The 1,153,433-nt window shown below is 45.8% G+C and overlaps 1 protein-coding gene across 2 annotated transcripts; it reads left to right on the plus strand.

Annotated features, from left to right (window-relative positions):
• Nucleotides 1-268,351: 268,351 nt before the first annotated feature.
• LOC138468025 (fibrillin-2-like) lies at nt 268,352-960,261 on the plus strand. Of its 2 annotated transcripts, XM_069608420.1 has the most exons (26): nt 268,352-268,512; nt 330,612-330,953; nt 337,568-337,623; nt 340,204-342,282; nt 407,190-407,312; nt 408,925-410,637; nt 476,310-476,443; nt 496,248-496,415; nt 534,733-534,912; nt 548,998-549,601; nt 576,323-576,433; nt 612,375-612,589; nt 612,695-612,770; nt 669,929-670,204; nt 685,688-685,933; nt 703,499-703,651; nt 704,046-704,224; nt 763,967-764,159; nt 805,420-805,539; nt 819,242-819,358; nt 821,261-821,281; nt 840,898-841,010; nt 875,475-875,661; nt 925,354-925,479; nt 952,897-953,077; nt 957,571-960,261. In XM_069608420.1, the coding sequence occupies exons 2-26, from the start codon at nt 330,928-330,930 to the stop codon at nt 957,680-957,682; spliced, it is 7,509 nt and encodes a 2,502-aa protein (XP_069464521.1). In that variant the 5' UTR covers nt 268,352-268,512; nt 330,612-330,927; the 3' UTR covers nt 957,683-960,261. The 2 variants fall into 2 exon arrangements, with proteins under 2 accessions (XP_069464521.1, XP_069464522.1); XM_069608421.1 differs by lacking the exon at nt 408,925-410,637 and having other exon boundaries at nt 268,354-268,512.
• Nucleotides 960,262-1,153,433: the final 193,172 nt, after the last annotated feature.

The following is a 1,153,433-nucleotide window of genomic DNA, read 5'->3' on the forward strand; positions in this document are numbered from 1 at the left end:
ATGAGTCCTCTGAAAACCCAAAGGTCTCGTGGCCGTTTGGGACACTCTTTCACGAAATGTCCTGATTGACCACAATAGAAATAAGCAATTGAAATCCAACGCTGTTCCCGTTCTGCAGAGGTCACGGGACCACGACCCCCTATTTGCATGGGTTTCAAAGCAGAATCTGACAGTCCTGGGGACGATGCAGATTTGGAGTACATGAAATCAGTATTTTGTGCCCTTTGGATTTCAGTACACCCTTCGAGCATCCACCTGCTAGGTGAGGACAAGTAGATCAAGTAACTGAACGCGTAAATTAGGAACCATAACCACAGCATCTTTCATGGCGTCATTAACACCTCTGTAGAACACCACAGCCTTTTCGTTCTCAGGCCAAGATGTTTCAAGTGCTAACTGATCGAACTTGGTAATATAATCCAATAGACTGTTCTTACCCTCTGTGAGTTCCAGCAGCTCAGTATCTCGTGCCTGAGCCTTAAAAGGAGCATCAAAAATCTCGTAATTTCGGCACCCAGTAAATCAAAATCATAAAGAACAGGGCTATTGCTTTCCAACAATGGATTAGCCCAAGTAGCAGCCATACCACTCAAGTGTGACAAGGTAAAGACAGCTTTTGTGGGGGCGTCGGGGAAAGTTTGTGGTCTACAAAGTAAATGCAGTTTGCACTGATTTCAAAAAGTGTTAAACTTCTGAGGATCGCCATGACCTTTTTCTGGTGGGGCCAGAGGAAAAGGAGTAGGAACATAAAGAGGTGTTCCTAAATGGGGAACACTTTGTGGTGGTTGTCGACCAACCGGATCTCAGAATTCTTCATCTGGGGGAAGCGCATGGCGCTCACTCTGTATGGCGTCCAAACGCTGATGAATGGTTGCATTAGCGGCTGTCAGATCCACTCGCAAGGTGGTAATAACCTGCACTAGGGCAGTTACCGGGTCCCCCGCTGCATCCATAGTTCAAATGGGAAAATATATGGCTACTCTATCAAAATACTGGAATTTGAATGCCCCAGATTGACTAAACCCTTTGTCCCCAAGCACCGGTCAGGGAGAAACAAAAGGAGAAAGTTATTGAGGCTACAGGTGGAAACAGGAATGCCAGCAACATATCCCCAGCAACTGAAAAGAGGAAACAAGGAATAGGATTAACCCCACTGAGCACACCAACACTAAGTTTAGCGTAGAATTCAACAGGGACCTAATTGGAGTTACCGCAACGCTGAAGATGAAATACCCGCATATGCAGAAGGGCAGAGAAAAGCAGCTGCAGTTTGTCATTTTTTAAGTTCCCAGTAGGCAGTTCATAAATGTTCAAAACCAAAAGTACAAAGAGGAATCAATAATCCTGAGAACAAAATCCAGGAAAAAACCCAAAAAATGAAAAAAGTTCAAAGTGTCCAAAAGAGGCTGATACTTGATTCCAAAAGAGCGCTGAAACAGAAGGGTAATGTAAAACAGGTGCAATTGAACAGTGCCAGGTTCAGGAAAGCCAGCAAAGTCCAAATACTAGATACCTAAGCAGAGGGAAGATCCAAAAAGCAGTCCAGTAACATAGCCAGAGATTTCAGGAACCAGGGAAATCAGGAAGGGCAGAAACAAGGTTGAACAACAATACACTACTCAAGAAAAACGTTGAGAAACAAAGGTATGTGGGACGGTAGCGCTTTTATATCACTTCCTGGTAGCCTTGGTCATGTGGTGCACATGACGTAACATCTACGTATTCTGTTGTCAAGGAGGTGCCATGGCAACCTCCACGCCTGCAGCGAACATCGCGCCGGGAAGCAGAGAGACGCGCGGCTGCCATGGATGCACTGGACCTAACCCCAGCAAACCGCGCACCACCCGCGAGGACCGGAGGGAGGAGGGGGCCAAAGTCCTGCACCGGAAAGCGCCCACAGAAGAGCCGCGACTCTGGTGCCGATCCGCCGGTATCGCCATGACAAAAATCAAACACATTCAAAATGAAACAAGGCAATGAGAGGCCTAATGCATACACAAGAATGCCTGCCGATCCAAGGCAGTGATTACTGACACCAGGGATGCTGACACCAGTTAGAACTTAGTTTTAGTAAAAAATAATTTGAAGAATACAATACAAGGTAAATGAAAGAATTATGCTGCATGCTACAATAACATGCAAGGTAACTGGAAATGATATACAGCAAGGCCGAATAATATCAGCTTACTCTGACATTTGGCAATATGATATGAAAGTAGTATTTACACAGTCCAATAGGGAACACTTTAAAACAGGTTGAATAGTACACAGGTAGAATAAATGCAGGCAGTTGAAAATACAGAGGAGTATTCTGTATGTAGTGTCACAGATGGCCTTAGTAATGACAAAGGTCTGATAGATGGTTCGGTGGTTTTTATTGAAAATAATTCAGTAATGGCGGTTTGAGATGTCACCGAGGACCTTAAGGGACTCCAAATGTCCATTATATAGATGGTTAACACTCCTTTAGTATATTCAATGTCAGGGATTTGAGACTTTAGAATCCTCCAATTAAAGAGTTGTTCTCTCTGGTCCTTCAGTCGCCTGTGTGCACCCGCCACGCTAACCTGATAGCCCATGGTCAGCGTGGGTACTAGTGATCTCTGACCCCTATGATCTACGGTATACTCTCTACTGTGGGAGAGCCTAATGGCCACTTACTTATCTATTTTGCTGTGGTACCCTACTATAGTGTTCCCACAATGATGGCCTTAAATATGGTTTTATGGTAGTGCTTGTATTCCCTCAGATGCTATTTGAAATTTTTGTTCAGCACTGGCCCTACCCAGAGGGTCTCAGAGCACCTTACAATGTTTTAAGGGTAAAAAGGCAGGAGTTGAAACAGAGGTTGCAACATGTTTTCAGGATATGATAGAAAAATTAGGAGAGACAAGTGATTGCAGGGGAAATGGAGGGGTGAGGTTAAGTGTGGGGGAACAGGTATGTTTTGAGGCGCTTTCTAAAAGTGGTGATGGAGGGTGCAGTCCGGGTTTGAAGAGGTAGGATGTTCCGCGCCCAGTGGGTAATTACTAGTTTTTTTTGCATGTTAGTTTGCAGATTTGAAAGTGTAGGATTGTTGGCTTGCTTGTTTGGTGTATGTGTGGGTGATGGGTTTGAGTCTGAAGGTAAGATAGGGTTTGAGGTGGATGGCTTTGAAAACAATGCAGAGTCTTTGTAGGCAATTCTTCGGGATACGGAGAGCCAGTGCAGATGGCCGAGAGCTGGGGTCAATGTTTTGGTAGGTGCAGGATGAGTCTGAATGCTGCTTTTGTATTGTTTGCAGGGGGACACGGGTGCTGCTGGGAAGTCTAGTGAGGAGAGCATTGCTGTAGTCCAGCATGGACAGCACTAGTGCGTGGACTGTGGCACATAAGTCATCTGGAAGAAGGATGTGTCTGGTCTTTTATAGGAGTTGTAGTTGTAGATTGCATGTGTTGGTGACAGCAGCTATGTGGTGTGTGAAGGAAAGGTGGGGGTCAATGGAGAATCCAAAGGACTGGTGTGGAGAAGTAGGGGTGGTGTGGGGTGTCCGTGGTGATTACTTTGATTGTGGGGATTAGTTCAGGTTTGTGTCTGGGGGTGGGGCAGATGAGGAGGTATTCTGTTTTGGAAGGGTTGAGCTTGAGGAAGTGGGTGGCCATCCAGGTGGTAATGGTGGAGAGACAGCGTTTGAGGATATGGCATTGTGAGGGGGATGAGATATGGAAGTATATTTGCATTGGTGTATTGGTGGAAATGGATGTTGTGTTTGCTAAGGGTCTGTTTAAGGCATTCAACATACATGTTGAAGAAGAGTAGAAACAGGGGCGAGCCTTGCAGGACCCCATTCTTGCTCAGTGTTAGGTCAGATCAAAAAGGTGGGCATGGAGACAAAGTGTGTCCTGTAAGTAAGGAAGGAGGTGAACCAGTCGAGGGCGGTGCTTGAGAGTTTCATCCTGTGGGATAGGATGTTGCGTAAAATGGTGTGGTTGGGTAGAATGGTGCACCCTCCCACATTCTCTCCTTCTCTTAGTCTCTTACACTTATTTCCCTGATCTTATGCATCCTTACTCTCTGCTTCCTTTTCTTCCCATATGCCATCTTGTGTCTTTCCCCCTCCTACTCTCCACCTTCTCCTCTCACTACCAACTCCCTGGGAGCTTCTCACCTCTACTTTCCCCCCTACACTCTCACCTCCTACTCCCTCTGTTACCGTCTCCTCCTCCTCATTTTCCCTCTTCCCTTCTCTTCTCTAACTTTCCTCCTGCCTCTTTTTCCCTCAGTCTCTGGCATCTTCTTACACTCCTCTCCCTCCTATATCTACCACTTCCTTCATTCACCTATCACTCTCTCTACCCTCCAAACCTCCCTTCTATAACTACTCCCTTTGCTTTTCCCTTCTCCCTCTCTACCAATCACTTCTCTCTGGCACTCTACCACCACCTCGCACTCTCCCCTATCTCTCGCACCACACTACCACTCTATTGACAATCGCACATACACTCTCAAAATCACAGCTTTGCTCTGTCTATTGTGTACTACTCGCTCTCACAATTTCCTACCTGGATTCCTAGCCACCTTCCACCCCCCACTGGTCTCCTGGTTCACCTCTTCACCTCCTGATCTCCCCAGAACACCCCTCACTCTTTGTAGCCTCTATGGGTCTTTTATACCATTGGCTTCCTTCCTGACTTTAACCTTCCCTTCTCCCCCCATTGGGTCTCCATTCCGCCTGCCGCTGGAGCACAATCTAATGCTATCTTTAAGCAGGGGTTGGGCCGTTGTAGTGCAAAGCTACATAAACCCCTCTTAGCCCTGCCCCCTTTTAGAGTACAGCAATTTGAACAATCTCTGTGTTTTCCCCTGTTGTAGGTCGGGTCGGCATTCTGCTTGATCTCTGCTGAAGTGAGTAATGCTCTTCTCTGATGACAGGCGCTGGAATGTCAGACTCGGTATGAGTGTCGTGGCTCCCTCTTTCAGTCCACTGGGCTCATTAGGTATGGTGGTGCATGCTGGCCTTGGAAGTCCTGAAAGGAAGTAAAGAGAACTCACACCAGAATGGAGGGTGAATGGCTTTGGATGATTGAAAGTGGTACCGGTCTCCACACACAAGGCACATTCAGGTGCAGGGATAAGTTTTGGGACTGGGCCTTCCCAACACCCTCACCCCACTGCTATGGTAGGACTGGCTCTGGCATACCCCTGTTAGGCCTCCTATCCGAGGCTGTGAGGGGTCCCAGTTCCCCCATGATAGGGACAAGCCGCTGACCCTGTCACAACAGATGTAACAAAAACTGTTCAAATGAAATACTATACACTTTAACTTCACGCACAAGATAATTCTTAAAATAGCATACTATATTTCATCAAGTATGTCACTATGTGTCACTGTTAACTATACACTATCAAACTATCAGTTAGCCGATCCAATTATCCCAAACTAAGATGGCTACCACCTCTGACACCCCCCAACCCTAGGCCTCTCATCTGAGATGCACAGGGTTCACTTTTTGTAATTTTTATTTATTATTTTGTTATTGGCATTTCGCATAACAGCAATTGCAACAAATAACATACCCCCCTCTTCCCGCCCCTCCCTACCATTCCTCAGGTGCGTGCGTACAGGTACGGGTAGTATCATGGCAAGGCGATCTTCAGGCAAAATACAAGAGTCTTATGGCGATCATTGAAGTGGCCTAGCTTTCGATCCAGGCAACAAGCCCAAATGTTCATAGATGACACTCTCGGGCCGCTGGAGCCCAGTTTCAGTATCTGTGTGTCTCCCGGTGTTCCTGTCATACCGGGGTCCCCAACCCATTGTACATGCCAGTCCTTGGGCGGGATACAGGTTTTGGATAATAGTCCTCCCGTGATGGAGGCTATTGTGTGGCATCCTGCGATACAGGAGAATCAGCCTCCTCATCACTCGACTGTTTGAGGAGGTATAGCGTATATGTGTCCCACATCCGTCTGTCCCCCCAGCCACACCTTTGCATTGCGCCCCACCTAGTCTTCATATCGTTGCAGTACAGTATGTCCTCTGACCGTTGGGCGACTCTGAGGCTTCTCTTCCTGCCCCACCCCAGCACCACTCTCCGCTTTGCTAGAATCAAGAGGAGTCCTAGCAATTTTCTGGTCCCTTTAGGTACCTGTTTGATGTACCCCAATAAGGCTATTATGGGGTCTCGCGCAATCTGCTGTCCCACTATTTCCCGAATAACTCCAAAAACTTGTAACCAGAATTGCTGCAGTTCCCTACACTCCCATGCCACGTGAAGGAATCCCGCAGAGGCCTGCCTCCATCTGATACAGGTGCCAGTTTTTTGAGGAAAATACATCTTTAGCCGGGCCGGGGAGTAGTAGTACTGATGCAAAAAAGTGGATCCGTTTAAATTTAGTGCATACCGCCCCCTTCCTGATCATCTTGTAGCAGTATCCCCATGTAGCCACTGATATCTCCCTGCCCAGTGTCCTCTCCCACATTTCTCGTGACTATAGCGCGGCTACTGGCCTATTTCTCAAGGCTATCGCATACAGCTCGGGTACAACTCGGTGCCTCAGGCCCCCCTTATCATCTTGTCGAGTGTATCTGCTATTTGATGTTGCTCCGGGAAAGATGGAAACAACTGTTGCAGCACCCCCACAACCTGTAGTAAAGAAAAACATCTAGCGCAGATAGGGCCCCTCTCTCTTTCAATTGGGTGATGGATATGAACATCCCACTTGGGAACAGGTCACCAAATTTAGTTACTTCCAACCTTTTCATCAGGACCACGTAACCCGATTCACTGGTCAGGGGGACGTCCGGGATATGCATTACCGGGAGCTCCGGTGAATAAAGTGTGTCCCCTCTATAGCTTTCCGTTCCAAAAGGGTCCAAGCACTGCATGTCAGATCCACCATATTCCGAGCTGTACGTGACTGGATCGGTGCTGTGAGGATAACTAACCTTAGTAACACTGGGAATGCAATCGATCTCTCTATCTCAACATGTGGTTGTATATCTGCCATCCCATACCAGTACCATAGGTAGCTAGCTTCTGCCACTGTGTAATATAGTTCAAAATCCAGTAGGGCCAGACCCCCCTCCCGAATGGGTGCCACAAGTTTGTCCCAGGAGACCCGCGCCTGCTTACCAGCCCAAATAAATTTTGTCACAGCTGAACAGAGATCCTGGAAGTTTTTCTTGGGCACTCTAATGGGTGTGTTGAGGAACACATAGAGAAACCTGGGGAGAATGGTAAACTTGATCACCGAGATCCTACCATATAAGTTATGCGGGAGAGAGTCCCACCTAAGCATACCCAATTTGGCTAATTCAAGCGTTTCTGTGTAATTACAGCGGAATACCACCCCCTCCTCCCTGGAAATAGTTATTACCAGATAACGAGTGCTGGTTAAATCCCACTGAAATCCTCACTTATCATGAAACTGGACTACTGCATCTGTTAGTTGGAACATGACTGACTTACTAGTATTCACCCTGAGCCCCGATAATTCCACAAACTGCTGGACGTCTAGCATGACTGGGTCCAGATTGACCTTGGGACCGTGTTTGAACAGGACCATATCATCCACGTATAACAAGATCACCACCCGATGAATGTACAATTGAATTCCCCGGTGCATATGCAGTTCTCTAACCCGTTCAGCCCACGGCTCTATCGCCAGGGCGAACAACAGGGAGGATAATGGACATCCCTGGTGTGTCCCTCGCTCGAGTGGTATTAACTCTGTTGTGTGCACATTCGCCCTCACCCTAGCCACCGGATCTTTATATAGCAGTGATATAAAGGAGTTGAATAGATCCCGCAAGCCCAATCTGCGCAGGACTGAAAACAAGAACGGCCACTCGACGGAATCAAATGCCTTAGTAACATCCAATAGAGCCGCAACCACTGGTTCATCCCTCGGTAGTGCTGCCATTAGACCAAACATTCTCCTCAGCCCAAAGAATGTTGACCGCCCAGGGATAAATCCCGCCTGATCGGCTCTAACTATAGTTGGCATCAGCGGCGCTAATCTAGCCGCTAATATTTTAGCCAATATTTTATTGTCAACATTGATAAGTGAGATCGGGCGATACGAGGAGCAATCCACCGCTGGTTTCCTGGGTTCTAATAACACTACAACCACTGCTTCTCTGTGAGAATCCGGGAGTTGCCCCTCGGCTACTGCCTGTTGGTAAACTTGCAGTAGATATGGTGCCAGTTTGTCAACATAACATTTATAAAATTCAGCGGTGAAGCCATCCGGGCCAGTAGACTTACCGCCCAGCAATGACTTATTGGCCCCATCTACCGCATCCAATGTTAATGGTCTATTCAACCATTCTCGTTGTTCACCCGAGCACCAGTACAATCCCACCTGATCCAGATACGCATCTATGTCTATCTGTGTGGCCTGTGATTGAGTGGAGTACAGGCACCTGTAGAATTTATAGAATTCGTGAAGTATTTGCTCGTCCTCGAATTGATCCACCCCTCTCTCATCCGTGATTACTGTAATTCTATTCTCCAGCCCGTTCATCAGAGTGGCCCTGGCAAGGGACCGTCCTGGGGTCTGGCCTTCCCCATACTGACGGGGGGCCCGTCCTACCCCACTGATATTTCACCTCCCTCTGGGCTAGGGTGTGGAATTCCTGCAGCTTCTGCATTATTTCCCCTTGTTGAAATTTGGTTGGGGTGGAGGCCGCTTCCTGCAGGATACGTATCTCCTCTTCTTTGTCTGCTAGCTCTTTCCTTATTTGTCTCATGATTCCCAGTTTTTTAGCGATGTACTCCCCCTTATCACACGTTTAAATCCCTCCCACAGGGTGCCCATGGAGGCCACTGACCCTTCATTATTCTCAAAGTACGTATCTATGACCCTCGATAACCCCTCTCTGTAAACTACATTTGTGAGTTCATCACTTTTAAAGCTCCACAGAGGCTTCATCTCTGCCCGCTCCCGCAGGCGGATGGCCAATAAAACATGGCCATGATCGGAGAGGGTGCGAGCTAATATATCTACCCTCGTTGTCGGACCCAGGAGCATGTGGCAAATTAGGAAATAGTCCAGTCGTGCAGCTGAATTGTGCGGAGCAGAATAGTGTGTAAATTGGGGCACCACCGGGTTGCTCACTCTCCATACATCCTCCATTCACCAAACCACCAGCATACCCCGAATTCTGTCAGAGCTTCTGCTATTCGAGTGTGAGGCACTTCCCACCTGGTCCCGAGTCTAGTCTAACACTGAGTTAAAATCCCCTGCCCACAGGATATCCCCCCCCACCCAGTTGCCTCTCAATCCACTCCAGAGATTCCGTTGTATCTTGATTGGGCCCATAGTAGCAAATTAGTGTGTGTGATTTCCCTTGAAGAATCCCCTGCACTATCAATGCTCTGCCCTCCTGATCTTTCAGAACCTTGGTCTGTTGGAACCCCACCTAGCTATGTACCAGGGTGCACCCCCCCTAGAGAAAGAGGAGTAATGGGAAAAGTACCTATGGCACCCCCAGCTTTTGCCAAATTTGGACTCGGTTTCCACCGTCAGGTTAGTCTCCTAGAGAAAGGCCACCCCCACCCGATGGCGTCTCAGGTATAGTAAGACTTTCCGGCACTTGGGGGGCTATTAAGGCCCCTGACATTACAGGTCATAAAGTTAAGCGTCGCCATTAGTAGACAAACCAATATGAATGCCCAGGTCACCTCTCATCTGACTATTCATATGTACCTTCCGCACCTCTGAGTTTCCACTCCCTCCCCTACCAACAACCCCCCAACTTGTCAGTGTTTGATCCCCCTCCATCCCCCTCTCCTCTCACCTTATAAACAACTCCCACCCATCCATGCCGGATACCCCAACTGTCCAGCTTCCCATGTGCCCACAACATATTGGCAATCAGCTTTCGCTTGAGGGGCGGCTCTATGCCCGACCCTCCAATACACCACTCCGATTACTCTGTCTCCTGACTTAACACATGAACCAGAGTGTGCCGTGAGGTCACGCTGCCTTGGTTCCAAACATGTTTGATAGTGAGTTAAATGTTATTCTCCCGTTGTCTGGAGACCCCTGGTAGCATGTTGAGGAAGGAGGTAGCCTCTTCCGGGGATTGGAAAAAGAGTGACCAGCCATCGTGCTCGACCCGCAGCTTAGCCGGAAACATTTCGTGTTTCTTTTTCGCAGCCGCTTCTTCAGGTCCAGAAATGTCCTCCTTGTTGCCTGCACCTTGTCCGAGAAGTCTGGGAAGAATGTAATGGTATCTCCTCTGTAGGTGACCGTCCCCTTCTTATTGTTTTACTGTTAACTTTATGCAACCATTATGCTTGTATACATAAAAACGTTATTTTTTAACATACCTCTTCATTTTACCACTCTCCTCCAGAATTTCAAACTAAACTGAAATCTGTTTCACTGTACACACTCACAAGGATTGAATGACATCTCAGCCTGCATGAACTCGATCTTAGCTATTGGAAGCTGATGAAAAACAATACAGTGGAAACTTCTTCTTTTGCCTGTTCCACCCTCTTGGCTGTCAACCTGGGCCATCCACAACCCCTGGACACAGGTGTTGCATCTTGCGCCCTCCCACTTACCCCGTTCCCCACCTGAGCTACCACTCCACTACTTTTTTGGCACACTTCTACCACTGGCCAAGAGGTGTTGTGGTAGCTGCCTAGTAAAATCATGTAAAGTGGGCGAAGAAGGAACAGTTCAAGGGTGCAATGGCAGAGCACTTCTGCCCGTCAAATACAGACATCAATGACCAAATTCTACTGTACTGAAAGTGTCACAGTACTTACAGACCCTTTAGCACGGTGCGTCGTATTTTGGCGCAGTGCCTTGTGCGCCAGCCGTTTCGGCACAGCGCTTTTGGCGCAGGTCGCTTTTAGGCGCGTCCTGTTGGCTGCGGCAGCATGACACAGGGACCTGCGTGCCAAGATATTTATGTCTTACTTAAATATATTGTCAACCAAAGCAAGGGAAAATGCAGTGTTTGCTTCACAGTATATTTAATCAAACAGTAGTCTCTCAGCACAAGGAGCTGCACTGTGAGAGCACGCTCCAGGCAGAAATAGGCTGCTGCGTCCCGCATGTTATTGTTTGCAGGACACATCAACCTATTTCTGCATAGAGCGTGCATTCCAGTGCAGCTCCTTGTACTGAGCGCCTACTGTTTAATTAAATATACTGTCAACCAAAGCACTGCATTTCCCCGTGCTTTGTTTGACAATATATTCAAGTAAAACATAAATATCTGGCTCGCTGGTCCCTGTTCCCTAATGGCTGCGGCCAAAAGACGCGCCTAAAAGGGAATTGCACCAAAAAAGCTGCGCCAAAACGGCTGGGCGCCAGAATGTCCGGCTTCCCCTCGAGCAATGTAGGCTGACATGGGCGCTTTGGGACCGAATACATATTTTACACAGTCCTAGCATTTAGACACCTGCTTTACTGCAGGGTTGCTCTGCCATCTTGTGGCCTACCTCTGTATTATCTTTTAAGGTACACATAAAACACAATTTCTAACAATTCGGAATGCATGCATGCATGCCTCCTCCTATCTCCACTATTGAGCCCTCAGGCGGTGACCGTAAATTAGCACTCAATTTATTTTGAACAATAGTGAAGTTTGCTATACAAAATAAGCTTGCAATCGCTTCTCTGCATTACCTCCTCATCCTGTCTCCCTCGTCACAGCCATTCACTGATGAGGGCTGGTGGCCCGGGCAGAACCTTTCAACGGCAAACTTCGTTTTGGCCTTCCTCGCATGTATGCACTGCCCCTCTAAAGGCGGGCCCTATAACCCTTCCTCTGTTGACAAGCGTCCTGTATGTGATGGGCTTGCCCGTGCCTCGGGCCGCCCCGTACTAACATACACGCATGCACACAATCACTGAGCCGACTGCGTGTAGGTCTATGCTTTCCAAGGTCCCGGCGGCAACCCCTGCACGGACCGTCTTTATTACAACCGCGCATGCGCGGGCCACAACGAGCCTGGCGCATGCACGTCAACAACTCAAGACGTCACATTCCTCCTTTTCTTTAAACAGAACAACAAATTACAACATCAATAAAACATGACAACCTTAACTGGGCCCAACGGGGCCGCTGACCTGACTGCGGTGTCTGCTCAGTCTCCTGAGTCCAGGATGTAGTCCTTGAGACAAACCGGCAGTCTGCGACCTTTTCGCATGGGATATCGGCTGCTGCTCCTGGGGGTCGGCAGCGGGATGTCCATTGGTGGCCTTATGTCCTCTGGTGGATCTACCTCCGGGCCGTCTACCACCGCCTCGGGCGGGGACGCCCCTTCCTGCTCTTCCTCATGATGACGAACGTCCACCTTCTTGAAGAAGGACCGGTTGCGGGTGACGGTCCCTTTTTCATTCGCCGCGGTGACCATGGTTCCCTTGACGTGAGTGACAGTCCACGGTTGGGGCTCATAGGGGAGTGACAGCTTCCCTTCCGGTCGACGATTCCGCACGAGCACCGCATCGCCCACGCAACCTCATTTTCTTGCAGACCTCTCCTCACGCTCTCTTTCTCGTTGCGTGTCTCTCTCTCCTCTCGGACTCTGTCGTTGTTGAGGACCCCTGGCTCGCGGCCCTCAATTTCCGGCAGAAGGCTTCTCGGGCAGCGTCCAAACAGAGCCTCTGCCGGAGCAACTCCGGTCAACTGATGGGGTGTGGTACGATATTCCCCAAGAAATTCAACCAGTTTCTTTTTCAGGTCACCCCCTTCATGGGCCGATATTCTGAACACCTTGTTCAGGGTCCTCATGAGTCTTTCGGCTTCTCCATTAGCCCTGGGCCATAGCGGCGATACCTTGCGGTGATGGATCCCTTTTTCTTTCATATACTGCGCAAACTTGTTCCCCGTGAACGGCGGGCCATTGTCCGAGCATAGGATCTCCGGGAAACCATGGGTAGCAAACATCCGGTCCATGGCCGTGATGGTGTGTTCGCTTGCTGTTGATTCTACGACTTCCACCTCGGGATACCTTGACCATTGGTCAACCACCGCCAGAAAGTACATGCCCCTCCCGGTCGATCAAAAATCAGCATGGACGGCGCCCCACGGGCTCTCACTTCTTTCCATGGAACTGATGGGTGGTGCTATCTCAATGGGACTTGTTGCTTGGCACGGCAGGCACCTCCTCACATGTAGTTCCACTAGGCTTTCCAGGTCCGGGAACCACACTTTGGGCCTTAGCCGCGCGTTGGTTTTCGCAACCCCCTGGTGACCCGTGTGCGCCAGCTCCAGAACTCGAGCCCTCAGCGACTGCGGAACGACAATCTGCCGTCCCCGCAGCAACAGTCCATCGTCCGATATCGAGAGTTCATCCCTCACCCTCCAAAGCGGCTGGAGGTCCCGCCGGGCCCTGACGTCCCGCCTGGTGTTATTCTGTAGTACCTCCTTCCAGTCTCCACTTCTTATCGCGGCCTGTATGATTTGGAACACCTCATCGAATGATGATTCTTCCGCCACAACTTCTCTGGACAGAGCCATCGGCATAGCGCATTCCACAATGTTATGGAAAAACACCTGGCACTGAACCAGCTCCTGAGATCCCTGCGCTCTCTCATAATTTGGGTGGCGAGACAGGTAATCCGTCGGATTGTTCGTCCCCGGCCTGTACACAAGCTTGACCCCATATTCGACGAGTGCCAACATCCAGCGCTCGATCCGCGGAGGAGGCTTTGAAGATACACCCGCTAGAATGGGCAGAAGCGGTTTGTGGTCAGTCACAACCGTCACATGTTTCCCTAGTATGTACAGTCGAAAATGCCGGCAGCCCCATGGGATGGCCAACGCCTCCCTCTCAATCTGCGAATAGCGCCTCTCGGTGTCCGTGAGGGCCTTGCTCGCATATGCAATGGGCCGCATATCACCTCTGGTGTCCGACTGCATGAGAACAGTCCCCAGTCCCACGGGGCTGGTGTCAACGACGATCTCAGATTCGGCGGTGGGAACAAAATACGCCATCGTGTCTCGATCTGAGAGAGCACGCTTGATCTCCATGAAGGCATCCTGTTCTCTCTTCTCCCACATCCATGTGGCGTCATTTTTTGTCAATGCTTGGAGAGGTTTGGATAGGGACGCCAGACCTTTGATAAAACGCCCACAGTAATTAACCATCCCCAAGAAGCTCCGCACCTCCATGGGGGATTGGGGCGCCGCGGCCTCACGGATGTCCTTGACTTTTTCGGGGTCTGGCGAGACACCATTGGCATGGAAAATGAATCCAAAGAATCCAATACGATCCTTGAAAAATGTGCATTTCCCCTTATGTAGAGTGAGGCCCAGATCTCTCAGCCTCTGCAATGTTAATTCCAGTCTCTTCACATGCTCGGCCTGAGATTCGGCAAAAACCAAAATGTCATCACTCATATTGAGTACTCCTTTCAGGCCGGTCAACGCTCCCCTGATTGCACTTTGAAAGACCTCCGCCACGGACGAAATGCCAAAACTCAAGCGTTTAAATTGGTAGAGGCCTTCATGAGTAGTAAAAGTCGTAATGTATCTTGAGTCTGGGTGGAGCTCTAGCTGGTGATACCCCGACCTCAGGTCCAACTTCGAGAACACCCTTGCCCCTTGCAGCTCTCCCACAATGTCATCCAATGTGGGTGTAATGTGCCTCTCCCGTTTGATGGCGGCATTCGGGAGATGCATGTCCACGCAGATGCGGATGGCCCCTGGCTGTTTGGGCTTGGGCACCACCACAATAGGCGATACCCAGGGCGTTGGCCCCTCAACCCTTTCAATGATGTCCATTTCCACGAGCAATTGCAGTTCCTTCTCGACCTGCGCCCTAAGATGGAACGGAATTCGTCGATGATTTAGGGCGGTGGGCCGAATAGTGTCGGCGATGTGCAATCGCACTGGGGGAGCCTTCAATTTGCCCACCCCTTGAAAGATACTGGAGAACCTGCCTAGGAGCCGGTTTGTGCCCACCTGATATACTTTGAGGGCAAAATGCAGCACAGCTTAGGAGTGAGTGGGGGCTGACGTCAGTGATGAAAAATCTTGCTTTAATGGTTTTGTCCCCCCAAGTCACCGGTGCCACGAACACACCTTGAATGGGCAGCGGTGTGTCACCACCAAAAGTAACAATCTTGGCCTTGGACATATCCAATGGGGGCGGCCCTGGGATGGCCTTGTAGTGGTCAGTGTCAAGTACACACACAGAGGCGCCAGTGTCAATCAGAACCTGGGTGGGGGCACCCTGAATGTCCACGATGCATGTCGGTTGACGCCTTTTCTTTGCCCCTGTCGCAAGATTGGAAATGAAAATAATTTCTTCTTCCTCCTCTTCTTCCTCGGCAATGTTAAGCCTTTGAGTGTCCTGCTCCAGTGTGGCGATGCTGCGTTGTCTCCGAAAGCCACCTCCACTCGCCCTTGCTGGCCCCCTGTGCGTGGTCACCGGGACGGCTGCGCGACACATTCGGGCATAGTGACCAGGACTGTTGCACCTTCCACATACTCTCGTCTTGGTCGGACAGCCCTCGGAGTGGGGCAAATCATGACCACAGTATTGACATATGGCCGCACTCCCCTGCGCAGGGGCCGCCTCCTGGCGCTTCTGGCTCCATCGTGATTTAGACGGGGCCTGTCTCCCCACTGCAAATGCTTCTTCACATTTGCCTGGGCGCACAGCTGCGTCCATCTTTGCACCCCTCGTCTCGGCAAGCTCATACACCCGGCCACTGTCCAATATTTGGGCTAGAGTCATACCTGGTTCCCGCAGAATCTGCCTGCGAAGCTTGCCAGAGCTGCACCCTTGTATTACTTGATTGCGGATCATGTTGTCCTCATTGTGCTACCTGCAAGTGCTTGCCATCTGTCGCAGACATGCGCAAAACTTGTCGAGAGATTCGTCCTCATGCTGCTTCTCTCCGCAAAAGAGGAACCTCTCAATGTCAACATTAGATAACGGAATTAAATAGTTCTGGAGCGCCGTTTTGACGGCCGCATACGTCACCACCTGCAAGTTCAGGGACTCATAAATGCGTAGAACGTCTATGCCTGCTGAATATAGTAGAGTGGCCCTTTTCGCATCGTCATCGGTCTCACTGGTGGCTGTGAAATACATATCTAACTTCTTGATCCACAAGAGCCATTTCTGGCCGAGTTTCGAGGGTGGACCTGAGATGTCAAACTCTTGCATTGGGAGCAGAGAGCCCTGTTGCCACCGCCTCACTGTGGGTGGCGCAGTTGCTTCTTGGTCGCTGTTCGCCATGTTTTCACAGGCTGCACAGGCACCTCCCGCTGTCTTGGAGGCCGCAAACCTGACTTTACACAGACATGCACATACCTTGAAAAATTTCCTAGTGTGCCTCCGCCTTGGCACCTGCCACAAGCACCAGAACGTGGTCTGAAGAGACTCTTCAGCTCTCCACCATGAAGAGCCCCACCTTCCTGGTAGTTTCTGTGGTCCTCCTGGGTGGAGAATCACAGGGGTTCCAAAAATTGACGATTTGGATGTTCTTCAACACGTGGGCAGTGCCATCACTCGTGTCAGGTCCGTAGCGTGTTCGAGGAAGAAATGTACCGTTGACATGCTCGCGCATGTTGGAATATCCCCCTTTTCACACCGGTCCTCGTCGCCAATGTGATGGGCTTGCCCGTGCCTCAGGCCACCCGTACTAACATACACGCATGCACACAATCACTGAGCCGACTGCGCGTAGGTCTATGCTTTCCAAGGTCCCGGCGCCAATCCCCGCACGGACCGTCTTCATTACAACCGCGCATGCGCGGGCCACAACAAGGCTGGCGCATGCGCGTCAACAACTCAAGACGTCACACCGAATACACCAAACTCTTACAGTAGTTCAGTTGTCTGTCATGGAGCGTGGGAGGCAGTGCCGTCACTAGGGTCGGCGGGGCAGGCCCTTCCTCTGAAATCCTGGCCCACTGTTGCATGGCACCCCTCCTGGGAGCATGATAGCTCCCATGACGGCGTGATGGGTCACGTGGCAGTAGACATGTGGCCAACCTAATAAAAGCCACAAGCCGCTTCCAGCTCGGTAGTCACACTCCAACTGACTCCGGTGTGGTTTCTTTCTGTGCGCCTGCTGGGCCCTCCACGAGGTCGGCGCCCCTGCTGGGCAACACCGACCTCCACTGCTTGCAGGCCATGTGAGCATGGCTGTTTGGGGCGACCTCGGCCTGGGTGCCCCCAGAGCCGGGGCCGTCGAGTGCTGGGTGCCCCCAGCCACGTGTGGGGTCCAGTGACCTGGAGCGCGTGGGGTGATCCCCACTGCATTGTTCGTGGCGTGAGCGCCGCACAACGGAAGCCCGTCGGGTGATCCATACATGTGTATGGGGCCTGCCCGGTGACCCGGAGCAGGCCCCCAACAATGGCGACGAGGGCTGGACGCCCCATGTGCATGGCGGTTTTGGCTGCTGTAGTGGAGATGGCTCCGCGGGTGGGCCAGGGCCCTGTTTGTGAACACAGGCTGCCTGGTGCCCGCGTGGGGGCCGTGCTGAGGGGGATTGAAGCAGCATCGGCCGCGCCTGCTGCTGCTGTGTTTTTCCTCTCTTCCCCGACTTCAGCCGCAACAAAGGGATGCCCGGCGGCCCCAGCCATAAGAGACGGGGCTGCCCCTCCCCCAACCGGAGCGGCTATGCACGCCTGCAGCTGCCGGTGGGAGGTGAGCGCCCCCCCGAGAGGAAGCTTACCGGGCGGTGTGCGCAGCAGATGGGGGGTGGCAGAGCCCTCCCATCCCCAACATGAGGCGGGCCCACCATTAACTGGGCTCGCGAACACGTGAATGCACTGGGTGGAGCCCCCACCCGACACGAGGCGGGCCACCACCAACTGGGCCATTGCATCGACTGCACAGGTTCTGGATCAGAGTGGAAAAAAAACCACAAAAAAAATGCAGGCCGAGACGGGAAGCCCACGCATCCCAGAAACGAAGGAGGGGCCATGGCCTAAACAACCTGGGGCCGCAGCAGTGAGAAAACACATGTGAAATGCTGCACAACAGTGGGAGGCAGCCCCGAGCGACCAACGAGGAGGGGCACACCACAAGTACCCTGCCACACAGCAGGCATCCAGCCCACAGTTTTGTTAATGAGGATGCTGGTAATGAGATTGTCAATGCTGCAGAACCTCTTCCTCAAGCAGCGAGGAGAATCTGCTGGGGTGCTCCATCACAGAGAAGAAAAGTAAGAAAGGGCGGCGGCCCTGCACGAAGGTGAACGAGGTTGCCCTGGCCCGCACTGCAATGAAGGGGAGATGAGGGAAGTGAAGCGCCATAGAACCGCACATGGCCCTGTGAACAGCATACTCAGGCCAAGGTCTGCACCTTCCACACAGAGAGGGCTGAGTCCATCGCCCAGCAACGGGGTAGCGGCTCCATCCGGAGTGCTTGTGTGCCCTCAGTGTCACCTAACTCTCTGAACCAAGCCATGGTGTCAGCCCCGGAGCAGTGCAACCATCTGGCCACCGCTACCACCATTCCATGAGGTTTGCCCTCCAGACTGTGGACTTGGCCGATGTGGCCCCTGGGCCTCCCCAGGTGCGGCTTTACCAGCCCTCTTTGACTCTGGTGAATGTTGTTGAGGACATTGACCTTTTTCCTGCAATTTCACCCGTCTGGAGGATGCACATCATCATCGACATCCCCATGAAGACGGGGGGGTGCGGACATGGACTTGCTTAAAATGGCCCAGTTGGTGGGCAATGTGTTGTTGTGTGATAGCTGAACCACTCACCCAGGTTAATAAAGGGTCTGAAAACTAGTAGAATGGTGATAGTAGCAGTAATGTGTGGGGTGTGTTGGGATTTTGGGTTTAGTCTGTTTTGTTGTTATGGAAAAGGAGGAGTGTTGCATGGCACCCGTCCTAGGAGCATGGAAGCTCCCATGACGGCGTGATGGGTCATGTGGCAGTAGCCATGTGGCCAACCTAATAAAAGCCACGAGCCGCTTCCGGCTCGGTAGTCACACTCCAACTGACTCTGGTGTGGTTTCTTTCTGTGTGCCTGCCGGGCGTACCACCGCGTGGTGTAGGCCCAGGGACAGGGCCCTCCACGAGGCCGGCGCCCCTGCTGGGCAACGCTGACCTCGACTGCTTGCAGGCCATGTGAGCATGGCTGTTTGGGGCAACCACGGCCTGGGTGCCACCAGAGCCGGGCCGTCATGTGCTGGGTACCACCAGCCACGTTGGGGCTCCAGTGACCTGGAGCGCGTGGGGTGATCCCCACTGCATCGTCCGCGGCTGTGAGCACCGCACAACGGAAGCCCGTCGGGTGATCCCGACATGTGGATGGGGCCTACCCGGTGACCCGGAGCTGGCCCCCAATAGCCACCCTCCTGTCCCCCCGACATCAGCTGGGTTACTTTGTCTGCACTGTCTGCAGTGCTGTGTCCGCCAGCACAACACACACAGGGCCGCAATCAATGCTGCACAATGAAGAGCTGTTACGTCGGAACGGTGTAAAACCCGGAACAGGCTGAACGGCCTGGAACGGTACCCTAATATATAAAACGGCAGCAAAACTCACCTGAAAATGATGCAAACACACATGAAGAACATTTTGGAAATGGGGAATGTTGAACAATGTGCTGTCATTAACCCATTACTGCACAAAATCTACATTTTCACACGAAAAAGTACTCGGAAAGGGCCGGAATGCTACCCTAATATATAAAATGGCAGCAAAACTCACATGAAAATGATTCAAACACACATGAAGAATATTTTGGATATGGGGAAGGTTGTACAATGGGCTGTCATTAATCCATTACTGACCAAAATCTACATTTTCACACGAAAAAAGTACCCGGAACGGGCCGGAACGCTACCCTAATATATAAAATGGCAGCAACACTCACCTGAAAATGATGCAAACACACATGAAGAACATTTTGGAAATGGGGAAGGTTGAACGTGCGCTGTCATTATCCCATTGCTGCCCAAAATCTGCATTTTCACACAAAAAAAGTACCCGGAACGGGCCAGAACGCTACCCTAATATATACAACGGCAGCAAAACTCACCTGAAAATGATGCAACCCCACATGAAGAACATTTTGGAAATGGGGAAGGCTGAACAATGTGCTGCCATTAACCCATTACTGCCCAAAATCATCATTTTCACACGAAAAAGTACCCGGAACGGGCCAAAACGCTACCCTAATATATAAAATGGCAGAAAAACTCACCTGAAAACGATGTAAACACACATGAAGAACATTCTGGAAATGGGGAAGGTTGAACAATGTGCTGTCATTAACCCATTGCTGCCCAAAATCTGCATTTTCACACAAAAAAAGTACCCGGAACGGGCCAGAACGCTACCCTAACATATATAACGGCAGCAAAACTCAACTGAAAATGATGCATACACACATGAAGAACATTTTGGAAATGGGGAAGGTTGAACAATGTGCTGTCATTAACCCATTGCTGCCCAAAATCTGCATTTTCACACAAAAAAAAGTACCTGGAACGGGCCAGAACGCTACCCTAATATACACAACAGTAGCAAAACTCACCTGAAAATGATGCAAACCCACATTAAGAACATTTTGGAAATGGGGAAGGTTGAACAATGTGCTGTCATTAACCCATTACTGCCCAAAATCAACTTTTCACATGAAAAAGTACACAGAACGGGACGGAACGCTACCCTACTATATAAAACGGCAGAAAAATTCACCTGAAAACGAAGCAAACACACATGAAGAACATTTTGGAAATGGGGAAGGTTGAACACTGTGCTGTCATTAATCCATTACTGCCCAAAATATACATTTTCACACGAAAAAGTACCCGGAACGGGCCAGAACGCTACCCTAATATAAACAACGGCAGCAAAACTCACCTGAAAATGGTGCAAACCCACATGAAGAACGTTTTGGAAATGGGGAAGGTTGAACAATGTGCTGTCATTAACCCATTACTGCCCAAAATCAACATTTTCACATGAAAAAGTGCCCGGAACGGGCCGGAACGCTACCCTAATATATAAAACGGCAGAAAAACTCACCTGAAAACGATGCAAACACACATGAAGAACATTTTGGAAATGGGGAGGTTGAACAATGTGCTGTCATTAACCCATTACTGCCCAGAATCTACATTTTCACACGAAAAAGTACACAGAACGGGCCGGAACGCTACCCTAATATATAAAGTAGCAGAAAAACTCACCTGAAAACAATGCAAACACACATGAAGAACATTTTGGAAATGGGGAAGATTGAACAATGTGCTACCATTAACCCATTACTGCCAAAAATCAACATTTTCACACGAAAAAGTACCCAGAACGGGCCGGAACGCTACCCTAATATATAAAACGGCAGAAAAACTCACCTGAAAACAATGCAAACACACATGAAGAACATTTTGGAAATGGGAAAGGTTGTACAATGTGCTATCATTAACCCATTGCTCCCCAAAATCTACATTTTCACACGAAAAAGTACCCGGGACGGGCCAGAACGCTACACTAATATAAACAACGGCAGCAAAACTCACCTGAAAATGATGCAAACCCGCATGAAGAACATTTTGGAAATGGGGAAGGTTGAACAATGTGCTGTCATTAACCCGTTACTCCCCAAAATCTACATTTTCACATGAAAAAGTACCCAGAACGGGCCGGAACGCTACCCTAATATACACAACAGTAGCAAAACTCACCTGAAAATGATGCAAACCCACATTAAGAACATTTTGGAAATGGGGAAGGTTGAACAATGTGCTGTCATTAACCCATTACTGCCCAAAATCAACATTTTCACATGAAAAAGTACCCGGAACGGGACGGAACGCTACCCTACTATATAAAAGGGCAGAAAAATTCACCTGAAAACGAAGCAAACACACATGAAGAACATTTTGGAAATGGGGAAGGTTGAACACTGTGCTGTCATTAATCCATTACTGCCCAAAATATACATTTTCACACGAAAAAGTACCCGGAACGGGCCAGAACGCTACCCTAATATAAACAACGGCAGCAAAACTCACCTGAAAATGGTGCAAACCCACATGAAGAACGTTTTGGAAATGGGGAAGGTTGAACAATGTGCTGTCATTAACCCATTACTGCCCAAAATCAACATTTTCACATGAAAAAGTGCCCGGAACGGGCCGGAACGCTACCCTAATATATAAAACGGCAGAAAAACTCACCTGAAAACGATGCAAACACACATGAAGAACATTTTGGAAATGGGGAGGTTGAACAATGTGCTGTCATTAACCCATTACTGCCCAGAATCTACATTTTCACACGAAAAAGTACACAGAACGGGCCGGAACGCTACCCTAATATATAAAGTAGCAGAAAAACTCACCTGAAAACAATGCAAACACACATGAAGAACATTTTGGAAATGGGGAAGATTGAACAATGTGCTACCATTAACCCATTACTGCCAAAAATCAACATTTTCACACGAAAAAGTACCCAGAACGGGCCGGAACGCTACCCTAATATATAAAACGGCAGAAAAACTCACCTGAAAACAATGCAAACACACATGAAGAACATTTTGGAAATGGGAAAGGTTGTACAATGTGCTATCATTAACCCATTGCTCCCCAAAATCTACATTTTCACACGAAAAAGTACCCGGGACGGGCCAGAACGCTACACTAATATAAACAACGGCAGCAAAACTCACCTGAAAATGATGCAAACCCGCATGAAGAACATTTTGGAAATGGGGAAGGTTGAACAATGTGCTGTCATTAACCCGTTACTCCCCAAAATCTACATTTTCACATGAAAAAGTACCCAGAACGGGCCGGAACGCTACCCTAATATACACAACAGTAGCAAAACTCACCTGAAAATGATGCAAACCCACATTAAGAACATTTTGGAAATGGGGAAGGTTGAACAATGTGCTGTCATTAACCCATTACTGCCCAAAATCAACATTTTCACATGAAAAAGTACCCGGAACGGGACGGAACGCTACCCTACTATATAAAAGGGCAGAAAAATTCACCTGAAAACGAAGCAAACACACATGAAGAACATTTTGGAAATGGGGAAGGTTGTACAATGGGCTGTCATTAATCCATTACTGACCAAAATCTACATTTTCACACGAAAAAAGTACCCGGAACGGGCCGGAACGCTACCCTAATATATAAAATGGCAGCAACACTCACCTGAAAATGATGCAAACACACATGAAGAACATTTTGGAAATGGGGAAGGTTGAACGTGCGCTGTCATTATCCCATTGCTGCCCAAAATCTGCATTTTCACACAAAAAAAGTACCCGGAACGGGCCAGAACGCTACCCTAATATATACAATGGCAGAAAAACTCACCTGAAAATGATGCAACCCCACATGAAGAACATTTTGGAAATGGGGAAGGTTGAACAATGTACTGCCATTAACCCATTACTGCCCAAAATCATCATTTTCACACGAAAAAGTACCCGGAACGGGCCAAAACGCTACCCTAATATATAAAATGGCAGAAAAACTCACCTGAAAACGATGTAAACACACATGAAGAACATTCTGGAAATGGGGAAGGTTGAACAATGTGCTGTCATTAACCCATTGCTGCCCAAAATCTGCATTTTCACACAAAAAAAAGTACCCGGAAGGGGCCAGAACGCTACCCTAACATATATAACGGCAGCAAAACTCAACTTAAAATGATGCATACACACATGAAGAACATTTTGGAAATGGGGATGGTTGAACAATGTGCTGTCATTAACCCATTGCTGCCCAAAATCTGCATTTTCACACAAAAAAAAGTACCCGGAACGGGCCAGAACGCTACCCTAATATACACAACAGTAGCAAAACTCACCTGAAAATGATGCAAACCCACATTAAGAACATTTTGGAAATGGGGAAGGTTGAACAATGTGCTGTCATTAACCCATTACTGGCCAAAATCAACATTTTCACATGAAAAAGTACACGGAACGGGACGGAACGCTACCCTACTATATAAAACGGCAGAAAAATTCACCTGAAAACGAAGCAAACACACATGAAGAACATTTTGGAAATGGGGAAGGTTGAACACTGTGCTGTCATTAACCCATTACTGCCCAAAATCTATATTTTCACACGAAAAAGTACCCAGAACGGGCCGGAACGCTACCCTAATATATAAAATGGCAGAAAAACTCACCTGAAAACAATGCAAACACACATGAAGAACATTTTGGAAATGGGAAAGGTTGTACAATGTGCTGTCATTAACCCATTACTGCCCAAAATCTAAATTTTCACACCAAAAAGTACCCGGAACGGGTCAGAACGCTACCCTAATATAAACAACGGCAGCAAAACTCACCTGAAAATGGTGCAAACCCACATGAAGAACGTTTTGGAAATGGGGAAGGTTGAACAATGTGCTGTCATTAACCCTTTACTGCCCAAAATCAACATTTTCACATGAAAAAGTGCCCGGAACGGGCCGGAACGCTACCCTAATATATAAAACGGCAGAAAAACTCACCTGAAAACGATGCAAACACACATGAAGAACATTTAGGAAATGGGGAGGTTGAACAATGTGCTGTCATTAACCCATTACTGCCCAGAATCTACATTTTCACACGAAAAAGTACACAGAACGGGCCGGAACGCTACCCTAATATATAAACTAGCAGAAAAACTCACCTGAAAACAATGCAAACAATCATGAAGAACATTTTGGAAATGGGGAAGATTGAACAATGTGCTACCATTAACCCATTACTGCCCAAAATCAACATTGTCACACGAAAAAGTACCCAGAACGGGCCGGAACGCTACCCTAATATATAAAACGGCAGAAAAACTCACCTGAAAACAATGCAAACACACATGAAGAAAATTTTGGAAATGGGAAAGGTTGTACAATGTGCTATCATTAACCCATTGCTCCCCAAAATCTACATTTTCACACGAAAAAGTACCCGGGACGGGCCAGAACGCTACACTAATATAAACAACGGCAGCAAACCTCACCTGAAAATGATGCAAACCCGCATGAAGAACATTTTGGAAATGGGGAAGGTTGAACAATGTGCTGGCATTAACCCGTTACTCCCCAAAATCTACATTTTCACACGAAAAAGTACCCAGAACGGGCCGGAACGCTACCCTAATATATAAAACAGCAGAAAAACTCACCTGAAAACAATGCAAACACACATGAAGAACATTTTGGAAATGGGAACGGTTTTACAATGTGCTATCATTAACCCATTGCTCCCCAAAATCTACATTTTCACACGAAAAAGAACACGGAACGGGCCAGAACGCTACCCTAATATAAACAAACGGCAGCAAAACTCACCTGAAAATGATGCAAACCCGCATGAAGAACATTTTGGAAATGGGGAAGGTTGAACAATGTGCTGTCATTAACCCATTACTGCTCAAAATCTACATTTTAACACGAAAAAGTACCCGGAACAGGCCGGAACGCTACCCATAATATACAACGGCAGCAAACTCACCTGAAAATGATGCAAACACACATGAAGAACATTTTGGAAATGGGGAAGGTTAAACAATGTGCTGTCATTAACCCATTACTGCACAAAATCTACATTTTAACACGAAAAGGTACCCAGAACGGGCCGGAATGCTACCCTAATATATACAACAGCAGCAAAACTCACCTGAAAATAATGCAAACACACATGAAGAACATTTTGGAAATGGGGAAGGTTGAACAATGTGCTGTCATTAACCCATTACTCCCCAAAATCAACATTTTCACACGAAAAAGTACCCGGAACGGGCCGGAATGCTACCCTAATATATAAAACGGCAGAAAAACTCACCTGAAAACGATGCAAACACACATGAAGAACATTTTGGAAATGGGGAAGGTTGAACAATGTGCTGTCATTAACCCATTACTGCCAAAATCTACATTTTCATACGAAAAAGTACCCAGAACGGGCCGGAACGCTACCCTAATATATAAAACGGCAGAAAAACTCACCTGAAAACAATGCAAACACACATGAAGAACATTTTGGAAATGAGAAAGGTTGCACAATGTGCTATCATTAACCCATTCCTGCTCAAAATCTACATTTTCACAGGAAAAAGTACCCGGAACGGGCCAGAACGCTACCCTAATATAAACAAAGGTAGCAAAACTCACCTGAAAATGATGCAAACCCACATGAAGAACATTTTGGAAATGGGGAAGGTTGAACGATGTGCTGTCATTAAATCATTACTGCTCAAATCTACATTTTAACACAAAAAGGTACCTGGAACGGGCCGGAACGCTACCCTAATATATAAAACAGCAGAAAAACTCACCTGAAAACAATGCAAACACACATGAAGAACATTTTGTAAATGGGGAAGGTTGAACAATGCGCTGTCATTAACCCATTGCTCCCCAAAATCTACATTTTCACACGAAAAAGTACCCGGAACGGGCCAGAACGCTACCCTAATATAAACAACGGCAGCAAAACTCACCTGAAAATGATGCAAACCCACATGAAGAACATTTTGGAAATGGGGAAGGTTGAACAATGTGCCGTCATTAACCTATTACTTCTCAAAATCTACATTTTAACACGAAACGGTACCCGGAACGGGCCGGAACGCTACCCTAATATATACAACGGCAGCAAACTCACCTGAAAATGATGCAAACACACATGAAGAACATTTTGGAAATGGGGAAGGTTGAACAATGTGCTGTCATTAACCCATTACTGTCCAAAATCAACATTTTCACACGAAAAAGTACCCGGAACGGGCCGGAACGCTACCCTAATATAAACCACGGCAACAAAACTCACCTGAAAATGATGCAAACCCACATGAAGAACATTTTGGAAATGGGGAAGGTTGAACAATGTGCTGTCATTAACCCGTTACTCCCCAAAATCTACATTTTCACATGAAAAAGTACCCAGAACGGGCCGGAACGCTACCCTAATATATAAAACGACAGAAAAACTCACCTGAAAATGATGCAAACCCACATGAAGAACATTTTGGAAATGGGGAAGGTTGAACAATGTGCTGTCATTAACCCATTACTCCCCAAAATCTACATTTTCACACGATAAAGTACACGGAACAGGCCAGAACTCTACCCTAATATAAACAACGGCAGCAAAACTCACCTGAAAATGATGCAAACCCACATGAAGAACATTTTGGAAATGGGGAAGGTTGAACAATGTGCTGTGATTAACCCATTACAGCTCAAAATCTACATTTTAACACGAAAAGGTACCCGGAACGGGCCGGAACGCTACCCTAATATATAAAACAGCAGAAAAACTCACCTGAAAACAATGCAAACACACATGAAGAACATTTTGGAAATGGGAAAGGTTTTACAATGTGCTATCATTAACCCATTGCTCCCCAAAATCTACATTTTCACATGAAAAAGTACCCGGAATTTGTTTGTTTGTTTTGTTTGTTTTGTTTGTTTATTTGTTTATTTATTTGGTAATGCGCTCCAAGCCCGTGGGCATCTGGGCGCAGCAATACAAGAGGACTCGAAGCTTAGTTACAATGCCTGACACAGTCTATTACAGAAAAACAATGGTTACTTACAATGCGTGATACAGTACATATAGAATAACAAAGGTTAAGCGCGTAAGAATAACATCTTAACAGGTTGTAGCATTACCGCTAGGATGAGGATCGTTGCATGTCGTTGTTGTGCAGCCATTTGAGGGCGTGGGATCTGAATCTTGTGTAGGGTAGAGGGCGTCTAAGGTCGGATGGGAGTGTGTTCCATGATTGTGCAGCTCTAACTGGGAAGCTCACACCGCCCGCTGTGGTAAGTTTGAATCTAGGGACTTCCAGTAGGAAGGTGTTGGCAGATCTCGTCAGTCGGTTGGAGGGTCTCCAGTTGATTCTTTCCGCTAGGTAGGGGGGTGCTTGATTGTTGAGGCATTTAGAGGTGAGGGAAATAGTTTTAAGGAGGATTCTGTCTTTTATCTTTAGCCAGTGGGTTTCTGTCCGGTGTTTGGAGATATGCTCACTGAGTGGGATGTTCAGAGCTGCTCTGAGAGCGTTATTTTGTAATCTCTGGAGTTTGTCAGTGACTGACTTGTTTGCGCCTGAGTATAAGGCGTTGCAATAGTCCAGTCTGGACATGACAAGGGCATTGGCCGAGGTGAGGCAGCTGGCACTGGACAGGAAGGGTCTGGCGGCACGGATAAGTTTACACGTGTAGGTGGTTGAGGAGGCGAGGGAGTTCACTTGCTTTTTGAGGGTAAGAGCTGAGTCAAGGTAAAAACCTAAAGTTTTGACCTCGCGCATAACCTTAATAGTGTTGTTATCGATGTTAAATGAGGCATAGTCCGGGGTGAGTTTGGATAAGTTGTGGTCTGAACCGAGGAGCAGGATTTCAGTTTTATCGTCGTTCAGGCAGAGGCCATGAGTGGCCATCCATGCTTGAATGAGGATGTAAGGAATGGGCCAGAACGCTACCCTAATATAAACAACGGCAGCAAAACTCACCTGAAAATGATGCAAACCCGCATGAAGAACATTTTGGAAATGGGGAAGGTTGAACAATGTGCTGTCATTAACCCATTACTGCTCAAAATCTACATTTTAACACGAAAAGGTACCCGGAACAGGCCGGAACGCTACCCTAATATATACAACGGCAGCAAACTCACCTGAAAATGATGCAAACACACATGAAGAACATTTTGGAAATGGGGAAGGTTGAACAATGTGCTGTCATTAACCCATTGCTGCTCAAAATCTACATTTTAACACGAAAAGGTACCCGGAACGGGCCGGAACGCTACCCTAATATATAAAACGGCAGAAAAACTCACCTGAAAACGATGCAAACACACATGAAGAACATTTTGTAAATGGGGAAGGTTGAACAATGCGCTGTCATTAACCCATTACTGCCCAAAATCTACATTTTCACACGAAAAAGTACCCAGAATGGGCCGGAACGCTACCCTAATATATAAAACGGCAGAAAAACTCACCTGAAAACAATGCAAACACACATGAAGAACATTTTGCAAATGGGAAAGGTTTTACAATGTGCTATCATTAACCCATTGCTCCCCAAAATCTACATTTTCACACGAAAAAGTAGCCGGAACGAGCCAGAACGCTACCCTAATATAAACAACGGCAGCAAAACTCACCTGAAAATGATGCAAACCCACATGAAGAACATTTTGGAAATGGGGAAGGTTGAACAATGTGCTGTCATTAACCCATTACTGCTCAAAATCTACATTTTAACACGAAAAGGTACCCGGAACGGGCCGGAACGCTACCCTAATATATACAACCGCAGCAAACTCACCTGAAAATGATACAAACACACATGAAGAACATTTTGGAAATGGGGAAGGTTGAACAATGTGCTGTCATTAACCCATTACTGTCCAAAATCAACATTTTCACACGAAAAAGTACACGGAACGGGCCAGAACGCTACCCTAATATATAAAACGGCAGAAAAACTCACCTGAAAACGATGCAAACACACATGAAGAACATTTTGGAAATGGGGAAGGTTGAACAATGTGCTGTCATTAACCCATTACTGCACAAAATCTACATTTTAACACGAAAAGGTACACAGAACGGGCCGGAATGCTACCCTAATATATACAACAGCAGAAAAACTCACCTGAAAATGATGCAAACACACATGAAGAACATTTTGGAAATGGGGAAGGTTGAACAATGTGCTGTCATTAACCCATTACTCCCCAAAATCAACATTTTCACACGAAAAAGTATCCGGAACGGGCCGGAACGCTACCCTAATATATAATACGGCAGAAAAACTCACCTGAAAACGATGCAAACACACATGAAGAACATTTTGGAAATGGGGAAGGTTGAACAATGTGCTGTCATTAACCCATTACTGCCCAAAATCTACATTTTCATACGAAAAAGTACCCAGAACGGGCCGGAACGCTACCCTAATATATAAAACGGCAGAAAAACTCACCTGAAAACAATGCAAATACACATGAAGAACATTTTGGAAATGAGAAAGGTTGTACAATGTGCTATCATTAACCCATTGCTGCTCAAAATCTACATTTTCACAGGAAAAAGTACCCGGAACGGGCCAGAACGCTACCCTAATATAAACAAAGGTAGCAAAACTCACCTGAAAATGATGCAAACCCACATGAAGAACATTTTGGAAATGGGGAAGGTTGAACAATGTGCTGTCATTAAATCATTACTGCTCAAATCTACATTTTAACACGAAAAGGTACCCGGAACGGGCCGGAACGCTACCCTAATATATAAAACAGCAGAAAAACTCACCTCAAAACAATGCAAACACACATGAAGAACATTTTGTAAACGGGGAAGGTTGAACAATGCGCTGTCATTAACCCATTGCTCCCCAAAATCTACATTTTCACACGAAAAAGTACCCGGAAAGGGGCCAGAACGCTACCCTAATATAAACAACGGCAGCAAAACTCACCTGAAAATGATGCAAACCCACATGAAGAACATTTTGGAAATGGGGAAGGTTGAACAATGTGCCGTCATTAACCCATTACTTCTCAAAATCTACATTTTAACACGAAACGGTACCCGGAACGGGCCGGAACGCTACCCTGATATATACAACGGCAGCAAACTCACCTGAAAATGATGCAAACACACATGAAGAACATTTTGGAAATGGGGAAGGTTGAACAATGTGCTGTCATTAACCCATTACTGTCCAAAATCAACATTTTCACACGAAAAAGTACCCGGAACGGGCCGGAACGCTACCCTAATATATAAAACGGCAGAAAAACTCACCTGAAAACGATGAAAACACACAGGAAGAACATTTTGGAAATGGGGAAGGTTGAACAATGTGCTGTCATTAACCCATTACTGCCCAAAATCTACATTTTCACACGAAAAAGTACCCGGAACGGGCCGGAACGCTACCCTAATATATAAAACGGCAGAAAAACTCACCTGAAAACAATGCAAACACACATGAAGAACATTTTGGAAATGAGAAAGGTTGTACAATGTGCTATCATTAACCCATTGCTGCTCAAAATCTACATTTTCACAGGAAAAAGTACCCGGAACGGGCCAGAACGCTACCCTAATATAAAGAAAAAAAGGAAGCAAAACTCACCTGAAAATGATGCAAACCCACATGAAGAACATTTTGGAAATGGGGAAGGTTGAACAATGTGCTGTCATTAACCCATTACTGCCCAAAATCTACATTTTCACACGAAAAAGTACCCATAATGGGCCGGAACGCTACCCTAATATATAAAACGGCAGAAAAACTCACCTGAAAACAATGCAAACACACATGAAGAACATTTTGGAAATGGGAAAGGTTTTACAATGTGCTATCATTAACCCATTGCTCCCCAAAATCTACATTTTCACACGAAAAAGTACCCGGAACAGCCCAGAACGCTACGCTAATATAAACAACGGCAGCAAAACTCACCTGAAAATGATGCAAACCCACATGAACAACATTTTGGAAATGGGGAAGGTTGAACAATGTGCTGTCATTACCCCTTGCTTCTCAAAATCTACATTTTAACACGAAAAGGTACCCGGAACGGGCCGGAACGCTACCCTAATATATACACGGCAGCAAACTCACCTGAAAATGATGCAAACACACATGAAGAACATTTTGGAAATGGGGAAGGTTAAAGAATGTGCTGTCATTAACCCATTACTGTCCAAAATCAACATTTTCACACGAAAAAGTACCCGGAACGGGCCGGAACGCTACCCTAATATATACAATGGCAGCAAACTCACCTGAAAATGATGCAAACACACATGAAGAACATTTTGGAAATGGGGAAGGTTGAACAATGTGCCGTCATTAACCCATTACTTCTCAAAACCTACATTTTAACACGAAACGGTACCCGGAACGGGCCGGAACGCTACCCTAATATATACAACGGCAGCAAACTCACCTGAAAATGATGCAAACACACATGAAGAACATTTTGGAAATGGGGAAGGTTGAACAATGTGCTGTCATTAACCCATTACTGTCCAAAATCAACATTTTCACACGAAAAAGTACCCGGAACGGGCCGGAACGCTACCCTAATATATAAAACGGCAGAAAAACTCACCTGAAAACGATGAAAACACACAGGAAGAACATTTTGGAAATGGGGAAGGTTGAACAATGTGCTGTCATTAACCCATTACTGCCCAAAATCTACATTTTCACACGAAAAAGTACCCGGAACGGGCCGGAACGCTACCCTAATATATAAAACGGCAGAAAAACTCACCTGAAAACAATGCAAACACACATGAAGAACATTTTGGAAATGAGAAAGGTTGTACAATGTGCTATCATTAACCCATTGCTGCTCAAAATCTACATTTTCACAGGAAAAAGTACCCGGAACGGGCCAGAACGCTACCCTAATATAAAGAAAAAAAGGAAGCAAAACTCACCTGAAAATGATGCAAACACACATGAAGAACATTTTGGAAATGGGAAAGGTTTTACAATGTGCTATCATTAACCCATTGCTCCCCAAAATCTACATTTTCACACGAAAAAGTACCCGGAACAGGCCAGAACGCTACGCTAATATAAACAACGGCAGCAAAACTCACCTGAAAATGATGCAAACCCACGTGAAGAACATTTTGGAAATGGGGAAGGTTGAACAATGTGCTGTCATTAACCCATTGCTTCTCAAAATCTACATTTTAACACGAAAAGGTACCCGGAACGGGCCGGAACGCTACCCTAATATATACAACGGCAGCAAACTCACCTGAAAATGATGCAAACACACATGAAGAACATTTTGGAAATGGGGAAGGTTGAAGAATGTGCTGTCATTAACCCATTACTGTCCAAAATCAACATTTTCACACGAAAAAGTACCCGGAACGGGCCGGAACGCTACCCTAATATAAAAAACGGCAGCAAAACTCACCTGAAAACAATGCAAACACACATGAAGAACATTTTGGAAATGGGAAAGGTTGTACAATGTGCTATCATTAACCCATTGCTCCCCAAAATCTACATTTTCACACGAGAAAGTACACGGAACAGGCCAGAACTCTACCCTAATATAAACAACGGCAGCAAAACTCACCTGAAAATGATGCAAACCCACATGAAGAACATTTTGGAAATGGGGAAGGTTGAACAATGTGCTGTGATTAACCCATTACTGCTCAAAATCTACATTTTAACACGAAAAGGTACCCGGAACGGGCCAGAACGCTACCCTAATATAAACAACGGCAGCAAAACTCACCTGAAAATGATGCAAACCCGCATGAAGAACATTTTGGAAATGGGGAAGGTTGAACAATGTGCTGTCATTAACCCATTACTGCTCAAAATCTACATTTTAACACAAAAAGGTACCCGGAACAGGCTGGAACGCTACCCTAATATATACAACGGCAGCAAACTCACCTGAAAATGATTCAAACCCACATGAAGAACATTTTGGAAATGGGGAAGGTTGAACAATGTGCTGTCATTAACCCATTACTGCTCAAAATCTACATTTTAACACGAAAAGGTACCCGGAACGGGCCGGAATGCTGCCCTAATATATACAACAGTAGCAAAACTCACCTGAAAATGATGCAAACACACATGAAGAACATTTTGGAAATGGGGAAGGTTGAACAATGTGCTGTCATTAACCCATTACTCCCCAAAATCAACATTTTCACACGAAAAAGTACCCGGAACGGCCCGGAACGCTACCCTAATATATAAAACGGCAGAAATACTCACCTGAAAACGATGCAAACACACATGAAGAACATTTTGGAAATGGGGAAGGTTGAACAATGTGCTGTCATTAACCCATTACTGCCCAAAATCTACATTTTCACACGAAAAAGTACCCAGAACGGGCCGGAGCGCTACCCTAATATAAAAAACGGCTGAAAAACTCACCTGAAAACAATGCAACCACACATGAAGAACATTTTGGAAATGAGAAAGGTTGTACAATGTGCTATCATTAACCCATTGCTGCTCAAAATCTACATTTTCACAGGAAAAAGTACCCGGAACGGGCCAGAACGCTACCCTAATATAAACAAAGGTAGCAAAACTCACCTGAAAATGATGCAAACCCACATGAAGAACATTTTGGAAATGGGGAAGGTTGAACAATGTGCTGTCATTAACCCATTTCTGCTAAAAATCTACATTTTAACACGAAAAGGTACCCGGAACGCTCCCCTTATATATAAAACAGCAGCAAAACTCACCTGAAAATGATGCAAACACACATGAAGAACATTTTGGAAATGGGGAAGGTTGAACAATGTGCTGTCATTAACCCATTACTCCCCAAAATCAACATTTTCACACGAAAAAGTACCCGGAACGGCCCGGAACGGTACCCTAATATATAAAACGGCAGAAATACTCACCTGAAAACGATGCAAACACACATGAAGAACATTTTGGAAATGGGGAAGGTTGAACAATGTGCTGTCATTAACCCATTACTGCCCAAAATCTACATTTTCACACGAAAAAGTACCCGGAACAGGCCAGAACGCAACGCTAATATAAACAACGGCAGCAAAACTCACCTGAAAATGATGCAAACCCACATGAAGAACATTTTGGAAATGGGAAAGGTTGAACAATGTGCTGTCATTAACCCATTACTGTCCAAAATCAACATTTTCACACGAAAAAGTACCCGGAACGGGCCGGAACGCTACCCTAATATAAGCAACGGCAGCAAAACTCACCTGAAAACAATGCAAACACACATGAAGAACATTTTGGAAATGGGAAAGGTTGTACAATGTGCTATCATTAACCCATTGCTCCCCAAAATCTACATTTTCACACGAGAAAGTACACGGAACAGGCCAGAACTCTACCCTAATATAAACAACGGCAGCAAAACTCACCTGAAAGTGATGCAAACCCACATGAAGAACATTTTGGAAATGGGGAAGGTTGAACAATGGTCTGTGATTAACCCATTACTGCTCAAAATCTACATTTTAACACGAAAAGGTACCCGGAACGGGCCAGAACGCTACCCTAATATAAACAACAGCAGCAAAACTCACCTGAAAATGATGCAAACCCGCATGAAGAACATTTTGGAAATGGGGAAGGTTGAACAATGTGCTGTCAATAACCCATTACTGCTAAAAAATCTACATTTTAACACGAAAAGGTATCCGGAACAGGCCGGAACGCTACCCTAATATATACAACGGCAGCTAACTCACCTGAAAATGATGCAAACACACATGAAGAACATTTTGGAAATGGGGAAGGTTGAACAATGTGCTGTCATTAACCCATTACTGCTAAAAATCTACATTTTAACACGAAAAGGTACCCGGAACGGGCCGGAATGCTACCCTAATATATACAACTGCAGCAAAACTCACCTGAAAATGATGCAAACACACATGAAGAACATTTTGGAAATGGGGAAGGTTGAACAATGTGCTGTCATTAACCCATTACTCCCCAAAATCAACATTTTCACACGAAAAAGTACCCGGAACGGCCCGGAACGCTACCCTAATATATAAAACGGCAGAAAAACTCACCTGAAAACGATGCAAACACACATGAAGAACATTCTGGAAATGGGGAAGGTTGAACAATGTACTGTCATTAACCCATTACTGCTCAAAATCTACATTTTCACACGAAAAAGTACCCAGAACGGGCCGGAACGCTACCCTAATATATAAAACGGCAGAAAAACTCACCTGAAAACAATGCAAACACACATGAAGAACATTTTGGAAATGAGAAAGGTTGTACAATGTGCTATCATTAACCCATTGCTGCTCAAAATCTACATTTTCACAGGAAAAAGTACCCGGAACGGGCCAGAACGCTACCCTAATATAAACAAAGGTAGCAAAACTCACCTGAAAATGATGCAAACCCACATGAAGAACATTTTGGAAATGGGGAAGGTTGAACAATGTGCTGTCATTAACCCATTACTGCTCAAAATCTACATTTTTACACAAAATGGTACCCGGAACGGGCCGGACGCTACCCTAATATATAAAAAAGCAGAAAAACTCACCTGAAAACAATGCAAACACACATGAAGAACATTTTGTAAATGGGGAAGGTTGAACAATGCGCTGTCATTAACCCATTACTGACCAAAATCTACATTTTCACACGAAAAAGTACACAGAATGGGCCGGAACGCTACCCTAATATATAAAACGGCAGAAAAACTCACCTGAAAACAATGCAAACACACATGAAGAACATTTTGCAAATAGGGAAGGGTGAACAATGTGCTGTCATTAACCCATTACTGGCCAAAATCAACATTTTCACACGAAAAAGTACCCGGAACGGGCCAGAACGCTACCCTAATATAAACAACGGCAGCAAAACTCACCTGAAAATGGTGCAAACCCACATGAAGAACGTTTTGGAAATGGGGAAGGTTGAACAATGTGCTGTCATTAACCCATTACTGCCCAGAATCTACATTTTCACACGAAAAAGTACCCAGAACGGGCTGGAACGCTACCCTAATATATAAACTAGCAGAAAAACTCACCTAAAAACAATGCAAACCCACATGAAGAACATTTTGGAAATGGGGAAGATTGAACAATGTGCTACCATTAACCCATTACTGCCCAAAATCAACATTTTCACACGAAAAAGTACCCAGAACGGGCCGGAACGCTACCCTAATATATAAAACGGCAGAAAAACTCACCTGAAAACAATGCAAACACACATGAAGAAAATTTTGGAAATGGGAAAGGTTACAATGTGCTATCCGTAACCCATTGCTCCCCAAAATCTACATTTTCACACGAAAAAGTACCCGGGACAGGCCAGAACGCTACCCTAATATAAACAACGGTAGCAAAATTCACCTGAAAATGATGCAAACCCACATGAAGAACATTTTGGAAATGGGGAAGGTTGAACAATGTGCTGTCATTAACCCATTACTGCTCAAAATCTACATTTTAACACGAAAAGGTACCCGGAACGGGCCGGAACGCAACCCTAATATATAAAACAGCAGAAAAACTCACCTGAAAACAATGCAAACACACATGAAGAACATTTTGTAAATGGGGAAGGTTGAACAATGTGCTGTCATTAACCCATTACTGCCCAAAATCAACATTTTCACATGAAAAAGTGCCCGGAACGGGCCGGAACGCGACCCTAATATAGAAAACGGCTGAAAAACTCACCTGAAAACGATGCAAACACACATGAAGAAAATTTTGGAAATGGGGCAGGTTGAACAATGTGCTGTCATTAACCCATTACTGCCCAGAATCTACATTTTCACACGAAAAAGTACCCAGAACGGGCTGGAACGCTACCCTAATATATAAACTAGCAGAAAAACTCACCTGAAAACAATGCAAACCCACATGAAGAACATTTTGGAAATGGGGAAGATTGAACAATGTGCTACCATTAACCCATTACTGCCCAAAATCAACATTTTCACACGAAAAAGTACCCAGAACGGGACGGAACGCTACCCTAATATATAAAACGGCAGAAAAACTCACCTGAAAACAATGCAAACACACATGAAGAAAATTTTGGAAATGGGAAAGGTTGTACAATGTGCTATCCGTAACCCATTGCTCCCCAAAATCTACATTTTCACACGAAAAAGTACCCGGGACGGGCCAGAACGCTACACTAATATAAACAACGGCAGCAAAACTCACCTGAAAATGATGCAAACCCACATGAAGAACATTTTGGAAATGGGGAAGGTTGAACAATGTGCTGTCATTAACCCGTTACTCCCCAAAATCTACATTTTCACACGAAAAAGTACACAGAACGGGCCGGAACGCTACCCTAATATATAAAACGGCAGAAAAACTCACCTGAAAACGATGCAAACACACATGAAGAACATTTTGGAAATGGGGAAGGTTGAACAATGTGCTGTCATTAACCCATTACTGCCCAAAATCTACATTTTCACACGAAAAAGTACCCAGAACGGGCCGGAACGCTACCCTAATATATAAAACGGCAGAAAAACTCACCTGAAAACAATGCAAACACACATGAAGAACATTTTGGAAATGAGAAAGGTTGTACAATGTGCTATCATTAACCCATTGCTGCTCAAAATCTACATTTTCACAGGAAAAAGTACCCGGAACGGGCCAGAACGCTACACTAATATAAACAAAGGTAGCAAAACTCACCTGAAAATGATGCAAACCCACATGAAGAACATTTTGGAAATGGGGAAGGTTGAACAATATGCTGTGATTAACCCATTACTGCTCAAAATCTACATTTTAACACGAAAAGGTACCCGGAACGGGCCGGAACGCTACCCTAATATATAAAACAGCAGAAAAACTCACCTGAAAACAATGCAAACACACATGAAGAACATTTTGGAAATGGGAAAGGTTTTACAATGCGCTGTCATTAACCCATTGCTCCCCAAAATCTACATTTTCACACGAAAAAGTACCCGGAACGGGCCAGAACGCTACCCTAATATAAACAACGGCAGCAAAACTCACCTGAAAATGATGCAAACACACATGAAGAACATTTTGGAAATGGGAAAGGTTTTACAATGTGCTATCATTAACCCATTACTGCTCAAAATCTACATTTTAACACGAAAAGGTACCCGGAACAGGCCGGAACGCTACCCTAATATATACAACGGCAGCAAAACTCACCTGAAAATGGTGCAAACACACATGAAGAACATTTTGGAAATGGGGAAGGTTGAACAATGTGCTGTCATTAACACATTGCTGCTCAAAATCTACATTTTAACACGAAAAGGTACCCGGAACGGGCCGGAATGCTACCCTAATATATACAACAGCAGCAAAACTCACATGAAAATGATGCAAACACACATGAAGAACATTTTGGAAATGGGGAAGGTTGAACAATGTGCTGTCATTAACCCATTACTGTCCAAAATCAACATTTTTACACGTAAAAGTACCCGGAACGGGCCGGAACGCTACCCTAATATATAAAACGGCAGAAAAACTCACCTGAAAACGATGCAAACACACATGAAGAACATTTTGGAAATGGGGAAGGTTGAACAATGTGCTGTCATTAACCCATTACTGCCCAAACTCTACATTTTCACACGAAAAAGTACCCAGAACGGGCCGGAACGCTACCCTAATATATAAAACGGCAGAAAAACTCACCTGAAAACAATGCAAACACATATGAAGAACATTTTGGAAATGAGAAAGGTTGTACAATGTGCTATCATTAACCCATTGCTCCCCAAAATCTACATTTTCACACGAGAAAGTACACGGAACAGGCCAGAACTCTACCCTAATATAAACAACGGCAGCAAAACTCACCTGAAAATGATGCAAACCCACATGAAGAACATTTTGGAAATGGGGAAGGTTGAACAATGTGCTGTGATTAACCCATTACTGCTCAAAATCTACATTTTAACACGAAAAGGTACCCGGAACGGGCCAGAACGCTACCCTAATATAAACAACGGCAGCAAAACTCACCTGAAAATGATGCAAACCCGCATGAAGAACATTTTGGAAATGGGGAAGGTTGAACAATGTGCTGTCATTAACCCATTACTGCTCAAAATCTACATTTTAACACAAAAAGGTACCCGGAACAGGCTGGAACGCTACCCTAATATATACAACGGCAGCAAACTCACCTGAAAATGATGCAAACCCACATGAAGAACATTTTGGAAATGGGGAAGGTTGAACAATGTGCTGTCATTAACCCATTACTGCTCATAATCTACATTTTAACACGAAAAGGTACCCGGAACGGGCCGGAATGCTGCCCTAATATATACAACAGTAGCAAAACTCACCTGAAAATGATGCAAACACACATGAAGAACATTTTGGAAATGGGGAAGGTTGAACAATGTGCTGTCATTAACCCATTACTCCCCAAAATCAACATTTTCACACGAAAAAGTACCCGGAACGGCCCGGAACGCTACCCTAATATATAAAACGGCAGAAATACTCACCTGAAAACGATGCAAACACACATGAAGAACATTTTGGAAATGGGGAAGGTTGAACAATGTGCTGTCATTAACCCATTACTGCCCAAAATCTACATTTTCACACGAAAAAGTACCCAGAACGGGCCGGAGCGCTACCCTAATATAAAAAACGGCTGAAAAACTCACCTGAAAACAATGCAACCACACATGAAGAACATTTTGGAAATGAGAAAGGTTGTACAATGTGCTATCATTAACCCATTGCTGCTCAAAATCTACATTTTCACAGGAAAAAGTACCCGGAACGGGCCAGAACGCTACCCTAATATAAACAAAGGTAGCAAAACTCACCTGAAAATGATGCAAACCCACATGAAGAACATTTTGGAAATGGGGAAGGTTGAACAATGTGCTGTCATTAACCCATTTCTGCTAAAAATCTACATTTTAACACGAAAAGGTACCCGGAACGCTCCCCTTATATATAAAACAGCAGCAAAACTCACCTGAAAATGATGCAAACACACATGAAGAACATTTTGGAAATGGGGAAGGTTGAACAATGTGCTGTCATTAACCCATTACTCCCCAAAATCAACATTTTCACACGAAAAAGTACCCGGAACGGCCCGGAACGGTACCCTAATATATAAAACGGCAGAAATACTCACCTGAAAACGATGCAAACACACATGAAGAACATTTTGGAAATGGGGAAGGTTGAACAATGTGCTGTCATTAACCCATTACTGCCCAAAATCTACATTTTCACACGAAAAAGTACCCAGAACGGTCCGGAACGCTACCCTAATATATAAAACGGCTGAAAAACTCACCTGAAAACAATGTAACCACACATGAAGAACATTTTGGAAATGAGAAAGGTTGTACAATGTGCTATCATTAACCCATTGCTGCTCAAAATCTACATTTTCACAGGAAAAAGTACCTGGAACGGGCCAGAACGCTACCCTAATATAAACAAAGGTAGCAAAACTCACCTGAAAATGATGCAAACCCACATGAAGAACATTTTGGAAATGGGGAAGGTTGAACAATGTGCTGTCATTAACCCATTACTGCCCAAAATCTACATTTTCACACGAAAAAGTACCCAGAATGGGCCGGAACGCTACCCTAATATATAAAACGGCAGAAAAACTCACCTGAAAACAATGCAAACACACATGAAGAACATTTTGGAAATGGGAAAGGTTTTACAATGTGCTATCATTAACCCATTGCTCCCCAAAATCTACATTTTCACACGAAAAAGTACCCGGAACAGGCCAGAACGCAACGCTAATATAAACAACGGCAGCAAAACTCACCTGAAAATGATGCAAACCCACATGAAGAACATTTTGGAAATGGGAAAGGTTGAACAATGTGCTGTCATTAACCCATTACTGTCCAAAATCAACATTTTCACACGAAAAAGTACCCGGAACGGGCCGGAACGCTACCCTAATATAAGCAACGGCAGCAAAACTCACCTGAAAACAATGCAAACACACATGAAGAACATTTTGGAAATGGGAAAGGTTGTACAATGTGCTATCATTAACCCATTGCTCCCCAAAATCTACATTTTCACACGAGAAAGTACACGGAACAGGCCAGAACTCTACCCTAATATAAACAACGGCAGCAAAACTCACCTGAAAGTGATGCAAACCCACATGAAGAACATTTTGGAAATGGGGAAGGTTGAACAATGTGCTGTGATTAACCCATTACTGCTCAAAATCTACATTTTAACACGAAAAGGTACCCGGAACGGGCCAGAACGCTACCCTAATATAAACAACAGCAGCAAAACTCACCTGAAAATGATGCAAACCCGCATGAAGAACATTTTGGAAATGGGGAAGGTTGAACAATGTGCTGTCAATAACCCATTACTGCTAAAAAATCTACATTTTAACACGAAAAGGTATCCGGAACAGGCCGGAACGCTACCCTAATATATACAACGGCAGCTAACTCACCTGAAAATGATGCAAACACACATGAAGAACATTTTGGAAATGGGGAAGGTTGAACAATGTGCTGTCATTAACCCATTACTGCTAAAAATCTACATTTTAACACGAAAAGGTACCCGGAACGGGCCGGAATGCTACCCTAATATATACAACTGCAGCAAAACTCACCTGAAAATGATGCAAACACACATGAAGAACATTTTGGAAATGGGGAAGGTTGAACAATGTGCTGTCATTAACCCATTACTCCCCAAAATCAACATTTTCACACGAAAAAGTACCCGGAACGGCCCGGAACGCTACCCTAATATATAAAACGGCAGAAAAACTCACCTGAAAACGATGCAAACACACATGAAGAACATTCTGGAAATGGGGAAGGTTGAACAATGTACTGTCATTAACCCATTACTGCTCAAAATCTACATTTTCACACGAAAAAGTACCCAGAACGGGCCGGAACGCTACCCTAATATATAAAACGGCAGAAAAACTCACCTGAAAACAATGCAAACACACATGAAGAACATTTTGGAAATGAGAAAGGTTGTACAATGTGCTATCATTAACCCATTGCTGCTCAAAATCTACATTTTCACAGGAAAAAGTACCCGGAACGGGCCAGAACGCTACCCTAATATAAACAAAGGTAGCAAAACTCACCTGAAAATGATGCAAACCCACATGAAGAACATTTTGGAAATGGGGAAGGTTGAACAATGTGCTGTCATTAACCCATTACTGCTCAAAATCTACATTTTTACACAAAATGGTACCCGGAACGGGCCGGACGCTACCCTAATATATAAAAAAGCAGAAAAACTCACCTGAAAACAATGCAAACACACATGAAGAACATTTTGTAAATGGGGAAGGTTGAACAATGCGCTGTCATTAACCCATTACTGACCAAAATCTACATTTTCACACGAAAAAGTACACAGAATGGGCCGGAACGCTACCCTAATATATAAAACGGCAGAAAAACTCACCTGAAAACAATGCAAACACACATGAAGAACATTTTGCAAATAGGGAAGGGTGAACAATGTGCTGTCATTAACCCATTACTGGCCAAAATCAACATTTTCACACGAAAAAGTACCCGGAACGGGCCAGAACGCTACCCTAATATAAACAACGGCAGCAAAACTCACCTGAAAATGGTGCAAACCCACATGAAGAACGTTTTGGAAATGGGGAAGGTTGAACAATGTGCTGTCATTAACCCATTACTGCCCAGAATCTACATTTTCACACGAAAAAGTACCCAGAACGGGCTGGAACGCTACCCTAATATATAAACTAGCAGAAAAACTCACCTAAAAACAATGCAAACCCACATGAAGAACATTTTGGAAATGGGGAAGATTGAAAAATGTGCTACCATTAACCCATTACTGCCCAAAATCAACATTTTCACACGAAAAAGTACCCAGAACGGGCCGGAACGCTACCCTAATATATAAAACGGCAGAAAAACTCACCTGAAAACAATGCAAACACACATGAAGAAAATTTTGGAAATGGGAAAGGTTACAATGTGCTATCCGTAACCCATTGCTCCCCAAAATCTACATTTTCACACGAAAAAGTACCCGGGACAGGCCAGAACGCTACCCTAATATAAACAACGGTAGCAAAATTCACCTGAAAATGATGCAAACCCACATGAAGAACATTTTGGAAATGGGGAAGGTTGAACAATGTGCTGTCATTAACCCATTACTGCTCAAAATCTACATTTTAACACGAAAAGGTACCCGGAACGGGCCGGAACGCAACCCTAATATATAAAACAGCAGAAAAACTCACCTGAAAACAATGCAAACACACATGAAGAACATTTTGTAAATGGGGAAGGTTGAACAATGTGCTGTCATTAACCCATTACTGCCCAAAATCAACATTTTCACATGAAAAAGTGCCCGGAACGGGCCGGAACGCGACCCTAATATAGAAAACGGCTGAAAAACTCACCTGAAAACGATGCAAACACACATGAAGAAAATTTTGGAAATGGGGCAGGTTGAACAATGTGCTGTCATTAACCCATTACTGCCCAGAATCTACATTTTCACACGAAAAAGTACCCAGAACGGGCTGGAACGCTACCCTAATATATAAACTAGCAGAAAAACTCACCTGAAAACAATGCAAACCCACATGAAGAACATTTTGGAAATGGGGAAGATTGAACAATGTGCTACCATTAACCCATTACTGCCCAAAATCAACATTTTCACACGAAAAAGTACCCAGAACGGGACGGAACGCTACTCTAATATATAAAACGGCAGAAAAACTCACCTGAAAACAATGCAAACACACATGAAGAAAATTTTGGAAATGGGAAAGGTTGTACAATGTGCTATCCGTAACCCATTGCTCCCCAAAATCTACATTTTCACACGAAAAAGTACCCGGGACGGGCCAGAACGCTACACTAATATAAACAACGGCAGCAAAACTCACCTGAAAATGATGCAAACCCACATGAAGAACATTTTGGAAATGGGGAAGGTTGAACAATGTGCTGTCATTAACCCGTTACTCCCCAAAATCTACATTTTCACACGAAAAAGTACACAGAACGGGCCGGAACGCTACCCTAATATATAAAACGGCAGAAAAACTCACCTGAAAACGATGCAAACACACATGAAGAACATTTTGGAAATGGGGAAGGTTGAACAATGTGCTGTCATTAACCCATTACTGCCCAAAATCTACATTTTCACACGAAAAAGTACCCAGAACGGGCCGGAACGCTACCCTAATATATAAAACGGCAGAAAAACTCACCTGAAAACAATGCAAACACACATGAAGAACATTTTGGAAATGAGAAAGGTTGTACAATGTGCTATCATTAACCCATTGCTGCTCAAAATCTACATTTTCACAGGAAAAAGTACCCGGAACGGGCCAGAACGCTACACTAATATAAACAAAGGTAGCAAAACTCACCTGAAAATGATGCAAACCCACATGAAGAACATTTTGGAAATGGGGAAGGTTGAACAATATGCTGTGATTAACCCATTACTGCTCAAAATCTACATTTTAACACGAAAAGGTACCCGGAACGGGCCGGAACGCTACCCTAATATATAAAACAGCAGAAAAACTCACCTGAAAACAATGCAAACACACATGAAGAACATTTTGGAAATGGGAAAGGTTTTACAATGCGCTGTCATTAACCCATTGCTCCCCAAAATCTACATTTTCACACGAAAAAGTACCCGGAACGGGCCAGAACGCTACCCTAATATAAACAACGGCAGCAAAACTCACCTGAAAATGATGCAAACACACATGAAGAACATTTTGGAAATGGAAAGGTTTTACAATGTGCTATCATTAACCCATTACTGCTCAAAATCTACATTTTAACACGAAAAGGTACCCGGAACAGGCCGGAACGCTACCCTAATATATACAACGGCAGCAAAACTCACCTGAAAATGGTGCAAACACACATGAAGAACATTTTGGAAATGGGGAAGGTTGAACAATGTGCTGTCATTAACACATTGCTGCTCAAAATCTACATTTTAACACGAAAAGGTACCCGGAACGGGCCGGAATGCTACCCTAATATATACAACAGCAGCAAAACTCACATGAAAATGATGCAAACACACATGAAGAACATTTTGGAAATGGGGAAGGTTGAACAATGTGCTGTCATTAACCCATTACTGTCCAAAATCAACATTTTTACACGTAAAAGTACCCGGAACGGGCCGGAACGCTACCCTAATATATAAAACGGCAGAAAAACTCACCTGAAAACGATGCAAACACACATGAAGAACATTTTGGAAATGGGGAAGGTTGAACAATGTGCTGTCATTAACCCATTACTGCCCAAACTCTACATTTTCACACGAAAAAGTACAAAGAACGGGCCGGAACGCTACCCTAATATATAAAACGGCAGAAAAACTCACCTGAAAACAATGCAAACACATATGAAGAACATTTTGGAAATGAGAAAGGTTGTACAATGTGCTATCATTAACCCATTGCTGCTCAAAATCTACATTTTCACAGGAAAAAGTACCCGGAACGGGCCAGAACACTACCCTAATATAAACAAAGGTAGCAAAACTCACCTGAAAATGATGCAAACCCACATGAAGAACATTTTGGAAATGGGGAAGGTTGAACAATGTGCTGTCATTAACCCATTACTGCTCAAAATCTACATTTTTACACGAAAAGGTACCCGGAACGGGCCGGAACGATACCCTAATATATAAAAGAGCAGAAAAACTCACCTGAAAACAATGCAAACACACATGAAGAACATTTTGGAAATGGGAAAGGTTGAACAATGTGCTGTCATTAACCCATTACTGCTCAAAATCTACATTTTAACACGAAAACGTACCCGGAACGCTACCCTAATATATACAACCGCAGCAAACTCACCTGAAAATGATGCAAACACATATGAAAAACATTTTGGAAATGGGGAAGGTTGAACAATGTGCTGTCATTAACCCATTACTGTCCAAAATCAACATTTTCACACCAAAAAGTACCCGGAACGGGCCGGAACGCTACCCTAATATATAAAACGGCAGAAAAACTCACCTGAAAACGATGCAAACACACATTAAGAACATTTTGGAAATGGGGAAGGTTGAACAATATGCTGTCATTAACCCATTACTGCCCAAAATCTACATTTTCACACGAAAAGGTACCCGGAACAGGCCGGAACGCTACCCTAATATATAAAACAGCAGAAAAACTCACCTGAAAACAATGCAAACACACATGAAGAACATTTTGTAAATGGGGAAGGTTGAACAATGCGCTGTCATTAACCCATTACTGCCCAAAATCTACATTTTCACACGAAAAAGTACCCAGAATGGGCCGGAACGCTACCCTAATATATAAAACGGCAGAAAAACTCACCTGAAAACGATGCAAACAAGCATGAAGAACATTTTGGAAATGGGAAAGGTTGTACAATGTGCTATCATTAACCCATTGCTGCCCAAAATCTACATTTTCACACGAAAAAGTACCCGGAACGGGCCAGAACGCTACACTAATATAAACAACGGTAGCAAAATTCACCTGAAAATGATGCAAACCCACATGAAGAACATTTTGGAAATGGGGAAGGTTGAACAATGTGCTGTCATTAACCCATTACTGCTCAAAATCTACATTTTAACACGAAAAGGTACCCGGAACGGGCCGGAATGCTACCCTAATATATACAACAGCAGCAAAACTCACCTGAAAATGATGCAAACACACATGAAGAACATTTTGGAAATGGGGAAGGTTGAACAATGTACTGTCATTAACCCATTACTGCTCAAAATCTACATTCTAACACGAAAAGGTACCCGGAACGGGCCGGAACGCTACCCTAATATATAAAACAGCAGAAAATCTCACCTGAAAACAATGCAAACACACATGAAGAACATTTTGTAAATGGGGAAGGTTGAACAATGCGCTGTAATTAACCCATTACTGCCCAAAATCTACATTTTCACACGAAAAAGTACCCAGAACGGGCCGGAACGCTACCCTAATATATAAAACAGCAAAAAAACTCACCTGAAAACAATGCAAACACACATGAAGAACATTTTGTAAATGGGGAAGGTTGAACAATGTGCTGTCATTAACCCATTACTGCCCAAGTCTACATTTTCACACGAAAAAGTACCCAGAACGGGCCGGAACGCTACCCTAATATATAAAACGGCAGAAAAACATACCTGAAACAATGCAAACACACATGAAGAACATTTTGGAAATGGGAAAGGTTTTACAATGTGCTATCATTAACCCATTGCTCCCCAAAATCTATATTTTCGCACGAAAAAGAACACGGAACGGGCCAGAACGCTACCCTAATATAAACAACGGCAGCAAAACTCACCTGAAAATGATGCAAACCCGCATGAAGAACATTTTGGAAATGGGGAAGGTTGAACAATGTGCTGTCATTAACCCATTACTGCTCAAAATCTACATTTTAACACGAAAAGGTACCCGGAACAGGCCGGAACGCTACCCTAATATATACAACGGCAGCAAACTCACCTGAGAATGATGCAAACACACATGAAGAACATTTTGGAAAAGGGGAAGGTTGAACAATGTGCTGTCATTAACCCATTACTGCTCAAAATCTACATTTTAATACGAAAAGGTACCCGGAACGGGCCGGAATGCTACCCTAATATATACAACAGCAGCAAAACTCACCTGAAAATGATGCAAACACACATGAAGAACATTTTGGAAATGGGGAAGGTTGAACAATGTGCTGTCACTAACCCATTACTCCCCAAAATCAACATTTTCACACGAAAAAGTACCCGGAACGGGCCGGAACGCTACCCTAATATATAAAACGGCAGAAAAACTCACCTGAAAACGATGCAAACACACATGAAGAACATTTTGGAAATGGGGAAGGTTGAACAATGTGCTGTCATTAACCCATTACTGCCCAAAATCTACATTTTCACACGAAAAAATACCCAGAACGGGCCGGAACGCTACCCTAATATATAAAACGGCAGGAAAACTCACCTGAAAACAATGCAAACACACATGAAGAACATTTTGGAAATGAGAAAGGTTGTACAATGTGCTATCATTAACCCATTGCTGCTCAAAATCTACATTTTCACAGGAAAAAGTACCCGGAACGGGCCAGAACGCTACACTAATATAAACAAAGGTAGCAAAACTCACCTGAAAATGATGCAAACCCACATGAAGAACATTTTGGAAATGGGGAAGGTTGAACAATATGCTGTGATTAACCCATTACTGCTCAAAATCTACATTTTAACACGAAAAGGTACCCGGAACGGGCCGGAACGCTACCCTAATATATAAAACAGCAGAAAAACTCACCTGAAAACAATGCAAACACACATGAAGAACATTTTGGAAATGGGAAAGGTTTTACAATGCGCTGTCATTAACCCATTGCTCCCCAAAATCTACATTTTCACACGAAAAAGTAGCCGGAACGAGCCAGAACGCTACCCTAATATAAACAACGGCAGCAAAACTCACCTGAAAATGATGCAAACCCACATGAAGAACATTTTGGAAATGAGAAAGGTTGTACAATGTGCTATCATTAACCCGTTGCTGCTCAAAATCTACATTTTCACAGGAAAAAGTACCCGGAACGGGCCAGAACGCTACACTAATATAAACAAAGGTAGCAAAACTCACCTGAAAATGATGCAAACCCACATGAAGAACATTTTGGAAATGGGGAAGGTTGAACAATATGCTGTGATTAACCCATTACTGCTCAAAATCTACATTTTAACACGAAAAGGTACCCGGAATGGGCCAGAACGCTACCCTAATATAAACAAAGACAGCAAAACTCACCTGAAAATAATGCAAACCCACATGAAGAACATATTGGAAATGGGGAAGGTTTAACAATGTGCTGTCATTAACCCATTACTGCTCAAAATCTACATTTTAATACGAAAAGGTACCCGTAATGGGCCAGAATGCTACCCTAATATATATAACAGCAGCAAAACTCACCTGAAAATGATGCAAACACACATGAAGAACATTTTGGAAATGGCGAAGTTTGAACAATGTGCTGTCATTAACCCATTACTGCCCAAAATCAACATTTTCACACGAAAAAGTACCCAGAACGGGCCAGAACGCTACCATAATATATAAAACAGCAGAAAAACTCACCTGAAAACGATGCAAACACACATGAAGAACATTTTGGAAATGGGGAAGGTTGAACAATGTGCTGCCATTAACCAATTACTGCCCAAAATCTATATTTTCACATGAAAAAGTACCCAGAACGGCCGGAACGCTACCCTAATATATAAAACGGCAGAAAAACTCACCTGAAAACAATGCAAACACACATGAAGAACATTTTGGAAATGGGGATGTGTTACGAAGAGCCGACGGACCTGTTCGATTTGTCATCGCTGGCGTCACATTTCTTCAGTCTATTGGAGAACCCCCAAGATGGCGTACCATACTGAGGGTATCATTTCAGCCTTGCAGACCGAAATACGAGAAGCACCGCCCCCATACCCGGAAGCAGTATTTCTGAACCAGAAACCAGGACCGCAGTGCGTTGCTACTGCTTATGGTGGTTGCGATTCGTGAGTTAACGAAGAATAGTTTCCTAACATTCTACTGCTTACTTACCTTTCTTTCTGGCACCTTTCATTCCTTACCTCCCTTTCGTTTGTCCTTCTAGACAATCTTCTTCCATGCGTCTACCGAGCGCGGACGTTAACCTTGCCGTTCTAAATAGAACGTGGATTCCCATTCCGATCATAGGTTCTGCTCCATAGCTAATAACCAATCTGTGTCTTGTTTGTATCACTCTTTCAATAGTGTTTTCACTCTTGTGTTAGCTTCCTCATCTTCAAAGCAAGAACCATAGAACCAAGACTACATCGCCCAGAATTCACTCCGCTCACGCCACAGACGTCATCCGCAGCGCTCTTGGTAGGAGGGAATTCCTAACAGATTAGCAAGTCAGGTTCTGTCTGCCTTCTAACCAATGTTATCCCTTTCTTGCTCAAAAGAAATCAAGCGTGTTTATGATCAGCAAGACGTCCTGCCAGTCTACACTCTGTTCGATCATTTCCGTGCACCGGAAAGTTACTCTAGTTTCTCTCTCTATACATAACGTCCTAACTTCCTATACCAAAGTTATACCATTAACTCTCCTTTTTATATTTTAGTTCCATCCCCGAGCCTTAGAAAACATCTATATCCTTCATCCTTCAGTTCCGAAAGGTAGAAATCTACGCTCACTAGCGACGATCCCTATTCCTCTTGTCCAGCGCTCTCAAGCCACACAGGGTTTTTTCCCTTCCGAGGGTTTCCCTGCTATGGTCTCTTGTTACTTAATTTGTGAGCACAGAGAGAGCGTGGTAGGTGAACTTCTCATCTCTACTAGTGGTTCCGAAGGCAAGGTAAGCTTCTCTTCTGATTGTACTGTCTATTCGTCAACGAGAGAGAGAGAGAGAGAGAGGAGTTATTGTCAGAAAGTAGAGCGAGATAACAGATAGCAACGCCTATACCTCCACTCAGAATTGATATTTAGATAATACAACTGAAGTGGCTTGCCAGCATGGAACAACAAATGCAGCAATTTGTTACCGCCATGCAAGCACTTTCGACAGAGATGCAAAAGTTTAAACAAGAAAACCTCAATCTACGCCAGTCTGTAGGACATTGAGCTCCGAGTTCGGGTGTCCCCCCTGGGTCCTTTGCCTTGTGGGAGATTCGACAGAAACCCCCATTTAGTCAAAGAATTCCTTGAATCCTGCACAGTTCAATTTGCTTTTAAAGCAGCATTTTTTCCTACTGACAGAGATAAAGTAGGCCATATGATAGTCCAAATGACGGGAGCAGCTTTGGCATGGGCCACACCACTAGTGGCCAGCAATAATCCCATCCTAGACTCTTATCCCGCCTTTTGTAAAAGTGTGAAGAATATGTTCGGGAGACAAGAAGTTACTATCGCCTCCCAAGAGCGACTACTGGATTTCAAACAGGGAAACCAGGACATACTGTCCTATAAAACTAAATTCAAACAAATGAAAACGGCAGAAACCTCTTGGGCAGATGATGCCCAGATCACCATCTTTAGAAGAGGTCTTTCGGGAAGAACTTAAAGATGAAGTGTCCAGAGTACCTTGCCCGCATAACATGTCTGAGTTCATTGCTTTAGTTACGCAACTGGATTTTCGTCTAAAAGAAAGACATCGAGAAAGGAAGAAGGGACGCACCTTCAGACAGCAGACCGATAGCAGTACACCCGTAAACAAGACGGTCTCCGCCGAGGAACCTATGCAACTAGGAATTACTAGAGGACCACTTTCGGCAGAAGAATGAGCCAGACGAAGGGCACATGGTCTATGTATGTACTGTGGATCGGACACTCATACAGTGAAATAATGTACTGTGGCACTGCCAAGGAAACCGGGAAACGCCAGAGCTCGACCGTAAAGGGAACGACGGGGCAGGGCTATCCTTCAGTTACCGGTTCCCTACTTATGGAATCTTCTCACCTTTCTACACCCATGGAGAACCATGATCGTTCTTGAGATATCTTTATCTTGGAATAACTTTAGGCTGGAGAAAGTATCCGCATTGATCGACAGCTGTGCAGCAGGAAATGTTATCGATGAATCCTGGGCCAGACATCATGGGATACACAGAGTAGCTAAATCTATAGAAATTCCAGTATAAAGCGTTGACGGGAGCCCATTAATATCTGGTCCCAATAAAGAACAAACTTGTTCCCTTGGTTTAAACATCTCCTCTCACCAGGAAGCATTAGTCCTAGATATAATCCGGACTGCATATTATCCTATCATACTAGGATTACCCTGGTTGAGGAGACACAATCCGTACATTAACTGGACGGCGGGAACTCTCTTTCTTGGTTCGGAGCAAGGTCAAGTGGCACAGCGAGTAGAGCGCTCGCTTTGACACCCGTGCAGAGCCTGTTAACGCAGGTTCGAATCCCGGCGGGGCCAAACTCAGCCTTTCATCCTTCCGAGGTCGATAAATGAGCACCACACACCGTGGGTAATAATAAGCAGCGCTCAGATACCTGAGGGTTTGTAGCGCTATATAAAAGCCTAATTATTATTATTATTATTATTATTATTATTATTATTATTATTATTATTATTATTATTATTATTATTATTATTGTGTTCACCAATGTTTGGGACACACGAAACGGCAACAAAAGGACAGCATTACCAGCAGAACACTCAATCAGGTATCTTCATTGCCTCAAGAATATCAGCGTTCAGTCGGTCTTCTCTCAGACAGAATACTCTTCTCTTCCACCAAATCGAAGAGATGATTGCGCAATAGATCTGGTTCCTGATAGTCCATTACCATTCGGCCGAATGTATATTCTATCCACCAAGGAAAAAGAAGTTTTGAAAGAATATTTACATGCTCATCTACAGAATGGTCTAATTACGGAATCAACCTCACCAGCAGCTGCCTCATTGTTTTTTATTCCAAAGAGGAATACAACGGAACTTCGTCCGTGTATTGATTATAGGGGACTGAACAAAATCACTGTGCCAGACAAGTATCCCATGCCCCTCATTCCAGACATTTTGGAGGCTATCAGAGAAGCTCAAGTATACATTAAAACCTGACTTACGGGGAACTTATCATTTGATTCGCATACGAACTGGGGATGAATGGAAGATAGCATTTCGTATGCCCTTTGGGCATTTTCAATATCGTGTTATGCCTTTTGGCCTGGCAAATGCCCCAGCAGTATTTCAAAGATTTATGGACCACATAAATGCAGACATCTCCCTTCATTATGTCATAATATATCTCGACGATATACTGGTCTTTTCTCAATCACTATCTGAACACATTCAACATGTACGCGAAGTCCTACAAAGACTACACCAAAACCGGTTATTGTGCAAATTGGAAAAATGCGAGTTTCATAAGACAACCATTGCATATCTGGGATATATACTGTCTCCACAGGGTATCACAATTGACCCGGCAAAAGTATCGCCTATCACGGAATGGCCTTCGCCAAGATCAGTGAAAGACATTCAGAGATTTCTAGGGTTCGCTAATTTTTACAGGCGCTTGTAACGCTCACCTGGTATCCACGGGGACGTCACTCAGCCTGTTCTGACCTCTTACGACCTCAAACCCTTCCCTGGAGGCTATTCAACTGGAGACTGGGCCTGAAACACAGGATTGGCAGAGTTTAACTCCCTATTGTCTTTGTGTGCTTGAACCCCTTCTTCCCCGGGGTCCAACCCTTCCCTTTGATCCACAGCTCACCTTGTTTTCTTGGATAGTGTGCTCTCCGTCCTGCTTTCAGCACAGGGGCGCGTTGATTGATGCAGGCTCGTTGCTGCCTAGTTCCTTCACTGGCAAGAGTCTGACAGGTAAGTATAATGAGTCTTTTGAACAGTTCTCTAACTTTGTTCCTTTCCTTCCTTAGATGATGGCCGGCGTCCGGGGATGGCGGCGTGCTGCTGAGATGAGTAGCGTTGAAGGTGAGTGAGAGCACGATGCGCGATGCACCCCTTTCATATTTGCATTGAACTTAGTTCTTTTTCTGTGTTTTTTAGGGGATGCAACGTTTTCAGCGTGGATGCCGGTGAAGAACAAATGCAGTGGGTAAGTGCGGTATGCGGTGCCTCTAGATGTTTCCACGCTAACCTGGAGTGTGTTTTCCCTCTTGCAGATGGATGAGAAGTTCTGGAGACAGAGTTGCCCCAGAGCGGCTGGGATTCAGGTACGCGTCTGAAGCTTGTGCAGTATTTAAAATAAGTGAAGATTTGCAGAATGCTTACTAATGCCTTTTTTCTGTTCTTTTCCCTTTTCCTTAGGAAGCGGCGTGCCGGGATGGGAATGACACCGCCGAAGATGCCCGCAGAACAGAAGGAGCGATGAATGATGGGCAGAAGCGCCGCAAGTTAAGGCTGTTCCTAACAGTGTTCTTGTTCTTGCAGGAGCTGAGCGCAGAAGAAAGATGCAGGCCTACTGGAGACCGATCCGAACACGATGAGTGTCACACTGCAGGTGCAGAAAACGCAAAGCATGTTTCACAGCCTGGGTGTGGCTTAAATAGTCTCTGGTTATCCCAGGTGTCTCTGGGCTGAACCACACCCAAAAGACTAGACTGCACATGCAGTTCTTGGAACCGAAATATGTGGGGGCATCCATCTTGTCCCCATCAATGCACTACAAGTCCAATCATCAATGTTATCCTATGGGAGTGAGTGAGTCTCTTGCCAGAAGTGCCAAGTCTGACTCCAAGTGGGTCTTAGGAGGGATGGAGAGGCCCTTGAGGGCCATGTAGGTGATCGTGGCCTGGCTCCAGCCTGACATCTTGGAGGGCTGGGGACATGAGGGGCAGGAATCATGACGGCGCTTTATACCCCATTTTTCCATGCTCTCCTTGCCTTTGACTAACCTTTAAAAGAAGGGAGTTACCTTCAATTGGATGCCGAAGACACAGAAATCATTTGAAGATCTGAAAGCTTTATTCACAAAGGCTCCCATTTTATCGGTTCCGGACCAAAGAAGGCGTTTCATAGTGGAATCCGATGCTTCTCATCACGCCGTAGGCGCTATTCTCTTACAACCAGACCATAGAAACACTGAGAGACCCATCGCCTATCTATCCAAGACTCTAACATCGGCAGAAATAAACTACATGGTCCTTGAAAAGGAGCTTTTGGCAATCAAACGCGCCTTTGAAGAATGGCGTCATCTCCTCTTAGGAGCCCAACATCCCATCGAAGTGAGAACAGACCATCAAAATCTCCACACTTTGCAGTACGCCCAAACATGCAACAGCAGACAAGCAAGATGGGCAAATTTTTTTTCTCCATTCCGCATTGTGTTGACCTTTATTCCAGGAAGAACTAACTTGAAGGCAGACGCACTCTCCAGGAGGGATCCTTTGGAAAAGGCTGCATTTAAACAGGAACCTTTGTTTCCCAAGGCACTGTTCATTCCAGTTGTGCATAACATTTACAAAAAGTGGAATACAAGAGTAGAACCTGGGCCCTTACCAATACCGATATTATTACACAACATAATCTCACCTGTAGTAGAGGGTTATTGTTTAAGGAAGAAAGAATGTTTGTCCCTGAAGAAACACTGAAAAGAAAAGTTTTACGACTGTCACGATTCCCGAGATGCCGGACACAGAGGACTAGCAAATACGATGGAATTAATACAAAGACATTTCTGGTGGCCATCGCTTCGAAAGGACGTTCAAGATTATATCAGTTCCTGCCCAGTCTGTATACAAACCAAATCATCACGCAAACCCCCATTTGGGGAATTGACACAAATGCAACTTCCCACTAAACCGTGGCAGATAATCTCTACGGATTTCATAGTGGATCTACCCCCATCAGAAGGTTGTCCCATGATTATGGTCATGGTAGACTATCTAACCAAGACATTTTATTCCTCTCCACTCAGTACCTTCAGCCAGCACAATGGCTCGGGTCTTCTTGGATGGTATTTTTCCTGTACACGGATTACCCAAAACAATCATATCGGACCGTGGTCCATAATACACATCCAGTTACTGGTGCCATCTTTGCAACACTTTAGGGATATCTTGAGCTTTAAGTTCGGGATACCACCCGCAAACGAATGGACAGACCGAACGTCTTAACCAGACCCTAGAAGGTTATCTCAGATGTTATGTATCTTCGGCCCAAGACAACTGGAAGGAGCTATTACCATTAGCAGGATTCGCGTATAATAATGCAAACCATTCAGCTACTCGTTCCAGTCCTTTTTTTTGTACATATGGATTCCATCCATTTTTGTAGCATCCTTGCCACAAGCCTCTCCCTTTCCCAATTTGGAGAGCCTCGTTGATGGGATTCAACAAGGACACCAGAAGGCAATCGAAGCTCTTCAGACAGCTCAAGAGGCGAGCAAGAGACAGGCGGACAAGCATCGGACCCCCGTTCCGCTAATACAAATAGGTGATCGTGTCTGGTTAGCAAGTAAATTCTTACCCAGGAGACTTTTCCCTTCCAAGTTATCTCCTAAATATTGTGGACCATTCACTGTTTTGGAAAGGAAAGGATCTGCAGCTTATCGATTGCAACTTCTGCAGTCCTGGAGACGCATTCACCCAACTTTTCATGTGTATCAACTGAAACTGGATATTAGAAGCCGTTTTCATCCTAAACACTCTGGTACACCTCCCTCTGTTCTAACTGATTCAGGTCCGGAATACGAGGTTTCGGGGATCTGTGACGCCAGATATCATCGAGGGGTCCTTCAGTTCTTGGTTGACTGGAAGGGCTATTCAGCTGCAGAACACTCGTGGGAACCTGCCTCTACAGTTCACGCTCCACGCCTGATTCGCTCATTCTACTGGTGTCATCTGGGTAAACCGGGTTATGCGTCCCTTAGGAGGGGGCATACTGTTATGAAGAGCCGACGGACCTGGTCGATTTGGCATCGCTGGCGTCACATTTCTTCAGTCTATTGGAGTACTCCCAAGATGGCGTACCATACTGAGGGTATCATTTCAGCCTTGCAGACCGAAATTCGAGAAGCACGACCCCCATACCCGGAGGCAGTATTTCTGATGCAGAAACCAGAAACGCAGTGCATTGCTACTGCTTATGGTGGTTGCGCTACGTGAGTTACCGAAGAATAGTTTCCTAACATTCTACTGCTTACTTACCTTTCTTTCTGGTACCTTTCATTCCTTACCTCCCTTTCTTTTGTGCTTCTAGACAATCCTCTTCCACGCGTCTACCGAGCGCGGACGTTAACCTTCCCGTTCTAAATAGAACGTGGATTCCCATTCCGATCATAGGTTCTGCTCCTTAGCTAATAACCAATCTGTGTCTTGTTTGTATCCCTCTTTCAATAGTGTTTTCACTCTTGTGTTAGCTTCCTCATCTTCAAAGCAAGAACCATAGAACCAAGACTACATCACCCAGAATTCACTCCGCTCACGCCGCAGACGTCATCCGCAGCGCTGTTGGTAGGAGGGAATTCCTAACAGATTAGCAAGTCAGGTTATGTCTGCCTTCTAACCAATGTTATCCCTTTCTTGCTCAAAAGAAATGAAGCGTGTTTACGATCAGCAAGACTTCCTGCCAGTCTACACTGTGTTCGATCATTTCCGTGCACCAGAAAGGTACTCTAGTTTCTCTCTCTATACATAACATCATATACCAAAGTTATCCCATTAACTCTCCTTTTTATATGTTAGTTCCATCCCCGAGCCTTAGAAAACATCTAAATCTTCATCCTTCACTTCCGAAAGGGAGAAATCTACACTCACTAGCGACGATCCTTATTCCTCTTGACCAGCGCTCTCAAGCCACAAAGGGTTTTTTCCCTTCCGAGGGTTTCCCTGCCGTGGTCTCTTGTTGCTTAATGTGTGAGCACAGAGAGAGCGTGGTAGGTGAACTTCTCATCTCTACTAGTGGTTCCGAAGGCAAGGTAAGCTTCTCTTCTGATTGTACTGTCTATTTGTCAACGAGAGAGAGAGAGAGGAGTTATTGTCAGAAAGTAGAGCGAGATAACAGGAAGGTTGAACAACGTGCTATCATTAACCCATTACTGCCCAAAATCGACATTTTCACACGAAAAAGTACCTGGAACGGGCTGGAATGCTACCCTTATACATACACCGGCAGCAAAACTCACCTGAAAATGATGCAAACACACATGAAGAACATTTTGGAAATGGGGAAGGTTGAACAATGTGCTGTCATTAACCCATTGCTGCCCAAAATCTGCATTTTCACACAAAAAAGTACCAGGAAAGGGCCAGAACGCTACCCTAATATATACAACGGCAGCAAAACTCACCTGAAAATGATGCAACCACACACGAAGAACATTTTGGAAATAGGGAAGGTTGAACAATGTGCTGTCATTAACCCATTACTGCCCAAAATCCTCTGCAGTAAAAAGGCAGCTAATAAGTAAACTCAAAGAGGGACTTTGTCATGACATCTATATTATACTAGAAAATCCTCATCTCCCTAAATATACTCTAGTCACATAAAGGTAGAACTGTAACACTTTTGATTTGATTGAAAAGAAGGGAAATGATATATTTGAAAATATTACTACAGGGTGACTACACCTTACTCATCACTAGAGGAAGCAGTAACTGTTTAGTTGTGTTCATAGTCAGGTTTTCCTTTATCACTTCCATATCCTTGTTTCAGGAAGTGGTAACATTTCACATGTTTCTTCTTCACTTAAATGTTGCAGCTTCATCTTGTCTGTGCTGATCACCTTTACTTTAGATACAGGTCAGATTTATGTTGTTTTGTCTCTCTGCAAGCCTTGAGCATAAGAGTGCAACAATGCATTGCTTCATGTTGACCAGAACATTTCTTATAGAAAAGCTCGCTGCAACAACTTTGACAAATGTAGGACCATCCTGCCTTTCAATTCCAGAGGGCAGCCGCAGCCACTAAGGAAGCACAGCCACCAATGCAGCTATACCTGACCGATGGAACAGTCAGCAAGCAAGCGTTAGATGACCACAGAGCGCGGCTCGGGATGTAGGGCGAGAAGTTCGCCATGAGGTTTTCCACTCCCTGACCAAATAAAGCTCGATGGACAAGGCAAAAGGCCTTGAATTGAATATGTTTGGGGGAGGGCTTGGCCAGCGAGCAAACGATGAGGACGTGAATCCTCTGTGCTCCCGGGGCCGCCAGCTGAATCCTGTCAAAATCCTGTATATTATGAAGATAATTTTCTGAAATAAGCACCTATTTGCAGCGGAACACCACTGCGACGGTACACTGTGGTGTGGACCCTAACCGGAGTGCAAATAAGGAGATATTCGGCGTGAAACAAGGAGGCACTCAGCGACGTGTGCTAGCCAAAATGGCTGACAGATCGAAGAAGCGGGGAAGAACAACATGACGGGACCTAGGCCACTTGGTGGCTGACACCCTGTGATGCAGATGGGTGAGACTGTGGTCCTGCAAGAGTAAGAGATGGAACGCGTGTGAGTGGAAGTAACATCCCTCGACCTCCGGAGACACATAACCCACGGCAGCGGAAAGAAACAGAGACACCGCGGTCTCTAGAGGTGCTGCGCAACGCTCGCCGGAAGCACCAACAGGGGCTGACTCTGGCACCAGACTGAAACGAGGTGGGGGACCCACCTGGAACTGCCTTCCGCATGTCGGCTTGATGGCAGAAAAACTTTGAGCCTGCCCAGCCAGAACCCTGGCAAGAGCAGTGAAGGAGCGGGTAACCTGACACCCGTGGAAGCGGTCTGCCTGAGCCCAACAGCAACAGGGGAGAACACCAACAGAGCGGCACCACCCGGTGCCATGCCACAGCACACGGTCCGAAACAACCAGTGGAGGGAAGGATACATGTAAGGGAGGCACTCCAGGCAAGTCAGACCAGGACCGGCATTCTTCCCACCACCCCCTCTTCCCCCCCGGGGACCGGATTGACAAGCAGGAGGCACTGACGGATTGAGATAACAGGCCAAGAGGACATATCTCAGCGGCGAGCTACCTAGATCGGTTGCTCTTGGTAAACTGGCCCGCCGACTACCACAAGAGGTGAAATAGCTTGCAATATTGGAAACTCGCCAGTGAGATCTACAGTTGAAAAGGCGGACAAAAACAGAACAAGATCACAGACACATCAGTCCCAGAGGACAGAAAGTGTTCCAACCATGCCAAACACAGAATAGACTCCAGCACCAGAGACCTACAGGCTTGGTGGAACTACGTGGAATACGCGGCAAACCTTAAGAGCAGGCATAGCCGCGAGACCTGGAGGTAAGCAGTCAGCATTGACAAAATGCTCAGTGTGGTGCCAGGGTGTTGAAACTATAAGTGTAAAGATGGCAATGTAAGATCTGTGAGGCTAAGCTGCTATTGGGTACTATATATAACCGACATTGGATATGACCAGCGGTACTCAAATATAACCCTGGGAAAGCGTTATGTACTATGACACAAGCTGATTTCCTGACTGAACGGAATCCATAACATGCCCGGGTTGTGTCCTGCCTACAACCACGTATCCCCTGTCCTGATCAGGACAAATGGAAGCCCCCTGACCACTTACACGTGCAACTATCTACCCACAAGCAAAGTGCAAGTACATCACAAGCAGTTCCCTGATTGCTGCACATGAGATGGGGTGCGTGGGCGTACATGAGCCACCAAGGACTGCTTTCTATACAGAACTAGCGGCGAATAAAGATAGTTCCCCCCTTGACAGATCCAAGGGTAAAACAACTTGGGGGCACAAGCTCAGCGCTTGACACCATGACAAGGGAAGCCCACATGTGAGAGTGTGTGGAAACACCAAACGGCCCGGCAGATTCATAGAAGTACTCAATAACGGCAGTAGTTTGAGAGACTGTGCGGTCAACCTGCATATCAGCAAGATCTGACTGTGGCAAAATCCCACGCAGGAATAAATACTGGTTGCAAACTCCATATGTATCTCAGCACAACGGTGCTGCACCCACGGTAAACGTAGCAGTACACTGCAAATACCTCGCACATACAGTATTGACGCGTGGTGGGCAGACCGGCTCCAGCACTAGAAGATAAAAAAAGGTTAGTGCACAACAAGCGGGACAGATACGCTGCAACCACTGATTAGCCTAGCATGGGTAAAGACAAAGTCAAAAAAGTTACCACACAGAGCAAAATGGAGCAATACACAACGCCCACTCCAACCCCTCCACCGGAACACGCTAAGTCTGGTGATGCGCAAGGCACAGACGACAAAATTTCCCTCAAAGATGTAATGAGAGCCATAGCTGACTCACGAACCTCCATGGAGAAAATAATTGACGGCATAAGTGCGGAGTTGTCCCTAGTCGCCATGATCTGCAGAAACTTACCTCCCGCACAGGAGAGACTGAAACTCACATATCAGAAACAGAGGATGGTCTACGAGCTGTGGGTCAACAAATAACCGGAGTACTGGAACACCTCAAAACACTGGAGGAGTGAGTGGAGGAAGGGGAAGGGAGATCGAGATGCAACAATATCCAGATGCTTGAATTGCCTGAAAACACTGAAGGCCAAAGTATGGAACTATTCCTTGAGCAATGGCTATCAGATTGCTTCACCCACAAGACCTTCTCAAAATTATTTTCCATCAAAAGAGCCCATCGAGTGCCAACTGGCAGACAAATTCCCGCAGTGCCCCCACGCACATTGATCGCCACACTACTGAAATACAGGGATCAGGACTCTGTGCTTCAGATGGCCAGAACCAAAGGATCCATGACATATAATGGTTCCAGGATCGCGTTCTTACCGGACTCCACCAGAGAGGTCCAAAAGGCAAGGCAATCTTTTGATCCACTTAAAAAGCGCCTTCAGGTACTCAACATTAAATATGGGCTCATATTCCCTGCACAACTGAAAATATACCATAATGGTACGACCGTACACTTTACGGAACCCAGGAAGGTGTGGAATTGGGCAGAGTGACATCTGGGAAGAGACTGGATGCCACAAAGAAGGAATGTGAATGCAAGGATAGACCAAGCCCAGATACAGCAAGAGATGCCTCATGTGGACGATAATTAGAGAAAAAAACTAGCCTAATACAGCCACATTAGGAAAATTAGCCAGTCAACCCAGCTGACTCCTATCCCATAGTCACTCAAATACTGATGGGATATGGATTATTCAGCGGATTGAGAGTAAATTGGAGTAAGTCAATATTGTTTCAGATCAAAGGGATAGGAGATATAGCTTCCAAACTCTGCCCATACCGAATTGAATCGGAGTGGTTCTGATATCTAGGTATTCAAATTACAGCTAATCTTGAAGAGTATGTGACCAGAAACCTGTACCCCATTATGAGTAGATTTGCAGAAGATGTATGTCATTGGGTTGCGTTACCATTAACCTTAGTGGGAAGAGCAGCGCTGTTCAAGATGCTAGCCCTTTCTCGCTTCTTATATGTCCCACAAAACGCACTGTTACACATTTCCATGACTGAATTCTGTAAAATTGACAGGACACTTCGTAAATTACTATGGGGAGGAGGACCCCCGAGAATAATGCTGTGTACCCACCAACGTTTCGTATGGGAAGGAGGTATTGGGCTCCTCCACCTATAAACGTACTACTGGGCCAGCCAAATGGCAGTGATAAATGATGGGCTGTATGTGAATTACCACACATTCGAGCAGACAAAATTGCGATACAGGAAATACCCCTGGAGAGTCTCCATCAGACCATAGGCCATCCACCTCCTCGCACAATTGCAATCCACACAACACAGATATGGGTGGAAACGCACAAACACATAGGATGGGATGGGAAAATCACTCTGGTACAAACACTGTGGAAGAATAGATATCCCCCGGAGCGTAATAAACTCCTGAGGTGGCCGAACTGGGAAATAGCGGGCATATCAAAAATTGGTGATGTAATAAAAGAAGGCAGCCTCGTACCCTTTGAAGATCTAGGGACCCGCTTTGATATCCCTGTAACTGAGCGCTACCATTACATGTAACTGTCTCACGCAATTCGTACACATGTACAAGATCTCTCTAGCTTGCCTGAATATACACCCATAGAAAGAAATATTGTGCTGGACCGTGTGGATGTCAAAACCACATCGATCATGTTTAATGCGATTTCCTCCTTTTCCACACCGGAGCTTTGCAGTTTGAAATCCAAATGGGAAAGAGATGTTGGCCCATTACTGCCTGAAGATTGGACCATGATCCTAATATACCCCCAGGAAACCGCTATATCCGCTAGGATCAGGCTTATAGAACTTAAAGTGCTACACAGAGTTTACTATCCGCGAGTGGCACTCTACCGCTGTGGTAAAACCATGAACCCCAACTGCCTATGCTGCCACCAAGATGAGGGCACCTTCTTTCATATACTACGGGAATGACCGCATATCCAACACATCTGGCAGGACTGCTGCGACAGACTATCTGCGGTTCTGGGCCGATCCATCCCTAGAGATCCTAAATTGATAATATTGGGGGTTGAAGAGGAAGGAGAAATGACCCGCTTTGAGAAATTATTGCTTTCAACGGCCACTGGACTAGCCAAAAGAAATGTTGCACAATTGTGGGGTTCGGATGCTGTTCTATCTATGTTAATGTCAATGTTAATGTTAAGTAGAAATGTGTCTCGTTAGGGAACCTTGGGTGCAACTGAGCTGTGTGAGCATATGTAATGTAAGAGTTCATAATGTGCAAAGAACTGGATCCAAAGGTTGTGAATCATGTGTAGGAACATGTAAATTATGTATGTATGTAACCATGTACTGTTTGTTGATGTTTGAACCAATAAGACAAAATCAATAAATTGTGTAAAAGAAAAAATAAAGAATATGTTTGGCCACCGGCAGCCAATGGAATTTGTGGAGAACAGGGGAGATGTGACAGCCACGAGATGTAGAAGTCACCAATTGGGCAGCAGCATTCTGGAGGACTTGCAGGCGATGAAGTATATAAGCAGGTTGGCCAAAGTACAGAGAGTTGCAATAATACAATGAGGAGGTAACCAAAGCAGACATGACAAAGACAAAGAGATGCTTTGGGATATAATAGGGGATGACCCAACACAAGAGCCTCCGCTGAAAATGGCCCCGCTGGCACACAGAGCTGACTTGTGACTCCATGGAAAAGGACGCCTGTGAGTTTAATCCCAAAGGTCCTTGATCATTGAGACTGGCTGAGGAAAGGGGCCCAGGGAGGCAGGCCAGAAAGCTGGCATCCAAAGAGTAGCAGCTGCAGGCGCAGGGGGAGCACCACCAAAACCTTGGTTTTATCACCGTTCAGTTTAAGCCAGTTGGAATTCATCCATTCTCCCAAGGCCTCCAGACAGGCACGAAATATGGCAGCTGACTCAGGGCTAGAGAGATCCAGACGAACCAGTATCTGCGTGTCGTCGGTGTAGGAATAACAGAGGAAGCCGTGAGAGAATATCAGTTTGGTCAAAGGCTGGACGTAGATGTTAAATATGACCGGGGAGACGGCAGACCCTTGAGGAACTCCACATGATCTTGCCATAGCCGCAGGAAAAAAGGAGGGAGTGATAGAAGTTGACAACGGTCGGTGAGGAAGGTAGAGAACCAATCAAGGACGGTGCCAGAGAGGCCAGCACCTGCCAGGTGGTCTAGCAGGACTCCACGATCGATGGTGTTGAAAGGCGGCTGACGGGTCCAGTAGAATCAGAGCACTGACACTGCCCCCGTCATGAGTCCCCGCCAAGTCATCCATGACAGAGACAGGACACTCTCGTTCCAATGTCCTGGGCGAAACCCCGATTGTGAGGGATGAAAAAAAGAGGATTCCTCAAGAAAAGTGGAGAGTAGTGGACAGACCACGGATTCAAGAAGTTTCTTCAGGAAAGGTAAAAGAGAGATAGGACGGAAGTTAGAAGGGATCAGTGGATCCAACAAGGGTTTCTTTAACAGTGGGATCACAGTGGCCAGTTTAAGGGAGGACAGGATCACTCCCTCAGAGAGGGATGTATTAACTGCTTCTGTCAACAAATGAGCAATGTAAGGAAGGATATCATTAATAAGATGAAGAGGAATAGATTCAAGAGGGGATGATGACCTGCAGAACAGAGAAAGTAGGAAACACAGAGCAAGAAGCGGCCGGCGGAAGCTCACATGGCTCAATATCATTTGCTGCTATTTTAAAGTTAGCTGTTAGTACCTTTTGCTGCTATTTTAAAGTTAGCTATTAGTACCATTTGCTGCTTTTTTTACCTTGACTGCGCCCAGTGACTACCCTGTGCTACCCCCATCCTGCCTTTCCCCATCCTGTCCCCGCCCCAACTCCCCTCCGCTACTCACTCTTGTCTTCCCCCTCCTCCACTACACCTATGGCAATCTCTGTCTCTCCTATTTTTTCTAACGGTTTCTCCATTGACTATGCTACCCTTCCCACTAAGTCTGGTAGGAAGAAGTTCAAAAAGGATATCTTGGCCTCTAACCCAGGTCTCCCTATCGCTGACACCTACTCCAGCGCTTCCTCCAGACAGACCCTCACCGATATCCTCTTTGTCGTTCCTTCGCCAGACCTTTGGACTCCTCATATGGTCTCTGTACTCTCTCCCTTCTCTTCCTCTCCCATTAATGGTGGGAAGCACTCCTGGACCTCTTCACTCCTCTAAGGTAATTATTAATATCTACTTTAATGGCACTGTCATGGTCCAAGGCCCTCAGGCCAACCTGCTCCTCTTTGATAGACGCTTCCCACACCTCATCAATTTCCTTTCTTCTGCTGTCCCGTCTATCCCTTCATCAGCTTCCTTGCCCCTACCCCCTGCCTCCTCCTTGGCTACCTTGCCCTCTCCTCCTTTCTCTTCTGCCCCCCCTCAGGCTCCTTCTACACCTCTGCAGCGCATACCTCTGATTTGTGCCCCACCCCGGAAGTCATTCAAGGATGGTAACCATTCTCCATATTGCCACTCTAAACTCTCGCTCAGCTGTCAAACACTCCTCTGACATCTGCCGCCTCCTGGAAGAACTTGACCTAGATGTCCACGGTCTCACCGAAACATGGTTCACAGCCAGCTCTGTCACAAGCTTTGACACTCTCCTCCCCGATGGCTTTAAGATCCTCTCCGCGCCCAGATACAACCGTTCTGGAGGGGGTGCAGCCTTGATCTTCCTGGAGTGGATTCCTGCCTCTGTCATTCCTATGCAGGCCTACTCCTCTTTCAAATGCCTTGTCTGAGGCTTTCTCTCTTTCCTGGCCACTCTCTTACCATGGCTACTATGTTTTAGCCTCCTTCCTCTCTGAGTGGGCGGACCTCACCTCCTCCATCCTGGCCTCAACCACTCAACTCCTCCTTCTTGGAGACTTCAACATCCATTTGGATTCTTACTGTCCCTCCTCTGGACTCTTTCGTGACCTCTGTGACTCTCTCTCTCTTTCTATTCTCCCCTCTGGCCCAACTCACTCTACTGGGCACACTCTGGATGCTCTGATCTCTTCAGACCTCCCCCTCTCTATTCCTCTGACCACTCCTCTCTCCTGGAGTGATCACTCTCTCCTTTCCTCCCATCTCTCCCTCTCTACCCATCAGGCCAAGCCAACTCCAACACTGCCATGTACCTTCTCGATCATCCGACCCATGAAGCGTGTTGACAAGGAGAGGAAATTACTGACGGGCCCATTGGTCAGCACTCACCCTCGAAAACTAGTTATACAAGATAGCTGCACCAGGTGAGGACAGAGTGCAGGATTCACATACTCCGGCAAGATCCAATAATCAAGACTCAATAAATTGGCAAAGGGAAGTCTGTTTAATGATACATACATCAGCAAATGGAAATCAGCTGCATCGCGATCACCTGCTTCACCCCGACTTCCCCGAACATTATTCCAACAGTCTCTTTTATGGGCAAAATACGTGATCATTGACGTCCAATTCTACAAAAAAATCATCATGCAATACAATTGGTTGGGAAAGGTAACTTAAGTATAGGTCCTATATCTGTATATGGAAATAACGCAAGTGGATTGGATAACTCTTATCGGGTGTGCATCTACGCCCTTCCCTCTACACCACACGTGATTGACGTCACTACAAGTACGTCATCTCATTGGTTACAGTGTCTATAGGACCCTAGATTACATGGTCCCTTGTGATTGGGCAAGTTACACTCCTAAACATAAATCTCCATTTTAAATAGCAGCTTTAGAGTAGACACCCAGGTGCCTAGTGTCCCAAGATTCACCCTTCCTCCCTTCCATCAATCAGTGTTTTAGGGCTGTGTGTGAATTAGTTGGCTGGGTATGGATTCGGATCTGTAGTCTCTTATCAGGAAAAGTTATGGCACCCTCTGGTTCTGGATGACATCAGGCGGTGGTACATCTTCGCGCCTGTCTGGTCACGTGTTGGTTCACCGTGAATCTGCTTCAATTTCCAACCTTTTGTGCATTTCATTCTGTGTGCGCTTGGCCACCTGCATGGGCCTCTCTTATCTTGACCTTCACGGGCGGGCTGGTATTCTCTGTAGTTGGAGTCTCGTGAGCTCATGCTCACCTCCCCTTCTCTGGTTGACCTCGATCTCCCTGGCATAAGCCTCTCTTTGTTGAGTTTCGATTCAGCTCCTTCTCTGGTCTTTGCTGGGTTTCTAAACTCGGCCTGTCAGGCCTTTGGCCGCCTGGGTACATTTCTGTTTTCACAAAATGGAGTCGCACGTGTACATTGTGCAGTATTGCGGTAGATATATGGTTGGCGCTTGCCGTTCTACTCTCCTACTAGGCATTGCAAGCAGTATCGATTTCTTAGCCTCTTGCATTTCAATCTTATTTACACCATTCAACAGGGCGGTTGCTTCCATCATGCCTTATGGCACCATTCTCTTATGTTTTAACAGTGTCTCTCCTCTGCATCCATTATCATTATCCTTGCGGTTACTAGTACTGGCATTCGTGCTTTCAGTAGCCAGGTCTGTTTGTTCTCGGGGCTGCTCAGGCCCTTGGTTTATTTTCATTGGCCTTCCATTAAGGCCTTAGGGGTCTCCTCGTGGACCGTGTGCAGGTATTCCTCATTCCGTATCAGTGGCTGGTATGGCTGTCTGATAGGGTATCGTCCTGCCCAGGGTTGTCGCGTTATGGCTGCTTCAACCGTTATTGATCTCCTTACGTACAAGGGGCAGAGTCCCAGTGCGGCTCTCTGTTGGTTTATTTGCTCCTCATACGTCACGTACCACGGCGAGTACCTTACTGGCAACTCGCAATGGGGGGCAGATGTGTGGGTTATATCTGGGACCTCCTCTACACTCCCCCCTCTGGTCGGTTCATCGGCCACTCCTACTTCCTCCTTTATATTCAGTTTCTTTGATTCCTCAGCTTCTTGCTCATTGTCTCCTGGGTTTACACAAGAAGGCGTGAAAGTATGCAATTTTGGTGTCCATATCTTTATCACCCCTTTCAAGCTTCCTGCTGTTCTCACATGCTCATCTTTGTTCCAGGTCATCAACTGGCATTGTCCATTTGGACTGCAGTAAATCCATTTGCCTTCGTAGCTTCTTCGTTTCTTGGGATAAGTGAATTTTGTTCCTTCTGGTGCAAATTCACTGGCCTTCACAGAGTCTTTTATCTCCTCATCTGTCAGGTCTCTGGGCTTCCAGCCTGGCTCGACGTCGACCATAATTTTCCTCCCAATGGCCTTCTTTGCTGTTTTCTGGCACTGTGTGATGGTTAACTTGATAACACAGACTCCTAGCAGCACCATTGCTAGCAAAGCTCCCAGGAACTTGAATATATCTGCCATCCATTGCGGGACCCATGAGAATAGGTTCCCAAACCAGCTGTCGTTGTCCACTTCATCTGTCTCATCGGTCATCAGGTTTTTCAGGGTTGTTAACATGTCTATGGGCTCTGTGAGGGTTCCATTTTCTTCATCGTGTGATGGTATAAATGTGCAAGATGATTCTCCAATTTTTGCGCAAACACCTCCATCCATTGCGGTGATCATGTCAAGCACATATCTGTTCTGGAGGGTCATCAGTCTGACTGCTCTAAGCTCTTCTTTGATCGCATTGAATCCTTTTATTGTGGTGTTGATGGTCTGCAGTAACTCCCATCTCGTTATTTGCAACCACTTGGTGTTTGCACCAACTTGGATATGTGGCAGGGGTATTGTTGTAAATACTGATGAAGTTAGGCTGAACAGTCTGTGCTCGTAGGGAAAGGCATAACATACGTCCTCTGATTTGGCGGAGAAGTAATTCTCTCTCTTCATCCTTGACATTAGTTCCACAGACCTCCTTTTCCTCAGTTGAGCGTCTGCTTTCGGGAAACTGTCCAAATTCAGTTCATTTTTTGGAATCACTAGTGCTGGAACGTGTACGTTCACCAGTGTGCATATGCCTCCCCAGTACCTCGGTAGCCTTATGTATGCCTTGGATCCACATGCCCAATAGTGCGGCATCCCCGGGGCTTCGTATATTCGCCCACAGTTTTGATTCTCTCCCATTTTCCTCGTGCCATTACTTCTAAAGCACAGTTTCGGGTTTTCCAGCGGTACTTTCTGCAAGGGTCCTCCTCTGTCTTCGACCCATGTCAATAGCTTTACCAATTTTGGCCACAATGGTCTGCATAGTCTCTGTGAGTTCTCTATTGCTTCTTTGCAGGCTCCAAGGACCATCCAAGCTCGGCAGATTACTACTCCTTCTTCCCATCCGTCTGGGGAGACTACTGATCCCCAGATCTGCATTTGTCCTTGGTTCTTCCATATTTGAGCACCTTCTGCCGTTTTCCCTTGGACGTTCAGTCTTGAGTTTATTTCCCACCTTATTCCTGATCCCTTGATGTCAGGGTTTTCATATCTAATCACATGATTCTTGGTGTGCGCCCTGTTTCTTGTTTTGATGTCCTGGACATATCCGTCTTCATCAGGGTAGTCCTTTTCGTTGGCCCATATCAACGAGGCGTCTCTCCCCATGAAGTGTCCTCTGGTGTTACACATTGCCACATGTGACAGGCAGTGTGCCATGGGGACATCTATTTCTACAGCCACAAAGATTTTGGACTTGCCCATGCTGTACGGCAGGAGTGCACAGACGAAACATTCTCCTTCTGATTGCCTTCGTCCAACTTCCTTCATGTGGTGGTACCATATGTTGTTACCAAGATGGGCCGTGCTGTCCAAGTAGTCGTTTAACTCGTCATCGGTTTCATATGGACTTCTCTTGATCCTTAGCGTTTTTCTGTGGTTGGCTATACTATGTCTCTGGATGCGTCTGTACTGCTCTTTCGTTCAGGCAGACTCTCTGGCGTTATCCTTGGAGGGGCAGGTTTAATTTCCTGCCCTGCAGTAATAGGGGGAGGTTTTGTGCTTCTTTTCCTTCCTTCCTGCATTCTTTTGTAGACCTCCTCCCACCGCATGTGATTTATTATCCTTCCAACACGTGGCTGTGTCCTAGGCTCGGTTGTTACTTCTGGCGTTGGAGCTGGCATGCTCACTATCCCAGTTGTGGTGGTTGTCTTGCTCAGCTCCTCCTGTAGCTTCCTTGCTCTAAGTATGAGTGGAAACACATACTCAACTACCGCATGTGTTTTCTCAGTGAGTTCTTTCGTTGCTTCCTCTGTTCTATTGAGTGATTTTGCTATTTCTCTTCGATTTGGTTTCTCATGTTGCTCCCTGCTATCTGGAGCTGCTTGTTCCACAGGTTATTTCTCTCTTTCAGTTGGTTTGGCCTTCGGTTTCATAGCCATTGACACTTGCCCTTGTTCATGTGCATTCAGTGCATGGGTGCATGCCGTGGACAGTGCTATGCTATCATTCATTCCGTGCTGACCCTGTCTCCAGTCTTTCTCACCATTCATTACTTCAAGTGTATGCGTGTTACTGCTAATTACATTCAACTGTAAATCGTTTGCTTTATCATCCGTTTTCCTTGGAACAGGGATGACAATATAAGGTCTGGGTGCTTTTGTGTGCCCCAGATGTTCATTACCTGGTGGATGCACAGACATCGGGACGCTTCGTGCACCCATAACAAATGCAGTTCTGATAGTTAGAGACATAAATACTACAATAATCATTATGCATATACATGTAATGGCCTTGAAGGACAGTTTACAGCATCTCCTTCCGGGAAACCGGGGGCGCCCTTCCGCTGGTGGCACGACTATGTTACTGTTTTGGGCCCCCATTTCAATCAAGTCCATAGTCCACTATTTCTTTCTTTCTTCGTTCTGTTGTTCAAAGTTCAGCAAATCAAAGTTTAGCAAATACTAAAGTGACATGTGCTGTTCAATGCTCCCCCTCTTGCGAGTGATGATGATAGTCTCTGAGTATGGAGTACAGTTCCTTTGCTAGACTATGGAAAAGGGTTAGACTACCGTTTTCAGCACATCACATTCATCCTTCATTTGTTGTGGCATTCCCAGGGCACTCTTTCAACTCGTCATGGCCCTGAGGATATGCAGGACAATGTTTGTAGTGGCACCATGAAAAGATGGATTTGCTACAAATCCTGCAAAACTAAAATATTGAAAAAATAAAAATGAACATATGAAAAGGTAGGAAAAAATAAGAAAAAGGTTTAAAGAAGGTAAACACAGCAGTGAAGTTCGCGTCTCTGTTCCTTTCACTTGGTCGTTTGAGGTCGAGTTGATGAACAGTCTCTCTCTCACCCATTTATTCTCCTGCACGATAATGATGAACAAATAGAAAACACAAAACAAGAAAAATAAGAACGGATGTAGTTATCCTTGTTTCTGCTCTTTTTGATCTGTCTTATGTTGGAAGCATGAAGAACTGTGTCTTTTGTTTTCTTGCCTTGTCCCCGGTTGGGGATGATGAAAAAGGTTATTTTGGAACGCCCCCTTCTAAGGCTCTTCTTAGATGTGGATGTCCATAGTTGCTTCTGAGTTGTGATGCAATAGCTCTTAGGAGGCTGTTCAGTTGGGCATTCTTTGCTGGATCATTAAGAAAGGCAGGCACATCAATGTTGTAGGGTCTACCCACTAGTTCTGGAACATTTTCAATGAGGTGTAAGAAAACACGAAAAGCTTAACGACTGTCTTCAGGTGTTAATGACATTTGTTCTGGTTCTTTGGCTCTAAAGTCACAGGCCTTTTCTTGCAGTGTGATCAATTGTTTTTCTTTTTTTTCTTCGATCTGTCCCTCGTCGGCTAGTCTCACTGAAATCTCCTCAGGAATTCTCGCTGGAAATCGGACAGCTCCACCTGGAGCATGATGCCTTAGAGGAGTGCGCCCATGTGTGGGGCGTTGGCCGGATTCCTAAGAAAGGTGATGACGTCAACATCTGCAGGCCTCCCCACCATTTCCGGATAGTCTGTGACTAATCAAAATAAAACGTTGTGTGCCAGCCATATATCCTCAAGTGATAGGGACATTTGCCTCATTTGCTGGGACCTAATCACAGTCCCTTCTTTTGATGTGAACAAGATTTGCACTTTCCTGCTGCGTGAGTTGCAACCACGTGGTTCAGCTTGTACCACACTTGCTTGAGAAAGTAATTGTTTTTTGGATCTCTAATAAATGTCAATGTATCTGTAGTTATCCCAATAAGTCCTGGATATTCTTCGATGATGCGAAAGAACAAAGTATATGTGATCTCATCAATGATTACTTGTGGTGGAAGCATCTGTGTCTTTTCCGCTGTGTTCGGGTAGTGTAATGACAGTTTCTGTTATGACAGTCAGTAGTTGTCGGATTATTTTCTTGTTTGCAGGGTCTTAAATGAATTCAGTAGCGCTGGCTTCTCTGCCTATAAGTGAAGGGTAGGACAGTACTACCAGCTGAAAATATGTGAGCACATCCCACTTGAGACTTCTGCTGGGTTGAACCATATGTCCATGAACAAAGTCTTGATCTTACTTTTACTTCTTATCAGAGTCTTAGGCTTTAAATGCTTTGTGTGGCTTTCAATGTTCATGAGATTAGCGCTTCTGTTGATATGAGTATGCGATTTTCTTCTTTTACCCTGCACCTTTGGCTGCACAGGGTGTTTGCGTGCTTCTTATTGTCTTTTTTATGCCTAAAGTAAAGGTTCAGCGTGGACAAGATTTTCACAAAAGTTCTTTTGTTGGCTACATTGAATGTTCATTTAATTGTCCTTTTGTCACCTTTCACTTGGTTTGAAGAACTGTCTTGTTTTGAAAGTCTCACTTTTGTATTTTTTTTTTTTGTTCTTGTAACTTGTCTGCTCATGCGTCCTTCTTCCTTTCCATAGATCTTGTCTGCACGTGCTGCGGTCCTTCCCCGTTGTCTGTGGATTCCTCGGCAGTAGATGTAGTAGGAGTGCTCTCTCCTATAAAGAGTTTTATATCATTTGTGAAGATCCAGGCTCTTCAGCCTTTGAGCTTGACAGCTGACGGAGTGCAGTCCTCTACGATGAATGGGTCATTAAACCTCGGCTTGTCCCATCTTTTTCTTGTGAAATTCTTCACGAGGACGCAAACTCCAGGGAAGACAAAAGGCGCGCATAGGCTATGATCTGCGTCGGCATCAGCACTGTCTGTTATGGTTTGTGCTGTGTTGTCTCTTTTCTGCCGTCGCTGCAGCTGGCCTGAAATGATAGTGGAACTGGATGTGAGACAATCCAGATAGGCCTTCATCTCCTCTCCCAGAACCTCCCTAGTTGACTGGGCATCACATCTAGCTCTGTCTCGGGGGGTAAGAGGGGTCCTCATCCTTCTCCCCGTGACTATTTTTTGCGGCGTTAGATGATGGTCGGAGCCTGGCTGGTTCCGAGAGCATACAATGCCAGTGGTAGGCAGTGCATCCATCCCTTTCTTAATGTGAGCTTCAACTTGGCTATCCTTTCCTTAAGCAAGCCGTTGATACGTTCACATATCCCGTTTCTCTCTGCGTGATACGCCGACGAGAATTTGTGCTTTATACCAAGCAACAAGCTAATCTGTTCAAATACTGCATTCACAAAATGTGCCCCATTATCAGATCTCATTACCTCGCACACCCCCCATCTAGGGAAAACCTCCCTCACCAGGAATTTAGCAGCACAGGTAGCATCAGGCTGTGTACAGGGCCCTGCTTCTACCCATCTGGAGAAGGGACACACCACCACAAGTAGATACCTGTACCCATTACACACCTGAATCATATCGACATAATCAATATGTAGGTGCTGGAAAGGTCCATTTGTTCTGGGGATGACTCCTCTCACTACTTTTAATGTGTGCCCAGAAGTGAATGTCTGGCAGACAATGCAGTTTACCATAAAGAATGCAACATGCTCGGCTAAATTCGGTATAAACCAGTCTTCCGCGAGCGTTGCAGCAAGATTTTCTTTTGATATATGAATGGGGTAGTGAAGCTGTTCTAGTGCTACTTTTAGAAGGCGACAGGCATTACTGGTTTACCAGTGCTGTCTTGCCTCCACAATCCGTCAGAGGGGTTTAAAAAACACCCTCGACGCTTCCATAAATTTTTCTCCTCCTGAGGTGCCTCCCCCTGGAGCTCCATCAATTGAGACTGCCCCATATTGCTATAGGCTTCTAGAGTGGCTCGTGCTACCATCATTCGTTCATGGGTACGTGCCACCTCCACCTCCATGATTGTTTCAGTTTTGGATGCCATACGTTTGGCTTCCGTGTCCGTTTCATGATTTCCACGTGACACAAAATCTGTCCCTTTGGATGAGCGGCGCATTTTACAACCTCTATGCCCACTGGGAGCTGTAGTGCTGTTATCAGCCTGTCCAACAAGGCTGCGTGTTGCACTGGCGTGCCATCTGCTCGGAGGTAGCCCCTCCTCTTCCAGCGCGCTAATCCTGCATGCACTGTTGATGTCACATAGGTGGAGTCACTGTACACTGTTACTTCCTGGTCTGCATGGTTCTCGATGGCGAGTATCAATGCCACTAGTTCTGCAGCCTGTGCCGAATAGTGAGATGGTATTCGCGCACTGACAAGTACTTGGAACTCTCCATTCGCCATGTGTTTGATTACGGCCACGCCTGTATACCTCTGCCTGTCATCTTGGTCAATTCTTGATGACCCATCGATAAAGATGATCTCTCCACTTGGCAGGGCATTTTCCTTGACCCTGGGGATCTCATCATAGTATTCTTCATAGTTTACACAGTCATGCACAAGTTCTCCCTCTGTGACTAGCTCGGCTATAAACATAGCAGGGTTCACCGTTTTGCATCGCACTATTTTTATCGATGGATTAGAGATAATCACCTCGTAGGCTGATGCTCTTTTTGAAGTCAGCGTGCCCTTTGGCTTCTCTAGTATGGCGAATAGTGAGTGCTCAACATATAATGTCATGGAGCACCCCATCACAATGGATGACGCCTTCTCAATGGCGAACGCGGCGGCAGCTAAATTTTGTTCGCATGGGAAGTGGCACTTCATGACCGGGTCCAGACTCCCGCTGTAATATGCTAGGGTTTTATATCCCAATGAGGTACGCTGCGCGAGCACTGCTGTCATAAAACTGCCATCGGTATGAGAGAACAGATAGAATTCCTCCGCATAATTAGGAATCCCGAGAACGGGGCCTTACAAATTGCTCCCTTGAGTTCTGTAAACCCCTTCTCCATATCTTCATTCCATTCAATTTCTTCTCTTATTGCCTGGGCCTTTTTAAGGGCCTGTAACAAGGGCTTGGTATATGAGCTGTAGTCAAAGACCCATGCTCTGACATAATTGCACAAGCCTAAGAAGCTTTGCATTTGCTTTATTGTGCGCGGCATGACCGTGTGCATGATAGCCTCGGCCCTTTCTGGGGTTACCTTTTTCCCCTCATGTGAGATTAGTTGCCCTGTGTACAACACCTCCTGTTGGCAGTACTGCAGCTTGTCCTTGTCTACTTTGTATCCTTTCTCAGCCAGTATAGTCAATAACTGGACAGAGTCCTGTCGGCATTGCTCTTCAGTGATGCTGCAGATTAGAATGTCATCTACGTACTGCAAAACAACACTGTCCACCGCAATATTGCTTAGGTCCATTTGCAGGACTCTGTTGAAAATAGATGGAGACTCGCAATACCCCTGTGGCAACCTCGTACTTTTCAGGCGCATTTGCCTGAAGGTAAATGACGTCAGGTCTTGTGAGTCACGGTGCAATGGAATCGAGAAAAATGCATTTTTCAAATCGATCACCGTATAGTATTTTAACTCAGTGGGTATGTTGCACAAAATTGTGGATGGATTAGGGACTAGAGGGAACTCAGCCTCGACTATGTCGTTCAATGCTCGTAAATCCTGGATTAAACGCCAAGACCCTCCCTTTGATTTCTTGACAGGATAAATCACTGTGTTGCACGGCGATTCTGACGTCACAAGGATGCCTTGCTCCATCATGGCAGAGATTGTCCTTGCAATCCCTTCATCCGCTTCTCTGGAAATGGGATACTGTCGTGCCCGTGGCAGAATTGCTCCTGGTTTCAATTTAATTTTTACTTCGCCGGCCCCCTTCAGGAGACCTACATCATAGGGCCCTGTAGTACATACTTTGGCCGGCACCCGGGCCATGTCATTATCAAAGTATTCTGGACGTACTAAAGCTAACATCATCCTCTGCGGTACCTCCTGCCTGATAATTTTGACCCAAAATATTAGACTCACTTCCACCCGCGTCTCTTCTAGGTCGGGGTGTTCTTCGAACAGATCGTCATCGGTGATGTCAGTCACTCGATACCCTTCTTCGATGGCGACAATCGCACACCATGGTCTGCCCTCATCGTCACATCCCTCAACCAATACCACTTTTCCTCGCACTGCGGCAGAGTATATCATTAAGGGAAATACTTGTCCCTCCTCTTCGTGCATGGGTATTCTTGGTCTGAATAGAAACTCATCCGGAGTTCTCATAGTTTTGTCTGCGAGGCCTGGCAACCCCACCATAAGCACTCGTACGCCATATGCGAATACTTCTAGCTCCAGCGGTACAGCTCTCATAGCTGCACGTCCAGAGTATGCTCTGATCATTTCGCACACGTTTGAATAATGCATTCCTGGGGTGGAGCACACTATGCCATCCTCAGTGAATGAGATGGTCATATTCAACTTTGTCATCAAGTCCCGACCCATGATATTTACTGGGGACTGACGAGAATACAATAAAGGTACATTCATGTCGCACTCTCCCACGGAAACTGGGAGTGCATCAGTAAAGGGAACCCTGCTAAGAGCTCCAGTAAAACTCTGGGTATCTATTGCCTCACCGGACAAGGAGAACTTGCCTTCTCATATGCACGAGCGTGTTGCACCCGTGTCAACTAAGAAGGAATATTCTTTCCCCCCTAAGGTGACATTTACCCTTGGTTCCCTGTTAGGGTCTGGTGTCACTGATAGGATATAACAAATCAGAGTTCCCTGTGAGCCGTCCTATTTCATATATAGGTTCGGTCCATTGTATACCTGTGGGTTTCCTTCACCTGAATTAGTGTCCTGAACCACTTGTGGCAGTCTCTGCTGGGGTTGTCCCTGCGGTACATTCCCCATGTTCAGTGGTTGGACCATTTGCTGTGCACCTTGCTGCAAGCCAGCTGCCTGCTTCTGCACGGTATAGTTTTGTGCATTGCCCTGTTGTGGGGTAGCACTCAATTCGGCTGGGCTTGTTAGCATGGCTCCCTCGAGAGCATATTTTGAGAGCTTCCTTTGCACTAGCTTTGCCTCTTCTCCCTTACGCGTTGCCTCTTTCTTTCGATTCTTTTCTTGCAACAGCCTACAGTAATGTGCAATTGTCAACTGGCTCTCAGCCGACGGTTTAGCTTCTATTCCTACCAATTTTTTTAGCTGTTTTTGCACCGGTTCTGGTAACCCTTGGCACAATATATGGTAGAATACAGGGATCGATTTTGTCCAAGACTCATGCATTTCGAGTACCCACGTGTTCTGGATATAAAGTAACAGATTCTCTGACTTCTTCATTTTTCGAGTCATTATAGCTCCCATATCAGACGGGTATGGATATAGCGTACGCAGCGCTTTCCATACTGCTGCTCTACAGTTATTAAATGGCGTTCCGTCATGAAAGGTGTTAGTTATGGTTACCCTAGGGTAGCCTGCCCTTTTCCACACATCGTCTGCTCTTTCTCTGAGTATAGCAATTAGGAGACCCTTGATGTCCCCTATGGCTAGGGTGACGCCCCCCATCATTTTTTCTACCTCATGTATCCACTTCCCGGCTCCCGATGTCAACGTTGGAAGCTTATTTTTGAGATTCTCTCGGTCCATGTGTAGCCATGGAATATATTGCGGTCTTGCTCCCCCCTTTTCTAACAGCGGGAATTGGAATGCACAATCTTCCTTTCCCTTCTCTACACCCCCTCGGTCTCTCGCCAGGGTGGCGTTCCCACCTTGCCGTCTACCTGGCAATGCCCTTAATCTATCAGTATAGGCAGGTGCCGACGCCCCGCTCTGACCGGGGCGTGTGTCTCCATCTCGGCTGGACTGTCCAGCGGACTTCTGTGTCCTACTTATGGACTTGCCCGCGTCTGACCACTGTACCTCTCGACTCCCAGGGAGCCGTGTTTCGCACCACCTCCCTTTGTCATACATCACCTCCTCCACTTCTCCATCGGAGTCTGACTCTGAATACTCCCAGTTTGCACAACTTCTTGCATCATCTTCATTCTGCCCATCTTCTAGTCTATCTAGGGAACGTCCCCTACTCCCACTACTTTGGGTGACATCTTCAGTGTCATATAGCTGAGTGCTCTCTAAGCGCTCATCTTCCCTTCCCTCTTGGGAGATTCGTTCCAGCCCCATCTCATCGTATATTTTATCAATTGCTTCCCCGATGCTTCTGGTGTCGAAGTCATCATCAATAACTGTCCTGCTTGTACCTGGTACCGCATCGCGTGCAGGGAAGAATTCTTCTATGTCTTCCCAGTCTACAACAGGATTAGGTATTTTCACTTCCCGTTGCAAGAATTCTAAATCTTGCGCCCTTTGCCTGCGTTTACGTTCTGCTTTCTCATCCATTTCTCTTTGCTTCTTCAATTCCTTTCTAGCCTTATCAACTTCCCTCATCCGTTCATCTCTACATTCCTTTGTCCTTCTACTTTCCTTGTCTTCTCGCTTTTTTACCTTTCTTTCATGCACTGTCTTCTCTTCCTCTAACCTTAGCATGTTCTGCCTGTACTTTTAATAGGCTGCATATTGCGTGCGACTGAGCGGTATACCTTGCTTTTCGCGATGTAGTTGTTCTCACCTCAACTTATCCTACTTTCTTGCCCTCTCATTTCTTATGTCCACTTCTTTTACCCTTTCCTTTCTTTGCCCTCATCAGACCGTTCACTCGGCCTTGCACCACCACTTCCTTTTCCATCTAACTTCAACAGTATCTGCCCTCCCATCCATTTGTCCTTTGTACATGTTAACTCATCGGTTCCTTTCCGCTTTTTTCCCTCTCTCTCCCTATCTAGAGGTGCACTCGTTTGTGCCTGGTCCTTCCTCTCCTGACCTCGCCTCTCTTTTCCGCATGGGACTGTGGAGGCCGAGTCAATTTCCTGTTCCTTCTCTTTCGTCTCGTCACTGCTACATGCAGGTGGCTCATATGCAGGGTTGCTATAACCTGTGGCTGCCTTAAGCTCTCTTAGTGGGTAAAGACCCTCCGACTTACTTCCCTCAACAACTGGTTCTGACGGGGCAGGTGGCGCGGTAGGCGTCTCACCCCCCTCCGTACATACATTTAATATCCAATCTGCAGGGGGTTCTTCTTCTTTTGTTTGTTCAAACATTTTCCAAAGCTCGAGAACAGCAAGGCGTTTTTCGAGCTTCTTCCCGCTATATGTGGCATGTAGGAAGGTGGTCATGTGCTGTAAAACAGCCTTTGACAATGACCCATTTTGGGGCCACGGCATAAACATTTTATTTGCGGTGCCCTTAACACACTCCTGGCTATATTTCTTCAATTTTGTTGCGTGCTTTGGCAACTGCTTCCATAAGTGTGCAAGTGGGGTAACTTCTTCCATCCTTAATATTGTCATCAACAATGTTCATACAGTTTTTCAACGTTACGCTATTATGAGCAAGCCCCACATACGTGAGCTCCAATCCAATTTTTACGCAAAATTTTATACCAACAGTTTTACTCAAAACACATCAATTCAGTGGCGATTCCCTTTCATTTACAGAATCGCGTAAAGCAAAAATACATTGCCATTAGTTAATTACACAATAATTACACATTCAGCATACACAGAACATATAGGACAGACGCTTGACAAACTAGACGGACACCAACTGGTCATACGTATACCTGCCTTCTAATTGTTACCCTGTCATGGGATTTGAACTAACCCCTTTATGACGTCTTTAAACGTCATCGTAGCCTAAAGTCCCCCCTCTGTGGGCTCTGGGTTCAAGTTCCTTCTGACCACTCTTTAAAGCGCTGGAACAAGGCGAATTTTACTGTTTTCTCTCAGGTGCCCCACTGGTATTCCTTACCGTTTTTTATTTCGCGGGTGCCCCCCGATATTCCTTACAGTTTTTTTCTCGGGTGCCCCCCCCCCGGTATTCCTTACAGTTTTTTTCTCGGGTGCCCCCCCGGTATTCCTCCCAATTACTTCAGGTGCCTGGGTTTTTACCCTTTATATCTCTACAGTCTTTCCTACTTTTAACTGTATTAATCTTCTCCACCACCCTCTGTTACCTTTCCCCTTCTTACTCTAAGGCCTATAAGACATTTGTCAAGGTAACGAGTTTCATTGTTTTCACTCGCCGATCGCCTCTTTTCCTCTCTGGACCTTCAGGTTCACCGCCCCTTCCTCTTCCTGCTTTTATGGTTTCTGTCCGATCCGCTGCCCGTGGGAATGAGAAGGGTTATGCTTGGAAAGGCGGGTTCCTTCAGACCCACTGCAGATTTTTTGGGAATGATTACACTATCATTGTCCACGGGGAGCTTCTCAGCCTACTCAGCCGGAATAGCGAAAAGACTCGTGATGTAACCGAAGGCCCAGAGTTACTTCGTGCCGTTGGTCTAAAGGTGTTTTATACTATACCAATCGATAATCTATAAACGATGGCCGAATCCATCCTCTGCTACCAAGTGTTGACGAGGAGAGGAAATTACTGACGGGCTCATTGGTCAGCACCCACCCTCGAAAACTAGTTATACAAGATAGCTGCACCAGGTGAGGCAGAGTGCAGGATTCACATACTCCTGCAAGATCCAATAATCAGGACTCAATAAATTGGCAAAGGGAAGTCTGTTTAATGATACATACATCAGCTAATGGAAATCAGCTGCATCGCGATTACCTGCCTCACCCCGACTTCGACGAACATTATTCCAACAGCCTCTTTTATGGGCAAAATCCGTCATCATTGACGTCCAATTCTACAAAAAATCATCATGCAATATAATTGGTTGGGAAAGGTAACTTAAGTATAGGTGCTATATCTGTATAGGGAAATAATGCCAAAGGATTGGATAACTCTTATCGGTTGGGCGTCTACGCCCTTCCCTCTATACCACACGTGATTGACGTCACTACAAGTACGACGTCTCATTGGTTACAGTGTCTATAGGACCCTAGATTACATGGCCTCTTGTGATTGGGCAAGTTACACCCCTAAACATAAATCTCCTTTTTTAATTAGCAGCGTTAGAGTAGACACCCTGGTGCCTAGTGTCCCAAGATTCACCCTTCCTCCCTTCCATCAATCAGTGTTTTAGAGCTGTGTGTCAATTAGTTGGCTGGGTATGGCCTCGGATCTGTAGTCTCTTATCAGGAAAAGGTATGGCACCCTCTGGTTCTGGATGACATCAGGCGGTGGTACATCTTCACGCCTGTCCGGTCACATGTTGGTTCACCGTGAATCTGCTTCAATTTCCAACCTTTTGTGCATTTAATTCTGTGTGCGCTTGGCCACCTGCATGGGCCTCTCTTATCTTGACCTTCACGGGCGGGCTGGTATTCTCTGTAGTTGGAGTCTTGTGAGCTCATGCTCACCTCCCCTTCTCTGGTTGACCTCGATCTCCCTGGCATAAGCCTCTCTTTGTTGAGTTTTGATTCAGCTCCTTCCCTGGTCTTTGCTGGGTTTCTAAACTCGGCCTGTCAGGCCTTTGGCCGCCTGGGTACATTTCTGTTGTCACAAAATGGAGTCGCACGTGCACATTGTGCAGTATTGAGGTAGATATATGGTTGGCGTTTGCCGCTCTACTCTCCTACTAGGCATTGCAAGCAGTATCGATTTCTTAGCCTCTTGCATTTCAAGCTTATTTACACGCATTCAACAGGGCGGTTGCTTCCATCTTGCCATATGGTACCATTCTCTTATGTTTTAACAGTGTCTCTCCACTGCATCCATTATCATTATCCTTGCGGTTACTAGTACTGGCATTCGTGCTTTCAGTAGCCAAGTCTGTTTGTTCTCGGGGCTGCTCGGGCCCTTGGTTTATTTTCATTGGCCTTCCATTAAGGCCTTAGGGGTCTCCTCGTGGACCGTGTGCAGGTATTCCTCATTCCGTATCAGCGGCTGGTATGGCTGTCTGATAGGGTATTGTGCTGCCCAGGGTTGTCGCGTTATGGCTGCTTCAACCGGTATTGATCTCCTTACGTACAAGGGGCAGAGTCCCAGTGCGGCTCTCTGTTGGTTTATTTGCTCCTCATACGTCACGTACCACGGCGAGTACCTTACTGGCAACTTGCAATGGGGGGCAGGGGTGCGGGTCATATCTGGGACCTCCTCTACAAGCGTGTGTCAGTTGAGGCTTTCACTTCCACTTTCTCTCCCCCTCCTCTGGCTGACTCACATCTTGACACAGCCCTTTACATTCTCTACTCTTCTATCTCTGATACTCTTGATGTTCTTGCAACTCTTGGTATGACTCTGTCCTAGTTACCCTTAAACGCAAGTGTAGGGTGGCTGAGAGGAAATGGTGGGATTCTTGTGCATCCTCTGACAAACTGGCCTGCGCCTGCTTCAAAGGCAATACCAGCTCCTTGTCCGCACTAAGAAGGGAGCCCACACCCAAGCCTGCATCTTTGCGGCATCTAACAACTTGGCTGTACTCTTTAAAATCTGCAAGGATCTGGCCAACCCTGCTGCAGTCTCTACCTCTCTTGTCGCCTCCCAGGCCATGCATGGCCTTTGCCTTTCATTTCATCTCAAAAACCCAGGACATCCTGTGCACCCTCTTGTCCTCTCCTCCTCCTCCTGCTTCTCTCTCTGCTGCCTTTGGCCCCCCTGCAGCCGCCTCTCCTCCTTCTTTTTCATTTTTTCCTCTGTTCTCCCTTGACGAGATTTCCAGAAAGTCCAATCTATAAAAGTATCATCAAAACAGGTTTTTTCCAGTTCATCCAAAACCATCAAGGACCACATTGACACCATTTCTCCTGCTCTAACCGACATCTGCAACCACTCCATTGCCTCTGGAGCCTTCCCCTCCCCTCTGAAGCACTCTCTTGTGCACCCTCTTCTCAAGAACCCATAGCCGACCCCTCTTGCCCAGCTAACTATCACCCGATCTCTATCACTCCTTTCCTGGGCAAACTCCTGGAAAAGCTGGACATCTCCCAGCTTAATCTTCACTCCGATTCTGTTAGTTGTCTCCATGTCCATAAGTCTGGCTTCAGAGCTGCCAGAAGCATGGAAAGTGCTCTCCTGAACATCCGTGAAGACCTGCTCTCCAACCTTCATTCTAATGTCCTATCTGTCCTCATCCTACTCGATCTTTCTTCTGCCTTTCACACGGTCAACCATGTCATCCTGCTGAATCGCCTCCGTGATAACCTTGGTATCACTGATCAGGCCCTGGCCTGGCTCACCCCCTTTCTCTCCAACCGACCCTCCCAGGTACAACTTGGGTCCTTCCTTTCCTCTATCTCACTTTCTACCTGTGGTGTTCCCCAGGGGTCTAACCTCTCTCCTTGGCTTTTCAACAAATACCTGGCACCGCTCACCCACTGCATTGCTGCTCTCTGCTCAAACTTTCAGAGCTATGCGGATGACACCCAACTTGTTTTCAGGCTCCCCTCTGCCACCTATTCTCCCTCTCTCATCTCTGACTGTGTGTCTGCAATCCAGGTGTGGTAAGCCGCCAACGACCTCTGCCTTAATGCCAGTAAGACAGAGATCCTCCTCATCAGCACACCTGCACCATCTTTTCCTGTCACTCTCTGGCCGGCCTCTCTTGGCCCTCTCCCTGCTCCCACTTGCGAGGCTAAGAACCTCTAGGTCATCTTCAACTCCACGCTTTCCTTTTCTCCACACATCTCTGACGTCTCAAAAAAAGTCTAACTACCAACTGCACCTCCTCAGAGGTATTCTTCTTTGCGTCTCCTTCCCCCAGAAGCTCACTGTTTCCAGAGCTCTGGTTCTCTCCAGGCTGGACTATTACAACAGCCTCTTTCTAAATCCGCCTGCAACCACTCTCCACCCTCTGCAGCTCATCCAGAACAGGACTGCGGGACTTGTCCTTGGCCTCAAGCCCTGCAATCGTATCTCTCCAGCCCTGAAATCTCTTAATTGGCTCCCAGTGTCTGCAAGGATTAAATTCAAGACCCTTTGCATTGTCCACAAGGCTTTCTGGGGCCTGGTTCCGCAATACCTTGAACTCTCCCTCTGTAAATACCTTCCTACTTGAGCTCTTCCCTACTTCACCTCCAACTCCCTCAGGGTCAGTCGCTTCTCCAAGAAACGAGTTGGGGGTAGATCCCTTTCCTCTGCTGGGGCATCCATCTGTCCCGTTCCGGGTAAGTTTTTGTGATAAAATGTAGGTTTTGGCCAGTAAATGGTTAATGACAGCATATTGGTGCACCTTTCTCATTTCAAAATGTTCTTCATGTGTGTTTGCATCATTTTCAGGTGAGTTTCACTGCCGTTTTATATATTAGTTAAGCGTTCCGGCCCGTTCTGAGTACTTTTTCATGATAAAATGTAGATTTTGGAAAGTAATGGGTTAATGACAGCATATTGGTGCACCTTTCTCATTTAAAAATGTTCTTCATTTGTGTTTGCATCATTTTCAGGAGAGTTTCACTGCCGTTTTTATATATTACGGTAGCGTTCAAGCCCGTTCCGGGTACTTTTTCATGATAAAATGTAGGTTTTGGGCATTAAATGGTTAATGACAGCATATTGGTGCACCTTTCTCATTTCAAAATGTTCTTCATGTGTGTTTGCATTATTTTCAGGTGAGTTTCATTGTCGTTTTATATATCAGGGAAGCGTTCTGGCCCGTTCCGGGTACTTTTTCGTGATAAAATGTAGGTTTTGGGCAGTAAATGGTTAATGATAGCTTATTGGTGAACCTTTCTCATTTCAAAATGTTCTTCATGTGTGTTTGCATCATTTTGAGGTGAGTTTCACTGCCGTTTTATGTATTGGGGTAGCGTTCCGGCCCGTTCCAGGTACTTTGTCGTGATAAAATGTAGCTTTTGGCCAGTAAGGGGCTAGTAACAGCATATTGGTGCACCTTTCTCATTTCAAAATGTTCTTCATGTGTGTTTGCATCATTTTCAGGTGAGTTTCGCTGCTGTTTTATATATTAGGGTACTGTTCCGGCCCGTTCCAGCCAATTTCCAGGTATTTTTTGTGATAAAATGTAGCTTTTGGCCAGTAAGGGGCTAGTAACAGCATATTGGGGCACCTTTCTCATTTCAAAATGTTCTTCATGTGTGTTTGCATCATTTTCAGGTGAGTTTCGCTGCTGTTTTATATATTAGGGTACTGTTCCGGCCCGTTCCAGCCAATTTCCAGGTATTTTTTGTGATAAAATGTAGCTTTTGGGCAGTAAGGGGCTAGTAACAGCATATTGGTGCACCTTTCTCATTTCAAAATGTTCTTCATGTATGTTTGCATCATTTTCAGGTGAGTTTCGCTGCTGTTTTATATATTAGGGTACTGTTCCGGCCCGTTCCAGCCAATTTCGAGGTATTTTTTGTGATAAAATGTAGGTTTTGGGCAGTAAATGGTTAATGACAGCATATTGGTGCACCTTTCTCATTTCAAAATGTTCTTCATGTGTGTTTGCATCATTTTCAAGTGAGTTTCACTGCCTTTTTATATATTAGTTAAGCGTTCCGGCCCGTTCCGAGTACTTTTTCATGATAAAATGTAGATTTTGGAAAGTAATGGGTTAATGACAGCATATTGGTGCACCTTTCTCATTTCAAAATGTTCTTCAGGTATGTTTGCAACATTTTCAGGTGAGTTTCTCTGCCATTTTATATATTAGGGTTGCGTTCCGGCCAGTTCCGGGTACTTTTTCGTGATAAAATGTAGGTTTTGGGCAGTAATGAGTTAATGACAACATATTGGTGCACCTTTCTCATTTAAACATGTTCTTCATTTGTGTTTGCATCATTTTCAGGAGAGTTTCACTGCCGTTTTTATATATTACGGTAGCGTTCAAGCCCGTTCCGGCTACTTTTTCATGATAAAATGTAGCTTTTGGCCAGTAAGGGGCTAATAACAGCATATTGGTGCACCTTTCTCATTTCAAAATGTTCTTCATGTGTGTTTGCATCATTTTCAGGTAAGTTTCGCTGCTGTTTTATATATTAGGGTACTGTTCCGGCCCGTTCCAGCCCGTTCCAGGTATTTTTCGTGATAAAATGTAGCTTTTGGGCAGTAATGGGTTAATGACAGCATATTGGTGCACCTTTCTAATTTCAAAATGTTCTTCATGTTTGTTTGCAACATTTTCAGGTGAGTTTTGCTGCCGTTTTATATATTAGGATAGCGTTCCGGCCAGTTACAGGTCTTTTTCGTGATAAAATGTAGGTTTTGGGCAGTAAATGGTTAATGACAGCATATTGGTGCACCTTTCTCATTTCAAAATGTTCTTCATGTGTGTTTGCATCATTTTCAAGTGAGTTTCACTGCCGTTTTATTTATTAGTTAAGCGTTCCGGCCCGTTCCGAGTACTTTTTCATGATAAAATGTAGATTTTGGAAAGTAATGAGTTAATGACAGCATATTGGTGCACCTTTCTCATTTCAAAATGTTCTTCAGGTATGTTTGCAACATTTTCAGGTGAGTTTCGTTGCCATTTTATATATTAGGGTTGCGTTCCGGCCAGTTCCGGGTACTTTTTTGTGATAAAATGTAGGTTTTGGGCAGTAATGAGTTAATGACAACATATTGGTGCACCTTTCTCATTTAAACATGTTCTTCAATTGTGTTTGCATCATTTTCAGGAGAGTTTCACTGCCGTTTTTATATATTACGGTAGCGTTCAAGCCCGTTCCGGGTACTTTTTTGTGATAAAATGTAGGTTTTGGGCAGTAATGAGTTAATGACAGCATATTGGTGCACCTTTCTCATTTCAAAATGTTCTTCATGTGTGTTTGCATCATTTTGAGGTGAGTTTCACTGCCGTTTTATGTATTAGGGTAGCGTTCCGGCCCGTTCCAGGTACTTTGTCGTGATAAAATGTAGCTTTTGGGCAGTAATGGGCTAATAACAGCATATTGGTGCACCTTTCTCATTTCAAAATGTTCTTCATGTGTGTTTGCATCATTTTCAGGTGAGTTTCGCTGCTGTTTTATATATTAGGGTACTGTTCCGGCCCGTTCCAGCCCGTTCCAGGTATTTTTCGTGATAAAATGTAGCTTTTGGGCAGTAATGGGTTAATGACAGCATATTGGTGCACCTTTCTAATTTCAAAATGTTCTTCATGTGTGTTTGCAACATTTTCAGGTGAGTTTTGCTGCCGTTTTATATATTAGGATAGCGTTCCTGCCCGTTACAGGTCTTTTTCGTGATAAAATGTAGGTTTTGGGCAGTAAATGGTTAATGACAGCATATTGGTGCACCTTTTTCATTTCAAAATGTTCTTCATGTGTGTTTGCATTATTTTCTGGTGAGTTTCATTGCCGTTTTATATATTAGGGTAGCGTTCCGGCCCGTTCCAGGTACTTTGTCGTGATAAAATGTAGCTTTTGGGCAGTAATGGGCTAATAACAGCATATTGGTGCACCTTTCTCATTTCAAAATGTTCTTCATGTGTGTTTGCATCATTTTCGGGTGAGTTTCACTGCTGTTTTATATATTAGAATACCATTCCGGCCCGTTCCGGCATGTTCCGGGTTTTACACACCCCCTGTTACGTCACCCTGCAGCCAAGAGAAGCCCCTCCAATCAGAATGTAGCTCAAGAAACTGCTAATGATGGGCCATTAGTGACTTAATGGTTTAGTGGCTGCATTCTGATGGGAGGGGAGGTGCACAAAAGGGGTGTGATAGTTGATGTGCACAAAAGATTCCCTGCAGTAGTGCTTCTGACATGGGAAGAGACTGGAAACCTGCACTTGGAGTACTGAAGATTACTGGTAAGTAATCGGAGCGTTACTTCCTCGTCCTGTCTTCCTTATCCCAGTCATTCGCTGATGAGGATGTACCCAGCCAGACTCGGCCGCATGCCCCCGCATCCGGGCAAGCCCTCTCCTTCACCTTCCTTCCCCCCTCCCCTTCTAGCCACGTCCCCTGGCCTTTTGTGTACTGTTCTGAGGATTTGTTCAGCACGGTTGCTAGTTATGTGCATTGCCTGCATCCCTGCTCTGCTTATTGCTTTCCTCTAGTTTGCCCGGTCGATTGTTCTATTTGTTGGCACTTTGTTATCCATGGTTGTGATTGTCTGCATCCCTGCTGTGTTCATTCTCTTCCTCTAGGTCCCATGTCCGGTGGTTCTGTTTCTTGGCATTTCTTGTTATCCATTTTTGTTTTTCTCACATTGTAGTGCCTGCATCCCTGCTGTGTTCTTCCTCACTCTAGGTCCCCTTTGTGTTCTTTCTTACTCTAGGTTCCCTAGGTGATCATTCAGTTCATTCGTTCTGTTTCTTCTTGGTAGTTTGCTTACATTGTACTGCCTGTGTCCCTGCTTTTTCCATTGTTTACTTCTAGGTTCCTTTAGCAACTGACTTGCTTTATACTGCATCTGATTTCTGTCATTGTTCCGTCTGTTGTGTGCCCCCTCCTTCTGTGTACCCCTCCGACCTAGTGTTTCCCCCCTCACTCCTGCATGCTCCCTAGCCCCCTCCACTCTCCCTTTCCGCGCTCACCCTCCCTTCTGCACACTGTATGGTGCTCTCTGTCTCTCCTATCTTCTGTAATTGCTTTTCTTTCGACTATCCTATCCTTCTCACTAAGTCTGGCAGTAAGAAGTTCAAAAGGGATATCCTGGTCTCCAACCCAGGCCTCCCGATTGCTGATACCTACACTAGTGCTTCCTCCAGACAGACCCTTACTGACATCCTCTTTGTCGTTCCCTCTTCACGCCTATGGACCCCCCATATGGTCTCTGTTCTCTCTCCTTTTTCCTCTTCAACCGTTAATGGTGGCACCCGATGGGAGGCCCTTCTGGCCCCCCTTCCATTCCTCCAAGACCTTGGTATTAATGTTTACCTAAAGGGCACTGTAACATTACCATAACTTTACCGCAGAAACCCTTACACCACTGGTTCTCCCTATCCTAAATACGCTCCCTGCCACCGCTGACCTCAATCTACTAGTAAATACCTACGCCATGACCAAAGCCATTGACGCCGTTGCCCCACTAAAGCTACGCAAAGGCAAACCTAGAGCTCACCTGAACTCTTGGTATACACCTGAACTCAAAATACGTAGAAAAAAGAAAGCCAAGATGGAAACCCTATGGAAAATGACTCCATCAGCTGAAAATAAAACTAATCTTACGGATATCTCCTCCCTTTATAAAAAAGGAGATAATCCGCACTAAGAAGGAAGCCTATAACGTCAGAGTAAACAACCCAGGATCAAGTGCTAAAGAACTCTTCACCATCCTAAAGGAGTTAGAAAACACTAACCCACCGACGGACCCGTCTGTGAAAGACAAACCTTGGTGCACGAGTATCCAAGATGCCCTTGCTAATAAAATCACTGGCCTGCAAACGAAAAATGAGGTCAAAAGACTACAACTTTCCAACAGTATCCCTTCCACCCCTAGCATACCTACTACCACTAATACTACCTCTGGCTTCACATTTAAAAAGGTAACTATACCAAAAGTCCAAAAAATCATAACATCCCTCAAACCGTCAAATTGCAAAGGTGACAGCTGCCCCGCACAGATCTTCAAAGATGCAGCAAGAGACCTATCGCCCTTCATCTCCAAGCTAATAAACCTATCATTCTCCACCAACTCAGTACCCAACAACCTGAGACAATCATGAGTTCTCCCCCTTCTAAAAAAACTATCTCTAGACCCAGCCATTCCTACTAATTATAGGCCTATCACCACGGTACCTTTCCTGCTAAAAATCCTTGATTAGAGACCAACCAACTGTTAGGATTGCGTCAATCTGGCTTTCGACCTCAACATGGAACAGAAACCACCCTTGTTGAGCTCAAAAGTCAGATTGATGACATTAAAGAAAAAGGCAATGCTGCCATCCGGCTCCTTCTAGACCTCTCAGCGGCTTTCGACCTGGTCGACCATAAAATACTCTGTAACCACCTCTCTTCTGCTGCCCATTTCTCCTCCTCTGCTGTCACGTGGATACAATCCTTCTTGGCCAACAGAACCATGAGGGTTTTTTCTTCTGCGGCAGCAGCAGACCCTATCCCCATCACCTGCGGTGTCCCACAAGGATCCTGTGTTTCCCCCACCTTATACAACATCTTTACAAAGCCTCTCTTTGACAAACTGGACCATCTGGGTGTGACCTACACCAACTACGCGGATGACACCCAGATACTCCTCACCATCTCTGGCAACTACAGTGTTGATGTCACCAGGATCAACGAAATCTTCTCCATCATTCAGGCATGGATGGCCACACATGGCCTCTGCCTGAATGATGAGAAGACTGAACTTCTCCTTGTTGGATCACCTAATATCTTACAAAAACTGAGCCCTGACTACTCCAACATCATCATCGACGGTAACACCATCCCCGTTGCAAAAAATGTGAAAACCCTCGGTTTTTATCTTGACGCCAATACCAACCTCACCAAACAAGTTAACACGACCGCCTCAGCTACCGCCTACACAGGGAAATTAATTAGAGCCTGCAGACCTTTTTTATCCACTAATAGCTGCCTCACGCTGGCTAGGGCTCTCATAAAATCTAAGCTAGACTATTGCAACAGCCTCTACCTAGGTGCCAACCAATCTATAATCAACAAACTTCAGGTTCTCCAAAACAATGCTCTACGAGCAGCACTAAACATTCCTAGGCGTGAGCATATATCCGCCACCAGAATATCATGCAAATTGCTTTCCATTCAACAAAAAATGTACTTACAAACTCTTTGTCTCACCTACAAAGCCCTTAACCACCTAGCCCCTCCCTACCTCACCAACAAATTCACCATGAAACCGGCCACCAGAATTACTAGATCCTCCAACACTCTATGCCTCACTGTGCCCAGATTCACCTCTAAAAGAGCCGGCGGTTCAAGTTTCACGGTCCTCGCCTCTCAACTCTGGAACACCCTGCCTTTGAACATTAAATCGACTAAATCCTTCCAATTATTCAGGAAACTTGTCATTGGTTGGTTACTGATTAAAAACCAACCTTAAGTTAGACCTAGCCTATTGTACTATATTGTATATATTGTACATGCCTCACCTATGCCTCAACTGTAAGTTTTAACTACCTCTGTCTGCATATACTGTACACCACTGTGCCCATAGGTGGAACTCTGTACCTCAATACAAAAGAGGTTGATACTCATTCTGTATTTCCACCAAATTTAATCACTCCTGTCCGTTCCTTTGAGCCTTTCGCGCTTATCGAAAGCTATGTAAACAAATTGAATAATACCACTTGTGATTTTGAAATAAACTCATATGTTCAGAACCGCAGCTTGTTTTTTGTAGGATCTCACATCCTGATTATTTTTGATAATTATATACTTCCGTAGGGTGTACATCTGACCTGTACCATTCCACAGAACACTTTCAAAGGGGGAAACCTGCTCCACATTGCTACTCTCAACTCTCGTTCAGTGGTCAAATACTCCTCTGACATCTGAAGTCTCCTTGAAGAACTCGATCTAGATGTACTCGGACTGACCGAGACCGAGACGTGGTTCACGGCCAGCTCTGTCATAAGCTTTGACACTCTCCTTCCTGATGACTACAAGATCTTCTCCGCGCCCAGAACCAACCGTCCCGGTGGGGGTGTAGCCTTGATCTTCCAGAAGTGGATCCCTGCTTCTATCATTGCTATGCAGGAATACTCCTCCTTCGAATGCCTGGTCTGCAGGCTCTCTATCTCTCTTGGCCTTTCTCTCACTGTGGTCACTATCTACCGGGGAGGTGAAACTTTAGCTGATAGACCAACTTGTGAACAATATTTGTTAGACTTTAAATGCATATTGGTTATTGTTTAGATTACCAGGAAACAAAGGAAGTCACATAAAGGACATACAACAGCTAATGCAAACTAGCACGTTTGAGTGAAGAGGAATTGGATAATTTTCCAACAAGGAAGCAATGTCACGATGCCTGCCCCCGGAAAGCCAGACCAGGCACAGCAACCCCAGAAGCAGGCATCATGCCACTTGAAGCATGCCCAAAAACTCCAGTTAGGGGCTGTTTGGCTACAGTCCTAGCGCCTATGGCGCCAGGCTCATAAGAATAAAGTCAGTCCTGGCGCCATGGGCGCCAGGCTCATTACAGAAAACTTACCTGATGCAGACCATGCTGCATACCTACCTGATGCAGACCTTGCTGCACGAAGCCACAAGCCAAATGAGGCTTAGAGGGACTATTTTACCTCAGGGACTCCTTTCCTTTCGGGTGGGGCTGTGGAAGAATACTTACCTGGGACTTCTTCCAAGGCTATTTAAGCCACACCCGGACAGCCACACGTGCTTCGCGTTATTCTGCTTGCTGCAGCGTAACGCTCACCGTGTCTTCAGCAGCTCCAGTCTTCCGCCACGCCCGCTTCAGCCCTGGAACACCTGGAACAAGAAAAGGAGAAGGAGAAGAGGTCAGAACAAAACCCTTACCTGAATCCTTGATCCAGCACATCGTCGATCTGGAAGAAAGAAGCCTTCACAGGTGCATTGCCACGCACCTCGCAGCGCTGCGCTGAACTCACCATCTGGGGCTGCATTCCGTTACTCCATCGCGAACCCAGCATCTCCAGGCCATTCTTCAACACCTGGGGGAGACAAGAACAAAAAGGTGAGCAAGGGCAATACAAACCACCCCCAAAGACTTACCTGATTACCACAGGGGGGTACTCACCTCATCTCGGGTCGGCGCAGTCAATTCTGCATCACCGCCGCACCCCGGCCCCTAAGGGGAAAAACAAGGACAATACAACCTAACCCCAAAGACTTACCTGATTTACCACAGGGGGGTACTCACCTCATTTCGGGTCGGCGCAGTTAATTCTGCATCATCGCTGTACCCTGGCCCCAAAGGGGAGAACCACAATAGACTTACCAGGATCTTACCAATTGCCACTTGGAACTCTTCTGGTGGTATAAATCTGCAATCTGCAAGGAATCTGGCAGAGTGAAGATCAGACTTTTGAACTCTTACGAACAATTGGACTTTAGAGTCAATACTGGAACTCACCAATTCCTCCAAGCCAGTGAAGTAACTGGTCGTCTACGCGCCCCTGCGCTCGACGCAGGATGGAGAGCTCATCTTTCCAAATATTCAGGTGAGATTAAGAGGGGACTTCTGGAGTGTTCCGTGGGCAGACAAGGGGAGTGGGATGGCGGGTTAACGCTCAGATTACGGGAGGTTAATTCCCTTTCTCCATTGCAGAAAGATATTCGTACGAGCCCAACAAACGAAGCTAAGTGGGTCTGTCCAGTCTGTCATCTCGGCTCTACGTGTTACTCTGGTGGAAGCAACAGCGGGCCAGTCCAGATCGACGCCCCCGTGGGAATCAGGTGAGCGTAACAGAACGCGAAGCCTACCTACAAATACCCACCTGGGCGTCATGGAGACCTCGGAAACCGATCAGTTGGCCCAGTTATTAGGGGAACTAAGGGCCGAAGTGCATTCCGCCCGCCAGGAAACCAATGTCCTCAGGAGGGAATTGATAGTATCAAAAGAGCGAACTGATGATTTGGCCAGACAGCTATTACAAAGCCAGGCTGGACAAACACCTCTACCTGGACTCGGGGCCAGCCCAGCTCCGGTGCCACCGAGTAACCCGGTGCAGATAAACCTTCCTGGAGCCGTTCCCTTGGCTCCGCCTGAACGCTTTGCCGGAGACCCTAAAAGGTTTGCTATATTCATGAATCAATGTCGCTTACACTTTTTATGTAGACCTGGAGCTTTCCCAAACGATCAAGCCAAGGTAGCTTTTGTACTGTCATATCTCAGCGGCAGTGCAGCGGACTGGTCCATTCCGCTAGTAAATCAGGATGACCCGATTCTTCGAGATTTCCAAGGTTTTTGAACTAGTATGGAAAGACTGTTCGCCCGACATTTCCAAGGCAGGCTTTGGATAACGAACTTTTATCCTTACGGCAAGGTAATCAGGATCTTTTATCTTACATTGCAACTTTCAATAGATTAGTTGTGGAAACCGAATGGCCTGAAGCCAAGCGAATTACATTATTCCATCGAGGGCTTCGGGGAGAACTCAAGGATGTTTTAGCCCAAGTCGTGAACCCACCTTTAGACTGTGCTGAATATATAGATTTTGTGGTCCAGTTAGATCACAGACTTCAAACCAGAAAGGCTGATCGAACCAAGTTTGAAAACAAGGTCTTGGTTAAAACCTACGTAACCTCTAAGGGGGTAGATGCCTCAGAACCCATGCAAATCGGGGGGGTTAGAGGACCCTTGACCCAGAAGGAAAGGGAAAGAAGACGGCAACAGCAATTATGTCTATATTGCGGAGCTACTGGTCATTTCCTTCGGAACTGCCCTGTAAAACCACCCAAGAAAACAATATGAGCAGCAGACGAAAACCACTTGAAACCTGACTCGGGAAACGATCACGCCCGGCAAGCGTAGAGGTCAGCTTGCTGAGCTTAAAGAAGGATACTCTGACCTTGCATTTCACCATACCCATGGTCCTTATAGATCCAGAGCAGCCATCACGCATGCACGCGGTAAAGGCGTACGTAGATAGTGGAGCCATAGGAAACTATTTGGACTACGGATTGGCTTCCAGGATGAATCTACCTCTCACCCGAAAGACCACTGCCGATGTCGTCACCACTGTTGATGGAACTGAAATTGCCTCTGGGCCCGTAACTCATTCCACTGCAGAGATGACATTGCTGGGTCAGGATGGACACCGAGAGGTTATGGTGTTTGATTTAATCAAGGCTCCACAGTTTCAACTGATACTCGGAATCCCTTTGTTGGAAAAACACAATCCCTGTATTGATTGGCGAGAGAAGAGACTAACCTTCCCAGAATGTGCTAAACACCTGTTACCCAAAGAGAACTCTAAATTCAGTACTGGCCCCAATAATCCCAGCTGCCATACAAGTACCTGCTGAATACCAAGACTTTCAGGATGTCTTTCAAAAGGAGCAGGCAAACACCTTACCACCGCACAGATCGTATGATTGTCAAATAGATCTCATACCAGGAGCACAACCACCTTGCAGCAGAATCTATGCCCTCACGGAACCTGAAAATCTCCACTTGCGCCAGTACCTAGACCAGTATCTTGCTAATGGCTTCATCCGCCCGTCTAAGTCCCCTGCATCTTCCGCTTTGTTCTTCGTGCCAAAAAAGGAAGGCGACCTTAGAACATGCATTGACTACAGCGCACTGAATCAGATAACTATCAAGAATCAATACACATTGCCTTTGATCCCTGAACTACTAGACCAGGTAAAGAATGCTTGTATATACACAAAACTAGACCTTCGGGGGGCATATCATCTGGTACGCGTCAAAGAGGGTGACGAATGGAAGACTGCTTTTCGCACCAAGTACGGATTATTTGAGTACCAAGTGATGCCTTTTGGACTGTGTAACGCACCAGCAGCCTTCCAGTTCTTCATGAACGATGTCTTCCGAGAGCTCATCGATGTTTGTGTAGTCGTTTACATCGACGATATCTTAGTATACTCCTTATCAGAATCCGATCATGTAAAGCACGTCCGAGCAGTCCTAGAAAAGTTACGCCAGTATAAGTTACATGCTAAACTGGAAAAGTGCATCTTTCACACTACGGAAGTAGAGTTTCTTGGATTTATTCTGACCCCGAAAGGAATCCGGATGGATACACGTAAGGTGGACGCAATTCTTAATTGGCCTTCGCCAAGCTCAGTCAAAGGAGTTCAAAGCATGCTCGGCTTTGCCAATTTCTACCGCAGGTTTAACCCAGACTTCTCACACATTGTACATCCCATTACAACACTATTGCGAAAGAATAAACGCTTTACATGGACAGAAGAAGCCGAGAACGCCTTCCAAGAGTTAAAAAAGAAATTCATGTCCGCTCCTGTATTACGACACCCGCGCCCAGAGCTTCCCTACATAGTGGAAACAGATGCATCCAGTTCAGCTATGGGAGCAGTGCTCTCCCAAAAGGATCCCGAAACTAACCAGCTACACCAAATGGCGTTTTGGTCAAGAAAGTTTTCGGCTCCCGAATTAAATTATGCTATAACCGACAAGGAACTGTTGGCCATCAAGTCCGCCTTCAAGGCTTGGCGGCACTATCTGCTGGGCACCAGGCATACCATTACAGTCATCACTGATCACCGCAACTTACAATACCTAAAGGTAGCCAAGGCCCAATCTTCACGCCAACTCCGTTGGGCATTGTTCTTCGCCGAGTTTGATTTTGTAATAACCTATCGACCAGGTTGTAAAAATGGAAAAGCTGACGCCCTGTCCCGAATAGGAATGGGAGAAACAGAAAGAGCTTTAGAACCTGTACCCATAATTCCCGAACAGAGGATCCTTGGTCTGACATCCATACACTCTCTGGAGGACATTCAAGAAAAGGTCCATCAACTCTTTGATTCCGATGCCTTACAGGGCTGGGCAAGGAAAGGCCCAGAGTATTCTGTCACCAACAATCTACCTTATTACCAGGGCCGGCTATTTCTGCCACTAGAGGAACTACAGAAACTTGTCATTTCTCATTACCACGACACCTTGATGGAAGGGCATCCTGGCATTGCAAAAACTGAAGCCAAAATCAAGAAACAGTTTTGGTGGCCCACCTGGCGAAAAGATGTCAAGTTGTTTGTCATGTCTTGTGGCATTTGCGCTCAGAATAAAGGGGAAAAGAAAAAACCAGCTGGATTATTACAACCGTTAGACATACCACCTACTCCTTGGCATACCTTGTCATTAGACTTTATCACGGATTTACCCCCGTGCAATGGTTATAACACCATTCTAGTTATTGTAGATCTTTTTTCTAAAATGGCCCATTTCATTCCTTTAAAAGGAATACCTTCAGCTTCAATCCTGGCCAAGGAGTTCCTTGAAAATGTTGTCCGCCTACATGGCTTTCCTTCCGTGTTAATTTCGGACCGGGGAAGTCAATTTATTTCACATTTTTGGAGGAAGTGCTGCCAGCTGGCACAAATTGATGTTAGGCTTTCAACCAGCCACCATCCCCAGACCGACGGTCAAACAGAGAGAACCAACCAGACTCTTGAGCAATACCTACGTTGTATGCTACATCAATCTGAGGAGGATTGGAAAGACATTCTTTGGATCGCCGAGTATGCATACAATAATTCTGTACACTCAGCAACTAAACAAAGCCCTTTTTTTTACCATATATGGTCACCATCATCGAACCTCAGACTTAGATTCTCCACAGCATTTAGAGATGCCCGCGGAGGACCATCTCCACGCTGTTATCACACAAGCCTTTAAAGAGGTGACTGCACATTTACAAAAGGCTAAGGATAAATACAAGAAGGATGCTGATCAACACAGGAGTGAAGCACTGCAATACCAAGTAGGGGACCAAGTATGGTTAGCCACCAAGTACTTACCACTCAAGGGAACACAGACTTTTAACTCCAGGTATTTGGGACCTTATTCTATTAAGGCTATAATTAACCCAGTGGCCGTCAAGTAGGACCTGCCTGGTCATATGCGTGTTCATCCTGTTTTTCACGTGTCTCTTTTGAAGCCTGTGCAACCAGGAACTAGGCTAACCACCCCACCTGAACCTATCCTCATAGACGGGGAACCCGAATTCGAAGTCAAAAATATTTTGGACTCTAAAAGGGTGAGATCAAAACTCTTCTTTCTCATTGATTGGAAAGGTTATGGTCCACAAGAAAGATCTTGGGAGCCTAGTGACCATGTGCATGCACCTCAATTAGTGAAAAGGTTCCACCAAGAATTTCCAGACAAACCAAGGCCGAGAGGGAGAACAGCTTTAGGAGGGGCCTTGAGGGGGAGTGCTGTCACGATGCCTGCCCCCGGAAAGCCAGACCAGGCCCAGCAACCCCGGAAGCAGGCATCATGCCACTTGAAGCATGCCCAAAAACCCCAGTTAGGGGCTGTTTGGCTACAGTCCTGGCGCCTATGGCGCCAGGCTCATAAGAATAAAGTCAGTCATGGCGCAATGGGCGCCAGGCTAATTACAGAAAACTTACCTGATGCAGACCATGCTGCATACCTACCTGATGCAGACCTTGCTGCACGAAGCCACAAGCCAAATGAGGCTTAGAGGGACTATTTTACCTCAGGGACTCCTTTCCTCTCGGGTGGGGCTGTGGAAGAATACTTACCTGGGACTTCTTCCAAGACTATTTAAGCCACACCCGGACAGCCACACGTGCTTCGCGTTATTCTGCTTGCTGCAGCGTAACGCTCACCGTGTCTTCAGCAGCTCCGGTTACCTGATTACCACAGAGGGGTACTCACCTCATCTCGGGTCGGCGCAGTAAATTCTGCATCACCGCAGCACCCCGGCCCCTAAGGGGAAAAACAAGGACAATACAACCTAACCCCAAAGACTTACCTGATTTACCACAGGGGGGTACTGACCTCATTTCGGGTCGGTGCAGTTAATTCTGCATCATCGCTGTACCCCGGCCCCAAAGGGGAGAACCACAATAGACTTACCAGGATCTTACCAATTGCCACTTGGAACTCTTCTGGTGGTTTAAATCTGCAATCTGCAAGGAATCTGGCAGAGTGAAGATCAGACTTTTGAACTCTTACGAACAATTGGACTTTAGAGTCAATACTGGAACTCACCAATTCCTCCACGCCAGTGAAGTAACTGGTCGTCTACGCGCCCCTGCGCTCGACGCAGGATGGAGAGCTCATCTTTCCAAATCTTCAGGTGAGATTAAGAGGGGACTTCTGGAGTGTTCTGTGGGCAGACAAGGGGAGTGGGAAGGCGGGTTAACGCTCAGATTACGGGAGGTTAATTTCCTTTCTCCATTGCAGAAAGATATTCGTACGAGCCCAACAAACGAAGCTAAGTGGGTCTGTCCAGTCTGTCATCTCGGCTCTACGTGTTACTCTGGTGGAAGCAACAGCGGGCCAGTCCAGATCGACGCCCCCGTGGGAATCAGGTGAGCGTAACAAGCAAAGTAAATAAGGTCAAAGATTAAAAGCAACTTTTACACAGGTACTTTTTTCAATATGTTTAGTATAGCTGACTTTAAGAAAAATTCAAAATATAGGATTGGTTTATTTGTGAATGTATGGTTATATAAACATTTTAGTTAATATTTAAATTTTATTTTTTATTTTTATCTTTTCATTACCAATAGTTCCTGATGAAGGTCTAGCATAGACCGAAATGCATTGGACAACATAACGTTTGGTAAAGGCCTCAGAAAGATGCAGATTGTTAAATAAAAACATCTTTATTACAATTAATTGAATCAATTAGTACTTTTTCAAGAATCATTGGGAAATACACAATACCTTCAAAAGAAGTTTAGTGGTATACCCACACAGGTCCTTCCAGTAGACTGGTGAAAACTAACCAGTCAACAGTATATCACTATCTACCGGCCGCCCAACCACGTAGCCACCTTCCTCTCTTAGTGGGTGGACCCCTCCTCCTCCCTCCTTACCTCTATCTCTCAACCCCTCCTCATCAGAGACCTTAACCCCCACTTGTATGCTTCATGTCCTTCTGCGGGACACTTGTCACGATCCATGCCCCTGACCCCCTCAGATATAACAGCCCGCTGGCAGCAGTGGGGCTAAAGCCCTTCACACTGGCCCCAAGGGCCTTATAACTCCATTAGAAACATACATGGAGTCAGTCCTGGCGCCTTTGGCGCCAGGCACATTATCAGGAATAAAGCAATACCAGTTTTGGTCCTTAATCCAACATGGAGGCCTATTACACAGCTCAGTTCTTTAGAATCAAGCCATGCGGTCTAGTGTTTTGGGTGTGGCTGGGCCTGGAACTACTTGGCCTGGAACTACGTTGCCTGGGCTATTTAAACCACACACAAACAGCAGAACACGCTTCGCGTTATTCTGCACTCCTGCAGCGTAACGCTCACCGTGTCCAGCTCCTGCTCATCTGCTTCTCCGGCGGCCTGATCCTGAAGCCCTAGATCCGGATTCCATTAATATCCTGGAAGAATAAGAACAGCATTAGCGAGCAAGAACACTTACCTGTGAAGTTACCGGTCTTGAATCCATGCTTTGCTTAACTCGCCCATCTTCAGAGTTCGCTGCAACCTGCAAAGGTAAAGAAACAAGGACAGCATTAATAACAATTCTTACCTGGGCAAGTAGCGAGTCCTAGCAGCACCCTGCGCTTCTCTTACCTTGCCCATCTCTGGGTTTCACTGCAACCTGCAAGGAAGAAGGAACAAGGTCAGCATTAACAAAGCACTTACTGGACAAGCAGCGCTTCGATAGCTCATCACTCCGGAACATCACCGCAACCTGTACAAAGAGAAGAGAACACAGGTTAGCAATTAACACCAATAAACAGCGCAGCGCTTCGCGCATCAATAACTCACCGTGGTCTTCGCCATCGGTGCAGCAAATCCGAGATCGCAACCATACCTGTGAAAACAAAAAGAGACATTCTTAGGGAACAGCGTAGTGGAGCAAGAAGCCGAGAAGACAGAGAAAACGGAGAGAAAGAGACATAATAAAGACGGAAAAGACATTATAACTCACCTGGAAGACAGTAAGCAGAGTCGGAGTCACAGCCGGTCTGGAACTGACATAAGGGCACACAGACCAGTGAAGCAACTACGTCCACGGAATGCCCGCACCAACCACGTGCCCCTGCACATAGACGCAGGTAGGAGAGTTCAACGCACAAAAACCTAAGGTGAGCAATAACCCCAAGGGAGGGGATTTGGACCAGAGGGAGGTGGGAGTCCACCCATCACAGAACCAGTATCTTAACCCTCCATTCTCCTGTTATAGCCGCTAACCAACGTCTGGCCCATAACCAAGCAGAGAGGGGTCTGGGATAGCGCTTAGGCCTCCATCCAGTATCGTGTGGCGCCCCCGTGGCTACCAGGTGAGCGTAACACACTTTAACGTCCTCTGCGACTCTCTCTCTCTATATTCTTCCCTCTCGCCCGACTCACTCTGCAGGGCGCACCCTGGACGTTCTGACCTCCACAGACCTCCCCCTCTTTAACCATCTCACCACTCCTCTCTTCTGGAGTGATCACTTTCTCCTTTCCTCCCATCTCTATCTCTCTATCGCTCAGGCCATGCCGACTCCAGCACTGCCACCTACTTTCTCGGTCATCCGACCCATGAAGCGTGTGTCAGTTGAGGCTTTCACCACTACTTTCTCCCCTCCTTCTGCACATTTGGCTGAATCACTTCCTGACATAGCCCTTTCTAACCTCCATCTTTCTATCTCTGACACTCTTGATGTACTTGCCCATGTCATGAGTATCTGCTTGAAGACCAAATCCAAGTGAGTGCAACTCTTGGTACGACACCGACCTCGTCACCCTCAAACGCGAGTGCAGGGTGGCTGATAGGAAGTGGAGGGCTACAGGTGCACCCTCTGACAAACTGGCCTGTCACTTGCTCCAAAGGCTGTACAAACTCTCTGTCCTTGCAAAGAAGAGAGCACACATACAAGCCTGCGTCTTTGCGACATCTAAGAGCTCGGCCAAACACTTCAAAATCTGCAAGGAGCTAGCCAACCCTGCTGCAGTCTCTACCTCTCATGTTCCCTTCCAGTCCCCCTTTATGGCCTTGGCTTCTCATTTCATCACTAAAACTCTGGACATCACATCCACCCTCTCTTCCGCTTCCTTCTCCTCCTCCTATCCTGGCCTGCCTGTGGCCTCCTCTGCCCCTCCCTTCTCTTCCTTACCCTTGTTCACCCCTGGCAACATTTCTAGACAAGTCCGATCTATGAAAGTCTCTTCTGACCAGTTTCCTCCCTATTCTTCCCGAACTATCAAGGACCACATTGACAACCTTGCTCCAGCCTTGGCCGATTTCTACAATCACTCTTGTGCCACTAGAGCCTTCCCCTCCCCCTCAAGCACTACTTTGTGCACCCCCTCCTTAAGAAGCCCTCTGCCGATCCTTCCTCTCGGCTAACTATCGCCCGATCTCCATCACTCCTTTCCTGTGCAAACTCTTGGAAAAGCTGGCCATCTCCCAGCTTAATCTTCACATTGAATCTGTTGGTTGTCTCCATGATCATCAGTCTGGCTTCAGAGCAACCAGAAACAAGGAAACTGCTCTCCTGAACATCTGTTAAGCCATGCTCTATAACCTTGACTCTAACCTTCCCTCTGTCCTCATTCTCCACAATCTTTCTTCTGTTTTTGATACGGTCAACTATGCCAACCTGCTCAACCGCATCCATGATAACCTAGGTATCACTGATCAGGCACTGGCCCGGCTGACCTCCTTTCTCTCTGACCGTCCCTCCCAGGTCCAGCTGGCGTCCTTCCTCTCTTCTATCTCTCTATCTACCTGTGGTGTACCCCAGAGGTCTAACATTTCTCCCTGGCTGTTCAACCAATACTTGGCACCCCTTGCCTACCGCATCGCTGCTCTCTGCACCAGCTTCCAGTGTTATGAAGATGGCATCCAGCTCTCTTTCAGGCTCCCCTCGGCCGCCTCTAATCCTTCTCTCATTCCTGACTGTCTGTATGCAATCCAGGAGTGGTGTGCAACCAATGATCTCTGCCTTAATGCCAGTAAGACTGAGATCCTCCTCATCGGAGCACCAGCTCCCTCCTTTTCTCTGTCTGGCCACCCACTATGTGCCCTCTTCCTTCAACCTGTGAGGCTAAGAACCTTGGGGTTATCTTCGACTCCACCCTCTCCTTCTCTCCTCACATCTCTGACATCTCTAAGATGTCAAACTATCAGCTGCACCTCCTCAGAGGTATTCTTCCTTTCCTCACGTTCCCCTAGAAGCTCACTGTTTCCAGAGCTCCGGTCCCCTCTAGGCTGGACTACTGCAATAGCCTCTTTCTAAATCTTCCTGCCTCAACTCTCTGTCCTCTACAACCTATCCAGATCAGGACTGCAATGCTTGTCCTTGGCTTCGAGCCCAGGGATCGTATCTCTCCAGCACTGAATTCTCTTCACTGGCTGCATGTGGCAGCAAGGATCAAGTTCAAGATCCTCTGTACCGTCCACAAAGCTTTCTGGGGCCTAGGACTGCACTTCCTCAAACGCTCTCTTCCTAAACATCTCCCTCCCTCACTTTTCCAAGCAGAGAGTTGGGGGAAGATCTCTTTCTTCTGATGGGGCCTCCCTCTGGAACAGCCTCTCTACCTCTCTCAAACTTGAGCAGACCCACCTCTGGTTCTGAAGGCAACTCAAGACCTTCCTCTTTGCTTTCGCTTTCTCTCTTCCTCTCCCTTGCTGATTACCCATCTGGTCCATGCAAAGGTCACCTGGCCACCCTCTGAACTTAGGCCCAGGTCCTTGCATGTTCAGCTGCATCTACCTTGCGCTGCCTCCTGGTTGCCCCAGCACTTGAGGTCTGTATCTGTAATCCTACAGTCCCCTCTCTCTGCACTTAAGAGGCACCTGTTTGCTGCACTTTCCTTTACCTGCACTGAGCCATCAGCTGGCTGCACTTTTGATTACCTGCACTTCGCCCCACCCTTTACCACTTCTCCACATCCACTTCCCTGCATTTGAGCGATCTGAATGACACAAGGCCTAGTAAGATTGTTCTTTTGTCCTCCCTCTGTTCACCCTCTGGTCTTGTTGTGCCTAGAAACACTTGTGTACAGGCACGTTATTAATGCTATATCATATCATATCAAGCAAAACAGATTAAGCAAGCATTGGCAATGCCAATAGTTTTGGTTTTTTTACTGATGTTCTTTGTATGTTGCATATTATAGGCACCTGGGTGCAAGGAGGAGAGTGCAAAGTGTCAAGGGAGGATGCAATAAGCCGGGGTGCAGAATGAGAAGAAGACCAGAGCAAGGGAGGAAGCCATTGATAGAGGGTGCCATTGATGATGGAAGAGGAAATATGAGCGACAATGGGTCAGAGTGAGAGGGTAGGAAATGGAGAGTGTAAGAGGTGTGATGAGAGGGAATAGACCAAAGGGGTAATGTGGGTGGAGGAATAGAGGGGGTAGGGTGGGGTAAGGTGTGTTGGGGAATAAAGGGTGTAGGGTGGGTGAAGTCAGTGAAAAGGGGTACGGTGCATGGTGGGGGTAAAGAGAGAAGGGGTAGGGTTTAGTAAAGAAAGAGGGGTAGGATGAGTGGCGGTCCGAAGAGGGGGTAGGGTAGAGAGAGCGGTAGGGTGGGTGGTTGGGGTTTAGGGAGTAGTGGCAGGGTGGGTGGGGGTAAACAGAGCGGGGGTAGGGTGGATGGGACAGTGCAGAGAGAGCGTGGGTAGGGTGGGTGAGGGCTGAGAGAGTGAGAGTAGGCTGGGGGTTTGGGGGTAGAGAGAGTGTGGTATGCCTGTAGAGAGAGCTGGGGCATGGTAGAGAGAACAGGGATAGGGTGGGTGAGGTAAAGTGCGGGTTAGGGTGGGTTGGGTTAAAGACAGTGGGGATGGGGTGGATGGGCGGGTGTAGAGAGAGCGGGAGTAGGGTGGGTGGGGCTAGAGAGAGCGGGGGTAGGGTGGGTGGCAGTGGTGATCCTTTTGATTTCCAATCTCCTTGGTGTCAAAGCAAGGTATTGTTTTAGTAAAGCGACACCAGCCTGTGGTGGGGGTCACTGGAGGTGCATGCTCCTCGGGGATCTTCCACGGGCAGGCTGTCCACCAAAGGCACAAACAAAAGAAAAGCTAAACCCTCCCTTTGCCCTTTGCCTCCAGTGTAAACGTGCAGTTTTACATTTTGCAATGTACTGCACTGCCTATTTCCAATGAGCTTTCTCTGCAAATTGATACAAAATACGAAGACTTCCTGGACTCGTGCCTATCTCCTTAACCACTTGGCCACCATGCAATTTGCCTAATAGCTTGCATTTGCTCCCATAAATTCAAAGCAGGATTGTATTCTTTACCAGCCTCGAAAAATGTCTGTCCCTCTCGCAACTTTGTCCAGGGATGTTTCCAAACTCCAGCGTCAGGTTTCCCTAACACACTGCCCTTATCATTCGCCAGCCTCGGATGTACAGTGCTTGGTGCTGATCTGCCCAGAGGTCCACTCTATGCACGGACTTCCTGACTCCATGGTGTTTGGCAACATCCGACGCTGTGCCTGCAAGCACAGTAGTGCTCAGCTCCATCACTCCCACTTCGGTTGCACGCTCAGCTTCCCTTTTGTAGGCAGACGCTCCCCAGCTCTCCACTGCAGGCAGAAAATAACTCCTCAGCGACGATGATACCAACCAACTTTCAGCTCGCTAGGTCTCACTTCAGCATGCTTCTCCCAACAGGGATAGTTGCACAATATTCCATTGTGCTGACAGGAGTTTCAATTGAGATGTCAAGGAGGAAATTGTTGCATCACTCCGTTGGTAAAACAGATACTCTGCGTTGAAAGTCACACAGACATGTGACAGTACTCCTGATAGGGAGAAAAGACGTTAAACAGGCCACTATTGGATTAAATGCACATAGTATAAGAAGAAAGAACACTTGGTGCATTGACGATTGTATGGCAAAGCATTTCTAGTTGTCATGCCAACCACAAAGACTGCTTCTTGAAACCCCTTTCTTATTATAGAAATTGTTTTGGTGAAATTGGTGGCTTATGCCACCAAAAAGTGCCAACACCTAAAAGGGTCAGTGATATAGTAAAAAAGAGGGGGGCAGAGGGGTTTATATGTGGTGTTTCAACCCCCATTTGAACATTCACATAGGATTTGCACAGTTTTCGGGGAACCAATAACAAAGATGAATAGAGGGTAAAAGGTATAGTGAAAACAGTGGTGTAAAAGAAAGGTTAAGAAGTAGATTAAAGTAAGGGGGTTTGCCCCTTGTTTATTAAAAGAAAACGCTGCAAATGCAGAGTTACAAATGAACTTGGAAGTGTTTTAACATAGTGTATTTATTAATTGTTTCCATTTAAGCTAACAATTACAATATTGTGTTTAGTTTTGGCTCATAGATGGTGCTTTGGTGTCTCCTTGGTATTGTTATCGATTGAGTCATGAGGTGGATGGCATTGGGAAGCAGTAAAAGTCCACGGATGTTCTATGGTACATCAGTTTGGCTCAGAGCTGCTGCTTTAACCCCACCACTAGTTTTGGCACGTGGGTCACGCAATAAGAGCAAACAGAGGGAGCGAAAGATATTGTTATAGAAATATAGGATAGGGTACAGCGAAAGGTGTCTGGATTATGGTGGTGGGTCCAAGGGAGTGCAGCATGCTGGACTGCTTTGATGTGGTGATGATTCTTCCATCCCACACATCACCACCCCGGTGTCTCTGGCTGGTAACATTGTTGGCTTTGCCAGAGCTTGCTCACTCTTGGACCTTCTCAGAGATCCATCACATCAATCAGGTATTGCCGTCAGCAGAGGGAGGCCTTTAGCATCAACACACACCATAAACTTCCCACCCTTCTTGAGACTGGTGGATCTGCGCCCACTGTTTCCTCCCCTGGTTCCTTGTAGATCCCTTGCTGCCAAATTGCCTGCCCTCCCCCTCCCCTGCTAGCTCCCCACCTTCTGTTTCTCTGCTTCCTTCAGCATGTTCTTCCCTCTACGATTGTAAAGCGCTACTTTGCTTTCGGAAGCTAGGTTCGCACTCAATAAATACCGTAATAATAATGAAAATACTAATAACTGTTTAGATAAGAACATTTAAGCTTATAGGAACAATCATGATTTCTACCATAAATCAACACTTACACTCTTGAAGTAGTTAACGGTTCTATATGCAGTTATTGTATAAACGTTTAAGAACAATATGTTTGGCTTCCACCAGAATCGGAGCACTCAAGTTTCCCATGGCCATCCGTGAGAAAGCCACCCAGTCCTGGTTTTGCTTTGGATTCTGGGACTTGTAGTTTTCCTAAATCTAAAATTGTAGATAGAAAAACTACACGTTCCAGATTCCCAAAGGAAAGAAACAGGGAAACATAGTTATGCTATAATTCATTTATGAACTTGTCACCAATATGAATAGAGCTTGACTAGTGATTTAAATCCACAATAATTTACTCAACCGTCCTGTGAACTTTTACATTCTTTGAAGCCCGAAAAATAGGGAGTAATATAGCCAGCCACACGCCCACCCTTCTTGTGATCTAAACTGCAGGAAGACAGCAGGCAGGCAGCAGGGCCGCAGTCCCAGGGGACCATCACCATTGAGAAAGGAAGAAGGAGAGGATGTTTGGAGGTAGGACTTATAGCCAGGCATTACCTCCACATCCCTCTTCCATGTCACAGTACTTACCTTTGAGGACCCACCTCCCTCACAGGAACCATCTATTTTTTTTATCTTCTGGAGGTATATAACATCCCACTTGCCCTTTAGCCACTGTTAAAAAATGACCTGTCCTCTGGACAGAAAGTGTCAAAATCTTCCCGGAGTGGGACTGTGGAGATCAACACCTGCAGGACTCCCTTGTCCCTCTTCCAGTGAGGCAGAGGTAGGGCACGAGGGTGTGTTTGCTCTTAGACCCTATGCCGGGCGAGGGGGTCCAACTGAGCAAAATCGTCACGCAGGCCAAGATGGTGAGTATGCTCTTGCTGCCCTTTAGGGCAAGGGCGTCCTGATTGATCACCCCCAGTGACTAGGGCAGGTCAGGGATGGCGGGGGACTCTGCGCCTGGGACCCACGGGGTAAGGAGGTCGGGGGACTCTGCAGAAGGCAGAGGCCACTGCAGGGCAGTGATGCCATGTTTTGGGTACAGAGGTGCCGCTGGTGACGGCGTGCGTTCCCTGGAATGATTGGAGATGCAACCCCTGGGTGTTCCATAGCTACTGCATATCTGCCTTTACTGAAAGGTCCAGTGCCCATTTCTGACAGAACCTGGGGCTTGGGAGGCAGTGTGTGCTGGCGTGGCTACTCCTTTCACACTCCTCATTGACTTAAAAATTCTCAAACTAAAAAATAAAAAATCATCTGCCCATTGGGGGAAAATAAGTCCAATTTATATAGCACTAAAGGATTGCAGTTTAGGTTATGAAAGGTTGTAAAATGAAGAAAATAGATTCTTTATTCCAGCGAACGCTAAGGATATCCCATTAAGCAGCATGAAGCGCAACATCCTCCTCTTCCTTGTTAGGCCAGTCCTCAGGTCCTTCCGCAGGGCCCTCAGACTATGATGGGGAAGCAGGGGGCATGTACTGTTAGGGGGATGTGTTGGACCAGAGTGGATCTCATAGCTGGTGGTGGCCTGGAACCTAAATCAGGCGATATAAACTCACCCCCCAAGCAGGGTCCCTAGTTGGTTTCTGGCATTAAAAATCAACATCCTTCAGGAATGGAAAGAACCTGGCCATGTCCTGCTTTATGGCCAAGTAATATCCATGGGAAGCCTTTTCTCTTGGAAGCAGTTTATATTGATGATGTTCTGGTCAGGCAGTGGTGAGGGATCCGGTGGATACAATGCCAGTGCGGCTCTGAAGAAAGTCCATGTGGGTGCTTATCTGGCCCTTGGGCTAAGGTACATTTGGATATCCAAAACAGTATAGGGGGCTTCCAATAGGTACATACTGTGAAGACCGGAGGGGGGTCTGTACATTCGCTCTCTATATGGTAGAGACCCCTGCCAAGATGCTGTACTATTGATAGACGTAGTCGAGCAATCAAGGCCTAGCTTTTCGAGAGGTGATGCGAGCTGGTTCTTAAGTACAGTGTAGTCCCCAAGCACCCACGAAGGAATGTCCACACACTGTATTGGTTAAAACACAGTCTTTATATAATCAATATTTAGGGTGGTGTACACGATCACGATAACTCACTTTGTATGCAGAAATCAACAATGGCAATATATATACAATTCTACAGTGGTACCACTAACGTTATTAGATCTTATTAAAATGCATACGGTCAGAATGACACACAGATCAAAATAAAGATGAAACCAGCAGTAGAGAGAGGAAGGAAAGCAAGATGGTTAAGCAATAGGCGGAATACTGGTAACTACCGTTAAACACAGCTCTGTGTGGAGATCCCCCCACCTGGGCAACCTGTAGATGAAAGATACAAGCCCGGTCCATATATTGTTCGCACTATACTTTCCAATAGTTCTGCAACCCCAAAGTACCTTGGCGTTGTAGCGTTCCACGTTGGGGAAATCGACAACCCTTCTTGAGTGCCCTCCCTTTAAGGCAGGATTCACGGGTCGTCGAATGTCCGACGGAGAACAGGTCGAGCTACGAGAGTGAAGTGGCCGCGTCGTTCCTAGCGGTGCTCGTTGACAGGGAACCGTAAACGTCCTGCAAGGAAGAGGCGTGCGGGGCACCTTGGTGTCAATAGTTCTGGACCACAAAGAGTTGAAGAACTGTGGCCCAGCAAGAGCGTCGAGTCGTCCGCGTCTCTGTGGCCTTTGGGTGGCAGGAAACCCACCGGTGGATGCTCCTCGGCATGTCGACGGTCAGGCCTTCTCTGGCAGGATACATCAGGGACGATGCGGACAAGAGCGTCCTTGGATCAATGAAGTTCTTAGGCAACGGGAGCATGGCGGCTCCAGTCGGCGATGGCGGTCGGCGACAGTGGTGGACAACAGTCCGGGCGCTTCTCCTTGGAGTTCTGCAGCAATCCCTGTATCGGGTCGGCAGCCTGTCGAAGGTCTGTTTACCAGTGAGCCTAGGCAAAGATCAGCTGTGCACGATGGTCCCTCATAGCTGGGTAAGAGGGTGCCTTACCAGGTCCTCTCTGGGTCAGTTCTTGAAGCACAACAGCTTTCAGATTGCGAAGGAGAGAAACAGCAATTCTTCTCATCCAGCAGGGCTTAAGGTTAAGCTTCGGTTACTCCAGTTACTCGCTGCAGTGGACTTCAGCTTCCGAACACAATTCCTAGCAGTGAGAGGTCCCCAAATATACTGTTGATCTCCCATGCATTCCGCTGGGTCACACTCAAGCATCCAATCACGACTACGGGCATTCATGCAAGCAGGAAGCCAATCAGGCACACAAGGTATTCAGGCCATTCACTTCTCTCCAGACACTCACAACAAGTTATGTGTATTGGGACAACTACTGAGCCATTCAACACTCCAAGCTGCATTCATACCTGTTTCGGGCAGGGCTGTCTCAACCATTGTGTCAACCACCAGATACTAGACAGCCACAACATAGAATGTATATTCGTCACACACTGCATTCACCCAGGTCCCACCCACAGGCGTACCCACAACATACGGTCGTTGAGAAGGCTCCAGCCAGTCTGGTCGGCACTTCCCCACACTACCATATACGGAACCTCCAGCCAACAGCCAGTCAGGGGGAAGGGAAAAATGCAGGGCTTCCCGGGACTTCGGGAAGATCAAGGTAACAGGTGATGGAAGGCAAGAGGCCATGGGGGCCATTTTGTCTCCATCAGGAATCTACCGATTTCAATGACAGGGCCTGGGCATCCCAAAATGGAGGACGCTCAGGGCACCAGTCATTTCAGCACGGAGCTGCCACCAGCCCGTACCCTGCTCTGTGGGTCACACGCAGGTGCCCAAAAACATACACTAGGGGCACAGGGTTGTACCCCTACCCTTGGGTGCCATAAGGGTATCCCACGTGTCTATTCACCAAACCAAAAGAGAGAGAGCTGCACCGCCAGGAGTCCCACATGAACTCCTGCACGGAAAACACGACAGAACACACGATAAAAAGCAGTAAAGGACAAGGATACGGAGGCCCTGTCCCTCTGATGCATTTCCAGCATCACAGTCGCCCCCCCCAGACTGAGGTTAGGGTGCCTAATCTCCCACGAGATAGATACCCTCATCCAGACAGTCAACATACCTTCTGGAAAGGCCATCTGCATTATCGTGACTCTTTCCTGGTCTGTGCTAAATGGTAAAGTCTAGCCCTTGCAGACTAATGGACCATCTGAGCAGTTTCGGGTTTTGACCCTTCATCTGCATAAGCCACTTAAGGGGCTTATGATCGGTTTGGACCTTGAAGGTAGACCCGGTAAGGTAGGGCCTAAAACGCCTAAGGCTCCAAACTATACTAAAACACTCCTTTTCAACAGTAGTCCATCTAAGTTCCCTACCCTTAAGTTGTCTACTGATGAAGATGATCAGATGTTCTCTTCCCTTGTCATCTAATTGGGACAAGACAGCTCCAATTCCGGTGTCGCAGGCGTCAGTTTGAACGATAAAGGTTTTGCTGTGATCAGGCGCACACAACACGGGTGCCCTACACAGACTTCCTTTCAAGCCATCGAAGGCCCTCTGACAGTCTTCCATCCAATTAACCTTCCTTGGTTGCTTGGGTGAAGTCAGAGCTGTCAGGGGTGCAGCTATGGTTCCATAGTCTGCCATGAAATTGCGATAATACCCGGTGAGGCCCAAAAAGGCTCTCACCTGGGTTTGAGTAGTGGGAGTCTCCCAGTCATGTACATCCTGTACTTTACTGGGGAGAGGTTGGATTTGACCCCCTCCTACCCCATGACCAAGATACGTGACTTTCCCCTGAGCTATCTGGCACTTGGTTGCCTTGATAGTGAGGTTAGCCCTTTTTAACGCCTGCAACACTTTATCCAGATGAGTCAAATGCTCTTCCCAGGTGGAACAGTAGGGACGGCAATGTCGTCTAAGTAAGCCACACAAAAGGCTTCCAGCCCACTGAGTGCATGGTTGACTAATCTCTGGAAAGTGGCAGGGGCGTTCTTCAACCCGAAAGGCATGACTCTAAACTGGTAGAGTCCCTCTGGTGTCGAGTATGCCGTCTTTTCCTTGGCATGGTCCGTCAGAGCTATTTGCCAATAGTCTGAGGTAAGGTCGAAGGTGCTCACAAATTTGGCAGCAGCTATCGTGTCCACGAGCTCATCAGTCCGGGGTAGTGGGTGCGCGTCAGTTTTGGTGACGGCATTGACTCCTCGGTAGTCCACACAGAACCTCCAATCCTTGGTACCTGCCTGGGAACCTCCCTTGGGGACAAGGACCACGGGACTGGACCAGGGACTGGTTGAGGGTTCGATAACACCCAGATCCAACATCTTGGCGACCTCTGCCTGGATGTGGTTCTTGACGGTATCTGACATACGGTAGCACCTGCTTTTGACAGGCACACTGTCACCAGTGTCAATCTCGTGCCTCCACCACGGTGTAAGGCCTGGTGTCAGCGAGAACAGAGAGGCGTACTGCCGGAGCAAAGTCCTGCAGGCCTTCTGCTGCTCTGTCGTCAGATCGGGAGGGAGATGTACTCCCTCCAATGAGCCATCCTGAGGGTTGTGTATAGCAAATCAGGAAGGGGCTCACTCTCATCCTCTTCTTGCCCTGAAGCTAGCAAGAGACATGAGACTTCGGCCCACCTGTGCAAAGGCTTGAGCCTGTTAACATGGAATACCTGAGGGGCTACCCCAGAGGCTCCCATGTCAACCAGATAATTGACTTCACCCATCTTGCAGATGATCCTGAAGGGTCCAGTCCATTTATCTGTCAAAGCCCGAGGCTTGGAAGGCTCCATCACAAGGATGACTCGGCGGTCCTTTCATTGGATGCCGAAAAGGCATTTGATAGAGTCAACTGGCAATTTATGTTTATGGTACTGGGAAAGATGGGTTTTGGAAATCAATTCTGTTCCTGGATTAGACTGCTATATACCAAGCCCACGGCAGATGTTAAAACTAATGGTCTGAGATTGAGACCTTTTGACCTGGAACGAGGCACGCAACAAGGTTGCTCGCTGTCTCCTTTGTTATTTGTACTTAGTATTGAACCTTTGGCCATATCGCTTAGAACTGAGAATGGCCTGCATGGTATTAACTGCTGGGGAATGCTACAGAAAGTGTGGTTATATGCTGATGACTTGTTATTGGTCCTCCGAAATCTAGGAGAATCAGTGCCAGTGCTTATGAATATTTTGGATGTCTTTCATCAGTGCTCTGGATACAAGATTAATTGGGCAAAATCAGAGGTTTTGCCCTTGGTACCATTATGTGACAAACAGTTAATTACAAGCTTGGGCTTTAAATGGTGTGCCGAGAAACTGTTGTACTTGGGGGTTTGGATTCTGCCTATTGTTGTTGATTTTGTGAGAGTGAATATGGAAATGGTGTGCTCTGCTTTTAAATCAGAATTGGAGAGATGGGATCTGCTACACCTTTCCCTTTGGGGGAAGGTGAATGCTTTGAAAATGGTTTAGACTCCTAGAGTTAACTTTGTGTTGCGTATGATCCCGTTAGAAAGTGGAAGTAGATATTGGAGTGAATTGGATAGACTCATGCAAGATTTCTTGTGGAATCATAAGCCTCCGCGTCTGAGGATTAGTAAGTTGCAGTTGCCCTTATCTAGAGGTGGACTGGGAGTCCCGAACTTCAAAGCATACCACCTGGCTTTTATGTCACGTACTTTGTTTACCTTTCTCACATCACAAAATGATGATTGGGTTTGGGCGGAATCTAGTCACGTAGGCACGTTGTCTCCAAGGGCTCTGCTGACGAGTAAACAATGCAAAACGAAATTTGAGAATCCATTGACTAAGAGTTTGCGGAAGTCATGGCTGATCTTGAATGATTGTTTGGGTTTCAATGCACTGGAAGATCAGAATGCTTCAGTTTGGCTGAATCCTAGTGTTACTCATGAAGGGAAAATGTTGTTCTGGCATGATTGGTTTTTGGCCGGGGTGAAGTGGATAGGGGATCTTTTTAGTGGTGCGGATGGGATGACGGCAGGGAGATACAGGTAAAGTTTGATATTCCGAGTTTTTGTCTGGCGGATTATTGGAAAATCAAGAGAGTGGTGGGTGCGGTGAATATGGACGTAGGGATCAATATGGATATGCTTGGCTGGAAGCCAGGGGTGAGTGGCTGTGGCTTGGTCAGTTATGTGTATAGACAGATTGTGTCTACGTATAGGACAAATGATGCTCTAAGATTGGATTGGAATAGGAGGATTGATGAGAATATTACAGAGGACCATTGGTCACGGATCTGTGAGAATGTGAAGTTGTGCTCTTTGAATCTGGGTGAAAGATCACGTCAAATCAAGATTCTACATAGAACCTACTGGACGCCTGAGAGAATGATGAAGAGGGGGATGAGTGACAACTCTGAAGGCTGGGCATGTGTACATGAAATTGGGACCATGGAACATATGTTGTGGGAATGTTCAAGGGTGAGGGGTATGTGGTTTGAATTTGATCGGATTTGTGAGAAAGTTCTTGATGTGAGGATACATTTGGATTTTAAGACTGTTGTGCTGGGTAGTGATGAGGAACTGGATGACTTGAGTACTTCCCAGAGAAAATGGGTTTTCTGGGGAGCGTTGGTGGGGAAAAAACGGATTTTGAGAAACTGGAAAACGTCTGCTCCTGTTACAATTGAGATTTGGGTGGCCGAAATGCATGATCTGGCGGAAATAGAGAGAGTGTTGTATCATAGGGAGAAGAAAAGTGCTTTATTCAACAAGATTTGGAGTACATTTCTTTTATTGTACTGAACTTGATCTTTTTGATATGTTGTGACTCTGTGGGGGGTAAAAGGAGGTATCTTTCACTGTACATAGTTTGTTGTTCCTTACTGTGTTTGATGGATATTGTTTTGCAATTGTCTATGTATCTTGTTATTGTTGAAATTTTTGAAAATAAAAATGTTACAAAAAAAAAAAGATTTGCTGTTGCTTGACCCATCATCTGTGTCATCCTCCGTCTGAGGCCTAATACATAGTCCCCCACTTGCTTGGCGGGACCTGGAGGGGTGGCCTCCCAACCTTCTCGGATCAAGGCGAGGGGCCCACTCAAGGGATGTACAAAGAGTAACTGAAAGGGGCTGAAACCAACATCCTCTTGAGGTACCTATCTGTAAGCAAACAGCAGGCATGGCAGGAGAAGATCCCACTTCTTCCTGAGGGACTCTTCCAAAGCGGCCAACATGCCCTTGAGAGTTTTGTTAAATCTCTCAACCAAACCGTTGGTCTGGGTATGGTAAGAGGTGGAGAATTTGTAAGTTACTCCGCATTCTTTCCACATGGTTTTCATATAACTTGACATGAAGTTGGATCCTCTATCAGAGACAACCTTCTTAGGGAATCCAACACGGGTGAAAATGCCCAGGAGAGCCCTGGCAACCACCTTGGCTGTAACCGTCCGAAGGGGTATAGCCTCAGGGTACCTGGTAGCATGATCTACCAAGACTAGAATGAACCGATGTCCACCTGACGTGGGAGGGTCAAAGGGACCAACGATGTCGATGCCCACCCTCTCAAACGGTGTGCCAACCACTGGAAATGGTTGCAGTGGGGCGATGACTCTGCCTCCAGTCTTGCCAGACAACTGACAAGTTGGGCAGGTCCTGCAGTGGGACTCCACTTCTATTCCCATCCGTGGCCAGTAGAAATGGGCCGGGAGCCGCTGCTTCATGTTCTTGGTCCCAAGATGACCAGCTAAGGGCACCTCATGCGTCAACTTCAGCAGGAAGGGCCTGTAAACCTGGGCCACCAACCTCTTGAGGGCACCAGGTTCAGGCTTAGTGGGCTCACTAACAAGGAACTCACCCTCCCAATAAATCCGAAATGTCCTAGGCACTTCTCCTTGTGCCTGGGACAGGGCCTGCATCCTCAGACCCTCGAGAGAGTGGCACTCTCTCTGTCCCTTGCAGAAGTCTGCCCGGGAGGGTCCCCCTTCAGCTAACAAGCATTGAAGGTCAGGATGATCCTCCGGGTTAAGAGCCTCTCCCACAGGAAAGTCTTCTGGCTCTTCTCCCACAGGAGTTGAGACAGGATTTACCACTGGACCCAGCCCGTACGGAGAATGGATCCCAATGGGTGCTGTCGGAACAGCAGGAAGAGCAGGGGCCCCCTCCACAGAGGCGGCCTTCTTACTCCTCCGTTTCTTTCGTGCCTTGGGTTTCCCTGTCGGCAAGTATACCGGGCTCGCAGCCAGGCCATGTGTGACCTGCGATCGGGTGAACGCCACAGCAGCCATGGGTAGACCATTCGAGATCATCCCCAATTCGACCAAATCGTTTCCCAACAAAATGTTTGCAGGTACATTGTCCTGCACCAGGACCGGAAGCTTTGCTGTCTTGTCTCCAATTGTAATGTTGACTAAGGCTACAGGCGATAATTTGGGAGGCCCACCAGCTAACCTGGTAGTTCTCAGAGGAGCACCTACATAGTCCCCTGGCTTCAGCACGGTCCTGTCCACCACTTCATGCTTGCCCCAGTGTCTCTCAAACCAGTAGAAAGCTGGCCATTCAAGAGGACACTTCTCAAAAACCTACAAGTGTTTTGTGGGATAGTCGCCAGTACTTCAGCGTACTGGTCCCAGGACCCAAGGGACACTAAGGAAATCTCTACGGGAGCACCAAAGGTGATTCCAGTAGAGGAGGGGAGGACAGTGGCCTCCACCTCAGGTACGGAGTAGGGGTAGGTCAGGCTGGCAGCCTGGACTCCAAGTGCCTTACCCTTACACTTGGGGTCACCCCTTCGGTTATCCAGAGCCCAACAATCCGAATAAGTGCCAGGAGTGCGGGGCACGGTACTGGAACCACTGCGACCCTGCTTTGTAGCAGGCGGACCACTACTCTTACTCCCACCCACAACAGACTTATCCCCACTAGGTTTTTGGGGCTTCGGAGAGGAAGGTTTTGGTTTACCCGACTGTGATTGCTTTTGGGACTCCTCAGCTTTCTGAGAGGCCCCCTTTTCTTTGTCCTTGTCCTTCCCACTGGAGTCCTTAGGGGACATCCGGTGGGAGACCCACTTGTTAGCCAACCTAGCCAGCTTAAAGGGGTCCAAAATGTTCTGGTCAGCAACATACTGACGCAGCTCTGGTGAACAGACTTACGAAAAATGCTCAAAAAACAAGAGGTGAGACTATTCAACAAACATTTTCACTTTGTAACCATCAATCCACCCCATCATGCTCATGTGCGCAGCACTCACCCAGTCAAACCAAGACACATTCTCTCGTTTCTTAAAATCCCTGAACCCTTTAAGATATTGGGTAGGCGTTTTTCCAAACTTGGCGATTAAGGAAGACTTCATGCACTCATACTGACCCCTTTCTTCCACACTCATTTTCTGAATACAGTCATATCCAGTTTGAGGCACTCCGCTTAACAAACACTTAGCCCAATCTCTCTTATCAACATTGTGAATTGCACAAGCCATTTCAAACGTTTCAATCCATTGGAGGATATCAGAACCCTCCACATACACACCAACCAAATCTTTCATGAACTTGGTTGCTGGGGACCTGACACTCTCAACTGGTTTCGCTGAAGTCTCCACTCAAGCTTTCTCCAACTGGATTCGCTGACATTCAGTGTCCCGGTTCTTGAGTTCAAGGTCCTTATCTTTGAGTTCAAGATCCCTATCTTTTAGCTTAAGATCCCGGTTCATGAGCTCCACGTGCTGGGCCAACTCCTCTTTCTTAAGCTCAGCATCTACTTACAACTTGCGATATCCAAAGGCTAACTTCATCCTCAATAACTCAAGCTCTAAAGAATTGCAGGGGTTCGAAACAGAGGCAGCAGGAATGGTGGCATTCCCAGAATCAGTTTCGGCGACAACCCCCGGGCTAGAGTCCTCATTGGTTGCATCCCCCCCTTCAAGAGTTTCACAATCGATCTGGTAGTCCACAAGGGTAGCTATCAGCTCAGCCCTAGACTTATCCACAAAGTCTAATTCCCTGGCTTCACAAGCACTCTGGAGAGCCTCTAAGCTCAGCCAAGTCAATTTACCATTCACAATAGATTCCATTGCTTGTAATGTAGTTATCTAGTACACAACTAAAAACCTCAATCTAACAAAGTGCAGATATCCTTCATAAGTGGCACGGTTATACACTGAGTCTTAAAACCATAAGCATCCCACCGCTGCCACCAGCTGTGAAGACCGGAGGGGGGTCTGTACTTCCGCTCTCTATATGGTAGAAGGGAGACACAGAGACCCCTGCCAAGATTCTCTAGTATTGGTAGACGTAGTTGAGCAATCAAGGCCTAGCTTTTCAAGAGGTGATGCAAGCTGGTTCTTAAGTACAGTGTAGTCCCCAAGCACCCACGAAGGAATGTCCACAAGCTGTATCGGTTAAAACACAGTCTTTATATAATCAATATTTAAGGTGGTGTACGTGATCACGATAACTCACTTTGTACACAGAAATCAACAATGGCAAATATATATACAATTCTACAGTGGTACCACTAACGTTATTAGATCTTATTAAAGTGCATACGGTCATAATGACACACAGATCAAAATAAAGATGAAACCAGCAGTAGAGAGAGGAAGGAAAGCAAGATGGTTGAGCAATAGGCGGAATACTGGTAACTACCGTTAAACACAGCTCTGTGTGGAGATCCCCCCATCTGGGCAACCTGTAGAAGAAAGATACAAGCCCAGTCCATATATTGTTCGCACTATACTTTCCAATAGTTCTGCAACCCCAAAGTACCTGGCGTTGTACCGTGCCACGTCGGGGAAATCGACAACCCTTCTTGAGTGCCCTGCCTTTAAGGCAGGAGTCACAGTCGTCGAACGTCTGATGGAGAACAGGTCGATCTACTACGGTGAAGTGACCGCGTCGTTCCTAGTGGTGCTCGTTGACGGGGAACCGTAAATGTCCTGCAAGGAAGAGGCATGCGGGGCACCTCGGTGTCAATAGTTCTGGACCGCAAAGAGTTGAAGAACTGTGGCCCAGCAAGGGCGTTGAGTCGTCAGCGTCTCTGTGGTCTTTGGGTGGTGGGAAACCCACCGGTGGATGCTCCTCGGCACGTCGACGGTCAGGCCTTCTCCGGCAGGATACAGCGGCGACGAAGCGGTCAAGAGCGTCCTTGGATCAATGAAGTTCTTAGGCAACACGAGCACAGTGGCTCCAGTCGGCGACAGCGGTCGGCGACAGTGGTGGACAACAGTCCAGGTGCTTCTCCTTGGAGTTCCGCAGCAATCCCCGTATCGGGTCGGCAGCTTGTCAAAGGTCTGTCTACCAGGGAGCCTAGGCAAAGATCAGCTGTGCACGATGGTCCCTCGTAGCTCGGGAAGAGGACACCTTACCAGGTCCTTCTGGGTCAGTTCTTGAAGCACAACAGCTTTCAGATTGTGAAGGAGAGCAACAGCAATTCTTCTCGTCCAGTAGGGCTCAAGGTTAAGCTTCAGTTACTCCAGTTATTCGTCACAGTGGACTTCAGCTTCTGAACATGATTCCTAGCAGTGAGAGGTCCCCAGATATACTGTTGATCTCCCATTCATTCCGCTGGGTCACACTCAAGCATCCAATCACGACTACGGGCATTCATGCAGGCAGGCAGCCAATCAGGCACACGAGGCATTCAGGCCATTCACTTCTCTACAGACACTCACAACAAGTTATGGGTATTAGGACACGTACGGAGCAATTTTACACTCAAAGCTGCATTCATACCGGTTTCGGGCAAGGCTGTCTCAACCATTGTGTCAACCACCAGATACTAGACAGCCACAACATAGAATGTATATTCGTCACACACTCCATTCACCCAGGTCCCACCCACAGGCTTACCCACAACATACGCTCGTTGAGAAGGCTCCAGCCAGTCTGGTCAGCACTTCCCCACACTACCATATATGGAACTTCCACCCAACAGCCAATCAGGGGGAAAGGACAGAGGCAGGGCTTCCCGGGACTTCGGGAAGATCAAGGTAACAGGTGATGGAAGGCCAGAGGCCATGGGGGCCATTTTGTCTCCATCAGGAATCTACCGATTCCAATGACAGGGCCTGGGCATCCCAAAATAGAGGACGCCCAGGGTACCAGTCATTTCAGCACGGAGCTGCCAACAGCCCGTACCCTGCTCTGTGGGTAACACACAGGTGCCCAAAAACATTCACTAGAGGCACAGGGTTGTACCCCTACCCATGGGTGCCATAAGGGTATCCCACGGGTCTGTTCACCAAACCAAAAGAGAGAGAGATGCACCGCCAGGAGTCCCACATGAACTCCTGCACAGGAAATACGACAGAACACACGATAAGAAGCAGTAAAGGACAAGGATACGGAGGCCCTGTCCCTCCGATGCATTCCCAGCATCACACATACAGCCATAGAGCATGGTTTATAATGCTCTCCGATTCTGGCAGATATGCAGGAGCAGGTGGAATATTTCTGACTTGGCTTAGGACAGGGTTTGGGGTAAAGGCCTGGTCTGAGCATAGACTGGTGGCAGCCAAGAGCAGCAGCAGGCCTCTCTCGTCCCTCCTCCATTGGGGAGGAGGTAGGGGAAGAGTAACGGTATGCTCTTGGCTCCTTGTGAGGCAAGAGGGGTCTAATGGAGTGGAAACTAGCAGGCCAGGGAGCCATACACCCAAACCTTTTCGCTAAGGGTGGGTGTTTCTCTGAGGCTGGTAAGTTGAAATCTCCCAGGCTAACCATAGGGGGTTGGTGGGTGGTAGACTCATGTTCTTTTCAAAGCCTGGGGAAGGTTTTCTGAAGATGCCTGGGAAAATACAGACTGCTTGGAGAGAGTAAATCCCTCCTGCTTTGAGCAATAGAGAGTTACTCTTGCACCAATATGCAGACTCAAAAATAAAGGTTTGAATGTGTATGTAAAGGGGAGAACATTCAAAATGGAAACCCTGCAGACAACAATCCTGGTGGTTGCAAAAGGGGGATTGCCTTTGTCAGTAGCATGGCAGAAAGTGTATGATCATGTGCCCATCAGCCCTCCCAGCAGAGGTACCCCCCCCCCACTCTAGAGGGAGGAATGCATTCTTAATTCCAACTCTCTCTGTCCCGCCCACCCCTGAATTGAATATAATGCCTGGGGATTTGCAAAGAGATTCAGAAATTCCACAACCTCGATAATTGGTTGATCAAAGCCGCACAGAGGTGGACTACACAAACTCATCTTGCTGAAGTGTGTGAGACATTACAAGATTGGGGTTTCTCAGGCACCAGTTGAAATCACATCGAATGCCCAGAACTTGGGGTTCATAGGAGCTCCATCCTACTGTATGCGTGGGGAAAGTCTTCATCTGGAAAGGGTCATATGCTTGATTGCGGCTCTAACCAAGGTTCTGGGGAAAAGAATGTACTTAGTGTGTTCTCTCCTAGAGGTTCAAGGTCACATGACGTCTTATGTATATCCTGGCTCCCTGTGCACAACTTCTCCTCCGGCCTTCGGTTTCCATCTCATAAATCAGTGACTCACAGCCTCCTGATGGTTGAAGGCCTTTATTCATGGGCCTCATGAGCTTCAGCGAGGACTAGATTGGTGGATACAAGCCTACGGCCACACCACAGTGAATGTGCCCCATCCCATCTGATCTCAGATACTAAGCAGAATAAGAGAGGGTTTGGTCTGGACTCTCCTTTCAGGATCATTCTTACCACAGATGTCAGCAGCCTGGGGTGGGTTGCCACTCTGTGGCCCGAGTTCATTTGAGGGGAAAGGAGGACCTATGCATGCCCCCATATTGTAGGGCCTCGTCTGCCATTGACAAAGCTCCTAAAGTGTTCCTTGGGAGGTTGGAGGGCCAAGCGGTGTTGGGCAGGACATAAACCTCATCGGCCATGACATATACTGACTATCGGGGAGGATTAGGATTGGCATGCTTGCACATCTTGGCAGGTGAAATAAGCTCCAGAACAGAAGCTCAACTGAAGTTCCTGAAGGCAGTCCACATCCGGGGTGGGGGGGGGAATAGAAAAAGTCAGGGCGGATAGGCTGAGTAAGGTATTCCGGGGGTCAGGTTTTATCCAGGTTGGATAGACCCTTTAGGGTGATCAGTGAAAGGTTCAGAACTCCCTTGATAGGCCTACTTACCTCTCCTACATTGGTGAAGGTCAGCCTGTTGATTCAGATTTTCAGATGGAAGCGCATTGGGTGTACCTGCATTACTTCTGGAATGGCCTTAAGGCTCCCTTACACTCCACTGATCCTTCTGATTCCAAGGGTGGTCCTGAGAGTCAGAGAGAACAGGTCTTAAAGGCTTCCAGTATTTCCCTATTGGCCACAATGGGGCTGCTTCCCCTCTCCCAGAACTCCAGTCTCAGGACAGGTGAAGGATCCTGAGTTGGCGTTGCCCTCTACCAGCTGGGGGTCAATGTCTGGGGTATACAAAATTCAGTAATCAGTCTGGAAGATGATAGCGGCAGGTAGCTAGCCTTAGGTGCCAGAGGCTAGTCCCCATTAAATCTGCTTGCCGTCCTTAAAGGCCTATGATAGGCATTCAATACCTTTCTTGAATGGTTTGTGAGGACGGATGACCCCTCCCCTTCAATGTGGTATTGCAGTTCCTCCATGATAGTTTCATAAAGGGTTAGCAGTATTTACCCTACTACGAGCTCAGTGAGCAGCCCTGACAGCCCTATGGGTTACCTCGCAGGGCATCTTGGAAGGGGAAGCTCTAGTTGGTAGACTCCTGAAGAGTTGGTTTGTTCTATGAGGGGCCTTCCCTTTGAACCAATTGTCTCATATTGATGTCACGTTTCTAATATTAAAGAAAGCTTTGCTGATGGCTGTTTCCTCAGTACGTAGATGTGGGGAAATGAGGTCCTGGTGTACAGACCATCCCCTTTCCTTCCAGTTAAGATGGATGTTTTAAGGAAATGTGACCCAACGTTTCTACCGAAGATGGTATCATTGTTTCAGTCTTCTCACAATGTGGTTCTCCCTGTTTTCTTTTATGATCCCAAAATGGTAGAAGTTTGTACTCTATAGATAGCAGGGGAGCGTCCTAGAGGATTTGGTAGAAATCTGACTGGTATGCCTCATAGGCAAGTACTGGGACGAAGAAGAGATATGTGGAGGTAACCCTGATTGCTTACTGGTCATTTTCTTTACTCCTATTATTACTCAGCCTCATCACAGTACTGACGACCATCCTCGCCCGTCCTCAGTTGGAAGGTCCCATAATCTGGCCTGGGTAAAGATTAACACTGAATTGTGGTAAATGGGAGGCTACATACCCCCAGAAGGAAAAAAAAGCTGGTTCCCGTAATAGAGGCACAGCCTCAAAGAAAAGTACGGTGACGAGGAACAGTAGGACTAGGAGTAATGAAGATTACAGCTAAGTAAATGGGGCAATACCTCATAGCCATACATGGACAATCAGGGATATTGAGCGGACACATTGACTTATTCCATTGAGAAGAATTAAGCTCGAGACCCAACCAGTGTTCAGAAGGATTGAGCATTACAGAGGGCTGGCCAAGGGCGTGGCAGGATTTATGCCACGGCGACAAGAGATAGACAAAGAGAAAGTGAGCATGTGTAAAGAGGAAGGACGCTGATCTCGGGACACTCAGCGGGTGATTAATCATACTCCGGTTATGGGCGTAGAGAAGGAGATGTGTGCCACTGATAAAAGTGCAATGCTTGTCTTTTATTACTTGGACTTTCCTTGTTGGATTGCCTTCCTTCGTCCGTGATTTGTTATTCAGGCCAGGGTGTTGTGTTGGCTAGCTAGAGAGGTCGATGTTTATACTCATATTGTTTAGCTGGTTGGAATGCCAGAGCAGTATTTTGTATTGATGTATGTATCCAACAAATGTTACCAAAACGAATGCACTCTTCAACGTACAAGCATTGATAGACAGCCAGCAGAGTTTGTAGACATTTTTGAGTAACAGTCCACCATCACCACCTGCTGCAGACAGGGGAGCAGTGCACGCTAAGTGAATCTCTGAATGTGATATTTTCTCTGCCCGCACTGGATTCACTGTGACAGGGGCACGGCTGCCGTGATTACCCCTGCATCATTGAAGTCACCTTTGCCTCATGTACAGGGCATTTTCTAGACAACATTGTGCACAGGCCTAAACAACAGAAAACTACCCTCCTCATGTTGCTCGTCTACTGCATTGACTTGTCCTTAAAGGGATGGTCTAGTAAAAAATGTTATTTAAAAAATAGATAGGCAACATAAAAAAAAATACTAGCATTCTCCGTTTTAAAACTTCCTATGTAAAATGTTGAGCTATTCAAGCTCAAAATTCGCAAAAGCAAACACATGGGCGCATCCATTTTGTGAAATGGAGGCCCTCCTGTGCTGGCTTTTGCTTGTGCGGCACTAATGAAGGAAAAGCCAGCCAGCTGTAGTAAACAAAGGCTACCGCTGGGTGGCTTTCCCTTCATTAGTGCTGTAGGTGGAGGACGGGGAGCGGAGACCAGAGCAGGAAAGCTGCAGCTGAATCTCGGTAAGTGCTATTTTTTTTTTTTTTTAAATAAGCACTAGCTGCTGTCGGAGCCCGGAAAACTTAGAAATAAAACCGCAGCTTTAAAAACGTTGTATTTATGTTTGCGGTCGCTTTTGAAGCGACCGCAAACATAAATACAACGTTATTGTGTTGGAAAACGCTGCGGTTTTTCTTTCCGAGTTTCTCAGGCTCCTCGGAGGAGCCTGAGAAACTCGGAAAGAAAAACCGCAGCGTTTTCCAACACAACCGCGTTGTTTCTGCCTGAATCTGCTTTACCATTTCAGGCTCTCGGGCTCCCAACGAGAGCCCCAAATGGGAAATGCTAAATGCTGCGTTGTTTCTGCCTAAATCTGCTTTACCATTTGGGGCATTTGGGAGCCCGAGAGCCCCAAATGGTAAAGCAGATTCAGGCAGAAACAATGCGGCATTGCGGAAAACAACCACGTTGTTTCTGCCTGAATCTGCTTTCCCATTTGGGGCTCTCGGGCTCCCAAATGCCCCAAATGATAAAGCAGATTTAGGCAGAAACAATGCAGCATTTAGCATTTCCCATTTGGGGCTCTCGGGCCCCCCGTGGGGAGCCCGAGAGCCCCAAATGGGAAATCAGCTGCAGGTAGAAACACTATGCGGCATGTAAACATAACCGCGTGTGTTTCTGCCTGCTGTGGCTTTCACTTAGGTCTCTGGTGCTCCCCTGGGAGCACCGGAGACCCAAAGTGATAGCCACAGCAGGCAGAAACACACGCGGTTGTGTTGGAAAACGCTGCGGTTTTTCTTTCCAAAACCGCAGCGTTTTCCAACACAACAACGTTGTATTTATGTTTGCGGTCGCTTCAAAAGCGACCGCAAACATAAATACGTTTTTAAAGCTGCGGTTTTATTTCTAAGTTTTCCGGGCTCCTCCAGCCCGGAAAACTTAGAAAAAAAACCGCAGCTAGTGCTTATTTAAAAAAAAAAAAATAAATAGCACTTACCGAGATTCAGCTGCAGCTTTCCTGCTCTGGTCTCCGGTCCCCGTCCTCCGCCTACAGCACTAATGAAGGGAAAGCCACCCAGCGGTAGCCTTTGTTTACTACAGCTGGCTGGCTTTTCCTTCATTAGTGCCGCAAAAGCAAAAGCCAGCACAGGAGGGCCTCCATTTCACAAAATGGATGCGCCCATGTGCTTGCTTTTGCGAATTTTGAGCTTGAATAGCTCAAAATTTTACATAGGAAGTTTTAAAACGGAGAATGCTTTTTTTTTTTTTATGTTGCCTATCTATTTTTTAAATAACATTTTTTACTAGACCATCCCTTTAAAATAAGTAGAAAATGTATATACAAATATATATCTTTTTTTAATTCAAATTTTTATTGTCATTTTTCACATTACCAGATGAGGCGAAGCAAACAAAACCTCCATAATACATAAAGTACAGTCGAACATTTACATAGCTCTCAACTCACACGCTTTTGGCGGGTGTCACCCGCCTTGTAAAGGGCTGACTCACCCGCCAAGCCTCCTGCACGCCCATTCATTTCAATGGGCGTCTCACCCGCCAAAAACAAAGTCGGGTGATTTCACCCGCATTTGCAACACAAATGGTTGACAGCTATGCATTTACCACTCCCATCTCACCCAGACACCGCAAACCCACTTCCCCCACCCTCCTGGTATAGGCGACAAAAACCTCCATACCCAAATTAAAATCCACTAACATCCTATTCAACGCTAAACAAAAAAGCAGAACTATATACCTTTGGCGTGGTAACCAACATACTCTGGGCGACCCCATAGCTCTCAAACATTTATGTTGCAAAGGTGGGTGAAATCACCCGATTTTGTTTTTGGCGGGTGAGACGCCCATTGAAATGAATGGGCGTGCAGGAGGCTTGCCGGTGAGTCAGCCCTATACAAGGCGGGTGACACCCGCCAAAAGCGTGTGAGTTGAGAGCTATGCGACCCTGCCCTTTACCACCCCCTAAATCCCACCCTTAATGAAGACGGGCCTAGTCCCACCCCTTCCGGGCCACTTCTTTCAACCCAAACATCATCCCTTTCCCAACAATAAATAACCTCAAGGTGGCATAAACTGGTTAGGGAATTCACTCTATTCTGTATCCATTTCCACACTTTGTCAATGAATGACTGTCGTAATCCTTTCCATTACATAAATATAATAACCCACTTCATTTTCCAGGGTAAAAAGGGCCTCTTCCAATGCATGGCCAAGCACGCCCTAGCCACCGACAGTAAGCAGTGTGCCAGGTGTGATGAACCCTGATATCCCCCCATCAATTTCCTCCAAACCAAACAGCACAAGTAACGACGTTCATTCCCGAGACACCCCATCCATCTCCTTTATCCATCCAAGCACTTCATCCCAAAAAATCTGCACCCTCTCACACCCCCACCACATATGCAAACAATCCGCCCACACTCCACAATCGTGCCAACAAAGCTGACTCACTTGAACAAACATTTTAGAAAGACGTATCGGATCATATTGCCACTGATGCAGTAGTTTAATGGCATGGAGCGTGTACTGGTAGGCAATTGACACGATAAATGCTGTTTCCCACCTAGCCCAGAGCCTATCAGTACTCCCCTTAACTGCCTCAACCAAGGCACCATAAAGCAGGGATATCAACCCCTTCATCTTCATGGAGGAGGAAGGATATCTCAAGGGCAATGCGTTTGTCGTGGAAGCAAGACCACGCAGCGCAATACAGGTTTGCTCCCGATCCCACACTTAGAGACCACTCCTGGTATTAAGCATGTTTATAAATGAACTAATTTAATTCATTATAATCTCCACTCGAGAGTCGAGGACTTTGTCCATCAAAGTGAGATCCTGCTGCACATGCTCCTTCCAGACTTCGGCCGTAATCACCTCCTTCAGCTGCCTCTTCCAATTACGATATAGGGATAAACCGACCATTCCTCCATAACTGTCCAACCTTCGTCAAGCCTGCCTCGATCCAACTCTGAAACCTCTCCAGGTTCGGATATGGTCCTTCACCCCCGGGGACTGCAAATGGCTAAGTGGGGAGGGCCAAGCCATTACACCCAGAATCTGGGGTCCCTTATACCAGATATTCCAAATGACTCCTAATAAAGGATGCTCCCATATCTGATGCGGAATCTGGTCCCTCAGTGCCCACAGCCAATCCACCACCATTGCCAGCCAAAGATGATGGTTATCCAACCATACCCACTGCTGCTCCCTCCACCTGTTCCCTCAGATGTGGTAACATGACACAGAGCTGAGCCTCATATAGTCCAAATACAAGCCAGGAAACCCCCCCACCTCTCTCTTTCGGCAACATCAAAATATCATAGGCCACCCGCGCTTTTTTCCTATGCCATAAAAACTTTAAAAGACGTTCCTTTACGTCTCTAAACATGGAGTTGGGAGCTCCAATGGGCAGAATCTGGAAAAGGTACAACAGTCTAGGGAGGACGTTCATCTTTATGGCGTTAAGACGCCCCATCGATGATATGGTAAGTCTATCCCACTTCACCATGTTATTAAATAGTCTATGCAACAAGGGAGGACAGTTAACCTCATACAACCCCCGTATATCCCTCATGACAAGTACCCCCAAGTACTTGTACTGTCTTCTCTCACTTCAATTTCCAAATAATCCTGTCCTCGTGCAGCTCGACCTCCTCCACGACGAAAGGAAACAAGATAGATTTACCCTTATTATTTTCAAACCCTGAAAATGCCCCATACTGTTCAATCAAATCAACTGTCCGGGACCGATCCTAACGGGTTCCGAAGATATAACAAAATGTCGTCCGCATATAATACCCATTTATATTCCACCCTACCCACTTTAATAACTTCCACTCGCATATCTTCCCTGGTTCCAGGGAAAGCGCAAAAAGAAGTGGCGAGAGGGGACAACCTTGTCTCGTGCCCCGGCCCAAGTCAAACCAGCAGGAAAATATAACAATATTTTAAACAGGAATTCAGTTTCTATCTTATGTTTTTGTTCATGGTCTAAATGAAGGGGTCTATCAAAGATGATGCTTTCACAAAAGCGTCTATTGCTGCTGCTTAATCTATTTTTCCAACAATTTAGCTCTCAATTGTAAGTGCATCAAAAGCCAATATCTCTTTAGTAAAGTTAGTGAACACCCACCAGGGCTCAAGTACTAAATAAAAAAGTGGGGGGACAGTGATGTATGCATTGGGAAGTGACATACAAGAAAATGAGCGTATGAGATATTTAATTGTATCTTCCTGACTTCTACGGCTCTTGTGGCTAAGAGTGTCACCTTCCAACCACGCGGCGTGGTTTGAGTCCCGGCAACGTAGCTGCACACTTCAAGTATGAAAAGAAAATGTTTTTTTTTAAACTCCTTAAAAAAAACAGGGGACGGGGCCCGTCTGTTAGGGAGAATTCTCAGAAATGTGCTAATTCCCTCTACCTTAGAGACCCCAGCAACTTTGCTGGATTTTGAGGACTTGATTTTTGAAACCTGGAGAGAGTGAGACCATTTTTCCCCACTCTCTCGTGTATTTTAATGTGATTTTGAACACTGTGTTGCTTTTGGTTGTGGAGTCTGACAAACTCCATAGGCATCATCTTTTACGTTGTGTCACACAGCACCTTCAGTGAAGTGACACAGGGAAGTATTTCAGATTTTCCAAAGGTTTAAATACCTTCTCTGGGATAAACTACTGTTTCCCAGAGCAGTAAAGTGAAATTAACTTTAATTACATTTGTAACTTTCTAGACCCAGCACACACTATCTTACAATAGGGTTCTGGAGGGGTTACTTAGTATCCCCTTTGTCTGTATTCTCATGTAGGATTTTTATGTTACCCTTTCCTCAATGAATGGCTGGTGGCAGTGGTTTACTTTTTACTACCATTATGGGATTTTACCGCGGGCTGCGTTCGCAGCCACTGTAAAGCACCCATGGGTGCAATTTTTGTCAAAATGGCCTGGTCTTCTTTTTTCGTCATTTCTTTGTGGAAAGGTCCTACTTGAGATTTACTCTGCATGCAAAACCAGGTTTGGTCCCTTTGTTCATTTTGCCTTTGGCGGGATTCACGAGTGAAGCCCGCCTCTGGCTCCAGGGTGACTGGCGGGGACAGGGCAAGGGAGGTGCCTGAAACTCCCTGTGCTTAGTCTCCTAGGAGACAGGAATGCACTCTTAGGTGATTGCCCGGCTGGCTGTCCGTTAAGGACAGCCACTCTGCTGGGTGAATGACAGCTAGGCTGGAATGAATGGGAGCAAGCTGCAAAAAAGGCCAGGCTTTTTGGCTTAGAAGGCAGAGTCGACCACTGGACGAAGGAATCCAAAGAAGAACTTGAAGAGGACGCCCGCTGCAACTCCTCGACCGTTGGTTTGCCCGGTGCAGCCCTGCTGCTGTGCTGAAACTTCAAATTCATATTGCGCCTGCAAGGGCGACTTCTCCCTTTGAGTTGGAGGGACCAATCAACTCCAAAGTAAGCCATCTGTATATCCTCTCGGAGCTGGTTGAATTTCCATTGCAGTCGCTGCTGGAATCGAATAGCCAGGGAGAGGAACACCAGTTTGTGTGTTGCTTTTAAGCTGGCCCAGAGCTCCAGGAAGATCCTCTGGACTCCCAGGAAGCAGGACTGACCGAGCCTGAGCCCCCTCAAAAGAGTGTGGGAACCCAGATGCAAGGAAAACCCATCTTGACAGCCAGGAACTGTGGTGGTGTTATGTTAGACATATTTATAGAGCGCACAAACACCTGAAGGCTCCCTGGCACTAATTGGTGCTACTTGCAGGAGATGCGAGGAGCTGAATCACCAAAGTGCCACTTGTTTGAAGATTGCCAGTTGCGAACGGTGACCTTCCCATTGCAGTGCAGGAGTCCCCAGACGTCCTCCCTCTTGTCCCCATGACTGAGGCCCAGGAATAGCAGGATCTGCAGAGCTGCACAGGAACAGAAGTCACTTGCAGCACTTTTTCTTCAACCTTAAGGTACTGTACAGTTTAAGAGAACTTACTTCTTGTTGTGTAGCCACTTGCCCTTGTTGGAGACTTGCTTGGTTGCATTTGCAGAGTTGCTATCAGCACCTTTACCTCACAAGCCTAATCAGATCGTGGCCCTACTTTGATTTCTTCTATTCTACCAAGACTTTTAAAACACTGTGAAAGACTTTCTACTTACCTGAAACAAGTGCTTCAGTCCACCTTGACTTTTGCTAACTTAAACATTGGCTGGCCTGGCTCCCTGAATGACTCTTCTCTCCCCTGTTTAAGTGTTTTTGCCTTCCTTCCAGGAAAGGGTTAACAGACTTTACATTGGGCGGTTATTGAAAGTACTTACATGCTTAAGCATCATTGTGTGAATGCTTGTTCTATTCTGATCCCCCTTTTCTTTGACACTCTCCTAAGAAAGTTTAAATGCAAACAGTGATATATTAATGTCTACAGCACCCTATCAATTGAAGTCACCTGTGGGTGCAGGTAGTGTCTGTGAGCCATTCCAAATGGGTATTTGCTGATTTAGAAAACTGAGAGTGTGTATTATTTTTCAAGTGTATTTGTGTGTTGCTTAACATTGGTTCCTTCTGAAGAAGGCTTGCTATAACTGACTGGCAAACAAATTAATTATTGTTTAATCACGAAACCTTGTGTGCAAGAGTTTATTTGGGCACTTGTCAATGTGAATCTCTGTGTAACTCCCCTACAGCTCACATTGACCCCTCTTGAGATAAGCCTGGCTACTCGACAACACAACCAACCTGTGTAGTACAGACTTATACTAAAGGTGGGGTTCCTATTGCCAGGAGGTCAGGTTTGTTGTAGTGCACCCAAAGGGTACTACATACAATCTTGCCTAACACCGCCCTTTCAAAATAGTGGGCGGCTGCCATCCACCCGCATGGTCTCTCAACTTGAGCCCTGCTCACATTTCAAATGTTGTCGCAGAAGAATGGAAAATGAGTGTCAAAAAGAGAAGGAGTTTCACACTGGTAAAAAAGAAGGCGGTTCCCAGCTATATTAAGTAAGGTTAGGTCATTAAGTATGTCTTGAAACTACTTCAAATCACGTTAGGGTAATACCAAGTAGGTAGTCTATGAGATAAAGAAGGCATGTTGCCACCTAGAAAAAGTATACAAATGCTCAGAGTACCTGTGTATAGGAGGGAAATATCCAAAAATGGCTTGAATACTTAGGCAAGTGACGGCAACAGTGTTAAGGATTCGAATCAGGCATCACCCACCAGACCAGGACTCTTGCCAATGGCCTAGGATGCAGCGCAATTTATTTCCTATGAATTCAGATTGAGATGGCACCCAACCCGTCTCACACACCCTTTTACAAATACCCCGGGTCACAATGGACCATGAACCAGGCCAGGGGGTGCTAATACAATATTTATTTATTTTAAATTCAAATAAAATCACACAAACTTAATATTGGGCAGCAATCACCAATGGGGTGATAATTACAAGGTAAATTGATGACATACACTTAGTTTGACCTTCTAATATAACATACACAAAGCACAAATGAATGAGAGCAATATTACTTTTCAGATAGATAGCACCGCAGTTAGGATTTCCCCCTGCAATACTCCCTCAAACCCCTATTAACCGAATTTTGTGTGGGTAGCAAGGAGTAGCAAGAGTTAGGTATACTAGGCAACAAACAGAATTAAAATCCAACCTTCCCCCATGAAATGAGAGGTAAAATTTAAAACCATTTGCAATTGAACAAAATAGCACTCAGAATTAGTAACCATTTGGTTTACGTGTGTGGTTGAATTAATGAGGTAAAGATGAGTTATAGCAGTGTCAGGGATGTAAGAACACTAGCAATCTACAAGGCAATGTACGAACAACGGGCATACAGTTCAGAAAATCGACTTGGAAGTGAAAACACAGTGCAGTCAAATCACACACGTAGAAATTGCATTTGCTTACTTTCACTGGTTTAAATGTCAAAATGGTTTTAAAAACAGGTTGAATAAACAAAATTGAAATGCAGTTTTTATGCTGAGTGACAGATGCACATCACCGGGATAATATGAAAGTGAAAGAGTGACTAAATTAATGACAGGAAGAGATTCTCAATGGCAAAGGAAATTCGGTTTTAGAAATAACAGCAGATGACAGAGAAAATCGGTTTGGAAAGGAAAGGACAAGTCTCACTTAATCTAGATTTTAGTGGCTAGAAAAGAGAAACACCACCTGTGAATAGAAAGGTTAAGCTGCAGTTTTAACCTCTTCACGCTGTGTGCCTCTTTTAGGGAGAATTAATTTATTTAATCAAAATAGTACTAAGGACTTACCCAAGGACAGAAATGAGTGGAAGAATGGCGCTAACACTTAGAGATCAAGGAGAGGGTGCACAGAGGATTCTGACAGTTTTAAGGATTTCTGCTAAGGCAGTTATGGGATTTCTATGGGATTAGAACTAATACAATGTAACAGAGAAAGGGATGCAGTTTGTGATTGTTGGCGAAGGGAAATACTGACAACAAGCACTTGACTATGGTATTTTTGGACAGCTGACCGGGTTTCTGGACAGCGAGGCAACATCTGGTCAGTGATCACAGCGGCGTGCTCTCCTAGAAGAAAACAACTGTGCAAAGGTCTGTCATGGCACAGCGGCACCTCAGCTGGATAGAGCGGGTAGCAGGGCAAGCAGGCAGCACTGGATAATCCCACTGAGGATTCAGCCACTTTTCCCCTTTCTCCCTGAGTTTTTGGATTTTTAGTGGGGTTTTTCTGGATCAATAGTCCTGCCTTGATAGGGTCAGCTGTGCTCTGGCCTGGCAGTGGAATATGGAATCTTGCAGGATGAATATGGAATATCTGGATATGCAGGAGCTGGAAAATTCAGAAGAGAGTGTCCTTTGTCTCTGTGAGCTTCCACCTTTTACAAGGTGGATGACATCACAGGATTTACTATGGGGGCAGACCTATGGCTTGACACGCCTCCAACAACTGGATTGGTCAGGGTTTACTGTCATCATCGTCCTGTCAGCCGGTTGGATTTCAGGGACATGACATCTGTTTTATGGTGTGAGTTTACAATGCCCATGGCTCTCCCACAGTTCTTTTAGCCAAAATCAGTTGTGACATAAATCGCACATTTTTCACAGTTATGGAACTTTTGAAAATCATATAGGCAGATTCCTGATTTTCACTGAACCTGTCATTCCAATTCCCCCATTTGTATGATATTGTTTTGCCGTTCTAATAATCTTTTGCGCTTTCTAGTGGGAACCGCTTCACCTAAAATTCTACAATTTTAGATATACCTATTATCACAAAGCATGTTTGCACAACATTTCAAAGTTGCACCATGTATACCTTTCACATGATTTAAATTTTTCTGCCGTTTGCATCCCCCACATGCTAGAGAAAGCTACAATGTCTTGTTTTAATGCCACCAAAATGACATTTAAACTGTTAAACTGTCATATTACTGCGTTTTCCGGTTGCAGAAATAAAAGTCTTAAAGTTTATTAATTCAGAACAGTCTTTTGCCCCAAATGGGCCAGCATTGTCTTCCAATTAAGAGCATACATCCCAACCCCCAGCTAATTGTCAGGCTTTAGCCAGCCTGAATCCAATGATGCTCTAGAGTTGCCTTTAAATCTCCCCAGTTTAAGTTGAGGGGAGGTGTTGCTAAAAAGTCACACCTATGTGTCCCAGAAATCCATTGTACCAGGCTGGAGCACTGCCACAGAGTCTGACGAGGGTGCGAGATCCACCACCCTTGCCTATTCATATACCCTGGGGGCTGGTCCACTTGAAAGGAGGCAGATCCTGTTCCCAGGAAGCAAAGTCCTTTGAAGCCAGGCCAGGAAAAAACCTGTTCTGTGGCTTCAGCACATTTTTTTTCTTTTTTTCTTTCCTTAACCAGAAAGCAAGACTGTTGGAATTAAATATCCTACATATGTTTTAAAACAACCCCCCACCCCTTCACCTTTCTATGCAAGGACAGGGCCTTAATTCAACAATTTACTTTTAAACAGACATTTCCTTTTTTGTAAAAAGCACAATTTTACACGTGGTTAATTTTCCTTTGCTGTCAGTTCACAATGCAGTTTTCTCTTACATCTAAATTCTAAACATGATTTGTAGCCCTAGTCTATTTCTCATACACAGAAATCTGTTCAAGGCAAGTGTCCACTGAGACTGACATAAGTAAGAGAGATAGGGCTTCTTGTGAATAGTTTAGCTGTGATATTTTGTTGCAAAAATTCAAGCGTTTTTCCGTACAGCTTGAAGTGAAGTTCTTTGTTATTTCACAGATCTTGCCTGACACAGCATGTCATTCAGTGAGAAATGCCCCCTTTTGTTGGAGCACAACCTGAATATGAATGGACATAGCTGTGTCTCACTGGAACAGAATTGTGTACTGTTGAAACAGTGGAAAAGAGCATCAGGGCGCAGTCATTTCAAATGCAAAATATTTCCTTTTTCAATGTGAAATTTTGAGCTAGCAGCATAGCAGCGCTGCTTTTCAATTCTTTTCTTTGGTGCACATAAGGAAAACACTGGCAGCCTTTCTCGGGATGTTCCATGTTCCATCTCGCCCCATATGTGCTTGGCAAAGACAGCACAGCCATTATTTCGGTGACTGCAAAACGCAGTTTTGGTGAAAGGCAATGGTGCTCAACAGAACCAGCATAGCCATTCTGCTGCTACTGCTGAAAAATGCAGTTTGGTGATGTAGGGGAGTTCTTCTGCTGGGCGGATAAATGTACCCCACAACAGTTACCTAATGGGGTGAGTTCCTCGGCATGTAATGTTAAGTTCTGGCAAATAGTTGCACGCCGGGTGGAGAGCTCATGTGCAACGTGCTGGTTTAGGGAATGGTACAATGCCGTGTAACAAGTTTGAATCCTTGGTGGCATCGACTAGGTTCGTCATCATTCTAAGGACGATGAATCGACTACCATCAGTGGGTAATTGTAATGCACATTATATGCAAAATATAATGAATGATGCAAATACAATGCAAACATATTGACATGCCTGGTGAATTGCGCTAGTTGCTGGTGTACGATGGCAAAAGCTGGCCATTTGTGTGAATACCAATTGTAATGCTAGGCACTTCGTGAATGTACATGAGCTTGTGAAAGAAAACTTTTTGACTAGACACATGTCAAAACACATTGGTTTTTACCATTAATTGTTGCTACAATAATTATTTTCTACCTTTGCACATACATTTTCCCCCAGTTAATAAAACACACACACCACCACCTATTCCACCACCAATCCCCTCAGCCTTCACCCCTTCTGTTTGGTCCCTTTGCAAAAACGGAAATGGGCAGCAGCAAAAATAATGAGTACAAATATTGCTTTTTTCCATACTTGCTCAACCTTTTTTTTTTACCCCCAGTAAAAAGCATAGTTTGGCAAGGTGATTCCATGTGTGCCGAACACGTGTTTACAGTCATGGGCTTTTGTGCAACAGATCAATGCATTCTGGGAATTAAGGTATTTTCTTTCAACTGGTTTAACAAACCAAAAACAATGATTTTCAAAAGAAACTTGTTCAGATGACATGGAGTCACACATATTGATTGCCCTAAAACATCCCACAAATAAGAAAATGAGCCTAGTCACCAGTTAAAATATCTTAAATGATTGCAACTTTCTCTGCTCCTTTGGCCATTTACTTTCCTGTCCCATGCCTGGCCCCACAACCACCTACTCCTAAAGGCTACCTCTGTCTCTTTTCATTCAGCCAGCCAAAACCCCCCAAAAACAACACACATCCCTTTCAGTCCATCATAAATGCCCAACCCCACATTCTTACAAACCAGTGCTTTGCCAAAATGATCACACTGTTTAACCATGATTAGTTTTGCAAAGAAATGATCAATTGGGTGAGAGCCTTCTTAAAATGCCTCTCTGAGCATTCAGCCACTGGCTGCATCACGGGAGGTAGATGGGTATGGGCAGGGCAAGCTTTTCCTCCAGCCTATGTGCGTGTAGTGCTGACCAATGTTAAATTCAACAGCTCCCTCCTCTCCCAGGAGGGCACTTAAAATAGGATGCTTGCTGTGCCCCTTCCGACCCCAATGCCCCCATTAGTTCCTGCCCTTAGATCTCCTATTGCTATAACCTTATACCTTTGTAACTTGCCACAACTAACATACCCATCAGAAACCCATTGTTGCCCTTGTCAGAGACGAGAACCCCATCTGTAGAAAAATTTACTGATTCCTTGTCGCACAACAACCTGTGCATTATGAAACCCAGTACTCCAAGTGCAAAAACCTCTCCATACCGCCGTTGGGGACACCTGTTTCTCTCGGTCTTACCAACTTCTCGGTGGCCCATTATCATTTTCCGGAAGTAGCTCCCGCACCCTGCATAGTCCCTGGCCACTTATCCTTTGTTGAGCAGTCCAACTACCCTTAGAAATATTATCCCGTACTCACTTCCGGATGGCTGCCAGCCAATCACGGCAATTCCGGGTGGCCCCTTGCCATTACCGTTCATCTGTGCGAGTGGACCTTTGTCAGTCGCCACCAGCCATTTACCTTTTTTCACCACCTCCCAGAATGTAATGCATCTATGCTGGTACCTGGACCTACTCCTGGCACGAGAGAATGCTTGCTGCGGTCCCAGAACATCAGGTTCACGTCAGCAGCCGCCACTCTACCTTCTGCAACTGCTCCCCTTTCTCACTGTTCCTACGGATCGCCCTTTCAGAAGTTCCCTTTGCAATCTGTGTGTCTACCTGAAAGCTGCAGGTACCCCTTCATTGCCGTGCGCATGGTTTACCTGGCCAATGCTGACATCTTGCTCCAACTTGCATTACACCATACAATGTTGTGCATCCACTACTACTTAAATGACCACCCCACAAGCTACTTTAGTTTTTTCTTTTTTTTCTTTTTCTACCTTAACTTGGCCCCTCCAACTCGCATGCACGAGCCCACCTTACCAGTGACACTCCGCACCTGTTCTCACCAATCCCCTCAGGAATGCTGCCCAACTTCATCCTTCTCAGGGAAACCCCTCTCCCCGGTCCTTTGTTCCTGTGACATAAACGTCAAAATGTGTAGTTTACACATTACATTCACAAAACCAATCTTAATGACACAATTCTCCATTTAGCCATCGGATCCAGGTCATGGCGCCAATTAACTTTAAAAAGGGGGGGTGGAGGGGATGCCCCCCAATTCCACAACTTTCACTGTGAAAAAAGCCCCTCATCTCATATCTGGACCAATAGGATCCAGTCCCTGTGCCCAAGGACCCAATTTATAACCAACCGTACCTTTGTCACATTCCCGTGCTCCTGCCCCCATGCTACGAGGGAACCTACCCCCGGGCGCCACACGCTGGTACCTGGGCCTAGCTCCTGGTGCTGGAGTACACTCCCTGAGGCCCCAGAGCATCTAGTCTACGTCACCAGCTGCTGCCGTTATCCTTCGACCTGCTCTCTTGTGTCCCCGCCCTACGGATAGTCCTTCCAGCACTTCTCTTTGCAACCTGCATGTCTCACCTGGGAACAGCAAATACACCCTTCTACCGGTACACAAAGCTTTAGCTGAAACATGAGCCTATCCTGATGCCACTTGCTATTACAGCAAATTTCCCATTTATCTTGTACAATTACGATTATACCACCGCAGTCGGTGTTTATTATCTATCTTAGAAAATGTAAGGCTGGGTCAGACGTGCCCACATTCCAACCTGTGACCCCAAACTCCCCCCTGTATTACAGTTGCAACAATTTAATTTGCGGATCTACCTTACCTGAAATCCCTAAATGTGTCTCGATCTCAGTGTGTTTCCCCTCGTTAGCCCTTCCTTGGGAGGCGGATTAAGAACCATCACAAAAAGAATAATACCTAACTGGATCTTGGCCAGCTAATTAGAGCATAACACTCTGTACATTGTAAGTTCCTGAGTAAGGAGCATCCTCATTACCCCAGTCAATGGTAGACCCTTTGGAGAGATAAAAGTCTCAGTAAATCGGCAACGATTTTAATCAATGACCTGAGTGTTGCTCACAGATGCTGAACTCACTGAGTTACCTTAACAGTATGCAGTATCGGCACCCTGGCCCTGGGTCCCTGCATCCATGTCTACCCTCTTGCGACTTATTCATTATCGGGAGCCCCAGCCCAGGAAATACCAAGTGACTGGTTGTGATCCTTCAGCTGACAAAATCCAGTCGTGCTGGTCACGTAATTCTCCACTTACACCAGACTGTTCTTCAACACCTTTAACACCAGGATACAGCGGAGACTATGACAAATTCAGCCACGTGGAACACCTAGCAAGCTCTAGCAGCACTCAAATGAGCAAGGCCCACTTGTCGGTGCCATTTAAAATATATTACTGTGACACACTGTAAACAGCGCCAACCCGGGCAGACTCTTCTTATCCTTCGTGATCCAGTTCTGCAAGCCAAAATCAATTACACACTGCATCCTGTTCCCCAGATTGTGGACAGTATCCACCACTTACAAAGAGCAGTCCTCACCCGGCATGATCAATCTGCTGACCTCTCCTCGGTCCATAATCATGGGACAAAACACCAGTGCCCCCCACCAAGGAAGCTACAATGAACCCCTAATGCCTTGCAAGGGAGGTATGACGCTCTTTCATGCAAAAATTGCTCAAATTCTTCTTTCAAATCATACTTACTCCCCCTGCCTTCAAGTTTATTTGCGCTCCTGACGCTGCTCGGCCAAACTTGTGGTCTTTTGCCCTTCTAATTTCTAAAAACAATTACATATAAATCCTGCCCCTGTTTGAAATCTTGCTGCGCTCCAGAGCTAGCCCCTGTATTTTAGTTGGATCTCTTTGATGATAACCAATGTATTGCATTTCAATCTTTTGGGGAGGCAATATATTGCACTTAGCTCTATTTGAGAGGATGGTAAATGTACTGCGTTTAGATGGATTTCGAGGCCACACAAACATCTATTGAGGAGATAGAGAAGGCAACCCATACAGAACTGCTATGCCCACAAAAACATATGACGATACCCCTCCACTCAAGCCACAGGGTGTAGGCCTATTATCCACCTTCGCTGCATATGCACGGCCCCTATCTCTCTTACTTGCTCCTGTCTTTCTCTCTTTCTTGGGCAAGAGGTACCCTTCGCTAAGTCGAAAAATATGAGGCACTGCCTCAAGGCTAACCAGATTGTGCCTACGAATCCTTTCCATTAAAAGGATAGAGCGTGGGTCTTATTTGAAAGACCCGCAATAATTCATCGCCCATACCTTTACTTTGATTTGCTACACTGCCTAAAACCCAATAGACGCCATGCACGTTGTGCGGCTTCATGAAGCCCACGGTGCCGCAACAGCTCACTAAACCTTTGTTCGTGTCTACTTCACCATCAGTTCATAAGTCGAGTACCCAAAAGGAGAAACTTACCAGGGCGCCGGTACCTAAAGCTGGTTCTTGTTAGCAGTCAAACATGGAGAAACAAACCCAGGGGAGAGCTGGCGTAAGCATTGGGGTGGTTCATATTGAAGGGGCGGGGAATTACATAGCAGCATTGTGCTCCAAAACATGCACTGGATCTGTGACCAGTTAGATATCCCTTACTCCCTAACCCGGCTGTTTGTGCAACACTCACCCCAAAGACCAGTTACGCAACGGCAACCCTCATTGTGGACACAGGTCCCTCCTCTCATGATGCCAGATCCATTTACATTTCTAAGCTGTAAATCCCAATTTAACATAATATTGCACTGGGTAAATGTTGCATGTCATCCCTCCTGTGGAACATGGTGCCTCCCAAGGGTCTGTGTGTGATCATATGGTAGCAACCATGTGACCAAGTTAATAAAAGGGACGAGCCGCTTCCGGCTCGTCAGTCAATCCAACTATGACTCCGGTGCATACCTGCCTAACCTCCGGAATTTTTCCGGAGACTCCGGAATTTTAAGCATTTCTCCGGGTCTCCGGAAAAGTCCTGTGAATCTCAGGAATTTTGAGATTCTTTCCGGGTCCCGTCATATTCTCCACCTGATTGGCTGCCGCCGGTAGCCAATCGGGTGGAGAAGTGGCCGGGACCCGGAAACGGCGCTCAATGCGACCCCCGACCCCTGCAATAGTGCTTTCAATCCATATAATTGGATTGAAAGCAGTATTATTACGGCGGCGGTGCCACGTTCATTTTGCTTACCAAAATCATTCATTCAATGCTATAGTTAGCAAAATGAAGGCGGCACCGCAGCAGTAATAATGCGGCTTTCAATCCACTGACATGGATTGAAAGCAGCATTATTTCGGCAGTGGCGGCGCCTTCAGTTTGCTTACTATAGCATTGAATTAATTATTTTCAGTGCTATAGTAAGCAAACAGAAGCCGCCGCCGCCGTTGCAAAAATGGTGCTTTCAATCCAATGACATGGATTGAAAGCACTATTATGAAGGCGGCGGCACTGCCTTCATTTTGCTTACTATAGCATTGAATGAATAATTTTCAATGCTATAGTAAGCAAACTGAAGCATACAACAACCGAGTTTACCTGTTGGGGGTGTGGGCGGAGCCATGTGCAAATGGGCGGAGTCTTGTGTGGCTGTGGGCGGGGCATAAATCTCAGGAATTTTGATTTTCAAATGTAGGCAGGTATGCTCCGGTGTCGTGTTTGTAAAGCACCATGCTGGTGCAACACCCCGTGCTGTGGGCCCAAGGACGGGGCCCAGCACGAGAATGGTACCCCTGCTGGGCAACACCGTCCCTTCTGGATGCTGTGGCCATGTGAGCATGGCTAGCGGTGCAACCCCGGCCTGGGTGCCCCCAGAGCCGGGGCTACTGTGAGTTGGGTGCCCCCAGCCCACATGGTCCGCCCCGGTGATCCAGGGGCGAGCAGGGTGATCCCTGCACACTAATTGCTGCGTGATCGCAGCCCAACTGGTACTGGTCGGGTGACCCCGACAACATCGATGGCCCGGCCCAGGAACTGGAGGAGAGCCCCCAACAATGGCGACAAGGCTGATCTGGGCCCGTGAGCTGGGACTTGCGGACTGCAGAGAGCCCATGGGTGCGATGGTGGCGTCGGCCGCTCTGTGGGTGATCCAGGGCCCCGTGCTGCTGATGAGTATGGGCAATCTGGTGCCCGCAGGTGGGAATGTGGTGTCGGCCAGAGTGAGAGGAGGCGTGTGTGGCTGAAGCGCCCTCAGCTGCGCCCTTAGCTGCGCTGGAAGGGGGCGTGGCCGCAGGGCCACCGGAATAAGATCGAGGCGCAGAAAATGGAGGCATGCTGCAAGGGGGCCGCCGAACAGCTGAGGCTGCTGGATAGCTGCGGTGGGCCCCGGCTTTGGCCGTCACAAAGGACGGGCTCTGTGGGAGTGCCGGGACCAGCTGGTCTCTCTTGGAGGGAGGGGCTCCCGGCGGGCACCCGCGAGGTGAGGCAAACAGATCCTGATGCAAGGCGGGCCCATTACCCTCTGGGCCAGCAGGAAGCAAAGAAAATAAAATGCATCGGGCAGCCGGGTGGCTTTGAAAAGGGCTGTCCAACTGCCTGAACAATATCGTGGATGGAGCCTGCTGGTCGGGCACGTGTCGGCTGCGTGGTGAAGAGCCGCGGCCTGAAAACAAAGGAGTGGGTGGGGCCGAGGTGTGCCTCGGCCTGCTGTGAGCAGATGGTGCCTCCCTATGGCCACCGGGCTGCGGCGGTGACAGGGGCAAGCATCCGCCTGCAGCGGAGCAGGGATGTGCGTGTGCCCCAATGAGCCCCTTATTCCTCCATCGCCGCACCAGGCACAGCCTCAAAAGGGGAAGTGGCCCAGCAACACCGGACCACGGAAAAAAAAGACATATGGAACAAAAAAAATGTTTGAGAGTTTGCATCAGAGACCACAGATGCCACAGACAAAACAAAAAAAACAGTGGCAAGGGCCCATATACCCAGCACTTTGGTTACTTTAAATGTAGTTTGGCCAGTCTTAGCATCTCTGCCAGCATCATTGCCCCCCAAAAGGCGGTGGCTTCTCAACAAGTCATTGTGCGGCCCAGAGCCTGCCGTTCAAAGCTGAGCCCCCTGGTGCCCCCGGCAATATCTCGCTCCATGTTGGAGCAGGTCAATCACATGGGAGCAAAGATCAGAAATAAAGGTCTCTGTCCTGTAACATACCCGGGCCCAAGGTGGTGATTGTTCTGCAAAGAGAATGGAAAGGGGGGTTGCAGCTCTTTTGAGTGCGTGTGCGCCCTCCCATGCAACAGAAACTCCTGACTGGGGGAGCGGAAGAGGAGAAGTGGCCCAAATACCCGGTCACCAGTGTCTCCCTGCCAGCAGCCCCGAGGTGGAAGGGGGTGTGAAAGGAGCAGGTTTCTGTCATCCTGCCACCAGCAACCTGCAACGGTGAGCCTCCCCTATCTATGAACGTGGCCAGTATGGCCCCTGGTGTTCCCAGGTGCAGTGGTGTCGGCCCCGGAACAGGGCAAGCATTTGGCTATCACCAGCATCCTGTCTCAGGTTTTCCCACCTGCAGACTAGGCAGATGTGACCCCTGGTACCTCCAGGTGCTGCTTGCCGGCACCAAATTCTCATCTGGCCGCCTGCATCTAGCTACAATTGTGTCCTGCTGTCAAGAGCCGGGCTGAGGTGGTCCCTGGGACCCCAGGTGCACCCTTACCCGTCCATGAACCCGAACTGTCTCGAAGAAGTTATCGATGGAAGTCGGGCTGGTGGCCCGTGGGCATGGACTGGACCAGCCTGAATATTGTGTGACACTGTGTTGTTGTGTTTGGGGTGCGGGGTACCAGCTACGAGTGATGGTATTGTGTCAGTGGTGCAAGATCCCCTCACCCAGGTTAATAAAGGGTGTGCCGGGATGTTAAATGTTAATGTGTCACCAGTAACTCGCCAACCCAGACCGCCACCCCTTGGACAACCTAGGCCCCAAGAGTGTGAAGACTAGTGGGAGTTAGAATCGAAGGATTATTGCGTGCAGTGTGCTGTGATTTTGCAGTTTGTTTTGTTGTTATGGAAAAGGAGGAGTGTTGCATGTCACCCCTCCTGGGGAACATGGGACCTCCCAAGGGTCTGTGTGTGGTCTCATGGTGGCAACCATGTGACCAAGTTAATAAAAGGGACGAGCCGCTTCCGGCTCGTCAGTCAATCCAACTATGACTCCGGTGTCGTTTCTGTAAAGCACCATGCTGGTGCAACACTGTGTGCTGTGGGCCCAAGGATGGGGCCCAGCACGAGGATGGTGCTCCTGCTGGGCAACACCATCCCTTGTGGATGCTGTGGCCATTTGAGCCAGGCGGGTGCCCCTAGAGCCGGGGCTGCTGTGAGCTGGGTGCCCCCAGCCCACGTGGTCCGCCCGGTGATCCAGGGGCGAGCAGGGTGATCCCTGCACACTAATTGCTGCGTGATCGCAGCCCAGCTGGCGCTGGTCGGGTGACCCCAACAACATCGGTGGCCCGCCCCGGGGACCGGAGGAGAGCCCCCAACAGTAAAGACGGCCAGTATTCAAATATTCGACCTCAGAAATAAGTAGGGCAGATACGGCTCTGCCGTTATTCCGACCTCGAAACTGCTGTTGCTCATTTTAGCTAATCTAGTGCCGAGCTCGTTTATCTCACTGCAGACACCGACGTTGCAACCCTCACCAGCCTCTCACAATAAGATACGAACACCAAGCCTGCACCATCACTGCAGACACCATCCTTTAACATTAGAGCTCAGCCTCCTAAACTGGCACTATAGATAACCTTGAAGAAGCTGATAATGGACCAGCCCCATTAACATTCGTTCTCAGCCGATAAACCACAACAACCAGCATGGCTTCCCAGCTGATAAACCGGATATCCCTTTGCTAGTGAACAGGGCAACTCAGTATTCTGTGTCGAACACTTATGCATTTCCCAAGCCCCATCAAAGCACCCCTAGCAGTGCTGAGAGCTACACCCCAGCCTCACGGTAATCCTCTTTAAATTAAATGTATAGCTCTGGGAGCGAACACTCAGTGCACTAGAATCAAGAGGCTGCTGGCGAAACAAAAGGATGTGAAAGGCCTGCTGTGGTGCCCAAAGCGTACAAGGCAGCGTTAGCAGGAACAGGCCCCCCAATGGAGGAAGCGCCGGTGCCCTTATAGGTGAGGGATGGCCACCTACTATTCCAGCCCCCCTCAACTCCACTCAAACATGTACTAGTTCCCATCGCCTGGCACTCCTTTCCAGGAAACGATGGTCTCCCGTCCTGCTGGTGCCCGGGCTGCAAAGAGGTGCCCTGGCTGTAAAGAGGATGAGTTCCTGCAGCTCGGGCCATATTATGTGCCTTGCCAGGGCCAGCTGGTTTCAGCCAGACCCTGGGGGCACACCCCTGCTGCCCCAACTCCCCCACCCCAGCCGAGGGGAGGGGGGCCAGAGGTGCAGTCTGCTGTGCCGACTGTCCATCTAGCGCTCCCTGCGTGGACTGGGGCATCCGCTAAGCATTCCACGCCGCCTGTATCAATTCACCATGTACCACTTGGAGTTCAAAAAGTGTTATTGTATTTTCAACAGAGATAACAATAGACATTACATATCTAATACCAAGGCCCTCACAGAGGGATACAATTTGTCTAACTTAAATGACAAGGTTAGAAAGTATATAATACATAAGTAAAGAACAAGACTGCAGGTACGCAGGGAGGAGCCACAATATACTAAAGAAAAATGATAGAATGTTACTATTAACTATAATCAGTTGAACAGAGACAGGCTCTATTACATCGGGCCTCATTCTGAGGTGGGCGCAAAGGGCTCCCGGGCACCGGTAATGACACCGGTGCTGGTAATCCCTTTGCGCCCTATTCCGAGGTCCCTTTGCCGGTCCCTCCCTTAATGCCTGGTTTTACCAGGCGTTATGGACGGGACCTGTTAAGGGATACCGGGGTCAATAACGGTACCGCAATTTGCGGTACCGTTATTGACACCTTCCCCCTTCCCATTGAGCCCTATGGGGGCTCAAATGGGAATGGGGAATGGCTTTTACAATGGGGATTTACCGGTCCCGCCAAGGTCGGACTGGACCGGTAAATCCCCATTGAACGAGGGCTGACACGGTCCCGTTATTGGTCCCGCTATTAGTGCCATGACTAGCACCAACCTCGTAATGAGGCCCATAGTGTCTGTAAGGTATATCAAAATATATTATTTAATACAGAGAAGTGGGGTGTTTATTACAAAAATATTCATAATACTGTTTATATGTGTGGGTGCGCTCCAGTGCGTACCAAGAATGGAAGGTCCATTGAAAACTCTGACTATAATGTTACTACTGAAAAGAGGCTTGGAGAAAGAGGCAGATGAGAAGAGAGAAAGATAGGAAGAAAGTAGGGGTGGGAAGGAAGGCAAAGAGGACCCATCCTATGTGAACTACAAAACCCACTTGGTCGTTTTTTATCAGGAAAGGAAGAGGTTTTTCTAATCTAAAAGCAAGGATTTTACAAACATTTTACAATCAATGCGGATTAACGATATGGGCCTGTAGCTTTTGGGGTTTACCGTTCCTTCATTGTTTTTCAGTAAGACAATAATGTTGTCTTAACCCAAAAGTGCCTGATGGTAGGTCTTTATAGTGAAAGTGGTCATATAAACTGAGTATATTAGGGGTTAAAATATTTGTAAAGGTTTGATAAAATTCTATTGGGAGACCATCTTGACCAGGTGATTTCCTTTTTTCATAGAGGAGATTGCATTCACTATCTGGCTTAGTGATTAGAGAGTCTAGGCCCCTCAGAAGATGTGTGTTATGTTTCCTTTTATGAATGTTAACGAAGAATGGATCTATTTCTGATGGATATTGGGGTTTGTAGAATTGCACAGTTGTCTGCAAAAACCTGTGTAATTTCCGGATCTGTGGTGCATTTTTTGCCACTCCAATTCCTAATGGATTACATTCCTGGTTTTTCTTTTTTACCTTTTGAGTAGCTTGCCAAGACTCTGCCTGCTGTATTTGAGCTGCCATGGTATTTTGCCTTAATATTAAGTAGTGTTATGTTAGCCGTTGCTGTAGATTTTTTATTGAAATCGAATTTTGATTTCACCTGATCTTTTAGGGTAGCGTCTGAATTGTCCAGCTGGAACTGTTTTTCTAGATTTTTGATGCTTGAGAGGGAACCCTGTAACTCTTTCTCATATTTCTTTTTTCCCAAAGCTACTCTACTGATAATTTCGCCTCTCAAAGTCGCATTGAGGGTGTACCAAGTTATTTCCATATTAGTTAAATTAGGTTGGTTAAGTAAGAAAAACTCCTTGCAGAATTCAGCCATCTTTTGGCGAAAGTTGTATCTTTAAGAAGTGTTGTGTTTCATCACCATCTTTTGTTTTGGTTTTTGGTGAGGTTAATATCTAATACAATTAAGACAGGTGCATTGTTGGAGAGGACACTTTGTGCTATTTTGGTCTCGACTATCTTATTTCTGATTTGGGGGCTTGTTAGGAAGTAATCAATTCTAGAGTATGATTGGTGAGTGTTGGAGTGTCATCTGCCGCTGCCGAGATTGGCGGATACTTCCGCGTACCGCTTGCAGTATGGGTTGAGAAGCTGATAGTCCTTCCTCTAGCTTTACAGCACGGGTACCGTCCCAGTTTCCGCAGCGCGTAGACCGCCGGGAGTATTTATTCCACTTCCTCCCAGCAAACCCCGCTGGTTTGTTTACTCATCTTCCAGGTTTTTCGCTTGTAGCTGACCCTCCTCTCGGACCGCCAGCTCTCTCTTAGCCTACCTTGTCTTTGTTGTCTCAACGAAGTTCTCAGCTCTCCGTTACTGTTCCTCCTCCTCTTTCTGCACTCTGCCCCTGCCCGGATCGCGCCGCTCCATTTCGAGACGCGGAGCCAGTGCTCTTTCTGTATTCTTTCCCTTCCTTTTCTATTCCCAGCGTCCTTCTTCCGGTGGCGCTCCCGTAGTCCCCTTTTCTCTCTGTTTCCTCCTTTTTGTCTGCTCCAGGTTTTCCTGTGTCTGCCGGGCAGCGCTGATTCAGCCACACCTACCTGCTCTAAGTCCGCTGCGGCTCCTCTCCGCTGTTCTGATACTTGCCTCTTCCTGGTTCCGGTAATCCTCCACATCTGCAACATCAGATCAGAAGTCCCACTGGTAGTCAGACCAAGAGCACCTCGGAGCCTTTCAAGGGTTTTTTCTGCCATAAGGCTTTTTCCCTTGTTCTTCGGCTTGATTCCGGAAAGGGAGCCACATGTGGCTTCCCTCCGTGACAAGCACTTGCCATCAAAGAAGGAGAAAGACTACCTCGCCAGACACAAACTGTCCTCCAAAAGCTTCGACTCAAGCAGCCCAGGTGGGGAAAAGAGGGGTGAGGTGGGAGTGAAAGGTACACAGAAAGGACATGGAGTAGAATGTGTAATCCAACTCGTCTGGATTCCATAATCTCCAAATGTCAATTAAACTGAGTTTCTCTTCCATTTTTATCTGAGATTTATGAGCTTTCCCCACCCGAGAAACGTACTTTTTATCTTCTATCCAGAAATGGGTCAATTGGAAGCTTCAGTCTCATCAAATTATGAGATTATCTTCCGCTAGGGATTCTATCTTCTTACTCATGAAGTTTCAGAAGGATGGATCGCTATAGGTCGGTGCGTATAAATTAATTATATGGTATTTATTGCCATTTATTGGCAATGAGCAAAATATCCATCTTCCTTCAGAGTCTGACTCAGAGTGAATGATGGTTGCCTTTATAGAAGATTTAACGAGAATTATAACCCCATGCTTTTTAGCTGAGGTTTGAGAGTAGGGACGTCGATTCACCAAAATGCCAGAGTTAGTGGAAGTGACATCACACACCAGATATCACACAAAGTGATGTCACATGACCTTTGACCTGGAGGGTATCAGTTCTTTTTTAACCCTGTTGACATCACCGGAAGTGGCTTGCGGGCATAACAGCAAAAAATTTTTCACATAATTGTGCAATTTTTAAAATACTAAATAGTTACAATAGTAGATAACAATATTGTAGAAACCAACCACATTTTAACAAAGGTGCTGCCTTCATATGCCATGGATGGCGGTCATGATATGATAGGGTTAGACCTAATAGATTCAACAAAGGCCGAGGCACTGCCATAGATGTGCCACTTGAGCATTGTATGGCCAGTTACTTCCATATTATGCCAGTTATAGCTGCATGTCAGGTATTGCCATTATATGATAAGTGGAGCCCCTATGTTGCCAGTTGTGCGATATTACAGTATCCAAAAATTCAATAGATGTAAGTCACCAACAATGCACAGGAGCATTAATGCTTTGATTCATGATAATGATTTCTTATTCATATAGCGCTTTTTGCCAAAGCACTATTTAAAGCGCATAATTTAAAGACAATTATCATTCCAATCAAAGTTGGTTCTCATTTATCAACCTTAGAAGAATGAAAGGCTGAGTTGGCCTTGCAGGGATTCGAACTTGTAGCTCACACATAGATAGCAGCAGCGAGTGTGTGACCCACTAAGCTATTTTACCCCTTTGCTATTAAAAATACATTGCCACAATAAGAAAATGTGTAAAAACTGACTGCACAGTGCAGGCTAGACACATAATAACATTTATCATGCTTACGGTAGCCGTGTTGATGCACAGTAAAAAATGCCATGTCACAGTGAGACATACCTTGATGGGTTGCACCAAAATGTCAATCTAATCATGTAATACCACTTATCATGCTTTCTTCATCATAGTGGCCCAGAAAAATATACCAGACTACAGTAAGGAAAGGCTAGACTGGCTGCACCCAAATGGCAGTCCAGCCAGGAAAATACACTTAATATGATTGCTTTATACACGCACTCATTCAGCGTTCACTCACACAAGCACACCCAAAAAAACTCCTTGCAAAATTCAGCCATCTCTTTGGTGAAAGTTGTATCTTTAAGAAGTGTTGTGTTTCGTCACCATCTTTTGTTTTGGTTTTTGGTGAGGTTAATATCTAATACAATTAAGACAGGTGCATTGTTGGAGAGGACACTCTGTGCTATTTTGGTATTGACTATCTTATTTCTGATTTGGGAGTTTAGTAAAATTGAGTTTCTCTACCATTTTTATCAGAGATTTATGAGTTTTCCCCACCCGAGAAACTTACTTTTTATCTTCTATCTAGAAATGGGTCAATTGGAAGCTTCAGTCTCATCAAATTACGAGATTATCTTCCGCTAGGGATTCTATCTTCTTATGGAGTTCCAGAAGGATGGGTCGCTATAGGTCGGCGTGTATAAATTCACTATATGGTATTTATTGCCATTTATTTTCATTGTCTACATACCACTTTTGTATGTTGCGAATCTGCTGCTCCATTGATCTTATTTTGGGTGTGAGAGTCTCTTGCTTTAGAGCCCTCTTTTTAGTTTCTTGGGCTTCAAGATCCATTTTATTTAGTTTTTCTTCATTTGCATCTAGTTTGGCAGTGGTTGCTTCCAAGAAGGGTCTGAGACTCTTGAGCTCTGACATAATCATATCGAGCAAAGGGTCACTCTGTGATTTATGAGGCGACAGAGGGCCAACCTTGGGTCTATTTAAATAGCTGTTGATTGGATCCTTTTGAGAGGTTGTTTGACTTGTTTACCTTGATGATGTTGGTTCTGGTTTTGAGTATCTAGATAAGGAGATGATGATGAGGATCTTTGTGCAGTGCTTCTGTATAGTAAGAGTGGTCAGAGGGCAGGCCTTCTTTAATTGCAGCTTCCATTCTTAAGACTTTTGCTTAGCTCCTGCTCACTCTGTATCCACCAATCACAACTGCAAAATGTACAGGACAAATTCTTGAAATGTGATTGTGGTAGACACTGCTTCCACGACTGACCTCCACGGTTTTTCAATTTGATTGTTGAGCCTGATGGTGTGTGCTATTTGGCATCACATATGCACATTACATCCACTCTCAACTCCTATAGCCTGGATTTGGAACTGAGGGTTTAGCTGCAAGTGAGAGCAGGAAATGGACTTCCACACTACAGTAGTGGATAGGCTTTCGATGTTTTAACACCTTCACCCACTGTTACACCGGCTGACATATTGATTTGTTGTAGCATACCTCCATTAAGGTAGAGCGTCGTTCTAATTTGATGTTGGAAACTGCTGGAAATCGGTGCCGTAGAATTGCTTGTGATAGGAACTTGGAATCAATTCATGCTACAGCCCATACGTGCATTGAGTACATTTAGACCGCAGATAATTCATAAACACAGCAGGTTCAGATTACTATTAGGCACATTGATATCCTTTTCAGTTTTTTTATATTTCTCTTCACATGTAACTGAATTTCATGTGCTTTGACCGTGGGGGAGGTCTATACTCTTATGCAGCACATTGCAGAACATTGGGCGTCCAAAGCGAAGGACAGTCAAAGAAAAGGGCAATTCCTGTTTGGATATGTTTGGACCAGGAGGATCCAGGGTCCGACCCCTTGCTAAAACAGCTGGTAAGCAAGCACCAACATGTGTTTACACCCTCTGTCCCCACAGGCCATCCCCACCCTCTCTGGTCACCCTGTGTTGTTCCCTTGTGCCCCTCCCCCTTCCCGCACATAGGAGTCTGTCCTGATACATTCTGGTTTCACCATCACCGTCTTGTGGCCAATGCTGGATTTTACTTTTATGGACTTCATTGATTCACGGTGCGTCACCCTTTCTCAACTCTCTTGCTGGACTTCCTTTGCATTTTGTACTCATGGTGGCCCTGAATCATATTGTTCCCATCTTCATCTTGCATCCTGGCTTGCAACATTATGTGTTACTACTGACATCTGCAATGGTATTCGCTCTCTCCTCTTTCTTCTCCACTCTTTTTAACAGCTTACTCTCTGTTCTCTCCTCGCCTCCCCTCTCCCTTTTCCTATGTCCTCCTATCCTCCCCTTACTTTCTTCCATGCACTTACTCTATCAGAATTGTCCCTGGACCTACTAAGATAGCAACCTCGTCTGTCGCTCGCCGATCCCCTTACTGTTCCCCCCCCCTCCCTCCAGCACTATCTGAAACGTTGTCAGGCCTAGTACGATAGATGCTTGTTTTGTTCCTCCCCTCCCTTTCTGCACCCCTCTCCCTCATCTTTTGTTTTTCTCCGGCTCTACTGGAAATGTCGTCAGGCCTAGTTCGGTAGTCACCTGTCTGTTTCCATTTCCTTCCCACTCTCCCCCCTCCCTTCCTTATCTATGTCTTAGCTCTTGCACTATCAGAAAGGTCGTCAGGCCAAGTACGATAGTTCATTTCACATCCTTAATGTTCATGGCCTGTAAGAATGTCACTGTATTTTCCCTTGTTCCCTCCCTTGCCTTGAAGCGCTTTGAAACACATTGTGTATAGGCGCTATATAAATAAACTATCATATCATAGCATTGCTGAATACAGGGGGTTTACTTTGTGATCGTGTAGTGCATGGGTGAGTGATCAGTAGGAAATGCAGGAGGCAGCCCCCGTTCTGTATTCATGAAAAGGTTCTAGATTCACATTGCTCCCAGAGTGGCATTGTATCATCTTGGACAGCGATGCTCTGGATGAGTTGAAAGTGATGTGAATTTAGCACCCAGGTGGTGTTTAGTTTTAACGTGCAGTCCGGAGGTTATAGTTTGTAGAAAATAAAGCGGATGACACCACTTTTGCACTACTAATATTTAATATTGCAGGGCCTCCTTCGATATGTCAATATAATTCAGGCTTTGGAGAGCTGTGCGCGGACCCTCTGTGCAGGCTTTTGACTGCGGCAACTCTGGTGCGGCAACTCTGGCATCCCCCACCGAGACGGAGGCCCTACATTTATCTTCCCCAACCTCTGCTCTGCAGTGCTGCGACACCACCGGTAGTGTGAGAGCCACGTTAGACTCTGCGAGCAGGCGGGCAGGCATCTGACTTATCTGCTTAATGACGAGTGAGGATCATCCGATATTCGGAGCAACCCTCACTCCACTGGGGCCCACGCCAAACAGGAACCAAGGTTTTTAGGCCCATAGAGTCTGTGGTGTCCCGATCTGGGATGAACTGGGTTCTGATTAATTAATGGAAAGTGTTTTGATGTAATGTATTATGGAAAATGTGTAAATGTTTTTGCTAGGATGCACTTTGCTGGCCTCATGGCCGAATAAAATTGTTTGATGACTTCTGACATCTAATTATGCGTTTTTATTGCATATATCTTTGAATTATGGTCATGGTGGATCTCTTGAAAGACTGGATAGAGTGGAGCCACACGCTCAAGCGTCCATCTACGATGGCACCAAGCCATGTCCCCCTACTTTGCATGCAGAAGGATTTACACACAATGGGCCTCATTAGGACCCTGGCGGTAAGGGGTCTACGCCAGCGTTAGCTGCGCCGACCCCTTACCGCCAACTACGAGTTCCCAAAGCGCCATGGTCACTTCTACGCCCGCTTTTTGCGGGCGGAGAAATCCATGGCGCTATGGGACCTTGGTGTTAATTACGCCACCGTAATGTACGGTGGCGTAATTAACGCCTTCCCCACTCCCATTGAGCCCTATGGGGCCGAAATGGGAATGGGGAAGGGTAAACGGGTCAATGGGGACTTACCGCCCCGCCAACCTCGGAATGGGGCGGTAAGTCCGCCATCCGCCATGGCGTAAACGGACTTTACGCCATGGCGGAAAAGTCCGCCGATGGCGGAAAAAATCCGCCAGGGTCCTAATGAGGGCCAATGTATTGTTTAGAATGCAGCCCTTCATCCAGTAGATCACCTCAGCCCCCTTCCCCGGGCACGGCAACAGTGGGAGAGTTGGTGGCCCCACCACCAATCAGCCAAGTCCACAAAGTACAAGGAGAAGGAGTGAAAATGCATCAGCAATGGTGCTCGCAAGAGGTCAAGTACACACAGGAAGCGCTCAACAACAGGGAGGGCGGATGCGCTCATTTATTGGATGTGTCAACTGTCAACGGGACGAATCATTGGTCAATATGCAGCCAGATATGTGGAAATATAGAATAGTAAATGTAAGGGAGTGTTTGATGCATTTGAGGCATGGAATGCTGACAGTATTACTGTCAGATCGCAGCCATCATTTGTGTTAGTGAGCGCTGCTCAGGTGAACTACAGGATGTGATGACAGAGTGACTGACTGTGTGGAAATGGCATTTCTATATTCATTTAATGCAGGCAACGGTGCCCTGGAAGAACAGACAGAAGGCCAGCAGTCATTAGTGTACTGGAGTTCTGTTACCCTTACTACCAGGAAGGGCAGCCACCATTAATGGCAGGGAGTGCTGTTCTCATGAATGCTCAGCAGTTCACCCATCATTAGCGCCTGTGAGTGCTGTCTGTGACTAATGTGAGGACAGCACCTGGGGTCTTCCGTAAGTGCCTCCACTAACTGCAGAGACAATTCGGGGTACTTTGTGCACCATTTCCAAGACCATTAGTGGGGGGCTACGTGGCAGGTGTTTTTGGAGAGATACTTGAATCAAAAAGCAATGGTGGTCCTTGCCCCTGAACTATTTTACCTTAACCAGTTACTCGAGTTTGCCATGTGTCTGCGCCCTGTTCACTCCATTCCAGTTTTATCCCTATCAGGAGCGAATCATTTCTTTTTACACTTTGCCTTAAAGTCTTGTAGAATTTGGATTGTTGTTTTTTCAGCAGGTTTGACAGACATCCTAAACTGCGCTACACAATACGGAAGAATGGCCATTGGTTTGTGGTTTTGGTAATCCACTTTGCCCAGTTGACATACATCTAAGACTTTCTTTGGTGGTAGTTGGTGCAGTATACCTTACTTACAAGTCACTGCTGGACCTGGCCCCCCTGGAAAAGAGAATGCACCCCCACACAAGCTATTCTAATTGCATGACTGCTTACAAGTGACGACCACCCTCCCCCACCTACGACAGTCCTTTTTTGCCTCTCGTGTACGTCTGCATTTTACATTATTTCTGTTTTACTAATATCTCTCTACTCTAATTGGCCACCTGATCTTCCCCCTCACCCATGGGCGATGTGCGCATTCCATAGCCCAGCAGGGTGTGCCCGACAGATTGGGCATGTTGGTGCATTGAGCCGCTTGGGGCAAGCAAAGTGCATTTAGAGAGAGCTCTCCTGCTCACCTACCCAACTTTTTTCAATCCATCTTTGAGGAATGGGTAGGACAGGTGTAGTGTTTTTTTTCCTTCGTGTAAGGATAGTTTTACAGTGAATGCACGCATATAACATTCTGTTACCATGACGGCATCTTCGTGTGTGGTTCCAGAATGTTGATGGAATCATACACGAAGATGTTGCTGAAAGAGATTGGCCTTCCCGGGGTCCTACCATTAAACGTAGAAGTTTGTTATACACATAACGTGTAGTTGTGTAATAATTGCTGCAACAATACACAACACTTCGATACGGAAATGCACAGTAGTGGTTGGAGTTTATTGCCTGACAGTAGATCTATCGTCTGGCCATATGCTAGTCTTGGGCCTTAACAGTGATGAACTTCAGGCATAAAATCGGTACAGTTAAGAATTGCTCAATTGAAAACTGTCTGGTTCACTTTTCATTTTGACCCCTGTACCTAGTAAGCTCACAATAGTTTTTCTATCTCTGTTTTAGCACCCGCAGCATGGCACAACCTTCCTTTATACAGTACATCTGGGCACAGCAATCCCTCCACTGGTTGCCTATCGATGCTAGGGTTAAATTCAAAACATTGGGCCTCATTACGATCCTGGCGGTATGGGGTAAACGGCACTGTAAAATGTGCCGGCACCGTTTACCCCGTACCGTCTCATTACGAGGTCCCCTCGCGGGACCCAGGAAGCAACACCTGGTCAAACCAGGCGTGCTTACTCGTAATGGCCCGTTGTTTGCTCCCTCTCCCATTCCCATTCCCCTATGGGGGCTGAAATGGGAATGGGGAAGGACCGGGTCTGGATCCTTGGAGGGAGGAATTACCAGGCCTTCCGAACTCAGAATAGCCCGGTAATTACTCATTCTGAGGACCCGGACCCTGACGCAATAGCGGCATGGCTACCACCGAGGTCGTAATGAGGCCCATTGTGTTTGATTCATTGTGCACTGAATGGTAAAGTATGTTTAGCTTTTCAAGAGAAGCTTCACAGCTATAACCCAGGCAGAGATCCACCAACGCAGCATTTCTGTGCGTGCCTAGATATAGGAAGGAGCAGCTGGGTGGAAGAGCCTTATCTGTGGCTGGGCCTAGGCTTTGCAATTCGCTGCCCTTCCAACTATGAGCCACTGCAGATTCCGTGTCCTTTAAACAAGGGCTTAAGACCTTCCTTTTCATGTGAGTCGGCTTCTCAGTTTCTCCTCAGTATCTCCTGGCAGCGCCATGATGCCTTTGGCGCTATAGAAGAAACAGATTGATTGATTGATTGATTGATGTGGGCTATTAGTGACAATTCCCGTTCCTTTGGGCTATTATGACATGGCTCCTCCGACCTTTCCGATTCTTCTCTGACATATCTGCGTCTTCTTCCGTCACAAATGTCTCTGGGCAATTGCCTGCTCTGCACATTTATACCAAACAGTGGCTTGCCATGCCAGGTGGTCTTTTTGATGGCAGCCTCACCCTTGGAAACAACAGCAAAGTCTGAAACAGGAGGTGTGCAAGTGGGACAGGTCTGATGGCCAATCCCAAATTGCCTGGCACTGTCTTTGTTATTTAAGTGCCATTTTTAAAGTGCGTTGCGGCCATTGCTGCGGCCTCATAGCACTAACAGCACTTTGTGAGATGTGGTTGTTATTGTACAACTGAATGCGCCTTGCCAACTTCCTGCTTTTGCCCCAAGGAAGAAGGCCTCTAGGTTGGGGGAGGAGTCTTGTGAGGGGTAGGTGATTCCCAGGGTGGACATTCGTCCCTTTTCCCTGAAGGGATACTTGGCAATTTCATCAAGTCGGGCGGTGTTGCTGTCTTCTGGCCCAGCATGTTGATGGCAAAGTGGTGTTCCAGACAGCCCGTTTTGTAGGCTGCCTGCATGACGCTAATATGGCATGCGCTGTTTTTTGGATGTTTTTTGGATGGCCTCATAGGAAGTTGGTGGCATGGAGTCACTGGTTGCGTCTCCAGCAGAGAAAGGAAGGATAAAGGACAGTAGAGGAATGTAGGAAGCAAAGGCAGACCATGTGGACAGCTCTGGCTACAGGGAACCCAGTAGGGAGTCATTCAACCCCTCTCTTACCTGTCCTCCTCTCTCTATCAGCAGAGAGAGGAGGACAGGAAAGGAGGCTCTTTCTGACTGCCTTTTAACTCAGCTTCATTCGCTCTTGTGGTGATATGCAATGCGCGCCCCGCTCTGCAGCCTGAGCTTGCACAACTGATGCATGGCACTGCAGGGTGCAGTGAGTGGCAGAGGATGATCGGGTTGGTGCAAAGAAGGAACGCAAGAGGAGGACTGAGGAGAGCAGAGCCAGCCGACCCGCTGCCTGCTCTGCACTTGGTACTCACGTGTCCTTTAAGTGATAGAAATTAATTTCATGAAGTTGTGCAAATAGAAGTTGATTTACCTGCTCCAAGCATCCAGCGCCTCTGTCCTCAATGCATGCTTTGAAATGCTACAGTGGTGACAAGCTACGGGTTATACACACCGGCACATTGCAGAAGTAAAGAGCACAATACAACCAGGTCTGAGATAATATATTTGGGACTAGCCCATGTCTTAAATTCTAGTGAGTCCTGGGAAGAATTAATGATTCCCTGGAAAGAGTGGCTGGCCTTGGGATGTACGTGTCATAACCAAGCAGGAAGAAAGTCATGCTGTTGGATACATGGGGGTTGAAGACCAAAGGATTTTCAAATGACTCAAAGAACTGTCTTTACCAAATGAGTAGATGCAGATACTGTTTTTTTTTTTTTAAAAAAACTTTATTTTAATCGGTTGCAGAAGTGGATACAACATCTAGGTACAAGGAATATGAAATATCTTAACTCAGAAATCGGTCATGGCTGAGTGGCCTCATTCCGTTCTAATCCCCCTCCTTCCCCTTCAATCCCCCCTGGCCCTGGCCACATGAATCACATGCCGAGCAGTTCAAGGTCCCTTATTTCCAGACCAGAGTTATCCAGTCGGCCAACTGTGCGTATCAGAGTTTGTGAGTTTGTGCTGGAAAGTTCTGGTCATACTCTATGATTGGGGCTCAGATGTCTGTAAACCTATGCAGGAGGCATGCGTTTGCGGCCGTAACTTTCTCTGCCACTAAAATGTCCCATAGTTTGATCCAGCATAATGCAGTCCTCCAAGTGCGGGCAATCGTGATCCTTCCTGCTAGTAAAAGTTGCGTAAGGAGACGGGCGGTTTTCCCGGTTCTTGCGTATGATCCCGGCGTTGGTGCACCTAGTAAGATCACCTCTGGGCCCCTGCGAAGTGTTACTTGGGCGATGCTTTCTTTGGCGGAAATGCAGAGGTTCCAGAAGGCTTGCACGATGGGGCAAGACCACCACATATGAAAGTACGTGCCGAGCTGTCCACACGTACGCCAGCACTGAGGCATGAATGATTTTTGGAACTGGTGCAGGTGTGCAGGGGATAGTACCAGCGAAAGAGCAGTTTATGGGCACATTCACGGTTTGTGATGCAGAATGAGGAGGAGTGGGCTCTAGTCCATATATCCACCCAGGTTTGGTCCTCCAATGGGTGCCCTCGGTCTGCTTCCCATTGTGCCATGTAAGAGGGTCTAAGGGAAAGCACATCCTCTTGTATTAATTTGTAGAGGCTGGAGATCTTACCTCCTGTTGGTGCCCCCTGTAAAGTGAGTTCAAGGGGACTAAGACTTCGCGTGGTCCCCTGTCGAACTAGGGGGTGAGTGCACCAGTGCCGAAGTTGAGAGTAAGAGAATCTGTCCGTCTCGGCCAAATGGAAGGTCAATTTGCAATTTTCAAAAGTGCGAGGTTGACCGTTCTCAAAGAGTTGCCCCAAGGATTCTAGTTCGCCCTTGACCCAATTTCTAAATTTCGAAGGGTGTAATCCAAGGGAAAAGGAGGGCCCAGGCCTCATATGATTTCCTTAGATTTTAATGCCCATTCCCATATGCGAAGGGTATTATTGGTAGAAGCCAGTATCCCCGGCCAGGCCCTCTGCAGTGGGGACGGGACATACGGAAGGAAGCGAAGAGGAAGTGGGGGCCGGGACTGCTCCAACTCCACCCATTTCGGGGGTCCTGTCATCATACTCCAGGCCTGTAACTGTGCCAGCTGGGACGCCACTTGATATTTACGCAGGTCAGGGACCCCCAGACCACCCATACGGGAACTGCCCTTCATTATTTTTTGAGAGATTCTTGCCTTCTTCCCTCTCCATATAAATCTGAGCATTTTCCTCTCTAACTGTAGGGGGGGGGTAATGGAATTGTAGTGGGTAGGGAAGAGCAAAGATAGAGCTACCGTGGAAGGAGGTTCATTTTACAGGCCGTGATCCGCCCAATCAGTGAGATCTCCTGAGCGGACCACTGTTCCAGGTCCTTTTCTAATTCTTTGAAGAGAGGGGGGGTAATTTGATGAGTACACATCTTTTGAATGGGTCGGGATCCGAACCCCCAGGTAAGTTATCGATTTCCCATTCCAAGGAATGGGGCTTAGGGGCCTGAGGGCCTCCAGTTCTGCGTGTCCCAGATCTCACTCCCAAGGCTGAGGACTTCTCAAAATTAATGACAAACCCAGCTGCCGCTCCAAATCTGCCTAGTTCCTGGAGGGAGGATTCTAATGAGGAGCGGATATTAGTTATGGACAACAGTAAATCGTCCACGTAGTGCGAGATTTTGTGTTGGGAAGCACCAACTGGTAAACCTTTGATGTTGGGGCCATACGGACCCACTGGGCGAGGGGTCCATAATCAGAGCAAACAGGAGAGGGGATAGGGTGCATCCCTGTCTCTTTCCACTAGTCAAGGTGATAGGTGCAGAGAGGTTGTGATTCACCGGTAGGGAGGTTTTGGGGGACCGGTAGTTAGCCAAGACCATGTTACAAAAGCTTGTGCCAAAATGAAAAGCTTCTAAGGTCAGCTGTAGGAAGGACCAGTCTACTTTATCAAAAGCCTTGGAGGCGTCCAACGGTAGCAAGGCCAATTCATGCGAATCCTGGACTGCGATGTCCACTAGGGTTAGGGCTCTACGGATATTGTCCCCAGTTGAACTATTAGTTACAAACCCTGTTTGTTCAGCGTCGATCGATTTGGGGAGAATGGGCGTTAAGCGATTCGCTAAAATCTTTGAGTACATATTGGCATTAATGTTTAATAGGGAAATGGGTCTGTATGAGGTATTATCTTCGGGGACTTTCCCAGGTTTGAGGAGAAGGATGGTTACAGATTCCTGCATGGAGTGAGTAATGGATCCCGACTGGCCAAAGGAGTTGAAAAGGGCCATCAGCGGGGCTATCAGTTGGAGGCAAAACACCTTGTAAAACCTTGTCGTGAAGCCATAGGGGCCCGGGGCTCTGGGCTTCAGAGATTTGATGGCTGCCTCCACCTCCTCACCTGTGTTCAGGGTGTCCAGATCCACTCTGTCGAGCTCTTCGAGATGAGGAAGGGAAGCGTCCCGCAAGTAGTTCACCTGTCCTTCTCTATCACGGGGGGTCACTGACATCGTTTCAGAGAGGTGTGCCACTGCCAGTTGTAGCTTGATCTGTTCTGAATAATGGGCCTTGCCTTGCAGGTCTCGTAGGCATATAATGGTGTTCCTCTTCTTAGTCTTGGCAGATTTGTCCACCAGGAGTTTGCTTGCCTTGTTATTTTTAGTGTAGTAGCCTTGTTTGGATTTGGCTAGTAGATGGGCTGTTTCCTCTGCATAGTGGGCCTCCAGCTTTTTCCGGGCTACTTGCATGGATCGGTGGACCCTCAGTGACCAGCCCCCCTTGTGTTTGCGCTTGGCCTGTCAGACTTCCTCCTCCAGCTGCAAGCGGGTCTGTTATTTACGCTTGTGGTATGCTGCCCGGTGGGTAATCAGCTCACCCCTGACTACGGCTTTCATGGCGTCCCAAGTATTGGCTAGTGTCGTGTCCTCTGCTGGGTTCTCTTGAAAGTAGTTCTGTATCACTTTGGCTATAACATCCCTCAGCGTGAAATCGTTCAGGTCGGGTCATATAGACTCCAGCGGGGACAGGGAGGCGGATCCGGGTTACGGGCTCGGAGTGTTAATTTAATCGGAGCATGGCCTGACAGTGCTGTTGTCCCTATGGCCACTTCGTCCACAAAAGTGAGAATTTGCAGAGAGGTCAGCAGGAGGTCTACCCGGGATGATGTCCGATGCATGTGCGAGAAGAAGAAGTCCTTCTCGCCTTGATGTAATACCCTCCATGAGTCCACCACTCTGAGCATCCAGAAAAGATGAAGAGGTCTAGTGGCAATCTTGTAATCTCTGGGGACCGGTGGGTGCGATTTTTCCCATAGGGGGTCTGGGACTCCATTGAAATCCCCTCCAATGATTACTTGGACTTCTATGAAAGGAAGAAGTTTAGCCCCCAGCACCTAGTAGAATGCATCTTGACCCTCATTGGGGGCGTAAACTGAGAAGAGGGAGTAGAGCTATCCAAATTTCCCGACTTTAATTGCTGTGTATCGTCCATTCGTGCAACATAGCATCTGTAGTGCCCTGAATTGGATTCCCCTGGCCAGAAGTATGGCGGTCCCCCCTTTTTTAGTTCCATTGGAGGCCAGGTCTTGAAGACGGTACTGCCTGTTTCGGAGGAGTGTAAAGTCCTGTGGCAACAGGTGAGTTTCCTGAAGGAAGACTGCTGTAACGTTGCTTTCCGTTTGGTGGGAGAGTTAAGGCCCTTTACGTCCACTCAGATAAAGTTAAATTTTTGATGGGGTGAAGTTCAAGCCTTCCTTTTTATTTTATTTTCTTAGCCTTGCTATTTCCAAAGCCTAGTAAGAAACGCTCCGTGTCGGGTTCAATTTCACCGGCAAACACAAATGTCCAACTCACAACATACGGTGTTTAAGGTGCTGTTAACCCACACCACATGGAATGTCACGTGTGTGAAGTGTATCTATCTTGCACCCAGTTGAAGGATTAGAGGAAATTATAGAGTCCGACTGAGAAGGAGTCTGTGAAAAGTTTATCTCCCATTGAATCGAACTTTGAAACGCCATTTAGAGCAGTGTTTCAAAAAGAAGAACCCTCACCAGGATTCAAGTGTGTGGACACTGGAATATAAGCTGGGATAAGATATCCCCTGATGAACGGCTGACGCAAAGGATCTTTTGGACAGAAACATGTTGGGTGTGATGGAAACACAATAAACAGACCTGTTTTTTTGGATTTTAAGTGCTGGCTCTTTTGTGTTGTAGTGATACACAAAATTGCAACCTTGCCAATCAGGGCTTTAGATGACAGCATTAGCCGCTGAAAGCCAATAGTGTATTCAAAGTATGTGCTAAAAATGCTGACAGTAGTCTGTTGTAGCACTTCCATTATGCAGTAGTGAGCTACAAGGAATATGCAGGCCTAGTATGAGTGATAGGTCACATTATGCATTGTTGATAGACAGGCAGGGAGAGGGCCCTAGCTCTGTAGCTAATAGGTATTTTTGGAGTGTTTGGAACATTATGGCACCTATATAGCGCTTAGATAGCCAGTCTTAAGCGCTATAAACACTAAGCTATGGGTGCATGCCTTTTAGAGCTTGCAGATGGGGTTAATACATCCCTGCTTCCCTTAGAATATTCTGCCTCACTAACGGTAGCCCTGCATGGCCCCAAGCTAATCTCCTTTTCTCTGGGAAGGCACTGATAAGACATTCCTGAGCTTTGGCAGATGGGCTCCAGGGAGCCAGGGAGGGGCTCAGAAGAAGGAGCAGTGGAAATTAACAGAGTTGGGTTTTTTCCATGAGCCAGCCTATATTTTGCACAGGGAAAGTTCTGGAACTGTGCGTCACGGACGGGCAGCACGAGATTATAAAATACACATGCTCACATGACTCGGGTGGGAGATCGTCCTGTGGACTTGGTTCGAGCAAGATCAAGTGCCCGGAATTTGGAACTCTGACGGCATCCCGACAGCGCTGTCCTCTGAGCGGGGCTTGTTACAGCTAGCTTATGAGGGCCAGGGTCTCCCAGTGCTGATTGAAGGGGCGTAAGACTGTGTTTCTCTATATTTCTCTATGTTTATCTAAGTTCCTTGTTTCTCTATATTTTGCATTTCTCTAAGTTTTATGCTTTGTAATCTTCTCTAACTTGAATCCCAAATGTATATGAAATTCACTGTTTAGAATAAATACTAAAACTTATTGAAGGTGTCATTTGTCACTAGCATGAGATCACTGCTCAGCACAATAGAACCTGTATTTTGGGCTGAATTGGGTATTTTTTGCTATCAAAGGGCTGGCCCCGAGGAAGATTTTGCCCATATCAAGACATTTGGTGGCAGCTTTGTGGGATTTGTGAAGAGCAGTGCCTTGCTGTGAAATGACAAATTGTGTGAGAGAACACAGTGTAGAGTGAGGAGCAGGCTGTCGCATTTCCTTGGGGGTCTCACTGCAGCTCTGAGACTTCAAAAGACAGCAGCGTTGTGTCGGCTTGCCGTGGCCGATAGCTTGTGTGGTTAAGACTCCCTTCAGTAAATCAATCGTGACTGACTTATTGCTTGGGAATGGAGCCAGGGAGTACAAGGCGATAAACAAGCGGGAAATGGCTTTGTTTAAAGCGCTCTGATGAATGGTCAAGAAAGATGTATGTTCAATTAGGAAAGAATTTATCATGCGGTTTCCCCAGTTTAAAGTTGTAATTTGAAATGCAAAGTGAGACGGAGTTCTCAACTCTATTCTGTCATGAGGGCAGGGAAAAATAGTTGCAAGGATTTGACATGCAAATTGTGAATAGTAATTTAACCATTGACTCAGCCCCAGTGTGCTAGCGAGTGGGGGGCTGTAATGTTCGGAGGCGAAGGTTCGCTTTTTTGATGTATGCTTTTGAAGTGTTGACATTCCTGAAAAATAAAGTGGAGCCGTGCTTAGGAGAAAGAGTAACATCTGTGCTGAGATCCTAAAGGGTTTGTTTTTCTTTTGGCAACTGTAAATTCCATGTGCTGGTGGCGAATTCTGTTTAAAGGAAACACACTAAAATGGTTATATTGCATTTTAAGCTGTGCCATGCTTATAATGGGTGAGAGACTCACTTAAAAAAAGAAAGTGAGTGAATGTTATTTGCATTTTCGATTTTTGTGGATTGATTTGAAATTGCAGAATCAGTTTGCAATGGTTTGGGGGAAAAAAAAACAATTTATATTTTTCTAAATTGCCTCTAAATTGCCCCTGGAGTATTTTTGAGTGTTCCCACGCTATGCCATGGATTTGTACTGTTGCCTTATAAGTGATGCATGTTTGGAAATAGTGACCTGTTGACTGTGATACATGGTGAAAAATGTTGTTGACACATTTAACAGCCCACAAGCAATATAGAGTGTGGGTTGCTCTTGCAGAAGGAAACCGTGCAGGGAGCTGCACTAAATATGGCATTTTTTAAATGCACTGAAATAAGTGGTTATATTCTGGCAATGGTACAACAGAATGAAAAAATCTGTGTGTGATAAGATAGCAAAAAGATTTAGTGGGTTGTGGGTTCTTTTGAAAGATCGCACATTGCATTGGAGTGAGCTCGTGAAGCCAAACTACAAGGTTACGAGGTCACGAGGAAAAAGGAGAGAAAAAAAAACGTATGCTTTTAAATGAGACATTAATCAGTTCAAAACAGGCTAAAAGACGCTTTCACATTTTGCAAAATTACATGGAGTAGAATCTGATGACAAGAAAAGTGCCCCTTTTGAAAATAAGAGTCTTGCTGTGTGTGCAGAGCTTGTGCCTTGAAGCTGTCTTGGGCGAGGTGCAGGAAGGCAAACAAAAGCAGAATACTGCACTCCTGTTTAATGCAAGAAAGAGTTAATCTGGATGAACTGTCTGAAACGAGTGCCTTTCCACTGAAGCCGCCACAGTTTAACAGTTATAGAGCAAAGAGATAAGCTTGCTGCGCGAAGGATAAACAATGACATTCCTGCATTCCATCCCCTGTGAGAGACACCGCAGCGTGAGCAAAAAAATGAGGAGAGGGGGTGCAAAGACAGAAATGCTGATGTACGCATGCTTTCTAACGGCATGCAATAACAGAGCTGATCAGAGGTAAAGAATTTGCCCAGTAACACTGGAAGGAAAACAAAGGCTGCATGCAGGATGGCAGATGGGCACATCACATCTGAACATTTGGGGAACCTGTGCATCTGTGAATGGGCTAAGAAAAGACAGCTGCCCATTTCAAGAGACATTGCTATGCAAACCGCATTCCCATGCACCATGTGATGTGATGTGAAGTGAAACGCTATTGCTGTGCAAGCTGCATCCCAGTGCTCCATGTGATGCGAACTGAAGTAAAGCGCTGTGCACTGGAGAAGAAACCTCTAGGCGCTTTGAGAAGAGAAAATACACAGCTGGCAAAATGCAATCTACATTGCCAGGGCTGGAGTAACTTACAAAGACATTATGGCATTCCAGATGGAAGCAAAACTAACATAAAGCGCTTAGCCGTTTTGCAAGAGACAACATGCAGAGCGGGGCTTTGGAGTACAACATGAACACTGCACATTAGCCATGATTCAGAAGCCTCACGGCTTAGTGCAAGAATGAATGATTTGTTGAAGCAACAAAAGAAACTGACTTAGACTATCGCGCTCAAAGGGGTGGGCCAAGAAATCAGCAAACACCCTTTGAGAAAAATGATAAGTGAAACAACCAGAGGCTTGGAAGACACTAGCTGTATGGAGAAAAATAAACAAAGCTGCTTGTACAACTGCAGGCGGTATTGGACTGAAAGACTTTACCTTTGAAAAATGGAGTGATGCCAGCAGGGCAAACTAAATCAAGATCATGAGACACTGGAAGCAAGTTGGCGCCTGGCATTTGTGATCACTTTGGTGAAAAAGAAAAGCATTGTGCGACCAGGGTACTTATTATATGGCTTTTGTAAAAGCACAGATCAGTCTGAGGTACCATTGACCAACTATGATCGCATTGCACAAATGAGTTTGTGATTAGGCAGTTACACCCCGTATGCTTGAGTGTAAATAAGCCCCCAGAAACATGCAGAAGGGTGATAAATAATTGCAGTAGCAATGATAAAGTGTGTAGTTACCTGATGAGACGTCTGAAGATGGGGGTGGTGTTCAGGGAAGGGGTGGATAACGCTGATATTGAAGTTTTGATGACATCCTAACATTTCTGTTTGTATTTTGCCTAGGCAAAAAAAGCAAGACAATAGCGCGCCATTGACAGAAGTAGATGTATTAAATTTGTGGGTGACACTGATCAGTCAAGCAAACTGTGCTCAGAGAAAGCGAATTACTGCGAAACGTCCTGCACCGCACTCAATGCTGCTAACATGCATGACGTATGAGGACATTTGTTCTGCAACCTGCAAAAGGTGTCCAACAGAGTAATAACTTTTGCTGAACTGGCATGGTGCAGACTTGGCTAGTTATCAAATATTTGATGCTACGCATTCAAATGATTCAGTTGCTGGAAATAACTTAATTGACATGTCTTGCCTTTCTTGTTTAAAGGACTATGGACAATGAGTTGTGGACTGTAAGATCATGCACCACAAACAGCTGTGTGACACAGCACTTTAATGCTAACACATTGAAAAATGGTTTTTAAATGCACTTTTTGAGATGAATCTGAAAAAACGAAATGGTTTTGCTCTTCCAACTGAATTGCTTTAACCAGAGATGTTTTGCTTTTTGAAAAAAAAAAAAAACTTCTACGTTGCACGTAGGCAGGAAAATGATTTATGAATTGTTGGGGCAGCAGGATTATGCAAGCAAGAGCGTAATTTATTTTGAGATAAGATGAGTGCGCACATCAAAGTCACCTGTGCGTAGGTTAAGATTCTTAATTGAAGTAATGCTGCCAAGTGTGTGAGCTCTAATTTGAGATGGTAATCTTTGAAACACTGGATACTTTTACAGCCAGCTTAAGGCAGGTAAATGAAACCATGACTGACTTGATGTTTGATTTTATGACACATAGTGTGACACGGTTTTTGTTAAACCAACCAGTTTCATGTTTTTGTGGGGACAGCTGTCTCCAGCACACTAATGCAAAGAGTCATCTTTTTGATTGTAGACATTTGGAATAATTCTTTGGAAAAGCGCTACAAATGAGTATCCACATGGAATCGCTAGCGTACTGGCCTGGCACATTGTCAGACATCTTTTGTCACTGACTCATATGACTGGTGTCTATGAAGTCATAGGCCCAAATGTTTCAGTGAATGGATACAACGATTTGTTTAGTTTGTTTAATGTTGTTTTTCTGACCAGGAACTGCAGCGACTGTTCTCGCCAAGATTTTATGGTCTATAACTTAACTAAATGCATTTTACACAATGGTGTGATGAAACAGCCACTGCCGGAGGGTAGTATGGTGTTTGTGGCTAAAACTAGTATTGTATATGGTAGATATCCCATTTGAAGAAGGGTATTCTCCAAGTCACAATAGGTAGACACTGTGAACATGTTAGATTTTCCAGTAGTAAGGCAATATTTAAATTGTAGGCTGGTAATGCACACCTCCATTATTACAGTGATACACTTAGACATAGATTTATCATGAGGCAATGTTTCCTTAGTACTACCAAGCTGCTACAAATGGAGTCCATTTCTATGGCCCATCACTAGAGTGCGCGTAGCTAGGGAGCTAGATTCATTAATTGCAGGAGCTTTATATGCTTGTGACATAGAAACTGTGCACAATAAGCTAGCCACTATGGGTTCTGATGCCAACTCTGCTATAGAACTTCTAGCCTAGTGGGGTTCATTGATACGCCTAACACTGCTACAAGTATTGACAACCACTGAAGATGGCAGAATTTTAGGTATGAAGACATTTTTTCTGCCATAGGGCAGGTCAACAAGACTGCTAAATACACACGATGCATTGTATGGCAAACATTGTTTAATCAGCAGGTGTTGGCTTTTTACTGAGTGGGGCGACCATCCTCCACACACTGGCACGCAGAGCTACAGTTACCAGCATACATATGGATCAAATTGCTTGCTTTTGATTGCATGAATAACACATGCCATGCTTGATGTAAATTAGTAGAATTGTTTTTATTTAGATAACCTGGTGCCCATGGGTTCACCTTGTTCACGAAATTAGATGGTTTCTGGTTGGGTTCCACATACATGGGGGAAGTGTCTAATCACACAGCCCATAGTCACGTTTGAATGCCCTGGGATCAGGGGGAGGGTAGGCCCTTAGAATGAAAGGATGCCAGGTTTTAGAATTGATAACCATACATAAATGCAATAGTGCATTGTAGATTAGACTACACTGGATTGCCTTGACATTCTAACTGCATGCTGCTTTTTAACTGACAATCAGTTATACAATAATTATTTAGGTATTGTTGTGTAGGCCAGGTTTTGGCTAGAGTAAATGTCCATGTTCACTTTGTGTAGGTATTTTTGTGTAGGCCAGGTTTTGGCAAGGGTATATGTCACTGTTCACTTTGTGTACATTTTTGTTTAGGTAGTGTTTTTTACTAACCTTGCATGCCACGCTAACTAACCGCTAGAAGGTAGTTTGCTTAAACCTCTTGCAAAGCCCCAAGGTCTTTATCACTGCACTAAATACTATATTGATGTGTATTAGTCAGCATTTGTCGCACACACGTTGAATAGGGGTGGAATGTAGTGATACACAAAATTGCAACCTTGCCAATCAGGGCTTTAGATGACAGCATTAGCCGCTGAAAGCCAATAGTGTATTCAAAGTATGTGCTAAAAATGCTGACAGTAGTCTGTTGTAGCACTTCCATTATGCAGTAGTGAGCTACAAGGAATATGCAGGCCTAGTATGAGTGATAGGTCACATTATGCATTGTTGATAGACAGGCAGGGAGAGGGCCCTAGCTCTGTAGCTAATAGGTATTTTTGGAGTGTTTGGAACATTATGGCACCTATATAGCGCTTAGATAGCCAGTCTTAAGCGCTATAAACACTAAGCTATGAGTGCATGCCTTTTAGAGCTTGCAGATGGGGTTAATACATCCCTGCTTCCCTTAGAATATTCTGCCTCACTAACGGTAGCCCTGCATGGCCCCAAGCTAATCTCCTTTTCTCTGGGAAGGCACTGATAAGACATTCCTGAGCTTTGGCAGATGGGCTCCAGGGAGCCAGGGAGGGGCTCAGAAGAAGGAGCAGTGGAAATTAACAGAGTTGGGTTTTTTCCATGAGCCAGCCTATATTTTGCACAGGGAAAGTTCTGGAACTGTGCGTCACGGACGGGCAGCACGAGATTATAAAATACACATGCTCACATGACTCGGGTGGGAGATCGTCCTGTGGACTTGGTTCGAGCAAGATCAAGTGCCCGGAATTTGGAACTCTGACGGCATCCCGACAGCGCTGTCCTCTGAACGGGGCTTGTACAACTGCAGGCGGTATTGGACTGAAAGACTTTACCTTTGAAAAATGGAGTGTTGCCAGCAGGGCAAACTAAATCAAGATCATGAGACACTGGAAGCAAGTTGGCGCCTGGCATTTGTGATCGCTTTGGTGAAAAAGAAAAGCATTGTGCGACCTGGGTACTTATTATATGGCTTTTGTAAAAGCACAGATCAGTCTGAGGTACCATTGACCAACTATGATCGCATTGCACAAATGAGTTTGTGATTAGGCAGTTACACCCCGTATGGTTGAGTGTAAATAAGCCCCCAGAAACATGCAGAAGGGTGATAAATAATTGCAGTAGCAATGATAAAGTGTGTAGTTACCTGATGAGACGTCTGAAGATGGGGGTGGTGTTCAGGGAAGGGGTGGATAACGCTGATATTGAAGTTTTGATGACATCCTAACATTTCTGTTTGTATTTTGCCTAGGCAAAAAAAGCAAGACAATAGCGCGCCATTGACAGAAGTAGATGTATTCAATTTGTGGGTGACACTGATCAGTCAAGCAAACTGTGCTCAGAGAAAGCGAATTACTGCGAAACGTCCTGCACCGCACTCAATGCTGCTAACATGCATGACGTATGAGGACATTTGTTCTGCAACCTGCAAAAGGTGTCCAACAGAGTAATAACTTTTGCTGAACTGGCATGGTGCAGACTTGGGTAGTTATCAAATATTTGATGCTACGCATTCAAATGATTCAGTTGCTGGAAATAACTTAATTGACATGTCTTGCCTTTCTTGTTTAAAGGACTATGGACAATGAGTTGTGGACTGTAAGATCATGCACCACAAACAGCTGTGTGACACAGCACTTTAATGCTAATACTTTGAAAAATGGTTTTTAAATGCACTTTTTGAGATGAATCTGAAAAAACGAAATGGTTTTGCTCTTCCAACTGAATTGCTTTAACCAGAGATGTTTTGCTTTTTGAAAAAAAAAAAAAAACTTCTACGTTGCACGTAGGCAGGAAAATGATTTATGAATTGTTGGGGCAGCAGGATTATGCAAGCAAGAGCGTAATTTATTTTGAGATAAGATGAGTGCGCACATCAAAGTCACCTGTGCGTAGGTTAAGATTCTTAATTGAAGTAATGCTGCCAAGTGTGTGAGCTCTAATTTGAGATGGTAATCTTTGAAACACTGGATACTTTTACAGCCAGCTTAAGGCAGGTAAATGAAACCATGACTGACTTGATGTTTGATTTTATGACACATAGTGTGACACGGTTTTTGTTAAACCAACCAGTTTCATGTTTTTGTGGGGACAGCTGTCTCCAGCACACTAATGCAAAGAGTCATCTTTTTGATTGTAGACATTTGGAATAATTCTTTGGAAAAGCGCTACAAATGAGTATCCACATGGAATCGCTAGCCTGGCACATTGTCAGACTGGCCTGGCACATTGTCAGACATCTTTTGTCACTGACTCATATGACTGGTGTCTATGAAGTCATAGGCCCAAATGTTTCAGTGAATGGATACAACGATTTGTTTAGTTTGTTTAATGTTGTTTTTCTGACCAGGAACTGCAGCGACTGTTCTCGCCAAGATTTTATGGTCTATAACTTAACTAAATGCATTTTACACAATGGTGTGATGAAACAGCCACTGCCGGAGGGTAGTATGGTGTTTGTGGCTAAAACTAGTATTGTATATGGTAGATATCCCATTTGAAGAAGGGTATTCTCCAAGTCACAATAGGTAGACACTGTGAACATGTTAGATTTTCCAGTAGTAAGGCAACATTTAAATTGTAGGCTGGTAATGCACACCTCCATTATTACAGTGATACACTTAGACATAGATTTATAATGAGGCAATGTTTCCTTAGTACTACCAAGCTGCTACAAATGGAGTCCATTTCTATGGCCCATCACTAGAGTGCGCGTAGCTAGGGAGCTAGATTCATTAATTGCAGGAGCTTTATATGCTTGTGACATAGAAACTGTGCACAATAAGCTAGCCACTATGGGTTCTGATGCCAGCTCTGCTATAGAACTTCTAGCCTAGTGGGGTTCATTGATACGCCCAACACTGCTACAAGTATTGACAACCACTGAAGATGGCAGAATTTTAGGTATGAAGACATTTTTTCTGCCATAGGGCAGGTCAACAAGACTGCTAAATACACACGATGCATTGTATGGCAAACATTGTTTAATCAGCAGGTGTTGGCTTTTTACTGAGTGGGGGCGACCATCCTCCACACACTGGCACGCAGAGCTACAGTTACCAGCATACATATGGATCAAATTGCTTGCTTTTGATTGCATGAATAACACATGCCATGCTTGATGTAAATTAGTAGAATTGTTTTTATTTAGATAACCTGGTGCCCATGGGTTCACCTTGTTCACGAAATTAGATGGTTTCTGGTTGGGTTCCACATACATGGGGGAAGTGTCTAATCACACAGCCCATAGTCACGTTTGAATGCCCTGGGATCAGGGGGAGGGTAGGCCCTTAGAATGAAAGGATGCCAGGTTTTAGAATTGATAACCATACATAAATGCAATAGTGCATTGTAGATTAGACTACACTGGATTGCCTTGACATTCTAACTGCATGCTGATTTTTAACTGACAATCAGTTATACAATAATTATTTAGGTATTGTTGTGTAGGCCAGGTTTTGGCTAGAGTAAATGTCCATGTTCACTTTGTGTAGGTATTTTTGTGTAGGCCAGGTTTTGGCAAGGGTATATGTCACTGTTCACTTTGTGTACATTTTTGTTTAGGTAGTGTTTTTTACTAACCTTGCATGCCACGCTAACTAACCGCTAGAAGGTAGTTTGCTTAAACCTCTTGCAAAGCCCCAAGGTCTTTATCACTGCACTAAATACTATATTGATGTGTATTAGTCAGCATTTGTCGCACACACGTTGAATAGGGGTGGAATGTAGTGATACACAAAATTGCAACCTTGCCAATCAGGGCTTTAGATGACAGCATTAGCCGCTGAAAGCCAATAGTGTATTCAAAGTATGTGCTAAAAATGCTGACAGTAGTCTGTTGTAGCACTTCCATTATGCAGTAGTGAGCTACAAGGAATATGCAGGCCTAGTATGAGTGATAGGTCACATTATGCATTGTTGATAGACAGGCAGGGAGAGGGCCCTAGCTCTGTAGCTAATAGGTATTTTTGGAGTGTTTGGAACATTATGGCACCTATATAGCGCTTAGATAGCCAGTCTTAAGCGCTATAAACACTAAGCTATGAGTGCATGCCTTTTAGAGCTTGCAGATGGGGTTAATACATCCCTGCTTCCCTTAGAATATTCTGCCTCACTAACGGTAGCCCTGCATGGCCCCAAGCTAATCTCCTTTTCTCTGGGAAGGCACTGATAAGACATTCCTGAGCTTTGGCAGATGGGCTCCAGGGAGCCAGGGAGGGGCTCAGAAGAAGGAGCAGTGGAAATTAACAGAGTTGGGTTTTTTCCATGAGCCAGCCTATATTTTGCACAGGGAAAGTTCTGGAACTGTGCGTCACGGACGGGCAGCACGAGATTATAAAATACACATGCTCACATGACTCGGGTGGGAGATCGTCCTGTGGACTTGGTTCGAGCAAGATCAAGTGCCCGGAATTTGGAACTCTGACGGCATCCCGACAGCGCTGTCCTCTGAACGGGGCTTGTACAACTGCAGGCGGTATTGGACTGAAAGACTTTACCTTTGAAAAATGGAGTGTTGCCAGCAGGGCAAACTAAATCAAGATCATGAGACACTGGAAGCAAGTTGGCGCCTGGCATTTGTGATCGCTTTGGTGAAAAAGAAAAGCATTGTGCGACCTGGGTACTTATTATATGGCTTTTGTAAAAGCACAGATCAGTCTGAGGTACCATTGACCAACTATGATCGCATTGCACAAATGAGTTTGTGATTAGGCAGTTACACCCCGTATGGTTGAGTGTAAATAAGCCCCCAGAAACATGCAGAAGGGTGATAAATAATTGCAGTAGCAATGATAAAGTGTGTAGTTACCTGATGAGACGTCTGAAGATGGGGGTGGTGTTCAGGGAAGGGGTGGATAACGCTGATATTGAAGTTTTGATGACATCCTAACATTTCTGTTTGTATTTTGCCTAGGCAAAAAAAGCAAGACAATAGCGCGCCATTGACAGAAGTAGATGTATTCAATTTGTGGGTGACACTGATCAGTCAAGCAAACTGTGCTCAGAGAAAGCGAATTACTGCGAAACGTCCTGCACCGCACTCAATGCTGCTAACATGCATGACGTATGAGGACATTTGTTCTGCAACCTGCAAAAGGTGTCCAACAGAGTAATAACTTTTGCTGAACTGGCATGGTGCAGACTTGGCTAGTTATCAAATATTTGATGCTACGCATTCAAATGATTCAGTTGCTGGAAATAACTTAATTGACATGTCTTGCCTTTCTTGTTTAAAGGACTGTGGACAATGAGTTGTGGACTGTAAGATCATGCACCACAAACAGTTGTGTGACACAGCACTTTAATGCTAACACATTGAAAAATGGTTTTTAAATGCACTTTTTGAGATGAATCTGAAAAAACGAAATGGTTTTGCTCTTCCAACTGAATTGCTTTAACCAGAGATGTTTTGCTTTTTGAAAAAAAAAAAAACTTCTACGTTGCACGTAGGCAGGAAAATGATTTATGAATTGTTGGGGCAGCAGGATTATGCAAGCAAGAGCGTAATTTATTTTGAGATAAGATGAGTGCGCACATCAAAGTCACCTGTGCGTAGGTTAAGATTCTTAATTAAAGTAATGCTGCCAAGTGTGTGAGCTCTAATTTGAGATGGTAATCTTTGAAACACTGGATACTTTTACAGCCAGCTTAAGGCAGGTAAATGAAACCATGACTGACTTGATGTTTGATTTTATGACACATAGTGTGGCACGGTTTTTGTTAAACCAACCAGTTTCATGTTTTTGTGGGGACAGCTGTCTCCAGCACACTAATGCACAGAGTCATCTTTTTGATTGTAGACATTTGGAATAATTCTTTGGAAAAGCGCTACAAATGAGTATCCACATGGAATCGCTAGCGTACTGGCCTGGCACATTGTCAGACATCTTTTGTCACTGACTCATATGACTGGTGTCTATGAAGTCATAGGCCCAAATGTTTCAGTGAATGGATACAACGATTTGTTTAGTTTGTTTAATGTTGTTTTTCTGACCAGGAACTGCAGCGACTGTTCTCGCCAAGATTTTATGGTCTATAACTTAACTAAATGCATTTTACACAATGGTGTGATGAAACAGCCACTGCCGGAGGGTAGTATGGTGTTTGTGGCTAAAACTAGTATTGTATATGGTAGATATCCCATTTGAAGAAGGGTATTCTCCAAGTCACAATAGGTAGACACTGTGAACATGTTAGATTTTCCAGTAGTAAGGCAACATTTAAATTGTAGGCTGGTAATGCACACCTCCATTATTACAGTGATACACTTAGACATAGATTTATCATGAGGCAATGTTTCCTTAGTACTACCAAGCTGCTACAAATGGAGTCCATTTCTATGGCCCATCACTAGAGTGCGCGTAGCTAGGGAGCTAGATTCATTAATTGCAGGAGCTTTATATGCTTGTGACATAGAAACTGTGCACAATAAGCTAGCCACTATGGGTTCTGATGCCAGCTCTGCTATAGAACTTCTAGCCTAGTGGGGTTCATTGATACGCCCAACACTGCTACAAGTATTGACAACCACTGAAGATGGCAGAATTTTAGGTATGAAGACATTTTTTCTGCCATAGGGCAGGTCAACAAGACTGCTAAATACACACGATGCATTGTATGGCAAACATTGTTTAGTCAGCAGGTGTTGGCTTTTTACTGAGTGGGGGCGACCATCCTCCACACACTGGCACGCAGAGCTACAGTTACCAGCATACATATGGATCAAATTGCTTGCTTTTGATTGCATGAATAACACATGCCATGCTTGATGTAAATTAGTAGAATTGTTTTTATTTAGATAACCTGGTGCCCATGGGTTCACCTTGTTCACGAAATTAGATGGTTTCTGGTTGGGTTCCACATACATGGGGGAAGTGTCTAATCACACAGCCCATAGTCACGTTTGAATGCCCTGGGATCAGGGGGAGGGTAGGCCCTTAGAATGAAAGGATGCCAGGTTTTAGAATTGATAACCATACATAAATGCAATAGTGCATTGTAGATTAGACTACACTGGATTGCCTTGACATTCTAACTGCATGCTGCTTTTTAACTGACAATCAGTTATACAATAATTATTTAGGTATTGTTGTGTAGGCCAGGTTTTGGCTAGAGTAAATGTCCATGTTCACTTTGTGTAGGTATTTTTGTGTAGGCCAGGTTTTGGCAAGGGTATATGTCACTGTTCACTTTGTGTACATTTTTGTTTAGGTAGTGTTTTTTACTAACCTTGCATGCCACGCTAACTAACCGCTAGAAGGTAGTTTGCTTAAACCTCTTGCAAAGCCCCAAGGTCTTTATCACTGCACTAAATACTATATTGATGTGTATTAGTCAGCATTTGTCGCACACACGTTGAATAGGGGTGGAATGTAGTGATACACAAAATTGCAACCTTGCCAATCAGGGCTTTAGATGACAGCATTAGCCGCTGAAAGCCAATAGTGTATTCAAAGTATGTGCTAAAAATGCTGACAGTAGTCTGTTGTAGCACTTCCATTATGCAGTAGTGAGCTACAAGGAATATGCAGGCCTAGTATGAGTGATAGGTCACATTATGCATTGTTGATAGACAGGCAGGGAGAGGGCCCTAGCTCTGTAGCTAATAGGTATTTTTGGAGTGTTTGGAACATTATGGCACCTATATAGCGCTTAGATAGCCAGTCTTAAGCGCTATAAACACTAAGCTATGAGTGCATGCCTTTTAGAGCTTGCAGATGGGGTTAATACATCCCTGCTTCCCTTAGAATATTCTGCCTCACTAACGGTAGCCCTGCATGGCCCCAAGCTAATCTCCTTTTCTCTGGGAAGGCACTGATAAGACATTCCTGAGCTTTGGCAGATGGGCTCCAGGGAGCCAGGGAGGGGCTCAGAAGAAGGAGCAGTGGAAATTAACAGAGTTGGGTTTTTTCCATGAGCCAGCCTATATTTTGCACAGGGAAAGTTCTGGAACTGTGCGTCACGGACGGGCAGCACGAGATTATAAAATACACATGCTCACATGACTCGGGTGGGAGATCGTCCTGTGGACTTGGTTCGAGCAAGATCAAGTGCCCGGAATTTGGAACTCTGACGGCATCCCGACAGCGCTGTCCTCTGAGCGGGGCTTGTTACAGCTAGCTTATGAGGGCCAGGGTCTCCCAGTGCTGATTGAAGGGGCGTAAGACTGTGTTTCTCTATATTTCTCTATGTTTATCTTAGTTCCATGTTTCTCTATATTTTGCATTTCTCTAAGTTTTATGCTTTGTAATCTTCTCTAACTTGAATCCCAAATGTATATGAAATTCACTGTTTAGAATAAATACTAAAACTTATTGAAGGTGTCATTTGTCACTAGCATGAGATCACTGCTCAGCACAATAGAACCTGTATTTTGGTCTGAATTGGGTATTTTTTGCTCTCAAAGGGCTGGCCCCGAGGAAGATTTTGCCCATATAAAGACATGTGTGTCAAGTCATTTGTTTAATGGTGTTTTTCTAATGTGCAGTTAGAGAGTGACTTCTTTCTCTGACTTGGGTATAGGGTGTGAATCATCAAAAAAGAAAAAAGAAAACATGTTTTTTATGAAATTGTATTACATTTTCTATCGTACACTAAATGAATGAATAAATATAAAGTGTATATTTTATATTGAATATAATGTTTGCGTATATTGTTTTTGAAAAAGAGTAATGTGTCACCACTTTCAAAGAAAAAATATGAGATTGTTGATCTCCTTGATAGAATATACTGTATATTGTCTATTCCCTGGACAGTGGAGTCAGTAGGGTCTTGCAATAGACCTCATTTAGGGAACAGGTTGCTTTAGTTACCTGTATTGTATTAGCATTTTGATGAGGCTTTTAGGGTCTGACAGGTGTATAAATTAATTGTGAAGAGTGTTCTGCACCTGATGGGTTATCTATGCAGATGTAAAATCTCCACCCTGATTCTGCCTAGTTTATACGCACAATATATTATTTTAGACATACAGCCCAGAAACCCAGGGTACAAGTTTGGCTCGCGCCTTTACAATTTAACGCAGCTTACTATCCACTAAATGTAACAATACCTTCAATGGGATAGTCTGCTGTGCTACACTGTCATGGGTGAAAACTCTTCCCCATCCCGGACTACAAGCCCCCAAGTTTGTCACAATATATTATGCAGCACAAGCAAATCAGGGATCTCTTTCCTTTGCAATGAATGTGGCGCACAATAAAACCACTTTTTATTTTTACAATCCCACTTTGTTTTAAGGACGCCTCCAACCCGTCTTGAACCCAACCTCCACAAGCACCCCGTGTCACAGTAGACCAGGAACCAGGCTGGTGTGTTATCAATGAAATTAATTTGTGATTTGAGCGGGAAAGTTGAATAAACAGTTACAATAGCACTCAAACATGGATAGCACAAGGTTTTACTTAAACTGATTTCACCACTACTATCAACAGTTCAAAACACCCTGAAAATGAATGCAACCCACAGGAAAGTTCATGTGCACACCAAGGATTCTTGAGTCCCAGCCACCCTCACCCCCCCCCCCACTCCTCTTAGATCTCCACTAGGCTTGTCAGCTTTGAATGGAAGGCAGTGGCAAGGAATGGGAATACCAGGTTAAAATCGGATTTTTAGTGGTGTTTTCAGAAACAAGAAGGGAGCCAGAAATGAATGGGACAATTCGTTTTTCTGCACCAGATAAAATGGCTTTTTGTTTTGTTAAGACAACTGCAATGGGACAGCACAAAAGGGTGCTTTCTGCTGCTCAGACTAGAAGACAAATAGGGCTTCAGAACATACAAGCTAGCACACAATAGGAAATCGATTTGTGTATAATCGAAAATCTGTTATCAAAATACAGTAGGGGAAGAGGAATAGACTAGGAACAACGGTTTTACAAAGGTCAAGCAAAATTTCCAGAGAAACAAAAATGCAAATGACACTCGTTTTTACTAAGGCTGCAAATGACAGACATGCTTTCGCAATGTGGAATTCACGATAGGAAAATCGGTTTTCAGTTATAATGACAGAGGCACAAAACAGGAAGGCTGTGGGCAAAGAGACTGGTAACAATAGGAAATCGGTTTGGGTTTAAAATGACAGATGCAAATAGAAACTCGCTTTGGAAAACAGCATTTAAAGACACAGACAAATTGTTTTTCAGTTCTCAATGAAATGACTTCTTTGGAGGAACATTTTATAACTATGATAACTCACAAGACACCGGGAAGAGATAGTTTCGAATTCTAACTATCTTGATCCTGTGAAATAATGTGGCAATTAATTGATTTACTGAAAAAAATATACTAGGGATCTACACAAGCAAGTGGAGATTCTTCAATGGGAAATGACTGAAATGCACAGGCAAACAAAGGATTTGTCAATGCGAGAATTACTATAATGCACAGACAAGTAAAATGTTTTCAGTAGGAAAATGACTAAATTACCCAAACAAAGATGATTTTAGGGGATAGATTATTTAATGTATTGCTGACAATGTCCATACTTACAAGTGAGGGCTGAATGGTGCACAACTGAGCATCAGGGCCTCATTGCTGGGACAGCCAGGGGTCAGTCAAGGATTGTCGTCCCAAGTCAGCTCCAGCTCCTGGCTTCACTCCAAGATGTAGGTCCCACTCTGCAATTATGGTTCCAGATTTGGTCAGCTGCACACCTCGAGAGTTGGTAGGGAGCATCTTGATTTAATGCAGAGTGACTTATTTATAAGGCAAATGACATCACTGATGGGTCATAGTTCTCGCAAAATTGATAGGGCAGTGTTCAAGGGTTCCCTCCCATCTGTGGGCCGAGAGGTCCAAAGAAAGTGGGAGTGTTCTGGGAAGCCACGGGAGAATACCCAATCAATTATCTAATTGGGAAAGGGGGCTGGGTCTGGTTTTTGCACATGCAAATCTCACTGCATGACAAATGCCCCCTCTCATCATGTTATGGCACATATGGCAGCATTTTTGTATACTTCATTTTTCAGGGAATCGCATAAATCTTGTTTGATGTTTGTGCGACCTAATGGTGCGGAGCTACAGTATTTTCTCATTTACGCCAGAACTATATTAATGAAAAATCCGGCACTCGGTGGGCAGAATATGGATATTTTACACATTTCCTAAAATTTGTATGGTTCTCCCCTTTATACAGAGATCATAATCAAGTGTTTCCTTGTAACCTTTGGTATGTTAGTGTCACCAAAATCGGCTCGCTGACAGCTTTTCAGAAATCCAAACATGAATAGTGTATGATTAATATTTCCCAAGTTATCCCATCATCACATATCTCCCATTTTGTGCAATGGTTGTGAAACTTCTCCTCTGCTCTGCCCCCGCCCTTGGAAGGGACCTGGTTTTGGCCCTGACATCAAGAGGGAGGCTTTTGTTTATATTAGCACACAGCTTCAAGGACTGATGGCCATCTTTATGATGGCCTAAGTGGTTTTAGTCATAAAACCTGGGGAGCAGGAGAATTCCTCAACTCGTCCGCCTGAGAACAGAGCTTTGAAATCTAGTTTCGCACAGGGATTTCGGCCTGCCTCTGCTGAACAGCATTTTACATTTAAATCAACTCTTAGAATTGCACAATTTCAACATCTAAAACCCTCGTACAGTGGTTACCTGCAAACAGTGATCTCAGAGGGGCAACATCATGTATATATATAGCTGTACATGTGAATGCTTAAATTGTTCCTTGAAAGACAAAATTGAAATGTCCTTTGTCAATTCCAGCCGTGAATGGCTTTCACTCTGCTGCAATTCAACACCTCCGTGTAGATTCTGAGAATTATTGTTTCCTCTTGTGATGGGCCCATGATGGACAAAACTTACAGTTCCTTTATTACACTTTTGCACACATTTTCATGAGCAATTATTTACTATAAAGGGAAGCACGGATTTGCACATTTCCTTTAATATTTCTGCCAAAATGCACTCTGCTTCACAGTAACTGTAGCTCGCAATGCTGCCATCCCATTTAGGGTTCTGTGGACTGTAGTTCTGGAGAATATTATTTCAGCTTTCTCATACTTTGACATCTTATGCCATTTGTCTTTCCCTTCGATGAGGCAATAAACATTTTTAGGCCTCACCAAGTTTTGATGCCTAATTTTGCTCCTTTTCACTTGGAAATTGCAGGGCTTTATTTTGCACATTACTCCATAACAGGCCTTTTACTGAGGGGCATGTCCCCCCACTGACTCTGGCCTTTAGTTACGGCATTGCAGGCTATTTCATCCCACATGGGCAGCATGCACATGTCAAATAAATAAATAATAAATAAATAAATAAAAAACATACTTGCTCCTAGGCATTCCCCAAGCTTTTCTGGGCCTGAGAAACAGCTTAGGTTTTTTAAATGCCATTCAGGGTTTCCCCCTTGCAGAGATTAATTCCATGGGTCATCTGGCATCTCTCAGTAATGTCGGTTGAGCTAACAGGGTGGGTCCGGGGCACGCCGTCCCTTTTCGGCAAAGGTCAATTCAATGGGCAAAAGCTGTGTTCCTGGATAAAGACACTTTAACATGTGTTATGTTGGTACAACGTCCTTTTGCCAACAGCCGCTTTTTTCGATGGCATTTTTGACGAAAACATTCCATTGAGAAAACTCATTGAAATACATATGGATATGGGGGTGGGTAAGGGGTTAAAAAGGGTGTGGGGGGGTGGGTTGGTTAAAATAACATGGGGTTTGTGTAATTTAAAGAAAAACTATTTGATGAGATTTTTTAATGGATTTTGTTTCTCTAAAAAATCCATTAAAAAAACGAGTGTCGGTGAAACGAGATGTTAGCATTACCAATTTATTAATCGGTACTATAACCCCTTCTTTAAGAATGTTCAATACCTTATTCTGAGGTCTATGAGTTCGCTTTTAATTTAGGGCGATTGATTGTGTAATGTCTATTGCAACAATTAAACTTAATATGATCCAATGAATAGATCATGATCAAGAATCAATTCGTACTGGCCACCACCAAGTTCACTCCAGTGTGATGAAACTGCAAGTCCTAGCATCTAGAGTGCTGTTGGATAATCAAGCTCTACCCACCACCCATCTCCCGGGGTGGGTTCTGGAATTCTGGAAATGGCAGGCCTTGGAATTACTGCTTTGCAGCACAGGGTGGCACACCTCAGACATGTGGTTAGGAGAATGAGAAACAATAACAGAGAGATATAAAGTGCACAGGTAACCTCTATTCCCCTTCCTGCTTCACTAACCTGATGAAGGCGTGGCCAGGAGAAAAAAACAACATGTTTTCCCATAGGTGAAGGGAGGTTCCTTGATGAGGGCCAGTCAAGTAGTAAACCCAAAAACAGTTGAGGACCCAGAAGAATTCTGACTTGGGAAAGGACAAAGGGAAAGGGTGATGCATAATTGCCAGGAACATTGTGATACTCAGGGTGAAAAGGGCTGAGCTGGAACAGGCTGGGTTGAGAGTGATAAGATCAGTAGGAGCACGTGATGGGCTGAGTGTGATGAGAGGAGCAGGAAAATGATGAGCAGGAACACATTGGAGATAAACAAAAACTCAAAACAGAGAGAGATGCCGAAACGCAAAGCTGCTAGGTGACCTGTTCTGCTCTATCAGATGCTTAAATATGTCTGCTGTCAGACAACACTGGGCTTAATGATGTGTTTGGCAGAACCAACATTGTTTACCGTTTCTGGCACTGGTTTATGTGGTAAATATGCCACATTACAAGTGAAAAGGAAGGCACTGTTATTCCCCATTATGGACTAATTTGGTGTTGAAATGATTACTGCTGGTGGCGAAGCCACTCGTGATAAGTCCTCCATTGTTATGAAGGAAAACCCTTGAGCCATGTTCTTGAGGATTTTCCTTCAATTTACTGCTGACGTTGGAATACGGTTGTATGGGAAAAGGGCAGTTGATCAGTAACTCATATTATCTAAATTCATAATAAGGCCAAATATGGATGCCTAGATCATCTTTTCAAGGAATCCATGCTAGAGGACTAGCATGATGGCCATAAGACCCAGTATCCATCCTGGGCACAACAACGTACATAGTCCAATGTTGGACGCTGCGATACACCAAATATTGATTATTGAGAGAATGGTACACATTCTGTTTCACTGGACAGCTAAAGGAAACTAGAGCGACCAATAGTGATGTAGGAACTTCTGGAAGTTAACAGGTTAGAGAGATGCAGCAGGAGATGATGTACCGAGGAATTAGGTGTGGTCGAAGTGTACGAAAAGAAGTAGTGGAACTATGTTACCTGCTGGCCTGCACCCACTCTCCACAAACCCCATCAGCATGCCCCCTCCCACACACAATACAACCCCCCCCCCAACACATGCACCTGCTGTTTAAGGGAACGTGCAGTGTAGTGCACTGAAAGTGAACATTTCAACTTCTTCCCACACTTTTATTTTAAAACGAAACCATTCCGGAACGGTTTCTTTTTAAAATCAAAGGATAGGAACAGTAAAACTTAATTAAAAAAAGTAGAGGAGCACCGCTCCCAACTGCTCCCGCTCACTTCGACCACTAAGTGGGCTGAAGCAGTACTGGCTGATTGACACTGCGCAGATGCTTCCTTCTACCTGAACAGCAACCTACAAGAAGGACGGATGGTGCAGCTGCAGGTGCCTACACCACATTGTCCGCGACTACTGAGAAGTCCAGGTCGCCCTGTGTTACAGGCACCCTGCAATGCAGGCAGTGGGTGCATACATGGCTCATCACCCAGCCTAAGAGGATCTGCCCAAATGCAGGCGCTGGCAATAGCCTGCTGCCCCCAACTGGTTGTTGCGGCGGTGCTGATGGCGGGGGACTGCTGCTGACCGGAGTTGCAGGAGCCACTGACACCAAGTGGGTAGTTAGGTAGTGCAGGGGTTTTGGTGAAGCATGCCAGACCGTGCTGTGCTGCACCCTAGCCCATGGATGTGCTGGGGCCTCACCAGTGCTAGCGCAGTGGTGGTAGCTAGGACACTAGTGGGCACAGCGGATGTGTGTTGCGCCCTGTTAATTTATTAATGCCACCGCTGAATGTGATGTTTTATGGCAGTCAACCGTAGGTGTGGCCCTTGCTCTTGCCTTTCTGACCCCGCTTCACATTTCTTCTGACAGCCCTGCACCTGGCGCAAAACCTCCCCATCCTCCCACTGGACAATCCTGCACAGTGGCATGGCAAAGTACTCCCACACCCAGGAGCATGTAGGCTGTGTAGGTGATAGAGTTGCTCTATCCCAGGTACTCCACCTGCACCTGCCTTGCCCACTCTACAATGGCAGATGCAGAGAAAGTCTTGCCCTCCTCCTCATCCCCCTCCTCTACCATCTCATCCTCAGGGAAATCCATCACTTACTGTGGCACCTCCACAGGCTGGTCCACTCCCTGAAGCCCCTCCTGACAAGCCTCCCGCTCCCTGGCACCCTGGCCCAGCTGGATGGGGGTCAAGGCTGCAATAACATAAACCAGAAAATATATAAATAATACCAAACCATTTTATAATGATCCACAATACATAGACTACAATTAGTTTCTCGAGTGAAAAATAAAAAGATGTCTCTCATTGTGTTCTAAAAGTAGTTTAAGAGGTACAGTATGATTCACATGCCATCACTAACTCATACGATATGACTTTGCATCTCTATTATTTTTCACTAGTGCCTTAGATTCATCATTAGATGTCAACAATCATACTAATGAAATACATACTTCTATTCTAAAAATGTAATTATACCTTCTTGATGAAATCCAATATGTTCATCCATGTACCTGAATTCTGATCAAAGAATTTAATAAGAATTCATATACATGGATTGGACATCGTAAATCTGAGGAGGGCCTAAATTGAATTGCTAAACGCAATACACCCCAAATTCAGGGTACTCGCCCTTTGCTTCTCTTTTCATTCCCCATTTCAACCCTCATCCTCCTTCACTTCCCTGTTACATCCCCTCTTCATTGCTAGTATTTAACACTTTCTCCTCCCTATTTGTAATGAGATTGCTCACTGATGCTCTGACCAATGCCAATACACACGCGATATGTGACATCATGCAAGGTCATCATCTAGCTATACGGGCTCATTACAAGTTTGGCGATGTGGGGAAAAAAGGAGTGGCAATTCCGTTACCAGCACTTTGCCTGCACCACCAAACTACAAGTTTGCAGGCGGGGTGGCCTGATTTACATCCAGCCAAGAGATTGAGATAAATCAGTCACCCCACTGGCATAAAACACCCGGCATTACCGGTATTACTGGCACCAGTTTAACCAGTGCCAGTAATACCGGTGTAATAATCAAAGATCTTTGGACATCTTTGGCCTCATTATAAGTTTGCCGATTCAGAAACAACGGTACCGGTAAGCTTTCTTACAGTTTCCTCGACGGATGCACCGGCACCATTCATTAATGGTGCCGGTGCATCTGGCCTCCCCATTCCCATTGAGTGCAATGGGACTTAAATGGGAATGGGGACCAATATTTTCCATCGCCCGGGAATGGGCAATTACCAGGTCTGCCAGGGCTGTAATGCCCCGGTAATTGCTCATTCCCGGGTGCTGGAAAATTGGCCTCATTATAAGTTTGCCGGTCCGGAAACAACGGTCCCGGTAAGCTTTCCGGTACCGTTGTTTCCGGACCAGCAAACTAAAGTTCTGCGAGCGGGTGCCTTTCAGCCGCCACCCGCGTGCAGAACTCGACGGATGCAACGGCACCATTCATGAATGGTGCAGGTGCATCCAGCCTCCCCATTCCCATTGAGTCCAATGGGACTCAATGGGAATGGGGACCAATATTTTCCCGCGCCCGGGAATGGGCAATTACAGGGTCTGCCGGGGCTGTAATCCCCTGGTAATTGGCCATTCCCGGTGCTGGAAAATTCATGACTCAGGCGGCAGCCATGCCGGTATTTACCGGCACAACTACCGCCAGAGTCATAATGAGGCCCCTTGTGTAGGTTCCATAAGTAGGTTTTATTCCATATTACACAAAGTCCCTTTATGTTGGTAAGTCTGAACCACTGGGTCCAATCACCCAGGCTAGGGCTCTCCAACTGACACCCAGTGGAACGTTAACTACAGACCTCACTGGTAACCCTGTCCTGATTGACCAGGCCTTGTGCTCCACTAAGGCCTACTGGCTGGCACAGCCTCACGCTCGCCCAGTCTCCCAGTGCAGAGCAGGTGAATGCTTGGGGAACAAGACCCCCCCTGGACCATCCAACCCCATTTTGGCCATTTTGCAGCCCTGAGCATCGCTGGTAACCCTGTCCTCTCTCCCTCCCCACCTGCAGCAACTTCCTGGTTCCCTCCTCCTTGTCCGTCTTCACCAGGTGATTGGCCGGGCCTCGTGCTCTACTAAGGCCTACTGACCGGCACAGCTTCATGCTCGCCCAGTCTCCCTGTGCAGAGCAGGTGAGTGCTTGGGGAAATAAGACCCCCCTCCCTGCTCTCCCTCGCACCCTGATTGGCCTCTTCCCTCCATATCATGGACCCTCCCAGGGCAGCCCCCCTGCCCGGCAGCCCCTGTGGCTAAGTGCCCCAAGGCAAAGGGCCGCCCCTACATTGGCGGCTCCAAGAGATGTCTGCAGGTGTCAGCAGGGGAAGCCAGTGACCAGCCTTCACCCACCAAAGTAAGTGTGGCTTGGGTGGGTTGTAGAGCCATTACTCTACTCCAGAAAGCCCTGCCACTCTACATTACCCTACCACTGAACTGTGATAACTAGCATTGTGCCACATAGATATACTCTGGAAAAATTAGCCTGTGTCGCATCTAGATAAGATTGTGAATGTTAGCAAGTACCACACATAGATAGAATTGTGAATGTTAGCATGTGCCACACTTAGAAGTGTGAACATTAGCCTGTGTCACATCTAGATAGGATTGTGAATGCTAGCAAGTACCACACATAGATAGAATTGCAAATGTTAACATGTGCCACACCTAGATGGAATTTGAAGGTTAGCATGTGCCACACATAGAATTGTGAATGTTAATATGCCCCACACCTAGATAGAATTTGTAAACATTAGCCTGCGTCGCATCTAGATAAGATTGTGAATGTTAGCATGTGCCACACTTATATGGAATTGCGAAAGTTAGCTTCTGCCACACTTCGATGGAATCATGAAGGGCAACAAGTGCCGCACTTAGATGGAATTTGAATGTTAGCATGCGCCACGCTTGGATGGAGCTTAAATGTTAGCATGTTCCACACTTGGATAGAATCTGGAGACATTGGCCTGCATCACATCTAGATATGATTGTGAATGCTGGCCAGCACCACACGTAGATAATATTGTGAATCTCAGCATGTCCCACACTTAGATAGAATTTGGAGACATTGGCCTGCGTCGCATCTAGATAGGATTGTGAGTGTTGGCATGTGCCACACTTAGATGGGATTTGAATGTTAGCATGTGCCACACTTAGAATTGTGAACATTGGCCTGCGCCGCATCTGCATGGGATTGTGAGTGTTGTTATGTGCCGCACTTGGATGAAGTTTGAAGGCTGGCATGTGCCGCACGTGCATGGAATTGTGAATGTTGGCATGTCCCACACTTGGATGGAATTTGTGGACGTTGGCCTGCGTCGCATCTGGATGGGATTGTGTGTGTTGGCATGTGCCACACTTGGATGGAGTTTGAAGGTTGGCCTGTGCCACGCGTGGATGGAATTGTGAATGTTGGAAGGTCCCACAATTGTATAGAATTTGTGGACATTGGCCTGTGTCACATCTAGATAAGATTGTGAATGTTAGCATGTGCCACACTTGGGTGGAACTGTGAACATTGGCCTGAGTCGCATCTAGATAGGATTGTGATGGTCAGCAAGTGCCACACTTGGATGGAATTGTGACTGTTAGCATGCGCCACACTTAGACAGAATTATGAATGTTAGCATGTTAAATGTTATATAACTCAGTAACGAAAAAGCTCAAACTTTCTGCATACTTATCCCACTCAAAAAACTCACACAACCATCTCTCACACAACAAGACGCACAACTTCACCACACCGCAACAACACATAAGCCACACCAACAGCTGGCGAGGAATGACATTGATCCGATACTCGCACCAAAGCTCAGCACACTGTGTATACCGAGTTGAAGCTGCCAACAGAACACCACTCCTCTCATTATCCTACTCCCTCTTCACCTTACTAACCCATCCCACCTTCTCTTTTATAGATCCGCCAGAGCGCCTGGGGTCCAACTCTGTTGATGACGGTGTGCGGTACAAATACCTTTAACATTTAACATTTAACAGGCATTCCAACACTCACAGCTAAGCATTCGCTCATGCAGACGAACATTCTCTCATGCATTCCCAAACACCTGCATTCACGCCAAGCACACTACAACAACTGCAATCTCCCCGATGGAGATTAGGGACTCAAAGGAATGGGGATTAACCTACCATTGCCAGCAGCTGTAATCTGCCGTAATTCCGGCAGATCAGGGGCTAATAGTATTGCTGTTAGGGAGGTGCCGCATCCTAGAAGTGCCCTTTCCGTTTTTGAGCATGCATTTTGCTTTTCTTCGTGCACACCAGTTTCTGGCCCAAGCTCCTGGTCATGTCTTTGTGAGCGTGACTGACTATCAATGAGCAGTGAGTAAGTGTGAACAGCCAGGACCAGACAGCAAAGAGGAACAAATAGCAGGTCAGAGACCACGTGGTATGTGCAACACGCAGGGTCACAGAAGCGCCAGATCTCCTCAGGCCTCGGCGATCTCCCTCATTCTCCGCGCAGAAGCAATTAGTCACTTTCCTCAGGACTTCAGGTGAACTGAAGTGATCCAGGCGTGTCTAAATGTGGCTGTTTATTTTCTGGATATTTGACTGGCTGCCCAGTGGCATTTGATATGCGTGTGCTGGGATTGTGTTGCTGTTCCAAAGAGAAGCAGGTACCCTAGTTTTGTGTTTTCTCTCTCGGGCTAATGATCACAAAAAGAGGCCAGAGAATGAGAGAGGGAAACTCAAGTGCTTCAGTAGACAACGCCCCATATTTAGCCCAGAGCTATCTCACTGTGACAATGGAACTCTACCTACCGGGAAACACTGGGGAAAGCCGGTTTAAAATGACAAAACGCAAATCTGTAATATGCGTGCATATAGCGTACAATGTACGCATCTAGGATTAAACATGTGTTTTACTCAAGATAGCTGTCTATTACAACCTGGGTGGCCATAATAATACATCATGTGAAAAAACTGTTAATTAGCGTGTTTCCTTGGTATTCGAACCGGCAGAAGACAGCACGATATAGGCATTTAATAACGTTAATTAGACACCAACAGAAGGTTTACTACGTTACGTTTATGGTTCATTATAACGCGATCGCTGCATAATTGTGTTGCTTTTTAGCCCTTTTGTTAGAAATGTGTCTCATCAATTCATTAAACTATTAGGAGACAATAAATTACATGTAGCCATGATTATATAAGCCATATTTGCGCACGAGTACAGACACATCCTCAAAACGAACCAACGCCCTTTATGTGATCCCGTACAAAGCAAAACAGTGTACTACCTGGCCATCGGATGGCAACACCTGGCAAATGGTGTGATTACCTGGCTGGCCATATGATGTCAGTGCCTTGCATGTTTCTATATAATACCTTTACAAGACACACCATTGTTGACTTTGACAATGCTAATATTTAACATGAATCAATTGCAAGGAACAGATGTGAGGACCCACATATTACAGCAACCAAAAGGTAGCCCATCACAGCCCAAAATTGGACTACTTGCACAGATGTCTTTGACACAGATTTGGATGTTATGTAGCTCAATTGTGCATGTCACTTTTATTCAAGCCGATCCCATTCACTGTATCCACCACTCACATGCATGAGAAGCAATCAAAGGGATGACTTTTCAGTGCACACAGATTTCTGTATTAGGTTCATTAGCCCACTCTAGGGGCATACTAGGTAAAATAAGCAGAAATGAACTATAAATCCAACAATGCAGAGCTGTTGGCTGAAAAGCAAGAACTGGTTCTAGTTTGGCCTGGTTGCTGCTTTTATCGCCACTTATGAAGTATTTCCACTAGAAAAATAGGTGGCTTGGCTTTGCAGCAACATTACTGCACCTACTGTACATATTTAGAACTCTGTCAAATGAGCAATCTATAGATTATTAATGCATACTTTTAAAGTAAACCTTTAATAGGAGATCTGTGCATAAAGCAATTACACACACATTCATCCAGGGGCTAAAAGTAGCAATAAGGAAGATAAGTACCAGGCCGAAGGGGACTGAGGGGGTGGGCGGGGGTGGTTGGCCGGCGGCCTCCCAGCCAATCAGGAGGCTCTGAACGGGGGCTTTTTAACATGGTAAAACCCCCACTCCAAGCCTCCTCGGAGCAGGAGGCCGCCATATTCCCCGGCCCGGGACCGAGGTAAGGGCGCCTTCATTCACCCCCACGTCCACTTTCCCCACACCCTTTTTCAACATGTTTAACACCATCTACCCCTGACCCACTTACCTGACGCTTCCTTTTCCCTTGCCGGCGCCAGCAACATTTGTGTTCCTGGTGCACCCCCAACGCGGTAGTGGCCACCATGGAATGGGAGAAAGGTCTACTTGTAGTTCCCCTCTACCTCTTCCATAGCGGCCATCTTGAATTGTAGTATTTTGCAAGTTGAAAAATGGCAAACACGCTGGTACAATGTGCTGGGGTACTAATAGCAATACATCCCTTGCTGGGGGGAAGCATTACCATGCCAGGAAATCCCCCAGGGTTAACGTTAATGCCTTCGCTTCTCTTGGGCTTCTAACTTTACGTCCCAGGGCATTACCTAGCCCAGTAATGCCCCACTAGCTTGGGATGAATTGCTTAAGTTGATGGGGGAGTATTTCACATGCAGTTAACACCAATTTTCTTCTGCTGCTGCAATCAATGACTGAGCTCTGGGAATATATTTTTATAAACTGAAACAAAGAATTCTCTGTAGAAGAGGGCACATTCCTTAGGCACATATAAAAGTTTATAGAATCAGTTGAACTATCGTGTTTGCCAGTGCTTGTCTCATAGAGCCAACAGCCAACTTTGACTCTAAAGAAGATGAAACATTTAAGCAATGGGAGGAGCAGGAAGAATTTGAATGCCACAGAAAAATGCTGCAGAAGAGTTTGGAAAATAACTCTTTAGGCACACCAACAGCACAATAGAAGGATTCTATAGGAGAGGACTCTTGTTTCCATTGAAAAGGTGTTCACTGGGTCAACTGAGGGAAAGGAAACAGGTCGGCTTATAAGAACAGAAACACAACATGCATTAATGTTGCAAAATTATGCTGAGGATATGTTAAGAGCTGTATGTAAAAGGCACACAGGAGATATTTGGCAGCTCCTGAGTAATATAGATGCCCCACAACAGGCACCACAGATTAATCCAAATGTGGAACATGTGTGGGTAGAACATTGTGAGACCCATTTTATCAGTCCAAAGACTAAAGTGAAACTGATAGAGATTTAACCTGATGTGGAGTGGGAGATTCCCAATGACCATGAACATTTTGGTGAAATGATAAAAAAGAAAAACAGCAATTCTAGAGCCCCGGGACCTGATGGCCTGTCCAACGCTGCATCAAAGAACCAGCTGGAGACATGGGCTGATTTCTTGTCCATGTTGTTTCAACAGGTAAAGAAACGTCGTGAGGTGCCAGCTTCCTGGAAGTTGGGTATTATAGTTCCAATATTCACAAAGGGTGATGGGGCGGATTCTAAAAATGACCGCCCTGTCACCCTTTTGGATGTACCCGGCAAGAATTTTGGAGCCTTGGTGCTTAGTAGCTTGATGAAGGGGATTGAAGAGTCTAACCAGAAAGATGTGTTTCCGCCAGGAGAAGGGACTGGAACTAGCTGGAATGTTTTTATGCTAAGTATTTTTAAGTCAAGAGTGCTGCTGCATCATACTAAGGTCTATCTAGTTTTTATTGATTTTAAGCAAGCATTTGACAATATTGATTGAGTGTTATGATGCGCTAAAATGGAGAAATGGATCTGCCCTGAAAATATAATAGTAGCGATTAAAGCCTTACATACAGGAACTACGTTAAGAGAGAGGTCAAGTATAGAGGGGAAATTAAGAGAAATACAAACGTTTAAGGGCTTCAAACAAGGCTGCCCCCGGCCCTTATTAATTTGATTCATTTTGGATTTAGGAGATATTTTGGAGGGTGGTGAGTTGCAAGTTGCATGCCCTACCCTCCCACGATTGGAGGGTAGGGCATGCAACTTGAGGAAGTATGTCAATGATTTGGCACTTATGGACCAGACGCCCAGCGGCTAGTAGCGCCGGCAGGACACACTGCAGCGGAATGTGGTGTTAAATAGTTTGACAGTGAATATTAAGAAATCAAAGATATTGGTTTTACAATCCGCCCATCAAAAACAGAAAGCTTCATACTGGTGGTACTTACATCAGGAAGTGGAGAACCTCATGTATTAAGGAGTGTCTATTAACTCAAGTATAGTAGACACTATTAGGCAGAATCCTTTGCAGTGCCCTTAGGGACCACTACACACAATTAGGACCACAAGTGGTAATACAAGTTCACCTTTGGTACAAGCATGTACTATGTTAAAGTGGTAGCAATAGCGGAGCAGCCAGGCTTATTTCAAGAGTATATGAGCAGTTGCAGACATTGCACAAAGGGACCACAATTACTGTGACTCAAGCAAACACTGACTCAAAGTTTCAGGTATAAAATATAAGTACATTTATGTTTAAACCATCTGTTATAAAACACAACACTTCTATAAATTCAAAACCACACGTAAAATACACTACATACAACCAATTCACTTGGTACAGTATAACTCAAAGTAAGTACCCTATGTTTTAATGGAGCGGTGTTGTGAAACAAAAGACGTTACCGGGAATACATATGCGATCACTTTTTGACAGTAATGACAGTTCGGTCTTTCTAAAGATACGCGTATCCACGGCAAGAAATGTTACCGGGGCAATAAAACACTTAGCACCTGAGTTAACCAGAGAGAGTTGGGGGCAAATTTCATAGGCAATACTTTTGTCAGGGCAGACAGAATCAGAGAACACTCGTTGACAGAGTCAATAGGCTGGAGCCAGTGTCAAGTGGAACCGGGTTCCTGTTGTCGAGGATCACACAGTCGGACAGTTCAAGATTCAACATTGCCAGGAGTACTTAGATATTGTCATCAGAGGAAGCAAAAGTTATAAGAAGGAGGGCAGATAAGGGCAAGCCTTGGAAGAGGAGAAAAGGGATTCACCCAAGTTCCTCAAAGCAGAACACAGTACCTTATTCAAGGGAGAAGCTGTTGCCACAGCAGTTGTTCCTGGTAGTTTCCTGCAGACCCACGGTTCCTGGAGCTGCGGTCATGGAGACAAGAAGGAGGGCGACTGGAGGGGTCTGCATCACACAGGGATGAGGCCAGCAGCAGCGACGATGAATAAAAGGTGCGCTCCTTTAAAACAGGAGAGGCTCTTCAGGTGGCTATCCGGACAACTACAGCAATGTGCAGCAATTTCAACCACGAAGAGGGTCCTCTGGCTGTGGAAGATGAGCTGGTTGACCCCACCAGGTTCAAGGGAAGAAGACTCCGGACTGGATCTTCTATGGTCGTCGAAGGGTCGAAGGGTAGATATCTCAGGACTGCAGTAGGGCTTCACTGGGACGGGATAGTTGCAGCAGCCGTCTTCTTCTCTGCTTCTCTTCGGTTCCTTGTAGTTCCAGTGGCGACTTTGACTTCCAGCCCAAGAGTCCTGCCTTTTATGCAAAAATCCCCCATTCACACAGCCTGGCTGTCAATCACGCAGCAGGGGGGTTGTCCAGCCCGGACAACCACCTCAGCCAAACATGGCAAAGTGCGACTTGGGTTTCCTAGGATACCCTGTGCAGGGGGTGACTACACCCCTCCCTCACATTCAGCCCACCTAGACACCCAGGCGCCTAGAGGAGAGCTTCTTGGTAAAAGCCCGCCAAAAGACAGTGAACAAAGGAGGCAAACTTGGTTTGCCGCGCAAAGTAAAACACAAGAAGGACTTTAACAAAAAGAAATGGTGACTAAACCCGACTGGAGCCAAAAGAAAGAGTATTTGGTCAAGCGGGTTTATGTTCGAGGCTAATATAATAGCCTAAAACAGTACCACGTTTATATAGTATAAACGCGGTAGAAAAGGTAGGGTAGATACCACTGCCACCAGCCAAGTCTAAATGTTAAAAGAGCAAAACAAGGCTCTAGGAGGTACAGATAAAAAGGGCTAAGGAGTAACCCTTTCCAGTACTCCATGTAAGATGGGGTGTACTGGATCTGTGGTTAAGTGACTAGGTAAAGTTAATGGCAACTTTACCCTTTTCTGGGGGACAGTAGTCAGCCCCAGAAATGGAGTCGGTGGGAAGTCTAAAAGACAACCCTGTGTCACTGCACTGAAGGTGCTGTGTAACACACAAAAGAAGGGGGCTACTGAAGTGGTACTCCAGAGTCAACAATCACAAAAACATATGAAATACACATGGTAAAACATGGGTAGGAGTGGGGGAAAAGCTTGCACTCTTACGAAGTGGAAGAAATAACTCCAGAAATCCAGCAAAGCTGCTGGGGGACTCACTAGGTAAGGGAAATTAGCCATTGAATGAGAATTCTCCCTAACAGACACCCCCAGGGCTACAGGCCTCAAGGCAAAAGTGAAAAATGTAGTGGCTCAAGGACGTGTCATATTAGGACGGTATGGGCTGCACTTGCTGCTGCCAGTGCTATACATTTATAAACAGAAGGTGGTGGCAATACTCACTTATGAGGCTGAAAGCGCATTTTGTCTTCCTTACATGATATGACCATGCCTGGACAGTGCTTTTTGGAAGAACGTGTTTTCCCTACCCAATGGAGTACCATCCAGGTTATTAGATAGAGCTGGGCCTTTTATCACTGTATGCAATTGTTTGTTGGAAAGTGTTAGCCCTTTTCCGGAAGTGTTTGTTGAATCGAATGTTATCTATGTTCCAAATTTTTAAAATGTCTATAAGGAGGGCTAGAGAAAAGATACTGGTAGACTGGAAGCAAGCATGTGCTGTGATTCTAAATAAACTAGATTCAGCAGAAGAGGCTTGGTAAATAACCCAGAAGCCATTAAAAGAAAATTGTGGAGGATGGATTCGCTTAGGACCCATGAGGAAGCTAACTCGTACAAGTTATGTTATCACTCTCTAGATGAAATTAGAGCACTGAATATGACGCCTAGGTATGTGATAACATTTCCAAGCCCCTTTTATATAGAGCAATTCCTAAGATTGTGATTGAATCTGTATTTACCAAAAGAAGTGTTGGTGGCACACAAAACAAAAGGATATGAGGACGTGAGTTGCAGATGCTGCAATCGATGGGAGTAATTGAGACACCTAAACGTATATTGCTATTTTGCACAAGTTTAACTAAAAAGAGGACTTTGTAATCTATGGGCCTAATTACCAATGTGCCGGTCCTGAAACAAAGGTCCCGGTAAGCCTACCGGCACCGTTGTTTCCGGACCGGCACACTATGGTTTTGCCTGCCGGAGCCGCTGTGCTTGACAGGGCAGACCCTGTTGGGCACAGCGGCCACAGTAGGCAAGCTGTCACGGAAGAACCGGCACGGTTAAAAGCGGTGCCGGTGCTTCCGTGGTCCCCATTTCCATAGAGTCCAATAGAACTCTATGGGAATGGGGACTTACAAATTGCTGGTGCCTGACTTCCCGGACCGCTGGGGTTGTAATCCCCTGGTGTTACAGGGAAGTCAGGCGCTGGTAATTCATTCTGGTACCAGTGGCAACCTGCCAGTAGCACCGGCAGGGTTACCGCCGAACTTGGAATGTCTGCAGAGGACTGGTGGATAGTTTTATTAAGTGATGAAAATGTGCCATTGGCTATAGCATCAATCAAGTTTTTAGTTGAGGTTAACCCGGCCAGTGCTACCGGCGGTTTGCCGGCAGACTTGCAATATTTACCGGTGCCTGGCTTGTAGAAAACACCAGGGGATTACGACCCCAGCGTTCCGGTAAATCGCCAGTAAATGTTAATCCCCATTCCCATTTCAGTCCCGTAGTACTCAATGGAAATGGGGACCATGGTGCTGGTGCTTCTAATGGCACCGTTGTTACTGGACCGGCATGGTCGTAATGAGGCCCGTAGTCTTGGGAAGATAGCTCAGGAGCAACACGCTTGCCTTGGAAGCAAGACAACACACAGCAACTCTGTGTTATAAACATCCAATTATAAATAAATACACACAGTTTTCGGGGTAAGGAGATCCGTGTGGGTGTGGTCTGGGTGGTGGTGGGATGCAAGTGGGTGTAAAAAGACACTGGCATTGCCTTTAACATGCATATTGGAGTGCACGGGGTGAGGACCTAGCCGAACAACACCCGCAGGCTGTATATCCATATTAATGCACCCTCCCATCCTTCTTAAGAACTCCTATGCCATTCATTCCGCCTCACACATGGTGCTAAAGCACCACCTATAACCCAAAACTAAATGAAAGGTTATTTGAGAGAGAAAGGGAAGTCAGGGCTTGCTGAAAGTGAGTATTTGGACATTTAAAAATAATACTTATACACGAGAACAAGATTGTCCACCAGGTACACATGCCAACCTGCTACCTCTCCCCCATGTTATGGACATCCAGTTTTGTTTTTTCTTTGCATACTGGCTTTACATTGGGGAAAGGGAAACAATGCAAGGTCTAGATGTGCATTATCGAGTCACATGGGACATGTTGGCATAGCTGGACATGTTAACATAGACTAATCCATTTCAAAATGCATCGACTTGTCAAAACAAAGTGGGAGCATGGTGTGCAAGAATCGGGACTCAAGGGTAGGGGAAGGGGACACTCGGCCTGATGGTGCATGGCTACCTGTAGTGCAGTCTATGATGTGAAGCAACCTACTTGAAGTTCGTAAACTAATACACATGTTTTCTTTATTGCCTTCATGTCTGGAGCTTCACCTCACACTACCTCCTGGGTAAAGGGGCGAGGCACCTGAGGCATGGGCAGAATTCAATTGAAAGGCTTTGTGATGAATTGGCTTCTGCCCTTCAGGACTACAAGGATGAGCAGAGAGTGCCTCACACTTGTATTTTATTATTATTATTATTATTATTATTATTATTATTATTAAGACTATTATTATTAGGGTATTTATTGAGCGCGAACCTAGCTTCAGGAAGTAACAAAGCGTTTTACAATCATAGATGGAAGAACACATTGAGGTAAGCAGAGAAAAAAGGAGCTTGGAGCTAACAGGGGAGGGTGGGCAATTGGCAACATGGAAGGAAGATAGTGGAGAGATCACCGAGTCTCAGGTAGGGTGGGGAGTGCAGGGTGTGTGGTTAAGGAAGGTCTTGATCTCTTTCCTGAACTGTAGAAGCGATGGGGCAAGTCTGATGTTGATGGGAGAAGGTACCAGAGTCTTATTAGAAAGAGAAGGCCTGTCTTCTGTTTGTTTCCTTCCTACACTGTTGTAATTCAAGTCTGCATATTTCCTTTGTTCTGGTAGATCGCAGACCTCCGGAGGTGCTGAGTTTCTCAGTGAGGTAGCTGGGGGACTTCAGGAGAACAGCCTTGTAGATAATGCAACAGGATTTGAGTGGAGGTGGATATCATCTAGGTCCCAGTATTGAAGATGGCATCCAAGACATGTGTTGTAATGAGGACGTGATGCCAGCTGCATGGTTGATTGCTGAGAGAACATTGGCAAGCATCCATTTCTGTGCACTGGTGGATGATGGAGTGGTGATGGGGTGTATCGTGACATGGGTGAGATTGCTGCGACACAGTGTCCATCATGTTGCTGGTGAGTGGCATGGTTGGGGATGAATGGTGATGGTAGGAATGGGCTGTTGGGAGAGACGAGTGAAACACATATTCAAGGGAGTTTACCTCATGTTAAGAGGGGCTGAGGTTGTGGTCCTAGGTCCTCCCAGTCTGAACATTTACCGATCCAAACCATAGATGACCAAAATAAATACAAGAGATATCTAAAATGCCAAACAGAAGCTAGAGGTCTCCATGAGTTGCCTGCTTATTTAAATCTCTTTCCAGATTGCAACATTCATGATTTATTTCTCCGATTTAGGTTTAACATCTTACCAACTCGGGATTACCATTCTATGATGGGCAAAACAAATAAAACATGTCCTCACTGTCGCTTTTGTAAAGACACAAACTGCAAGGAAACTCTATTCCATTTGATTATGATTTGCCCGGCACTGAAGGACCAAAGATCCTTGCACAGAGACTATTTCGGGTTATCGAGGAAGCAACTGTCAACCGAAGAATGATGGGACAATTTGTTAAGAGGACAAGATAAAAACCTAATTCTGACAATAATCAAATTTTGGTTGGCAATTACTAAGTGAAAGTCAAAAGGAATGAATGAAATATAAATATTGATTTTCTTGATACTCTCACTCTCCTTTTTTTCTCTTTTTTCTTTCTCTCCTTCCTACTCTTCTATTTTTAATGTAATACTTCATTGATCTGTTATGTAGAAATGAAAAGTTTGTAAAATCAAACAAAACATTTTAAATTAAAAAAAAAAAAAACATTTACCAACAGGAATTGCCCTTTTCTTTGTTTGCCCTTCACTTCAGACGCCTAGGCGAGAGACGCCCATGATATAAGAGTTAAGAGCAGAAAGGAAGAGGCCGGGCTAAGAAGGTGGGTGGGGCTTAAACCATGTGACTTGATCAAGTCACCAACCGCTCACCAACTGCAAAGGAAACGAGGCTGCAGTGATGCTTAAGTAAGGAAAAAGGGCCGCAAAACAAGAAGTCACCAACAGATTAGCAGCAATTGACAGGTGGGTGGGACTTAGGCCACATGACTTAGATCCACTTGCACCTGCTCACCAACTGCCAAGGAAAAGAGGCTGGAGGGCTGCTTAAGTAGGGGAAAAGCGTGGCAAAACAAGAAGGCACCAACAGATTGGCAGTGATTGACGGTTAGGTGGGGCTTAGGCCACGTGACCTAGATCTACTTGCACCTGCTCACTAACTGCCAAGACTGCAGACCAAGAGCAAGTACAGTCATAAAGGTAAAACAAGCACAGTTAGGAGATATATCTCCTTCGCCTTTTGTGGTAACATGTGTCGAGGGAAGGCTGTACTCTCCAGAGGAGTGTGAATGTGGTTCACTAGCAAGCCAAACAGCAAAGTATAACGGTCCAACATTCAGAAATGTCCAATAAAGGTTCTATAAAATGTATATATTTTATTTAAACACACCATATGCAATAATAACTAAATCGAAAACCCTACAAAAATCTAACCCTCTAGAAAGAACACAGAGTATGCAAGATAGAAAGCTGCAGCCTCTGGGTAATGAGATAGGGGGAGAACAGGCAACAAAAGCACAATGTTCTAAAGGATATGTTCTTGGGTTGCAAAAGGGGATTAATGGGCCAAGTGGGCAGTTATTAGGCAATAATAACTTTTCTAGTGTCTTGACGGTTTGACAATGGCGAACCAGGTTTCTCAGCGCTGCTCAGCAGTTTGAGTCAGTTGGTGTTGCAACCGTTGCGGTCTTCCAGCAGCAAGCGATGTCTAGATGGGGTCGAACTGAAGAAGGCTGCGGTTAGAAGCATTACTCAAGCAATGTGGATCGTGGCGGTCACCAGGTTCAGTTTGTCAGTTGTGCTGGAGATGGGATGAATAGGCAAGTCAGTTTGATGCAAGGGCTTGAAGGATGTGGTTTGGAGAGAACACAAGGGTCAATTTGGTTGTTGAATCAATTGGCAATGGAGAGGATGGTGGTTTGAATGGTAGGACCGATCAATGCAAGTGCAGCACCACTTCTTTGGTCGCTTCAAGGTGAAGCAGTGAACTGGTTTGAGCTGACAGAAATGTGGTTTGAATGTTGTAGAGTGCCAAAGGCAGCTGCAGAGAGTCCTGCCAATTTCAACCAGGGCCGCTCATGCTTGGATCACGGCTTGCAGTGGTTCAACAGTGAAATTACAGGAATCATGGGTGCCTCGGCTCCCAGGAGCTGTGAGTCCCACTCCTGGGTCTTAAGGACAATTTGGCTCATTTTCTCTGTCTCCCAAACATTTGGGAGCCCGGCACATGTTTTCAGGGGTTCTTCAGCACAGTGATATCCTGGCAGGCAGTAGTGCGGCTGGCAGAGATGCAGGTCTTGATCCAGCAGCGGGTTCACACCAAATGGTCCCTGCGGATGGCGAGGGACATAGCTTGCCTCTGTCTTGGAACACCTCATAACTGGAGGACTTTATGAAGCACTGCTCTCCCAACAGCATCCAACAAAATCTTCTTGAAGGTTTGAAATCCAGAGATGATTCAAAGAAGTGGTGGGAGACCCCTTCTTTTAAAGGCAAAAGCCTTCAGGTGATTGGACTAAAGCTAAATTGGAATAAAGCTTGCATAGATGGTGGAATCTTACTCCAGCTCCAAAAATCTCCCTCTTTCTACACTAACTCACCCCTTACCGTCTCAATAGAATTAAAGACCTTTTGATATGCAGCACCCTGTTGTGAGGCTTCTCGTTTTGAGTATGGTTTGGACCTTTGGTTACTGTTCCCAGGACAGCTTCCTGCAAAGTGGCTGTTTCTCTGAGGAGAGTGTTAGCTGCTCCCACAAGGAAAAAAGAGAGGCAATCCCCCAGGCTACAGTCTTACAGCAAGAACAGCCTGTCTGGGGAGAATACACATACTCCTTCCACAGCTGAACTGTGCTCACATGCCACGTGTGTGATATCAAATTGATGTGGCTTGTATAACTATGAGAAATGCTGGCTGCAATACCATAAACTCAGGTATGGATTATATTTACAGTTTGCCAACAGGACAGCAATCTCACAGTTGTGTAGTATTTGGAACAGGGTTGCATATATTAAATGCAGACCTTGCACTGCAGAGATGTAGATGTCACTGCAGTTGTCATATGGGCACCTATGACCTCTGGAGCTGCTCTATGCCACTGGAGAGCCAGCACTGCAGATTTGGCACAGATGCAGCAGGGCATACGTGTACACTATGCTTTTAGCGTGTAACTTATTAATAGGACATTTGATCAGCATATTTCCCTTCCTGAAATGGAATAACCTGCATCATTTTATTCAATATAAACATTTCGAAAAAGCCAGGGCTTCTACACCCTTGCCAGATGGCAATTCCTCACAGGCTTAGAATTCCCTGACACTGGGCCTCATTACGAGGCTGCCCCGGTATTAATTTTTTTCAGCGCCCAGACAAGGGCAATTACCGGGTAATTATGACCTTGCCGGACCCGGTAATTGCCTTGTTCTGGGTGCCAGAAAAAATTCTTCCCCATTCCCATTTGAGCCCCATAGGACTCAGTGGGAATGGGGAAGGTGGTAGCACTGGTACCGTTAATAATTATACCGGTGCTACCGTCATATTCTGCTCGCGGGTGCCTGTACGACCACCAGGTCAGACCTGGTGGCTGCCAATGCACCCACAAGCAGAACTCGTAGTTTGCCGGTACGGTAACAATGGTACCGGCAAGCTTACCGGTACCATTGTTACTGTACCGGCAAACTTGAACTTGTAATGAGGCTGACTGCTTCTGAGGGAAACTGTAAATATGTTCTAGATATGACATGTTCGCATCCCTCTCTCCATCACTTTCTGTTTCTGTGATTCAGTCACAACCAGACCCCACAATCCATACTGATCGTCTGCTTTCAGCTCTCTCTCTCTCTCTCTCTCTCTCTCTCTCTCTCTCTCTCTCTCTCTCTCTCTCTCTCTCTCATTTCATTTCAGGGTATTACCTTTTGGGCTCCACGGGGTTCCACCCACCGTTCAAAAGTTAATGGCCCAAGACCTACGGCCTTACGCATCCTTCTGTTGGGGGTATATCATTGATATAATCATCCACAGTAGGACGTGGGAAGAACATTTACACCACCTATATCAGGTTACCAAGGCATTGAGGAAAGCCGAGCCTGCAGCAAATTCAAAGAAATATCACATTGCACAATCAGCAGTCAAGTATCTTGGATTTGTTGTTGGCAAATGGGCTAGTTCAACCCCAGACTGGGAAAGTAAAAGCAGTCAGGGAAACTGCAGTACCCAAAACCAAGAAAGACCTAAGAGCCTTTTTGGGTTTAGTGGGGTATTATAGGTGATTCATCCGCAGTTATTTATCCATCACGTCTTGCCTCATTGATAAACTCAAGAATGCAGAACCCCAAAAGGTAAAGCGGATAGAGAAAGACCAACCCTGTTTTGATAAACTCAAGCACATTCTGTTTAGTGAACCCATGTTGAAGGTGGCAGATTTGAACAAGGAGCTCATTTTATATATGACTGCATCACATGTTGGGTTAGGGGCAGTTCTTTCACAAGCATCTGTTGGTTGTCTCCATGACCACCAGTCTGGCTTCAGAGCAGAAAAAGGCACGGAAACTGCACTCCTGAACACCAGAGATCATCTGCTCTCTAATCTTGATTCCAGCTCTCCCGCTTTCCTCATCCTCCTTCACTTTTACTCTGCTTTTGATATGGTCAATCATGCCACCCTGATCAATCGACTCTGTGAGAACCTAGGCATCACGGATTAAGCCCTGGCGTGGCTGAACTACTTCCTCCTGGACTGACCATCCCAGATCCAACTTGGGCCCTTTCTCTCCAACACCTCTCTCTACACATGCCGTGTCACCAAGGATCTATCCTCTCCCCCTGGCTTTTCAATGTCTATCTGGCATCTCTGGCCCACTGGACCTTCTCTACTAACTTTCAGTGTTATGTAGATTATACTCAACTCTCTTTCAGGCTCCCCAGCCTGCTCTCCTTCCTCACTCAATTCTGACTGTCTATCCGTGATTCAGGAATGGTGCACCTCCAATGATCTCTGCCTCAATGCCAGTAAGACTGAAATCCTTCTCATTGGGGCCCCTGCTCCTGCTTTCAATTTCTCACTTTGGACGCCCTCCTTTGACCCTCTAGCCTCGCCTCTTGGAAGGCAAAAAACCTTGGTGTCATCTTCGACTCAACTCTCTCGTTCGTGCCTCACATCAGGGTCATTGCCAAGAAGGCCCACTTCCAGCTACACCTCATCAGAGGTATTCTACCTCTTTTCACCTTCCCCTTCCATGCCAGTCCTCCATGCCCCTTCCATTCCTTCTGTGATATAAAATGTTGGCAACATGAGACAAAGAAGGGTCTATGGATCTCTGCAGTTCTGGCCTTTCTCACCGGTGCCCAAGCTGAAACCTATCCCTGCATGCATACACTTTATTTCTATGTGTGTGTGGCTCGGGGGTACAGCCCTGGCTGCAACCTGACGGTAGGCCTTGATTCCAATATCACTGCTACTATCTAAGATGGTGTTTTATTCCCATGTGTACCAGAGCAAATATGCACACCACCCTCCCCATACTATGGCGCCTAGCGACACCCCACTCCTCCTGAACCTTCCCAAGCCTCGACTGCACACTTCTTGTCTCATCCAGAAGCACTGGGGGCTTGTGATGATCATCCGCTTCCCAACATTCCCCCCTTTCATTAGTACTACATGTAACTCCCTCCTCCTTTTCACCCCTTCTTTCTTTTACCAATCTTTCAGCTTCTAAGTATGGTGGTGACCCTCCCTTCGGTATCCATGCCTTACATACAGACCATAAACCTTCCCCTGTCTGCGCATATTGTTCAGGGGTACATGTCACATACTTACTGCTAAATCTACCCAGTATTCTGTGTAGTTCTAGGGGTCAGGTGGGGGATGTGTGGTGGTACCTGGGGGGGTGAAGACTTTGCTGTATCACAATCATGCATTGCTTGTTTGGATGGTCAGTCTGTACTGTGCTATCTTTTGTACCACATGGTGCCTCCCATGTGACAATTGAAAACATCATCATTGTGGTGCTAGCCACTGCTTTGGCACAGCACCGAAGTCCAAGCTGGCAAGTGCAGAATATTACCAATGTGAACACGACCACGGGAACCAACATCGCCACGATCGCCTCTATCCAGGATGGTGCCCACGAAAAGAGGTCATCAAACCAGTCAGTCTCTTGTATGCCCACTTCTGTTTGCATATTAGTGCCGAGATTGTGTAGGGCCCCTTTTATATTGGTAAGGGACCTGTTCTTTGCGTCGTTAGGCACTACGTAGGCACAGAATGAATTGCTAAATTTCTTGCAGCCCCTTGACTCCAAGATATTGAGGAGTTCCAGCACATATCTATTCTGTAGCATCATCGGCCTTATTGCACGCATTTCCATCCTGATTGTGTTGAGGCCCTGTTCCATGTCATTGGCCAGTTGGATCACTTCCCACTGCATGATCTGGAGCCACTTGGCATTCATGGTGGTCTATACCCCTCGTAGCAAGAATCTTCCCAGTTACTAAAACAAATCCCAGATCAATACCAGCTTTTACAATATTGTATTTTTCTGATTCCACAGATGGCGCCCGAATAGGGACCCTCAAGATCGACTTCGTCTCGTTGAAGGTTGGCTCGGCTATTGGACCGGGATCGGACGGTGCCAACAGAAACGGCCACTCTAGACGAGAAGTGAATTCCTTGACAAAACTGCACGATCCGATCTCTGAACGGTGAGCTGTAGCCTGAGACGACGTCTTGACGAGGGTCCATATATCGAGGTGGGTAAATTTGCCGAAAATTACCAGACACGTGGGTCCTTAGCATTGTCCTTAGTAACCCGATCGGGCTGCCCAGTCCTATGGTCACGTGAACCTTGTCCCGATTCTTAATTGAACCCTGACAATTTGAATTTGGCGCATTGTACTCGCGAGCACAATCGTCTGCCTGCTTTAGGGCATTATTCCGCAGTGACAGACAATCTTTGGAAGATAGCTGTCCCGCACCACAGGAGGGGTCGCCGGCATGTACGATGTACTGTAAGAAAGGCTTTTGTAGTATAGCATTTAATGACATTTGGCATAGACAGACCAGACATAATTCTAATCTTCGGTGGCCAACCAATGGTAGTTTTGAAATCCCTCGTATAGAATATCTAGAGTCTGTATTAGTAAAGAAAAAGGCTAGACCTACATCATTTGACGCATTGCACAGTTGGAAAACAGAAGCTTTGCAGCAACCAAAAGAGTAGAGAGAAACATATGCGTAGACATATGACAAGTGTCGAAAAGGCACTGTTATATGACCAAAATAAACAATTAGAGTCAGTTAGGAACACGGACAGGGCGTTTCAATTAGGCATTCAGAAAATCTACCCTTCAAAATATTTTCATACGTCAAATGAATTGATTAATAAACTTTTGCATGAACGAAGGCCCGATGCCTCCGCACCACCTCCGTACGTCCCTCCTCCCGGCGCTTTGCCCCTTCCCGTTGTTGTTACCCCTCCTATAGTTCCTCCGGTCCTCCCTGCTGTTCCTCCTGTTGTTCTTCCAGCTGTCGCTCCTTTGCCTGCCCCCTTGCCTCCACCTGTTGATATTCAGAATGTGCCTACTCTTCCTCTTCCAAGTGATTCTGCATCGCTTGTAGTGGACCAGGGAGCGAGACCAAGGGTTGTGACTCGTAATACTGTGTCCCCAGACAAAAAGAATGAATTCATTGCTTGGGCTAAACATTGTATGGAGAAGGGTGAACAAGCTGATGTTTTTTCCACACTCGAAAACTTAAAAGGTATTCCTGAGAAAAATGTTTTTATTGAAGGATTAGGAACTCATTTGAGTATAATGTGGAATAGATTAAACGATGTAGATTTCCCACAGGGGTTACGGGATTTGAACGCCTTAGCGTTGTCCAGAGATACTACAGAGAAGGTATATGAGCATGTTGAGAGGATTTTTGAGTATAGGAAGGAGTTGGAAGGGTTACAGAACGAGGAAGCAGATGGTGGTAGTTAAGGTATTATGTATTTACAGAAGCGGTTTTCTCCTCGCCGTGAATCAAAAGGTGAGGAAGCGCGAATTTGTATAAAAGATGCAATAAGATGGATTTCGGATATGTCGATAACTCCAGATGAAGTATATGACACATATAGTCAGTATACATTAGAAATGCAAAAGAAGGTGATACAGGTGATGGTAGAGTACCTGCAGAACGAGTGCGTAAATAGAAAGATTTGTTGTCCCGCAGAATTGTTGAGTGTTTATAAGAGAGCTTTTTCAGTTGATGCTTCTTCGACTGCCTTAGCGCTTGATCTGGCTCTGTTGCTTAGTAAGCGTTCGGAGCTGCCTACTTCTCAGTTGCCTATGAGAGAGGTCCCTCCGACATTTGTCCCAAAAGTTGAGATTGCGGCCGATGCTGCTCGAGGAATACTCGCGGTGGACATCCCTGCAGATTACGTATCACAGTTTGTTCACGTCCCGTTTTGAAGACAGGAAGTGAACACCATAAAGCAATCTATTCCCGATGTAAGAAAGAATCTGACCGGGTTCTATAAAGAAATAGAGTCGGTCTTACAGTCGTCGGTATTCACCTTAAGTGATATTGATTTATTATTTCCCGTACTCCTTCCAGTCGATTTGTGGAAACAGATTAGGACTATAGATGACATACCTGGGTTGGGAGATACATGGGATAACATAGTTAGGCTAAATAGAGAAAGACCAGCTGACGAACGACCGCCTCAAGTGATATTAACCTTGCCTGATAGAATTATTGTAAAATTGAAAACTATAGTTCCTGAAAAAAGAATCATTTGGGACAAGCTTACGGCCTGTGTCCAAGGAAAGTCTGAGGGTGCTACCGATTTCTTCAATCAGTTCGAGCAGGTATTTTCAGATTTCAGTGGACAAGACTTAGGCACAGAGTCAGAGAAAAGGCTGTTTGTCGACAAATTTGTACGTGGATTGCTGCCTGACATCCAGTTACAGATTATGTCTTCTGAAAGCGCTTGGCAGGCGAAGTCTCAATCAGAAGTACTGCATATGGCTCAGTACTTTGAAAATCGTGTAAATACTGAAAAGGAAAAACTTGAGAAAAAAAGGGTGACCTGAAAACAAAGGTTTTATTACAACAGATTTTTAGAAGCCCTCGAGGGGGTAATCAATTTAGAGGTCAGTACATTCCACAGGGAAGTGCGCCCTTGGCTCCGGTAACCATTAACCAGTGTGCCTATTGTCGGCAGGAAGGCCACTGGCGCGCACAATGTCCGACCTTGCAGCAAAGGTCATTTGGGAACATGGGTAGACAATCCAGAGGTCGCCCAGGTGCAGGGGGCCCTGGCAGAGGTCAGTTTGCACCAGAATCACAGCAACCTCCTTCACAAGATATGTAAGTTTCGAATGTGGATAGTAGAAACATTTTTGATCACCCTTCTGCGGCGTACCTCTCTGAAGAGCTTCCTTTTGATAATATTCTGTTTCGCTAAGATTGCCCGAAGCAGGATTTGGAACCTACGCCTATTCCCGTTCATCAGAAAGGTCCCTACGTTGAGATGGTGGTGGGAAATAGGAAGCATCTATTTTTAGTAGATACGGGAGCACAGAAATGTTCCATTGATCATTCACGGGTTCCAAATATTCCCCTGTCAGGGCAGTCCAACGTTTCCGTAGGGTTTTCAGGAACACCTGTAGTTTGTCCGGTCTCTTTGCCGGTACCGATAATACTGGGTCCCTTCACGGAACAGTGTCCATTTCTACTTGCCACAAACTGTGGGGAGAACTTGCTGGGGCTAAATTTGTTGAAGGCATTGCATGCAGTAATACATTGTTCTCCGGACGGAGTTCGGTTAACAATTTCACCTCAGCAATCACTCGCCTCTCAGTTTTTGACTCGACCTTTACCGCCAGAATTCAGTAATGTTCCAGAATGCTTATGGGCAATTGATGATAATGATGTGGGCATTCTTCAAATTGAACCTGTTAAAATTATTTTGAAACATGGAATAAAATTGCCTCGCATCCTGCAATATAAGATCTCAGTTGAAGGTGAGCAGGCTTTGAAATGTATAGTTTCTGATTTTGTGCATTGTGGAGTAATTGAGGAAATTACGGGTAGCCTATGTAACAGCCCCATTTTGCCAGTATACAAAAAAGGTGATAATGCGATTCCATTTAGTTTTATAATTGATTTACGTGCTATTAACAAAATTGTGGCTCCTCAATTTCCTATTGTACCTGATGTTACAACGATACTAACCATGATTCCGGCTTCTGCCACTCATTTTAGCGTTGTTGATCTTAAAAACGCATTTTTCAGGGAAGACGGTTGACACCTGAACGAATAAAGACTATTTCTGGCATGTCTGTCCCAAACACGCAGAAGGAAGTTAGAGCCCTGATAGGTATGGCTTCTTACTGTAGATTGTGGATCGCTAACTTTTCGTTAACGATTAAACCAATGCTGGCTTTGACAAAGAAGGGCATTTCTTTGCCATTGCCATGGACTTTGGAACACCAGACAGCATTTGGTTTGCTCAAATCCGCGCTGTGTTCAGCGCCGGTTTTAGGAACTCCGAATTATGACAAGGCCTTTGTGTTATATGTGCATGAACGTGATGGATGTGCTTTGGCTGTGTTAACACAGGAACATGGAGGGAAGAATAGGCCATGCGGCTATTTCTCATCCCCCCTTGATCCTGTTGCATGCGCTTTGCCGAGATGTTTGAGAGCTGTTGCTGCTGCTGCTGCGTCTGTAAAACAGAGTGAGGGAATGGTCCTGGGTCATGCGTTAACCCTAATGGTACCTCACTCTGTAGATATTTTATTGAATAGAACTCAAACGCAACACCTCACTTCTGCACGATTGACAAGATATGAACTAATCTTGTTTGCCCCCCACATTCAAATTCAGAGGTGTTGTGTATTAAATCCAGCTGAACTTTTACCTGTCCCGCAAGACACTGTTGATGGTGACGAAACGTCACACGATTGCCTTTATGTGACCGAACAAGAGACTAAAGGCAGAATCGATCTGAAAGACACGCCTTTGAATAGCCCACAAGGAGAGCTATTTTGTGATGGCTCTTGTTTTAAACTTCCGAACGGTACATCCACGGCTGCTTATGCCGTCACTACTTTAAACACGATTGTGGAAACCAAAAGAATTATGCATAATTCCGCGCAGGCCGCAGAAATTATAGCGTTAACTTGAGCTTGTGAACTTTCTGAAGGGCTTACAGTAAATATACATACCGATAGTCAGTATGCTTTTGGGGTGGTCCACAACTTCGGTAGACTTTGGAAAGAACGAGGTTTCTTGACCTCGCATGGAATGAAAATTCTGCATGGCACATTAATAGTGCGATTACTTTCAGCTCGCACTCCCTGTTCAGTTAGCTATTATAAAATGTTCAGCACATCAAAAGGTTACAGATGATGTAGGAAAAGGGAATGCTTTCGCTGATCAGATAGCTAAACAAACTGCCACTGATTCCAGTTCAGAAATGTATGCTGTAAGAGAAACTGTAAATATTTGCACTTTGGGTGAAAGTATCGATGCTGTAAAAGACATTCAAGCAGATGCTACTGTAGAGGAAACTAAGAGATGGATCGAGGGTGCAGGGAGACTGGATGATGATGGGTGTTGGGTGGACAATATTGAAGGAAAATGGTTACTCCCTGACGCCTACATTACAATGATGGTTATTATGGCTCACGGTCCGACACATGTTTGTGCGCGTAAATTGACTACAATGCTACACAGTGTATGGGCCAATGATAAGATTTTCAAAAGCGCGGACCGTTTTGTCCAAGGGTGCATGGTCTGCTTGCAGCACAATGTAGGATAAGGTACCTCAACTCCTAGAGGAAGTTTTGCTCCACCTTCTGTCCTGTTTGAGGTTATTCACTTTGATTTTATTGAAATGAAACGTTGTAACAATCTTAAATATGTGTTGGTTGTCATTTGTGCTTTTAGTAAGTGGGTTGAGGCCTTCCCGGTTAGAGATGCAATGGCCATAACCACGGCAAAAACTCTGTTGAAAGAGTTTTTTCCTAGGTTCGTGCTGCCGAGAGTCATCTGGTCGGATAATGGGCCACACTTTATCGCTAGTGTAATCCTACAAATTTGCAAAGGATTACAGATTGATAAACAGTTCCATTCGGCCAGACATGCCCAAAGTGCCGGATTAGTGGAAAGGCATAACGGCATTATAAAGAACAAGCTCGCTAAGACGTGTGCTGGCACCAAGCTAAAATGGCCGGACGCCTTACCGATCGTGTTACTGTTGATGAGAACAACCCCTCAAACTAAGACTGGGCTCTCTCCCTTTGAGGTGGTAATGGGGAGACCTGCTAATATTTGGGGTTTGCCAAAAAGCAATTCTTTGCGGGATATGGAAAATGTGCTTCTTTCAGATTACTGTAACCAGTTGACAAAAAATCTGTTTTCACCAGGTGCGAGAGGCATTACCTGTACGGTACGAGGGTCCCGGTCACAGTCTACGACCGGGGGACTGGATCCTCACGAAGGTTTTTGAGAGGTCGTCTTGCCTTGCACCCGGTGGAGGGGTCCCTACCAAGTCCTGCTAGTCACTCAGACTGCTGTGCGGGTAGCGAGTCGTAAGAACTGGATCCATGCGACGCTCACCAAACGGATCCCAATGCCCGTGCCATACGATACAGAAGATACAGAATCCCTTCCCACTGCTGTAACTAGCGTTCCTGAAACAGCAACAACCAACAAGGGAGAATCGGAGACCGCTCCAGAATCCGTAAGGCCAGACAAAACGGCCATCTTGTCTCCGCACTCCCCAACAGTGGAGCCTCCTGTCAATCCTTTTCTGATCCCATTTCCTTTCATTCGCCACTTCCATGAGGAAGTGACAACACTTTGTCCTCACCGGAAACTGTGAAATATAATTTGCGTCCAAGGAAGTAAACGTACAGCATGGTCTGACTGTGCGATTGGAAAAAATCATTTGAGGGCTTGTCTTTTGGCCCGACTGTACGGGAAGATTCTGTTGGCTAAGGGTTGTGGGAAAGACATTAAGAAGACGCGCGACTGGAGTCGCCAGCAAACGAACAATTGGTGTTTTTCGGTTGAAGACTACAATGCCTGCACCCGCTACCGCTCGTACCGAACTTTTAGATAAATATGTGACTAGCAGAGACAATGATCAAGCATGTAAGGGGACCCCCAAAGTGTATTGTTGCCTTTTTGTGATAATTACGGGATTTTTAGTAACTGTTGGTTTTGGGTTATGGTATCTGGAGGAAGCATATCCGCCAGAGGACTTTTTACCTATTAAAAATGTATCTGTTATCCCCACTCCTTCCGTGCAATTGCATACTTTATCGCCTAGAGATTCTTCGCATAGACGGAACTATCAGAATAATACCCTTTTGTTAATTATGAATGCCACTTATGCAATTTTAAATAGAACCAATTGTTGGATCTGTTCACATCTACCGCAACATGGGGATAAGGGGCTAGGTTGGTATATTCATCCCTTCCCTTTGACAACTGCCTGTTACGCTTCTCTTAGAGCACTATTCTTTGGCCGATGGAATGACAGCATCTCAGGGAACTTTGATGGTACAAATTTAAATAGTTTTGAAAAACATGCTTTGATGCCCCTGGGATGCTCGCTTTTTGCAAATAGAAGTAAGCCAAATGTTGCTTCTGTTAGGCCCTCTGATAGATTGTCTCGTCCTTATCAGTCTTTAATCTCTTTCAAAATGGCTCCTATAGGCAATAAGGATGCCACGCCTCCATCTTATTCTGTTAACCACAGCCCCGCATACAGAGGAATGGAACACGGTCAATGGGTAATTTTAGAAAATGCGCCAACGTTGCGAATTTGACTAGTGAGAACAGACCTCTGTACGTAGGCGAACCTGTCTATTTTGTTTGCGGTGATGTGGCATTTCCATGGTTGCCCAGGGATTGGCAAGGAACCTGCTATTTAGGGATTCTACTACCTGGGGTATTTATTGCCAGTACTGCAGATGTTTCGAAAACTCATCCACGACGAGGTGTGAAAGGGGATACTCCAGCGCAAACTGTAGGAGATATCATGAAATCCTTTGTGCCATTCTTTGGCCAAATTACGAATTCAGAAGTTATCAGGGGACTAGCGAGAGTATTGGAGAGAACCATCAATCGGACCACTGACATACTCTATAATATGACGTTAGAACAGAAAGCGATAAGATTAGTGGCTCTTCAGAACCGGATGGCATTAGATGTCATTCTGGCCGAGCGTGGAGGAGTATGTAAATTAGTGGGGTCCGCTTGCTGCGTTTACGTACCAGACTCCCCTCCGACGATCTTTAGGGCTATCCAAAATCTACATGTTCTTAGTTCAGAAGTACATGTTCCTGAGGGAAACTGGGAACTTAGTGCATGGTTTTGGGACCTCCTACGGTCATGGGGATGGAAGTTGTTTTCAGCCCTCTTGATTATCTTGGGAAGTTTTCTGTTTCTTTGCTGTTGTATACAGTGTCTCCCTGGTATATGCTCAGTATTAGGGGGATGTTGCGTGCAAGCAGCAAGTGTATTAGGGCATAAAATATACGCCCCAGAGAAGGTTTCCATAGAGTATGTGTTAAAAGAAACTCTGGTGTCTGATCTAATGGCAATAGATATGTCAGACAATGATTCGGGATGTATAGATGTTGAAATGTGGAGTTAGTCGCAAAGTGATTGAAGGTAGTTTAGCGCTTGGCATAGGCCAAAAGGAGGGTTTGTTAGAACTGATATAATATTGTTTCGTCCTCATTGTATATGTTGGCCTATGACCAGTCGCTTTTGCAAGGAAATCCGTATTACAAGGTCGTGACCTCAAGTGAATCGAGCCTCCATTTTAGGTTAGAACTGACATTTTAGTTTATTGTACAAAGTCACCCTGTAGTCTAAAATGGCTGTCTTGTGTGCTCTTGTTCTTGCCTTAATCTCTTCAACCTCTGTAGGAGGGTTAATGTCCAACCTGCCTTCAGGCTACATGTTAGGGTCATGTAGACCTTGTCCTTTGTTGACCTCAGGATTAGGGGATTACTTGAATTAGCAATGTTAACCTACAAGTAAACAAGAACAATAATGCTATCCAAATACGACATGCGAAACATTTGTTTGATCTGTATTAAAGCAATATGTAAAGAGTCTAACGTTAAATTAGAGAATAATAATGTTTGTTAGTAAATGTATTTAAAAGTAAACCGCATGCACGAGATATGTAAATTAGGAAACAAACCTGGCGCGACCCTAGCCCAGTGTATAATTAACTTGTAAGAGGCTGGACATCATTATAACAAACTGTATAAATACGCTGATGTCCAGCTAGCCAATTCTGCTCACTGCTCACATTGAACCCTGCTGGTGGTTTCTGTGATGTATTGACAGCCAAATAGCTATTTGTGTTCGATACTGTTCAGTTTTTGTAATAAAGATTCTGGGAATCTTTACAAGCCCGTGTCGGTGTATTTTCCTTTGCATGGTGTAAAAGCCTTAATATTGTATTTTTCTGATTCCACAAGGCAGCGCTGTCTGACTCTCAATGGCCACCCCCGGCTTCGACGAGCGGTACTAAGGGTTTTTTGGAACGGGATCCGTACCCTTTCGCCCTACTTCGTGCACACGTCTAAGCATACCGGTTGCCGTAGACAGGCAGCTCTCTTGAGAGGGCGCGCCGTACGTCTCCACTGCGGCCGGGGTCGTCTCGTGCCAAAAGGGGACAATTAAGACGAATCACGTCGATGGGGTCACCACTGAAAGTAAGCGTCCCCCAATGAGGTAGAAAACCCCCCGTAATGAGAGGCAATAAAGGACACACCCCAGGAGGGAATGAGACCACGACCAAGTGCGGGTGAAGTTAAAAGGTTTTTATCTAAATCAGATAGGACATTCAAAGGACTCTGCAAACTCCGAGAGTGCTCTGTCTGACGATAGCAAAGACAGTCAGTTATATTACACATACACGTCATGCATGAGGTAAGCTATAGGGGCCACAGAGTCTTGGGAATTGGATGCTCCATTAATGGCGGAGATCGTGGTGGCATCCCGACATGCTTGGGTCAGCTGGGCTCATCGGGACGGAGCTCGTGAGCGCTGGCTGTCAACAAAGATTCACCACGATAGTTCTAGAAACTTGCCCCTAGTGGCCTTTCATACCCATTCATCACATTCATTTATACCAAGTTGTTTTTGGAACTTCTAACACATTAACCCAATACCTATGTGGGGACACAGAAAAACAATATGCAATACGAGGCTGTTTCTATACATCATAAAATTGTCATTTGCAAGGGGTACAGTCCCGTGGGACCAGGTATTTTATCAGGGGGCATGGATCAGGCTGCCTTCATCATTTTACTCTGTTTGGTCTAGTAAGGGATGACTCTGAGGGATGTTTGCACAAGGACGGATAACTGCCTTTGTGGTCTGTTGGATTTGGGGTGAACTGGGGTACCATTGGGTCAGTGGGGGCACCTAACTGGCACCTCAAAGGCGGTGGGATTTAGGACCAAGTAGCTCATAATTCATTTGGCCTAGCCAAGGCGGTCTCTGCCATGGAGGAGGTAAAATACTTGAAGCAGGTCCAGCAGGAATGTCGGGAGGTGAGGCTGTGCAGCTCGCTCACCAGCGAGCCCCTGCGGTTTTGGCGGGCGGAGGGGGAGATGGCCTTGTAGCACTAAGCAACTCTCAGTTCACGGGGCGGCGCACTATACCATTGGAGGGGATAAATGTTAAGGCTGGGAACATTTGGGAAATTACACATTTCTGTCGTTTACCTTTGTCTATATTACTAAGTTCATAACAACAGAGCATTGTCAATATCACATACAGTACAAAACGTTAGTCAGTCTTAATACTTGTAATTCATGAAAGCGGCGGACGAATAAAACTTGAGGTAATATCAGGTTGGGTCATACCCTCAGTAGCAAGAAAGCAGCATATTAATGTTACGTTTCAATTATACTATAAACTGATTCGATACCCTACGTGGCTTACATGTAATACGTCACATTTAGTTACATCATACACAAGCATTTTATATATTGCTTTTTCACTTATGCTTTTTCCAATAGCAGCAAACATTGGATGGCACAGGGTAAATATTGCGAGTAGTTATATGCTGGACCTTAGAACATGAAAGCATCTTGAGGGTATGCGGGGTCACTTTGCTTTAATATAAGTAGCCTGTATTATACATTTACCATTGATTACTTCACATTCTTGGGCAACAGGAATAAGGCTGAGAGACTCGAGGCTTTAGTATATGTGGTTAACACAATATCTGGGGAACTGAACAGGGGGATCAGAGACACCATATATTACCTGTGCAGAGGTTAGGCACGGGGTCGGGGTGTGTTTGAGGGGGATGGTTTTTGTTCTTTTCCAGACTCCAACTACGAGTCCGGTCAGTCCTAGGGCAATGATGTACTGCAGAAGGAAAATGATACAGTGTTTGTTCTGTTGCTTGTTCATGCCTAGTTGCTAGTGAGAACGGACTTTCAGCGGATCTACCATGGGGTGGAGGCTGGGGGAAGTGCAGGCCTCTCTGTGTGTGGTCAAGTGGGGGCTAAACTACAGTTTTGTACGCCAGCTATACTGCATGGGCCTGGGTTCAGTACACTTAAAATGGAGTCTTGCTTATTACAAAATGGTGTCTATGTTATGCCAGGCTACTGGCCGTGCAGCCTCACGTGTCGGTCCGCAGCCGCCCTGCCTCCCAGGGCCAGGTGCATTGGGGGCTGCCGACGAGTCATGAGTCTCACGTAGGTGGGCAATGCAGGGGAGGGAGGTCCTACAGACCTTTTCTTCCATACAATACAAAAATGGGGAACCACAAGGAACATATACACTCTTACCATACCTAAGTAGCTGCATTACTACAAAAAGCACAGATCAAATAAGAAGAGTCCTTTTAAAAATATAAAAGTGCTTTAAAAATATAAACTATACGCCTGAAAAATGTATACAAAGTGTCCTTATACAGTGCCCTGTAAACTATATAAATAAACCTTACTTGGGAGACAGCCCGACATGGACTGTCTCAAGGCCTTTTCTTGGCTGCAGGTCTTTCTTCTGCCCGTAGATGGTGATCCGGCAAGCAGGGCAGCAGCAATTTGTGGGGGCCCCAACGTTTCTATAACCTGGCTGCTTATGCAAGAGGTAGTTCAGCACTCAGCAGAACCAACAGCAGGAGAAGGAGAGTTGCTTTTGAATTTGAGCTGGGCCACGGATGCCAGAAGCAGCCTGACAAATATGGCAGCAATGTGGGGGAAAAAGGGGCTTCATCAACACGGGCCGCATATGCGAGCAGTGATCTGGGAAATATTTGCAGCCTGGCTGACAGAGGTGTGTCCTAAAAGCAATTGCGCAGTGCTCCTCCCCTTTCATGGGGAATGCCACGTCAACCATAAGGAGCGCAGGCGGCAGTGAGCAAAGACCTTCCCTGTGAAGACGGGGGGGCGCCGTGAGCTGGGCTGCGGCGGTGAAAGTCGGCGCGAGGAGGAGACAGTGAGTTTGGGCGCTCCCCTCCCTATCAGGGAAGCGCCACACTTTAAGCAGGTGCCACAAAAAAGACAAGAGTCTCGCAGTGGCACAGAGCAGAGTGCTGGTCCCACCCTTCTCAGTGAGGGTTGGGTTTCTCCTCATTAACTGTGCTCACCACGCGCTGCGGCAAAGGTTTTGTTCTTTTTGTTTAAAGGATCCCCCCCACAGCATTACACGCATTAGTCTTTTTTTCCTTTCGCTTCTCTTCCACCTGACGGAATGTTACAAATGTCACAACTCAGAGAGGCAAATAGAGTGTAAACTGCAAAAGTGAATGGAATTAAATATTGTGTCAATGCATGCCTGAATAAATGTAAGATTAAAGTACATATATTTGTGTATTGGAGAGAAGGAGTGCTGAAGATGCGTGAGAGGGCAGCATGGTTTATTCCGCTGGAAATGCCTATAGCGGAACTTGAATTAATTACAGGTAGTGGAGGCTGCCAGTACTAAGGTAGTCAGTTATATGCCGGGCAGAGTGACATGTTCCCTCGTAAGAGGTCTCTGAGGAACTTCGTAATGGGAAATCTCTCCAGTTCCCCTCTGGGCATATCTGGCGGAAGGAGAATAGAGACATGGGTGTTAGGTCTCAGTGTGGGGCATAGTAAAAGAGCTAGTGGTGCAATTGGTAGGGGTGGAGAATGTTTGCAAATGAGCAGACTTCCCAACTGGTGGGCTGCTTATTCTAGGTCAAAAGGACTGGGGCCCAGTCAGTTACATGTCAGGCAGTGCAAGATATTTCCCACATTTCCCAATGCGTATTGGCCTCTTGGTAGAACCTGCTTATTAGGAAATCTTTCGAATAACCTTATAGGCTGGTTTCTTAGAACAGTGCTAGAGGGGACAGAGTAATAGAGAGCCCCATATCTGCTGGTGCAGTGGGATGGAGGGTTGATGATTGAGAGACATTAACAACCCGTAGAGCCTTGCACCCACACGTGTGTTGGGAAGGAGGTGGGGGAAGTGGACGTGGATTGAGATGTGTTGGTAGTGAGTGACTGCCAAACAGGCACGTGTCTCCTAGAGTTTGTAGAGTTTGGGCAGATTCAGTCACAAGATAAACTTGCCTACATATGATAACCTCTGCTCCAACCTCAGACACCCTGGGAAAAGCCTCTTCAATGCATGACATATGAGAGAGGGAGTCCCATCTATAGACAATAGTATCAAGATAGATCATCAAAAAACATGTACCCTCCACTGGTGGGCAGACACCATGTATGCATTTCTGTGAAATACAATGAAGGTTAAAAATTCAATTTCCACCTAAAGTACCTTCCAACGACCAGAGATTGCAATGTGTGAGATTTGCTGCAACAGTTTTACATTGCTGTATCCATTGCAACATAGCACGGCCCATCCATGAAATCAGTAAAACTAGTTTTGCAAATGTAACATCCTTCCCTGCATATGGTACCTGCTTGTTAATCTTTTCTTTTCTGGCTTGTGTTCGTTGAATAAGGACGAGCTGTTGGTTAAAATGAAGAGGAAAACAAGCCATGGGAGCACATTTATTTTAAAAGATTTTTATTTAATAATGATATCTTTCATTAAATAGAACAACTATTCGGCTTCATATGCGGCATCATTGAATACTTCCGAAACGATTTGGTATTCGGCCGAATACTAAATATTCTATACGGTACACCCCTAGATTTGACACAATTCTTGCAAACGTTAGGCTTTGTCTGTGCTGTGCCTCACTTAACGAAGATTCCCAACGTGTGTTTTAAGAAATGGGCATTACATGAATATACTTGTTAACTACATTTAACTGGCAGAATATATGTTCTTCCCTGAAGTGTGAAGGCCTAGAATGTATCTTAACCACTGTCAAATGCTTTGGACATCATTCCACACACTAGTGTTTTAGAGCCTGCTAAGGTTTGCAGAAGGGGATAAACTATTTGAAAAAAAGGATTGGTACAACCCCAAAAGGAGTCCGGTCAGAATTGCTAAGTCACATCTGTTCTTCACAGGACCAAAAGCAACCCAGACATGGTTCAGGCTCGTGGGCCATCATTGAGTTGTAGCAAGATGCTTCGGACACTGTAAGATCAGTACACATGTCGGAGAATACTGCTGCCACTTAGGGGACATTTGCAACACTACCGTGTTATTCATTTTAGGTTTCTCCTAATTGTAACATGATTATATCGACTTTTCTAATTCACCCAGACCACACTATTTATTTATTTATTTGTTTATTTGTTTATTCCATTTTAGAGCGCGCCTAGCCCTCAGGCATCTGGGCTAGGCGAGATTTACCCAACTATCCTATTTTTCATATTTCCGAATTCAATTGTAAACACTTAGACGTATGATAAGAGTATAATATTTCAGTGCTGATTTTCAGACTGTGAGCATTGTGTCCTAAACAAGAGCTGGCGCTGCACATGTATTCCCCACAGCATTAAATATATTCAGACACATTGCACAAAGACAATACGTCTGTAGACTAGACTATTCCTGGAATGTCTTTCATCTGTGGTGAGTGGCTGGGGCGTGGAGGAACATCCCCACCCCTGAGACACAAGGCGAGTCTTCCCACTGACCTTGCATGACCTCTAGGCCTGCACTTGGAAAGAACCTCATGACTCTGAAATGGGATCTCTCTTGATCACCATCCAAAGCAATATGTAATAAAAGATTGCTCATGAATTTGGATGCATGACAATATTTAGCACTCCTGTAAGCAGTGTTTTCTATGCCACTGTCTGTTTTCACATTAAATCACCTGCCTTGAAAATTGTTTCAGTAGTTTATGGAGCCCAGTTCCTTGGGCTGTAGAGTTATTTAGTCCTCTGTTTCAAGGCTGAATTAACAGCTAGTTATTTTAGTTCGATATTCCATGGTGTTATTAACAGATGTCTTAATGCCAAACGTTTTCCAACCTGCACAGTACCTGGATTAGCAATCACAGCAATAGCACGTGCACGCAGATTTCTAACGCTGTGCGTCACTTAGCTGTTTCAGAGCTCCACTGCTTGAAATTCTACTGCTCGGTTCAAGGTTAACCAACTGGGGAAACTCATGCGAGAAGGCTGGTGCCGCTCCAGTGCCTAGACATGAGCAGGCAGACTGTTTCTGAGAGGCTAATATAAATAGCGTTGCTGACTGCTGGCTCACACTCCCGATCGCAGTCTCAGACGCTGGCAAGCTCATGCCGCCTCCTGTTTTATGTGGGCTTGCGCCGAAAATGGTGTGTCGTGTTGATTTCTGGGAGTTGCAGTCCCTAAAATGGAAGTAACGTTTTGTGGTCTTTATTGGTACACACAATGCCTACGTTCTGGACAATATTTACGTATATGTATTTACCAACATGAGAGCCAGGGGAGTCACTTTGCAGAAAATGTTGGGGTAGGGGGGGCAAGACATCTAAATGAAAGTGGCCCCTGCCAAATGAGTGGGACAAAGTGGGGTGCCACAAAAGTTGGGGGGGCACACCCTTGTTTCCCCCTAAAATGATGCCCATTCTCTCTGGTCCTCCATGTATGCAGGGAGAAGGCCATTCGTGTTACCTCCAAGTACATCTTGTTGTTTTACCTTTATTGCACTAACACAAACATTTGGTTGCTAATTTTTAGGGCCTTCCTCAGGTCAGTGGCAGGGACGTCATTTCACCAAAATGCCAGGGGTAGCGGAAGTGATATCATACGACCCTTGATCTCTGATGACATCACAGGAAGTCATGCCATTTGACCCCACGCCGAAGAGATATCACGGGAAGCGATAGAACCCGACCTTTCACCCCTTGACAAAACAGGAAGTGGTATCATATAGCATTGTCCCTAAGTACAGTACGAATAATATGGTTACAATATCATTATAATGTGATATACATTTCATACAAGAATGGATCGCCATATGTATCGTTAAGATCAGTGTGCATAGGCCCATATTACCAAATTACTGTGAATGCCAGCAGACGTCCATGACCAAATGATAATGATGTGTTATTATATAGCACTTAGGCTTAAGCACTTCATATATAATACATACAATATCACCCAACCTGTGTTGGTACTCATTTATCGACCTCAGAACGATGAAAGACTGAGCTGAGGTGTTTAAGAACAGACTAAATCAGTGAGTCACCCCCTGAAGTGTGCCTGAAATAAACATTCAATGAGTATAGCATTTATTGTGTAGCATTCCAGAAAGACAAAATATTTGGAATTCCTATTCTTTCTTCTTTAAGGTCACTGCTGAAAGTGTTAAACTTGTGGAACCCCTGGTCTTTTTGTTTTTAAGGGATGGGGAAATACCGGGCCCTCCAATGTCGGAATGGCCTGGCATTTCCCCATTCCAGGAACCCAGACCCGGTACCCGGAATGGCTACCTCCAAAGTCGTAATGACCTCCATTGACAGGGAACTTATAAATATATACATTGTGAGCTTTTATGAATTCATTTAGACTCTGCAGATTTCGTTAGATGAACATTAAATGACTTGGAAAAACTGGTTCTGCAGAATTTCAGAGGCCAGATGAAGGGTAAATGAGTACCTACGACTTTCGCAGATGGTCAGCTCAGCTAATAAACCAGCCAGGGTCTTTATGGCATTATCTTCAAAGCCGATGCAATCTCTTTTATGTGCACGGGAGCTTGCAGAAGGGTTTCAGCCATTTGTTTTGACTAGCAATAAACATGAGGTTAATGCTCGAGGCCAGAGTGTCCGACACCCAGGGGATTTGATTGTATTCTCAGGATTTGCTGTGCGTACTGAAATGGTATTTATTTAGATTAGAGTGTTCTGGGATGCCAGTAAAGTTGGGATGGATGAGATAGTTATCACCAGTTCAAAGGTAACCTGTTTATTCTGCTTTCCTCATGTCATTTGAAGTATCCATGTGAACCATGTGCAATTACATTTAGGTTTAAGAGGTTTCAGGCCAGTTGTGACCTGTAATGGATTATGTTTGTATATGAATGTGTAACCATGTTCTGATGTCATGACCTACCACGACGAATCCCAAGAAGGGGTCTGCTATGAATACAATCAGAAGATGGAAGTTAAGATGTCGATAACCAGTGAGAATGGAAGAATTGGAGAACGATGGGATTTTTTTTATAGGTTTTATTCAATAACATGTGGGAGGTGTATTGTAATAAAATATTTGGGAGTGTTTTAACTGTTGCAAACATTTATATAATGTGTCAACATATGTGGTTTGTTGAAACTTGGGTTAGTTTGACCCAGGGTTATTTAGCTCCTCCACTGACGATTGTACAATAAACTTGCTTTATGTACTAATATGCACTTGTCCTTAAGTGGTGGGTCTGCTTGGTTTACGGTGATTAGGGGCCCATCCATACATTTGGTGACCGGCAAAGTGACCCCAGACTTTCCGAGACATTGAGGGTCTCCTGCCCGCACATTTCAGCTGCGGCACCTCTCTGCGGGAACCAGTCTTCAGTTCATGGTGAAAATGAGACGTTTGCGGGCACCATATTGGTTAAATGGCCCATCTGTTCCCCCGAGGCATGGTACCGTAGTCATGCTGTGCAGGACAAATTGAAAGGAGCACCACTTCGGAGCACTTCGGCTTCACAAGAGTGCACTTTTGGGGGTTAAGCAAGAGGGAAAAATAGAGGGAAAGAGGGATGTTTCTTTGACTTAAGGGGTTTGGTGAGGGCAGAATTGAAGTGCGTAGGTGGAGTTAGTCGAGGTTACAGGCATTGCTACACCGAATGCTTTGAAGGAGTGAGTGAACAGTTTTACGTTATACGTCTTAATTTAGATGCATGAACATTGGTGAACATTTAGCCTGGGATTATAGGTTGAGTAGATGCTAACTTAGAAATTATTTTGATCGTCAAAGAAATGAAATAGCGCCAAACCATTGTACATGATTTATGAATTCAAGAAGGCTGATGTAAATTTAGTCGAAAATTTCTTGAGGAGATGTTACACAAGAAACCAGTGTGTCCATCCTTCATGATTTAATGACAAATCGTTGTAATGAATCATTAATTTGGTATTACTGATTTAGACTGTTTGAGTTTTTAGCCTGAGTTTTTAGCCTATGAGTTTTTAGCTTATGAGCTTTTTGTTTTTGTTTTATGTACATTGTCATTTTAAATGCAGATGAATGTATTACTTTGTTGATTAAATTCAACTAAAACAATAAAAAAGAAATCCTTTGTAAATATTTTTACCTCGCGTGTTATTTTAGAGGTGTGAGATGGTATCCTACCCAGCATGTCCATTGTGTGGTTTGTTAAGATAACCTCCAGTTTGCTTGTCTGGTTGGCTGGAGCCATCACCTAGAGGTGAGGTGGCATCTTATGGTAAGTCCACCCATAGATACCTTCCTGAAGTATATCCTTGGTACCCTTCATGCTTCGCTTTTCTTGGTTAGTCAAAGTAGTGAAGGGGAACCTTTGTGTAGTCAGGGAAAGACGGTATAGTAGTAGAGAAGACTGTAACAGTGATGAAGAGAGCGGGAGGAGCAGTGTTGTAGAGAAAAACATTGCGCTCCTTCTATGCTCGAGTGAAGGAGATATCTCTGAGATATTGGCCAGTGAGTGTTTGTTTTGGATAAGATGCTGTCTTTTGTGTAATACCAAGAAGTATAACTAAAATAAATAGCTAAGCAAGGTGACTGTGGTGAAAGCGAGTGCGGTAAGTGATTGTGCGGAAGTATAAGAGACTGTGAAGGGAACAAAGTGGGGTTCTTTGGGTGGTGACTTTTTGTGCCGCAGGTTCGGCTTCAGTGTTATTTGTTGTGAAAATATTTCTGGGTAATTTGGGTTGTAGTAAGGAGACTGCTTTGAATCATTTGTGTCAGGTACTTCCTGGTTATAAGCTGAAGATTCTAAAATATCATTGGGAATGCTACATTCCTGGCCTATTGAGGGGACCTATGTTAAGGGGAAATTGGACAACCTGCATACTTTTTTAACTACAAGGCACAGGGCTTGAAATTAGAGAAGCGGTTAAACATTTTAGAGTTATGGAGGATGCATGAAAAAGGCAGGAAGGCCCATAGTGTCAAAGTCTCAGAGGAGGGTGGAGGAATTCCTTCTGCATCACTCCTATATGGGTGCTATACTTTATTGCCCGCAGCAGGGCATACAGACCCCAAGTTTGAACCTCCCTTTTCCCCAGTGGCCACTCCAGTGATTGTGAGACGGACACAGGTAATTTCTAGAAAATGGATAGCGAGTAAAGTGGAAGGGTAACTCCTTCAACGGTTAGGGCTGTAGCAAGATTGGGAATGGAGAGCGGAAAGGCAATAACTCCCCAGACTGATGGGTTAGCAGAGAAGTTAAGGGTGCAAGAATGACAGAGGGTGAGGCCGGCAGCTAGAAGAACGGATGAAGGGTTGAGAATGAGGGTGAAGGAGGATATTAGACCTTTTTCCGATAGGATAGAGGATAGGTTGAGAAAGGAGCGGGAAAACATGGAAGAAGCACTGAGGCTAGCAGAGAAAGAGGTAATGCTGTTATGACGTCAGAGAAATGAAGAGCTGGAAGTGAATAGACAGGCAAGGGATCTAGTGGAAAAGAGGTGGAGGCATGGACAAGTTCTTGTTAGGTTGCATAAATCGATTATCAAAGAGGTCAATTTGGACTTCAAAAACAGAAATATTACCATGGGTACAGGGTTCGAGCAGGGAGTACAGGGGCCACCACCCTGTGGTAGTGCTGCATATGCTTCCATGTCTGTAGAGGTATCAGGGGAAGTGATAACAGTAGTAAGAGATGAAGGGGAATGGGCATATGATGTCGAGCAGGGAGAGCAAGGTGTTGCTTGCCTACCTCCCGTTCCAGGAGTAGCGACAGAGAAAATACAATGGAGTCTTAGGACTCGCCAGGGTACTTGTATGGCCATAGTAACTAGCAGGGGAGAGATGGGGGAAGCCCCAGTAAAAGCAGGGGCAACTCAGTTTCCGTTACTCCAGAAAGATCTGGAAAGGCAATTTATGTCCCATGGTCACACATAGACCAAAATAATTTGATAACGACACTCCCATCGTACACTACAGGGACTGGGAAGTTAATGTTTGCATTACAGAAACAAACTGCCAGTGTCATATTGGCCATAGGGGATAGGAAAGCATATTCAGCGACTCTGATGTGGGAGTGGTCAGATGAGCTTTGACGGAGAGCGGAGTATCCGGGAGTTCAGTTGGATTCAAATGCTCATAAGGGAGCAGTTTCTTGTCACGTGCCAGGGCAACTGTCGCCTCTGAAATCTATGGAGGACTCACCTCCATTGCATTGTTCCACCACATTTCCCTTGCTCCCTTATTGACTGGTCTAGTTGTTGCACAACATGGCCGCCGCCGGAAGGTTCTTAACCACCCCTCTTCCGGCGGATGGTGCATTGCAGCCCAGTTTGTATCCCTTCCTGCTTTGGGTCTAAATGCTAGTTTTCCGCTCCCCATTCCATCTCGGAACGCTCTGCTTTCCTGTCTCTCTCTCCTCCACTCCGGCAGTTGTCACGCCCTGTCCAGGCGTGGATTTCCTCTCCTCCGGCTGCAGCACTTTGGGTTCTCTCTCGTTGCTGACTCTGGTCAACTGGCAATCTTTTGAGTTCCTTTGCTCTCCCTTATTTGCCTTTCTTTTTCTTTTGGCCTCACCTCCCCCTGGCTTCGCTCCCCTCTCGCTCGCTCTCTGTTTTCTTGGATTTCACCCAGCCACCTCACTCTCCAGACTTCATGTCTTTTCCTGCATTGCATATCAGGTTGTCTTGGCAACCGCTTTGTCCCTCGCTCTGTGGGGCTTATCGCCTGGTTCTCTGACTCCCTCTCTCCCGCTCATCCACTCCCGGACTCAGCATACTCCTCCAGTCAGTCTGGAGCATACCTTCCTGAGAGGATTCCACCCACTTTAAGGAACTTACCTGCTCTTCAGCAAGTCTGCATCGGTCTGCTCTGCTCCCAATCATCATGGGTTTTTATGCCTGTTTCAGGTTTCCCCCCTTCTGTGGTTGCCTCAGGTGAGGGGTTACAGGCCTGCTAACTGGACAAGCGGTCACTGTGGCTTCCTTCTGGGGTAGACCCTACCTGCATAAAAAAGGGACTACAGATTCAAGAGCAGAAGAAAAAAGGCACATCTCGAATCCAGCAGTTCAGGTGAGGGGGACGAAGTACTCCCTGTTGCTGGGGAGGATTTTGACATTTTTAATGATTGCAGGGCACAGGTATGGTAGGCCCTGCAGTTTATGTTTCCCCATATGCCTGATGTAGATGAGATTCTAGCCAAAACAATGAAGTTGGATGATGATTCTGCGGCACACATCCAGTTAGTCGAGGAGATGTGGAGTGCAGAGACAGGAGAAGCGTGGGATAAGAATGTGGGCATTTTTTTACCCCATGCTACAGAAGGGACTCTCTAATGAAGTCCAGTCTAGATAAAGTAGCAGAGATAGAGGTCAAGAGTTGGACAGAATTTCAGGCACACATTGTGTATTTTTGTAAAAAGAGGCAAGAAAAGGAAAAGGAAGCTATAGAACAGGCACAGAAGACAGATGCCACACTTGTTCAGAGAAAGCTGGCGAAAATCTGTTTGGAATGGTCAGTGATTACTAGTACCACATAAAGGACAGCAAGGACAATTGGGGCATCAGGGACATGGTGAATTGGGTATGATACAGGGGTGGATGGATGAGTATCGCCCCAGTCCAAGGCAAATGAGAGGGTTTCTTAGGGGTGGGGGAGAATTTCCATGAGGAAGTGGATCATTTGGAGGGTTCAGAGAAATAGGTCCTTGGTTTAATGGCCCAATGGGAAATAACTATGGAGGGTTTTATGGGATTCAGTGTTGGTCATGCAGAAAGATGGGACACATGTCATAAGATCGTCGAGACAGGTCACAGTATTTTAAGATGGGAGCTCAGCAGAGGCAATAGCTGACCCTGCTATTTGCCCCAGGTTCTGTGCAATTGCAGCAGGCATTGGTTGAACAGACCCCAGCGACTGGGCCTGCACAGACCTATGGGATCCCACTCACCATGCCAGCACAAACATCAGGACAGACATGGAAGAAAAATACTTTACCCCAAGGAACAGTTACTCATTACACTGGAGCAAGTGTTTTGGAGGGTGTCCTTTGTTGCTCCCCAGTGCTAATATGTACCAAGAGTAGGACAGCCCACAGGGATCTCTAATGTGTCCAGTCCTGTCTGTTACCACCAATCCAGAAGAGGAACCCCGGATAGTTATGCAGGTAGGTGATCAAAGATTTTCATTCATAGTCGATACAGGAACCACACAATCTTGCATCAAGGAAGGTGAGTTCCCCTTGTCAGGAAAAACAATGGGCACAACAGGATTCTCTGGGGCTAGCTTGTTGGTTCCTTATACAGAAGATATACATATCAAGGTAGGTTTACAAAATGTATGGGGTGTGTGCTAGCCCCTGTGCTTTCTGCCCTTTATATTAAATATTAATGGCCTCTAACGGGCACTGGTGGAAACTGATGTTGATTTCCTCAGGCCGGGTGGATTTTCGCTCCCAGTGTTGGCCTGTGCGGATGACATGTTTTGATCGCCCAAACCCCTATTGCCTTACAACATCTAATAGATGCTTATACCACATTCATGTCAAACCTCATGTTAGCAGTACATTCTAAATAAATCTGCTTTAATGGCTTGTTCAAGAGGAGGTTGTAGATCGATAAAGCTACAAATAATTTGGAGTTGTGGTGAAATAATCCCTAGGGTAGATACATTTGATTATCTTGGAGTCACCTTTAGCACAAACTGTCAGGGGATCTCTCATATAGAGAAGCAGTGCTCTAAAATGAGGCAATCCCTGGGGGGCCTGTCTTGTTTTAAGAATATGTGTTTAGGGCAACCAATCAAAATTATTTTGGAGGTATATAGAGCCCAAACAAAGGCTGCAACAAATTATGGGGCAGCTTTGTGCGGTATGGAGAAAGCAACCACAATCGAAATAATAGAAAACACTTTCTTTAAAAATAAAAACTGCTTGGTCTACCTAGTTCAGCACCTAACTTTGTCATACATATTGAACTTGGAATCCCCCATATTGGTGATGAGTGGCAAATGGCCCCTTTTTTATATTGGTTGGCGGTTTGGGCTAATCCAAAAGCTACATTAACGCATATGATTATTAAAACTCTGACCACCAGTTTGGCAAGACGTAAAATAACATGACTCACTTATATTTATAAGTGTACTTCTCAGCTGAACAGAGTTGCAATGTCCGCCTGCCCTTCTAATACCTGCTACTGTGAACAAATATAAGAAATAGTTTTATTCTATTTTTGTGTCTAATAGTGAAACATCCGGGCTCCAACTGGAGTAAAATAGAATACACATGCTAATTTCAGGTTTAGAGGGCATTCAGCCGTATCTCCTGCATAGCCATAAACTCACAGACCACTGGACATTGACCAGGGCACGTTTTAATTCTTTATGGCTTAGGACGAGAACGAAAAATGGACTGAGCATGGAACAGTCCACAGTCTGCCTGGGGTGTAACTGGCCAGAAGAAGATCTCCTACATTTTGTTTTGTTTTGCTCTGTCTACCAAGATATTAGAAAGAGGACTATTGTACCGCTGCTCAAAAATGAAGGCTTTATTCAAGCCAGACTTGCCCTGATATTCTTGATGCGTGCTGAAACTTCCCCAGTGGCCTGGGGTTGTTTAGAATTCTTGAGAAAAGCCTGGCATCGGCAGAAGAAATTGTTTGACAGATGAAATAGTACATGTATTTTATATTAATCCAATGTTTTTTTTAAAACATATGATGTGTAAATTGTGTTTGCATATGGTTTTTGTTTTTAACTGTTTTGAGTATTGTTGTAGGTTCTGTGTATTGTTGATTTTAAAACTGGTTTATGGATTTTTTTATCCAAATAAACTTTATTGATAAAAATGTATCTGCTCCTTTGCTGTATTGTACAGATACCCCAGTGAATCTCATGGGTGGAGACCACCTAAAACAGCTTTGCATGTTGATTGCTTTCACGGACAAAGGTATAGTATGCTTGACTCCAGGTTTGTATCCCGTAAGAGAAGAAGCTTGTTTGCACAATGTAGCAACAGCACGATAAGTGAATGTAAATTCAACTCTGTTTCTTTATGGGGTAATGGTTTTGTTGAGTTGTGTCCTGGGAATCAGAAAACAGACAGGGCGGGTACCGATTGAGTTTTTGTTTTGGCTTGTTGTGCCGCAGGAGGTAACACCAGGCACCATTGTCACAATTCTCTGGGAGGCAGTAGTGTTCAAGAAGAACAAGGTGGTTCTCTCAGGCACAGATGAGGAAGGCGGAGAATGGAGCATAGTGCTGTGCATCAATCCAACCTTGTCACTAGCAATTGTTTGAACACACTGAAGACACAGGAGACATGGTTTTTGAGATTGGGGTGCCGTTCCAGATATCGATAGAGCAAAGGGAAATACCACAGGCCATGCTCATCGTACAAATACATTGCTACATTGGAAGGAGGGTTTGGAAAAGTGGCGGACCATATATGGACCAGCAAGCCTCTTGATGTGGGAGTGCTAAAGAGTGTTGGAGTAGTGCGAATGAAATTAAAACCTGGTGTGATATTACCACAGGTTAAGCAGTACCCATGTCTAGAGAGGAGGATAAAGGGATTTACGAGACCATTGTGGCATGGTTGAGGCAAGGCATAATACAACCTTCTGTGTCCCCATGTAACACAGACATCTTCCCCGTGAAGAAAGCGAAGGGGTCCAGTTGGAGGATGGTCTAGGATTGGCGCCCCCTCAATAATATTGTTGAGGTGGAAATTCTGCTGTACTGTGAATCTCCAAGTGTTTTCAACAGGGTGGTTCAGATGGATTTGGGGAACGTACGTGTGTCCAGTACGGTAATTCGTTACGTGGATGATTTGCTAGTTTGTAGCACTTCAGAAGAGCAGTGTCGAGGAGATTCAATAATGCTCCTCATCCTACTTGCAGAGAAGGGGTACGAAGAGGACAAAGAATAATGTCAATACCTCCAGACAGTAGTAGAATATTGTAGAGAAGCGCCTCAACGATTGCATCTGAAAAAATACAACCCACTGGGGAAAAAGGCCCAGCCACCTCTTGCAAGGAAAACAAAGTTTTATTTCCACAAAATTAGAAATGCACCAGCAAAGAACTCTGCTGCCACTGAATTTTCTGCCGAAATTAATACAAACAACATTTTATGAAGGCATGTAGTGTCATCAGTGACGTAAGTTACATGATGTACAAATTGAAATGGCTGGTTGGTTGAGACCCTATACATAGGCTACCTGCTCAATAAGGGATTTCAGGCCATTGGTCCCAGCCTCGTCCGTCCATCCTCTCTCATGTGGACTCCTCTTTGCACGTCATCAGGCATAAAGTTACAGCTAATTGGCAATTATATGAAGAAAAACAATAGTGGCTCTATCTCTAACCTAATGTGCACCTGGTACTGCAGACATGGGCTAAGAGGATATTTCGAGGCCATTGCTTCTAACAACTAACTACTACCAGCTTGATTTCATGTTTATTTGTCCCTCCTGGCGCCTCGCAGTACAAATCATGCAACCTATGGTGAAAGCAACTGATCCCTGTGTTCAGATCTTTTCTGATCTATTGGGTGTTTAACAGTTTTATGGTTGGTGTTCTGGAACTGACTTGTACCTTGGAATGCTGGATGCACTCTTTCTTATGGGATTTCTTTTAACAGTGAGCTCTCAACTCTCTTGTGACCTTGCAGGGCACCTTCCTTCTGCGATATGAAATGTTGGCAACATGAGACAAAGAAGGGTCTATGGATCTCTGCAGTTCTGGCCTTTCTCACCGGTGCCCAAGCTGAAACCTATCCCTGCATGCATACACTTTATTTCTATGTGTGTGTGGCTCGGGCGTACAGCCCTGGCTGCAACCTGACGGTAGGCCTTGATTCCAATATGGCTGCTACTATCTAAGATGGTGTTTTATTCCCATGTGTACCAGAGCAAATATGCACACCACCCTCCCCATAATATGGCTCCTAGCGACACCCCACTACTCCTGAACCTTCCCAAGCCTCGACTGCACACTTCTTGTCTCATCCAGAAGCACTGGGGGGCTTGTGATGATCATCCCCTTCCCAACATTCCCCCCTTTCGTTAGTACTACATGTAACTCCCTCCTCCTTTTCACCCCTTCTTTCTTTTACCAATCTTTCAGCTTCTAAGTATGGTGGTGACCCTCCCTTCGGTATCCATGCCTTACATACAGACCATAAACCTTCCACTGCCTGCGCATATTGCTCAGGGGAACATGTCACATACTTACTGCTAAATCTACCCAGTGTTCTGTGTAGTTCTAGGGGTCAGGTGGGGGAAGTGTGGTGGTACCTGGGGGGGTGAAGTCTTTGCTCTATCACAATCATGCATTGCTTGTTTGGATCGTCAGTCTGTACTGTGCTATCTTTTGTACCACATGGTGCCTCCAGTGTGACAATTGAAAACATCATCATTGTGGTGCTAGGCACTGCTTTGGCACAGCACCGAAGTCCAAGCTGGCAAGTGCAGAATATTACCAATGTGAACACGACCACGGGAACCAACATCGCCACAATCGCCCCCATCCAGGATTGTGCCCACGAAAAGAGGTCATCAAACCAGTCAGTCTCTTGTATGCCCACTTCTTTTTGCATATGAGTGCCGAGATTGTGTAGGGCCCCTTTTATATTGGTAAGGGACCTGTTCTCTGCGTCGTTAGGCACTACGTAGGTACAGAATGAATTGCCAAATTTCTTGCAGCCCCTTGCCTCCAAGATAGTGAGGAGTTCCAGCACATATCTATTCTGTAGTGTCATCAGCCTTATTGCACGCATTTCCATCTTGATTGCTTTGAGGCCCTGTTCCATGTCATTGGCCAGTTGGATCACTTCCCACTGCATGATCTGGAGCCACTTGGCATTCGTGGTGGTCTATACCCCTGGTAGCAACAGCAATGCAAAAAATGTCTCTTTTTTGTTGTAGAGCTGTTATTGATCTTGGATTTGTTTTAGTAACTGGGAAGAATCTTGTGATAGATCATTCGATCTTCTCCTCCTTTGCAATGCTTCTCTTTTCTCCTTCTCTGGCATGATGCAAAATATATGCTTCTGCAGTGCCACCGTGGTGGGGGTGCCAGACCCTGGTGTAGTTGCTGGAACCGACAAGCCACCTGGTCCCAATATCAAATGTTTTTCAGGGACCACCAAGAGCACTGAGTGCAAAGAGGCCAGCGAGCAGGTGCCCCTCCATGATGAGGGGAGGTGCAGAAACGCCTGCTGGCCACACACCTAGTAGTTGTCCATCACAGCAGCTGTTCCTTTTTTGAGATGTGGAATGTATAATGTCTTGTGGCATCTGCTACTGACCCCCAAAAGGATGCTCCCTTCATTGTAAAAGCACAGTTCATATTCTCCTTGCTTTTGCACTTTCATTGGTCTCTCCATTTGCCTTGATCCATGTGAGTTTTGCAATTTGTTCATTCTAGTATCTGCTGCATACACTATCACTTCCTCTCAGAATCATACTAGTCCTCCTGACAAGCAGCTCATTGTAGTTTCTTGCCACCTGTTCACCATGAACTTGACATCTTCCAACTTGAGATGCAGTTATTGCAAGCACGGCACACTCTTGGGATTTTGGGCACGTTGGGCCCCATTACAAGCATGGAGGTAATCAAAAAAGGAAGGCGGAATGGTAATACCGGCATCGAGTACCGGTCTGGGCCATTTTGAGCCGTAAAATCCGGCATTACTGCCACCGCCTGTACCGTGCCCCTTCTTACTGGCATGCGCACATCCACACGCCCTTCGTGGTGGCAATACCGGAGTGCCGCTAACAGGAGGACATCACAAGTAACGCGGGCATGCATCTACTGGCATCCCGAAGGCGGTAAATAGGGCCTGGATGATGGCAGTACTGCAGGCATCACGGATCACCCGTAAATAGCAACCTGCTGTGCACCCAACTGCCTCAGGTGCACACAATCACCACAGGTGGAGGCAATGGAGCGTGTCCCAGCACAAAAGGAGCACACCCACACACCACACACCTTCCTACACCAAAATGATCCCACTCGCTGTTGCAATCCTGGGGCTGGAGGACATGCCTGTACTGCTACACCAGCAACAACAACAACTACAACAACAACAACAGGCAGCACAGAGGAGACACAGGAGGAGAAGGAGGGTGAGACAGGCCCAGCAAGTCCCACCAGTGCAGCCAGTGGTACCACTTAGGCAGCCACCAATTCCTCGCATCAGAGCCAGTCCATTCAACCTAACCCCTGTGCAGATCCACACCCTTTACTGGAAGGACCGGGACACCATCACCACCATAGTGGACATGATACACAACGACATTGTCAGCCTGATAGAAATCCGCACTGCCATCCCCCCCTCTACTGAAGGTAGTGTCTGTGCTCCACTTCCTGGCCACAGGCACCTACCAGCACTCAGTGGGCACCTGCATGGCATATCACAACCACTCTTTTCACGCATGCTGACCCAAAGTGCTCGATGCCCTCCTGAAGCATGCAAGCATCCACATATCCCTACCATGGGCTGGCCAGGAGCTCGCTGACACTAAAGTTTGCTCCAATGCACTAGCAGGCATGCCCAATTCAATCGGTGCCCTCAACTGCACCCATGTAGAATTGGTGGTCCCTCATGCCATTGAGGTGGTGTACCACAATCGTAAGCAATATCACTCCATCAATGTGCAGATGGTATGTGACTCCAGCAAGATGATCACACATTGTTGTGCCCAATATCCCGGATCCACACATGATGCCATGGTGCTGCGTAACTCCTCGCTATCCCTCTACATGGAGCGACATGCTGGATGACGTGCCTGGCTGCTCGGTAAGTTGCCCGACAGGCCCATGGCAGTGCAGTGGGGGGAGGCATACTCGACCTGGGTGAGAATGGAGGGGGGATGCATACTCCACGTGGGTGAGATTGAGGGGGGATGCATACTCCACCTGGGTGAGATTGGGGGGATGCATACTCCACCTGGGTGAGAACGGGGGGGATGCATACTCCACCTGGGTGAGATTGGGTGGTGAGTGGACAATGCACATGCAGCTAAACACTGTGGCCCTGAACATCCCAACCTGAACAGGACACATCAATGCCATACATAAGACCAATGCTGCACAGCAATGACAATATGCCAGACGTACAAGCAAGCCGCATCCGTCAACACGTCAACTCCTCATCTAATTAGCATACCCTCTGTGACACAATCCAGCAACATGCAGTGAGTATGCGTAACGGACATGACTGCAGCAAAGCACAACACAGGACATGCACCCTTGAGTGGTAACAAAGAATTTCCACCGAGGGTTTACACTGATTGTCACTGGCCCACCACCACAGTCGTACAGCACGGCACCATGGGAATGTCAAGCGATGGATGACAAAACATGATTACACCTGTGGCAATGCTGCTATTGGGAATACAAACAGAGTCCTATACATCAGCAATATGGGTTTAAAAACATTGTTCCGCATCCACAGTACATCTGCATCAGCATGCAAGTGAACACCCTGCATCATTTGGACAACGCAATCCACACCTGCAAACCATAGTACAGCACCCATTGTGTCAAATGAGACTGTGTGCATACATCCAGGGACATGTGCATGTCAACATGAAATAGCTGCTGCCATGGCATTGATTTCTAAAGTTGGCAGGTCAGATATTGACTGACACATACCTCATTGTGCTCCCATGCGGGTGATGGTGGCTATACCTTGAAGCCGTGGCTACTTACCCCTGTACGGAACCCGCAGAACAGGCATGAAGAGGAGTACAATCGGGTTCATACCCGTAACCGTGTTGTGATCGAGCAGATCTTTGGCCTGTTGAAGACATGGTTCCGCTGCCTCAGCAGGTCTGGTGGAGCACTCCTTTACGGGCCTGAGAACGTGGGAAAGATCACCATGATCTGTGCCATGCTGCACAACATGTACATCCGGCGAAACGTACCACTGCCACCTGACATTGACCTACATGCACCGGGTGAGGAAGATGATGATGATGGAGGAGGTGCAGCACCCCTGCCAGTTTGTGATGCACAAGATGGCCATGCTGTGCGCCAATCAGTGATTGACTATTTCTTCTGAACCACCAGGATGCTGATGGCTCTGTGTAAGTACTACACTGGGCACTGGGATCATGTGCATATGGACACAGGGTGTGTGGGGAGTTGGGCACTGTGCACTATCATGAATTGAATAAACACACGAAATGAGCAATGTCCAGTCATGATATGATTTTGAACACAACGGGTGTATTGGACATTTAACATTATAGTGGTTGAACCCTCCACCTCACACACATCCTCCCCCCACCCCCCACCCACCAACACCCCATACCCCCCAACATCCCAAACACCACCCCCCTTTCCCCAACACCTCCAACACCACCTCCCCCCTCACCCATTGTCATCCCATACATGATGTGCCAATCGTGGTTTTCCCCAGGATGCAGTTGACACATGCAGGGTAGCCCTGCTAGTTGCGGCCTCTCTTTGGGTCTGGGGGCAGCATGTCCGTGTGGCATGCACTGCACCTGGTCTGGCGCACAGGGCTTGTGGGAGCCGAGGTGGCAGGTGTGGTGGATGCCTATGCAACCGTCGGTGCAGGTCGTTGCTGCTGCAATTGTTCAACAATCCTGCCAAGGACCTGGGTTACTGCAGCTAAACTGTTGCGGATGACCATGGTGTTAGTGTTCATGGCTATGATGTTAGCTGCATTTGCTTCACGTATCTCACGGCGGGTCAGTTCCCCCTCCGCCACATACTGCCGGACCAGCTCGATCATGCTATCCTGGCGGCCTCAATCCTTGTCAAGCGGGCCTCCATGTTAGTGGTGGCTGTGGAGGTGGACGGGGCAGTGGCAGGGCGGGCCAATGCTGGACTGCCCTCTGATGGGGACCACAGATGTGGACTCCCCAGTACTCTGGCCTGTTGTTGCATCGGCCTGACTGGTGTGCCCTGTGTGGAGTGCAGGGGGTGACCTGGGGACTCAGGGTATGTGCACATTCCACATGGAGGTTGCCGTCCATGTCGGATAGTTCATCGACGTGGACATCAACGTCGCTGAGGGGGGCTGAGGCAGCTGCCTCCCCAATTGAACTGGTGGCAGCAGACTGTGTGCCATCAACTTCAGCCTCTACTACAATGGACGACTCTGCTGTGGCAGTGTCGTCAGGTGGTGTCTCACTTGTAATTTCCATCTCCGGTGTCCTGCCCTGTACTGCTGGTGCTGGCCTTTGTGGCAGTCTGGGTGTTGGTGTTGCCCTGGAGGGGGATGGTCCTGTGCCTTCTCAGCTGGCCCTGTATCCCTTGGAGGATGTCATGGCCTGTGCGGCCGGCTCCTGGCCTTCACTGTCCGCATTTGTGCCTGTGGGGGAACAAGAGATGCAGGGCATCAGTGATGGTTGTATGTGCAAGATACAAAAATTGGTGTTCTTCAGTAGTTCACGTTTCATGCATTGCATTCTTGTAGGTGTGACGCACAGGGTACCTGCAATGGGGGGGCATATTAGCATACGTCATGGACTCTTCTTTCTGGACTGATGTGTACTATGTGGCATACCGTTGTATTGCGGTTTGCGTGATGTGTGACATGTTATTTCTTCCTGTGTGTTGGGTGTCAGTTGGTAATGGGATTGGCACACAGCATGCATATCATTGTGCCAGGGTTTGGGCCACCAACTGGACATTGATCTGTATATGTGTGTATGATGGGCCATGTATTGTCTTGGTTCACTTTCACATCTGTTGTGCTATGTCATGCTTTGGTTCTCTGTGGTTTGTGGGGACACTCACCTCCATCTGCCAAAGAAGGCACACCCGCCTCCGTGTCTCCGAATCCCTTGATCGACTCCATATTGATCGTGGTGCTACATGTCTCCTCCCATCTTGACAGTTTGGTGGGAGAGTGGTCCCCGCCGCCTGTTGCCATGGCCTCCCTGCGGTTGGCAGAAAGGATGTTCCGTAGGTGGAGATGTGGATCGTCCCACCTCTTTTTCACATCCTTCACAGTGCGGGTGGTGGTGCCAACCGCAGTTACCTTCCTCGCCACCTCCTCCCATATTTCTTTTTTGCGCAGTTGGGCTGCGCGCTTTAGGTCATTAGCAAAGACCTCATCAACATGGGCCACCAGCATGTCCGCTAACATATTGAGCTCCTCGTCCAAGAACTTCTTCTTGCGCAGGCGGGGGGTGGACTTCCTAGTGGCCTTCGGCACTCTTTCCTGATTCTGCCTTCTCTCCACTCAGTATCAGTGGTGTGTTCGGAGGATTGCAATGGATTGTGTTCTTTAAGATGACCGCGGGCGCATTTCCCGTTCCGGCGCAATGACGTTACTTCCGGGTCCGGTATTATGAACCCGGTATTTACATGATGGTATTGCTGGGTCCGTTATTAAAGGGTTGCTCCTGGGTGGAGGCGGTGTCAGCGGGTTCTGTGATGCCGCTGTCAGGGGTTTGGGGGGTCTTTAGCGGCATGGTAGTGCAGCCATTACCGGCATGGGCGTTCACACGTGCTCGCGCTCTCGTAATCAGCCGCTATTCGCGGTGTCGAGGGAACAGGGACATGCTACTAACACCATGCCGGTAATGACTGTGTTTTTACAGCGATTCTCGTAATGAGGCCCATTGTAGTTGATAAAGATCTGCCACTTCTAGTCATACGCTTTGTGCCTGGGAAGTGCTTTGAAGCCTGCACAAACATTGAGCCTCCACAATTGAAATTTCCTATGGCATTAATACCTTGGGGTCTCCTAGCACGTGTGGAATCATGGAACACACGTAACAGCTTCCATTAACTTTCATTTTCCCTACTGAGCTCATGTCTGTGTACCAATTATTATTTAACTCTGGATGGTGCACATCTTCTATCATATCTAACCCAAGTCCTTGGTATTGAAAGTATTTAACCCTTCTAATTTGTCTTTCAAAATGTTTAAATCCACCAAAATGTGAACCAGTAGAAAAGGAAGTGTCATTTAGTATTACTTTAGAGGACACATTAGGAAATAATGATAACATGAGCATATTTGCAACACTCCCTATACTCTGCTGGGTGACAAAACATCATGCTGTGTATCATGGACCACGGTCGCTGTATCATTTGTATCAGTTATATTTGCAATTGCATGTACAACATTATCATGTGTTTAAGATCCCCCAGTCATAAGTAAACGATCAGTTAATAGCAGTTGCATTTCCTAGCCCCATTTTTATATCACTACTCCATATAAAACTACACCTTAAATAAATCCCTTGTCCAAACATAGATATAGCAAATATATTAGCTACTCAATGCATTACACATATGTACGTGGAGGAAAACACAATTGCAAGAGGATCCATCTGAAACCACGAATAGTTTTTTTTGGGAATGGAGTTGTTAGACCAATGTACATCCATTGCAAGGTAAATAAATGAAGGAGAGACAATAGGGAGGGAAACAATAGAGATACAAAGATAGAGAGAGAGAGAGAGAGAGAGAGAGCTCCCAGTGCAAACAATGCACAGCAGCATTTTCATTTATCACAGAGGTATGCTCATTGTAGATTCTCTTTTGTTTTTGTTTTTTGTTTTTTGGTAATGTAAATACACATCAGGGAGATGGCGATGTAGGTGGAGTATCAGATGCAGTGTTGGTCGTCTCTTCAGTCCTTCGTGGCACGATCTATTGGTAGCTACTTTTATGGATTTGGTTAGGGCACAAAAGTAGCTGCGAAATTCATCCCCTAAAATGAACGCAGCCCTGTGAGCATTAGATGCTCTCCTGATTGGAGACAGAGGGATGTGCATGCAGTGCCCGTTACCACCTCTTGTGCCGATAAATGATGATCCATACAGGGCTGCGTGTGCATGCTGAATAAAGCAAGAGGCAAGCAGTGCACCAAATTTTTCTTTAGGGTAGTGCAAAGCTTTGAAAGTTTACTTTTGATAAGACTGTTGATCCTCTCCACAACCCTGTTGGACTGGCGGGTTAAATAGTAAATATCCTATGCCTGATGCCCAATAATGCGGTTATTTCCTTAAAAAGCTCATTGAAGAAGTGCATGCCATTGTCGGACCTTAAAACATCACACACGCCCCATCGAGGAAAGACCTCTCTAACAAAAATTTGGCTGCACATTTCACATATGGGCGTGCACAAGGACCAGCTTTCACCCACCGTGGGAAAGGACACACAACAACTATCAGGTAGCGAGATCCATTACATCTTTCGCCTATGTCAGCATAGTCGATATGTAACTCGCGGAATGGCCCAGTATGGCGGGGCAGTGTACCTCGAATAGTTTGTAAAGTAAGGCCAGTACTGTAACTCTGACATGTGGTACAGTTGACAACCATCTTAGTTATTGCCTCCTGCAGATTGCGGACAAACCAGTCCTCCTGTAAATCTGTGGCGATGTGTTCCTTGGATACATGATAAGGGTGATGCAACTAGTTGAATGTGACCAGCAGCAATTCGTATGGCATAACTGCTTTGCCTGATGCTACTTGTTGCCACAACAAATTTGTGAGGGATTGCTTGCACCCTCTATTTTACCTTAATTCTTTCTCTTCCTGTGGCGCTTAAACCTGCAACTTTATTAGTTGTTCAATTGGTAAGGAATTATAGGAGTCTGGCAATTGTTCCCTACTCTGCACTACCACTGGGTACTCAGGGACACTCGGCACCAGTAAATACGCAGCATGCTTGGCCGCCGCATCCGCGGCAGCGTTACCGAGTGAGACCTCACCTGTATCGTCAGTATGGCAAGTGCATTTCACCACCGCTGTCAAGGATGGTTGGGATAGTGCGTCAATTAGTTTGTCTAACATTGCTGCATGTTTTACTGGGGACCCAGCTGTAAGCACTCCTAAATCCCCTCCTCTTCCATCGCGCCAGGCCTGCATGCACTGTGGTGGTGACGTTAGCTGAATCAGAATACATGGTGACACGGCATCTTGAGGTGCTTTGAGATGCTAAAAGCGCCTCAATGAGTGATATAAGTACTGCTCCTTTGGCCGAATAGTGCATAGTAATCTCTTTTGCATCAATACCTTGTGTAACCCATTGACCCAACGTACTACTGCCACCCCAGTATGCCTCAATCCTGAACTCTGGTTGATAGTTGCTGACCCATCAACGAAAAGCACTTCCCCTCTTCAAGGGGGCAATCCCTTGCCTTTAGGATCGCATCCTCCTCCCCTCAAATGACACATAATCATGTGCTACCAGGTCCTCTTCAGTGCACTGCTCTGTTAGAAAAGTGGAAGGATTGACAGCTTTGCTCCTCGTGATATGAATGTTGGGGCTGGATAGGATGATTTCATACGCGGGAGCTCGCTGCGTGACTTGGACCACTCCAAAATGTCGAACACCACATGCTCTATGTACAGTGTTACAGAGCACCCCATAACAATTGTTGAGCTCTTCTAAATTGCAATTGCAGCAAGCGCTTATTTGCATGGGAATTGGTCTTGCAACACAGAATCTATCAGTCTGCTGTAATAGACCAATGTCTTGTGGCCCATCATATTCTTTTGTGTCAGTACTGCAGCCATCAATTGGCCATTTGAATGGGAAAAGAGATAAAACTCTTGCGTGTAGTCTGGGGTGGCCAGCACTGGGGCCATGGAGATCGTTAAAGTGTTAAAGTTGGTGAGCATGTCCTCTGTACAAGCAATCTTATGGTCATTCCTTTAGGTATCTTTAAAGCCCTGTAACAGTGGCCTGGTGAGCGCTGTATATTCTAGAATCCATGATCTACAGTAATTACACAACCCTAGATATTTCTGCATTTCCTTGACAGTTTTGGTCTGGGGTGTGCTACGTACTTGTCAAGTCTAATGAGGGATGAAAGGGTCTCAACCCCCTCTCCCGGACCACAGAAGCCGAATAGATCGACCCTCCCACCGTGATTGGCACGGGCGTCTGAATGTAAATACACAGATAATCACGTGGCAGCCAATGGGGGGAAGACGGAGTTAGGGAAAGGGTGTGGAATGACAAAGGGAAGGTAGGGAAGAGAAAACATGCATATCTAACACAGAAACTTAATACTAACACTTCATCATTCTGCCCTCCATACTATCCTAACCAACTCCTGAGAATCCTTATGTTGCACATAGGGTTCTTATTTATACTATACTATACCATACCCATGATCATGTGCGTGTGAGTATAACACATAGCAAACAGGAAGCAACCCAAACTGTATGGCACACACAAGGGAATCTTCCCTACATGAATTCAACATGACACAAGGCCCAGTGGGCTGACATTTAACATAAGCAAACATAAGCAATAAACATTAATCATGACTTGTCTGTAGCTGTTTAACGGGAAGACTTTGCCCCTTCCAATTAGTAAAGATTCCTCTCTCTACTGCGAGTATTGCCTCATACTCCGGGTATAAACAATATTACCAACAACCCACTGACCCAACGCCAGTAGCTCATGAATTCTCTCAGAAATTAGCATTTAAACACCATGCTCGAGGCATTAACATAAATACTTGAATGCACTTATTTTAGGGTCCGGGTGACTCGAGAGTACACCCGGACATGAGGACATACCGTTGAGGAAACGCCGTAGCCACTTGGAGCCACTGCTGCGCATAGTCTGGAGACACAGCTCAAGGCAGCGGTATGGAAGGCTCACTGCCGGGGCCTGGGGTAAGCTGCCGAGTGACCTGCGTTGCCTCCCAGAGTCACGCCCGCAAAGATCAACAGGCTCGGGCAGGCAAATCTCTCTCACCGCCATTATTGCCTGCAGGCCCAGCTCGCCGTCAGTTCGTCCAGAGCCCCATACACGCGTCATGGCCGCCCGTGCTGCACAACATCAATTATCAGCACCTGTGCACGGGCTGTCAACGGCTAAATACTCTCCTGTTGGGCTCCAGCTGGCTCACGGCATGAACTCCAGGGACTACAATCCGTCCCTAAGCTTGCTGTGAACAGTAGTCTTTACCTCAATTTCTCCTATACTGTCTCCTGGGCTTGCCACAAACCCTATTCCTGACAGTACCTCCTCTCCCAGGGCTCTTCCCTGGCCCTGCCTTTTCCAGGTGACGTAAATGAAATTGCTTTACCAATTTTGGTGCTTGCACTGAGCTGGCAGGTTCCCACAAACAATCCTCCAGCCCATAATCAGCCCATTGAATTATATACCACAAGTTCAGCTGTCTGCGTCTTGAATCCAATATCTTCTTGACTTCATACTCCATTTGACCTTCTTTGGTGATGGCTGCCAGTATCTGTACACGTGTTCCCGGAACTGCAGGTTTAAGGAGAGACACATGAAACACAGGATGTATTTTTAACGTATCAGGCAACTTAAGTTTAACAGCCATTGGCGATATACCTGTCACAACTTCATATGGCCGGATAAATCTGGGGGCAAATTTATGATATCCTGCCAAGGGTAAATTACGTGTAGATGGCCATACTTTGTCTCCCACTTGATAATGAGGACCTGCCCGTCTTCCTTTATCTGCCTGTTTCTTATAATCCTTCTTTGCTTGTTCTAAATTCACTCTAGCCTTTTGTCTGATAGCCAACAGTAATTCTTTCCTTTCCTGTAATGCTGGAAATGTTTCCACTGGGGGTAACTGTTCTGGCAACATATTCTGTCCTTGTTCATACAAACGTTTGTTAGGTGCCATCCCCAGTGAAGCATGCTCAGTATTATTGTACGTAAATTCTGCTAACCACAAAGCTTGTACCCAGGAATCCATACCGTCATGCAAATAACATTGTAAATATTGTTCCAGAGTCTGATTGACACGGTCAGTCTGTCCATCAGTCTGTGGGTGATAACTTGTAGATAAAGCACATTCAATACCCAGCATTTGACAAAAAGCCTGCCAAAATATAGACGTAAACTGTGGACCCCTATCAGACACAATACTTTGTGGCAATCCATGCAAACGAACAATGTTCTGTAAAAATAGCTCTGCCAATTGTCCTGCCCCTGGGATACCTTGACAAGGCACCAAATGAGCTTGTTTGGACAAATAATCCACTACCACCCAGATTGTGTCATAGTGATTATCAGGAGGCAAGTCAGTTAGGAAGTCCATTGAAATATCAGTCCAAACTTTTTCCGGAGTAGGGAGCGGCTGCAATAGTCCTGCCTATTGTACATGATCCGCCTTACATCATGTGCATGTTTCACATTTTTGAATATAATCAATGGTATCCTGTCTTAAAGTTGGCTACCAGAAATACTTTGTCAACATTTCCTGTGTCTTTTTCCTCCCTGCATGTCCTGCCAAGGGAGAGTTATGACACCAATGCAATGCCTGTGTTTGTAAGTCTTGAGTAAATATAATATAATATAATTTCCCTGCATAGTATAGGAGACCATCCTTGATCGTCTCTAAGGGTCCTTTGGTAACCCATTTCACATTCTTCCGTTTCTTCATTTCCTTCTTCACCTGTATCAACAGACTGTTGGTTATTGCACCTACCACTCTTTCCACCGGAAGAATAGTCTTCACCTCTGTAGCCACATTTTCTAAATGTTGCTGTCTGGCTAATGCATCAGCCTTCCCATTCTTCTTCCCTGGCCGGAAAGTTACCAGAAAGTCAAATTCATTGAAATATTGTGACCACTGCAACTTGCTGGGGCTTAATGTATGTGCATTTTTAAAGTACTGTAGGTTCTTATGGTTCGTTATTACCATCACCCGATGTCTCGCTCGCAGAAGATACTGATGCCACTCCAGAAATGCTGCTCGTATGGCCAAAAATTCCTTGTCCGTAATAGAGTAATTCTGCTCACAACTCGTGAGTTTCCGGGAATGGAAAGCCACTGGATGACACCTACCTTCCCCATACTTTTGAGACAACACTGCTCCCACCACTATATTGGAGGCATCGGTCTCTACTTGAAAAGGTCTTTCTGGATCTGGATGTCTCAAAACAGGAGCAGAGGTAAATGCCTCTTTTAGTGCGCTGAATGCTTGGCTCTGCTTCTTGGTTCCAGCTAAACCCAGAGGATTTTCGTAACAACTTAGTTATGGGTGCAACAATTTGTGAACAATTTGAAATTAATCTTCTGTAAAAGTTGGCAGATCCCAAAAAGGACTGAATGTCCTTGACACATTGAGGCACTGGCCAATCTGTGACTGCCTGTACCTTCTTTTGATCCATTACTATACCAGTAGGAGTGAGTATGAAGCCAAAAAATTCCACCTTAGTAGTGTGGAATTCACATTTTTCCAACTTTACACACAATTCATGCTCCTGTAGTTTTTGTAACACTGCTCGCACATGATCTATGTGTTGTTCTTCCGAAGCAGACTAAATCAAGATATCATCAATATATACAATGACAAATATGTCCAAAAACTCCCTCAACACTTCCTGCATAAAGTACTGAAATGCTGCAGGTGCATTACACAGCCCAAACGGCATGACTAAGTATTCAAATAATCCAAATTTAGTTCTGAAGGCTGGCTTCCACTCATCCCCGTTTTTTACACAAATCAAGTGGTATGCCCCTCTCAAGTCCAGTTTAGTATATATCACTGCTGATTTCAACTGATCCAATAGTACTGAAATTAAAGGCAAGGGATGCCTGTTTTTATGGTTACCTTGTTCAATGCTCTATAGTCAATGCAGGTTCTGAGTGTTCCTTCTTTTTCCGGCACAAAAAACAAAGAGGAGGACACTGGCAAAGTAGAATGTATAATGAAACCTTTTTGCAACATATCATCCAAATATCCCTTTAAATGTTGATTTTCCTTGTCTGTTTGTGCATAAATACGACTGAATGGTAACTTGGCCCCAGGTTCTAATTCAATCACACAGTCATAAGATCGATGTGGAGGTAACCTCTCTGCTCCCCTTTTGTCAAATACTTTTGCAAAATCAACATACTGCCTAGAAATGCCAGTCCTCACAGCCCCCACCACTTGTGAATCTCCTGCCTGATCCGCCAGAAATAGGGCCGGTCCAACCTCTTCCTCCAAATGTTCTTCACACCCTGCCGCTTCAAATGATACCTCTCTCGTGACACAATCAATATTAGGATTGTGTAAAATCAACCAAGGCATTCCCAAAATAAGGCCAAATTGAGGTGCTGCAATCCGATCCAACACAATCTCCTCCACATGTCCTGATTCACATCTCATCTGAATTGGTTGGGTTTGCTGATAAATGGGACCAGAAATTAAGGCGCGTTACAAATGCCATATCATATCATATCAAGGGAGAACCATCCACTGACTGCACTCCTTCCACCTGTGCCTTATTTCTTAACGGTAATCCCAACTTCCGTGCCAAACCAATATCAATAAAATTTCCAGTAGCACCTGAATCCACCATAGCTGACACCATTTGTTTTGTGCATGCAAATAATAACGTTACCAACAGATACAAATGAGAATTCTTGTTATGCATCTTATTATCTGCCCAGCTTGGGAACCTACTAAGACTGGGGCCTGACACCTAAGTTCCCCCTAAGGCCGGCCCAATCCTTTTCCTGCCTCCACCTTGCTCCCTTCACCTCTCACAACCTTTTTTGGCGTATTAGGGCATGTTCGTATATAATGGCCTGGTTGACCACAGTATAAACATAAGTTATTAACCTTGCGCTGCTCCTTCTCCACTGCCGACAAAGGCCCTCTTACTCCACCTATTTACATGGGCTCTCCATCACTACTTCTTCCTCCCCGGCCTTTGTCCAATCTTACAAAAGGTGCCACCTCAGGTCTCTTCCTGTCCCCTTTTCTTTCATTCATACAATGATCAAACCTCAAGGCTAGGTCAATAATTGCAGTACAGGATCTCGGTTGGGGTTCCACCTGAGCCATTGCATCCTTCAATTTCTCCCTGAGTCCCTGATAAAACAATACCGTCTGTTTATTCTCCGGCCAGTCTGTCTCTATTACCAACCAATTGAACTGCATAACATATGATACCAAATCACGTGTCCCTTGCTTTAATGCTAACAATTCCTTGTCCTGGGCTAATGAAACTTCTATTCGATCAAATAGCCGTCGAAATTCTGTCAAAAACATATCCCAATTGTATAACAATGGGTCATCCTTTTGTACCAATGGCATGGCCCATGCCGCTGCATCCCCGGTTAAGTAAGAAATCATAAATGCTGTCCTAGCTTGGATGGTTTCAAATGCAGCAGGTTTACACAAAAAATTCAACCTACATTGCGTCAAAAATGTCATATACTTCCTAGGATCTCCCGCAAATCTTTCTGGTGCCGCTAATGGCACACTGCTGGGTGCTTGTACTATAACTGTGGTAGCCCCTGTGGATGGCCCTGCCCCCTCCAAGGGAGTACCCTGAGCCACTAACCCTTGTACTTGAGCATAAATATTAATAGACTCCTGTCTAGCATGCGCTAATTCTGCTTGAATCTCTTGAAATGTCTTTAGCACTTCTGCTAAAGAAGGAGGGTTCCACTCCATTTGGCTTGGTTGGTTCAAATACCCGTAAATCGGGGGCTGATAATTCTGTCAAGTCTAATGAGGGATGAAAGGGTCTCACAGAAGCCGAATAGATCGACCCTCCTAACGTGGTTGGCATGGGCGTCTAAATGTTAATACACAGATAACCACGTGGCAGCCAATGGGGGGAAGACAGAGTTAGGGAAAGGGTGTGGGATGACAAAGGGAAGGTAGGGAAGATAAAACATGAATATCTAACACAGAAACTTAATACTAACACTTCATCATTCTGCCCTCCATGCTATCCTATCCAACTCCTGAGAATCCTTATGTAGCACCTAGGGTTCTTATTTATACTATACCCATGATCATGTACGTGTGTGTATAACACATAGCAAACAGGAAGCAACACAAACTGTATGGCACACACAAGGGAATCTTCCCTACATGAATTCAACATGACACATGGCCCAGTGGGCTGACATTTAACATAAGCAAACATAAGCAATAAACATAAATGATGACTTGTCTGTAGCTGTATGACAGGAAGACTTTGCCCCTTCCAATTAAGAAAGATTCCTCTCTCTACTGCGAGTATTGCCTCATACTCCGGGTATAAACAATGTTACCAACAACCTGCTGACCCAACAACAGTTGCTCATGAATTCTCTCAGAACTTAGCATTTAAACACCATGCTCAAGGCATTAACATAAATACTTGAATGCACTTATCTTAGGGTCCGGGTGACTCGAGAGTACACCCGGACATCAGGGCATGCCACCGTGGAAACGCTGTAGCCACTTGGAGTCACTGCCGCGCATAGTCTGGAGACACAGCTCAAGGCAGCGGTATGGAAGGTTCACTGCCACGGCCCGGGGTAAGCTGCCGAGTGACCTGCGTTGCCTCCCAGAGTCATGCCCGCAAAGATCAACAGGCTCTCTCTCATCGCTGTGATTGCCTGCAGGCCCAGCTCGCTGTCAGTTCGTCCAGAGCCCCATACACGCCGTCTTGGCCGCCTGTGCTAAACAACATCAATTATCAGCACCTGTGCACGGGCGGTCAACGGCTAAATACTCTCCTGATGGGCTCCAGCTGCCTCACAGCGTGAACTTCAGGGACTACAATCTGCCTCTAAGCATGCTGGGAACAGTAGTCTTTACCTCAATTTCTCCTATACTGTCTCCTGGGCTTGCCCCAAACCCCATTCCTGACAGTACTGAAGTGGCACAATCAGATATAATTTTCTTTCCATGAACAGATATCAGCTGGCCTAAATAGAGCACTTCTTGGAGACAATATTGCAGCTTCGCCTCATCCACCTTGTACCTCTTGTACGTCAGTAGCTGCAGAAGGGTGATGGAATCCTTTCTGCAGTGTTATTTGCTGTCGCTACACACCACCAAATCATCAACATACTGAATAATGGTACTGGCCACTTGGATATTCCCTAAATCAGCATGTGCGATCCTGTTGAAGATGCTGGGGGACTCTCAGTATGCCTGAGGCAATCTTGTGTGCTCAAAATGCATTGCCCCATGCGTAAATGCATTGAGGCACTACAAATCGGGATGCAGGGGTATCGAGAAGAAGGGGTTTTCAAGATCTACCACAGTGAAATGGGTCACCTCCTTAGGGATGCTGCATAGTATTGTTGCAGGCTTTGGGACTACAGGCAATTCTTCCTGGACAATATCATTTAGAGGACGAAAGTCCTGGATCATCCTACCAACTGCCCCTGTTTGCTTCATTATCGGATAGATCGCTGTTGCCTGGGGAGGTAGAGGTCACTATTTTTCCCTGATTCACGAGTGCCACAATGAGATCTCTTATGCCTTCCTCTGCTTCTTTAGATAGTGTGTACTGTTTGGCCCAGGGCAACAATGTGCTGGGCTTCAGTGTTATTTTAAACTGGCGCCACCCCCTGCAAAAGCCCGACATCATGGCCATTAATTGTCCATAATCTTTCTGGTACTTGCTCCAAGTCACTGTCAGTGAATGGCGGCAGGGTCACAAGGGCCATAAAGGAACATTGCGCCTTTCGGTATTGCACCATAATTTCACAAGGGATGCAGACTGCTAACACAATTTCTCTATCGTCATCTCTGTCTTCAAACAACTCTGCATCGGTCACTTCTTTGAGGGGCACCATGGGGTCAATACAAAAGTATCTCTCCCTACCACAACAATCCTTTTGGCCGACACAACCAGGCCCTGCAAATCTAGGGACAATATCGTACTTGCCCCAAGCTCTGGGGTCACCATGGGTCGGAAAATGAAATCTGATGGTACCCGTCGACACGGCTTTCCAATCTGCCGCACCGCATCAAGCAGTACTGTTATTCCATAGCCAAACATGCCCAGGTCCACGGAGATACCGTGGACCACCACCTCCTCCTCCTCTGACCTGAATGATAACAATTGCCCTTAAGGCACAAATACCTGGGGTGGCAGATACCACCCCATGGTCCATAAAGGAAATGGTCATGTTCAGCTTGCTCAACAAATCCCATTGCAACAGATTTATGGAGGGGACCTCTGAGTATAGTAAGGGTGCACGCACCACTTTACCTTCTATTTAGATAGCTTACTCTTCTGTGTAGGTAACTGTAGAATAAGCCCCAGAGAATCCTTGCATGTCGAGAGTTTCACCATATAGTGGGAAGTTTCCTTCACTGATGCATGATTTAGTAGCACCTGTATCAGCCATAAAGATTAATTGCTTATTACATATCGAAGTATCCTCCAAGGGTTCCTCATCAGGGTGAGTAGTCATGGACAGGACTGGGCATGCAAGAGCTTTCTGTGGGCTGTCCTAACCAGGATACATGTTAGTTCCCATTAACATAAAGAGGTTTCCTCCCATGACACTGACCCCTCAATAAGGTGTTATTGTCCCATTTGGTACTGCATTGGGTGTGGGCATCTGGCCTCCATACAAGGTGTTCTACTGGGCCGCTTGCGGTTGCACACTGGGCAGTACTTGAGCCTGCATGTGTGGGGGATTTGGAGGCAATTGGGTGTATGCCTGATGTATTTCATGGGGTATGGAGGTGAACCTGGGTGGCTGTGGTAACGCTGGGGCAGGTTGATTCTATGTGTTATACCCTGCCCCCTGCCTGATCCTACACTCTCTTGCAAAATGTCCCCATTTCTCGCAGCTGCAGCACTGAGATGGTCCCATACCACCTCTGGGTCCCCTCCTGCCAAATTCCCCTTGGCCCCCTCTGCTTGCTTGAAACCCACCTCTCCCCCTCTGCTGACCTCCTTGGTATCACTCAGCATACTGAATTTGCCTCAGTGTTCACCGTCACCGCCCCTTCCACTGCTATTTTAGCCAACTTCTTCTGTACTAGTTTGGCTTCCTCCGCCTGCAACCTTTGCGACGTTTCCTTTCCTCGTTCTTTAATCCTTTTGCAATGCTGTATTATTATAATCTGAATCTCGGCACACCACTTCGCCTCTATGCCCACTATCTTGTCAAGCATTTCTGAACTTCCTTGGGCTGTCCACTTTTAATAACAAAATAGAAAAGATGAACTGATCGGTCCCGCTGGTCACCCATCTCCGCTCACCACATCTCCTGCACTTTTAAAATGTATTGAGTGGCATCTTCCTCGTCCCCCATAGTGTGCTGCATTATGGACTGTAAGCCAGGTGTACCGGGGTAAGCCAGTCGCAATGCATCTCACACTTGTGCCCTAATATTGTTGAAAGGTACCCCATTGTGCACATCATCACTTAGTTTGACTGCAGGGTACCCTGCCTTGACCCACACATCCCCGGCCTGGACCCCGACAATTGAAAGAAGTAGACTTTTCATGTCTCCTACCGCCAAAGGAACTCAGCTGTCTGCTTCTCGAAGGCGTATATCTACTTCCCAGCCCCGGCATTAAGGGGCGGGAACGCCTTGAGCAAATTATTTTATCAATCTGCGCCCATGGCACATAATGCATGCTCACGGGTCCTTTGTGTAATAACAGCATTTGCTTGATCAGTCCTCGCCCGCTCTACGCATGAAATACGCGACTCCGACTGCTGTGAAGGTGGAAGGCAACAAGATCCGGATCCACATCAGTGATACACAAAGGGATACCGGTACACATCCACGGCGCAGGAGCAGGCTCAAAGTTAAGTATGACCTAAGGATTCGCAGTTCATTCCAGTGGAAAAGAGGGATGCCGACAGAAATCCAGGAAGTTAATTTCTTTGTTTTAAAAAAGGAAGAACATTTTCGAATTTATAATGTATGTTAGGATGAGTGTTTATATGTTTTTTGTGTCTCTTTGGTCATAATGTCTAGTCATGGCAACCAATGTGAATGTGAATAGTTTACATTTATCCAGTCTCATGAAATTTGAGGACATATTGTTGAGATCAAGAATAAATGTTGATGTTGATTTCATGAATACTGAGGACGATGGAGATATAGACCCAATAGTAAATGCACATGGTTTCGCAGCAGACAAAGTTTGTTACAGCCACATGAGGAAAGTTGGGGGAGAGATCTGTAGGATTTTGCTACATTTGCTCTCTCATCCCCCACGCTTCTGGTGTCCCTATGATGTTTATCTGGAATGAAGTAGCGTTAGCAGACACACTGTGTTTAGTGCATCTAGCATTGTGCAGGGTCTGAGGGCTGTCTAAAGGGCACTCAGACACAGCATTCATTTTACTTATCAATAAAGAATGTTCAGTTACAGATCGTAAAGAGCAGAAGAATGTTCAGTGTACACAAACAGTCCAATTGAGTTTAGAAGGGGCTATTTTTTCCAAAAACCAATGGTAGCAAGGGGTGAAGAGTTGCAGAGCTGGAGGGATGAGGGGATTCACAGAAGAAGGGATGACACAGGAGAATCTAGAATATGGAAATGTGTGGCTAAACTATCTGCAGCATCTGACATGGCTCAAGGAGCCAGAAAAACCTGTTAAGATGCAGACGGTACAAACTCCTATTGTTTGTCAACTTATCCGAATCAGCGTTCAGTGCCATTACAAAAGAACTTCAGGCCCTGAGGCATATAACCTTACAAAATAGGTACATACTTGACCTCCTAACAGCTGTGGAAGGAGTTTCTTTTTGAAAATGGAGAGTATGTGTTGCATGTTTGTGCATCTCAATGATTCAGAGAATGGGTCCCTAACTCAGACTATTGCGGGGAGAATGAAGCGGGGATCACAAATGACCCGTGGTTGAACTCTTTTTCCTGAGTTCCGTCTTGATATGATCTGATATGATAGTTTATTTATATCACGCCCATACACAAGTGTTTCAGGGTGCGATGAGGGGTACAAGGGAGGAAAAAACAATGATCTTACTAGGCCCATTGAGAATGCACAAGTGCAGGGGAGAGGGAAGGGGGAAAGTGCAAGGGGAAGAGGAGGAGTGGAAAGGGCTGAACACATGATGAAATAACAACAACAGGTAGTGCAGCCAGCAGGTGGCAAGTGCAATACTTAAGCACAGACAGCGGGTGTTAGAGAAGTGCAGGTATTGGAACTGTAGGGTTGCAAATACAGACCCAAGTGCAAGGGATACGAGGAGGCAGTGTGGGTGTGCAGGTGGGTGGGCTGGTATCTGGGCCTTAGGGCAGAGGGTAGCCAGGATCCCAGTGCAGAAACCGACAGAGATCAGCAGGGGAGAGGAAGAGAGAAAGCAGAAGCAAAGAGGAAGGTCTTGAGGTTCTTCCGGAATCTAAGATGGTTCTCCTCAAGCTTCAAAGGGCCAGGGAGGCTGTTCCAGAGGGAGGCCCCAGCCGAAGATATGCTATGATATGGCATTTATAACGCGCATATACACAAGTGTTTCAAGGCGCGATGAGGCAAGGGAGGGGAAACAGAGGGAAGACAGACAACAATCCTACTATGCTAGGTGACATTGAGATCGCGCAAGTGCAGGGGAGGGGGGAAAGGGAAAAGTACGGGGCGGAAGGGGAGGGGGCAGTGCAGCAAATAGGATTACAGTGAAATAAATAAAGACAATAAATAAATAAATAAATAAATAAATAATAAGGACAATAATTAAAGGTGTGTCCAGCTAGTGGCAAGTGCAGACAGCCGGGGTCAAGTGCTAGTAAGGGCTGTAGTGATACTTCAACAGTCCCTGAGTGCAGGGGTTCCCAGGGGGGCAATGCAGGTGTGCAACTGGCGGATAGCAGATAGAGATCTACCACCAACTCATTGCTTGGAGAAGCGACTGACCCTGAGGGAGTTGGAGGTAGAGGAGCGAAGAGCTCGAGTAGGAAGGTATTTCCAGAGGGAGAGTTGAAGGTATTGAGGACCCAGGCCCCAGAAGGTCTTGTGGACAATGCAGAGGGTCTTGAATTTAATCCTTGCAGCCACTGGGAGCCAATGTAGAGATTTCAGAGCTGGAGAGATACAATCCCTGGGCTTGAGGCCAAGGATAAGGCTTGCAGTCCTGTTCTGGATAAGTTGCAGGGGGCAGAAAGAAGAGGCGGGCAGATTTAGAAAGAGGCTGTTGCAGTTGTCCAGCCTAGAGAGAACCAAAGCTCTAGAGACCGTGAGCTTCTGGGGGAAGGATAGGAAAGGAAGAATACCTATGAGGGGGTGCAGTTGGTAGTGTGACTTCTTAGAGATGCCAGAGATGTGTGGAGAAAAGGAAAGCGTGGAGTCGAAGATGACACTGAAGTTCTTAGCCTCACAGGTGGGAGCAGGGAGAGGGGCAAGGGAAGCCAGCCAGAGAGTGTCAGGAGAGGAAGGTGCCGATGAGAAGAATCTTTGTCTTACTGGCATTGAGGCAGAGGCTGTTGGCGTCACACCACTCCTAGATAGCAGACAGATAGTCAGATATGAGTGAGGGAGAGGAGGTGGCAGAGGGGAGCCTGAAAACGAGCTGGGTGTCATCCGTCTAGCATTGAAAGTTGGAACAGAGAGCAGCAATGCTAGGGGTGCCAGGTATTGATTGAAGAGCCAGGGAGGGGGTTACACCCGTGAGGAACACCACAGGTGGAGAGTGAGATAGAGGAAAGAAGGACCCAAGTTGGACTGGGACGGGCGGTCGGATAGGAAAGAGGTCAGCCAGGCCAGGGCCTGATCGGTGATACCCAGGTTATCACGGGGGCAGTTGAGCAGGATGGCATGGTTGACCGTGTCAAAGGCAGAAGAGAGATCGAGTAGGATGAGGACAGAGGGGAGATTAGAATCAAGGTTGGAGAACAGGTCTTTGTGGATGTTCAGGAGAGCAGTTTCGTACCTCTGGCTGCTCAGAAGCCAGACTGATGGTCGTGGAGACAACCAACAGAGTCAGTGTGGAGGTTAAGCTGGGAGATGGCCAGCTTGTCGAAGAGTTTGCCCAGGGAAGGGGTGATAGAGATTGAGCGGTAGTTAGCCAGGAGGGAGGGAGGGATCGGCAGTGGGATTCTTGAGAAGAGGGTGCACAAGAGAGTGCTTCAGAGGGGAGGGGAAGGCTCCAGTGGTGAAGGAATGATTGCAGAAGTCAGCCAGGGCAGGAGCGAGGGTGTCGATATGGTCCTTGATGGTTTTGAACGAACAGGGAAGAACCTGTTTTGACGACACTTTCATAGATCAGACTTGTCTAGAAATCTTGCCAGGGGAGAACAGAGGGAAGGAAGAGAAAGGGGGAGGAGAGGCGGCTGAATGGGGGCTGGAGATAGCAGACAGAAAGGAGGGAAGAGGAGGAGAGGGTGGACAGGATGTCCTGGGTTTTAGAGATGAAATAAGAAGCCAGGGCCGAGCAGAGGGCCTGGCAGGGGACAGGAGAAGTAGAGACTGCAGCAGGATTGGCCAGCTCCTTGAAGATTTTAAAGAGTTTGGCCGAGTTGTTAGAGGCCACCAGAGACACAGGCTTGGGTGTGGGCTCTCTTCTTAGTCCGGACAGAGAGCCAGTATTGCCTTTGGAGCAGCTGACAAAATTCCCACCAATTCCTCTCAGCCATCCTACACTTGCATTTGAGGGTGACAAGGTCAGAGTCATAACAAGAGTTGCACTTGGCTTTGGGCTTCAAGAGGATCCTCATGACAGGGACAAGGACATCGAGAGTATCAGAGATTGCAGAGTTGAGCTTGGAAAGGGCAGTGTCAGGATGAGAGTCAGCCTGTGGTGGAGGAGGGGGAGAGAAAGTGGCAGCAAAGGCCTCGACTGACATACACTTCATGGACCGGATTACCGAGAAGGTAGGTGGCAATGCTGGTGCTGGCTTGGCCTTTGGGGTAGAGTGGGAGAGATGGGAGGAGAGGAGAAAGTGATCGCTCCAGGATGGAGGAGTGGTGAGAGGGTTAGAGAGGGGGAGGTCAGAGGAGATGAGAACATGCATAGTGTGCCCTGCAGAGTGAGTCGAGCCAGAGGGAAGAATAGAAAGAGAGAGAGAGTCACAGAGGTCGTGAATGAGTCAGGGGTATCGAGAAGAAGGAGTTTTCAAGATCTACCACAGTGAAATGGGTCACCTCCTTAGGGATGCTGCATAGTATTGTTGCAGGCTTTGGGACTACAGGCAATTCTTCCTGGACAATATCATTTAGAGGACGAAAGTCCTGGATCATCCTACCAACTGCCCCTGTTTGCTTCATTATCGGATAGATCGCTGTTGCCTGGGGAGGTAGAGGGCACTATTTTTCCCTGATTCACGAGTGCCACAATGAGATCTCTTATGCCTTCCTCTGCTTCTTTAGATAGTGTGTACTGTTTGGCCCAGGGCAACAATGTGCTGGGCTTCAGTGTTATTTTAAACTGGCGCCACCCCCTGCAAAAGCCCGACATCATGGCCATTAGTTGTCCATAATCTTTCTGGTACTTGCTCCAAGTCACTGTCAGTGAATGGGGGCAGGGTCACAAGGGCCATAAAGGAACATTGCGCCTTTCGGTATTGCACCATAATTTCACAAGGGATGCAGACTGCTAACACAATTTCTCTATCGTCATCTCTGTCTTCAAACAACTCTGCATCGGTCACTTCTTTGAGGGGCACCATGGGGTCAATACAAAAGTATCTCTCCCTACCACAACAATCCTTTTGGCCGACACAACCAGGCCCTGCAAATCTAGGGACAATATCGTACTTGCCCCAAGCTCTGGGGTCACCATGGGTCGGAAAATGAAATCTGATGGTACCCGTCGACACAGCTTTCCAATCTGCCGCACCGCATCAAGCAGTACTGTTATTCCATAGCCAAACATGCCCAGGTCCACGGAGATACCGTGGACCACCACCTCCTCCTCCTCTGACCTGAATGATAACAATTGCCCTTAAGGCACAAATACCTGGGGTGGCAGATACCACCCCATGGTCCATAAAGGAAATGGTCATGTTCAGCTTGCTCAACAAATCCCATTGCAACAGATTTATGGAGGGGACCTCTGAGTATAGTAAGGGTGCACGCACCACTTTACCTTCTATTTAGATAGCTTACTCTTCTGTGTAGGTAACTGTAGAATAAGCCCCAGAGAATCCTTGCATGTCGAGAGTTTCACCATATAGTGGGAAGTTTCCTTCACTGATGCATGATTTAGTAGCACCTGTATCAACCATAAAGATTAATTGCTTATTACATATCTAAGTATCCTCCAAGGGTTCCTCATCAGGGTGAGTAGTCATGGACAGGACTGGGCACGCAAGAGCTTTCTGTGGGCTGTCCTAACCAGGATACATGTTAGTACCCATTAACATAAAGAGGTTTCCTCCCATGACACTGACCCCTCAATAAGGTGTTACTGTCCCATTTGGTACTGCATTGGGTGTGGGCATCTGGCCTCCATACAAGGTGTTCTACTGGGCCGCTTGCGGTTGCACACTGGGCAGTACTTGAGCCTGCATGTGTGGGGGATTTGGAGGCAATTGGGTGTATGCCTGATGTATTTCATGGGGTATGGAGGTGAACCTGAGTGGCTGTGGTAACGCTGGGGCAGGTTGATTCTATGTGTTATACCCTGCCCCCTGCCTGATCCTACACTCTCTTGCAAAATGTCCCCATTTCTCGCAGCTGCAGCACTGAGATGGTCCCATACCACCTCTGGGTCCCCTCCTGCCAAATTCCCCTTGGCCCCCTCTGCTTGCTTGAAACCCACCTCTCCCCCTCTGCTGACCTCCTTGGTATCACTCAGCATACTGAATTTGCCTCAGTGTTCACCGTCACCGCCCCTTCCACTGCTATTTTAGCCAACTTCTTCTGTACTAGTTTGGCTTCCTCCGCCTGCAACCTTTGAGACGTTTCCTTTCCTCGTTCTTTAATCCTTTTGCAATGGTGTATTATTATAATCTGAATCTCGGCACACCCCTTCGCCTCTATGCCCACTATCTTGTCAAGCATTTCTGAACTTCCTTGGGCTGTCCACTTTTAATAACAAAATAGAAAAGATGAACTGATCGGTCCCGCTGGTCACCCATCTCCGCTCACCACATCTCCTGCACTTTTAAAATGTATTGAGTGGCATCTTCCTCGTCCCCCATAGTGTGCTGCATTATGGACTATAAGCCAGGTGTACCGGGGTAAGCCAGTCGCAATGCATCTCACACTTGTGCCCTAATATTGTTGAAAGGTACCCCATTGTGCACATCATCACTTAGTTTGACTGCAGGGTACCCTGCCTTGACCCACACATCCCCGGCCTGGACCCCGACAATTGAAAGAAGTAGACTTTTCATGTCTCCTACCGCCAAAGGAACCCAGCTGTCTGCTTCTCGAAGGCGTATATCTACTTCCCAGCCCCGGCATTAAGGGGCGGGAACGCCTTGACCAAATTATTTTATCAATCTGCGCCCATGGCACATAATGCATGCTCATGGGTCCTTTGTGTAATAACAGCATTTGCTTGATCAGTCCTCGCCCGCTCTACGCATGAAATACGCGACTCCGACTGCTGTGAAGGTGGAAGGCAACAAGATCCGGATCCACATCAGTGATACACAAAGGGATACCGGTACACATCCACGGCGCAGGAGCAGGCTCAAAGTTAAGTATGACCTAAGGATTCGCAGTTCATTCCAGTGGAAAAGAGGGATGCCGACAGAAATCCAGGAAGTTAATTTCTTTGTTTTAAAAAAGGAAGAACATTTTCGAATTTATAATGTATGTTAGGATGAGTGTTTATATGTTTTTTGTGTCTCTTTGGTCATAATGTCTAGTCATGGCAACCAATGTGAATGTGAATAGTTTACATTTATCCAGTCTCATGAAATTTGAGGACATATTGTTGAGATCAAGAATAAATGTTGATGTTGATTTCATGAATACTGAGGACGATGGAGATATAGACCCAATAGTAAATGCACATGGTTTCGCAGCAGACAAAGTTTGTTACAGCCACATGAGGAAAGTTGGGGGAGAGATCTGTAGGATTTTGCTACATTTGCTCTCTCATCCCCCACGCTTCTGGTGTCCCTATGATGTTTATCTGGAATGAAGTAGCGTTAGCAGACACACTGTGTTTAGTGCATCTAGCATTGTGCAGGGTCTGAGGGCTGTCTAAAGGGCACTCAGACACAGCATTCATTTTACTTATCAATAAAGAATGTTCAGTTACAGATCGTAAAGAGCAGAAGAATGTTCGGTGTACACAAACAGTCCAATTGAGTTTAGAAGGGGCTATTTTTTCCAAAAACCAATGGTAGCAAGGGGTGAAGAGTTGCAGAGCTGGAGGGATGAGGGGATTCACAGAAGAAGGGATGACACAGGAGAATCTAGAATATGGAAATGTGTGGCTAAACTATCTGCAGCATCTGACATGGCTCAAGGAGCCAGAAAAACCTGTTAAGATGCAGGCGGTACAAACTCCTATTGTTTGTCAACTCATCCGAATCAGCGTTCAGTGCCATTACAAAAGAACTTCAGGCCCTGAGGCATATAACCTTACAAAATAGGTACATACTTGACCTCCTAACAGCTGTGGAAGGAGTTTCTTTTTGAAAATGGAGAGTATGTGTTGCATGTTTGTGCATCTCAATGATTCAGAGAATGGGTCCCTAACTCAGACTATTGCGGGGAGAATGAAGCGGGGATCACAAATGACCCGTGGTTGAACTCTTTTTCCTGAGTTCCGTCTTGATATGATCTGATATGATAGTTTATTTATATCACTCCCATACACAAGTGTTTCAGGGTGCGATGAGGGGTACAAGGGAGGAAAAAACAATGATCTTACTAGGCCCATTGAGAATGCACAAGTGCAGGGGAGAGGGAAGGGGGAAAGTGCAAGGGGAAGAGGAGGAGTGGAAAGGGCTGAACACATGATGAAATAACAACAACAGGTAGTGCGGCCAGCAGGTGGCAAGTGCAATACTTAAGCACAGACAGCGGGTGTTAGAGATGTGCAGGTATTGGAACTGTAGGGTTGCAAATACAGACCCAAGTGCAAGGGATACGAGGAGACAGTGTGGGTGTGCAGGTGGGTGGGCTGGTATCTGGGCCTTAGGGCAGAGGGTAGCCAGGATCCCAGTGCAGAAACCGACAGAGATCAGCAGGGGAGAGGAAGAGAGAAAGCAGAAGCAAAGAGGAAGGTCTTGAGGTTCTTCCGGAATCTAAGATGGTTCTCCTCGAGCTTCAAAGGGCCAGGGAGGCTGTTCCAGAGGGAGGCCCCAGCCGAAGATATGCTATGATATGGCATTTATAACGCGCATATACACAAGTGTTTCAAGGCGCGATGAGGCAAGGGAGGGGAAACAGAGGGAAGACAGACAACAATCCTACTATGCTAGGTGACATTGAGATCGCGCAAGCGCAGGGGAGGGGGGAAAGGGAAAAGTACGGGGCGGAAGGGGAGGGGGCAGTGCAGCAAATAGGATTACAGTGAAATAAATAAAGACAATAAATAAATAAATAAATAAATAAATAAATAAATAATAAGGACAATAATTAAAGGTGTGTCCAGCTAGTGGCAAGTGCAGACAGCCGGGGTCAAGTGCTAGTAAGGGCTGTAGTGATACTTCAACAGTCCCTGAGTGCAGGGGTTCCCAGGGGGGCAGTGCAGGTGTGCAACTGGCGGATAGCAGATAGAGATCTACCACCAACTCATTGCTTGGAGAAGCGACTGACCCTGAGGGAGTTGGAGGTAGAGGAGCGAAGAGCTCGAGTAGGAAGGTATTTCCAGAGGGAGAGTTGAAGGTATTGAGGACCCAGGCCCCAGAAGGTCTTGTGGACAATGCAGAGGGTCTTGAATTTAATCCTTGCAGCCACTGGGAGCCAATGTAGAGATTTCAGAGCTGGAGAGATACAATCCCTGGGCTTGAGGCCAAGGATAAGGCTTGCAGTCCTGTTCTGGATAAGTTGCAGGGGGCAGAAAGAAGAGGCGGGCAGATTTAGAAAGAGGCTGTTGCAGTTGTCCAGCCTAGAGAGAACCAAAGCTCTAGAGACCGTGAGCTTCTGGGGGAAGGATAGGAAAGGAAGAATACCTATGAGGTAGTGTGACTTCTTAGAGATGCCAGAGATGTGTGGAGAAAAGGAAAACGTGGAGTCGAAGATGACACTGAAGTTCTTAGCCTCACAGGTGGGAGCAGGGAGAGGGGCAAGGGAAGCCAGCCAGAGAGTGTCAGGAGAGGAAGGTGCCGATGAGAAGAATCTTTGTCTTACTGGCATTGAGGCAGAGGCTGTTGGCGTCACACCACTCCTAGATAGCAGACAGATAGTCAGATATGAGTGAGGGAGAGGAGGTGGCAGAGGGGAGCATGAAAACGAGCTGGGTGTCATCCGTCTAGCATTGAAAGTTGGAACAGAGAGCAGCAATGCTAGGGGTGCCAGGTATTGATTGAAGAGCCAGGGAGGGGGTTACACCCGCGAGGAACACCACAGGTGGAGAGTGAGATAGAGGAAAGAAGGACCCAAGTTGGACTGGGACGGGCGGTCGGATAGGAAAGAGGTCAGCCAGGCCAGGGCCTGATCGGTGATACCCAGGTTATCACGGGGGCGGTTGAGCAGGATGGCATGGTTGACCGTGTCAAAGGCAGAAGAGAGATCGAGTAGGATGAGGACAGAGGGGAGATTAGAATCAAGGTTGGAGAACAGGTCTTTGTGGATGTTCAGGAGAGCAGTTTTGTACCTCTGGCTGCTCAGAAGCCAGACTGATGGTCGTGGAGACAACCAACAGAGTCAGTGTGGAGGTTAAGCTGGGAGATGGCCAGCTTGTCGAAGAGTTTGCCCAGGGAAGGGGTGATAGAGATTGAGCGGTAGTTAGCCAGGAGGGAGGGAGGGATCGGCAGTGGGATTCTTGAGAAGAGGGTGCACAAGAGAGTGCTTCAGAGGGGAGGGGAAGGCTCCAGTGGTGAAGGAATGATTGCAGAAGTCAGCCAGGGCAGGAGCGAGGGTGTCGATATGGTCCTTGATGGTTTTGAACGAACAGGGAAGAACCTGTTTTGACGACACTTTCATAGATCAGACTTGTCTAGAAATCTTGCCAGGGGAGAACAGAGGGAAGGAAGAGAAAGGGGGAGGAGAGGCGGCTGAATGGGGGCTGGAGATAGCAGACAGAAAGGAGGGAAGAGGAGGAGAGGGTGGACAGGATGTCCTGGGTTTTAGAGATGAAATAAGAAGCCAGGGCCGAGCAGAGGGCCTGGCAGGGGACAGGAGAAGTAGAGACTGCAGCAGGATTGGCCAGCACCTTGAAGATTTTAAAGAGTTTGGCCGAGTTGTTAGAGGCCACCAGAGACACAGGCTTGGGTGTGGGCTCTCTTCTTAGTCCGGACAGAGAGCCAGTATTGCCTTTGGAGCAGCCGACAAAATTCCCACCAATTCCTCTCAGCCATCCTACACTTGCATTTGAGGGTGACAAGGTCAGAGTCATAACAAGAGTTGCACTTGGCTTTGGGCTTCAAGAGGATCCTCATGACAGGGACAAGGACATCGAGAGTATCAGAGATTGCAGAGTTGAGCTTGGAAAGGGCAGTGTCAGGATGAGAGTCAGCCTGTGGTGGAGGAGGGGGAGAGAAAGTGGCAGCAAAGGCCTCGACTGACATACACTTCATGGACCGGATGACCGAGAAGGTAGGTGGCAATGCTGGTGCTGGCTTGGCCTTTGGGGTAGAGTGGGAGAGATGGGAGGAGAGGAGAAAGTGATCGCTCCAGGATGGAGGAGTGGTGAGAGGGTTAGAGAGGGGGAGGTCAGAGGAGATGAGAACATGCAGAGTGTGCCCTGCAGAATGAGTCGAGCCAGAGGGAAGAATAGAAAGAGAGAGAGAGTCACAGAGGTCGTGAATGAGTCCAGAGGAGGGACAGGAAGCATCTAGGTTGATGTTGAGATCTCCAAGGAGGAAGAGTTGAGTGGTCGAGGCCAGGAGGCAGGAGGATAGGTCAGCCCATTCCGAGAGGAAAGAGGTAGTCTGACCAGGTAGCTGATAGATAGTAGAAATGGTGAGAGAGTGGCCAGGAGAAAGAGAGAGCCAACAGACAAGGCATTCGAAGGAGGAATAGGCCTGCACAGGAATGATAGAGGCAGGAATCCACTCCGGGAAGATCAATGCTACACCCCCACCAGGACGGTTGAATCTGGGAATGTAGACAATCTTGTAGACATTAGGGAGGTGAGTGTCAAAGCTTGTGACAGAGCTGGCCGTGAACCATGTCTCAGTGAGACCTAGGACATCAAGGTTGAGTTCTTTCAGGAGGCGGCAGATGTCAGAGGAGTGTTTGACAGCTGAGCGAGAGTTGAGAGGGGAAATATGGAGAAGGTTGCTAAACTAGAAAGACTTGTGGGGCGGAGTACAAATCAGAGGTACATCCTGCGGAGGTGTAGAAGGATTCAGAAGGGGCAGAAGAGGAAGGAGGAGAGGGCAAGGTAGCCAAGGAGAAGCAAGGGTGGGAGGCAAGGAAGCTGGAGAGGAGAGAGAGGGGACATCAGGAGAAGGAAGGAAGTTGATGAGGTTCAGAAAGCACCTATCAAAGAGGCAAAAGTTGCCTGAGGGCCTTGGGCCAGGACAGTGCCATTCCGGTAGACATTAATGATAATTTTAGATGAGTGGAAGGGGTCCAGGAGGGCCTCCCACCGGGTGCCACCATTAATGGGTGAAGAGGAGAAAGGAGAGAGCACAGAGATCATATGGGGAGTCCAAAGGTCTGGTGAAGGAACGACAAAGAGGATTTCGGTCAGGGTCTGTCTGGAGGATGCGCTGGTGTTGGTGTCAATGAGAGGGAGACCAGTGTAAGAGACCAAAATATCCTTTTTGAACTTCTTCTTACCAGACTTAGTGAGAAGTGAAGGATAGTCAATGGAGAAACAGTTAGAGAAGATGGGAGAAACAGAGCACCATAGTTGATGTGCCTAGCTGGCTGAGCCTAGCTGGGAGAATGTTACTACCTATTTTTGTCTTTTTTCCTATTACCATTTGTTCCTGTCAAATGCTCTTACAATGTTGTTCTGTCCAGGCACTGAGAGCATCTGCCATGATGACCCTGTCAAAATCTGGAATCACTACCATTTAATCTCAAATCGGTACTCGGACTGAAGCTGTTTTGTGTCCTCCACCAAGTTGGGATGATTGTGTGTAGCAGCAGGTAGATTGCAGAAATGGTGGGGGAATGAGTTGGGTTTGTTCAGGGGAGGAGTATGCCCATCTTGGGACCGGTATGAGAGATGATTGTAGAGCTGTCCATCGAGAAGATGATTTTAAAGAGCAGGAATATGATTTGTTAGTTAAAATATTAACTAAAAGGGAGAATGTTGGGGTGGTCAGGAAAAGGCCCCAGGATGAAGAGGGGTTCATGTTGCGTGTGCCATATTTGTGACTGTGGATGCAGCGAAATGGGCGCGATGTTGCAATTTTATATGTATTCAGTGTAGTTAAATGTGAATGGGATAAGTTACTTTAAGTGTTTATTTTGTGTTCAAATTGATGCATATTAGATTTGCGCTCACGTCCAAAATGCCAAAACTGCCAAATGAAATATAAAACACGAGCCAGGTTTGGTGTGCTATGAAGTGCCTGGAAACTGAGTGACGGGGAGTTTTGTAATGCACATGCAAAGAAGGGGACTGGCCACAGAAGGCCCACTGTAAAGGATCAACAATATTTATTAAACATGCATGCACACTGCGTTACATGCACAGGGAACCTATAAACGTCTATGTAGTGTGCTTATATGAATTAATTTAGTCTATGCAGTTAGGAGATGCACTTTAAGTGGCTTGGAGAAACTGGTTTTGCAGAGTTTAGAGGCCAAAGGAAGGGTAAATGAGTAACTAATACCTTTGCAAATGGTCAGCTCAGCTAACAAACCAGCCAGGGTCTTTATGACCCGGCAGTATCATGAACGCAGGTGTAATCTCTTTTATGTGCATGGGAGCTTGCAGAAGGGTTTCTGGGATTTGTTTTGACCAGCAATAAACATGGGGTTAAGTAACGCTCGAGGCCAGAGCGAAAAACGCTCAGGGGTTTTAATTTTATTCTCAGGCTGTGCCATGTGTGCGGAAATGGTAGTTATTTAGATTAGAGTGTTGCGGATTGCCAGTAAAGTTTGGGTGCATGAGATAGTTATCACCAGTTCAAAGAGAACCTGTTTATTCTGCTTTCCTCATGTCATTTAAAGTATCCATGCAAACCATGTGCAATTAAATTTAGGGTTAAGAGGTTTCAGGCCAGTTGTACCTGTAATGAATTATGTTTGCATACGAATGTGTAGCCATGTGCTGATGTCACGATCTACCATGGATGAATCTCAAGAAGGCCTGTGCTATGAATATGATCTGAAGATGGAAGTTAAGATATCGATAACCAATGACAAAGGAAGAATTGGAGAAAGGTGGGATATCTTTGTATAGGGTTTGTCCAATTACATGTGGGGGAGGATTGTAATAAAATTTGCGAGATTGTTTTAACTGTTGCAAAAATGTATATAATGTGTCAATTTATGTGGTTCGGCAAGACCTCGGTTAGTTTGACTCTGCGGCATCATCTAGCTCCTCCCCAGCTGATTGTACAGTAAACTTGCTTTATGTGCAAACATGCACTCATTCCTTAAGTGGTGGGCCCACTTGGGGTAAGGTGATTAGGGGCCCATCCATACAGCATTTATGATTATTATCTTATGGAGCAAGATAATTCACAGGTGTTGCATATTAATGGGAGTGGAAGGCTGGTCTTGGTCTTAACCTTTAAAGTGAACTCAGAGAGACCCAGCCTGCAGTAAACTCTGAACATTTTTGTAATAGCTGCCAAAAGAAATTATGACAGTGGGTTTGAGCAACCATGACATAACCATGACATATTAAATCCCTGAGATAGCGTGAACAACGACTGGCAGTTAAGCAGTGTATGTTTCAGGGCCAACACTGTTGGTCTGACCTGATGGACTTGTCAATGTGAAGAACCAGAGTGCCTTCAAAAGGACCCTTCTCCTGTGGGGGAAGTAAAACAACTTCCTTCTGCAAATGTCAACCACTGTGGTAGCAGAGTGACAGGTGTAAGGGTCTGCACTGATGAGTAAGCTAAGCACGGAACCCACTTTTATAAGTGTGTGCTGGTTATCCCTCTATTCAGGGGGTTCTCATCTATAGCTTCTTACTATGGATAAAGATGCCCTCAGGAATGTACCATTTTAGGAAAGCTTTGTTTTGACAGGTCATATTCAGACCTTGTTATTCTACTAAACATTCCTGCCCAGTATACAAATATCCCATAGTAGGTCTACAACACCATGAAGTATTGTATCATCCCCATTTCTGCACATCTAAGGGCATGCATGTGGCATGTGTTCATTCTGTAATGGTCTAGAGATGTCTAATTGGCCTTTAGTGAATCTATGCTACAGCTATACACCATCCCTCTAGAACAGGTACTCAGCACTGTCCGCAGCTACTCGACAGGTCCCCAATACTACCATTCAACAAAATCATACTAATGTGCTTGGTCCCAGGACCAGAGATTAGCCAATGCCACTGGACGGCACTGTCCCACAAGCAGGAACAGACTCCCTCAGCTAAGAAATCAACTGTGTCTAAGGAAAAAGCATAATCATTGTCCGCTCCCAAGTGAACCGCCCCGGGGGGGATCACTTATCTATCCGGTTTACATTATTGACAGAGACGCCACGCATTGCAGGGCCTTCAAAAGAACCATTGACCAAGAACAGACCGTGGAAAGACATACACATCAACTCCCTACCAGAAAGACTGGAAGCAACCAGATCTACCATACCAACAGATGGACCAACAACCACATTGGATGCAAAACTCCACCAAATTCACAACTTGATTATTTTCACACTGGACTGCATTGCCCCTAAAAAACCGTTTTAAAAAGTCTCAGAAAAGAAGCATGCAAAATGATTAACCCCCAGACTAAATCACTTCAAAAAAAAGAAAATTGGAATGCGGAGAACATCTGGTGGAAAAAACAACATACAGACTGGAAAAACTGCCTACCACCAACAGTTATGCCTTTATAGGCTAAAATACTCAAAGCAAAGAAAGCACAATACTCCAAACCCATTGATTCAACAGATCACAGTGAAAGGGAAATGTATAAGATCATCGGAGAATTAGAAAACCCGGCAGCCTGTAATGCAACCCCTATGCCTACACAAGAGCTCTGTGGCCAGATTGCTGCATAGTTCAACCAAAACTTCCTGGACATCTAGGATCACCTTGCCATTAAATGATGCTCCCACCTGCATCACCCAAATCCCACCAATACCTCCCACTACCTGCTTTCTATTGTGTTTCTGCATCTGTCTGCAAGCTACCATTGACTCATGCAACCCATCAAAATCTCCTGAGGATCCTCGTTCCCTGATTTCTTACAAACCAAACATGAAATCTCCAGAGTTAGCGTCCATGTTCTTATTCCTCCTCAATGACTCCCTCAGCCCCAGAAGAGTCCCAGCTCAGTTAAAATCTGCATACATCAGACCTTTTCTCAAAAATCCCAGAACAGACCCATATGACCCAGCCAGCTATTGCCCCATCTCAGACACACCTTTCATCTGGAAACATCTTGCACAATTCATATATTGTCAACTCCGGGACTTTATCGGAACAAGCCAACTCCTGAATGAAGCACGGCACAGTTTTAGACCTTCTACAAGTACAGACCCGGCTCTGTGCTCCATATGGGATACACTTACAAACAATGCAGATAGAAAATCAAAGAGTGCACTCATCCTGCTAGACCTCTTAGCTGCTTTTGACACCATGAGTCATGAGATCCTCCTGAAAAGACTGGAAGATGTTGGCATTAAAAAATCACTACCACAATCCCATGGCCTAACGAGATGGGACGCTGCCCAAACCCATCAACCATACTAAGAAATATTCGAATTAAAATGTACATCATGCTCAGGTCAAAGCCATTGTCAGACGCTGTTTCTGCCAGCTGTGCATGCTACGCCTCATCTTACCTTGTTTAACATCCACTCACAGGGCCATGGCCATCATATGTTCTATAATACTATCCAAACTAGACTATGCAAACAGCCTCTGTCTCAGACTCCCAGATTATGGCAGTTTCACCGGATCCGCCGCCTGACTTCCCGGTGCCACAGGGACATTACAAGTCCCAGCGGAGCGGGAAGTCAGGCGGGGGATTAGGTGAGTCCCCATTCCCGTGGAGTTTAACATGACTCCACAGGAATGGGAACTCTGAAGTCTGCCTACCATGGCCGCTGCGCCCAGACGGGTCAGACCTGCCGGCTGCTGCGGCCCTGGCAGGCAGACTTATAGTGTGGCGTTCCGGAAACAAGGGGGCCTCCACACTCATAATGAAGCCCTACTTCTCAGAATAAAGCGATTTGAACATTTCACGCCAGCATTGCGTACTCTCCACTGGCTGCTCATCAAAAAAAGGGTTAATTTCAAAACATTGTGCTTTGCTCATAGTTCATACCACAGAGTGGACACTTCTTCCTTCAGAAGTAAGTTTATTACTGCACTCCTTTCAGAACACCTAGGTCCAGCAAGGCTGCACTAGTGCTAGTCCACATCTTCACCAAGAAACGGCAAGGAGGATCCCCTTTTTCATTTCAGCCAACCAAACTGTGGAACACCCTACCCAAACCTCCCTGCCTGGAGGAGAGCCACCAGACTTTCAGGCAACATCTCAATAATTGGCTTTTCAACAAACCACTTTGAAAGAAAAGAAAATGAATAGCACCAACTATAAACCGTGCATCAGAAACGTGCACTATTTTACAACAAGCATTTCTTTTTCGAAACTCTTGGCACTACCATCTGCAGGGAACCAAGTTGACTCATGAAACCTCTCCTTTGTGGCACTGGTCCGCACCTTTAATCTCAGTGAAATCTACCACCAAGAGGCAGGAGGTGACAACACCCTCACCCCCTCTCTCCACCCTCCTTATCTCTCAAATAACTCCTCACTACTAAACTCGTGCATCCTTGCACCTCCCTCACTCCTACAGGCGACTACCTAGATCTAGTGTTTTTTAACTGATTCAGACCCTATCCATCGTCTAACAACAACCATGCTCTTACTTTTTGCACTCCACAATCCGGAGGCTGCCCATTTGGCTAACTTGCCAGGTTGGTACCTAACACAAACAACATAAAGATGTGCATATCGACACACAGGCAACAGGTACTTCTAACCTGCATCCATCAACATCAAAGGTTTCTGCATCTGCCTTCGCACTATTCGAGTAACACACCGCACCCTCCTTTCTTACAGCAGCGAGGCCAAGATTATTGGCAGAAGGGCACTAAATGAGACCACTTTCCATTACTTGATAAAGACACTTGTTTCAAGTAGACAGTCTTGTGTGTTGCTTTTATTGTGTCTAGAATTTGCCTTAGTCTTGTTTTAAAAATCACTAGCAAGGATGAGCGAACATGTGCACTTACACAGAATAAATAGCAATATGTAAATAACTAATAGTGGTAACTGAAGTAGGCTATATGATTATTTTCATGCTAGTAGTGTGATTTGCATTTCCTCTGAGAGCTCTGTATAAAATGAATCCTGAAATGAGGCTCTCCCTCCTTACAGACACCTCCATGCAAGCTCTCCACTAGGTTCCCTCTTGGGCAATCGTCTATACCAGGGCAGCATAAATAGAGATTGCCTCCCTCAGGAAGCCAGGACATGCCAAAGGAAAATGTCCTTCTTTTCAGGGATGCACATATATGGAGCCCCTCAGAATGCCCCTACTCTTGACTGCTGGCCACGTCCTTCTATCTTCCCTCGAGTGGCTGTCGTGCCAGCACCCACACCTGAGCACTGCTTGCCGCTGGGCGACATGATCTGAACGTGCCTAGAATGGAGCCTGGGCAGACCGCACACTGAGCTGTAACACACATGGCCAGACCTACAATGCCTAGGAACACATACGCCCAGTCCTCACATGACCAGTAACATTTATGGTCATTACGAGATGGGCAGTATTCTGGTAGTAAATCTGGCGGACTATCACCCAGCGGAATTACAGTTACCACCACTTGGTCCAGCGGAATTACCGGTGGATTACAAGTTGTCATGGTGGAGTTAATCCCCATTTTTTAAGAGTCCATTGGACTCTACAGGGTATTTTTGGCAGATTTACTGCCGCATTATTTCCAGGGTCATACTCGCAGTATGGCAGTGAGGGAAAAGTGGTGGTAATTATGTTACTGCTGCAGCTTGCTTCTGTCACAGTGGTTGATTAGTTAGGCATGTCTGCTAACAGTAGTGACTGTTTTCCTGATTGCCTTTCTTCAACATGTCTTACACTACAGCCTAGGAAATCTTCAAATCCGGTACAGGCATGACCCCTTTGCCACAGGTAGGGTCTTAATGGACCTTGCACCTGCTCCTGTATGCTCTTTGCCTGTTCACCCCCCCTGCCGCCCCCGAATATTTACAAATAAATAAAGGGCGGAAAGCACTTTGCTCCTGCATATATTTATTTAATATTAAATACAGAAACAGGGAACCCTACTTAGAAGATTCCAATGATAATTATGTGTTATTTATATAGCGCCTTAATCCAAAGCGCTTTACAGAGCAGATATTTACATACAATATCACCTAACCGAAATTGGTACTCATTTATCGACCTCAGAAGGATGAAAGGCTGAGTTGGCCTTGCCGGGATTCGAATCGGCGACCTGCAGATCAAGCTCAGATCGCAGCAGCGACCGCTCAACCCGCTGAGCTATCTTTCCCGCACTATAATAAAATTATAATCAATAATAAAGTAAACAGAAACGTACCTCGATAAACGGATCTATGCGTTTTAATTGAATTTTAGATGGCTGCATTTTTTTACCACAGAATGTGGGTGGTAACCTCTTATACCCCGCGCAAACCCTACCAAGATTGTTAGACCCCAACTCAACATCTACTTTTTGTGGTTAAAAAATAATTTAAGGAAAACTATTTCGACCAGCTGTTTCGTGAATGAAAACAAACAAAACCCGGCAAAGAGCTAACAGGAACATTTTAGTCGTATAGTTGTAATTTTGGGTTGGTTATATAGTATTGGGCCGCATAATGCCTTAGGAAGCAAACGTGGGCGACACTTCATGGGTGAGCGGCATGTGTAAGACACCCATACGTGCACGCAGAATCTAGCACAATGAAACCAAAACAAGGTTTACATTTCAAGTAAAGGTCATTGCTTTTTCCTTGTCATTTTCTGTAAAATGAACTTGGAGGATAGGTTTCCTAGACAGGATCCTACAGGGCCAGCCCTGTTATATAATGAAGATGGGATGTTCCCTCAGCCCCAGGGAAACATCTAAAGTGACAGCCTATTGAAAGCCACCCATTGTCGCCGCGCCTTCTCTCATGCCCCCAGTGGCCTGGATCAGGTCCATGACAAAAGTGCAGAGGAAACTGAAGTGCCAGAACTGAAAGGACAGACGAAGGCAGGTGAGGGGACACTGCTTGCAGCGAGACATCCCAGTCCTGAGCGGGGAGCACAAGCCTGCATCACCGCCAGCGAATCTCTGGAGAAGGCGGTGAGGCAGAGCGCAACAGGTAGGCTGATTTCAATCAAGAAGCATGCGTTCAGGGGGCATTTGGTGCAGTTCACGGGCCAGATTACAGAAACTTTGCCCCGGTGCAAGTGCAAAGTTTGCACGGTATTAGCACTAGGGCAAAGTTTGCCCTATTTTTTGGGACACATTAAAAAACCATTGCACCTCGACAAGTGCAGTTTGGCATATTAAAGGCACCAGGGCTAAAATTGCCCTAGTGCTAAAAGATACATTTTAATGCATTTTTGCATCAGGGCAAAGTATGCCCTAGTGCAAACATGTAGTGAAAATGCATCTTTTTTGCACTAGGGCAATTTTTGCCCTGGTGCTTTTAATATGCCAAACTGCACTTGTGGGGTGCAATGGTGTTTTAATGTGTCCCAGTGTTTTTCAAAAATAGGGCAAACTTTGCCCTAGCGCTAATACCGTGCAAACGTTAGACTTGCACCAGGGCAAAGTTTATGAATGAAGGAGTAGCTTTTTTATCTGTTCATGTGCTGGAGAAACCCATGCAAAAGGGCTTATTCTAAAGCTAGTGCCATCAAAAGAAGAGACAGGGACAGCAAATTGAGGACAGCAGTGAGGCGCCGGCCACACTCTGCAAGTACCTTTAGTGCATGCGATTCCTCTTGTGTGGTTGCCGGTGTGGAAGGTTTTGCAGGAGTGGAAGGCGCACCTGCTGCTTGCTTGTCTGGTTATGGAGGCGGTCTAATGCTGATCTGAGCCTGGTTCTCCTCTTGGCCCATATGCATGGGGACAGGCACATTGTGTTATCTTCCTGCCCCTGAATCTCTGGATCATTTACACCAGGGAGCGAGTAGAAACCGGGAAACCGTCAGAGTTGACAAGCATTGAACCTGGAAATGCAGCACTAGGGAGATCCCACCTCAGGCCCAACACACCTGCACTCTTTCCTGATGACAAAGTAGGATGGCACAAAAGGAAGCTGAGTCCAAGAAGGCTTTTGGTAGAGATGATTGAGACCATTAACATGGACACCCACATGACACTTCACTTAAAGACAGACATGTAGATCCAGCGAGAACCACTGTGTAATTCACTTGCCACAACTGAGTGGCTTGCCTTGCCAACCTAATCCATCCCCAGTTTAAAAAGCACACAAGCTTACTCTGAGTTTAAATATGTTTCTGTTTTAATGTAGCCATTGAACTTGTATTAAATGGTACCACAATTCCATGCTGTTAGATGACACTATTATAGGGACTGGACCATAGTTTGGCATAAAAATGAGTCGCCCAAAGAACAAAGAAAGACACTGTGCAAAAGAGCATGACATTATTAAATCCCTATTTCTGTAGAGACTACTTTGGCAGTGCTGCAAATGTCAATGGCAGTTGTGATCACTCTTGTAAATTGATGTTTGCCCGATTTGATGATATGTCTTTCTATCACCATGCTTGCGATTATCCATACAAACTGTTTTTGATAAAAAAAAGACCAAAAGCAAATGCAGGTTCATCGTTTAGTAAACAAGCTCCAGCCAAGCAAATATTTTGACTTTTGTAGATTGATCATGTTTTTTTAGTTGTCAGGAATTTAGATCTTATGCTCGGGTGCTCACACTCTTTGAAATGTGTTGGCATTTCATGCCCAGGTATTACCATCATTCGACCTGTGTTTCCATGATATGCACTGGCACTCACATCATTTGTCAGGTATACCTGTCACGCACCAGGTATAGCCACTGCAGGCGCAGGTACTCACATCATTTGTCAGGTATACCTGTCACGCACCAGGTATAGCCACTGCAGGCGCAGGTACTCACATCATTTGTCAGGTATACCTGTCACGCACCAGGTATAGCCACTGCAGGCGCAGGTACTCACATCATTTGTCAGGTATACCTGTCACGCACCAGGTATAGCCACTGCAGGCGCAGGTACTCACATCATTTGTCAGGTATACCTGTCACGCACCAGGTATAGCCACTGCAGGCGCAGGTACTCACATCATTTGTCAGGTATACCTGTCACGCACCAGGTATAGCCACTGCAGGCGCAGGTACTCACATCATATTTCAACCATGCCCCCTGATACCAGGGGCGTCATTTAGGGGTCGCCATGAGTCGCAACTGCGACCCCTGTGGTCTCCCTTGCTACCCCTGTAGTCTCCTTGCTACCCCTAAAAAAAAGTAAAAGACACGTTTTTTTTCTTTCTTTTTTTGTGCAAGCTCTTGGGCTGCCGCCAGCACCATGTGGTTCTTTGCTTCAGGAGTGGCTGGATTTCTTGTTCAGGCCTCTTAAAATAAAATGAACAGCGGTTCCACAAGTCTAACACTTTCAGCAGTGACCCTAAATAAGAAAGAATAGGAATACCAAATAATGTGCCTTTCTGGAATTCTATACAATAATTGCTAGACTCATTAAAGGTTTATTTCAGGCACACTTCAGGGGGTGAGTCACTGAATTAGTCTGTTCTTAAACACCTCAACTCAGCTTTTCATCCTTCTGAGGTCGATAAATGAGTAGCAGCACAGGGTGGGTGATATTGTATGTATATTTTATTCGATATAAAGTGGATAAGCGTAAGTGCTATGTAATAACACATCATATCATTTGGCCATGGATGTCTGCTTGCATTCACAATAATTTGGTAATATGGCCTATATACACTCGGAGACGTTTTTTATGGGAGGGCAAAAGGGGCACTTGCCCAGGGCCCCCACCTTGGAGGGGGCCCCACAAGGCTGTCTGAACTAAAGAAGTAAGATTCCTTTGTTCACCAAACTTAAATAGCACACATCAGGATATTTTATGGCATGGTGCTGAGGCTCTAAACCTATTGCCTGCCTGTTTTGGTAAGTACATTCTGCCTCAATCAATTCATTATGTAATGCTTTCTGTGTTCACTGTGGTATTTATAGTTTGTGTGTTCCTTGCGGCACAACTACTGTAGCATTCTTTCCTTCCTGTGGGAATTATGTTGCTCATGTTCAATAGCCACATGTGAAATCCATATGGTAAATTGAGTGCCACACTGGTTCAGAAGTTATCTCAGTGTCTTAAGCACTCATTGCAGAGATATGTGTTCCTATGCAAGATTAGAATAGCACATTCCTCTAAGGCTGGCTGAGCCTTTCCCATTCCTGAGGTTTATAAACCTGCCTGCATATGTACTTGGTCTTGCAGGACAACAGGTGCTATTATCAGCAATATAGCTGCACCATATAGAGGTTGCAATAAAAACGAACATGTCATCCTTTTGGTGAAGGTCTAGAAATGAATTTGTTCAGAAACCTAGGCCAACACCTCCAATGAGGAGCATAAACTGTTAGTCCAAGAGATGAATAAGTATCCAAATTCGGAACCAAAGCATTCATACTTGAATCCTGGCTTTGTCAGCAGAGAATACAGTGATCCTGGTCAAATCAACTAATATCTTGTACATTACTGTACTGCCTTCTGTGAAGTTTGCCTTCTCGTGTGCTAGTGTCATCATTTAGCCCATTACTTGATCTTTCGTAGGCCATTTGAGCGGAAGGGGTGGTAGACAGAAGGGAGCGGACCAGATGGTGCAGGACTCACGACTCGGGCAAGCATATTTTAAAGTCTGCTCGTTTGACGCAAAAAAGGCTATTAATTGTTGTAAAAGTCAAAGCTTTTTCTGCACGTTTAGAAATGACAATTTCATAAACTCAGATTAAATCTGTTAAATCACACTGATTGGCATGTTGGTACTTATATACTTCTCTTGATGATGGAAAGATTGAAGTTAGACTCGTTCTGTGTTTCACCCTTCTATAATATGTTGTTTTTAAAAATGGTCACGCTTTGTGATTGGTAGACTTTCCAAGTCAGTTTTATAAAATTAGATTATTTTAGTTCATGGTAAGAACTAGTAATGAAAGTGTTCAAATGCAGAAATTGCAGAGTTGGCACAAATCCCAGCTTCACCCCATAACCAGTGTGTGTCATACTGGTCATCTAATTTAATCTTGTATTTCCTAGCCTCTCGAAATTGCCAGTCCCTAAACCTTTCAAAATTGTCAGCCCTTCAGAGTGATTTCCTTCTCAGGGTATGATCTTCAAAACAGCCTCACTCATGGTTTCACTGGCTGAAGTGTTGCTTCCACTATAATAATGAGCATTGATATATTGCACACCAAAGGCCCTTATACTTTTTATCTCTAATGGCAACGCTATATGAAAACCATGTCCCACTTATACTCTCAGTCTGTCTGGATACAGACACTTTCCTGGTAGCTTCTTACCTGCATCCACTATCCATGCTATGGTATGTGTAGCTTTCTCCTTCCACCCAATTGGTCTACTCTATTCATGCTTGAGCACGTTTGCATTCTGTGAGACAGCAAATGTAAGTTCTCTGTCTACTCTGGGTTACATGTATCTTTTACATACAGTCCTGCATTAATACTACAGGCTGCATACCTGCCTGGATGCTATTGATAAAAAGTCTCCTGAATCTATTCTAGTAACCTCTTTGTAGACTGATAATGTTGGCCTTCAAATGGTACTTGTTAATCATTCTGATTAGAGCAAGAATGAAGAGGGTAAGGGGACTTAAAGGGAGTAAACATGCTTATTTGTAATGCTGTGAGGCAGCATATCAGCCTATGGGTTGTGATCGCGGTGGGGGGCAGATATTCTTGATCACTTAATACCTTTGGTTTGGTGGAGGCAGGCCCCAAAGATGTCCGTGCCCAGGGCCCCAAAAGTGCTTAAGATGGCCCTGTATACACTGATCTTACCAATACATATGGCGATCCATTCTTGTATGAAATGTATATCACAATATAGTGATATCATAACCATATTTCTCATAGTGTATTTAGGAACAATGCTATGTGATGCCCCTTCCTGTTTTGTCAAGGGGTGAAAGGTTGCGTTCCATCACTTCCCGCGATATTGCTTCGGGGTGGGGTCAAATGACATCACTTCCTGTGATTTCATCAGAGGTCAAGGGTCGTGTGATGTCACTTCCGCTACAACTGGCATTTTGGTTAAATGACGTCGCTGCCTGATACTCAAACCAGTTGCCTTGTAGAAACATCATAGGACCAGGGATTTTCATAGTATGCCAGGTTTTGCACTTGTATGCCCAGATACTTACACCCTGTGCCAAATTATGCTATGAAATACTGAGACATCACCTTCATTTTCCAGTTTTTGCCATCATATTCCCTGGTACTCCAGTCACTTGCTGTTTACTGCCATATCGTCCAGTATTCAAATCATATGGTAGTTAATGCCATCACACACCAGGAATTGTCAACAATGGCATATGTACTCCCACCATGTGCCCTATTTTCCAAATGATGTCTATGTACTCACACAAAGTGGCAAGAATTATCATCATCTTCCTAGCCTCCCCATCATTTGCCAGGCATTGCCATTACATGCTGACTAATGCCATCACATGCCAGGTATCACCACCATATACCTACATATTGACACTATTGCAAGGCATTGGCACCAAGGCTGAGGCACTCACTCTGTTGGCAGGTGTCGGCATCATATGGTCATGTGCTGGCATTGTTTACCAGGCTCTGTCATGATATGCTAAGGTATTCCAGCCATTGCCAGGTAATTACACCAGAGCCAAGCATTGGCATCACAAGCCCAGGTGCACCACTGCAAGATGTTGACATCAGCTTCTATGTAGTTCATTGTATCCGGGGCACACAATAGGAGAGACACGTCTCTTCTCTGCCACAAGGTTGGTGCCACCATCTGGGACTACGCTGATGAGGTGGCAGCAATGCTGCACACTTCTCCCCAGAAGTGGTGCTTGGGAGTATTTGAAGATGGGAGAGGGGCACGTCATCCAGTTGCTTGCCCCACCTCTGTAACTATGAAAGCAGGGCCAAGTAGGCAGTAAGGGCGGGAGGAGATCGGGGATGTTCTAGTATGATGATCTAATAACCTCCTAAATTCCCCTCCCCAACCCACACTCCGGCTACACTTCCAAATCCAGCGAGGTCAGGTAGGAAGGCAAGGCAGAAGTAGAGAGTGGCTTGGAAGGCTGGCTGGGAGCTTTGGAAAGACAGGAGCACACAGAAGATGAGGGGTGGAGAGATAATATTGACTCACTATCCACGGATATGCGGCAGCTCTTTGGAGTACTTCCACACAGCAGGGCGTGGCATGCAGGGACAAGGGATTCATTTACCGCTTCTATCTACCGGGAGGAGCACAAAGGGCACCTGGAAAGCCACGCAGAGTCCTGTTATGGGTGTTGAGGCCAGGGTTGGACTGGGAGAATAAATAAGCCTGGGCAGCAAAAAATAAAGTGGGCCACAATAAGAAAAGTAGCCTACCTCCCCAAATTCCAGCAAACTGCGTCCTTTCTCAGTAAACTAGTTGGAAGATGGTGTAAAAGGTAGCACTGCGCTCATTTGTGGTTATTGTATTTAATGACTAATGAAAAGATTGGGGAAAACCAGGTTTACAATTCCTATAAAATACAATCTTTGTTATCCGACACCATTAAGACCCAAATGAGGCCCCAATGAGGCTGGATAAGTAAGTATGCAGGTAACCAAATGTCAGATATCTGGGAGGCAGATAGCCAGTTAACAGAGTAAAAGGCTGGATGACACACCTTCCTGCCCTTCTATGCTCTGTTTGTTGTACACTACAATCGAGTCATTCAGCTATCTGTCAGAGGAACTGAGCTATTTACCATTTGTTACCTGGAACTGTCTATTTCTGGGAATAAGAGATGCCAGTTAATAGAAAGTGCCATTTCTAGGCATCAAGTTGCATTTTGCTAATTAGTAAATACGAGCCTGTAACTCAGCTGTTTTCTATCCCTTTGCCTACCAGTCTTTCACTTCATAAACATATGGGAGGGAGCGAGGTACAGCAGGTTCAAATGGCCATGATTAGGGCCAGGAACACCTGCTGCTGTATGTGCCAAATGCCATGCGGTGCTCTACCCCTAGTCCTAACATGTCTGCTGATAACCAGGCTCAGGGCGTACAAGGTTGCTGTGATTGAATAGAGTGCAGTGACCTCACACTATTCTCCCAAGAGGCATCCGATTCCTGGCCCTGTGACACCACAGTCTTCCCAAGGTCACATAATAAAGGGTGCTATGCATAAGGGCAAGGCACAGAGGCAAACTGTAGCATCCTGCTTGCTTGCTAAGTGCTTGAGTTCCTGTAGAGTGCTGTGAAAGGAATGTGGAGTCACTGCTGGCCAGGGTTCTCTGTCACTCAGCCATACAGAAAGGTTCATGGGTCCGGGGATTGGCGTCCACAGTCTCTTGCCTAATTTAAGTGTACCCGTAACAAGAACAAAGACTTATCTTGTTCTAGACCTGACGGGTCCTGCTTAGACTCCGTCACTTCTTAGACTGCATGTTGCATTGATATCATGCTTCATAATCTTTCTTCCCAATGTACATTTCACAACCGGCAATTTCAACCCACACTATCTCTATCTGTATACCTAATGGCGCACACACCCACCCACCCAGTGCATGTTGGTAATTGTAGTTCTGTTTTTCCCCATTACAAGTAAGACTAAAATTCTCACAGGGCACAGCCGAAGCGGTAAAGGATTGGCCCTGGGTGCAATTGAGAATGTATGTGAGAGAGAGAGAAAAAGAGAGAGACAGCACTATTATTCATATTGTCCATACATGTTGAGGATATATCCATGTGTATCTGCATCCTGACCTATATACCATGTAAGGATTCATTCAAGTGTAACCTCTGGCTGGGCTGCTGCGTGACCCTGCTGCTTCCTCCTCGCCCTTCGCTATTGAAGGCGCTATCCTCGTCCCCCTCAAGCCATCCTTACTGTTCACTGCACCGTGCAACCACACCTTCCTGTGTCATTTGCGACCCACTTGGAAGCATCTGCTTCCCTTTCCATTCCGAAGAGCCCCAGTAGGCAGGGTCGGACTGGGAAAAAGTGGCCCACCCCTCGCCTCAAAAAGGTGGCCCACGCCTTGCCTCACGACCCTTGACCTCTGATGACGCCACCAGAAATGATGTCATTTGACCTCACCCCAAAGTGACATTCCGGAAAGCGATGAAACACGACCTATCAGCCCTTGACAAAATAGGAAGTGGCATCAAATAGCATTGCACCCAAGTACACTAAATTACTGTGAATCCAAGCAGACGTCCCAGGCCAAATGATAATATGGTATTATATAGCACTTACGCTTAAGCTCTTTTTTATAGAACAAATATGCATACAATATCACCCAACCTGTGTTGGTACTCATTTATCGACCTAAAAAGGATGAAAGCCTTTTTTAAAAAAAAGAAAAATAGAAGAAAACACATTTTTGTTTTCAAACCAGCCCAGTCCTGGCCTGAAACCGGCCCCCAATCCCCAGGGACGATTTCGGCCAGGCCACGCGCCGAAAGGCCAAGGGGCCAATCCGACCCTGCCAGTAGGGCAGCAACTTCCAAGGTGCACTGTTACAGGTGGCCCAATAAAGCAGGAGGGGCAGAGCAATTAGTTGACAGTGGCACATTAACACATTGCCAATAAGACACAGCTAGGGTTCAAGTGCAACATAACCAACACAGCCTCACACTGTCATAGCAGAGGTTCAAGTGCCTGGGATGATATGTGCCCGGAACAAGACACGTAACCACATGTGCCACCAGGCTTGCATACCTTGACAGTGATTGGGAATTTACCATTTTGGCCCCAAAGTCAAGACTGAGACACAAAAGAAGAACGGGCATTCACAAGCTGTCATTCGGACAAGCCTGCCCGTGTCGGAAATCACGGCAAAGAGAGAAGGGGTTCAGTAGCTACAGCAGTGAATTGATAGGGTTCAAGTCTCAGAGATAAAGATGGCCATTAATGATAGACTGCCACAAAAGTGACCCAATTTTACATTTCAGAAAATAGGAGAGGTCGTCATGCCCAGCCTCTTCGAGGCGACATTGGTCCAAGTTCCACAAAAGTGATATGGGATTTTCAAGCCGTTGGTCCAATGTGGTTCAGGTTCAAGTACCAGAAATCGAATAAGGGCATGGACAAGACATTGCTGTGATGAGGCACATAGTGTCTAAGCACTAAGAAATGGTGACCAGGCTTCAAGCCCTAGAATGAATTGCAGAATTTACAAGCTTCTGTTCAGATGTGGCCCAGGGACCATTCCATGAAAGTGATGCTACGTTTTCGATGCACTGTGGTAAGGTCGCGTGGGTTCAAGTCTTGGTGGACGTTGATCACCAGCAATTTTGTCATATGTGGGGCGCATAAACTGGAATTAGGAGGAAAATATAGAGGTGAGCTCAATGGAGTAACACAAAATGTGGGGGTCCCACTGCAAGTCCTACTGAGGACCCCCCCACCGCCAAGCTTCTCAAAGAAGCAAAGGGCGTGCCACAGACTCCAGGGGCCGGCCTCGGCCGCCAGGCATGGCAAAGCACAGATGACCGTGCTGTTGAGGGGATGTACTGAGCACTACACTTGATGAAAGGTGTACACTTTGTAAACTCAAACCTTACATCAAGCACCCAGTTTAAGAACAAGAGAGTGGCGTGGCGTCTGTTCCCTAGCATCCAAAAGTGGCAGCCACCACTGTGCACAACCAGTACAATTATTATGCATATGCTAATAGTTAGCTTTTTGGTGCTGGGGGGGGTGGGTGGATCCGGGGGGGGGGACTGGCATTGTAAACAAATCAAGGTCGGTGGAGGCAGGTGAATATTTTTAGTTGAGGGTCATTAACATCTCTCATGATTTGGTGTGAGCCACCAAGCATAGCAAGGAAGCCATATTGGTGCTCTCTCTGAGAACATGTTTAAAGTCATGCTTTGAAATGATCCATTATATGGAAGAATTTGTAAGAAAAATGGGGTAAAATGACATGCAATTTACTATTCTCTAGGACAATACATGAAAAACTATTGAGTAGATGCTATTACATCAACAGTACATGGGAAGTATTTTTAATGTTGATGATGCCTGTGTCCACAACATATGCGAGCATTGCCATTGTAAGCCACTTTTATGAAGCTGAGGCCATAATCTATCTATGCCAGTATCTGTCACTATAAATACATTTCAGAAAGCTGGAGACACAATCTATGCCAGTATAGTGACTGTATATCACTTTCATGAACAAGCGGCCACAAATTATGCCAGCATAGGGACTGCCACATCACTTTTCTCTGAACATGTGGACACTATGTAGGTTAGCGTAGTGACTGTAAATGTCTCCTGCAAAGCTGCAAAGACAATCTATTTCAGAACCAGTCAATACAAATCACTTCCTTTTTCACCCTCCTCATTAAAAACATGAATGTATCTCTCCTGCACATATGGACAGCATCAGGGCATTTCAACCTTTTCAGGCGAAATGGGCTCAGAGTAGCTCCCCATGTTGGCAGCCCTAAAACACAGCAGCATACTCCTTTAATTCAGGACATTAAATGTGTGCTTTGCAGTGTGCACGTTTCAGAATACCTTTGCTTGTACCTTAAGGCCATCACTTCGCTCAGGCAACGTGCAATACCGAGCAGTGTTTTTTTCACATTATTGCCTTTTTACTCTGGTATCCTGTACATACCTTTTCAGTGAACATTTAATATTTCAGCTCCCCGCAGTCTGTCTGACCCTTTATAATCTACAGCAATTAACCCCCTTGCTACATTCTTTTCACCCCATTATAATAAGCACCTAACAGGTGTATTGGATTGTTTTTTCCAGCTGAAGGGAAGCGCCCCCACAAAGCTATGATGTGGCATACACATAGGCCACAACAGTTTAAACCATGACAAAATGATGAACAGGGTCAAGCAGACGTTTCCTGATTTTTGGACCTGATAAGGGAGACCAGTCCAAGACCGAGGCTATCAATATATACCGTGAAGAGGCAGCCTCACTGAAGCCTCACTCAAGTATGCAGAGGCTTGATTTAACAATAGGACACATTCTTATATATAAAGAAAAACAAAGAAAGCCCTCTGTATATGCGGCGGCACAGGCACGCACACACTTATATTAGTATATATTCACACATATAGCCTTCAAGTTCCAGAATTTTTTTTTTGTTCATTTGCCTGCTAATTGATCACAGAAATTATGAAACAGGTGACAGGTACAGACTGCGAGAACTTCCACCCAGGAAAGTGGGAACATAGGTTCTGCAGATGAAGTGTGGCGTGAAGAACAAATGCTAAAGCTGCTTCTTATATTTATTACACACATTAAAACGCTACAAAAATGAACCAAATAAAGGAGTGCTACAGGTATTACAGGTGTACTTTCTTTTTTTTGCTATTATTTAAAGCATGCATTAGCTGCCGGCCCTGCCTGCACGCAGGAAAGGCAACCGGGCCTTTCAATCCTTCCAGTTGAAATTGGCTCAATACTTAAGGATGGACCCCTCCAGCTGCCCCCCACGTTGGCAATCAGCAGACCGATGAGACTACAAGATACTCTATTCATTCAGGACTTTAAATGTGCGCTTTGCAGTGCACATGCTACAGGCTGCATTTGGTATAACCCTTCTGGAGCCATCCCCTCTCTCGGTATCCAGTAACGCTTTTATAACCTAGTTGCCTTTTTACTCCGCTTTCGTTTATATTAGCCCCTCGATGACAAAGACTAATTGCTTTTCAGTGGACATTTGGTGTTTCAGATCTCTGCTGGCTGCCCATCTCATGATAATCTGCAGCTTTCAACCCCCAGCCCCTGACTTTATCAATTATAATGTATGCATGACAGTTTGTGGTGGTAATGCCCAGGTCCTCCCCTCCTTTACCATGCCCAGCACAGTTTTGCTATGTCCCCTTTTCATTGGCCCTGCTTGTTTTCATATCACACTTTCAAGCACTGGCTGGCTCCCATTGATCAATAACACCCCTTCAGCTGGCCCTGCGAACGCACACATACATGCATACAGGGATGGCATCAGGGCCTTTCAACCTTTTCAAATGAAAGGGGTCTTGAGCCTCAGGGGGCCCACAACAAATGCTCTTGTGTTGCCAGTAAGCAGTCTTATAATACAGTGATAGATTGCATTCTACATTATGTTCGTTCTGGGGCTTTAAATGTGCACTTTGCAGTGCTCACGTTTCAAGCTTCATTTGCTGGACTCCGTCAGGCAGCAAATGAGGTTTGTAACACGACTTCTGCAGAGCACACATTTAAAGCAGAGAAAACAAAACAGTGTTAAAGGTCACCGATTATCACGAGACAGCCAGTCATCAGGGAGCTGAAACACTAAAATCCCACTGAAAAAGTATACATTCTTCTTTGTCAGAAAGGGGCTGATGTGGAGGAACTGGTGTTAAACGACAACCAGGTGATAATAAATTGCCAATTAGTCTCCCTGCTTGTTGGTCGTCTCATGATAAGTGGCAGCTATTAATCCCTGGCTGTATTTGCCTCCATCACTGGTGCAACAGCCACTGAACAGACCAGGCTTTAAGTCCACCACCCCCCCCCTGAAATGTTGGGTTATGTTGACTTGACCTGGTGACCTACAAAGCTGTGGCAGGACAGAAGGGCCAGACAGATAATAAACAGTGTTTGGGGTTGCACTGTTAACAAAAGCCAAGCAATTACTGATGTAAAGCATTTCACTGTAGGCACCTGAATTTCTTATGCATATATTTTTAGGCAATTGACATCGTGATGGGGTGTTAATACTTGTGTGACAGGGGAGTGATTTGAAGGGTAGGGGGACAGAGGGACAGCTCATACTCACAGCAGTCCTTAAGTGTGTATGTTTCAGACACAGAGAGAGTTAACAACTTGTAACATTTGAGCTGCACCAGAATAGTCTCATTAAACTACGTAAAGAAGTTAGAGGGACCCACATAAGAAAGTGTGACCCTCTCCCCAAGTCGCTAAGGTTAGCCCCTCTCAACATTTGAATGGTTAGGGCTCCCCATAACCCCCCAAACCGCATGGTGCACATACAGATGGCTGTCGCCCGATACTGTTTTCCGCTCTGAACAAACAGGAGAGCCCAATCATCATGTTGAAATGGGTCCCCACACTTCTTCAGCCGGGCCTGCATGCATGTATACATGACATATACATTACAAATCTTCCAAACTCAGAAACATACACTGAAACATTCCCAAAAAATACAAACACTTCTTAAACGTACACGTCCGTCTGTCCATTGTGCTGCAGCAACATCACATGCTGCTTCGGGTCTTCGGTCTGGGCACAGGGTGTAGGAATAATGTCAGATGTGCTCTTCACCCGTTGGCCGGCACATGGGTGGGCTCTAGGTTGCATAGCAACCAACAGAGGGAGCTTCCCGCAAAGCACGTGCTCCATGCTGAAAGAAAGAAAATGAAAAAGGTGCCTATTTCATCTTTTTTAAAAAAAAGAAAGCCCGGAGCTCGCTCTTTGTTTTCTTGCGGGGATGTGTGAGTCCCCCCCACTGGGCATGGGACGCATGGGGCCCCCTGCATCACGGGGGATGTGGGGGCCCCAGTTATAACCACAACAGTGATGGGTTGAAGGTTTTGAATGAATCTGAACCACTGGCATTGCTCTCAGCAACCTTCCACACCACCGTTCTTTAGCCCATCTGTGCCATTGCAAAAGGGGTCCAGCCATATGCAAATTAGTCAGGTACTACAACCAATGGTAGCAGCCCACCCCGAACTGCTCAGCCAGGCCCCCTCTGCAGAGAAACACAAGCAACCCCAGGCATGTTTCTGCCTTGTTGAGCCTCCTCAGTAGGGTGCAGCTTGGTTCCCTATGGCACAGTGAGCAAGGGACTCACGTCTGGCCATACCCTCTCTCACATAGTGAGACACACCATAGCCACAAAAGTGATGGGTGGAAGGTTTTGAATGAATCGCTAGACAGCCATAGGCCCAGGCAGCCCCACAGGCAACGTCACTTATCTAATTAATTAGCATGAATGTTCAAGCAGGACAGGGCAGCTGCCTGTGGTGCCATGCCGGCAGGTGACAGCCAGACCAGTGCTGCAACTTGGAAGGCCAGGGCCGGCCTGCTGTGATTGGTCGAAGTGAAGTGTCTTTTCGTCATTTGAATATTCACATACTTCTTTTTGTAAGCCTTATCCTATATCTTTCTTACTCATTTATCATCCACCTGGTCCTGTATGGTCATTTTGTGATGATATTGATATTCTCCTCTCTTGTATACATACTACCCTCTAGTGTTCCCTTTATTCTCTTGGTTGACTTTAACATTCATTTGTCCTCTGCACAGGTAAACCTTCCATTCCTTACAGTTTTTTAATCTTATTTTCTCTCTCCTCTTCTTACACCTCCTTCTCATGTGTCAGGATCATCTCTTGATCTTGATCTTATTTTTACTTCTCTTTCTACCTCTCAAGTTACTGCACTCCCAGTCTATCTTTCTGATCATCATGTTCTCACCTTTTCAGTTTTTCCACTACTTCCAGTATTTGATTCACACCCGTCCGCAATATCTTATCATAGACGGCATCTCCATTCATTCAGCGCTCGTTTGCTCGTGTACATCTATTGTTCCCTCTCACCACTGGTCGAAGTGTATGAAAAGAAGTAGTGGAACTATGTTCCCTACTGGCCTGCACCGCTCCCCACAAACCCCATCGCCACGCCCCCTCCCACGCACAGTACACACTCCAAAAAACATGTGCCTTCTGTTTAGGGGAACGTACAGTTCAGTGCGCTATAAATGCAAGTTTCAACTTCTTCCTACTCTTCTATTTTAAAATGAACCATTCCGGAACTGTTTCTTTTTCAAATGAAAGTATAGGAACAGTAAAACTTAATTAAAAGAAGTAAAGGAGCACCGCTCCCGACCGCTCCCGCCCGACTGCCTCTCACGCTTCCTTTTCTGCCTTGCCTGCTGACGAAGCTGCTACTATTTTATCTTCTTCCCTCATCTCTTCGCTGGATGACCTCTATCCAACTCAAGCTTTTTATGCTTCCCGTAAACGTCCTCAAACCTGGCTTTTTTGCATCTTTGCGCCATGGAGGGGCACTTTGTCATCTAGAATGCCTTTGGTGCAAGTCCAGGTCTGAAGGAGATTGTCAGTCTTATTCTCTTTACCATGTGCTCTATGATGGTCTTTTTCTTTCCGCTAAAAGTTATTGTTTCTCTGATCTTCTGTACTCTCAGTCATCTCACCCCAAAAGTTTATTTCAAACCCTTTCACGTCTCATTTCTCCAGCAATTACTGACCATTCTATGAGTTTGAGGTTATCTAATTTTGGTCTTGCTGTCTTCTTCTCCTCAAAGGTAGCCTCTCTTCGGGCTACCATGGAGTCGTCTATCTCTACGCCTCGTACTATTATTTCATCATTAGCTCCTAAGACTACTATTTCCAGCTTTTCACCCATATCAAATGAGGCCATCTCCCTTGTATTAACCCAAGCCCATCCTACGGCATCTCCATCTGACCCTATTCTACCAGTTCTTATTCCCAAAATCTATCTTTCTCTTGTTTCTTATCTAACATCTTTTTCAACATCTGTCTTATGACGCCTGTTTTTCCTGTCCTTAAAAAACCCTCTACTGATCCCTCTTTGACTTTTAACTTTTGCCCGATTTCTCTTGCGCCGTAGCTATCTAAAATACTTGAACATCTTGTCTATTCTCAAGTTTCTTCTTTTGTTTCCAATAATTCTATTCTTCCTTGTTTCCAATCTGGATTCCACCCTTTTCACTCCACAGAAACTGCACTTGTCTCTGTAACTCACTACTTTCATCTTGCTACTCGAAAAAATCATCTCTGCTTATTCTTTTTTGACCTATCTGCTGCATTCAATACTGTTGATCATTCATTGTTATGTTCATCACTCTCCTCTTTGGGGTTCTCAGGGTCTGTTCTTTCTTGGTTTCAATCCTACCTATCCCAAAGGACCTTTTTGGTCTCCTGGGGTGGGTTGGCATCTGATACTTTTTCACTTGTTCACGGTATTCCCTGGGGCTCAGTTCTCTGCCCTTTCCTTTTTTGCCTCTACCCTTCTCTTGCAGAAGTAATTTAATCTCTGGGTCTTTCCCATCACTTTTATGCGGATGACACTCAACTTTTTCTATCCTTTACTTCCTTTAGTACTGAAATTCACAAAAAACTATCTACATGTCTAATAGCTATTAATTCTTGGATGACGGAACACTTTTTGGTTTCAAACACTACTAAATGGAAGTACGTTTTTCGCCCGTAATACCACTCCAGCCTCCGTTTTTCCTTCTTTTATTTCTTTTCCTCCCTCTCAGCTTCCTATTCCCCCTATGGCTCGTAATCTGGGACTTTATTTTGATTCTGATCTATCCTTTAAGCACCATATTTCTTTATCTTCTCAAGCCTGTATTTCATTTGTGTAACATTCTTAAGGCTCGTCCTTTTTTAATGTCTGATGCTACCAAACGTTTGATCTCTTTGCTGATCTTCTCTCGCCTTTTTTACTGTTCTTTTTCCTTATTTGGTCTTCCTCTATCTCATTCTGCCCCATTGAAATCAATGTTGAATGCTTCTGTTCGTCTACTCTATCTTCTTCCTCTTTGGGTCTATATTATTTCTTCTCTTGGCTGGCTCTCTTTTCATTCACGTCTAAAATTAATTTTCTGTGCCTAGTCTTCAAATCTCTTTATGGTCTTACTCAAATCTATCTTTGTTCTTTGGTATCTTTTTCCACTCCGACCCATTGCCCTCGTTCTCAGTCTCAATTTCTTCTCACAGTTCCTCGCCTTCCTTGTGCTGAATTGTGCCTTCACTCCTTTTCACTACTCGTAACTTCTTACTGGAATTCTCTCCCACTTTCTCTTTGTGCTATTTCTCTATGCTATTTATTTCGCTCTTCACTAAAAACACATCGGGCCTCATTATAAATTTGCCGGTCCGGGAACTACGGTACCGCTAATCTTGCCGGCACAGTATTTCCCAGACCGGCAAACTACAAGTTGTGCTCGCGGGTGCCTTTCTGCCCGACCTGGCGGGCAGATTGGCACCCGCGAGCACAGCATGTCGGATCCACCGACACCGTTATAAACTGTGTAGGTGCATCCAGTGCTTAATTTGTAAAAAAATAAGTGCCAGTGCCCAAAAAATATTGTCCCCGTAATGCCGGGCGTGGCTCTACCCGCAGTGCGGGCGTGGCACCACCCTCAGCGCAGGCACGGCGCAACCCTCAGCGCAGGTGCGCCGGCCGCGCCAGTTCAGTGCTAGACCTACCTAGATCGGCCCACCACCAGCCCATCACACTGCTGCTGCTCCATGTCACATGTTTGGCGCTGCAGCAACTGCTGGCACAGGCTAGTAGTAAATACGCAACTAAGACATGCTCCTCCTGTAACTGCGCCTCGATTCCCCCAGGCTGTGCATGCGCTTTAAAAATGCAAATAAATAAAAAAGCATTCTGTTTCAGTCACTGTTGCACTTTATTTGTCTCTACCCCTTCTGCCCCACCTGACAGTCTGTAAAAAGTAAACCAAGTATTGTTAATCGGTTACCTCCAGGAAGAGCACCCTCCCCTCACCCCGTTCTTCAGTCACCTCATCCAGGTGTTTTGTGTAATCAATTGTCATGATGCCTACCCCCGGGGAACCAGACCAGGTCCAGCAACCCCGGAAGCAGGCATCAAGTTATTTTGAGCAAGCCCAAAAACCCCTGCTAGGGGCTGTTTGGGTGCGGTCCTGGCACCTATGGTGCCAGGCTCATATGGACAGTCAATCCTGGCACCATAGGCGCCAGGCTCATAGAGTAGAACTTACCTGATGCAGACCATGCTGCAAGCTTACCTGACACAGACCATGCTGCAGAGCTCCAAGCCAAATGAGGCTTGGAAGGGACTATTTTACCTAGGGACTATTTTTTACTCGGTCGGGGCTGGGGAGGAATACTTACCAGGGACTACTTTGGAGGCTATTTAAACCACACCCGAAGAGCAACACACGCTTCACGTTATTCTGCATCCAGCAGCGTAACGCTCACCGTGTCTGCAAGCCTGCATTCAGTCTTCTGACACGCCGATATTCTAGTATACTCCTCTTCAGAATCTGACCATGTGAAGCACGTCCGAGCAGTCCCTGAGAAATTGTGCCAGCACAAACTATATGCAAAACTAGAAAAATGTGTTTTTCATGCCACAGAAGTTGAATTCCTTGGGTTTATCCTGACCCCAAAGGGAGTCCGAATGGACTCACGAAAGGTGGACGCAATCCTTAAGTGGCCATCACCAAGTTCAGTTAAAGGAGTACAAAGCATGCTCGGCTTTGCCAATTTCTACCGCAGATTCATCCCAGATTTTTCACATGTCGTACATCACAGCACTCTTGCGAAAAAATAAACGCTTTATATGGACTGAAGAAGCTGAAAATGCCTTCCAAGAGCTGAAAGCGAAATTCACGCCTGCACCTGTGTTAAAGCACCCGCGCCCTGAACTTCCATACATAATGAAAACGGATGCATCCAGTCTAGCCAGGGGAGCTGTCCTGTCTCAAAAGGACCCTGAAACTGGCCAGCTTCACCCAGTAACATTTTGGTCCAGAAAGTTCTCGGCACCCGAGTTAAACTATGCGGTTACCGACAAAGAGTTATTAGCCATTAAATCCGCCTTCAAGGCTTGGCGGCACTATCTTCTCGGTACCAGGCATACCATTACTGTGATCACCGGAACTTACAGTATTTAAAAACAGCCAAGGCCCAATCGTCATGTCAACTCCGATGGGCATTGTTCTTTGCCGAGTTCGATTTCGTGATAACCTATCGACCAGGTTGTAAGAATGGTAAAGCAGACGCCTTATCCCGAATAGGGATAGGAGAGGCAGAAGTGAACCCAGAACCAGTACCTATAATTTCCGAACAAAGTATTCTTGGCATGACTACTCTACAGACACTAGAGGACATTTAGGTAAAGATCCAGCAACTCTTTGATCCTACAGCCCTGCAGGACTGGGTAAAGAAAGGCCCGACTACTCTGTCACCAATGATCTGCCTTATTACCAAGGACGGCTATTTCTGCCACACAAGGAACTACAAGAGCTAGTCATTTCCCGTTATCATGATACCCTAATGGAGGGGCACCCCGGTATTGCAAAAACTGAAGCTAAAATTAAAAGACAATTCTGGTGGCCCACCTGGCGAAAGGATATTAAAGCATTTGTGATGTCTTGTGGCATTTGCGCCCAAAACAAAAGTCAAAAGAAAAAAACAGCTGGACTCTTACAACCTTTAGACATTCTGCCTACACCATGGCACACCTTATCGTTAGACTTTATGTTATGTTATGTTATGTTATTTTGCATTTATATAGCGCCTTATATACCATTGGTATGGTCTGAAGGCACTGGTAGGTTGAACGCCCTTGGGAACCGAAGTTCCGGTCAGTAGAGAGAGTAGGGAGAGTCAAAAAAGTGCGTGTGTGCACCAGGTATGTGTGCAGCTGGTGCGGAGTTCGAGTGGTAGCTGCTTCTTAGCGGTAGGTGTGGTGGTTGAGATATCAGGAGTATGTGTTCGCTCTGACCGGCTTTATCTAGAACGAGTGTGGCTGCGTTAGGCCTGAGGAGAACACCTGGCTGGGGGTGTGAAACCAGCAATGTTTACTTAGAGTGATGTGGAGTGAGCGGGAGATGTAGATATGAGAACAGTTATACCGAATGGTGTCATAGTATCTCTGTGTTCTAGTTGAGTGGTGGTGTAAGGGAGAGAGTAAGCGTGGGTGTGGTATGATGTATGTTTTTCAAATGTTCCCTTCATTCCAAAGCATAATATCTATGTCACGCAGTTCCGTGCACATACATAATATGTCCGTCCGTTGCACATACTCATCCATTGCATATATTTGTCCGTTCCACACACTCGTCTGCTCCATATACACTTGTCTGCTCCACACATTCGTTCAGTCCGCACCCTCGTCCAGTCCACGCACTCGTCCAGTCCACGCACTCGTCCAGTCCACGCACTCGTCCAGTCCACGCACTCGTCCAGTCGACACACTCGTCCAGTCGACACACTCCTCCAGTCAGCACACTCGTCCAGTCAGCACACTAGATTACCGATCTACCTCCTTGTAATGGGTTTAACACCATTTTAGTTATTGTGGATCTTTTTTCTAAGATGGCCCACTTTATTCCTTTAAAAGGACTACCTTCAGCCTCAATCCTGGCCAAAGAATTCTCGAAAACATTGTTCGCACACACAGATTTCTGTCCGTGTTGGTCTCTGACCGGGGCAGTCAATTCATTTCAAACTTTTGGAAGAAATGTTGTCAATTGGCGAAAATCGACGTGAGATTATCGACCAGTTACCACCCCCAGACCGATGGTCAAACCGAGAGGACCAACCAGACTCTTGAACAATACCTGCGTTGTATGTTACATCAGACTGAGAGTAATTGGAAGGGCATTCTTTGGATCGCCGAATATGCACACAATAATTCAGTACATTCTGGAACTGGACAAAGCCCCTTTCATACCCTATATGGGCACCACCCTCGAACCTCAGACCTTGATTCACCCCAACACTTAGAAATGCCCGCAGTGGACCATCTACACGCTACGATTACACAAGCCTTTAAAGAGGCAACTGCACATTTAAAACAGGCGAAGGAGAAATATAAGAAAGATGCTGATTGGCACAGAAGTGATACTCCACAGTACCAGATAGGGGACCAAGTATGGTTGGCAACAAAACACATACCTCTCAAGGGAACGCGGACCTTTAACCCTATATATTTGGGACCTTACTCTACTAAGGCCATTATCAACCCAGTGGCCGTCAAGTTGGACTTACCTGCTAATATGCGAATTCACCCTGTCTTTCATGTGTCACTTTTGAAGCCAGTGCAACCAGGGACAAGACTAACCAAGCCACCAGACCCCATCCTTATAGACGGGGAACCCGAATTTGAAGTTAAGAACATCCTGGACTCCAAGATGGTGAAGTCAAAACTTTTTTATTTAATCGACTGGAAAGGTTACGGACCACAGGAAAGGTCTTGGGAACCTAGTGACCACGTGCATGCAGCTCGATTGGTGAAAAGATTCCACCGAAATGTCCTAGACAAACCAAAACCACGGGGAAGAATGACTTTAGGAGGGGCCTTGGGGGGGGAGTGCTGTCATGATGCCTACCCCCGGGGAACCAGACCAGGTCCAGCAACCCCGGAAGCAGGCATCAAGTTATTTTGAGCAAGCCCAAAAACCCTGCTAGGGGCTGTTTGGGTGCGGTCCTGGTGCCTATGGCGCCAGGCTCATATGGAGAGTCAGTCCTGGCGCCATAGGCGCCAGGCTCATAGAGTAGAACTTACCTGATGCAGACCATGCTGCAAGCTTACCTGATGCAGACCATGCTGCAGAGCTCCAAGCCAAATGAGGCTTGGAAGGGACTATTTTACCTGGGGACTATTTTTTACTCGGGCGGGGCTGGGGAGGAATACTTACCTGGGACTACTTTGGAGGCTATTTAAACCACGCCCGAAGAGCAACACACGCTTCGTGTTATTCTGCATCCAGCAACGTAACGCTCACCGTGTCTGCAAGCCTGCATCCAGTCTTCTGCCACGACCACCTCGAGTCTGCAGCTCCTAGAAAAAGGGAGGAACAGAAGGAGAAGAGGTTAGAATAAGAGCAAAACCTTCGATCCTTACCTGAATTCCGGATCCACCGCGCCTTCGAGCTGGAAGAAAGAAGCATTTTACGCACGCCGCCTTACCTGCTGCAGCGCCGCGCCGAACTCACCGGCCTTCGCAGCATCCTCACGATCCACTGCATCCTTCTGCACGTTCCTGCCACACTCTGGCACCTAAGGGGAACACAAGAACAGCAAAGGTGAGCCAAGGGAATAAACAGAGGCAATAGTAACTACCCCCATAGACTTACCTGATTACCGCAGGGGGTACTATTCCTCTTCACGGGTCAGCGCAGTCTCCATAGCATCCTTGCCGTACCCCGGCCCCTAAGGGGATCTAAAGGACAACAAGGTGAGACGAAGGGACAAACAAGGGGAACTCTTCTCACCACAATAGACTTACCTAATTTTACTGCCGGAGGCATTATTCCCCGAACTTCCTATTTTCTCTCCACACCTGAATAAGGGAGCAAGCCACAGGTTACATTCTGGCCTTATTTTATTGAACTGTGTAGGATAAGCTAAATCCTTACCTGAACTTCGTCAGCTACCACGAGGAACTCTTTGTTGGGGTGAAGCTGCAAACTGCAAGGAATCGGACTAGAGTGAAAGTCAGACATGTGAACTCTTACGAACTACATACTTTTCGGAGTCAATATTGTTCTGGAACTCACCAATTCCTTCGAGCCAGTGAAGCAACTGGTTATCAACGCGCCCCTGCACTCAATGCAGGATGGAGAGCTCATCTTTTCAAACCATCAGGTAAGACTAATAGGAGGGGACATCAAAGGAGATCAGTGGGGGAGAACAGCGGGGGTGGGGAGATTTACGCTCAACTCCAAGGGTGGTTAATTCCCTTTCTCCATTTGCAGAAGAATATTCCTACGGGCCAAGCAAACGAAGCTCGGTGGGCCAGTCCAGTCTGTCATCTCGGCTCTACGCGTCACATTGGTGGAGACCGCAGCTGTCCAGTTCAGATCGACGCCTCTGTGGGAGCCAGGTGAGTGTAACACAATTTACTCTCAAGCCCTTATCAGTCATCACATCTCATAAATGCATCCCCCTTCACCCTTCCTTCAAGCATGAGCATGGTGTTGTATAACTTGGAAAAAGTCATTTCTGCAAGACATTGGGCCTCATTACGAGTTTGGAGGTAGCCATGGTGCTGTTGGAACCATGGCTGCCTCCAAACCGGGCTCCATTACCGGGTTACTTCAATGAGGAATAACCGGGTCTTTCCAACATTGGAGGACCCGGTTATTCCTCCTTGAAGGAACCATTCCCCATTCCCATTTGAGCCCCTATAGGGCTCAATGGGAATGGGGAGGGAGGTAATAACGGGCACATTACGAACGGCCCGTTATTACCTCCCTCTTCCCCTCGCGGGACCCAGAAAAGACGTCTGCTTTTACCAGACGTTTGGTCCGGGTCCCGCAAAGGGAACCTCGTAATTGCGCATCCCGTAATGAAGGGTGCCGGTCCCGTACCGGCACCCTTCATTACCGGAGCGCAAGCCTCGTAATGAGGCCCATTGTTGTGAAATCAATGGCCTGTGCTACTTCTGCTTTAGGGCCTCTTTCCACCTTAACACATATTAAAAAACTAAATATGTTTTGTCACCCAACATTCAGGAGCCAGAAGAGAATGCATATTCGGATATCTCCTTCCCACTGACATGTTCTTGACATACTTCACTAAACTGCAGGGTGTAACAGACACCCACCTCCCTATCTGAGGATTCCTATCTGAGGATTGCATGTGCTCTCATTCGGAGCACATGCTCGGAGCGTATTGTACCCAGGTAAAGGGGCCACATCTGGTGTATAAACCACACATCAGGATAGAAAACATGCGCTGGAATTATGTAAAAAAATGACAGCAAAAGACGGTTGAGAATTATACACAAATACTCAACTAGTGCTTTTATTTATGACGACAGATTAGTGGGCACGTGCACCATGTTTATCCCCGTCTAGTTTCCATGTGTGTATCTTTAAGCCTGAAATGGCATTTCAGACGTTCGTCTTTGCATGGGGTTTTCTCGCAAAGTGCAGCCGGTTCGGTTTCAGCCCAATATGTGCAGCGCTCCGGGTCCCCTCGCTGAAGCTCGTTTGTGAACTAATGAGGCCGGTAACATTAAAAGGAAGAACGGAAACACCCAGGCACAAATTCACAGTTCATGTTTCCCTTAGATGAATGCTATCCAGGGTCGGACTGGGGCATACAATTGTCTCGAGGCGGGCTCGGCACCAATGAAAAAGTGGCCAAAGTTGCAAATGACAATTCATTCCTTTTGTGACAGACACTAGTGGACCACGTTGAGCTCGTGCCCTGCCCGGTCCTGTGCTTTTCCCTGCCTTGCCTCAATCACTTAGGCTACCTTCCATGGGGCCACCACCGCCACGGCCATGCTGAGCCTGATGATGACAAAAATAAGCGCGCAGCGGTGCGGGCCAACGGAAGGTAAGATTTTTAAAAAAAAACGTATATTTGGGCAGCTGGGGCCCATCACTTTCGAAGTGATGGGCCACAGCCACCACTCAAAATAAGTTATTTCTTTTAAAACCTACCTTCCGTGGGGCGGGGCCCCGGCCACCAGCCACACGGAAAGTCAGGTTTTCAAAGAAAAAAGTAAAAACATACTTTTGGGCACAATCCATGGACCCAGCCGCCCGCGGCAGAGTCATCCGACTCAGTCTGCGGCAGCCGCCAGCCCCGGGTCACATACATTGGCCTGAGCCTGGCACTGACTGCAGTCAGCAGCACACAGGTCATACAGACAGAAGCCCGGGCGGGGACGGACCCCTGGTGGGGTCCTGACTCCTGGGCAGTCAGGACACCCCCAGGGGACCCTGCCGCCACCTGGGCCCCGACCTGGGCCTTCCTTGCCTGATCACTTGACTGTGACAGGCTCAGGCTGCACCGCACGCAACAACAAGTGACTTGCCTGCTTTGCCGGCTGGGACTTGGTCTCCTATCGGGCCTCAGGGTGGGGGGGGTCGGGTGCACACAGTGGCACTCGCACAAATGAAAAAGCAGGCAGAGGGGGCCCCAGGAAGCAACTAGGCCGCACCACGCAGTGCAGCAGGGCAGGCTCTCTCTCTCACAAGTCAGGACCGACGACGCCACGCCTCGACACCTTCACTTCACAGTAACTCGTGAAATGAAGGTGGTGCCGTGCTGCCTCCTGTGGCAACAACAACATGTCACCATGTAATTTCACTGGCTCAGAAGAACAGCCAATGAAAACTGCACATTCTGTGTTACTATACAGAATGTATCAAATACTGCATAGTAACAACAGAATGGTAGTTTTCATTGGCTGTTGTTTGTTACAGTTTGTTGTTCATTGCTATTGCTGGCCCATCCCAGGCCCAGCCAGCCATGGCCTGCAACCTGCAGCCACGAGAGAGATCGAGATCAGAATGACAAATCCCAATGATTTATAATCGAAGCAAAGCGAAGTGGAAAAACAAACAAAGAAATTGCACGTGCGCTGGCCCCGCATGAGTTCCGGTGCCCAAAAAAGAGTGCCGGTGTTGGGCACTGGCAACCACCCCCACAAATTAAGCACTGGGTGCATCCGACCTCCCCATTCCCATTCAGCCCTATGGGGCTAATTCCTAATGGGAATGGGGAGCATCTTTTTTCCGGCGCCTGCAAATGGGCAATTACTGGGTCCTGCAGGGCACTAATGACCCGGTTATTGCCCATTCGCGGGCGCCAGAAAAGAAATTGACACCAGCGGCAGCCGATGTCATAATGAGGCCCATTATCTTGAAATTGACTTACAAGGTTGAGTGCATTTTACATGCATTTTTCTCGTTATTATATTGTTTTTATTAAATATGTACAGCGCTTTGGTTTAAAGCGCTCTATAAATTCTTAAAAAAATACAAAATAAATACAAATAGCAACTAAGTGTTAAGATGTAACAAGTTGTGCCCAAATCTCCCACAATTATGCATGCCGCACCTGCGCCCCGGGACCAAGGTCGAAATGCTGCCTTTATTGCTCGAGCTGAGCTGCGCATTGAAAAAAAAGTTGTTGAAAGTTACACTACACAAACGCACATCACTGATGTGACGTGCAGCAGACAGTGTGTGTTTTACAGTTTTATTTCGGCAGCCCATTTTTGTGGCTTAGAAAACCGGCCCAAGCGAGTTAAAGTTGATTCGGCCGGGGGCCAAAAGCCCAAAAGGCCAGTCCACCGCTGCTTGAGGCTCTTACCGAATGTCCCCACACGGCCCACTCACACTTGCTCTTCCTGCAAACATTAAAAGCACACATATGCAACACACTGTTTCACCTGGGTGGAAGCATGCACAGAATTCAAGTTTGTGAATGCAGGACTTTACACAAGTCGATTTCTATCATGATCTACTAATACTCACAACAAGCAGCCACTGAAAGTGTATGAGCCCAGGCAGACAAAACTTAAAATGAAGTCTCTTCAGGCACAAATAACCAGTACTGCACCCAATTTAGCTGCATTCTGAGGATGAAGTACTGATCAAATCTGTGACATCCAGATTTTTACAAAGATCTAAGCAGCACGGACATTATATACACAATACAATACAAGAAAGGAGTTAAGCCCCTGGGCAGAATAAAGCCAAGGGGCCAAGATCATTTGATTGTAATTATTTCCACAGTATTTATGTGAACCAAATACCTACTGCATGGGGGTGTTTTTTTTTTTTAAACAACATATTTTGGTAGTTGCTTTGTCAGACACTGATCTCAGGTCCTTTCCATGTTTCTTCCTTTACCTGGAGCCGCTCTGAGCCTCTTTGATGTGTTGTGGTGTTGTCTCATCTTGGTCTCCTAGCAATGGAAACTCGACTGCGCCACCGGATGTCTGTCTTATTCGGTCTCCCAGTGTGCTGCTAATACGCCTTTTGTATCGTGCTTCTCAGAGTAGTTGCGAGCATCCAATGAAGAGATTCCTTCACACTCTTCACGCCATGTGAACTTATGCACTTCCTAGCTCGCGCTAAGAGCAAGACTGCCCAACGCAACCCTGTCTCTCAATCACAAAACATGCATGTCCATTCCCGGCGCGCCTTACATACAGCAGGAGGCATCCACCGACCGGTGTGCCGATTCCGACTCTGTTCCACAAACTGCGCATTGTTCAGGCGAACGCACGTGCAAAGGCGACCGGACAAGGTGTTGCTCCACATACACAGGCTTGTTACGTCCGTAGCTGACGTGCGTATGCGCGAGCCTCGTTCTGGCCACGCATGCGCGTTACAAATAAAGACGGTCCGGAAGGCAGATGCTGCCGGGACCCTGGAACGACAAGACGCGTGTGCTGCAGTCTCATTGTATGTATGCGTGTGAGTGTTTAGTACAGGGCGGCCCGATGCACGGGAAGCCCCACAACACTGATGACGAGGGCTGCACACGGAGAGAAACGCTCGGCACACGAATGTGTGTCATCAAGGGTATTTCATCTCACGTGTGACACGATCCTCACACGAGTGACGGTGGCCATTTTGTTTTTCGTGATTACGGCAGTTGCGGCCCACGAGGGTGCTCGTGCGCTCTCTGGTCACTGAGGCAAGCAAACCCTAAATTTGTGGACACCCTGCAGTTGTCCCATGAGGGATACCTGCGATTTCTGCCTAACCAAACGTCAGAACAGGCAGCAAAGAAAGAAGAGACACCTCACATCATCACAGTGGCTCTACCCAAGAGGTCAGGTAGTCGGACACAAAGATAGCCAGGTTTGCGGCCTCTGTCAAGGAGTGAGGTGCCTGTGCGACCTGTGAACATGACGGACAATGATGGAGAAGGCCCTGCGGCGGCGGGAGTGGTGAGAAGGCAGCATGGCTCATTGCAACCAATGCAAGAATTTGACACCTCATGTCCACCCTCGAAATTGGGCCCGAGATGGCTTTTGTGGATTAAGAAACTTGACATGTTTTTCGCCACCACGGGAGAAACAAATGATGATGCCAAAGTGGCAACGCTCTTATATTCCGCAGGCACGGAGGTACTACGCATATATGAATCTCTCAATTTACCTGTGGTAACATATGCGGCCGTTAAGACGGCACTGAAAGATCACTTCATACCACTCTCCAACGTCGACTTTGACAGATTTGTCATGTGTGGAAAAAAGCAGCATGAAGAAGAGTCACTTGATCAATTTTGTGCACGGCTGAGACAGCTAGCCACCACGTGCAGATGGACGGATGCGGATTTAATGGTCCGCCATCAACTGATCCAAGGGTGCAGCTCCGGCAAACTACGGAGACAGGTTTTAAGAGAGCCAGGCATGTCGCTAACACAGATTCTGGACAGTGGAAGAGTCTATGAACTTGCTGAGAGTAGTGGAGCCAAGATGGACGCAGCTACACGCTCAGTCAAGCACGAGGAAGCGTTTGCAGTTAGAAGACAATCTCAGACTAAGTCAAGGTGGAGCCAAAAGAGGCAGGAATCTACACCAACTCAAAGCAATGCGGTCATCTGCCAATATTGTGGATACGACCTGCCGCATGTAGAGGAATGTCCAGCGAAATCGAGGACTTGTGGGCGATGCAACATGCTGGGGCACTATGCCCGAATGTGAAGAGCTGCTGCTCCAGTTGCCACACAACGAGGACCCGCAAGGGTGAGTGGTGGATACAGAAAACAACGCAGCGTTGCTGCCGTGGAACAGGAGATCCAAAATTACAATATTGCAGAGGAGGACGAAGAAGATGAGGAAGTTTTCTTCATCTCGAACTTAGCTACTGGGACAAAGAAGCGCAGACAGCCGACATGTGTTGTAGATATTCAAGGGGTCCCCACGCAGGTACTCATAGACACAGGAGCCTCGGTATGCGTGTTGGCCACTGAACATTATGAGGCCATCCCAGGTCCCCCTCCATTGGACTGGTCAACGGCGAAGATTTTCACGTTTGGGGTGACACTCCCCTTCCCATCAAAGGGGTATTCGTAGCTCCTGTAACACGTGAAGGAAAACATATCAAGGCAAGATTTTTTGTCACAGATGTCAGTCCACGGTCTTTGTTGAGTTGTGCATCCTCGGAGGCACTTGACCTGGTTCAGTTTGCATTTGCAGTATATCAAGGGGACGTAAATTCACTGCTGGAGCGTTTTGAGAGCATATTTCAAGGAATTGGCCGGCTGAAAGCAGAACCCATACGGCTCTACATCGATGAAACCATTCGCCCGAATGCACTAAAACACAGACGTATTCCGTTCCACCTTTGGGCTCAGGTTGAAGAGGAGCTCAAAGTTTTGATTAACATGGACATTATTGAGAAGGTAGAAGGGCCGACACCATGGGTCTGGCCAATCGTGGTGGCACCGGAGCCCAAACAACCGGGCAAGGTGCGCATATGCGTGGACATGAGGTTGCCCAATGCGGCCATTAAGTGAGAATGACACTTGACTCCTACGATAGATGATATCATCAATGAACTGCAAGGTGCGAAAATATTCTCAAAACTAGACCTAAGAGCAGGATATCACCAGCTGGAACTGCATGCAGACTCAAGATACATTACTACGTTTACAACGCATGAGGGTCTGTATCAATTCAAACGCCTCAGTTTTGGAATATCATCGGCCGCGGAGGTCTTTCAAAATGCCATCCGAGGCGCATTAGCAGGTCTAAAGGGAGTGATAAACATGAGTGACGATATCCTGGTGTTCACAACTACGCACTCTGAACACATGAAACGTCTAGAAGCTACTTTACAGAGACTGGAAGACCTGGGACTCACCTTACATCGTGAGAAATGTGAATTCTTCAAGGATCGCATTGGGTTCTTTGGGTTCATATTTCATGGAAATGGCGTATCCCCAGACCCGGAAAAGGTCAGAGACATCCGTGAGGCTGTGGCGCCCCAGTCACCGACAGAAGTCCGCAGTTTTCTGGGGATGGTCAATTATTACGGCCGTTTCATCAAGGGGCTGGCATCCATTTCGGAACCGCTCCCAGCCCTCACAAAAAATGATGCGGTTTGGGTCTGGGGCATCAGAGAACAGGATGCGTTCAGTGCAATCAAGAGGGCATTATCCGACCAGGACACTGTGGCGTATTTTGATCCGGCAGCTGAATCTGAAGATGCAAGCCCCGTGGGTCTGGGGGCGGTATTTATGCAAAGGGGTGTGAGAGGTGAAATGATACCCATTGCATATGCGAGCAAAGCCCTAACTGACACCGAAAGAAGATATTCCCAGATAGAAAGGGAGGCCCTTGCCATCTTATGGGGCTGCAAGCACTTCAGACTGTATATCCTTGGGAAACCAGTCACCGTCATCACGGATCACAAACCCCTTCTCCCAATCCTGGCAGGTGTATCTTCGAAACCGCCTCCCAGGATAGAGCGGTGGATGCTCGCCCTCATAGAATATGGAGTCAAATTGGTGTATCGGCCAGGGACGAACAACCCGGCGGACTATGTGTCGTGTCATCCCAACATGGTGAGGGAAGAGGATCAAGGAGATGTGACAGAGTGCCAAGAATTTGTTCACAACATTGTGGCATGTGCCATGCCGGTGGCGTTAGACAGAGAAGTGATGGCCCGAGAATCAGCAGATGATGAGGTATTTCAGATCATAAAAGAGGCTATTCTGAGTGGTGACTGGAAAGGGGTCCTGCAGCACCATACAAGAAGAGAAGACAGAGCGCAGAGAGACCTGCAGGCATTGTGGAAAATCCGTGACAAGCTGTCCATGTTGGAAGACGGATTGCTATTGAGGGGTCGACAAATTGTTGTGCCACAGTCGTTGAGAACCAAAGTCATTGAGCTAGCGCACAACGGACACCAGGGAGTGGCCAAGACGAAGGCAAGGCTACGGACAAAGGTATGGTTTCCTGACCTGTAGGCCCATGTTGAGCTGCATGTGAAGAGATGCCTACCATGCCAGGCTGCAAGCCCAGTGGAAAGAGCACCAGCGATCAACTCAATGGAGCGGAGCGAGAAGCCATGGGGTACGATACATACCGACTTTGGGTCCACCGGGAGGGGGATGTATTTCCTAGTGGCAGTGGATCAATGGTCAAGATATCTTGAAGTGGAGCTAGTTCATTCAACTGCCACGGACCATGCTATCCTCGCTTTGGATAAAATGTTTGCCACGCATGGCCTCCCTGAAATTTTATACTCTGACAACGGGCCACCATTCACAGGAAACCAATTCTCTCAGTATTTACGTGAGAAGGGCATTCAACATCGAAAGGTATCGCCGCTTTGGCCCAGGGCGAATGGAGAGGCCGAGCGGTTCATGAGGATCCTCAACAGGGTTTTTCGCATTGCCGCCAGCAGTGGAATGGAACTAAAAAGAACCATGTTTGAATTTCTCCGAGAATATCGGACGACTCTGCACCAATCCACCGGTGTAGCTCCAGCGGAGGCGTTGTTTGGGCGCTGCCTGAGGGGACTCATCCCGGAGGCGGAAGGTCGTGAAACAGGAGTCATTGACAATGACAGGGTAAGACAAGAACGAGAAGCTCACAATGCCAAAGAGAGCGAAAGAAGAGGACTGCAAGAAAAGGAAATAATGGTGGGAGACTTGGTGCTGGTACGCAACCGAAGACCCGAAGGGAAACTGTTGCTACCATATGAACCCCAACCGTGGGTCGTTACTCATGTCAAGGGATCTATGATCACTGCGGCGAATGCAAGAGGAACCATCACCCGCAATCAATTGTTTTTCAAGAAGATTGACAGCCCCTCACGAGATGATGTTCTGACGAGACCAGCACCACAAGATGAAGAGGCAGAGGTTCCCGAGGGTAACCCACTCCCGGATACATCCCGCACAGTCGGGACCCCACCGCCGGCAGAGCGGCGGAACCCGTGCGACTAGGCCGCGCCTTACCTGTTCGGCTCAAAGACTACGTTCTAGATTCAGGGGACTGAACAGGTGACTGTATCCGACTTGTTATCCATTGTTTGAACTCTGTTGTGTTTGCACATGTATTTGCACATGTTTTATGTAAGTTGTATTTGTGCTGTTCTTTTGTTTAAGGAGAAAAGGGGACGTTACGTCAGTACCTGACGTGCGCATGCGCGAGCCTCGTTCTGGCCACGCATGCGCGTTACAAATAAAGACGGTCCGGAAGGCAGATGCTGCCGGGACCCTGGAACGACAAGACGCGTGTGCTGCAGTCTCATTGTATGTATGCGTGTGAGTGTTTAGTACAGGGCGCCCGATGCACGGGAAGCCCCACAACAAGGCTGTTTGTGTGGGACAAGGGCAGGTTCTTTCAATGCATGGGAAGTGTGACTTCAAAGGTTTTCATTGCCGAGTGTCGCATTGCACTGCCGAGCGTGTACACAAGAAAATCAGGCATGTTTGGTTTTCTTAGCTTTAAACTGCTCTATACTTGCGGCATGATGCTGTTTATTGCATGAAGGCAGTTATTTACTGATATCTCATTGCAATGTATGCAGACCCATTATGAGTTTTTCGGTAATTGCAGAGAGATTTCCGACCCCAATTTATTTACCCTTAGTTAGTGCCACCCGCTCCTGCAAAATTACAGCCAGATTACGAGGAGGGTAAAGCAGGTGTTAGTCGCCATTCATGGATGGGAATTTTGGAGGAATTACAACTGATCATAATTCCACCCGCAGTAATCATTACAAATTTGGTGCTATTTCTGTGGTAAATCCACGGAAATACCACCAAACGTATTCACCATCACAGGCATTTGGGCTCCTGGAATTGCTGGCGGATTAATGGTGGGTGTTGCTGGTGTTACTGGCACTGGTTATACCAGCATTTTTAGGTGGTCGGATGCCAGAATTACCGGTAAACCCGGCCACCACACCCCCAGACTGATAGCATGCTGGTGCAGAAAAATGCCGGGTAACGTTATTACCGGCGCGTTATTTCCGCACCGCCATATTTGTAAAGAGGCCCTCGTGGCGCTACCTCCAGCCATATCATGGTGTAATACTTCCACTATACCTCCAAACTTGAAATTTGGTGTTTCCCTAAACGTGTCAGCAAATCTGTTACGGCAGTAACTTTCCTACTGACACTTTTTTACCTCAATGCCTAACTCTTAATGAGGCCCACTGTTTTCCATTTTGTAGAGCAGGTCAATATTCTGATTATTCTCTGTTCAAGGATCAAGCAGGAAAAGTCAGAAAGAAAACCGTTGCACACATTTAGTTGACACATGATTGCCTGGTGGAAAATGCAGTACGCAGCATGTGAAGAACGAACCGTGTACATTCAATGTGCTAAAACCTCAATGAAATACCATATATGTATAATTGTTGTGGGAAAAGAATGAATTTCCTGATCATATGCAAAAGATTCTCTCCTGACTTATTCTGCAGTGTTCATAGAATCCTGAATTTCATGCAACACTGATTTCAAAATCCTGCCGACGTGTTTCACACCATAAGGCTAACAATATTGCCTAGAAATGGCCCTCATTACGAGGTTGGCAGTACAAACCGCTGGTAGCCGGTGGGTTGCCGCCAACCCTTTAACACTGTTTCCGTCGCCTGATATCCCGGTGCTACCGGCATATCATAGGCAGCGGCGGAAGAGTTATTTCCCATTCTCATGGGTCCCCTACTAATGGCAAACCTGAAGCACCGTTAGTAACGGTGCCAGTGCTTCAGTGAAAAGTATGCCGGTAGGGGCCTGAACTCCCGGCAGGTCAGGTCTGCCCGGAGTTCCATGCCCCTACCAGCACACTCCAGACCGTCAACCTCACAAGTGTTGCTAGGTCTGGAAAAGATCCGGGGCTACACAAATGTCGGAACTATCGGGACTCGGGGCTAGGCAGCCTTTTGGTTGTAGACCCTGAGATTGTATCCGTGGCTACAACCAAAAGACCCGGGGCTATAGCCCCCCCCCTAGCAATGGCCCAACCTTATAATGAGGCCCAATGTGTGCTTTTCAGGGCCTGAGCTGATGGGTCATACGCCATCTGAAACAATCTTTTAAGTGAACCAAATATTCCTCCAAGTATTCTTCAAAAATCCCTGTCTGTATATGATTCATTAATATGATGCTGCTCTCATAATCGTCATGATATTGGCAGGACATTGAGTTTGCTACACGCAAAAATCAACGTGGCCTCTCTGTTCAACCTGTATAGAACTGAAAACACGTTATACAATTTAAGTTATCAAATTAAAGTAATATTGTAGCTACTACATGCAAAACTAACCGCTGCATTCTTGCTATCCTATTTGGATAAACAAAGTATTAAAAAGAAGTCCTGCGGTATGATAGACATGGTTCATAGTGATAGTACCAAAAAAAAAGTGTTGACAAACAAAAGTTTGGAAACAAAAGCATCGAAAGTAAAAGTTTTGACATCAAATAGAAATCATGTAAAAAGTAATTCCATCGATACAAAAGCTTCGTACATATTAATTAATTATACTCAGTACAACATGAGAGGGTTAATTGTCCCGAACAAATGTGCATGTTATGAATGGGGGGGGGGTCCCCCCAAACTCCCTACCAATCCCCTCCCACCAACCCTCGAAAACTCCTCCACGAAGAGACAAAACCAGATAGTACTAGCAAAGCCGATCAAGTAAGGGTTAAAACACTAGTAACTAACGACGAGTAAAGAACCTTATGTAAACACTGACACACAGCTGACAATTGAAAACAAACTGCCAGTGTGTGAGAGAACCGAAGAACGATGACACCTGCTAACACGAACATCGTATTGCGTGACAGAAAACATACAGGTAAAAAGAATGAATAATGACAAAGAAATGAGAAAATGACAAAATATGACCTATAAGAAAGACATGAAAACAAAATTAACCAGTCATTTTGATATTTCAGATATGTGATGAGTGCAACGATCGAGTATGTGAAGTCTCAAATGGGAGGAAAACAGTTAGTATATGGAGGTTACACGTACAGTCGTGAAATGGTACGCAAAGAAAAAACGTACTGGAAGTGTACAGAGTACCAGAAAACAAAGTGTACGGGAAGAGCAATTACTGAAGAGGAAAATATAAGAAGCAGCGGAGAGCAAAATCATATGCCAGATAATACTGCTATACTGATAAAATGATGAAAAAGACTATAAATGAAATAAAGAAAAATGCTGAGACACATCAAAATGAGGCAAATTGATCAATAGTAAGCTGAACATGTGGAAAACTCCTGCTACATGTAGTGGCTCAGATGCCAAATACAAAACTGCTGCAACATAGCATTAATAGAAACAAACAACTAAAAGAAAACCTACCAATGGCACCACATACATATGCTGAAATAGATATACCGGAAATATTTAAAAAAACTGAAAAAGGGGAACAGTTTCTCTTCGGCACAATAGAAAATAAACAAGAAAAAATACTAATGTTTACAACTAATGACAATTTATGACATCTTGGAAATTCAACAGTATGGCATGGCGACGCAACCTTTAAAGCCTGTCCTGACCCATTTCTACAGTTTCATAGTATTCACGGCAGCATAAACGAGACAGTAATACCGCTGGTATATGTATTAATGCCGAATAAAACTGAGGAATTGTACAGATGTCTATTTGGAAAACTAAAAGAGGCTATTCCAGAAAAAAAACTAATACAGTGGTAATGGACTTTGAGCAAGGACAAATGAAAGCATTTAAAACAATATACCCCGACACAAATATCCAAGGATGTTTTTTTCATTTTGGCCAGGCCATTTGGAGAAAAATACAAAAACTGGGACTGCAATCAAAATACATAGAGAACAGCGGATTTCAGCACAACATTAAACAAATATTTGCATTAGCATTTGTTAAAGAAGACCAAGTAATTTCATATTACCAAACACTAATTGACACAGAATTCTTTAAAATAAATGAAGAACAATTTGCAGATTTACTAGATTACGTGGAAAGCACCTGGATAGGGCAACTAACACGAAATGGAACAAGGAGAAAAGCAAAACATGCAATTTCAGTATGGAATTTCTACCAAGCAGTGAAAGAAAACAGAGCAAGAACAAACAACATTCAAGAAGGATGGCACTGTAGAATAAATAAACATTTTAACATAACAACCCAAATCTGTGGCATTTTATAAAGCACCTAAAAATGGAACAATCAGCAAAAGAAATTAAAATTGCCCAAACTATTTCAATGGAACATACACATAAAAAAAAGAATACAGAGATTATGAGGAACGTATAGTGAGTATCGTGAACAGGTTTGAAACAATGGATGCTATAAACTATTTACAAGCACTATGATATAACCTAAAATGTTGAAAAAATAAGTAAAAACTCACCAAAAACACCAAGTTTCAGCGTAATCCAAATTCCACACCAAGAACTCGCCATAAAATTCCAATTTCACCATAATTCCCCAAGCCAAACAATCCAGAGTACAGAATCCACATGAAAAAAATCACCAAAAAAGTCTGAATTGTCCATAGTGATCTAATCCAAGTAATCCGGAATCCAGAATCCGCGCCAAAAACCAACAATCAAAAAAATGAAATTCATCCAATATTAGAAAAAAAGATCCAATCTATGATGCAAAATGCAAAGTCCAAAGAAAAAAATACACTCCAAGTAGAAGAAACAAAAATGATCCAAAAAAAATGGAGAGAGCTCCAGCAGAAGCGCCCAACGCGAAGAAAGGAACTCGCAAAATGGCGTCCACGCACGAATTACGTAAACGTCATACGTTGCACGTTGGACTACAAAAATATAAAAAAACAGAAAATCAATAACATTACAATAATTGATCCAATGGCGCCATTTACTGGTCAAATAATATAACAGTTTTAAGTTAAGAAAAAAGTTATTTAATACCATATATATATATATATATATATATATATACTTATAAATTAAATAAAATGTTAATACATTTTAAAAAAAGATTATTAGATTGTTATATTAAAGAATTTGAAAAAGACACATTGTTAAAAAATTAAAAAACATACATTTTTAACTATAAGCCTCCATGACATTTTTTGACCAGAAATCATAATTTAGATATAATAGTCGAAAAAGGTTCACAAACATGCCTATTCGAAAAAATGACTATTAGGAAAAATGTATTTTCAAAAATTGCATTCGAAACTTTGGGTTTTGAAAAAATGACGGGACACCGATAGACACAGTAGGCCAAGCAAATGCCTGTGGACCAACCTTAGTGTGGGATTGTTCAGGTACAACCCTCCTGGCAGTCAATAGCAGCTTTAATACTGATTTTATTACACACATGGTGAAGAGCTGTTTCCACTTAACAACAGTGTATTAATGCAGTATGTTTTAAGGGCGTCTGGGCCCATTGTGCAGCCATCCCAATTGGTGCTATAATTGAAGTCACTGGTACTTTAGGTGTCACAGAACGGTGTAGGGTTCAGTCCCTTTGAGTTCTTCCTTGATCATCCTGTTGGGGATCCCCTAAGTCTGGTGCGGGAAGGAGTCAATAGAGACATGCATCTTGCCCTCTGTCTCATTCACTGGAATGTAGATAGGCAGGCACTTGAAATTCACACAGCCTCCATGGGTGTCTGAGCTCACAGAGAGGACACTGGTATGTTACACATCAGATGTGGCTATAATAATTATGTCACCCCCTTCCCCCCACCCCCCTCCATCACACCAAAAGAGGTATGGATTTGATGTCCAGATTATCCTGCCAGGTGGGTGATTTACCAAAATCATATTGAATTTGGAAGAGGGATGTTGACTTAAATGCATCCTCTGCACTGCTGTGACTTGACTGTCTCCAGCTGATGTCAAACAGGGCACCTGCATTCTCTGAACCGGCTCTGTACCACAGGAGAGCAGGGGCTGCAGCGCAGGCTACCGATGTAGCAAGGAACGGGTGATCACCCTTTCTGCGATGGATTGACTGCATCAGTTTATTATTAATTAAAATAAAAAGCCTGGACTTTTATATCCTTGCCAGATGTCAATCAGTCACAGTTGCCATTGCCTTTGCAACTATTTCACACATAACATTGTGAAGCTCCAGCACAGTGACTGTAGAGATATATGTCTGGATAGGTACCTGGAATTTGGGACAAACAGCCTGTACAAACTGTCCAAACCCATCTCCAGCTACAAAATAATAAGGAGGAATGTCCATGCCAACATTTGGGCTCGCTTTCTATTGTACAGACATTATGTAGAAAGGTACCCGCTCTATTTGGTATCTCTTGAAAGAGTGTTTACGGCTGTATTTGGCATTGTTTTGACTCGTTTTTACACTGCTGACAGGAATATGAGATTTTCAGGTGGGATCCTCATCAAAATGTCCACGTTCAAAAAGAAACGTAGACAACAAGAGGATTGAATTTCGATTAGACTGGAGCAATCACTAATGTGATCCTATTGTGGAGAATACATTCGATCTATGCCAAGCTCTCAACTTTGGACGATTGCCTTGAAAACGACGTTTGTCGAAACTCGTGTCTGCTGACATCCTGTTTCAATAAAGACACTGTAGCACGTGGATATTAGTTGCATCTGAATTTTTGATAAGATATCAATATTTGTAATCTGTACAGAGTTTCAAACAATGGGCAGAGTGCGTCACGTCAGTCCAGCATTATCAAAACTGTTTTTCCTGTAGGTGCTGCTGGGTGCAGTCACTTTCTGACTTTGGCGACACAGCCGGCCACACACTAAGGATTTAGTGGATATAGCGCACATTCAATGGTCCATACACACACATTGCTTTCATATTTATGTGCAATTGTTTTTCTAAAATAGTTTGCCTGATTTAAATGCCTTGAAGATGGACACCATGAAAGTAAATATTTCACTTTGCCAACAAAAATAATTTGCAGATTTGCTTTCCAGCAAAGTAAATTTGAGGATTATTTTTACAGCAAAAAATAGTTCATTGTTGAGATTGTGTTAGTCCTGATTCCTGTGTCTATCTAAGGGTAGTTTGGGATTAATGGTTTCTGGCTGCCTGCCGAATTGTTTACTGAAATCGGGAAGTGAAGGAGATGCAGAGAGACTGACTAATGAAACAAAGATGTATGAGTTAGTTTCACAATGTTCCATGTGGATGTGGGGTAAAGCACAGCAAATGCGAGCCACTTAAACAAGTTAGGGCTTAGAATTGCCACAAGGAGCGAATATTTAAATATTTGTCAAAAAAGAAAAAAAAGATTTCCTCCATCCAAGAAAAGAATGGGGTAGGGGAGTTTTACTTTTAACACAACATCTCCAGCAAACGTTAACGTTCTCTTTTTTATAAAATCACTGTACTGGAAAAACTGAAAACTCATGAAAAAGTGTTTTTCACTTAGCTGCCTTCTAAATGTTCTAAATCTTCTATCAAAAGTTAATTTGTGGATTTGAATTCCAGCAAAAATCATGTTCAGATTTTCTTTTCCTGCAAAAGTACATTCGCAGAGTTTTGTTTCAGTAAAAGTTAATTTGCGAAATTGCTTTCCAGTAAATATCAATTTGCGAGTTTTCTTTCCAGCAAAAGTTAATTTGCTATTTCTTTAAAAGATAATTCAGCATTCAGTTTGCCTCATAGTTTGTTGACTTTGTTGCAAAATTCTCCAGCAAAAGTGAATGAGTGGATTGTAAAAGCTGTAAAAGCTGCAAAACCTATTTTGCAGACTTGTTTTCACACAAATTACATGAATACATTGTTCAACAATTCTTCACCCAATTTCGTCAGTTTTGCAAAATATGCCGATTTTTGTGCAGTAATTTTAAAATATCACACATCCGTATAACCACCTTTTTAAGAGTGTGCCGATCCAGTAAAAAATACTTGAAAAAATGACGGTAATACCAACTCTGGCATTTATACCGGAACGGCAGACTGCGGGTTTGCCCGTAGGGGCTCTGATCCACCCGCAGGCTTGATCTGCCGGTAGTTCAGGCCCTACCAGCAAATAATTGCTGCAATCACCGGCACTGGCATTACCGGTACTGGTGATTCCTGCAAATCCTATAGGACTCCATGGAATGGAAACTTACTGCCCTTGCCGGTACCAGTAATATCTCGGTAACACCTGGATATCGGCCACTGGTAACAGTAAGGGCGCCTTGCCGGTAACCCTCCGGCATTACAGGCGGGTTACCAGCAAACCCGTAATGAGCCCCTTTGACTGCAAAACCCACCACGTTATGTATAAGTTATTCATTGCTGTAAACCTTCACCCATCGTGGAGAGTATTCTCAGGCTATCTTCCAGAGCAGTTAACTTGAAGCACAACTGGCTACCATTAAATCGAAACATATAAACATGTTTAGTGTTTTCATAACATTTGACCAAAGAAAGTGACTATATATGTTGAAAAGGGTCAACGAGAAAAGGAAAAAATGAAGAACATTGACATGAATGCATAGATGTTAGTAGTCCTCATGAATATGAACAGAAGGGCTGTTCGCCTATTCTAGAAGTGGCAAGCCAGATTAATAGACCAGTTTTTTCAAGTGGCAAAACACCAAAAAGTTATACTAATTTTGTTAGAAGATTTTGGATGAAAAACCCTTTTTGTGTTTAAATGGAACTATATAATTTTAAAAACATCTTTATTAGATGAACTTTGTGGTGGATTAATTGAATAAATCTTATTGAAAATATACTGAGCGCATATGGGCTATTCATGTTTAATACCAATGGCATAATGAAACACACATGCAGGTCCAGTGTCTACATGTGACCCATGCAGCAGAGTATTGTTTCATATTTAGGAATTGATATAAAGTTTGAGTTTTTGAAAATGTGGCGAAGCAAGGTTCGGCTTAGGCACCTATCGGATATATATATAGACATGAATAAATAGGTGAGAACAGATATTGGAAATACTGATAATAGTACCCGCTGCTGCAGACAGCTCCAGGAACAGTACAGACTTCAGGTCAAACCTGCCTTTGAGTTCTATGGAGTCCCCTTAGTCTGCACCATCACACGTTCAAGAGAATTGTTAGTCAGTTTTGTAATACAGGGAAACGTGTTGTCCCAATTGTCTTTGAATTGAGTTAATGGAGGAACGGTGCTAGTTCTTTCTGTTTCTGTTCTTTAGAGTGTAATGGTAGCTCCAAAGTGAAACGTGGCGGATTGTTAGGTATTTGAGGCTAAGCTCTGTCTTAGATCACATTTTTGCCCTGTGCGAGGCATCTTTGTACTACTCGAGCATGTGAATGGTCACCGGACGTTGCGTTGCTACCCATACAAATAATGCCTTATAGGATTCTCATAATAACGTATAAGAACTTGTGAGAAACTAGTGGGATTTTCAGAAAAATAAGAGCTTTATAAGAATGTACATGACACCAAAATACTTACTGAATTCTTATAAAATCTTTTAAGTTTGAAGTAGGATTTATGTAAGGTCCTGGTCAGTGTGCAGTATGATTGATGACTTGGGTCAGGGTCTCTACAGGGTAAAGGTTGATTGCTGTTAGGCCTTCGGAATTCATTAAGCCTTTCCTAATTAGATATGATGAAGTAGGTTGTTTTTATTCTCAAGATTGTGGGTGTATTAGAACTTAGACAGGTTTGCTGCATAGACACATGTCTTACCAGATAAAAGCCTTTGAGATTATGGAGGCCCTCTGTGTTTCTGGGAATATTTAAAGTGATCAGGCCAGGTTCACAAATATGTGTGCTCACTTGCACATGGCAATATCACATGCAAGTGGACAAAAAACGAAGTTTTGTTGCAGGAAATATTAACAAACATGAACCTGCCAATGCAACGCTTTTGCAGAGGCACATGTCTGCCACATGGAAACATTTTAGTCAGCGAATATGGCATTGGTGTGTCATGATGTGAGGCCAAAAACGTTATAGCTTTATAGACCTGCAGCGAGGGCCGTACCGGGTATTATGGGCCCTGAAGACCGAGTGAATGACGGTACAGCCAGAGGGCGAGGTCTATAAAGCTATTAGAACCCATGGGCAAACACACAAAAAGTTTATGTAAAAATATATATTAAAAAAAATATTTATTTTTTTGGGGGGAGCTTAAATATTGCATGTGGAATATTTAAGTTCATAAAAAACATGAAAAACAACATGACAAAAAGTGAGGGATAGCAGAGAAAGGATAGTTGAGGGGGGTAAGTGAGTGCACATTGAGGAGGGAGGGGGCACAGGGAAGGTAAGAGAGTGAGCAAAGCCGAGGTGAGTGCTCGGGTTCCCGGAATGGGGAGGGGGTGAGTGGTCCCTCTGTGACTTCACTGCGACACCCAGCTGTCATGTATTTAAACACAAACGAAAAAAGAATGGTATTTGTAGGCAAAGGTTATTTTAAGGATGGCCACTAGAGGGGGGTGACGCACTGTTAGTGCTCGACTTTCCAATCTACAAAAAAGCAAAAGCCACATTTGCGGGCTATAATGAAACTGCGAGCTATACGTTTCTTATAGCTCGCAAATTGACCAATAGGAAAGGGCCCAGGGTTCTAATAAGAGAATACAAGCTTGCCTATCAATATTGCATGTGAACAGGAAGTGGGCCATTGTTTCGATTGAGATACGCAGATGTGAAAGCCAAGCGAAGAACAGAACAGCTATCATGTAATGGTCTGAGAAGCCAAAGAGAAGACACCTGGCTTATATTTGCCATAAGTATATGCGGTGCAAACCATGATTTGTGAACATACAGAATAAGCTGTGGCCATTCACCTGGAACTTGCTCTCTCTTTTCTGGAAATCATTGGAGCCTAATAATTATTGACCCGTGTCCCCTTGGCAGACTGGAGAAATTCAGAGGGTGGACCCAAAGGGTAGCTTCACCTATTCCATTAAGCATTTCTTTCACATGGTAATTTGATTAAGGTCTTCTGGGTGCAATTGAAGAAAGGTATTCTGCATCATTGATGGGGAGGGGAAATAGGCTATAATATGAAAATCTCCCATAAGAGTTTTGATATTGCAGGTTAGCATACTGTCATTCAAGCAAATGCATAGCTGAAGTGGAATTTCCCAAACTGGTTAAGCAAAGGAACAAAGCAGACTCACCAACTCACCATCTCTCTCCATGCTTTTACAAAGAAAACGTTTAACAAGGGAACAGTAACCAACAATTACCAGGAACTCATGTACACATCACTGATGATTGTAATCATACACTGATATTTAAAGATGCCCACCGTAAAATGGCTGTTCAAAAATACGACAGGAAATCCAGGAGGGCCCTCAAGCTACAGAGAGATCTCCAGCAAAACATTCCCATCAAGAAATATAGAGGGATACATTGGTACTCCAATCCTGGGATATGTTGAACAACATCTTGGACCATGCCGAGGTTCAACTCAGACCCATCAGAGTACCAGAATCAATACTCCTATCCCCATTCGACAACCTAAAGACCATTGGGGGTGCCAACATCACCTTGGCGCTCATACTCCTATCCACCTCCCCTGAGTTAAAAACTGTGAATCACTCATCCCTTAACCCCAGGAAGCAGGACTAGACAGAACTGTGATAACATGAATGGTCTAATTATTTATCATCAGAATAGAAACACCCTGGCTACCCCTAGACATGTAACTTTGCAACAATACCTTGGGGGTGCCACAATGATCAAACCGATCACAGCTGCTCTTCAACATATGATTGGACTCACTTGATGGGACTCATAAAGAGACACAGCCTCACCTGCTACAAGGAAATAGACAACATGCACATTTTGCCTCCAATATCAGGGAATTACAACCAGGACGTCATATCATTTAACCAAACTTACAGTGTCATGCAGAACTGGATGGCCCCCCATAATCCCTGCCTCAATGATGAGAAAACTAAACTGCTATTGGTGGAATCCTCTCACAACCGAAGCTCCTGGGATCCCTCTTACTCTTCCTTTCCTACTGACAGTACCTCCATCCACGTCTCCAAGCATGTGAAAACGCTGGGGAAATACCTTGATGGCCAACCTAACAAGACCCACCCGGCACATCAATGCTCTTGCCTCTGCCACTGCCCACACGGCTAAACTCATCACCTTGAGTAGAAAATGTATCCCCCCAAAGAACTGCCTGACTCTTGCACAAGCCATCTTTGCAGAAAACCTGATTATTGTAATGTTCTTTTTTCAGGCAGGTCCTCCAAGAACCTTGCTAAACCACAGCTCTTACAAAACAAGGCACTAAGGTCAGCACTAGGTCTACAACTCTCAGACATGTCCACCAAAAGAAGAGCGATCCACTGGCCTCCTATCAAAGCAACAATTGAATTTAAAACATTGTCCATTATCCACCAATGTCTACAACAGAATGCCCCCTCCTACCTTATCCCCTGCATTGTAGCTAAAGCATTGGTGCGCCCCCTGCACTCCTCTTCCTACCTGGAACTGTGCACGCCTAGATTCAACTGCAAACGAGAGGGGGATCCAGTTTTTGCATCACTGCACCCACCCTCTGGAACGCTCTCCCTGAACGCTCTCCCTGGACACTTCACACCTCGCCTTCAGAAAACTCCTACAAACGTGGATTTTTAAGTATGCATAACCATCTATGTTCTGTCTTTATTTTCTTTTCTTACTGACGCTGTGCCAGCGCTGTGATACCTTCAAGTTTGGGTGCTTACTAAATACAAAAAAGAAATTAAAAAAGAAATATTCAAGGTGACAGCCAGCAAAGGCACATATGCTGACCTTACAAGGTGCCTCCTACAAGTATATGCATGGATGATGAGAAATGATCTAAACCTGAACCCAGACAAAACAGAGATCATAGGTTTCCTTGCCAACACCACGACACAAACAGCAATCCCTTGCTCCACAGAAATGGCACTTCCGGACTAACTCTGCAACTGAAAGCTTGTAATTTTCAAGAAGTATTCTTTCCACCTACACTCAACCAAGCAGATAGTGCGCTTCCTCATCTTCTCACATAGACCCCTTAGGGGCATAACACTGGCTCTATCAAGAAGTGACCATGTCAACAACATATCCGCAGCATTTAGAATCACATACTAAAGAAACACCAATGCATCCAGAATGGAGGTGCTACTCAAACAGTTGCCTGACACTATTTTTTTAACAATACTCCACTGGATACTGGTCAAGAAAAGAATAAAAGACATGCAGTGTGATGTTTACTTTTTGCAAGAAACTCATCTTTTGCTGGAGGATATTGGGGTCTTGCGTAAAAGCTGGTTGGGTGAGGTTGCTGTTTCTTGCTATTCCTCTAAGTCCAGGGGAGTAGCAATTCTTTTTCGGAAGGGTTCTCCTGTCAGGATTCTGAAGACCACTTGTGATCGGGAGGGGCGGGCGGTGGTTGTGTTGGTGGAAATACAGGGTGTCCTACATGTGCTATGTAATGTTTATGCTCCCTCGGTGGACTGTGGCACTTTCTTTGGGGAAGTGTCACAGATGATGCTTGATTTGGGTTCAGCTAATATCATTTTGGGTGGGGATTTCAATTTAGTGATTGATTCATCCATGGATAGCACTGGACGCTCTGCTGTACAGAGGAGGGATGGGCATTTTGGTTCTTTTCGGACACTACTTGAGGATTTTGATCTAAAGGACTGCTGGAGGCTGCACCACCCAGACTCCAAAGAGTATACATTCTATTCGGGTGCACATGACACCTATTCAAGGATTGATATGTTTTTTACTGCTGGGGATGCGACTGCCAAACTTTTGAATAGCCGACTTGGCTGTATAGCTGTCACCGACCACGCGCCTATCTTCTTGGGCCTGTCTTTGAATTTTGTGCGATGCAGGACTTTTCAATGGAAGATGAACACTTCTATATTGCATGATGAGTCTATTTTAGAAAAGATTAGAATGGAAGCTGACTATTTTGTGACTGAGAACTCTTCTGATGTTATTAGTAAAAGAGTCATTTGGGAGGCATTTAAATGTACGATGAGGGGCATTGCTCTGGGTTTATCCTGTGGTAGGAGGAATAGAATGTCTAAGGTGCAGAGAGACACTGAAGCTCGTATTGCGGAGGTGATGGGTGAATTGATTCGTGATCCGAATGATATTGACAAACGAATGGAAATAAAGCGGTTGAAGAGGGATCTGAATGGCGCTTTGGGCGCAAGAGCTGAGAAGGATTTATATAGGATCAAAAGCGCTTACTTTGAGAAAGGAGAGAAATGTGACAGGTGGCTGGCCTATAGATTAAGGCAACAGATTTCGGAGGGTGCCATTAATTCTATAAAAGGGACAGATGGGGTGGTCACTTTTGATCCTTGCAAGATTAATGCTGTTTTTAAAGACTTCTACATGAAGCTGTACGAGAATGAGGCTGATATTACTGGCAGTGGTGCGGGCTTCTTGGACAGTTTGTCTATTCCAAAAGTCTCGGATGATGACATGAATGGTTTGAGTCAGTCAGTTAGTGTTGATGAAATTAGGATTGCTATTGCGAGCTTGAATTCTGGGAAATCACCTGGTCCTGATGGTCTGCCGGCTGAATTCTATAAGGCCCTTTCGGAGGCAGTGTTGGGCCTTCTAAGGGACATGTATGTTGAATCCAGGGAGGTGGGGGTTCTTCCAGAATCTACTAACCATGCCACCATCTCTGTGTTCCTTAAGAAGGGTAAGGATTGTGCTCTACCTTCAAGTTACAGGTCGATAAGCTTAATAAATACCGATAACAAAATCTTGGCCAAGGTTCTTGCGTTACGTATTGAGGACTTGATTCAGAAACTTGTTCACTCAGATCAATCGGGTTTTATAAAAAATCGTAGAACCTCCAGCAACATTCGGAGTCTTTTGTTGACCATGTCTAAGGCCCGAGATCTGGACGATGATGTGGCTGTGTTTTCCTTGGACGCCGAGTTAACTGGCAATATATGTTTGCTGTGATGAGGTCAATGAATTTGGGTGATGAGTTTATTTCTTGGGTCTCACTATTGTATGCTCGCCCTACGGCTAATGTTAAGACGAACGGTTTGTTATCCGGAACCTTTACTCTAGGGCGTGGCACTGTCTAACCATGTCTAAGGCCCGAGATCTGGACGATGATGTGGCTGTGTTTTCCTTGGACGCCGAGTTAACTGGCAATATATGTTTGTTGTGATGAGGTCAATGAATTTGGGTGATGAGTTTATTTCTTGGGTCTCACTATTGTATGCTCGCCCTACGGCTAATGTTAAGACGAACGGTTTGTTATCCGGAACCTTTACTCTAGGGCGTGGCACTAGGCAGGGTTGTCCGTTTTCACCTTTATTGTTCGTGTTGGCTATTGAGCCACTAGCAATTGCTCTGCGGAATGATTTGACCTTGGAGGGGGTACCTTTTAATGGAGTTTTACAAAAAACATGGTTTTACGCGGACGACCTTCTATTGGTATTGAGAAATTTGGAAGTCTCTTTACCTTCATTAATGGCTGTTTTGGATCGGTTCCATGCTGCGTCTGGTTACTTGATTAACTGGCTGAAATCGGAGGCTTTGCCTATTACAAAGAGTTGTATTAAATCCGTGGTGACGAGATTTGGTTTTCAATGGTGCACACACAAAATGAAATATTTGGGGCTTTGGTTGACTCCGATCGTGAATGATATGGTGGAAACAAATCTGGGGGAGGCTTGTCGTGAACTAAAGTCATCCTTGCTACGTTGGTCGGCTTTGCTTTTGTCATTATGGGGCAAGGTGAATGCCTTCAAGATGGTGGCGGCCCCCAAAATAAACTATATTCTGAGTATGCTTCCTATGAAAATTAACGCGAGTTACTGGAGATCGATTGATGTTTCTATACAAACCTTCCTTTGGGATGGGAAACCACCGATGCTTAAGTTATGGAAGTTACAGCTCCCTGCTGACAGAGGGGGTCTTGGGGTCCCCAATTTTAGGGCATATCATCTTGCCTTCTCTTGTCAATTTTTGATTCCTTTCTTGGATGTGTCTCCGGGTGCTTGGGCGGTGGCGGAGGCGGGTGCTTTGGGTCCTCTTGCACCACGAGCGATACTTACGTCGGTTAGCAATAGAGGTAGGACGCTTCCCTTAACTGGATTTCTGCGAGATGTGTGGATGGACGTTCATGAAATGTGTGGCTCATCTGCTCAGACATCTCCTTCGGCATCGATTTGGTTTAATAAATCTATCACTGAGGCTGGTAAGCCTATTTTTTGGCCGGAGTGGTTTCTTGGTGGTGTTCAATGGATTAGAGACATTTACAGAGGCGAGAAATTCATTAATTTTGATCTGTTATGTGCTGATTTTGATATTGAGAATGTGTCCATTGCGGATTACAGGAAATTAAAAAGGTGCGTTGGTGAGATTGATGTGTGTGAACTTGAAGTTTTGGAGAACTTGGCGATGGATTCTCGGTCGGTGGCGAGCAGATTGTATCGCCGAATGGTTGCAAGCTATAAAGATAATACTGGATTGGTGGAGGAATGGAGTAGGCGTTTAGGTTGCGAGATTACCATTGATATGTGGAACGAGATGTGTGCGAATGTACAGCTTTGCTCGGTCAATCTGTGTGAACGTTCAAGGCAAATTAAAGTTCTTAACAGGGTGTTTTGGTGTCCGGAGAAGCTCAAGAAGAGGGGCATGACTGATTCTGACGCGTGCTGGGGCAGTGGTTTGGATATTGGAACTTTTGAACATATGCTCTGGGATTGTGTCAGGGTACGGGGCTTCTGGCATGAGGTTTGCAGTATGTGCTTGCGAGTCCTGGATCGCACAATTGACCTGGACTTTAAGACGATGGTTTTGGGATGTGGTGAATTACTTGAAGATCTTTCGGTGTCTGAGAAGAAATTTTTGTTTAGGGGAGCTTCAGTGTCTAAAAGACTGATCTTGAGGGGTTGGAAATCCCGGATTCCTCCGACTGCGGAAAGCTGGATTGATGAGATGATTTCCTTGGAAAATATTGAGAGGATAATATATAGGCGATTGAGGAAACTGCAGGTACATGCTAAGGTGTGGGATTCATTCTTAGATCTGTATTAGCACGTAGACTATGTGTAAGCATTCATTGGCTTGAGGTTTATATATATTGCAGGGTGGGTTGTTTTTTTTTTTTTTCTCTTCTTCTTCTCGTTCTTCCTTTGTTGTATTTATTGTATTTGCTATGTGATTGTTGTACTCTTGTTGTGGTTAAATTGTAAATAAATATATAAAAAAAAAAAAGAAAAGAATACATTTCAAAACACCTTGCATCACCTGCAGTGCGTTTCTGGGCTGTGGAGTAGAACCTTCCCAGCAGAAGATCATCTCATACCACCCGAGAAGGCAGCTGAGATCCTGAAACACCATGCTTCTAACAATACCATGATACAGCAGAAAGAGGGGCACAGCTTGTGCCTTCTACAATATCACAACCAAACTCAGACATACATTTTGAAGGGGAATTCACACAATTCAAGATCCCCCAACCACCTGGGAAACACCAGTGACTCGGCTATTCAACAAACCCTAAGCAAGCATGGTTGCAATTTTACTCCAGCTCCATGCATTTGCATCACATGCGGTGCCCCTACACAGCTTAACTCCAGGATGAACTTGGGGCAGATCAGCCATTAAGAACATGCAATAAATCACCTGCGGTCTCAAACCTCACGCTGTGCCTCTCCTGCCAGAGAGTGACGTAACTTCAGTCTATCCAACCAAAGACCCATTACTGGACCTTGCACCTCACCCTGTTTCTCAATTCTGGACACCTGGAGACGTGGATAACAGCACCATGCTGTGGGGGTGAGTCACAATGGTGGGGTCCTTCTGGGAATTAGTGCAGGAAGTGTCATTCTATGATTTCACTCGCACCTACACCATAGCAAGTCTGCTCCCAGGTGTCCCACTGTGACTTTGCCTCACTGTAATTGACCCTGGGTGTCCTTGCCGCAATGTTCCCTCTATAGCAGTATCACTCCACTGTGTACTTGCTATTCAGTGCTGCCCTAAACTGTATGTCTTCCCTGTCTTCTATCCCTCTGCTTCAGTACCAGGTGCTGCACACTGTCACATTGCCAGGGATACCAACCAACTCTATCATGCCGCAAGACCTCTGTTCACGATTGCCCTACCCAAGCTTCATCACCACCAGGATGTCACCACAACTACACTGGACAGATGCTCCAAATGCTCATTTAAGTCTCAACTGATGATTCCCTGCACTAATATGCTCACATTCTATGTGTCAGCACACAATAAGCACACAATAGGCACACTAACGAAGTCACCCATGCATGGCAATTGAAAACCCATCCTAACAGCATCAAACATCAGTACACTTCACCTGCGCAACTAACATATACACCATAGGCCCATCCAATGCTTCCTCACCCCACATTCACTAGAGGCTCCACCATGAACCCAAATACTGCGAGTACTCTCAACATTAGCACCTTGAATCAAACCTGCAACCAGTACTCAGGCACCTTTGTGCTGCATACATCAACACAACAACAAAGCTATCATGCATTTTCCTTCTATCCCTACCAACCAAACCCACCTCCATTTTAAAATCTTCTAGAGTGCCAAGAAGATCTAAAATGACCTAACATATCATTAGTTCCAGGTGTTTTGCCACAAACCTTTTGCTGCAGTTGAAGTCACACCAGGATTGTCTCTATTGGTGCATTCCTCCACACGTCTTCCTGAGGGAGATTCTGCCTTCTGCTCCCATCAGTCTGCACCTCTTCCTCACTTCCCCAATTGTTGGCCTTTTCGTCTGACAGTGTTCCTTCCCAGACTTGCCCCGCCCCCCCTCACCCCGGTCTGTGCTATGATTTGCACCTGTTTTGACCCTCGTAAAAATGTAGTTTTTACAGCAGTGGCATTAGGGATGGATTCTGCACACACACATCCATGCCCATCTGGGGATTCTATAGGTTTTAGTTGGAAATTAAGATGGGATTTGGAAAAGGTTGTCACTTGTTACTCATGAACATTCTCTTCTCTGATGTTTTGTCATTGCTAGAGTCATTGCTAGAGTCATTTCTTAGGGCGCTTGCATGAATACAGTGTTCGGGTTCTACAGCAAAGTGCGGCTTGCAGAGTGCATTGTCTGAATGTCTCTTGTGGGAAATCGAATGAAAATGCAGAAGTTTGTGTACATATTTTCAGTTATTGATTTTATTGTAATTTGGAGCAATAGAGGTGGATTGGGGGAGGAGTGAGAGAGGAATGAGAATATCTGTAGTTAATAATGTAGCATAGCATTGATCTGTGAGTGAGGGTCTACCGTTACTTGGTTGGGGTGGAGGGGCAGCAGGATGTTAGAGCTCCTGCCGAGCTCAGGAGACTGTTAGGAGTGACCAATGGCCCATAGGTGACAAAATAAGACTAGCTGTGTTTTGTTACTGGGCACAATTGTGGGGATGACATATAAGGCATAGCAAAATGTGGAGAACAATTGGAACTTGCATTTTGGTTCACATGCTTAATGCAGTGAACAAAGAGCTGTGCTGGTAATAATGCTAACCCCTTAGGTGGATGCATGCACATGGATTTAAGCTTTGTTTCATGAAGTATGACTCCAGAGTAAGAAATCTGCTGCATTTAGGTATATTTCTGTACTCAGATGATGCAATTTATCAGTGTTAGGTTGCCCTCTGCTGTCCAAATGGCAAAGTGCACCTCTGTGTGCCCTTCAATTTCAACAACAGCAATCATTTTAACAAACAGAATGAGCATGGTTCTAGGTGGTTACCTTCACCTTCCACTATTGCAAACATTCAAAGTTATTTCAAGTTACTTCTTTCCACCCCCACATCTCTACACAGAGGGCACTGCGAGAGGTTACAGTGTCAATGACAGTTAATTATGGCTCAACGATTCAGTCTATGAAGAGCAAAACTCTGTAGAACGAATGCCTCCTCATGAGCTAAAACTGAAAGTAGGTGCTGTAATTATTTTACTATGCAACCTTATGCCATCACGGGTACTCTACAATGGAACAGGGTTGACAATTACACGTCTCCAAGGCCACATTATAGAGGCCTGTGTAATCAATGGAACTTAGATAATGTTCTTATACGGCGCATAACTCTAATTCCCTCTGATACAAATATGCCTTTCAAATTCAAAAGAAGACAGTTACCTATACGTTTCACTTTTTCAATGACCATTAATAAGTCACAGGGACCTACGTCCCCTTCCTGGAAGCAATTAGTGATGACCATTAATAGGAAGTTGTCATGTGTTACCAGGATGATGTGCTGGTCATTTACATATTAACATTGGCAACGAGGATTGGGCCAAGTAGAAAAGGCCCCCAGCAGCAGCAACACTGCAGCAATATTGATTACAGTTTGGATGCAAATGGACGGAGTGTTACACTAGATGTGTTGTGTAATAGCAGGCGAGAAACACGGCCATCCTCCTGGAGCGGAGTAAACCAGCAAAGCATTTTGGAGCGGAGCACCAAGAAAGAAGTCAGTGCCTGGCAGTGGAGAGAACCATAAAAGCATACTGGAGCTGAGCAGGAATATTGAGGAGGTTGGATGACCTGTGGATCACAAATTGGATCACCTGTGGATTACGGAGGAGGCTGACCTGTGGATCACAAATTGCAACTACCACAGACAGCGCTGACAATATCAGCACAGGTTCCACCTGAAATCACACCTTATAAAATTCAAGTACAAGTAAGTGACAGTGTGGCTGTGTAAGGTTTCCTACCTGGGGGTGACATTAATTAATTCACAACATGGCAAACGTCCCAGCCCCAATTTTCTTCCTGCCTTCACCAGGTGAGCCCAGAGTGCGTTGGATAGACTGGAAAGAGGGTTTTCAAAAATATGCACTGGCAGCATTTGGACCCAATTTCTCCAATGAGCGCAAAGAGGCGCTCCTATTTCACTGTTTAGGTGCCGCAGGACAGGAAGTGGTCAAAAAACTACCAGAACCTCCAGACATTCCTGATGGGGGTCCATATGAGAAAACATTAGCAAAATTAGACAAACACTACTGTGTTGAAGAAAATATAATTCTTGAAAGGTACACATTTGCCACGAGAACTCAAAAAACTGGAGAGAGTATTGAGGAATTTGTAACTGCTCTTAGAGGTTTAGCCATCAAATGTAGATTTGACCATTGTCGAGATGAGCATGTCAGGGACCAACTCATGATTAAGTGTTCTAATGATAACATCAGGAAGGAGTTATGGAAGGAAATAAATCCTTCTCTTGATAGAGCAATTGAGATAGCGAAAATGATAGAACACACAGACAAATGTATACAAATGCTTCAAGTGGATAATACATCTCAAGATAAGCCCAAAACTGATGACAATGAAGCTACCATACATAAGGTTTCGAGAGTGATGCAGAGAGGTGCGGCAACTGCGCGTCGCACTTTGCAAATGGGTAGGAGACCTGAGGGTCGCCAAGGTCCCTTTACCAGAGCATGGGGACAAGGATCATCTACCAGAGGGTCGCCCAGTGAGAATGTTACATTCAGGGGTGGCAGGGACTCTGGTTATCCTAGAGGTGCATCAATTAGGAGGTGTTTCAGATGTGGGAGTCTATATCACAAAGCATCTGACAAAGAATGTTATGCATCAAACATTATATGTAATGAATGTGGGGTCAGAGGACACATGGCTAGATGCTGTAGGAATTTTTATACCGCCCCAAGTCAAATACATGAAGTCAATGTAGATCAAGAATTTATATCAATTGATGATGCTGGTAGAGAAGTTATATTTTCAGTCAATGCCATTGATGGGAAGGTCAAGAAAAAGAAACCATATGCAACTGTGTTAGTTGGAGGGGTGCCAGTATCAATGCTCATGGACAGTGGAGCAGATTTTACTTTGATAAGTGTGCAAGTGTGGAAGGAGAAATTTGGATGTTGTACATTGTGGGAGAATGTAGTCAGAGCAAATGCTTATGGAGATGTGCCCATAGAAATTTTAGGGTGCTTTGAAGCTGAGCTCCAATTCAAAGACAGGAAGGCGTTAGGGACTATCCATGTAGCCAACAGAGGTGGAGAGCTGTTGTCCTGGAGCGATCAGGCAGAGCTCAAGATAAGACTTGAAGCAAGCCACCCAGAACAGGTTTTGACTGTTGAAGGTGGAAAATCCGGTGGAAAATCGGTCTCGAGCATTGTTATGGAAGGGGCCAGAGGGCATATGAGTGGCACTAAGTTAGGGTGCTTGAAGGGATTTGTGCACAAAATTCGTTTGAAAAGGGATGCCATTCCCAAAGTTGCCAAATTACGGACCATTCCCTTGGCCCTGAGAAAAGATGTAGAGAGTGAATTGAATAAAATAGAAAGTGAAGGGGTGATAGAGAGAATTGATTCCTCAGAGTGGGTTAGTCCTATTGTAATAGTGAGAAAGAGCAGTGGATCCCTGCGGATATGCATAGACCTTAGACACCTGAATAAAAATGTAGTGGCTGACAAATTTCCTTTACCCAGAATAGATGATTTATTGGCAGGGGTGTCTGATTCCAAAGTATTTTCTCTTATTGACCTCAAATCTGCATATCACCAAGTAGAATTACACCCTGATTCGAGAGATCTCACAGCTTTCATTACCCCTATTGGCCTTTTCAGATGTATAAGAATGCCATTTGGATTGATTTCAGCAGCTAGTGTATTTCAGAACGTCATGTACAGATTACTGGGAGGAGAGAGAGGTGTCATGTGTTACCAGGATGATGTGCTAGTATGTGGGAAAAATGAAGCAGAACATGATAAAAGGTTAGAGAGAGTGTTGAACATATTCAAAGAGGCTGGCCTTACAGTATCCTTAGAGAAATGCATATTCAAAACTGACAAAGTTGAATATCTAGGTCATGAAATTACAGGTGAAGGGATCAAACCCAAAGAAAAGGCCATAGAAGCTATTCGCAAGATGGAAGCACCAAAATCCAAAGCAGATATACTATCTTTTCTAGGTCTGGTTGAATTTTATGGCAAGTTTGTTAGAGGGTTGGCAAATTTGTCAAGGAACATGAGGATGTTGACTCGTAAAGGTGTTACGTTCAAGTGGAATGAATCTTGTGAGGAAGAGTTTGGTAAGATTAAAGATGCTATAGTCAATGCACCCATCTTGAAAACGTTTGAAGAAAGTAGACATTCATTACTATTTGTGGATGCAAGTGACTATGGTATTGGGGCAGTCCTAATGCAGGAAGATCAGGAGGGCTTACACACCATAGCATTTGCCTCTAGATCTCTCAAAGGACCTGAGAACAGATATTCAGTGGTAGAAAAGGAAGCATTGGCTTGTGACATAAACTAAGCCTCCTTCACCAATCAGGAACACCAGAAGGTAAGTAGTTTACATGTAGGTTTTATTCTCTTAGTTAGTACGTAGAGAAAGCACTGGGACATCCATCTGGTCCAGTATCTTAGGTCCAACTGCCCTCAGTAGAACGTTGAAATCAAACCTACACCAACATTCCACCTAGAGTCCCAGTGACATCCCCACACCAACATTCCACCTAGAATGTTAGTGACATCACCGCCCTTCACCACAACACTCATAGCCATAATCAATCCCACACAGATTATGACATATGTCCTTCTCTTCAACCAATACAACACACCTCGCAATAACCCATCCCACACAGATTATGACATATATATGTCCCTCTCTAAACCAACCCAATACTAATAGCCATAATCGGGCCCAGAACAGGTCATGACATATGTCTCCCTCCCTTGGACTGACACATCACAACCCCATGACATCACCCACCATGAGGATGGATGAACACCGCCAATAAATGTTCCGAACTAAATGGCTCATAACATCTCCGAACAGCTCCCAGCTGAGCCCTTGTACCACACCACACTTCTAACCCATAATCTGTAAATTTTTGACAACACACAGCTGGAACCCAAAAATAAAACTTATGACCAAACATCATCTGGCTGCCCCTTAACCTAGAAACAGGCTCTGGCAGCCCCTTGAATGACCAGACAGCACCTAACTGCCCTTACCCAAAACATAGATATAATCTAAAAACCCCTTAGTACCGCCATAACAACACTAACTATTCCTAACCAGGCCCTATACAGCACCTAAATAAACCTTAAATCAACAACAGCACCTCGCTGCCCAACCGACAACCAACAGCACCTGACTGTCCCTAAAAGCACCAGACAGCACCTGACTGCCTGATGGACAGCACCTCACTGCCCCCTCTACACCCAGGCAGCACCTCACTGCCCCTAAAACAACCCACAACACCTCACTATCCCCAAAACACCAGCAGCTCCTCACTGCCCCCGAAAATGACCAAACAGCACCTTACTGCCCCTAAAACAACCAGACAGCACCTCACTGTCCCCAGAAATGACCCAGACAGCACCTCACTGTCCCAAACACACCAACTGCACCCCACAGTCCCTTAAAACACCAGACTGCACCTCAGTAACCTAAAGCCAACACAACACCTCGCTACCCCACCTACCAACATGTGGACAGCACCTCCTGCCCCTAAAACAACCAAACAGCACCTAACTGCACCTCACAGTCCCTACCAACAACCAGACAGCACCTCACTGTCCCTAAATACACCAGGCAGCACCTAAAACAACCAGACTGCATCTCACAGTCCCAATAACAACCAGACAGCTCCCAACTGCCCCTAAAACGACCAGACAGCACCTCACTGCCCCTAAAACAACCAACAGCACCTGACTGTCCCTAACACACCAGAACACAACCAGACCGCACCTCACAGTCCCAACAAACACCACCTCAGTGCCCTAAAACCCCCCAAAACTCACCAGAAACCAACCAGACAGCACCACACTACCCCCAAAAATGACACGGACAGCACCTCACTGCCCGCTAAACAGCACCCCACTGTCCCCAAAAACAACCAGACAGTACTGTCCCCAAAAAAAAACCAACAGCACCTAACTAAACTCTAAAACACCCAGGGCGCACTCGCATGTGCCCCTAAAACAACCAAACACCACCACACTGTCCCTAAATACACCAGAAAACAACCAAACAAGACCTCACTATCCCTACAAACACCAGACAGCCCTTACTGCCCCAAAAACAACAGACAGCACCTAACTGCACCTCACAGTCCCTACCAACAACCAGACAGCACCTCACTGTCCCCCAAAAACGACCAAGACAGCACCTCACTGCCCCAAAAACAACCAGACTGCACCGCACAGTCCCTAACGACATCAGACAGCTCCCAACTGCCCCTACAAACGACCAGACAGCACCTGACTGTCCCTAAAACACCAAACAGTGCCTAACTGCCTAATGGACAGCACCTCACTGCCCCCAAAAATGACCCAGACAGCACCTCACTGTCCCTAAATACACCAGGCAGCACCTCACTGTCCCTAAAAACACCAGGCCGCACCTCACAGTCCCTACACACACCACCTCACTACCCTAAAACACCCAAAACACACAGAACACAACCAGACAGCACCTCACTGAACTGTCCCTGAATACACCAGAAACCAACCAGACAGCACCACACTGTCCCTAAAAATGACCCAGACAGCACCTCACTGTTCCAAAAACCCCCGACAGCACCTCACAGTCCCTACAAACAACCAGACAGCACCTCACTGCCCCAGACAACAACCAGACAGCACCTCACTGCCCACTAGACAGCACCTCACTGCCCCCAAAAATGACCCAGACAGCACCTCACTGTCCCAAACACACCAACTGCACCCCACAGTCCCTTAAAACACCAGACTGCACCTCAATAACCTAAAGCCAACACAACACCTCGCTACCCCACCTACCAGCATGTGGACAGCATCCAGAAAACACCTCACTATCCCTACAAACACTAGACAGCACCTCACTGCCCCAAAAACAAGCAGACTGCACCGCACAGTCCCCAACAACACCAGACAGCTCCAACTGCCCCTACAACAACCAGACAGCACCTCACTGCCCCTGAAACAACCAGAAAGCACCTGACTGTCCCTAACACACCAGAACACAACCAGACCGCACCTCACGGTCCCAACAAACACCACCTCAGTGCCCTAAAACCCCCAAAACACACCATAAACCAAACAGACAGCCCCTCGCTGCCCCCAATGTGACCTAGGTAACACCTGACTGCCCGCTAAGTGGCACCTGACTGCCCACTAGACAGCACCTCACTGCCCCCCCTAAAATTGCCAGACAGCACGCCACTGCCGCACAAGAGCGACAGCCCTCACTGCCCGCTAGACAGCACCACGCTGCCCCCAAAATTGACACGGACAGCACCACACTGCCCGCTAAACAGCACCCCACTGTCCCCAAAAACAACCAGACAGCACTGTCCCCAAAAACAACCAAACAGCACCTCACTGCCCGCTAAAAACAACCCAGACAGCACCACCTGTCCCCTAAAACATGACCAGACAGCACCTCGCTGCACCCATAACACTGGGATCATGCATACATAACCAGGGGACATGCCCCTACGAACATGACAAACAAAGCACTACAGGACAACATGTAAACCCCACAGTAAGCGATAACCATATCAAAAGCATGGCGCTAAAGTCCCTGCGCCCAACCCCAACATGTCCCTGAAATGCAAAACACCAAATGCATGACAAGCAATTGTAAATGCAAAAATAAAATTGATGCAAGTGACTTGGCGCTAAAGTCCCTGCGCCCAACCCCAACATGTCCCTGAAATGCAAAACACCAAATGCATGACAAGCAATTTTAAATGCAAAAATAAAATTGATGGGAGTGACATGGCGCTAAAGTCCCAGCGCCATACCCCCACCCACATGTCCACCTCAGCCAACCTGAAAGCAAACATTGCATAAACAACATTACACTGTCCCATGGACCCCACACCCACAAGTCCATACTGAAAACCCAAGGATATGTCCTGACAGCAGGCCACATACATAAACACAACATAATAAATTACAGGCCATAACTGCTAACATTAACCCGGGACCAAACCATAGTTGTACTAAACCCAGAGGCCACAACATAAACACAACAGCATTATAATTACACGGGCCTCCCCAACACCTACCACATAAAAAGGTCTGGACCTGACAGATCCTCCACGCCATGTGAGCCCCAGAGGTCTGGATCCAGCGCTCGCCACTTTGCCATGCTTGGTGTCAAAACACCCACTTGTTGCTTCCTCCGTTTTACAGCATAAACATTGTAAACTCCCGTTAGAGCAAACACGATCCCCGCATTTCTCACCAGCTCCATTGACAACCGTCTTCCTGCAGGCATAACCTCAGCGCCCTCCAGTTGTGCGAGACCATCATGAACACCGGGACAATCCAGACAAGGCATGTGTCCATCCATGGCATGTGTCCCAATATTATTCCTGTGCACCTCGGAACAATAGCTTCCTAATCCAGCGCCGGCAAGACACTCACAAGCAACGTCGCGTTCCAAGGGGACTTTGCGTTCCACGAGGTTGTTGCGCTCCAGCTGGGCCTGCTGTAATGCCAGTCCTCCGCCCACTGATGCTGGCCCAGCCCTTGCCGACGTCACCATATCTGCACCCGACATCCTGAGGGAAAAATCTCTAAAGCATTTCCAGGTGCTCTCCGTCCCCTGATGGCCGCGCACCACAGCGCCACCTAGCGGTTGCAGGGGAAGTTAACACCCTGCACCCTGACGAAACACCAATTCCAAAAACAGACGACCTCCGGCTCCGGACCAAGGACCCTGCCACCCTGTCTGACAGCAAAATCCTCGGGCCCAGGGGCTTGCACACCCCCGCTGCGACGACGACAGTCCAGCAGTCCAACGGCTGCAACCTCTGGCCCCCTCGATCTGGGCCTCCTGCCAGCAGGCTCCACAGCAACCCCTTCAGGTTAAACTAAAAGCCAATACAGCTGGACACACACGGAGGTATAACAGCGCCACCAGCTGCACCTCCTCCACTGGCACAGCTGTTACGGGCCACCCGAATCCTTCAATGCCCCAGCACTTGCACAGCTCCAGCCCGCAGGACACCTCTGCTTCAGCTGGACCCCGACCTGGACCTCCACTGCACCGCCCGGCCTGCAGCTCCTCGTTACTGGATGGATGTCAACCTGGAAGGCAGCGCTTCTCACCAGCTGCCCCTTCCCAGCAGCACCGGAACCATCCTCGTCGCCAGTGACATAAACTAAGCCTCCTTCACCAATCAGGAACACCAGAAGGTAAGTAGTTTACATGTAGGTTTTATTCTCTTAGTTAGTACGTAGAGAAAGCACTGGGACATCCATCTGGTCCAGTATCTTAGGTCCAACTGCCCTCAGTAGAACGTTGCAATCAAACCTACACCAACATTCCACCTAGAGTCCCAGTGACATCCCCACACCAACATTCCACCTAGAATGTTAGTGACATCACCGCCCTTCACCACAACACTCATAGCCATAATCAATCCCACACAGATTATGACAGCTTGTGTCTGGGGAGTGGAAAAGTTCAAAAGATATTTGTGGGGCAGAGAATTCACAGTATGTACAGACCATAAACCCCTAATAGGAATATTTACCAAAGGTGGTCTGGAGGGAGTCTCCAGACGCATCATGAAGTGGGTGACATCCCTACAAGGCCTGCAATATGATATGCTTCACATTAGTGGTGAAACCAACGTAGTTGCTGATGCCTTATCCAGATCAGTAGTGAGAGAAACAGTGTCTGAGGAGTCTCCTCTGACTCGTGAGAAAGGTGTTGAAATATTTCAGGTTCATGAGTCAGTAAAGAAAGAGGAGTGGGACAATGCATGTTCAGAGGATGAATTGTACCAGAGAGTTTTAACATTGGTGACGCAGAACAGAATAAGAAACTATATTGGTGATTTAGGCGGGTTTGCCAAAGTTAAGGAAGAACTCTGGATTGATAAAGGATACTTACATAGAGGACATCAGATGGTTGTACCTATTAAAATGAGAAAATTAATAATTGAGCTAGCTCATGTTGGGCATTTGGGACTGCCTAGAACCAAAGGCTTGGTTAGAGCAGAATTTTGGTGGCCTAATCTTGACAAAGACACTGAAGAAGTGGTCAACAATTGTTGTGATTGCATTGAAGGTAATAAGGGTCTCAGGATTCAAAAAGTACCCATGACTGTTAGAAAGCCATCCACAGTTCCATGGGATGAGGTTGCTTTAGACTTACTAGGGCCTTTCAATATCAAGGGTGTGAGAGACACCTATGTATTGGTTGTCATAGATTTATTATCCAAGTGGCCCGAAATATTTACACTAAGAGACATATCCAGCAGTAGCATCATTAAATGTTTGGAGCAATTATTTTGGAGAGAGGGATTCCCCAGAAAGTGTTTATCAGATAATGGGACCCAATTGGTTTCCAAGGAATTTAGAGAGTTCTTGAGTAACCATGGAATAGAACAAGTAACCACTTCATTATATCATCCCCAGACCAATGGGTGTGTAGAACGCTTCAACCGCACTCTCATGGATGCAATTAGAATTGCGGTAGCAACAGGAGGTGACTGGATCAGGACCATAATGGAGAGAACATTCCAATATAGACTAGCACCACACAGTGTTACGGGTGTATCCCCATTTGAACTATTAAGAGGGAGGAAACCTAACTCACACATGTGTCCAGGCTGGATGGGAAGGTCAAAATTCGTAGGAATAGATCTGGAGGGAGTGAGAGAGAAGATATTTGAATCTGGGGTCAGATCCAAGGAGCAATATGACAGGAAGAATGCTTGTAGAGAATTCAGTCTTGAGGAAGGTGATTGGATCAAGATCAAACTTCCCACCAAGGTGCGCAAAGGTGCATCCATATTTTCACAGCCAAAACAAGTTGTTAAAGATATGGGATCTTCGGTGCTTGTTAAAGGGGGTGGGGTCTGGAACAAGGAGAGGATAGCAATTTGCAAAAAGGTAAACAACAACTTGTAACTGCACTGCAAGGTATTTAAAGCAATTTAATTATTTCTTCATATAGCGGTGTATCAGATACTATGTAAATAATGAACTACTTATGTTCAATGAAATCTATTATCTAGTTTAGGCAAATACTTATATTTTGGTAAAAGGAAGGGAGGTGTTAGGAGGTGGTTACATTTACTTCATTGAGTTTACAATCACATCAATTCAGCTGCTGCCATGTAACCTAGTTACCAAGGAACCTTTGTTGTTATGATTAAGCAAAGGTTCCACATTCTAGCAGCAGAGAGAGAGAGGATTGAGAGCAGGAGGACAGCCACAGCTGGGGGCCTTTCTCTTGGATGAACTAAAGAAATAAAGCCTCTCTATAAAGCCAAGCTTCAGCGTGAAGCGTGGTCATTTACATATTAACAGAAGTGATCAGTGTTAATCCCGATATTTAAGGGGGACAGAAGAGACCCTATGAATTACTAATCGGTCTTGACCCTTAAGATATGTTAGAATGGTGTATGTTACGGCAGGAACGGCTAGTATACAGAAAAACTGCTGTAACTTGGTTTGTGATTTAGGAGTACTTTATTCTAAATATATTGAAGACATTTAATGTAGGTTTATTTACAATTCACCAATTCTGCTGTCCTTTCTTACCATTGTTTCCTTACTTAACATAGTTTCAGTATTGTCGTTTTCAGCTCTCGGGTCAATGTTTTACCCCAGGGAGTCTATTGAAAAACAGACACAAACACAGCTTCATAGGAGATATCAAATTCACAAACTGCATGTGATGATGATGGGATTAAATGTCGAGACTTCCAGGATGTCATCACACGCTGGCTGTGCTACACCCATCTCTATGTATTTCTGGTTAGTGATAGTAGCAGTTACTGTAGTGTATTTCTAAAAAGATGTTGCTTTTGTCTTGTAGTTGGGATATATCGTTTCCAAAAGGAAGCATTGTGAACTGACTGAAACTCTTGTTGTGTAAATGAAGACTGAAGAAACCCTCAAGCTGAAATTCCATGCCGAGCAATCACCCTTCTCTGCTACATAACACCTGCGTTGAATTGAGTGTGCAGTGACCTACCAGGATAAGACTCCGTCATCATCTCGTAAATGCCCTTTGACGTATATCCTCCTTATAACATGAGGTCACCTATGTCCGTGAGGCTCCAAGTCTGTAAGCTGCCTCTGCGAATCACTTTGGTAATTGGGAGATTTGTTTTAGACTAAAGAAACCATCAATGAGCCTGAGGATCATGATTCCTTGGTAAGATATTATAGCATTGCACTTTGTAGAGTCAAAACATGTTTAGAAATTGATGGCATTTCAACTCAACGCAAAATAGAATCCCGTAGGGTTACTAGAATTGCCTAATTATGTGAACATGTTCTGCATTGAATGGTGCAATATGTAATTGTGTCCTCTACATAGTCCTTTTGAATATCTGCAAAACCTCACTTAATTGTACTATTGGGTAAATGAACAAATTCAACTCTACTCTATACTAACTCATTCTTCCAGGCTGGGGCTGCATGGAACACTCATGTATCCAATGGGAGACTGTGTTGTAGGTATAAGAGTGATGGAATGATGGGTGTCTGGATGAAACTCTCAATCGAAGGATAATTCTTCGAGACTCCACATGACTACATTGTGTGCCACGATCATCACATCCGAAAATGTAATGACTGAGCTAAATGGTGCCGTCAACAAATCTCCCTAAGGCAAATGTGCTATGAAGTAGAATGCTTAATCTGATGTGCAGTAGCATCACAAAAATGGGATGGGACAAGCCTTAATAGAAAGAGGTAACCAAAGTATATCAAAGAATTGAAAACTGGAAAAGAGCAGCGATATGAATCACGGAGCATAGCTGTGTCGCCGCATGGAATCAATTTGCAGATTCCAGTGCTCCCGAACATTATACACGGTATGGATTTTCTCTTCTGCAATTTAAAAATGAACGATATCACACTTCTCATAACCTGAGCTCACGTCATTTCAGTAACTTGCAGTACAGGTATGTCTGAAAGACATGCAAGTCTGGTAATCTGGGCAGCAATTGGACTGCTCTGAAACTACACTGGTCACAAAGTCCGGTCCTCGAGAGTCCGAAAAATACACCAGGTTGTTAGGATTACCAATCACTGTGTACACAACTACTATTTAGCTTCACTGCATGTATATAAATATACATTTGGTGCGGGTATCCTGAAAACCTGGAGTGGATCTGGCTCTTGGGTACGAGATGTGAGATCTTTGGCCTACGCTTTCTCCTATTGGTGAGAATCCTACTCCTCCTGTGTCTTGGGTACATCTCATGGGCCACACAGTTTACTTCGAACACACCAGAACTCCCCAAGGGCAATGCATGTCTGGCCCTTTTTGTGTTGCCACCTTTTGTGTGTTTTTACAAACATACAGTACTAAACTTGCCAAATTCATTGCCATGTAGTGCCTGGGCTATGTTTGTTGTTGAATTTAAAGTGGATTGGTTCTTTCTTAGGAGCCGTAATATGTAATAGTTGAATTTCATCTGAATGCAGTGATCATGCCATCACTAGTGAAAGTCTACACACAACACACACACACAAACAATCATTCATTATAATTAAACGCTGTGTTTAATTGGTGAGTGTGTGTTCATCAAACAGACACAATGGCAACCGTTTGGCACGCACAAACACTTCCCTAGCCCCTCTGGGCACTCCCCCGTGGAAATGGACATATCAACCTACCAATAATCCAGCCAAGTTATTCAAAACATATTGAATAACCTCTACCGAAAGTGATTAGATTCAATTATTTCTCATACATATGTTTTATGGTCAGACTGAAAACCTGGCTTTTCCTTTTTAGTGGATGGACAATTTCAGCCATAGCACACTGTTTTCTTTTATCTCCCACCTTTTTGAAGAGGAGATACATATCTCACTAGCAAACAGCCGCTACCAGTCGATGAGCTACGACCTCCACTCTGCCTGCTGCTCAGCAATACTGCAGTACTCCCATGTTTTCCTCTGGTGAGGAACTAGAGGTTTGGGTAGAAGAGCAGAACTTCCAAAGGAGAGTCCCAGTGAATGTTCTAACTCCATAACCTCAACTCCACTGTGGTGGGGTACCTGTTCTCCCTACTATAGCTTCTGACAAGTGTCAGGCAAAGGAAAGGGCCATTATTTAGATTTTTGGAAGATGTTTTACTTTAAAATACTAGTTTTCGAAGCCACGTGCATTCTGGGTGATATGGAAATGTTAAATCCTAAAGGCGGTTTCAGGGTGCTGTGTTCTAGTCCTTGGTTTCTGCAGACTGTGCCTGATTATCATGCACCAGAAAGGAGCGAGCAAAGTGCACAGAAATCTGTTGCAGAATGATGGCCGCCATGTTGGCTGTGGGAGCAACCATTGGACACCTTTGCCTTGAGCGTGTGCACATGGTGGTGACCGATCCAGATACATCACATGCAGTGGAGAAAGCTACAGGAAATTGGGAATCTCCCAAGTTCCTTCCATTTTGCTGCTGTAAGCAGCGAAACATGAGCATGTAACGATTTTTTAATTAAACAAAAAACATTGGAATGGTTTTTCCCTAAAGAAAGTCTATCTTAAAACATGTAAACTGAAGGCCCAAACATATGGCAGGCATGTTTGAGTCGATAGCAACATGTATATACTTTTCTTCCTTGTCCATGCAACTGAAAACAATGAGCTGATAACACTTTGTGATATGTTGGTTGTGTAATTGTTATCTTTTCCTACTGCTAATAACCATACCAACTTTCACACAGTGCCTACTCTGTTTATAGAGGTCAGATAGTTTTATCATGGGTTGTATTAGTAATGAAAGTGTTTCTAAAGGTGCAAAAACTAAACTGCACATTGTGGCGAGGTGGAGTAAGGAGACTGACCGGGTGATAGCATTTTGGCTGTAAATGTTAATTTTCAACAAAAAAGAAACTAGCCTATGTCTCCCTAGTTCTAAAGGGACCTCCCTTTCTAAACAAATAACTTGTGTGCTCCTTGTCAAGATGTATGCCAATACCAAAATACTGTCCTCTGTCCAAACCAACTACTCTATCCCTACCACTAGTAAATGAACACACATATTTCAACAGGCTTCTTGACTAGAACACCAAGAGAATGACTCTGTTCTCCTTGCGAAACAACCCAGTGTTAGGTTAAGTTTACAGCAGCCTCTTGTAATATGGTCTGATTTACTAAAATGAAATTGGATCCGGGGAATGACTCCCTTCTCCTGGTCTATCTGGAGGAGTCTTGAAGACTGTTCCATGATAGTCTTTTACACAAGTCTTTGAAATTCTCTTTACTTCCTCCCTAGGATTCTGGAATAGTTGGGTTAAAGTTTTATCAACTCTTATTCCTATGTTAGTTAGTCTCTTGGGGCTTCTTATACCCTGTATCTGTTCTCTGCTGCTGGGGAGATTACTCCCAGACGGTTCTTTACCCTCTTGGTCTCTTCCACACTTATTATATTCTCCACTGTGATGAGGGAGTTCACTCCTGAGGCACCTTTAGACTTTATTACTTTTGTTGTCACCACTATGGCGAGGGAGATCACTTCTGATGCACTCTAAACTTTGGCAGCTTCGCAGTTTACTAATGGAACAAGGGAGACTACTTCTGTAACTTTCTTGGCTTATGGTCTCTGAGTATCACTTACTGTGACATGGGAGATTACTCCAGAGGAGTAATTGACTCTTGGTTCAATGGGTATCACTACTGTAATCAGAGAGAACACTCCTGAGGAATACTTGACTCGTGCATCTCTGGATATTACTACTGTGATGATGAAGATCACTGCCATGGATTACTTGACTCTTGAACCTCCCTGTACGAAAGTGGGCTTTTAGGGAGCCAGGACAGCCAAAGTCAATGGGCCAGTTCAAAGTCCTGATGCACTCTTCTTGGAATAATGTTTTCAAATAGTCAGTAGTTCAGTAGAAATCACAGAAGCTCAAGAGGAGCCACCTTGAAGAAGCACAAGCTGGGAGGCCAGCGCAGGTGATGTTGAGGTCAACTCAAAAGCAGTGGTTGAAGTGAGCGGGAGCGGTCGGGAGCGGTGCTCCTCTACTTTTTTAAATTATCTTTTACAGCTCCTATACTTTTATTTTAAAAAGAAACTGTTCCGGAATGATTTCATTTTAAAATAAAAGTGTAGGAAGACGTTGCAGCTTGCACTTTCAGTGCACTGCACTGAACGTTCCCTTAAACAGCAGGTGCAAGTGTTTGGGGGTTTGTATTGTGGCTGGGAGGCGGCGTGACGAAGGGGTTTGTGGGGAGCAGGGGCAGGCTAGCAGGGAACATAGTTCCACTACTTCTTTTCGTACACTTCGACCACTGCTCAAAAGGGTTTAGACTAGTACTCCCCAGGCTAGGAAACACTGCAAATGGCAAAACATAGATGTACCCCAAACCCCTCAGTACCCAACAATTGAAGAATTGGTTCCAGCTGGATGTCTTCCTGTTGCAGTGTAGCAGAGCCTTGTTCCTGGTCTTTGGTCGTGGTGACGATTGGGAGGACGTCTGACGGGCTACTGCCACAGCACGAGAGAGAGGGACTCTGCAGCAATGAATTCTCCTGGATTCAGGGGCCTTTTGTGGTTTTGGTACTTTTTTCTCAGTGCCAAATGAGAACGAACATCTCCGGTTGGAAGTTACTTGATCCCTTGGTCCTGGACTCTGGTGGGGGGATCTGGAGGAATATTTCCTGCTTCTGTAGGGTCTTCTGGATGCCCATGAACAAAGTTTTGGCCAGATTTGCACTTCCAAAGATGGTCAGAGTGTCCGTGGCATTGGAATTCTGAAGCCTTGGAGAGTCATAGCAAGTCGGGGGTGAGGCCAAAATAAAGCTTGTCTTAAGCCTAGTTGGTCCCACTAGTCCAAAGGAGGAAGTCATCCCTTGCAAGTCTTCCAATTGAACAAAAACACAGTCAGCACAGCTGCAGGGCTTCACCAGGCACTTCGCAGTCCAGGAGGGTGGTGCTGGTGTCTCTTCATGTCTTCTTCATTTGATGTTGTCCTCCAGTGGTCGACTTTGCCCCTAGTGCCAAAAACCTCACCTTTTAAGCAAGTTCCCATCCTTTCACAGCCCTATAGGGGGTCAATCACCCAGCAGGGTGGCTGTCAGCCAGCTGGCCAATCTGTACTGGTTTCACTCAGGCACACCTAGAGACAAAGGACAGGGACATTACGGGACACTCCCCCACTTCCTGCCTTTCCAGACACACTAGTGTCTGTGAGGGCTTCAGGGCTGAAGCCCACCAAAGACAAAATGCACAACGGACTCAAACATGATTAAACAATAGAGTAAAAGCCAAAAAAGAACGAACTGACAAGAAATGGCAATAAAAGAAGACAGGGGCTATTTTGGGAAAATGGTCATCCATGGGTGCTATACTGCAGCTGAGGAATTAGCCTGCAGATACATGTCACAAAGGTAGTAAAAAAGAAACCACTGCAACCAGCCATTCAAGTTAGTTGCTGTAACAGAATGTTACATGAGAAGGGGGATAAGGAGCTGCCTTGTAACCCCCTAGCACTCCACATAGGGTGTTGTGTGTTGGATCAACAAAAGAAAAGGTTAGTAACACAAAAGTAATCTTATTATTCTTGGGAAGAGTAGTTCATCCAAGAAAATGTATTTAAACATTAAGAGAAGTCCAAGGCACTTCTCAGTGGCACTGCACAAAAGGTGCTGTGTGTCACCATGCAAAAAGCAGATGCCTATGGAGTTTACCAGACTCCATTAAACAATAAGAAACCACAAATCCTAGCCATAAAAACACTTGAGGGAGTGGGGAAAAGGTCTCACTCACTAAGGTGTAAAGAAATAAAACGCCCTGAGTCCAGCAAAATAGCTGGGGGTCTGTCAGGTTAAAGGGAATTGGCACAGGAATGAAAATGTTCCCTAATAGCTGCTTTACCTGTTCTTCCTGGGGGGTCTCAGGTCGGTGTTGCTTGAGTATGTTTTCCCTGTGTGCTCTTTTACGGGTTCTCTTCTGCCGGTGCAGCTCCACAGAGCAGTTGCTGCTGCGATATATGTGCTGCTAATGGACCACAGAGTCCACCAATGGGAGGTCAAGTCACTACCGGATTCTCCACTCTTCAGGAACAAATCGGATTCCCACCGGCTCACGTAGTTCCTCTCTGCTTCCCGGCTGTAGTGACTCTCAGAGTTTTGGTTGCCATGGGTTTGAACTTCCAGGGCTGTGCAGGACAGACACCAGCTTCCCTCGCGGCTCCTCCTGCTTCCCAACATACTTAGTCCTTCCTTAGTCTCTTCTTTACATAGTGGGTCCCACCCCCGCGTAACATCAAGGTCATTCTCCATTGATTTTGATGTCATCTTCATGCCTCCTTGGACCCACCTCACCAAAGTCTCTTGGCAATCTATTCTATTGCTACTCTGCTGGCTTCTTTGGCTCTTCTTTGTTTCAGTCATACCAGGTCTCAAAGGTGAGACAGGAGAGGCTTTACAACAACACACGGCAGCACTTTCAGATTGAGCATTAGATGGATTTAGCAAGTTATGGCTTCTGGAAAAAATGGATTAGGGAGGTTCTTTATGGTACAGGAGTCCTTATCCCAAGGCGGGGAGTCTCTCCTTGTGAGGTTGCACTTTCCACCCCCACTATGGGAACTGTTGGTTAGCGGTCTCTCCTCCTTAGCCTTACAGTTTAGGGCTCCCCTCCGGGGACAAGTGATGAGATCCCGGCAATCATCATAACATTTATAATTGCAAGTCTTAGGAAGGTAGTCAATTGTCTGAAAGTCTTGTGTGCAATCACGTGATTTTATCAGTCAAAACTATTGATGTTAATAGGACGGCATGTACTGAACCATGATCATGTTTTTATGTTTAGGTCTATCTATCGCTGGTGGGCATGGATATGCTTGATGGGCTGCCTCGCTTCAGCAGGTGGGTAAAAATGACAATGCCAGTGGTACACTGGTCTTCAATTTAAAATGAAAGCACAAGGTGTTAGTTTCATTCTACATCAATGTTGTATGTTGAAATTCTGATGAAGGATTGGCAAAGATGGACAGCAGGAATAGGCACAGGTGACAGCACACGTACAACAATACAAAAGAGGTATTCCAGACAACATTGCCTTTCAGTGGTAAACAAAGTAACCACCTAGGGTTATGTCAATGAACAATGGGCCTCATTACGACCCAGGCGGTAAGTTACCGCCTGGTTCGTACCTTTACCACCATGGCGTAAACTACGTTTACGTCATGGTGGTTGGCGGACTTACCGCCCCATTCCGAGGTTGGCGGGGCGGTAAGTCCCCATTAACCCATTTACCCTTCCCCATTCCCATTTTTGCCCCATAGGGCATAATGGGAGTGGGGAAGGCGTTAATTACTCCACCGTAAATTACGGTGGCGTAATTAACAACAAGGTCCCTTAGCGCCATGGATTTTAACACCTGCTAAACGCAGGTGTTAAATCCTCCATGGCGCTAAGGGACCTCTGAATCAGGCGGTAAGGGTCGGCGCTGTTTACGACGCAGTAAACCCCTTACCGCCTGGGTCCTAATGAGGCCCAATGTGTCCAACAGAAATGGAGTAGTGAGTCTAAGGTCTGCTGCTATACATGTTCTACTTGCTCCTCTGAATGCTTCAGAAGCTTGCTGTTGGTCTTCACAGCCTGGCCCGATAATGGCCTGATAGCCCAAGTGAAGACTCTTTGCTGAGGTAATGCCCTTAATGCGAGTATCACAATGCCATTATTGACCGGAACGGCTGCCACGTCAGGTATTATCACCATTACCAATCATGAGTTCCCCAGTGAAAAACAAGGATGTTATTAAGGGTAACAAAAATAAAATGGAGCACTAACCTTTTAGACATGCACTGCTTCCACTTGCTGGGTACATAGAAGAAAAACCCCAGATGAGCAATAGTCTCTTTAGGAACAGAAAAGGAAACCCACCAGGCAGAGAATCTGCTACACAAGGTGAACATGTTAGGCAGCTGAAGACATCGAACATTCCATTAACACAACCCACATGCGATTGCTTCACTTTCAAGCGCGTAAGAGAGATGTCCTGGCTTATTTCCCCCCCTACAGTATGCTATTGATGCAGTTGATATACAGTTAGGGAACAATGATGCAAGAAACAGTCCCAGAGTAACATGAATAAAGATGCGTCAATACAATAGCTTATTACCTGGCCTCTCATATACAATAGATTAATACCTTCAGTTAATGTCCTACTGTGCTACACTATTAACTGCAAGCATGTAGGGCAGAATAATTCTCTCAGCTTCTCTGGGGCGCCATAATTGGCAATTTTTGGGTTCTACGCAACTTTAGATGGACATTGATGGAATAGACTAAGTCAAGTGTCCAGTTGTTTTAATGTTCTGTGTAATTGAAGGAAGGCTTCCTTTCTCTGATAGGTTGCTCTGCTGAGACAAAATACATTTGCTTTTTGACTTTTCTGCAAATGTGCATCAGCTGAGGATACTGTGATAGAAGCCAAAACAAAGATGGCAGGTGGAGTGCTACATTTTCAGGTAGAGAAGTGGGGGGGAGGAGGGGCGCTTGCCTTCTGGTAAATTGAGCAGCTTGGGAAAGAAAGACACCAAGAAGTCAATGCAATGGTATTATGACCCAACCCCCCCTATGTTAGGCCTTCCACACTTATACTATTTTCCCAGTTCTTATTTTTCAAATCATCCGTGTATTCGTGAGGTGTCATAATATCCTTTTAGACATGTCTAACATGCTGTACAATAACCACGGAGTGATAGGCGCCTCGCTTGACCTGCATCAAAATGATGCAATTTCAATTTGGTGATTTCATTTAAGGGTTTCAGATTCCTGATATTTGCGAGGATCACTTTCGGAAGGGGTCATGAAGAGACTTAGTGTACAGGGGTAGACTGTCTTGCTGGGGTGTTTTAAGCGATGTATCCATTGAGGGCACAGTTGATGTCTTGGGATAAGACTTAGCTATTGACCTCTTGAAGATTGAGAAACCCAGATTAAGGAAACAGCGCCTAGGATAAGAGTTCCAGGGTAGACAGGCAGTTACAGTATCAAAGGTCTAGAGCATTGAGTGCAGAACTCCCTCAGTGATCATCTTGCCCAAGGTCTGAAGACTGCGGTAGAAACCCACCCTGCGGCTCCAGAGTGGACGCATTGTCTGGGGGGAGATGCCATTGGGGGTCACAGCAGCCTGCATGCTTCTGTGGTGCTTACCTTCTCCTTTCTGCGCCCAACTAAGTGGGGTGTGGAACGTTTGCCTATTTCTCTGTTTCCCAACATTTTGTGAACTCCACATTTGCTAAGGCTAGTATCTGAAGTAAGAGGCTCCCTTAAATGATATGTCCTAATATAAAGCATTGTGTTTGTGAACACAGGATCAAAAGAAATGTGAATATTTCGTGTAATCAGTAGCATGCTCTACTGTTGGATTTGCATACGAGGAGACATGCTACATGATTGCGCTGTTTATCTCAAATATGGTCTGCTTTTATATTTTAGCCGATGTGAGCTTCTGCAAAAATAAAGGGCAACTATGCAGTGAAAATGCCGACTGCTTGGGAACTTCGGATGGCAACTACTTCTGTGTCTGTCAATCTGGCTATTCAGGCGATGGGATCCAATGCCTTGACATAGATGAGTGTAAAACTGGCCTTCACCGTTGCCATAAAGAAGGCAACTGTATCAACACACTTGGCAGCTATACGTGTCTCTGCAAACCTGGCTACACGGGAGATGGATTGACCTGCGCTGACATCAACGAGTGCCTCTCATCTAATGGCGGATGCCATGCCAATGGCCAATGCACCAATATACCTGGAGGAAAAATCTGTAATTGCAGAACTGGGTTTACCGGTGACGGCTTCACTTGCAGCGATGTCAACGAGTGTGCGACTCCGTCCCTATGTCACTGGAATGCCACATGCTTGAATACGATTGGCTCCTATGCGTGTAACTGTAACCAAGGCTACAAAGGAAATGGCAACTACCTATGTGTGGATGTAGATGAATGCTCTGACATTCCTGGGATCTGTGCTTCAGCCTCAGGCTTTTTGGGATGCCGAAATTGGCCGGGATCATATGAGTGCATGTGTCCTGCAGGCTATCAGAATGGTGGAGGCAGATGTATAGACATCGATGAGTGTGGAAGAAGGATTTGCAGCCCTTTTGCCAACTGCACCAATTTTCCTGGGTCTTTCAACTGCACCTGCATGGATGGATTCATTGGCAATGGCTTGGCTTGTGTGGATATTAACGAGTGTGCAGGTGAGAACAAATGCCACTATGGAGCCAACTGCGTGAACTTCCTGGGTAGTTATAACTGCGTTTGCAAGGCGGGATTCTCAGGAAATGGCATTGTGTGCGCGGATATAAATGAATGTTTGGACCCGGCCATTTGTCCTGGTAATTCCAGATGCGTGAATACAGATGGATCCTTTATCTGTCGGTGTCCCGCAGGCTACGAGCTAATTACAACCAACTGCACCGATATTGATGAATGCAAAGCTGGACTCTGCAGCCCCAATGCAAACTGCTTGAATTTTCCGGGTACTTTCACCTGCCAGTGCAGGAGTGGATTCACTGGCAGTGGCATAGTGTGCGTGGATATCGATGAATGCTTACTGAGCAACGGTGGATGCCATGTCAACGCCTGGTGCACCAATCTGAACGGATCCTACAACTGTAGTTGCAAGCGAGGATTCCTCGGAGATGGAGTGGCCCAGTGCGACGACATAGATGAATGCAGACAGAACAATGGGGGCTGCCTGAATGGCGCCACCTGCCTCAATGCCCTCGGATCCTTCCAGTGCCAGTGCGGCATAGGCTATCAGCTGCTCAACAATACAAGCTGCCAGGACGTTGATGAGTGTGCGACTGGCAGTGGGTCATGCCAGGACAATGAACAATGTGTAAACTCCATAGGGTCGTTTAACTGTCAGTGCAGGGCTGGCTTCTCTAAACTCAATGGCGTCACGTGTAGCGACATCGATGAATGCCAAAGCAGACCGTGCCATTCCCAGGCCACGTGCTCCAATACATTTGGTTCCTATTCATGCTCCTGCAGGAAGGGGTTTGAGGGCAATGGTTTCCTGTGTACAGACATCAATGAGTGCAACACGACGTCGGCTTGCCATAAAGATGCCACATGCACAAACCAGCCTGGCGACTTCACATGTCAGTGCTTAGAAGGCTTCGTGGGGGATGGAGTGTCATGCCAAGATCAAAACGAGTGCATTGGGAGGAATGACACCTGCCCTGAGAACACAGTTTGCATCAACTCGGCGGGCTCGTACGTGTGCTCGTGCTTAAATGGCACTCTCGTGCGGAACGGCACCTGCAGTGTTCCAATTTCTTCCTGCACGCCACCTTGCCACCCCAAAGGCCTTTGTCATATCGGGGGGAGAGGCGCCAAGTGCGTTTGCGACGTTGGATTTCAAGAGCTCGAAATGAACTGTGTTGACATCGACGAATGTCTAAATGAAATGTGCCTGGACAATCGAACTGTTTGTGTGAACACATATGGGTCCTTCAACTGCATCTGCAAGGCGGGGTTCTACCTGAATGGATCCAAGTGCGCAGGTAAGAACATGCACCGTATTGTTCTCACTTGCAATACTATGCCTTCCTCTATGAACTTAGGAAGGGTGGTTTTACAGTACTCAGGAATAACCAATAACCTAACTGGAAAAGGTAAGAGGCTTTAAACAAGCCCTGTGCTCGCATGCGCACACCCACACAGGCGCACCCACACACATACACCCTCAAGTTTCATTGGGCGACAAGGATTCTCCAACACATGGCGGGGTAAAGTCTAACTCAACATACATAGACATAGCAGAGCAGCAAGGCTGCAAGCCAGATGTATTTATAGCGTCAGAGAACTGCTGGGTTACAACTGGGAGGGGGCGGGGCTGGTGTTAACCCCTTAATTCCTGACTTTTTTCACCTTATCTTCCTCACCTTCTAGCATGATGGACATTTTGCCTGTCCACTATTTACACTTCGTTTTTCTCTTCCTCCTTTCTTCTGTCCCTGCAGAGTTTTTCTAATTTCCTTTCTGTTTTTCCTTTCTTTCTTTGTACTCTTTTCGTTCATTTTCTCCTCTGTTTTGTTTCTTATTCTGATCTTTGAACTTTTTTTTTCTTTCTTGCACCTCTGTGAATTCCACATCCTTTTAGGTCTAGTGGTGTTAGGACCGTTCACTGTAGACATAGACTGTGCTGTTCAGCGACACATTGCCGTTTTCAAATGTGTCTATTTCATTCTGACTCTGCTTTCCGATTGGTGCGTTGCAGCTTGGCTTTCTGAGTGTAAAAGTTGGGTGTTTCACAGTGCGTTCCTACGCGAGCAAAATGGTCACCTTTCTTTTTTATATTTTGATGTTTATTTAAATACTTTAGAAATGCAATTAATTGATCAAAATAGCTACAATAACATTACATTAAAAAGGAACATTTCATAGCAAGGGAAGTGATATAGAATGTAGCATTTAATTTGAGAATGTGTCTTAAAGTGAAAATCACCTTATAAAAATAGATACATGTAATACAAGTGACAAGATGATAAACATGACGGATACAATAGGAGGGGAGAGACAAACACAAACAATGCATATTATAGAACATTCATGGTGGTTTGGCGACATTGGAATTAGGACCAACATGTTGAACAAAGTAATTCTTTAATATGTAATCTCTGAGTATTTATAGTAATCATTTGTACGGATAGGGTAATACATAAATAAAATGAGTTTGAGGAATTCATATTTGTAATGCCAGGTGTACCAGAAGGATTAATAAAAATATTCTGAAAAAGGTAGCGGGGCATGACATTTAAACATCTTTTCCAAAATCTTCCATATGTGTTCCTAAAATGAATTTGAATTCAAAGTTTAATGGCCCTCATTACAAGTTCACTGGGATACCGCCGGTAATACTGGTGGGACACTGGCAAACTGACCTACTGTTTCAGCCGCATGATATCCCGAAATGTCTGGGATATTACAGGTTGTGGAAAGGGTGTTCTTTACCATTCTAGGACTCCATGGAGGGGCTTGCGGGATATTACTGTCAACGGTAATACCGGTGCCGGTAATACCAGCAGTTTCTTGCTGGTGGGGGTCTGATTTACCTCCAGCTGTTGGCTGGAGGTAAATGAGGTAACCCCCACTGGGAAACCTGTGGTTTGACAGTGCGGTAAAAGTGCTGGTAACAGATTTACCAGCATTTTTACCAGCACTTTTACTGCCCCTCCAAATTTGTAGATGTGGGGCTTTCACAGGACCAGCAGGTGTCTGATGAGTGAGGATACATTTTAGATATTCAATGAGGTGTAAACAGTGCTCTGTGCATTATAAGGAATATGGATTGAGTTAAATTAGCAGCCATGCTTGTTCTGAAGATTCTACACCATACTTTTCCCTAAGGATCTTCAGATATGTTGAATTCACCATCTGCTTCCCATGCTAATTCAGTTTTCAATTTATGTTCAGGGAGTTTCGTCAGGGTTATAAACCTGTTGATGTCAGAGTCTTTGATGGAGAAGTATTTTAGGGATTTAGAGATGTTGTCTGGGATAGTTTTACATGAATGATTAAGGATGCCTATGGAAATCATGGTCATTAATTTGATGGGTAAACTGAGATCAATATCTTCCAAATAATATCTATTTTGTAAATAGTGTAATGTTATGGGTAAACCGCTGTGGTATAATTGTTGGATTTGTATAATGCCTTTGCTAAGCCAAGAGAGCCAAAACAGTGTTTTATTAGCAATCCTAATATCTTTATTATACCATATGGGGATGTTAGAGTTTATTGTGTCAAACCTAGAACACTCCAGAAAGGAATTCCATCCTCGTTTTAGGTTCAACAGAACACACACTTTTCTGATAAGAGGGGCCATCATTGAATTTTAGAAAGTTAGGGATAGTGAAGGGTGTAACCAGGTGTGATTCCAAAACACGCCAGGAGTGGAATTTATATTCATTGTGGGGGTATAATATATATGATGAAAAGAATTTCTATGGGAAAAGGAGAAGAGATATGAGCTGAAGTTTGGGAAGGTGCTCCATCTTCGCATTTAGGAGGTTTGCATTTATTTAGAGTGATCTGAGAAGGCTTATTATTTCAAAAGAATTTCGATAATATTGAGTCCATTTATTTTTAAAAAAAGTTAGGAAATATTATAGGCAACATCAAGAAAGGATATGGGATAATGGGAGCACTAGGTAGGATAGTGACCACCTGTTTGTGTCATGCTTTTTCAACCCAACTTGTTTTGGTCTGCCTGGAGGCACAGTTCTCGTTTCGTGGATGCCATTTTTCCTTCCATCATGGTGTTCATCATTTTGTCCCGGAAGGGTATGGAGCTGTTTAGTTGCTAGGTGATTCCACTGAATTCTGCAAATACTTATTCAGACGCCACCAGAGCGCTACACGTCTCAATGCTCAGCATCTAGGTACCTAGCTCAGTGCTCTTGACCTTGTTCTCTATTTTTGCTCTTCTTTCCTGCTCCTCTTCCCTGCTCCTCCTTACTCTCCTTGTAATTCTGTCTTGTTCCTTGCTTGAGGACATTCAGCCTTCAGTTCTGCCTTCTCTGTCAGTTTTTACCTTATCCGGCTTCTGAATTCCATGTGCAGGTTTTGTCCCTCTCTGAGGGTTTTCTGCAATACTTGACAGTCTTCCAGGGGTTACATTGCCTGAGTGTTTAACCATCAGGCAGGGTGGCGTCTGGGGAGGCTCGCTCCTTTCTTCATAAGACCCGCAGCAAGTAGAAGTCCCACAAGAACAGGGACCACAGCAAAAGCTATGCAAAAGAAGACACAATTGTGCCTCTCCACTGAAAGTACTGATACTGTCAGTAAGTTCTTTGAGCTTGTTCACAATCCTTTTTGAGTTAAGATTAAAAATAGAGTCAATGTCTTCAGTAATAACACAGTTTATATAATCTATATGATTAGTATTCCATGCTGCATAGGCTGAGTCTTTAAATTCTAAATTATAAATCTAAACATCATGAATGTTGGTATTCTCTCTGACATCTTTTTCTCCACCTGTGGTGTCCCCCAGGGATCAAATCTCTCTCCCTGGCTGTTCAAACAGTATCTGGCACTCCTTGCCCACCGCATCGCCGCTCTCTGCCCCAACTTCCAGTGCTATGCAGATGATACCCAGCTCATTGTCAGGCTACCCTCGGCCTCCTCCTCTCCTTCCCTCATCTCTGACTGTCTGTCTGCTATTCAGGAGTGGTGTGCCGCCAATGACCTCTGCCTTAATGCCAGTAAGACTGAGATTCTACTCATCGGCACACCCACTCCCTCCTTCCCTGCAGCTCTCTGGCCGGCCTCTCTTGGCCCTCTTCCTGCTCTTACCTGTAAGGCAAAAACCTCGGGGTCATCTTCGACTCCAAACTCTCCTTCTCTCCTCATATATCTGATGACTTTAAGAAATCACACTACCAGCTGCACCTCCTCAGAGGTATTCTTCCCTTCCTCTCCTTTCCCCAGAAGCTCACTGTCTCCCGAGCCCTGGTTCTCTCGAAGCTGGACTACTGTAACAGCCTCTATCTTAATCTGCCTGCCTCCACTCTCCGTCCTCTGCAACTCATCCAGAACAGAACTGCGAGACTTGTCCTTGGCCTCAAGCCCAGGGACCGTATTTCTCCAGGACTGAAATCTCTACACTGGCTCCCAGTGGCTGCGAGGATAAAGTTCAAAACCCTCTGCATTGTCCACAAGGCCTTCTGGGGCCTGGGGCCTAAATACCTTCAACTCTCTCTTCCTAAATATCTTCCTTCCCGAGCCCTTCGCTCATCCGTCTCCAACTCCCTCAGGGTCAGTCGCTTCTCGAAGCAACGAGCTGGGGTAGATCTCTCTCCGTGGCTGGGGCCTCCCTCTGGAACAGCCTTCCTGCCTCCCTGAAACTTGAGGAGAACCCTCTCCGGTTCCGGAAGCACCTCAAAACCTTCCTTTTTGCTTCTGCTTTCTCTCTCCCTCTCCCCTTCTAAATTCTTCACTGAAACTGCACTGAATCTGCAACTAGGCCTCTCTCACCGACCTCGGTCCTGGGCCCAGCCACTCTCCACTTGCACTGCCTCCCTGGCAACCCCTGCACTGCGGGACTGTATCTGTATCCCCACAGCCCCCCCTTCCCAGCTCTTGTCTGCACTTACCTTGCACTTGCCACCAGCTGGCCCTATTTATTTATTTTATTCTACTTACTTGTACTGCACTTTTTAATTAATCCAATGAAGGGACTTGGGGTAGAAGTATAAGATTTTAACATATGAAATTAATTTTGGGCCAATACCATGCCAGATGAGAGATTGAATCGGGAATTGGCATGAGACAAGGTCAAAAGCTTTTTCGACTTCTATCGATGTCAGCATAGCTGGATATGTGTGGTTTTTAGCTAGGTCAATAATACGGCACAGGAGATGAGAATTGGAAGCATCATGTCTGTTTTTGACAAATCCAACTTGATCAGTGTGTATTAAAAATTGTAAAACACACTACAGCCTATTAGAAAGTAGTTTAGGAATATCTTGCATTCAGTATTGATAAAAGAAATAATTTTAAAGTAGCTGACAATCCTAATTAGGTTTAGGAAAAAGAATAATCAATGCATCAGAAAAAGTACCATGGATATGTTGATCTTCTGTAAAAAATATTAATTAGTAAGAGAAGAATGGGGTCAAGAAGATCAATTAAAAAAGCATTTGATTAAATGGAAAAACCATCACAGCTGGATGTTTTCTCTTTTTTAAGATCAAGGATGACTTGTTTTGAATTCTTCTAAGGAAAGGTTGTTGTCTAATGACACCATATTATGTTTATGTAAGTTATAATGAACTATGTCAGAAAGGTAACACGACATTGAATAATGCTCTATACAAATTTTGATAATATTGGAAAAAGGTATTGGAAAAATGTATTGACAATGCCTGAGTGTTTAGATAAAACATTCATAGACGATGAGCCTCTAACGGTTTTGATTTGGGTGTGTTCAATTTGTATTGCGCCCATTTCGCTGGGAGCACTGTAGAGAATAAATGCATTGTCCCACCTCAGTTATTTATTGCTTGGTTTCCTAGCGGAGTTTAGAAAACGAGACTCATCTAGAATAAAGTCCACTTTCACATTTTCAATTTACATTATTACATTAAATATTAGTATCAACTGAAGCAATGAACGCAGAACCCCTTCACAGGACTGAAGTGCATCTGCTCCAAGTGCTCTTCTGATGTTTATGGCAGTTTTATGGGGGGAGCTGAGAAACGTATGTGGTCAAATGTGTTCAAATGTTGTATTTGACCACATGATCTTCCAATACATAAGACCTTATTATGAGAATTATGGTAATAGTAAAAATATGTGTTATTTTAAATACTTCCGTTTTTTAAATATCTGCTTATTACTGGCTGCCAATACCTAATTGATGTACATGTCACCCATGTGTGTCTTTTGATCTTGCTCAGTGCTGACATTCAGTTTGAATGATGTGCTTCTTACTGGCACTATATTCTAAAGTGTGTATTCTCTTTTTAGTTTTTCTATGTTTCCATTGCAAGATTTATTTAACAGGAGCCAGATGGCTGTCAGGTGTTTCACGCCCCAACTGGAGCTTTCTCCGGGACCTTTACACATTTCAAAGGAGTTACGCAGCATCCTGTTATGATTTATTTACGAACAGGAGAAGCTATGCATGGCTGAAGCACCCGGCTATCACACTGGTAAAATAGAACTCGTGATACAAAAAAAAACATAACTGGTTGCTGCGTGACACTATTCGAATTAGTAAATGGACTTGAGAAACCACTAATTGGGGAGTGAAACATGAAGTGGCTGTCTCTCCCCCAAAAAGAAAAAAGGTAACCAAAGACGTGAAAATATAGCAGCAGTAAAAAGCACATCATTCAAATTGAATTTTGTTGGACATTTCATTGCTCACAAAGATCAAAAGACAAAGTGGGATGATACCGTCCATTAGTTATCCATTGTTGACCATTCAGGGAATTGCAGACACAAATGCCTTGTGGAACTAAAGTGCCATAAAACGTGATTGTCTTCTTGTGATCCTTATCGCATTAAGCACTCCTGTGCATCTGTCCTAACCCAGTAAATATCCTATGCAATTCCAATTGATTGGAATTGCATAGGATCTTTACTGCATGGGGTAAAGAGAAAGCATTGCATGAGCTTAATAACCCATGCATACACCAGGTGATACTTTCTGTGGACTTTCTCCCTTGAGGAAAATAACGTTTGTGATCCCAACCTATGTATGAGCATTGTTTTAAAAACAAGTGGGATGTAAAAGGCCACATGTTTTAACTCTTTTAACACCCCAATCTTAATGAGGTCCTAGCTAGAAGGCAATATGGTATTTGCTGGCATTCCTATATATAATAAAAGTATTGGAGAGCACAAACCACATAATGTTTAATTCCATAGGCTACCATGGACATTTATATTATTTTGTTTTGTACCTGGTTTCATAATGCAGAACCAAATACAGTTTCCATTGCATTTAAAATACTTAAATGTCATTTTCATTACATAATTCAACATTTCTCAATGTTGGGCCGATGTTTTATAAATTGAAAGTGGTAGTGAGTAAACTGAAAATATGGACGGCATGTGACAGGTAAAATTCCATTGTTTTTAAACCAGACATGCTCGTTTACTTTAATTTCACTGCTAAAACAAGAGCATTCTGTTTTTATAAATTATTCTTTAGGCCGCTACACATGTATTCAGCACTATACAGTAAAGTACAAAACTGTATCAAAGCATGAGGTAAAATGCCTTCAAAGCCTTACAAGTAGCAATGCATCAGCTGCAGTATACGCCAGAAAAGAGCCACCTTTGCTCTTTGCAAACTCAGAGAATACATTTTAAAGAGGGTTGAAACTCCATTTTCACTGCCACATTTTTTATCTGCATGTGTGTGAGTGTGTGTTTCTGAGAGTGCATGTCTGTATGTTTGTGCATCTGCATGTGTGAAAATGAGTGCTTGGATGTGCATGAGTAAATGCCTTGATGTGGAAGTGCTGGTGTGTAGGCATAAGTGCATTTCTATGCTTGGCTTCCAGGATATGCCCTCTCCCTTGCATACTATTGCTATTATCAATCAGACCCATTGAATTTATGAAGCACAGCAAACTTGAAAAGAAGAACGGACTGCATTCTTTGGGGGGCTACCCAGTAGTGATTGGGTTCTAAATATTGTCTGTTAAAAAAATGAAAAATACACCTACTGTTTTAAGCTAGGTAGCTTTAAGTTTGATGATATCCGTTTATTTCACTAACCTTCTTGCTGGTTTCTGTGTTAGATTAAATTAGGTTATCTTCCCATTCATTCATTGGAGCCAGGTGCACCAATGGCACCTGCCTGGCCATTGAATTAAAGGGTGAAGTGATTATGGGAGTCAGAATTTGCCACCTGCTAAGTGATGCACACCTGAGGTGGTATTGGGTGGATCCCCTGGTTCACCCCACCACACCTGAGTTGCATGGCAGGGGCTTTTCACTTTAGGCACATCTGTGATGCAGATAATTTCAAGGGACTTCCTGCCACAAAGATATCCGCGGAAAAGACCACCCTCCCATGGCCAGGATCCCAAATTGAGCCTGATAAAAATGAGAGTACAAAATAGAGATGATGTGTTACCTCAAGGGTATTTCTTTTTGGCGATCCACAGTCTGGAGAACCATGAGAACAGTAAGAGAGTGCAAGAGCAAAAATGCAGCAGACTCCAGCTCTGAACACCTTGGACTTACTGCATGTTACCTGCGAGCCGGAGAGCAAGGAAAAGTCACTGAGTGTTTGGATCCTCCATGCCAGTCCTTTCCCATGCAACGGTACTATGAGGCTACAAGATGACACCCCATCTTTAAAAAAGGCTCGGACCGCAGAGTAGTGGAAGGAGCACCGTAGCCTCTGGAGTGGTCGGAAATCCACATTAACAAAGACTTCAACCAATACAGTATCAAGTCAAAAGGTATAGGTGCTTGAACATGATGAAGCAAGGGGGGTCCCTTGGGCGGTACCCAGGGGCAGGAAAATCCACATATATAACGAGGCCCTGACGGAGATTGTCTGAGACAGAGGAGGGGTGAAGAGGAGACGGGGAATTTGAGGTGTAAGAAATGTGGGGTGTACAACTTGATAACTCAAAAGGGTTTGACAAACGCCTCACTATCCCTACCCTTATTCCCTGCCGATCACATAAACTAAAGGAAACACTCTAACAAAAGGAATCTGTCCCTCATAGTTATGCATACATCAAACTCATAAAGGGAATATATGGCAATTCAAATATAACAGAAATAATATATGTGTTCAACATAAACTAAACTGTGTATACCTGTAACCTGGGTTGGATCTCCGTCCCAAGATTCAAAGCCAGATATGTAACCAACAGTTCAAAATAGAAAAGTTCAGTTTTGCAACCAAGTTTTGACTATAAAGTTCTTCTTGATTCAAATGTTTTTTTTCGATTTTAACCACAGTTCAGCTAGACAACAAGTCTTTGTCTCTCCACTTGTAGCAAAGAGTTCAACACACCTTAAAACGTTATATACTTGGATTTTAATCAACATTTAATTTGGATGACCAATCTTTATCCCTCCACTTGTAGCAAAGAATTCAACACAACTTCAAAAGTTCTTAGGAAACAATACACGTCCATGTTCATCTGTGTCAACTATAATGTTTTGTCAGGATGATTCTACAACAGTTAACAAAATACATTTGTGGTTTTGCCACTTCTTCTTCTCAAATTTTAAAAACAAGACAGTACTTCAATGACTTCTTCCTGATCCACTAACCTGCCAGGACTACCACTAAAACGTAAAAAAAAGCACAGGCAAAGGACAACCTATAGTCACATTTCTTGATAGAAAAATCTTTGGTAAATAAAGTCAAATAAAGTCATCAGCAATCATGTCCCTGTAATCTGTCTGCCGAATACTAGACATCAATCTGGAAAAGCAAAAATGGGGCATTTAAGGATTACGCCAACTAACATCCTTTAAGAGTGCACATTTGAAACAGTTGAGTGTTTGAAAAGAACATTTTATTGAATCCTCTTGGATATATCATCAATTTATCATGTCAGCAAAATAGAAAAAATGAGGCACAATAGTTTCCATAGCCTCAGAATTGTTCCATAACCTCAACAGGTGCTTCTCTGCTATCCTTCTAGTGGGTCATCAGGAGGTATTGTTTAACCACAATGTTATATGTATCTAAAGAAAGGAAAAAGAAAACAAATAGACACTGTTTCAAAACTAGATAGAGCATGACCTTCAAGACACATGACCTACTCTCATTGTGTCTTAAAGATTTTTTTTTTTAAATGACAGCTTCTGATTGTTGCTCACCCTTTGTTGTGATTGGTCAAAAGCAGATTAATTTATAACTAGTCCTCTGGAGAAAAGTTACATTTCTGATGTAGAGTCTCCTATAAGTAACATAAATATATCTTTTTTATCATATTAATATTATTGCAATATACAATCTAGAGAGGCATTCTAATATTAACAGTAGATCAAACAGGGATTTTACCTTTGGGTACCTTAGTCTCTGTGAGCACAAGGATACAGCTTTCCTCGTGGTCTCTAGCAATGTCGACCCAAGGAAGGGATCAGCATTTCAAAATGGCCACTGTTTTGTTTACCAACATGATTACGTCATCGCGCACATGCATTTGATGACATCATTGTGTAAAACAATGCCGCAATGATCCTTGGATTCTGTGTTTTCCCTTTTATCAGCATAATATTGAAATAATATATATTTTTTTAAACAATATGCACCCATAATCTGTGGATACAGTCTTGATGATGGTATGTCTTGTTTGAAAAAAAGTATTTTTTACAGTGATGTGTGGATACAGAGGGGTTCTGAATGGCCTCTGGTCAGGAAATGGCAATTATGGGCTGAAGCGTACTTGAACCTCAGCTTGCAGTTCAGGTTGGATCCAGGAGAGAGTTAAAGAAAACTGGACATTTCACTGTCCTGATTGAGGCCAGTCATACAAACTTCCATACGATTTTCCATCTGGCATCTCTTCTTCTTACCAGTTACTCTTTATTACCTCCTCTTGGTGGTGGCTCCAACTTTTCAATTCCCAAAATTGTGCTTGCTTCTAGTTTGCCAGTAGGATGAACTGTATGAAAATGATTGGCCAAAGGGTATTTGAGGTGCTGATTGTTGATTGCTCGAAAGTGTTCCATTATTCTTATTTTCAAATCTCGTATAGTGCTTGCTATGTACAGTTTGTCGCATAGGCACTGGATTCCATATATAACAAATTTGGTGTTGCAATTGATTGTTTGATCTTTACTATTTTACCAGTTGGTAGTTGGATGAAGTCATTTCCATTGATCATTTGAGGGCCTATTCTGAAGTTGGTACATTTGTGGTTGCCTTGAATGGGTTCTAAATGCCACATGGGTCTAAGATCCTTTGGCTTTTGTATAGGTTTGAGAAAGCTTGGACTTATTAGATTTTTAATGGTCGGCACCTTCCGATATATGATGGCTGGTTTTGCATCTAGATATTTGATCAAATATTGGTCTAATTGTAGGATATTCCAATATTTATTTAGAGTTTTGCAGATCATTTGGGTGTCCGAACTATAGGTTGTGATAAATATCAATTTCTTTGTAGTTTTGTTTTGCTCATTGCTGTCTTTGTTTTCAAGCAACCCGGTTCTTACCTTCTCTTTAACTTTGGTCATGGCTTTATTGAGGGTTTTTTGAGTATAACCTCTTGATTTGAATTTCTCAGTGGACTCTTCAGCATCTCTCAAGAAATCCTCATAATTGCTACAGTTTGTCTTGATTCTGAGAAATTCCCCATATGGGATATTATTAATGATGCGTTTGGGATGATTACTGTTTGCATGCAGTACACTGTTGCCTGCTGTAGGTTTTGTGAAATGTCTAAAACAACCCTATCCTGGTATACTCGCCTGCCAGAACAAAAAAGCTCCTAATACTACTACAAGTACTTCATTGATGAGGTTCATTTCAAACTATTTGGTAAAGTCTTTTACTTTCAACAACATCAAACTTTAATATTTCTTCTGGGAAAAGATGATACAGATTGGTGCTGTTTGTTCCACTTCTGTGATTGGCACATGCAATGCAGGTATTGCTCCGCTCCTCCTGAATACTTTCTATCAGGAGGGTTCCTCTCATGCCCCTCTTGATTTGCCACTACTAAATTAACCAAATGCTGACAAATTCTCTTTAGCACACTTGCTCTTCTTTGGCTTAGACAATGCTTGTTGAGCCTTTTCCCAACTACTGCCTCTTCTTCACTCTGACAATTAGGGTTACAATTAGCTTACAGCAATATGGCCTCTTCTTGGCTTTGGCAATGTAGGTTATTGTTAACATGTTCTTGTATTACTCTCTCTTGGATTTGGCAATGGTGGTTAGTGTTAACTGGAATTAGCATTGCGCTCTCTTGGCTTTGGCAAACGTGGATATTGTTAATTGGTTTTAGTATTGTCATCTCTAGACTTTGGCAATAGTGTTGGCATTTATAGTAATAATTATACTCTTTTCTTTCTTGTCTGTTCACAAAGTTCTTATCATGCCACTTCAACTTATTTATGTCAGTTCAGTATTCAAAATAATCATTAGTGGCCAGTGGATGATTACAGAGCTTACTGGGTTACTCAATGGTGGTAAACTCACAGGTGGATGCATACACGTCTGCTTGCTCTGCTGCCACAGTGTCTTCGGCTTCCTCTGCCACCTCCTGCATGGCAAACTGCTTCCTTCCACTTCCCGCGGCCTGTGCTGGTTGGAAAAGGAGCGTTCCTCGCTCCTGAAGCACTCTGGTGCTTGCTTGCATGCCACCAGTGCCCTACTCACAATAAGGAGAGCCTCTCTCTCCAGGGGTACGGCTTCTTGCAATCATGCTTCCCGCCTCATAAACTCAGCCTACAATGCCATTAAGGGTAGAGACCCTCTTTGGACTGTCATCTTCTCTGGAAATAGCAGCGACTCTGGCGGCTCCATTCCCCTTCTTCCTCCACTTCTACTGCAACGCAGAGTCTCTGCAACCACTCCACCTCCTACTTCTAATGGCCTGCACCTGTGGGGGTCCTATATATTCCAAAGTACAGCTCAGGTGTGGGTCATTAGAACCACTAGACTCTGAGTCCATCTTCCTCGCCCCAGTACTTTGTGCATTGTGGGACTTGAAGTCCCCAATGTTCAGATTATTCCTTTATTCTGAATGTTGTCTTCAACTTTACTTCTGTCCCTCTTATTATTAATGATACCCCCAACAAGAGTTTTAAAAATACTCAATGATTGGTTTGAATTAAAAGGAGAATTAGCTTCATCAGAATTTAAGATATTAATGTTCTGATGTCAACATCTATCCTTCTCCTGTTGTTTACAAGAGTTCGCCATACTATAAATGTTTGCAACTTTGTGAACAGAAGTTTAACTCTTGATAAATCATTGATTCAGTTTCAAGGGAGGATCAGATTCATAAGAAGCCAGAGTATCAAGGTTCTGTCTCCTATGTTGTTTATGCCAGTTTTTACAACCAACAAAAGGGACAGGTTTGTGAAGAGAAACCTCACTCTGACACCAAGTCATTACATATTCATATCAGGATGTCATGGAAATCTTTCCCTCTGAGGAAGACAAATACAAAGTCCCTCTCAAGGGAGTCCTTCTATTCTCTTGGGGCCCTTCTCCTCCCAGGTGATCCTCCCGGCTAATACCACCACAGGGGTTAGGATCAGGTAGTGACTGCCTTCCTCTGGCCACCTGGGAGGAGACTTCAGGTAGGGTCTTTGTGAGGACTCTGCAGGATTCATCACAGGAGGCTGGAGACAGAAAGGCAGGAGAGTGAAGGTGATGAAGTTGGAGGATTTGAGAGGAGGTTGGAGAAAAGAGGGTGGAGAAAGGGGGAGGAAAGGCAGCAGTGATTACTACTGATGAGGTGATTTGGGGTAATGTGGTGGCTCGGGAAGTGATGATGATTCAGTAGGAGTTGGTGACTCAGGAGAAGGTGTTGATCCAGGATGAGGTAACAGTGATGTAGGTGGAGGAGGAGGGAGGCAAGGAGACCCAAGGATAAGCTGAAAAGGAGCAGGAAGACAAAGTAGTGAATATGGACTTAGTGTTGAGAAAGAACCAGAGAGGAGAGGAATATAATGTGAAGGAGGTTGAGGGTGACCTCGGGTTTAGAGAGGCAGAGAAACATTCAGATGAGGGTGGAGAAACATCAAAGTGGCACACTTACATGATAAGAGTCTGCCAAGGAAGACTGAAGAACAAGAGGGCACAATATCAGCTATGTCACACATCTGTAAGAAGACGGTGGAGGAGGGGTTGACATATAAGCATGTGGCTATGCATCAAGGAGGTGTAAGGAAAGTAATGTAAAGAAGAGGGGGGGAGATGGAGAAGAGATTCAGTAGAAAAATATGTTTTAGGATTGATATTGTTGCCGCTTGATGAGGAGGCAGAGAAAGGTTTGGTGCTGGGTACCAGAGGCTGGTCCCCCAGGTAGGGAGAGAAAGGGCAATGGCGCAACCAACCTGCAGTATAGCTGACAAGGCCATAGCTTTGGTGTAAACTTTGGCGGCCTTGCCTGATTGTAGGAATCTCTCCCTCCTATTGCTTGCCAGGCTTTGAGGGAAGGCGCAACCAGAAATTGACATCCAGGTGGACGAGTATCTCAAGAATCAGAGACAAGGATGAGAAGGAGAGGAGAAATGAGGGTGAGGAGAAGGGGAACTAATATTAAAAAAAAACAGGAATATCGGCATTCTTAAACCCCCAGATTGTGAGTGACCGAGACACTCCCGGGACTGGATCCTGGAATCGGAGATACGTTGTTTTGCAGATCTTCTGGAGATGACATCCAATTGTTTTGTTACTTATTTCCCCTTTTATAGAACTTAGTGTTCTTTATTTCCCTGAACATCCTGTAAATGGAAAATCCCGTAGGAACCATTTTGACGCATAAGAGCCTCTTTGCTTTTTGAAGTAATAAGAGTAAAAAAACAAGCCCACAGAGCACAAGCCTTAGTTCCACATGTCACACCCCTGAAAGCTTCCAGGGCTTTGATCGCAGGGTAAGAAACACAGAAGGCGGGTTGAAGTCAGGAAGGTCAGGTGTGGTCTCTTCCTGTATACTATGTTCAGTTGATTAGTGGATCATTTGAAATAAGGGTGTAGGAAAAGAACCTAAGCTAGTGTGGGCTGATCCCGCTCAGCTTAGTCACATGGACCAATTTAGAATCCCTGTGATTCCTTCATGGTCTGTCTCAGAGGATCCATACGCCAATTGCGAATTACAGATTTTATCAGTTTTTCAACAGTTTTCGGTTTTTTCTATTGCCAAGGGAGCGAGAATGGTATCCCATAGAGTTTCTCTGAATTTACCCGGTAGATATTGGCCAGCTGCCAACGAATGAGACACTATTCAGATGAGCAGCTGCCTGATTTGCTGTCTGACTTTCCTGACTTGGTATCAGCCATACTTTGGCTACTTCTGCATAAATATCATTGTTTCTTCTTTCTCATTTGAATCTCGCTTTGCGCAAGACGTTGAATACTGTTTGGTACTGCTTCCTGTACTAAGACAAAAAAACAACGCACGCATGCTCCTAGCATATGAATCAACATTTAGGCTTTAGTTCTATCAAGGCTGCATAGAAATAATAGTTTTCTCAATTCTCAGTGACCCAATTTAGAGCTATATTTTACTCTAATTTAATGTCAGGCTCACAAAATGTGTCTGCATTGCCTTGATAGTACTTGATCTTCATTGGTTTCCTCTTAACTTTCATGGTACATTTAGCCCTTAAGGGTTTTGTCCTGAATCAAACTGTGTATAAAAGCTGCAGGTGTTCACATTTTCTGACTTGATTTTACCAGATTTTGCCACGCTAAACTTTCCAACCAGGATTTTCCAGCAGCTGCTCAAGGGCTTTAGAACTCACCACCCATTTCCCTGCTGCTCCTGACGAGCCTTCTTTTGCTGGATAGAGGTCTTAAGACGAACTTTTTAAAACTGTGCTTCGCTGTCAGTACGCATTGCTTCAGTTTGTAGTAAATGGGAATTCCCAATTTTTCTCTTTTTCTTTTCACTTTTACATGTTTGTCTTTGAATGTTATTTTTGGTTTTAAAACTGCAGGTGAATAAGCCACAATTCAGCCCTCTGACGCACGAGGAACCTGCACACAGTCTCTCTCTCCGATTGATCTCCCAAAGGACGGGATTGCTTCCTGTAGTCATCACGTCCCAGCTCAATTGCAGTGATGTGATTACTGTGAACTGTTGAATTTTGTCAATTGGCTTAATATGCTACACCCCATATTCGTTTCTCAATACAATATGACAAATAGAGTATATCCTTTCTTGACTTGACCACATGGAATGACAACAGTATACTTAAAACCAAAACATTTACCAAACCAACAGACCGGAACACTGTTATATTGGGACAGCTTTCAACCTGACCGTTTATGACAATCCCTACTTTACGGACAGTTCCTCCGACATATGCATCTGCAGCAGAGAAATTACAACACAAACTACGGGAGAGAGGATACCCCAAATATGATTTACGGGTTGCGTCATTACTCAACAGCAGAAACAGAAAAGACCAATCAGACAAAATCACATTCATCACTACATACAGTCCTCACAGCAATCTACTGAGATGTTGCATCAGAATGAATTGGTCCCTTATCTATCAAAACTCACAAATAGAGACAAGTCCTCTCTTTGCATTCAAGAAAGGGAGAACCCTACACCAAAGGGTGGTCAAAACATAGCTGGAACCACATGAACCAACACTTACTCAACTGTGGGGCCTACCTCAGATTTGGGAATACTACCCCTGTGACCATTGCACGTCATACAGTTCCACCACACCCACCAAATACTTAAAGTTCAAGGGAGCTTAGGTTCTACTCTAATAGCAACACAAACATGTTCCATACACACCATACTGCCCCTGCAACATCATTTACATAGGCAATACTACATGCATATTTTCCACCCCCCTTAATGAACATCGCTCACGTATCAGGACAGACACAGAATCCAATAAGATTACTAAACACTGCATAGAAAAACACCACCAAGCGAAAGAACTCTGGTGGATAGTTATAGAAAAAATACAGATATCCCGAAGAAACGGTGACATCATTTCAAAGCTGAAACAGAGGGAAGCATGCTAGATCTCAGTAACTGACTCCATCAGAAGGGGACTCAGCGAACGTGATGAGTTGACTCATAATTGATGCAGACAGACACACCGGATTGCACCCACATGTATTCCTACACTGGCCTCTTTGCACAATTTTAGAGCACATACATAGAGGCCCCCAAACATCCACGAGTTAACTTCCATGAGCAAAGGATGCAGACAGACATGTATCCACGCAGGTTCATGCCCATTCTTTTTCGGATAGCCATCTCCTTGACCAATTTCTGAGCACATGCCTAGAGGCCCCCACGGTATGCTAGCATACACTCCAACTTGTCTAGTGCATATATAACATCCTTGCATTCGTTAAAATGATTTTTACACCGTTGGGTTGCCAAATATTGACCATGTACTTGGCGAACCATTGATACTTACCTTGCTTATGGCAAGTTGACTCCTAACAAAACGTTGCACGTCGGCTAGTACGAAGGAACACGTGATGATGTTAGATTTGTGACGTCACACGTTTTGCACATGGGGCAATCTTTGACTGATACAGGTAAGAGGTGGGAATATGAAGGCCCTATACCAGGACTTTACCCCTGTCAGCCCCAACCAAGAAACAAGAAAAGGGAGATATGTGGTTAGAGTCTCTGTGTTCCTCCCATTAACATTCACAGTTCCTGGGGCCCCAGCAACCACTACGATCCTATAATCAGTAGGATACCATCCCATGATTCAAATGGTCTCTCACTAGGGTGGCATCAGTATGCCACATCCAACACCTGTTCGCCACTACAGGGCGGCAGAACATGGTACAGTATTGACTGTCAAGACACAACTATTGTATAATCCTCCAGGTTTATTTGAGCGCTATTTGGGCTCAACTGTGTTACTGTTGTTTGAAACGCCATATTGTATATTGTTCGTTATAATTTATACCCCACCCACACTGTGTGCTTAACAGTGTGGTTTCAACTAAGTGTGACATATAAACACTGTTCTTTACCTGTTTTAACCTGTCTCGAGTCAGTTTGGTTTCTTTCCTTACTACATTGCAGCAGGTGGACAGGCATATGTAAACATGGATATGTTTTATTAACTATGACTTTTGAATGAAATGAGAGAAAAAGTATAAATATTTTTGTCTTAAAAACATCTAAACACCACGTCAACTGGCTCCTCAGAGGAGCTTATTAACCCCACTAGGTTGTGAAATTGCATTAGGGATTTCATCCGTTGAGAGTGCAGCTTTGGGCTATCGGTCGGCAACGTCCGGTGCTTGTTTTGTGTTTCATATTTTGGATCCCGAGTGGCCTCGCGATCTTCCCAGCTGCACCTGAAGCACCGCTTACTAAACCTCATACATTATCTACAATCACCCCAACATTACCGACAGAAGTAGTATTGTTGACACTTTGTTGTGCCTCCCACTCCACAATTTGTCTATTAACATTGAGGAACCTGCCACCTGCTAGATAGAAAGCGTCACCACGTCAGTCTTCAGACGCAACAGCCGCAGAGCATGCAGTGACGGGTCCAGGTCCCAGGCAAACCTTAGAGCGGCATATCTGCAGCAAGCCCCCTGCATTTAAATGTAGTATATGAACCCCAGCTGATTGGGAAGCTTTGATCCTCTCATTGTTGCATCATACAACCATGTCCTACTACATTGGGAACTCCAGCATTGGGAAGCATTATGCAAGTCTCAGGAGAGACATCATCTGATAGTGAGCCACCCTGGACAGGGTCCTCTAATCCACTCAGGCACCCATCCAGGGACCACTTAATGCAGAGGGAGGTGCTGGCTGGGCTGGGGCCCTTGTCTAAGAAGTTAGACTTTCTCAATGACTTTGTCTCCTTATCTCAGGATCCTAGAGTTTTCAGATCCCAGAATTGAAAGTAGACAGACTAAGGGGGAAGAAGAGCCGTAACCCCCACCCGGGTACATCTCACAGGCACAGGAGCAAGCATGCCCACTACAAGAGTCGATGGACTCGGTTCAGGAGCCGCGCATGGCGCGGGGCGCACCCTCCAGCTCCGAGGAAGACCAACAGTGTGAAGAGTCCAGTGACATGCCCAGCTACACGGGTGATGACGCCTCAGTGCTGTAAGTAAGCTGTCAGACTTCCTCATGCAGAAGCGGGGAGCCCAGCAGAAAGAGCAAGAGAAGCAAGAGCCACCAAGAGCCGTCAGATGGCAGACTTGATCCAGATCTGTTTGTCCACGTGAGGTCCTCTGCGTGGGAGCCTCCAGCCAAAGTAGCGAATTACTTAAGCAGACACCTTTGCACCCCGCTCAACAAGGAAGCCAGGAGCAAACTTAGAGCAGAATGCTGCAGGCCACGCGTGCCAGACAAGGAGGCCAGAAACACCAGAAATAGACTCTAAAATGCTGACCTTCATGGCTAGGTGCAGCAGGGACATAAGAAAAGGGATAGACAGGTCATGGCGCACCTGTCAGGACAAGCTCCTCAATGCAGTAGGACTGTTTGCCAAGATCTGGCAGATGGCAAAGGAGGCCAGGGAAGGCACCAGTGAAATGGATCTGCAGATGCTGGCAGGATGGGTGCTGCAGGCAGTTTGTATGATCGCCAATGCCAACTGGGTTATATTCATGTAACGTAGGAGGCCTGTCCAGGTACAGATCGACCAGAAGCTGGGGGAGCTGGCCTCATCCGAAGCAGCTGTAGCAGCGAAAGGACTGCTTTTGGGGACGTCTTCATCAAGGAAATGTCATTGTTCATCCATATCTTTCCCGCACTTGACAAGGCCCAGGCGTCCCTGAAGAAAGTCTTTGCCCCTAATGTTTTTGGGCAGACTGGTAGAGGGAGAGGCTGCTCAGCCAGCCGAGGCAATGGACGAAGGCCTTATGACAGAGGCTCATGGAGGGAGCAAGAGGACAGGAAGCTTAATCTCTTCTCCTTCTCTCACGGGAGGGAAAGGGGTACATGCTGGAAAGGCGCAAGCAGACCTCAGGTCGCCACTACAGGTGAGGATGCCAGTGCATGCAATCAACGCAAGCACAAGCACCCCTATTCCAGCGGTCGGCGGTAGACTAACATTATGCCAGGAGAAATGGCAAAAGATTACGGCAGACGCATGGGTCCAGGTTCATGGTGCATGGCTTCCGGCTAGAATTTTACCAGGATCCCAGGCAAGAAGGGCCTCCACACTCAATCTACCTGCCAGAGTATGATCAGGTCCTCATGGAAAAGGAGGTCTCAGAGCTTCTAAGAAAAGGAGCAATCAGTCCAGCCGAGGAAGGGTCAGAAGGCTTCGTGAGCAACCTTTTCCTAGTAAAAAGGAAACCAAAGGTCAGGTCGGTCATCAACCTCTGGCCCTCAACGCTTACCTGCTTTATCGGAACTTGAAGATGGAGGGCATCCACCTCTGGCAGGACATTCTGCAAGAGGGAGACCGGTTCGCGTGCACAGACCTACCAGATGCTTACTTAGCAGAGCCTATCCACAAGCCTCATTGGTGGTACCTCCAGTTTTGTTGGCAGGGTCGTCAAAAATTCATATTGAAAATATTTTCTATTGAATAATTGAAAAAAATAATCTGAAAGAGCCTGCATAGTGAAACATTTAAATAAAAGTGTTGATTGAATTAATTATTGGAACTCATCAAACAATCAATGGATACATGCCTTTTCATAAGCAATCAGATCGCCTCATTTTAAATTGATTGCAGCCAAGGAAACTTCATAAAGTGCATACATTATAGGAAATAGGAAAAATCACATTCGAAATTCATGCCCTTTGGATGAAGAGATTCAAGTCACTTGATCCAAAAAACTTCTCGTTGAGACAAAAGCTGCATCAAATTGCACCCCTTTGTGGAATATGTGCAGATTCAAGAATTACCAAACTGCGTAATTAAATTGTACTTATGCTCTCCCCACCTCACCTTCCCCTTCCTAGAGGTCATGCCAACATACTAAAGTCCACATGGACATTTAATTCCACAAATCACATTAGTAGTGTTGCCGGTAGGGGTATGTTTTAATGTAATCGCTTTGCCTCTTGGGATGTCTTTCTCCTTTCTATAATGGCTAGGCAGGCGAAGAACAATAGTCTTGAGTGTTACCCAGAGTGATGCCAGAGGTTAACATTGATTCTAAACCTTCCAGCCATCACCTCTTGCTTTGTTTTACCACCTCGAGTGGGATGGTTATGCCCAGACGTGGGCCTCATGGCTGCTAGGCCTAGGGACACAAGCTACACCTCACTGATGATGCCCATTGAGGCCGAACCAAATCTGGGTTTGCGTGTTTGCATGCAGAAGGTATGTGGGGCCAGCAGTTCGGGCTGGACTGCCCCTTTTGGGGTGCAACCAAGCTGGATTTGCATGTCATCTTTCTCCTTTCTGTAATGGCTTGGCAAGCGAAGAGCAATGGTCTGGAATGTTGCCCAGAACAATACCAGGCTTTGCAAAGTATTACAAATGTCAGGGCTGGTTACTTATTCAACCTACTCGCCCCCAGGAATTATTCTCACCCCTCCAAATATGATTAAAAAAAATAATCCACGTTTTTTAAATTAAATAGTGCTTTTCATCATTAATAAATATCGTATTTGGCGCAATGCTGCCTCCCAGTGGCAAAATACGCACAGGGATACTTTATTTGCTATTTACTACATTGTACGTTGCTCTGCAGCAAATTAAACGTTTCTACATCCCTGTATGCGCCATTATCAAATAATAAACTAAACAATGGCGAGGACAACCCAAATTGTCCTCGCCCTTCATAAACTCTCATTGCTTATGTGAATGGGCGAGGAGATTTCGAAGATGTCGAACATGACAAGGATTATGTTCCACCCCCTAATTCTAGATTGAGTCTCGGGATGCCACAGATAGTGAAGGAGACAAAGAGGTTGAAGGCATTGGCAAAGCCATAGATATATTAAGACTGGGCAGAGGAAGCTATCTGTACATCATCCTGTGTTTCAGTATAGCGTCTGTCTTGAGGATCGGGCAGCTTATATAGCTGAGATCGTGGGCACGCCCATTAGGGCCGGTTTACCAGCCACACCCTGCCACTCCTAGAGAGTGAGCACGTGCAAAGGCAATCCATTAACAGCCACAGCCAATAATAAACTTGGGGCTGCTTAATGGATGGAATGTTCAAGTTAATGCATCCTGATTAATGGATAGAAAGTTCAAGGTTAATGCATCTGAACTGCTATGTACATAATAAAAGCCTTTTGGTGTTAAATGGATGTTCTTGTTTACTTTTGTTCATGAGCCTGCACCATGTCGCCTGTGCATGCGACCCCTGCATGCCTGGGCCCCTGACTTCATGACCATGACAGTGTGCCTAAGGAGCTTTGGTGTGCTTTCTCCTCTTCCTATAAAATAAACATGCAACTAAAGAAACGGTGCTGTGCTGTCTTCACACCTACAAAACATTGTATGCACCTAAGAATGTTTTGGCATGGTCTCCTTCACCTATATAATGTTATGTAACTAAGAACAATATATACGTGGAACACACTCTTATTGTTTTTGATATATCTATAACAAATTATATATACATTTCTTTAATTTATTGGTGCTAACTGGTGTGATCTCAACCAAAGTCCTTATTATTGACATTAACACAAGATGCACAAGAACATGTGTAAACACAGCTGCACTCTTCTGGGTAACAAACGCAACTAAATTAAAATATGCTCTAATATAGTCTGCAAAATTAAATACATATACATTTTTTCAATACATTTACATGTACATATATATACATTTAATCAAATATACTGATTTCTTAATAACAAAACTCAAATATGTTTTTGTTGTAAAGTGTTTATTCGTTTTCCATCTAACAAATACAATAATAATCGTTACACTTCAATATATAAAATCCAAGGAGCGATAATACGATATTTGATATAAATCATATAAAATACAAATAAAATCAATACAATGCAGAGTTATCACTCAATTCAGTTTGACAAACTGTCTTATATTCTCAAGGATGTTCTTACTAAACCCAATACAATTCAGGCCACTACTGATGTCTCTGCTCTTAACAGATTACTATGAATCTGGTTTGCAGTGCCTGAATCTCATAGATTTAATTATCAGGATTATGATACAGGAGTCGCTTATGCCAGACAACAGAAGAAGAGGTTTTATAAGTATAATGAGTATTATTTTACTTTATTTCACTGTATCCTAAGTACTAATTAATAAGTATAATTTTGCTCTCCTGCCCTAAAAAGTCTTCACTGGCTCCGGTTGCTGCAGGGATTAAATTAAAATCCCTCTGCATCATCCACAAGGCTGTCTAGACCTCACTATCTTCAACTTTACTTCACTAAATATTCTCCCTCCAGACCTCTACGTTCCTCTGGCACCAACTCTTTGGGCCTCATTATGACATTGGAGGTAGCCATGCCGCTATTTGCAGCATGACTTCCCCAATTCCAGGTACCGGGTTCCCTGAATGGGGAAATACCGGGCCATTCCGACCTTGGAGGGCCTGGTATTTCCCCATTCAGGGAACACGGACCTGGTACATCCCCATTCCCATTCGAGCCCCCATAGGGCTCAGTGGGAATGGGGAGGATGCAAACAACGGGCACGTTAATAACGGGCCCGTTGTTTGCATCCTGGTCTGCTTGCGGGACCTGCTAAGAACGCCTGGTTTTACCAGGCATCCTTACCGGGTCCCGCGAGGAGACCTCATAATGAGGCGATAGGGGGTTAATGGGGCCGGCCCCGTTAACCCCCTACCGTCTAATGTGTAATGAGGTCCTTTGTGTGTAAAGTGCTTTTCTAAGCATAGGGCAGGAGGTTGATCACTTTCCTCACCGGGCTCCCTACTATGGAACAGCCTCCCCCTACCTCTGTGCCTTGAGCAGGACTTACTTAAATTCTGGAAGCTCCTAGAGACTTTCCTCTTTACCTCCTCCTTCCCATCCTCTCTCCTCTGCTAATCTCACAGTTGCTGTGATTGGTGTCCTGGGCCCTTATGCATCCTCGGGGCGCCTGACCGCCCACACCCAATCGCCCAGCTTCTGTCTACTCTCAGCACTTGCATTGGCACTCTCTCCACCTTGGAGGCTCACACTTACACCCAACACGGCTCCAGGCCGTGTAGCACTTACCACACCATGAACTTCATCTGTTGCTCACTCACAAGCACAGACACTCTAGCCCTTACCCTCTCGGTCCTCTTCCTTGCTACACTTTCACGTTCTGAATACTCACAAGGCATATTAGGTTTGTCCTTTTTTCCTTTCCCCTCCTCTGTTGTGTATTCAATATGTATCACTCCCTTGTTCCCTCCCTTTGCGCTGTGGGTGCTTTGAAACAATATGTACTTGCTGTATAAGCGCCTAACAAGCGAACAATAAATAAATAAATAAATATTAAAAATCTGACACCATTAGGTACCCTAGTCATGAACCTATCCACTTTACAGTAATCTCATTCAGCCATAGAGCATTAAAATGGGCTCTGGTGATAAGAACCTATTCGTTTAACATCTTAGGTCATAAGGAAGCAGACTATCAAACAGAACTGCGTGCATTCTATTAGCAGGTTTCAAAATGTCAAGGTGTTCTCTTTCCATGGCACATCTTAATAATAAATCACATTTGATGTTAGCCACCATTTTCGAGATACCTGCCACATTATAAAATTTGGAAGCAAAATTGACACCCTGTAAGGATTGTTTTTATGAATGTAAACCATGGAATCATTAAAACGTTTTGTGCCATGACATGGCTCATAATTGATTTGGTTAGGATTGCCTTGTCATTTGCCCAAACTCTCAGCCACAGCCGAACCAGTTCCAACCTCAGGTCATCCTTCAGGAAGGAATCGTCCAACTCTTTATGTACTGTGTAATTAGTGTGAGCAGTCAGTAATGCGAGGCAGACAACTGCTTGTAGTTTTCCCAATAGTTGACATTTTATTACAAAGAAGAAAGTGCACATAAAAACCTAACTAAGCCTCTTCTACAAGGGAATTCCCGACCTACTCTATGGGAAAAACTCCTAGCATATGCATAACTGACCCTCACTCTAAAAAACAGAACAATTAAAACACATCATGAACAACATAAATACAAGATTACCACATAACCAGTATCTAGGATGACTTCTACTTGTCCTGGGTAGATCTCATTCCACCAGAAATGTCCAAAGTCATTTTCTTAAAGAAAATAAAAATACAGCTCTAAATCAGTTCATACAAATTTCCAAAGAAACAAAACTTCACTCAAAACAAAAATCCACTGGTAACAGTTCCTTCTTCAGTTGTTGAAAGAATCCCATTTCCAAGTTCCACAAAGAGCACAGTACCAATGGTAATCCTGGATAATCTCCTTCCAGGATAGAATGGAAAACGTCAAAACAAAAGTGTCACTTCAACATGAATAGCAATTCTTCTTTTGTAACCTCTGCAGTGCTGTGAATACAACTTACTGTGAAAGCAGGCTCCTTAGCTTCACAGTCTACTACTGCTTCAACTTTAATCAACTGCAAATATTATGACAACATTATAAACAACCACAGTTCCACTGCTTCTGCTGTAACTTGACTTAAAATGGTATTAGGCAAGTTTAAACAAGACTCTTCGACTTCTTCAGGTGGGCAAGGCACTCCTCTCTCTATGTTATAAGAAAGGGCAGCCTCTTTGCCTTTACTTTCAGTCTTGCAGCTATTTGCTTCTGCTACAACTTGTTTTAAAAATATATTGGGCAACTTCATAAAAGACTGTTCAACCTCTACAGGTTGACACGGCACTCTTCTCTCTATGTTATAACAAAGGGCAGCCTGTTTGCCTTTACGTTCAGTCTTGCAGCTACCACAAAAATCTGCATGAGCTCTTTGGATGTTTCTTCTCTCTGCCTCACCAGTCGCAGTTTCACAGATTTAGTTTGGTTAACAAGCACCCAACTTCCTTTCCCAGCTTCAGATACACTGTTTTGCTTCCAGTAGTTATCCCAAAGCTATATAGCCACTCTTCCAGCCTTGGATAACCATGTCACCCTTGTGTCACAGGACCAACTTCAACAACTTCAGACACCTGGTGATCATTTCTTAATTGTCCTAGTTTAACTTTAAGAAGGTTCTGTCTACTGGCTTGGGCAATGCTTGTTAGTTCCACGACTTCAACAACGTCTGCAATTATTAAAAAGTTAGTTCTGAGTGTTACAAGATTCAGTTTTCCCTTCAGAAGCAGATTTAGGTATACACGATCTTCTTTTAATGAAGAACTTTAACTTATAAACTTGCATTCCCTTTTCATTTAAACATCATTTTGCTTTGTCAAGTACTGGGAAACAAAATATTTTATATGCAACCTCTCTTTGATGAAATGTCCTTATAACACTTTGGGAAAGTCAACTAGGGGTTCTCAAAGAATTACCGATAATGTTCTCCAACTTAATAGGAGACACGTGACCTCTCCTGTAATGAATATTGGGTTACAATGGAAAAGGAAAGATTTCTTCTTATGCAAGCACTTAGCTTAACGCTGAACAACCGCGTGCTACATTTCCCTTTGTCAATCTGGACTTTCCCACAACTGCGGACGTTTCCACTTTTTTCACTTCTACGCAAGTGAAGATTATGCTGGTTACACTTACCGGCAAGGCATTTTAACGTGATTCGGAGTACAGAGCTTCACTCACCGGCTCATGAAATCACAACAATTGCTGGCTGCTTCCACCTCCTGACTTTCAGGCTGCTGCTACAGGCTCTCTTGGGACCCACCCCTCTCCACAGTGCGGGTGTCTCTGATCCAGCCTTGATAGGGGATAATTTCCTTCTCTCCAGCGTCCCTCAGCTTGCCTCTGCACACCGGCCTCGGGTAAACGCGCAGCTTCAGCTCTGCATTCACAGCAATTAGGCGCACCTGGAAAGACTGCCAATTGCTTCCAGTGCAGCCACAGCCAAACATGATTTGTGAGCACAGGACCAACTCAGAGCCTGCAAGTGGAATCTGCTTTTCCTTTGCTCCGGAGTCCCTTCTGTGGTCACACTTCCTTGTGAAATGCCAGCTTCATGCTCCAGATTCTCTCTATTGATCCTTCCTGCAGCAGCCTTTCTCAATTGGCTTCAGGTGCATGTGCAGGCCCTTCATCTTAATTGCCTGACTCTGCCAAAGGATGTTAGGCCTGCGTGTCGGTCATTTAGATCTACAGGCCTCTTCAGCCCTCTTTTTTGTCACAGTTCAAGTGTGTTCATCAGCAAACCCTGCCTGTCCATCTGTAACTGTTCCTATTCCTGCAGGGTGGGGATGCACCCACTGCCAGTTGCAGGGGATGGCGTGGGACAGCAGAGACTGTTGGGGTCTGGGGGGAGTAGAGGGAGCCCTGCGAGAAGAGGCAAAGGACGGGGCTTGAGATGCATAGAACAATGTTATTTGATAGGTCGTGCTCCTCCTCCGTGCTCCCTCAAGTCCTTATGACCACCTCGTTCTGTGATCAATGCGGGAGGAGGGAGCTCTGGCAACACAGTCCGCCATCAGGAAAATTTGGCTTCAGCCAGAGTTCCAGGCTTCAGGCACCAGGTGCTGAGCACCGTTGAGCACTGCGCTGCGTTGGGAAGAGAATTAGAGGAAAGGACCTAACAGGAAACACTTGTCACTCGTCTCCACAGCTTCCATCATCACATCTACAAAGCTGAAATCGGTAAGACCAAAAAATCTTATTACAAGGATAGACTCTCCAATGCCCACAACAATAGCAAGGAGCCTCACACGATCCTTTCAGAATTCATCACCCCCCCCTTGTGCCTCCCAAACCCTCTGCAACACCCTCGCCAACCATTTCCACAAGATAGCGCTAGAAAGAACACATACTATCAACATGAAACTAGTAACCCTCCCAATGCATCCACCCGCCTCCTCAAGTGATCCCACCCAACCTCCACCTTCTCCTCTTTCTTTCCCATCTCCAGACCGGAATTTCTCAAACTGTTGATGGACAGCCGTCCATCTGGATCCCCAAATGACCCATGCCTGCCTCCCTCCTCAAAGAAATCTTCATTTTGACCTCTGCAGAGGACATTGCTAGGCCGAGCCTCAATGCTGGCCTCGCCTCTGGCACTTTCCCATAAGCCTTTATAACATCTCATGACAACCACCTCCTGAAAAATTCCTCCCGTGACCCTCACCAAACAGCGAACCACAGATCAATCTCCAGCACCCGCTTCCTGGCCAACCTGATTGACCGCACTGCCTGCTCCCAACTCAGCACCTTCGCAGAAACCAACCACCTCCTCGGCCCCACCCAGTTCGGTTTCAGACCCCTTCATGGAACTGAACCCTCCATAGTATCTACATGGTATGACCTCAAAAACACTGCAGACTCAGAAGGCTGTGCCGCTCTAACACCTCTTGACCCCTCAGCGGCTTTCAGCACCATTAACCACAGCATCTTCATTGACAGGCTCCACTACCTTGGCATTCCTTGCAACCAGACCCCAAATTAACTACCTTCCCCTTTTGACCTCTTCTGCCCGACCCGCCAGAAATGGAGTGCCCCCGGGCACCTGCATTTACCTGCTCCACTTTAATCTCTACATAAGTCCTCTGCTCGCACTCATCTGATCACAGAATCTCCTCTGATATAACCACGCTGACGACACTCACATCATCTTTAGAATTCCCAAGTATGTCACCACCCCACACCCAGACCTTGCATCCTGCCTCTCAGACATTGACTGCTGGATGATGGTCAATCATCTCCTGCTAAACCCTGGGAAAACAGAGATCATGATTTGCCAAAAGAAAGCCTTCTTCTTGCAACCCACCATTGGCCTCCCTATCTAGGCCCCCTGTAACATCCGCCATGGTCAAAAACCTGGGTTGCACAATGGACACTAACCTTACTCTATCCAAACATGTTAACACTGTGTCCAAATCTTGTTACCAATATCTCTGCATGCTTAGATGCATCTTCCCTTATCTCACCTACCCCGGATAGTGGTGGCAATTATGGTCCATTGTCCTCTCCCGACTAGCCTACGCAAACTCTCTCTACCTGGGAGTCCCTTCTTACCAACTTAAAAAGCTCCAAAGAGTCCGGAACTCTGCAGCCATGCTCCTCCTCGCCCTTGGCCAAAGAGAACACATCTCCCCCACTCTCCACACCCTCCAGTGGCTCTTTATCGGACCTCTGGTTACTTTCAGAGCCATGTGCATCACTCACCGAGCACTGCACAAGACAGGCCCTAAATTAATACAACAGTAAATCACCCTCTATCACACCACTAGATACCTGTGATCAAGCAATGCTCTTTGTCTAGTGATCCCCCCTCCAAATAATCCAGAATTGGAGGCTCCACTTTCTCTGTCCTGGGCCCCACCATCTGGAATTCCTTGCTACCCCACATCCGACACACACAAGACTACATGACCTTCCCAAGGGCCCTCAAGACATGGCTATTCTCCTCAGCATTATGAATTGAGCCATATCCCTAGCTGGGACTCCCTCGGCAGCCTACCCCAGGCAACTGGCTAAGGGCCAGAGGCATAACTGGGCTGCGGTAAAACCCTACCTTTCCGGCATTGCTGCCACCAGCTCATAACGTAATGTCGATTGACAATGCCTCATTATCTAGTTAGCCTATTGGACTGGGCTCAGAAGGAATGTGGAAGTGGCCAAGATACTGCACCTGGAGAAAGCTGAGAGTGATCTTCGTTTTAGCACTGGAAGAATCTATTAGTAATGGCTAGAATACTGCCCTTGGAGGAATCTGTCAGGGCGCCCCGGGATGAACCTGGGGGACTGAGAAATACTGCACTTGGGTGAGTCCTGGGATGGACACAATGGTCTGCACATAAAGGATGTGTGAAGGCAGCCATGTGTACGTAAAATGCAGCCACTGTACTGCACCTAGGTGAACGTAGATAGCTTCAAACTGTTTGAAATCTGATCGAATATTGACTGTAGCCGATGCTTTAGATCTAGGCGAATGCAGATGGTAGCTAATGCTATCTAGGTCAAGTTGAAGGTAGACTGCAGCCAGTGTTTGAACTCTGGGTGAATGCAGATTACAACCAATATCCTATACCTATGTTTAGGTGGAATGCAGCTAGTGCACTGTGCCTAGATGAGTGAGGCTTGCTGCAAATGCTTAAATTTAGATGAATGTAAGATACAGCCAATGTATTGTGATATGCATTTGCAACACTTAATATATTGTCTCCTCCATCTTGTCCAACCCTCTACCATTAGAATGCAGCCTCCCCACAACAGATTTGTTGGCATAGCTGCACACATAACACCTACCCTGCTCACATATCTTTCACATCACCCTGCCACTAGAATGCAGCTACTCCACGATAAAGCTTGGCCTAGTTACACATAATTTCCCCCCTACCCACATATCTCACAAATCACCATTGCCACTAGAATGCGGCTATCCCCTTGACAAAATATGGCCTAACTGCACACATACCATCCTTTGACTCAAATTGCCAGCACATCACCACTGCCACTAGAATGCAGCTGCCCCCATGATAAAGTTTGGCCAGCTGCACGCATAATATCTCTCTCTGATCTTATATTTGCACAACACCTTTGCCATAAATTCAGCCTAGCTGTACACATAATGTCTCTCCTGCTCCTATATGTTGTGCATACCACCTCTGTCATTAGAATGCAGCTACCCCCACAACAAAATCCGGTGTAGCTGCACACATAATGTTTCTCTCCTGCCTTATACCTGTGTTAAGACCATACTAAGGGTGAAAGGTGCTATACAAATGCCCATTGATTGATTGATTAATATTTTATTTCTATCGCGCTCGTACACAAGTGTTTCAGAGCACGACAATGCAAGGAAGGGGAACAGGGGAGAACAAAACAGCGATCTTACTAGGCCCAGTGACATTGAGAACACGCAAGTGCATGGGAGAGAGGGAGGGGAAAAGTGCATGGAAGGGGGGAGAGGTGGAAAGTGCGAAGCAGAGGAGAAACAGATAAATAACAATAAATAAATAATAAAGGCAACAAACAGTGGTAATGCAGCCATCAATTTGCAAGTGCTAGGTTTAAGGCAGCAGACAGGGTAGGTCTGATAAGTGCAGGAAGAAAAAGGGGGGGCTGTATGGGTACAGACACAGACCCCAGTGCAAGGGGTGGCCCGGAGGCAGTGCGGGATGGTGGCAGGATGAGCAGGTACCTGGGCCCAAAAGACAGAGGATGGCCAGGTGCATAGTGCCAAGAGAGAACAGATCAGCAAGGGAGAGGGGGAGCAAAGGCAGAAGAAAAGAGGAAGGTCTTGAGGTGCTTCCGGAACCGGAGATGGTTCTCCTCAAGTTTTAGAGTGGCAGGGAGGCTGTTCCAGAGGGAGGCCCCAGCCGAAGACAGAGATCTACTCTCAGCTCGTTTCTTAGAAAAACAACTGACCCTGAGTGAGTTGGAGGTAGAGGAGCGAAGAGCTCGAGAGGGGAGGTATTTGCGGAGGGATAGCTGAAGGTATTTTGGACCAAGGCCCCAGAAAGCCTTGTGGACAATGCAGAGGGTTTTGAATTTAATCCTTGCATCCACTGGGAGCCAGTGGAGAGATTTCAGAGCTGGAGAGATACGATCCCAGGGCTTGAGGCCAAGGACAAGTCTTGTTACATTACAAAATTAATGTGTAACTGAGAATGCTTTGGCCTGCTGTCTGCCCAATTACTAAATTATGTCTACCTATAAAATGAAAAAGTGGCTAAGAATGCTTTAACTTGCTCTCTGCCAACCTAAAAAAAGACATGCACTCAACAGTGTTTTGGCTTGCACACCTCTGCCAATGACGTGTGACAAAGAACGTTTTGACCTGCTCACTTCCCACCTCCAAAAATGTCTACCTAAGTGTGCTCTGGCATTCGCTCCTCATCTATAAAATGAACGTGTTACTAAGAATGCTTTGGTATGCTCTGCTCACCTACCATTCTATTATTACACCTTTATTGAAAAAATCTAACTTGGACCCAGAGATTCTCCAGAACTATCGACCCATTGCGGGTCTTTCTTGGCTCGCAAAGATCCTCGAGAAGGTGGTCACTTGCCAGTTACAGGAATTTGTGGAATGAGAACTATTGTTGGACACCTTTCAGTTGGGTTTCAGACCTAGGTTTGGAACCAAGTCTACCTTATCGTTCGATTGTGAGGGGTGGGTAGGGTCTCTGATCATGCCATTGACTGGTTTGAATCGACAGCAGGTTAGGCTGGGCGAGTTTCTTTTGGATTCTGCCAAGATGAGGTGTGGAGTTCCACAGGGGTCCTCACTCTCACCTCTATTGTTTAATTTGTACAAGCGCCCCTTGATGGAGATTTTGAGATGTCATGAGATGAGTTTTCATTCCTATGCTGATGATACTCAAATCTTCATCAGGATTGTTAATTTTGATGAAGCTTTTAGAAAAAAATAAACAGTGCCTAGAGGAAGTTAGTCAATAGATGTCTGATAATCAGCTCCAATTGAACGCAGGTAAGACCAAGCTCATTCTGTTCGAACCAAGACATTTACTTAACACTGCCTGCAGGGACTGCCTATAACGACCCTCTTAGGAACCAATCTTAGGTTTGTTTCCAAGGTTAAGAACCTGGGCTGTGTGTGGCAGGAAAACCTTGGCAGCGAAGGCCAGGTTGGAGTTAAGGTTCAGCCAGTATATTACTCTCTCCGATTTCTACGGCAGGTACTCCTTACATTCCTAATGCTGATCATGCCTTTGTGGCAGGCGCCTTAACAAATGCACATCTGGGTTATCGTAACAACCAGCTGATGGGCATGCCATCTAAACAAGTACAGAGGCTTCAAAAATCCCAGAATGCGGCAATCAGAATGATCTTCAGGCTGCGCAAAACAGCCCACATCTTCCCTTCTTGCCGTGCCTTGCTCTGGTTAGCAGTAGAAGAGTGTATTAGATTTAAGGTGGCTTTCCTTATCTTTAAATGCTTGAATGGACTGGCTCCAGCATACTTGAGAGACGAGATTCAATGCTATCAATCATTGAGATGTTTATGATCCAGAGGATGTTTGCTTCTATTCCCCCTTCAGCTTGTACAACAAGGCGAGATAGAAGATTTGCAGTTTTTGGTCCGAAACCGTGGAACATGATTACCAAAGAAATTAGGACTCTCGAATCACTCTATGAATTTTGCAAGGCTCTGAAGATATTTCTGTTTAAATAAGGGTTTTTCGGTTGCTGATCTTTGTGGGCTTAGCTCTGTTTTGTCTGAATTTATTGTTCCAGCTTTCTGCTATACGGTTTGATCCATCATGAGCGCTAGATAAATGCACAAATACAAATACAAAACCCAGTGTATTTGCCATCTCTTCTTCTTCACAACTTTCATACACAATGCAGTATTTCAATGATTTCTTCCTGGTCCATTAACCTGCCAGGACTACCACTAAAAGGTCCCTATCCTGGTATACTCGCCTGCCATGACAAAAAGCTACTAACACTACTATGTGGAGGCTCGAGCATCTTTGATTTTCCACTTCTGCTGCTGCAATTGCAACCTGCAACTTCTTCTGCCTCACCTTCTCACTCTAATGACCTGCACCTGAGGGGGACTCTATATATTCAAAAGTCCCCCTCAGGTGTTGGTTATTAGAACCAAGAAACTGTGCCTTGCAGTTTTGGACCTCTGAGTCCCTCTTCCTCGTCCCAGTACCTAGGGCATTGTGGGACTTGAAGCCCCCAATGTTCTGATTTTGTTTTCTTTCACAAGTCTCAATTCTACAATAGGCCATTAAGATCATAGGGTCTCTAGGGAAGTTATAAGAGGGGTTCTCCCAGTTTTCCTGACCTGGTTCTCCTCTCATGTGATCCTCCCACAGAACATCACCACCAGGGTCGGGATCAGGAAGCATCTGCCTTTCCCTTGCCATATGAGAAGGGTTCCAGGCCATGGTTTCTGGGATAATCACCTCTGATTCATCAAAGCATACATGGCATTAAGTACAAGCACAAAACTTTGCTCATTTTGTATCTAGAAGTAACAACATACATGATATCCATGTAGGAGCAGTTATCACATGCATAGGTTATGAGTGGTCACATATATACCTTAAAAGCAGACTTGTAGCTAGTAGCCTGAGGCCCATGTTTTGCACCGCATGCTGGGGGGGGGGGGCTGTATAACACAGGTGAATGCCCAATTCATACTTATTAGATATGCTTTAAAGGGCCCCAGATATCCTTGGGGAAATTTATAGTGGGAAGCATTGCTGCTCATAATTACTATTTATCAATCGCCCAGATAATATCTTTCATCCATTGTTCCTTGTCTGGGGGAGTAGGCTGCATCCATCTTAGTAACACACATTTTTTAGAGAACAGAAGACAGGGATTTAGCAACTAATATTTGTTTAATAGGCAGTCTTATCATAGACACTAAACAGACATGTCAATGGAGTTAGGCTGGAGTGGACCCCTGTGATGGTATGGAGTATGTTACACACATCTGAGTAGAATTGAGACAGTGATGGGCAGAGCAAAAGGATGTGAATATAGTTGGCATCATTCCCGCCACATTGGGGGGGAAGCTGCCTGTCGATTCTTGTATGAACAAATGCAACATGGCTGGTCTGTTATTATATCTATTTATTTGTTTCAACTGAATAAGCCGAAAGCATGAGTTTAGAGATACCTCACGAGTCAGCTTGCACATTCTTTGCCAGATTTCATCCAATAATTCTGTATTGAGGTACACAGCCCATTTATCATGACTCTTGGCCAGTGCATCAGGTTTGTGATTCAATATTACCTTATATAGAACAGATACCACGTTACGACATCCACTAGAGCATATCATGTATGACAGAAAAGGATTAGAATCGGGCTCTTAGGGAAATTCCGTCTACAATGTTTGAAATGCTCCTGCAGTCTATTTTATTATAGGCATAATGTTGCCTTGCATCGGGGAGTGGGTAGGATGCTCTGTGTTTCAACAAATCGGCCTGCAACCAATTTTTAATTATAGCTTCATCTGAGGTGGGGGGAAAGGAGCAGGCAATTCCAAAGGGGGATGTTCCTACTATAAGGCTGTGACACTTCCGTTAACCACCACATTTTCCTCCATGCCATTAACCATAAACCCACTGGATCAAATTGGCACTTATGCGCATAACCCAGTGAGATCATTAAGTATCTAATATCACTGCCACCGGCAGCATACTTCTATATTTTTACATGTGGATAGTACACTCGATCGTCCGCGAACCAGTGTGATCTGTATTGGGCATGTGCTACCATCCAGCATACTCTAAAGTGTGGTGCTGCAGGACATTTCCTCCAAAACCAGACCACCTTCATATAGGTTGTCTTGCATACGCTGTGGCTACAGAGAATAAAGAGACTGACCAAGTGCTGCCATAATGATTGCTATAGACCTTTATTAAATAATAATCCAAACCTGTATATCCCTAACTCTGAGGGGATTTCCCTGCCGAAACTAAAGAAACTCTGATGCTCGTCGGGAATTCTTTGTTAGTCAAAACAAAAAGGCACCGCCCTGGCCATAAAGGCTCCTTCTCTATTCCTGTCACTACAACAAAATACCACAAGGTTCAGCTTCTGTCCATAACCCCGGAGAATGACTCCCTTCTCCTGGATGTAAAGCGTTCAAAAGCCTCTCAGATTCTTAAAAACAAAAGTACCATAACAGTTCATGATTCAACAGAAAACATAAATAGTCACCCAAAGTTCATCTGGGGCTAGGGAAATGACTCCCTTCTCCTAGCTGGTTCCCCAATTGTGTTCTTTCTTTCTTAGCAAGACTTGTAGCTCCCTCAGGAAGGATTTGAACACCTCCAGGTTCGGTACAGTTCTTGATCCGCTCCCACTGGGATGATGAAACTGTTCTTGAAGTCCCCCTCGACTTTCCAAAACCACACTTCTGGAGAACTGGCTTAGGACATTAAGGTTTCTATCTTCATGTTTTGATGAAGGGAAGGTTGAGGCAAGAACTGTAAAGACAGCACTTTTGGCAGGACCTGGTGTTGGACCAATTGTTAATGTGCACTTAGATAGAGGATGATTGAGGTTTGTCTCTAGACGCACTGGACGATTCTGGCGTGTGTACAATGACTCTCTTCTTTGGCTGGAGTTTCCCCAGCTATTCAATGTTGAGTTAGAGAACGAGAGCATAAACTATCCCTGGGCCTCCAACCGTTTTAGGACCCTATGTTGTACTTTTCAGGGCCAATAACATAACCCCCTTCTATGGTGCATCGGGGTGTTGGGGTCTAGGGCTCCTGGACAACATATTTCACAATCGCTGAGGTAGGTACTCTCTGTTCATACTCTACACTGTTCTCCCTTGCTGCCTTAAGTTTCATGAAGCATCTAAAGAGTTTCTTAAACAGTTCATCTGCTCCCGCCCGCACTTCGGTTAACTCCTGTTACTTTTATTGTGGTCGGGATATTTCAGCAGGTAGGTAGGATTTTGGATTATGTCTCCAGCCTTCTCTACATAAGGTGCCAGTTCTTGGAGCCGCACATTGCTGTTTCTCTGATCTTGATAGTGGCTTCGACCGTCCTTCTCATTTAGACTCGGCGCGACTAGTACTTTGCAGTTTTATCCTGAGAAAATATGTAAGGTTGCTCATGCAACCACTGATTGAGTTCTATAAGGGGAAAGTTATGCAAGCTTTTTCTTACGGTTTGGAAATTATTGGTACACACAGTTGGAAATGGTTGACAATGTTGGTGGGTCGAATTTGGGGATCAGTGTTAAGACTGCCCCTATCTCTGCCAAAAGTAGCAATCAGATTCGAACTAGGATTGCGTTCACAGTTATCCATTGAGAAATGGACTAAGTTAAATTTATATTTCAAATATGTTCTGTGTCTAATAACCCACATAATTTAATTGGTGAGTTTGGGAGAATGGCATTTAAAGAAATGTGCCAGATATAAATCCTTTATGAGCACATGTGAGGGATTTCATAAGGACCTAAAAGTTGAACCAGGGTATTTTTTTGACAATTACAAAATGGTGAAAGTAAAAAGGAAACAGTGGGATGTTATAGAAATCTGGTTGCTTTTCACTAAATATACCCGGTTAAGCGAATTTGTAAATTACCCTCCACCATTGACATCCCTGATGGCTTATTTTAGGGAAAACAATTCTGTGTTTCATGATTCAAAGTTCGTATTTTAGATTTCATCTGAAAGTCTTGAATACTTTGAAAGCTATTGGTCCCACAAGAAATATAGGTCAGACCCAGCGCTGTTGCATACTATGTATAAGGAACGTGCTAGAAACCTTAAAACATGCAATGACTGGCTGTGAGGCTATTGGTAAATTGAGACAACGTTTTATTTCACGCTTTGTACATTCAGTACGAGAGCAATTCTGGGAAAAATGCATGTATGTTAAACAGCTATCTCTAATACTGGACCTTGTTGCATTTTTAAAAGAAAGATTTGGGGCCATAGGTGCGAATGGCCAAAAATGTTTTCTAATTTGGGCATATTGAAAGCACATGCCACTTTGATGTATTGTCTTGCTTTTTGGGAGTTAGAAGCCTCACTTTGATGTCAATTTAGGCATGATGAGACTTGTTGGATATTGTGACGAATCACAGGAATTCGTCCTTTCTCCCCAAGGGAGAGCCCTCACCCGTGTAATACACTTCGTAGAGGTAGACGCAAGCAGTTCCTCACTGGGAGAGACTCCCCCTGTGGGAACAAGGACTTCTGCTCCTGTGAGGCACCCCCTGGAGATCCACGGAATATTACCTCCTCATCTATACCCTATAGGAATTTACACGAAGAAAGAACAATTATGCATTACTGTCAATCAGAAAATGTGAATATCTCTTTAAGTAAAGAAAGGTATTCAACTGAGATGAGGATGATGAATAAAAGACACGAGAGGCCCCGACAGGCCAGAGGTAAAAGAGGGGGAGATACGCCAGAGAAGTCCCACAGCAATGCAACCTCAGAAGCAGGAAGAGACTGGAGAGCGCTTGGGACCCGCGAAATACAAAACACCTGCTAAGCTTAGTTCAAAGAAATGGATACACAGTGTCCTATCAGCTGCAAAAAGATGGACACCGACAGTGCTGGAGAAACCACGAAGAAGCAGCACTGGACCGGCAATCCTACTAGCCACGTAGAGATCATTACGCGTCTGGGATGCGTAACGTATCTCGAATAATGAGGAGCCCTATGAGAGGAAGATTCACAGCATGGGACAGCGAGAGAGGAAAGGGAACCAAGCGACCAAGGAAGAGAGCCTAAGCTGAACGAAGTGAAACCCCAATGAGGTTATCCCAGAAAGTGTCAGATAACGGGGAAAATCGGTGAATGAGAATCATTACAAAGTTGCTCATACTCGTCCCAGTCAAGATAACAAGAATATAATAGCAAGAACCAGAGAAGTGAATCGGACTCATTATAAAAGTGTTCTTACTTGTCACAGTCAAGACAATAAGAACTTTACCGTGAGACCAAGAGAAGTGAGTACAAATCATTATACACGTGCTTATACCACAGTCAAGACAGTAAGAACTTTACATGAGGCCAAGAGAAGTGAACGAGAATCATTATAAAAGTGTTCTTACTCGTCAGAGTGAAGACAATGAGAACATTATAGTGAGAAGAAGAGAGGTGAATGAGAATCCATATAAAAGTGTTCTTATTCGTCACAGACAAGGTAAAAAGAATATAACAGCGACACCAAGACAAATAACAGGGAATTGCTATAAAACTATTGCTAACATCCCTCAGTCAAGACAGTGATAATACAATCCTGGAACTGGATAATAATTGTGATGAAAGTGATCCTACTCGTCTCAGTCAAAGTAAAGAAAGTGTTGCTCATCAAGAGAATGAGACTGCAAGAGGAAATCCTAATGATAAGGATAAAAGGATAAAGAGCAAAGCTCAGAAAGGTTGGATAACCTTATTCTGGGAAAAGGGAAGAAAAACTCTTGGAGAGAGAGTCAATAAGGAGAATATCAAATTAACAGTAATCCTTGAAACAGGAAAAGAGTGCCAAACAAAACAAAGTAAATCAGTATTAAAGGAAGTGTATGAACTGATCAAAGAAGTCACAAGAGATTTGAAAATCAGTCATTGAGCAGCAATCTTGCAAGAAGCAAGAATCCAAGACATAGCGTTCATTCTCCTGCCTTTAATTGTTAAGATAGTGGTAGGGTCAGATAGGGTTAGTTTGGACAGTTGACGGATTGCTTTAAGACTTCACTGACGACTGGCGAGCACCTTAGCCTAGGTTGTTAGGTAGGGAATAACCCATAGAATATGAAAAGATAGGCCTTTTCCTTTGCTTTAATAAAAGATTAATCTAGTAATGTTTAATTAGAGTCTGTGTCCTCCATCAGACCCGACACAATATGAAACCGATATGGTATCTGTATGGAATAAATGTGGTACTGATTTTGTATGAAAGATATTATATTTAATTAGAAAGTCATTTAAACTTTTGTAAGAAGGATTTTAAAATGCTTTTTCTATTTTCTTGTGTGTATATGTGTATATTAATAATTTATGGTATTTTTGTATTTTTGGGAAAGGTTTTGGCTACTGAAACCATTTCACAATACAAAAATTAACATGCAACTAGGAGTGTTTTTTATGCTCTCTTTCGACCTATATGATTGTGTGTGATCCCCCTCCACCTATACAACTAAGCTGTCACTAAGAATGATATGGAATGCTCTCTTCCCACCTGCAAAAATTATATCCACCTAAGAATGTTTTGGTGTGCTCACCTCCACCTATAAAATGATATGTGCTAAGAAGACTTAGGTTGGTTCCCTTCCCACCCCAAATAAAATGTGTTCTTAAGAATGCTTTGGCATGCTCTTTCCTTCTCCTAGAAAATGAATGTGTGACCATGAATGTTATAGTTTGCTCTATTCTCCCTTACAAAAATTACGTGTGCCTAAAAACTATTTGGTGTGCAATCCCTTCCACCTATAAAATGAATGCGTAACTAAGAATGCTTTGGCATGCTCTGTTCCCACCCACAAAAATGACTTCATCTAATGAATGATCTTCTATGCTCTCCTCCGCCAATACAATTATTGTGCGACTGAGAATGCTTTGGGATGCCCTCAACTCCTTCTAGAAAATTAACATATGACTAAGAATGCTCTGGTGTGCTCTCTCCTTCTCCTATAAAATGAATGTATGACTAATAGCGGTTTGGCATGCTCTCTCCTCCGTCTGTCATGGCTTCCTTCCAGCATCCTTACCTGTTGCAGCACCGCCCTTCCCGTGGCTGGAGGATCCTCCTGCATTGGCGGCTTGGTAAGAGGCAGCCACATTTTCACCTGTGTGGCGCGCACTGAGTTGTTTTCATGAGGGCCGCCATGTTCAATGTGATGCGCACATGCACGGGACCAATGGCTGGTACTCCGCATGCACACTACTTAACAGCATGGGCAATGCAACAGAGGCTGTCAGGCTCTGTTTCATGCTGGATTGGCATAAAATCTTACACGCTAAAGCTCTCAGCGCCTTGCAACTTCTTCCTTCTCCCCAAGGTGACACTGTCCGTTCCCTGTGTCCTGTGCCTTCCTAACTACTCCTACCTTGTCTGTATCTTTACTTTACTTTGCTCTGCTGCCTTACTTTTCTTTCTTTCTTTCTTTCTTTCTTTCTTTCTTTCTTTCTTTCTTTCTTTCTTTCTTTCTTTCTTTCTTTCTTTCTTTCTTTCTTTCTTTCTTTCTTTCTTTCTCTGTGGCTACTCCACTGATCTTTTGGGAGCCTTACTTCCTCTGTGGTGACCAGCGCTACCGGCGGCCCCATATTGGTCCTTCAGCTGCCATGTCAACTGTCCCAGCACCGCATTCATCAGGGGTAGCACCATACATACATTGTGGTGTTCGGAGGACGTCTGTTTCTCCAGTTCACAGTGTTATTTTTGACTGTGGCACGGGATGCCCTACCTCACTGCTTGCTGACCAGACCAAGCGGGGAGCACCTCACCATGGTGACATGGATCGTCTTCAGTCATGGATAAGAGGTACACAGTGCAGCATGGGGCGCAGCTTGACACTGCCTACAAAACACTTGGATAGCCTCCCCCTCCACCCACAAAACCATGGTCAATGCTCAACCACTACTCCAAATCCTACCTTCACTCCCTAACTCTAGCTTAGCTCTATTATCGATTCCAAACTATTCTATCATGACTACAATCCCAGACTGCATCCATGGGTAGACAAATGCACTTCCCCATTTAGATCGCAGTGGATTTGCTCCTGCCTCTTCAAAGGTTGACAGCCAACTGTACCAAGTTCTTCAGTGCTCCTTTACATTGACTGTAGGGGTGGGACAACATGGGCGGCTTTATTGAACATCTTACTGATTTCTGTTTGATAAAAAAGCCGAAAAGAATGAATATGCAGACATGCACCTTTCATTCCAACATTGCTGGTATCCTGGCGTTAGAGCCTCCAGGATACTGTCAAATGCAGGTCCCATTTCTGGGACCAGTGCTGCTGGATTACGGGTGCAGGAGGGACGGCGTACATCCCCATTCATGGGGTCCTATAGGACTCCATGAGGGGATTTGCCGCCATTAACAATGACAGCTTTTTTTGCTGGTAGTGCACCTGCTTTACTTCCAGCTTTTAACCGGAGGTAACCCAGGTGCCCCACCGGCAAACCCATAGTGGGCATATCCGGTAAAGTGCTGGTATCCATGAATTACCAGGCTGGTTGACATAGAATAAGGCCCATTATTGTAATTATGTAGAAATGAAGGACATACCACAGATTCAATTCAAGTATGAGAATAATTATTATGCTCTTGCACATGACCTATTTGTTTTTTTTTTCTTTGCTTGACCATACTCCACTCTGCATCATAACCTCATCTCTTCTTAAATCATTGTTGCTAGATATTGTTCAGTGAAGAATATTTCCTGCTAAATCAACTTCTATGCATGGTTGGTAATGTTCGTGGTGTGCTCCTTCGATTCTCTGTCTCTGTCCCACAGATGGAGCACTGATGTTTTTGGTAGATTAATGCCAGAGTTTTGCACGTCATAGCATTGACTAAGCATTATTCACCCTATCACTCTGTCAATGTGATAGCAAACATTTCTCTTTTGCTTTTTCATTCACCTGGCACCAGGCTTCCTGGCCATTATACAGATCGTCATCTACGATTAGCACCTACAGCTGGAAACTGTCAGCCAATCAGGATCCTCAAAATGAAGGAAAAAAAAGATCAGTATCTGTCATCAATTCTTTGAATCCTGATGGCTGAATTATTGATGCAGTATCTGCTCTGGGTATTTGGTAGCCTCTATTTGACCCTCAGTACTCTGTTGACCCATCCTAATACCTTATTCTCATGTATCTGCTCGCTGTTGCGTTATCACCCACTCCTTGTGAGTTGTGACCCATCTGTACTGCCACCTACCAACCACCTCTTTCTCTGCTTCTTCACCTCTTTCGCTATAGCGTCAACTTAAGTTGTGTTTGTATTTTGTGGATTTGTTAAGTGCTTTTGTCAAAATGATGTACATAATAATTGGTAAAGAAATGTGAAACGGACAACAGTACATTAGCATTTGAGGCAGAGAAGAAACAGGAAGGTTTGCATCCAATGCGAAGGGGTAGGGAGTTCCAGCGGTAAGGGGCTAGAAGCAAAAAGTCTCGCAAACAGGAATGGGAACATGCTGGTTTGGAGAACGAACAGGTCAGGAGGGAACATAGCATGAGATATAAGGGGAAATATGAGGGCGAGGTAGACCATGTATACATTCAAACAGGATTGCACACAAATGGGGGATCCTGGTACTCAGCCCTGACTTCACAGGAACCATGAAATGATACAAAAATTGTCACCAGATGGAAAATAACTATTGTCTTTTCCTTATATTTCTAGAGACCAAATTGGCCTACAATCCATTTAAAACAGAATGAATAATTCTTTTAATTTTTTTCAGCGATTTTATTAGTGCATACACACAACCTAGTTTTACTGTTAAACCTTTCATCATACACGGAGCATATTTTAAAACCACTTACAAATAATTAACATTTGGGAATGGTCTAGATAATATGCTGTATATGAAGGAAGGCTTGATGGTAAAACTAGGTTTCACATGCACTCATTAAATTGGCAAAAAATAAAAACAAATTTGATTAAATCTGTTATAAATGGTTTAAAGGCCAATTTGGTTTCTAAAAATATAAGGAAAACACAATCTTTGTTTTCTAGACCATGCCAATTTTTTGTATTATTACATTTCAACACGATACAAAGAAAATGAAAGATTAACTGGGATTCAAATGAAAGCCAGGAAAGGTAGCGGACTGAAGGAGGCTAGAGGTACAGGGAGAAAGACTTCAGAGAGAGCGTATGGGAGATACAACGTAAGGGGGCACGCTGATAGGCAGGTAAACTAGTAAGAAGTTCAGAACAGTAGCTCAAGCGAGAGAAGACTAGGGTAGGAATAAGCAATTTAGTGGCGTCAAAAGTGAGAAGACAAGAGCGAGCTGTCTTACAGATAGTAAAGAGAAGTCAAAGAAGTCACCCAGATTTTGTGCTGTAGATTTGTTTTGCAACAGTGAAATAGGGCTTCTCCTTCCATGCCACAGCAAGTGCATATTTTGTGTGACATCCTTCTTTAAATGTTTTTCGTTTCATGCTTGGATACTTTTCTCATGCTTATAGCATTCACGCCATTGGGAGATGGCAATATCAGCACTTTCTTTTTGCTGTAAACCCACATTAATTATATATAACTGGGGTGGTGGTAGCCGCCAAAAAAGTTATAACATTTCTAAAGTGCAGAATGTTGTATTATTTTTTAAAAACTGTGTTGGCGTCAATGCTAATCACCATAAACCCAGTATGCAAGTATTTCGAGTTGTGCTCACATGCAGAGGGGTAACAGGACTTTTTTTGGAATAAATCACAAATCTGTTATATGCCCCATAAATTAGGGGATATGTGTTTATTTACATGTATTGTAAGCAGGAATCAAGTTGACATGATATATAAACAACTAAGGTAGTCATTGCCATTGTGAATATGCAAACAAGAAGTGAAGACAATATTCATATCCATGTATAACCACAGCATAGCTACGCATTAGTCCTAGAATAAGAGTGGCTAACAGTGTTGGATTTGACAGGACATTACTCTCAGCATGAGACAATTAATTTCTAACATTCAAACCAAAAATAAGAAGCAATTCATTGTTTCTACTATTCTTGTAGAACATTGGTGAACTTCAATACATCCAGTATTGCACAAATAATTGTGATGAGGTAAAACAAACAGAGTAACAAAAAAGGTTTAGTACGTTTTGGTGAAAACCACAGTTGCTGTCTGTGAACATTTCACTTTGCTAGGCATGAAAAGTGATTCAGGTCCAGTGTCCAAAGGGAGCATAAACCTGTTTGTTTGGAAATAGAACAAAACCTTGTTGTTTGTAAAAAATGTTACACATTAAATGGGTAGTGGCCAATCCTTGGTCTACGTCGGGAAGAGAGCTTGCCAGATATTGAACTGACGGCAGGTGGTACCTGCTGCAGTGATGTTTTGGCTTATAGGTGGATAGCCTTCATCTGGGCCAGTTGGATTGTGACAGCCTGTGTAATGTGAACAAAAAAACAGAATAAAAAATCTATTTAAATTGGAGTCTTGCTTATGGGGTATTTAAGCAAGTTATGCTGGGTCAATAGTTATTAAAATAATAACAATAACAACACATGTAGATGTGTGTTCTAATATAAGAGGGATAAAACATCTAACCTTGGGTGGGTCCGGGCTGGGAGTGTAGGGAAGGAAATCGAACTGAACTGGAAGTTGAATTGAGAGACCCAGTAGCAGTAGAGCGGGGCGACCCTTAGTAGGCGGTGTAGTCCTGGTCAAATGTGTCCCAGGGTAAACCACTGTGTTGGCTGGAAACAAACACAAAGCAGAAATTCTCTGTTATTGGTATAAGTGCTTAGGAACACCTCTAAGTTTGCAGTTTTAGGTAGAGGTGACATTCCTACCTAATGGAAAAGTTGGCTACTGGTACAATAGGATGGAAGCGAATCCGGGATGATTAGGATGTCTCCGCGTAGCCAGTGACAGTTTGGATGCGGAGCGTGCATGCTAGTTAAATGGTGGCTCTTGCAACAAAATGGTGTGGCATTAGAAGGCGGCTTTGGGAAAAAGGACAAAAAAATGATGGTGGTGCCCATTCATGCATAGATTTTTAAGTTCTATGAGAGCGCCTAATAGAGGCTTCTCAGGCCAGGAACATACCTGCATTGACAGGGTCAGGGTGTAGGAGGGCGTGGAGCAAGTTTGTCGCAATCCACGGCGGTGTTCGGGTGGGCGCTTGGCTGATCCCAATCTATATTGTAACAGAGCGGTGTGATTCTCGCTCGGCGCATGTGTCGAGGATTAGTGTATATCCCTAAGCGTGGCTGTCGAATGGCCTGTGCGCATGCGTCATAGGGTAGTGTTAGGGCTCATTGTACTGCGTTCCTATCTCCTTGGGAAAAAGGAAGAGACACTAAGTGTAATATGTGCACAGGCGCGGGGGGACAAGTGTTTAGCTACCCCTGTGGTTATGGCAACGTTCAAAGTTGCCATGGTCTCCGGGTGTGCCCACGTTGTATGGGCGCCGATAATGGGCACTATATTCATCAAATATGGAGCAAAGACAGGAAGTGTACCTGGAAGACCACAGAGTGTCAAAATTACATGCAGGTGTGTCGGTTTCAAGCTATCACTGTAAAGGGTGGGTAAAGGAAAGTGCTCGAACTGAGCAGAGCCTAACTGAATAAATGTAATCATACCGTGGAACTGGAGTGGTATGAAAAAAGATAGGTTGGAAAATAATACTTTAAAACAAGATAGGACAGATGGAAAGCTGTGTGCTGCCTGTCTGGGAAGTAATAGATTGTGGCACTGTGGAAAGTCCGGGGAGATCAGCTGGTGGAAAGTAAATACTGGTAGCTACCCGAGCTGCCGGAAGTAGGAGTGGGTGGTGCCCTGGTGGATGAGCAGGTGTGATCTTCCCATGCATCGATTATTGTAATGGACTCTTAGGAGGTGCAAATAAGGTCAAAATCAAACAGCTGCAAAAAATTCAAAATGCAGGCATACGCATCATCTTTCAGATGAAAAGATCAGAACCAACGACCATAGATAGAAAAAAGTTACACTGGCTTCCAGTGGCAGCTAGAATTCAGTTTAAATTGTTAGCCACATGCCATAAGTGTATTTTTCGGTTATACCCCAGCATACCTGAAGGATAAGGTTTAAACTCTATCAACCTTTGAAAAACCTACGATCAGCTGAAGGCTTCCTATTGGAATCACATCGGGTAATTAGAACTGGAGGCTTTGGTCGCGCTTTCTATGTTCAAGGGGCCAAAGCATGGAATGCCTTGCCCCTGCAACTACGGAAAATGGAGAATCATCTTATTTTCCGTAAACAACTGAAAACGATTCTCTTCAATTAGCAAACTGTCTAAATTCATCTTCTCTACTCCTCTATCGCTCGGCGCCTGGATGCCTACAGGCTTTGGCACGGAAACAAGTTCAATAACAATAACAACAACAATAACAATTTGGGCCCGCTAGCCAGGATCTTTGTCCATGCCCACTGTATATTTTAACACACTCCCGTGCCACTAGCAATGACATTCAGCCATGGCCAGTGGCCGCGCCCTTTGGCTGTGGCCACTGTACATGTTCCCCCAATATGTTTCTTTTGGACCCACTATGCATGTCTTTCGGGCCCACTGTGCCCTCTGTGCCCACTGTATACTTGAAAACAATACCAGACCACTAGCCGTGGCTTTTGGCCTTGGGCAGTGGCCGCGGCCTTCGGCCGTGTCCACTGTATATGTTCCCCCAATATGTTTCTTTTGGACATCAGCCATTATATATGCCTTTTGGCTGTGCCCATTGTATATTTTAAAACATTACCTGGCCATTTGCCATGGCATTCGGCCATGGTCAGAGGCCATGGCCTACGTTTGTGTTCACTATACATGTCCCCCAAATATTTGTCTTTTGGACCACTAGCCACGGGCATGTCCACTGTACATATTCCCCCAATACATTTCTTTTTTATCCACTTTTTTGTATTAATCAAATTTTTGTTAATGCTTTCCCATTGCAAAGCCCATGCACACATACATATTACAAGAGATAGGATTCACACTGACATACAAAATGGCGTTATGAGGGACATAGCACTATGGGGGACATTGACGGGAACACGCCGAGTTAAACTGGTCATGACTTCCCACATCTGCCTTAAATCTGCTCAACTTAACTACACTTCAAGTTACGTTTTTTCAATGAATATATATACATATATATATTCATTGAAAACACATTGGTAAAGGGACGTTATGGTTACAAGTAAAACCGAAAAACCTCAGAAATTCACCAGTTATGGTAAGATAAGCAACCATAACTTGTGCCACCACCGTGCACTGCTAAGACTAACACCTAGGACATCAAAAATGACATCACAAATGTCATTGATGACATCACTGATGACATCACATAGCTGGGCCACTTGTTTTTGTTCACTGACATATATAGGCCAGGTGGTTCAACTGACAGTCAGAATATTAAAATTGAAAAGGTGCTATACATCTAGATGTTAACCTTGTCATGAGTTCTTAAAGCATGTTCCTTAGGGTTTAGACTCAGCTGATGGTGCACATACATGGGGAAATAAGCAGGCCTCAAACACACAATGCATTTGTATACATGAAGATAAACTTTTATGTTATTAACATTTTCTGATGATGCTGTTTCTTTCTTTCTTACAGTGAGGATGGGAGATAAGTACACACAAAGATCTTGAATCTCATTGTTATCTAAGAACATGATTCTTATCATGTGGCAAAAGAAAAGAGTATAAACTTCATAAATATAAAATAACACGATGTGGCAAGCACAGTGTATGCTAGTTGGCAATAGAGAAGTATGTTAGGTGCTTTGGAATAGTCAATTACATTTTTTTAGGCAGTCTGGCTGAGGATCTTGATCCTTATCGACTGGATAAAGAAAAGATGAAATAGTAGAAAAAACCAAGTTGCGTAGCTCAAGAACGCACATTAATAACAAAGGAGATGACATCAATTATGATATCAGATTTATAAAAAATATAATTACAGGTGGTGGGAGGTATAACATAACAAAACGCTTGAAATGCAGTGATAAAACATCAGTTAAAAGAGTTACAGTGAATATGTTCAGTGCAACAAAACCCTGAAATTCGGTGAAATAACTTAAGTGATAGTGATGTTGAGGTGTCGATTTAATGCAACAAAATCCATGAAACCTGGCAGGTGTTGTGAGCTGTGCCACCATATCTGTGAGCCATCCATTGCACAGCCCCTAAGCACACTGATTACATCACAAATTACATCACAAATGAGATCAATGGAGTCGTAGGTTCCTTTTGTAAGTTTGAAAAAGTTTTCCCTTCATTCTTCTCAGGAGCTGGAGTTAATAGACATTGAGGGTTAATTTTGTAGTTTGGAACCCCACATATCTACCAGCTTTACATCATTCAACCAATTGATCTGGCATACAACAAGAACCAAAAAGATGTTTTGATTATTCCAGAAAGAGTGGGAGAGTCAAGCGAGCAATGCCACCAACATGTCAGAATTCATACACAATACCCATGCCCAAATCAGAGAGGTGGTCGGTAAAAAAACATGAAAAAGCACAGGAACTAGTATAACAAAAAACAAGTCTACGGGGTACGACGTCCTTTCATCATGGGATGTTTTTCGCTGGGGTTTTTACCACGATTATTTTAACAAAAAAACTCACCAAATGTTTAGGTGGGGGTTAGATAAATAAATATTTGGGGTGTGGGTGTTGGAGAATAGCAAAAGAATTAAAGGGGATGGAGGCCTGGGGGGGGGAACCCCCCAAAAATAAAAAAAATAAAATGTTTCCGGAAATAAATCTGCGGTAAAACCCCCCGCGAAAAAACATCATGCAATGAAATGACCATGGAACCTTCTACTGACCTCCCAGGTTGAAGGAAAAGTACATGCATCAATGCCTGATCAGGACAATAAATCACTGGCTCAGTGGAGGTGGCCTGTCGGTATTACAGAACACATAGGTAACCGGGTGCACCAAAAGGAACAGTTAAGACAAGGACACAGGGCTTCATTCCGAGTTAGCCGGTCTGGTAAAAAAGTGCCGGTATTCACAAATACCGGCACTTTACCGGACCGGCCAACTCCGGGTTAGCCGGTGGGGCACCTTGGATACCTCCAGCTAAGAGCTGGAGGTAAGAGCTGGAGGTAAATCAGGTGCCCTACCGGCAAAAAAAGCTGTCATTACCAGCTCCAGCATTGCTGGAGCCAGTAATGATGGCAAATCCCCTCATGGAGTCCTATGGGTTTCCATGAATGGGGATTTACACTGTCCCTGCGGCACCTGTAATCCAATGCCGCCGGACCAGGTCCCAGAAACAGTGACTACATTTGCTGGTATTCATGAATACTGGCACTTTACCAGACCGGCCAACTATGGGTTTGCCGGTGGGGCAGATGAGTTACCTCCAGCTAAAAGCTGGAGTTAAGCCACGCACCCTATGGGCAAAGAAAGCCATCATTACAGGCAACAGCATTGCTGGTGCCAGTAATGACGGCAAATCCCCGCATGGAGTACTGTTGGATTCCATGAATGAGGATTTACACCGTCTGTCCGGCACCCGTAATCCACCGGCAATGCCGCCAGACCAGGTGCCAGAAACGGTAGCTACTTTTGTCGGTATCGTGGCGACTCTGCCAGGATTCCAGCAGGGTTAGAATGAGGCCGTGAAAGTCTCCCTTTCTAGACCACATAGCATTGGCTTTAATCACTAGATTCGAAAAGGTATTTATACTTTTGTAAGCAAACCATTGCAGTTGTTGAGTTAATGTTCCCATTTCTAGAGCTAATGTGAGCATTGGGCAATTACTTCATGAGCACTTTTGAAATGTGATTGACTGTGAAGCATGTATAAGCAAACATATTATGGTTTCCTCTCATGTCTTTTTGGCACTAGGAATTACAGCTGTTTCCCTTAATAACATCTCTACTTTGGCATAAACTGATTGTAAAATATCATCTGGATCACCTATTCCATGGAATTTGTGGATAATGGCCCTCATTATGAGGGTTCTGGTCTGAGAAAAATGCAGGTAAAACGGCTAGTAATACCGGATCCAGCATTTTTCCTGAATCGGCACATTTCGACTTTGCACGTAGGGGCAGTGAACTACCGACAGGCCTGACCTGCCGGGAGTTCATGCCCCTACCGCCAAAAAATGGCCTCTATCACCGGCACCGCTCCTACCGGTGCCGGTGAAAGGGGCAAGCCCTGCCCAGTAACGGTTCTGATACTACAACAATGGTGATTTGGTGCAATATGAAAACTTCAAAAAAAAACACTAGAATACTAGAGGGCGGGATCAGGAGACCAAAGGAAGAAAAGCAGACAGACTGACAGGTACCTCAATAGAATGGAAGGGAGCAGGAGTGAAAAATTAGGTAAGAGAGAAATGAGAGTCCAGTGCAGAAAACAGGATAACTGATTTATGAAGATGAGACAGTATGTGTGTGCCTATGTAAGAATGCAGGATCAGTACAGTAACAAAACGAGAGTGGAACAGAGAGAGGGAGAAGATGAAGAACAGCAGGAACAAAAGACGGAAGGGAGGGAGACAAACTGCATGCGTGTGTCTGTGATGTGAGGAAATTAGTCTTACCGAGAAAACAGACTTAAGGTAGTGATGAAGGCACATTGTGTGATTATGAGATGAGAGACAGGCAGAGAAAAATAGACTGAGAGCAAGGTAGGATAGGGCCTGGGCATAGCCATAAACTGAATGGCAGCTAGGTGAAAGGGAAATAGAGAGGGGTTACTGTGATGACTTGACTTCCGCCCTGCACGAGTACAAGGATGAGTAGAGGCAAACATGCACTTCTACAAACCAAGAGTCAACACAATCATCAAGGTAAAACAGGCACAGTCAAGAGAGCTACCTCCTTCTCCTTTTGTGGTAACATGGGCAGAGAGAAGGCTATACTCCTAAGAGGGGATTGAATGTGATTCAATAGCAACCCAAAGAGCAAACATTACAGTCCAACATAAAGGAATAGCCAATCAAGGTAAAAATATATACACTTTTATTAGACACACCAAGTACAATAATAACTAACTAGAAAAACACTACGCAAAACCCACCCAAAAGGATATGTACTTGTGAGCAAAAAGGGTTAAAAGTGACCTTAAAAGTCTCTAGGTTCTAAAAATGGACAAAGGGGGCAGTTAGCAGTCAATAGTACCTTCCTTGTAGGTTTTGGTGATTTGGCAGAGCCAAACCAGATTTCTTAGTGCTCTGCGAAGATCAGGAGAGAGTAATAGACATCAATAGAGGGTTAAGCTGTTTCAAATGTGCTGAACAGTTATTGAAGCACACTCTCAGCAGTTCAATGGTGAAACACACTAGGATCCCATCTGTCTTGGCTCTTAGGGTGCTGCAAGTCCCAATCCAGGCATTCAGGAAAAAGATTAGTCCTCTTCTCGTGCTTCCAAACACAGGCAAGGCTGCCACACAACTGCAAAGGTCCTCCAACACGGTGAGGTCCTAGGTACCGCTGTCGCTGGCAGAAAGGCGGTCACTTCCTAGGTTGCATGAGGCATTGCTAGGCGGTGCCTGAGGGGCCTATAGCCCCTGGTCTTTTGGTTGAAGCCCTGGATTGAAGCTCAGGAGCTACAAGCAAAAGGCTAGCTAGCCCTTAGTCCCGACAGTCCCGACATTAGCATAGCCCCGGATATTTTCCAGACCTAGCAACACCCCTGCCTGTGAGTCCCACTCCAGGGACTCAGGGACAAGATGGGTCCTTGTTCTCGGGCTCCCAAACACAAGAGAGACAGGTACACCACTGCAGGGGATGGAAGAAGAAAAAGAGTAAGACAAGTAGCTGAAACACATGCCACAAAAGGAGACAGAGAAAAGCGAATATGAAGAGAAAGAGCCCCAGCAAGAAAACAAGTTGGGCAAAGGGAAGGTAAGCATTTCATTAAAGCGAAGCAGGAGGGGACAGACTGTTATCCTTAACCACACAGTTAAACACACCAAAGGGGTTCTTTGCTACACTCAATATTCTATGTTGCCACTGTTTAGTAACCACCCCAGGGAAGTAAGGTATAGCCAATACTCCCTCGCTACCACCATCAGTAGTGGGTGAGGACGTGCACCACTGTAGTCAGTCAATGACTTTTCCAGTTAACCTGGACAGCTGAAAATGTGTAAGCTTTTTATCAGCTTGAAGTTTCCTGTTTCCAGAAATTAGGGTCCAGATTTCTGTTTGAGTTATTGGCAACCAGTGGTCCACTTGAGAATTTGTTGTAATGTCGCAAGTGGAATGTAAAGAGAGTGTTCTTATTCCATTGTGAGGTTCTGGTAGAAGATGGTTGGAAGGGGTTGAGAGAGCTGTAATGATGTGGGGACTGTGCCTTTGCACTCAAAGTCAATGTACAAGATCAATGAAGCCATTACACTTCCTACTTTGCAGGTGTCATAATACTGATGACTATGAACCTGAACAGGTGTTGTGAGGTGTTGAAGGGTCCCCTCCTCTGCCTTGGTCCCATAAGAGTGCGAGAGATAAAGGATCTGTGGAGAGCCGGAGCTCAGGAGTGTCACAGGCAAGTGAGTGGTGCCTGTGTAGCTGTGTGCACCACCCGCCCAAGTGAGCAACAGGAGAGGTGAGGCAGTCATGAATTAGGAAGGAGGTGGCCAAACACTGAGGAGTTTGCACGCTCGCTCCGCAAGGATGGAGTGCCGGAGGGGAAAGCCCATTAGAAAAGAGGACCTTAAAGCATTGCAGTGCTCTTCTGAGGACGGGAATGGTTGCATAACATCCCATAAACAGCCTTGACACTGCAGGGAAGCGTACTCTACGGAAAAGAGGTTCCCTCACGCACCCTGCAGGCTAGAGATAAATAAATAGAACAAAATAAATTGACCAAAAAAAGACAGTTGTGTAACAGTAAATGCACATAAAAGCCATGGCATCAACACCCCTACCAGGCCCATTCATTTCCATGACAAGCCCTGGCCAGCCTAGAATTGTGTGGGCGCAATGGAAGAAGGGCTTCTTGCACTACATGCATCTCTCTTGTGGGAACTGATATACTATGTGCAGGAACGTCCCACTATTAATGCATTTCCTAGGATATGATGGACAAAGGATTTATGAAACTAATATCCCAGATGATGATCTCATAACAGAGGATTTAACGGACTTAGAGATAGTGCTGCAAAAACGGGACATTCACTTTAACCCCAAAACAGTTAAATGTTCACTGTTCGAGCAACAAGATAAGAGAGAAGTTGTGGTTAAAAGATGACCCCTCTTTAGACAAAGTATTTCAAATTGCTAAGCAAGTTGAACACTCATTGATGTGTGTTGCCAAAACAAGCAAGAAAACTAACAAGGAACTAGAAACAGAAATCCTGATGACACCAAATTGCAACAATAGAAGAGGTCGAGGCAGTTACGACAGAGGAAGTCGAGGAAATTTGAGATGTTTGTGGTGAAGGGAAACTAGACAGGAAATCAAGACAGAAAGAAACACATTTAGCGGGAAGGAATGCTCCAGCTGCCCAAGAATGGATCCTTTCACTAGCTCTAACATCTGTCCATGAAGAAAGGTTGCGTGCAACAGATGCAAAAGATGGGGACATTTCACCAACTAATGTCTCAATTTCCAAGCCAGAACGAGACCACTTAAAGTTGTACAGAGAATAGATGAAGATATAAAAGATGGAGAGGATGATGAGGAGGAAGAGGGACATAATGAAGAATTGACTGTCAATGTCATCAGTATTGATACCGATGAAGAATAGGAAAGTCTGTTGGTGAATGTTATGATGAATGGGAGATGCATGGAACTTATGGCTTATTCTGGGGGCGAGGATAACTTTGATCCCTAGGAGCGCATATGAAAATGATGTGACGGGGTATGTGGAGGACTTGTCACCAATGCACATCAATGGATAAAATAAAACTGATAAGATATTTTATTGCCAATTTGGAACTTAAGTGGAGAAGTACCCAAAGTAAGGTGCATGTGACAGTCAAGGGTGCATAATTGTTTAGAGAACAAAATAAGTTGCATATAAAACTAGATCTCAACACGTTAAAACAAGTATTACATGTAATCACAGGCATATAGGGAGCAGTTGGTGCACAGAGGACATGTTTAGGGGAGAGGTAGGGAGACTCAAAGGTAGGCAGTCCATCAGAAAGGACAGCAAGCCAGTCGTAATCAGGCTCAGACCTGTACCACTGAGTTTAAGATACAAGGGGCCTCATTACATGTTGGCTGGTGCAGAAGCAGAATTAACATTCTGGTATTAAAGTATACTGGCAAATTTCCATACCAGACATCTACACGTTTGCCGTTGGGGTGTAGGAATTACCGCTTGTATTACAGGCACCAGTAATACTGCACCTGTAATACTGAAACATCCCCCATTGAGTCCCAGGGGACTCCATGGATGTGGATTAATACCATTAACCGGCACTCGTGTTCCAGCAGTAAAACCACTGGACCAAGTGCTGGTAATGGAAATACCATTTGCCAATATCCTGGCAGATTTACCGCCAGGATACCGGCAAAGACGCAACGAGGTATCAGCAGAGTTAGAAAAGTTGTGCCAAAAGGGGATTATAGAGAGAGCTGGAGCTGTTGAATGGATGCTCCCAATAGAAGTGGCAAGGAAGGCGAATAATGAGATTAGACTTTGCTTAGATTTGCATCAGCTGAACAAATGTGTCATAGTGGAAAGACACCCATTACCCAAGAAGGGAGTGATGTTGTGCCTCATTGGAAGGGTAAAGGTGTTCTCAAAACTGAATTTGGTTTCTGCTTATCACTAGGCAGTGCTACATGAGGAGTCAAGGGATTTTACAGCTTTTATTAGCCATGACGAACTGAATTAATTTTTACTGCAAGTCCACCGTTACACATCTGATTTGATGTAACAGTGGACTTGCAGTATGGTTTAGAAACTAGGCAATTGTAAGCCTCTGATGATGAATTGTGGTTTACTAAGTAGGAGCTACATTGATTACAGTAAGAATTAATTCAGTTAGCATAAATAGATGCTTGTTTTATGCTCTTTTTTGCACAAATAATGCTTTGTGTTGCACAAATAATGCGTTTTGCACAAAAGAAAAATGGGTACTGTTGATGAAATTAATTGTTGTGTCTAATGTGTCTAATTGTATGATTGAAATTGTTTTATCTATGTTTTTTAATGAAATTATAACAAAATAAAATGACTTTTTAAAGTTACAGTCTTTAGTCTCCTCTCCTCATCATGCTATTTCTGAAACACGATATTGATGTTTCATTTCCATAAGGTATCACATGTGTTTAGTATATATTGATTCTGACCCAGATGTCCATGAAGTAGGGGTTTCCCACCTTTGGTTTTTGGGCTACAAATTAAAATGTCATCTACGTACTGTATCACAGGCGCTCTTTAAATCAATATTGCCTATGTCCATCTGAAGGACTCTATTAAAGATCGATTGGGATTCACAGTACCCTTGGAGCAACCTAGTGCGTTTCAGATGAGTCTGGCAGAAAGTATATGAAATCAAGTCTTGTGAGTCCTTGTCCAACGGGATTGAGAAAAATGCATTTTCCAAATCAATCCCTGTGAAATATCGAGCTTCTACTGGGATACTGCATAGTTTCTTCGCTGGGTTAGGTACTAAAGGAAACTCTGCATCTACAATCTGGTTAATCGGTCTCATGTCCTGTATGAATCTCCACAACCTTCCCTTTGATTTTTTCACAAAACTGCGGTGTTGTTCGATGATTCAGGCAGTACCAAAATACCTTGTTCCATCAGTGCTGAGATAGTCTTAAAAATACCCTCATCCACCTCTGGAGACATCGGGCCTCATTATATGTTTGCCGGTCCAGTAGTAACAGCGCCGGTAAGCTACCGGTGCCATTACTACTGGACCGGCAAACTACAAGTTCTGCTCACAGGTGCCTTTTCGCCCACCAGGTCTGACCTGGCGGGTGTACCGGCACCCGCGAGCAGAGAATATTGGATGCACCGGCACCATTCATGAATGGTGGCGGTGCACCTGGCTTCCCCATTCCCATTGAGCCCTAATGGGAATGGGGAAGAATATTTTCTGCTGCCCGCGAATGGACAATTACCAGGTCCGGCAAGGCTGTAATGACCCAGTAATTGCCCATTCGCGGGTGCCAGGAAAAAAATGATACCGGCGGCAGCCGTGCCAGTTTTACCGGCAGGGCTACCGGCAGTATCATAATGAGGCCCATTGGATACTGTCTTGCTTGAGATAAAACTGCTCATGGTTTAAGCTTTATTTTAACTTCCCCTAACCCCTTCAATAGGCCTACATCATAAGGGCCTGTAGTCCATAAGGCACCTGGCACTTTCTCAAAGTCTTCATCAAAAAATGATGGGCGCTGCCGCATTATCGCCATTCGCTGTGGGATTTCCCTTTTCTTTATTCTAGTCCAATATGTGATGCTCATAAAGAGCACTAGTTCATCATCTTCAGGGTCAACTACTAAACATGTCGTCAGTGACATCAGTCAACCTACACCCTTCTTTAATAGCTATCACTGTTCTCCATGGTCTACCCTCGTCATCCGTTCCTTTGAGCATTGCCAATTCCCCTCGAACTATGGCTGCATATAATTCTATTGGGATGGTCTGTCCTCACTCTTTGTTCATGGGTATCTGTGGTCTGAACAAGAATTTGTCAGGTATTCTCATAGTCTTCCCCACTATGCCAGATAGCCATGTCAACAGAATGCTCACTCCATAAAGAAAAACCTCTGTCTCTATTGGAGCGCCTTGCAGAGCCACTTGCCCTGTGAATGCCAATATGAATTCCCCCACATTCATTTAATGTATTCCAGGAGTGGAACACACTATCCCTTCGTCAGTAAAAGAAATAGTCATGTTAAGTTTTGTCATCAAATCTCTTCCCAAAATATTAACTGGCACCTGTATTGAAAACAATAATGGAATGGACATGTCACACTCTGCTATAGAGACTGGTAATTCATCAGTAAAAGGAACTCGACTTGTAGTGCCAGAGAACCCTTCAGCATTCATGGCATTTCCCAACATTGGATATTTTCCCTCTCATATACATGAACGAGTAGCCCCAGTGTCTACTAAAAATGAAAGAGATTTGCCTCCTATAGTCACATCGACCCTTCATTCCTCTTGAGGGTCTGGTGTCACTGATAGTACTGAACACATCAAGTCACCATGTGAGCTGTCCTATTGTGGATACATGCATACCCATGTACCTGTGAAAGAATTTCCTCCTACCACAGTGAAACCCTCTATTCTAGGTGTCAATAACTGTTTCTTGTTTTCATTCTGCTGTATCTGCATAGGGGAGTGTCGAGACTGCCCTTGCAGTGGATTCATTTGTGTTTGCTGTGGTTGCTGTGAATGTTGCATTTGTGGCATCTGTGCCTGATACACTGTCTGATCTTGGGCTAACCCTTCCCTAGCTTGTGAGCTATATGCTGGAGGATAAGCTGTACCCGCTCTTGAGAAATGATCATTCTGTACATATCCTTGGCTCCCGCATACACGCGCAATGTGTCCTGTCATCCCACAAATCCAACATATGGAGGAGCCCTTCTAATTAGTCCCCCTTGGTTCAACCCTTGTTGCGTATTCTGATTCTCATTCTGTGCATTTTGAAACTCACTTTGATTGTTTTGGAATCCCTGCCTTCCTCTGTATCCCATGCCTCTACCTCTTGGTACAAACCCATTCCCTCCTTGGTCCATCGGGCGCTGATTATTCACCTGCGATGTACCTGCTGCTTGCTGTACTCCTAGTCCTTCTCCACTTGTCAATACCGCTCCTTCTATGGCATATTTTGACAATTTCCTCTAACTAGCTTAGCTTCTTCAAGTTTCCTAGCCTCTTCCCATTTCTTGTTTTTTTTCTGCAACAGCCAACAGTGATGCACTATTGTGAACTGTATTTCTACCCATGGCTTTGCTTCCATTACCACTAGCTTTTTCATTTGCCTCTGCACTTGCTCGGGCAACCCTTGACATAGAATGTGGTAAAATAATGCCACCATTTTTTCCCACAGTTCCCTAGTTTCAAAACTCCAGCACTCTTAATGTCCTGAATGTAAGCAAGAGGATCTTCATCTTCTTTCATTTTACATGTCATGATTGCGCCCATGTCTGACCTGTCAGGATACTGTACCCTGAGAGCCCTTCTGCTCTACAATTATTAAACAGCGCTCCATTGTGTGCTGTGTTCTGTTCTGTCACACCCGAATAGCCTGCTCTCTTCCATATGTCATCAGCTCTTTCCCCAAGAATGGCTGCTAAGAGACCCTTAATGTCACCCTTCGGCTAACGTGTTTCCTCCTGTAATTTTTCCAATTCGTAAATCCATGTTTCCGCACCCAATGACAAACTCGGGAGCTTGCATCTTAAATTATCCTTATCCATCTGCAGCTATACTTTTCCAATAAGGGAAACTGCGTAAACCCTAACCCGCAATCGGCTCCCATCATCTGCCTATCCTTAGTAGGGACAATGGTTCCTGACCACCTCCTTCCTTGCAATGATCTTAAGCTGCTCACATATGGCACTAATTCTACCTTCTCACTATATGATCATCCTTTGGGATGCTCTGGGTATGCTATGGGTTCTGGTGTTCTATCCTTTGGTTGCTCTAGATTAGATAATCTTACTTCCTTGTCCACCTGCAGGCTTTCCTCAGGGCACATGCACCTCCTCCCTCCTCCCCATGGAAGGATACTCTTTCTTCGTTGACATATCTAGTCCCCAACTAGTTTGACTTTGTCCCCTTCACCCTTATCTAAGGTCAGTCTGCTTAAGGATAAGGCTCTATGCTTGAGGCTGAATGGACTTTTCTCTTTGCTTTGTGGTTGGAAGACCAGCTTTTGACCTTCCTTCCCTGAGCTTCTTGATTTACTACCTTCCCTTAACTTTCGATAGGCTTTATCGATCCAGTCTCCGATGATTCCTATATCAAAGTTCTCTTCTAAGGCTATTCTAGATGGCCCTGACATGGCTCCCTGTAATGGGAGGGACTCCTCTATACTGCCCCATTGTATTGCTGGACTTGGTTCCATCAGCTCCCTTTGAATGCGGTTAATATTGCAATTCAACTGTCTTCTCTTTCATTCTAGTTTTTCATCTAGTTCTCTTCGCTTTCTTGCCTCCCATCTAACTCTCTCTCTTTGCCCCTGCTCTCCTTTCTTCCCCTTCTCTTCATCTCTGCATTCTTTTGTCCTTTAATTTCTGCGCTTCCTCCTCTACTCTTTTCCTTTCTTGCCTATCCCATTCTTCTATTGCTCTCTGCCTGTTGTCATGCTTCCTTTGTTCCTCTACCCTTTCTTCTTTCTGTTTTTTCTCCTCCTGATACATCTGTTCTCACCGATCTCTGCTCTTTCTTTTATGCTCAACTTCATTAATCTCTTTTCTTGTTCCCTGTCTTTTCTATCCTGTTCGTCCTGATTTTCTCTTTGCCTTACTTCCTCGCTGCTTTTCCCATCTAGCTTGAGCAATATATGTCCTCCCATTCATTCTGTACAAGCGTTACCTCGTCAGCTTTATCCTTCTCTCCTTTCCTTCTCTTAATCTCTCATTCTATGTCTGTCGATATATTTGATCGCTCACTTTTCTCCCCTTTGTCCTGCAAATTCTTAAAGATCTCCTCATTTCACTTACTCTCCTCTGGACTGTCATCACTGCTATAAGTGGGAGGTTTGCATATCGGATTACTAAACCCTGTTGCTGCTTTCAGTTCCTCTAAGGGATACAATCCCATTTCTTCTGTACTATCGCCGTTTACATCCGGCGAGGTAAGGGGATCTGAGGGCTCAACACCTTCCTCCTGACACTGATTAAGCATCCACTCTTCAGGTGGTGGATCCTCCCTCTCTTCCTGGTACATCTTCCAGAGCTCTAAAATAGCTAACCTTTACTCTAACTTCTTTCCCGTGTACGCAACATGCAAGAATGCGGCCATGTGTTGCAATACTGGTTTTGATAGTGATCCCTCTTGTGGCCATGGCATGAACATCTTATCTGTCCTGCCTTTCACCCATTCTGCACTATGCTGTTTGAGCTTGGGCATGTGCTTTGGTAATGTCTTACCAAATGCAAGACATTATAAATGCCTTAGAATATAAATGCATCAGAGGAGTAATGTCTCCCATTGTAACGAGTCTCAATTGACTGTCAATACTGACAGGTACTTACAAAATACCTTTGCCGCTTTTTGTTTCTTAAAACAATAAATATGAGCGTGCTCCAACAATCGATGCTCATATCCTTTATCTCTCCAATTTTCACTGTTTACCTCTGGATTGGTATCAACTGCGTCCCTAGATAGGTAATATAACTTTCTAACCTCGTCTCAGTTCTCATACAACAGTTTGTGTTGTTCCTCGACACCTTAATTCAACTTAAATACATAAACAGACAGACAAGTCGACTCTTTAAATAAAAACCTCAGTGATCACTCTTATCTCTAGCCCTATTAATACCCTGATTTACAGAGTTTAGATTGTCACCTTATGCAGACCTGTCCTGCACGTGACTTAGTTCACTCCGTTTGGAGTGTGAGACAACCTCTTCTAAAACCCCTTGGGTTAGGACTCTCGAGCCTTCTTATCTCCTTATCTCTCTTTTGACACAATATTTCCCGTTACTTTCGTTACTTTCGCTACTTTTTAAATGATCACAACCCCATCCCTTCAGTTTGCCATTCCCCTTAGTCTACTCACAGTTTGCTCCTTTGGGTGGAAGCCCTCAGTATTGTATCCTCCTCCAATCGACCACTTTTGCCTTCTGTCCCCAAAGCACCTGTGGAAATCAGGTAGGTATTTCATCAAAGAGGGGCCCTGCCCTCAGTAGCGTATCCTCCTCCAATCGACCACTTTCGCTTTCTGTCCACAAAGCACCTGTGGAAATCAGGTAGGGATTTCATCAAAAAGGGACCCTGCCACTGTCTCAATTTTTGTTGCAAGTTTTCTATTTGGCCACTCTCCAAAGGAAACCCTGCGGTTTTCCAGCTAGATAGCGGAGGATGTCTGATCGTCCGAAGCTCTAGAGTCAACAGGTTGATGGGTCTTCCGTACAACTATCCGGCAATGCTACCATCTGAACCATTAGGGGGCCCTTTAAATCACGAACACGTCATACTCAGGATGGGATGCAGAATAACTCTTACAACAGATAATAACACCTACTCAGGAAGTTGTCAAAAAGTCTCTCCTGACTGTTTTATTTTCAATTGTCTAAAACAGGGAGTTACAACGGACATCAACAGATGTAGCACAGCATCATCTCAACACATTTCAATAAAAAGTTATTTTATAACAAAAACTTGTCATACATGACACTATACTATATGGCAAACTAGGAAACCTATGGGGGTTGTGACTGGCTTAAGGGGAATATCTAAGTATACTATTTTTAAGGGATCGGGTTGTGATTGTGTCTCTACAGTCAGATGGACAACTTATGCCCACCCCTAGTGTAAGTCATCTTCATCAGTTACTATATACATGGTACACCATTGGCTATCAAACTATAAGGCCCTTAGTTATATGGCCCTCTACTATTGGTTGGCATGCTTGTGCCCTTCTGGAACATTCGGCTCACTAGTAGCACATAAGCTGGTACCCCAGGTGCCAGTGGGTGGACTTGACCGTGTCTCCCCACCCAATTAGCCCAACATCTCTCATTGCTCATGCCATCTGCCATTCAGATTGTCTTTGAACTTGTCCTTGCAAACTATCACTGCTCCTGAGAATAAAAGGGAGTATAGGCACACTCTTATCGCAGTTCAGGTCTGTTCGTCCAACTCCTATTTCCATCCTTGACTCACATGACAGAAGACTGTATTTCAGCCTGTTTTTCAGAATTTAATTGTCTTGAATTAATAAACTTGGCATTCATGGTGTTCTGTCTTGCACCTTAACAAGACAGCTATATCAGGCCTTTCCTCGATCTTCAGCTGCTTTTCTTGCACAGCCTTCTGATTCTTCTTTCCTCACAGGTCTCAGCTTACTAAATATGTGGCACTGATGTCCATATTCTATATGATAGCAACGCTGCCTGCAGTCTATCCACTACGTATAGCCAGCCTTTAAGATTACTTAGTCTACTTGGGTTACTGCATCTGTACAATTATAAAACGGCTTGAGTTTTCTGCAGTGCTCTTCACACATGCAATCTTCATTCCGCATATGAAAGTTTACTTGATTCTTTACTTCGTCATCACATTCTATAAGGTCTATGCATCTTCTTCTTCAACCACTCTCTCAGTGTGTCACTCTCATTTCTTGTGACGTTACCAGCCTCCTTTTCTCTCATCTTCATATTCCTTCGGGGATCTCCTCCCAGAGATTTTCATCTCTGAGGGGGTGCATCATATAGGTTCTTCTCAATGGATTCCTTTTCTCTAAGACTCTCAGTGGAATTGGCACAATCACTGGTGTCGTGCATGTCACGATTTCCGGTTTCCAACATATAGGAAGACTGGCGGCGGGACTTCCTGCAGAGGCATTCAGCTGCTTCTCAACACTCACATGTTTTAGAGCATTGAAAGAAAAGAAGGATTATGTTGTACTGTGTGTAGGCCACCTAGAGTGTACAGGTTGACTCATAACCTTCACATTTCTGATAGATGCCTGATATTACCAATAGTTATTGTGAAAGGCCTTTTTGGATGTATGCACATATTTTATTGTTTGGCACCACTTACACTCGTACAAGTGGGGCACTATGTGGACAAATCACATTGTCTGAATTAATATACCATGCTTATTCTTGGTGCATTTAGAATTATCGACTCATAATGATGAACAATAAAATATGGCAAACTAAATGTCCTCTTCTGAAGGAACTATTTTCAATCATCAGCATTTCGATTAGTGCCTCAGTACGTGACACATGTCAGCGTTTGCTCTTGCTGTACTTAGTTGTGCATTCTTTCATCAGTCGTACAGGATCTACTCTCATGACCAATTAACTAGATTCAAATTCCCTCTAATGCACTGTTAATTCCAATTACTTCAGATCATATTTGAAATCAATCCACTGCATACGCCCACTCTTTCTTTTCGTGGGGAGCATTTGAAAAAAATGACTTTGTTCATTGCTTGCATTCTGGACTTCCCTCGGAACCCATAGTTGTTAAATCCAATACATTGCTTGAGTATGCTTTTGCTTATTAACTAGTGGTCATCTACGGGTACATTGATCTGTTTTATCTTTTATATCAATTCTGTATCTATTTTAGGAAAAACACATCCTCTAGTTTTGTGTTGTGCAACACTGCTTATCGGCTAAAGCCTTTTTTAATTATTCTAATTGGTTATTTATGACACATTTAATACCCAGTGATTTCTAAGCCCGGACCCTGGATTCGAACCTGTGTTGCTCAGTGTCGTCTTGCGAGCGTGCTGCCCATGAGCTATCCCCCCAAGCCCTTTACCTCTGTATGATACAGATCTGGCAATTAATATTTGACATTTTTGAGTTAGCGCAGAGAATGTAGATTAGAGCTGGCTTTCTGTGTTGGTACAGTTCCTTTAGACTACCTGCGATGCTAGTTGGTATTCCGTCAATAACTAACAAACTATAGATTTACAACTATACTCATTTAATAATGCTTACTAACAGAAGGTGATTGGGGCCCAGCTTAGAACCCACAGCTCTTGTAACTCCTCCGCTTCCCAGGTGAATGTTCTAACATCTGGTGGCCCAATGGTCTGGCAATGACACGTGCCTGAGAGCGTAGGAACATACTATCACTCCAAGACCACGGTGAGCAATGTGGAAAGAGTTCCATGACATGGAGGCACCCAGTGGTGAAACAGTAGCCAGCGCCTCATTCAGCTGAATTGCCCGTACCTCAGAGATCTTTTGGTGCAAAGATAGTACCAATATGTACCAAGCAAAAGGCCATTTCAAGTGAGGAAAAAGGTTGGTATGTCCAACTGACTCTCAATGGATCTATGAATGTTTGCCGCATGTTTTTACCCACCTACACTTTTGCCGAAATTTACCATTTTTGTATTGCAAAATGTGGAGGAAGACTCCTGCACACCCCTATTTATGCCTCCCACCACCCCGTTCTATATTCCGTACCCCAATTTACCAGCTGATTTTTGCGGTAAAAAAACTGGTAAGAATTTGGCAGAAAGCAATTAGGCAAAAGTGTAGGTCAGTAAAAGTGGCCAATACTCTCTTAACTACAGTATCTGAGAAATTGAATTTCGACTTCACTCATCCCAGAGTCTTCCTAAAGTGTCTTCACTGCTTGGGCCTCATTCTCTTTGGGCCGGGATGGCTGCTTGAGATAGCCTCCTGATGCTGCAGCTTATGAATAAGCTCAGACTCGCCTGTTCCAGCCCACCGCCATACTTGCCAGAGATACAATGATGAGCTACCACGTGCAGGTGGAAAAGACCCACTCTTGGCGTTTACCACAACGTTTGCCACAACTTGCCTACGATTGTGTTGAGCAATGGCTGCCAAAATTCCATCCGCTTCTTCTTGACCTCCTGGATGCAATTTCCAGCATTGGGCCTGGTCTTCACCTGCAGCTGGGGTGCTGCCGGGGGCATGGGAAAAGACATGCATAGCCACACAATGCAACGCAATGCAATCACGTCTGTGGGTGAAGTCCGCAAACATGTGGTTTCGTTTCATACCCCAATGCCCTGAATCTGCAGTAGGGTAAAATGGCTAGTTACATATGTTTTACACCTACATAGCCCCCTTCAACCGAGCTCTGAATCGGCCTGTGTATGGACAATGATGGATGATCCCCTGTGATTCCACCCTTGTAGATCCACCACCCCCTTTGATTTGCTCCTTCCTTTCATTTGAACTACAGTTTGTGTAAAAAACTAAATTTTTACTACCTCTCTTCTTTTGCCAACATCTTGAAACGTTGCTCTTCTCTTTTCGGTGAAGATGGTTTTGATGCATTTTAATTCTGACCAGATGAGGCTTCCGTAATATATTTGATCATTCGATTTTGCATAGCATTCTGTGTACCTAATGCCATCCTTTCAACAATTATTTCCCCAAAGCCTTAGTATCGTTAATAAATGAATACTTTGAAAGGATAACGATTAACAAAGCATCACTATGTCGTCAGACCCTGATGTTCAATGTAGATGATGTCTAATTTCACTTTCTTTTCATTTTATTTTGATGTATCGTTAGATATCGATGAGTGTTCCACAAGCGTCCATGGGTGCCACCCCTTAGCCACCTGCATCAACACGGCGGGAAGTTATGAGTGCAAATGCATGAGTGGGTTCTCTGGTAATGGAACACATTGTTCAGGTAAGAATTGAAAACCCTACTTCTTTTATTTAGTCATGACACCCAATGCATTTCAACGGAGACAGAACAGGAGTTGAAGCATGATTATTGGGAAGATGTTTGTAATACAGTCCAGGTGCAAATGTGAGGAGGAGTGATAATCTCAGGACAGGTCCAATATTATCTAAGCAAGGCAATGTTTTAAAACCCATTCCTTTGTCGAGTGAGTTTTTTTAGTCCTGTTTAATTGCAAGTAATATTTAACAGAGAAGAGCTTGTTGCTTTGAAGGAAAAGGTACAATCTCCACCCATGATCTTGTCAAGATGTTGCCTTTGTTAGGCTAACCCTCTATGCTTGTCTGGTGGGTTATGAATCTCTTCATCAGGTAGTAACAGTACAACTGAAGGAGAACCTTCCTTTATAGGGGGGAATATTTTGAGTACAGTCTAAAATCAACTTGCCCTTACACATGCATAGAATGACTAGTTCTAAATTATAGACAATTATGTCCGCAGGGGACCTGCATTTTGCATCTCTCTGTATCTGTCGCTTAAACCTGCTCTCCCTCACACACTGTACAATGCTAGTAAAATGGAATGGGTCTAAAAGAAATCAAACAGTCTTCTTTTTTTCACCAGATTCACATTTCCCTTTTGCACACCCTAAAATGCAGACATTGGTCCTCATTATAAGTTTGCCAGACCGGAAATAAGGTGCCGGTAACAACATTGCCGGCACCTTATCGAGACCAGCAAACTACAAGTCTGCGTTAATAACGGTGCCGGTGCTTCAGTGTTCCCATGGAGTCCTATGGGACTCCATAGGAATGGGAACTTACTGTTCCACAGCCGCCCGTAATATCCTGGTATTACCCGGGATATCGGGTGGCGGAAACGGTAAGACGAGGTTGTCCGTAGGCCACCGGTAGCACCGGCGGCCTTCCAGCAACCTCATAATCTGGGCCATAGTGTTCCTTTCCTCTGCTTTACTGTACTCAAACCATCCTCCCCTTTAAAAAGCTTCTGTTTCAGTCGTACAATTATTACCCGGTCAAGAGAGCTGTGCAGTCTTGACAGCTAGCAGACAAAAAAATCGATTTAGCCTAATAAAGGTATCATCTCTGAAAGATGGTGTGTTGTTTGCTACCTTTTTTCTTAAAAACAACAACCTACACTGTTTGTTTGACTAATATGGTATTCCAACCTCTCTTTGAAAAGTGGTGATCGGAACTCCATTAAAATGCCTTTGAAAAGAGCGATCTGCTTCCAAAATGCTACTCAAGAGTTTTAGGAGATGTGGCCCCTTGCAGCCATTTTATAGAGTGCCCGGACCAACATTATATAGATATCACAAAAAGTGAATGTCTCTGAAACATGTTTTATGAAAGGTACAGTTCAAAAAATCACTTAAAGCAGAAGAAATTGGTTCAGATTTCTCCAACATGTCAAGCTTTTCACATGACCATGTGCCAGACTATTACCTGTTCTAACTGAATTTGCATTTTGTATCAATGCAGTGCTGTAGATAACATGTTCTGTACCCTGCAAGTTGCTTAAGAAATGGATTAATGTTGATGTAGTTTAGCTTTATGGCTGTAACGTGCCTGACACTTATTTTGATAATAAATTATAGACATTGATGAATGCAAAAATCAAAATGGAGGATGCCACCCTTCCGCTACCTGCACGAACACAGCTGGAGGTTACTACTGCACGTGTGCTGCCGGTCTCACTGGGAACGCAACAAACTGCTGGGACTTTGACGAGTGCCAAGAGCACACAGACAACTGCAGCGCCAATGCCAAATGCATAAACACCGAGCGATCCTACCGCTGTGCCTGTAACCCTGGATTTCTGGGTGATGGCGTGAACTGCACAGATGTCGATGAGTGTGCTAATATCTCAGCCTGTGGAAAAGCAGCATCTTGCAAGAACACCCTGGGGTCCTTTACATGCCAATGCCTTCAAGGATACCGGAAGGTCAATGCTACTTGCACAGATGTGGATGAGTGTGTCAATCAAACTGTTTGCCATCAAGACTCAGATTGCATAAACACCAATGGCTCTTTCTTCTGCAAGTGCAAAGATGGGTTTTCTGGGAATGGAATTAACTGCACAGAAGTGGACGAATGTGCTCTGGAACTCCTACTGTGTCCTTTGAACTCAACATGCTTGAATACCATTGGTTCCTACCTTTGTAATTGCTTGGAAGGGTATGGAGGCAATGGGACAGCTTGCCATGACGTCGATGAATGCCTCAATGCCACAGACTGCCATTCAAATGCTCAATGTGTTAACACAGCAGGCTCCTATTTTTGCCAATGTCAAACAGGGTTTACCGGAAATGGAACTTTTTGTGAAGATAGCAACGAATGTTTGCAAAACCTTGAAATGCCTGTGTGTCACAATGACTCTGAGTGTATCAATACAATCGGCTCCTACGTATGCAGGTGCAATGAAGGGTTCCAGAGCAATGGAACTGCCTGTAGAGACATAGACGAATGCCAATCAAATTCGTCAAACTGCAATGCCTCTGCCACATGCATTAACACCATTGGTTCATACGTATGTGAGTGCAAAAAGGGTTTCCTCAAAGATGGCGCAAACTGTGTGGATATTGACGAATGCTTTAATACCTCGATTGTGTGCCATGCAAATGCCTCATGTCAGAACACCCCAGGCAGCTTCATGTGTTCTTGTCATGCTGGGTTTCAAGGGAACGGAACAGCATGCGACGACGTCAACGAATGCCTCAGTAACAAGACATGCCCCAAAAACGCTGTGTGTACAAACACGCTTGGGTCGTATCAGTGCGTTTGTGCAAATGGCTATTTGAGCGACGCTGATAAATGTGTTGACGTTGACGAATGTGTGAACAAAACGCTATACTGCGACCCCTTCGCTACGTGTACCAATGTACCTGGGTCCTATTACTGCGCCTGCTTTGTGGGCTATAGCCAGGTCAACGATAGCTGCGTCGACATAGATGAATGTTCAGTGCAAGAGGGCCTATGTCACCACCAAGCTCTTTGCCTGAACACCGCAGGTTCCTACCAGTGCAGTTGTGACTCTGGATTTATATCAAATGGGGGACTGTGCACAGATATTAATGAATGCCTGATAGAAAATGGAGGCTGTCATGCGGATGCTTGGTGCGTTAATACGATAGGACATTTCTTCTGCGAGTGCAAGGCAGGCTTCCAGATCAATGGAAGCATATGCTATGATATTGATGAATGCCTCTTTCCAAGTGGCTGCCCAAGAGAAGCGTACTGTGCCAACACACCAGGATCATACACATGCTCATGCCCACAAGCTAGCAACTGCACGTCGCACGATGCCTATGGTGTGTCCTATTTGACGGTACCTCTCACTTTCTAGAATGGTGTAGACAATGATGCAATGATATTACACAGACTAAGTCAAAGCCTTGTATTATCAAATGCTCTGCATATTATGTTGGTGTTTGGGTACTCTTTCAAATTTCAGGCCTTCTTTAATTGTGTATCCTCCTAGACAGTAAAGCAAACAAGAAGCGCATGAAGTTAAACTTTGCTCCAGTGTCCCCAGGTTAGGCAGCATCAGTGCAGTGGTTCTTGCTCAAGCCTCCCATTGGTGTAATCCCATTCAATAGAGAGAAAGTTTTAAGATCACTGGAAGCAGGGCGGTGGTCTTCACACATAAATCGGCTTGTGCAATGACAGTTTTTCTGTCAGGTACTTAGACAATGTGGAACCACTTTTTGTATTTCCATTTTTGGGGGGGTTGCAAACAAAGAATACTTTTCTTTTGTTAATCCTCTGCAGACTTGAAATGATTGTCAATAGGACTTCTTGATTAATCTTTCTGAATATGACAGGTACCTTAGATACTTGGCACTATGCCGATGGCATTGTAAACAATATTCTGCCAAGTTGTTTTCCAACATTCTGCAAAATGCTTTGCTAAGGGTTCCACCTTTTAATTGAGAAACCCATGCATGCTTGCCATCCCATTGCCAGGGCTGATCATTTGTAGCCCAAATCATGTGACTTGACAAGCTTTGTTTTTTTTCTGTATGACCCCCTTCCTCGTCCCCATTCCCAGCACTTCTGCATAGTTCATGTTGATTTGTCAGATAATTGACGGTACTGGATTTGTTAGGATAATGATGTTATCATGGATTCACTTGGGGCTTAGTAAACACCAATGTTTATGTAAACCTTGGCTTTAGAGGGGGTCAGGAACAAAGAAACCACAGAAAATCAGCAACATTCATGAAACTACTATATATTTTACCACATGACTCTAGGATTTTTAGATATTTTTGTTGGCCTCTACCATAGACTGGACGAGCAAGTCCAGACATTCTGTATAGTAACTTGTCATACCTGACCTTCAGTGATTTAATCTAACTCTTTGGGAGGGGACTGTAACATAGGTCCCCCATTTCTTTTAGACAGAATTATGCCTTCATGTATGTTGGATGTTCATTGAATACTGCCTCAGCCCATCTTGCAGGTTTACACAATGCACCTTATTCACAAGTACAAGATTGGTTTCCTTATGTGAAACAGGGCCTAGCCATATGACATCTATGAACAGGCGTATCCACAAAGCATTTTTTGGTAGTAACTTTGGTTCACTGATGACTTGCTCCTAGAGAGAAACTATTCACAAAGGATTTGGAAAATAATTGGGTAAAAGTGAGATACTCTCACTGGTGCTGGGTATATGTCAGTTCAATGGGCAGTTTCCATCCAGGACAAAGGTCTCCTTTAGCCTAGTGCCTTGATTGGCTTACACTACTTAAAGAAATGAATTTACAATATTTCCTTTCCACGTTACTGTAGCTAAGCGTTACTATTGCTTTTGTACAGTCAATACACAAACAAACCTAATCCATACTCATTTGCATGCAATTTTCCACAAAATATTTTTTCGTTTGGCGTTCTGTGCTTTCCTACTTAGCCTATCCGTCTCAAATGTGTAAACCAGCAGGTGTACCCGTGCTTTGCATGGTAATTCCCATGTCAGTCCTAGTTTGAAGTTCATTAAATGAACAAATATAGATGATGATGTTGCATTGTTGTTTGCGTTAATCGTATAACAACGCAATCGATTCCAGCTACTTTGAGTTCGAGTGTTGAGAATGTGCAGCAACATTATTGGGTTCTCGAGCTACAGCCGAGGCAACAACCTCAACATAAGTGCTGTATGTGTATGGCTGAAGCATTTAAGCTTGAAGTGCTGTACCCATAGGTGTATGGCTAAAGCATTTAAGCTTTGTAATGTTGAGATGGCAGACATCCATCAACTCCTGTGGGAAATCGAATTCCTGTAATTATCATGAGAGATCAGCCACTATGTGACGGACAACATCATTGCGGACACATTGAAGAAACATGCACCGTTTCCAGTCAGCCGCATTACTACAAAAGCACTGTTTTGTGTCACCCTCATGACTTCAGAAGTGAGTGCTGCTAATGTCAGCTAGAATGCTGATAGTTTGGAAAGTTTAGGAACAATGAACTGTTGAAGTTTATGTATAACTACGGCAGAACTATGGCACAGAGAGCCATATGGCATGAGTAAGCATTGCAGAAGGCTTAAAAAAAAAGACATAGAAAAATGTATATTCAATACTTTTTATGTTGTCTACACCATAGAACCTACCCACATGCCACGTCTCTGGTTTGTAGCATGTTGGAAGAATGTTGAACATTTTGAACAGACACACACAAACACACACACACACATACATCCACATATGGCAGGCGTAAGCATTGCAGACCGCTTAAGAAAAAAGAAAATTCAAACAATTTATATTTTATACTTTGTACATTGTCTACACCATGGAACCTGCCCACATGCCAATTGTCAGGTTTGTAGCATGTTGGGAAGTATGCTGAACATTTTGAACAGACACACACACATATCCAAATATGGAAGGAATAAGCATTGTAGACCGCATATCTTTTATACTTTTCACATTGTCTACACCATGGAACCTACTCACATGCCAAATCTCATGTTTGTAGCATGTTGGGAAACATGCTGAACATTTTTAACAGACACACACACACATATCGGGGGATTCATAAACCACGAACAGATGAGAAGCAACGAAGCACTGAACACAGGGATGCACCCGCGGGTCAGAGGTAGCAATGGATGTGGGGGTAGAAAAGCAAGATGCAATGGGCATGGTGAGCAGGGATACTAAATAGGTGCTTCATGCTACACGGCTTTCAATGGGTTCCTTAGCTTTGAGAATGGCAACATTAAGTAGAGTATTTGATAAATAATGGGATTGAGCGCAACATTCTTTTCCAGTAGACACTTTGAATGGCCTTTTTACCACAACCGTATATTTTTGCAGCCAGGCACCCAAAATGAATTAAGCAAAACAAAATTAAAAAAGATTTGGGTAGTAACTTCAGTGGCCTGTTTACCACAACCGTATATTTTTGCAGCCAGGCACCCAAAATGAATTAAGCAAAAATAAATTCAAAAAGATTTGGATTGTAACTTCAAGGTGTCATTCTTCTTTAAAACATGTCATTGCCATCTTTTCAAAACCTTTAAAATGTTGTATGCATCTCTGCAAGCCTTTAAAGAAAAAACATAAACATAATAGCTGTGCACTACCAGACATCCTGAATACATCACAATGGGGCTCATTATAAGTTGGCAGGTGGGGAATTAACATGCCAGTATTAACCTACACCAGCACGGTTCTGCAACAGCCAACTACAAGTTTGGCTGTGAGGTTCCTGAATTACCTCCAGCTAAGAGTTTGAGGTAATTCTGGCACCTTACTGGCAAAAATAGCCAGTGTTACCGGTGCCAGTAGTACTGGCAAAATCCCCTATGGAGTCCAATGGGACTCTATGGAATGGGGGTTTACACCCGACATCGGGACTCGTAATGCGCTGGTAATACCGACAGATCGAGTGCTGGTATCAGTATTTCAGTTTGCCGGTATTCTGGCGGATTTGCCACCAGGATACCAGCAAACTTTTAATGAGCCCCAATGACTTCGAACATCCTAGTATCACATCCTTCAAAAGCTTCCAAGCTCCCCTTTCAATTGTAATCTGAAGAGTTTAGGAATACATTTCAAATGTACATAGTGCATTAAAATGCAACTATCACACAGATAAAATATATTTTAGTGCATCAACATAAAACCATCAGGTATGTAGATTTTACTGTTTTAGACAGATCCATCCAAACGGAAAAAACACGAATTCTACTAATATAAATAATTCAAGGAAATTATTCCGAGCTGGAAACATGCCCCTCCAACTCTTAGCCTGTGACCTGAGCAAATAAGGTGAGTTCTATCCAATAAGAACCCAGAACAAATCATTGAAGTTAAGGTTGAAGAAGTGAAAACAAAGATGCAATAATATCTTTACAAGTGAAATAATGTATTTTGATAGAATAACAAAAAATAAACATATTGGGCCTCATTACGACCCAGGCGGTAAGGGGTTTACGCCAGCGTAAACATCGCCGACCCTTACCGCCTGAGTACGAGATCCCTTAGCGCCATGGCGGATCTAACACCTGCTTTTAGCAGGTGTAAAAATCCATGGCGCTAAGGGACCTTGATGTTAATTACGCCACCGTAATTTACGGTGGCGTAATTAACGCCTTCCCCACTCCCATTATGCCCTATGGGGCAAAAATGGGAATGGGGAAGGGTAAATGGGGATTGGGGACTTACCGCCCCGCCAAGGTCGGAATGGGGCGGTAAGTCCGCCAACCCCCATGGGTTTCCAGGCAGCATCAGAGTGGGCGGCCATATTGGCAATGGCAAAAATGCCATTAGTTGAAAATGGACTTTTGAAAAGGGAGCCAGAGACAGAAGAAAGTTCTTTCCTATTCTACGGATCCACCCCAGCACAAATCAGGGAAGAAACCGAATATGTCATAAAGTTTCCTTTCTACGTCTGACGGCGTGTCCCCAGCACAGCTCGTTCCCTAGGTTACGACCGCGCGGAGCCACTGCCTGCCGGTTTCAGTTTCCACTAACAGTGTTCCCCGCACTGTACAGGTGCCAGCAGTACGTGTCTCTTTGCAGATGCCCTGCATCGTATAATTGTTTCGAATACTTGTTGACCACACGGATGCCCCTGTTGCCTTGGCTACTCGTCCCGCAACTCGATTCAATTGGGCCCTTATGAAGAAGAGGTTACCCTCGAAACGCGTCGGCCACTCCACAATTGGACAGCATCACCTCTCCATCATTTATTGCTTCTTCGCAATTTGTTTTAATATGTTAAACGTCACGAATTACTTTGTACAACAGAATGTGCCTTTTGGCAAATTTTGTTTTCCTCTTTGCCAAATAAATTGTTATATGCTCAACTAACAAACTGCTGTTATATATCTATATCCATATATTTGAAGGCCCTATGTGGCATCAGTAAACAGTGTGCAGGGGACGGGAGGGCCCCACTTTTTGGGTCCTCTTCTATTTTCTCAACTTAGCGCCATGGTCCATGGTGCCAATAGCGCCATGGACCTCCGCCAAGGTCGTAATGAGGCCCATTAAGTGTTAGGAATTTTCTCTAAACCCTGGGTTCAGTAGTTGAGAGTCACTCACAAACTGTTAGCCTACAGGGTTTCCTGCAATTTTTCACCAGCTCACCTAGTGGAAACGAAGGCTGAGCATTTAAGGTCATCTTTTAGAGATTAGCAGGTTGGCTTCAAGATACAGTGTAACACTTATATCATTAAATAGACAGTGTTCACACAGTAACGAGAATAAAATAACACTTTATCTTCTGTGAAGTGAGGTAAAGGATTAGAGGTTCCAAGTTAGTACACTTTGCTTAGAACAAGTCTTTTTAGTGTTCAGGGTCACAGCCCTACACATTAGGCTTGTACACAATGTCATCAAAGACAAAGGGCTCCTGGTCAAGACCCTATTCTAGCCAGGAGGGCTAGATTGTAGTAGACCCAAATGAACGGGTCGGCGGAAAGAGATACATGCCGACCCACCAACAGTCTAAGTAAGTGTGGAAACTAGTTTCAAATCAATGAAAAACATACCCCTTCTTTGTTTCAAAATTTTCATTGTAGTTTAGAAACAATCACTTAGAAAATATCTACTCGGAGACACAGCACAGAACAACAGTTCTGTATAGGTAAGGCAAACATGAATTACATCAAATATGATCCCAAAGTACATGATTTGGGCTTAAATACACAAGTTGCAACAGGGTGTAGCCTTTAAATGCAACCATGGTATAAATAAGTACGGCATAATCCCATGGCTATGAACAAAAAAACCACATACTTGTTTGTTCGGTATGTCTAACACCAACTACTGTTCCAATGTCAACACTTTGAAAAAATAAATCCATGTGTGGAACAGTGATGTTCTTGATGCTGCGTGATTCCTTAATCTACAACACATGCAATATAACCTAGGTCACAGGCCGGGAGCATGGATGCGACCAATAATATTTGGCCCGGAATATGAAATCAGAGCTTTTTCAAAATCAGTAAGAGCTTAGCAAGCATCTGTTCTATTATTGGGGTGAAGTACCCGATTCCTGGGCTGAACATAGGACATTTCGTTCTCCTATCCCAAATGTTGCATTACATTGTGAAAAGGTCCTAATTACTCAGCTAGACATCTACACCTTACTCTTTTCCTAAAAGCGCTGCAATGGCAATTTAATGTGCAATTAGAGCTTTTGTACAGTAGGGTTAACAGTGAGGGAAATGTGCAAAGTGTAATCTAGTGGATAAGTCCTCCCATAAATGTAGTGCTCAGTGTGTCATTTTGGAAGCATATGCCATGGCCGGCTAATTCGTTTTGTTCATTCATAGAATTTCCCTTAACAATTTGATAATTACAGCATTGTTCATGCATGTTAAGCCTTGTCAGTGGAACCCCCAAACCATTATAAATGTATTACAATTGTTCTGCCTTGATTTAAGTATGGACATCTGGCAATCCCACTCCTCGTTTAGTTGTAGGGCTTTTGATCAATTTATGAGATGTCTGTGGGTGTTTACCATTACAAATAAATAACATTAACAATGTTTGTAATTCCTGAATAAGAGTGTTGCGAGGTTGAACAGGCAAAGACTAGAAGTAAAGAGAAGACATGGCCCGACTGCCATTTCTATGGTTTCGTCTATCTCCAAACAGGATATCGGTAGGTGCCTCCAATTTCAAAGGCAGATATCATTTGTGTGCAATAGGGCATCGTAATTTGCCTGATATAACTATTCAAGAACTTAATATGTACACCTAATATTAATACTTGTCGTTGTCCATCTAAATGGGCACCCTCTCTAAATTGGCTTTCTTCCTGGGAAGGGAGGGATCTATCCACACCTCTGACTGAGTAAGGTATGTAATTGCTCTAACAAGTAAAATATGGAGCAGGCAGGTTTTGTAGGTGATACAGAAATATTATGAACAAACATGTTAATTTTATACTCTGCCCTCTCGGGAGACCGTGCATATATGGGTTATTTCTCATATTACATTCGCAAGGTTCTAAGTTAATCATAACGAGTAGGGGCGATAAGGGACCATCTTGTTTGGTTCCACTTGTGAGTCTATGTTTATTCTAGCAGAGGTCATTTATCAGGACCCTTGAGTACAGATAACCAGAATTGGCTAGGAGCATTGATAGGAAATTGTCTCTAAATCCCATCTGGTACAATGTTGCACAAATAAACGACCAATCGACACAGCACATTCTTTCTATGCCTGTAAACCACAATTGCAGGCATTTTTGTCCTATAGAGCTTCCATTTTAGATGAGAAGTTTTATGAATACTGTCATACGTTTGACAGCCTAAAATGATCATTAGCAACTAACTTTGGCATTAATCTAATCATGTTGCCAAAACGTTTGTATAAATGTTAGCGTAAATTAGTATAAATGCTACAATCTATAAAACCTGTATAGTATAGGGTTCTGCTCAGGCTTCATAATAACATATATTTTAGATTCTGACCTTGAGCCAGTTATTTGGGCCTCATTACAAGCTTTCCGGTCCGGAATGCAGTGATTCCGCGGTGACGGTAATAAAGTTTCCGCGTCCGCAAGGTTGCAGAAAGAATGACCGATTACGTGCTGTCGGTCGCGCGCACCACATTGACGTTGAAACGGTGTCACCGTCGCCACGGAAACACCCACGGAAATGGACATAGTGGCACCACAAGTAGTGTAAAAACTGTGTCCGCCACCGTCGCCACGGACACGGAAGCGGAAATACCATGATCGTGAAAACCGGAAACAGAGAGGTGGCCATAATATAAAGCACAATCCATTGCCATCCAGAGTCAGCACAAGCAGAATCCACACAGTGAGAAGCCAAAAAGGACCACCAGCATGTCTGCCAGGATTCCAGCCAGAGGCAACGCAAACAGCGCTTTAGTGAGGCGAGCTAACTGTTTTGGTCGACCATATAGTGCAGCATGCTGAGATGCTGTTCAGTGCTGATCAACGGCTTGCTACACAGCAGCGCAGGAAGGAATTGTGGGCGGAAGCTGCACGCAAGTGCACCGCTGTGGGCGTGACTGCGAGGAGCATCAAGGACTGCCACAAGAGGTGGGACGACCTCGGGCTGAGGGTGCGGAACCTGATCTCCACACACCGCCAACGCAGCAGTGGGACAGGTGGAGGGCCCCCTTCCCCACTGAGACTGCAAACATGGGAGGAGCGCTGCAGCAGTGTCCTCCACCTTGAGGGCATCCATGGGATCGGGGATGTTGAGGCAGGAGTGAGCCCACCTGCAGATGCTGGTAAGTGCGCAAATATGAATGCCATATGAGTACATGTAGAGGCCAGGAGTGGCCCAAAGGACCCATTAACAACCCCCCTAGCCAGTGCATGAGTGTCCCAAAGGACCCATCAACAACTCCCCCCCCCAGCCAGTGCATGAGTGGCCCAAAAGACACACTCATGATCCAGATGACGAGCCACATCACTACAATACATGACTGTTGACAAGCATATGATGTTAATGCTACTGTAAACTGATCAACCTGTCTGATGCATGTGAAGCACCCATCAGGCACCACCACACATCTAATTGCATGCCATCTGTGTCTCCACAGCCATATCAAGCATTTCAAGTGACAGTGACACTGCACAACAGCCCAGGCAATCGGCTCCTACAAGTGTGCAAGCCAGCGCCCCTGCCCAGGAGGATGCTGCCAGTAGTTCTGAAACCCTGCCCCAGTAGCATCTGGTACACATGTGCCGGCCCCCAGCACCAACATCTCCACCATCTCCATGCTGCCTGATGCAACACAGGTGCCACAGGCACCCATCATGCCTGTGAAGCACCCATCAGGCACCACCACACAACTAATTGCATGCCATCTGTGTCCCCACAGCCATATCAAGCATTTCAAGTGACAGTGACACTGCACAACAGCCCAGGCAATCGGCTCCTGCAAGTGTGCAAGCCAGCGCCCCTGAAAGTATATGCACTGCAGAGGAGGCAGCAGGTAACGACAAAAGTGCCCCGGCACTGCAGTCTGATATAGGGCCACAGGGGGAGGCGCCCCACCTTGATGACTTGGCATCGTTCCATGAGCTGGAGTTCAGCCCCACATCACTCTGCAGTCCATTGAGGTCACCTACCCCCTCAATGGCTGAGCTCAATGTCCGCATGCAGCAGATGGAGGAGCAGCAGGCCACCCTCACCCAGCTAGTGGAAAAGCAGCTTGAGGAATCTGGGCTGCAGAGGGAGAGCTACAGCACATCTGTAAGTCGACTATCAAGGTCGATAGGACGCTTTGCCACCACAATAGTGACCCTGGCACGCCATGTGCGGGAGGGTAATGACAACACTTCGAGAATGGCTGAGTCCATGGTCATTTCCCACCAGGCATATCTTGCACATTTGCCACCAATGCCAGCTACAGTGACATCCACTAGTACTACCCCATCCAGCTCCACCTCTGCCAGTCCACGGAGGCGCTCAAGTCGGCTAACAGGGCCCTCGGGCAAGGATGCACAAGCGCCGAAGCGCACACGCAAATTATGGCTTGTGTGTTTGGCACTGCAGGACATATGTGGACTAGAAGGGTGTAAGGGGGTGGGTACGTTTGGGTGGTGGGGGAGGTCCATTAGGGGGTTAGTGTGTTGGGGCCTGGTTGGGTGTGGGTACATTTGGGCGGTGGGGGCGGTCCATTAGGGGGTTAGTGTGTTGGGGCCTGGTTGGGGGTGGGTGGGTATGTTTGGGCGGTGGGGGATGTCCATTAGGGGCTAGTGTGTTGGGGCCTGGTTGGGCGTGGGTACGTTTGGGTGGTGGGTGGGAATGGATGTACAGCTTCCCTAACCATTACACCTCCTTCCCTGTTGTAATGTTATGAATATATCATCATTGAAAAAACATTCATGAGTGGCCATCCATCATTTCATTTGCAGTCCATCAATTATGTTTGCAGGCATTGTCATATCCATGCAATGCTGTTGATGTGCAGTTTCTCAGAAGTAAATGCAAATCAGTGCATCCCGTGCTCGTGGTCCATCTAGTATACCCCCAGGAGGAGGTGGAGCCATCCCATCCTCATCCCCATCCCCATCTCCATCCCCATCCCCGTCTCCATCTCCATCTCCATCCCCATCTTCATCATCTGCATCTGGGGGCATCGGGATGTTCCTACGCAGGCATAGATTGTGCAGCATGGCACAAACAAGCGTAATTTTACCCGTCTTCACAGGGCTGTACAGCAGTGCTCCGCCAGATCTGCTCAAACAGCGGAACCGGGCCTTCAGTAGTCCAAATGTCCTCTCAATCATGCCACATGTGCGGACATGTGCCCTGTTGTACGCATCTTCATGCCTGCTCCTTGGCCTCCATACAGGCGTCATCAGCCATGAGGTGAGTGGATATCCAGCATCACCTACATGGGATGTAGATGTGGGGGACACGTCAGTGTTTGTTGTATCATGTCTTCATCAGATGCAGTGCAATCTTGTGTCATTGTTCATTCTTGCAAATATGGTATGCAGTGGTTGGACCGGTGGGTGATTACCATTCCTTGGTCAGTGTAGTGGATGTTGGCATCTGGACATTGACCAACGCATTGGTGTGCATGTGAACTTTGACCTGCGGGTGACATTGGTAGGTAAGTATGGCATTGTGCAGTGATGTGCACAGATGGCAGAGTCAATAATCACTCAACTGTGATGATGTTGTCGATGCAGGATGTCTCATGTGCAGGCATCATGTGCATTGGGAGGGCAGTGCTGCATATTGTGGGTGGAGGAATGCAGTGGCTACAGGCGTATGGGCCAGTGGCAGTATTGGCTGTGTGTGTCATGTGGCAGGGTGTGTACGGGCACACTGTGGCAACCTGTCATGTGTTGCTTTGTGATGTTTGGGTTGTGCTGTCTATTCAGTGAATGACCGGGGGGTGATGCATGTGCAGTCGCAGCAGCCCACACACATTGCTCATTGCCCTGGACACACACACCCCTTCCATAGGGCCGGTGCATTGGCAGCTGTACTCACCCAATAGGCTCCCAGTGGCCTGCTGGGTCCAGCTGGGCTCATTTGGTGCACCTGTGGCCTGATTGAGGTCACCAGGCACTGTTTAACATCATGTTTGCGGTGGCGGCGATACCGCCACCGTGGTCACGGTTTTAGCGCCATTTTTGTGGCAGTGTTTCCATGTCCATGTTACTTGTGATGCTCACGGTGTTTAGTGTTGGCGGTAACGGGGGGGGTTTCCGTGTAGTTTACGGGCCCTTACACTCCGTGGTGGCGGTTTATGGTGGTGCTGTTTCCGGGTCCGCAGGTATTTATTCAGCGAGCGTGGAAACGGGGGTGGTATGGTTATACCGGCAGCGTTAAGTCCGGACCGGAGTACTTGTAATGAGGACCATTGTCTCGACAGTATTAAAGTAGTTAAACAAGTTATTGAGTATAGGACTCAATTTAGGGGCATATGCTTTGTATTAATGTCCTGTGCATTTAACTTGGCATAGAGCCTTTTTTAATGGTGGAGATTGTGGAGATTATAAACATATTGTGGACTTGTGAGAAAGTTTAATTGTATGTTACATTTATTTAGAAGACACAACATTCACCCTGTGAGCATCATGGTGCTAAAGGTTATAACATAATTTAAAATATAAGACAGTAGACTAATGTCCTAATCAATTGGAGAAATAAACACGTTTAAATATCTTTGCAAAAGGCTACTTGATTGTGCACACAACTTAATTGGAAAGGTAGTGAATTCAATAAAAGGAGTGGCAGATAAGAAAATGCATGTCCACCAAGTCAATAGCGCTTGATAGAAGGTACTGTGAGAAGACTAAAGAATGATGATTGTGAGATGGAAGATAATTACTCAACTTTCCATGGAGGAATTGGAATCTGGTTTAATTGAAAGCATGGTGAGTAATGCCATGAACCATAAACTCTTTTTCTGCCCATGGGCAGCCAGTGCCGTTTTTTCAAAAAAGACAAATACACGGTCTGACATTTTCAAGGAATAAATCAAACTGGAGGACACATTGTGAATGCGTTAGAATCTGTATTTTTGGTAAATCTAGGTACAAAACATGACATTAATTCAGTGGAGCCAAAATAAATGCATTCAAAAAGATAATCCTTGGTTCTAAGGCAAAAACATTCATAGTATGACGCAAAACCTTCAAGTGAAAGAAACATGCTTTTGTCAATTAATCTTATTATTAACCAAAGACATATGCTTGTCTCGAATAATGCCCTGGACAAAAGTGTCAATGGTCTATGGAAGTAGGACCAGCATTTCAATGTCAGACACCCTTGCTGTGACCTAGGAAAGGTGAGGCACATCTGAACCGCTGAACACAATCGAACAGTAGCAAATATACTGGTGCAGTTGAGCAGCATGCTAGCATAGTTATCAGCCTACCCATTACCTCTTTCCCCTTCAAGTAATCTTACAAGAGGAAGACAGGCCTCATCATCATCATCATCATCTACCCAATAAAGTCCCCCAAAGGAGTCCTGGCTTAGGGGTTGCAGCCCAAAAGACAATGCTTCCAGGCTGGGATTGGATGACAAAGTAATCAATTGTTGCACTCAGTATAGATAAATACATTGCCAGGCTGCAGCAGCGACAGCAAACTGCTTTACTTTGCTTTACTGGGGTGGAGGTCAATTTTCACCTCTCCCCCGCTCTGGCACCCACCAATAGCCATCCAGGGCTTGTGCTTACTTTCAGGTGTCTAGCTTTTCCACAGTAGGGAAGCAGCTTAACAACCTGACACCCAGGCTACCAGATTCTGCAGATGATGAACAGCAATCCTTTTTGAGACGTTGTATTCAAATACTTATTAGATGGCAGGCTTCAGTCAAAGTTAGCAAGATGCATTCCATCCAGCCATACAGTTGCTGTAGTGATGGAGTACTCTCTCATACACCTGCTGCCTGTCTCCTTATACAGTGCCAGGATATAAGCATTCTGTGACCAATCATGCACACTTTGATTTACTGCTACTATGATGCTCTCAGCCACATGTTATTCTAAGTGTAATAACACATATGAGTAACCCGGCGAGAGACAATCAGAAGGCAAGAGCCATTCTGATTGGCTCTTGCCAGGTCCCTACCCGGCCGGGAATCCCTTCATCGGGATTCCACGGCCTTTGTTCCCGGCGGGGGGCGCGGCAGCCCCTCAGCCAATGAGGAGGCTCGAAGCGGGGCCATCCTCGCTCCGAGCCTCCCTGCGGCTGAGAGGCTGCCTTCACCCCCCGCCGGGGACTCGGGTAAGGAATTTTTTGTTTTCTAAATCCCCTCCCTCCCCCCTACCCCCTCACCCCCACTTACCTTCTTGTTCCTGCGTCCCCGGCGGGGGACGAGGAAAGCCTACAGCCGTGTGGAGACTCGGAGCGGGGCCATCCCCGCTCCGTGCCTCCACACGGCTGGAGGCTTCCCTCGTTCCCCGCTGGGGACGCAGGTACGTTTTTTTTTTTTTTTTCTCCCCCGTCCCACTCCCGCCCTCCCAACCCCACTTACCTTATTTTTGATCCTTTTTTTCGGGAGCGGGCGCGCTGGGAACACTTGTGTTCCCAGCACGTCCGCTCCCGATGCCCGCCATGGAAAGGGAAAACGGACACCGTTTTCCCTTTCCATGGCGGCGGCCATTTTCTTGGTCTTTTTTTTTCTCCTGAAACGCCGCAGCGCCGAAACGCTGCAGCGTTTCAGGACAAAAAAAAAAAAGCTTTTAGTGCCCCGGTCACTCAATTTTTGCGGGCCGGGGTACTAATAGCAATAGAACCCTCGCGTCTGGGGCATTACCGTCTCAGGTAATGCCCCGGGGCCTTCGGTAAGGCCCTCGCTTCGCTCGGGTCCTTACCTATGGGCCCCGGGGCATTACCTGAGATGGTAATGCCCCCGACGCTCAGGTTCTATTGCTTAATTATTCATAGATACTCAATAGAAAGTGCCAATCCAAAATAAGAACCTGCTAGACTAGCTGCACCAAACTGCCAGTTCAACCGTGATATTACATATCATGCCTGTTTTATGAAACATGGCCAGAAAAAAAGGGTCATGCCACAGTAAGAAATGGCTAGACTGACTGCACCAAAGTGCCATAATAACACGTAATATCACATGTCATGCCTGTTTTATCAAAAACACCCATTAAAGAAGGACAGCATCATTGTTTACTGGGCATTTTCCCATTCCCCAAATCATAGGCTTGGCTTGGTACAAACACATAAGCGCACATCAACACACAGCCACACAACATTCACTACTCATTCATCCTCTCATTCACACAACATTCACTATACACTTGCCTTCGCATATGTGCACCCAGCACCGAAATATGCATCATACAATCACTCATTCTTTTACATACGCATGTCACGTTCAGGAAGAAATTAAATATTTGCACCATTACCCACATAATTGGATTAGCAAATGCATTGGTCCTGAAGAACACAACTCCACTAACAAATGTCGCAAAAGACAGTAGACCACAGATTCAGGGATGTCTAACATTTAATGTTTTGATCATACCCTAAAATTGAAATTAGCTAAATTATTTGGAATCAGAAAAGGGGCGGAATAAAGGGTTTTAGTCGTTTTGTTTTGGCTCATTTGCCATTTGGAGTCAGGCAAATGTAGCGCCTTGCCACATTACTTATTTGATCAACACTAGGGTCTCTTTTGTATCTAAATTTCCTAAGCATAATAATCCATGGTCTGCAACGTTAATGGTGCTTAAGGAGAGGTAGATTGCTTAAGTTTCTCTTCTATTTCTTTTAGATAGGCGACACACCACTGCTGCCTAAGGTAAACTTACATCACCCAGGGACAGTTGAGCAATTGTCTATAGGGAAACAACTTAGCGGCTTAAGAACCATTGAGCAGCCAACATTCAAGAAATATTCTTTCATATATGGGTTAAATAAAAGTATTTGAGTCCTTGAAAGAATTTGAGATCCCTATTGGCCTCTTGTGGCTAGGGGTAATAATTATCACAACTTGTTTGCCCCAATCCCAAACTTGGAGTTTCACATTGAAGTGGAGAATTAACCTCTAGCATGATGCTGGAGATACATCTTCAAGGCAAGAAATCAGCAGATCTGCTGCCTAGTATTACTGCTCATGGTAAATATACCAGAAATCCTGCTGGAGTTTTTTGGATTCCAAAGGTTGGGATTTACACAGGCCTACCCCACGGGACCAAGTAGCCGTAATGGCTAACAAGTTTGCCAGTAAATCGGAGGATGTATCTCCTGCTCTTACCTCCCTCCAGCCCTCTCTTGATACATTTTCTTCTCTTTCAACTGACTGTGCTCTTTGCTTCTGTCTGACGGTTTGGTGAACTCTGTCAATCTTCTCCACCCTTTTACTTCCTTTCAGCCTTCACATAAACCATATCAACTCCATCATAACTCCTTCCCTCATGCAGCTTGTTGGGTTTTCAGCCAAGCTGAAGACATTGGTTCAAGTCCAGGGTTGCTGCTGATCTTGATCTTATGTTTTCTCTTCACTGAACTTATGATTCCTTACTAGAGAAGAAACCGATCTTCCCTGTCTCCCTAAGCTACTGCCCATCAACTGAAGTAAGGGAAGAACAATCTACGGCATATCAACTTACTAATTGAAAGATATATAAACTAGAATCATACCAAAGAACGATCACGCAAATAGCGATGGAAGGGTAAGGGTGATATGTCAATAACACCTTGGCCTACAAAGTAAACACAGGCAGCAATGGATCACCGACAGGAAATAGGAAGGGAGCGGATGATTGTAAAAATACAGTATCAATACCAGAGTGGGGGACAATACTCGCCTCAACCTGGTGCACAAAGGTCAGAAATAACACATCTGGGAACTTGCCACACCTTAACTCCTAACAGTTACACGGACAGGAAGGAAAAAGAGAAAGAATATGCCTACTCCATAGGGCAACCAGATACATAGAACAAGAATTATAAGTACTAAGAGACATATAACCCACTAACCCAAAAGCTCAAATTTCTGCATACTTACACAAAAATCCACACAACCACCCTCTCGCACGGCAACCTGCACACACTTCACCACACCGCAATAACAAACAAACAACACATAACTCGCACCAACAGCACACGAGGACTCACATCAATCCGATATTCACACTCAAGCTCAGCGCACATTGAAAACTGAACTGAAGCTGCCAACAGGACATCACTTTTTTCACTTTCCTACTCCATCTTCACCTGATTAAACCCCTGCCCCGGCTTTCTTGTTTGCAGATCTGCCTGAGCGCCTGTGGACCAATTCCGTTGGTGACAGTGCACCGTACAAATACCGTTAACATTAACTACTCTCCACCAAACAAAAATATTTTAAAACTTTTTTTGGCTTTTATTCTTCTCATCCCCATTGGCTATTCCTTAACGTAAGCTGCATTCTTCCTCCTTTCCCTCCAGATTCTGCCTCACTCTAAGTGCTTTCTGCTGCAGATTTTGCTAGTTTTCTTCTAAAGTCTCTCTTCTTCGGTCTTAAATTCCACCATCTACCTCCTCTTCTTCCTCTACTTTCCTGTATGCACCTTCCCCCCACATTATGCTCTGATGGCCTCCTTTCTTCCCCTTTCCAATCCTGGAATTACCTCTGTTCCTGCTAAAGCTCATCCCACCACTTGCCCTTTCCTTCCTCCTGAATCCCATCAATCTATCCAACCATTCTTTCCTATCCTACTACCCTCTTGAACTCACCACTATCCTCCACTACCTTTCCTGCCTCCTTTAAACACACTTCAATTCTTCCCATTCTTAGAAACCCTACACTCAATCCCTCTCTTCCCTTTAATTTCCATCCCATCTCCTTCATACTCTTCTTACCTAAATGATTGGAATGTGTTGTTTACACCCATGTTTCTTCTTTTGTCAACCAGCTCTCTTTATTCCCCACCTTCCAATCTGGGTTTAGTCCCTGTTACTCTACAGAGACTGCCCTTCGGGAGGTTTCAAAGTCTTTCCTATCCTCACGCTATTCTTTTGATCACACTATTCTGCTCTCTACTTTCTCTCTCATATTGGTTTAGAGGTTCCTGTACTTAAATGGTTCCACTCTTGCCTTTCTGACTACACTTTATCTGTCTCCTGGGCTGGCCTATCCTTCCAGGCCTTCTCGCTTTCTCATGAAGTACCTCAAGGATCTGTTCACGGCAACGCTCCTATTTTCTCTCTACACCTCTCCTATTCAATAGTGACAAAGCGTAAACACAGTGAGTCTGATACAAATATGTATGTATTTCTACAATAGCTCCTTAATGGAGCGCCCTACCAGCCTTCCTCTGCTACACTCCTCCATCCTCAATGTCTCTCTCCACCGTCCTCAGCTGTCTCTCTCCACTGTGTGAGGAATTCGGCTCATGAGTGCCTCTCGCTTATCACCACACACCTCTCTCCTTTTCATATGACTTTCTTCATCACACAAAGTTCTTCAAATATCCTGGATCTGTTTGACATATAAGACCGCTTCCACCTCTTCTCATCATTAGCTCCTTGTTGATGGTGCTGCTTCTAGTGACCCTTCCATTGCTGCATTTTCCATGTGGGTCTCAGCTAAGGAATTTAGGTTTAGCTCCTGTGACATCTCTCCACCCACCATCACCCTCTCCATGTTCAAAACTCTGCCATATTCAACCTCCTAAGCATTTTGTAACACATTCACAACCTGGATTCATTGGGACCATCTCAGCGGCCCCTCTTTCGGTGCATAAGGTTACTTGATCTTCTCCCATCCACTTACAGCAGGATACTTGTGTACTGTCACTCTCTTCTTATCATACAGTGCCTTGTTACGTTGGTGGACCCCTTTTATCCTCTCATCTATAATCTTGCATTCAATGGATTTAGTTTCTGATCTAAACATCCAAGGCAGAGTTAGCTTAATGCTAGGTTTTTCCCCCTACCAACTTCGAATGGTGATATCCTGGTGGTGAAATGTGGTATGAAGCGATGTGCCACTAGCATATTTTGTACAGACACCTTCATGCTTCTCTGATTAGCCCAGGCCCACTGAATTATGTCTTTTATTACCCTATTAAAATGTTCCACCACCCCATGGGTCTTGGGGAAGATAAATGCACAACGTTATAGAATTGTCTTTAGCAGATTCTTGCATCGCCCTATATTTGTACTGCACCCCATGGTCTGTTAAGATTACTCTGGGGTTTTCTTCCCTGATAAGAATAACTTTCAAGAACTCAATGACCCTTATTGACATCACATTTGGTGTAAACAATTCTTTGGCCCAGCTTGTATTGGTCCCACTATGTCTACTCCTACCTTGTCCCATGTTCTACTGGGGGGCCAGCCACGATCATGGGATACTTGTGGCTAACACAATCTTTCTGACTCATCCTGCAAATGATGCTCCAATGATATTCTCCACGTGTCGATCTAGGCCCGGCCTTCAGTTCTTGCTTCTTATGCATTGCTTGCACTTTGTGATTTCTTGGTGGCCCTCATGAACCACCTTTATTATATTTTCTCTCAGCTTCTTCAGTGGTATTATCCTGTCTCCTCTTTTTATCAATTCCTCCTCTTGGTAAATTTCTTTCTTGATCTGCCATATGGCTTCTAGACATGCTTCCCTCAGCTTCATTTTGTCTCATGTATTGATTATGTAGAGGAGCAGATGAGTAGGTCACTGATAGGCTTCACCCCCTCACCTCCATCTTACTGGATAAAAGACAGGAAGACACTGTGCATGGCACAAGGTATCATCTCAATACTACATTGAGTGTATGAGAGATGTTATGCACTTAGACAACCATACCAAATGTACCCTCATACTGAGGTAGTATCAGGAGAGTTGCAGGCACCACTGAATACCGAAGAGCTGTAAAGAAATCCTGACAGGTGCAAAGTGATGTCATAAGGAGAAGATACAATGACACACCAAAACGATATATGGATTCTTAAAGAATGATGAAACAAAGTATCATACGTACAAGTAAGAAGAGATCATATATACAAAGAAGATAAGTACCAGCTAAATAATAAGTGTGTATGCGCAGAAACGCAAAGGCAGATGAAACATATATAAGCTTGCTACGGTACAAAACTTAATATGGATAGAGTGGCCATGTTGGAAAAATAGACGCCGGCTCTCAAAGATAGTAAGTGAAGAACTCGAAGGAGAGAGACCAGAGCAGCAGAGCCGACAGAGGCTGGAAATACAAATGTGTGCATGAACAAAGAATAGCTGCTGGCCAGAAATCAAGGATGCCACAGTGAGGAGCTACAGAAGGGTACAAAGGGAGATACCAAGGATAAGTAATGCATGTAGGACATATTTCTCTTAAATTAAGTAAATGAATGAACAGTTGTGGATGCCAAGTATTGTCAATTAAAGATGCAGAAAAGCCTATGTGAGGCCGAAGAGGATAATGACACTTGAAGTAATTGAATCAAATAAGCACTAAATAAAAGACGAAATGCACAATATCATAGTCCATTCGAACGTGGTGCAAGATCGGAAAACATGGCCTATTCATAAGCCTTGGCTGAAGATAATGATGTACCTTAACTCCCCTTAAAGTTCAAGAGAAGAGAACATCTAGCAAGGTCAAATATAAAGGAAAAGCCCTGGTTGAAGGCTTGGCTGATGAGAGATGATAGAACTAATTTGTCAAGTGGGCGTTGTCTGAGGTTGTTCTCTGCTCACACGCTTCTAGTGAGCCGAGTGTCTAGGGTTGGGAGAGTGTGCCAACCTATCACGAGGGCCTATGCAACTATGAGTATACAATATTTCATAAGCCAATCAGCTACTGTTATGCTGCTATAATCTGTTTTATGCATAGTTGGAGGGAAGTTTGCGGTTTGCCCGCCAGGCAAGGGGCAGCAAATAAAGTTACTAACACTTATAGGTTCTACAAGTACACATGTTCCCCTAACCGATCCCCTTGTCCAATAGGTTTTATTATTTGCCACGTATTATGATGTCATAGCTGATGCATTTCGAGGTATAAAGACTTTGTGCACCTAAAATGTAATTGTGAGTGCGTAAACTATAATTTGTTGTTCGCGCGTCATTGCAATTCCATTTCACTATTCCTTCAGAACGTTCTTGTGTGGTTTATATAGGCTACTCCTTGATTGTTTGCCTCATATAGTTTGCTCGCTTACATTTGATTGATTGTTTACTTTGCTTAGATTGCCCTTGATTGCTGTTTGTGTTGATCATATACACTGCCCTTGATTGTCGAATAAATCTGTGCATCATGTACACTAGCCTTCATTCCTTGATTCTTATATATCACGTTCTGGCTGTTGCTCTGTATAAATTGCTCCTTAGTCGTAACATGTATATTGCTCTTTGACTGTTGCTTCAGGTATATTGTGTGTTGTTTACCACTCTTTGCTGTGGCTCAATATGCATTGAGTTGTTAATGCTGCTCAATTATGTCGTTTCATGTATATTGCTCCTTGATTGCTGACTGTGTGGTTCAAATATACTGCTCATAAATTGCACGCCCCTTTTATATGGCCCCTGATCGTTATTTGATATATATTGTGCCTAGTTTGCTGTACACTGACCTTCCATTTTGCACCAGCACACGTTCATTGCTCCTGACCATTGTTTCATATACGTTGCTACCTGACAGTGTGCTTCAAATACATTTTTCCTTGAATCCTAAAGTGAGCAACATCGCTACACCGAGATAGCGTCTGAGCGCTCCTTTCCTCCTTCGTCTCAGCAGCTCACTGCATTGCATGTTGGCAGGAGAGTTTTACTTGCATTTCCATATGTAGTGTTCATACTGAAGTTTGCAATTTTCTTCTTGCTATCTTGTCCCATTTTATAGCTGTGATCTTACATTTCATTTCCTCCAGCCATTTTGTCTGGAAGGTCCATGTATAAGAGCATTGTACTTCACTCAGTATACCATCCATTGTCCAATGAACCCCTTCATGCACGTTGACTGTTGAATACAGCTTCCTAGGTCAGTTAATGCTTGAGAGGTTTCTTTTCTATGAATCATACGCAGATCCCAGTGTCTTAGCTGTGATAACTAAACCTCTCCTTTTCATTGATATCAAAGTCATGCTTGCACTGTACAAATGATTCGATATTCCCTTTTATAAAAAAAGACTGCCAATTTTCTGCATGCATTGATGACCCACCTATCAAAGTTTTGGTTCAAAATAGTTGGTATAAAATCCTTATTTCCTTGAATTGTACAAATGGTGATGGAATGATAGTGTCATATTTTGTGTGACTGTATTCTATGCTCCTATTGTCCCTCGTGTAATTTGGTGTATACAGATACCCTCTGATCTTTGATATTTCCGCAACCATATGTGCTTTCAGATATGTTGCCCTGCTATAGTTTGATCAGCAAAAGCTCAGTGTTTCTCAAATTGAACCCGTGTCCATTCAGCTTTTGCCCGTATCTGTGCAGCTAAATAGGGCTTGAAAATGTCTGGGCATTTAAATACTCAATGGCCCTCATTACGACCCTGGCGGATTTCGCGGTGCTAAATGCACCGCGAAGCACGGCGGAAAGCCGTCGATAGCGCCATGGGGGTTGGCGGATTTACCACCCCATGCCGACCTTGGCGGAGCGGTAAATCCCCAATCCCCATTCTGCCCTTCCCCATTCCCATTCTTGCCCCATAGGGTATAATGGGAGTGGGGAAGGAGTTAATTACGCCACCGTAAAATACGGTGGCGTAATTAACAACGAGGTCCCGTAGCGCCATGGTTTTCTCCGCCTGGTAAAACCAGGCGGAAAACGGCGCCATGGCGCTACGGGAACTCGTAGTAGGGCGGACGGGTCCGCCGCGAATACCGCTGGCGGAAACCCACTCCGCCAGGGTCCTAATGAGGGCCAATGTCTTTTAGGTACCGTCATTATTTTCTTACTGCTCCTAGCCTTCGTCTTAGCCAATATATATGTGAAAATGTCTGCCTGCAAATCAATAAAGGTTTCCTTTGGGGTTTTAACCAGTACTTCTGAAATAAGTAGATTAATCTAGGTACAAATTACATTTTTAAGATGGCTAATCTACCAAGTGACGAAATTGACATGTTTTTCATCTATACAAGTTTATGCGAATGGACTAAAGAGTTCTGGGTAATTTCCTTGCTAATACCCACATATTTTCTTGACTTTACCACCCATCGAAAAGGAACTATTTTCTATAGATGTTGGTTTTGTTCCTCCTTGACTGATCAATTTAAAATCTTTGATGTAATAGCACTGAATTTGAACCCCAAAACCTTTCTAAATTCTACCATCACTCCCTTGAATGATTTAGTCGGATCCGTCAGAGATAAGATTACATCATCTGCAAAGGGATTGATTCTATTTATTCTATGATAGATTCTTGATCAACAAGTATAACATGCTGGGGTTCAGTGGGTAACTTCTTTTTTAATATTTAAAGTGCATACTTGTTTAAAAACAAAACTGTACATATGGTAAACATTCAGTAAATAGAATGCTTAAAACACAACACATATAAATATATTTCAATTATTTAAAACACATACCTTGTATAATCCCCTTATTACACCACAATCTTGACGGTCCACGATACATCTATACCAAAAATCTTCAGCCTTAAGGGTTTCAACATTTCTCACATATTAATTAAATGTTTTCTAGTTTTTAGTTCATTTTCATCATGACATAACCTACAAAATCACAATTACGTATCCATTATTAGTCTAGTAATATATAGCTCTCTAGTCTGCAGTATATGTAATCTTAGTTTCATAAAAAGCCTTGTTTTCTCTTTATCAGGAAAGCAGATGTATATTTCTGCTGGGTAAGCGGTTTGTCGAAGGTGTCAACGCTTTCTTTGCCCAAAGATTTTGTTTGTAAAAATTGGAAGTTATTCAGCCAATCCCAAATTGTCACTTTATAGCTGACGTCCTTAATTAGGTTAGAACTCATCAAAGACCAATTTACTTTCATAGCATCTCCATGAAATAGTCCTCATTAGTTTGGGCTACTACGTGTCAGATGCAGCACCTAAAAGCCTAAACTATTGCATTGGAATACAGAGCGGGGGAAAGGGCATATGAGGAGGGAACACAGTTTCAGGTGCTTTTTGGTTGATTGCCCACCCAATGAATGCCCATGGCAACGCTAATCCCTATGACCATTCTCTCCCAGTTCTTGCCTCTTACCACCCAAATCCCCTCCTCATCAGAACTGTTTGAACTCACTTTAATCAAACCTTATCATCAATCTTTGCACTCAAAGTGCCTGCCACTCCAACGTTTTTCTCTGAATACTCAAACGAAATTAGGCGAGTAATCTAGTAACACCACAAAGACAAAGTATATTTAGGATGAAGAAATGATGTGCAGTAGACAGCTTGCGCAAAACCCTGTTTGCATTGGCGATATAATGTTTTCTTTTTGCACCTAAACATTTAATGTATTTAATAGTGCAGTGGTAAAGATTTTACTTACTATTCTAAACAAAGTGATTGCACTATAACCCGCTGGATGTTCCTGGCCACCCCTCTTCTGCATTGGTTGACAGGACTGAGGGATGCTCTCATCTTTTATTATAATATTAAATATGACTTCAAGAACACATGTCCAATGCTCTGGTTGTTAAGAAATGGATACATTTGCCAACCCATCCAGGGCAGAATCCCTTGACGGTTTCAAAGGTTTAATAATATTTAATGTTTTCACTTTAGATATTTCAATTGTTTTTCCGGGATATAACTTCCCACTGTTCTCAGACAAGCATTTATAAGATCAGTTGCCTTTGGTCCATCACAAATATGTTCTTTAAAAGATTTCCATTTACTTTCGGCCGCAGCGTTTAAAATTACAATTTATTCTGCCTGATTTGAATGCTTAATCTGGGTCCAAAATGTCTTAGTATCATGGGAACCCAGAACCGTTAGCATATTACTCCAAACTTCAGTTAGTTTAATTCTTTACATTTTTAGGCAATGTTTATACTTTTGATACGCAAATCTCTTTTTCTGAATAAAATAATTATAATTTTGTTCAGAGTGAGCAATGTCTTTAAACTACTTGCCCAGAGCACACTATTTTTCTGTTTAATTGTCCGTCATCAACATACTTTTTCAATTGTTCGTAAGTGGTGCGCCTTTTACCAGGAATGCCCCAAAGGTATTTGTTCTACATTTAATCCAATCATCAAAACTTTGTACATTGTGGCACAGATTCTCCCCTGATGCCCTCCATGTGTCTGTAATTCCCCCACCATACAGGTTAATTCTTTATCACTATAAAAGTGTGTCATTAGTGACAATAATGCACAATCACTTGTCCTCTCACTGCATAAACTAGCAAACGTATGCTAATAATCACCATGCACAAAACAACAATGTAATGTAGATTGAGTCTTATTCACAAATCTGGTGCACTCCCTGGGACTATCTTCAGGTAGAGTACCTGATAACATCACTAAGCCCCTGCTCCCTGTTAAATATGACCAATGCTTGCCTATTTTATTCGAACATTTTTGCTTAATTTTTGCACTGGACAGATTTTCCTCTTGGTTGTCCCTCCTCTTGAGGGTCATCTAAGTTTGTTAGTACCCTTTGTGGAATGCTATGATTGCCCAACCAATCAGAAGGGGGATTTCTGACCCATTTCGGGCACTAGAGACCGATCAGGAGGCTCCTGGTGCTGGCGCGCTGTTCATCTTCATCTTCTCGAATTATCTGTGTCGCAGCACCAGTCCCCAGGCCCACCAGCCTTGTTTCACTGCAGCTGAGGCGGATGGGTTATTCCACCTCTATTGGTCCCAATGCTGTATGTGACGGCCCGCCACATGCCGTCGCACACTGGTTTTCCCCCAGTGCAACCATGTTACCATGGCTGTGCTTTTGCAGGGGGATGCTGTGGGAGCCTACTCTTCTTTTTTTTCCCTTTATTTTGATGCCCATGCTCTCAAGGGTACGAAAAGCCTTAGCACCACGGACTTGGGATGTAATTCCTGGGCATAAGTGCCAGAAGACCTCTTTAACACCTCTTTAACACCTTTGCTTTGCTCGAGACATTGGGTCTCATTACAAGTATGGCGGTAAAGCAACAACGGCACCGGTATCGCTACCGGCACCGTTGCTACCATACCACCATACTACGAGTTATGCTCGTGGGTGCCCTTGCAGCCACCAGGTCTGACCTGGTGGCCGTACCGGCACCCATGAGCAGAACATGATGGTAGCACCGGTACCGTTATTAACGGTACCGGTGCTACCACCCTCCCCATTCCCATTCAGCCCTATGGGGCCGAATGGGGAGTCCCTTATTACCGGCACCCGCAAATGGGCAATTATCGGGTCCGCCAAACTCGGAATGACCCGGTAATTGCCCATTTGCGGGTGCCAGATTTTTTTGCAAGTTTAGATTTAGCTGCCTGAATTACAGGCATAGCCACCTCCAAACTTATACTGAGGCCCATTAAGTCAGGCTTTCGAGGACCTAATGCCTGGGAATGCTTGTCTCACCGGGCGATACTCCTTAATTAACAGAACTATTTAAAAAAATAAATAAAGTCTGACATTGGTTAAAATTCAATTGCCAAAATAAAAGGGGTACTATCAATCCATCCCCTCAAATTGTTAAAAGATCCAGGGGGTAATTCATAGAATTCAGCCACAAGTGGCACATGCGGCTGGCGCACAGTGTGCGTGTGCGACAGTCTGCGCCAGCCGCGTGCGGCAAAATCCATTTCCGCGCACAGCGTATTCATGGATTTTAACATCCATTACCAGCCGTGGTGCAGAATGGCGCAGCGACCCTGCAGCAGCGCCAGTTACGCCCACAACCCCTCCCCGTGCGCCATGTACAGCGCACAAATCCCGTACATGGCGCACAGGCCAGTGGACCAGCATACAGGCCCCCAACCACGAAAACGCCTGTAAAACTCCCTGCACACCCCTCCGAATACATGTACCCCGCTGCGCGGGGAGAATCACACGCGATTGACCCTTTGCGAGCGGGGTACATGTATTACTTGGGTTCGAGGGGATTTTCACACACGATTGGCCCTGTGCGAGCAGGGTACGTGTATTTCGGGGTGCGCGGAAAGTTTCACACGCGATTGGCCCTGTGCGAGCGGGGTATGTGTATTACTGGGGTTCCTGGGGGGTTTCACATGCGATTGGCCCTGTGCGAGTGGGGTACGTGTATTTCGGGGGTGCGCAGGAAGTTTCACACGCGATTGGCCCTGTGCGAGCGGGGTACGTGTATTTCGGGGGCGTGCAGGAAGTTTCACACGCGATTGGCCCTGTGCGAGCGGGGTATGTGTATTTCAGTGGTGCGTGGGAAGTTTCACACAGGATTGGCCCTGTGCGAGTGGGGTACTTGTATTTCGAGGGTGCGCGGCAAGTTTCACACACGATTGGCCCTGTGCGAGCGGGGTACGTGTATTACTGGGGTTCGCAGGGAGTTTCACACGCGAGTTGGCCCTGTGCGAGCAGGGTACATGTATTACTGGGGTTCGCGGAAAGTTTCACACGCGATTGGCCCTGTGCGAGCGGGGTACGTGTATTACTGGGGTTCGCGGGGAGTTTCACATGCGATTGGGCCTGTGCGAGCGGGGTACGTGTATTACTGGGGTTCACGGGGAGTTTCACACGCGATTGGCTCTGTGCGAGCGGGGTACGTGTATTTCGGGGGTTCGCAGGAAGTTTCACATGCGATTGGCCCTGTGCGAGCGGGGTACGTGTATTACTGGGGTTCGCGGGCAGTTTCACACGCGATTTCACTGTCAGAGCGGGGTACGTGTATCCAGTGGGGTGCGCGGGGTGTCCCACACGTGAATTGGCAGTGTGGGTCCTCCCAGGTGTGCCCTCTACCCCCTCCACGGTCCCTGCAGGCAGCCCACACCACAGGGGACTACCCAGCACCCCTGGTCATGTCCCGCAGGCAGCCCATCCACCATGGGCATGCCCCCCAGCCAGCCCACATGTCACCTTGCATTAGTGATCACCAACTCATGTCCCCCAGCACCCCCACCCACTCAGCAGTGAGCCTCAGGCCCTGACTCATGTCCCCCAGCACCCCCACCCCCCAGCAGTGAGGGGCACCTGCCAGCAGGCCCCGACTCATGTCCCCCAGCACCCCCCACCTACCCAGCAGTGAGCCTCAGGCCCTGACTCATGTCCCCCAGCACCCCCACCCAGCCAGCATTAATGGGCACCTGCCAGCAGGCCCCGACTCATGTCCCCCAGCACCCCCACCCACCCAGCAGTGAGCCTCAGGCCCTGACTCATGTCCCCCATCACCCCAACCCCACAGCAGTGAGGGGCACCTGCCAGCAGGCCCCGACTCATGTCTCCCAGCACCCCACCCACCCAGCAGTGAGCCTCAGGCCCTGACTCATGTCCCCCAGCACCCCCACCCACCCAGCATTGACAGGCACCTGCCAGCAGGCCCAGACTCATGTCCCCCAGCACCCCCACCCCCCAGCAATGAGGGGCACCTGCCAGCAGGCCCCGACTCATGTCCCCCAGCACCCCCACCCACCCAGCAGTGAGCCTCAGGCCCTGACTCATGTCCCCCAGCACCCCCACCCACCCAGCATTGACAGGCACCTGCCAGCAGGCCCAGACTCATGTCCCCCAGCACCCCCACCCCCCAGCAATGAGGGGCACCTGCCAGCAGGCCCAGACTCATGTCCCCCAGCACCCCCACCCACCCAGCATTGACGGGCACCTGCCAGCAAGCCGCGACTCATGTCCCCCAGCACCCCCACCCCCCAGCAGTGAGGGGCACCTGCCAGCAGGCCCCGACTCATGTCCCCCAGCACCCCCACCCACCCAGCAGTGAGCCTCAGGCCCTGACTCATGTCCCCCAGCACCCCCACCCACCCAGCATTGACGTGCGCCTGCCAGCAGGCCCCGAATAATGTCCCCCCCTACATGACATAAAGATGCACAATCATGGCCCACATCTCCACCAAAATACCACAGCACATCACCCCAGTCTTGAGACACAATGATTTCCCAATCCACCCCATACTGACATGCCTATCTCAAGACACAAACCAAACGCCAACTATGTACATCAACACATGTCCGTCACACACACACACTGATTGGTATTGATTGTGTAAACCCACATTTTCACATGCATGAACTCAAAGAGCGAATTACACAGATGGAAGTAAAATATCAAAATGTATTGTGGACATAAATAAAGCAATGAAATGAAAGCATAAAAATATTGCAAACATGAAATGAAAAGCATGTCCAAAAGATGAATACATGAAAAGTATAACCAATCCAAAGAAATCCAAAAGAAAAATAGTCCAAACTCTCCCTCCACCAAAGCAAATCCAAAGGAAACGTAAAAAGTAAAATCCATTAATCCATGGTGAAATCCAAAGAAAAAGTTCCAATAAATCCATTGTCCAACTATGTACAATCAATTGTCAAGGGCCCATGAGCCCAACGAAAGAACAGAAACCTATGAAAAAAATGACCTAATAAAAAAACAAATGTGTGGGGCAAAGTCCAAACACCCCAAAATAAAGGAAAATGAAAATGAAACCTAACACTAAAGCTATATACAATGGCGGCGGGCTAGTCCGACGGCTCACTTTCCGATTTCCCGGGCCAGGGCATCATCGAACTCTTGCTCAATATCCTGGAGGCGGTCCTCTTCCATGGCCGCGAGGTTTCGCAGGGACGATGCCATGTTGGACTCCAACTCCCTGCAAATAGTCTCGAGGCACTCGGCCCGCCTCAGTGCCCTACGCATGGAGTTCTCCGCCCCGACCATTGTGAGCCGTTCCTCTTCTGCCCGCCGCCGCTCCGCATCTATACGCCGGCCCAACCGCAGCCACACGGAAGACACACCCATTCCAGGGTCCTCCTACCCTCTGGCCGATGCCTGCCCGTCTGATATCGATGGCCCGAGCCATCATTGCTCCCACCTAGAGCCTGCTGCTGCTGTCCATGTGCCCTGTCCGATGATGCCTGCACATCCTCCATCAGCCGGTCTCCAGTTGTTGTGGTGTCCACCCATGCTGGACTGCCGACTCCCGACTGTGGCAGGGATGGGATATCTACCAAGCTGGCTGTGTTGGTCAGGCCAGGTCCACAGGGGGCCCTGGTGGAATCTGGGCCGGAAGACGGCAGGGAGAACGACTGGCGCATAGTCTCCACAGAGGAGGAGAGGTCCGCCAGAGTGCGTGACACATGTAGGAACCCACCGACCAGGGCCCCTCCCAATAGTGCCACGTCGCGACGCTGCTGTTCACGATGGCGTGCGTGCTCCACCCAGGAAGCACGCACGTCATCACGAACGTCACGCATGCTCAACGTGACACCAATCAGGACGGACCCCATACGGTCATGGGACCCCTCGTCCGCAGGTAGTGGAGAGGCAGATGACGTGGCACTCCCCCTACCTGCGGACGTGCCTGGGACGGGGCATCCCTGCTGGTGCATGGTGGTGCAGTCAGAGGGTCAAGGACAGTGACATGCACAGGCCCCTCCGCGGTGACCTGTGCTGCCTCCTGACCCTGGCCCTGGACTGCACCAATTGAACCAGTCGTACTACCCCCACCAGGCCCCATGTGCGGCTCAGTAGCGGGCTCCTCCTCCTCTGTGGAGACCACCAACCTGGATGTCTCTGCACCGTCTTCCGCCATTGCAAGCCCCTGTGGGGGCTCACCCGGCCCTTCTGCTACAGCTGTAGTTGCAGATGCGGCACCAGTCCCCTCGCTCCCGGATGATGGCAAATCCTGGGAGGGTGGCTGGGCCTTGCATCGCCGCCCTGTGGAGGCATCCCCGCTGCTTGGTTCCACAGCGCCGTCTCCGCCCTCTGCTTCACTTGACGCTGCGTAGAGGGAGACATAGAACACAAGCATCAGGGTACAGTACAATATTCCCCTAGACAGGAAGCAATAACACATGAGTGGCACTGTCAAATGTCACTTCCATCATGTCCCTCCACAATACATGGGTGAATGCACGAAACACACATGCAGAAACAGGCACGGCGCCTGCAATCAACATCAGCATCCATGTACAAGGGTCTCTTTTAACCAAAATGTTCCCTTCAAACTCACATGCATCATGGCTCACACTGATCCCATGCACACAAATCACGGGAGGGTCATGCATCATGGCTTGTACACCACAGACACAGTGGATAGACACAGTGGATACAACAGTGACCGCACTGCATGACTGAATCTGCACATCATCACGGACATGTGTCATGCATCCATGGCATTTCAAAGTCACACACACATGTGCACCATACATGTACATGAGAGCAGCATCCATCCCTCACCCCCCTCCATGTGCAAGAACAGAGACTGGCATGCATTCATGTGTGCATTCCGCATACAGCTCCCCATGTTGCATTGGAACACATGCACCATTCATGTGTTCACACATTACTGGTCTCACATGCATGACCATGATGTCCCTGCACACACACATCCATACATGGCCTATGTCACACATACAGGCAAGTATCAGACTACCAGCACACTGCAACATGCCCTGTCTCACACAGCAATTCTTGGCCACTTACCGCTCAACTCCAGACGGGTCTGCCTCTGAAGGATCTGGGCGTGGAGCACTGGGCCTACGCGTTCCAGGACCCTCATCAGGATGTTGCTCATGCTGACCCGGCACCCCTCTCCATCCTCTGCCTGCGCGAGGCGCCGGGCCTTGTAGAGGGTCCTGGACCTGAAGTCCTCCCAGCGCTTCCGGACGTGCTTGATGTCGCGGGTTGCCACCCCCTCTGTGTTAATGGAAACCACTGCATCCTCCCAGATCCTCTCCCGTCCTTCCTTGTTGGCGCGTGATGTTCCGAAGAGGGCATCATAATGCCCCAGGACATGCTCCACCAGGACACCTTCTCACTGAAGCTGGTGGCCCTCTGCCTTACTGGCTGGGGGTCACCAGTGGTCTCAGTTGGTGTTTGCCCCGACATGGCTACCCCCGAGGCAGGCAACTGGGACCTGGGGCTGGGCTGTGGAGCGATGGTATCCCAGTCGGGAGTCTTCTGTTCCAGCAGGGGTGAACACAGCAACTGGACCCCTGCAGATGGCTGAGGTGCAGGCACCAAATAGCAGGGCACGTGGGCAGCAGGCAGGCAACAGCAGATGGCTGGTGGGAGTGTGCTTGGGGCAGGAAAATGGCCTTTTGGGCAGGAGCGTGGTCTTCCGTGTGTTTTCGCGTGGCCAGCTTGATACGGAGTGATTTGGCACGTGATAAAAGTGCACGTCAGCGTGAAATCCGAGGAAAGGCCCTTAGCGCGTAAGTGACGTTACACACGTGGGCGTTCCCCACAACACGGGTGCATTGTGAATCAGCACGTGAGAAAACTGCACCTCACCGTGCTATTGGAGGAAAGGGCCTTAGCGCGTAAGCGCGTAAGTGACGCTGCACGTGTGGGCTGGCTTAAAAGGTACGAGTATCATGCTATTTTCTTGTATATGCTTTTTGTGCAGAGCGAGCGGGTGTTGCTTGTACTTCTTATCGGTTCACACACGATTACTTCACAACGTTTCCAGTTCGTACTCCCCGTTTCCTCAGACTGCTTTCTTTTCTTCTTTTTGCGGGGGTGTTGCCAACGCGCACACGCGCGTCTTTTTCACGTTCTTTTTCAAGGCAGACGGTGAGTTGCGCACGTATTTTCTAACTGTGGTTGCCCCGTGTGTCGCGTACCCCTTCAGAGGTCATTGTAGGCTGCGTGTAACACGCATACGCTTATTTTTGTGTTTCTGGGTGCCACAGCGTAGTGCGGGTTCATTTTTCCACGCACGTGGTCTATGAGGGGTTGTGTGCACGTTAGTTTTTGTTTTTGGGCTGCCTGTGCGTTGCATGACCCGTCATCTTCCCCAGGGGTCACATACAGCCTTGCTAGAGCACTAGGGTACAAATTCTATCTAGTACTCTACCCCTTTCACCCCAATTGCCAGGACAATTGTCTACTGCAACTCCCATACACACAACAACATCAGTGCCATGGTTGGGAGGCGACCAAGCAGTAGGGGAGTCAAAGGGTGCCGACCTCCAAAAGGTGAGCGTGGTGGGCGTGGTAGGGGACGTGGCCAGGATTTGCAGGGTGCCCCTAGAGCCCAGTGTGTGGAGGACCAATCGGGCCACCTAAGCCTCCCCCAATGGTTGTGGGAAACGTAGCTGACACCATCCCAGCTCAGCCCTTGTTGGACCGGCCCATTTTGTCACCTGAACCGGCACAGGATGACTCCCAGGCTGACTTCCAGGACAGCAAGTCTAATCCACGTGTGGCGGTGAAAGTTGCTGTCACCAGGCCATGTGGATATGGGGTAGCAATGTCATCTGCTGTCCCAAGTAGCCAGGGTGGGGGGCTGCAGGGGCAGCTGCAGCTCAATCCACCCCAGCTCTGAGTCTCCCATCCGGGACAGTGTCGGTCCAGGTCCATCACACCGACGTTGGCCCTGCCAACATCACCCTGCAGCCAATGCCTGCACCAAGACCTATGGTCATTGTGCATTTACAGGCTTCTAGTACCCAGTCCAACTGCGCTTCTGCCCCTACTGACCAGAGCGGCGTAAGCCACTCAGGATCCGCACCACCTTCCAAGAAGAAGGGTGCTCTTGCACTACAGGCTGAGACCCCAGACACGGCTACACACTCCGGCACGTCAAGGAAGCCTAGCTTCAATGACGCCGAACTTGATGCACTTGTGGCCTATGTGTTGGCACATAGCCGTGAAATGTTGGTGACTGCAGGCTGCAAGACTACGACTGCTCAATGTAGGGCCCACTGGCAGACCATCACAGACCACATTAATGGCCTTGGATTTGTGAGGCGCACAGCTGATGATTGCTACAAGCGGTGGAATGACCTTAAACGCAAAGCAAAGAACAAGCTGGCTTCCAATCATGCCTCTACTCTGGTGACTGGCGGTGGTTCTCCACCAGAGGACGACCAACTCACTGAACATGAGTCTGTTGCTGGAACCTTCGTCACAGAGGAAAAGATCCAAGGCGTGGGAGACCTACCAGATTATGAGGCATTGTCCGGTGAGTGCCCATGCAAGTGTGTGTAATCCATGTGTATGTTTCTTGGGTGATGTGTAATGATTGAGTGTCAGGTGAGGGTGTGTACTCCTGAGTGGTATGGGTAACCCATGTGCTTCCTCCAAACCATTCACCGGCCTTGGGTTTGGGTATGACAGTATCCCTTCTGACCACAGTAGCCAATTAGCGCCACATTACTGCAGTTACCCTTGAACTGTCATCGTGCAACAACATTGTTCTGATTTTTCAGTGTTCATTCAGCCTGATTGTTTCAATCCTCCCATTTTTGCAACACATTTTTCTGCTCTAATGCCACATATGTGACATGCTTCTATCATAGATTACAACCCACATTGGCCCACATTTATTACCTTGTTATGGGAATGATTTGACCATTCAGGCTGATTGAGTAAGGGCCTGCTCACATTAATTTTTGGGGCCTGTTTGAATGTGGAACATGATTGTTGTTTCCTGTTGAAGTGACCAACCATTGATGTACCCATCTGCCTGCCATCACTGTATTATTGCACACTGGATGCGTTGCAGTGTGTGCCACATGCGTATTTTGTCACACTATTTTGCATTTTTCATCTCATCATGTCCATCTCACATGGATGGGTGACAGTACACATTCACTGACATATGGCTGTACTTGTCAAATGTACCATGGCTATGCTATGTGCCATCTGTGTGCTGGCATGTGTCATGTATGTGGATTGCTCACGCCACTGACAGGCTAATCTGTGATGCCAGTGCTATCCAGCATGCAGCACATGTGTTGATTTTCCATCTTGGAGTCCTCAGTGTCTGCTTTTTGCCTCCCCTTCCAACTCATTGACAGTGCATGCATGCCAGGGTTATAGTCGTGTGGGACATGTGTTATTCATGTACTGGATCTCTGCCTTGTCAGGCCTATGTGTGTGCTATGGTGCTCATGCCTGATTACATTTGTTGTCTTTCAGGTTTTTGCAGGTAATGACACACTTGATGCTGTTGAGGTGGAGGAGATGGTGCAGACCCAGGAGGAATCTCAGCCACGACCGGGCACCAGTGGAGGATGTGGTGTGGTGGTGGATGAAAACCCTATCCTCCTGCAGACCATACTGTCCACGGGTGTCTCTGGGTGGACCTACCCAGACCTCTATGATTCAGGTGCTGAATCGGACAGTGGGACTTATGTCCTGTCGCAGGTGAGTGTTTCTGGCAGGGATGCTGTTCTGTCCAACCCACCTGCACCGGGGGTAGGCCCCTCTATGGGGAAGTCAGTGTTGGTAACTCCGCCTTTGACGGTTACAGATGCAGGGTCACACTCGACAACATCTGATCGTGTTCCTGGGCCAGCAGATCAGAGGGGGAATGCAGTCCTGCAGCCTCAGGCAGTGCCAGCACAGCAAGGTGCAGATCGCTTTGCCCCAAACAGGTGTGGTGCTCGCCGACGCAGTGGCCGTACGCCACCAGGCAATAATGTATGGGAAAACTACATCTACAGTATAGCAGCACAACAGGGAGCATCGGTTGAAATGATGGCTCAGGCAATGGAGAGGGTGGCCACTTCCATTCTCCCCCCTGAAAGGCAGTTGGAGCAACAACAGCAGGCAACAGACTCCATTTGCCTCACACAGGGAAGACATGTTGGCATCCAACAGGGACCGACGGGCGGCACTGGAGACTCTGCGCGAAGCCATATCTGTAGAGTCACAGGGCCACAGGGAAGCCCTGAGGTTAGAACTCCATTTCCTCAGGGAGACTCTGGGTGAACTTGAGGCTTTCCGAAATTTTAGGTCAGAACAGCAGCTGGAGCAGCTCACATGTTCACTATCAGCTGAGCTGCAGGCAACTCGTGAGGAGATCAGGGCATCACGCGAGGCCATGCATGCAGAAATGCAGGCAACCCGTGAGGTGCTGCATGGGGATCTCCGTACTATCATCCTCCAGAACCAGACCTTCCACACCTGCATGCTTGCAGCCATGGAGGACCATACCAGGGCTTTGCGTGGGCTGCCTCCCATAGCACCGCCACCTCCTGATGTAGCAGCAGAGGGTGAAGAGAGCGACAGCAGTTCTCCACTATTGGCGTAGCCGTGCAGGCCATGAGCCCATGGAGGTATATTTTTTGTCCACAACATCCACGCAGGTGGGTGTTGGGGTGCACCCTGTCCTCGAACCTCCTGGGTGTGCCCCCCCCGGTCCACACATGGCCATTTTTGATTTTTGTATTTTTTTTGTTTTTTTTGTTTACAGTGTGTTGCCTTGTGTGGCTCCCGTGGGCATCCAATGTGTATTCCAGCTGGGCACATGCAGGCTTGTCCTGTCTTTGGGTTAGATGCTTGGGTTCATGACACACACACCCCTCCTGCTTCCCCTTTCCATGGGCTTGCAAAGGGTGTGACCAAGTGACAGTGACTTACACAGTGACATTGGGCTCCCATTTCCATTTGGGACAGTGCACTTTGTGACACTTGTGTCATGTGTTGTGAATTCATTTGGTTGCGTTAACATTGCATGACATGCCATGGTGTGTTGGGTAGCTGAGATGGGGAGGGGTTTGGTGACATAGCACTATTTTCATGTTGTATTTTGCAAGGGGGTAGTCATTCATGCAGCATAAATGTGTGTCTTTTTGTGACACAGCATTGGTTGTCTTTCAGTAGGTAGGGATGCACACAATGTAACACTTCCAGGTGACCAATCTCAGGCTGGAATGGTTGTGACAGTTGACCGTCCCTTATGTCATCATCATTGATTGTCAGCTGGTATGTGCCAGGGCTGTGCGCACTCCACAGTGTGTGATTTTAGGTGAAGTAATAAGCCACCAGCTGTGTACGGGCTGCCTCACTACATGCCCTTTCCCCTCCCATGCGCAGCGGCCGTGCATGTGGTTGGGGATGTGGGGGCACCACCATGTCCACCAGCAGGCCCCGGCGGGTTGCAACGTTGTGCAGGACACATGCTGCCACTATGATCCTGCACACTACTGGGGGCGCGTATAGCAGCTGCCCACCAGAGCGGTCAAGGGAGCGAAAGTGTGACTTCAGCACTCTGAATGTGCGCTCCACTATGCCCTGAGTTGCAATATGGGCTGTGTTGTATCTTACTTCGGGTGGTGTGGTGGGGTTCCGAATTGGCATCATCATGTGGGTGCTCAGAGGGTAGGCACTGTCCCCTGGGGAGGTGATGATGGGTATCATTAGTGGGGTTGTGACATTACTCAGTATCTGACATGCATGCAAGTGCAGAGGAATTTTACTCACCAAGCAGCCATGTATCGCCATGCCGCCCAGCTTCTAGGTCCCGGTTTAGGGGTGACATTCTGAAAATGAAACTGTCATGGGTGGACCCTGGATAGTTGACATATACTGAGGTGATGATTCCCTTGGCATCACATACTACCTGCACGTTGATGGAATGCCAGTGCTTGCGGTTTCTATTGATGTGCTCAGTTGCCCTGGGATGACGTAGAGCCACATGGGTGCAATCAATGGCACCTAGCACTTTGGGGAAGTGTGCCACCCGTAAAAGTCCTGGATGGCAGCCTGCCTTTCTGCAGGTGTTATGGGCATGTATGTGTGCCTGCGGACTGAAGAGCGTGCAGTCATGATGGCCAATAGCTGGTGTAGGCAGCGTGACTGCGTGGCCTGTGACACCCCCCCCCCACTATGGCACTTGTCTGCTGAAATGAACCAGTGGCCAAGAAGTGCAGTACATTGAGCACCTTTTCCAAGGGGCTCAGTGCTTGGGAGCACAGGGTGGGTGATGTGAGGTCATCCTCCCACTCACTCACCAGGTTGAGTATTATGTGTGGTGGGAACCTGTACCTCCCATACACCTGGTCATCAGGCATCCCAAAAAGGCTGGTCCTGGGTGTAAAAATTCTGGGCCTGGCCATCCTCCTCCTCCTGCAGTGTCCCATGGTATATTCATCGTAGTGTCTGAGCTTGTTTGTTGTTTGCGCACACTTTTATGAGGCGCGGGGCCACGTACGCCTGCTTCCTGCTGGCGTACGTGTTTCCGGATTAGCACACCTTTTTTTTGTCAGCGCACGCATTTCCCCTGTTCGATTCCATTAAGGCGCGCGTGTGGGCGTTCCGCGCATTTACCTCCTGTACTTCCCCCGTAACGCCCACATTTTCACGCTTTGTTCCCCATTCCGCGTGTTACGCCCCATGTTCTGCCCACTTTTGTTGTGTGCGCCATGCTATGTGCGCTTTCGCTGTGCGCATAGCGCATGCCGTTTGATGACGTGTGCGCCCGCATGCGCCACGCACGATTTTAGCGCACAACCCAGGATTTACACACGCACGGACTTCCATGAATCGATGTGTGTGACTTTCGAACGCTTGCGGTGCGATTTTCGCGCCTGCGCTGCGATTTGCACACTTTCGCACGCTTGCACAGCGATTTTCGGCGCACATTAATTCCATGAATCGGCCTGCAAATTGGTACATATTCCTTTAATCAACCTGCACTTTGGAAAGCCTTTAAAGCGTTTTTATGCAGGATTGATGTAAATCACAAAACAATCAATTTTGGGACATTTTAATAACCATATTTCCAAAAGCATGACAACATGAAGCTGCACCGCGTGGGTCCTGGCTGGAACCCCCCTTTCCCTCCCTCTCTACTCGAGACAAGTCGCTGTGCAAAAGCAGCCGCGCCTGCTGCGCCCACTCCTATTGCTGGCTTCAATCCCTCACATCACAGCAGCTAAGTGCAAGTTTCCCTGCACATCCGCTGCCTGCCGCAGAGAATTAGTCCTGTTACAATTGCCTAGGACAAGCGGCAATACCTTTCAACAGCGTGTGTTTGTATCCGTTCCCTTGGATGCCAGGAAGATGGCTGCTGAAGCCATCTAAGCAGCTGATTGGGCCCCGCCACCTCTTAAATGCACCATCGGCACCATCGACACTTTCTATCAATGTATTGTATCTACAGTAATACGTAAAATGATTTCATTGCCCCCGCAACAAGAACTAACTTGCTCATACCCAACTATGTTGCACTGATGTAAGTGCTACTGGACCGGTACCTGCCCTATAGTTTTGTTGTCTAACTCTTTCCTCTATTCTGACACCGCAGTATCCCTGCAGCCCTAGCATCAACTACTGTACTATTCGTAGCTGCTTGCATATATGACAAGCGTAATGTGGGCCACTCAATGTGTTTAATGCCGACTTTATTACTGTAAAATGCAAAATTGCAATACTGAACTAAATTGTATGTCACGTTCGGCTATGCCCGCCCCAACATTCTAAAATCTGCACCTCCTCACCAAGTCCACCAGTCTACCCTGGTCTATGTATTAGCATAACCACCCGAGCACACTGACCCCACACAGCCAGCGACACACCACCTAGACACTAGACACAGCCTATGCATCCAACACACAACACTGCCCTGCATGCCTCCATGCTCACACCCACGCCACACTACCACCCACTCTCATCCTCTCACTCTACATTGCTTCTCAACATGGATACCACTACACCTTAATTCCTCCATTACATCCCACCCACACCTTTCTCCCATACCTCCTCACACATCCCAACACACCATACACCACCCAACACAAGATCATCACACCACCACCCAAACTCACACTCACCTCAAAAAATCTGCAAACCCATTACCACAGCTCCACCACACTCCCCAATCACCCCAGACCAGTCAACAGCAGAAACAAGCCCCTCAGGGTACGTTCACGCTATGCCCATCTCACCAACCCTCCTAAGCCCCAATCCATCTCCAAGTACAAAGCACCACCTGTCTCCCCCAAAACCTCACCCCTCCTTACACAACCCAACAATACACAACCCAACAAGCTCTCCACTTGCAATAAAACTATAGTCACTACTGCCAACACCACAATCTCGTACCAACCCACACAATCCTATACCACCACCACTGTCAACCACCCCCCCGCTACAAATAAAAAGGCGTCCACACCAGCGGAAACTCCCCACCTACAATGCGCACTCATAAATGCCAGATCCGTCACAGCTCATACAACTGAAATCTATGACCTCATAACCAACCTGAACCTAGACATACTGGCTATCACCGAGTCCTGGCTCCACCAAGCTGCAGGACCAGCCATTTCACTAGCACCCCCACAAGGACACTCAATCTACAAAAAAGACAGAGCCCTAACTAAAGGTGGAGGCGTAGCCCTCTTAGTAAAAGACTGCCTAAGCATTAGAGAAACTGTTTCACATCTAGGGGAAAGCTCTGAATGCTTCACAGTTAAAATATCCACCTCAGCCAACACTACCTTCACAACATACCTTGTGTACCGCCCTCCAGGACCCGTTGCAGACTTCCAGGAAAATCTCATGCACCTCCTAAGTGACAACATCAAAACATCCTCCAAAACACTTCTCCTAGGTGACCTAGCATAAGCCCTCCATGAGGTTGGGGTCCAGAAAAAAAAAACTCACACCCACACACTGCAAAGGTCGCACCCTCGACTGGATAGTTGACCACAATTGTAATGTAGATGCCAGTTCCAACACTCCTACTCCATGGTCTGACCACCACCTCATCCATTTTGTCATCCCCACTTGCACAGACTTGTCCAAAAAGTATCAACCCATCCCACAGGCACAAGCCAGAAGTTCCCATAACTAAAGAAAACACCCTCCCCTTCCTAGAAACACCATCCCTCCACCTCCCCACTGCCACAGACCCCACTGTGCTAGCAGTAGCATACAACTCCATTATGGAATCTGCTGTTGAAGCCATTGCACCCCTCCAGAACAAAAAAGCCAAAACAATAAATACAATAACTCCTGGTTCACTACTGAACTCAAGGAACACAAAAAGAAAGCACTAAAAAACTGCCAAGCCTCCCCACAGGAAGATATCGTATAAACCCATTGCCGCTAGTTACAAAAAAGCCATAGTTACTGCCAAATCCTCATCGTACAACAACAGTATCACCAACGCCACTTCAGAATTCAAAGAACTTTTCTCCATCTATAGAGAACTCTCCATCCCAGCCACCTAATCTATAGAAATCACCAAAGACGTAGCATGGCGCACTAGTGTGCAAAGAGCCCTAATAAACAAAATTGAGCTCCTGCAGGTTAAGATCCTGGAACACCACAACAACCTTTCCAAACACATCAACCAGACATCCTGCCCGGAAATCAAGACTTATTTACAGAAAATAAAACCATTCTCCTTCAGGGAAGTCACAATACCTGAAGTAATAGATATTGTCAAAAAAATTAAACCATCCAACGGCAAAGGCGATGCATGTCCGGCTGAACTAGTCAAAGATTGCTCCGAATCATTAGCCACTTTCCTCAAAACATTCATCAATGCCTCCTTTAACACGAACACAGACCCAGACTGCTTAAAAAGAAGCATGGGTACGTCCGCTACTGAAGAAACCCACTCTAGACCCGGAAATAGCCAACAACTACACTTCCATCACCACTGTACCGTTTCTTCTCAAGATTCTGGACAAGGTGGCTTACACACAAATACAACAATTTCTAGAAGAAAACAAAATACTAGGCAAAAGACAATCCGGATTCTGTCCTGGCCATGGAACAGAATCTACCCTACTAGATTTAAAAATAGAACTCAGAGACATAATGGACAAAGGTAAACCAGCACTTCTCCTTCTAATAGATTGATCCATTGCCTTTGACCTCGTCAACCATGATATTTTAGGCAAGCAACTAAAAAACACTGCCCACTTCTCCCCAGAAGCAACAGCATGAATCGACTCCTTCCTTCGTGTCAGACTCATGAGAGTTTTCTCTGACTTGGCCTCGGCCCCACCAACCACTATACACTGTGGCGTACCTCAAGGCTCTTGCACAGCACCCACCCTATACAACATCTTCACTCTCCCACTGTTCAATGACCTTGATAGTCGCAACATGACATATACCAACTATGCTGACGACACACAAGTCTTAATCCCCCTCCCCGGCATCTATGAACAAGATGCAACCACCCTATCTGACATCAACGCAGCAATCCAAACCTGGATGGCAGCAAATGGACTCTGTCTCAACAGAGACAAAACAGACGTCCTAGTGGTAGGCACCAAAGAAACGCTAAACAAAATGTCACCAAAATACAACACCTTTAACGTCGACAGCACCACCATCACGGTATCCTCAGCAGTAAAAACTCTAGGGGTATATCTCGACTCTTCCTTATACATGACCCAACACGTTAATGCCATAGCCTTGTCTGCAGCACTCACCACAAAAATAATTAATGCAGTCAAACCCTTCTTATCGATACAAAACTGTCTATCCATTGCCAGAGCCACAGTCAGCTCAAAATTTGACTACTGCAATGCCCTTTTCCTGGCCACCTTAGCAAAAAACTTACACAAACTGCAAGTGACGCAAAATAATGCCCTTAGAGCTGCTCTAAGCATTCCCAAAAGGGAACACATATGCCAAGCAAGAAAAAATGCTCACTGGCTCCCAGTCAAAGAGCGTATACTTTTCAAAATACTAGCAATCACTCACAAGTACCTCTCTCTCAAAGCTCCCCCGTACGTATCCGAAAAAATCACCCCTCACACATCTGCCAGACCGACCAGAATTCACCTTACCAATCATATTTACGTCCCCTCATTCAAAAGAGACAAAGCGGGTGGCACCAGCTTCCAGTACTTAGCACCAAAGAATTGGAACGCCCTCCCCACAGATCTAAGAAAAGAACAATCCTATACTGTTTTCAGAAAATTGCTCAAAACCAAACTGTTTAATTAAGTACTTTGCACAATGTATTGAACTCATATCACACCATGTCAATGTACCACTGTAACCTATGTGAAACCTACACTCCTGCCTGCAAGCCTGTAACCAAGTTTTTATGTATGTAACCAAAAAAATAAGAAAAATCTGTGATCAAAAAGCTTTCTGTAACAAGCGCTACAATGCCCGTGGACCGCCGGCGCTATATAAAATCAAATAAATAAATAAAAAACATTGTGCATACAAACATAGGTCAATATTTTATGATTGATGAGTAATTTAGTATGATCCCTAGCAATCCATGAAAGATTGCGTGTTCCCTTGCCTAATGGATTAAGGGCATTGTTTCATAATACATTGTAACAATCCAAGAAACTGGAGGTCATTACGACCTTGGTGCTAGTTGCACCAACTTTACCACCATGGTGTAAACTCCGTTTACACCATGGTGGATGGCGGACTTACCGCCCCATTCCAAGGTGAGTGGGGCGGTAAATCCCCATTTCCCATTTTCCCTTCCCCATTCCCATTTTTGCCCCATAGGGCATAACGGGAGTGGGGAAGGCGCTAATTACGCCGCCGTAATTTACGGCGGCGTAATTAGCACCATGGCGGGTTAGCGCCATGGATTTTAACGCCTGCTAAAAGCAGGCGTTAAAATCAGAATCAGGCGTTAAGGGTTAACGGTGGCGTTAACCCTTAACGCCTGAGTTGTAATGAGGGCCACTGTGTACAATCGCTATCCTGTTCTTAGCCATCTCTAATTTTTGTTGGCTGTTCCACTGAGCACCGTGAAGTTTGTTCCTGTGTGCAAATAATTCGAAGTGATTTAAATTGAAATGTTTTATGCCCCCCCTTTAATTTGATCTTTCCATACACGTAATTCTGTTGATCAATCCTCATATACATATTGCTATTTCTCTTAAATCCCGGTAGCACGTAATAGCTTATTCTCTGAAAATCTTCATCATAGTTTAATATAAAATGTGCCACAGCCACAGGTTCAATCCCCAGGTCTGCGCTTAGAAACATCTGAGTATTAAGCAGGTTATAAATATCATATCATAACCCTTGACTGAACACGTGGATGCACAGAGTCAATATCAAGTGTGTCAACCTCTCTCAACATAGGTCTTTCTTTTAACAGGGCCAACATTATAGACTTACCTAAAGGTTAATTGTCACCGGGGAATTATTCTTTTTCCAAAAAGGGAACCCATTTGCCTTTCAATTTGAGAATGCACTATATGTGATATCAAATTAGACGTGTTAGTCTTATTTTCATTAAGTTTCCTTCTATCAATCTTCTCAGATGTATATTATTCAATTATGGTAAGGTTCACTATCCACCTGTTCTTTATGGACTGTATTACAGTTGGAAAGATCCCTCAATGCTTACATAATCTCCATGACATCCATGCTCTTGTGTGGGTTATTACTATTCTTCATAGATTAATATAATTTCTGGGCAACTCCCAGATTTTTGCCGAGTCTCTCTTTTCTTGGGACTGCAACTCAGATTTAGGACCATATGCATTTTAATGCTGAGCCCACATTTGTCTCACTTCTTTACACCCTACCTTTGTACTTGTCATTTATGATTTTGTTTTACCCTGTTTCTTAAATAGTATTTGCTGTACTTTGCAATATTTCGGATCAAGTGCTGTCTTCTTTTTCTAACATGGCTACCTTTTCCAGACCTAGTGGTAGATTTTCTCTCCTTTGATGACTAACATGCCTGTGTTTTCTCCCTTTTCTTGTTCAACAATATTTTGTTTTGCATTCTTTATTTTTCTAACAATGCATGGAGGAAAAACATGGCCTTCTTTTTTACACATAGTTATTACTTGTAGGTCTTCCGGGGCACCAATAACACGTAGAACTCTGTGATCAAAGGATTTGTAACAGAGTATAACAGAACATCATTTATCTTTTCAAGAGTCCACTTGATTTTTTAAATAACTATTAGGTGCTGTTTCCTGATTTACCAGAGTCAAACGTGACTGATAGACCGTGCTTATTGGTTATTTAAACCAAGTTTATGCTCAGCAGAGGGGCTCCTACATTCTTGTTAATTTTGTAAAAGTTGGGGTTCTGCACTAAGCAACCGGGGTAATACAGATGAGGACCTCTTGCTCACAGTGCTTTAGAGAGGCTCAGCTTCACCTCACTGAGGAGACCCAACAAGGCTGAAACACGTGTCTGGGATTGCTGATGGCAATGTTTTTCAGAGGAGATTTGACTAGCATTTCAGTGCTGGACTGCCCTATTGTGTCGGACCAAGCTGATTTAGAAATGTAAATTTCTCCTCTGCGACGGGTCACTGAGCTGAAATGTGGTTGGCGACCCTCCTGACTGGAAGGAATTCTATAACATAGGTTATTTAAACCATGCTCAATCTTAGTAGAGGGGCTACTACACTTGTGTTCATTTAGTAAAACCTGGGGTTTCACCATAAGCCACTGGGGTAATCCAGACGTGGCCCCCTTGCTCACTGTACTTTAGGGAGGCTCAGCGTCACCTCAATAGGGAGGCCCAACAAAGCAGAAACACATGTCTGGGGTTGCTGATGGTACTCTTGTTCAGAGGAGAAATCCCCAGGATTTCGGTGTTGGACTGTCCTATTGGGTGGGACCAGACTGATATACAAATGGATATTTCTCCTCTGTAAAGGGTCACTGAGCGAAAATGTGGTTGTAGACCCTTCTACGTGGAAGAAATTCCATAGAACAGGTTATTTGAACCAAGTTCATTCTGAGTAAAGGGGCTCCCACACTCTTTTTAATAATTGTAAAAATGTGCGATAGCCCAGACTGCACATTCAAGAGCTTTCTCAAACTCATTGAATTCTTTCTTCACTGTTGAAAAAAGCCTTACATGCAAAGCATGATTGTGGATGCATTGTCATATCTTGTGCTGATGAGGGCGCTGTTGTTGTTCCCTTGAATTCCTGTTACATTTGCTAATTCGGTGTGCCTGTGAGTTGCTGGGAATTTTATTCCATTTAACTTTTCAGAGTAGAATTAGAGTTTTCATAAAGGTGAATGTTGCACACCAGCACGGCACATAGGGACTTTTAACAAGCTTAGCTGTGGACTTTTAGGGTTGTAACTACATTTCCCGTGTTCCTCTCTTTTGGGCTCATACTTATTTGCCCCTCAGGTGTGTCAGATTAGGCGCTGCTGGTTTGTGCTGGTTAGTGTGAGGACTGCGACCCAGGTTTCTTGGTGTCATTTTGAGTATTAGGATTCCTCTCCTGATATTGCATTTTGCTGCTATTTGGGCCATAAAGCATCTGCCTGTTACGCCAAATGGTCATCGTCAAGCACAAATATATAGAAATTGGTCTTTCTTTCCCTTCGGATTCCTCTGTGGTGCTGTTGAGTACTTTTAATGTCTGTGATCTGGTTTCTAAGATCTCGCATTCCACATGCAACTGTTAGTGATTGTGAACTGAATAGCTCATATAGAATGACTGGCACAGGTACAGTCAAAGTACAGTCTGCCTTACAGCTTCTGCCAGCAAAGGAAGGCCAGGAGTTCCAAGAGGGAAGCAAGATCCCTCCCCTAGACATCTCCCAGGGAACAGAGGGAGATACCAAACTCAGAGTTCCCACCCATCAGCTACAGAACCAGTACCCAGCCAACACACAGCATGCCCTGCTGCATTCTGTCAGCAAGCTTCCTAAGTTGGAAGTGCCAGGGAGTCTCTGAACAAAGGACAAGGCCCTTGCCTGCGAACACTATCCTCAGCTTTGGGCCATCCACCTTAAAGGATGACACAAGTCCAGCAAAGAAGCTTGGAGGACTGTCACGACAAGCATCAACCAGCCTCCATCTTTTAAGGACATTTTCGAGGCAGTCCAGCCCTTGAACCGCGACCAGCTGCACCACTGACAGTTGTCATGCAGCAGTCACTAAAGCCATCTGAGACGCCACAACCAGCATTCCAGATCCGCCAATCAGTATAGAGACAACAATTATTGACCCTGAGCTGCTGTGTAGGCCAGCCTGCAGCCGTCCCTCCAGCCTAGGTTGCCAAACTTCCAACCTCCGGATACCCACAGCTGTTTCCCGTCTTGAACTCTGTCATAGGAGTTGCAAAGTGTCCTGGAAATGACTCGATGCTGTTGAGCATCAATATCATCTCAAGCACTAGGTACATCGTGGTTCTGACCCCCTGGGCCTTCTCTAAAGGCCCCATGTGACATTTATGACCGCTTTCTCGCTTGGTGCTGTGAGGAAGGCGTGGTATCATAAGTAGACACTGACTCAAGAGCTGCAAGTTTCAAAACCTTTATTGATGGTTTAAAAAGCTGGTCAAGTGGCACAGCGAGTAGAGCGCTTGCTTTGACACCCGTGCAGAGCTTGCTAACGCAGGTTCGCATCCCGGCAAGGCCAAACACAGCCTTTCATCCTTCTGAGGTCGATAAATGAGCACCACACACCGTGGGTAATAATAAGCAGCGCTCAGATACCTGAGGGTTCATAGCACTATATGAATGCCAAATTATTATTAAAAGGGGTTGGAAAACTCCTATCTTGCCCTATAACTAAGATGGGAGTATTCTCGAATATCAAACAAAACGAAAATACTGTCCTAGTCAGTCCTTAGTCAAAATAAAATGGCCTATACTAAGAAACCTAATGCCTGCCCTCTTTCTAATACAATGAATGTGTAAAGGGAATGTTCAATACAAAAAAGAAAATCAGTGTTCAAAAGAAATGTCAGTATGGCTGAGTAAACTCCCTTCCCCACATTTTGTAGCACAGGGTAAGGTGGCACATTTGGACCTTGTGACACACTCTGGCTTCGGACACAAGGAAGTAGTTTGTTTCGTGGGCCACTTGGCCTTCCACGAAAAGTAATTTGTTTATGTGCTGGACCTCTCAACTTCATCACACTCCGGCCCAGTTCACCTTTTAGCCTGCAATACAGTTCAACAAAAGTTTGTTTCCTTCTGGTTACCACAATTCAGTACAGGTTTCCCTCCCCCGGGCTCAAACCTTTCAATCTAAATTTGTTGGTGTTCCCTTCCTCAAGCTTCAATCAGACCTTCATAGGCTTCCCTATGTAGGCTTAAGCATCCTTTCACTTTCCTTCCGCTGTCAAAGACTTTCAAAACTGCGAGGCTTTTGCTCTCACCTCGGCATGACCACTTCAACCTTCTTTCCTCAAACGTCACTTTTACTCTCCTACACCAAGGCCTCTTGGTAAATGTGGTTTCAAGCACAGTACTTATTTCAAAGTTCAAAGATATCTCTCACATCCAGGTTTCCCTCTGCCGGGATCAAACCTAACAATTCAAAGACATCGCTCACCTCTTGGTTTCCCTCTGCCGGGATCAAACCTTACAACAGTTCAAATATTGCATCTCAGTTTCTTTGTCTTCCCGCCACTTCTACGGCATCAGACATTCCACAGGTTTTTTGATTGGGCAATCTTCTTTTGCCGGACTACTCCACTTTGTATCTTTAATTTACAGTTCTTTATAATGCTTTGCTTTTTCTCACATCTTATCGGCACCAGTGCAAACTTCATTCGTCGCATATGGTTCCCATCAAGTTTCATTTAACACAGACCAGATTTCATTGCTTTCATCAACTCACCGGCTGTGTTAATTCTTTTTCATCTTGCGTGGCTTTGATCATGAAGTCAAGGCTGATACCACAACTGCCGCTGCACCTCCCCAACTCTGCCATTCACCCGGCAGGGTGGCTGGTTTCCTTAAAACACAAAAGAGATTTGTCTCTTTTCTCTGGCTGGGCTTCCTTGCGCAACCTTCAAGGCCCTTTGGAGATAACAATTTCTCGACGGCCTGTCCAAGGTTTCTCCGTTCCTCAGTTCGGTCCTTTGGCCTGGCACTGTGTTCCACCTGGTTCGCCGTCATTATGGAATAACTGCTCGTTCTCGTGCATCGCCTTGCTCAGAGTGTGTCTCAGTGTTCCAGCATTTAAGCATATGGGGTGAGCTAATAGGTACCAGGTTTATGAAATTAAGGACAAGTGCCTGACCATGCCTGATCTTATTAGTGGGACATGTCCGATGTATTACATGGGTGGTACTTCTTTCAGCCTCAGACCTCCTCTTCCGTGGCTCAGTGTTTGTGTAGGAAAGGGTGGGGGATCTGGGAATTTGAATATGCTATAAAATAGGATGGGACAGGGGTATTTGGAAAGGGGGGATACCATGTCTCACCATCGGGCATTTCTCCCCCACTACCTGAGGACCGCTCACCCAGGTGATCCTCCCGCACTTGTCCACTGCCAGGATCTGGATCCAAAGGCGATGGCCATGCCCTGGCCACCTGAGTAAGGGATCTCTGGGGTCTAGGCAGTGAAACACCCTCTGGTGAAACCAAATAAGCTTGAACAGTTAAGACTGATTGGTTTACCGACTACCCTCCCATCAGTATCCAGAGTGCATATCTTTCCTTCGTGAAACTGTCTGTTCTCTATGTTCCTGTACAGGGTGGGATGTATTTTCTAGTGTGCTAGAACTGTCTGTTGTAACAATAATACTTTAGATATTTGTATACAACTTTGACTGGACAGTCCCTTTTAACATTGGGTAATAATTGCATTTTCACTGTGTGGCAACTAACCAACGATCCACGACCTTGCGGAGATAAGCCTGCCTTTCCATCTACGTTACCAAATTTGGAACAGGAGATTTATAATTTTGTTTTCAGTCTGTTCAGATCCCTTCTGGTGTACTAGAGGTGTGGGGATGATTGATGGTTTCGAAACTGATATTCATCCCTGGACCACTGGTACCAAAGAAGTTGATTCATCACAGTCTGAAAGGAATGGTTCACTTGGTAGGCTAGTCCAGTTTTTTTAAATTGATATAGTTGAATTAAATCAACTTTTCAATACAAAACTTTACAATTTAAGAAGCGAACAACAGTACAAAATAAATTAAAGCAGTACAATTCTATAAGTTAATATATAACAAAGGAATAAAATTCAAGAGGATAAAATTGCCAAAACAATACAACATTGAAATAATCAGAAGGTTAAGTACACCGAATGTAAAAGATTAACTATTGCAATTTGAAGGGAAATATTTGTAGTACATAATAAGGAAGACCATCTTTGTACTTGATCTAGTTCCGGGAGATGGTTGCAGTGGACTGAAAAAAATTTCAGACGCTCACTGATTAAAGCTGGACACAGAGATAAAATATGTTCTAGTGTTTCCATTGTTTTTGTGTCTCCACAGAATCGACAATGGGCTAAATCTGATGAAATAAGATTACGTTGAACAAGCAGTTCACAAGTATGCCACAAATTGAGGCGCATCCTGAGGATTCCAGAGCGTATTTTTTTGCATGGAAACTTGAGAAGATACTGTTCTATGGAACCTAGACATTTGTGATTGAATTTCTCAGGGATGGCCGATTTGTATTTTAAACATTTATCCCTGGTACTAATCCAATCATCGCGATCGATTAGATTCTTAGCTTTATTAGGGTTAGTGAGCAGCGTTTCAAGGGTTACGTCAGCTTGGGCTAAGATGGTATAGACAGCTCGCAACCAACATTTAATGAAAATATGATTTGTTTTGAATATGTAATCAGAAAGAAATTTTAAGATGTTATTTTCATTCGTTGACAACAAACATTTGCGAAGTAGCTCGCATACCTTCCATGAATATTGCGCATGTAAGGAAGTTAAACCTAACTCATAGCGCAAATAGACTACTGGGATGCATTGCGGAAACTGGAGAATTGCTTTCCAAAACTTGCCTTCCAAATTATTTAGGATTTTTGTCGACCAAGGAGGTTGAGATTCAAGGCCATATAGAATGCATGGGATCGCTTTTTGTTTCCAGTATTAAACCGCTGGCTTTATGGTGAAGGCACCATAGCGGTGTATGATGACCTTGGCCTGGGAGATAGTTGTGCTCAGTTTTTGTTTTAGAACATCTAAATGGCCAGAGACTGAGGCATTACCATCAAATATCATTCCCAGGTAAACATAGTTTGGAACTGTTACCAGCGGAATTCGATTAATTGTCCATTGTGATTTGTATCTTGAGTAATGCTTTTGGTCTATAAATGACAATTTGAGTTTTAGAGGTATTTATGCGCAATTCATTTTTTTCTATATAACTATTGAAAGCATTAAGGAGGTTCTGAAGACCACTCAGGGTTTTTGAAAGCAGTATCAGATCGTCAGCGTACATAAGAGTCCGGATTTGAATATTATTTAATATGGGAGAGTCTGATGAATTTGCCTCAAAGACCTGGCGTACATCATGCATGAAATAGTTAAAAATGGCCGAAGCGAGTAGGCAGCCTTGTTTAAGGCCACAGGCAGTTGGAATTGTCAAGAAAAGTAACCCTTCTAAAGTTAGTCTGATACGGACTGATGTATCACAATGTATCGCTTTGATGATTTGCTGCAGAGTATAAGGACACTTATCTCTTATCAATTTGGAGAATAGCAGAGGGCGGGAGATGGCATCAAAGGCTGTGTGGAGATCTACAAAGGCAAAATAAATTGCCTGCTTGGACGGCTGCGCTTGGGATTTAACAGCATTAAGGCAGAGTAAATTGATGTTCGTGCCCATAGCTGCTAAGAAACCTGTTTGAAAAGGATCTCTTTTAAGAGTTGTTCTTGTCCAGTTGTTGAAATCACAGAGAATAAGTTTATCAAAAAGTTTCCCAGGCGCATCTAGCAGGGCAATGGGCCTGTAGTTACATGGATGAGTCTGATCACCTTTTTTGTGGATTGGGACTACTATGGAGCTTTTCCACGAGATGGGAATACTGTGAGATGTAATGATTTGCTGCAATAGATCATTTAGAATTTTGGCCCACATGGAAGGATTTGACTTAAACATAAAGTTGCTAAGGCCATCCAGGCCCATGGCTCGTGAGGGACTGATGTGTTTAATGTAGTCCTCAAGAATGGTCGGAGAGCATTCCAGAAACCATTTGCCCTGGCCCGCTTGGCTGAAGGCGGGGTTAGGAAAGTTGGGTCCGCATACAGTTGGGTGTAATGCAGGATCCACTGTGCCTCTGAGACGCTAAGAATTTGCATACAAGGTTGGGTCTGGTGGACACACTGGTTGAAAATGGCCCATGTTTCTGCTGTGTTTTTATTTGCAATTAATCTAAGCATATATTCGCTATCATGCTGCAGAATAAGTGCTTGATGTTGCTGCATCCAGTTGCGATATTTGCACTTAGCCAATTTCAGTTGTTGAATGCGAGAAGACAAATTGGATGTGCAAATTAGTCTTTTTTCATGCTGATATTCAGTCTTCCTGGCTTTAACCAGGGGATTGAATGAGTGTTTGTGAAAAGTTCCTCGAAAAGAAACAGGTTTTATTTAGCTTTTAAATGTAAACAAGAGATTTGTATACTGCGTTGGATTAAGATATTTACTATTGCAAGTGACTAGTTTAGAAAAGGCGAGAAGATTTGTCTCAAACCAGCGAAAACAGGATTTAGCATTATTAACAATTAGGTTTTGCCGAAAAAAGTCTGAATTAATGGTGCAGAAACCCAGTTTATTGTTAATACTAACAGATAATGGTCACTGTATATTTGGGGAATGACTTCAAATGATTGTATATGACCATTCAAGCTGGTATGAGTGTACATATAGTCAATGGTGCTAGATATGGTTTCTCTTTGCCACATCGGGTGAGCTGGGATGTCACCCTGTATTGAACCATTGCTCATATGAATGTTTTTTTCCAGCATGAATGTGGACCAACGCTTAACTTTGGCAATGGTATTTTTGCCTTTAGGATGTAAACAGTTAAGGTTGAGGTCTCCAGCAATGATGGTATCCGTAATGCCCGGAGTGATAGTTATAAGGTCAAGCAGTCTGGACATACCACCATAAAAAGCTGTTTCCGTCAGCCCAAGAGGGTTACGATAAACGTTAATCAAAGCCAATGTGTGAGATGGGCATGAGATTTTCACAAGTTGTATATATGCCAAAACGAATCCCAAGATTGGACCGAAAATCCCTTTGACATATTGACCCCCACCAAGAGGCCCGAAGATGGGCGACCCTGGGTGCTTGCAATCGCTGGTAACAGTACAATCTCATAATTATTCCATGCTGGTGAGTGTAAAAGCCAGGTTTCCTGCAATACTATGTGTCATACACTTTGGGGAAGCTAGAGATGGATGTTTGCAAATGAGAATGGCCTTGTGTGTTCCAGCTTATAATAGTACAGGGACATTCTATTGGAGTGACTGGTGGTTATGACATGTAGCGATGATCAGGTTGAGAACTTCTTATTGTCATTTCATGATTGTGTACGATTGGCATTAATTGCTTTACATCGTTTCCTTCATGCATACGCGCTGTATCTTGTGCTAAAAGAAAACCCAAGTTAAACAACTGCATTTTTGCTTTCCAAACAGTATTCAACAGAATCCCCGACGGAATCCACAAACGTACGACTGAACAAGTAAACTCAGAAATAAACTCGATCTGTTCAATATCACTAGAGCAGATATCTTCAAGCTCCACTATTTCTGAGAAGATATTCAGCACCCTGCGTCTATTCAGATCATAGGTGCCGAAATTGCCTCCTCGACATTTTAAAATGAGAGAGTGGTATTTTCGGGTGTCAAAGACTCTGTCTCCAGCTTTCAATGCACAGTCATCTTGTTGGTTGGAATTAGCAATGGGCTTGGTAGAATTGCGTGGAAGGGAGACATTTTTCATGTGCTGAGAGGGCAAAAGATAGTGCTGTTATGCAAGGGGGGATGATAGGGAACAGTCACATTTGGAACAGCCACGCTCGGGAGGAGACATTGGAGCAAGTTGCAATTCTGTTCCTGAGTTTTTGCAGCAGGTTTCAGTGCTGGAGCCTTTGGACGTGACGCTAGATACGAATCTATGGCCTTATGTATCTGGACAATGGTAAGGTCACCAGCCACATTTGAATTCGTGGTAACTGGGTAGATCGCAGTATTCAAATTAGGCACCAGTGAAAATATGTTATTGACGGGCTCCGGAGCTCGCAGCGCATTCGCAAGGTCTCTCTGCACATTCACAAGGTCCAGTTCCCACATAAAAGCGTCAAGTGGTGGGTAAAATATGGGTAGAGGGGTGAAGTTGCTGGAAGCGCAGCCAGAGTTTGTGGCACAGGTGCAAGTGCCTGGAGTACGTGACTGGGGGGCACAGTGATCGGGATCTCCTTAAAGGGGGCCACCTAAAGAGGTAGCGAGGGCACTGCTAGAACTTGTGGCAAAAGAGTGGGCTCTTGTGAGGCAGGATCAGATGACAAAATGGCCAGGGGTGCAATGGGAAGTACAGGAGATGGGCAAGCTTCTACATTCACCGGTGTACTTTTGTCAGCATTAGCATTTAAGGTGTTAAAGAAGGATTTCATGGTTTGTTTTGGAAGTCTCAAAATACGACGATTTTGATTTTGTTTGGACGCACGGGCAGGGCACCTAGGAAGGGGTTTTTTCTTCAGGGGCGCTGGTGGTAAAATAGACACAGTCTCCACTCAAATTGGTACCACAACTGGCAAGGGGGCAGTAGATGACAGGGAACATCGTTGACTGGCGTGGCGGGGATACTCAGCCATGACTCACGTAATGGTAAGAGACTGGGAGCCACGGCACTCCGAGTATCTAAGGTGATAATATTTGGAAACGTTGGAAGAGTGGAAACAGGTGGGGAAAATTGAGACTTGGCAGAGTCAATGGTGATGATTGACACCTCGTCTGCTGGTAAAACATTCTAGTTTGAGGAATTTGGAGGACTTGATTTAAAGTGCCGTGACAACAAATCAAGGGAAGATAACACTTGTTGGGCTTGGGTGGATTGCTCCATAATTGTAGCATCTAGTCTATCATATAGCTTAGAGAGGGTCAACATGTTCAATTGCATAGCGGGCAAAGTAACATCAAGCGTGGGAAGGGAGGGAGAGGATACTGGACATGGGGCAGTAGAAGCATGTGGGATTGGGGCACGCGCCCTCCATGGTGTGGGATACATGAAGGATACTGTTGGAGAACTTGGGGAGGACGTCGAACCTGAAATATTTCAGCGACTCCATGTGAGCCGAGGAACATGGAGGTGTGTGACTCACATTGGCTTGCATAAAGAGAAAGTTCAGGGTCGGAACAGGGGGAGGAGGTTTGGGGCACCTCAGCATTGGTGGACCCTTGTCTCGGGAGAAGGAGACGCGGTAGAGGGTTGTGGAGCATAGTGTTATCAGGAAGGGGCAAAGCTGAACATTTTGAATGGGGCCCCGGTGCAATGTGGGCTACTGGAGTATCTGGGAAAAACACTTTTGGTGTGTGAGAGGGGGCATTATTTAGAAGAAGCAATATCAATGCGGGCACACTCTTTGTGGTGGGAGTCATGGGCACGGGGGACAAAGTAATAGATTTGTAAGAGGAGCATGATTTATAGGAGGAGCATGAGGCACGGGCAAGTGGCATGGTTATACCATTTGGCTGAAGGACTACGGGCATGCCTGTTTTTAAAGAGTATGCCATTAAGGCGCGTGCCACAATGCCTGAAAATAAGAACCATTCTTAAAGTACAAATCAATAGAATATATGAACCACAGAATGTAAAATAATTGGCTGTACAACACAAACAATCTAAATCAAAGTGGCAAAAGCAATAACAATTTCTGGAGTTTGCTTACCAATTAAAGAAAGACAGAAAAAAGGCAGGGAAAAAGGAAAAAAGAGAAATAAATAAAAAGATCAGACGCCTAGGCCGCTGGCTGCGCAGCTAAGCATCCAAGCAGTACTTAATCAGGTACTTGCGTCGTGTGCACGCGTGCGGGTGCGCGTGCGCAATGTTTAAATACTTTTGACCAATCCGGTCAAAGAAGAGGTGGGACTCTAAAGAAAAAAGGGAAAATGATGTCAAAAAATGGCAAAGTCCACAGAAAAACCGACAAAGTTCACACAAAGTTTGTGCTGCAATTTCGTATCTTCACCTTCTTAAAGGGACCGACCTTGCTTTCACTTGCTTCTCATGGCGTAACCAAAGCAATCGAACAAAGTCACCGGCAGGAAGGAAGGCAGCGGGACACCAAGGCAGCCAAGCAGTATTTAATCAGGTACTTGCATCGGGTGCGCACGCGCGGGTGCGCAATGTTTAAATACTTTTGACCAATCTGGTCAAAGAAGAGGTGGGACTCTTCTTAAAGGGACCGAACTTGCTTTCACTTGCTTCTCGCAGCGTAACCAAAACAATGGAACAAAGTCACCGGCAGGAAAGAAGACAGCAGGACACCAAAGCAGCCAAGCAGTACTTAATGAGGTACTTGCGTCGGGTGCCTATTTTTAATCCACAATTGAATGCAATGGGTAATCCCATTGGGCGTTTAGTAGCATTTTAGTAGCATTTTTAAAAATATTGGTTACTTTTTTTAGTTTTTATGTAACACCATCACCAGCAATCCAGTCTCAGAGCACTTGGTAGTACGAGGGTCTGATCTAGAAATACCAGGCAGTCAGAGTAGCAGAGAAAAAAATGAAAATCCCCTGCATTTTCATTTGTCTTGTTGCCTATTGTTAAAAAAGGTTTATTTGCACTGTATCTGAAACATCGGGTTTTTTAAAAATAAATTAGATATATTGCAGAAAATTACAATTCATTATACAACTCTTACCCTGTACATTTCAGCATTACCTGTAATATAATAAGAGAAGAAAAAAAAAACAGATACAGTGCAAATAAACTTTTTTTAACAATAGGCAACAAGATGAATGAAAATGCAGGGGATTTTCTTTTTTTATCTGCTACTCTGACTGCCTGGTATTTTTAGATCAGACCCTCGTCAAACCACAGGACACAATCACCTCACTTCAACTTTGGATGCTTACCAAAGATTTATAGTTCTCTCCCCCAGACGACCTTCTTTCACTCGCCTCAGAAGAGTAGGCCCAGTCAGCATGGATTGCCTCTGTAATCTTGGATGTTTGAAGTGCACGGCGAGAACAGAAGGTTCTCTTAGCCAGCGCTGAGTGAGACCATGCACGTCTGTCTCAGAGCTCAGTCCACCCGAACTAACTCTCCTTGTGCCAGTTTTCCCCCAGCAGAGCTCTGTACCTTCCCATTTTGTCTACGTAATATAACGGCAGATACTTTGCACCAATCAAGTTGAAAGGCAACATCACCCTTCCTTCAGTACAATAGGCCAGTTACATAGTGAGCAACTGTATCTAATCTCATTTCCTGGTATGCAGGCTCTCTGCTTGCTGCAAACATAGGAATAGAATGAAGAAAAAAAACTCCAGTGCACGTTTTAAAAACGAATTTCAGAATATGCATTTTCACCTCATTTTTCACACAGAGATTACATTATAATGTTAATAAGTTAGCTCTAGTAATTAGTCATTGTTAATTAAGTCAGTTAGTTATATGAATAATGTAGTCTCCTATGCATGAGGTATTCCAAAGAAGAGAAAAAAAAATTCTGGTGCACTTTTAAACTTGCAGCTTCACATGGCTTTTTGCTGTATTATAAATCCTGTACCTTGCATGTCTCCAGCCACATACTCACATGTTATACTGGCAACATAGGACTGGCTATATGTGTATGCCACATTATTGCTGGCAACAAAATGCCATCACATTCAGTGAGGTGCTACACACTCCAAGGCGCTATATATTACTACAGGCTGCTTTTGAGCTTTAGGCTGTTCGAGTGTGGCAGTTGTGGTATCCTCGGTGGGAAGCAATGTCGAGCAGGAATCAAAGGGGCTTGTTGCAGTTGAAAGGCAATGCCTGGAGACGAGTTGATCGAGAGGGCCACCAGAGTGGTTCAACGGTCAGTTCGAAGAGGCTGGTGCCTGGATGTGCTGATCAGCAGGATCGGTTGATGAATTGCAAAAGAAGCTGCGAATCATGAGGGTCACCATGGTTGGTTTGTTGGTCGATTAGCTGGTCAAGATGCTGCTGACTGGATGGGCAGGTTCAAGTTGAGCTGTTCGATGCAGCTTCCGATTGAGGGGGCTTGAGGATCCTCCAGGGTTGGTTCGACTCGCGATGATTATTTGCAGCCAAGATGCTAGCAGGTGAGTGGTGGTTCGAAGGCGGCAGATACAACAAAGAGCTTGTAGTTTGAGACAAGACAGGGACACATTCAGTGAGCGCAGTGCATCAGCGAACCATTTTGAATGTTCAGTTTGAGTTTAAATAGCCCAGTGAATGCCAAACGTAGCTCTGGAGGATCCTGCTTGTTCGTGTTGCGGGGAACCCAGCTCAACGTCAGTTTGATTGGTTTGAGGCAGTGAAACAAAGGGCTCTTGGCTGGCTTGGCTCTCAGGATTCTGTGAGTCTCACTCTGGGGTCTCAGGGACAAGTGCAGTCAGTGTTTATGTGCTCCCAGCAAAGGATGCTGGTGCGCACCTTCAGGGTTCTTTCACTAAGTTGAGGTCCTGGCAGCAGTATGACTGCCAGAGATGCATGTATTGTTCCTGCAGCAGGTCGCCCTCAATGTGCTCTGTGGACGGGTAGGGAACAGAGATTGCCTCTGCCTTGGATACACAGTTTACAACTCACGGGTGGAAAGCTCTGAAAAGTCAACACTCCCAACAGAGGTTCAATGAAATTCTGCATTGGTGTATGTTTTAAAGTGAATCTGAGAAGAGGTCAGAGACCCCTTCTTTTGAAGGCAAGTCCCCCCCAGGGATTCAACTAAAGCTACCCCGCTTCAGGTGTACCACCCCTGTCATCCAAACTCTTACCCTGTACATTTCAGCATTACCTGTAATATAATAAGAGAAGAAAAAAAAAACAGATACAGTGCAAATAAACTTTTTTTAACAATAGGCAACAAGATGAATGAAAATGCAGGGGATTTTCTTTTTTTATCTGCTACTCTGACTGCCTGGTATTTTTAGATCAGACCCTCGTCAAACCACAGGACACAATCACCTCACTTCAACTTTGGATGCTTACCAAAGATTTATAGTTCTCTCCCCCAGACGACCTTCTTTCACTCGCCTCAGAAGAGTAGGCCCAGTCAGCATGGATTGCCTCTGTAATCTTGGATGTTTGAAGTGCACGGCGAGAACAGAAGGTTCTCTTAGCCAGCGCTGAGTGAGACCATGCACGTCTGTCTCAGAGCTCAGTCCACCCGAACTAACTCTCCTTGTGCCAGTTTTCCCCCAGCAGAGCTCTGTACCTTCCCATTTTGTCTACGTAATATAACGGCAGATACTTTGCACCAATCAAGTTGAAAGGCAACATCACCCTTCCTTCAGTACAATAGGCCAGTTACATAGTGAGCAACTGTATCTAATCTCATTTCCTGGTATGCAGGCTCTCTGCTTGCTGCAAACATAGGAATAGAATGAAGAAAAAAAACTCCAGTGCACGTTTTAAAAACGAATTTCAGAATATGCATTTTCACCTAATTTTTCACACAGAGATTACATTATAATGTTAATAAGTTAGCTCTAGTAATTAGTCATTGTTAATTAAGTCAGTTAGTTATATGAATAATGTAGTCTCCTATGCATGAGGTATTCCAAAGAAGAGAAAAAAAAATTCTGGTGCACTTTTAAACTTGCAGCTTCACATGGCTTTTTGCTGTATTATAAATCCTGTACCTTGCATGTCTCCAGCCACATACTCACATGTTATACTGGCAACATAGGACTGGCTATATGTGTATGCCACATTATTGCTGGCAACAAAATGCCATCACATTCAGTGAGGTGCTACACACTCCAAGGCGCTATATATTACTACAGGCTGCTTTTGAGCTTTAGGCTGTTCGAGTGTGGCAGTTGTGGTATCCTCGGTGGGAAGCAATGTCGAGCAGGAATCAATGGGGCTTGTTGCAGTTGAAAGGCAATGCCTGGAGACGAGTTGATCGAGAGGGCCACCAGAGTGGTTCAACGGTCAGTTCGAAGAGGCTGGTGCCTGGATGTGCTGATCAGCAGGATCGGTTGATGAATTGCAAAAGAAGCTGCGAATCATGAGGGTCACCATGGTTGGTTTGTTGGTCGATTAGCTGGTCAAGATGCTGGTGACTGGATGGGCAGGTTCAAGTTGAGCTGTTCGATGCAGCTTCCGATTGAGGGGGCTTGAGGATCCTCCAGGGTTGGTTCGACTCGCGATGATTATTTGCAGCCAAGATGCTAGTAGGTGAGTGGTGGTTCGAAGGCGGCAGATACAACAAAGAGCTTGTAGTTTGAGACAAGACAGGGACACATTCAGTGAGCGCAGTGCATCAGCGAACCATTTTGAATGTTCAGTTTGAGTTTAAATAGCCCAGTGAATGCCAAACATAGCTCTGGAGGATCCTGCTTGTTCGTGTTGCGGGGAACCCAGCTCAACGTCAGTTTGATTGGTTTGAGGCAGTGAAACAAAGGGCTCTTGGCTGGCTTGGCTCTCAGGATTCTGTGAGTCTCACTCTGGGGTCTCAGGGACAAGTGCAGTCAGTGTTTATGTGCTCCCAGCAAAGGATGCTGGTGCGCACCTTCAGGGTTCTTTCACTAAGTTGAGGTCCTGGCAGCAGTATGACTGCCAGAGATGCATGTATTGTTCCTGCAGCAGGTCGCCCTCAATGTGCTCTGTGGACGGGTAGGGAACAGAGATTGCCTCTGCCTTGGATACACAGTTTACAACTCACGGGTGGAAAGCTCTGAAAAGTCAACACTCCCAACAGAGGTTCAATGAAATTCTGCATTGGTGTATGTTTTAAAGTGAATCTGAGAAGAGGTCAGAGACCCCTTCTTTTGAAGGCAAGTCCCCCCCAGGGATTCAACTAAAGCTACCCCGCTTCAGGTGTACCACCCCTGTCATCCAAACCAACTGACTTTGCCCACTGACATCACATGCAAAGTGCTTTGTGCTACAGGAAGTGGGGAGAAGTGGTGAGAACAGGAAAGAAATGTAGAGGCAGAGAGACACAAGATGAGGGAATCTGCCTCCAGTTGCCAAGAGCTCCCTTTGTCAACACTAACCTGCCCCTTCCCTTCTCAATAGAATTTGAGGCCTTTAGATATGTTGCACCCTGGTGTGGGGCTACTCCTGTCTGAATGGGTGTGCTAAATTGATTCCTGTTCCCAGATCTGCCTTGGAGTGGTTGTCTTGTGGGGAGGACATTACCTGCCCTAATAAAAGGAACAAAGAGAGGCAATCCCCAAGGCTGCAGTCTTGCTAGCAGTAGCAGAGACTGCGTTGTCTGGGGAGTATACACACAGTCCTTTCACAGCCAGGCTAGGCTCACAGGGATGACACATGTGTGATATTAATCTGTTATGGGTGGAATAATTATGAGAGTTATCATCCACCATACCATAACTCAGGTAAAGCTTATGTTAAAATATGTATCTGCTACCAGCATATTAATTCATAAATATAGGGGTTTTAGTACATGGGTGCATGTCTTAAATCCCATTCCTCTGCTGAAGTGACTTGGCTGTCATTGCGGCTTTCAGATGGGCAAGTGTGCCATCTGAACCTGCTCTGTGCCACTGCAGATCAGATAATGATGCAGCAGGGCACAAGTGTACATTATAGTTTTGTCATTGAGTTTATGAAAAGGCGGATCTGATTGCCAGATTTCTCTTTCAGAGATGGAATTACCCGGATCATTTTATTGTTTAATGAACATCAAAAAAGCAAGGACTTCCCCGCCCTTGCCAGATGGCAATTTTTCACAGAGTCACATCTGGATTACCCTTTGCAGTGTAGGGTTAGAGGGGCTCCCGCACTTTTGTGTATTTTGTAAAACTTGGGTGTTAAACATCTTGAGCAAAGAACTGTTGACTAGCAATGAGAAGAAAGGCTTTTTAGTTTTTCTGCATAATTGGCCCAGGATTGAGGTTACAGCCGAAGATAACCTTGGGATAATGAACTCTCTAGACATTTCAGCTTTCTCCATATTTTAACCAGGCTCCTTTACCAGCAGCTTCATAATATTGTGTAGCAGGACTCCCCAGTGTTTCAGGGGAGCCTAATGGCCTGCATCGAGGTGGAAGCTGCCCTCTATCCTCTGGATATGGGGTGCGGATGAGCAAATGCCTGTGCATATGCTGATAGGATTTGAAATGGCCTCCGTCCTGATTTTAGAAAGTGAATAGTCTTTTCTCTCCCTCTGGGGGTAACTGCATGACTGCACTGGCCCTGGGTCTTTCCTTTAAGACTCCATTTCTTGTGGACTCTCTAGGCACGAGCCCAAAGGCACTACACATTAAGCGGTGCTATATGTCCACCGCATCTTTAGTGGCATACAGATAGATAGGTAGTTGCACACAGTGGCCGAAGTGGGTTTTTGTTCCTGTACTTTTATTTGAAAAAGGAACCGTTCCGAAATGGTTTCGCTTTAAAATGAAAGTGTAGGAAGCAGTTTAATTGTGCCGTTTCAGTGAACTGCATGAACGTTTCCTTAAACAGCAGGTGTATGTGTTTGGGGGGTTGTATTGTGCGTGGGAGGGTGTGGTGATTGGGTCTGTGGGGGGCGAGTCAGGCCAGTAGGGAACATAGTTCCAGTACTTCTTTTCGTACACTTCGACCACTGGTTGCACATGACGCAAGCGTGCAATGGGGCTCCCCTGATATGTGTGGGAAATATCCCTATTGCAAATCAGGAAATGCTCCCGTTTCCCCATACAGATTCTGCAAAACAGAAGGCCCCCAATTCCAGAGCCCTTCTGAATTGCACTGGGAGCACAAAAAAGGCAGTTGCTTGTTGTGCGCCCAGCTCAATTTGTCTTGTATCTCCGAAGACTTGACAGACCTGTCTAGGCTTATGGTGTATGACTACCGAGCTCCTTAGAATGACTTGTCCTCAGGTTTCATTGCAGGCCATATATTACTATCTCTGTTATTATACGTATGCTATTACTAGCCCATAGCTCAAGCAATATCAAACCACCCAAGCAACTGAAAATGTGAATGTAAACATTGCCATGCATCTTCACGTTCACTATTAGCTTTATAATGGGAATATATCTGCAGCATTTCTAGCAGTAGTTCCAAAATGGTTGGCTATGCAACTATGCCAGGGTTCATGACCAGCCCCCATAATATGGGTGTGTTCATCCACATGTATGCATAATACCCGTTCCCACACAGATCCACGTCACATGAACAATAATATTGTGAGAAGCTGGTCTACGGTGAATGTACAATTATACAAACATTTTCCCCTATAAAAAAGTAGAAATAACACCTAGTATCTGAAGTCCAGAAAATGTATAAGGTGGATGCAGCCATATCACAGATCAATGTTAAGCACTTTATTGTTTTTATTAATACAGTATGTTCGTAAGAGTGAATTATCAAAATGGGTTGCAATGGCAAAGTAATTCTTTAGTATGCCTACACAATATGCACACTTCTCTGGGCTTCGAGCACTCTAGGCCACTTATATCCCAATGCCCCAGAGGTTCTTTATTTTTCTTTATATGAGGAAATCCTTTTGAGATTATTCACGTGTACCATTGACATTCAAAGTCCTTAGGAAAAGGGAAGTTTTCACCAAAATGGCAGAGATGGCGGAAGTTATATCACACGGCCCTTGACCTCTGATGACATCACAGGAAGTAATGAGTTGACCCCACCCCCAAGTGACATCAAGGGAAGGATGGCGCACAACCTTTCACTCCCTTGACAGAACAGGAAGTGACATCATATAGCATTGTTCCTCAGTACACTAAGAAAAATATGGTCACGATTTCACTGTAATATAGTATACATTTCATACAAGAATGGGTCACCATATGCAGCGTTAATAGCATGTGTAGGCCCATTTTACCAAATTACTGTGAATGTAAGCAGACGTCCAAGGCCAAATGATGCCATGCAATGTAAAGAAAATACATGTGGCTGTTGCATGAAATTAAAGAGGGTGTGTCAACAAATTCAACCCTTACAAAGTGAGCCAGAACCAAGCAAATCTACAGTCATACCCTGTCGGGATATGCAAAAAAAACGGATTGTAGCAGTTTATATATATTTACAGGTGTTGAACGTTTTCTGAAGCATTTTCATTTGTTAGACAGTTCTCACATATTGAGTGTGGCAAAGGAACGCAGAGAGAATGGGACCCTCAATTATGTCTCCCAAGTCCTGCCACAAGCCCATATTCCTCACTAGCAGTTGTGTGTGGTCCATGATGGCTGCACAAATATTTGCAGTGTTCCCATATAAGAACATACTTATGCTGATTTTAATACGAGTAATGATACTTTAAGAAAACATGTCCAAGCTGGCTCTGCCAGTAGCCCCGCATAACAAACTCCTGTTGGCTTTGCCAGATAAAATTCAATGCCATAAGGAAGAAGGCACTTCAAGCACTGAGGAGGATGGGAACCACAGTCTGGAGACAATCACTTCAAGCTCAGGGTGGACCACAGGAATCAAACAACACAAGAAATACAGCCTGAAGAGTGGCACTTCAAGACACAATAAACCCACAGCCCATTGTTCGAACACTTCTAGAATAGGGGCCATCCACAGCCTCGCACAGGCACTTTAGGTCACACGAGAAGCACATCCGTGAAGATGACACTTCAAACACACAAAACAGCCCCCTTTCTTGTTAGACCACTGGTAGGGTCTGACTGGGTTTGAGCTGTCAAAGAACAGGCCCCAGCCCCTCTAGCAACGGTCCAGGCTGCACCTTCACCAGTTAATCAGCCATGAAAGTTGTGCAATTATAACCAAGTTCAGCAAACCGTGGACACTGTGATATAGAGCCTTGCCCAAGATCACACTGTCTGTTAGTGGTAAGCCAAAATACAAATGTTCTCCAATCATAATATCACAACATCACAACTTCAACTTCCACATGCTAGTGGGCGTGTGGCAATCTCACTCTGGCATTTCCCATTTACCACCCTCTCTCGTGCAGCTGGTACATGCCATGTACTCACTCTCATTTGCTGATGTCCCCCGGGGCTGACTGACAAAGGACTGCCCAACCCAGCACAGCACTGTCATCAATGGACCTGGTGGCAACCCCAGCATGGCATCTGCGATGCAGCTATATGACAGCTCAGTCCCAAGATGTGTGTATGTTTCAGTCGATATCCCTGGATATGTGGGTAATGTTGTGGACACAGGTGTTAAGAGGTGAGACGTGCCACACGTGAGAGGCTGCAGCAATGTGTGTGCATTTGCTCTACTGGTCAGTGTGAGTTGATACCTCTGTGCACCTGTGTGCGGGATGTTTCCATCAATAGGAGTATGCCAGGGTAAAGCTGGAGGCCACAAAAGGTCGATGTGAAAAGGGCATGCAGCAGAGGGGCAGGCCTGAATGACATTGTCTGCTGTCATATAGAATCGTGTTAATATGAGTTGGTAAAACCCTATATAGCACGCTATGACCACTATTCAATACAAAGGTGGCTGGCTGCATCACCAATTCACAAGGGTCTACCCATAAGAAACCCTAAATAACAAATGTAGAATGTAGCTTACTGAAATTGGTGAATCGCCCGCTCCCTGGAGATTGGATGCAGTCTTCATACAGGAAACTCAACGATAAAGGCACATTTGCATCGGAAATATGATTCAATTTCCAAGGAAGTCAGACTAGATGTGTTTAGACCTGGGTCGCTTTCAAGGCAAGCAGTCCAATCTATGAAGTCCTAACCCGATTTGGTAAAGTATTATGGCTATAATCCATGCATCGAATCTTCAAAAAATGCGGTTTTCACCTGAATATCTAGTTTGGGTGCTGTAGTAAAGTATCACACCATTTGGTGTGTTGTCTCATTAATATGCACTGTTCAAGTTATTGGTTCAATCCGAAAGGTAACATCTTAGTCATGGTTATCTATTTGCACATGAATTCTTGCTCTGGCGTGCGTGTATTCCTCTGTCGCCCGGGGCCCAAACTAGATATTGATTCAGGTGAAAACTGCATTTTTTGAATTGACAAAGATTTGTTGCATTACCAATGCAAATTTGCCTTTAACATTGAGTTTGCTGTAAAATGATGTGGGTGAGGTTGCTGCAATGCAGTGTCCATGATGTTGATGGTGAGCAGCGTGGTTGGCAATGGCTAGTGAGGGTAGGGAGGGGCTGTTGCGGGAGAGGGGTGAAACACATATTCAAGGAAGCTTACCTGATGTGAAGAGGTGGCAGGGGTTCTGGTCCTGGGTCCTCCTGGCCAGAACTGGTCCAAACTGGATTGCCCTTTTCTTTGTCTGTCCTTCACTTCGGACGCCTGGACGAGAGACACCCTTGATCTAAGTGTTAGGAACAGAAGGAAAACGGCAGCGCTAAAAAGTTGGGTGGATTTTAGGTTAAGTGATCCACTTTGTACTTGCAAAGGAAAAGAAGCTGGAGGGCTGCTTAAGTAAGGAAAAGGTGAGCAACACAAGAAGACATCAACAGATTAGCAGTGATTGACAGGTGGACTGGGGTTAGGCCACGTGACCTAGATCCACTTCCACTTGCTCACCAACTGCAAAGGAAAAGAGGCTGGAGGGCTACTTAACTGGGGGAAAAGGGCAGCAAAACAAGAAGGCACCCACTTGCACTTGCACCTGCTCACCAAAATCAGTTTAATGCAGTGGATTGTACAAGCGTTTGGGGTCCCAGATACAGTCACTATTCATGCTTCGTTGCTTTCTAGCTTGGTTTGCACTATACAGATCCCATACATATATCTATGCATACATACATAAACCATAAAACTGCCACAAACCATCTATCTTGAATCAACAATGAGTGCTGCAACTGGGGTCTCTTTGTTACCAACTTGAAACTCTTTTATAAAAAGAAATTGCACCATACAAATCATCATTCTATCCCACTTAAAGTGTATGCACGTTATTTCTGTAACTGATGCTTGCTTAACCTGCCTGTCCATGCCCACAATTCCAACAGAAAGTCTGCTCTATCCGTTCGGCATCACTGTCGGAGATTCAAAGATGATCGTCAACAGCAGCGACGCAAATTCCCCTTTCATTGCTCCACCCATGGGATTCCCATTCCTGGGAACTACAAAAGATGCATTATATGTAAGTATAGTCTTTTACTACTTGTTGATATTTTCAAGATAACAAATATGGCAGAGAGCGAGAAAAGATGGCTGCCTTGTGAGATGGTGTGGTTCTACTGAGTCTGATGCGGAATTTGATGTTTATTTCCAGAGTTTCGGTCAATGCAGTTTCTGTTTTTTTGTGGGGAGCGAGCAGCCGACATATGTGGGGTTATTCTTTCCAGACTTCCGTATCACCTGGCTTGTTGATTTGCCCTTGTTATGTTGTTTGCAATTTCAGGGGATATTCTGTTTTGTGTGACATTATGCCACTAATTGACGTAAGGATGGGTAATAGCACTGGTGAAGATGGCTGCCAGTATGGGAAGTGCCAGCAACGACTGCACCACTGGCAAACCCACTAACGGCACATGAGCTGAGTCTGGTGGGTTAAAGCCCTCTGTCTTGGCAGGTGGAGCAGGTACCAAATGGCAGACTTTTTCCTGGACCCATTGAGGATCCAAGAAACAAACAAGGAGCACAAAAGCACAAAGCCTTCACCCATCCCACACTATTATTATTTACCCACCACATACGTTTACCCACAAACAGAGAAACGTGCAGCTTGAGGTAAGGAGCAATGCATTTAACGTGACTCCTTCCCTCACAGCGATAGCATTGGTTGGACAGGCAGGATAGGACTGATGGAAAAAATACTTCTGATAGTGGGAATAATTATTGTGAGGTTGAAAGGTCTGGTGTTTTATGGGGTGAAGAGGAACACCCCTAATGTGGTTTCCAATAATAAGCAACATATTCAACAGTTTACGAACGGAGAAAGAACTATTGCAGTCAAAAATGGAATGGAAACATAGCTACCTTTGCAAACCGCTGTGCTGCCTGAAACGATTCAGAGTATGACGCCTCATAATGAGAGCAACCAGAAGTGATCAGATGAGGGGCTTAGATCAGGGTCATTGTGTAAGGCACACATCACATTTCACCAAAATCATACAGTATGAATTAGCACAGACTTAAGATCTGTGGGATACAATGCCTCTGCAAGGCGTCAATCATTTTGCAGAAACAAATTGGATTATAGTCTGAAGTGAATATATAGAACTAGCTGTTCCTGGCATAATTTACACAGTTCAAGAATATCTTAAAGGTCAATATTGGTCGGTAATTCATAGAGTCAGTGCTGTCCCCTTTCTTAAATATCAGAATCACCAATGATGGCTTCCAGGAAGGGGCCATAGGTCCCTGTGACTTATTAATGGCCATTGAAAAGGCTAATTGTATAGGAAGCTGTCTTCTTTTGAATTTGAAAGGCATATTTGTGTCAGATGAATGAGAGGTATGTGTGGTATGAGAACAGTATCTAAGTTTAATCCAATCGATTACACGGGCCTCAATGATGCGTCTTTGTAGACGTGCATTTGTCAACCTTGTTCCATTGCAGAGTTCCCTGTTTGGCATATGATTTGTGTAGTAGCATAATTACAGCGCCTACTTTCAGTTTTAGCTTGTGAGGAGGCATTCATTCTACAGCGTTCTCTCTTTAGAGACTGAAACATTGAGCCAGTAATTAACTGTTCATTGACACTGGAGCCACTGCGCCCTGTGTGAAGACAAGTGGGGTGGAACAAAGTCACTTGACATTATTCCGAACCTTTGCGATAGTGCTACAGCATTTCGCTCTTTAGAGACTGGTTTGTTGAGCTGGTAATTAACTGTTCATTGACACTGGAACCGCTGTGCCCTGTCTGAAGAGAAGTGTGTGTGGAAAGAAGTAACTTGAAATTATTCTGAATGTTTGCGATAGTGGAAGGTGAAGGTGACTGCATAGAACTGTGCTCATTTTGTTTGTTAAAATGATAGCTGCCGTTGAAGTGGAAGGGCACACATAGGTGCACTTTGCTATTTGGGACAGCAGAGGGCAACCTAACACTGATAGATTGCACTAGCTGAGTACGGAAACATACGTAAGCCTTTTATATATAGATGTTTAAAAAGGACAAAATCGTTACAATAAAACACAGGTAGGAATTTCCATGTAATGGCACTTAATTGTGGGTTGGCTCCTGTACCATATGAGGGCCTGAGAAATAGGCAGAAAGATGCTGGGGGATGGTGAGAGGCATTATTTCTCAAAGGAATGGAATTTGAGTTTAAAGGAAGCATTGGGGTAGGTGATTGAAAATACAAGAGACATAGGAGGTTTAAGTGCAATCAGCTCTGCAAAAAATATATTTTACACTGGCCTACTGGGTTTCTTTATAAGGTCATGTCACCTGCACAGCGGTGACAAGAAAGCCTTAGCCTGCCTAATTACGAGGGAGCTGCACATGTCTATGTAACTTTCTTATCGAAATCAGAAAGGAACGCAATAAAAAGCAACAGAGTTAAGGGACACCCCTGCCTCCTTTGCCTTTTGGGTCCTGACAGGGGGACTTTATTGGCTGGCTTCCCCTGGCAGCCTTGGATGTAGTGTTCCCATTGATCTAAATGACAAGATCCGAAGAGTTTTCGGAACTCCTATGTTTACCAACTAGTCCAAAGCTTCTGCTTAGAGACCATGTCAAAGGCCTGTGCGAGGTCAACGAAGTCCACATACAATCGTCCTCTTCAAGCTCTCACACGTCGTGAAGACATAGTGCGCGGAATAAAGCAATGATCTACTGTTGCGTGCCGGAATATGGATTGAGAACTACAGATCCTAGAAATCCTCCTTTCTAAAAATCGGGGCCCCGGTAGCAAGTCCCCAGGAACATAAAAGCAGCTGCAGCATGGAAATTGAAAAGGCAATTAGGACCATTAGGCCCACTCACCATTAAGGGTTACTAATGCAAATGCCCCATCTTTTCCCATTCAGCCCTGCAGCCTAACCTTGATTCAAAGATCTAATAACAGTTACAATTTCCTCATATGTGGGCATGGTTAGCACTGTGGATATATTGCTGTCAATGAGCATTATGAGTGGGGCAAACCATTTCTGAACACTGCTCCTGCCATCTCTGAGTGGCAACAGAAGGATCGCTGTAGAGGGTACAACATTCTGCACCTTTGGCAACCATAGTTCAAAAGGTCTCAGACCATTCCCCTTCATGGCCTGTCAGAGCAGGTCCCATTGGTGTTCTGCGTGCTCTTGATTTTTCTTTTTGAAAAGGATCTTATATTCATGTCCGTTCCAGCGTTTTTCCCTGTTGGGCATCACAGTGGTACGGCGTACAGTGTTATGGCCAGCGCTCCGAGATGGGCATCCAGAATGCCAGGGTATCTTTTTTCATTAGCACACTAAATAAAACCACATGTTCCAGAGCACCACTTTTCTTAAAGTAGCCAGTAGGCCTCCTTGTGCTATTTACCTGATTCTTCAGCTCTGATCAATTGGACGAAAATAGGGCATGAAAGATACACTTATGGGGAAGGTTATGTATTATGATGGTGGATAGTGGACCTGTTACTGCAATCTCATCTGTAATGTCCTTAAATGGCCACAATGCAATTGTGGATGAACTGTGTATGACTAGAATGCAACCCAAAGGAAACCTAATGTACCCTCCTCTTCAATAAAGAGATCAAGAAAGACCATGGGGCCTCACTACAACTCAGGCGGTAAGGGGTTTACGGCGCCGTAAACAGCGCCGACCCTTACCGCCTGAGTACGAGGTCCCTTAGCGCCATGGCGGATTTAACACCTGCTTTTAGCAGGTGTTAAAATCCATGGTGCTAAGGGACCATGGAGTTAATTACGCCACCGTAATTTACGGTGGCGTAATTAACGCCTTCCCCACTCCCATTATGCCCTATGGGGCAAAAATGGGAATGGGGAAGGGTAAATGGGGATTGGGGACTTACCGCCCCGCCAAACTCGGAATGGGGCGGTAAGTCCGCCAACCACCATGGCGTAAACGTAGTTTACGCCATGGTGGTAAAGTCACGGCCCAGGTGGTAACTTACCGCCTGGGTCGTAATGAGGCCCCATGTTTTCATAATGCCTTGTCTACGCAGTTGTGAAGGGCTGCAGACTGGTAGCTGGTTCTATTGATGATCTCAGGAGTGACTGAAAGAGAAGTGCGAGCCCAGATCTTTTCGATATGGCTTTGTAGTTGTTCAGTGGGGAAGGGTCTTCAGGCCATCTTACCCAGTCACGTGAACTTCTGTGTGGAGAACGGAGAAGGCATCCAGGTGCTGATTCTGTTTCATAGTTGGGTTTTACTACAGTATATCTTTTGGTGGGATGTTATTGAATCTGTAGGATAATTTCATTGAAGGAGTGGAGATGGATCGGTAGAGTTGGTCTGATGATTCGACATGGTATTACTGGGTGATGGGTTATCCTTGATCATTTTGAACATTTATTTCTGGAGGGCATTGTGTGGATTCTATGCAATATGTGTAGTGGGCTTTTTTGCCCTTTGCCATATCTGTCCTGCAGATCTGGAGTTGTCGGTTGTATTCAGCTTTGTCCATCTCATGGTTAGTTTTCCTTCTGATTTGTTCTCTTTCTTGAGACAATCAGTATATGGGTGCCACAGCAGTCTATGGAAGCAAAACCAAGCTATGAAACTGATCACATTAAGTGTGGTTAATCTATCAGCACAGCACCTGTGTGTATAAACGCATCCATTTACAATGTACGGATGCAGAATGATCTCTGAGTGCAAATGAAATCACTCTCTGAGTGCAGTCAATGTGTGAGGGCAGTAACAATCCATGGAAGCAAACCAGTCTGTGGAAGCAAAACAATCTATGAATGTAAGAGCAAAACAAATTGGCAGTGCAGTAAGGGTATGTTGACGCAATGGCAATCATAGGGAGAGAAAAGTCAATGAGACAAATAAATTGATGTATGCAAAGCCAAACAATCAGTGAGTGTAATACACATGTATGCAACCAGAACAGTCTATGGAAGCAATCCTGTGAGTGCAATACTAAAAACAACATATGAGCGCAATCAGTCTATCAGTGTAACAAGCAATGGTGATTAACTCAGACAATACAATGGCGTTCGATGTGCAAGAGTTTCGAAAACCTTTTGCTCTAAGGGTGACCTCCCCTACTGAAAACCCAAACTGTTGAGGTGAAAGCATACTTTTTAACTTCAGCCATTCTAAACATGCAAAGAAATACACTATTCAAATCTTTGTGCGGGAAATTATAGGAGAGCAATTGTAGGGAATGTTCAGCAAGTGCCCTCTGCACGCCCGTGGGCAGTCCTCAATACTCTGGAGAAAAAAAAATGATACAAAAGTGTTGTAGTACAACAGATACTTTATGACCACATCATTTTAAAAGATTGGTTACACCGGAAAACACGACTGCCGCTGCACTGTAGACCCAGATGTCAACTGGAAAATAACATGCAATTGATATCATTGCAGCAACAAAAGATAACCAAGTGCGCCCGCCTAAAGCTGGGCATGAGTAGACTTTGAGTCCAAGACTGGAGATGACTGCCGCTGAAGCAATGCCAGGTTGCATGGTTTAGCTAATGCCTGTTCAATGGTAGGAAACTTTGCCCGCCCATACACTTCTGATAAATGGGCATCTGTATCTACATGCCATCACTAAATCCTGGATGTGTAGACATTTCTTTTGGATAAGAGATAATGTTCACAGCTTATTATGTTTTGCCTGGGGATGGTGTTGCTGTGCTGTTCAGAGACAGATTTGACATTTCTACTATTTGGCTGCATCAGAGATAGCTGCTCATTTCTCTCTGTAAAGTGCTCATTGTCATATATTTTACTTGCACCTCTATATCCTAGTTCTAGATTCTCATCCTAATTCCTTGTCCTAGATTCTCATTCAAGCCCCTCCCTCTGCTGAGTCCCTCCCTGGAACCCTATTTTTTATTTATTCTTTGCATTTGTTACAGCGCGCTGAACCCTTGGGTATATGGGCGTTCGTTGCATTGATAGATCTGTAGAAAGAACAGCAGAAGAAGAGGGGATGGGAGAGATGTTGGGGGTACATGGAAGGTCAAGTATAATAGTTTCAGTACACTGAGGTGCAGATGGTGGTTGATTAGGTCTAGGAGCGTAGTGCTTTAAATGAACAGCCGGTCTTTAGTTTTTTTTCTGAATTTCCATTATTAGGGCTCCTTTCCCAAGTCAATGGGGAGGTTGTTCCATAGTTTGATGGCCACAAAGGGACGCTCGAGCCTCCAGACTAGACTTTCTTCTTCATCCTCCTACTTAATAAATTATCCAAATCTGTTTACCTAATCATTCTCCTTGATCCTAGATCATTTCCTGCATCCTAGTTATTCCCCTTCGTCCTTCCCCTTTATCTTCCCCTAGTCCTTACTTTTAGTCCTCCTCCTTCATCACTGCCCTTATTCTTCATCTTTGTTCTTTTCCTTCATCCTTGTCCTTCTCTTTTATCATAGGCCTTTATTCTAATCCTTCTCCTTCTTGTTAGATATTCATCCTAGTCCTTTGTCATCATCCTTCATCCTTCATCCTAGTCCCTTATCTCAAATCATTATCCCTTGTCCTAATACTTTATTCTAACCCTTTGTCTTTCATCTTAATATTTCTCCTTCCTACCAGTCCTTCTCCCTAATCCATCTCCTTCCTTCCAATCCTGCTCCTTCATTGTAGTCCTTTGGTCCTTTATCTGAGTCCTTTCCCTTTGTCCTAGTCCTTTGTTCTAGACATTCTCCTTCATCCTAGTCCTTTTTCCTTGTTCTTCTCCTTCCTTCTAATCCCGATTCTTCATCCTAGTGCCTGTCTTCATCCCGTACCTTCATTCTAGTCCTTATCCTTCATTTTCCTTATTCATTGTAGTCCTCCCTCTTTGTTCTAATCCTTATCATTTTTTCTCCGCCTTCATCCTAGTCGTTGTACTTCTTCATATTCATTATTCCTAGTCCTTCATCTTTTACCAAGTACTTATTATCCATACTAAATATCTAGGGTGTACCACAGAGGTCTTTCAAAAGGGGGGATCATGATAACTTCATCTTAGCCCTTTATCCTGCTCCTTCTCTTTTGCCTGATTCATCCACCGTTATCCAAGTCCATCTTCATCCAAGTACTTTTCCTTAGTACTTCTCCTTAGTCCTATTCCTTGTCCTTTATCGTAGTCCTTCTCTTGCATCCTTGTTCTTTGTCCTAGCCTTTCTTCTTTGTCCCAGTTCTTCCTTCTCATTTGTCCAATCCTTCATACAGGTATTTATGTTTAGTTCTTCATACTCTAATAATGCCACAAGCTAACCATTATTCATTCAATAAAGTTGAACATATTAAAAATGTGATTGCAACATCCATACCAGCAGAGACCCTCAATGTCCTTGCACTCTTCAGTGTTCCCCTCATCATCAAAGTCACCACCTTCCCTTTACTGAAAGCCTTCAGACTATCTGAAGATACAGTATCACACCAAAATAACGGAAACAAATGCTGAATGCGCATTTTCTGAGCATTCAGCAGAGTGGAAAATGTTGAATCCCAAAATGCCAAACTAGGTGAACAGGGGTGTCCCCACTCACCTAGTTCCTCTAGTTCGGCTTTATAGGCTTTGGGAGTATCCCCCACATACATTGAATGCAAAGCATGGGACAAATGAACAAAATCCCAAACGCTTGAGTTACAAAATGCGCAAGTTTGAAACTCAAGCTCTCGGGATTCCTTTTTTAACGTAGATCCGAAGATACATTTGACGCCAGTAGCCATTGCCCCAGCTCGGCATATGTCATAGCTTGGCATACATCATTCCTCATAAAATGTGTGGCTAAATACCTCAAATAGTATCTGATAACACCCAAATTCCAAACACCCATGGAACTACTGTCCAATGTCAGGGCTCTGCTGGATATTCAGAACTATGGAGAAAACTGTGGCATCCTAACTGCAATATCGTGTTAAACCTTCACATTTTGCTCCATATTTTACCAATTCCAGCTAGGGTTCTGACAGAGACAAAGTTCACTGCACCTGACAACGCCCTAGATGCTGCAGACACTGACAGCTTAGCTATGTTTAGATTACTCAATCTCTCGGCTGCCATGGACATGGTGGACCAAACAATCATATTAAAATGAGCCAAAGTTAAATACTGCTGGTCCATAGGGACAGTGCAGGGAGCGGAAAAATTATGCTGAAGGGGCATGCAAAACATAAAACTCTAGATCTTCAGGAAGGAGGCAAATAATCGGAGGACTTTATTTTCTTTTACTTCTGACATGGATTGGACTTACTGTAATATGATGATGTGGTCCGCCAGATCAGAAGTAAAAGGAAATAATGTCCTCAGATAGTTTGCCTCCTTCCTGACAGCCAGAGGACAAAGTGCGAGAATTGGTGACCTAATTCTCTCGTCAGAACTTGCTCTTAGGATGACCCAATGCTTCTTCTACCTCCTCTTCTATTTCTCATCTAAGTTAAACTCCTCATGGGCCTTTCTAGAGACCATAATTTGCTTTCCACTCCAAAACTGACAACACCAGCTGTACTTCTTTATCACAAGTATCAATGATAAATTTGGCACATCTCAAATGGCCAAGTAGCAACATAGTCTGGCTGAGCTGCAGCAGCGTCAAGCACAATACTCTACTTCTAAAACTGAAATCCTGGTCTTGGGCAATAGACACCAGCCCAAAGGTATCAACTCACACTGACCCTCCCACGCACATTTATTTGGCAGATTAGTCCCCCCACAGAAAAAGTACAAAATCTAGGTGTCAAAGGGATTCACAGATGAGATTCAATGACAAAATCAATGTATTTATTTATTTATTTATTGTTTGCTTGTTAGGCTCTTATACGGTAAGAACATGCTGTTTCAAAGCTCCCACAGGGCAGGGAGGGAGCAGGAGTGGGAAATACATTAAAACACAATATTTAAGAGCAGTGGGGGAAAAGGAAAAAGACAAACCTGCTATGCCTTGTGAGTATTCAGAACGTGCAAGTGCAGCAAGAAAGAGGGCAGTAGGAGTAAGTGCTGGGGAGTCTGAGCTCAAGGGTGAGCCATAGATGAAGTGTTATAAATGTTGAAAACTACACAACCTGAAGCCGTGAGAGGTGTAAGTGGCAGCCTCCAGGGGGTAGAGGGTGTAAGTGCAAATGCAGTGGATAGACAGGAGCAGGGCCGATTGGGAGTAAGAGGTCAGGGCCCCGAGGATGCATAAGGGCCCAGGACACCAATCGGAGCAACTGTGGGATTACCATACGAGAGAAGAAAGGAACGAGGAGGTAAAGAGGAGAGTCTTAAGGAGCTTCCAGAATTTAAGAAGATCCTGCTCAAGGCGAAGAGGGAGGGGGAAGCTGTTCCATAGGAGGGAGCCAGCTGAGGAAAGCGAGTGAGCACCTACCTTATGTTGGCAAAACACTTTACACACAGAGAGTTGCTGCCAGAGGAACGTAGTGGTCTAGACGGAGAGTATTTAGTAAGATAAAGTTGAAGATAGGGTGGTCTCCGGGCCCAGACCACTTTGTGGATGATGCAGAGGGATTTGACTTTAATCCGTGCAGCAACCGAGAGCCAGTGAAGACTTTTTAAAGCAGGAGAAATGTGGTCCCTAGGCTTAAGGCAAGGATAATTCTTGCTGCCGTATTCTGGATTAGCTGGAGGGGTCACAGAGAGGAAGATGGTAGGTTCAGGAGGAGTCTATTGCGATAGTCAAGCCTAGAGAGAACCAATGCCTGGGTCACAGAGAGCCTCTGGGGGAAAACAGAGAAAAGGGAGAATTCCTTTGAGAAAGAAGAGCTGAAAGTGGGACTTCTTGGCAATGTCCTGAGTGTGAGGGAGGAAGGAGAGAGAGGAGTTGAAGATGACTCCAAGGTTTCTGGCTTCAGAAAAGGGTGCAGGGGGAGAGCCCAAAGAGGAAGGCCAGAGTGAAGGGAAGAAGAAGGGAGCAGGGGTCTCGATGGGAAGGATCTCAGTTTTATAGGTGTTGCAATTAAAACTCTCAAAGAAATTCCACCCATACTGGGAAATCCATCGTATGGTACAAAGTGCTGTTATCAATTCTCTGCTGTAAAACTACAAATCCTTTAACTCAGGCCTCACTGCATGACAGATCCAACAGTTATAATCATAATTATATGACAAAGGACTATCTAAAGACATTTGGGCAGTGTGGCTATTTAGGAGAAGACTTTCCTTGCTAATGGCCAAAGCATATTTAAAAGTACTTTGTCTTGTATACACAACGACTCATGGCTTTTCCCCCCAAATAGTTACAGAACACAATACTCAGACAGAATCCACACAATCAGATTCTCTGATACCAACATCCTCTACATCTCTTGCTAGGACCACAAATACAAAGGTAATTGATGTGTTTCCTTCATCGGTCTGTGGCACATGCAGTGTTTCCCTTCCAAACTCTGTGCGGCCTAATACTTTATGCAATTTAGAGAAGATCTGAGGCCACTGTTCTTTAAATAAACCCTTCACACTCACAGCTGGAGAATTGTCTGTAAAGGTCCTTCCCTGTCCGCAGTAACGCTCCTATCTTTTGGGCTAGCCTCCCAGAGCTTTCATGACCATTTGTTACCATCTTCATCATGCTGTTATGACGGCAACCACTTTATTGACCCCTGGGAAAAACAGTACAAAAATGTCAACAGTAACTAGTGCTCAGGGCCAATCTTCTCTTGTCGGATGCCAATTGTAAAATGTTTGGGTTAGTGCCTTGCAATCAGACATCTCCAGCTGCTTACATGCCAGAACTTTAAAATGCTTGCCTCTTCTGTTGCACTCACTCTGTACAGGCCTATTGGGTACTGGAGACATTGTGCTTCAATTCTTGAAAGGTCCTTCAAGGTTGTCTCTAGTATTAAAACCAATGAGAAGGGACTGGCAGATGTCAAGGCAGAGATGAGGCGTTATTTCTGGGTTCCAGTGTAAACCCTGGCATCTGCATGGCTACAGTGACCCTGGTCATGGTGATGATCCAGAGAGCGCCCTGCATGGAACAACAGATATGAACCTATCCCAGAACAGTATGGACACTACAGGGAATCTGCACCAGGTACCACATGTTACTTCCTTGGATGCAATGGAGGTGAGGGCAAATGATTGAGTGTCACAGCAAGCTTGAACTGGTTCCCCTTTGCAGTTGCAGGTGTCTGACTCTACCAGCCGCAGTGCATCTTGGTTTTTACAGGTCCTCTGTACCAGAAGTCGGGTCATGTCATTGGCCGGTATTGGGAGCAAAGGAGATAAAAAATTGTTCTGGTCTCACCATGGTACATAGGATGCTCAGTTCTCCAGGATAATAGGCAATGCTCTGTCTTCAATTCTGTCCCTTTCTTGTATGCATTAACAGGGATGTGTATAAGTCTTCTCCATACTTATGGGGAGTTGTGGGGGAGAGCCAGAGCCCCAACTGCAATCACAGGGTTTTATCCATTCTAATATTTTAGCGTTTACACAATTAGTGGTGCTTAGCATGTTTAACTTATGAGGAATTGCCATCAGACCAAATGATGCTGGTAATTCCATCTCCGAGAGGATAATCAGCTAACCAGAGTAGCATTTCTGTCCACTCCATGCCAAAAGCATAGTGTACTTGTGCACCGCTACAATAGTTGTCTGATCCGCAGCACCTGCTCTACTCATGGTTTAGAGTGTCTCCCACTTAGACAACCCATCCAGCAAGATAACACCTCAAACTACATAGGCTCCACTAGACCCTGTGTAGGCATCCCCAGACGCATCCATCTCAGGAATAGAATCCCTATCTGTCCTCCCTCTACCACGATGCCTATTCTAGGGGCACCAAGACTCAAATGACTTACAGCCTGGACTGAGACTTCACCACTGTTCCACATTGGTTGATCACCCACCTCTCATTCCCCCCGCCCCACCTCCTCAGGCCTCCCAAAACCACATACCCATTAACAAACACACAGAAACTGTTGCTAATACCATGATCACAGATCACCTAATTGGTAGCTTAGACACCAACATTAACCTCAAATGGGCACTAATTAATGTTCGCTCATGAGGAGCTCATGCCATAGACATCCATGATGTACTAATGGATCAACATCTAGATTTCTTAGTTGTTACTGAAACTTGGTTACACCTGGCTTCTGGCCCATTCCTTGCTCTAGCTATACCCCCTGACTACAGCATCCTCAGAGCAGATCGTCACAACATGTCAGGAGGTGGAGTAGCTGCAATCTGCCCCATTGATGCCCTACCTGGTTATGAACTCCTCCTGCTCAAACTTACCAATGACCCTAAAACAACTATCAACTTCCTCATCATTTATATACAACCCAATAATACTAACCATCCTGAATTGGATATCCCCCTACTCATGACTCCATTTCTCAAACCCAAGACTAAATTTATCATCCTCTTAGACCTGCATCTAGGTTACAATGACTCCGCAGATCATAAAGCAATTGCATTCGCCTCAGTCGTTCAAGACATGCATTTCACCCAAATTGTCAATGCACCCACTCATTCCAAAGGTAGAATACTAGATTGGATTATAATCCTCAATGTGAGCGTAACTCTAGAGTATATTAACAAAGTTGCTTGGTCCGATTACCTTCTGGCACCTGCACAGACCAACCAAGTTCTAATCTCATTTAGAAATACTTGAAGACTCACCTTCGAAAACATTTTTCTCAATCTATCTGAACCACTCAAAACCCTCCCCTCGACAGGGACCAACCCTGATGACATTGCCACATTTTACCATAATTTCCTTTCTACGACCATTGACATAGTAGATCTTCTTATCTCAAAACTACCCCTGAAACCCAAACACACTAGTCATTGGTTCAATGAAGATCTCACTCTACTGCACAGACAAAAAAGAGCAGTAGAACACACGCATAAAAGGAACCCTTCACTGACATCGGCTGCATCTCTTCGAGCAGCCTCTAAAACGTACAAAACTGCAGTAGTAGGTCCTAAAGCTAACTCATTCAACACCCGAATCATTAGCGCCTCCTCAAACTCCTAAGAGTTATTCTCGATGCTCAGAGAATTAGAAACTCCCATCGCACCAGTTTTCACTGTGATCTCTGACAGAATATGGTGCACTACCATCCAAGATGCTTTAACACATAAAATCACCATGCTCCAAGAGAAGATACTTAACAAAAGAAAACAACTAACGTAATTATTAACAACTCTATCACCCAATTCAAATTTCCCGCTTGTCACTGAAGATCAGGTACTGTCTACCATTGCCGTGCTGAAAAATTCGAATTGTATTGGAGATAGTTTCCCTGCTAGATTAGTCAAATTATGTGCACCTATTTTATCTCCCACAATCACTAAATTTGTCAATGCGTCACTCTCCACCAACTGTTTCCCCCCTAGTATCAAAGCAGCTTGGGTAACCCCCTTCCTCAAAAAGCCGTCCTTGGACCACTACATTCCCACTAACTAACGCCCATCACTATGGTCCATTTTTTACTAAAAATACTGGACAAAATTGCCTACTCACAAATACAAGATTACTTGGAAAGCCACCATTTACTTGGAGCCAAACAACTTGGTTTCAGAGCCGAGCATAGCATTGAAACAGCCCTCTTAGATCTGAAGATCCAGATGGGCAAAATACAAGACTCTGGGAATATGGCTATCTTCCTCCTCTTAGATTTATCAGTGGCTTTCGATTTGGTGGACCATGACAAACTGTGTACTACATTATCTGAAAATGTCTACTTCTCCCTTGATGCCACCCACTGGATTAAGTCCTTTTTATCGTATCGAACATCTAGAGTCACCATTGGAAAAGATGCTGCTGACCCTATTCCAGTTCCCCTAGGTGTGCCTCAAGGTTCCTGCCTCTCCCCTACCCTTTAAAATGCCTACACAAAACTCATCTTCTCAGCCCTTAATTCCCTTGGTGTCATCTATACCAACTTTGCGGATGATACCCAAATATTGATCCCTATCAAGCAAGATTTGACCACTATTAATGAAATCTGTGCGATTATTCAAAACTGGATGGCACTTAATAGCCTCTGCTTAAATGATGATAAAACAGAGATACACATCATTGGCTCCCCGCCCTCCTGAAATCTTTGCTCTCTGATTATTCCTCCATCATCAATCGACTGGAGGTCTATCCCAGTCCTCAAACAGGTAACAACTCTGGGCATCCCTCTAGACGCTAACCTATCCATGGTATAAACAAATCAATGCCCTTTCATCCTCTACGGCCTATACTTCCAAACTGATTTCACTTAGCCGTAAATTCCTCACCCCACAAAACTCTCACCCTTGCCAGAGCTCTCATTTGTATCAAAGCTAGACTATTGCAACATTCTTTCACTAGGCTGTACTAATACAAATCTGGCCAAATTACAACTATTGCAGAACAAAGCCCTTCAAGCAGCTTTTGGCATTAAACGAAATTAACATATCTCCAATACCAGATAAGAAGCACACCGGCTCCTCATACGTGCTAGAATCATATTTAAGGCCCTGATTGTTCCCAGATTCAATAGTAGCAGGGAAGGTGGGTCGAGTTTCCCTGTAGTATCTCCACAGCTCTGGAATCCCCCCCTCATATTAGAAATTAATCATCCCACCAGCGATTCAAAAAACGGATTAAGACATGGCTATTTGACCAATACAACTAGACCCCATTTCACACAAGCACAGTGTACCTTACCGAGTGCACTCTCTTATCACCTCTTATGGCTGAAATGTACAACCATTTTTGCAATGTCATGTAACTTGCTTTCTCTCCTCTATGTAACTGCTTGCATGTGTCCTGTAATTAATCAAATCTCAAAAGTAACCTACACTGTGGTACCTCTGGGTTTGGGCGTATAACAAATATCAAAATAAAATAAAATAAACAAATACGGTCACAAGATGCACACTTGACAGCCACAGAGACAACCAAGTCTCTGCAGCGCAGTGACGGCATTTAAGATGTGCCCTCATATCAAAACTACGATGATAATAAGTAATCCATGATGGTAGCAGGGTAAACTCTAAAATAAAGCTATGCCTGACTTTAGGCATGGTGCATGGCACGATTTATGATCATGGCCACCACAAAACCCCAATGGATATCGCTCATGTGTCAGCTCCTTCGAGTCAGCTCTGCTTTGGAGGGTGATGTGTATTCTTATCAGCTGGGTGGATACTGCCAAATGGCAGGGCAGGAAGCTGGAGGACCGGACCTCTTCTTGGATCTCTTTGTGAGGGCAGGTAACACCCTCCCTCAGAGACAGTCGCACAGCAGGCAGCTGTCCTGGGCCCATGCCTGAAGAAGCACACCCATTGTAAAGGAATGGCCTCACACTAGGGTGCTGCATCTCTAAGGACCTTTTTTCATAGTGGGAAGGCAAAGGGGTGGGATTATAGTAGGCAGGAGGGCTCTGGTCAATGGAAGGAGACTTCCATCATTTTGTCTTTCTCTGTCTCTTTTTCTCTTTCCTGTCCCCTTCGCTTCCTCTGGAGCAGGGCACTTTGGGTGTGACATCAGAAGGGTAAAGTCCACTCCGTTCAAGAACAGGGATTGGACCACTAAGGCAGGCTTGCTTTAGTCCAATCACCTGGGGACTTTTGCCTTTAAAAGAAGTGGTCTCCACCCCTTCTTCAGATCCTCTCAAGACACTCAAATGATTCGCTCTGAAGCACCTGAGAAGAACTAACTGGACCCCCTTTGGGAATGTTGCACTTTTCAAAGCTGTCACCTTGGGGTGAAGAAAGAGCCATCCAAGGCAGAGGAGAGCTCTACCCCCTACCCACTCCACGGGCTCATTGTGGGTGTTCTCTGCTGTGTACAAGGACCTGCCACTCTGCACTGGAATCTCCAACAGTTGGGAGAGCAGACCCTGAATGGAACATTCCTTCCTCAAACCCCTCTGAGTGGGCCTCAGAGCAGTCAGAGGACTAGACCAGCTGAAGCTTCTTGTTCTGCCAAATCAAACCGGTTGCTCTGTGTTCACCACAACTTGAGCAAGAGGGAAGATACTGGCACTGGCTTTTGCGCTTCTCCACCAATCTGAACTATGGCTGGCACTTCGAACCAGCTCAAGGTTGCATCATGCCCAAGCTGAGGCTGTGACTTGCTAGGCCCGAATTCAATGCTGGATACCGGGACCCGATCCAAAAGGCCAGAGGTCACAAGCCGACTCTGGCCAGGGGTTACAACCTCAACCTAGATAGCCCTTGAATGGCCACCTCACTGACCCGCACATCTACACCCCCAAGATCACCATTTCGACAACCGGTGCCCGCTGACTCGAAGCGCTGGAGCATCACACATCGGCCCCTGCCAGCAGCTAAAGCCGGTCTCGGCATGGGCTAACTGTGAAGAGATCATTGGACCCACCCCAGCGTGCATCACTGAAAGCCCATCTTCGACCACACAGAGCGACCGCATTTGTCCCTACTCAACGCCCGCTTGCCACTTGGGCCCCCACAATCCAACATGCCGAACTAAGCTTGATCCACGTGCATCAACGTTTGACACAGTCATCCCATCAAAGAACCGAACAAAGTACTTCTCACCACAAAATGGCCCCTCGGTCCACTGGTGCCCTAGAGTCTGGTTAGGCCAACTCAGCACCTTCTTTTACCAAGACATATCCTTGCTGTGGTTGATATTTGCATATCAATCATGTACTTATGCTCAGAGTTCAACCAATACCTTGCACTCCTTGCTCACATCATCGCCGGTCTCTGCACCAACCTTCAGTGTTATGCGTATGACACCCAGGTCCTTTTCAGGCTACCCTCGGCCACCTCCTCTCCCTCCTTCATCTCTGACTGTCTGTCTGCTATACAGGAGTGGTGTGCCACCAATGACCTCTGCTTAATGCCAATAAAACTGAGATTCTCCTTATCGGCACACCCACTCCCTCCTTCCCTGCAGCTCTCTGGCCCGCCTCTCTTGGCCCTCTTCCTGCTCCCACCTGCAAGGATATAAACCTTGGGGTCATCTTCGACTCCACACTCTCCTTCTCTCCTCACATCTCTGACATCTCCAAGAAGTCACATTTCCAGCTGCAACTCTTGAGAGGTATTGTCCCTTTCCTCACCTTCCCCCAGAGGCTCACTGTCTCCAGAGCTCTGGTTCTCTCTAGGCTGGACTATTGCAACAGCCTCTTTCTAAATCTGCCTGCTTCTACTCTCCGCCCTCTGCAACTTATCCAGAACAGGACTGCAGGACTTGTCCTTGGCCTCAAGCCCAGGGATCGTATCTCCCCAGGACTAAAATCTCTGCACAGGCTCCCAGTGGCGGCGAGGATTAAGTTCAAAACCCTCTGCATTGTCCACAAGGCCTTCTGGGGCCTGGGGCCTCTTTACCTTCAACTCTCTGTTCCTAAATATCTTCCTTCTTGAGCCCTTCGCTCATCCGCCTCCAACTCCCTCAGGGTCAGTCGCTTCTCCAAGCAACGAGTTGGTGGTAGATCTCTTTCCTCGGCTGGTGCATCCCTCTTGAACAGCCTCCCCGCCTTACTCAAACTTGAGGAGAACCATCTCCGGTTCCGAAAACACCTCAAAACCTTTCTCTTTGCTTCAGCCTTCTCTCCTCCTCTCCTCTGCTAACCTCTTAGCTGTAACTGGAACTGAATTGGCTACCTGGACACCCTCTGATCTCTGGTCCAGGTCCTCCCACGCCAGCGTCTCCCACCTGCACTGCCCTCCTGGCAACCCCCGCTCTTTGGGGACTGTTTCTGTATCCCCACAGTCCCCCTCCCAGCCCGTGACACCTGTTGTCCACACTTATCCATGCACTTGCCACATGCCGTCAGCTACTTACTTATTGTTATCATCTTTGCCATGTACTGCACTTATTGTTATCATCCTTGCCATGTACTGCGCTGTCCCTGCCCCCTTCCCACGCACTTGCGCAATCTGAATGACCCTTGGCCTAGTAGGATCGTTGTCCATCCTCCCTTTGTTCCCCTCCCTTGCCTCGTCACGCCTTGAAACACTTGCATATAGGCACGTTATAAATGCCATATCATAACCTATGATATCATATCAGAGGGCTACTTTCTTCAGTCTGTTGCTACCTCCCTTTTCTTGCACAGGGGTGGTGCTTTGAACAGTGTTTTCTATTTCGTTCTATTGCAGATGGTGCGTTCAATTAAAATTTATATTTTTTTATAGAACCTTGATTGGACCTTTCCTTTATTTTGGACTGTGTTAATGTATTGTTTTGGTCACTACTGGATCACATTCACATCCCTCTTAAGAGCAAAGCCTTCCCCCTGGCCCAAGTTACCACAAAAGGCAAAGGAGGTACATCTCTTAACTGTACCTGTTTTACATTTATCACTGTGTTGGGTTTTGGTTGGTAGAAGTGTGAGGGCTGAGTGGGCCATTTTACCCCTACTCATCCTTTACCACCTGCGCAGCAGAATCCAATTCATCAAACAACTTTGTATGGATTTTTTCCAGGGAGCCTCGCTAGGTTTGTATCCTCTCAGATTTTCTGATAGACTTGAGCAAAACCATCTCAGCTCCGGAAGCACCTCAAGACCTTCCTCTTCGCTTCTGCCTTTGCCCCTCCTCACCCCTGCTGATCTGTTGTACTCTCTCGGCATCGTGAACCTAGCCACTCTCTGTTTTCTGGCCCAGGTACCTGCTCACCCTGCCTCCCTCCTGCACTGCCTCCAGGCCACCCCTAGCACTGGGATCTGTATCTGTACCCATACAGCCCCCCATTTTTCTTCTGCTCTTATCAGATATATCATATCTGACTAACCATGCACTTGCCACTTGCTGGCTGCACTACCACTTTTCACTGCCTTTATTTATCTATTTATTTATTTATTTATTTATTTATTTATTTATTTATTCCATGTATTATTTATTCTGTTCTCTCCTCTGTTCCGCACTTTCCACTTCTCCCCCTTCCACACACTTTGCCCCTTTTCCCTTTTCCATGCACTTGCGTGTTCTTAATGTCACCGGGCCTAGTAAGATCGTTGTTTTTGTTCTCCCTGGATCCCCTCCCTTTGCTTGGTCGCGCTCTGAAACACTTGTGTATGAGCGCGATATAAATAAGATATCATATCATATCATATGATATGATATGGTATCCATGTCACACTGACCAACACTGGTCCTGCTACTTCAGATCCCAAGCGTGCACGCCATGACCACATATTACCACTTGTGTAGTATGAAAACAACAGAAACTGACACCAACCAGGTGGACTCCTCATGGATGTCCCTTGCCGTTAGAAATGTGGGGTCGCTTGGGGAAAACATTCAGGATGACATCCTTGTGGAGCGCCAACATTTAGAGTTGTTCAAGCAAAATGTCAACAACTCAGTAAACCACAACAGAAAATTCCAGGATGATGAAGCAAAGCAGCAGTGTAAGGCTTCAGGTTGCACATTAAAAACTGCACTTTTTGTAATACATTACATTAATATTATAATACTGCGAGATAGTGTGCTTTGCGAAATAATTCGAGAACCAATATGGGTTATTAATGATACATCCATTGTGTTCTAGATGTATGAACATAACTGCACCGGTATCCGGTCATTGCATCGAATCCAAAGCATCGACAGACCATACCATTGAAAAAAATGCATCAGAAAAAAACCTACTGAATGCATTTTTTTTAAATGGTAAAGGGTTTAGTTTAGTAAAAATGTGTTTTAATGTTTTAAAAAAGGGGACAGGGGAACCCCACCATTTACATTTAAAAAGAAAATACATTCAATGGTTTTTTTAGATGCTTTTTCTGTCAATGGTATGGTTGTCGATGGTTTGGCTGTCAATGGAATCACTAGGAACCAACTGCACCTTGTGTCTTGTAATCATACTTTTACATGCGCACGGCGCACAGAACACTTCAGAGTGATGTTTTAATGTAATTGTTGTGAAAGAATACATGTAATATGCTGACCAACTTTTGTGACTTCAGTTTTCAGACAATGGCCTCGTTGTCTTCCAGTCCTTTGAAATAAATGCAAAGTACCTGTATCCTAACCCATTCAAAAATGGCTTCACGGGAGATGAGGGCGCAGCTATGCTGGCAGTCTTCTGGGACGACGCAGACCTCACGCTGGGAGATGGATCGCTTTGGTACAAGGTACGTGCACGCAGTTTGCATGAGGGTGATACACGAAATGAAGACGCATGCACACATGCCTTTGCGTATGTAGTTTGGGTGCGCAAGCAACGTGTGTGTGTCTGTGTGTGTGTGTATGTAATGGGAGTGGTAAGCATGTGTCATTCTTCATTAGAGGGGACTGGGTCAGGGATCGAAATTAAGACGGGATAACCAGGAGCTAAAAGCACCTCCTGGGTATCCCGCGTTAACCAGTGGCCAGGAGCTACTTCTGGGCAATGGTGGACTGGGAACCAAAAGATGCCCTGGAAATAGCTTTCAAAGTGGCCCCATATTACACATTTTCTGCAAGCCCAACCTATGAGAACATTTGGAAATCCCACACAAAAGAGGCCCAAGGTGCAGAGGCCTACTAGGAAACTCCATAGGCCAGTCCATCCCAGCTTCTGGGGAACGTGGAGCTAAAAAATAAAACATTTCAAATCTGATTTCTCTATAAAATGCAAACATATCCTTTTGTCCATTATTCAGGACCCCTTATTCTTTAAATGACGCATATATCTGCCCTAATGTTTTCTTATAGATTGTCCCAAATGCACAGAGTTAAATTCACATAGGGGTGTTTGTTCAGCATCAGTTGCTTGGGTAGTCAAATGTAGCTCCTGGTAGCTGTAGCTTCCAGCTCTCCCCAATTTCGAGGGTTAAACTTCTTCTGCGACTCTCTGCTTTCTGTCTGGCCTGTCATGCCGCAGGAGCAGAGCAAAGTGCAAAACGTATTTTTGTCTTTTCAGACCCCTGTCTGCATTAAAGTGCAAGGAATGAAATCCCTCACGCCCAGACATTTTTACATTTGCACACCTGAAATAATGGTGATGCTATAAAAATGCACTACAAATTACGCTCATTTGGTCTTTTCCTAACCAGACTATTTGGAAACTCCCCGTAATTTCAGCTGCAATTGGAGGACATCTTCAGATTCACCCCAACATGTAACCTTCAGTATTCTCTCACCTCACATCCTTCTAGCGGTGCCCTTAATAGTCTAGCCTTTTAATGGCACCAATATGATTATATCCTGTTATTATAAGCAGTGCTTGTTGCACTCTGATCCGTCCCTGTAATAGGGTGAGGCTACATAAAACCCATTACATATGTAGCCCTGGTGTTATTTAGGCCCTGCCCCACTGGCTTGGCCATCACCACTAAGCCAGGGTGGGAGCACTCAATGCCCCCTGCCCCACAGTCTAACTGCAAAGGAAGAGAGCGTAAGGCAACCTGCACAACAAAAGAAGTCACGGAAACCAGGAGATGGGGCACATCCTGAGTTCCCTGATGAAAATAGGCAACAACACATGGGGGTCGGGTTGGGTTCAACCCTTGAGGGAGATAATATTAAAAAAACTGATGCCCTACTCAATACAATGTCCGCCCCATCCTCGATACCACTCTCACTCTCACAAGGGATAACTCCTCGGGCAACCCCTTGACTTGGTGGGCCTAGGGCAGGCCCCAAAACTCCTATTCCTTGGGCTCCCAACAATACCACTGTTAACACTTTACAAAATGTAAAGACATTCCCTTCAACCTATTAATGGCAGCTGCTGTCTGATCTGATTGTCTTCTGTCCAAAAGAGGTAACAGTCGAGTTCTTATTTATTTATTTGTTTTTAGTTCTTAAATGAACTTTTACAAATACATATAATGTATTTAATACATTTAAACCCCAGTGGTAAAGTGGTAAAGTGCAATTGAACAATACAATATTGTGCAATTCTATGCGGTTGCAATAACAACAATGATTCCAATAAAATAGAAATAGATGGATAATAATACAAGTAATTAAAATGGGGTAAAATAATACCAGAGAAAATAACATCACTATCATTATGTCACACAGTCATTTAGTTCCAATTAAATTCCATTTAGGATCCGTATCATATTGGATCAATCATTTAATTTAATGTCATTCTTTTCATTTCATGATGGTAATTCGTTGATTAATTTCCATTTCACTATACACTAGACCATGTTTGATTATGTTAGGAGATAGATTCCACTGCCAAGATACATTTCCGGCCTAAGGCCATGTCTATCGCCATGAGCAATTTGGCATTAGTTAGGAAGATACGATTTGATCTGTAACCATAGTCCAAACAATGCTCTATGGACCTCGCCTGAGTCCGTATTCCGGCAATAGTGCCAAAACTGTTCTGTTGTAATAGCATCATACTGACTAAAAAACTGTCCCAGCATGCACATATAGTTTGATCCCAATTTCGCACACTGTGTGAAGAAATGGCGGGGGTATCCAATTTAGACTAGCCTTTACATATGCGGCAGATTCTCATCACTCTTGGGATTCTTAAGTAAGCTTTTGAGGAAGTTGCTTTACTATCAATCGTAGTATAAAGTTACAAACGCGTATACTGGGGCATTTTAATAGGTAGCGCTGGGTTTGCGTTATGCGTGACCCCCATCATATATGTATAATTGTTCAGTGTTTCCAGATGGTTGCAGTTGCCTATCCAATCATGGGAGGCAATTTTCCAATTATATATGGTTTTCAACGTGGTAAAATGTGTGCCGCATTCAAAATCAGGCTTCCAATCAATGGAAAGGAAACACTCATCATTGAGTGTTTGGTAGTCACAGTTTCTGCTTTTGTTACAACAGGTAATTTCCGAACACTGACCCAGTATTCCTAATTAAGGCATTTAGGTTTGGTTCGTGATTTTATATACAGAAGGAGTCTGCGAATCATTACCTGAGATCAGTCTCAACTCAAGCGTCAAATAGGCCATAGGTGTAGACGCGGTTAGGCCTAGTATATGCCTCCTGAAGGACCCTTCCAGGACATCTAGCCTATCAAGATCACCCATAGTTAGTGCCTCCAGGCCACATAAAATGCTTTGAACAAAACTCTGTTTATAAAGTTTGACAGTGCCTTCAATTGAGAACCCTGCTGTACGTTTGGTGAACTGGCCAATAGCATACGTCAGCTGTCAGGCTTTGCACTTTTTTTGTTCAATGATATTATCGTAATAACCTGTGGGTGACAGCTCCACACCCAAATAGGTGTAGGTCTGTCTCCAGTTTTACCGGCGTAGTTTTCCTCCAGAGATTACCATCATTTGGGCCTTCTTCATGTTGATGGCAAGATCATTTTTGTGCAGGTATTCGATCAGGGCCTTAAATTTACCCCTATCACCAGCTATTGTGCGGTTCATGTTTTTTCTATGCCTGTAACACTCAATTTTTCCAGGGCCCAGTTACCTCAGGGTTCAGTGCGCGATACAAAAAATAAACAAATACAAATACAAATCAGGACCAGGTCGTCAGCATCCAAGATGCTGGATATACGGGTATCTCCAATCCTGATCGAACAGCCCCTCCTCGAGGTTACAGCTTGTGGAAGGTCTGATAAGAAGAAGTTAAACAACAGGGGGGCCAAGTTACAACCTTGCTTGACCCCCATGTTGATATTCATCCGAGATGTTCATGTACTGGCATCATCTAGTCTAACTTGTGCTCCTGTGTTTGTATGTAATGTGACCTGGAAGGATAAGATCCAACCAGGGCACCGCAGGGTTATCAATTTTTGCCACAGCAAGGCCCGGTTGACTGAATCGAAGGGCGCGCTGAAGTCTACAAATATAAGATATAACACTGAGTTTCACTTCACTGCATCCTCCTGCATAGGTTTATCAATAAGCCTGATGTTGTGCGTAGTACTGGACCCTGGTCTCAAGCCAATCTGTGTCGGATGCAGGATGTTACAACTCGTGACCCAGTTTTGCAGTGCGGTCAGGACAAAGGTGGTAAATAGCTTCCCCGTCACATCCAAGTGAGAGAGGAGCCTATAGTTTTCTGGCCTCTCTCTTTCCCATCTCTTGTAGACAGGGAGGACAATTGCCTGATGCCATGTATCAGGCTCCGTACCATCACTACAGACTGCTATACAGCATCTCCAGGAATTTGGACCAAACAGCAGGGTTTCCTTTTAGGACTGAATTCGACAAACCATTTGGCCCACGGTCTCTCAAGCCCTTAAATTTAACACTAGCTATATGTATTTCCTCCACACTCATTTTCAGTGGACAATGAGCACCCCCTTTTTGTACCCTCCAGCCTATGGACGGTTGATCAAATTTGGCCCTGAGGAAGTCTACCCATTTATCCACAGGAATAGGGTTAATGGTTTGTCGTTTAGAGTCCTCCTTGGCTGTTGCCAGGAGCTGCCAGATATGTCGGGAATCCCTGCTACATAGTGTTGGCAAACATCTTTTGCCACTGCATGGTTGTCTCTGAGTGCCTTTATCAGGTAAGCCAGTTCCTGTAAGTGGTTTTTTAATCCTCTGTAGGCTAGCATCCACCTCTCCCTGTTTGCCCCCTATGTTTTTGTCTGCCCGTATGTTACTTCGCAACTGTCTTTTTGCATCTCTAATTTCAATGTCGAACGCTCGACCAGGTTTGGCATTGGTGTTTACATGTTTAGTGGGAAGAATGCCAGCTTCCGACGCAAGGACCTGCAGCTGCTCGCCCATCGTTTCAACATTGGTGGACCCAAAGGTCTGGTACTCATGCTTTATAAGACCATAGGCCCCACTAAATGCCTTATTCCTGGGGGTCCAGCCTAGTCTATTCCCTGCTGGGTTTACTTCTAGCCATCCACCGCCTGCCAAATGCTCATACAGATCCAAACACAGTTTATGTTTCAACAGAGAACGGTCACTGAAATCTGATCTCCGTATGTCAAAAGATTTAACTCTTTCCGCACAGGTGTTACTAGCAGAAAAGTAATCCACGGTGGAAGATGTTTTATGCATCTGCCAGGTACACTGTCCAGGTTTATCGCTGTATGTACAGCCATTTAACATTGTTAGACCCCATTGTTTTTAAAGGGACACCCATTTTTTCCCCTTGGCATTTCCGCGTTTTTTTAACCATGATACTGACGGGATCTACATATCTGTAGGCGTTCCCACTGTCAGTGTCCCTGCAACCGGCATTCAGGTCACCACCCAAGAGTTCAAACTCATGGCCTACGGCCATTAGCCATCTTGCACACATAGCATCAATACTTTCCTGAATGTCGTCTAAGACCAACATAGTCAGGAGCACCTATATATTAATCAACAGCATAGACTCCCCCCCACCAGTCAGACATATCTCAACTGCTAGTACATTTGGGGTATTCATTATGTCTTTTACATTCTCTACTGGGAGTTTCTGCTTGATCCCAATTAACAGGCCACCAGATGGGCGACCAATTTGCCCTTTTTTTGCCAATGACTGGAACAACACATAGCCCTCAAGGTATATTGATTTTGTTAGCCACGTCTCCTGCAAGAATATTATGTCACATTCCTGCAGAGTTGAGATGGATCCCTTAGTGCACATGAAGTGGCTGTGGCCACGTTTTTTCCAGGAGGCAATCTTCATCAATCAATCTTATTGAGCCAGATGTCTTAACAAGAACTTCCTGAACCACTCCCACCCGATTGCATCTTCAGCCTGATGGGGTATGATGTCAGCCAGGCCCGGGGCACCTGATAATGTTAGTATTGCTGCTCTCCTTGCCAACTGGGTGGCGGCTAGGACTGCTGCTTTTTCTTTAAGACCAATATGTTAAGGTCAGTCAACGTCATATCCTGCTTTCCAGTGCTTTAAGTGGGGTAAGAAATTGAGGGAGGGCCCTCGTTTGGGGGCGTGGCTTCCATTGTGGGCGTGGCCTAAACGTGCACAAATCATAGTAAGGTGCGCAAACAAATATATAAATGTCTTTGAGCATTTATATATTTGTATGCGTACTACTATGGTTTGTGTATTTTTCAAGCCTTCTTTCATAAACATAGCAATGTTACATATCTCTGTTTATAAAAGGTGGTTTGAAAGTGCACAAACCATAGTAAGTTACGCACACGTGTGTGCTTACCTTACTATGGTTTGTGTACTTTTCAAGCTACCTTTTTTAAAACAGACACTTGTAACATGTTTCTATGTTTATAAAAGATGGCTTGCAACGTACACAATTTAAGCCATCTTTTATAAAGCTTTGAGGACGGAAAAACCCAAGGTGGCTTTGTCCGTCGACAAAGCTTTATAAAAGATGCCTTGAATTGTGTACGTTTCAAGCCGTCTGTTATAAACATAGAAATATTTCTACGTTTCTAAAAGATGTCTTGAAACGTAGACAATTCAAGGCATCTTTTATAAAGCTTTGCCTACGGAGAAAGGCGCCTCGGGCTCTGTGATCTCTATCACAGAGCCCGAGGCGTCTTTCACCCTCTGTGAACCCGCGGGCTCCGTGATCTAATCTGCATGTTAGATCATGGAGCCCGCGGGTTCACTGAGGGTCAGTGACCTGGCGAATGCAAACAAAGGGACTAACTTCTTCTGATCACCCCTCAGATGAGGGGTCATCAGAGGAAGTTACAGTGACTGACGGAAGTGCCAGCCAGTCACAGCGTTACTGCGACTGGCTGGCACTTCTGTCAGCTCCCTAACGTTAAACTGGCGGGCCCATCTGCCGTTGCGGCTGCGGTGGGATAATGCGTCCAGCCATGGCGTGGTGGGACCCGGGGGCCCCGGCAGGGCCCCGGCTCAGCCCCACTTTTTGGAGACTGCCGGGGCCCGACCTCGGCAGGCCCCGGCCCACTTAAAGCACTGCTGCTTTCTCTATTTCTCCCTGATAATGTCTTACCAATGAGGAGACCTCAGGGGTAACACAATGAACCCACACAAAATTGCCCCCCCTCAGAATGAACAGGTTCAACAAAACTAAAGTCCGACGATGACAGAACACGCAGGGACAAAACTCTTACTCTTTAACAGACATAGACCACATCCGATCTGTTCACACGTTTTTCCGAGAAGGTTTGTGGGCCTCGGGCAAGGTTGAATATCTTTGGGTCAAGGGCAACAGGTGGATTTAACAGTGTGTCAGGCTTCAGTGATGACAAACCCACAGTTGATACTACTTGTCTTATTTAGCCAGGCTTTGTCTGAGCCAGCAGGTTTCCCACTTGCGGACCCTCCCATACCGATGCTAGGCAGGCAACCAGGGCCAAAGGTGTGGAGGTGATATCATTTCCTAGGTCTTGTACTCAGGCCGGTACTGCTTCACCAATTAACCAGCATGTCAGTGTTGAAGCAGATTTTTGTTGCTGGTTTTTCCAGGCAGCCTTCTTTTTATCCTTCTTGCTTTTGGGCTGGTTAAGCGAGATAACAGTAGAGTGTAATCGGTCGGGGGAAGGATGCACAACTCCACTAGATGGCTCAATGGCTTTGTTTGCCTGCTGCCTAATCTTTGCCCGCTTTGCCAGGCACCTTAATTTTCTGGTCATGTACAAGGTGGTATCAGTATTTGAGTCACTAGTCAGACTTATTACAAGGGTGGGCTATTAGTCCCTGCCTTTCCAACCAACAGATCCATGTTTTCATTATGTTCCACAGTCAAATTTGGGGCCACAGCTAGCCCCTTCTGGCCAATCAGGGCTGAAAGTCTCTCATCCAAAGAGGCAGTGAGCCTGCCCAGTTTTAGAGTTTCAGCCAATGAAAGCCCACACAGTTTTAGAAGGATTTTTATGGCACAGTGCAGGACCCCAATAGATGTATTTCTGGGCTCATTTTGGTCAGCAAAACTATTGTTTTGTGTGGCACGTTGGCTTTCATCAGTCCTTGTTGTGTTGTGGAACAGGTTCGGAGATGCTGATTGCTGCTGGGATGGTGCCGTGCACACGGGGGGGGGGTGTTGTGCACTACTGCAGCCATAACCACCTGCTTAGTTACTGAGCTGGCTGGCTCAGCTGATGGCTCCAGGTGTGCACTACTAGCCCCCATGGCACTTTGCGAGGTTTAACATAAGCCCAGCAGGGAATTGTTATCAATATCACTCTAGTCTGATTTAGAGTTACACTTGATGTTTCAGCTGCCATACTTCATCTTTTTCCCCCCTGGTTTGCTTTATCACCCTTGGTGGTGCAAAAATAGTTAGGTATTTTACCCCGGCCAGGCGGGGAAGTAGAAGTGGGCCCAACCGCCCCCCGCAGGTCCCAACCTCAGGTACCAAGGGGGAGTGGGGCTTTATTGTGTCTCTGCTCTAGTCGCTATTGCTTGTTCCTGCTTTACAATAGGGTTTGCTAGTATGGGTTTTAGGGTTTCTGGATATTGGCATTGCCTTTCCAGGCATATTTATCCCTCACGTGTATTCGTATAACAGCCCAGAGGGAGACACTGATGAGGTGTAGGGCTTCTGTTAATAGGAACTAGAGACGTGGACACAGGTCAGGGTTTAATACAGATAACGTGATGCCAGCAGAATATAATCTCAGCCACACTATATATATTTCAATAATCTCCCCCTCAGTCAATGAGATGTGCGACGCCCGGGCTTAAGTAATGCTCACACACAGCTGGCATATGTGCAGAGCTCTGCGGGCACCAGAGGAGCATGGAGGGAGAAGTTCCAGCGGTGAAGGAGACTGACTGATCCATGGTGGTGGAAAGGGGCCGTTAGGTGACCTCCGCCTCAAGCAAGTCACAAGTGGGTATTAGTGCTGGTATGACCATGGCTCACTAGGCAAGCCTGACCCAGATACCCCGAATCCACGAACTGCAAACTGCTTCACACACAGCCGGCACACCATGCGCGCTCCGCACAGGCTCAGTGTTTTTAAAGAAAGTATCAGCCACCAAACGATTGTCACTGTAGAAAGACTCCTAACACCGAGTGTACTCTGCAAACCGTGCAAACTGCTGCACACACAGCATGCACAGCGCGCGCTCCGCACAGGTTCAGGCTTTTTAAAGAAAGTATCAGCCCCCAGAGCCCACAAACACAGTCATGTTCTATGCACATTCATATTGCACAGTACCTCCTTGTCCATTGAGGTAGGCACTGCATCCAGCCTGGTTGATTCTGCCCACCCACTCTAGTGTGGGTAGTGGCCACAAGTCGGCGTTTATTGAGGTTGTTCCTTGGCAGGGCAGCTATTAGTTCACAGGGCTAGATCACCCCATTTCCTCTGTAGCAGTGCACTCTTGGTTAATTTCCTCTATCGCAGTGGGTGCACTGAGGCAGGCGCTATTCATTGGCCGGGACTTGCAAGCGAATCAGCAGTCATTCCCCACCGACCGGGACTGGAATGCTGACTAAACCGCCACACTCCCCTAGTGCTCCCTGGCCACACTGAACCCATCGGCAGGGGACTCCACGTGCCCGCTTTGCCGATAGGTCCACTCCTTCTCGTTTCTGCCTGTCCTGTATGGCCCTGGGTTAGGTGAAGGTCTCACAGTCCATCCTGCTGGTGCAGGCTGCCCTGCACATGCAATCCAAGTTGGCAGGGCCCCTCCGTCTGGTCCCGGGGCAGGCTGGTTTATCCACAATGGCTGCTTCCATAGTTTCTCCGGGTGGTACATGCAGCCTGGGGCTTAGAGAGATTTCTTCCTGGCCCTCTCTGTCTACTCTCGGGGCAGGCCACACAGCATCGATGCCGCTCCCACCTTCTCCCTGGGCCGCCTTTTGCAGGCTGGGCACAGTTTTTCACTCTGGGCCCTTCACGACTGGACCGGGTAGGTCCACACACTGCCAGTCCACCGTTCCCATTCCTTGGCCGCTCAAAGCTACAACCCCACGAGGGAGTGTCAACACAGCCTCTCTTTCCTCTGCCTCCTTCAACCATGTGAAGCGGTTGTTTCCCAACCTCCCTTTTTCCTATGGAGTCTTTGCGGTAGGGAAGTCCACAGTTTCTGGCAGGGCAAGCCTTCCCATTGTCCTGTCCCTGAAGATTCTAGTTGTTCCCCACAGAAGGGAATCCTTGGTAAAGTCAGGTAAGTGCAGTAAAAAGCACATACACACCCATAAAGACATTTTAAACATCCCTCTATTATGTCTGTTTTCATTTCTATTACTGACCTCACTTATTTCCTAAAGATGTTATTATACTAATAACTGTGTTTACATGTAACCCCCAACCTAACCGGGTCCGATTTGGGCTGGAGGCTGCACATACATATTCAACAACCTCCCTTTATGAACTCATGATGACACTCTGCCTCAAACACATTATCATGTTATGTTATGTTATGTTATGTTGATTTATACCATGCGCGACTACCACCCAAGGACATTGTCCTTGTGCGGAATTACGGGCATACTCTTACCCACTCCCTTAATATCTAACTACGGATGCTTTGTGGTTTTAGAAAAATGAGTGAAACTAAATTCGGAGCAGGTGAGTAAAGCACTTCTGTGGTTTGTGCAATTAACGAAGGCGCCCAGATTCATGTGGGGGGCCACGGTCCATCTATGATCAAGGCAGAATTGTGCAGCATAGTTAAATGCCACATATTGAACCTTGGGAGTAAATGCCATCTACAATTACAGAACTTTACTTGCTGCTTGTGACAGACAATCTTCAATAATAATAACAATAATTTTAACAGGTTTTCAGCTCCACCTACAAGCAGAAACTATTGCATTGGAGTACAGCTATGGAGAAATGCCATATGAGGAGGGACAGAAAGCTTGTAGGTGTTGTTTGGTTTTTTACCCACCCGTTGCTTCCATGTCCATATTAATCCCTATGACCATTGCAACCCACTTCCTCACCCTCCTCGTCCACAGCACATCCTCCTTTGAGCTACCCTTTTCAAGCCTTACCATCAAACTTTGTACTCAAAGTGCCTGCCAGTGTAACTTCAAAGCAGTCTTCTGAGAATGAATGACTTAATTGGAGCTGTAAACATGCTAATGAGGTAATAGAGAATGTCTTAACCAGGTCTGCCTTCAGCCACTCGATTTATAAGCGCTATGAGTGTCCTTCATTGAAGTCTTTCTAAAAACAAGCATTGGCAAAGAAAACAGTTTTGGCTTGTGTACAGTATTAGAGATGTTTCAGTCACTGCTGATATATGTACAGGTATTCACACCATTTTGCAGCTGCTACCATTGATGGACAGTTAATACTACAACAGTCCCTGGCAAATGCGTTTTCCACGCCTACACAAAAGCTAAAACTGTTGGCATTGCAATGCTTGTCATACAGTGTTTCCTACCAAGTTCCGCCCTCTTTTAAGCATTGCGACAACAGCTTTGATTATTACCCAATTTATTGGAACTCTATCGACCTTGAAAGACTGAAGGGCTGCATTTGTACTGCAGAGACTAGACCATGCAAAGTGATGGCTTGCCGCATGTCAGCGTTGAGCTCCTAACACGTGAGCTATTCACCATTAACACACACATACCTGATGTGTAAAGATCCAGCTTGAATGTGTAACTTGATGCACAACCATCTACCGATGTCATATCTGCTCTCTGGAAATATGTCTTCTAATTATTCCAAGGAATATGTGTTAGCAAGTAAGAAGAACATTGTGCAGTTGCTCATCCAGTTTTGGAAATCCCTTCCAATTGACCCTGGTGATTCCTCACACTCCTTTCAACTCATCTCTAGTATTGCAGAACACAACGCACCCTGAAGTAGAGGCATTGTTTCAATATAACACATTTAATCGCTAATTCCGGGCGGATCCCTCCTGTGATGTACTAATTAAGCCTCATAGAGGAAGGAGAGTTCATTATCACAGCATAATGACCCGCTCCCATGTTTTTGCATGAGACGAAGTCGAGGGCAATACGTTGAGAAAAGCACATTATACCAAGCGATAATGACACCCCTTGAGGTCTATAAGGCAATAAGCAGTAAAGTACACAAAACGTGTTAGCAAATTAGGGGTGGTCTCATTTTGCAATATTTAAATAGCTAAGTTGTATTCATATGGTGAGTATTTGAACTCTAAACTTGGTAGAACTGGAACAGTTTTAGGACGCGCTTGCTTTAGGTGCAATGTTAAAGTAGAGTTTTTTATTTGCAAAAAGTGAAAGCACTGTTCCACGTTTTAGCTTTCATTGTGTTATGTTAAATTACGTTGGAGTATCTTGTTGAAAGAAACGTAGCTCGGAAATTGCATTTCCGTTTCTTGAAGGCAGAGGAATGCTATATGTTGTTTCCATGGCTGACTCTGAAGTCAGAATGCTTGGAAAAGAGTCAATACAAGTAGTTATTGACTGCATTCTGAATATTCCGATTGGCTCAGAGGAGGTCAATGATGACGTCCATTTGCTAATAGCTGTTATTAAGCAACGAAAACCAACATTATTGGCAGAGGTGTGCCATATAAGAGCACTTTGCATTACATTACATTACTACCACCCAATCTAATGATACCCAGTTTCTGGCTACTGCTTGAAGAGCGCTTGGTGACTTCCAAATGCCACGTGGACTAGTTATATGCCCACCTACCTGAGAAATAACAATCTGAACTGGGGCTTGCAATGCTTACTTTATGGTGTTGTATCTTTGTCCTTTAAAAATGTTGATGTACAGACTTTTTCTTGCTCCATAACAATTCTATTGTCATGTTCAGTCGATACTTTGGTCCCTGTCTGTGAGCTTTTCCTCAATGGCCATCTTAGATTAGGGTCGTTCATGTTGACTTCAGAGAAATGCATTTGCAGTGAAGAGTTAGTTATTTGTGAGCACAGAATGCCAATGACTACCAGCTATTTCCCGGTCGTAGAGCTTGGCTACCTACCTTTGCATTTTTACCTTCGCCCCTTCAGGGCCCTGAGTCACAATGCAGGTTGCCAAATTCCTCGTCCCACTAAGCAGGAGGTCTGCTGTCCATTGCCAGCATGCACTTAGAAGACCCCAAAACGTTGCACTGCTGAGATGGTTTTCCCCTGCACTGTAATATTACATTTTCTGCCAGGCAAAAAAGGACATTTTCACTGCAATACACTACAGTTGTTCTGTAATGTGCTTCTTTCTTTTTTGTACTTGTGAGACTTTGTATACAGTTGTGAGAAGCATCTCTAGTTATCAGATATATCATTGTTTAAAAAAAAAACTCTTTATTGGCATTTGCAATAAACCAACAGATAAACAATCTTAACATTCCCTTTCCCCCACAAACCCCTCTTTATCCCTTTACCCCTTTACCCCTTTGAGCTTGACTGAGTATCTATTGACCCCTGTACCCCATTCGTCTTCTCTTCACCAACCCCCCCATTTCTCCCCTGAATAGCTAAGTGGTCGATCTTCCTTTTCCCTCTGGAGTTCACTCTGTGGTATTTCCCACCCCCTCTCTTCGCTCTGTCCCTCCGCATCCCTTTTGTCTAATGGTGGTCTCGGATCTTTTGATATGCACAGGTCATTCAACAGCTGACCCCAGTCTGCTGTTACCCCATCCTCATCTTCTGGGTCTCAATTAGCTTGCAGTATCTCCAGATCTGCCATCCCCCATCTACGGACATCCCCCTGCCACAGCGTCACTCACGGGCTTTATGGGTGTTTCCACCAGGCTTTAGCCATTTGCCATTTCGCTAAGATCAATTGGCATCTCACCAACTTATTCTGTGACTTATATGTCTTCCCTTCCAAAAGTATTCCCCACAAGCCTACTCTTAGGTTGCCCTCCAGCCTTGTCCCTAACAATGTGTTAGCCCTTTGACAACCGTTTCCCAGTATCTTGCTATAATTCCGCATTCCCAGACCATATGCCAGTGTCCTGCCGGGCCCCTCCGACAACTTGGGCACTCGTCACTGAGAGTCCCCTTCATCGCTCGGAGCGTAGTTGGGGTCACATATAATCTGTGCAACAGATTAAACTGAATCAGTTGGAATCTTGCGTTTCACGACACCTTTTGGACCTGCTCCCAAATCTTTACCCATTACTTTTCAGAAATATGGGACCGACCATCCACTTCTCATTTACCCATCACCTTCAGTTCGTCATGGGTTACCTCCTCCTGTAGGGCCTTATAAATGCGCGAGATATTCACCTTTCCCCTTGTCTCCTCCAGTAGTACTTGCATTAATGAGCTGACCAGTGATTCATCGGGTATTCCCTCCCATAACTCCGCTAGTCTCTTAACTACCACTCCATATGCCAGGAACTGCCCCTTTGGGAGCCCGTATTGTATGCACCATTCTGAGAATGTCAGCAGTGTCACTCCCCCGAAAAGGTCCCCCACCACACAGCAACCCTTCACCCGCAGCCTCTGTTCCCCCAACCCTCCTGATAGCCTGCCTTAATTTTGGGTCCGGGCTCCAGGGCAAGGCTTCACTATACAGTCCCTTAGGTCACCTCCTCTGAAGGTATTTCCACCACACTTCTCTGACCCTTGGAACACATTTGTCATCCCTTTGTTTCCCATCGAGCCCCTCAACAGTTCCAGTCTCCACCTGACTGCCCCATTCCATCACCATTTGCAGTTGTGCTGCTATAAAAAGCCCCCATAATCCAGTAAACCAAGACCACCCTCCAATCTTGGACTTTGTAGCGTCACCAGTGACACCCTCCTCCTTCCCGTGTTTCACAGTAATTCCCCAATTCTACCATCCAACATTTAAAAAAAAACACCTTCTTGATCAAGTATGGTATATTGGTAAAGTAGTAGAGCAACCTCGGGAGTATCACCATTTTACATATCACCACCCTTCCAATGAGGGGGAGGGGTAACCCTTTCCAAAACTGTACAGGGTCTCCTATTTTAGGTAGCGTCCTCCCTGTGTTACGTACAAATGTTTCCTTCATTTCGTGAAATATTCGGATACCCAAATATTTAAATGATTCTGTCGCCCATCTTAACCCGTAGTCCCGCAAGTCCTCCCCTTTACTGTCTCTAAGACCTCCTAATGGGAACAGTAGGGATTTCTCCATATTTATTTGAAAATCCAGTAGTTTTCAGAACGTCCCCAGCACCTCCAGTAAACATTGGGAGATTCTCCCGTGGGTTGCCCACGTATAACAACAGATTGTCCACGTAGAGCAATACAACATGTCTCACCCCCCCACTAGGATCCCAGCCCCCCCATTGATTGTCGAGTATATATCCCGCCAGGGGTTCCAGAGCCAATGCAAATAAAATCAGGGACACCGCACACCCATGCCTGGTCCCTCTGCCCAGCCCCCATCGTCCAGACACCCAATAGTTGGTTCGCACCACTGCTAACAGTCTATTGTATAATAGCCCCAGCCATCTATGAATTTTCATACCAAACCCATATTTTTCCAGCACCCGGAATAACCAGCTCCATATTAGAGAGTCGAACGCCTTCATGGCATTGAAAGAGGCTAACACCATTTCCCCTTCCTGGGTTCTGACTGGGTCCATTACATGATGTAGTCGGACGATATTCCTTGTTGTGTTTCTCCCCCCAAAAAATCTGCATTGGTCCGGGTGTACCAGCTCTGTAACCACTTCCGCCCCTTTAGGTTGTTCTTCTCTTAATATCCTGCTGCCTTCTTTTTAGTTACTGCCTTGCTTAGTATTTAAATCCTTTTAACATATTTAAATCGTGTTGGTTGTTCCTTTATAGAATATCGCTTGCTTTTTATAATATTATCTTCTTTGCTCTTATTGTGTATAGAAGTCTAAAAATAACTTTTAAAACTGTGTTTACCCTAACTAAGTCGCTTTTCTGTGAGTAACGACGAGAACTACAAGAAACTACATTTCCCTTTTTTTCTTTAGTTTTCACTGCCTTTTCTGTGTCCTCAGGCGCGTTAGCGGCAAGCTGGTTAGTGGCGGTATATAAGGAGGCCTCTCACTTCATTTTGGCTCCTTAGGTTGTTGTTCTTTTGATATCTGCCGCCTACTGTTTAGTTGCTGCCTTTCTTAGTATTTAAATAATTTTAACATATTTAAATTGTGTTGATTGTTCCTTTATAGAATAGCGCTTGCCTTTTTATAATGTATTTATTTATGTATTTATTTAATTAATTTATTTTTGCCATTTGTATAGCGCACCTAACCCGTAGGCATCTGGGCGCTTATCTTAAAGAGTCTAGGTACATTCAGTAATCGGTTGCATGTGCACATAGTACAAGGTTCTTGGCATATAGATCAGTAATTACACAGTTACAGGTGAGTAAGTTCAGACAATACATTTATTAGCATCCATACATTTGCAGATCAGCCAACCTGGGAGTAAAGGTTCAGTAGTTAGAGTTAAGCTGTATTGCTAGGTATGTGGAGCAAGTTAGATGCAGATTCCCTGTCTAAAGAGGTGGGTTTTTAGTTGTTTACGAAAGGTCCAGAAAGAGTTTTCTGCCCTCAGGTTAATTGTTAAGGTATTTCATTGTTTGCGGCTATTGTGGGGAAGATACTGCTGCCTAGATTTGAATCTAGGTCTAGCTAGCCAAATTCATGTTAGCTGAGCGCGTGGGTCTGTTGGATTGAGATCTGGCCACTTTGTTTGCGATATATGTGGTCACCACTTTGGACAGACATGTGTGTGTCAGTGTGAGAGTTTTGAATTCGATATGTTCTTTCACCGGTAGCCAATGGGCATTTTGTCTGATGGTGGATATGTGGGTAGCTTTGGGAATTTTAAATGCTGCTCTGGGGACATTGTTTTGTAGTGCCTGCAGCTTTTTTATGTTTTGGATTTTTGTGCCAGCATAGAGGGCATTGCAGTGATCTAATCAAGTCAAAATGAGGGCTCTGGCCAGTGTAGTGCAACTGTCGGATGACAGGAAGGGCCTGCAAGCATTGCAAGCATACATTACCTTCTTTGCTCTTATTTTGTACAGCAGTAAGTATGTCCCCTAAAAAGAACTTTTAAAACTGTATTTGCCCTAAATAAGTCGACTGGGTTCTCACCGTTTCAAAACCTGCTGCTGGCTCAGAAATTCGTGGTGAGGCTATCGTCAGGAAACATAGTGACGGTGTACTGCTTCCTAATTCAGGTATAACCTCTAATGTTTGCCCCTTTGATGTTACGGTGGTAGAGAAATCACTGCCTGAGCATTCTTTACTTAGTAACAGTGTCATCACTGACTTAGCTAATGTTACCCTTACTCAATTTAACTCCCCTCTGGGCGCTGTGCTGCCTCACAGATTTGACATTTACACTCCAACTGTGACAGACTGTGGAGACTCTGATGGTATACCTGTGCAGACTACTCAAGCTCACGATATTAGTGTGTCTTTACTCAATACCCGCTCTGCAAATAGACATACTCTAGATATACATGACTATATTGTTGATAATAAGGTTTACCTTATGTGCCTGACAGAAACTTGGCTGAAGGATTCCAGTGGCCCAAATATTGATCTTGTAACCCCATTGGGCAAAATTCTATGGTAAAAATCGTCCTATAGGTAATGGTGTAGGGGTTGCTTTTATTACTCTGGAAGATTTTTATTTCTTTTCTTCCCCAATTGACTGTGAAGATTGTGATGTGCTACATTTGAAAGTTACTTCTTCAGCTAACAAATGCACTGACTTTATTTTAATCTCATCCTCCTAAGAACACACCTGATTTTAATGAAACAATTATGAATATTCTAACCTCTCTGGACAAGCCTAATCGGTCTAGCTTGGTCTTAGGTGATTTCAATAGATGGTGGAATAATTTGGAGGACTCCAAAGCTCTCACCCTGGAACATCAGTTCAAATACAATGGCATGACAATACATAACAACGCCCCACTCATACTTTGGGCAACACTCTGGGTTGGGTTGTATCAAGAAACCCACACCTGGATTCCTGGGTTATTACTCCCTGTGTATGGTCACACCATTTCTTTATTACTTTAAAGATATACCTACTTGGAAAACCTGCCTCAAGGGTTAAAGTATCTAAAAATTTCACTATTCGTAATCTGAAGAAAAACAAATCGGGTGACCTCCATTGCTGTCTTGACAGTATTATGGCGGGCACTTTGGATTCAGACTCCCCCATCAGACTACCTTCATTGTATAACGATGCCACTGTTCATTCCTGGATCGAGTAGCACCCTGGAAATTGACTGTAATTAAAAACGACTCCATACCTAAATCTTGGTTTACTCCTATGCTAGCTAGTTTAAAACAAAAAAAGAGATGCGCCGAAAGGGTATGGTGTAAAGATAACTCAGCAAGCAACTTGTAGGCCTTGAAACTTTGGCAAAAAAGCATAGAGGCAACACATTGTTGATGCTAAGAAAGATTTCTTTAATAATGAAATAAAGAAGGCTGCTATTGTAGTAATTGTAGTAAGACACTTTTCTCTATTTTTAAATAGCTGGAAAAAAATCACTTGCAACCTTATGTGATATGCCGTACAGACAGCGGTGTCAGAGTATTTAAGAGGCATTTCTTGTGGCAAGGGTCAAAATGGCTGATAACTTCCCCCCTTATGTCTTACATCGCATCTTGGTCCCAGTTTCAGAAGGCCTTCTCGAAACAGGTGGTATATTCAACTTCAAACCTATTTCCATTGAGGAAATGGAGATGGTACTAAATAAGCTGTGTCCTACATCATGCCCCAATGATATTATCTCTCCCAAGTTTGTTTTGGACAATCCTAGTATCTTTGTACCTTTCATTACACATTTTGTTAATGCCTCTTTCACCCATTGCATAGCAGCAGACTCTGTAAAACAAGTGGTAGTCACACCACTGATAAAGAAGATTGGTGCAGACCCATCTAATATTGGGAACCTTAGACCAATCACCAACGTTACTTCTTGTTAAAAATCACAGACAGAATAGCCACCAGTCAATTAAAAAAATATCTTGAAGCATCCAATATTCTACATTCCAGGCAATCTAGATTTCGTGCCAATCATGGCATGGAAAGTGCATTGGTCGATCTGCAATCACAAATGCTGGATATGGTGGACGGAGGAAAATCCAGTCTTCTGGTGCTTCCAGTCCTATCCTTAGCTTTTGGCCTAGTAGATGATAATAAACTCATATCAGCCTTACAGGTAAATGCTGCATGTTCTAGCAACACTATCACATGGTTTAGATAATTTCTAGGTGACCTAATGTCTCGTGTGTTCATAGGTAAAGCATCATTCATGCAGTTCAGGATCACATGTGGTGTACCACAGGACGCTTGCTTGTCTCCCTCCTTGTTTAATATGTATATTCACTCTTTATGCGAATTACAGGAAGATTCTGGGTTTGCGTTTGCAAACTACACAGACGACACTCAGCTTATTATAGAATTAACAGGTAACTACTTGTTTGATCTAGATAAAGTACAGAAGGTTTATTACAATCTGAGTGGAAATTGGATGACTATTAACTGGCTATGTTTGAATAGCTCAATGACAGAGTCTCTAATCTTTGGCTCTCCCCAGGCCTGAGCAAAGCTACACTCTCATTTCGCAAGCTTTTTCATTGAGCAACATGAGATTAAGATGAAGGAAAAGGTAAAAAACTATTGGTGTCTTGTCTGAGGCATCCTTGGGAGCTGACACTTAGGTAGACAGTGTTGTTAAAAAGTCTCAATATCACCTGTGGTTGCTGAGGTTAGTAAGGCCTTATGTCTCCCCTAAGAATTGCGAAACTCTTGTAAGAGCAGTAATGATGCCTAGACTGGACTACTGTAATGCTCTTCTCGGGGGTGCCAGCAAAATGAATTTGCATAAACTTCAGGTCTTACAAAATTATGCTGTTCATATCGTAAGGAATGTCTCTAAAAGAGAACATGTTTCATGCCACAGGAAGGATCTTCACTGACCAATTTCAGCCAGAATCACATTTAAATTGAACACTTAGTACACAAGTGTGTTTTCGGTCTGGGCTGCGCTATCTGAAAAAGTGCATAAAGCTGCAACAATCCTCTTGTCCAACCAGATCTGCTTTAATTCCCAGATTTATCTGCCCCAGAGTCAAACGAACTAGAGACGGGGGTCGCTCATTCCCTGTGCATGCTGCTAGGGCATGGAATCTGCTTCCAGCTTATTTTCGCACGGAACAGAGTTCTTCTGCGTTCTGTAAAAGGCTGAAGACTCTGCTCTTTGCTTAAAATGCCCCCTTCCTTCCTATAACACCCTTTTCTCACTTGTTCTGTGACCTTACTGTTGTCTGTTGTGTCTATGTTCCCGCTTTGATGTCTGATGGCTTAAGCGCTATATACATTTGTAAGTAAGTAAGTCTATTCACCAGGATATTTCCCAACATTTTCCTATTGACGTTCAACAATGAAATAGGGCAATATGACGTGCTGTCCAGAGGGTCCTTCCCTTCCTTCAGCAGGACTGTTATAATTACTTCTCTCATAGATTCTGGGAGGATACCATATTCAAATGCCTCCTCATACACCTTCTTGAGCTATGGAGTAAGAAGATCTACATATTCACAATATAATTCTTCTGGGAGCCCATCACTCCCTGGGCCGTAACTTTCTTCATCGTTCACAATGCCCCACGTATATCCTCCTCCTCTATCGGACCCTCCAATTCTTCCTTACGGTCTGCACCCAGCACTGGCAGTTGGATTGCACGGAGTAACTCTTCTGCATCCTCCCCCACATACATTCCTTCACTGGTATATAGCTACCTATAGAATTCATGAAACACCCTATTAACTTGCTCTTGGGTACCACCGGTTCGTCTGTTCCATCCCTGATTTGGGTTATAGTTTGGCATGGACGCTCCCTGTCTATTAACCAGGCCAGTAGTTGTCCCGCTTTGTCTCCTTCCCCATGTAGTTGAATGTCTCGTTTGCTACTGTCGAAATTTGCACAGTCAATCAGGGTCTTATTATATGACGACAGGGCCTGGGCCAGTCTGTCACCAACCTGCTTCCCTCCAGCCACTTACCTATCCAATTCCACCACTTGTTTTTTGGCCTGCATCAAAGTACCCCACAACCGGTTCCTCATGTGTACTGTCGTGGATAAACAAACCCTTCTTATAGTTACCTAAAAGGCCTCCCATAGTACCCCCACCAAGGCCACTGGCCCTGCATTCTGTTCAAAATAGTGTTCTCTCCCTCCCCTGAGCTTGTTCCTGAAAGCAATATCCTTCGATGTCATCCCTTGCATGCACCACATCCGTCACAGGGGCCTCTTTCCCTCCCCCGCAGTTTCTCCACTAAGGGGGAGTGGTCCGATAATGTGCCTCCTAGATATTCCATCCCTTTAAATAGATGAAAGCTTTCCCTACCCGTCAACAGATAAACCAAGTGAGAGTTGGAACCATGTGCACCTGAGTGATACGAGAACCTCCTCTCCTCACCATGTGCCTCTCTCCACAGCGCCACAAGGTCAAGCTCTTCCATTACCCTTTGCAGTGCCGCTGTCATTAGCCTCTTATGGGCCCCTGACCCGCCCGCACCACCAAAATTCACATCCAACTGGCAGTTAAAATCCCCTCCCCATACAAACAGGCCTTCTCTATGGTCTCTCACTATTTTCAATACTGATGTAAAATATTCCTTGTCATCGATGCATACAAGTTCGCCACACTTATCGTTCGCTGCTCCATTTTCCCCAAAAGCACTGGTGTCCTCCCCACCTAGTCCAACAAGACCTTTTCCACCTGTAGCGGTACCGCCATCACCACCCAAGTCAACACCCCCCTCGCCTGCGAGGAGTATGAAGTACCAACCACTTGCCTTCCCATTTATCTCCCTAATGCCACCAGGTCGGCCCTAGTTAAATGTGTCTCCTGTATCAGGGCTACCTGTATTCCCTGTCTTTTTAGTTTTTAGAAAGCCCCACTCTTTGTTTTTTATGGATCGTTCCCAGCCCCAGAACATTCCATGTTCCGATCCTCAAGTCCATGTTCCCCATTGAGGCCTCCAGGTATAGTTTGCGACTCCCTCCCGGTCTACTAGAATCCTGCTCGACTCCCACTCCTTCCTTCCTCTGCTATTTCCCCCTACTTCATGAGGTAGACATTCCCATCTCTGGGTCCTCCTCTTGGTCTCGCTTCCATATCTTCCACTTCCCCTGCACACTCCCTCCCCACTCCCTTACCCCGACCCCCAACTTCATTCAGCTTACTCTACTGCCAGGACCTTCAACACAACAGTCAACAGCTTGGTGACAAGGGGGTATTTAGATTCCCAAGTTCCCCTTTTCATTTGGGTATTTATATTCTGCTTCTTCCCCAAACTTTAGGACTCTGAAGATTAGCCACATTGTAAGCCGTAGGGATTTGCCTACCACTTGTGCTTAGGAGTGCCTTCTCCCACTACCATCCGATGCCCCAGCCTTCTACTACAGGCCCACCAGTGCTTGAACAGCTCCTGTAGCTTCTCCAACCCTCATTTGCGTCCTGCTTCGTGCCTGCTCTCTCTCTTCAGTACGGACGGCTCAGCTCTGTGGCGGATGGCGTTCTGCGTGTTGTCCTGGCTTCCCTTGCTGGTACAAAGTTACCTCTATGCGTCGTGTCACCCGTCAGTGTCTCCGGTGTCTGCTGGAGTTTGCCACCAACACAGACTCTGCCTTTCCTGCTCTCAGTTCCACCCTTCAGCTTTGCTTGCTTCCTCCTTTTCCTCCATGGTTCACTCACGCTTCCGTGTTCACTTGTCCATCTGACAGCTTGACTAACCCAGCGTAGGCTAACCAGTTGGAACTCTTTGTGTTGCTCAGCAGTTCCCACTTTGAACTCCAGCGCTGGGAAAGGGAGTTGCCCAGAGCCAATGGAATTTCTCCAACTAGTAGACTGCTCGTTTCACTTCAATCAAGCAATCTTCTTTCTGATTGCCCTCTTCCTTGTGCCAGTGTTTGTCATTAGGTTGGTTACAGAATATTGAAGGAAACTGTCAAGAGGCATTGTGGGTTGCTGAGGAGGATTATTACAATATGCCATCAAAGCATGTGGAATGGAGGGGATATCCCAGAAAGGGGAATACCATGTCTCATCCAACAATGCCTCACTCCCTGCCTGAGGGCTGCCTCTCCCCATGTGATCCACCCTCAAATAGCCACCCCCAGGGTCAGGATCAGGTAGCGGCTGCCATCCCCTGGCCACATGAGGAGAGGCTACCACCAGGAAAGGAGTGATGACATCATCAGATTCATCACAGTGTTCTGCATTATATCAATTTCTCTGAGCTTCTTCTTGAGTGATTTAGGGTTCTCTCAAGCGACACATGGCTCTATGTTAATTTGATTCAGGTAGCCTTTGCATGTTTCCCTGTACTTATGCAGCAAAGGATCCAGACCATAATGGCCAATTTCACCCAGCGCTGCGAACATATTATTTTCCATTCCTTACCCCATTTTAAAGTACACGTTTAACTTACTCCATTTTACCACTGGTACCCATGATCTTAGACCAAACTCTAGTCTTATCAACTCAATCTGAAGTGAGCCAGGAAGACCCAATACAGAATTCCAGATATTTATTTCTAGTTTTGAAAGCCAGGTACAGTTATTTGGTTCATTAAGCTCTAACCCGTACAACAGAACAGGTGTCACTTTGATTTTTTTAAATTCAATTAGTGGTTGCAAGGAGTAAAAACGCTATTTGCCCAGTAAAATGTTCAGTTGCACAATAAAAGAGTTAGCTTTGATAGTGAATTTTTCTTTTAGAAGAGTTAAATGTTTCCTTTTTGCAATTAAGAACCTCAGGTAGGTAAAATAATTTACCTCCTCGGTCTTAACGTTCTTAATGTACCATTTAAAATGTGTGTATTTATTATCTGTCTTAAAATTAATTGTCTTAAATTTTGTGGGATTTACCTCCAGATCATTTTCATCCTCAAAGAAACCAAAAGTATCCAAATTCCTTGGAGACCTATTGGCGTAGTCTCTAGCAGAATTTCATCATCAGCTTAACCTAACTACCCTGTGGACAAAGGACCTATTTTATGGGGGTTTAAATTAGTCTCAGAGAGTGCCTCTAAGGAATTGGACCTATAAAGTTTAAAGAGACAGGGGCCCATCATGCGCCCTTGTATTAAACCTGATTGAGTAAGAAGCTCTCTAGATAATAAGCACTCACTATCCTGAAGGCTAGTATATGTATGGAATTGCATTTAAATATTGAAAAGACCCAACAGAATGTTCCATGACGCCAGTGTCCTCCAAGGTCTGTCTATCGACCTTGTCGAAGGCAGCTGACATGTTGAGACAGACAGAGAGTAATGGACCTACTTTCTTGGTTAATGCCTTCCATTGGCATCCATTCACTGAAGCCCCCATATTTTTAGGGCAGCCTGTTTCTTAAATATTCAGTCTTCAGTTGTCTTCCGCCCCCACTTAATCAAGTCTTTTTCGATGAATGCGGCAAACACATTGCAACATGCGTCGATAAATTAAATGGGTCAATAATTCAATGGGAAGGATCTGTCCCCTTTTTTATGAATAGGCACAATATGGCTCTGTGACAAGAGAGAGGACACCATCTGAATAAAGAGCGTCATCAAGATACTCCCATGAAGACTGGTATCTGCTTTTATGGTAACATGTATGATACCATTAGTGCCATGGGCCCTGGAACATTTCAACCTGAACATCCTCACAATGAAGATGTATTACTAAAAGTAACGAGCTGTGAGGGGAGAGAAAAGGAATTTCATCTGAGGTCTTCGAATAGAGATACATAAAATAGTTAAACGAGACTGACTCTGATATACAAAGGATTGTGGGAGCCCCTCTGCTGAGGACGAATATGGGTCAAATACCCTGTTATATGGAATTTATTTCACTCAGGAGGATCTACAACCACGTTTTAGCTTGCTGCACCCTTCACAGAGGAGAAATATCCATTTGCATATCAGTCTTTGTCCCACCCACAAGGGCAGTTCAGCATCGAAATTCTAGGCAAATCTCCCCTGAACAAGAGTACCAACAGCTACATCAGAGACGTGTTTCAGCCTATTTGGGCCTCATCAGTGAGGTGGAGCTGAGACTCGCTAAGCACATTGAGCAAGGGGTCCACGTCTGGATTCTGATATACAGTTGTCTTTCTTGTAGGCTTGCATACTATTTACATTATTGAACAGGGTCCAAATGTCTCTGTTATCTTTTTGACAAAGTAGACTAATTGTTTACTGTCCTGAATTCATAAATTCGTTTATTCTATGCCACTTGAGCCAATTTGTATATTTTTGCTTCATTTGTTTTCTGGCTATGGTGGGACTTTCTACATTCGATCTATCATCCTTCTCTGTTGAGCGTAATGCTGCTCTAATTTCTCTGTTGCGGTTCCTGACTACAATATCAAATGGGTACCTATGTTCTTCCAGAAAAGGTTTTTGTTTCCACCTATTAGTATGATGGGCATAATGTAACTACTCTTTTACGGTCTTGTTGAAATTCCTAGGTGAACATTTCTTGATCTTTTCTGCATAATTCCAGCTATCCCTAATTTCCCACCTTTGATTTTTCATGTTAATTACTGTGGAGGGAAACAACCTCAACTTATTGCCTTCATTATTTACAACAAAATGTCTGACCCAGATATTCTGATTTTTCTCCTTTTTGAAACAATGTTTTAGTTTCAAAATTAGGTTAGTGTGATCACTCCTAGATGAGTTTACTCCCTCTACCCTCGAGTTATTGGACCTCCTCACAAAGAGGTGGGGGCAAAACGATCAAATCAATGGTTGAGTGTGAGGTCAGTCTGGACAATGTAGACTGGCTACGGACATCACCAAAAACGCTCCCATTCGTTTGTAGCAGATTCAATTTTTATCATAAATTCTGCACAGACAATGCCCCCAGACCATTAGGTTTTATCAGCCCATGTGGTAGAGAGGAAAACCAGAAAAAGATTTTCCGCTCTATTTGCAAACACATCAGGGGAATTCAAATTAAAATCCCTGCGGCTAGAATATCAGGGGAGTCGCCCTTCTCGACCTACAAGGATAAAATGCCATCCAACTCAGACGTTACCTGTTTCTCACACTCAGCCCTCATGATGCCCAAGGGATGTCTGTGCGCTATAAAAATGTAAAAATAAATAAATAAACACAGTATAAGCTGATTAATAGAATGTACTTCCTTCCTTTTTTACAACACTGCCGCCCTTTAGCCTAACTACAAGCATAGAACAGGCTTATGTCCTTTGAATTACCAGTGTGGCTCCCAGGTCAACTTTATTAGCTATCATAAGGCCACCATAGGGCCTGCCCCTTGCCCCCTTCTTGGCTTTCTTCAGACTCACTTTGAAGCCATCTATCACGGGTGCTTAATTCATCCATACTCCCTGCAGCATAACATTGACATACAGGCTATGTCTGCACCCCTGAGGCACTGGGTCCAGACACGCAGTTGCTGGGGTCACTGAGCCGACATACACATTGCAGGGATCACCCTGTTGGGCTGTGGCCACACGGTCGGATAATGGCCTGGGGACACCCAGGCCACTCGACATACAGAGTTGCCACGCAGGGGCTCTGTGGGGCACAATTACATGACTGGCAGAGGTGCTTTGCATGGGCTCGGTCTCGGCACAGGAAACAGGGACAGCATTGCCTCACAGGGTCACTGTCATACCGAAGTGCTCTGCAGGGCAGGCCCTCTGCCTGCGAGGCCGCTGGTGCAGCGCGGTAATGATGCACAGCAGGCAAGAGTCTGGTGGAGTGACTTATGAACCCCTGAGCGCTTGTTCTTCCTCTTGCTGGTAGATTTTTATACATCAGCAGTGATTTTTGGATACCGAGGCTTGAGCCTCATTACTCCATCTTCTCGGGTTGAGTATGTAGTCGTGGGTTTGTATTCTTCTTGGTCTGTGTGGTCTTGTCACAGTAGGGCTGGATTCACAGGGTCTTCACAGTGATGGGCCGCGGGTAGCGGTCCAAGGGGTTTGCAGTGGTGGCAGTGAGTCTTCTGATCAGAGGGTTCGGGTTCTGAGCCAGTCCTTGGCAGAAGTTCTTACTCAGCTTCGCTAGATGTTCGTCCAACATCTCGATCTCCAGGTCTCTGTGAAGGTCTGCTATCCTTGTGAAGATTGGAGCTCCAGACGATATTCGCAGGGCCTTGTTCTGGACTATCTGAAGACTCTTCCGGTGTCGCTCATGGCAAGTCATCCATGCTGGGGAGGCATACGTCAGGGTTGGTCTGATGACCGCCTTGTAGACGTTGATCTTTGTCCGAGAGGCATGGACTTGGTCTTCAGGAGTGGGTACAGCGCTGCCATCTTTCCTGTTGCCTTTGGCTGAGTATTCTCAATGTGGCTTTCCCAGTTGAGTTTGCTGTCCAGGGTCACACGAGGTAGCGGCTGCTGCTCTGGGTCCAGACACGCAGTTGCTGGGGTCACCGAGCCGACATACACATTGCAGGGATCACCCTGTTGGGCTGTGGCCACACGGTCGGATAATGGCCTGGGGACACCCAGGCCACTCAACATACAGAGTTGCCATGCAGGGGCTCTGTGGGGCACAATTACCTGAACGGCAGAGGTGCCTAGCATGGGCTCTGTCTCAGCACAGGAAACAGGGACAGCATTGCCTCACAGGGTCACTGTCATACCGAAGGGCTCTGCAGGCCCTCTGCCTACGAGGCCGCTGGTACAGCGCGGCAATGATGCACAGCAGGCAAGAGTCTGGTGGAGTGACTGATGAGCAGGAAACCGCTCATCCCTTTTATTACATTGGTCACAGACTTGTGACATCAGCACGCATTCTGAAACATGCTTAAATTAAAAATCCGAGTTCCGAGAATGTATTCAGAAAGCTACATTGAGACCAAATGCGGAATGCTGGATTTTTAAATGTGAGTTCCAATAGTAAAGTTAAAAAACTGTATCGAGAAGAAATGTATGTATTTATTGTCAATTGGTTTAAACGTTAAGTTTTTCATGGTACCGAGAAGAAATGTTGCATGCTGGTACTTAAAGTGTGAGTTTCTAAAGTGCAATGAGAAAGCTATATTGGGAAGAAACGCTGCCTTCTGGAACTTAAAGTGTGAGTTACAAGAGTGCATTGTGAAAGCTGTATTGAGGGAAAACAGAATAATAGAACTCAAAGAATGAGTTCTTAAAGTGCAGTGAGAATGGTGTCTCAAAAAGAAACACTAAGTTCTGAAACTTGAAGTATGAGTACGCAGAGAACATTGAGAAAGCTGTATGGAGATGTAGTGATGCTTGCTGGAACTAGCCCTGAAGCTTGCAGTATGAGTACCCAGAGATATGATTGGTTATTTATAACAGCTTAAGACCCAGAGGTTTCTAAGCATGGACCAGGGGATCAAACCTCTGTTGCTCTGTCATCTTGCTTCCAAGGCGAGCACGTTATACCTGAGCTATACTCCCAAGACAGAGAGGATTGAGAAAGCTGTATGGAGGTGAATTAATGCATGCTGGGACTAGTTCTGAAACGTGAAGTATGTGTACCCAGAGAGCATTGAGACAGCTCTATGGAGGTTAAGTAATACATTCTGGAAATAATTCTGAAACTTGAGGGATGTGCACCCAGAGAGCATTGACAAAGTTGTATTGAGATGAAGTAATATATTATACACACAGGGAAGCGGGTTACCCCTCCCTTTTACACTAGAATTACTTTGTGTTACACTTTTTCGTAGCTGATGAAATCAGCAAATCATCAGCACTTGCACAAGAGAAATATTTTTTATAAAAGTTTCATGGTTTTTTTTGGGATTAATTTCTCGAAAATGATATTTAACAAATGTAAATGGCGAGAAAACAGTGTTCGCACCTTGGGGTTAGTACACCACTGCATATCTATATACTTATTAAATGCCACCAAATCAATAGAAATAATTTCCCAATTAACAATAATATCTACCACATGTGCCACACCTTATACAATAGACAAGTACATTTATATACTATTTCATCTTACTTAGCCCTTTTCATTGGTTGTCAATATTTTAACAGTATAATAAGGTGGTACGTTGCGTTAAAGGAACATGCTTTGTTCTTTTATAGGAGATGGATTAGTCAACCAATGAGGTCTGGTCGACATGTTGTGTTTCGGCCCGGATGGTGAGATATGTTTATCCAAAAGGTTCTAGCATGGTTTGTAAGGGGCCTTCGACAGGACAGGAAATTTCTTTCAGGTTAGAGAGTGAATCTGGTGAACCCCAATTTGCTTAGACAAGGAGAAAAAGACAAAAAACTAAACTAATACAAATACTTAAAAATGGACTCTGGACTTCTTGCAAGATTTTTTAATATATCTCTGAAAAATCTAATATATCACTGTTTTTTCGACATTTGTGTTTGTTAAGTATAATTTTCAAGATGTTAATCAATGAACCAGCAATTGTTGTTTGTCTTGTCTTTTATATGAATTATTTTTACGAAACATACATAAACTATGAAACCTTTGTTAAAAAATCCTCTGGCACAAGTTCTGGTGATTTATGAAGACCTCAGCTATGAAAAAAAGTGTAACACAAAGTAATTCTAGTGTAAAAGGGAGGAGTAATCTGAAAGGTCGGTAAGCAATGCGCACTTGACAAAAAAATATGGAAACTAAAAAAAGATATTGAGTCCTATTAAGAGAAAAACAAACTATCTGTATCTGGTTCCCGACTATTACCAGGAACAAAATAAGAATACCTGCAATAAAAGTAGGTTTAACAATTTTGCCTACAAAAAGGAGTTTGTCACGTTTTTGTAGACATCAAACAAACAGCTCCAATGGTAGTGACTTTGAAGTCACTAGTGAAAGACCTTCCACTTCAACCACAGGTCTTCAAACCCAACAACAAGTGTTATTTTGGGGACGCGGGAGACGAGAAAGACACAGACAACAAGGGGAACCCAGGATGGGCATCAAGCAGTAGAACATGAGACGACAACAAGAATGGTAGCACCAATTTATAATCTTACAGACCATATGCTGTCTCATCACAAAACTAATGTACTTAGAAAAGGGTTTAGTTTTGTCCTGACCACATGAGCAGACAAATTCCAGACAGAGGTAGAACTAAGGAAATTCTTCAGACTCCTACACCTGAAATATTTTTTCTGTGACCATCCAACAGACACACCAAAGAGGAAAGTGTGCCAGGGTTAAAACACCCCTCAACTTTCCTTCCATCACTGGCTATGATTAGTCCAGAATGAGTAACTTTCCAGAACAAGATCCTATCAGAAAATGACCAACCATGCCCTCGAAAACATTTTTTTGTGACAACCTCTCTAGAGAAGAAAGAATTGCACTAAGAAATGTACAAAGTAACCCCAATTTCTGGATAAAACCAACAGATAAAGGGCACAGCATTGTCCTATGGGCATGAGATGCTTACAAAGCAGGAGGTGTTTAAACAACTCAATAAATCCACCTTCTGTACCAGATTACAAAGCAACCTGACACTAAGCTTAATAGAGGAAATTGAAAGCCTAACAGCACAGGGATTCCTTCATGGATGGATAGATGCGGATGAAAAAACATTCCTTACTAGAACACATCCTACCATCCCAGCTTTCTATATGTTGCTAAAGATGCATAAGAATAGCTCTCTTACACTGGGCAGACCTATAGTGTCATCCATAGGCTCAATTTTAGAGCGCCTATCGGTCTATTCCGATTACTTCATAAGACCGTTCATGCAAAAAATGAAATCTCTTGTAGAAGACACCACAGAGATTATCAAGATCTTAGCACATACCAATATTGACTCAGATGATCTTGTAGTCACCTTAGATATAGAGGCTCTCTACACTAGCATCACACAGATGGAAAGTGTAGAGCACAAGAGACTGTACTTGGATAAACGTACAAATACACTTAATAAAGTACCATTTGAGTTTACACTAGAGTGTATAAAGATAGCATTAATCAAAAACATGGCACAAGTATGGAGGCCATGTTCACACCTTATATAGCGAAGCTATATATGGACGATTTTGAATCTCTAATCTTTTACAATGACTACAATCCATTCCATGGGAAAATCATTTGATTACACCGTTACATCGACAACGTCTTCATGACCTGGAAAGGGACAGAGATGCATTTAGCAAGTTTCTTGACATGGCTCAACGCCCAAGATGAATATATTAAGTTCACAATGTCTCGCAATCCAATCACTATGGCTTTCTTGGACCTGATGATCCAGAAATCACTTCAGGGCATGTTGGAAACAACACTGTGTAGAAAGCCCACAGATAAAAATACTTTGTTAAATTATGATAGTTCCCACCCTCTTAGTTTGAGGAACAACCTGCCTGTAAGACTGTTCCTCTGTATCCACAGGAATTGTACACTCTTGACTGAGATTGCCTCTCATAGTAAAGTTCTAGTCATGAGACTCAAACACGTAAAGTAATACAAGTATCAAGGAAAAGAGCACAGAATACTAATAGGGACATTTGTTTAGCTAAACAAGAATGAACAAAGTTAGACAAAATCACTTGCCGCTATACCTTTAGATCAATCAGTAATGATTGGAGGAGAACTCACTTCCAAAATTGGCATATTGTGAAAACTCTGTATTTTATTCCAGACAAACCTAGATTCAGTTTCGAAAAACAAAGCAACCTAAAAGATGCGTTAGTTGTAAGGAAGGCATGGTATCAAACAGTAAGACAAACACAAGTGATCACTGTTCAAGGGTGGTTATTGAACTTCAGTTGGGTTTGATAAATGCCTATCTAAACCAAAATCTAAAGATAGGAGCAAGCTATGACCATCAAATAATAATAACGCAGTCCTAGTGGTGTCTTGTCTGAATAAAGGGGCCTATACGAATAAACCTATTTCCAAACTTTAGTTGGAAATACAAATAGTGTGGGAACAATGTTATGCAAAAGAAAAGTGCTCAAGAAATGATATACCAGGATATTCAAGCCGTTGGCTTAACATCCCCGTGTTTTTAGTATGGGACAAGGTGGCACACTAGAGCTCAGCACAGTCTCTGGCTTCTCTAGCATGAGAGTGTAGTTCAAAACTGCAACATCATGGACTTCTATGCTAAAGTTCCTTGCCATTCAAACTCTCTTTTTCAGAGGGCCTGATGCAATACAAAAAACAACAAAGTTCTTTCTCCTGAGGGTTTCACACATACAAATTGTCGGGTGATTTTCTGTTCACCCTGGGTCCATCACCGCGGGGCTCAGACCCACATTCTTAGGATTTCACACATACAAATTCTCTGGTGATTTTCTGTTCACCTTGAACCCCCCGTTGTTGGGCTCACACCCACTTCAATAAAAAAAACCTTCTCGGGTGATTTTCGCTTCACCTCGGATCACCCTCCATCGAGCTCAAGCCCTCTTTACCACAAAGCTTTAAATTGATCTCCCACTTCTGGGCTGGCATCAATTTTGCCTCAAATGTTTTTTATTGTATCAACATTGAAGACTTTCTATTGTGTGTGGTGTTTGCTTCACCCAATGCAGGACCACTTCGATTCACAATTATCTACAACTCTTTCACTTTTCAGCGGGATACATTACAGAGACCTTAAATTGAGCACCCAAGTGGGTCTGGACCACTCTGTCAAAGGTATTGTATCTTTGTTTCAAAGTTCAATCACTCATCAGCAGCTCAACATTACTTGCATCTTTTATCACACGTATTTCAAATAATGTTTGTTTCAGCGATTGCCATACAAAGATGCTGCTTGCAATCTCAGCTTCAATACAGAACGGTCTTTTATCAGTCTCCCCAATTCGCCAGCTGAGTTGGTTTCACTGACACTGCTTTGTTCTTGAAGTCAAGGACAGTACCATGGTGGGTAATTCTCCCCGCCTTGATTCTTGACGGGGGAGGGCCCCAGGTATCTCCAACACACAATGCAGTATTCTTCAGCCAGTTTTCCTGGTCTTATGCTTTTCAATCTCGAGGGCTCATGAAAGCAACAGTTCCTTGTCAAAAAGGTCAAGGGAACTTCCCTCCTTGCAATCCACTTCTGTTTTGCCGTCTTTATCCTCTTGCCAAACTGCCATCTTGGAACTTCTGTTTGCTCTTGTGTTTTGCCTTGCCCCGAGTGTGCTCTCATGCTCCGCCTTTTATCCGTGTGGGGAAGCTTAATGGAAGTCAGGTGTGTGTGATGGTCAGTAATTGCCTGACCCTGCCTGACTATTGTATTGGAGCACATCAGGTACAGCTCGGGTGTTAATCTGTTTTCTCTCATAGCGGGCTATCTGTGTTAAAATGTTCATGTTGTAAAGGGGGGGTTGGAGTTCCTAAATATCCTACTTGGTAGTATGGGGTAAAGGTGTTATATAGAAGGGGATACCGCATCTCACCATTTGGTGTTCCACTCCCAATCCCCCAAGTCCCCCCTTGCAGGTGATCCTCCCACTCTGGTCCTCCCCAAGGAACTGGATCCAAAAGATATGGCTGTGTCCTGGCCACTAGATGACAGATCCCCGGGCACTAGTGGGTGAGACACCTTTTGGTTTCTCACATAGTTCACACAAATCAACACTCACAACTGCCAGTATTTGGTCATGTTAGATGTGATTGTTGTTCTGTCTGTTGTCTCACAAAAGATCTGAGAAATATTGACCTTTATGGCCTCAACTGGAAGCTACAAATGTTTACCAACTGTAAAACGCAATGGGCAATTTATGGAATTAAATGCCCTTGTGGTCTTATATATATAGGGAATACAAAACGTGGAATTAAACAGCGCATCTGCGAACCTCATTCCTGCCTTAAAAGCAGAATGGCAGAAAAACCCATGGTTATAACATTACCAGATTTGAAACATGAACCAACCTATATATTTTGGTTTATCATTCAGATGATCAAGGAACCGCCAAGAGGAGGAGACTGTGACCGATTGCTACGTAAGGCAGAACAACAATAGATTTACAAACTAAATCAGCCAAGAACAGTCTGAACACCACAATTGAATAGAGTATGTTTATGCACTCATTTTTTCTCAAGACCATTGAGGCAGTCCCTTTGGGAATTGTTCTGACAATAACATTCCTACTTTATTTACACAGTACCTCCTAACATTATAAATATGCAATCACATTACTCAGAGTATTTATACACATAGAATAAATTAAATGAACATGGAGAGACTTTTTTACAGCGGACAAATATAAATATAGTTGTTCAATGAAGGATCCTAAGAAGCCAAAACTCTTTGCAAATATAGCCGTGAAGTGGAGGTACACACTACTTTAAGATGACCACCAAGGTTTTGCGTGTATCCTGGCAACCTTGCAAGGCAATTACCGACTAGTTCTGATGCTGCAGACGGGCGTGTAATCCTAACATGTAACTTTTCTTGACCGAGAGTCCCGGTGATCGATTCAATGAAGATAAGCGACCTCACACCTTCATAAACTGTAACATGGAACAAGTGCAGACCGTACAGGTTAAAGTTCAGGAATAATAGTCTGATTACAGCATTCCATGATATTTGCTGCTGCACACAGTTTAAAAACCACCTGCGAGGTAAACGCCAATGGGGGAACATTCTTCTCTGCTCGATTAGTAACGCATGGGCAGATGCCACAAGCTACACCCACTTGTTAAATATATTGAAGATGTGATTATTTAGCTACTAGTATAACAAAATGAAGTAGCTTGGACAATATTTGTGTACTTAAACTGGACATTGCAATGGATTCAAAAATTAAGACAGAAGTGTGCACATTAAATAATTCACACAACCCCATGACTTGTGGCTGGTTTATGAACCCACAGAGCACCATCTGAAATATAAACAGTGGTTTTCAATATAATAAAGAAAATAAATAAAACGGCTACCACGAATGTTTCCTCCATCGGGGCATTATCATGCCCTTGAGCATTAAGGTTAGTAGACACTAAGAATACTAAACAAGAAAAGTTGAGTGACATACAGCAATTGAGTTCTCATTGTGATGACAGGCTGTTTTGTTGCCCCATTTAGTGGAACTCTGCAGTGCTCTGTATTGATCACAGAAGATAAAAATTAATATTGACCTATACAATTCCTGATAAGACTAAGGTCAGACGGTTACACCATTTTTCAGAGATATATAAAATAATCTCATGAGAAGTCCAGAGTCCATTTTTTAAGTATTTGTATTGGTTTTGTTTTTTGTCTTGTAGTTCTCATTGTCTAAGGAAATTGGGGTTAACCAGATTCACTCTTCTAACCTGAAAGAAATGTCCTGTCCTGATGAAGGCCCCTTACAAACCATGCTAACATGTTTTGGATAAACGTATCTCATCATCAGGGCCAAAACACAACGTGTCATCCTATTAATCGACTAGACATCATTGTTTAACTAGTTCATCTCCTGTAAAGGACAACATTTTTTCCTTTACTGCAATATACAACACCATTATACTGTAAAAAGATTGACAGCCCATGAGAAGGGCTAAATAAGACTAAACAGTATATACATCTGCTTGTCTGTTCTATAAGGTGTGACACGTGTGGCAGATATTATTGCAAGTTTAAAATTATTTCTGTTGATTTGGAGGCATTGTGAAGACCTCAACTACTAAAAAGTGTAAGACGAAGTAATTCTAGTGCAAAAGGGAGTGGTAACCTGTTACCCTGTGTGAATAAGGTGATGTACATCTTCCCGTCATGAAACATGTCCCTCGATAACAAAAAAGTAGGAAGTGTCCATATATATTATACATTGAGATGACATAATGCATGCTGGAATTAGTTCTGCAGCTTGAAGTATGAGTACCCAGAGAGCATTGAGAAAGCTGTATGTAGATGAAATAATGCATGCTGGAACTAGTTCTGCAACTTGAAGTATGAGTACTCAGAGAGCATTGAGAAATCTGTATTGAGATGAAGTAATGCATGCTGGAATTAGTTCTAAAACTTGAAGCATAAGTACCCAGCGAGCATTGAGAACGCTGTATGGAAATTAAGTAATGAATGTTGGAACTAGTTCGGAAACTTAAAATAATACTGTGATGAATCTAGCAATGTCATGACTCCCTCTCCACTGAAACTCTCTTCCCATATGGCCAGGGAAGGGTAGCCGCTACCTGATCCCAACCCTGGGGGTGTCCGCCTGAGGGAGGACCATATGCAGGGAGAAAACCCTCATGGGAGGGAAGGAGACTAACTGGTAGGAACATGGTTTCCCCCTTTCCACTCAAGGTATGACGCCAACCCTTTAACTGCCCAAACCTGTATGACATATTGTGGCGTTAACACCCCAGTCCAAGGGCTGGAACCAGTGTTAATGGCCCAGCAGTCCAAGTGAATGGCCTGAGCGAAGTGGTAACCCTGGGTGCTAAAAAGAAAAAAGTATTTTCATTCATTGAACGGGACGCGGCGTGTGTCCAGTTCAATGAATGAAAATACTGATCCAAAATGGCCACCATGGTTATAGAAGGCGGGGCTCCATATGGAGCCTCTCTTCTATGCCCATGGTGGCCGGAGATGGAAGCTGCTGCTGCAGCAGCGGGCGGCCGTCTGAGCAATCAGGTATGTGAGGATGGGGAGGGAGATCGGAGGATTTTAAAAAAAAGATAGAAGAGGGTGGGGAGGGGTGGAGGTGAAGATGGCAGCCCACAGCAGGGGAGGCAGCCTGCGGGTTCCATGGAATGTAGGCTGATTTTATAGATTTCAGCCCACAATCTGCAGAACAGGATTGGATGCGCCCCCGCACCAGGTGCTGATTTGACATAGATCTAGTCCATCTACTTTGCACTGACATTAGGGCTCTTTCCTATACTTTTTGAAAAACAACTGAAATGAGGAAGAGCACGAGAGTAGTGCAGGGCACTAAATCTGCAGAACTAGAGACATGCCTAGAGACATGCTCTAGTGGTTCGATGGATCCAATAGGTGCCGGGACATTTGAAACCATGGCAATGCAAGGAAGATGAGTTCCACTATACCCGATGCGGGTCGGGAAGCGAGGAAGAAGACAGCTGCAGAAGAGAACAGATGAACTCTTACTTGCGCTCTCATGAGAAGTTCGGAGGTAAAAGGTATGCCACACGGAGGCCTGCAGCAGGAGACACTGTGGAGAAGAGGCTAAGCACAGCGAGTACCGGGGAGCAGCACAATGCCAGCAGAAGGAGAAGGTGACCCGCTAGAGAAACCGAAGACCACAGAAGCAGCCACAAGACACCAGTGAGCCTGGAGAGAAGGATTGGGACACTAGGGTGCCTCATAAAGTGTAACACACACCAAGGGAAGACAGAGACATTCACAGGGCAAACCCGAGTACAGGAGCTGCATTGTCAAGTGCATTACAGAATGAAACAGAGGAAAGGGGGCTGACGAACCATTGGCTGAATGAGTCAAATGTATACATGTGGAGGAAGCACTGGCAGGAGAGTATACCAGGCAACCTCATGTGAGTCTGGGACCCCCACCCAATTATAAAGAGAACATCGTGAAAACCCTGGCAGGAGAGTATACGAGGTAACCTGTTGCGAGCCTATGACCCACACCCAATTGTGAATAAAGCATTAGAATCAAGAAGAGGAAAGACAGCCTCTTGAGTGGGTACAGGGGAAGGGAACCATACTCCCTGGACTAAGAAGTTGAAGGAATTGTGAGAATCAAGGAGAGAGAGAAAACCCCTTGAGTGTGTGAAACCCAGGTAATGGTGCCACGCCCCATGGACTTGAAAATTGCATATTCCGAGAAAGAGAACTGTGCCTGTGAGCTGTAAAGAAGCTAAGAAACTCAGGCGAAGGGTACTCCCCCTGAGGATTGTGGAACCATGTGGAACATTTATCATTTCTTTATTTTTGCACCTTTTGGAACTTTGTATTGGAACATTGGAAAAAGCTAAAGATGTCAAGTTGCAAGTCCATATCCCTTTGAATCTTAATTTCAGTATAGTATGTAAGGGTCAGGTTAGAATTTTGAACATAGGACAGAAAACCCTTTATTTTTGGACATTCTGACACAGACATTTTGACAGGAACCCCCCTCATAGCATAGGACAAGATAGGTATTTCTTCAACCCTCCCTTTCCTTTAAAAAAGTCTATAGCAACCATCATAATGCCCCTTTGTCTGACTCTTACTCCTGATTCATTACAGTACCCAGAGCTGTATGGAGATGAAGTAATGCATGCTGGAACTAGTTTCGTTACTTGAAGTATGAGTACCCAGAGAGCATTGCGAAAGCTGTATGGAGATGAAGTAATGCATGGAAGTAGAAGTGTGAGTTCCCTGAGCAAATTGAGAAAGCCCTATTATAATGAAAAAGGTGCATGCTATATTTCAGAGTCAAAACACCTTAGCATCCTGTGAAAGAGACATTGACAGATACTTTTTCATGCTGGAGTTGGGAGCGAGCAACTCTAAGCATCATGAGAAAGTGACAGTAACATACTCCATTAATTGTAATTGCTGGGACTGTGAGTCGAAATTCCCAAGTCACCCTGAGAACAAGACGAAAAGCACACAGTGCCTGTTGCAGTCTGATGGTCCACTAGTAAAGTCGCCTGAGAAAGACATTAAAAGAATACAGTGCATGCTGGATCTTCAAGGGTGATATATCAACAGCTCTTGGGGAAAGGGATCTGTCAATAATGGACAAGTGCTAAACTGCCAATCCTGTAGAAAAACAATGTCCACGTTAGCTATCTATTTATAATTGGATTTTTTTCATAATCTCTGTTTGTTATGTGTGTACTAGCATTGCCATCCAATGCAATGATAGCAAAATAGCAATTGTGTTGAAATGTTTGAGCAAGCAAGCTTTGTATGTGTTTCTCTTAGGTTTACTCTTCGCAAGACACCAAGGATTTCTATTGGCAAGTAATCAATAACAGAACATCAAGAGAGGTGAACAGATACTTTCTGGCTGCCCTGAAAACACCATTCATCCCCCAATGGATATTAAAAATAACATGGGATCATGTGTTACCCGTCTCTATTCAGAATGGGAATCCCAGAGAGGTAAAATCAATAAAACCCATAATACTAATGACATTTTAATTGTTCACCTGACACTGTTTTCCTCAGCAAAATATTTCACCCTGAAAAGATCCTCCTTTTGTTAAGGGAAGTTGCCATTTTAGTTTAACAGTCAAACCAAAGAATGATAAGAAGCTAATTTGCTAGTCCTTGAAAATGACAGTAAGGTCTTGTGACTCTTATGTATTCGTGGGATCTACATGATGTTTGCCGTGATGTACATTAAGGGGATAGACAGTATACATTTCATTCAGCTCCTACGGGACCTCATCATGGATTTACTTTTTTCTGGTTAACAGAGGGCTTTCTGGGGATGTGTGTAGCATGAGTATAGGACATGTTGTGATCTCTGACCATGCTAGTGTCATGCATGCCATAGATAAATTGGCGGGAACTTGACAGGGAGAAAAATGTGTAGATTGATTACAAGTCTTTTGTTAGATCTGGATTTTGTCAAGCACACTGAGAGTAAATTTAAGTTATTCTTGGATGCAAACAGCAGCTTGGTTGAAAACGTATCTGTTGTTTGAGATGGTCTGAAGGCGACAATATGCGGGAAAGTGATTAGTTTTGTGTCTTACAAGAAGAAACGAAGAGAGGCAGATCGTCGTAGGCTTGAAGATGATTACAGAGTAGCCGAAGCGCGATACAATTGCTCCCCTTTGGCCACTAACATGACCTTTATGCTAAATGCTAAGCGGATTCTTGATTGTGCACTGCATTCAGAGGCAGAGAAATCTTTGTTTTCACTAATCAGGCTTTCTGGGAACGAGGCCAGAAATCTGGCACGCTGTTGGCAAACCGCTTGAAACTGAAGGAAAAAGGGAGATGTTTGCTTGAACTGGGTCCTCATCTAGTAGGAGTCAGTCTCTCTGACTCCAATTGATTGTCTGCTTTATGTGGAAAAAAGGCTTCCAATTAGCTTGACTCTACTGACCACCTGACTTGCAAGATGCTGTCTGCCCGTCTCCTCTTTAATACCCTATACAGCTGCACCCTTCTGCTGTGCCCCTCTGTATCCTACCCCCCCTGTTTATCTGTTCTGTTTTTACATCTGAAAAGCGCTCCATTATTCATCTGTACTGTTGTATACCTCTGTAAAGTGCTCCGTTGTGTAGCTGTATTGTTGTATACCTCTGTAAAGTGCTCCGTTGTGTAGCTGTATTGTTGTATGCCTCTGTAAAGCACTCCATTGCTTTTCGAAGCTAGGTCAGCACTCAATGAATGCCACAGTAATAATTAAAGTTGCCCACTTTCTCCACTGCCATTCACCACTGCTTTTCTTCTGTTACTAGTGCCCTGTATAGCAGCAGGTTTGGTGTACATGTTCATCTCCTACCTTGGTTGAAGTAAACTCCTCCCCTCACACATTGCAGAGCTCACTGTCCCAACCTTGCTGGTGCAGAGTCTGTAAACTTTCCTTTTTGGACTCTTTCTAGTCCCTTGCTACAGGGGTCTGGATGCAGTTCAGGCTGTCTCCACCCAATTCAGGAATATCGCCTCCTCACAGGTGAGTCAATAAGGATAGGATCCAGTTTCAGTTTGGAGTTAGAGGTATGACAAGAAGGAGAAGGGGCCTCCTGAATACAAATCCGGTGGCTTCTATACAAGAATGTCATTTCCTCAAAATGCCAGGGGTAGCGGAAGTGACATCACATGACCATTGGCCTCTGGTGAGATCACAAGAAGTGATGCCATTTGACCCCACCCCCAAGTGACATCACAGGAAGTGATGGCACACAACCTTCATATGTGTCTAATACCCGTGTATCCAGCCGCTCTCATTTCAGTCAGATATAGGAACCAAGGCACAGAGGGAGGCATGATTTGTCCACAATCACACATTTGGGGGATGTCATTATCCATATTCGACATGGGGCCTATATGTAAAACATACATAATGCAGTACTTGCAACAGGGTAACCAGAATCTCTAACGCAGGCTACACCTAGTGTATGAAACATTTATAGATCAATGGACACAGAAGTACTTGTTATCTGTGGCATTGATCTGTTAAACAAGCCAAAAAAGAGAACTGACCTGGGGAGGTGTGCGCTGTCTGTTTATCCAGGACTAAAATACTGCACGAGCAAGGCCTGAAAGTCAAATCATTGACCAGGATTTAGTATCAACTAAATTCTATGGTTATAAATGTAGCTATGAGTCGGCTACCACTATGATAGAAGAAACCTATTGTGTGGGTATAAACTGAGGCCATCTGTGCCTGTGTCCATTTATCTTTATGTTTGTTTCAAGCAACCGCATGTTGTCCCTGAGAACCCAGAGCCAAACCCAACACATTAATGTCCCAGGCTTTGATACATGACTTTTCTTCAATCTTCAATCTAACGGGGTTTCATGTGCGAGGTGCGTTATTCACTGACACCCCCCCCATTAGGACTGGCCCGTGAATTAAGCTCCCACAAAGCCCTTTCCAAGAAAGAGTTTGAGTGGGGAGGGGTAGGTCACTCCATGGCTCTCATACTTCTGAGACTTACAGGCCGATTCATGGAATAATTAGCGCGGCACAAGTGGCCAAAAACGTGTGATTCACAGTGGAATAGCGAAAATCGCAGTGCAAGTGCGAAAATCGCACGAAAAGCAGCGCACATCGATTCATGGAAGGCTGTGCGCGAGAAAACCATTGGATGTGCGCTAAAAAAGTGCGCGGCGCACGTTGGCGCACAGGCCATCTAACGGCGTGCGCCAGGTCACAGCGAAAATCGCACAGGCCACAGCGAAAATCGCACATAGCGCAGCGCACACAACAAAAGTAGGCGGAACACGGGGCGTAACACTCGGAATGGGGAACAACTTGCCAAAATGTGGGCGTCACGGGGGAAGTACAGGGTGCAAGTGCGCGGAACGCCCACACGCTCGCCTACAACCCGTATTCATGGAATCGAATAGGGCAAAAAAGCGCACGGTCAAACCAGCGCACAGGCACAAACACGACCGCCACAAGAAAGCAGGCGGTAGCGTCTCTGCGCCTGTAATAAATGTGCGCCAAAAGGTGCGCCAACAAATAGCACCTATATACAGCCATGATGAATGTCCTATACTGTGGCCCTCCAGGACAAATGACGTGCAAAGGGGTACCCACAAACACTGACACCCGCTGACTGAAAAATAACGTGTGCGTGTATTCCGGGGTGCGCGGGAAGTCTCACACGCGATTTGGCAGGGTATGTGGATTTCAGGGGTGCGCGGGAAGTTCCACACGCGATTTGGCCGGGTACTTGCGCGGGCATTTCCACACGCGATTTGTCTGGGTACGTGGATCTCAGGGGTGCGCGGGAAGTCACACACGCGATTTGGCAGGGTACGTGGATTTCAGGGGTGCGCGGGAAGTTCCACACGCGATTTGGCCGGGTAAGTGCGCAGGAATTTCCACACGCGATTTGTCTGGGTACGTGGATCTCAGGGGTGCGCGGGAAGTCTCACACGCGATTTGGCAGGGTACTTGGATTTCAGGGGTGCGCGGGAAGTTCCACACGCGATTTGACCGGGTACGTGTGCGGGAATTTCCACAAGCGATTTGTCTGGGTACGTGGATCTCAGGGGTGCGCGGGAAGTCTCACATGTGATTTGGCAGGGTACATGGATTTCAGGGGTGCGCGGGAAGTACCACACGCGATTTGGCCGGGTACGTGCGCGGGAATTTCCACACGCGACTTGGCTGGGTACGTGGATCTCAGGGGTGCACGGGAAGTCCCACACGCGATTTGGCAGGGTACGTGCGCGTGAATTTCCAAACGCGATTTGGCTGGGTACGTGTATGACAGGGGTACGCAGGAAATTCTACACGCGATTTGGCTGTGTGCTCCCAGGTATTCCCTGTACACCCTTCACGGCCCCTGCAGGCAGCCGACACCACAGGGGACTACCCTGCACACCTGCTCATGTCACCCAGCACCCCCACCCCCCAGCAGTGCAGGGGCAACCTCCACCAGGCCCCCACTCATGTCTCCCACCACCCCCCAGCATCCAGGGGCAGCCTCCACCAGGTCCCCACTCATGTCTCCCACCACCCCCACCCCCCAGCATCCAGGGGCAGCCTCCACCAGGTCCCCACTCATGTCCCCCTGCACCCCCACCCCCCAGCAGTGCAGGGGCACCCTCCAACAGGCCCCCACTCATGTCTCCCACCACCCCCACCCCCCAGCCACCAGGGGCAGCCTCCACCAGGCCCCCACTCATGTCTCCCACCACCCCCACCCCCCAGCAGTGCAGGGGCAGCCTCCACCAGGCCCCCACTCATGCCCCCTTGCACCCCCACCCCCAAGCATCCAGGGGCACCCTCCACCAGGCCCCCACTCATGTCCCCCTGCACCCCCACCCCCAGCAGTGCAGGGGCACCCTCCACCAGGCCCCCACTCATGTCCCCCTGCACCCCCAACCCCCAGCATCCAGGGGCACCCTCCACCAGGCCCCCACTCATGTCCCCCTGCACCCCCACCCCCAGCAGTGCAGGGGCACACTCCACCAGGCCCCCACTCATGTCTCCCACCACCCCCACCCCCCAGCCACCAGGGGCAGCCTCCACCAGGTCCCCACTCATGTCCCCTTGCACCCCCACCCCCCAGCAGTCATGGGGCAGCCTCCACCAGGCCCCCACTCATGTCCCCTTGCCCCCCACCCCCCAGCAGTCATGGGGCACCCTCCACCAGACCCCCACTTATGTCTACCACCACCCCCACCCCCCAGCCACCATGGGCAGCCCCCACCAGGCCCCGACTCATGTCCAACTCATGTCTCCCACCACCCCCACCCCCCAGCAGTGCAGGGGCACCCTCCACCAGGCCCCCACTCATGTCCCCCTGCACCCCCACCCCCCAGCATCCAGGGGCACCCTCCACAAGGCCCCCACTCATGTCCCCCTGCACCCCCACCCCCAGCAGTGCAGGGGCACCCTCCACCAGGCCCCCACTCATGTCTCACACCACCCCCACCCCCCAGCCGCCAGGGGCAGCCTCCACCAGGCCCCCACTCATGTCGCCCACCACCCCCACCCCCCAGCAGTGCAGGGGCAGCCTCCACCAGGCCCCCACTCATGTCTCCCACCACCCCCACCCCCCAGCATCCAGGGGCACCCTCCACCAGGCCCCCACTCATATTCCCCTGCACCCCCACGCCCCAGCAGTGCAGGGGCACCCTCCACCAGGCCCCCACTCATGTCTCCCACCACCCCCACCCCCCAGCATCCAGGGGCACCCTCCACCAGGCCCCCACTCATGTCTCCCACCACCCCCACCCCCCAGCATCCAGGGGCACCCTCCACCAGGCCCCCATTCATGTCTCCCACCCACCCCCACCCCCCCAGCAGTGTGGGGCACCCTCCACCTGGCTCCCACCCATGTCTACCACCACCCCCACCCCCCAGCCACCATGGGCAGCCCCCACCAGGCCCCCACTCATGTCCAACTCATGTCTCCCACCACCCCCACCCCCCAGCAGTGCAGGGGCACCCTCCACCAGGCCCCCACTCATGTCCCCCTGCACCCACACCCCCCAGCATCCAGGGGCACCCTCCACCAGGCCCCCACTCATGTCCCCCTGCACCCCCACCCCCCAGCAGTGCAGGGGCACCCTCCACCAGGCCCCCACTCATGTCTCCCACCACCCCCACCCCCCAGCATCCAGGGGCAGCCTCCACCAGGCCCCCACTCATGTCTCCCACCACCCCACCCCCCAGCAGTGCAGGGGCAGCCTCCACCAGGCCCCCACTCATGTCTCCCACCACCCCCACCCGCCAGCATCCAGGGGCAGCCTCCACCAGGCCCCCACCCATGTCCCCCTGCACCCCCACCCCCCAGCAGTGCAGGGGCACCCTCCACCAGGCCCCCACTCATGTCTCCCACCACCCCCACCCCCCAGCATCCAGGGGCACCCTCCACCAGGCCCCCACTCATGTCTCCCACCCCCCCCACCCCCCAGCATCCAGGGGCACCCTCCACCAGGCCCCCACTCATGTCACCCACCCACCCCCAACCCCCAGTAGTGTGGGGCACCCTCCACCAGGCTCCCACCCATGTCTACCACCACCCCCACCCCCCAGCCACCATGGGCAGCCCCCACCAGGCCCCCACTCATGTCCAACTCATGTCTCCCACCACCCCCACCCCCCAGCAGTGCAGGGGCACCCTCCACCAGGCCCCCACTCATGTCCCCCTGCACCCCCACCCCCCAGCATCCAGGGGCACCCTCCACCAGGCCCCCACTCATGTCTCCCACCACCCCCACCCCCCAGCATCCAGGGGCACCCTCCACCAGGCCCCCACTCATGTCCCCCTGCACCCCCACCCCCCAGCATCCAGGGGCACCCTCCACCAGGCCCCCACTCATGTCCCCCTGCACCCCCACCCCCCAGCAGTGCAGAGGCACCCTCCACCAGGCCCCCACTCATGTCTCCCACCACCCCCACCCCCCCGCATCCAGGGGCAGCCTCCACCAGGCCCCACTCATGACCCCCTGCACCCCCACCCCACAGCATCCAGGGGCACCCTCCACCAGGCCCCCGCTCATGTCCCCCTGCACCCCCACCCCCCAGCAGTGCAGGGGCACCCTCCACCAGGCCCCCACTCATGTCTCCCACCACCCCCACCCCCCAGCATCCAGGGGCAGCCTCCACCAGGCCCCCACTCATGTCTCCCACCACCCCCACCCCCCAGCAGTGCAGGGGCAGCCTCCACCAGGCCCCCACTCATGTCTCCCACCACCCCCACACCCCAGCATCCAGGGGCACCCTCCACCAGGCCCCCACTCATGTCCCCCTGCACCCCCACCCCGCAGCAGTGCAGGGGCACCCTCCACCAGGCCCCCACTCATGTCTCCCACCACCCCCACCCCCCAGCATCCAGGGGCACCCTCCACCAGGCCCCAACTCATGTCTCCCACCACCCCCACCCCCCAGCATCAATGGGGCACCCTCCACCAGGCCCCAACTCATGTCTCCCCCCCACCCCCACCCCCCCAGCAGTGTGGGCACCCTCCACCAGGCTCCCACCCATGTCTACCACAACCCCCACCCCCCAGCCACCATGGGCAGCCCCCACCAGGCCCCCACTCATGTCTCCCACCACCCCCACCCCCCAGCAGTGCAGGGGCAGTCTCCACCAGGCCCCCACTCATGTCTCCCACCACCCCCACCCCCCAGCATCCAGGGGCACCCTCCACCAGGCCCCCACTCATGTTCCCCTGCACCCCCACCCCCCAGCAGTGCAGGGGCACCCTCCACCAGGCCCCCACTCATGTCTCCCACCACCCCCACCCCCCAGCCACCAGGGGCAGCCTCCACCAGGCCCCCACTCATGTCTCCCACCACCCCCACCCCCCAGCAGTGCAGGGGCAGCCTCCACCAGGCCCCCACTCATGTCTCCCACTACCCCCACCCCCCAGCATCCAGGGGCACCCTCCACCAGGCCCCCACTCATGTCTCCCACCACCCCCACCCCCCAGCAGTGCAGGGGCACCCTCCACCAGGCCCCCACTCATGTCTCCCACCACCCCCACCCCCAGCATCCAGGGGCACCCTCCACCAGGCCCCCACCCATGTCTCCCACCACCCCCACCCCCCACCCACCATGGGCAGCCTCCGCCAGGCCCCCACTCATGTCTCCCACCACCCCCTCCCCCCGCCAGCAGTGTGGGGCACCCTCCACCAGGCTCCCACCCAAATCTACCACCACCCCCACCCCCCAGCCACCATGGGCAGCCCCCACCAGGCCCCCACTCATGTCCAACTCATGTCTCCCACCACCCCCACCCCCCAGCAGTGCAGGGGCACCCTCCACCAGGCCTTCACTCATGTCCCCCTGCACCCCCACCCCCCAGCATCCAGGGGCACCCTCCACCAGGCACCCACTCATGTCCCCCTGCACCCCCACCCCCCAGCAGTGCAGGGGCACCCTCCACAGGCCCCCACTTATGTCTCCCACCACCCCCACCCCCAGCCACCAGGGGCAGCCTCCACCAGGCCCCCACTAATGTCCCCTTGCACCCCCACCCCCCAGCAGTCATGGGGCAGCCTCCACCAGGCCCCCACTCATATCCCTTTGCACCCCCACCCCCAGCAGTCATGGGGAACCCTCCACCAGGCCTCCACTCATGTCTACCACCACCCCCACCCCCCAGCCACCATGGGCAGCCCCCACCAGGCCCCCACTCATGTCCAACTCATGTCTCCCACCACCCCCACCCCCCAGCAGTGCAGGGGCACCCTCCACCAGGCCCCCACTCAGGTCCCCCTGCACCCCCACCCCCCAGCATCCAGGGGCACCCTCCACCAGGCCCCCACTCATGTCCCCCTGCACCCACACCCCCAGCATCCAGGGGCACCCTCCACCAGGCCCCCACTCATCTCTCCCACCACCCCCACCCCCAGCATCCAAGGGCACCCTCCACCAGGCCCCCACTCATGTCCCCCTGCACCCCCACCCCCCAGCATCCAGGGGCACCCTCCACCAGGCCCCCACTCATGTCCCCCTGCACCCCCACCCCCCAGCAGTGCAGAGGCACCCTCCACCAGGCCCCCACTCATGTCTCCCACCACCCCCACCCCCCAGCATACACACGCCTGGCGCTGACAATCGCACGCGGACACTCTGCGCCAGCCGCTTGCGACACTTTTCTGCGAAATTCTATGAATTACCCTGATGGTGTGCAGCGTTTATTTTTTACACAGTGTTGCACCAGAGCAGGGTCCTTGTCGAGTTTGCTGCCCGCTCTCAACCATTCACATCACACTTGAATGCCTTCAAGGTTCAGCAGAGCCCGCTCAGTGCAGCACAAAGTTTGGGTGTCCTCCCCCCAACCTCCTTAAAAAGACACAGGGCACACCACAACCTGGGCCGGCCCAGACCACCATGTGTCTGCAATGTCCATGAAGATTATGCCGCTGCAGGGGCATGCACTACTCCAAGTGAAAGAAGTAATATGTTTTTTAATCAAAGCTTAAATGTTTGACCTAACGTAGAAAGATGGGGACAGTGCCTGGTCCCCAAATATACCAGCGACCAGTGGTGGTTGGTGAGTTGTTTTATTGGAGGGTGTAAATATTTGCCATAAGTATGCGGTTGTGACCAAGCATAGCGAGGGGGCCAGAACTAACGAAAACGGGTTTGGGAGGTTTGGGGGGATTCTTCCCCCTCCCATGAAATTATATTTTGAATAATAGGTTAAAATGGTGTATCACAATTTTGGGTAAAAGGCTAGACAGTTTGCAATCTGTTTTGCAGGGTGTAGGGTAACTCATGAAAAAAGTACAACCATGCAAGTCACCAAAAGTGCAGGAGCACATTTCCCAATGAATGTCATGCCATTCCCTTCAATATATGCCAGTATAAAAAAACATTTTCATGTTGGCTGTGCCAATACATTTTCATACTGGCTCCACCAACAAATGCTAGTAGTCCCATATAAGAACATACTCATGTTCGCTTTAAGATGTTTTTTCTAGTATCATTACTGGCACTAGGCACAAAGCTGCCTCTGCCAATATATGTTAGTACTCCAATGTCAGAAAATACTCACGTTGGTTTGGCCATCAAAAGTGACATGTCACAACAAGAAAATGTGTCCAAACTGGTTCCAATGTAAGCCAGTCTAGACCCATGAGAACACTTATCATCCTTGCCTAATCATAGATGCTGAGTTAATAGAAAGTCATGCTACAGTAAGAAATATGCAGGCCGCTGCACCAAAACGTCAGTCTAGTGAGGTAATACTACTTATCATGCTTGCTTTATCAAAGATGCTGAGTAATAAATGTCATGCCACAGTAAACAATGTCTATAAAACATGCAAAGTAAATAAAGTATGCGTCAAAAATGCTCTAGTGATTCTCAGTCTCCCAGGGCCTTACACACACACACACGCATCCACTTTCACCCACCCATACATATCCTCTCACATTCATTCACATTGCATTCACCACATAGGAATGCACCCACCCACACAGAACATTCACACACACAATCAAATTAAAACCCATTCACCCACCAGTCACTCACCCATATACCATCTCTCACGTACACTCACACTGGCACCAACCCACGCAGAACATTTACATACATACACACACACACACACACACACACACACACACACACACACACACACATACACACACAGACACACACACACAGACACACACACACACACTCACATTCCTACTCACTCACCCACCATTCACTCACCCACCATTCACTCACCCCCAAACCTCTCATGTCCACATGAACTGCATTCTCCACGCAGGAACGCACCCACCCACCTTAGAACATTCAAACACACACTATCACATTCATAATCATTCACCCACCAGTCACTCAATCATACACCTTCTCTTACGTCCACTCTCACTGCATTATCCACACAGGCCTACACCCACCCAGAAAATGCAAACACACACACTATCACAATTCTTCTCATTCACTCACCAACCCATAGCACATGCATACCTCTGACACACACTTCACACATGCAAAATGCACATCACAGTTATTTTTTTTAAAGCCTTGTTACCTGTTTTTCCAGCTTCGGTCCATCACAGCAGGCCACCCTCGGCTCCTTCGTGCTGCTCACAACCAGGAACCAGGAATCTGGGAGAGCTTCCAGGTTCCTGTACATGAGCCGGAGGAGAAGGGGTTGGAGCTGAACATGGTATGAGTGCTTCCTTCTCACGCTGCAAGCCCCAGCCCACCCCTCACTCTGATGAGCGAGGACTGGGATGGTGCCACCCAGATCTGGTGTGGCAGGCCCCCCCGCACCACAGGGGCTGCATGGCCCCGCTACTGCAGTGCCCAGGAACCTTTGTTAAAAATACCTTTTTTATTTTACATAGGGGTAGCAAGGGAGACTGCCTGGGTAGGAAGGTACACCCTAGGGGTCAAATAGGCGACCCCTAGCGACCCCCAAATGACATCCCTGCTTCTACAGACAACCCTAGCAACACACGAAGCTTGCACGCTTGTACTTCACATTTGTACCTAGCCCAGCACTGGCTACTGTTGGAAGCTGAAAAATGGAACTGGAAAGTACCTGCTATCTATTTTGAAAAATGGCAAAAAAAAAAAAAAAAAAAAAAAAAAAAAAATATATATATATATATATATATATATATATATATATATATATATATATATATATATATATCTATCTTGCAAATAGCTACTTGATTACTTGATAGCCTTTAGTTTGCACCTTGCTTACTAGACTAGCTGCTGTTGTATAATATAACCCCCCACCCCTTTCAAAGTGTTACATTTTTGGACTGTTTTTTATAAGGCCCTTTTCACATTGGTTTCAGTAGCAGCTTGATGCATTTTCCACAGGCAGGTTTCCTCCATTTCAAATACACGTGTCCTTTCCTCCATTAGTGACAGCCGGATGGCGTTTGCATGCTCCAGATGAAAATTGCAAACATCAAAGAACAGGTGGTGCATAATTCATTGGTTTTCTGCCTTTAAATGTAGGTCTCAGGTTCACAACCATGTACTATGACGGGCCATTGTGTGGTCCATTAATTAATTCAGTATTAGCTCCTTTAACTCAGCTTAAATCCATGGCCAACCTTTTTGACTACTTTTATAACTCTATTTTGGTACCATTTCCAGTGGTGGGAAATTTGTTTCCACGATCAATAGGCTGCAAAAGAGGGTTGCGCAACTCATTTTGACTGATTTGTTTCCTACCCCATTGCTCAATGCCCAGTCCATGAGGATGGTATGGACCATGTGCCTCTCCACCACATCCTCCACTTCAAAGGGTCTCAGTTTCGCCTGACTGATCATCCTCTGGCAATGCAGAGTGTGCTGGTAAGATACATTATGCGGTGCCTTTGGGTCTGTCAATTACCGCCCCTTCCCAAGGCTATCACGTGAAGTGTTGAGGGTGCTAGCTTCAAGGTACTGATGGCGGATGATGTCACTGGTGAAGTATGCATGGAGGGCAGAGGTGTTTGGGCAGGCTTGGAAGATAGGTGACTGAAGGTTCATTTTGTTAGTGTATCCAGCCACAGAGAGGTGGGTCCTCCTGTGTGGAAACTACAGACACTCCCTCACTGCCGTCCCCATCGTTGGAGAGTGCTGTGGACGAGGGGTCAGCGGAAGCTGAAATAAACACTCCAAGATTTTAGACCGTGCGCATGAGCCATATACTTGTGACTTATCACAGTTTCAAAGGGCAAACATTCCTTTGTATACTTCCCTTGGCTGGCATCTTCTCAAGGCGGCATATCACAGTGACTTTTTCTGCCTTCATAATCTTCCCCTCTGACGAGCTCACATGGTTTCAGATCCAGGAATAGGTGGCACCAGGAAGGTAGTGTCATGGGTCGAGATGTCCCTTGTACCGCCTGGAACTTGTCAAGGGATGCATGCACCTATCCATAAGGGAAGGCACAGGTGCAGAGGCAAAAGTCTATTCCTCCTCCTGAGCCATTTTTTTCTAGGGAACCACCTAGGCCTCCTCTGGCACCACCAAATGCACTGCTTCCTTGTCTTTCTCTGGGATACCATTTGCCCTGCACCTTTGCCACACTCTGTTCCTTAGTTATAACTATTGCCTCTAAAACTTCAAAGTCGATTAAGGAATTATCCAGGAAATGCTGTAGTGTACCTGCAGCTACAATGCCCTCGTCTTCCATTGGGGGAGTTAGGGTATCCCAGTAATAACCACACACTTGACCAGCTCTTTCCACCACCACTGGCACAAGCACTACCAGCATGGCCCAACCTGAGTGCTCTTCATTCTTCACCGCCTTTTCCACCCCTCCACGTCCTCTTCCAAAAGCATCCATAATGTCTCTCCCACCTCAGGCAACAACTGCTGTGGTTTTCAGCATCTGGGACTTGCCAGGCTCAAAACCACAAGACGCACCCCATTCTCCTCCATGGCCCCCACCTGGCAGTTATCACCCTCACCCATTGAGAAGTGACCTTCCTCTTCCTCTTCCCCCTCTTCCTCCAGATATGATGACCAGTCCTGCTTCACCCTTTCAATTCCTTTCTAAGGAGGGCTCATGCTTGTCAAAAACAACAAAGACAAGTGGATGATGAGGGCACACGCATTCATTGAAATAGACATACACAGGCAACTGCAAATGGTTCTCAGAAGCATGAAGGATGATGGCTGAAACACAGAAAGGACTCTCTTGCTAACAGTTCACACACAAATGTTTTGTATAGGTTTCACATAAACAAATGGAGTAAGTCATACAAGGCCTGGCGGAACAAAAAAGGAGCCACTTGAGATTAGGAATACTAAAAGGAAAAAGGCGTCTTTTCACTTTTTGTGGTGGCACAAATCTATCTATCTGTTTACTTTTTATATAGCGCTTCACACCCATGGGCCTCTAAGCGCTCACTGGCAAAAAAACATAAAACATAGAAGTCAGAAAGGAACGTCGTACAGAGAGGGCTAACATGGAAACGAATCTGGACCTGAGTCAAACAGATGGGAAAAGGAAATGGAGAAAAGATAAGGCCAACTCTTTTGGTCTTGTTTTTTCACATTGTATGAGAGAAAGTAAGGGTACAAATTAAAGATGACAAAGGGGGCCTTATTAAAAGGCAAGCAGAAAGAGGGCATCCAAAACACTAAAAACGAACACATGGGCACATAAAGACTATCAAACTCTTCCAAGCTCCACCAAATTCCTTAAAAACAGAAGCAGTGTGTCTGACCTGTACATTCCTGTAAATTACTGTCTAATAAAACCAACAAAAGGGAAATGGGCTGTGTTGGTCACAGGACCACCCGATACTTGCGAGAGCCAGCCAGATCTCCCCAGGTTATTTGGCGAATCAGCAGATTCAGTGTTTCTGATTGGCCCACAAAAGGGAAACCTGTGGTTTTCGATTCATCCCAAAGGCATGAGGCAATCTGGGGTTTGCTGAGCCTTAGTTCTAAGCACCAGTGTTTGTGCCGAACTGACGGGACAGTATCATTGGTTAAATGTGGCTTTGCAGGCAGTTTGTTTTGAACTGATGCTTGATCTGTATAACTATGATATGACTTTTATATTTGTGTATGAGATCTTAGAATGTTTCATTATTTCTTCTCCTCTAGGCCAACACGTTCCAGTGCATCCTGACTACCAATGGAGTGCAATCATTTGCTTTGCTGAAATATTCAGAAATGCTGTGGGTTCGTGGCCGGCGGCTGCATCACAGAGCTCTGATAGGATACACAAATGGCGCAGGAGTCTTTTACAATGATCCACTAACCAAGAAAAACGAAACCTATGAAGATAAAGGACGATACAGGCCCCACCAGGTAACTGGGAACACAAACCTGACTGGTCAGTGGATTTTTAGACTCGACTTGAATAACAGAACCGATTTGAGCGATAGCCAGAAATGTTGGCAGTGGTACCTTTCTGAACCAGACCCTTCCCTTTGGACTGTGGGGATATTGCCATGCCCCTGCCACCAATCCCAGGCATCAGTATATGGGACTTTCATACCAGAAGTCTTGCCTTCCATAAATGAAAACCTGGTCAGAAACTTGAGGGCTGTGGAAAGTGATGTCACAGTCTTTCAGTCCACCTTACCCAACAAGTTTTTGGCTGGACGCCGATGTCTTTATGACACAGAGGGCTACCTTACCCACGGCTTCAGTGACCGATACTTTATTTACAGCCAAGATGCTTCTCAAACCCAAGACCATATAGGTAGGTGGTGGCCTATTCTTATCTGCTATCTTTAATATCTTTTTTGCTTCTGTTTTGTTCTCACGTATATGTTTGATTTGTTTAACAGTATTATGTTAATAGAGTACAATTAATATGCCCAGCTGCACCAGGGAAAAGAGGGAAAGGGTATGAAAAGAATACGCAGGGTGTGAAAGAGAAATCATACTGAAAAATGATCGACAAGTAACACACAAGAACACTGAAGAAGGACTTCAGTCTTGCTGCACCCATAGCACACAATCAGCTGGCTCTGAGAGAAACTCAGATGTTATTTAAGGACAAGGTGGAGAGACGCCAAGCAATGGAGAGCACCAGCATGACGTAGAAAGGGCAGAGGCTCACAGTTGCATTATGTTCATCGCCAAGGTCCCCCAACTAATGTGGGAGTAGGTGGGTACAGCCGTTCGGTCTCTGCTAGAGGAGATAGTGACTGGGGCAGGAAGCGGTAACAGCAGGATTTGCAGCAGGTGGCTGAGCGGCAGCGTGAGAAGGAAGACAACGAGGTGCATGCTGGGCAAGAGAAGGCGGAAATGGGGCATCAAGAGCTTTCATGCCAGGGGCATGAAAACCAATGTCTACAAGGTTCAGGTGCTGCAAGAAGAGTATGAGGCTTGGCAGGTAAACACTATGCATTAAGCACAATTGCAATGTGCAACTACATTTGGTGGTGGTTGGAAATGATCTGCAAGAGCCACATGGCATTCTCATCGCATGCCTCCATGGAACCCTCAACCTCACCTCGTACTCAAGCCTGACAGCATGATAAATAGTCCCAACCACACCCAGTTTCAATGGGAACATCGCTGAAGCACAATTTGCACCGTGCCCCCTTGTCCTGTGGTAGAAAGGGGTTGGTCACCTGACATGCAGGAACACTTTGCCTACATTGCGGAATGGTGCTCATCTAGGGTAGCTGTACAACAGCGCAGTTTGAGTTGCTATTAAGTCCCATCTGTGAGGCCATCACCCAAATATCCCCCAGAACATTGAGCAAAGGTTCAGAAGGATTGGAAGCTGTTATGCATTAGGGAGACTCAGAGAAATATGTGCAGTTCCAGTGAATGCATGGCAGGCAGACCCTCAGCAATATTTGTAGTTGCAGGTATTGCATAGCTGGGAATCCAGAGAAATATTAGTGTCTGCACTTTTGCATAGCAGGAGACCCAGTGGAATATTTGAGGTAGCCACTATTGCATAGCAGGGAAACTCTTTGAACTGATAGCTATTACATAGGACAGAGACACAGAGAAACAGTTGCAGTTTGAGCTGTCATGTATGGGGGAGACCCACATAAATATTTCAGGTGCAGTATTAGAGAGCCCCACAGAAATATATGCAAATGCGGCTATCGCATAGCAGGGAGGCCCCACAAATCTTCATGGTTAGGGCTCCTGTGTTGCAGGGACAACCGGATAAAAATACAAATTTGTGTGGCTCTTTTGCAGCTTAGAACAGTCTCTTGTTTGCGGGTCTTGTGAAGCCGGCACAATGGAAAACAAAAACGATCTTATATTTGTGTCTATTTTTCTGCAGTGAGAACCCCAAGCATTGGTGCTATTGTGTAGTAGGGAAAGATCAAAGAACTCTCATGTCAGTGGTTCAAACGCAGCAGGGAGAACAACAACAATTCTCACGTTTGCATTTAGAACCTGAAAGATTCTCATGTTTGTGGTGTTTATGTAGCAAGGAGAGGCCACACAATTTCGCATGTTTGTGGTTCTTGAGTAGCAAAAAGAACTTGACATTTGTCAAGTTATGGCTCTTGTGTAGTAGGGGCAACAAAACAATTGTCATGTTTGTGGCTTCTGTGAGGCACTGGCAACCCCAAACGTTATCTTGTTTGCAGCTTTCACCAAGCAGGGAGAACTGTACCCCTCCTCTGTGCCCCTCTGTATCCTATACACTGCTATGTATCTGTTCTGTTGTTACCTCTGAAAAGCGCTCCGTTATGCATCTGTGCTGTTGTATACCTCTGTAAAGCACTCAGTTGTGTATCTCTGTGGTTCCATACCTCTAAAGCTCTCCATTGCTTCTCAAAGCTAGGTCTCAGTTGTGTATCTCTGTGGTTGCATACCTCTAAAGCTCTCCATTGCTTCTCAAAGCTAGGTCTCAGTTGTGTATGTCTGTGGTTGCATACCTCTAAAGCTCTCCATTGCTTCTCAAAGCTAGGTCTCAGTTGTGTATCTCTGTGGTTGCATACCTCTAAAGCTCTCCATTGCTTCTCAAAGCTAGGTCTCAGTTGTGTATCTCTGTGGTTGCATACCTCTAAAGCTCTCCATTGCTTCTCAAAGCTAGGTCTCAGTTGTGTATCTCTGTGGTTCCATGCCTCTAAAGCTCTCCATTGCTTCTCAAAGCTAGGTCTCAGTTGTGTATCTCTGTGGTTGCATACCTCTAAAGCTCTCCATTGCTTCTCAAAGCTAGGTCTCAGTTGTGTATCTCTGTGGTTGCATACCTCTAAAGCTCTCCATTGCTTCTCAAAGCTAGGTCTCAGTTGTGTATCTCTGTGGTTGCATACCTCTAAAGCTCTCCATTGCTTCTCAAAGCTAGGTCCGCCCTCAACAAATACCATAATAATAATAATAATAATAGCTATAAAATGGGCACTGGGAGTGTGGCTCTTTTCTCTTCATTACTGTTCTTAAATATTAGGAGCAGCACTCAAGATAATCAGTAGCGCAAATGCTAATGGAATCACATGTTTACACACATCACTAGTTAGTCACTATAACAATCCCTGTTACCAGCACCACAAACCAATCCTAGTCCAGTTCTGTTTGTCTGACTTGAAGCAGACAACAATGTCATCATCCGAGATGGTGTGCTAGCTATGTTTAGGTGTTTTATCTTAATCTGCCGTAATGCGGTGCTGATTCAGCTTAGTGACCACCAAGTGTTAGACGTGAAGCACTGAAAGGTTTCTCCTCTCGTCAGACACAAATGCCCAGGCTGTTCTAAAAGCTCAGAGAGCAAACAGGCAGGGGGAGCAGCGCAAGGACTCTATGGGCCTCATTGTAAGTTTGCCTGTCCAGAAACAAGGGTGCTGGTGAGCTCACCGGCACCCTTGTTTGTGGATCGGCAAACTAAAAGTCTGCCTTCCCGGGATGCTGTGCCCGACAGGTCTGGCCCTTCCAGGCACAGCGGTCATGGTCAACAGTGCCGCTGCTTCTGTGTCCCCACTTCACTAGAGTCTAATGGGAATTCCATGGGAATTGGGATTTACAAATATACCGACGCCTGACTTCCCAGCCGCCGGACTCGGAATGAGCCGGTGGCACCGATAGGTCAGGCGGCAATAAATTATTCTGAGTCTGGCGGCAACCCGCTGGTAGCACCGACAGGGTTACTGCCAGACTCGGAATGAGGCCCAAAGTCTACCCCCAGGTTCAGCAGAACTAGCAGACTGCTTACTCCATCAATACTGTAGTGCATCACCATTCCTACCTATGTGAGATTTATCAAGCATGGGAACATCCACCATCGGAGCTGCTGAAGTTCAGCAGACCTTCTGCACTCTCCTGTAGATCCATCTACATTGAGCATCTTCGAGTCAGTAAAGAGGGTGTCCCACTGGATCTCCAGCTTATTAGCAGTGTTCAGAGAAAAATGGTGAGATGAGATAATGCAGGTGGTAAGAGGAAAGTATCTCCTGGCGGACCATAGTCTTGACATCTCCAATGGTATGCTGAACACAGAGATTGCTTCTCGCTACTTTAGGCACCATGTATTGCAGATGATGCGGCTTGGGTCTTGGAAACTGCCCTTTCACCATCACATTTTGAAAATTATACAGTGCTGTAGTGCGTTTCCCTGCGTTCTTATGGCAGAGTACTGAAAGCAAAATATGACAACAAATGTTTTGATTTTCTCAGGCTATTGGGTGACTAAGATGTGGCATCCTGCTCTGTCCCCTCCCTGTGGTCCTGCTGCTTTTGTATGTGACTGACTGTAATGTAAAGTTTGTGTATGTGTGTTAGGGAGAATTCTCATAAATGTGCTAATTACCTTCACCTTAGAGACCCCCTGCAACTTTGCTGGATTTTGAGGACTTGATTTTTTACCTGGAAAGAGTGCGAGCCTTTTTTCCCACTCTTTCATGTGTTTTGATGTGTGTGTTTCACTGGTGTTCTTTGAATATGGGGTTTTAGATAACTCCATAGGCATAATCTCTTTATGTGTGTTACACAGCACCTTCAGTGCAGTGACACAGGGATGTCTTTGAGACTTCCCAACAGTTTAAATACCTTCTCTGGGATAAACTACTGTTTCCCAGAGAGTGTAAAGTGAAATTGACTTTACTAGTCTTTGCAAATTCATAGACCCAGCACACACCATCTTACAATGGAGTGCTGGAGGGTTTACATAGTATCCCATGTGTCTAAACACTCATGTAGCAGTCAAATGCTACCCTTTCCTATTGAAAAAGCTGGTGGCAGTCGTTTTACAATGAACTACCATGATTTTTCCTGATCATGAACACCGGTACCTAAAAATCACTTTTTTTTCAAGATGGCGCCTTAAACCCCTTTATTTAAAAAGGTCCCGGTATTCTTTTTTCGCCATTTCTTTTTGGAAAGGTCCTTCTAGAGTTTGTCTCTGCGCGCCAAACCAGGTTTGCTCCCTTTGGTCATGTGCCTTTGGCAGGCTTCAGTAGTGAAGACCGTCTCTGGTGTCTGAGTGTCTGCAGTGGGCAGGAAGAGAGGGAGGTGCCTGAAACTCCCTGTGCTTAGTCTCCTAGGAGACCCAAATGCACTATGGCATGGTTGGCTGGCTAACTGTCCGGTAAAGAAAGCCACCCTGCTGGGTGAGTGACAGCTAGGCTGGAATGGATGGGAGCAAACTGTTTAAAAGGTGAATCTCCTGGACTAGAAGGCAGAGTCAACCACTGGAATGAAAGAACCAAAGACGAGCTGGAAGAGGATGGCTTCTGCAATTCCTGCACCATTGGTTTGCCCGGTGAAGCCCTGTTGCAGGTCCGAACTGCCAAAGCTCCATTCGACACAGAAGTTCCTTCAAGGACGGCTTCTTCCTTTGAGTTGGTGGGACCAATCAACTCGTAAGACACCTGGATACCATTCTCAAGGCTGGTTAGGATTAACCAGGGAGAGGGACACCAGCTTGTGTTCTTGAATCTACAACTACTGCAAACTGAAGTGACTCCATCTTGTTTGCTTTCTCTGACAATCCCGTGCAGTGCAAGAGTCCCCCAACATCCTCCCTCTTGTCCCCACGACTGAGGCTCAGGAACAGTGAGACAAGCAATTGCTTTCCTAAATATCTTCCTTCTCGAGCTCTTCGATTCATCCGCCTCCAACTCGCTCAGGGTCAGTCGCTTCTCCACAGAACGAGTTGGTGCTAGATCTCTTTCCTCAGTGGGTGCCTCCCTCTGGAACAGACTCCCTGCCTCCCTTAAACTTGAGGAGAACCATCTCCGGTTCAGTAAGCACCTCAAATCCTTTCTCTTTGCTTTTGCTTTTTCTCCTCCTCTCCCCTGCTGACTTCCTGGCTGAAACCAAAACTGCATTGGTTACCTGGCCACTCTCTGATCTCGGGCTCAGGCCCCTCAACCACCAGTTGCACACCTGCGCTGCCTTCCTTGTAACCTCCGCACTTGGGGACTGTTGCTGTATCCCTACAGTCCCACTACCAGCACTTGACACATGTTGTCTGCACTTAACCTTGCTACCTGCTGGCCGCACTTCTACTTATTGATATTTATTCTTTTATCCCATGTACAGTACTGTCAACTCCCCCTTCCCCTGCACTCTCCCCCTTCCTCAATCCCATGCACTTGCGCAATCTGAATGACACCTGGCCTAGTAGGATCGCTGTCTGTCTTCCCTCTGTTCCCCCTCCCTTGCCTCGTCTAGCCTTGAAACACTTGTGTATAGGCACGTTATAAATGCCATATCATATCATGCCTGCAGGAACTGCCAGAAAACCACAACTTCATCAGCATTTGTTTCTTCATAATAAGGTACTGTGCACATTCGCTTGAGAAAACCTCTCTCTCGCGGTGACGTGAAACTTTCCCAACTTGCAGGCCTAATCAGCTTGTGACCTGACATATGAAAACTACTTCTAAGAACTTTTGCAAAGACTTTACCATTTGATACCAGAACTGCTCTTTCCTATCCAGAACACTAGCCCATTGACTTTGGCCTGGCCTATTGACTTGAATTGAACTAGTCTGGTGAACTGAAACTATTTGCACTGTATACCAAGTATATGTAATCTATTCTACTACTTTATGCCTTTTTACTCCTTTTGAAAGTCACTGAAGTGCCATTTTGCTCCCACTTCAGGGGAACCTAACATGTTCAGAAACGTATTGGTTTAGTACTGAAGTATATCTGTGTATATTATTAAGTTGCCTAACACTAGTGAATGTTTTATAAATGATAGTGTAAATAAATTAGTAAGTGTTTTACCAAGAAGCCTTGAGTATAAGTGTCTACTTGAACCACTGTGATTGTAAGTCCTCTGTGTAATATCTTGTACTGCTCACATTCCCTCTTGAGATAAGCCTGAGTGCTCAGCCCTGCTACAACTAAACTGTGTAGTACAGACTTATAACAAAGGTTGATTTTGCTTACACCTGTAGCCCTAATTGTATGTCATGGTCCCAGAGGGAACTGCATGCAATTCTGTCTAACAATGTGTGATGACATACATGTATTTTTCGCGCTGCTATGGTTCCAGCGTTGGCAGTTGGAGATGACTTACCTGAATATGGGATCCTGTGGGTACATGTCCTTCATACTCATGTAAAAGTGCATGTTAGAGTAAAGGTACTTACCTGAGGGCTGATCTGTGACTCAAGCAGGTTTCACGTACAGCTCCATTCTTCAAGTGGTGAATGGGATGAGCTGTGTATCATGTCTGCATATTATGGTAGGCTACAGTGCTGTTGGTTAGTCCATGATTTTGAGGCTGTTATTATCACCTGTTCTTCAGAGGTATGTTATTAATGCAAAGATTTGCATTTTAAGTGGAAGCTGGTGACCTAGTGATGTTTTCCTCTACAGTTAGTTTATTCTGCAAGGAACTCTATGTGTAGTCTGTGTGTCTGCAAAGTGTACATCTGTTCTCCCGGTTGTGGTTAGCAGCCTGTGTTGTCTTGGCCGACTGTGGTTGCGATTCTGCCCAAGATGGGCTCACGTCATAACTGCTGAGTATGCACAGCTCTGAAGGTCGTTTGCTCTGTCCGTCTGTGCCCAGATGTGTGTGTCTGCTTGAGCTCAGGTCTTGGTCTCAGAAAGTATCCTTTTTTGTCCAGACCCTTCAAGGCAAGGTATGGTCAGTACTAATCACTCTGGCAGGGCATCGGAGCGTGCCAGGTGCATAGAGTGAGCATGGTACAAGTGACATAATACAGCTAGTATGTAGATGAGTAGTTATTCTCTGCGGTCTCGATGGTTGAAATGGGATCTGTATGTTACTTCAATTTTAGTCTTTTTCAATGTATGGCACAATGCGATTTTATTTGGTCCTTCTTTTTAAGTGTTGTGTGTATTAGTGCAATGCAATTATGTAATGGTTGTTGTTCATGCTGGTTTATGGATTGCCTTTATCCGAATAAACTTTGATGATGATGATGATGATCAAATCGTCCGGCTCCCCAAATTATCCACAGTACAGCAAATGTTTGCCAAATTCTACTCTTCCAAGGAGGACTGTGCCCCTACACCTCTCCACAACTTGAAACCTGTTCAGCCGATGAGGTATTTACTAACGATATATCATATCCCTGCTTCTAAAGCTCTCCCCGGGCATTCAATACCATATTACCTGCTAGCGTGGAATGAAAATGAACAGTACATACATTACAAAAGTCCACATCGTCCAACTCAACCCAGGTAATATCTGCAAAAGTTATCCCAGCTAGTGAGGACATTCCTCTAAGGAGTGCCAATATTCTACTTCTATTTAATGGCAACTCGACTTCATCTTGAAAGATAGTTGAAAATCTCACTCTCTGAGAGAATTTACCACTGTCCTCCCCAATCCCCTCTCAAAATCCAAAAGCAGAGAGTCCCATTCCTGACGAAGGTAATGGCTCTGAATTATGCCTCTCGTTTTGCTCCCTAAGGATCAGATAACTAAGAGGGAATGTTATGCCCTCTAGAAACCCGCTTTGCCCATACCCCCTGTGACTTCACTGGTATTACTCAATTCAGGCACTGAGATAATATCAACTTCTTTAAGAGTTACTATAGAAGTGTCCTCCACACATGTCCTTGTATTTCTTCTTAACATTGTTCTGCTTCATTCCTCTAGACTTTGTTCTTTTGTTCTTAGTAAGAGGTGAAGGAGTGTTTGAGCTTCAAGCATTTACGGCCTCAGGCACTATGGCTAAAGGATCTATGGCCTCTTCCACACCATACCAGTTAGAGATTAATGCTTTTGCTGGGAGTCCTCAATTACCATCGGGAATTGGGAAGGGGTTCTTATTGCTGAGAATCCTCAATTACAATCTGCACATTAGGGATAGACAGCCCTTCGTCCCCATTGGAAACATAGGGGGTCATTGCGAGATTGCTGTACCAGCGGCTTACCGGCAACCTTGACTTACGGTTTCCACCACCCGATATCTCAGTATTACTTGGATATTATGGGTGGCAGCGTAATGGTAAAATCATTCCCATCGAGTCCCAGAGGACTCCATTGGGTGGGAACCACTGAAGCACCAGTGCATTATCTGCCGGTCAGGACTGCCAGTAGTTCACTGCCCCTACTGGCAGAATCAAAGTATGCTGGTCCGGAAAAGGTGCTGGTACACTTTGTTACCTGCACTTTTTTCCAGACCAGCATACCCGTTCTGATTAGTACAGTAAAGAATACTCCTTAAACATTTTTGAGATCTGGACCTTTTCATAGCTGGAAGATTTTTCACATTTTTAGGTTTTTTCTCCTTAAGTAAGTGATCTCGTTTGTGCTTACCGTGAGCCTGAAGGACACCCCCGCAAGCTCATGGAACTGACATGTCCTCAGCAAAACCTTGATGGCTCTCCTTGGGTAGCATATTTGAATCATCAGCTTCTTTTGAGGGATTCAAGCAATTCACTTGCGGACCCAGAGCCCTCCTTTCTTGACCATTTAGCAAAAGTATTAAAGGTTCCTTAATGTCCAAAAGCATCAATGTGATTTCACCTTATAACTGATTTTATCATACATCCGAACGAGGCCTTGCAACACAAAGTTTAAAGCCGCAATGGACTGACCCTCCATAGTAAAAGATTCTAACCCGTGAGAGTTACTTCCTTTGTCAAACATAAATTGCTGATTGCAATCATGTGCACTCGATGGTGAAGAAAGATGAGAATTAGATTGGCTCTCGATGGCAGAAGGTGAATTCGGAAACGGGCACAGAGATGCACTTAAATTTGTGCCAGGTAACTCCAAGCCTCTGATGTCGTCATCCAAACGGAGGCAGGCACCCAATAAAGATGCATTAGCATTCTCAAGGGTGCCAGTCTGTTCTCGTAAATTAACTTGTTGCAAGACACAGGATAAGTTTATAACTGCCGATGGCTGGTCGGACATCTCACTAGCCAACTCTACATTTAGTGATACATTCTCTAATTGAGAGTCATTGGGTGAAACCCCAACCAACATAGGCTACGTCAACTGGCTCTTTTCATTTACCCCCCCTCGGGTCATCCATCAGCCCCGCATCAGACCCATCATTTCCTTGGGTGGACCAACAAACTATAAGATATGGAAGTCATCATTGGAAAAAATCAGTAATTTAAGAGCGAGTATTAACTTCAGCTGTGTCAGAATCCATTGCCTCCTCCAGTACTTTGGAGACCGCTGTGTCAAGTGGAGTGGGGTTTGCACTTTTTAGATGATACCGTTTTGCTTTGCATTTTGGTGGCAGACAGAGAAGCTGTCGAGCACACACCAGTAAAGTTGGCACAGGAAGTGATTGAATGGTAGAAACAAGACCAAATTATAATCAAACATTCAGCTCCTTCCTTCCAATAAGCGCTGTTCAGATCTGCCTTCTCAATTTATCAGTATAACGGCGCATCCTCCAACTAGCCGCTAGACTGCCATAGACTGTACTGGTAGCTGTACCTTTGCGCCATCGATTTTCTCCAGACGCCGCTTTTAACATATCCTCCTCCTCAGTTAAAGCCGAAGAGTGTAAAACAAGTCCACACCACTACAGAAGTCATCAGTGCTGCCGTAGACTGTATTTGTAGCCGTATTTTCGCAATCTTTACATTAATGACAAATATATTCGTTTCAAAGAAATAATGTGGACCAACCAATACAATAAATAACATATGTATTGAAAAACATATTTTATTATGTACTGTGTGTACTTATTACATTTCTTCTGTTTTTCAGACGGCAAATTAAGAAATTGTTTTCGGTAACGGTAAATAATGAGTTTGTTAATATATTGAGTAACAAATGACTGTTCATTTTTGCAGTAAAGAAGATAATAAACCTTGTGTAACAACTGGATTTTCCTTCTCCTCTTTGTGTCTGGCTGCCATGTAATGAGTGACGTCATAGTGGTTCAGAGTGGTGGAATGTTGGTTTGTATATCCCTGAGGCCTTCCAGAGCCAGGCCAAGGGCGCGGTGTTGAGCGCTGCAGGTCCGCAGAGCACACTGCTCAATCCGCGTCCACTACGTGCTACGCATCGCATGAACGTTCGACTCTGCTTCGTTAAAAACCTGCGTGCAAAACCCTCAGTGGCAAAGCCAGCGCAGACCAAGGGAACAGTGTTGAGAGCCACAGGTCTGCAAAGTATGCTACTCAATCCACATCCACTTCATGCTACGCATCGCATCGCCGTTCGACTCTGCTTTGTTTAAAACCTGCGTGCCAAACCCTCTGTGGCAAAGCTCACAAAGGGCACAGTGTTGAGCGCTGCAGGTCCACAGAGCACGCTGCTCGATCTACGTCCACCAAGTGCTACGCATTGCATCGACATTCAATTCTGCTTTGTTGAAAACCGGCTTGCCGAACCCTCTGTGGCAAAGACTGCGCACGCTAAGAGTGCTGTGTGGAGAGCTGCAGGTCCACAGAGCATGCTGCTCCATCCATGTCCACTACGTGCTATGCATAGCATTGATGTTCGACTCTGTTTTGTTTACAACCTGCATGCTGAACCCTCTGCGGCAAAGCCCATGCAGGCCAAATGAGCGGTGTTGAGCTATGTAGGTGATAAACTCCACTGCCACGTACCATGCCTCGCTTTTTCAACCTGTCACTGTGGTCCCGCAACAACCTCAGGCAGATCTGAGACAGGCAACAGCCCGTAACCCAAGGGCCCCCCACGGCAACCTCCATGCAAGTCCAGTCAGGCTCCAGTGATGCCTGCCATAACTGGACTGCAGGTAAGCGCCTTGGTGGTTTCCTGCTCCTTGCACCTTGGTGCTAACCCAACCCACGTCTAGGCCACCCCCACCAATACCCCTATCAGCCTGACGCCTGTGGCTCCACCCCCTCCAATCCATACGAGGAATCGGTTCCTTAGGCGACACACACCGCTAACCGCGTGCATCCCACACCATGATCCCTAGCCATTCAGCCCATCGCAGATACGCAGACCATGGCCCACACATCCTGAAACCACTGTATCTACTATCACTATGCCCCTTCCAGTCCTTACGAGGAATAGGTTCCTCAGGCTGCACACTCGGCTCACTGTGTGCATCCCACACTATGCTCCCCAGCCATTACGCCCATCGCAGACACGTCGACCATGCCCCACGCACCCGAAACCTCTGGATCTGTTATTGCTACGCCCCCTCCGATCCTAATCAGGAATAGATTCCTCAAGCTGTGCACTCGGCTCACTGAGTGTGTCCAACACCATGCTCCTCAACCACTCCGCCCATTGCAGACACACAGACCATGCCCCATGCAACTTGAAACCTCTGGATCTGCTATTGCTACACCCCCTCTGATCTTTATGAGGAATAGGTTAGTCAGGCTGCGCACTCAGCTCACTGCATGCATTCCCACACCACGCTCCTCAACCATTGCGCCCATTGCAGATTCGCAGACCATGCCCCACGCAACCTGAAAGCTCTGATTCTGCTATCGCTACACCCCCTCTGATCCTTATGAGGGATAGGTTCCTCAGACTGCGCACACAGTTCACCCCATGTTTCCCTCTCTATGCTCCCCAGCCATTGTATCCTATGCAAATGTGCAAGCCCACCAGACCAATCCATAACACTATCAACTGAGTGCTTATCAACACAAAATCAGTCCCTGTCCACATAGATGAAATTCATGACCTCCTAACTTCCAACAACCTCGACTTACTTGCTAGCACTGAAACCTGGCTCCACCCCGCTCCAGGCACAGCCCTTTTCATCACCATCCCTCTGGTATACACCATCCTAAGATTTGACAGATCCTCTAAAACAGGAGGCAGCGTCACCCTCATCTTCAAAAACACCCTCACTATCAGAGCCACACACACCGTCATCTCCAACTGCGAATCAGTACTCACCAAGCTCTCCATGTCACCTACTGATTCCATCACCATCCTCCTTATCTGCCACCCTCCTGGTCCCAGCCTTGCCTTCTAGGATAATTTACTGCAAAGCATCTTCTCCTCCATTAAGCCCAACTCAAAATGTGCAATCCTTGCTGACCACAACCTAGGCCTCAATGATCCAGTAGACTCACTCGCCCCAGCGTAGCCACTTCACTCAAACAAGCTGGCTTCACGCAATGATCCCTCCAGCCCACCCACGACCAAAGCTGCATCCTTGACTAGATCAGCGACCTCAATTGAAACATCTCCATTGCTGTCAACTCCCCTTGCCCATGGTCTGACCATCACACCATTGCCTTCAAAATCCCCCTTCACAACGCCCCAGACTAGCTCACCCTGCTAAACCTGAAGGTATGGCCCATTGCACAAAAAACTTCAACACTAATCTCACCTGTTACCTGCTACCCTTGCTCACCCCCATCCTCAGTGACAGATCCAGCAGATCTGGTTGGCATCTACAAGCAAACCATTGCTCAGGCAGTCAACACGCTTGCACCACTCAAACTTCGGAAAGCCAAATCCTCACTAAAATAAATGCTTCGTTCACACCTGAATTCCTCAAAGCCTGTGCCAAAAAGGTGGGCCTCTGAGATAGCTTGGAGAAAAAAAACTCTGCTGCCTCCAAAGCCCTCCTCTTCCTCACCAAAAACTACAGAAGGGAAATCTGAGCTGCCAAAACAAGCAGCTACAACTCTAGAATCAGTAACGCCAAATCCAGCTCCCGGGAACTATTCACAATCCTGCGGGAGCTAGAGACCCCCTCCCCCAGCCAGTGTACAGTGCTTGGTGCAACAAAATCCAAGACACCCTCACTGGAAAAGTCAACTCCCTCAAAGAAAAAAATACTCTCCAAACAACTTTCCATGCTAGCCAAACCACCACCACCCACATAACCCAGCATATTACTGGCCACACCTGCACCCCGTTCAACTTCCACCCTGTCTCAGTCCCAGATGTCACCAAGATTATCTTTTGCAAAGGCGACACTTGCTCAGCCCCAATCATCAAAGACTGTGCCGAGACACTTACTCCCATCATCACAGCCATCATTAACGCTTCCTTTCCCACCTCACTAAAGGAAGTGTGGGTCCTACCGCTACTCATGAAACCCTCCCTCGACCCCTCCATACCTACAAACTATTGCCCCATTACTATGGTACCTTACCTCCTGAAGATCCTGTATCGTGTAGCCTACATCCAGGTTCAACAGTATATCAATGAGAATAATATCCTGGGTGGACACTGGCAAACCTGCCCTCCTGAAGATGCTGAAGAAGACCTCTCTACAGCATTCAATCTGGTAGACCACCAATCCCTCTTCTCACAACTTGCCTTGACAGCTAACTTCTCTCTATCAGCCACCAATTGCATTAGGTAATTCCTAGCTGACAGACCTTCATGAGTCTTCATCAATGACCTTTCCACCGCACCTACTCCTGTCACCTGTGGAATTCCCAAAGGTTCCTGCCTCTCCCCAACCCTCTACAAAATGTATACGAAACCCATCTTCGACCACCTTGACCGATTCGGCATAGTTTACATGAACTATACTGATGACACACAGCTTCTCATCTCCCTTTCCGGTTCTTACGCTCAGGACTCAGCCACCATTGACTCAGTGTATGAAGTCATACAAAACTGGATGGCATCTCACCTACTTTGCCTCAATGACGATAAAACCAAAATCCTAATCGTCGGCTCCCACTCCACGCTATGCACCATTGACCCAGCCTACAAGGAGTTTACTATCGACGGAAAATGCATCCCACACCTCCACTGCAACCTTGACCTTTTTGCGACAAGTGAACTTGATTGCCTCATCAGTGGCCTTCACAGCCAAACTGCTACATGCCAGTAGGCCTTTCCTCTCTATACCCTAACGCCTCTCTATTGCAAGAACCATTACAGGAGCCAAGCTCAACTGTTGCAACGCCTTATTAACCGGCATTCCCGAGTGCAACCTGAACAAACTTCAAACGATTCAGAGCAATGGTCTTCGAGAGGCCATTGGTCTCTCCAAATCAGACCACATTTTGGAAAGCCAGGCGTGATGCACACTGGCTGCTCATCCGAGAAAGGTTTAAATTCACAACACTGTTCCTGGTCCACTGATGTCTCTCCAACACTGCTCTGACCTACCTCTAACGCTGCATGGAGAAATACTCCCCTTCCCAACATCTTAGACCTGCGAACTCTCACTTCCTCAAGATCCCCAACTTCAATCACCTCTCGGTGGGGGGTAAGAGCTTCCTGGTTGTGGCCATCTAACTTTGGAACAATCCCCCTCCAGCCCTCAGAAAAGAACCGGCCTACTGGACCTTATGCAGAAACTTAAAGCCATGTCTTTTCAACTAACTCTGCTCCTCCTAAGACTCATCACTCTTCTTAATGCATTTCCCCCACCCGCATCTGTCTTGTTTCCCTCAATGTAACTAGTACCTAGATACACAAGGGTTTTGTACGCAGTAATCAATGCAAAAATAAATAAATACAAGTAGAGAATGTTTGAGCCACTCACCTGGATGGATGTGTTTATTGGTAGTTCTGCCATGTTTCTACTTGTACTTAACTAGCTTATTTACCTAATCTTACTGTTGTACTTGGTAAAGGTGGGTAAAAGGTCACACATTGCAGATGTACCGGGAAGCATCCTGTTGCATCATTCATCTTACAATAGAGTAGCAACAAGACGACATGCTGATCGACCCAAAGCAGTTCTGCGGTGTGGGGAGCAGTTGGGCAACAAACCACCAACCCCGTCATCTGTCCTATCTAGGTGGGTCTGGTGCCCCGCATAGGGGGAAGCCCTGATGTGTGAGCTGGGCTACAAGGGCTGTTGTGAGTAGCTTTGAGGCAGCATCATTAACTCTCCAGACATTGACTAATGTAATAGCGGCTACACCTGGCATTCTGTGATGTGAAGTATTATTTCCATGATGGTTTGCCTTGTTAGAAGGCAGCAGTGTCCATGACAGAAAGCCTTGGGGTATGCTATAGGAAATCCTGGAGATATTACTTGCTCTCTGCAAATGCAGATGTCATTTTCGGAAATTAGCAGTTACCTCTTAGAGAGCTAGAGTGCTCTGGTAGTTTGGCTCCCCGAATTCAAGAAAATGAAAGGATAGAACTTGGGCAGCCCGAATTTATTGCAGCAGTCTAATATGTACTAAATTGTGGCTCTTAATGGTTGTGCCCCTCGATGATGGTGCAGAGTTGTGCCTTAAGTCAGTAACACTTCTGGTTTGCATTGGAACTTCTGCAGCCCTGTAATGGATTTGCAGCAGTTTGTATGCGTGCAGGGTGCAAGCAGCAACGCAAAGGTGGGGGCACACAATGAGCTGACGATCTGGGATAGCATCAACAACATAATAAGGATACTGAAAATGTGTCTTTACTGAAGAAGACTCTGAGGCACAATGTTTGGGAAGAGTAACTTCTTTACTGAAGTCCAGTTGACAAACAATGTCTTGGCTGCATTATGCTCTAGCAGCCCACAGTCGCAATGCACTTGCTCCATGAAAACCCAAGCTTCCTCAAGCTGTCTGCCCTATGCATACCTGGTGGCTGGCCCTCACAGCCAGAAAGGATGGTTACCTCATCTGCATCTTCAGACCCGAGATCTCTTTGGACCTTCCCCCAGCAGGTCCGTACTGATCGCCTCTCCCATGCTGACACAGCTGCCTCTTTTTGCCCTGCCTCTACAGGACGGCCAACTGTCAAACACAGAGCCTGCTCGCCCCAGGCTATCATGGTGGTCTCTTCTGGACAGTAGCTCACATCAGGTCCTCAGGACTGTCATAGCAGTCTCTGCTCGCCCCAGTTGTCCTGCCCATAGCAGGATTGACTTGGTTACCACTCCAGCTATTGTTGCTGCTGGAGCATTCAAATAGGAGTGGGGAGGCCGGTGGATGTCTCCTCTCCTAGAGTTATACTTCCTTCTCTTCATACAGGTGCTGTTCCCCTTGAACATTTGAGGCAAGTTCTTTGCTCCTTCCCTTCAAGCCAGCTCATCGCCATTGAAAAGATGTGTCTTTACTGAAGAAGGCTCTGAGACACCAGGTTTGGTAAGAGTAACTTCTTTACTGAAGTCCAGTTGACAAGGGTACAAGTGCAGGTAGGGTCTTAGGTAAATTACACAGAAGACATAGGAAACATCCACTGGCACCCTCTCTCACAGGCACTCAGCTCCACAGTGCAATGATCATCCATGTACCTTCACTTTCCATGAGATTCTTAATGAGTTTGCCCCCGAGTTGCTGGGTTTATTGGTCAACACCAGACCGACTGAACACTGTAAAGAGAAGAGATTTGCAAAGTAGTTCATTGCAATTTGTTTAGTTTCATTGAAGCCTAAGTCATGCAAGGTCTCTTCTGTGTCACCTTAATCTCGTGCGGCCTCATGTATAGATGGGGAGGCCCATCAGGATCTCAGATTTGCAAATGCTCCTGTACATCTGATACACAAAGCCTAAACCTGGAGCACCTTTGAGATGCTCATGTGCACATGTAATTCAGACATATTTGCTAAGGAGCAACTCATAGGTGCCCTGGGAATCTCCAGGTCTGCGCCAGTCTTTAGATTTGATAATCAGGCATAAGGTAGCATTTGCAATTCAAAGATCCTCACTGGCATCTACTTGTTTGCTTAAGTTCAACTCTCTATGAGTTAGGCCTTTTTGTCCTATATCTGCTTGTTACAAGCCTTGTCCAGGCAGCAGGACAGCTATCAATACTGAAAGTGGCACATGAACGAAAGCCATGACATGGCAATAGTGATGGCTGGGCATGGCTGGAGGTCATCAACAATGTACTCCTGGTATGGCCATTATGCCCAGACAATGGATGATGGTCCAGTGACTGTGCTTCTGGTCTCAGGCCAACTCCTACAGGATCACTGTGTATGGGGATTTGCTGAAGGCAGGCCTCCATATGCAGTGACAGCTGAGCATGGTAATAGCCCATGCCCAGCAAATAGTGAAGGCAGGCCTCCATATGCAGTGACAGCTGAGCATGGCAATAGCCCATGCCCAGCAAATAGTGAAGGAAGGCCTCCATATGCAGTGACAGCTGAGCATGGCAATAGCCCATGCCCAGCAAATAGTGAAGGCAGGCCTCCATATGCAGTGACCGCTGAGCATGGCAATAGCCCATGCCCAGCAAATAGTGAAGGCAGGCCTCCATATGCAGTGACCGCTGAGCATGGCAATAGCCCATGCCCAGCAAATAGTGAAGGCAGGCCTCCATATGCAGTGACCGCTGAGCAAGGCAATAGCCCATGCCCAGCAAATAGTGAAGGCAGGCCTCCATATGCAGTGACCGCTGAGCATGGCAATAGCCCATGCCCAGCAAATAGTGAAGGCAGGCCTCCATATGCAGTGACCGCTGAGCATGGCAATAGCCCATGCCCAGCAAATAGTGAAGGCAGGCCTCCATATGCAGTGACCGCTGAGCATGGCAATAGCCCATGCCCAGCAAATAGTGAAGGCAGGACTCCATATGCAGTGACCGCTGAGCAGGACTCCAGCATTGCAATAGCCAGCATTGCAATAGCCAATGCTCAGCAAATAGTGACAATTCCTTAATTTCTCTTTTTTTACCTCAAAGTAATGCTGGTCTATATTGCGACACTACAGTCAACGAGGAACACACACCCTTTTGCTGCAAGGGTACACTTAAATACAGGGAAGACTGTTTGCAGGAGGGAATCTCCTATGCTGGCCGGAGAGCGAGTCTGACGCAGACACGCACCTTTCCAGAAGGGACATCCTGGAGGTGAGCTGGGAAACAAAGGCTAGAATGCTGGCGTCCCATCTGACCGAGCAGTCGGAGTCGGAGTGAAAGATGGCAACGGGGAAGCCCTAATTTTCTCTGGTGGTGTGACCGCAATGAAGCGGAGGTAGGCCAGGGGCCTTGCAAAAGATGCTGAGACCAGACTGGTGGGGAACACATGAATCACCAAGCTCCACCTACGACGGATGGGAGCTGTTGAGGGATGCCGTGTCAGGGAAGCAAACGCTTTGATGCAGAAGGTATCATTGGGGGGAACGGATAGTGTATATTGAGTTCAAGGGATCCTAGGAGGACACTTTGTAGCAAGCGAGCATGTGAGGTTGCGGGTGCGTGAAAGTCCAGAATGAGCAACACCCTGGTATGAAGCTAGGGAAAGAGCGTTTTAAAGTTTTATATAAGAAAGCATATGAAGACACGGGTATCTGAGAGTCCCGGATGAGCAAAGCCCAGGCGTGAGGCTGGGGAAGAATACTATAAGGTGAAGGAAATGATAAGCTTAAGGATGCCTGAAAAGCTTAATATGATATGATATGATATGATATGGTATTTGTAACGCGCCTATACACAAGTGTTTCAAGGCGCGACGAGGCAGGGAGGGAGGGAAACAAGGGGAAGACGGACAAGCGATCCTACTAGGCCAGGTGTCATTCAGATCGTGCAAGTGCAGAGGTAAGGGGAAAAGGAGAAAGTGCAGGGGGAGGAGGTAGGGGGAAAAGTGCAGTACAAGGTAAGTGGCGTAATAAAATAATAAATGATAAATAATAAATAAAAAGGGCCAGCTGGTGGCAAGTGCGAGGTAAGTGCAGAGCAAGTGCTGGGTAGGGGGCTGTAGGGATACAGTGACAGTCCCACAGTGCAGGGGGAGCCAGGGGGGCAGTGCAAGTGGAGAGTGGCTGGGCCCTGGACCGAGGTCGCTGAGAGTGGCCCAGATGCAGGTTAAGTGTAGAATTCAGTGGGGAGTTAAGCAGGTTTAGCAGGGGAGAGGGAGAGAGAAGGCAGAAGCGAAGAGGAAGGTTTTGAGGTGCTTCCGGAACCGGAGATGGTTCTCCTCAAGCTGAGCAAGCACGCCATCCAGATCAGAAGTGAAGGAATACAGGTTTGTTTGTTGTAACTTGGAAGGACCTCCAAGGTTTAGTGGACTTGAGGAACACAGAGTGGCAAGCGCCCTGATAAATCTGAAAGACAACGGCATATCTCCTCTGTATATCAGTTGGTGAAATCAACAATGGTATGAGAACTGGAGACAGCGAATGGGGCAAGGGCCCTACACGAATCAGGTGAAAGTAAATGAGAACATTAGTTTTATATGCAAATTAAAGAAAAGGGCAGACTTGTGAAAACTGAAACAATCTGAGTAGGCCAGTGCCTACAGCACACCCTAACCCTGAGAAGGAACCTTTTTCAAGAGAAAGCATATGGAAAACCTAGAGAGAGTATTCTGGTCTCCTCCTGTCTGTTTATTTGTCTAAGTGGCAGGGCTAGTTCATAGTTAGGATTCGGATGAAAGATTTTTTGTTGGACTTTAACAGCACCATTCGTTTTTTTAGATTTAGGTAGGGAATTTCCATCTTTGAAAAAGGGAAAGATAGGCGCTTTCCTTTTATTAAAATAAAACCTGTTAGATCGTGGCATTAAGTCATCTGACTCCTTCTTCTGGCTCACCAGAGTGGGAAAAATAATAAAACTGCAATATGAAGAAATTAATCCAATTTTGACAAGATCTAAAGTCATGCCTATTTTTGTTCACGCATACCAATCTAGTTAATTTATAAAATAGTTGTGTAATAGCCCGTGTACACGGGCCAAAGTGCAGTTTTTCATTAACACAGTAGGACCACTATATATCCTAAGGCAACAGCTCCCTCTAGTGGTGACAACAGGTGAAGCTATGTAAATTGAACCACTGTATATCCTAAGGCAACAGCTCCCTCTAGCGGAGCATTCAGTGCGTTCGGGCAATCTCTACTGCGCAGGACTGCATCAGGCAAACATACATCTGGCCTTTTATTATCTAAAGATATGTGAATCAACATACTGTTCATGTAATCATTCTTTAAACCAACTTATGGAAAACAATATGGGACTTGGTTTTATATCAACCAGGAAAAATAAGAAGACAAATACTAACCTTAAAAAATGTTTTAAAACATAACACATTTTTTAAAGAAACAATTTTAAAAAATGGACGGGCATTTGATTTTGTGAAAATCGAATGGTAGAAGAACAAATGCTCTTTTAGTTTTTTCTGTAAAATGGCAACTTGATGCTTAGCTTCAGTTTTCCTGTGAAGCCTACTTCATAGGTGAGGTACTTCTACATAGAAGCTCTGACTTGGCTTTGTTTGAAAATGGAACTGATATCTAACTTTTCCCCCGCAGGATTGAAGGAAAAAGTTGGCCAAACCCCTACAAAGCTATAAAGCGGGAGATCAAATAGTTTTGCTACATATATGCGGGAGATGTTTTTGAGTTACTTGGAACAGTACTCCTTTGGGGATTTGCCAGTATTACTGGTGCCAGTAATACCGTCAATTTTTGCTGGTGGGGTGGCAGGATTACCCCCAGCTGTTTGCTGGTGATAATTCGGGCCACTCCACCGGCAAGCTTGTAATTAGGCCCATACGTCTTGGTTGCATTTGTGATGTTCTTTTCATTGATTGCAAAAGAACTAGCTTAGAGTAGGATTCTGGAAAGAGGACTTTGTTTATGTTTGAACATTTTGACATCCTGACCGGGACATGGAGTCATACCTTTAGGGAAGGTTTAGGTCTTTTTTCTGTTTGAGAACGGATAAAAGACTTCACATCATGCGTTCTTGTCCGACTCCTGATTTTGACCTACCCCAGTTGTCACTGTCGTCTAAAATCATTTTCTGACGAAAGTCTCATTCAGTTGCTTAGATGGCTTGATGACAGAGACTTTTAGAGAGGTTTTGCAGGAAATATTGGAATATTTCCTGGTATCTTTACGCCTATCTACACTGTTGTTTCAACTGTTTTGAATTATGTCTGAGTCATGGCACATTATTAATTTGCCAACAGTCTTTCCTCAAAGGAACCAGAGTTTTAGGGCATTATTGACTATGATGGTAAGAAACCAAAACGTTTTTTCTTCACTTTTTTATATGCATTTCCCTAGCGATGAAAAGATGGAATTGGATTGGGTGCAGTAGTACTCATTTCACTACTGCACGGGGCGAAGAAGAGTCAGTACAGACCCTTCTCTGCATTATATTGCAAAGGGGCTTCCAAGGTGGGCATATCTGATATCCACTTTTGCCCTCCCTTTGTGGGCTTTTAACCACTCCTTCTTTTTTCCTGTAAGTGAAGCAGTTGTGGTATGACATGGCTACAGGGTGCATAACCAGGTGGGAGGTATAATTAGCTGGTATTTGAAATACCCTCTGTTTTTACCACCTGACTCATAATGAGAGTCTGTATATCCAAATCAATGAATGGGTTGTCACCTACCTTTGCTATCTGCCATCATGCACTGTTAAAATGAGGCTGTTTCACTCCGTGATTGTGATATGAAATACTGAGAATTCATGTATAAAACACATCACATTTTTAAACACGGTTATCCTTATGGCATAACACTTTATTATTCATATGTAAATCGGTACTAAATAAGCCCCTATATAAAAAGCAGGATGCGATACTAAGAAAATGGAGGTTTGGATACAGGCAATGTTGAAAAATGTAATGTAAGATAACGTAAGTGGTCTTGGTAAGCGTCCTTCTGCCACTATTTGTTGGTTCACTGTGTCAGGGGGGTCATTAGTGGGAGAACAGAAGAGGGACGTGAGAAATCTGTGCTGTTGATGGGTGCAGGTCGCAAGTACATGGTTCCTGTTTGACAATCTGCTTTTTGTGAGTTTGACATAAAAACCTGACAGTATATTATCCGTAGGAATGTGTGTGTAGTGTAGTTGGAGATCCTAGAGGGGGGTTGGTTAGTCGGGGAAAAGGGAGCATAGCCCTTACAAGGTAAAACAAATTGCAGTACTGCACTCCTACCACTGGCATCTTGCAGACAGGTCCCATTTCACTAGGTCACATTGCCACTGCCCATCCAACTCTCTCTGCGTGCCTCAAATAGATACATTGCATGCCATGTGCAACAGAACCAGCATCTGTGAGTTGGTGGTCTGTAAACTCCATTCATTACCACAAGCTACATGTTAGGTATTAGGGGTGGCACAAACATTTGTTTCATTGAAAGGACTACGTGCAGTTTGAAGAACGCAGTCACCCATTTCACCTTGATTAGTATGCTAGTTGTCAGGCCGAGAGACTCCTCAAACCTCACTCTTGCATGCTTACGTGCAGTGTGCAGCGGCCTGCTGGGACATTTGACTTCAGGGCAGGTTCTAATAGCGGCTGGGCGAGAAAGCATTGGTCAGACTTTGATCAGGGTAGGGTCCAGAATCCCAGCTACTTCCTTCTAGGGGTCTCCCACAAGACCCAAAACTCTTCTTACACAGGCCAAAATGACATTCCATCGGCAGTCACCATCTGCTGTTATGTACATCAATTATGTACACATTTATTATTCTACATATATCCAAAATGTTTGTATTTAAAAAAAATGTCACTATATCAATGCAACTCAATCGAAAGTTTCATTGTATTCAACCTCTACAAGAAAACGTTTTTTTTTCATGTGCTCTTCTATCTACTGTACCAACATTTTGCAAGCATTATCTTCTTTTAGACTAGTGTCTCAGATCGGAGTTGATGGCATTTTCTCAAGACTGTGTTGGGAAGGAAATGGTCCAAACCCACCCCTAGCCTTAACCAACCTGGGCAAACTCTGTGAGCCAAGGGGTGGAAAAAAAACACTTCCACTGTATGCGTAAAGAGCCCTATAGCATAGAGAATTAGACGAATAACCCCACCCATGCCCCTGCACCAAGACTCCATTTTGTACAAGGCCTAAACACAATTTTTTTACTAGGCCCAAAAACTGCCTCTCTGTAAGGCTGCAGTACTCGCATTTCCAGTCTCTAACACATAGGGACCAAGACATCAACACACCAGGCCAGCTCCGCTTGAGCCTTGTTACCACGGAACTCCATCCATTCCCTGTCCTTTCAATGTTGCAAATATTAGTATCGTTTCTCAAGAATGTGATCTGCAAGGAGCTTGAGACAGTACCAGGCCCCGGCACTGTGTTCATCCATCTCCACTAAATTGCCAGCGAACCCCTAACTGCCACCAGGTCGGAGCCCACCGTACCTCTCAGTCCCGACCCTTCGCCCCTTCCATGCCAATATACCCCCACCACCCTTGGATTGACCATTTCAGATTACCCACCGCAGATCAAAGCCTGTGCAGCAGTATTTCATCCCAATAGCAACTCACGTCTGCTCGTATCATGAGGCACCAGTGAAGGTGGACGACATATCAATACCCCGGGGGAGAAACGTGGGTGCAGAAACTGCAGTGTCAACGAAGCACAGAATTTAGGGGTTAGTATGTCTACATATTCTCTCTTCTTAAAGGTACCCCTTTCGTATGATGATCAGATGCCTGCCATTGCTCATGAATTACTGATTCTTATTTAGCTTAGATAGATAGGGTGTGTCTAATGTATCGCTGCGTGGATGAGTCCAGCTGACCCACATGCACCAAGATCGACTGGGAAGCAGCAGCAATTGGCACCTGGCATCCCCTATTGAGCACGCTCCGCTATATGTTCCCACCAACCAGCAACATGACTTTTTCCTTCTACAATGTCGTCACTGATGATGCGTTTGCCCTTTTTAATGTGCTGCCCGTGTAATTTTTGGCAGAGCGCTCTTGGGCAGGAGAGTTCTTTGCTGGCATATTGATATTATATAAACTTTGTTCTCCTTGCAAAATATCTCTTGGTCTTATACCCTGATGGGGTGTGTAGTTATTGGGACACGCGTTCAGAGGCCTGTGCCTTCAACTGCTGTCATATCGTGCTGGAGTATACTTGGTTGCTTTGTATCACTAATTCATCAAAACATTTATGTTCTTATATGCAATTTATACAATTTAGATGGGGTTGCCTTGTTCTGCATTTGTTTGACACTGTTCCAAAGGTTCTCTTTAATCGATATCCGTTAATATTGTCCCCATTTATGTTGTTGCCATACATCATGTCACCAGGAAAAGGTCTTGGCGACATTACATATGGCGACCATATTTATGGGTTCAAGTGGAGCAGGTGTTGCGGGGGTGTCCCCCTCTCCCCCTGAAAAAGAAAAAGGTTTTGAGGGCTGCAGGGGTGTCCCCCGAATGTTCACTGTGATAAAGTCCCTGCAAAAAGCTGCAATTTCTGGGCAACGTTTTTGCCAGACAACATATTTGCAGGGACATTGTCACAAGGAACCTTTTAATCCTGGTGTTTCCACAATCTTAAAAACAGGAGAGGGTCATGTGTATTGTGGCACTTGCTTTATTCTGCAAAATGACTCTGCCATCTCAATTGACTTTGTAGATGCATAAGAGGAGACCTAAATGTAAGGGCGTACCTCGTATGCATGAAAGAACAGACTAAGAATGACAAACCCAGCAGCTGCGAACAATAAAGAAAAATAAATGCTCAAGTACTTCAATAGCAACAACAGGTGCCTTTTTCCATTTCCTTGATGTTTTACTGTGGCAGCAGGATCATATTGTTTCTTGGAAACCAGAGTTTCTATCGTTGAGCCTCTCTTTGTTTCTAATTTCGGTTGTTTGTCTAGCGACGAGGGCACTGACCGGAGAAGAGGATGCATGCGCTGCAGGTCTATGGAGTGACGTCTCTGAGGCAATGTTGGGAGCTGGTGCAAGGCGCCAGTAGTGTGGGTGCGAGTGTTGCGGCTTTCAGGGTCATTAGTGGAGATGGCATGTGCATGTGGTCAGTACTGGTTCAATGGTGAGGGCAATGGGTGTGCAAAGACGGTTCAGTAGTGAGGGATGTGTATTTTCTATGTCAGAAATAGTGAAGTCCCTTTTAGGCATAAGTGTTTCTTGGGGTTCAAAAGTTCTAACCCTATTAAGAAATAATTTCTTGAGTTTAGGTTTTCGGTTAAACCTGAAAAGGCAATTTGAAAATCAACAAAGTTAGTCCCTACTGTCGGTGCTTATTAAGAATTTACAGTTCAGTATCCATAAACATTCTATTAGAAAGGTCACGCACCAAGAGACAACACACAAAGTGACATGGCGAACCTAGTAATTAATCTTAAAAAAAGAGTTAGAACTTTTTAACCCCAAGAAATACTCATGCCTAAAAGAGACTTAACTATTTCTGATATAGAAAATACACATCTGTTACTTTCCTTAGAACAGAACAGAACGTAACAGAACATACGAGTCAAGAAAAGCTATGTAAAGGTTTAGGAGTCCATTTTAGAAATATGGAAATTAAAGAGGTGAAAGCGCAATCCAAATTCACACCGAAACTTCTACAGAGAGTGTGATTGAGACCTTTCACAAGGTTGTAACAATGGAAATCCATCAACAAATTGACAAGAGACATGCCAGGCCTAACAAGATATGACATAATCTAACTAAAGAGGACAATTTATCTTTAACACAACTTTCACAAGATACAAGTATAGTCATTAAGGGGGCCGATAAACGTGGCAATGTAGTGATATTAAATTGACAAGATTATATCACTATGGGATTTACACATCTGCAAACACCAGGATGCTACAAAAAACTTTCATCTAATCCTGCGAGAGATGTCGTGAAAGAATTAGAGGAATTGGTACTTACATGGCAGGGGAAGGCCTACTAACAGATGAAGAAAAGCCCTTTCTAACTAAGACAGAACCAAACAATGCCAAATATGTATTTTCTTCAAAAGATACATAACGCCTATGAGAAAGTACCGGATGTACGTCCCATCATGAGTGGTATATTGATGGCTATAGTCTAATCAATTTATGTATCCTGATGCTGTGTATGTAACTGACTAAACTTTGTTTGCAAATTGTAACAATACGTGGAGATACTGTATTAATAAGTGGTAAGCACCATGTTTTGAATTTTAAAAAATCTATTCATGAAATGAAAAAAAAATGTAGATGGACAATATTGGAGTAGCGCATATTTTGAGGGAATACTTGTTTATAAAACTGTTCATGTAATAGGGCAGGGCACTGCCTATGTATTCCAGAAATTGCAGCTTTCCACTCAAGAAATGAATGGTACCAATTCTCAACCTCAGTGCACTATTCTCCTGTTTTGCCCTTGTTAATTGTCTTCTGCTTACCATATCAGTCTGTTGGAAAATCATGAATTGCACTCACCTTGTTTTATGCATCTATTGTACAAGGAAAATATTGTTTTGCATTCCTCTCTACAAGATTAACTAGTTTGAATATCTGTGTTACAATGTTCCATTTAATTTGCAGATGCAGATTTGTGGCCATTTAGCTGGTGCTGTAAAAATGTTTCTTTATGCCACTTATATTATGAAAAACGACCCCGTAACCGATGTGAAAATTATGCCTCGCCTGGTATAGGTAAGTCACCGAAAAGGTTTGATTTTGTTTCCAGCAGTCAATAAGTTTTCAACATATGTAAATATGTTGTATCATGTACCTTCTCTCTCTGGGTAGTCACGTGTGTGATTCTCTCTTACTAACTGCCTCGCTGTCAGGTTTCCGCTATACTGTGTCACTAAAGAATGTTTGAAGTCATCCTCTACATTTATGTATGTATAATGATGTATGTAACATGCCTTAAACTATTCCCAATGTTCCCTGATCCTAAATCTTATTTTGTATATATTGTAAAACACTCGAAGCAGACTTACGGCCCACATGAATTTTAAAAATAGAGTTTGTTTTTCATATCTTCAAAATAATTCAATTAATTTATAGATGTTTACCCAAAGATTTTGAACATTACTATTGAGCTCCATGTTTTGGTTGTAACCCTTTCTCAAGTGTATTCTGCAGGGGCCTCTGAGCAGGGGGAGGCCCTGGGGATGGGATGGGCCTTGGAGCAGTGATGGGGCCTCATCACGAGTTGGGCTGTATTCCCGGCTGTAATACCGCCGACTGTAATAGCCCTTGCACCGACCAGTCCGGCTGTATTGCCGCCGGATCACGAGTTGGGTGTTAACGGTAAATCCCCATTCCCCATTGGGTCCATTGGATTCAATGGGGCATTTTCAGCGCTAATTATGAGGGCTAATACAGCCGGCGGTAATACAGCCGAAAACAGGGGATTTTCACCTCCAGAGAAAGGCTGGAGGTAAAACAGCCCATTTAGCGCCAAACTCGTGATAGGGCCTGCCCTTAAATGCGGCTGTAATACCGTTACCGACTGTAATAGCCCTTGCACCGACCGGTCCGGCTGTATTGCCGCCGGATCACGAGTTGGGTGTTAACGGTAAATCCCCATTCCCCATTGGGTCCATTGGATTCAATGGGGCATTTTCAGCGCTAATTATGCGGGCTAATACAGCCGGCGGTAATACAGCCGAAAACAGGGGATTTTCACCTCCAGAGAAAGGCTGGAGGTAAAACAGCCCATTTAGCGCCAAACTCGTGATAGGGCCTGCCCTTAAATGCGGCTGTAATACCGTTACCACCGCATTTAAGGGCTACAGCCCAACTCGTGATGAGGCCCATGGTCTCAGAACAGGGATCATCTTTGGGCAAGAATATGCCTCAGGGTAGGGATGGATATTGGAGCAGGGATGGCTTTAGTGTTGGAATGGGCATCAGGGTAGGGATGGGCCTTAAGGCATTACAATGAACATTAGAACAATGTCACCATATTGTAGTAGAGGACAGTGCTTACTATTTGTCACTGCATTTTACAAACACAATATTGTAAATTCTTCTTGATTAACACCTAATGGGGTTCCGTAAATACAATATTATTGGCTGTCTTTTGTGAATGATCTTTGTATTTGATCCTGTCTCATTCACATTCTGACCATTTATCCTTCAGCAGACTACTCACTGTGACCTCCTTGCTCCTAGAGTCATGCCTGCTCCTCACCCAAGGCCAGACCTTGCCCCAAATCCCACTTCTCTGATACCCACTTTTACTCTCAGGGACATGCGTGCCCCTCGTTCTAGGCCTTTGAAGTAGAACATTCTAAACTGTACCTCTGTCACCCCCAGCCCTGTGCGTCCTACGAGAAGGAGTGCGAGGCACACTGAAATGATGCCCCCGGACAGCGAGAAGTCCTGCAAATAGTGTGGGAGAACTATGGGAGTGACTCAGATGGTGTTGGGGGTGAATGGGAACATTAGGGGGAGTTCACTGGGGGTTTTGGGAGTTTACTGGGGTGTTTTGGGAGTTTACTGGGGGGGTTTTGGGAGTTCACTGGGGTTTTGAGGGGGGGTGTCACTTTTTTGCAGTTTGAATCAATACACCCGTTGTGTGAAAAAACATTCAATGCCTGGACATTATTCATTTCGTGTGTATCCATTTAATGAATGACAGTGTTCAGTGTCCAACTCCCAACATTCCCTGTGTGCATATCCACATGGACCCAGTGTGTCACTGACACATATATATCAAAGTCCCTGTGGTTCAGAAGTATTCGTGAATCAGTGATTGGCGTACTGCACGGCCATCCTGTGCATCACATACTGGCAGGGGTGCTGCTTCACCTCCGTCTCCGTCCTCATCATCCTCACCCGGGGCATGCATGTCAATGTCAGGTGGCAGTGGTATATTTATCCGGACGCACATGTTGTGCAGCATGACACAGGCCATGGTGATCTTTGCCACCTTCTCAGGCCTATAAAGGAGTGCTCCACCAGACCTACCTAGGCAGCAGAACCGTGCCTTCAACAGGCCAAAGGTCTGCTCAATCACAACACAGGTACGGATGTGAACCCAATTGTAATCCTCTTCATGGCTGTTCCGCGGGTTTCGCACAGGGGTAAGTAGCCACGACTTACAGGGATATCCTCCATCACCTGCAAGCAAATACAAATACAACAAACTCTGAGCTGCCACCTTCAGGATTCACAGTCATGCACGCAGCTATTTGCTGTGGACATGCCCATGTCCCTGTACATATGCACAAATATTATGTAGAAGCATTCTATACTGCTGTAAGGTGTGGTAGTCTGGATGGCATTGAATAGATGATGCAGGGTGAAATAATGCATGCTGCGGCGGATGTAATGTGGTTGTACGACAATGTTTACCTTCAGATTTATGCTGTGTATACTACACTGTGCATGGTCACATTGGCACAGTTGCGATTCTGTTCAGTCATGCATTGCTTGACATACACATGGTGGCCAGGTTGTGCGTCTTCGTCTTACATGTTGTCATTGATATACGTAAATGGTCAGATGTGTGCCAATGATGTGTCATGTTGGGGTTGGGAGGTTCAGGTGTCATTAGCTCTGCGTGCATTTTCCACTCACTGTCCATTCCCACCCAGGTGGAGTATGCATCCCCCCTATTCCCACCCAGGTGGAGTATGCACCCCCCCATTCCCACTCAGGTGGAGTATGCATCCCCCCCAATTCCCACCCAGGTGGAGTATGCACCCCCCCCATTCCCACCCAGGTGGTGTATGCATCCCAACACATCACTACCCTGATGCACTGCCATGGGCTAGTCAGGCAACTCACCAAGCAGCCAGGCACATGGTCCAGCATGTCACTCCATGTGACGGAGTAGCGTGGAGTTACGCAGACCATGGCATCATGTGTTCATCCGGGAAATCGGGTGCAGCAATGTGTGATGATCTTGGTGGAGTCACATACCATCTGCACATTGATGGAGTGGTATTGCTTGCGATTGCGGTACACCGCATCTACGGCATGGTGGACTACCAATTCTACATGGGTGCAGTCCAGGGCACTAACACAATTGGGCATGCCTGCCAGTGCATGGAAGCCTACTTTGGTGTCGGCTGTCTCCTGGTCAGTCCGTGGTAGGGATATGTGGGTGCTAGCGTGCTTCAGAAGGGCATCCAGCACTTGGGTCAGCATGCTTGAAAATAGTGGTTGTGAAATGCCATGCAGCTGGCCCACTGTGCGCTGGTAGCTGCCTGTGGCCAGGAAGTGGAGCACAGACACCACCTTTAGTAGCGGGGGATGGCAATGCGTTTTTGTATGAGGCTGGCAATGTCGTTGCCTATCATGTCCACTATGGTGGTGATGGTGTCCAGGTCCAGCCGGTACAGGGTGCGGATCTGCTCAGGGGTTAGATTGAATGGTCTGAGTCTGATGCGAGGGATTGGCGGCTGCCTATGAGGTACTACTGGCTGCACTTGTAGTAATTGCTGGGCCTGTCTCACCCTCCTTCTCCTCCTGCGTCTCCTCTGTGCTGCCTGTTGTTGCTGCTGTAGTTGTTGTAGTTGCTCTTGTTGCTGTTGTTGTAGCAGTATAGGCATGTCCTCCAGCGCCATGATTGCAACAGCTAGTGGTATCATTTTGGTGTAGGGAGGGGTGTGGTGTGTGGGTGTACTCCTTTTATACTGGGCCAGACTCCATTGAGTCCACCTGTGGTGATTGTGTGCACCTGTGGCAGTTAGCTTGATTGCTGTTTACAGGTGGTCCGCGATGCCTGTATGGCCGCCATCGTGCAGCCCCTGATTACCGCCTTCGGGATGCCGGTATTTGCATGCCCGCCTGGGTTGTGATGCCCTCCTATTACCGGCATGCGGTATTTGCTCCCCGAAGGGGCGCGTGTACGCGCCCATGCCAGTATGAGGGGGCACGGTATGGGCGGTGCCGGTATTTGCGGGTTGTCAGGTCGTAATGACCCGGACCCGTTAGCGATATGCTATTACCATTCTGCCTTCCTTTTTTCATTAACTCCATTCTTGTAATGAGGCCCAGTGTATTATATGATGCAATTTGATACCCAACATTTTGGTGAGCTGCCTCCCATATATTTAGTTATTTTTTCCTCATCACCAATATGCTTATATGTGTACTAGCCACAAACCACCACTCTCCCTAAGGTACGGAACTAAATGCAAACACAATGGCCAAGGTCAAGATTTTATCCATAATCAGAGTGTCCCATTATCACACCATCGGTAGTTTCGAGGTTTAAACACTTGACTTGGAAAAGGGAGCCGCCACGGGTGCTGGGTATGAACATTCCTGTCAATGTATTTTGTAAGTGAACTGTTATGGCCTAACATGACTTACAGTGAACGACTTACAATGAACAGCTGTACAAGATGTCCTTTTACCTTTTAATCAAGGAATCGTGGACTATTTCCATTTTATTGCTGTACTGTCACCCTACAATATACTGCAACTAAAAGACACAGTTTCACCTAAATGCATGCTATTGTTTGTTTGATCACAGGGCATTGTCAAGAATGTATTTTTATAAATAGGCGTAACAAAAGAATGTTTTAAAATTGCAAGGTGCACATTGGATGAGTTTTACACATTTATACACCGGATAAACAGTATTCACTTTAAGGGTAATGCAGCGCTTTTCGATCTTTTTGAATGCATACCATGTCCCCTACATGAAATACAGAGTTACTGCTTTGAATGGTTAGTAGTGATTTTTACAGAGGCTACTGAGTTTCAACCCTTGTCCCAACTCAAATTGCAATGCAGCCGGCAACGTTTGGGGTAGGCTGATTGGCGAACATGTGGTGGGGAAGTGTTAAAAGGGAGCTTCTCTTAAAAATGTTAGACTTAAAAAATGTTGGCCATAATAAAGAATATATATTGGCATTAATTCCCGAAAAAGTTCTGATGTAAAATATGCTTTACAATGAGGCTCCAAGTCCTGATTTTCAAGGACTCAGAGGCCACCCTTTTGTCAGCAGAAACAATTTAATCTGTTTGTGTTAATGCTGTGCCCTCGCGGCAACAATCAAGCAAAAGCCCCCTGCTGGGCCAATTGGATTGGTTTAAGTAGAGTTTTCTTGTATTGCATACACTTGACAGAGAGAGTCTAGATGGCAAGATAAAGGCGTGTCTTCTCTTAAACTGGAGCTATAGTGTTCTCAACTCTCCCTATTGGTTTGAGTTTTACTGCGTGAGGCCTCAACAGGGCATTCCCTTGTGGCTGTGTTTAATTGGGGATTCTGCATCTAGAAATATATAATCTGCTATAACAGGGCATGTGAGAAGTGGTGCCTGGGTATCGGTTATGACAGACACACTAGAAAGTCTGGAGGCTGCAGTTGGAAAGTTAAAGTTAGTATCCCCCACTGGCCTACGCCTTTTGAGCAGCCACCTCATGCACAGGTGGAGTGATGTCATGTTTTAGATTAAAACCACTATGGAAAAGCTGTGCTTGATAGGTGGATTTGGTGAAGATCTCACTATGACAGGGTTCCTTGTGATAGATAGCCTTCCTTCTGCTGTCTATGAAGACCTTTTAAGTATCAGATCAATGGCATGAAGTATTTAACAGGAGAGATCCAGGGGTGGCCTGATTTTGTATCTTTCCCTCTCTTCCCTCAGAGATCTTACTTGGTTAGCCAGCATACAGAGGTTTAGGGAGACAATACTGAAATTGACAGAACATCTCACTTTTCTATTGCCTAATGCTCAGCTCATATGACTTGCTGAAAGCATAGCAATTTTGGGAGAATTATTTGGTGGTGCATTTTTGCCTCTGGTCGATAGAGCGACAGGGTGAGTGTTGACCTACTGAGTGATTATAGCCTGTGGAAATGCTGCATAGAAACTTGGGTGCTCTAGGACATCACATACTGGTTTCACCCGAGGAACCTGCTTTAACATATCTGTGATTTGATACTCTGCAAATGATTCCGATTATGAAATGTAGGTGGCCCTATTGGTTTTGGTTTGGCTTAGGCTACCTGGGAAAGCTTTGGTTCTTGACAACTTCTGCTCAGTAGTAGGGACATTGTTGCAATCATTGTGACTCACACTTGTTAGCTGTTGTTCTGTATTCGCCATTATGGCAAATGAAGACCTTTTTTCCTAATAGGCTACGTGATTCATCTTAGAAAAGAGATTACACATTTGCCCTGCAGTCCAATAATTGAAAGTTCAGGCAAAATTCTGGGAACTCAAGGGATGCAGGTCTAGGGTCCGGAGGTACTTGCTCAAATGTGGCACTAGAGCTGCTGCTCACACGCCTGTGGCATTCAACACATCTAGTTGTGCAATTTAGCATGCGCACCCTCCACTCCCACCAAAGGGCACTGTAATACATTTGTGTAAAGACAAATGTTGAGAGGGTCTTGTCATGGTTAACTAGCACCGCTCTGTTGTTGGAAGAAATACCCCCCAACCAAGCAACCACTTTACTGGTGTGTAAAATTGCCATATCCAAGAATCTCCGAGGGTGCCTCTGTGCTTCAATGTGCGCAGTTGTCTGTCTAGTGCTGGATTCTGAAAAATGGCAGTATATTTTTGCCAACGAGTTTCTTCTTCTACTTTGTCCGACCCTATCTTATGTTTGGAGCCACCAACCAACACCGTAAGAGAGGACATGCAACAGTGGCTAACACCTATGGCATGCTTGGCGGATGTATTGGTCAGTGATGGTGATAGATGTCTTGGTGTCTCTGCCATGACATAGCACGCATCAACTGCAGGAGTGCTGAAGCGGAATAAGCAAGGTGTGTTGCCTCGTGGCAGCTGCATCCTGTCAACAAGGCCCGGGTGGACTCTCACCGCATGTGCACTTCTGTGCAGATAGCTACTGAAAGACATTGGACACATGATAACTAATGCTCAAAATAGCTTAATCTCAAATCGATAATTTTCATAAAAGATTGTCTTCAATGCTGCAAGTTCATTAAAAATGCCTTAATGTATTGAACACAGTGTTCATTCTTTACCCAAATATCTATGCAATTATTTGAAAATATAATATTTTGTAGTTTGAATAAAATTGCTCATATGTTTAGTGATAATCAAGCAACAATCACTCTCTGGGTGGCAAAGTTAAAGACCAAAGCAAAGAACGGGTGCTTAACGTGGACCTTGTGAAACAGTTACCGGTCAATATGGCCTGTGCGGTGACTATTATCTAAATATGCGCGTGATATTGTGTAAAGAAACGCATAGTGAATTTTGATCACCCTTATTACTCAAGTGTGCCAAAAGGAAGAACATTTACCTGACATTGTGTTTTCTTCTCCTTCACTGTAACGAGGACATTTGAGTCCCTTTTCAGTCTTCATTATGGTAATTCATGTTTTTTTCATTCAAAACAATCAGTAATGAATGGTGAAAAAACACAGCGGGCAGAACCTCTGACAGGAACATTGAACACAGGCTTATTGCATTCAGTACAGCCCACATTCCGCCCTCGCTGATTGTCTGGCACCACCTCCCAGGTTGCTACATTTTCTTTCTTGTGCTAGATTGACAGAAGTGCCATCTCACAAAGGACTCAATGCACAGAATGAGAGTTGCAGAGTTTCCCTTGCATTCGACATCCTTATTTCCTCACACGCAAACCTAAATTCAAAACAGAGAATTTCATGGCAGGGGAACGGCTGGCTGCGGACACAAAGTACCCTCAGTAAGCCCCTTCATGTGAATTCCTGATGCTTTGCAGTACCTACAGAAATCACACAGGCACATACAGATCACCTCAATAAACCCAGAGTGGTAAGTACTGGGATCATCTATTGTCTGTGTACCCCATGCCAGGACTGCACAATTACAAACCTGGACTGAATATGATGTGGAAGACAGTTAGGGTCCTGCCCCCCTGTCAGGCCCTCCCCTCAACTACCTGTAAGAGGATTCAATTCAACACTACAGCTAAGTCAACACCTAGTCTAGAATACTGAATGAAAACCCTTATTGATATATCTTTATGCCCAGTTCATGAGTTCTGGATGACTATCCCTGTATAACACCCCTCTCTTAGAATCCCCCTGACCCCACTGAGCCAAGAAGTAGGTTTGTTTTGCAAATTTAAAAGATTTATTGGAAAATTAAACAATATATATAGGTATCACACCTTTAGAAATAAATTAATAATTGATAGCACACTTAGACCTATGAACAGTAATCAGCAATAAGTAATCCTACAATAGCACAGTTCTGGTGACTTATGACTACGAACAGGGGAATAAAGTATCAGAGAATGCTTTATGGTTTCAATGAATTGCACAGATGAAAAAGAATGCAGCACAGAAATTGACTTGATAGGACTTCACTAAAAGACAATGTAATCACTTTCCTGGACAATTCACCCCCCCTTAATGCAATGGAAGGAGATGAATAGAATGGGACTCAGTTCTTAGGAATGCAATCAAATAGAATTCAGTTCAATTCCCCCCCAGCAGCTTATACAACAGATAGGAGTTTTGAAACACAGACCCAAGTGCTTTGAATATGGAGACAATGCAGTGAGAAATATGCTGAAAATGCTTTTAATTCCCTTCAGGAGGTTCAGGGTGAGTGGTATCTAGTTAATATTAGTCCAGGCTCACTCTAGCAATGATTCAGGGATGGTTCTTAAGAGGCAAACGAAATTTAGCAGTTCAGGCAAAACAGCTATCTTTTTACAAGTAAAGAAATTGGGCCAAATCGCAAATCGGGGCAAAATTCACGGGTGTGAGAATCGTGATTACGGAGAAAGTATAAGGAGTATGAAGTCCAAGTTCCTAGCCCAAACGGTTCCAGAGATAGGGACGATTAAATAAAGGTAGTTTTTCGGATTTGAAATTTTTAAAAGTTCAAAGCGACAGGTTACAGCTTGCAGCTAGAAAATGACAGGTGACAGTTAGGAGGCAGTTCTGCTCAAGTTAAAATAGCTTGCATTAGATTATTTTAACTAAGAGATTGGGTTCTGCACAGTTTTGGCGGATACTCACTCCTAATTTTTAGAAGGACTGGGCCTCGTCACGATCTGGTCAGCGGGTTTTCTTCACTCGCCACGGACGGTCTCTGCGCACAGCGTCTGGGTCAGCTCTACTCTGCTGGTCTGGTCTGGGTCTCTGGTTCTGATCAGGTCTGTGGGTCCGGATACAGCGGTCTCCGGTTCAGCTGGTCTCTCTCTGGATACAACACTGCTTTCTGGCAAATGGCAAGAGTTCTTGCAAATAATTCAAACAGCTCGCCTGGCTGTGATTAGTTTACAATGATTTGAGGCCTGCAAAAGAGGGATTTAGCTTGGAGTTGACCTCTCTGCTACCAATTCTGAAGTAAAGTCTCGGTCTCTGAAGGTGGATAGATTGGAGTCTCTGCGTTGGCTCTCTGGAGGTTGATGGAGGTAAAGTATGGATTTTCCCGGCAGAGCATCCCGCAGCAGATGGAATAGCATGTCTCTATCTGTCCTGACTGTCTGCTTTTATGTGTTTTGAAAGTGGGTGGAGAGGCTAGCTTTCTAGGCCCTACCCCTCTCCACTTGTCATTGGCCACTTCCTCCTCTTCCCCTTGATTGGGGGAATGAAATGAAGTGTCATCATGATGAGGTCTGTTTATGATACAGAGAACCCACCCCTGTCAACTTTAACTTTACACAAAAATCTATATCTGATCCAAATACATACTTCCCCGATAGACAGTTGTTTGGCATTGCATACACACATCATGCATTTACTGATGGTAGCCCCTGTTCCAATCCTGTCGTTTCTAGGAGCTTGGGTTAAAAAATGGCAACATATTTCACTTTTTGGTCGGGTTACCAATATTGGATTTGTCCTCGCATTTACACAAATGTTTGCAAAGCATGTGGGCATTAGGTGGTGGAGTGTCAGATTTTTAACATACATACATTTAGAGTAATATCCTCTTTTCCGCTAAAAACCCCCCTGAACATACCACCGGGTCCTAACACGTCTTCAAATGTGCACAGAAAAATCACAAGAATAATGATATCACTTATAAAAAGTCCGCTCTATGAATGATCCATCTTTTTAGATTCATGTTCTGGCCCCAAAAGGGTGTGGTTTACCCCAGCACAAGGTTGAATTTCTGGTTTTTCCAGTTCTGCCAAGCCAGCTTGCTCTCACAGGCAGTGCTCCTCCCCTTTCCTTCCAGGAGGAAGCCACTTTTACGACCCCCCCCAATAAAACATTTGCCTGAGTCAGGACAGGGCTTTGTTCAATTTCCTGCAGAGCCCAGGTAATTCAATCATAGAAGTGTCATATCCCTTTTGGTGGGAACAGCAAAAGGCAGCTAGGCCTGGGAACACAGCTGTTGTGCAAGTCTCAACTCCTGTCGGGGGTAGCTGGTGGGCAAAATTCCCTCTCTTTTTAAGCCAGGCCTCAGCTAAATGTCTCTTTGGCTGCCAGTTTTCCTGTCCAAATCAAACTTCCAATTTTTACACATGCAGCTAGAATGCTGATTCTAAGTTTAAAACTATGACATTTAAACAATTGCAACCTATGTGACACTCAAATGTAGGTCACTCATTTCTTTTAAACATTTAGATTTTTAGTGTCTTTCAGTCCAAATTTACTTAAACTGCTGAAATCCACAGCTCAGCCAGTTTTGCTATGAACATTATTTTAGGCTCATCCTCTTTCCAGATTTTGTATGCCCACAAGACTTTATTCTGTCAAATGTCTGCTGGTGTTCAGTGAGATTGTTGGATATTCTGCAATATTTGAAATGGGCATTCTGAGCTTGCCTTCAGAGAAACAAAGGGTGATTTTTAAAGTGCTTTCTAGCGAACAGGCACTGCTGTTTTTCTCTTTGGCACCCCATTTCACTCATGGCTCTTCTGACCCAGCACACCCGCACCGGGGGGTGGCAAGTCAGGCGACCATTTTGGTGTGCGCACAAACTGCGCGGTTTTCATAGATTCTGGCGCACATGTGGGCTTTTTCGGCCATCTTGGATTTCCTAAGCCCACAGCACCAAATGTTGTAGCATAATAGTCCAAACGTGGGTCAGAACACCCAACAAACCCCCCCACCCGACTGCACTTGGATTGAGTCGAGGGGATGTCGGGTGCTAAGGATGTTGACCCACGTGCTGGGAGGTCCGCATCAATTTCTTCCAATTCCGCAGATGACAAAGTTCAGCATCCTTTCCTCCATCAGGGGTGGATCAGTCGGTTCTCCTCGCCGGTCCTGATGGGAGTATTGGGCGGTACACTGGGCCCCTCGGATCTTTGCTCCCGGTCCCTGGGTCGTTCTCCTTGGTTTCATCTCTCCTAGGACGAGAAAGCAAAAGCGGCAATACCTACTCATAGACATTTTTCCACCACTATTAATGGTGTGGCAAACATATATATTTTATACATACGGAGACGTAGCATTTTTAGTTTGAAAAACAAGATATAATTCAGAGACAGTCGCTCACAAGAAACATAATATTTTTGAGACTATATGTGGGATATTTTAGGTTAGAACTGACTTACTCTGGAGTGGCCCCCTCAGGGATTCCAGAGGATTCCTCTAGTTGCTGTAGAGTGTGCCTGGGATGGTAACACTTTAACTGATTTATATGGACCCACTTGTCTTCCCCCTCTGCCAAACCGCCTTTGGGGATGCGGATTTTATAAGCTACAGGGGAGATCTTGTCTATAATTTCAAACGGTCCCTTCCATGTAGGCAAACATTTTCGCTGTTTGGCCTGGTTCCTTTGGAAATTGTATAGATAGACTCGGTCTCCCACCTGATATTCCTTCCTGGAAGTTTTCAGGTCATAGTGGGTCTTCATGCTATCAGCTGATCTTTCTAGATTCCGCTGAGCATAGGCAAAAGCATGTTGAAGGTGTTTCCTTAAATTCTCCACATACTCATGAGTTGTGGAGGCATTTATCAGTGTCTGCTCTTGGGTCCTGTAGAGCAAATGCTGAGGGAGCACCATTCTGCGCCGTCATCAACTCAAATGGTGACATTTTGGTTGCAGATGAAGGGGTAGATCTGATGGCCATTAGGACCAGAGGTAATCTGATATCCCAACTTGGCCCAGAATCTGCCACAAACTTTTTTAAGATGCTCACAATGGTCCGGTTGTAGCATTCCACTGCTCCAGAAGAAGCTGGCCTGTAAGCAATATGTAGCTTTCTTTTGACCCCCAGTATCTCCCACATCTTTGTCATTACTTCACTGGTGAAGTGACTACCTCTGTCTGACTCAATCCTTTGAGGTAGACCAAAACGGGAAAAGATGTGGTTAATCATCAGGGCAGCTGCAGTTTCTGCCTTGCAATTTGGGGCTGGGAGACATTCCACCCACTTGGTAAACAAGCATGTAACCGTCAACATGTACTTATTCCCCCTCACGGAGCGAATCACGGGACCTACAAAGTCAATTTGTAAATCTGACCATGGCAGTGTCATCCCCCGCTTTTGGAGAGGCGCGCGGTGTGTGAGGGACGTCGGCTGAAATTGCGCACACACAAGACACCCCTTTGTGTATTGGTTGAGGTCCTGGCCCATGTGTGGCCAGTATGCAACCTCTCTTAAGATTTCCAGTGTTGTGTGAAACCCCCTATGACCGGCGGTGGCCGCATCATGGGCGTGACTTAACATCAGGCTTCGGAATGAGGTAGGAACCACCCACTGATCATGGCCAGCTTTGGATTTCCTCACCAACAAACCGTCTTGGATTCAGAACATTTTTGGACATTTCATCAACACTCTTAGGTCCTCTTTCCCAATGTAATCGGTATCCGTCAGGGGAAAGTTCTCAGGGTCCTCAAGGTGTTGATAAAACTTACCAATTATTGGATCCCCCTTCTGAGCTGTAATTAAATCAGCATCAGGGGTCTCCTTACTCCATTGTGCAGTGGAAAGATCATTGTGAGCATTTGTCTGGGACCTAGTGATAACAGTGACCTGGAGTTCCCCCAACAGGGACTCTGTTTCTATTAGATCCCCTTTGATGGCCCCGGTTTTGGCCAGCTGATCAGCTAAGTCATTCCCAGTTTTGTCTGGTCCCTCTACTTTGGAATGACCCTTGATCTTTTTCCAATAGATGATCATCCCATTCAAGGTGACCAGCTCATCAATGTTTTGGATTAACTTCCCATGTTTCAAGGATTTCTTATTAGCACATAACATGCCTCTGGTTTTCCAATTAACCAGGTGCTCCACGAACCCGTTCCGGACATAATCCGAATCTGTGATTATGACCAGTTCGTGGAGTTGATGTTGGACAGCGGTGAGGATGGCTTGATGCACAGCCATCAACTCTGCCACCTGACTACTTCGGGGACCAATTTTGTACCCAGCGGAGGGTTCTGGGAACTCCTTCACCCATGCATTCCCTACGCCGGCCACCAGTTCTTTTTCCCCGTTGTTGTCAACATGGTAAGAGCATCCATCCACATACACAGTGGGCATTCCCTCACACTTGTCTTCTTCAAAGACTTTGTGGGGGGAATTAAGGTATGCCTCCATGTTGTCCTTTATTTTTAGACTTTCGTCCTCGAGACAGTTTTCTCTGGCACAATCATGCAAGTCAGCCAGACCTTGCGCGAGGGGACTCTTCTTGTTTTGGCCATATCTGACCTCCACAGGAAAGCCTTGCATTGACAGAATCCAGGAAGTAATTCGGGAATTACTCACATTTCCGGCCCGGATTCTGTCACTTTGGAGATATTGCAGAGGCTGGTGTGGAGTCTCCACTATGATGTGTTCCCCCTGGATAAACGGGCGGTATTTCTTCAATGCCCACACCGTTGCCAGGAGTGCCTTCTCACAATCTTTGAATTTTTCCTCCACAGAGGATAAAGTTTTGCTCGCATAGGAGATTACTTTATTGACCTTGTCATGCTTTTGGTATAATACTGCCGTCAAGCACGTATTAGAGAACCCTGTCTCCAGGAAGAACTCCTTGTTTCTGACAGGGTAAGCTAGGCAGGGCGCTTGTGAGAGGCTTCTTTTGAGTTGTCTTACTGCCTCGGCTTGTTCTGGACCCCATTCCCACTTGACCCCCCCTTCAGGAGATGAATCAGGGGTCTGGTGATCTCTGCGTAGTTCTCAATGAACTTTCTGCTGTAATTAGTCAGTCCAAGGAGGCTCCTTAGTTCCCGCAGAGTTGTGGGGTCTTTCAGTTTCTGAAGTGCTTCCACTTTCTTTTCCTGGGGACAGAGACCCTGAGGAGTAATCTCATGCCCCAAGAAATTTACACGGGTTCTACACCACTGTACTTTCTGAAAGGAAATTTTTGCTCCGGCGGCCTTCAAATGGGTCAGAACATAACGGATCTCCGCTATGTGTTCCTCCACAGATGAACTTTTGATAAGACATCATCTACATAAGCCAGGTTAGCCCTCGCACCCAGGTCGGGCATGGCCTTATGTAGGAAAATGTTGAATTCATTGCCGGAGTTGAGGTATCCGAAGGGAGTCTGAGTCCATGTGTACTGCTGGCCCCCGAAGGTAAAAGCCAGTTTGTATTGTTCCTCCCTACTGACAGGCACGGTCCAGTATCCATTGGTCAGGTCTATTGCAACGAATACCTGTGACCCCTGGATCTGGGCCAGCCCTTGGTCAATGTAGGGCAGAGGCCATCGGGAAGTATGGACCCGTTTGTTGAGCTCCCTGAGGTCGGCGCAGAGTCTCCACTGGCCGTTTGGCTTCAATATTCCCAGCACCGGATTATTGAAGGTGCTGTGGACTGGACGGATTATTCCCCGGGACTCAAGGTTCTTAATTATTTCAGTAAGGGACTCCATTGATGCGAGAGGCAAGCGATATTGCTTCACAAACACAGGAGTCATGCCAGGCTCCGTGGGGATTGTTGTTGTGTGGATGTCAGTGCGACCACAGTCATATGAGTCTACCGCAAAGAGATCTTGGAAATCCAAGAAAACTTGTTTCAACTTTTGCTTTTGTTCCAGAGTCACACAGGCATCAGCTAGGTTGACTATCTCTTCCACCATCTGCCTGAAGCCTGGAAAGACTTCTGGTTTGGCTATCTCAGCGGCCTCCTCCAGCTGGGTGGAGAAGTCCCTGGTCAGAGTGCTGATTTGGACTGGAGGCCTCAGGTGGGAAAGGCAACCCTCATGGACCTGGAAAATCACCTCATCCCTCCTGAAGTCACAAGTCACATCTTACTTACCATAGGGGCAGGAAGTGTACACCAGGAAGTTCCCCCCATGCCGGGTAAAAATCCTGTCTGGTGTTGTATTGTCATCACTGTCACTGTCAAAACAGTCCTTGGGGATTGGTCCTAACAGTTCATTTCCTAAATCGATGTAAAAAAAAATTTCGGTCATCAGCCGCCATTCCAATAATGGTGCCTGCGGCTAGAGTAATACTCTTTAAGTCGCTGTTATCCACCTCTATTAGAATGGTGTCATGTTCTATGTTGACTAATGGAGTTGGGTTTACCCCCAACCCTTGCTGTTGGAGAGAAGCATTTAGATGTATGTAAGCATCAGGGTTTTTCAAATGTTGTCCTCTTTTAGCTTTCACTTCCAGGGAGAATTGTCGGGTCCTTTCTGGGATGGTGACTTCCTCTTTGATCTGAATTTCAACTGCATAAGGTAGCAATTGAGCTGACCTAAATGCTTTTTCTGGATCATCAAAGCCCATGGGATTATCCACTAATCGGGACCAAGCTTTGAAGTTTATTAGGTCCAAACTAATGGCAAAGCGATTGAGAATGTCACTGCCTAAGTAAAAGGCGGCAGTGACGTCTCGCACGACCCAACAATTATGGACTAAGCTCTTGTTGCCAATGGAGATTTTGAGCATACACCTGCTTGGCAGGAGCTGTTTGGAATTAGGTGCTTCCAGGTCCATTTCCCATTTGTCTATCAGTTTGAATGTGGGAATGGCTGGATCTTTTGGGAGTTGGCGGAACATGGCTTCGCTGATGAAGCTCTTACCGTTGTTCACACACACTCGAGCGAGAACAGAGTCCTTCCCATCATTTAACTGAACAGGGATAAACAAATGCTCTCCAATTTGCTGAATATCAGCCAGGCTCTGAGCTGATTTCACATCTTTCTGGACTATAGGAGTGGGAGTTTCTGATTGTGGATTAGTAAAGAATTTCAGGGTGTTTCCTTCCAGTGTGGAATACCACTTTAAACTGGAAGGAAGGTTGATTTTCAGAAATAGAGAGGACCCCCCATCACCAGTCTGTTGCCCTACTGCTATTACTGTCACGTCTGGAGTTTGGTTGTTCCGGAAGTGAAATTCTACTTGGTCAGATTTTTGTTCAACCACGTGGCAGGTGCCGTTTAAACTAACATGGTTGACACTCTGTTTTAATTTTATTGGTCGGCTAGTCTGGGTCCAAAGGACCTTGTTTACACAATCTATTAGGGGTGACAACCTTCTCAGGAGGTCATTCCCTAGTAAACAAGGGGTGCCCTCTGGAGTCACTACTATGACCGGGTGTTTCACCTTGTGTCGCCCAATTTTAATCTCCAAGACTGCAGTCCCCTCAACGGGAATTTCCTTCCCGTCAAAGTTCCGCAGTTGTCCAGGAAGAGAGGTGAGAGGAATACGGTAATTCTCCCCCCTTCCGGCATTTAGTTCCTCAAAGGCCCTTTTGGACAGAAGGGTAGCTTGGGATCCAGTGTCCGCCAGTGCCAAAATTGTACCCTGACCCTGTACTTGTACCGGGGCATAGTATCTTCCCTCCTTCTCCTCAAGGGGGCACAGATAATGCACATTTTTGGACAACTGGTGGGCTAACTTTCTGGTTTTGGACATTGCTAGAGAAGAGATTTGGGCAGAATTCTGTGGAGAGCCTTGGGAATCTGAAAGAAAAAGTTGGCAACTGGAGATCAGAGCCATTGTGGGTTCCCCTGGTTCCGGTTCTGGGCTGCCCCCCCCTTCTTGGAGGCAGTCACCAGGATGGGTTTGAACCAGGGGATTTCGGTATTGTGGGTTCTGGGATGAGATGATGGGCGGCGGTAGCTCAGTCTCCATATCTCCCCAGTCTGAATTGACATCCCTTGGGACCCATTTTTCCTTGGGAGGAGTTCCCCCATCTCTGAAGGAGAAGATCCTTTTCCCAGGATCTTCTGAGGATCCCTCTCCCTCAAATTGGAAGACCTGTACCTCCTCCACAAAGTGGGTCTGTTTGGGTCTTTTGTTTCTCCTACCCCCCCTCTGCTCCTTGGGAGGCAGGCTTTCAGGGGCAGGAGATTTTGTTTCCGGTTCTTGGTTTTCCAGGGGCTGTTTACAAGTTGGGAAGGAAGCTTCCTCCAAGGCTTTACACCCCCCTTCCTCTTGTGCCTCCTCCCTGGGAACCGGTGTGTTATCTGGGTGCTGCCCCCGTCATTGTTCTGGAGCACCAGGTCCAGAGTTTGGGGCATTCTGCGGTGGCACGCTCATCTGAGGGTTCTGTTGAGCCCTCAGTATGTGACCCAGATCCCGTGCCATATTTTGGACCTGGCGCTCTAACTGGGAAACCCGCTCAGGCTGATACGGGGCTCTATTTTCTCCCCTGGGCTGATCCCGGGAAGGGTAGCTATCCCTTCTCTGGTAGTACCCCTGGTTGGGAAGATTTTGGTACCCCTCCACCCTTGGCCTCCCCTCTCCCGGATTAGGTTGTCTGGGCTCAGGGAATTGGGGAAAGAAGGATGGATGATTTTGGGGCTGGAAATTGGGTGGATACCTGGGGAAAAAGTTCTGCCCAGGATTTGGAGAATTTCTGCCCTCCTGGGGGAAGTTAGGAGGGAAGTTCCCCGGGTCAGGTGCTTGGCTGGATCCCCCCCTTGGGCTGGAGGAGTCCACACATAACCCAGGATTGGTCGGTTTCCCTTGTAGCTGGGACTTACATAGTCAGGGGAGCGGGGGACCCCATTTGTGGGACTACCTCCTCGACTCCCTGTCTGTGACTGGCCCGAGGGCCTTCTGGGCTGTGAATTATTAGGTGCAGGTAGGTTTTTAGGCCCCCCAATCTCCAAGTCTAAAACAGGGGCAACCTTTACCTCTGCCACCTTGGCAGCAGCAGGGGTGCTGTTGGTTTTGGGGTTTTTGGGCGCATTATTTTTATTTTCTATGGGCTTCTGCACCTCATAGATCCGGGTAGCCTGTTCAATGACCCAGTCTAAAGATCTTTTCTCATGAAAATCTCTCACAAGCTGGGTCATGATGTATTTGGGCAAGGCATGGAAAAATGTATTGACAAATTCTCTGCTGTCTGTGCGCACCCTTCTTGTGGTCTGCGCAAAGGCACGTTTCAGTTCTTGCACAAATTCTTGTGGGGCCTGATCCTCCCCACATTGCAAATTGTAGGCTGCCTTGCGAGCCTCTTGGGGATTTCTGTGAACAGAAAAATGTTTTAATATGGCCGCCCTATAGGTGGACCACCTTGAATGATTTTGGTCCTCCAGCCCCGCAAAGAAACTGGAGTACTCTGGGGAGAATGTCCATTTGACGTACTGGATGCAGCTACTGCTGTCCTTCAAATGGAAAGTCTCCATCATTTGCTCATAGAGCTCCAAGTGTTCCCATACGGAATACTTGGCGTTCTTATGATAAGGCGTGATAACACTCCTTATTGCCTTTATTTGCTTCAATGGGTCCTTAAGCAAGCCCCTTTTTGCCTTATTGGCCTTTTTGGTTCGGGTAACCCTGGTCCATTCATCCTCTGACTCAGAGGCACTGCTCCCAGAGGTTCCTGTCTGATCGTCCAGGTTTTCCCGGATTCTGCGAGCCTGGGAATGGCTGGCAGAATGTGGGGACCTGGTCTCCTGTGTCCTGTACCGTTCAGAGGAGTCTTCAGGTTCCTCTTTGCTGCCAGGATTTGATGGGTACCCCCCCCCCACTGACCTAACTGGGCAGAGGTTTTCAGGATGCCCTTAATGGGCCTACTCTCCTGGGGTTCCCCACTAAATTGCACTGTGCTTGGGTGCCGATACCCGGATGCCCGCCCATCCATTCCTGGGAGATACTGGCCTATGAGCCCCATGCTTCTGGCTGGATAGTACTCTGCCATCCCTGTGGCCCAGTGCTCATGTGCGCCAGGGGACATGGGGGTGGCAGAGTCCAGGGACTGAGAGAGATAAAGGCCTCTGGTACTATGGCTCCTGAGGTTATGCTCAGGAGTTTCCCTTTCCCAGCGAACCTGGTCTCTATCCGCCCCTGCTCCCTGTTGCAATGCAAGAGCCTGCGCCTTCAGTTCCTTAGTTAAGGCCTTACTAGACTCTATCAGTCTCCCCTGCATCGCTACCTGTTGTTGGAGCCTATCATTGTGCTGGCAGAGAGCCTCATTCTCTCTCTGCGTATCCTGATTGGTCCTGGAGCACTGGGCCAGTCTTTGCTGCAGGATGGTTACCTCCTGAGTCCCCTCCCTACTGGCCTGCTCCTGTCTTGCCAGAGCCTCCTCCATCCTCCTGGTGTGCTCTAGCAAGTCCTGGTGTTCTTTTTGGAGGTCACCCAGTCCCTGGTGGGCCAGGTGATTTTCTTCCATTTTTCTTCTTAAGTGGCAGACTTCCTGGCCTAAGGTGTCCCTTTCCTGACCAAGAGCTTGAATTTGTGACGCCAGGTCGTCCCTTTGCCTTTGGAAGGCACTAGCTTTCTGGCGCTCCTGATCAAACTCTGCCTGGGTATCCAGGTCTTTCAGGATCAGTTTATTGCTCTCCTCTTTCTCTCTGTCTAGTTGGATTTGCAGGGTGACTACCTGCTCTGTGCATGCCCTGTTGAAATTGATCTGTTGCTCCAGCTTTTTCTGGCTCTGCAGTAGGGAGTCCAAACTGTCTTGGCGTTCCTTCTGCAAAGCCAGAATTCTGGTATCCTGGTCTGTCTTTTCCTGTTGCAGTATATCCATGTCCTCTTTTATTTTAATGATATACTGCCTACTATCATTTTCTGACTCCTGGCTCCCCTGCAGCCTCTGCTCAGAAGAGACCAGGTCAGATTGGACCTTCTCTAACGCCATCTGTCGCTTATTCGCCAGATCTTGGCTTTCAGTACATTTATCCTGCATGTCTCCCATATATAGGTACAGGTATGCCGCTATCCTAACCATCTTGTCTTGTTCATCCTTAGCTTTATGAGCCATGTATAGTTCACTCAGGGCCACATGTAAGGGACCCTGATCTCTCCATATATCTGACCCTGTTTCAGTGACCTGTTGCGTGATGGCCTGCAACCAGACCATGCGGTCCTGGTGAGTCCACTCACCTCTCACAAATAACTTATGTAAGAAGTGCACTCTGGCTATTTTCATGTCTACTAAGGTCGTCATTCTAGAGATTGGTCTCTGTCCTGACTTACAGAAGTTTGTATTTTATTTTTGCAAAACAGACCTTTTCCTTAGAGCGTTCCTTTGAGGAGTGCTTTACAGCGTAACACAGCGTGGTGATCCGACCGGATGCATGTCTCCTGTCAGTTAGCACACTGTATTAATCTGCACAAGTGATAGATCTAACCCAAACGTCCGGCTCGAGCCCCCAATTTGTAAGAGGATTCAATTCAACACTACAGCTAAGTCAACGCCTAGTCTAGAATACTGAATGAAAACCCTTATTGATATATCTTTATGCCCAGTTCATGAGTTCTGGATGACTATCCCTGTATAACACCCCTCTCTTAGAATCCCCCTGACCCCACTGTGCCAAGAAGTAGGTTTGTTTTGCAAATTTAAAAGATTTATTGGAAAATTAAACAATATATATAGGTATCACACCTTTAGAAATAAATTAATAATTGATAGCACACTTAGACCTATGAACAGTAATCAGCAATAAGTAATCCTACAATAGCACAGTTCTGGTGACTTATGACTACAAACAGGGGAATAAAGTATCAGAGAATGCTTTATGGTTTCAATGAATTGCACAGATGAAAAAGAATGCAGCACAGAAATCGACTTGATAGGACTTCACTAAAAGACAATGTAATCACTTTCTTGGACAATTCACCCCCCCCCCCCCTTAATGCAATGGAAGGAGATGAATAGAATGGGACTCAGTTCCTAGGAATGCAATCAAATAGAATTCAGTTCAATTCCCCCCCAGCAGCTTATACAACAGATAGGAGTTTTGAAACACAGACACAAGTGCTTTGAATATGGTGACAATGCAGTGAGAAATATGCTGAAAATGCTTTTAATTCCCTTCAGGAGGTTCAGGGTGAGTGGTATCTAGTTAATATTAGTCCATGCTCACTCTAGCAATGATTCAGGGATGGTTCTTAAGAGGCAAACGAAATTTAGCAGTTCAGGCAAAACAGCTATCTTTTTACAAGTAAAGAAATCGGGCCAAATCGCAAATCGCGGCAAAATTCGCCGGTGTGAGAATCGTGATTACGGAGAAAGTATAAGGTGTATGAAAAATGACAGGTGACAGTTAGGAGGCAGTTCTGCTCAAGTTAAAATAGCTTGCATTAGATTATTTTAACTAAGAGATTGGGTTCTGCACAGTTTTGGCGGATACTCACTCCTAATTTTTAGAAGGACTGGGCCTCGTCACGATCTGGTCAGCGGGTTTTCTACACTCGCCACGGACGGTCTCTGCGCACAGCGTCTGGGTCAGCTCTACTCTGCTGGTCTGGTCTGGGTCTCTGGTTCTGATCAGGTCTGTGGGTCCAGATACAGCGGTCTCCGGTTCAGCTGGTCTCTCTCTGGATACAACACTGCTTTCTGGCAAATGACAAGAGTTCTTGCAAATAATTCAAACAGCTCGCCTGGCTGTGATTAGTTTACAATGATTTGAGGCCTGCAAAAGAGGGATTTAGCTTGGAGTTGACCTCTCTGCTACCAATTCTGAAGTAAAGTCTTGGTCTCTGGAGATGGATAGATTGGAGTCTCTGCGTTGGCTCTCTGGAGGTTGATGGAGGTAAAGTATGGATTTTCCCGGCAGAGCATCCCACAGCAGATGGAATAGCATGTCTCTATCTGTCCTGACTGTCTGCTTTTATGTGTTTTGAAAGTGGGTGGAGAGGCTAGCTTTCTAGGCCCTACCCCTCTCCACTTGTCATTGGCCACTTCCTCCTCTTCCCCTTGATTGGGGGAATGAAATGAAGTGTCATCATGATGAGGTCTGTTTATGATACAGAGAACCCACCCCTGTCAATTTTACACACAAATCTATATCTGATCCAAATACATACTTCCCGGATAGACAGTTGTTTGGCATTGCATACACACATCATGCATTTACTGATGGTAGCCCCTGTTCCAATCCTGTCGTTTCTAGGAGCTTGGGTTAAAAAATGGCAACATATTTCACTTTTTGGTCGGGTTACCAATATTGGATTTGTCCCCGCATTTACACAAATGTTCGCAAAGCATGTGGGCATTAGGTGGTGGAGTGCCAGATTTTTAACATACATACATTTAGAGTAATATCCTCTTTTCCGCTAAAAACCCCCCTGAACATACCACCGGGTCCTAACACGTCTTCAAATGTGCACAGACAAATCACAAGAATAATGATATCACTTATAAAATTTTCACAAGTCCGCTCTATGAATGATCCATCTTTTTAGATTTATGTTCTGGCCCCAAAGGGGTGTGGTTTCCCCCCAGCACAAGGTTGAATTTCTGGTTTTTCCAGTTCTGCCAAGCCAGCTTGCTCTCACAGGCAGTGCTCCTCCCCTTTCCTTCCAGGAGGAAGCCACTTTTACGACCCCCCCAATAAAACATTTGCCTGAGTCAGGACAGGGCTTTGTTCAATTTCCTGCAGAGCCCAGGTAATTCAATCAGAGAAGTGTCATATCCCTTTTGGTGGGAACAGCAAAAGGCAGCTAGGCCTGGGAACACAGCTGTTGTGCAAGTCTCAACTCCTGTCGGGGGTAGCTGGTGGGCAAAATTCCCTCTCTTTTTAAGCCAGGCCTCAGCTAAATGTCTCTTTGGCTGCCAGTTTTCCTGTCCAAATCAAACTTCCAATTTTTACACATGCAGCTAGAATGCTGATTCTAAGTTTAAAACTATGACATTTAAACAATTGCAACCTATGTGACACTCAAAAGTAGGTCACTCATTTCTTTTAAACATTTAGATTTTTAGTGTCTTTCAGTCCAAATTTACTTAAACTGCTGAAATCCACAGCTCAGCCAGTTTTGCTATGAACATTATTTTAGGCTCATCCTCTTTCCAGATTTTGTATGCCCACAAGACTTTATTCTGTCAAATGTCTGCTGGTGTTCAGTGAGATTTTTGGATATTCTGCAATGTTTGAAATGGGCATTCTGAGCTTGCCTTCAGAGAAACAAAGGGTGATTTTTAAAGTGCTTTCTAGCGAACAGGCACTGCTGTTTTTCTCTTTGGCACCCCATTTCACTCATGGCTCTTCTGACCCAGCACACCCGCACCGGGGGGTGGCAAGTCAGGCGACCATTTTGGTGTGCGCACAAACTGCGTGGTTTTCATAGATTCTGGCGCACATGTGGGCTTTTTCGGCCATCTTGGATTTCCTAAGCCCACAGCACCAAATGTTGTAGCATAATAGTCCAAACGTGGGTCAGAACACCCAACATACCCCTACATTCAAACCTAAGATGTACACTCTACTACGATCCCTTTAGGGAATCCTCAACTCCATGACCACTCACATCAATACCACAACAAACATGCCGGTATTGAGTACAACTGGTGCGTTTCCTCATGCCAAGAATAGCCTCTGAACTGACTGACATCCAGCAGCACATGCCTGAGTGCAGTTGTGGGGTCCTACGGGCACTCTACCTCTGCTCTATAACACTACCAAACAGGAATTAAATAAATGCCCACACATCTTCTCAACAAGACCAGGATGGTAGGGGATTGAGATGCAACTGGGCAATTACACACTGTCAGGAATATCCCTCATCTGCCTGTCAGATATACTCCATGACTTCCCACCACATTTCAGGAATTCAGTGATTGAACAGACAGTGTTCTAGCACCACACACACCTGTAAATGACAGAGGTGTGCTTTACACATATCAGGTGGCATAACATACCATTATCAAAATGAATCCACCTGAGTGGGAGGCACTTGTCAGCATCTTATGCAGTGTCAGGCCGTAAAGTGCCCATCACTGCTAATGCTGCTATTTTATATTTCTACGCCTGTTACAGAGGTTAAAAGAAAACATGAAGACCCAATACCAGGGGGTACAGGGCCATGAAAAGACCATGTATTTTACTGTGTATTTTCCTGCCCATCAGGGAGTCTAGGTGGAGGGAGGCATGCAGGGACATCATTTAGGGGTCGCCAGGAGTCTCAACTGCGACCCCTGTGGTCTCCCTTGCTACCCCTGTGGTCTCCTTGCTACCCCTAAAAAATAAATAAAACAAAAGGTTTTTTTTGTTTGTTTTTTGTTCAAGCTACAGGGCTGTGGGCAGCATCATGTGGTTATTTGCTTTTTAAGTGGCTGGCTTTCTTGTTCAGGCCTCTTAAAATGAAATGACAGGGGTTCCACAAGTCTAACACTTTCAGCAGTGACCCTAAATAAGAAAGAATAGGAAAACCAAATAATGTGTCTTTCTGGAATTCTATACAATAATTGCTAGACTCATTAAAGGTTTATTTTAGGCATACTTCATTCACTGAATTAGTCTGTTCTTAAACACCTCAACTCAGCCTTTCATCCTTCTGAGGTCGATAAATGAGTGGCAACACAGGGTGGGTGATATTGTATGTATATTTTATTCTATATAAAGTTTTTAAGCGTAAGTGCTATGTAATAACACATAATATCATTTGGCCATGGACGTCTGCTTGCATTCACAGTAATATGGTAATATGGCCTATATACACTGATCTTACCGATACATATGGCGATCCATTCTTGTATGAAATGTATATCACATTATAGTCATATCTTAACCATATTTTTTGTAGTGTATTCAGGAACAATGCTATGTGATGCCCCTTCCTGTTTTGTCAAGGGGTGAAAGGTCGCAATCCATCGCTTCCCGCGATATTGCTTCTGGATGGGGTCAAATGACATCACTTCCTGTGATGTCATCAGAGGTCAAGGGTCGTGCGATGTCACTTCCGCTACCCCTGGCATTTTGGTGAATTGACGTCCCTGGGGGCATGTTGTGAATGTATGTGACTGCTATGGCATTCAGCAGGTGGGCCGATTCACAAAAGTGAATCTGGCTGCATAAAGTCTCTTCTACTTTTGCAGTTTTTTGTACTTACTCTTCCATTCCAAGATGTCTACCTGCTTTCAATGTTGTCCTCAGGATATTGATATCGTCTGCCGACACAGAGAAAGGAACTCCTTTGTATTTTTTAGCCCACAGTGCATTGCTCCTTGCATGTGAACAAGCGCTATGTGACGCCGAAACACGTCTTACATGACCTGTACCAGCGGTGTCCTGCCTCTGCTGTATGTCTACAGAATAAAATTTGTGTCATTTGACCTCAAGTTTTGTACTTTAGTTTTCTGGTATCTTGTGACCCGGAGCGCGGTCCACGCTACTTTGGCGGTTTTCTTTTTACTTCAAAAATATATATTCAGTGAAAAAACTTTGTTAAAGGGACGTTATGGTTAAGCTGCACTAATAGAAACGTATGAAATTCAATGAAAAAACGTTGTTAAATGGACGTTATGGTTACAAGTAAAACCGAAAAACCATTGAAATTTGCCAGTTATAGAAAGCAAAGCAACCATAACTCACGCCACCACCGTGCACTGCTAAAACTACCACCCAGGACATCAAAGATGATATATGTCATTTATGACGCTTTAATGAAACCTCACTCCCTTCCTCCCCTGATCATTATTGTACAGAAATTCCTAACCCTCCCATTTATGTTTCCCATTCTGAAACCCCATCGCTTTAGTAGTTAAATGTATTTTTTAAACTATAGATGTGTTGTATTGTTGTGTGATATTTATTTTTTTTTAAAAAAAGTTCCATTATGAGTCCGCGGACACTACAAATGTCCGGGGTGTCCACACTCAAAATGGAGGTGCCGCCGAACAGTAGTGGTGTCTGCACATGTCAGGTTTTACATGATACACTTTTAATTAGTGCATAGACACTGCACCTGTTCTACCAACACCCATGTGCATGCGCCGTGCGATGTGCAACCCCTATCAGGGCCGTGGTCATCGCCTGACCTCATCATGTGACCACACCCATTCAGCGTGAGAGTGTGTCTGTGAATGGTGTCCGCAGCCGCGGACAGTTTAAAACTGCAATTTTCACCAATCTAGGGTGTTTCAACCTGAAACCTTACCCTTCCACAGCTCCCAAACTCATTGTTGGTTGATCTGGCAGCTTGTTACAACTTTACAACCTGCTTTACTTCTTTGCAGATCTGTTTAGCAGAAATGATTGCAGACCACCATGATATTTGTTATGGCCATCGCTTCTTCCCAGCCACCCACCAACCACCACCACCACCTGAACAACCTGGAGGGCCCGGACAGGGGAACAGGCACAGTGATACAGATGATGAGGATCAAGAGGAGCTGGAGGAAGTCCTTATCTCCAGTACCTGGAGTGAGTCCTGAGTGTGGTGATTGTTCACCACCATTGGAAATGTGGAAAAGGCTTGTATAGCCAAGGTTCGATGCACTGAGTGTAAAGTTGTACTCAGTCGCATAAAACTGGGGCTGTATTCCTACTGCACCACCTCCATGTGGCGCCACACCAAGTCCAACCACCCGGGTGCTCTGAGGAAGGCAGTACCTTTCGCAGGGAAAAGTAGGTTGACACCCTCTAGCCCATCTTCTTCAACTGCTCCTGGTACCACAAAGGATACTCCTTTGGGTCAGAGGATCCCAGAGGCAGCCACACAGACCATACAGAATGATGTTGACCCCTACCTTTTGAGGGTCACAGTGCTATGTTTGTACTGTGAAGCACCGATCTGTAGGGGGCAGTTTCGGTGTGCTTTCGAGGCTGTGGTCAAAGAGCACAAGCAAAAGTGCCACCTAACGATTAAGGCCCACCAAACATCTTCCTCTGTCCACCTGCCCCTTCATCTCGGTGGTTGGTGCCCCTTCCCTCTCTTCCCTCCCCTAGCTTACCTTGCCTCTCATGGAAAATAATGCAAAAAGCCACACAAATAATACAAAACCAAAAATACACAAATAAACTGCTCCTGTAGGAGCCACCTTTCTCAGTTAAAACATAGAAGTGATAAAAAAAAGTCACAGGTCCCTTTGCAGACTGCATAGTCTATGGACAGCACGGTTATCATTTTAATTGTTTTTCATGCGACAATTGTGGCTCTTAAAATAACCTTTTAAATTTTGTATGATTATTTTGTTTTATATTCTCTACCAAAGATTCTACACAAAGAAATGATCATGTTTTCCCAAAAACTGCTTCAATTAATTTTTAATGTTTTCCAGAAAAATCTGGTTACCCACATCAGTTAGATGCACTCCATCACTCTAAAGAATGTTGACAATGTCAAATGTAATGTTCTCATTATGAAAAGATGTTATGCAAACATCTCACAAAAAATCGCACACACTTTTTTTTATTCATGTTGCACCTTGCTTTTTCCATTTGCAGACAAAATAAATTTGAGCTCATCCACATTTGTCTCTGAGAAATCTGAGAAATTCTTTTTGGGGAATTTGGAAACCTTTCCATCAACTTTCCAAATGTCTCCTTCTTTGCAAATTGCAATGAAATTCCAGTTACATACCCCAAATTGTTCCCTCCACAATGAAGAAATGAAGAACCATGATGTTTGAATGTTTTAAGTGAACAGTATTCTCAGTAAACAGGAGCACATCCACCCACTTCATCCCTTGCACTCCATAAAATGACACTTCAAATTCATGGAATCCAAGATTTTCACCTAATCCACAATGCTCACCATAGACCTTCAGCCAATGGATCCAGAGTCCAAGAGTCATGGAGTCCAAGATCCAACAGCCATAGACATTTTCAAAAATCCTGCTATCCTCTCTTCGGGTACACCACACACAAGAAACCTGATAGGCTGATCCTCCGATGTCCGCTGACCTCCACGACTGTCCTCAGTCTTCGCAGTCCACTTTCCATGCCAGGCATTCTCAAAACACCAGGATGTGGCATGTGCCATCCGTGGACTACCGCCGTGTGCGCAGACAGATTGTCCAGTTGAAGGGGTGGGGAGGTTCACACCTAATTTAAACAATTTATTGTACAAGGTGGCTCTTAAAAGAGATGTTTTTTTCTTTCAATTTTGATTGTTTTTTGCTTTTCCGATTTTTATGTCCTAGAACTACTTACAAATGTTTTCATATGCACTGTACTGTATTTTTCACATAAACGTTCTCAGTGCATTTTGAATATTTACAAGAAACATCTGATTCCCAAAATCAGTAGAATTCACCCCATCAGTTCGAAAATTGTTTGTACCATCCAACTTGATGTTTTCATTTGCAAAAGATACCATGCCTACACCATTCAAAGAAAAACATACACCTTTATTTACAAGGTGCCTACCTTTTACAAGTTGTGCACAAAACACACGTGGGCGCATCCATACTTAACTTGGATGTATTTGTGAAAACATTATTTTTCCACGTGGAAATAGTTCCATTAATCCTTCGAACATATAATTTAATGCAACCTGCAAATATAATGGAGTAACGTAGCCCAAACTATTTCCTCCACAATGAACAACAATATTATCTGGCCATTCAAAGTGAGCCATAGTCTTACAAAATGATAATAAACTCACCTAGTTGAGCCCAGACACTGTACCACTGAACCTCTACTCCCTCCAAACCAACAGTACCAGAGATGTCACACAACTCAGTGTACCTTTTCAAATTATTCATCCAACAATCTCCCAACATCCACACAGTGAGCTTTTTCCTAATAATAGCCACATCCATCTTCCCTACACACAAGAATTAAAACACCTACTACCCTCTCTTCCTGTAAACCAAAACCAGAACACCTCATTGGCTAATCCCCATATTCCCCTTCCCATGCCAGGCATTCTTGAAAGATCTGGATGTGGCATGTGCCATCAGCGGACTACCTCAGTGTCAACGGACATCGCTGTCACTCAAATTACAATTTTCTTACAGGAACTTTTTTAATACATTCCTAACATTGTAAAGAAAAATCACATTTCCAACATCTGTAAAATGAACTCCATCTTCACAAAAGAATTCACATCATCAGACCTTGTATTGCCATTCTCAAAAGATGACATTCCTGCAGCATATAAAAAAGCAGATACAACTTTATTGACAAGCTGCCTCGATTCTTCCATTTCTGGACTAAAAAGGTTTGGACATCTCCATGTTTGCCTCTGATTCATTACACGGCATATGTCAAAAAACAAAGTGGTTGGTTTGAATGTACCGACACTGCCGTTGCTCCAAAACATAGTTTACCAGCAAATCTAACAAATGCCTACTTAATGTTCATTCAATCCAAATGTACTGACTAAACTGTAGCACAATAAACAGTTAGAATACGCCAACAGGTATCTAACTACTAAAAAAATACCCTTCATTGCAATACACTTGAAACACGCCATTCCAATTTTTGTTACTACAAAACCTTTTGTAAAGTATAATGTAGTTAGAATATGCCAACAGGTATCTAACTACTTTAAACATTCCCTTAATACCAACACACTTAAAACACACATACTATCACACTTACACTGACATAATTGTAGTGTTTTTTTAAAAATCCTCTATTGATTTTCTTTTCCAATGACCCAATGATTTTGGAAGTCAATACAACAACAGTGTACCACACACTAATGTTGTACCAAACATAGTACATAGAATGAAATGTTTATGAGGGTAATACAAAGTAAACGTATATGTAAAATGGTATGCTTTTAAGCCTTTTCAACTATCCTGGTTAACAAATTTCAGCTTTACAACTTTATACAGCTAAGTAACCGTACCAACTGTAAACAAATACATATTCCATAAGCACTATCCTCGATTGTACTACAATCATAAATACCAGATCCTTTCTACTCCCCCTACCGTACCTATAATTACTATACACATTTTATTATAATAGTTGTGGCCCATGGGCAGATCTTTGGGGGAATACACCTGCAAATAACAAAAACTCACCCTGAACCCCCAGTCTTTCAATTGATTTCCGTGGACTCCGAAACTGACCGTGGACTGAACGACACCTGCAGATCCTATTTTCACACATAAATACAGCTCCATATCATCTTCATTCCATTCCCCTACCCTTTCAATGCCCTCTTTCAGCCCTCAAATGACCTCAAATGTGTTTTCCAAGCTGCTCGTTCACAGCGCTGTCTGCGGACCACTGAAGAGTCCGTGGAGCAGGCAGCACCTAGGCCCTCCTTTTTCAACTAGAAAAACGGCTCCATCTCATCTTTATTCCACTCCCCCACCCTTTCCACTGCCTCTTTCGGCCATCAAATAACCCAAAATGTGTTTCCAGACTTTTTCCCCACGGACACCAGCCACTGTCCAAGGATCCAACATGGCGGTCATTTCCAAAAATATGACGCACCTCACGCTTTTCACCATCCAATCAGCGGGCATGTCTGATGTCCGGGGCCCTCACGACGGTCCTTGGACCAATCAGGAGTCTGTCCGCAGAGCGAATAGGGAAGTGAGTCTGTGGACGAAATCCAGATACCACTAATTTTTGGCTGTTTAAAAGAAAACTACTCCACAGATTTACACCAAATTTACAAAAGCAAGCTTTCGGGACAAGGCGTGAGCAAAATCTTGTTTCCATTGTATCTATGAGGAAAACCACACATTTTGGGAACTCCCCTATAAAATTGCCCCCCGCCCCGGATGAAACCTCACCAAACTTTGTGGAATCAATCCAATGGCGCCATATACTTTTTATGCAAAGTTTGGTAGGGATTCATCCGGGGGGGGCAAAGTTATAAGCCACCCAAAAAGTGCTCTTCCTATGGTTGAGCAACATAACCATAACTACACAGTGTAATAGGTGTCTCCCATTTAATTATTGTGGTAATGAGTAATGAGATTTGCTTTCTTTCTTAGTCCTATCTCTGTGAGGCATTCTGAAATAGTGGACAATCGTATGGCCCATTAGCAGGGGGATTACAAGGTTTTGTGAGGTACATTAGATATTTTTCAGTGGGGCCTCCCCACCCCAATGGGAAGAGCACCAACAGTATAGCCCCACCTAGTAGAAGCCAGCATGTTGGAAGTAAGGAGAGAATCAGGAGGATATTGTGTGTGGCAACGTAGAGGCTGGCTTGGGGTTCCAGTGAACGTTCCACAGGCCAGCCCGTGTTGTTTTCCCCTGGCCTCCCATCTCAGAGAGTGTATAGGTGAAGGTGGCAAGGCGTGGCCAGTCGGGTTCTAACCCACTGCCCACCGTATTTGCTGGGTTTCTTTCTGTATTTGAAAGAAAAGAGTTAGAAAGGGAAGATCCCTACATAAGGGCATTCTACCCTTTTCTTTATAGTTCCTTGTATTTAGTTTGGAGTCTACATTATGCCAGCTCATTAAACTGTTCCAATGGTCTAATATAGGGAGGGCGTGTTCAATGCCTCCCAGGGCCACAGTGTAATAGGTGTCTCCACTTTAAGGATTGTGGTAATGAGTACCGAGTTGTCCTTTCTTTCTCAGTCCTATCTCTGTGTGGCATTCACAAAATAGTGGACAATGGTATGGCCCACCAGCAGGGGGATTACAGGGTTTTGTGAGGTACATTAGATATGTTTCAGTGGGGCCCCTCAACCCCCATGGGAAGAGGACCAACGGTCTGGCCCGCCTGGTAGAAGCCAGCTTGTTGGAAGAAAGGAGAACATTGGGGGTAAGTGTGTGTGGCAGCATAAATGCTGGCCCGGGGTTCCAGTGAACGTTCCACAGTCCAGCCCGCGTTGTTTTCCCCTGGTCTCCCATCTCAGGGACTGCGGAGGTGAAGGTGGCAAGGCGTCGCCACTCGGTTCTCGCCCACTGCATGCCGTATTTGGTGGGTTTCTTTCTGTGTTCGAAAGAAAAGAGGTGGAAGGGGGAAGATCCCTACATAAGGGAATTCTACCCTTTTCCTTATAATTCCTTGTCTTTAGTTTGGAGTCTACATTATGCCAGCTCATTGAACTCTTCCGATGGTCTAATATAGGCAGGGTTTGTTCAACGCCTCACAGGGCCTTGAAAACCATTCTGCTCCAAGTCTCATTAAGTGGCTGGAATATGTCATACAGAAGGATGGTGACATTTTTGAGAAATTAAGACGCACGATTTTCAAAGTCTGTGTTTGTTTGGAATGAGCTCATAGCACCACTGTACAGGGATTGTGAGATAGTCGTTCTCCTCGAGTAGTTATAATAGTGGGCTTTGAGTGGACGTATTTTCGGATGGGGTTTAAGCACCTCAGATGTTTTGAACTTGGAAAGGATCTTGCTGAGTCATATCTAGTTGTATACCTCAGCGTTTCACGGGAAACAGTGTCCTGCTTTTGTCAAGCTGATATCTGTTGCGGGGTCATCTAAAGGTTTCTCAAGTGTTTGTGTGATTTGGTAGTGGTTAAAACTGTATGCTAGGGCAGGGACGTCATTTCACCAAAATGCCAGGGGTAGCGGAAGTGACATCACATGACCCTCGACCTCTGACATCACAGGAAGTGATGTCATTTGACACCACCCAGAAGCAATATCGCAGGAAGCAATGGAATGCAACCTTTCACCCTTGACAAAACAGGAAGGGGCATCACATAGCATTGTTCCTAAATAGACTACGAAAAATATGTCTACGATATGACTATAATGTGATATACATTTAATACAAGAATGGATCGCCATATGTATCGGTAAAATCAGTGTATATAAGCCATATTACAAATTACTGTGAATGCAAGCAGACGTCCATGGCCAAATGATATGTTGTGTTATTGCATAGCACTTACGCTTAAGCACTTTATATAGAATAAAATATACATACAATATCACCCACCCTGTGTTGCTACTCATTTATCGACCTCAGAAGCTGAAAGGCTGAGTTGAGGTGTTTAAGAACAGACTAATTCAGTGACTCACCCCCTGAAGTGTGCCTGAAATAAACCTTTAATGAGTGTAGCAATTATTGTATAGAATTCCAGAAAGACACATTCTTTGGTATTCCTATTCTTTCTTATTTAGGGTCACTGCTGAAAGTGTTAGGCTTGTGGAACCGCTGTTCATTTTATTTTAAGAGCCTGAACAAGAAAGCCAGCCACTCCAGAAGTAAAGAGCCACATGGTGCTGGCCACAGCCCAGGTGCTTGCACAAGCCCCCTCCCCCCACATTTTTTAAAACTTTTTTTAGGGGTAGCAACGATACCACAGGGGTAGCAAGAGAGACCACAGGGGTGACAGTTGCAACTCCTGGTGACCCCTAAATGACGTCCCTGTGGTAGGGTTTTAGTGCAAGGGAGGCAATTTTTAGGCGGTTAAAAGGCAGCAAAGAGACACTTTTGTAGGTGTTTTGTCGCGTCCCCCATTTTGAAAGTTAAGAGAGTGTGGCAGTTTAATCTTACCATCTGTCACATATCAGTCCGTAAGTGAGACCATTTTAACTGCATTTCTCATGAGCCGTCCCTGCACAGAGCGGCCTAGTTGGGGATTTCACACTGATCCCATGTTTTATGTTTCCAATATTTTCTCATTCTTCTCTTAAGTTCAGCAGCCTTTTTACACCGCCCGCCAACCCCCACAGGAGAGGGTTTTCTGATTTTCACATAGGCTGGTGGCTTAAATGGAGTTTCTGGTTAGTGAATAGAGCTAGGGTCAAGGCGAAAGTAATTTCGTGTATCTAATTTGTGTTGTATGTTTGTGGGTGTCTATAACGTGTGATGTGACAGACTGCAGCTACCGGGGTTTCCTGCGGGACAGTTGCCTATAGAGATCTCAATGTCACTTGGCCTAGTAAGATCGTTGTCTCTGTCTTCCCTCTGTTCCCCCTTCCTTGCCTCGTCATGCCTTGAAACACTTGTGTATAGGCGCATTACAAATGCCATATCATATCCTTTATAAATATATGAACTCTGGAGCAAGGAATAGTGTTCAAACTGATGTGGTTTGGAGCACAGTCGCCTCTTTTAAAAAAACTCATGCAGCATTAATGTATAGGCATATGGCTATAGTTACAGGTCATTTGGTCGAAAATAAATGGTCGACAGGACAAATGGTCGACGCAATTTGGTCGAAAGACAAATGGTCGAATTTTTTTTTTTGTTGTATTTTCACTTTTTTTTGGTTTTTTTGGGGGGGTTCCCCCCAACCCCCTTTTTTTGCTAAAAAACCCTTTTTTTTCTAAACGTAAAACTGAAAAATATATATATAAATAAAAAAAAAATTCGACCATTTGTCTTTCGACCAAATTGCGTCGACCATTTGTCTGTCGACCAAATGACTGGACAGCAAGGCGCTATTCCATTGTTTTAGTGATATATTTATATACCCAATAGGCACCTGTTTCCAAGGCCTTATGCCAATGTTTATAAACTCTAATATTTATATATTTATCTATCAGGCATAACATACTGATAGTTATCTATTCGTCTATTCCTACATCTGTTTTCATATTTGTTTTATAAAAGCTACCCTTTCAAAAGGATACAATTAATTCATATGGTGTGAGTGAAGATTATTTATGGCTCTCAGCGTCTAATTGTGATTTCAGTCAAAGGACCTGGACAAAGGGGGTACCCCTGTGCCCCCCCGAGTTGCAAGACACATATCGTCGGACAGTAAGGTGAATCCTGTGTCTCTTGTTTACCAACAGGTCACTTATTTAGAAAGGAGTATATGCACATCAGTAAGTCATTTACTACCCAAGCTGCACAGATTCACCTTGCATTTGCAATTCTTTAGCAAGCCATTCTCATGAAATGCTATTTTGTGTCAGCCATCAGTTATATAGTCTCATAACACTCGGTATGGTTCAAGGGAGGAGTCTGTAAAGCTAGTATAACTCCTCTCGCTCTTTCAGAGAAAGGAAACAAGAGTAAAATGTCCATCAATGAAAAAATCATGTAATGCATTTACATGCACATATAACAGGAACATTGGATTTCTCCACTTCCTGGGGATAATACCCACTTTGCTTTTGCTATTTACGTTAACAGCCGTATGCAGGGGCCTGTTGAGTAAACCTGCCAGGGCAATCGTGGGAAATTGGGTGAGGGTAAGTACACACGGTTCTGCAAAAAGTATCCAAATCTTCCTGGATAGTCATAGGGAATTTTGCTTTATGTATGACCCTCGCTGCCAGTAGACTTGAAATACTGGTTCGAATAACCCACAGATTGTCCAATGTGAACACTTTATAAATGTTCCAAGGGTTAAAATGAACAATAATTTGATTTGAGGAGCTTTTTTCCTCATATCCTTAGGGTTGTACCTTCGCGACTAGTCGGTATTCACAATCTGCTTAAAAATGTACATTTAGTAAGTTGTGATTTGGTTCTGTTGTCCTTTGGTGTGTCGCACAGGTGTATGCAATCACGGAGACCAAGAGCTCCTCCACTCCGTTAGTTAAATAGAAAAGTTTGTTGTGTGCTTACAACTTTATCTGCGCCAGTGGTTTCTTTCTTCCTACTGTAACCTCTGGTGTTCCCAATATGTATAGATATAAGAGATTCCAATCCAGTCTGTATGTGGGATATCTTTTATTTGGCCCTTTTCAATGACACGTGTTTCGGCAAGAGTGTATTAAGACATTACATTGTGCTTTATAGTTTGTTTTATAGTTTCCCGTAAAATAACGGAGTTGACTCCTCCATCCCTTGTCTGTGCTTCCTCACATACAGGTCAGGTGTATGGAAGCTTGCACGTGTCAACCTTCAATGGCAATGAGTACCTATTTAAAGGTCTTGGTGACTACGTCATAGTCCGTCTGTCCACAGCCAAAGGATCCAACGTGTTCACTCTTCAGGGCCAAACAGAGAGAGTGCCGATCAGCAATGAATACGCCAATACCACAGGTTTTGTGCAGTTTGCAGCATTCTATCAAGGAACTCTGAAAGTAAGAGATGACCTCATTGTACATTGTCAGCCACCAACATTATATCCTCTGTATTTTTCACATACATCTGGTGCTTGACAGGTTGTCAAATTATTCCCTGTGCAGGTGCAATGGAGGAGCTCACTCACCAAGAATGAACTGAGTGTACTTGTGGATGAGAAACCTGTGGAATTCAAAAAAGGTAAAATGCCATACCCACTTCCGCCATATTTGTAGTTTATAGGCTCCTCATGCTTGGCAAGACACTGAAAAATGTAGGTTGTGCTACTGTGCATGTTGGATGTCTTATTTCTTTTGTTGTGAGTCTTAGCATTGGAAGAATAAACACAGCGGGCCACATCCTAAAATGTACGTATCATGGTTAACACTGTTGGTAAGTGATATGTATTAACGTTGCCAAAAAAACTCCCTTTACAGAAGAATACTGTAATGCTGAACCATTACTGCTGATCTTAAAACCGCTGGGAGTAATAAATATGTGACGCGTGGTTTCCTAATTTACAGAAAATGTATTAAAATCGTGGTAATTATCCCCCAAAAATTGGTGCTGATCTGGTCCTAAATGGGTTTAAACTAAAGCCAACTGCTGCTATCTGAAGTGTAGTTCACTAAACAGTCAGGTGATTATTTGGAAATGGTGAGGAAATCATAGGTATAAACCCTCTGCCTAAAAGTGTTGTATGTTATGACTGACAGCATGTTTTTTTTACCCCTTGTGGTGCATTTTTACAGTGGTGCTCTTTCATTAACTTGAAAAGCCTAAAACGTGTTTCAACACGGGTATTCATTTTACTAGATACATAATTTCTGAAGTAATAGGCCATATTTAGTATAATGACAGCTGCTGATAAAAAAAAACATTAGCAAAAACACAATATGATCTAAGGCCCATTGTTGGTTGACCATTTCATATGGCACACCGTGACTTTGACTTTGAGGTGTAGAAAATTGCGTTAGTTACACAATTTGGCCTTGAATAGCGAGAGTAACTGTTGTATATTCATTTTACAGCTAGATTTACTTTACACAGCCCAATTGACTTGCTGCATGCTGACATTCATTAGTTACATAGCAAGATCTAGTTGACATTGCCAAAGTAATAATTCCATAGACATTGGTTGCATAGTAAGATTAATGGTTAGATGGACAGATTTATTTTGGACAGACAGATTTACTTGTGGTACAATTAACATTAATTTCTACACAGCCAAATGAAACTTTTCATATCCAAATAATTGTGGAATAGCCACACTTTTTGTTGCACAGTCAGATTCATTGTTAAATATTCAGGTTTAACATAGTCAAAATTGTTTCATAGCCAGTTTTATTTGTTTCTCAAGCAGATTAATTGTTGCATAGCCAGATTTACTCTGTTGCATACACAAATTTAGTATTGCTTAGCCATTTTCGGTCTTAAGTGAAAAGATTGTTTTTTTTTTTAAATCGATTAAAAAAAGATCGATTTAGAAAAACTGTTCTGTGACCGCACAGAGTGGTCTTTCTAAATCAAACTATCATGCCCCTGCCACACACGAGTGCACGCAGGGGCTGACAGGCAGGTTGGGACCAGGAAGAGGAGAATGGAGAACAGGTAAGCGTTTATGTGTGTGTCTATGTGTGTGTGTGTGTGCGTGTGTGTTGCATGTTTGTTTAGGGAATGGGGCAGCTGAAAGAGGGTTTGGGGTGAAACCCTCCCGATTGTACAGACATCCTGCAAACGGGGGGGGGCAAAGGGTTGTCTTATTTTAGCTTTTTGGGGGCTGCCTAAAATCAGGTGAAAAAAAACAGTCTTTTTGTGAGGCGACCTACACAATGCAAAAATATGACATAGAACCCCATTTTGAACTGTACATAATCAAAATAATTGCTGCCCGGGCAGCTATATCTCTTGCATGTTCAGTCTAACTTGCATAGCCAGGCACATTTTTACAAAGCCAGACTTACTTAATGCATACGAGCTAAACTTTTGTACAGCAAGTTCCGTTCTTCTGTTGCATATTCTTAACAAGTGTTGTGAATGTCAGGCCTATTTTTACACAGCAGACTCATTTTGTGTAACCACTTGTATTTGCTGCATACTCAGGTTAAATGTTTTATAGACAGATATACCTGGATCTCCACACCCTTCTCAAAACGACCACTCTGAAAAAAGATAACCACCACAACTGGTTCACCGAAGAATTGGCTAATCTCTGCAAAGTCAAGCACTCTAAAGAACATATCTGGCGCAAGAACCCCTTTCCCACCAACAAAGAGAAAAAAACATTCTCAAGCAATCACAGATCCCTCAAGTCAAACCTGACCACCCCACCTCTTCCCTCTTCACACTCACCACTTCCCCCTTTCAATTCACCCTGTCACCCCAGCAGAAACGCACATCATCAGCTAACTCCTCAAATTTTCCAACTGTGCTGGTGACCTCTGCCTCATACACATCATCAATCTCTGCGCTGAGCCCCTGGTCCCTACCATCGCCAAATGTATCAATGCCTCTTTCAGCACCTGCACCATACCCAGCTCCATCAAAGAAGCATGTGTCAAACCCCTGCTGACATAAAGCCTCCCTCGACCCCACTCTACCCACTTACTACAGCCCCATCACCACAGTCCCCTTCCTCTTGAAAATTCTGGACCGCACTACCTACCTGCAACTCCAATCCCATCTTGAGACCCACTCCCCACTCGGCCTACACCAATCTGGCTTTAGACCTAGACATAGCACTGAATCTGCCCTCTTCGACAGCAAGATACAACTTGATCACATCGGTGAGAAGGGAGACCTCGCCATTCTCATGCTGCTTAAATTCTCAGCGGCATTCGATCTCGTTGCCTCATCACCTCCTTCAACTTCTCCCAGGAACCGGCCAAAGGGGTCAAATCCTTCCTGAGCGACCAAACCTCTAGGGTCTTCGCCGGCACTGAAGCAGCAGATCCTATCCCTGTGCCCTTTGCGGTCCCACAGGGCTCCTGTGTCTCCCCCATACTCTACAAAACATACACCAAAGACCTGTTCGATCGCCTCGACAAGCTCATCATCCTTTACACAAAATTTGGAATGACACCCAGTACCTCCTCAAACTCTTAGGCTCATAGGAGCATGACTGCGCCAACCTCTACCACATCTACAACATCATTCAGGCCTGGATGGCTAACCACCACCTCTGCGTAAATGATGACAAAACTGAGTTACTCATTGTTGGCTCCCCTCACCATCTCAAACACCTTGACCCTGCCTGCTCCTCCTTCATCATCAACGGGAACAGTATCCTTGTCTCTGCTCGTGTCAAAACACAGAGTCTACCTAGAGGCTGAAGTCAATCCGAATATTTGTGTGAAGGCTGTGGCTTCTTACGCAGCACATTCTACTAAACTCCTCAATCTCTCTAGAACATTTCTCACCCCAAGCAACTGCCTCACACTAGCCAGAGCACCCATCTGCAGAAAACTTGACTACTGCAATGCCATCCCTGCAGGGAACTCAACCAAAAATCTCAGAAAACTACAACTAACACAGAACAATGCCCTTAGAGCAGTTTGGGGCCTCAAACGTTCAGAGCACATATCCCAAATCAGATGCGACGCCCATTGGCTTGCCGTCAAAGCCTGCATTGAATTCAAAATACTATCCACCACTCACCGCTGCCTCTACAACACTGCCCCCATCTCACCCACTGCATCTCCACAAAACCCAATTTGAGAACCCTACGCTCCACCTCCTCCATCTCACTTACTACCCCTAGATTCACTAGAAAACGATCAGGGGGCTCCTGCTTCACCATAATATCTCCCACATTATGGAACACACTTTCACCCTCAATCAGAAACGAATTGCGGTCTACAAACAAATCAAAGACTCTCTATTTAAAAAATATGCATGATTCCCTCTGAAACAACTGCGAATGTCAAATACCGATACTGTGTACTGTTATTACCTATGCTTTACTATGTATGTAATCTAGTGCTGTGATACCTCCAGGTCCTGGACATGTATACCAAATGAAATAAATAAATAAATACAAATCTGTTGCACGCTCATATAAATTGTTGCATAGCCAGACTTAACTTTACAGAGCCAAAATAATTGAATCAACTAACTAATTACCGTAGACCAGTGTACTCCGGAGACCTCCAGCCAGCCCATAGAGCTGAGGTTTGCTCTGAAAGTACTTTAAGACGAGATGGCTGCACCCTTGAGATGGATGGGGGTGCAAATGTATTACTCCAACACCAATCAATAAGGACAACTCAATGGTTTGGCAAAGGGAGTCCGTTTAATGACAAGTACAAAAAACGAGGAGCCATGGAAATCAGCAGTGATGCGATCGTCCTTCTCACTTCAATTCCAATGAGCTTCATAAAAATCATAGCATTTATACCAAAAACTCGTCATAATTGACGTATAACACTCAAAAGGTAATATGCAATTCTACTGGTTAGGAAAAGTTAACTTTAATATAGGTACTATATCTGTATATGGTAATGGAGTGAGGGGATTGGGTAAAAATTGTCAGGTGGGTGTCTAAGCCCTTCCTTCAAAGATGACTACTGTAGACGTCACAAAAAGTACGACATCCCATTGGTTCTACTAACTATAGGACCCTAGATTATTTGGTCCACTGTGATAGGGTTGGCACCAACCCCATGCATACATTTCCACTTTGCCCCCTAGTAACCCAACCTTTCTCCAATTAAGGTTACAATCAATCATCACTTCAACAACTATGTGTCAATTATGTTACTGTGGTTGGCCTCGAATCTGCATCTTCTTTCTGGGAAACTTCTGAAATTTCTGCCTGGGCGGATGCCAAGCGTAGGTGTGAACTCATGCTTCTCCTCGCTCGGATGGTCACGTGCTTCCCACACAGTGAATTTGTCTAGTTTCTCTCAATATGTGCATTTGATTCTTATTCAGCTTGCCACCTGCCTACGCCTCCTTATCTTGACCTTTCAGATACAGGATATTCTGTTCTTAAGTTTCAATTATATGTAGCTACTGTTTGTTCCTTCTATTGGTATGACCTTGGCTCTTCTGGCACGAGTTTCATCTGCTGAGTTTCGATTCAGCCGTCTCTTCCCGTTTTGCTAGAATATGAATCTCTGCTCATTCAGCCTTTAGTAATCTGGGTTGATTCTGCTTCGCTTGCAAAGTGGAGTTTCACTTATAATACTGTGCTTCGTTTTGAGGTAGATTATGTATAATGGCGCTTTCCACACTATTCTTCTACTTAGCATTGCAAGCCACATCGTTTTCTTACCTTTCTTGCGGTTCAGGTGTTAGCTGGTTGAATATCTTCATCCTGTTTACAGCTTAAGCTTCTTTGTATTTCAACATCGTTCTCAACTTTTAGGTTCACGATATCCTTATTCATGGCATTTCGTCTCTGGGTGTCATTCTCGTGGTTGTCATTTCTTCTACTTGTATGTCAGTCCGGGTCCTCGTGACGTCACCATTCATTTTCCATTAAGACCTTTTAGGTTTCTTCCGGGACTGTATTTAGGCAAACTTCATTTTGTCTCATTTGCTGGTAAGGTTTGCTTAATGGATACCTTACTGTCCATGGTTTCTTGATATCGGTACTTCAATAGGTGTTGCTCATCTGTTAAGTACTGGGCAGAGCCCTACTGTGGCTCTCTACTTATTTATCTGCTCATCATACGTCACATATTTTGGTGTGAACGTTCCTGGTACTTCAAAAAGGGCGACTGGAGTGCAGGCTTTATTTGGGACCTCCTCTCCACTCCCTCCTCTGGGCGATTCATCGACCACTTTCACCTCCATCTTTGGATTCAACTTACTTGATTCTTCTGTATTTATCTTCACTCCATCGCCTGGGTTCATTCCTTCTTCATCTTCGGGGTCTGTACATGATGGTTTGAAGAAGTGTCTCTTTGGAGTCCATATTTTTATTACTCCTTTCAGGCTTCCTGCTGTCCTTACATGTTCGTCTTTATTCCATGTCAGTAGCTGACATTGTCCATTTGGGCTACAGTAAACCCATCTTCCCACATAATTTCTGTGCTTCCTGAGATAGAGAAACTTTGTTCCTTTTGGTGCGTGAATACTGGTCTTCACAAAGACTCCTCCATCCATGGCTTTGATCATGTCAAGGACATATCTTTTCTGAAGAGTCATCAGTCGGATGGCTCTCAGCTCTTCCTTGATTGCATTGAATCCGTTTATGGTTGTGCTGATTGTCTGCAGTAACTCCCATCTGATTATCTGCAACCATTTAGAATTTACTCCAATTTGGATTCTTGGCATAAAAATTGTTGTGAACACTGATGAGTTGAGGCTGAACAGCCTGTGTTCATATGGGATTGCATGAAAGGCTTATTCCGATTTAGCAGAGAAGTAATTCTCTCTCTTCATCCGAGTTATCAGTACCACAGATCTCTTCTTCCTCAGGTGACCATCTGGTTTCGGGAAACTGTCAATATTCAGGTCACTTTTTGGGATCACTAATGCTGGAACGTGGACATTCACTATTGTGCATATACCTCCCCAGTCTCTTGGCAGTGTGATGTATGCCTTGGATCTGCATGCCCAATAATGATCCATAATTACTGCAGTTCCATGCACCATTCCTGGAGCGTCAAAAACCCGTCCACAGTTCTTATTCTCTCCCATCTTTCTAGTGCCATTATTCCTGAAGCAGAATTTTGGGCTTTCTAGTGGCACTTTCTGCAAGGATCCTCCCCTGTCTTCGACCCATGTCAATAGTTTTGCAAGTGCCATTATTCCTGAAGCAGAATTTTGGGCTTTCTAGTGGCACTATCTGCAAGGGTCCTCCTCTGTCTTCGACCCATGTCAATAGTTTTGCAAGTTTTGGCCACAATGGCTTGCAGCCATTCTGCATGATGTCATCCGTTTCTTTGTAGTGTCCAGTGATCACTCAGGTTCTACAAATCACCACTCCTTTTTCCCACCCATCTGGTGAAAACACTGTTCCCGAAATCTGCATTTGGGCTCTATTCGTCCACTTTCAAGCTTCCTCTGGAGTTTTTCCTTGGACATTTACTCTCGGGTTCACTTCCCATCTTATTCCTGCTCCTTTAACTCCAGGCTTCTCGTACCTAATCACATGATTTCTAGTACGCGCTCTGTTTCTTGTCTCGAACATAATCATCTTCGGCGGGATAGGCTATTTCAGTTGCCCATATTAATGAGGCATCACTACCCATGAACTGGCCTCTGGGCTTGCACATTGCTACGTGTGACAATGTGCTGTCTGGACATCGATTTCTACAGCTACAAAGATCTTGGATTTCTCCATGCTGTATGGTAAGAGTGCACAAACAAAGCATTCCCCTTCTGAATTTCGTCTTTCAACTTCTTTCATATGCTGGTAACAAATGTTGTTTCCCAAATGTGCTGTGCTGTCCAGGTAATCGTTTAGTTCGTTGTCATCTCTGTGCATGCTTCTCTTTATTCTCATTGTTCTCCTGTAATTTGCTATGACTACATCCCTAAATGTATCTGTATGGCTCTTTCTTGCTGGAGGAGTCTCAGGTATCCTGGTCCATGGTGCAGGCTTCCTCATCTGCACCATTTGAGTGGATAAGAATCTGCAGCTCTTTCCCTCTCTTCATACATCTTTTCCTGTCAGGCTAGAAATGTTTGTGTCCATTCTGGCATTGGTCTAATATATGGTTGTACTATGGAACCGGTACTTGCCCCCTGTGTTGGAACATATATGTTTATTACTACTGTCTCTGGGGTTTTATTCTTCAATTCCTCTAGTCTTTTTCTTTCTCTGGCTAATGACTGACATACTGCGTCTACTATTAGTTGTGCTTGTTAGATCTTCCTTGAGTTTGTCTTTATCTCCATCAGTGTTGTCTCAGGGGTGTTTATCATTATCATTTCTGTTGGTTCCTTTTCCGATTCCTCTTGTCTTTCCACAATGTCTGTCTTATGACAAGCAGTATCTTCTTTTCTACTGTTATGGCTTGCGGTTCTGCAGTCATTGGGGGTCATTACGACCCAGGCGCTAATTGCGCCAACATTACCACCATGGTGTAAACTACGTTTACACCATGGTGGATGGCGGATTTACCGCCCCATTCCAAGGTGAGTGGGGCGGTAAATCCCCATTTCCCATTTTCCCTTCCCCATTCCCATTTTTGCCCCATAGGGCATAATGGGAGTGGGGAAGGCGCTAATTACGCCACCATAAATTACGGTGGCGTAATTAGCATCATGGCAGGTTAGCGCCATGGATTTTAACGGCTGCTAAAAGCAGCCGTTAAAATCAGAATAGGCGTTAAGGGTTAACGACGGCGTTAACCCTTAACGCCTGGGTCGTAATGAGGCCCATTGACATTAGGCCTGTTTTGTGTGCATTCAGTGTTTGTATGAGTGTGGTTGTCAGTAACCTTTCTTTATTCATTCTTTGCCAACCCTGTCTCCGGCTTTTCTGTTTGTTACCACAAGTGTGTGTGTATCATTGCTAATCACATCCATTTCAAGTTCATTCACTCCACCATCAGATCTTCTAGGGACTGGTATGACTATGTAAGGTCTGGGTGCTTTTGTGGGTTTCATGCTTGCATCATTAGGTGGGTGCACTGGAATTGGAACGCTTTGTGCACCAATAAATAATGCAGTTCTGATTGTTAATGACAGTATCCTTTCCTTTAACAAGCCGTTGAGCTTCTAACAGATTCCATTACCTTGCAGATGATATGCGATGAGTACTTGTTCTTTATACCAAGCAGCAAGCTAATCTGTTTGAATGTTGCATTAACAAAGTGAGGGCCATTATCTGAGCTCATGACCTCGCACACCCCTCACCGGGGGAACACCTCTCTCACTAAAAAAATATGCTGCACAGTTAGAGTCTAGGTGTGCACATGGACCTGCCTCAATCCATCTAGAGAATGGACACACCACAACAATTAGGTATCTGTACCTGTTACATACTTGAATCATGTCGACGTAATCGACATGCAAGTGCTGAAAAGGGATGACTCCTCTCATTACTTTTAATGTATGCCCAGTTGTGAATTGCTGGCAGATGACACAGTTCACTATAAAGAATGCAACATGCTCAGCTAAATTCGTTATGAATCAGTCTTCTGCGAGTGTCGCTGCTACATTTTCTTTTGTCATGTGCGCCGGATAATGTAACTGCTCCAGGGCTATTTTTAATAGGGCTGCAGGCATTACTGGTTTACCAGTGCTGTCTTGTCGCCACACGCTGTCAGAGGGGTTTAAAGAACACCCTTGACGTTTCCAAAGGTTCTTTTCTTCCTGTGGTGCCTCCCCTTGGAGTTCCATTAGCTGTGTTTGCCCCAAATTACTGTAACTTTCAGGTGCAGTTTGTGTAACCATCATTCACTCGTTGCAATGGATAATTTCCACTTCCATGATCGTTTCACTTTTGGATGCCATACGCTTGGCTTCCGTTTCTGCTGCTTGATTTCAGCATGAAATAAAATCTGTCCCCTTCGTGTGGGCAGCTCATTTCACAACCACTATGCCCACTGGGAGCTGTAGTGCCTTGATCAGCCTGTCCAATAAGGCTGCGTGCTGCAGTGGTGTGCTGTCTGCTCAGAGGTAGCCCCTCCTTTTCCAGCGTGCTAAGCCTGCGTACACTGTTGATGTCACATAGGCGGAGTCACTGTACACCGTTACTTCCTGGTCTGCGTGATTCTCAATGGCGAGTATCAACGCCAATAATTCTGCAGCCTGTGCTGAATAATGAGATGGTATTCATGCACTAATAAGTACTCAAAATTCTCCATTTGCTGTGTGTTTTACCACAGCAACGCCTCTATATCTTTTTCCATCACTTTGATCGATCCTCGAAGACCCGTCAATGAAAACAATCTCTCCTTCTGCCAAGGCATTTTCTTTCACCCTGGAGATTTCATCATAGAATTCTTCGTAATTTGCACAGTCATGTATTGGCTCTCCTTCAGTGACTGGCTCTGCTATAAACATAGCTGGGTTCACTATCTTGCATCTGAATTTCTTAATCGATGTATTTGATATGATTACTTCATAAGCAGAAGCTCTCTGAGATATCAATGTGCCCTTTGGTTTCTCTAGAATGGCAAATAGTGAGTGCTTGACGTACAATGTCATGGAGCATCCCATCACAATGGTTGTAGCCTTCTCTACGGTGAATGCTGCAGCAGCTAAACTTTTTTCGGAAGGAAAATGACCTCTCATTACTGGGTCCAAATTCCCACTGTAGTATGCCTGGGGCTTTTACCCCAGTGTGGTTCTCTGTGTGAGCACTACCGTCATAACGCTGCCATTCGTGTGTGAAAACAGGTAAAATTCCTCTGCATAATTGGGGATCCCTAGAACTGGTGCTGTGCAAATAGCTATTTTGAGTACAGCAAATCCTTTCTCCATGGTCTCAGACCATTCAATCTTTTCTTTCGTCACTTGGGCCTTCTTTAGGGCCTGAAGAAAAGGCTTAGTGTAAGAGCTATAGTCGAAAACCCATGCCCTAACGTAGTTGCATAGGCCTAGAAAGCTCTGCATCTGTTTTATCATGTGTGGTTTAGCCGTGTTCAGTATGGCTTCAGCCCTTTCTGGGGTCATTCTCTTTCCTTCATGTGAGATTTCTGGCATATGTACAGCACTTCTTGTTGACAATATTGTAACTTTTCCTTGTCAACCTTATAACCTTTCTCAGCCAGTATAGTCAATAGCTTAACAGAATCGTACCTGCATTGCTCTTCTGTTGTGCTGCAAATTAAGATGTCATCTACGTATTGCAGGACGACACTTTTTAGTGCAATATTGCTTTGGTCCATCGGCAGGACTCTGGGGTAGTCTTGTGCTTTTCAGACGCATCTGTCTGAATGTGAATGACATCAGATCTTGTGAGTCATGGTGCAACGGGATTGAGAAAAATGCATTTTTCAAGTCAATCACTGTGAAATATTTTGCCTAAACGGGTATATTACATAAAATTGTAGCTGGGTTAGGGACTAAAGGGAACTCGGCCTCAACAATATCATTTATTGGGCGTAAATCCTGGATTAGCCTCCAAGAGCCCCTTTTGATTTCTTGATCGGATAAACCGAAGTATTGCATGACGACTCTGACATCACTAAGATGCCCTGCTCCATCATAGCCGAAATTGTCTTAAAAATCCTTTCATCTGCCTCTCTGGACATGGGATATTGTCATGCTCTTAGGAGGATTGCTCCTGGTTTCAATTTAATCTTCACTTCCCCCTCCAGCCCCCTTCAAAAGGCCTACGTCATAGGGGCCTGTGGTCCACAATGAGACAGGCACCTGGCCATGTTGTCATCAAAATATTCTGGACGGTTTTGTGTCAACATCATTCTCTGAGGTACTTCTCTTTTGATCATTTTTACCCAAAAGGTGAGACTCACTCATTGTCTCTCACATATCTGCTTGTTCTTCAAACAGATTGTCATTGGTGACATCGGTCAATCGATATCCTTCTTCAATGGCAATCACTGCGCACCATTGTCGGCCCTCGTCATCATAACCGTCAATCAAGGCCATTCTCCCTTGTACTGCAGCTGTGTGTATCATCAAGGGATTGTGCATCAGTATTCTTGGCCTGAATAGGAATTCATCAGGGGTTCTCATGATTCTTTCTGCAAGGCCTGGCAAACCTGCCATAAGCACACGCATACCATATGCGAATATTTCTGGCTCTAATGGTATAGCCCTCATGGCTGTGTGTCCCGCGTATGCTCTGATTATCTTGCATACATTTGAATAGTGCATTCCTGGAATTGAACATACTATGCCCTCCTCTGTGAACTAGATTGTCATGTTAAACTTCGTCATTAAATCTCTACCCAAAATGTTTACTGGGGTCTGAAGTGAATATAGTAAAGGCACATTCACCTCACATTCTCCTACAGAGACTTAAGTGCATTTGTGTAGGGAACACGACTTGTAGCTCCTGTGAAACTCTGAGTATTTATGGCCTTGCCGGACAAGGAAAACTTGCCTTCATGTATGCATGAGCATGTTGCACCCGTGTCACCTAGGAAAGAATACTCTTTATCTCATATAACAACATCCACCCTAGGTTCCTTGTGAGAGCCTGGTGTCACTGATAGGATAGAACACATCAGGGTTCCCAGTGAGCTGTCCTAGTCCATATACAATTTTAGCCCACCGTGTGCTAGTGGATTTCCCCCATTCCCATTGTTACTTCCCATTCCAGGGTTTGTGGTCTGCCCTGTGCTCATCGTCTGCAGTAGTTGTAACGGTGCCTGTTGGGATTGTCCTTGTGGAAAATTCCCCATGCTCTGAGGTTGCATGCATTGTTGTGCTCCTGGCACTTGGTGTTGCACCATGTGATTCTGTGCAATACCCTGCTGTAAAACTACAGGTGGATTTGCCATGCCAGCTCCTGTTCCTTGGTCATTCTGCATCATGCCTTGGTTTCTGCATGTGCGATCTAAGTGCACTGTCATTCCACACAACCAAAATACTGGTGGTGGTCGGATCATTTGCCCGTTTGATATATTTGATCACCATTTTGCATATTTTGAAAACCTCCTTGATTATTTTGGAAACCTCCCTGATTGCTCTGCCATCCTCTTCCCCTAAATCCTCTTCCCCTGGGGTAAAATCCTGTATTGCCCTGATTTTTCTGCTGTGGATTAGTCACCTGCTGCATGCTCGATTCAGCTGTGCTAGTTATCATGGCTCCCTTAAGAGCATATTTTGACAATTTCTTCTGCACCAATTTCTCGTCCTCACCCTTACATGCAGCTTCCTTTTTGCAATTCTTTTCTTGAAGCAATCTGCAATAGTGCACGATAGTTAGCTGTATTTCAGCCCAAGGCTTGGCCTCAATTCCCACCAATTCCTTGAGTTGTTTCTGTACCGGCTCGGGCAGCCATTGGCACAATATATGGTAGAACACAGGTATAGATTTCGTCCAAGATTCATGAGTCTCGAATACCCATGCGTCTTGAAAATTCTGTATATAAATTTACAGATCCTCAGACTCCTTCATTTTTCGTGTCATTATAGCTCCCATATCGGAAGTGTCTGGGTATAGCACTCGTAGCGCTTTCAAGCACAGTATTAATTGTGGTTACACCAGGGTAGCCTGCTCGTGCCCACACATCGTCTGCTCTCTCACCAAGTAAGGCGATTAGGAGACCCTTAATATCCCCTATGGCTAACATGTTCCCTCCTGTCATTTTCTATAACTCATGTATCCATTTTCCGGCTCCTGATGTCAGTATTGGAAGCTTGTTTTTCAAATTTTCTCGATCCATGTGTGGCCATGGAATATATTGTGGTCTTACTCCCCCTTTCTCGAGTAGCGGAAATTGGGATGCATAGCACTCTCTCTCTTCTCTCATTGTTCTCCTGTCTATTGCAGGGGTAATATTCCTGCATCGCCATCTGCCTTGCAATGTCCTGAGCCTATCTACATAGGGCGGTGAAGACACCCCCCTCTGACCGTGTGATACTTCTTCATGTCGGTTTGACTGCGTGGCTGACTCTGATGCCATCGGTGCAGACTTGCTAGTGTCTGACCATTTTATTCCTTTCTCTCTTGGGAGTCGTCTTTCGCTCCGTCTCTCTTCCTCATTTTCCTCACGCTCCTCCCTTTCTGAGTCCGACAGTGTCTGTGTCCAACTAGTGCCACTTCTCATGTCTTCTTTGTTACTACTTATTTCTAGTCTATCCAAGGATAGGTCTCTATTCTGACTACTTCGGGAGACATCCTCAGTGTCGTAAAGCTGAGTGCTCTCCAGGCGCTCGTCTTCCCCCTCCTCTTGGGGTGTTTGTTCTAACCCCATTTCATCATATATTCTATCGATCGTTTCTCCGATGCTTCTGGTGTCGAAGTCATCTTCCGTATTTGCCCTAGACATGCCCAATACTGAATCGTACTCAGGAAAAAAATCTTCTATGTTTTCCCAATCTACTACTGGAACGGGTTTCCTAACTTCTCTCCCCAGATATTCAAGATCGCGTGCTCTGTCTCTGCTTACTTTCTATGTCATCATCGAATTCTCTGCGTTTCCTCGCCTCTTCTCTTACTCTTTCTTCTTCCTTTTTCTTTTCATTTCTATGTTCATCTGCCCTTCTAATTGCCTCATCTCTTTGTCTCTTTATCCTTTTCTCTCGTATCCTTTCTTCTTCCTCTGACCTTTGCTGTTCCTGTCTGTCATGATCAGTTGCTGCTCTTTGTTTGTGATCGAGCTGTCTTTCTTGCTCTTCACGATATAGCTGTTCTCGCCTTTGTCTGTCTTTCTTTCTTATTTTTTCGTCTCTTAACTCCTTCTCTTTCCCTTTTCTCTGTACGTTATCTAACCTCTCCTTTTGTTTCGAGTCACCAATGCCTTTGCCATCAAGTTTCAATAAAATGTGTCCTCCAATGCATTCCTTTTTTGCAAATGCTATCTCATCAGTTCTATCTTTGTTTTCCTTCCATCTCTTCCCTTCTCTCTCTTTTTCGAGAGATGCACTTGTCTGTGCTTGATCCCTTCTATCGTCATCGCGTCTCCCCTTGTCCCGTGGGATTGTGGAGGTAATATCCGTATCCTTATCTTTCCCTTGATTTTCATCACTACTTTGCGTAGGTGACTCATATGCAGGGTTGCTATACCCTGTAGCTGCTTTAAGTTCTCTCAGCGGGTATAATCCCTCGTCTTTACTTTCTTCACCCTTTGTTTCGGATGGGGCGGGTGGCACGGTAGGTGTCTCACCCCCCCTCAGTGCATACATTAAGTATCGAATCTATTGGCGGCTCCTCTTCCTTTCCCTGTTCATACATTTTCCAAAGTTCTAGAACAGCGAGGCGCTTGCCTAACTTTTTGCCCGTGTATGTGGCATGCATATATGTCAACAGCTTTAGATAAGGACCCACCCTGTGACCATGGCATAAACATCTTGTGGCGGCTCCTTTAACCCACTCTGTACTGTATTTCTTCAGTTTGCGTGTTTCGGCAACTGCTTGCACAAGTGTGTCAATGGAGTTATGTCCTCCATGCTCAAATCTGTTCCCTTTCCTGTTATATAGCACTCATCAACACTTTCGCGTGGCTCAAACAGTTCCAACAATATGAGCGAGCACCAAACACTGCAAGCTCCAATCCAAATTTTTCACAAAATGTTATACCTTCTAATTTACTCAAACAACAATGCAATATTTTCTCAGTTATTCAATTGCGTAAAATTTAACTCAAGTTTCTCAAGGAAATTTTTTCGATGTATGATGTCACAACAGAGACAGACAGTTAACAGACTAGACGAACACCAGCTGGTCACAGATATCACTGTCTCTAATCATTATCCCTTCATGGAGTCTAAATGTACCCTTTCACAACGTCTTTAACCGTCGTGGTAGTCCAATCGTTCCCCCTTTAGCTGGGACTTTGGGTACATGTTTCTTCAAATCGCTTCTATTAAAAGCGTAGGAATCCTCTCTATTCTCGGGTGTCTTCCAAGGTAAATTTTATTTACTTAATTATTCTTGGGTCATTATTCCCTTAATATACATTCTTCTCTACTTCTAACTATATTTTGTTTTTTCCCCACCTCACTCCGTTACCTTTTCCCTTTACTTGTTCTAAGGCATGCACTTTTGCCAAAACATTCAATCTTTTTCACTCACCATTCGCATGGTTCCTCTCTGGACCCTCGGGATCACCGTCTTTGTTACCGCCTTCTTCGGCTTTTCACCCGTTCAGCTGCCCATAGGAATGGGAAGGGATGGCGTGGGGAACACGGGTCCCTTCAAGCCCTGGTCTGCAGTTTTTCTTACACTACCACTGTCTATGGGGAGCTTCCCGGTCTATTCGGCCAAATGGCAAAGGACTTGTGATATTGCCGAAGACCTAGAGTTACTTTATGTCGACGGTCAATAGGTGTCTTATTCTAATCAATAATCGATAAACCATCAATCTCTGCTACCAAGTGTACTCCGGAGACCCCCGGCCGGCCCATAGAGCCGATGTTTGCTCCGAAAAGTACTTTAAGACGAGATAGCTGTACCCATGAGATGGATGGGGGTGCAAATGTATTACTCCAACAGCAATCAATAAGGACAACTCAATGGTTTGGCAAAGGGAGTCCGTTTAATGACAAATACAAAAAAATGGGGAGTCTTGGAAATCAGCAGTGATACGATCCTCCTTCTCGCTTCAACTCCAATGAGCTTCATAAAAATCATATCATTTATACAGAAAATATAACTATATTAAAGATAACTTTAATATAGGTACTATATCTGTATATGGTAACGGAGTGAGGGGATTGGGTAACCACTGTCAGGTGGGCGTCTAAGCCCTTCCTTCAAAGATGACTACTGTAGACATCACTAAAAGTATGACGTCCCATTGGTTCTACTAACTATAGGACCATTGATTATTTGGTCCATTGTAATTGGGTTGGCACCATCCCCATGCATAAATTTCCACTTTGATTAGCAGCACACAGAATGGTCAGCCAGGTGCAGGGTGCCCCCTAGTTACCCAGCCTTTCCCCAATTAAGGTTGCAATCAATCATCACTTCAACAACTATGTCAATTATGTTACTGTGGTTGGCCTCGAAACTGCATCTTCCCAGATTCTTATTCAGCTTGCCACCTGCCTACGCCTCCTTATCTTGACCTTTCAGAGACAGGATATTATGTTCTTAAGTTTCAATTATATGTAGCTACTGTTTGTTCCTTCTATTGGTATGACCTTGGCTCTTCTGGCACGAGTTTCATCTGCTGAGTTTCGATTCAGCCGTCTCTTCTCATTTTGCTAGAATATGAATCTCTGCTCATTCAGCCTTTAGTAAGCTGGGTTGATTCTGCTTCGCTTGCAAAGTGGAGTTACACTTATAATACTGTGCTTCGTTTTGAGGTAGATTATGTATAATGGTGCTTGCCACACTATTCTTCTACTAAGCATTGCAAGCCACATCATTTTCTTAGCTTTCTTGCGGTTCCAAGCATATGTACAGGTGTTAGCTGGTTTAATATCTTCATCCTGTTTACAGCTTAAGCTTCTTTTTATTTCAACATCGTTCTCACCTTTTAGGTTCAAAATATCCTTATTCATGGCGTTTCGTCTCTGGGTGTCATTCTCGGGTTGTCATTTCTTCTACTTGTACATCAGTCCGGGTCCTCGTGACGTCACCATTCGTCTTACATTAAGACCTTTTTGGTTTCTTCCGGGACTGTACTTAGGCAATCTTCATTTCGTCTCATTTGCTGGTAAGGTTTCCTTAATGGATACCTTACTGTCCAAGGTTTTCTTGGTATCGGTACTTCAATAGGTGTTGCTCTTCTGATAGGTACTGGGCAGAGCCCTACTGCAGCTCTCTGCTGATTTATCTGCTCATCATACGTCACATATTTTGGTGTGAACGTTCCTGGTACTTCAAAATGGGCGACTGGAGTGCGGGCTGTATTTGGGACCTCCTCTACACCAGTCTCTAAGCACGGGACCGGGGTGCAAACCTGTGTTATTCATTGTTGTCTTGCTTCCAAGACAAACACGTTGCCCCTGAGCTACCCTCGCAGCCCGTAGGGAGTCTAGTTGTTGCACAATCAGATAAATTGCTCTATATGCATAGCCAGACTTATTTTGCATTCCCAGATTTACTTGTTCACAATCACAGCTAAAATTACTTGTTGGAAAACCAAATATAATCGTTGCACAATCAGATCAACTGTTGTGCAATCCATATTTCTATCTGATGCACCTTGAGATCCAGCTCTCATGTAGTCAGATTTATTCTTGCATAACCAGACCTTTTTTTGCACACCAAGATCATATTCTTGCAACTCTTTTTGAGTCCGACTAACTGTATCAGATTAATTTAGGCGTAAACCAAATTACCTTCCTTGGAAACTGCAGCTCAAGAGTGTCCCATTCAGTATGTCGCTCCATGACCACATTTCTTTCTTTTTAAACTTTGTTCATGAACAGGTTCACATCACAAACGATCAATACGAAACAAAAATTAGAAAAAATATGGAGGATAATTAGTCTATATTTCGTAAAGCAACAAGCAGTAAATATATATAAGTCACTTTGCTTTTCAGAAGAGTTATACAAAAGGGACGCGATAACAACACAAACAAAAAGGAAAGATGTTCTAGCGGTATACACCCTTAAAGACATAAATTATGCATTACAGGTATGTGCTAGTTAGTGACTCCAGGTTTTCATGTTCAAACAATGTTCACTTTCTAGCAGTATGGCGTAGCCATCTCAGCCATCATTCGCCTCCTCTTCTTTTTTTCCTAGCATTACCCTCTGATTCTCTAGTCTGGAGAAAACATTTAACCGGGTCCCCGATATTACTCGATATGGAAATTATTGGAAACTTCATACAATATTCCAACTCAATATCACAGCACCAAGCTAGATCTCACAGACATTAGTCGGAGTTTGGGTCACAGGATTTGGCCAAGCATTAAAATACCTCCCATAGCCAATAGCAGTTCCTCTCTCCTTTAGAGATCTGTGAGAACCACAAAAAACATGCAGAAGAGAATATCTTTGGGGACATCTTGACACATCATACGACCAGTCATTTCAGTTACCTGTCACCAACAATGTGTTAGAGAAAGGCCTTCGCAAAGAACACGAAGAAATCCAGCGTCATCAACTCTACACCTGGGAAAACACCCATCTACAGCTTTATCTGGGCCAATGGAGACAAATAGGCCCGGTGGAGAATGTTATATTGTATGGGTTAAACCCTGGAGTTAATCGCTACTCTCTGGGTGTACAAGCACATTTAACGCCATAACTTATCGCCAAGCTCCCTTCCCACATCTGCCACCACAGTGATCTATATGGTAGAATCACCCTAGGAGCTGAGCTAAGACCATCTGGTAAATTGTAGAAACTACACTTCCGAAGTTCCCTGAGTTAACCAGATACTTCAAGAGGGCAGATTCCTGTGGTTTCCAAAGGGAAACACAGAGACCAGGCCAAAAATGCTGCCTGGATCCTGAAGTATTAAAAAATGCCAGTCCAAACGCTGCCCCAATCTTAGACTTGACTTGTTCCCAAGAGACAAAGGTCCCATCAGCATACAAATCAAACATAATATTGACTCACAGCCATGACCATGGTTTCTTTATCATTTCATCACATGTTGGAGCCAGCCACTGATTCTGCACTTGCATTCTGTGGCACAACCTCCTCCATGCTTGGACTGAGCACGAGACTGGATTAAAGGGGCATCTATCATTACTCTTTATAGATACCAGGGTACCTTGCAGTGAATGGGGATGGACCGACCTCCTCTCAACTCGAAAATGGGGGAAAGGCTGAGTACCAGGCATCCAGTATGAGGCAAACGAGACCTGAGCCACCAAATAGTATAGCTCCATATCAGATGCGTTTAATCCCCCTGTTCCCATGACCCGGTCAGTGTCCCCCATTTGATTACGTGTGGTTTTAGTCTCCACACTAATTTAATCAACCACGTTCTCAACTCTTTAAAATATTGGGATCTGTGCAACACAGTTATGTTAAGAAACAAATATAAGAGCGTGGGAAGGATCACTATTTTCATAATTACTATCCAGAGCATAAGGGAAATTGGAAGTGAGGTCTACTGGTCAATTATATCCTGCAGTAAGCCCTGTGATTGCCTTTTAAAAGTTGGGTTCGGCTCCTACACATTTGTATGCCCAAATACTGTGTGGACGTCTGCTCCCAGCCAAACTGCTCTGCTCCTGGGGGCCTCCGGGTAGCCTCGTTTAAAGAGAATAATATCCACTGTGACCAGTTTACCTGCAGACCAGATACTCTACCAAGTGCTTCAATATCCTGCGTGAGTGGCTGAAAATTACATTCCGGGACTAGAGTGATGTAAACTCTCTAATTCCCCCATCGTAAGCTTGGAGTGTCAGTTTAGTGTTCTCAAGTGAACTGTGAGTGGTTCCATGGCAATTGCGAATAAGAGTGGGGACAACGGACAATGGACACCCTCGTCGCATCCACCGTCCAAGCTCCAAGGATACTGAGTGTTTGCCAAAGAGAGCAATCCTCACAGTAACTCCTGTGTACAGGACTTAAACACATTTTTCTGGACATCTCAGCCACCTTCATCACCATCATGAGAGTCTACTAAAGAGACTAGAGGAGATTGGAGTAAATGGAATCACCCTTTTCTGGATTGCCTCATTCCAGACCAAGAGAATGGAAACAAAGTTAATGTCCCCTTTTCATGTCTTGCTCTCATAACCTGACATGCAGAGTTATTCAAGGACCCTGCTTCTCTTCAACATACACATGACCCCACTAATGGATCTTGTTAACTACACAGGCCTCACATTACTCAATTACACAGACAAAAAATTCATCATTTTCTAACTTAGAACTGATCCAAAAACAGACACACCAGACCTCAGGACATGCCTTTACGAGATGACTCTCTGATAAGCTCAAATAGGCTTTAGCTCAACCCAACCAACACGTAGCTCATTACACTGCCCAACACCACACCAATCCCTTGCATGGACATAGCGGGCTCCTGACCACTTCCTGCTTCAACCGTTAGGAAGTGTAGAATCACAATAGACAGCAACCTTAAACTAGAAACACACGTTAAAGCCATTGTAAGCAGCTGCTTCTTCCAACTCCTTACCATCTAACACACCATGCCCAACCTGATCAGGTCAATGACAGTTTGTGCTCTGGTCCTATGAAGACTTGACCATGCCAGCCTTTACCTTGAAATCACAGAAAACCAACTCACCAGACTGTAAAGAGTCCAAAACGTGGCAGCAAGTCTACTCCTAAGTCCGGAAAGCTATAAACACATCAGGCCAGGACTCTGCCATTTTCACTTGTCTTGTTTTAAGCTGTAAAACATGTTTGTAATGTCTTGCTCTGCTGAGATCAAAGCGCTCCTTTCCCAAAGGTAAATGCACATTCACTAGAATTTGCCTGCGTGCTACTGTATGTACTCATTCACTCCTTTTGGGCGAGAGAAGGATTTTTATGTAATTTCCAGACATACCGTACTTGCGCAGAGAACACCTCCTCTCGAGCTAGTTCTCCTTTTGGCACTGCACCCCATAGAATACAGTTGAGCCCCACAATAGATTTGGTCCAATTCTACAAGTAGCTCCTCTGCCCTTTCCTTCTCATTCCATCCTGTGTCTCTTATCTATCCCTTGCCCTGATCCCAGCAATCTACTGATTGGGGCCCTGTATTAATCACAAAGAGATTCACACAATGCAAGCACGCTTATCTTATTTTCATCTTCAACATTTATTTGGTAAAGTCAGCTCCGTTCAACAAAACCCCAGGGCTGCACCGCTCTGCGTAGGCTTTTTATAACTATTTTTCTCCCTTTTATGTCACCTCTCCTCATGACCCACTGTCTTTGAATCTCGCTCCCTGTAGCATGTTGTTTGAGGGTGTATGCGCATTCATGAGCCGACACCTGTATGTACTTGAGACATTTTATGTGTGTGCAAATGCAAAGTTTGTGTATGTATGTCTATGTAAATGAGAACCTTTGTAATGTGCAGAGTTCCAAGTGTGTGCATGTGTGTGAGTGTATGTATGTATACCCTGTTTGATGGTGGAGGTGATGACGGAACACTTAAGATATAATCCCCTCCTTCCCTTCACCCAAGGGTACCCCGAAACAAACCCCACTGCTGATGCGTAGATGGTTGCCACCAGTTACTGCTTCCATCCATTGCTCTCCTCTGAGGCTTCAGAATAGAAATTCTCTCTTTGTTCCAGACATCTGCAGAATTGAACCTGACTGCACTTCGCAATTCCTCCTCAATGACCATCTTGTGCAAAAACTTGCTCTGAAATCTGAGGGAAACTTTAACTTTAGTTCACAATCTGGTTTAATTTCAGTATATTTCACACCGTTTGGATTATCATATCTTAATTTGCCCTTCACCAATTATTTTCCCCACCTTTTGTAGATCCATGTCTTTCCCCATCCAACCTGGGCACAACTCTGAGTTCGGCCTCAACATTCCACATGGTGTGACACCTGTAATCATGTTTGGTGCCAAGCGATATTGCAACACTCTCTCCATCGCTGCCCTTATTAAGTCACCCCCCCATAATCATAGCAACTTGTATGTCATCAATTAGTGTTCTGTTAAACCTCTCCACACAAGCATTACCTTAGGGATGATACTACGACTTTGTATAGTGTCTAATACCTTGCTACTCAAGGTACACTCAATTTCTTTCGATATTAATTGGGGACCATTATCTGATACAATCCTGCTCGGAAAACCTTCATACCAGAATATCGAATCGAAAAACCTTATAATACTTTTGGAACTAATATCTATAACTTGACCAACATTCGTGGATGATGCATCCACAACCACATTCCTTTTCCATTCAACATGTACCACCTGAAAATCTAACCCTTGCACACTTCTAATCCACTTCACAATCCTGTGTGATAACCCATCTAATTCTCTTCTGTAAAATATGGCAGCCAGTGGTTTGTGGTTGCTGACCACTGTGAAACTCCTCCCCATACATAAGTCTTAAACTTAGCAATGGCCCATAAACAAGCTAGTGCTTTAGGTCTGTGCTAATCCCACTACTTTCTGGTTGTAAGAAGAAGGAGACTTTGCACCAACAGGCTCTAGAAACCACCCCACCTCATGGAAGCAACTGTGAGGTGGGGCAGAACATGGCAATTTTCTAAAGTTTCTCCCCTATTCCAGCAGCGTGGCTCATCGAGAGGGCCTTTTTGATTGCTAAATTAGCGCATCATCATCCCTGCAAAGCGCTTTCATTTTTTATTGATATATCTCTGCATATTTCCCGATTTGCAGCCACGCCGTTTTAAGATGGCAGCCATGGGAAATAGCAGCCCTTTATGTTCCAACAGGCAGCTACAGTCCCCCTGATTGGCTGGCAGTGTGCTCCTCACACCCAACAGCAGACCGGCAGGCGAAGCCAGCCCACAACCAAAGGACCCCACCAAAGGTCCCTCTCTGTGCCTGTCCAGGCTAAGGAGGGCTTGGGTAGACAAATATTTACATCTCTAACTATGATCCCCCCCGGACTAATTCCTGAACTGCTCCACTGCTAATTGTTCAAAGGCCACCCACAATCCCTGCAGTCATGAAAGTGAGTTTGGCTGACCTCCATAACTAACTCTCCTGATGCATTTTCAGGGCCTTTCACCTCGTCCATCTTCATCTTAACTAACTTCATTCATTTCACTGCAGTTATTACTCGCATGTTTGTTTAGCATTCCTGTGCGCCATCTGCATTGCATTGTTTGCTGCCTTCATTTAAGGTGGAATTTGGGGTGTGCCTTTAAAATCGAATTTGGGTGTTTTTGCATTACCTGTGCAGCATCTGTATTGCATTGTTTGCTGCCTCCATTTCTAAAATCAATTTTATGTGTTTATAGTTTTTCATCTCTGTACCACTCTTCCAATGTAATTCTAGTCCTGTTGGGTTTCACTTATTCTCTCCGACTCAATCTAATAGGCTTCCTAGTGAATTTAGCCAGACCTGTGCACTGCTGCCACTCCTCCCTTAATTATTGGCTAAAACCTCTGCCCTCCTATGACTCTCTCCATCTCTCCTATATTCTCTAACTGCTACACTATCACCTATCCCCCATCTCTCTCCATGTCATGGAGGATAAAGCACAAAAAAGCCATCCTAAATGCAAACCCTGGACTTCCCATTGCAAACACCTATGTCAGTGCTTCCTCTAGAGAGGGTTTCATTGGTACCCTTTTCTCAGTCCCCTCTCCTGATCTCTGAACACCACATCTCATCTTCACTCTCTCTCCCTACTCACACTCCTCTATTAACAGTGGCACCAAGCGGTAAGTCCTCTTGGGTGTTTTTGCATTCTCTAATTGCTTCGTGAATGTCTATCACACAGGCACCATTCTGGTTCAGGGTCCACAATCCAACCTCCTTCTCTTTGACCGCATCCTGCCTTCTCTCATTAACTTACTTCCTCACCGGCATCTCCCCCTTCTACTTTCTCTCTCCCTCTTCTGAATGGTGTACCACACCCTATACCCCACCTCAGAAAACCTTCAAAAGCACTGACCACCTCTACCTGGTGACTCTTATCGCCCGCTCAGCTAACAAACACTCCTCTGGCATCTGTCTCCTTCTTGAGGACATTGACTTCGACATTGTTTGTTTGTTTGTTTGTTTATTTCTAATGCGCACCAGACCCAAAGGTAACAGGGTGTAGCCGTAAGAAAATTCAAAGCTTACAAGGTTACAAAATTACAGATGACGTAGTAATAAAACATAAGTAGTTACCAATATATTGACAGTGATGGATATATACACATATACAAATTGTGATCAAGTTGTGACCTGGGGGATGAGAGGGCACAAAATCAATTGTTACAATATAGTGGTCGGGTGGACCAGGGCATCCTCCTAGGTGAGAATAATATGACAGCTCCATAGGCTGGTGATCAGCAGATTTGAGCAAGCTGATATAATTGCTTCTAAGTTGTAAGTACAGTTGATCTGCTCTAAGCCAAGGTGGCAGGGAGTTCCAGAGTTTGGAAGCTTTCACAGGAAACCTATTGCCGCCGATCTTAGTGAGTCTGAATCTGGGTACATTAAGGCAGTTTGTATTACTGACGCTGGTGGGTCTGCTAGATGTTCTTCTATGTAGTCTGTCTACCAGGTAGCTGGGGGCAGCATTATTTAGTGCTTTATGCGTAAGAGAGACTAATCTTAGAAGAAGTTTGTGAGTAGAGAGCCAATTGAATTGACGTCAAGTTGCAGAGATATGTTCTCTATTGTTCACACCTAATGCAGCTCTTAGAGCGTTATTTTGGAGTGTTTGTAGCCTCTGGATGATGTCCTTGTTGGCTCCACTATAGAGGGCATTACAATAATCCAGCCTTGAAAGTATGAATGCTATGGCTAGGATCATACAACTGTCATTTGATAGGAAGGGTCTGCCTGCCCTGATGAGCTTACAGGTGTAAGCAGTGGTAGAGGCCAGCGATTTTACTTGTTTTTCAAAGGACATGGTAGAGTCAAGGTAAAACCAAAAGGTTTTTACCTCCTTGGCTACCCTGATAATATTTCCGTCAATGGTGAATGAAGAATATTCAGAGCCTAGTTTCTTAAGGTTAAGGTGTGTACCCAGGATAATGAGCTCTGTTTTGACATCATTCAGGCATAGACCGTGGGTGGCCATCCATGCCTGAATGATGAGAAACACTCTATTCACCGATGCTAGATCCTTGCCATAATCCCCTGAAAGTGGGAGGAGAATCTGAGTATCATCTGCATAGTTAGTGTAGGTGATACCCAGACAGTCCAGATCATCGAACAAAGGCTTGGTGAATATGTTGTATAATGTAGGGGAGACACAAGAGCCTTGTGGTACACCACATGTGATAGGGATGGGTCTGCAGCTGCCGATGGTGAGAAGACTCTCAAAGTTCTATCGCTCAGCAACAATGCTATCCATCTGATGGCCTCTGTAGAAAAATGTGCTGCTGAGTCTAAGTGATTACACAGGACCTTATGATCCACTAAGTCGAATGCAGCTGAGAGATCTAACAGTAGGAGGAGGGCTGTTTTACATTCTCGCTCTTCCCAAGACTTGGTTCAATGCCAGCTCAGTCATTGCCTTTGACGCCCTCCTCCCCGACAGCTTCAAGATCATCTCCAAGCCTCGAACTCACCGCACTGGCAGGTGGGCTGCCTTAATCTTCCCTGAGTGGGCCCCTGCTTCCATCTTGGCTACCCAGACATATTCCTCTTTTGAAAGCCTGGTTGCAAGTTGGTCACCACTCACACCTCCACCCTGACCATTGCTACCATCTACTGGCCTCCAGGTGCCACCTCCCTATTTTTCTCTGAATGGGCTGACTTCTGCTTTTCTTTACTTTCTTCCACCTCTAACCTTCACCTCCTGAGTGATTTCAACATTCAACTGGACTCCCACTGCACTGCATCCACTCTATTCACTGACCTCTGCTCCCCGCTTTCCCTCTCCATTCTCCCTTCTGGGCCAACCCACACAGCTGGACACACTCTGGATGCCCTTCTACACTCTGACCTCTCTCTCTCTCCCCCATTAGTCACCCCTCTCTCCTGGTCAGACCACTCTTTCCTCTCCTCCCACCTGGGTCCCATTGTCCCCCTATTACATTAACTAGAACTGCCTGTGTGCTACTGTGTGTACTCATTCACTCCTTTTGGAGGAGAGAAGGAATTTTATGTAATTTCCAGACACACCCTCCTTTTGCAGAGAACACCTCCTCTTCAGCTAGTTCTCCTTTTGGCACTGCACCCCATAGAATACAGTTGAGCCCCACAGTAGATATGGTCCAATTGTACAAGTAGCTCCTTCACCCTTTCCTTCGCATTCCTTCCTGTGCTTCTTATCTATTCCTTGCCCTCATCCCAACAATCTACTGATTGGGGCCCTGTATTCATCACAAAGAGATTCACACAATGCAAGCACGCTTATCTTATTTTCATCTTCAACATTTATCTTGTAAAATCTGCTCTGTTCAACAAAACCCCAGGGCTACACCGCTCTGCATGGGCTTTTTATAACCATTTCTCCCCCTGTTATGTCACCTCTCCTCATGACCCACTGTCTTTGAATCTCGCTCCCTGTAGCATGTTGTTCGAGGGTGTATGCGCACTTATGAGCCGACACCTGTATGTACTTGAGACATTTGATGTGTGTGCAAATGCAAATTGTGTTCTTGTATGTCTATGTAAATGAGAACCTATGTAATGTGCAGAGTTCCAAGTGTGTGCATGTGTGTGAGTGTATGTATGTGTACCCTGTTTGGTGGAGGAGGTGATGACGCACCACTTAAGATATAACCCCCCTCCTTCCCTTCACCCAAGGGTACCCGGAAACAATTCCCACTGCTGATGCGTAGGTGGTTGCCAACAGTGACTGTTTCCATCCATTGCTCTCCTCTGAGGCTTCAGAATAGGAATTCTCTCTTTGTTCCAGACATCTGCAGAACTGAACCTGACAGCACTTCACAACTCCTCCTCAATTACCATCTTGTGGGAAAACTTGCTCTGAAATCTGAGGGAAACTTTATCTTTACTTCTCAATCTGGTTTGATTTCAGTATATTTCACACCGTTTAGATTATCATATCTTAACTTGCCCTTCACCAATTATTTTCCCCAACTTTTGCAGATCCATGTCTTTCCCCATCCAACCTGGATACAACTCTGAGTTCGGCTTCACCATTCCACATGGTGTGACACCTGAAATCATGTGTGGTGCCAAGCGATATTGCAACACTCTCTCCATCGCTGCCCTTATTACGTCACACCCCCCATAATCCTAGCAACTTGTATGTCATCCATTAGTGTTCTGTTAAAACTCTCCACACAAGCATTACCTTAGGGATGATACTACAACTTTGTATGGTGTCTAATACCTTGCTACTCAAGGTAACACTCAATTTCTTTCGATATCAATTGGGGACCATTATCTGATACAATCCTGCTTGGAAAACCTTCATACCAGAATATCGAATCCAAAAATATTATAATACTTTTGGAACTGACATCTATAACTTGAACAACATTTGTGGATGATGCATCCACAACCACATTCCTTTTCCATTCAACATGTACCACCCTTGCACACTTCTAATCCACTTCACAATCCTGTGTGATAACCCATCTAATCCTCTTCTGTAAAATATGGGGCAACCAGTGGTTTGTGGTCGCTGACCACTGTGAAACTCCTCCCCATACATAAGTCTTAAACTTAGCAATGGCCCATATACAAGCTAGTGCATTAGGTCTGTGCTAATCCCACTACTCTCTGGTTGGAAGGAGAAGGAGGCTTTGCACCAACAGGCTCTAGAAACCACCCTCACCTCATGGAAGGAACTGTGAGCTGGGGCAGCACATGGCAATTTTCTAAAGTTTCTCCCCTACTCTAGCAGCGTGGCTCGTGGAGAGGGCCTTTTTGATTGCTAAATAAGCGAATCATCATCCCTGCAAAGCGATTTCAATTTTCATTGATATATCTCTGCATATTTCCCAATTTGCAGCCAGGTCGTTTTAAGATGACAGCCATGGGAAATTGCAGCCCTTTGTGTTCCAACAGGCATTTACAATCCCCCTGATTGGCTGGCAGTGTGCTCCTCACAGCCAATAGCAGGCTGGCAGGTGAAGCTAGCCCACAACCAAAGGACCCCACCAAAGGACCCTGTCTGTGCCTGTCCGGGCCAAAGAGGGCCTGGGGAGACAAATATTTACATCTCTAACTATGATCCCTCCCCGGACTAATCCCTGAACTGCTCCACTGCTACCTGTTCAAAGGCCACCAGCAATCCCTGCAGTCATGAAAGTGAGTTTGGCTGACCTCCATAACTAACTCTCCTGAGGCATTTTCAGGGCCTTTCAACTCGTCCATCCTCACCTTAACTAATTCATTCATTTCACTGCAGTTATTACTCGCATGTGTGTTTAGCATTCCTGTGCACCATCTGCATTTTATTGTTTGCTGTCTTCAATTAAGGTGGAATTTGGGGTGTGCTTTTAAAATTGAATTTGGGTGTTTTTGCAGCACCCGTGCAGCATCTGTATTGCATTGTTTTCTGCCTCCATTTCTAAAATCAATGTTATGTTTTTATAGTTTTTCATCTACGTGCCACTCTTCCAATGTAATTCTATTCCTGCTGGGTTTCACTTATTCTCTCCGACTCAATTTACTAGGCCTCCTAGTGAGTTTAGCCAGACCTCTGCACTGCTGCCACTCCTCCCTTATTTCTTGGCTAAAACCTCTGCCCTCCTATGGCTCTCTCCATCTCTCCTATATTCTCTAACTGTTACACTCTCTCCATGTCATGCAGGAAAAAACACAAAAAAGACATCCTGAGTGCAAACCCTGGACTTCCCATTGCAGACACCTATGCCAGTGCTTCCTCTAGAGAGGGTTTCATTGATATCCTTTTCTCAGTCCCCTCTCCTGATCTCTGGACACCACATCTCATCTTCACTCTCGCTCCCTCCTCACACTCCTCTATTAACAGTGGCACCAAGTGGGAAGTCCTCTTGGCTGGTTTTGTATTCTCTCGTTGCTTCGTGAATGTCTATCACACTGGCACCATTCTGGTTCAGGGTCCACAACCCAACCTCCTTCTCTTTGACCGCATCTTGCCTTCTCTCATTAACTTCCTTCCTCGCCCACTTCTCCCCCTTCTACTCTCTCCCTCCTCTGAATGGTGTACCACGCCCTATACCCCACCTCAGAAAACCTTCAAAAGCACTGACCATCTACCTCTACCTGGCGACTCTTGACACCCGCTCAGCCAACAAACACTCCTCTGACATCTGTCTCCTTCTTGAAAACATTGGGCCTCATTACACGTTTGGCGGTAAGGGTTTACCGGTACCAGTATTTTACCGGTACCGGTAAATCCTTACCGCCTTACTGCGAGGTCCCTTTGTGGGTTGGGGAATTTAACGCCTGCTTTTTGCAGGCGTTAAAAACCCAACCCGCAAAGGGACCAAGGAGCTAATTACGGTACCGCAATTTGCGGTACCGTAATTAGCGCCTTCCCCATTCCCATAGAGCCCTATGGGGCAAAAATGGGAATGGGGAAGGGCAATGGTGGAAGGGGGAATTACCGCCCCGCCAACCTTGGAATGGGGCCTTAATTCCCCTTTCCACCAAGGCGGTGCCGGTATTTTACCGGCATGAACCATGGCGCTAATAGCGCCATGGTTCTCCGCCATCCGTGTAATGAGGCCCATTGACTTCGACATTCTCGCTCTTACCAAGACTTGGTTCAATGCCAGCTCAGTCATTGCCTTTGACTCCCTCCTCCCTGATGACTTTAAGATCATCTCCAAGCCTCGACCTCACCGCACTGGCGGGTGGGTTGCCTTAATCTTCCCTGAGTGGGTTCCTGCTCCCATCTTGGCTACCTAGACCTATTCCTCTTTTGAAAGCCTGATTGCAATTTGGTCACCTCTGCCACCTCCACCCTGACCATTGCTACCATCTACTGGTCTCCAGGCGCCACCTCCCTATTTTTCTCTGAATGGGCTGACTTCTTATCTTCTTTACTTTCTTGTACCTCTAACCTTCTCCTCCTGGGTGATTTCAACATTCAAGTGGACTCCCATTGCACTGCATCCATTCTATTCCCTGACCTCTGCTCCTTGCTTTCCCTCTCCATTCTCCCTTCTGGGCCAACCCACACAGCTGGACACACTCTGGATGCCCACCTACACTCTGACCTCTCTCTCTCTCTCTCTCTCTCTCTCTCTCTCTCTCTCCGCCCCCCACCCCATTAGTCACCCCTCTCTCCTGGTCAGACCATTCTTCCCTCTCCTCCCATCTGGGTCCAATTGGCCCCTTGTCCACCCTCCCAAAAGTTGCACCAACCTCGTTCACTAACACCCACCCGATGAAATGAGTGACTGCGGCTGCCTTTGCCTCCACTGCGACCCCTCCTCACCTCCCCACCTCTGACTGTAACTCTGACTGTGCCCTCAGCAACCTCCATCTTTCCATTACCAACACTCTTGACATTCTTGTCCCAGTCATGAGGATCTGTGTGAAACCTGCCTCAAAGCGTAACACTTGGTACAACACAGAACTTGCAGCCCTGAAACAAAAGTGCAGGGCAGCAGAACAGAAGTGGCTAACCTCAGGCTCATCCTCTGACAAACTGGCCTGCTACCTGCAGCAAAGGCAATACAGACTTGCCACCCGTGCAAAGAAAACAACCCATATCCAGGCACGGGTCTCTGGCGCATCCAATAACCCGGCTGAACTTTTCAAAATCTGCAGGGAACTAGCCAACCCCTTCACATTCTCCTCCTCCACTTCTCCTTCCTTCTGCAATGTACTGTCCTCACACTTTGCCACCAAAACACAGGACATTCTAACCACCATTTCTACGCTCCATCAGAAACCATCCCACACTCCACCCTACCTCTTTGTTCCTCCTTTTCCTCCTTCTCTCCTGTCACACTTGAAGTAGTTACCAGAGTTGTCTGCTCCATGAAGGTCTCTTCTAAACGGGTCTCCGTTGCACATCCAGGACCATCAAGGATAACACTGGTGCTCTTGCCCATGCGGATCTCTGCAATCACTCTTTTATCACTGAATCTTTCCCCTCCCTCTTAAGCACACCCTTGTGTGCCCACTCCTGAAAAAACCTTCCTCTGACCCTACCTGCCCTGCCAGCTATCTCCTATCTCCATCACCCCCTTCCTGGGAAATCTACTTGAGAAGTTGGTCTTGCCCCAACTTAACTCTCACCCTGAACTTTTTGGTGGCCTCCACAACCATCAATCAGGATTCCTAACATCCAGAGGCATGGAAACTGCTCTTCTGAAAACTCATAGACAACTGCTTGCATCTCTCGTTCCAACTCCCCAGCTGCCCTTATCCTTCGTGATCTCTCGTCTGCATTTGACACAGTTAACCATTCTATCCTCATACAAAGGCTCCACGATACACTTGGTATCTTGGATCAGGCATTGGATTGACTGCCCTCTTTCCTCACTAACCGCTCTCCCTTAGTCATTCTTGGCCACTTCTCTTCTCCTACTTCCATCTCCACCTGTGGTGTTCCCCAGGGCTCTATACTCTCCCCTAGATCTTTAACATCTACCTTGCTCTCCTTGCACACCTCATCTCCCCTTTCTCCTCCAACTTCCAGTGTTACACAGATGACACACAGCTCTTCTTCAGACTCCCCAATGACCCTCTTGCACCCTTCATCATCCCTGACTGCCTATCTGCCATCCAGTCATGGCGCGCTTACAATAGTCTCTGTCTCAATGCCTGTAAAACTGAAATCCTTCCTATTGGGACCCCTGCTCTCTCCTTCTTCCCCTCGCTCTGGCTTTCCTCCTTGGGCTCTCCTCCTGTACCTCCAACTGAAGCCAGAAATTTTGGAGTCATTTTCGACGCCTCTCTCTCCTCCCTCCCTCACACTCAGGACATTGCCAAGAAGTTCAACTATCAGCTCTTCCATCTGAAAGGAATTCTACCTTTTCTCACTTTCCCTCAGAGGCTCAATGTGACTCAAGCCCTGGTTCTCTCTAGACTTGACTTATGTAATAGCCTCCTCCAGAATCTTCCTTCTTCCACTGTGTGATCCCTTCAGCTTATCCAGAATAAGACAGCAAGACTTATCCTGACCGCATCACTCCTGCACTAAAAAATCTTCACTGGCTCCCGGTTTCTGCACTGATTAAATTTAAATCTCTCTGCATCATCCACAAGGCTGTCTGGGCCCGGGGACCACACTATCTTCATCTTTATCTCACTAAATACTCTCGCCCTTGACCACTTTGCTCCTCTGGCACCAACTGTTTGTGTGTAAAGCGTTTTGCTAAACAGAGGGCAAGGGATCACTCACTTTCCTCTGCTGGCTCCTTCCTTTGGAATAGCCTCCCTCTCCCCCTGGGCTTTGAGCAGGATTTTCTCAAATTCCAGAAACTCCCTAAGACTTTCCTCTTTTCCTCCTCCTCGTCTCCTAGGATAATCCCACAGTTGCTGAATCGGTGTCCTTGACCCTTATGCATCTTTGGGGCCTTGACCTCCCACACCAATTATTCCCAGCTCCTGTTTATCCACAGCACTTTGCATTTGCTCACCCTCCACTCTGGAGACTCACACTTACACCTCCCAGGCTGTCTAGCACTCAACATTCCTAGCACTTTGTCCATGACTCACCCACTCAGACTCCCCAGCACTTAGCTCCTCTTCCCTCTTCCTTTCTGCACTTGCACGTTCTGAATACTCACAAGGCATAGTACGTTAATCCCTCTCCCTCTTCCCCTTTGCTCTTAAATATTGTGTTGTAATTTATTTCCCACCCTAACTCCTTCCCTGCCCTGTGGGTGCTTTCAAACAGTATTTACTTATTGTATAAGCGCCTAGCGCCTAACAAGCAACCAGTAACTACAGTAAATAAATAAATAAATGAGGGAATATCGTCTTTCAGGTCTAATCAATTACCTAAATGCATTAGTCTGTATCAAATGTGCCCCTAAACCAGCATCACTGACATTTGTATATAGTACAGGGTGTAGCTCATCGATAAAGACTTTACGCAGAAGAGCATTCACCAACTCATCCTCGATTCTAACAAATTCTCCCTCACATTTCTCGTCCCAGATAAAGTTGTCATTTTTCCTTGTGATTGACCTCATTCCATTGGTTTGTCTAATGAAGGTGCCATAAAACTCCACCATTCCTAGAAATTATGACAATTCTACTTTGTTATTAAGCCTAGGCAAAGTCACAATGGCCTCAATTGCATCTTGTTTGGGATTAATGTCTTTGGAAGTTAATTCATATCCTAAATAGGTGACACTGCATACTCCGAATTTGCATTTGTCAGGTGATATGGTGAGACCAGATTCACCCAGCACTTTTAGATCTTCCTTCAGACAACCATCATGCTCATCCACATCCTCCCCAAAAAACAAAATCTCATCTTGATCGCACTTGATCCATTTAATGTCACACAACATCCACAACATGATCTTTTTTGTGATAAAAGTTGTTTAATCAATTGAATGAGGATGTAGTCTTAGTTAATGACAGGCAGACTTCAAATCCAGAAGTGAAAATAACTTTTTGTTAATGATCTTCCCAATCAGATCATTTATCTTAGGTAGTGAAAATCTCTCAGGTATCACGCTCCAATTTAAACCTCTCAAGTATGATTGTAAAGCACTCTGTTGCTTTCCGAATCTAGGTCAATGCTGAATATATACCCTATTAATAATAATAATAATAATAATAATAATAATAATAATAATAATAATAATTCCTGCACCGGTACACTACTGCGCCACTCCCATTGGATTTATCCATTGTTTGGAGTCAGAAGCCTCTAGTATAGCCTCTGACACCAACCTATTTAATTCCCTTTCCACTTCTGTCTTCTAGCCAAGCTTGGATCTCCCTCTCTACACAGTGCCTCTCTGATTTTATGGTTGGGGCACTTAGACAACAGCTGATCACTTATGTGCTTGTCTGAGCAGAGATTGAATTCACACTTGATGGCCAGGCCCCTGGGTACAGTGCCAACTCTTCCATCCTCTCTTCATCTTTTTGTTCTCTCATGGCAAAATGCTACCTTGACAGTATTTTGTTTGTCTGCATGGTAAAATGTTTGTCCAGTTTCTGGAGATTGATTTCAAAATTCTAAAGTCTAATTGACTTTCAGATAACAATTCAGGTAATCTTTTAAGTATAAACAACCTTTGTGCCCAAACAGTGAAATAGTAGGGCATTCTTCCTGTCGCTTGACAAGTTTGTGCCATACACCTCCCAATATATATTTTACAAAAACTTTCTTCCAGTCCTTCCATTTGATTACGGGTCCTCCGGGCAACAGCATGAACAACGGTGGACAAGGAATGCTGGCTATATTGAGTGCACACTAGTATGCTAATTATTATCTCCTTCTCAATGTCTTCCAACAAACCTATTATGCGGTTATCCACATTGCCCTTCATAGTTGGAAAGCCACATCCAATTGAAAGGTTCATTTTCCTCATTTGTCTTCCTTAATGAGCAGTTATTGACACATCCTCCCAGTCTTAGACACCTTGACATGTCTTATTCATATCAAAATTCCACCTCTCCACTTCTTACTGAAACACATAGCAGTTCTGTCTATTGATAGGCAGCAGAGGGCGGTATCTCCTGGTAGCTCCAGCTCTCCTCACATCGGTGTCTCTATGATTCTGCTTACTTTCCACCTGCACAGTCTTGACCAGTCTGTGAGGGTTCTTGTGCTTATGCATACACAATGGAGCTGTGAAACGTCTGTGGGCTTCTACAACAGTATTATGAAGGCAAGTACGCTTATCTTATTTTCATCTTCAACATTCATACAGCAAAGTCAGCTCCGTACAACAAAGCCCAAGCGCTGTGCTGCTCCACATTGGATTTCTCCAAGCATCTCTCCCTCTTTCATGCCTCTTATCCTTGCGCCCAGCTCTCTTTGCATCTCGCATGTTGTTAGAGTGTGCATGCGCACTCAAGATCTGACACCTGTATATACTTGAGACATATGTAATAGGTGCAAATGCAAAGCGTGTGTGCATGTGTGTGTGTAAATATGAACATTTATGTGTGTAAATGTGAATGTATAAAACATGTGCGAGTGCCAAAGTGTCCGCATGGCTTTGAGTGTAGGTGTGTATGCCCTGTTTGGTGGTTGAGGTGATGATGCACCACTTAAGATATAACATATACCTTTGGGAACACTCCGATCCAGCAATGACTCACTATTAACTGTGCCAAGCTTCAACTGAAAACGGCATGGAGGATCCTGCCTTCTACCTCCTAGCAATCAACCTCTTAAAATCCCTGACCAATCAGCTCCACACAGAAGAAGACCACCTGACCACCAGTAAACTGCTAAAAACCTGACTCTTCAACTAACTCTGGCACGAGCACCACCAAAACCTCAACCCACTATATACTAACTGGTGTCAGCTTCAACCCATTGGGATGAACCACCTCAAATTATGGGAACAATTTCAGGAAGCCACATGCACCTCACTGACAACATCTATTGGGAAATTGAACTTATTGGGTTGGATGCCACAAACCCAAATTGCAATCACACAAATACAACCACAATCATCTAACACTTTGTCCTGATTATTTCCCTGGATGGTTCCAGTTACCTCGATCCTGTATGGCTCCGCCAATTTTTCCTCCCCCTACTTGTACATCTTTTTTGTCTACTCCCTTCCCCTCCCTAACAACCAATTCCCACCTGAAATGTCCTACCACCTGACTCTACACACACACACATGCACAGCCCAAAGAGTTGCGTGTCTCCCCTTCAAATAACAAATTCCCAAGAATCACACCCAAGCCCAAAGGAGCAAATCAGCACTAAGGATTCAGTGACTTCTAACCTGCACCCATGAACAACTTAGGCCTCCCACCTGCTTCTCCCACCAACCCGCTACAAGCCCCTCTCTTTTCTTTCAGACTCATGCAAAGTTAGTATAGCAAAAATGGCAGATGGAGACTATATAAGACCTCGAACCACTATTTATACATACACAAACACACATAACTATATATTCAGTGAAAACACTTATATTTAAGAAACAGTTATGGTGAATACGTTCAGTGCAACCAAAACCCTTGCAATTCAGTGAATAAACGTTAGCTAAAGTAACATTACGGTGCTGATTTAATGCAACAAGCTTGGTTGGAGTTTGCATTTAAAAAATAATCCTTGTGATATGGTGTAGTATCTGGGTACGCTGCCCCCACAATTACATTTCCCAGTACGTCACACTTGTGAATTGACATTACATTGTGTCAATATACCATATCTTTTATGAAGGTAGGAAAACATTTGTGAAGCAGCAGCAGCACCAGAAATAATGGTTGGGGCACTATAGAAAGTTGGTATTGGACATAGCAAACTACAATTTCAAGCTCAATATAACTGGACTCTGCAAGCTTTGGATCTCTAGGCATTTTACATAATAAGTTGCACTGGCACTGCCCATCATAGGCATGAGTAAGGGATCATGGGAGCCATAGTGCAAAACATACAGTGGAATGCTGGCTCCAAACCATGAAGCTAATACTATTACAACTTTCATCTATCCAGTGCATTAGTCACTCTAGTCCTGATAGCCTTGGGTCCTCATAATATGAATGGGATTTTTAACCTTCTTGATCCTCACGGGTCACCTACCTTAACCTTTACATAGTCAAGACCTACCTTTTGATGTGTTATACTGACTGTAAGTAGTCTGATACATGAAGATACAATGATTTCAGAAACTGTTCTTTCTTGTGTATTTTGCATTCTTTGGTGATCTGGTGCAATCCCATAAGTGTACAACCCAAATAAGTTTTTGCATAGGGGAATGTTTTCAGAGCAGAGCGATAAAGTTACCAGAGCATCTTATAATGGGAAATGCTTTGTTACAAGAGAGCAACTCTAGTGTGTAAGAATTCCCAGGTTATATATTGTAAGGAAGGCCTGGTATCAAATTGTAAGACAGACACAAGTGATCACAGTTCAAGGGTGTTTATTGAACTTAGTTTGGGTTTGAAAAAAGCCTATCTAACCCTAAATCTAAAAACGGGATCAAGCCTTGACCATCAAATAATAATAATGCAGTCCTAGTGGTGTCCTGTCAAAATAAAATGGCCTATACTAATAAACCTATTGCCAATCCTTACTTCTAAATACGAATAGTGTGGGCAACAATGTTTATGCAAAAGAAAAGTGTTCAAAAAATGACACGTCAGGATATTCAAGCCATTGGCTTCCCTTCCCCACGTTATCAGCACGGGACAAGGCGGCACACTCGAGTTTAGCAGTCTCTGCCTACTCTAGCATGAGGATGCAGTTCAAAACTTCCACATCAGGGCCTTCTGTGCCAAAGTCTCTTTGCCATTCAAAGTTTCTTATTTCAGAGGGTCTGATGCAACACAACAAACATCAAAGTTCCTTTTTCAAATGGATTTCACATGTACACATTCTCTGGGGATTTTTGGTTCACCCCAGTTCCCCCTCCACCGGGCTCAGACCCACTTCAACACAAAACCTTCAATTGGTCTCCCTCTGCCAGGCTCGAACCAAATTCACATACTTTTCCTAACTTTATCTTTTTCATCAAAATTGAAGATTTTCAACTATGCACAGGATTTTGCTTGACCCGTTGCAGGACCACTTCCATTAACATTTATTTGTTCTCTTTCAATTGGTCTTCCTATGACGGGCTCTGACCAATTGTATCTACTGTTTTTACTTCTCAGCTGGATACCTTACAGAGACCTTCGACTGAGCACCCACATGGTGCTGGACCACTCCGTCAAAGGTTTTATAGCTTGTTTTAAAGTTGAATCACTAATCAGCAGTTTAACTTCACTTGCGTCTCTTATCACACGTGTTTTAGCAATGTTCATTCCAGTGCTCGCCATACAATGTTGCTGCTTGCAACCTTGGCTTAAACACAGACCGGTCTTGTATCGATCTTCCCAACTCACCGATGTGTTGACTTCACTGAAATGGCTTTGTTCTTGGAGCTAAGGACGGTAACACAGTAGCTGGTGATTCTCTCCGCCTTGATTACTGATGCAGGAGGGCCCCGGGTATCTCTGACACACAATGCAGGATTTTTCAGCTTGGTTTCCTGGTCTTTTGATTTCTATTTTCGAGGTCTCTGGAAAGTTATGGGTCCTTGTAGAAAGGGTCAAGGGAATTTCCCTCCTTGCGATCCCATTTGGTTTTGCCGTCTTCCCCCTCTTGCTCAGCTGCCGTCTCAAAACTGCAGTTTCCTTGTGTGCTTTGCCTCGCTCGGAGTGTGCTCTCGTGCTTCGTCTTTTATCTGTTTGGGAAAGTGTAATGGAAGTCAGGTGTGAATGATTGTCAATAATTGCCTGACCTCGTCTGACCATACTATTGGGACATGCCAGGGCTTGGGTTTTAGTCTGTTTTCCCTTATAGCGGGTTGTCAATGAGTAAGTGTTTGGGTTGTAAAAGGAGGGGGTAGAGTTCCTAATTCGCTTACCGGGTAGGATGGGGTAAAGGTGTTACAGGGAAGGGGATACTGCATCTCACCATCCAGTGTCCCACTCCCTGAAGATCCCTCGCCCAGGTCATCCTCCCCCACTGGTCGACCCCCAGGAACTGGATCTGAAAGGGATGGCCATGTCCTGACAACCTGGATGACTGATCATGGGGACTAGTGGGTGAGACACCATCTGGTTCCCCACAATATGTACAGTACTTTTAAATTGTAAGTGTAATATAGCGTCTTATTATCAAAACTATAGTCTCAATGTGCTTGTGGTGGGAACGCACTCGGGACCACAGTCCAGAGTATGGGACATTCTCATAGAGGTGTAGAATGAGTGTGTGCATATGGCCAAGATTAGGGATTTGTTGATTGGCTATGCTCCGGTAAGTAACCCAAGAGATCAGGCATATGGGTGGGTACTGGTAACAAGTGTGTGCAAGGGCAAGAGACTCAATATGTGCACAGCTAAACCAGAAATAATGTCGTAAATTGCCACTGTTTTCCAGTGGCAGAGGTTTTGAGGCAAGTCTGGGGTGAGTAGGCTTAAAAACATTAAGTGTACAGCTAGACCGAATAGTGTTGTAGGTCGTAGCTGCATTTTAATGTGCATGGATGGATAGCCGTGCCTGTGGCAGATGTCCACCGAAGTTGTGCGTTTATACATACCTGTAGCTCTTTGATATTGCTGTGTCATTAGACCATCTGTGGGGATAAAAAGCCAGCTACCATTTTTAGACTCTTCTAGGCACTATTGGTAGGCTGCCCTCAAGTCTTCTAAGTGCAAGCAAGCTACCATGGGATCAAAGATATAGGATTCTGAAAGCGTCAGATGGGCTACCTTGAAAGTCTTACTGAAACTATCTTCCCAGTTCTTATAAGTGCTACTAGCAGCCATCTACTAACTGCATGATCAGGATACCAATACTGATTTAGGATCTATAGGTGCGATGAAGGTCACCAGTGTAGATCTTGAGTTTAAAGGTGGTATAACATTACATGCTGCCTTACCAGTCTCTTCTAAGTGCCAAGCAAGTACTAGTCTCAGATATTCAAGTGCAGTGCATGTTGTAACTTACACCATTTGCTCTGGGTGCAACATAAGTGTTGGCCTATATGTCCAGTCTTTTAAGTGCAGTGTCCTTCCCTACCCCCAAAACCATCCAAGTAAGGCGACGTTTCACATCACAAGATCCATCCGTGTGCAATACAATTTGCAACCCCCAACTATCCATCCAAGTGTGACACATTTCCTGTCCCTCACAAAAAAACCTTCTAAATGTAGTACATTTCCTACACCGAGCGATCCATCTAAGTGTAACACCTTTCCTATCACTTGCAAACCATCCAGGTACAACATGTTTCCTACCCCCAACAGCCGATCTCAGTCTAAAACATGTCCTATCCCTCACAAACCATCTAAGTGCACTACATTTCCTACCACCAGCAATCCATCAGGGTGTGACACATGCCATACCATGAGCAGTCCATCTAAGTGTAACAGCCTTTCCTATCCCTCGTAAAAACATCTACAGATTTACTAGCCTCAACATTCCATCTAAGCCAAACCCATTTCCTATCGCTCACAGCACATCCAAGTACAATAAGTTTCCTGCCCCCAGCAATCCAACTGACACATTTCACACCTATAGCAGTTAAGCATTAGTGGCATTAGCCACAGCCTTGTATGTCTGTAGTCAGTGGAAGATTGAATAGCGTGGATAGTGGTTGCCAATTTCATAGACAGGCAGGCGCGATAAAGGCGAGTGCCGCCTGAGGTTGCCAGGTCATGTCACTGAGGAGGTTGCACTGTTCCGTGTTATGCAACATCTTGCTGAGGGGACTAGTTTGTATAGGGATGCAGCTGTGGCTGGAAGAGTGATGATGTCATGGTGGAGATGGGGTAGGGACTCCCTTCTACTGTACGCTTCAGGACGCCAGTGGAAATAGCTATCTTTTTAGATCCTTTCTGAAGGAGAGGTAGGGTTTGTTGTGGCGGATGTGTAGTAGAAGGGAACTCCAGATGGAGGGGCTTGGATAGAGAAAGTGGAGCCTGCCAATCTGGTGGAGTGGTGGGGTATGGGGATTATGACAAGGTGTGGCAAGCCTCATCAGAGAGATCTGGTTGGATGGTAGTGAGTGATCTTGTCCTGGAAGAAATGTGGTCCAATGTAGTGGAGGGCAAGGTGTGTGATGCACATGGCTTTAAAGGTGGTCTGTCGGGTGATAGGAAACCAGTATAGTGCTCTGAGGGCAGGGGTAATATGCTTTCTAGGTGAGAGTGCGAGCAGAAATCTGGCCACAGAGTTTTGGTTGCATTGGAGTTTCCCAAGCTGAGGTGCTGGGATGCCTAGATAGAGGGAGCTGGCATAATCTAGGCGGGAAAGAATAATGACAAGTATTGTAGAACATCTATGAGGGTAGGATAGGTAAGGGATGATTCGACTTAGAAGTAAGTAGAAATTGCATATTCTGGACACAGAGTTCATGTCTTGGGTGAGGGACAGCTCTGAGTCCATTATGCTTCCCAGATTGTTGGTGGGGCTCCTACGGAGTGTGGCCAGGAAATTGGTTGGGGGTTTAGGGTGGTATTGCTGCATAGTAGTATTTCAGTTTTGCTGGGGTTGAGGAGAAGGTGGTTGGCTTTCATCCAGTGATCGATTGCAGAGAGACAGGAGGAGACATTGGGTAGGTGCTTTGGGGATCTTAAAAATGATCTAGGTGTCATCTGCATAGTTATACCATGAAAGACTGTGAGAGTGGATGAGCACAGGGCAGTGGATTGAGGTAAAGATTGAAGAGAAAGGCTGACAGGGAGGCTCCCTGGCGGACCCCTATCTCAACAGGACGAGGGACGGAAGTGAAAGGTGGAAGGAGCATGATTTGCAATCGATTAGAGAGGAATTGTGAGATCCATTCCTGTTCAGTCTCTGATGCCTAGTACGTGAAGCCTGTCCATGAGAATTGAGTGGTCAATGGTGGTAAAAGTGGCAGATGGATCGAGCAAGATGAGTGCAGCGCATCCTTGCGAGTCAGCTATTCTTTTTAGATCGTCCTAGAGGGACACAAGTGCAGAATAATTTCCTCAAAGGAGTCTGAAAGCATGTTGGGCTGGGTCGAGGAGGAAGTTGGCTTCAGAGAAAAGGCAGAGTTGCTTGTAAGTCGCATGCTCAAGGAGTTTTGCACTGAAGTGGGAGTTGGAGATAGATCTGTAGTTTGAGGGAAGGAGGGCATCTAGGAAGGGTTTTTTGAGAAGGAGTTTGACATATGAGGTTTTGAATGATTTTGGGAAGATACCAAATGAGAGAGAGATTTGTTAATAATTGCCTGAGAAACGTTGCCAGCACGTTTTAGTTAGGATTTCTTTGAGAAGTGTAGCGGGACAGGGATCTTGAGGGGACCCTGAGGGCTGGCTTAGTGCTAGCAGTTTGAAGATCTCAGAGTAGGAGATAGGTGAGAACGAGGAGAGGACTGGCCTAGTGGGCCAGGGAGGGGTAAGACAGAAGGAAGGGGGAGTGGCCACAGCTAGTTTGGAGAGGATAAGGCAGTGCCTTTCCAAAGCAATGTTGTGAAAGTGGTCGGATAGTGTGTTGCAGAAAACTAGGCAGTGTGGTGAGTCAGGGGTCGAGCAGCTAGAGGTCTCGAATTTAGTGATTATTTTGTGTAGTTCCCTGCTCTGGAGTTAGAAATCCAATTTCCATAGAAGGCTTTTATTGGCTTTTCTTATTTTGGACAAGTAGGCCTTATTTAGTTGTGCACAAGAGATTTGTTTTGAGGAGTGGTATTAGCCCTCGAAGTTCGCTCTAGGCGATGCTTGATGGTTTTAAGGGACTTGAGGGAGGGTGTGTGCACTTCAGGATGGGGCTTGATCTCTGAGAGGTGTGTCTGGTCAGTGTGAGGGGATTAGGCGTTAGTGAGCCAAGAATCTAAAAGATCGATAGACGGCTATCCACCCTGTAATGGGAGGTCTGGAAGTGTGTTGAGATGGAAATTGGCCAGATCAGGGTTTATGATGACTTTAGTCCAACGGGGTACTGTTGGGGGAGATAGAGGGTTGGTTGGCTGGGTGGGGGGTGAGAGAAGGGTGCAAGAGGAAGAACAATGTAGAATAGTGATCTGTCAAGGATAGTGGGCAAGGCAGGAGGATGGACAGTAGGTTTAATGTGCTGAAAAGGATGTTGGGGCTGTGCCCTGCAGTGTCAGTTGGGAAGGAGTTCAACTGAGTCAAGCTGAGAGCTTCCAGGTTGTCAGTTAGGGTACGAGTCATTGGGTTGGTTGGGACGTAAAACCAGATGTTGAAATCTCCTGATACTCTAAGGGATGGATGTATTATTAGGGTGGCTGAAAGGTAGTCACCGAGGGAGTCGGCAAAGTACCTGTTACATCCTGGAGGCTTATATACAAGTAGGACACTGTGGGAGAGGGTGGGGAGGAGACAGATCTTTACTAGCAATGATTTGCAATCAGAGTTACAGGGTAGCTTCTCAGTGGATATGACTGAGAGGTGTTGTTTGTGGAGGATGGCTAGTCCTCCTGCTCTGCTGGGCCTACTTTGTATGAACAGGGAGTAGACCAGGTGGATAGTCATCAGTTAATCATGTTTCTGTGATGAATAGGATATAAGAATTTTCAATGGAGAAAATGTATTTGTTTTTTGAGACAGATCTGGCATTAATGTCTATGCAGGAAAGCTGGTGTGGCTTCTGGTTTGGGGTCCGATAGGGGGTGGCAGGGGAGGTTTGTTCAGGGGTAGTGGGTAAGGGTGATGGGGATAAAAGCCTGGCCTGAAGGGGATCAGAGAGGTGATCAGTTGTGGTTCTGTAGGCAGAGAGGTAGGGAAGTGGTTGGAAGCATGTTGGTGTTTCCTGGGGGGTGGGGGATGGTTATGTGGGCTGTTGGTAGGCGAAGGGGGTTTTAGCAGGAAGGTGAAGAGTTCCAGGCCTGGGTTTTGGTGAATGTGAGGAGAGGGTGGATGGGGGATGCAGGAGGAGAGAGGACGTTAGTTTGGTTGGTGCAGGAGGTGGCAGTGGCTGATGTTCTGGGCTATGGAGCGCCAGCATGCCACTCTTTTCAGGGAGGTCTGGGGGATAGATGGGAAGTTGGTTTTAGAGGATGTTTGGGCGGGTGGTGGATGTAAGAAGATGGAGGAGGCTAGATTGGCTGGTAAGGGAAGTAGGCAAAGTGGGGGTGAGAGAAGGAAAGGGTGTGTGTTGTCATTGGATTGTGTAGAGGGCATGTGGGTGGAGGGTAGTGGCATTGGCTGGGTTTTTGGAGTGCCAAGGTGCGACTCTGATTTGGGCAGTCTGGGGCATGGTGAGGCACCTAGATTCAACACACCCTGCAGAAACGGATCAAGAACGTACAGTGTGAGAAAGTGCACCTCTAATCAACCCATATACACACCTAGTTTCAAACAGACACTGCTGGTGAAGTGCACCAAGATTTAATCAAGCACTGCGGGCAAAAAGCACCTATATTCAAACAGACACTGCTGGTAGAATGCATTTAGATTCAGAAAAGTACTGCAGGCAAAGTGCACCTAGGTCCAGACAGACACTGCGGGGGAAGTGCCCCTAGATTTAAAACATATACTGTGAGCGAAAGCACCTAGATTCAAACAGACCCTGGGTGAAAAACACCTAGTTTCCAACAGACACTGCAGGCAAAGTGCACCTAGATTTAGACCATCGACTGGCAAACTCCAATCAAGATTATTTCCATCTGAATTAACTCTTATATGCACAAGCATGCATGATCTGCTGTTTCAGTGATGTCACCATGAGGTCATAAGTGATGTCATATGTGATTCCATTACTGATGTCAATTATGATGTCATCAAGGTGCTTACAGGCTGTGCAATGGGGCCTCATAGTTAAGGTGGCGTAGCTTCGAGCAATCAATATATAAATGAGACAGCGCTCAAAGCACAGGTTGCACAACAAATAGGGTCCACAATTAAACCAAATCCTTCTAAAGTCAATATATACAATTTTAATCAATACATTAAACATAGGACTTTGTCAATTACAATCAATGGTGAGTTCACAAAAAATTATTGATACATTCAACACAAATCAGGCAATGTATCAGTTTCTTATTATTGTCAGATAAAACAAATTATCTCCCTGTATATATCCAGGAAGGTGTCTCGACATGTTTCAGTTCTTGGGGAATCACTCAGAGAACATTCATCAAGAGGGTTGTAAAAGTCACAAAAATCCAAATAAAACAATTGTGTCCATTGTAAGGAGAGAGGAGCTGTATGCGTGCAACCTGTGGGTTTAAAAGAAGGGGGGACAAGTGGTAAGCTCAACCGGTAGCTATGTTAATTTGTCATATTCCCTAAAGAGGTGAATAAGAGGACCAAAAGAAGGATTCGTATTACCTTCAGTGAGGGGGGCTCACAACTTAAGTAGATCAGGTTGTGGTTGGCTGCTAAGTAGCTCCTACCCTGTAACTGATACACGAAAAAATACTCATTAATGTTTTCCGAATGAGCTAAAAAACAATACTTAACAGAGCTAAAATAGTACAGAAAAGTATTTAACAGAATGGCGAGTACACAATGAGAATCGCCACATGGCTCACCTGTACGCCAACAAAACCCTGCTCACTCAATTATAGAATAGGGCAACCACCCCGGAGCAGTGTCGCCGCTAGGTAGTGTGCTGCTATAAGTGGTCTTCAGGCATCAATCAATGTGTGTGCATGCAGAAAAACAAAGCCCCTGCAATGAAAAATGAGGCAAAGCCACTCTTAATGGAACAATAAACACTCCCTCATAATGGACATCAGGAGAGTAAAGTATGGCAAGGCTGTGTCGATAATAAAAATGAGGTGAGGAACGCGAGACGAGTATCACAAAAATGGTATCCAGTACGGCACTAGAACCTCCACCTGAGCGTGTCATGCTGTGAGAGAGCGTGGAAACCTGTCTCACCAAGAAAAAGTAATAGTAACTTTCCAGGCCATGAACGGCGTGATGTATAAAACATAAATGGTTGTTAGTGTGCAGGTGAACACCTGAAACCCACTTAATCATGTATCTTATCCACAGTGAAAGAGGGTGTGCGTAGTAATCAATAGCAAAAACTCACACATCCGAAAAATATGACAAAAGCTTCACGCATCCGAAATGGATCGAGAATCAGCTTATCAAATAGTATTAACTCAAAACCGACGTTCATCACTGATCGGAATTAACGTCTTGTGTAAGTATCTGTGTCGGGAAAATTGTGGGAGCATAAGTAACCATCCCTACAGAGGCAACAGTTTGCCGCAAGGAAATCGACGATGGTGATACACTAAGGCAAAAGTGGCTTACCTAGGACCATACCAACGGGCGGGCAGAGGAAGCGCTTACTGCTGAGTCGGTGCGGGTGGGCTGGACCTCTGTGCCTAACTAACGAGCGCGCGCTTTGTCAGCTTGTGTATTTACACTGTCATGGTAACCCGATGCGCAGGCCTAGACGAGTTCGGAATCACTCCCTGGACCTCCATTTTGTGTGTCTGCCATCTTTGAATGGAGTGGAGCTCCATGGCCATCAATAGCCAACATAGAGTCGGAATTGGCGAAAGTGCACATACAGAGATCCCCAGTGCATGGCTGAGCTATCGGAAAAGACTGATCTTACTAGTAAATAAAACTTAACTGTACTGGATATGTTATGCATGTATGAGTGTAAACACGTAATCTTGTGATAAACGTGTCCTCGTGAGAACCCCAAAGAGCATTACTACTCGCAACCCCTCAGATGGCTAGTTAGATAGAACCTAAACCAGAGTCTTATGGGTCAAGACCCCTTAGTGGGCTGATAAAAGTGGGTCCATCTGGGTTATCAACATGGAGCACAGCCATACCTTACACCTGTAGAGGCGGTCAACGGTACTGCAAACAGTATAGTCGGCCACAGGTACATAATAATAGGAGATGAAAATTTGTGGAGGCCCTAGAAAAAACATGTGTGTTAGGGATAGTCATAACCTCATAATTAACAGCAACAAATTCAGGTAATCTAGTACATGCCAATTAGAGTTTGTCAGAAAACAGTCCTTAGTATTGTTTGACAGGAGTTATATCTTAAAGCTCTAGCCACGCTCTTGACATAGAATGTCCATTTTACAATCTGGAACATAGGCCCTAGTACATAATACTGTACATATACAATCTCCATAGGTAACAAGCATGTTTGCATAACATCGTAACATAGATGGTAATTGTGGGGGAGGAAGGGGAAAAAGCAGATCATTGCCTTCTTAGTCCTAATCAGACTATGTGACCCACCACCTCCCCAATTTCATGTAGTCTTTGTAGGTCCTTATTAGTGTCGGATTTTGTGTCATTCGACAGACTCATTAAGACCTCTCGTGTCACTATGCAGTCTGTAAATCATTTCTTGTTCTTTCCTAAGTAGTCTGTTTTCTAGTATTTGTGAATTACCTCTTTTGAGTGTCAGGAGTACAGTCCAGGTAAAGTCTTTGTATCTGTGGTTGGCCTGAGCAAAGTGTTTAACCATCAGAGCGTTTTCGGTTTTGTTTTTGAGACAACTACGGTGCTCCATGATACGTGTTTTGACTTTGCAGATGGTTTCCCAACATATAGGAGTCCACAATTACATCTTATTAGGTACACAACATGGTCAGTATTACAGTTTGTGAGGTTTCTTTGTGCCCATGGTTTAGCAAGTCTTACATCAACCTCTTTGCTTTTAGTAGTTAGTTTGCATACCCCGCATTCACCGCAAGGGAGTGGCCGCTAGCTGGAGGTAGGCCCCATAACATGGTCAGATTGGTCATCCCGGTGACTACGGGTTTTAGTTTGCTACTGCTTATTCTGTTGCCTATTGTGGTACTTCTTTTAGAGGCAAATATCGGAATAGGTAGGGGGTGTTTGGAAGTCGCAAAGATCTTCCAATGTTTCATAATAACATTCTTGATTTTCAAACTTTGATCCGTGAAAGTATTCACACACACAAGTCTCTCATCCTTAAGTTTCTTGGGTTTCTTTTCCAGCAGTGCCTCTCTGTTATTTTTAAATGCACGCTTGGCAGCTTGTTTAACCAGTTTCTTGGGATAGCCTCTCTGTCTTAACTTCTTGCTGAGTAGTGTAGCTTCAGTTTCATAAGTGGTGTTATCATAACTGTTCCTTTTTAGACGTAGTTTCGAGCACCTGCCAAATTTCACAGGTTTTGTTGCATGAAATCAGCACCTTGACATTACTTCAACTAAAGATTGTTGACAGAATTTCAAGGGTTTTGTTGTGCTGAATTTATTCAACTTAGCTGTCCCTTAACTAAAACTTTTGCACTGAATTCCAAGGGCTTTGTTATGCTATACCTACCACCACTTGTAATTCTGTCTTTTATTCTGGTAACATACCTGATGTCATATAATTTGTTAACAATATGTGTTCTTGAGCTACACAACATCGGGTTTATCAAGTATTTAATTTTTGTGTGTCCACTAGATATGATGGGATTACTAATAGTGTACTGTGATGAGGAAGAATTAGGTGGGGTTAGTGGGAGATTGTGACGAGGAAGATTAAACTTGTGTAGTTGGGGACTGTGATGAACAAGCGTGAAGTTGGGTAGCTAGGAACTATGACAAGGCAGAGTGAGTGAGGTAAGTTGAGGACTATGATGAGGACCAGCGAGGTGTGGCAAGTGGCCAGGTGTGGCACTTAAATGAGAAAGAGTGATTTGGTGATAGTGAGTTTCTGTTACCTACAGTACATTAAATCATGCCTATTTCACATCTGAAAAAATATAGAAAAATATAGAAAAAATATACCTTACACATTATAAACACAAAAATCCTTTTAAGGACTACCTGTAAATATGAACTTTTTTTTCTTAAAATAATACTCAGATCGAGATCTACGAAAATACTGGGGTGAGGAAATTCGTGCTTTCTGTTTTTATTTCCACTATAACCACTCATAAAAAATCTATATCTCATAGCTATACATCCCGCTTATTCGTCCCAATAGTTTATTGGATCACAAATTCAATATAGAAACAAAAAATACTTTCTCAGCGCATCCGAATCACATACACATTTCAAAATATTCTCTCTTTTCATTAGTCACTCATCTCCAATCACATGTGCATTACTTTCATATACTGTTTATATTTGATCTCTTTGAATATTGAGCTCCAGAATTAACAAAATAGGAGAGCTATGAAGACATTCTGTGAAGCGAGAACCAGATAAAATAAGGTTTTCAAAGTTTTCCTTGTTTCTATCACTCACGCAAAACGAATCAAGAATGTATAATGTTACTAATTATTCAGATGATACTGAAGTGAGGAAAAGTAGATTGAGCAATATTGCCATGAAATTCTCGAATCAAAATGCTTCAACGCTCTTTAGTTTGAGAACCACATATTCACCCAATGAAATAAAAACTGCATCTTAACCTTCCAACGCACTCTATTTTGGAAAAAGTTCAATAAAAATTGAGGCGAAAATGCACTATTTTGCTTAACTTCGCGATTCAAACCATGCCAAAATGTGGGAATATTAAATTCGACATTTGATTCTCAAAACTAGATCCGACAGAATATTCATTCAAAAATTATACATATAGCATTCTTAGAAGTAATCTAACCAATAACCAAATTCACACTTAACATATTCAAAAATCCATAATATAAAAAGAATACAAATAGACTCCTTTCTATTCGAATCACGTGTACTAATAAAGTCTGTAAATGGATTGACCTAAGGGCACCTGCGTGGTATGAAATTCGAGAGCTTATTGGTTTGTAGTTGCACAGATTGTGAATCACATATATATACTCCAGAAAACCTTACACTTTCTAATTGCTATCGAGACAAATTCAGATAGTGCCTGGCATGATTCCTGCCCCTCATGTCCCCAGCCCTCCAAGATGTCAGGCTGGAGCCAGGCCACGATCACCTACATGGCCCTCAAGGGGCTCTCCATCCCTCCAAAGACCCACTTGGAGTCAGACTTGGCGCTTGTGGCACCAGACTCACTCACTCCCATAGGATTTGGAATTGGACTTCTAGTGCATTGATGGGGACAAGATGGATGCCCCCACATATTTCGGTTCCCAGAACTGCATGTGCGGTCTAGTCTTTTGGGTGTAGTTCAGCCCAGAGACACCTGGGATACCCAGAGACTATTTAAGCCACACCCAGGCTGAGAAACATGCTTTGCGTTTTCTGCACCTGCAGCGTGACACTCACCATGTTCGGATCGGTCTCCATTAGGCCTGCATCTTTCTTCTGCGCTCAGCTCCTGCAAGAACAAGAACACCGTTAGGAACAGCCTTACCTTGTGGCGCTTCTGCCCATCCTTCATCGCTCCTTCTGTTCTGAGGGCATCTTCGGCGGTGTCATTCCCATCACGGCACGCCGCTTCCTAAGGAAAAGGGAAAAGAACAGAAAAAAGGCATTAGTAAGCATTCTGCAAATCTTCGCTTATTTTAAAATACTGTACGAGCTTCAAACGCTTACCTGAATCCCAGCCGCTCTGGGGGAACTCTGCCTCTGGAACATCTCATCCATCTGCAAGAGGGAAAAGACACTCCAGGTTAGCATGGAAACATCTAGAGGCGCTGCATACCACGCTTACCCACCGCATTTGTTCTTCATAACCGGCATCCACGCTGAAAACGTTGCGGCAACGTTGCGGCACCTAAAAGACACAGAAAGAGAACTCGGTTCAATGCAAATACGAAAGGGGTGCATCGGGCATCACGCTCTCACTCACCCTCAGCGCTGCTCATCTCAGCAGCACGCCGCCATCCCCGGACGCCGGCCATCATCTAAGGAAGGAAAGGAACGAAGTTAGAGAACTGTTCAAAAGACTCATTATACTTGCCTGTCTGACTGTTGCCAGTGAAGTAACTAGGCAGCAACGAGCCTGCATCAATCAACGTGCCCCTGTGCTGAAAGCAGGACGGAGAGCACACTTTCCAAGAAAACAAGGTGAGCTGTGGATCAAAGGGAAGGGTTGGACCCCGGGAAAGAAGGGATTCAAGCACACAGAGACAATAGGGAGTTAAACTCTACCACTCCTGTGTTTCAGGCCCAGTCTCCAGTCGAATAGACTCCAGGGAAGGGTTTGAGGTCGTAAGAGGTCAGAACAGGCTGAGTGACGTCCCCGTGGATACCAGGTGAGAGTTACAGTACCCGGGCCAACGTTGTCCTATTTTTCCAAAGAGCACTATTTCCCATCAAACCTTTCCCCTTTGTGTTCTCTTTTTCTGTTGGTTTGTTTTATATTAGTGTTTGTTTTTGTATTCCTTTTTAAGGACTTTTTAATCCTTTTTGGGGTGTTATTCTTTTGAGTTTGATTTTTTTCTGGAGATGGAGACACAACATCCTGAGGCACCCACCAGCGATAAAGTGATCTACCTTGTCACTGTCTGCAAGGGTCCGGAAGACTTGCAGGAATAGGATGTTGTATGGATAGAGCACCCAGCCCCACCCAAGTTGTATCACTGCAGAGGTTTTACACCTTCCCTCTGCTGGCAGTAAATGAAGGTCGCTAAAGACACTCCACTGTATGACATAGAAAAGGGACAGTGCACAGTTTTTGGTAGTTATACAGGAGAGGATTCTCTGCAGTTTCTGCGCAGAGCTTGGGCACCATGGTGTTCGTCAACCACCTGATTAATTACCACTAGTGGAAAATGGACTAAAGTTTAAGGAGCAGGTCCCGGAAACAGGCAATCCGCTGTAGTTGCAATGCCCTGCAACCCACTACCGGATGTGAAATGCCTCCACCCCCAACTGTGGAAGCTGAGCCCCCACCACCAACGGCGTCATCCTCAGGACCTCTCCTGTCAACTTCATCCAATGATGAGAGTTTCTCCTCTGTCATTCTGCATTGGACCTTCCACGTGAATTCATGTCTCCACAAAGGTGGCGTTTTCACCTGCAGCAAGTGCTATCTGCTGCTAGGGCTTAATGCAACCACTTTTGAGGCAATTGAGGATGTCTGAGTAGAGCATGGGCAAAATTGACATTTATTTTATTTTGCTTTTCGAGAGTTAAGTGTTTTTACCTGACTGATCATTAAAAAGAAACGCAAATAAATATAAAACTTGTCATAAAAAAGTCTACTTTCTACCTATGTTTCCTACATCCACTCCCTCCCATCCATTCCTTAAACCAACAAAGTTTTTTTAAAGTTCTAAAGTGGGGAGAGGTGAGTTCAACATTAAGCACAGCGGAAAAAGGCTAACCCTGCCAGTAATCGCCCACCACCCAAGTTAAAGGTGCAAATGAAACAAGGATCCCTTAACGCAGGCAGCAGTACTGTTACTGGCAGTATCAGACTGTCACTGCAGAGTAAATCACCATTAGCACCCATCTAGTTTCCTGCACAGGTCCTAAGGGTGTCTCATTGAAAAGAAATTACACTTACCTTGCGGTGCACGTCTGCGACATGCCCTAGTTCCTGAAGTCTGTTTTCTCTGTTGATGACCGTGATGTCTTCAACAGAGAAACAGACTTCATAAAGTAAGGCACGGCACAGCGCTCCATTGCAAGACCATTTATATTTTTTTAATTAAACACCCATAGCACCACCTAGGTGGGTGCTAAGGGTGTTTAATTGGAACAAAAAGACACTTACCTTGCAGCGCACAACTGCGGCATGCCCTTTTTTTCTGAAATCCATTTTCTCTGTCGGACGGTATGGCACGGCACAGCACCACACTGCAAGGTCATATATTATATTTTGTACTAAAACACCCTTACACCTGCATAGGAAACTACACATCTGTGAAGAGGTGAGGGACAGGATGCACAGGGGAAAGAGGCGTTGGACCGCAGCACTCAGGCTGCACATATGCAGGCTTATACCAGATAATACAGCCCATGTTCTGAGCATCCTGATTGGCTAGCATCCCCTTCCAGGGACCTAATTTTTATTTTTTTTATTTTTTATTTGTATATGGTTCAAATTACTTGTGTAAAAGGAAAGAGAAAATAAACCTAGATACAAAACATGACAGAACATGATTTTACACAATGATTAATACTTGACTGATTCAGGAATTCATTATCTAAAAACAATTACTAATTTCATAAAAACAATTTCATACAATTATACAAAAAATCCAATCTTAAAACTTCCCAATTAAAAGTAGCATTAATTCATTCTAATTTTATGGATTTTAAAAAACCAACTACTGCCACAACAACTGAGGTTGGAGATCCAGCCCAAAGATGCTGCCACAAATTCTCTGTGTCAACAAAATCGGCTCTCAGATCTATGTACCTGTTTCTTAAAATATAAAGTGTGAGGTGCGATAAGTGCATTACAGTAAATAAGTAGGTGATTTAGCATTTCCACTTCACTCCTATCCCCACAGTATGTACAAAATTCACTATGTCACAGTTATAAGCCTTTGACGGGCTAAAGCCTGTCTGGTGGGATGAATATTTAGTCTAAATATTTAATAGTTCTTAACCCAGTCAATCGGGTAAAGATTCAGGTAGGCTGCCATAATCCCCATTTCTTTGTACTCATACTTTAAATATTCAAGGGATGAGCAATTATGCATAGATTCCATGGTATTAGTCAATCATTCTGATACAACTGTTTTATGTGACATTGGTTCACCAATAGGTCATTTGCAAACAATCCCAGGCTGGCAAAGAGTCTAGAACACGTGCCAACCAAGGTATTAATACAATTTACCTTCTTGGATTACATACATTTATGGAAATCATCACTATACAAAGAACCTCTAGAAGGGTCTAAAATGTTGCGATAGAAGGATACCATGCACCATTCAGCATGAACCATCAATGAGCTGAAGCCAAGTTCGTATCTAATTGCTGTAATTGGAATGCAATTAGGTAGGCAGAGTGCCTTCTTCCAAATCAATGCCTCAAAGAGGGCAAGACTATCAAACACCCTAGCAATTTGGGGACCACTTTCTCCTCATAGAAGTCCACAAGAGGTTTAATTAAAAATGTACCAAATGTTGAGTTAATCTTTTGCATTTGACCGGGGAGTGCAATGACCTTATGTCTCAAAAATGCAATTAAATATGTTTTATTGGGTTTATCCAATACCAGAAAACCCAAATAAATCAAGTTATGGCAAGTATCAAGAGTCCAGGTAAAATTAAGGGATTTGCAAGATAACGACAATTTCATCACTTTAGTTTTTTGCCAGGTTAATACTAAGATCGTTTCCCTGTGAAGGACAATCAGCGTACAAACGAAGAGGAGGAAATTCTCTGCATATGCTATACAAGAATATCTCAAATCAGCCAGTTTAGGCAAGACAAAGGCATCCTTAATTAAAGAATCCTTTGCATCTGAGACATACAAATTAAAAAGGCATAGGGCGAGTATGCACCCTTGCCTTACACCTGACATAGTATGGATTTTCCTGGAAAGATTGCCCTCCAAGTTTAACCTAACTTGAATATCAGAATTTTTGAATTTTTGTGAAGGCCAATTAGGATAATTTGTAAGGCATCTTGAATACCCATATTTCCCAGTCCAGGCACAATCCTGCAAACAAGGAGAACCAAGCAGGAGGAATCTAGATTGTGCTGTGCATCTATTCCAAATCATAGAAAATCAGTTAACATCTCTAGGCTATTCCATCTGTCAAACATATCAAACATGTCATCTTGCATTCTTGGTATCCACTGAAAGACTTGAGAACTCACCCATTCACAACATTCACTCCACTACCAGCCCGAAATATAGCTCAGCTCTCGCCCCAGAGATATGTGCTCAACTTTTGGGATATGCACTAACCTTAGGAACAGAATGTTACGTTCAACATGTGTTCCAAGTTGGTGGAGTCCCATAGAAGGCGCTTTGCGCTTTATAAATCAGTAATAATAATTAAATGAATAAATAATAACAATACGGTTTGAAACCCGGAAAGGCGGACCCAACCCGGGAGGATAACTCAGCGGCAACGTGCGTGCCTTGGAAGCAAGACGACCCGAAGAAACACAGGTTCGATACCCAGGTCCGCACTTAGAAACCTCTGGGTGTTTAAGCGTGTTATAAATATGCAACTCAGACACAAAAAAAAACAATTACGCAACCAAAAAAACAAAAAAATTCTGTAACAGCGCCTCGATGCCCGCGGCGGGCTGTGTGAGCACTTTAAAAATGTAAAAAATAAAATAAACCCTTCTGAGGCGATACATTGAGAACCAGTAAGTTGATGAAAAGTAACCCCTATTAATACCTGGAATTAAATGTTGGCTGAGAACCAGCCCACCAGGATCTTCACAATGTGGAAACTAATGGTTGATAGTCACTTGCAATTCCAAGGGTCCTTTTGTCTAAACCCCATCCCGCCTCTTCTCCCACTATCATTTACTCCTTTGTGGTAACCACACCCACCTTCTCTTAGTGTTCTGTGCATTCCTGCCACAGCTGTAGTTACTGAGAGGATTTTCATTTTTGCAAAAGCTCAATTGAGATGCCCATCTGCAAGCTGCCGCTCATGCGGTTGCGGCCATCTTGCAGTGGTTTTTTCTCTTTCTTTTCACACTGATTTTCATTTTTGTGCTTCATGCAACCATTGAAGCTGGGGGGGGTGCAATGGGCTTTATTTTAATGGACCCTCGTTAATGACCCGCAAGACCTTTAACTCCGGTTTCAGGCAATTGTTCTCCAATAGTGATGATAACCATAGGCATTAAAGCTAACGCATAACATTGCTTACAAGGAATCTATCTAAAATGTGATATTACTACTACTGTGAACCCTCTAAGTTCCTGTAAAGAATTACAAATATAGAAATGCCCACACACGATTGCCCTACTTTCAGAGTACCTGCGTGTGCACTCATTTTCTAAATCCCATGAACATGAGTACTGCACTTTCTTCTAGATCTTGATGCCGTCAAAAAATCTTAAAAGTCACCCAAAGTCCAGTTGCACCGATTTCCCACCACCCATGGTCGCCTTACTATATCGGATGAGAAAAGAATGCAAGGAGGAAGAAAAGATAGATGATACAGAGAGAAATGATGTCCAGTGTCAAATGCCACTTACACAGCTGTTGACAAGCCTCACTAATAAGTGTGAGCCTAGGAATCACAGTGTCAAATGGGCTCTGGTTCAAAGGATTCATGGCATAGATGTAGCCAACCTCTGGACACAACCCTGGCGGCTTTAGGCACTTGCTGTGTACTTCGTTTGAAAAATAAATGCTGAGCAAATATAGAACATTCTCAACACTTTTAAATGATGCTGCAGTATTGAGTATATTTTTGCTTGTCAAGGTTTGGTGAAATGTATGTGCATATAATAATAATTTGTGTACTTTAATAGCACGTTATGCCAGGTTTAGCCTGCTTCTAAGTACTGCAGTGGGAGGTGTTATTATTACCTATTTTTGGGGTTCAAAATGTCTCAACCTCTGAAGGATAAAAGGTTAAGCCGAACTTGCCCTGGGATTTGAACTTGTAAAATGCAGGCTGGCGTTATACGAGATGAGAGCACATATAGACTATTCCATATCCAGTGACAATATGAAAGTTTGAGGGAGCGCGTATTCGTTATCTTTCAATACCTGCTCATCTTCTTTACGTGCGTATGAAATATAGCCACATTTGTATGAAACCTATTAGTCTACAATGTTGAATCAAGCTGGTCTTAAATTTCCTGTTGTTTTATTGATAGGAGGCACCACATAGGATATGTGGCAATAAACCATACCCTCAGTGTCCCCTATTTCCTGATCATTCCTTACCAGAAATTGTGTGTTGTCCATACATACTATTGACTTAAGCGAATAAGAGTGCAATAGCCTTTGTCTTGTCCCTGCGATTCCACTGATGTGCGCTATGTATTGCAGATGTGATGTTCTTGCCTTGATGTGTGCTATGTATTGCAGATGTGATGTTCTTGCCTTGATGTGTGCTATGTATTGCAGATATGATGTTCTTGCATTGATGTGTGCTACGTATTGCAGATGTGATGTTCTGCATTGATGTGTGCTTCGTATGGCAGATGTGATGTTCTTGCATTGATGGGTGCTATGTATTGCAGATGTGATTTTCTTGCCTTGATGTGTGCTATGTATTGCAGATGTGATGTTCTTGCCTTGATGTGTGCTATGTATTGCAGATATGATGTTCTTGCATTGATGTGTGCTATGTATTGCAGATGTGATGTTCTTGCATTGATGTGTGCTATGTATTGCTGATGTGTGCTATGCATTGCAGATGCGATGTTCTTGCCTTGATGTGTGCTATGTATTGCAGATGTGATGTTCTTGCCTTGATGTGTGCTATGGATTGCAGATGTGATGTTCTTGCATTGATGTGTGCTATGCATTGCAGATGTGATGTTCTTGCCTTGATGTGTGCTATATTGCAGATGTGATGTTCTTGCATTGATGTGTGCTATGTATTGCAGATGTGATGTTCTTGCATTGATGTGTGCTATATTGCAGATGTGATGTTCTTGCATTGATGTGTGCTATGTATTGCAGATGTGATGTCCTTGCATTGATGTGTGCTATATTGCAGATGTGATGTTCTTGCATTGATGTGTGCTATGTATTGCAGATGTGATGTTCTTGCCTTGATGTGTGCTATATTGCAGATGTGATGTTCTTGTCTTGATGTGTGCTATATTGCAGATGTGATGTTCTTGCATTGATGTGTGCTATGTATTGCAGATGTGATGTCCTTGCATTGATGTGTGCTATATTGCAGATGTGATGCTCTTGCCTTGCTGTGTGCTATATTGCAGATGTGATGTTCTTGCATTGATGTGTGCTATGTATTGCAGATGTGATCTTCTTGCCTTGATGTGTGCTATGTATTGCAGATGTGATGTTCTTGCCTTGATGTGTGCTATCTATTGCAGATGTGATGTTCTTCAGCCAGAACAGATTTGCTGTCATGAAGCTGAAAAAGGAGAAGTACTCTGCCATCTACGACTCTGGGCTCGAGGTCTCGGTGGAACGAGGCAGCGGCGGCGTCTTGCGGGCATTGGCCCGCGTGCCTCAGCTCTTCCTGAATAAGACGCTGGGCCTCCTGGGAGTGTGGGGCGGCAGCCCATCCACTGGCTACATGGACTCAAGCGGGAACATCTACGACGGCAGCGCCACTGAAGAAAAGCTCTTCAGTTTTGGCCTTTCATGTATGTTACTATCATTGCACAACGGGTGTGTGTATGTCACTTCTAAACCATTACTAATGTCCTGAATGCAGACGTGGGAGTACCACGGCACTGCAGCATATAAGGCATGTGTGAAACTTTCTGAACTTTTAGGAACAGAACAATTCTGAAGGACAGTATCGCAACTGTTCCACTTACTGCCATTCTTTTGGTCTCCTTTTATGTGTGTACCTTTTTTAATGCCCTTGCTGTACAATAACTAACACTCTAAAGAAAAAGTGTGGAATGCAGCCAACTGTCATCTTAATCAAGCAGTAAAAGGATCAGCAGACATGCCTTTCCTGTGGTGGTTTGCTATGTGCAGGCATCCCAAGAAATGTGAAAGCCCTTAACACAACCATGTTGGTGTTTTCCAGGATACCAAGGCTGCTGTGCTACACGCGCAGGGTCTTGCGTGGATCTGGACTCGCTTGTGTAACTGGGCCAGCCACCAAGAAAGAATGAATGCTTTTTAACCAGCACGCGTGTCCCTAGAAGGCGGGGAATGCACCAACGCTGCAATGCACAGCAAGGGCTATGCAGCCGACAGAGTATGCAGGGAAAGCATCCTTTCACTTTCTTCTGGCTTTTCATAGTGACGATTGCATAGTTGTACTTTTATATATCTCGGCAGAATTTTAACTCACAGCAATTTCATCAAACGCATGTTCACATAAAAGAAGGGGAGGACTGAGAATGCTCAGTGTCTGAAGCAATATTAAAACATTTTTGGTGAATTCCTAATCGCATAGTGCCAGTGCAGATATAGCACAGGTGTATTTGCACTAGAAACAATTTGCACAGCCACAAAAATAGGAGTGAGATATAAAATGCCATTAACATGTTAGCAACAGGGTGTGATGCTAGCCCAGAAGGGGTCCCTTAAAAGGGCACCTGTGGGTCCAGATTACAGAAACTTTGCACCAGTGAAAGTGCAAAGGTGCACGGTATTAGCAGTAGGGCAAAGTTTGCCTTATTTTTCAAAACACTGGGATACACAAGAAAACTATTTCACCGTCAAAAGTGCAGTTTGGCATGATATATGCACCAGGGCAAAAATGCCCCTTGGGCAAAAAAGATACATTTTCACTGCATTATTGCAACAGGGCCAAGTTTGCCCTAGTTCTAATACGGAACGGTATTAGTACTAGGGCCAACTTTGCCATGGTGAAAAAACACATTGAAAATGTATCTTTTTTGCACCATAGACATTTTTGCCCTGGTGCTTATACCATGCCAAACTGCACTTGTCACAGTGAAATAGTTTTCTTGTTATGTCCCAGTGTTTTTAGAAATAGGGCAAACTTTGCTCTAGTGCTAATACTATGCAACTTTACGAGCCCCGGTGCAACGTTTCTGTAATCTGGCCCATGGTGTGTATACCTCTACTAGGAGAGGAACGCGTTGATGGGTGTCTAGTGAGGGGGCTACCCTTCTCCATTTTTGGGTCGCTTCTGAGAATTTCTGAAATGAAAGAAAATGGCCGTGCGTTTTATAATTCGATTTTGTTGGTCGTGAAATTGGCAGACATTAATGTACAGTCTAAATAAGGATGTTATTAGCAGAGATGAAACCATAAAGACTCGGTGATATAGACCAGCCTAAACAAAGCCTGCGAACACAAGGGAAATGCAGATGTCTCATGCAGTCGCAGGATTCTGCATACATGCCATCAACTAGGCTGCAAGAGTAGCATTGTTCAGGGTCGGTTCTGTGGCAGCGCTGTCCAGGTCACCCCCAGCTGTGGAACTGCAGAATGCACATCTGCTCCCATGTGCAGTGAAGGAGGCGGGGGGCAACACTACGCATGGACCTGATGGAAGTCAGTTTGCAAAAAGAAAACCCTAAACCACAGGAGACTATTATGCAAAACATGTCTCTCTCTTTGTCAATTTTATTGCACATCATCTAAAAAAGATCTGGTAGTATCCAAGTTTGTGTTAGAACACACAACTGCCTCTAGCCATCACAGTAGCAAGGGTGGCTTCAGCAAATAAGACCTGTTTATTGTCATGACAGTTTAATGAAGCAGGAACCGGGATATGAAGTGGAATCATGTCAAAATGTCGACCACATATTCCGACATATCCAGTACTGCGCATTAGCGCCACACAAAGGTTCCATCTCCCATTACACAAAACAAGGGCATTGGGGCTGCGGGGCTGTCCCCCGCTCGCCTTGTTCAGTTTATTGGGCTAAGGGGTTGCAGGAGTGTCCCCCGCTTCCATTAGATGGATAGCGGGGGACAACAAAGTAAGAGAAAAACGGACCTTGCGGCACCAGTTCCAACCCACGTTAGAGGAAGGGAACTAATGCTGCAGGGATAGAGGGTAGTCGACTGCACACACACACACAAGTGTGCCGTCGAAAGGTAAGTAGGGAGGGAACGGGGAGGAGGCGATGGGGGTGCGGGCAAAAGGGATTTATGTGATCACTTCGCCTCGCCGTTTTTGTTAACAGCATTTCTTTTGTCGACATTTTCGGCGGCGCACTGATCACAGAGTTCCATTTAAATTATGGTATCATATCCCATCAACCTGTGCATCACCTGACTGGGGAACAAGTTCAGCAATAGTTGGAACTAAAATAAATCAGCACAGCCATGTATGACTCTTTGACCAAGTAGACACATGTATTTCTCTCTATCTCTATCTTTCTCTTTATCTCTGTCAGTAGCATGCTCTCGTCTTCTCAATCATCCGCTGTGTCTCTCTATCAGCAACGCTCTCTCTTTCTACGACCTAAGCTCTCTCTCTCTCTCTTCAACACCCACATGCTCTCTCTCCATCACCTGAGCTCAGGCTCTCCATAGTCCGTGCTCTCGCTCACACTTTACCTTTGGCTCTCACACACTACAACTTGTTTGCGCTTGCACCATGGCTCTTCCTCTCCCTAGCACCTTGGTTCTTGCTCACACTACCCTGGCTCTCGCTTACACTACCCTAACTCTCACACACACTACCCTAACTCTCACACACACTACCCTAACTCTCACTCTTGCACACATCCTAGCTCTCATTCTCATATGCACCCTTGCTCTTGTACAAGAGGTCGTCCACGAGCAGGTAGTCAATAAGATATCAGAAGTAATCCAAAAAGGAGTGTACACCAGGCATGGAGTAACACTGTTTATTACAGCTGGCCAAGCACAAATCAAACATCACAGTGGAACAGAACTGGATGAAAGGAGCTGACAACAGCCCCCACTCCTGTCAGATCTTTTATGCAGTTAACATGTTATTTGCATAGTCAGAAACAGTTGCAATTACTGTTACAAGATATTAAACATCCGACTACGTTGATTGGCAGGACTACGTCAGTCCCCTATAGCTAGACACATGTTAATGAAAGGTGATTGGAGCAAACAATCTTGACCCCTCTATTCATAACCTTCCTGCAGAGCCACACTCACCTGAATGCTTCTTTCCCATGAAAGTCTTTCAGTTATTGTAAAAAAAAAGGTAACATTCTCTTTATTGATTTTGCTACAAGTTAAACATGAATTCGAACTCCCCCCCTGCCCTCTCCCTTTCCCACTTCCCTAATCCCCTCCTCAGGTGTGGCAGCCCTGACCTCTTGTTCGTTTTCTTGGCGGTTCCTTCAGTACAGATCCAGGAGTTTCAGTCGTTGGGGGCACCACTGACCCCTAAAATTGTGTTTCAAAAACGTATCCCGCCCCATTCCCTAGCAAATTCCTCAAGCTTGTTGTTCATTGCAAAAGTGGCCCATTTCAGAGCTACCTGTTCCCAGATTTTCCACAGCCACTCGTGCATCATCGGGACTGTTGCTCCCTTCCACCTTTGAGCTATCAAAAGCATCGCTTCCAGGGTCATGAACACCCCCACCTTCTCCCGGCAGCTTCTGTCTCCCACAGACACTTCCCCCTCCAACCCCAGTAAAACCCTTTCCAGGGTTCTCTCTGGCCGTTCCCCCAAAACTTGGGCTTGGGGCTGTAACACCTCCTTCCAAAAGGGAATCATTCTAGGGCATTTCCACCAAATGTGGGATGCTGTTCCCTCCTCTCCACTTCCCCTCCAGCAGTCTTTAGATACGTCAGGATATATGCTATGCTGGCGAGCAGGGGTGTAGTGCCACCCATACATGATCTTATACCACATTTCCTGTAGCTGGGCTGCCCTTACTATCTTTGGGATTTTCCTCCAGAGGGCTTCCCACTCCTTCTTATCAATTCCCCGTCCCAGCATCTGTTCCCATCGCTCCATATATGCCCTTTGGGCCCGAGGAGAGGCGTCATCCAGTAATCTCTACAGATGAGGCCTTTTGAGCGGTCCTTTGTCAACAGAAATTTCTTGAATGGGGTGAATTGTCAGGTGGCCGCCGCCCTATGAAAATTACATATTTCCAATATGCACGTGCGGCACATCAAGTCGTCTACCAATCAAACCCTTGTTTATCCCCACTAAACCTCAGTGCTACTCTTCATTCAGTTTTCTTTGTTCCTCATCCAACCTGCTTTCCCACTTCATCATAACCCACTCACCTGGGCTTGCCTTCCTTAGAGAGGAGCATCATATTATAGGTAGGGCAGCGGGCACTAGACAATTCACCCCATTTGAGAAATGTCTGTTGACAAAGGACGGCTAAAGAGGCCTCATCTCCAAACTGTAGAGATTACTGGATGACGCCTCCCCTCTGGGTCAAAGGCCATATATGGCGTGATGGGAATAGATGCTGGGACGGGGAATTTATAAGAAGTGGATGGGAGGCACTTAGGAGGAAAATCCCAAAGATAGTAAGGGCAACCTAGCCACAGGAAATGTGGTGTAAGGTCATGTATGGCTTTCAGTTTTAATATTTCTAGTAAGATCCCATTGCAATTTATAACTGTTTACTTTGTTTATGATAAATTACACGTTTATAAGAGATGGGCAACTGCCTAGCAACCAGATGTCTTACATCAGTCTAGTAAGGCATGGCGACCAGTCACGATCTCCATTGGCACAAAACAAGAATCCTTATCCTACTCTTTTGCTGCTTTACCTTTTCAGCCCAATTATTTTTCTTCTATGTCCTTAAGTCGTAAAAGTACAGTTGAAAAACCCAGCGTAGATTTGCTAGGCAGAAATGAAAATGAAAAATGGGCAAAGCCAATAGATAGAGAAGAAAAGATGTTGTGCACCATAATAGCGGAAGGTCATTTTTTTACTGTGCCTATTAGGAATGTTCTTTATGTATATATGGAAAGCAGTCCTTTCTATGTGACCTGTCCGTGTTGATATCCAGCTTTATAGTCATGCCCCAGCAAATAAAGTTTCTTCTTAAAGAAAACATTAAAAGGTCTCAGAAGGGCTATGACCTCTGTGATATTGAGTTCCTCCAAGCGGCCCTCACATGCCCGTGGTGGGACCATCGAGGAGTGCTGCACCTACCTAATGGTTCTGATGAACAATCTCCCAACACTACCAACATGAATGTAGAGTCTGAAGGACCCTAAAAACAATGTGCCAAGTGTCTGCAGAGTCTAAGCTATGAATGGAAAGATCTCCTGCCTGGCCAGATCTTTTCAACACCTGGCTGGGATCCAGCAAAGTGTTGAGCTGCTACAGCCTGCCACTGTGGCATAGCTCTATATGGTCCCCAACTGCAACCCTGTTGAATCCGCTAACCTGCTTTCAGAGTGTATGCCTCATTTAAAACTCCCCTGATGCCCTGGGGCACCTGCGAGTGGCCATGGAAGAATGTGCCTAGAAATACCCAGAGGTGTAGCCAATTATCCCAGGAGACCACATTGCATATAAAGGGGTCAATTCATGGAATTAATGTGCGCCGAAAATTCTCGCGCAGAGGTGCCAAAACGTGCGAATCGCAGGAAAAGTGCGAAAATCGCAGTGCAAGTGCGAAAATCGCAGGAAAACCAGCGCACAGCGATTTATGGAAGTCCGTGCGCGAGAAAAACATTGGATGTGTGCTAAAAATGTGCGCCGCGCATGCCGGCGCACAGGTCATCCAACAGCGTGCGCCACGGCCACTGCAAAATCGCACATAGCGCGGCGCACATCACAAAAGTAGGCGGAACACGGGGCGTAACACTCGGAATGGGGAACAACGCGTGAAAATATGGGCGTCACGGGGGAAGTACAGGAGGCAAGTGCGCGGAACGCCCAAACGCTTGCCTACAACCCGTATTCATGGAATCGAATAGGGCAAACCAGCGTACGGTCAAAGACACGCACAGGGCCAAACAAGTACGCCACAAGAAAGCAGGCGGTAGCGGCCCTGCGACTGAAAAAAATGTGCGCCAAAATGTGCGCTAACAAAAAGCACCCATATACAGCCATGATGAATGGCCCATACAGTGGCCCTCTAGGACAAATGAGGTGCAAAGGGGCACCGACAAACACGGACACCCGCTGTGTGAAAAATAGTGTGTGCGCGTGTTCCTGGGTGCGCGGGAAGTTCCACACGCGATTAGCCTGGGTACGTGTACTTCGGGGTGCGCGGGAAGTTCCACACGCGATTGGCCTGGCTAGGTGGGGGTGCGTGGGAAGTACCACACGCGATTGGCCTGGGTACGTGTACTACGGGGTGCGCGGGAAGTTCCACACGCGATTGGCCTGGCTACGTGTATTCCGATGTGTGCGAAAGATTCACACGCGATTTCTGCAGGGTACGTGTATTTCGGTGGTGCTGGGGAATGCTACACGTAATTTGGCCATGTGGGTCCCCCCAGGTGTTCCCTCTACACCCTCCATGGCCCCTGCAGGCAGCCCACACCACAGGGTACCACCCTGCACCCCTGCTCATGTCCCACAGGCAACCCATCCACCATGGCCATGCCCACCAGCCAACCCACATGTCACCTTGCACTATTGATCAAAAACACATGTCTCCCACCACCCCCACCCCCCGGCCACCAGGGCATCCTCCACCAGGCCCCCACTCATGTCTACCACCACCCCCACCCCCCAGCCACCAGGAGCACCCTCCACCAGGCCACCACTCATGTCTCCCACTACCGCCACCCCCCAGCCACCAGGGGCAGCCTCCACCAGGCCTCCACTCATGTCTACCACCACCCCCACCCCCCAGCCACCAGGGGCAGCCTCCACCAGGCCCCCACACATGTCCCCTATTGCCCCCACCCCCCAGCCACCAGGGGCAGCTTCCACCAGGCCCCCACTCATGTCCCCTATTACTCCCACCCCCCAGCAGTGCCAGTGCAGGGGCAGCCTCCACCAGGCCCCCACTCATGTCTACCACCACCCCCCCCAGCCACCAGGGGCACCCTCCACCAGGCCCCCACTCATGTCTCCCACCACCCCCACCCCCCAGCAGTGCAGGGGCAGCCTCCACCAGGCCCCCACTCATGTCTACCACCACCCCACCCCCCAGCCACCAGGGGCACCCTCCACCAGGCCCCCACTCATGTCTACCACCACCCCCACCCCCCAGCCACCAGGGGCAGCCTCCACCAGACCCCCAATCATGTCCCCTATTACCCCCACCCCCAGCCACCAGGGGCAGCCTCCACCAGGCCCCCACTCATGTCTCCCACCATCCCCACCCCCCAGCAGTGCAGGGGCAGCCTCCACCAGGTCCCCACTCATGTCTACCACCACCCCCACCCCCCAGCCACCAGGGGCACCCTCCACCAGGCCTCCACTCATGTCTCCCACCACCCCCACCCCCCAGCCACCAGGGGCACCCTCCACCAGGCCCCCACTTATGTCTACCACCACCCCCACCCCCCAGCCTCCAGGGGCAGCCTCCACCAGGCCCCCACTCATGTCCCCTATTACCCCCACCCCCCCAGCCACCAGGGCCAGCCTCCACCAGGCCCCCACTCATGTCCCCTATTACCCCCACCCCCCAGAAGTGCAGGGGCAGCCTCCACCAGGCCCCCACTCATGTCTACCACCACCCCCCCAGCCACCAGGGGCAGCCTCCACCAGGCCCCCACTCATGTCTCCCACCACCCCCACCCCCCAGCCACCAGGGGCACCCTCCACCAGGCCCCCACTCATGTCTCCCACCACCCCACCCCCCAGCAGTGCAGGGGCAGCCTCCACCAGGCCCCCACTCATGTCTACCACCACCCCCACCCCCCAGCCACCAGGGGCACCCTCCACCAGGCCCCCACTCATGTCTCCCACCACCCCCACCCCCCAGCCACCAGGGGCACCCTCCACCAGGCCCCCACTCATGTCTACCACCACCCCCACCCCCCAGCCACCAGGGGCAGCCTCCACCAGGCCCCCACTCATATCCCCTATTACCCCCACTCCCCGGCCACCAGGGGCAGCCTCCACCAGGCCCCCACTCATGTCTCCTATTACCCCCACCCCCCAGCAGTGCAGGGGCAGCCTCCATTAGGCCCCCACTCATGTCTACCCCCACCCCCACCCCCCAGCCACCAGGGGCACCCTCCACCAGGCCCCCACTCATGTCTCCCACCACCCCCGCCCCCCAGCCACCAGGTTGCAATATGGGCTGTGTTGTATCTTACCTCTGGAGGCGTGATGGGGTTCCGAATTGGCGTCATCATGTTCATGTGGGTGCTCAGAGGGTAGGCACTGTCCCCTGGTGAGGAGGTGATGGGTATCATTAGTGGGGTAGTGACATAACTCTGCATCTGACATGCATCCATGTGCAGTGGCATTCATACTCACCAAGCAGCCATGTATCGCCATGCACCCAGCTTCTAGGTCCCGGCTTAGGGTAGACATTCGGTAAATGAAGCTGTCGTGGGTGGACCCTGGATAGTTGGCATATACTGAGGTGATGATTCCCTTAGCATTACATACTACCTGCACGTTGATGGAATGCCAGTGCTTGCGGTTCCTATAGATGTGCTCAGATGCCCTGGGGGGACGTAGTGCCACATGGGTGCAGTCAATGGCACCTAGCACTTTTGGGAATTGTGCCACACCGTAGAAATCGAGGGTGGCAGCCTGCCGTTCTGCAGGTGTCCTGGGCAGGTATATGTGCCTACGGACTGATGGGCGTGCAGTGATGATGTTCAAGACCTGGTGTAGGCAGCGTGACTGCGTGGCCTGTGACACCCCACCCACTATGGCACTTGTCCGCTGAAATGATCCTATGGCCCAGAAGTGCAGTACATTGAGGACCTTCTCCAGGGGGCTGAGTGCTTGGGAGCACAGGGTGGGTGATGTGAGGTCATCCTTCCACTCACTGACCAGGTCCAGTATTATGTGTGGGGGAAACCTGTACCTCGCATACACCTGGTCATCAGGCATCCCAAAAAGGCTGGTTCTGGGAGTGAAAATTCGGGCCCTCACTATCCTCCTCCTCCTCCTTTGGTAACCCACGGCCACTGCTGCTAGGAATGGTATATTCATCCTGGCGTATGAGCTTGTTTGTTGTTTGCGCGCACTTTATGCTGCTTCATGCTGGCGTACGTGTCTCAGGATTGGACCATTTTTCGGCACGTCGTAGGCGAACGTGTGAATCTTCCCGCCCACCCCAGGAATACACGTAGCACGCTCTCACAGGCACAGTCGCGGGTAAATATTCCCGCCCACCCCTGGAATACATGTAGCCCACTCTCACAGGCCCGATCGCGTGTGGAACTTCTCGCGCACCCCGTAGTACACGTACCCAGGCTAATCGCGTGTGGAACTTCCCGCGCACCCCGTAGTACACGTACCCAGGCAAATCACGTGTGGAACTTCCCGCGCACCCCGTAGTACACGTACCCAGCCAAATCGCGTGTGGAAGTTCACGCGCACCCCGTAGTACACGTACCCAGGAAAATTGCGTGTGGAAGTTCACGCGCACCCCGAAGTACACGTACCCAGGCTAATCGCGTGTGGAACTTCCCGCGCACCCCGTAGTACACGTACCCAGCCAAATCGCGTGTGGAAGTTCATGCGCACCCCGAAGTACACGTACCCAGGCTAATCGCGTGTGGAACTTCCCGCGCACCCCGAGGTGCACATACCCAGGCCAATGGCGTGTGGAACTTCCCGCGCATCCCGAAGTACACGTACCCAGGCAAATCGCACGGCTGGGGGGTGGAGGTGGTGGGAGACATGAGTGAGGGCCTGGTGGAGGGTGCCCCTGGTGGCTGGGGGGTGGGGGAGGTGGTAGACATGAGTGGGGGCCTGGTGGAGGCTGCCCCTGCACTGCTGGGGGGTGGGGGTGGTGGGAGACATGAGTGGGGGCCTGGTGGAGGCTGCCCCTGCACTTCTGGGGGGTGGGGGTAATAGGGGACATGAGTGGGGGCCTGGTGGAGGGTGCCCCTGGTGGCTGGGGGGTGGGGGTAATAGGGGACATGAGTGGGGGCCTGGTGGAGGCTGCCCCTGGTGGCTGGGGGGTGGGGGTGGTGGGAGACATGAGTGGGGGCCTGGTGGAGGCTGCCCCTGGTGGCTGCGGGGTGGGGGTGGTGGTAGACATGGGTGGGGGCCTGGTGGAGGCTGCCCCTGCACTGCTGGGGGGTGGGGGTGGTGGGAGACATGAGTGGGGGCCTGGTGGAGGCTGCCCCTGGTGGCTGGTGGGTGGGGGTGCAGGGGGACATGAGTGGGTGCCTGGTGGTATCTACCCCTGGTGGCTGGGGGGTGGGGGTGGTGGTAGACATGAGTGGGGGCCTGGTGGAGGCTGCCCCTGGTGGCTGGGGGGTGGGGGTGCAGGGGGACATGAGTGGGGGCCTGGTGGAGGCTGCCCCTGCACTGCTGGGGGGTGGGGGTGCAGGGGGACATGAGTGGGGGCCTGGTGGAGCCTGCCCCTGCACTGCTGGGGTGTGGGGGTGGTGGGAGACATGAGTGGGGGCCTGGTGGAGGGTGCCCCTGGTGGCTGGGGGGTGGGGGTGATGGGAGACATGAGTGGGGGCCTGGTGGAGGGTGCCCCTGCACTGCTGGGGGGTGGGGGTGGTGGGAGACATGAGTGGGGGCCTGGTGGAGGGTGCCCCTGCACTGCTGGGGGGTGGGGGTAATAGGGGACATGAGTGGGGGCCTGGTGGAGGCTGCCCCTGGTGGCTGGGGGGTGGGGGTAATAGGGGACATGAGTGGGGGCCTGGTGGAGGCTGCCCCTGGTGGCTGGGGGGTGGGGGTGGTGGGAGACATGAGTGGGGGCCTGGTGGAGGCTGCCCCTGGTGGCTGGGGGGTGGGGGTGGTGGTAGACATGGGTGGGGGCCTGGTGGAGGCTGCCCCTGCACTGCTGGGGGGTGGGGGTGGTGGGAGACATGAGTGGGGGCCTGGTGGAGGCTGCCCCTGGTGGCTGGTGGGTGCGGGTGCAGGGGGACATGAGTGGGGGCCTGGTGGAGGCTGTCCCTGCACTGCTGGGGGGTGGGGTGCAGGGGGACATGAGTGGGGGCCTGGTGGAGGCTGCCCCTGCACTGCTGGGGGGTGGGGGTGGTGGGAGACATGAGTGGGGGCCTGGTGGTATCTGCCCCTGGTGGCTGGGCGGTGGGGGTGGTGGTAGACATGAGTGGGGGCCTGGTGGAGGCTGCCCCTGGTGGCTGGGGAGTGGGGGTGCAGGGGTACATGAGTGGGGGCCTGGTGGAGGCTGCCCCTGCACTGCTGGGGGGTGGGGGTGCAGGGGGACATGAGTGGGGGCCTGGTGGAGCCTGCCCCTGCACTGCTGGGGGGTGGGTGTGCAGGGGGACATGAGTGGGGGCCTGGTGGAGGCTGCCCCTGCACTGCTGGGGGGTGGGGGTGCAGGGGGACATGAGTGGGGGCCTGGTGGAGCCTGCCCCTGCACTGCTGGGGGGTGGGGGTGCAGGGGGACATGAGTGGGGGCCTGGTGGAATCTGCCCCTGGTGGCTGGGGGGTGGGGGTGGTGGTAGACATGGGTGGGGGCCTGGTGGAGGCTGCGCCTGCACTGCTGGGGGGTGGGGGTGGTGGGAGACATGAGTGGGGGCCTGGTGGAGGCTGCCGCTGGTGGCTGCGGGGTGGGGGTGCAGGGGGACATGAGTGGGGGCCTGGTGGAGGCTGCCCCTGCACTGCTGGGGGGTGGGGGTGCAGGGGGACATGAGTGGGGGCCTGGTGGAGCCTGCCCCTGCACTGCTGGGGGGTGGGGGTGCAGGGGGACATGAGTGGGGGCCTGGTGGAGGCTGCCCCTGCACTGCTGGGGGGTGGGGGTGCAGGGGGACATGAGTGGGAGCCTGGTGGAGGCTGCCCCTGCACTGCTGTGGGGTGGGGGTGGTGGGAGACATGAGTGGGGGCCTGGTGGTATCTGCCCCTGGTGGCTGGGGGGTGGGGTGGTGGTAGACATGAGTGGGGGCCTGGTGGATGCTGCCCCTGCACTGCTGGGGGGTGGGGGTAATAGGGGACATGGGTGGGGGCCTGGTGGAATCTGCCCCTGGTGGCTGGGGGGTGGGGGTGCAGGGGGACATGAGTGGGGGCCTGGTGGAGGCTGCCCCTGCACTGCTGGGGGGTGGGGGTGCAGGGGGACATGAGTGGGGGCCTGGTGGAGGCTTCCCCTGCACTGCTGGGGGGTGGGGGTGCAGGAGGACATGAGTGGGGGCCTGGTGGAATCTGCCCCTGGTGGCTGGGGGGTGGGGGTGCAGGGGGACATGAGTGGGGGCCTGGTGGAGGCTGCCCCTGCACTGCTGGGGGGTGGGGGTAATAGGGGTCATGAGTGGGGGCCTGGTGGAGGCTGCCCATGGTGGCTGGGGGGTGGGGGTGGTGGGAGACATGAGTGGGGGCCTGGTGGAGGCTGCCCCTGCACTGCTGGGGGGTGGGGGTGTTGGGAGACATGCATTGTTGATCAGTAGTGCAAGGTGACATGTGGGTTGGCTGGGGGGCATGCCCATGGTGGATGGTCTGCGTGCGGGACATGAGCAGGGGTGCAGGGTAGTCCCCCGTGGTGTGGGCTGCCTGCAGGGGCCGTGGAGGTTGTAGAGCAAACACCTGGGAGGACCCACATGGCCAATTCACGTGTAGTACTCCCCAGAACCCCTGAAATACACGTACCCTGCTGAAATCGCGTGTGGAACTTCCCGCGCACCCCTGGAATACACGTACCCTGCTCGCACGGGGCAAATCGCGTGTGGAACTTCCCGCCACCCCTGAAATACACGTACCCTGATGGAATCGCATGTGGAATTCCCCGCGCACCCCTGAAATACACGTACCCTGCTGAAATCGCGTGTGGAACTTCCCGCGCACCCCTGAAATACACGTACCCTGCTGAAATCGCGTGTGGAACTTCCCGCACACCCCTGAAATACACGTACCCTGCTGAAATCGCATGTGGAACTTCCCGCGCACCCCTGGAATACACGTACCCTGCTGAAATCGCGTGTGGAACTTCCCGCGAACCCCTGAAATACACGTACCCTGCTGAAATCGCGTGTGGAACTTCCCACGCACCCCTGGAATACACGTACCCTGCTCGCACGGGGCCAATCGCGTGTGGAACTTCCTGCCACCCCTGAAATACATGTACCCTGATGGAATCGCATGTGGAACTTCCCGCGCACCCCTGAAATACACGTACCCTGCTGAAATCGCGTGTGGAACTTCCCGCGCACCCCTGAAATACACGTACCCTGCTGAAATCGCGTGTGGATTTTTCCACGCACCCCTGAAATACACGTACCCTGCTGAAAGCGCGTGTGGAACTTCCCGCGCACCCCTGGAATACACGTACCCTGCTGAAATCGCATGTGGAACTTCCCGCGCACCCCTGGAATACATGTACCCTGCTCGCACGGGGCCAATCGCGTGTGGAACTTCCCGCGCACCCCTGAAATACACGTACCCTGCTCGCACGGGGCCAATCGCGTGTGGAACTTCCCTCGCACCCCTGAAATACACGTACCCTGCTCGCACGGGGCCAATCGCGTGTGGAACTTCCCGCGCACCCCTGTAATACACGTTCCCCGCTTGGCGTTTGCTGTTTGCCAGCCCTGTGAACTGGTCCAGAGTTAGCGCAGCCCTTTGCGATTATTTGGGGATTTTGAAGGCTTTTCCTTGCGCGAGGGCGTTCTTGGGGGCGTAACTGGCGCTGTTGCAGGGTCGCTGCACCACGCTGCGCCACGGCTGGTTTTGGATGCGAGAATCCATGAATACGCTGTGCGCGGAAATCGATTTTAGCGCACGCGGCTGGCGCAGACATTCGCACGGGCATGCTGTGCGCCAGTCGCGTGCACCACTTTTGTGCGAATTTCTATGAATTACCCTGATAGTTTATCTGTGATTCCAGAAATTGACTCTAGGAACCCAGATGGTGGTATGCCTCTCACCACTCTTCCACTTACCACAGTTTGTTTCTCACACTAGCTTTTCCTTTTATCTTGTATACTCCCCAATAGGCAGCAATAGGGCTAATTGATATATGTGAGTTGTACAAGTTATTTCACTACAATATCATTTCAAGATTGTTTGCATCATATATTGTTTTGTGATGAAGCTGGAATTACAAACAGGCAAAGTAATTTGTGTGGGAGGGAGTCTGAATGAGACCTATTTGGACTGGTTTGTGAATCAGGGCACAGGTGAAATTAAATTTGATAGCAGTGGAAGGTAGCAGTGGCAAGAACAGTGATGGGGCCCAGCAAGGGGGAATGTAAGTAGGACCCGGGTCTATTGGTAGTACTTTAATTGGTTCCATGTAATAATGTCGCCGCAAAAATATCGCCATGCAAAAATATCGCCGAAAAATGGTCGTTTTTTGTGGCGACATTATTGCATGGAACATGCGGGGGCCACCCCCGCAACTCCCACATTTTTTTTTTGCCCCTGTCGCCATATATATGGTCACCCAAATAATATCGCCATGACATTTTCCCGGCGATATTATTTACGGCGACCATATATGTGGCGATATTATTACCGGATACCCTTTAATTGGGAGGTGGAAGTGTGACAGGGGTGGGTGTTGGGTGAAGCTGTGACTGGTGCTAGCATGCTGAAGTATGATTGTGTACCACCAGGAAGTGAGTCCATGATTGGCATCTCTCCCTTACAAGGAGGCACAGGAACATATTTGTATGTTGCACTTTATGCTTATAGTCATATCACATTTCAGTATGTCGAGTTACATTTCTTTGTCCTTATTTCTATTATTATGATCCAAATTGTCGTTCATTAAATCATCCCGTACCACCCTACGTACTAAAAAAAATGTTTTGTTTGTGCATAATGCTTTAATATTGTCTTTTTAAAGAAATGCATATTATTTTTGGATGTACAATGGCCTTTTTCGCATATACCCACTAATTCTTGACTAAATGATTTGCAATTTACTGCTAATCACAGACCATATATGTTAACAGACAACTATGAGAGTACAACAGTCTCCATCGAAAAATCTATCCCATATAGTTTCAACATGAAATTTTCGAGTTTTCTCAAAATCTTAAATTTGTTTCTCATGACTTTCGAAAGACGGGCAAACTAAGAATACAAGTTTCAAGCTTTGAGTGAGTTTTGCATCTGCATATCCTCAAGAGTGGCCGTATTCCCTTTCATGCTCCCGTTACTGAAGTGTAACAAGGATGTTGACTCTTGCTTCATGTAGACGCTTCTTTCCATCTTTCAGGGATCGTCCCAACACCAGAAAACCTCCTTCTCTCAAATCATAGAGTAGAAGCCTGGAAAGCATTCCGGCCGACATTTGCCTCCGAGCTGGACACTTCCCGATCCGTATCACAAAAGCAAGAAGCCAGAAGACACTGCAGTGGTGACGAGAAATGCGTCCACGATGTCCTCGTTACCAACAACACGGATCTGGCGGTTGAGTCCAAGAAATACTTCAAGGACTATCAGCAACAAATGGCGATTTTAGGTAAGGTCCGTGGGAACAAGTTTTTGCTTTGATGCTGGGATTATTGCACCTGTCAGGACATAACCACTGATACTAACGAGATGGTACACGTATCTAGCACTTCATGACAGAATCCTTTCACGTGTAGGCGATGGGATAACACGTGTAATTATTCCGCCTTTTAGAATGGTGCTTGATTTATAAACCTTGGAAGGATTTAACACTAAGGCAGCCCTGCTGCGTGGTTCGAGCTTGAGACGCGCAGGCTGCCCTCATTTCAGAGACCAATGCTTTACTAGTGTAGCGCAGGCTGCCCTCATTTCAGAGACCAATGCTTTACTAGTGTAGGGCCCATACCGTTTCATTGCAAATTGTGATCATTGTATGGCGAGATCGAAAAGTTTGCTGTCAAAAGACATAGGTCAAAGTCATCCATTTTCACTTATAAAATGCTGGATGCTGGATGTGATCCTGCTGGGAGAAAGGATGCATTCCTAAATACAATGTGGAAAGCCATTGATTGGCCCTAAAACTGTCAATTTACCCCGTCATATAAGCTCTTCACCACCATTAACTGGTGGTGGACGGATAGTGTTTTGAAGTTAATCATTAGCCCCAATTCACAAAGAATTTAATTTCTGGGGACAAATTGTGCCTGTGGACACCTGCAACATATGCAACCAGGAGGATGCACAAAGAATCACAAATGTGGCACACACACAATTTGCGCCTAACTAATGTTGCTCCTGCAATGGACCATATATATATGGTCTAATGGTATTGGTTTATGCAAAATCTTATACAGAGAAACAAAATACTATTGGTAATAAGAGTATCAAGATATACAACTATTATTATCTAAACAATTCCATACGATTTCCATAAAAAGCTATAACACCTCATTCTTATAATTAATCAATTAATGTTAACACATTTAAACATGTCATCGTCACAGTCATATGAGCCATGTTTCCACCACTGAATATTAATTTCCAAAATTCATCATTATTAAGCCAGACACTTTCATATACAAAGTTGAAGAACATGTGTTGCCTTAATGATTGCAGGGCCGGACATTTTATGATAATATGCTTTAGTGTCACTATTACAATATCAGCAGTCGTTGACAGAACTAGGTTTCCTAATATATTGGAATTATTGAGTATGTATCAAATTATACCTTTATCTTTGGAATACCTTCAAATAGCGTCCATCAGGACATCTTTCTATATAGGACGGTATAGTCCCATAACGCTTATTTTCTGTATTCAAATCCTTAAATAGTTTATAACTGCCCCTGTTATCACACTTTTTGATCCAATCACACTTGTACAGCTTTTCCTTGGCTCCTTCCGCGTTCAAGACGAGATTTTCACTACTTATGTTTAAAATAGCCAAGGTGTTTCTTTAAAATGTATCAAACAGCCAAGATCTGGTTTCACCAACTGGTGTAGTGGATCATGAAACAAAGTATTTTCCCCTAATATTATTATATTTCTATAAAGAATAATTGCTCTCCCGGTAACCATAGCATACATTGAATGTAAACCCAGTTCATATTTTAACATCACAGCAGGGACACAATTAGGAAGACAAAGTGCTTTGCGCCAGATTTCCCCCCTCTAGATTTTCAAAATTAAATTCTTCAGATAGGGGACATAACAAAATTGCTGGAATTACCTTGACATTGTAAAATGTGATGAGTGGGACTAAGGTAAAAGTACAATATTTCCATGCAATGTACTGCATTTATGCTCCTAATTGCACAACCTTCATAAAGAGTTTAGCACGGAGCATCGCATGTAGAGTTACCTTAGTAAGTACAAAACTCAAGTATTTTAAACGCTGTGCCACCTCCAGGTTTACATCGCCCAACTTCCAGCAATACGCCACCTGATTAAACCATGGTGCTCTTAAAACACATTGGGCCTCATCATGAGTCGGTTCATAGCCCTTAAATGCGGTGGTAACTCATGGTCCAAATCATAAGTCTGGCGGAAAATGTGAGTTTTATCTCCAGCTTTTTGCTGGAGGTAAAAATCTCAAGTTTTGGGCCATTTTCAGTACTATTAGTGTAGAGCTATTTGCGCTGGCGCTAATAGTGCCACCCGAAACCCAATCTGTATAGGCGCGTTATAAATGCCATATCATATCATATCAATGGGGAATGGGGATTTACAGCCTTACCACTACTCGTGATCTGGCGGAAATTATGCAGGGCCGGGTAGCCCCATTAAATTCCTTTTTGATGGATTGTCAGTTCATTTATGGTTGTATACACTGGCGTAACAGGGGCCCCCACAGCCCGGATGTGTAGGGGGCCCCATGCTGCTTCGCCCAGCCAGGGTGCCCAGTGGCAGTGGGGGGGCCCTCAGCAGGGCTTGCAGGGGGGCCCCCACATTTTGTGTTACGCCAGTGGTTGTATAAGATTGGGAGCTTATAATAAGTCCCTGCAAGCGCAGAGGGTGTGATCCAATAATATAACATCATCCACTCAGCTTATCAAGTCCAACTCGTAATGTTGTATTAGGATGCATATTGACCAAGATGGTCAGTAGAATATCAGGAAAGCCCAATTTTGGCAATTTTGACCACAATCAAGTTATTTCGACCATTCCACAGGCCTGTGTCATATCTACGCAAGAAACATACAGTGTATGTGCACCTTTTCTGCAGGCCTTTTCAACAAGCTCATTAATAATGAGACCATTTAACCCAATACCACTACCCCTCCTGAAGCCAGTTTGAAACGTAGAAAGTCGTCCCATTGTGGACAACCATTCTTCTATTTCTTTGAGAATAAGCCAGGCAAAAATGTTACTGGCAGCATCCAAGAGGACTATAAGTCAGTAGATAGCTGGGTTATTACGGTCTCCTTTCTTGTAAATAGGGATGATGAACAGAGTTTTCCACATCCGTGGTAACCTTTTAATTCTCAGAATACCTTTAAACAATCTGGAAAGTACTAAAGCCCACATTTACAGAGCTTCTTTTAAAACCCTATTGCTTAGTCCGTTAGGACCTGAGACACGCAAATTGGACATTTTCTTAATTATTTCCAAGATTTTTGCATAGGATAATGTCATGTTCCATTGCCCCTCACCCAGATCCTCATATGGGCACACCACATTTCCTTTAAATAAATCTAAAAAGAATGTTATCCAATTGTCTTCAGGAACAGGGTTGGTGTGCGTGTCCAATTGAAAATTGTCCTTATTTTGACAAGTGTCCAAAAAGTATTTGCGTTATTTTTCTTGATAGCCTCCAACATACATTCTCCATCATTTTGAATATGTAAATATCGGTGTGCTTGAACCCAATTTCTATACTTTTGCTTTAACCTTCTAATTTCTTGCCATTGTGACCCCTGGGAAATATGCATTAGGTTTATTGTTCTAATCTCTTGAGGTATTTTCTTTTTTCTATTTTGTAAAGGTTCGGCATAGATATATTGGTGAGTTTTGGAGCTACAATTCAGCATTCCCTTAGTGACTTCGGAAATGTAATTTAGAATGAAGGTACAGAACGTTTCTGTTGTAAGAACAACCAACTTTTGCAACAATGTTGACATATTCATATACCTGGTGATTTTCTCATTAAAACCACTTCTCAATTTGGGTTTCCAAATGGCACAAGAATTTCTACAATCCACCTCAAGATTTTCACAGACGCCAGAAAAGCAAAGCCTATTCTTCAATCTTAAGGTGGCTACCAGCATGCAGTGATCACCTTGGTGATTATTTTTGATCAGAAAGTGTTCACACCTGTGGAAAAGGGACTCAGATAAGCAAATGTTATCAATCTATGAACATGAATCACTTGTGTTCTAAGTGGTCTTACTGGGAATGTCGCCCTTGACATAAGCATGTAAGATAATAAAGCCCAATGTATGTAAACCTTGGACCAAAGAATGCCCAACTCCGTTTGTCTATCCCTGGTCCTTATCTGTGTCATCATATTCAAAGGATAAAGAAGAAATGCAAATGGAGTTCCAGTCTCCTGCTAATATAATATCCCCATCTGGTGTATTAACCTTGTAAAAACCAAGGAGACTGCCAAGGTCTAAGATTACACTTTCAATCGAGGAATGTGAGGAATGGCAAAACAAATTAATCAATATACATTTACAGGTCTTGTCCCCATTATGAAAGCAAGATTTTACAGCCTTGATATGATATGATATGATATGGCATTTGTAACGCGCCTATACACAAGTGTTTCAAGGCGCGACGAGGCAGGGAGGGGGGAACAAGGGGAAGACAGACAACGATCCTACTAGGCCAGGTGTCATTCAGACCGCGCAAGTGCAGGGGTAGGGGGAAGGGAAAAAGTGCAAGGGGAAGGGGGAGGAGGGGGAGAGTGCAGTACAAATAAGTAGAATAGAAATAAACTAATAAATAAATAGGGCCAGCTGGTGGCAAGTGCAAGGTAAGTGCAGACAAGTGCTGGGCGGGGGGGCTGTAGGGATACAGAGACAGTCCCGCAGTGCAGGGGTTGCCAGGGGGGCAGTGCAAGTGAAGAGTGACTGGGCCCAGGACCGAGGTCGGTGAGAGTGGCCCAGTTGCAGAATCAGTGCAGTTTAGGTGAAGAATTTAGCAGGGGAGAGGGAGAGAGAAAGCAGAAGTGAAGAGGAAGGTTTTGAGGTGCTTCCGGAACCGGAGATGGTTCTCCTCAAGTTTCAGGGAGGCAGGAAGGCTGTTCCAGAGGGAGGCCCCTGCCGCGGAGAGAGATCTACCCCCAGCTCGTTGCTTCGAGAAGCGGCTGACCCTGAGGGAGTTGGAGACGGATGAGCGTAGGGCTCGGGAAGGAAGATATTTAGGAAGAGAGATTGGCATTATCACAGAAGGTCGAGGGTGGAAGGATCAGGGAGCTTTGTCGAAGGTCAAATTCTATAGTTGTCAATGCGTCAACTTCTTATAATAACACTGCATATACAGCTTTGGAGGGAATCTTGATGGCAACAATGTCAGTTCTTCTCTCATCAAAGAAATCAACCAATTCAATGTCTAAGATCAACCAGTTCAATGTCCTTAGAAGATGTTAACCTTAAGCACAGAATTTCACTTTAAAGGGCTGAAATATTATAACCATATTATTCACTCCTCTGATGTGGCGCTCTTGCATTATGCAATTTCCCACTGTCACAAGAAGGTTTTGCGTGAAGACATCAGTCTTGACTGGCATAATAAAATCAGAAGGTGAGTGGTTGGTAGTCACAGCGGTGGGCATAACTCAGAGAAAGGTCTTTTATTAGTAGTGTGGGTCTCCTGTCGAATGCCTTCTGGAAGCCTGATTAATGGTGCTTGCGCCATTTGATCACAGCTACTATTTTTTGATTCCTTGTTCATTGGCCCATTCGAATTTCCAGTTCCGGTTCCAATTGAGTTTTTATGTTTACCATGTTGTTCCTCCTACATTACATTTAAAGGAACACTTTGAATTTGCAAATTTGTTGTTAACTCTTCCCTTTGCTACATTAGCTGCAGCCTCTGTTAGATGTAAAGAGTGGAGACATTTACGGGGGTTTCTCTTATTAACACCTCTCCTTTTTAAGTTGTGTTTGCTTGGGGTGCTTCCTCTGTTCTTGCTGCTTTTGTGCACAGAGTTTTTATCCACTCCCAGCAGCAGTTCCAACAGCCGGTGCAACTCCACTAACAGTCCTCCGGCAACACGACTCCAAACAAAACAGATCCAGTTGGAAACTGCAGACCTCTGCAGAACAACGCCATCAATGGACCTTATCACAGAAATAAAAAAATAACATGGGAGTTCAAAAGTAAAAAAAAAAAAAAGTTGTTAACATTTTTACCTAAAAATGGCGTTAAACTTTGGTAAAAGCGAACCATTTTCATGCAAAAATGTAAACAAATGTAAAGGCTGCTCGTGTTGATTGGCCCACAAACCACACCCACTTAAGCCATGTTGGAACCAAGCAAAGTTACTACAGGAGCAAGGGACCTTTTGTGTGAAACAGTGTATTTTCCATGCACATCTGCAGGTGTGTCTCTCATTTACCCAGCTGTTGCCCCTTCCCCAGACATACCAAATGTACATATGCAAAGCGGTGTGTCTGAAGGTGCCCCCCACTGCAACCGAGGAATTCTCAGATTGGCATTTTTTTATTGCGTTTTGTATGCAGGTTGCTTTTCACAGTTTTATGAATATGAGGCCGTTGAATACTTTCAGGTAATGAAAAGTGGCAGCCTCTGCGGCGCCCTTCGACATACTATTGCCAGATCACTTCGGCAACTGGAAAAGTAGCCAAATGAACACAAGTAAAGCCCCAGGCTTCTATTGTTCATGGTTGAACCTGGTTAGAACTAGTTTGAGCATGTGTGACCAACATGATTTTTAAATTATCTTTCTCAAAAATTGCTCTTGCTGACAATTTAAACACATTTCACCTGCCCTGAAGGAACTACTCTGGCTGACCATGAGAACAATAACATCTTTCACAATCCGTTCCCTTTGTCATAAGAACCTTCATGCCCATAGACCAAGTTACTTGGAGTCCAATATCTGGATCTTGGGTGGTTCTATGGGGTGAAGGAGTTGGTACGTTCTGATCAGAGATGTGCAAGTGTTGGAGAGTCATTACCTTGGAGCATTTTTCTGGGCGCGTTGTGATTTGCTGCAGTTGGCTTCCCATCAATCATTGGCTAATTGGGGCTTATTGCCATGTAGGAAATATCATAAGACAGGGCCACAGAGACGTGTTTGTTTTCTTTTTAGCTCTGGACCTTTCAGGTTCTCTTCTTTCCGGCTTTGTTAAAATTCTGCTTTTTGATTTTATTTTTGTTAATGTATGGGTCTGTTTCTCGAATATATGCACTGGAGCAAAACAGGAGATGCCATTAGCATCTCATATATGCCCCTGCTGTCAGATACCTGCTACCCAAAGCCTAAACCTGGAGCAAACATGGAGATGCCCTGGAGCAAATCAAGGTAAATCATATTTGCAAAAGTAGCCATAGACGTTTTCCAGCTTCTGGCTTTCTGGATCAGCTAAAAGGTGGCAAGAGCGCAGGAGATGCTCCGGGCATCTCCTGATTTGCTCCAGCGCAAATCTTTGTGACATAGCCTCTGTGGGGGTCATTACAAGTTTGGTGGTATACCACCACAGAGAACAGCATTCCCGCCACCTGATATCCCGGTTTTTACGAGATATTACAGGTGGCGGGAATGCTGGTAGTTCCAGTAGTTTCCTGTAGTTTCCTGGTGTGGTAAAAGTGACGGTGATGGATTTACCAGCACTTTTACCAGCTTTATTACTGTACAGGGAAACTTCTAATGACCTCCTACGTCTTAACCGCATGGTTTTATATGTGTTTTATTAAGGAAACTGAATCCATGGATTACACATCTAATGTACATTCAATAGTTCTCTTGTTTTTAAAAAATATGTCGAATTAAAATGATGTTCTTGGTGCAGCTGAAATAATTGCCCTGGACACTGTGCACTATAGGACATGAAAGAGACCGGTACCACTGCACACCTATTCCATATACAAAAATCATCTCTTAATATTAATTTATCATACTTTGAAATGAATGTTTCATTTTAGTGTAAACTATTTTAGTAATGCTCGTGAAGAAGAGTTGTTCACGTGCATATTCCATTAACAATTAAATAATGCACTTTTAACACATATACATTTTACATCATATAGACTAAATCATACAGCTGTTGCTCAACATCTCTATTCATACAGATAATCCAGTCATTGCACTCACTTGATACATTTCAAAACAGTTCATCTGCTGATGGGGTTCTTCATATGAATAAAAAGTAAAGAATTGTACAACTCTCAAATATAAATATTCAAAAATTACATTTCTCCACAACAGAAAACCCAGGAATAGTCGAGCGAGAAGACATACCCCATTAAGCAATTTTATATTTAGTATGGTGGCCATGTTGTTTGTTTAGAGTTCCAATAAACCAGTGATCTGCAATTCTTACTAGTGCTCGTCCCCGTAGTCCAATCAAATACCAGTGAAGGAATGCTTACATTTTGAAAAAAGAGGCCAAATATAACTGTTACATTTTTACAAAATAGTTACTAGTTACTTGGCAACCAGTTCAGCATAGCAGGTAATGGCCAGGGTGAAAACATGTGTACTGTTGCTTTCTGGCCATAAAGCCAACCCTAGAAACCCAAGGATCCTTGCCTCCGAGATGGAGACATGTTGCAAAACCTGAGAAGCGATGCATTCATATGGAAGGCAATTAAGCGAAAGCCAAAGAATGTGCAATCTCCTGTAAAACTCCTCAGGGATATACAAAGTAATGGAAAAGGCCCTGATAAAAGTATCTGCTTCCATGTTTACCGTAAAGAACTATAGAGGAAAGCGAAATACATGTGCTACTAGGGAGTGGGAGAGTGTCCACCCAAGTTGGTTGATGTAGGTCATCGGTAAGTACTGTTAACCTGCACAATGCACCCTCTGTTCAAAGGCAAAAAAGAGAGCCCAGAACTTTGCTGCCAACTCCTTCCAATGGGATTATTATCACAGTGCCAGTCTAGGTGACTGGCCTTGGACCAGTGCAACAAACATGAAAACAGTTCTTCGCCATCCCAACCTTAACTACTTGCAGTCTATGCCCAAACCATGGAAGAAATGAGAGTTTGAAAAATACTTTCAAGATTATTGCCATGGAATAAATCTGAAAGACCGAGGAACAGGTATCTCTAGATTGTAATTGGAGGAGCTGAACTCCAATGCTTCAGAGCATGAGACACCACTGGCCTGAAATGTAGACATGCCCATGAGATCAAAAGACATTCAGGCGATCATGGGCCGGAAGGATAGCTCAGGGGTAATGCGTTTGTCTTGGAAGCAAGACAACGCATAGCAACACAAGTTCGAATTCCGGTCTTGCTCTCAGAAACTGGTCTCTGGTATTAAGCGCGTTATAAAAGAACAATTACCACGGTGTCCTTGGAGCTTCAAGATCATTTGGCTCCGAAGTAGTTCCCAAAGCAAGTCCTTGAACGTATGAGCACTCAACTCCAGCTGAGTAGCTACCCCATTTCCACCCTGAATATGAATTCCATGTACGATAAGGAAACAGCCAGGTCATTACATTTAATAGAAGACCAGGATGCTCGAGTAGTCTGTAAACCGCCATTGTACCCTCTATTACCTGAACGAGTGATGGAGGACACAGCCGCCAGTAATAAAGGCAAGCGTGGAATGATATATATTTGTCATTGATGATCCTCAACAGCAGATCAATCACCTGGTGAGAAATAATGCGGGGAAAGCGTTGGGTCTGGTCACTAAAGCTGAGAACTACAAATGGGAACTCTGTACAGCAAAACAAAGGACTTTCTGGCATGGTTGTTGCATAGTGTAATGAAGACATATGGCCTGCATAAGTAGGATGCACCAGAATTCCTATGGCAACACAAAGGCACAATTCTCTGGAGTGTCCCCATCCTGAGTGTGAAGGAACAGATGCCTGTTCAAACTTTTTAGATCCAGAATCAGCCTCAGGTCATCAGAAGCTTCAAAGTAAAGTAACAGAACTCAGTGAAATCCTTATCCCTATTTCTCTCTGTGAACGAGGAGGGTCCTTTCTCTGCTAGAGCCAGGATGTCCACCTTTCTTCTTAGAAAAGGAGTAATCGGGGCACCTTAATAGTATGGTAACTGGAGGAAATCTATGGTGTCAGTGAGCAGGTCAACATCCAGGACTCGAGCACGAGATAAAGGTTTCCGTAAAGTATCGAAAAATGACAACTGATGACCCTCAATGTGAGATAAGATTGCAGCATGACCCCGGCATAGACAGGCGCCAGGTCGCAGGTCGGTAGGGAACTAAGGATGGGATTTTAATTGACCTCATCCTAACTAGCAAAACATAAACATGCTCGTCAACACAGAGGGAAGAAACTCATAAATGGCTTAAGTTTGGACTGTGACACAAGTGTATGTTTTCTACCTTCATAGTCCATCTGTTGTGGGTAGTACAGGGCTGTACTATATTGTAATAAAGACTGCTGCACATGTAGTTGTGGGTTCCTTCTTTATGCCACTCGCAGCGGTCACAGGTACATATATGATGAGAGAAGACGTACAGATGGCAGGTAAGGGACAGCGATACACCGCTGCACCCCACCACGCAGGCTGGTCACCTTCCAACTGACACAGGTGGAACCCCAGTAATCATAAGAGGCTACCTGTGTTCCAACAGTGACATCAGTCTGAGTGTGACTAATATAGGCACATGACCACAGGTTTCCCTAAAAGTGTGTCCCTTAAATTGCGTGGTTCAACTCACGCATTTCTTTTTTATGTGTTTATGTTTGTGAGTCTTGTGAGCGCCCGGAGGCCTTTGTGCGAGTGGCACTGTACAAAAAACCTTTAGATAGATAGATAGTTATGACAGCACTCCCTAGGCACAGCTCACCACACTCACACCATTCTTGTCAATTCATCCAACTAGACACGGAATATTTACTTTCCCTTGAAGGTCAATTTCAAAGGATCATTTCTGTCTGGCATCTGCCTTCAAGTCCTTGATTCACGGTTGCCATATGTATGTACAGATGAGCCTGTAGAATAGATATCACTCCGGAATGATTTGAGTGCTACATTGAAGAGAAACTCCTGTTGTCTCTCTATGATTTCCATGACAATATGGAGGGTCAGGAAATCCTGATAAAGTAGGCCATTGCACTCCTGTATGATCATCATATCCTCCACAACCTACTAGAAAAGACACAGGAGCCCTGAAGTTCAGTCACACACAGGTTATCAACACATGCCGAAGTTGAATCATTGGTTGTCTGCCCACTGTTCTCTCTCAGATGGGTCAGGAGTTCCCCAAATAGCTCTCTATCCTTTGCATTCTCAGCTGACCTTCAGTGTTGCCAGCCAACAATGAACACAATGATGACGTTGTGTCCATTCGTCAGGGCATACGCTCAGGGATGAACAGACATTTATACTGCCCAGTCTCTGCCCAAATGATGACTTAGTAAGAGTCAATTACCTCACTTAGAAAAAATACACATCTCTCTTACTCCTTTTTTTAGTTCCCCTGACCATATCTTAGTGTATGAACAATTTCATTTTGAATATGGACTGTTTAGAAAATAAATTACCAAAACGTTCTCCTCTTTGTGTTGCACACATCTATCCCTTCCTCTATTATGCCATTCTCACAATAGAGGACACACTGCGAATCAGACACTCTTTAGAGGCACGGCTAACCCCTCCCCATGGCTTCCCTGTGACCTCTGTAATCTTCCATTATTAAGCATACCAAGTCCGCCTCCCTAGGTTTTTTAGGCACACATTTCTTTTGGCCCATTAAAAACATCTCTAAACAAACTTCTGCTCCCTCCTTTTTTACAATGATACTCCCCTTACCTGTAACGCCTTTGCTACATGATAAAAACTCTTTAGCCACCAACATTTTCAACTCACAATCGCTCCCAAATAAAGTTAACATGCGTAATTTCCCTGTGTTCACTCATATTCAGAGGTTACTCAAATCAAGGTCCAGTTCTTTGATGAGGAAATGGAGCAAGAACGACCTCCTATCATCTACGATCATTTATCATTTATGAATATTCGCATTCTACCAATTTCAGATCTCAACTTGTTTCCCGATACAAATACGATCCTTGCTAGTGCCCAAAAAAACAAAGAACTGTATTGTATTGGTCATGATCTCACTTCACCTCTCGCTCTGGAAAAAAGCCACCTCTGCCAAGACCAAAATCGTTCTTACTACCCCTTTGCTAGAAACCCATTTAACTTCTCCCCACCTTCCAAGTGACTTCTCTAATCTCTTCTATAAGCACGTCTCCAACAGTGGTGGAGCCCATCCTCCCCTCGGAACTCAATCTACTCTAAATGTATTTTGTACCTGCCTGCCTTAACATTGTCTCTGCCTCCAGACTGTTGAAAACATGCTATATAGCTCACCCACCTAAAAAACATTGCCTTCATGATCTAGCGAGGTATACGTCTATCGCCATTCTCCTGCAGCTGTCCTGGAGTCCTTTGCCATTCACCAACGATAGGGTTTTATCATCAACCACTCCCTCCTAGACGATTTCCAATCTGGATTCTGCACAGATTGTGCAGCAGAGGTGGCTGTCCCGTCTGTATATGATGAGACCCGGCAACCAGCTAATAATGGCACTCACACCATGCTCGTCTGCTGGACCTCTCTGTTGGTTTTGAAAGTGTGGAACATAGTGTCTAATTTCAGTGACTGTATTCTGTGTCCCCGTCGCCCCTAGTCCCTTAGCTTTAAATCAGTTTAATTTGTTTCACTCAGAGGGGTCTCAACAGGTCCAGCTAGTACCCAGCTTGATACCAAATGTGCCATAGGATGAGTGGATTGCCCACTTCTCCAAATTATGTAATTTTGGACAGATCATACCTATAATTAAATATCTGACAAATACTGTTTCTAGAGGCTTTGAAATTCACTTCACTATATCAGAAAATATCCAGGCTACCTGCTCACAAGCCTTACATAAAAGTCCCGGTCCTAATGCACCCCAGCTGAACATTTTCGGTTTCTTGAAGAGCATTAGGTCCCATTTTTCTCAACACTTTTAACTACATGATGAACAGTGGGTTGTTCCCAGATTCTGGACATGTGCTATTATCTTTCCACTCTATTTGGAAGGACCTAGATATATACCTGCTGCTTAATGGCCAATTTCTGTATTAGACTCTCAATGTAAAATATTTGATAGAGTCATCTTATCTAGGTTAGAAACATGGATGGACACGGAGAACATTTTGTCATGCGTTTAACTCGGATCCTATGAGGGTCTGGGAACAGATCGTTATGCTTTAAACTTATATCTTGTCATATATACTTGCTTATTATCAAAAAAGAGATGATCTTCTTAGCGTTTTTGGACATGAGCAGAGCCTTTGATAAGGTTAATAGGGCCAAACCTTGGGGCTGCCTCAGAAACCTGAACTGCCCAGAGGATGGAGAAGATTCTGACCCTACTCCACTCTGGCATAAACGCATGTGTTCAATCTGGCAATGATGGGCAGTGCTCAGACTGAGTTCACAGTTAATACTGGAGAGAGGCAGGGATGTGTCCTTGTCCCATTCCTGTTTTCTTTATACGTCGACCATTGGCATAATTCCTATCTTGGTTGTGGTGCGGATAACCCTAATTTTGGTGTTTTTAACATCCCAGTACTTGTATACATGGATGATACTGTTTAAATTGTAGGAAATTCTAACTCCCTTCAGCCCCTCTTTAATTGCTACAGTGATTTCATGGTTAACCTTGATTTGGGGGTGAATGCATTCAAATTATGGTCTGTGTGACAAGCAAAACTATTTTCTAAACTAGTGACTTTTTATGTGAGGAATCAACCCCCAGGTCTTACTATTTTGTTTCATTATTTGAGTATTTCCTTCTCTTAGAGAGTTACTGGTGCTAGCCACTTCGAAAAGCAAGTTACAAAATGTATACAGGCTTTTGGTGCTATCGCCCAGTTTAGCAATACTTACAAAGTCTACCGGATTGACATGATACTCAGGATTTATAAAGCCAAAGCTAAGGCTAACACTAGATATGGGGCTGATCTGTGGGCTCTGTCGAACATACCATCACTTCAGGGCTAAGACGATATTGTTTTGAAAAAGGTACATGGCTTACCAGATTCTTCTTCTAACTTTTCTGTCTACAGCGAAGTTGCACTTCCATTTCCGGAGGATGAATTATGTACTGAACCAATCAATTTATGGACAGAGTATAGACCAATCCAAAGGTGGCTTTAACACATCATATTTTAAGATATATTTTACTTTCAGAAAGTACCAAACTAGACATCCTCTGCTAAATACAATAAATTGTGATCATGTTTTACAAATACAACCAACATAAATAGTAGATGTGGCACTGAGATCTCGGGAAAGGTATTCAAGTATATGGTAATAGAGAGAGAATCAAGAGAACTTGCTAGATCTTCAAACTTGCTCAAGAAGTCATAAACATGATTGGTTGAACTTGGGGGGGGGGTTAATGCTGGAAATTTCCAGTTTTTCCCCTCTTGCATTGAAGGCTTATAGCATTTTATATGTGTTTGTCCAGTTTATCGAGAAATGCAGCGCAACACTATTATACAAATGTTTAGGAACCTGGGCTTTACACAATGTAGACCTGTACTGCTCTATTTATTATCAGTTGACACTCCACCGGTGGCTTGGACATAACTGTGTTACATGAGATCAACTTTGAGAAGAAGGGATAACTTACTAAAATATATTAGTAATCGATGAACCAGACACTTCTGTTTATATTACTATAGTTTACCTGGTGCATGTATTTTATCATTTGAAATGTATACTGGATATAATGTCTATGGATCTTTATTATATGGAATACTAGCTATTATGTGTCTGAACTTTGATGAATTTTAATATCCAAATAAAGTTTACAACAACAACAACCAACTCCACCAATGGGATCATGACCAGATGATGAACATCTTTGCCAGATGCTGACAAAGATGCAGGATCAGTCAGCATTGTAGATCAGTGATTTGAGACTAAACAGAAAGCACCAGCATGTGTAACCATATGTGAATGCACAAGTGTGTGTACACTGTGGATTGGATTAGAAACTGACTAAGCCAGGAGCTTGACCCTTTCCATCTGCACAGCGAGGCTAAATGATGTTACCTGGTTGAAAATACATAGCACTATATCCCTTTGTCCAATTTCAAAGCTAATTAATATGACATTTGGTAACTGCCTGACAACCATCATGAACTTCATCATGGTCATCTGGCTACAGCTTAAGCATTAAAAACTGAAATCATCTTTTTTGGCCTGCTAGACTTACCAAGAATGTTCTTCCTCTTTGGCCTTCCTTATGTCAGTCTCGGTTCATCCCCAGTGCATACCTATGGTATATGGTTTGATTTGACCATGGCACTCATCTCTCAAATTAACAGAGTAAAGACACCCTATCTATTTCATATCCCACAATTGAAATGTGTACTGGCCCCTATTCATAAAATCTGATAGACCCATCATAGCCACCATTGTGGTGCTCTCATAAACTCACACCTACAATGATCTCATATCTTTAATTGCGGCTTTCCAGCTGTCACTACAGATAACTTATAACTCACTGAGAACACAAATATTCGACATTCTCTTGGACCCATGTTATGACAGCTCAGAGCTTCCTTTCCTTGGCTTCTAGTAATATGTATTAGTAGTATTTATTTTATTTTGGTTATTTATTGAGTGCAGACCAAGCATTTGGGTGCAGCGGAAGGGCTTTACAAAAAAGAGGTTACTATGTAAACAAGTATGGGGCATGCTCTACAGAAGTGCAGGAATGCATTACAATTAATCAGAATAGATTAAATAAATGTCCACAAAAGGAACCCATTTATATCTAGTCAACGATATTCACCATTTTAGCCCTTCACAGAAACTTCTGTCATCCATGAAAGGCCTAACTTCCATCTCTGCTACAACTGCTCTCTCCATGACATGTTACAGATGGCCCAAATAACACGCCAACTCTCAAAGACAGTTCAAGGGTTTTTATTAGAAGAAACGTAAAGGGACTCACTAAGGGACGCCCCTCTCTATCTCTTCTAGTTCAGGCCATTCCTTCCCATGTGCGCTTCTACACCAGGATGGTATCTAGAGATCAGTAACCCCTACTGTCTAATATTCTGTCTGCCTTACAGTCATGGCCTAAAGGCAAACACGCTTTCTAACTATCTCTCTATGGGAACAATGTAGGTGGTCCCAGACCCAGGTCCCCAATAGAGTGTAATTTAAGGATAGACACCTTCCAGACTCTCAGGCTCCCACTTGGTTCTTCCTTTCCGTGCACTTGTACTCCTCTTCATGATGCTCAATCCTTACCTTACCTTCCTGCTACTCTTTTCCCCGTCTTCCTCCTACTTTCCTTTGTCTCACGCTCTCTACCACTCTTGCCCATTTTCCCCACCTCTGTCTACCACTACTGTCTCCCCTCCACACTACTGCTACTACTACACTCCACTCTCCAGAATAATGCTTCTGCACTCCCTTTCCACACTACTACTACAGTCCACCCACACCATCTCCCACGGTCACTCTCCTTCCGCTTTCTCAGTAACCTTCTCATTCACTCCCTACCCGCCCTCTTTTAGCCACAAGAATACACCTAGAACAAACACCAAAACCCAAGTACAACTTTCTCCTACCAAACAATGCGTCACCTTGTTCACTCCTTCAGCAGTCCTCCTCCACAATCCTCTGCATCATTTTTCCTCCACCTGGTCTACTAGTGCTCCTTCTCCTCTCTTGACCTCACATGAACAAACCACACTTTCCTGTTTCCTATGCCCCAGTTTATCCTCCTTCCCCCTCCATAGCTCTCTGCCTTACCTGGTTCATCATGCCAACCACTGTCTTCCTTTTTCACAGGGGAGTCGTTACAGGTGTGCAAAAACATAAAAGCAGTTTTATGCCCCACCCCTTTACGTATCCGCCGGATCTAGGCAATAGCATAATCACAGTTACTGTCCCAGTTCGTAATACTCTGAGCATTGTGATGGCCACTTTGTTGTGCAGCCCGGTAATAGGTGAACGGAATATCTGTAATAGGCAGAGTGCAGAGATTGTCGTTCTATGGTGTTGTTGCAGTTAAGTGAAATATCTGTGATGTGCAGAGGGCAGATATCTGATCCCTGTTACGTGGACCGCTCAGCGGCTCAATTGATGGTAAACTAACTTAAAGGATAATTATAGTGCATTATTGTGTGGTTATTGAGGATGTATGGATCTATGTTGTTATGAAAACATTGATTCTTCATTATATCAAAGCTTTTTTATGTTGAATTGTGATGAAGAAGACTTCAAGAGGAAGTACCAGCAGTGGGGCGATGTGAGTGAGTGAGATAATTAGATCATTTCTTTAACCGACACTGTTGAGTGAACCACCTCTTGGTTCAGAACTTCACTGCAGTTTCAGGAAAAGATGACCAACAAATGACTAGTTGAAAATCGGTTTTGCTAACAGAATGAAAGCAGGTTTTGGGATGTTAGTTTCAAGGTGGATGGCAGTTTTTTCCAATGTACTTTGCGCCTGACAATGAATGGTCTGCTGTTTGTGACATGTCAATGAAGATCCAGTCAAGAGGGGATGGGGACCTGTCACAGCCAGGACCATTACTTCCCCAGAGGCATTGAATGGGATTTGCGAGGGCCCCTGTCACTTCTTCATGTGCCTGCATGTCTGAAATATGTACCACCTCTTTTGTCCCATTCCTGTTTTGCACAATGCTGGCCAGTCTCTTTCTGCGTATCCCCTAGGACTCCAGTCCCCAGAAGAAATGGCGGGGGGAGAAAGATCGAACAACCCATACCAGGGATAGATAGCCAGCCATGGTGAACCGGCCAAGCATTCCCTGCAACCAAGTAGCCCTTTCACCGCTCTCTGTGACACATAATTATCCCTTTAGAAGTTCAGAAAACTACGTTTTTAGTTTCTGGCAGCTGTGATTCACTGTTTATGTACAACTCTTGACAGTGAAATAAAATATATGTCCTATTTTTTGTGTTCTAATTTGACAGGAGATGGCCCACCTGTGATTGTCAGTTCTGATGTCCTTCAATTTCAAGTAAATGTTTCATCAAATGTATCGTGTTCTGCTATGGACCCGAACAATGACACCATCACTTATTCATTGGTCAGCCCAGTTCCCCTTGGGGCATCAATTGTAAAAGGTGAGAATACTATGCGTGTATGAGTGAACACACATCCTGTGCCTCGGTCCCATGTTTAGAGATTACAATGATCTGCGGATTCACTATTATTTGGTTGGGACGATCAGTTCCTTCTTCCACTGCCACAATGAATACCCTTGTCGTATGTCCATGTGAGATCAAATGAACATTTCTGAGGATACCTGTTGAATGAATCTATCATACACATTGCATTTCCTCCACCACTACCACAGTGATATACAAATAAATGCAGAACTTCTACGATGCAAGATAGAAATAAGCCTAATTCTTAAAAACATTTGAACAACTCCAAATTTATTTATATGGCAACTGTTCAGACTGGGATTTTCATGCCTGATGATTTCATAAAACCCTTTGATTTTTGGCTCACTAGATAATGGCTTGCTGATCTGGAGACCTCAAAACAAGAACCCGGTCAAGTTGACCATACGAGTCAATGATGGGAGCACTGGGTCCGTACTGACCCCAGTGATAAAAATGTGTGCCTGTGCTAATGGAGGAACATGTGACTACAGCAGGATTATTGAAACTCATCACAATGGACATTTTCTGGTAAGCCCCATTTTCATCGGGCACATGAAAACTTTGCATATACCCTTTTTTTTATAAGAGGTTTAGTGATACTGGATCCTCACTCTTAAGATAGGGTCCTTTTTAGCTGCCTGACTTCACTATACAATATACCTATGACAGTGACATTTGTGAAACAGCAACTCCTGGTTCCATTGTGGGTTGAGGTCTGCAGGAAGGCGAGGTTGGGCTGATCCACGCGAGGAGTTGGAGGAAGAGAGACACTTTTTAGGAGATGGAAGAATTATATTTCTTTTGAAACAGAGTGTTTTTATTTTGGATTTGAAAACATTTTGTTTTTAATTGGAAAACCTTTATTGTTGTTACTTTTGATGTCAGTTTATTTGAGAAGCCATATTTGTTAGGGAAACATTTGATATTTTTTCTGTAGGTGAGAATTCTTCATTTTTCTTTTTTTAAAGAAGAAAACATGAATTTGTGTTTTGTTTATGAGAACCTCTTTTTTGGTGCTGTCTGTGCAGGAGCATGGGGATCTCATGTCCCCCTACTTGCAATCTGAAGAAGGGGAGGGAGAATTCCACAACATTCTCATGCTGAGGCACACAAGCAATCTGTGTCCTTCAGCAGGTCCTGCCTGTGCCGATGTTGGTGGGTTTGGTGGTGGTGATGATGATGATTATGGTGTTGGGAATTATGGTGGGAACTGTGGTGACATGGAGGGTGGAGGAGCATGAGCCGTTGGTACATCTAGTGTTGCTGGTGTCAGGAGGGCAGCCAGTACCGCAGGATCTGCGTAATTTTTCAGTCACGGAAAAGTCAGCGATGGAAAAGTCTGCATGAGAAATGTGCGAACCACAAAAGGTTCTCACATTTCCCATGCGAACACGCATTCAAAACCCCTACATAACCACACCCCCACCCACACCACCAACATAAACAAAACCTACTTACCTTTTTTACACGCTGCGTCCCTGCAGCGCCAGTTCCCTTTCACTTCGGGGGAAACCCCCACAGCCCCCGTTTCTTTTTTCTTTTTTTTAGGTGTGCTGCCGGGGTGTCCCCGCAGTTTTTTTTTTTTATACTTACCTACAATGCTACCACCAAAGGTTCGAACATTTGGTGTTTGAACCTTTGATGGTAGCATTTATCAGACTTTGTGTACGGTTGGAACTTTTTTTCGGTCCGATCGTACAATTCCGTATTGCAAGGGTCAGGAGGTAGGAAGCCAGTGCTACAGGAGTCAGGTGTAGGCACCAAGCCAAGTGAGGGCTCAAGGAAGGCCCAGGAGTCCCGCTAAAAGTACAGGGAGAGCAGGATGACAGCCCCACTTTCCCATCATCCTTTTGGCACTGGTATGTGTACAGGTTCCACCAAGCCCAAACCTATGTTAGTGTTGATGTTGAGACTGCAGCAGGGATCTCCAAGGACACTGGGGAACAGTAACACCATCATAAGTGCAGGCTTGTCCATGCAGTGAGCAAGCCCCGTCCACACAAAAGGGCGAGGCCAATCCCAGGTGTGTCAGGGAAATAATCAATGTTCTAGAGGTCAGCGCCATGAACAACGGTTTCCCTCAAATCAGGACATTTTGCCTAGTGTGAAGGATCACATTCAGCAAGTGAATTGGTGTGTGAGGTGATAATGTCCAGTGTAGGGCATGATTTTGTGAAGCACCATCCTGAGTGCATTTGAAAAAGCTGAGTGTTTTGCTGTGTTGGCGTGGCACGGGGGAACTGTGAACATGTTTTTTCTTTTCATTCTGGAGGTGGGCTATTTATGTTGTTTTCATTTTTCTCCTATGAAAAATGTATACAAGATCAAAACGTGGGAAAATCACACAAATAAATACCTAAAAAGTGGCATTAAGTGTTTTTTTTCAATGTAGTTTTCTGTAATGTTGTGGGTGTTGAAGAAGAAACATTCAACTGAGGGTAGACATTTAAAAAAAAAAGGCATCCTACAGGAGTCAGAATGGAATTCTTCTGGATAGGAATGGAATAATATGACACTCACTGAAACATTTGCATAGTTACTCTATCCTCTTTTAGAAAGGCGGTGCACCATTCAGTTATCTAGGGAGAGAACATGCAAATAAGTATCCACCACTGTAAGAGAGGTGAGACAGATACATTCACTGTGTCCCCCTCACACCTGCAAATGTGGAGCGAAGTAAAAATGTAGCATGTGCATCGACCACTGTGAGAGAGGGGAGACATATAAATTCAATGTGGGCCCCGACTCGAGATAGAGGAGAGAAGAAAAAATTAAGTGTGTAGACTCACCCAAATTGAAAGGAGACATAAAAATTCAGTGTGCCCGCACCCATGCGAGTGAGGAGAGATCTACGAATTCAGTGTGTGCCTCCACCCCAGCTAGTGAGAAAAGATTTAAAAATGTAGTGTGCACATCCAACACTAAGAGAGGAGAGACATAAATGTGTGCACCCACTCCAGCAAGAGAAGAGAGGCAAGCAATTCAGTGCATGCGCTCACCCCTGCGAGACAGGAGAGACATACAAATTCAGTGGGTGCCTGCACAGTGTGGACAGGTGTAAAAATGTAGTGTGCGCACCGACCCCTCTAAGTGTGGAGAGATGTACAAAATGAGTCCACCACTGTGCGAGAGGAGAGGCTTATACATTCACTATGTGACCCCATCCCAGTGAGAGGAGAGACTTAAAAATGCAGTGTGTGCTCACCCCTGTGAAAAAGGAGATACATAAAACATCAGTCTAAGTCCCAATTGTAGTGGGATAGGAGAGACATCAAAGATCAGCCTGCGCTCTCACCCCTGTGTGAGCAGAGAGACATACAAAATTCAATATGTTCGCCCAGCCTAGCGAGAGAGAAGAGATGTAAAAATGAATTGTATGTCCCTGCCAAAGCGAGAGAGGAGAGGTGGCAAATTCCAGTGTGTGTTTCTACCCCTGCAAGAGAGGAGCAATGTAAACTTTCAGTGTGTGTGCATCAACCTTTGCGTGAGAGGGGACCCATACAAATCCAGTGTGTGCCCCATCTCTGTAAGAGAGGAGAGACTTATAAACTCATTGTATGCTCCCTTTGCCCACTCCTTTAAGAATTTAGTGTGTGCACCCACCCTGCGAGAAAAGAGAAATGTAAATATTTTCGTGTCGATTCATGGAAATAATATTCGCTGAAATTTTCGGCGCAAGCGTGCGAAAGCGTGCGATTCGCAGTGCCAGTGCGAAAATCACAGCGAAACCTGCGCACAGCGATTCATGGAAGTCCGTGCGCGAGGAAATCCCAGGATGTGCGCCAAAATACTGTGTGGCGCACACGTCTTCAAACCGCGTGCACTAAGCGCACAGCGAAAGCGCACATAGAGCGGCGCACACAACAAAAGTAGGCGTAACACGGGGCATGACACGCGGAATGGGGAACAACGCGTGAAAATGAGGGTGTCACGGGGGAAGTACAGGAGGCAAGTGCGTGGAACGCCCACACGCTCGCCTACAACAAGTATTCATGGAATCGAATAGGGCAAACCAGCGCACGGGCAAAGACGCGCACAGGCCTAAACATGTCCGCCACACGAAGGCAGGCGGTAGCGTCCCTGCGCATGAAAGAAATGTGCGCCAAAATGTGCGCTAACAAAAAGGACGTATATACAGCCATGATGAATGTCCCTTACTGTGGCCCTCTAGGACAAATGACGTGCAAAGGGGTACGCGACAAACACTGACACTCGCTGTGTGAAAAATAGCGTGTGCGTGTATTTTGGGGGTGTGCGGGAAGTTTCACACGCGATAGGCCTTGGGCGAGCGGGGTACATGTATTTCAGGGGTTCGCGTGAAGTTTCACACGTGATAGGCCTTGGGCGAGCGGGGTACGTGTATTTCAGGGGTTCGCGTGAAGTTTCACACGTGATAGGCCTTGGGCGAGCAGGGTACGTGTAAATCTGGGGTGCACGGGAAGTTTCACACGCGATTGGCCTAGGTACGTGTATTTCAGGGGTGCGCAGGAAGTTTCACACGCAATTTTGCTGTCAGAGCGGGGAACGTGCATTTCGGGGGTGCGCGGGGAGTCCTACATGTGAATTGGCAGTGTGGGTCCCCCCAGTTGTCCCCTCTACCCCCTCCACGACCCCTGCAGGCAGCCCACACCACAGGGGACTACCCTGCACCCCTGGTCATGTCCCGCAGGCAGCCCATCCACCATGGGCATGCCCCCCAGCCAAGGCACATGTCACCTTGCAATATGATCAACAACTCATATCACCCTGCACCCCCACCCCCCCAGCAGTCAGGGGCACCTGCCAGCAGGCCCCCACTCATGTCCCCTTGCACCCCCACCCCCCAGCAGTCAGGGGCCCCTGCCAGCAGGCCCCCACTCATGTCCCACTCATGTCCCACTCATGTCCCCCTGCACCCCCACGCCCTAGCAGTCAGGGGCACCTGCCAGCAGGCCCCCACTCATGTCCCACTCATGTCCCCCAGCACCCCCACCCCCCAGCAGTGCAGGGCACCTGCCAGCAGGCCCCCACGCATGTCCCCCAGCATCCCCACCCCCCAGCAGTCAGGGGCACCTGCCAGCAGGCCCCCAACCATGTCCCAGAGCACCCCACCCCCCAGCAGTCAGGGGTACCTTCCAGCAGGCCCCCACTCATGTCCCACTCATGTCCCCTAGCACCCCCACCCCCCAGCAGTCAGGGGCACCTGCCAGCAGGCCCCCACTCATGTCCCCCAGCACCCCACCCCCAGCAGTCAGGGGCACCTGCCAGCAGGCCCCCACTCATGTCCCATTCATGTCCCCCTGCACCCCCACCCCCCAGCAGTCAGGGGCACCTGCCAGCAGGCCCCCACTCATGTTCCATTGCACCCCCACCGCCCAGCAGTCAGGGGCCCCTGCCAGCAGGCCCCCACACATGCCCCACTCATATCCCCCTGCACCACCACCCCCCAGCAGTCAGGGGCACCTGCCAGCAGGCCCCCACTCATGTCCCCTTGTACCCCCACCCCCCCAGCAGTCAGGGGCCCCTGCCAGCAGGCCCCCACTCATGTCCCACTCATGTCCCCCTGCAACCCCGCCCCCCAGCAGTGCAGGGCACCTGCCAGCAGGCCCCCACTCATGTCCCACTCATGCCCCCTTGCACCCCCACCCCCCCCAGCAGTCAGGGGCACCTGCCAGCAGGCCCCCACTCATGTCCCCCAGCACCCCCACCTCCCAGCAGTGCAGGGCACCTGCCAGCAGGCCCCCACTCATGTCCCACTCATGCCCCCCTGCACCCCACCCCCCAGCAGTCAGGGGCACCTGCCAGCAGGCCCCCACTCATGTCCCCCAGCACCCCCACCTCCCAGCAGTGCAGGGCACCTGCCAGCAGGCCCCCACTCATGTCCCACTCATGCCCCCCTGCACCCCACCCCCCAGCAGTCAGGGGCACCTGCCAGCAGGCCCCCACTCCCAGCAGTCAGGGGCCCCTGCCAGCAGGCCCCCACTCATGTCCCACTCATGTCCCCCTGCACCCCCACCCCCCAGCAGTTCAGGGCACCTGCCAGCAGGCCCCCACTCATGTCCCACTCATGTCCCCTTGCACCCCCACCCCCCAGCAGTCAGGGGCACCTGCCAGCAGGCCCCCACTCATTTCCCCCAGCACCCCCACCCCCCAGCAGTGCAGGGCACCTGCCAGCAGGCCCCCACTCATGTCCCCCAGCACCCCCACCCCCCAGCAGTGAAATGGCGATTCCATGACACAAACCAAAAGTCAACTATGTACATCAACACATGTCCGCCACACGAAGGCAGGCGGTAGCGTCCCTGCGCATTAAAAAAATGTGCGCTATCAAAAAGCATGTATATACAGCTCTGATGAATTTCCCATACTGTGGCCCTCCAGGACAAATGACGTGCAAAGGGGTACGCGACAAACACGGACACCCGTTGTGTCAACAATAGCGTGTATTTCGTGGGTGCGCGGGAAGTTTCACACGCGATTGTGCCTGGGCGAGCGGGGTACGTGTACTTCAGGGGCTCGCAGGAAGTTGGGCTCGCGGGAAGTTGGGCTCGCGTGAAGTTTTACACGTGACTGGGCCTGTACGAGCGGGGTACGTGTAAATCTGGGGTGGGCGGGGAAGTACAGGAGGCAAGTGCGCGGAATGCCCACACGCACGTGCCAAAAAAGACGTGCTAATCCGGAAACACGTACGCCAGCAGGAAGCAGGCGTACGTGGACCCGCGCAGCATAAAAGTGCGCGCAAACAACAAGCAAGCTCAGACGCCAGGATGAACATACCGTTCCTAGCAGCAGTGGTCGTGGGATACCGCAGGAGGAGGAGGAGGATAGTCAGGACCAGAATTTTCACACCCAGAACCAGCCTTTTTTGGCATGCCTGATGACCAGGTGTATGGGAGGTACAGGTTTCCACCTCAGATAATACTCGACCTGGTCAGTGAGTGGGAGGATGACCTCACATCACCCACCCTCTGCTCCCAAGCACTCACCCCCCTGGAGAAGGTCCTCAATGTACTGCACTTTTTGGCCACCGGATCATTTCAGCGGACAAGTGCCATAGTGGGGGGGGGGTGTCACAGGCCACACAGTCACGCTGCCTACACCAGGTCTTGGCCATCATGACTGCATGCCCATCAGTGCGCAGGCACATATATCTGCCCAGAACACCTGCAGAAAGGCAAGCTGTCGTCCAGGATTTCTACGGGGTGGCACAATTCCCAAAAGTCCTAGGTGACATTGATTGCACCCATGTGGCCCTACATCCCCCCAGGGCATCAGAGCACATCTATAGAAACCGCAAGCACTGGCATTCCATCAACGTGCAGGTAGTATGTGATGCCAAGGGAATCATCACCTCAGTAAATGCCAACTATCCAGGGTCCACCCACGACAGTTTCATTTACAGAATGTCAACGCTAAGCCGGGACCTAGAAGCCGGGCAGCATGGCGATACATGGCTGCTTGGTGAGTATAAATGCCACAGCACATGCATGCATGCCAGATACTGAGTAATGTCACAACCCCACTAATGATACCCATCACCACCTCCCCAGGGGACAGTGCCTACCCTCTGAGCACCCACATGATGACGCCAATTCGGAACCCCACCACGCCACCCGAGGTAAGATACAACACAGCCCACATTGCATCCCGGGGCATAGTGGAGCGCACATTCGGAGTGCTCAAGTCACGCTTTCGCTCCCTTGACCATTCTGGTGGGCAGCTGTTATACGCTCCTGCAGTAGTGTGCAGGATCATAGTGGCAGCATGTGTCCTGTACAACATTGCAACACGCCGGGGCCTGCCGGTGGACATGGTGGTGCCCCCACATCCCCAACCACATGCACGCCCGCTGCGCATGGGAGGGGAAAGGGCACCGGGTGAGGCAGCCCGAACACAGCTGGTGGCTAATTACTTCACTTAGAATCACACCCCTGTGGAGTGCACAGAGCCCTGCCACATACCAGCTGACAATCAATGATGATGACATGAGGGACAGTCAACTGTCACAACCATACCATCCTGAGATTGGTCACCTGGAAGTGTCACAATGTGTGCATCCCTACCTACAGAAACACCACCAATGCTGTGTCATCAAAAGACACATATGCTGCTAAATGCATGACCCCCTTGCAAAATACAACATGAGAACAGTGCCATGTCACCCAACCCCTCCCCAGCACCGCCACCCAACACACCATGGCATGTCATGCTATGTGAGAGCAAACAAAGCAATCCCAAAAACCTGACACAAGTGTCACAAAGTACAGTGTCCCTAATGGAAACTGGCCACACACACACAATATGCTCCTAGTAATGTTGAACTAACAACACACATGACCAAATACTTACCAACTAAACAATGCATCTAGACAAGTTCAAACATTTCTAAAACATGACAGTGCTAAGTTAAAGTAGTCGTAGTCATACAAACTGAATATGCCACCACATCACCCCCTTCAAACTGTAGTCTTGCAGCCTTCAAAACTGGTCTGTGCACTTCATAAAACATGAACTCCATCTCCAAAGTAGACGGCCTTGTGAAGACATGAGGAATGAACCTGCAAATTCAGAGGGAGACATGGAAGCATAATCATACATTAATACACCATGCAGTGTACAATAGAACAACAAGATACACAAGGAATGTCTACACAGTATTGACTACAGACTGCCCACACAGCTCATGGGAGCCCAACGTCACTGTGTACATCACTGTCACTTGGTCACACCCTTTGCAAGCCCATGGAAACGGGAAGCAGGAGGGGTGTGTGTCTCATGAACCCAAGCATCTAACCCAAACTCAGGACAAGCCTGCATGTGCCCAGCCGGAATACAGTGGATGCCCACGGGAGCCACACAAGGCAACACACTGTCAAATTATTTAAAAAAAAAATCAAAAATCAAAAATCAAAAATCAAAAATGGCCATGTGGGGGCCGGGGGAGGGGTGAGGCCACCCATGAGGTCCGAGGACAGGGTGTGCACCAACAGCCACCTGTGTGGATGTTGGGAAAAAAAAAACACCTCCATGGGCTCATGGCCTGCACGGCTATGCCAATGTGGGAGAATTGCTGCCGTCGCTCTCATGACCCTCTGCTGCTGCATCAGGAGGTGGTGGTGCTATGGGAGGCAGCCCATGCAAAGCCCTGGTATAGTCCTCCATGGCAGCAAGCATGCAGGTTTGGAAGGTCTCGTTCTGGAGGATTATAGTGCGGAGATCCCCATGCAACACCTGACGTGAAGCCCGGATCTCCTCCCGAGTTGCCCGCATCTCAGCTGAGAGCGTACTTGTGAGGTGCTCCAGCCGCTGTTCTGCCCTAAAATTAGCGGAAGTCTCAAGCTCAAGAAGAGTCTGCCTGAGGTTATGGAGTTCTTCACTCAGGGCTTCCCTGTGGGCCTGGGACTCTATTGAGATGGATTGGCGCAGAGTCTCCAGTGCCGCCCGTCGGTCCCTGTTGGACGCCAACATGTCTTCCCTGTGTGATTGGCAAATGGAGTCTGTTGCCTGCTGTAGTTGCTCCATCTGCCTTTCAGGGGGGATAATGGAAGTGGCCACCCTCTCCATTGCCTGAGCCATTATTTCTACTGATGCTGACTGTTGGGTTGCCATAGCGTACATGGAGTTCTCCCATACGCTATTGCCTGGTGGCGTACGGCCACCGCGTCGATGGGCACCACACCTGTTTGGGGCAAGGCAATGTGCACCTTGCTGTGCTGGCACTGCCTGAGGCTGCAGGACTGCATTCCCCCTCTGATCTGCTGGCCCAGGAACAGGATCAGATGCTGTGGAGTGTGACCCTGCATCCGTAACCGCCAAAGGCGCCTCTACCAACACTGACATCCCCATAGAGGGATCTACCCCTGGTGCAGGTGGGTTGGCCAGAACAGAATCCCTGCCATAAACACTTACCTGTAACGGCACATAGGTCTCATCATCCGAATCAGCACCTGAATAGAGGTCTGGGGAGGTGCACCCAGAGACACCCCTGGAAAGTATGGTCTGCAGGAGGATTGGGTTCTCACCCACCACCACACCACGTCCCTCGCTGGTGCCCGGTCGTGCCTGGAATTCCTCCTGGGTCTGCACCATCTCCTGAACCTCAACAGCATCAAGTGCGTCATCCCCTGCAAAAACATGAAAGAGAAAAAATGGAAACAGGCATTAGCACCATAGCACACAAATAGGCCTGTTAAGCTACAGAACCAGTACATGATTCACACATGTCCCACATTACTATAACTCTCCCATGCCTGCACTGTCACTGAGTAGTAAGGGGAGGCAAAAGGCAGACAGTGATGACACCAATATGGGAGAGCAACACATTTGCTGCATGCTGGGTAGCACTGCCATCACACATTGGCCTGTGAGTGGCAAGTCCAATACACATACATGACACATGGCAGCACACAGATGGCATTTAGCATAGCCATGGTACATTTGACAAGTACAGCCATATGTCACGGATTGAGTACTGTCACCCATCTATGTGAGATGGACATGATGACATGAAAAATGCCACATACTGGGACTAAGTACACATGTGCCACTCACTGCAACACATGCAAGGTACAAGAATACAGTAATAGTTGGCTGATCTATTTTTCCTCACATTGACATCGCAGGAAACATCTGTCATTTTCCACATGCAAACAGACACTCATCTAAACATTTGTGCTGGCCAATACTCCATCAGCCTGAATGGTCTCATTGTGTACATAACCAGGTAAAGCATTGCCCCAGTGTGGCCAGTAAACAATGACCGAAGCATATAATATATGTCACAATATGGTTGACAAATGTCTAGCAAAAAAGGGGAGAGTGGAAAATATTATCCTGAAGGCACACTTACAAATTCTGACCAATGTAATTGCAAGATGGCAGTACAAGGTCAACTGCACAATTGTGGACCTAATAGGATACTGTAGGCAGAGGGGATTCATTCATAGCCAAATACAAGGCACGTGATCCCATGTGAGGAAGGAAATGGGTGACCCATAACACTATGGAGTACACACCCTGACCTGGCACTCAATCAGAACCCGTCACCCAAAATACATACACATGCACTACACACACATGCATGGGCACTCACCGGACAATGCTTCGTAATCAGGTAGTTCTCCCACACCTCGGATCTGTTCCTCTGTGATGAAGGTCCCAGCAACAGACTCATGTTCAGTGAGTTTGTTGTCGTCTTGTGGAGACCCACCGCAAGTCACCAGAGTAGCGGCATGATTTGAGGCCAGCTTGTCCTTTGCTCTGCGTTTCAGGTCGTTCCACCTCTTGTAGCAATCATCAGCTGAGCGCCTCACAAATCCAAGGGCACTTATGTGGTTGGCGATGGTCTGCCAGTGTTCCTTACATTGACCAGGTGTGGTCTTGGACCCTGCAGTAACCACCATTTCGTGGCTATGTTGCGACACATAGCTCACAAGTGCATTAAGCTCTGCGTCATTAAAGCAAGGCTGTGTAGCCGTGCCTGGGGTCTCAGCCTGTCATGCCAGAGCACCCTTCTTCCTCTTTTTAGAAGGTGGAGCGGAGCCAGAGTGGCTAACGCCGCTCTGGTCAGTAGGGGCAGAATCACCGGCGGACTCGGTTGTTGGAGTGTGCGAATGCACATTGACCATAGGACTTGGTGCAGGCATTGTCTGAAATGTGATGTTGGCAGGGGGAACATCAGTATGATGGACCAGGACCGACACTGTCCTGGCTGGGAGAGTCAGAGCTGGGACGGATGGAGCTGCAGCTGCCCCTGCAGCCTCACCACCCTGCATACTTGGGGCAGCAGATGACATAGCTGCCCCAGATTCACGTGCCTTGGTGACAACTTGCACAGCCACACGTGGCCTAGACTTGCTGACCTGGAAGTCAGCCAGGGAGTCATCCTGTGCCAGGCCAGGTGCCACAATGGGCTGGTCCAACAGGGGCTGAGCTGGGATGGTCTCAGCCGCGTTTCCCTCAACCATGGGGGGGAGCATGGGTGTCCCTGATTGGTCCTCCACACATGGGGGTCATGGGGCACCCTGCAAATCCTGGCCACATCCCCTACCGCGCCCACCACGTCCACCTTTTGAAGATCGGCCACCTTTGCCTCCCTTACCGCTTGGTCGCCTCCCAACCATGGCACTGATGTTGTTGTGCTATGGGAGGAGCAGTAACCTATTGTCCTGGGCAATTGGGGGTGAAAGGGGTAGGGTACTAAATGGAATTCATACCCTAGTGTTCTAGCAAGGCTGTCTGTGACCCCTAGGGGAAGATGACGGGTCACGCAACGCACAGGCTGCCCAAAAACAAAAATAAACGTGCACGCAACCCCTCGTAGACCACGTGCGTGGGAAAATGAACCCTCACTACGCTGTGGCACCCAGAAACACAAAAATAAGCGTACGCGTAGTACACGCAGCCTACATGACCTCTGAAGGGGAGTGCGACACACGGGGCAAGCACAGTTGCTAAGTATGTGCGGAACTCACCGTCTGCCTGGAATAAGAACGTGAAAAATACGCACGTGTGCGCGTTGGCAACACCCCCACCAAAAGAAGCATTGTACGCTGTTTGAGGAGACAAGACAAAAGGAGAAGTGAACACTGTTTGAGGAAACAGGCCCAAAAAAAGTAGAAAAATGAAAGCTGTCAGAGGTAACAAGGAGTACGAACTTGAAACGCTGTGAAGTAATCGCGTGTGAACCGACAAGAAGTACAGAATTCACCCACTCGCTCTCCACGAAAAGCACGTACAAGAAAATGGCGTTCTACACATACCTTTTAAACCGGCCCACACGTACACGTCACTTACGTGTGTACGCGTCCTTTCCTCCAATTACACGCGCTGACACTCGGACGTGCAGCTTTTCCACGTGTGCTCTGTCATCACGTGCTATGAGGGAAACACCCGCGTGTGTCACGTCATAGACACGCTTACGCGCTAAGGGCCTTTGGTCCAATGAAATCGCGTACGTGCGCTGACGCGCTTACGCGCTAAGGGCCTTTCCTCGAATTACACGCTGACGTGCAAGATTTTCACATGCCAAATCACTCCGTATCAAGCTGGCCACGTGTTCACACACGGAAGACCACGCTCCTGCCCAGAAGGCCGAATTACTGCCCCCCACAGCCCCGAGCACGCTCCCACCTGCCATCTGCTGCTGCCTGATTGCCTGCTGCCCACGTGCCCTGCCATTTGCTGCCTGCACGTCAGCCCGGGGTGCTGTTGCTGTGACCACCCCTGCTGGAACCGAAGACTCCTGACTGCTATTCCATCGCTCCACAGCCCAGCTCCAGGACCCAGTTGCCCACCCACACCTGCCTCTGGGGTTGCCATGTCGGGCACTACACCATCTGGCACCACTGGCAACCCCCAGCCAGAGAGGCAGAGGGCCACCAGCTTCACTGCCACCAAAGTTGGTGTCCTGGTGGAGCAAGTCCTGGGGCAGTATGATGCACTCTTCGGAAGGTCGGCCGCCGACAAGGAAGGACGGACTCGAATCTGGACGGACATCGTGACTGCCATCAATGCGGAGGGGGTGGCAGTCCGCGACTTCCAACATGTCAAGAAGCGCTGGGAGGACTTCAGGTCCAGGACCCTCAACAAGGCCCGGTGCATCTTGAAGGCAGTGGATGCTAAGGGGCACCGGGGCCACCTGTCGGAACATCAGATGAGGGTCCTGGAACGCATATGCCCAGCGCTCCACATCCAGGTCCTTGAGAGTAAGACCCGTCTGGAGTCGAGCTGTAAGTGTACATGCATACTGATTGGAAGCTGTGCGTGTGATGGTGTGCCAGTAGTGTGCAGGTTTGTACATGTGGTTTTGTAGGGCCATGTATGGATGTGTATGTACAGGGCTGTGAGGCTGACACATGCAAGTCCTTTCATGTGTGAGACACATGGATGGTGTATGTGTGGGTAAGCATTCAGGCCAAATGCAGATGTGTGAGCACACATGTTTGGATTACTGTGTATGTAAGTTGGCATGGTTGTGGTGTCACACATGGATGTTGGTTCCAGCTGCATGTATCTGCACCGTGTACATGTGCATGTGTGTCTATTTGACATGGGTGCAACAGTGATGCAACATGGATGCATGTGAGACTGATATGTAGGAGACTGATTGCCAGATGTGACATGGATGACAATCTCATCACTGCGACAGTTGGCGGAGGTGTACACATGCATGTAATTGTGGTGGCGTGTGTGCATGTCTAGTGCACTCCCTGTGTTTCATGTGATGTCTGGCTCACCTTTGGCTGCTCATGCTGTTGTATGTGTATGGATGGTGCTGGCTGTTGCAATATGGCTGTGGAATAGCTCATGTGTGTGAGTTGCAATGACATGTGTGTTGGGGATTGTGATGCCATGTCTGAAGTTTGACAATGCCACTCATGTACAACTGTCATGTGTGTATGTGTCCATTGTACAGTGCCCTGATGTCTGTGTTTTGTTTCTCCCTGTCTGCAGCGACAACTGATGAAGAGGGCGGAGAAGGTGCTGTGGAGCACAGCGGCAGGGATTGCACCGCCAGCCGGAGACGCAAGGCCCGGCTCCCTTCCCAGGTTGTCATCTCGTCGGGGAGTGAGGAGTCCGGTGCCGCATCCCAGGTCGCAGCTGCCGAGGGGAGGTCCAAGAGGCGGAGGTTGGCGTTTGGACTCCTCGGCAGCCGAAGGGGCAGCTGAGACCCCACAGGGCCAGACGGAGGAAGATGGCACGGAGTCATCCAGGTTGGTGGGGGGTTTGGTGGAGGAGGAGGCCGTGCAAGGGACAGAGATGGGGTATGGAGGTAGGGATTCCACTGGTGCTAGTGGTGCAGTGCAGGGGCAGGGACAGCAGGCAGCACAGGCCTCCACGGAGGTGCCTGTGTGTAATCCTGTCCCCGATCCTGTGACTGCATCATCTTGCACCAGCAGGGATACCTACGTCCAGACCCGTTCTCAGGGAAGGGATTGGCTTACACCAACTGGCCTTCCTCTCCCTGCGGATGTGGCTATCCGGCACCGGGTTGAGCCTGTCCTGGGTGGGGTGGCGTTGCATCAACGTGCCATGCGAGCTGACCTGCAGTCTTTTCATGAGGAGACTGCACGTCTTCTCGCATGGCTCGTTAACCGCGTTGACCCACTGGGACAGCTCACCAGGGCCGGATTCCTCCGTTTTCTGGACCTTGTTCCGACCCCCTCCTCAACTGAACCCCCTATGCGCCAGTCGTCCTCCGTGCCATCTTCCCACCCATGTGTCACCTGGGTGCCCTGTGGAGCTGCCTCTGACCCTGCGTGGAGGACACATCCTGCCACAGTCGGGAGTCGGATGTCCAGCAGGGGTGGCCACCTCAACATCTGCACCCCAGCTGGAGGAGGATGTGCAGGCAGCAGGAGCCAGGGCACAGGCAGCGGCACAGCAGCAGCAGCAACAAGGTGGGAGCCATGATGGCTCGGGGCCTTCATCATCGGAGGGGCAGGCATCGGCCGGAGGGCAGGAGGACCCTGGACGGGAAATGTCTTCCGTGTGGCAGCGGTTGCGCCATGCGATAGATGCGGAGCGGCAGCGGGCGGAAGAGGCACGGCTCACGATGGTCAGGGCGGAGAACTCCATGCGTAGGGCCCTGAGGCGGGCCGAGTGCCTCGAGGCCATTCGCAGGGACCTGGAGTTCCAGATGTCATCGTCCTTGCGAACCCTCGGGGCCATGGAAAAGGACCGCCTCTGGGACATCGAGCAGGAGTTCGATGATGCCCTCGCCCGGGACATCAACATGTGAGCCGTTGGACTTGCCCGCTGCCCTTGTAAATAGTTAGAAAGGTTTCCTTTGGTTTTTTCTTTATTTTGGTTGCGCTTGGACAATGCTCCACGTTTCTGTATATAGTTTTTCTTTAGGTAGTATTTTTGATAGGTTTCATTTCTTCATTTGGGATCATGGACCCTGCATTGTTCATCTGTATATAGTTCACTATTGGATTCATCTTTTTTTTTTGGATTTCCCCATGGAGCAATGGTTTTCACTTTTGTTTTTCCCTTGGATTTGCTTTGTTGGACTGTGACTTTGGACACCTTTCCTTTGGATCATAATTTCTTGTTTTTCATTATTTTACGGACATGCAGCTTTTCTTTTTTTATTCCCATTGTTGTTTGTTTAATTTTAATTCCATTCATGTTGCCTTTAATACATTTTTTTCTTCATACTTCGATGTGTGGTATTATCTCATTGGTTTCATGCATGTCATGATGTGGGTTTTCACATTCACTTGCAACCATTGTGTGTGTGTGACGGACATGTGTTCATTTACATACTTGCCATTGGGGTTGTATCATGTAATTGCCTTTTCTATGTGGGTGGATGCAATACTTGGTTGGGTTTTTGGTCTGGGGAGGCTGGCCATAAGGGCTATGATTGAGGATCGTCATGACCTGGGGGCAGGGGGACATGAGTGGGGGCCTGCTGGCAGGTGCCCTGCACTGCTGGGGGTGGGGGTGCAAGGGCACATGAGTGGGACATGAGTGGCGGCCTGCTGGCAGGTGCCCCGCACTGCTGGGGGGTGGGTGTGCAAGGGGACATGAGTGGAGGCCTGCTGGCAGGTGCCCCGCACTGCTGGGGGCTGGGGGTGCAAGGGGACATGAGTGGGACATGAGTGGGGGCCTGCTGGCAGGGGCCCCTGACTGGTGGGGGCGGGGTGCAAGGAGACATGAGTGGGGGCCTGCTGAGAGGTGCCCCGCACTGCTGGGGGGTGGGTGTGCAAGGGGACATGAGTGGGGGCCTGTTGGCAGGTGCCCCGCACTGCTGGGGGGTGGGGGTGCAAGGGGACATGAGTGGGACATGAGTGGGGGCCTGCTGGCAGGTGCCCCGCATTGCTGGGGGGTGGGTGTGCAAGGGGACATGAGTGGGGGCCTGCTGGCAGGTGCCCCGCACTGCTGGGGGGTGGGTGTGCAAGGGGACATGAGTGGGGGCCTGCTGGCAGGTGCCCCGCACTGCTGGGGGGTGGGGGTGCAAGGGGACATGAGTGGGGGCCTGCTGGCAGGTGCCCGCACTGCTGGGGGGTGGGTGTGCAAGGGGACATGAGTGGGGGCCTGCTGGCAGGTGACCCGCACTGCTGGGGGGTGGGTGTGCAAGGGGACATGAGTGGGAGCCTGCTGGCAGGTGCCCCGCACTGCTGGGGGGTGGGGGTGCAAGGGGACATGAGTGGGACATGAGTGGGGGCCTGCTGGCAGGTGCCCCGCACTGCTGGGGGGTGGGTGTGCAAGGGGACATGAGTGGGGGCCTGCTGGCAGGTGCCCCGCACTGCTGGGGGGTGGGTGTGCAAGGGGACATGAGTGGGGGCCTGCTGGCAGGTGCCCCGTACTGCTGGGGGGTGGGTGTGCAAGGGGACATGAGTGGTGGCCTGCTGGCTGGGTACCCCGCACTGCTGGGGGGTGGGGGTGCAAGGGGACATGAGTGGGACATGAGTGGGGGCCTGCTGGCAGGGGCCCCTGACTGCTCGGGGGTGGGTGTGCAAGGGGACATGAGTGGGGGCCTACTGGCAGGTGCCCCGCACTGCTGGGGGGTGGGGGTGCAAGGGGACATGAGTGGGACTTGAGTGGGGGCCTGCTGGCAGGGGCCCCTGACAGCTGGGGGGCGGGGGTGCAAGGGGACATGAGTGGGGGCCTGCTGGTAGGTGCTCCGCACTGCTGGGGGGTGGGTGTGCAAGGGGACATGAGTGGGACATGAGTGGGGGCCTGCTGGCAGGTGCCCTGCAGTGCTTGGGGGGTGGGGGTATAAGGGGACATGAGTTGGTGATCAGTGGTGCAAGCGGACAGGTGGCTTGGCTGGGGTGCATGGCCATGGTGGATGGGCTGCTTGCAGGACATGACCAGGGGTGCGGGGTAGTCCCCTGTGGTGTGGTCTGCCTGCAGGGGCCGTGGAGGGTGTAGAGGGAACACCTGGGAGGACCAACACTGCCAATTCACGTGTAGGACACCCCGCGCACCCCCGAAATTCACGTACCCCGCTCTGACAGCTAAATCGCATGTGGAACTTCCCGCGAACCCCTGAAATACACGTACCCCACTCGCACAGGGCCTATCGCGGGTGAAACTTCCTGTGAACCCCAGGAATATTGGCCCTGTGCGAGCGAGCAGGGTACGTGTAGTTCTGGGGTACAGCGTGAAGTTTTACACGCGAAAGGGCCCTGTTGAGCGGAGTACGTGTATTCCTGGGGTTCACGTGCAGTTTCACCCGCGATTTCAGCAGGGTACGTGTATTCCTGGGGTTCGCGTGCAGTTTCACACCCGCGATTTCAGCAGGTACGTGTATTCGTGGGGTTCGCGTGCAGTTTCACCTGCGATTTCAGTAGGGCAAGTGTATTCCTGGGGTTCGCGTAAAGTTTCACCCATGATTTCAGCAGGGTACGTGTATTACGGGGTTCGCGTGAAGTTTCACACGCGCAAGGGCCCTGGTCGAGATAGTACGTGAATTTCAGAGGTGCGCGGCAAGTTTTACATGCGAAAGGGCAACGCCCGTGCACAATACGTCACAGATGCGTTTACGCGCTGAGGGCCTTTGGTCCAATGATATCGCATACGTGTGCTGACGCGCTTATGCGCTAAGGGCCTTTCCTCGAATTACACGCTGACGTGCAAGATTTTCACGTGCCAAATCACTCCATATCAAGCTGGCCACGCGTACACACACGGAAGAGCACGTTCCTGCCCAGAAGGCCATTTTCCTGCCCCCCAGAGCCCTGAGCACGCTCCCACCAGCCATCTGCTGCTGCATGTCTGCCTGCTGCCCACGTGCCCTGCTATTTGGTGCCTGCACGTCAGCCATCTGCAGGGGTCCAGTTGCTGTGTCCACCCCTGTTGGAACAGAAGACTCCCAACTGGGATTCCATCGCTCCACAGCCCAGCCCCAGGACCCAGTTGCCCACCCACTCCTGCCTCTGGGGTTGCCATGTCGGGCACATCTCCATCTGGCACCACTGGCAACCCCCAGCCAGAGAGGCAGAGGGCCACCAGCTTCACTGCCACCGAAGTTGGTGTCCTGGTGGAGCATGTCCTGGGGCATTATGATGCCCCCTTCGGAACATCACGCGACAACCTGGAAGGACGGGAGCGGATCTGGGACGACTTAGTGGTTGCCATCAACGCGGAGGGGGTGGCAACCCGCGACATCAAGCATGTCAAGAAGCGCTGGGAGGACTTCAGGTCCAGGACCCTCCACAAGGCTCGGCGCCTCGCAGAGAGGGGCCAGGCACGCATGAGTAACATCCAGATGAGGGTCCTGGAACGCGTAGGCCCAGCGCTCCACGCCCAGATCCTTCGGAGGCAGACCCGTCTGGAGTTGAGCGGTAAGTGGCCAAGCATTGCTGTGTGAGACAGGGCATGTTGCAGTGTGCTGGTAGTCTGATGCTTGCCTGTATGTGTGACATAGGCCATGTATGGATGTGTGTGTGCAGGGACATCATGGTCATGCATGTGAGACCAGTTATGTGTGAACCACATGGTTGGTGCATGTGTTTTAATGCAACATGGGGAGCTCTATGTGGAATGCACACATGAAAGCATGGCTGTCTCTGTTCCTGGACATGGAGGGGGGTGAGGAATGGGTGCTGATGTCATGTACATGTATGGTGCACATGTGTGTGTGTGTGCCTGAGAAGTGTGTGTGTGACTTTGAAACGCCATGGATGCATGTGACTTTGAAGGCAACATCTTGGTTTACAGGGGCCCTTCTACAGGGATGTTGATGTTGATTGCAGGCGCCAGGACTGTTTCTGCATGTGTGTTGTGTGCATTCACCCATGTGTTGTGGAATGACAGGATGGAAGTGACATTTGACAGTGCCACTCATGTGTTATTGCTTCCTGTCTAGGGTATTTTGTACTGTACCCTGATGCTTGTGTTCTATGTCTCCCTCTACGCAGTGTCAAGTGAAGAAGAGGGCGGAGACGGCGCTGTGGAGCCAAACGGCGGGGATGCCTCCACTGGGCAGTGACGCAAGGCCCAGCCACCCTCCCAGGAATTACCATCATCCGGGAGCGAGGGGGCTGGGGCTGCGTCTGCCACAACGGCTGTGGCAGAAGGGCCGGGTGAGCCCCTACAGGGGCTTCCAATGGTGGAAGACGGTGTGGAGACATCCAGGTTGGTGGTCTCCACAGAGGAGGAGGAGCCTGCTACTGAGCCGCACATGGGGCCTGGTGGGGGTAGTACCACTGGTGCAAGTGGTGCAGTCCAGGGCCAGGGTCAGGAGGCAGCACAGGTCACCACGGAGGGGCCTGTGCATGTCGCTGTCCTTGACCCTGTGACTGCACCATCATGCACCAGCAGGGAGGCCCCGTACCAGGCCCGTCCGCAGGTAGGGGAGAGTGCCATATCACCTGCCTCTCCACTACCTGCGGGCGAGGGGTCCCGCGACCGTATGGGATCCGTCCTGGTGGGTGTCGCATTGCGCACGCGTGTCATTCATGATGACGTGCGTTCTTCCTGGGCGGAGAACGCACGCCATCACGAAGAGCAACGTCGTGATGTGGCACTGCTGGGAGTGGCCCTGGTCGGTGGGTTCCTACATGTGACGCACACTGTGGCGGACCTCTCCTCCTCTGTGGAGGCTATGCGCCGGTCATTCTCCACATCGTCTTCCGGGGCCTAGATTCCACCAGGGCTCCCTGTGAACCTGGCCTGACCAACACAGCCAGCTTGGTGGAGATCCCATCCCTGCCACAGTCGGGAGTTGGCGGTCCAGCAGGGGTGGACACCACAACTGGAGACCAGCAGATGGAATATTTGCAGGCACCATCGGACAGGGCACATGGACAGCAGCAGCAGGAGCAGGCTGTAGGTGGGAGCAATGATGGCTCGGGGCCATCAACATCGGAGGGGCAGGCATCGGCCGGAGGGCAGGAGGACCCTGGGCGGGAAGTGTCTTCCGTGTGGCACCGGTTGGGACATGCGATAGATGCGGAGCGGCATCGGGCGGAAGAGGCACGGCTCACGATGGTCAGGGCGGAGAAGTCCATGCGTAGGGCCCTGAGGCGGGCTGAGTGCCTCGAGGCCATTCGCAGGGACCTGGAGTTTCTGATGTCATCGTCCCTGCGAACCCTCGGGGCCATGGAAGAGGACCGCCTCCGGGACATCGAGCAGGAGTTCGATGATGCCCTGGCCCGGAACATCAACATGTGAGCCGTTGGACTTGTCCGCTGCCCTTGTAAATAGTTAGTTAGTTAGTATTAGGTTTCCTTTGGTTTTTTCATTATTTTGGACTGCTTGCACAATGGACCACATTTTTGTATATAGTTTTTTTATTAGGTAGTAGTTTTTGGTAGGTTTCATTTCTTAAGTTGGGCTCATGGACCCTGGATTTTTCAATTGTACATAGTTTTACATTGGATTCATCTTTTTTAATATTTTTTTTGTGTTCACCATGGAGCAATGGTTTTTATTTTCCCTTGGATTTGATTTTTTGAACTGTGACTTTGGACAACATTTCTTTTTGGATTTCTTTTGCTTATGTTTTCTTGATTTTCATAATTTATCGGACATGGACCATTTCTTTTGTTATTCCCATTGTTGTGTGTTTAATTTGATTTACGTTCATGTTATCTTTAATATATATTTTTTTATACTTCCATTTGTGGTATCATCTCATTGGTTTCATGCATGTCATGAGATGGGTTTTGACATTCACTTGCACCCATTGTGTGTGTGTGACGGACATGTGTTGATGTACATACTTGCCATTGGGGTTGTATCATGTAATTGGCATTTCTATGTGGGTGGATGCAATACTTGGGTGGGTCTTTGGCATGTGGAGGCTGACCATAAGGGCCAGGGATCTAGATTGTGATGACGTGTTGGCTGGGGGACATGTGTCGGGGCCTGCTGACAGGTGCCCCACACTGCTGGGGGTGGGGGTGCAGGGGACATGTGTGGGGGCCTGTTGGCAGGTGCCCCTCAGTGCTGGGGGGTGGGGGTGCAAGGGGACATGAGTGGGACATGAGTGGGGGCCTGCTGGCAGGTGCCCTGCACTGCTGAGGGGTGGGGGTGCAGGGGACATGTGTGGGGTGCAGGGGACATGTGTGGGGGCCTGTTGGCAGGTGCCCCTCAGTGCTGGGGGGTGGGGGTGCAAGGGGACATGAGTGGGACATGAGTGGGGGCCTGCTGGCAGGTGCCCTACACTGCTGGGGAGTGGGGGTGCAAGGGGACATGAGTGGGGGCCTGATGGCAGGTGCCCCTCAGTGCTGGGGGGTGGGGGTTCAAGGGGACATGAGTGGGATATGAGTGGGGGCCTGCTGGCAGGTGCCCTGCACTGCTTGGGGGGTGGGGGTGCAAGGGGACATGAGTGGGGGCCTGCTGGCAGGTGCCCTGCACTGCTTGGGGGTGGGTGTGCAAGGGGACATGAGTGGGGGCCTGCTGGCAGGTGCCCTGCACTGCTGTGGGATGGAGGCGCAAGGGGGTAATGCGTTGGTGATCACTAGTGCAAGGTGACATGTGGCTTGGCTGGGGGGGCATGGCCATGGTGGATGGGCTACCTGCGGGACATGACCACGGGTGCAGGGTAGTCCCCTGTGGTGTGGTCCGCCTGCAGGGGCCGTGGAGGGTGTAGAGGGAACACCTGGGAGGACCCACACCGCCAATTCACATGTAGAACTCCCCTGCACCCCCGAAATACACGTACCCCACTCGCACAGGGCCTATCGCATGTGAAACTTGCCCACACCCCAGTAATACACGTACCCTGCTGAAATCACGTGTGGAACTTTCTGCGCGCCCCAGTAATACACGTACCCTGCTGAAATCGCGTCTTAAACTTCCCCGCACCCCAGAAATACACGTACCCTGCTGAAATCGCATGTGGAACTTTCCGCGCACCCCTGTAATACATGTACCCTGCTGAAATCGCGTGTTAGACTTCCCCGCACCCCAGAAATACACGTACCCTGCTGAAATCGCGTGTGGAACTTCCCGCGCACCCCTGTAATACACGTACCCTGCTGAAATCGCGTGTTAAACTTGCCCGCACCCCAGAAAACCACATACCCTGCTGAAATCGCATGTGGAACTTCCCGCGCACCCCTGTAATACACGTACCCTGCTGAAATCGCGTGTTAAACTTCCCCGCACCCCAGAAATACACGTACCCTGCTGAAATCGCTTGTGGAACTTCCCGCTCACCCTGTAATACACGTACCCTGCTGAAATCATGAGTAAAACTTCCCCGCAGCCCAGAAATACACGTACCCTGCTGAAATCGCGTGTGGAACTTCCCACGCACCCCTGTAATACACATACCCTGCTGAAATCGCGTGTTAAACTTCCCCGCACCCCAGAAATACACGTACCCTGCTGAAATCGCATGTGGAACTTCCCGCGCACCCCTGTAATACACGTACCCTGCTGTAATCGCGTGTTAAACTTCCCCGCACCCCAGAAATACACTTACCCTGCTGAAATCACGTGTGGAACTTCCCACGCACCCCTGTAATACACGTACCCTGCTGTAATTGCGTGTTAAACTTCCCCGCACCCCAGAAATACACGTACCCTGCTGAAATTGCATGTGGAACTTCCCGCGCACCCCAGTAATACACGTTCCCCGCTCGGCGTTTGCTGTTTGCCATCACCGTATACTGGTCCAGGGTTGGCGCAGCCCTTTGCGCTGAATTGGGAATTTTGATGGCTTTTCCTTGCGCGAGGGCGTTCTTGGGGCGTAACTGGCACTGCTGCAGGGTCGCTGCGCCACTCTGCGCCACGGCTGGTTTTGGATCCATGAATACGCTGTGCGCGGATATCGATTTTAGCGCACTCGGCTGGCGCAGACATTCGCACGCGCACACTGTGCGCAAGCCGCGTGCACCACTTTTGTGCGAAATTCTATGAATTACCCTCTTTGTGTCTGCTATTAACACCATGGCTACCCCCTTACCGCATTCCGGGTCCGGGTTCCCGAAATAGGGACTTACCGGGTCATTCCAACCTTAGAGGACCCAGTAAGTCCCCATTCCGGGAACCATTCCCCATTCCCATTGAGCCCCCAGGGGCTCAATGGGAATGGAGCTAATAACGGTACCGCAATTTGAGGTACCGGTATTAGCTCTGAAGTCCCTTAATGGGTCCCATCCATAACGCCTGGTAAAACCAGGTGTTAAGGAAGGGACCCACTAAGGGACCTCGGAATAGGGTGGTAAGGGATTACCGGCATCGTTGTCTTTACTGTGCCGGCAATCCCTTAACACCTACCTCGTAATGAGGCTCATACACATTTAGTGCGTGTACCCAACCCTGAGGCAGAGGAGAGGTGTAAGAATTCAGTGTGTGCCCCATCTCTTGTGAGAGAGGGAGACATACAAATGTAATATGTGGGCTCATCTCTGCAAGATAGGAGAAACATAAGAATTTAGTGTGGGTGCCCACTCCTGTGAGATGAGAGACATGCACATTTAGTATATCTCCCACCCATGTGAGAGAGGAGAGAAGAACAAATTCAATATGTTCACCCACACCTATGAGAAAGGAGAGATGTAAAAGCTCAGCGTGTGTCCCACTCCTGTAAGAAAGGAGAGACATATAAGTTCAGTGCGTGCCCCATCCCGGTGAGAGACGAAAAATGCAAAATTTCAGTGTGTGACCTCACTCCATCAAGAGAGGAGGGATGTGAAAATTCAATGGGTGTACCAATCCGTGTGTGAGAGAAGAAACATCAAAATTAAGTATGTGCCCCAAACCCTTGAGGGTGGAGAGACATAAAAGTTCAGCGTATGCGCCTATGCATGCCAGAGAGGAGAGATGTAAAAATCTAGTGTGTGCACCCACACTTGTGAGAATGGAGGGACATAAAAATGTAGTGCATGCAATGACCCCTGCAAATGAAGAGAGACATACAAACTAATTGTGTGTCCGCACCCCTCGAGCAATGTGAAATGTACAATTTCAGTGTTTGCGCTGACCTCTACATGATAGGAGAGATGTACAAATGCAATGTATATTTTCTGGCGGATTAGAAGAAGGACACAAACGTGGTAAAGACATTTTTACCCTGAGCTTTATTTAAAGTAAAGTACGGCCTATCTTTCTCTGTGACTATGGGCTGTTCCACAGCTATTTTACCAATTAAGCTGCAGTCAGTGTAAATGTCCAAAACAAGTCTGTCCACTGTACAAATCTAATCTATCTGACACTTCCAGTAATAATAGTACTCTTGTTCAGAGGAGAATTGCCTTGCATTTCGGTGCTGGACTGCCCCAGGGCAGGACAAAGACTGATATGTTTGGGATATTTCTTCTCTGTGAAAGATAGTGAGCTAAAGACTCTGGGTAAGTCTCTCGTAACCAGGACTAATGTCTGGCAGAGGGACTCCCAGGACCCCCCTTGTTTATTTACTTCCAGTAATATAGCTAAGACAGGGAGAATGACTCCCTTCTCCAAGTTAATGTGTTCTTCACAGGGATTTCGCGTTGATTCTTTTGTTCCACTTAGTAGACCATATGCAAATAGTGTTTTGTTATCTCTTTAGTTAAGTTCTGTAGCTCCCTTAGGGGACTTGAAGTTTCCATTTTCTCTTTCTCCCTAATTATCTTAGTTCGATTCATGTTCGTTCTGTCTCACTTGTAGGGTTTGGGGTGCCCTTGTGTCTTGTTCTCCTCTCGTATACTTTGAATACTCAATTTCCAATTGCAATTCACCCTTTCCCAGAGTGCTGTCTCATGTATGAAGTTCATCTTCTTGCCGTCAGAAAACTGTATTCCGGATATGGGTTGTCTTTTCCCTGTTCCCAACATGAGAAGTTTCCAACTTTTTTTCCCTCCCACTTTGTAGTATTTATATTTTTTTTTATGTCATTAAAACAGTTCTGGTTTCTTACTTCATTTCCAATTCCCTTTGTACCGATACAGAGATGAGTTTCGTTTGCTTTACATCGAGTCCAGTATTCGTGGTCCCATATTACCTTCTGTGTTCGGGGGCAACAGTGCCAGTACCTGGTGGACATCGAATTTTCTTTTGTCTCCTTTGTAAATCTGTGGCTTACTTTCCATGGCGCCTCTTTTTCCGGTGCCTTGCTCTCATCTTCTAAATGTCAGTGGTGCTGAGACTCGGATCAGGGGTGATTTTCCACCAGTGTCTGTGCCAGCGTTGTTGTACGGGTGGACTGCCCACCATCAAACTCTCTCTTCCACTGGACTTGGTTTTCTTTCGCTCTGACACACCATTCCCAAGCATATCTCACTTCCTGTCAGAGCTGCTCTGGCTTACGAGGGCTCCATGTTCTGTGACAGCCCCACGTTCGTACGTTCTCTTACGTACAGTGGTCTTCCCCTGGTTCTTTCGGCATTCGTCTCTCTCTCGGCTCTCTGCCCTCCCTTGCTGAATCTCTGGCATATCATCCCTTGTCAGCCTCCTTGCCCCACAGTCCACTGGAGAGTATGATTTAAAGGGATATCCTCAGTTTCATGTTGCTGATGATGTTGGTTCACTTTATCTTCATGAAACTGATAACGCTCTGGTGTATTATACAAGTTCATATAAGCCATCATGTGGAGGGCCTCAGGGAAAGTCTGTGGGTGTTGCGGGTGTTGCAGAGCGGAATAACCTCCCTAGCCTCATGGGGGGGGCTCCCCTTTGGGGAAAAGTTCCCATATTCGTCACAATCCCCAACCATGTGAGGGGGAGAGACATAAAAGTTCAGTGTTTGCTCCATCCTGCAAGAGAGTAAGTATGTAAAAATGCAGTGTGTGCGCCCAGTCTTGCAACGGAAGAGACTTGCGAATTCAATATGTGCGCCCAATCCTGTGAGAGTGGAGGGACATACAAATGTTGTATTATGTGCACAAACCCCTGGGAGAGAGGAGAAATGTGAAAATGTAGTGTGTGCACCCAACCCTGTGTGAGATGAGGGATGTAAATATTTAGGTTCTGAGCCCACCTAGCGGGACAAGAAATATGGAAAAATTGAGTGTGCGCCCACCCCTGCGAAAGAGAAAAGATGTAAAAATTGAGTCTATGCACCTACCCTTGCGAGAGAGTGGAGACATGAGAATTGAGTGTGTGGCCCTACTCCTATGAGAGACGAGAGACATACAAATTCAGTGTGCGCGCTCACCCGTGCAAGAGAGGAGAGACAGAATATTTCAGTGTGTGCCCCAAGTCCTTTGAGAGAGTAGAGACATAGAAATTCAGTATGTGCATCCACTTCTACGAGAGCAGAAACATAAAAAATCCTACAGGAGAGGGTAGACAAAACATTCTGTGTTCACTCACCATTGCGAGAAAGTAGAGATGTAAAAATTCAGTGTGTGTCCCCACGTCTGTGAGAAAGGAGAGACATACAAATTCAGTGTGTGCCATACCTCTGTGGGAGAGAAAACATGTACACATTCAGTTTGTGAATGTCTCAATCATTGGAACATCCAAGGCAAATTGATCATGTACACCTGTGTTATGCTCTGATAGCCGACACACAAAATGCGGCACACTTGGTATGTCACACTCTGGGCAGGTATTCACCAAAATTGTTGTTCGTCATTACCCTGGTCACCATCCATCACCACCACAATACAATTTAGTCTTCAGAGCATAAGCTAGTAGTATCACCATAAGGTCTCACCACCCTCCCCGACCCCCCACCCAGCGTTGCCAAGACTGCCCTATCCACTGCGGCTTTCAGCTGAAGATCCAATCTCTCTGCCTGTGAAAGCAATACAATCTTGCCATAGTCAACAGGGATATGATGCACATTCATGTTAATGAGCCTAAGTTATTCTGCATGAGCTACAGAAATGCTTATGTGGTCAGTGAGCATAGTGCCAACAGCGCTAAAACATGTTCAGACCATACACTGGCTGGGTGCAGCTTAGAATGTCAATGTCTACACAGAGAATAACTGCTATCCACAAAGGCTGCAGTGGGTCATCATCCTTGACATGCTGGCATGTTTTGCCCAAATACACATTCTCCATTAGTATAGCTGCACACCCACTACTGCTACCTCTTCTCCCATGTCCAGGCACATTGAAGAATGCAGAATCTGGAGACAAGTTCAACAGGGGTGTGTGTGTGAGAGTTGCATACCATACATGCAGTGCCCCTATAACTGCCACGGTTGCAGTGGAAATGAAGGGGTGCTAGCAGACTTAGACAAACCTCTTACTGGCTGTTTGGGGTTGTTGTTGTTGCTTGTCTTTCAAACAACCCTCAAGGCCAGTGCGGCACATAGCAATGTTGTTTTCTGTATGTGCCATCCTGCCATCCACAATGTGGAGTGCAGCCACTACAATCTTAAAATGGGGGTCAACAAATGATGCCAAAAGATACTCAATGTTTGCTTTCATGCCGTTTTTATGTGGGTCACTATGAAAGATTGCCAGTTGTTTTCTCACCAGCCGTGCAATGTCTGACTTTTCCAAGTTATCATGTCCCATTGTTGTTTTGGACACGTTTATTTTACGCAAGCAGATGGTACCTCACACAGAGACACAACACACTGGCTCACACACTGTGTGGGTTCCTCAAAGGTCCTTAGCAAATGGCAGATATTAGTCATGAGTTACCACTGAGTCAGGGTGAAGAAGGCCCAATCGCCTGCTCGACTGTCACTGTACCTGTAGCCTTTTAGAGAATTGCCTTGCTCACACAGCCAGTCCAGCATATGCAATATTGAATTCAGTGGGCCCGCAAAGACATTTACAGGTGTTGATCTGGGGGTCTGTGCTACATCTACTGCACACTCAAAGCATTTCTGATGATGTATGACCGGCTGAACTGAGAGGAGATGTTGCGTGCCACAGCAAGCATACCACAGACATGGGAGCAATTGCTAAAAAAAACACATCACTGCAAGGTAGAGAATACGTGCAAAGCATGGCACATGCATTTTGTTCCCCAGCCTTAGTGCATCAGTGTTGAAGCCATTGCCTGCTCCCACAAAGATCAATGTTAGTTTCTTCGGAGTTAGCCACTTTGCCTCTTACTTTGCTACGGTTAGCCAGATGTCTACTCCTCTGTGGCATGCACAGTTGTTGGACAGCTTGCAGCTTCTCTGATGTCTTTCCTTGCTCGTCACTATAGAGGAGCCAATGCACTGTCACATCCATGTAATAAGTGCTTTGCCCACTTGTCCACATATCCGTATTGAAGTGGACATTTCCACCATATGACCTCTCTAACGCCTTTTGTCACTGCATGAACCACTGCCTCATACAAGGCTGTCACAGCCTTGTGTAACAAGTAAGTCCATTGGGGAATTTTCAAGCGGGATTCTGCACTTGCCATCAGCTCTCTAAAACCTGTATTTAAAAAAAAGAAGTGTGACAGAAGGTCGACTGCCAGCGTCAATGCTAAATTAGCATTGAGCAGCTGTACTCGTGGATGGTAACAATGATATTTATGACTGTGCTCAAAGGACTCTCTGAGACTGGGCTGGCACATAGAGATTGTTCCCCTTACTGCAACTTTGTTTTGGTGGGCTTCTGATGACACTGGCAGACACACTTTGGGCTCCGGCGCACTACAAGTGCAAGTGCAAATAACATAACACTAGTTTGCTGCAGGATTGAAACACCTCACATCTCTAGGTTCAATGTCTCCTGTCGGTATGATGTGTAATTTGTTGGTCCCACTCTTGTGCATAATATGACAGCATGTGGCCCAGCAATTATGACGTACCAAGACTGGCCGCTAGGTTCCACTCCCCAATCGGGGAGTTTCTTCACAGAGTTCAGGTGGCAGGATGCTGCTGTTGAGCCTTTACAAAGAAATTCGACATCATAGATATGTGCTGTGCACTTTACCGTAGGTGCACTGGCTGTTGAATAGAGGGACAAGAATAGAGAATATGGCAGTCTGGTTTCTGTGAACCTCAGAATCTCTGAGGTATCCCCAAGAAAGTGTACACAGGATAAGTGCTTTGTGGGGGCATTTCTACACTCTGAACCCATGCAGTGATTATGGTGGTAGGTACCCTTTCATACTGTGTATGTTACTCCAATCCTCCCTCTCAGCCACTGCTGAGGACGAAGTCAGTATCAGTGCCTGTAGCCATAAAATAAACTCTCCATATGTTCCCTTATAAGAGGAAGGTGTGTTAGTCAACTTCTTGATCAACATTGTCAACACCATTGCCATCAATGAAACCAGAGGCCAAACATGTGGAAGGGGAGGGAGATGAAGGGAATGTGGGAGACTGAGAACATTCTGATTTTCTAACATGGGCAATGGGACATGGCCCACATGCCCCTGACCTACTGCTGATAGCTGTAAAACCAAACCTCCCTCAAGAATATCTCGTCCTTCTGACATATTGACAGGCCCCTGCAGAATATGGATATGTATGCTGGCCTGTTTCAACCAAGGAACATGAGATATATCCCTACTTGTGTAAGACACTTGAGGTTGAGCTTGGGATGACTGCAGTGAAGAGGTAGAAACAGCTCAGCCAGAGAGGACATTAGAAGTACTAGCACCTACCACCATGACTGGAGATTGAATGCTTGCAGTGCTTGTTACTGAAGTGGTTGATGTGCAGCTTGTGGTTACTGACTGAGGCAGTACTATTTTAGGACCCAAGAATTGTGTAGCCCCAACATTTGCAGCAGTGACTGTTTCTGCAGTGATGCATGAAAACACTTTTAGTGTGCCTTCCTCTCTCCCTCCCATGCTTCGCTGCTGGCTCTGAGGGCACCTTAATTGGTGTTGCCTTTTGACTCAAACACCACAGAAACTGGCAGCTTCCGTAAAGCCGGTTTAAAAAGGTGGTAGTGTTGTATCCTCTTGCACCTGACATCAACTCAACTGCTGAATGTATGTGAAATGTTCACATGTCTTTTAAATGAAGATCTTCTTGAATCCTTCTGCTATTAAGAAGGTTGTGTGTGAGGGGTGCTCGATAGCAGCGCACAAGGTGGCCATCTAGCTGAATAGCCCGGGGTAAAAATGTAATATTGAAGCTTAGATCAAGAACCTGTGCAGAGAGTGAGAGTGGACACCCCAGAGTGCTGTTTAAGCCCAGCGGCAGTGAGGTCCAAGGTCCCGGGGGTCAGCAGGAGATGTACTTCGTTCGAACCCCAAGACGGGGCCGCAACCGATCTGCTATGCCAGTGGAGATATGGTGGAGAAAGCTCTGTGCCTGCATAACCTCACTTGTAGGGATTGCATCCAGGGAGGCGAGCCCCGACTGGTGAGTGCTAACAAAAGAAGGATCGCCGCTCGACGTGGAAGGAGTATGCTTGGGGCACTGAGGTTGCATGGTCTGACCTGCCTGGTGAGCTGATATCGGAGCGGAGGGATCCAGAGCGGGACAGATACCCGAAACCAGAAGGGGAGCCATTGTGCTTGGCCAGAAGGCAGCTCCCTGGTGGGGAATGCGGCAGACAGGGGAGTCAGCCCAACACGGAGTACAAGTGGAAAGTAGTGGCATTGGGGCGGGCCATGACTGGGGGGTGAGTGTGAGAATCCACTAACTGCCCAGCGAGCCTGGAGAAGCAGACCTGCCTCCACCTACCTCCACCTGTAGCCTGCCATTGAGACACAGCCAGAGGCCTCTTCTTTTGAACACTAGATGCAATTGGCCATTTCAACAGGAGACATGGGCAAGGAGAAAACTGGTAAGACATCACAAAGCAAAATGGATAGGTTCACAGTGGAGTGCACTGAGAGGAAAATGCCAAGGGAGGGCGAGGATCAATCCATCCCTGGGAAGACCCAAATGAGCAAAGTGGCAGAGAGCAAGCTGTCCATCGCGATGGTCCTGAAAGCAGTACAGGAGTCAAGAACAACCCTAGGAGACAAGGTTGGGCATGTGAGGATGGATGTCTCCCTACTGAGGCAGGATCTCTGAGTGATATTGGCGAGGGTCGGGGCGACAGAAGAGAGGATAAGCCAGCTGGAAGACGCGAGTACAGGACCTTAGCTGAAAAACAAGAAAACTGCAGGAGAGTGCAGAGTGCACACAGGACAGATCCCAGAGGGCTAATATCAGGATGGTTGGACTGCTGGACAGGGTGGAGGGCCCCTCCATGGATCTGTTTTTGGAGAAGAGGATCCGGGAAACGATTTTCCCTAAAGGCTTGACACACTTCTCAATTGAAAGGTCACACAGGATTTCTGGCAGGCCATCCCTGCCATTAAATTAAATTAAATTAAATTAAATTAAATTAAATTAAATTGAATTGAATTGAATTGAATTAAATTAAATTAAATCCTGGCCTGGAGCACTACCTAGACCAGTGGTTGCCAAACTCATTAATTTTCGAGAAAGGGATGTGATATTTATTACAGGCCGCCAGGCATAGAGGCCTGATCCAAGTGGAGAATGCTAGGGTCACAATCTACCCGGACTACACCCTCCAGTTTCAGCTGGCAAGACAATAATTCGAGGAAGTCAAAAGGCAACTACAAGCCAACAATATGGAATACTTTATGATTTTCCAAGCCAAGCTCAAGATGATCCAGGGATACCCGTGCATGGATCTTTCAAGACCCGGGAGAAGTCTGGGACTGGCTGGAAAGCAGAGGAATCCATCCAGCGAGAGGACCGACTCACAGTATACACCTCTCCCACAGGTGGCAGAGTGAGAGGTGCAGTGTAGTGGGAAGAGGGAAAACAGAAAATTCTGCGGTCGAAAGGTTGGCACAGGAATACAGGTTTACGGTGAACTCAGGTAACATAATTAAAAGGATCACGTTACCCACGCTCGATGGCACAGACACACATGAACTGTCTTCATAACAAGGGATTTACGTGAACACAAAGAAAGAAGGGTAGGCAACATTGGAGAGTTGTGAAACTGGACAATCTCTGAGGTGAAACGATCTGCCTGAGCGGATAGGAGACTTTGTGGGATGAGGGGTAATAGGACATGGAAAATGACAATAAACACTGTGGCCACAGTAAGACAGAGAGAAGTGGACTGCTGGTTGATATTATGAGGAAGAATGAGCGGGAATGCACATAAAATCCGCTGGATATATAATATGTGCAGAAGAGGGATGTGTCGGTGTACCAGAGAGGTTGAGTGGTGCAGTACAAAAAGGGTGAAGCTGTACATTTTCAAGTTAAAATATTTGTTTGTGGTGACAGACACTTCACAGTTCGGAGGAAGTATGTGAGGGGGCTGGGCAAGGGGGAAGAGTGAAAACAAATGGGGAGTGCTTACAGTTCCATGACCCATATGAAATCCTCAAGTTAGGACACTCAAGGGACTTAGTCATCTCAGAGAGCAGGGGGAACACAACACGCAGGGTTGTGACAGATCAATATGGCTTCGATACCACTATGGAAAAGGGAGAAAATGACAAGTAAATGCATATCATGGCACATCAATGGGATGAATAACAAAGGCAAAAGAACTGCTGTGTTCCTGTACTTGTGGAGGCATGAGTCAGATATCATTATGCTTCATGAAATGCATCTTTTGGGAGACTCATGCAAACTACTAGGGAGGGCACCATTTAAATGTGTGGCTCACGTATGCTAATGAAGGGGTACGAGAGGTGTGGTGGTCATGGTTAAGGATTGCGCAACCTCCATATAACCATTGTGATTCAAGACGTCTGGTTAGCGTGTATAACTGGAAGGGTGTGGAAGGAGACATACAAATTTGTCACCGTCTATGCCTCTCCTACGCCATTAGCCAATACTTTAGAGGATCTCAAAAATGTGATACTCAGCACACCACATGGACTATTAGTGATCATGAGGATTTCAATGCAATGATAGACTCAAAATGGATAGAGGAAGGGTGAATTTGAGACTGATGGTCAAGGTTTCCAATGTGGGTGATTTTTTTGAAAGCCATTGGACTGTTTGATGTATGGAGGGAGATACATCCAGAGCACAGGGAATTGTCCCAGAAAACAAGACAAAGAAGATTAAAGTGCAGACAAGATGCAAAAGATAATCAATGCAGAGAAAGTAAGGCAGCAGAGATGGAATCACAAGGAGCTAGGCTACATAGAGTATGAATCGAAGAGTGGTAGATGGACAGAAGAGAGGCGAGTTGATAAGCAGGGACATCAAGAAGGAGAGAGGAGCAATAAAAAAAAGGTGGGAAAAACTAAGAAAGAAATAAGGAGCTGAGCAGCATCGAAGGTAAGAAATCGATGAGACTTGCAAATATTAAAATATAAAAGTGACAGGAACGGGATATACTCAAAATATTAGTGGAGAAAGGGAAGAATCAAAAATAAACGCCCAAACAACAAGCTGATGGAGAGATGGAAATTAACAAGGGGGAAAGGATAAAGAAGAGGGAGGAAGGGGTGAGGGAACACTGGAAGCAGGACAAGAACCTCAGTTTTAAAGGGATTGAGGCGTAGATAGTGGTTTGACATTGAGACCTGAATAGAGAGGAAACAAGTGGTGGGGGAAGAGTACATAGAGTCCGAGAATGAAGAGAAGGAGAAAAAGATTTGAGAGTCACCTGCTTATAAGTGATAACAAAAACAAAAAGGTAGAGATGATAGTCATGTGGGGAGTCAGGCAAAGAGAAAAAGAGCAGGGCCCAAGACAGATCATTGGGGATGTTACTTCCAAATAACAGGGACTTTGTAGTCTTGAAGCAGGCGCTATGGGAAGCATATCAGGTGGGAGGGAGGTTGAATTTGGGACCGATGGTCAAAGGTTCCAAATGGGGTGATTTTCTGGAAGCCATTGGACTGTTTGATGTATCGAGAGAGACAAGCCCAGAGCACAGGGGATACTCCTTGTTCTTGGCGGCATATGTCTCCCTATCTAGAATAGATTATGTTGTATGCACAAGGACTGAGAAATATTGAGTAGACACACTTAATACATTTCTAGAGGGGGTCTGAACATGCACTATTGGCATTAACGATGTCGCACAATACCCATAGGTGGGCAGGACATGGAGGCTGAAAAGCATGCCATCTGCTAGATGGGCAGGTAGTGGAGGAATTAAAAAAGGAAGCAGAATAGTGCTTCCAATGTGGCTTCATTCCACACAGACCAGCAAGAATGAACATTAGCTGGCTCTATCTCATAATGGCGATGGCCAACATGACACAGACCCCCATAGGCATCCTGTCTCTGTGCGCCCACAAAGCGTTTGACTCGAATGAATGGGAGTACATGTTTGGGTTACTGTCTAGAATGGCCTTTGGAGAGGGATTGATCAGGTGGATGAGAATGCTGTACAATTACCCCATAGCTAGGTGAATGGCACCATATCGGACCGTTTTTGGCTGGAAAGGGGGACTGGACAGGCGTGTCCTCTGTCCCTAATGCTTTTTGCAGTGGCACTTGAGTCAGTTGTGGAACAAATCAGGCAGGACCATATATTGGAGGGAATTGGATGGTCAGGTGGAAAGGATGAGATAATATCCCTGTATGCCAATGACATCTTACTATATCTTTCAAACCCAGCAGTCGTGATCCCTAGGGCAATTGATATACTAGAAGAGTTCGGCAGCTATGCAAGAATTAAAATAAATTGGGAGAAGTCCACCCATTACCCGATCCCATGGGGGGGAAGATGGAGTAAAACCAACCCTCCCTATGGAAATGGTTGCAGCAGGATTCACCTATCTAGGGGTGATCATCCAGAAGAAGGGCAGCTGTTTCAAGACCTCAATATCGTTCCAGTGATTAGATGGTTTGAAGTTGAGACGAAGCACTAGTGGGCACTCCCTCTGTCTCCATTAGGGAGGGCAGCTCTATATAAAAGGGTGACGATCCAACGACTACTATATGTGGTACAACATGTGAGAAGGGAAATAACGATAAGCCTTTTTGACAAAGTAGACACAATTCCTTGTGATTTTCTATGGCAGCAAAAAACGCCCACGAGGAGACTGGAAACTATGCATAACTCTCTGTGGAATGGCAGGCTAGGGCTTCTGAATTGAACATTTATACTACTAGGCCTCGGAGCTTGGGATAGTAAATGGGTGGAAGTACCGTAAGGATGAGGACAGGGTAATTGATATGTTACTAGAATCCATGGGGATGATCGGGTAGGTGAAACTTATATAATAAACAGTGACAAACCAGACTCTTACCCTAAGACATTTGGAGTGGGAAGAACGTTATGTTAATTCGGAGCTGAACTAATATTCGGGCTACTAAAAAGGAACTTTTTTATTTTGAACTTTGATTTGGAAAATCCTACTTTAAACAGGGTCGGACTGGGACAGGAAATAGGCCCAGACACCCAAAAAGAAGTGGCCCACCCATCGCCTCAAAAAGGTGGCCCACCCCTCGCCCCAAAAAAGTGGGCCCCGTGCCCCAAAAAAGTGGCCCTCAGCCATCATCCGTGAATCGCGTCAATTCATGACTTTACAGAAAATGCTACTTATGGAGGGTTCATGTGTCTGTTACATTACAACACAACTCATAAAATAACATAACTTTGCATACAATTCTGTGACAGGGCCCACAGTTCCCTGAATCTCCATCCAGGGCCATAACGAAAAGAAAACCTGGGGCTACAGCCTCCCCAGCCCCCCCCAAACCCCTAGCAACACCCCGTTCATGGGAACTCCCCGAGCTCACCCCCACCAGGCCCCATCAACAAACCTTGCACCGGAAGTGCCCCTGCCAGCGCGTTCCTCAAAGACGTCCTCTGAGTGCCAATAGCTCAATTGGAGTTTTAAACCTCAACTGGTGCAATAAAAATGTCTTAACCAGGTAATCCCAGAGCCACTCGACGCATAGGCATTCTATGTGACCTGCTCTGAAGTACTGTCAAAAAAAACCCCTGGCAAAGCCAACAGCCCTGACCTGTGCACAAGTGGCATTTCTCAGGCACTGATATTATATGCCCAGGTACTCGCTCGCACCATTTTGCACCTGCTACCATCAATGGGCAGTTAATACCACTACGACCGCACCTGGCAAGTGTCTTGGCCATGCCTACACAAAAGCCCAAACTGTTGGCATTGCCAATGTCCTAACACTAACACAGAAGTGACCCACAAATACTCACACTAGTGCCACTTTCCTCACCTCCCACAGTAGTGCCAGAGCACCTCATAGCTGCGCTCACACGTCCCAGTGATTCTGAGGGGACTCGAAGCTTTCCACACTCTGCAGTGATTTACAGCAGCTCGGAATATACCAACGGCCCCAAGACCTCCGCCCCCCAAGGACATTTCAAGCGCATGCCGGTCGCCAGGCCAGAGGGGGCCAGAATATAGGATTAGGTTTGCTGACTATGCAGTGGTGTGGGCTCGAGGGGCCCTTTGTTTGATAATCACACTCCCTCCACTTACGCCTTAGGGCATTTCGGTTACTGTAACTCTTGTGAAGTTTATTTCGGTTTATGTCTTAAAGCACGCTCATTGCACAGTCCTCTCCCAAGTTGTAAATAGGAATGGACAGGAACAGGATTTCTTTTGGGCATAGAGGACACAACAATTGAGTGAACTCTCACTAGGTCTAGTATGTGTTAGATGACGGGTTTCTATTTTGGAGGGTAGACGAGAGAGAACACTGTGTGGGAAGACATTTTTCTGGGGAGGAGAGTGGTGTCTGCGCTGCATTTGTCCAAGTTGGTTTGGCAAATGTATGCAAAGAAGCTGCCTGTAAATTCAGCTCAAGCCACACTAGCACTCACCCAAGCGTCAGTTACTTACAAAAATAAAAATAAACAAACACACACACAGTTTTCCTGCTCCGGTCTCCTCGAGTCTTTGGAAGGCGTAGGGCAATGTTGAGGCCCTTACCTTCTCCTGGCTCGTAGCCTACCCGTGCATCCAGGAAAGAAGCAGGACCAGGAACAACAGCTGAGGCACCCAGCCCAGGCAGACTCTCTGTGCATGGGAAGGACCGAGGCCAGACCCTGGGCTCCTGGGTCCAGGGTCCCTAGGCTGAAGGCTCGACCAGCGTTCAATCAGGCGAGATATAGTGGGGCCCAGCTGGGAAGCCGTGGATCCTGGCCCACCACGCAGCTCACTGCTGCAACTTGTGGTGGGCACTGGCGGCACCGCAGCGTTTGTGGAGAGCAGGGTCTGTGGACAAAACACTGGAAGAGAGCAGGCTGGGCTGAGGCAGCCCCGTCCAGCCCTGCCGCTCCCTCCCAGTGTTTTGTACACAGACTGCTGCTAGCGCCATGGTGTCGCGGGCCACAGCAGATGGCCACAGGCCGGCTGCATGTATCAAAGGAAAGTAACACTTCACAGTTACCTTTCTCTGCATCTGCGGTGGGCTGGTGGGGCTGCAATTGCAAAGGATCTGTAAGTTACTTACTTACAGATCCTTTGCAACTTACATCAGTCCTGTGGGGCAGAGGCCCTGGGTGCCGTTTCCTGAAGTGTGAAGCTCACGCCTCGGCCGGAGACCGGCCCAGGCGTGGGTTTCAAGAACCGGCCCCCAGGTCTCCTCACCATGATTTCCGATCAGCCTTGAGCCGATTGGTCGACGGGTAAATCCGACCCTGGTTTTAAACCTGGGGAAGGGGATACAAGGATACCTGGTTATAAGGTTCATGTTTAAGCATAACTGTTATTTTGTTAAACCTGAATTGAATATCGTATCTTTATGAGTTTGATGTATGTATAAGTGTGTCGGGACAGGCTTCTTATGTTACAGTGTTTTCCTTTAGTCTTAGTTGGATAGGTGGGAAATCCTCTTTAGGTTAGGGACAGCAAGGTGTTTGTCACACCCTTTTAAGTTAATAAAATGGCTACTTGTGAAAATTCTTTATCAAGTTGTCCGCCTTGCATTTCTGACCCCTCGTATATGTCTGTAGTGGGATTAGAATCAGTTGATACAATCTGGGGATCCAACAAACATTGTGTATGCTAACCCCACAGACAGGGAATCAGAAGAAAATTGGTATGGACATACTCCCTCCCTATTTAGATTATATGCAATAAGAACAACTATCAGACCCTAAGTCTATAACATCTACTCCGGGGGCAGAGACGAATTTGGAACCCATAGTCATCAGGGGATAAGGACTGTTAAGAGAGGGACCCAATAATCTGTGACTGTCATGGCCATAGCCCCTGGCCCTGGTACTCAGGGTCTCTGGGCCCCATCACAGTGTTCCTGCAGGGCCCTAAGGGCCCAATCATGAGCCTCAAGACTCTCCTGGAGTCAGTCCTGGCACCTTTGGCGCCAGGCTCATATGGCAGATGGAGCTTCCAATGGGAATGGAACAACATGGCTGCCCCCACATGGTTCAGTTCAGAACTGAACCATGCGGTCTAGCATCTAGGGTGTGGTCAGCCCTGAAGGCACCTGGGATACCTGTAGGCTATTTAAGCCATGCCCAAGCTGCAGCACACCTTTCGCGTTGCTCTGCACTTGCAGCGTGACGTTCACCGTGATCTCTACGCAGCATTCCAGGCCTGCACCTGCAAGGGAGAAGAGAAGAAGAACACCATTAACCATCCTTACCATCTTTACCTGATTACCTGCTTGGCAATCCAGCTCCTCAATCGCTCCAGTGTCGGCTCAGAAGCTCGTCCCCGATTGAAAGCAGCATCCTGGAGGAGGAAAGAAAAGGACAACATTAGTAAGTGTTCACCTTCCTCGTTCAAGCATCATTCGGAAGTGCGCTTACCTAGCGAAACTCTCTGTTAGTACTTGACGGTGGTCCGGACATCTTCCACTCAACTTTCTGCATCCTTCCGGCCGTTCTTCATCCAGGAACATCACGGCGGCCTGCAATAGAAGAATAATACAGGTTAGCCAAACAGCAAAAGCACACATAGCGCTGCGCTCTGCGCATTCACTCACCATCTCGAGCACAGCCCTCTCCATCAGCTCGACGTCTTCATCATCCCTTCTGCACCTACAAGAGAAGGAGGACATTAACCGGGGCAATTACAATTATGGACACATTATTTAAGAACAATAGACTTACCTCAAGAGTGGAGTCGCAGCAGGTCCGGACTCTCGGGCCCACGCCAGTGAAGTAACTTGGCAGCAAGGCGCCCATTTCACGACTCGCCCCTGCACAGAACTGCAGGACGGAGAGCACATCTTATCAAAACACAAGGTGAGGAAAACTCTAAGGGGGCCGCTGGGGTTCACACGGGAGTTGGGCCTCGAGAGTAAGAGATTTTGGGCTAAACCAGAACTCCTGTCTTCGGCAGAACGAGAACCCGAGGGAGGTGAATCCAGGTCTGAAGCAGTCCAACCAAGTCGGGTGGATACCAGGTGAGCGTTACAGTGACCTCTCAAGATGAATATAGGCTTAACATTTCATAGATTATCAGGACAAGCCATTAGTCCTGTGAGACAACTTGTAGAAGGTAACATTTACCATCTGTTATTTCCTCAAAAGTGTGTCATCCCAGGGAGGGTAGGCTTGTAGTTTTTCTGTTGTTGTAAATAGAGTTTCCTGGTTATCTGGTTGCCTACATTATGCCTGTGCAGTAGACAGAATTGATAATATATCCCTTGGTTTCTTGTGAATAGGAATTAAAATTCATGCTCTTGAACACTCCAGTAAATCCCAGTGAAATACACAGAGGTGATAGAGTAGGAAGATTGATATATGATGTTGCTTTGGAGACATAGTATAAGGAGAGATTTAAAAATAATACTCTGAACATTGCCTCAGGAAAAAATGTCCCTCTTGTTTGGGGAATGAGGCTAAGTGCGAGTTTAGTGACAAAGAGAAGGAAGAGTCATATGATAGGATGCCCTGTTTTGACCCTGAACAAACCACATCCAGAAAAAATGATCTGCTCCATTTATTTTATTGTTCATTTTTAATGCGCTTAATACCACTGAGTGGTTTCTAAGCGCAGGATGAGGTTTTGAACCTGTGTTGCGCCGGGTTGTCTTGCTTCCAAGACAAACACTTTGCTCCTGAGCTAAACTTGCATCAGTGGTAAACCAAAATATCAAGAGGTCGAATCCTCATGGAGTTCAGTTGAGGCTGATGTTACAGGTCACATACCAATCTAGCCCATCACACTTACATTCGCAAGAATCAAGTAGGGATTATCAAATAATATCAAAAATGTTGTGGAAAAGGATAAACCCCATGATATTTTGTCCTTAAACACAAATATATCTCATGAGTCTTTATTGAAAGTTCCGAAACATTTTAATTCTTCATACTTCAGAGATTTAGACTTCACAAAAAATCCTTCTCTCATAGAATTGAGATATTTTATACGTGGAAGTTTTGAACATTCCATCTACCAATGTCCCTTACAATTTCCACATGGCTCTAGACCAGTGGTCTTCAAACTTTTTTTGCCTGCCTGGGCCCCCCCTTGAGCAAAATGTGGGCAGGCCGGGCCGCCCAAAAATGCCAAATGGACAGTATGTATTGTGCGCCATCACCTGCTCCCATCACAGTCGCTGGGCTCCCTCATCTCACTCCTACGGAGTCACTAGGCTCTTCCGACCCCATCACACACCCTGGGCTCTCCCCGCCCTGCTCGCACCACTATCCCATGGTTCCCGCCCATCCTGCTCCCACCACAGTCCCTGGGCTCCCTCCATCCCGTTCCCAACACAGTCCGAGGGCCAGTGGCAGCTGGTGAATTTTTTAAGTATAGGGACATAACTATTTCCCCCAAAAATGCCATAGCGATCGAGCGCAGTGGGGAAGCCCGAACCAATCAAGGGGTGTTCGGGGGGGGTTTCCTCCTGTGAATTTTTTTAAAATAATGGGTTAAAATGTTGCATTGTAGAGCATACTTTAAAAAAAAAATGGGTAAATAGCCAAACAGATTGCAATTAGTGCTGGGGGGCACAGGGGCCAGGCATGACATTTTTTACTGGACATCTATGATAGATGTCCAGTAAAAAGATACCATCCCTGTCCCCTGGGCCCCAATCTGCCTAACACAATCAACATGATTATGTGTGTATGCAAAGCTCTGGGGGGGCCAAGAGGGAGAGAATGGTATTTTTGACTGGACATCTATGATAGAAATCCAGTAAAAAAAATACAATCCCTGTCCCCTGGGCTCCACAGCGCCTCAGAAGGAGAGCTGATTTTGCCACGTGGGTAGGGGGATTGTGCAACAAAGGCATTTAGGCATTTTTCTATCATTCACATGAGCATCCATCACCATACACTCACTCATAACACCAGCATACATGCATCCATACACGTTTAAATAAAAATAATGAACATAAACATACATTCTGCATTGGCCTGTGTGTGGGTGCTGAAACGCCCTGCTCCAGGCTGCTCTGTCCATATGTGCGAAGAGGCACAGGAGCTCCCCCTCGCACATACAGACATGCAGTGCCCTAGCCAGCATTTCCAAAGAGCTAAGCAATGCTGGTGAAGAAAAACACCCCAGCATTGCTTGGCTCAGTGAGCATGTGTGGCTGGGGAACTGAACTGTCAAAGGGAAAAAGGGTTTCCTTTGACAGTTCAACCTGCCCGGGAGCACTCCCTTAGCTGGAAAAAGCAGCTGAGGGAGTGCTCACTGTGCTGGGCTCCTTAGCTCCTCCATAATGGGCGAGGGTTCCACTGGTGGGTGCCCCCTCGCCATTATGGATGAGCTACCAGGCTCGGACTGGCCTATAGGGCAACAGGGCAATGCCTGTACCAGAAATGCAAAATGTTAGTGTGGGCCAGTTAAAATGGGCCTCCTTTTTGGCTAATGTGTGCCAGTTTTATGAGTTACTTCACTATGCAGTTAGTCATTTAGACCATTGTTGTTGAACAAATATTCTTTAAATATCACAATTTACTTACATTTTAACACCCCCTTGGGTACTATTGAAACAGTCTGTGACTTAAGGAATGAATATCCATGTACAACTGCGTGGCACTTTTTCATCAGTGCGTGAGAAAGTTTCATGCTTCAGCCTGACCATGTGAGCCACCCGTGCCCATTTCTTCCAATAAAAAAAAGTTGTTTTTTTTTTTTTTTTTTTTACATTTCATCTGGGCTCTTACAAACCCCCCTCTTCCCCAGGGATGCACCTGGGGCCCGCTGCGGGGGCGTGCTCCGCAATTTGTATACCGCTGCTCTAGACAAAGGGAAAAGTTTTAATTTCCTAGCAAAATGACTATCTCTTTTCATTCTAAAAGAAGCAGCTCTGTTGAGAATTCTGATATCATGCTTTGTGTAGGGGACAAACAATTATCGACTCTCAGTAATAATACATGGGAAGACAATATGGGCTCAGTTGGATACCACAAGTAAGGAGTCTGCGGTGAAAACTGCCATTCTTCCCCCAGAAATATAGGTTGTGTTCACGGGCAGGCTAAAGGACATCACTTAACCAAACTTGATGTTACTGTATTGGGGAAGGGAACACCATTGTTAGTGGCAGTGATACCTGACTTTCCCATGCAAATGGTTTTGGGTAGCGATGTTCCCCATTTCGATTAACGGATCTTCCGGGGCGCCCATTTGAAATAAAAAAACGAGTGTATTTCCTGATGAGAAGAAGACCCCAACATTCTTGGGTACAAGAAGAGAAATTTTCAGTGGGTGCAGTGTGGATTTAGAAACAAAAGAACCCTCTTTCAATCTCGGGGAGGCTGCTGAATTAGAGAAAGGAAAATAACCTGGACCGAGAGGCCAGATATTTAGGGGAACAGTAGGTGATGAATCCTGCAGAGTCCTCACAGAAACCCTGCCTAAAGCCTTGTCCCAGGTAGTCAGGGGAAGGAAACCGCTAACTGATCCTAACCGTGGGTGTGGTATTAGCGGGATGGATCACCTGGGTGGAGAAGGGCCCCAAGGTAATGGGACGACTCCGTTTGGAGGAACGCAGAATTTCTCTTCTTCAGCGTAAGAGATTTGCATGATGCCCGAATATCTAATTGCTTGTTGTCAAAGTCAGGCTAACCTTCCCAAAACTACCCACCTTGTTAGTAGTAAAAATGATTATGACCAACATGGAATAATATATATAAGAATCAAGGCATTAATACCTAAACGTCTGATGCTTATGCTTTTCCCTTAGGTTTGAGCTATCAAGTCAAGAATAAAACATTACCTCCTCTAAAATCCTTCCCTAAAGGTGTATTCAATAAACAGAGTGAATTAAATAAGGTTGGACCTGAAATGAGTGCTAGAAAAAGGGACCAGAACATTATGGACTTCAAGTCCCATAATACCCTAAGTACTGGGACGAGGAAGAGGGACTCAGAGGTACAGAACTGCAGTATGCAGTCTAGTGCGCCTAATGACCCACACCTGAGTGGGACTTTTAAATGTTTAAGGTGCAGGCCATTAGAACAAGAAGGTGGAGCAGTAGAAGAAGTTGCCAGCTGCAGTTGCAGCAGCAAAAGCAGAGAAACAAAGACATTGGAGCCGGCGCTGACATTGAAGCGGATGTCGGTCTCAAGAAGGTCTTTGACATTAAAATACTGAAGTGTAGAGGTTGCCCAGTGGGAAGCAGTGTTTGTACGTGCCTTGTGTCGGTGGCTGGCGAGTACTGCAGTGCATGAGGAGCAAGAAAGGCTCCTTTGCCAACCGGTACGGGCCTCGGGAACGTGAACAAAGCATTCAGGTATCATCAGAAGAAGCAGAACTTGCAGTGGCAGTGAATTGAGCAGATGCATATAAAGAAACCGGTGAGTCTACCTTTTTTGGCAATCCCGGAATGCTCCGGAGTCGACTGATGGATGCTAATAAATATTTTGAATACCGAACTAATGCAAGAAAGTCATATTGAAGTTATAAGCACTTTGAAAGAGGATAAGAAAAGAGAGGTTACAACTACTATTGCCAATGCAAAGAGTATTGCCAAAGCAAAGAGAGAGCTCTATTGAACGAAGATAGAAAACCACAATGGCAAAGTAAAGAGGGGGCAATGCTTCAGAAAAACTATAAACAACATTGGCAAATTAAAGAGAGAATAATAAGGCAGAAAGATTGTACCCAGTATTCCCAGAGTGATGAAGAGGGAATAGCTAAGCAAGACACCAACAAGCATTGCCTAAACCAAAATCAGTGGAATAAACAGCAACAATATGTATTGCATCCTCACAGAAGAAGTTGTGAATCTTAATGTTGTTGGAAATCAAAGACATTTGTAAAGGTTTGCAGCAAGTCTCACCACAGAGTACTTGTAGTAATGTTAAGTGTTTTTATCCAGGCAGGCGAGTAGAACAGGAACGGGATTTTTAGTGGTAGTCCTGACATGCTAGTGGATCGGGAAGAAGACCTTGAAGTACAGCATTGTGGTTGAAGCTTGGAAGGAAGGAAAGTGGCAAAGCCACTAAATGTGTATGATGAACTGTGGTAAAACGATCATTACAAGATATTGTTGTTGGTGTTTGTTTTCCCAAGGAGGAGATTGTGGAAAAACTATCCTGACAGACCTTGTTGATGATCAAGAAGAATTGTGAGTTTCTTTTCCATGGAGGAGAAGTTAAGTTGAAATATTAACTATAAGTGTGAAGACAAAGATTCTTTTTTCCGTTTCATGCAAACTTTGTCAAAGGCCAAGTGAAAGACTTTTGGAGTTAGAAGAACTTTGTTATATTAAGAACAGAACTTGGCTTCTAAAAAAGAAACTTTCTTATTTGGGAACCTTGAGTTGTAAAATCCTGCTTTAAACCTGTTGAAGGGGATACGGCCCTGATTATAAGGATATAACGTTCATGTTTAAGGATAACTGCTATTTTGTTAAACCTGAATTGCCATATCATACCTTTATAAGTTTTATGTATGTTTAAATGTGACAGACAGATTCCTTTTGTTGGGAGTGTTTTCCTTTAGTCTTAGTTGGATAGGTAGGGAAATCCTCTTTAGTATAGGGATAACGAGGCATTTATCACACCATTTAAAGTTAATAAAATGGCTACTGTTGAAAAATCTTTATCAAGTTGTCTGCCTCGCATTTCTGACCCCTCACAATATCAAGATATGTGTGAGACACAAGCGGGGGAGATCGAACTCCGTCGTCTGCCATAATTGCAATTAAAGAATACTTCCTGATCATTCCAACGCGATGAGGCCTTCCCTCTCCTTTGAACTTGGCCGTGTGTGCTGTCTGGTGTCTGCATTTGCTTTTAGGGAGTTCTGCAGGTGTCTTATCACTGTTTGGCTTGCAATGAATCGCCAGTGTTTTCATGTCTGGATCACATATTAGGGTACCGTGTTTGAGAGTGGCCTTTTGGGACATCCTTTCTAGGTTCACTATAGAGGGTTGTGAGGGATCAGAAATGTGAGGCGGACAACTTTATAAAGAGTTTTTAACTTTAGCCATTTTATTAAATAAAAAGGTTGGATGAACACCTCACTATCCCTACTCTGATGAGGATTTCCCTGCATAAACTAAATTAAAGGAAATACTCTAACAAAAGGATATCTAATTCTCACACTTGTACAACAAATAAAGTAATAAGGAAATATCTGGCAATTCAGTTAATCAACATTGTTTAACATATGATTTGCTTTGCAATATAATCAATGGGCCTCATAACGACCCTGGCGGCATCCGTGCTGGTAGAAACGACACATCTGCTGCCAGTGTCGTTTTTTTTCCTGTGCCTGGCAATGGGGAATTACTGGGGCATTACAGCGTCAGCGGTCCCGGTAATTCCCCATTGGCAGGCACAGAGAAAAATTACTCCCATTCCCATTTGAGTCCCATAGGACTCAATGGGAATGGGGAGAATGGATGCACCGGCACCGTTAATAACGGTGCCGGTGCATCCGTCAAGGTCTGCGAGCGGGTACCTTTCTGCCCGCCAGATCAGACCTGGCGGGCGGAAAGGCACACGCCGCAGAACTCAGAGTGCGCTGGACCGGTAACAAAGGTGCCGGTAGCTTACCGGCACCGTTGTTACCGGACTGGCATACTCATAATAAGGCCCAATGTCACTTTTCACACTTGTAACATCCAGTCTCCTCCTTGGTCAAAACGCTAGGTGTCTACCTGGTTTACAGTTTCAGCATGACCCGACATATCAACGTGATCGCATCCTCCGTGGCCTTTACTACCAATCTACTGAATTCAACTAAACACTTCTTTTTTTTTTTTACATTTCATCTGGGCTCTCACAAACCCCCCTCTTCCCCAGGGATGCACCTGCGGCCCGCTGCGGGGGCGTGCTCCGCAATTTGTAGCAATCTACTGAATTCAACTAAACACTTCTTATCTACTCAAGATCAGCTGACAGTAGCCAGAACAGTAATTGGTTCCCGGATCGAATACTGCAGCTCCCTCCTTGCTGGCATAACAGAGTGCAACCTCAACAAATTAGAAACTATTCAGAATAATGCTATCTATGCAGCTATGACCTTATCCAGGCAGGACCATGTCTCTACACATAGAATGGATGCTCACCTGCTACCAATTAGAGAATGGATTAACTTTAAAGTCCTCTCGATCACTCACCACTTCCTTTCCTACTCTGCATCCCCATACCTCCTGCAGAGAATTTGCAAGATCAATTCACTAAGACCTATAACAATACACTACAGCCATAGACTTGATACCCCATGCTTCAGACGCCCCAGAGCTGGAGGCTCTAGCTTTCCAGTCATTGCCACCGAACTGCGTAATAACCTTCGTCTCCACCTATGCTCTGAGCCCCGATCCTGGAATTTCAGAAGATGTTGATAAACTATGTTATTCAATTGTCTTTGATTATTTACACTGTACCCTCCTCAGAACTATTCTCCCTTCCCATCCTGCTGTCCCTTGCCTTACCCTCCTTCCTATGCAACAGCGCTTTGATGCCTGTGGGTTTTGCGTGCTCTATAAATGTACAAATAAAGAAATAACCTGGGTGAATTTACATTCCTCAGATCTGAACAAGGGGTTTCTCCACCATTCAAAGAAAGCAGGGAAATCTATTTTAACACAAAGTTGCAATGCAGTTTTGAGGTTTTGTTCAAAGTTCTACGGCTTCAATAAAGTATTTCCAGAAATTAGATGTTCCCACTCTTCCTGGAATAAGAACTGTCCCCTCTTGTTTTTCTTCCTGTAAGCAACAACAAATGTCTTGATTAGGATAATGTCATAACTTTTGGATTAAAAAAGAAATAAACTATTCCAACTCCTCACGGAGTTAGAAAAAGGATCACATTTGCAGTAACCCCAAATGTCTTTTCAACATGGTTTACTTCAAACTTGAAAAATAAACTATTCCAACTCCTCCTGGAGTAAGAACAAGGTTCACCTTTGTAATAACAACACATATGTTTGACAAGATGGTTGACTTAACAAACTTGACTTCACAAATAATTCTAACGTTTCTTCAACAAGTTTTCACAAGTAGCATCAATCAATATGAGTTGTTTTTGTTGGAACCACAGTTCAGCACTTGCATCCCACAGTTCAGCACTTGCATCCACTATTACCTGGCTATGCCTTTGGAAGGCTCTTTTGATTTTGAGAAATACCTCTTGCCAGTGGCACTTTCAACTTAGCATAACAACGTCATTAGATTTCTTCAGCCTCAAATTTTAAACATATTGTGGGGGGAACAGGAAACCACATTAGTGCTCTTCAAAACTTCTTGGCAACTATGCTCATCTCCCTCTGGACAATCTTCTCCAGAAGGGTAGCCTGTTTGCCACCTTTCTTTCCCCTCTATCAACAACATAATTCTGATCACAAGATAGTCTCTCCTTTCTTCTACCATGGCTTTGGCTGATTTTTTATAAAGTATTGGCTTGGGTATTGCTTGTAAGCTTTTCAAACAATTACAGCTTTACCGTGGGGTGTTTGGGCTTTCCACACTCTCATGCACTGATTTATACAGTCACTTGCTTTTAATATGGATTCATTTTGTTGGTTTTGCATAGTTGGGTATTCAAAATTGTTCCTTTCTCACTTTCCCTCACTCACGAGTGAAGCGGCCTGCTGTGCATACATGGGCTGTGAACTCACCAGGTAAGTCACTCCTGTATGCTCCGCTCAGTATTCGCAGGTCTTCAGGGCTTGTGGCTTCTCGTGGCCAGCTAGACAACCTCCTCTGGTCCTTCTCTGCTTATGTCATCAACGAATGCAGACTCCTCTGCCCCGGAGAGGGTCAGGTGTAACCCAGCCACCTTGATCCTCACAAGAGAAAACACTTCCCTCGCTGCTGCTGCTTCCCGCTGCTTGAACTCTGCACAACTAAATATTAACAGGCAAGCGTCTCGACCTCACACTTCCCGCTGCTCGACCTCTGCAATTGGGAGAGTCACAGGCTAAGACTCTTTCAGGACCCATCATGGCTCTTGGAGATTCAATGGCCCAGCGTCGTCTCTTACCTCAGTCGTCCTTCTCGGCTGCAACCATGGCTTGCGCTGTTTCTTCCTCTTCCACAGTTCAGCTTCTCCATTTCCTTCTACTTCTACTTCTAATGCCTGCACCTGAGTGGGCTTTTTAAGCCTCCCAGTACCCTTCAGGTGTAGGTCATTTACACCAATTAAGAGATCACACCGACTGTAGTATATTTCTGTATCCCTCGTCCTAATACTGAGGGAATTATGGGGCGCAAAGTCCCAGGCAAAAAAGTTGTTTTTTCTAGCACTTTGTGTTCTGTTAATTGGCCTTCTGTTTTCTATAACATTCACTGAAGAAATGTTATACAAATCATTTACTAGTTTGGTTTGAAACGAGGAATACATTGTTCTAAACTTTTGGTGATTATTAGTTAGAGACTTCTGACCATTTCCTTCTTTTGAGTTAGGGAAATACTTAGGTCTATAGGTTTGAGATTGGGTTTTTTATTATTTAGGTGTTGAACCAGCAGAACAGTGGTATAAAGTGTTAATAATGGAAAATAAATAACAAATGGCATTTATAACGAAACATAAATAACGAAAAATACAGAATCTTTTAAAGAAAATATATGTAGGGTGTGATAAAAGGTTAAATCTTGTGGTGAGGGTGTTGGGAGGTTTGGAAAGGGGAAACAGGGGCTTGAGCCCCCCAAAAAAGAAATAAATGAAATGTGCTATTTTTTTCGTTATTTCTTTTTCGTACAAATGAATTCGTTATTTGGTTAATCGTTTATAAGACATGGAACTTGGAACAGTTAGATTATTGTGGCAACAGGCGATTAGGCATTTTGGAATTTGTACTTCTTCCTTAGGGGAAGATAAATACTGTATCTCACCCCATGGATTCCTCTCACCTCCATGAGCCTTTTCTCCTCCCATGTGATCCTTCCGCACAGCACCACACCCAAGGTCCAGATCAGGAAGCGCCTGTCTTTTCCTGGCCACCTGGGACGATATTTTAGGCAGGGATTTGGTGAGAGATCCATAGGATTCATCACAGTGTCTTGGCATAGTATTCTCGTGCAACTGGACAACAAGGGCTGGTTGTTTCTATTAATTCAATTAACTTGGAAGGTTACTGCTTCGTCTACTGAGAACTATTATCCCGTCTTTGCTTCTGTTCTGCACACCTACTACTCCCTTCTGTGCATAACCGGGGCGCATGTTACGGCTGCTGTTCTCAGCAACTTCACAGCTTGTCAAATATATGTGTACATCAGCATTTTTCTCAGGCCCTGATACTTCTAGGCCCACTGCGGTCTTGGTGCTAGAAAAATGGCTGCACTTTGGTTCATCCTTTAACCTGTTACCCTTCATCTTCTTATATGTTAATGTTCTTCAGGGCTACGTACAGATGTGTGCATGTCCTTCGTATCTACGTGCATGTGTTGTTCATGTTTATAAGCATGTGTTTTTCATGTGTGCTCTGTAGTTCTATGTGTACTTGTGTCCGCTATATGTACTTCGTTTGTATGTGTGTAGATATCTGGTTACTCTCTATCTATGCATACAGTAATAACTACCTGTCACACTTCTTTTCACACTATCTATTCTATTCCTTACTGCAAATTCATAGTCTTAGTTTATTTCGTCTTTTACCCCCAGACTCTCAGGGTGGCAGGGCTGTATCAGATAGAACATCACAAAGAAACAACAACAATAACAAATAGTTGAACTAGGCAGCTTTATGATTTACGATTTGGAGATAAATATATCAAAAGGGAAGTTATATCATTTGACTATTCAGTAAGTGTCCAATACTTGATTCTAACATCATCCATAATGCATTAGAAAGTTTTTTCTAAAAAGGAATCACTTGATTACATCTTCATCAAGGAAGCATATCCAAAAGTATTCGTTTAAATGAGGTGTCATCGCAGAGTGGAGTCAACAAGTGTTTCACTTAAGCTTTCTGAAGTCTTCCCTTTAATTATTTTGAACAGAGGTCTAGAAATAACAGTTTCTCGTTTCTTGTGCTGAACTGAAAAGCTACATACCTAATGATGGTCGCACACCCCAAATGGGTGAGTCTTGTTCCCTGAAAAATATGAAATAGTTTGGATTATCATTTATTTATGTAGTGACAGGAGTGACGTCAAACCATCTATGAGCAACGTAATACCTATTACTCCCAAAGTAAATACAAGGTGTTCGGAAATGTTTTGTGTTGTTCTGTCTTTAACTCTTGTACCACGTTAAGTTTGCATTCTGCTCAATTAGGGCAGTAGGGCCAGGTTGCATTATGCCCAGTTAGCACAGTAAGTCCAAAAATGATTGCGCTCACTGAGTACAACACATGCAATATTCTCCTCTCCCAAGTTAGGGAAGCAGTGCCAGATTCGACTATCCTCAGTTACCACAAATGGCCCAAATTCCATACTGCCCACTTACCAGAGAAGGACCAAATGTCATTTTGCAGGTGAATACAACTGCTATGTTATGTTGATTAATACCATGCACCACTATCACCCAGGGGCAGTCTCCAGGCGCTTGTGTGGCTCTGGAAGAAAGGGGGCAGTGGGGAGGTTAGTGAGGATAGGATGAGAGGATAGTTTCAGAACCAGGAGGAACTGGCATCTCTGAGTGTTGTTTTGCATGTAGGGCTTGGTGTGGAAGGCTCTGTGCATTGTAACCATATGGGTAAAACTCATTTCCTCGGGTGTGTTCTAGTGTTTGTGTTGGTGTTAGTGTGTTGTGTGGTGTTGGGTGGATTGTGGTTGGGCACACTGGTTAGCTAGTGTCCATAAGGGAACGAGAGTTGAGGGAGACAGTAGCTGTAAGACTATCTGCTGTCTTGGAGTGTACTTGCGTTATTGATGATTTTATGGACTATGTGGGGTGGTTCACACTAGGTGTGCTTACAGCATCTCAGAGATGGTGGGTGTGAACAAAGAATTGATGCTTGGTTTGTTTATGTGTAGTGTGTATAGCCCAAGGTCTGGAGTAGTGCCGTTGGTTATGTAGGAGGAGCAGGAAGTGGAAGAGGGTTAGTAATATTCCTGAAGGTGAGGTGGGTCTTCTGTGCTTCTAATTTCTTTGGGCATGGTGTTCCAGAGGGTGGCAATTAGACGTGAGAATGATGTTCTGCCAAATTTCTTTTTTTCATAATGTTTTGCCTCTATTTGTAGGTCGTTGCTGGATCTTAGGTCCCTTCTTGGACGGAACCGGCTAATCTTGTCTTGGAGGATTCAGCTCCTTGTCTGTGCAAGGATTGGTGTTGGCGATGCAGACTGCTTTGAATTGGATGTGTTTTTTTACTGGTAACCAGTATAGTCTTTTCAGTGCTGGCATGATGTACTATCTTCTGTTTAGTGTTAATAGGATCCTGTCTGCTGTATTTTGTACCCTTTTGAGGTTCTTGCTGAGTCTTTCTGGCATTCCAAGGTGAAGGCTGTTTGCATAGTCAATTCTTGTGAGTATCAGAGATAGGAATGTGAGGATTCTGTGAGGGAGGGAGAGTTAGGGAAGTAATCCTCTGAGTAGTCTGAGGAGGAAGAGGCATTTTTTGGTGATTGTGTTGACTTGCACTTCCAGGAATAGTATATTTCCCATCAGTATTCCTAGGTCAATTACTACATCGGTAGTTGCATTCCCATGCTGGTCGGCCAGTCCAGTTGTGGGTTCCCTCCCTCGAATCCTGCGGGTGAGACCATTATTTCTGTTTTTGCTGGGTTCAGTTTAAGCTTGTTCGTTGTCATCCAATTGTAGATGTCTGTGAGGCAGTTTTTAAGATAGTTATTTTGTTCCTGGGTTCTGTTTGTTTTCACAATCAGTTGTGTGTTGTATGCATAGTTGTAAGCAGTAAGTCCGTGGCTTCAAATGATTTTCATCAGTGGGCACATGGAGATGTTGAAAAGCAGAGGCGAGAGGCCGGATCCCTGAGGGATTCCGCAGGAAATATTTTTGGTGTTTGAGGTGAACAGTTGTAGGTAGGTTATTTTGGTTCAGTTTGTTAGGAATGAGGTAAGCCACTTTAGTACAGATTCCTGTATGCCACATTACATCAATCTTTTTATTAGTCAAAAAATTGTCCGTAGGCGCCCCTCTGCGAGAACGAACACAGCCCATTGACCTGTTCTTTGGGAAGGTACCCACTCGAGAGTCCACAGCCACACTTTAGCTCACTGTACCTTTCACAGATGGGAAATATCCATTTGCATATCAGTCTTTGTCCCGCCCACATAGGCAGTCCAGCACCGAAATGCTACGGCAATTCCCATCTAAAAAAGAGTACCAACAGCAATCCCATACACATGTTTCAGCCTTGTTGGGTCTCATCAGTGAGGTGGAGCTGTGCCTCTCTGAGCACAATGAGCAAGGAGTCCCCGTCTGGATGACCCTAGGAAACTAGGGTGACTAAACACAAGTCCCTTAAATAATCAAAAAATAGTCCATAGGCGCCCCTCTGCGAGAACGAACAGGGCCCTTGACCTATTCTTTGGGAAGGTACCCACTCGAGAGTCCGCAGCCATACTTTAGCTCACTGTACCTTTCACAGATGTGCAATATCCATTTGCATATCAGTCTTTGTCCCGCCCACATGGGCAGTCTAGCACCGAAATGCTATGGCAATTCCCATCTGAACAAAAGTACCAACAGCAACCCCATACACGTGTTTCAGATTTGTTGGGTACCATCCCATAGAACAGGCCATTTTACCTGTGTTCGTTCTCATAGAGGGGCGCCCATGACACATTTTTAAAATCTTTTTGTTAGTGTTGCGTGGCTGATTGTGTCAAATGCTGCTGATATGTCCAGTAGTATGAGGGCTGATTGGACATTGTCGTCTGCGTTTATTTTTAGGTCCTCCCATATTGAGAGGAGTGCTGATTCTGTTCCTCTCTCTGGTCTGAAGCCAACTTGTGACCAGTCAAGTATTCCATTTGTTTTTGACGTATTTAAGTACGATCTTGTATACATGGCTCTCCCGGATCTTTGCGGGTTAGGGCAGGTTAAATATTGGTCTGTAGTTGCTCGGGTCTTCTGCACTTTCTGATTCCTTTTTTATCAATGGTTTGATGTATGCTGATTTGAAGGTAGGCGGTACTATTCCTCTTTTGAGTGATAAATTCATTAGGTTCCGGAAATAAGCTGCTGGGTTCTATAGTTGAGGATTCCTTTGAAGATGTCAGGGGGCAGTGGTTCCTTGGGAATCCTGCAAAGTTGGTGTCCTTGATCAGTGCGGCAAAGGTTTCTTCTGTGATTGGTTCCATGCAGGTGAGTTTTTCTGTAGTCTGCATTTCGATGTGCTAGGTTCATTATACAAAGTTAGCACAGAGTTTCCATGTTTTACAAACATGCATACAAAATAATCAAAAGAATAAGAGTGGCAATGCCGTGCAAAGCAAGAGGGTTGTATGCACCCAGGAAGCAGGTGTTTGTGGCTGTGCACATTCACCATCATGAGGAATCAGTGCTAGAACTATTGAGCTGTATTTGCAAACAGGAACTCGTTCTCAATTGCACATATTTTGGGGGAATTGCTCACAGAAAAGTATTCCTGCTTTGTGTATGTTTGCAGTTAGTCCATGTATTCATGGTATCCATCCCTTTCCCAAATTACATTTGCTTCAGAAAGCAGTACTATTGACACTCCTCACTCCTCTTGTATAAGTTGCCCATCTTACAAATTTAGGTTGTTTTAATCGGGCAACATCCAACTTTTCCACCCACCCCAAACCAGCCGCAATTTTTATTTATTGAATAAAGGTCTTTTTATTAACCTCGGACCCCCTATTCAATAATATTGATTCCCATTAGAATCCCTCCCTTTTCGGAACAAGAGGTTTTATGTATTAATTAAATATAAATAATTGAATCAATCTAAATATACACAAACTATACATCTATGAAATTCCAATGTCAATAGTGACTTTAATGAACAATACTCAATGCACTGGATGCATCGCTTTTCTATGCTACATTTACATGAATGTTGAGTTTTGTAACACACGCAAAACAGTGTGTATGCATTTTATGTACTTTGAGCGCACATAAATCATGGATTGAAAAATGCATAATGGTCTGGGATAAGGTTTTCATTTGTTAAAAGCCAAATTAAATCAGAACTTCTCTGCCTATCTAAATCTCTCTACTTCCCCTTAATTAAAAATAGATGCATCCCCCTTTGCTCAATGGACAAACAGAGTTCCAGAAAACACAAATGAAATGACAAATTACTTAACATTCCCACATGTAAATCACTTACAAAATGAAAGCGTATGTTTGCTATATTCCCTTCAGTGGTGTTTCTTTTGCATTAACACAAAAACATGTACATTTCTAATTTTCAATGGAGAACTTAACGGCAGAAAAATGGGCAGCAGTTAATAATCCCTTTCCATTTTTTAGCACCAGTAACATAGCTCTAATTAGTGATGTAACCAGGGAATTTCTTCAATTGTGTTACCCTTCTAGGTCAGTGCACAGAGAAGGAGTCAGGCATCTCCCAATGAACCCACCCTTTGGGAACTATTGTATCAAACCTAAAGTTTCCAGAAGCAATTACACCTCTGAATTATGTTTCAATTTCTCAGGATGTATAGTTAAGTTATGTGCCCTGCCCCCTCAGTACTTTTACAAATAAAAAGGGCTGACATTTAATCTATTTCCATGTAGAGCATTGCTCCCCTCAGGATTATTTCCCCTTAATGTTATATTAACATATTAATTTCAAGTAGCTGTCTCACAGACAGGTGGTTACCCTCCTAAGCACTGGTTCAATTCTCCCCCTCTAGGAACATGTGGGTATCAGTCAGCAAGATAGGGTCACCCTCCCTTCACAGTCTGGTTCCTTTCTTTGTGTATTTGGGCCTGGCTGCTGTCTTTCCCACTGAAGAAGGCCTCTGACTTTAAACCCACCTAGGTCTCTCTTGCAAGTAATCAAAAAATGGGTCCAAAGGAAAGAAATCTTTTCCATTTTCCTTTCTGTTGTTATCAATTCTCCTTTCTCTCTTTCTTCCCCTCCATCAGCCAGCCAGTCAGTGAGCAAGCAAATGAGTCAGTGTGTGCCCAGTATCTATAGGTTTGAATTTTATAAAGCAGATTTATAAAGCAGAAACCCCTTCCTTTTGAGGTGTGTATAATTTCTGTAATCTAATTGCTCAATGTATTATGTGATTGGACAGTGTTCCAGAAGTGACATTACACTAAACCAACATTTCCGTACACATGGGGCATATTAATGACGAGGGAAATCTAATGGAAGTGACTTCTACACCCTGGTTCTCTCCCATTTTATGTGATGTCATCTTGGAGATTTCTACATTAAACAATTGTTACTTTCTAAAACAGCATTTTAATCACATGGGATCATGTTACTATCAGTTCATCAGATTACAATCAATCAGATGGATCAAATTACCTGATTCTCCTCTCAACTCAGCATGTGGTGTGTGTGTTATGGATTGTTGTCTTTTTCTAACTAATACTTTTACACAACAATTCCATTTACATTTCAGAATAATAGGCTCTGCGGGATGGATGCTAGGATGTATAAATCACAATCATGCCCCATTTCTTTGTGAACATATCCACCTTCACCTAATTTGCATAATTGATATAATTTCATAAAAATGTTGTTTTACATCCAGCTGATAGAGCTTTTCCCCTTGATTTTAAAAAATAACATGTTATGTCTCTATGACCTTCTGTTCGATAGTTACAATCAAACATATCATTCCATATGTAGATTTCACATAGTGCATTATTTTATATAATGCGATGAATCAAAATCTGAAATGGCATACCTGTTCCTGGCTGGTACAGCCACATGGTGGCAGTTGCTTTGAGCTCCAAGATGGAGTTTCTTTTTTACCCACAGAGTGCTGGTCATCATGCTGCACATTCTTTAAGGTAAGGCTGGTAGGGCCTTTTTTGACTTCATTCCAGGCCCCTTCAGTGATTCCAGAATCTGGCTTCCCCATTTTATCAGACCTCTGGTTTCTAAAAGTGTTAAGTTCCTATCCCGTGAAAGATGTGGGGTTTGATTTCTTGAGAGGGCACCACTCCAGAGGGGCCATTTCTTGTATATTTAAGATCATTAGCAGATGGCCTGTGGCAGATGGAAGTTGTAAATTAAAACCATTTGTTTTGCACTTCAGGGACTGGCTTCCTGAGAATCAACTCCAGGCAGTCATCTGCTTTTATGGTTTAGCTCCAAAGGCCAGTGATCACACTTTTCTCATGTGACGGTAAGCCCCCTGCCCTTTAGCTTGTTGGGGCTGGTGTGGAAGGAATACAAATTGGCAGTTCAGGTCAAGTTTCAATTAGTTTGGTTTCATTCACATTTGCGGTCTTTAAAGTCACATTTCCTTTTCCGTTTGCTTTTACAGTCCCATAAAACACAGCAACATTATAATTTTTTCTTTGCAACTAAACTCCTGTCGCAACTTATTTTTGCTATCTCTGTAAGTTTCTTTCTATAAAGAAGATTTTCAGTCCTGTAAAATGAAATATACACATTGCAAGGCCTAATTTCGGTTTTGAATCTCCTATGAAAGGCTGTGCTTTCATCCCAGATTGGACTGTTTTTCCATTTTAATAAGATTTGCTGGATACTTTCTGGTAATTGGAAGGACTTATTTTCTTGGCTTAATCAGTTACTTCAGAGATGTATACCTGTTATAGATGGGCAGAAACAGTGCACATTTTCTTGCACGTCTTATTTTTCAGATGCTGCATCTCACATGTTTGTATTTAAAGTGGCATTTTTATTTCTAGGCATTCTTTTCTTTGAAACTAATTTCCCTTCACAAAGCAATCATCTGAACTAACAGACAGCATAAATATACTATAATATAACTAAAATATAACTATAAATGATGATAGGGGTAGCAAAGATATTCTGTTGGGCAGTTATGGTGAGAAGATATGGGTGAGGAGTTACCTAGGGTGGGGGAGGTTTCACATAGTGTCAGGTGAAACCTATTTATCACGGTTCATACCTATCCCTCTTAGGAAGCTTAATTTCCAGCACCCAATGACTTAAGGCAGTAAAAATTATGCTACTTCCTGTGACCCTGCTTTTCTGTTCCAATGAGCTGCATATACCCTGGGAGCTCTGTGGTTGGAAGCAGGTGTGTCCATTGTTTCTATTTTTTTTGTTGGCAGTCTTTTTGCTCCCCTATTTTGCTGGCAGGGACTGGGAGGCCATTTATCTGTAGGGATGGGTACAGAAATCTGGGAGTGAAGGGCAAAAAAGTTTCTGTCCTAAGTGCCAAACATAGAGCTTGCCTATTTACAGGCCAGGCTTTTTTGCCACTTTGGAGGATGGGTGGGCAGGATTTTAGCAGAAGCTACAATGGACCTCTTTGGAACTCTTTCTGCTCCCACCTGTGAGGCTAAGAACCATCAGGGCCATCTTCAACTGCATGTTTTCCCTTTCTCCACACATCTCAGACGTCTCTAAAAAGTCAAACTACCAACTTCACCTCCTCAGAGGTATTCTTCCTTTCCTCTCCTACTCCCAGAAGCTCATTGTCTCTAGAGCTCTGGTTCTCTCTAGGCTGGACTATTGCAACAGCCTCTTTCTAAATCTGCCTGCCACTACTCTCCGCCCTCTGCAACTTATCCAGAAGAGGACTGCAAGACTTGTCCTTGGCCTCAAGCCCAGGGATCTTTTCCCTCCAGCCCTGAAATCTCTTCATTGGCTCCCAGTGGCTGAACGGATTAAGTTCAAAACCCTCTGCATTGTCCACAAGGCCTTCTGCGGTCTGGGTCCTCTATACCTTCAACTCTCCCTGCGGAAATACATTCCAACACTAGCTCTTCACTCCTCTTCCTCCAACTCCCTCAGGGTCAGTCACTTCTCCAAGCAATGCGTTGGCGGTAGATCTCTCTCTTCGGCTGGGGCCTCCCTCTGGAACAGCCTCCCTGCCTCTTTGAAACTCGAGGAGAACAATCTTCTGTTCCGGAAGCACCTCAAGACCCTCCTCTTTGCTTCTGCCTTCTCTCTTCCTCATCCCTGCGGATCTGTCTGTTCTGCACTTGGCTCCTTGCTGCCCTCTGTATCCAGGCCCTGATCCCTGCCCACCTTTCTGAAACCGTACAGCCCCCTTTTCTGCACTTATCAGACACCCATTGTCTGTGCTTAATTACTGCACTTGCCACCTGCTGGCCATTCTACTAGTTTTTGTTATTTCATCTCATGTTCAGCACTTTCCCACTCCAATCTCCCCTTCACTTGCGTGTTCTCAATGTCACTGTGCCTAGTAAGATCACTGTTTTCCTCCCTTGTACCACCCCCTTGCCTCTTCGCGCCCTGAAACACTTGTGTATGGGCGCGATATAAATAAACTATAATATCAAATCATACTAGCATTCTTTGTGTTGAGGAGAGAGCCCCTGTAAACATGGGCATGGCACGCAGTAAGCCACACATTGGCTGCTTCCACCTGACCTGTGTGTGCGTACATGCCTTTCAGCGCGTGCCACCCACAATCTCGAATATATTGCAAGTATTTATGCAAAATGGCCCCTACATTAATACTTTTCCAAGTCAACATCTCTCTGCAGACACGCTGAAATCTTCTCGTGGATTAATATACAGTAAAATAATGCAAAGAGTTTGATTTCTAGCCTGCTTTTTTGTAGTGATGATTTCCTTAGGCTATAAACACATGGCTGCTCTGAGAGAATATTGAGGCTTTAGAAAACTAGCCACTGTACCCAAATTATCACATGTCTGTTTGTAGGGTGGTAATGCCAGAACTCTAAAGTTCATTATCCTTTCATCCATATTGGGCTGTTGACCCAATCTACTAAAAGCTCTCCAATGAAAGCTGAATTTTAAAATGTGTCCTGTTAAATGCATGATGTATGGCATATGTATCACAACAACTTGAATGCTTCTGCCTGAAGACAGCTCTTTGACAATCACATAAACGATACTAGGGAAGGTTAGCTCTATAAATGTGAGCTTTTAGTTACTTTATGGTTGGATTTACCTGACGATATAGAATAAATGTGATAGAATGCATACCCGTTATGAGAAAACATTTGCAAAATGATAAGCCCATTTTGACGCTCCCTTTTATAAATGATTGACAGAGACACAATTGTCTGTTCTCAGAAGGGGAGGTGCAGCATGAGAGTAAACATATAATAGGAATAGTCGGGAATAAAAAGAAGAGAAAGCTAGGGGATTGTAGTGTGTAGAAGGATGCAACTGCAGAGGGCTGTGTTAGGTTTGCGCTCTCATCTAACTTTGTTCTTTTTTAGGTGGTTGGGTGCTCCTGCTCGGAGGGCTTCTCTGGAGTCTTCTGTTCTAACACTACTTCTCAGTGCAAGGGTGAACCTTGTTTTCCTGATGTGAGCTGCACCAATCAGCCGGGCCCTGCTTTCTTCAGCTGTGGCAGTTGTCCACTTCGGACAGTCGGCAGTGGTCCCGATGGATTGAAATGCTTTGTTAATGGTAAGCATTTAACAAATAGTTTCTGCTTTCATCATCATGAAATGAGATAAAAGTCATGGATTTAAAACAAAAAAAATTGTAATGCAACAAGCATGTCCTATGCCTATTTCTTTTTTCTCGGTCACTACTGTGGAAAACACTGCCTCACGTGGTTTGGTGACCTTCATCTCAAGTAGCCTGGTAGAATCTGCAACCCCTTTTGGTCGTTCTCTGCGACCCAGTGTAGGAAGGTATCATCGCACAAAAGTAATGTTGTCTCTGTCCTTCACATCTATTGTCCTCAAAGTGACAATCATAACTCAATCCTGTCCAACGGTAAGAACTGTTATTTCTTATTAGACCTGACTCTAGCAGAGAGGAGGAGCCCCTGATCACATTGGGAGATTTTACCTCCCACTTAGCTGGAACCAATCATGGCACCTATAATAGGGTGATCAGTGAAGATGGTATATTGGGAATTCCTGATGCTTCAAGCTCACTCACTCAGCAGGATCGGTTAGGCGAGAATCTTGAGCAAATTACCTTGGCAGCCAGTTTGCACTTGGTGCATGGACATACTAAATCAGACAGCCGAGTTTCACCCACCTACATGAACAGATTGGCAGCTTCAACTATTATATGTTTGTCCCAGAAGCTTTGTGAGTAATCATTTTTAAGATACTGGAGAGGGTCAAATAAGAGCTAGCCACAATTGAAGCACACGTCTGGCCAGTCCCAGTCAAGGATGGCTTTAAGAGGTTCCAGAAGGAGACTAAGTTGGTCTTACTATAGTGTTAATCCCCCGTTCCAAGGGCTGGAACGGGGGTAACGGGCTGGCAGCTGAAGTTGTTGACCCGAGCGAAGTGAGGGCGGATAACGCAGGCACCGGGTCATTACCGCCCGTTCCAGTCCTTGGAACGGGGATTAAGGCTATTAGTATCCTGGGTTGCCAAAGCAGTAACACAGGGTGTTAAAAACAAGTATTTTCCTTCATTTAACGGGATGCACTTGGCATCCCGTTGAACGAAGGAAAACACTTTTCCAAAATGGCCGTCATGGAAAGGGAAGTAGGGCTATACACGGAGCCCCTCTTCCCTTTCCATGGCAGCCTGCAGGAGCGGAGCGGAAGGAGCACAGGGCAGTGGGGAGTGCCACCGCCGCCAAAATCAGGTAAGTGGGGGTTAGAAGGGGCAAATAAACACAAAAAAAGGGACGGGGTGGGGGAAGATACCAGCGGGGGAGCTGGCCATCAGGCGGGATGGAACTTTGGCTTTCACCGTTCAATTGTTAGTGCAGGTCAGCCTTTATCCAGTTGGGAAGATGTGCCCCGAGGACATCCCTATTATCAGGGCCAACTAGAGAAACCTTACTAAGTCCCCTGCTGAAGCAGTTAGACCCAATGCAGGCAGAGGTTGCAATTCGATGCTAGAAAGAACAACCCCAAAACCTTCTAGGAAGTGGTATGCACTGGAGATTATGGTGCCCCTTGTTATATGGAGGCCTGCATTGCAGAGGTGGCATGTAAGCAAGTTTTCTCTGTTGTTTATGCAGCTGATGGTTAGGTTTCATAATCCAGTACATTCCATAAAATGGGGAAAGCAGCTGCCCTGCCATGTCTACTTACACATTTCAAGAAGAGCGAATCAGCCCTTCTGTCCCAGCATGTCAATAACGCACTAGGGCCCAGTTCCCCACCAGTAGTATTTTTTAAATCTAAAGCTATGGGAGGTCGCTCACATGTCGTGACCTGACCAGATTATTCCTGTTTTTAAGGAAGCTGCTAGAAAGAGACATGTATTGTCTATGGTAAAGCTCTCTTGCGTCATCTCAAAAGCAGTCACATATCTCAAAGTACGTCTAGGCAAAAAAATGATGTCTCCTACACTGCATCTGTAGACCTTCACCAGACCTTCAATCTGGCTCTACAGGCAGATCTTTTTGACATAAATAATTATTGTTAAATACCATACAGGATATACACAATGACAACTATGCAGTAGGAAGATATCACTACAATAAGGAACTCATAAAACAATTTAAAGTCAAGAAGAGTGCCATACAGGTCTGTGTTCTGGCCCAAAACTTTTTAATATATATGTTAAAGGCCCTATGATTGTCCTTACGGATTTGATTGTGTTTAAACATTTTGGCCATCAGGGTCTTTCCAGCACTGAAAAAGAAACAGTAGTGCATATTTACAGACAATCAAGCAACAGAATAGGGCGGCAATCTCCACTTCATATTTGGATGAAAAACATTCGTCCTATATGGTTATGAAAACCTGGATTGGACATTTATTTATTGGACATTACATTTATTTATTTACTTAATTTCTTAAAGGCGCTGCATGCCTCAAAGCGCACCAAGAGAAGATGGATGAGAAAAAGAGAAGGAGGAAACAGAAAGGGAGGAAAGTGAGAACAAGCAATTAGTCAGCAAGGTTAAACAATAATGTCTTTACATTTCTCTTAAACATTGTCAATGATTGAGATGTTTTGATATCCAGAGACAGGGCATTCCATTCACATGAAGCATTGAATTCAAAGCTAGAATCACCAAACATTTTTTGGCAAGATTCGGCTGGTTAAGCTGAAGAGTGTCCGAAGAGCGCAGCACTCTGCCGCATGGTTTCCTTGATAGCCTTTTTGTGAGCTAATATGGCACATTCAGATTCTGGCATTTATAGGTGATAGACATAATGTTGTGTCTAATTCACAGCTTCACAGGAAGCCAGTGCAGTTTCCTCCTGAAAGCGGTGACATGATCACAACTAGATAAACCAAACACAGGCCTATCGGCTCCATTCTGAGTAGTTTGAAGACGATGTAGGTTACCCTGGGAAGTACCAATCAATAGACTGTTGCAATAGTCCAACTGTGAGTTTATGAGAGAGGATGCCAGAAGAGACCTGTTTTTTTATAGAGAGATATGGCCTGATCTGGTGGAGCATTTTAAATACAGGTCCACATGACGAGCAAATCTGAGATACCTGTTTCTTCATTGAAAGGTCGGCCTCCAAAAAGACTCCTAATGTTTTCACTGATTTGCTCACGGTAACTGTGCTTCCCGCAACATCAAAAAAGGCATAATGAGAATTGAGTTTCTTTAATCGAGGACCGGAGGCCATGATGAGCAGTTCAGTTTTTGAATCATTGAGCGCCTATGACTTGTGCGTCATCCAAGCTTGGATTTCGAGATAGACATAATTCACAGCTGCAACATCCTCCTGATAGTTTCCAGACAGTTCGAACAGGAGCTGGGTGTCATCCAGTCAAGAAGATCAAGAAATGGTATCATGTAAATGTAAAAAAGCAGGCGAGACAGGCATGAACCCGGCAGAACGCTGCATGTAATAGAGGTGGAGTCGGCTTGAGTCCTGTCAGCGGCCACTCTAGAAGTTCTGGGACCAAGAAAGGATGTGATCAATTTGACTGCACTTTCCGAGCAGTTAGAGATAGATAACAGTGTATTGTGTAATAGATTGGGATAGATAATATCAAGAGCCGCCGAGAGGTCTAACAATAAAATTAGTGCTGGGTGACTTCTTTCTATAATTCTCACAATGTTTGACTTAAGATCCAAGAGAGACGTCTCTGTACCGTGCTGGGATTGAAAGCCAGACTGGTATGGACTAAGACGTTTATTTTCCTCAATTAATTTGTGGAACTGTAAGTAGGCCACTCTGTCCAACATTTTCAACAGATATGGACGTTAGTAATTGGCTTATAATTCTTTGGAACTGCGTGATCAAGAGTGTCCGTTTTCAAAAGGGGAGTAACCCAAACATCCTTCAAGGCGACAGGTACTACACCCGTCGAGAAGGAGGAATTGATCATTGTGGTGATCCATGGTATCAAAACGTCCAATGAGCCTTTTAAGATGTCAGGGGGGCATGAGTCCCCTAAACAGGATGTAGATTTTATATTAGTAACAATCTCATTGACCTCTATTTCAGAGCAATTACAAAATTCAAATTTCGGGAGGGTAGCTAAATAGGTCACATGTTTACAATCAGCGTTGATGTAGTCCTTTTTGGTGTCAAGACTGGCCAGTTGGTTGAGGACACTCAGTGTCAAGTGAAAAAACAATAACATCCAATTTAGGGTTACATCAGGATTAAGGAATAGCACACTAGAGTTGGGCAATTGCAATCATGATCCCAATTAGCATCCACTACATAGAGGATCACCTCTCCTTCAAGAAGGCTCTCAAAACCTGGCTTTTCCCTTAAGCCTCCTGACAGACTTAGTTCATCTCCTGGGTGAACTATTACCGCCCACAACAGGAATTCAGGGGCAACCGATGAGCCGACAAGGTAAAGCATTGATCCCCATGGAAAACATTTCAGTCAAGCCTTATGATAAGCTCTGCAAGAACTCATTCTAGATGGATGTCAACCTTGCTTCACTGGAAATTATAGCACTCCATCACAATGGAAAATAGTTGTATTCCTCCTGGGACATGGCCACCCACCAGCTTACATCTGCAATAAGCTCTACTCGCCTTCGCCCACCCAAACACACTTCACCACTTCCAATAAAATGCAGCTGAGTCCCATGAAAAAATGCAACCCAGCTGTGTACATAGTCAGTCTCCTTGACTCTCCTGCTCCCTAACAGTCTGTCATAGCACCCATCCTCTCATCTGAGAGATATGTGCTGCTATTAGGGACCTAGCCAATCCCTACCTACCTTCGTGCTGGCTTAAAATGCACCTAAGCATTTTAGAATATTAGGTACCTAGCCACTCCTTACCTACCGTTCTGTTGGCTAAAAATGCACACACACATTTTAGCATCCTTCCGCCACATCTCACATCTCGGACCACAGTCCTCCAAAGGGTGATCATCCCCACAGCCCTTTGAGGCCCTATCAATGGCATTAGGTGCTATTCAAATGCATACATTACATAACATAACATTGAAACAGAGGGGCAGCACATATGATCGGAAAGGGACAACGCACAGGCCCAAAAATTGGAAGCATATGGGTTCAGAGAGTGATGGCACAGTGCTCGGAGTGGGGCAGCTGGTAGTTTAGAAAGGACATTGCACATATGCTCATAAATGGATATCACACAGTCTCAGAATGGAATAGTGTACACGGTTACAGAGGCACTCAGACTCTGAATGCAATAGGGAACAGTTTTAGGAACGGGTCGGCACACAAACTGGACAACCAGTGCTGGACAAATGGGTCAGAACGATACAGATAGGACAATAAGAAGTACCAGTGGCGACATGCAGCAACAAATCCAAGAGAGCAAGAATTTCAATCAAGATGGTCAAAAGAGCAACTCATTTAGGGACATCTCATGTGGGTGCAAATGGTTCATTATGCAGCATACTTTCTGTGAAAAAATGGTTAAAAAGCCAGACAGTTTGCAGTTGGTTTTGAAGGGTAACGCCAATTCAAAATTCTAATAGATTCAACTCACCAACAGTGCACGTGTCGTTGCATGTTCCTTTCGATATGTGCTCTAGGGAACTAAACTGTCAAAGGGACAAGTTTAAGCCAGCCCAGGAGCATGCCCTCAGCTGCAGCAAACAGCTGAGGAAGCGCTCAATGTTTCCACTGGGCTGACCCAGCTCCTCCATGGTGGGCAGGGCTATCAGTGGGTCGGCACCCGCTCGCCCATTATGGATGAACCAGCCGTGGTCTGTTCCAGAGGGGACATGAATTTCCGGAGGGGAACATCAGTGTCATGGCAGACAGCAATACCAATGAGGATGCACTATTCTAGAGAAGGTAGTAATTTCAGTAGGGGTTACTATTACAAATGAAGGGGATGCAATCTATCAAGTAAAGTGATGCAGACTAAGTTAGAGTACCTGCACAGCAACTGCTCGATAAATCCATAGGGCCAACAATATCGTGGGGTCATGGGAAAGAACACTTCCATTAGGAACTGAAGATCTTAAAAGGTGGATGCCAGCTGATTAGTGAGTTTTGTATAAAGCCTTGGATTTCAGAGATGTGTCTAACCCAGGGCAGTATGTCCCTAACAGAAGACAGGGCTTGAGGGAAGTCCCCAAAACATGTAATAGATAAAAAACTGAAAAGTAGGAGCATTACATAGCCCGAAGGGCATAACCGGCTACTTGTACAACCCGTTATGGGTTTTGAATGCTGTTTTCCACTCATCACCATTACGTACTCGCAAAAGGTTATAAGCCCCCTTGAGATCCAGTTTAGTGAATATTGTAGAGGACTGTAATTGATCAAGTAGTCCAGAGATTAAAGGGATGGGATAGTAGTTTTTAATCGTACCTGCATTCAGTGCTCTGTAGTCCACACATGGATGTAACCCACCATCCTTCTCGGAACAAAGAGTATGGGAGAGACAGCAGGAGAAACAGAGGGTTGAATATGACCAATCTGGAGTGTATGATTAATATATTCCTTGAGTATCTGATCCTCTTTACAGGTTTATGAATAAATGCATCCATGTGGAATGGCAGCACTGGGTTGAAGATCTATGGAGCCATCATATGCCCGATGAGGGGGAAATTGTTCTGCTTGTGTTTTGTCTAATACATCTTTGAATGCAAGGTATTCTTTAGGGTGGCATGATCATGGTCCTGTGCTATGGCCCCCACCCTAGGGATTCCGAACAACAATGCCAGAACAATGCAGGGCTTCTGCTGATGCGGAGCAATGGTCCTGACAATATGAGGAAGAAAAGGTCACTGCCTGCTCGTTCCAATCAATAACAGAGTTATGGGCACAGAGCCACAGATTTCCTAATATTATGTTAAATTGTGGAGCCGAGATAAGATCAAAAGAAATTGTTTCTCTGTGTCTTAGGTGAGTACTCCTGGTAATGCGTTCGGTTTGTTCTATCACTAAGGGGACTACCATATACAGCTCGAAATGATTCAGGCACAGTCTTAGGATAAACAGGAAATCCTTGTTCTGAATGTAATTACCCGTGGCTCCTGAATCAGTCATTATGGGAACTGCTAATTTATGTCCATTAGGTATGGTAAAGACCATTTAAATATATATGTGAACTAAATGACAGATTTGGATGTGAATCTGGTTCCTCAGGCCTCATCCCTATGGCTCTATTTAGGGACTAGTCTTGGCATTTCCCGACTTCTTTATCAGCCTCTTAAGACATACGAATAAAGTGACCTGTCTGACCACAGTATAAATATAGATTCTGGAACCACCTCCGCTCCCTTTCTTCTTTAGTTAGTGGACCTTTAGTGGCACTGATTTGCATTGGTTCGGGTTCACTAAGAACGGGAGATGGCCCCAAGTCCATTTTCCAAATCCTCATGTCAGTATTTCTATTCATTCCTTTACATTCTTTTTGTTGTGCATCTAACTGGAGTACTAGATCAAGAAGGTCTGGAAAAGAAGGAAGGGAAGGACCCACAGAAATGGCATTCTTTGATTCATCAGACAGTCCACGATAGAAGACAGCTGCCTTCTTGTGCTCATGCCAATAAGTTCCAGCTGCAAGTTGATTAAATCGCCCCAAATATTGGAAGAATGAGGGTTCCCAATATTCATGGCGCCTAGAAGAATATTGAATTCATATAGAGCTGTATCATTTGATTACTAAAGTGGATTCGCCAAAGCTGCTGCTGTGCCACTTAAATGTAATTATACCAAGGCCGCCTTAGTTGTGGCATCAGGAACTGCCAGAGTTCGGCATACGAAATGCAGTTTACATTGATTTATGAAAGTCCTATATTGTTTGGGGTCATCCAAGAAACTCTCTGGTGCTGCCAAGGGAGATGGTGTAAGTAATAACATGGAAATGCAACCAGGAATTGATAGAGGGGGGTCCCAGTGGTATGGGAGTAGCCACAGTTTCTTAATCCCCCAAATTCATCATCGGGTGGAAGGGGATGCACAAGAACCTGGATGGCATCAATGTGTTGGTGCAGTGATTTGTGCGCTGGTGCCATATAAGCCCTTAGGGCATGAAAGGCCTGTAATAAAGCAGCCATTGGATCAGCAGGAGTCTCCATTGGTAGCAGTATAGTACAGCTGCTAAATCTGTCATAGCCCGAACCCCACAAGAATGAGAGTACCGATATTCTACTATAAGGAGATTTTCCTCCTGAGAGCACAGCCCACGGATATAAAAGGTAGTGTTAGGCTAAGGGCTAAGTTGAAAAGGCAGGAGTAATGAATATATATGTTTGTAACACAGACAGTTATCAAACATTTCCCCTACATTCCCAGCCTACCTGAAACACGTGTGTGATGAGTACTTTGTATAGTTCCAAGAATCAGTAAACAATAGTTCCAAGATAGTCACAAATCCAGAGGTTTGAATGTAGGAAGGTTCAATAAACCAGACGGCACGCTGACGCACTTTGGATGTCTATACCCAGACGGAACAAGGACGCAACTAACACTGTTCATCTGACTCCATGTAAATCCGGGAAGGCAGCTGACTGTCCAAAAATAGTTCTTGCAGCACTGTCTTAAGGTGAATCCGGAAGCCGACGGGAGAAGGCCAAGGTAAAGGCCTTCCCCCCTCTCTGCAGCTCTCCGCTGCCTGACAGTGCTGGATGGAGGTCCCTGGCGCTGTCATCAAGGTAAGCCTGCAGTCTCAAACTCCAGCTACCCCCTGTCCACATCTTTAAACCATTCAACATGCTCTGTAATGAACGTGCGGCTCTGGTCACGCACCGTCATGGCCCCACCCACTTATGCACCTAACGTAAGCACATGCAACAAACGACTCGCTAGTAGGAATCCCTACTCCGCTCCCCACCTTTTGGCTCCTACCGCGCCAGATTTGATGACACCGACACCCATCTCACACACTGTGTCACCTGCCACTCTACCGGTGTCTCTCTGGCCCTCAACGGAAATGCTCACCTTACACCCCAAAGTCTCCGACTACCACGCTGGCCTCATTTGCCCGCTCACACCTTCAACAGCCAGCCTCTCCCAGGACTCACAGGAGATATGCTTCTCAAGTACCATGTTGCCCAACACCACTGTGTCCTTGGCTGGCTACGCATCCAATAATCGCCCACCAGAGCGGCTGACCCAGTAGCGCACGTCAGGCTCACTGTCATCTCTCTACCATGCCTGTACACCCAAAGACTTCCCTACTTTGAACGCTAATACTCATGTTTTTGATCCACGTCACAAAAATGATACTCCTAAACTAAGACTTACTGCCCATGGGCCTCATTACGACCCAGGCGGTAAAGTTACCGCCTGGGTCATACCTTTACCACCATGGCGTAAACTATGCTCCCCTCCTCTCTAAACTATGTTTACGCCATGGTGGTTGGCAGACTTACCGCCCCATTCTGAGGTTGGCGGGGCGGTAAGTCCCCAATCCCCATTTACCCTTCCCCATTCCCATTTTTGCCCCATAGGGCATAATGGGAGTGGGGAAGGCGTTAATTACGCCACCGTAAATTACGGTGGCGTAATTAACAACAAGGTCCCTTAGCGCCATTGATTTTAACACCTGATAAAAGCAGGTGTTAAATCCTCCATGGCGCTAAGGGACCTCGGAATCAGGCGGTAAGGGTCGGCGCTGTTTACGCTGCCGTAAACCCCTTACCGCCTGGGTCGTAATGAGGCCCCATGTCACTCCATTCCCTCAGCAATCAAATGATAGCCACCTGATAGCCACATGCCTGTTGTTTCATGTGCCACTACTCTGCGAATAACAGTAGCCCCTAATGTTGTGCACATACCACTACTTGCTGCCCACCACCATATAAATATGCAAGTGCCTGCTGCCCCCACCGCTATGAACATGCAAGTGCCTGCTGCCCCCACTGTTCTGAATATGCAAGTGCCTGTTGCATCCACTGTCATTAATATGCAAGTTCCTGTTGACCCCACTGTCTTGAATATGCAAGTGCCTGCTGCCCCCACTGTTTTGAATATGCAAGTGCCTGCTGCCCCCACTGTTTTGAATATGCAAGTGCCTGTTGCCCACACTGTCTTGAATATGCAAGTGCCTGCTGCCCCCACTGTCTTGAATATGCAAGTGCCTGTTGCCCCCACTGTCTTGAATATGCAAGTGCCTGTTGCCCCCACTGTCTTGAATATGCAAGTGCATGTTGCTCCTAACGCAACTATCCTGCCTATGCATGTCAGCTATGATGCCCCAGTGCTACCCCAAGTCAATTCTGTACAGACTGCCACCCTCAAGTGTGCCCTGATTAATACCCGATCAGTTCCAGCACACGCCTTGGACATCCATGACTTAATTCTCAAAAACAACACTGACCTCCTTATAATTACTGAAACTTGGTTGAATGAAACCTCAGGTCCTGCCCTCTCTCTGGCCATTCCGGACGGATACACCATCTACAGGCAAGACCGCCCCATTCTCAGCGACGGGGTAGTAGCCCTCATCGCCAAAGAAAACCTTGCTATCAGGAGGATTGAAGGTGAACTTGTCCACAGCTGTGACTACCCTCCTCTCAAAATAAATCTCTCCCCCAAACTAACCTTGGCTCTTTACATTGTTTATCGACCCCCGGGTCCAATATCCGATTTCCATGACTCCTCATCCACGCTCTTTCAGGCAATTTAAAAAAAAAACTCCAAAGTCCTACTCATAGGTGACCTTAACTTAGGCCTCAATGATCCTAATGACACCCACGCTGCCGCTCTGAATAAAGCCCTTTTCACTCTAGAGTTTTCGCAAGCCATCTCCAATCCTACCCACATTAAAGGACGCTCCTTAGACTGGGTCACCCACCATAATTGATCAGTGGTAATTACTGAAAACTCACCCATCCCATGGTCTGACCACAACTACATCCAATTTGACCTAAACACCTCTAAAGGACCCACCAAGCCCACCATCCCGCTTCCCGCAACTCTCACCAGAACTTCTTGCCAACTAACTGCAGCAAGGATCATGCCCTTCCTTGAGGTGCCTATGCTCCAGGCCCCCTTCTCGAAGGACCCTGACACTCTTGCTAGCGCCTTCAAACTGGCAATCACCCAGGCAGTTGATCCCATCGCTCCTCTCCCTCTCAGAAAAGCTAAGAAAGCCAAGCACACAATGCAGGGTTCTCCCAAGAGCTTCTCGAGATTCGTGCCAAGAAGCGAGCTGCCCTCTCAGCCTGGAAAAATAAATCCAATGATGCTACCAAATCTGCCTTTAAGGCCATCTCTAAAGACTACACATCAGCCATTATCTTTGCCAAAGCTAACTCCTTCAACACCAGGATTGCCAAGGCTAAATCCAGGACTTAAGAAATCTTCACCATTTTCAGGGAACTTGAAACTGTCCACCCCACCTTCCACTATCCTGAAAGATGAAAATTGGTGCAACGACATCCAATAAGCCATGCTCAATAAATTAAACACCCTGCAGACCAAAATCCGGGCACACCAAAAAGCCCTGTCGCTCTTAATTGCCAACCAGAATAATAACAAAAGCAAAGAGACTAAAATCAACTCCTCCCCGCTTTTCGACTTCAAGGACATGACTGAATCTGAGGTCATCGCTCTTCTAAAAACCATCAAACCCTCCAATTGCAAGGGTGACGTATGCCCTGCTCATCTCATCAAAGACTGTGGCCTTACCCTTGCCCCCTTTCTGATGGCTTTTATAAATGCATCCTTTCAGTCTGCCCATGTTCCGACTGACCTTAAGGAAGCCTGGGTTCGCCCGCTCTTCAAAAACCCTCCCTTGACCCATCGGTACCAGGGAACTACAGGCCTATCACCACTGTCCCCTTTCTACTGAAAATACTGGACAAAGCGGCATACCTGCAAGTCCAAAAATTCCTCGAAGACCACCGTCTTCTGGGTCTTCTGCAGTCTGGATTTAGACCATGACACGGGACCGAAACGGCTCTCCTCGACCTGAAAAATCAAATGGATGACATTCGAGATGCTGGGAAACCAGTGTGCCTGTTGCTCCTAGATTTATCAGCTGCATTCGACCTCGTGGATCATAACACTCTCTTCCACCATCTTTCCATAGCAGCCAACTTCTCCCCCAAGGCGTGTGCATGGATCACCTCATTTTTACAGGAAAGGGCCATGAAAGTCTTCTCTGACTCAGCCTGCACCTCTCCTAGTCATATCAAATGTGGGGTGCCCCAGGGCTCCTGCATAGCACCTACCCTCTATAACCGGTTCACCCGGCCTCTCTTCAATCTTCTTCACGCCTTGGGCATCTCATACACCAACTAAGCTGATGACAACCAAGTGCTCATCCTGCTTACAGGTGATTATGAGTCGGACAGGAACACCCTCAACTCCATCTACTGCACAATCCAAGCCTGGATGGCAGAAAACTGGTTATGCTTTAATAGTGATAAGACCGAGCTCCTGCTAATTGGGTCACTGACCATTCTGGTTAACCTTGACAAACAATACTGGTCCTTTACCATCGACAATATACCCATTGCTGTGTCCCAATCAGTCAAGACCCTAGGAGTCTATCTCGACTCTAATCTCACTATGGAAAGGGAAGTCAATCCCATAGCTTCATCTTCGGCATACTTATCCAAATTGATGAATGCAGCAAGACCCTTCTTATTCTCACAAAAAGGCCTCACCATTGCCAGGGTCACAATAGGATCTAGATTAGATTACTGCAATGCTCTCCTTGGTGGGACATCTGGCAAAAACATTGCTAAACTCCAACTCGCTCAAAACAACGCCCTTAGGGCTGCCACAGGAATTTCAAAGAAGGATCACATTTCTGATCTCAGAAGGCAGGTCCACTGGTTTCCCATTAGGTAGAGAATCATCTTTAAAATCCTCTCTCTCACGCATAAATGCCTCCATGATCTGGCTCCTCCATACCTTGCCCAAAGAATAGCCCAACCTATTTCCTCTAGGCCTTCTAGAACTGCCTACACCAACTTGATTTCCATACCTAAGACCTGCAGAGTATGTGCAGGTGGTACAAGCTTCCCATCTTAAGCAGCCTCACACTGGAACACCTTACCTACGCACCTTAGGGGGAATTGACTGTCACCTAGCTTTCCGCAAAACCGTCAAAACCAGGCTGTTTGTTTGACCCACTTGTTTTTATTTTGCCTGTTTGCCAACTGCAACTGTAACCCAGTACCCATATGTAACTAAGTACCTCATGTTTTCTATGTAATCATAATCTTGCCTACGTACACTTTCATGCAATAGCGCCTCGATGCCTTTGGGCTGCAGCACGCTCTACAAATGTAAAAAATAAATATCAGGTAAACAATCCACCAACCTCTTGAGCAGTTCTAATAACTTGGGACAATCAAACAGTACCAGGAGAACCCTAGACAATATGCTTTTTATGAGAGAAGTACAAATCCCGTGACCACGAAAACAAGCCAAAAATACCAAGCAGACAATACAGGTAGGTTCAAGCATCGAGAAATCCAAGAGGAGTGCAGCAATAGATTTGGTATCCAGAATAGCAATTAGGAAACACACACAGCATAACAGCTCACCTTGACTGGTTAGGAGCAATGGTATCGCGGGCCGCATAGTCTCTTATCCTGCATCAGAGAAATGCTGGTCACCGCCAGTCATGCACCTCCAGTGCATGCTGAAGTCATACGTTGTGGAGCTACACAACTGGGGAACCTGGGTATTGTAGTGCAGTAAATCAGGGGACAGGACCAGCATCTTCCAAGCCTCCAGGGGAGTTGCCAGTCTGGCTAAGTATGCATTGGTATCATGACACCAGCCGTCTCAGGCTACTGTATCTTCTTTCCCTCTAGTCACTTGGTGTCTGCATCCTTATGCTGCTGTTTTTCTGTATGGCTGGCCCAAGTCAGGTGCATGATTATATGTATAAATTAGAGTGGAGTGGATGCATGGATACATAGTTGGTTATCCAGGCAGAGGCCACCTGTAATAATATTCCTGCAGACATATTATCTAAACTTTGCCCTTGTGCCAAAAATTGATCAAATGATGTTATCACATGTTTTGCTGCTTGACTAATAGGGAACCTTAGTAGGCACCTTTACTTAGATGCTACAACAAACCCTTTAAGGGGTGTCATCTATTTTAGCTGGGGTTGTTTGCCAGTGCCATATGTGACGGAGTTCAATTCTGAGCTTTTCTGTTTTATAACTCAAGTAGCAGCGGTTTTGTTCTGTAGGAAAGTGTGCTATACTAAACAGACACACATTCTACATGTTCTCTGTTTTAAAAAGTGGTGACTGCAGTTACTCCACTGCTGACCTATTTCTCAGTGAGTAACATAATCAATGCATCAATAAACGCAACATATTTATACTTTTGTTGTGCAGTTCAAAGGCATGCCAGAAGATGAAAGGTGCAATACACAAATTACAGTTACAAAAAGTACACACAGCTTGAAATGTGCATATGATGAGAATGTGTGTATCAGCTTGTCTTTGTTATCTCCATTTAAGGAAATACTGCCCCTATCCAGACAGACCAATATTCTCTGCAATGTGTTAGTACCAAAAGATATTATCCATGCAAAGTGTGTCATTATTCCATTAAGTACACTGCTGCCCAGAACTGCCTGGTGACAAAGAGGAGGTATTTCAATTCATAATGCCCCATGTTAAAATATTGCTATTTCCAGTACCCCCTTATACATGGGGGTAGTGTCCTAGCACCCTAGAAAGTGGAAGACACATACAACTAAAGATACTGCAACATCCAGCTGAAAAATAATGTTGTGGAATTACTGGAAACAAAGGTGTGGAAAATACAACAGGAAATAAAGTTATTAAACTTGTCATGTAATGATTAGTTGAAAGATGAAAAAAATAATTCTCCACGAAAGCTTTTAGCCTTCAGAAATAATACCATATGGTTTCAGCTCCTCCGTGGAGGCCCTTTGTGAAGCTCAAGTGTCATGTGGCTGGGAATTCTTCTAAAAGCTGTGCTGTACCCATAACAAACCCATAGAGTCTGCTTACCGGAAGGTGAGTTGGCAAGGGAGGTGCAAGCAGAACACTTTGCCCCAGGGAGGCAGGACTGCAGCAGATATATGATATCATCGAGGCTCTGGCTCAGAAAACATTCTCTTCACCGTTTTGGGTTATTCTTATAGGGTGAGTTCTGCTCAGCAGTGACTCATCTGGGAGCAATGCACTATGGAAAATTGCTGCAAAAGACGGTAGACCCTTCTTTAAAAAAGAGGCTCCTATTGGATCCTAGCAGGAGACTTGTGAGCCAACATTCACCTTCCAGGAGTCAGTAATAAAGGGTGTGCGGACCCACTACTATAATGGTTAATTGTGCGCTGTTGACAGTTTAAAGTCCCCTATACTAGGTGTGAAAACCTTCAGGGGCTCCTGCTGGAAAAACGTAGGTGCTTGCTGCACTGGGGACAAAGACACCTGGACGAATAATTATCCAGAGGGATACAATGTGCCTGGAGGTGCCTCAGCATACTTCCGCCTGCAGGACTTGTGGTGAAGAAGAGTGCAGGCTGCCTGTGGTTCTCTTCAGTAGACTGCCAGCATCCTAAATGTCCACAAGCATCACTTCTATCACTTGGTGCACCCCAGAAATCCAAGAAATTACCGGTTATGAACCATTGAGCAAAGTCAACCCACAATCAAGCTACAAGCTACTGCTATGATTGTTGAGCGGCGTGAGAAAGCCAGTCATGCCATGAGCGCAAAGCCTTCCATGCCGTAATTGAGCAACTTTGTGCTGCTTGCCACATTGCTTCATCTGGACTGAACTTTCGTGTACCCTATGATCTAGCCGCCTGTTGAGTCCGTTGAAGCCATACAAACTTAAAGACATTGACTGCATTACTCCAACACCACTGACCTGCTGGTTTGTAGATACATGCTGAGGTGCACAAATACCTCAGTGTGAGCCTTTGGCCAGTGCCTAGAATACCAACTTGATGCTGTTCAGCCATTTAACAAAGAATACAAATGATATTATGTGGGCTAAGTATAATTTCCAGAGAAATGCTAGGTAGCTTGACCCGCTGGCCTTAATTTAGGCCCCATATCCCTACCTTACACAAAGACATTTGACAAAGACATTTAAGTAACAGTTTTTGTGCTTTTCGATTTTTAATCATGTTGCCTTATTGTTCCTTCCTGCAGTACAATCCCCCAAATGTTAGCAGGCATAGTAGTACTACATTAATGCCTGCATATGATGTGTGTTTTTCTGTTCAGAGGTGGTTCTTAGGTGACTTTATTCTTTGTTTGTGTTTTGAGTAAATGGTGTATTTTTATATCTCATTCACACACTCCCCCGTTTCTCTCAACAATTTCTCTATCACTCTCTTTCAGATGTGCATTGGTCACTTTTCGCGAATAGCCAGGCTTCACTTCATCTTACGCATAGTAAATTAATGGGCATGATAGAAATTAGGCAATATACTGTACCCTTCTGTGTACTGTGTACTGCGGAGAGGAACACATTGTCATTGTTTACATTGCCTCATGTCATCTGAAGGGCCAGTCTTTCATGTGCTTTTCTGAAGGCAAGATGTGCATCGAAGCTCCAACTCTTTTGCGGTAGTGTGCGGCATTGTGTGAAGCAGTTTGGCTGGAGTCCCTGTCTGCTGAAGATACTCTGTGGATGCGGATTTCTGTTTTTTTCTGTTTACTGGGCTGGAGCTGACCCGACCTACCCACAACTTTTGAAAATCTATGACGCAGCACGGATCGCACGCAGTAGTGTGCGGCAGTGTGTGAAGCAGTTTGGCAGGAGTCGCTGTCTTTGCTGAAGATACTCTGGGGATGCAGAGTCTGTTTTTTCTGTTTACTGGGCTGCAGCTGACCCCACCTACTGTTAAGATGGTTTTCTGAACTCTGTCCTGGAGGGGCAGAGGTTCAGAAGGCCAGCCTAGTTTCTTGGAACAGGGTAACCTCTGGACAAGCCAGACCAATCAGGGTAGCGATGGCGGCGGTCAAGACTAGGTCTCAAGAGGGGTGAGGGTGACTGAAAGCCTGCAACGAGCACACAAAGCAAGGACGCTTACAAATTACTCCAAGCAGGTGTTATATTAAAAATATAGACACGTTTATTACAAGGCCTTTGTAACCTTGACCATAGTAAAGAATCACGGTAAAACTCAAGTAAACCAACACATCACAATCAAATACAATATATATACAATTACCGAAGGGTCTAAATATGCAGACCACCTAGATGGGGAGGAAAACAGGCAGTGCAAGTAATCGTTAGACCCAGTTTGCCTTCAGAGGACACCTAAATAGAAAGAAGTCCGAGCCCTACGAAGAGTGGAGCCTTGTGCTCAAAAGTACCTGCACACGCTGGTGCCAACGGTCCAAGGGGAGTTTCTTCAAGGAAATCAGGCAGTTCAGAGCGGTGAACAAATGAGGACGAACAGATCTCCGCTACTCAACCGCGGCCTCCACTTGCGGGCAGAAGCAGAGCACGAGTGCAAAAAAGGCGTGCTGTTTAATACAGCAAGGAAAAGCTACAGGTTACTGCAGGAGGGCGACTGGTTCCTTGCGTTGCTACTCACCGGTCCCCGATGCAGGCAGACCCAGGCTTCTCCGCGTCAGTTTCAGTGCTGGCAGGTTCAGATACGAGCAGGGAATGTCTCGGCATTGTGTAGATTCCGCGGCATCAGAAGTTAGAGTTGAGGATGTCCCAAACACAGTGAACCCGCACAGAGAGTTACCACAGCAGGGCAACGCAGCGGCCGTGTGTATTTCAGCCCAATGCACACTTCTCACTTCAGACCTGGGAATGCCAAGTGTAAGAATCGTGTGAGAGTGTCAAGGACTCGGAATACAACAGCAACCTGATGGCGGTGAGGGAGCAAGGCTCCTGGGTAGGCTGGTCAGTCCACTGGATGGCCCAGAGACGCTTCCAAAGGCTTACGTGCAGGAGATGATGAAGATGCCGAGAATAGTTGCTCCCACTATTCCAAAGGGTCGAAGTACCAGTACAGGCCTTCTCGTTCGATCAGAGGCAGAATGGTCTCACAGGGCGACAGCAGTGCAGAGGAGCAGTCCTTCAGCGGGTCACCAGCGATTCCTCGGTTCAGCCTCTTAGTTGCAGGATACTTGGCTCCTGTATCCGTCGTTCGTGAGAACTCAGGAGATCGACATGGTAGTGGTGTTTCCAGCCTTCTCTTATCCAGAGTTCCCTTCGTGCCAAAACTGAGAGAACCCAATGGGAGATTTGCTCACAAAACACTCACACCATACGTGGACCTATCACGACCACGGTGGTCCCAGGCATTCAAGACACACTAGACTCTCTGGCACCCAGGATGTGTATTGGGACCAGACATCCCAGCCCACATCCTGGAGGCTCACACAAGGCATGCAGAAGCCCGCAAAAGCATCTGTGTTTCGTGGGAAAGTACATGCCCAAATAAGGATGGCCCCGGGTCGGCTTGACCTGGGGAGGGTGAAGGGGCAAGACGGTCAACGGACAGGACAAAGAACCTCGTGGCATGGCCATTTTGGAAGCCAGGCCACCCATTTTGGCCAAACGCGAGAAGCGCGGTTACCAGGGCAAAAGGGAGTTCAAAACACAAAGAAACGATCGCTGCCACCAGTCCCGTCCGTGACATACTTGCACAGTTTGCTATAAAACCATCGAGAGTTACTAGGGCCTGTATAATGACTAGAGACCCAAGATCGCGGTAATGTAAGTTACGGCACACTGTTGTGCCATGTTGCGCGAAAGCTGCAACATGAGAAAAGAACTACGGAAAACAACGTTTCCCGGTACTGACTGTCTTAAGGGCATGTCAGTTTCCCCGTAAGAATGGAGTGAAAGCCCAGAGGAGTGCGGCAGAAGGCTGCGCTTCTCTGGCAAAGTCTAGATCAGGGTGTAAAACAACAGCAAAAAGTTTGGGGGTTGCCACATGGAAGGAAAATTACCTACAATATGAAATCTTTCCTTACACTCGCCCCTCCCAGAATAAGGAAAGGGGGAACTAATCCACCCCTGGATGAGTCTCTTGTTCAGGTCGGTTAAACATTCTGGACAACCCATCAGCATTGCTATGTTGGACACCTGGCCTATGCTTAATAGTGAAGTCAAAGCCTTGTAGACTTATGGACCACCTAAGCAACTTCGGACTCTCTCACTTCATGTTCATTAGCCACTTTAAGGGCTTATGGTCAGTTTGCACAGTGAAGTGGGTCCCATAGAGGTAGGGCCTCAGCTTCCGTAGGGCCCACACAACAGAGAAGCATTCTGTCTCTACTGTGGACCATCTGAGCTCTCTGTCCTTAAGCTGGCAACTAATGAAACCATTAGTGTTCCTTACCCTTCTCATCTACTTGCGATAGTACAGCTCCTATCCCAGTGTCAGAGGCGTCTGTCTGCACAATAAAAGGTCTTTGATAATCAGGGGCCCTGAGGACAGAGGCCTGGCACAAGGAGTCTTTTGCCTGGCACAAGGAGTCTTTTAAGCCGTTGAAGGCCTTCTCACACTCGTCAGTCCAAGTTACCTTCTTGTGTTTCTTCGGATTGGCGAGGGCAGTCAGAGGGGCAGCTATGGTGCCATAGTCTGCCATGAAGTTGCGGTAATACCCGGTGAGTCCTAGGAAGGCTCTCACTTGGGTCTGTGTAGTGGTGGTAGGCCAGTCTTGTACTGCTTGTACTTTACTGGGAAGAGGCTGTATCCTCCCTCTACGTAATTCATGTCCAAGGTAAACCACTGAGCCTTGTCCAATCTGCCATTTACTAGCCTTTATGGTCAAGTGTGCTTTCTGAAGAGCCTGTAGCACAATCCCGAGGTGTTTCACATGGTCTTCCCAGGTGGCGCTGTAAACTGCTATATCATCCCGATATGCAAGACAGAATTCATCCAACCTATTCAACACATGATTCACAAGCCTCTGGAAAGTGGCAGGTGCATTCTTCAACCCGAATGGCATTACCCTGAATTGGTAAAGACCGTCTGGAGTGGAAAACACTGTCTTCTCCTTGGCATGTTCTGCTAAGGCTATTTGCCAATAGCCCGCAGTGAGGTCAAACGTGCTGAGGTACTTGGAGGCAAACAAGGTATCCACCAGCTCATCTGTTTGAGGCAAGGGGTGTGCATCTGTCTTGGTGACAGCATTCAGAGCCCTGTAATCCACGCAGAACCTCAATTCAGAAGTGCCTGCTAACATTTTGCTGACCTCTGTCTTAATGTTAGACCGTACTTTGTCTGACATCTGTATCCTCTACTTTTGGTAGGAACGCTGTCTCCTGTGTCTATGTTGTGTTTGCACCAAGGTGTCAAACCAGGGACTGCGAAAACAGGGGGGAAAACTGCCTAGGCAAACTTTTCACATCAGCCTGCTGATCAGAAGTCAGGTGAGGGGCCACTCGGACACCCTCAAAGGAGCTATCTGAAGGACTGCTTTGCAACATGTCGGGGAGAGGTTCAGACTCCTCTTCCTCAACATCTGAAGACAGTAGCAGTGCTGCGATATCGACTCTTGGGACGAAAGCCTTCAACCTATTTACGTGGAACACTTTTGGAGCCTGTCCAGGCCTTCCAAGGTCCACTAAATAGTTGACCTCACCCAGGGGCTCCACCACTGTCTAAGGGCCTGACCATTTGTCCTGTAAAGCTCTAGGCCTTAAGGGATTCATGATCAGGACTTGCTGACCAGGTGTAAAGTTGATGAGGGAAGCTTTCTGGTCGTACCAATGTTTCAACAGCGCTTGTCCTGCCTTCAACTTGTCACTAGCCAGACCCATCAGAAGTACCATCCTTTTTCTGAGCCCTAACACATAGTCGACTATGTTGGTAGTAATAGGGAGAGTGGGCATCTCCCATCCCTCCTTGACTATGGCTAAGGGTCCCCGCACAGGGTGACCAAACAGAAGTTCGAAGGGGCTCAAGCCAACACCCTCCTCTGGTACCTCTCAGTAGTCAAACAGTAAGCATGGTAAAAGAAGATCCCATTTTCTTCTTTGAGGTTCTTCCAGAGCCCCAATCATACTCTTTAACGTTCTGCTGAACCGTTCCACCAGACCATTGGTCTGGGGGTGGTATGCGGAAGAGAACTTGTAGGTGACCCCACATTCCTTCCACATAGCCTGCATATACTTTGACATAAAGTTGCTGCCTCGGTCAGACACAACTTCTTTAGGGAAGCCAACCCTAGTAAAGATGTCAAGTAACGCTTTTGCAACTGACTTGGCAGTTACAGTTTTCAATGGGATGGCCTCAGGATATCTGGTAGCATAGTCGACCAGCACCAGGATAAACCTATTGCCTGAGGATGTTTGCGGGTCAAGGGGACCAACGATGTCGATCCCTACCCTTTCGAATGGTATTCCCACAACTGGGAGTGGTACCAATGGAGCTTGGATTGTAGAGCCACTCTTACCAGATAACTGGCAGGAGGCACAACTCCTACAGTGACTTTCTACTTGCACCCCCATCTTGGGCCAGTAGAAGTGCATGGATAACCTTTGCTTGGTCCTCTTAATACCAAGGTGACCAGCAAGGGGCACTTCATGCGCCAGCTGCAGGAGGAAGAGTCTTACAGCAAGGGGAACCACCAACCTCCTATGGTCTCCTTCTGTAGACTCTGTGGGCTCACTGTACAGGAGTCCACCTTCCCAACAAATCCGATGCTTCCCAGGAGGTTCACCCTCAAGCTGGGAGCAGGCCTGTCTCCTTAGGCCTTCCAGAGATGGGCACTCACGTTGACCTTTACTAAATTCTTCCCGGTCAGGACCACCTTCTACTAACAAGTCTTTTAGTTCAGGATGGTCAGTGGGGTCAAATACTTCAGGTATCGCCACCTCCTCGTCAGGTCCGGGCGATTGACCAACTTCCTCCACCGCAGTGGTAGGTGAGTTTGGGGGAATATTTTCTTTCCCTCGTTTTGGTTTCTTTGCTCCTTTAGCCTTGGGTTTCCCCTTTGGCTGGGGCAGCGCATTGGTCTTGGCCAATTCTGTCCGTGTTTGAGACCGTGTGCGGGGTCTGTCAGCAGTGTCTCCTACGAGCCCTAAAGCTCTGAGATCGTTCCCCAACAAGACCTTTCCAGGGACGTTCCTCTGAATGCCCACTGGAATCCTGACTGCTGTACCATTGAGAGCACGATTTACAGATATTACTGGAAACATGCGAGGTGGGCCGTCAGCCAATTTAGTGGGCATCAGAGTAGCTCTGGCAACTTCCTCTGAGTCTACCAAGGTAGAATCCACTACAGTTCGACTGCACACACTATCCCTAAGAGCTGGAGTATCGACTCCATTGATCAGCACACTGTCTTTAAAGTAGTGCTTGGTATTATCTGGAATCCTAGCATAAACCTCTGCGACTTTAGGCTCCCAGGAACCCAGCAAAACTAAAACTACTTCAGCTTCTATCCCACTGGAGAAGGAGTCTGAGGAGAAGGATGCTCCTGTAATCTCTTCTTCCTCGTAGGAGGAGAAGGCCAGATTAGCGGAGTGGACCCCCAAAGGTTTAACCTTACACCGGGGATCCCCCTTCACGTGGTCAGTTGCTCCACAAGCAAAACAAGATCCAATTGGTATGTTTACATAGGGAGGCTTACTAAAACCAGAATTCTGTTTCGGAGGCTGACCTCCACTACCCTGTGAGTTATCTTGTGTTTTACCCTTATTTTTCTTTTTGTGGCCCATTTGAGAAGAAGATTTATCAGATTCTCCACCCTCCTTATCTTTGGACTTTTTCCCTTCCTCCTGCTTACCAGGATGAGTTTTGTCCTTATGAGACACTCGATGTGACACCCATAAATCTGCTGCAATGGCAAGTTCCTTTGGATCTATCTCCTTAGAATCTGCCAAATGCTGCTTAAGCTCCGGGGAAGAAGATGCAAAAATATGTTCCAGCATGACAAGACTTATCATACCTTCAAAGGTAGAAACCTTATAACCTTCGACCCAGCCAGTCAAGTTTTTTAAGGATTCGGTTACATAAGATACCCAAGTACCACGTTCTTTTTTCTTATACTCTCGGAATTGTTTTAAATATTGGGCAGGAGTCTTTCCAAACTTTAAAATGAGAGTTTGCTTCAACATTGCAAAATCTGCTTGCTCAGCCTTCGATATTTCCATAATGGCACTGCAGCCAGAATGGGGCAGTCTGCTGAGTAACCAGGCAATTTTATCAGCATTGTCAACTTGTTGAACTTCACATGCATACTCAAACGTATTCAGCCAGTCCATAATGTCATTCTTTTCCTCATACACACTGAGCAGATCTTTTGGAAACCTTGGATGAGAGGAGGCCCCAGACCCATGTCCAGGACCCTTGGATCCATGTGCAACCTGAAGCTTGGCCAGTTCCAACTGGTGATCCCTGTCTTTCTGTTTTTCTGTCTGTTCGATTTTTAGCTTGACCCTATTGAACTCAAGCTCTTCCTGGAGTTTGGCCATATTGAACTCAAGCTCCTTCTGCCTAAACATCAGCTCTTGTTTCTTGAATTCAAGCATGGCTTCCCCATCGACACTGGCAGAGGAAACATTGGACATATAATCCATCCTGTCCTCATGGTCGCGGTGGACCAGTGCAGCGGCAGAACTGTCAGTTCTACCAGTGAGAGCAGCCCCACCTCCTTCTGCACTGTCCTCGGAAGCTATAGCGTCAAGCTGAGCTTCTTGCCACGCCACGATTCTTTGGATCATATCCAATTTGGTGCCTTGAGAGGAGACACCTCTCTCCGCCACATCTTTTTCAATGTTTTGGATTTAGAAGCATTTAAAGTTAACAAGGTATTTGTTTCCATACTGTTAGATAGGACTATGGCCTTTTAAAAGTTATACTACGACAATTCACTAAGTGTCCTGGTAGGAATAACTTGAAATGCCTTTGCTCGTGCGCAACACTGGATACCTTCAGTCGTATCCCACCGCTGTACACCAATTTGTTGATGGATTTCTGAACTCTGTCCTGGAGGGGCAGAGGTTCAGAAGGCCAGCCTAGTTTCTTGGAACAGGGTAACCTCTGGACAAGCCAGACCAATCAGGGTAGTGATGGCGGCGGTCAAGACTAGGTCTCAAGAGGGGTGAGGGTGACTGAAAGCCCGCAATGAGCACACCAAGCAAGGATGCTTACAAATTACTCCAAGCAGGTGTTAGATTAAAAATATAGACACATTTGTTACAAGGCCTTTGTAACATTGACCATAGTAAAGAATCACAGTAAAACTTAAGTAAACCAACACATCACAATCAAATACAATATATATACAATTACCGAAGGGTCTAAAGAGTTAGAAGCACGAAATATGCAGACCACCTAGATGGGGAGGAAAACAGGCAGTGCAAGTAATCGTTAGACCCAGTTCGCCTTCAGAGGGAACCTGACTAGAAGGAAGTCCGAGCCCTACGAAGAGTGGAGCCTTGTTCTCAAAAGTACCTGCACACGCTGGTGCCAACAGACCAAGGGGAGTCTCTTCAAGGAAATCAGGCAGTTCAGAGCGGTGAACAAATGAGGATGAACAGATCTCCGCTACTCAAGCGCGGCCTCCACTTGCGGGCAGAAGCAGAGCGCGAGTGCGAAAAAGGCGTGCTGTTTAACACAGCGAGGAAAAGCTACTGGTTTCTGCAGGAGGGTGACCAGTTCCTAGCGTTGCTACTCACCAGTCCCTAATGCAGGCAGACCCAGGCTTCTCCGCGTCAGTTTCAGTGCTGGCAGGTTCAGATACGAGCTGGAGACGTCTCAGCGGCGTGTAGATTCCGCGGCAGCAGAAGTTAGAGTTGAGGATGTCCCAAACGCAGTGAACACGCACAGAGAATTACCACAGTAAGGCAACGCAGCGGCTGTGTGTATTTCAGCCCAATGCACACTTCTCACTTCAGACCTGGGAATGCCAAGTGTACAAATCGTGTGAGAGTGCCAAGGACTCGGAATACAACAGCAACCTGACGGCGGTGACAAAGCAAGGCTCCTGGGTAGGCTGGTCAGTCCACTGGATGGCCCAGAGACGCTTCTGAAGGCTTACGTGCAGGAGATGATGAAGATGCAGAGAATAGTTGTTCCCACTATTCCAAAGGGTCGAAGTACCAGTACAGGTCTTCTCGTTCGATCAGAGGCAGATTGGTCTCACAGGGCGACAACAATGCAGAGGAGCAGTCCTTCAGCGGGTCACCAGCGATTCCTCGGTTCAGCCTCTTAGTTGAAGGATACTTGGCTCCTCTATCCGTCGTTCGTGAGAACTCAGGAGATCTACATGGTAGTGGTGTTTCCAGCCTCCTCTTATCCAGAGTTCCCTTCACGCCAAAACGGAGAGGACCCAATGGGAGATCTGCTCACAAAACACTCACACCATACGTGAACCTATCACGGACCACGGTGGTCCCAGGCATTCAAGACACACTAGACTCTCAGAATGTGTATTGGGACCAGACATCCCAGCCCACATCCTGGGGGCTCACACAAGGCATGCAGAAGCCCGCAAAAGCATCTGTGTATCGTGGGAAAGTACATGCCCAAATAAGGATGGCCCCGGGTCGGCTCGACCTGAGGAGGGTGAAGGAGCAAGACGGTCAGCGGACAGGACAAACCTCGTGGCATGGCCATTTTGGAAGCCAGGCCACCCATTTTGGCCAAACGCGAGAAGCGCGGTTACCAGGGCAAAAGGGAGTTCAAAACACAAAGAAACGATCGCTGCCACCAGTCCCGTCCGTGACATACTTGCATAGTTCATTATAAATCCATCGAGAGTTACTAGGCCCTTTAGAATGACTAGAGACCCAAGAGCACGGTAATGTAAGTTACGGTGCACTCTTGTGCCATGTTGCGCGAAAGCTGCAACATGAGAAAAGAACTACGGAAAACAACGTTTCCCAGTACTGACTGTCTTAAGGGCATGTCAGTTTCCCCGTAAGAATGGAGAGAAACCCCAGAGGAGTGCGGCGGAAGGCTGCGCTTCTCTGGCAAAGTCTAGATCAGGGTGTAAAATAACAGCAACAAGTTTGGGGGTTGCCACATGGAAGGAAATTTACCTACAATATGAAATCTTTCCTAACACCTAGCTACATCTATTAAAAATCTACGTTGCAGCGTGGAGCACGCAGTAGTGTGCAGCACTGTGTGAAGCTGTTTGGCAGAGTCCCTGTCTTTGCTGAAGATAATCTGTGGATGCGGATGTCTGTTTTTTCTGTTTACTGGGCTGGAGCTGACCCTACCTACTCACAACATTTGAAAATCTATGACGCAGCACGGATCGCACGCAGTAGTGTACGGCAGTGTGTGAAGCAGTTTGGCAGGAGTCGCTGTCTTTGCTGAAGATACTCTGTGAATGAAGAGTCTGTTTTTTCTGTTTACTGGGCTGCAGCTGACCCCCACCTATCCACAGCTATTGAAAATCTATGACGCATTGCAGAGCACAAACTGTAGTGTGTGCCAGTGTGTGAAGTAGTTGGCAGGAGTCACTGCGATTGCTGAAGATACTCTGTGGATGCAGAGTCTGTTTGTTCTGTTTACTGGGCTGGAGCTGATCCCACCTACCCACAACTATTGAAAATCTATGACACAGCACGGATTGTGTGCAGTAGTGTGCGGCAGTGTGGGAAGCAGTTTGGCAGGAGTCACTTGGCCTCATTACACGGAAGGCGGTAAGGGATAACGGTCACCGGTAAGGGTACCGGTGACCGTTAACCCTTACCGCCTTACTACGAGGTCCCTTTGCGGTTCCCAACCCTAACAGCTGGTGTAGACCAGCCGTTAAAATTGGGACCTGCATTGGGACCTTGGTGCTAATTACGGTACCGCAATTTGCGGTACCGTAATTACCACCTTCCCCATTCCCGTTATGCCCTATGGGGCAAAAATGAGAATGGGGAAGGGCCATGGAGAAAGGGGGAATTACCGCCCCGCCAACCTTGGAATGGGGTGGTAATTCCCCTTTTCTCCATGGTGGTACCGGTATGGTACCGGCGGCAACCATGGTGCTAATAGCACCATGGTTTACCGCCTTCCATGTAATGAGGCCCACTGTCTTTGCTGAAGATACTCTGTGGATGTAGAGTCTGCTTTTTCTGTTTATTGAGCTGGAGCGGACCCCACCCACTCACAACTATTGAAAATCTATGAATCAGCATAGAGCACGCACAGGTGTGCAGCAGTGTGTGAAGCAGTTTGGCGGGGCGGCGGTGGAGTCAGTAGCAGACATACCTTAATTATTCCTGACTTGAAAGCAGCTAGCATTTCCTGTGTTTTTGGGTAACACTGAGGAGTTGTATGAACTGACACTGTATTCGAGGGTGAGTGGTTAATTTATTTTTTTTACTCTCCTGTTCGGTGTATGTACAATTTAAGGAGTAAGACTATCAAGAACAAAATGTGCCTGGACCCTTCTAGAATCCTTGAAATGGCTATTGCTTTACCACTGCCTCAATCACTGGCAGAGCGTACTAAGAGGATTGCACCTAATACTAAGACTGTGAAAGCAGCCAAAATTACTTCATTATTAAATCCATTGTCGGCTAATTTCACAAATACGGTTGTTATCTTGGGTTCTCCTAGCAGCTTACTTCTGGCTTCTGGGAGGTGTCTTTCGATACCGGATGAAGAGATGTTGAATATGTCCGAATTGCTGCTGTGGCACAGGGAGTGAGAGAGTAATCTTATCTCGATACCCCACCCATTTTTTCCAAGGTCTGTACACAGGATATGGACACTTCAATTACATCCTATGTGTCCACACCTGGGCCCGTTGCACCTAGGAGACTGTCAACAATGAGAAATCAAATGGACAATAGGATATCTGATGGCCAGGAAGGTGTATTGCAAGAGATCAATCAGGTACTTTGCATACTGTTATCATTGTATGAGGGAACACAATCTGAAACAAGGCTCCATTTGACTATGTTGGAGACCTTACTGTTCAAATTTGAGAATATTGGAGTACACAACAAAGTGGAAGGAATTTCTATTGTTCCCAACATTCTGTGAGGAGGTTGTCTGGGTCAAGTAACAGCTGAATGGGAGGTTGTCCTCAAAATAGGGTGAAGGCCTTTGGTCGGGTACACCAGAAAAAGTGGGATCTTGTGCTGATGGTGTTAATCAAGATCTAACAGTCTCTGCGGGGGTTGTGGAGGCTGTGGTCCCTGTGGCGATAGAGGCCAGTGTGTCTGTTGATGAATCAATTTTAGATCTGAATCTAGAGGCAGCATGACCATTTATGAAGTTGGCGCATGGGTCAGTAGTAAGAGTTAAGAAAGGTTGACACCGTTGAATGGAAGAATCCAATGGCAAAGCTCCACAGCTTAAATTGCTATGTAATAATGCCAACCAATTCTCAAGAAAATTCTTTCGAACACTGATTAAAGCAGCCAGAGGTAAATCCTCTGCTTCCAATCAGGTTGCCAGACAAGATCAGAAAAAGGGGGTGATCGAACTCCATTCGGTGAATGAGGTGGTTATGATTCCTCCTGAACGTTTGCCAAATGTGGTAGGGGAAAAATCTTGCATATCGATGTCTGTACAAATCGACCATGTACCAAAATTGTGCATTACTCTGTCACCAGGTGTCAGTTCATTTACAAGTGGTGAGGTACCTCCTCCTATTACAGATCATCCCTTGTTTGTACAAATGGACCCTTTACCAAAATTATGTACTATTCCGTCATCAGTTGTGGGTTCTTCTACAGGTGGTAAGTTACATCATCCTGCTGTAGTTCATCCCAGGTTTAATGCAGCTCTAATTGTTGGTGGCCAGGGGGTCGGTGTGGAGAAGGTTTTGGGTCCATCATTGGGAGACAGACTCATTGATTAGCAACTGCCATCCTGGGAAAGTGATAAAGACAATGGCAAGAACCCCATTTTTAGCATATTAAAAGGTTCCAGGGGCCCTGAGAAAGAACAATGTTTTGTGGACCAAAGAATTCCTAATGGACTGGTGCAGACATTGGAACCGGATAGGGGGTATGCTGGTATAGGGTTTGGTTCCTGTATGTCGTATAATGTTTTAGTGGAAAGTAAATATTTATGTTGAATTGATCTACCATACCTCAGCTCTTAGGTGAAGTACCAAATGTAAGAGCTATATTATTAAAGGAAATTGTCCAGTTCCATTTCATTGACACACATAGGCCAGCTCGTGCTGTTAAGGACATTGGATCAGGAATAGTTTTTGAAACTGTTTAGAAAGAATCCCAACCACTGAGAAAGCTAGGTTAAGATCTTATGCCATATGCCCCTAGCATGTGTCATGTGGTCTTCCAAGTCTAAGAGGGGCTGATCCTCTTCTACCCAAAGATTGTGTTCTCTCAGTGAATAGGGATGCTCATGTACCAAGGCCATTCATTTAGTTCAAAATAAAACCACACAAGTCGAAGTGGGTCACGATTGGTTGTGGTTATCAGGGTCCCTGCACCAAATGGGGCAGGAGAGGAGCGCCCCTGAAACACAGCATCTTTATTATTGGGGATACGCTAACCTTAATATCATGGAATTCATGGGGTGACATCTACCTCTACACTAACCATTCAGTGGGGTCAAAATCGAGAAAAAAAAGGAAATTACTTTATTACAGGAGATGTGGTTGGTTGATTGGCCCTCATTTGATGATTATTTCGTTAAGCATCAGTCAGCTTTAAAAGGCCCTCTGTGTCGACCGTCCGGGGGCCTGCTGACATTGGTGAAATTATGTAAAGGGCTTGAGGTAATGCAATCTGTTCAAGTATGTACTGCCATTTTGGCCACCGATATTAAAGTTCCAACAGTTGGTGGTTTGTGGGATGTTAAATGTTAAATGTTAAAGGTATTTGTACCGTGCACCGTCACCACCAGGCGCTCAGGCGGATCTGTAAATGATAAAGGTGGGATAGGTTAGTAAGCTGAAGAAGGGAGTAGGATAGTGAGAGGAGTGGTGTTCTGTTGGCAGCTTCAACTCAGTATACACCGGGTGCTGAGCTTTGGTGCGGGTATCGGATCGGAGTCAGTCCGCGTGTGCTGTTGTTCCGGCTTATGTGTTGTTGCAGTGTTGTGAAGTGTATGCGGCTTGTTGTGCGAGAGATGGTTGTGTGAGTTTGTTGAGTGAGATAAGTATGCAGAGTTTGAGCTTATATTGGTCAGTGGGTTACCTGACCTTTACCATGCTAACATTCACAGTTCTGTCTGAGTGTGGAACTTGTTGGCCTTCACATTCCCATCTAGATGCAGCACAGGCCAGGGTTTAGGACTCCATCCAGGTGTGGTCATGCCTACATTCACACTTTATCTATATGCGGTGCAGGCTAGAGTTTAGACATCCGTCCAGGTGTGGGCATGCTAACATTCAGAACTCCATCCGAACGCCACGCAGGCTGGTGTTCACAACTCTAAGTGTGGCACATGCTAGCATTCACGTTTTTCTAGGCGCGGGCATGTTATCCTTCAGTCAATCCTATCCAGATGTGACGCAGGCCAACGTCTATCTAGGTGCGTCTGCCGGTCTGGATATGTTCGTCCGGTACGTACGAGTGGGAGAGTCACTTGAAGGCTTTCGGCTGGGTCTAGGTATGTGGTCAGTCCCTGTAGCCTACCTTTGTGGATATTTTCCACGATGTTTTATGCTCTTTCGAGAGTTTGGTTCTTTTGTTTGAGTGTTTGTCCAATTTGAGAGTGGCCAAGGTTGGAGTTATTGTCATCATTGTTTTAATGTCTGGGCATTCTAGTGCGTCTCCGTTGTGGTTACGCTTTGAAGAGCCATGATTTGAGGAGTTTCCTGAATGCTAGGTGGTTTGTTGTATTCCGTATATTCTTAGGTAGGTCATTCCAGGTTTTGGGTGCCTGGTGAGAGAAAGACGATCCTCTGAGTTTTTTTCTGTTGTAGGGTTTTGGTTCCAGGCGTATGTCAGGGTTTGATCTTAGTGTTCTTGTCGGTTGATGTAGGCGTAGTTTGTCGCTTAGGAATCCTGCGCCTTGTTTGTGTATTGCTCTGTGCATGATGCACATGGCCTTGAACTTTATTCGTTGTTTCAGTGGTCGCCAGTGTAGTATTTTTAGCGTGGGTGTGATGTGTTCTCTACTGGGTAGCTTGAGGAGGAGTCTGGCTGCTGCATTTTGTATGCATTGCAGTTTTTTTAGAAGTCGTTCGGACATGCCCAGGTATAGGCTATTGGCATAGTCTACTCTGGACATGATCAGAGCGATGATGGTAAGTGTTTTGTTGGCGAACGACAGGAACGGTAGGATCCTTTTTGCTGCTCGCAGGAGGAAGAAACATTTCTTGATTACCGAGTTTACTTGTGGCTCCATAGTGAGATTGTTGTCCATCAGGACCCCTAGGTTTTTTTCAGGTGACGATGGTTCTGGTGTGGTGCTGAGCTCTCTTGGCCAGGGGATGTAGTTGATGTCTCCTCCCATTTTTTGAAAAAATCATTATCTCTGTTTTGCCTGGGTTGATTTTGAGATGGTTGAGGTTCATCCAGTTGAATATGTCACAAAGGCAATTCTCTAGTGTGGTGTTTCCTTCTCGGGTGTCTTGTATGTTGAAGATTATTTGAGTATTGTCGGCATAGTTGTAGCATGTGAGGCCGTGTTTTTTGATGAGTTTGATTAATAGGTACATGTAGATGTTGAATAGAAGCGAGGAGAAGGATGATCCTTGTGGTACTCCGCACGTGGAGATTCTGGGTTTGGATTTACAAGGTTTCATCCATATTGTTTCTGTTCTGTTTGTTAGGAAGGATTTGATCCATAGTAGGGCAGTGTCTGTTATCCCTAGTCCTTCTAGTCTCTTTGTCTGTTATCCCTAGTCCTCCTATTACAGATCATCCCTTGTTTGTACAAATGGACCCTTTACCAAAATTATGTACTATTCCGTCATCAGTTGTGGGTTCTTCTACAGGTGGTAAGTTACCTCATCCTGCTATAGTTCATCCCTGGTTTAATGCAGCCCTAATTGTTGGTGGCCAGTGGGTCGGTGTGGAGAAGGTTTTGGGTCCATCATTGAGAGACAGACTCATTGATTAGCAACTGCCATCCTGGGAAGGTGATAAAGACAATGGCAAGAACCCCATTTTTAGCATATTAAAAGGTTCCAGGGGCCCTGAGAAAGAACAATGTTTTGTGGACCAAAGAATTCCTAATGGACTGGTGCAGACATTGGAACCGGATAGGGGGTATGCTGGTATAGGGTTTGGTTCCTGTATGTCGTATAATGTTTTAGTGGAAAGTAAATATTTATGTTGAATTGATCTACCATACCTCAGCTCTTAGGTGAAGTACCAAATGTAAGAGCTATATTATTAAAGGAAATTGTCCAGTTCCATTTCATTGACACACATAGGCCAGCTCGTGCTGTTAAGGACATTGGATCAGGAATAGTTTTTGAAACTGTTTAGAAAGAATCCCAACCACTGAGAAAGCTAGGTTAAGATCTTATGCCATATGCCCCTAGCATGTGTCATGTGGTCTTCCAAGTCTAAGAGGGGCTGATCCTCTTCTACCCAAAGATTGTGTTCTCTCAGTGAATAGGGATGCTCATGTACCAAGGCCATTAATTTAGTTCAAAATAAAACCACACAAGTCGAAGTGGGTCACGATTGGTCGTGGTTATCAGGGTCCCTGCACCAAATGGGGCAGGAGAGGAGCGCCCCTGAAACACAGCATCTTTATTATTGGGGATACGCTAACCTTAATATCATGGAATTCATGGGGTGACATCTACCTCTACACTAACCATTCAGTGGGGTCAAAATCGAGAAAAAAAAGGAAATTACTTTATTACAGGAGATGTGGTTGGTTGATTGGCCCTCATTTGATGATTATTTCGTTAAGCATCAGTCAGCTTTAAAAGGCCCTCTGTGTCGACCGTCCGGGGGCCTGCTGACATTGGTGAAATTATGTAAAGGGCTTGAGGTAATGCAATCTGTTCAAGTATGTACTGCCATTTTGGCCACCGATATTAAAGTTCCAACAGTTGGTGGTTTGTGGGATGTTAAATGTTAAATGTTAAAGGTATTTGTACCGTGCACCGTCACCACCAGGCGCTCAGGCGGATCTGTAAATGATAAAGGTGGGATAGGTTAGTAAGCTGAAGAAGGGAGTAGGATAGTGAGAGGAGTGGTGTTCTGTTGGCAGCTTCAACTCAGTATACACCGGTTGCTGAGCTTTGGTGCGGGTATCGGATCGGAGTCAGTCCGCGTGTGCTGTTGTTCCGGCTTATGTGTTGTTGCAGTGTTGTGAAGTGTATGCGGCTTGTTGTGCGAGAGATGGTTGTGTGAGTTTGTTGAGTGAGATAAGTATGCAGAGTTTGAGCTTTTATTGGTCAGTGGGTTACCTGACCTTTACCATGCTAACATTCACAGTTCTGTCTGAGTGTGGAACTTGTTGGCCTTCACATTCCCATCTAGATGCAGCGCAGGCCAGGGTTTAGGACTCCATCCAGGTGTGGTCATGCCTACATTCACACTTTATCTATATGCGGTGCAGGCTAGAGTTTAGACATCCGTCCAGGTGTGGGCATGCTAACATTCAGAACTCCATCCGAACGCCACGCAGGCTGGTGTTCACAACTCTAAGTGTGGCACATGCTAGCATTCATGTTTTTCTAGGCGCGGGCATGTTATCCTTCAGTCAATCCTATCCAGATGTGACGCAGGCCAACGTCTATCTAGGTGCGTCTGCCGGTCTGGATATGTTCGTCCGGTACGTACGAGTGGGAGAGTCACTTGAAGGCTTTCGGCTGGGTCTAGGTATGTGGTCAGTCCCTGTAGCCTACCTTTGTGGATATTTTCCACGATGTCTTATGCTCTTTCGAGAGTTTGGTTCTTTTGTTTGAGTGTTTGTCCAATTTGAGAGTGGCCAAGGTTGGAGTTATTTTCATCATTGTTTTAATGTCTGGGCATTCTAGTGCGTCTCCGTTGTGGTTACGCTTTGAAGAGCCATGATTTGAGGAGTTTCCTGAATGCTAGGTGGTTTGTTGTATTCCGAATATTCTTAGGTAGGTCATTCTAGGTTTTGGGTGCCTGGTGAGAGAAAGACGATCCTCTGAGTTTTTTTTCTGTTGTAGGGTTTTGGTTCCAGGCGTATGTCAGGGTTTGATCTTAGTGTTCTTGTCGGTTGATGTAGGCGTAGTTTGTCGCTTAGGAATCCTGCGCCTTGTTTGTGTATTGCTCTGTGCATGATGCACATGGTCTTGAACTTTATTCGTTGTTTCAGTGGTCACCAGTGTAGTATTCTTAGCGTGGGTGTGATGTGTTCTCTACTGGGTAGCTTGAGGAGGAGTCTGGCTGCTGCATTTTGTATGCATTGCAGTTTTTTTAGAAGTCGTTCGGACATGCCCAGATATAGGCTATTGGCATAGTCTACTCTGGACATGATCAGAGCGATGATGGTAAGTGTTTTGTTGGCGAACGACAGGAACGGTAGGATCCTTTTTGCTGCTCGCAGGAGGAAGAAACATTTCTTGATTACCGAGTTTACTTGTGGCTCCATAGTGAGATTGTTGTCCATCAGGACCCCTAGGTTTTTTTCAGGTGACGATGGTTCTGGTGTGGTGCTGAGCTCTCTTGGCCAGGGGATGTAGTTGATGTCTCCTCCCATTTTTTGAAAAAATCATTATCTCTGTTTTGCCTGGGTTGATTTTGAGATGGTTGAGGTTCATCCAGTTGAATATGTCACAAAGGCAATTCTCTAGTGTGGTGTTTCCTTCTCGGGTGTCTTGTATGTTGAAGATTATTTGAGTATTGTCGGCATAGTTGTAGCATGTGAGGCCGTGTTTTTTGATGAGTTTGATTAATAGGTACATGTAGATGTTGAATAGAAGCGAGGAGAAGGATGATCCTTGTGGTACTCCGCACATGGAGATTCTGGGTTTGGATTTACAAGGTTTCATCCATATTGTTTCTGTTCTGTTTGTTAGGAAGGATTTGATCCATAGTAGGGCAGTGTCTGTTAACCCTAGTCCTTCTAGTCTCTTTATGAGGATGGCGTGGTTGACAGTGTCGAAGGCTGCAGACAGATCAAGGAGAATCAGGGCTGTGCTGTTGTCTGAGTCTGCGTTTGTTTTTAGGTCGTCCAATATTGAGAGGAGAGCCGATTCTGTTCCTCTCATAGGTCTGAAGCCAACTTGTGCCTGGTCTTGTAGGCAATGCTCTTCTATGAATTCTTGGGTTATTTGGTAGACGTACATTTCTAGCAGTTTGGATATGTAGGGTATGTTGGAGATGGGTCTGTAGTTAGATAAATCCTCTACGTTTCCCGTTGTGTCTTTGAGTAGCGGCTTGATGGAAGCCGATTTGAAGGCCTGCGGTACTTTACCTGTTGAGATTGAGAGATTGAGGAGGTTCCTGTGGTATTCCATGGGGGTTCCTTGTTTGAGAATTGTTTTGTATATGTCCGGGGGGCAAGGGTCTTCAGGAGAGCCCGATTTGTTGCTTTGGTTTACCAGTTTGACGAAAGCCTCAACTGATATTTCTGGGAAGTTTTGCAGCTTGTTTGCGTGTTCCCCGTCTGTGTTGGTGGGGTTTGAGCTGTGAACGCTTGGTCCGTTTTGTATGGTGTGTTGGATGAAGGTTATCTTGTTTTTGAAGTGGTCTTCGAGGTCCTCGCAGAGTTTTGTTGATGGGATTGGCGAGTTGTTGCAGGCCGGTGGGTTTTTTATTTCGTTTATGATTTTGAATAGTTTTTTGAGCGTTTGGTGCTCTGAAGATTTGGTTGTCGTAATGTTTCTTCTTCGCTTTTTGTATTTCCTTTTTATATGCGCGGATCTGTTGTAGGAATTTCAATTTGTTTGCGGTTGTGTTTTGGTCCTCCATTCAGATTCTAGTTTTCGTTTTTTTCTCTTCATGGCGTTGAGTAGTGGGTGAACCATTTTGCTGTAGTTTTCTTGCGTGATGGGGTGAGGGGCTTTTCTTTGGCGATGTCGTCAAGGGTTGTTGCGATCCAGGTATGAAGTAGGGCAGCTTTTTTGTCTAGGTCTGCTTCTTCCATGGTTGATGCTTGTGGTTTGCTGAGTTCTAGGAGCTCGGTTAGGTTGGAGTTTTTTATGGTTCTCCAATTTCTTTTCATCATGATGGGTTGTTTTTCTTGTTGCTTTTTTGTTGGAGTGGCCGTTGTCATTATGAACGGAACAATGAGGTGGTCGCTCCAAAGTATTTGAATTGGGGGTGCCGTGTGATGAGATCCATGTTGGCGAAGATTGCGTCAAGTGTGTGCCCTGCTGAGTGGGTTGCTCCTTTGAATATTTGTTGTAGGTTCATGGCTGCTAGTTCGGCGGTTAGGGATTTTTGTGTGGTTGTGGTTTCTTCGTCGAACCAGATGTTGACATCTCCGAGGATGATCAGATGATTGTACTTGATGGCTAGGGTAGTGATTGCTTCTGTGAAAGCGTCTATGAAAGTCGCATCGTAGGTTGGTGGTCTGTATATCAGTATGAATTTCAGGTTGGTTTTGGGGTTTAGTGAAAGTAGTAGTATTAAGAATTCGCATTTATCGATGTTTAGTGGGTCTTCCATTTTGATGGCCAGTTGTTCCTCGTGGATGATCGCTAGTCCCCCCCCTCTTTTGGATTTTCTGTTTGTTTGGATGCATTTGAAGTCTTCAGTCAGGCAGTTGGTGAGGGTGATCTGGTAGTTGTCGTCTAGCCATGTTTCGGTTACAAACAGGATGTCTATGCCTCCTTCTGACAGGAGGTCGTATATTTCCGTTGCGTGTTTGGACATTGACCTTGCGTTTATTAGGTTACAGTGGATTCTCTGGGTGAGATTTTGTTTTGAGGTTATTTGTTGTTCGACTTTGTAATTGTCTGTTCGTGAAGTTTCCGCATTGATGTCGGTAGGGTAAAGAACGGCGACAGCTGCTTCTTCATTGAAGCAGTCTAGTAAGTTGATAACAGGGCTGATTAGTCTTGGTGTTTCTGCTGTGCTGCTACTCGGATGAAGATCAGCTGTGGTTTCTTCATTGGGTCCGATTGTTGGGTGGGAGGTGGCATTGTTGGTTGTTGGTACTTCGCCGTATTGTGCGGGGTGTAGTGGACATCGATGTTGCCCCTTTGTTCTTGTAATGTAAGGGGTAATAGGGTCAGAGCCGTCCCACTCTCTTGTTGTGTGCCCCCATCTTTTTTCCGCGTGTATCAGGAAATTCTTTGCATGTTTCGAGGTTTCCGTGTTGGGGTGTCGGTGTACCGTGGTTGTTGCGAGGTAAGGTGTGAGGTATAAGGATTTTTCTCTTGTGGATTTTGTTCCGGTTGTGGCTGTTTTAGGCGTGTTTTCTTCCAATGGGGCTGTTTCTTGTGGGTTCTGTAGGTGTTGTGTGTTCGTGTCTCCTGTTGCACGATCTTGTTCTCTTTCTCTGCGTCCTTTTCTGGTATGGGCCATTTTCCAGTTTAGGTGCAGGCGTAGTATGGTAGTTGGTCCTCTATGCTGTGCTGTGCGGTTCGCAGTGACCTCGGTTTTCCTTCTCTGGATACGCTGGGGTGTACTCTGGCTCAGTGTTGCTTTCTGTCGGTGGGTAGGGTGTGTTTCTTAAGGGTGCACTGTCAGGGGGGGTTAGGGTGTTAAAGGTCTGCTGGTATGGGATTTAATTGAGTTAGGTGGTGGTGGGTTTCCGGGATTGGTAGAGTACTTAACTAAGCGCAGTTAGATTATTTGAGAGACCTGTATGGTGGGTGAGAGTCCTATCAGTACAATCTAAGCATCACACAGTGCCGCTGGGAGACAAGGCCCCTGCTGAGTCTGAGAGACCTGCACAGTGGGAGAGACGCCCATCGGCGCAACCTAAACACCACACAGTGTAGTCTGGAGACGGAGCCCTCGCCAAACTTGAGAGACCCGCGCAGTGGGAGAGAGGCCCATCAGTGCAACCCAAACATCCCACACAGCAATCTGGGGAGAGTGCCCCTGCTAAATTTGAGAGGCCTGTATAGTGGGAGAGAGGCCTATCAGTGCAACCTAAACAGATGTGATGATTATAAATGTTTATTGGCATACAGGTACATGCATTCTCGAACAGCTGAAAAACAACATACTACTTTTTTAATTTAATGGAGTATGAGGGTTGTGGGGGAAATTTACTTGTTGATGGGGATTTCAATGCCTCTTGTAGTGAAAAAGACTTAAAAACTGACATAGTGCCTACCCTTAAGAATCGGAAGTATAAGTACCTTTGTGGGTGGCGTTGTTCAAGTATCCTCCTAAATTTGGGGCTATTGATGTTGGATGGAACTGTTCCTGGAGACATTCCAAGTAACCCCACATGGCACATTGGTGGCCTTTCTTCTACCATTGCCTTTGTCTTTGTGGGAGAGTGGCTATTCAAAAGATGTACATAGAGAAAAATTCGAAAATCTCCCTGGAGTGACCATAGTTTCATTACATTTGAGTTTGAAAGGAAGATTGTACAAGGTGATATCCATGGTCTGACTGAGGTATCAGTTGATACAGCCGGAAATAGGCTGTTATGGAATCCCATGATTATTAATGGTGTTAATTAATTTCTTGATGCATGCTTGAAAAGTACCTCATTAGACTGGAAGTTTCACACATTTAGCACCAATAATTTAAATACTTTATGGAGGAAACACTGAAAATTGCTATTGGTAAACCGAGGGAATTGGGCCCTAATTGATCACAGAGGCACTTACATGTTTACGATTCCTTAGTGGCTGAGAAGAAGAGGGCTATAAGAGCACAGATTAGAGGCATAAGGCACTCGGTCGTACGGGACACTGCTGTTGGTTTCAGTTTGGTTAAACAAGCATATAAAAATTGGTTAAGACATAACAGAGCACAGAGATTACAGAGAGATGCATTGCAGATGTTGTGTGATATACGCAATAAGAGCTTGACAATTTTTGGGAAAATTATTAATGAAGTGGGCGTTTCGCAGCCAGAGTGGCAAATTAACTCTGTCTTCGAAAAAGACTGGTCAGACTATTTTGAGTCTATTTAATTGAACCAGGGTCCCGCCGATGGGGTTGATTTTCCAGAAGAGTCCAATTTTAATGACAATTGAAATGTATCTATTGATCAGGTAATTATAGATGAAGTACTAAGTAGAATTAGTACTTCAGGGGCACCTGGTGCAAACAAACTGTCAAATATTGTATTGAAGAGCAATACCGTGGTTTGGTCTACTATTCTGACAATACTTCTCAAACAGGTGGCAGACACTGATATTTTCCCTTACTCCTGGAGGACTGCATATATCATTCCAATCTAAAAGAAGGGTTTGCGGGCTGACCCTTAAAATGATCACCCGATTTTTAGTCTTGGTGCGAACAACAAGGTGTTTGCATGTGTACCGCTGTCTCATTTAGAATGTTGGGTTAAGGAGATGGGCAGATTCAAAAAATGGCAAACATGCTTCAGGAAATGTTATGGTACCACACTCAATGGGTTTAGCATGAAATGCATACAGAATTTAGCATGATCCAAAAAGTTTGACTCAGTATTTATAGCTTTTGATACATTAAATAGAGGGCTATTGTGGGACAAACTGAAACATTGGGAGATTCCACCTGGTCTCCTTAGCTTGATTATAGGTCTGCATGAACACACCAATATACAAGTGAGGCTGAATCAGGCTGGGACTTTGTCCTGCAAGATCCCTGATTTTTCTGGTGGCAGACAAGCCAGGACAGGGTGGCAGACAGGGATGCATTTTAGCTGCCTATCTGTTTAACCTTTATGTATCAGATGTTGGAGATTCTCTTAAGCCGGTCTCCTTTGCTTCTCCTAAGTTACGTAATTTGAAAATGGTCTGGTTGGCATACGTCGATGATGTTTCTGCTTTTCGACTGTGCGTAGAAGGGACTTCAGTACCACGTTAAGGCATTTGCTGATTATGGCAGAAGCCGTTTATTTTAAATGAGCCCTGGTAAAACTAAGGTAATGCAATGCACCCTCAAAAAAGAAATTGACAACACTTCGTTTGCGATTTGTGCCTGATGTAGTAGAGTGGGTAAATAGTTTTGTCTACCAAGAATTTCTGATTACTTCTAAGCCTCACAAATGACAGTTATGAGAATGGATGACGAATAGGGCTAGTGCTCTTTCAAAGCATTTGTGCAGAAGGGATGCCATATATGGAAAGTTCTCGCTAACTCCACTTCTAAGATTTTATGAAGGTAAAATCGTACCAAAAATGTTATATGGCACCGAAGTTTTGCAATTGTGTGTTCTGGATTTCTTGCCACATTTGGAAGGGCTTATTTTGTACAGGGCATTAAGGGTTCCTAACTCAGTTCCCATTGCAGCCATATGGTATGATCTGAGGATTACATCTTGATTTAGCAAGGCTCATTGGAAATGCTTGTCATTCTATCATAAAATGATGTGTCCTTTGCATGATTCCGTATTTTCCGATCTGAATGATATCATTATTAGGGATGGGGATCAATTTCTGAAGAGCATTTTGATATTCTGTTACAACTTATTGTTGTTGATCGACTTGTCAAATACTTTTCATATGAACAATACTAATAAAGTAAAAAAGCATTGTATAGACATGATTGGATTTCCACCCTCGAGGGAATGCATAGTTATGCGTCTCTCATCCATCTCAGTTTGGAGCATAAAATGGTGGGGTATTGGCCCCCTATTTGTCGATCTACCTAAATAGATTTGTTCGAGGCTCGTTTTTAAGATTTAGGTGGAATCATATGAAACACATATTGCTTATATATGGAATGATCTCATCAGAGTTGGCGAAGCATAGATTTTGTGGAATGATAAGTGAATTGGAGAGACTGAACACCTCTTGGTCTACTGACGTGCACTACAGAGTAAACAAATAACCTTCTTCAACAGGTTTGTAAATTCGAACACTTCAATTGATTGCTGTGTTTTTTGGGCCTATTGCCTTACTAAATCAATTGTTTTTGCTTTCGTGGGATTTAGTAATTGTTTAAGATTGAGGGGAACTGAGCAGTCATATTTGTTAGGATGGTTTTATTTTTTTGGTTCCTTATGGAAAGTGTGGAATTTGATATGTATTGATTGTCGGGGATATATATATATATATATATATATATATATATATATATATATATATATATATATTTCTTTTTGTAATACAAATTGAGCAAATTGAGCATCAACTGTAGGTAGTTGAATCCATAATGAGGAAATGTGTAATGAATTATACAATGATGCATTGAATTACATTTTTTATTCTCTGTTTTAATATGTGTTTTTGTAAGTATTGTATTTCCTGTCATTGTGAAACATTTTGTTAAAGGTTATTTATTACCGAATGGTAACGGCAATAAAAACCTTTTTTTTTTTAAACTCTAAGGTGCCCTCTGCATCAAGAGGCAGTCTCTTGGTGCTTTCTCATGAATTGGGATGCTGCCCTGCTGTTTGGTGATATGACCCCATAGCCCAATAGGGAAACATTTCTGGTTGTTCGAGCCTACTATAAGAATGCCCCACGTGTTTTCATTCACACCATGTTGAACGTAAACAACTTTATATTGTCATTTTGTTACAAGTACCTCTCATTTGTTTGTCTTTAGATTTTTGCTCTTTGCCACACCGGTATCCCTGCAGTGCGTATGCCGACTGCATCAGCAGTGATATGAACGTGACATGCCAATGTAGGAAAGGATATTCTGGAGACGGATTCAATTGCACAGGTACGATTAGTGTTTTTGTTGCCACCTTCTCACTGTCGTAATACTGCAGGCTGTTGTTTTTGTTGATCAAATTAAAACAACAACACATGGGTTCCCAGAATAGGGACTTACCGGCCTACTCCGACCTTTGCGGGACCGGTAAGTCCCCATTCCGGGAACCATTCCCCATTCCCATTTGTGCCCCAATAGGGCTCAAATGGGGAAGGAGCAAATAACGGTACCGCAATTTGGGGTACCGTTATTTGCACTGAAGTCCCTCAGCGGGTCCCGTCCTTAATGTGTGGTCTGACCACACGTTACGGACGGGTACCCGCTGAGGGACCTCGTAGTAGGGCGGTGGGGATTACCGGCACCGGTGCCCTTACCGGTGCCAGTAATCCCCTAGCGCCTTCCGTGTAATGAGGCCGATGATGTTAAGTAGGAGAGGATGGCCAATTCCATATTTTTGTCTGCTAGCTTTCCAGACTACATGGATCTCTTCCTGTTTTACCACTCTGATTGTCTGCAACGATAAACATTAGCTACATTAGCTAACAACGAAGTACTTCCTATGGATATGCGCTAAGTATATTATCACACCATCCAGAATCAAATGACTACCTATAAAAAATGTCTTCTATTTATTAATCCGTAAATCATCACAGAAAGTTAAATAAAAGTATTACAAATGATGAAGACATTACATAAACAAACCACCAACATGTGTTTCGCACCTACGTTTTCAGGGCTGTTTGAAAGCAGGTTAAAGATTCAAAGAAGTACCTACAAATACATTAACAACATATATAGAGAGAGAAAAGAAAATTAGTATATAAAGTATTGCCGGCATATTATATGTATCTCTCGCTAATTTAAATACATCTTCCTAATAGATGCTGGTCCTAGAGTAGTTTCTGAATTGCTTTACTATTTAATTTAAGTAGAATACTTGCTCTTGAGTATACAGTCTTTATCATACATCTGGCAAATCTCGGAAATCTTATTTTCAAAACTCCAAACGTATTCTGAAACTCCTAATTTAAAAAAAACATTCTGGGGTTCATTTTCGAGGTATAACACTTGTCTTTAGCACTTCCATTTTTGTTCCAGGGGATTATCATTGTTTTTGAAGGTGGAACGCTTCCGCCTCACGTTTCCCCTTCGCCTTCAAAGACAAATTGGTTTCCAATGGAATCCGCCTGATTTTGCAGCAGGAAAAAGCAGGCGGTTTCCATTGGAAATCATTGTAAACGCCTCCTGCCATGGGTGAATGCTGCCTGCCATCCCTACATGGCAGGCGGCATTTACTCTATAGAGAACTGTAAAGAGTCTTCCACCATCTGTTTACACTTCTTATTTCCACTCCACATGGAAATGATGAACATTGTGCAAATAAGTGCATACGTAAGGGTCCCCTCCGGCCAATTAGGTTTTCCAACACAATGAGCTCCTCTATGTCTACTAATTTCATACTATAGTACTGAATGTACCAGTATTGAAAGATAATTTCTTAATTTGAGGTCACAAGCAATAGTATATTCAATGCAGTATTCTTCGGTAATTAGTTTTATATTGCGATTAGATACATTTCCTATAAACCAAACTAGCAACTTGAACGGGATGGACTCAGTTATGCAGATATACTATTTAAAAAACACATAATACCATTGCTTCCCCTGGCTACTCAATATAGAAAGGTTATGTTAATTCCTAGGTAGTTGACCTGTCCAATCCAACACAGTGGTCTCTTTGTTATCTAAGAACTTGTTTCACGGATGAGGTAGCTTGGATTACAAAATGTGTATATAAAGGACATAAGGTGTAATGTTTCCACAGTCAAAAAGTGTGCATTTTTCAACTTCCAATCGAATTCAGAAACCATATCTAAGTGTCCACTCTGCCCCCTCCAAGAGTGTTTCAATCCTCCTGGACTCCTTATCTTTTAGAGACATTTTCATTTGAATACCATTTTTGTCACTTCAGCTATCCCTCTTTTGTTTTTCTTATCATTCACCGTCCTCCTGGTCCTCTTTAATCTTTTTATGCGAACACCTTGATGCTCTTGATATATCATAACGCGCCTATACACAAGTGTTTCAAGGCGCGACGAGGCAAGGAAGGGGAAACAGTGGGAAGACAGACAACGATCCTACTAGGCCAGGTATCATTCAGATCGCGCAAATGCATGGGTAGGGAGAAAGGGAAAAGTGCCTGGGGGAAGAGAGAGAGGAAAGTGCAGTACATGGGATGGAAGAATAAATAAGATAAATAAAAGCGGCCAGATGGTGGCAAGTGCAAGGTAAGAGCAGACATAAGTGCTGGTAGGGGGACTGTAGGGATACAGAAAACAGTCCCTAGGTGGGGGGGGGTTGCCAGGGAGGCAGGGAAGGTGTGCAAAAGGCAGGGGCCTGGCCCCAAGATCAGAAAGGGTGGCCAGGTAACCAGTGCAGTTTCAGCCAGGAATTTCACCAGGGAGAGAGGCAGAGAAACCAGAAGCAAAGAGGAAGGTTTTGAGGTGTTTCCGGAACCAAAGATGGTTCTCCTCAAGTTTCAGGGAGGCAGGAAGGCTGTGCCAGAGAGAGAGATCGACTGCCAACTCGTTGCTTGGAGAAGCGACTGGCCCTGGGGCAGTTGGAGGCAGATGAGCGAAGAGCCCGAATAGGAAGGTATTTGGGAAGAGAGAGTTGAAGTTATTGCGGCCCTGGCCCCAGAAGGCCTTGTGGACAATGCAGAGGGTTTTGAACTTAATCCTTGCAGTCACTGGGAGCCAGTGCAGAGATTTCAGTCGTGGTGAGATACGAGTAAATCAAAAAAGGGACCAGTGGGATAGGGAATGGTGTATATCAAAACATTTATCTTTTCATAAATATCAATAAATGTAACTCATTGAATTCAGAATTAGTTTATTAGTATAGAAACATATAAAATTTAAATTCTAAAAAGCACAATACTTTATCACAATTTAACTCACACATAATCATTCACTTCTACCATCCATTCAACATGTAGCAATCATACTTGGTGTGTTGACTCTTTGGTCAACATATAATTCAATTCACAGTACAAATGTCCTCCACTTCAATAGACAATGGTACTAACTCTGGTTTTATTCAATTCCATAGATTTAGAAAGTCTACATCTGTTTCGGTTGACTATTTTGGACTTCCATAAAATGTGTCTTCTCGATAAAGCAACCTTCTTCAGGACCACATATGGGAATTAAATCATTCCCATCTAACCAAGTAGGGTGAGTTACACCACTAATAAGCATAGATCACAGCGTTTTTACTGTCTCCAATTAATCATTAATGGTTTGAGAGGGGTTCTCCATAGCCTAGTTGAATCTCAGCGTGTGGCGTGTGGGACAGGACCATCATCTTCTCAGTATATCTCTTGATACCAGCTATACTCTTTACGGTTAGCTCAAGACGAGTCACATGCAGTTTTAGAAATATTCTTGAACTTTACAGTGCATCCTCTGTGCAGAGTAATAATCCTTTACGTCCGCGGGTTTTCAGAACGTCTGTCCCAGCCCTGTATTCGCTCACACTGCCGTCACAAAGGATTGCAGCGGTGAGATACGATCCTTGGGCTTGAGGCCAAGGACAAGTCTCGCAGTCCTGTTTTGGATAAGTTGCAGAGGGCAGAGAGTAGAGGCAGGCAGATTTAGATAGCGGCTGTTGCAATAGTCCAGCCTAGAGAGAACTAGGGCTCTGGAGACGGTGAGCTTCTGGGGGAAGGAGAGGAAAGGAAGAATACCTCTGAGGAGGTGCAGCTGGTAGTATGACTTCTTAGAGATTTCAGAGATGTGAGGAGAGAAGGGGAGTGTGGAGTCGAAGATGACCCCGAGGTTTTTAGCCTTGCAGGTGGGAGCAGGAAGAGGGCCAAGAGAGGCCGGCCAGAGAGCTGCAGGGAAGGAGGGAGTGGGTGTGCCAATGAGTAGAATCTCAGTCTTACTGGCATTAAGGCAGAGGTCATTGGCGGCACACCACTCCTGTATAGCAGACAGACAGTCAGAGATGAGGGATGGAGAGGAGGAGGCCGAGGGTAGCCTGAAAATGAGCTTGGTATCATCCGCATAGCACTGAAAATTGGAGCAGAGAGCGCGATGCGATGCTATCTCTTCTCTATTCTTCCACTCTGTGTTTTTTCTTCTTGGCAACTGTAACTTGCATCTTTCCTCTATGCTCCTTTACTGCCCTTTTCTTCCTTTACTTGAATCTTAACATCTATCGCAGTATGTCGCTCCCATTTTTCTACAATTCAGGCTCTTGTCTCTTCCTTATCTTTGTTCTTAATGGTCCTTTTCCAGCCTTGGATCACTCCCTTCTTTACTTTCACTTCTCTTTACCGGTTCCCCCATCTCAGAGAATTCCAATACATTCCTCCCTCGTTACCTTCAGCAATTCAATTCTAATGACTGTTCAATCTTGGACAACCTTCATCCCTGATTCTTCTGACTTTGCTTCTCAAACTATTGACTCCACTTTCTCTTCTTTTAACTCAGTTCATTCCTCCACTCTTGATCTCTCTCATCCTCCTCTTCCCTTCAAACCTTCTTGAAAACCTCCTCATCCTTAGCTCACCTCTCATCTCTCATTGCTTTGTTCCTCTCTTTGGCGAGTGTAAATGGAAATAAATGAAACTTTCTTCTGCCCTTCAATTGTTATCTTCTTTACACACAACCTATAGCTCTGTGCTATTTCATGCCAAAAACCTGTATTATTCTTATTTTATTTTATCTCTTTCTTCCCACTCAAGTCATCTTGCTCAGACTTTAAGTGGTCCTCCCTCTCCTTACCCACCTGGTTGCTCTCTCAATTCATCATTAACCTCTTCCGACCTTTCCTCTTTCTTTTTAGATAAGGTAAATCACTTAAGGGCCTCTCTTCAGCTGCCCATCTCGTCTGACATTTTGCTTTCACCTCCACTATCAACTCCCCCCTCTTCCTTTACTTCTTCATCTCCACTTACTGACACTGTTATAGCTTCACTGATCGCTAGAGCTCATTGATCTTTCCAATTCTTCTTCACCACCTTATTTAATCTTTCACACACAACTTCAGTTTACCCATCGTCCTCCAAGCATGCCATCATTCTTCCTTTAACTTAAGAAGCCAACTCTACCTAGCTACTGTCCTATTTCCCTTCTCACTTGTCTCTGGAAACTTCTGGAATGTGCTGTTTATTCTCAACTCTCCACCTACCTAGATCATAACTCTTTTCCTTTGCCTTTTCAATCTGGGTTCCTACCACTTCATTCCCCAGAATCTGTCTTACTAGCTGTTTCTGACGCCCTCCTGTCTGCCAGTCACTCCAAACTCTCCTCTATTCTTATACTATTGGATCATTTTGGCAGCCTTTGACACAGTGGATCATGCCTTTTTTCTCTCTCCTCTCTCTCTACTTGGTATCACTGGGTTTGCTCTTAATTGGTTTCATTCCTACCTATCGAATGGTTCTTTTGCTGTCTGTGGGGCTGGACACACCCCTTCACCGGGCCAACCTTCAACACAGTGTTCCACAAGGTTCTATCCTTGGCCCTCTTTTATTCTTCGTTTACACTGTCCCACTTGTCCACGCAATTAAACCTTTTGGTCTTTCGTTTAATTTTTATGCCAACAATACTCTGATTTTTCTTTCTTTCTCTACTTTCTCTGATTTCATCCATAACAATATTTCCAAATTTCTCCAGGCTGTTCAAGCTCGTATGCACTTGCGGTTCTCCATCTTAAACCAACAGAAATCATCTTTTTCCCGTCTTCTTCTATCACGTGTTCGCACTCTGTTAGACCAACTAGAGCTGGCAATACCAATTGTCTGACTATACCTAGATATAGGCTCACTACTATTGGTGGTAATAGTTTCCCTGTAAAGGCAGCAAAACTATGGAACACAATTCCTCAAGACCTGCGCAGGGACCAAACTTTCCCATCCTTCAGGAAAAATGTTATCAAACATATTATCTCGACCGACCCATAATCTCCCACCCTTAGTCCTTTCACTTACTATCCTCACTTAACTGCATGGTACCTTTGAATCACATGTGGAATCTGCTCCATCTGTGAATCTAACTGCTACATGGTAGTGGAACATATTGTAATCTGTATATCTGAACTTTGCTCACTGTCGGAACTTATATGTCTCTACTCTACCCCGAGTCCGAGGGCTCCATAGAGGGACTCTTCCACAATTTGTAAATTTGTACATTATATATTACTGTAACTATATAACCACGATATTTGCCTTCTTAATTATGCATTGTAGCTACTGTATTTACTATTATATCTTTGTATATTGTATAATTCTGTATTTTGTATAACTATGTAAGCCTTGCATCTTCATAATGTTGCGCCCTATTACCTTCGGGTCTGGAGCACGTAATTAAGTGAATAAACAAACAAACAACGGGGGCGTGGCCAGCACGCATGCTGTGAAGTCGCACCTCAGTGAAGCTCCTGTCCACAATCCTTATCGCCGCCTGAATTAAGCTGTTAACGCCAAGCAATCACCACAGAAACAACACCTGCTGAAAAGAGAACCTCCGTTCACTGAAACGTCTCAACTCCTGGTTAAAAACGGAGTTGGCAGAGCCAGAAACGAGCTAGGAGAAGAAGCGCCCCTATGCTCCCAAGATGGCGAGTCCCGTGTGGCTCCCCGTGCTTTCAAGTGAACAACGTGAACTCAGCTCCCACACTGAGCAACAACCGGGCAGTTATCACCTGCTGGGAGAGGGCCCTGTTTCTGCAGCTGCGACCCGACCTCCGAAAGAAAACGGGGTCCGCAACATTGGAAACGAACGAGACGAAGAAGCGCCTCTACCCACCAAGATAGCGGCGGCCTGCGGGGCTCCCTGCGCCTTCAAGTGAGAGGCGTGAACTCGGCTCCCAACCCAAGCAGTAATTGTGCTACTACACCCGCTGGAGGGGAACCCTTTTCCTGCGGCTGCGACCCGACCTCTGAGGGAAATCGGGGTCCCCAACATCGGAAGCGAGTGAGATAAGGAAGCGTCCCTGCACACCCAAGATGGCGGACTCTAACACGACCTACGGCCCCGCTATGTGAATGACGAGACTGCGGGAAACTGTAACCGCAACTAACCCCGATCCCGGCCACACTTGGATCGGCGCTGCGGATCCCGACAACTGATCGAGAGACGGGACTGGAGAGGCTAAAGGTGAGCATCCCTCTCCCTCCCGAACCCACTAAGCCGGTTGCTCCCCTGGTCCTGGGAGTGAGCGGGGATCCCGGAACACGGTGACATAAGCACCGGCCGCATACGAAAGACTGGGCGCAGGAGACGGTACTCCACCGCGGCGCTCCTTCGCAAGGCCCATAACTGGGTTGAATTGGCTGGACCACACAACAGGCAGGTCGGGAGCGGCGGCTGGAACGGGTCCTCAGCTCCTCACACACAAAATGGCGAGTGGCACAACAGATCCGATCATCTTCATCACCCGCACTGATTGACAGAATCGCTGAAGGGGGGTGAAGCTACACTTGCACCCCCATCTTGCGCACTTCCCTGAACCGCTGCGGGACACACAGCTCCCCACTACCTGAGATAACCTGACACTAAAGCCTAGGGATGCCTGGCTAGGCACAACCTAATGTTTACCGGACAGGAGATCAGTCCAGGGAGTGCAACGCAGAGCCGCCGCAACCACACAGGTGCCCATCGGACAGTGAAAGCCGCACGCTGCCCCTAAGGAAAGTGATGTCGCCACCCAAGCCCAAATCCAAAACAACAACAATGGACTCTTTCACGACGGTAAGGCCCAAGCAGCTGCCGCAATCTGACCCCGCGGCCGACACCGGACCTTCGAACCCAGAAGCAGCGCCCGACAACACACAGTTCCTCCGGGCCATAGCAGAGCTCCGCACCTCCATCGAAAACAGGATTGATGAAGTAAAATCGGACATGCAGCTTATGCGCCAGGACGCCCGCAACCTAACGGAGAGAGTGAACACTAATGAAACTGTCCTACAAGAAAATGTAGAAAACACTACAGAACTGAAAGCGCAAGTCCGCGATCTAGAACAAAAAGTAGCGAGGCTGGAAGCGCGCTCCGAGGATGCAGAAGGACGCGCTCGGCGCAACAATATCAGGATCCTAGGTGCCCCCGAAGACATGGAGGGCCCGGACCCGACAAACTTCATAGAGACAATGCTGCAGCAGGAGATTGGTGCGGGTAAACTCTCACAAGGTTTCTCGGTGGAGCGGGCCCACAGATCTCTTCAAAAGCGCCCACCACCAGGTTCGCACCCGCGACCGATTATAGCCAAGATCCTCAACTTCCAGGACAGGGAAATAATATTGAGGTATTCCCGGGAAGGCGGAGTGATTAGAAAGCAAGGCTCCACAATAGTCATGTATCCTGACTATACCCCTGCAGTGCAACGCGCCAGGAACTCCTTTATTCCAGGGAAGGCGAGATTGCGGACACTTAATCTTAAATATATGTTGCTCTACACATCTCGCCTCAAAGTCCTTTATAAAGAAAAAGCTGTTTTTTTAGAATCCCCAGCGGCAGCAAACATGTGGCTCGAGCACAATAACCTGGCGGATGATGACGAGGAACCTCCTAGAACGGACAATAGATGATCAAGAAACCGGACTCACAAATACTGGCGTCAGACCCAACACTAAAGCACAAGGCAGATTTCTAACTTGCACTTGGGGTCACAACACACAGATAGCTCTATCGGACAGGAGCACCGGACACCACAAGCGAACATGTTAATGGCCCACCCCTACGAGACATGTGCAGGTCACATTCCCGCACAACGCCCACGCCGGAAAGCCTGGAGAGGCTCAGAAAGCTTGGGAGCCCCTGAGCGCTGCACGTTCACCGCAACTGCTGGGGGCAGTTTGCAGCTACACAGCCCGAACTGCTTGTTTGTTGGACTGTTAGTTAACAAAGTTGACTGTTTAAGCTGCGTTTGTTGCCGCAGCAGTTTTGGTTTGACACTACGTTCTTCATGCAGAACGAGGAACAGGGAACGGTGGCCAATGAATCGAAAATGCAAGAAACGAGGTGAGAGGGCGAGAGTCAAACGGAGCCCCCCAGGGTGGGCGCCCTATGCATGGCAATGCAACTTAGAATACTAACTTGGAATGTGAGAGGGTTGGGGTCCTATCTGCGCCGGAACAGGTTCAGGTCCTATCTTCGCAGGAAGAAAGTAGACATTGCAATGCTCCAAGAGACTCACCTCACAGTGGAGGACCAGTCAAGGCTACAGGAGCACTGGGGAGGTCAAGGACAGGGGGCCCCGTATTCCAAATTTGCTAGGGGAGTGTATACTTGGATTAACCCTGAGGTGCCCTTTCAGGTGTTAGGGACTGAAGCAGACACGGAGGGGAGATATTTGATACTGCGGGAAGTGCTTGAGCAAGTAGAAATCTGCCTAGTCAACACATACTTTCCAAACCATGGTATTCCGTCCTACCTTGCTAGGCTGCATATGAAACTGGCGAGACACAGAGACAGCCTTTACATATGGGGCGGGGATCTCAACTGTGTGAGGGATGGGAACCTAGATAGGTCCGAACCCCCGCTGGTACGAACGGATAGGACCTCAAAGGTGCTGAACAACCTGCTGGAACAACTAGACCTTGCAGATGTCTGGAGGGAACACCACCCCACACAACCTCCACACGAGAATCGACTACATGTTTATAGACAAAACACACCTAGCTCAGGTAGAATCGGTACAATACATGGGCAGATCGATCTCGGACCACTCTCCCCTGTTAATGCACTGGGCTCTGAAGGGCCCTAGACCCCCTATCCTGCTGTGGCGAATGCCCACGGAGGCTCTGAAGGACCCAATATTTAAAGAGGAGCTGGGAGAAAAACTGGTAGAGTATGTCACCAATAACAGTGGCAGTGTGGAGCGCTGGAGCACGGTATGGGAGGCCCTGAAGGTGGTAACGAGGGGAGAAGTTATTGCCGGGACAGCGGGAGTCAGGAAAATGCTGAGGAGGGAATTGGAGGAGAAGGAGGAGGAAATAAGGCTGGGAGAAGCTAATAGCGCCGGAACTAGAGAGGAGGAGGAGCTTTTGCAGGAGGTACGGATGAATTGTCACCAGGCGTGGGGACGGCTAGCAAAATTTGATTACGCAACACGTACCACTAGAGCACACATAAACGGGGACAAACCAGGTAGGCTACTGGCCTGGCTGTGTAGGCGAGAGCACCCAAAACACCCAGTGACTGCGATAAGAGATAAGAAGGGAGAAATAAGAACAACCCAAACCTCAATAAACACCACATTTGCTGACTTCTACTCCACACTGTACGCACATGACACCCAAGTACCGCTGACAGACATACAAGACACCCTAGAAGAGATAGGACTCCCCAGGCTGAATGACCAACAACGAGACTCTTTAGAAGAGGCTCTTACGCCTGAGGACATTACAGACGCTATTAGATCCCTGTCCACATGCAAGACCCCAGGAACGGACGGGCTTCCCCCGGAGTTCTACAAAGCATACGAGACGACACTAACCCCACTACTACACGAGGTATTCCAGGAAGCCTACGAGACGGGAACCCTACCCAAGACCATGAGAGAGACGCTAATAGTCCCGATACCCAAACCACACAAACCAACTGATGAATGCGACTCTTACCGACCGATAGCTATGCTAAATTATGACAGTAAGATACTGACCACTATCCTGGCCAAGAAATTATCCAAAGTGATAGGAAGTCTGGTCCATGAGGATCAGAATGGTTTTGTCCCTGGTCGCAACACAACTGCCAACCTGAGGAGACTACAGCACATTATAGCACACACAGAAGGAGGCCAGGAGCACATGGCAGTATTGTCACTAGACGCCATAAAGGCATCCGACTCCATCTACTGGGAGTGGCTGATAGAGGTGCTAAGGGAGTTCGTATTCGGGGAAGGATTTGTGCGCTGGATCAAGATACTGTACAATGATCCAACAGCCAGAGTAAAGACGGGCAAATGGGTATCAAGACACTGGAACATACAAAGAGGCACTAGACAGGGCTGTCCCCTTTCGCCCATGCTCCATATTTTGGGGCTGGAGCCAATCGCAATTTATATAAGGAAGCAATTCTGGGACGCTGGAATACGAGTGGGAAGGGGGCACCACGTTATCTCACTATATGCAGATGATGTCCTGATCTACCTGACAGACCCAAAAAACAATGCCCCTACAATCTTGGAAGTGCTAAACAACTTTGCTCGTTATTCGGGGATACACTTCAGCAGACAAAAATCCTGCATGTTTCCACTAGCAGGCTTGAGGGGGGTAGGAGTAGACGACCTACCGCAGGTTGGGGTGAAGTGGCAGCCGGATATGTTCAAATACTTGGGGGTCAGGATCAGACAACACCTGAACTCACGCACGAACAGAACACACTGTCGGTAACTCAAGGGCTCCACAACTCGATGAAATTCTGGTCTAGGCTACCACTCTCAATGATGGGCAGGGCATCAATAACAAAAATGATCATACTGCCACGATACCTATACTTCTTCCAGACCATTTGTCACTACATCAGACCACCTTTTTTCCGAAAATTAGAAGCCCAGATTAGAGACTTCATATGGGGAAAGGCACGTCACAGACTGGCACTGAATATTCTGACCCTTCCGTATGATGCAGGGGGCATACAGCTCCCGGACTTCGAAAGGTACTATCTGGCAGCCCAACTTAGTCACGTTACCAAATGGCTGTCGGATGAGGTCACCAACGAAACCAGCCTACTGAGTGATCTCGTCAAACCCATATACCTCAAGGAAATAATATGGGCGCCTCGGGATCGAGCCGATAGGGCCCCTATACTAGTCAAACTGGGCAGACAAGTATGGGAAAGAGTTAAAACCATCACACACTCGAGGAACCCTTACTCCCCGGAAATTCCATTGATGGCAGACATGAGAACGACACCAGCTGATGTTAATACACTTAGGCAATGGGAGGGTCTGGGTATATACGCCTGGGGGGACATGTACGAGGATGAGGAATTTAGAGAGTTGGAATCACTGCATGAGATAGAGGGCCTACCTATGGGGCAATTTTTATGGTACCAGAAACTTAAACACGAGGCTAGGGTGAGATGGAATGACTGGCCAAAGGAACCAACAATGACCCCCCTAGTGACAGAGATGTATAACCTGAGCGACGGGTGGAGGCCAGTGTCGAGAATCTACGTGCAGCTAAACGATAGGCCCAACCCCTGCGGTGCCACACTAAGGGCCAAATGGGAAACGGACACTGGCGAGGAGATCTCAGACAATGACTGGCAGAGAGCACTGCAATACCCAAAGGCAGTGTCCAGAAATGCCAGGTTCAGGCTAATCCAAATAAACGTCCTATATAGAACATATATGCCCCCATAAAGGGTAGCAAGCTTCAAACGGCAAGCGGAGGCGCACTGCCCATGGTGCACTAATGACGAAGCAGGTCTAATACACATGTTCTGGGGGTGTGCAAAAGTAGGCACCCTTTGGGCCAACATCAAACAGGCATGCATGAAGGGCGGAGTAAGCAGATATGAGTGGACAATGAAGGAATGTCTGCTGGGCATGTATCCAGGTTAAGCAAAATGAAACACATTGTACGGGTGATGGACATGGCATGCATACTGGCAAAAAGGGAGATTGCGATGTCGTGGAAGTCAAAAAAGGCCCACAATACATGAGATGGAAGAGGGAAATGGAGCGATGGACGGCCGCAGAAACAGAAGCATGGGGTATACGGATTGCCGGGGATGAGGGCTATACTAACGCTAAATTTGATGCATGGAAGGCCGTGGTGAGAGACATGTTCCTACCCTCCGATGACATGCCCCCGTGAACCAATTGGCGGGACAAGTAGCGCACAGCCACAGGAAGCGCGAGGCTCATAATGAAGAAAAGAGGGAGACGCGACACGAAGGGGCAGAAAGTCAACCCCACCCGCCCCCCACCGAAAAGACATGGACAGGCCACCAAGTGGATTCAAGATAACGTAGCCACTACAATCGTTCAGCATGAAGACGGTTCAAGTTTGTCAAATGTTGTTGTTTTGTTTAGTTTGTTGTTACTTTTCAGGAACCAATCGAATACGTTTTGGAATTGTAAAATGGCGCCAGAAATCAGTGAGAGGGGGAGATTGACACTGGTGTAATGCTAATTTCAAAATGCCAATAAAAATATTTTAAAATAAATAAACAAACAAACTCTCCTTCATGCACTCCTTTTCCTCCTTCTGACATCCCACTGTCTAGCTCAGCTCATAACCTTGGAGTGCTCTTTGATTGAAATTTGACTTTTGATTCCCAAAGCTCTGCCACTGCTAAATCCTGTTGCTTTCATCTTTATAATATTCTGAAAATCGACTCTTTCTTACCCTTTTCTGCTACCAAACTCCTTATTTCTGCTTTGGTTCGGCGATGAGGTAAGGAGGAGGTTACAATATGGCACAGGATGTTCCTGCCAAACTCGTAATGCGGCCCATTATCTCTGAATGTGTTAAGGCACTTAGTTAAGATGAGTTATAAAAAAGGTAGACTTGTCTCTGAAAGCTGCTGTCCATTGCTCTTCCCACCTCCTCTTGTCTACGAAGGCTAAACTGTACACCCTTCTCCCAACTCTCTTGAATTACGTTCTGTTCCCCCTCTGTGTACGCAAAGATTCTTACCTCTGCCCCAAGCAAGCAATCGTCTGTTACGTTTTGTCTTTTCCTTTACATTTTCAGATATTGATGAGTGTGCGGACAACCTGGCATGCAAAAATGCTAAATACGAATGCAAGAATACAATTGGTTCATTCAATTGTTTATGCAGGTACACCAGTGAAAATAACGAAGGCTGCGGTGAGTTCAAACACATCTTGTGGCATGTTTCTTACAATCAACATAGTGGAAAAAAGTACACATTTGGACATTTTAAATGTACACGCATGTTCAAATAAAAATGAATGGTTATGGCTTACGTGTTTTAATATGTATCCCTGCCCCCCCCCCCCACACACACACACACAATCTCTTTTTTTAAAGAATGTATTTATGAATTAAGTTTCAAAAACAGTGTGGTGTTTTCAGATCTAAGACCATTTATGATGTAATGAATTCATCGTTAAAATTAAACTTTTGAAAACGGCATGAGTTATTTGACGATGTGCACACATATTGTTTTAAGAATGAAGGGCTCTTTAGCAAACATGCGCAAACTGTGGCAATCGCCTTTTGCATGCGTACGGGGTGTCACAAAGAATCCCACAGGACGTCTGCCACACACCGCTTGTGTAAGTGCCTCCTGAGTCAGAAAAAAGGCGAATAAGCGCCTTGCACGTTGGAAGTTGAGACGTGAAAAAAAATGACTTGGGAGGAGTGAAACACGTAAGGGAAAATGTTAAACACTGTTTTATTTGATACTGCATATTTGCCCGCTCCCAAATCTTATTTACACGAGCTTTGAACAGAGATGAATAGCGATTAGGTAGAAAGGTAGCACGTGATGTGCTGCTCTTTTGCTATTCACCACAGGCTACCTGCGTTTCTCGGTGTGACCCGGATGCCGGATGCATTGCCTGTCCAAGTACTACCCTGCAGGCACACCCATTTTGCATATATTGGCTATGAATGGAGGCTCAAGCTGAGCTTGTCCCACTTACCCACGTGCACGTTACAAACTGTAAACTCATTACACTTTCTGCCCACAAATATTCGAAATCTGAGTGTGCATTTGCCTTTTCCAAACTTTCCTTTTACATTTGCTCTCGCAGTAATCTTTGTGACCCTGCCCCAAAGTTTTTAAAATAGTTTGTGGTAGTTAAGTACAGTATCTGGGAGGAGAAATCCTTTTGGGCGAGAGTCATCCATTTTGAAGCTTTGAGTAGCAGGACACGGATTTGCCAATTTGCAGGTTCTGATCAAGCAAATGAGCCAATCAAAAACAATAACATATTGAAGCGGAAGATGCTGCCCCCAACCGCCACACTCTATATTGAGCGAGGAGGAGGCTGCAAGGACGGGGTGGGGTGAGGCGAGGGCGGGGGTTTGGGGCTGTGGGGTAAATCTTTCTGGAGTGATCGCGATGAGGTGGGCGCGACCAGATATTTGGATCTTTGTATACCTTTGGTTTGGTGGAGGTGGGGCCCCCAAACGTGTCTGTGCCCCAGGCCCGAGATGTTCTTAAGATGACCCTGTATAAAGGAATGTACTACTTTACTGTACTGCATTTAGTAAGAGCCCTGCACCAACAATTTGAGTGTTGCCATGGTCTGCTCTGGAACTTCTGTATCTACACTCTTATTCCCTTGGCTTCCTCAGGATGCACACCCCTCCCCTCATCTATACCTTCCTCTACCAGTAATGTTCTCTTCTAGGTGCAGTCTCCTTGGTTTATCTCACCCCTGGTCTGATTTGTATCCTGGCAACGTGCTCAACAAAAGTCGGATAATCCAGGAATCAGGAGGGTAGCGCATTTGTCTGAAGTGCGAGCACCAGACATATATCTCGATAATGGCCAAGTGCTAGCTGAGGACCATTCAGCTTATCATCCATCCAAGTTGGATACCATGAGACCCAACTGCTTTGCCTGATAGCATATATAGCTGCTACGTACAGTTCCTTTGCTTTCAAGCAATGTTGTACAGCCAGAATTATAGACATCAACTAATAACGTTCTTAAATGTTTGACTAATATCTGTTGGTTTGTTTATAGCAGAGATTTCTTTCTTTTCAATTAAACTACCTCTTTTCTTTCTCTTACAGGGCAGTCAATCAACACACCAGGTACAGTAAGATGGAAATTGCAGATTTGCAGAATTAAATGAAGTGACATTAGCATGCTATATTTTCCCAGTTTCATGATTTTATTTCTCTAAATCTTCCCGTGCCCAGCGGTTGAAAACCACAATTTGACCGGAAAAAACAAAGGCGTAAGTTATGTACCTAATCAGCAATATTGCCTTCGCTGATGGCACCTGAGCACAGCAAAAGTTATACCTGTTCAATGTATCACTTGTATGTTCGTCATACATTTTATTTAATGATGCATAACACTGATGCATGGGAAGGCGCTTTCTATTTACACTGATGGGGCATGAATGACACAGACCATCATAATGTAGCAATGGGGTGTGACATATCTAGGCGACATCTAGGGCTTGCACTGCAGCATGACATGTATACCTGTGCTGTATTCTCTCCGTAACATTTGGTCTAAAAAGTGTTGTTTAATTCCTGACAGTAACAAGACTACCTCGTGTCCCATGCTTGCATCTGCATTAGCGATGTGTGGCGCTTTAAAATGACGCATGGAAAGCACTGCATTCTTGCATCGTACTGGCCACTAAACTCTGAAACACCCGACCCTATGTATCTTCTCCTTCAAGTGAACCACATGGCATCCTAAACTAATCATCTTGGAGAAAACAGCATTGAATATAGAGCTAGGCAATCCAATATCCTCCCGACCCTTGGGACCAGGCAACAAAAACAAAGAAGGTGTCCAATCCATCCAGCAAAATTCCTATATTCTGAGATCCACCTTCCAATCCCAATTTAGTGATGAGCATTCACACCCATCAGCAAAGCTCTTGATATGAATGGGTGAAACTCTGGGATAAATAACACCACAATAATCGGCCCATTCGCATTCAAGTTGAGATGCCACTTGAAATATATTTTTCTTCATTAAACTTTCAAGCAATGACGCAAAACATCTTCAGTGAACAAGCAAATTGCATCGAAAATAACATTCTCAAGTTTAAATCAGGGGCGTAGGAGACCCATAAAATCTGGGGGGGGGGGGACAGGGGACCCCTTGAGGACTTGAGCCAAAGAACTCGACTTTTCACAAAATTAAAATAGCAATACGTATTAAATTACATATATCATCACTGTATAAAACAAGAGAAAAGAAGAGAAACGAAGAAAAGAAAACTGAAGAAAATTAAGAAAAGGAAAGTATAAAATCAAAAGTATAAAATCCTCCCAGCGATGGACCTTTAGAGAGAACTTTTATAATACTCTCACCTGCGCTTTAAGTGCAGATGCTTTATGGAGTTTCGCTAACCCATCCTATCCTATTACACTTGAACCCTCAATGATGGCACATGAATGTGCCCCTTTACAGCAGTGTATGGGCTGCAATCATACCTTGGAACCAGGGTATTCACTGCATTTAAATGGATAGCGGAACAAGTGCTGTTTTGAATCTCAAGGCTCTGCTTTAATTTTCTTCTGGATCACCCAGATGGTTTATGGTGCCCTCTATTAAAACTTGTCTACAACTCATTATTCAGCTGGTGGTGGGTACCAAAAATGCAGTTGCATCCCTATTTTAAAGCAAGCGTTGGCAACACCAACCATTTGGGCTTGCCAAGCACCGCCATAGTGGTATTAGGTACCCACTGATGGTAGCAGTTGCAAAATGGTGCAAGTACCTGAACATTTAATAACAGTGCCTGGCAAATGCCCATTCAATATAGACAAGCAAACACTTGCCATTGCTGGATTTTAGCAGGACTTCAGTGAAGGAAATGCATAGTGCTAATAGAGCAATTGATTGATTGTTTATTTGTATAGCGCTTATACACAATGTGTTTCAAAGCGATTCAAGGGGGGAGGAAGCATGGGAGAAATAGTTACATTCTTGCAGGTCCTTGAAACAATTAAGAATGTGAAGAATAACTATCATTATCAGCCTGACGACATTTCAGATAGTGTAAGTGCAATGAACAATTAAGGCGAAACGGAATGGATGAAGGCCCCCCTGCATGAGACATTTGTATTACACCAGTAGTATATTCCCAGCTCCAATTAGGTTATTAAATACACAGGGCTTTGTAGTAAACATCCCTAAGTCAGTGGTTTCATCTAAACCAGAACTGGCACTTTACTTGCCCTTTATAGATCATTCTAGTGTTTTTTTTAAAGGAATAGGTTATGGCGTAAAATGAGTCTGCGGCCCGCGTGGCATCCATCCACCAAAAACCCTTGAAAGTTGCTAAAATAGCCCAAATAACATGTTGCTGTGTCGCAAGGCAAGATGCCACGCACCCTGGCACAAGCTCCTACTACAGGACAGGCCAGAGGTGAATATACACCTCATTTAAGGTTAGTCCTGACTTCAGACCTAGGCTGCAGGTAGGATTGAGGGAAAAGGAAGTTGATGCAGGAACAGCCTGATGTGACTGTCTCTTCCTGGAGAGGAACCAGACAGGAGTGCAGATGAGACAAGGGCAGTGGGAGAGCGACAAGCCCGAGCTCCAATGTTCCCTCTAATAAATCCTCCCCATGCCGGCCTGCACCTGGGAGATGGGGGCCACTTTGTGTATTATCAGGCCCATCTATGCGCAGACAGATATGGTATAGAGTATATATCTGCAATTATTTAAACAAACAACTTCTAATCGTCCTCATGCAGGCCTCATGAGCATGGATGAAGCGTTAGAAGAAGACGCATTCGTGACTGCACCCTTTATCTGGGAACATGAGGCGAGGCACCATTCTTCCTTGTACAAATCTCCCCTCTGTACCCTTCTCTACTCCACATTCTCGTCTGCTGTACACCCTTTTCTCCCTGCACTTTCTCATTTGTCTGTACTTCTCACTCATTTGCAAAACCCAAAGCACCTCCTATCCCATTTCTGCCCTACATCACTGTCCCTGTGTTCTGGTCTTTCCTGAACCCCTCTCTTGCCTGCACACACTGGTCACCCCGTGCTGCAAACCATCCCTATCTTTCATCTGCACTCGGTTCTTGTTCCCATCTCTCCCCTCCCTTGCTCCTCTCTTTTTCAGTCCTCTGCATCCTTTCTACCCTTTTTCACTTTGCAGTCCCACACTCTACTGCACCCCAGTCCCTCGCTTCCTATTCCCCCATGGCCAGCACCCCACACAGCACTCATCTGTTCACTTAATCAGCACTTTCTCCTCAGTCTTCAGAGGACCCTCAATATCCTGGCTTACATGCCATAGGGTTTCTCTTGCATGCCTTGCATGACCAACCACTCCATAGAGCTTCTCAAAATAAGCTGGAACAGGGATGCCAGATCCATGACCTTAAAAGGAACCATTGATACCTGCAAGCATTAACTCTTAAGAAATAGTCAGGAGCATGGATATTTGGAAGGGGGGACAGACACAGAAGTCACTAAATCCACATACTGCCTAAGCTCTACCCACAAAATCTGATCGCACTGCGACCACTCAAGTACGCTGACAGAAATTGCTAGGCTGAATAAAACAGGGTGAAGCTTAGCCAAGACCTACAGAAGATTAGCGCCTGATTTCTTTTAAGAGATGCACAGGACGGGCACCAACAAATGGTTTATTTTGGACAGGGACAGAGTTCAGATCATAGCGCTTCATGCTAGATGATTTCAGCTTCTAGGCAATGTTATAACAGGTATTATTACCCTCATTTGAACAGTACTGAATATATGAAAGGTTAATTGGACCCTGCTGCTGGGTTTGAACTAGTGAAATGCAGGTTGCCCTCATGTCAGAGACCAAGCTTTAGGTGTGGTACCATCCAAACTTCAAGCAGGTGTGAGTTAGTGGGAAGAGGTGGAGGGGTGTGCCTTAAGTGAGGCCTACTGATATTAGAGTATACATCAAGTGTTTTATACCTTAGACATTACTATGGAAAAGAGCACATATCCCACCTAGCTGCCCTTCTTGAGTTTGGTTCATCCTCATTTTACTTTATATGGTTTCATGAGGATTTCATATACAATGTCAGGCTGATAACTCAGGCAGTGTTTGCACTTTGCAAGCCAGGCCTGGGGTACAAGGACATCTTGGAGAAAATCCAGTCTTTGCCAGATTGTGTGATCCTGGGTGAATCGGGTGACCCCCCACTGTGCATTATTTTCTCTATATGTTTACTTGGGATCACCTAGAAGTAACTCAATTGGCAGTGTACACTATAACGAAATGCCTCAATCGTAAATGTTCTAACAGAGTTTCTTGTTGCTCCATGTATGCTAAGCATGTTGAGTGAGTGTGAAGAGGGACATGTCAGTGAGTGTGAAGTGTCACAGCAATAGATTTCACCTCCATCTGGGGGACCGGGTCTCACTTTGGGAAGCAGTTATATATACATAGAATTTGTATTTTTTTTTTGTTGCAGAGGACTACTGCTTTTGAAGCAGCCCTACCACCTACATATTTCAGTGACAGATCCTACTGCTTTTTACAGTGGCAAGTAATTTATGTGATTCTAAGGCAGGCTCCAGGACAGAGCATGCAACACATTAATTAGTCTGTCCATACAGTGGACTGGTAGGTGATTACTTTGATTGCACTCAGACAAATCCACTGACCTGACAGCTGTGTTACTCTGTCCTGTACTCTTGCCGGTAAAACCCTTAGGTGAACCAGCAGTGAAAGCAAGTAGCAGAGTTTAACACCATCACACAGCATCTTCCCGACAATTTGGTGTTGGCATTCAGAATTATACATTTTTAACATTTCAACATCTTTCCATGTTGTGCTGTTTGTATGTTTTGTATTTTCCTGTGATGTCATTGTTATGGGAATTATTATTTTTCAAACTTGAAAAATCCTACATCTTTTTGGTCACAGAATGTTGGCAAGTATGCAAATGGGATGTTCCTCTTGGGCAGGGGCTTGGGCACACTTTCATGAATTGAAAAACCTGAGGGCGGCACGGGCATGGCCTCAGGGTTTTCAATTCATGAAAGTGTGCCACTGCCAACGTCTCATATGCAGTTCATAAACATGCGTGGCATGTTGTAAACTGATCAGGGAATCCTGGCCTCTTGAGACCAGGATTCCCCGATGAGTTTTGCAACGTGCCGCGCATGTTTTAAAAGTGTATATCTGACATTGGCAGATTGAATTCAACCCAAATAAATGCACTGCCAACGTCAGATATACAGTTTATAAACACATGCGGCACATTGCAAACTGATCAGGGAATCCTGGCCTCTTAATCTTAAGAGGCCAGGATTCCCTGATCAGTTTTGCAATGCGCCGCGCAAGTTTAGAACTTATATCTGACATTGGCCCAACTGCACATTCACTCCAATAAATCCTCCCCACGCCGGCCTGCACCTGGGAGAGGAGAGTGGGGGGCACTTGACTGACTTACCTTACGGTAGCTGCTGCCTGCTCAGCCTGTTCTAACTCTGTCTCCCTCGATAACACACATGCTGTCACAAGCACAGAGGCACTGGAGCACGCATCGCTGCCTGGCTTCTCCTTCATTCTGAAAAACAAAGGCTGAGGCTGCGCAGCAGTGCACTGCGCAGGCAGGGAACGTGCAGTTTGTTTGTTCCCCGGCCTGGGCACGTTCATTATGCCCAGGTGCGGGGCAACACCGGAAGTTGCAGACAGTCAGTCTACTGTAAGCTTGCAAAAGTAAAAGTATACTCTACTTTAACGTTTGCAATCTTACATAGAAACTGCAGCCTGCACTGCATACTGCAGTCATATTTTACAGCAGAGACACAAATAATCTGGGGGGGGATAAAAGCTATTATATCCCCCCCACTTAACATTGTGGGGGGATTTGTCCCCCCCATCACCCCAATGTCCTACGCCCATGGTTTAAATGTCACAACATACATTCCATATCAGGTAAGAACATTTGAACACAAATAGCTCCTCCGTTTTGTGATTGGGATCTGCAGTTAAATAGACTTCTTTCAAATGATACACAACTGGTATATTTAGATCAATAAGAGAGAAGTCATTTTTTTTAATTAGAACATTTTCTAGAGAAAGTGTCTAAATATAAAATACATCACAAATAACATTGTCAAATACATCAACAATTTTAACTCGACCACTCAAAGATATGCAATTAATAATAACAAATGAATAAAATAAATCATCAACTTAATTTCCGTCATCCACAGCGTTGTTAAAATAAAGATTTAAATTATAACAGTCTTGTCTGCATTCAGGCATATCAGTTTGACAGCGAGTAAGCAAGTCTCATTTAGGTGAGAAAGCCATCCCATGTATCTAAGAATATCGGTTCCATGTAGATGAGACATTACTTTTTCATAGAAAGCTACCTTGTCCATTTCTGAGTACCAACACCGTTTTTCTGGTACACTAGATTTTCTCCTTTGTCGTAAAATGATCACTTTTTCCACTATTGATGTTGTAGGCAACCATCTCATCAGATGTATTGTGACATGTTGAATATCTGAAAAGTCATGCAATAAGAAAGCATGCTAAGAAAGGTACAAAGTGGTGTAAAGTGTTGGATATTAATGTGTGACTATGTGTCCAAAACGTTTTTTATAACTCATCTTTTAGTAGATATGGTGCATTTCGTTTCTTCAGCACCCAATACACGTGATGTAACAATTTATAATGGATGAATTGTAATTGTTTGTTTATTTTTTATAAAGCGCACCACACGCTAGGGTATCCGGGCGCATTTACAAGACAGATTAAAATATAGGTGGATACATACATATATCATAGTGAAAGGGAAGGTGGGCACATACATACATCCTGGTGAGGGGGCAATGGGAGGGTACATCATGGTGAGCAGGCAAACAATGAGTACAGCATAGAATATAGGCATACATAGGCTCAAGGTAATATACAGTCAATTAGTGCAAGAGGAATTAAAGCAGTTGAATACTGTGCTCAGGTACTCTGAGAGGTCTAGTGGTTGGTGTCCTTCGTAAGAAGCCATTTTTTGATGTTGGACCTGAAGTTGTGGAAAGTTTGGGTGGTTCGGAGGTTAAGTGGGAGAGCGTTCCAGGCTAGGGCCGCTTGTACGGGGAAACCATAGGTTTTCATAATGATTTTATCTTTCAAATACTGTGGTGCGGCATTGTTGAGACATTTGTGTGAGAGGGAGACTAGTTTATAGTAGATTCTCTCCTGGATTGAGAGCCATTTGTGTTGCTCTTAGCCATTCTTTGTAACTACAACTAATCCTCAACTATTAATTATCTGAAAATTGAATGCCTAAAACTCATTCCCATTTAATTTTAATTTCACCAAAAATCCTATCATGATAAATTGTGTCTCTGATCAGGGAGTAGCAAAATGAAGCCTTTGTCTGATCATATAACATTGCAAAATCAATGTAACTAATAGGGAACTTTTCCACCTTTTTCCTTTAACTTGCTTTATTACCTCTTCTAAACAATGTTTCAATTACATATTTTCCAAGATGTTGTTTTTGTGTGAAAAAGTGAGTGGATAAGTATTCAAACAGGAGAAGTTGTCCATTTTGTACATCGAACAATATTTAATTCCTTTTATTCCAATCTTCCCACCAAAAGGGGTTGCCATTAAATTTGAATTTGGCATTATGTCATATTGGGGCTTCTTTTTGTATCTGAGGATCTATAGATTAAGGTGCATGAGCTCCTTTCCAGCTGTATTGATTACAAATCAAAATAGGATTATTAGCATTAAATTGATGGGTAATCATTGTTGTTGGAAGCATAAAATGCATTTTCAATATAAAGCTAGTTAGGCTTATAATCATGCATCGGAGAGATCCCCCAACATTGAGATAGACTAAATATTAAGCAATATAATTCCTTATTTGGTAAATGAGGACCTGCAGAACATTTTCCTGCATTAAACCTATTCATAGCCAGTCGTGGTTCTGCAAATCCCCAAACAAGGTGTTTAATCTCTTTGGTGATTTTCATTTGCCAAGTAAGAATAGGTAGTAAAGGAAGCACACAGAAAACATAATTCAATCTTGCGGCCGTTACCTTTTTAACCATTTTGCTAAGTATTTTATTTCATGTGGCAGCCATCAAAGATGTAATTAATAAATGTCTGCTTAAAGTGGCACTCTGAAAATTGTAAAGGGTTGCCATTTAGTCAAACATGTTTAGATCCAGCAAAAGAAGGAAAACGTTCCATGACTTTCATCAGCATTCACAGAGATACTTTCGGATGAGTAAATCCATGAAATATCATCAGCATATAACATCATTTTTACATTTCCTTTTTGTGTTAATTAATTAATAAGTATATGCATTTCACAATATTCTTCAAATCGGGAATTGAGACAACAGTCTAATCTAATTTCTAAAGGTTGTGTCTTGACCTGCATAGGATGTGTAACAGATCTTAACCCTGTCAAATCCTATTTCTGTATTTGATTACATTTCTTGCCAAATTATATGCACCACTTCTCTCATATTATCTCTGGCTACTCTCCCCGGTACAAAACCTACATGGGAGGTACGTATTCACTTTGATATTATTAATTGTACCCTATTGGTCAATATTTTTGTATATATTTTCTAGGTAAACATTTAGTGGTAAAATTGTCCTAAAATGTTCACATTTATCTGTATCCCTGCTCAGTTTGTGATACATTTTATACACAATAAATAAATAAAAAATAACAATTTTTTTATTTATTTATTATGCATCAGCCAACTATATAACTTCTCACACATGATCATCATTTTCAAAATACAAGCCTCTTAAAATGTTCATAACCAATACATAATTGAACAACGACTTGTTAACATAATCAAAAGATCATAAGGTATAACTTTGTTACAATGTAAGAAATACTAACTCACTTAGGATGTTTACAACTTCAATCATTGGGGCTCTTGCGTGACCTGCTATCAGACGTTCCCAGAAAGAATCTGATGCTAGCCACTCAATATGGTCCACAAAGTTCCCCAACCGTGTTTCACGAAGATCCCTTGTACTTTTGCACAATATTAAAATATGATGTAAAGATTCTTCACAGAAATTACACTCTTGACTCTTGAGCAGACTGGCACTCGCCCGTTTTTACAAGATTTAATCTTACCCTTAAAAATTCCATCCTCAATTTAGGGTCTGGAAACAGTGACAGGTTATTTGGGAGACAATGTTTAGGTTTGCTGAAAATTGAAAGGGATTTATATATATAGATTCCCATTTGCGTTATGGTCTTAATACAGTCCGCTCGAGACAGAGTCAACTTTACACCTTCTGGATTCTCCACTAAGTCAGTTACTGTACGATCACAACCTTCTAGAACACACATTGCATATTTTTCTTGTTGGACCTGAAAACCTGTTTTGAACACTGTTTAATTCACGTAAGATGTTCCTATACAAAGAGTCCTCTGAAGAAGTTTGTATATATCTAAATGAAGTTGACATTTTCCAATCTAGGCTCATTTTTATGGACACTAACCCCAGTTCATATCCGAGACTAGCAATAGGATTACTTACGGGTAGGTGGGTAACGTGTGTCCCTATTTCTCCCTCGATACGCTCCCAGTTTATCAACTGCAAATTTGGAATCATGTCAAAACCATAGAGCAAAGATGGAACAACCTTTGCTTTACATCAGTTCAACAACAGGCTATTGAAAACATGCAACCTGTCATCAGTATTTCTTTCATCTGAGCTGTTAGGGGATGAGCTTGTGCTCTATAACTTCTTCTCATGACCCTTCAACTGAATTGATTTCATCTTGATATCTAAATATATTAGTTCTTTAACCTGCAGAATTTACTGGTTCTGCAGCAACCGTTTATAGTTACTTTTTCCGTACGCCATGGTTCTTAAATATCAAGATTTGGGATTTAGCTGCGTTAAAAGATACGTCATTTGCCTCTGTGAAGTTTCCAAACGCATTCAGTAGTTGCTGAAGTCCTCTGGGGTTGTAATCCAGCAAGACAATGTCATCTGAATATGCGATCAACTGAAGGGGCTAAAGCCGATCTTCGGGCATACAAGAGAATGTTGAGCTAATGCATCATTAAAATTGGCTAGATAAAGGTTAAAGAGGCAGGCAGCCAAAATAAACCCCTGCCTCACACCTTTCCATGTAGGTATCTCATCAGTTAGATCACCGTGAGCGTTTAGTCTGACGCGAACAGTGATGCCCTCGTATAGGCTCATTACAATTGCTAAGAGACTTTTAGGGATTCCCCAAGAGTCAAGGTTAGCACAGAGGTGTTCTCTGTTGACGGTGTCAAACGCTCTGGAGAAATCTAGCCATGCTCTATATGGCGGTCGTCCGTTTTTTTCATACGTTAAGGTGGAAATCACTGACATACCTAGCCCATTGAGTGAGGTAGAAAGACCCTTGCGAAATCCGGTTTGGAATTTACCAAGTATCTTTTCACTGCTAATCCACTCCTCTACATTTCTCAGCACAACCGAGGCAAATATCTTTCCATCTACATCTAGCAGGGTGATCGGGTGGTAATTGGCTGGATCTTCCCAACGCCCCTCTTGTGTATAGGAATGATAATTGCACTCTTCCAAGAGTCAGGTAGCCTCTTGAATGTCAAAGACTCCTTGAACACTGCCGTCAAAATGGTTTCCCATAAGTCGACATTTGTTTTTAAGATTGAATTCGTAAGGCCATTTTGGCCTGAAGCTCTTGATCTCTACAACCAAATTTCAATCCAGGTTCAGGTACCCTTTTACTGTTGGTTTTGTAAAACTAGGGCTTCCTTCCTGACACTTAAAGATGTCTCTAAAACACTTAATTGCAAATATCTGTGGGCCCTCAACCAGTTATTGTAGCTATTTCTAAGCGTTTCCTCCTCTATCATCCGACCTATTTGGGACTTTGAAGAATGTTTAAGATTGGAAATGGCTTTTCTCAGTTCTTTTTTCTTAAGCCATGAGACTTCATCAAACAAATGGGTGTGCTTTTTTGACTCACCTGGGTTAATGGGGCTCGGTTGGTCTGTTTGCCAGAAAAGATTTATCCGGGTTACATATTTTATTTATCAACCCCTCCAGGCTTTCCGTCAATACTTTTCGCAGTTTGTTATTAAAAATCTTACCATTGTGTTTGAATTTATTGACTCTTTTTTTGTTGTTGTTCAACATCAAATCTGTCTTATTAGTCATGCTGTTCGATCGAATTTCAGGACAGCAGATAATCTTTTGTGATCTTTGGAGCCTCCACTTAGAATGTTTAAATAGTCACAGAGCTCAAACAAGTCAGCGGATAGAATAAGATAATGGAGAATGGATTGACTTTTGCCAAGAGACCAGGTTGCCGCTGACAGCACGTCACCCCTAACATTTCTGTTGACCATTTTCAAGTCCGAACTTTGCAGGAACTTGATCCACTTTTTTCCATTTGATGAAGGTTCTTTGGGAACGGTGAGGTTAATGTCCCCATGCAAAGTTATATATTGGCATTTTAAGTCACCCAGAATCAAAATACCCGTTCCATCATACTGATCTTTTAACTTAAGCACCAGAGAGGATAATAGTTCCATCATACTGATCTTTTACCTTAAGCACCAGAGAGGATTATAATTCCAGGAAGTCAATCGGGTTTGAAATTGTGGGGTTCCAGTATACATTTATAACAACTATCTCCAGACTCTAGTCCAAAGATTTGGTTGTAAGCCTGGCTGCCAGGAGACCTAGCCTCCCTGTAGGGATAGGTTCCAATGACATAACCAGACCGACACTTACTGATTTCATCAAACCTCCCACCGGTCTACCCAAATCTCCTCTTATGGCCAATTTGGATGATATTGAAACCATCCAATGTCAAGCACTCCAGTAACCATGTTTCTTGAAAAATAATTAAATCATAGTTACCAGAAATGTCTTCTTTCATGGCTTTTGACTTGAAGGGACCACAACCCTGCGTGTTCCAGCCTAAAATTCTAAGCTCGCTTATTACTGAAGTAGATCCCTGTTTTCCTTCTTTTTGTCATATAAGAAACTCGTTATTTCCGGGACGATTTCCCACATAACTGATTTTGGGTTCATTAAATTCTCATCTTTCCCCAAGCCAGTAAGATTCGGCTTCTGTTCACCTCTTGGTGGAACATCGGCTGATCTTTCTCCCCTTTTTTCCTTCTTTCTAACTTGGGAACATTCCTGATCTACACTAGGGGTGCTAGAAATATCTAGACCTAAATCTGTAAGATCCTCAACCTGCGATATCAGAGCTTCTACTCCTGTTCTTGTTATGAGGCCCAATTCTGCGATATAGAAACAGTTTGGTTGAGGGAAACAGACCCATTCAATATCATTTGAGGAAAATAGTTATAGATCAGGATTTATTTGGTGATTAAAAATATACTGCTCCTATTAAGAGCTTTAAACTCCTTGTACCTTCTGAATTGGTATAAACCATAGTCTAGGAATTGCGAATGGTGGCAGAGCAGAGACAAAAGCTGTGCTTTTCTCAGCACATAAGAGGCCTTGTTCTTCTTGTAACTCAGGATTACCCTTCCTCCACATTTGTTGACTCACTGGACTCAAAATCGCAAGTGAAGTCGAGGGGAGGTTCTGATCCTCGACCATTACTGCTGTCTCGGTCAACTCCGGAGGTATTACCTTCTTGGTTCCAGGCTCTTGTGGGCCATTAGCAGTTTTTCTGCACTGGCAAAGATTGGTTCCCAACGTTTTTGGCCACAAGAGCACCCTCGCTGTTCTCTATCATCGGAACCATTCGCACGGTCTAGTCTATTGGGCCCCAAACAATTATACTCTGGGGCCAATTCCCCTGGTTCAGTTGTTACTGTATTAGATGGAACTTGATACTTTCTACATTTGTAAAATATTGGTTCAAGTGATTTTCCCTTTAGCAAAGGAGTTGTCTGAGAACCAATGGTAACCTTAGTCAAGAAAATAGAGTTTTCATCACAAGGATGTTTACTTTCCTCTGGATCTTTAGTCAAGGAAGAAGCAGTAGTCTGGCTGGGCTCTGTTAGCCCTCGATTCTTTGTCTTCTGGGTCTTTTTTTTAATAGAAGTACAATCATCATTTGGGATGCTTAGACAATGAACAAAGGACAAGTTTACGCAGTTCTTTATTTTGGTCTCTTTTTGTTTTTTGATTTGGGTTCCAATTTATGGGGACTCAAACTGTTGCCAACCAAATCCCTGTTTCGCTCTTTCCTCAGTTCCTTCTTCCCCTTGCGCTGCTTCTGAGTTTGCGTGGGGACAGACTTGTTGTGAACTGCACTCAGTTCTATAGGCAGTACCTCTTGTTCAACAATATCGTCCAAAATATCTACCATGTTTTTCATTCTCATGAATTCCTCCAATACGGAGTTAGAGAGCAGAGCCTCGTTGAAGGGATCATCTCCAATCTCCTCTCCCCGAGAGTTGTTCATCACCTTTACCAGGGCTCTGGGACGGATACTAGCATTCTTGTGGGAGCTTTCCCTGGTTAGAAAGTGTTCCACATGGGCAAAAGAATTGACCATTATTTCATGGAGTTTATCCATTTTTGATCCCTGATTTTGGATTCCGCTCTTTAAATCTTTTATCTTGTTTGGGAACACTGTATTAAAGGCCGATCTTAGACCCACCACTTCAGATTCACAATTTTCCATTTCTTTTGTCAGTTCTAAAAAAGCTCCCGAATGGGATTGCACTTCTGTTCTTAATAACTCAAACACATTCACCCAAGAAGTCAAAAAAAGTTGAGGACTGACAAGGTGACATTCGACAGATTTCTTTGCTTCTCTCCTTCCGTTTCAGTTTTCCCAACTCTGTTTTCAGGAGAAGTCGCTTGTAAAGGTGATTCTGTTGTCTGAATTTCAACTTCCAAATTCTGGATAACAAGAATGAGCGTTTGCTTTTGCTGCTCATCAGACATGTTGATACAAGGATCAAAAGTCTCAGTTTCTATCTCCAATTGTCTGGCAACAGGGGGAACCGTTACTACATACATTTCTAAAGAGTCAGCATCACCAGTGCTCTAGGGTTTATTCCTAAAGCAATTGTTTATCTTTTTCTTCATGTTTTTAAAGTAATTGTGGACTCCAATCCCCTCGCCCACAAAACCTGCAGAGAATGGACAAGTATGGAATTATGTTCCAAGACGTTTTGTAAGAATGACTTGTGGCTTATAGAGGCCTGTAAGTCTTCTGAAGAAGAATTTGAGTGTGCTTAGTAAACTCGATTTGTTTTTTCCTGTAGTGTGTTAGGAATAGACCCGCCCCATTCGCCATTATCCAGTTCGGGCCCCGAAGATCGTCAACCAATACACCACTACATAGATTATAAATGTTGGAAGAGCAGCAAGACTTTTTTCGAGCCTGCATTCTTAAAGTCCGCACGAGTTTATTAATACATGCACAGTAGCAGAGTGAATGATTAAAGGCTTGTTAAACTTAAGACACTTATACTGCCGCCTTACCTCTGTGTCTGAAGTCGGAACAGCCAACACTTGGCCAGTCACTTCTCCAGGCGCAGACTATTAATAATGCACCACTGTTTCCCCCCATTTCATAAACCTTTATCAATATTAATAAAGCAATTATTAAATCATCAAAGCTTGTAATATTGTAGCAGAAGGCACTCTTCGCCCGCAGATTTTCAGTAACCATGATTGTATTGCTGTTTTAATTTCCTGTTCTGTAATAGAGCCACAAAGAGCCGTATTTAGCTTTTGTCAAAGTATTGCAATATGAGTCCAAAAAACGATTTCCTTCATTTAAACGTTTAGGGACTTTTGATGAATTTAAAGATATATAGAAATTCCTGAATGTAACGGATGAGTAGCAATGTAACTGTCAGAGTTTTTTTTTATATGCCGGATATGTATAGAGGCTTGGAAACATTTCGATTGGAGAGCTAGCAATCTCCTGGCTTTTTCTCCTTGTTCATAATGTTTTTGTTCAACTCTACGTAATGAAATTTCAGTTTTTGTAGAGAAATATAAGTTCAAATCACATTTTACTTCCTTATGTCACCATAACAGTTTTTTGGTCTGTGAGGGACATCATATTTAGCCAGTAATTCTTGTATTTTTTATTCCAGCCACCCAATTTCCATATTATCGATTTTTTTTACTTTAAAGGCTTTTGCTATCATAATTCCTTTTATAAAGGTTTTAGATAATGTCCGTAATATGCCAGTGATTGGGCGGGGAGATGGCCCAACTTTATTATACCCGTAGGGAGAGGAACACATAACCCTGCATTATAACGTGAGGAGTCACTACAACCCTGAATTGTGCAAGTGAAGCGAGGGGTGACAGGGCACTGGACCACCTGTGATTTAAATACTGGGAAAAGGTAGAATGATCCAGGACCCTGGATAAGGACACTGATGGGACAAAGGAGAAATTACTCAGCTACCAACAAACTCAGTAGTTGGGTGGGGAAATAGCCCAACTTTGCATTACCCAAAAAAGTAGGCACACATTCCTCAAAGTATAGCGCAGACAGAACCACATTTTATTTGAATTGAGTATTAGGAAATCTGGTCCCTGGCTACTAAACGTACCGCGAGTTGCTTTTTGTACTAAAGGAACCACTGATGACTTTGGTTATAGTTCAGGGATGGACTTTTATAAGAAGGAATGTGGGCCCTTTTTGCTAGCCAAAGAATTTTGAATACTGTATAATGTGGATCCCGCCACATTCTTTTTGATCTGAGCATCTGGAACGATGACCTCTGCATTTCTGTACCAAAAGAATGATTGTGACTTCTGTTACAAATTATGGTAGAGACTTATAAGAGAGGGTTTGGGGCCTTGTGGTCGCCAAAAGATTGTGAACTTTAGGATAGCGTTAGCCTGGAGGCTATGAAAACTGATAAGTTTAGGTTGGAACATTTTGTTGGCCATCATTGGACTCTTGTTCTCTATTAGGTTAGAGTATCCAAAGGAGAAAAGGCTCTCAAGGCTAGGTTTTGTCATTTGGGTTACAACCAATATGGTCATAAACAGTTGTAAACCCGAGCCCTACTCTTCTGTTATCTTTGCCTTTGCACTTTTACTGAAGTTGTGCCTTCTTATTTAACCCCTTGGCCCTTTAGCATTTTTATCATTGCCCTGTCTTATTAAATATTTAAATAAATCTGACTAACAGCTCTGATTTAACTTCAGTGTATCACCTTTTGGCGTCTTACTGCTAGATGGTTTCAGTTCTGAGAAAGCAGTCTGTTTTCAAAGCCTCTGCACTCTTTCCAAGCACCAAATATAGAATCGGAAGTTTCACACATTTATACTTAGCACCCTCATTGAGTGGATCAGCCAATCAGGTTGCTCCAAACCCAGTCTGAATCACATGATTGAAGCCCAGGTTTGGAACAACCAAAGTGCTTGATGCACCCACTGGACATTTTTGCAACCTTCTCCTTCCTCATCTGTCCCGTGCTCCTTCTGACCCTCCCTCCATTGGCTCCCACTTACTTGTGGCGGCCATGGTATGGGCCATCCGCGGCTCTCCAGTCCTCACCTCATGCTTCTGCCCACTATGAAAATGGAAGAGAGGTTCCGTACCACCCTCCATTTCCATGGCAGCCATGTTGAGGTGAAGAGGTTTTGAGGTGAGGAAAGTACAAAGGACTCTCTATATGGAACCTTCATGTTTACAGCCTCAGGACCACACAGCCCAGAATGTAATGGGCAATTTACGTTCAGCACTCCTGATAGGGGAGTGAACAGAAAACCTTTACATGAAGTGAGGATATTGACTCTTGGCTGTGAATCAAACAAACTGCTGGATCTAGCTAGGCGTGTCTGCAGGGGCCTGCATGGAGAGGGAAGGCTGTGTACAATGATGAGTCAACTTCATAACGCAAGGTAGTGACTCTGTGAACACAGTTGGGAAGATGCAGAGAAGGCAACATCAATAGCCAAGAGAAGGCTTCACAGCGGGCTGCTTGGCTGACACCCAGAAAGCAGATACAATGGGGGATTGCAGTGGAAACACTGCAGGTCCCCTCCCTGTATGCCTGAAGAGGACTGGAGCAACATCAGAGGTTACAGTACCAGCAAAGAGAACAAATGTGGGAACAAATACCAAGGATATGTCCCGCTGGGTTGTGAGCCTTTGATGATATCCTCACCAGATCTCTCATCAGGACCCATAACTGAGAGGGTGAGGCCGGTAGGCTGAGTACAGCCCACGGAACACATTGGTTCCACTGCAGCCAACAGGTTCTTCAACTTTTGTCTCTAATACTCATTTCTTCCTTGGGACAGAATTTTCAGGGCACATGTCCACCATACTGTATAAATGAATGTAACATGCTCACATAGGTTAATACAAAGTGTCCACCTTTATACATATACAGTACACATTATGCAATTTTCTAATATGGTACCTAATATGCTGATTCACATGTGATTTTAAGGTAAAAATGCAATGTAAGGGCCCCTCTGCTAGTCTGGTTTGGAAACCTCTCTGACTTGGGACCCCAAAACTGATTAGGGGCTGCATTTGCCTTTCAGTTCCTTTGAGAAAATTATATCCCAGTATTTCAAATGATCCAGCTTCAATGGAACGAGACTCTTGAAGTGAAAGCTAGTCCGACATACTAAATATGAGTGCTGTCAATTTCTAAAAGGTTATAGAATTTGCAACCAAAATTCAATCAAAATCCACCGGTTCACTTCATTCATAAACACAGAGAACAAAGTAGTTCATGAGAGGACGCTGGATATTACATAAACTCTCAATCCAGCCCATCATCTGCTTCTTTCTGCAAAGGTAAGGCTTGGATTCAGAGTGCAAACAAAAAGAAATATGTGGAAATTCTGCTCTTGCTTCTAAACCAACAGCAAATCCATGTGGGCTGTACAAAAGTAGTTGACCAACTTTGGTGAACAACAGAAATCTTTGGCTCCATGCAAAGGTTAAGGGAAAAATAATGCTTATTCAAATACTGTGTTTAAATGAAGTGGCTCAAAAGTGTAGACTATAAAAAGTGTTGTGCTTCTACTCAGCCAGATGCAAAGCAGCGGTTTCTCTACCGCAATGGCTAATCACAGAGGTGTCAATACCAACTTGGCAAGCTCTAGCTGTGTGCGTTATGGGACAAACAAGAGCCACACCTATCAAACTTAGTTTTAAAAGGCAAGAGGTCTTAATAAATAATTGCCGGGCTGTGGTCTTAACATATGGAACAGTCTACTGTCTGAACTCTGCCTGGCTCCTGCCATCACTATCTTCCAGAAAAACCTAAAAACGTTCCTATTTCAAAACTCTCTTACAACCTCTGATCACTCACCTCGGCATCTCTTCAGAGGCACAATTCCAGAATATCACTCGATACATCCCCCACCCCTGGCACTTCTCCCCTTCCGTCTCCCTTGCACCTGCACAATCTCAATGTCACTGGGCCTAGTAAGATCGTTGATCCCTCTTGCTCCCCTCCCTCGCCTTGTTGCGCCTTGAAACACCTGTGTATAGGACGATATAAATACAATATCATATCATGCCACTACCTACTGGTCATTTCTACCCACAAGTTATCCCTGCAGGAAGTTTTCATTGCAGGGCTACCAGTGTTCCCACATGGTTGCTTTCGTGAATACACCCAGAACAAGAGCCTTCCCCTTCACCAGCCCTGATGTCTGTGAATTTTCCACCTCTTTAAGCACTTTCCGACTCCTGCTTTCATCCTGTAAATGTTGGATGTGCCTACACCTCTCAAGCCCACCCTCTGAGAATGGGTATTCATATGTGGATGAAGCCTCTGCTGGGGCTCATGAAACATATCCTGATGCCTTCTCCATCCCAACGCTTGCAACTAATACATCACATTTGCCAATACCCAAACCTCTGCAATTGCTTTCATGTTTCTTTGCTTACACCATAAGGTATGATAGTATGAATTCTAGTTCCTGTGAAATCTATGATGCCAGTTTTCTCAGATTAGTGTCGCGTCTTTTGGCAACAGTAGCTACTTTGTGGTAGTTTACCACAAAGTAATTACTTCAAATGTTTATCTAATTTTCTAGGGAATCGTGGGGTAAGGGGTAACAAGGGAGTGGGGAGGGGTTTAGGGCAGGGGCAGTAACGAAGTGGAAGGGGTGTACGGAACCCCCCCCCCCCCAAATTGAAGAAACAAAAACAATGGATGAATACATTTGAAGTAATTACTTCGTGGTAAATGACCATGAAGTAATTACTGTTGGCAAACACATGGAAGGCTCTGATGAATTGTTCCTAATTTATTTCCAACTCTGGATAAAAGGAGTTATTCCATGATGCAAGTACAATGGATCTATTTTTTATGAAATCTACATTTGTCATCGATTGCTTCCATTTTTGACCAGCACTCCCATGCCATAAAATCTCTAAACAACTACATTCATATATTGTGTACACTTTTCGAATTATATTGCAAATAAGGGATGCATGCAGAGGCTGTTCACCTGAAGAAAAAATAATGGACATACCCGTGTACCTTATCATAACATTAATCTCTGAGGAAATAAACACATTAAAGGGGAATGTTTCTCTACACGCATTCTGTCCAATTTTATGAGGTAATACGTTGCCACTGAAGTGAAAATCAAGCATGCATTTAAAGAAATCTTAACAGCATGCATGCTAAATTGGGCCAGTCAGACATATTTGCAGGTCTTTATTGTCCTTCTACAAAGCAAACAATTTATTTAAACCGGTTACAATGTATTTTCTTCATAGTTGTCATGCTGTTCATTCTTTAATCCTCTATTTACTCTCTTCAGGCTGGAATATATTTAATTGTACTTTGCAATGGCTCACTTTGAGTCCCTCTCAGGACCTTTCCGATGGAAACAGTCCAGCTTTCCAAAAGGCTTCCAAGGAATACACAGATAAAGTAAGCGGCATTATCTTTTACTGCACAACATATTTGATGTGACTTTCTAACTGTCTTTGGTATCCTTGGTTTCTCTCACCCGTTGTAAGAGCTGTCCATTGAGGAATGCTGGGAGTACAGGAGACAGCAGAACTGGTAAGTGGCCCACCTACCTCTCAGAGTACTGCTCATACTGTGATAACTCTCTCCTCACGATAAGTATGACTTACCTCCTATACATCTTACCTCCACTGTCCCTGATGCTTGATTCCTGTAGAATGAGGCAATGCAGGGAGGAGGAGTAGCCTGGACATATCTGTCTCATGTGCTAAAGGAGAAAGGACAGGTGTTCTGAGGCTAGGTTTCTGCCATTGGACAACAGAGACTTGGCTTTTCATCCTGACTTTGGCACTTTATGAAAAACCATGTGGTGCTGGTCAAAATCCCCTTGTGCACTTCAAATTGTACTTATGGATAGTGACAATACATAGTGTTCAGAGTACCGCCTGGCAGGCTTGGCTGAATACGTTTTGGCAGAGCCACGATTTACCTGAAATGTCATGGTATTCAGATCCCAATGGATCTCCTGAACTTTTAATAAGTTTGCATTAAGCGTATGACATATAGGGGCTGCTGAACTTCCTGTATGCAGCGAGTTGACATGGTTGAAGCCTTTCCTTTCAGCAGGAAAACAAAGTGCCACCAAATTGCTGACCTTATATCTTTTAGATGTTGCGGCTATGGCCTTAAAAAAAGGTAAATTAACTAAATGTCTTCTGCTGGCAAAAAGACAAATATTTCTGTCTTAAAAACCCTTTATTGCCAGGGTTGCCATGAATATGCAACAGTGCAGCATTACCACATTGAAATATTTTCCACCTAAGTGGTGCATGTTGTTTTTATTGTATCCAAACTTGTGCTACCTTATTACGTGTGTCAATCAGTAGCAAGATCGCTCTACACAGTGCATCATTACTTAGTCATACATGTAAGGTGGCATCCATTGCCATATATGATGCAGGTGTCCTTGGGTCAGGTGGGTTCCAATACACTACAGCGACGTGTAAGCATTTTTTTAAATGACTGTTCGTGGTTCCTTTGAGTACCTCAGTACCTTCTTTTATAATGTGCACTTAGAAACAGGTGTACATTATAAAAGGAGTAGCAGTGCCTATTTCAGATGGACAGGATAACTGTGTCACCACTGAAATTGTGGCTTTCTAATTATCTTAATAATGTGTTATAACAAAGAATATATCATGTTATCTTGCACAGTCTGATGGTAGAGGTAATATTCTATGACTCCATGACATTAAGGATTCTTTAGCCAATGTTAACTGTTTACATCTTGTTAAGATGGATTTCGGGAATGGAGCCAGGCGGGCAGATTATAGCAGGCCAACCTAGTTTTAGTGAACAGGGAGCTCTGAGAGGTTAGCAATTTAGATAGGAATGTATACAAACATGTATTCTAGGCCTTTACACACACTAAAAAATGAAACTAGCCGGTGGTATTGTCCAAAAATACTCAATAATAAACATATTTACATTTACTATAGGTTTTTTTAAATGCACTCAAATGACTTAATCAACATATGAGGTAAGTAAATGAAGGCAGTACAGATGGAACCAAGTCACAAGTGAATTCTCTTAACTTCAGCAGTCGAATCCCTAAGAAGGATGTTGCCTTGTGCCCAAAAGTCAAAGGAGCCCCAACGCTTCTCCCTAGAATGTATTCTCTGTACGTAAGTTCTAATTTTACTTGTTTTGGTGAACGTTCAAAGAAGATATTCAACAAGGTTGCTAGGTAAGTTATTGTAGGAGTATTCGCAATAGTAGATTTGAGTATTCGGTCGAATACCAAATAGTTGGACAAGCCGGAGCCTAATACAGAGCCAAATAGTTGCCTTTTTAATAAAGTTATGTAAAAAAGAAAAAACACTTTGTAAATGAAAACACACTTTAAAATATGTATATCCATTCTTTATTGCATTTATTTTCGTTGTTGTCTACGGAAGAGGTTTGTGTAAACCATTAAAGGAATAAATAATCAGAAAATAAAGAGGTCATAGTTTGTATTTGTGTGCATTCATAGGTGTTGCTTGTTGGGCAGGACCCAGATACCTTATATATTATGCATGCATGTAATCACTGTGAAGGAGACTGGGACATGACAAATTGTCCTTTGAAATGTTCCTTTTGGGCCTGCCCATCTTTAGCCTTCTGGCTCCAGCAAGGCACTGAAGCAATTAAGGAGTAATTACGTCAGTTAGCACCCTGCTGACCGCTGAAGTGTGACTGAATACAAACCTTGGGTGGGGGATTTTCGTGGTGTTCTGGGGCATGGTAAAAGACACAGCTAAACATATATAGGGAATGCTGGGTCCTCCATGGCTGCCAGGTGATCCTATAGGGAAAGGATAGTGCTCATTTTAAGATCTTTCATTGGCACGTGCATGTTTATTTTATTTATTTGCTTCACTTGTACATTCATTTGATCCAAGGTTTCAAAATTGTAAACTTGTATCTCCTCATCTTCTTTGCACAAACAGCCCTCTTTTTTAACTGTCTAATGCTGGGAGGAATCTTTTTGCTGCCACAGGTGGGGGCATTTTGGTTAAAAATATATTTTTTGTAAAACTCCCCATTTATTGCATATCCACATTTTTTAGTAACATCTGTTTTTTTTTCCTAATACGAAGGGACTAATTTTATCAACATAAGAAAGGTGGAGGGTAGGAATTGGATGTTATGTTTTGAAATTACAAGCACATCTCTGTTGCAAGCACACTTCCCACTGAGCCATTTTACATGGTTTCTGACCGTGCCCTGCAGGCTGAATACAATTCTTTACTGCATGTACACTGCCTCCTGAGCTATTTTACTCCAGGTTTGAAACTTCCTGGGATCTCTACATAAATGATATAATCCACTTAATTATATTCACTGTATTGGGAATTTGTGGGATTACAGCCTTTGATTTTCAGAATATTTACAAACGTCAATAAACCCGGAAGAAAATACCATTTTTGGATCTATGTGATCATTTCAAAAATAAAGTTTTGAAGCCCAAAATTCAGATTTTGTTTTTTTACCCCCATCTTACTGCATATAAACCCATCCCATGATACCCCTCCACTATTTTTATTAACTTAACCCCCCACACACATACATTGGGTAAAATGCGGCTACCAAAATTCGATATTTTGGGCTCTGATATTTTTTCATCCTGTATTTCGGTATGATCCCCTATTGTCCAATAGCAAATTTCCATACTATTGTTCCACCGGAATGGTTTTCAACTGCAAAATACAGGGGAGACTAGTGGCAGCTCATTGAACATTCAAAATATTCAGAGTTCTGTATCAGCTGAACCCTCCCCAGCAAACCACCAGATTAAAGTCTGTCTGTCCAGCACATGAAGGGCTGAGACTTTGCTAAGACTTGGCATATTCACACCTCGGCTCTGTTTGTACTAAAAAAAGTGACAGCCGCATTAGTTTAATGATTCCTTTAAAGGATTAACATGACTTGCCTGCCTGGTGTCGGACACAGTCCAAGCAGTGCTTAATGTATTTTGATGGAGAAACATTTCGGCTCAGAGTGAAAATTTATTAAGTTTTCGGCCAAAGCCAAATATTTAATTATACACCTAGTAAATTATATTCTTATCTTTCAGAAAATACTATTCAAATATGAGGAACAAAAGGCAGTGGCATGGAATGTTAGGATACAAAGGGACTGGTTTCCAATGTTATCCTATAGAGGACAGGGGTGGACAAATGCTTTGCATTTATTTAACTCCCTGACTTCAATTTTCCATCACCGGAGGTTGGATCTCCCACCGTTGGTTTTAGTGAGGGGTGCGCAGGGGCTGCGGGTGCAAGGATTCCTCCGGTCAGGTCCAGATGCAAGATGCAAACCATCTAGATGAAGAATTGCAAGATTATCTGATGCAGGCCTCTACAGGACACTTCACAGGATGGGGGAAAGTGAGTTCCATGGTCGGCCACTGCACACAGACAACAGCAGTATGTTTGGCTGTGACATTATCGCTTTAGGCTGCAATGCTAAAATTCACACGGAAGGTCACTTATACCACAAGCTGGTGACCCGCGAAGTTCCAGATACAACCACGGAATGGCAATGCTTCTTGTGAGGTAACCTGTTAGGAAGGTTTTTTCTTGGAGCAAAACCTTTTACTTTTGTTTTTACACCTTGTCCTGACTTTTTGCAGTACAGTGAAACCTTCAGCTTCACTTGACTGGCCTTTTGCACACTTGTTATGGGGAAGCTGAGCAGTCCTTAAGATTGTCAGTCCTGGGAAACTATGTTTCCCTTAGTCTTTTGACTTTATGATCTGTTTGGATAACTTTTTACTATTGGACACATCATCTTCCCATGCAGTGCAATAGGTATAATTTTGTAGCACCCTAGCTACACCAAAGGGATTTTTGGTTACTTTCAGGTGTGCCTAAAGACAAACTGGTGGCAGCAGTTACTTTTTCATGATTCTAACTACTTTTGGTTAGCCATTTTTGTGTTTACCGTGTTTGGCTACTAACTGTGGCTAGTGTCCTAAATGGCCGTGCCACAGTTTGAGTTGGTCAGTCCACTGGAGGCTGAGGAGCACTTCTGAAGACTCCTTTAGAACACCCATAAGAGTGTTTGTGTGTTCTTTGGCTATCTTATCTTTTTGCCTTCTTCCTGCCTTGTGAGGTCAGGAAAATCCTTTCACAGTCAAGCATTTGCACAAGCAAGCAGTGCTTTTCGTGGGCTAGTGCAGGACATGTGTATTGAAAACCAGGAAGTGGTTTGGGACAAACTGGTTTCTGTATGTCTGGAGTGTATGCATGAGTTTCACCAATGGTGGTCGCTGATTGGAATGCTTGGGTGGGTGTGTGTGGCAGATCTCCATTGGTTGGAAAAGAAGAGGTGTCTTGCAGTCATTTCCTAGAGATATGAAGAGATCTGAACAGGAGACAAGTATCCTGTCTAGCTATAAAGACTTTGGAAGACCCATGAACCGATCCTGAGAAGGCCTGGTGACCAACGTTTGCTCCAATCCTGGTGGACCCTGTCTGGCCACTGATCTTAGAAGACCCTCATCAATGCTTCGACCCTTTGGAGTGGTGGGAAATACCATTCTCTATGTTTTCCTGGTGCCCTGCAATTTGAAGTCTTCAGAAGTGCTCCTCAGCCATCCAGTGGACTGACCAACTCAAATGTGGGCTACTGTGGTAGACACATTGCTGTTCTACAGATTCACACAGATCTTCAGGGGTCTTCAGCATGTCCTGTAAATTGCCTTTCTGCAAAACCTTGGTGTCCCACCATCCAAGATACCCAAGATAGAAGGGTATCTTCAACTGCCACATCTTTGATACCTCCTGTCGTTGTGCATCAGTGACCATCACTGAAACCAACTTTCCTGCATCTGGTCAAGTGCCTAGAAGCGGCATACATTGGAGTTTGCTGCATTCATCCACAGAAACAGGTTGCACCAGCTCCTGGCCCCGGCCGGAACTTCTCTTGCACGCGCAGCTCCTAGTCATCGGGGACCAGAACCAATGCAGGAAAACTGACCTCTTGCGACCTTCCGCCAAGTCTGAGGAAAAATCAGAGTACGGGGGTAAGTTACAACAGTGCTTACCTGCACCCCTATATCAACCATTTAAAAGTTTGATCAACTTTTTAATTATTTTTTAACTTTTGGCTTTATCAATACTTGTTACCTGAAGCCCTCTAAAAGGTAGAAAAAGGTTTCACCCACCATTGAGCGTCTTCATCTGTCTTCTGGAACCTTCTTCACATACATAGGACCCTCGTCCTAACTTTTTCCCCACTCCCTAAAACTCTTATCACACTTTGTGAACTTTTGGGAACCAGGCCCCAGGCAACTTAGGGTTGTTATTCATGTGGACTGTTGGTGATATATCTAGTTACTTACCTTCCCTTTTAGGCATTGGGGGGCATGTGGGTGAATTTATTAATCTTATAGTAACTCACTGTGATTGTATACATGCATTTTACTATTAATGTTGTGTTTTCATAGTGTGTTTCTTGGCCATAAATAAACATAGTATTTTTATAACTAACTGTCTAGGTGTAATCCTTGATTGCTCACTGTGTGGACTCATTGTAGACCCTTGACCCCACTCACTTTGTCCTGAGACTAAGGCTTGACCACCCTCCATGCTACCTTAATTGGTTTGGCTACAGCTTCCCGAGTTTCCTTGTTCACTAAAATGAGGGTGGCCACCTACACATCGGTCCACCAGGCCAGAGTTTAGAAATCCATTTTTACAGTTCGCCAGTTTTCTGTGCTCACTTGGACTTTAGGATAATAACAGGGTCCTGCATTCATGTACCAGAGATCTGAAGAGGAGCCAATTATATTTCATAACTATAAAGACTTCGGAAGACCCATGGACCGACCCTGAGAAGGCTGGCCGACCAACTTATGCTGCAGTCCTGGTGGAGCCTTGCCTGGCTACTGATCTTAGAAGACCCTTGTTGGTTCTTTGACCATTTGGAGTGGTGGGAACAACTATTCTCAATGTCGTCTTGGTGCACTGCAAGTTGGAGTATTTGGAAGCATTCCTGGGCCATCCAGTGGACTGATCAACTCCAGTTTGGTCCACCGCAGTAGAAGCCTCGCTGTTTCACATTCTGACTCTGAACCTCAGGGGTCTTCAGCTTGTCCTGTTTGCAGCCTTCCTGCAATATTTCAGCATCCCACCATCAATGGGTCCCGAGAAAGAAGGCTGTCTACAACTACGACATCTGCTATAGCTGCTGTTGCCGTACATCATTGCCAATCACTGAAACTGGCTTTCCCACATCTAGACGAGAATCCTGAAGAGTCCTGCATTAGTGCATGCTGCATTGTTCCATGAGAAGAGGTTGAACACAGCTCCTATACCTGACCGGAACTCTTTTTGCATCCGCAGGTCCTGGGCTTCTGCGATTGGAACCAACGGCTGAAAAGCCTACCTCAAGCAACCCTCCAATGACCTGGCATGTCTGGTGAACAATTGGAGTATGGGTAATAAGTAACAATAATATGATATGGCATTTATAAGGCGCCTATTCACACGTGTTTCAAACTTACCGATAGCCCTTTCTCCACCTTTTTAAAGTTAGTGAATAACTTTGATTTGTTTCAAACCGATTGGGTTTGGTAACACTTGTTCCGAAAGCCCTCAGAAGCTAGAAAAGCATTTTAATCACAAGTAAACTTCTGGGACAGCCTTTTCGACCCATATTCACATTTCCAGGAACCTCCCGCTCCTTTTTTCCCAATTCCTAAAAAGCTTTGGAAACTTTTGAACTTTTGGGCCCAAGGCCCCAGTCAACTTAGGGTTGAACATTATAAGATATGGTTGTAATTCCTGTGGACTGTGAGTGCTATAACTAATTACTTACCTTCCCTTTAATGTATTGTAGGGGTGAATTGATTATTTGGTATTGACTGTGATTGAATATATGTTTCATATTATTAATGTTGTGTGATATTATTACCTGTTTGTGTGATATTATTACCTGTTCCGAGTCATTTTATAGTGTTTTCTTTGGCCAATAAGTAATGTAGTATTTTTATACTTACCTAAGTGTAATCCTTGATTGCTCACTGTGTGGACTCGTTGTGGACCCCTGACCACACTCACCTCTTCTGAGTCTAAGCCTTGGCCACTCTCAATGCTACCTTGATTGGCTTGACTGAACTCCAAGAAGTTTCCCCTGTTCGCTATAACCTGGCCTCCTAATCATCAGTCCACCATGCCAGAGTTTAGAAATCCACCCTAACAAAACAAGGAGTCTGTCAGTCTACTGGTTGGTCCAGAAACACCTCTGAAGAGTCAGGACAGCTGGATTCTGAAGAAGGCATCGAGAATAGTTTGTCACACTAGTCCAAGGACTGAAGCACCACGCAGGGTCTTCAGAGATCAGGTGGCCCAACAGGGCTTCACTTGGTCAGGCACAGGAAGGGATGCCAGGCACCTGTCAAGAGTCTTCTTCAGATATTCAGTCAGCTGTACATCAATAAGGGATTCTTGCCTCCAACTTTGATCTGAAGAAATGGCTGTCTGAGTCCTCTTCTTATCCATAGTCCAGCCTAGAAGCAAGTCGAAGCCCACCAACGGTAAGGGTTTGCACCATTCAAACAGCCAGTAGTTGTCCAATCAAGGGTAACTATTGGTTTCACTCATGCCCCACACCTAGACTCTCTGACTCCAACGATGTAACATGGGACTAAAGAGTTCCACCCACTTTCCCGGCCACACACACACAAAGGCAGCAGTAGTCAGGGAAAGCAGCAGCTTTCCCGGGCAAATGCATAGCCTTATGTGGGGTTTCCTGACCTTGCAAGGCAGGAAGAAGGTCAAACTACAATATTGCCAAAGAACAAGCAGAAATCTTGTGACATGGTCATTTTAGGCTATAAGCCATATTTAGTAGCCATACATGATTAATGCAAATGTGCGCACTAGAAATAATGCAAACATTGTAAAATTATATCTGCTGCCACCAGCTTATCTTTAGACACATATAAAAGTAAACAAAAATCCCAAGTGTAAAAAGCTAAGGTGATACAAAAGTATCCTTTTTGCACTGTATTGTAAGATGTTGTGTGCAAGGTTAAAAAGGGAAGCCGTTTCCCAGTACTGATAGTCTAAAGAACTGATCAGGTGCCCCATAACAAATTAGCAAAAGCCAGGGGAAGTGAAGCTGAAGGCTTTACTTCCCCTCAAAAAGTCAGAACAGGTTCAAAAACAAAGCCAAAATATTGGGGGTCCATAAAAACTATGGCGGGAAAGTTGCCAAAAGAGAAATCTTTCCTAACATTTCCTTAGCACTCTCCAGAGATAGTAACTAAACAAATTGTAAGCCAGACTGTTTAGGTTTCCCCTATACATTTAAAACACTCTCGTAACATAGAAGGGAATCAGGATCAGCCTGTTATTGCTTATGTAAGCAAATCTCACACTCTTTGCTCGCTAGAATGCATCTTGGATCTTATCAAACACACTCATAAAATATGTACACTTATGAACTGGCATATTTTTATTCGATTAGTCCTTGGGACAGTACTAGCCTGGAGATGTCATTGCGTTTTGTGTTATTCTGCCTGTTATATAAATCACAGAGAAAAGAGAATTTACTACGGTAGGTGTTGTGTAATTTTATTTTATTTACTACTGTTGTTGGATTCTGATAGGTCAGTATTGTAGCATTTCATCATTACAGCCAATCAAATAAGATCAGGATTATATACTGTATGAAACTGTCTGACTTGCAAAGCCATGTTTTCCAAATGTATTCATAATTATACCTATATTTAGCTAAATGTTTTCTGTGATTTGTAATGACATGCTTTGTTTTACTTTTGCTGTATGAAATACATTTATTTGGAAAAAGCATACTACAGTGAGTGTGTTCTAGGGCCAGAAAAATCTTGAGTGTGGAATGCATTATAACTTAGTTTATTTTTCTACACAGGCCATTCTTCTGGTAAACACAGATGTGTATATCAAGTGAGGTACTTGGTACTCTGTTGTGGCACCCATGGCGGCTCTAAATAGTAAGGACTGGAAAACATCATAAGAGATTAGAACCCAATTAATCTGATCCTAAATGTTTCTAGTTAAAGGGATTGGACTCTTAGCAAATTGGGGATCATTACGACCCAGGCGGTAAGTACGCCAACTTTACCACCATGGTGTAAACTATGTTTACACCATGGTGGATGGCGGATTTACCGCCCCATTCCAAGGTGAGTGGGGCGGTAAATCCCCATTTCCCATTTTACCCTTCCCCATTCCCATTTTTGCCCCATAGGGCATAATGGGAGTGGGGAAGGCGCTAATTACGCCACCGTAAATTACGGTGGCGTAATTAGCACCAAGGCGGTTTAGCGCCATGGATTTTAACGGCTGCTAGAAGCAGCCGTTAAAATCGGAATCAGGCGTTAAGGGTTAACGACGGCGTTAACCCTTAACGCCTGAGTTGTAATGAGGCCCTTTAACTCAATTCTAGAAATACATTATTAAAAGGAATATGTGGGTGGACTCCTATAATTACAGAAACGTCAAAACCTTATTCTTATATTTTATGAATCATAATACCACCTAAAATCCAATCAATTACATGGGACATATCACGTTAGCCATTAGACATCTACATTATTTCCTTATCTGAATGATGCCAACTTGAATATTCCACTGTTACTAGTGTAGTCGTTCTGAAATATTTCAAATATCATATATTTATTTAAGGTATTTAACCAAATCTTTCAACAATAAGCTCAATGGCGACACACTTGGCCTCATCACAAGTCGGGCGTTATGCGGGTGGTCGATCCACCAGAATACCACCCAATGCAATTACTGTTACTGCCACTTGGTTATAATTGGCGGTGGCGTTGTAAGTCACCATTTTCTTTGAGTCCGTAGAACTGAATGAGGCATGTTCAGTGTAATTACTGCAGCAGTAATTGCGCCACAATAATTGCACCGAAAATGGGCGGAAAGTCAGTGCATTCTCTTGATCTGCAACAGTAGAAACCTGCCCATATTTATGATAATGATTTGTTATTTATATAGCACGTTAAGTCAAAGCGCTTTACAGAGAACATATTTACATACATTTATCATCCCAACCGAAGTTGGTACTCATTTATCGACTTCAAAAGGACGAAAGGCTGAGTAGGCCTTGCCAAGATTCGAACCTGTGACCTGCAGATCACACATAGATCACAGCAGCGGGCGCTCAACCCGCTGAGCTATCTTACCAGCATTTATGAGGTTGTCTACTACCTACAAACCTTCATTGACCATGATGAACCACAAAGTGGGTGGCAAAAGTCAATCCATCAGCCAGGACTCAGTACTACATTCTTGAGCAGCTGGATTTTGTTTTCATTGCCAATAGATCCTTATCTTTTAGAAAAAAGTAGGAACATGTCCCAGCAAAACTCATGGATGACCTTCCCCTGACTCATATCATGTTTATAAATAACTGAAAGGATCCCACCTCCTTAAGTTCGAGTGGTGTGAATGGGTTGGCTTCCTACATAACTAAGAATGCTTTATATATAACACACTGGGCCTCATTACACGGAAGGCGGTAACCATGGTGCTATTAGCACCTTGGTTGCCGTCGGTAATTTACTGATCCCGCCATGGTGAATGGCGGAATTACCGCCCCATTCCAAGGTTGGTGGGGCCGTAATTCCCCATTCACCATTGGCCCTTCCCCATTCCCATTTGAGCCCACATAGGGCTCAAAGGGAATGGGGCAGGCAGCAATTACGGTACCGTAAATTGTGGTGCCGTAATTGCCTCCAAGGTCCCTTTGCTGGTTTTGTCCTTACCGGCTGGTAAAACCAGCCGGTAAGGTAGGGACCAGCAAAGGGACCTCGTAGTAGGGCGGTAAGGGATTACCGGCACCAGTGCCCTTACCGGTGCCGGTAATCCCTTACTGCCATCTGTGTAATGAGGCCCACTGGCTGTACATATGACAGTCACATGAACATCGCTGTTTTTCTACCTTCAGTCTACAGATAAGTAGATAGGCAATGCCCCTGGTTCTCCCCCATAATGGCCAACCACATCTCCACGACCTCTGCTTCAGTATATGGCAGTGGTCTTCAAACTTTTTTGGCCAGGGCCCCCCTGAGCAAAATGTGGGCAGGTCGGGACCCCCCAGAAATGCCAAATGGACAGTATATATTGCGCGCCGTCACCTGCTCCCATCAAAGTCGCTGGGCTCCCTCATCCCACTCCTACCCAGTCGCTGGTCTCTCCCCACCCCATCACACACCCAGGGCTCTCCCCACTCTGCTCCCATCACTATCCCATGGTTCCCGCCCATTGTGCTCCCACCATAGTCCCTCGGTTCCCCCATCCCGTTCCCAACACAGTCTGAGGGCCAGTGGCGGCTGGTGAATCTTTTTTAAGTGGAGGGGCATTAAGGGGAGGTTCGGGGGGGTTTCCCCCTGTGAATTTTTTTTTAAATAATAGGTTAAAATGTTGCATTGTAGAGCATACTTTTAACAAAAAATGGGTAAATAGCCAAACAGTTTGCAATTGTTGCTGGGAGTCCAGGGGGCAGGCATTGATATTTTATTTCTATCGCGCTCGTACACAAATGTTTCAGAGCGTGACAAGGCAAGGGAGGGGAACAGAGGAGAATAAAACAGCGATCTTACTAGGCCCAGTGACATTGAGAACGCGCAAGTGTGAGGGGAAAAGTGCATGGAAGGGGGGAGAAGTGGAAAGTGCGAAGCAGAGGAGAAACAGATAAATAACAATAAATAAATAATAAAGGCAACAAACAGTGGTAGTGCAGCCAGCAATTTGCAAGTGCTACGTTTAAGGCAGCAGACAGGGTAGGTCTGATAAGTGCAGGAAGAAAGATGGTTCTCCTCAAGTTTTAGAGTGGCAGGGCGCTGTTCCAGAGGGAGGCCCCAGCCGAAGACGGAGATCTACCCCCAGCTCGTTTCTTTGATAAACGACTGACCCTGAGGGAGTTGGAGGTAGAGGAGTGAAGAGCTCGAGAGGGGAGGTATTTGCGGAGGAATAGCTGAAGGTATTTTGGACCGAGGCCCCAGAAAGCCTTGTGGACAAGGCAGAGGGTTTTGAATGATAGATGTCCGGTAAAAAGATACCATCCCTGTCCCCTGGGCCCCACTGGTCCTAACACAATGAACATGATTATGTGTATATGCAAGGCGCTGCACATTCATACAGCAATCACTCTATCATTCACATGAGCATCCATCACCATACACTCACTCATAACGCATCCATACACATGTTTAAATAAAAACAATGAACATAAACGTACCTTCTGCATTGGCCTGTGTGTGGGTGCTGCTCCAGCTGCTCTGTCCGTATGTGCGAGGAGGCGCAGGAGCTCCCCCTCGGACATACAGACATGCAGTGCCCCAGCCAGCATTTCCAATGAGCTATGCAATGCTGGCGAAGCAAAACGCCCCAGCACTTGCATGGCTCAGTGAGCATATGCGGCTGGGGAACTAAACTGAACTGTCAAAGGGAAACAGTGTTTCCCTTTGACAGTTCAGCCAGCCCAGGAGCACTCCATTAGCTGGATAAAGCAGCTGAGGGAGTGCTCACTGTTTCACTGGGCTGGCTCCTTAGCTCCTCCATAATGGGTGAGGGGCCACTATGCAGTTAGTAATGTTGACCATTGTTGCTGAATATATCACAATTTACTTACATTTTAACACAAAGCACCCCTTTGGGTACTATTGAAACAGTGGGCTTCATAACTACTCTGGCGGTAGCTGTGCCGGTAAAACCGGCACGGCTGCCACTGGAGTTGCATCCGGGTCTGGCACCCGCGAATGGGCAATTACTAGGTCATGCCGAGTTAGGCGGACATGATAATTGCCCTTTCGAAGGTGCCGGTAGATCCCCATTCCCATTTGAGCCCCATATGGCTCAAATGGGAAGGGGGAGCTCGGATGCACCGGCACCGTTAATAACGGTGCTGGTGCATCCGACGAGCTGAGGTCAGACCTGGCGGGTGCTGTCAAGCACCCACGAGCACAACTCTTACTATGGTGGAACGGTAGCAACGGTGCCGGTAGCTTACCAGCACCGTTGTTACTGGTCCGCCATAGTAGTAATGAGGCCCAGTCTGTGACTAAAGGAATGAATATCCATTTACAACTGTGGGCCACTTTTTCATTGTTGCCTGAGACAGTTTCATGCTTCAGCCCGCCCATGTGGGCCACCCCTGCCCATTTCTTCCAATCTAAAAAAAAAAAAAAAAAAAAAATATATTTTTTCATGCTGAGCTCTCAGGGCCCCCCTGGGATGCACCCGCGGACCCCTAGGGGGTCGCGACCCACAGTTTGAATACCACTGGTATATGATAATAATAATTTTTATTGTGACTTAGTTTACTATGAAACTTTACACATAAAATATATCTTAAATAAGAACAGGATTATAGTGAGGAAACTTATCAATAATCAACAAAACAAAACATTACATAAAAGATGCCAAGAAAGGCAATACATTATATTCTTTAAATATACATTTCCTAAAACCATATAAAACAACTTCAATTTTAGGTTCGCATTTACATTTACAATAATTCTGAAACCATGTCTTACCACAAAATGCCATATAATCTCTATTGAGTGTTTCAGATAGAATATCAGTCTAATACCGTAATGTTACGAATCCTATACAGATAAATGCCAATGTTGGCTAGCAATCCTTCATGGTTTTCATCTTTAATTATGCATCGACTCTTCCTTATGTCCACCTATATGGTTATCTTAAGTCTTATTTCCACTTCCAGCCAGATATTGTACAGTGCCATCAGGAGCCTTATACTGTTTGAATTAATACAGTGATGCCAAAATAGTTCCTCACAGATATAACCTTGGTTATGCACAAACGGCCCCAAACCAAGGCTTATGGTACATGACATTTTACAGCATTCGGTCAGTACGTGTCTGGCCGTTTCTAGCCGATTCACTTCTTTACATAACCTGCAAAGCCGTAATTCTAGGGGGATCCTATCTCTTCTACCTGTTGTCATTAGGGTGGGCAGTTGTTCTAGCCTTAGAAGTAATATAAAACGTCTAAGTCTCCTATTTGGGCATAGATTGAGATATCTCTGCATATTTTTGTAGTTATACAGTCTATACTGGACGAACTGATAGCTTTTCAACTTCTGGAGATGGGCATAATTCTCCAGCCAATCCCAAAGCTCTATGCGTTTAACCAGGGCCCTTTGCGTTTCTATGGTAACACTGCCTTCCCTAGTTTGCCACCCAATGGACTGCAGAAATTTAGACATTTGCTCCTTCAAGGGGCACGCAGGTTGGTCTTTCAAGATCTCTAAGTAGACCGCCTTGAGTAGCCCATTCTTAGTCTCCTCCCTCATTCTTAGATATAGTAGGGCTCGCTTTTTTAATACAATCGCTTTCAATGAGGTCAGCCCCAATTCTAGTCTTAGTATTGCCATTGGGATTCCCGGTGGAAGGCCCAGGATAGAGCGCCAAAATTTCCCCTCAATCACCTGCAACCATTTCAGGTCAGAGTTGAGGAGGGCTTCTAGACCATAGGTGATCATAGGTGATAATACCTGCATGTACAGTTGTCTCGTTCCCCAGATAGTAAATCCCCCCTGTTTCAATGTGAATCTATGGAACAGTGCTGTCAGTTGGGTTGCCTTTACATTGCGTGACTGCTTGCAGAGAACATAGTCGCCGCTAGTCTCAAATTCTATCCCTAGATAGCGGTAATGAGGAGAATAGGCAATGGTATCTATACCTACTCTAAGCTGTATGCGTGTGGTGTTCTTGATGGTAAATCTCATTGCCTTAGTTTTATCCAGATTAATTTTGAGGCCATTTCTCTCAGCGTATTCCCATAGGGCAATGGCCGACCTTCGAAGCCCACCAATTGTGTGATCTAAAATAACCAGGTCGTCCGCATAGGCCAGGACAGGGCAGATGGAATATGGGAATGCAGCACTATTTTACTCCATTATCTAGGTAACATTTGAAATTTGGTACATGGAATTCTGCAATTCTTGACATTATTGTATTCCTCCGTTTGCCTTTATTAAAGGAATTTGAAAAAATGGAAGATTCATAATTGTAATCATTGCACATTTCTTTTATTGAAATAGTTACAATGTGTTGACTTAAAAAATCGATTAAGGAATATGATCGACAAAAGAGCACAATCTGTTTGTGTATAGTCTTCAGGTAGAAACAACATTTTCTGCAGAGTTTAATTCCCACAGTTTGCCGATACCTCATAATGGCGAATGTTGGCTGATGAGAGAAGGTTGAACAGTACAGACAGCAATTGTAGGCCATCCAGTGTCCCTGTACAGTGATTACAGGAGATGCCCTTTTTCATCTTCTGGTGTCCAGCATCATTGTCTCAGGAAGGTTCAGACGCGCAGATTCCTTTTCCACGGCTTCTAGTGGAGCAGCACTGTGTGCGGAATGCAGTGCTGAAAAGATCCGATTCCCATTCCAGGTATCCATTAGACCAGCAGAGTGCAATGGGGGGCATGTAGTGATGAAAAGTAAATACTTCGAGTCCAGATGTAGTAGGCCACAAGAGAGAAGAGCAGCAGAGCGTAGCGGTGCCCCAAACCTGCACTGATGCACTTTCACTTTCACTTCACTTGGGTGTCAGTGAATCTGTTTATTTACAAAAAAACACAATTCCATCTACTCACCTTTGCCTCTATGCGACACAGAAAACAATGAAACGGAAACCGATATGGCAGCTAGAATTTTGAGGGTCGTTTATCTGAGAAATAAAGATAGAATATATTCATTTCATGAAGGTTTAATAATTCCCCAAATTGCAATATACATTGTTTCAAAGTGCAGGAAGCGTAAAATGTGGGCTGCACGCAAAGTGCATAGTATACAGGTACATTCCTATTTGCGCAGCCTGGGTAAAGCCTGGGTAAAGCATAGCAGCACACTCATCTAAGGGGATGGGTTGGGGTTCCAATCATCCAGAAAATCCAAAATGAAAAAAAAGTATTTATCAGACTCCTTTTAAATCTGTTAAAGTTTTCTGTACATTCCCTGAGCTTTACATGGGTAATACCAGAGATTAGGGGCCTGGGTCGTGAAAGATCGCCCCCGTCTTCTCAGCTTTTTTACTTTGGAAGTCTTAAGGAGGTTTACCCCATGGTATATCACATTGCTGGCTGGTGAGGTTTGTGAAAGAAAACTTCTGAGGCATTTCCTCTCGTTCTCTAGGCTCTGGTGTGTCAGACAGCACTTTGCACGGTACTTGGATTTGAAAGGCAGCCAGTGAAGTGCCTTGAGGGCTGGTGAGATGTGGCAGCGAGAGCTAAAACCAAAAATGTGCCTAGCTTGCACGACTTTCACTCGACTTTAGGGTGGGTTTGAAATTTCAGCAGACCAAGTAAATAGAGTTGCAGTAATAAAGGTTATAGATGAACAGAGTTGTAGTCCACTCCACCTTATGAGCGATTTAGAGGTGGTCTTGTAAAGGAGATGTCCTGTCTTTAATCTGAAGATAGATCTGATTTATTCATTTTTTGCTTCGATATAAATAATTATTTAGCCTCATTGGTATCAGTTCAGATGTTGTTCCTTTACAATTCACATTGACAGATGTTACTGTAGCTATAGGTAAACAGGCCTGGGAAAAAGCCCCAGGCCCTGATTGCATTCCATTGGACCTCTACATGAGTGAACCTAGAGTGTGGGCGCGTTATGCATTCTGCGCTCCTCCCAGCACAACTTGCCTGGTCTTCAGCTCCAGTGGCCGGATTACACGTGGTAATCAGCCATCTGAAGCCAAACCTGCCTTAGTTTCATCCATTTCTCCGGCCCAACCTATGCCCCCACCCACCCCACCCCTGATTGGCCCTTGTCCCCAGTGAGTCGCAGCTGGCTGTCTGGGCAGGGCTGCCCTAACGGCCACGGCAAAGGGTACTTCCCTATGGTACCTCCATTGCCTGTTCGCCTATTCGCCCTGGGCGCCCTTCAATGCAGTCTACTGCAACAACCAGATAAGGTGTAAAAACTGAGAGCACAGTCAGTACTGGTCCTCTAAAACCCTGCCACTACTGTATTACTACTACTTGATTTTGTCATTGTATTAAATCTTGTTGCACACTGAGGTTCGCCATTGTGTTGAATCCTGCTGCACTCCATAGTTTGCCATTGTGTTGAAATTTGCTGTGCTCTGAGGTTTGCCATTGCGTTAAATATTTCTGCGCTCCATAGTTTGCCATTGTGATGAATCCTACTGTGCACAGATGTTTACCATTGTGTTGAATCTTGCTGCGATCCAAAGTTTGCCAAAGTGTGCCACTTTGTTGACTCCTGCTGCACGCCATAGTTTGCCATTGTCTTGAATCTTGCTACGCTCTCAGGTGTGCAACTGTATTGAATCTTGATGCATTACAAAGTTTGCCATTGTGTGGAATCCTGCTGCACACTGAAGTTTGCCATTGTATTGAATCTTGCTGTCCCCAAAGTTTGCCATTGTGTTGAATCCTGCTGCGATCTGAGGTTTGCCATTGTGTTGAATCCTGCCGTGCCCCATAGTTTGCCTTTCTGTTGAATCCTGATGCACTCCATAGTTTGACATTGGCCCTCATTCCGAGTATGGTGGTAGTCATGGCGCTATTTGGGCCATGACTACCTCCCATACCGGTACCGACTCCGGTTTGGTTCAATGGGGACTTACCGGTCCATTCCGACCTTGGAGGGACCGGTAAATCCCCATTTACCAAATCATTCCCCATTCCCATTTGAACCCCCATAGGGCTCAATGTCAATGGGGAGGGCGCAAATAACGGGCCGGCGTATGCCAAGCCCATTATTTGCGCCCAGGTCCCTTAACGGGTCCCGTCCTTAACACCTGGTCAGACCAGGTGTTAAGGAAGGGACCCGCTAAGGGACCTCGTAGTAGGGTGGTAAGGGATTACCGGCACCGGTATCCCTTACCGCCCTACTCGGAATGAGGGCCATTGTGTTGAATTCTTTTGCACTACATAGATTGCCATTCTTTTGAATCGTGCCTGAAGTTTGCCATTGTGTTAAACCCTGCATACCCTGTGAAGTTTGCCACGGCTGCACCCTGAATTTTCACCTATGTATTGAATCTGGCCGCCCTGTGAATTTTACCACTATTTAAAATCATGCTGCCTTTCAACCATGCCACTATCTTGAACCTAGCAGAGTTCAGCAGTCTGGCACTATTCTAAATCAGGCTGCCCTTTGAATGATGCCTGTGACAAATTAACTTCGGGGGCACACCTGACTCAGGGTTGAATATTGGTTTCTAAACCATCAATCATCCCCATACCTCGAGTACACCAGAAGGGATCTGAACAGAATGGAATGCAAGTGAATTATAAGACCTCCTTGTCCAATTTTGGTAACGTGGACGGAACGGCAGGCTTATCTCTGCTAGGTCGTGGATCATTGGTTAGTTGCAACACAGCAAAAATACAATTATAATCCAATGATAAAAGGGACTGTCCAGTCAAGGTTGTATACACATATCTACTTTATTATTGTAAAGACCAGAGGGGGGGTCTGCGCTTCCACTCTCTATATGGTAGAGGGGAAGCACAGAGACCCCTGCCAAGATTCTCTATTACGGTAGCAATGGACGAGCAATCAAGGCCTAGCTTCTCGGGAGGTGATGCAAGCTGGTTCTTAAGTACAGTGTAGTCCCCAAGCACCCACGAAGGGATGTCCACACAATGTGTCGGTTAAAACACAGTCTTTATATAATTGATATTCAAGGTCATATACACGATCACAATAACTCACTTTGTACTTCGAAAATCAACAACGGTAAATATGTACAATTCTAAAGTGGTACCAGTAACGTTATTAGATCTCATTAAAAGTGCATACGGTCAGAATGACACACAGATCAAATAAAGAGGAAGCCAGCAGTAGAGAGAGGAAGGGAAGCAAGCTGGTTGAGCAATAGGCAGAATGCTGGTAACTACCGTTAAACACAGTTCTGTGTGGAGATCCCCCCACCTGGGCAACCTGTAGAAGAAAGATACAAGCCCAGTCCATATATTGTTCACACTAGACTTTCCAATAGTTCTGCAACCCCAAAGTACCTGGCGCTGTAGCGTTCCTCATCGGGGAAATCGACAACCCTTCTTGAGTGTCCTCCCTTTGAGGCAGGAGTCACGGGTCGTCGAACTTCCGACAAAGAACAGGTCGAGCTACAATGGTGAAGCGACCGCATCGTTCCTAGCGGTGCTCGTTGACAGGGAAGTGTAAACGTCCTGCAAGGAAGAGGCATGCGGGGCACCTCGGTGTCAATAGTTCTGGACCGCAAAGAGTTGAAGAGCTGTGGCCGAGTAAGGGCGTCGAGTCATTGGCGTCTCTGTGGTCTTTGGGTGGTGGGAAACCCACCGGTGGATGCTCCTCGGCGAGTCGACGGTCAGGCTTTCTCCAGCAGGATACAGCGGCGACGATGCGGATGAGAGCGTCCTTGGATCAATGAAGTTCTTAGGCAACGGGAGCACGGCGGCTCCAGTCGACGACGGCGGTCGGCGACAGTGGTGGACAACAGTCCGGGCACTTTTCCTTGGAGTTCCGCAGCAATCCCCATATCGGGTCGGCAGCCTGTCGATGGTCTGTCTACCAGGGAGCTTAGGCAAAGATCAGCTGTGCACGAGGGTCCCTCGTAGCTCGGGAAGAGGGCGCCTTACCAGGTCCTCTCTGGGTCAGTTCTTGAAGCACAGCAGCTTTCAGATTGCAAAGGAGAGCAACAGCAATTCTTCTCATCCAGCAGGGTTTCAAGATCAAGCTTCAGTTACTCCAGTTACTCGTCGTAGTGGACTTCAGCTTCTGAACACGATTCCTAGCAGTCAGAGGTCCCCAGATATACTGTTGATCTCCCATTCATTCCGCTGGGTCACACTCAAACATCCAATCACGACTACAGTCATTCATGCAGGCAGGCAGCCAATCAGGCACATGGGGCATTCAGGTCATTCACTTCTCTCCAGACACTCACAACAAGTTATGTGTATTGGGACAAGTACCGAGCCATTCAACACTCCAAGCTGCATTCATACCGGTTTCGGGCAGGGCTATCTCAACCATTGTGTCAACCACCAGATACTAGACAGCCACAACATAGAATGTATATTCGTCACACACTCTATTCACCCAGGTCCCACACACAGGTGTACCCACAACATACGGTCGTTGAGAAGGCTCCAGCCAGTCTGGTCGGCAATTCCCCACACTACCATATATGGAACTTCCACCCAACAGCCAGTCAGGGGGAAGGGACAGAGGCAGGGCTTCCCGGGACTTCGGGAAGATCAAGGTAACAGGTGATGGGAGGCAAGAGGCCATGGGGGCCATTTTGTCTCCATCCGGAATCTATCGATCCCAATGACCAGGCTGGGCATCCCAAAATGGAGGACGCTCAGGGCACCAGTCATTTCAGCACGGAGCTGCCACCAACCCGTACCCTGCTCTGTGGGTCACACACAGGTGCCCAAAAACATACACTAGGGGTGCAGGGTTGCACCCCTACCCATGGGTGCCATAAGGGTATCACATGGGTCTGTTCACCAAACCAAAAGAGAGAGAGCTGCACCGCCAGGAGTCCCACCTGAACTCCTGCGTGGAAAACACGACAGAACACACAATAAAAAGCAGTAAAGGACAAGGATACAGAGGCCCTGTCCCTCCGATGCATTTCCAGCATCAAAATTATCACTACAACAGACAGTTCTAGCCTCAGGGTATCTTGTGACATGATCCACCACCATCAACATATATCTGTTCTCTGAGCTGGTTTGAGGATCCAAAGGACCCACAACATCCATGCCTATTCTCTCAAAAGGCTGCCCAACCACGGGTAATGGAATTAAGGGGGCCTTTGTGGCACCACCTGACTTGCCAGAAGCTTGACAAGTTAGACAGGACCGGACAAATTCCTTAACATTTACACTGAACTACAGCCAGTAAAAGTGTGCAGACAACCAGTCTGATGTCTTAGTCACTTCCAAGTGACCTGCTAAAGAAATTGGTGAGCCAAATCCAAAAGGAACTTTCTGTGGCATTGGGGAACCACCATCCTTCTGGTGTCCTCACCCTCAGAATCCTTTGGCTCACTGTACAGGAGTCCATCCTCCCAGTACACTTTGAACAGTCCAGGGGCCTCACCCTTATCCTGCTCCTCCGCCTGCTTCTGCAGATCTGCCAGAGTGGGACACTCTTTCTGAGCTGTGTAGAAGTCAGTCTGATCTGGGCCCCCAGCTGATGCGAACTCATCCAGCTTGGGGAGACCCTTCAGATCTGCGCCCACCTGGTCCTCCACCTCAGGGGCCTGCAATGCGCCAGGCAACTCTGAAGTCACAGAGTCCCCTGCTACCAAAGTAGGGTCCTCCGTGGCTACTAGCCCCTCTCCCGCAGGGGTAGGCGACTCAGTAGTTGGTGAAACTGGACTAGGGCTTCAGGCCATGCTGGTCCTTCCAACAAGCCCTCTGGAAACACTGTAGGCTCTCAGGCTTTCAGAGCGTTCAATCTGGCATTCTCTTTGGCCCTCGACCGTGTAGCCGCTGCAACTATTTTGGGATCAGGAAGATCATTACCCAACAGACAGGGGACAGGGATGGAGTCTTTCACCGCTAGACAGCGCTGGGTCGTTTCACCTCGCCAGCTGAACTCTACTATCGCCAAGGGGCACTTACTCTTACCATTGAATACACTTATGCACAAATCAGGCCCATCAATATACTGGCTTGGCTGTACCCACTGCCGGTTGACAGTGGTGATGTTAGCCGCAGTATCTTGGACCGCAGGAGTTTTGTGTCCATTGATGTACACATGCTCTAGATAGAGTTGAGTATTATTGGGAACTCGGGTCTCTTCTGGAGATTCGGTACCATTCCCACTCAGTGTGACCAATCCACCTTCAGCCATCCCCTGGCCTAGTGGGAAATCCTCCTCTGAGAGGCCCACACTAATGATGGCCTCCTCCATGAGTCTAACATTCACTATGGCTTGCTTGTGTAAGCTCTTGCAAGCAGGATCCCCTTTCTTATGGTCCAGCTCCTTATACACGAAACAGCCTTTAGGTGGTGAGAACGCAGGTGTCCCAGTGTTATGGGTGCCCATGCTCTTCATTTCGGTGTGCATGACTGAGGTAGCGTTTGGGGGTTTCCCTTCGTTCTTTTGGGGACCTGACATTGAAGAGGATTGTGTTGGACCTTTGTCCTTCCCATCCTTGTTTACTTTTCTGTCCACTGATTTCTCTTCCAGCTTGGGTGCGATCGCCTGAGCCTTTTTCTGGACTCGAGTACTCACTAACCTGTCGGCAGCCTTTGCAAGCTGTGGTCTGCGATAGTCTTGTCCACTAAATTCGTGCACTAAATGCTGGTATAGGTCAACCTCACAATCTTTCAACATATGCTAATATGTGATCAAATTGTACATCCCTTTAAATGTGTCAACTTTGTTACCAGTCCCCCACCCGCTCAGATATTTCAGTGTGTTTACACTTCACATGTCTGCCCACTTTTCTTTCTGATCTCTCTGAAGCTCTTGAGATACTGTTCTGGGGTTTTACAGAACTTCCCGAGGAGGGCTTCCTTCATGCTCTCATAAACAGGCCTTTCCTCAGGAGTTAACTGAAGAATTGCATCAGTCCCTGGTGTTGGTAAGCAACTCATCAGGACTGCACCCCACAGTACCTAATTCACCTCCTGCAGCTGAAATGCCAACTCGAGCACATCAAATCAGTCGAAAATATCCTTCCCCACTTCATAAGCCTGTACTAAATCTTTGGGGATGTGCTGTCAGGGCTTATCCTGGTCACTCTGGTTTAAGCCACCAATGCTATTCTCAGTAGAGGCGGACCTGTCTTTCTGCTCTTCAAGCGCCAGCTTGCACAGCTCTATGGTGACCTTGTCCCGCTGTTTCTGTTCCTCTAGCGCTAGTCTCATCTCCTCACCTTGAGCAAGAGCTTTCTAGACGCTACCTCATTAACAGCTGGAACAATTACTGGGCCACTTATAGACTGTGCTGAGGCCTGGGACCAGCGGGATGCCGCACTAGACCCTGTCCTCACTGACACTCTTGAGTGTTGAGAAACCACACTTGCCCCCCGGTGGGATGATTGGCAAGAAGCCCTGCTCATGCGGTCATCCTCGTCATTTTCCCCCTCCGGAAAGGTCTTGTCCGTTCGGGTACACGGCACCTAGCCAGTCCCCTGGGGTCTTCTCCTCAGCCTCCCTGGCTTCTACCCAAGCTTGGAGGCTGGTCAGCAACTCAGGTTTATTGACCTTAGTGCTGTGGGGAAGTCCCCTCTCGTGAAATAAAAAGTGCAGGACATCCTTGGTCATGCCTTTTACAGTCTCTGTGTCAAGCACCATGAATATTACTAATACCGAACAGTGACTAAACGTTCCCTGCAACAGTACTTTTATCGTTGGGTGACTAAGTTGTGCGCAAGGCTTCAACTGATCTGACGGCTTGCCGCCAATGTGATGAATCAACTTGCGAGGCACCAGTGGTCCAGGGATGAATATCGGTTTCTAAACCATCAATCAAACCCACACCTCTAGTACACCAGAAGGGATCTGAACAGATTGGCATACAAGTGAATTATAAGAACTCTTGTCCAATTCTGGAAACGTGGACGGAACGGCAAGCTTATCTCTGCAAGGTCATGGATCGTTGTTTAGTTGCAACACAGAGAAAATACAATTATTACCCAATGATAAAAGGGACTGTCCAGTAAAGGTTGTATGAAAATATCCACTTTATTACCACTACAACAGACAGTTCTAGCATGCTACAAAATACAACCCACCCTGCAAAGGAACACAGAGGACAGGCAGTTTCACAAAGGAAATGGATGCACTCTGGATACTGACAGGAGGGTAGTTTGTAAAATAATCAGTCTTACTGTTCAAGGTTTTTGGTTTCAGCACCAAGGGGGCAAATGGTTGTAACTGTCTCTAGAAGCCTTCAGATAAGGACCATAGGGGGGGGGCAGAAACACAATGTACCTGGTGCTGAAGAAGTTCTTGGTGCTCTTCAGCATCGAGGTGGTTCCAGAGCACTTTTCAGCCCTTGAGACAGAGTTAGTGGTGGGAGACAGCTGCGGGTACCAGGCGGCAGGCAGTTTGGCAAGCAAGGCCAGACGGACGCATGCAGGCTGTCCGGTGCAGTGGCTCGGGCCAAGAATCGTTGTCTCTGTGCTGGTTGGTGGATCTGGAATGCTGTTTGAGGCAGCTCGGACAGCTCTTGTGACAGCAGCGTGACAACAGTCAGTGATGCAGCTGGATGCGGTTCCAGGACTTGACTGTCTCGAAATTGCCCTTAAAAGAGGGATGCTGGCTGATGCTTGTGTGGCACTTCTCCTGCCTGATTCGCAGGGCACATGGCCCAAAACTCTAGAGTGTCTGCAGGGAACAGCCTTGTCCTTTGTCCAGTGACTCTCTGGCACTTCCCACCTGGGATGCTTGCTGGCAGGGCATACTGTGTGCTGGATGGGTACTGGTTCTGGAGCTGCTGGAAGGGTCCTCTGAGTCTGGTATCTCCCTCTGTTCCCTGGGAGATGTTTAGGGGAGAGATATTGCTTCCCTCTTGGAACTCCTGGCCTTCCTCCACTGGCGGAAGATGGAAGGTAAACTGCACCTTCAGCTCGGGTCCAAATCAGTCCTTCTTACTCCTTTCAAAGTCTTCAGATGATCTGCTAAGTGAGGTGTTCAGCTCTCTTTTAAAGCCGAATGGGCCCTAGCGATTGGTGCAGGCTAAGCCCACCTTAATGAACCAATCCTGGGTCCCCCCCCAACAATCTTCTGTTATGCATGAGGCCAGGATCAGAGTGCTCTTCAACAGGAAAGAGAAGGGGTGACAACATACACCTAATTCCACCCATCTCTCTGTCTGTTGTAGATCAAAGTGTCTCTCTAGTTAACTGAGCTCTCTGGGACTCTTGATTAAAGCACAGGGTTCCCTTGAAGTCTGTGCTGGGAGCAGACTTCTTTTCTCCCCCAACCCACATACTTCTCCCCTCTGAAAGGGTTCAACTCTGCAGGGGTTTGCCTACGGTAAATAGTGGACCCATATATGAATTTCACTACCTTTCATACAGAGGGGTGGGAACTAGCATCAAGTTGACACATTGCATACCAAAGGGCTATTAGTGCCGCCTTTCCTTTTGTCTATTCTGGCAACCAAGCCCCTTCAGGCTTGCTTCAATTATCTCTCATTAGTATGCACTACCACCAGCCGGAGGAGAAAGGAAAGCATATCCATAGGGCCTTTGATATTTAAATGAGGCTGCCCATGCTGGAGGAAGGTGTGCATTCCCCCTCCTTGAAATGCTTTGATGTACCCAGGGCTTTCACAGCTGAATATGACAGGGGAAGATGGCGCCTGTATGCTGTGGCTTCCCAGAGTACATGTGACTATGCGTTTTGTGCAGGAAGCAGATGGACTGTGTGTGGAATGGACTCACACAGTCATCGGAGGTTGGTCTCCCATCATTACTTTTCATTGTTAACAAAATCAAAAAAGCCTGGGTGAGCGCCATGCGGATGGTCAAATTCCTCACAATGCCTCTGCAATGATTTAAGTAACTCCATTACCAAAGTTAGCCACACTAGAAACTTACTGAACCAGGTAACAATGTTGTGGAACCTAAACACACTAGAATTCCACTAAATGTAATCCGTCTAGTACGGTAATGATTAAGAGAATGTTTCCTTGAATTTAGGCAGACTAGAATAGGACGGAGTCAGCAAGGTAGACGCAACTGCGAGGCACAATGCAACGACTTAACCTAACACCAGGTAAGCAATCAACCCAGGAAGGCATCTGCCCCTGGAATATATAAAAAATTCAAACCCAAAACCAAGGTGGAAAAGCAGGCCATAACAACCATACAACCACAGCAAGACAGGTGCCACTGCGGGTTACAGAACACAGTTTTACTACCAACTTCAAGAAAGCAAGCAAGTCCAGGAGTTCACCCACCCCAGAACCCACCAAAACCCAAACCGAAGACCAAGACCACAAAGCAAGCCACCGCAATCCTACAAGAGATGGCCCAACTGAGAGTTTCACACCCAAGGAAACGTATAACACTGCACAACTCAGCAATCACTCGACCAAAACAATAACACAAATACAACCATGAGACAAGACCGCAGAGAAAGACAAACCACCACAGCATGACAGACTTCACAGGGCCACAAACAAACCGACCTAAATGGAGACCAGGAAAGACATTAACCCAGGAGGGCACCCAATCCTGGAATACACTATACATCACAAACCCAAACTTAAAACAAAATCACTGGCTCAACTCAACAACCACAGCAAGGAAGACACCACTTTGTGTTAGAGTTAACCGATTTAACCCAAAATCAGGAAAGACACCAATGCAGGAAGGCACCCGGCCTGGGATATATCATGAATATACCTCAAACCAGAATCACAATACAACAAACCCATATCACAATACAAAAACCACAGCTAGGCAGATGCCACTGCTTGTTGGAGCACACCGACTTAACCCACTTATAGGAAAGAAATCAATCCCAGGAGGGCAACCACCCCAGGAATTATCAGGAATACACCTCAAAACCAGAATCACAATGCAACAACCACAGCGAGGTAGACACCACTGTGTGTTGGAGCACACTGATTTAACCCCAAACCAGAAAAGTGACAAACCCAGGAGTGCACCTGCCCCCTAGAATATATATCATAAACCCAGAACGGAGGGAAAATACAACAACCACTGCAAGACAGATGCCACTGTATGTCGGAGTATACCAAATTAACCCAAAACTGGGAAAGGAATCAATCACAGGAGGGCACCCACCGAAGGAATTATCAGGATTACATCTCAAAACCTGAATGACAATACAACAACCACAGTGAGGCAGACACCACTGTGTGTTGGAGCACACAGATTTAACCCAAAACAAAAAAAGTAACAAACCCAGAAGGGGACCCATCTCCTGCAATATATATATATCACTAACTCAAAACGGAGCAGACGCCACTGAATGTCGGAGCACACTGCTCTATCCAGAGACCAGAAAAGCAATCGACCCAGGGAGGCACCCACCTGTGGAACATACCACAATTCAATTCTGATTCCAAAACGGAAGCTACAACCTACAGACAGAGTGAGGCAAACACCACTGTATACTGCAGCACCCTATCCTACCATGAACCCCAGGAAGGAAAGCTACCCATGAAGGCATCTGCCCTTGGAATACGCCACAACCCCAAATCCTAGACCAAGACACCAAGACGACAAACATGTCACGATATAAGAAGGACAAAGGAACAAGAATGGAAAACATAAAGTGGAAGGAAATTGCAACCCCATGGAATGGAAAACACCTACTAGAATTCGCAACACCTCAAATTCTCCACCAACCGCCACTAAACAAACCAAGCATATGGACCAAGACAAGAAAGAAATAGAGTACATCTCCCGCTACCCCTCCACCTCCAACCCCACCTCAACATAAAAGAAACAACCCATAAACATCCAAAGAAGTATGGACCCAAACAAATCTGGACTCCAACAGACTGACAAATCACAGAACCCTGCAACTCCAAAGACATTTCTGGAAAGACCCCAACAACAATCAGAGACAATCTAGAATCCCTAACCTTCCACAGCTTGTACATAACCAAACACTGGAAAAAGGCCACATGTACAAACAAACAACCCACTACTATGAGCCAGAACAAAGAAAGCCATCCCTCAATTTAATCAAACTCCTCAACAAATAAACAGAGGCCCGAACCCCACTATCAGCAAATAACAGTCTCATCCAAGAGAGAACAGAAAACCTGAAGTACACTAGCCTGACCAAGACGCAGGAGAAGTCATACAACAATAATCAAGAAAAAACGTGCCCTACACTGCAGCATACTCAATGTAAAATACATGGTGAAACATAAAACCAAAATGTATGACCTCCTAAGCGAGGGTGAAACGGATGCACTCTTCTTCACAGAACGGACAACTACAAACAATCGCCCATGAAGCCATACCAGACAACTTCAAGATAATACATTCTAACATAGAAAACAGACGAGGAGGTGGAATTGCAATAGCACACAAAGACCACATTTGTACCACACCACGCCCCCAACTGACATAGAAGACCGTGAATCACTCCTAATCAGCTTCAAGATCAATGGCCAAACAAACCTTTTGTTCCTCCTGACCTACAGGCCGCCATCCTGCAACCCCAAATTTGCAATGAAGCTCACTGACATTGCCAACCTCTCCACATACCATGATAACGCAATTGTTCTGGGGGGCTTAAACATCTAGTTCAAAAGAGAAAACAAAACCACAGCAAACTCCCTCAGCACTCTACTGGAAACCCTCCATTTCACACGAATAGCAAACGGACTCCCCCCACACTATGCTGGGCACACCTTGGATGCAATTGGCTGCAGGGATGTACTCTCGACCACCGCCCCACCAGTACCAATCATATGGAGCGATCACCACCTGATCCCATTCACCATCAAAATCCTGCACCACATATTGCCAGAAAACCCAATACTACATGCTACTAACAAAAGAAACTGAAAGAGTCTTGATCTGCACCCCTAACAGAACTAATGGAATCAACCAAATCAAACATCTCTCAGCTAAACAGAAAGACTGCAGACTGAGCAGAAGAAATACTTGATCCATGGATGACAGAGGTCATAGACCAATTACCACCTGCAAAACTCTTCAAAGCCACTGCAAAAAAGATAACAGCAAGATTGTTCACAGAAGAACTGAGGGATCTCAAAAGAAACATCTGCAAACTGGAAAAACAGTGGAGAAACCATTACAACCAATCGAACAAAAACAAACACAGATGACATATCGGAATGTACAAATCAGCAGTCCTATGATCAAAAAAAGCATACTACAACACAAGAATTAAATCAGCAACAAACCCACAAAAAGAACTATTCAAAATCATCAAGGAAATAAAAAAAAAAACATTGTGCAACAAATGCGTCATACCATCACAATCCCTATTTGACAAAATCACAAACCACTTAAGAACAAATATAGAAACAATTCAATAGCCCATCGACGCAAGCCGTGCAACAACAAACACAATTCCGGAACCTCCGGAAACCAGCACACCACCAACCACTATAACACTCAACTGATTCAAACCTATAAATGAATAAAACGTCAACAAACTAATAAAAGACACCAGCCTCGCCATATCCCCCAGTGATCCATGCCCACTTAGCATCTTTAAAGAAATCCTCAACCACAGAACACCAGCATTATACTTCCGCCTACTGCTGAACTTATCCCTGAACACAGCAATTGTACCTTCGAATCAGAAGACCCCTCCAACTACAGACTGATATCGGACCTAAAAATAAACACAGGCAACAGCACTGAATCGCCCCTCATACTACTAGACATATCAGCCACCTCTGACACAATCAGACACAACACTAAAATCAAAAACATCACCTGCAGCGTACCACAAGGATCCATCCTCTCCCCACTCCTCTATGACAGCTACATGTCCCCCCTAATGAAGCTCATTCAATCCCATGGACTGACTGCCTACAACTATGCAGACGATACCCAACTCATCTTCAAGAAAACCTCAACTGAAGACGAAACAACAGCTTCAACAAATGCCTTACAGACATATACACCTGACGACAATCAACAATCTCAAACTAAACCCGACCAAAACGGAAATAGTGATACCCCTCAGAGGATAACACAAGACTCCTATAGCTGAGATAGCCACAATGCATACAAATCTAAATGGGGTCATCTACCGTGATAAAACAACCTGGACATACTCATGACAATGGACTGTGAGGGGTCAGAAATGAAAGCCGGACACAAAGTTGTCATGCTTTGCTTAAAGACTTCTATTTAAAGGAAAATGGGTTGGGAAAATGCTTCTCTGGCCCTATTCTAAAAAGGAGTTTCTCTACCTAAAAACCAGAAACTAAGGATCTGTCTGGGTCAGGATGTCAATCACTGAAAAATCGTCCTTGTGTCCAAAACATCCTATCCTGACCCTCAGTCTACAAACAAAACAATAAACTGTATAGGAAATGTCTTCAACCTGATATTGGCAAAAAGTCTTTCACAACTGAAAATAAGAAGAGCTCCAACAAAGCATGTTCTCCAAGGTAAAATACCTTCCATCCAGAGTGTGGTTCCCTTTCTCTTGATTCTTAAATTGAATGGCAATGGCCCTCACTACGAGGTTGGAGGTAACCATGCCGCATTTAGTGGCATGGTTGCGTCCTTACCGCATACCGGGCCCAGGTTCCTCAAATGAGGACTTAGCAGGCCATCCCAACCTTGGTGGACCCGGTAATTCCTCGTCCGAGGAACCCGGACCCAGTCCATCCCCATTCCCATTCCAGCCCCCATAGGGCTCAATGGGAATGGGGAAGGAGCTAACAACGGGCCTGTTTAAAACGGGCACGTTGTTAGCTCCCTGGTCTCCCCGCAGGACCCGGTAAGGACGCCTGGTTTTACTAGGCGCCCATTGCGGGTCCCACGAGGAGTCCTCGTAATAGGGCGGAATGGGTTTACCGGCACCATTACCAGTGCCAGTAAACCCATTCAGCCAACCTCGTAATGAGGGCCAATGTCTCTCTTTGGTTCACAATGTTCCTGTTGGGCGCCAAATTCTGCAAGTCTGTCTTTAACATACATGTATACTTTGTCTAGCAAACACTGTCCTTCCTTAGTATTTCTTGAAGCCTTGCAAATCACCTGGTATAACCCTCTGCCAGGACTCTTTGTGCAATTCCAACTGCCTGGTGCACTCTTCTGCCAGGACCACTTTTGTGATTTCACTTGCCTGGTATTCTTCCCTGCCAGGACTTCTCTTGTGTTTTAATTGCCAGGTATCCATCTCTTGCCAGGACTTCTTATGGATTTCACAATTGCTCTGTATCACCAAACCTGTATATACCGTTCCTGGCTCGGTATATCTCTCTGCTTTAATGTTTGTTAAAACTGTGCCCCACACTTGCATCTCATGCATTTGTATCTTATTGGGGTCTGGATCTGTTGTTTGTCTTTTCTTCATTCAAAGAATCTTCTTGTAGTTCTGTATTAGCAATCTCATAACATTCAAATTGTCGTTGATGCAGTCGCCGAAACTCCCCGGGATCCCCACTTGTTTTGGGTTGACTCACCGGCTCTCTCCAGCCTCTCCGGTTTTGTTCACACTGTTGCAGTGTGGCTCTTCCACTCTCTTTCCACTCTGGATTGTGCAGACGTCCTTCCAGGTCTGTTGCAGCTACAAAGTCACACACCTGCTTCCCGTCAGGTCCCGGGTATGGAGAATGCTGCCTCTTTGAGCTGCTGAGCGCCCAGGAACTCTCTCTCGCGCTACTGGCATCTCCACAGCACATCCTGCTTGCATACTGTGTTTCTCCTTGTGCCTTGGTGGTCTCCTCTGATCCACCACACCCGTACATGTCTTGCGTGCTCAGAAGCCTCTGCGCAGGAATCAACGTCTTCCCCTGCACTGCCACACTCAGTAGTGAGGCTGCCATCTTTAAATGTCCCGTGCACAGGTAATTCTGTAGAGATAGTTTGCACATTGAGCTTCAGACTCCTGTTACCTTGTACCAACTCCGTTATCATCCTCCTCTCAGTACTTAAGTGATTATGGGAGTTGGAGTCCATGGGTGCCATTGGACATATAGCGGTTAGATTGTTTTTCTCAGATGTTTTACATGGTAGAACAGTTTCACATAAAGGTACATCAGGAGCAAAAAGGGTTTTGTAGGAGCTTTGTGTGTTTAGGCCATAGGTTGGGGTTTGACCTAAAAGAGTATTGGGAAGATGTTTCTTTATTTCCTCTACAAGGGGGAACAAACAGCTGCAAAAGGCCATTAAGGTCTTGGGTATTAGAGGGTCTTCCTCATGAGAAAGGAGGATACCACGTCTTGTCCAATGAAGTCACAACATCTCCCTGGTAGTTGTCTCCTCCCATGTGATCCTCCCTCATATAGCCGCCTCCAGGGTCAGGATCAGGCAGTGGCTGCCGTCCTCTGGCCACTTGGGAGGGGGTCACTGCTGGGGAATCTGTGTTGTCTCAATTGGATTAATCACAGGACTCTCACTAGAATCACAAGTCAATGCAATAGCAGACAAACGCTTCTACCTCCCCTACCTAACCTTCCCACCTTCCCACACAGAACCCTTGCAATCATCTCTATGGCATTATCAAGACTAGACTATGCAAACAGCTTCTAACTTGGAATGCCAGACCGCCTCACAAAATAATCCAAGGAATCCAAAATACTGCAGCAAGACTACTCCTGAGACTAAACAGAAAAGACCACATCACAGCAGCCCTGAGAAGGCTACACTGGCTTCCAGTAAAAAAACACATTAACTTTAAAGCCCTCTGTATCAGTCCCAAATCACTGCATGGACAAGGGGCCGAATTTCTCCAGGCCAAAATAAACCACTACCAACCAAGAAGAAACCTAAGATCAAGAAATGACCTCTGAATCAAAACGAAACACTCTGAGAAAAGGAAATTCGGAGGAACCGCTTTCTCTCATTAGATAGTGAAACTATGGAATTCAATACCGAAGGAAATAAGAATGACAGAAGATCACGTAGCCTTGAGAAAACAACTGAAAACCTGGCTATTCAATTCACTGAGACAAGCATAAAAAAAGCCAACTCGCACAACCCATACCCCGAATGAAAGGCAATGCTAGGACAGTACGAACACTGGAACCAACAATAAAACAACCACCAACTACTAACCAACACTGCTCCTCAGTCCTCTGCCGCATACCTCCTGTGCAGCACACATGCCCATATCGGCTAGCCTTACCACACACAAAATACACAATGCACACATCCAACAAACTGCCACAAATAACAAATATCACACAACCACGACACTGGGCGTTGCCCCTCCGGACACAAGAACTCAAGTGCACACAATCAAATCACACTCAGAAAGCTGACACGCACAGGAACAAATTTCCCCTGGTTCTGCGAGCACCAACAGAAGAGCACAACCTCTAGCCTATCCCTTTTCCCGCACAAACCGACCCCACCCACTTTCTTGCAGAGCCACGTGAGTGCCTGGAGACCATGCATATGGTAATGGTGTGCAGTATAAATCAACATAACATACCATCCCAAGTACAGAGGCATAAGTAGGGGTACATTTAGAACCCAAAACAGCTCCCTAAATTTGATACTGATGATGTTCATCATGCATGGCGAATCTAAATCCTGGATTCACTGCCACACTACCAGAAAACCATGTATGGATGGCAAAGAATGAGATGACCAAATTCTGAAAACAAACAAAGAATGGACAGTGTGCGAATTGATTAAGGGGTTCAAGACCTGCCCGCTTACAATTGAAGAAAGTGGCATATATGGAGAGAATATCAGCCTATACATTACGAAAAACGTAGGTCACAGTTCACCGGATCAGAAAGCATTTTGAAATGTTCCCAAAAAAAACATTCAGCTACCACCATGTCATATAGGTTTATACACAAAAAGTACGTCTAATGTCATTATAGCCTTTTAGGATTTATGTGAAAGGGTGATATTTGGTACCTGCAAAATAATAGATTATAAATTTTGGCTTAGTGACATGTTCGCACTAGGCGCCAACAAGTAATTTTTTATCGCACTGTATAAATCATCAATAAATGATTTAAATAAATAAATATGCGCTCACTAAATTTTATATGAACTATTACGGTTACTGACTACTACCCCATAAGCCACAACGGAAAACGGGAGCCAGCTCTTCGCGGCAGTATTTAATCACACCAAAATGATGCATGTCCTTTGATTACCACAGCAAGTGTGCATATACTGAGAGCGCACCCTATTGTCCCTGCTTTAAAGATGTTCTTTGTGTTCCACTTCCCAACAGCTCCGTGTTCTCCTGGCAGATGGCTTTGAAAATAAATTCTACGATCTTCAGTTGAAGCAGTTTCCCAGGGGAGGACCTTTTGCTGAATACAGAATTAACGTCTCCAGTGATACTCCTCATTGGTACATAACAAGTTACTTACACCTTATCAGCAAGTACAAGGACTTCAACTCTTCATCCGTTGAAGGTAATTATAGTCAGGGCCTTCTTTTTTTTATTTCATCTCCATATGTGCCATGATTTCTCACCTCTTTTTTATTTCTGAGCTTCTAGTTACGAAATGTTACATGTTATGCATTTTTAAGATATTGAAATAATATTTTACAGTGATATGGTCATATTGTAAATCCTGCCCTCCTATGGTAAACTGAGGAGGGGCAGAATGTTTTTTAGAACAGTAACTGAGCTTCTGGTATTAAAGAAGCAGTCACCTAATACCAAAGTGTGCCTAAACCATAGCAAACGGCTGCAAGTCCCCTTTGGGCAGGGAACATACTTTCTCATAACATATCCCAGGGCGAGTTGCACTGGTGTTTGAGAGATCGTGGAAGGCTACTGATGGATTCTGCCAACGTTCCTAGCAGGGTCGTCATTTCACCAAAATGCCAGGTATAGCGGAAGTGACATCACATGACCCTTGACCTCTGATAATATCAGGAAGTGATGTCATCGGACCCCACCCCGAAGTGACATCACAGGAAGTGATGGAACACGACCTTTCACCCCTTGACAAAACTGGAAGTGGCATCACATAGCATTGTTTCTAAGTACACCACGTAAAATATGGTTACAATATCACTGTAAAGTGATATACATTGCATACAAGAATGGATCAACATATGTATCGATAATAGCAGTGTATATAGGCTCATATTACCAAATTACTCTGAATGCAAGCAGACGTCCAAGGCCAAATAATAACGATGTGTTATTATATAGCAGTGACACTTAAGTGCTTCATATATTTTATTTATTTATCTAATTGTTCATGTATAACGTGTTTAATACCAGCGTTGTGTTTTCTAACCGAAGGATCAGGGTTTCAACCTCTGTGGCGCTGCGTTGTCTTGCTTCCAAGACAAACATGTTAACATAGAACATAGAACAAATATACATAAAATATCACCCAACCTGTGTTGGTACTCATTTATCAACCTTAGCAGTATCAAAGGCTGCGTTGACCTTGCCGGGGGTCCAACCTGCAACCTGCAGATCACACACACATTGCAGCAGCGAACACTCAATCCACCAAGCTATCTTATGACCAGAAAACCAGCCACTCCAGAAATAAAGAACCACATGCTGCCGGCCACAGATCAGGAGCCTCAATTTAAAAAAAGAAAAACAAAGTTTTTTTTACGGGTAGCAAGGGAGACTCCTTAATGACGTCCCAGGTTCCTAGCTACCTGATTGACCAGGCACTCTCCACTATGCGCTAAGAGTCATTTCATCTGCTTCCCCTCAGAACTGTTAATGGCCTTTCTACTGCAGAGTGTTGCACTGCTTCCTGACTGAGCGGGAGCTGCAATCCCACCACTGTAATAGAGCCATGGTTATGGCTCTCTATGCGGTATGCTTTCCAGAAAACCTGTTGTAATTGTATTTGAAATATAGCTGAGTTGAGCACTTCTGCCTGACAGCATGGGAGCCACAGCTTTGTCACTTCGATAGGCCACAGCGCCGCCTCTCTATGAGGGAACAAGCCAACACCGTTTGAATGATAGCTGAGGGTAGTGGGAGGGGTAGACAGATGCCAGGTATTTCTATGCCATTTCTGTTGGGTGGGCAGAAACACAAGGGAGGCAAGGAAGGTATGGCGGAGTAGGAGGACAGATTTTCTTTTTTGTTGTGGTGAGTTAGTAGGACACAAAGATTTGTTGCAGGAAGGTGGCAGGAGGTTGTGCATATTTTGGTGTTGTTGGCTGTGGGTGGAGGTGGAAGCCACATGGGGGAGATGGGCGAGACCGCCAGAAAACCAGGTATTTTCTTATTGCCCATGCTTTGTGTTCATCTCACAAGATTCCCATCAACATTGTCTGAACTACTGCTCAAAAGGGAAAGATAATGGGGTGCAAAAGGGGCATAGGGGAGCCTTACAAAACATCGAACTCTAGATGAGTAGCTTCTTACCCAGTGGTCTATAACATCGCATGGCTCTGGGTGAAAGGAGAAACAACTCAGGTTTTGTGTTTGTGGTCTATGATTCCCCTTTGAACCATATCCCTCTGGTTGGCAGAGACCACCTACAATTCTATATGTCTTTTACTCTACACAGAGACAATAATATATCTTAAAACATTGCATTTTGTGAACATTGTAAGTTGATATTGCTATTATCTTTATTTCCACCACTTTTGTGAACGGAATCACCAAGTCTCTCTTCACACGGTCAAAACTAAACCAACAAAACTGCATTCCAGACAATCAAACTAACCAAAAATCTCCCCGGAAGCCCTGCGTCAAGCCTTTCCATGGCTTTATCATTGTGATTCAAAGCACTCCTTTTCTAATTCTAGATGGAGTGTTGAAGAGATACGGCTACGGTAAAAATGCATGATTACGGGCACATTATATACATTGCAACAAAGCATTGCTTACGTTAACATGGTCACTAATGAATACATTGGAATTTGTTCTTCCTTTTTCTTTTCACCCAACTACACAATGGGACTGAATTACCTGTGGGTATGTACACTTACATTCTATTTTTGTGATATGAAGTGTGTTAAAATGTAGCCCTGAAGATGGTGCTAGGCACCGAAATGCATTGGCAAGAGCCATATTGATTTGTAGAGGAATTGTGAATCTACTGATTAATTGTGTGATCTAAACACAACCACAACAGTAAAGATTTGAAAAAGAAGTGCCTACAATTGCTTTTTTGAGCTGCTTTTTTGAAACTGCTTTTCTGAACGGATAATTAAGCTAAACAAACCAATCAATAACGGATCTAAAGGAATTAATTTAGCTTTCTGGCAGGAAGCAATAGTGAGCACTGGGTACTACGGGATGGTGTCCAGTCTGTTTTTCTAACTGTTGTTCCTACTATAAAGCCCGAGTGTCGTTGGGCTTTGTTTCAACCCGGTAGGCTCCTTAGAAAAGCACACATTTATCTGAAATAACAAAAGAAACTACTTGTCTCTCCAAACGAAACAAACCAACGGTGGTGCCCACCTGTTTTCCATTTTTTTGCTATAGTTTCTTCTAGACACATAGAAGGTGGAGGCACACGCAAAAACGGTACACAATTGATGCTGAAGGAAGTACAGACATGTCATTTGCAGATATTGAAGCACTTACAAGTAATAAAGCAGAGGTCCTGGGATTTTCGGCAGAAGAGGCAAACAAGATCTTAGGACTAATCACTGATTCCTCCTTCAACACGAGCTCAAATACCAGACAGGATCCGGCTAGAAAAATTAAACTAGGATACTTGATCAGAAAAGAAATCAACCGTAAATTGCACGCTATCACCCTAGGCAGATACCACAAGAACCAGAGGATACCACGAGGACTACGTATACAACTACGTCCTACACTGTGTAAAGAGAGCAAAGACTTCGTAAGGAAATGGGAAGCGATTCTAAACAAATGTTCACTTGATTTGATATTACTCACCATACAAGAACTAGCCAACAACCTAACAACACTGCAGACGGAAATTGAGGAGATTGATAAAGAACTTGTAAAGGCTTTAAATCAAAAAGAAGTACAAACAATTTTGGATGATATCAACAGGAAATTAACAGAATACAAATCCGAATTGGAAGCAAAAAAAGTAAGGAAGTTCCGCAGAGACACTTATGATTATTTAAATGGGGAAGTATATACCTGGATGGATAAATATGGACCACCAATAGGTAAACCTAAATCCAAAACTAGATCTGGGAACACCAGTGAGACATCCAGTTCTGGGTCAGAGAACAATCCGGCTCAGCGAGAAGAAGAAGAAGAACACGCAACAGGAAGCACAAGTCCTACACAAAGACCAACCACATCCACGAGCACACCTGCATCTTCTGCTTTTTTAGAGAAAGGCCGGAAGGAACAATGAGAACCAGGAGGGGGAAGAGGAAAGCCAAGAGAAGGACCGGAAACGAGACAGAAACAGAGAAAAGTCTAGTACTGAATCTTTCATCGAGAACGCTCACCGAACAAGAAATTACAACATTGCACAAGGGGCTCAGTTTTGTGCCCACATACAACAGTTCACTTTTTGACACACACGTGGAACTCTTCAAACTTGTAAGGAAAATGAAACTGAAGGTGTTCTTCAATTAACTGGAAACACCCGAAGGAAGAGAAAGGGAGGAAGAGGCACTGAAGGAATTCAGAAGGAAGAGTGGCTTCATTCCACCGATCAGTGTACCTTCAATTAACATCTTCCAAAAGCAGACTATTAAGGATCTGGAAAAGATCAACTTCAAATCCAGAGGAAGAAGGAATATGAAACCACATGAATGGGAGTTGATAAAAAAAAAACTGTATAGCAATGAAGAACTGACCATAAGGAGTGCAGACAAAGGAGGAGCACTTGTACTTTTGAACACCACAGATTACGATGCTAAATGCATGAGACAATTGAATGATCCGAATACATACGCTAGATTGGATAAAGATCCCACGGCTGAAATAAAACAGAATCTAGAAGAATTACTTACTAAGGCAGAAGATATCGGTTGGATCAACCATCATACCAAAACATTTTTGACAAATAATTTTCCAAAAATTCCCCATTTTTACACACTACCCAAAGTTCATAAAGACCCTACGAACCCTCCGGACAGACCCATCGTCGCAGGCACAAACAGCATCTTGCAGCCCTTTGGAGTTTACATTGACTATTTTTTACAACCGCTAATACAGAAAACCAGCACGTATGTTAAAGACACCACACATTTTTTGAAATATTTGAAGGAGACAACTCACACCGGATCAGATAAGTTGTTTACAATAGATGTAAAAAGCCTTTACACTTCAATCCCACATGACCAGGGAAGAGCAGCGGCTGAATGGCTATTACTACAAGAAGGGGATATCCCTGCCCAGAAAGAATTTATCATGAGTATATTAGAATTTATCAGCGAAAACTCATATTTTCAATTCAAGGAACAATTTTTCTTACAGACAGCAGGTACTTCCATGGGTGCCACCATGGCACCATCGTTTGCCAATGCATTTATGCACAAATTTGAAGTAGACTATGTGTTGGAAAATGAAAGATGGAAAAGTAAGATCGGTCTATGGATCCGATACATTGATGACATTTTTGGGATTTGGCATAGCACTGAAGACGAACTGAGGGAATTCTTGGAGTATCTCAACAATATTGATCAACGCATACAGTTTACATCCGAATGCTCCACCAAAACCATACATTTCCTGGATGTCAAGATTAATAAAGAAAACACAGGCTCCAAAACCAACATATACCAAAAATCAACTCACAGGAATAACATCTTACACAAGCTGAGTTTCCACCAGCCAAGTTTAATAAAGAATCTCCCATACAGTCAAATGCTGAGAATTAAAAGAATAGTCAGCGATCCAGAGGACTATGAAGAAGCAATCAACAAGATGGGAACCAAATTCCTCAATCGAGGGTATTGCAGATCAGAAATTGCAGAAGCAGAAGGGAGACTCAAGGACAAAGGAAGGGAAGAACTGCTGAGACCCAAACAGAAGGCCGACGAAGCGCACTCGATTGTGTTTGTGTCCAAATATTCAAAACAGAGTCAACGGATCAAAAATATAATTAAAAAAAACTGGAACATACTTGCATTGGATGAACGAGTAGAACCTTTTTTAAAGAACTTCCCACCTTTGCCTACAAGAGGAGTCAGAATTTGAAAGACAAGTTGGTTAAAACAAGGAATCTGAGGAATAAAAAGGACACAAACAAACCGGAACATTCCTGTGTTTGAACTGTTCTAATTGTGGATATATTCTGAAAGGGAACATAGTGAAAAAAAATTAAACTAAGACAGTTTGGGACATGTGACTCAGTGAATATAATTTACTCCATAAAATGCCCATGAGGGCTTTATTACATGGGACAGTCGACACGAGCAGCTAAAACAAGATGGAATGAGCACCGTTAGTGTATACGAACACACAACAAAACCTCAGCAGTGTCACGACACTGGGACGCCAAGAAACACAATTTGTCCCAGATAAAATTCCAAATCTTGTAAGTGGTACAAAAAAGAGAGCCACACATGAATCTCCAACAAAGACTTGATCAGAGAGAATCGTTTTGGATTGATAAATTGGGAACTCTAACCCCAAAGGGACTGAACGAAGAGATCAACTTTGCCTGTTTCCTTTAATGAATATACAGTGTTAATTAATTATTTTTTTGAAAATAAGAATGCTTTTCTGGGAATTGTGGTTACTTTATCACCTAGGGATGATACCCTTTGTGAACTTAGAGGCTACACATTAGCGAGCATTTACGTATACGGCTATTCCAATATAATGTAATAATGACGAATGTAAGGCCCTAACAGTACGGGTTAAACACAATCTGTGATTAATATGTATTGCAATGTGACCCTTGTGCGATGTATGATAAACACAGACAGGCTTGCATGCCGTGTGACATTCTCTCACAGCAAACTATGACGTATAGTAGGCACACAGTAGGTCTCCGCCCCTCTCATGTAAAAGGGTGAGACTTGAGACACGCTTTGTCCGTCCAGTTGAGGACGGCGGATGAGTCGCTGTAACCACAGAGGCTGCCCTATATATAACTTCATACCTATGGTGATTGAAAACACCAATGAAAAATATACCGTAATGCATATTTATGGAATCGTACAATCATGCCAACACAGGCGGTTGCCATGGAGGTCTCTTGTCCCGCCCTTCCGGTCACGCGTAGGGGTGGGACGGGAGGCACGTCCAATTCGTCCAATCCTGGATGACGGGCGGTGCCACGAACTCCATGGTAAAGCCGTTAGGAAGCCTCGCACAGGGACGCATGCACGCGACTCATTTTGCGAGCAGATCGTAAAGAAGCAGAGTGGAGGTAAGACGCGCTACAATGACAGGGCATTTTGTTCGAACAGAGGAAGATTAGAAGGGAATTGTAGAAAGCTGATTATCCCTCTCTCCCGACAGGGACACTCTACTTACGTGTACCTATACAGGAGGTGTTTAAGATTGCGAAAGAACGGCTAAGGTAAAAATGCATGATTACGAGCACATTATATACATTGCAATGAAGCATTGCTTACTTTAACATGGTCACTAATGAATACATTGGAATTTGTCCTTCCTTTTTCTTTTCACCCAAATACACAATGGGACTGAATTACCTGTGGGTATGTACACTTACATTCTATTTTTGTGATATGAATTGTGTTAAAATGTAGCCCTGAAGATGGTGCTAGGCACCGAAATGCATTGGCAAGAGCATATTGATTTGTAGAGGAATTATGACTCCACTGATTAATTGTGTGATCTAAACACAACCACAACAGTAAAGATTTGAAAAAGAAGTGACTACAATTGCTTTTTTCAGCTGCTTTTTTGAAACTGCTTTTCTGAACGGATAATTAAGCTAAACAAACCAATCAATAACAGATCTAAAGGAATGAATTTAGCTTCCTGGCAGGAAGCAATAGTGAGCACTGGGTACTACGGGGTGGTCTCCACTCTGTTTTTTCTAACTGTTGTTCTTACTATAAAGCCTGAGTGTCATTGGGCTTTGTTTCAACCCGGTAGGCTCCTTAGAAAAACACACATTTATCTGAAATAACAAAAGAAATGACTTCTCTCTCCAAACGAAACAAACCAACGGTGGTGCCCACCTGTTTTCCATTTTTTTGCTATGGTATCAAGAGATGACACAGATAAGTGAAACACAGCTTGAACACCTTTATTCTCAATGATCAGGATGGTGTAACACCTAACTTGCCCCAAATCTTAGATGGCAATGTTCCCTAACGGAAAGAAAACTAAGGGAAGTCTAACTCTGTCATTTCAAAACAAAACACTGCCTGTGTCAAAACCGATGCTTGTCCTCACTTCTACAGAATAATAGACTGAATGGGATTTGGCCAACTCAATAGTGTTCAAAGTAAAGTTAATATGACAATGCAGCTCCCTTCCCCAAGTTTAAGACACTCAGCATTATAAAGTTCCACAAGTATCTCAGGTTTCATTTGGCAAAGAAAAGTTCAATTGGCACAGAGTTCACTTGGCAAAAGGTTCACTTGGAAAAAGACGTTCACTGTACCTTTGCTTGGTAAGTTCTTTTCCACTTGTTAACATCACAGTTCACTTGGATTCTTTTGGGACGCCCTTCCTCATTCTGAACCAAGCAAGTCCTTTTAGCTTTTTCTTTATTAGATTATGCAGCTCTTTGCTTTCAATTGGGCTCCCCTGGTCGTGGCGCGCGGTCCACCAATTACAGGTCGTGCAACCAGGTACCTTGTCCTTAATAGAGTTTGCTTCTCCTTATACTGGGGCCTCTGTGACCAACCTAGATCAATTTCCCACCTGGTGGCCACTCCAATGCTTTTCCAACAAACTTTGCTTATTCTGGGGTCTATGCAGCCAGCCTGGATCAACCGCCCACCTGGTGGCCACCTTGATACTTTTCATTCCTTATTCTGGTGTCTCTGTGGCCAGCCTGGATCAATCTCCCACCTAGTGGCAATCCCAATGCATTTCCAACACACTTTGTTTGTTAACAACACTTTTGTATCAGTTTTGTGAATTTTGCTTCCACTTAATTTCTCGCACAGCTCCTCCTTTATAGATTCTCTATTTCGCTCACTTTTCGTGTCCGTGCACAGCTCCCCTCTTTTCAGACACTGCCTTCCTTTACACACAGTTATTCGAGAACATGTAATCATACATGCGACCACTCTGCCACTATGTATCCTTGTAATTTCATTTGTCAATTTCACCCGACGCGTCTCCAGTCTTACGCTTTCTGGTTGAAATGTTGTAGCTTGTTCGCTTACTTCAATACACACCGGGCTCTCACTGCGCTTCACTCGCTTCTGGTGTTTTCTATCATTCTTGGGTTAATGTCTTTGGCATCTGAGGTCAGGGTCTCCCATCTGCCCCTCAGACACTCCTGGGCTCCTGTACTGGCCCAAGGGAATGAGCATTTCTTTTTACCAATGTAACAAGGGATCAGCACGCCTCCCTTCTTTGGACTTCTCTTCTCTGCTGGAAACAGGGGTTGTTAGCAACGCTTTCCTAGATGCATGCTCACACAGACCCTCAGTGTCTCAGCGTCCCTGTTTCTTCCAGCTGGTCCTGGGCAGCCACGGCTCCTCAGCTCTCCTCCCAACTCACTCTCTTTTCTGATTGCTAGTGTTCCTTTTATACTCTCCTGAAGACTTGATAGGCTGCCCGGAGGATAAGTCTGTGTTATAGTTAGAAAAAGGGGTTTTACATTCCATTGCTTTCCTCTGAGTGTGAATGTTCGACGGAAGGTCTTGGGGTAGGGTAGGAAATGTGTGACAATATCCAATGACAGAAGAGGGGAGGTAGAATAGATTGGGATTAGGAAAAGAGGGATGCCAAATCGCATCTTCGGGCATCCCACTTCCATTGTTCAAAGACCCTCCATTCCAGTAGTACCCCTTCGCAGCCTCACTCCCGGGATCACAATCTGGCAGTCTGACCCTTCCTAAGTGGGCTAAATGTGAAAATGCCCTCAGAGTTGTCACAGCAGCCACCCCACATATGTGTCTTGAATTTAGGAGTGGTTGAAGGTTTTGCGGAGGCAGTTCTAAGATATCTCTCAGGGACATAGTGGGAGAGATGATTCCTAATAAGTGCAACACCTGTTTTATAATAGGCATTGCGAATAAGGCAAACAGCTTTAAAATCAATCCTTTTGGCCACTGGGAGCCAGAGAACAGAGCGAAGAGAGGGGGAGATATGGTCACATTGTTTAAGATGGAAGATCAACCTTGCACTTCAAACAACAATTGATCAGGGCGAACCCATAAACTCAATGACCCTAGAAAAAAACTTAATGAGGATTTTTAAAATGACAAAACATTACATAATTTAAATAATTCAATGTGGTCCACAGATCAGTAAGTACCAACACATTCCCAACATTTAACATACACTGTACTTAATAGTGATAGTGACACATGGTACATACAAGAGTTTCTGATAAATAATCCATCTACCCCAAGAGGTTATTATGGGAAAGAAAATTCATACAGGTTTTTACACCCGACCAGTGAATACATGCTCTCTATGACGCGTGCTGTGCAGTTTAAAGGTCGACACAGCTGTGTTTCGGTCTAGAGCCCATTCTGCGGGCTAAAAGTGTGTAGGCCTTCATCAGGATGGGGAATTGATGTTTGGTCTCAGGTTGGCTGTCCTAGAAAACAAATGTAATGTGGATGAGTGTGGGTCTGTGGGCGGCACATTTCTTTAAAGTGCTCAAAAGGTAGCTAAACAAGCCCCTCAAAAGGGCATGCTTACTGTGTCTTAAAGGCTTAAGCATGTGGGTTTAATGATTCAAGTACGCCAGAGGCGTGATGATCCCCCTGCAGTGGGAGTCCATTTGGGAGATCTATAAATTACTAAACATAATGGCCTTCATTCAGTGTATCCCCTCCTTTGTGGTAATCGGAAACACACACAGAGTTGAGGGAACCAGATGTAGCACTTACCCAACTGGTAAGCAGTCTGAGGTCTGCGAGATCTGTGTGGGTACCGACTGGTTACCCACATAGAGGGATATCTGTGCGTGAGCCCAATTTCGCCAAGCAGGCTGTTGTGTCTGAAAAATTACATGGTAGAGCATGAATTCTTGGCCCCAACTGTTCAAGTGATCAGATAACTGATGCATCTATTGCAATTATGGTGCCCGGGGGTGCGGGTGCGATCGAGAAAGTGCCTGCTCCTTGGTGATCTACTGCTTACCATGGTGACCGTAGGCTGTATATAAGCGTACGCGGGGGGATTTCTAATCTGTGCACGTTTAAAATGTCGGAATCCTGCCTGTGCTCAGTTGTGGGGGAGACCATTTGTTCTTACCTCCAATGGTGGAAATACTGCTGATTCAAGTAAATGCGATCGTCTGATTGCAGTTGCCAGTTCTAGACGCAGTCGTCACCTCATAGCGTGTTGTATAAAGAGGTGTCATGGCAACCGTGGAGAGCGACGCTCTCAGAGCCTGTACGCAATCGGAAAACTGGGAATGTGCTGTTCAGTGTGCCGAATCAGCACCGGACAGGGGAATAATTCAATAAAATTGGCCAACTCTGCACGAGTATGGCACAGAATTGATTCCTATTCGATAAGGGTGGAAAGTCAGTTGTTAGAGTTGCCCAAATGTGGTGGAGGTGCTCGAAACTTGCAGATCGAGTGTGGGGATGCTGTATATTGCCAAAACCTGCAGATGGAGTATACCATGATGATAATGCTATAAATGCCCCACTATTGACCCATGGGTGGGCACTGGTTCAGCCAATAAATAGAAAGTAAGGGAGGGTGGCGTGTCTAGGTTCCACAGGGGATGGATTGTACGGGTGGTTGGGTGTAGCGGACAAGGGTATGTGTGCGCATGGTGTATAAAGAGATAACATCACACACCCTGGAGAGTCCATTGGGAGAGTTATGGATATGAAGAAGTGCGTTTGTATAAAACTCTCCTCCCATATGAGTGCACACAATGTGGAAAAGTTAAATCACATATTCACATTACATCACATGTTCCATTACAGATTATTATACAGGCAGAGATGGCACCATCATAGGTGCTGACTGGGCGAAATGGAATAGTGCAATTCTGGGATATATTCGACCCCTGTCTGGAGGTGATCTAGTGTGATTTAGCTTACTGGTTCCATAATCGCTGCCACTCGATGGCTACATTAAAGCCATGTCGGACACTGTCCAGGTGATAGATCCACCTTTGTTCCAATTCTCCTAGGCATTTTTTACTGTCGCCCCCTCATTTAGGCCCTGGTCTGTATGTCCCATTTGTTTAAAGTGGTCTACAAGAAGTTTGTCAGCTACAGAGTGTTGAATACATTAACGATGTTCAGAGATCCTTTGTTTGATGGGCCTCTTGGTTTTCCCAATGTATACCAAATATCATGGGCACAGGATGGCATATATAGCCATTCTGCTATTGCAATTTGTGTGTGTTTTAATGTTCCAATGTACATGGCCATAATTAAAAGATAGTTTGGTATCAGTGAACTGGCAAGCTACGCATTTGTCGCATTTGTGGTATGCTCTGACGGGTAGTAATCCCCAGATTTCCTCCAAAGTGATCTCGGCCCGTAAAGATGTTTAGGTGTTATAGCCCCGGCAGAAACCAGCCTGAATATTGTCGATCTATCCGGCTTCATCAACAAATGTTTGGAGTTGTGAGGTTATCACAGCCTTTACTAGTTCACATACTTAGGGAAGTTGTGAAATTGGACCGTAGGTAGCAGGCAATGCAGCATACAAAGATGGATTCCTTTTTAGCAGAGGGGGAAACGGCTGCTATTTGAAGTTGATTAGGGACTTTGCCCACTTTCTTTCTTTATTTTTTTTTTAATATGTTTATTCTTGAACAAGGCAGGAAAGCATTACATTAACTTAAAGTCTACATTTAGAATACGTTATTATACGAGAGTGTTACCTTCCCCCCACCTGCCCTGTGTTCGTCCCGTGTTCAGGTCCCTTCTCCTTGTTCCTGCTCCTGAGGGGTGGGCCCACTCTCTAGCACCCTCCTGGCCAGCTGGGGTTTGTATGTTAGTGCTGGTAAGTCTCGATCAATCTCAAGGACCAGGTTACAAATGTTCTGGAAGCGGTGGAGGAGACCCGCTCTAGCTGCTGTCACCTTTTCTGCGATGAGCACATCTCAGAGCTTCACCCACCAGAGGGGCAGGAGAGGGCCCTCCTCTGACTTCCATGTGTGGGCCACCACTATTCTACCCACCAGCAAGCATTGAGACAACAGTTTGGCCTTAGGGCCCATCCGTGGATACAGACCGGGTACCGGGGCACCCAGGAGAATAGGTTTGGGCTCTAGTGGAAGTGAAATATGCGTGATTTCTGCAATGACCACTAGGCATTCCTTCCAGAAATCCTGGGCCCTTGGACAAGTCCACCACATGTGAAAGAACGATCCCAATTGGCCACATCGTCTCCAGCAAGCAGGGTCCACAGAGTGGTTCATGTAGTGCAGTCTTAGCGGGGGATAGTACCAGCGCAATAGGATTTTATAAGGGCATTCTCTATTCGTGACGCAGACAGATGCCGATTGGGCGCGGGTCCAGATGTCCACCCAGGATTGGTCCTCTATGGGGTGTCCTAGGTCAGCCTCCCATTGTGCCATGCATCGAGATTTGGAGGTGAGAAAATCTTTTTGGAGCAGCTTGTATAGTACAGAAATCTTACCTCGGGTTTGTAGGTCTTTGAGAGTTAGTTCTATGGGAGTAGAGGCGCAGGTTGCTGCTTGGTGTGTCTGTGGGTGGGTGCACCAGTGGCGCAATTGGAGGTATGTAAACCAGGCTTTTTCTTGGAGGCAAAAGGTTTCTTTACATTGTTCGTAAGAAAGAGGCTGTCCTCCTTTGAATAGTTGCCCCACCGTTTCTAATCCTCCCGCAATCCAGTTTTTGAAATTTTGGGGAGCTGCTCCCGGTGAGAAGTCTGGGTTCATAAAGACTGGGGATAAGGAGTTCAGTCCCCTTGGGATCTTCTTTTGCTTCAGCGTTTTGTCACATATGGCGACAGTATGTCTAGTGGCTAATAGAAAGCCCTGCCATTGCCTTCTCGTTGTCGGTGGGATGTGAGGAAGAAAGCGTAGGGGAAGAGCCAGGCGCGATTGTTCCAAGTCCACCCATCTGGGGCGATTAGTGATTGTTTGCCATGCTTGGGTGCAAGCTACTTGGGCTGCCATCTGATATTTCTGTAGATCTGGGACCCCCAAACCGCTGAGTTGTGCATTCCCCATCATCGTGCCTTTCAGAATTCTGGGTTTTTTCCCCCTCCAGATAAATTGCAGCATTTTTCTTTGTAGGTTCTGAAGCGCCGGGGCCGGGACCATCATCGGGAGGGCGGAGCATGTGTACAAGAATCCTGGGAGTATGTTCATTTTACACGCTGTGATCCTGACCATCAGAGAAATCTCTAGGGATGCCCAGCATTCAGGTTGGTTTCCAGTTCTTGGAAGAGCGGAGGAAAGTTCAAGCGGTATACGTCTGCTGGTTTGGCTGGGATCTGGACCCCAAGTAATTGATGGCTTTTGTTTTCCATTGGATCGGGTACATCGGAATAAGGTCTTCTCGCTCTCTCGATGAGACTCCCACCCCGAGCGCTGCTGATTTATTAAAGTTAATGGTGAATCCTGTGGCCCATAGTTGTTTAATTCTGCCCGGGCACGGGCAAGGAGCTGCAGGGGTCGGTGATGGTTAGGCGAACATCGTCCACATAGAGGGCCAGTTTGTGGTGTGATGGGCCTACTTTGAGACCTTTGATTAGGTGGTTCAACCTAATCCGTTGGGCGAAGGGCTCCATGATCAGGGCGAACAAGAGCGGGGACAGTGGGCATCCCTAGGAATTCCGCAAGTCAGTGAGATGGGGGCCAATAGATTGCCATTGAATCTAATTAGGGTTTTGGGCGCTTTATAATTGGCTAGGATCATAGTACGGAATTCTGGCCCAAAGCTAATGCCTCCAGAGTAAGCTTCATGAATATCCAATCCACCTTGTCAAATGCCTTTGTTGCGTCTAGTGCCATCAGGACCATCCCTTGTGAGTCACGGGAGGCCAGGTCCACCAGGTTCAGGGCTCTGTGAATATTATCCGCCGTAGAGCAGTTTTTCAGGAAACCACTTTGATCAGGTTGGATTATGTCTGGGAGAATGGGAGCCAGGCGAGTTGCCAGAATCTTCGAGTAAATATTGGCGTCAATGTTGAGAAGAGCAATGGGTCTGTATGAAGCTGGGCTCCTTGCATCCCCCCGGGTTTGGGGAGAAGGATCGTAATCGATTCTTGCATAGAGGGGTTTATCACGCCGGTCTCTCTGAAGGAGTTAAACAGTTGTGCCAGGGCAGCGAGTAGCTGTTGCTTGAAAACCCTGTAGGGTTGGTTGTGGAGCCGTCTGGGCCTGGCGCCCAGGATTTGAGAGATTTAATGGCTTCATCTACCTCCTCATTGGAGATTGGCACGTCCAGGAGGTCTCGGGTGGAATCCGGGAGAGTGCTGCTTTGGGTAAGTATTCCATTTGTTCGCTCGCATCTCGTGGGGGGGGCGGTCATCACCTGTTTCAAATGCTCCGCTGCCAGGCGTTGTTTGTCTTGCTCTGCATAGTAAATTCGACCTTGCGTGTCCCAGAGTCCAATGATCGTGTTGTTTCGTTTTTCTTTGGCCAGTTTGTCTACCAATAATTTATTTGCTTTGTTATTTTTGGCATAGTAGAATTGTTTTGCTTTTGCCAATTGATGTGCTGTATGTTGGGCGTAGTGGGCCTCGATCTTTTTCTGTGCCATGCGAATGGCTCGTTGGGTTCTCGGGGACCATCCTTTTTCTTTATGAGTTTGCTCAGCTTTCCGGAGGTTGTCCTCAAGGGCTAGTCGGGTTTGAGGTCTTGCCTAGTGGAAGGCCACTCTTTGTGCTATTAATTCCCCCGTACGACCGCTTTCATGGCATCCCAAGTGTTGGCAGGCGAGGTGTCTGCTGTAGGGTTTTCCCGGAAGAAGTTCTTGATCGTAGTTGTGATCGAGTCCCTAAGCAGCATTTCATTAAGGATTGGGTCATAAAGCGTCCATTTACGCTGGGTCTGGCAGGGGGGGTTCTGAGCCCGGATCTCCAGGGACATTGGGCCATGGTCTCACAGAATCCGTGGGCCTATGGTGACATCATTAGTGAACGAGAGGGTCTGAGGGGAAACCAGCAGGAGATCAATCCTTGACAAGGTTCTATGAACGTGGGAGTAGAATGAAAAATCCCTTTCCGAGGGGTGAAGAACCCTCCATGCATCTACCACCTCCAGCGTTCTGAATAGCCGTAGGAGTGCCAGAGCTGAGGAGAAGTCTCTGGCTGATGGAGGATGGGATTTGTCTTTTGTGGGGTCCGGAACTCCGTTGAAGTCTCCACCGATGATAACTTGGCCCTCCACGAAGGAGGGGAGGGTAGAGCTTAGGGTGTCGTAAAAGGCGGCTTGGGCAGAATTAGGAGAATATATTGATAAATGGAAAATAGCTCCCCAAGTAGCAAGCATTTCACCGCCACGAATCGCCCTTCCAGGCAGATTTTCGAGTCCAGAATCTGGGGATCCAACCCCTTCCTACAGAGAATAGCAGTGCCCCCTTTCTTGGAATCTCTGGAAGCGCCAAATTGTTTCGGGAAGAGGCGGGAGCGAAGGCGCCCGAAATCGGCTGGTAAAAGATGCATTTCCTGCAGCATGGCCACAGCAGCATTTTCATCTTGAAGTTTTTGCAGTATTGACTTGCGTTTAGCTGGGGAGTTTAGCCCTCTAATGTTCAGCGAGACGAATTTCAGGGTCGAGTGATCTGGAGTGAGAAACACAGGTATCGTTGTGTTTGGGGGGGACAGGAGGCGAGGCTGTGTCAGCCAGCATCTCGTGGATCCGGCGGATGCCAGCTCTCCTGCCATTGAAATTTTTGCTCTAACCACCAACCAGGCGGCGGAGATTTAACTGGAGGGGGGTGCAGGTTTGTCAGTCCAGCGCCCCCCTTGGCCAACGTGGCCAGGTAACTGTTCATAGCCAACATGGCCAAACCTATCGGTATCGCCTTCCAAGGATTTAGATGGATTGATCCTCAGAAGCGCGCATAGGACCGCCGCCCTGACCACCGGGACATTATCCAGCTCAACATGGCTGATGGGGTTCCTTCAGGTGAGGCTATTTCTTCTGTCTGAACCTCGGGACTCTAGACCAGGAATTTGATTTAACATTGGGCGACCTTGGGAGATTCAATTTGCTGTTCTTCTCAGGATTCATGGGTCTACTGAGCTTCTGCGGGGGTTAGGTTCATGATCTTCTCGGCGTCTTCCAGATGGCTGATTCATTTCTGGGTGCCTTTGTAGGAGAATTGCAGGGCTGTGGTGAAGGGCCACCGGTAGCGGATTTGTTGGTCTTGTAGAAAGGTAGTCAGGGGTCGAAGCAACCGTCTTTGTTGAAGGGTAAGGATGGATAAGTCTTGGTAAATTTGGCTAGGGGTGCTCTGAAAGGTTATTTCATCCTGGGAGCGGCTGATTGCTGAGATGGCTTCTTTTTGTCGTGAAAAAGTGGACTCTAGTGATGACGTCTGGTGGAGCATCTGATTCCACTCCGCGACGCGGGCGCAGCCTGTGTGTGCGATCCAGGAGGAGTTGTGACTTTTTTAAGCCCGGGAGAAGGGCTTGGAATAGGTCCCCCACATATTCTGCCAGGTTTTTATCTGCAACTGAGATCGGGACCCCCCGGATGCATAGGTTGTTGCATCTGGCCCTGTTTTCCAAATCTTCCTGTTTAAATTCCAATATTCACATTTATCCTGAAGGAGTTTGATTGAACGTTGGACCTCCCCCAGGGTGGATGCATGGTCCCGGGTTCGGTCTTCAACTTCCCCTGGTGTCTGTTCTGCATCTGTGACCCTCTGGTCAGTGTTTTCCAATTTGGTAGATAGTTCCAGCATGCAAGCTCGGAATTCGGTTTTAATGTCTGCCATGAATGCCCTAATGTCATTTTTCGTTGCAAGGGTACTTTTGTCTTCAGGGGCTTCCTGAAAGGTGGAACCTGGGAGTTCTTGTTTTTTAGCTTTATCTGTTGACATCAGCATCGCTGCAATGTCTGCGTTTTTGCCGCCTTTGGGTTGTTTGGTCATCTTGTTTCCTGGTCGAATCTGCGATATTGCATTCCCTAGAGGCTGGAGGGGAGATTTCAACAATGATGGGGGGGAAGTGGAGCACCAGAGGTGGGTAAGAGGGTCGTAGAAGGTGGGCCAGGGCGCCCCAGGAGGTCCAGAGGTTTTCTCGTGTGTCCGGTTAGTGGATGGTGGTGAGATGGTGCAAGAGGATCATCAGACCTGATCGGCTCCCACTGTTCTGCTTATCAGCTGCTTCCGGGTCTATGTGGCTTGTTCCCTCGGAGGCTTGGACTGCCACCCGGAGGTCTGTTTCTTGTTAAGGCTGGAAGTGAGGCGCGGGGGTCTCGGCAGAGAGACAGGGGCTCCACTGCTGCTAGGGGGGTCCCTCATGCCAGTGGCGGTTGTTGCGGGCCACTGAGTGCGGCGGTCTTCACTGCCTGTGGCGGCCTGAGGTGAGAAAAGCTCTGGGGCAGCACAGCGTGGTGGATGCCCCCACCCCCGGCTCACCTTTACACTCAGATGGCGCTTCCTTAATTGGTGCCGGTGGGACCGCCTGTGTCCAAAGCGGAGGTCTTCCCACTCCTACCCGGGCCCCTGAGGCGCTGCTAGGGCTGCAAGGCGGGCCTCCGGATCATGTGCAGGAGGCTCCCTCCCTCCGACTGCCGAGATCTCACTGCCGGCTCAATGCTGCTGGGGCTGTGGGACGGAGCATGCAGGCCGGACCGCACGGGTCAACGCCGTCGGCAGCTCCACAGGTTCACAGATGCATGCCGAGTGAGGGCGGGCAGGGGAGCTCCCGCTGGAAGGCGACGTGTGCGGGGCCAGAAGCGGCAGGGTGCCGCAGGAGTGATTATTCAGGAATGGGAGCCCCTCCTCCACTCAGGCTGTCCCCCGGCCTCTTCAGTCCTCCGCATGTCCTTCCGCCATTTTGGCTTGAGGTGTGGGCGGGTGATCGGAGCCTCGTATCACCGCGACCGGACTTCGGCGAGCTACAGGAGTGCGGCCAACTCCGCTACAGGGTCTCACGGAGCCTCATACATCATTAGGTTCACCGCTCCGATGTTATATCGCCCCCAATTTATCGAGGCAGCAGGCACCCCACGGAGGCCATCAAAAGAGCGTCTGCATAGTCGGCGCTCCAGGCCACGCCCCCCACCCACTTTCTATTAAAGATGAATAATTAAGCACAGGTCAGACATGACACACAATGTCAGTTGTTCCATGATTCTGGCTAGACATGGATCAAGAGAAGGACCTGAGAGAGAGCAAGTCTCCATCGGTTATAGCAAAGCTGCCTCAGATATAGTGGAAAAAGAGCTGAGGGCTATAGACTGCTTACCCCTAATGACATTTTGATTTGAAATGATTTTAGGCAGAGAAGGTAAGGATAAAGGGGAATGAGCAGATATCATTTTGTCATCGAAAAATGTGCCTAAAGATTATCTTAAAAACTTTGAGATGGAATTTTTGCATATTAAGAGGAGCTTGAGTGCGTTAATCGCTGAGAACTCTGAACAGCTCTTCTCTTAGGGCTGGTTAAAATCCAACTTGAGAAATATGCCAATTTTGTCTGTTTAATGAGATGCTTATAAATACGCTTATGTATCTGCACCTATTGAGAGTATAACAGTCTGATGTTTTCCTCTCATGCCTTTCTCTATGCCCTCTCTCAATGATGATAACGTTGTTTAGCCTCTCTCAAATGGCCAATATACCATGGTGTAGTAGGTTTAGAGATTTTTCCTGTAAACCTGTTTGAGGTGCAGGAAATGTACTGTCTGCTGGAATGAATCAGTAAATACTGTGCATAGTTTCAAAGAATTGTGTGGGTTGATGTCGACAAGGCCTGGAGAACTTTCTGTTTTCAACAGATACATTAAACCATTTGGCCTACATAGCTATGGTTTGATGATATACTTATTCAATGATCATATTGGGAAACTTTGAGATCAAAAGACGTAAAGACATAAAGACCAAGACAAAAGTAATAGCTCTCTCATCACAATCTCATTAGGATTCCCAAAAATGCAGTCGAGAGTATGTTCTGCTAGGAAATTCAAACAATCCTAATTCGGAGATACAATCTACCAGATGGCCAACAAAAAGTTCTAAAAACTGTATTAGGTAGCTCGGGCCGATATATCAAAACCAAATAAATTGAGGAATTGTGGTTTGAAAGACCTTTCACATACAGGGCCTCAGCATCCACTACCAGAACATTTTATTTTTTAAAAATAGTTAATCGCTTACTAAAAATAGCCACCACCCCACATCCAGATTTCCCCTCTTGATTAAAACAATAGGTGGAAACCTCCCTGGACGCACATTGTTAAGAGACGATAATGTAGAGCCTGTTAACCAGGTTTCAGAAATGCAGACTATATCAAGGTGATTTACTTACAGAACTGGAGGGCCCCATCCAACTTGCCCATTGGCCAGAACATCTGCCCTAGTTTATAGCTTATAGCATATGAAAATTGACCTGAAGTTACGTGGCACTCAACAGTGTATAGCTTTGGCATAAAGCGATATATACAAGTTAATAAATAAATTAATAAATAACAAATATTCTATATTGGACTTGATCACCATGGATGTTTCTGGAACAGTAAAAAAGTAAACGCTCATCCTTTCATTTATTACATTTATTTTCGGGATTGGAGAAGGATGGAGAACAGGTGAAGGAAACTCATATCTAAATATCTAAACATACTACATTAGTGTGCATTTATCGATGGGAAAAATAGAGCACAAAAGGCAAAAAATAACAATAAAGGATGAGTACAGAGGGAGGGAGTAATACACTTGGAAACAGGAGGGACATAAGGGAAGTTATAAAGGGCCCACTCCTTATAGGGGTATAATATGTTAAAGTAAGAAGACAAGCTTTGAGTTTCAGATGGAATCTTTCAAAGTTCAGACCTTAAATCCAAAGGAAGATTATTCGATGGATCGACCCAAAGTCAGCCAAAAAAATCACCCCCTTGATTATTTCTTCTAAACTTGGGTGAGTTTAACATATTAAGATCTAACATGTCTGGAGGGTATATGTCTCTTGATGCTGGCAAAGAGGTAGTTGGGGCCATTTTTGGAAAGGCTCTTGTGGATAATGCAAAGAGCCTTTAACTCTTGAAAATGACTCTTTGTTCACCTTGGAGCCATTTCAAGGGTTTTGAGGCAGGACTTTTAGGGTTATATGGCGGAAATGGGGAAACACGTGTCTTGTTCCCTTTTTTAGGACACGTTGTAGGTGGTGAATTATGTTTTTCTTAAGACCAGTGTAGCCATAACCTGACAAGGACATGGGCTTGGCCAAGGTCAATTTTCGAGATATTTCAGTGGAAGGTAAGTTTCTCTTAATGTTGCACAATTTGAAATGTGTCTTTAGTGAAGTTAGTTTAATTTGAAGGATTCAGGACATATTGTTATCAAACAAAATCACCACATTTCGGTCTGTAGGAATGGGAAGGCGGAGTACCACAGGGAACAGGCCATCTGGATTTTAAAGAAACAGGTTTGGGGGAACAGAGCATATGTGAAGTTAATGATGAACATGGGATCCAGATCATTATGTCGTCCTTTTCCATGGTTTGCATAAGGATTTGTGAGTTACATGCATAGATCTGAACACATGGGGGTGAAGGAGTCAATCAACAAGTAGATGGCAAACGTTGAATAAACAGGGTGAAGCAATGGGGCAACACCACAGGGTAGCTGGGAAATGAAGGCAGTGAAGTCACGTGTCTTCACATGTCTTCACATGGGAAGTGCATTCCTAGAGGTACATTTTGATCCATCTAAGGGACGTGTGCTGGAGCCTCTTGATGAGCTCATAGTGAATAACATTGTCAAACTTCGATGAGAAGTCTAGAAGAACAAATATGGCTGGCTTCAAGAGTTGTCTCCTTATGACTAAGACTGGTTCCATGTTTTTGAACCTGCTTAGGACCAAAACAATTCAGCAGCTATCATTTATTTTAAAGGAAAAGAAAATAATTTATATAGCAATAGAACTACACCTGTGTTTTTTTTGTGTTAGCTGGACTCCTCCATGGCCCTCCTGCTTGCCGCATCTATCAACATGGATTGCCCTCTGAAACTTTCCCCATCCACTTCACAGTGTTAAATTATGACAAATAGGGGTTTTACATGAGTCAGTCGTTTCTGGGCCCAAGACAGCCATTTTACCTCTCAGCTTTCTATGTGGTAGAGTCCCAGGTAGGATTTCAGAGTGAATTAGAACTTTCCACTATAATTCTAGGAAAAATGGGGGATGTGGCATGAACCGTGGCATTGAGCCAAATGCCTCCTCATTCTGAGTGCCGTGTGCCTTTACTAATAACGTAAAAGGTTAGTATTGAAATGTTACATCTTGCACCATTATGGGTTGCACGACATTTTTCATCAAGTCATTGGGGGTCATTGCAGGACATTTTTTGGGTAAAATGGCCGGTTACTACCAGCTTTGGCATTGTTTCGGGATCAGAATATTCCAAGTCTGCCGGTGGGGGCAGTGAACTACCGGCAGCCCTGATCTGCCAGTAAATAGTTCAGGCCCCTACAGGCAAAGAATTCACTGAAGCACCGGCCCCATCAAAAATGGTGCCAGTGCTTCAGTGGTTCCCATCCCATGCAATCACATGGCACTCCATGGGAATGGGAACTTCTCGTTACTTCGCCGCCCGTAATATCGTGGTAATACCGCGGCATCGGGCTGCAGAACAGGCAATCTCCAAATGACCACCTTTGTGATGAATGTATGATGTAGATTCACGTCTAACGCATATGTAGTGTCATTTTAAAATGGTCTGTCAATGAAAACAGTGATGTTCAGGCTGCTATCCAAGAATCCTGGTAGGAAACGAGTAGACGGACATCCCTGGCACCTGGGCTGCTGTTGATAGAGGGAGCCGAGATGCAAATGTATTCATTACATTAATAGACACATTTTGTACTAACTGCTTTTCAGAGATAATTATGCCATTATAACATCAACACATATAAGGTCTAGCAGCCGTAATATTCAGAATTACATTTTTGTTCAGTGTTCCAGAAGATTAACATATAAGTGCTGCATTGCTTGTGCGAATGCATAGTTGTGTTACAGGTCTAGTGTGCTTAAGGATTTCTTTTCACCTTTTAAAATTAAGTATATAACAGGACCCCATAAAAGGAAATGTTTAAGTACAATAATAGTGTGCAATTATATGAAATTCTATACATGAGATCAACTGGTGACTTCAGGTGGTCTGTCTACCCTATAGGTTTCCCAATCACTTGCCTCACGGTAAACACCTACAATAATGGAACAATAATGGTGCAAGGCAGTCTTAAAAAAGTACTGGTGTTCTGTGCTGCAACACCCCAACTGTCTACACCCTCAAATGTTCTGAGTGACCTCGACAGGATCACCCCCCACTTCTTCCTCTCTGCCCTTCTCCCCACAGCCTCTTCAACCTTGACCCCATCTACCTGCCACGAGACTGTATCATGACCTTTTAGATTTCGCAGTGAGCTGGAAAAATGATCACACCAAAAGTAACCTTAAACGTGGGTACACTGAACACTGGGTCTGCTGCCAAACATGCCTCTCTAAGACCTTAACATTGATCTCCTGGCCATTGCAGGTGCGTGATTCTCAGACCTCTGTCACATGGGATAGAAGATCATTTAAGAAATAAATCAGGCTACATCACACAGGGTCTGGTTCTGCTCTGATCCACCCTGCCTGCATAAACTTCGTGGAGCTCCTTACGAGCAACCTCTCACCCTTTAAGGGGAAGGCAAATGGCTGATAATAAAAGACTTGGTAGACCATGCTGCCTGTGCCAAGTACTAAAATGGCCATCACTTTGCTATCATAAGAAGAAAGAAGGCTTTTCCCAGTGTATCCGGCTAAACCACAACAAACCAGCAAACGTTTTCACAATTTCTCGCAATCACAGAAACACTACGCAACGCATCCCCACCATTTCCGATTCTCGGGCACAATTTGACAACCTTGCTTCCTTCCTAAAAAACACGATCAAAGAAACCTTTTTAAATATTGACATCCAGCTCAGGTCTAACTTGCTCTTCCAGCTTCCACCTCTTTGTGGTAGCAACATCTCAGCCTATTAACCATTCACATCAGGAGACATGATCAAAAGAGCCACCAAAATGAATGCACACCCTCCCCAAAGCCTCACTGGCCCTGTGATCACCATAAAGAATGTATTCCCCCTGGTCCCCTCTCTGTCTGACCTCATAAACACCCCCCAATGACAGGGTCAAGTACCAACTAACCTCATGAAAGCAACCATAGATCTGCTTCTGAAGAGATGGTGCTACTTCACATGCTGGCCAATAGTGACACGTTTTCAAACAAACCCTTCTTGGGTAAGATTCTTGAGAAATGGCAACAAAGGTGCTCCTGGAGTACATTGAAAAGAAAACCTTTGGCACAACTTCCAATCTGGTTTCCACTTGGCTCAGACAATTCAATATGCCTTTCTGCATGTCAAGAAGGCTCTCCTACCAATGCTAGGTGAAAGCTCCCCTGTTTTGACCGTCCTGCAGCGTTCAAAGCCATCATTCAGGACATCCTGCTGCACACCCACCAACATTACTTACATACCCAGGCATTAGTATTGAAATGACACTCTTTCTCTTTGTAAGACAGAGTCTCATGCGTGAACCTAAGCCCTTTCTGTTCAAACCCTTTTTTCTTCAAACATGGGGGTTCCTCAAGGCTCATTTCTTGGTCCACTACTCTTAATGTGCTATGTGAAACCTTTTGCTGACATGCTGGATGCAGGGTCGGACTGGGACAAGAAATAGGCCCGGTCACCCAAAAAAATGTGGCCCATCCCTCGGCTCAAAAAAGTGTCCCAACTCTCGCCTCACGACCCTTGACCTCTCATGACATCACCAGAAGTGATGTCATTTGACCCCACCCCAAAGTGACATCCCGGGAAGCAATGAAACACGACCTTTCAGCCCTTGACAAAACAGGAAGTGGCTTCAAATAGTAATGTTTCTAAGTACACTAAATTACTGTGAATCCAAGCAGACGTCCAAGGCCAAATGATAATATATTATTGTGTAGCACTTACGCTTAAGCTCTTTTTTATAGAACAAATATGCATACAATATCACCCAACCTGTGTTGGTACTCATTTATCGACCTAAGAAGGATGAAAGGCTTTTTGAAACAAATATAAAAGAAATTGAAAACAAATAAAAAATGTCCAAAATTCTTTTTCTTCCAAACCGGCCCAGGCATGGCCAGAAACCAACCACACACCCCAGGGACGATTTCGGCCCGGCCACAGGCCGAAAGGCCGAGGTGCCAATCCGATACTGGCTGGATGCCTTCTACACCAGTTTCCAGGTGTGCGCTGACAACGCCCAGATTGCATTCAAACTGCAAAACTCTGTCTGCTCTTCGCACGTCATTCCAGAATGGGCAATTAACAACAACCTGTCCCTGAATGCAACAAAGCCAAAGATCCTGCTCCTTGGCAAGAGCATCGATGTTTCACTCCCTTTCACAGGGCCTTCTTCCATGGGCACTTCCCTGGTCTCTGAAGCTAGAAACCTAGGTATCTTCTTCTCCTTTAGTAGGCAGATTTATGAGTTGTCCAAAACTTGTGTCTTCCACCTGTTGATGCTAAAGTAGAATCTGACATTCCTAAACATGTACCACGAAGTAGAGGTCACTAAAACCATGGTACTAGCTAGACTTGACCATTGTGAGGGCCTAATACCTGGGCCTCCTAAAATATCTCCACATCTTGCAACTCATTCAAACGAAAGCTGCCAATCCTCAACGTAAACATGTGCGATTCTATCAAACCCATAGCGCTTCACTGGCTCCTCCTTGTAAAATGAATTGAGTTCAAAACTCTATGCCTCATTCACAGGTCTTTCCATAGCAGGTCCCCAGAGAATCGCTCTGATTGCTCCCAAATTCAACTCCCTTCATGAATGCGAAGATCCTCTGCTGCCAAAAAGCTGTCCTCATCTACGTCCAGGAAGAAGTACTTCCAGAAATGCTCCATCAGTGCTGGAGATTCTTGCCTGTGGAACTCTCTTCCTCCTGATTTATAGCATAAAAGAGTGTCCCAACCTTTAGGAAAAACCTCAAAACATTCCTGTTTAAATTAGCTTTACTACCGGTCTGACACTGCCCCCCGTGGGTCTTTCCAGTTTCCCTTTCAATGCACTGTTTGCGAGTCACTGTATTACATGTACGCTGACTTTATTGTATGCTCTTTTTCTAGCTCTGTGTCCCATAAGTGCTTGCTTTATGCATTCGGCCTACAGCACATGTATTGCTATTGCTCTCCTCAACCCTTACTTGCTGATTCTGAAGTAAATGTACCAAAACTTGGGAAAATCAGTTTGTTGTTTTGCCTCCTTGTATTGTATTCCCCCTTGTTTTATCCTCTCTTCTTAGAGCACTGCAAAGCAACAGGTGCTATACAAATCAAGAAGAAATAAATAAAATGGTTTATGTTGGCCATGTACCGCAGGTCACTTTAATACACAATCCTAAACTCTGTTTCCGTCATATGACTAGGAGCGGACACAAGAAATACTATCTAGGTACATCTGTGATTTTTCACGTTACCAGTTTAAAAAAAAATGTGTTATGTGCATATGTGCTCTTTTTGTACTTTACATCTATAATTAAGGCACCATACTCGTTATGAGAGAATGCACATTGATATTTACAACAGTGTACATGGGGCCATATTTGAGTGTTTGCTTTTGTTCCTGTGAGTACATGTCTATAGCAGTGCCAGTGTGTGGGAGGGATCAGGGCTTTGGAGTGAATCAGTGTTTAAGGTCAGAGGTAGAAAGTATTATCATAGAAATATTTGCCCTATGGAGCAAATGCCTACCTGCACTTTTATGATGAAAATATTTAGAATACTTGTTTGCGTGCCTGTCGAGTGCTATCACGTCTGCACGAGACACTAATCCAAGCCCTCTCTATTACGGGCTGACTTTATTTCTCCTGGTATAACACTGGCAGAGGTAGCAGAAATACTATTGGTGTTGCCCTCAAGCGACATTCATCCTATTGGTGCAGCCCACGATCTTCATTCATGTTATTGGTTGCCTGGATTGCATCCGTCCTTCGGACCCGGAAACATGGTAAAAGAAGCACCCGCGCGAACTGGTGCACGTGGACTCGTCCGAGTGCCTGTTGAGAGCTATCATGTCTGCACGAGACGCTGTTCTTGTGTTAATCCAAGCCCTCTCTATTACAGGCTAACTTCGTTTCTCGTGGTATAATACTGGCGGAGTGAGTGTCAATACTATTGATGCTGCCCATGTGCTTCATTCATTCTATTGGGGCGGCTGACAATCTTCATTAATTTTATTGGTTGTGTGGATTGCTTCCGCCCTCCGTACCCGGAAACAGCATTAAACAGGCACCCATGCAACGCTGTGCCTGTGACGAGGAGCTTTAAAGTGAGTATTGGGATAATTATTTAAATTTATATCACTAACTGACAATGCGTCATCGCTTTACGCAGCCTTCCTTGATCTTCTGAAACAGATATCTACTCTGTGAGTATTGGTCTCAGAGGACTTGGAGTTTGCTGAACCATTAAAGTGCAACAATCCCAATGTGACCCTCATACACTGTAAAGTGAGTGATGCAGTAATTATGATTTGCAATTATAGTAATCAATTAAGAAATGTGTGCCTAGAATTAGATGTTGATCCTGATAAAACCAACCTTAGCCTACCTTCCTTGGAATCTAATCTGAATTTAGGTAGCCTCAAAATGATTGTAAAAACGCTGGGTGGCGGGAAGGGGGGACCAAATCTCGTGGACTTCCAGAAGGCTTTAACGGGGCTGGCCGAGTCCTTATCCTCACTGCAAAACTGAGTGGTGCGGGTGACATCTTGGAACACTCAGGGGTTCAGCCATCTCCTGGGATTTGGGGAGTCATTGGCGATCTTGGTATCTTACCAGGCATTCATGTTACAAGAAACATAGATGCTCAGTGACCTTTATGTGAATGGCTATACCATTTTCCAAATTAAGGTAAACAAAGGGGAGTTAGGAAGACCTTATGGAGGCTCATAATTGGAATAAAACATTCATTTTCTGCTCAAAGAATCCCTATCCTAAACTATGATGGCTATACATTGGCTGTAGAAATTGACGGGCTATTTCCTGGATTATCTAGCCGAGTACTTCTTATTTGTATTTATGATCCCCCTGGGGGCCTCTGTACGGATGCCATTTTTGAAGCACTAGCCTAACTGTTTACAGTCTGGATAAGCAGTCAAAATGAAGATTGAATTATATTAGGTGAGGACCTAAATGCACGCAGCAAGTGTCTTCAAACTTTGGAGGAAAACAGTGGAGTGACTAGGTAATCACAGATGAAACAGGCTTCTTCTAATAAGCAGAGTCGCAAATTGGTCTCCGTTTTGGATGACTCGGATTGAATATGTTAAATGGAAGACGTAAAGGTGACTACCCGGGAATTTAGGAAATAAGAAAGCCACACTTGATAACTTTTTTGTCAATCCCTTTTTAAGACACTATATTCAAGGGATGACAATTACACCCAATGCATTTAGTGTTCATGCTCCTATAACTGTCTTTATAGAATTGTTGAGTAAGCCTTTGATGAAGTAGAAACTAGGATCAATGGAGGTAAATCAGGGTGGTAACTGTATAAATCGGTCTGCACAAAATATAGGAAATGCATCAAATAGTATTAGACTTGCTGACTGGGACATACATGACAAGGTAAGGTGAATGAATATAGATGAGTTTGAGGAATGGATACTAAATTTAACTGACAGGGTCACCCTACACAAGTCTACTCATATAGTCTATGGTAATAGAAGAATATGATAGAACAATAAGGGATCAGTAAAGAGAGAGATGAGGTGCTAAATTCAGGTTGCTAAACGTGAAGGTAATAACTATTTGGAAAGGTATTAGAAATATCAAGAACAGATTCGCTGGTGTCATTTTTCTGCCAAAAATACTGTATGGCAGAGAATGACCAAGATTTTGAATTCTAGGAATACAAAAAATATCTGGCGAATGTTAGGAGAGTCGAAGGGAAAGAAAAAGGATCTGATTACAAATCCAGTAAGCGAATCACAATGGATCAATCATATCAAAGAATACCTTCAAATGATATTCAACAGACTGGTTTACAAAGTTAGTCAAGTGAGTGTGACGCATCTCTTAACAATAGAAAGATCAGAAATTGTGTGTACATTTGCAACATTAAAATCTTCAAAAGCCCTAGAAACCAATGGTTTAGCCATGTTGTGCTAAAATACGAACCTGAGACTTGGGCGATGGTGCTGGAGATATTATTCCTTAAAGTATTGAACAGCGATAGAATACCAATATCATGGAAAACCTTCATATTTATCCCTGTATATAAAAAAGGGGCCCGCACAATACCTGTAAATTATAGGTTGTTGGCGATGCTTGACATCCCTGGTAAATTGTTTGCATCCTTCATAGTTGATAAACCCAGAGATGGGCAGAAGCAGTGGGCTTGTTGGACAAATTTCAAACTAGGTTTCGACTGTGGTCTTCAACAATTCACAATTTAAGATTGTTAGATCTGTTGTCATCTGAGGCCAGACTTAAAGGGAGCCCTGTACTTTATACTTAGTTTGTTGATTTCCAGTCTGCATTTGATTCAGTGACCCGGGCTAAACTCTGGGCAAAGCTTGAGGAATATGGTTGTCCTGCATTCCTGCTGCATTACTTGAGGCTTCTTCATGAAGATAATACAGTTCATGCCAGGTTGGATGGTGAGGGTACCATGACGCGGCCCCTGAATAGTATGAGGGGGGTGAAGCAGGGCTGCGTCTTGGCACCCTTGCTGTTCAATCTGTACCTGGCAAATCTGCCGGTAAGTTTGAGCATGGCAAGAGTGTGTCCCCCCTAAGATTCAGATGCAGTACATTAGATGCCTCGCTTAAGCAGACAATATAGTGATCTTTCATGCTGACGTAAATCAGTTAAACAAACAAAAAGAAAACCCAGATAGTAATTTTTAAACACAGGAAAATAATGAGACGCAGTTTGCTGATAAAGGGTGCTAGCATTGACAATACAGATTACTATAGATACCTGGGGGTTGAATTTGAATCACAGCAAGGATTTGAAGAGTACATATCTTCTTGGGTAAGAAAGGCAGCTCAACTAACTGCACTCTAGCTTCACAAATGGTACAGGAAGGTATATTTTGGAGGGCACTCTACATCTTTACAAACAGTGTATGTGCCCTGCCATATTATATGGGCTTGAAAGCTTTTCTATAATGGACTGTTCATGGATTGTAAAATTGGAAGCCTGCATTTGGAGACTGATCTTTGGCCTACCATCTTGTATTCCAATTGAGATGTGGCTGCAATGATAATAAAAAGGCGTGGACTACTTTAAATTGAAGCTATGACAGCTCCTGTGTGTCCCCTGTTAAGGATATTGGGGCTGTAGATGAAAAAGATTTGTCAGCCTGAGACTGGAATCCTGAGTGGGAATTAGGATATTATGAGCTGAAGAAGGCTTTTGAAAGTGAAATGTAACAATGGGATTGGGTTAATAATTGTACTCACTTGCAGGGTTGAGATCTTACCATCAAATACCTGAGATGTTACATCATTTTGGGAAGTCTCAACCATACCTATCCCTCTGTCCTTCTAGAAATGTATGAAGGTTTATTATCTTGAACCGAAAAAGCATTTACCAGTGTTAGCAGTAATAGGACCTTCACTGAATATTATAAGGGAAAACAGATTTTGCTGTTGCTGTAAAATATTGGGTAATATTGAAGCAGCCAAGCGTGTGCTATCTGGGCACGTTGTATATATGACACTTGGTGATTTTGTTCATAACTTAAAGAAAATATCGTTTTGGAGCTACTGTTTCAATACACGTAATAGCTTGCATCTGACAATTTACCAAACTTGGTTAATAGCTATTGAACAATACAAAAGCTGATCAGCCTAAGTGCCATAGAACTAATAGCAACCCAGTAAATATGAAATATGATGTGTTTATTCAGTATAAATTAGGTATAATTACATTTTATCTCACCGAGCAAAGTCGGTTTATTGTATTAAAGTGTATTGGCAGGGCTTTAGTAAATTATTGTAAGTCTTACAATAGTTTTATGTATTTAACACATATTTTCTTTTGTATGATAAATTAATGAAATTAATTGTGAAATGATATCTCTTGAAATGTTTAAAGTTTTTAACTGAAACACATTAAACATAAATAAAAATACCTAGAATATGAATATGTGGGGAGCACCAGGGCATGTATTTGTATTTTATTTGTATGTAATTGTTATTTATTGAGCGCTTTACTCCAAAGTGCAGAACATAAAAATGGTAATGGTACATTGATAAGATATTTGGTAGATTTACAGAAGTGTTTCAAGAAAAGACTAGATACAATCAAGTGAGAATTACTTAGGTTAGAGCAATTTGAAATGGGAAATTAAGATTGGAGAAAATAGGTTTTTAAGAAGTACAAAATGCAGAGTAGGTGGTAGTAGAGCAGAGAAGGAGGGGGAGAGAATTCCAATAAAAGGAAGCAAGAAGAGAAAAGGAATGGAACTGGGATTGGGCACAAGGGGGGCGAAGGACTGATGGCAAGAACTGGAATTGTGAGCGAAGAGAACGAGCAGGCTCATAGAAGGAGACCAAGGAAGTGAACCTGGTGAAAATGTCAGCCAACGTAGCGAAAACAGAGATTGTGAAATAGAGTCACAGGGCATTAACTAATAAAGAAGGTTGCCGAAATACCAAAGAGATCCCCCGCATCCCACCACCTCCCTCACCTATAATTTTATAAAAATGTACACAAATTTCCAAAACAATCGGCCAAAAACATTTAGCCATTTCTTCCTCGATATTTTGGGATTTGGTTTTTCTACAGATCGCGGTAGAGAAGACGTATGGAAGCGTTGAAAAAGGATTTAAGAGGGGCCAAATAGGAAAGCGGAAGATCAAAGAGGGTAGACGAACAGTAAAAAAGGGGCAAAAAAATTAGAGATGAGATCAAAAGTTTGGTAACGCCAAAGGTCAGAAAAGGGCAGGCTTTACGAATGTTTAATATATGGAAGCAGCAGGACTGAGAGATAGTAGAGTTATGAGGGGAAAAGGATAAGTCTGTATCAAACTAAAAAACAAGATTGCAAGCAGTACTGGAGAGAGGTAAATAAGAAGAGGGAAAGGAGACAGAGGAGGGAGGGGAAGGGTGGAATGGTGGTGCCAGGGAAAAAAAGAACTTCAGTTTTTGAGGAGTTTAGAACAGGAATGTGGTCTGACATCCATGATTTAATAGGCAGGAGAATAGGTTATTGTCAATGGCAGGAGTAAAGATGGGAAAAGAGAGAACAAGTTGCATGTCGTCGGCATAGATGTAGTGGGAAATCCCAAAGAACCAGATATTAGCAGCAAGCGGAGGAGTGTAGAGGGACAAAAGGAAAGGGACAAGAACCGAGCTTTGAGGGACACCACGAAGGAGGGGAAGTGTGTGAGAAGAGGAAGCAGCCCAGGAGACAGAATAGTTATGGTAAGAAAGATCGGAGATAAAGCATATAAGAACAGAATCGGCTAACCCAAGTGAAGTGAGAGAAGCCAAAAGGAGGGTGTGGTCAACGGTGTGAAAAGCCTCAGACAGATATAGAAGTATGAGCAGAGAGGAATTCTTAGTGTAATGTACAGAATACAAGAGAATTACAAACAGAAAGAAGAGAGTCTCAGTTGAGAGAGAGGGGCAGTAGCCAGATTGGCGAGAAAGTAGAATAGAGTTGTCATTGACAAAGTCGGAAACCTGAGTATAAACGAGCATCTCAATGAGTTTTGAGAGATAAGGAAAAAGTGAGATGGGGCGAAAATTAGAAGGAAGAGAAGGCTTCTTAAAAATGGGAAGGATCGAAGCATCCTTAAAGCAAGAGGGAAAGATCGAGGTGAAGTGAGAGGTGTTGAGGAGACTAGTAAGATAGGAGACAAGAGAAGGATATACTTTGGGAATTAGGGGAGATGGAATAACATAACAGGCGTATTTATAAGGCGCACGTTCACCCCCGAAGGAGCATCTTGGAGCTAATAGCAGATGTTTATTGTTAACCAACTTAGTGGTACTCATTTTGTCGACCTCAGAAGGATGAAGGGCTGAGTGGACCTACTTAGGTTTGAACCTGTGACCATGAGGTCAAACACAGGCCCCTGTAGTGGATGCATTAGTTCACTGAGCCTCAGACCCAGGATCTAATTGGAATGGGATCCAAAGGAGAGCCAGTGGGATGTCAGCGAGTAAGAAGTGAGGAGGTTCCTAAATTGGTAATGGGGGAGAAGGAGGAAATTAGGGAGTTAGGGGAAGAAGGAGGAAGAGAGCAGGTAGTGGGAACAATGGTAGCAAGAAGAGAAGCAACTTTGGTAGAGAAGGCGAGAAGGAGATTGCAAAAGACACTGCAGATGGGCGGATTAGGTATGCAGAAGGTCAGAGTGGTAATTGTACTTAGCTGAAAGAAGGGCCTCATGAAAGAGAGACTGATAAGAAGAAAAAGAAGAGTCAGAGTCCGAGACTTGGACCAGCGACATTCAAGTTGGCGCAGTACTCACCACATTGAATAGAGATGGGAAGAAAGCCACAGTTGAGGAGGTTTGCGAGAGGGTGGAAAAGAAGAAGCAAGATAAAGGGTATCAAGTGATGAGGGAAGGGAAGAAGAAAGGGAGGTTGCAGCATTGTCAACCGAGAGGGCAGAGAATGTGGAGTGAGAAGGAAGAGCAGAAATACAGGATGAGATAAATAGGGGGCACTGAAGACATAGAGATTGTGACAGAGATAGGTGGATGCCTCAGGTCAAGCTAATGGAGATGAAGTGGGCGGAGGAAAAATGGAGAAGGAAAGAAGATGGTGATCAGAGGAATAGATGGGCAGGGTAGAGACAGGAGAGCACAATACTGAAGAAAAGAATATGAGGTCCAGACTGGAGCCCGATGAATGCAACGGGGGACAGGAAGAGCGGAGATATGGTAGGAATCAATATCAAGGAGTGGAAGCGAGGAATGAGTAGAGGAGAGATGAAGATTTAAATCACCCAGGAGTATGAGTGGTGTGGAAGAAGGCAGCACGGCAAAGAGTAAGGTATCAGTATCCTCACAGAAGGTAGCAACTGAGCTGGGAGGGTATTAAACCAATAAGAAAGTAAGGACTAGGATTTCATGAAGGTGGTAAGAGAATATTCGAAAGAAGGTGGGGAGAGAGGTTGAGGGAGAGGCAACAAAGGAGAAAGAATAGAGAATGTCTGTGCCACCACCACGCGTCAAAGGACGGGGTGTGCACAAAGGCAGTAGCAGATATTGTAAGATAAGTAGAAATAGAGCTATTGGAAGGGGAGAGGCAAGGTTCAGTGATACACAAAAAATTAAGATATAGGCGAAGAAAAATATGAAGAACTGAGTGGGATTTGTTGCATAGTGAATGAGCATTCCAAAAAGCAAGATTAACAGAAGTTGAGTAGGGGAAAAAGGAGGATAGTTAAGGTTGTTTAGATTTTGGGTAGATGAACAAAAAGTAGAGGAGTGAGATGTGCAGCCAGTAGGAATGGGAAAAACAGAATCATACATAATAAAAGAAGAAAAAACAGTTTTCTGGAGTAAAAGTGTAGCCAGGGCAAAGTTGGAACAGGTTCTGGTACCAGTCACTGGAGGGAATGGGTGCACAGCATTCAGGGAAGCCAGAGAGACAAGGTGTCCCCACAGATGAAAAGAATTTGGTTTCCACATTGAGTAAAAAAGCCATGATTCGCTGTGGGGATTCTCCCAGGTGAGATGGTGATGTACGAAGGGCCGATGCAAGGTCAAAGGGGGCAAAGCCAAAGTGTGTGGTCATGGAAACAGATGTCCAGAAAGCAGATGATCAGGGCATTGGCCGTGGAAACGGCCGGGTGTAAAGTCAATTAGGCGAAACACGTTTCCCAGATCATAGGTTTAAGAAGTCAAAGGCAACTACTGTTGCTGTCCCAGCTCAGATCCTGTCTCCACTTTAAAACAACAAAGAAACCTGACCTGCCTTGCCGTGGGTATCACCCAGGCTTGATGTCAAAGAGGGCAGTGGGCAATGAAAAGGCAGCAAGAAGTCATTGGCAGGGCCTGTAGCAGCAGGTAGTTGGTAGCGGGAGCAGATCCTAAGGAGCAGATGGCCAAGCCCCACACCGGGTGAGGAGGGAAGCTGCAGGGCTGGATGAGTAGCACCTACAGCCTGTATCCAAGGAGCAGAACAGCAAGGAGCCTAGGAGCCAATGGTGTGATAGATAGACTGCCACAGGTGGAGTCCAGGCTAGCAGAGGAGGAATTATGAGGGCTGATGGCAGTAGGTAGAGGTCAAGTCGCAGAGAGCGAATGGACAGCCCTCACTGCAGCCAGAAGGGCAGTTCCGAATAAGGTGCTCACACTGCAAGGCACATGTGGTACACAGGTGCCTAATATGGTCCAGGAGCCACCACACACTTGCAATATCTACTGCAGTATAACAATATACTGCAGAATAAGATCCCAGAGCCACTGTTCGCTTTTGATGTGAACCATCAAGCAATGTGAGTATGTTATGGAGAATTCTCATAAATGTGCTAATTCCCTTCACCTCAAAGACCCCCAGAAACTTTGTTGGATTTTTGAGGACCTGATTTTTTACCTGGAAAGAGTGTGAGCCTTTTTTCCCCACTCTTTCATGTATTTTGATGTGTGTTTTTCACTTGTGTCCTTTGATTATGGAGTTTTAGATAAACTCCATAGGCATCATCTTTTCATGTGTGTTACAGAGCACCCTCAGTGCAGTGACACAGGGATGTCTTTTAGACTTCCCAAAGGTTTAGATACCTTCTCTGGGATAAACTACTGTTTCCCAGTGAATGTAAAGTGAAATTGACTTTACTAGTCTTTCCAAATTCCTAGACCCAGCACACACCATCTTACAATGGAGTGCTGGAGGGGTTACCCCTGTGTCTAAATACTCATGTAGCAGTCAAATGCTACCCTTTCCTATTGAAAAGGCTGGTGGCAGTGGTTTTACACTGAACTACCATGATTTTTCCCTACCGCGAACACTGGTAGCTAAAAATCATGAGACCCATGTTTTTCAAAATGGCACCTTCAGCCCCTTTGTTTAAACGGGTCCCTGTCTTCTTTTTTCGTCATTTCTTTTTGGAAAGGTCCTTCTAGTGTTTGTCTCTGCCTGCCAAATCAGGTTTGGTCCCTTTGTTTGTGTGCCTTTGGCGGGTTTCAGGACTGAAGACCGCATCTGGCTTCTGAGTGTCTGGGGTGGGCAGTAAGTGAGGGAGGTGCCTGAAACTCCCTGTGCTTAGACTCCTAGGAGACCCAAATGCACTCTGGCATGATTGGCTGGCTGACTGTCAGGCAAGGACAGCCACCCAGCTTGGTGAGTGACAGCTAGGCTGGAATGAAAGGGAGAAAATTGTTTAAAAGGCGAGTCTCTTGGACTGGAAAGCAGAGTCGACCACTGGAACAAAAGAACAGAAGAAGAGCTGGAAGAGGACGGCTGCTGCAACTCCTGGACTGTTGGTTTGCCCGCCGAAACCCTGCTGCAGGTCCGAATTGCCGAGTTCATCTCGACAGAGAAGCCCCTTCAAGGATGACTTCTTCCTTTGAGTTGGTGGGACCAATCAACTTGTAAGCCGCCTGGACACCATTCTCAATGGTGGTTACGATTAACCAGGTAGAGGGATAAGAGCTTGTGTGCATGAATCTACAGCTACTGGAACTGAAGTGACTCCATCTTGTTTGCTTTTTCGACGATGCCGTGCAGTGCAGGAGTCCCCCGACATCCGCCCTCTTGTACCCACGACTGAGGCTCAGGAACAGTGAGACCTGCAGGAACTGCCAGGAACCAACGACATCAGCTGCATTTGTTTCTTCATACTAAGGTACTGTGCGAACCCGATTGAGAGAATGCCACTCTCGTGGTGAAAGCTTGTGAAACTTTCCAAACTTGCAGGCCTAATCAGCTTGTAACCCCACAAACACCTAAACTACTTCTGAGAACTTTTACAAATACTTTACCGTTTTATAACAGAACTGCTCTTTCCTATCCAGAACACTAGCCCAGTGTGTTGAAGTGCATTGGTATATAATATTAAGTTGCCTTCTACTAGTGAAATGTTTTCTTAATGATTGTGTAATAAATTAATACGTGTTTTACCAAGAAACCTTGAGTATAAGTGTCTACTTGAACCACTGTGATTGAAAGTGCTCTGTGTAACTACTTGTACTGCTCACATTCCCTCTTGAGATAAGCCTGACTGCTCAGCTCGCTACCAAAAACTGTGTGGTACAGACTTATACCAAAGTTTGGTTTGGCTAACACCTGTAGTCCTAATTGTGTGTAGTGGTCCCAGAGGGCACTGCATGCAATTCTGCCTAACAGAGTAATTAAAGAAGCTGGCATATGGTGCTTGGGCATGTGTATGCGATTGTAAAACCAGCATATGGTTTCAGTACTTAAGAATGATACAGTGAGAAGACCTTGACATATGAAATATTGTGGGAATACCTGGGTATATGATGCCATTACTTAGAATATAGTGGTAATTTCTGGCCATGTATGATGGCACTACCTGACCATGTGTCAGCCCTATATTTCAGCAGTTTAGTCACACATGTACTGTAACCACACATAAGCAAATCATATTTTCAGAAATTCCAAAACACTGACCAAGAAAAACACATCCCAAACCACATATGCATTCACCCATCCATCTTTATATATAAACGGAATGTATGTATGTGTGTATGTATGCCTGGCTATACAAATCCACACTGTTGAACCCACGTATAACAATTTTTGCATGGATTCCTCTTTTATCTGGGGCAAGATCGTAGTCTATGTTTGGATGCAAAAATCTTATATGCAAAAAAATGTTGTGTGTGTATGTTTGTTCCGGCTTTACACATCCACACCGTTTTACCCACTGCTACCACATTTTGCATGGATTCCTCGTTTGTCTGGGGCAAGATTGTAGTCTATGTTTGGATGCAAAATATTCACTTCATAGACACCCTCATTTACTGATGCTCACCCCTATTCACTACAGTAGCTAGTAAAAGGAGGACAAATTTGGAAAAGTGCCTGAAGCCAAATGTTCCATGTGTTGGTTATTCCTCTGAAATGTAGTACTACTATATGCAGTTCGAAGGTGTTTATTAAAACATTTTTAAAGGGAATTAAAACACTTTTTTTTATCACGCCAGTCCATATATGGGAAATGGTAAGGTTACAGTTTACTTAAGTTCATTCACAAGAAGAGAGCAGAATCATTCAATCTTTTTTGGACACTTTCTCAAATGTGCTGAAGCTATTGAGTGACTGAAACATGGCACACAAAAAACGAACATCACTTGGAAAAGCTCCATTTGATGCAGTGAAAATCAATATCAAGAGCTTCTGAAAAACAACAACAAAGAGCAGCACGACTTGCCAAGCAGAGGACAAGCGCAACTTTCTCCCAGGCAAATGAGATGCCAGAGCAAACTGAAGCAAGACTTGCTGACATGAGGACAAAAGTAACTTCCTCCAGGGCGCATGAGACACCAGACCAAACTGAAGCAAGACTGGCTGACAAGAGGACAAGAGAAACATAATACAAGACACATGAGACACCACTCGATCAGGACACGGGAAACTCTGAGTACCCCAGCTAGTACACTGTACTATGCACATGCTTAATATGCATCTCATCTGAATACTCTTTTTACAACCATTTTGCTTTTAAATGTAACATGTTTAACACACACATTTACAGTAGCCTGCCACTGGCTAAGTTTAGCAAAACTAAGGTTAGGAACTCCTTGTGGTTCAAGGATGCACTAAGAAAATGGAAGCCAAAACGAAGATCACAATGGTGGGAAAACCTCACTCCAACGGATAACCAAATATGACAGTCAAATCTTCTCTGTAAAAAAGGAATTCTATTTTAATTGAATCCTCATGCAGACAAATATACATCTTATTTTGGCATAGTTCAAGAACTGAGCAGGTACCTCTTGAAAGTCTACACTTCCTGTCCTCCACGTAGCTCTGCAATAACAGCACCTTTTCACCTTCGATGTAACTGCCACCCTCTTTGCATTTGAGATCCAGGAGGGCGATCCCACAAGCGCTGCCTCTTCTTTTTCCGATATGGACTTTTCCCTTTTCATTTCTCTTCCATATCCACTGAAGCTTTAATCGGTGCCCTTCATCCATCAAGCCCATAGCTTCCTTGACTGAGGATATTCCTTAATCCACAGTCCGAGCCCTTCCTGCCCTCTTTGCCCCCATTCATGCAACAACTCCTTCACAGAAGCGCTAGTCCCTCGTAGCTATAAACAAGTCGTCCTCTGACTACTTTTAAAGAAACCTAGTTTCGACACATTTCTTCTAACTACTGCAACGTTGCCACTCATCAGCCTCGTGACTATATTATGGAACATGAGATTTTAGACGGACTTGAGTCAGGATTGTGCCTGGTGTTGCATGGCACACCTGTGAGGGGCCATGGTACATTCCATGGAGTTGTGTGGTCACATGGTTACCCATGTGACCAACCTAATAAAAGGTCCGAGCCGCTTCCGGCTCGGCAGTCACGAGTGAACCTGACTCCGCGTGTGTGTGTTGTGTTGGTGCCGGGGGGGGTGCCTCGCCACGTGTGCTGGGCCCAAGGTCGGGGCCCAGCTTGAGGACGGTGCCCCTGCCGGGCAACGCCGTCCGGACGGTGCCCCTGCCGGGCAACGCCGTCCCTGTGGATCCCCCAGCCATGTGAGGCGGGTTGGGGATGCGACCCCGGCCTGGGTGCCCCCAGAGCCGGGGCCGCGGTGAGCCGGTTGCCAGCCGGCCATGTGGGGAGCTCCGGTGTCCCGGAACGGGTGGGATGAACCCCCACCCTTCATCACGCGGTGTGATCGCCGCACTGCAGCGTGTGGTGTCGGGCGCTACCCGACCCGAGTGTGGGGCTGCCCGGTGGACCGGGACAGCCCCCAACAATGGCGACGAGGGCTGGAGCCCTGCGTGTGATGTGGCGTCGGCCGCGATGTGGAGGAGCGGAGACGACTCTCCCCCCTATCCCCGTGGGGGAGAGAAGTTTCTGCGGCGTCGGCCGCGAGAGGGGGGAGAAGTGTGCGGCCCGCGCCGCAGTGAAGAACGCGGGGGCTGCCTCTTTCCCCCGTCGGGAGGGAGGGTGCCCCGGCGTCGGCCGCAGCAAGGAGCGCTGGTGCGGCTGACATCGCCGCGGGAAAAGAGAAGGAGGCGGGCCCAACATCAGCTGGGCCCGCAAGGAAAACATGGTGGGCGAGCGGCCCGCCCGTCCCCCGAGGGAGACGGAAGAAGCCCGCGGCATCGGCCGCGTGGGTGGCTGCGCCCCTCCCCCATCGTGGACCTCTCCCCGGCATCAGGGAGGAGGGAAACGAGGGGCCGCGGAACTGCTGAGGCGGCCCCGACAGAGGAGCGGCATCGGCCGTGACACGGATTTGGGGTAGGGCTGCCCAACAGCTGACACGGCCCCCAACGGAAGGCGGGCCCATCATCAGCTGGGCCCGGAGAAAAAAAAAAAAAAAAAAGGAAAAAAAAAAATGGAAAAAAAAGGGATGGTGCAGGCCCGAATCGAACGGGCCTGCAAAGGAAACAAAGGAGGCGGGCCCAGCACCAGCTGGGCTCGCAAGGACAGGGAAGTGCTCGCTCTGAGGAGCGGGCAGAAGAGCTGCCTGCCTTGCCCCTACAGGCAATAGAGCGGCATCCGCCGCTGTGGGGAAGTCAGCTGCCCCTCTGCTGTCCCCACTCCCATCTGAAGGGGGACGGCCCGCGAGGGTGGGTGTGCCCGCTCCGAGGAGCAAGGAAAAGAGGTGTGGGGGGCCACCGCACAGCTGAGGTGGCCCCGGTCCAGGAGAGGGGCGGGTACCGCCCACCAAGTGGGTTGCCTCTCTCTCAAGAGGGGTGGTGGCGGCTGCGGATGCAACAACGCGAAGGAAGCGGGTTCTGCCATCCGGCCATGAGGTTTGCCCCCATACAAGTGGACATAGCCGATGTGGCCCCTGGGCTTGCCCAGGTGCGGCTTTGCCGGTGTTTTGTGTGATCGTGGTGTAACTGTCCTAAATGAACTCTGGTGAGGGTGCGAGCTGGTTTCCGGCGACTCCATAAGGAAGATGGACATCATGAGTGACGTTCCCCGGAAGACTGTGAGCCGGCAGACATGGACTTGCTTAAAATGGTCCAGTTAGTGGGCAATGTTGTGTGATGCGCACCTGTAGGCTCCGAGTGCTTTATGTGGTGCCAGTAGCCCTCACTGGTGCCGTTCAGGGACATGAGAGCCACTCACCCAGGTTAATAAAGGGTGTGTAAAGTAGTAGAGTGGCTCCAGTAGTAGTAGTGGTAGTTATGGTTGGATTTTGGAGTTTTGCATTTTGTTATGAAAAAGGAGGAGTGTTGCATGGCACCCCTGTGAGGGGCCATGGTACATTCCATGGAGTTGTGTGGTCACATGGTTACCCATGTGACCAACCTAATAAAAGGTCCGAGCCGCTTCCGGCTCGGCAGTCACGAGTGAACCTGACTCCGCGTGTGTGTGTTGTGTTGGTGCCGGGGGGAGTGCCTCGCCACGTGTGCTGGGCCCAAGGTCGGGGCCCAGCTTGAGGACGGTGCCCCTGCCGGGCAACGCCGTCCGGACGGTGCCCCTGCCGGGCAACGCCGTCCCTGTGGATCCCCCAGCCATGTGAGGCGGGTTGGGGATGCGACCCCGGCCTGGGTGCCCCCAGAGCCGGGGCCGCGGTGAGCCGGTTGCCAGCCGGCCATGTGGGGAGCTCCGGTGTCCCGGAGCGGGTGGGATGAACCCCCACCCTTCATCACGCGGTGTGATCGCCGCACTGCAGCGTGTGGTGTCGGGCGCTACCCGACCCGAGTGTGGGGCTGCCCGGTGGACCGGGACAGCCCCCAACACCTGGGTCCTCATACTGAGACAGCCCTAATGACTCTTTAAAGGCAGCAGATAAGAACAGATCTTCCCCTACTGTGCCTATCAGACAGGTCCACTGTGTTTGACAGGGCAGACAATGGGATCCTGCGGGACTGCCTGGTCTCCATCACCCACCTCTCCCCCATTGCCCTTGAATGGTTTCTGACTAGTCCATCCTAGTAAATGAAGATAGACTCCTTTCTCTCCACTGCCCTACATACGGTGGCCCACATGGCCCTCCCCTTTCTTTCCTTTTTAACATGTCTCTTCTACATCTTTTGTCACATATTAATAACTTAAATGTCAACCACTTCTATGAAGATGATACTCACCCATATAGCCAAATAACCACTTTTCCCTCTTGGCCTATCATTTTAGGATCCTTCCTAAATTATATCCAAGGCTGCATGACGCGGAACTGGCTACAGCTGAATCAAGCTAAGGTCAAAATCATCTTCTTCAGGTTTCCCGAAATCCTTCAGAGCATCTCATTGTCTCCCCTCTCCCTTCCCTTTTACACCCCTCACCCCTCGCCCTTTAACGGATTAGTGAATGTGGGTATTTTGATGGACAAACATGCCTCTCTTACCACATATGGATAAGGTTAGACTGGATTGTTCCTACTAGTCTTAGAGGTATAGTGGAAGGTGCCCTAATCAACTCTCAGATTGACTATGGTGACAAGCTTTTCTGCAGCATCCTGTTCTACACCATCAGAATTCTGCAACATACTAAAATGCTGCTATAGACCCATCTTTAAGCTCTCTAAAAAAACAAAACATTTCAATAGCCTCTAAAACTCTTCACTGGTTCTCATTGGTAAAAAATGTGTTCGCCTTAGGGTACTGTCACGGATAAATTGCAAAGACTGCAAAATAACGCACTAAGAGCAGCACTGAATATCCCCCTTAGAGAACATATTTCTAACTTTAGAAAAGACATCCGCTGGTTAAAAATAACTGACAGAATCATCGTGAAAACCGTCTCACTCACCTCCAAATGCTTGAACAAATTAGCACCACCCTACTTGGCCAATAGGATAAACAGGAGAACCACTACCCGCCCGACGAGAGCTGCCAACGCTCACACCCTTGAGATTCCTAGATTTATACGTACTACAGCTGGGGGCACCAGCTTCCCAGTTAAGGCGGCACAATCGTGGAACGAGCTCCCCACTGACCCCCGTATAGATCAACCATACCCCACATTTAGGCGTAAGGTACTCAAATGGATTTGAGCAAATGACCTCTAACCTGACTACCTACTGACCTCCTTCATTGTATTTTTCTTGACCTTATCCATTAATCTGTAACTTGTGTAGCCAACTGCCCAACCACTACACTGTAACCAGTAGTGCAGTAACCATATATTACCTGTATGATATATGTATGTATATGTATTTATCTGATATTCCTATGTAACCAAGCTTAAGTTATCTTGTCCTACTGCACCCAGCTACCCAAGGGTTTGGCACGAATTATCAAATAAACAAACAAACAAACAAACTGTCAATTCTTTTGTATTTCGTTATTTTATTGTTTAATGCACGGACCAGGCTCGAGAGCAGAGATGCACTGTACACGGTTTGGGGAAACCAGCATTTGGGCTTGCTTCTTTTGACAGTAGGGCAGTACTGTGAGTTGTGTTCTATGCCTCCACCACTGGGCTGAGACCATGATCAGGTGCTGTTTTTTGTGATTTGCAAAACTGGAGAATTCCGAGCTGCTACTGGGATCATGTTCCGGAGGGTGGGTGGGTGGACATGACACAAGAGAAGGATCGTTTGCGTGTCCTCTCTTTGCGGACTAGTTGTGATTCAAGCTGGTTGATTGATTTGCTGCGCAAGAAACGTGTGCCACCAGATATATGGATTTTAGCTGCCAGGTGTGCTGGTGTGCCATTCGTGATTGCATTTTGGAAGATACATGCCGTCTTGAACAATATCCCGGCCCGGATAGGAAAGCAATCTAGTTTGCGTAGGACGGCAGTGATTTGGTCACATTTCTGTGCACCCCTAATACGCCATGCTGCAGTGCGGTGGACTGCTTTAAGGGTAGCCAAGTGAGCAGCCGGGAGCTGTGTGGGTGGAGATTTGGAGCCTGTCAAATCTACAGATCTCTGTAGAGCACATGACCTCCTTAGCTTTCTGAAAAAATCCAACCTTACATTCCTCACTACAGTGACAAAATCTGGTCTCCCTCGATAGCGCTGTTCCACAATAGAAGAAAGCTGCTTCAGTTTAAGCGGCCCTCTTGAATGAAAGAAGCTTCCTTTCTACATCAGTTCTGGAACCTCCAATCGGCATGTCAGAATGCAATTAAAAATCCCTCTTTCAGCAGTTGGGCTGTCGCATGTTCATCTGGACTCTGTATCAGATATGTATAAGATATACAGTAAGCTAAAACCACACAGTGTTAAAACCTACAGCTTGAACTGATAAAGAGGTGGGAGGTGTCACCAGGGAGAATGCACGTTTCTGAGCGCGAGCACTCTAGTTGGAGCTTTAAAATGGGAGCGTTGTGCTGTGTGACAATAGACCACAGATGTCAGTAATATGCCGGACTGCTGTTGTTTGTGGAATGCAGTTGGTGTGTCTTCAGCCTCTACTCAGGGCTGCAGGTGGAGCCCGAGGATGGTAATGGCCGAGTCCCTTGCTCCACATAGCCACCGTTAATGGATGGCGGTGTGGGAGATGACCTGCAGAAGCGACTGCTGTGCCTATTGAGGTGGGATTTTGTCTTGTGGGACAACATTTGGGAATTAGTGGTTGCTAACAAGGACAGTGAGAGGTATAGTGCCAGCGCTTCCAAATAAGTTTATGATAGCTAGGAACAGGAAACTTGCCTCTGGCTTCGACAGCTTAGATGGTTTGCTGTCACTACTGGCCTTGGTTTGGAAGAGACTTGGTTTCTTATAGGGCCGTGTGGGGGTTATGGGAGGCTGAAGGGATGCTTGGCTGAGAGCTTTGTGCCTTCCCTTTGTGTCACCACATCTGGACACATTCTCTGTGGATTGGAATTTCATCTCCACATGACTTGTCTCGATTAGCTCCTCTCTGGTTTCCTTGAGGGACTGTCATCCCCCCACGCCTTTCTAGAGTAATTCATTGACTTCTACCTTGGTTTGTCACCTGATTGTGGAGGGAGGGCTGCTACACCCTTGTGTGTGATCCTCTTTGATGCATCCTCCAGGATATTCCCCTCTACCCCACTGCTGCCTGCCTTTCATCAGCTTCCCTCACTGCCATCTTTGCTGTTAACTGCTTGGGACTGGGTGGACTTCTTTGGACCACTGACAACTGTGTTTTTTTATCTCGTAGGGACTGTGGGTTGGAGGTTTTCTGCCTGTATTGCTGCCTAGGATGCATTGCTGTGCCTTTTACTTCTTGTCTAGCACTTTGTTAGTTGGACTGATTTACTGCCTGTGGATTTTCTCTTTTCCACTTTTCAATCCTTAGTTCCGGTATTCTAATGTGTCTTTTTCTTCTCTGCCTGTCTTTTGACTCTCTGTAGTTGTATATTTTGTGACTGTCAGCACCGGATAACCCCGTGGTGGGGTAATTATTTGTCTGATCTGATAACACGCCGGGTTATGTTCAGAAGTATCAGCTGCAATGGAAGCACATGATGTGAACAAGAGTCAGCATTTTCAGTCTGTTTTTGGCCTTTGAGGGTGTTGCTACTAAAATGAGCAAATGGGAAATCTATGAACGTGAATCATATTCTTACGTTCAAGTAATAAGTCTGATTGGAGGTATACAGTCGTCAACTAGAGAGGAGACTCTCAGCATGTCTCCAGTCTAACACCTCCTTCATCATTATCTTCACAATGACTTCTAGTCTATTCCAAGCACTCCATTGTTTGGATCTAAATGTAAATTGCAGAGAATGGTCACATCACGCTTCAAACCACCAAGTGCTCGCCTTGTACATGTCAAGTTGTTGGCCCGATATTCCAGCGGGAAGGATGTGACATGTAGATCACTTGCGCATTGAATATTAAATGTGGTTAGCACAGCGGGATCCTTCCCGCATCACTACAAGAGTTTAGGTGGCATACAATTGTTGCATTTCTACTTCAGCTCAATTCTCAGATAAAATCTTGTTCTATCTTTCTTATTTTCAGATTTTCTTCTTAGAATTTTTCTTCTTTCCTGTGAGTTGCTTTCAAACTCTAAAAAAGGAAGTGAAATTAGAGGAAGAGTAGCGGCACAGTCTGCAGATACATTGCTGCAGCAAAGATGCAAAGCAAAAAGTTGCATTTGCATTTACTTTCCACCAGCAACTTTACATGTCTGATAATCCAGCCCCTACTGATTGTACTACTGCCACTACTACAGCTACTTCTACTAGTTCTAGTGCTCTGGCATCGTCAGAGGAGCTTCGCAATGCTCTTGGACCTAGTGCTCAGAAAGGTCCTTCAAGCTTCACCAGAACGACTGTCAAACGCTCGGGTTTGTACGGTTAAACGGTTAAACATTGTTCGGCATTTTCCAGCCAGAGATGTTCCCAGTGCAGGTCAGATGTTGCAGAGGTGCAATCCATGATGTCCTTAGGATCGAGGTACATCAGGGAGTGTGCAGAGGTGGATTTTCAGAAAAAGGGAGCCTCATGTCAAAACTTGGAGTAGAGTGCTGAGTCTGGGGTACTGAGAAGACTAACCCAGTAGGAGGTAGGTGCAGCTCCAGTGGCAGAAGGTCCAATGATACGCCTTGTAACAGCAATCAATTAGGAACAGACTCATCACAATGTTTGCACTTGTTTGTCATTCTGGGGTATATTAGTCATTTTGTTTAGTAGGTATGTGTCTCAGACTTTGTGACCTACCATGAACCTTTATTACACTTTGTTCTTGTCTCTTTCAATCAATCAAGCTTTATTTCGACATACAGTCATAAAAGTGTACAAGTTCGTGAAGCAGTTTCATTACACAGTATAAAATGCTGACTACAATTTTGTTATATTAAAATCGGACATTTTTGTAATTTCATCAAATATTAAAAACACAGAAAAAATAAACATACATATGGAAACAGTTTAAAAAAGGTTCTTTCCTATTCAAATGCTTAAAATGCCTCAATTGTCATTATATATGTGTATATGTATTCATTTCTGTATCAGAGGGAGCTAAATAAAACCTTGGTCCACAGCCCCTTTTTCTTTCGGAGCCCTGCCTGTAAATTAGTAATTAGGTGGTTATTAGCTACCCACTACTGTAGTAAATTTAAAATTATTTTACCCAATATTTTCCCCTAGCTGTCTAATGGGGAGATTGGGTAAGTAATTTTCTGCTAAGTCCCTACCTCCTTTTTTATAGATTAGGACTAACGGGGCACGTTGCCAAGAACCCAGTACTTTTCCTGACCCGATTATAGCATTGAAAACTATACACAAAAATGGCACCAAGATCTTGATTTCGTATTTAAACAAATCTAGGGTTACTAATACTGGGCCCGCGGCCTTGCCGTTTTTAATTGCCTGTGCAACATCACTCACACTGACACTGATCTCTATTGTACCCAGTCTGGGACTTTCCGAGTGCTGATCAAAGTCATAGAGATCGTTGGCTTGCGCTTTATGGAGGCTGCTGAAATGAGACCATCAATCCCCTCCTGTAATGCGACAGACGAGTGCTTATTAAAGTCACATGCAACCACACGGACAACGCTGTAAATTTTGGGCTGGGACCCCCTCAACCCTTGACTGCACAGGCTTTCCATTATATCCATAGCCCCACTACCTGCCGGCCTATTGTAGAGTTTGAACAGTGACAGGTCCTTGTCGTTATTTATTTGGATTGACAGGTTCTGAAGATCTGCCATCCCCATTTCATTCACTGTCACCACCCAGTCTAATGCTATGTCGATCCAGATCAGGAGGAACCCGCACAGTCTGTCTCCCTGTCCCTTTTTAGCCGCTACACAGTATGGTTGAACACCCTGTAATTCCATTGGTGTTAGTGCCTAGGTTTATTGTATTAAAATGACATGGAAGCTCCTTGTAAAGGCTATCCAATCTGGGTCATCATAAAACTTAGCAAGACAGGTTATATTCCATGACAGGAAGCTATATGCCTCTAGGTCCCTCTTTGTAGGCTCCTTGTCCCTTAGTCAGTCTACTTAATTTAGATCTACGGGGACGCCCTCGACCCCCTCATGTCACACCCCTTATCTCTATTCTTTCTCACATTGCCTCTTTGTTTAGGCCCCAGTGGTCCAGTCTCTACTTCTCGAATCCTGAGCAGGAAAGGTCCTGCACACTTGAGCTTGATGCTAACATTCATGGGGGATAGGGTCTGGCGTCTACGCCCAAAAGCCTCTCAACCAAATCTCAAGATTTTAGGAACACCTGGATATAATCTAGGTTGTCTCTTTGTTGTTGAGATCCGTAAGGGAGACAGGCAAAACATTATTTAGGGAAGCAGTTTTGAGGATTTGGCAAGGCTGATTCCCAAAGCATTATTTAGGGAAGCAATTTTGAGGATTTGGCAAGGCTGATCCCACTGAGGAAGGGAAAGTGAACATCAGCCTTGCTGTCAGTCTGGTACGTAGACTATTTGGCTTCCACAGTCATGTGGCAAAACTTCTCTTTCAGTGTGGGTCTTTCAAGGATGCAGGTTTTAACATGGCTTCCTCACATTTGCTTCAGGACAGCACCTTTCTTTCTTGATCCTGGACACATTCCCAAAGGTCTACAAGCAAGTGAAGTGAAGCAAACCCTTCTCATTATATGTAATGAGGTCTCTGGACAGAACCAAGGATGCAATCAGATGGTTCAATCCATTTAAACATGTTTGCTACCACCCTATCAATGGGGCTACTACATTCCAAAACAGCAGACATCCTCCCAGGCCTTCTCATTGAGATGTATATTGAGGAGTTTCCCCAGACCCCATTCACAAAGCTAGCCTTTCTGGCTCTGGCTATGTTGTGCTGGCACTCATACCTGGCAGAGCCATGTACATTTACAACTTCACCTCTATCACATTCTCTCCTCCATAGCATGGTTTTTGCAGGCGTTAAGGACGGGACCCGCAAAGGGACTCTAGAGCTAATAACGGTACCGCAATTTGTGGTACCGTTATTAGTGCCTTCCCCATTCCCATTGAGCCCTGTGGAAGCTCAATGGGAATGGCCCTGGTGAATGGGGAATTACCGGTCCCTCCGACCTCGGAATGGACCGGTAATTGCTCCATTCACCAGGGCGGAGTCGGAAGGGTTTTGGAGGCAACTCCAACCTCGTAATGTGGCCCAATGATTAGGGAAACATTATTAAGCCAAGTGAGGCGAGTGTGTAATCCAGAAGCTTTTAAATGCAATGAAATATTCTTTCCATTAACTTATTTTCTATAACAATTTGCATTTTGTTGAAAATGTTTATGAATATTCATCAGTGCATCATTTCATAAACAAGTGAATATGTTATCTTCAATGAAATGTATAAAACTTGTAGAGTTGAGCCGTCCTTCCATGGGTTTTAACTTGTAATGAAGTTAACAACTGGGGCAGGATCAGCAGCAATAACGTTGCTTGCAATACAAGCTACACATCACAGTATAAGTCCCCTGTTAACTGTTCAAGCTCCTTCCTGCGCTCACACTCACCTTCCCTCTGCCACAACTACCTGCTGAAGCCACCCGTGCCACTGCCCTCACTGGCTAGCATCTATGATAACAGGAGAGGGCTTCTTCAGGTTCTCATTTGAGTGGCGGCCATCTTGTTAGTATTTTTAGAGCATTTTTTAATCAAGCTCTGCGCCAGCCTTTTTTTTTTTACCAAAACAAAAGAGCACCTGGGCACTTTGCGAGAGTGCTTATGGCAACTATGACTTCAGTGGCAAGCTGTATGGGCGGTAACGTCCCACTGACTTCGTTAAAGGCCTGGGTGTAAATGCAGGCGACACATGTTAGTCAAAGCCTGTTACTCATAGCATTCCTGTTTAAATATGTTGTCTTGAAGATTGTGATCATAGTCACAATCCATATTTTTCCTGCTGATCTATTTTGTCGAATACCATTTATACAACGTGTTAATTTCACAATAAAATAAGCACCAACATTTTGTCTTTGTTTCAGATGTAAACGAATGTGTCGCTAAAGAGCACGAGTGCAGTGAGCTTGTTCAGTGCAGAAACACGTATGGTGGATACAAATGCATCTGCAATTCGAACATCACTTTTGAATCTATGGCATGCTACCCAGGTAAAGTTTTGCATCCCTTCATGAGAATGAATGATATGAATTGTATTCCTCCCAGTCACGTTTTTATCCAATGGAAACGGAAGAGGAGGGTAAAATGATAGGCAATATGCCATGCCCAACCTTAAAATAAAATTGCAGATCTGATCCAGTACAAACACTATTGTTGATGAAAAACCAAATGTAATATCTGTAAAATATTTTAATTAGCGTTTCATGTGTTTTTCAAGGTCCCATAATACTCTCAAGTTAGGGTAAAATAAATTATAATTTACATTATAATAGCTACTAGGAATACAACATCGGAAGCCAGTTCAAAGTGTCAGTGGAAAAATGACCTCAGCATTTGAGTCTTTCTGAAATTGAGCATATTTCTTTGCAGCACATCAACTTATAGCAGTTTTACAATCACATCTTCCGATCTCTTAAATTTCCCTGATCTGCCTTCAAAAGACATATCAATCATACTGGACTGCTTTTACCACGTAATACCTGCTTCGTTATATCATAGAATATTTTAGAAATATGTTGTTATGAAGACTGTGATTATAGTCACAATCCATACTGTTCTACTTATTAACCTTGCAACATTTCACTCGCTGCTAAGTTAGCAGAGCCCCTCTGCTTTCATAAGGATCACCGCAGGTCCAGTCCATGCTGCTGTTTTCTTTTGCTACCTTCAACGCCACGTGTCCTCCAAAGGATTTTCTACCCCAGAGAGTTTTCCTTGGGCTCACCCCTTTGAACAAACACCACCCTGTTATTCCAGTTCGGCGGATGTTCATTGGGGCGTTGGCTTGATTGCCATCTTTCCATTTCAACGCCTGCAGGCTTCAGTTTGACTAACTGCTTCCACACTAAGTTTAGCACTTACTGCTCCGAGCAGCCACCGTGTAACTGTTGCATTAGCCAATTACATGTTGCTAAGATGATGTCTCCCTTACCTGTATCAATTAGCAGTGTTCCGCAGTGGGGCCATCAGATAGTTACATCCAATGAAAAGACTAACTCATATAGAAGCTATATGTAGACAATTTAGCAAACCAATCCCTCAACCCCGTAGGTTTTTGCAACCAAGATTACAGTAAAACGTCATTCATGACGTGTTTTTAATTTATAATCCATTGTATTGTATTGGAGAATCAGAAATCTTTTGAGACTTGTGTGCTTATTGCTTTCCCTGCTTTATATGGATTTTTAATAAAGCAGACTTTGCCATTTACCTTGACTATTTCCGTTATTGGGCGCAGGATTTCTCAGCCTGTCTGTTCGGCTTGCACTAGATTTATTTGGTGCCCCAATATATATGGTAGTGGTTCGGATGGTTGGACAGTACCCTCAGATTGTCAAAACTCCTCGCTACAAGACTGAGGACTGGACAGTCACCTATGGAAAGCAGTGAATCACGCGTGAACTGGGGCAGTCGACAGGAGCCCCCTTGGTGAAAATCCTGCCTGGTGCCCACGAGCACCCCCCCAGGGTAATGGTAGAGTGGCCGATTGAGGGAGGATCAATACTGAAAGCCTTGGATGATCCACAGATGTAAGTACAGAGCATCGATTTGGCAAACAAGGAGAGAGGGATTTGTTTGTATATAATGGGGAATTGAGGTGAGAAAGGATTGATTTACGAGAGAATACCTGTAACAAGATTATGGAAGGTGACGCACTAAACATTGTGTTGAGGTATTAAGATATTAAAGATAAAGAGATTTCCCCTGACAAGGTCAAGGAAGAGTGCTTCACACCCCCCCTTCCGGGGTAAGATTAAAAGATAACAATAGTTTATCAAGAGGGCAAGATGACGGCCAGGGGGGTTTGGGTTTTTGTTGTGTTAAATTGAAGGTGCACTTTTATGTGTAGTGATTGCTGGCACCAGCAGCAGGAGGATGAAAAATGGTTTGAATAAGTGAAAAGCAAGGCTTTGTGCACACTGGTATACATTGTAGAGCACGTGGAGCTGTGGTTTGGATTTATTTATTTATTTGGGTTCATAATTCGCCCAGCGGCCCGGAGGCATCGTGGCGCTGTTACAGGATATTCATTTGGTGCATGTTATACAGGTTACACAGTATATTCACTCGGTGCAGGTTAGACATTGGTTACAGAAGTAGATATAGGCCCTCATTCCGAGTTTGGAGGTAACCATGGAGCTATTAGCTCCATGGTTGCCTCCCAACTCGTCCCAAATCCGGCCTGGTGAATGGAGTAATTACCAGTCCATTCCAAGGTTGGAGGGACCGGTAATTCCCCATTCACCAGGGCCCTTCCCATTCCCATTTTTGCCCCCATAGGGCTCAATGGGAATGGGGAAGGAGGATAATTACGGTACCGTAAATTACGGTACCGTAATTACCTTCAAAGTCACTTTGCGGGTTCGTTTTTTAATGCCTGCTGGCGTTACGTACCAACCCGCAAAGGGAACTCGGAATAGGGCGGTAAGGGTTTAACGGCACCGGTCTCGTTACCGGTGACCGTTAACCCTTACCGCCCTACTCGGAATGACCCCCATAGACATTAGATGATATTGTAGAGCGGTGTTATGAGGTTACAGAAGAAAAGTGTTGGAGGCCGTGCAGGACATAAGGCGGTCTAGTTGAACAACTTTGTTTATAGAACTTTTCTGAAGATTGCCAGGGATTCTTTTTGGATGCAAATGGCAGGGTCCTGAGCATGAGCGCCAATGTGGTACTTCCCTGAAGAGTTGATGTAGCTGTGAGGCTTGGGAAGAGATGTGGAAGTGTTGGAAATAGAGGGAAGTATTGTTGACAAGGGTATGTGAAGGAAGAATAAAGAGATAGTATGTTTGAGGGTTTATTGAGGTCCAGTAATTATTGGCAATCAGGATTGTGATGTGCCATCATGGGAGACACTCCTCTTATGTATTTATGTAAATCGCTGCCTAGACATAAGCAAAAAATACATAAGTACAATTCTGAATGGGTTAAAGGCACAGCGGGCAAAATGTTTATGCCTTGGCCCCAAGAGGTGACTCTTTTGAAATCAGTGCTGCAACACATAACAACATATTTACACGCTGCATATAAAGGAAAGAAATCGGAAAATTCATTAGCAATTCTAGAGTTGTGGAAGATGCATGAGGATGAAACAGAGGATACCCCCTGTGAGGGAGTGGATGCTTAATCAGTGTGAATGGGAGGGCATAGCGCCCTCGGCTCCTCCTCCTTCTCCCCGGAGCAAAGATCCATCAGACAAAGGGCAGGGATTGTTCCCATTGAAAGAAATGAAAGCAGCAGCAGGGTATACTAACCCTGTACATGAGCCCCCCACTTACAGTAGTGAAGATGCTATAAACAGAGTTAAATTAAATAGTCAAAAGCCAATGCCCATGCGTGATGAGTATGACGAGTGCTACGGCCTGCAGGTGAAGCTGACAGAGGCTGAGGAAGAGAGCCAGGGACAGAAAGGCAGGCAAAGCAATAAGGAAGAGACAACAATCACTCCGAATGAGTGGATGGGAGGACAAAATGTGCTTAAACTAGGCTGAAGAAACATGGACGATTCTAAAGAGAAGGAAAGGGAAGTTAGAGAAAGGCAGAAGAAAGATGAAGATGAGCAAAGAAAACAATAAGAAATGGAATGACAGAGAAGGAGGCAGGAGGAGTAGAACGAGAATGGGACATAATAATTCAGGAAGTGGAGTAAAGGGAAAGAAAATGTGAAGCAAATAGAGAGAAGGAGTGGAAGTGAAAGGAAGAGGAGGGAACTAGAGGAAAGAGAAAAAGATCAAGAGAGAGAACACAGTGAAACAGTGAAGAAACACATGGAAGAAAGAGAAAGAATGAAGAAACAAAGAGAAGAAAATTGAGGAAAAAAAGAAGTAAGGAAACAGAAAGAGAGATGGGATTAAGCAGAAAATGGCGACAAAAAGGAATTGATGAGATCCTTTGAGGGTGCATGCTCCAAGAGGAAAAGAGTGATCAGGAATGGCAGTAGAAAAAAAAAGAGAGGAGCTTAGAAAGACACAATAAGCAAGTGCAGGACAGAATCAAAAATTGTACCCTTCCAGATGAAGATGAGGCAGAAGCCATGCGAAGGAGGATCGGTAATTGGTCCAGGAGTAGAAGAGACAGCAGGGTCTCCACAAAGGGGGAAAGGGAATGTATTAGTGGAAGGAATAAGATGACTGGATAGAAAGTTCCCCTTGAGGGAATTAGAGTTTGAAGACAGGGAAGATGAAGGGAGTGATGGAAGTTTGGGCACAATGCTTTCAAATGAGGAAAGAAATTAAGGTGAAAATGAGGAAGGGGAAGAGGGTGCACAAGCCCCTTCAGCATGCTTAATAACAGGGGAAGAGAGAGCATGGATGGAGTTGGAAGGAGCACATACAATATTGGAGCTAGCTAAAAGCTTGGGGCTGCGAAAATGCAATGAAGAAGCTTAGAAAATATGATACCTTATGTGAATAGGTCGAGAAATGTACTGGGATAGAAGAAAGCTGATGCCACAGGCACCATACCCAAGCAACGGTGGACCGACTGTGAGTGAACAAACCACGGAGGTCACGCAATTTCCATTGTTAGAAAAGACAAAGGACGGCCGCAATATATACTATGGCCACAAATGGATAAGGATAATCTAAGTTGTAAGTTGCCAACTTTGACCGCAGGAGCGGGTAAATGGATTTATGAATTTGAAAGAATGACGGCAGGGATGACGTTGGCAGTGGGTGACATAAACAGCTTGCTTGCTGCAACCATTGAGGAGTGAGGTGATAGCAAGCAGGGAATCCTGGGGCGACGGCCCAGAATATGACTGATGACGCAGCACTGTTTAACAATTGTAGGGCTGATGTATGGAGAGCACTCAGAGTGCAATATCTCGATACGTCAGACATGAGTATAATTATGACATGATAATTGCGTGATGACGAAGATCCAGTTGCCTACATTCAAGAGATTCAAGAGAGATGGTGTCTTGAGATCAGGGACCCATGGGATAAGATAATAGCTATTTTTATCATAGATTGTGTCAGGGGTTAACTGAACCAGTGCAGAGACAACGGAAAAAATGTGTAGGTATGGAAGCAAAATCGAGGCCAGAGATTCAATTAACTATAGTTCATCATTGTCTATTAATGTAGGAGAAAGCCAGAAAGAAATTTAAGGAAAGAAAGCTGGAGGAAGGGAAGTTATTTCTGAAAATATTGTCGAAGTTTTCGGTGGAAGGAACTGTGTTAACAATTGGAGAGGGAGTGGTTACACAATACACAAAGCAGGTACATCCAATGGCTGGAGGGAATTTCCCAGGAAGGGGAGAATACAATTACTGACTACGAGGAAGAGGGGATGGATGCCATGCTCCACAATGAGGATGGCATGATTCCTGGCCCTCATGTCCCCAGCCCTCCAAGATGTCAGGCTGGAGCCAGGCCCCGATCACCTACATGGCCCTCAAGGGTCTCTCCATCCCTCCAAAGACCCACTTGGAGTCAGACTTGGCTCTTGTGGCACCAGACTCACTCACTCCCTTAGGATAACTATAGGGAATGGAATTTGAGTGCATTGATGGGGACAAGATGGATGCCCCCACATATTTCGGTTCCCAGAACTGCATGTGCAGTCTAGTCTTTTTGGTGTGGTTCAGCCCAGAGACACCTAGGATACCCAGAGACTATTTAAGCCACACCCAGGCTGAGAAACATGCTTTGCGTTTTCCGCACCTGCAGTGTGACACTCACTGTGTTCGGATCGGTCTCCAGTAGGCCTGCATCTTTCTTCTGCGCTCAGCTCCTGCAAGAACAAGAACACTGTTAGGAACAGCCTTACCTTGCAGAGCTTCTGCCCATCATTCATCGCTCCTACTGTTCTGCGGGCATCTTCGGGGGTGTCATTCCAATCCCGGCATGCCGCTTCCTAAGGAAAAGGGAAAAGAACAGAAAAAAGGCATTAGTAAGCATTCTGCAAATCTTCGCTTATTTTAAAATACTGTACGAGCTTCAAACGCTTACCTGAATCTCAGCCGCTCTGGGGGAACTCTGTCTCCGGAACTTCTCATCCATCTGCAAGAGGGAAAAGACACTCCAGGTTAGCGTGGAAACATCTAGAGGCGCTGCATACCGCGCTTACCCACCGCATTTGTTCTTCATAACCGGCATCCACGCTGAAAACATTGCAGCACCTAAAAGACACAGAAAAACTCAGTTCAATGCAAATACGAAAGGGGTGCATCGCGCATTGCGCTCTCACTCACCTTCAGCGCTACTCATCTCAGCAGCACGCCGCCATCCCCGAACTGTTCAAAAGACTCATTATACTTACCTGTCAGACTCTTGCCAGTGAAGTAACTAGCCCGCATCAATCAAAGCGCCCCTGCACTGAAATCAGGACGGAGAGCATACTATCCAAGAAAACAAGGTGAGCTGTGAATCAAAGGGAAGGGTTGGACCCCAGGGAAGAAGGAGTTCAAGCACACAGAGACAATAGGGAGTTAAACTCTACCAATCCTGTGTTTCAGGCCCAGTCTCCAGTCGAATAGCCTCCAGGGAAGAGTTTGAGGTCGTAAGAGGTCAGAACAGGCCAAGTGACGTCCCTGTGGATACCAGGTGAGCGTTACAGAGGAGAGTTTAATGGGAGACAGCCCAAATTCAGAGGACAGTCTCAACATTGTTTGATGTGTGGAAGAATGGCACACATTTCCATATCATGCAGAAGCAGGGGAGGGCTGCAACAAAATTGGCAACATCCAAGAGAGGGGGGTATCATATCCTCCGCTATACAGTGCAGAGCAACCTGAATATTATTCCCAAGACCACACAAAGTATCAGATGTATGCACCACAAATACAAACTTTACTGCAGGCACTAATGCAAGCACAACAAGCACCAATTCAAAGGCAACGAGCCCCTATGAAGACACAGAAGACACAGTTGCAAACACAAGTACCCATACAACATAACACCGTGGCAACATAGAACGCAAGTGCAGGATCACAGACAACTACTCCGAGAATAGGAAGTGTGACTGTGGTGGGAGGAAATCCTTTTACTGGAACAGGGATGAACCTATGCCCACAATAGGACAGCCCACAGACTGCCTTGATGTGTGCAATCATATCCGTTACACCAGACCCACAAGAGGAACATGGGTTGGGGTGACCATAGGTGACAAGGCATTTTCTTTCCTTGCAGATACAGGGAACACTAGGTTCTCTGTTAGGGAGGGGGAGTTCCCAATGTCAGGCATTGCCATGAATGCACACAGTCTTTTCTGAGGCTACAAGTTTGGTTCCTTTTACTGATGATTTACCTATCACTACAGGAGAACATGAACTTTCTATGCCACTATTGTACTGCAGCAAGACACCAGTTAACATATTGGGGAGGGACTTAATGAGTAAGTTAAATATGACCATATCCTTCACAGACCAGGGGAAAAAAGCATGTTCAACTACAGAAATGTACTACATAAATGCACGAAAATTCATATCAGCATTTTCTGGCCAGAAAGCACAGCGGGACATACCACTAGATCCAGAAGTATTCCTTTATGGAATACACATCCTGTTCGCATGGCTTCTGGGGACATGGGGCAAAACATTGTGACTTCCTGCAGAATTGTTGTTTAGATCATAGGTGCCTATCGATGATGAGGAAGGACAGGTGATTCCCATACAGTTAGAAGCAATAATAGTGATAGAGGAGAGAGTAAGGATTGATGCCAAGGGAGAAGCATGCATAGCAGTGATAGCTCTTGATGAATCACACAGACTGACAGATTTGACAGATGAGGAACTGTTCAAAGATGATGATTCAGATGATGAGGTGGTGTATCTTCCCGAGGTGAGGAGTGTGCAAAGTCCTTCGATCTGATAATGGAACTCATTTTGTAAATTAAGTCTTTGAGCACATCACAATCCTTTTGGGTATTAAGTATAAATTATCTTCTGCTTATCACCTGCAAGCTAACAGTATTTGTGAGTACCTCAACAGCCTTCTCAAGGTACGGATTGCTAAGTTAAAAGTGTCTCTGAAGAAAGGAAGGCTCCATTGCCTATCCTTAGCCCTATTTGCATTACGCAATCAGCCCAGCTCAGACCATCGCCTGACTTATCAGAAGCTGGTGGTGGGATGCTGTATACACATATCTCTTGCTCCTTCCTCTCAAGCGTGAACTGATGCCCACAATGCTGCTGATGTGCTTGGTTCTGAAATGCATGAATACTTGGCTGCTATGATGGCGAGTGTCGCTGTTATGTCTCAACAGCTTGGCAGGGAAGGTTAAAATCAGAATGAGAAAGACAGCGAGCAGATTGATCCACTGAGTTTACTAAAAAAAACACCCTGTATCCAGGTGACAAGATCCTAATAAAAAATGGTGTAAGACGCTGGCACAAACTGCGCTTTGAGGGACAGTCCCCCATCGAGGAGGTCTCTCCCACTGCAGTAAGAGTAAAAGGAAGGAGTGCCTGGCTCCATCTCAGTGATGTTAAACTCTACAATTGAGAGACCCCCCTGTGAGGGATTGAATTGAATTGAATTGAATTGATATTTTATTTATATCGCGCTCATACACAGGTGTTTCAGAGCGCGACAAGGCAAGGGAGAGGAAACAGGGGAGGACAAAAAAAATAATTAAAACAACGATCTTACTAGGCCCAGTGACATTGAGAACATGCAAGTGCATGGGAGAGAGGGAGGGGAAAAGTGCATAGACGTGGCAGAAGTGGAAAGTGCGGAGCAAAGGAGAAACAGAATAAATAATAATAACATAAATAAATAAGAGGCAACAGTGGTAGTGCAACCAGCAAGTGGAAAGTGCTAGGTTTAAGGCAACAGACAGGGTAAGTCTGATAAGTGCAGGAAGAACAAAGAAGGGAATGTATGGGTACAGATACAGATCCCAGTGCAATGGGTGGCCCAGGGGCAGTGCGGGAGGGTGGCAGCGTGAGAAGGTACCTGGGCCCCGGAGGACAGAGGGTGGCCAGGTGCACAGTGCCAGGAGAGGACAAATCAGCAGGGGAGAGTGGGAGTGATGGCAGAAGCAAAGAAGATGGTCTTGAGGTGCTTCCGGAACCGGAGATGGTTCTCCTCAAGTTTGGTAGGGAGGCTGTTCCAGTGGAAGGCCCCAGCCGCAGACAGTGATCTACCCCTAGCTCGTTTCTATAAAAAACAGCTGACCCTAAGGGAGTTAGAGGTAGAGGAGCAAAAGGCTCGAGAGGGGAGATATTTGCGGAGGGATTGTTGAAGGTATTTTGAACCCAGGCCCTAGAAAGCCTTGTGGACAATGCAGAGGGTTTTGAATTTAATCCTTGCATACACTGGGAGCCAAACGTTTGGCTTTAAAAGAGGGCTGACCCCCTCATTTATCAGATCATCTGAAGATTTCACAATGAGTAAGAAGAAGGATTCTTTTGGTCCAGAGCTGAAGGTACAGTCTACCTTACATCTTCTGCCAGTGAAGGAAGGCCAGGTGTTCCAAGAGGGAAGCAAGATCCCTCCCATAAACATCTCCCATCAAACAAAGGGAGAAACCAGACTCAGAGGACCTGTCCAGCAGCTCCAGAACCGGTACCCAACCAGCACACAGCGTGCCCTGATAGGTTCTGACAGCGAGCTTCCTAGGTGTAAAGTGCAGGAGAGTTTCTTGACAGAGGACAAAACCGTTGCCTGCTAACACCCGCCTGAGCTTTGGGCCATGTACCTTGAAAGGACAAACTGGTTGTAGATTGTATCCTCTCATGGGTCAGATATAGTGATGTCATCTTTTTCATTTTTTAAGGTGATGTGATCCAATTAAATAATTTCTTTGCCTGGATCAACACCCACAATAGATTTCTTTGCTTCTTTCCTTCACAATTAGTTCAAGTAAAGAATGTGTACATTTTTGGGATTTGGAAATTAGGGCAAACTAAGGGGCCCTACAAACAAAGGTTTATCAAACACCCATGGACAGAAACTCACTGCTGTGTTACGATAGCTTTCACCCCAGACAACTGAGTGAAAATCTCCCCTTTCGACAACATCTCTGATACAAAAGGAATTGCACAAGCAGATGTGAAGTTGGCATTCAGGCATACAACCTCTGCAAGAAACTCACCACACTGGGTTACCCTAAGAAACTACTAAAGCAGGCCTATAAGCGGGCTATACACATTCCGAGAGAGATTACAATGGCACAATGCGCCAAAGACAAAGGACACTTTGAACAAATTACGTCAGTTACTCTACAATAGTCCACAGAATTGGAAAAGAAATCAGGAGATTATGGCCCTGAAGAGGGAACCCTAACTGTGGCTCTCATTGCACCAGTCCCGCCTCATCTTGATGCCACAGAAATGAGAGGTGTACATCATTCCTGGCCCCATCCTCCCCATCACCAATGTATTGCAGATGTGAGAAACGTTATTCACTCAGCCAGCCATTCAGACCTTATCCTGATGCGTCGTTGAAAGGATACATTTGGAATCAATGGAGCAAGTAAACTGACTTTAAGCAAGAAGAAAGCTGATGACATCACAACTAAGACTATGATGTAGATGTGTTAGTCATGAAGCACACACACGTTCCTGCATGAAGTTATGCAGATACATAGGACACACTACTCTTAGAAACAAAGAACATGTTTATGACACACTTAGCTAGAGGAAGGAAGACCATTGCTATGCAGTAAACGCAAGTTGCGCAAGAAAACATATGAACTGCTTGCTGACGCTTAATTGCAACTAACATGAACGACCATGGAAATAAAGATGGAAGCCACAGCTGCATTGAAATAAATGGAAGATGCTGGAAGGGACTAAAAATACAGAGAGAGGCCTCACATGCTGACTATGCTGAGACGCGCAGACCAGGCTGTCAGTGCAGCTATTGTGCACAGCCTTGCCAAGGACACAGAGGGAGGGAAAGTTGCAAGTTAATAGAAGAGATAAGACACCTGCAAGAGTAAAAGCCTAAAATCCTCATAAATGCAAGCAGGAAAATTAAGTTTGTGGTCCCTACACACGTAACTTGAAACCTGAAAGACAGAGCCTATCCATTTCAGTCAGACAGAGACTGTTGTTCCCATCCAACTGAGGGCAGGGTGACACAAAAGTAAAACCAGGAGAAAAGCTTAATGTTCCGGTAACCTTCCAAGGCACCAAGGCTGAGAAGACCCTTGCTAACCAATCCCTATCCACCTTCCATGCTAGCTCACACTTTGTTGTGAGGCCCAATGACAGCACGCTAACCTGACATACCTGTATTTGCAACATTTAGGAGGTGGTCACAGGAAGAACTACCAGATATAACCTCGCCAATAGGGTAACTAACCCTGTGTGTACTTCATATGTAGTTCACCTCGCAAACCAACAGACCAAAACACTAGAATGTGCAACAATTTGTATAACCTTTTTTTAAAAACAAAATTTTATTTTGATTATTTGTATTACAATTTTTATAAAAGTAAGATCAGACCAAAGTTCAAACTAAGTTCCAAGTTCCTTGTCTCCTTTCTAGGCTAAGGGGGGGATCTATAATCGGTTAGCGAGCCTTTACAGGTTCAACGCTTTCAGGAACAGGGTCACTCCGATGACACATGGCTTATTGTTACCGCTGGTCAGCATAGCCCATAGATTTTCAGAGTCTAAGGTGCCGAAGTTTTTCAACGAATCAGCAAGAAATCGGCGCCTTTCCGTCACCAAACCTGAACATTCAAGCAACAAGTGCTTTGTGGTTTCAATAGTGTCAAGTGGTTCACAGTAGCAGCATTTGTTTGATGGAACTTGGTTGCGGATCGCTAGGATTTAGTTTGTTTTTAGCTGATTTAATCTAAACCTTAGGAATGTTCTGCTTAACCCCTTGTCCGGAAGTTTATGCAAGTAGCCACGCACCTCATCGAACTTCATCGGAGTGCTTGGCAAGTTAGCCGTCAAGGAGTAGCTATTGGCAACTTCCTGAGTGTGAATCCAGTCTGCTTCAAAAAGTTTCTTTGACACTTTGTTGGGATTTTGAATCAATGTTTCCACAGTGATATCGAGTTCTTGCAGAATGGATAGGTTAAGTTGTTCCCATCTAGAAAGCATCCAATTATCACCACCCAGGCTTTCCTTGCAGATAAGGTCCAGGACTTTGGCTTCGGGCGCGTTGATGACTTTACGATACATCATGAGGGTAGCTCTCATTTTTATTGCTAGAAGGGAGGATAGACAAAGTTCTCTTCTTATCAGCGCTATTGGTGTTGAATTCGACAAGCCCAGAACACTACGCCAGAAGAAGCTTTCGTATTTTACCCAGACTGAATTCAGGACCAGTAGCATTGCATCGATGCCATAGATCAAGGCAGTGACCACCTTAGATTTAAAAAATCTTATGGTTGGAATAATGGAAAATCTTCTGTGTTTCCTATCCATGGCCTTGGCTTGTGCCGTAAGGTTTTTCAATTTCGACCACAGAATCTCTTGCATAGCCTTTTCCTCCTTGTCATTGGTGATCATGATACCTAAGTATTTGAAGGCACAAACTATTTCGAGATTCCTCCCTTCGCAGTGCAAGGAGAGTTTTTGTTTCCTTTTAGCGGAATTTCCCAATATTAGTATTTTGGTTTTGTCGTTATTCAGCCTTAGGTTGTTTTTTGCCAGGTAGCTCACCAGGTTGTCAGGTTGGCGTTGCAGACCAATGGGGGTCAGGTCCATCAAGATGATGTTGTCAGCGTAGAGTAATAGCTCGATCTTAGAGCCTCCTAACGATGGTGGAAAGTGCCTGACCGTTTCCACTGACTCCCCATAATCTGTGATGTAGGAGTTGCCAAGCGCGGGTGCAAGAGGACACCCCTGCTTCACTCCTCTTGATGTCTGTATTTCCTCAGACAGGTGACCTTCCGCGCTAAAACGCACCCGTATTGAAGTATCCGGGTGTAAAGCTTATATAGGTTCCAAGATTGAGCGCGGGCACTCTTTGTTTTCCAGTTTCGCCTATAATTGCTGCCTATTGACCTGGTCGAAGGCTTGGACCATGGCAATAAAAGCCACATAGATGGAGGGACCACCCTGCAGAACTTTGGTCTTCAGGGAACTCAGAAGCAAGATGTTAGTGGTGGTTCCTGAATTTTTAACAAACCCATTCAGAAAGGGGTCCGCTAGGTGGGTGCAACGGATCCAAGTTTGGAAAGCGGCCAGTGCCAAAGATGTGAACACCTTGTCCATAACGTCCAAGAGGGCGATTGGTCTGTAATGACTTGGGTCGTCTGGCGAAACCTCTCTTGAATATGGGTATGATGGTAGCTTTTTCCAAGATGATGGAATATCCTGGGAGTAGTTGCAGTTGGTGAAGATCTTACTCATAGCACCAAGGGTGAAACACTAGAATGTGCAACAATTTGTATTACTATTTGTGGTTTATTATATTGCAAGCCTAGCTAGAAAGCAACAGAGAGCTGCACAAGTTGTTCAGGGTAACATATGAAATAACGAGGGGGGTTACATGTGGCATAAAACGCTCTGACTATGGGGGTGGGATGTGATGTGGGAACTCCGAAATGCTGCAAAGCCCTGTGTGCAAATGTTAGTTTTATTAAAGTAGGAGCAGCACACATCTCGGAAATTGGGATATTCAGTATGCAGCACTATATAAAACACCAGCTATTGTTATGATTATTTTTAACTTGTGATTGAAGTACTGAAAAGTAATAACTAGACACAGCATAGTAGACAATATAACAACAAAAACACACTTTCACTATCCTGCATACCTTCATTGTATGTATTAATTGCTGCAAAAGCATGTATAAATTCTGTGTAATCTATTTTTGCCATCATTTTGGTCTCAGTAGAATATACAACTAGTGGCAATCAACAAAACTCCTCTGAACAATCTGCAACAGCACCTGTAGCAAGATCCTCTGTGCAATCCACACATATGGATACAACAAAAAGTTATTTTTATGGTGAATATGTTGCGATCACTAATATCTACTTAAGCTTTTTAGTGAAGCTTTTTTGGGTATAGCCCACACTGCAAATTAAACCAATTCTAGGGACTGCCAATTTTGGTAGCTGTAGCACAGTGAGATCAAATGATTTGTCAAGCATCATGGGTAAGGGATGGACTAGAAATGTGAGTCCTTTCTGTAATTTAGGGCCTCATCAGGGGTTGGGTGGAGAGCCAAAAATGCGGCAGTAACGCTATTAGTGCCAAAAAGCCCCATGGACTCTGAAAAAAGGTTAAATTACAGCTCCACCACAACTCGCGATCCAGCGCAAAATGCACCATACTGAGATGCGGCAGCGCTAATAGCATTGACCGTCGGGCTACACCAAGGCCCTGATGAGGCCCTTCGTCACTTAGGGCCTCATCAGAGGTTGGGCAGAGCAGCAAAATGCAGCAGCAACACAATTACTGCTGTAATGGCGCTCTGCCTAATCCTGAGTTTGGGCGGAAAGCTGGAGAATTACCTCAAGCTTGAGCTGTAGATAAATCTCCAGCTTTCTTCCTATTTTCAGCGATATTACTGCTGGCGCTATTACCGTCGGCAGTAACAGCACAGAAAGCCCCCATAGAGTCCTAAGGACTCTGAAGAAATTGGGAATTACAGCATCACCACAACTCGGGATCCGGCGTAAATTGCGCTGGACTGAGTTGCAGTAACGCTAATAGCGTTGCCGGTATCCCGGCACAATTACCGCTCGGATACTGCCAAGGTCCTGATGAGGCCCTTAGTCACTTGACCACATATCTTGCAAATTCTAGTTTGTACAGATGTGTGTTCAATGGAGTCTAAACAAATATCTACATTTTACAGCTCTCCTATGGAAATGGAATGTCACACAGTGAAGGATCATGCTTAATAAGGTTACCTGCTTGTAGTCAATATTTTACAGTACTCCCATTTTGTAAATCCTTTTTATTAATCATCAGTTTCAAAGGGGCCACAATTATACCTATTTTAAAAAAGGAGACATTCTAGGGACTACCACAAAATACCAGTAATTTATAATGTAGCAGCAATTTTAGGTGAAAAAATATTGAATCAGTTAGATGATGGGTGCGAATAATTCCCTAGACTCTTTTAAATCTAAGTGGATAGTGTCAGTATTGTAACTCACACAAGGAAGCATTTTTTATTAAGCTGCCTTCTACACAGCTAGCCTAGAGCTAAGTGGTTCAAGATCATTTTAAGGTTCCACAACCGTGATAGACGGTCCAAAGCGCTTTACCTCTGTCACTCAACTAGGAACAACAATGTAGCTTTAGTGGTAGCACATTTTTTGTGCTGAGCTTCGTTTTTAGGACAATGCTTTCTCTAAGCATTTGAACGAAATCCTAAAGTCTTAAACAATGAGACATACCTAAGCACTAGAATCTGGATTTTATTTGACGTTTAATACTGTGATTGAACCAATTTTTAACTATGAAGTTACTTTGATTTTAACTCATTATGCAATGGATTTAATCTCTGATGTATTATTATTATTGCTTTTCATAAGTATTTATTTTGCGTACAGCATTTATTCACACTTGTGTCATCTAGGATAACAGTTACAGCAGCAGAGTAGAGCGCAGCACTGCATGAGCTCAATTGCGATGAAAATCTGTGGTCATAGGCAGCAACCCGTTGCTGTGGCCTGGCGGAGGGGGATGGCCCTCGTGAAGCATGCATGGATGGTGAGAGGGGTGGCAGACAAGTACCAGTGGAATGTCACCAAGATGCCAAGCCCTCCACCCGGAGCGTGGGAGCCGCTGACATCGGAGGCTGTGGAAAGCTGGCAGAATGCCTGATAGTGGGATAGATGGCCTGCGATGAGGAGCTGAGGAGCTGAGGCGAGGACCAGACGGACAAGCAAAAATATGCACTGCCGGCGTCTTCGGTGGTGAAATTGACTCTGAAAAGAAGAATAAAAAGACCACATGCATTTAAATACATAAAAGGAGATGAGTCGCGCTGTTAGGAAAGATTCCCATTTATGTGTAATTTTCCCTCCCGTTGTGTAACGCCCAACTTTTTGCTGATGTCTGAACGCCATAGTCTGACTTTACCAGAGGAGCACAGCCTTCTGCTGCACTCCCCTGGGCTTTTCGCTCACTTCTTATGGGAAACTGACATGCCCTTAAAGACAGTCAGTACTGGGAGACTTTGTTTCCCTTAGTCCTTTTCCAATGTTGCAACTTTTCTGCAACATGTAACAAGTGTGCAATGCATCTTACAGTACAGTGCACTTGAGTCTAGTCATTTCCAAAGGCCCTAGATACTCTCGAATGATTTTTTAGGAGAAGCGCAGATGTCCCTTGGACAGGGCTGGTGGCAGCTTATCACTTTGCATATTTTTAACCCTTTCTTGCCAGGTAAACCACAATTACCGCGTTTGGCACGGTTAGGTGGCCTGGCTCCAAAATGGCCAAGCCACGAGGTTCTTTGTCTTGCCCTTTGGCCATCTTGCCCCTTCACCTTCCCTAGGTCAAGCCGACCTGAGTCAGTCCTTATTTGGGCATGCATTTTCCCACAAAGCGCCAAGCTTTCGCGTGTTTCTGCATGCCTTGTGCGTGTGCCTCCTGGATGTGGGCTGGAACGTCTGGTTCCAATACCAATCCTGGGTGCCAGAGAGTCTGGAGTGCTGTGAATGCCTGGGACCACAGTGATCCATGATTGGTCCATGTATGGTACGCCTGCATGTGAGCAGATCTCCCATTGAGTCATCTTCATTTTGGCGTGAAGGAGATTCTGGATAAGAGAAGGCCCTAAACACCCATACCAGGTCAATCTCTGGAGTTCTCACTGAATGAAGGATAGGATCCAAGTATCCTGAAACTAAGAAGCTGAGTCGAGGAACTGCTAGTGACCCGCTGGAAGGTTTGGCACCCTGAGCCGGCTGTCATCCTGCTGGACCCCTCTGCATCTGATCATCCTAGAAGGTCTGCAAAGGTGCTTTGACCCATTGGAATAGTGGGACCAACTATACTCAACACCTTCATCTTAACCTGCAAGTAAGCCTTTTCAGAAGTGTCCCTGGGCCATCCAGTGGACCGACCAGCTTCTGCAGTTGTTGGGCTCTGATACCACCGCCGTTTTGAGGAGGCCCTTGAAACTTGGCACATCGCAAGCTCTGCGTTCACGGCACTCTCACACCAGATTTCGTATACTTGGCATTCCCAAGTCTGGAGTAAAGTGAGTGCGACCGAACCGGAGTTTACGCGGTTGCTGTGTCGTCCAGCCGTGGTGACGAACTTTGCAAGTTCATTGCAGCTGTGGTCCTCTGTGCCTTGAAGCCTGCTGCAGAAGAAATGGCCTGATCCATCGACCAGGAGCGGAGAAATCTCCGTTGTAGGGGAATCAACACTGTAACTTTGTCGCAGAAAGCCGCAGAGCCGCAAGATTGCTGCATTCGAACCTACAACCGAAGTGGACTCGACTGCCGAAGTTTGATCCGGAGTGCACCGGGGTTCAGTGAGTAATCGCAACCCTAACCAGTGGCCCATAGCGCATCCATCAATTTTTACGCATGAGTGTCCCCTGAGGGCCACTCTCCTTTACACTGCTAGTGCGGACTAGCAAACTAGTCCCAACTCTTGGAATCGACTCTGCCATCAAGTGGAGGCCCTCCTCGAATAGTGGTAACCGATTCTTCATCGCCTCACCCACCTTCCTGAGCTGCTACAGACCCTTGAAGAGACCCCATTTCGCCCATTTGATATACCACCCGCGCAAGCAGTGCAAGTACATTTGAGCAATAGGCTCCACTCTTCTTAGGGATTAGACTGCCTCTTAGTTAGAAGTGTGTTGGATGCAGAAGGGATTAAAGACTATGTGTACTGCCTGTTTCATTCCCCTTTTAGGTTGTGGACCCATTTCGTGCATTAACCCTTTAGACCCCATTGATCTTGTATATATGTACTTCGATAGGATTGTGTTGGTCTACAAGTATTACTGTGATTTGATTTGTGTCTTGAAACTCAAAGGCATTGAAACAAATGTATATGTATTTTTTATATATCTACACCTGACTGGGAGTGATTTGTAAGTGTCCTTTGCTCTGTGTGCTCATTGAGGTCTTTCAGTCACCCTCACCCCTCCTGAGACCGAGTCTCGACCGCCGCCATAGCTACCTTTATTGGTCTGGCTTGTCCAGAAGGTTACCCTGTTCCAAGAAACTAGGCCGGCCTTCTGAACCTCTCCCCACCATGTCAGAGTTCAGAAATCCATTTTAACACGCACCACATCAAGAGAAAGCCCCGAGGGTGAAATTGACGAGGCCCAGTTGGACGGGCCACAAAAATAGAAAAGGGCTGCTGACTGAACAAGCCCAGCTGCCTGAAGGAGACACACAGGCAGACATCTTGGAAGGGTGGTGGGAAAGCATGAAGAGTGCCTCTACAGGTACGAGTGCCTGCAGAAAGGGAGATCAGGCACCATTAAAGTAGAAAGGGCAAAATACAAAGCAGTGCTACACAGTGCCTGTCTACTCCTACAAGGTTTCTAAGGGAGAATCATTATAAAAAATAATGAAGAGGGAGGAAGCTGCAATAGGGCACAGCACGCAAAAGCAGTGTATCCGCCGGCATACGCAGCATAACCACAGCCAATGTTCCACTGCTCGCCAGAGTGTAGAGGGTGGCGGGAGAGGTGGGCAAATTCCTGGAAGAGTACAAAAGAGCCCTTATTTCCATAATCCCGAAACCCGGTAGGGACCATGCTGATTGTGCAAACTTCTACCCCATCTCTCTGATTAATCTTGATATCAAAATGTATGCGAAGGTGCTGGCCACAATACAACGTCCTTTCATCGCTGTTTATTTTCGCAGCATTTTTCTGCCACAGATTTTTACCGAAAAAAATAACCATAGAAAAATATGGGGTGGGGAGGGGTAGAGGGATATAAGGTTTCTCAGTGTTTCGTGGGCTAGATTCTAAATAGGTGGGAAGGGGAGTTTGGGGGATTAACGGCAAAGAATCTGCTGCAAAAAATGTCACGAAATAAAAACAGGCAATGGAATGACATGGAACCCTGGCCACACGATTGCAGAAACATATACACCAACTAGTGCATGAAGCACAGGTGGGATTTGTCCCAAACAGGGCACTAAGTTCACACATTAGAAAGCTGCTTCATATAATTTGGGATGGGAAGAGGACCAAAAACATGGGGATTGCCTTATGAGTGGACGCAAGGAAGGCCTTCGACTGGGTAGAGTGGGAGCACCTTTTGATACACTACACAAATTTGACTTAGGCCCAGCCTACATACAGAGAGTCGCCCTCCTTTATTAAAACCCAACAGCAAGGATACAGTGTAACGTCCAGTTATCAAAATTGTTCCACTTTAAAAGAGGGACCAGGGTGCCCGTTTTCCTCCCTACTATTTTTTACTAGCTCTGGACCGCTAGCTATAGCCAATACAGGCCTCGAGGGCATTCCAACCGCGGCGGGGAGAGCAAAAGAATGCTCTTTGCAGATGACATCCTGTTAACCGCTTCCAAAGCACGACACTCTCTCACCTCATCGACAGATTCTCGCACATATCAGGATACAGGACAAACAGCACAAAATGTGAAGCCTTTCCGCTCTCCCCAAGCACAGCCCCGGCAGACATACATGGGTTTGACTTCAGATGGCAACCACTAGGCCTCTAATACTTGGGGGTGCAGGTATCCAGTGACATACATAACAGGAGTCTCAAAAGTCTAGGCACAATGTGGAGGAGCATAAAGAGTGACATAACAAGATGGCAGGATTTGAATCTTTCGCTATGGGGCATGGTCCAGATAGTTACGATGATGATCATCCCAAAATTGAACTATCTATTCAATATGATCCCACTCTGGCCCCCAAGAGACTTCTTCAAAAGTCTTAACAAGGGGATCAATGACTTCCTCTGGGGCCCCTTAAGGCCAAGATTAAGTATGGATAAGCTGTGTGCACACCACCAATTGATGAGGTCTAGGTTTGCCACAGATCGAGCAATACTACCTCACACATCACATTTTGGATGTGCCTGCCACAATGGCGGGGAACGAACAAGGCATAGAGTGGCTACCCCTAGACATATCCAGTGTAAAAGCCAAGAGCGAAACCGAATTGATATATGGTGACAAGAAAGACCTGTTGAGGCACACAATTGTGGCGACAACGCTCAAAAACTTATCAAAGGCACATAATCTAATAAAGGTCAATACTCATCTCCATCTGTAGGCACCCACACAGTTCAAATGGAAGGTAAACATTGGGAAGATGATGTTCCGATGGAAAGAGTGCATCGATATAGGGATAACGGTGGTACAACAGTTATGGGATGGAGGGGAAATGATTCCTTTCAATGAACTACAGGCACAATATGCTCTACCCAACAACCAGAGATGGAAATACTTACAACTGAAAGTATGTCTGGAAAGAGCAAAGATCTTGGCAGAACATGAAGTGTGTAACTCACCAATTTCCCAGCATGTGCAGAGGAGCAACTGCCGCAAACAGATTCTGTCACAATCATACAAATTACTTCTGGCATCGACCCTAAATGGGAGTATTGCGGATGGCCTCAAGCGCAAATGGGAGAAACTATTGCAAACCACATTAGACGATGACTGCTGGGAAGCCATATTAGCATAGCATACTGAGGGGCTGAGAGAGGCCAGAGCGGTACATCTCACTAGTCAATATTCTCCATGAGTGACACTGACTGCCGAGCAACCTGTTTGAAGTTGGCATATGTCAGAGCCGCGAATGCTGGAAATTTGGAGAAGCTAATGCGACCATAGTTCACATCCTTTGGTCCAGCCCCGGGTAGGAAATCTATTGGAACCAAATCATACGGCACATTGAAACCTCCTGGCAGAGGTGGTACGAAGAAAGCAGAAGTGATCCTACTACATGCCTGGTACGACCAGCCATCACCAACAAGTATCCGAGGAAGATGGGGGACGATTGCACTGGCCACAGCAAAAACCTGCATTCTCGGAAGATGGAGAGCAGCCATGCCGCCAACCTATCAAGAATGGCACTATGACTAAACTTGCTGCTTACGAGAAGGTAATATATCAAGTACAAGGTGACCGTCATTCGTTTGAAGAGACTTGGAGTGACTTTCTAGAACCCAGATGGTTGGTAGTGTGTACCTCCACTGAGGGAAATCCGACTGCGGCTGGTTATGTGCTATAGATAGAACAGCTGTGTGGAGGCCTTTGGTTTCAGTGCATGCTATCTTCACCACTTTTGCCATCTTCAATATTGCATTTACTTAGCTATACAGTGTGAGTACTCCTGGTTTAAGCGTTTTGTTTGTTTGTTACTTCCATACTTTTACTTACTGAATTCGTAACTAACATTGTGGAGGTATTATTAGTATGGGCCATGATCTCATGGTGGGTCTACATATCTTCTGGAACAGTCTGATAGTCTTAGTTGCAGGGTGGATCCCAGGGCACTTTATGCCTGTAATACGTTTTTGTCTGAGAACATGATATGCAAATGAAAAATTAGTTTCCAAAAATAAAAACCCTACCCTGACAACAAAGACATCTAAAAACACAATAACATATTTTACAGAATCTTTTCCATCCTGTCCATTTCTTTGTACTTTAAATGCAAAGCAAAAAAACATAAAACAGGAAAAGGGTTTGTAAATAAGTCTCTGAGCAGTGGCTGGCAATGTCTGACCTTGCACCCTCAAAGTACTTGTGCCATGGAAAGCTGCCCCGCCACGTTGCCCATTCCAAGGAACCGTTCTGAGTGCCCCCTATCGATGACACCCATGCAGAGATTCAGAATGCTGTAAATACCGGTTAGCCAACTGTATGGACACGTGGGTTCAGCCTGGGCTTAGGTTTAGTGACCCAGCTAACAAAGCATTGTTATGAGAGTGTTTCACTGTGAGATCACTTTCTGGGCTCTTTGCAGCACTTCCTTAAAGCTGCAGCGCATCATGCTCGCAGATGAAGGTTTGCCATCTCCAGAGGCATGCATGCCAATGAGTTACCGGGTGTGTACCTCGGATAAGGAGAGCCAGTGAATGGCAGTGAGAAGCATAGAGATGGCAGGAGGGAGCACCTTCACCACAAACACAAGAACTGGAAAATCAATTGCAACTTTAATCTATTAGCTGTGCGACCTTATGCACTACTCGTCTCCAGCTTTGGTTTTGTGTTTGACATCACTATTACAATATGCGTGAAGTTTCCAAAATTCTCACAAACTCCATTCCGTGAGGTTCACATGACAGCCTTTCATTCTTTACAGGGTTGCAAAATGAGTGCCATTATGGAAGGTAACAGCACCTGTTAGGAAATGTATATTTCCTCTGACTGCTCCACTGCATCTCTAAGCGCAGGTAAACAGTAGCCCTCCAGCCCTAGCCAAACGGGGCCCTTTATAAACATAACCCATGGTAAGTTGGTGAGATAGCTCGGCAGTTAGACATACCAATCCCAATAAAGTAGCTCTGCATGTTAATGTGCCTGCTGCACTATCTGAGCAGTATCTGGGGGTTACAGCTGAATTATGTTTTAGGAGTGGTGAAGCAGAAGCCGGAGTCAGCCTAGTGAAACTGGGAAGGCTGTATTATAAGTAGAACTGGTCACAGCCCCAGTTACGCCGGTATGCCTTTTAAGGTACACCTTGGACAAAGGGCTTTAGGCTACAAGTTAATACAAGTAAAAGACACAGTTAAAGATCTTCAGGACATTTAGGACAAGGGACACCCGCAGGTCAACAGACTCACTCAGCTCAGCCCTCAACCTGCACTTCAAAGAACACTCATTGAATGCACCCGCGCCGCATTCCAACATTCTCTGACCTGACAAGCACTCATCAATTACCAACATTCCATCTCTCGCTCACTGCAGCCAGCAGGACATGCAGACAGGCCACAACACGTCTCCTTCTGTCACACAAAGTCCAACGCTGACACGAAGCGGTCATAACAAGGTCCCATTCTTAGTAAGATTCCTGAGCTGCCTAGCGTGTTTACTGCAGAAATGCTCTCAAGCACGTGCACCCCGGAATGATTGCTCACCGGAGTCCCCCAGAATCTTAATACAACCCTGCTCCTGTCTGCAAAGACTTTTTTAGTCTTTTCTAGGCAATCTGCTCGTAATTTGACCAGCCACAGAAAGGGAACGCTTTCAGAAACCGTCCCTGAATTAGTAGCTCTCGCCTCCAAAGAAATCTTAGATGTTTCTAAACAAGCAGCAAGTATTTGGACTGGCCACAAAAAAGACGAAAGGCTCAGTAACAACCACTGAATTCACTCTATTGACTGAATAGATTTCTAAAACTTGTCATTCGCAAAAATAATTGTTAGGGGTTAATTTCGGAGTCCCTGAATCACTGAAATAGGTGCTAGAAACAGGATGTATGGATGGATGTATCGGCAGATTGGATGAATGAATGGGTAGAGAAGGTAGAGATTGATAAACCATGGATGAATTGCATGTATGAATAGATGGATTGAGCATGGATGATGGACAGACTGAATAGCACCCAGACGATGGATGGATGAATGGATTGACAGGAGGAGGGCTGTAAGGATGGATGAATGCATGGATGGATGGACGTATGGAAAGAATAATTGATGGGTGGGTGGGAGCACAGATGGATGGTGTATCGCTGGGCAGGCAGATGCATGGATGGATTAACAGGCATATTGATGGACGGATGGACAGGCAAATGGATGTGGCAGGCCTATGGTTGTATGGATGGGTGGATATACCGATGGAAGAACGGATGGATGGATGGATAGATAGATAGGCAGGTGGATGGATGAATAGGCAGGCAGGTGGATGGATGAATAGGCAGGTACATAAAAGCATAGATGGATGGCTGTCTAGGCTGAAAGATAATACGTAGCTGGATAGGCAGACAGACAGACAAGCAGGCAGGCAGATGGGTGATAAAAGGATAGGCAGGTAGATTGATTGACCAATGGATCAATGGCAGTGTAGATGGAGCTACACAGACGGCTACATGGTTAGGCGGGACGATAGGTGGTTACATAGATTAATAGGCAGACGGACAGGTAGATGGATGGATAGGTAGATAGATAAACAGAGAGGAAGAGAGCTAGGAGACTAGGGCGTCAGACAGGTTGATAAATATACAGGCAGGCACCCAAACACACACAGTTAAACTCACATAAAAAGACTACCAGAAAAAGTACTTTTTCAAAAAGAGCTAAGTTTTAACACTAATTTAAAAAGGGAAGTCTGCAAATGTTGGTAATGGCAATGTTAAGGTACACGCAAAGGTGTATCACGCTACAAATTAAACCTTAAGTCACACTATACCACTAATTCACTTCACTTTAAATGTTGGATAGCTCACATCAGTGCTATGGTTAAAGTGAGTGGTGGGAGGTATTGGTGTAGTGAGAGTTAAGATTTAATTGATAGTGCAATGGACTTTGTTCTTGGGAAAGGCTCCAATTGGACTGAGTTTTTGCAGCGTAAACCTGCCCTTCCCAGAATGTGTAGACCCTTCTTTATTAGCAGTAAGGGTCAGGGTTGACAGGGCAAGACTTTACACATAAATGCAATGACTACCCTGTGTATGATTACTGTGAGACTGCCACGCTGCATGCAACTGACAAGACTACCTCCTGTAGTTACAATGCTGAATTACAGTTCTGAGAAGACCTGCGGTTCTCTTGTGTGGTATTTCCAGGGAAAGCATCCAAGGAACACACGGATACACCATTTCTGCCCATGGAGTAGACCCTGGAGCCAGGATCTGACACAGCCCCCCAAACAGAACTCCACGTATCGGGGTAAAGCGCTAGGTGCATAGATGAGGCTGTTAGTGGCAGAGTGCACCTGAGTAGGGTTTTTAATGAATTAACATCTCCTGTGCCTCCTATGCCTCCGGTGAAGAGCCTGTCCCTGCAGTGTATTCATTCACAAAGGACACAGTGGAACTAATACCAGGTAGTTCCGTAATGTAACTTCACACAGAAACCTACACGCAAAAGCAAACGTTTTGGGGAGTTTTGACTGTCACCCAGGGGGCACCGACGGCTGGTAGAGGTGTAAGGGAAGTCAAAGGGTTAATAGTACCAATGTTTCAGGCTAGTTGCTGGTGCAAGCACATGTTCATTTAGCTCCAGGGAGTAACACTCAGTCCCTGCCAGCCAGTTGCAATGTTTCGCAAGTGCATTCAGGGGGTAAGGCTGGAGCATCTTATGAGGGTGATTCACAAAGACATCTCGGCTATTGGAAACTATATATGTGTTATGAGTACTATTTCCCTAAGAAAATGCATGTATGACAACATGAAATCCCGTATGTGCATGCAGTTTACATACTTGTTAAAAATGTTTTCTGAATGTGCCCCAACCCGCCGCTGCCGCCTTCATGTGTGCTGAAGATAAGTGTGCAAAGGCCATACCTACACTTTTGTTAATTTCCACTCTATGTACGTTTCAGTGTTGGATGTATGTCCGATGTTGACCTATTGTCATATTTTATTCGCTTTTATGTTCTTGTATTTTGCTCTATTGTACTTCCTTGGTTGTATGAAAGATTGTACTATCTGCTTTTGTAGTTATGCATTGTGTATTTCTGCTAAAGAATAATGTTCTTGCTGAAATAAATGGAATATGCGGTAAAATATTCCAGTGAGAATAGATCAGAAATTAACCCAAATGGATCACGTATTTTAGGGCCTGATTTACGAAAATGTTTTTTGTAAATCATGAATTGAAAACATTCTTGTAAATCATGAATTCAGTCTTTAACAAAAAGCTGAAGTATAAACACTTCCGGTGATTCTTGAATGACAAAGGGCTAGCAGAGGTAGACTACCTAATCTGGAATGTGTCGTTGCCAACACGAATCAACGAGGGTTAATTAAGCAAAACATCTTGGCTCGGATTGAGGGCTTTAAAATTCAAATGAGGATGATCCTGGCCAAGCATTGTTGCTATTCCTTAATTCCCCTAGTAGAATTGTATAAAGCGAATGTGACGCCAACTATAACCCATGCCTTGGCGCTGTTAGAGATTTAGAACAGAAAATGGCTGAGTGCCTTCGAAGGGGAAATCTTTCGCACAGTGTTGGGACTTCCTCTGTCCGTTCTCCACTTAGAGCTTGGCGTAAGGTCATAGTGGTATACATACAAGTTTAATACATTCATTCGTTATTTAAAGATCAAAGAGGAAGGCGGGGGTCGGGGGAACTCTCTCTTGCAAGATTGGGGGAGGTTTCCCAATTAGGCACAGATAGTTCCCTGAATGAATTTATGTTGGTTTGTGTGAGCTTTTTAATGGAGGTGGGCATAGATTTGTTACAAAGAGATTCCAATCCCTCATTGGTTAGGAAGAAGCGAAGAGAATGGGAAAATATTGAAAAAAGGGTAACCCTGTCCAATTTGAAACTTTAAAAAGAATATGTAAACAGTCTCCAAAGGCTTAAGCATACACCTAAACATTTCCTTCTCCTAGTGAGAGAATGTGGTTTTTAAGATTTAGATGTAATTTTTAGCATACCCTCGAAGTGATTGGCCCACGACTTAGCATACCTGGTGAGCGGCAGACTTTTAGAATTTGCAAGCCGGACAAGCTAGAAACTATATTACTTTAAAAGATGTATCCACTCTAATCAGGCTGTTGTGCCTCAAAACATCTGGGCTAGATTAATGAACAGGAAGCATTTGCTTTAGTGGGATTTTTGAAAAAGATTTTTCCCAGTTGGGGGATATCCCCAGATTAGTTGGCCTCTTAATGAGTTTAAAGAATTGATACTGCATGTAACATGAGGCAGTTACTTGTAGTACAGTTTCACTTTAGTTATAAATAGTCGTTTTAGATATTGTATGTCTTCTATTACATAGTTCAAATTCCGGTATCTACCTCATGAAAAAGGTTTGTATGCATCTGCTTAATTGATGAATTCTTCATATTCTATCTTCTAATGCGTATGTAACACGGGATTAATGTGTGCAGTAATGCAATAATGTTACATTCCGTTTTTTTCTCTTGCTCTAAATTGTTCTGATCGAAATATGTTTGACATCTGTATCGGTCTAACGTTCATAATAATGATGAATATTTTATTTTTTATTTTTTCTGCCTTCATTATTTTTATGTAACAATGCGTGATATTTCTATTTTGTGTGTAATTATTGAACGTTGGCAAATGTGTCTTGAATTGTCAAAAGTTTTAATTGAAAACCATAACACCATTTTTTTTTTTTTTACAAAAATAATAATGTTCTTGCTGAAAGGAAAGTGAATTGATCTGTGTTGAGGAGTTGTGTTTTGGATCACCTTTTCCCGAGGCTTGCCACACCCCCAAAAAAAAATCTGGTCGTTAATTATGCGTGCATACACAAGCCTTCAATTAGTGCACATCTGGCATAGTTTTTATGAAACGTTTATAAATGATGCATACACACAGTTATCGATGGAAACAATCTGAGTGTGTGACTCTCTGTGACTTTACAGTCAAACACTAAACTATCAACTAAAGTGATGATAAAGCGCGCGCTGCTGTTCTCTCTTTGCACAGTGTACCACGGCGGAAATGGAAGTGGAAGTAATTCCTTCACTCAAACCTCAAAAGATGGATCACAAAACAACGACCTGATCCTGGGTCTGGTGCTCGGAATCGGGATCCCCCTTTTGCTGCTCCTCCTGCTCCTTTTCATCATTTGCTTTTGCTGCGGAAAGAAAAGAAATGGGAATGCAGAGTAAGTTCTGCCCATATCGTCTGTTCATCCTAGTCAGATCACATATGAGAAGCATTGACATTCTTAGGTGTGGGCATTAGGTGGCAGGGCCACCTACCAGCCAAAACTATCGCACTAGGAACAGGTTTTGCAACCTGCAGCTCTCCAGATGTTTCGGAACACTACTTTCATGAGTCTCCACCTTTGATTTGGCTGGGCAGAACTGAAGGGAGTTGTAGTTCAAAACATCTGGCGAGACAAAGGTTGCAGAGTGTAGCTAGGGAGAAGTGGCCCATGACCATGCTAATCCTTATGGCCATCACTAACTGCCCATCCATGCCCAAAACACACCCTCCTGGGATCTCTTTGAGGAACATTTTCAAGCCCTACCATCAAACTGTGTACTCAAAGTGCCTGCCCGTGGTTTTTCAAAGCAGTCTTCTGAGGGTTAATGCCTTAATTGGGCCTATAAACGTGCTACTGGTATAATACACATGTCTTAACCAGGACTGCCTTCAGCCACTCTATTTATAAGCACTATGCATGTCCTTCACTGAAGTCCTGTTAAAAGCAAGCATCGGCAAAGCCAACGGTTTTGGCTTGTGTATAAATATTAGGCATTTTGCAGGCACTGCTATATGTCCAGCCATGATTCTGCAGCTGCTACCATCAAGGGCCAGCTAATACCACTTCAGTAGTGTCTTGCACATGGCTACACAATGGCCAATATTTTTGGCATTGCCAATGCTTGTTTCATTTGTGTTGGTCTTTATATTTACTGCACTGCAATGGTATGTCTCTTATAAAATCACACTATAAATTCCCCATCAATCATTTGAGTGACCCCACCAACCACTGGAGACGTCACTGAGAGGACAAAAATAAAAATATGAATCCAAGGGCCATGGCCAGTGGTATGGAAAAAAAAAACCTTGGTATACAACAACATTTAAAATTCAAGGAAAAAACATTTGTTGTAGGGACGTTAAGGTGAGAACTTAATGCAACAAAACCACTGAAATTCAGCTAATTCCACCTTAAATTTGCGCCCCCTGATGCGCAGCCGAGGATCACAATGGTGGCATTCAAGATGACATCCATAATGACATCACTGGTGACATCACGAATTACATCTATGGCATCACTGGTGTCATCACTGATAGAATCACTGGTGATCTCACAAATGACATCATATATGACACCACGGATTGCATCTGTGATGGCATCAGACATAAATGTATGACTTAGCTAGTAAAAGCTTTGATTAACTAAATAACAATTTAGGCCGTGGCCTTGGCTGTGGCCTTTGCTATGGCCAACGCTGTGGCCACTGGCCATGGCTAGTGGCTGGTTATTGTACAATATAACGTGGGCATGGTAAAAGGCTGTGGCCAGTGGCCTTGGCCAAAGCCTTATATAGTGGCCCCTTAATGTGTTAAAATATACAGTAGGCACGGGTGAAGGCCGTGACCACTGCTATGGATGAAGGCCATGGCTAGTTTCCGGTTAGTGTTGTAAAATATACAGTGACCACGGTCGAAAGCTGTGGCCACTGGCCATGGCTTTGGGTCGGTTAGTGTTTGAAAATATACTTTGAGCACGACCACATGCCATGGGTACTGCCCCTTATTGTGTTAAAATATACAGGGCGGTTGGCCAAATGACATGGCTAGTGGCTGGTTAGTGTAGTGAAATATACAGTGGGCACATCCTTTGGCCGTGCCTACTGGACATGGATGAAGGCCATGGCTAGTGGCCCCTTAATGTGTTCAAATATACAGTGTGCATGGCCGAAGGCCATGGCTAGTGTCCGGTTAGTGTTGTAAAATATACAGTGTGCATCGCCGAAGGCCGTGGCCACTGGCCAAGGCCGAACGCCATGGCTAGTGGCTCGTTAGTGTTTCAAAATAAATATACAGTGGGCACGGCCGAAGGCCATGGCAAGTGGCCCCTTAATGTGTTAAACGATGCAGTGGGCACAGCCTAAGGCCGTGGCCAGTTAGTATTGTAATGAAATCAGTGATTCCATCATTTATGTCATACATGTTGCAATTAGTGATGTCATCAGTGATGCCATCAGGGATGTCATCTGTGATATCATCATTGTGATCATAGGCTACACAACAGGGGGTGCGAAGTTAAGGGGGCTTTAGCTGAATTTCAGGGGTTTTGTTGCATGAAGTTCTCACCTTAACATCACTGCAACTAATGTTTTTTCCTTGAAGAAAAAAATAAATATATGGAATGGGCGTGACTTGACATGACCTTTGACCCCTTTCATGACATCATACAAAGTGACATCACTTGATCTCTGAGACCCAAGATGTGGGGACTGTACTGAGCTGGCAGTTTGACTTTAATCATACCAGAAACACAGCTGGTACTCGTGCACTATCTTAGCTGCTGTGTGGCTAATGAACATGTGGCACCCCATGGAAATTAATAATGTCCTTAACTCCTGTAGCCCTGTTATTCTTTGCCATATTTCAGATCCAAAACAGAATGCCGCCAGCACATGATTATCAGCGTCTCTTAGATGACCTTCCTCCTTGTGACAGGGAGTAAGTAGGAGTGATGGCAGGGCCAGTTGTGCTCCATCTGGCAGTGTGGTCACCCTCTTGACATCCACTCCTCTGAGTGGGGCCTGCATGTATCTATGTACGTGGCGTTGAATGTCATATAGCACAGGGCTAGCTGTGACGCCACAGACTGCTGTACGATTAAGCGGAATAGCAAAAGGATATCAACATCTGGATACAGTCAGAATGATAGCATATTAAGGGCACACTTGGAAGAAAAGGATATGCAGCAGGTTTCCCTCCTGGGGAGGGAAAGGAGACCAAGGGAGGCAGGCAGGCAGGTTCCTCAGCTGTGCTCCCATTGACTCTATATATCTATGTGTTTCCATCGATTTGGCCGTCATAAATGCACTGGTAGGTCCCTGGGTCTGCCTCAGGGATTCCCTGTGTTGGCGGCTTCTGCTATGAGCTAGAGAGTAAAGGTTATTTCTTTTAATCCCCCAGAAAACCCTAAAGGTTAATCATGTCTACTCACATTCCCCGCCCCTCAGGTGCCTCCCATTCACCAGCTATAGAAGTACTTCAGTGATAAAACCATGAGCCTGTTTTACTGCCAGCTGACGGTAGAAAATAGGCCAAGCAGTCATTTGTAGAATGCCTCCCACATTGTACATACTGTCCTTTTGGACCATTGTTTAATAATATAAAAAGCATATTAATAACATTGCGTCCTTTAAAACCGCTTCCCACCAACAATATATTTTTATCTCTGCTATTTGCAGTGCTGGGTTTGGGAGATTAAAGGCTTTACAGAAAATTCTTCCCCTGCTCCCCGCTGACAAACGGACAACCCTGGTGACATGTACTGTAATTAGTTCATTGGACCATTGCAATGGCATCTATCTGGGCCAACCCAAGTACAAGATTCAGCGTATGCACGTTTTGCAGAACATTGCAGGTCGTCTGGTGCTTGGGAGACCCCGTCTGACTCCTTATTTGCCCCTATTAGGTAGCCTGCGCTGGCACCATGTGGCGGCTCGCATAGAGTTTAAGATCTTGTGTGTTGTCCATCGAACCTTCCACAATGTGGGCCCTCACTTTTTGAAAAACAAACTGCTAAAATACTGCCCAACGAGAAATGCGTTCACATTCTCACTGGCTCCTTAGGTTTCCCAAATTCTGCTGGAAGCATCTAGGTGGTAGCTCCTTCTCTGTGCTGGCGCCAAGCCTCTGGAATGCTCTCCCTTTTGACCTAAGAACTCTGATCATTTTTCCTTTAGGAGAGCCCTGAAGGCACATCTGTTTAATCTTTCCCTCCCGTCTTGCTAAGTCATTGGCATCTGAGTACTTTGAGCCTGACACCCCTCCCCCCTGTTTCTGTTTAGCGCCTAGATGCCCTTTTTGGGCCTTAGTTACGCTTTATAAATTTCAAATATAAATATAAAAATCTACTCTTCTACCATTGTAGCCTTTCTCCATCTTACACATCCCAAAATGTATAAGATTCAAATAGACTTGGAAAAACTCCCTCTAGGGCACACCTAAGTAGAAAGCATGGACATGATGTGGACATCACATTCTGGCCCGTACATGTATACCAGCTCTGTGCATGGTGCAGGGATTTCCACAGACTGGATAAGAGCTTTCGTTTTTCTGTGGAAGCCTTTCTCTCATAGAGGGGTGGTCATGAGGCTAGAGAAGTGCACCCAGCACACCAAGTCGTTCCTGATCTGGAATGTACCAGGTCTTGTATCAGTAGATAGATAAACTGCATCCACTGTATTGCGCATGTTATTCCAGAACATGCCCCTAGAAACACTTGTGTACAGGCGTGTTATAAATGCCTCATCATACCATAACATTAAAGGGGAGAGACAACCAGTGTTATATTACATTTTTTCTCTGTGTGTTACGCTTGTCGAGCCTGACAGGTTTCTGTCATTTTGGGACCCATTTTTGTCATGACCATATTTTGTTTTCATTTTTATTTTACAGAATTGCCAAAATGGAGGATGAAAATAGACATGGAGCCCATTCCAACCAAAACATCAACTTTGAAGATCCGATAATGGTTTATAAAGTGCATTTTATACCCCCATACAGATAAAGTGGAAAACGATGTCATTCCGAAAACAAAACTGCACAATATTCAAGATGTACCCCCAATCAATCATGCACCCCACCTGGGAACACCACATTTTAATGAATTCCCACCGGCAGCCTCCTACTAAATTAAACACATTCCTACTGTGATCAGGCCCAAGGCTCAGGGGGGAGCTTTGAAGACCATTCCCCCATACCCCATTGTTGATATAATGTCAATAATATCCTCCATCGACACTTAAAGAAGTTCCTTCCTTTGCGGTCGAGAATGTACCAACTCACGTGATTGCTTACCCAGCGAGACAAGGCGAGTGCACGATGTTTGCATAACCTCGTTAGTGAGAACCAGTGCTAGTAAAATGCTGGTTCCTTTTCTGAGATTGTCCCTAAGATTGAACTAGTGAACTACATTCACAAGGTGTTTCCACAGCACATGCCCTTTCCCCAAGTTCTACTTCTTGTTGGACTAGAGTAAAAAAAAAGACCCCCTGACACCCAACAACAACAATAATTGGCCCACGTTTGGGATTTGCCTTTTGTGACTTTTCCAGCAAACTGTTTGAGTGTATGGGATCATATTTTGAGGGGAATTCGGAGCACATTTTGAATTCTAAAGGATAGGGGCTCAGAAATGTTAGTCAACCCTATGAGCTGTCTAGTTCTCTGAGCCATCAGGCTGACCAACATTGGCTGAACAACCTGCTCCGACTGTACAATTTGGCTAGCTCCTTAGGCACTGCGAATTGCCCTACAGGCCAGTCTGAGCCTGGATATGAAGTTTGTAAATGTGCTCACCCAAGTGAAATAAACATATTCATTTCAATGTATCATTATGGTTCCTCCAAAACTCAATGTTAAATTCGTCCCACGTTTCTAGTTTAAATATTAATGTATTCATGTGCTGCCAACTATTCTATTACAAAGTATCTATGAATGAATCATTTAAATGATAACACAGTAGTACAGGCTTGAGACTAGTGGCCAAACAAACAGGTTTTCCATATACAAGTGACTTCCACCACTGTGAACAAAATAATAAAGCACAACTCAGAAATGAAATTCAATTCAGAAATGTTCTGATAGGTAGGCATTCTCAGTTTGTTCTTGGGGTGTTACATCTAATCATTATTCAAGAATAGTAGGTGGACGGGTTGGATACTCTGTGAGGCTGCCCCCTCCACACAGAGGTACATTGACTAAACCTACCATCTCTCCTCGGGATTAGAGTGGGAAATCACTGGAGTGCGACTGACCTCAGCAGAAAGGTTGAATGTGGCTGGAATCAGCCTTTCAGAGTATGACCCTCAGCTCCACCTTTAATGGAGACTAGAAGATGGCTGACATGCCTTCTCTGCTCTGATGAAAGCAATGATGTCAATATGTTTTGTTGTGGCAGCCCACCCATAAACTGACTCTGACAACCAGGTGTTCTGAAAGCCTTTCTCCAGCTCTCACAGCTGCCAAATATTCTGAAACTCCTTGAAGTGGGGTGGATGCTGGGAACTTGCTGACCTGGCCTTTAACCCTAACATGTCTGATAACTACCAATAGTAACTTCCTATCTACTCTGCTGAGACAGAAATCTGCATTAGCCATGCCTCGCCTCTCCTGTGCCATTAACTCCCTGCGTATTTTATCTATTCAACTTCTCCACATCAACAGTTGTTTCTCTATTCTGGCCCCAGGCTCCTTCACACTGGGCTAAGAGCCATCACAAGAATTGATGCCTGCTCCCAAGGCTCTCAGATGTCAACCTGTCTCTGATCCAGTTCGCTCATCTATGAATGTTGCAACTTGAACACCCAATTTATGCCCTCCTCGTGCCCATCAGATCTCTGACATATCCATTGCCTATGTCCTTCACCATCTGACCTCTCTCCTTAACTCTGCTCCCTGACCGCATTTTATCCCTGGTGCTGTCTTTGCTCTGCAGTCAACTCCTTTACCAACCTTTCACTACCTCTCTAACAACCTCCTGCACCAAAGCCCTGCTGCCTCTATTTTCCAGGCCCTTTTCCCTGCTGTCTCAGCTGCCTCCTGATGCTCCCCTCTCTTCTTGCTCTCCGGCCCCATCCACATCAGATTGGATTTGGCTTCTTTAGCTTCCTGCCACTCAGGCCTCTACACTCTCTGTGCTCTTCACCCTCCTGCTGAACTGGCCACCCACTGCTTTTAGACAAGGACCTAAACAATCTAGTTCACATTTCCTCTGCCCACAACTCCTAGTGTAGGCCTCAGCTTTGTCTCAATCGTGTCTCAATCTTGACTCAATCTTGATTCATCCACCAACTCTAAAACCTGACCTTTGTCTCAAGTCTGCAGAGGTGTTGCTAGGTCCCGAAAAGACCCGGGGACTCAGAACTGTCAGGACTGGGGGCTAGCTATCCTTTTGGTTGCAGCTCCTGAGAGTCTATTCGGGGCTACAATCAAAAGACCAGGGGCTATAGCCCTCTTAGCCCCCCCCAGCAACGCCTCTAAATACTTTCAAGACAACTTATTCGAACATTACTAGTGCAATTGCTTTTTGAATTAAAATGCTATTTAATGTATTCATGAACAGTAAAACTATTCTATTAGAAAAAATCCATTAATTCATTGTTTTAATGTTATAATGCTTCCGGGTTTCAGACCAGTGAACAAAAGATATGGTTTACACAAGTTCATTTATTCCTTCTCGAATAATATGCTTTACAAATGTATAAAGTTGAACTAACAACTCAAATACAGAATGTTGTCACCCCTCATCCGCCTGCATAGATCAGGCCTTATCGCCATCTTGAATAGAAGTGTCTTTTTTCAACACAAGGTACTTGCTGGCACACGGCAATGCCTGCATTACTAACATTGCTGGTGTAATGCATGACTAAGCCCACCTTCCTCTCACCCCAGGCCCTCCAGTCAGACCTCCAGCATCATACTATTTGCCATAACTCCACGTATCTTTGACACCACCCCACCTCCTTAGGTGTCAACATCTCCTGTCCCCAACTCGGTTTGAACACACCTCCCTTCTTGACTTCCTTCTTATTCCAAGAACACTACTAGTTCCCCCTAATGAGTCTGTTGCACCAACCCAAATGCACAACCTGCCCTATTCTCCTGCTGGACCAAATCAGTGACTTACAATAACACATTTACAGAAGGCAGAGCCATTCCCTAGAAGGGTGCCCCTACAGTTTCACAAAGATGAAAATAAGTGGTGAGCCAGTTTATGAGGGTGTAAGCAAAGTTCGACATAAACTAGGAGATGGTGAGTAAGATCAGTTGTAAGGAAAAAGACCATTGATAGCTTTGTAGGCTAGGAGAAGGACATTGAAAAAGGAGCAGTTGTGCATGGAGAGCCAACTGCACTTTTGTCGATAGGTGGAAATGGGGGAAGGGGTATCTGGGTATGTTGTAGAAAGTGCAGGTATAGCGAAGTTGAGGACTTTGTCTAGAATGAGAAAGGAGTAGAGAGGATGGCCAAGGAGTAGGCATGAGTAGTACTCGAATTAGCTGAGAACAAGAGCGAAGGTTTTCATGAAGTGGTGATTACTAGGAAATAGACACATTCTAAGCATGCTGAAATGTTTAATGTGAGCTGCAGAGGCAGTGGTAGGGATGCATTGTTGCAGTTGGAGGCCACTTTCAGGGTGAACCCCAAGGTTGCAAGCCTTCGATGAGGAAGAAAAAAGGTCAGTTAGAAGAAACTAGGAGGGAAAGGGTAGGGATGGCGTTCAAAGCCAGGAGAAATATGACTTCCAGTTTTGAAGCATTCGGCATGAGCCAGAGGATAGCCAACAGTTACAGATTGCAGTGAGACAGTTAGTAATTAGCTATGAGATGGCTGGGTTGATTGAGGGAAAGGAGAAAAAGATGAGAGTGTTGTCAGTAAAGAGGTGATAGTGAAAGCCAAAGGATGAGATAAGTCTTCCCTAGGCAGAGGAATAAGGGGTGAAGAGCAGCAATCCAAGGACTGATACTTGGAAGGGCACCATCTGGGAGAGGGGTGGGGTCAGAGGTTTACAAGTAACAGGAGAATTTAAAAGAGCAACCTTCCAAGTAGGAAGCAATAAAGGTGGCAGCAGATTTGTGAAACCCCAGGTCCTGTAGGATGAGGAGAGAGGAGTGGTTGACAATGGTTACAGCGGCAGAGGCATCCATAAAGATGAGTTTAAAAAGAGTTTGGAGTGGTGAGCATCAGAAAAGGGTTTGGAGACATGCATGAGTAAAGGTTCTTTGAACTGTTTGCTACGTAACTCAAATTGAAGTGGATCCCCAAGACCACTATCCTCAAGGTACGCAGGGATACATTTGAAGACCACCTGCTAAAGGACCTTTAAATACTGGGGATGGAGGGAAACTGAGCAATAGTTCACCAGGACGTTTGGGTCAGCAGAGGGTTTGTAGATGGACCACTTTGGTCCCGTGCTTCTTGTGGCATATGGTATAATTGGAGAAAGAGGAACATGTTACACTTGCAAACAACATTCATAATATTCCATTCAGAGTTGCACGTTTTTGGAATTTGTTTGCGATTATCTTTTTTGTCACACAAATCGTAGACAAGTCTGTGCCAAAATGTGTTTTCAGAAGGCCACTGCACTTCATCAGGGCTCTCAAATTACCATATCGTCTATATCAGATATATTTGTGAATGGATCCTGTGCAATGATGGCTATACTACATGTCCATATGACCAGATCACGGTTTAAGAGCTCACCTCACACATGGGGCCAGCCTGCACTTCAGAAGTTTGAATATAGGAAGGTAAAGTCAGTACTTAATTCAAGATTGACATACTGAGTAACATTACATTTGGTAATAATAACACCTATTGTCACAGGGCTTCAAAGGTGGGCTGGATATGTCTTGAAGCACATTGTAAAATGTGATATTTTATTATTGTTAAAGTAATGCCTTGTGTTTCGGCGTTTTGTGTCATTAAGCCTGGATTACCAATGGCCTTCAACAGGCTCTATTCTAGTTACATCTATATCCAATTCTAATATTTGTCAGCTCATTGATTTGAATTGTATTTGTACCACAAACACAAATCTCACAAATAAAACCCCAAAACATGTAACAGTGAAAGTATATTTCACAGTCTACCCTTGAGCACCGAACACTTATACACATTTTTATATATATATATATATGTATGGAAGTATTTAAGTATTTTAATGAACGGTGTAAAGGAGATACTTGTGAGATTGAATGAGGATATGGCTAAGAGACGTATTGAGCCGGATGTGCAAGGATGTTGCGTGTATAGTCAAATACAGCAATGTTGCACCCGTGACATATGGAATAACCTCGACACATCTGTCTGCCAGGTATGCTTACTGCCATTTTAAGACACATACCCACCTCATGTCCCATTCAGAGGGGTAAGGCGTAAAACACCAGGGCCCTTGTTTGATCCATTTTTGTAGCACCACCCATGGTTTCCCAAACCTTACCTACTGACAAAAGTGATGGCCTCTGCCAGCCCCATAATGTGTGCGAAACCCGCCAGCATCAACATGAGTTCAAACAAATCGCTCCCTTGTATGGCTCACACAAAACAAAAATTAGAGCCCCTGCTGCACTCCCAACCCTGTCCTCTTTTATGGCTCCTCTATCGCACACTTCAAAACATCACCATCAATCCGTGCTCATTGGAAAACCTTTTTATGTGGACCATTCAGGGATATCTGTATTCTGTAAAACAGCATCAGAAAGCTGCATTTATTTCCAAATATGTTAAGAATGTGTGCTACACAAAATTGATACTGCATGTTAATACTGCATGTTTTCATGATGATTATGAACTCCAATTGAAATTCTCCTCCCAATTACTGACTCACTGTCTTCTCCTCAATGATGACCCTTCTGCTTCTTGGCTTGACCTGTTCCTCTTTCCTCACTACTGTTAGCAAGCATGAATGTGGGTATCTTCAGATCCATCATTGGGTCCCATAATGTCACTGCCTATCGTGTTGGCTTCCTTGCTGCTCAGTGACTATTGAAACCTGAATGTGGGTATCCCACATCCAACGTTGGGCCTCATAATGCACCAACCCCTCGTTTTGACGTTTGTGCTGCTCTGTGACCAATGAAACCTAAATGTGGATATCCCCACATCCAATGTTGGATCTAATAATGCACCCACCTCTCCTTATGAATCCTGTGCTGCTTTGTTACCAATGAAACCTGAATGTGGGTATCCCCACATCCAATGTTGGCTCTCATAATGCACCCACCTCTCCTTATGAATCCTGTGCTGCTCTGTGACCAATGAAACCTGAATGTGGAATCGACACAGCCAATGTTGGATCTAATAATGCACCCACCTCCCCTTATGGATCCTGTGCTGCTCTGTGACCAATGAAACCCGAATGTGGGTATTCCCACATCCAATGTTGGATCTCATAATGCACCCACCTCCCCCGATGAATCCTGTGCTGCTCTGTGACCAATGAAACCCGAATGTGGGTCTCTCCACATCCAATGTTGGATCTCATAATGCACCCACCTCTCCTTATGAATCCTGTGCTGCTCTGTGACCAATGAAACCTGAATGTGGGAATCTACACCGCCAATGTTGGATCTCATAATGCACCGACCTCCCCTTATGAATCATGTGCTGCTCTGTGATCAATGAAACCTGAATGTGGGTATCCCCACATCCTATGTTGGATCTCATAATGCACTCACCTCTCCTTATGAATCCTGTGCTGCTCTGTGACCAATGAAACCTGAATGTGGGTATCCCCACATCCTATGTTGGATCTCATAATGCACTCACCTCTCCTTATGAATCCTGTGCTGCTCTGTGACCAATGAAACCTGAATGTGGGTATCCCCACATCCTATGTTGGATCTCATAATGCACTCACCTCTCCTTATGAATCCTGTGCTGCTCTGTGACCAATGAAACCTGAACGTGGGAATCTACACAGCAATGGTGGGTCTTTTAATGCCACGGCATATGTCTCTGACTACCATGCTGCTATGTGACCAATGAGACATGAACGTAGGCATCGCCACAGCTTACATTGGGTCTCCTACTGCCACAACAAATGGTTCTGACTCTCATGTCGCTCTGTGGGCAATGCATTCTTTCTGCTACAGCTCACAAATAAACATCATGTTTTTGTTTTACTACTTTACGTCTCCTAGAGTCCTTGCCTCCGTTACTTGTCTGTGCTCAGTGCATTCAAAGCCAACTAATACTTCTGGTAAGACATACCGGCCAACTATAACTAAAGGATTTGATGGGTGGAAGATAATAAATTAATCTTATTCTTGCCAACTTTCCCTGCCATTGTTTTTTTTACCCCATCTGCTCCATTGTAAAGGGTGCCAACTAAATGCAAACCATTCTTGTCCATTTCAAATACTTATTTGCATATGGCTGGCCCTCTTCTGCAATGGTACAGACGGGCTAAAAAAACAGTGACGTGGAACTTTTTCCACAGCAATGCCAGTGGTTAAGGTGGTTTGTGTGACAAATGTCCCCTTGGAAAAAGTAGCTAGGTAGGCGATTATTTTCCCTGCACCTCTAAAAGCCTTCCCCCACACATTGTAGGATGGGTAATAATTACTATTCTAACTCCAGGCCTAGAATATTTGGGAAAAGTGCTTGATTTTCGTGGAGTTCAAATTTGGGGAAATGTCGCCCCCTGTCGACTTTTTCCCCAGGCGACTTTATCACGGGATACCATTAATAAGATTCATTCAAAAACTTTCACTGATCACATTTTTTGGTTAAAAAATTCCAACATGCCATATGTCATTTCTCGCAGCGATAGAGCATTTCTGAATACCGGCCAGACGCATTGATATGGTTTGAGAAATTAAAAAAATCTTTGTAAAATTGCAATAAAGGAAAGTCAATACCTATGTCTGGAAATCATTTATTGTTATGCTCAAACAAAACATTGCACTTACACTAAAATATCTGGCATTAAATTGCTACCTGGTTTGAGACAATGTATAAGGTTTTTCGGACAATCATATCACTGTTTTCAACAGCCCCATTCTAATATTTTGTGAATGTCTGTAGAGTCAATCATTTCGTAGCAGATTTAAACCAGAATAAAAAAATAAGGTATAAGAACAGGAATATAAAAAAGAATGTACACAGTTACATGTTTCTGGAAATTAAACACATAAAAAAGGTAATGTACGTTCCTTCGCAACCCCCTCTTTTTCTCTACTGATGTCCAGGCATCTATGCCAATTTAGTTGGAGTTGGATACAATGAAATGCTAGGCTGTAAACAAATACACACACACACACATTTTGACAGCACAACCCCAAACAGTGATATTAGTGTAGTCTGCGTTCTTGCAGCTTCGTGAGTATATTATAGCTGGAGGTCAATGTAGCCTGGGTGGGCAGGGGCGTTGCTAGGGGGGGCTAAGTGGGCTATAGCCCCTGATCTTTTGGTTGTATCCCCGGATAGAATCTTAGGAGCTACAGCCAAAAGACTAGCTAGCCCCCAGTCCCAACAGTACCGATATCAGCTTAGCCCCAGGTCTTTTCCAGACCTAGCAACTCCCCTGGGGGTGGGTTTGTGCCCAGAGAAAATGTAGTATTGCAAAAATGACGGTAATATCGAAGAAGCCAGTGTACATCTGATGTGTGCCTTTTGCTGCAAAAGTCGGAAATCATGTGTGCCAAACCCCATTGCACTACACTTTTCCTGCTGGGGAAATGCTTCTGGTAGTAGTGCCTCAGTAAACAGGAGATTCCAAGTGTTACACCTGTAGAGGAGGTCCCAAATAAAGCCTGCACTCCAGCCGCCCATTCCGAAGTACCAGGAATGTTCACACCGAGATATGTGACGTATGATGAGCAAATAAACCAGCAGAGAGCCACAGTAGGGTTCTGCCCAGTGCCTATCAGAAGAACAATACCTGTTGAAGTACCGATAACCAGACAACCATGGACAGTAAGGTATCCATTGAGAAAACCCTACCAGCAAATGAAATGAAATGAAGGTTGCTTAAACACTGTCCCGTAAGAAACTCAAAAGGCCTTAATTGAAGATGAATGGTGACGTCACGAAGGCCCGGACAGACTTGCAGATAGAAGATAAGATGACCCAGAGATGACACACAGAGACGAAACGCCATGAATAAGGATATCATGAACCTAGAAGGAGACACGATGTTGAAATATAAAGAAACGTAAGCTGTAAAGCAGGATGAAGTCATTCAAACCAGATAAACGCCTGTACATATGCTTGAAACAGCAAGAAAGGTAAGAAAACAATGCGGCTTGCTATGCTTAGTAGAAGATAGACTGTAGCAAGCGCCACCTATACATATCTACCTCAATGAAGCACACTGTATAAGTGCGAGTCCACTTTACACAAAAGCAGAATTAACTCAGGTTACTAGAGGTCAAACAGGACAGGATTCGTATTCCAGCAAAAACGAGAAGAGATGGCTGAATCGAAACTCAGCAAGAGCAACTCCTGCCTGGGGAGCCAAGGTCAGACAAATAGAGGGAGCGAACAGTAGCTTCGCGGAATCGAAACTTAAGAACAGAACAGCCTATCTCAGGAAGGCCGAGATAAGGAGGCCCAGGCAGGTGGCAAGCAGGAACAAGAATTAAATGCACAAATTGAAGGAAACTATGCAGATCCACGGTGTGAGCAGCACGTGACCATCCGAGCAAGAAGAAGCACGGGTTCACACCTATGCCTGGCTGTCGCCCAGACAGAGATATCATAATGTTTTCTAACAAGAAGATACAGTTTCGAGGCCAACCACAGCCAACTAATTGACACATAGCCACTAAAGTAATGATTGATTGAAGGGAGGCCGGGTGAATCATGGGGCATCCTGCACCTGGCTGACCATTCTGCGTGCTGCTAAGTAAAGTGGAGATTTATGCATGGGGTTGAAGCCAACCCAATCACAATGGACCAAATAAACTAGGGTCCTATAGATAGTAGAACCAATGAGACGTCGTACTCATAGTGACGTCTACTAGAGTAATGTTAGAAGGAAGGGCTTAGATGCCCACCTGACAGTGTTTATCCAATCCTCTTACTCCGTTACCATATACAGATATAGTACCTATAGTAAAGTTACCTTTTCCCAACCAATAGCATTGCAAGTTAACTTTTTGAGTGTTACATGTCAATGATGACGAGTTTTGGGTATAAATGTTACTGTTTGTATGAAGCTCTTGGGAGTTGAAGCGACACGGACTATCGCATCACTGTTGATTTCCATGTTTCCCCGTTTTTTGTACTTGTCATTAAACAGACTCCCCTTTGCCAAACCATTGAGTTGTCCTTATTGATAGGTATTGGAGTAATATATCCGCACCCCCATCCATCTCAAAGGTGCAGCTATCTTGTCTTAAAGTACTGCGGAGTAAACCCCGACTTTATGGGCCGGCCGGGGGTCTCCCCAGTACACTTGGTAGCAGAGGATGGTTGGTGACTATCGATTATTGATTAAAATAAGACACCTATTGACCATCGACATAAAGTAACTCTAGGTCTTCGGCAATATCGCAAGTCCTTTGCATTCGGCTGAATAGACTGTGAAGCTCCCCGTAGACAATAGTGTAAGCAAGAAATCTGCAGAAAGGGCCTGAAGGGACCCGTTTTCCAACACTTCCCTTCCCATTCCTATGGGCAGCTGAGCGAGCGTAAAGCTGAAGCAGGCAGTAACAAAGGCAGTGATCCTGAGTATCCAGAGAGGAACTATGCGAACGGTGAGTGAAGAAAAAATGGAGTGCTTTGGCAAACAGTTTATGCCTTAGAACAAGTAAAGGGAAAAGGTAACGGAGGGAGGAGGGAAAAAAAATAGTCAGAAGTAGAGTAGACTGTATATATATAAGGGGATAATGACTCAAGAGTAACAAAGAGTAAATGAGAGATTACCGAGGTGGACACCCGAGAATAGAAGGGTTACCAGGGTGGACACCTGAGAAGTGAGAGGATTCGCCTTATTCCTGCGCTTTAATATAGCGGCCAGAAGAAATGTGTACCCAAAGTCCCACATAATGGGGAATGCATAGGCTACCACAACGTTTAAAGACATTGTGAAAGGGGTACGTTTACACTCGATGGAGGGGTAATGATTAGAGGCAGAGGTATTTGTGTCCAGCTGGTGTCTGTCTAGTCTGTTAAGTGTCTGTCTTATATGTTTTTTCTTGATGTCATATGTATTGAACATTTTTAAGAGAACTGTTTTAAAATGTTTTAAAGTTTGATGGCTGAGACAGAATCGCACATGAATTGATGTTTGTTGAACAAATTGGAATTGTAAAATTTTGTGAAGAATTTGGATTGGAGCTTGCAGTGTTTGTGCTCGCTCATATTATTGGAAGTGTTGAAGTTGCATGAAAGCATTGACAAGTGTTGTATAAGAGGAAAGGGAACAGATTTAATCATGGAAGACATAGCTCCATTAGAACACTTATGCAAGCCATTGCCAAAACACGCACCCAAGCTAAAGAAATATAGCACAGAGTGGGTTAAAGGTACTGCCCACAAGATGTTTATGCCATGGCCACAAAATGGATCTTTATCTAAAGTCGTCTTACAGCATATGACAACATATTTGCATGCCACATATACAGGCAAGAAGTTAGAAAAACGCCTTGCGGTTCTCGAGTTGTGGAAAATGTACGAACAGGTAAAGGAGGAAGAGCCGCCAACAGATTGGATACTTAACCTATGTACAGAGGCGGGTGAGATGCTTACCGCGCCACCTGCCCTGCCCAAAACAAAAATCGAAGAGAGTAAGAATGAGGGATTATACCCGTTAAGGGAACTTAAAGCAGCCACGTGGTACAGCAACCCCACATATGAGTCACCTACACATAGTAGTGATGAGAATCAAGGGAGAGATAAGGACAAGAATATTACCTCCGTATTCCCAAGGGACACGGTGAGATGCAATGATGAAAGGAAAGAACAGGCACAGACAAGTGCATCTCCCGACAAGGAGAGAGAAGGGAAGAGATGGAAAGGGAGCGAAGACAGAACTGATGAGATAGCATTCGCAAAAGACGAATGGATGGGGGGACACATTTTATTGAAACTCAATGGGAAAGGCATTGATGACGCGAGACAAAAGGAGAGGTTAGATGAGACACAGAGGAAGGGGAAAGAGAAGGAGTTAAGAGCCGAAAGGATAAGAAGGAAAGATAGACAAAGGCAAGAACAGCTATATCGCAAAGAGCAAGAAAAACAGCTCGATCGCAACCTAAGAGCGGCCTATGATTAAAACAGATAGAAACAGCAAAGGTTAGAAGAAGAGCAAAGGGTACGTGAAAAAAGGATAAGGAGGCGAAGCGATGAGGAAATTCGAAGGTCAGATGAATGTAGAAATGAAAAGAGAAAGGAAGAAGATAGGGTCAGAGAAGAGGCGAGGAAGCGCAAAGAATTTGACGATGACATAGAACGTAAGCGAAGACAGAGAGCATGCGATCTTGAATATCTGGGGAGAGAGGTTAAAAAACCCGCTCCAGTTGTAGACTGGGAAGACATCGAAGAATTCTTTCCTGTGTACGATTCAGTACCAGGCACGTCTAGGGCAAATATTGAAGATGACTTCCACACCAGAAGCATCGGAGAAACGATCGATAAAATATATGATGAAATGGGGCTAGAACAAATACCCCAAGGGGAGGGGGAAGACGAGCACCTGGAAAGCACTCAGCTTTATGACACTGAGGAGCTCATTCGAAGTAGTGGGAATAGAGAGCTATCCCTGGACAGATTAGAAATAAGCAGGAACAAGGAGGATACGAGAAGTTGCGTGAATTGGGGACAGACAATGTCCGACTCTGAAAGGGAAGATCGCGAAGAAAGCGAGGAAGGGAGGCGAAGTGAAAAGCGACTCCCAAGGGAAAAGGAAATAAGATGGTCAGACGCTAGTGAGTCTGCAACAAGAGCGTCAGAGTCCGCCACACAGCCTGACCAATATGAAGAAGTATCTCACGGTCAAAGGGGGGTGTCTTCGCCGCCCTATGTAGACAGACTAAGGACATTGCCAGGTAGACAGCGATGTGGGAATATTACCCCTGCAATAGACAGGATAACAATGAGAGAAGAGAAAGAGGGCTAGGCATTCCAATTTGCGCTACTAGAGAAGGGGGGAGTAAGACCACAATATATTCCATGGCCACACATGGTTCGAGAAAACTTGAAAAACAAGCTTCCAATGCTGACATCGGGAGCTGGAAAATGGATACATGAGTTATAAAAAATGACAGGAGGCAACAAGCTAGCTATAGGGAACATCAAAGGCCTCCTAATCGCCATACTTGGTGAGAGAGCAGACGATGTGTGGGCACGAGCATGCTACCCTGGCATAACCACAATTAATACAGCAAATGATGGGGCGTCATTTAACAATTGTAGAGCGGGAGTATGGAAAGCGCTATGAGTACTTTATCCAAATACTTCCGATATGGGAGCTATAATGACTCAAAAAATAAAGGAGTCGGAAGATCTGTTGATTTATATACAGAATTTCCAAGACGCATGGGTGATCGAAACACAAGAATCTTGGACAAAATCAATACCTGTGTTTTACCATATATTGTGCCATGGGTTGCGAGAACCGGTACAGAAACAACTCAAAAAACTACGGGGGAGAGGATTTAGAGGAAGAGGATGGCAGAGCAATCAGGGAGATTTCCAAAATAATCAAGAAGGCTTTCAAAATATGAAAAATGGTAACCAAGACATGTCAAATGGGCAAATGATCTGACCACTGCCAGTATGTTGGCTGTGTGGAATGACAGGGCATTTGGCGTGAACATGCAGAAGTCAAGGTATGATGCAGAACTGTCAAGAACAGGAGCAGGCATGGCGAATCCACCTGCAGTTTTTAAACGGGTGTTGCACAGAATCACACGGTGCAGCAACAAGCGCCAGGAGTGCAACAAGGGGCGAAACCACAAAGCATGGGGAATTTTTCACAAGGACAATCCCAACAGGCACTGCTGCAACTATCACAGACCATGAACCCTGGAAGGGGAAGTAACAATGGGAATGGGGTAAATCCACATGTGCACGGTGGGCCAAACCTATTTATAAGTTAGGCCAGCTCACTGGGAACCCTGATGTGCTCTATCCTATCAGTGACACAAGACCCTCATAGGGAACCTAGGGTGGATGTCGTTAAAAGGGGTAAAGAATATTCCTTCCTAGTTGACACTGGTGCGACATGCTCGTGCATACGTGAAGGCAAGTTTTCCTTGTCTGGCGAGACCATAAATACTCAGAGTTTTACAAGAGCTCACACTTGAGTTCCCTTTACAAACGCACTTCCAGTCTCCATAGGAGCGTGTGAAAGTAATGTACCTTTATTGTATTCATGTCAGACCCAAGTAAACATTTTGGGTCGAGACTTAATGACAAAGTTGAACATGACAATTTTGTTCACGGAGGAGGGCATAGTATGCTCCACTCCAGGAATGCACTACTCAAATGTATGTGAAATGATTAGAGCTTACTCAGGACACATAGCCATGAGGGCCTTGCGTGTGCTTATGGCAGGATTGCCAGGCCTTGCAGACAAAACCATGAGAACCCCTGATGAGTTTTTATTCAGACCAAGAATACCTATGCATGAGGAGAAGGGACAAGTATTTCCCTTGATGATACACACAGCTGCAGTGCGAGGGAAAGTGGTCTTGGTTGACGGTGTGGGATGTATTGATCCACTCTGCTGTGCTATGCGCCATCACCCTGCCAGTTATGGGGAAAGAAACAGCAACAATGGCGGCAAAACCCTTGTGCGTGCCAAAAACCTACTAAAACCTACAAAAACCGTGTGCTTCCGCACACAAAAAGAGGAATTCATAACCTGCCACCCATGGTACATGTGCAGTGGAATAGAGCACACCCTGCCGAAATGTGCCAGTGGGTTCCATAACCAGCAAACAGAGTGCAGAGAGAAAAGCAGCACTTTGCAAAAAACCCAAAAATGTGCCTACAGATGACATTTGCTTTGTTGCCCAAAAACTCCAAAATGCCTATAACACATCACTTTCAACATTCACAATCTTGCCTGGTGCTAAAATCCATGTATCAAATGAAACATTGTGAAACATACAAAGTCTGATAACTGACAGCCTCTTTGCCAAAATCTGGGTGCAGTACCCGGGGCTGCCTGAATCATAGCTGTCAGAGGAGGACTGATAAAGCTTTAAAATGACCTAAAACTCAAAGGTCTGTTAAGTAGCAAACATAAACAGGATTGCTGCCAAACAGGAATACATATTTTAATTTGTGTTTTTGATTCCACAGATGTTAAGGCCAAGAAAGAAATGTATTTGTATGTAATGCAACAGATGTGGGTTTCGCTAAGTTTAAAAGTTAATCAGCTTGGCTGAAGCTGCAAAAAACTGGAAAAGCAGGTTTTTCTCCCAGAAGGAATGCCTTCCTCTCAGCAGAAACTCACAGGGAGGTGTTAATTCCAGGTTGGGACAGAATCTTGTCTACACGGAGCAACAATGACAAAGCTGCAGTCCAGGAAACTAGAAGTGTGAAAAGGGTCGTAAATGGCCTCTGGAAGGAACAAAAGGAACAAGCCAGGAGGGGGATGCCTAGGACTGCAGGGAGACAAAAAGAGGCAGAGCCAAGCGACCATCTGTTGCTAAACATGAACTAAGAACACATTTTTAAAAGACTCATAACTTGTTATTCAAAGTGGTGAAAAATATAAAAATGACAGAGTTGTTAATTTAATTTCTGGCTGCACGTGGAAGAGGCGGCTGAACTGTGTGACATGTTCTGGACAGGAATGGCAAGATATGTGGTTTTATGCAAAATGTATTACTGTTAGAATTTTGAATATTTGCACGCATATCCCTATGTTAAACACGCACACTTATGCAAACTTGCATAAAAATTGAAAAGTGTGTTCATAGCGAAAAAGGGCAAAATTCTGTAGAAAGGGGAGACAAGATCCCACCACTGCGGGGTTTTGAGGAATAGCTGCTATGTAAAATATGGCATCTTTGTGTATGATTTGTATAAAGGTGATGTAGAAATGTACGTTTAATATAAAATCAGATTTTGAGACCAGTGGATAAAATGTGACATCACGCAGCCTTGATCCAATCACTCAAACTGCAAGGCGGAGATGAAGTGTGGTCCTAGCGCAGCTCACAGGGGCAAGCCTGGCTAAGCCGGCCAACACACCCCCTTTGTGATGTCATTTTTAGGCATAAATAGAGACAGCTGACAACATATAAGAACTCTCTGATCCAGCCACCTTCCCGATTCCGGTGAAGCACTCTGATCCAGCTTTCTACATCCAGCTTTAAATATTCTTCCAGATCCAGATGCCAAATCTCTTGCCAGCAATAGAGACTATTGATTTCCAACAAGGCCTCAATCCTCAAAGCGATTCTCCCCACTCAGTAAAGCGCTGTGTGGTGTGAGAAGGCCTTTTGAACCACTATCCAGAAATTCTCTGGCTTGTCACCACTAGGCTTGCCTGAGGAACCCGCCATCCAGCTGATCCAAATACCCACAAACTAGGAGAGCAGATCATCTGCCAATCCAGCGACCGGCCTAGAGGATCCAGTCCCGTGCTTGATGTTCTGTCTTTCCTAGACCAAACCCAATCCTGACCAGAGCTAACGGTCCCATTTAAAAACGTATTCTGTGAGTATGAATAGGAGGAACTGTGTCCCATAGCATATGTACTTTGCATAGTCTTATTCTTATTTCCAACCCATCCTATCTTTCATTCAGAACTAGTATTGTTAGGAGTATATTTGCCTTGTCTTATCCCTATCCAACCCATCCTATCTTTCCTTCAGAACCAGTATTGTTAGAACTATCTTTGCGCTGACCCTTTTCTCATCCGAAGAAGTCGAGTTTCCTTATCAGGTGGGTCACCCTGATCCAGTGACTGTAATATTCCTGTGTGGTATTCGCTTCTTCATAGTCATTCCCTAGTGCAAGCAAGCCCATTTGTCATTTTTAAAAGTGCATTCCCTGTTTTCCATTCTCGTGCCTATTTTACAAAAACCACCTTTGCTAAAACCTCCATAACTCCCTCAGTTTTTGTGATAGAAACGAAACTCCTACTTGTACCCAACATCCATATCTATCCATAGAACCCAAAACCGCACTGCCAATCAGTGCGATTCTCACGTTATTGCGAATATCGCGCAATGAAACGTTTTCCGCGATTTTAAAAATCTGAAAAGTTTACACGTGTAAAATAGCTTCTAACTGCTTCCAACTTGGACCTTAAGATTTCATTTGTTTTCTGCTGACCAAATTATTGCTTGTGCTTGTGTGCAACTATTCAAAGCGGCTTCCAGAGGAATTTATAACAATTTCAGTATTTTTAACCATATTTGGTGTTTTTGCCTGGTCCATCCTAAAGATAATTTGAAAGTCAGTCTGACAGCTGTAAAGTCTATTCCGTTTTTCTCTTGTGTTTGCTGGAGGAAAGTGGGACTGATATTCTATTTGATGTGTGCCATTCCTGATTGCCTGCTCTCTCCTCCTATCTCTTTTGATTGCTTATTGGGGGTTGAGGGGTGTTGCAGGGGGAACTGCTAACCACAGTGCGATCTGATCGGAACCAACACAAAAGTATTATTTTCTGTGCTGCATTTGTTTTGCTTATTACCTATCCCGAGTGTATTAAAGATATTATTCAATGTTCTGTCACGCCATTGGTGATTGTTGTTCATCTATTAAAACATATTCTGATAACATTTCAAATACATAAATAAATATTTACCTTTGCAAACCAGCCTGATTCGTGGTCAGTGTGACCGGGGGGGGGTTCCAAGAGAAGGGTGTGATATGAGTGGTATATTGTTCAGAATATTGAACTTTTAGACAAAAATAAATAAGGATTTCAGTTGTGCACTAAATGCTGGGCTTTGACTTGGGTGTGTGCCGGATTGAAATCACTTACAACGGTTACGATGATGAAGGTAGACAATGGTGCGCAATAATTGCCATAGAAGAAGGATATCGAGTGACTGATGTCACCGATGAGGATCTGTTTGAAGAACAGGCAGAAAAGGGAGAGACAATGGTGGAAGTTAAGTCTCACCTTTTGGGTAAAGATGATTAAAAGAGAAGTACCTCAGAGAATGATGTTGGCACTAAAATGTCCTGAATAATTTGATGACGATACAGCTAAAGTGCCTGTCTCAGTGTGGACTACCGGACCCTATGACGTGGATCTCTTGAAGGGAGTTGGAGAAGTAAAGATTAAACTGAAACCAGGAGCAATTTTACTGAGAGCCCGACCATATCCCATGTCCAGAGAGGCAGATGAAGAGATTTCTAAGACAATTTCTGCCATGATGGACCAGGGCATCTTAGTGACATCAGAGTCTCCATGTAATACGTCAGTGTATCCTGTCAAAAACTCAAAGGGCGGGGTTTGGAGGCTAATTCAAGATCTAAGGCCGACAAACGATACTGTTGAGGCCGAGTTCCCTTTAGTCCCGAACCCGGCTACAATATTATGCAATATACCCATTTAAGCAAAATATTTCACGGTGATTGACTTGAAAAATGCCTTTTTCTCAATCCCGTTGCACCGTGACTCACAAGATCTGACGTCATTTACGTTCAGACAAATGCATCTGAAAAGCACGAGGCTGACACAGAGGTACTGTGAGTCTCCTTCTATTTTCAACAGAGTCCTGCAGATGGATTTAAGTAATATTGCATTAAAAAGTGTTGTCCTGCAGTATGTGGATGACATCCTAATCTGCAGCACCACAGAAGAGCAATGCAGGAACAATTCTATTCAACTATCAACTATACTGGCTGAGAAAGGATATAAGGTTGACAAGGAAAAATTACAATGTTGTCAACAGGAAGTGCTGTTCATAGGCCAGCTGATCTCACATGAAGGGAAGAAAGCGACCCCAGAAAGGGCTGAAGCCATATTGAACACAGCTAAGCCACACACGATAAAGCAAATGCAGAGCTTTCTAGGCCTGTGCAACGACGTTAGGGCATGGGTTTTCGATTACAGCTCTTATACTAAGCCTTTACTTCAGGCGCTAAAGAAGGCCCAAGTGATGAAGATTGAATGGTCTGAGGCCATGGAGAAAGGGTTTGCTGAACTCAATTTGGGTGATCTGTACAGCTCCAGTTCTTGGAATTCCCAATTATGCGGAGGAATTTTACCTGTTTTCACATACAAATGGCAGCGTCATGACAGCAGTGCTCGCTCAAAGAACCTTGTTGGGGTACAAGTCCCTAGCATATTACAGTGGGAATCTGGACCGAGTAATAAGAGGCCACTTCCCATGCGAACAAAGTTTAGCTGCCACAGCATTCGCCGTAGAAAAGGCGACAACCATTGTGATGGATGCTCCATGCCGTTGTACGTCGAGCACTCATTATTTGCGATTTTAGAGAAACCAAAGGGCACATTGACATCCCAGAGAGCTTCTGCTTATGAAGTGATCATATCAAATCCATTGATTAAAATAGTCCAATGTAAGATAGTAAAACCAGCTATGTTCATTGCAGAGCCAGTCACTGAGGGAGAACCGATACATGACTGCGCAAATTATGAAGAGTTCTATGATGAAATCCCCAGGATGAATGAAAATGCCTTGGCAGGAGGAGAGATTGTCTTCATTGACAGGTCTTCGAGAATCGATCAAAATGACGGGCAAGATAAACAGTTGTTGCTGTGATAAAGCACACAGCTAATGGGGAGTTTCAAGTGCTTTTTAGTGCATGAATACCATCTCATTATTCAGCACAGGCTGGAGAATGATTGGCGTTGATACTCGCCATTGAGAATCACGCAGACCAGGAAGTAACGGTGTACAGTGACTCTGCCTATGTGACTTCAACAGTACACCCAGGCTTAGCGCGCTGGAAAAGGAGGGGCTACCTCCGAGCAGACGTCATGCCAGTACAGCACGCAGCCTTATTGGACAGGCTGATTAAGGTACAACAGCTCCCAGTGGGCATAGCGGTCATGAAATGCGCTGCCCACACCAAAGGTACAGATTTAGTCTTACGCGGAAACCAAGCAGCAGACATGGAAGCCAAGTGTATGGCATCCGAAGGTGAGATGAATATTGTCATGATCTCTGCTTCCAAAAGGTCAGGGTTTTCCCAACTCCCTTGGAAGCAGATCCATAACCCAGGTTCCGAGTGCCAACCAGTCCCAATTGGGACCTTTTGGCCCAGTCCTGGCACCAGTGGCACCAGGCTCATAAATATGCCCAGTCCCAGCGCTGGAAGCGCCGGGCTCATAATGCTTGGGTGGACTTACCTGCAGCAGACCATGCTGCTTACTTGCCTGCCAGTTGAGTCTCTGATCCTCTTCTGTTTGGAACTACTTTTCCTGTTGGGTGGGGCAGGAGCCACTCCCTAGATTCAGAACACTGGAACTCTTCTGGAAAGCAGGAACTCTTTTCTTACCTAGGCGTGGCTGTGGAAGGAGACACCTAAGCACTACAGGAGGCTATTTAAACCACACCCGATGGATGAATCTTGCTTTGCGTTATTCTGCATCCTCAGCAGCAGAACGCTCATCGTGTCTTCTGCATCTGATCCTGGGCCTAAGGAAAAAGGCTTACCATCCTGAATCCAGTCTTCAGCAACACCTATAAAGACAAGAAAGAACAGGTTAGCATTACGGTCTTCAGTGACAGCTCTTCACTTACCTGGTCCATCGGCTGTCACCAACGCCTCGCGCTGCATTCCGGCATCTGAAAGACAAAGGCTTACCTACTCTTTGTGCGCTCCGGAGGTCTTCACACTGCATTCCGGCATCTGAAAGACAAAGGCTTACCTACTCTTCGCACGCTCCGGAGGCCTTCGGCGCTGCATCCCGCATCTGAAAGACAAAACAAGGTGCGTTTAAAGACATTGGGGAACTTTAATACTCACGTGCCATTACTCCTTTCCACATCTAACCCAGTGGGTATTCCGGCACCCTGCAGCCGCTCCGAACTTGTACCTGCAAAATAAAAAGACAGTTAGAGCGCATCGTGAAGCAGGCAACAAGCGCTTACTTACGTGCTTCCAGGCGCTTCTATTCATCACACGGGCTCCATCTTCAACTCACTTCAGCCCGTCATCCGCCATCGCTGGAACCCTGCAAAACAAGAGACATCATTACTAAAGACTTTAAAGACATTACAATTACTCGAAACTTACCGTTCGTGCAGTAAACGATGGACAGCAGTCCTCTGAAGTCAAGAGGCCTGCTCCCCTTATCCAGTGAAGAAACTGGTTACAGCACCCTGCCTCGAGGCAGATGGAGAGCACGGCGTTCACTTACCTAAGACATCTTACCCTTCGAGCCAGACATACAGTGCACAGAGGTCCAGCCCAAAGAGCCAGCCGTGTGTTACACATCACCTTTGAAGATACGGTATACGCCCAGTCAAGACCGGCGCCTCTACGGGAATCAGGTGAGCGTTACAAATATGGAAGTGGAAGTGGCATGCACCAATGAAAGAATGATGGTTGCACAAACAATCTGAAGCCTATAACGATCTTGGGCAAACACAAATAATGGAGCTCCAAGGGGAGGCACCACAGGAAGAGAAAAACCTGTGGAAACGTCGAGGGTGTTCTTTAAACCCCTCTGACACCTTGTGGCAACAAGACAGCACTGGTAAACCATTAATGCCTGTAGCCCTATTAAAAATAGCGCTGGAGCAGTTACATTACCCGGCGCGTTTGACAAAGGAGAATCTAGCAGAAACGCTCACGGAAGACTGGTTCATACCGAATTTAGCTGAGTATGTTGCGTTCTTTATGGTGAACTGCATAATCTGCCAGCAATTCACTGCTGGGCACAAATTAAAAGTTATGAGAGGAGTCATCCCCAGGCCAAATGGGTATTTTCAGCACTTGCATGTCGATTACGTCGACATGATACAAGTATGCAACGGGTACAGATACTTAATTGTTGTGGTGTGTCCATTATCGAGATGGATAGAGGCAGGTCCATGTACACACACAAACTCTACCTGTGTGGCCAAATCTTTAGTGAGGTAAGTGTTCCCCAGGTGGGGGGGTGTGTGAAGTCATGAGATCAGATAATGGGGCTCACTTTGTCAATGCAGTGTCCGAACAGATTAACTTGCTGCTTGGTATAAAGCAGAAGTTCTTGTCGGTGTATCATCCACAAGGTAATGGGATCTGTGAGAAGCTCAAAGGCGTGTTAAAGGAAAAGATAGCCAAGTTGAAGCTTATTCTAAGGAAGGGATGGTTGCACAGCCTTCCACTGGCATTGTATGCTCTTCGGAACCAACCTGGCTCCGACCATCATCTTACACCACACAAGATAGCCACAGGAAGAAGAATGAGAACTCCCCTAAAAACCCCAGATAGAGCTAGATGGGATGCCCAGTCAACAGGAGAGGTTTTAGGGTCTGAAATGCAAAACTATATGAACTGCATGACATCTTGCCTTACTGTAATTTCAGACCAGCTGCAGCGAAGACGAAAAGGGTACATTGCAGCTCAGAACAGAACACAGAAGTAGACACTACATCAGACTCAGTTCAACGTCTACTTGATCCACTCATCTTCCCTGGAGATGCCGTCTTCGTGAGGAATCACACAAGGAAAAAGTGGGACGAGCCAAGGTTCAACAGACCGTTCACAGTTGAAGACGTTACTCCATCTGCAATCAAGCTACAAGGAAAAAGAACTAGGATCTTCCTGGGTGATATCAAGCCATACATTGGAGGAATCCCCCTGCCTGCACCCCACCATGAAGAGACTACAGAAAACGGGGAAGAACCACAGCACGTGCAGGCGAGTGTCATGATGCCTACCTCTAAGGAGCCAGGCCGGGCCCAGCAACCCCAGAGGCAGACATCATTTTCCCCAGGGAAGTCTCAGTGGGCCCAAGTCGGGGCCCTTTGGACTCAGTCCTGGCACCTTAGGCGCCAGGCTCATAGCGGGCGCCAGGCTCATAGAAGAGGATATGTGTATAAGTGCTTGGGTGCACACTTACCTGATGCAGACCTTGCTGCTTCATCCAGGCCCTCTTGAGGCCTGAATGGGACTACTTAACCTGTAGGACTACTTCACCACCCGGGTGTGGTCGGGGAAGGATACATACCTGATTGGTGGAAGGATACATACCAGGAACTTCTTCCAAGGCTATTTAAACCCCACCCGAACACCCACACATGCTTCGCGTTGTTCTGCACCTAGCAGCTGGACGCTCACCGTGTCAGCTCCTGCATCCTGACTTCAGCCACGCCTGCCAGCACCCTGGAACACCTGCAAGGGGAGAAAGGAAGAGAATAGGAGAAGAAAAGCCCTTACCTGCTAAATCTGCATCCCGGAGTCATTTCTCCAACGGCCCTGAAAAGGAAGACATCATTTTAAAGGCATTTCGTTTCGATCGCTGCAGCGCTGCATTTTACTCACCTTTGCAAGGCGCTTCCATCTTCAGCAGCGATCTTCCGGATTCAGCTACGCCCCGGCGCCTAGAGGAAAAAAGACAAGAACAAAGGTGAGAGGGAGAAAAGGAATAAGGAAAGCTCAGTTTCCTTTTAAGTCTTACCTGTTGGATTATTCCCACTGCATTTCGGGTCCTGCCGCTTCCTGGCATCTCCGGACCCCGGCCCCTATGGGGAAAAAAGACAAAGACATTGAATGAGCGAATGCAAAGACATTACCTGAGCGCTCATCCAGAACTGTTTCACTTCGGGTCGGCGCCATATCTCCGGCACTCCGAACCCCGGCCCCTAAGGGGAAAAAGACATAAGCATTAGCGCTTGCTGCAATTAGACAACGAACATTATTATTAAGCTTGAACTTTTGAACAGAACTTTTACAGCGCCTTACCTGAACAGTCAAGCTTACCTGAACTCCCATCAATCCTCTATCCAGTGAAGTAACTGGGTTTCAACGCGCCCCTGCATCAGAAGCAGGATGGAGAGCTCATCCTTCCAAACCCTAAGGAGGGTATCCAACGAGCCAGGGAAGCCAGAATAGAGGGGCCCTTCATGTCCATCTTCAGAGTCCTGCGCCTTCGACGCCGCGCCTCCGTGGGAACCAGGTGAGCGTTACAGCGAGATCCATGATGAGGAAGAAGGATGCATGACCAGCTAGATAAAGAAAAATAACCTTTGTGCAAAAGTTTGTGGCTTCTTTTTGGACATTCCTCAAAGCAAAAACGGGGATAAGGACATGAAAACGGACACTCTGTGCATCCTAGTTGCAGGGTGAAGAAGAAAATTGCATGTCTAAGCCACAACATGTTTTGTTGATTTAAGCTTTGAAATGAGGCACACTTAAGCTTTGATGAGAAAAAGACTATGACACATTTTGACCGAGGATATTTACATTGGAAACAAATACAGTATCCAGATTCATTCAATACCGAGACTTTGTTTGGAATCACTTATGGTGTCCCACAGCAGAGATATCACGAAGGACCTAGTCACCTACTTTGAACTTGTGCTAAGATCATACCCGTCATTGGTAGGGAGGTTCACAAGTGTCACAGACTTTCTCCAAGATCCTGAAAACGAAAAAATAATAAGACAACTGCTTACTGTCATTGCCGAACAACTCATCCTACTCCCTGAGTACAGTGAGAAAGAATCCAATGCTCCCAAAACAGGCGGAAATAGATGAGCTCATCAGCACACTGTTCTTTCGCATAATCGAAGACTGTCCAACCATTGTCGCTAGAACGACAGATACACTCACATTTCTTTGAGATCCAGCAAACAGTGAACATTTGAGCCATCTCTTGAATAAGATCATCATTTTGGTCGCACTCCACGGGACCGCACAGTGGAAACATTGTTTACATCAAGGAAAAAACATATAACCCTGAAACAAGCAAAGACAGGACAAATGTCCCTGTCACCAGAAGACAGCGGATTGGCATACAACGTCTTATTTAACCTTATTGAAGACTTTCCAGAGCTAGTGGGAAGACCAATCAACGTTGACATACTTACATTTCCCGGAGATCCAGAAAAATGTACTCAGCTAAACATGCTCCTGCATGGTATTATAGCTCAAATCAAAATTTCCAATCTCCATCGTATCCTTAGGAGAAGATCAGGAAACTTTCCGCTGAGGGACAGATCGAGGGAGCGGAGTCAAGAACTCCATGTGTTATATTTGTTGTCATTTTTTCCCTATTTCTTCATAGTGATCAGTGTCCAATATGTCCTCAGGACTGAAGTGGATTTGAGGGGTGGACTGGGAGCTGACCTACTTTGAACATGCACAGTGATGAAAAAAAAGACTATGACAAATTTTGACTGAAGATATTTACATTGGAAACAAATACAATATCCCGATTCATTCAATACCGAGGCTTTGTTTGGAATCACTTATGGTGTCCCACAGCAGAGATATCACGAAGGACCTAGTCACCTACTTTGAACTTGTGCTAAGATCATACCCGTCATTGGTAGGGAGGCTCACAAGTGTCACAGACTTTCTCCAAGATCCTGAAAACGAAAAAATAATAAAACAACTGCTTACTGTCACTGCCAAACAACTCATCCTACTCCCTGAGTACAGTTAGAAAGAATCCAATGCTCCCAACACAGGAGGAAATAGATGAGCTCATCAACACACTGTTCTTTTGCATAATCGAAGACTGTCCAACCATTGTCAGAAGAACGACAGATACACTCACATTTCTTTGAGATCCAGCAAACACTGAACATTTGAGCCATCTCTTGAATAAGATAATCATTTTGGTTGCACTCCACGCGACCGGACAGTGCAAACATTGTTTACATCAAGGAAAAAACATATAACCCTAAAACAAGCAAAGCCAGGACAAATGTTCCTGTCACCAGAAGACAGCAGATTGACATGCAACGTCTTCTTTCACCTTATTGAAGACTTTCCATAGCTAGTGGGAAGACCAATCAACGTTGATGTACTTACATTTCTCAGAGATCCAGTAAAATGTACTCAGCTAAACATGCTCCTGTATGGTATCATAGCTCAAATCAAAATTTCCCATCTCCATCGAATTCTTAGGAGAAGATCGTGAAACTTTCCGCCGAGGGACAGATCGAAAGGAGCGGAGTCGAGAACTCCATGTGTTATATTTGTTGTCATTATTTCCCCTATTTCTTCATACTGATCAGTGTCCAATGTGTCCTCATGACTGAAGCGGGTTCGAGGGGTGGACTGGGAGCTGCCCTACTTTGAACATGCACAGTAAAAGGGCTTACTGAAGTGTTATCTGTTTTTCCCATAGTCTAACAGAGGAACTGTATCCTCAAATAAGAGACAAGCCATTGCCCGCAAGAGGAGGGACACTTGTGAACCATCTGGCACTTGCAAATGCAGTATTTGAAAGACGATATTGGTTAAGGAAATAATAACATTGACATTTGGCGAATGATCGCGATGGGGGCCCAGAGCAGCAACCTGGTCCTCCCACAAGCAGAGCGGCACCCCCGCTTCTCTGGAAGGAAATGCTGTCGCCTTACATATTGAAACATAATGTACGTATGCATTGTATTTGTCATTATTTTACTGTCATTAACAATCAGAACTGCATTCTTTATTGGTGCACGAAGCATTCCAATTTCAGGGCACCCACCTGATGATACACGCATGAAACCCACAAGAGCACCCAGACCCTATATTGTCATTCCAGTCCCTAGAAAATCTGATGGTAGAGTAAATGAACTTGAAATGAATGTGATTAATAGTGATATACACACACTTATGGTAATGAATGTGTAAAAAACCCGGAGACAGGGTCGGCATGAAATTAATGAAGAAAAAAAACTGACAACTACACGCACACATACACTGAATGCACACGAAACAGGCCTAATGTCAATGACCGCAGAACCACAAACGAAAACAGCAGAGGAGATGAGACTGCCTGCCATAAAAACCTTCACAGATGATAGTGTGAGAAAACAAGAAGAATTAAGAGAAAGGCCAACAGAAGCAGTCAGATCAGAAATCCTTAAGAAAACAGAAGCGGCCTCAGAAAAACTCTCCGCAAGGATACAAATGTTAGTAGACTTACTATTCCTGCACATAGCCAGAGCGAGGAAACTCCATGTGGAACTGAAAAATAAAACCACAGAGACTGCATTACCCAGCATATATGTTCCAACACAAGGGACAAGTACCAGTTCCACAATACAGCCATATACCGGACCAGTGTCAGGCTGGTTGGCATGGGCATTTGCACGCAGCAGAGAAAAGATGCATGAGGACCAGGGAAGAGCTGCCAGACTCCTGTCCACACAAATGGCACAGATGAAAAAGCCTGCACCATGGACCAAGATACCTGAAAACCCTCCAGCAAGAAAGAGCCATACAGATGCATTCAGGGGTGTAGTAATAGCAAACTACATGAAAACCTTAAGAATCAAGAGAAGCATGCATGAAGATGACACCGAACTGAACGATTACCTGGACAGCATAGCACACTTATGTAACAACATTTGGTACCAGCACATGAAGGAAGTTGTAAGACGAAAATCCGAAGGGGAATGCTTCGATTGCGCACTCCTACCATACAGCACGGGAAAGTCCAAGATCTTTGTGGCTGTAGAAATCGATGACCCGACAGCACACTGCCTCTCACGCATATCAATGTGCAATACCAGAGGCCAGTTCATGGGAAGTGATGCCTCATTGATATGGGCAACTGAAACAGAGTATCCCGATGAAGATGATTATGTCCAGGACATTAAAACGAGAAATAGAGCCCATACTGCGAATCATGCGATCAGGTACGAGAAGCCTGGGGTTAAAGGAACAAGAATAAGATGGGAAGTAAACCTGAGACTGTCCGTGCAATGGAAAACTCCAGACGAGGCTCAAATTTGGAAAAACAGAGGCCAAATGCAGATTTGGGGAACAGTACTTTCACCAGATGGTTGGGGCAAGGAGTGGTGATCTGCCGAGCATGGATGGTCCTTGGAGCCTGCAAGGAAGCCATCGAAAACTCACAAAGACTGTGCAAACCACTATGGCCTAAATTTACAAAATGACTGACATGGGTCGAAAACAGAGGAGGACCCTTGCAGATAGTGCCGCACGAAAGCCCGAAATTGTGCTTCAGGAACAATGGCACGAGGAAGATGGGAGAGAATCAGAACTGCGGTCGAATTTTTGAGGCTCCAGGAATGACTCATGGGACTGCAGTGATCATTGATCATTATTGGGCATGTGGACCCAAAGCATACATCAGACTGCTGAAAAAGTTAGGAGGCATATGCACAATAGTGAATGTCCACATTCCAGCATTGGTAATCCCGAAAAGTCACCTGAACATTGACAGTTTCCCGAAAGAAGATGCTCACCTGAGGAAGAGGAGATCTGTGGAACTGATAACTCGAATAAAGAGAGAAAATTACTTTTCCGCCAAATCAGAAGAAGCGTTTCATGCAATCCCATATGAACACAGGCTGTTCAGCCTCACCTCACCAGCATTCACAACGATTTTCATGCCACGAATCCAAGTTGGAGTAAATACTAAATGGTTGCAGATAACCAGGTGGGAGTTACTGCAAACCATCAACATGAAAATAAAACAATTCAATGCAATCAAGGAAGAGTTAAGAGTTAAGAGCCATCCGACGAGAAGAGATGGCTGAATCGAAACTCAGCAAGAGAAACTTCTGCCTGGGGAGCCAAGGTCAGACCAATAGCGGGAGCGAACAGTAGCTTCTTGGAATCGAAACTTAAGAACAGAACAGCCTATCTCAGGAAGGCTGAGATAAGGAGGCCCAGGCAGGTGGCATGCCGAACAAGAATTAAATGCACAAATTGAAGCAAACTAGGCAGATCCACGGTGTGAGCAGCACATGGCCATCGAGCAAGAAGAGGCACGGGTTCACACCTACGCCTGGCTGCACCCAGACAGAGATACCATAACTTTTTCTGACAAGAAGATACAGTTTTGAGGCCGACCACAGCCAACTAATTGACACATAGCCACTAAAGTAATGATTGATTGAAGGGAGGCCGGGTGAATCTTGGGGCATCCTGCACCTGGCTGACCATTCTGCGTGCTGCTAAGTAAAGTGGAGATTTATGCATGGGGTTGAAGCCAACCCAATTACAATGGACCAAATAATCTAGCGTCCTATAGATATAGAACTGACATCCATGCCACACCTGCGCTCATTCCGGCAATAATCTTCAAAAATCGAATCGCTGCCTCAGAATATTGGGCATGCGACTGCAAGTATTGTAAAATACTTTTTTGCGCCTAGAAACTGCCCTAAGTGCCCGCATTGTGCACAGCTTTTCGTGCCTCCATTGCCTTACACGAGGCTGCCCCCATCCCAAGATGGCCGCCGGGCTCTGCAAAGCTGCTGCCTGACTCTCCAATCTCCCTCTGATGCCTGCCTGGTACCGATTGGCTCACACCTCTGCCTTCCCAGCCAATCACTCGCCGGAAGGCGAACGCTGGACCAGCCACGAAGGAGCACACACAAAGGAGCAGGTCCTGTCCCGAGCCTGTCCAGAGAATGGCTAGAGGCTAGACTGGGACCTTTGCCCCTCGAATCTCCCACTGTTTGAGCATTGAACTGCAAACCTGACATTAACATAGGTAAGCGTCATCAACACGCACCATAGTTGGCAAATGCCACCACTGTCTAGCTAAGCCTGCAGTACAGCTGCACTGTAACACTTACTGCTTCAAACTGTGCATGAGCAACTTTGCATACATTTATATGTATGCACATGTTGCTAAGTTCAATTTTGGGTGACCTACTGCACCCATCTACTAAACTTAAAACCTAGTCCTTCCGCCCGGTATTGTGCACCACGTATGCTGCCCTGTTCCACATGTATTGCATTCTCTCTGGCTGCTAGCCTTAGCATTTCTGTCTCCTTCTAAATGTTTACGCTGATTGACCACATGGTTGACCACACGTGCCCAAAGCACCAAGTCACCCCTATCAGCACATTTTTTCCACTCATTCCTAAACACTCAGACCACTGTATTTAGCCTCATCTTCACCCAGTTTTTGTCTACTGCATTCAGGCCAGTATCTGTCTGTTGCATTTAGCCCATTATTTGATTGCTGCATTTAGCCCAGTATTTGATTGCTGCATTTAGCCCAGCACTTGACTGTTGCTTTTAACCCAATGTTTGATTACTGCATGCAGGCCAGTATATGTCTGTTGCATTTAGCCCATTACTTGATTGCTGCATTTAGCCCAGCACTTGACTGTTGCCTTTAACCCAATGTTTGATTACTGCATTCATCCTGCCTAGTATTTCATGACCATACTTAGCCTACTCTGCCCAGTATCCAACCACAGCATTTAGGTCTAGTCCCCTTAGCTTAACTAGAGGTAACACTATGTACTCTTACCTGCCTAACCTAGTTCACCAAGCATTACTCACCAATCTGATATCTATACTTACTATCGTCTATATGACCATGCCTACATTTCTGCCCATAGAGAGCTCAGGAGCCCACATACAACCTACCTCCAAACCTTGCAACCTAGCACAGAGGAACCTTAGACTCCGGGCTCGACTACCCAAAATATTCGAACCCATCATCAAATACAATATCAACCTGAAACACCTCCGTCCCAAATTACTCCCACCTTTGGAAACCACCGCCCCTCTCAGGCGCAAACTCCACCATAAAATGAATAAACATATAGCCAACCTCCCTCTCACAGTGCAGCCAGAACCAGAATTAAAAGCTGCATAGATCAATGCCAGATCTTTAGTCGCTCATGCTACTGACATAGCAGATGTCATACACGAAAACGACCTTGATTTCATCGCCATTACTGAATCATGGCTCCATGAGGCAGCAGGTCCTGCACTCACTCTAGCAGTCCCAGAAAAGTATACCATCCTTAGATCTGACAGACCAGATGCACGAGGTGGAGGAATAGCAATTATCGCCAAATCCAACCTCTCTATGAGAATCACCTCCACACCCTACCTTAAATCCTGTGAGCTTCTTTCTATCAAACTACCCACCGCCAATTCCCAAACACTTAATATTCACCTCCTCTATAGACCCCCAGGCCACACCAATACCTTCATTGAAGACATCACCTCTGTTATCTCTGAGAAGCTAAAAAATTCCTCTCAAACCTTAGTGTTAGGAGACTTCAACCTAGGGTACAACGATATCAATGACCTCCAGGCTACTGCCACAGCTAATACCTTGTCAGAACTAGGCTTCACGCAGATCGTGAATATTCCCACACATACCAAAGGGAGAACTCTAGACTGGATTGCCAGTCATAACTGTAACCCCTCTATACCAGCCATTGCCCCCCAAATATGGTCAGACCATCACCTTATCTCCTTTACCCTCAACACTAAAAGAACCACAGTTCTAACACCCACCCCCGCCATACCCACTTTAACCAGAAATAAGAAAAATATCACAGCGGATAATATTCTGCCTCACATCCTACCCAAACTTAATTCTCTACCTGACCATACCGACCCAGGCATCCTAGTGGAGGAATTCAATAACGCTATGTCCACTGCCCTTGACAGAGTTGCTCCGCTTAAACTTAGAAACAGTAAACCAAAAAAGCATCTAAACTCCTGGTTTACACCCCATTTAAAAAACTTAAGACTACAGAAGAGAAAATGTGAAACAGCATGGAACCGGCATCCTACCGCTGAAAATAAAACCAACCTAATAAACATCTCGCAATACAAAAAAGATATCATCCTGACCAAACAAGAAACCTATAATAATAGGATCACCCAAGCCAACTCCAGTATGAAGGAGCTATTCTCCATCCTAAAAGAACTGGAAACTCCTATCGCAGCACAGGACGACTCCATCAAAGATAAAACTTGGTGTACTGACATGCAACTGGCACTAAACAACAAAGTGGCCAACCTCCAAACTAAAATTGCCCTAAAGAAAGCCTCATTACCAACCCAACCTCCCGTGGACAAAACCCCCACACCCAAACCTAAAGAATCTACCCAATTCCGCTTCTCCAAGATCTCAGTAATTGAGGTAGAAAAGACCATTCTGACTCTTAAACCGTCTAATTACAAAGGTGACCAATGCCCCGCACAACTGATAAAGGACGCGGCTAGAGATCTAGCCCCCTTCATCACAAAACTTATTAATGCCTCCTTCACTACGGGCACCATCCCTCGCAACCTAAAAGAATCTTGGGTACCCCCCTCCTGAAAAAACAAACCTTGGACTCCAACATTCCCACAAATTATAGACCCATCACCACAGTGCCTTTCTTACTAAAACTTTTAGACGAGGTAGCGTACACCCAAATCCAGAACTTCCTTGAGATAAACCATCTCCTTGGAACACGCCAATCCGGTTTCCGTCCGCAACACGGCACAGAAACAGCCCTTATTGACCTAAAGGCCCAAATAGACTCACTCAGAGACAAGGGCAAACTAGCTCTCCTTCTCCTTCTGGACCTCTCAGCCGCCTTTGATTTGGTGGACCACAGAGTCCTATGCAATCACTTGAACTCGGCGGCTCACTTCTCAGGGGAGGCTATAGTCTGGATACAGTCATTCCTTAGTGACAGGACCATGAGGGTGATCTCCCCCGCAGTGGCAGCAGACCCGATTCCTATTACCTGCGGAGTGCCACAGGGATCCTGTGTCTCGCCAACACTCTATAACATCTTCACCAAGCCACTCTTGGACGATCTCGATAATCTGGGTATCACCTACACCAACTACGCAGACGATACCCAGATTCTCCTACCACTTACTGGGGATTATGTTGAAGACCTGGCTCTGGTGAACAGAGTCTATAGCATCGTTCAAGCATGGATGGCCAACCATGGCTATGCTTGAACAATGACAAAACAGAGCTTATCATCCTGGGCACTGCAGCCCGCATCTCCAAACTCAACCAAAACTACTCAGCCTTCATCATCGATGGCAACACTATCAAGGTCGCCAGAGAAGTAAAAACCTTAGGTTTCTACCTTGATGCAACACTATCCTTAACCAAACAGGTGAACTCACTGGCCTCATCCACGGCCTATACATGTAAATTAATACGCGCTGGGAAACATTTCTTATCAGATGACAGTTGTCTTATCCTAGCCAGAGCCCTCATCTTATCAAAATTAGATTATTGTAACACCCTTTACATAGGGACAACCAAACAAATCATCAATAGAATTCAAGTGCTCCAAATTAATGAACTTAGAGCGGCCTTAAGCATCCCTAGAAGAGCAAATATCTCAGAAATAAGACGTAAACACGAATGGCTTTCTACTCAAGCAAAAATCAACCTTAAATCTGCTTCCCTCATCCACAAATGTTTAAATAACAAAGCCCCCAGCTACCTTTCAGAACGCTTCAATAAGAAAAATCCCTTCAGACCTACAAGGACAGTCAGCCCTAACTGCCTCCTAGTGCCCAGATTTAAATTTACCACTATTGGAGGATCCAGCTTCCCAGTCAAGGCAGCTCAGTTATGGAACGCCCTACCTCTTGCACTTAGATCCGACCAAACGTTCAACAACTTCAGAAAGAATACCATAAAATGGCTCACTGAGAATGCAACATAAATGGCACTCTACCTCTCGCACCTCCACTTGTACTCTACCTGACTTGCTATTTTGTTCGCCATTGATTTGACTGTTTGGTGGCGCTCTATCTGCACTTGTACTTGTCCCACCTGGAGAGCCAAAAAACTGTCTACTCTGTAACTTGCTTGTTCTGCAACTTGTAACTTCTGTAACCAAGCTGTAAACCTCTGTGTCTCTTGCGCCCTGCTACCTCAGGGTCCGGTGCGCATAACAAATAAACAAACAAACAAACAAACAAACCAATGAGACGTCGTACTCATAGTGATGTCTACTACAGTAATGTTAGAAGGAAGGGCTTAGACGCCCACCTGATAGTGTTTATCCAATTCTCTTACTCCGTTAACATATACAGATATAGTACCTATAGTAAAGTTACCTTTTCCCAACCGATAGAATTGCATGTTAACTTTTCGAGTGTTACACGTCAATGATGACGAGTTTTGGGTATAAATGTTACTGTTTGTATGAAGTTCTTGGGAGTTGAAGCAAGACGGACTATCGCATCCCTGTTGATTCCCATGTTTCCCCGTTTTTCCCCGTCTTGTCGTTAAACGTACTCCGTTTTGCCAAACCATTGAGTTGTCCTTATTGATTTGTGTTGGAGTAATATACCCGCACCCCCATCCATCTCAAAGGTGCAGCTATCTCGTCTTAAGGTACTGCGGAGCAATCCCTGACTCTATGGGCCGGCCGGGGGTCTCCACAGTACACAACCTCTCGAAGAGGGTCTAAGAATGGAACGCTCCATCAGTGCCCCTTGATGTAAAGCCAGATGGGTTGCTTCTCCCATTTAGTAAGGGTTTGATAATATCTTTGCCTCCCTAACTGAGATGGGTGTGGACAGCCTTGCACTCATAGGTGGCTCTATCTGTGGGTGGGGTGCAGAGCCTTGCACGCAGAGGTGGCTCGATCTGTGGGATGGGGTGCAGAGCCTTGGGGTTGCTGTTGGTACTCTTGTTCAGAGGAAAATTGACTAGTATTTCGGTGCTGGACTGCCCCTGGACAGGACAAAGACTGATATGCAGGGACATGTCTTCTCTGTGAAAGGGTCAGTGAGCTAAAGACATGATAGAGTCTCTCCCAGGGGTTATTCACCCAAGAACAGGTCATTGGGCTGTGTTTGTGCTGGTAGAGAGATTCCCAGACCTCTCATTGGTTTTTTTATAATTCAATTAGTTAGCAAGGTTTGCTAAACATAGTTTTGCTTGCACCACAATCAAACTGATTTGATCCAGCTTGTGTATTGTTATTTTCAAAGCCACAGAATGTTGTTCATAGAATATGAAATAAATTACAGTGTTGCCCCAGTGGATTCCATGCCAGTAAATCAGATGCTTGTACTGTGTACTGGGGGAGGAGTTTGGAAATCAGCCCACCTTGAGATGTATAATGTTAAATCTCATGCAGAGCTGGAGGCTGAGTGTATGGTGTTGCATCATGCAAGGAAATGAGTAGCTCAGATGGGCAATGGCCCTTGACTGCCATCACTATTAGTTACCGTAGGTATTGACATGAGTAGACTAGAATGTTTTGTCGATATCTACATTCTGTAAGCATCTAATAAGCTAAGATATCATGGTGCATTTATAACATAGCAGCAAAGATGGAGTCGTGGAATAGGTAGGATGGATGATGGTCTTTCGGGGATAAAACTGGACAGATTAGTTAGGCAATGACGGTTCTTTGTGGTTGTTTAGCAATGTTCTGTGTACATAGTTTAAAGCAATGGGATGATGGTTGGCACAGGGTGACAATGAGTTTGAGATCACTCACTTGATTGAACACCTACAGCAACAATGTATGTGTGTATCTATGTGTAATATGCAGAGCACCAATTCCAATCCCAGTAACATAACCCAGTGGATTGAGCACCTAGCGTAGAACTCTGTGTGACCTACCGATCATTGGCTCAAACCTAAGTGAAATTGCAATGAGTGCTTAACTCACTTAGCTGAGATCAATTCTGACCCTCTTCTAAGGAGTCAAAGGTTGCTATGCCCATTTAAACTGTGCTCTCATAATATGTCTAATTCATAGCTGCTCACTAATGTTTAGGGTTTAAATGGAAGCACCCACTCCTCGAAATATGATATGATTCAAATAAAATCTTACCAAGCATTTCAAATAAGTAACCAAGTGCCTAAACAAAAGGGAGGGTGCTTTGTCTCTGCCATAAATTAATGTATTTCAGTTTTATTACATTACTTGACAATATGTTCCCAATTATTCCTGGTACTACTTTCATGGACGAAAGTTTCAGGACTATTTTCTTCTTCATTCAACCAATTTTATTTGTTTCTTAAATCAGCTGACATGTGTTTCAAGCCTCCAAGGGCCTGTTTTTCAAGACTGAAACAAATTAGTTGATATAATAGTAGACAATATACAAGCAAATTATATAGTCATATGAGATATTTATGCAGTATACCAATTGATTAGAATTTCACAATTCCATCTCACATTTAACTTTAAATAATTGTTACTAGATTAGCCTAGTTATGAAGTTATGAAGAACTTGGATATTTGACAGGAAAACAATCTCAGCAGCACTATTTGCTCCACGGTGAAGCACTGCAGATGTGTTTAAACAAATGAAATTAGCTAAAGATATGCCTAGTCAAAAAATGTTGAGACTATAAAGATTATCTAAGATTATCCCAATACCTTTTTGGCAGTTTACTAAATGAATGAAACATTGAGAAAATACCAAGTAGTGTTGTGACCATGTTTTCAAGAGAAGAACTACAACTGAAATACATTGTCTTCCTCTCCCAAACAAAGTCCACAAAAGCACCCTTTTTAACATTATGGCAACAGCAGCCGGGATTGCAAGATGGAGAAGAAGATATTTTAAGAACAATGACATACAAGGTTGAGGATTATTACACCTGCGCCTAAATGTTGTAGCTTGACAAATACATGCCAACGAAGCCTCAAATGTGCTGTGAAGAATTTCACTAGTAGAATCAGAATTTTAGCTCGAGAAATCTTTGAGAAATGTTAGATAGAAGAAGATAGAATAGAATCCTCAAAAGTAGCACCACAAAGTTGGCAAAATAAGCCTGCAGAAAATAATTCTGGGAAAATTTGAATTGAGAAGAAGCCCTAGCAACAGAAAGAGAAAATGGCAAAAAAAATGTTTTAAAAGATCAACCAGGGATCCACCTATACCCTCGATCAAGAACCCAATTTAGAACTGGCAGTTGTAGAAAAATGTAAACCAAAGTACCACATTTTTCAGAGAAGAAAGTAAAGACTGAATATGTGAAACAGCAGTAAGTGTAAGAGAACAGAAATTCTTTGGCATGAATTGAAAGATGACAAACAATGACAACAAGAAAAGTACCAAAAAAAGAAACCAACTGTTCATAGAATGTTAAAGGTGAATCAATTCATAGATAAACAACTAAAATAAGTAAAAGAGTGGAGAATAAAAACAGAATATAGTGATATTGAAATGTTGAAATAATGAGGAGGGCAAGTATTAGAGCATTCATAACATTTTCCAAATAGATAGTACCTGCTTCCATACTCTTTTCCTAAATATCTATGAGTATGATAAAAAGAAGAAAAAAGAGAAGGAGAAAGCAGCAATAGTGTATGTATCAACAGAACAAATCCATGTCCAGTAACACACAAAAAAGGTATGTTGAAGAGAAAGAAAATATCAAACGCAGGATATGAGTTATTTACAATAGAACTAGTATTCTGTATACCTAAATTGATGCACCATGATAATTCAGGAAATAACAAACACCTCAATCCGCTTTTCCAGCATTGAACAGCATTGCCGGTGCTGGAAAGGATGTGGGGTAACTTGGAGCCACCACTGCATTTAAGCCCAGGCTCAGAACCAGATCACATAATTCCTCAATGTAAAGCATTGCCAGTCCCATCAGACAGTAGCAGCTTTAATCCCAAAATGCCATGCTAATTGGAGGAGACATTTGCGAGCAAAAAGCACACTTTAAGAGGCAGCTTTCAGCTCTAGCACAGTGTTAGGAAAGATTTCCCTTATGTGCAATTTTCCCTCCATTTATGAACCCTCCAAACATGTTGCTTTTGTTTGGCTTACCTAACCTGACTTTTTCCAGTGGAGCACAACCTTCACCTGCTCTCCTCTGGGCTTTCGCTAATTTGTAATGGGGAAAAACACACGTCCTTCAGGCTGTCAGTACTGGGAAACTGTGTTTCCCTTAGTCTTTGACTATGTTGCCATTTCTCTGTAAGGTTTTGTCTATGTGTCAAGTACCTTACCATACCGCGCATAGGGGTCCTTTTGTTTTATGGCCCTAGACACTCTCTAAGGATTTTGTGGTGTTTGTACAAGTGTGCATAGGACGATCTGGTGGTAACAGTTTACTTTTACAGTAGTTTTACTTTGTTTTTATGGACCATTCTGTGTTTACCGTGTTTGGCCCAAGACTGTGGTCCGTTCTGAAAATGGCTGTGCCATCAAGTCTTGTGTTCTGTCCTTTGGCCATTTTGTCCCTTTGCCTTTCCCCTGGTTGAGAAACCTGAGTATTCCTTATTTGTGCATGCAGCCTCCCACAAATCCTGCAGCTTTCGTGGGCTCCTGCATGTCACGTGTGCTAGTGCCCAGGAAGAGGGTTAGGACTGTCTGGTCCCAATCTGCACTACTGGTGCCAGTATGTCTGGTATGCCTGAATGACTGGACCCACTGTGGGCCCCAATTTACCCATGACTGGTGTGCATGAAAGAGAGCAGATCTTCCATTGGTTATCTGAAGTTTGGGCACAACGAATCTTGGATAAGAGAAGGGGCTCTGCATCGACTCCAGGACATTCACCTGAAGTTCACACCGAACTACAGAAGTAGCCAAGTATCCTGAACAAAAGAGCATACTGTGGAACCACCTGAGCTGTGCTGGAAGGTTTGGAACCCTGACCACCCTGTTGTCCCATCGGATCGCTGCTTTTGCATCATACCAAGAAGACCTGCAAGGGCGCTTTGACCCTTCGGAGCAGTCGGACCAACTACTGTCAGCACCGCTTGCTTACCTTCACAAAGAGCCTCTTTAGAAGTGTTCCTGGCCCATCCAGAAAACTGACTAGCTCAAACCTGGGGTATCACACAGGAGTGCCACCGTCTTGAGTTAAGACTCGAGACTTTGGGCATCACTTACTCGTGGTCCTGGGCCCTCACCCGCCAAATCTCAATTGCTCTTCTTTTGTTGCCCCGCTGTGGTGACTGTCACTGTAAGTGCCTGCAGACCTGCCCCATTGTGGCCTGAGATGTGCTGCACTGGAACTATACTTCTCCTTTCTTCAAGAGCTGAGCAAAGTCTACTGTCCAGCCACGGACGATCGTCCCGTCCCGCAGCCATTGAGAGCCAGAGCATCCTGTAACTGCAGGTGTGCAACCAACTAGCAAAGTGGACTAGACTGGCAAAGTTTTCTCTGGACTGTGTCGAGGGTTTGTGAGTACTTTCATCACTTACCGGTGGCTCCCTGGCACATCCATCTGTTTTTGCGCACTAGAATCCCTGAAAAGATACTCGCCTTAGCTGGGCTGGCCTGCGCTCCCCATCTATTCCTGAACTCCTAAAGTCACTCTATCTGCAAGGGTAGACACTGCTCGAGAAGTAGGGTTTTATTCTTCATCGCCTCAACCCCCTTCCAGAACAGCTACAGCTCCCGGAAGCGAGAACCCACTTTTCGCTTTGCGCACAACCGCACGTTGTTAACGCACTGCTGTACTTTGTGCATAATGCTCCTCACTTCTCAGGGCTGGACTGCATAAAATTGGAATTGACTTCTAAGAACTGCCTAATGCGATATCTGTGTTGAACTGACCCCTTTCTGTTGCAGGTTGTGGATATTTTCTCCCCTTTCATCAGCATTAGGCTAAACACATTTTGTATATATGTTACATAGTGAGAAATGTGTGTGGTAACTGTTTTATCATTACTGTGGTTTATTTATGTTTAGTTATAAGGGCTATAATAAATGTATTTTTGATATACATCTGTCTAAGAGTAATCTGTGGAGTTTTACTGTGTGTTCTCATAGTGGGCTTCCGATCACTCTCACCCCTCCTGAGACTTAGGGCCCCATTCCGAGGTGGGCGCAAAGGGATACCGGGCACAGTTATGGACAACAGTGCCGGTAATCCCTTCGCACCCTATTCTGAGGTCCCTTAGCGGGTCCTGCAATGGGCACCTGGTTTTACCAGGCTCCCTTAGAGGGAGCCACTAAGGGACCAGAGAGCTAAAAATGATTCCACAAATTGTGGTACCGTTATTAGCTACTTCCTCATTCCCATTGAGCCCTACGGGGGCTCAAATGGGAATGGCGAATGGATTTTTCAATGGGGACTTACCGGTCCCTAGAGGGTCGGAATGGACCGGTAAATCCCCATTGAACCAGGTCGGACCCGGAACCGGTATGGGAGTTAGTCATGGCGCAAATAGCGCCATGACTACCTCCATACTCGGAATGAGGCCCTGAGTCTTGACCGCCTGCCAAGCTACAGTAGATTGGTCTGGTTAAGAAGGTTCCCCTGTTCCACTAAACTAGGGTGGCCTTCTAGTGCACACCAGGTGAGAGCTTAGAAATCCATCTTAACACACAGTACATCTCCCACATGGCTCATTGAAAAGGGCAGAAAGCATGAGGTTGCCAAGCCTAGCCACACTGCAGTGAGGGGGGGGAGAAGCTTAGTAGACAGGGTGTCCCAAACACTACATAATTGGAACAAAGGTCACCAGACCAGGACAAATGTGATGATTGCAAACAGCAGGCAGTCGGGGCAATCTAATGAAGTCCAAATGGCGGCACCATTTTTTATAGCCTATGTTTGATCAGACCAAGCCGCAGGAGTGTCACAGGGAGGAATCACTAATCACATCTCAGCTCTCTACACAAGCTACAGGTGCAACCATCAGCCTGGGAGACAGACCCGGAAGGAGAAGGACACTATAAAATGACACACAGTCCACCTCAGTTGGTGATGACCTGGAGAGCAAATCAGAACTTTTTTGAAGACAGTCGGAAAGAAGGCATTGAGTCTGGAGTGGAGGGGAGACTGTGAGATTTTAGAGGGAGAAAGGGGGTTAGTGAGCAGAGCACAATACTGATAAGTGAGCAGGGTGCTACTTCTCTGAGTGAGCAGATCACTATATCTCTGTAAATGTTTTAGGAAGAGGTTTTACGGAAGTTGTGGGAAGTTACTAAACTTAAGGAGAAGGTTGGAGAATGTTACAAGGATGTGAAATGAATGGATGCTCCGAGAAGAGCCAATCAGACGGCAAGTTTTGGTGTTCCTGAAATTCAACAAATACACAAGTATCTCTGCAACAATGTTTACCAGGGTTCTCATCGATCAGGTGCCGTGTGAATGTTGCCCTTCCCACTAGATTGAGGTGTCTTGTGTTTCTTCTTTTTTTGGTGCTATCCAATGGCAGATGAATAAAGATCCAGAGGTTAGCACAATCATGTTATTACTAATTGCAAATAGTTTGCAGGGTAGAGCGAGTGGCAATTTGACACCATACAAGGGGGGGCCAGCCTGGGAGCAGGCAGGTCTGTTTTGCTCCACTCATTTCCAACCAACATACGTTTTGCTATAGGGGCATGACATATTCTAACTAAGAGTGTCGATCACCTGGAGTTTAAAATGCAACTGTTTCAAACCGTACACACATTGGATTAGCAGTATACAAGTATTGTTCCCTGTGAGCCAGTGTGTCAGCTCTCATCAACCAGTTCTGTTCAACTGTGCTGTTTGATTTGTGCTTGCCTAGCTTTAATAAACAGTGTTACTTTTTGCCTGGTGTCCACTCCTTCTTGCACTACTATGGTAACTCATTGATTACATGCCTTCATATGACCCCTAATCACATCAAAGTAGAGGTGGCACAGCATCAGGAAGTGAAGGAAGGAAGTGAAGGTACAGAAGGAAGTGGGGTTGAGAAGGAGGTGTTTGAAAAGTTTAAAGAGTAGTGAGCAAAACAAGATCAGGCAACTGGAGGTGAAGAAGAGGTTGGAGGAGAGGTATTACATCAAAGTGGGAGGACAGAGTAGGGATGAAGGAGAAAATGGTGAAGGAGGGGACTTTATTCAGAAAATTGGAAATGGACCCCCTTCAGTCCTTTTGGTGAAACTGTATATAGATATTCTGGTATATTGGAACCTTTAATGAGTGATCCATGCATGTGCTCTGATGGGTTCAAGCTATTGACTTGACTATGCAGTTGGGGTTTACACCATATTAATGAGAATGTTCCTAATGATAGGCCTGGGAAGTACATGTTTATGGCTAAACAGAGATATTCCAGTATTGACCATTTTTGTTTCCCATGATGAGAATGTTCGCAGTGATTTGAGGGGTCAGCAATGAGAGGCGGACACAAGGTGTTCATGTTTTTAAACAAAGACATTGAATTAGGTTGGGGAAATGCCTTTCGAGCCCTACCCTAAAGAGAATTTCCCGACCTAGAAGGAAAAACTAAGGTCCTGTCTGTGTCAGGAAATCTGTAATTTAAGAATCTGCCCTTGTGTCCAAAACATCCTATCCTGGCCCTCACAATAGAAACAAAACAACAAAGGGTGCAAGGAAATGTCTTTCAGTTGATGATGGCAAAAGTGTTCAAAACCAAACTTATAATGATAACTCCAACAAAAATGTTCTTCAGGGTAAGAGACTCTTGGACCCAGAGGATGTTTCCCTTCCCCTATATGCTTCAAATAGGATTACAAAAGTGTTCCTTTAAGTAACAGTTCATTTAGACCTGCTTTGGACTCATAATGTTCTTGATTAAGCAATACAGTTCTGTGTAAGTCTTTCTGTAAAGCGTCTTGTAGATTTGTAGATTGCCTGGTATACTCCCCTGCCAAGAATCTTGCTTAAATTTCAATTGCATGGTACACTTGCCTGCCAGGACTTCTTTTGTTGGTTTGCAGATTACCTGGTATACTCTGCTGCGATGAATCTGTGCACAACTTCAATTGCCTGGTATACTCACCTGCCAGAATTTCTTATATGTTTCTCAGTTCTTTAGTTACATAATAATAGCATATACCATGAGGTGCTTGGTATATCTATCTTTGGTAATTCTTGTCAAAGTTCTTCCCCACATTGCCATTGGGTTGGGGTTTGTCTTTGGACTTTGTCTTGACAGCATTCAAACATTCTTCTTACTTTGTTGTGTCTGCATTCAAACATTCTTCTTATTGGGTATTGATTTTGTAAACTTTGGGCTTTGTACCATTCAAACCATTTGTGTTCTTGCGCTTGTTGGAACACCCCAGGATCCCCATGTTTTTTAGTCAGACTCTCCAGTTTTTTCCAGCATTTCCAATACTCTTCGTGCCTCTGCAGGGTGGCTCCTTCATCCACTTTCCATCGGGAAGTGTGTGGACATTCTCCGAGCGTCTTATGTGGCTCTGCTGCGACTCGCTGGCTTCCCTTTTTGTTCTGGAGTGAAGAGTGCTGCCTCAGTGAGCGGTCTGACCACCTGGAGCACTAGCATGGCTCCTCTCATCTCCATGACCCTCTTGGCTCGCACATGCCTTCTCTTCCTCCGTTCTGGCAACCTTCTCTGTGTTCACAAGTCCTGACCTGGGGTTTAACGTCCTCTCCTGAGCTGCTCACCTCCATAGTGCATTTTCTATCTTTAAATGTCCCGTACACTGAAGGGATGGCAAAACAACTAGCCTGAATGTGATATTTTGAGTTCCTGTCACTTTGCACAAACTCCTTACTCTTCTTCCTCGTCTCAGTACCTGAGTGATTATGGGAGTTGGAAGCCATTGATGACAGTGGATTCTCAATTCTTACCTGGTTTTCCATTGGGATTTCACATAAGGGCATATCAGAAAAAATTGTGTGTATGAGCTGTAGGTGTTTGAGTCAAAAATGTGGGCACGAGCAGAATGACAATAGACCATCAAAAACTCAGGTATTAGGGGGTCTTCCTTATGGCAAAGGGGGAAATACTGTGTCTTCTCCAATGGAGTCAAAACGTCTCCTGGTAGATATCTCCTTCCATTTGATCCTCCCTCATAAAACTGCCCCCAGGGCCAGGATCAGTTTGCGGCTGACATCCCCTGGCCACATGCGAGGAGGTCACCGCTGGAGAAATAGTGATGACTCACTTGAATTCATCAAAGGGATCACTGCGCAATGGTACTTAATTACAAGTAGGTTAACAACATAAGCACTATTAACAATCCACATTTGTCCATGGCCAATTTGGCCACATCAAAATGAAGACTGAAATGGTAGATGTTTGACCAAATAGTAATACAAAAGAATATAATTTGCTCAAATAATCTGTTAAATATTTCGCTACTAAATGGCCCAGAATCGCCACATAAAATTGTTTCCAAATTTAACGTCCTGATTTTGGAGCAATTTTCATATGAGTTATTCGAGAAAGGTGAGGCTGTTAAGCAAAAAATGATTCAATAGAGATTGTACAGAGGCTAAGAGCAAGCTTCTTTCTCCATTAAAGAATTCTGCTAAGCCTAAACTGGATATTACTATGGCTAGAGCCAGTTACAAAAAAACAGATTGCTAACAGGAAAGAAGAACTTGAACAACATTCTTGGCAGGCAATGGTCAATGCTGCTGCAGAGAACACCTCAAACACATTCTGGGAATCATTCACCTTGGGACCCGAATACAAATGTAAGGAGACAGGTCTAGAAACTATGGCCGTGGACATTGCATGGATCGACCATTTCTCCTCTCTGTATAGAGAGAATCCCAGAGATGAAGCCCAGGACATTTTAGAGGCTATAATGAACCAAAATCTCAACCAATGTTTAGACCAGAGGGCATCCCTGCTGACATTTTCCAGGCAGAGCCAGATTCATGGGCCACATTATTAATGATTGCTTTTAAGGCAGTAATTAGGACAGAATATATCCCGAAGGCTTGGAGTCTAGCGATTTTCCTACCGATATATAATAAGCATTGGCGATACCAACAGTTTGTGCTTTTGCGTAGGCATGGGAAAGACCCTTGCCAGACACAGCCGTAGTGTTATTAACTGGCCACTGATGGAAGCAGGTGCAAAATGATGCAAGTACCTGGCATTGAATAGCAATACCTGGCAAATGCCTAATACTTCTACACAAGACGAAACTGTTGGATTGGCCAGTGCTTGTTTTTAACAGTACTTCAATGAAGGGCACACGAAGTGCTTATAAATCCAGTGGCTAAAGGCAGATGTGTGCAAACATTTTTATTACACTAGCAGTGGCTTTACAACTCCAATTAAGTAATTAACACTCAGAATGCTTTGAGAAAACACTAACAGGCACTTGAGTGCAAAGTTTGATGGTAAGGTTTGATTAAAGTGAGCTCATAGAGTTCCCACAAGGAGATGCTTTGGGGAGGGGAGGGGCAAGAACTGGGTGGGAAAGGCCATATGGATTAGCATGGCCATGGGCAGTCAATGGGTAGGCACATAACCAAACAACACCTATAGGCTGTGTGTCCCTCCTCATATGCCATTCCTCCCCATCTGTACTCTAATGCAATAACGTTGGCTGTAAGTGTCACAAGCAGCACCTAATAGCCCAAACTAAAACTGTCTCTCAGGGATATTTATTTATTTATTGGATTTTTATAAGGCGCTTATACAACAAGACAGTGTTTCAAAGCGCCACATGGCACAGAGGAAGGGAACAAGGAAGCAAATAAACAATGAAAAGGACAAGAAATAAAAAAGAAAAGAGCAGCGGTCCTACTAGGCCGTGTGACATTCAGAGCGTGCAAGGGCATTGAACAGAAAAAGAAATAAGAGGGGTGAGGGGTGTGGGTAAGTGCTTTTAGGGTCCCCTCGGGGAGGAAGTGTGGAGGTGCCGGTTGGAGAAGCAACAAGTATGTGCAAGGGCAGCAAATTCCCAGCCGATGAGGGAGATCTACCGCACAGACAGGTAAGTGCAGGGCGGAGGCAAACCACCTGACAGGCAGGTGTGGGCCAAAAGGGTAGTGCTGGACGGGTGGTGCTGGGGGCGATTGGGCAGAAGGCCAGGACCCTATTTTACTCTTGAGGGACTAGGCTGCCAATTTCAGTGACAGAGGGGATGGTTAGCACGGGAGGGGGAGAGTGAAGGAGGAGGAGAAGAGAAAGGTCTTTAGTTGTTTGTGGAACTTGAGGTGGTCCAGTTCAAGATGGAGAGAGAGAGGGAGACTGTTCCACAGGAGAGAGCCAGCTAAGGAGAGAGATCTACCCACAGCTATCTGCTTGGAGAAACGTTTGGTCAGCAGAGAGTTGGAGCAAGAAGCTTGACATGATCTGGAAGGAGATTATTTAGTAAGAGAGAGTTGCAGGTAGCGTGGTCCAAGGCCCCAGACGTAGAGGGTCTTGAATTTGATCCTTGCAACAACCGGGAGCCAGTGGAGAGATTTTAGAGCTGGAGAGATAAGGTACAAGAGCTTGAGGAGAAAAGATAAGTCTTGCTGCTCTGTTCTGGATTAGCTGATGAGGACGGAGCAAAGAAAGAGGCAGGTTGATGTAGTATCTGGAGTATTGGTCTGCACTGGGTGGGTAGTAGATTGTAGGGGTGTCACCTAGAACATTATGGGACATCAAGGTTCCAATTGTTACAGTTGACATCCTCAGGATGGGAAAGCTTACTGATAAGATGTGTTATACCTAGCTCCTGTCTCATTTAACTAAGCTTACCCTGTAACTTACAATAAAGCCTACTACTGTTATATAAACCAGCTTCCAGCATTTTACCTGCTTCTCCAGTGCAGTGAATACTACAAGTGGCGACGAGGATGGGATCAGAAGGTGTTTGCTGATCCCTAACATGAGAGAGATGAAATGGGGAGAGCCTGCTGATCCCAAGATATGAAGACCCACTGGAGAATGCTGCTGGTCCCATAAATATATATTTGTATGCTGAAATGAAGCTCTGCTGATTCCTTGCAGAAATATAGCCCTGTATGCAGAGCCAGCCAACTGCCCAGTGAAGTTTCCCCATAAACTACTGCACAAGGTATTATTCCTGTCATAGTGTTGGCAGGCAGCCAAACCGCAGTGCTGTGCCAAAGATTATGCTGTTTGCCCAATAATACGGTACTGTGCTTGCTTGCGAGGGGCGTTTTGCAGCCAGTGCTAAGATAAGGGCTGCCTCACAGCTGTCATTGCAGCGTTTGTTTCACTGCAAATGAAGGGTTACTATCCTTCAGCAAATGCAGCAAGGGCTTAAAATCATATGTATCAGTGTGCTGTGTGTTGCCCAATGATAGTGGATCAATGTCCAATGAGCGACGACGGCCCCATCGTTAGTTATTTGAAGTGCCTGTGATCCGCATAGTTCAATGTTTTGTGGACAATGATGACATATTGGAACACTCAGGTGGTGTTGGTGAAGGACTGAAAACACTCCCCGTTGGATGTTCTCAGCTTCAATATTCATTGGAAGCACGATGTTCCCTGTCACTCATCTTTGTTTTCCTCTGTGTGAGGAGCATTCGAAAAATGGACCTTGCAGTGTGGTCTCAACATCTGACGTATGTGGAAATGGATTGCAATGAATCTGAGTGCAGCCGGCCGATTATGAGTAGTCACAGCTGTTATTACGTTCGGAGTGGCCACAGATGAATTCTGCAACTGTTTGGCTAGAAATCTTTGAAGTTACGATGCCACGAAGAATAAATGAACGGATCGTGAGGACGCCAGCAACGTTTTTTCGTTCCATCAAAGTTGCTACATGAATATTACATACATGCCAACATTCAGACACAGCTGGGAGGGAGATTTCCACAATGAAATCGGGAGACCAACATTTCCCCATAGGCTTGCATTGGGGCTACAGCTATTTCAGGCGGGAGACAGTGAAAAATAGCCCAATTTTTCACTGAAAAATGGGGAGTCTCCCGCCTAAATCGGGAGGGTTGGCATGTATGATATTAGGATCCTGCAGAAAAATAGTTAATAGAATGTGAAAGTGTTACCTTTTCTCACGTTCTACGTGTAATTCATTGAACAATTGCAAATGTGTTGTGGCCTTTAAGGACGACAGGATGCTTCAATGGGTTCTAACTGTCTTTATTACAAGACAAACAGGTGAACATAAACTTGTCCTCGTGCAGGCAGGGGAATTACTCACAGTTCAGTTCAGGGCCTCTCACTTACTTCACTGGGGCTAGATGTGCACAAGGATTGCCCGCTGCTAGCTTCCAGGGCCCCCATGTGGCCTCCTGTGGCTTTAGACTTATGCCCTGGAAGCTGGGTCATTAGGCTCTTCTGGGCCTTGGTTTGATGGCTCCTTATCAGGAGCAGCGCTGTGGGTCGACTGCTTGGTCCTGGCGCTTTGCCAACACTGGCGGGAACGTTTTCTTGCGGAGCGCGGGTTCGCAAGATCTCGTTATGCCGAGATCTCGCGAGACCACGCTCCCGCGATCATGTGATATTCCCACACACCTCCCTTACTGGAAAAAGGATGGACGGTCATTCCATGACACAGTCTGCAAACTTGCTGGTCTTCTTTCTCTCTCTCTGAGGTCTACTTAGATCTGGACATGGGGCAGGACTGCGGGAACACTCTTGGGGAAGTGCGGGTGATTCGGGTTCTCCTTGTCTGGCTCTTCGCTATGACTCCCTGAGTGGGGTTGGAGAGTTGGGGCTTGAGAACTCGTTGCCGTAGTGTGACTCCGAGGCATCTCTTTCTGACAGGCGAGGGTTTTCGGATGTCTCCTGGTGGTCTTGATCTTCGCCGGTTTCCCAGTGTGGCTGTTCAACAGATCCTTTCCTGCGGTACATGGCCACCCTTTCTAGGTTCCATTTCCTTCCGTCGCTGGTGCAAATGTGGTTTGACCCTTTCTCCAGGACTTCTATGGGACTGCTGTATCTGGAGCCAGTCAAAGTGTCTTTGTGGGGAAGGCATATCTTTACTAGGTCGGCTTTGTTAACTGCTGTGTGTCGAGCGGCTTGACGCAAGTCCCCTTGAGCCTTCATGGCTTCTTTGTTACGCTGCATGTGGAAAACTACGTCTTCCATGTCCACGTCTTCGTCAGCTCTCACTTGATGGAGCCAAGGTGGTACCAGTGTGGATGCTGCCCTTCTCCCCCTTAGCAGATGGAATGGCAAAACACTGGTGATGGGGTTGGGGGTGATGCGGTGGGCTGCTACGGCTTCCTTGACTGTCTTGTACGGGTCTAGGCCCGAGGCATGCGCCAGTTGCAGCGCCGCTTTGATGAAACAGTTTGCCCGCTCGACCAGGCCATTGGCTTGTGGGTGGTAGAGACTTGCTCTCCGCTGTCGAATGTTGTTGAGTTTGAGGAGTTTCTCCATTTCTCGAGAGACCAGCTGGACCCCGTTGTCCGTGACAATTTCTTCTGGGAGACCTTCCCGCTGGAACATTGCGGTCAGTGCTTCGTTGACTGTGCTTGTGGTGATGTTTGAAGTGAAGTGAACTTCGACCCATTTGGAGAAATAGTCGACCGTGACTATCCCGTATTTGTGTTCTGGGGGCATGCTGTCCAGGGGCCCAATGAAATCCAACCCTAGTTTGCGCCACACCCCTTTGGGGACTTCGGTGGGCAGCATAGAGGCTTACCTCACTGCTAGGCGCTTGTCACTGTTGGTGCATTCATGGCACCTTTCGACCATTTGTCGTATGTCCTGGTCAATGCCTGGCCACCAGTAGGCGTCGCGTATCCTGCATCTGGTCATGTTGCATCCCAGATGGCCTGAGTGTGCTCTGCACAGTATCACTTTGCGAATTCCGCTGGGCGGGATAACTTGGTCGCCTCTGAGAATGAGACCGTTCATGGTGGTGATTTCCTCGTTCACCTTCCAGTAAGGACGAAGGCCTTCAGGGATCGCTCTTTCGTCGGGCCACCCTTCGTGGACCCAGGCTGCTACGCGCCGTAGGGCATCGTCCTGCTCGAACTCCTCCTGCCAGTGGCGTTCACTCAGGTCCATGTACTCGCCGTTCCTCAAGTCACTGATGGAGGCTACGACACATTCATCTTCCAAGAATGTGGTACCAGGGGCGCTTTGGTTCAGGAGCCTGGACATGCAGTCCGCTTGTGCATTTTTCCAGCCCGTAATGGGGGCTATCTTGTATGTATATTCTTGAAGCTTTGCGGCGATCCTGGCCAGTCTCGGTTTGGCAGTCTTGGTGCCGCCTGGGCTCAACATGTGAATGAGGGGTTTGTGGTCGGTGACCAGCCTGAATTCCGTGCCCCAAACATAAGATCTGAAGTAGTCGACAGCCCAGGCACATGCCAACATTTCTTTCTCAACGGTGGAGTAATTCGTCTCCGATGATGATAGGGCTTTTGATGCAAACGCCATGATATTTTCAGTGTCTCCCTTCTTCTGGGTCAGGGTGGCCCCCAGCCCGTATGCGCTGGTGTCTGTAGTAATGCAGGTGTCCCATTCAGGGTTGAACGGTTTCAGGCATGGTGCGTGTACAATTCTCCTTTTGATTTCACTGAAAGCTTCATTTTGCTCTGGACCCCAGGAGTAGGCTGCCCCCTTCTTCAGAAGCTCCCTCATGGGGGACGTGGTTTCGGAGAACCTTGGGACGAATTTAGCATAGTACTCGGCTAGGCCCAGGAACAAGCGTAGTTCTTCTGTGGACATCGGGCCGGGGCATCTGTTATGGCCTCCATGAGGTTCTTCTTGCGGCTGACCCCTTCGCTTGAGATGCAGTACCCAAGGTATTCTACCTTGCTCACTCCAAACACACATTTTTCGTGCCGTAGATGAACGCCCGCCTATTGAAGCTTGCTCAGGACTGCCCTGAGTGCTTTGTCATGGGTCTCGTTGCCCTTGGCATACACAAGAATGTTGTCCTGAAAGAATGAAACATTTGTGAGTCCTTTGAGTAGAGAGTTCATCATCCTCTGGAATGCGGACGCTGCCGACGACAACCCAAATGACATGCGGGTATATTGAAAGGTGCGGAAAGGAAAGTGATGAACGCCGTCAGGGGGCATGAAGATTTGTGTAGGGGAATCTGGTGATAGGCGTCACGCATGTCCAGCTTCGAGAAGATTGCCACCTCTTTCATCATGAGGACAATTTCGCTAATGCTGGGGAGCAGAAAGCTATCTGTGACAACCTCTAGATTCAGGCTTCTCAGGTCGATGCATATCCTGAGGTCGTTGCTGGATTTCTTTTTGACTAACACCACTGGACTCAGCCACTCTGAGGATTCCACGGTCTCGATGGTTTCTTCTTCTACCATCTTCCGAAGGTGGGCATCCAATGCAGGTCTCGCCGTGGCAGGTACTGCCCTGGCTTTGTGTTACACAGGGACCGCGTTGGGTTTAAGGCGAATCTTGTGGACAAAGTTTTTCACTTTCCCTGGGTTCACGGAAAACCGGCTCGGGAAAATCTCCTTGAAATTTTGCGCTGCTCCTGAGGAGACCATGAATACCTGTTCCAAAGTGCTGGGATCTAGTTTTATACTGAGTTTGTGTTGAACGTCCCAGCACGGCTGAGCCTTTGGGTGAGAAGTACACTTTGGTGGTGGTAGACATCCCCTTGAATTCGATACGGGCTCTGATGTAGTTTAGGGGGTCGACAGTCGCACCTCCGAACACCGTCGGTTTTTGCTTGGTCGTTCTGATTTCTACTTGTGCTTGTCCCATCATCTCCTTATACGTGTTAATGGGAAGGATTGTAAGGTCAGATCCCGAATCTGCCACGACACGTGTTTCCATTCCGTCCACTTTAATGGTGCAGTAGGGCTTTTCCCTCCTGGCATGGGGGGCGTTGACCATGACGACCATGGGTCTGTCCTGTAGTTCGTCATCATCGCTTGAAGCGCTGTCGCCATTGACACGGGAAACGGTTTTCTCCCGCCACGTACATGCCGGGGCCACGTGACCAATGCGTCCGCACTTGGAGCACTCCTTATTCCTGGCGGGGCAGTCGCGATCATTCGCCATGTGCTTGGTGCTGGCGCATCTATAGCATTTCGGCACGTCTTTTTGCCTGGGGCCTTTGTCCCTGGGGCTGTCGCGGGACTGCTTGTCTCTGCGCCCTCTCCATTGTAGCGCTGCAAGTTCGGATATGGGCAGGTGACTTCCCGCCTCTTTGCGTCTGCTGGAGGTTTCTTCTTCCGCCCTGGCAATTTGGATGGCCTTGTCGAGGGTGACATCCTTTTCTTGGATGAACTTGTCCTGCACTTTCCTGGAGTTAGTGTGAACGACGAGCATGTCACAGATAACTTGTTCTGCATTTTCGCCAAAGGTGCAAAGAGAAGCCCGCTCCCTCATCCTGGTGATGTAGTCGTCCACGGGTTTGCTCCCTTCCTGTTTACGGATGTAGAACCTCAGCCTGTGTAGTACCACGTTCTCCTTATTGGTGAACCTCTTCACAATGCGACGAGTCGCCTCCTTGTAGATGTCGTCGTCGACCACTGGAATGGCTGTTAAGATGGCAAATATGCGCTGACCTTCAACCCCCAATGCATTCAGCAGCTTCGCCCTCTTCCTGGCGGAGGCATATCTCATGCGGCCCACAGCTTCCAGATAGGTGGAGAAAAGGGGCTCCCACTGCATCCGCGGAATTGCCGGGGTCCCTGGTGAGGGGAGAAATGCAGGGGGTGGTGTGGTGCCTTGCATGGTGGGACCGTGGGTCTTTTGATATCCTCGTCGCCAATTATGTTGTGGCCTTTAAGGACGACAGGATGCTTCAATGGGTTCTAACTGTCATTATTGCAAGACAAACAGGTGACATAAACTTGTCCTCGTGCAGGCAGGGGAATTACAGTTCAGTTCAGGGCCTCTCAGTTACTTCACTGGGGCTAGATGTGCACAAGGATTGCACGCTGCAAGCTTCCAGGGCCCCCATGTGGCCTCCTGTGGCTTTGGACTTATGCCCTGGAAGCTGGGTCATCAGTCTCTTCAGGGCCTCGGTTTGATGGCTCCTTATCAGGAGCAGCGCTGTGGGTCGACCGCTTGGTCCTGGCGCTTCGCCAACACTGGCAGGAATGTTTTCTTGCGGAGCGCGGGTTCGCGAGATCTCGTTATGCTGAGATCTCGCTCAACCACGCTCCCGCGATCATGTGATGTCCCCACAAAATGTTTATATGCATCTATTACCGCATGCGATTCATGGACATTTTACTGTTAATTGCAGAAATGCCTCCCGCTAACGTCCCACGTAGAATTTATGGACTACAATTGATTTGTAAAGTGATGCAGCTGCTACTGTATTCTTTGTGATTGCAGTTAATATTTTATGAAGTTTTGGATGAAATGATTTTAAATTGCTGTGTTTTAGCAAGTTAATGCTTCCGTGACATATATGATTTTTGCAGATCTGCCGTGATATAATTGAATGGTGCGAGCCTTGGTAAGCATCATATGTATGTTTGTTTTTTTGTGATGGGACATGTTGTTATGATTGTTTGGTGTGCCTGGTTGGGAAGGCGCGTGGTAGATGGTTTGATGTATGAAGATGGTGTGTAGTGCTTAGTTGTTGTTTAACATATCACAAATAATAATACCTGAACAAACAACACAAAAATAAAAACAATTTGTAGTGTTTATTACATTTTGCAGGTTTTGCAGGGTTAAAAGATGGGCTGCAACTATGGCCATGTAATACTATCAATCCGTGGAATAATAAGATTCTGTTTTCATGAATGTATACATTGCTCTGTTATGTTTATTATTTAAAGAGCAGATGATGCTGATGATGACAATATTATATTGATGTAGTGAGGGCATGGTCATAAGTTTAATTTTACTGACACTGCATTGTTCAGTAGTCAGGTGATATATGGGTCTGTGTATAGGCAGATGTGAAATATGACTGATATATATTATGAGTAGTGACACTGCATGGTGGTTTGAAGTGTGTTAGGGTCATCAAGGTTTTAATGAGCCCTATGCAAATATGTTATGAATGGTGAATAATTTCCCATAATGTTTGACCGTTTGCAAGAGATCTTTGCACGGGTGTTGGGCGCATATGTGAGCATGCTATGAATGCAGGATGTTGCGTAGTATTAATATTGCTTTTCTGAACCGGTACATGTTGGTCATTTACTTTCTTGCACGTTTGAATGCATTCAGTTGTTTGTTTGAGACATCTTTGCACTTGGATGGACCTCCTGATCAGTTGTCTGTTGCAGTGTTCCTTTTCACGCACCGTTTTCTTTTCCAGTTGTGTCATTTACATGTGATCTTTGTCTTGTTTGTACCTTTTCTATATTTCCCACTTTTACATCTTTTCTTTGAGGTAGCAGGAGTGTGTGTTGAGGTACAAATGGAGGATGCAAATGACATGTGTCGCTTTGGAGAGAATGGTGGTGTGATTGGTTATGGTTGTGATGTGGTCGGATGTGTTGTTGTATAGTTGATGGTTTATATGGATGTTAGTTACTGTTTTCTGATGGGTGCGTGAGTACACGGATGTTCTGCAGGTGTGGCAGACCCGAGTATTCATGTGGCAGATGAGGTGGAAGGTGATACGATTTGATGGCTGTAAGTGTATGTTAGATATGTGAATGTGGTATATGCTTGGAGAGTTGTGAATGTGGTTTGGTTGCTTTATGGTTGATAAGGTTGATCCTATGGTTGTTTCAGAGTGCCTGTTTTGCAGTTCCTGTTTCTGTATTCCATTCCGAAGAAAGGGAGATGTGTAGTATATGGAGTATTGGTCTGCACTGGGTGCACACTGTGCAGACAATAGATTGTAGTTATGTCATCTAGAACATGATGGGACATCAAGGTTCCAATTGTTACAGTTGGGATTCTCAGGATGGGAGAGCTTACTGACAAGATGTGTTATACCTAGCTCCTGTCCCATTTAACTAAGGTTACCCTGTAACTTACAATAAAGCTTACTACTTTTATATAAACCAGCTTCCAGCATCTTACCTGCTTCTGCAGTGCCGTGAATAGTACAGTTGAGGAAGAGGCTGTTACAGTAATCTAGCCTGGAGAGGACGAGAGATCTAGCGACATTAAGCTTCTGGGTGAAGGCGACGATAGGGAGAATGCCTCTAAGGAGGTAAAGTTGAAAGTCGGCCTTCCTGGCAAGGTCCAAGATGTGAGGACTAAAGGAGAGAGAGAAGACGAAGATGACCCCAATGTTTTTGGCCTCAATGGAAGGAGAGGGAGGTGAGCCCATAGAGGGTGCCCAAAGTGTAGGAGGGAAATGGGGAGCAGGTGTCCCGATAGGGAGGATCTAAATCTTACTGGCATTAAGACAGAGATAATTGGTGGAGCAACAAAACTGAATAGCAGACAGACAGTCAGGGATGATAGAGGAGGAAGAGGAGGAAGAAGAGGGGAGCTTGAAGGAGAGTTGTGTGTCATCTGCGTAACACCGGAAATTAGTAGATAAGCCAGATATCAGTTGAGCAAGAGGTGCTAGGTAGATGTTGAAAAGCCAAGGCGAGAGGATAGCGCTCTGGAGAACACCACATGTAGAGATAGTGGTGGAGGAGAAGGATCCCAGGAGCACCTGCGAAGGGCAGTCAGTGATGAAGGAGGTCAACCCATCCAGTGTCCAGTCTGAGATGCCAAGAGTATCTGGGAGCCGCTTTATGAGGATAGAATGGTTGACCGTGTCAAAGACGGAAGAGAGGTCAAGGAAGATGAGAAGAGCAGGAGAATTAGAGTCAAGATTTGTGAGCAGTTCTTCACAGGTGTTCAGGAGAGCAGTTTCCGTGCCTCTGGGTGCTCAGAAACCAGATTGATGGTCGTGTAAACAACCAATGAGGTCAGTGTGTTGGGTCAGTTGAGGGAAGTTACATAAGAGAGGGCACTGTACGTACAGAGTGAAGCCCTGACAGGCTGGCGTATTAACACAAAGAGGGCAACACGCAACTGTACGCGGTTTTTAGGAATGCAGTGAGGATTCCCTATACCAGAAGGTCTCAGACTACACGGTGACCCGGGAGTTACAGGGTAAGTATTGAAGACAGAAGGATAGATAGGAGAAACTCACTATCCCTGCCTTGTCCCAAGGGGAAAAGTATCCCTAGAGAGCGCTGATGGACTGCTTATCTAAAAGGGAGGGACAGGAAAAGAGGATAAAGAGAAATCATTTTTGAAAAAACACAGCAATCGGAGAATTGGTATATTCCTGTCTGTCCCAAGTCACTGGTATCCTACTGGATAGATGTGGGCGAGTAAGTGTTTAAAAAGAGTCAACACCTAAGGCAAACAAAGGACATCCTTCTACTTTGGGTACATCATGTTTTAATATCCCGTAGGCTGGCTGAACAGTCCTAGGGTAGCTCCAAGTTAAGAACTAGTAGCTTGAACCTCCGGTGGGGTGAGATGTAACAGGCACTCCCTATCTGGGTGAGTTTTTAGACGAAGACAAACAAATAACGACCCACAACACCCTAGAAGATGCTGACTATTAGACAGAGTGTGAAAAAATTAAAACACATACAAAGGTTGTTCATGGTGTGGGTAGGTTTGGTTTTGACCTCCACCATGTCACAACCACTGTCAACCGGTTTCAGTGGTGTAAACTTAAGTAGGACCACTTTCTTAAAAAAAGAAACTGGTAATTTTGAGCAATCGATCACCAGTTTTGCCAGAGGGTGTATACATTAGCCTGCTTCTCATCGGCATATGCAGGGAAGTTCAAGAGAAGAACCTATGGACAAACAAAGATAATCCATAGTCACTCCTCAATCACTGCTACAGGCTCAAATGCTTAGAGAATGCAGTATAAGGTATGTATCTCTATATAGTTCAGTGAGGGTGAGACACATCCACATATTACACATTTAGCTCAATTAGTTAAAGGTAGCTCAAATGAAAAAACCCAAGTGAAAAAGGCACATGTACAAGTCTACCAACATGTCCGTTTTTTTTCTCTCTTCTATGTAGATGGAAATGTCAGGGTACAATAGATGTAATGGTGTACTGACCTTCCATCTGCCATGCATTAGGTTTTGTAGCAAAATCTGATGAGACCGGACAGTTCTCTGCGTTCATTCAGTGAAAAAACCATGATATGGTTGCTGTGAAAACAAGGAATAGAGTCACTAGAAGTGTGGCCTGGTTTGGTATGAATCCCCTTCCATCTTTAAACATCATTATGAGTCCAGGCTAAAGGTACTCAATTTGGTATCTAGAAGATCTATGTTGATTTTTAGGTGTCTGTTGTCTTCTTAAGGCAACACCTAAGTTATAGGATCAGGCGCAGTGCAAGTAGGGCTGGGACTCCCAACTCGAACTTGCTGATACCCATGGTGATACCATTCTGACCTTTATTGCAATGATACATGGGCCTGATACGATTGGAGGCTGTCTAATGGGGTTACATTGTAAAATGAATGTAGCACTGCCAAAAACACAACAGTCTATTACGTTTTTTATAGTGAATGTTTTGCATCTTAACAATACGTAGTCAATATGTTGTGGAAACACTTACATGTGTTTTTTCTCGGCCGTGAGGGGTGGCGGAGATGTATATTCAAAAAGAGGGAAGGCAATGGTAGAACACCACGCACTCAATCTTACGGTCCCATGGCAGGTACTTACTTGCTTTTAAAGATGAAAAGATTAACAGATCACCACGGTATCCAGAGCTGTGTGTGCCGGTTTCCGAATGACGGATGTACATCAAGATAGACGGATCACGTGTATCAGTCACATGTTTGCGTGTGACGTTTGTGCTGGCATGCTCACGGACCCGGAAGAGCTGTCTCAAAATGATACTGCCTAATCAGTCCAAGGTGAACCAGACAGGTCAGGCAGTGTGGTGAATCCACACAGATGTTGCACAGATAATGAGTCTAAATGTGTGGCACACCTGACTTATTAAAACATTGGTAGATCGAGTGTCTATACTACAAATGTTATGTTGTAAATAGTGTCATATATTATACGGTGTCCCCTATTATTATGTGCGCTCATGGGGTCAATGTTGAAGGACCCATTACTGCATATACCAGTGCAATCAGATTAAGGGGCACACACACTATTGAGAGGTTTTGCTATATACAGTTGCAAAGTTAGTTATTTCTTATCCTGTATAGCAAGTGTGGTGAAAGTTTATGCTATGGCAGACGGTGCTTGCCACAGGATGGACTTGTTGAGTCCCCCAAGATCTGTTTTCAGGCAGAAAATCCAATTCTGCTCCCGTTTCAACAGCATGCTAGCAACGTTTCCTCCTCTTCTCGGGCATTTGACCCTTTCCCTAATATTCCATGTTATATCATGTGTTCTATGTTTTTCTTGTAGGAAATGTGCCACCAAAGGGGCATTTTCTCATTTTATCCTTATACAAGACATGTGTTCTTGTATTTGTTTTTTTATTGTTCTGCTGGTCATCCCTATATAGATGAGGTTACAGGGGCATTTGATCATATATATAACGTTTGCGTATTGCAGTTTATTATCAAGTGGGGTCTCCATTCTGTACGGAGGCCCAAATCCAAAGTTTGTGTGCATGTGGTAAGGGTACACACATTACAGTGCCCACAGGGTGATTGTCCAACAGTGGGTGTAGTGTCCCATAGTGTGGTTTGTTGTATTCTGTCACTTGGTTCTTGATAGGAGTGAACTAGAGTGTCTCTAATATTCTTCCTTTTTCTGATTGCGAACCTCGGGGTGGAAGATTGACAGCCCCCACATTTAGGATCGGCCATAATTTAAGGATTTCCCTTTTGATCATATTAATTTTCGTGGAGTATCCAAAGACTGCATTGATGGTTTTCTGTCCTTCTGGTTTTATTTTCTGTTGTAAATTGATATCTCGTGGGATATTCTTGGCACGTTTTCTTGCTTGCCTGATTAACTTATTAGGGTATCCTCTATCAAGTAGGAGTTTTTTAAGTATTGGTGATTGGGTGTCATATTCCTGGAGACTCGAGCAGTTCCTCCTGTACCTTAAAAATTGTCCAAAGGGCAAGTTGTCGCAAATTGTTTTTAGATGAAAGCTTGAATATTTCAAGAGTAAGTTACGGTCAGTGGGTTTTCTAAATACTGTCATACTCAAACTCCCTGCTTCTGTACGTATCTCTACGTCAAGTAATTGTGTTGTCTGTTTGTTGGCATTATAGGTGAATTTCAAGTATCTATTTCTAGAATTCAACCACACCATGAATTCATCCAAGCGATTAGGTCGCCTGTGAAGATAGTGAAAATATCATCAATGTATCGAGTCCATACTGCGATGTTGGGTAGGAATGGATTGGTGACAGAATATATGTATTTCTCCTCAAAGTGAGCCACCTAGAGGTTGGCCAAAGAGGGGCGAAGGTCGCCCCCATTGCAGTTCCAGAACACTGCTGAAAAAAGGTATCTTAATACAGGAAAAAAATCCTTGTGAGTGCCATTTCTGTTAGCTGAAGAATTAATTGAATGGGCATGTCCAGGGTGGGACTCATGTCCTGGAGAGCTTTTTCTACAATGTGCAGGGTCTCTATCTGAGGTATATTGGTATATAGATCCTCTATATCGAGGGTTACTAGATACTGTGTCTCTGGGTCAAAAGGTAAGTTATTAACCATTTTAAGAATGGTTGTGGTATCTTTTAAGTAAGACCGCATTTTTGGAACTTCCGGTCTTAAGAAGAAATAAAAAGATTCGTAAAGTGGCTCCAGGATTGATTGTATCCCTGCCACAATAGGGCATCCCGGTGGTGGTAGAATTCCCTGGTGCACTTTTGGTAGTGAATAGAAAGCCAGAATTGTGGGGAATCTTGGGCAGAGAAATGCTGCTTCTTGAGTAGAGATATGGCCTTCACATGCTGCTTCTTCTACAATCCCTGTAATCAGAGTGCAGAGAGTTACACTGGGGTCACAAGATAGAATTTGGTAATGTGTCCTATTGTCTATCAGTTTGGTCACCATCTGTTCATAATCAGCGATGTTCATGGCCACAGTGGAGCCTCCCTTATCTGCTGGTTTTATTATAATTTCCTTGTTGTTACTTAATTCCCGTAGTGCATGACGTTCTTCCTTGGAAATGTTCTGAAAAGTCGTTTCTTCAGTTCTTCCATACTTTCCAGTTTTTTCATGATCGCCTTTTCAAAGGTGATAGATTCAGCAGATATATTCTGTGGGTAGAAACTTGATTTAGGATGTAGTCCAGTAGTATCATTCTTTCCATTGAGATCATGTTCAGCATCATGTTTAACAAAATGCTGTCTTAATCAAATTTTTCTCATGAGTTTCCCTAGATCAATCCTCGTTTGGAATGCATCATGTCGTGCCGTGGGCACAAAACTAAGACCTTTTTGTAAGACCTTGGTTTCACTTATGGTGAGTGGATGTGACGAGAGATCAATCACTAGTAAATCTACTGTTGGGTGAAGTCCACTCCCCCAGTTCCTTGTGACTCTGTCGAAGTCTTGATTGTGTCCTCTGTTTCGGCCTCTCCCTCTGCCACCTTGGCCTAAAAAAGTCTTCCTTGCGTTGCCATGTCCTCTTTGGTTGTATAGATCCTGAAATTGGACCAGTCTGTCTCCCGATCGTTCTCGGTTTTGAGAGTTACTGTGTTTGTGCCCTCCTGGTGTGCTAGGTGTGACATCCTCTTCTGAACTCCCACTTGAGAAACTCCAGGCTGTAGGTGTATTGTACTTCTGTTTGTTTCTTGACTGGCACCATTTTTGTGTTTGATTAGATGATTGTTGTTGTTGATTTTGGGGGATATCATCATAATGGCTGTCCAGAACATAAGGGTAAGTGCGCTCATGGGTGAAGGTTGCAATGTCTTTTTTTAGTTTTTGTATTTTCTTCGTGAGATTAATCTCCTTAAATTCCTTAAGGGAAGCATCCAGGTCTTCTAATTTCTTCTTAAATGTATCCAAAATATTAGTAGAGGGAAGACCATCTTCTCCAGGAGTTTCCCAAGGACGGGTGTAGCAAAAATAGGACAGTAGTTGGCCAGACACGAGGGGTTGGCTGAAGGCTTTTTTAGGAGGGGCTGCACAAGGGAGTACTTGTGAGAAGAACGGAAAGAGCCAGATGCTAAGTAGTGTTTGCAGAAGTCAGCAAGAGCTGGAGCAAGGGGGGAGATGTTGTTCTTAACGATTCATAGAGCGGATGACTCAAGAGATCTCATCCATTGTGATAGATGAGATGGAGGAGAGAGTGGGTGGGGTGGAAGAGTGGCCAAGGGAGGCAGGGGGACAGGGTGAGGAATGGAAAAAGGGGAAGAAGAGAGAGAGAGAGGTCAGATTGCCCTGAGTTTTAGAGGTGAAATGGATGGCCAGTGCAGTACACAGGGCCTGAGAGGGAAGAGGAGTGGTGGAGACTGGAAACAGATTGGCTAGTTCCTTGCAGATTTTGAAGAGTTCAGCCACGTTCTTAGAGATTTCAGAGATACAGGGCCTCATTACGACTTTGGAGGCAGCCATGCCCTTAATAAGGGCATGGCTGCCTCCAAAATTGTGTCTGGGGTCCGGGTTCCCTGAATGGGGAAGTACCGGGTCATTATGACTTTGGAGGGCACAGTATTTCCTCCTTTAGGGAACCCGGACCGGTCCTTCCCTATTCCAATTGAGCCCCCAGAGGGCTCAATGGGAATGGGGAGAGAGCTAACAATGTGCCCGTTAATAACGGGCCTGTTGTTAGCTCCCTGGTCCCCTCGCGAGACCCGCTATGGACGTCTGGTAAAACCAGATGTCCAGAGCGGGTCCCACGAGGGAACCTCGTAATAGGGCGGAATGGGTTTAACAGCACTGGCACCATTACTGGCGCCATTAAACCCATTCCGCCCTTCTTGTAATGAGGCCCACAGGCTTGGATGTGAGCCCACTTCTTGAAGCGGTTAGAGAGATGGTATTGACTTTGGAGTAGGTAGCAGGCCAGTTTGTCAGAGGATGAGCCTGAGGTTTGCCACTTTCGTTCAGCAACTCTGCACTTGCATTTCAGAGTCGTACCAGCTGATATGCTTGGATGTAGGTCTCATGCGGATCCTCATGACAGGGGCACAAATGTCAAGAGTGTTAGTGATAGCAAGATGAAGATTGGGAAGGACAGAGTCAGCGGGAGCATCAGGAGGAGGGGAAGGAGGTGGAATGAAGGCAGAGGCAAACGCAGCATCTGACACTTGTTTCATCGGTTGGATCACCGCGAAGGAGGTTGGCAGTGCTGGTGGAGGCTCAGGCAGGGGGCTGAGAGATCCCAGTTCAGAAGAGAGGAAAGAGTGGTCAGATCAGGAGAGAGGCGTAGTGAGCGGGTTGGAGAACAGGAGATCAAAGGGGATAAAGGCATAGAGAGTGTGTCCGGCAGAGTGGGTAGGGCCAGAGAGGAGAATAGTGAGGGAGAGAGAGGTACAGAGATCACAAAAGAGTGACAAGGCAGGAACAGGGGAGTCAAGGTCAATGTTGAAGTCTGCAATTAGGAGGAAGTTAGAGGTAGAGGTCGGAAGAGAAGAGGTGAAGTCAGCCCATTCCAAAGGAAGATAGACACAGTGCCAGGGGACCTATAGATAGTGGCAAGGGTGAGAGAGATAGTCAGAGAGACACCAAGCTTGCAGACAAGACTTTCAAAGTAGGAGTAGGGCTGGGTGCGTATGAGAGAGGTGGGGATCCACTCGGGGAAGATCAGAGCTACTCCACCACCAGATCGGTTTGGCTGAGGCTTGGAGAGGATCTTGGAAGCCATCTGGGAGATGGGTGTCAAATGCAATGACTGAGATGGCATTGAACCATGTCTCAGTGAGAGGAGCCAGGACATTGAGATCAAAGTATTCAAGAAGGATGCAGATGTCAGAAGAATGTTTGACACCAGACTTACCGTTCAGAGTGGCTAAGTGTACCTAGTCACCAGCTTTGAAGGTTTTCCAAGGAGTAGTACAGGGAGGTGGTACACCCCATATGAGGTGGTGATGGAGGTGCAGAGAGAAAGAGGAAGGAGGAGTAGCAGGAGAATGTCGGAAGTAGGTGAGGGTCAGCAGGCGCCGGTCAAAGGGAAAAAGATGGGGTTAGGACCCTGGGACAAGACAGTACCATTGTGATAGACATTAATGATGCACCCAGAGGATGAGAAGCATGCCAAGAGTACTTCCCATCTAGTGCCACCATTAATGGGTGAAGAGGAAAAAGGGGAGAGGGTAGAGATCAGGTGAGAGGTCCAAAGGTCTGGAGAGGGGACAGAGAAGCGGATATCAGTGATTGTCTGTCTGGAAATAGCACTAACATAGGTGTCAGCAATAGGTAGACCTGGATTAGAGGCCAAGAGATATTTTTTAAAAAATGTTTCTTCCAGACATCGTGAGAGAGGAGGGATGTGTGATAGAGTAGCAGTTAGAAGAGATGGGTGAGATGGAGAGTGCCATTGAGGTGGAGAAAAAAGGTACAGTTGGAGATGTTGTGCGATGCACTGGTAAACTAACCAGGTGGTCCAGCAACCAAGGGAGGCTGGAGGATGCACAGATGTAAAAGCACACCCAAATTGCAATACCTAGATTTGATTGTTAAATAGAGCACCAGAATGCAACATGAAATGTATACTGTACAGGTTCAAGGCACAAGAGGTTTACATTAAAGGTGGGTGTAGGGATTACAGTGTGAAGAGGGTAACAGAAAACAATGGTTCCACAGAGGCCGGGTGAAATGTAACAAGTTGAGAGTAAAGCAATTTTCTAGCTAGTTAAAGTGGCAGACAATTTAATACAACAACAGACTGCAGTTAGAGTCAGTGGGTGATCAGGATAAGAGGCAGGCATTTAAAGGTTACAAGGTCTGCGGACCGGAACTGAAGGATGTGGATGATGCAGGTGGGAAGACAAAGTTCGGGATCATGGTAGCTGAGATGGGAAGACAAAGTTCAGGATCATGGTAGCTGAGAAGAGGGAACGACTGTGCAGACGCTGTACAGTCAGGAGAGGCTCCAAGGCATAGCATCAGCACCAAGCATATGAGTTTCTTTTGCTGGTTCAATGCAGGAGGACTAGACTAGATTCACAGTGTGAGATAGGTGCGAGTGGATCATGTTGGATCGTGATACCAGTGTGGGTATGGAAAGTCTTACCCAGCATGTTGCTAACAGCGTGAGGAGCGCTGAACCGACACGGAGATGCTGATGGGGTGGACCCACTCAGGCCCAGACAGGGTCAGACAGGATTAGCACTGCTCTTGGGCGAGTCCCTTGGGAGGGGGCCGGCAATCGCCTGCCGGCTCCTGGACCTAACAGGTGGAAGGACAAGCCTGGAGCCAATCAGGCGAGGTCGATGGAGGCATGCAGGGGTTCTCAATGGTCTTCAGCGTTGCCGCCGGACATGGTGGAAAAGGCCCAGTGATGAAGAGTGCAATGCAGTCCCCAGGTCTACTGGCATTCTTCAGATATTTGGTGGTCAGGGGACAGACATTACACCTGTGTATGGCCCTTGCACCTTACAGTGCAACGAGGCCAACACAAAAGTAAAAAATAAATGGTGTTTGCTTCATCCGACAAACTGCACATAAATACTAACACCACATTGGGTGCCGGCAGCCGCCTCAACCCCAGTATAGGCCCGAAACCCCAACCCTTCTAACTCCCTGTTGCCTGCATTTACCACTTGCACCATCGGAGGGGATGAAAGCAGCAGCTGCTAATTCCTTTTCACCAAAGCGCCAGCTGCAATTACTAGCAAACTTCCATGTCCGCTTAATTCGGGCTCTCCTCACACCTTCTACTTTTACAGACTTTAGTGGAGGTCCGGGGTCTATTAATTGCTTCAAGCCTGTCATCTCTTTACTCTTTTCTTCATTTCCACATGTATTTAGGCAATTTGCTATGAAGGATGTAGTGCCATCAAGGATGTAGTGCTGCAATCAGCGAGCCGCTTTCGTAGCTTGACGCAGGGCGATTCCTCGTAGGTAACCGGTGTAGCCGTCACACTGCCAGCATCCAATTATGGATTTGTCTTTCTTTGCTAGCGGACATTGCTTGTGTGACTCTCTAACTCAACACAGCGAAGCACGCTCGTAAACATGTTTGATAGCTTACACAGCTGAATGGGAACACAACGGTGAAGGTGTGCGTTTTGTCAGGAGCGGAATGTTAACACTATGGGCCTCATTACGAGGTATGCCGGTAAGGCAAAAACGATGCCGGTATGGTAATGCCGGCATTGTTTACTGTCCCGTCGCATTCCGACCCGCAAACCCGGTATTAGCGGCACACTAAACAACGGTGCCGGTAACAGCGGCATAGGCGCGTACACGCGCACCTTCAGAGAGCAAATACCGACATGCCGGTAATAGGGGGTAATTCCAACCCACGCATACATGCAAATACCGGCATTGCGAAGCCGGTAATCACGGGCTGCACGATGCCGGCCATACAGGCATCGCGTACCACCCGCAAACAGCAAGCAGGATACAAGGCAGCTGCCACAGGTGCACACAATCCCCATGGGTGGAGTCAATGGAGGCTGTGCCAGTATAAACTGAGCACACCCACACACCACAACCCCCCCCCCACAGGTGTAGGCAATGTTGAGTGGCCCAGAACAAAAGGAGCACACCTACACACCACCCCACTTCCTACACCAAAATGCTACCACTAGCAGTTGTAATCATGGCGCTGGAGGACATGCCTATACTGCTACAACTACAGCAACAACAACAACTACTACAGCAGCAACAACAGGCAGCACAGATGAGACGCAGGAGGAGAAGGAGGGTGAGACAGGCCCAGCAATTACCACCAGCGCAGCCAACAATCCCTCGCACCAGACCCAGCCCATTCAACATAACCCCTAAGCAGATCCACACCCTGTACCGGTTGGACCGTGACATCATCACCACCATAGTGGACATGATACAGAACGACATTGCCAGCCACATAGAAATACGCACTGCCATCCCCCCACTACTTAAGGTGGTGTCTGTGCTATGCAATGCATGACTGAATAGGATGGCAACTGTGGCAATGCGGCTAGTGTGACCATGCATGGTAAAGAATACACATCATGAATTGGAGGCTAAACATTGTTGCACTACCACTGCACATCTGCCAGAGCATGCATGATTACACCCTGCATCATCTATAGAACCCCATCCAGTGTACCGCACCTCTTTACAGTATACATTGCATATAGGTGACTATTTTGTACACGTAATGGGACATGTGCATGCCCACACCAAATAGCTGCTGCCATGACTGTGCTCCCTGAAGGTGGCAGTTCAGAGCGACACACACCTATTTGTATCTGCTTGCAGGTGATGGAGGATATCCCTTGAGGCCGTGGCTACTTACCCCTGTGCGGAACCCGCAGAACAGCCATGAAGAGGAGTACAATCGTGTGCACACTCATACCCTTGTTGTGAATGAGCAGACCTTTGGCCTGTTTAAGGCGCGGTTCGCTAACTAGCAGGTCTGGTGGGGCACTCCTATATAGGCCTGAGAAGGTGGCAAAGATCACCATGGCCTGTGTCATGCTGCACAACATGTGCGTCCAAAGGAATGTTCCACTGCCACCTGACATTGACATGCATGGGCCGGGTGAGGATGAAGGGGATGGAGACGGAGGCGAAAGAGCCCCCCTGCCACTACGTGATGCATGGGATGGCCATGCTGTGCACCATGCACTAATTGACGAATAATTTTGAAACGCAGGGACCATGAAAGTAATGTGCCTGTGACCCAATGGCTGCATGTGGACATGCACACTTGTACACCATCACACATTAAATGTACATGCACAAAAAGAAGTATGTCCAGCCAATGATTTTCTTGCACACAACGGGTGTATTTTCCAGACACGTGATAATGTGAACATAATCCCCTCACAACCCCCAGTGAACTCCCTCACCCACCCTACAAACCCCAAAAATACCCAAGTAAACTCCCTCACCCACCCTATAAACCCCCCAAATGTCCCCATATGTACAACAAACACTGGTCCCTTGACCAACGTACATTTTTCAAATGTCATTGTCTGCCCACTCTATTTCTGTGGTTTTTTGGGATCCGGGGGTGCCATGGTCAAGCGCCGTGCACTCCTCCGCCTCATCCGCACGGGGCTCGATTGGGCCGAGGTAGAAGGGGTTGGGGCAGTGGAGGTGTCAATGGTCAGTCCCATGCCTGCCCCAAGGTGTGGGCGCTGCATATGAGGCAGGTTTGCAATCAGGGCCTGCGTAAGTGCCCCCAGACACTCCCTCATGACACTTGTGGATGCCTCAACAGCAGCAGTGTTGGCTGCGATGGCTGTGGCAATGGCCCTCATGGAGTCATTTCCATCTGATATTTGTTGCCGCATCAGTTCAAGCATCGACTCCTGTCGTGCCTCAACCCTTGACAGGCGAGCCTCGAAAGAGTCGTTGGCTGCAGGAGTGCTGGTGACCGGGGTGGTGGTAGGCAGGGTGGTGGTAGGCAGGGTGGTGGATGGCACTTGTGTGGTGCCCATGTCCAGGGCACACTCCTCCTCAAAGAGGCATATGTCTGACTCATCAGGGTCCGAGTCGTGGAGGCAGGGATCGTACATGCTCTCTGCCTCTGTAGGGGTAGGGATGCTGGTAATGGGGCTTGGGGTGGGTGTGCCGGACATGAGGTCACCCTCATTCTCCACCTCTGCATCCACAACGTCCGCGGTGGTTGGCGGAGCATGAATAGAAACGCCTCCCACTGTTATGGGTGGCTGCTGCTGGACAGTGGGTGCCTGTTGCTCTGGGCAGTTTCTTGGGCTGGGTGGTGGCGGTGGCCCTGGTCCCTTGCCGTGCAGTGGATGAACTTGCCCCCCTGTCCTGCATGCCATCTTCCTCATCGGTGCCTGGGGGATAGAAGAGATGCAGGTCATCAGTGATGGTGTCACATAGCAGCGATAATCCATTGCGCTGTGATATGTTCATACATTCATGCATGAAATTATTTTAGGGGTGTGGCAGTTGGTGTTCTGAGGGGGCATGTGGGCAATCAATGCATGGCTGGTGGCATGGCATTGGTATGGTGGATGTGTGGTGAGTTCCATGGGCACGGTTGGGTCATGTAGCACTTGTGTTGGGATTGGAATTGGCACTCAGCATGCGTGTGTAGCAGGGTGTGGCACACATTCTTGACTGGATATGTTGATATGGGCCTGGGACATACATTGCCTTGGCTAGTCTCACTTCCACGTCACTTGTGCCACATCATGGTTTAGCCTACACGGATGTGATGGGTCACTCACCTTCTTCTGTGGATGATGCGGCGCCCACCTCCTGGTCTCCGATTCCCTCTATGAATTCAGGATCTATAAAGGTACTGGCTGTCTCCTCTGATACCGTCAACTTCACTGGGGAGTGTGGGCCTCCGCCTGTCGCCATTGCTGCCCTCCTGTTCTCCGACAGGATCTTCCTCACCCTGAGGCGGAGGTCATCCCACCGCTTCTGACAGTCCTGCACACTCCTTGGGGTGGTTCCCACTGCCGACACCCTCTGTGCGACCTCCTGCCACACCTCCTTCTTTTTGGTCTGGGCCGCATGCTTCATGTCGGTGCTTCTGATGGTGTCCACATGCTGGGCCAGGGTGTCAGCGAGCATACTTAGCTCAGCGTCTTAAAAACGCTGTTTGCACTTCCTGGCGGTCGCCTTCCTGGTAGCCTTGGACATCCTGCTTCTATTCTGCCACAGCACAAAAGAACTGGTGGTTGGGGAGGATGGCAATGGATTGTGTTTTTAAAGATGGCCGCCGGCCCATTTCCCGTTCCTGCGCGATGATGTAATTTCCGGGTCAGTTTTTTTGCGAACACGGTATTACCATGGCGGTATTACCATGCCGGTATTTAGGGGTTGGTATGAGGCGGTACTGCTATGGGCGGGTCCCGCGATGCCGGTATAGGGGGGTTGGAGGGCCTTTAGCGGCATGCCGGTATTACCATTACCGGCATGGGGGCTCGCGCGTGCTCGCGCACTCCTAATCACCCGCTATTAGCGGGTTCATACGAGCACGGACCCGCTCTTACCGGCATGCCGGTAATGGACCCGTTTTTACCAGCCAACTCGTAATGAGGCCCTATAAATACTGACGTGTGCTATAGTAATCGCTGGTCACCATTCAAGTACATTAATATGAAAGGAATGTGTCCTACAGTTTGTTATGAGTGACAGCATTTTGAAGCCTGTTGTAGGGTGAATTTTCTGAGGTAACAGGACTGTGTGGTCACACAGCTGGCTCCAGCCATTTGATATGCCCCTCTTCACAGAGGTGAACTTTAGATATGACATTCTCCTTTAACAATGAACAATGAGCTTGTATGCAATTTTGACTTTATTTACTGTGAGGCTGACTGGAAACGCTTCAGTAAATGCACGCATGGGGCAGCAGTGTTGGGCTTAGAGTAGGGTGACCAGATTTAAAAAAACAAAAAACAACAACAAAAAAAACAGGGCAGGCCATCGAAATAGAAGTAGGACTAAGGTAAATACATACAACTTTGGTGCTACTTCTATGTCGGTGGCCTGTTGCAGAGGGCGTGGGGGCGGGCAGGGAGTGGGTGTTCTAACATGCACACTCCTCTCATTGGAGGAGAGCACCGGGGAGGGGAAGGGGGTGGAAATGGGGGAGTGAAAAGCATTTCACGCCCCCATTCGCGCAAAAAGATTTGCGCCAGGACCCGATTTTGGGATTTCGAAATCGGGCCCTGCAAAAAAAGGGATCATATCCGAAACCCTGGACAGGGTTTATAAAAGAATAAATCTCCCGGGACCCCCAGACTTCTGGTGATTTCCCCGGACTGTCCCGGGAAAACCCAGACGTCTGGTCACCCTAGCTTGGAGTCACTGAAGGCAAGTGCTAAACCTGTAAAAATTAAATACAAAAATAAATCATAAATGTCAAGTCACCATAGTGGTGGCTTACCAAAACTTGCCCTCATTTCATTGCAAATCAAAACAAGCTTCCAAAATGCAAATTACTTTAACTTTTTAAAAAATGTATCATTTTATTTGGAAGATGCATGGTATCTTTCCCATTCAAAGAAGGCCGCTAGTTTTGGCTTGTTTCCAGAGTGCTTCCTTAGAGACATTCATCGAAGATGGCTGGCTGCCTCCAAGGAAGAGTTCTGAGATGGGCAGGAATGGGTGGGATTGGTCATAGGGATTAGCATGGCTAGGGGCAGCCAATGGGAGGGATTCAATAACCTAACTACTGTGTATCATTCCTCAAATGTCATCTTCATAGAAAAGCATCACAGACCCTCATTCAAAGCCCATATTTAAAGCTCTTATGTTAAAGCTCTTATTTTAATGACAATAGTATTGGCTTAAAGGTAGTGCTTTCAGCGCCAAGTAATAGCCCTGACTAAAAGGGTCCTCTAGAGAGCGCAATGTGCTATAGTCAGATTTTACTTTTGGACTACTTATTTGAAATATTTTGCTGAGCTGAAAAATAGAAGACTGGGCAGAATTGAACAGTATATAAGCACCCGTGCAATTGTGGTTTTGACCAGGTGTGGGGACAAGTGGGCAAACCCTACATTTATATTTGATAATGGCTAACTCACTATTTATTTTTTAAAAGGAGCGAATCTACCTGGCCTTTATTGACCAAAGCATGGCCTTTGACAAAGTACATCATCTGCAATTGTAGGTCAGGTCCCTAAATTGCCCCACAACCCCAAGTTTGCTAGTAACTCTATCAAAACACGCAAGCATGTGTGAGGAATCTAGTGAACCAACACTGTACAGGTTCCTTTGCTGTCAATGCAGGGGTACAACAGGGTTGTGTACTAGCCCACTTATTATTTAGCCTATATATTCATGGTCTTTATGAAACCCTGGTATTCTGGTCTTGGGAGGATAGCTCAGGGGCAACGTGCTGGTCTGGGAAGCAGAATGACCCGGAGCAACACAGGTTCGATCCCCGTGTCTGCTTCAAAACCTCTGGGTATTAAGCACATTATAAATAACCTATCATATCATAACATACAAGTGAGAGCTGACACATTGAAATTGGGGGAAACCCTGTTGAGATTCTTGGCATAAGCCAATGACACAGTGTTGATTGCCACACCCTCTGTGCAATGCAAAAGCTGATTTTAGAGGACACATTTTTTAAGAATATTCTGTATCTGCAAGTGAACACAACTGAATCATCTGTTAGGGTGTGTCACATGGGCACATTCTCACTGCAAATTTTAGCAATGTACAGCAATATTTGTATAATTCACTTTGTCGCATAGTTTGATTATTTGGGCATAGCATTTTCATCAACATTCACACCAGAACCTCACATTTGCAAACTGACAAATAGTTTAAAACAAACACTTAGCTGGGGTACACCGATTTATGGGTATCTCAAGTGCCAAACAAATAGAGCTAAACAAGAAGGAACCATAGCAAAGGCAGCTTAGTGGCAGCATGCAGAATGGCGCTGCGGGGTTATGGGCAGACCACAGACCTCCAAGTGGCAGAGAACAACGTCTTTAAAAAGTTACGCGGCTTTCCAAGGTTGGCCTCAAATCACGGGGTCCACACGGAACCTGGAACTTGATCTCATTCACATCACTAGAGTTAGTTCTGCAATGGATCTGACTTACTCATTCACTAATAAAATCTTTATTAGCCAAATATAAAGTATTAGAGGTACCATGGTTGCAGTACATAGAACACAGGCTTATCGAAATGAATGCACTTAGTCGTTTCATTGCACCAACCACTTTAGTCCAACCCATGGCAAACTAATCGAAAAAAGAATGATTGCCAACAAAATATTAGCATCTACACACTGCCTGCTACACCCGACCTTCTCCCCTCCTCTTTCCTGCTTGACTTTCACTCATTTAACTCTCTTCAACCTCATCAATTGCTCCTGTATCCTTCAACGTATTCCTCTCTTCCCTTTTATTGTTCTGGATTGATTTATACTTTTCATTAATAAAAACATGCTCAATCGTAAGTTTTTTTTTTTTTTACAGTTTATGGTGCTGATCAGCCATATTAGGCTCAACCGCAGGCTGTAGTGCATTTTAAGTGCGTCTCAGCATTTTCTACAGTAGGCTGGCAGGACGTTTCCATGCGGTACAATTGTTCAATAAATAACATGGTAACACCACAGGGTGAACAGCGGAAGCTTCATGTAATATTGCTCTTTTTAATGAGTGTAAAACATTTCGCTTTTTGGGGGGGTTGGGGGGATTTGAACTGTCCAATGAACTATTTAACATCAATGTTTCCAATCTTTTGCTGGGGTCAAACAACACAAAGTATATCAGAAAGTTCAACAATCCCATAGTGCTAAGGGCAAAGAAATCTTAAAGAGTAGAAAGGGAAACACTAAAAAAAGAAAAGGGAAACACAAGCGAGACAGAAATAAAGAAAAAAGAGGGTAGGCACATGAAAGGAAATCACAGTCATTGCAAAGATGTTGAAAAAAAGGATTGTAAAAATACTGACATATTTAAGGTAAAAACAATGTTTACCTTCCCACAGTATATTCATCTTACGCAGCGTATCTGAATGTTTCTTTCTTGTGAACACAATACATGGACTATCATTGTGCACACTGTTTGTAAGGATAGCAGGCGCTTTCATTGTTCATCGCTGACATGGGGCCAGCCTGCAGGTCAAAAAATTAAAATCCCAGCAGGACGGCTCAAGCCATAGGGCTCCTGAGGGCAATACATTGAGTACCATTAAACTGGGCAAAAATAACAACTATTATTTCAGCACTGAGAAGCAGGAGGAAGCTGGCATGAAGTGCCATCTAAACACTTCATAAAATCATCTGAATGCTCCATGAACACATTAAACTTTTTTGAAGGCCATTGCAAATTTGCAGATATTGAATAGTTTGTGAACATTTGTGAGCTTATTATTATGGCCAAACATGCATGGCAATATAACTCCTTGCTTTCTGTTTTTATGGTCTATGTTGCATCATGGACCCGTGTTGATGAATGTTTGCACCGATACCGTGCAATTTTACAACACATGTGCATCTAGGCAAGAATTGCTCACGTTTTTTCACCATTGCAAATGGTATGGAAATTGAACTTGATAATATGTGCCTATATTATCAATATGTCCCACTGACAGACCGGAGACTCTGGGTTTCCAGGCTGTTCTACGGGTCTTTGGAAAAGAGCATGGAGCCACTGGGATTTCCAGCAATGCCCCAAACTCCGCCCATGCCTCCATGTGATTGACTACCAACAGATGGTGGTTCCCAGTCAATTGGTCGAAAACATTTGGTCGACAGGACAACTGGTCGACACCATTTGGTCGAATGCCAAATGGTCGGATTTTTTTTTTTTTTTTACCCCTTTTTTGGGGTTTTTTGGGGGGGTCCCCCCCAACCCCCTTTTTTTTCTTTTTTTTTTTTCCCCACACGAAAACCCACAAAACACATATATAAAAAAAAAAAAAAATTCGACCATTTGGCATTCGACCAAATGGTGTCGACCAAATTGCAGTCGACCAGTTTGCTGTCGACCAATTGACTGGACACCACCAATCACATGCAGGTGTGGGTGGAGACCCGGAAGAGAGTACAAATCTCACCCGTTTCTGACCGGCCCAACCAAGAGCATACTGTCTTTTGTATTTTTTAACATGTGGGCGGAGTCTTGCGTGTGCGGATGGCATTGTAGGTGGGCGAAGTCTTCCCTGGAATGGGAATGTACACCTCCGGATTTGTGTTTCTAAAATGTAGGCAGATCTGACCACTGAGCCAGTAAAGGGCACATCTGTCACCCAGCCACGTAACAGCTCCATGCCCACCTGATGCTGACCCTAGGAATGATGTCTCTGTTTGCCAATACAGGGGCGGTCGATAAAACCTTTTTCAAGGGGTAAATGTAATTTACTAATTGAGAAAGTAATAACTTACTCATGATAAGTTCTCAAAAACCGAACTTCCCTAGTGGTGTACATTTTGACGCATGGTGTTCACAGGGCCAGGGGAGTTGCTAGGTCTGGAAAAGACCCGGGGCTAAGCTGATGTCGGTACTGTTGGGACTGGGGGCTAGCTAGCCTTTTGGCTGTAGCTCCGGAGATTCTATCCGGGGCTACAACCAAAAGATCAGGGGCTATAGCTCCCTTAGCCCCCCCCTAGCAAAGCCCCTGCACAGGACCCTTATCTATATCCATGTGCAACGTACTGCAAGATCAGCAAAAGTAGGCCATTTTAGGGAGTTGTGAGTCTGCCAAGTGAGAGTCTGAACCCGAACTAGCTGCTCACGGACGAAAGTGTAACCTTGTATGTATTCAGTAAGCTTTAAACTTCTCTGAGATATTTATGTCAACTCACTTATATCACACCTGAAGGTTCCGCGAGTAAGTGTTGGGGGCGAGGGGCGAAAATGAATGAGCACTCATGTACACCTGTGGCATATGTCACGCAAGACGTGACGTGGTGGACACCAAATGTTGGAGTGATAAAAGAATCATGTAAAAGTCTTTCGTATATATATGTTTTTTCTGAAGTCTGACCCGAAGTTAGTTCTCAGTGAGGAAGGTACTCCATGTCACGCCATCAATTTTTTGAGTAAATTTGCCTTTGTGATCTACACAGATTATCAATTTGAAATTGCACAGATTATCGACAGTAGAAAATGACACCAGATTTCTTTGTGAATATTGGTTCAGGTATAAATTGCACTCCGATATTCAGGGCACAGGTTTCCTTTAGAAATCACTCAAGGAAAGAGCAGATACTTCCCCAAAAAACAGAATATGCTTCAGTAATGAGACAGGATGTGTGTGGATAAACCTAGATTATTTTTTTAATGGGACCCATTAGAGTTAGTCAAAATCCAAAATACGGCAAAACTATGTCTTCATAATAAGGAATTACATTATATTTCTCGTATTTTTTTCTTTTCGTTTATCCCACCCTGTATGTACTTTTCAACCAAAATAGTTTCCAACTGGGCGGAAAAGTGAGAATTGTCTTCACCGATTTAGGCCTTGCACACTAGGTGGTGCCACTGCCTAGGACATAACATTTATGTAGCCAGTGTGATGTTAATTTAACGCAGTACAACATTTGAACTGTGTTCATGACTAGTCATGAAAGTTGTTTTTGAAACAAAACAAGAATTTACACAGACTATACCACGCACGTGTATTTGCAATTAACCTTGTGTCTTTAATGTACACAGCAAATATGGCACGTGGGGGGCAGTTGGAGAGGGGGTTGAGAAAGAGCTCAGGTTTAAAGATCTCTGGTGAGAATTCACACTGTTCAGGTATGTGCATGCATGAGGAACAATGACTAACATTCACCAAAATGTGAAGGTAGCGCGGAAGTACCATCACACAAACACATTCTTTCACCCCTCCCCATCCGATGGCATCGTACGAAGAGATCCACATGGTTGCTGACCCAAATGACATATGTTGAAGAAAGTGCCATCTCTAAAGTCAACAATGACAATAGGCGTAAAACGAATGACATCTAACCAATTAGAATAGCAGATAAAACGCATTTTTTCTTAACAACCGTAGATTATGGCGTTGCTATGATGCCAGTGCATGGCAAGTGCATGTTCATATAAAGAGGTACAGGCGTCATATGTAGCATACATCCTTATATTTCCCATAGCTGCCATCATTCTCGGACCCAGTCACATATGCCCAGACGCAAACTCATACGCACTGTCTCATGCATCTGCAGCAGTTCATGAAACCAACACAATCAGCTAACAACTCCTACACCCACAGCTTCATATGCCCAGTGTGTCCAGCGCAACCTCACATGCCCAGCCGCTGGCTTATGCACCCAGTCACATCGTACAGCATCATATGTTAATTACAACCTAATGTGCCAAGGGACACCCTCTTGCTTCCATCTGCATACTTCAGGGCACAGTACGTTCTCATATGTCAAATGCAGCCACAGGTGCACACGAAGTGTCATCATAGGTCATGGGAGTACCATTACATAGCCATTCCTAGCCTCACATGTCCAGACGCAGCCCAATGAATCCAGGCACAACCATCAAGTGCAGAGGCCCAAAGTATTGTCCTGGTGCAATCTCACAAACTAAGGTACATGCCTAACTGTTAAGCTACTGCCCAATATGCCCGAATACAGCCTCTCGTGACCCACTACAACCATATATGCCCAGTACATGTGTAGCCTGCGGGTGTGAGGGAACATTGGTCACTTTCTCTGACTTTCACCTCTGTTGGAGCAGCTGACAAAAGGTTGTGTGCACACACTGAATCAGCAAGGATAATGGGGGGTGGTTCAAGGTATAGTACACGATGCTGTGTTAAATCTAGGAAGTAAAATCCCCCTACTCAACACAAAATCTATCTCCACCAGTAGGGGAAAATCATATGTTTCTATAAAGGAGATAAGATTAAACAAATCATTTTACTAGACCCTTCAATCCAAAAAGAAAATCCCTGATTATCCGGCCAACGAAGTCTGTAAAAAATAGACTGTAAGCTATAAAGTATCAAAAATAGAGGGTGAAAATTTAATTAGAACAATATGAGTTCAAAGAAAGATTCTGCAGAATGTTTATTGTTTTAATTACATGTCGTTTGTGTTTGTGTAATCACGTTATGAGTTTTTAGATGAAAAGTCTAGGTACTATTCCATTTGCTCCACTGTGTTCTTCTGTTTATTTGGGTCTGTTTAGGTTTTTATCTTTGAACTCATATTGTTCTAATTAAATTTTAGGTATTCAAACCTTACTTTCATGATCTATCACTTTGCCAACTTTCCCATTTCCCAGAAAATGAAAATGACAGAATCATAATTTTCCATATAACTGAGATGGTGTACATCACACACATTTCATTTTTACAGGTGCCCAATGGGCTTTTTATTCTGTTTAATATAAGCCCATATTGAGCTTGGTGGGACACATGCTGCACATTTTATTTAAGAAAACATGTGTTCAATGTTTAATCAATGGCAGGGCATAACATGCCCCCCAGTTTCATATTAAGATCAGACAGTTTTCATTTCTCTTAAAACATGTGAGCCATGTTTATCTTAACCCTTTTCTCCTTGGCTTCAAAATGTCATTGTTCAGAGCTAATACACTTTTTATTTGAAGCCTGACCTTAAATTCACTTCTGCAGGACATGTTATCAGCAACTCCCATAATTTCAATCTACTTCTTTGTATATCTTAACATTTAACTTGACAGCCAGACCTTCTTCTCCTGGGGTACTTAGCCAAAGGTCTTGAGTTCTGATATTCAAAGGGTCTTTGTTCAGAGCCAATGCACTTTTTATGTGACGATTTGACCTTAAGGTTGCTTCTGCTGGTTGGCTACATCAACCACAGTTTAGACCTCTGCCTCTGTATTTCTTTATATTTTTACTGAACTCACAGGCCAATTACCTTGGTGAACCCAGCCCCCAAAGGTCGGGGTCACAATTCCAGATAGCCAGCAGCTTGGTGGAGAAAAACAACAGCAGTTAGTTACCTGCATGGTCCTAAAGGAATAACATTTTCCATTGCCACTGTTTGTTTAACATGTTGCATTTGTGATTACATTTAGGCCTGTTGTTTATAAATACAATCTTTCTTTACATACTGTATAAACAGAAATAAGTTCACTCTACCCACACAGATAGGCCATAGTTACATAGGTAAGCAGTATTCAAATCTACACCAAACAAAATAGGCCCTTCTTTGTCCATGCTGTCATTTTATATGATGAAATTAAGTCTCTTTCTTCCTGATGAATGCACTCTGTTCTTCAACTTTATATCTTAAATGTCAGGTATCATTCCTCCTTTTTAGCTTCCACATCCACGGCATGTAGACTGCTGCTGTATCTTAAATATGTCCATGTGTAATGTATTTCTTTAATATAATAGTTGAAACAACATGAATATCCCTACAGTATTGTACACGCATAGGCCATTATTTACCATGGGAAACTTATGTCCCCTTTAATAGCCTTTCCATTTAAATGTCAGTTCATTTGTGAAAAGTAAGTGTATTTCTCCACTTGCGCACTTGTCTATTTTGTTAGAACTCATGTCACTAGGCCTTAAGTCGGAAAAATAAGTGTTTTGGACTGGCCTGCATTTTGCAATGGATAGTACCAACTTTTAAATACTGGTCTGGCCATGCCTCTTTATTTCTGACATTCAGGGGCTATATTCTACCCCACAGAAGGCACACATGGTTAAGACATTTTTAAATCACCAGTAGCCATTTACAGCTGCAATTGAGACAATACCTCTGAGCAGAGTGTTTAGGAATAACACTTGCAGGCTAAAGTTTGATCTTACTTCTTGCTAGAGCAAGCATAAAGAGATCCCAGGACGATGTGTTTAGGGTGGGGGAGGGAAGGTAGTGGGCGGGAATGGCCATAGGAATTTGCATGGCCATGGGCAGTCAATGAGTGGGTAAATAACCAAACAACACCCACAAGTTGTGTGTCTCCTTGCTGTACTCCATTGCAATAGTTTCAGATCATAGGTGGCAATAATCCAAACTAAAAGGGGAGATCAAGGATCTAACCACGAGTTAATCTTTTAAAACTGACTACAAACGCACACTATAAGACACTTGGCACAAAAAATATTTGCTCATTGGCTCTTTTTAGACATTTTAGGGCATAAACAGAGAGAACTATTCAATGTAAGTATTTTACTAAAATAATGTTGGACCTGTGGACATCTGCTTGCACAAGACACCTTAACCCACTCTTACTAATGGCCCTTACTAATGGCCCAATTATGCATAACTCATATTATTCCCTGTTGAGCCGAAAAGATCTTTACTTTACATATGTGCTGACATCTAAAAATAACCTACATGCTCTGAATAGCCCTACAGTTCTATAGAAATATTACTCTAAAGGAGTGAGTGACGTGATGGACCTCCTATCAACTAAAATACAACCTAACTATTAAACTACGCCTTTCACCTGTCGTGATCCCTCACAGTGTTCAACGGCAAAAGCTAAATAAAACACCTCAACATTCCATTGCTTAATTTATTATTTTATCAAATTGTTTTTCATGAAAATGTGAATATCATGTTTCCTCTTGCTCAATGATTGAACTCCCCTTTGTCCAATTCAACTGTGCACTGTCAACCCCCTTTAATGATCACTGTCTCGCCTGATCTTCCACCCCCTCCAACTTATGCCCTCAACCATGGATTCCCCCAGCCATCCAGCTGCTGAGGACAACCAGGCATTGGTGCCGACACTCCTGCTGCAAAAAAACCCTCCTCACTGCATGCAAGAACTCTCTACCCATCCCAACACAGCTCACAATGCAGATAAGTTATCTGATAACACTAATATTATTTCCTCTTTCTGCTCACAACATCACACACTATCCATGACCCTCCAGGTAATGCTTTCACATTCTAATAACTGTTCCATTTAATCTTTTCTCTCAGCCAAGGACTTTGTTTCCTATCCCTCCCATAAAATCACTAAAATCTGGGGCACCTTGTCCACCTGTCCTTTTCTGAAAACCCTCCCTCATTTCATCTCATCTCCCCAGAGCTCCCTTCTCCATCCAACATTTTCCCCACCTCCTTCAATAACCTTATACCCATCCTTTGTTCTGGCAACCCTTTATGCACTCCATTTGGCCCCTTTGTACTAAATATATAAATGAACATGTGCCTATCATTTCCACTCAACTCCCCACCCTATTCAACTGCTCTCTAACGACTGGCATCTTCCCAGACTGCTCTAAAAGAGCTACACTCATACTTCTTCTAAGGAAACTAAGTGCTGACCTCAACAATCCCACAGTTCACAAACTTCTAACTCTCCCTCATCACCACTCTAAAATACACAAAGTTTATCTTCAACAGAATAGGCAACTCCCTCGAGATATACCGACTTGCTGAGCACTTCCAGTCAGGATTCTGGTCAGAACACTCCACTTAGGTTGCTCTCATTCATGTTTCGAGTCTCTCACCACTGCCCAACACCTTCACCTCTCCTCAATCCTCATTTTTCTAGCGTTTGTAAAGCATTTGATAATTTGGATTATCCCTCCTTCCTTCAACTCTTTCTCTCCTTGACTTCAAGGACTGACACACTTGACTGTGTCCTCATAACTCTCTGACCACTCCTTCTCCATCTCATGTAACTCCAACACCTCCTACTGGACATCCCTCGCTGTGGGCATCCCTCACGGATCAGTCCTAGGCCTAGACCGCTTCACCCTAGCCACTTTCTAAACTGGCAAACTCATCTCATATCAGCTTTAACTACCCCTTTTTATAGATGCTAGTCATGTCTTATTCTCCATCCCCTCCTTCATGTCTTGAAATCTCTGAACAGATAACCAAGTGCCTAAATTCCATCTATCACTGTATTGCTCTGCTCTCTGTCTCATGCTGACCTTTTTTATAGATGGAAGTCATCTTTCTCTATACCTTCAACACCATTGTACTCTCCCTTTTCCCATTTCTCCGCCTAACTTCATCACCACTGCCTCATTGCTTGCAACATTGAGGTTCTCTTTAACAATTATCTAAAACTCTTCAAGTTCATTACCACCACTGCCAGACTCAACAGCCTACACATTAGGACAATTCAGCCACACCTCATGCACTACTTAAATAAAACTCTTTTGTCTACATTTCTGCTACGCAAACGGGACTATTGTGTGAGCCTTGTTCATGGTCTACCTTTCTACTCTTAAATCCCTTCAACAAATTTGCTAGTTTGCAAGATTCAACCTTTACAACCTACCTAGATCCTCTGGCATATCTATCCACTGTCACCAAACTGTATGGCTATCCATGCAAAACCTCTGCTTATTAGATTTCTGCTTTATGTCTATAAATCCATCTGTGGTACTTTCCCTATACCTTGCCGATTGCAACTCACTGTACTCCCTCTTTAGCTCTATACTTCTCATTTCCTATTAACCTCCCAGTCCCCAACCACCCCTCACGAATTCAATATTTTTCTCTGCACCCTGCCACTTAACTGGAATGCTCTCCCCCAGTCATAAACGCCATCTCTTCAGTGGAACTCTTCAAAAAGAGCTTAAAACACCTCCAGCTAGCAATAGGAGTCTCCTTAACCACCACCTTCCTATCGATACTAACCTTCCAATCCATCTCTCCTGCATTCACCCCTCAGGACAAGTCTATATAACCATGCAAATAGAGGTGTCATGCTCTCATTGTTCTAAATCTGTTTGTTGTGTCCTCCAGTCAATGTCCCTGTTATATGTCCCCATTATTACCCCTTAAAAAGTCCTGCATACCTCATTTTAGATAAAATTGCTTATTATAAAGTAACCTTACCCAAGAACTGCCCCCACTCTTTGTTATTGCCTGCATTTAAGTAATTTCCATTCATAATGACATCCTTGAACTGAAATACATACAAATAGAATAGGGCAGTAATGACCTAAACATTAGGTACAATGCCAGTAGCAGCCAGCTGTGCAATACAAAAGGATGATAACAACAAACACATTTACTAAGGGCCAGTAGTGTGAAACAGTGCAGTGCAGTAAGTCTTTCAGGACTATCAAAGTTGGCTGCAAGGCCATCAGTATCCAGCAGAGCAAAACAATAGGCCGTTAATGACCAAACAAAAAATGACCTAGAGGCCTGTAGTGATCACCAGATAGCTAGAAGAGTCAGAAATATCTAGGGCTAGTAAATGGAGGGAATGTATACACTATAATGATATAAAGTAATTATTCTAAGCATGGCTGCTGAGTCAGAGCTTAAGGAAAATGCGCCCCTTAAGAGTTATTAAAGGTGTTATCAAGTTGTCACAAAATGTCAGTGCTATAATTTGATATACTCTAAATGGCTTCCATGTTTGCTTTTTGTGCTTGCTCCTCTAGGGCAGGGATGGGATCTGTATTGCATGTGGAAGCTATAATCGCACACTGATTGTCAAACATGTAATTGTTTTTACTGAATATTTTTCCCATGTGGCAAACTCTAAATTGGCTGTACCGTTAGGCATGTGAATAGACACATAGGAAAACAATGATCAAGGACACAACTAGGACTGCTCCTATGGTAGGTGCTATGTTGAATTTAATCACACTAGTATGGACATCAAATTTCTAATCTTGGAGGTGAACAGATGCTTGAAATAAAGATATTCAAGAATTGCAGTGGATCCTTCAAACTCAGTCATATGTGAAAGGGCTAAATGATTCAGTGGAGTTGTCCGTCTTACTGTAATTCAATTTCAGTAGAATAGTACATCAACAGTAAGATGCCAGTGATGACTGACAATAAGAGAAACTACTATAGATGGTTACACAAGTGGGAACATCTATTCCTTGTGCTGTCTCAATTGTGAGATATGAAGGTATTGTTTGTGAGTTGAAAAGTGCTATGAGCGAGGCCAATTAGCTTTTTGAAATGGCTGCCAGCTTAGGGTTTATGAAGCTAGCATAATGATGCAGCTAGTAAAAGTAATGGTTTGACTGAGAATGATCTGCTTTCTTACCAAAATGGCAGATGCACATATATCTTGTTTGAATATCCTACTCACACACAAGAAGTAGGGCTTTGAAGGAGTATAAATACTAATCGCCTCTCACAAACGGTGCCAACAGCCATTACCGAGGAAATGCTGGTGAATACGCCCTATGACTGATGGATCAAGTATGTTTGCTGTCTTGTTGCAGAATGTGAGGACAAATGTCTCTCTACCACCACTGTTTATGCAACAAAAAAATTGAATAGCAACGTAAGTAATGCAGAAGGGGATAATGTGTGCTCCCTTTCTGTAGACAAGCACATTCTCTCTCACACCTCATGTGAACAGTATTTTATAAATTTGAAGGAAGAGGTATACATTGCACATATCTGCCACTTAAGAATAAAACCACAATAAGCATTTCCTTCTTCTGCCGAGTGCTTTATACAGTATAGCCACCACAAAGAAGACTGATTCGAATATCAAACGAATATGGGCTACAACTTTTCACATTTTTCTCAGTGTGATGTACTCTAAAAGTAGGAGGGTAAGTCCTCCGTTGCTTATAAATATGTAATTAATAAGGACAGTTCATTAATGTGTTGTGGAAGGTAGGGACCGGTGCCAATAGATTATACCTACCCAGTCAAAATATACCATGCAGTAGTTTAATTCACAACCCATCTAATTATTGCTCACAGGACACGTGTTTTCTACCTCTATAAATGTCACATTAAGGAAATCTAACAAATTGTGTCCGAAAATTAGATGGAGCCAGTTTTGTAACAAGTGCTATGATTGAAATTAATTTAGAGTGTTATGAGTGATCAAGATTTGTTTTAAATGTATTGTTGTAATTTAATATTTGTATAGGAATGTATTAGATGTCTCTATAACTAAAAAAAGCAATTTTCCACAAACTAATTAAGCACAGACCACGAGGAAAGCGAGGCAAAATCATAGTGCTAAATGCTAATGTGGGGGTATTTGATCCCTACCTTCTCTCCTAATTTCCAGTGTTATGCAGATGACACGCAGCTGTCCTTCAAACTACCTTCTGCTACCTCCCCCTCTCTTCCTCTCTTATTCCTGACTGCCTGTCTGCCATTTTTACTTGGTGCACTAATAACAACCTCTGCCTTAATGCCGGTAAGACAGATTCTTCTCACCGGGACCCCTGCTCCGTCCCTCCCTCCCACACTCTGGCCACCCTCCTTGGGGCCCTTCCCCTCACCCTCCTATGAAGCAAGAATCCTTGGCATCATCTTTGACTCTGCTCTCTCCTTCTCTCTTCACATCACTAACTTGGCCAAGAAGGCCCACTTTCACCTGCACCTCCTCAGAGGCATTCTCCATTTCCTTACCTTCCCCCAGAGGCTCATTCTCTCTAGAGGTCTAGTACTTTCTAGGCTGTACTACTGCAACAGTCTCTCCCTCAATCTGCCTAGCTCCTCGGCCCCTCCAACTAATCCAGAATAGGACTGCAAGACTTATCCTTGGCCTCAAACCCAGGGACCACATCTCTCCAGTCCTTAAATCTCTCCACTCGCTCCTGGGTGCTGTAAGGATCACGTTCAAGACCCTCTGCATCATCCACAAGGCTTTCTGCGGGCGGAGCCCCATTACACCCAACTCTCTCTCCCCACATACCTCCCTGCTATAGCCCTTCGCTAATCTAACTCTAACTCTCTTCAGGTTAGACGCTTTGCCAAGCAGAGAGTGGGGGGGTAGATATGATATGATATTATATGATAAGTAATTTTGTAACGCGCCTGTACACAAGTGTTTCTGGCCGCGACAAGACAAGGGGGGGAGACAGAGGGAGGACAAAACAATCAATCTTTTTAGGCCTTCAGATCATGCAAGTGTAAACAACGCAAAGTGCAGGGGGAGGGAGAAGGGAGAATTGCTAAGGAGAGGATGAGCAGCCAGGGAAGGGCAATCTCTTTCCTCTGCAGGTGCCTCCCTCTGGAATGGCCTCCCTGCCCTTCTCAGAATTGAGCCAAATCTCCTCATGTTCCAGAAGCTCCTCAAGACCTTCCTTTTCTCTTCTTCCTTCTGCCTCACCCTTCCCTGCTATATCCTTGTCTACCCTAGACTGGTGTCCTGGTTCCCATCAACACAGGGCTCCAGGCCCCCATGCCTAGTCTACCCCTACACTTGGTCTCCCCTGATCCCCTGCATCTTACATTTGCCCTCACAGCCACCCCCCCCACCTGCACTTGTTGGCTGGTCTGCTCTCTTGGAGACATTCCAGCCTCTTACCTCACACTTGCTTGTGGACCCTGCTTCCCATGCACTCTCTGCTTCCCCTGGCCCTGTCCAGCGGGCCTCCTCTGGCACTCTCCTGTCTAGGGCCCTCCGCCCTGTCCTGCACTTTCCCCACTCCCCCCCACCTTGCAATTCTCATTACTGCACTTGCAAAATCTGAATGCTGCAAGGCCTATTAGGATCTCTACTTTTGTCTTCCATGTCCCCCCTCCCAATTGCCTTGTTGCCCCTCGAAACACTTGTGCATAGGTGCATTACAAATGACCAATAAATAAAATAAAATAACCCCCCTGTATCATCTTTTCAGGTGGCTAGGGAAGGGCCATCGCTTTTGTATCCTGACCATGGGGGTGGAGAAGCGAGAGAGGATCACCTCGGTGCAGGGCCCTCAGAGATTCAGAGTGGGGTACTGCTATGCAAGACATGATATCCTCCTTTCCCTTATTTAGGACCAACCTAACCCTCTCCCACCCTTTATGGGTTACTGCAAAACCTCTCCACTCGGTTCCCCACATTTAACATTTCAAAGTACTGGGATGCGGAAGAGGTGACTGAGAATAATGAACACTACACCTTCATTTTACCACTCTGGTACTGAGACAAAGAAGATGCCTGCAGAGTACTGTGCGGGTCAGGCATGTCTCATTGATCATGGTCAGGCAAGTGTAATTAGGCGTCCACACCTGCATCCTGTCAAGGGGTTGTAGGTGTATAAAGAGAGACCAGTGGAGCCTTTTATGAGGAGGCAGCTGTGGTGGGACCTGAAATGCAGCCAGGGTACCGGGCGACATTCCTGAGCTGAGGGAGCCTCCTTGACGGTGATTGACCAGCTGGGGCTGCAAACAAACAAGAGAGAGAGAGAGATGACACTGGCGCATGGATAATTCCAACCAGCATGAGAGCGGGGCTTGCAGAGGTTGGAGTTCCAGCCTGGGGAACAAACGGAACAGCAAGTATTGAAGCGCAGTATGAATGAAAACTTAAAACCAAGATGAATGATGCATATTGAATATCGAACTGAAATGGAAGTTTGAAATAGCACTAAATTATACATATTGAGCATTGAACTGAAGGGAAGTTAAAAACAGTGCTTAATTATATATATTGAATACCGAATTGAATGGAAGTTTTAAACAGCACTAAACCACGCATACTGACTACCGACCTGAATGGAAGTTTTAAACAGTGCTAAACTACACATATTGAACATCGAACTGATTGAAAAGCTAAAATTCAAACATGCTGAATACTGAACTGAAATATAACTTTATAAACAGAGCAAATAGCTATTGAAGGCTCAAAAGGAAAATACCCATATGAAAGCAACCTATGGAGAAAAGATCAAGTGTGAAGAAATGCAACAAGACCACCACAATGTGAATCTTTGGGACGGATACAGCGTGGCAAGGCCAAAGACTGACAAGGGGTGTGTGATAAGTTATGGCAAAGCCAGGAGACTAAATAGGAAAAGCCAGAAGATTATAAATCTGTACATGAAGTCAAGAGGCCAACAAGAAGAAACAAAATAAATAGGAACTTGTACACAGGGGCAAATACAAAGGGACCTGGGGGTCCTGGTTGCGCGACCTGTGATGGGTGGACCGTGTGGTCTGTCAACTGCGCCTAAACCAGTGAGCCCTAAATTGTGAAAGACAAAGAAGCTGAAAGACTGAAACACATTGGTTGCTATATTGAAGTCTTGGGGAAGGGAACCCTGAGAACTGTAAATAACGTCTTGAGGACAGCAGCACAAGACCCTCTGTGTTTGAACTGTGTTACTTTGAACTTGGGGAAGGAAACCCTGAGAGGTTTTTGGAACTGTTTGAACTTGAACAAGATAAATCCTGAGACTGTGTGGAACTTTCTGTAACTTGGGGAATGGGAGCTGAAGAAGCTAAGAGCTGGAAGAAGCTCATAAATGTGTGTTGATCACCATTTCTGTGATTATTGACATCCCTACTCACTAGTTTTAGTTGTGAAGGCAAGCATAGGTTTTGGACACAGACAGACTTTTACGTTAAACTCTTTGACTCATACTTTCCTTAGTTTTGTTCAGGTAGAGAAATCCCACCTTAGCATAGGGCAAGTTAGGCCTTTTACCATCCTTACATTTAAGTTAATACATATCCTTTATTTGAACTTTAAGTCTGTTGTCTGTATCTTGCTTCATGATGCTTTCACAGTAGCCAACATAAAAACCAATACAAAACAGAATATTTCCTGCCTATGTGTTATGGTGTGTTAATGAGTTTTATAAAGCGCACGCACGCCGAAGCATCTTGGCGCTAGGGAGAGACCGGAGGTAGACGAATTATACTAGCATAAAATTCAGAACAAATACGTTTTTAACAGCCAGAGGAAAGAAACAAGGTTCTCTGTGGCCCTCAAGGAAGCAGCCAGGGATTGCCACAACTTCATTCTGCCACATAAAAAGCACAACCACCCACAGGTTCCTTGATAGCAAGGAATCACCAGCAAACAAGCGCCAGCAAATCACAATTCACAGACAGGCACATAAGGACAGAACTTCTCCTGGAGATACTCTGAACCGGAGCTATAGAAAGCCTGTTGCACTATCACCATAGACTTGAAACGGACCCGCTGAAGGATCGGGAGCCAATGTAGAGAGTGAAGGTCAGGAGAAATGTGAGCACCATATGGAGTGTCAGTACAAACACAAGCAGCAAAGTTCTGCAGAGGTTGTAAACGATGAAGGAGCTACAGAGGTTGGGTTAAGAAAAGAGAATTGCAATAGTCCAGCCGACTTAAAACGGAGGAAGCTGTGACTAACGGCCTATGTTGAGCAGGAAGAAATGGCAAAACCTTACGAAAGACCCAAAGCTGGAAGAATCCTGTTTTGAAAATGGTGCCAACTTGTCTCTCCATTGATAGGGAGGCAGAATAAATGACTCCCAAATTCTTAACCTCCAAATCCGGGGAGGGGCATGGGCCAAGTTCCATAGGCCAAAAGGCCGAATACCACACGGCAGCAGGTGCAGAGATGGCCGCCTGAGGGCCGCACTGGAGGGACACCACCAGGGTCCCAGTCTTGTCCCCATTCAATTCCAGCCAGTTACTGCCCATCAACTCACTCACGGCCAACAGGCAAACTCCTAAGCGGAGAAGCGAGGCTTGGCTGGGAAGAGTCCAGCTGGACAATGATTTGCATGTCATCAGAATAGGAGTAACACCTGAAGCCGAAGGAGCAGATGAGCAGAAGAAGCGGCTGAACATAGATGTTGAAAAGAGCCTGGGGGAAGGCTGATCCCTGAGGCACCCCACACAACAGAACTGAAACGGCAGAGAAAAAAGAGGCCAGTATCAATGTTTGGCTGTGGTTGGCCAAAAAAGAGGCAAACCAGGCCAAAACCTGACCTGACAAGCCAGCTGCAGCCAGGTGATCCAGAAGTACCAAATGGTCAACTGTATCGAATGCCGCCAATAATTCTATAACAAAATGAGGGCTCCTATACCCCCTGTATCGACCAGCAAACAAAAATCATCATGCACCGAGAACAGGACACTTTTCCGTGCCTCGGCCCGGATGAAACCCTGACTGAAAACCCTGACTGAAAAGGACTCAAGAAGGAAGATTGCTCCAGAAGTGGAGAAACAAGAGATTCCAAAAATTTCATAAAGCAAGGGAGTGAAGAAATAGGTCAAAAATTTGCCGGAATAGATGGATCTAAGGAAGGCTTTTTCAGAAGCGGGATAGAAACCACTTGTTTAAGCTTGGATGCAATAGAGCCAGTTTGACAAGAGTTGTTTACCACTTCGGTTAGCCACATGGAAATCTCTGGTGTGATCACTTTCAAAATTCTTAGAGGAATGGCGTCTGAGGGTGGTGCATCGCAGACTCAACCGCCTGAGTTGAAAAAAGAGGAAGCACTGACCAGCACTGATAAGATAAGCCAAGAAAGCTTGTGAATGGGCAATCTGAGGAGTGGCATCCAAGGGAGCAGAAATAGCTTATACCACAGAAAATAATTCTCGAGGTTGATTTAAGGCATCTCATTATATAAATCTCACTAAATCAACAAAGGCATCCACTTTCAAACTTTCAATCTATATTCCGTATACATTGTATTCTACAAATACCAGACTTTATATATATTTCTATTGATTTTTCATCAGTCTATCTACACAGATTACGTTTGGTTTGTGTTTTCGCAAAATACAATTGTCTGCATGTTTCTATTTGAACAGTCTCTTGACAATTGATTTTCTCCAGAATCAAAGCAAGTATGCTACCAGAGAGGAGCTGCTTAAGACATTTTTCAATCACCTTTATAAATATGTATTTTTCTCTAGCATCAAGACAAGTATGGTGTCAGAGAAAAACTACTTAAACTCAAAACAACTCTTTCTTTTCACTTAACTCTACTATATAAGTGTGAAGTTGTTAATGTGAGGATTATGTGTAAGGCACATAATTTAAAAACAGGTTTGCATACATGAGTTCCTACAAGTTAGAATTTGAAATTGCTTTTCATTAATTTATTTACTCTGTCCTGAACCCACAGGTAAACTGGGTTCTCAATACACCTGGGCATAGCGTTCTTTAAACATGTATAAGTGACTTTCACTAAACGTGAGAGTACTGCTTGCAATCTGTACATATATGTGTGAGCTGCATGTGGCTTTACTTAATCATGAATTCCAATCTACTTATATTTCCGGCCTGGAGATATACTATTCTTCAGTGACAGAGATTTAGCTGAAGACACCCTTCTCTCTCACATTGCACAGTTCCCAATGAATGGAATTAATTTGTTCTGCATACATTTTGTCGCACACACATCTGATCTAAAACTGTTGCTCCCACCGGCTACAATAAAAGCATTTTATCACCCGATGCGATAGTACTTGCAAGTATATTATGGCCCACCATGACTCCACACCGGTTTAAACCACTAATTATAAATAATACTTAACTTTACAAAAACAATTCCACCTTATAGAGGGATTATAATATATACAGTTTTGAATTTCATTTTTCAATGCAAAGTCAATTAACCCTATAAGAACAATATCTCACTTTGCATTTTATAAATATGAGGAACAGAGGACATTGGGTATTAGCAGCTTTGTCCCTGTAATTGCACCTCCCTGCATTCCCAGTCCTGTTATCAGATTTTACCCTCATCAAATTGGACAATTTGGGGATTGCGGTTGATTTACCCTTCCAGATGTAACTTCTAGTTTTGGGAGAACCAACAGGGATCCCAGTTAGCTAGATATCATTCCTACAGCAAACCCTCATTTCAGGTGGCTTATTTGGAAATCAATCCCCATGCGTAGACTGGTCTTCCTTCTATGGGTTGTTCTGGCCCCCTTTTCTCAATGGACAGGTCTGCCATCTGAGTAGAGTTAGTCCTTCTGCTCCCCAATCTCCAGCTTCTTCCCCTTCCTAATATTCCTTACCCAATGTTCCGTAACTCTTCCGCTGTCCTATGTATATCCCATTAGATCCACCTCTAAACTGACTTGCCATATAACTGGAGTGTTTTCTTTTATCCACCTGGCCAGCAAAGGTGGAAGGGAAATTGCTATTTTTCTAAAAACAAAACAATTTTGTTTTTGACCAATATGTGCTACCTTGAAAAAGCGCATATCTCCAGATTCTGCAAGTTGGGAAGAACATTCAGAGACGTTAATGAAAATTATTCAATTAAATTTGACAATTGTACAAGTTTTTACAATGTTTTGACAATTTGGAACATGATGACCCCCATTTTGCATAATCTGATAGGTATTACTTATGGATATGACATATAAAGGTTTCAAGTAAATTGAAGGCAGCATGGTGATGCACCGATTATATTTGTGATCACATATTTTAATGCCAGCTTTTCTTATGTAAATTTGTTTGATTTCTTTTTGTCATGCAATTTATGCTGTTCTCCACCAGAGGACAGTAATAATACATGGCCCAAATATTCCCTCATAAATCACACAAATGGTCTATGGGAGCTTCAACATCCATCCATTGCTCCAAACATTTTAACTCAAAAAGGGATAGAAGTATTCAATTCCATTAGTTATTTTATCAAATGGCCTCAAGCTCACTAGGTCACCCTCACAGAAATGGATTATACCTGAAAAGGTTATCTCTTTAAGTAGCGCTGGTTTGCTGCTTATCTAGGTAAAGGGATAGAGGAGTGGTTAGTCCTAATCTCCCAAACTAAACTCTGGATCTGGTATATATCAATTTAGGTGAACTATACCCTATCTGCAGGGATGCTTCAGCAAAAAAAACTTTTAAAAACCTTTAATATTGTGTCAATGCTAATGACACTGGGGGAGGTACAATATAACTTAATTACTCCCTCTTGTGTGTCCATTAAAACACAGTTGTATTTGTGGTATGCTAAAGAAATATACTTGTTTAGCATTTACTAATTTATAGTTGTCCAAAGAAATCTAGGTATAAACTCTAGATTCTATTTGTTGACCAGTTTCAGTGGATTGTCAACTTATTTGTGAGTGCTTTTTTCAGGATCCCTAATTTTATATAGATCGAGTTACTAGTGGAAATATTTTAATAGTAGCGTAAAGTATTTTCCAGTACATTTTACCAATTAAGTTGCAGAACTGCTTTTCTTCATTCTTTATTGGTTGCTCCCTGTAGAGGGAGACATACATTGAATACCATGTTAAGATTTGATGTGGCTTCTCATTTAGTTCGGGGTTTCTTTTCTGTTTATCTGTTACCCACCATGTAATTTCATCTGGTAACCACATGGCCAACCACATCAATTGTCTTCCAAAACTGCCCTGTAATGAGAAACCACAGAGAGATCCTCAATATACAGACTCAGAGACATCATCCTTAACTTTCACCAATTAGACAGCATACCGTCTATACGCCTTTATGATCTTACCGGCATTTAACCGAGGCCATATATTTCTTTTATAAGTTCTTTTTTCATTAATTTGACTTTTCAGTCAACCAAATTGGTTATTTCTGTGAGGGTGACATATTGAGCTGGAGGCCATTTGAGAAAATAACCAGTGGAATTGAAAATGTGCATCTTTTATGTGTCTAAATATTCCCTCTACATGTTACTACTATCCAAAGCAAAATTGCGTTGGTGTGCATATTTGCCATAACCTTTCACCTTAAATAATTCAAGGCAGATGTCTGAGGCCCGGGCATCTGAATGTCAGTCACCTTTCTGTTGCCATCTTGAGTTAATGCATTTCTTAATGAGTTTATGAGAAGCAAGGCATGTAACAGACCTTCTTTGATACCAAAACCATGTGTCCTTTAGTGAATGCCTAACTAAATGTAGAGGGCTTATCTCCTTTAAAAAGCTGTTTTGCATACAATGGAGGATCATTTCAGGGTGGCCTAGAGCCATCTGGTCTGACCATTACATTAATAATCCTCTAACTGGCTCCAACTAGACTGGGGACATTTGGGCTCTTCAGCATGCCCTGCAAGCAAGAACAGGATTGTACATAATATTTCAATTCTCTTCTTTCATTTTAGCCCCTCTACGTTTTATTTCTCCATTTTTGCAATGATGACCTGCCTTTTCAATACCTCTCCTCCTCATCCTTACCTGGACCTCATATTTCCTCTTGTTTTCAGCTACCTCCTATCCCCACATTGCCTCTGCCTCCTCTGTATAGCTCTCTTCTGCCACCTCTCTCCACATCCAGCAATCCTGCATCTCACTTGCCAATATTGTCAATGCATACTCTACCAAATTGCCAATTCCTCATACCCGGGGCCTTGCCCATCCCACTGGGCCATCCTGCTTGGGAAGGAGGAAACTTGTGTGCACTTACTGTGGCTGTAATGTAGTGGGGTCACAAGTTCTTTTGTTATGTATTCAGCTCATTATAGTAAGTCTGCAGCTATGTGGTCTGAGGTGATTTCAGCATCAGCTGACATCTAGAATTTCAAGTAGATCATACAGCCGCCACTGATTGACACCTCACACTCTTTCTCCCTATCAGCAGCCATGTTTTCTTTCCACCCAATGTCATTCGCAAGCAGTCACTACATTCATAGGTCCTTTAAGGCTATCAGATGTTTTCCTCCAACTAGGGCATCACAACAGGGGACCATCATGTAAAGACACATTATTGCAGTGGCGTGTTCTAAGCATATGAGAAACACTTAAAAGAGGAGATGAATTACAAGTGAGCTGCTTGTGAGAGTCCTCTGCCTCAGTCCTGGAGTCAGGTGAGACTGTTCTGGGGATTCCCAATGTGCCTCCTGCGGGCCAAGCATCAGACTGTGTCTGGTTGCAACCGGTCCTATTGACCACTACCCCTGGGCAAAGGCAAGAGACTTTGTCACATGCCGCTAGTTGGGCTTCTCCTTGAATAGGGTATTCATGCCCACCCCTATCTTAAAGATGTGTTAATTTACTCTCAGTCCCTTCAACATAAATGTGAGAAGGGTGTGTGATGTGCTACCGCATCACGGATGGATTATCAACCATCAGAAACTTCACCTGAAATCTTCATGCCTCGAGAAGTTCATTGGAGTTTGCATTGATATCCAAATACGGAGAGGGTTCCTTTCTCACCACAGAGCTAAAAAGCTTCAATTTAGCCTGCAGATTATCTTGAGAATCCAAATAGCTTTGGCTCATCAGTGGCTTCTACTATTTATAGCACAATGAGCTAGACTACATCTAGTTTGTCATAAACTTCAATACTTGTTCCACAACTTGTGGGACTATGAAACCCTCATCACCATGTCTCAGTCTTAAAGATGGGATACCCAGTAGTGCTTTTTCAATCAGACCCCTTTCAAATGAATGCATTTCAAACCCCCCAGGCTTGCAGAAGTGACATCTGATTCCAGTGAAAGAGCAACTCTGAAATATAGTGGACTCTTTTGGGAAGCCAGGGGTAATTGGAGTATGCTTAGCCCTGTGACACTTCTAGTGTGGGTTGGTGAATCATGCAGTTCTTGTCTGCATGGACAACATTGTGAATACATTTTATGTGACTCGCAAAGCGTACAGCCTACACAGGTCTTTTGCAGATTTGGCATAACAACCGGCCATTTGTGGGCAATGTTAAGTTATGTCATGTTTGTCAGTCAAGTTATGTCATGTCAGGAACATTTATACAGCACTCTTACACCATGAGTGGCTTCTTAGCAGTGGATCAGCTAGCCTGCACATAGACGAAATTGACAGCTGAAGTTTAATTTAGGTTTAAGCAACTTCTGAATGTGTAGATGATCCCTAGTTTGCCAAATGAGGGTAGGAGGTTTGTTTCAAAGCGCTGCGGCCATGGAGGAAAAGGCTGTAATGCCTAGCTTGCATTATCGAAACTTGGAACAATTAAAATGACCATTCTTAGAAAACTGGAGACATTGATAGAGTTGGTATTAAGCCGAGATTCGAAGAATTTCAGTCAAGTCTTAAAAACACCACGGTGTGCTGTACAGAGGTTTTTAAAAAATAGTATGTTTTGGCACTGGAAGCCAACATAGAGCATTTAAGGCAATGGCGATGTGACTGTGCTTAGGGGTTTGATAAAGAAGGCAGGCCACACTGTCCTAAAGTCACCCTGTCCTAAAGTCACCCTGTTCAACGGATATTTTTCAAGTTGAAGGTAAGTTCTATTGTCACAATCGAAGTTGAACTGGACTGATGCCGGAATTTCCATGATGCAAAGGGAATGCATCAGGTATGGGAAATTGTCTTGATCAGATTCAGGTGGAAGAACCCTGTCTTCATAACTTGGGTGATCTGCGGGGCAAGGGAAAGTTCACTATCTGTCGTTGAACCAATGGATTTTACTGAGGGGTCATGCACTGGTCAATTGCCTAAGGATGGGGGCCAAAATTTATTGAGGTCCAAGGTGGCAAATTGACTCTCAAGATCTCCTTTTTGGTGTGATCGAGCTTGAGAAGATGTCTAAGCATCCAATGGTGAACAGCAGGCAGCAAGCCTCTGTATCTGTTGGCTTTCACATCAGTGGGAGACAATGTCATCTTCAATGCAATCTGGGTGCCATCAATATAATTAAAAAAAAATCAAAGCCAAAGTTTCAGATCAGTGACTCTACTAGAATAAAAGAAAAATGCTATAAAACGATGGGTAGAAGGGTTGAGCACAAACATCACATTTTACCTGAGAGATCTTAGATGCAAGGTGAGCCCAAGTTATCCTTTTATAACAATTGGTTGGAATGGAAGTGAACCAGGTAAGCATGGGGCCTTCGATGCCCAGGATTTCGATCAGGGAATTCAGGATTGTTGTTGATGTGAGGCTGTCATACTGATTGGAGGTACACAAACAATAGCAACAAGAAAAAAAGGATTGTGTCAGAAGTGGCAGTGAGTGGGAGCAGTAAGCGTACACACACGCAGTGTGGCTTGATGCTTGGACGAACTTCGGTGCCTTCCTCTAACTTGGAGGTTGGAAAGCTCAACTATGATCTGGGCACATGGTTTGCACCCTCCACAGACTCCTCCACGGACTGCAAATGGCAAAATAACAAAGATCAAGAGGAGGCCCATCTGAGTCCCCACTGAGGTCTGCAGAGTGGTGCTCCGGCCCCTCATCATCTTGGAGAGGAGTGGAGGTCGAGGCTTGCTCATGGGCGCTCATGGGCAGTAAGTGGTGAAGCCAGCTAGAGCGCCAAGCGGATAGGGTTACCAGCGCCTCAAACACTACTAGCGTTAATTAATAGTGGGGGTGGACATACTCTGCCATACAGCTCCTATACCCAGCGCCTACACCCAGCTCCCATACTCAGCAATATTAATATATTCACACACTATCATAATACCTAATATCCCAGACATCTATTGTGTTGGTTTTTTGTGGCAAGTGCAAACTGCACCCCACATGTAAAGGCATGGTCGGTGCCGGAAGAGGGACGGGAAGCAAGCTTGTACAATATTCTGGGAGAACACTCCACAAGGGCACAGTCTGGCGGTTAAACCTCTGTGGGAGGCACGAGAACTGTGTTTCTCTTTTTCTTTTGACCAATAGGTGAAAAAATTATTAAACTCCACATGTCATATGCGTATACACTGAAAACTCCAATGCCATGCCAAGATCGAAGAGTGGCAATCCATAACCCTTAAATCTTGGCTCCAAACAGACTGTGGATCAGATCCTGCAGCCAAAATGTTTAGTGGGAGCTATCTCTAATTCATGCCATGCCCAAGATATTCACAGTTATTTTCAGAAAAAAGTGGTGGCAAGAAAAGGGAAGCTAAGCTTGAAATACCCTGCCATAATTCCAGCAATAATGGAATGTATCGTTGATCATCTAATTTCCTTCTCAGAAATCTCTGACACAGCTTTGGTTGTGTGGGCAAACCAAATAGAAGCATCACAACCAGTAGACCCGAACCACAGACCATTTGTACTCCATGGCTTAGCTTTAAGGCTAGAAGTACGCCCTCCATGATTAAACAACAACGCAGACTCTAGGCCTCTGCAGCAGAATCAAATCACCCAGTTGACGGAAATTGCACGGGTACATTTTGACAAAAATAACTATACAGTTCATTCACAAACAAAAATTCTCCAAACAAAAAACGTATTGAAGGAAAGTATCAAGGAGGGCAAACTGGATCAACAGAAGGGTGGGGACTCTTTGTCAGTTCCACCCGAAGACAAACAAAGGACCACAGGAGTGGGAAGGGACCTGACTAAAAATCATGGATCTGAGAAAGGAGAGAGAAGGAATTTTTGTTCACAAGGGAGGCACTTATTGGCCTCCCCAATTCTCGACCCGGTCACCTCGAATTCCTCCACGAACGTATCAGTGTCTTTAATTCATCCAACCGGAGGAGATCAATAGAAGTACATTTGTCAGCAATGAATACAACATTTATAACGTTATCAAAGTTGTATGACTCATTAAAGTTATATGACTCATGAAACGAAAAGAAAAGTACTGCCCAAGCGCTCTTGCTCTCAATGATAATGCCAAAGATCACAGGCCTTTAGGGAAAAATTGACAAAAAGGAGCCCTCAAAGCCAACACACTAATCATCTAAGGATAGAGATCACCCTTCACACTTTATGATTCTGCAATTTTTGAATGGCCGGTCAGGGAGAGACCAGGCAGCACAAGAAGGGAGGACTATTGCTCAGGAAAGGCCCCTAGAGAATGGGCTGGAGGGGTCTGCACATAAGATTTAAGAACTAAGCCTTAGGGCTTGTGAGGAGGAGTTTCAGATTACTACTCTGACTGAGGAAGAAATTATAAAAGATCAGAGGTCTCCAAAAACAGTCTTTCAGATATTTGCAAACAAGAATCAGGGACCAAAGCTAATAAAAGAAATAAAGAAATGGAAAATCTGAAGTCCTTGCCATGACCCCATGCGTCCGGTTCAAGGGCGTTTTTAAGAGCCTTAACTCTTCCGGCAAAAGGACAATCGATGTCCGCTGCCAAAAGGAAGAAATCCGGAGAAATAAAAGGAAATTAGGGGTGAAACAAACAAAGGATATTAATTTGGAACAGGTGCACCTGGTGGAAGAGGACTCAAATCAAGAGGTAGATTCCACGAGTGCCCAGCTGACCAGTGACATCCTGAATTTAACTACTCATTCGACAGAAGAAACCCCAGCCTCATTTGCTTCAATTATGACACTGCAACCACCTATTCATAGTTGGGCAAACGCAATAATTCAGTATAGTGGTCAAAGTGGTGTGCAGACAGAAATGTAATTCCGATCAGAAATGGTAAAACCGGTAAAGGGGGATGCTCTCAACCAATTCTTGACTTTAGAACAAAGAAGGTTAGGAGTAGTTGACTCCCTACCAATAATCATGGTTAACCAAAATCTGAGGAGGGGAGGATAGCAGTCCAAAATCTAGAGCGATATCCTTTATTCTTGACAGATCCATATTTTATTCCAGGAGGTGACATAACAAAACCAGGAGAGGAATATAGGTATACCCTTGATGGCTATTTAGAAAGAGGGGAGGCCCTGGTGGAGGAACAAGTAGAGGAAGGCCATAATGTAAATTAAGAATGTTGTCTGCTGCTAGAATCCTGGTCAGAACTAAAGTCTCTGTGAGTAATGAACAGAGCAAACATACTAGGATTATTTGCTATGATACCGCATCTGAGCTCTATTGCATCAAGAGACACAGGGCCTCATTCTAAATTTGCCGGTCCGGAAACAACGGTGCCGGTAAGCTTACCAGCACCGATGTTTCCAGACCGGCAAACTACGGGTTTGCCTGCCGGAGCCGATGTGCCCAACAGGTCTGATCTTGCCGGGCACATCGGTCACAGCAGGCAATGCCGGCACGGAAGCACTTGCACCGTTAATAACAGTGCTGGTGCTTCCGTGTCCCCATTCCCATAGAGTCCTATTGGACTCTATGGGAATGGGGACTAACGAAATTGCCGGCTCCTGATTTACCGGGCGCCAAACTTGGAATAGCCCGGTGGCACCGGCACAGTTACTGCTGGACCCGTAATGAGGCTCATAGATCAGGTGGAATTTGTAAATGAAAAAGATCTGTTCAGATTATTCTTGAACATTCCATCAAGGCTGATAAAGGATGTGATTATGGAGGTGCGTTTACAATTTCGTCCACTTGGTTATGCAATTTTTGAAGTTAAGGATTGGGAAATCCAACAAGTCTGGTTACAGCCACCAATAGCCACAATTAAAACCCCTTTACAGGACCAAATGTGGCCATTGAGGATTACATGCTGACATGGAAGTCATTGGTGGGGAAAGATTAATTGAATATGTTCATAACACTGAGAACACCTTGGCGGAAAAAGATTGGTCCCGGCTCCTAGGGATTCTGGCAGACAAGACAGAGATTAAAAAGCCACAAAAGGGTTCAGATGGCCTGCACATGCAGATGGAGACTTGGAATACGAGAGGATATAAACATCTGATAGTTAACAAGGAAAACCCCTTGACATGGTCGACGAAAGGCTTAGTCCTAGATGGCTACTCACTTTTCCAAGTAAGAGCGACCAAAGGTCAAAGTGGTAGACTAACATCAGATCTACTAACAGTGTTTAGAAATGGCCAAGGGTTGGGCCTTCATCCATGGTTGTCCCCAAATGGGTTTGCCCAGTTGTCGCATCTGTCCTGGTTGACGGAGGAAAGAAGAGAATCCAGCTCAGTGGGGTTAATTAAGTTATACTTGAACCCGTTGGAGATAGCTATGGAGGCGTTCTTAAAGGGAGTGATACTTCTACTGGATGTGTGTGTTTTGGACTCTTTACCAGACGGGGTGGTGATAGTGGGGATCTGAATATCTTGTGTCTCTTCAAGTCTACAGAGGCAAAAAACTTAAGAACTAAGGCGTGGATGGAACTAATGACAAGTAGAGATGTCTTGATGGTAAATGGCATGTTGAAAGGGGATATTCCCCCCGTGCCCCACATGGTCTAGCAGCTGATAAACACCAACTCTTGATTATTTCTTTGCATCAAGCAATCTGTATGGATGGCTTGAAGACTTAAAGGTGATTCCGTACACAAAAAGTGATCATGATTTGGCGACTACTGCTTGGTCCTTCTCAACACCATCACACATAATGGATATATATGGAGAAATTCTGATGGTAGCAACGGGACAAAGTCACTTCATTTGGTCTAGTAAAGCTCGATGGAGCTTGTAAAGAACCTTCAGATTCGGCATATGCAACTACCACTGTCCATTCAGGACTATCACGCTGGCGTAGAAGAGGGTTCAGACGAGCTCTTAAGCATGTCATTTTCCCTGAGAACCTCAGTTTATATAGCCGAGTGATCTGTTCAAGCAAGTAGCGATGGTGCGCACCAGTGGTCAATACTGTGCATGGCTGACTTTAATCTCCGTATTTTACAGCACATCCCAGGAAGGGAGAACATTGAGAATGTTTGGGTGGATTTTGTTGGGCCCATCTGTCTGGAGGTAACAGTAAACCTGGAGGTATTTCAAATACTGTGGCCTTTTAAGGCCTGCTTGATTATATGTTTGAAGATGCTTACCTTGTCTGATATTCTGATGGAATACTACTTGTGGTAAATTACACCTAATTGTGATTTAATACTTCACAAAAACTCCACCCAACAGTTCGGGGTAAACATTTTAAACATATTCCCTGATGTTTTAAAAACGTTTTTTAACTGTAATGAAGGGAAACAAAAGCACTTCCCTTCATCAGAGAACAAAACGTTCTGAATGGAGACAACAAGGTGAATGCCCTCAGTCTCACACTCCACCGTGAAATGTAGGGAAGGGATGCAAAAAATCATCATTACTAATAAATGAATGCAGACCTTCAGAAATACTGTGCGCAGTATTTCCGCAAATCCCTCTCTTACCACCTTATTTCCCATAGTTTGGCAGATTTCAAGAATTACTGCATGTGGTAGCTGTAATTACTGCATGCACTAAGTCTTAGTGAAACTCTCACAAAGTCGTAAGGACGTCCCCAATAGGGTCTTTCCATCCTCATGGATCGTTCCCTGCGCAAAGAATGATTTACCCTCATCGTCCTAGCTCCAGTCAATTTATGGGTAGTTGTTTCCAGTTCCAACAATCAGCTTACAGTCTATTGTTCCTGGTGCAGGGTTCCCAGGATATGGGCAATAGCTGCCATATTGATCGGGTGACTTGAGAGGTCTCCCCTTTCTCCTCTAAGTCCCCTCTTTCCCTGGGAGTTGTGCAAAATCAGATCAGAGAAGGCACTGGTGATCTTGCCCTAATGACATGGTTCCCTCTCCTCTTATCCAGATTAGCGTCCCCAGAGTGAGAAATTCCTTTGACTCCTCCTGCACCGGAGTGTCTTCTCTTCCAGAACAGGCGCTGTTTTGTTCTGAACTTCCTGGTGTGAAAACTGAAAGAAGGGGTTTGTCAAAAAGAGGCATGTCTGACATTAGTACCCAGCATGCACTGCGCACCGGGAATACAACGTGAGGATTGGCTCTTTTCCGAGCCACACCACACAGTATTCCTGTGTACGCCACTGCGTCCTGCGCGTGCCGGTGACTCTGTTCCAGGCAAGGGGCGTGGCAGCCCCTTATCCAATGAGGAGGCTCGAAACAGGGCAATCCCCGCTCCAAGCCTCCCCATGTCTGGAGGCTGCCTTCGTCCCCCGCCAGATACTCAGGTTAGTTTTTTTTTCTCCACCCCATGCCCCGCAAACTATCCCCTCCCCGCCCTCCCAACCCACTTACCTTCTTTTTTCTTCTTTCCTTGCGGGCGAACGCGCTGCAAACACTTCTGTTCCCAGCGCGTCCGCTCCCGATGGCCACCATGGAAAGGGAAAACGGACTACGTTTTCCCTTTCCGGGCGGCCATTTTTTGTAACTTTTTTTTTTGTTTCGAGCGTTTCGAAAACAGAAAAAAATGCCATTATTACCCCGGTGTTACGGTCCGGGGTACTAATGGCTATAAGACCCGAGGCGGCGGGTCAATACCGCCCATGGTAATGCCCCTGGGGCTTCGTTAAGGCCCTCGATGCGCTCAGGCCTGTAACTATAGCCCCGGGAGCATTACATGGGGCAGTATTGGCCCGCCGCCTTGGGTCTTATGCCACAGTGTTGCCCAAATCATTCAGAGATTTGGTTGGCCTACAAGTGGTCGGTCTTATAAAAAATATTGCCCACAGTTTATTGAATGGAGTTTCGAGAAAGACTCTTGCCCCCTGTCTTCTATTCCTAAAGGGGTTCGAAGTTTCAAGAGGATGGTTTTGGCGGGAGGCTGGCGGCTTTCTTTCACCCTTTGAGACCCACGGTCAGCTTTTAGGGAATTGAAGGATCGATGGGAGGGTGCCTCTGAAGTTTAGGGCGTTATTCTTCTGGGTTCTTAATGGGTTTTCTTCGTGCTATGCCTCCCATAAAATAACCTCTTCCCCTTGGGATCTTCCCTTGGTCCTCAAGGCGCTATCTTATTAATTTTGTAATCTCATCTGGAGACACCCCTTAAGTGCCAAGCACCTTTTTGCATAGACTTGCATAATAGCCTGGCATCTCTATTTGAAGTTTATTTTTTCAGTCGGGACTAGTCAGCCAGACGCCTGCCGCCTGGAGGCAGCGTCAGTCTGGCTCATCGGTCTTTCGGCCCATGGTCGAACGCAATTGACTTTGGAATGGCACCTGGGCCGGTTTTATAGGCTGAGTAGTGTGGGCTCCCCCCTGCTCTTATACCTGACACCTGTTACCTGTGATAATGAAATGATAGCACAGACCATATTTTTGCTTTGTGGAAAAATTGTGGCCGTAGGCCCTTTTATTTTCTACAGAAAATAATGCCACACAATAATCATGACAGCCAAACATCATTAATAATCGCTTTTGGGCACCTCGTGTCCAGGGGTTATGGATGCCGAGCCTTCCCTTAGGCTCGTTTTCGTTGCCCTGTGGCATCCCTTCCTGGGCACGTGCCGCCACCTACGACTTTTCATCTACCATGTACCGATGACGAGTACTTGGCGTTCTTGATCCTGTTCCTTCTTCTTTTTGCCGGGTGGGTTGGGTGGTAAACATTTCTTTATCCCCCTTTCTCAGGTCCGGGGAGCTTACCCGAGTGAGGTGAGCTCTGGACCTGTTTGTGCTTACCTTGGTTTTTACCGGGGTATTTATCCTCCCAGTCCCCTTTTGTTGTTTTGTTGGGGGCCGGGCTTCCTGCCCCCCCCTGCTGTTTTTCCTTCGCACCTTTTGGTGTGTTCCTCTGGCAACGCTGGGGGTGGGGGTGCCGCTTTGGCTGCCCCTCCCTCTGTGTTTCCCGCCGTTTGACTCCCCCACCCTGCGCCTAACCCCCCAGGCCCTCCATCGTGTCACACTTTGTATGGCACGGGGCCTGGGGCATAGGCTGAGTAGTGTGGGCTCCCCCCTGCTCTTATACCTGACACCTGTTACCTGTGATAATGAAATGATAGCACAGACCATATTTTTGCTTTGTGGAAAAATTGTGGTCGTAGGCCCTTTTATTTTCTACTGAAAATAATGCCACACAATAATCATGACAGCCAAACATCATTAATAATCGCTTTTGGGCAGCTCGTGTCCAGGGGTATGGATGCCGAGCCTTCCCTTAGGCTTGTTTTCGTTGCCCTGTCGCATCCCTTCCTGGACACGTGCCGCCACGCCTGAGGGGGTGTTGCCTAACCCGCTCAGGTCCCCCCAAACAGCGAACCTATTTGCATCCGCGAGCTGCCAATGCTTGAACGATGTTGTCCGTAAATCTGCCCATCCCTTTATTGGATAAGTGCACCCCGTCCTGATGAAACCACTCATTATGTGATAGCCCATGCCTTATGAAATGGAGGCCCGTGCTCCTACAGTATTTTTCTACAGTTTTGTTTAGTTTTTTCCGTGCTGTCTCAATGGCCTGCCTTCTGCGTGCCCCATACCAAATTCTGCGGGTAATTATTTCTGACATGAAAATTTCCGTTTTCCACCAACAGTGTGCTATCGCCCTTAAGGACTCGCACATGTTGCGCATCAGCTCGCCCCTATTTTTTTTAACCAAATCATTGCCCCGAGGCGGATGACCAGGTATTCAGGGGGATCCCTGAACCCGATAAAATCCGATAGCCGGTCGTGGATGTCCTCCCAATGCATTCCTGGGAGGCCCCACCAGGAAGTTATTGTCCGTTTAAAATGCAAACCTTCTCTGAAATCCTCGATCCACCTGCCTGCACGTGTCACGAATGAATGGCCGACTATCCATGCCGACTTGTAGGGGGTCTCATCTGCGTGGGTGGATGGGAGATGAATTATATCAAATATTCTCGCACATATTTTTTGAAACATTGTGACTTCCACCCCCCAATTTTCTTTACTCCTTTTGCCCCTAGCCCCCCTACCCATGCAGAGGTGGCTGCCCCTATCCTGAAAGAGTGGGTTCCAAACTCGGCTGCGTCCCACCCTGCTTTCGCTATGGTTTTATTTAGTACGGCTTGGAATTGATATCTGCTGAGGGCTCTGCCGTCTCTATGTATCAATAGCTGCCCCCCAACTTCAGGACGCACTTTGAGAAATTGCTCGGTAATGCACCTGGGGCAGTGGTCTCTTTCTTTAATACAATTTAGCTCAATTGTTCGCCCCTTCCCTCCTTGGTCCGTTTTTGATCTCCTTAGTAGTATGGACATACCCTTAGATCCTATGCTGATGTCGCTCCTTGCTAGCCCGTCTCCCGCCATCTTGTTACTTGCTACAAGCTCCCCGACCCTGAATGCCCCATAGTATGCCAATGCGAACGCTGCCCTGAACAGCATACTCTCATAGCTGTCGCTACATGTGCTATGCAATAATTGCAACAATTTTACTACTTTCAAAAAATTCAGGGGCCTCCTGTTGTCTGGTTTCCTGCCTTCTAACCTAGTCCACCCCTTCATTGCGTATTTTACGAGGGTTTGTTGTCGGGTCTGCCAACCGAGCCACCTTTGCCGTATAAGCGACTGCGGCCAAATGTGCTGCCGCCCAGCTTTTCCTCTTCCCTTGTGAAAATGCACTCCCCAAAAAGTCACACAAATTGGAGACTGTGATATCCCCCACATCTTTCACATCTTTCACTTTTGATTCACTCAACATATTATTCACATATTTTTTATATTGCTCACCAGTTTTATATGTTATGGCGTTTCTGGCCAATCTTTCTACCACTTGCTCCTGTGGGCCTTCTTCCTCTTCTGAGTCAACCTCGTGGCTAACTGACCCTTTTCCCATGCCTCCAGCGGTACCCATGTCTTTTTTGGTGTGGGCGTTTTCATCCTTCTTGCATCTGGCCGTAGTTCTCTGAACCTGCTCCACTGAAAACGAGACAAGGCATCAGCGACCATATTTGCTTCACCGGCGATGTGTCTCGCCCTTATGTTAACATTATTAAAGCCAGAGTTATTGCCCTCAATAACTCCAAGACCAGCGGGCAAGAAGCGTTTCCGTTATTTATTACATGCACTACTGCCATGTTATCCGACCATACATTTGCTGTTTAGTTTTGTTTCCCATGCACACAGTGCTACCCAGATCGGAAATAGCTCTAAAAGTGTAATGTTACTTGTCTATGCTGCCTCACGCCATGCCTCTGGCCATCTTTCTGCGCACTATTCTGTACCCAATATTGCACCAAAGCCAAAACCACCAGCTGCATCCGTGAACAACACCCTTTCGTTGTCTTCGTTTACAGGCGTGCGCCAGATCACTGAACCATTGAAAGCTTTTAAGAATTCTGCCCAAACCTCCAAGTCTTTCTTTATTGCTCCACCGATCCGCACCCTGTGGTGCCCCACCTTAGCACCCTTTGTTCTTTGTTCGACCCTTCTCTGGAATATCCTGCCTTGCGGTATGACCCTCCCCGCAAAGTTCAATTTCCCTGCTAGTGATTACAACTCCCTTACTGTGGCCTTGTTCCTCCCTTTCAGATCTGTGATTGTACCTAGCAAGTCCGCCACCTTCTCCTCCGGGATCCTGCACACCCCGACCCGTGAGTCAATTTCGATGCCTAAAAATTGTATCACTTGAGTTGGCCCCATCGTTTTTTCTTCTGCAAGCGGAAAACCCCACTCTTCTGTTAATGCCGTGAATTTCTTCAAGGTATTTTTACACAGCTCGGAACCTTGTGGACCTACAAATAGAAAATCGTCCAGGTAATGGACTACCTGTGCCCCCTTCATTTCCTTTGTAAGAGCCCATTGCAGGAAAGAGCTCACTTTTTCAAAGTATGCGCAAGAAATGGCATAGCCCATAGGGAGACATTTGTCCACAAAGTATTTGCCCTCCCAGTGCATGCACAACCATCTCTGTGATTCGCTCCTCACTGGCAATAGGCGAAACGCTGACTTAATGTCTGCTTTCGCCATCCAAGCTCCCTGCCCCGCTTTCCTGACTAACTGCACTGCTTCCAGGAAATCCGAGTAGTCTACCGACGACGCCTCTTGTGTGATGCCGTCGTTAACCGAGGCCCCTGGTGGATATGAAAGGTGGTGAATCAGCCTAAACTCGCCTGCCTCTTTTTTTGGGACTAAGCCCAAAGGTGAGCATATATATTCTTTAAAAGGAGGGGAACTATAAGGGCCTCCCATCCTCCCTAGCTCAATTTCTTTTCTGATTTTTTTGCCCACCAACTCCTTATTTTCTAAAGCGGATTTCAGGTTTTTTGGAGTGTTCTGGGAGCCCTGTCCATTAAACGGTATTATGAAACCTTCTTGGAAACCTCGCCTTATTGTTTCTGCTCCATCCTGGTCTGGGAACACCCTTAGCCACTTTTCCATATTCTCGATTTTCACTGGTGAGGCCCCTTTCTCTCCTTTGCTCCTAGTTCTGTTTTTCTGGTACCCTGTACTTACTGGGCGCTGCTCTGGTGCATTTGGTAGTAATATGCTCTCCTCTGCAAATCTCGCATCTGTGATTGAATTTACATTTCTTCCCCCAGCTGCATGGTATTCCCTTCTCAAAATTACGGCATTGTGCTGGCTCTGACTTTGCTGTCCCGTTACTCCCTTTACCACCCCCTTGTGCTGTTGGAGGTATGTTGCTCTGCCACCCTCTCTGTGCCTCGTACTGTCTACTCTGAAAATTCTGCTCCCTTGCTCTGTCATAATAGTTATTGTATCTCCTGTTGTTGTATCTGTACTCGCTTCTATAATCGGTCTGGCCATACTGTTTCCTATAATAGCTCCCTGCATTATACTGTTCCCTGGTATCCCATTTCTCTTTTAGCACATTAAATATGTATAGATTGTAATTTTCTTCATCCCACCCTATATCCGGGAAGCAATCCATTTCTTTCCTGAATTCATGGTCATATTCCTTCCATGCATCACCCCCAAATGCTTTGTACACCCTCAAGACTCTCTGTTGATATGTCACTAGCGATGGGCCGTCCTTGGGAAATTTCTGCAAGATGATTGAGGACATTATCTGAAATGCTGCTGTCCAATTGTCAAAATTCCTTGACACAGCTGTTCTTTTTAATAAGCCCTTTTCATCCTCTTTTATGTCTTCCTTTGATACATCATGACCCCTTTTCTGTACGTCTAGCAGGGCGAAGATATCTATCAATTATTTTCTCCATATCTTCTCCTTTATCTTGTCGCTAATGTACCAAGCTTGTGCTTTTAAGGACCTCCCTTGTGCATCCTTGCCTATCGTGGGCCTGCCATATTTGGTCATAATTGTGATGGGTTCTGTCGTTTTTTCTATGGCGGGCCCTATCATAGCCACTGGAGTGTTGGTAGGTGACCCCTGGGGACCAGAAATTTGGGGAAGCCCCTGTGAGATGGGAACCCTGCTGTCTGTTAGCCCTTGCTCGCGTGCCCCTGATCTATACCTGCCTTATCCTTTTTTTGTTTTTCCTTACTTATGACCCCCTTCGTTTTCGCCCATGCTTGAACGTGGTCCCTCTCTTTGTCTTCGCTACTTTCTGTATCAGATGCCACCCTTTTGTGCTCTTTTATTCTCCCTTTACTGGTTCTGGGCGACTTACCCTGAGCCGTGATACATGCATTTAAAACTTTCACCATTTTGTCAATATTGTTATTCAATTTTACGATACCTTTCTTGGTTCCTTTCTTCCGTTTTATTTTTGGCATCTCTGGCTCTTGTGACTCCCTTGTTATCTCTCTTAACCTCTTTTGGCCTTGAGGTACTGCAGCTTCTTCATCGCTGCCAGCAGACTCCTCGAGCAGCAAGGGCGACATTGCCCTAGCCCTTTCTTCCGTCTGCACCACATCCAGCACCCATTGTGCCCCATACTCTTTCTCTGCCTTTTTGGCCCATGCACTGAATTCCTGTGCTCTCTTTGCTCTTTCCTCTGCCATTTTTTCCTTTTCGACCTTTCCTTCCAAGTTGTTGACTCCACTGGGATTGAACCCCAACTTTTGGCTTTTTTATATTGCCTAAAATCTATTCCCTGCTTCCCGTATTCAATTAAGTGTTGCCGGCGTGTTTTACAAAATTATTTAAATATCTATCCGCTCCAAGAAATTTCAATGCCAAAATTCGACTCTCGTGGGATCCGAACCCACCACCTTTGAAAGACTCAATTTGCCAAGACCGACGTGCAATCCATTGCGCCACCGCGCCTGATACTTATTTTTCAGCTACAGAGCTCTTGCAGGCTCACTTGCGTCACAGCTGCCCTCTGCAGGCGTTGCCAGCCGTGCGTGCCGCGTTGTAGCCCCACCCCTTTTTTGTAATGAACCCTTTGCCGGCTCGTGTTCTCCGGCCGCTGCCGGATGGCCTTTACTTTCTATATGGGCGGGCCTGATGCTGCTTTGTGTTGCTTCTTGCAGCCCACGCCGCGTCCCTGCTCCGCTGTCTAAAAAGACACACCGATCAGGGGATTAGAACTCAGCCTCCTGCAGTGCAAGTCCAAGCACCTATCACGCAACCGGTCTCCTCCCTCGTGAACTCCGACTGCTGCCTTTGCTTGTACGGGGGCGGGCCTGATGCTGCTTCCGTTATTTCTTGAAGCCCACGCCGTTCCCTGCTCCGCTGGCGTCCTTCTTCCTGATGCCGGGCTGCCTCCTCCGACGCCTCCGACGTCCGATGGACCTCACGCCGTAGCTTGCCAATCCCGCTCGTCCTCCGGCTTCCTCGCTGCAACCCGACAAAGGTGTCACCTGCAGAAGGGGAGAAGAGACACAGAAACGGTAAGCCCGCCGAGGCAAACGTTTCTTTATCCCCCTTTCTCAGGTCCGGGGAGCTTACCCGAGTGAGGTGAGCTCCGGACCTGTTTGTGCTTACCTTGGTTTTTACTGGGGTATTTATCCTCCCAGTCCCCTTTGTTGTTTTGTTGGGGGCCGGGCTTCCTGCCCCCCCCTGCTGTTTTTCCTTCGCACCTTTTGGTGTGTTCCTCTGGCAACGCTGTGGGTGGGGGCGCCGCTTTGGCTGCCCCTCCCTCTGTGTTTCCCGCCGTTTGAGTCCCCCACCCTGCGCCTAACCCCCCAGGCCCTCCATCGTGTCACACTTTGTATGGCACGGGGCCTGGGGCATAAACTGGCTTGGGGCCGGTTTTATCAACGTTATATTAGTGTGTGCGCGAGTGTGTCTCTTATAACGTTGCCTTTCCCGCTGCTGAATGTCGCCAATTCCCTGCATCGCAGATGCCTTTTGCTTTGATGAATGTACCAAGCATGAGGCCGTGTTGGCAGTGCCCAGCCCCCAGCCACCCAGCCAGCCAGCGTGCCGCGCGCTCGCTCATAGGGGTTGGGTCGTGTGAGCTCAGGGTTGGTCGGGACATGTTTGATTTTGGTTGCCTGCTGGCTGGCCTGCCTGGGGCGGGGGGTGGGAGGGGGCTGGCTGGCCTGAGGCTGCCACCTGCCCAACACCTCTGCTGAGCATCGGGGCAGGGCCAGGGCCTGTTGTGAGCAGGCAGCCAATGCGGGTGAGGCATGACGTGTCCCGTGACTCTTCATGGTGTGCTGGGTGCGCAGCCAACACGTGGACGGAGGGAACACTGACTGCGCAGGCCTTAGAGCAGGCTGCAGGCAAAGAGCACATGCGGCGCAAGCACGATGAGGAAGAAGCCTATTCCTGCCTGCCTGGCCCAACCTGAGCCTAGGAGGACTGTCTGTCTGGAGACAGAATTTGGGCACGGTCCGGTGGGCCGGCGTGCTTAGAACATTCAGTAAGTAACTGTCAAATAAAAACATCAATTTTAAGTGGCTGGGCCGGGTGGGAGTCAGGTCGGGTGTCGGCAAAGAAACGAAAGTGGAGTGAATTGTATTTGTATTGTAGTAGTGTAAATATAAAGCCCACTTTAAAACATAATTGTTGGAAATGTGAGGCTGTAACAGATCTGCTGCAGTCAGAAATGTGCGAAGCCTGTAACTTGCAAGTTGGTTTTGCAGCCGGTCCAATGCGGGATTGGATTTGGTCCCCAAAGGCTGATTTCATGAGCGCTATCATGAGTTGGCTACTAGTAAAATCTGCTATTTACAGTGTTATGCATTCGAAAAAAAATTGAAACTCGGTATATATGGGGTAAAAATGTATTGATCCTTCTGCTGTAATAAACGATGCCATTGTTGCCAAAATCATCTGCGCCCATATTATCATTGCTTCTACTATGAAAGGCTAGGATTTAAGCCATGATCAGGCTGGACAGAGATCATCGAAGCATGTACATTAAGCAACTAAGCTACCTTGGCAGCTTCATTTGCCCAGAGAAGCCCCTTCAGGTCCCAAAGAGCAGAATACCCAAGGGAAGAATAGCTCCAACTGCTCGAGTACCTGACTGGTTATCCCTTTCCACCGAGTCACCAGGTGGGATGTCTTGGGAATTGCTGCTGGCGATATAATAAGTCTTGCAATAGTCTTGCTAGCGGCTGTGTAGGTTAACATTTAGTTGTTCTGCAACCACTGCCCATCTGTGTCCCTCAACGGCGGTCCATGTATGACCCTGGGAGGCCATGTCTGTTTTTTGCTCAGGTGCTGTCTGGAAGAGCTACGTGCCTTTCTGCTACTTGTTGGACACAGTACAAACATGTGATTTTTGTCATATTAGCAGGCTACATATGAACTGAGCATTTCAGAGCCTGCTCCTGTTGGACTTATGACGTGTTCCTGTTTGAGCAGGGCTATTTTATTTTAAAGGGGAACTTCATTGGAACAGTATTTTTAAACCATGGCACACGACACAAATGATGTTTTTTACCATGGCACACGACATGGCACAGTAACAAGTGTTCTGGCGCAGATGATCTCAGTGGCACAGCAATGATGTGTGTGCAAACTACAATCTGATCTATGATTATGGGGAAAAAAGATGAGCATTTCGCTGTTGCCAATCTATAAATTACGAGTGAAGTCGTTCAGATCTGATCTGCTCACATAGCTCCTTTCTTAGTGATGGGTTCACACAGGCCCTGTGTGCAGCCGGCTCGCCAGGATCACACAGGCCCTGTGTGCAGCCGGCTCGCCAAAATCACACAGGCCCTGGGTGCAGCCGGCTCGCCAGGATCACACTTGCAGCCAGCTCGCCAGGATCACACAGGCCCTGGGTGCAGCCGGCTCGCCAGGATCACACTTGCAGCCGACTCGCCAGGATCGCACAGGCTCTGTGTGCAGCCAGCTCGCCAGGATCACACAGGCCCGGTGTGCAGCCGACTCGCCAGGATCAGAAAGGCCCTGTGTGCAGCCGGCTCGCCAGGATCACACAGGCCCTGTGTGCAGCCGGCTCGCCAAAATCACACAGGCCCTGTGTGCAGCCGGCTCGCCAAAATCACACAGGTCCTGGGTGCAGCCGGCTCGCCAGGATCGCACAGGCCCTGTGTGCCGCCGGCTCGCCAGAATCACACAGGCCCTGTGTGGAGCCGGCTCGCCAGGATCACACAGGCCCTGTGTGCAGCCGGCTCGCCAAAATCACACAGGCCCTGGGTGCAGCCGGCTCGCCAAAATCGCACAGGCCCTGGGTGCAGCCGGCTCGCCAGGATCGCACAGGCCCTATGTGCAGCCAGCTCGCCAGGATCACACAGGCCCGGTGTGCAGCCGACTCGCCAGGATCACAAAGGCCCTGTGTGCAGCCGGCTCGCCAGGATCACACAGGCCCTGTGTGCAGCCGGCTCGCCAAAATCACACAGGTCCTGGGTGCAGCCGGCTCGCCAGGATCGCACAGGCCCTGTGTGCAGCCGGCTCGCCAGAATCACACAGGCCCTGTGTGGAGCCGGCTCGCCAGGATCACACAGGCCCTGTGTGCAGCCGGCTCGCCAAAATCACACAGGCCCTGGGTGCAGCCGGCTCGCCAGGATCGCACAGGCCCTGGGTGCAGCCGGCTCGCCAGGATCGCACAGGCCCTGTGTGCAGCCAGCTCGCCAGGATCACACAGGCCCGGTGTGCAGCCGACTCGCCAGGATCACAAAGGCCCTGTGTGCAGCCGGCTCGCCAAAATCACACAGGCCCTGTGTGCAGCCGGCTCGCCAAAATGACACAGGTCCTGGGTGCAGCCAGCTCGCCAGGATCACACAGGATCTGTGTGCAGCCAGCTCGCCAAGGTCACACAGGCCCTGGGGGCAGCCGGCTCGCCAAGATCACACAGGCCCTGGGGGCAGCCGGCTCGCCAGGATCGCACAGGACCTGTGTGCAGCCGGCTTGCTAGGATCACACAGGCCCTGGGGGCAGTTGGCTCGCCAGGATCACAGAGGTTCTGTGTGCATCCGTCTCGCGCTCACCCCACTGGCAGCAGCTGCTCAGCACTGCTGGAAAAGAATCAACCATGGAATGATCGAATCCATAAACCTCCGGGCCCTTTCTAATAGCATTCATTATTCAGCTTTCAGGGACAATTAAAACAGACTTTTCTCAAATGAAACACGTGATGGCTAGTTTGCCATATGTAAATATTTGGCTGCCGCTTGATTCACAAAGCGTGTTTTTAAATCCCATTGAAAAACTTCTTAGTGAATAACCAGGCCCGTCCTGTCGCAGCCTGGTCTGCACATTGCACAGTGTGAGGCATCACCACCCTGTCAGCCTTTCCGGGTGAACCATTTTAAAGAGCAGCTTTTGTGGGCTGCTCGAGGCTCCTTTTTTTTTTTTTAATGGTGTTAGTAAGGCAAGAGATTGACTTCGGTCGGGTCCCTCCCTGCGTTCTCCCTACAGTCATTAGAAAGCAGTGGCACGCCATCAATTTCCAATTGGCAGGGCCAATAGACACATGCTCTGTTATCCCAATGCTCTGTGCGCGATGCGTGCAGATTTTCACTATATTGCCTCTGTTTTTAGGTGACATAATATGATCTAGTGATGCCATGGCGCTGTCCGCATGGTCAAGGGCTATGCTTCAAAGGAAGCTGGCATCGCCTTAGCCTGCCTAGTTATCAATCATGTACAGCCTAGGCTGCAGTTTAAAAGCCATGTGTTTGCACGTTTTTAAGATGCATCAAATTTAGGTTAACACACGTTCATCACAATGAGACATTAACAGCTTTTTAATCTTTATAAATACAGGTACTGATTTCAGAAACTCTGACACCTTTGATAAATATGCAAAGCTGTCTCCGTTCATGTTATTTAACACTGGGACATTACAGGGGCCTACAGAGGGGAATGATGCACTGCAGGTTCCAGGAAGTTGCAAATCATTAGGATGCATAAATACATTCACTCGTGCAGTCATTCATGGAAAGGTGCCTTCATTACCAGATGTATGGTGAATGATTAAGAGACAGCGAGCCATGCACAGTAGTGTAGGAATACGTTTCTTGGTTAACATTGGTGAGAGTAAAAAAGAAATTGGCAGGGTGGAAGGGGGGGGGGGGGGCTCTAGTCTCACCAGGCGCGGGCAGCACTAATAGTTCAGTATAGAGAACTCCAACTCTGCTACTGTTTGCAAGAAGGAAGGAAAGAAGGACTGACTGGCTAGCTTACTAATACCTAATAAATAGACCAGTAGGTTAAGCGCTCGCTGGCGCAGCTGCGATCTGTCTTCTATGTGTGACTGTGACCTGCAGGTAGCAAGTTCAAATCCTGGCAAGGCCAACTCAGCCTTTCATTAATCTGAGGTTGATAAATGAGTACCAACTTCAGTGGGGGATAATTGTATGTAAATATGTTCTACGTAAAGTGCTTTGGCAAAAACGCTACATAAATAACACATCATTATCGAAGGCCAGGGCCATGGCTACTGCCTGGAGTACCTGGGTGGGTCACTCACAAATGAAGTACTCACCTGCTGTTGTCGCTCTTGGTAGAGCCAGCCTGCACTTCACAAGTTCCAATCCTGCACAAGCCCATTCCGCCTTTCATCTTTCTGAGGTGGTTCATACACTGGCCACTATTCATTGGAATATTAACACCTGCTGTTACACCACATAAAAGTAGGAGTAATGAGGTGTGAGTATAAAGCACACTATATAAGAATGCAAATTATATGATGGTTGGAAGTGGGAGCCTGAATTCAGCTATGTGGTGTGTAAAGTCGTAAATTGATGTGATTCACTAATGATGGTTTGAAGGCCACTTTTTTTGAGGCGAGGGGTGGGCCACTTTTTTATAGGTAGCCGGGCCTATTTCTTGTCCCAGTCCAACCCTGCCTGTAGGGAGGCGTGCGAAGGGAGGGGGGCAACAGGTATCCCTGGTTAGGGGGATGTACCAGCCCCTGCAGGGGGCGCTCGAGGGACGTCCCACATAGCGTGGGCGCCCCTCTGGCAGCCCCCCCTCGCCTTTATGGAGGTTCCTACCCGTTCCGCTCGACCACGAGCGGGGGCGGGAGTCCTCAGGGCAGTCATTTCCTGCCAGCCCTGGGGACGACCTACAAATACGGAGTAAGACTGAAAGAACGGCCTCTTTTGCAGTCCTCCTCCGTCAAATTAGCCTCGGTCCGGATTGCTTTCCGTTGCAGGACCTCGTGTGATTGGGATTTCTTAGGTTTAAAGGCCAGCTGCAAAGGACCATTTTTAGGGTGCAGGAGGTACAGTGGACAGCGCTCACACATCGGTGAGGAGTTTTTTGTGATTGAAATACATGCAGAGATAAACAGCAGCACAAAAGGTTTGCTTAAAGGATCAGGTGTGGGTGTTTCGAGAGGGGAAGCAGGGGGTCAGAACTAAGGAGGTGGGATATTAAGTTGCGATTAATAACTTTATCCCAATCAAGAGTCCTGAACCAGACGATCCCCAGAGATCCCAAACTGTTGCTACTGGGAGTGGACAGTGAGATAGATCTCTCAAAATACAAAAAGCTCTGCCTCATGACCACAACAGCGATCATCAAAAGAAACATAGCACGTTTGTGGGAGGCGGCGGAACCGCCGCAGGTGAATCAGTGGATTACAGATGTAGAAATCTGCATCACAATAGAAAGGAGGGTGTACAGAGCCAGAGGTTGCCCTGAAAAAGCAGATAGAATATCGTGTCTGGGAAGACACGATATGAACTACTGAACTTCTAATATCATAACATCATAGACTAAGGGTTGTGGACAATAATGCGAAAAACCTGTTGTACCAAACATTATTACGCTATGTACCTACAAAATAGCATATAGCATGTGTTCCATATGAGTGTTTTTCCCATCCAACGTTATTTTTATTTCTATTATTATCATTAATGTTGTTGTTTAAATGTTGGCCCCAGAAGGCCCAATGGTTGTATGTTATAAATCTAATAAAATGTGTTATAAAAAAAAAAACTTTATCCCAGGTTGGGTAGTGCATAAAGCAGTAAGGGGCAGGAAAAAGTCAGGTTAATATACTGGAAGTGAGGAAGCAAATGTATGCTAATTAATTTATTCTTAATTTGTCATCCAGCTCTAGGTTTTCATAGCAATGTCTCAGATAGGGTCACCAGACCTGTTTTTTTTTATTTATTTTTATTGAATATAGTTGAATGAACAACTTTTTCAATCTTTAAACAAATTCATTTACAATTACATGCAAAATTCAACGTTAACATTAAAAGAGAAACAACAAAATATTCAAATAAAAATGAAGTACAGTAATTAGTCCGTATAGGTAAAACATAGTATCTAAAACAATTTGGACTTAATATTGAAATCAATTCAAAAATGGAAAGAGCTTTAAAAGCAATTCAAAAGAGAGAATCTTTAAAAAGAAAAGAAAAGAAAAGGGCCTAATCCAATAACGCACTTAAATAAATCAATATGTTCTTTGATTAGAGACATCAAACATATCATAATATTCCACCAGACCTGTTTTCAGGGGTAGAGATAGTTTTGGACACATCAGCCAATGAATTTGAAGAGGAAGCCAGGTTGTTCGCACGATTCCAGGAACAAATGCGGGCGAGAGGAAGTACAAGGGCCACTTCCCCATCAGAGCACGGTGCAAGCACAAGTTCACGCTGTTCCAGACACACCCCCCCGCTCATGGAACTACCGCTGGCAAGTGCCCAGGCCCCTAAGGGGGCACCAAGCACCAGGCAAGGTAAGGGGTAATTGGTGGTGCCCGAAATAGAGGAGGCTGGAGCAGGTTTGGGGTTCGGGATTACACTGACCCCAAAGAAACGGGTGGCTAGGAAAAGCAGGGTGACACAGCCATTGATCTGCCCTCCACAAACACCAGAGGAGCAGCCGGCTGACATGGGAGGGCAGTCACCAACTAGTGCTTTACGTGTGGGGGAGCCTATCCCAACTGCCCCAGACAGTTAATTATTTATTAAGTTCATTACCAGCAGTGATGGCAGGGATGAGCGCTAAATTGAACGAAACACTGGGTGAAATATTGAAATTATTGCGGGGACCCATTTTTCCACCTGCAGGTACACCTAGTAATGGGTTAAGGGAAGCGTGGGGAGCCCAACCACAGCTAGCAACTGGGGGTACTGTGGGGGTAGCACACAACTAGGATCTCTGCCTCTACAGAGCCAGGCAGTATTTGGGGGTACTGCCCTACAAATCCTAGCGGCAAAAAGCAATGTCTCACCAGGGTCCGATGTTGCGGGACAATTGCAGGTAGGTACAGGGGGTAGCCCGGCAAGTATCATGACACCAGTGTTAGCGGCACTGGTCCCAGCACCCACAACGACCGCACCCACACAGGTGACAACCCAGCAACCAGGGGGGACAGTCAGTGTGGCCAAAACCGTCACAGCAGTCAATGTGGCCACAACCCTCACACAGGCCATTGAGGCAGTAGAGCCTGCCATTCAGCAGGTTGCACACGCACCCTTAATAACTTCCACTCTTGGGGTTGCTTGGCACGTGGCTAAGGATTTTAAAGAAAGAATATGGGCAAGGGAGCAATGTGACATACTGTGCCTTTTGGAGACGGAAAACGCAGGACCTGATTTTAGCATTAGCAGGGAAGAGGACAGGAAAAGGCAGAAGAGGGTAAGACCAGAGGCGCACATACAGAATTGGGAGTTGGCATTTGATCTGTTGGCAGCAGTCTGGTTGGAGAAATTCCCAAACGATGGTCAGGCTTTGATGACATATGAAAAGGGAATAATGACTGAGCATAGAAAATATGGGACCACGGGTTGGATAGACTATGATAGGGCCTTTAGAAGAAGGCTGGCCCGGGAACCGGAGATGAGGTGGGATCACAAGGATGTGGATGCATGGATGGAGTTCATGGGAGTTAAGGAAAGGACCTGCATACCCAACGATGTTGGGATCAAGGGAGCGGGGTGGCCATGGGCGAATAAGTGGGAGTCAAAGGAGGAGTGGCAGCCATTTCAAACACCACCTCCAAAGCAGGGAGGGGGGGAACAGACTAACAGGGGAGCCATGGAAGGAAAACAGAGACAGGAGGGGAGGGACAAAACAAACAGAGGATTCTGGGATGGGAAAGAATGTAGGTCATTCAATAAAGGGTCTTGCACATGGGGAAGCAAGTGCCGTTTCTCTCCTCAATGTTCAAAGTGCGGTGGCAGCTACTCAAGCATTTCATGCTTCAAAACAGAGGGGGGACTCAGGGTGGGGGGAGGACAAAAAGGGGGTCAATGAAGGGGTTTGGGTAATGGGGCCATCCCCGGTGGACAGAGGGGTGCTTCTGGATATTCTGCAGGAATACCCGAATGCCGGGGATAGGGAGTTGCTGTGGGAAGGTTTCTCTGAGGGATTCAGGATTCCTTATGAAGGTCCCTTGATGGGACGGATGGCGAAAAATCTCTCCTCGGCACTACAATATCCCCCGGTGGTCACCCAAATAATTGCAAAAGAGGTGGAACTGGGCAGGGTGGCGGGCCCTTTTTCTATCCCCCCTCTCACAAACTGCATTATCTCCCCACTAGGTATTGTGCCTAAAAAAGAGAAGGGCAAGTTCAGACTAATACACCACCTGTCCTAACCCAAGGGGGATTCAGTGAACGACTGGTTGGACCAGGGCAAATGTTCAGTACACTATGCATCATTTGATCAGGCCATGTTGATGGTTGCCGCCACAGGCCGGAGGGCTCTCTTGGCAAAAGTAGACATCGAATCTGCATTTAGACTCCTACTGGTACACCCAGAGAGTTTTCATCTATTGGGTTTTCATTGGGAGGGATATTTTTTACGTAGATAAGTGCATGCCAATGGGTTGCTTAGTATCTTGTTCTTATTTTGAGGCTTTCAGTACATTTCTCAAATGGGTCGCCCGCAAGGTGGAGGGGAGCAGGGACATGATACATTATATGGATGATTTCCAGTTTTTGGGGCAGGAGGGGTCTGGGGATTGTATGCAGGCGCTGTCTTCTTTTCAAGGCTTGATGGCTATAATGGTCCCATTAACGCCGGAAAAGACACAGGGGCCCACTTAGGTCTTGGCTTTCTTGGGCATAGAGATAGACACAATCCAGGGCACCTGCAGACTGCCCCGAGACAAGGTGAAAGAATTGATTGAGGAAATTGGGGCCACTTTGGAAAAAGACAAGACAACTTTGGAGAGGGTCCAGCAATTGCTGGGGAAGCTTAATTTTGCTGCAAAAGTGATCCCGGCTGGGAGAGTATTCGCACGCAGGCTAGCCAGGGCAACAGCTGGGGTGACAATGGCACACCATCACATCCGCTTAGGGGCAGGACTGAAAGAAGATCTGCGCATGTGGCGGGCATTTCTCAAAGACTTCAACGGGGTCACGTTGTGAAGGGGCCCTTGGCAGACAAGTGAGGAACTACAGTTATACTCTGATACCTCAGGGAGGGAAGGCTTTGGGGTGATACTGGGCTGTGAGTGGTGCACCCAGAGATGGCCAGGCCACTGGCATAGTCAGGGAAAGACTAAGAATATCATGCCTTTGGAGCTATTTCCTATCGTACTGGCACTCATGCTATGGTCCGGTGAATTGAGCAACAGAAGGGTGCGATTTTGGTGCGACAACAATGCAGTGGTTCAGGCCATCAACTTGCAGTCAGCATCTTGTACGGCAGTTTTGAGTTTACGCCGAAGGCTGGAGGTGGTGTGTTTGAGAAGAAACATTGAATTCCGGGCCAGATATGTACAGGGGGTAGTAAATATTGTGGCTGACTCTCTTTCTCGTTTCCAGTGGCACAAGTTCCGGGCGGCACATCCAAAGGCAAACATGGAGGGGATGGCCTTCAAGAAAGAGTGGGGGCAGCTGGTGACGTGGACCAGTCGCTCTGGGAAATGGGGGAGCGATCGCTCACGCCAGGCGTCGGATCCCAGTACTGGCAGGGCTATGGTAAGTTCATCAACATGTTTGAGAACAAGGTCAATATGGGCGGTTGTCTGGAGGAACAGGTACAGGCATTTGTGGTATGGGTGCATGGTAACGGTAGGAGCAGGATCTGGGCAGCTGCCCACCTGGCTGCCATAGCATTCCACTGCAGACTGAAGGGATTGGGAAACCCAACGGGGGGTGTAGGGTTTGCATGGCTTTGAAGGGATGAGGCCGGGTGGAGGGGCCTAAGCGGGACAGCAGGAAGCCAATTGACTTAGATTTGTTGAATAAGCTAATCGAGGCATTACCGGGAATATGTTTTGAGGGATTTGAGGCAGCACTCTTCGGGGTCACATTTTCAGTGGAATTTTTTGGTGCCTTTAGGATCAGCGAACTAGTGGCTGCAGGGAAAGGTGATGTTTCGGGCAGGGCGATAGCAGTGGGGGATGTGCAAATCTGGAGCTATTTCCTATCGTACTGGCACTCATGCTATGGTCCGGTGAATTGAGCAACAGAAGGGTGCGATTTTGGTGCGACAACAATGCAGTGGTTCAGGCCATCAACTTGCAGTCAGCATCTTGTACGGCAGTTTTGAGTTTACAATGTGAGGCACACATTGTTAAACTCACTATCCTCCCACTATGTTGCTGACAGCAAATCTGTCCAGAGGTGGACGGGGTGAAGCTAAGGATTGGAATAGGCAAAAGTAAGACGGACCAGGCGGGGAAGGGGAAGACGGTGGTGCTCGACCAATGCAACCATAACAGCAGCTGTCCAGTGCTTTTTTTTAAAGCGGTACCTGACCATGAGGCCCCAACAGCCGGGTACGCTACTGGTGCACCAAAGCAGTTCACCACTGACTAACTACTAGTTTAGAAAGGTCCGGTCTACAACGTTGGGGGCTCTAGGGATGAGGGAACAGGGCTGGTCATCCCACAGCTTTCGCATAGGGGCTGCCACAGCAGCATTTTCACAGGGCATTCCAGCACCCGATATCATGAGGATTGGGAGATGGAAGTCAAACAGGTTTCAGCTTTATGTAAGACCTCAGGGGGCTACGGAGCACCCAGCAGCGGGACGTATGTTTGCCGCAGCCATGAGAGAACTGGATTACTGCATGATACACTGATGTATGTTTTTCTTCACAATTCCTTTTTCTTAAACTCTTTGAAACTTTTTACCCACAGATGACACAGTATGGATTGTGGGACATTCCTTTGTAACACGGGCTGAGGTTGCAGCCCGGCAATGACACTTGGGTTCCAACCTAGGGATGGGGTGAGAATAAAATAGTGTGGTTAGGAACATCAGTGATGTGATGGTACTCTTTTTTGCCGGCCGTTCACAGGCATTTACAAAGGATGCCTGCTCCTAGGGTGCTAGTGGTCCATTTGAGTGGCAATGCCCTCGCCACCATGGGAAGGGGATGATTATGGACACAGATCCAAGTGGGCTTACGAGCACTCGCTCAGGAGTTACCAGTGACAGAAGTGATATGGTCTAAATTGGTGCCCAGGCTGCAATTGCGCTGGGGTGAATCACAGAGGGCCATGGAAAAATCTAGGCGCAGACTCAATAAAGGCATTGAAATGTTTATGCTAGCAAATGGCTTTGGCTTTGTGAGGCACACATTGCTAAACTCACTATCCTCCCACTATGTTGCTGACGGCGTGCATCTATTGGAGAAGGGATACAACTTGTTCCTTACGGCCATCTTGGCCACCCTCTTGAAGGTCGGGTGTAAATGAATGTGATGGTAAATTAATAAGTTTTTGGAACATGGGGGCATTGAGGTAGCGGGGGGGCCACCCCAAAGCATGGCGGAGTTAGGGGCAGTCCTAGCCGGGGAGGAGTTCGCCACAGCTTGAACCGTGGGCAGTTTCCCGATGGCCGTACCTGAGCCAAAGTAGGACGACGGGCATTGGACCCCTATGGACACTGGAGACTCCTCACCTTCATGTGCAGTGGCCCAAATGAGAAGCACTCTGTGCACCAATCTGGCGCAAGTGTCCGGTGCCTTGCAACATGCATGGAAGCGGCAAGGGGACACCGGAACAGTCAGAAGTTGCCCCACTTTTTCGGGGCTAGCGTTTTGTGTGGTATAGATGGTCATGAACTATGGTGCTTTAGGGCTGGGACTGCCCCCATTTTTGTATGTATGCTCCAATAAACTGTGATCTGTGTTTCCAAAAATGTAAAATGTTGTTGGACTATTATTCACGGACTGCTCAGGTTTTGGTTTCCAAGATATGTCATCCTTACACGACAAGGGGGGGCACCAATGGGGGCTGACACCGCTATGTTCTGAACCATATCTTTGGTTTTTGGCAGTGCTCTTTTCCCTGGCGCCCTCCTCTTCTTTCTTGTCTAAAGTAGATTCTCAATTTCATTAGCACCAGGAATACCGTGTATCTAAATGTCGACAGCACACACTCCAGAACATCACAATCCCGGTTTGTTTGATAGGAGCCTGAGTTGATGGGTCAGGGAAACAGTAGCTCAAGCTGACGAGCAGCAGCAAATCCATTTGCCTCTGTCTATCCAGTGGTTCTCTAGGCAGATGCCAAGGACATCTCCACGCCTGGCATGCAAAGGGCAGCTTCCTGGCCTTCTACTGTACTGCAATACTTCACTCTGAGCATTACATGGGTGGCACATCCCTAGAAGGTTATGGTTATGCATTGGTGTGTGCTGTGGATCCATGACAATGTTTCCATGCATGCTCATCAAACGTGTGTGTTTAGCAGTATCCTGCGCCTTGTAGGCCAGTGTTATTTTTAGTTTGGGCTGTTGGGTGGCAGAACCACCTGGAAGCAAACACGATTGGATTAGAGTACACAAGGGGAGAAATGGCACATGATGAGGGACACAAAGCTTAAAGGTGTTGTTTAGTTATTTGCCCACTCATTGACCCACATAAGCCACCTCCTCAGCGGAACTCTTTGAGCTCGCTTTAATGAAGCCTTACCATCAAGCTGTGCACTCTGATTGCCTGCCAGTGTTTTTTCAAAGCAGTCTTCTGAGAGTTAATTAATTAATTGGAACTGTAAACACGCTACTGGTGTAATAAAAATGTCTTAACCAGGTCTACTTTCAGCCACTCGATTTATAAGCAGTATGCGTGTCCTTCACTGAAGCCCTGTTAAAAGCCAAAGCCAATAGTTTTAGCTTGTGTATAAGTAATAGGCATTTGTCAGGCAATGCTATTAGATACCCAGGTACTCGCATCATTTTGGACATGCTACCATCAATGGACAGTTAATAACACTATGGTGGTGCCTTGCAAGTGCCTTTCCCAATGCCTACCCAAACTGTTGGCATTGTCAATGCTTGTTTTTATCATTGTCTGGAGGATTGCTACATCTTCAGTGCAATAGATCTGGAAAAAAGAAGAAGGATGAGGAGGTACTCCTAAAATGACTGACCAGTAACTCCTTTACGTTCAGCTCTGCTCTTTCTCGTCACAGTCCTCGTCCCTCACCTCTCTGTGCGCTGGTCCACTCCTATCAGGTGGCTTGCACATGCCATGCAGGAAGTTATGGGCAGGGGGCAGGCTTCATAGTTTCATAGTCCCTCTTCCATGTAAGGACCCAGATTGGTCGGGGGAGGGGGTGGGTTAAATTAGGAAAGAGGTGGATTGCAGCGGGGTGTCTTGCTCCGAATGTTATAAGACTGTGACGAGGAACAGTGGGTCACAAGTAATGGGGCTTACAGGCAAAGAACCGTGCTGAAAGGCAGATTCACCGGCGCATGTAAGTAAGTTGGTACAAATAATTTGTTTTCAAGTGTTCATTATATACAAAGCCGCTGAAGCACGCACAGGTTTGGGTTATGAATACAACCAAAACTGAATTGTTTTTTTTTTTGTTGCTCAATTTGTTTTTAACTTTTCTCAGAAGGGGGCGCTAGCGTCCTATTGCTGAATGTCATCTTGAGCATATTCTGAAGCATTACTTCCGAGAGGCAAATTCGTCAAGCCAACGTGGTGATATTTTCGATATATCCGCTCTGAAAGAGGAGGGTGAGGGCCGGTGCAGCCTTCTCAACGTGTGTTTGAAATACAGTCTAAAATGGGCGTCCATAGTGACCCCGAGTTCAGCAGCAGATGGAGCAGAATTGGTGGTGGACTGTGAATTCAGGCGCATTCTCGTTCCCGCCACACATATCAGCTTGCTGTGTGCCACGAAGGACAGACTTTTCCTGTTCAGGCTTTCTAGACAAACACGCTTTGAATACTGGGACTTCTGCGTTTTGCATAGTAAGCAAGGGTCCAAAGGTCGAACCAAGGCGCTGTTAGGGAAAACAGGACTTGAAGAAGGCGGGCGAGGTTGCTTGAGGACCCGTTGGCACCGTCCCTCTGCACCCTACTTCCAGTCACTGTCAGTTAAACAACACTTAACACTGTACTTCTTTACTTGTCACCAATATTATACATTTAAATAGCCGCGTGGGTAGGTTTAGTAATTACTGCACTTGGTGACAACATTACCTTTCATGGTTCCGTTTCTCAGGATGTGAGCATGCAAACGAAAAGGAAGCGGCATTGTGTGCGATTATTTGGCTTGGCTGTGATGTACTCATGTACTGGGGATGTCTGCCAGCACATCGTGAATAATATGCTGGAGCGCGTCCAAAATACACCTGTCACAGGGCTGCCTTGTAGCCCCGGGACACAACACGTAAAAGGATCAAAGTAGCACATTTATCCGAAGCCTGCGGTGGGTGTGGTGTGTGCACACGTGTGCGTGAGTGCCTTTCTCTTCTGGGATTTTGTATCTGATACCCTCATGGCACATCGTTACCACTTCATCCCTATCCCTCTTCACAGTCCTTATCATAAGAGGGTGAGAGTAGTGTAGGAAACAGGCCACACGCGCCAGCACTGTGAATGTAACCAAAACATTAAGCACTCCCACCTGCCGTGAGCATAAAGCAGCAGCTCTGAAAATGCAGGCAGGGGACAAGGCACTTCCACCAGCCCGAGCATAAAGCAGCAGCGCTGAAAACACAAACAGGAGAATAGGCAATTTCACCAGCCCAAGCACAAAGCAGCTGCTCTGAAAATGCAAGCAGGAGACTAGGCACTTTCACCATCCCAAGCATAAAGTAGCAGCTCGGAAAATGCAAGCATGGGAGTAGGCACTTCACCAGCCCGAGCATAAAGCAGCAGCTCTAAAAATGCAAGCACGGAAGGAGGCACTTCCACCAGCCCGAGTATAAAACAGGAACTCTGAAAACGCAAGCAAAGGAGTAGGCATTTACACCAGCCCCGAGCACAACATATCAGCTCTGAAAACACAAGCAGGTGACTAGGCACTTTCACCAGCCCAGAGTATAAAGCAGCAGCTCTGAAAATGCAAGCATGTGAGTTGGCACTTCCACCAGCCCTGAGCATAAAGCAGCAGCTCTGAAAATGCAAGCACAGGAGTAGGCACTTCCTCCAGCCCTGAGCACAAAGCAGCAGCTCTGAAAATGCATGCAGGGGACTAGGTACTTTCACCATCCCAAGCATAAAGCAGCAGCTCTGAAAATGCAACCACAGGAGTAGGCACGTCCACCAGCCCGAGCATAAAGCAGCAGCTCTGAAAACACAAGCAGGGGACTAGGCACTTTCACCATCCCAAGCATAAAGTAGCAGCTCGGAAAATGCAAGCACGGGAGTAGGCAGGTCCACCAGCCAGAGCATAAAGCAGCAGCTCTGAAAACACAAGCAGGGGAGTAGGCACTTCCACCAGCCCTGAGTATAAAGCAGCAGCTCTGAAAATGCAAACACGGAAGGAGGCACTTCCACCAGCCCCGAGCATAACGCATCAGCTCTGAAAACACAAGCAGGGGACTAGACACTTTCACCAGCCCGAGCATAAAGCAGCATCACCAGCCCGAGCATAAAGCAGCAGCTCTGAAAACACAGGCAAGGAAATAGGCACTTTCACCAGCCCAGAGTATAAAGCAGCAGGTATTTCGTGCATCTTTGGAGAACCGCTCGTTTGGAGGAGCGTTGTTTGCACAGAACTTGTTGAAACTGTACCAGCACTGCGAGCAAGGTGGGCTCTTGCTGAATACACTTCCTGGTGGAGGCAGGTCCAGTGACCAGCACATGATAGATCACGTGACTTGCAGCCTCTATTTCACCCCGACATAACCACCTATGCGGCGTTAAGCCCATCGGAGTCAAGGGTGCTGACTGTTGTACGGCTGTTTGGCGCTGGAGGAGCGTGCACTAAAGGTGGGCGAAAAGTGAGGCGAAGTGTGAGCACCGGTGATCCTCGTAAGCAGAGGTTGCTGAGGCCCCTTGAATCGGCGTGTTAGGATGGCCACACGCATCAGAGAAGACGCGAGTGGCGGGAGACTGTGGGGTTAGACCCTTTGATCCCAGTCGCTTCTCTGTCACACGCATAGTGTGATTGTGATCAGATTAAGCTAAGCCGCGTCCATTGTGAGAGGTTTACCGAGGAGGCGAAGCAGCTGGTGTGGTCCCTCTGTGACTTTCGTGCTCCTTGGTTAAAGAAGAATAAATTGGACTGGCCGTTATGCTGATTAGATCTTTGAAATTTGGTATGACTCTAAAAACTCCATCTCGGTTGCTTACAGCCACCTATAATGGTATGGGATTGTCAGCTCAGCAAGAGTGTGCGACTCCGGTTAGGGGTTCGGCCAAAAAAGGTCTGATGGTGAATGGGGACATTCAAATGTTTTCCAGCGGGTCACTATCAGCCCATAGAGCAAAGAGGGCCGTGGGCAATGATCAGACACAGGCGATCGGGGGTGTTTGTAGTGTGGATTTTCTAAGGGTAATCCCTGCACCTGACTCTGCCCGCCCTACACCAGGCATAGCACCGGGTCACCTACCTGCTGCCGTGTGCCAAAACTCTCACTTGCATGAGTTATCCATCTCCGATACGGCATTGTTAGACTCGTTAACTCCAGGAGTGATTCTCCCCATTGCCATAACGAGTTTAGCACAAGTGGCGGGGGATGCTGCTATTATTGACCTAGACATGAATGGATTGGCATTCTCAGATAAATGCATGTCAGATAACTTGTCTAGCACGCCTATGATGTTTACAGATTCCTTCCAAAGCTTTGATGATTCAACTGCATCGAACGAGTTGGTAAGTGCTGGTCCATATGTGTGCACCCTGGGCACGAATACTTCTTTTTGCCTTGAGATGCGCTCGCGTGGGAGTAGCACCCACTTGGATTCGAATGCGTCGTCCCTCCTTCAGTCTAACATTACTTTACAAGCATTGAATTTGGCTGTTCAATCGCTAAGAGATTTGTTATGTTCCTTAGATCAGAAAGTCATGAAACAGGGAAATGAGATTAATGAACTTTTGTCTATATCTGATGGGTGGGGGAAAGCAATTATGTGTTCAGTAGCCACACAAACATTACCAGAGGTTCCCCCTCCAACGTTATTTTCGCCTGTAAGTAATCTCCAAAATCAGGGACACGCGAATATTCTACCCTGTTTTGATTCTGTTATATATGAAGTGGCCTCTGTGCCTGTGACTCGAGAATTGAATCCACTTGTGACATGTGATCCACGTCTTGAGTGTGTTCATCCATCGAATCTTACATCTGTCCAAAAAATGTATTCAATCTTTAATTGTGTTAATAAAAAAGTGACCAACGCGAGAAATGGGGATGAGGCTCCGAAAAAGAAAGTACTTAGTAACACAGTTGAAAAGAAGGTAAACATGAAATTACCAAAAAATCAACCGACACCCAAAAGTATAGGGAGAGCTACTGCTAAACGCTTCATGAAATCCATTTCGGTACCAACTGTTGCCAACAAAAAACTAAGTATAAATGCTTCTGATGGAATTAAAAAAAAATATATGATGTTGAATCGAGCTAAGTCAAGGGAGTCTACTAAGGCATTTAACGCAGGGGTGGTGGAAGAATATCCCCCTTTACATGCCTTGATGAAGGAGATTGCACAGCTGAAGTCACAGGTTGGGCCTTCAAAGTCATTTTTGACGACTGAAATTAGTCAGCTTGGTGCAAGTGAGGCCACCATCCTAACTAGTACGGAGGAGGTAATGCGACAGAGCAGAAATAAGGAAGGCAGTAGATGCTTTTATGCAAGGTCAGCATCTTCTGCCTTTGATATCGGGGGCTCCTGCTACTCTGCAGTGCTTGTCTAATAATGGATCTAATGCATTGGAAAATGCTGTGAAGCATCCTACAATCAACAATGATGCAAGTAGAGATAGAGCTATTGATCTGGTAGCCCCCACCGTGAGCACAACTCCGGTTACTATTAACAATAATCACCCGATTATAAGCGACTTCAAGTCCAGTGTGAAGCCAATAATGGCATCTCACGTGAACATTCCAAATGACCTTTCAAACACAGTGCTATCGCTCATTAAGAATGCACTAGGTGACTTGGGTATGAACATGAAAGGCAAGGAATCTGTTCCCTCTGGTTCATCATTAGGAAATCAAGAGAATAAGAGAGACCTAAAAAGTAGAATTCGACCGGCCCTATGCTCCTTGATCCTCAAATGCAGACCGGCTCCCTGCACCCAGTATGATTTAAACTGAAGAGCCATTTTGGCAATTTTTTCTGATATACCACCATTACAGGACATCACATCAGCATATTTAACTCTGGATTTAAGTTCTGGTTGGACACCAATTCTACCAGAGTAATTCAAAATTTAGTTTGGCAAGCAAAGAGCTTCTTGTTCGAACTGGGTTTTGTACTCAGCGTGGAAACAGACAGTATGCCCAGTCCATTAGTAACAAGTAGTATGGAATGCGCACCTAAGTCTAAAACCTTGCCTCTGATTGATACAAATAATAAACAATTGTTGCAAGGAGGGGTGTCTTGTGCTTGTAACTGCAATTCAAATCGAAATTAGCTATGCAACTCTAGAGGTCATCATTCCCTCCCATTGGTCAGTTGGAATTCTCGAGGCTTCAAGCACCTCCTGAACAATGAGAGTGGGCTAAGCAAGTTTGATAAAACCCTCCTCCAAGAAACGTGGTTAATTTTGCCCCTAATTTGGGCTGAGCATCAGGTCCATCATGTTCCTGCCTTAAAGTCCTTGGTAGGCAGACCATCTGCAGGCCTAGTGGTAGCTTTGAAAGACGGACCGGGTTATTCCTCCGATTTTTGGGCAGCTCCAAATCCCTATATGTTACTTATTAGGGCGGTTATTCATGGTGGTGTATATGCGATTTTCAATATTTATTGGAATCCTGTAGCCATCACCACAGACCTGTTCTTTAAGGATTTGAATGTGTTGTTTTACATGGTGGATGAAGATAAAAGTATTACTCACCTTATTTTGGCTGGGGACCTGAACTTGAATTGCTTTGCCAAAAATGACGGGCAACATAGTGAGAGATTGGTGCGATGAAACTCCTTAGTTTCATTTAGAAATGTATACCTTTTGAATGGAGCCATTAGTCCAGATGTTCCTTCGGCACCAACTTGGCATAGAGGTAGCTCTTCATCAACAATTGATTATGTGTATGCAAATTTTGCACTATGGTCCAAGATGCAAGCGTTTCAGGTGTCACCGTCAATGGTGAGTGACCATGATCTGCTGTGTGCCAGTTGGCAATCTGGGATAAGAACTGAGGTCGATAAGCCGAAGGCATTGAAAAATGGTTGTCTGGTGGTTAATTGTGGTGGGAATCGCTTATGATGGACGGAGAAGGCTTTGATCCACTTCAATCAAATTCTTCTTGACTCTAACAAAAATGACACTCATCAAACGACTAATATGGGACTCATCTATAGTGATGTGATGCAAGCCTTTAGTCAATCAAAACCCTTTGACTCGAAAAGAAGGGTCCACTTGCACACGTTCGATAGGTCCCTATATATCAGGAAAACTGCATATTGTGCAGAATTAAGAAGGTTAGCAAGGTTTTCTCCGTCTGTCCGAATGGTTCTCACCAAAAGAGCTTGTTTAACATACAACAATTGGCATATGGAATACTGAGCAACCCTATATCAAAGTGATGGTGTGCACATGTTAACCACGTTAGCACAGAAAAATATATCAAAAATGTGGGCCTCACTAAATCAGGCAACTAACAATCTCCAAATGGATACGCAATCTTCAGTGGTGGACGTACATCAGTGGGTGAACCATTTCGAGCAGTTATATGTGCTACCCTTTGATTCTCAACCTTTGACTTCACCCCAGGGAAACCCAAAGATTTGGTTGCAATTGGACCTGGTTGACATAAAACAATCATGACTTCTAGTAACTCACAAGCTGTGGGCCCTGATGGGTTATCCAACTACATAATGAAAAAAACATATGGAAATTTGGGGCTCAATCCTCTTCAAAATATTCTCAGCCATTAATCAACATCAAACACTACCAAAGTCTTGGACTGAAGCGATCACAATAAAAAAGGTGATTGCCAATCACCTGGGAGCTATCGTCCGATTTCACTGTTAGATGCTCCTAGCAAAATATTTTGTAGGATCATTCTGAAGGAGCTCAATAAGTGGGTGTCCGACAGTCAACTAAAAGATCTGCTCCAGTCTGGATTTGTAAAAGGAATGGGAACGATCCCTAACATCATGGCCCTTTCAATAATTCAATCAAAACAAGTGGATGGTGGCTGTCCATTGTACTTAGGTTTTATTGACTGTAAATCAGCGTTTGACTCGATAGACAGATCAATACTTGTAGACAAACTTAAGCAACATTATTGTCCTCCGTCTTTAATGAATTTGGTGATGCAATTACATTTGAACACCTCTATGCGAGTGAAACTAAACTTGGAAGGCAAATTGTCGTCCCCAATTTTAACACACAGAGGAGTGAAGCAGGGCTGTGCCCTTGCGTCATTTCTGTTTAATTTCTTTATTCTGGATCTGGGACCTACATTGACGAACTGCACTACTGACGCGCCTGGCATTGGCCACCAAAAGATAGCATATTTATTATATGCAGACGATTTGGTCTTGCTTTCTCAGACACCCACTGGCTTACAGAATATGCTGAAACAATTTAATTGTGAATACCACCAAAAAGCAAATTTTAATTTGCATTAAAAATTCATTCAAAGAAACATTATTTAAGGTGGATTCTACATCAATGTGAACTCTCAGTAGTTTTAAGATATAAGTATCTGGGAGTCTACATTGAAAACCAAAAAACTCTAAAAATCCAAACTTGTGAGATTAAATCTAAGTTAGGACCCTTGATCTCACAGTCAAAGATACTTCTAAGAAAATTTGGGAAGTTTTCACTAAAACATGTTATAGCCTTTTACAAGTCAAAGGTAGTTCCGATTATATTGTATGGGATTGAGGCTTTTGCCCCGCAAGACTGTTGGTTTTGGGATGGTTGGGAAGCAAAATACTGGAAAGCAGTTCTAGCATTGTCACCCGGGACACCCTTGGCGCTACTGCGATTTGAATTAGATCTAGCATCTTTGCACTCTCAAGTATTATGGAAACACTGTGCCCTGTTGCGAAAACTATTAGAAGGGTTGGAGAAGCCATCTCTCTTGAATGTTGTACCCCAAAATCTACTTTCATCTAATGATGGCTTATCGAGAAAGTGGTGTTGCCATACCCTAAATACAGCAGATGATGCCGCGGTAACAATTGAGCTCTTGTTAACCAACCCAGATTGCTGTCGATTCTGCTTGGTCAGGGAACAGAGGGAAGCTCTACAGCATCTTTTAATCGAGCGCTCTGCATTAGAGGATATAAGGGCTAAATGTTTTGGGAAGAAACTCATTGTACAGAATTATGTAGATTATGATTACATTTGGAATGAGCTGTTTTCTAATTCGAGATTAGCTGTTCAGATTGCCTTTGTGCAATTTTTAGATATAGTATTGCCTGGAATTTGAGAGTGTAAAGTGAGAGCAATGCCCTTCTTTTGTGTATAAAACATTGAATTTTTAGTTTATCATGAATATGATGGGTATTGCAATTTATATTTTTTAGTTGCAGTTTGTTGACGCATTGCATTAATTCTGAAGTTTGTTGATACACTGTATTATTGAAGATTTAATATTTGAAAAGTTGGTTTACCAACTGTAACAAATAAATAAAAAATAAAAAAAGCAGGTCTGAAAATGCAAGTATGGGAGTTGGCAATTCCACCAGCCCCAAGCACAAAGCAGCAGCTCTGAAAACAGAAGCAGGGAACTAGGCACTTCCACCAGCCCTGAGTATGAAGCAGAAGCTCTGGAAACACAAGCAGGGGAGTAGGCATATCCACCAGACCTGAGTATAAAGCAGCAGCCCTGAAAAGGCAAGCAGGGGAGTAGGCACTTCCACCAGCCCAGAGCACAGAGCAGCAACTCTGAAAATACAAGCAGTGGACTAGAGACTTTCACCAGCCCGAGCATAAACGCAGCAGCTCTGTAAATGCAAGTAGGAGACAATGCACTTCCATCAGCCCTGAGCATAAAGCTGCAGCTCTTAAAATGCAAGCAGGGGAGTAGGTACTTCCACCAGCCTCGAGTATAAAGCAGCAGCTCTGAAAATGCAAGCAGGGGAGTAGGTACTTCCACCAGCCTCGAGTATAAAGCAGCAGCTCTTAAAATGCAAGCAGGGGAGTAGGCACTTCCACCAGCCCCAGGCATAAAGCAGCAGCTCCGAAAATGCAAGCAGGAGAATATGCAATTTCACCAGCCCAAGCACAAAGCATCAGCTCTGAAAATGCAACCACAGGAGTAGGCACTTCCACCATCCCCGAGCATAAAGCAGCAGCTCTGAAAATGCAAGCACAGGAGTAGGCACTTCCACCAGCCCCAAGCATAAAGCAGCAGCTCTGAAAATGCAAGCAGGGAATTAGGCACTTTCACCAGCCCGAGCATAAACATAAAGAAGCAGCTCTGAAAACACAAGCAGGAGAGTAGGCAATTTCACCAGCCTGAGCATAAAGCAGCAGCTCTGAAAATACAAGCAGGGGACTAGGAACTTTCACCTTACCAAGCATAAAGCAGCAGGTCGGAAAATGCAAGCACGGGAGTAGGCAGGTCCACCAGTCAGAGCATAAAGCAGCAGCTCTGAAAACACAAGCAGGGGAGTAGGCGCATTTACCAGCCTGAGCATAAAGCAGCAGCTCTGAAAATGCAAGCAGGGGAGTAGGTACTTCCACCAGCCCCGAGCATAACGCATCAGCTCTGAAACCACAAGCAGGGGACTAGGCAACTTCACCAGCCCGAGCATAAAGCAGCAGCTCTGAAATCACAGGCAAGGGAATAGGCACTTTCACCAGCCCTGAGGATAAAGCAGAAGCGCTGGAAACACAAGCAGGGGAGTAGGCATATCCACCAGCCCTGAGCATAAAGCAGCAGCTCTGAAAAGGCAAGCAGGTTAGTAGGCACTTCCACGAGCACCAAGCATAAAGCAGTAGCACTGAAAATGCAAGCAGGGGAGTAGGCACTTTCACCAGCCCAAGCATATAGCAGCAGCTCTCAAAATGGAAGCAGAGCAGTAGGCACTTCCACCAGCCCAGAGCATAGAGCAGCAGCTCTGAAAATGCAAGCAGTGGAGTAGGGACTTTCACCGGTATCAGGTAATAATATCGCCATGTATATGGTCGCCGTATATAATATTTCCGGGAAAATGTCGTGGCAATATTATTTGGGTGACCATATATATGGGGACAGGGGCAAAAAAATAAAAATTAAAAAAAAAAGTTTGGGGGTTGCAGTGGTGTCCCCCACATGTTCCATGCAATAAGTCGCCACAAAAAAAGGCAATTTTTCTGCGATATTTCTGCATGGCGAGATTTTTGTGGCGACATTATTACATGGAACCCTTTCAGCTGTCCCAAGCATAAACCTGCAGCTCTGAAAATGCAAGCACAAGAATAGGCACTTCCACCAGCCCCGAGCATAAAACAGCAGCTCTGAAAATGCAAGCAGGAGTATAGTCACTTCCCTGAGCCCCTAGCTTAAAGCAGCAGCTCTGAAATTGCAAGCACAGGAGTAGGCACTTCCACCAGCCCCGAGCATAAAGCAGCAGCTCTGAAAATGCAAGCTGGGGAGTAGGCACTTTCACCAGCCCATGCATAAAGCAGCAGCTCTCAAAGTGGAAGCAGAGCAGTAGGCACTTCCACCAGCCCCGAGCATAACGCATCAGCTCTGAAAACACAAGCAGGGGACTAGGCACTTTCACCAGCCCGAGCATAAAGCAGCAGCTCTGAAAATTCAAGCAGAGCAGTAGGCACTTCCACCAGCCCAGAGCATAGAGCAGCAGCTCTGAAAATGCAAGAAGGTGAGTAGGCACTTTCACCTGCCCCAAGCATAATGCAGGAAAGTTGGCACTTCCAGCAGCCCCGAGTATAAAGCAGCAACTCTGAAAATGCAAGCAGGGGAATAGGCACTTCCACCAGCCCTGAGTATAAACCAGCAGCTCTGAAAATGCAAGCACAGGAGTAGACACTTCCACCAGCCCAAGCATAAAGCAGTAGCACTGAAAATGCAAGCTGGGGAGTAGGCACTTTCACCAGCCCATGCATAAAGCAGCAGCTCTCAAAGTGGAAGCAGAGCAGTAGGCACTTCCACCAGCCCAGAGCATAGAGCAGCAGCTCTGAAAATGCAAGCAAAAGAATAGGCACTTCCACCAGCCCCGAGCATAAAGCAGCAGCTCTGAAAATGCAAGCAGGAGAATAGTCACTTCCTGGAGCCTCCAGCTTAAATCAGCAGCTCTGAAAATGCAAGCAGAGAAGTAGGCATTTCCACCAGCCCCGAGCATAAAGCAACAGCTCTGAAAATGCAAGCAGAGAAGTAGGCACTCCCACCAGCCCCGAGCATAAAGCTGCAGTTCTGAAAATGCATGCAGGGGACTAGGCACTTCCACCAGCCTATAGTATAAAGCAACAGGTCTGAAAATGCAAGCAGGTGATTAGGCACTTACACCAGTCCAGAGAATAAAGCAGCAGCTCTGAAAATGCAAGCAGGAGACTAGGCACTTCCACCAGCCCTGAGCATAAAGCTGCAGCTCTGAAAATGCAAGCAGGGTAGTAGGTACTTCCACCAGCCTCGAGCATAAAGCAGCAGCTCTGAAAATGCAAGCACGGGACTAGGCACTTTCATAAGCCCCGAGTATAAAGCAGCAGCTCTGTAAATGCAAGCAGGAGACTAGGCACTTCCATCATCCCTGAGCATAAAGCTACAGCTCTGAAAACACAAACAGGGGACTAGGCACTTCCACCAGCCCCAGGCATAATGCAGCAGCTCTGAAAATGCAAGCAGGGGAGTAGGCACTTTCACCTGTCCCAAGCATAATGCAGGAAAGTAGGCACTTCCAGTAGCCCTGAGTATAAAGCAGCAACTCTGAAAATGCAAGCAGCGGAATAGGCACTTCCACCAGCCCGAGTATAAATCAGCAGCTCTGAAAATGCAAGCAGAGGAGTAGGCACTTTCACATGCCCCAAGCATAATGCAGGAAAGTAGGCACTTCCAGCAGCCCCGAGTATAAAGCAGCAACTCTGAAAATGCAAGCAGCGGAATAGGCACTTCCACCAGCCCGAGTATAAATCAGCAGCTCTGAAAATGCATGCACAGGAGTAGGCACTTCCACCAGCCCCAAGCACAAAGCAGCTGCTCTGAAAATGTAAGCAGGAGAATAGGCACTTCCCCCAGCCCCTAGCATAAAGCAACAGCTCTGAAAATGTAAGCAGAGAAGTAGGCACTTCCACCAGCCTTGAGAATAAAGCAGCAGCTCTGAAAATGCAAGCAGAGAAGTAGGCACTTCCACCAGCCCTGAGCATAAAGCTGCAGCTCTGAAAATGCAAGCAGGGGACTAGGCACTTCCACCAGCCTATAGTATAAAGCAGCAGCTCTGTAAATGCAAGCAGGAGACTAGGCACTTCCACCAGCCCCAAGCATGAAGCAGCAGCTCTGTAAATCAAGTAGGAGACTAGGCACTTCCACCAGCCCCGAGCATAAAGCTGCAGCTCTGAAAATGCAAGCAGGGGAATAGGTACTTCCACCAGCCTTGAGCATAAAGCAGTAGCTCTGAAAATGCGAGCAGGGGACTAGCACTTCCACCAGCCCAGAGTATAAAGCAGCAGCTCTGAAAAAGCAAGCAGGGGACTAGGCAATTCTACCGGCCCCAAGTATAAAGCAGCAGCTCTGGAAATGCAAGAGGGATACTAGGCACTTCCACCAGCCCAGAGTATAAAGCAACAGCTCTCTAAATGCAAGCAGGAGACCGGAAGTCTGCGGACTTGGAGGACCCAACAACCCCCTCCCCAACGATACACGGAGGACTCAGTCAACAGCAGGTTCAAACTGCGGTTTATTACAGACAAAACCAACAGGGATCAGCATAGGAACAAAGAATATTCATGCACATCACACTCTTCCTGAGCTTGCAGCCCGGTTTTACTTCCAAATGTCGTCAGCACTTCATCACAACTTGGGCCCTTCTCCAGAAAACCTATCGGGCCAAGTGATTGGGTATTGAGTATTCTATGATTATAGATGTTATCCGTTATCCTACTGGCTCTCTCATGTCAGGTGGCTGGCCTTTCCCGTCCCCATGATGTTAATTTTCTACATTGTTGCAGAGTAATGGTCTCATCATTGGCCTGTGTCCCCCTTCCATCCACCCCTGGATACTAAACTGTGATTGGTCAGTGCTGTCGTCCCCAGGCCTGGGACGTGAACTAGCTCACAGCACCCTGTGCACCTCTTCAAGGTGATGGGAATGGCTATGTGTCTCTATTGTAACTTGTGTGTACCACCTTTCGCTCATGAGAATGTGCCTCAGACATTACAACAAATGTCGCCATCTGAGCTTGTTTTCAGCTGTGAGCGTCTCTCTTTCCCACCGCTGATCGCAGTTCATTGTCTGCTTCGGCCGCTTCACTTTTTCAGAGACCAAGAATTTGAACCTCGCAGCTCCGAATTATGACGATTTATTTGTATTTTCTGCAGCTCGTCCCTTTGTCGTCTGGGGATTGGAATGTCATCTTTATCTCTTGACCTTGGTTGCGGGTCCTGTTCCACACGTCTTGGTCTCTGTCCAGCTTGAATCAGCTCAGCTCGTCTCTTGCTCAGAGGTCTGAGGCCTGCTATAATTTTCCTAAACCTTATAATGCGGTTTCTACAGTGTCCATTGTAAAGACTGGAGGGGGTATCTGTACCCCTGCCCTCTATATGGCAGAGTAGAAGAACAGAGATGCCCAGCCAAGATGCTCTATTTGGTAAACGTGGACCAGCAATCAAGACATAAACTCTCAGGAGGTGATGCAGGCTGGTTCTTAAGTACAGTGTAGTCCCCAAGCACCCACAACCGAATGTTCACACACTATGTTAGTGAAAACACGGTTCTTTATATAAATAAGGCTTTAATTATATACACATACAATAACACACTTTGTGCTCAGGCAATTCTAAAATGATAAATATATACAGTCTCTATGTGGTACCACAATTACTTCTATGATTCCAATAAAATGCATTAACTGCAGACAGTTTCGAATGGCATACTAATCAATTAATAAAGTGAACCGACAATAGTCTTGAGGAGGAAAACAAGCTGGTTAAGCAATTGGCACAATAGTACTTTAGCTACTAAGTCACAGTTCTGTGTGAGTATCCCCCCAGCTGGGCAACCTGTAAAGAAGATAATAAACAATCCCAGTCCATATATCGCTTTTCAGAGTCTTATCTCCTTCTATAATTGTTCTACCACCCCAATGTACCTGGTATAGCAGATTTCTTTGATGGGTTGTCGACAGATCCTTCTTGAGTGACTCCCTTTAAGGCATGAGCCACGGATCGTCAATAGTCCTTGAAGAAAGCAAACCATGGCATTGAGAGTCCTTGATGAAAAGGTTTGATGGTGTCGAGGCAGCAGCTTCGGTCCTGGCAGTGCTCATTGACGATCGGTCATGTACGTCCTGTGAAGACGAGGCATGCGGTGCACCTCGGCAATGATAGTTCTTTGCCGCAATGAGTCAATAAAGAACTCTGGCCCAGCAAGGGGTAGAGGCGTCAGAGTCTTTGTGGTCTTCGAGTGGTGGGAAACCCACCGGTGGATTCCCTTTGGTTCCTCAGCGACCTTGACTTTCTCCGGTGGGACAAAGTGGTCGACGGTGATGAGCAAGGGATTCCTTGATTTAAAGTGTTCTTAGGCAAAAGTGGAGCGGTGCGGCTCCGGTCATTGGCAGCATGGCGTTAAGCGGTCACTGCTTCTTGGCAACACGGCTTCGAAGGGTTCCAGCGGTTATGGCAATCCTCCAAACCCTGGTCGACGGCAATGGACTTTGTTGGCCTCGATGTCCGGGTGCTTACTTCGAGATTCCTCGGCGGTACCCCTCTCCAGTCGACAGTCTTTCAAACGCTGGCTTCCAGGATGCGTCAGCGAAGGTTAGTGGTCTGCACGATGTTCCCTCGTAGCTTGGGAAGAGGTCTCCTAGCCAGGTCCTCTCTCGGATCAGTCCTCGACAAACTCGACAGATTTCGGATCCGGTCAAAGCAAATGCAGCAGCAAGTCTTCTTCTTACAGCTGGGCTTCAAGGATAAGCATCAAGTTTCAACTTCAGCTTCTGAATGATTTCCATCAGTGAGAGGTCCCGAGATATACTGTTTGGTATCTCAATCACTCTACGGGTCACACTCAGGCAACCAATCATTCAGAAGGGCATTCAGGCAGGCAGGCAGGCAATCAGGTTCACAGTGCATTCAGGCCATTCACTTCCCTCCAGACACTCACAACAAGGACTGTGTATTGGGACAAGCACCCAGCCTTTCCAGCACTCCACATTACATTCATACCAGTTTCGGGCAGGGCTGTTTCATTCATTGTGTTACATACCAGAAACCCGACACCCATAACATGAAGTTCATATTGGTCACACACTCCATTCACTCAGGTCCCACCCGAAGGGTGTACCCAAAACATACAGTCGCTGGGAAGGCTACAAACAGTTTGGCCTGGACTTCCCCACAATATCATATATGGAACTTCCATCCAACAGCCAGTCAGAGGGAAGGGACAGATTCAGGGCTTCACAGGACCTTGGGAAAACAAGGTAACAGGCAACAGAAAGCAGGAGGCACATGGGCCATCTTGTCTTCTATCAGGAATCAACTTATTTCAATGGCAGGGCCTGGGTAACCCAAAATGGAGGATACTCAGAGCACCTGTCAAATTCAGCATGGAGCGGCCAGCAGTCCATACCTTGCTCTGTGGGCCACACACAGATGCCCAAAAACATACACTAGGAGTACAGAGTTGTAGCCCCACCCATTGGTGCCATAAGGATATCCAAAGGGTCTGTTCACCATGACCAAAAAGAGGAAGTTGCGCTTCCAGGAGTCCCACATGGACTCCTGTTCAGAAAGTAACACAGAACACACATGATAAAAGGAGTACAGGACAAGGACATGGAGGCCTTGTCCCTCCAATGCATTTCCTGCATCACATCCATGCATTGCTACATTTCCATAGGTTAGTCACGCTTGGTTCTGTCAGGTCCCATAGGTGCTCCTGCAGTTCCATAGGGTTATTCGCGTGTAAGCATCTGCAAGCTCTGCTCGGGATCTCTTGCACCTTGCAGTTCCTGCGTTGCTGCGTTTGGATAATGGCAAAATAATAAAAGCAATGACAGTATGTATATCTATCCATCTACTAATTGTAGAACTGTACGCTCATGTTGTTTATGTGTCCGAGTGCATGTTTGTGCGGATGGCACGTGTGCTTCATGTCTAACGCTGCTATGTCGTGGTGTCTCAAACAACGTCAGCAACATGCCTTCTTGGTGTTTTAGTCCAAGCTGTCCATACAGGTGTCTCTGAAAATGGCCTGCGGCTCTTCATCCACACATGGATAGATCTGTATGTCCCTTAGTTGGTATGGCTGGCTGAGGGGATACCTCTCGGCGTACTTTTCAATCATAGGTCCGTTGGGAATTCATCCAAAATAGAATGGGTGATTGCAGTGTTTTCTAGCCTTCTTCCTTGTCATGAATTTAGTAGAGGGGGTGGTGGCAGGCTTCCCCATCCCTCTTCCAATAGACTAAGCACTTACACCAGCCCCAATTATAAAGCAGCAGCTTTGTAAATGCAAGCTGGAGACCAGTCCCGAGTATAAAGCAGCAGCTCTGAAAATGCAAGCAGGTGAGTAGGCACTTCCACCAGGCCCGAGTATAAAGCAGGAAAGTTGGCACTTCCACCAGCCCTGAGTATGAAGCAGCAGCTCTGAAAATTCAAGCAGGAGAAGAGGCACTTCCACCAGACCCGAACATAAAGCAGGAAAGTTGGCACTTCCACCAGCCCGAGTATAAAACAGCAGCTCTGAAAATGCAAGCAGGGCAGTAGGTACTTCCACCAGCCCCGGGCATATAGCAGCAGGTCTGAAAATGCAAGCAGAGGAGTAGGCACTTCCATGTGCCGAGCACAAAGCAGCTGCTCTGAAAATGCAAGCAGGGGAGTAGGCACTTCCAACAGCCCCAAGCATAGAGCAGCAGCTCTGAAAATGTGACAGGGGAGGAGGCACTTCCACCAGCCCCAAGCATAGAGCAGCAGCTCTGAAAATGCAACAGGGGAGTAGGCACTTCCACCAGCCCCGAGCATAAGGCAGGAAAGTAGGCACTTCCACCAGCCCTGAGTATAAAGCAGCAGCTCTGAAAACGCAAGCAGGGGAGTAGCCACTTCCACCAGCCCGAGTGTAAAGCAGCAGCTCTAAAAATGCAAGCAGGAGAATAGGCACTTTCACCAGACCTGGCACTTCCACCAGCCCCAAGCATAGAGCAGCAGCTCTGAAAATGCAACAGGGGAGTAGGCACTTCCACCAGCCCCGAGCATAAGGCAGGAAAGTAGGCACTTCCACCAGCCCTGAGGATAAAGCAGCAGCTCTGAAAATGCAGGCAGGAGACTAGGCACTTCCACCAGCCACGAGCATAAAGCAGCAGCTCTGAAAATGCAAACAGGGGAGTAGGCACTTCCACCTCCCCCTAGCATAAAGCAGCAGCTCTGAAAATGCAGGCAGGGGAGTAGGCACTTCCACCAGCCCTGGGTATAAAGCAGCAGCTCTGAAAATGTAAGCAGGGGAGTAGGCACACCGCCAGCCCCGAGTATAAAGCAACAGCACTGAAAATGCAATCAGGGTAGTAGGCACTTCCACCAGCCCTGAGCATAAAGCAGCAGCTCTGAAAACACAAGCAGGAGAATAGGCACTTCCACCAGTCCTGAGTGTAAAGGAGCAGCTCTGAAACTGCAAGCAGGGGAGTAGGCACATCCACCAGTCCCTAGCATAAAGTAGCAGCTCTGAAAAGTCAAGCAGGGGACGAGGCAATTCCACCAACCCAGAGCATAAAGCAGCAGCTCTGTAAATGCAAGCAGGAGACTAGGCACTTCCACCAGCCCCGAGCATAAAGCAGCAGTTCTGTGAATGCAAGCAGGAGACTAGGCACTTCCAGCAGCCCAGAGTATAAAGCAGCAGCTCTGAAAATGCAAGCATGGGAGTAGGCACTTCCACCAGCCCTGAGCATAAAGCAGGAAAGTAGGCACTTCCACCAGCCCCAAGTATAAAACAGCAGCTCTGAAAATGCAAGCAGGGGAGTAGGTACTTCCACCAGCTCTGAAAATGCAAGCAGGGGAGTAGGTATTTCCACCATCCCCGAGCATATAGAAGCAGCTCTGAAAATGCAAGCAGAGGAGTAGGCACTTCCATCAGACGAGCACAAAGCAGCTGCTCTGAAAATGCAAGCAGGGGAGTAGGCACTTCCACCAGCTCCAAGCATAAAGCAGCAGCTCTGAAGCTAGAAGCAGGGGAATAGGAACTTCCACCAGCCCCGATCATAAAGCAGCAGCTCTGAAAATGCAAGCAGGGGAGTAGGCAGTTCCACCAGCCCCGAGTGTAAAGCAGCAGCTCTGAAAATGCAAGCAGAAGAATAGGCACTTCCACCAGACTCGAGCATAAAGCAGGAAAGTTGGCACTTCCACCAGCCATGAGCATAAAGCAGCAGTTCTGAAAATGCAAGCAGGAGACTAAGCACTTTCACAAGCCCCGAGTACAAAACAGCCACTCTGAAAATGCATGCAGGGGGGTAGGTACTTCCACCAGCCCCGAGCATAAGGCAGGAAAGTAGGCACTTCCACCAGCCATGAGCATAAAGCAACAGTTCTGAAAATGCAAGCAGGAGACTAAGCACTTTCACAAGCCCCGAGTACAAAGCAGCCACTCTGAAAATGCAAGCAGGGGCGTAGGCACTTCCACCAGCCCCGAGCATAAAGCAGCAGCTCTGAAACTGCAAGCAGGGGAGTAGGCACATCCACCAGTCCCTAGCATAAAGTAGCAGCTCTGAAAAGTCAAGCAGGGGACGAGGCAATTCCACCAGCCCCGAGCATAAAGCAGAAGCTCTGAAAATGTAAGCAGGAGATTAGGCACTTCCACCAGCCCCGAGCATAAAGCAGCAGCTCTGTGAATGCAAGCAGGAGACTAGGCACTTCCACCAGCCCCGAGCATAAAGCAGCAGCTTTGTGAATGCAAGCAGGAGACTAGGCACTTCCACCAGCCCCAAGCATAAAGCAGCAGTTCTGTGAATGCAAGCAGGAGACTAGGCACTTCCACCAGCCCTGAGCATAAAGCAGGAAAGTAGGCACTTCCACCAGCCCCAAGTATAAAACAGCAGCTCTGAAAATGCAAGCAGGGGAGTAGGTACTTCCACCATCCCCAAGCATATAGAAGCAGCTCTGAAAATGCAAGCAGAGGAGTAGGCACTTCCACCAGACGAGCACAAAGCAGCTGCTCTGAAAATGCAAGCAGGGGAGTAGGCACTTCCACCAGCCCCGATCATAAAGCAGCAGCTCTGAAAATGCAAGCAGGGGAGTAGGCAGTTCCACCAGCCCCGATCATAAAGCAGCAGCTCTGAAAATGCAAGCAGGGGAGTAGGCAGTTCCACCAGCCCCGAGTGTAAAGCATCAGCTCTGAAAATGCAAGCAGAAGAATAGGCACTTTCACCAGACTCGAGCATAAAGCAGGAAAGTTGGCACTTCCATCAGCCATGAGCATAAAGCAGCAGTTCTGAAAATGCAAGCAGGAGACTAAGCACTTTCACAAGCCCCGAGTACAAAGCAGCCACTCTGACAATGCAAACAGGGGGGTAGGTACTTCCACCAGCCCCAAGCATAGAGCAGTAGCTCTGAAAACACAAGCAGGAGAATAGGCACTTCCACCAGGCCCGAGCATAAGGCAGGAAAGTAGGCACTTCCACGAGCCCCGAGTGTAAAGCAGCAGCTCTGAAAATACAAGCAGGAGAATGGGCACTTTCACCAGACCCGAGCATAAAGCAGGAAAGTTGGCACTTCCACCAGCCCGAGTGTAAAAAAGCAGCTCTGAAAATGCAAGCAGGGGAGTAGGCACTTCCACCAGCCCTGAGCATAAAGCATAAGCTCTGAAAATGTAAGCCGGAGACTAGGCACTTCCAGCAGCCCAGAGTATAAAGCAGCAGCTCTGAAAATGCAAGCAGGGGAGTAGGCACTTCCACCAGACCCGAGCATAAAGAAGGAAAATTGGCACTTCCACCAGCCCCGAGCATAAAGCATAAGCTCTGAAAATGTAAGCCGGAGACTAGGCACTTCCACCAGCCCCGAGCATAAAGCAGCAGCTCTGTGAATGCAAGCAGGAGACTAGGCACTTCCAGCAGCCCAGAGCATAAAGGAGCAGCTCTGAAAACGCAAGCAGGAAAATAGGCACTTCCACCAGCCCCGAGCATAAAGCAGGAAAGTAGGCACTTCCACAAGCCCTGAGTATAATGCAGCAGCTCTGAAAATACATGCAGTGGGAGTAGGCACTTCCACCAGCCCCGAGTATAAAGCAGCAGCTCTGAAAATGCAAGCAGGAGAATAGGCACTTCCACCAGCCCCGAGTATAAAACAGCAGCTCTGAAAATGCAAGCAGGGGAGTAGGTACTTCCACCAGCCCTGAGCATATAGAAGCAGCTCTGAAAATGCAAGCATAGGAGTAGGCACTTCCACCAGCCGAGCACAAAGCAGCTGCTCTGAAAATGCAAGCAGGGGAGTAGGCACTTCAACCAGCCCCAAGCATAAAGCAGCAGCTCTGAAAATAGAAGCAGGGGAGTAGGAACTTCCACCAGCCCAGAGCATAAAGCAGCAGCTCTGAAAATGTAAGCAGGAGACTAGGCACTTCCACCAGCCCTGAGCATAAAGCAGCAGCTCTGAAAATGCAAGCAGGAGAATAGGCACTTCCACCAGCCCCAAGCACAAAGCAGGAAATTAGGTACTTCCACCAGTCCTGAGTATAAAGCAGCAGCTCTGGAAGGAGACTAGGCACTTCCACCAGCCCAGAGCATAAAGCAGAAGCTCTGAAAATGTAAGCAGGAGACTAGGCACTTCCACCAGCCCCAAGCATAAAGCAGCAGCTCTGTGAATGCAAGCAGGAGACTAGGCACTTCCAGCAGCCCAGAGTATAAAGCAGCACCGCTGAAAATACAAGCAGGGGAGTAGGCACTTCCACCAGCTCTGAGCATAAAGGAGCAGCTCTGAAAATGCAAGCAGGGGAGTAGGTACTTCCACCAGCCCTGAGCATATAGAAGCAGCTCTGAAAATGCAAGCAGAGGAGTAGGCACTTCCACCACCCTCAAGCATAGAGCAGCAGCTCTGAAAATGCAACAAGGGAGTAGGAACTTCCACCAGCCCTGAGCATAAAGCAGCAGCTCTGTAAATGCAAGTAGGGGACTAGGCACTTCCACCAGCCCCGAGCATAAAGCAGCAGCTCTGAAAATGCAAGCAGGGCAGTAGGCACTTCCACGAGCCCCGAGCATGAAGCAGCAGCTCTGCAAATGCAAGAAGGGGAGTAAGCACTTCCACCAGCCCCGAGCATAAAGCAGAAGCTCTGAGAATGCAAGCAGGAGACTAGGCACTTCCACCAGCCCCGAGCATAAAGCAGCAGCTCTGTGAATGCAAGCAGGAGACTAGGCACTTCCAGCGACCCAGAGTATAAAGCAGCAGCTCTAAAAATGCAAGCAGGTGAGTAGGCACTTCCACCAGCCCCGAGTATAAAACAGCAGCTCTGAAAATGCAAGCAGGGGAGTAGGTACTTCCACCAGCCCCGAGCATATAAAAGCAGCTCTGAAAATGCAAGCAGAGGAGTAGGCACTTCCGCCAGCCGAGCACAAAGCAGTTGCTCTGAAAATGCAAGCAGGGGAGTAGGCACTTCCACCAGCCCCAAGCATAAAGCAGCATCTTTGAAAATGCAAACAGGGAAGTAGGCACTTCCAGCACCCCCTAGCATAAAGCAGCAGCTCTGAAAATGCAACAGGGGAGTAGGCACTTCCACCAGCCCTGAGCATAAAGCAGCAGCTATGAAAATGCAAGCAGAGCAGTAGGCACTTCCACCACCCCCAAGCATAGAGCACCAGCTCTAGAAATGCAACAGGGGAGTAGGCACTTCCACCAGCCTCGAGTGTAAAGCAGCAGCTCTGAAAATGTAAGCAGAATAGGCACTTTCCCCAGCCCCGAGCATAAAGCAGGAAAGTAGGCACTTCCACCAGCCCATGTATAAAGCAACAGCTCTGGAAATGCAAGCAGGGGAGTAGGCACTTCACCCAGCCACAAGCATAAAGCAGCATCTCTGAAAATAGAAGCAGGGGTGTAGGAACTTCCACCAACCCAGAGCATAAAGCAGCAGCTCTGAAAATGCAAGCAGGAGACTAGGCACTTCCACCAGCCCGGAGCATAAAGCAGCAGCTATGAAAATGCAAACAGGGGAGAAGGCACTTCCGCCGCCCCCTAGCATAGAGCAGCAGCTGTGAAAATGCGACAGGGGAGTAGGCACTTCCAGCAGCCCTGAGAATAAAGCAGCGGCTATGACAATGCAAACAGGGGAGTAGGCACTTCCACCAGCCCCAAGCATAGAGCAGCAGCTCTGAAAATGCAACAGGGGAGTAGGCACTTCCAGCAGCCCTGAGCATAAAGCAGCAGCTATGACAATGCAACAGGGGAGTAGGCACTTCCAGCAGCCCTGAGCATAAAGCAGCGGCTATGACAATGCAACAGGGGAGTAGGCACTTCCACCAGCCCCAAGCATAGAGCAGCAGCTCTGAAAATGCAACAGGGGAGTAGGCACCTCCAGCAGCCCGGAGCATAAAGCAGCAGCTATGACAATGCAACAGGGGAGTAGGCACTTCCACCAGCCCTGAGCATAAAACAGCAGCTCTGAAAACGCAAGCAGGAGAATATTCACTTCCACCAGACCCGAGTATAAAGCAGGAAAGTTGGCACTTCCACCAGCCCAAGTATAAAACAGCAGCTCGGAAAATGCAAGCAGGAGACTACGCACTTCCAGCGATCCAGAATATAAAGCAGCAGCTCTGAAAATGCATGCAGGTGAGTAGGCACTTCCACCAGCCCTGAGCATAAGGCAGGAAAGTAGGCACTTCCACCAGCTCTGAATATAAAGCAGCAGCTCTGAAAATAGAAGCAGGGGAGTAGGAACTTCCACCAGCCCCGAGCATAAAGCAGCAGCTCTGAAAATGCAAGCAGGAGACTAGGCACTTCCACCAGCCCCGAGCATAAAGCAGCATCTCTGAAAATGCAAACAGGGGAGTAGGCACTTCCACCACCCCAAGCATAGAGCAGCAGCTCTGAAAATGCTACAGGGGAGTAGGAACTTCCACCAGCCCTGAGCATAAAGCAGCAGCTCTGAAACCACAAGCAGCAGAATAGGCACTTCTACCAGCGCTGAGCATAAAGCATTAGCTCTGAATATGCAAGCAGGGGAGTAGGCACTACCACCAGCCTCGAGTGTAAAGCAGCAGCTCTGAAAATGTAAGCAGGAGAATATGCACTTTCACCAGCCCCGAGCATAAAGCAGGAAAGTAGGCACTTCCACCAGCCCTGAGTATAAAGCAGGAAAGTTGGCACTTCCACCAGCCCAAGTATAAAACAGCAGCTCTGAAAATGCAAGCAGGAGACTAGGCACTTCCACCAGCCCCGAGCATAAAGCAGCAGTTCTGTGAATGCAAGCAGGAGACTAGGCACTTCCAGCAGCCCAGAGTATAAAGGAGCAGCTCTGAAAATGCAAGCAGGGGAGGAGGCACTTCCACCAGCCCTGAGCATAAAGCAGGAAAGTAGGCACTTCCACCAGCCCCAAGTATAAAACAGCAGCTCTGAAAATGCAAGCAGGGGAGTAGGTATTTCCACCATCCCCGAGCATATAGAAGCAGCTCTGAAAATGCAAGCAGAGGAGTAGGCACTTCCACCAGACGAGCACAAAGCAGCTGCTCTGAAAATGCAAGCAGGGGAGTAGGCACTTCCACCAGCCCCAAGCATAAAGCAGCAGCTCTGAAAATAGAAGCAGGGGAATAGGAACTTCTACCAGCCCCGATCATAAAGCAGCAGCTCTGAAAATGCAAGCAGGGGAGTAGGCAGTTCCACCAGCCCCGAGAGTAAAGCAGCAGCTCTGAAAATGCAAGCAGAAGAATAGGCACTTTCACCAGACTCGAGCATAAAGCAGGAAAGATGGCACTTCCACCAGCCATGAGCATAAAGCAGCAGTTCTGAAAATGCAAGCAGGAGACTAAGCACTTTCACAAGCCCCGAGTACAAAGCAGCCACTCTGAAAATGCAAGCAGGGGGGTAGGTACTTCCAACAGCCCCGAGCATAAGGCAGTGAAGTAGGCACTTCCACCAGCCCCGAGTATAAAGCAGCAGCTCTGAAAATGCAAGCAGGGAAGTAGGCACTTCCACTAGCCCCGAGTATAAAGCAGCAGCTCTGAAAATGCAAGCAGGGAAGTAGGCACTTCCACCAGCTCCAAGTGTAAAGCAGCAGCTCTGAAAATGCAAGCAGGGGAGTAGGCACTTCACCCAGCCATGAGCATAAAGCAACTGTTCTGAAAATGCAAAGAGGAGACTAAGCACTTTCACCAGCCCCGAGTACAAAGCAGCCACTCTGAAAATGCAAGTAGTGGCGTAGGCACTTCCACCAGCCCCGAGCATAAAGCAGCAGCTCTGAAACTGCAAGCAGGGGAGTAGGCACATCCACCAGTCCCTAGCATAAAGTAGCAGCTCTGAAAAGTCAAGCAGGGGACGAGGCAATTCCACCAGCCCCGAGCATAAAGCAGCAGCTCTGTAAATGCAAGCAGGTGACTAGGCACTTCCACCAGCCCCGAGCATAAAACAGCAGCTCTGAAAATGCAAGCAGGAGACTAGGCACTTCCACCAGCCCCGAGCATAAAGCAGAAGCTCTGAAAATGTAAGCAGGAGACTAGGCACTTCCACCAGCCCCGAGCATAAAGCAGCAGCTCTGTGAATGAAAGCAGGAGACTAGGCACTTCCACCAGCCCCGAGCATAAAGCAGCAGCTCTGTGAATGCAAGCAGGAGACTAGGCACTTCCAGCAGCCCAGAGTATAAAGCAGCAGCTCTGAAAATGCAAGCAGGGGAGTAGGCACTTCCACCAGCCCTGAGCATAAAGCAGGAAAGTAGGCACTTCCACCAGCCCCAAGTATAAAACAGCAGCTCTGAAAATGCAAGCAGGGGAGTAGGTACTTCCACCATCCCCGAGCATATAGAAGCAGCTCTGAAAATGCAAGCAGAGGAGTAGGCACTTCCACCAGACGAGCACAAAACAGCTGCTCTGAAAATGCAAGCAGGGGAGTAGGCACTTCCACCAGCCCCAAGCATAAAGCAGCAGCTCTGAAAATAGAAGCAGGGGAATAGGAACTTCCACCAGCCCCGAGCATAAAGCAGCAGCTCTGAAAATGCAAACAGGGGAGTAGGCACTTCCACCACCCCCAAGCATAGAGCAGCAGCTCTGAAAATGCAAGCAGGAGACTAGGCACTTCCACCAGCCCCGATCATAAAGCAGTAGCTCTGAAAATGCAAGCAGGGGTGTAGGCAGTTCCACTAGCCCCGAGTGTAAAGCAGCAGCTCTGAAAATGCAAGCAGAAGAATAGGCACTTTCACCAGACTCGAGCATAAAGCAGGAAAGTTGGCACTTCCACCAGCCATGAGCATAAAGCAGCAGTTCTGAAAATGCAAGCAGGAGACTAAGAACTTTCACAAGCCCCGAGTACAAAGCAGCCACTCTGAAAATGCAAGCAGGGGGGGTAGGTACTTCCACCAGCCCCAAGCATAGAGCGGCAGCTCTGAAAACACAAGCAGAAGAAAAGGCACTTCCACCAGCCCCGAGCATAAGGCAGGAAAGTAGGCACTTCCACGAGCCCTGAGTGTAAAGCAGCAGCTCTGAAAATGTAAGCAGGAGAATATGCACTTTCACCAGCCCCGAGCATAAAGCAGGAAAGTAGACACTTCCACCAGCCCTGAGTATAAAGCAGGAAAGTTGGCACTTCCACCAGCCCAAGTATAAAACAGCAGCTCTGAAAATGCAAGCAGGAGACTAGGCACTTCCACCAGCCCCGAGCATAAAGCAGCAGTTCTGTGAATGCAAGCAGGAGACTAGGCACTTCCAGCAGCCCAGAGTATAAAGGAGCAGCTCTGAAAATGCAAGCAGGGGAGGAGGCACTTCCACCAGCCCTGAGCATAAAGCAGGAAAGTAGGCACTTCCACCAGCCCCAAGTATAAAACAGCAGCTCTGAAAATGCAAGCAGGGGAGTAGGTATTTCCACCATCCCCGAGCATATAGAAGCAGCTCTGAAAATGCAAGCAGAGGAGTAGGCACTTCCACCAGACGAGCACAAAGCAGCTGCTCTGAAAATGCAAGCAGGGGAGTAGGCACTTCCACCAGCCCCAAGCATAAAGCAGCAGCTCTGAAAATAGAAGCAGGGGAATAGGAACTTCCACCAGCCCCGATCATAAAGCAGCAGCTCTGAAAATGCAAGCAGGGGAGTAGGCAGTTCCACCAGCCCCGAGAGTAAAGCAGCAGCTCTGAAAATGCAAGCAGAAGAATAGGCACTTTCACCAGACTCGAGCATAAAGCAGGAAAGATGGCACTTCCACCAGCCATGAGCATAAAGCAGCAGTTCTGAAAATGCAAGCAGGAGACTAAGCACTTTCACAAGCCCCGAGTACAAAGCAGCCACTCTGAAAATGCAAGCAGGGGGGTAGGTACTTCCAACAGCCCCGAGCATAAGGCAGTGAAGTAGGCACTTCCACCAGCCCCGAGTATAAAGCAGCAGCTCTGAAAATGCAAGCAGGGAAGTAGGCACTTCCACTAGCCCTGAGTATAAAGCAGCAGCTCTGAAAATGCAAGCAGGGAAGTAGGCACTTCCACCAGCTCCAAGTGTAAAGCAGCAGCTCTGAAAATGCAAGCAGGGGAGTAGGCACTTCACCCAGCCATGAGCATAAAGCAACTGTTCTGAAAATGCAAAGAGGAGACTAAGCACTTTCACCAGCCCCGAGTACAAAGCAGCCACTCTGAAAATGCAAGTAGTGGCGTAGGCACTTCCACCAGCCCCGAGCATAAAGCAGCAGCTCTGAAACTGCAAGCAGGGGAGTAGGCACATCCACCAGTCCCTAGCATAAAGTAGCAGCTCTGAAAAGTCAAGCAGGGGACGAGGCAATTCCACCAGCCCCGAGCATAAAGCAGCAGCTCTGTAAATGCAAGCAGGTGACTAGGCACTTCCACCAGCCCCGAGCATAAAACAGCAGCTCTGAAAATGCAAGCAGGAGACTAGGCACTTCCACCAGCCCCGAGCATAAAGCAGAAGCTCTGAAAATGTAAGCAGGAGACTAGGCACTTCCACCAGCCCCGAGCATAAAGCAGCAGCTCTGTGAATGAAAGCAGGAGACTAGGCACTTCCACCAGCCCCGAGCATAAAGCAGCAGCTCTGTGAATGCAAGCAGGAGACTAGGCACTTCCAGCAGCCCAGAGTATAAAGGAGCAGCTCTGAAAATGCAAGCAGGGGAGGAGGCACTTCCACCAGCCCTGAGCATAAAGCAGGAAAGTAGGCACTTCCACCAGCCCCAAGTATAAAACAGCAGCTCTGAAAATGCAAGCAGGGGAGTAGGTATTTCCACCATCCCCGAGCATATAGAAGCAGCTCTGAAAATGCAAGCAGAGGAGTAGGCACTTCCACCAGACGAGCACAAAGCAGCTGCTCTGAAAATGCAAGCAGGGGAGTAGGCACTTCCACCAGCCCCAAGCATAAAGCAGCAGCTCTGAAAATAGAAGCAGGGGAATAGGAACTTCCACCAGCCCCGATCATAAAGCAGCAGCTCTGAAAATGCAAGCAGGGGAGTAGGCAGTTCCACCAGCCCCGAGAGTAAAGCAGCAGCTCTGAAAATGCAAGCAGAAGAATAGGCACTTTCACCAGACTCGAGCATAAAGCAGGAAAGATGGCACTTCCACCAGCCATGAGCATAAAGCAGCAGTTCTGAAAATGCAAGCAGGAGACTAAGCACTTTCACAAGCCCCGAGTACAAAGCAGCCACTCTGAAAATGCAAGCAGGGGGGTAGGTACTTCCAACAGCCCCGAGCATAAGGCAGTGAAGTAGGCACTTCCACCAGCCCCGAGTATAAAGCAGCAGCTCTGAAAATGCAAGCAGGGAAGTAGGCACTTCCACTAGCCCTGAGTATAAAGCAGCAGCTCTGAAAATGCAAGCAGGGAAGTAGGCACTTCCACCAGCTCCAAGTGTAAAGCAGCAGCTCTGAAAATGCAAGCAGGGGAGTAGGCACTTCACCCAGCCATGAGCATAAAGCAACTGTTCTGAAAATGCAAAGAGGAGACTAAGCACTTTCACCAGCCCCGAGTACAAAGCAGCCACTCTGAAAATGCAAGTAGTGGCGTAGGCACTTCCACCAGCCCCGAGCATAAAGCAGCAGCTCTGAAACTGCAAGCAGGGGAGTAGGCACATCCACCAGTCCCTAGCATAAAGTAGCAGCTCTGAAAAGTCAAGCAGGGGACGAGGCAATTCCACCAGCCCCGAGCATAAAGCAGCAGCTCTGTAAATGCAAGCAGGTGACTAGGCACTTCCACCAGCCCCGAGCATAAAACAGCAGCTCTGAAAATGCAAGCAGGAGACTAGGCACTTCCACCAGCCCCGAGCATAAAGCAGAAGCTCTGAAAATGTAAGCAGGAGACTAGGCACTTCCACCAGCCCCGAGCATAAAGCAGCAGCTCTGTGAATGAAAGCAGGAGACTAGGCACTTCCACCAGCCCCGAGCATAAAGCAGCAGCTCTGTGAATGCAAGCAGGAGACTAGGCACTTCCAGCAGCCCAGAGTATAAAGCAGCAGCTCTGAAAATGCAAGCAGGGGAGTAGGCACTTCCACCAGCCCTGAGCATAAAGCAGGAAAGTAGGCACTTCCACCAGCCCCAAGTATAAAACAGCAGCTCTGAAAATGCAAGCAGGGGAGTAGGTACTTCCACCATCCCCGAGCATATAGAAGCAGCTCTGAAAATGCAAGCAGAGGAGTAGGCACTTCCACCAGACGAGCACAAAACAGCTGCTCTGAAAATGCAAGCAGGGGAGTAGGCACTTCCACCAGCCCCAAGCATAAAGCAGCAGCTCTGAAAATAGAAGCAGGGGAATAGGAACTTCCACCAGCCCCGAGCATAAAGCAGCAGCTCTGAAAATGCAAACAGGGGAGTAGGCACTTCCACCACCCCCAAGCATAGAGCAGCAGCTCTGAAAATGCAAGCAGGAGACTAGGCACTTCCACCAGCCCCGATCATAAAGCAGTAGCTCTGAAAATGCAAGCAGGGGTGTAGGCAGTTCCACTAGCCCCGAGTGTAAAGCAGCAGCTCTGAAAATGCAAGCAGAAGAATAGGCACTTTCACCAGACTCGAGCATAAAGCAGGAAAGTTGGCACTTCCACCAGCCATGAGCATAAAGCAGCAGTTCTGAAAATGCAAGCAGGAGACTAAGAACTTTCACAAGCCCCGAGTACAAAGCAGCCACTCTGAAAATGCAAGCAGGGGGGGTAGGTACTTCCACCAGCCCCAAGCATAGAGCAGCAGCTCTGAAAACACAAGCAGAAGAAAAGGCACTTCCACCAGCCCCCAGCATAAGGCAGGAAAGTAGGCACTTCCACGAGCCCTGAGTGTAAAGCAGCAGCTCTGAAAATACAAGCAGGAGAATAGGCACTTTCACCAGACCCGAGCATAAAGCAGGAAAGTTGGCACTTCCACCAGCCCGAGTGTAAAAAAGCAGCTCTGAAAATACAAGCAGGCGAGTAGGCACTTCACCCAGCCACGAGCATAAAGCAACAGTTCTGAAAATGCAAGCAGGAGACTAGGCACTTCCACCAGCCCCGAGCATAAAGCATAAGCTCTGAAAATGTAAGCCGGAGACTAGGCACTTCCACCAGCCCCGAGCATAAAGCAGGAAAGTAGGCACTTCCACAAGCCCTGAGTATAATGCAGCAGCTCTGAAAATACATGCAGTGGGAGTAGGCACTTCCACCAGCCCCGAGTATAAAGCAGCAGCTCTGAAAATGCAAGCAGGAGAATAGGCACTTCCACCAGACCCGAGCATAAAGAAGGAACATTGGCACTTCCACCAGCCCCGAGTATAAAACAGCAGCTCTGAAAATGAAAGCAGGTACTTCCACCAGCCCTGAGCATGTAGAAGCAGCTCTGAAAATGCAAGCATAGGAGTATGCACTTCCACCAGCCGAGCACAAAGCAGCTGCTCTGAAAATGCAAGCAGGGGAGTAGGCACTTCCACCAGCCCCAAGCATAAAGCAGCAGCTCTGAAAATAGAAGCAGGGGAATAGGAACTTCCACCAGCCCCGAGCATAAAGCAGCAGCTCTGAAAATGCAAGCAGGAGACTAGGCACTTCCACCAGCCCAGAGCATAAAGCAGCAGCTCTGAAAATGCAAACAGGGGAGTAGGCACTTACACTACCCCCAAGCATAGAGCAGCAGCTCTGAAAATGCAACAGGGGAGTAGGAACTTCCACCAGCCCTGAGCATAAAGCAGCAGCTCTGAAAACGCAAGCAGAGAATAGGCACTTCCTCCAGCCCCAAGCACATAGCAGGAAATTAGGTACTTCCACCAGCCCTGAGTATAAAGCAGCAACTCTGGAAGGAGACTAGGCACTTCCACCAGCCCGAGCATAAAGCAGAAGCTCTGTGAATGCAAGCAGGAGACTAGGCACTTCCAGCATCCCAGAGTATAAAGCAGCACCTCTGAAAATATAAGCAGGGGAGTAGGCACTTCCACCAGCCCCGAGTATAAAGCAGCAGCTCTGAAAATGCAAGCAGGAGAATAGGCACTTCCACCAGACCCGAACATAAAGAAGGAAAATTGGCACTTCCACCAGCCCCGAGTATAAAACAGCAGCTCTGAAAATGCAAGCAGGGGAGTAGGTACTTCTACCAGCCCTGAGCATATAGAAGCAGCTCTGAAAATGCAAGCATAGGAGTAGGCACTTCCACCAGCCGAGCACAAAGCAGCTGCTCTGAAAATGCAAGCAGGGGAGTAGGCACTTCCACCAGCCCCAAGCATAAAGCAGCAGCTCTGAAAATAGAAGCAGTGGAGTAGGAACTTCCACCAGCCCCGAGCATAAAGCAGCAGCTCTGAAAATGCAAGCAGGAGACTAGGCACTTCCACCAGCCCCGAGCATAAAGCAGCAGCTCTGAAAATGCAAACAGGGGAGTAGGCACTTACACTACCCCCAAGCATAGAGCAGCAGCTCTGAAAATGCAACAGGGGAGTAGGAACGTCCACCAGCCCTGAGCATAAAGCAGCAGCTCTGAAAACGCAAGCAGGAGAATAGGCACTTCCACCAGCCCCAAGCACAAAGCAGGAAATTAGGTACTTCCACCAGCCCTGAGTATAAAGCAGCAGCTCTGGAAGGAGACTAGGCACTTCCACCAGCCCCAAGCATAAAGCAGCAGCTCTGTGAATGCAAGCAGGGGAGTAGGCAGTTCCACCAGCCCCGAGAGTAAAGCAGCAGCTCTGAAAATGCAAGCAGAAGAATAGGCACTTTCACCAGACTCGAGCATAAAGCAGGAAAGATGGCACTTCCACCAGCCATGAGCATAAAGCAGCAGTTCTGAAAATGCAAGCAGGAGACTAAGCACTTTCACAAGCCCCGAGTACAAAGCAGCCACTCTGAAAATGCAAGCAGGGGGGTAGGTACTTCCACCAGCCCCGAGCATAAGGCAGGAAAGTAGGCACTTCCACCAGCCCCGAGTATAAAGCAGCAGCTCTGAAAATGCAAGCAGGGAACTAGGCACTTCCAGCAGCCCCGAGCATAAAGCAGAAGCTCTGAAAATGTAAGCAGGAGACTAGGTACTTCCACCAGCCCCAAGCATAAAGCAGCATCTCTGTGAATGCAAGCAGGAGACTAGGCACTTCCAGCATCCCAGAGTATAAAGCAGCACCTCTGAAATACAAGCAGGGGAGTAGGCACTTCCACCAGCTCTGAGCATAAAGGAGCAGCTCTGAAAACGCAAGCAGGAGAATAGGCACTTCCACCAGACCCGAGCATAAAGAAGGAAAATTGGCACTTCCACCAGCCCCGCCTATAAAACAGCAGCTCTGAAAATGCAAGCAGAGGAGTAGGTACTTCCACCAGCCCCGAGCATATAGAAGCAGCTCTGAAAATGCAAGCAGAGGACTAGGCACTTCCACCAGGCCCAAGCATAAAGCAGCAGCTCTGAAAATGCAAGCAGGAGACTAAGCACTTCCACCAGCCCCGAGCATAAAGCAGCAGCTCCCAAAATGCACAGGGGAGTAGGCACTTCCACCACCCTCAAGCATAGAGCAGCAGCTCGGAAAATGCAACAAGGGAGTAGGATCTTCCACCAGCCATGAGCATAAAGCAGCAGCTCTGTAAATGCAAGTAGGGGACTAGGCACTTCCACCAGCCCAGAGTATAAAGCAGCAGCTCTGAAAATGAAAGCAGGAGACTAGGCACTTCCACCAACCCCGAGCATAAAGCAGCAGCTCTGAAAATGCAAGCAGGGCAGTAGGCACTTCCACGAGCCCCGAGCATGAAGCAGCAGCTCTGAAAATGCAAGAAGGGGGGTAAGCACTTCCACCAGCCGCGAGCATAAAGCAGAAGCTCTGAGAATGCAAGCAGGAGACTAGGCACTTCCACCAGCCCCGAGCATAAAGCAGCAGCTCTTTAAATGCAAGCAGGAGACTAGGCACTTCCAGCGACCCAGAGTATAAAGCAGCAGCTCTGAAAATGCAAGCAGGTGAGTAGGCACTTCCACCAGCCCTGAGCATAAAGGAGCAGCTCTGAAAACGCAAGCAGGAAAATAGGCATTTCCACCAGCCCTGAGCATAAAGCAGGAAAGTAGGCACTTCCACCAGCCCCGAATATAAAGCAACAGCTCTGAAAATGCAAGCAGGAGAATAGGCACTTCCACTAGACCAGAGCATAAAGAAGGAAAATTGGCACTTCCTCCAGCCCCGAGTATAAAACAGCAGCTCTGAAAATGCAAGCAGGCGAGTAGGTACTTCCACCAGCCCCGAGCATATAAAAGCAGCTCTGAAAATGCAAGCAGAGGAGTAGGCACTTCCACCAGCCGAGCACAAAGCAGTTGCTCTGAAAATGCAAGCAGGGGAGTAGGCACTTCCACCAGCCCCAAGCATAAAGCATCAGCTCTGAAAATAGAAGCAGGGGAGTAGGCACTTCCACCAGCCCCGAGCATAAAGCAGCATCTCTGAAAATGCAAACAGGGAAGTAGGCACTTCCACCAACCCTGAGCATAAAGCAGCAGCTCTGAAAATGCAAGCAGGGCAGTAGGCACTTCCACGAGCCCCGAGCATGAAGCAGCAGCTCTGAAAATGCAAGAAGGGGAGTAAGCACTTCCACCAGCCCCGAGCATAAAGCAGAAGCTCTGAGAATGCAAGCAGGAGACTAGGCACTTCCACCAGCCCCGAGCATAAAGCAGCAGCTCTGTGAATGCAAGCAGGAGACTAGGCACTTCCAGCGACCCAGAGTATAAAGCAGCAGCTCTGAAAATGCAAGCAGGTGAGTAGGCACTTCCACCAGCCCGGAGCATAAAGCAGGAAAGTAGGCACTTCCACCAGCCCTGAATATAAAGCAGCAGCTCTGAAAATGCATGCAGGGGAGTAGGCACTTCCACCAGCCCCGAGTGTAAAGCAGCAGCTCTGAAAATACAAGCAGGAGAATAGGCACTTCCACCAGACCCGACCATAAAGAAGAAAAATTGGCACTTCCACCAGCCCCGAGTATAAAACAGCAGCTCTGAAAATGCAAGCAGAGGAGTAGGTACTTCCACCAGCCCCGAGCATATAAAAGCAGCTCTGAAAATGCAAGCAGAGAAGTAGGCACCTCCACCAGCCGAGCACAAAGCAGTTGCTCTGAAAATGCAAGCAGGGGAGTAAGCACTTCCACCAGCCCCAAGCATAAAGCAGCAGCTCTGAAAATAGAAGCAGGGGAGTAGGAACTTCCACCAGCCCCGAGCATAAAGCAGCAGCTCTGAAAATGCAAGCAGGAGACTAGGCACTTCCACCAGCCCCGAGCATAAAGCAGCATCTCTGAAAATGCAAACAGGGGAGTAGGCACTTCCACCACCCCCAAGCATAGAGCAGCAGCTCTGAAAATGCTACAGGGGAGTAGGAACTTCCACCAGCCCTGAGCATAAAGCAGCAGCTCTGAAAACGCAAGCAGGAGAATAGGCACTTCCACCAGCGCCGAGCATAAAGCAACAGCTCTGAATACGCAAGCAGGGGAGTAGGCACTTCCACCAGCCTCGAGTGTAAAGCAGCAGCTCTGAAAATGTAAGCAGGAGAATAGGCACTTTCACCAGCCCCGAGCTTAAAGCAGGAAAGTAGGCACTTCCACCAGCCCTGAGTATAAAAGAGGAAAGTTGGCACTTCCACCAGCCCAAGTATAAAACAGCAGCTCTGAAAATGCAAGCAGGAGACTAGGCACTTCCACCAGCCCTGAGCATAAAGCAGCAGTTCTGTGAATGCAAGCAGGAGACTAGGCATTTCCAGCAGCCCAGAGTATAAAGGAGCAGCCCTGAAAATGCAAGCAGGGGAGTAGGCACTTCCACCAGCCCTGAGCATAAAGCAGGAAAGTAGGCACTTCCACCAGCCCCAAGTATAAAACAGCAGCTCTGAAAATGCAAGCAGGGGAGTAGTTATTTCCACCATCCCCGAGCATATAGAAGCAGCTCTGAAAATGCAAGCAGAGGAGTAGGCACTTCCACCAGACGAGCACAAAGCAGCTGCTCTGAAAATGCAAGCAGGGGAGTAGGCACTTCCACCAGCCCCAAGCATAAAGCAGCAGCTCTGAAAATAGAAGCAGGGGAATAGGAACTTCCACTAGCCCCGATCATAAAGCAGCAGCTCTGAAAATGCAAGCAGGGGAGAAGGCAGTTCCACCAGCCCCGAGAGTAAAGCAGCAGCTCTGAAAATGCAAGCAGAAGAATAGGCACTTTCACCAGACTCGAGCATAAAGCAGGAAAGTTGGCACTTCCACCAGCCATGAGCATAAAGCAGCAGTTCTGAAAATGCAAGCAGGAGACTAAGCACTTTCACAAGCCCCGAGTACAAAGCAGCCACTCTGAAAATGCAAGCAGGGGGGTAGGTACTTCCACCAGCCCCGAGCATAAGGCAGGAAAGTAGGCACTTCCACCAGTCCTGAGTATAAAGCAGCAGCTCTGAAAATGCAAGCAGGGAAGTAGGCACTTCCACCAGCCCTGAGTATAAAGCAGCAGCTCTGAAAATGCAAGCAGGGAAGTAGTTACTTCCACCAGCCCCGAGTGTAAAGCAGCAGCTCTGAAAATGCAAGCAGGGGAGTAGGCACTTCACCCAGCCATGAGCATAAAGCAACTGTTCTGAAAATGCAAAGAGGAGACTAAGCACTTTCACCAGCCCCGAGTACAAAGCAGCCACTCTGAAAATGCAAGCAGGGGCGTAGGCACTTCCACCAGCCCCGAGCATAAAACAGCAGCTCTGAAACTGCAAGCAGGGGAGTAGGCACATCCACCAGTCCCTAGCATAAAGTAGCAGCTCTGAAAAGTCAAGCAGGGGACGAGGCAATTCCACCAGCCCGGAGCATAAAGCAGCAGCTCTGTGAATGAAAGCAGGAGACTAGGCACTTCCACCAGCCCCGAGCATAAAACAGCAGCTCTGTGAATGCAAGCAAGAGACTAGGCACTTCCACCAGCCCCGAGCATAAAACAGCAGCTCTGAAAATGCAAGCAGGAGACTAGGCACTTCCACCAGCCCCGAGCATAAAGCAGAAGCTCTGAAAATGTTAGCAGGAGACTAGGCACTTCCACCAGCCCCGAGCATAAAGCAGCAGCTCTGTGAATGAAAGCAGGAGACTAGGCACTTCCACCAGCCCCGAGCATAAAGCAGCAGCTCTGTGAATGCAAGAAGGAGACTAGGCACTTCCAGCAGCCCAGAGTATAAAGCAGCAGCTCTGAAAATGCAAGCAGGGGAGTAGGCACTTCCACCAGCCCTGAGCATAAAGCAGGAAAGTAGGCAATTCCACCAGCCCCAAGTATAAAACAGCAGCTCTGAAAATGCAAGCAGGGGAGTAGGTACTTCCACCATCCCCGAGCATATAGAAGCAGCTCTGAAAATGCAAGCAGAGGAGTAGGCACTTCCACCAGACGAGCACAAAGCAGCTGCTCTGAAAATGCAAGCAGGGGAGTAGGCACTTCCACCACCCCCAAGCATAGAGCAGCAGCTCTGAAAATGCAAGCAGGAGACTAGGCACTTCCACCAGCCCCGATCATAAAGCAGCAGCTCTGAAAATGCAAGCAGGGGTGTAGGCAGTTCCACCAGCCCCGAGTGTAAAGCAGCAGCTCTGAAAATGCAAGCAGGAGACTAAGCACTTTCACAAGCCCCGAGTACAAAGCAGCCACTCTGAAAATGCAAGCAGGGGGGTAGGCAGTTCCACCAGCCCCAAGCATAGAGCAGCAGCTCTGAAAACACAAGCAGAAGAATAGGCACTTCCACCAGCCCCGAGCATAAGGCAGGAAAGTAGGCACTTCCATGAGCCCCGAGTGTAAAGCAGCAGCTCTGAAAATACAAGCAGGAGAATAGGCACTTTCACCAGACCCGAGCATAAAGCAGGAAAGTTGGCACTTCCACCAGCCCGAGTGTAAAAAAGCAGCTCTGAAAATGCAAGCAGGGGAGTAGGCACTTCACCCAGCCACGAGCATAAAGCAACAGTTCTGAAAATGCAAGCAGGAGACTAGGCACTTCCACCAGCCCGCGCATAAAGCATAAGCTCTGAAAATGTAAGCCGGAGACTAGGCACTTCCAGCAGCCCAGAGTATAAAGCAGCAGCTCTGAAAATGCAAGCAGGGGAGTAGGCACTTCCACCAGATGTGAGCATAAAGGAGCAGCTCTGAAAACGCAAGCAGGAAAATAGGCACTTCCACCAGCCCCGAGCATAAAGCAGGAAAGTAGGCACTTCCACAAGCCCTGAGTATAATGCAGCAGCTCTGAAAATACATGCAGTGGGAGTAGGCACTTCCACCAGCCCCGAGTATAAAGCAGCAGCTCTGAAAATGCAAGCAGGAGAATAGGCACTTCCACCAGACCCGAGCATAAAGAAGGAAAATTGGCACTTCCACCAGCCCCGAGTATAGAACAGCAGCTCTGAAAATGCAAGCAGGGGAGTAGGTACTTCCACCAGCCCTGAGCATATAGAAGCAGCTCTGAACATTCAAGCATAGGAGTAGGCACTTCCACCAGCCGAGCACAAAGCAGCTGCTCTGAAAATGCAACAGGGGAGTAGGAACTTCCACCAGCCCTGAGCATAAAGCAGCAGCTCTGAAAACGCAAGCAGGAGAATAGGCACTTCCACCAGCCCTAAGCACAAAGCAGGAAATTAGGTACTTCCACCAGCCCTGAGTATAAAGCAGCAGCTCTGGAAGGAGACTAGGCACTTCCACCAGCCCCGAGCATAAAGCAGAAGCTCTGAAAATGTAAGCAGGAGACTAGGCACTTCCACCAGCCCCAAGCATAAAGCAGCAGCTCTGCGAATGCAAGCAGGAGACTAGGCACTTCCAGCATCCCAGAGTATAAAGCAGCACCTCTGAAAATACAAGCAGGGGAGTAGGCACTTCCACCAGCTCTGAGCATAAAGGAGCAGCTCTGAAAACGCAATCAGGAGAATAGGCTCTTCCACCAGACCCGAGCATAAAGAAGGAAAATTGGCACTTCCACCAGCCCCACATATAAAACAGAAGCTCTGAAAATGCAAGCAGGGGAGTAGGTACTTCCACCAGCCCCGAGCATATAGAAGCAGCTCTGAAAATGCAAGCAGAGGACTAGGCACTTCCACCAGCCCAGAGTATAAAGCAGCAGCTCTGAAAATGAAAGCAGGAGACTAGGCACTTCCACCAACCCCGAGCATAAAGCAGCAGCTCTGAAAACGCAAGCAGGGCAGTAGGCACTTCCACGAGCCCCGAGCATGAAGCAGCAACTCTGAAAATGCAAGAAGGGGAGTAAGCACTTCCACCAGCCCTGAGCATAAAGCAGAAGCTCTGAGAATGCAAGCAGGAGACTAGGCACTTCCACCAGCCCTGAATATAAAGCAACAGCTCTGAAAATGCAAGCAGGAGAATAGGCACTTACACCAGCCCCGAGTATAAAACAGCAGCTCTGAAAATGCAAGCAGGGGAGTAGGTACTTCCACCAGCCCCGAGCATATAAAAGCAGCTCTGAAAATGCAAGCAGAGGAGTAGGCACTTCCACCAGCCGAGCACAAAGCAGTTGCTCTGAAAATGCAAGCAGGGGAGTAGGCACTTCCACCAGCCCCAAGCATAAAGCATCAGCTCTGAAAATAGAAGTAGGGGAGTAGGCACTTCCACCAGCCCCGAGCATAAAGCAGCATCTCTGAAAATGCAAACAGGGAAGTAGGCACTTCCACCAACCCCGAGCATAAAGCAGCAGCTCTGAAAATGCAAGCAGGGCAGTAGACACTTCCACGAGCCCCGAGCATAAAGCAGCAGCTCTGAAAATGCAAGAAGGGGAGTAAGCACTTCCACCAGCCCCGAGCATAAAGCAGAAGCTCTGAGAATGCAAGCAGGAGACTAGGCACTTCCACTAGCCCCGAGCATAAAGCAGCAGCTCTGTGAATGCAAGCAGGAGACTAGGCACTTCCAGCGACCCAGAGTATAAAGCAGCAGCTCTGAAAATGCAAGCAGGTGAGTAGGCACTTCCACCAGCCCTGAGCATAAAGCAGGAAAGTAGGCACTTCCACCAGCCCTGAATATAAAGCAGCAGCTCTGAAAATGCATGCAGGGGAGTAGGCACTTCCACCAGCCCCGAGTGTAAAGCAGAAGCTCTGTGAATGCAAGCAGGAGACTAGGCACTTCCACTAGACCCGAGCATAAAGAAGGAAAATTGGCACTTCCACCAGCCCCGAGTATAAAACAGCAGCTCTGAAAATGCAAGCAGGGGAGTAGGCACTTCCACCAGCCCTGAGCATATAGAAGCAGCTCTGAAAATGCAAGCATAGGAGTAGGCACTTCCACCAGCCGAGCACAAAGCAGCTGCTCTGAAAATGCACGCAGGGGAGTAGGCACTTCCACCAGCCCCAAGCATAAAGCAGCAGCTCTGAAAATAGAAGCAGGGGAGTAGGAACTTCCACCAGCCCTGAATATAAAGCAGCAGCTCTGAAAATGCATGCAGGGGAGTAGGCACTTCCACCAGCCCCGAGTGTAAAGCAGCAGCTCTGAAAATGCAAGCAGGAGAATAGGCACTTCCACTAGACCCGAGCATAAAGAAGGAAAATTGGCACTTCCACCAGCCCCGAGTATAAAACAGCAGCTCTGAAAATGCAAGCAGGGGAGTAGGTACTTCCACCAGCCCTGAGCATATAGAAGCAGCTCTGAAAATGCAAGCATAGGAGTAGGCCCTTCCACCAGCCGAGCACAAAACAGCAGCTCTGAAAATGCAAGCAGGGGAGTAGGTACTTCCACCAGCCCCGAGCATATAAAAGCAGCTCTGAAAATGCAAGCAGAGGAGTAGGCACTTCCACCAGCCGAGCACAAAGCAGTTGCTCTGAAAATGCAAGCAGGGGAGTAGGCACTTCCACCAGCCCCAAGCATAAAGCATCAGCTCTGAAAATAGAAGGAGGGGAGTAGGCACTTCCACCAGCCCCGAGCATAAAGCAGCATCTCTGAAAATGCAAACAGGGAAGTAGGCACTTCCACCAACCCCGAGCATAAAGCAGCAGCTCTGAAAATGCAAGCAGGGCAGTAGACACTTCCACGAGCCCCGAGCATAAAGCAGCAGCTCTGAAAATGCAAGAAGGGGAGTAAGCACTTCCACCAGCCCCGAGCATAAAGCAGAAGCTCTGAGAATGCAAGCAGGAGACTAGGCACTTCCACTAGCCCCGAGCATAAAGCAGCAGCTCTGTGAATGCAAGCAGGAGACTAGGCACTTCCAGCGACCCAGAGTATAAAGCAGCAGCTCTGAAAATGCAAGCAGGTGAGTAGGCACTTCCACCAGCCCTGAGCATAAAGCAGGAAAGTAGGCACTTCCACCAGCCCTGAATATAAAGCAGCAGCTCTGAAAATGCATGCAGGGGAGTAGGCACTTCCACCAGCCCCGAGTGTAAAGCAGCAGCTCTGTGAATGCAAGCAGGAGACTAGGCACTTCCACTAGACCCGAGCATAAAGAAGGAAAATTGGCACTTCCACCAGCCCCGAGTATAAAACAGCAGCTCTGAAAATGCAAGCAGGGGTGTAGGCACTTCCACCAGCCCTGAGCATATAGAAGCAGCTCTGAAAATGCAAGCATAGGAGTAGGCACTTCCACCAGCCGAGCACAAAGCAGCTGCTCTGAAAATGCACGCAGGGGAGTAGGCACTTCCACCAGCCCCAAGCATAAAGCAGCAGCTCTGAAAATAGAAGCAGGGGAGTAGGAACTTCCACCAGCCCTGAATATAAAGCAGCAGCTCTGAAAATGCATGCAGGGGAGTAGGCACTTCCACCAGCCCCGAGTGTAAAGCAGCAGCTCTGAAAATGCAAGCAGGAGAATAGGCACTTCCACTAGACCCGAGCATAAAGAAGGAAAATTGGCACTTCCACCAGCCCCGAGTATAAAACAGCAGCTCTGAAAATGCAAGCAGGGGAGTAGGTACTTCCACCAGCCCTGAGCATATAGAAGCAGCTCTGAAAATGCAAGCATAGGAGTAGGCCCTTCCACCAGCCGAGCACAAAGCAGCTGCTCTGAAAATGCAAGCAGGGGAGTAGGCACTTCCACCAGCCCCAAGCATAAAGCAGCAGCTCTGAAAATGCAAGCAGGAGACTAGGCACTTCCACCAGCCCAGAGCATAAAGCAGCAGCTCTGAAAATGCAAACAGGGGAGTAGGCACTTACACTACCCCCAAGCATAGAGCAGCAGCTCTGAAAATGCAACACGGGAGTAGGAACTTCCACCAGCCCTGAGCATAAAGCAGCAGCTCTGAAAACGCAAGCAGGAGAATAGGCACTTCCACCAGCCCCAAGCACAAAGCAGGAAATTAGGTACTTCCACCAGCCCTGAGTATAAAGCATCAGCTCTGGAAGGAGACTAGGCACTTCCACCAGCCCCGGGAATAAAGCAGAAGCTCTGAAAATGTAAGCAGGAGACTAGGCACTTCCACCAGCCCCAAGCATAAAGCAGCAGCTCTGCGAATGCAAGCAGGAGACTAGGCACTTCCAGCATCCCAGAGTATAAAGCATCACCTCTGAAAATACAAGCAGGGGAGTAGGCACTTCCACCAGCTCTGAGCATATAGGAGCAGCTCTGAAAATGCAAGCAGGAGAATAGGCACTTCCACCAGACCCGTGCATAAAGAAGGAAAATTGGCACTTCCACCAGCCCCGCGTATAAAACAGCAGCTCTGAAAATGCAAGCAGGGGAGTAGGTACTTCCACCAGCCCCGAGCATATAGAAGCAGCTCTGAAAATGCAAGCAGAGGACTAGGCACTTCCACCAGGCCCAAGCATAAAGCAGCAGCTCTGAAAATGCAAGCAGGAGACTAAGCACTTCCACCAGCTCTGAGCATAAAGCAGCAGCTCCTAAAATGCAAACAGGAGAGTAGACACTTCTACCACCCTCAAGCATAGAGCAGCAGCTCTGAAAATGCAAGAAGGGGAGTAAGCACTTCCACCAGCCCCGAGCATAAAGCAGCAGCTCTGTGAATGCAAGCAGGAGACTAGGCACTTCCAGCGACCCAGAGTATAAAGCAGCAGCTCTGAAAATGCAAGCAGGTGAGTAGGCACTTCCACCAGCCCTGAGCATAAAGGAGCAGCTCTGAAAACGCAAGCAGGAAAATAGGCATTTCCACCAGCCCTGAGCATAAAGCAGCAGCTCTGTGAATGCAAGCAGGAGACTAGGCACTTCCAGCGACCCAGAGTATAAAGCAGCAGCTCTGAAAATGCAAGCAGGTGAGTAGGCACTTCCACCAGCCCTGAGCATAAAGGAGCAGCTCTGAAAACGCAAGCAGGAAAATAGGCATTTCCACCAGCCCTGAGCATAAAGCAGGAAAGTAGGCACTTCCACCAGCCCTGAATATAAAGCAACAGCTCTGAAAATGCAAGCAGGAGAATAGGCACTTCCAATAGACCCGAGCATAAAGAAGGAAAATTGGCACTTCCACCAGCCCCGAGTATAAAACAGCAGCTCTGAAAATGCAAACAGGGGAGTAGGTACTTCCACCAGCCCCGAGCATATAAAAGCAGCTCTGAAAATGCAAGCAGGGGAGTAGGCACTTCCACCAGCCCCAAGCATAAAGCATCAGCTCTGAAAATAGAAGTAGGGGAGTAGGCACTTCCACCAGCCCCGAGCATAAAGCAGCATCTCTGAAAATGCAAACAGGGAAGTAGGCACTTCCACCAACCCCGAGCATAAAGCAGCAGCTCTGAAAATGCAAGCAGGGCAGTAGACACTTCCACGAGCCCCGAGCATGAAGCAGCAGCTCTGAAAATGCAAGAAGGGGAGTAAGCACTTCCACCAGCCCCGAGCATAAAGCAGAAGCTCTGAGAATGCAAGCAGGAGACTAGGCACTTCCACCAGCCCCGAGCATAAAGCAGCAGCTCTGTGAATGCAAGCAGGAGACTAGGCACTTCCAGCGACCCAGAGTATAAAGCAGCAGCTCTGAAAATGCAAGCAGGTGAGTAGGCCCTTCCACCAGCCCTGAGCATAAAGCAGGAAAGTAGGCACTTCCACCAGCCCTGAATATAAAGCGGCAGCTCTGAAAATGCATGCAGGGGAGTAGGCACTTCCACCAGCCCCGAGTGTAAAGCAGCAGCTCTGAAAATACAAGCAGGAGAATAGGCACTTCCACCAGACCCGACCATAAAGAAGGAAAATTGGCACTTCCACCAGCCCCGAGTATAAAACAGCAGCTCTGAAAATGCAAGCAGAGGAGTAAATACTTCCACCAGCCCCGAGCATATAAAAGCAGCTCTGAAAATGCAAGCAGAGAAGTAGGCACCTCCACCAGCCGAGCACAAAGCAGTTGCTCTGAAAATGCAAGCAGGGGAGTAGGCACTTCCACCAGCCCCAAGCATAAAGCAGCAGCTCTGAAAATAGAAGCAGGGGAGTAGGAACTTCGACCAGCCCTGAGCATAAAGGAGCAGCTCTGAAAACGCAAGCAGGAAAATAGGCATTTCCACAGCCCTGAGCATAAAGCAGCAGCTCTGAAAATGCAAGCAGGAGACTAGGCACTTCCACCAGCCCCGAGCATAAAGCAGCATCTCTGAAAATGCAAACAGGGGAGTAGGCACTTCCACCAGCCTCGAGTGTAAAGCAGCAGCTCTGAAAATGCAAGCATTGGAGTAGGCACTTCCACCAGCCCCGAGCTTAAAGCAGGAAAGAAGGCACTTCCACCAGCCCTGGGTATAAAGCAGGAAAGTTGGCACTTCCACCAGCCCAAGTATAAAACAGCAGCTCTGAAAATGCAAGCAGGAGACTAGGCACTTCCACCAGCCCCGAGCTTAAAGCAGCAGTTCTGTGAATGCAAGCAGGAGACTAGGCACTTCCAGCAGCCCAGAGTATAAAGGGGCAGCTCTGAAAATGCAAGCAGGGGAGTAGGCACTTCCACCAGCCCTGAGCATAAAGCAGGGGAGTAGGCACTTCCACCAGCCCCGAGCTTAAAGCAGGAAAGTAGGCACTTCCACCAGCCCTGAGTATAAAGCAGGAAAGTTGGCACTTCCACCAGCCCAAGTATAAAACAGCAGCTCTGAAAATGCAAGCAGGAGACTAGGCACTTCCAGCAGCCCAGAGTATAAAGGAGCAGCTCTGAAAATGCAAGCAGGGGAGTAGGCACTTCCACCAGCCCTGAGCATAAAGCAGGAAAGTAGGCACTTCCACCAGCCCCAAGTATAAAACAGCAGCTCTGAAAATACAAGCAGGCGAGTAGGTATTTCCACCATCCCCGAGCATATAGAAGCAGCTCTGAAAATGCAAGCAGGGGAGTAGGTACTTCCACCAGCCCCGAGCATATAGAAGCAGCTCTGAAAATGCAAGCAGAGGACTAGGCACTTCCACCAGGCCCAAGCATAAAGCAGCAGCTCTGAAAATGCAAGCAGGAGACTAAGCACTTCTACCAGCCCCGAGCATAAAGCAGCAGCTCCTAAAATGCAAATAGGGGAGTAGGCACTTCCACCACCCTCAAGCATAGAGCAGCAGCTCTGAAAATGCAACAAGGGAGTAGGATCTTCCACCAGCCCTGAGCATAAAGCAGCAGCTCTGTAAATGCAAGTAGGGAACTAGGCACTTCCACCAGCCCAGAGTATAAAGCAGCAGCTCTGAAAATGAAAGCAGGAGACTAGGCACTTCCACCAACCCCGAGCATAAAGCAGCAGCTCTGAAAACGCAAGCAGGGCAGTAGGCACTTCCACGAGCCCCGAGCATGAAGCAGCAGCTCTGAAAATGCAAGAAGGGGAGTAAGCACTTCCACCAGCCCCGAGCATAAAGCAGTAGCTCTGAGAATGCAAGCAGGAGACTAGGCACTTCCACCAGCCCCGAGCATAAAGCAGCAGCTATGTGAATGCAAGCAGGAGACTAGGCACTTCCAGCGACCCAGAGTATAAAGCAGCAGCTCTGAAAATGCAAGCAGGTGAGTAGGCACTTCCACCAGCCCTGAGCATAAAGGAGCAGCTCTGAAAACGCAAGCAGGAAAATAGGCATTTCCACCAGCCCTGAGCATAAAGCAGGAAAGTAGGCACTTCCACCAGCCCTGAATATAAAGCAGCAGCTCTGAAAATGCAAGCAGGAGAATAGGCACTTCCACTAGACCCGAGCATAAAGAAGGAAAATTGGCACTTCCACCAGCCCCGAGTATAAAACAGCAGCTCTGAAAATGCAAGCAGGGGAGTAGGTACTTCCACCAGCCCCGAGCATATAAAAGCAGCTCTAAAAATGCAAGCAGAGGAGTAGGCACTTCCACCAGCCGAGCACAAAGCAGTTGCTCTGAAAATGCAAGCAGGGGAGTAGGCACTTCCACCAGCCCCAAGCATAAAGCATCAGCTCTGAAAATAGAAGTAGGGGAGTAGGCACTTGCACCAGCCCGGAGCATAAAGCAGCATCTCTGAAAATGCAAACAGGGAAGTAGGCACTTCCACCAACCCCGAACATAAAGCAGCAGCTCTGAAAATGCAAGCAGGGCAGTAGGCACTTCCACAAGCCCCGAGCATGAAGCAGCAGCTCTGAAAATGCAAGAAGGGGAGTAAGCACTTCCACCAGCCCCGAGCATAAAGCAGAAGCTCTGAGAATGCAAGCAGGAGACTAGGCACTTCCACCAGCCCCGAGCATAAAGCAGCAGATCTGGAATGCAAGCAGGAGACTAGGCACTTCCAGCGACCCAGAGTATAAAGCAGCAGCTCTGAAAATGCAAGCAGGTGAGTAGGCACTTCCACCAGCCCTGAGCATAAAGCAGGAAAGTAGGCACTTCCACCAGCCCTGAATATAAAGCAGCAGCTCTGAAAATGCATGCAGGGGAGTAGGCACTTCCACCAGCCCCGAGTGTAAAGCAGCAGCTCTGAAAATACAAGAAGGGGAATAGGAACTTCCACCAGCCCCGATCATAAAGCAGCAGCTCTGAAAATGCAAGCAGGGGAGTAGGCAGTTCCACCAGCCCCGAGAGTAAAGCAGCAGCTCTGAAAATGCAAACAGGGGAGTAGGCACTTCCACCACCCCCAAGCATAGAGCAACAGCTCTGAAAATGCAAGCAGGAGATGAGGCACTTCCACCAGCCCCGATAATAAAGCAGCAGCTCTGAAAATGCAAGCAGGGGTGTAGGCAGTTCCACCAGCCCCGAGTGTAAAGCAGCTGCTCTGAAAATGCAAGTAGAAGAATAGGCACTTTCACCAGACTCGAGCATAAAGCAGGAAAGTTGGCACTTCCACCAGCCATGAGCATAAAGCAGCCACTCTGAAAATGCAAGCAGGGGGGTAGGTACTTCCACCAGCCCCTAGCATAGAGCAGCAGCTCTGAAAACACAAGCAGAAGAATAGGCACTTCCACCAGCCCCGAGCATAAGGCAGGAAAGTAGGCACTTCCACAGCCCCGAGTGTAAAAAAAGCAGCTCTGAAAATGCAAGCAGGGGAGTAGGCACTTCACCCAGCCACGAGCATAAAGCAACAGTTCTGAAAATGCAAGCAGGAGACTAGGCACTTCCACCTGCCCCGAGCATAAACCATAAGCTCTGAAAATGTAAGCCGGAGACTAGGCACTTCCACCAGCCTCGAGCATAAAGCAGCAGCTCTGTGAATGCAAGCCGGAGACTAGGCACTTCCACCAGCCCCGAGCATAAAGCAGAAGCTCTGTGAATGCAAGCAGGAGGCTAGGCACTACCAGCAGCCCAGAGTATAAAGCAGCAGCTCTGAAAATGCAAGCAGGGGAGTAGGCACTTCCACCAGATGTGAGCATAAAGGAGCAGCTCTGAAAACGCAAGCAGGAAAATAGGCACTTCCACCAGCCCCGAGCATAAAGCAGGAAAGTAGGCACTTCCACAAGCCCTGAGTATAATGCAGCAGCTCTGAAAATACATGCAGTGGGAGTAGGCACTTCCACCAGCCCCGAGTATAAAGCAGCAGCTCTGAAAATGCAAGCAGGAGAATAGGCACTTCCACCAGACCCGAGCATAAAGAAGGAAAATTGGCACTTCCACCAGCCCCGAGTATAAAACCGCAGCTCTGAAAATGCAAGCAGGGGACTAGGTACTTCCACCAGCCGAGCACAAAGCAGCTGCTCTGAAAATGCAAGCAGGGGAGTAGGCACTTCCACCAGCCCCAAGCATAAAGCAGCAGCTCTGAAAATAGAAGCAGGGGAGTAGGAACTTCCACCAGCCCCGAGCATAAAGCAGCAGCTCTGAAAATGCAAGCAGGAGACTAGGCACTTCCACCAGCCCCGAGCATAAAGCAGCAGCTCTGAAAATGCAAACAGGGGAGTAGGCACTTACACTACCACCAAGCATAGAGCAGCAGCTCTGAAAATGCAACAGGGGAGTAGGAACTTCCACCAGCCCTGAGCATAAAGCAGCAGCTCTGAAAACACAAGCAGGAGAATAGGCACTTCCACCAGCCCCAAGCACAAAGCAGGAAATGAGGTACTTCCACCAGCCCTGAGTATAAAGCAGCAGCTCTGGGAGGAGACTAGGCACTTCCACCAGCCCCGACCATAAAGCAGAAGCTCTGAAAATGTAAGCAGGAGACTAGGCACTTCCACCAGACCCGAGCATAAAGCAGCAGCTCTGTGAATGGAAGCAGGAGACTAGTCACTTCCAGCATCCCAGAGTATAAAGCAGCACCTCTGAAAATACAAGCAGGGGAGTAGGCACTTCCACCAGCCCCGAGTATAAAGCAGCAGCTCTGAAAATAGAAGCTTGGGAGTAGGAACTTCCACCAGCCCCGAGCATAAAGCAGAAGCTCTGAGAATGCAAGCAGGAGACTAGGCACTTCCACCAGCCCCGAGCATAAAGCAGCAGCTCTGTGAATGCAAGCAGGAGACTAGGCACTTCCAGCGACCCAGAGTATAAAGCAGCAGCTCTGAAAATGCAAGCAGGTGAGTAGGCACTTCCACCAGCCCTGAGCATGAAGCAGGAAAGTAGGCACTTCCACCAGCCCTGAATATAAAGCAGCAGCTCTGAAAATGCATGCAGGGGAGTAGGCACTTCCACCAGCCCCGAGTATAAAACAGCAGCTCTGAAAATGCAAGCAGAGGAGTAAGTACTTCCACCAGCCCCGAACATATAAAAGCAGCTCTGAAAATGCAAGCAGAGAAGTAGGCACCTCCACCAGCCGAGCACAAAGCAGTTGCTCTGAAAATGCAAGCAGGGGAGTAGGCACTTCCACCAGCCCCAAGCATAAAGCAGCAGCTCTGAAAATAGAAGCAGGGGAGTAGGAACTTCCACCAGCCCTGAGCATAAAGGAGCAGCTCTGAAAACGCAAGCAGGAAAATAGGCATTTCCGCCAGCCCTGAGCATAAAGCAGCAGCTCTGAAAATAGAAGCAGGAGACTAGGCACTTCCACCAGCCCCGAGCATAAAGCAGCATCTCTGAAAATGCAAACAGGGGAGTAGGCACTTCCACCAGCCTCGAGTGTAAAGCAGCAGCTCTGAAAATGTAAGCAGGAGAATAGGCACTTTCACCAGCCCCGAGCTTAAAGCAGGAAAGTAGGCACTTCCACCAGCCCGGAGTATAAAGCAGGAAAGTTGGCACTTCCACCAGCCCAAGTATAAAACAGCAGCTCTGAAAATGCAAGCAGGAGACTAGGCACTTCCACCAGCCCCGAGCATAAAGCAGCAGTTCTGTGAATGCAAGCAGGAGACTAGGCACTTCCAGCAGCCCAGAGTATAAAGGAGCAGCTCTGAAAATGCAAGCAGGGGAGTAGGCACTTCCACCAGCCCTGAGCATAAAGCAGGAAAGTAGGCACTTCCACCAGCCCCAAGAATAAAACAGCAGCTCTGAAAATGCAAGCAGGGGAGTAGGTATTTCCACCATCCCCGAGCATATAGAAGCAGCTCTGAAAATGCAAGCTAGAGGAGTAGGCACTTCCACCAGACAAGCACAAAGGAGCTGCTCTGAAAATGCAAGCAGGCGAGTAGGCACTTCCACCAGCCCCAAGCATAAAGCAGCAGCTCTGAAAATAGAAGCAGGGGGATAGGAACTTCCACCAGCCCCGATCATAAAAAGCAGCAGCTCTGAAAATGCAAGCAGGGGAGTAGGCAGTTCCACCAGCCCCGAGAGTAAAGCAGCAGCTCTGAAAATGCAAGCAGAAGAATAGGCACTTTCACCAGACTCGAGCATAAAGCAGGAAAGTTGGCACTTCCACCAGCCATGAGCATAAAGCAGCAGTTCTGAAAATGCAAGCAGGAGACTAAGCACTTTCACAAGCCCCGAGTACAAAGCAGCCACTCTGAAAATGCAAGCAGGGGGGTAGGTACTTCCACCAGCCCCGAGCATAAGGCAGGAAAGTAGGCACTTCCACCAGCCCTGAGTATAAAGCAGCAGCTCTGAAAATGCAAGCAGGGAAGTAGGCACTTCCACCAGCCCCGAGTGTAAAGCAGCAGCTCTGAAAATGCAAGCAGGGGAGTAGGCACTTCACCCAGCCATGAGCATAAAGCAACTGTTCTGAAAATGCAAAGAGGAGACTAAGCACTTTCACCAGCCCCGAGTACAAAGCAGCCACTCTGAAAATGCAAGCAGGGGAGTAGGCACATCCACGAGTCCCTAGCATAAAGCAGCAGCTCTGAAACTGCAAGCAGGGGAGTAGGCACATCCACCAGTCCCTAGCATAAAGTAGCAGCTCTGAAAGGTCAAGCAGGAGACAAGGCAATTCCACCAGCCCCGAGCATAAAGCAGCAGCTCTGTAAATGCAAGCAGGAGACTAGGCACTTCCACCAGCCCCGAGAATAAAACAGCAGCTCTGAAAATGCAAGCAGGAGACTAGGCACTTCCACCAGCCCGAGCATAAAGCAGAAGCTCTGAAAATGTAAGCAGGAGACTAGGCACTTCCACCAGCCACGAGCATAAAGCAGCAGCTCTGTGAATGAAAGCAGGAGACTAGGCACTTCCACCAGCCCCAAGCATAAAGCAGCAGCTCTGTGAATGCAAGCAGGAGACTAAGCACTTCCAGCAGCCCAGAGTATAAAGCAGCAGCTCTGAAAATGCAAGCAGGGGAGTAGGCACTTCCAACAGCCCTGAGCATAAAGCAGGAAAGTAGGCACTTCCACCAGCCCCAAGTATAAAACAGCAGCTCTGAAAATGCAAGCAGGGGAGTAGGTACTTCCACCATCCCCAAGCATATAGAAGCAGCTCTGAAAATGCAAGCAGAGGAGTAGGCACTTCCACCAGACGAGCACAAAGCAGCTGCTCTGAAAATGCAAGCAGGGGAGTAGGAAATTCCACCAGCCCCGAGCATAAAGCAGCAGCTCTGAAAATGCAAGTAGAAGAATAGGCACTTTCACCAGACTCGAGCATAAAGCAGGAAAGTTGGCACTTCCACCAGCCATGAGCATAAGGCAGCCACTCTGAAAATGCAAGCAGGGGGCTAGGTACTTCCACCAGCCCCAAGCATAGAGCAGCAGCTCTGAAAACACAAGCAGAAGAATAGGCACTTCCACCAGCCACGAGCATAAGGCAGGAAAGTAGGCACTTCCACGAGCCCCGAGTGTAAAGCAGCAGCTCTGAAAACACAAGCAGAAGAATAGGCACTTCCACCAGACCCCAGTATAAAGCAGGAAAGTTGGCACTTCCACCAGCCCGAGTGTAAAAAAGCAGCTCTGAAAATGCAAGCAGGGGAGTAGGCACTTCACCCAGCCACGAGCATAAAGCAACAGTTCTGAAAATGCAAGCAGGAGACTAGGCACTTCCACCTGCCCCGAGCATAAAGCATAAGCTCTGAAAATGTATGCCGGAGACTAGGCACTTCCACCAGCCCCGAGCATAAAGCAGCAGCTCTGTGAATGCAAGCAGGAGACTAGGCACTTCCAGCAGCCCAGAGTATAAAGCAGCAGCTCTGAAAATGCAAGCAGGGGAGTAGGTACTTCCACCAGATGTGAGCATAAAGGAGCAGCTCTGAAAACGCAAGCAGGAAAATAGGCACTTCCACCAGCCCCGAGGATAAAGCAGGAAAGTAGGCACTTCCACAAGCCCCGAGTATAATGCAGCAGCTCTGAAAATACATGCAGTGGGAGTAGACACTTCCACCAGCCCCGAGTATAAAGCAGCAGCTCTGAAAATACAAGCAGGAGAATAGGCCCTTCCACCAGACCCGAGCATAAAGAAGGAAAATTGGCACTTCCACCAGCCCCGAGTATAAAACAGCAGCTCTGAAAATGCAAGCAGGGGAGTAGGTACTTCCACCAGCCCTGAGCATATAGAAGCAGCTCTGAAAATGCAAGCATAGGAGTAGGCACTTCCACCAGCCGAGCACAAAGCAGCTGCTCTGAAAATGCAAGCAGGGGAGTAGGCACTTCCACCAGCCCCAAGCATAAAGCAGCAGCTCTGAAAATAGAAGCAGGGGAGTAGGAACTTCCACCAGCCCCGAGCATAAAGCAGCAGCTCTGAAAATGCAAGCAGGAGACTAGGCACTTCCACCAGCCCCGAGCATAAAGCAGCAGCTCTGAAAATGCAAACAGGGGAGTAGTCACTTCCACTACCACCAAGCATAGAGCAGCAGCTCTGAAAATAGAAGCAGGGGAGTAGGAACTTCCACCAGCCCTGAGCATAAAGCAGCAGCTCTGAAAACACAAGCAGGAGAATAGGCACTTCCACCAGCCCCAAGCACAAAGCAGGAAATGAGGTACTTCCACCAGCCCTGAGTATAAAGCAGCAGCTCTGGAAGGAGACTAGGCATTTCCACCAGCCCCGGGCATAAAGCAGAAGCTCTGAAAATGTACGCAGGAGACTAGGCACTTCCACCAGCCCGGAGCATAAAGCAGCAGCTCTGAAAATGCAAGCAGGAGACAAGGCACTTCCACCAGCCCGGAGCATAAAGCAGCAGCTATGACAATGCAAACAGGGGAGTAGGCATTTCCACCAGCCCCAAGCATAGAGCAGCAGCTCTGAAAATGCAACAAGGGAGTAGGCACTTCCAGCAGCCCTGAGCATAAAGCAGCAGCTATGACAATGCAACAGGGGAGTAGGCACTTCCACCAGCCCTGAGCATAAAACAGCAGCTCTGAAAATGCAAGCAGGGGAGTAGGTACTTCCACTTGCCCCGAGCATATAAAAGCAGCTCTGAAAATGCAAGCAGAGGAGTAGGCACTTCCACCAGCCGAGCACAAAGCAGTTGCTCTGAAAATGCAAGCAGGGGAGTAGGCACTTCCACCAGCCCCAAGCATAAAGCAGCAGCTCTGAAAATTGAAGCAGGGGAGTAGGAACTTCCACCAGCCCCGAGCATAAAGCAGCAGCTCTGAAAATTCAAGCAGGAGACTAGGCACTTCCACCAGCCCCGAGCATAAAGCAGCATCTCTGAAAATGCAAACAGGGGAGTAGGCACTTCCACCAGCCCCAAGTATAGAGCAGCAGCTCTGAAAATGCAACAGGGGAGTAGGCACTTCCACCAGCCCTGAGCATAAAGCAGCAGCTATGAAAATGCAAGCAGAGCAGTAGGCACTTCCACCACCCCCAAGCATAGAGCAGCAGCTCTAAAAATGCAACAGGGGAGTAGTCACTTCCACCAGCCTTGAGTGTAAAGCAGCAGCTCTGAAAATGTAAGCAGAATAGGCACTTTCCCCAGCCCCGAGCATAAAGCAGGAAAGTAGGCACTTCCACCAGCCCATGTATAAAGCAACAGCTCTGGAAATGCAAGCAGGGGAGAAGCCACTTCACCCAGCCACCAGCATAAAGCAGCAGCTCTGAAAATAGAAGCAGGGGCGTAGGAACTTCCACCAACCCCGAGCATAAAGCATCAGCTCTGAAAATGCAAGCAGGAGACTAGGCACTTCCACCAGCCCCGAGCATAAAGCAGCAGCTCTGAAAATGCAACAGGGGAGTAGGCACTTCCAGCAGCCCTGAGCATAAAGCAGCAGCTCTGAAAATAGAAGCAGGGGCGTAGGAACTTCCACCAACCCCGAGCATAAAGCAGCAGCTCTGAAAATGCAAGCAGGAGACTAGGCACTTCCACCAGCCCCGAGCATAAAGCAGCAGCTATGACAATGCAAACAGCGGAGTAGGCATTTCCACCAGCCCCAAGCATAGAGCAGCAGCTCTGAAAATGCAACAGGGGAGTAGGCACTTCCAGCAGCCCTGAGCATAAAGCAGCAGCTATGACAATGCAACAGGGGAGTAGGCACTTCCAGCAGCCCTGAGCATAAAACAGCCGCTCTGAAAATGCAAGCAGGGGAGTAGGTACTTCCACTTGCCCCGAGCATATAAAAGCAGCTCTGAAAATGCAAGCAGAGGAGTAGGCACTTCCACCAGCCGAGCACAAAGCAGTTGCTCTGAAAATGCAAGCAGGGGAGTAGGCACTTCCACCAGCCCCAAGCATAAAGCAGCAGCTCTGAAAATTGAAGCAGGGGAGTAGGAACTTCCACCAGCCCCGAAAATTCAAGCAGGAGACTAGGCACTTCCACCAGCCCCGAGCATAAAGCAGCATCTCTGAAAATGCAACAGGGGAGTAGGCACTTCCACCAGCCCCAAGTATAGAGCAGCAGCTCTGAAAATGCAACAGGGGAGTAGGCACTTCCACCAGCCCTGAGCATAAAGCAGCAGCTATGAAAATGCAAGCAGAGCAGTAGGCACTTCCACCACCCCCAAGCATAGAGCAGCAGCTCTAAAAATGCAACAGGGGAGTAGTCACTTCCACCAGCCTCGAGTGTAAAGCAGCAGCTCTGAAAATGTAAGCAGAATAGGCACTTTCCCCAGCCCCGAGCATAAAGCAGGAAAGTAGGCACTTCCACCAGCCAATGTATAAAGCAACAGCTCTGGAAATGCAAGCAGGGGAGTAGGCACTTCACCCAGCCACAAGCATAAAGCAGCAGCTCTGAAAATGCAAGCAGGAGACTAGGCACTTCCACCAGCCCGGAGCATAAAGCAGCAGCTATGAAAATGCAAACAGGGGAGCAGGCACTTCCGCCACCCCCTAGCATAGAGCAGCAGCTGTGAAAATGCGACAGGGGAGTAGGCACTTCCAGCAGCCCTGAGAATAAAGCAGCGGCTATGACAATGCAAACATGGGAGTAGGCACTTCCACCAGCCCCAAGCATAGAGCAGCAGCTCTGAAAATGCAACAGGGGAGTAGGCACTTCCAACAGCCCTGAGCATAAAGCAGCAGCTATGACAATGCGACAGGGGAGTAGGCACTTCCAGCAGCCCTGAGCATAAAGCAGCGGCTAAGACAATGCAAACAGGGGAGTAGGCACTTCCACCAGCCCCAAGCATAGAGCAGCAGCTCTGAAAATGCAAGCAGGGGAGTAGGCACTTCACCCAGCCATGAGCATAAAGCAACTGTTCTGAAAATGCAAAGAGGAGACTAAGCACTTTCACCAGCCCCGAGTACAAAGCAGCCACTCTGAAAATGCAAGCAGGGGCGTAGGCACTTCCACCAGCCCCGAGCATAAAGCAGCAGCTCTGAAACTGCAAGCAGGTTTGTAGGCACATCCACCAGTCCCTAGCATAAAGTAGCAGCTCTGAAAAGTCAAGCAGGGGACGAGGCAATTCCACCAGCCCCGAGCATAAAGCAGCAGCTCTGTAAATGCAAGCAGGAGACTAGGCACTTCCACCAGCCCCGAGCATAAAGCAGAAGCTCTGAAAATGTAAGCAGGAGACTAGACACTTCCACCAGCCCCGAGCATAAAGCAGCAGCTCTGTGAATGGAAGCAGGAGACTAGGCACTTCCACCAGCCCCGAGCATAAAGCAGCAGCTCTGTGAATGCAAGCAGGAGACTAGGCACTTCCAGCAGCCCAGAGTATAAAGCAGCAGCTCTGAAAATGCAAGCAGGGGAGTAGGCACTTCCACCAGCCCTGAGCATAAAGCAGGAAAGTAGGCACTTCCACCAGCCCCAAGTATAAAACAGCAGCTCTGAAAATGCAAGCAGGGGAGTAGGCACTTCCACCAGCCCGAAGCATAAAGCAGCAGCTCTGAAAATAGAAGCAGGGGAATAGGAAATTCCACCAGCCCCGAGCATAAAGCAGCAGCTCTGAAAATGCAAACAGCGGAGTAGGCACTTCCACCACCCCCAAGCATAGAGCAGCAGCTCTGAAAATGCAAGCAGGAGACTAGGCACTTCCACCAGCCCCGAGCATAAAGCAGCAGCTATGACAATGCAAACAGGGGAGTAGGCATTTCCACCAGCCCCAAGCATAGAGCAGCAGCTCTGAAAATGCAACAGGGGAGTAGGCACTTCCAGCAGCCCTGAGTATAAAGCAGCAGCTCTGAAAATGCAACAGGGGAGTAGGCACTTCCAGCAGCCCTGAGCATAAAGCAGCAGCTCTGAAAATGCAAGCAGGGGTGTAGGCAGTTCCACCAGCCCCGAGTGTAAAGCAGCAGCTCTGAAAATGCAAGCAGAAGAATAGGCACTTTCACCAGACTCGAGCATAAAGCAGAAAAGTTGGCACTTCCACCAGCCATGAGCATAAAGCAGCAGTTCTGAAAATGCAAGCAGGAGACTAAGCACTTTCACAAGCCCCGAGTACAAAGCAGCCACTCTGAAAATGCAAGCAGGGGGGTAGGTACTTCCACCAGCCCCAAGCATAGAGCAGCAGCTCTGAAAACACAAGCAGAAGAATAGGCACTTCCACCAGCCCCGAGCATAAGGCAGGAAAGTAGGCACTTCCACCAGCCCGAGTGTAAAAAAGCAGCTCTGAAAATGCAAGCAGGGGAGTAGGCACTTCACCCAGCCACGAGCATAAAGCAACAGTTCTGAAAATGCAAGCAGGAGACTAGGCACTTCCACCAGCCCCGAGCATAAAGCATAAGCTCTGAAAATGTAAGCCGGAGACTAGGCACTTCCACCAGCCCCGAGCATAAAGCAGCAGCTCTGTGAATGCAAGCAGGAGGCTAGGCACTACCAGCAGCCCAGAGTATAAAGCAGCAGCTCTGAAAATGCAAGCAGGGGAGTAGGCACTTCCACCAGATGTGAGCATAAAGGAGCAGCTCTGAAAACGCAAGCAGGAAAATAGGCACTTCCACCAGCCCCGAGCATAAAGCAGGAAAGTAGGCACTTCCACAAGCCCTGAGTATAATGCAGCAGCTCTGAAAATACATGCAGTGGGAGTAGGCACTTCCACCAGCCCCGATTATAAAGCAGCAGCTCTGAAAATGCAAGCACGAGAATAGGCACTTCCACCAGACCCGAGCATAAAGAAGGAAAATTGGCACTTCCACCAGCCCCGAGTATAAAACAGCAGCTCTGAAAATGAAAGCAGGAGACTAGGCACTTCCACCAACCCCGAGCATAAAGCAGCAGCTCTGAAAATGCAAGCAGGGCAGTAGGCACTTCCACGAGCCCCGAGCATGAAGCAGCAGCTCTGAAAATGCAAGAAGGGGAGTAAGCACTTCCACCAGCCCCGAGCATAAAGCAGAAGCTCTGAGAATGCAAACAGGGGAGTAGGCACTTACACTACCCCCAAGCATAGAGCAGCAGCTCTGAAAATGCAACAGGGGAGTAGGAACTTCCACCAGACCTGAGCATAAAGCAGCAGCTCTGAAAACGCAAGCAGGAGAATAGGCACTTCCACCAGCCCCAAGCACAAAGCAGGAAATTAGGTACTTCCACCAGCACTGAGTATAAAGCAGCAGCTCTGGAAGGAGACTAGGCACTTCCACCAGCCCCGAGCATAAAGCAGAAGCTCTGAAAAAGTAAGCTGGAGACTAGGCACTTCCACCAGACCCGAGCATAAACAAGGAAAATTGGCACTTCCACCAGCCCCGCGTATAAAACAGCAGCTCTGAAAATGCAAGCAGGGGAGTAGGTACTTCCACCAGCCCCGAGCATATAGAAGCAGCTCTGAAAATGCAAGCAGAGGAGTAGGCACTTCCACCAGGCCCAAGCATAAAGCAGCAGCTCGGAAAATGCAAGCAGGAGACTAAGCACTTTCACCAGCCCCGAGCATAAAGCAGCAGCTCCTAAAATGCAAACAGGGTAGTAGGCACTTCCACCACCCTCAAGCATAGAGCAGCAGCTCTGAAATGCAACAAGGGAGTAGGAACTTCCACCAGCCCCGAGCATAAAGCAGCAGCTCTGTAAATGCAAGTAGGGGACTAGGCACTTCCACCAGCCCAGAGTATAAAGCAGCATCTCTGAAAATGAAAGCAGGAGACTAGGCACTTCCACCAACCCCGAGCATAAAGCAGCAGCTCTGAAAATGCAAGCAGGGCAGTAGGCACTTCCACGAGCCCCGAGCATGAAGCAGCAGCTCTGAAAATGCAAGAAGGGGAGTAAGCACTTCCACCAGCCCCGAGCATAAAGCAGAAGCTCTGAGAATGCAAGCAGGAGACTAGGCACTTCCACCAGCCCCGAGCATAAAGCAGCAGCTCTGTGAATGCAAGCAGGAGACTAGGCACTTCCAGCGACCCAGAGTATAAAGCAGCAGCTCTGAAAATGCAAACAGGGAAGTAGGCACTTCCACCACCCCCTAGCATAAATCAGCAGCTCTGAAAATGCAACAAGGGAGTAGGAACTTCCACCAGCCCTGAGCATAAAGGAGCAGCTCTGAAAACGCAAGCAGGAAAATAGGCATTTCCACCAGCCCTGAGCATAAAGCAGGAAAATAGGCACTTCCACCAGCCCCGAGTATAAAACAGCAGCTCTGAAAATGCAAGCAGGGGAGTAGGTACTTCCACCAGCCCCGAGCATATAAAAGCAGCTCTGAAAATGCAAGCAGGGGAGTAGGCACTTCCACCAGCCACAAGCATAAAGCATCAGCTCTGAAAATAGAAGCAGGGGAGTAGGCACTTCCACCAGCCCCGAGCATAAAGCAGCATCTCTGAAAATGCAAACAGGGAAAAAGGCACTTCCACCACCCCCTAGCATAAAGCAGCAGCTCTGAAAATGCAACAGGGGAGTAGGCACTTCCACCAGCCCTGAGCATAAAGCAGCAGCTATGAAAATGCAAGCAGAGCAGTAGGCACTTCCACCAGCCCCAAGCATAGAGCAGCAGCTCTAAAAATGCAACAGGGGAGTAGGCACTACCACCAGCCTCGAGTGTAAAGCAGCAGCTCTGAAAATGTAAGCAGGAGAATAGGCACTTTCCCCAGCCCCGAGCATAAAGCAGGAAAGTAGGCACTTCCACCAGCCCAAGTATAAAGCAACAGCTCTGGAAATGCAAGCATGGGAGTAGGCACTTCACCCAACCACCAGCATAAAGCAGCAGCTCTGAAAATAGAAGCAGGGGCATAGGAACTTCCACCAACCCCGTGCATAAAGCAGCAGCTCTGAAAATGCAAGCAGGAGACTAGGCACTTCCACCAGCCCCGAGCATAAAGCAGCAGCTATGACAATGCAAACAGGGGAGTAGGCACTTCCACCAGCCCCAAGCATAGAGAAGCAGCTCTGAAAATGCAACAGGGGAGTAGGCACTTTCAGCAGCCCTGAGCATAAAGCAGCAGCTATGACAATGCAGGCAGGAGAATGGGCACTTTCACCAGACCTGAGCATAAAGCAGGGAAGTAGGCACTTCCACGAGCCCCGAGTGTAAAGCAGCAGCTCTGAAAATACAAGCAGGAGAATAGGCACTTTCACCAGACCTGAGCATAAAGCAGGAAAGTTGGCACTTCCACCAGCCCGAGTGTAAAAAAGCAGCTCTGAAAATGCAAGCAGGGGAGTAGGCACTTCACCCAGCCACGAGCATAAAGCAACAGTTCTGAAAATGCAAGCAGGAGACTAGGCACTTCCACCAGCCCCGAGCATAAAGCATAAGCTCTGAAAATGCAAGCAGGAGGCTAGGCACTACCAGCAGCCCAGAGTATAAAGCAGCAGCTCTGAAAATGCAAGCAGGGGAGTAGGCACTTCCACCAGATGTGAGCATAAAGGAGCAGCTCTGAAAACGCAAGCAGGAAAATAGGCACTTCCACCAGCCCCGAGCATAAAGCAGGAAAGTAGGCACTTCCACAAGCCCTGAGTATAATGCAGCAGCTCTGAAAATACATGCAGTGGGAGTAGGCACTTCCACCAGCCCCGAGTATAAAGCAGCAGCTCTGAAAATGCAAGCACGAGAATAGGCACTTCCACCAGACCCGAGCATAAAGAAGGAAAATTGGCACTTCCACCAGCCCCGAGTATAAAACAGCAGCTCTGAAAATGCAAGCAGGGGAGTAGGCACTTCCACCAGCCCTGAGCATATAGAAGCAGCTCTGAAAATGCAAGCATAGGAGTAGGCACTTCCACCAGCCGAGCACAAAGCAACTGCTCTGAAAATGCAAGCTGGGGAGTAGGCACTTCCACCAGCCCCAAGCATAAAGCAGCAGCTCTGAAAATAGAAGCAGGGGAGTAGGAACTTCCACCAGCCCCGAGCATAAAGCAGCATCTCTGAAAATGCAAGCAGGAGACTAGGCACTTCCACCAGCCCCGAGCATAAAGCAGCAGCTCTGAAAACGCAAGCAGGAGAATAGGCACTTCCACCAGCCCGAAGCACAAAGCAGGAAATTAGGTACTTCCACCAGCCCTGAGTATAAAGCAGCAGCTCTGGAAGGAGACTAGGCACTTCCACCAGCCCCGAGCATAAAGCAGAAGCTCTGAAAATGTAAGCAGGAGACGAGGCACTTCCAGCAGCCCCAAGCATAAAGCAGCAGCTCTGTGAATGCAAGCAGGAGACTAGGCACTTCCACCAGACCCAAGCATAAAGCAGCAGCTCTGAAAATAGAAGCAGGGGAGTAGGAACTTCCACCAGCCCCGAGCATAAAGCAGCAGCTCTGAAAATGCAAGCAGGAGACTAGGCACTTCAACAGCCCCGAGCATAAAGCAGCAGCTCTGAAAATGCAAACAGGGGAGTAGGCACTTACACTACCCCCAGGCATAGAGCAGCAGCTCTGAAAATGCAAGCAGGAGAATAGGCACTTCCACCAGACCCGAGCATAAAGAAGGAAAATTGGCACTTCCACCAGCCCCGAGTATAAAACAGCAGCTCTGAAAATGCAAGCAGGGGAGTAGGTACTTCCACCAGCCCTGAGCATATAGAAGCTGCTCTGAAAATGCAAGCATAGGAGTAGGCACTTCCACCAGCCGAGCACAAAGCAGCTGCTCTGAAAATGCAAGCAGGGGAGTAGGCACTTCCACCAGCCCCAAGCATAATGCAGCAGCTCTGAAAATAGAAGCAGGGGAGTGGGAACTTCCACCAGCCCCGAGCATAAAGCAGCAGCTCTGAAAATGCAAGCAGGAGACTAGGCACTTCCACCAGCCCCGAGCATAAAGCAGCAGCTCTGAAAATGCAAACAGGGGAGTAGGCACTTACACTACCCCCAAGCATAGAGCAGCAGCTCTGAAAATGCAACAGGGGAGTAGGAACTTCCACCAGAACTGAGCATAAAAAGCAGCAGCTCTGAAAACGCAAGCAGGAGAATAGGCACTTCCACCAGCCCCAAGCACAAAGCAGGAAATTAGGTACTTCCACCAGCCCTGAGTATAAAGCAGCAGCTCTGGAAGGAGACTAGGCACTTCCACCAGCCCCGAGCATAAAGCAGAAGCTCTGAAAATGTAAGCAGGAGACTAGGCACTTCCACCAGACCCGAGCATAAAGAAGGAAAATTGGCACTTCCACCATCCCCGCGTATAAAACAGCAGCTCTGAAAATGCAAGCAGGGGAGTAGGTACTTCCACCAGACCCGAGCATATAGAAGCAGCTCTGAAAATGCAAGCAGAGGAGTAGGCACTTCCACCAGGCCCAAGCATAAAGCAGCAGCTCTGAAAATGCAAGCAGGAGACTAAGCACTTCCAACAGCCCCGAGCATAAAGCAGCAGCTCCTAAAATGCAAACAGGGGAGTAGGCACTTCCACCACCCTCAAGCATAGAGCAGCAGCTCTGAAAATGCAAGTAGGGGACTAGGCACTTCCACCAGCCCAGAGTATAAAGCAGCATCTCTGAAAATGAAAGCAGGAGACTAGGCACTTCCACCAACCCCGAGCATAAAGCAGCAGCTCTGAAAATGCAAGCAGGGCAGTAGGCACTTCCACGAGCCCCGAGCATGAAGCAGCAGCTCTGAAAATGCAAGAAGGGGAGTAAGCACTTCCACCAGCCCCGAGCATAAAGCAGAAGCTCTGAGAATGCAAGCAGGAGACTAGGCACTTCCACCAGCCCCGAGCATAAAGCAGCAGCTCTGTGAATGCAAGCAGGAGACTAGGCACTTCCAGCGACCCAGAGTATAAAGCAGCAGCTCTGAAAATGCAAGCAGGTGATTAGGCACTTCCACCAGCCCTAAGCATAAAGGAGCAGCTCTGAAAACGCAAGCAGGAAAATAGGCATTTCCACCAGCCCTGAGCATAAAGCAGGAAAGTAGGCACTTCCACCAGCCCTGAATATAAAGCAGCAGCTCTGAAAATGCAAGCAGGAGAATAGGCACTTCCACTAGACCCGAGCATAAAAAAGGAAAATTGGCACTTCCACCAGCCCGAGTATAAAACAGCAGCTCTGAAAATGCAAGCAGGGGAGTAGGTACTTCCACCAGCCCCGAGCATATAAAAGCAGCTCTGAAAATGCAAGCAGGGGAGTAGGCACTTCCACCAGCCACAAGCATAAAGCATCAGCTCTGAAAATAGAAGCAGGGGAGTAGGCACTTCCACCAGCCCCGAGCATAAAGCAGCATCTCTGAAAATGCAAACAGGGAAGTAGGCACTTCCACCACCCCCTAGCATAAAGCAGCAGCTCTGAAAATGCAACAGGGGAGTAGGCACTTCCACCAGCCCTGAGCATAAAGCAGCAGCTATGAAAATGCAAGCAGAGCAGTAGGCACTTCCACCACCCCCAAGCATAGAGCAGCAGCTCTAAAAATGCAACAGGGGAGTAGGCACTACCACCAGCCTCGAGTGTAAAGCACCAGCTCTGAAAATGTAAGCAGGAGAATAGGCACTTTCCCCAGCCTCGAGCATAAAGCAGGAAAGTAGGCACTTCCACCAGCCCAAGTATAAAGCAACAGCTCTGGAAATGCAAGCAGGGGAGTAGGAACTTCCACCAACCCGAGCATAAAGCAGCATCTCTGAAAACGCAAGCAGGAGAATAGGCACTTCCACCAGCTCCGAGCATAAAGCAGGAAAGTAGGCCCTTCCACCAGCCCTGAGTATAAAGCAACAGCTCTTAAAATGCAAGCAGGGGAGTAGGGACTTCTACCAGCCCCGAGTGTAAAGCAGCAGCTCTGAAAATGCAAGCAGGAGAATAGGCACTTTCACCAGACCCAACCATAAAGCAGTAAAGTTGGCACTTCCGCCAGCCCAAGTATAAAACAGCAGCTCGGAAAATGCAAGCAGGGGAGTAGGCACTTCACCCAGCCACGAGCATAAAACAGCAGCTCTGAAAATGCAAACAGGGTAGTAGGCACTTCCACCACCCCCTAGCATAAAGCAGCAGTTCTAAAAATGCAAGCAGGGGAGTAGGCACTTCCACCAGGCCCAAGCATAGAGCAGCAGCTCTGAAAATGCAACAGGGGAGTAGGCACTTCCACCAGCCCTGAGCATAGAGCAGCAGCTCTGAAAATGCAACAGGGGAGTAGGCACTTCACCAGCCCTGAGCATAAAGCAGCAGCTCTGAAAACACAAGCAGGAGAAAAGGCACTTCCACCAAATCTGAGTATAAAGCAGGAAAGTAGGCACTTCCACTAGCCCTGAGCATAAAGCAGCAGTTCTGAAAATGCAAGCAGGAGACTAGGCACTTCCACCAGCCCTGAGTACAAAGCAGCCACTATGAAAATGCATGCAGGGGAGTAGGCTCATCCACCAGCGCCAAGCATAAAGCAGCAGCTCTCAAAAGTCAACCAGGGGACGAGGCAATTCCACCAACCCGAGCATAAAGCATCAGCTCTGTAAATGCAATCAGGGTGCTAGGCACTTCCACCAGCCCCGAGCATAAAGCAGCAGCTCTGAAAATGCAAGCCTGGGAGTAGGCACTTCCACCAGACCGGAGCATAAAGCAGAAGGCTCTGAAAATGCAAGCAGGAGACTAGGCACTTCCACCAGCCCTGAGTACAAAGCAGCCACTATGAAAATGCATGCAGGGGAGTAGGCTCATCCACCAGCGCCAAGCATAAAGCAGCAGCTCTGAAAAGTCAGGCAGGAGACTAGGCACTTCCACCAGCCTTGAGTATGAAGCAGCAACTCTCTAAATGCAAGCAGGAGCCCCAAGTTTAATGCAACAGCTCTGTAAATGCAAACAGGGCACTAGGCACTTCCACCAGCCCCGAGCATAAAGCAGCAGCTCTGAAACGCAAGCAGGGGAGTAGGACCTTCCACCAGCCCAAACATAAAGTAATCACTCTACATAAAGTAATCACTCCTTAAAAAATACAGGTTATCAAGTCTGTTCTTTCGAGAGAGGGGCGCCCGCTACCTTTGCAAAACTATTTTTCAAGGAACCTAGGATTGGTAACCCTAGGTCTCCTGGGGGCAACCAGACGTGGTCTCCCTCTCACTGTGCTTAGAGAGGCATCAGCTTCACCTCACTGATGATCCCCACAAGGGTGAAACACGTGTATGGGGTTGCTGGTGGTACTCTCGTTCAGTTTGGAATTGCCATTGCATTTCGGTGCTGGACTGCCCCTGGGCAGGACAAAGACTGATATGCAAATGGATATTTCCCATCTGTGAAAGGCACAGTGAGTAAAAGCAGTGGCTGCGAACTCTCAAGTGGTTAATAACCACTGAACAGGTTATCAAGTCTGTTCTTTCGAGAGAGGGGCGCCCGCTACCTTTGCAAAACTATTTTTCAAGGAACCTGGGATTGGTAACCCTAGGTCTCCTGGGGGCAACCAGACGTGGTCTCCCTCTCACTGTGCTTAGAGAGGCATCAGCTTCACCTCACTGATGATCCCCAACAAGGGTGAAACACGTGTATGGGGTTGCTGGTGGTACTCTCGTTCAGTTTGGAATTGCCATTGCATTTCGGTGCTGGACTGCCCCTGGGCAGGACAAAGACTGATATGCAAATGGATATTTCCCATCTGTGAAAGGCACAGTGAGTAAAAGCAGTGGCTGCGAACTCTCAAGTGGTTAATAACCACTGAACAGGTTATCAAGTCTGTTCTTTCGAGAGAGGGGCGCCCGCTACCTTTGCAAAACTATTTTTGAAGGAACCTGGGATTGGTAACCCTAGGTCTCCTGGGGGCAACCAGACGTGGTCTCCCTCTCACTGTGCTTAGAGAGGCATCAGCTTCACCTCACTGATGATCCCCAACAAGGGTGAAACACGTGTATGGGGTTGCTGGTGGTACTCTCGTTCAGTTTGGAATTGCCATTGCATTTCGGTGCTGGACTGCCCCTGGGCAGGACAAAGACTGATATGCAAATGGATATTTCCCATCTGTGAAAGGCACAGTGAGTAAAAGCAGTGGCTGCGAACTCTCAAGTGGTTAATAACCACTGAACAGGTTATCAAGTCTGTTCTTTCGAGAGAGGGGCGCCCGCTACCTTTGCAAAACTATTTTTCAAGGAACCTGGGATTGGTAACCCTAGGTCTCCTGGGGGCAACCAGACGTGGTCTCCCTCTCACTGTGCTTAGAGAGGCATCAGCTTCACCTCACTGATGATCCCCAACAAGGGTGAAACACGTGTATGGGGTTGCTGGTGGTACTCTCGTTCAGTTTGGAATTGCCATTGCATTTCGGTGCTGGACTGCCCCTGGGCAGGACAAAGACTGATATGCAAATGGATATTTCCCATCTGTGAAAGGCACAGTGAGTAAAAGCAGTGGCTGCGAACTCTCAAGTGGTTAATAACCACTGAACAGGTTATCAAGTCTGTTCTTTCGAGAGAGGGGCGCCCGCTACCTTTGCAAAACTATTTTTCAAGGAACCTGGGATTGGTAACCCTAGGTCTCCTGGGGGCAACCAGACGTGGTCTCCCTCTCACTGTGCTTAGAGAGGCATCAGCTTCACCTCACTGATGATCCCCAACAAGGGTGAAACACGTGTATGGGGTTGCTGGTGGTACTCTTGTTCAGTTTGGAATTGCCATTGCATTTCGGTGCTGGACTGCCCCTGGGCAGGACAAAGACTGATATGCAAATGGATATTTCCCATCTGTGAAAGGCACAGTGAGTAAAAGCAGTGGCTGCGAACTCTCAAGTGGTTAATAACCACTGAACAGGTTATCAAGTCTGTTCTTTCGAGAGAGGGGCGCCCGCTACCTTTGCAAAACAATCCAATTGAAATCGGGCATTTCCTGTAGGCATCCACACCAGGAAACACTGTCAGGATGTCCGGAAGCAGCAAGGGCAGGCCCCTAGAAGTCCAGCTCCGGAAGTCACATTTTTATTTTAGGCGGAATTAACAGCATTAACAGACCACATAGTGGGCAATGCAGATAGCATTATTTGGTAGGGACAAGCGCCGCACCACCCAGTGGCGCTAGCCGGCCATATGGCTGGAGGCGGCCAGTCGAGTCACTGCAGTGGGGTCCATCCCCAGAGCATCCCGGTACTGCTGCAAAAGGTGGGATGACTTGCAGCTGAGGGTGCAGAACCTGCTGGCAGCCCACCGGTGTGAGTCAATGGCCACAGGAGGTGGGACAGTCTCACCATTCCAACTGATGTTCTGGGAGGAGCAATGCAGCTCTATCATGCATCTGGAGGGCATGGAGGGCATCGGAGGAGCAGAGGCCAGAATAGGGACCCAAGAGGATGGCGGTGAGTACAACAAGCCACACCAGAATGCCCTGCCCCACACAAAAGCAGCGCACAAAACAGGTCAGGGAAACAAGCACAAGGAAAGGTATAGTAGTAGTGACATCAACGTCTAAAGTCCCCGTGCACACATAGATGACAGGGGTTGGGCCCAATGTAACACATGCAATACCATCGTAACCAAAAAGCAACCGTGCCCATGTGTACATGTTATGTGCACCACGGCATGACTGGACAGTTAGCACTACCCCAATTTACACACAAAAACAAACCACCATCCCATGAGTACATCCAATACGGACAGACTCCATGCATGCACGCAGCAGTGCACAATCCACCCCCCACATCTTGACCAGGCCAGGTCCAAGTAGCGTAATGCAAGTGCATCAAAGTCACACACAGGCTTCTCTCTGCTATGTTTTCTCACCCTAAAAGGCACATCCACCGACAATGCAGGTCCGTCTACAGGCGGTGCAAGGCCCAGCCAAGCTTTTCAATGGCCCACCTGAACTGGAGCTTCCAGCCCTTTAGGATGAGGTAGCAAAACCCTTAAGATGGACAGGGATGCTGAAATTATTCAAACATCAATAATCGAAACAACTCAGGCAGTTTGCAAAAGGATAACTGTTTTAATATCAATTATCTAAAACAGGGAATACAACGTACATCAACGGACGTGCTTTCGTAAGGACACAATGCATTTTTTAAAAAGCGTAATTTTATAGCAAAAAATCATCATAGGTGACGTCATCCTACGTGACAAACTACAAACACCTATTGAAGAAAGTGATAGGGTCTAAGGGATCATCTAGGTATATGATCCATACTAGTCTCAGCAGTGAAAGAAAGTAATTCATTTCTTAACATCAGGTGGGGCAACTAAGCCCTCCCCTTAAACAGGTCACTATGAAGGGGGGCACTGTTGCGCGCATCAAAGATGGCCACTTGAAGGGAGAGCTCCGGCTCATACAGACATCCTGATTTAAGAATATCCTCTCTATGCTGCTCTCTATACTAATGACACGAAGATTCCTGTGCCGTAGGTGCTCCTGAAGGTCCCCTGAAAAAATTGAGAATTTCCGTGCCCGGGCTGCTGAGAAATTACACCCGAGGGAGAGAGGCGGCTGCGTGGTGTGAGCGTCGCCGCCCCGCGGCTCCACGGCACTCCTGCTGGAATCCGCTGGCTGAGCGCAGAGGATCAGGCCGCAGAGGGGGAGGGGCGCGACGCGACGAGTGGCGGTGCCGAACCCTCATAGCGGAGCTACGGAGACCCGACATCCTCGATCTGTGGCAGAGTTCGGAGGCAGCTGTCCTGGGGCTAGGGCCCGCATCGTGGCGCCGCCGGTGCGGGAGCACCTGGAACGCTGCGCAAGGGCAGACCCAGCAAAAAACAAGCAAGTGCAGCTGGATCGGAGGGACCCATGCTGTGAAGCCGACCGAGGCGATGCCCCTGGATGGTGCGAAATTTGTGCGACCCTGACTCCACGTTTGATACAAGGCCCTACGAACGCAGGCGGGGGTTGCGGCCTACATTGGTGGTGTGTGCCCGATCGACTACTAGCAGAGGGAAGCGGAGGGAAGCAGAGGACAACGCCCTGCACCGATTGGAGTGATACAGCCTTTGGTTCCATATCCGCCCCTGCTGTGTGACCGGGGGGCCCCCAACATCCTTAGGGGTCACAACAGCGAAACTGGCCGAAAAATCCCTTTGCATCGTCCGAAGTGGGCACGTGGACCACCCCCCTAAGAACTACACGCTCCAAATATCCTGAATATCCGGGGGGGGGGCACATGGTGGCAATACCGAGCTGTTTGTTCTAGAGCAAGTGTGGAGCACAACCACTTGGCCCAGGCAGTGATCGAGGGAGATGCTGGGCTTGCATATTATTTTGCCTCTATCAACGACAATACACGTGGGAGGACATAACCCATTCCCAGACTATACGCTATTCCACATGGGCCGCGTCGAAAAAAGAGGCACGGGAGGGAAAAAGATGGGCCCAATGGATTCCTTCACCAGCTCCCAACCAAGCAAGGCCCCTGATGAAGCACAGCAGCAGCCGGATAGGCAGGATGAAGACCCATTGGAGTGCTTGGCAACGCTAGTACAAAATGGCTTTATGGCAGTAAACGTCAAACTTGATGACATTGTGGCGACGATCGGTTCCCTTAAGGCCAGGGTTGAGAAAGAAAGTTCTCGGATCACAGAAACAGAGAACAGGATAAGTGCAAACGAGGACACCATCACGCAACATGGCCGCGACATAGCCCTAATTAAAACAGAACTTCGTAAAACCCAGGCTAAATGCGAGGATTTAGAGTCAAGGTCCCGTAGAAATAACATATGGATTGTGGGTGTGGCAGAATCCTTTGGCAAGGGCGACATGGAGAGGCAAGTGGAACATCTTTTGAAAGATACTCTGGGGGCTGATTCTTTCTCTGAACATTTCCTAGTGGAGAGAGCCCATCGCATTCTGGCACCTCCGCCGAAACCCAGAGCACCGCCCCGCACCATAATAGCACGCATCCTTAACTATAGGGACAGAGACGCTATCCTTCGACTCTCCAGAGAGAAAGGTACTTTGCACTTGGATAACCAAAGAATACACATATATCCGGATTTCTCAACCGGGGTACAGGCGCAACGTCGATCCTATGAACCCGTAAAAAGACAACTGCAAATGCGGAACGTACCATATGCCCTGATCTTCCCCGCTAAAATCAGAATTCAACATGGTGGCGGAGCCCATTTTTATGAGAATCCGGCGGAAGCCATGTCCTACGTGGAGGCGTCTATGCCACTACCTCCCAGAGAAAGGGCAAATGATCAAAACGGCGGAGTCCAGCCTGGAGCAGATAGACTTGATGCAGCGGTCTAGTGGGTCCACAATATCCGATTCCCGGCGCGGGAGACCACGTGGAGGGTGAAAACTAAAAGAAAGGCTTAGAGCAGCCTAGATGTAGATTCAAGGTAGTTTTGAGCCGTGAGCCCCCGAAAGGGTGGCCGGATGGATGCAGAAGGTACCCCCAGGAAGGTTCCAAAGTTATCGGGGAAAATGCCCATCAGGTTAGACCTGAACGTTATGGGGCAGCATCGTCTTGTTGGGAGTGATGATGTGGGTGGGGGGACGAGTTGGGATGTTACAGTGTTGGGTGTTGAGATATACGGAATTCATGATGGAGGGGTGGGAATTGGAGACCCAGTTGAAAGGGTTCTACAGGTTGTAAATGTTGGTGGCGTCGCTGCACATGACATTCATCTGGTCCAATCCGATACAAGTGAAATGATATTGAAGCACAGTCATGGCACACACCGGAACAAGGGATAGCGCAATGAAGTTAAAACTCCTGACATGGAATGTCCGCAGTTTAAATAACCGGGCTAAGTCTAGAAAGGTTGGGGCTTACGTTACTAGACACCTCCCACAGGGGATTATGCTACAAGAGACTCATGCACTCCGAAAGGTAAACATGGACTTTTTGAAACACTGGGGACAACATAGATTCTATACTGACTACTCCACGCAGGCGAGGGGGGTTCTCACCCTCATACACCCTTCTGTTGGTTTTCGACTCGGTAGGAGTAAGGTGGACATTCATGGGCGTTATGTTATAGTGTGGGGTAGTGTTGCGGGGAGGGAAATGATACTTGTGAACACCTAGGGACCAAACGTTGATGATCCTGAGTTTTATGTAAATGTTGTACATGAATTGGAGTATACAGGCTCTGAACAGATCCTCTGGGGAGGAGACTTTAACACAATCCTTGACGTCACACTAGATCAGTCCAATACAAAACCTCGATCCCCCACCAAGGCTGCGGTAATGTTGTCACAAATTCTGTCGCAATTGACAATAGAAGACGCATGGAGATCGCTACATCCCTATAAGAAACAATACACATTTTACTCCACAGTACATGACACAGAGCCAAGAATAGATTACTGGCTTGCTTCCACAAGCCTCATGAGTCATATAGATATATGTGAGATACTTCCCCGCACCCTTTCAGACCACTCCCCTGTTACAATGGAAATGTCATTGAGGGATACAGCTCCCACGGTTAGTAGATGGAGGATGCCACCGGACATCCTTAAGGACTCTGCAGTAGCGGAGGCATTGCATATAGAAGTTGAACACTTCCTTGAAACCAATACTGGATCAGTAGATAGTCACCATACTCTCTGGGAGGCATTCAAGGTTTGGGTGAGAGGGATATTGCTTTCTAAATCCACAGGCATGCTGAAGGCAGTCAGGAAAGAACTTGGTGTGGTGAAACAATTATTGGGCAGTTTAGAAGCGAAATACACTGATGAACATGACAACGAGACCCTTGCGGAAATCAATAGTGCCCTATTGGAATTTAATAAACTAGCGGCTAGAGAACTGCTGTATATGTCAGCCCCTCATAGAGCGCGTACATACGGCGAGGGCAATAGAGCTGGACGCACCTTGGCAAACCTCCTTAAAGCAGATAGACAGCACTTGATGATCTCCAGTATATCAACGAGTGACGGATTGGCAGTCACTACCAAAGAAGGGATAAATAGGGAATTCACTCGTTTTTACACAGACCTGTATTCCAACCATGATTCAAAATCATCGAGTGACGTGGAAACGTACCTCGACAGCATTCCCCTCCCAACGCTCCCTGCGGAGTACAGACTTGCGTTGGAGCAGCCCCTGACCAAGGATGAAATCGCCGAAGCGATCAAGTCACTGGCTAGTGGCAAAGCACCGGGCTCAGATGGGTTGGGGGCGGAACTATACAAGGAGTTAAGTGAGGAGCTATCCCCAGTAAAACTGTCGGTATGGGAGGAGGCAGTTGAGGTGGGCACCCTGCCACCATCAATGAGAGAGGCCATAATAACAGTCTTGCTGAAGCCCAGGCGGCCGCCCAACGAGATGTCCTCTTACAGACCCTTGTCCCTAATAAATTGTGATGCTAAAATATTTGCCAAGATCCTGGCCACGAGACTCCTCCCGCACATGCCCACACCGATACACCCAGACCAGTGCGGCTTTATTCCCACTAAGTCAACGGCCCTCAATCTTAGGAGATTGTTTGGCATCATGGCCCAGATAAAACCAGAAGCTCAGGCAGTGGCTGTGTCGTTGGACGCTGAAAAAGCATTCGATTCAGTATCTTGGCTGTTTTTGTTTAAGTGTTGAAGAAATTTGGTATATGCCCATACTTTTTGAGATGTGTTAGTCTGCTGTACTCTGACCCGGGAGCCAGGGTACTGACCAATCGCACGATGTCCGACTGGTTTGGGCTAGGGAGAGATACGCGACAGGGTTGCCCTTTCTCCCCAATACTATTCGCCCTCATCATTGAACCGGCAATTAGGGAACACCAGGGACAAAGAGGTATCACAATGGCCGGCCTGACTGACTCCATATCTCTATGTGCCGATGACACGTTGTTATACATCCGGGAGCCGGCTATACACTTAGGCCCGGCGATCGAGACCATCCAGGAATTTTCCGACTATTCTGGTTATAAAACAAATAGATCAAAATCTGAGATTTTCCCCCTCACCCCTGCCACGAGATGCCCAGCCAACACATACGGGTTGAAATGGTCCCCAAGCAGAATGAGATACCTGGGAATTATTGTGTCCGGTGGCGGTGCCACCCTTTATTCTGACAATCATGAACATCTCCTAGGTAGTATATCCACCAAGCTCCGTTTATGGACGAAACTCCCCATTTCGCTCATTGGCCGAGTGGCCATATTAAAAATGGTAATATTGCTGAAGTTATTGTACATATTCACGAACGTCCCACTATGGCTGGGGGCACAGTTCTTTACGACCCTTCGCTACTTGGCGGTGGAAATTGTTTGGGGAGGGGGCGCACCCAGAATGAAGTGGGAAAAATGGTTGAACCTCACAATAAAGGGGGCAGAGCAGCCCCAGATTTTGAATTGTATTACCTAGTGGCACAGGCCCAATTCATCAGACACTGGTATGACGTGCAGTGTACCTCCCCCCATGTTGTTATTGAAAGACATGCTGTTTGCCCCACCGACTTACGCTCCATAATCTTTATCAAAAAACATAAGGATGACTGCCCATTCCACCGGGTTAGCATAACAGTGCATGCATGGTCCAGATTATTTCGTAGGCTGGGGCTGGAGACTCCCTATTACTCGGACGCCCCCTTCTGGAACTTCCCCGGTATAGCACCATCTTTCGACCCGGATGTCCAAAAAAACTGGGATCCTGATGAGGAATTCAAACTGAAAGATATATATCCCAATGGTAAATTCATAACACTAGAGGAATTTAAAGTTGGTATGGGGAAGGATCAACTGAAGATATTACAATACCACCGGATGCGGATGGACTTTAAGGCCAGATGGCCCCTGTTTCCAGAAGAACCACCTGCCCACCCATGCCTCACAATACTGTCTACACAGCAGAAGGTTAGTGTCTCAGGGCTCTACGCAGTGGTACAGGTGAATACGCCCACGACAAATAGTATCAGGGCTTCGTGGGAGGCTGACCTGGGAAGCACCATCTCGGACAAGGCATGGGAAAAATACTGTCATCTCACCAAATGGGTGTCTATAAATGCAGGTTTACGCCAGATCCAATTTAAGGTACTGAATAAGTTACACTATATGCCGGTGAAGGTGGCTAAGTTCACTCGAAATGTCCCGGCCAGTTGTCCGAAATGTGGAAGCGCGCAGGCCTTCCATATGTATTGGCATTGTCCTCCCATATACGAGTTCTGGAGGGAAGTTGCATCCATCCTGGTGGACATTACACAGATCCCTGAAGACCTGTCGCCCCAAAAATATCTATTCAGAGATATTGGTAAGACCTCGGAGATGGCCAGGCGTTTATTTAATGTAGCATGTATAGTAGCTAAAAAATGTATACTGCAACAGTGGAAGAATGCATATGCACCACGGATAAATCATTTTCTAAGGGAACTGTCTCAGGTCAACGAATGTGAAGAACAGTATGTATTATCGCTACCCAGACCATGTAAGCCCAAAGACATCTGGGCCCCGTTCAGAGTCTACTTGTGTGAACTGGGTCCGGACGAAAGAAGCCCGACTAGGCCTGAAAATGAACAGACTGTGTAAGAAAATGCTGGTTGTAATTTTGTTTCGACTTTGTAATAAGAACAATTGTATTCTATGTAATGTCATGTTCAAGCGGCGACGTGTAACACCATAATTAATAAACAAAGTTTAAAAAAAAAAACAGGTCACTATGAACGTCACTAAATACACAACGTCCCATTGGATACACAAATTATAAGACCCTTAATTATGTGGTCCCCTACCATTGGTTGGCTTCTAACCTCCGTCAGTACTTCTCCACTTATGCTAGCAGGATGTAGACTGAGCATCCAGGTGCTGGTGAGCTAGTCTTAGCCAGAACTTCCCTCCAAATAGCATAGTCATCTATCATCACCTCTGTGGTCTGCTGTCAATTAGGGCTTTGAACTTGTCCTTGGGAGTGTTCTTTTACTCTGGAGAATTCAGGGGAGTGAAGGCACGCTCTGCCCTCATGTGTAGGTGTGACCATCATGCTCGTCCAACTTCTACTCACCACGTGACTGAAGACCACAATATCGAGTTTCTAGTGCATCCAAATACTATTTTTCGAATAGAGCTCTGACGGCTTCCTGTTTTTGTCCATGCCTCCTGAACAGGAGCATCATTCTTTCACACGATTTGCATCCAATGTCTGCTCACCCCAGCCTGATAAGGCCTTGGCTTCTTGACTCATCCATCCTAGCCTTTCTGAGATTCGCCTGTAATTCACTTTTTTTTCTAACTGTGACACACTGGAAAAAAGGCCTTCCTTCTTTAGCCCAGCTCTGCTATAGTACATAGTGGAAACGTCCATTCTTTACTGACTCCAATATACATGTACATGTTGGCGCATGCCGCAATCTATTCACTATAAAACTAGCCTCAAGAATACTTCATCTGCTTGCGGTTTTTTTGCATATGTACACGGGTAAAATGACTTGATATCTTCATCTTTTCTGTACCATAAGTTTCTTCATCTTGATCCCAAAATGTCAATTATCTTCAATACTTTCTTGATGCCTTATAAAATATCTGCATTCTCTAGTCTCTGCATCTCTTCTATGTACGTCAGCTCGACTCTGTATGACGTCACCAGTGCCGGTAATCCCTTTGCGCCCTATTCCGAGTTCCCTTAGCTGGTCCCTTCCTTAACGCCTGGTTTTACCAGGCGTTAAGGATGGCACCCGTTAAGGGACTTTAGAGCTAATAACGGTACCGCAATTTGCGGTACCGTTATTAGCGCCTTCCCCCTTCCATTGAGCCCTATGGTGGCGCAAATGGGAATGGGGAATGGCTTTTTCAATGGGGACTTACCGGTCCTGCAAAGGTCAGAATAGACAGTTAAGTCCCCATTGAACCAGGGCGGACTCGGTACCGTTATTGGAGGTAGTCATGGCGCTAATAGCGCCATGATTACCTCCAACCTCCGAATGAGGGCCGATAACTTCTGAGCATGCAATTCACTTTGCTTCCTCATCTGCTTTTTGATTTCCATGTGAGATAAAATCTGCTATTTTAGTGTGAGCTGCACACTTTATGACTGCGATAGCTACTGGGAGTTGTAGTGCACTAATGAGTGTCCAATAAGGCTGCGTGTTGCACTGGCGTGCCATCTGCTCTGAGGTAGCCCCTCCTTTTCCAGCATGCTAGCCCTGCGTGCACTGTCGATCTCACATAGGCAGAGTCACTGTACACTGTTACTTCCTGGTCTGTGTGATTCTCGAGCGTTACAATCAGCACCACTAATTCTGCAGCCTGTGCCAAAAAGTGGAACGGTAGCCTTGCACTTATCAATACTTCAACTCTCCAATGGCACTCCACTATTCTGCATATGACTATTTTAATCGCCGGATTCGATCTGACCACCTCATAGGCAGAAACCCTTTGAGATGTCAACGTGCCTTTAGGTTTTTCCAAAATGGCAAATAACGCATGCTCAACAAATAACATCATACAACGTCCCATCACTGTGCTAGCATCCTTCTCAATGGCGAATGCGGCGGCTGCCAAAACTTTTCGCAAGGGAAGTGACCCCTCATTACTGGGTCTAAAATTGCACTGTAATACGCAAGGGGCTTGTACCCCAACATGGTTCTCTGTGTGAGTACAGCTGTCATAACAATGCCATTCGTTGGCGAAAATAAAAAGAATTCCTCACCATAATTGGGAATCACTAAAACTGGAGCTGTGCAAATTGCCTTTTTCAACTTATCAAACCC

This window comes from Ambystoma mexicanum, chromosome 4q, assembly GCF_040938575.1.
Source record: "Ambystoma mexicanum isolate Mex_15411 chromosome 4q, UKY_AmexF1_1, whole genome shotgun sequence".
Classification (NCBI taxonomy): Eukaryota; Metazoa; Chordata; class Amphibia; order Caudata; family Ambystomatidae; genus Ambystoma; species Ambystoma mexicanum.

Coding starts and splice junctions, on each gene's coding strand:
- LOC138468025 (XM_069608420.1), top strand. CDS start 330,928: ATGAGCCTGAGGATCATGATTCCTTG. Junction 476,444..496,247: donor CTACAAAAGATGCATTATAT/GTAAGTATAGTC, acceptor TTGTGACTTCAG/TTTTCAGACAATGGCCTCGT. Junction 841,011..875,474: donor CCAAGGAATACACAGATAAA/GTAAGCGGCATT, acceptor ACTTCCCAACAG/CTCCGTGTTCTCCTGGCAGA.